The 1,153,433-nt window shown below is 39.1% G+C and overlaps 2 protein-coding genes and 4 long non-coding RNA genes across 32 annotated transcripts; 5 read left to right on the forward strand and 1 right to left on the reverse strand.

Moving 5' to 3' along the window:
• Positions 1 to 5,106: 5,106 nt before the first annotated feature.
• Positions 5,107 to 558,340, forward strand: LOC110743051. 26 transcript variants are annotated; one of them, XR_004184225.1, is made up of 17 exons: positions 5,107 to 5,353; positions 7,317 to 7,569; positions 121,547 to 121,619; positions 194,148 to 194,380; positions 221,115 to 221,257; positions 247,452 to 247,585; positions 319,606 to 319,722; positions 360,994 to 361,197; positions 397,426 to 397,570; positions 403,932 to 404,152; positions 424,762 to 424,897; positions 451,156 to 451,328; positions 539,418 to 539,492; positions 540,731 to 540,973; positions 546,110 to 546,211; positions 552,953 to 552,986; positions 553,075 to 558,340. It is a non-coding gene; the product is annotated as an uncharacterized LOC110743051 (long non-coding RNA). The 26 variants fall into 26 exon arrangements; XR_004184220.1 differs by lacking the exon at positions 552,953 to 552,986 and having other exon boundaries at positions 546,110 to 546,389; XR_004184216.1 differs by having other exon boundaries at positions 552,953 to 558,340.
• On the forward strand, positions 518,690 to 528,042 carry LOC108585377. Its single transcript, XR_002521469.2, has 2 exons — positions 518,690 to 519,287; positions 527,679 to 528,042. It is a non-coding gene; the product is annotated as an uncharacterized LOC108585377 (long non-coding RNA).
• A 61,198-nt stretch (positions 558,341 to 619,538) lies between the features above and the next one.
• Positions 619,539 to 635,705, reverse strand: PRL (prolactin). 2 transcript variants are annotated; one of them, XM_003897114.4, is made up of 6 exons: positions 635,433 to 635,705; positions 629,367 to 629,491; positions 626,817 to 626,992; positions 624,736 to 624,843; positions 622,352 to 622,531; positions 619,539 to 619,887 (listed from the first exon to the last, which is right to left on the reverse strand). In XM_003897114.4, the coding sequence occupies exons 2-6, from the start codon at positions 629,392 to 629,394 to the stop codon at positions 619,696 to 619,698; spliced, it is 684 nt and encodes a 227-aa protein (XP_003897163.2). In that variant the 5' UTR covers positions 629,395 to 629,491; positions 635,433 to 635,705; the 3' UTR covers positions 619,539 to 619,695. The 2 variants fall into 2 exon arrangements, with proteins under 2 accessions (XP_003897163.2, XP_009202762.2); XM_009204498.3 differs by having other exon boundaries at positions 626,817 to 626,995; positions 635,433 to 635,521.
• A 271,744-nt stretch (positions 635,706 to 907,449) lies between these two features.
• Positions 907,450 to 909,892, forward strand: HDGFL1 (HDGF like 1). The gene has a single exon (XM_003897115.5). It carries the CDS (start codon positions 907,815 to 907,817, stop codon positions 908,592 to 908,594), a length of 780 nt encoding a protein of 259 aa, XP_003897164.2. The 5' UTR covers positions 907,450 to 907,814; the 3' UTR covers positions 908,595 to 909,892.
• Positions 909,893 to 942,798: 32,906 nt separating this feature from the next.
• Positions 942,799 to 956,265, forward strand: LOC103883522. The gene is made up of 3 exons (XR_002521470.2): positions 942,799 to 943,172; positions 943,434 to 943,573; positions 948,633 to 956,265. It is a non-coding gene; the product is annotated as an uncharacterized LOC103883522 (long non-coding RNA).
• Positions 956,266 to 1,006,475: 50,210 nt separating this feature from the next.
• On the forward strand, positions 1,006,476 to 1,016,634 carry LOC116275255. Its single transcript, XR_004184232.1, has 2 exons — positions 1,006,476 to 1,006,901; positions 1,007,272 to 1,016,634. It is a non-coding gene; the product is annotated as an uncharacterized LOC116275255 (long non-coding RNA).
• Positions 1,016,635 to 1,153,433: the final 136,799 nt, after the last annotated feature.

The following is a 1,153,433-nucleotide window of genomic DNA, read 5'->3' on the forward strand; positions in this document are numbered from 1 at the left end:
CATTTCATTGGCCAGGACAAATCATGTGGCCACATCTGACCCAGGGTAGGCAGGGAATTGCATTCTACCATGTAGCCAGAAAGAGATAAAAATTTGCTGAATAGCACTAATGACTACTACAGTGATAACTTCAGAAAAACAGAGGTGAAAGCAACCTAAGAAAGAAAATTCTGGGGCCGGGCGCAGTGGCTCAAGCCTGTAATCCCAGCACTTTGGGAGGCCGAGACGGGTGGATCACGAGGTCAGGAGATCGAGACCATCCTGGCTAACACGGTGAAACCCCGTCTCTACTAAAAAATACAAAAAACTAGCCGGGCGAGGTGGCGGGTGCCTGTAGTCCCAGCTACTCGGGAGGCTGAGGCAGGAGAATGGCGTAAACCCGGGAGGCGGAGCTTGCAGTGAGCCGAGATCGCGCCACTGCACACCAGCCTGGGCGACAGAGCGAGACTCCGTCTCAAAAAAAAAAAAAAAAAGAAAATTCTGGAGCTAGGAGCAGCATTAGGCGCCTATAATTATGTGAACAGTTGATGACCTATTCGTAATGGTGGCTAAGAGGATATTTAATATATCATTTCACACCTATGAAAAAATGTTGCGGCCGGGCGAGGTGGCTCACGCCTGTAATCACAACACTTTGGGAGGCTGAGGCGGGTGGATCACCTGAGGTCAGGAATTCGAGACCAGCCTAACCAATGTGGTGAAACCCCATCTCTAATAAAAACACAAAAATTAGCCGGGCGTGATGCTGCACGCCTGTAATCCCAGCTACTCAGGAGGCTGAGGCAGGAGAATTGCTTGAATTCAGGAGGCGGAGCTTGCAGTGAGCCAACATGGCACCACTGCACTCCAGCCTGGGCGACAGAGTAAGACTCTGTCGCCAAAAAAAAAAAAAAAAAGAAAGAAAGAAAGAAAAAATGTTGCATTAAGTAGTTGGCCAATTAATGCTATAAGAAGTTTGCAGAAAGACACTGTGGGATCTCTCACTGGTCATATAGTATGGGAAATGTTTATCATACTTCTTCACTCTCGTGGGGGATTTAATCAAAAGCTATGTTACTTCTGACTAATTTTTTCAACAGTGTGATTCTAACGGTATTCCTGTTGCATTGCTGATTGCCAGCATTAGACTTATGGAGCTTCTTTCTGTTTATCTAATGACTCTATGTGCAAAACTTTCACATATGACGTATGATTCTACTTATTGCTACTTAATATATTTCTTTCATATTAGTATGCTATCTAATTTTAAACTATTACATAGAAAATGAACTAGTTAACTCAAAACATTTCTCATTACTGGAATAACATCTTTTTTAGAGAAAATCGGATATCGTAACTTCATTCTCCAAATAGAACAGAGTCCTCCCTTTAGGAGGAACATATATAAGAGGTTTCTTAGGTTGTGTTTCCCCAGAAACTGACCCAAAGGGTAGGATTTGAGGGCAAGTATTGTAATCTATTTGGGATGTGATCCTGGAAAGCACTGGTGGGGAAGAGAGTAAGGAAATAAGTAGGGAAACCAGGAAGGAAGGAAGGAAGGATAGCAGGCAGGTAACACTGTTCCCTAAAGGGGAGGTTACTGCTGTGTGTACCTGAACCTCAAAAGTTGGGCACCTTTGGGAGACTAGAGTACAATTTACCGTAGTCCTAAGCTCAGTGGGAAGCTGGAGTATTTTTATGTCAACACCTTTTTTTTTTCTTTCTTTTTTGAGAGGTTGTGTTAGTTTGTTGCCCAGTCTGGAGTGCAGTGGCACTATCTAGGCTCACTGCAATCACCACCTCATGGGTTCAAGCAATTCTCCTGTCTCAGCCTCTTGAGTAGATGGATTTACAGGCACATACCACCACGCCCCACTAATTTTTGTATTTTTTAGTAGATACAAGGTTTCACCATGTGGGCCAGGCTGGTCTCGAACTCCTGCCCTCAAATGATCTACCTACCTTGTAAAGTGTTGGGATTCCAGTTGTGAGCCACCATGCCTGGCCTCAAAACCAATCTTTGATTGGTTGAGGGCTGCTCTGAGAGGAATTAACTGCTTAGCTCCTCTGGCCTGCCCCTCTGCACTGGCAAAGTGGGGTCTGGCAGCCAGAGGAAGCCCTTGAATGGGGAAGCAGAGAGGGAAGAGTAAGATGCTATTGGCCTGCCGGTAGGAAGCCCATGACATACTGTTGGAGCCCCAACCCTGTTAGTACAGAAAAGATACCTGGCTTATATGCTCTGCTATATCCATCTTTGAGCCTAGATGATGTTAATTAACTCTTTAAAAAGATATTAAAGCTCTGGTGACATCTGAGAAAAAGATGGTATGCTTTAAAAGGTAGGAGTATACAGCTCATACATTGTCCCAGCAGCCGGCTTTATTACAGAGATGGAGCTCTGATCGGTTGAAGACCAAGATTCCAGGAAGAAATCAGTTAGTTCACAAGCAGGTTGGGAAAGAGAGATACTTCAAACAGCTCTGAGAGCAATATTTCATAAAGACAGGCAGCAGGAAGAAAGCCTTCTTAAGGCCATATTGACTTTTGCACCTAGCAAATGACCCTTATTCTTCGTTCCCTGAAAAAAGAGAGAAACAAACAGTAAACATTTTCAAAGGATCGGTAATGCTTTAATAGCTCTGATTAGTAAATGGAGTATTGGGTGTTATTTCGAAGTCAAAAACCCTATCTTGGTTGATTTACCCTATAACCTGGATTTTCGAGAGGCAGCAGAATGGAATTGTCTCAAAGTACTGACTTTTCATTATTTTCCACGCAGATCCCTGAGGATAAGAGAAGGAAAGGTTTTGTCTCGGGGAGGGTAGGCTTCTCCTAAAAAGAGAATTCTGGAAGTCAACATAATTAAACAAAGAGGAAAATGTGCCAGACAGGAGTGGGTGGGGGCTGTTTTCTCTTTGTGGTTGGTTGTGGTGCGTTCAAGATTCCTCGCCTAAGATGAGGTTCCTGAGCTTCCAGTAGCCGACTGACTGCCCAAGAGACCCAGGGCTCCGCGAGGCGACGGCGCAGGTGTCGAGGCTCCCTGCAGGTGAGGAGGCCGACGCTCCAGGAGGCCCGCCCGGGCGGGCCCTGAGTCCTGCCTCACGGCTGCTCCCTGGGATCCGAGGGCGGAACGGGACGCGCAGGAACCCGGCCCGACGGGCGCGGCTCACACCCGTGCGCTTCCTGCGCCCTGGGCCTCACTTAGCGGCCAGAGCCGCGGCCCTGCGTGTTGCCGGCGGCCGCTTCTTTATCTCTTGGCCACCTCTTTCCTCTGACCCCACTGCCCAGCACTGTACGCGTCCAAACTCAAGAAACATCATTCCCTTAAGGAGCTGGGGAAAGCGCGTGCTCCGCTCGCCCTGGCACCGGGGGTCGCCCAGCTCGCGGACCGGGACGGGCGGCGCAAGAGGTGGTGCTCCCTGTCCGGGAGGGGACGGAGAAGAGGGCATCTCTGTTCCCGGGATGCAATTGTCCCGGTTTCTCCTTCTGGCCCCCTTCGCCGCGCGCACGAACTCTAGGGGAAGTTGGCTGTAAAGTTTCCGAGAGCGGCGTGGGCTGGTGCGAGTGAAGCGCTGGGCGGGGGAGGCGAGGACAGAAGCTCTCCTCGCGGCGTCTTTGTTCTGCTCTGGAGGAGAGACCTTGGCAAGGAGTCGCCGGGCGGGTGCAGGGACCTACCGCCACGACATTCCGGACCCAGCGGGAGCCCTCCCCTGAATGCCCCTCCCCCCGCAAGCCTACCCAGGACATAGCCCCCAGGTCCCCAAGCTTCCGTCTGCCTCATCCCTCTACCCCCAAACTTCATCAACCCGAAAAGATCCCAAGTCTGGGATGGGGAGAAAGGAAAGAGGGTGGAAGCAAAGGTGCGCGACAGGCTGGATACCAACTAGAGGGTGGGTGTTGGCATGGGAATGTTTTTTTCTTTTGCCCTAGAAATTGCTTCCCCATGCGGGCCCCCACTCTCTCCCATTTCCCCCGCCTCCCTGCTTTCTTTTTCTTCAATTCTAGTGAACCTAGAAGGAAAACGAGTGCTGCTCTGAGTCACTCAGCGAGCCAATGCTGTGGCCCGAAGTTGGGATCAGGGTCGAGGGGTGGGGGACCATTTGGATGGGATCCCAATTCTAGAGGTTGAGGATGACAGGAAAGAACCTGGGGAAGGGTCAGGAGCTGTCCCTGGTCCGAGACACCTGATTTGTCCAGGACAAGGCAGTGGGGGAGGGGAAGGAAAGAGGGGATGCTTGGCCGGGACGTATCGCGGCAGGGGGTAGAGGATGAGGAGGCGGTCTAGGACCCCGACTCATATCTTTGGGGTGAGCACGAGGATATGGTGTAGGGAAGAGGACGAGTGAGCAGCGCCTGGCTCTAGGGTCGGAGGGAGCCTGATCGTCCTGAGAGCCTTGCCTTCGCAGTTTGAGATTAGGAGAAGTTCGGGGCCTGAGAAGGTGGGCACGATGCTGGAGCTGGGAATCCTTCCTTGGAGCCCCTGGACCGAGTTGCGCTGCGCCTACAGCAACAGGTAGCCCCGAGGGATGGATGGAGGCCTCGGCCGAACCCCGAGCTGGCCTTTGTCCTGCCAATTAGAGGGTTCTCCAGAGGGACAGCGTGGGTGGGGGTAGGTGGGGAAGGGCGGGTGAGGAGAATTTCCTAACACTTGGAGCCCTTTAGAGTTGTTCTGTGTGTTGGGTGGAGGAGGGTGAATCCGAGAGGACGAAGGAGGATGAAGAGCCTATCCTGCGCCCCACCTCTGATTGTGTAAGCGCCTTTATCTAGGGTTGACCCCCTACCCTTTGCATTTTGTCTCTTGGGATGACGAAAAACGGGCAGAAACTCGATGCCCAAGTGAATGGTTCACATTGATTGGCAGGGAAAGTGCAAACAAAGAGGTGCATCTCCGGGAAACAATGATTTTGGAGATCCCCTGCCCACCGCCCCAGACTTGTGCGCGGTGCGGAGGGGGCCAGGGCTGGCATCTCCCGGGAAAAGTTTCGAGCCAGGCAGTGGGAGGAGACGGTCCGGGCAGAGTTGCGATGAACTGGGGACCGAGCAGCCCCAGCTCGCCTCAGAGGTTCCCGAGCCGGGCGGGAGATGCGGGGAGAGGGAGGGGGCGGGGAGGGAGGGGAGAGAGAGAGGAAGAAGGGGTGAGAGGGAGAAACCTGCCGCCGCTCGCCGCCTCTTTGTCTGCTCCGGGACTTGGAACAAAAGGGGGAACTCTGATGAACTCTCTTTCCTCCCCTCTCCCCGGACGCCGGGGTATCTCCCTCTCGCAACTTTGCCGCCGCCACTTTCTTTGCTGTCAGGCCAGGAAAAAGTGTCCGAACGCCTCGCGGACTGCAGCGGGGGAAATGTCCCTTAAAAGTGCGACGAAGTGGGGAAGAAGGTGAGTGGGGACTGTTGTCCTGTTTACCTCTCTCCCCTCAACTCGCCCCGCTCCCCGCCCTTCGGAGGGCAGAGGAGTAGCTCAGTGGCAAAGTTTGGCTGGTAAATTGTACCTCCTTTCCCCATTCCCCTCCCTTTTGTTCTTTAAAGAACTCACGCAATTGTTTCATTTGTTTATTTTTAATAGGCAAAAGCCAAGTAGGCATTTATCTCATGTGCTTCTTTATATGAGGGGCTGGGGGGATGGGGAGGAGGGTATCAAAAGGGTGGGGTGAAGGAGTATTGCCTCGCTTTCTTCCAGCTGCACTCTTGTAGGGATGAATATGCAGAAATTGAGAGGGGCAAGTCCAGCCTCGTCCCCACCCTAACCCTGACTTTGGTCATGCAAAAGAAAGCGATATGGATATGGGGGTCGTTTGTGTAAGTTAGCTGTCTGCAGAGCGCTCTGTAGATACCACGCACAATATAAAAACGGTGCAACAATGGAAGGAAGGAAGGTTTGGGTTGGAGGGGATTGGACCCTTGTGTTAGCGGTCAAGGAGAGGTTCACAACAAACAGATAAGAGTTCAGAAAGTTTTCTTCGGGGCTGAGAGGGGTGGAGGAAGCCACAGGTTCCAGACTGTCAGAGATGCAGGGATGGAGGGGATGGGGCCTGGACCACTAGTTAGAGCCATCCCGTTCGCCCCTTTCAATTTCACGATCCACCCGGAATAACCCAGGCTATCCTTGGGATCCGTCCTCACCTCTCTCACTTTCCATCACCCCCGCCCCCAACCCCATTTCAACGTGTTTGAATAGAAGGCAGAACGTGAGCCCCAGAAGCTCCTCTGACCCAGCCTTCCGCCCCGCCTTTTGTGTTTTAACCTTTTGTTTCTATCTGCCACGCCCGCCCAAAAGAGGGATGGCTGGTACTGCTTCTGCGGGGGTGAAGAGGCAGCGCAGACCACTCTGTCTTCATAGGCTAAAGAAGACGCCCTAACTTTGTTTCCTAAGTAGCTTAACTTCGGAATGTTTCTAGGTTGGGTCATGCTCGAATGAGGGGAACACTCAACACCTAGTAAACATTGCCAGTTTAGGTACAATTTCTCCCACCGCTTTTCCATTTTATACAGGAGTTGTTTATCCCATACTGTCAATTGGTTTGTAGAAAAAGCATTTTGGGGGCCGGGCGCGGTGGCTCACTGTAATCCCAGCACTTTGGGAGGCCGAGACGGGTGGATCTCTTGAGGTCAGGAGTTCGAGACCAGCCTGGCCAACATGGCGAAACCCCTTCTCTGCTAACAATACAAAAATTAGATGGGCGTAGCGGTGCGTGCCTGTAGTCCCGGCTACTTGGGAGGCTGAGGCAGGAGAATCGCTTGAATCCAGGAGGCTGAGGTTGCAATGAGCTGAGATCATGCCATTGCACTCCAGCCTGGGTGACAGAGCCAGGCTCTGTCTCAAAAAAAAAAAAAAAAAAGGAAAAGCATTTTGGAGACTGAAGTTGGGGGTTTGTTGAAAGTGGGCAAATGTATGCCCTATCTGAGGTGATATATAAATATTAGGAATATGTAGAATAACCTAAAGATTATTATCTTCAGGTATGTTTTGTGAGATCATTTCTAATGCCAAGATAGTTTATTACCTTCTCCACTTTCTTCTCTCGTATATTCCCAAGTGCTAGAGGCTTTCCTCACTCCTTGGACTTACTTTTGACGAGACAAATGAAACATCAAACTGCATGCACTGTCAATAACTTGAGGAAACACCCAAACATTGTCTTTTAGCTTCTTCAACTTTTGATTCTGTATATAGTAGTTACTATTGAAGACTTGTACCTAGAAATGATTCAACTGCTAGAACTACGTAGTTTTGAGTTTTCGTATCAAAGACTGAAATATATTATTGTAACAATTACTTCCTTTTAGAAAGTGAGGAGGCAGAATAACTTGGAAGCTAACTTTAATTAATTTCAATTGTATAGGTGTAATTACTATTATCAGCATCTATAAAGCATCATGCATTTGCTGGAGTACTTCCTAGCACTGACCTCCTTCCTTCTGCGTTGTTCTTACTGGATCTTTCTATCAGCCAACAATATGGAAGTACCAATACAAGGTCAAATTATTCCTGGATTCATCTGGAGTTACTTAACAGTTAAATCATTGGAAGTTTTGGTGATACCTTTTCTATATGGATTACAATTTGATCTCTGGGAATTCTTCACCGTAAAAAAGGTATGTTGCTTTTTAGATACTCTATGAGGACTTCATTTTTGGTCTGGGGTTTATACCTAGAGATTTGACTAGTTATTTTGAGCGGCTGTGTGATCAGAGTGATTTATGACTTTGGACTTCCTTGTTTTAAACTGTTTTCTGTAGATCCTTTCTTATTTAGGATGATGATTTGGGTACTTGTGATGGAATTTTATTAATTTTACCATGTGTTCTTCAAGATTAGCACACATAATGAATGCAGATTATATGGTCACTAAGGAAATTTTGTAATGGTGATGCATCCAGTAGGCAAATATCCTACTTTATGATTGATTTGCTTCTTAAATATCGCAGTAGATATTTCTAAGTTCTGTGTTAGCAGAGCTTATGTGGTTTGCGTTACCATTATTTTTCTTCATTTTGACACTTCATTTTGGTAAACAAAATCCAAAAATGGCCCAAAATACATGTCTAACGACTGGGAGTCAATATAAAATTGACTCAAAATGAAAACCTTGAGTTTGTAATAAGTTATCTCAAAATGAAAACCTTGAGTTTGTAATAACAGAGCCCGTAAATTCGTTTGATCTTTATGGTGTACATCAAGTTTTTATAGTGGTCATAAGAGTCTTCTATTCCTTCTTTTAAGTCTTACAATTAGTTTTTGCTCACCTCTATGAGAAAGTAGTTAAAAATTCACATAACTACTGTTGGTAACATAAAAAGTTAATTTTGATACGGTATTTACAATCCTTGTTTGAGTGACTGTTTGCGGTGGAAAGTAAGAACTTTCTTTCTGTGGTCTGGTCAAATAAATTAACTGGGAATTGGAAATATTTTTATCTTGTTATGAGTAAAAAAGTAACATTACAATTTGCTTCTTTCTAGTTGTGTAAACATAAATAAGCTACTTAACCTTCCTGGGCTTCTGTTTATTACCAATAAAATGAAGGTTAAGTTAAATAACTTAAAAGATTTTTCAAATCTTTTAAGATTCTATGATTTGTTGCTTGCTTCTATAAATAAGATACATCCTCTCTTGTAAAGTTTCTTTTACATCATTGAACAATAGAGTTAACGGCATAATAAACTTTTTTTTTTTCTTTTGAGACGGAGTCTCGCTCTTGTTGCCCAGCCTGAAGTGCAGTGGTGCAATCTCGGCTCACTGCAACCTCTGCCTCCCAGGTTGAAGGAATTCTTCTGCCTCAGCCTCCTGAGTAGCTGGGATTACAGGTGCCCACCACCATGCCTGGCTACTTTTTATACTTTTAGTAGAAACCGGGTTTTGCCATGTTGGCCAGGCTGGTCTCAAACTCCTGACCTCAGGTGATCTGCCTGCCTCGGCCTCCCAAAGTGCTGGGATTACAGGCGTGAGCCATGTGCCTGGCCTCGGCATGATAAACTTAATGCGAATTAATTACAATTATTTTGTTTGACTGCTTAGCTCAGATAGGATTAGTTCAAGAAACATGCCTTAAAATTTCTGTAAAGTATACTCTCAACTAAGTGTGCTGTATGGAAATTTCAGATTTCCTTAAACGTTCTCAATAAAAGTTTATCTGCTGGAATATTATTTTGTAGGTGGAAAGTACAGTATTATTTCCCGACAAGGGTTTTACCTACAAATATCTGAAGTGAATATGTTTGAATTTGTTATAATGGCCACCCAGAGTTGAGATCAGAGATTTAGAAAGAGACTTTGGAGTAAAACAGACCTGAGTTCGAATCATAGCCTAGGCAATTACTAACTATGATACCTCCTCCAGGTTACTGGATTTTCGTGGCTCCTAATATCCTCATTTGCAATGTGTGTATCCTAACACTTATCTCATAGGGTTGTCATGTTTTTTTAAAAAGCACAGATGTAGGAAAAAACAGGGCTAGGCATCTGTAAACGTAATAAAAAGTACTGTTACTTGCTTTCATAATGACTTAGTGATGTTTTAATACTTCAAACTTCCTTTGTTGTCTGCCTTACAAGTTTCAAGCCACATTAACCAAACATTCACTGAAATATTCAAAGTCAATTTGGACAGAACTTTGTATGTGTTTAAATGTTTTTCTGTAAAACTATATTTAATTCAAATCTTATATCCAGTTGAATGCAGATAAATTTACTCCAACAAGCATTTATTAAGTCGTACTCTGCATGAGTATATTTCTGAAGGTCATGGCTCACCTTGGAGTATGTGACCCTTACATTTTCTAACTGAAATATCTGTAGGTTGAGATAATAGTGACTTTCTATAATTGGCTTACTGAAATTCTCTATTTTCAGTGCTATCAATGATTTAGATATGGTTTAAAAACTCGTGTTTATTCACTTTTCAGCTAAAATATAAAGTGATGACTCAGTGGTTTCTTGATGTGGAAATCAAGAACTGTAGCACATTTTCTATTACTAATTTTATAGAATGGTCTTTAGTTAAATAAAAAACTTATAGTTAATATAAATAGCACTTAGAAGCATAGCATTTCATTTTGAAATGAAGTCTCAAGTCATGGATTTTCATTTTCTAGGTCTGTAATATAGCAATATGCATTGCCTTCTGAGTGATTATTTAGTTCAAGGAAGAGTATATTCATTTTATCTTTAGGAAGTTTCAGGTAGGAATGTTAAGGTATTACTTCTCATTTGTAATTTACTTGCAGATATTTGCCTAGATATAATAATGTTAAGAATAAAAATATGGAATTAATCAGTATTAAAATAGGAAAAGATCCTTTTTAAAATATGTTTCCGAAACTTTCTGTTTGTTGAAAGCATTCATTTTAATTAGCAGATTATGCATCATCAGTATAGCAACTACTGATATAATACTTTGTAATTACAGCGTTTAAAATAATGCATTCATTTAAAAATGTCTATATATTGTTAATGTTTGAAGTGATAACCAAATATACTTAAAAACTTTACTATAGATATCAGATTTTATAGTCTTGGTTATTTAAAACTGCCCGTTCACTTGGATCAGTTTGAATTACTGAACCTAGAACAGTCCACCATGGTGTTCACAATAAACTTACACAGAAAGAAAACCTAAATATTCAGCTATGCCTTCTAAAAATAATGAATATAATGCATGCTAAGCATCTCATAACTAAATCAAAAGCATTTATTTAACTTTGTTTCTTTTTTTTTTTTTTTGAGACGGCATTTTGCTTTGTTGCCCAGGCTGGAGTGCAATGGTGCCATCTCGGCTCACCGCAACCTCTGCCTTCCGGGTTCAAGTGATTTTCCTGCCTCAGCCTCCTGAGTAGCTGGGCTTACAGGCATGCACCACCATGCCAGGCTAATTTTTGTGTTTTTAGTAGAGATGAGGTTTCTCCATGTTGGTCAGGCTGGTCTCAAACCCCCTACCTTAGGTGATCCACCCGCTTCGGCCTCCCAAACTGCTGGTATTACAGGCGTGAGCCACTGTGCCCGGCCTTAACTTTGGCTTTTATATTAAGTCAAGGAGGTGCATATTTAGTTGTATTCTGAGAACCATTTCTACTCATTTATTTGCTATAAGTTTCTTTTGGTACTTATTTGTGTTCCCAAATTTACTTTGATTTCTCCTTTGTGGCTTCAAATTTGCTGATTTTTTTTTTTTTGAGTTGGAGCCTCACTCTGTTACCCAGGCTGGAGTGCAGTGGCGCAATCTCAGCTCACTGCAACCTCCGCCTCCCAGGTTCAAGCGATTCGCCTGCCTCAGCCTCCCGAGTAGGAGTAGCTAGGACTACAGGTGCCTGCCAGCAGGCCTGGCTAATTTTTTTGTATTTTTAGTAGAGATAGGGTTTCACCATATTGGCCAGGCTGGTTTTGAACTCCTGACCTTGTGATCCACCTACCTTGGTCTCCCAGTGTGCTGGGATTACAGGCATGAGCCACCGTGCCCAGCTAAATTTGCTAATTTTAAAATTTCGTCCATTTCTAAGAACTTTGATTATAGTTCTGCCCATTATTGTTAAAGATAAAGGTATTTAGAAGTATGTTTTTTATGAATCTAGAAAGCCTACTTGGTTCATTTTTTTTCTCATTCATTCTTTTAAGTAATACTTACTTAGTACTTTCTGTGTGCTTGTGCCAGGCATTGTTTTAACCATCAAGGAGACAGAAAAGAACAAAATTAATTCAAGTCCCTGCAGGCTTAGAGCTTTTACTAGTGACAAAAAAGGAGCAACTATTACTATTGAGAAGAGTAAAGCAGAAAGGAGGAATAAAGAGTAGAAGGGGAGAGAGTTGCAAACTTCAGATGGATAGTGGGGGATGACCTCATGGAGAAGGTGACATGTGAGGATGAATTTGAAGAAAGTGAGGGAATGGCCTACGTGATGCTCAGGAGGAGTGTGCAGGCAGAGGAAACGACAAGTGTCTGATGTATTCAGAGAAAGCAAGGAGGGTGCAGTGGCTGGAGTAGAGTGAGCAATGGGGACAGTGGTAGGAGAGGAAAGAGGAATATGGTGGGTAGGTGTCAAGGAGCCTTGAAGGCCATGGTAAAGGCTTAGGATTTTATACCGAGGCATGTGGGATGTTATTGAAACGTTTTGAAGGATGAATGCTCTGCTGTAACAGGATAACTCTGGCTGGTGGGTTGAGACCAGGTGAAAGGGGTGGGCAGGGGCAGAAACAGGGACACCATTTAGGAAGCTGTTTCTGTTATCCCAATGAGAGGTGATATTGACTTGGTAACAGGGTAAAAGTAATATAGAGGTAGTGAAAAGGAGTTGAAGTCTGAATATATTTTGGTATTAAAGTTTTTCTGGTGGGTTGGATGGGAAGTATGAGACAAAGAGAGGAGTGGAGTATGAGTCTGAGATTTTTGTCCTGAACTCCCAGAAGGACCAGATAGCTAATAACTGAGACGAGAATCAGGCTTGGGGCATAGGATACCAGGAGTTCAGTTTGGGTGCAATTAAAATTTTTTTTTTTTTTTTTTTTTTTTGAGATGGAGTCTCGCTCTGTTGCCCAGGCTGGAGTGCAGTGGCACCATCTTGGTTCACTGCAACCTCTGCCTCCCAGGTTCCAGTGATTCTCCTGCCTCAGTCTCCTGTGTAGCTGGGATTACAGGCACCTGCCACCAAGCCTGGCTAATTTTTCTTTGTTATTAGAGATGGGGTTTCACCATGTTGAACAGGCTGGTCTTGAACTCCTGACCTTAGGTGATCCGCCCGACTTGGCCTCCCAAAGTGCTGGGATTACAGGCATGAGCCACCGCACCTGGCCAAAATTAAGATACTTTTTAGGCATTCAGGCAATTTGGTAAACAGGTCTGGTTTTCAGAGAAGTGTAGAGACAGATTTGTGAGTTGTAAGAAATTAAATGCTATTTAAAGCCAGGAGACTGGCTGGGATTACCTAGGAGTGAGTATAGAAAGACAAGAGGTCTAGGTACCGAGCTTTAAGGTCTTCCAGATTTAGAAGTGGGCAGGAAGCAGTAATAATGAAAAGGGAGTGCCGCTGGGGTGAAAGCCCAGGGAAGGAAGTGTTTCCAGGAGGAAGGCAAGACCATCTGTGTCAAGTGTTGCTGAAGGATGAAGATGAGAACTGAGAATAGATCTGTGGGTTTAGGCATTTTGGAGGTCAGTGCTCACTGGGAGTCTTCACTAGAGCAGTTTCAACAGAATGGAGAGATCACATCTTTTTCCTAAATCATGTGGTCCATTAAATACCTTTAAAAAATCCCATCTATTCAAACTAAAATTTGTCAGTACTTTATAATTGATAAAAATACTTTCACATATATTATCTTACTTAAGCCTCATTAGTAGTCTAAGGGAGATGGGATAATATCTGTGTTTACCTTACAGAAGAAGAAATCGAGACTCAGAAGTAACATGACTTATACAGAGTCACACACATATAAGGTAGAACTGCCTTTTAACTTGAAACCCTTTGCCTTTCACAGTAGGGGAGATAGCAGTAATGAAATCAATTCCAATATTATTTGATAGAGGTGATAATGGTGGTGTATACAAAACATAGAATTAAAGTAGAGGAGGGAGTGATTGTTTATTGGGTAAAGGAAGACTTTCTTGAGTTGGGATTTAAAAGATACGTAGCATTTTGAGAGACAGTCAAAGAAAGGAACGTCTTAGGCTTGGAAACCGTGGTGTGCAGAAACATGGAGGGATGAACCAATATGGAATCTGGAATATGTTTGGGATGTTCCAGCCATTTCATACCTACTGACCCTGCAGGGGAGTAGATGGGAGCTAGGCTGAGTGACAAGTGCTAGTTCACATTACAATTAAAAAAGGGGTTTTTTTTCTTTCTTTCTTTCTTTTTGAGAAAAAATCTTCTCCTTTCTGCTTTATTCTTCTCAATAGTGTTAATAGTTGCTCCTTTTAGACATATATTTTACTGTCCCTAGTAAAAGCTCTAAGCCTGCAGGGACTTGAATTAATTTTGTTCTTTTCTGTCTCCTTGATGGTTAAAACAATGCCTGGCACATGCACACAGAAAGTACCAAATAAGTATTACTTAAAAGAATGAATGAGAAAAAAAATGGACCAAGTAGGATTTCTAGATTCACAGTCTAGAATCGAGTCACCTTGTCCGGCCGAATAGTTGTCTTTAATACACACACGTGCAAACTCTGTTGCCCAGGCTGGAGTGCAGTGGCATGATCTCAGCTCACTGCAACCTCCACCTCCCTGGTTCAAGCGATTCTCCTGCCTTAGCCTCCCAAGTAGCTGGGATTACAGGCGCTTGCCACCATGCCCAGCTAATTTTTCCATTTTTAGTAGAGATGAGGTTTCACTATGTTGGCCAGGCTGGTCTTGAACTCCTGACCTCATGATCCACCCACCTCGGCCTCCCAAAGTGCTGGGATTACAGGCATGAGCCACCATGCCCGGCCAGTTTTTGTTTTGTTTTGTTTTGTTTTTTTTGAGACAGAGTCTCACTCTGTCACCCAGGCTGAAGTGAAATGGTGTGATCTCAGCTCACTGCAACCTCGCCTCCCAGGTTCAAGCAATTCTCCTGCCTCAGCCTCCTGAATAGCTGGGACTGCAGGCACCCACCACCACGCCCAGCTGGTTTTCTGTATTTTTTATTAGAGATGGTGTTAGCCAGGATGGTCTCGATCTCTTGACCTTGTGATCCGCCTGCCTTGGCCTCCCAAAGTGCTGGGATTACAGGCGTGAGTCACCGCTCCCTGCCAAGCCTGGCTAATTTTTGTATTTTTAGTAAAGACAAGGTTTTGCCACGTTGGCCAGGCTGGTCTTGAACCCCTGACCTCAGGTGTTCTGCCTGCCTGGGCCTCCCAAAGGGCTAGGATTACAGGCCTGAGCCACCACTCCCGGCCTAAAATGGAATTTTAACAGCACAATTCTATGTACCATTTTAATGTACCTCAGAGCCCAAAAGTTATAAACCTAATTAGAAATGTTTGAATGTAAGTACATTACCACAAATTTTTCTTTTTTTTTTTTTTTTTTTTGAGACAGAGTCTTGCCCAGGCTGTAATGCAGTGGCACGAATCTCGGCTCACTGCAACCTCCATCTCCTGGGCTCAAGAGATTCTCCTGCCTTTTTAAATTTTTTTTTATTTTTTTTTATTTTTAGTAGAGACAGGGTTTCACCATGTTGACCAGGCTGGTCTCAAATTCCTGACCTCAGGTAATCAGCCTACCTCGGCCTCCCAAAGTGCTGGGATTATGGGAGTGATCCACTGTGCCCAGCCACAGATGCACATTTTCAAAACTCGATTTTTCCTCCAAAATTGTATGTGTGTCTGGATCGTATACCACTGAATAGGGTGACTCCATGTCTAGTTTATATCAATCAGGATGTATTTGTCCTCAAGAAAATAGTCAACTAACGGTAGCCTAAAAAGTAAGGATTTTTCCTTTCCTCTTCCCTTCCCTTCCCTTCGCTCCCCTCCCCTGCCCTCCCCTCCCCTCCCCTCACCTTCCCTCCCCTTCCCTCCCCTTCCCTTCCTTCCTTCCTTCTCTCTCTCTTTCTCTCTTTCATTTGTTCTTCATTTTGTTCTTTTTTTGTTTCACCTCGAAGGAATTCAGAGTAGAGCTGTTCCACGACTGGCTAATTTAGCAGATCAGTAACATCATGGTTCCTGGTCAGCTGGTAACCTGGACCTAGGAAAGAAAGGGTGAATGTTTGTCTTTTTTTTTTTGAGTTAGAGTCTTGCTCTGTCCTGCCCAGGCTGGAGTGCAGTGGCATAAACTCAGCTCACTGCAGCCTCCGCCTCCTGGGTTCAAGTAATTTTCTGCCTCAGCCTCCTGAGTAGCTGGGGTTACAGGCACCCGCCACCACGCCCAGCTAATTTTTGTATTTTTAGTAGAGACAGGGTTTCACCATCTTGGCCAGGCTGATCTTGAACTCCTGACCTCGTGATCCACCCGCCTCAGCCTCCCAAAGTGCTGGGATTTCAGGCATGAGCCACCTTAAAGAATATTTGTCTTTAATACACACATGTGCACACACACGCACACGTTTAAGTATACAATTTGATGATTTTTGGTGTGGGGAGACTTACAGAATTGTACTACTTTCACCATTTCCAGAACTTTCTATCATTCCTTAAAGATCCCTTCTGTCCACTGTGATCAATTTCTATTCCCACCCACTGGTCACAGGAAACCACTAGTTTCTATCTCTATATACATCTACATTTTCAGAACAGTTTATGGAGGTGGAATCTTACCATTAATGGCCTTTTTGTCTGGCTTCTTTTGCTCACCATAAAGTTTATGAGGTCAGTCTGTGTCATAGCATGTATCAGTAGTTTGATCCTTTTCATTGCTGTGTAGTGCTCTGTCATGTGGACACACCACATTTTGCCTGTCTAGTCACCAGGTGATGGATATGTGAGTTGTTTCCATTTTTGCAGCTACTATGAATAATACTTCTATGAGCATATGTGCATAACTCTTTGCATTGGCTGGGCATGGTGGCTCATGCCTGTAATCCTAGCACTTTGGGAGGCTGAGGCTCATGGATTGCTTGAGCCCAGGAGTTCGAGACCAGCCTGGGCAACATGGTGAAACCTCATCTCTACCAAAAATACAATAAATTAGGTGGATGTGGTGGCACATGCCTGTAGTCCCAGCTATCCAGGAAGCTGCAGTGGGAGGGTTACCAGAGCCCAGGAGGTCGAGGCTGCAGTGAGCTGTGATGATGCCACTGCCCTCCAGCCTGGGCAACAGAATGATACTCTGTCTCAAAAAAAGAAAAAGTCTTTGTGTGGACACCTGTTTTTATTTCTCTTGGGTGTAGATACCTAGGAGTTGAATTGTGGATTGTATGGTAATTTATATTCAACTTCTTCTTTTCTTTTCTTTTCGAGATGGAGTTTCGCTCTTGTTGCCCAGGCTAGAGTGCAATGGTGCCATCTCCGCTCACTGCAACCTCTGCCTCCCAGGTTCAAGCCATTCCCCTGCCTCAGCCTCCCGAGTAGCTGGGATTACAGGCATCCGCCACCACGCCTGGCTCATTTTTTGTATTTTTAGTAGAGACAAGATTTCACTATTTTGGCCAGGCTGATCTTGAACTCCTGACCTCAGGTGATCCGCTCTCCTCAGCCTCCCAAAGTGCTGGGATTACAGGTGTGAGCCACCACGCCGAGCCACAATCATGATTTTAGAAGTTACAAACTCTAATGGAAACAATCCATTCTGGTGGAAGTTAGGTTATTGAGGTATTCTATGACTAACATATTAGGAGTTTCTGAGGCCAGGCATAGTGGCCCATGTGTGTAATCCCAGCACTTTGGGAAGCTGAGGTGGGAGGATCACTTGAGGCCAGGAGTTCCAGAGCAGCCTGGGCAACCTAGTGATACCCCATCTCTACAAAATAAATAAATAAAAATTAAAAGAGTTTCTGAAACGTAACCTGTCCAAACAAATGGCAAAACAAGCACAGCTTTGGTAAGTGACTCCGTAGGCAGTTGCTAAGCCCCAGCATTCCTTTTCTGTGAGGCAACATGTAATTCTTCCAGCATCCCAGCAACAGTTTTTCATAATCTTGGTTAAGTGTAAGTTAACAGCCATCAAATCCTTGGCTTAAGATGTAGAAAGATATTTAGACAAGGTTAAGTGTTGGGCAACTTGGCAGCAACTTGGCAGCAACTTGGCAGCAACTTGAGAAAAATTATTTGGGCTTGGATGGAATAAAAAAAGACTGTATTTTCATAGTCTTACCTTATTCTTATGTAAATGTATTTTATTGGGAGGTACACATGCATAAGGATAGGTAAATCTACTATGTGGGGGGATATTGATACGCTATCACACCCTCTCTTGGAAAATCCAGAACATGCGGGTCAACATGTTTATGATAAGTAGAGTTATATGGTCTTAAGCAATTCATGCTTAGAAGTCCCTGAATATCTGAAGCAAAAAGTTGTATAATTGGAATGCATGGATATAGAATTCCAATAATTTATGCATAGCTTCAGATCGTTGTGGGGGGAAATAGTGTTTGAAATGGATTTCTGTGACACTTCTCTTAAATTAATGGGATGAGTTTCCATTTTTTCTTCAAATTTGAGTCGGTATCGTTACAGACTGTGATAGAACTTTGAAACTGTGGTTTTAATACTAATATTTTGGATTATATAGTGTCTTTTTTTTTTTTTTTTTTCTTGAGACAAAATCACTGTGGCCTAGGCTGGAGTGCAGTGGTGCGATTACAGTTCACTGCAGCCTCTACTTCCCTGGCTTAAGTGATTCTACCATCTCAGCCTCCCAGAGTAGCTGGGACTACAGGCATACACCACCATGCTCAGCTAATTTTTGTATTTTTTTGTAGAGACGCAGTTTCACCGTGTTGCCCAGGATGGTCGCGCACTCCTAGGCTCAAGCGACAGCAATCTGCCTGCTTCAGCTCTCAAAGTGCTGAGATTACAGGTGTGAGCTACCAAGCCAGGCCATGACTATTTTTTTTTAACCCAAACAACTCCAATAGTTCTCTCATTGTAGACTATTTCATTTTAGAAATAAGAAAAACCAAGAAGAGAAATTTAAGGTTTTTTTTTGAGACAGAGTTTCGCTCTTGTCACCCAGGCTGGAGTGCAGTGGTGCAATCTTGGCTCACTGCAACCTCCGCCTCCTGAGTTCCAGCAATTCTCCTGCCTCAGCCTCCTGAGTAGCTGGGATTACAGGTGCCCACTACCATGGCTGTCTAATTTTTATAATTTTAGTAGAGATAGGGTTTCGCCATGTTGGCCAGGCTAGTCTTGAACTCTGACCTCAGGTGATCCACCCACCTTGGCCTCGCAAAGTGCTGGGATTACAGGTGTGAGCCACCATGTCTGGCCAAGGTTCTTAATTACTGGTGTTAGTGAATATGAAGTATACATCTTAAAATTTATAGTTCAGTATTCTATTTATCAGAGAAGTGGTAGAGAAGTAGTAACCATTACAGAAGTACTTGTGCAGCAGTATCTTATGCATCATCTTATTTGACTCTCATTGGAATTCCATATAATAGCTGTTAGTATCATTCTCATTTTATAGGTGAAGGAATTGGGGTTCAGAGAAATGTCCAGTTCAAGTTATCAAACTAGTAAATTGCACAATGCAACTCTTTTGACTTTGCACTAGATATTACGGATCAGTAACATAAACCAGGAAGAGAATGTTTCCTTGAGTGCTCCCACTCATCCTGATATTTTTTCTAGTTTCACCGTGAGACTTACTCTTATTCTGCAAATACTGTGACTATATCTTGAGACCCAAACATTTAATGAGGCTTAAAAAGAGGATGGTCTACTCTGCCGATGTTTTTAGATTTCGGAGGGAGAGATTGCGTTGCAGCAGCAGTTGAGAAGCCAGCATGGTGGTGAAATTCATCTGTGTTCAAGAGTTTTACTTGTCAGATTTTAATGGATGGCATCATTATCTCTATGGAACTCCCAAAAGATGATACATGGCAATATTCATAGAATCCCCATTCTGCAGCAAAAGAAAAATGATTTTCAGGTCATCCTTTCATCTCCTCTCTTCTTCAAGTCAGATGTCCAAGAAAGTCTGGGCAGACTCATAATTCCTGAATTGAAAACCCTGAATTGAAGATTTCCCTGTGGCTTGCACCGTGCTTTGTCTCTGCATTTAGGCCTCTCTCTCCCTTTCTATATGTATGAGAGAAAAGAAACTCTATGCAATGACATGCTCTTTATTCATAGCTCTAGCTCTTATTCTGCTCTGTCTGCTTTGGTGAGTAGCTGCTTTGGACTGTGATGACCCTCTGGGGGCTCTACTTGCTCTTTTCTTTGTTGTTGTTGTTGTTGTTGTTGTTCTAGAGACAGAGTCTTGCTCTGTCACCCAGACTGCATTCTGTCATGAGTGCAGTGGTGCGATCATAACTCACTGCAGCCTCGGACTCCTGGATTCAAGCGATCTTCCCACCTCAGTCTCCTGAGTAGCTGGGACTGAGGTGCATGCCACCATGCCTGGCTAATTATTTTTTATTTTTTGTAGAGACAAGGTCTGGCTGTTTCACTCAGGCTGGTCTGGAACTCCCAAGCTGAAGCAATCCTCCTGTCTTGGCCTCCCAAAGTGTTGGGATTACAGGCGTGAGCTACCACACTCAGCCTCTTGTTGTTATTTTTGACGGGCCTATGCCAGGCCAGAGGTAGGCCTAAGTGACCTGGCTCATGCCTTCCTTCCCACATCCCAGGACTGGGTCCTACTAGCTTTCTGGATCTCACCACTCCAATAGAGGGAACAAGACCCTCTTTTCTAAAAGCCTAGAGCAGGGTGCAGTGGCTCATGCCTGTAATCCTAGCACTTTGGGAGGCCAAGGCAGGTGGATCACCTGAGGTCAGGAGTTCGAGACCAGCCTGGACAACATGGTGAAACCCCGTGTCTACTAAAAATACAAAAATTAGCCAGGCGAGGTGGTGCACACCTGTAATCTCAGCTATTCGGGAGGCTAAGACAGGAGAATTGCTTGAATCCAGGAGACAGAGGTTGCAGTGAGCCAAGATCATGCCGTTGCACTCCAGCCAGGGCGACAAGAGCAAAGATCCATCACCCTCAAAATAAATAAATAAATAAATAAATAAAATAATAAATAATTTTTAAAAAAAAGCCTAGAGCAAAACTGGGCCAACCTGTATGTGCTTTTCTTCTTTCCTTTGGGTTTGAACTCAGCCTGCCTTTCTGTGATGTGGGTTTCTTTTATTGGGAGATTTCTTGAGCCCCTGATTTTCAGTACTGGCCTGGAAGGAAGAGGAGAGCTCAAGCTTTCTTTAATATTCCACACCAGAAGTTTCATAGCCTATGCAAGGCCTGGACCTACACGTGCACAACAACTCCTTGGCGTAAAGAGTGAATCCCGGATATTACAGTGGGTGAACTGAGCTATGAGAATGTGTAACGGGGACCCTTTCACATTCCTTTCATCGGAAGGTAAATACAATTTAAAGGAAAGAAGTCTAAAAACTCAGAACACTCAAAGATGGCCAGTTCTTTGAACTCAGGCTTTGTTTGGTGACTCCCATGAGTCCTGTCCTCATTATATTTAGCCCCCACCTCAAATTGACATTCTGGAAGGCTGTCTCTTCCTGCCTGCCCCTTCCTCCTGGAAATACATCGCACTGCGCTAGCACAGCCAGGATGCCAGTCCGTGATGGCTGATCATTGTAATGCCCATTGGAGGTTGGCATGATTAGTTATGTGACAACCCTGCTGAAATGCCACCTAGTATATTTGGTCTCAGCGATTAAATGCAAAGAGGTGGCAAGGCAACAAAAATTATCAGCTACATTTTCAGCTTCTTTGAGTTTGACAGATTAGTATAGTTCAAAGAATAGACAAAATTCACTTGTTTTCATTTTGTCTTTAAGATAAATAAATCTTGGTACTGCTGTAATAAGTGTTCAGCATTTATCCCAGTGTGGGAATTTTGGTGAAAGTTCATGGAATGTTTTTCTTCAAAAATTTCCATCAATATCTGCCTGACTCCTCAGCCAAATTCAAAATTCTCACTTTACTGTCATGATGAAGCTGCTATACCTAAATATATTGAATAGGTTTGTAGCCAAATGGCTGTAAGAGAAATAAGCAAAGAATGGCAAGAAGTATCATGGTATTATCCTAATGCCAAGTCCTAGCTCTGTGGTATGACCTCTGGAGTTGTAGAGTTTGTGTGATCTGAGGCTTCAGAAGCCAGGAATGGGAGTTCGGCGAACCCACACTTGTTAGATCTCCTTTGGAACATGGGAGTCAATCCCGGTGCCTGGAAAATGGGCTCAGAGTCTGAACATGCGATGTCCCCAACACATGATAGCTTCATCTTATTTTCTGCCTCCTTTCTCTGCATCAACTTAGGTTACTATTTACCTATTGATTCTGACTTCGTGCAAATTTTATGACATGGTTCACAGTTTCAAATAGTCTCTGTCTTTTCACATCCCAGCCTTTAGTGTTCCTTGGCCTCAACTCTGCCTGCTCTTACCCTGATACTACTTCTTGTCTTTGGTTCTTGCCTTCTTTAGACCTTGATTCTCATGGCTGGCCAATTTCAGTGGATCTTGGCCAACCTCAGTGGTCTCAGGTTCTGCCTTTGTTCTTACAGAATAATCTTGGATCCTAACATGTTGCTAAAAATCAAAAGGCAGCCGGTAGATGTCCAAAAGCAGAACTCTCCGTTTGCTATCACTTCTGCCCTTCTCCAGGGTGTTGCATTGATTCAAATGCTATAAATCAGGGGTCCCTAACCCCAGGCCATAGACCGGTACCTTCACTTGCTTCCCCACCACTCACCTCCTGCTGTGTGGCCACACAGCAGGGTGAGCAGCAGGCAGGCAAGCCAGCCCAGCTTCATCTGTGTTTATAGCCACTCCCTATCGCTCACATTACCACCTGAACTCCATCTTCTGTCAGATCAGCAGTGGCATTAGATTCTCATAGGAGCATGAACCTTGTGAACTGCACATGAGAGGGATCTAGGTTGCACGCTCCTTATGAGAATCTAATGCTTGATGATCTGTCACTGTCTCTCATCACCCCCAGATGGGACCATCTAGTTGTAGGAAAACAAGCTCAGGGCTCCCACTGATTCTACATTATAGTGAACTGTATAATTATTTTGTTATATATTTACAATGTAATAGTAGAAATAAATAACACAATAAATGTAATGCACTTGAATCATCCTCAAACGATTCCCCCACTTCCCACTGTTCATGGAAAAATTGTCTTCCACGTAACCAGTCCCTGCTGCCAAAAAGGTTGGGGACTGCTGCTATAAATGACATCCTGAAAGTATGGGAGTAGAGCCTCTCAATTATCTAAAAAGTATGAAGCTATGGTGAGAATTTTTTTTTTTTTTTTTGAGATGAAGTCTTGCTCTGTTGCCCAGGTTGGAGACAAAATAAAAAATTAGCCAGGCATGGTGGCACGTGCCTGTAGTCCCAGCTACTCGGGAGGCTGAGGCAGGAGCATCGCTTGAACTTGGGAGGATGAGGTTGCAGTGAGCCGAGATGGCGCCATCCAGCCTGGGCGACTGAGTGAGACTCCGTCTCAAAAAAAAAAAAAGAAGAAAAGAGGCTTCTGTGTATGAATGAGTTTGGGGAACTCTGCAGACTATATGCATACCCCTTTTGGAGGTTCACCAGGCCCTCTCGGCCAACCTATGAGATGTCTGATGGTTAAAGTTTAACTTAAAAAAACAAAAAACAAAAAAAAACACTTGAATTTGGACTCATTTATTGTATTTGTTTTGGTTTTTAAAGACTCACAGGACACTCATTAACAAAACTCAACAGAACCAATCTTTTGACAAATGTATATTTTGGAAATAGTGTATCCGAAGACACAGTAACTGTGATTTAATGTGCAATCCACTACAAAATAATATTTGAGTTTAAACAGTGGGCTTTTGTCCAAGGAGGAAACGTGAGGAATTTTACGCACTGTGACGTGTGCTGTAGAGTAATAATTTGGGGCAGCAGAAACCTTTCCGTGTCTCTTTGGTCTTATAAGGTCGTTGCTGACTACAGCCATGAAAAGACTGGCTCCAAGCCAAACAAAAACAACAAAATAGCAACAAAAAAACCCTGCGGGCTGGGTGTGGTGGCTCAAGCCTGTAATTCCAGCACTTTAGGAGGCCAAGGCGAGAGGATCATGAGGTTAAGAGATTGAGACTATCCTGGCCAACATAGTGAAATCCCGTCTCCACTAAAAATACAAAAAAAATTAGCCGGGTGTGGTGGCGGGTGCCTGTAGTCCCAGCTATTCAGGAGGCTGAAGCAGAAGAATTGCTTGTACCCGGGAGGCGGAGGTTGCAGTGAGCCGAGATTGCGCCACTACACTCCAGTCTGGTGACAGACTGAGACTCCGTCTCAAAACAAAACCCTGCCAAGATCATAATGAGGTGGAACAGAAATGGAATGGAGGTTCAGTGAAATAAAGATGATATAAGCAGGAGGCCATTCAAAGTAGCTATAATGATAAATACACTAGGGCTTACAGAAACCCTTCAGAGGCTCATACGATCGTTTGAGAACCTCTGGGAGACAGTAAGCCTCATCAGGTCCCAGGAGAACCATTCCTAGTTAGGCAGCATGGATCGTATTCCCTGAACACAAGTGGAAGGATTTTTGATAACATATAGTTTAGCACCTACTTACCCTGTGCTGCTTTGCTTGGTTTTCAGTTTCATGGCTGGGATCCCCCACTCCCCATAGAAGCTCGGGAACTGTGAGCTGGATAAAGGCCTCCTCCCAATAGACCAGGTTCTAATATCTGGAACTTGTGAATGTTGCCATAAAGGAACATGATCTTTGCAGATGTGATGAAATTAAGGATCTTGATGTGGAGAGGTTATCCTGGGTGACGTGGGATATCCAATCACAAGTGTCCTTATAAGAGACAGGCAGGAGATCATCTTCACAGAGCACATGTAAGATAGAGGCACAGATTGGAGTGATGTGACCACAAGCCAAGGAATGCCAGAGAATGCCAGCAGCCACCACAAGCTAGAAGAGGCAAGGAACAGATTCTACAAACAGATTCTACCCCTGAGCCTTTGAAGGGAATGTGGCCCTGCAGAGAGCATGGGGGAATAAGTTTCTGTTGTTTTAAGCCACAGAATTTGTGATAATTTGTCCCAGCAGTCCTAAGAAATTAATACAGACTGTAAACTTTCCGAGAGGTGGGGTGATGTGGTCCTTGTTCTTGTCTTCTGCACAGGATGCATGTTTCTGCACATAACAGGCACTCAAATACCCGAGTGCTTGAACTGACTTGACTTCTTCACTGGTTCAGAAATTCGGTGCCTAAAGATTTGTATTTAAAATTTTATTGGAAGAACAGTGAGACCAGCAAGATCTGAGCATTCATTCGCAAAAAAGGAAATTAATGCCCCTGAGGCTTAGTCCCTTAAGAGTTTATTGCATCTTGAAGCTTGCATTTACACCACGTTTTAATGTAGCAATCTTTTTTTTTGCCTTGCTGGAATATTAATAATACCATGAAGAAAACTTCATCTAGCAGGAACAAGAAAAGCAAGTCATTCAAGGCGGTGGTTTGATGTCTTAATTAGATACTACCTCGGTGCTTGCTTTGTCTTCATTTGCACTGACGGTATCTAACTGACAGTGTTCTGGGATTTCTGGATCAGACACAAAATGTCTTCTGCTCAAATCTTCCATGAAATGTACTTTTGAAACCATGAGCTTGGTTCTTACTCGAGCAGAACTCTTAGTGTATTTGCTGGGACTTCAGCTGAATTGGAATGGAACTGTGAGATCACATTCCTTTGGAAATATAACCAGTTTATTTTTACATATAAGGAAGCCACATAAAAGTATCTAGGATTTTAGCTCAGTAGACTGGTTGGTGATTTGGTGAGGAACATTATTCTTTTCAATCTTATGGTTGTTTTATTTATTTATTTATTTAACAGGCATTTTGTTTTTCTTCGGTAGGGAAATAAGTTCTCTTCTCGACTGTCTTTCATGTAGGAAGGTCAGTTACATTGCAGTTGCTCCAAGTAGGAGTAAAAATAAACTGCTAGAACGTTTTACCAATATTGTTAAACTAATGGCAAAGGAAAGGGAAGCTACACACAAAATTGTGGTTAGTGTGTTGATGATTTTGTGTTTGTTGTGATCTAGAGCATAGGTAAGGGTTTCTTTACAGGTTTACTGTGATTTTGGTTTTTAAGGAGCAGAGAGTTTAATAGGCAAGAAAAAAGGGAGAAGAAAGAAAGAAGCTCCGCTGTACAGAGACAGAGGGAGCAGGGGCTCCAAAGCTGAGAGAGGGAACCCCGTGAAATATATTTTTTAAAGCACTTATATTATTGCCTGATGCCACGTAGAAGTGTTAATATGCTAGTAGGCTTTGTAAGATTTAGTCACTTTCATTGTTTTTAGTAAGAAACTCTAGCAGACATTTATGATAGTATGGCTAAAGTAAAATCAGTTACTCTCCACCTTGGCTTTGCAGGTGAGTGAGGGTTAGATTTGAAAGAGACCTTCCTCTCACTGAATTGAACTTGTATTTGACCTTATATTCTGATGAAGGTTGAAATTGACATTAGGCAGTTTTGCTTTAAGTCAATCCACCTCACAGATTGAAATAATGAGGTCTTTACCTTGATGTTAGCTCCATCCCCTTCACTCTCTGCCATATTTAAAATGTGCTCCAATGCCATTTGGTTTTTACTATGAATAGTTATACACCCTTATAACCAAAGTATTAAGTGGTATAACTGGGTCATCATCCAAAAGATTCCTTATGAAATTCTCTAGAGACAGGCCCATGTACCAGACATTGTATTATTTTGCCTGGAACATAGCAGTTGCTCAATAAATAATTATTTGTTGCCTGAATGAATTCATGATTGAATTATTGAAATCAACAAGTTTTGATGTCAGTGAAGCCTTAACCAGCAATTTGGATGTCCTGGGCTCTCATATCAATCTAGTAACTCATCTTCTGGTGTGCAGAAAAGTGTTCATTAACAGTTTATTCAGTGCTGTCCAAGAGAAATAGAATGTGAGCCACAAATGTGAGCCACAGATGTCATTTTAAGTTTTCTGGTAGCTACATTTAAAACAAAAAGAAACAGGTGAAATTATTTTTAGTAAAATATTTTAAGTCAATATATTGAAAATATAATTTCAACATATAATCAAAATAAATGTATATTTATATATATACTATATATATTTTATATTTAACAATATATCTCAATTTGGTCCAGCCTCATTTCAAATGCTCAAAATCCACATATGGCTGCCAGTGGCTACCATATTGGGCAGCCTACATTTATACCATCTGGAGGCTCCTATTCTAAGTAATTATTTTTGCTAACTAGATAGAAAACTCAAATTTTATAAGCTATTGAGTGTGATACGTGTCATTCTATCAGTGTGCAACTAAAACAAAAATCACACAATTAAAAAAATTGTTCTTTAGAGATTGTGTAAAAAGTTACTTATCCTTTCTTGAGTCTCAGCTCCCTCTTCTGTAAAATGGGGATACTATTTGTCTCAGGATGTAGAGATAACATTTGCAAAGGGTTTTTTTTTTTTTTTGAGATAGTGTCTCACTCTGTCACCCAGGCTGGAGTGCAGTGGTGTGACCTCAGCTCACAGCAACCTTCATCTCCTGGGTTCAAGTGATTCTCCTTCCTCAGCCTCCCAAGTAGCTGGCATTATAGGCATGCGCCACCATACACAGCTAACTTTTGTATTTTTAGTAGAGACGGAGTTTCACCATGTTGGCCAGACTGGTCTCAAACTCCTGACATCAAGTGATCCGCCCGCCTCGGCCTCCCAAAGTGCTGGGATTACCGGCATGAGCCACCACGCCCGGTCCACAAAGGTCTTAACTCTGAAACATTAGGTACTCATTGTTAGCCGTGATTAGTTCTTATTTAGTATTTTCTTCTGCGTGCAAAACCTCAGAGAAAAAAATGAATTATTTATTCCCTATAGATGCTTGTCTTCTTTTCCTAATAGTTGTTCCACAGGCAACTCCTTATTATGGCAAGAATTTCCTGTGATTCTTTGATGAAAATGAGATAATTGAATTTTGTTTAAATTAGTTCAACATGGGCGACTCCAGGTAGCTCCTGCACAGGGGGCCCATGAAGGATGCCAAGAAAATTGAAGAAGGGTTAACTTGGGTTAACTTGTGAGGCATTGAACTGAATTTGGAGACTCTGTTAATGCATTTCGATTAAACTTACATCAACATTAGGCGAAGGTCAGTTATCTAGTGGGGAAAGATGATCATGGATGGTAGAGAAATGCTTTTAGATATAGCTGGACTTCATTTTGCTTAAGGCCTATCCAACTCTTTTCCGATGTAATAAACTTTGAGAATATGAAATTAGTGACAGGAAAATGTTTTTAGCCATTGTTTATCTTGCTTTGGTTAAGTGAGACAAACAATAAGAAATCATTAGAGCTAAAATTTCTTATAGTATCTTATTTACCAAAGCTCATGTAGACAGGATCAAATACTTGTTTTTCTGTTTTTAGATGATGTTAATATGTTTGGAGTATAGGATTTCCGCTAGCAAGTCCTAAGATTTTTTGCATAACTTAAAGACTTTTTTTTTTTTAAACAAGTAGTTGTTGATTTTAATTCTAAGCAAGATAATCTTCATGATGAAGAGTGGTGACCAAAGGCTTGTCCTCGGAGACCTACTGTTTCTTTGCTATTACTTTCACTCTCTTCATTGCTTGTGGAAAAACCCTTATCTGGGGAAGAATTAATAACTTCAACAATACTATCAAAGGAGGGCCTAAAATTAAAAAAAAAAAAGAAACAAAAATATTGTGAAACAACAACAACAATGCTTGGCAAATTTCTGACAGACTTAGGGAGAATATTATGATTATTGAGGCTGCTGTTGACTAAGGCTCTCCTATTGTTTATTTTTAAAAATCTTCTGTCTAGTAGTATTAAACCTTGACCCCCACACAGCTGAACTTTGGAAAAGAATTGTTAACTCCTTTGCTGAAAACAAGAGTTCTAGAATGTTTTAGCAAATGCAACATACATTTTGCTAAATATTTTATTTTCCAATAAAACGAATAAAGAGAATCCTTTTTTTTTTTTTTTGCTTTTCATATTTACGTAAATTGAAAAAATACCCCCAAAATGCAAAAAACTGTCCCTTGTATTTTTTTACGTTGCACAGTGTGGATAACTGTGTAGTGGAAGTAGACATTCACTTAAGTGGAGAAAATGGAGAATGGACAGTTCATTAAATGGAGGAAAATAAAGCCTTATTTTTTAAATGTTGCTGATAAGATATTTGGGTACTTAATGGTGGTGAATCAAGACCACCCTGAATACCAGTGGTTTCCCTTTTCTCTGAATGCCTGGTTGTACAAGTCATAGATTTTGCTTGCTTTTGAACAGGGAAAGGTTGGCAAGCCTAATGTGGTTTCTTTGAGATCTGTCTGAGGGGTCCTCTTTGCTGTGGGGGTGAGGGCATTTGACTTCTCCAGTCTTTTCTCGGTGATAGCTCCTCTTAATGGCGATGTTTTAAACTCTTCCTTGAGAGAGAATATATTCCGAATCTGATTTTGCACTGCACTTACTCCCGTGTAGAATGCTCAGGAGAAGGGAACCATCTCTGCAGAACTTCTAGGACAAGTTTTTCTTCTGATGGCATTGAAAAGGATGGATTGAATGGGTGCATATTTTCCCTTCTGTGGAAACGAGAACTCTGTAGGGTTGCTGTGAATCAGGAAATGGTTACAAAGCTACAGATATAATGGCCAGTTTTTAAAAAATGAAGTACCTGTAATTTAAGGGAAAAAGAAGGAAAAGAAAAGAGCTGGAAATAGTAATATTTGCTTTGAAAATAGAAATATGAGCTTGAAAATAGAAATATTTGCTTTTCTGTATTTACATACACATCTAGTTTTTCCTTTATTTTGTGTGTAAAGAAACCTAATAGATGTGACTCGCTTCTTCATCTTGAGATTGTGCTGTTTTTTTTTTTTTTTTGGAGACCGAGTCTTGCTCTGTCGCCAGGCTGGAGTGCAGTGGCGCGATCTCGGCTCACTGCAACCTCCACCTCCCGGGTTCAGGCAATTCTTCTGCCTCAGCCTCCCGAGTAGCTGGGACTACAGGTGGATGCCACAAAGTCCAGCTAATTTTTGTATTTTCAGTAGAGACGGGGTTTTACCATGTTGGCCAGGATGATCTTGATCTCTTGACCTCGTAATCCACCCGCCTCGGCCTCCCAAAGTGCTGGGATTACAGGTGTGAGCCACTACGCCCGGCCGATCATGCTTTTTAAACTTTGGTTTCAGCTTTGGTGTGACGGTGCTCGGGAATAGAATAATTTTCCTCCTTGGACTTGAGCTCTGTTAATCATTTGGTACAGATCTCTCATTGTCGAAAAAGCCAAGAGGCAGGTCTAGTTAATATTTGCAAACCGAGGGAATATTTATTATTATATGAAATATTGTTCCACTGATGGGTTAGTGGAAAATTCTGGGATAAGATTATTTCTTTCATGACTAGTGAAGAACTGTATGTATCTTAATTACTTTTCTAGAGGGCTTTTTTTGGTTTTCTGATCATGGATTTGAGATTCAATTTTTATACTAAGTGATGACGATGGTTAATATCAGCTTTTTTTTTTAGCTTAGAGATACTTGGTTTATTTAATAAGTTAACAGGGTTTCATTCTCAATAATAGTGTGAATATAGACCCCTGGGCAGCAGACTTTATTGAACCAATAAAACTTTATTTGCTCGCTCTTAAAAGCTCCGTTGGAAAGACCTGAGGGTAGGGTGGACGCAGTTATGTAGCACAGAATTTCTAATACCTTTCTTTGAAATGAAACAAGGGCCAATTTACTTATTGGCTGTGAGCTGTAAAAGCATTTCCATTGATGTTAACATGGCTTGACTCCCTCAGAGTTGGTTCATTCCAGAAATGGTTCTTGGATCTTGAGAGTGGTTCTTCCCAGCAAAGCTGAGTGACTTGCCCAAGGGCTTGCGATGCAGCCTTGCAGTCAGTGCTCTTACTTGCCTTTATGATTTGAATGATCATCCAGGGGAAAGTGAAATCAGTTTTAAGGAATATTTCAAATTAGCAAAATTGGAATATCCCTGGAAGGCTGGGTTCTACGTCTTATCATGAAGAATTGGTCAGTTACCAACATTTTTGAGTGCCAGAGACTTGCAGTAGGATGTCTTACAAAAATTATGTGTATTTTGATAGGCTAAGGTTTTTGTAGCCACCACTGCATGCGGTGTAAACACTCCATGAATTATTAGGTTTTCCTATGTTAGGAGAAAGGGGTCCCATTCCAGACCTCGAGAGGGTTCTTGGATCTCTCGCAAGAAATAATTTGAGGTGAATCCATAAAGTGAAAGCAAGTTTATTAAGAAAGTAAAGGAACCAGGCTGGTGGCTCACACCTGTAATCCCAGCACTTTGGGAGGCCGAGGCAGGCAGATCACCTGAGGTGAGGAGTTCGAGACCAGCCTGGCCAACATAGTGAAATCCCGTCTCTACTAAAAATACAAAAAATTAGCCAGGCTTGGTGGCGCACACCTGTAATCCCAGCTACTCAGGAGGTTGAGACAGGAGAATCGCTTTAACCTGGGAAGCAGAAGTTGCAGTGAGCCAAGATTGAGCCATTGCACTCCAGCAAAACTCCGCCTCAAAAAACAAAAACAAAATTAGCTGAGCATGGTGGTGTGTGCCTGTAATCCCAGCTACTCAGGAGGCTGAGGCAGGAGAATCACTTGAACCCCAGAGGCGGAGGTTGCAGTGAGCCAAGATCTTGTCACTGCACTCCAGCCTGAGCAGCAAGAGGGAAACTCCATCTCAAAAGAAAAAAAAAAAGGAACAGAAAGGAAAGGAATAAGGCTGGGTGTGGTGGCTCATGCCTGTAATCGCAGCACTTTGGGAGGCCGAAGTGGGCAGATCACTTGAGGTCAGGAGTTCGAGACCAATCTGGCCAACATGGTGAAATCCCATCTCTACTAAAAATACAAAAATCAGCCGGGCGTGGTTGCACATGCCTGTAATCCCACCTACTTGGGAGGCTGAGGCACGAGAATTGCTTGGAGCTGAGAGGCAGAGGTTGCAGTGAGCTGGACCATGTCACTGCACTCCAGCCTGGACAACAGAGCAGACTGTTGTCCAAAACCAAAGCAAAGGAATAAAGAATGGCTACTCTATAGGCAGAGCGGCCCCAAGGGCTGCTGGTTGCCCATTTTTATTGTTACTTCTTGATTATATGCTAAACGAGCAGTAGATTATTCATGAGTTTTCCAGGAAAGGGGTGGGCAATTTCTGGAACTGAGGGTCCCTCTTTTTTTTTTTTTTGAGATAGAGTCTCACCCTGTCCCCCAGGCTGGAGTGCAGTGGCGCCAGCTCGACTCACTGCAACCTATGACTCCCAGGTTCAAGCAGTTCCCCTGCCTCAGCCTTCTGAGTAGCTGAGATTACAGGCACGCGCCACCATGCCTGGCTAATGTTTTGTATTTTGTATTTTTAAAAATTAAAAATTATTTTTAAATTTTTTGTATTTTTAGTAGAGATGGGGTTTCACCATGCTGGCCAGACTGGTCTTGAACTCCTGACCTCCTGATACATCGGCCTTGACCTCCCAAAGTGCTGGGATTACAGGTGTGAGCCACTGCGCTGGGGATTCTTTTTTTTTGTTTTTTCGAGAACGGCCTTTTTTTTTTTTTCTTTGAGACGGAGTCTCGCTCTTGTTGCCCACACTAGAGTATAGTAGCATGATCTCGTCTCACTGTAACCTCCGCCTACTGGGTTCAAGTGATTCTTCTGCCTCAGCCTTCCCAGTAGCTGGAATTACAGGCACCTGCCACCATGCCTGGCTAAATTTTTTGTATTTTTAGTAGAGATAAGATTTCACCATGTTGGCCAGGCTGGTTTCAAACTCCTGGCCTCAAGTGATCTGCCCACCTCAGCCTTCCAAAGCGCTGGGATTACAGATGTGAGCCACTGTGCCCATCCTGTCTGTAAACATTTTTTAAATGCTGCAACAGAGTCCTCATTTGTCCTTATAATACTCAGTACTGAGCATGTGAACCTGTAAGGGTCTCTTTTTCTCTTTTTAGTTACAGGGCCTGACGTTTCTAGGACTAACCAAGGAAGGTGCAGTTGGTTGTGAATCACTTCTTCCCATGCTGAAATGGCAAGTTTCTGTTTCATAACACTAAAGATGCAGTCCAACAGAGCATCAGTATTTTTTTTTTTGTGCCTCCATTATCTTGCTGAAACAGCATTTGTGTAATAAAAATGAACCTCTATACCTCTTTAAAGTGCTTTGGATCTGGACACATTTATGTTTTATCAAAGGTTAATCCTGACAAATTATTGTCAATGATTTCTGGAAGGTCTGCTACAGGTACAATTGAATTAATTGTATACTGTGCATAGCCCGGTGTATACTTTAGGAAAGATTTACTGCATTTTTTTGTGGCAAAAATAGAACTAGAAAATTGGGGATGCCCAGTAAAACCACAGTGGGATCAGGATCTTGACCCTACTGTGCAGATAAATGATGTTCATGAAAGGTTAAGTTAGAGCTCTAATGTTCCTCGTTGCAGCCCTCCACTGCTACCTCTGTCTAAAAGAGAAAATGAAAAGGGGAAAAGTCATAAAGGCAGGGAAAAAACAGGTAACACTAGAGTAGTGACTTTTACCCCCTTTTTCATTGTCTGTTTTTAGTGGGAAGGTGAAACCTCTATTCATTTATCTGCTGGAAAGAAGTCTTCTTTGTGTTTTCATAACAGGCACTTCTACCCATTGTTTCTAGAAGCAGGAGAACCTTCATACTTCTCTAGTTCGGGGATCGCCCAGATGCAAAAGAGGAAAAAAATGAGAAGTGAGCCTTGAGAGAGGAGTATAAATTAGTTTTACAAACAAACAAACAAACAAACAGAGTATTGAGCACATAGCTGCTCGAGATGGCTTGACAAATGAATACATTTTTAGGTGCAGCCCTGTGTTAGAGGAGCGTATACTCTGAGACACACACATGACAGACACAACAGCAAATCTTGAACACGTGCACAGAAGTTTCTGAACTTTCCACAGAGAGTGGTTAATTAGTGTACTAGGGTTGCCATAAGAAAGAACCACAGACTGGGAGGCTTAAACAACAGAAATTGATTTTCTCAGACTGGGCGTGGTGGCCCACACCTGTAATCCCAGCACTTTGGGAGGCCAAGACGGGCAGATCACTTGAAGTCAGGAGTTCGAAACCAACCAGCCTGGCCAACGTGGTGAAACCCCGTCTCTACGAAAAATACACAAAATAAGCCTGGCGTGGTGGTGGACGCCTGTAATCCCAGCTATTTGGAAGCTGAGGCAGGAGAATCTCTTGAACCCGGGAGGCAGAGGTTTCAGTGAGCCGAGATCACGCCACTGCACTCCAGCCTGGGAAACAGAGTGAGACTCCACCTCAAAAGAGTTCTGGAGACAGGAAGTCCAAGATGAAGGTGTCAGTAGGGCCGTGAGGCAAGGATCTCTGTCAGGCCTCTCTCTCTTTGGCTTGTAAATGGCTATTTTCCTCTCTATGTGTCTGTGTCCAAATTTCCTTTTTTTTTTTTTTTTTTGAGACGGAGCCTGGCTCTGTGGCCCAGGCTGGAGTGCAGTGGCCCGATCTCAGCTCACTGCAAGCTCCGCCTCCCGGGTTCACGCCATTCTCCTGCCTCAGCCTCCCGAGTAGCTGGGACTACAGGCGCCCGCCACCTCGCCCGGCTAGTTTTTTGTATTTTTTTAGTGGAGACGGGGTTTCACCGTGTTAGCCAGAATGGTCTCGATCTCCTGACCTCGTGATCCACCCGTCTCGGCCTCCCAAAGTGCTGGGATTACAGGCTTGAGCCACCGCGCCCAGCCCCAAATTTCCTCTTCTAAAGATCCCTGTTACGTTGGAAGGCCTCATTTTAACTTAATTACTTCTTTACAGTCTCTCCAAATACAGTTTCATTCTGAGGTACTGGGAGTTAAGACTTCAACATATGGACTTGGGGACATGTGATTCAGCCCATAAAAAATGGTTACACTTACCCCTTGATACTAACACTCATACCTTTTTTCTCATTTCCCTCAACTATTTTTTTAAGTGCCTAAGAAGCCAGAATTTTCAATGTTTTGATATTTCTCTTGTAGTTTTCTGTTAATTTGCAAATTTGGCGACATCACTTCTTGTTTTCTGGTAGTCTTCATTGGTCTGATATTGAATAGAACAGTGAGTAGAAATAGGAAAAAGAAACCATCTGAAGTAGGAAGTGTGGGGTCGATTCTTATCAACAGCATCATCACCATCAAACATTTACTGAATATCTGCCCTGTCAACCCTTTCACATGGTTCTGAGGTCAACGGAGTGTCTGCTGAGTAAATAAGTCTTGAGTGAAAAAGAAAGCATAAGAGTATCATCTCTTGGGTATATATTTTTTTTCATAAACTTTTTTTGGGTATATATTTTTTTCATAAACTTTTTTTTTTTTTTCTGATGGTGTCTCACTCTGTCACCTAGGCTGGAGTGCAGTGGCACGATCTCGGCTCACTGCAACTGCTGCCTCCTGGGTTCAAGCGATTCTCCTGCCTCAGCTCCCCAAGTAGCTGGGACCTGCACCACTATGCCCAGCTAATTTTTGTATTTTTAGTACAGATGGGGTTTCACTGTAGTGGCCAGGCTGGTCTTAAACTCGTGACCTCAGGTGATCTGCCTGCCTCGGCCTCCCAAAGTGCTAGGATTAGAGGTGTGAGCCACCGAGTCTGGCCTTTATAAACTTCTAATTATGTATAATATACATAAAAATAAGTACACTAGTCTCAAGTGTACCATTCAATGAATTACCATGGAGTCAACCTTTTAGGTTAAGAAGTTGGTAACTCCTATCAAGACTTATCATTATAGATAGAAGTTTCATACTGTTTTCCATTTATGTAAATGGAATTGTTTGCAGTGTTTCGCATTGTATTTGGCCTCTTTGTTCAACATTTTGTTGTGAGATTCAACCATGTTGCCGAGTATAGCAATAGTTTCTTTATTCTTGTTGCTGTACAGTACTTAATTGTTTGAATAGGCCACACTATATTCATTCTACTGTTGGTGGACATTTGGATTATGCCTAGTTTTTGACTGTTAGGAATAGTGCTGCTTGAACATTTTATTTTTAATTTAAAAATATTTAATTGACAAATACAATTGCATTTATTTAAGGGATTCAGTGTGATCATTTGATACATGCACACGTTATGTCATGATTATAAGCATTCCCTTATACATATCTTTTGTTGAAGATATGTATGCGTTTCTATTATGGAGTGGGGCTGTTGGGTTGCAGGTCATATGTTTAACTTTAGTAGATACTTACAGTTTTTAAAAGCACCTGTAACAATTTACACTCTTTTTTTTTTTTTTTTTTTTTTTGAGACGGAGTCTTGCTCTGTTGCCCAGGCTGGAGTGCAGCGGCACAATCTCGGCTCACTGCAAGCTCCGCCTCTCAGGTTCACACCATTCTTCTGCCTCAGCCTCCCAAGTAGCTGGGACTACAGGGGCCCTCCACCATGCCTGGCTAATTTTTTTTGTTGTTGTATTTTTAGTAGAGATGGTGTTTCATTGTGTTAGCCAGGATGGTCTCGATCTCCTGACCTCGTGATCTACCCGCCTTGGCCTCCCAAAGTGCTGGGATTACAGGTGTGAGCCACGTGCCTGACCTCTAGAACTATCTTTACCTGATCTAATCATAGCTATGTAATCATAACTCTGAGTTCTAACAGAGCTGAATTTCTGCATTAAGAACATCTATGCTAATAAAATGATTTGTTATACCCAATAGCTTATGCTGATGATTTATGAAATGTTTTATGCTACTAATAGTTACTTAGCAATTATATTTGGTCTGAATCACTGAGTGAGTTTACTGTATGTTTTCCTCTAGCTTTGTGAACACAATCGTTTAAATCATGTTTTTTTTTGACACTCTATTTGTCTTGAGTCCTTAATGTGTTGTATATTTGTGGCTGGACGATTCAATCATCAGTAGGTTCATAAAACTCATGTTTTTGTTAAAATGGCCATCTGATACTGTCTCTTACCTGGAAGAGAATACTGCCTTAATTTAAATGTGCCCTGTTGTCACATAGCCCAGGTGTTCAGGTATTACTCTTTGGTACCCTGTATGATGGAACAATAAACACTGTTTTGGAATTGTCTGTTTACTTGTGTATCTTCTAGATTAGACTGTCATCAACTCAAAATCCCTGGCACATAACATGATGCCCAACAGAAGTGAGATGTTCTGGTCAGTAAATGCCTTTTGAATGAACGAGAATAAGCAAATATTGGCCCGGGTGCGGTGGCTCATGCCTGTAATCCCAGCACTTGGGGAGGCTGAGGCAGGTGGATCACCTGAGGTCAGGAGTTCAAGACCAGGCTGGCCAACCTGGTGAAACCCTGTCTCTACTAAAAATACAAAAATTAGCCAGGCATGGTGGTGGGCACCTGTAATCCCAGCTACTCGGGAGGCTGAGGCAGGAGAATCACTTGAACTCAGGAGGCGGAGGTTGCAGTGAGCCAAGATTGCGATGTTGCACTCTAGCCTGGGTGACAGAGTGAGACTCCATCTCAAAAAAAAAAGAATAAGCAAATGTTAGAATACAAACACACACCATTCATTGTTTGTTTCCACGTGTAATTACCAAGAAATAATAAGGTATCTGGCATAGAGCTAGGTTCTGGCTCCAGGTCATTGTGGCCCAGAACAGACATGGCAACTGCTCCAATAGGCTTTCAGCTGGGGAGTGAGGAACAGACAATAATGAAGGCTTCACACAAAGTAGTGTTCAGTTACAAATTGAGATAAGTGCTTTGAAGCAAAGGGACATATGGCAAATAAGGCTGACCCAGATTTTGGGGGCTGAAAAGGCTTCCCAGGGAAAGTGGCATTTAAGATAAAACCTGCAAGATGAAGAGGAATTAATGATAGGCAGTATGTAGGGAAGACAGAAAGCATCTCAGGCTGAGGGAACAGTTGTGCAAATGGTCTGTGGTGGGCAGGAACATGGTGGGGATCAAAGAGGTTTTCAGAAGACAAACCTGGGAGACAGGTCAGGGTTAGACTATTCATGGCCTAGAAGACCTCATTGAAGATGCCCTGCTTTGTCTTAGAAGCAATAGTTTGCCTTTTAAAAGTTGTATGGAAAGGGCCGGGCATGGTGGCTCACGCCTGTAATCCCAGCACTTTGGGAGGCCGAGGTGGGTGGATCACGAGGTCAGGGGTTCAAGACCAGCCTGACCAACATGGTGAAACCCCGTCTCTACTAAAAATACAAAAATTAGCTGTGTGTGGTGGTGGGCACCTGTAATCCCAGCTACTCAGGAGGCTGAGGCAAGAGAATTGCTTCAACTCAGGAGGCAGAGGTTGCAGTGAGCTGAGATCGCACCACTGCACTCCAGCCTGGGTGATGGAACGAGACTCCGTCTAAAAAAAAAAAAAAGGTTGTATGGGAAGATACAGGAGTGCTAGGATCAGATTTGCACTTTATAAGGATTACCCTATGCTAGGAGCTAGCTTGATATTTTGCAAATGTAAATAAAGAGAAAGAATAAAATATTTATTCTTGGTTGCCGCATTACTTGTACCTCAAAATAACCAAATAGTATATGAAGCTAAATTTCTCTATAGATGTGTTCCAGGTAATACATGAATAAGAGTGATAGGATACCATCATTCCTCAATCGAAAGTGAATTATATGTTTAGGCAATAATTATCAATAGATGTTAACTTTACAAAAAAAAGACAAGCAGACAAGATTCCTGGAAATAAATAATACCACCATTTGATAGACTTGTCAAACCTGAATTTGCCCAAGCTTCTAGACCTGACTAGCATATTTTTAGGAAATGTGGGGCCAGGGGAATGTGTTACCCATATCATGGAGATGAATTCAGTACGATCCAAATCCTGGGAAACTCTACAGGACAAACAACTTGGATTATTTCAACAAAGAAATTGTAAGAGGGACAGAAGAGAGATGGAGGGGAACCTATAGATTAAAAGAGAGGTACATAAATGTATGGACCTTATTTGGATTCTGGTTTGGACATACTAACTGTAAAAGAAAACAACATTTATGAGATACTTGGGGTAATTTGAACACTGGCTGAATATTTGATGATATTAAGGGATTATGTATTATGAATTATTCTTAAGTGTGATAATGTTATTTTGATTAGGTTTAAACAACAACCAATAGCTTCCCTATCTTTTAGAGATACTTACTGAAATATTTATGAATAGAATGATGTGATGTCTGGGATTTTCTTCCAAGCTGGTGAATGTTGAAGCTGAGGGATGGGTCAATGGCAGTTTACTTTCTCTCCTTTCTGCTTTTGTTTATGATTGAGATCTTCCATTATAAAGAGTTTTGAAAAGTTATGGGAAAAAGCAACAAAATAGATCATCTTTAGTTTGACTTTTCCCCTCACCCCTGAAATCCTCAGTATGTTTCAGTTGAAATTTATCAGCTGGTCACACTTCAATGCATTACTATATTAAAGGATTTTAATTTTAATATCTTGATATATTAACATGTTTTAATGCTTATTAGACTGATTGCTTTTTAAAAAATTTTAATACATGTTAATTGTGGAAAATTTGGATATGTAAGAGAAGTCCAATGAAGACAATTAATAGCACCGATAATCCCACTACTCTGGAGACAGCTGTAGTTAATATTTTTGAGTGTTCAATCTCATCAGGAATATATACATATTCAAACATAGTTTTAATTATTAACCAACACATTTTCTGCTTCTATTTTTTAGCAGGTCATTGTGACCATTTTCCCAAGGCATTAGGGGTTCTATTATAAGCAAATTTTAGTGGCTGTTTAGTGTTCACATCAATAGACATCAATGGTAAAATTTACTTAATTCTGTCTCGTTAAACACTAAATTAAAAAAAAAAGGTCTATTGTGGAAATGGTGCTCTCATAAATAGACATAAATATATCTTTTACATATTCTGATTATTTCCTTTGGGTAAATTCCTATAGTTAAATTGCTGGGTCAGTGAGCATGTGTTTTTGTAGCAATTTTATAAGCCTTTGAAATGTTGATCCTGATTTGCACTCCTGTAAGCTATCTATGAGCATGCTTATTTATTCTGTGCTCTCATCAACTTTGAATATCATGCATAAAAATGTTGTGGCCACTTTGTTGATGAAAAATAGTATTAAATAGTTTTAATTGGCATTTTTCTGATTACAATTGCCTTTGAACATTTTTTCCTGTTTATTACTCACTGGTTTTCCAATTACCAGACATATCCTTTGTACATTTTTATATTTGTACATTCTTTTTATGCTTAATTGTACATAGTCTTTATATAATAGGGATTGTATCACTTTGTTAGTCATGTTGCAAGAATTTACCCTACATGTTTTAAAATTCAGTGTGTGAAATTTAAAAATTACTAATATACACGGGGCGTGGTGGCTCACACCTGTAAGCCCACCATTTTGAGAGGCCAAGGCGGGTGGGTCACTTGAAGTCAGGAGTTCCAGACCAGCCTGGCCAACATGGTGAAACCCCATCTCTACTAAAAATACAAAAATCATCTGGGCACGATAGTGGATGCCTGTAATCCCAGCTGCTCGGGAGGCTGGGGCAGGAAGATCGCTTGAATCTGGGAGGCAGAGATTGCAGTGAGCCAAGCTCGTGCCGTTGTACTCCAGCCGTGGGTGACAGAGTGAGACTCCATCTCTCTCTCTCTCTCACACACACACATACACACATTTTAATATATAGATTTTTCAAATTTTTATATAGTAAGATTAATTTTGTTCATGCATTCTCTCTTTGGTATTACAAAGTCCTTTTCCATTTCAAAAGTATTGTGTTTGCCTATTTTTAAAAATTGTTTCATTTATTTTACATTTGACTCTAATTCACATAGGTCTCATATTGCTATATTGCTTAGTGTAGAGAGCTAACATCATTTTTCTAGCAGTGATCACTTATTCAAGAAGTTGAACACTTCTTTGCTCTCTGAGTCAAATTGTTACTTCCTCGCATATATTCAGATATTTTATATGTAGGCTTTCTGTACTCTTTCAATGAATGCCCTGCTTCCTAATCTTGCACTAGTAGCGGTGTTTTAAGCGCTGCAAATTCATGGATAGTTTTAATATATAGTATCATTACTTAAAAAAAAAAAAACCTTTGATTCCATTAAAAAAAACTTGGATATTTTTCCCCTTTCAATCTTCCAAATAGCTTTTTTAGTCTTGTTAATCTCATTCTTGTTAAGGTTCAACAAGAATTTTCTTATAATTTTGAAGGAGATGACATTAGACCCATTTGGGAGATTTGATATTTTTACATAATTATTCTCATCCAGTAACAAATAACGTGTCACCCTTTAGTGGTGTTCTTTCATGTTCTTCAGATAAAGTTTTGTATAGACCCTGTGTCAGTCTTGTTAATTACTAGATATTTTATACATAGTGATGTTTTTGTGAATGGGATCACAAAAATGCAGCAGTTTTATTGAGATATAATTTACGTACCATGTTTTGTGCTTAATTTCAAAGCTAATGTAGCTCTAGGCACAAAGCATACATACTACCTTAATACCACTTACAGTTTTCTGTTTCTTCTTTTCTTTTTTTTTTTTTTGGAGACGGAGTCTCGCTCTGTCACCCAGGCTGGAGTGCAGTGGGGCGATCTCCACCTCCCGGGTTCACGCCATTCTCCTTCCTCAGCCTCCCGAGTAGCTGGGACTATAGGCACCCGCCACCACGCCCGGCTAGTTTTTTTATATTTGTAGAAGAGATGGGCTTTCACAGTGTTAGCCAGGATGGTCTCGATCTCCTGACCTCGTGATCCACCTGCCTTGGCCTCCCAAAGTGCTAGGATTACAGGCATGAGCCACCACGCCCGGCCTGTTTCTTCTTTTCAAGGGTGATTCTGACCACCTATTGATGCATATTTTTTTTTCAAGACAGAAAGCAGGATTATATAATGCGGACATCTCTGAATTAGGCACACAGAAACATAAGCTCTAACTTCATCGTGCTTCGTCATAGCTGAGTGTTTGATTTTAAGCAAATCACTTAACCTCTCTGGACTTTCGGACTTTGTTTTTCTCTAAAGTTCTTTCTAGCTCTGTATTTCTTTCTTTTTTTTTTTTCTTTCTTTTTTTTTTTTTTTGAGACGGAGTTTTGCTTTTGTTGCCCAGGCTGGAGTGCAGTGGCTCGATCTCGTTTCACTGTAAACTCCACCATCCGGTTTCAATTGATTCTCTTTCCTCAGCCTCCCGAGTAGCTGGGATTACAGGTGCCTGCCACCACACCTGGCTAATTTTTGTATTTTTAGTAGAGACGGGGTTTCACTATGTTGGCCAAACTGGTCTCGAACTCCTGACCTCGTGATCCACCTACCTTGGCCTCCCAAAGTGCTAGTATTGGTCGGGCGCGGTGGCTCACGCCTGTAATCCCAGGACTTTGGAAGGCTGAGGCGGGCGAATCACGAGGTCAGGAGATCGAGACCATCCTGGCTAACACGCTGAAACCCTGTCTCTACTAAAAATACAAAAAATTAGCCGGGCATGGTGGCGGGCGCCTGTAGTCCCAGCTACTTGGAAGGCTGAGCCAGGAGAATGGCGTGAACCCGGGAGGCAGAGCTTGCAGTGAGCTGAGATCGCACCGCTGCACTCCAGCCTGGGAGACAGAGCGAGACTCCATCTAATAAAGAAAAAACAAAGTGCTGGGATTATAGGCATAAGCCAGCGCGCCTGGCCTAGCTCTGTATTTCTAAGTATATAATGGCCCTCAAAATATTTGAGCCTCAGAATTTGTGTTCTAGAGAGAGGGAAATCAGAATTTACATGGTAGCATAGCCAGACACAGTGGCTCACATTTGTAATCCTAGCACTTTGGGAGGACTGCTTGAGCCCAGGAGTTTAAGACCAGCTTTGGCAACATAGTGAGATCCTGTCTCTACAAAAGATTTAAAAATTAGCCAGATGTAGTGGCATGCACCTGTGGTCTCAGTTACTTGGGAGGCTGAGGCAGGAGGATAGCCAGAGCCTGGGAGGTCAAGGTTGCAGTGAGCTATGATCATGCCAATGTGCCCTAGCCTGGGTGACAGCGTGAGAGTCTGTCTCAAAAACAAAATAAATAAGTGAATAAATGAGTAAATGGTAGCATAGCAAATGAAATATCATAGCAGTGAAATTTTGAAATATATTTTGTGTTTTATCCTCTGTTAGGTGGTATAGACTCAGTTTGGCATTTTAATTGTTCAGAATATTGACTTTGTGTCCTGAGTCTATCAAGCGTGCTTCAGAATAAAGCATGACTTCACTCTGTAAGGATGTGTCACCCCTCTATTTTAGATGTCATTTTAACACTTCTGAGGGGAAGAACACGTTTTTATTTTAAGGTTTATTTTTATAGCAAATGACCCAACCATAGTATTTTTGAACCTGGTGGCATTTTAATATTAGCTGTTTCCTTCCTATTGATGCAAGAAAAGCATTCACTTAAATCTGAAGTGAAATCTGCAGTGTAATTTGAAACCTGAAATGCTTATTGATTATGGTAAAGAATGGAAAATTAATGACTTTTGGAATCTATGCCACAGTCAAATTGAGCAGAGAATCTTCTCCTGGTAGGGTGCTTGGGATGCTAACTTCTATTAGCTGCTGCTCATTTCTACCACTGAATATCTAGCAACACTGTTCTCAGAAGTAACTGAACTTGCAGAAATAGCTCATGAAGTCATTTTCTATTTAAATAGTCTGCACTTTTTAGAATAAATACTCTTTAACTAGGATGATATTAACGTATGTCTTCGACAGCAACTGCATTGAGAAGACAGACTGCAAAACACTCTTGTCCCCCATCCAAGTATGGGTCTTTTATGACAGATTGTTGTGTATCTGAAGGAGCTATTGTGTCAACAATGAGCATCATAATGAGTCTAAAAATCTGACTCAATGGAACAAATGCATTTTAATGGCATGCATTTTACTTTAAAAGGATGTACCAAAATAGAGCGAGAGTCTGAAAGCAGAGCATTATTTTATAATGAAAGACTAATATATGGGTAGTTCAAACTAAAGGAAGAGTGTGACTGGGAATGAAAATTGACTTAGGGTGGATAAAATCACTCCCATCAGCAAACCACAAATGCTGGGGGAGAGTTATCTGAAGTGGTACAGGAGCGAAAATTAAAGTGGTTACCAACACCCCGGAATGTCCTTTACTGAGATGCTGACCTAAGTGGGCAGATGGCGGCTTCCTGTGGCGCTCGACACAGGCTGGCATTGCAATATCACATTTACCCACTTTACCAAAATGCCATGAAGTTAATGCTGGAATAACCCATTTCTTTTCATGTTTAAATTCTACTTATTAAGTGTGTTGTAATATTGAGGGGGAAAGGAGTAAGTTTAGAGATTGAGATAAATTTCTAACATTTTAGAATTGAATAATGTTTAGAATAGTGCTTAAGGGTGTATCTTTAGAAATAGGGTCCCAACTTTGCAGTATCAAGGTGGAAGTTATGTAATAATATTTTGTTTGGTATTGACATCACTATACTTCTGTAACTGATTTTTAAAGACTGTGCCTTTTTTTTTTTTTTTTTGAGATGGAGTCTCTCTCTGTCACCCAGGCTGGAGTGCAGTGGTGTGATCTTGGCTCATTGCAGCCTCTGCCTCCCAAGTTCAAGTGAGTCTCCCGCCTCAGCCTACTGAGTAGCTGGGATTACAGGCACTCAACATCACGCCCAGCTAATTTTTGCATTTTTAGTAGACGGAGTTTCACCATGTTGGCCAGGCTGGTCTCCAGCTCCTGACTTCAGGCGATCCACCCGCCTTGTCTGGGATTACAGGTGTGAGCCACCGTGCCTGGCCTATTTGTATTTTTTGGATGAGAACTTGCAGTTTGTGGAAATATACCATAGTACATTTTCTGCATTTATATTATTCTGTTTATTATGTTGGAAACTGCACATGTGCACTTATATACTAAAAAAATTAGGCATGAGGCTGGGCACGGTGGCTCACGCCTGTAATCCCAGCTCTTTGGGAAGCCGAGGCGGGCAGATCATGAGGTCAGGAATTCGAGACCATCTGGCTAACATGGTGAAACCCTTCTCTACTAAAAATACAAAAAATTAGCCGGGCATGGTGGCACGTCCCTGTAGTCCCAGCTACTTGGGAGGTTGAGGCAGGAGAACCTCTTGAACCTGGGAGGCAGAGGTTGCAGTGAGCTGAGATCACGCCACCGCACTCCAGCCTGGGCAACAGAGTGAGACTCCATCTCAAAAAAAAAAAAAAAAAATAGGTATGTGATGTCAACCTGGGTTTTTTTTTAAATTACTGTCTGTGATGATCCATATGTTTTTTGTATTACATCTGCTACTAAAAAGAGCAACAACTCTACTCCATCAGAGTCCTCTTAGGCTGAACCCGTTTGGCCAGATGGAATAGAGAAAACTGTAAGAAGAATGTGAGTATTCCATCGTCGCATAAGACATTTTATTTTCTGGCCAGGATTTGCTGTTGACCCCAAGTCACCATTTACGTCTCTTACCATCTCCTCTTTCCTGCTTTTTCTGCCTGCAATGTTGTTTCAGGTTTGTTTTGCAAATTGCTAACTTCATACATGCATGGTGCAGTTCTTTTTTCTTTCCCTCAGATGCCTCCTTTTGGCTATTGGCAGCCTTGCATAGGGCAAGGATGCCTTTTCAGAAATACTGCGTGATTCACAACTTCTTGGGGTGGAAGTCTGTGAAGAGATAAATAACTATAAGAATAAGAATAAGCACTGCTAATTGAACATGGCTATGGTGGATAGGTGGATTTGGATGCATGCATAGTGGCCTCCTGAGGAAGGTGCCTTACCCTGACATGCAATCCTAGGTGCCCTTTGGCAGGAAGCATCTATGTGGTTTACAAGTTTAATGCAGAACAGGAGCTCCAAGGATCTGGAGCTGAAGGGTGGTAAAGCTAAATGCACATTTCCTAGTTTTCTAGGCTGAGGAGAGTATGATCTTCCTTTGAGAAAGTCATAGGGTGGATAAAATGCTACTTTGCAAGAGGTACATGCTCTTAGAGCACTGCTTTATGCTATCAGTCCAACCATGTTATAAACTATATAAGAAAATGGGGCCGGGCGCGGTGGCTCAAGCCTGTAATCCCAGCACTTTGGGAGGCCGAGGCGGGCGGATCACGAGGTCAGGAGATCGAGACCATCCTGGCTAACATGGTGAAACCCCGTCTCTACTAAAAATACAAAAAACTAGCCGGGCGTGGTGGCGGGCGCCTGTAGTCCCAGCTACTCGGAGGCTGAGGCAGGAGAATGGCCTGAACCTGGGAGGCGGAGCTTGCAGTGAGCCGAGATCGCGCCACTGCACTCCAGCCTGGGTGACACAGCGCGAGACTCCGTCTCAAAAAAAAAAAAAAGAAAATGGACTGTATCCTATCTACCTCTGCATTATCTGTGAAACAGTGCCTTCCATTGAAACACAGATAGCTGTGGCTGAATGAATTGAGCAGACATTCAAATGCTTGTTGGATGGGAGGAAAAAATTAAGGAAACATTCCCTCTCCATTCCAAGTTTCCGAACTTTTCATTCATCTGTGTTCTGTTATTTTCTCCTACTGAAAAGAACCATGGAAGGAACAGATGATACAAAGAAGACATTCTTGTCCATTGGCATGTGAGAAAGAAGGGCAGAGGTTAAAGAGGGAACAAGGAGTCAAGCTTTGGGGCTAAAGAGGCGTCCTCAGGCTAGTAAGGTGGATGGGGGGCTAGTGGGGAGGGACCATCAGTGTGGGGGCTGCCCTGGGAGGTCATGTCTAGTTCCATGTAAAGCCCCAGAAGTGACCTTCTGGATCTTTAGCTGTGGAATTCCAGACTATACTGCAGTGAAAAGAAAGACGTCTTTTGTTCTTTGGTTAACAGTACATTCCGGAGTCTAATTTGGAGAGGCCAGATCTGTGAGTGATAACAGGGTCCATTTAAGGAAAAGACATCTTTGTTGAAAATGAAATAGGGCAAGGGTGAAAAGGTGGGGCGAGGCGGATGTCAGTTTTGTGTATTGCAGTATTCCATTATCTAAAACAGTGCCAGCAGATAGTAAGTGCTTAATACCTAGTTGTTGAATGAATGCTTCATGACGATCTTTGAGGTATTATTTGCTATATGAGTTTCAGTTCAGGAATATTTTAAGGGGATTTCAGAGTGCCCTTGGAAGCTGCTGGTAAAGAGGAACTCTAGCAAGGTGACCAGGTTAGACAAAGATAGAAAAAAATGCTTCTGGTCATGGTCACCCTTTCCCAGGCTAAAAGTACTCATTGGCACCAGAAACTCTTTCCTGTATTTTAAAAAATGTTATAGCCTATAACTTTGCACACTAAATTTGGCTGTGTTGACATTGGCATCAGCTAACTCAATCTCTTTTCCTTTTTTTTAAAAATTTATTTTTATTTTTATTTTTTTTTGAGATGGAGTCTTGCTCTGTTACCTAGGCTGAAGTACAATGACATGATCTTGGCTCACTGCAATCTCCTCCCAGGTTCAAACGATTCTCCTGCCTCAGCCTCCTGAGTAGCTGGGGTTACAGGCGTGTGCCACCACGCCTGGCTAATTTTGTATTTTTAGTAGGGACAGGGTTTCACCATGTTGGTCGGCCTGGTCTCAAACTCCTGACCTTGTGATCCGCCCGCCTTGGCACTCGGAAAGTGTTGGGATTACAGGCATGAGTCACCACACCCGGCTTGAAGCTGGGAGACGTAGGCTGCAGTGAGCTGAGATCAATCTCTTTTTCTAAGGCATTGCACACCCACACATGTGTAACCCAGGAGGGTGGCACGGGAAATATTTCCAGCCTGCAGACATCGTAAAGAGAGGAAGTGCTCCTTCAGGAGGACAAATGGAAACATCTGCTGCAGCTTCTTAGTGCTCTCCTGGCTTACCCTTTCAGTTGCTCAACCCTAAATACATTTTCTCAACCATAGACATCAGGGCATGCTATGGGAAAATTATGGGCTGGGCATTTCGCAACCATTTATTCACAATTCACAAATATGGATTGAACCCCAATTGTGTGTTAGTCTCCTGGCTTTGCAGGCCGTGGGTATGAATAAGGCAGCCACCCTCCCTCCTTAGGGCACTTGCAGAATTAACTTATTCTTCTCCAAGAGAAGTAAGCTCATGATAAGAAACCAAATTCATGAATTACTTATTTTTTTGCTAGGCTCCATGCAAAGACACTTTCCATACCTTAATTCACTTAATACTCAGGAAAACCCTGTGAGAAAAATTTTAGAGCTGTGAAAACTCTCAGCCTTTGAGGATTTGGATAACTTGCCCAAGGCCACTTTGAATCTAATAAATGCTCCTTGGTCCAAGCAAGTTGCTTCTCACGATTACACACCCTACACTCCTGTAAGATGCTAATGGAATTGATCCTGCCATGCTCTAGGTGAGCGGAAGAGCTGAAATAGCAGAGTTTAAAATTCTCTAGACCAAAGTCCATCTCTGTTACTGTTTCCCACTGCTTCCTTGAATGGTTGGGTACATACTTGTCTGGGCCACATTGCTTTCTCTTTATATAGGGCTTGTTTGGAAAGATCTTTGTTTTCTTGAGTCCCTGGTTACCATCAGTCATTTTTCATAGAAATACAAATGAATTAGCCTTATGTAAAGGAAGGATTCTTATTTTATTCTCGGAAGAAAACCTTGGAACTTAAATCCAAATTTTCTTTAAATCATTAAAAATGAACGAGATCGTTTTCGTGCCTCCTAAAATATATTGTTTTCCTTTTTAAGAATTTAAATTTGATTTTATTGCATTTCTCTAAAGTAGGTTCTGGCATGAGTAGCTATAAGTGCAATAAATTGTGTGTTTTGACCAACTAATCAAATGGCAAAAGTCACTAGCAGAAAACATATACCAAGAGAATATTTCCTGTCTTCACTACTCTACAGATACCTCTTCCTAAAAAAATTTATTTTACTGTGGTAAGAACACTTAACCTGAAGTCTATCTTTAACAAATTTTTAAGTGGACAATATGGTATTGTTGACTATAGGTACAATGTTGTCTCGCAGACCCCTAGAACTTATTCATCTTGTTGAACTGAAACTTTATACCTACTGATTAGTAACTCGTCATTCTCCCTTCCTCCCAGACCTACCATTCCAGTCTTTGATTCTATGAATTTGAATATTTTTGGATACCTCATATAAGTGCAATTATGCAATATTTGTCTTTGTGTAACTGGGTATTTCATTGATGTTTACTCATTGCAGAATTTCCTTCTTTTTAAAGACTGAATACTCTGTGTGTGTGTGTGTGTGTGTGTGTGTGTTTGTACATCACATTTAAAAAATCTCTTCATCTTTTGATACACGTTTAGGTTGTTTCCATATCTTGGCTATTGTGAATAATTTTGCAGTGAAAATGGGAGTTCTGGTATCTCTTTGAGACCTTGATTTCAATTCTTTTGGATAAATACCCAGAAGTAAGGCTGGGTGTGGTGGCTTATGCCTGTGATTAAAGCACTTTGCGATGTCAAGGAGGGAGTATGGCTTGAGGTCAGGGATTTTAGACAATCTAGGCAACATAGCAAGACCCTGCCTCTACCAAAAAAAAAAAAAAAAATAGGAGTGGCGATGTGTACCTATAGTACTAGCTACTCTGGAGGCTAAGGCAGGAGGATCACTGGAGCCCAGGAAATCAAGGGATGGTGCCGCTGCATTCCAGCTGGAGTGACAGAGCAAGACACTATCTTAAAAAGCACAAAAAACAAGCAAGCAAAAAATACCCAAAAGTGGCATTGCTGAATCATATGGTAGTTGTATTTTTAATTTTTTCAGGAATTTCTGTACTGTTTTCTATAATGGCTGTACCATTTTGCGTTCCCACCAGCAGTGGGTTCCAGTTTCTCTACATCCTCGCAAACACTTGCGTTTTGTATTTTTGATAATAACCATCCTCATATGTATAAGGTGATATCTCATTGTGATTTTGATTTGCGTTTCCTTGATAATTAGTGATGTCAAACTAAAAAGCTTCTGTACTGTAAAGGAAACAATCAATAGCGTGAAAAGGCAACCCATGGAATTTGCAGAAAATATTTGCAAACCATATATCTGATGAGATGTGAATCCCAAAAACATATAAAGAACTCTTACAATGAAATAGCAAAAAGACTAATAACCTGATTTAAAAATGGGCTAAGGACTTGTATAGGTATGTCTCTAAAGAAGACACACAGGCTGGGTGTGGTGGCTCACACCTGTAATCCCAGCACTTTGGGAGGCTGAGGCGGGTGGATCACGAGGTTAGGAGTTCAAGACCAGCCTGGCCAATATGGTGAAACCCTGTTTCTACTAAAAATACAAAAGTTAGCCAGGTGTGGTGGTGCACACCTGTAGTCCCAGCTACTGGGAGGCTGAGGCAGGAGAATCACTTGAACCTGGGAGGCAGAGGTTGCAGTGAGCCAAGATTGTGCCATTGCACTCCAGCCTGGGTGACAGAGCGAGACTCTGTCTCAGAAAAAAAAAAAAAGTCTTTATTCCTATTCTTTAGGTGCAAAGTCACAGAATGCAGAGGTGCTCCATTCAAACTCAATTTACACCTGAGTGCCTTCCTCTTGAGGGCATGGCATGTCACAGTTAATATACCCCTCCAAAAACATATGGCTTGATTTAGGTATTGTTAAAATAGCTCCACTGTACACTTTGACTGTGTCACTGGAATTAAAAAAGAAATTGTCTTGCTCACACACAACTGCAAGACAAACAGTTGAGTGTCTGTGTATTATTGTCAAATAGAATGGATGTAGCATGTAAGTTTTAGCTGCGATGCACTCTGGAATGAGGAATTCCCCTTACAATTGAAAGGATATGGAGCATCCTTTTGAGGACTGCCTCACATATTTAATATATATCTTGTTTTGTCTGGGGACTGCTGCTCAGGACTCTGCCATCTGTAGTGGGTGGCAACCAAATCTCAGTCCTGAAGAATTCATCTGTTAATTTTCTTTCTTCCTCTGACTTGATGATACCATTGTGGTTACTTCTCCTCCCTCTCCAATCAATAACATCTCATTTTCCATTATTACATCTTAAGTATATTGCAATTGTTGCAAGCTGTTACATTTTCATTTTGGAAATGTGATGGCTGGAAAAATCACCCATCTGATGATCAAGAAAAAGGAGTAGGAGTCAAGTCCTCCAAATATGGACAGTCAGTTGACTTAGTTCTTAGATGGAAGAGCAACTCTACCTGCATACATTTCGCAGTGTTAGCTCACCCAGCCATACCATTTAATAGATGAAGATCCTGGAGCTTGGAGATGAAGTCACCTGTCCACGTGGGGTGGATGTAGCTCCCAGAGCCCGGAGTCCTCACTCCACTCTACCTACTTCTTTTAAGCTTTACATTTGAAAGAATATCAGGATTTTAGAAGTAGTGTCTTACTTCTCTTTGAATATAAGGAAAGAAGTGTTTGACAATTAAAATCACCCAGAATTTTCTTTTCTTTTCTTTTTTTGAGACAGACTTTTGCTCTTGTTGCCCAGGCTGGGGTGCAATGGTATGATTTTGGCTCACCGCAACCTCCGCCTCCCGGGTTCAAACAATTCTCCTGCCTCAGCCTCCCGGGTAGCTGAGATTACAGGCATGTGCCACCGTGCCTGGCTAATTTTGTATTTTTAGTGGAGACAGGGTTTCTCCGTGTTGGTCAGGCTGGTCTCGAACTCCTGACCTCAGGTGATCGCCCACCTCGGGCTCCCAAAGTGCTGGGATTATAGGCGTGAGACACTGCACCTGGCCCGAAATCACCCAGAATTTTCTGCACCGCTTTTCTTTACCCAAATGTTGGAGTGGCAGGCCTCACACAATGTCTGGAGTCACGTCACAAATTAGTTTTAACAAGTGGAAGAAATCACCCGAAAGGTGACTTCCTAGAAGTCTCTTTGTGTTCTTGTTTTTCATTCTTTGGTTGTTCTTTAATGGAAAACACTTTTTTGTGTGTGTGGGGGGTGGTTAGGGTGAGGAATGATTCTAGCTTTTTACCAATGCATTTCAAATTCAGAAAAAATAGAATCGTTTATGTGTGAAAAGTTGTGTGGGAACCTTTCTTGGAAAGAAATTTAAATGTTTAGGGAATGTGCTCTAAATTGCAGGAAGAGTGTGGACTGGTGGGATTATGCAATGTTGGGACCAGGGTGCAGCTCAATCTAGTCTGGGATTACCCATGGGTGAGTCTGCCATGGGGCTATTCTCTCCACAATGGCTTGGGCCCAGGGGTGTTGGTGGGAGGCTGGGGATGGGGTGTGCTGAACTTCCCCTTCCTCCCATCTCCACTGGCTTCTGCCCTGGGGCCAGTGGCAGGCAGTGGTGGTTCTGGTTGGTGAACACATTGGGAGGAAGAGCAGAAATTCAATACTTGGGACACATTTTTTTCAGGGAAGTGTGTCTTTGCAGTTTGAATTAAAAATGCAAAATGAGTGTCCAGGCGCGGGCTTACGCCTGTAATCCCAGCACTTTGGGAGGCTGAGGTGGGCGGATCACCTGAAGTTGGGGGTTCGAGATCAGCCTGACCAACGTGGAGAAACCCCGTCTCTACTAAAAATACAAAATTAGGAGGACATGGTGGTGCATGCCTTAATTCCAGCTACTTGGTAGGCTGAGGCAGGAGAATTGCTTGAACCCGGGAGGCGGAGGTTGCAGTGAGCAGAGATTGCGCCACTGCACTCCAGCCTGGGCAACGAGAGCAAAACTCCGTCTAAAAAAAAAAAAAATGCAAAATGAGGGGCTGGGTGCGATGGCTCATGCCTGTAATCCCTGCACTTTGGGAGGCTGAGGCAGGCAGATCATTTGAGGTTAGGAGATTGAGACTAGCCTGACCAACATGGTGAAACCCCAATTCTACTAAAAATTACAAAAAAAAAGAGCCAGGTGCGGTGGCTCACGCCTGTAATCCCAGCACTTTGGGAAGCCGAGGCAGGTGGAACATGAGGTCAGGAGTTCAAGAGCAGCCTCTGGCCAAGATGGTGAAACCCCGTCTCTACTAAAAATACAAATATTACCTGGCATGGTGGCAGGCACCTGTAATCCCAGCTGCTTGGGAGGCTGAGGTAGAGAATTACTTGAACCCGGGAGGTGGAGGTTGCAGTGAGCCGAGATCGTGCCACTGCACTCCAGCCTGGGCGACAGAGCGAGACTCCGTCTCAAAAAAAAGAAAAAAAAAAATTAGCTGGGTGTGGTAGAGGGGCGCCTGTAATCCCAGCTACTAGGGGAGGCTGAGGCAGGAGAATCACCTGAACTCAGGAAGTGGAGGCTGCAGTGAGCTGCGATTGCTCCACTGCACTCCAGCCTGGGCAACAGAGTGACAGTTCATCTAAAAAAGAAAAAAAAAAAAAAAACTGGAAATGAGGGTTTATTTCCCTTTGCCAGGTGCAATATTATATTCCTTTCACAACAAAGTGTCAAGGAAAAGAGTCAAACTCTGTAAAATATTTAAAGAGGTTTATTCTGAGCCACATATGAGTGACCATGGCCCCAGGCACAATCTCAAGAGGCCCTGAAAACTTGCACCCAAGGTGGTTGAGTAACAGTTTGGTTTTATGTTTTAGGGAGACATAAGGTATCAATCAACACATGTGGAGTATACATTGGTTCTGTCTTTAAAGGCAGCATAACTCAACGTGGGGACTTACAGGTCATAGGTGAATTCAAATATTTTCTGATTAGCAGTTGGTTGAAAGAGTTAAGTAATTATCTAAAGACCTGGAGGAGTGTTTGGGTTGAGATAAGGGGTTGTGGAGACCAAGGTTCCTATTACAAAGTGATATAGGTGGCTGCCCTCAGAGACAATAGATGGCAAGTGTTTCCTATTCAGACCTTAAAAGGTGCTAGACTCAGTTAATCTCCTCACTATTGAGAGGGCCTGGAAGAGGGAAGGACCCAGTTGTTAGTAGAAGTTCTTTACAGATGCAATCTTTCCTACACACACACACACACACACACACACACACACACACACACACACAAAACAGCTTTGTAGGGGCATTTCAAAATATGGCAAGGAAACATTTTTTGGGTGTAAAATATTTTGATTTCCTTCCATATCTATCATGTGATTTTATGCCAGAGTCAGGTTGGGGAGTAAGCCAAGTCATATAGGGTTAAGTAAAACCCATCTGATGAGATTTTATGGTTTGTGGGGTGTGACTCCCCAGGTCCTTTAGATAAGAATTTGGGCAAGAGAGGAAAAAGGTCAGAGTTTAGTTCGCAAAAGAAAAATCCTCAGGTGAAAGTTATGTCCGAAAGGAATGGATTGAACTGATTGTAGTAACGGGGCCAATTTTGCAGGCATCCATTACTTCTTTTCTCTCTCTTCTTTCCCTGCCTCCAGCTCCTTTAAGTCTATTCTCTTTTCTTGAGACATGATCTGGCTCTGCTGCCCAGGCTAAAGTGTAGTGGTACTATCAAGACTCACTGCAGCCTCGAATTCCTGGGTGCAAGCGATCCTCCCCCCTCAGCCTCCTGTGTAGCTGAGACTACAGGTGTGCACTACCACACCTGGCTTCTTCACATCTGTTCTATTAATCCATTGATGTTTGCCTTTATAATATTTGTGTGTGTGTGTGTACCTTTTAATATAAATGATATCAGATGCACCTGTATAAGTTTTCATATGGCTGATGTAACAAAGTAGCACAAATTTGGTGGCTTAACAGAAATGTATTCCTTCCAGTTCTAGAGGGCAGAAGTCCAAAATCAGTGTCACTGGGATGAAAAGGTGTCAGCAGAACTGTGTTCCCAACAAGGGCTCTATTGAAGGATTGGTTCCTTGTCTCTTCCAGCTTCTGGTGGCTGCCAACATTCCTTGGCTTGTGGCTGCAGCACTCCAATCTTCAAGGCCAGTGTCTGTCCATCTCTCTCTCTGCTCCACCTTCACATGGCCTTCTCCTGTGTGTGTGCGTGTCAAATCTCCCTCCCCTCTCTCATAATGACACTTGCGACTGTGTTGAGGTACCATCCAGGTGACCCATGATAATTTCCCCATCCAAAGATCCTTAATTTAATCACATCTGCAAAGATCCTTTTTCCAAATAAGGTAGTATTTATAGACCCCAGGGATTAGGACCGGATGCCTTTGGAGCCACTATTCAGTCTCTTATAATACCTATTATGCAACTTGCTTTTCTTGAAGTCCACAATATCTCTTAGAGTTTTTTTTCCCCATGTTGGCTAACATAGACCTTCCTCACTTGAAGTCATTGCTGTAGAGTGTCCCCAGGATGGGTATTTCATATTTTGTTTTCAGTTTATTAAATTGATGAGTGATGTTTTAATTTTTTTTCCATTACAGACATGTGGTAATGATTGGGGAAGGGGCTAAAGTGATATACACTGATTGACAGTACGTGTTACATCTCAGGGGTACGGGATGAGTCCTTCAGAATATTTTCCTGGCCGGGCGTGGTAGCTCACGCACTTTGGGAGGCTGAGGCAGGTGGATCGCCTAAAGTCAGGAGTTCGAGACCAGCCTGGCCAACATGGCATAAACCCCATCTCTACTAAAAATACAAAAATTAGCAGGGTGAGGTGGCAGATGCCAGTAATCCCAGCTACTAAGAAGGCTGAGGCGTGAGAATCGCTTGAACCCAGGAGGCAGAGGTTGCAGTGAGCCGAGATCGTGCCACTGCACTCCAGCCTGGGTGACAGAGCAGGGGGGAAAAAAAAAGAATTCCTGGCTACTTCCAGAGTTTTCTTGTTATGATAACTAAACCCCTCTCCTGGTCCTTCCTGGTCATCCTGACCGCTGGTGTTGAAAAGTAGGTGAAATACTCACCAGCTGTCTGGCCTTAGGCGTTTACCTCTCTCTCAGTGCCTCGGGTGCTAGGTGCTTAGTCTGTAAAACAGGTATCATCATAGCATCTACCTCCAGGGTTCTCAGGGGTTTGGAGGAGTTAATGTATCTAAAGCATTCAAAACCTGCCAGGCACACAGTGGGTGCTTTACTAGTGTTAGTTTTTGTTGTTACTGTTAACGGCTCCTTTCCCCACCCACACCCAAGGAAAAACTCTCAAATAGCTGGCATGAGTATGGTCATCCACCCCAGCAGCCTGCCTGTCTGTGAGGGCCTCCGCCCTCAGTGAGCGGCTTGGTCCTACTCACCTGGGCTCCTTTCTGCTCCCTTTCCTCCCACTGTTGAGTCTCTCTTCCCTGGGGTTAATCCACCAACCATTTCGTCCTCTTCTGTGTTTGAGCTTCATCCCTACCCACTTTTCTTCTCCCTCTGTTGCTTCCTTCCATTCCTTTTTTCTCTTGAGACAGAGTCTGGCGCCATCTTGGCTCACTGCAACCTCCGCCTCCCAGGTTCAAGCAATTCTCCTGCCTTAGCCTCCCAAGTAGCTGGGACTACAGACGTACACCACCACGCCCTGCTGATTTTTGTATTTTTAGTAGAGACGGGGTTTCACCCTGGTGGCCAGGCTGGTCTCGAACTCCTGACCTCAGGTGATCTGCCCGCCTAGGTCTCCCAAGGCGTGAGCCACTACGCCTGGCCTCCGCTCTCTTTCTTCCACCTTTCTCTTTGACCTCATTCCTCCTGCCACCCCCCCTTTTATTATTAAAACAGCTTAAACAATGGGATAAAGGTCACATTCTATTGTATTTCTTGAGGGATGACACTTAGCTAGACTGTGTGACTAGAAAGACTGAAAATTTCCAACAGAAGGAATAGCAAGCAGGCTGAGAGGACCAGAAAGGTACTCAACCCTAAAGCTTGTGTAAAGTAGAGTGATAAAAACCCACAAAAATTAAGTTGCCTAGCACAGTTCAGTAGTGGAGAAGGCGGTCTTTATGGAGGGTAAATAGAGGTATTTAGGATAAAAGTCTGAAACACTTACATTTTGGTTAATGATGTCAAAGAAATGTTCTTAATTTTATGGAAAAACTGTTTTTTAAATCCTAGACAATTCTACCTAATTCTTTTGGTGTGTACATGTATGTGTGTGGGTGTGTACAGACACACCTTCATATTTTAAAATAAATTTACTGTGAACTTGCTAACTTTATTTTATATTTTATTTTATTTTTGAGATGGAGTTTTGCTCTTGTTGCCCGGGCTGGAGTGCAATGGCTCAATCTTGGCTCACTGCAGCCTCTGCCTCCCAGGTTCACGTGATTCTCTTGCCTCAGCCTCCTAAGTAGCTGGGACTACAGGCACCCGCCACCACGCCCAGCTAATTTTTAAAATATTTTTAGTAGAGACAGGGTTTCACCATGTTGGCCAGGCTGGTCTCGAACTCCTGACCTTAGGTGATCTGCCCGCCTCGGCCTCCCAAAGTGCTGGGATTATAGGCGTGAGCCACCGCGTGCGGCCTATTGTTTTTATTTTATTTTATTTTATTTTATCTTATTTTTTTTTTTTTTTTTTGAGACGGAGTCTCGCTCTGCCGCCCAGGCTGGAGTGCAGTGGCCGGATCTCAGCTCACTGCAAGCTCCGCCTCCCGGGTTCACGCCATTCTCCTGCCTCAGCCTCCCGAGTAGCTGGGACTACAGGCGCCCGCCACTGCGCCCGGCTAGTTTTTTGTATTTATTAGTAGAGACGGGGTTTCACCGTGTTAGCCAGGATGGTCTCGATCTCCTGACCTTGTGATCCGCCCGCCTCGGCCTCCCAAAGTGCTGGGATTATAGGCGTGAGCCACCGCGTGCGGCCCATTGTTTTTATTTTTTAAGAGAGAGTCTCACTCTGTTGCCCAGGCTGGAGTGCAGGGGCATGATCTCGGCTCACTGCCACCTCCACCTCTTGGGTTCAAGTCATTCTTGTGCCTCAGCCTCCCTAGTAGCTGGGACTAATTTTTGTATTTTCAGTGGAGACGGGGGTTTCACCATGTTGACCAGGCTGGTATCGAACTCCTGACCTCAAGTGATTGCCGACCTCGGCTTCTCAAAGTCAAACCTGCTAACTTTAAATCGTGTATATTGTTAGTTTTAGGGAGATGTTTTAATTCCATGTACTTAAATGTTCCTCTGAGACACAATATATCATTTCTGAATAAGCTCTTTTCTTTTTTCTAATTCGCTTTTCTCCAAATTTCCGAAATCTGCTAATAATAGAGGTGAGTTAAACAGGGCTCTAGCATTCTGATATGTTTGTTCAAGATCTGGTTCGCAGCTTTTGTAGTCAACTGGTTTTGTGTGACAAAGTTTTGTATGCTTATAAAAGTTCTTAAATCATTTCATAATTGGTGATGTTGTAGGAAAAAACAGGTTCTTGTCACACGACCCGGAGAAGTTTGGCACGCAGACACTTTGAAGGGTGAAGGGGAACGGAATTTATTGGGTGAAAAAAAAAAAAAACCTCTCAGCAGAGTGAGAGGGGTTCCGGTTAACAGGCCTTCATCTCACAGATTGAATCTCAGGTTTCCACCCAGGAAGAGGAGAGGCCTGTCTCCTTCCCCCTGCAAACAGCCTGAACTTCCTGAGGCTCCACCCCATCCTCCCAGTAGGCAGGCAGGTGGGAGATTCAGGGGGTGTGGGGAGAGTAGGGGGGGTGTGGGGGGGGTGGGGGGGGTGTGGGGGGAGTAGGGGGCATGTGGGGGGAGTGGGGGGTGTGGGGGGGGGGCTCCTCCTTCGCAGGTGGGAGATTCCGGGGGGTGGCGGGGGTGGGCTCCTCCTTATACCTTTCTCTTGCATCTATCAGTGAAGGCACTGAGGTTTGCAATTGTATAATATCCAGGTTTGCAATTGTATAATGCAATTGTATAATTGTATAATATCCAGAGTTGAAAATAAAAAACAAAAATATAAAGCCACAGTAGCGCTCCCCTGTTTTTTTTTTTTTAATTTTGAGATGGAGTTTCACTCTTGTTGCCCAGGCTGGAGTGCAATGGCACGATGTCGGCTCACTGCAACCTCTGCCTCCAGGGTTCAAGTGATTCTCCTGCCTCAGCCTCCCAAGTAGCTGGAATTACAGGCGCCTGCCACAATGCCCAGCTAATTTTTTGTATTTTTAGTTAGAGACGGGGTTTCAACATGTTGGCCAGGTGGGTCTCGAACTCCTGACCTCAGGTGATCCACCCGCCTCGACCTCCCAAAGTGCTGGGATTACAGGCGTGACCCACCGAACCGGCATCATTCCCTTTTAAAATGCCAGCTAGGTAATAATCTTTTCCTTTCAAATCAAGTGGGGGTTTCTCTAAGAAGGGTAGAGTATTTCTCTGTGAGGCCAGGAGGCTATTGTTGGGTCCAAGAACAAATGCTTAGAGAAGCTTGTTGGCCTCTCACCGTGTTGTGGGAGGGTTCAGCATAGACAAGACATGTGTCTTCCCCTTTTCTGCCACCTTCCTTTTTGCCTACAATGCCCGTTTTTGATATCCAGCTGGTGAGAGTGGATGAATAATTCGTATCATAGTGTCGTCAGCCTCCTCAGAAACCCATAAAGATTTCTTTAAGGATTTGGATCCGGTATCTTTCGGAATTAAGCCCTAAATTATTATGAAGGTGAACCTAGGGTATATGTCTTGCCTGTGGTGTGTGTGCTGCTATCCTTTGAAGCAGAATGATTTGTGGATCATTTTACCAGTCCTTTCTCTTTTTTGGTCAAATGCAGATGGTATGGAGGAAATGGAAAGTTCTAGGCATTTTTACAACCACTACTATATAACTCTTATGAACTGGATAAATTTAGTAGACAAAGTAAGTGGTTAGTTTCTTGGACTTCAGTTTTCTAATCTGTAAAATCAAGAGTTGTATCAAAGTTTCTTTCTGGCTTCAAATTCTGTAATTCTTTCTTTGAGAATTGTGTAGCATGTATAATATTTATGGGAAATAAAGTTTAAGTCACTAAAAAGAGGCAGAAATCAGGTTATCACTCACAGGGCTGTTTTTTCAGCCTAGTCTCTGCCAATCCAAACCTTGTTAAAACTACAATGTGGCAAGAGATGATGTCCTATTATTATTTCTTTCACTCGAGAATGCTTCAGCTATATAGATCTATCAAAGCAGTTGTTACACTGGTGAGTTTCCCCATATGCATCAGAAGAAGAAAATCCATCACGCTTTTGACTACTTTTTCCTCTCCAAGAAAATGATCTTTAAGAGAATGACATGTAATATAGACTTTACTATTCTTAAGGCATTGGAGAAACTGCATCTGAAATAAAATCAATACATGATGCAGTGCTGTATGTACATTTCAAATATTGAATGGCAAAGCATTTTATCAAAGACTTTGGGACTAAATACCCATCCCAGACTTACATAAGGTAGGATAGAATGCAGTAGAGATACGAGTGTACCTCCTGTGTATATAATACCTAGTTGTGGTTCAGTTACTCCGTATATCTCAACTACACTAACAGAAAGAGGTAGACTCATTAGAGCTTAAGAAATGTAGACATTAGGGCTGGTATGTTTAGAAATTTGTTGTTTTTTTTTTTAGAGTTCCATCCCATAATCTCAGTTTAAGTTATAATGATGGTTACCAAGCAACTTAAGAGGAACAAAAGCACAGTCTTAGCCTTTATATTTCTAGCTGAGGAAAGTAGTCGACAAATAAAACAGAATTCTGTCTCAGTTATGCACTGAGTGTGTGACGTGTGACTTTAATCTCTTTTTTTTTTTGAGGTGGAGTTTCGCTTTTGTCCCCCTGCTGGAGTGCAGTGGTGTGATCTCAGCTCACTGCAAGCTCTTCCTCCTGGGTTCAAGCAATTCTCCTGCCTCAGCCTCCCAAGTAGCTGGGATTACAGGTGCCCGCCATCAAGCCCGGCTAATTTTTGTATTTTTAGTAGGAGATGGGGTTTCACCATATTGGCCAGGCTGGTCTTGAACTTCTGACCTCAAGTGATCCGCCTGCTTTGGCCTCCCAAAGTGCTGGGATTACAGACTTGAGCCACTGTGCCGGGCCCCAAATCTCTTAACCTTCCTGGATTTGGTCCTTGAAACCAGTAATTTAAAATTACTGGCTAAATTAATTAAAATTACCGGTTACATTAATTAAAACAAATGACCAATAAATCCAAACAGACACTGAGTCTTTTTGTTGGTGTAAATTCCTTTATACGTTTCATAATGTCTTCTGTGATATTAGTTTACTTTTGGGAATTAAAACCTATACAGAAAACCATCAGTTTCACTAAGATTTTACCATGGAATTATATATTAGATCATCTTCATTTACTTAATAAAATGTTAAACACAAAGTTACTTCTACTTTTATTTGGGTTTTCTATGTTTTAAAAATTAAGACTATGTATTCTTTCCCTCACAAAATCCAGCTCTGCGATTCATTAATGTACTCGAATACTTTTTGGTTTTCTATTTACTTTTCAATATGATCTTTACTTTTTCATTTAATATGATCTATCATTTTATGATATTCCAATGGCCTCTTTTGGGTATAAGGTGGAATCACATTCACAGGTCAGCCTGAGATCCACCGGCTGATAGTCCTGCCCTGGGGCCAGCAGACCCTCAGCCTCCTTTGTAGTTCTTTTTCTTCTTCCTTTTGGGGAAGGATGTTAGAACGGACTGGCTTTGATGTCTGTCAGGCTGTTTCCTGCCCATCTGCCATTGCCCGCTTTCAACTCCCAGGGCCATTGCTCCTCATGGTCTCAGGGTTTACAGCCAACATCACTGGGTTGGCTTCAAAAGGGGCTACTCTGGCCGGGCATGGTGTCTCACACCTGTAATCTCAGCACTTTGGGAGGCTGAGGTGGGCGAATCACAAGGTCAAGAGATCAAGACCAACCTGACCAACATGGTGAAACCTCGTCTCTACTAAAAATACAAAAAAATTAGCTGGGTGTGGTGGTGCGTGCCTGTAGTCCCAGCTACTCAGGAGGCTGAGGCAGGAGAATCACTTGAACTCGGGAGGCGGAGGTTGCAGTGAGCCAAGATCGTGCCACTGCACTTGGGCCTGGTGACAGAGAGAGACTCCATCTCAAAAAACAAACAAACAAAAAACAAAAACAAAAACAAAAAACACACACGCACAAAGGGGCTACTCTCCCATTTATCACTGTAGTCCAAGCTTGGACACAGACCCTTCTCATAGTTCCTCAACGACTTCTAAGATAAGGCTATACTTTTGGTGTTTTTTGAGACACAGTCTAGCTCTGTCACCCAGGCTGAGGGGCAGTGGTGTGATCGTAGCTTGCTGTAGCCTCTTCCTCCTGCACTCAAGCCACCCTCCTGCCTCAGCCTCCCTAGTAGCTGGAACTATAGGAGCACTCCACCATGCCAGGCTAATTTTTTTTTCTCATTTTTTTGCAAAGACTGGGTCTCACTATGTTGCCCAGGGTAAGTTATAGCATTTAACATAACTTTATTAAAGGTATAAGGTAACAGGAGCGAATTATAGCCTACAGAATAACTTAAGACCAGGTGTGAGATGATAATTTTTGGAATTTATATGCCCAGACCATCTGCACATCTGCATAGCTTTAATTTTGGATCGACCTGTTCCCAGGCTCTGCCTGCTTTGCATGGAGGTAAAAATACTCCCCACCATGTCCAGACTCCTGAGAATCCAGGCCAAAGCCTCACTTGTCTCGGAGAAAAAAAGGAGAGTTTCTCCTTCAGTCTAAGGCCTTTTTTTCCTTTCAGGATCTACCTCTTTTCAGGATGATCGATGGAAAGAATACTCATTTCCTTTGATGAACATTTCACAGTTTAGGAGTGCTATTAGCTTCATTCATAGCCCTAGCGAGACCTCTGTGTAATACCATGGTCTGTAAGTTTTTAGCTTTGAGTACACATTCTCAAAGTACACAGGCTTTGAGTGATCCACGAAACCCGTGAAGCTGTGTGCAGTTTTCTGGCCACATGCCTTTTTCTCGGGAGCAGACCCATCACCCTCATCAGGTTAGTAAAGTGGTCAGCATCTCCCCAGAAGATTAAGAACCTCTTCAGTAGGTCCAGCAACCAGACATTGGTTCAAGTGTGGATTAGTCATGTAGAGCATCAGGGGTTTCCTCCAGGTAGGGCTTCACTTAGAGTCCGTCCACCAACAGCAGATAAAGCTGACTTTTCACATCTTTTCTCCACACATTTGTCTCTGCTTCTGATCCACAAATAAGGGGTAAAATGCAGGTATCTCCACAGAGTGGTTTGTAGAAACCATATGGTCCAAATCCATTCTTGGACAAGAAGCATTTCTCCAGAGTTAACAGAGTCTGCAGAGATGTAATTTTGCCTAGGCTTTACAGCTGTGGGTCTTGTAACAATCTTTATTTCATAAGGTCTTTGCATAATTAAACTGCCTATTTGGCCAGTCTTCCTAGGATGAAGAAATTGTCTCTACAAAGTAGTACTCAGTTTCTACAAAGAGTCTATTGCCAAAGGATATCCACCTCGCTGTGGTTTGAACGTACTATCGGGATTTTAGAAATCTTATAGCCAAGATTTAGCTAGGTCTAATTTTTTTTTTTATTTTTTCTTTTACTTCTTTATGTTTTTATTTTGAGACAGAGTATCACTCTATCGCCCAGACTCACTGCAACCTCCACCTCCCGGGTTCAAGCAATTCTTCTGCTTGGGCCTCCTGAGTAGCTGGGATTACAGGCGCACACCACCACACCTGGCTAATTTTTTTTTTTTTTTAGTAGAGGCAGAGTTTCACGATGTTGGCCAGGCTGGTCTCAAACTCCTGACCTCAGGTGATCCGCCCACCTTGGCCTCCCAGAGTGCTGGGATTACAGGTGTGAGCCACCTTACCCAACCCTAAGTCTAAATTCTAATAGCCACCTATACTTCCTTCTCTCAGCAGCCTTTGCCAGATGGAAACTTCTTTGAGGTACCTGCCGCAGGACTTGGAGTCTAGGGGAGGGATGATGGCAATGAAAGGTTTCTTTTCTCCTGTCACATCTTGCTCCAGACCTCTTGTGTTGTCTCCTGTTACACTTGGATCTCAGGCATCTATCCGGGGTTGATGTTGGAGTCCCCCAGGTGCCTCATAGGTCCCCTGGACACTGGCAGGGTCACCTTTCTTTTTTGAAATTGCACAGCAGCTTGATGTACATTGTAGTGAACCCAATTTATGATGCCTGGCAATACATTTACTAAGTGCCATTTATCTTTTTGCGTATGGAACTTATTCACTCTTCTAAGCAATGCCTGGATGTTCATTCCTGTCTGGACCTCAGGTTAGGCATGAGAGTGAGGTAAAGACATTTGCAACAGGGTTGCAACTTTAGAAATTGGGGGCATGACTGGGCACAGTGGCTTATGCCTGTAATCCCAACATTTTGGGAGACTGAGGTGGGAGGATCACTTGAAGTCAGGAGTTCGAGATCAGACTGGTCAACATGTTGAAACCCTGTCTCTACTAAGAATACAAAAAAAAATTAGCTGGGTATGGTGGTGGGCTCCTGTAATCCCAGATACTCGAGAAGCTGAGGCAGGAGAATCGCTTGAACCTGGGAGGTGGAGGTTGCAGTGAGCTGAGATCGCGCCACTGCACTCCAGCCTGGGCGACAGAGTGAGACTCTGTCTCAAAAAAACAAATAAAGTGGCGGGGTGGGGGGACCAAGGCAAATAGTCTTGAGGCCTATTAACATAAAAGAAGAATCAGAATCTTGTGCAGTGGTGCCTGCCTTTACTCCCAGTTACTAGGGAGGCTGAGGTGGGAAAATTGCTTGAGCCCAGGAGTTTGAGGCTACAGCGTGATATAATTGCCAGTGCACTCCAAGCCTGGGCAATATAATGAGACCTTGTCTTTAAAAAAAAAAGTTCAAGAAGGGCTTTTGACTGGGTCTCGTTTTCTGCCTCTGCTGTCCATTTCTCAGCATATTTTAGTTTGAAATGGGATTGCTTTTTTTTTTTTTTTGCCTTCATCAACTGTTTTTCTTACGTGGTTCTCCTTGTTAGAGGTGGATGCTGGGGCTTTGAAAGCAATCTGCTGAGTGGTTTCTAATATTACTGTTAGGCTTGGGAAAAGGAAATCTGAGGGATGTGAATTTGGATCAGTGACCTGGCAGGCTGTCAGTTTTCTCAGGGTGACGTAATTTCTTGCTTAGGTGCCATCAGCGAAGTTTAACAAAGTCCTCTCACTTCCATCCCACATGAAGGAACTCAGGCGGTGATTACAAAATAGTGTTGCTGAATCTCGCCACAATCAGTGCAAGGGTAGAACGTGTCTCCAGGTTATGATCATGGCTCCTTCCTCTCTTTGCTCTCCATGATCAGATTTCCCCCTCTATTGCTTTGTTTTGATGGGTATTTTACAGGAACCCGGGAGAGAACAGTGTCAGGCACTGTACTATGGTACCATTTCACCTCCAATTTAGAATATTTTAATAAGTGATTATTTCGCCGGGCGCGGTGGCTCACACCTGTAATCCCAGCACTTTGGGAGGCCAAGGCGGTTGGATCACGAGCTCAGGAGATCGAGACTATCCTGGCTAACACGGTGAAACCCTGTCTCTACTAAAAAAAGAAAAATACAAAAAATTAACCAGGCGTGGTGGCAGGTGCCTGTAGTCCCTGCCACTCGGAAGGCTGAGGCAGGGGAATGGCATGAACCTGGGAGGTGGAGCTTGCAGTGAGCCGAGATCGCGCCAGTGCACTCCAGCCTGGGCGACAGAGCAAGACTCTGTCTCAAAAAATAAATAAATAAATAAATAAGTGATGATTTTACGAATTTGCAACTTGTGATCATTTATTCATTGATAGAGAACGCTAGCCAATTAAAAATAGCAACTTTGCTCGTGTCTTAGAGTTTGAAATTTCACGTGAAGGAAATGTAAAATTAGGAAGTATGTAATAAATAGTTGAGGATTGGAGGGCCTTTTAGTTTGTCAGCAACTTTTAAGTATATCAATTATTGTAGAGGATTTGATTGTCCTTTTATGTACTATTAATATTAACTATCCCACCTTAGACTAGATGAAAATAATTGTTTTACAACATTATTAATACCTTAGTTTCAAACATAGAGGATGTAAAGAAATGTGTGATGATAAACCATTTTGTAATTTATTTATTTATTTAATTTTTGAGGCAGAGTTTCGCTCTTGTTGCCTAGGCTGGAGTGCAATGGCGCGATCTAGGCTCACCACAACCTCCGCCCGCCCCCTGGGTTCAAGCGATTCTCCTGCCTCAGCCTCCCGAGTACCTGGTATTACAGGCACGTGCCACCACACCCGGCTAATTTTTGTATTTTTAGTAGAGACAGGGTTTCTCCATGTTGATCAGGCTGGTCTCGAACTCCTGACCTCAGGTGATCTGCCTGCCTCGGCCTCCCAAAGTTCTGGGATCACAGGTGTGAGCCACCGCGCCCGGCACCGTTTTGTAATTTAGACCTTCACTAAGTTATACTGTCTTCCCTCACCTGATTGCCCCGAACTGGTACCATTGTAATCTCTGTTCCAACCACAGAGACAGTTTGCAGAATTTTCAGGGCTGGGCCGCAGTTCTGGCTCAGGTTTCTGTGGATGCTGAGGTTTCCACTGACTTTCAAGATAGCATGGGGGTGGGGGCGTTGTGTCCTACGCTGGGGTCAGAAGCTGAGCTTCTGTTGCCTTAGCATTTTGCCAGTGGCACCTGTGCCATGTGTCTTTAGTGTAGGTGCTTTTTCCTGGTATTTGTTTGAGCTGTTAGTGTTCAACCTTGGTCATTTAGATTCTTCTTATCTCCCTGTTATCATGGTGCTTAGTTTAGTTTTTTTTTTTTTTGAGATGGAGTCTCACTCGTTCATCCAGGCTGGAGTGCACCCTCAGCTCACTGCAACCTCTGCCTTTTGGGTTCAAGTGATTCTCCTGCCTCAGCCTCCTAAGTAGCTGGGACTACAAGCGTGCACCAGTATACCTGGCTAATTTTGGTATTTTTAGTAGAGATGGGGTTTCACCATGTTGGCCAGGCTGGTCTTGAACTCCCGACCTCAAGTGATTCGCCCACTTCAGCCTCCCAAAGTGCTGGGATTACAGGTGTGAGCCACTGTGCCCACCCCTCTTTTTATGAATTTTTTTTTTTTTTTCAAATATTCTTTCTTTTCCTCACAGCTGCACTTTGTAATGCATAGGGTTAATATATTGTTATTAGACCTCCCAGGCCAAGCTTCGAATAGAGCAAAGAGTCACTGAGAGCTGGACATGTAGACAGGGGCCTAGAAAGTTTTGGTGATTTGTGCAAGGTAACCCAGTGGGTGGTAACAGAGCTGAGACTGCTGGGAGCTCCTTTTCAATGATGCTTAACCACGTCTCCCTTCTGCTGCCTGTAGCTATTTCTGTGTCTGGACTTGTAATCACAGGTGGATTCATATGACACCTCTCTAACTGCACCAAGAACAGGAATGTCCACTCTCCTTGAAGGATATGAGTTGTAATGTGGATTCTTGGTCTACTTTGGGGGCTCTTCTTATGTTTAATGGACTTGTTGCAGCATATACTGAGAGTCTGTGAAACGTTTTCAGATGTAAGCTATTGAATCATTTCAAGAATTTGTATTCATTAGTACTCATAGCACAAATGCCATTCCTGTCCCTTAAAGTGTGCAGAGCAGGGGTGTTTGAGGGCTTGGCAACCAACGTGTGGGCACCTCTATTTTGAAATCGGTTTTGTTTGCATTTAACAAAGGTTAACAAAAAAGTCCTTTTGGGAAGTTTGGCCAGGGTCCTAGAATTTGTACGTGCCTTTGCAGTGTGCTCATACTCTGTTGGACATCTAGGATCCTCAGCCCCTTGTTCTCTGCTTTTTCAGTTGACCAAGTTAAATATTAAAGGAAGAGGATTTATTTCCTGCTAGCAGGGGATTTTACACTGTAAAAGGCTTTTAAATAATTTTTTAAAGTTGTGATAAAATACACATAACGTAAAATGTACCATTCGAACCATTTTTAAGCATACAGTTCAGTGGCGTTAAGTATATTCACATCATTGTGCAACCATCACCACCATCCCTCTCCAGAACGTTTCTCATCTTGCAGGACTGCAACTGGGCATGGTAAAATATTTTGTATGCACAAATAAATCTTTAAAGCTGAAACAGGCCGGGCACAATGGCTCATGCCTGTAATCCCAGCTCTTTGGGAGGCTGAGGCAGGTGGATCACGAAGTCAGGAGTTCGAGAGCAGCCTGACCAATATGGTGAAACCCCATCTCTACTACAAATACAGAAATTAGCTGGCCGTGGTGGCACACGCCTGTAGTCCCAGCTGTTCGGGAGGCTGAGGCAGGAGAATCGCTTGAACTTGGGAGGTGGAGGTTGCAGTAAGGTGAGATCGCACCACTGCACTCCAGCCTGGGCTAGACAGTGAAACTCCATCAAAAAACAAACAAACAAACAAAAAAAGGCTGAAACAATAAAATTCTTATGGTAGAAGGTGCAGTAGTGACATATCTCTAATTCAATTTATATTCTCCATTTCTTTAACATTTCAACATCTTCAAGTAACATTTATATGGTGTTTTCTTATATTCTCATTGAAGATTCAAAACTCATGTGAGGTAGGCATGAATATTCCCATTTTATAAACGAGAAATTTGAAGTAGTAACAGAAAAAAGGTAATGAACAAATCAGGACTCCAGCTTAGTGCTGTGGACTTTAAATCCTTTTCTGTCTCCATTCTACTGTGCTTCAAAAGGCTGTGACTAATGTTTTCTTTATCTATCTTATCTACCTAGCTAGCTGGCTGGCTGACTATTTAGCTAGCCATGTCTTTATTTTGTGGGGATGGAGCAGGCATTGAGGGAGGATTTCTGGAGTTTTGTTTTAAATTCTGGGTCTTGCCCTGACAGCAGACAGTCGTGTTCCTAACCTTGGGCATCTCATCGGATCAGGGATTGTGGTGTTTTGCCTAAACACTTAGTAGATGCAGCAGCTGTCTATTCAAATATTACTTTAAAAAATGCCTGGAATTGTATTTAAATTGCTTCAATTATTCACTAATTAAATTGCAGATTGTTTCTCCCGGGGATTTTGCACTAGGCTGAGTTTCCTCAATTGTTTGTGTTGGACAATGACAAAATAAATCTTTTGCATTGTAGCTTAGTAAAAAATCCTGCTGAATGGGCTAAATAAGTCCACAGTCATCTCATAAGAGACTTATTTTTTAAAAAAACAAATTTTTTTTTGGTAAGACCAGGCATGGACAGATACTGGGCTTTTGTTGGTTTTTATTTCTGTACTTTGGTTCTGGTGCTTAAAATACCTGGAGGGGTCGCAGACACAACGGAGGCCCATGTGTTCTATTGAATGTGTCATCTTCCTTGGTCTGCGTGGGTTTTACCAACAACTGCACAATGGAATTCAAATATTTTAAAACCACATGTGTGTTTCTCACATGGCTGCTACAATTTAAATCTTTTGTCAGCCTGTTCAAGGGGTTAGATGTAGCAACCAGTTTGCCCTAGGACTTTATCTAGAGTCCTTATAAATGGTCGTCTTGCTATAGCATTTACAAAGCCTTTCTCTATGTGCTGTTTTCATTCACAGGGAGGAGGAAAAAACAAAATTGGGAAAAGGAAAGAACTTAGAAGGGTTCAGTGTCCCTGCAGAGCAGGAGCTTGTAGCAATATGCCCTTGATATTTTTAAATAAAAATGCCTGCTTGCTCTTAAAATGCAAATTGTTTCCATTCCCCTAAAAAAAAAAAAGCACAATTTCATGCTAATGTTCACCTCTCTATCCACAGATAATTAAGACTTTGCTCTCAGAATAAATAAGTACCTAACACTTATGAGCACTAGCTTTGGGGCAGCCAGTGTCTATGCTAAACCTTTCACATGCACGAACCTATGTAATGCTCAAAACGTAGTGAGGAAGGTGGTATTCTCCCCATTTTACAGAAAGGAAAAAGAAGTTCAGGGAGGAGGTTAAGAGACCTGCTTGAATGTCTCACTGATAGTAAGTGGCAGATCTGGGATTGGGTCCTTTCTGTGATGTAAGTGTTCAGGGTTTTTAAGAAGCAACGGGGTTTTTTTTTTTAAGGGTTGTTGCTAATATTAATCATCTTCAGATATGAGAACCAATGTGGAAGCAACTCAGCATATGGATGTTACAGCCAATCTCAGATAAGATGGAAGAGGCAAGTTCTGTTCAACAATGTGCTAACATCGGCAGAGCTGAAGTGGGGAGCTGGAGAGGTACCAAAATATTGGATAGGAAACCGAATGCTTTTTCAAATCAAGTACCTCTGAGTGACCCTAGACAGTTGGTGAGAAAGAGTTTGTCACCAACATAAATAATTGGAAAGAAGTGTTAGATGCGTTTGAAGCAACCCAGAGATTCCCTTGTGAAGCTGTTGAGAAGAGACTAGAGTGTGAAGAAAAGAAGCTTGCTTGGTGTCCAAGATAAAATAAGGGATGGATCTTAGCACTACAGATGGAAACTGCAGCAGCAAATAACAGAACCAGAAGAGATACTTTTTCATGTGGATTCATGCAGAAAGGATGTCAGGTAACTAACGATGAAAGCAAATAAATCCCCAGTAGCTATAGTATCAGATAAAAATGCAGGACACATTTAAAATGGGCTCTCTACATACAAATTCCTCTTTTGAGACAATCTACACCATATAAATTTTATTTTATTTTATTTGAGACGGAGTTTCACTCTTGTTGCCCAGGCTGGAGTGCAGTGGCACGATCTCAGCTCACCACAACCTCCGCCTCCCGGGTTCAAGTGACTCTCCTGCCTCAGCCTCCCGAGTAGCTGGGATTACAGGCATGCATCACCAGGCCCGGCTAATTTTTGTATTTTTGGTAGAGATGGGGTTTCTCCATGTTGGTCAGGCTGGTCTCGAACTCCTGATCTCAGGTGATCCGCCCACCTCGGCCTTCCAAAGTGCTGGGATTACAGGTGTGAGCCACCGCGCCCAGCTACCATATAAATTATATTGTAGGTAAAGGTCTGTGGTAGCCTTATATATTCAATTCATTTAAAACAAACCCAAGGACCTCTTTCCACAGACTCTCATACCACATTATTGTTAAGCGTACATTCTCCTTATTAATTTTTGGAATTAAGTGTAGTTATTATGTTCTTAAAGTTGTTTCCCGGCCGGCCGTGGTTGCTCACACCTGTAATCTCAGCACTTTGGGAGGCTGAGGCGGGTATGGATCACTTGAGGTCAGGAGTTTGAGAGCAGCCTGTTCAACATAGTGAAATCTTGTCTCTACTAAAAATACAAAAATTAGCTGGGCGTGGTGGTGGGTGCCTTTAATCCCAGCTACTTGGGAGGCCGAGGCAGGAGAATCACTTGAACCAGGGAGGTGGAGGTTGCAATGAGCTGAGATCACGCCACTGCATTCTAGCCTGGGCGACAGAGTAAGACTCTGTCTCAAAAAAAAAAAAAAAAAAAAAAAAAATTGTTTCCCAGTGTTAGTTTTAGAAGATTATATAGCAGATGCCATGCTGAGGTAGTTCAGGGACCTTTTGTAAGGTAGTGATGAAATTCAGAGCTGGAGGGTGACTTACAGGTCAGTGAGAATAAAATGTTGCTGCTTATTTCTGAATGTCAAGTCACAATGACCTACTTCTTTATTCTTATCTTTTTCATGATTCAAGTTTTCCAGGCATAAAATATTTGGAGGTGTTTTTTTCTCTTTCTTTGCTACTTCTCCTGTGGTCATTGTGCTTCTTGCACTGGTCTGGCAAGGTAGACTTTTTAATCATATTTTAAGTTAAAAGATGTGGTAAAATATTTTGAAACATTTAACAGGTTTTATTAGACAAATAGAAATTGTGTCACATTTGTGTACAAAAATGTTTCACTAAAATTAGGATTTCATTTAGATCTGTGTGTTTCTGTGTGTGTGTGTGTGTGTGTCTGTCTCACAGCCCCTTCTGAAAATTTCTTGAAAGCAATAGAATGTTACCCCAAAAGGAAAAAAAAACACACCCATATATATTCACTTGCACATTAGATTTTTTTCATAAAATTCCAAATGGTGGATTCATCCTTGAACTCCTGTTTATGAATCATTTGTTCTGAAATATCACAGGCCATTTTGGATATACTTGGCTTTGGGTGGTGATTATTTGTTTAGTCTCCAGAGAAAGGTGGATGTTTGAAGTTGTATGACTTAGTGGGAAATTTCTACATTTCAAGTGTAAGAGAAAATAAATCCTTTGCAAACCACGGGCCATACCCTGTATAAGGGAGACAGATAACATGAGTTTGAGGATATTATGGAGATTTTTGATTGGAGGGAAATGGGGCTAGAGAAATATTAGAAAGCATAATTAATGGCTTTAGTGGTTTTTTAAAAACTTGGAACATACAATAACAAATGCAGTGAAGACAAATGGTGGTAAATATTTGCAGTTACACTAGACCTTAAAGGCAGGGACTATGTCCTAGTGGTGTGTGATCTGGGAGTTCATACCTGGGAGTCAGTAATTGGTTGTGAGAGTGGAAGAGGCCAGTCCTCATTAGAGACTTGGGAGGAGATGAGTTCTGGGCCAGAGCTTCATCTTGAAGCTTGTTAGTTTTTTTTTTTTTTCTTTTTTGAGATGGAATATTGCTGTTGCCAGGCTGGAGTGCAGTGGTGTGATCTCGGCTCACTGCAATCTCCGCCTCCCAGATTCAAGCAATTCTCTGCCTCAGCCACCTGAGTAGCTGGGATTACAGGCGCCCACCACCACCCCCGGCTAATTTTTGTATTTTTAGTAGAGATGGAGTTTCACCATCTTGGCCAGGCTGGTCTTAAACTCCTGACCTCATGATCCGCCCGCCTCGGCCTCCCAAGGTTCTGGGACTACAGGTGTGATCCACCGCGCCCAGCCGAAGCTTGCGAGATTTAAACTTTCCCCTGCAAGGCACTCAGTCTTAAACCACCTAACGTGATGGGGAAAGCCTGGAAGAGTTGAGAAGTCTCCCTGCCCTCCTTTCTCCTTCGAGGTAGAGGCATCTTAACTCCCCAGCTCCTGCATTGTTACTGAGAGACCTGCAGCTAAACAAACGGTGCAAACCTTGGCCTAAAAGGAGCCAAAATGGTCACCTTAGACTACATTTACCATCCTACTAGCAATATATAGTGAAAGGCCACCTGCCGTCATCCTCTTGTAAATCCCAAGAGGGTAGAAACAGTAATCCCCTGTTTCTACCACTCACGTGACATGCATTAAGTAATTGCTTTCGTTCCTTTACTAGACTGAAAGGGACCTTCATTTAAGGTCAGGGATCTTTTCTAACACAATTTAGTAGTCCTTGCCTACCATGGAAAGCTACACACGTATTGCTGGTGCTCAACAAATGGTTGCTGAGCAAATGTTAAAAAGGCCAGGTAGGGCGTGCCCCTGAAAATCTCTAAATTTAAATTCTCTTTGGATTGTCTCTAATACTGATCAAGTTGGAACAATGATTCAATATTATGCGGTCAGAGGCTGAACCATTTCCTTGTCGTTAGGACAATCAGTTTTGTAATTTACCCTAGTGTACACAGCAAGTAAATTGTAGTACTTGCATTTTTGGTTTCAATGATGTATAGAACCATGGCGAATGGAATTATAGTCAGGTTCTGGTAATTTTAATGTATCGTCTCAGCTGTGGGCAGGGATAAGGTAGGGCCATTCATTAAATAACCATTCATTGATTAACATGTGCTAGGTGTGATTTTATGCACTGAGGAAATAAACAAGAAAAAAATGTATTTTTTGCTTGTAGGTAGTTCTCAGCTTGTTAGGGGAGCTAGATGCATGAGCAGTAGTTACAATCTCTAATGTGTTAAGTGAGAGAGAGGTAAGGAAGGGAGGGACAAAGGAGGAACTGATTGATTTGGCTTGGGTGCAGGGAGAGGGGCCTTAAGTATGAGTTGAGAGTCCAGGAGTTCAAGACCAGCCTCGGAAATACAGTGAGACCCCATTCTCTACAAAATTAATTAATTAATTAGTTAAAAAATTAGCTGGACATGGTGGCATGTGCCTGTAGTCCCAACAACTTGGGAGGTTGAGGCAGAAGGATTGGCTGATCCCGGGGGGTCCAGGTTACAGTGAGCACTGCACTCCAGCCTAGGCAACAGAGTAAGACATTGCCTCAAAAAAATAAAAAGAAAAGAAAAGAAAAGTATCAGTAGAGAGTGCTAGGCAATGAGTGCCAGTGAGACTGGAGTGGTGACATTCCAAGCATAGAAAAGAGTGTGTGCAGAGCACAGAGGAAGGTGTGGAGATCCCTAAGTAGTGTGCCTGGGGCATGAGATACAAAGGCCAGGGAACAACTGGAGATGAGGATGGACAAGGGCGGGGTGGAGACGCTGTAGGTGCTCTTAACCTTCCATAGGGTAATTTTTTTTTTTTTTTTGTAGGTACAAGGTGTTTTTGAGAGTGAAAGAAGGTTCTAACTACTGGTTTGTTTTGTAGTAAATATCTCAATCCAGATCTCAGGTCTAGCTGAGGGAGGAGCCTTGGGCAAATAGTAAACAGGGACTGGAATTGGCTATAGGAGCTGTGTTATCACCCTTGTTCTTCAAATTATAAAGGAAGTCTAAACACACAAAGTCCAGTGTGGGCCAGGGTGACTGCTAGATGTGCACAGGATCATTATTGTACAAGGTGGCAAGATTCTCTTGGATATTGGTTTATCTATTTGCTTGGAATTAAGAGAAATAGGGTTGAACTTGAAGTTTTTCTCGTTATCGTATTTTGACTTGGAAATCTGAGTCAAACTAATGGTGCAATCTCCTTTCCATGTGGGGCTGATCTCAGAAGAGTAGTGGCTTGTAGTGTAAATAAAATAGGAGTAACAGCAAACGATTAACATACTGAATCCAGGTCACTTAGCACTTAGCACTCAGTGGGGTAAGGACTACTCAGACCCAGCACTCGTATAACCCGTATAACCTGTATAACTGGATTTACATGTTCTGGCCCCCATTCAATGTCTGACAAGCAGTTTTAATACAAAAAAAAAAAAAACAACAAAAAAACTTTATATTTTTATATACCTAGTAGCATTGTTAATCCTGTTTGTTTCTCAATTCAGTAACAAACAGGATAAATAACAAATATGTGTCAAATACCTTCTATGTGCTAGGTTAAATTTTAGGAAACCTTAAAAAAGGAGACCTTCCTTCCAGCTCATTTCCAGAAGAACACTTGCCACAGAGACTTCAGAGTCTGTTTGAGTGAAAACTTTGTCATTAATTAATTAATTTTATTCATTCAATAGAGATTTATTCTGGACACTTACAAAGTACCAGGCACGATGTTAGGCACTGGCGTTGGGAGTTTGATGCTGAACACTGCAGGCCACATCCTTGTCTTCATGGAGTTTCCATACTAGGGGGCTATTGACAAATAATAATAGCATTGCAGTGTAGCATGATACATCATTTGAATGAGTAAATATAAGGTGCCTTGGGAGAGTGAGCAGGGGTTATCTAACCCAGACTTAGAGGAAAGGCTTCTGGGAGAATGTCATGTGTAAGCAGAGACTTGATGAAAACAAGAGTGGGTCAAAGGATGGAAAAGGGGGAGGATGGGTTAGGATTGGGGTGGGGGGCATCTGGAGCATTCACAAGGTCATGTGCCAAAGCCCACTGTGTGCGTGTGGTGGTCGGAGGTGGGAGGTGTTGGGAGGGAATAAAAGCAGTTTAGCTTGGCTGTAGTGTGGAGTGTGAGGTGGAAGCAGAGAAATGGGGCTGGAGCATTGTATAAATCCTGACCATACTTTGAGCTCCGTAAAGGTGTTTGGAATTTGTCCTAATTCCAATAGGAGACTGACTTTCCTAGAACGATCTGTGTAGCTGGTGTGTGAAGAATGGAAGGGGTGAGGCAAACTGGAAGACCGGTAGACTAGTTAGGAAGTTTATGCAGTAATCCAGTGGGGAGATAATAGTAGCCCTAATTAGGGGAGTGGCTGTAGGAATGCGGAAAGTGACTGGAGTCCAGAGCTTTTTAGGAGGTGGATTCTAGATAGGACTTGGTGACTGCCTGGAGGTGGGGGTCTTGGGGAACTGGTAAGAAGGGGACGCTGTTCCTTGTGCAAACACGATGCTTGTCTCTGGGGGTGGGTATTATTTTCAGTGTAATTCAAAAAAAATATTAAAACTGTTTGATCTAAGAAACCTTTAAATTGTCTGCCAGCTCAGCCAGGATACAGATGCTTTGCAGGGAGGAAAGAAATACATTCAGAAGGGTGAATGCACTCCAATTTTGATTTTTCTCTCTCTCCTTTCAAATTTCAAGGCTGGTTGCAGATGCCTCATTAGCTCACGGGAGACTGTGATCCTGTAATCTTGTTTCATTTTCAGAAAACTAGAGATGTTAAACTTCCTTGGAGAAGGTGATTTTTGCAGCCTTTGAATAAAAGCACTTCCAGTTCTACCTTTAGTTGAAAATCAATGGTGTCTAATGTGTAGGAGAAGTCACCCAAGTCTCTTGTGTCCAGGCCACCAGCACTTATACCTATCACTTTGAGTCAAATAATCTCCAGTGGTCCCCAACTGCTAAAACTCTCAAGCCCCCATTCTCTTGGATCTTCAATTTTTTCTTTTAAGTTGAGAAAAAAAAAATATCTCCTACAAAAGGACATTTGATTTCTTGCTGAATTAATAAGTTTTTCTCCTTCTTAATGTGTCATCCAGGTCATTAATGGAAAAAGGTAGTCTATGATGCTGCAGAGCTCTGCCCTTTTTATTTTAATGCATTTTAAATACAAAATATCACAATTGTCTGCACTCCAATAAAAGAATGTAGAGCTGGAATTTTAATTTGATTATCATTCCCAATCTTCCCAGGCTTTCGTAGACAAGTACTTTGTTTGAACAGCTGTACTCCGGTAAATCTCAGTAACAAATGAATCAGGAATGATTTTGTGTAGCAAGTCACATGAAGGGAACTTCCTTAGAAAGACAGGTCATTAAGAAAATGAAGAAAGAAAAACTAGCAAACATTTGAGAAATTTAGCAGCTTTTTTTAAAAAAATAAAGCAATTTGTTCTAATAATTCTTTCCTAATCATCTTAAAATACACTGTCATTAACAGCAGAGAAAGCTCTTTATTTCCTTTTGAATTTTAATACCGGGTAGAAATATAATTTACAATGAAAGTCAGCAGGAAAGGAAAAATACTAAAAACTAGGAGGCATAAAAAATGGAAATAGAGTCTTGTAGTCAATTTTCTATCATCTATAATTTTCTATCATCTATATGTGTGTTACCCATATGCTGGAGTGGAGTGTGGGGAGGGGAGAAGGAGGCGCTGTGAAATGTGTCTGCCTCCAATCACAAAAAGATCAAATTAACATGTGAAAAGATATTCCAAGGAGCTGTGGGAGAGAAAGGCTTTTGGCTTTCACCATCTTACCTACTGGATGGGTTTGAAAGCATAAAATAAAGCTAAACTAAATTCAGGGAAACATTGATTCACCCAAGTGAATAAACAACTTACTGCATTTGCTAATCTAATTAATCAAACTCTGCTTCTCCTTTCCAAAGGAGATTCACAGGCAGTAAAATAAATTAAATCAACATTTTTTTTCCCCACTTACTAAAAATAAACTTTCTTTCCCTGGGTAAATCGGTCATTTAAATTCCCAAGGCTGCACTCCCGTAGTCCTCTGGCAGGAAGCAATTGTATGGGTATAAAATCATTTCTGTGCAGATTGCAGAGCTGGGGCTCAGCATCATGTCTGAGCTCTGCCACCTAAACTGATGAATAAGATAAATTTTAACTGAAGTTATCTTTAGAAACAAATGGCCTATGGATGATGTTGATTAGCAGATAAAAAAGCCTGTGTGTACATGGATGTTTCATGAAACTTAAAACTATTTTGATGGCAGGAAATAATGATTTTGGAAGAAATCCTGGAAAATTAAGGATATTTAAAGTTTGAAAACAATTGTAATTGTGAAAGTTTAGACACAGAAGTCATAAAAAAATTTCAGTTCAGTAATTTGCAGATCTGTTACTTAATGTTTTCAGTTAATTTTAGATCAGTAGAATAAGATTTAGTTTTAGACTGCATGTATATACATATAGTAATTTTATACATACATACATTTACATAAATACAATATACAAGGAAAAGTGAAGGACAGAGTAAACGGAGAAGAAAATGAATTAAAAGATTATAAAGTGTTGAATGACAGGCTTTATGTAAGTAAGGCAAAAATGTAACATAGGAATATCCTAGATAACAAGTTAACTATGAGCTAAGACTGTATCGCTAGGTTTTTCATTTTTTAAAGGCATAATACCAGGATGTGGATTTAGGAGGCCTGCAGTTTAGAATTGAGAAAGTGCTCACTGTTTATATTAAGTTCTACTCACACTTACTGCATTTCCTTGTCTTTGTCATGAATGGGCGCCCTTCCAAGGAAGAACCTAAATGGAAAAGCGCTTCCAGCTGAGTTCTTAATGCTACCACCTTCGTCATCTGTCTGGTGCCCTCACCTTGAGGATCAAAGGGTCCCCAAGGATTGCCTTTCCCCGCATTTCCTTCTCGGATGGACTTATTTCCATTCTTTTTAGTTTTGTTCACCCTAAGATATTATGCTCAAAACTCATTTACATGCTCAGCTAATCTTAATTAAAATGTAAAGGCAGATCAGGGCACGATCAAATTAAGTCCTGAATATACTTGGATAGTTGGGCATCAGTTTAATGGATTAAACAGTTCTTGGAATTGCTTCTCTTTCTTGACAGTAAGTCTTAGTTTTGCTGTCATTTCTTAATAGTCCCTTTTACTTCCACTTTCAAGCAGTGACTGAACATTCTCTTTTAACTTACAGACTCTTGCTATTTGGAAACCCATGCCCACCTCTGACTTCCACTCAAAAATGCTTTCCTCACAGTCTGACTGCGAGAGTTGTGAAACATTGGGATGTGCTTCTGAGGTGGGCTGTGGAATGCCATGTAAGTTGCTACTATTTTTTCTGAAGGCGATGGGTTTTCATGCGCAGTAGGGATGGCTTAGGCTTATCTCTGGTGTTTCCCTCTAAAGCTGGTGAATCTCGGTTATTGCTGTTGGGGTTTGTAATGTAGTCCGCGTCTATTAGTGAAGACACAGAGGGCAAAAGAAGCAGTTTCTTTCTTTCCTTCCTTCCTTCTTTCTTTTCTTTTTCTTTCTTTTTCTTCTTTTAGACAGTTTCACTCTTGTTGCCCACGCAGGCTGGAGTACAATGGCACAATCTAGGCTCAACGCAGCCTACGCCTCCTGGGTTCAAGTGATTCTCCTGCCTCAGCCTTCCCAGTAGTTGGGGTTACAGGCATGCGCCACCACGCCCGGCTAATTTTGTATTTTTAGTAGTGATGGGGTTTCTCCATGTTGGTCAGGGTGTTCTTAAACTCCCGATCTCAGGTGATCCGCCCACCTTGGCCTCCCAAAGTGTTGGGATTACAGGTGTGAGCCACTGTGCCTGGCCAGAAGCAGTTTCTTTTGAATATTTATTTATTTATTTATTTGAGACAGGATCTCACTCTGTTGGCCAGGCCTCAGTGCAGACGCTCCATCACGGCTCCCTGCAGCTTCGACCTCCTGGGCTCAAGCAATCCTCCCACCTCAGCCTCCTGAGTAGCTGGGACTGCAGGCGCACACCACTACCCCTGGCTAATTTTTCGGTATTTTTTGTGGAGATAGGATTTCACTGTGTTGCCTAGGCTGGTCTTGAACTCCTAGGCTTAAGTGATCCTCCTGTCTTGGTCTCCCAGAGTGCTTGGATTACAGGTGTGGGCCACCACACCTGGCTTGAATTTGAAATAAAAAACAAAAAACAAAACAAAACAGAGTCTCATTCTGTTGCCTAGGCTGGAGTGCAGTGACACAGTCTTGGCTCACTGCAACCTCTGCCTCCCCAGTTCAAGCGACTCTCCTGCCTCAGCCTCCCGAGTAGCTGGAATTACAGGCGCCTGCCACCACGCCCGGCTAATTTTTGTATTTTTAGTAGAGACAAGGTTCCACCATGTTTGCCAGGCTGGTCTCAAACTCCTGACCGCAGGTGATCCGCCTGCCTCGGCTTCCCAAAGTTCTAGAATTACAGGCGTGAGCCACTGAGCTCGGCCAAATATATATATTTTTTATTTTTATTTTTTGAGATGGAGTCTCGCTCTGTAGCCCAGGCTAGAGGGAAGTGGTGCAATCTTGGCTCACTGCAACCTCCACCTCCCAGGTTCAAGTGATTCACCTGCCTTAGCCTCTGGAGTAGCTGGGACTACAGGTGCCCGCCACCACACCCGGTTAATTTTTTGTATTTTTAGTAGAGATGGGGTTTCACCGTGTTAGCCAGGATGGTCACGATCACCTGACCTCGTGATCCACTCGCCTTGGTCTCCCAAAGTGCTGGGATTACTGGCGTGAGCCACTGCGCCTGGCCAGGGGCCAAATATTTTTATAATAAATCCACCATCTCTATACTGTTCTGTGGTGAAATATGCTGAAGATTAAATGAAATCTTTAAAACTTGGTTATCATGGATTTGGCTGCATAGTTGGCCAAACTAGTTTGTTTTGTTTTCTTTTTTTTTTTGAGACCAAGCCTCGCCCTATTGCCCAGGCTGGAGTGCAGTGACACGATCTTGGCTCACTGCAACCTCCGCTTCCCGGGTTCAAGCGATTCTTCTGCCTCACCCTCCCGTGTAGCCGGAACCACAGGTGCGTGCCACCACGCCCAGCTAATTTTTGTAGTTTTTAGTAGAGGCAGGGTTTCACCATGTTGGCCAGGCTGATCTTGAATTCCTGACCCTTGTGATCCACCCGCCTCGGCCTCCTAAAGTGCTGGGATTACAGGGTGAGGCACCACACCCGGCAACAAGATTGGTTTCTAAGAATTCACTTCGTGATTTGTTTAATTATCTTTAACATTCAAATTGGGGAATGACTTAACTAGATGCAGGCAAAGACAATATCTTGCTTACTATCTCTAAGGTACTGCCACCTAGATACTAGAGATACAAAGATGAGTAAGACAAAGTATGTGTTCTGAAAATGGTGGTTTATCTGTTATTACCATTTATAATACTGCAATATACTTGTTTGTGTCTTCTAGATTGTGAGTTTTTTTGAGGTCAAAACCATGGCAGCCAAAAATTCCACATAGAAACTTCCACTAAATAGTTTAGAAATGAAAAGATAAACCATCCCAAAGTACTTTGCATTTGGTCAAATTTTTAAATTTTTTTTTGAGACAAGGCCTCGCTCTGTCACCCAGGCTGGACTGCAGTGGCACGGTCATGGCTTATTGCAACCTCTTCCTCCTGGGCTCAAGCGATCCTACCGCCTCAGGGTCCGAGTAGGTAACACCACAGATGTGTATCACCATGCCTGGCTAATTTTTTTAGTTTTTATTTTTTGTAGAGACAGGGTCTTCTCTGTTGCCCAGGCTGGTCTTGAACTCCTGGGATTAATAGAGCCTCCTGCCTTGGCCTTCCAAAGTGCTAGGATTACAGGCATGAGCCACCATGCCCAGTGACATTTCCTAATAGCTATTATCACCATCACAATTACTCCTTACTAATAATACCTAATATATAGAGCTTGCACATCTCCTGGCTCATGTGAGCCTTAAAATTCTATGAGGTATGGAGGGCAGCAGATGCTTCTCTATCTTACTGATTTGGGCAACATGCCCAGATAATGCACCTGATTTTTTTTTTTCTTTTTTTTTTTTGAGACGGAGTCTTGCTCTGTCACCCAGGCTGGAGTGCAGTGGCGCGATCTCAGCTCACTGCAAGTTCCGCCTCCCGGGTTCACGCAATTCTCCTGCCTCATTCTCCCAAGTAGCTAGGACTACAGGTGCCTGCCACCATGCCTGGCTAATTTTTTTTTTTTTTGTATTTTTGGTAGAGATGAGGTTTCACCATGTTAGCCAGGATGGTCTCGATCTCCTGATCTCGTGATCCACCCGCCTCGGCCTCCCAAAGTGCTGGGATTACAGGCGTGAGCCACTGCACCTGGCCTAATGCATGTAATTTTTCTAAGATTATGGATTTAGTAAGTTTTGCTTAAGTTCTCAGACCTAGGTTTCCTCAGTCCACATCCACTATGCCGTCCGATAGACTTTTACAGCTGGACTATTACTTGAATACTTGAATAACATGGGAATGTTTCTGTGTGTGTAAGAAAGGATATAAAATTAGCCAGGTGTGGTGGTATGGGCCTGTAGTCCCAGCTACCAGGGAGGCTGAGGTGAGAGGATTGCTTGAGCCCAGGAGGTGGAGGTTGCAATGAGCTGAGATCCCACCACTGAACTCCAGCCTGAGCAACACAGTGAGACCCTGTCTAAAAAAAAAAAAAAAAAAAGCATATAGGGGAAACATTATCAACATTATCACTATCTTTACATGTGCGGAACCCTACCCAGTAGTTGGGGTATTGGTCTTTCTTACTCTGAAACTTCTCAGGGTTGAATTTCAAATGTGTGTTGCTCATGTCTACTTTTATTTTGGCTTAATAAAGAAATTTTCTTTTCTGACCTGCAGGCCTAGAGGTGAAACATGTGTGACCATGCCCTTGTATGCTGGCCTCTGCCCACCTCTTTGCCTCATTTCATTAAGTTCTCCCCCATGCCATTCACTATGCTCAAGACTGAGTGTTCATCTTTTCCACCACAGGGCCTTTGCACTGCCTGGCCCTCTGCCTACAATATCATTCCCCTTTCCCCACCTCAACACCTCAACCTTGGCTTGGTTGAGTCTTATGCATCCCTTTGGACTTAGCCTAAAGCTTGCTTGCCCAGAGAAGACTTCCCAAAGAGAATGAATATTGTGCGACAACCTCAGTAAATGTTTGAATTAGGCCCTAATTGTAAGCCACAGAAATGGACTCTGGTTAAGCAGAAATGGAATTTATTGAGAGGATATGGAGAAGCTTGTGGTTGCCTTGGGAGGGCTGAAGAACTAGGTACATGGCTAAATGTTTCAGAAACAATTTTCAAAACCATGGCAAGGAACTGGCCTAAAGAGGAAACTGTCACCACCTGTGCTGGGGCCTTGAGCCCTGGATTTTTGTGGTTTTTTTCTGTTTTTTTTTTTTCTTTTTTGAGATGGAATCTTGGTCTGTCACCTAGGCTGGAGTACAGTGGCGCTACCTCGGCTCACTGCAACCTCTGCCTCCCAGATTCAAGTGATTCTCCTGCCTCAGCCTCCTGAGTAGTTGGGATTACAGGCGCCCACCACCACGCCCAGCTAATTTTTTGTATTTTTAGTAGAAGCAGGGTTTCACCATGTTGGCCAGGCTAGTTTCGAACTCCTGACCACAAGTGATCTGCCCTCCTTCGCGCCGGATGCTGTGGTTTCTAGTGCTGCCAGGAAATCTGCCTGCTCAGAGAAGGCGGCCTTGCAACCATCACTGGTCCCCTAAGCTGGATACCACGACTGCCATCCTTACTTGTAAAACCACGTCAAATCCATCCCGGTATGTATCTTCGTCCTGCAAGTTGCCTGCATGTGAATCCACGTTGTGCAACAGTGAATCTAATTGGTGGTACTGAAGTCACCCTAGCTGCAAAGGAGACTGGAGAACGAAGTTTTCTGAGTTCTTTAATTGGAAAGTGGGACCTATTAGCTGAAAATTATCCAGCTACACCAAGGGTATTCAAAAGGTGCTAGCCAGGGGGAAAACGTGACAAATGTCTTCTACACTGAGACGCAGGGTTTTAATCCACCTATGAACCAACCATAGCTACCTCACAGGGTTGTTATGAAGATTAAGGTAATTTACATGAAACTGCTTGTTAATGAACAGTACAGAGAGATATAAATATAAAATAATATTTTTTCTCTAATGTAACATATCTTTGACTGAAGCATAAAATCAAGTCCTTAATAAGTTGACAGATCTCCAGCTCACTTTATATGTTTTTAAAATGGTAAGGATATTCTTCTCCCCCAAAAGGTATTTTAAATATTCAAGATAAATTGAAAAAAGAAAAAAAGTACCTCTTCTATCAAAGTGATGCCCTCATAAATTTCTATCATCTCCACATGTTTATTTTGTAGGGGAAATATACAAAACAATGCCAAGCATAGAAATTGTAGTTTAAAACATGTGAGTGGGTTTTCAGCTACTTTTGACTTGTTTCTGATTTTAAGGCTTTGTTCTAATCTACTTTTTATACTCTGGTTTCAACATGAATACAGCCCTCTTGTTTGAAAACAGACAATGGGCTTATTCAACTCTCAAGGCTCTCTACATTTGGTGTTTTTGTCACGGCCCTTGGTGGCTCTACCAGATACATTATTATCTTGTAAAAAATGTAGATGTAACAGCTGAGTTTTTAGCAAAAGTCATAGCAGTTGTGTAAAAGGGTGTTAGTGTAAATGGTTGTGAGTGTAAATGGTTGTGGCAGTTGCATTAAAGCTAATGCAGTGGGAATTAGTCACGTATTCGCTGAATGTAACCCTGGCCTTTCATGGTAAAGTTCCTCTATAGAAGAGGGGAGGTCGATATCAATGTAATTTCAGAGGAGAAACAGCCATGTGCAGAGTTATTTTCCTATTTGACGGAAATGTTTTCCAGTATAACATTGGACTTTCGAGTTATGTTACTTTTCCTTTCTTGTAAATATTGAATTAAAATAAGATATTGCTAGAAAAAGTAAAACATGACCCAGCATTGCAATGCTGAAAATTGGATTATCATTCTCACATTGTTAGATTTCTGCCATCTTATATTTTATTCAAGAATACAGAGAATTCTAACGTAAGTGTTTTCATGCACCTTCTTACTTAAGTAATACTTCATATTACACTGATGTGTCCTGAATTTCCAGAAATCCCATACTGGGTTAAGAGGAATTTCCTTTCAAGATACTCTGTCTCCTCTTCAACATCTTCTCAAACCTTTTCTCCTCACCCACACATACTCACTCATTTACACTTAACCTAAAGAGGACACTGATTTTAGGACACTGGAAATCTGTAATCCTTACATTGTGTTTTAGTAAAAGTCTGAACCTGGAACTCCAGAAGGCCTTAAAAAATAGCACTGTAGTCAATAGAGCTTAGTTGGGGTAAACAGAGCACCCCAGTAAGTAGTACATTTTGGTGATTCAAAATTTATTTTACTTCTGTGATCTGTATAAGTATTTATGTGATCTGTAAATATTTTCCGGCCGTAAAAATTCTAATTTCGTCTCTCAAGATACATAGTGGGCACTTGTGCAACTGTACTCAGGGAGCTGTCTGTTGGTTGGAGAGGGAGATGAAGTAGATTGAGGTGCAAATGGCATATTTAATACTGAAGCTTTTGCTTTAATTGGTGATGTTGAAAGTCACTTGAAACCAACCCCCCAGTCCTCAAGGGAGTTCTCAGGTTACGTGTGGGTGTACTGTGAATGCCTTTTATTTTATTGACTCACTAAATTCTTAGATTACTCTTTACCATTTGATACTGACAGACCATAAAATCCTTATGGAACCTGCTCAGTAGTGACTTATAAAGAATTATCTTGTTAATAAACAGCATCATTTGGAATTCAAGTTTAATTAAAATGGAAAAGTAAATGATTATGTAAAGATTTTTCCTCATTTAAACTTGTATCATTTTATTGCCTCTGTCTTTTCTCTAAATTCAAAGATAGATTCATTTTATACCCATTTTTGCAAGGGGCATTTTTACAGAATCTGTTGTAGGACTTCTTCTCATTAGTTTTTTTAATTATTATTTTTTTAAATTAGAGAAGGAGTTGTGAGGTAGAGTCTGAGAGAGGTAAAAATGAAAAGTCTATGTTATCCAGGGATTTTAGATTTTGGGATGCTGTTTAAAGATAATGATTGTTTATGGACTCTTTAAAGATGTTTTCTCATAAGAGTTGCCAGGTAACAGATTAGTTATCTGAGGGTGGTTTGAAAGATCTTTTGAAATTGCCTGGGTGACAATACTACCTTATGGTACTTATAAAGCTCCTTTGAAGTTGGCTTTTCATATTAGAAAACCAGAAAATATTTTTCTTTTATTAAACGGAAAACAATACATGGTTCAGAGGTTTAGTAATTTTTTTTTTTTTTAAGAAAAAAATACATTGTTTATCTTTGTGATTGACTCCAATTTTTTTTTTTTTTAAATCTTTCAGCCTTCGTGGGCTGCCGGATTTTTCTGAATCAAGGTTCTTAGTATAATACGTTTGCTGCTTTTGTAAACTATATATAGTTATGAGGTACATACTGTTATACCTCAAAATTTGAGGGCCTCTTCTTTTTTCTCTTCTCTTTCAGACACTGTGGTACAAAACCTGCAGCCCCCAAGCTTGGTTGTTAAGAGAATTTTGGATTGAAATAAATCTTGTAGGGCATGCGGCATTCCTGCACAACCTTTGTTATACACAGTCACACTGAAAGAACAGGTTAAATGGAAGGGGCTGTCAGGGGTCAGGGCTAGAAACTCGCAGAGGCAGATATTGCAGTTTGGGTAAGCAGCAGTTTATGAGAGTCCTCTTCAGTCCAAGCTTATCTGAGCTCACAAAGGAGTTTCACGGTCTGTTGCTCTGCAAAAGCTATTTGGGCAGGCACTTTTCTTCCCAACTAGCTTTTAAGTGCTCCTGGGGCCCTCAAGCCTATTCACTTAGGCCTCTCAGATTATGAATACATAAACTTTAATGATTTTGGAGTCCCAAAGGAAGACATATTAACTAGTGCATCATCAAAACATGATTCTGCTAATAGAATGGACAAATACATCGTAGAGCGTCACAAATTCACCCGCTTTCTAGTAGTGACTATAATAATAAGTTTTTGCAACCCGTGAAGAACATTTATTCTGTTCTAGCATTGATAGGATGATTGATATTGATTATAAATTTATATTCAAATAATGGAACCAGTTGTGTGATAGACGTAACCTCTGAGAGCAGCGGTAATGATTTTAGTTTTTAATGGTTTGATAAAATATACAAGGCATTTGATGAATACACAAGTTGGTTATTTCAAGCATCTTGGAGCTTCGGTCTTCCCATATTCAGTAGTTATGTAGACCATGCAGTCTGTTCGCCCTTTTCAGGTATAATTTGTCTTTCAAAATAAAAATTGTGATTGTGATTGTTATTAACACATTGAGTCTCTTAATAGTCTTTAAATATTTCAATCTTTTCAAGCAATGTTTGGCATAACCTGAATTCCACTTAAAATCTTTCATTAGAGAATAGAAACTGTCATATGAAATTTGTTATAATAGGATTTAACCTATAAAGTTCTAATTCTTTCTTCCCTTCAATTTTTATCCAGTATTTAATTGCCCAGTGGATGATTTATTTTAGAATTGGCCTAGTTTTTTTTTTTTTTTTTTTGGCATCAATGCCTGTGGGCAAATGTAAATTTGCAGCTGAATTAGCAAACCGGGGATCTCTGTATAAGTTAATAACCACAACAGGGAATCAAGGAACTGTTTGATTTCCCTGTTTTTCTAGATTGACCATGTGTATAAGGTGGTAGAACTAGAATTGGGAGATAAGGGGGGGTTTATGAGGAAATGGTTAATTTCAAATTGTCTTATTAATATAAAAGAAATGTACATTTATTGCAGAAAATACAGAAAAGGAAAAAGAAGAAAAGAAAATCCATTATTCTTCCACTCAGAGAAATTATGTGAATGTTTTGATATCTTTTCAATCTTTTACTGTTTTGAAATATTTTATGCATAAAAAGTGTACATACATTTCTGAAATAGACAGCAATAAAATGCCGACCCATGCATCTGCCATCCAGCTGAGAACAGTATCAATTCTGTGTTACCTTTCAGTTTTTCCTCCTCACCTATACCTCAGATACAACTTTTCCCTTTTCAATTAAAGTTAATTTCTCCAAAATAAAATGTTATTTTGATAATTTCAAACATGTTTAGTCTCTTAGGTTTTTTTTTTTTTTTTTTGAGACGGAGTCTCGCTCTGTCGCCCAGGCTGGAGTGCAGTGGCCGGATCTCAGCTCACTGCAAGCTCCGCCTCCCGGGTTTACGCCTTTCTCCCGCCTCAGCCTCCCGAGTAGCTGGGACTACAGGCGCCCGCCACTTGGCTGGGCTAGTTTTTTGTATTTTTTAGTAGAGACGAGGTTTCACCGTGTTAGCCAGGATGGTCTTGATCTCCTGACCTCATGATCCGCCCGTCTCTGCCTCCCAAAGTGCTGGGATTACAGGCTTGAGCCACTGCGCCCAGCCTTCTCTTAGCATATTTTACGTAAGTCAGCATCCTGACATTTTTGTTTTCCATTTGCTTGTGTTCCTTCATGGTTTCACCATATATGTGTCCCTAACTAATAATTACTTTATTTTGCATGTTTTAAAACTTCATATACATGAAACTGTATTGTTTCTTCTATTGCCTTTTTAAAAATTAACGTTACATGTTTTGTGATGTGTGCAACTGTATACATTTATTTTCATTGCTGTGTAGTACTACTGTGTATGAATGTAGCTCAGTTTATCCATTTCCTGTCAGTGGACTTGTGGGTTTTCTTTTGTAGCAGATTCTGTCAATTCCTCACCCATGTATCTTAGATCTTCCTTGATGCACTCATCAACCTCCAGATGCATTATCTGCATCTGTGCCTAAGGGCTCTCCTCTGCATCCCAACTGCAGAAAGTCTTGCACATCACAGAAAGCCAGGAGTGCCCCTGGGGGCAGGTCTCAACCAATGACTCTGGGGAGTTGGGGTGTAAATACCACAGCTCCCTTGGATAATTGCAGTTCCCTTAGCTTCTCTATGAGAGGATGCCCCAGTGACTCACAGTAGTTGGTTTAATGGCGCACCCTTTACTGGCTACCTTTTCTTCCCTGTATTACTTCCCCATACCCCTACCAGTTTTTTTTTTTTTGTTTATTTTTTTCCTTCTAAATAAACTTAATTTTTCTCCTAGGGTCTGCTTCTGAGAGAAGCTAAACTAAGTCAAGTAGTTTGCAGTTTGGGTCATTGCAAATAATACTGCTGTGGACATTCTTGTATCCTGGTACACAGAGCAAGTGTTTTTCTGGGAAATATTCCCAAAGAGAATAACTGGATTACAGGGCATGCATATATTCCACTTTCTGAGTTGGTGCTGGCTTGTTTTTCAAGGTGGTTGGGACAAACATTCATGAGTAATGAGTGAAATATTCCTATCATTCAACATCCTTGCAAACTTACCTTTGGTATTGTGTTTAGCATAGTTTCTTATATAAGATTTTAATTTGCATTCCTGAATACTTAATGAGATTGTGCATCTTTACATATATTACTGGCCATTTGTATGCAAATACATATTTGCATTTGTCACTTCTTCTATGGTCTGTATTTTTGTTTGTTTGTTTGTTTGTTTGAGATGAGGTCTCACTATGTTGCCCGGGATGGTCTGTTCTTGGCCTCAAGTGATCCTCCTGCCTTAGCCTTCTTAGTAGCTCGGACTACAGGCATGTGCCATTGTGTCTGGCTGTAATTTGCTTTTTTGTAGGAGCTCTTTATAAATTCTAGGTAGTAGCATTTTATATGTCCTTTAGACATTCTGTCCAAGTTTGTGGCTTGTTAGCTCCCTTTCTTTATGGGTCATTCTTAATGAACAAACATTGAAGTCAAAGCACTTAGTGTTTTTTTTTTTTTTTTGAGACGGAGTCTCCTTCTGTTGCCCAGGCTGGAGTGCAATAGTGCGATCTCGGCTCACTGCAACCTCCGCCTCCTGTGTTCAAGTGATTCTCCTGCTCGTGCCTTAGCCTCCTGAGTAGCTGGGATTATAGGCCCCCGTCACTATGTCCAGCTAATTTTTGTATTTTTAGTAGAGACGGGGTTTCACCATGTTAGTCAGGGTGGTCTCGAGCTCCTGACCTCAGGTGATGCATGACCTCAGGTGATGCACCCGCCTCAGCCTCCCAAAGTGTTGGGATTACAGGCGTGAGCCACCACACCCGGCACAGCACTTAGTCTTTCACAATTAAATGTGATGCTACGGTTGCGTTTGAAATGCATTATTTTATTATTTCTTTTCTTTTTGAGAAAATGTTTTGTATTTTTAGTAGAGACAGGGTTTCACCATGTTGGCCAGGCTGGTCTCAAACTCCTGATTTCAGATGATCCACCCGCTTTGGCCTCCCAAAGTCCTGGGATTACAGGTGTGAGCCACCATGCCTAGCCTATGTTATTATTTCTTTTCTCCTCTTTTCCTTCTCCCACACACTCCTCCTCCTCCTGTTGTATTTAATACTTCATACACAGAAGCGGAACTCCAATACATTTACATGTTAGCAGTGTTTTGTCATGTGGACAACTAGAGGATTCCTTCCTATATTGGAATTGCCAACTGTGTAGTAGATAACTGGAATAAAGTGTTTCTGATGGAATCGGTTTGGATATCACTCATGTAGGAAAAGCATGGGAGTAGTGTGTTTATAATTCTAAACACATTCAGTGGGTGACTTTGTTTGCTAATAAGGTGGTTCTTGAAATGCCACAGAACTGGACAAATATGTTACAAAGTTCCAAATACTTGAAGATGATACCTACTTTTGAGGACCAAGTGAGACAAGTGATGAGTCAGTATATCAAGGCGATAGGGGAACATCTGTGGTAGCTCACTGGGCCCATGATCACATTCTTCTCAGGTCAGAAGTCTCATGCGACAGACCTGAAGCCACGGCTTGCTTCATTCCTCAGACAAAGGCAAGCTTGCTGCTCAGCTCTCCTACATTAATCTGCCAATAAGTTCAGCAAAACTCACTTGGTTTTTTAAAAAAGTAATTGAACTCACATGAAAGCTTTATCAGTCAACCCTTAAGTCTTGCTGCTTTAAACAGATCAGTGTAAAAGGAGTTTTCGTAATGTTTATAGAATGAGGTTGTGTGAGGTCACTGAAATGGTGTTTGTTTTTCTTGCGGCTATTTCAGTGGCAGTTGTACAAAGCTTGATATGCTTTGTTTGGGAATGTGTGATACTGTAAGCATGCCATTTTTGGTCTGTGCTAACTGAAGCAACATTTTACCCTGTGTGTAGATAGTGTGGTGTATAATCGTTCCTGTGATTTTAATAGCAGAATTATAATATGTGAGATCCCAAATGGGTGTTAGACACCATCCAACTTCCTCACTACAGTAAAATATATAGGCAGGAATAAATTTTAAAAACTCATTTCAATCATGCCAGCTAGGAAATTTTGGTAGATCATGTAAAATAGAGATTCACCCACAAAATGAAAAGAATGAGAATGGCAGACGAAGTTTTAGGAGAATGTCTGTTTCTCAAATGAGGCATTCAGCAGGAAGTAGTGGAAAATTGGTTGGGGGTCATATATCTAAGCTTAGGAGCATTATATGCAATGTTATAATATTCTCAAGGCCAAATCTCATGCATGTCTTCATGCAGCCCCTGTCAGAGACTGCGTTTAAGAAAGAAGATATTTTTTAAAAAATGGTTAAAATGGTAATTTTTTTTTTTTTTTTTTTTTTTTTTGAGACAGAGTCTCAAGGTCTCGGAGTCTCACTCTGTTACCCAGGCTGGAGTGCAGTGGCGTGATCTTGGCTCACTGCAACCTCTGCCTCCCCGGTTCAAGTGATTCTCCTGCCTCAGCCTCCTAAATAGCTGGGATTACAGGCGTGTTCAACCACACCTAGGTAATTCTTGTATTTTTAGTATTGATGGGGTTTCACCATGTTGGTCAGGCTAGTCTTGAACTCCTGACCTCCTAGCCTCCCTGATCCGCCTAGCCTCCCAAAGTGCTGGGATTACAGACGTGAGCCACCATGCCCAGCCAAAATGGTAAATTTTTATGTTATGTATATTTTGCTACAATTAAACAAAAGAAGATGCAAATAAACACAAAACAGGAGGCTGTGGATTTTCACCATTTTTTCTTGTTTTTTTTTGGGGGGTTAAAGGGGAAGGCAGTTACCAACCCCTGAGGACAGGGATCGCTTTTGAAGGTAGTGCTGAGGGGATCATCAACCAAGTTGTGAAGATCAAAACTGGCCAGCCTGCCGGAGACTACCTAACCCTCTTCCTGTTTCTGCCATATCCAGTGAGGACTTTCTGTTCCCTCTGGCAATGCTACTCTGTGTGACTCATGATTCCACATAAGCCTGAAGGAATGGTCTTTATTCAGTGCCTGTTAGGTATGAAGCAATGTCTTAGAAATTGTATATACATTATCACATTTATGTATCACAGTCATGTGCTGGAGGTGGTATTCTCACTAATGTTTAGACAAGAAAAGTGAGATTCTGAGAGGTAAAGTGTAGTGTCCAAGCTCACACATGTAGCAGTTCAGAGAATTCAAACCCAGATCCCTGTTTTTGAACTCCTTGACCTTGTCTTTATAATGTCATTGCCTCATATTTTGTGTCCACCCAAGCTAAATGGAAGGAAGAATTTAGTACCTTAGACTTGGTATATCGTTTTTCAGGGGAAATAAGTACAAGAAATAGGATTTTGTTTGGCATGGAGTATTTCATTCACATATGAGATTTTTAGTGGGAACGCACTTGGTGTTAGACGTTGTTTGTAGGCGTTGGTGAGCCATATCTCTCTGCAAGACAGTTGTAGTCCTTGCTCTCAGGGAATAATAAACTATGCCATAGCTGTGTAAACCCACTTCATCTGCATGCAAAAATTTATTTGAAACTGAATTAAGGACAAAAGTGGAGCTTTTAACCATTTCTCTGCTACTTTTGTCACCATCAGCTGTGGTCCGGTTTAGCGGGAGGAAAATACACAAATTCAGTAAAATGTCTTTATTTGGAGAACTCCAAAAATGCAGATATTAAAAATAAATACACTGGGCTGGGTGCGGTGACTCATGCCTGTATTCCCAGTACTTTGGGAGGACGAAGCAGGCGGATCATGAGGTCAGGAGTTCGAGACCCGCCTGGCCAACATGGTAAAACCCCGTCTCTATTAAAAATACAAAAATCAGCCAGGCATGGTGGCGCGCACCTGTAATCCCAGCTACTTGGAAGGCTGGGGCAGGAGAATCACTTGAACCCGGGAGGCGGAGGTTGCAGTGAGCTGAGATTGTGCCATTGAACTCTAGCCTGGGCAACAGGGTGAGACTCCATCTCAGAAAAAAATAAATAAAAATAAAAATAAATACACTGAGTCTCCTGATCTGAGAGAGTTAATGTTCTGCAAAGTTGCTGTGAACACTGAATTAGCAAATACTGAACCACTGCTCCTAGGGAAAGTACAGGGTTAGGTTCCTGAAAGTCTCTGGCTGCAAGATGTTCATCAGTCAACACATAATGCTTATTTTATGTGTTTTATTTAGCATGTTATTTTATTTAATATACGTTTTATTTGTATTTTAAAATATATTTGCATTTAGATTTGATATATATATTTAATATATGTGTCTTTAATATATATTATTGGTTCATTAACATTAAACTTATGGCTAATAGCGTGACAACTCATGCCTGAATGAAGCTTACAGAACATATGCCTTTTCTCTGCAAGGCACATCACAGACTTCTTGTGCTTAGGAACACTACATGTTAATAGCATTTCAGCCCTCCATTCGGGGGGCATTGCGAACAGTGAAATCACCAACAAAACGCATAAAAATGCAAAAACATGGCATTAAAAATGACACTTGTTTACATGATTGAAGCTGAAAGAAGAAGGCAGCGAGTCACCTTGTTCAGCATCCACTGGGAATGTGTGTTAGGCAACTTAGAACTTTCACTGCTCTGTGCATGTTCCTGAAAGCAGGAAAGCACCATACATACTGATTTTGGGGTTACACGTAAATTTCTGCAAGTTAGGTGAATTTGCAAATAACAGAATCTGTAAACAGTAAGGTTTGACTGTATTAATGTCAATAATAAAACATAATAAGAAAATATAAGATATTGCAATACACAGAATTCAAATAGGGCAATGGAAAGGTGCCCGGGGCGGGCACCGGATTGGGAGGTCAGCTGAGGTGTCTCTGAAGAGGTTTCATCTCAACTGAGATCTGGATGACAAGGAGGAGCCTGTCCTGTGAAGATCAAGGGGAAGGGCATTTGAGGTGGGAGTACAGGCAGGGCGAAGGCCCCAAGACAGAATGAGTTTGGTATGAGGAACTCCAAAGAGACCATTGTGGCTGCCAGAAGTGAAGAGCTTTGGAGGCAAGTACAGGCCTGGTCACTAGAGCCTTGTTGGCTGGAGTAGGAGTGAGGATTTGATTCTGTGTGCACTGGGGACACAGAGGGATGATTATGATGGTAGTGCTACTGAAGGTCAGTTTTGGGGTCACCTGTGAAGCTTTGAGGACACACAGCAGTCTCCTGGTCACATGAACTGCTTAAAGTATGCCACAGAAAATTTCATTTTTTCCAATTCTGCCCTTGCACAAGATTTCCTTACCCTGTCATTGCCCTCCCTTGCTTTCCAAGAAACCCCGGCCAGGGAGTCCTTCCCTGATCATCAGAGACACTTGAGCCTGACCACTGCTTTGTCCTCCGTTTCCCGAGCATGTCTACTCATTCTACTTGTGCTCAATGAGTGATTCTTGGTATATTTCTCCATAAACGTTGTGGCATTTTTTTTTCATTTTCCCTGCCACACTTCCTAAGTGGAGGTGTTGCTTTTTACTTCTTTGCTCTTTTTTGGTGTCCTAGACACAGTAGCGCCTATATGTGTTGAGTGACAGCAAGCTTTCGTCTTCTGGTGCTGTAACCTTTCCTTCCTCCTGTGACCATTGTGAATGAGGATGGACTATGCATGGGTGATATCATGAGAGAGAGTCTGCATTGTATTGTGTTGGCATGGTGGGGGTGCTGAGGAGTAGGAAAGCAGGAAGAGGCAATGTGTACAGGAATAAAAGTTACTGAAATGCTCCAGGGTTGAGTTTTCTTTGTTGATGATTAGCAATATGCCTATGAGGAAACAAAGGGCTAGACGAGAAGAATTTTTAAGGTCCTTTTAAATGGTTTTTTTTTTTTTTTTTTTTTGAGTCTCGCTCTTGGCACCCAGGCTGGAGTGCAATGGCGCAATCTTGGCTTACTGCAACCTCTGCCTCCGAGGCGATTCTCTTGCGTGAGCCTCCCGAGTAGCTGCAATTACAGGCGCGTTCCACCACACCCGGCTAATTTTTTTTTTGCATTTTTAGTAGAGACAGGGTTTCACCATGTTGACCAGGCTGATCTCGAACTCCTGACTTCAGATGATCCACCCACCTCAGCCTCCCAAAGTGCTGGAATTACAGGCATGAGTCACTGTGCCCAGCCTGGTCCTTGATAATTCTTTTTTTTTTTTTTTTGAGACAGAATCTTGCTCTGTTGCCCAGGCTGGACTGCAGTGGCATGATCTTGGCTTACTGTAAGTTCCGCCTCCCGGGTTCACGCCATTCTCCAGCCTCAGCCTCCTGAGTAGCTGGGACTACAGGCGCCCGCCACTGCGCCTGGCTAATTTTTTTGTATTTTTTTTGGTAGAGATGGGATTTCACCGTGTTAGCCAGGCTGGTCTCGAACTCCTGACCTCGTGATCCACCCACCTCTGCCTCCCAAAGCGCTAGGATTACAGGCATGAGCCACCATGCCTTGTCCTATATTCCTGTTAATTCCTGTCGAGGTAAGCTTTTAGTAAATGGATTTCATTACACCCTTTGCTTCTGGTAAGCAAGGACTGAGGATGACAGAACTTGTAAATTTTTGAGTTTCATAGTACATGGTTTATGTGTTGTATTTGTCAATTGTCCTTCAGCGTTATTTGGTGAAGGTGGGCAAATTAAACTTGCTTTTTTCAATATCCTCTGAATTTTTAATGAGCTAGTGTATGTCTTATCACTTTTTCTGCCCATAGCTGTTGTTTTCAGCATGACTGTGTTCTATAATTCTTTTTTCTCTGCTGAAGTAATTTATTTATTTTACTTTTCAAGATGGCTTCCATTTGTCTGTCATGCAAGTTTTAGATTTTGTACAATATAGAGTGTATAAGACACCTTTTTTTTTTTTTTAAAACTGAAGAGCTGTGGAATCTAGTATACCCAGTGATATAGCTATGACACATTTATCTAAGAAGGAATATGTTACCACAAAGACAGAGTTTCTTTCTTTTGGAGAAGTTTTCAAATCCATCAGTGCTTTAAAAAATCACCATTGTGGTATCCATATGTGAGGGTGAGTGATTTTTTCAGAGAGAAAAAATGTGTTCCAAATAGATATCAGTTGATTTCTTTAATCATAAATTTTATATTTTAAGTCTTTTTTTTGTTTTGTTTTTTGAGAGAGTCTTGCTCTGTCATCCAGGCTACAGTGCCATGGCGTGATCTCGGCTCACCGCAACCTCCACCTCCCAGGTTCAAGAGATTCTCCTGCCTCAGCCTCCTGAGTAACTGGGATTACAGGCATGCGCCACCACGCCCGGCTAATTTTGTATTTTTAGTGGAGACAGGTTTCTCCCTGTTGGTCAGGCTGGTCTCAAACTCTCAGCCTCAGGTGATCTGCCCGCCTCGGCCTCCCAAAGTGCCAGGATTACTGGTGCAAGCCACTGTACCTGGCCTATGAGCCTTTTAAAAAATAAACAAGCTGACTGTTTTTACCAAACACTATGAAAATACATTTATATCAATTAGGAATTAGAGATTCTTAGACCATAGCTCTGAGAGCATACTAAGTCCTAATGATAAAATTTATTTAAAATACAATTAGGAATAGAGGTGTTTTAAATCACTTCCTTGCTAACTTTTCTTTCTTTTTTTTTTTTTTTTAGATAGGGTCTTATTACACTGTTGCCCAGGCTGGATGCAATGGTGCACTCATAATTAACTGCAGCCTCAAATTCCCTGGTTCAAGCAATCCTCCTGCCTCCATCTCCTGAGTGGCTGGGACCACAGGCATGCACCACATACCCAGCTAATTGTTTTGATTTCTAGTAAAGACAAGATCTTGCTATGTTGCCTAGGTTGGTCTTGAGCTCCTGGGGTCAAGGGATCCTCCTGTCTCTGCCTCGCAAAGAGCTGGGATTACAGGTATGAGCCACCACGCCTGGTACTTCTAGTTTTTGACATCATCAACTATGGTCGAGTTATGCAGGATCAGATAATAGACTAATTTAGCAAATAATCTTTAAAAAAATTTTTTTTTTAGAGAACTCTAAAAATGTAGGTACTTTAAAATATTTTACTCTAGTCAAAATTTTCTCTTTTGGCACAAACACTACGATTTGGTTTTGGAAAACCTTGATTGTTTTGTACCTTGGTTTTCAACTCCAGAAAAAAAAGTCTAGTCCCTGCTAAAACAAGAATCAGCAAGTTGATGAGCTGGGTGTCTTTGTAAACAACTCCACACTTTCAAGATTAAGAAAACAATTGGCGGGGGGCCATGGCTCATGCCTGTAATCCCAGCACTTTGGGAGGCCAAGGCAGGCGGATCACCTGAGGTCCGGAGTTTGAGACCAGCCTGACCAACATGGAGAAACCCTGTCTCTACTAAAAATACAAAATTAGCTGGGTATGGTGGCACATGCCTGTAATCCCAGCGACTAGGGAGGCTGAGGCAGGAGAATCGCGTGAATCTGGGAGATCTGGGAGGCGGGGGTTGCGGTGAGCCTAGGTTGCGCCATTGTATTCCAGCCTGGGCAACAAGAGCAAAACTCGTCCAAAAAAAAAAAAAAAAAAAGGATTAAGAAAACAGCATTCTCATTTGCGTGCTGGGCATAGTCTGGGATTGTGGACTAGATAGGAAAGTGTGGCTTTAGCCTTGCCACACTGCCACACACGCTATCTGCTGAACAGAACACAACACAACAGTTTATGTTGAGAAAATGTGAATACACCTCCAGTGACTGGAAATACATCTCAATATACGAGTAATTTTATAAGCACATGCGAAGTTTATTATCTTTATGTGCATGAAAGCTTCTGTTATTATCAGTTTATCAAATATTACATCTTTGACAAGCAAAAATGTGTATACATTTGTCACTGTGGTAGTAAGGCATGCAAACTGCACTAGTATGGAGTTGTTTTGTTTTGCTTTTTTAGAAAACTCTGATGGTCAAGGGTGGGTGATTTGCCACCTTATAGCAAATGCAGAAAGAAAAGTCACATGTAGCCTTTAGGAGTTTCAGTTTGGGGATCTAAAGGAGCCTGCTTAAAAGGAGGTTTCATGGAGCTAAATTAATCCTTATTTTTATATTATACACACATATTCATGATAGGAACATGTCTATCTCGGTGACAACATCTTTTGCCACACTTACATTTATATATCCTTCCTGCTGTACCTCCCAGAATGCAACTGTTGACCTCACTCTTTTTTTATTAAATGTTTTAAAATTTAATTTTTACTTTATTTTTTTCCTCTGTGTCTCTAGCCAATGAAAATCAAGCTAATTAACATGAACATTACCTCACATAGTTACTTTTTGGGGAGTAAAAACATTTATTTAAAACGATTTTGCACTTTGGGAGGCCGAGGCGGGCAGATCACGAGGTCAGGAGCTCCAGACCATCCGGCTAACATGGTGAAATCCCGTCTCTAATAAAAATACAAAAAAATTAGCCGGGCGTGGTGGCGCATGCCTGTAGTCCCAGCTACTCCGGAAGCTGCGGCAGGAGAATGGCGTGAACGCGGGAGGCGGAGATTGCACTGAGCCGAGGTTGCGCCACTGCGCTCTAGCCTGAATACAAAAACAAAAAAAGATTTAAAAAATTTGAATAGCTTTAAGGTACAAGTGGTTTTTGGTTACATGGGTGAACTGTAGAGTGCTGTGGTGAGGTCTGGTCTTTCAGTGCACGCAGGGGGTGAGAACTTTTTTTTTTTTTTTCTTTTTTTTGAGACGGAGTCTCGCTCTGTCGCCCAGGCTGGAGTGCAGTGGTGTGATCTTGGCTCACTGCAAGCTCCGCCTCGCCGGTTCAAGCGATTCTCCTGCCTCAGTCTCCTGAGTAGCTGGGATTATAGGCATGCGTCACCACGCCTGCCTAATTTTTATTTTTATTTTATTTTTTTGAGACCGAGTTTTGCTCTGTCGCCCAGGCTGGAGTGCAGTGGTGCGATCTCTGCTCACTGCAAGCTCCGCCTCCCGGGTTCACGCCATTCTCCTGCCTCAACCTCTCGAGTAGCTGGGACTACAGGCACCCGCCACCATGTCTGGCTGTTTTTTGTTTTTTTTGTTTTTTTTGTATTTTTAGTAGAGATGGGGTTTCACCGTGTTAGCCAGGATGGTCTCAATCTCCTGACCTCGTGATCTGCCCGCCTTGGCCTCCCAAAGTGCTGGGATTACAGGCGCGAGCCCCTGCACCCGGCCCCTAACCTCACTCTTAAGATTTAGCTAAGATTTCCTCACATCCTCGTTCCATAGATTTTGAGATGTTTAAACCCGCCTCCGTCACCAGCCCCTGTCAAGATTACTTTGAATTTCCATTTTTTGTTCTGAGCTCCTTTTCCTACTGAACTTGTAATTGACTTCACATTTCACCCTGCATAGCTAGGTGTTCTCTGCTGGCTTCTGTGTATAAAATCAACTGTGAAGCTCAGCCTCATTTCCATGATTTTCACAGAAAAAAAATCACACAGTGCAAAATAGAAGTTTGATGAGACTGAGGCACATTAGAATCATAGTAATACCAATAATCAGGTAATTAATTAATTGAAAAAAAATTTTTTTGAGACACCATCTCACTCTGTCACCCAGGTTGGAGTGCAGTGGCGTGATCGTGGTTCACTGCAACCTGTGCCTCCTGGGCTCAAGTAATCCACCTGCCTCAGCCTTCTAAGTAGCTGGAACTACTGGCACACACCACCACGCCTGGCTGATTTTTGTATTTTTTTTTTGTAGAGACGGGGTTTCGTCTTGTTGCCCAGGCCAGTCTTGAACTCCTGGGCTTAAGTGATCCACCCACCTGGGCCTCCAAAAGTGCTGGCATTACAGGTGTAAGCCGCCATGCCCGGCAAATACCAATAATTGAAAACTTCATGGTAAACCTCCCCGCTTTTCAGAGTCTTAGTGGCCATCTTGCCTCCATAAAACTTGGCTTTGCAAATTGCCTGATCCATTTCTCTCTCCTTTTCCGTCTCATCTCTTTCTCCCCATTCTTATCAAATGTCCGTAGTATTTCCCATAGAGAGGTTTAGCTACAAACATTGTTGTCTCCTTTCTCTGCTGCTTCCCTTTGCCCTCAAATGGCTCATAAAGGTATTTTCCTGCATAAAGGCAGTTCTCCCCAAGAGAGATTCTGAGACCAGCTATTATAATAATACTTATTTTTCCCACAACAAGTAAACTTGTCATGCAGAATTCTCCCCAGTTCTAAGCTTATTAGCCATCCTCTTTCGTAGCATCTCTGTTAATTTTTTTTGTTTCGTATTACAGTAGGCTTTGATTACTTAGACCATCTGTGCCTGGGAATGGGAGGTCAGGGGTTGAGGCGAAGGCACTGGTACTCGCTGACCCAGCTGCAAAGTAAGAGGGTCGTTCTCGTAGCTTCTCATGCTTTTCTATATGATAGTACATATAAATATTTGTGAGGTACACGCACAGGAGTGAATGGATAAGCTTGCACGTGGCCGGAGAGGACTGGCCCAGTGGCTCCTTCCAGCTATTCCTAGGGCTCTGACCACCCAAACTCCATGCATTCAACCCAGGATTGAATGGATCAGTATGGAAGCACACCTGGAAACATCTCACAGCCGCCTGCTGGGAAAGCTCTGGAATATGATAGCCTCATTCAATCCGGGGAAAACCAAAGCAGCTCCTCATCCATTTTGGTCAGAACTCTCTTTGGGACGTGTTATGATACTATAGAGTGACAGATATATCTATACATATCTCTGTATCATCTTTCCACATTGCCAACTATGGAACCCTAAAAACAACAAAACCCAAAGCCTACGCTGCAATATTAGTATTACTGGACTATATTTGATTAAGTCACATTTCTAAATGTATTAAGATGCAACATAGAACTATTTTATATATTTATTTTTATTTTAACATTCTAGTCATTGCTCCTTTTAATTAGTTGGGCGATTCAAGGGGGCTTTGGAACATCTGTGGGAAAATCACCTTAACACATGGGTGGTTAATTCCCGTTTTCATTTTCAAATGGCATGGTGTGCCATCATTTATTTTTTTTCATTCATTCATTCATTCATTCAGGATGTTTTGGCTGAATGCCTGCTATGTGGTAAGGAGAGAAAGGAAAAAGCAAGTCATAATTGCTCCATCCAGGAACAGTGGAACCCGGAGTCGAATGGGGAGACAACTCTTGGATATTTGAAGTATTAGAGTTAAGAATAAAAGAGTTTAGGATTCAGGGCCAAAATAATAAGTAACAGTTAATTCGAAAGGAATTCCTCAAAAGGGGTGCTCAGGGTGAGGAGGCACTTTTAGGGAGTAAGGTATAACTTAGGTTCATCCTGGAATGATGAGTAGGAATCAGAATAGCTAGAAGTGAGGTAGCATTAATACAGTGAATTCTGGCAGAATGCTGCAGTTTCGTATAAGAAAAGACTTGTTTTAAATAAAGTACTTCCCAGAAGATAGGATAACATTAGAGGTAAGGTTTTTCTTTCTTTTTTTTTCTCCAAGATAGATTCCCACTCTGTCACCCAGGTTGGAGTGCAGTGGCATGATCTGGGCTCGCTGCAACCTCCACCTCCCAGATTCAAGCAATTCTCATGCTTCAGTCTCCCACCTCTGCTGGGACTGCAGGTGCCACCATGAGTGGCTTTTTTTTTTTTTAGATGGAGTCTCGCTCTGTTGACCAGGCTGGAGTGCAATGGCAGGATCTCGGCTCACTGTAACCTCCGCCTCCCAAGTTCAGGTGATTCTCATGCCTCAGCCTCCCAAGTAACTGGGACTACAGGTGCATGCCACCATGCCTAGCTAATTTTTGTATTTTTAGTAGAGACGAGGTTTTGCCATGTTGGCCATTCTGGTCTCGAATTCCTGACCTCAGGTGATCTGCCTGCTTCGGCCTCCCAAAGTAATGGGATTCAGGCATGAGCCACCTCACCTGGCCTAATTTTTGTATTTTTAGTAGAGACAGGGATTCCCCATGTTGACCAGGCTGGTCTTGAACTCCTGACCTCAAGTGATCCGCCCACCTCAGCCTCCAAAGTGCTGGGATTACAGTTATGAGCCACTGCACCTGGCCCAAGATTCTTTTTTTGAAGTAAAATTACACATTTTATATATATACATATATGTTTAATTAGAGAAAGAAGAAGGAATGATCAATGATGTTAGTATAATTCTAGTGTAAAACGATCCAGCATAATTTATTCACTAAATATTGGCAAAGGATTACATATTAGCTTTTCAGATGGGTAGTTATTGTTCCGATAATGAAGAATAAGTGTCTCTAAATTGTTGCCTACTAAGAGAGCAAAAATAGGAATAATATGTTTTTTTTTCTTTTTCTTTGGAGACGGAGGCTCACTCTGGTGCCCAGGCTGGAGTGCAGTGGCACCATCTCGGCTCACAGCAACCTCAGCCTCCCTGGCTCAAATGATTCTCCTGTCTCAGCTTCCAGAGTAGCTGGGATTACAGGTGCCCACCATCACGCCGGCTAATTTTTGTACATTTATTGGAGACAGGATTTCACCCTGTTGGCCAGGCTGGTCTTGAACTCCTGACCTCAGGTGATCTGCCTACCTCAGCCTCCCAAGGTGTTAGGATTACAGGCATGAGCCACCTCGCACAGCAATAATAAGCATTTTTAAGACCTTGTAAATATTTTATTTGTTTTAGTCAATACCTTTATTGAAAAGAAACACTTTTTCTACTTTTGTGACAATTTATCGTGTTAGATGTGCAAGTCTGATGGATGACAGGAGAAGTAAAGGTTGTTCATTTCCCTTGTAACCCCACCTCAGATTTTCTTTTTCTCCTTAAAATTACTTTAGGGGCCTGCAATAGAAATGACATAGGAGGCCAGGTGTGGTGGCTCATGCCTGTAATTCCAGCACTTTGGGAGGCTGAGGTGGACAGATTCCTTGAGCCCGCGAGTTTGAGACCAGCCTGGGTAACATGGTGAAACCCCGTCTGTCCAAAAAAAAAAAAAACCAAAAAAACCAAACAAAAAAAATTAGCTGGGTGTGGTGCACACCTATAGTCCAGCTGTTTGGGAGGTCTCAAACAGCTGGGAGGATTGCTTGATCCCAGGAGGCAGAGGTTACAGTAAGCTGAGATGACGCCACTGCACTCCAGCCTGGGTGACAGAGCCAGACCCTGTCCCTCCCTCTAAAACAAGAAAGAAATGACATGAAACTATGAATTTTGGATTTCTAGGGGGCGAGGACCATTTAAAATTCCTAGAAAGAAGTATGACTAAATTCTTGTTGGTTCTTTCGTGAATATGCTAGTGAATAAATTCTTCTCATGAATTTTGAAAATTAGTTTGTATGGGAAAGTTGCCCAAGAATTATAGTGTCTCAGGGCCAGAAAGGGGAAAAAAAAGGAAAAAAGAAACAGCTATTCTATTTTTATCATTTTAATCAGTAGAGTAAGTCAAAAATGGGGAAGATTCTTTTGTCAGTTGTCAAGAAGGGGTCTGTCACACCTGCTAAGCAGGTTAAGCTTGTTTTTGAAAGCTTGCAATGCAATATGCAGTAATTTTTTTCTCCTGCTACTGACCAGATCCAAAACTTGATGTTGTTCACACCAGAACCAGTTATTCAATTTATGAAGCAGTTGATTAAAACATTTACTACTTATTCATTATTCATTCATTCATTCATTCATCCCATAAGAGTTATATGCCTATTTACCAGTAAGGCATCATGGTTGTGTATGTAAGGGTGGCTATACCTTCAGGGAGGAAAAGGTATAGCAAATATGGTGGTGAATAAATATCCCTGCGTGTAGGGTTCAATTGTGAAAATAAAGCATTACATAAACAAATACAACCATTATTAATTAGTTACCTTCTATTAGCTAGCTTGGATTTCATTTGGCAGATAATGGGGTTGGTATGATTTGCGCCATGTCACTTCTCTGTGACATCACTGGCAACAGACTGTTGTGTGTCTTTCCATACCTCCCTTCTTATATTCAGAAACACATATATTTGTTTACTTTAACAAAATGGGATCATAGTATACTGTGCTTTAGATTATTCTGCCACTTGCCTTTTCCCCCTCCACATGTCCATAGGCTGTAATCATCCTTTCAAGCCAAAACATCTGAATCTTTGTCGTTGTTATGAATGGCAGCATTCATATTTGGTGAAACCAGAATTGATATGTCATCATATCTTTAAGGAGTTTCCTTTTATTTAAATTAATTATTAATAACTTTATTAGAGACAAGCTCTTGCTCTGTTGCTCAGGCTGGAATGCAGTGGCACAATCATAACTCGCTGTAACTTTGAACTCCTGGGCTCAAGTGATTCTCCCGTCTCAGCCTCCCAAAGTGTTGGGATTACAGGCGAGAGCCACCAAGCCTGGCCAATTTCTAAAAAAAAAAAATTTGTAGAGATCAGTTCTCGGTATGTCGCCCAAGCTGAGAGTTTCTGTTTTAAGAATGCAGCAAAACTGATTAGTTCTCATAATTGAATTGACGCTACAGAAGGCATTTAATATTCGATTTATATATTTAAAGAATTCCACCATCCTTTAAGGGGTCTTGTGTGTACAAATTAGATATGACATGTAACATTTTTCTTTCTTTTTATCTTTTTTGTTTTGTGTTTGTTTTTTGAGATGGAGTCACTTTCTGTCTCAGGCTGGAGTGCGGTGGCGCCATCTCCACTCACTGCAACCTCCGCCTCCCAGGTTTGAGCAATCTTCCTGCCTCAGTCTCCCAAGTAGCTGGAACTACAGACGCGCACCACCACGCCTAGCTAATTTTTTGTATTTTTAGTAGAGACGGGGTTTCATCATGTTAGCCAGGATGGTCTCAATCTCTTGACCGCGTGATCCGCCCACCTCGGCCTCCCAAAATGTTGGGATTACAGGCTTGAGCCACCGCACCAGGCCCAACATTTTTCAAATAGAAAATCTGAAGCTAAAATCACCCCTAAAGGACAAATAACAGGACTACAAACAGCGATAAGACAAGGAATTCTATGGGCGGTACTTAAGTCTACTGCAGCTTGGGCTGGATATTCTCCTTAAGGAGGAACCTGTCTTTGATTGTTCCATTGCCCTTCAACTCTGAGCATATTCAGTCATTGCAGAGCTGTTGCTCAGTAGCCACTCTCTGTATTCACAGAGGGGCCACCTCCCTCCCTACCCTGCATCTCAGAGCACCTTGCGTGTGCTTGGGTGTCCTGGAGAGCTGAGGAAGCCTGCTCACTATGGCATCTTCTGCTCTTGCTGTTTTATTGTGAGCAAGAAGGGAGCCATTCTTCTGTAAGGTTGGTGTACGATGTGGTCCTGTTTTCAGCGAATATTCAGTCCTTGCTTTCTTCTGCTATTTGATAGAAGACCTTGGTGTTTTGGTCTGCCTTAATATAGTTATACTAATTTTTAGGCCAGGCATGGTGGCTCATGCCTGTAATCTCAGCACTTTGGGAGGCCAAGGTGGGTGGATCACTTGAGGTCGGGAGTTTGAGACCAGCCTGGCCAACATGATGAAACCCTGTCTGTACTAAAAATACAAAAAATTAGCCAGGCGTGGTGGTGCACGTCTGTAATCCTAGCTACTCGGGAGGCTGAGGCAGGAGAATTACTTGAAACCAGGAGGTGGAGGTTGCAGTGAGCCAGGATCATGCCACTGCACTCCAGCCTGGGTGACAGAGCAAGACTCTGTCTCATAAAATATATATATCTATAATATATATATATATATATATACACACACGCGCGCGCGTGCGCACACACACACACATATTCATACTAAATTTTAAAAATTTAACCTATGTGGATCAAAAGTTTCAAATTCATCTGTTCAAGTCTATGTAAACATCATATGTAAAAGTAATCTGAAGATTGTTTTTTGTGCAACACGAATAATGTATATTTTCAGTCTCAAAGTTGAAATGAATGAGAAATGTTAAAATAAAAGGAATTGATTAGGTGATCAAATGTAAGCATTGACAAATATGAAAAGTATAGCATCTAATTAGTAGTTTATGAAAGTGAGGCACTTTTATAATCAAATAAATAAAACCTTCCAGAGAGATACAGAATTATTCTGACCTGAATTATTTTAATGGGAAAGAGTTCTTTTTTAAAAACATTTCAGGTAAAGTTTGATAATGTTGTCTTAAGTCCACTTGGCTTCATTTCGTTGGGCAGCATTGGAAAGGACAGTGCAGCCTTATACACATGACTCTCAGTTCTTTGAAAAAAAAGTAAAATGGGTACATTAGAAGATAACAATTTAATGTATCTTAAGTAGAGGATCTTGAGAAAGCTATAAAGTGCTTACCTAAACTGAGACATTACCACCGATTTGTAGCTGAGTCATTTAGAATAGACTTTATTTGTAAATGTAAAATGATATCTGTACCAAGATATGGTTGTGAAATAAGAAGTCGCCAGAAAATAACGAAAAATTATGAACCGTGCCCACAGACAATAGTCAGCAAAAACAGATTGTGGAAAGACAAGAAGACAGAGCGTATCCTGGTCATGGTACCGAGTGGAGAAAATCTGAGAATTGTGCGCACTTGAAAACTCTGCAGCCCTATTGAAAACATTTCTTGTAATATTATCTTACAGTACTTACATCTACCTGCACACTGTCTCAAAATAACTTGAGTGTCACAATAATTTTGGTTGAGCTCAGCAATGTTCTTTTATCTTTCTGAGCCATATTCATTTCGCAGGGATGATTACAGAATTGGTTAATTTGAAAGAGTTGTAGCGTAAATATTGTTACTCATGAAATGTTTTTAGTACTTGTTTTAGACTTTCATTTCCTTTGGTCATGCTCTTGTGGGAGATTTAAGCAGTAATAGCATTTTCATTTTCTTTCCTGCATTCCTTACCCATGAGAAGGTAATCTTTAATACACTGTTTTTATTTAGTAAGTTCTGATGTTTTAAAGAAATTGGTTTTTCATTCATTGATAATTTATTGAACACCTACTAAGTGCCCAGCACAGAATCAGATGTTAATGTGACACCATTTTCTTTTTTTCAAATGGTCTGATTTGATTTTGTAAAAAATGGATATTAATGTACACTAGAATGGAGATTTTTGTTTGCCAGTTATTTGTTGCTATATAAATGTGGGTGAAACAAATGGTTTTTCTTGTCCTCATACCACCAGCCCTTCAGACTTTTAAAGGAATTACTGTAGACTTAAAATTAATAGATTTTTCAGTACTGGCCAAACTCATGGATTTGTGGTGCTTCAGAGTAATACTGGCTTCTAATGAACAGAATAGATTTGCATGGAAATGCCAGTTTCAGGGATAGAATTAGAGTTGGGATTTATTTTTTCCTTGAAGATCTGCTTTGAAAATTTGCCCCAGGTCATCTCTGTCCTTGTCCTAGGGTCACTCCAGAATTACCACTTTTTTTCTGCTTGGGATTCATAAAGGTAAGAAGGACAAACTTAGTCTGTTTTCTAGTGGATTTTTTTTAAACCCTATCTTTTATTTTCCATGTAAAATCGCTTTTCCCTCTTACTCTAACTACCTTGCATAGACAGGGCAGGTAGAGTGAATGTCAGATGAATGAAGGTAGCACTGAAGTCCTTACTTAGTCTGTTCATAGCTGCATGATTTTTTTTTTTTTGCATGAAATCCAGAGTTCGTATTAGCTGCTCAACTTTCAACCTTTAATGGAGAAGCCAGTCTTTATTCTTCAGTGGTATGATCCGTCAATTAAGTTTATATTACGCATTCTGTCCCAAAATTTCCTCTCTCTTAGCTTCTCCCTAGTCCCAGAGATCAGTTTCTCTGCATTTGTCAAACTTCCTTTTCTCTCCTCATATTTCATTCTTCCAGGATCTGTAATCTGTCCAAGTTCTCATAGCTCACTTAAAAATGGATGGAGTCCAGAGGGATCAGTGCCGACTTTTCATTAATCTATTAGAGCTTCACATTTACTGGCTTGCACCAAAAGATGTGGGAGAGGAGGAAAATGAGTAAGATCTCACCTCCTGGAAAGGAGGGTGCGACTGCTTTTTCAGTGGTAGAGTTGCTCCCTTAAAGCTGACTCTCTCCCAGGTGAATTCTGAGCTGAGTGTTACAGAGATAAGTCAGCTTGAATCTGGAGGAGTGAGAGAGTTTCGCTAGGGCCCTGTGACAGCTTTGTGGTCAGGAAAGAATACGTAAATTCACTGAATTCCCAGGCATTTCGGCCCTAGAGGAGAAGGATTAGGGGAATCCAAGAGTCCTGACCTTACTGTGAGACTGAATTATAACTAGAGCCCATTTTAACTAACACAGCTTGAGTTTCATATTTGAAATAATGCTTAAATCAAAATACTCTCCACTCTTCCCATATACTGATGGGAAATTTATTAAATGTTAAAGTCTAATCTGAAAGCAAACATAGCTTTAAATAAAACTATGCAACATCATTTAGTAGTGTTTATAACTTGAGTGATGAGTGTCTGGGCTCAATAACCCAGCTAGGAGATGGAATTCCATGGCCCTCCTTCCCAATCCAGACCTGTCTGGAAGCAGTTATTTGTACTAAGTTTTCAGTCTGAAAGTCTGTGTCATTGTTTAGACTCTTGGTGAATAAACAGACAGAGCAATAAACTTCCTCTTCAGGTGAGGTTTATATCTTTTAAACTAGACGATAGCCTCTAAGCCATGGCTTTCCTGTAGAGAGGCTGCGTTATTCAGTTCTGCAGATGTGTTTGGGAGGCTTTATCACGTGGCCAGCCTGCACTGTCTTCTTTTAGGCATTATGATAATTGCAAAGAAACATGGCTCCTGACGAAGTTGCAGTCATTTTTGGGAAAAGTGAGTCTGATACACATGAATTAAGATACCTACTTAAGAAAATCTTAAAATATATATCATCGAGGGCCGGGCGCAATGGCTTGTGCCTGTAATCCCAGCACTTTGGGAGGCCGAGACGGGTGGATCACAAGGTCAGGAGATCGAGACCATCCTGGCCAACATGGTGAAACCCTGTCTCTACTAAAAATACAAAAATACCAAAAAAAAAAAAAAATTAGCCGGGCGTGGTGGCTGGCTCCTGTAGTCCCAGCTACTCAGGAGACTGAAGCAGGAGAATGGTGTGAACCCAGGAGGTGGAGCTTGCAGTGAGCCAAGATCACGCCACTGCACTCCAGCCTGGGTGGCAGAGTGAGCCTCCGTCTCAAAAAATAAAAATAAAAAATAAAAATTATATATATATATATTTCTCATCAAATGTCATCAGTTCAAGCAGATATGTACTTTGTAGTCAGGAAGAGGAAAAGTGAATGTTGGCTTTAGTTTTGGGGGGAAGTTTGCTGAAATAAATTGGATTTAAGATGATCTGTGCAGGCCAGGCGCCGTGGCTCACGCCTGTAATCCCAGCACTTTGGGAGGCTGAGGTGGGTGGATCAGAAGGTCAGGAGATCCACACCATCCTGGCTAACACAGTGAAACCCCGTCTCTACTAAAAATACAAAAAAAAAAAAAAAAAAAATTAGCTGGGCGTGGTGGCGGGCGCCTGTAGTCCCAGTTACTCAGGAGGCTGAGGCAGGAGAATGGCGTGAACCCAGGAGGCAGAGCTTGCAGTGAGCCGAGATTGCACCACTGTACTCCAGCCTGGGTGACAGAGGAGACTCCATCTCAAAAAAAAAAAAAAAAAAAGATGATCTGTGCAGAATGTGTTCACTTTTGGGTGCCAGATTTTAATAAAGTTAGCATGGAGCTTCGTATTTGGGTATCAGGCATTACTTACAGCTGAATATCAATCCCTACAACCAAAAGCTAGGGCTCAGACCTAGGATCCTCAGGCTGGTCCGGCCTGCCTAAAGCCCTTGTTTATTTCCCCAGTATGCTGTACAAATGGTATTATTTACTCTATGGGCATGACATGAATAATAGTTAAGTAGCACTGAATTAGAGGTATTTCTTTGGAAGGCAAAGGGTCTAGAAACCAGGTCTCTTGAGGAATAGTTGAAGGGCCTTGGCATATGAGCTTAGAGCCGAAAAGATTAAGGACAAACAAAATAGTTATTTTAAAACATTGCAAAGACATTTTGTTACAGAACAAGTTTATTTGTTCTACATCAATTTAAGATGCAGCATGGGGCCTGTTGGGTAGATGTACAAGTGAGCATACAAAAATCCAGCTCAAATAAGAGATTTCTCACGATTAAAATGCTTGACAGAGCACTGTTTTTCAGAACAGTGCCTTCTTCATTTCTAAAAGTGTTAAAGAGAAGTTGGATGTCCTTGCAGCCGGCTGTGTGGCTAGGGTGGCCGGGATACACTAAGTATCTGTTTAGGGATCCCAGGCAAGTAGAAATTATGGAGGCTTTCTAGAAAAATACAACTACAGCGTGAACAGACACACCAGGGGAACAATGAGAACAGGAGATGTTCGTGTGCCAGGAATGTGTGGAGGAAATGACGTGAGCATGAGATTGATGATCGAGAACTTTAAATATTCTGATAGGCAGTGGGGAACCATCTTGTTTCCAGTCCTGGGGAAGGATATGATAAAACCAATGTCTGAGGAAGCTTTGCTTTCTGTGTTGTGCCAGAAGAATGTAGGAGAGAGGGAAAGAGATATATGCCATGCAGGGAGATCGCTTTGGGAGCTTTCCCCAATTATACTATTTCTTAACTGTGCTGTGAGTCGGTGGAGAGGGGAGTAATGGAAACAGAGACGGAACATAATCAGAATTTAATGGAAGAACTAATATGAGTTTCCTTGAAAATTGCCCTGAAATAGAACTCTCCAAATTATTAATTGAAAGTGATGTGGTCAGTTTGTTAGATCAGCAGATCACAATCAGGTATTTGCATCTTGGTGCACCATTCAAGCTGACCGGTGACCTGAGACAAGTCATTAAAATTCCTTATATTCTAATTCCCTAGCGGTATTATCCCAGCATGAGAGAATGTTTGCAAAACATTCTGAGTCTTGGATGAAAGCTACCTTGTTATAATAATATTATACTATAATTATTCTGGTTATTGGGGTTATTGTTCTCAACATTGATGCAATTTAATATTTCCTACCTTAGGGATATTTTTGTCTACAGCAGAATTCTGAAAGTGGCTTTCCGGGGAGATGCTTTTTGAAAGACTGGGAAATCTTTCAACTATTTGTTTTAATAATAGTTCATCATCAAGGAAATGTGAAAAATATGTAATATTGAGGATTATCACTCCTATTTTCATCTCAGTCTAATATCTAGGATATATTGAAAATACTTTTGTCTCATCTATTTACAGGCAGCTAGAATGGTTTAGATTGGTGCTTTCCTGGGGTACTGAATTTTTTTTTTTTTTTTTTCCCGTGGAATTCTCTGAACAGGGCTTTCCTCAAAAGAATACATTAAGACTGTCAGAATGATTCTTTTCAGCAGATTAAGCCTTGCAGATGCCCTTTGTTGAAGGAAAAATGCATTATTCTAAAAGTCCTTCTGATCTTCAGGAAAACTGAAAATATCAAATATTCTTCTACCATTTGAACTTCCCTACAAGAAAATCCCAGATATTTTTATTTTCCAGTCTACAATAATTCAGAGCTTATAGTATTTTAAGATGAGGATATAGACATGTTTTGAAGAAAAATTAACTTTTTACATATTCATTTACTGAAAAGAAGACACCCTTCCCCCCACCCTGGAAAGACAAATCATAGTGCTTCGTTTTTATTTTTTCGTTTCCTATTTCTTGCACCTGGACATTTCCCTGGATGAAGTGATGTGTACGGCATAATTATCCTGGGACATAATTGCTTCATGTGTGTCAGCAAGACATGGTTCAGATATTTATTGAGCTCTGGTTGTCTGTGTCCTAAATAAGACCGTGCTATTTCAGGGTTGCAAAAACAACTCCGATGCACTGGAAAAAGAAGAAAGGAGGACGTTCCTCAAAAAGAGTTGGTTTCATGGTTTAGAAATCCATTTATTGCTTGCACCGACAGACTATGCTTGAGTGTGCGAAGGCTCACTTTGATTTATAGGGGCTTATAAAATGCTCTGCTCTTTGTACCCAAAGCCACAGACCTGCTGTGAATAGGCCACGGACCCTGAGTTTTTCTGGTGGTCAAATTTATAAAACCAAACAATAATCTCTTTGGGAAGCTCCTCAAAGGCGAGCCTGAGTCTGTTAACTTCAGTCTGTACAATGTCTAGCGTAGGGCCACATGTTGACGAGTCCTCATAAATGTCCTTGTTGCTGTTGATGAATGAAGGATGGAAACTGGGAATAGCACGTGGGGCACAGGGGCTTGTTTTCCATGACAGATAGGAGGAGAGCTCATACATGGGGAGGGAGAAGATAGATGGGGGAGTCAAGGACATCTTTTGGTGGATGCTACTGCTATTCTTTAAGAAAAAGGAAAAATGGCTCCAGTTATCTTCCAGTAGTATCATGGCCCTCTGCTAGGAAGCGGGTTTATGATTTGAAGGTGTCTGAGACGTTCACTGTGATTATAGTACAAAGATAGTACATAGATTATTTGCACTCTATGATGCAATGGTGGCGGAATTCTGTCTCAACTTTGCGGTCGGCCACTCTGATTAATTTTTTTTGAGACGGAGTCTTGCTCTGTCATCAGGCTGCAGTGCAGTGGCGCCATCTCGCTCACTGCAACCTCCGACTCCCTGGTTCAAGCGATTCTCCTGCCTCAGCCTCCCGAGTAGCTGGGATTACAGGCGCGTCCTACCACGCCCAGCTTTTTTTTTTTTTTTTTTAATAGAGATGGGGTTTCAACATGTTGGCCAGGATGGTCTTGATCTCCTGACCTCGTGATCCGCCCTCCTCCACCTCCCAAAGTGCTAGGATTACAGGCATGCACCACGACATCTGGCTTACTCTGACTCATCTTTTATTTCAGTCCTTTCCCCTTCCCTTCCTATCTCATTCTCTACTTCCTTTCCTCCTACTTTTCTTTCTTCCTTCCTCAACTACTTGTTTAGAACATGTTTCTCTTCGAGGCTATAAAGATCCCATTTCCTTCCCATAGCTGAAGACCATTCAGGGAAGGTGGAAGTACATGCCTGTAATCTCCACTATCTCCACTACTTAGGAGGCAGAGGCAGAAGGATCACTTGAGCTCAGGAATTTCAGTCCAGCTGGGCACCATAGCAAGCCTCTGTCTCAAAAAGAAAGTGTTTTCATACACGAGTAAAGTTGAGGCTTGCTTATGTCCAGAGGGGGAAAGGTTACAAATTTTCAAATATACCTGTTGCATTTTCTTACGCAGAAAGTGGGATAACATATAAATAGAACATCTTGTCTGTAGGATGAATGTAACCTTAAGAAGTATTGCAGTGTGTTATTATGGCTTAAAATGTATTTAAGACCTCTATGTTGAGAAAATTTCTGTTTTGGGCAAAAGATAGAGAATGGAACCAGTATGCAGTAGTTATATTGTTGGGGGAGTCTTGAAGTGGCAAAGAAAATGAAGTATTTCTTTCAAGTAGAATTTTGCAACCGAACTGAAGTTCCACTTTGCACAAATGTGCCTGCGAAAAGTTACAGCAATTTAGGATTGAAAAACCTGTATGTTGCTAAATTCATAGTTAACCTAATTTTAGTTTTTGCAGAAAAGATGATTTATAATAGGAAGAAATGATAATACTTTTTAAGGAGTTTTCTTTTTTTCTTTTCTTTTCTTTTTTTTTTTTTAAAGAGACAGGATCAGCCAGGTGTGGTGGCTCACGCCTGTAATCCCAGCACTTTGGAAGGCTGAGGTGGGCAGATCCCCATCTCTACAAAAAATATGAAAATTAGCCAGGTGAGGTGGCACATGCCTGTAATCCCAGCTACTTGGGAGGCTGAGGCATGAGAATCCCTTAAACCTGGGAGGCAGTGGTTGCAATGATCTGAGATCACGACACTGCACTCCAGCCTGGGCAATAGAGTGAGACTCTGTCTCCAAAAAAAAAAAAAAAAAAAAAAAGAGAAAGAAAAAAGAAAAATGATGAGATCTCACCATGTTGCCTAGGCTGGTCTTGAACTCCTGGCCTTAAGCAATCCTCCCACCGTGCCCTCTCAAAGTGCTGGGATTATAGGCATGAGCCACTGTACCTGGACTAAAAAAAAATTTTCATGCAAAAATTATGTGATTTTTGGTTATCTTTGTTGTAAAAACAGTTTTTTCTTTTTTATTTGCTTCATAGAGCTCCATTCAGTGAGAAGTTTTTATTCTGTGTATTAATCAGCACACACTTTCCATGCACATCTTCTTGTAAAGTGAAGCCCCCAACCTGAAATTCGTCCCTGTCTCCAGTCTAATCTTTATCAGGGCGATTTTGACTTCATCCTACCCTCTGGATGGCAGTGCGGCCACAGGTGGAAACTGTCACTCTTTGAAGCTTCCTCACGTCCATAGGCCTTGGTGCCGGGCCCATTTGTTCTCAGCAGCAGGTTGTGCCCTTTGCATGTGAATTTTTTTCTTTTTTTGAGACGGAGTCTCGATCTGTCGCCCAGGCTGGAATGCAGTGGTGCGATCTCGACTCACTGCAACCTCTGCCTCCCGCGTTCACTCCATTCTCCTGCCGAGTAGCTGGGACTACAGGCGCCTGCCACAGTGCCCGGCTAATTTTTTGTGTTTTTGGTAGAGACGGGGTTTCACCACGTTAGCCACGATGGTCCCAATCTCCTGACCTTGTGATCCGCCCGCCTCGGCTTCCCAAAGTGCTGGGATTACAGGTGTTAGTCACTGCGCCGTGCATCTGAACTTTTCAGTGTCCATAGTCCATGGTGACCCTCCTCAGGTCTGGCTTTGCTTTGTGGTTCACGTGGCTCACAATCCGGCTTGCCCAGGATACTGCCGCTGTACCCCTGCTGCCCCGGCGTAGTTATTCAGAGCATCTCTTTCCTTCTGTAGTTTCATTCCTGAGTTATTTCAGGTATTAGTGGAGAGAGGGGGCAGGGTCAGCTTGGGTTTTGCTTTATTTTTATTTTTTAATTTTTTAAAAAACTTTATTATGATTTTTTAGACAGAGTCTTGCTCTGTCACTAGGCTGGAGTGCAATGGCACGATCTTGGCTCACTGCAACCTCCACCTCTCGGGTTCAAGCAATTCTCCTGCCTCAGCCTCCTGAGTAGCTGAAATTACAGGCGCCTGTCACCACACCCAGATAATTTTTTGTATTTTTAGTAGAGACATTTTAGTAGAGTATTTTAGTTGGCCAGGCTAGTGTCAAACTCCTGACCCCAGGTGATCCTCCCGCCTTGGCCTCCCAAAGTGCTGGGATTACAGGTGTGAGACACCACGCCCAGCCTACTTTATTTTTATTTTTATTTATTTTTGAGACAGAGTCTTACTCTGTCGCCCGGGCTGGAGTACAGTGGCAGGATCCTGACTCACAGCAACCTCTGCCCTCAGGGTTCTCGTGATTCTCTTGCCTCAGCCTCCTGAGTAGCTGGGATTACAGGCGTCCACCACCATGCCCGGCTAATTTTTGTAATTTTAGTAGAGGTGGGGTTTCACCATGTTGGCCAGGCTGGTCTCGAAGGCCTGACCTCATGATCCACCTGCCTTGGCCTCCTAAAGTGTTGGGATTACAGGAGTGAGTCTGCGCCCGGTTGCCCAGCTAATTTTTTTTTTTTTTTTTTTGTATTTTTAGTAGAGACGGGGTTTTGCCATGTTGGCCAGGCTGGTCTCGAACTCCTGACCTCAAGTGATACACCCACCTCGGCCTCCCAAAGTGCTAGGATTACAGGCATGAGCCACTGCACCCGGCCTTGAGTGTTACTTTAAATCTAATATTGTTGTATTGGGGTAGAGGTAGAGAAACCATTGCCTGTAGTAACTTAGTGACAATGGGTCTATATTAGTAGAGTTCTGATCTGGGAAGAGGATATCAATTATTTACTTAATACATAATCATTTACCACCTATTTTGTGTCAGATACAGTTCCAGGTCCTGGGAATTATAGAAGTCAAGAAAACAGAGTCAGGACCCTAAAGAAGCATACATTTTGGCAAGAGAGTGTGGCAATAATCATAATAAAAAAAGATATAATTTAATGTCAGGTAACAATAAATGCTATAAAGTGATAAAGCATAGCATGGAGATAAAGAAGTTGCTGCAAGAGCTGTTTTAGGTGGGGCAGCCAGGGACGACTTCTGAAGAAGGGACACTTGAACCGTCATCGCAGTCATCTAGATAGATCAGAGTCATCTAGATAGATCCTGTGCAACAGGGGAAGGCCTCCTCGTATTCCCTCTTAGCTCACGGAGGATCCTGATACAGGTGAAAAGTCTATGGAATCTTACTGGGGAAAGGACGGTAATTAGCACAGTGCTATGGCAATTTGTTTTGTATGTACTATCTTCAACTGCTGGGAACTTCCTTTCCATAGTCCATCTCTAGCCATCTCCAGTCCCAACAATCCTACAGTCTACATTTGCTGTTTGGTATATTCCCCAGATCACGTTTTCAGTCACTTTATTTTTTTTATGTATTTATTTATTTTTTGAGACAGAGTTTTTCTCTTGTTGCCTAGGCTGGAGTGCAATGGTACTCTCTCGGCTCACTGCAACCTCTGCCTTTGAGGTTCAAGCGATTCTCCTGCCTCAGCCTCCCAAGTACCTGGGATTACAGGCGCCTGCCACCACGCCCGGCTAGTTTTTGTATTTTTAGTAGAGACGGGGTTTCATCATATTGGGCAGGCTGGTCTCAAACTCCTGACATCAGGTGATCTGCCTGCCTCTGCCTCCCAAAGTGCTGAGATTACAGGTGTGAGCCACCATGCCCGGCCGTTTCAGTCACTTTAAAAGTTCTAAGAGGTATGGAGAGAGAGGGGCATTTTTGAACATGGTGCCGCACAGCTATAGAATGTGTCCTGGTGCTGTTCCCTGTCAGTCATGTGGCTCTGTAGGGAGACATTCTGGGAAATTCTTCCTGTGCTCCAGGTCCTAGCTTGGAGCCTCCCTCCATCTGAGAGGTTTGCAACATTTCCTGAACCTTAGAGAGTAAAGGGAAATGTGCTCCTATATCCAAAACTTCCAAATGTAAGTGTTTGCCAAGTGCTTTGCAATCTGCCTTTCCATAATTTCTCTCATTATCTCTGTGATGGGATTTATCATGCTGGTACTGCACTTTACTGAGTAAATGTAGGGACAGATGGAGGTGGCAGACTGGAGGAGAAGAGCAAGAGATGACATTGAGCCGGGAGCTCTTCATAGGAATGGTCCGTCTGTGGGCTTCCTTGGGGGTGAGGAGGGGGGACAAATATGTGATTGGCACATAATATTGCCATTCAGTAACACCTGTGGCACGAATAAGCTACCTAGGGTGAAGGTGAACTGCTATTTCAAAGTTTTGAATAAATTATATTTTAAAGTAATGAAGAGATCCTGGCACTGAGGAGGTTGAAATCCTTTTGCATGGTAGATTTTCTGGATCTGAATTTTATAAGGAATTTTTTAAAAAATGGCATTGAAAGATTTTTAGTAGATGAAGAAAGCATGCGTAGTAAGGTGGCCGTTATATGGTGGGTCAGTACACTATCCCCTAGGGTTTGAATTGCTGTTAAGTTTTAGATGTTGTAACTGACTGCTGGTTGGTCTGTTCCTATTTTTTGTTGCTGTTCATCCATCCAGCCATGCATCTGTGCATCCATCTATCCATCCATCCATCCATCCATCCATCTCTCCACCCATGAATCCGTCCACAGATTTCTTTTTTTTTTTGAGACAGAGTCTTGCTCTGTTGCCCAGGCTGGAGTCCAGTGGAGCGATCTCGGCTCACTGCAAGCTCCACCTCCCGGGTTCATGCCATTCTCCTGTCTCAGCCTCCCGAGTAGCTGGGACTACAGGTGCCTGCCACCATGCCCGGCTAATTTTTTTGTATTTTTAGTAGTGACAAGGTTTCACCGTGTTTGCCAGGATGGTCTCGATCTCCTGACCTTGTGATCCACCCTCCTCCGCCTCCTAAAGTGCTGGGATTACAGGCGTGAGCCACCACGCCCAGTGGCGTCCACTCGTTTCTATTACTTACTAGTAGTGTGATTATTTTCTTCATCCCACTTGGACTCAGTTTTCTTTATCTACAGAATGGTGAGTTTTGTCTAGGTTATTGAAAGGGCCTGTTAATTCTAGAATCCTAAGATGCTTACCATTTGATTAGTTTGTGCAAGACAATTGGAAAGAATACAAACATGAATTGAACATAGGTTCTGCCTTCCAAAAGCACACAGTCTGGTAGGTGTGCTGATGTAGAAACATGGCAAAAATGTGAGTAGAGAATGACCAAGTACCAAACACAGCTGTGGTTCATGTGTGTGATGGGAATTTCAATAAATTCAAGAAATTTGGCTGCAGATGTTAAGGAAGGCTTCCGAAGGAAGGTGGCATATATGTTTGAGTAGAGCAAACTGACATTTACTAACGTCTTCAGTTGATTAGCATCCTCATTTCATTTAATGTTCACAGTAGTGGATGTACTTCACTTTACTATCCCCATTTAGCAGATGAAGAAACTGAAAACTGAGGCAGGAAAGGAGATTAAGTAACTGGCCCAAAGCCACCCAGCTGTATTGTGGCAGAGTTGTGATCAAGAGGATGTCCGTCAAGCCCCTTTCATCCTTTTGTCTTAAAAAATCGAGTCAGTAGAGAGATGGGGACTGCAGGATTCCTCCTTCCCCTCCCCTCCCCTCTTTTTTTTGAGACAGGGTCTTGCTCTGTCCCCCAGGCTGGAGTGCAGTGCCACGATCTCAGCTCACTGTAACCTCCACCTCCTGAACTCAAGTGATCCTCCCACCTCAGCCTCCTGAGTACCAGGGATCACAGGTGTGCACCACCACGCCCAGCCAGTTTTTGTATTTTTTGTGGAGATGGAGTTTTGCCATGTTGTCCAGGCTGGTCTCGAACTCCTGAGCTCAAGCGATCCTCCTGCCTTGCCTCCCAAAGTGCTGGGATTACAGGCGTGAGCCACTGCACTTGGCCCAGGATATTTCAGGCGAAGAAGACCATCAATGCCCTGGCACAACGAGGTGGAAGTGCCTTGTGTACCTGAGAAACAGCACGGACTTCAGTGGCGCTGGAGCACAGTGTCCCTTAATGGCAGCAGTGGAAACCGAGCCTGGGATGACAGCTTAGGATTCGAGGAGGCATTTTATTGTCTGGCCACAGGGTCTGGTCTTTATTTGGCCCAAATGGACATTTTATGCAGAGTGGACACATGATCAGAGGAGTACATTTCAGGATGTTTATGACTCTAAGACCTTCTTATGATTCCAACATCCTTTCATGCTCCTAAGCTCTTCCATGTGATGCTGAGGAAACTCCCCTGCCCAGATGTCTCCTGCAGCCCGAGCCCTTGAGCATTTTCATCTCCGGGTTTCTGTGTTAAGGAACTCAGGGCCCCGGCTTCCCATCCTACCATTCTGAACATCAGCACCTTAAAAAGAACCCTGCTCAATTCTTGGGATTCTGAGGAAAAAAACTCCTTCACCTTCCCCTTTCTGCTCTTTTCTAGATTTTAACCTAATTTCTGCTATTTCAGAATGTTTTCTGTTCAATAAATGAATAATTAGATCTTCTTGGGCTTTGCCAGTGAAAAATATACCATAATATTTAGATTAAAAGAGTGTAATGACTACACTAGCAAAATACACCCTGGTTACATGATGAATTCTTCCTTTTCATTTTTATTTGTGGTATCCTGGGGTGGCCTACTGGAGAAAAAAATACTATTTGATTCTCCCTGGGTGGTCAGACAGGACTTGTAAAGACTCTTGTTTGTTTTGTGTTGAGGCTTCAAAGACACGCAGGCTTTTCTACATAAAGATGTTCTAAGAAAATAGGGATTTTTTTTGAAGTTGCTGTGTATAAAGGGAAATTCAGAGCAACCATCTTCCCTTACAACTACCAGCTAATGCGATTAGAGGGTCTGTTTTCACCAGGCATCTTTGTTGTTACCATCTCTCGTCATTACCACCAGTCTTATGGGGAGGTGTATGCTTACAAAAACCACCTCCACCTGGCTTTATTTTTGGCACGATCACACAAACATGTACTTTAATTTTAAATATTATATGTATTGTCACATTTAGAATTTTTTTAAAAAAAAAAACACTAAGAAATCTGAGTGTTGTGTGTGTGTGTGTGTGGTTCAGGATGCACTGGAGGTGTGTGCTGCCACAACAAATTTCAGGCCACGTGTTCTGCAGATTCCAATTAGCAAGGCCCTCCTGCTGTGGTGTGGGAGAAAAGTTTGGAGTGGGGTTAGGGCTGGCTAAGTGTAGGAGGCTTTTTAATGCAGTCTTTGCAGAACTCCCTCATTAGCACCTCGAGGTCAGTGGGAAGTGGTATACAGAGCACAGTTGGCATTTTCTGCTGTGCATGGTGTGTGTCAGCCATGTTATTTACCCATGCTTATTTTCTCCATTTCATAAAATTAATGGTACTCAATGGGGGGATGGGTTGATAATGCTGAATTATTTTAAGCCTGGAGGGAGCTCAGCAGCAGTGTCCTAGATCAGACCACTGATCTATCTAATAGGTTGTCTTGCTACCTGATCTACTGGACAAATGTGTTTCGCCAATTAGACGAATCCCTATATGGAGAGAAAAATGACCTTGTGCCCCAGAGATCCAGACAGTTGCTTCATGCACTGTCTTCACCTACTGAAGCTGCTTCATCGCCTTGGCCGAATAGGAAGGTAGTATATTTCTAACCTCTAGACAATTAAATTTCTCCTTTAAAAAGTAGCCACTCTATGTGAAATAGTCAAATCTGTCCTGACTTGCCAAGACACTTGCTTTTGGAATCGGGTGCTTTTGGATGTAGCCTCTAAAAATGTTAAAGAAGAGCAAATCTTGGAAGCTTCCTTCTTGTGTCAAGGCATAACCTGCTGAGGTCCAGGCTGCAGTGACCCATGAACATGCCACTGCCCTCCAGCCTGGGTGACAGGGTGAGACCCTGTCTCAAAAATAAAGACATAACCCCTTGCTATAAAAAATATATATATGTGTGTGTGTGTGTTTAAGAGGAGTATCAGAGAAAGAAAGATAAATTTTCAAGTAAAAGGAAATATTATAAGCTAATTTTGTTGGGTATTCTTCTGGGCAATTATTTTATCATCAAATACATGTCCACAAAATGCCAGATTTCTTTAAAAGATAAGCCTGGGCACAGAAAACAAACTTGATGTATGATAGAATCTTGCACTTGTTTTTAAGTCTTGGAGTTAAAGTTTACTGTGGTTTTGGTGTGACTCTACCAGCAACAGGATGGCACTCAGTAGAGGGTCCATGGTATAGTGGGAAAAACCTCCTGGGGGTCAACCAGGTCCAGATTTTGATCTGTGGCTCTGCTGCTGCTAGCTCTGTGACCTTAGGCAAGTTACTGCACACACTCGGCCCCAGTCTCTTTGTAGTCGTCTGTTGCTATCGATACTAGCTTTACAAAATCGTTTCAAAGGTTAAATGAAGTAAACTATATAAAATAAATATCTAGGGCTGGGCACAGTGGCTCAAGCCTGTAATCCCAACACTTTGGGAGGCAGAGGTGGGTGGATCACCTGAGGTCGGGAGTTCGAGACCACCCTGACCAACATGGAGAAACCCCGTCTCTATTGAAAATACAAATTAGCCTGGCGTGGTGGCACATGCCTGTAATCCCAGCCACTCAGGAGGATGAGGCAGGAGAGTCGCCTGAACCTGGGAGGTGGAGGTTGCAGTGAGCTGAGATTGCACCATTGTGCTCCAGCCTGGGCAACAAGAACGAAACTTCCATCTAAAAAATAAAATGAAATAAAATAAATAGAATCTAGCTTATAGATTTATGTTAGCTCATTTTCTTTTCTTCTCATTACATCCAAGGACTAGTAATTTTCCAAGGGTAGTAATGTTCCATTAATTTTGGGAGTCACTCTGGAGAATCCTATAAATTTTCCAGATACTGAAATCTAAGCCTAGAAAGGCTTAATGACTCTCTTGCAATGCCTTAGGAGTAGCAGAGTTGGTGCCCAAATCGTGCCTCACTGAATGCTTCCAGCGTTACTGCTGGTGTGAGGAGGACGTAGCATTCTGCACTGAGTCCCTGGCATGGCTCTAGAACAGTCAAGTGCAGTGACAGTCTTAAGCGTAGAAAACACTCGACTTTCCAGATCTTCTTTGAGGAACCTTCAAAATACACAGAAATGTGTAGTGAAACCTTACCCTACTGTGTCCGCCGTCAGTTTACTTTTACAACTTTTGACTCAGTTTCCCTTTCTCTCCTAGTACCCTCAGGTGACTGCAGATGTGTAACCAGCATGTTCGCGTAGGAGACTTTCTGGATGGGGAAGATTTCCAGGTAAAGGACCACCCTGATTCCCTTCGTGGCTATAGCCTGCTGCCTGCCCTTCCCTGGGCGGCCCCAGGCTTCCCGACAGCCACCGCTGCCTTCCTCCTTCTCCTTTTTTGCATTGATTGATTGATTGATTCCTTATCTATGCTATTTTTCTATCTTTTTTGGTATTATTTTTAAGTATTCATATGTGTACACTGTTAATGATATAAAACACGCATGGAGTGGTAAGCCCTAACTTCAGGATAAGGCTTACACTCTGAGGAGGGGACTGGGACACTTGGTCAATGTCAGTTCTGTCTCCAATGTTTTAAACTTTTTTTCCCCAATAAGTATCTCTTAAAAAAAAGAATTTCTTTTCTTTTCTTTTCTTTTTTTTTTTTTTTTTTTTAATGATGGAGTTTCACTTTTGTTGCCCAGGCTGGAGTGCAATGGTGCGATCTCGGCTCACCGCAACCTCCGTCTCTCGGGTTCAAGCAATTCTCCTGCCTCAGCCTCCCGAGTAGCTGGGATTACAGGCATGTACCACCACGCCCGGCTAATTTTATATTTTTAGTAGAGACGGGGTTTCTTCCGTGTTGAGGCTGGTCTCGAACTCCTGACCTTGAACTCCTGATTTGCCCGCCTCGGCCTCCCAAAGTGCTGGGATTACAGGCATGAGCCACTGTACCCGGCTTCTTTTTTTTTTTTTTAAAGACAGAGTCTTGCTCTGTTGCCCAGGCTGGAGTGCAGTGGTGCGATCTTAGCTCACTGCAACCTCAACCTCCCGTGTAACTGGGATTACAGTTGCGCACCACCATGCCCTGCTAATTTTTGTATTTTTAGTAGAGTCAGGATTTCACCATGTTGGCCAGGCTGGTCTTGAACTCTTGTCCTCAGGTGACCTGCCAGCCTCAGCCTCCCAGAGTGCTTGGGATTACAGGTGTGAGCCACCACGCCAGGCCAGAACTCCTTATTTTTGTTTTAAATATAACTACAGTACCACTTTTGCACTTAAAACAGTAGTTAAGGCTGGGTGCTCACTGAAATCCCAGCACTTTAGGAGGCCAAAGTGGAAAGATTGCTTGAGCCCAGGAGTTTGAGAACCAGCCTGGGCAACACAGCGAGAACCCCATCTCTACCAAAAAAAAAAAAAAAAAAAATATATATATATAAAAAAAGATTTACATTTGTTTTTTAGCCAGGTATGGTGGCAAATGCCTGTAGTTCCAGCCGCTCGGTAGGCTGAGGCAGGATCACTTGAGCTCAGGAATTTGAGGCTGTAGTGAGTTGTGATTATGCCACTGCACTTTAGCCTGGACGACAGAGCAAGACCCTGTCTCAAAAAACAAAACAAAGAACAATAGCAACAACAACAACAAAATTACCAAGAGCTGCCCCCAGCCAAAACAAAAAACATCCTCAAACAGTAGTTAAGTCCTTCATATCATATATCCAACTAGTGTTCAATATTCCAATTATAATTGGAATATAATTATATAGAGAGATTCTAACAAAAACAGATTTGTTTGGCATTTCAAATGTCCGAAGATGCCAGAAGTTGAATCTAGAGCAGTGGTTCTCAAAATTTGGTCCTAAGACCAGCAGCATCAGCATCACTTGCTAACTCGTAAGAGATGGAAATAATTGGACCCTACAGCTGACTGAATCAGTGGTTCTGGGAGTGTAGTGTTTTAACAAGCCTTCCAGGTGATTCCAATGCATAGTAGAGTTAAAGGAACACTGGTCTAAAGGAAACCAACATTTTATGCTCTTTACACACCCTATTTTGCATTTGTCTTTGTGTTTAACATCACAGCATATCCTGAGATGATGTGCTTACACACTTGGGTCACCAAGATGGGGTCCAGCTTTCTGTTGCCTTCTGGGGCCTGTGCCAAGCCACCTTCCATTTCTAGCTGTGGAGGGCAGCACACACAGACTGCTGCTGCATTAGGAAGTGTGTTGGAGAGCAGGGAATGGAAGTGGTGATCATGATTTTCTGGAGCAGTCAAATTAGAGATCTGGGTGTATTTGATAGGGAAATCAGCTTCTTTTTTAATAAGCATACTTATAAAGTTGTGGTCCTCAACTGCTGGCAGCACAGTCAAATCACTCAGGAGGGCTTTGAAGATGCTGGTACCCTGGCCTGACGCCAAGAAATTCTGGTTTCGCTTGGGTTGTGGGTGGGGTTAGGGGGTCATCCCAGCAACAGCAAGATTTAAAGGTGCTTCAGGTGATTCTAATTACAGTCATGGTCCAAAACCACTGGCAAAGACTTGTGTTTGGTTTGGGATTCAGTTGGGAAACTAAGGTGAAAATATCCTGCAAGAATGCACTCGGGGGTCTTACCCTTCAAACAAGTAAGTGCTTTGCAAACTCTGGTTCTTAAACCATTAGCGACCTGGTTTGGGGGAGTTTTTTTCTGCCATCTCTAGCTCTTTTTGTTTGTTGTTTTGAGCTTCTGCTGACTCTTTCTGCAGTATTTCTGGCCCGTTTTTGTCTAGGTAAGGAGATTTGAATGTGGTTTGTCTACTCACCTGTAGGTGTCTTGGGCAGAATATGCATTTTTAAAAGCACACAAATGACACCCTCTTTCACCTTCATTCTCTTTCCTGTAAATGGCTATAGCTCCAGGAAATGAACTCGAGAGACTGATACTACATTTTGCAGTGCGAGGCTTTTTAATTTTTCTAAGACTATCAATGAGACCAGAGCCTTCCTTGCAGTCTCTGAAATTATGGAAAGGAAAGGTTGGGCTGTATTTGTTGGTTGAGTGTTGAAATAGTCCATGGAAAAAGGAAAGGGAAACAAGTCCTACTACTGATTTTCTTGGCAGGGTTTATCACCTTTCCGTCCCAAGTTTCTGGCAAGTGTGATTAGAAATTGACTTGCAGGATTTGCTCACACTGGCTTCCCAAGACAGTTTTTGCTTGCATGCTGCTGACTAGCAGTAGTTAATTTGCTATCTTTCACATGTGTTATCCAAAAATCACAGAACTCATTAGAAATAAACAGCATGGACCAGGCATGGTGGCTCATGCCTGTAATCCCAGCACTTTGGGTGGCGAGGCGGGTGGATCTTGAGGTCAGGAGTTCAAGACTAGCCTGGCCAAGATGGTGAATCCCCGTCTCTACTAAAAATACAAAAATTACCCGGGTGTGGTGGCAGGCACCTGTAATCCCAGCTGCTTGGGAGGCTGAGGCAGAGAGTTGCTTGAACCCAAGAGGCGGAGGTTGCAGTGAGCCGAGATCACGCCACTGCACTCCAGCCTGGGCAACAGAGCGAGACTCCGTCTCAAAAAAAAAGAAAAATGAAATAAACAGTGTGAATTTGGCTGGTCATATTTGGAGGATTAGCCAGATGTAAATCTGAGTTGCACTTGGGAGGTTTCGTGGGCCTCAGTTAAAAATAAATAGAATCCCAGCCTTGAGTAGAAGCAGATTTTTTGTAAAAAGTGAAATATCTTACTGGAAAACAAATCTTATTTTTCCAATAGAAAATATGGGGAAGAAGTAAGCTTTTTTTTGGTGCCAATGTTTATTTTATTTTGTGCCCTTCTTGCTGATGGCAGATGTGGCAGAAATAAATACCCAATTTCATTTTCCAAAATCGGAAAAATTTAAGCAATTCAAGAATTTATTGATTCTTAATTTATAACAGAGATTTGAAACCTGATTGGTTAAACTATTTAATGTGGCTCTTAGGAAAATAAACGTACGTTTATGTATATCCCAAACCATTTTGTGGAATAATCACCACACAATGGGTTATTGAAGAGGTGTGTTGGGCTTGAGGCTCTCTAATTCTTAGGACTTTTGAAAAGTGTTTCTCACTAAGAGAAATTGAAAAAGCTATTTTTCATGTGATTGCAATATATCATTGTGTGATTGGAAAATTCCTTTTATCTGTTGATATGCAGACTCCCTGTGGCAATACCAAATATTCATATGCCACCTGTTTCCTTTTTTTTTTTTTTTTTTGGAGGCGTAGTCTCGCTCTATCACCCAGGCTGGCACCATCTTGGCTCACTGTAACCTCTGCTTCCTGGGTTCAAGTGATTCTTCTGCCTCAGCCTCCCGAGTAGCTGGGACTACAGGTGCGAGCCACCATGCTTGGCTAATTTTTGTATTTTTAGTAGAGCTGGGGTGTCACCATATTGGCCAGGCTGGTCTCGAGCTCCTAGACCTCGTGATCCACCCAGCCTCGGCCTCCCAAAGTCCTGGGATTACAGGCGTGAGCCACCGTGCCCGGCCGTATGTCACCCGTTTCTAATCCCAACAAAACCTGTACTCAGAATGAATTCAAAACAAAACAAAACAAAAAACCCTTACCTTTGAAGAACCAAAAAAGGAATTCAAATTTTATTGAAACTTTTTGTGTTTATCCTTTTAGATCACACTAAATCAGATGAGTACACAAATGCCAAGGAATTGATTCTTGAAAGTAGAGATGATGTTTCATGCAGACACATGAGTTAAAGATGTGCTAGAACTTCCCATGAGCTGATTTTGATCATTTTTTGTTCTAGTATCCCCAAAGCTTAGCTTAACACTTAATTATGTATCATACTACCTTCTCTCTCTCTCTCTGTGTATGTATTATTTTCCACCAAAATGGCTGTTTGTAACCTGCCATAGTAAAAGATCTGCTTATTCACGACCAGGACAAGACTTTCCTTTATCTTGTCTTTCTGCCCATGGCACCATTCATTTTTCTCTTCTTCTTCAGCAGTGAGATGACATTTATGATGCATCGTCCTACCATTCTCGGGATAAAGATAATTTGCCTGCTTAGCTTTTATTTAGTGATTCAAGAGAAATAGATGATCAGATCTGGCAGCAGACTGACTTTTCATGATTCATTGCTGAAGGCTTTATTCTATTTATTCTTTATTCTATGAAGACCTCTGTTGCTGAAGGTATGAAGGATGTGGTGGTAATGGAAAATATTTTACTGATTTATTTATTTATTTATTTTTAATGTTTTGAGATTTTATTTATTTTTAATTTTTTGAGTCTTGCTCTGTTGTCCAGGTGCAGTGGCACGATCTCAGCTCACTACAACCTCTACCTCCTGGGTTTCCTTGGTTTAAGCGATTCTCCTGCCTCAGGCACCTGAATAGCTGGGACTACAGGAGTCCACCACCATGCCTGGCTAATTTTGTATTTTTAGTAGAGACAGGGTTTCATCATATTAGCCAGGCTGGTCTTGAACTCCTGACCTTGTGATTCGCCCACCTCGGCCTCCCAAAGTGCTGGGATTACAGGCGTGAGCCACCACACCTGGCACTGATCTTTATTGCTGAAGAGCTTTTCTCCCCTTGCAGGATCTTTGGTGTCAAGATACTATAAAATTCCAGTAAATATGACTGCAAGGAAGGGTAAAGAGAAAGAAAGAGGGACAAAATAAAGTACCAGAAGCAACTAGTCCTTTCCATATTCATGTCATGTCCATAAGATCCAAGAAACGGATATTGAAGTGGAAGAACCAGACTTTCTCTTCATTCCTATGATCTAATTAAATGCATTTTCACTTAAAAAAGGATAACAATATTAGATCTTAATGGGATTAACCTAACTGAAATTTATTTGGCTTTGCCTTGACAGTAAAGATTATGAAGGATCCACTTTTCATTTTGTGATGGTAGCTTCAGATCTGTAATTTTTGCTACATTCCATTCCTGTTGCTGTTCTACTTAAAATATCAGTTATCGGCTGGGCGCGGTGGCTCACGCCTGTAATCCCAGCACTTTGGGAGGCCGAAGCAGGTGGATCACCTGAGATCAGGAGTTCGAGACCAGCCTGGCCAAGATGGTGAAACCCCATCTCTACTAAAAATACAAAAATTAGCTGGGCGTGGTGGCGAGTGCCTGTAATCCCATCTACTCGGGAGGCTGAGGCAGGAGAATTGCTTGAACCCGGGAGGCAGAGGTTGCAGGGAGCCGAGATCACGCCATTGCACTCCAGCCTAGGGAAGAAGAGCAAGACTTTGTCTCGAGAAAAAAAAGAAAAAAAAAATCAGTTATCAAACAAAACTTGTGTTTTGTATGGCTGAGACTTAGAATAGACTAGAGTTTGAGTATTTTTCTTTTTAAGTTTTTGAGATGATTAACTCTTACTGTTTTTATACTGAAATGAAGTCTGTTTAGTTAAAATAAAGAGGAACCTTTCTTTTATTTTCTGTGTTTCTTGGCTTCTTTCTTTCTTTCTTTTTTTTTTTTTTTTTCAGTGTCTTAGGGTTTCTCTTGCTTAGAATTATCTAGATGAACTGTTTCTGAGTTCAGCTTCAGACTAGAGTATTTTTCCCTTTAACTTTTTGAGGTGATTATCTCTTACTCTGTTTTTATACTGACATGAATCTCTGTAGTTAAAATAAAGAGGAATCTTTCTTTTATTTTCGGTGTTTCTTGGTTTCTTGTGTGTGTGTGTGTGTGTGTGTGGTTTTTTTTTTTTTTTTTTTTTTTGTCAGTTTCTTAGGGTTTCTCTTGCTTGAAATTGTCTTGATGAAATGTTTCTGAGTCCGACTTCATTGATAACTACCTACTCCTCCCTTTCCTTTGTATGTGTTACAGGATTTCAGTAATATATACTTTTTATTGTGTTGAAATATACATAATATAAAATTATCATTTAAGCCATTTTAAAGTGTACACTTCAGTGGCATTAAATACACTCATAATGTTGTGTGCAATTGTTGCCACTATTATCTTTTGAAAGTTTTCATCTTCCCTCTCACTCGTAAGTGGGAGTTGATCAATGAGAACACATGGACACAGGGAGGGGAACATCACACTCCGGCGCCTGTTTGGTGGGCGGGGGTGGGGGGTAGGGGAGGGATAGCATTAGAATAAATATCTAATGTAGATGACGGGTTGATGGGTACAGCAAACCACCGTGGCACGTGTATTCCTATGTAACAAACCTACATGTTCTGCACATGTACCCCAGAACTTAAAGTATAATAAAAAAAAAATAAATTTTTCTTTCTCCCAACCTGAAACTTTGTGCCCATTAAACACTAACTCTTCATTCTTCCCTCCCCCCAGCCCCTGGCCACCACCATTCCACTTTCTGTGTATGAATTTGACTACTCTAGGTACCTCATGTAAGTGGAATCATGCAGTATTTTTCCTTTTGTGACCGATTTTTTTCACTTAGCATAATGTCTTCAAAATTCAACCATGTTTCGGCATGTGTCAGAATTTCCTCACTTTGTAAGGCTGAAGAATACTCCATTGTATGGATATATCACATTTTGTTTATTCATTCATCTGTCAATGGACCGTTGGGTTCTTCCACCTTTTGGCCATTGTGAATACTGCTATGAACATGGGTATGTAAATATCTATTCAAGTCCCCATGAAAACTGTCTTTGTGATTAATTATTATTATTTTTTGAGACAGAGTTTTGGTCTTGTTGCCCAGGCTGGAGTGCAAGGGCACAGTCTCGGCTCACTGCAACCTCTGCCTCCTGGGTTCAAGTGATTCTCCTGGCTCAGCCTCCCAAGTAGCTGGGATTACAGGTGTGTGCCACCACACCTGGCTAATTTTGTATATTTTTTAATAGATACGAGGTTTCACCATGTTGGTCAGACTGGTCTCGAACTCCTGACCTCAAGTGATCCACCTGCCTCGGCCTCCCAAAGTGCTGAGATTACAGGCGTGAGCCACTGTGCCCAGTTGTCTTTGTGATTAATTAAAACACCCTGATGCTGATTTAGATACGGATTTAGCAACTTTAAATATTACGATATTAATAATAGCCATTAATTAATAATAAAGCTTTTTATGTAGAGTGATTGGAATGAGTTTGTCAGGTATGAGTTATAAAGGCCTCCAGAAGCATATAGGGAAGGTAAACATATGGCAATGAGAACCCTTTTATAAACACACCTGGCTGGATACCGTGACCTGCTTAAGATCTGTGTTTTGGAATCGTCATTGAAAAGAAACGTAGCTGGGCATGATGGCTCATGCCTGTAATCCCAGCACTTTGGGAGGCCGAGGCGGATAGATCACTTGAGGCCAGGAATTCAAGACCAGCCTGACCAACATGGTAAAACCCCGTCTTTACTAAAAATACAAAAATTAGCTGGACATGGTGGCGGGCACCTGTAATCCCAGCTACTCAGGAGGCTGAGGCAGGAGAATCACTTAAACCTGGGAAGCGGAGGTTGCAGTGAGCTGAGATCACGCCACTGCACTTCAGCCTGGGCAAGAGAGTGAGACTCTGTCTAAAAAAAAAAGAAAAAGAAAAGTTGCTGCATGACAGCCTGACATCTGGAAAAGTTAAACTATAAAATGACTTGCAAAATTAACATCCTCTGGTTAACCAAAATCCTCAAAGCAGAGGGCAATCCGGTGTTTGGGATGTGAGTCCCGTTCTCTAGAGGGTCAGGCTTACCGCTCGGAAAGCAGATTAATACTGCTAGCACACACCACCTAAAGATGCGCTTCCCATCCTTACATTGTTGATGTTTTCAATGTTTCATCTATCTGTTGTATTCTTTCAAATTCCTTAAGCTTAACCATAGACAAGCTCCTTCTTGGAGTTAACACTATTTATCAAGTATATACCGTATGACCAAGCTATATATTACTGCTGACTGATGTTTATTCATACTTGGCCCATGTTAGGCACTGCCCTAAGCCCTTTACATGTGTTGTTAGTTATTTAATTATTCCAACATCTCCATGTGGTTGATACCAGCAAAACTTCATTTTACAAATGATGAAAACGAGACACAGAGAAGTTATCTTGTTCAAGGACACAGGAATTGGCAAAGCCAGAACTTGACTCCAGGAGTCTGACTTCAGACCATATATCTTTTTCTTTTCTTGTTTTATTTTTCTTAGAGACAGGGTCTCGCTCTGTTGCCCAGGCTGGAGTACAGAGCAATCTTGGCTCACTGTAGCCTCAAACTTCTGGGCTCAAAACTTCCTCTTGCCTCAGCCTCCCGAGTAGGTGTGTGCCACTACACCTAGCTAATTTTTGTTTAAATAATTTTTTTGTAGACATGGGGTCTTGCTATGTTGTCCAGGCTGGCCTTGAACTCCTGACCTTGAGCAGTCATCCTGCCTTGGCCTCCCACAGTACTGGAATTATAGGCACAAGCCACCACACCCGGCCCCCATGTACCTTTGACTTCTATGCCATGATCAAACTGGTGAAACTTATGAAAACGCTCTCTAGAGGATGAATTCTTTTTTTTCTTTTCTTTTCCTTTCTTTCTTTCTTTTTCTTTCTTTTCTTTCTCTCTCTCTCTCTCTTTCCTTCCTTCCTTCCTTCTTTTCCTTTCCCTTCCTTCCTTCCTTCCTTCCTTCCTTCCTTCCTTCCTTCCTTCCTTCCTTCCTTCTTTCTTTCTTCTTCTTCTTCTTCTTCTTTTTTTTTGAGACAGACTCTCACTCTGTCACCCAGGCTGGAGAGCAGTGGCATGATGTTGGCCCACTGCAAACTTTGCCTCCTGGGTTCAAGTGATTCTTCTGCCTCAGCCTCCTGAGTAGCGAGATTACAGCTGTGTGTCATCACACCTGGCTAATTTTTTTTTTTTTTTTTTTTTTTTGAGACGGAGTCTCGCGCTGTGTCACCCAGGCTGGAGTGCAGTGGCGCGATCTCGGCTCACTGCAAGCTCCGCCTCCCAGGTTCACGCCATTCTCCTGCCTCAGCCTCCGAGTAGCTGGGACTACAGTCGCCCGCCACCACGCCCGGCTAGTTTTTTGTATTTTTAGTAGAGACGGGGTTTCACCATGTTAGCCAGGATGGTCTCGATCTCCTGACCTCGTGATCCACCCGCCTCGGCCTCCCAAAGTGCTGGGATTACAGGCTTGAGCCACCGCGCCCGGCCACACCTGGCTAATTTTTTATGTATTTTTAGTAGAGACGGGGTTTCACCATTTTGGCCAGGCTTATCTCGAACTCCTAACCTCAAATGATCTGCCTGCCTTGGCCTCCTAAAGTGCCGGGATAACAGGCGTGAGCCACCGTGCCTGGCCTCTAGAGGACAACTCTTTTTAAGGTAAATAACAGAACTTTTAAAGTCAGGAGGTCTCTGTGTCTGTCTAGGAACCCATGCTGTATTAAGTGGTGACAAAGTAGTTTGGAAATTTAGCACCAAAGGACTAAGGTTTCTTGGGAACACAGTGCACTTTATTCCACCTTTTAAGGTAAACATACTTCAAAGAAAAGGACATTTTAAAAAACCTTGCTGAAGAGTTTTTAAGGAATGTAATATATTTTTTAAAAAGGTATTATCACTTCTTTATTAATTCATATTTGGCAAAGAACTTTCTAGAAGTATTAGGAATCAGCCTCACTCAGAAATTGGATGTTAAAGGTTTGTAAAGAATATCTACTTATGCCCATTCATAATTAATAGGGATTCTTCTTTTTCTTTTAAGGTTAAAAATTTTTTCTTTTTAGTTATTTCAGCTTTATTCAGGTTGAATACAGGTGTTCCAGCCAAATAAAGTAAGGTAAGAGGGGTGAGAGGGTTTCAGGCAGAGAAAAAAACATGTAAAAAGGACACGAAGTTGTAGCATGGTCTGGCCAGCAAACTTTAAATAGGAGGGGAGTCCATTATAATGGAAGGCGCAGGGGCTTAGGAAAAGGTTTAAAAAATTAATTATTCTTGAGTCTTGGTTTTACCCTCTGTGAAAGGAGATAATTGTTGCTCTTTTGAGGACTAGAAATAATTTTTTGTTTGTTTGTTTGTTTGTTTTTTTGAGACAAGGTCTCACTCTTGTCACCCAGGTTGGAGTGCAGTGGCGCGATCACAGCTCACTGCAGCCTCAAACTCCCAGGCTGACAGAATCCTCTCCCCTCAGCTTCCCAAGTAACAAGGACTACAGGCGTATGCCACCATGCTCAGTTAATTCTTAAAATTTTTTTGTAGAGATGGTGTCTTGGCTATGTTACTCCCGCCTTATGCAGTCCTCTCACTTCGGCTTCCCACAGTATTGGGATTATATCAGTACAGGTGTGAGCCACTGTGCCTGGCCACAAATAATGTATTTAAATTGTTCAGTAATGGACCTGACACCCAGGTTTCCACATTGGTATTATCATTATGTTGTTATCAGTTTTTTTCTTTTTGTCTTTTGATTTGTTTTTCTGAAAAATATTACATTACATGGTTCAAAACCCAAAAAGTGTAACGTTCTCTCTTTTGTCTTTGTGCCTCATCTGTCAAGTCCCTTCTTCCTGGTCCCTGCAGGTAACCACTGTCCTGTTTCTAATGTAGCCTGCATTGTCCCCTGATGCTCTGTGGGAATATGAGTATCTCTTCTGTATTTCCTGCTTTTACACAAAAGGTAGCGTATTATATACATGCTTCAACATCTTCCTTTTGGTTTTCACTTAACTATACATCTTAGAAATCTTTCCATATCACTTTATAAGAGGCTTCCTCTTATAAGCCATATATATTATTTTTTTTTTGGACAGAGTCTCACCTGTTGCCCAGGCTGGAGTGCAGTGGCGCGATCTTGGCTCACTGCAACATCCGCCTTCCAGGTTCAAGTGATTCTCCCACCTCAGCCTCCTAAGTAGGTGGGATTACAGATGCTGCCACTGCGCCCACCTAATTTATTTTTATATTTTAAGATTCAGGTAGCCAGGCACGGTGGCTCACGATGTAATCCCAGCACTTTGGGAGGCCGAGGTGGGCGGATCACCTGAGGTCAGGAGTTCAAGACCAGCCTGGCCAAGGTGGTGAAACCCCGTCTCTACCAAAATAAAATAAAATAAAATAATTAGCCAGGCATGGTGGCTGACACTTGTAATCCCAGCTACTTGGTAGGCAGAGGCAGGAGAATTTCTTGAACCTGGGAGGCTGAGGTTGCAGTGAACTGAGATCGTGTCATTGCACTTCAGCCTGGGAGACAAGAGCAAAACTTGGTCTCAAAAAAAAAAAAGAAAAAAAAAAAAAGACTCATGGGTAATTGCAGTATAGTCCAGAGAGTTCCCATGTGCCTTCACTAAGCATCCGCCAATGTAATACCTTACATAACCTTAGTACATAGTCAAAACTAGGAAGTTGACATTGGCATAATGCCATTAACTCAGGTAAGAGACCTTATTTAGATTTAACTGATTTTTACATGCGTTCTTTTTTTGGAAGGGGGTGTACGTTTTTCTACAAAATTCTGTTATCCTTGTAGATTCAAGTAGCCATCACTATAATTGGGATACAGGAACTGTTTCAGCATAGAAAACCCAGCCAAATATCTTACCTTCCTAGGTGCAAGAATCCTATTTCCAACTTTTAAAATTCCCTAGGGGCCTGAGTACTTAATGGGTGCTTAATAATGACTAGTTGAAACACTAAGTAAAAAACAAAATAGAACTCACAGCTGAAAAACAGATGAATCAAGATAATTTAGAAAATAATAAAAAAGTTAAGACTACTTTCTTAAATATGAGCTATTCAGGGTGACTAAGTGATGATTTATAATTTCTCTTCATGGAGTCAGAACACTTAAAAGTGCTAATGATCTGAAATAAAGCTTCTCTAAAACATAACTTTATTTTTCAAAGCAATTCTACTATTTATAATATTATGTTGGTATGATGAAGTTTGTTATCCCTAGTTGACAGAATAGGACACTGAGACTAAGAGAGGAAAGAAAGGCCGGGCACGGTGGCTCAGACCTGTAATCCCAGTACTTTGGGAGGCTGAGGTGGGCGGATCACCTGAGGTCAGGAGTTCGAGACCAGCCTGGCCAACATGGTGAAATCCCCATCTCTATTAAAAAATAAAACAAAACAACAATAAAAAAAGTACAAAAATTAAATTAACCGGACACAGTGGCAGGTGCCTATAATCCCAGCTACTTAGGAGGGTGATGCAGGAGAATCGCTTGAACCCAAGAGGTGGAGGTTGCAGTGAGCCGAGGTCACACCACTGCACTCCAGCCTGGGTGACAGAGTGAGACTCTGTCTAAAATAAATAATAATAATAAAATAATAAAAAGTAATAAAGAGAAGAAAGAAAGCTAACAGTGAGTACCAAAGATGGCTATTTCAGTAGGTTCTTCTAACAGCCGTATGAGGTGGACGTCGTTATTTCCATTTCAAAGAAGAGAATGTGGACTCTCTGAGGTCCAGTAACTTGCCTGTGGTCAGTTTATGTCAGAGACAAGATTCCAAATCCCGCATTCTCACCCTCACTCCACAATGAATGTTTTCCTCAAGAATAAAAGTCAAATAATTCAGGCCAGGCATAGTGGCTTATGTCTGTAATCTCAGCACTTCGGAAGGCTGAGGCAGGAGGATTGCTTGAGCCCAGGTATTCAAGACCAGCCTGGGCAATAGAGTGAGATCTTGTCTCCACAAAAAATAAGACAAATTAGTGGAGTGTGGTGGCACATGCCTGTAGTCCCAGCTACTCCGGACACAGGAGGATTGATTGAGCCTGGGAGGTAGAGGCCGCAGTGAGCGGTGATCACATGCCACTGCACTTCAGCCCAGGTGACAGAGAGAGACCCTGTCTTCAAAAATAAAGACAGAGTCTTTAAATAAGTAAGTTACATAAGAATTCAGGTTGCTTGTCTCTGCCCCCTGTTTTTAAAAAAGTGTCAGTGGTAGTGGTATCTTAGTACATTACCTTCTTATAAAGGATAACGTACTATAATAGTTAATATAAGTGGTTGAGGGCTTTGAAGTTAGCCAGACTTCTCTCCAAGTACCAGCTCAGCCACCCTCTAGCTTTGTGGACTCTGGATGTGTTGCTTTATTTATTGAAGCCTTGTGGACTCATCTATAAAATAGACAACCTGGTTGTTCTCCATCAAGTTGAGGGAATTCAATGGAATGAAACCTGGAAAGCACTTAGCAGAGTGCCTGGTACATACCAGTCATTCAATAAACAGCAGCTGTTAGTGTATATGAATCTATGGACTTCCCACTTCTGAGATCAAAATATAAGCAAATAAATATTTAGATTGTGTTATGTGCAAAGCCACATACTATTGTTGGAATTAATGGAGGGGCACGGTGATTTATTTTTTTTGGACTTAAAAATACTTGTCAAAATTTAGAATGCTGTCTTTTCTATAAATTTTTAAAATTCATCAGTTAAGTTACTATATTTTCAAATTGAAAGGCTGCCACTTTTTGTTTTTTTCAAAGTTCCTGATTTTGGGTTTAAATGAGTGGATTTTCCAAAAATGAAGGATTTGAATTAGATCTTACTGAGGTGCTGGCAACTCCGTCTCTATTTTATTTACCTGGACATATTCATTACCTGAGAAATGGTCAGGTGGAGAGGCAGCTGATATGGATTTGTGTGTGTGTGGTGGGAGTGGGGGTGCTTGCTGCATACAGCTTTCGTTAATATTAAAAGATAACTGCGTACACTCAACAGGCATTGCGATTACAGTCACATTCTCCTGTCATCCAGGGAATGGCGCTCGGCTCTGCCTAGCACGATGTTTGTTTGTTCAGGGTGAGACTAATGGTTGAGGTATTTGTGAGAAGCATTTGTATCACGGTGACAGACTGCAGGGCGCTCTTTCCTGTGTTACAGATTGCTAGGAAATTGGATAGGACCTCCCATGCCTTCCCTCAACACAAGCCTGTGACATACATGAGAATAGCGGTGGGGGTGGGGTGGAGAGCCAGGGACCCTGTGGAAGTGAGCTGCATATCCCATACGGCCTGGAACATCCAGCCTGCACATAGCAATATAGAGCATCCTTGGCACTGCATGGAAAATGGACTGATACTCTCTTGAGGGCCTCTTGGAAATCTCAAAGTAAGTGAAGAAAGAGGAAGAAAGATAGCTTTGCTTGACAGTTCTCATCAGAAGCCTAAATGATATAGTGTCATGCTGAAAGTTGGAGGCTGGATTGGTGAGGTTGGAGTCAGATGGGGGTAGGATAGTGGTTCTCAACTCTAGATGAAAATTATGACCTCCTGGAGGCCCATTGAAGGGTGTTGTCTTTAACCTCCCAGGTGATTCTCCTGTACATCTGGGATTAAGAGCCACTGAGATCCACACCCTGATGATAAAGCAAAGCAAAACACCAATGAGGGCAAATAAAAATCCGGAAACAACCCACAATGGATGAATAGGTCCCGTATTTCCTAATGAGGCCACTGGCCTTCCCAGTTGGCTGAAATTTCTCTCTTCACATTCTGAAAATGGATCCACTGGGCAAATATCCTGTTGATAGCTAAGTCCACCCAACTGCATTTTCTAGTGTGTGGGATATGGCTACTCTGCTTGCTCCAGAGTGAGAAGCAGGAAGTTCCCTTTGGAATCATTATTTAAAGGCTCCCTGGGACCTCAGGCTTTAAACAGAAATATATGGTGCATTCTAAGGGGTATTGTGTTTAACTGTTAATAATTGTTCCTTTCATATGAGAGATATTACTGTGTAGGGTGGACAAAAATCCTCTGAGAAAACCATGTGTTTCATATTTACCATGAATAAGTCTTTCCCTCTCAAAAATCATAATTTGGGAATCATTCTTTTCCTGTGAACACTGGAAAGTTTTTTTTTTTTTTTCTCTTTTTCTTCTGTTCTTTTAATAGGAACTGTAATAAAAGTTCCCATTGGGGAAAGCTTTCATTTTGACGTGATGCAGTCAGTGGCTGTCTCTCTAGGAAAGCCCTGGAAAATGCATTGCTGCATTTTTCTCTGTTGCACGTGTCTTTTCCCCCCTTAGCTTCCTGTCCAAGCACGATGTCACCCACATGTCATCCGTACATTCCAGGTCCCTTTGCAAATGGAAACTACGGAAGAAACAAAAATTGGTTGGGTGCATAAAATCGATTTCAGGAACATCCTAAAGGGTGTATCTTAGAAGCACTAAATCCCAAAGGATTTGCTGACATTTATTGTTCTGCTTCACATTATTAAATGTCTTTCTGATCACATGATGCCGTGTTTTGCATAGTGTGACATATCTGTCCTCTTTTAAATGCATAGGAATCTACAACAATCTCATTTTACTGGTGGGTTTGCTGAAGCTTTATCACAAGACAGTCAGAATGATTGATGAGTGTTCTTCAGGTACGGAAATGCTGCCAACCTGTTTTGTATTTTGTCTTACCAAGAGTTTTGCTCCTTAATTTTCTATTTCAGTTATTTCAGTTACGAATAATCCCTTTTCATGCTAGTAGACATAATCACATTATAAGGGATTTAAAATTTGTCATTTCCCAGTAGTATTTCTTACAGCGTAAGCATTTTTGGTTCATGTACGATTCTTCTCCTTTTATTTTTTAACATGAGGAGATATCATAGGCCAATGTTAAGATTTCCTAATTTTAATGTTAAGAGCTAAGCACATATTCTGGGAAAGTAGAGAAGTTAAAGAGTGACCAGACTTTATCTGAAATGGTAGGAATAGGAGACACGCTGTTCCATGATGTACCTTGACACGGTTTTTAAAAAGCAACATTTGAATTATGCCTGAGAATCTAATGAGTTTGGTTAAAAGGAGATCTAGTAAGCCAATATTCATTTCTGCCTCTCCCCCTAGATTCCTCCAATCATGTTTGTTTCTGCATCTTTTTTTTTTTTTTGAGATGGAGTCTCGCTGTGTCACCCAGGCTGCAGTTCAGTGGTACGAACTCGGCTTACTGCAAGCTCCGCCTCCTGGGTTCATGCCATTCTCCTGCCTCAGCCTCCCGAGTAGCTGGGACTACAGGCACCTGCCACCATGCCCGGCTACTTTTTTTGTGCTTTAGTAGAGACAGGGTTTCACCGTGTTAGCCAGGATGGTCTCGATCTCCTGACCTCGTGATCCACCTGCCTCGGTCTCCCAAAGTGCTGGGATTACAGGCGTGAGCCACCACGCCTGGCCCTGTTTCTGTGTCTTCTTAAATTTAGAGTGTGTGTGTGTGTGTGTATGTGTGTGTGTGTGTGTGAGATGGAGTCTCACTAGGTTGCCCAGGCTGGAGTGCAGTGCCTATTCACAGGTGTGATTATGGCACTCTACAACCTTGACCTTCTGGCCTCAAGTGATCTTTCCTCCTCAGCCTCCTGAGTAGCTGGGATTACCAGTGTGTGCTACCATGCTCAGCAGTTTTTAAATTTTTTTTTGGTAGCTATTTTTTTTTTTTGAGACAGAGTCTCACTGTGTTGCCCAGGCTGGAGTACAGTGGCATGATCTTGGCTCACTGCAACCTCCCAGGTTTAAATGATTCTCCTGTCTCAGCCTCCCAAGTAGCTGGGACTATAGGTGCCTGCCACCATGCCCGGCTAATTTTTTCTTTTTTTGTATTTTTAGTAGAGATGGGGTTTCGCTATGTTGGCCAGGCTGGTCTTGAACTCCTGACATCAGGTGATCTGCCTGCCTTGGCCTCCCAAAGTGCTGGGATTACAGGCATGAGCCACTGCGCCTGGCCTTGGTAGCCATTCTTGTAAAGCACTACACATCTGTCTCTGACTGAACAGGCTCAGAGATGTAGATAAGTTGGCCTCATAGAAACCTATTTTCAAGTTCTTCATGTCAGAAGCCCAAGGGAGTGGAGGACAGCGATATATCTGGAAAGTGAAAACATGTAGCTGTATTTTTTTGGCCAACATAAAACTACATTTGAATATAGTAAATTCTCAGATAACTGTGAGCCATGGCCAACCAAAAGCACAGCATATACAAGGAGCATGTGCCAGGTAGACCTTGAATGATCACGTTTAACTTTGTATCTCTAGAACTTGTGTTTCATTTTATTTTTCCCTCCCAAAGTTTTTTTTTTTTCTTTTTTTTTTTTTTTTGAGACAGAGTTTTGCTCTTGTCACCCAGGCTGGAGTACAGTGGTACAACCTCGGCTCACTGCAACGTCCACTTCCCAGGTTCGAGTGATTCTCCTGCCTCAGCCTCCCAAGTAGCTAGAATTACAGGCATGTGCCACCACACCTGGCTAATTTTTTTTTATTTTTAGTAAAGACAGAGTTTCACCATGTTGGCCAGGTTGGTCTCGAACTCCTAACCTCAGTTGATCCACCTGCCTCGGACTCCCAAAGTGCTGGAATTACAGGCGTAAGCCACTGTGCCCAGCCCCTCCCATAGTATTTTGAGTGGAACATTGCTCATAGAAGAAGTCATATCCTTTTTGGGGTTAGGATGTACATTTCATTAGGTCCTTCCACATACTTAAAAGGTTCTCCGCATGCTGGTAGAATATGTGGTATTGCTCAGTAGATGAATTATATGATTGTGGCAGTTTGAATATATAGATATTATAGATGTTGTAAATAGTTTTGTTGTCAGATAGGCAGAGTGAGCTAACTATTTTAAACTAGCAAGAATATTAACTTTAACAGGAGGTTTCTGATTGGTGGCTAAGGCTGTTACAGCTATGTCAGTAATTTTTAGAAAAGATAAGCTGAAAGTATTACTCGTTTATATTTATAAATCTAATCCTATGCATAAGCAATGTTGAGCATTGCAAGCATTAATCCCGTGGTACTTGGTGTATAAAGGCCATGTGGAGCTAGACCTGGAAACACACTGTGTACTCATGTCTTATTGAATCTGTGGGTATTTTTCCGCCTTTGGGAGTTCATTTTTCCTGGTGGTTCTGGGGGCTCACTGAGATGTAAGAGTTTTAGATTCTGGTTTCTTCGCCAAAAGACAGCAGAGTTCAAATTAGGCTCATGGACATTCTTGCCTAGTTGCCAATAATTCCTTACACAGTAACGATGGAGGTGAAAGAACACCGAGCAAGCCAAGGGCAGGGAGGGGAAGAGAGGAATCTGGAAGAATTCAGATGGGCTTTCAAGGCAATTAATGTCGATACATTTCCTGTTTCCCACAACTCGGTTAAATTCTAGCATCAAACCTAAAAATAATTGGTTTTCTTCCTGGAATGGACCATTTGGCTGACAAGCCTTTACCTCAGCTATTAAATCCCACTGCCTGAGCCTTAGATTGGGAATTTAAAGTCCATATCGATGGGCGCTTCCAAGTCTTATTTGATTCTTGCCTGCTGTAACACTCCTTTTATGCTTAAATAGCCCTGGAAATGGGGAAGGAAAAGTCAGAAGGAAGAAAATCGGATTTCCAACTTAGATTTCCCTGATTCAGAATTAGGAATTGATTTAATGGGATCTTACCTTCTTTTCTCTTAATTTGAAGAGAAACAGGGTTGTGTATGGGAGTTGTAAACAAAAAAGAACAGTGGAACCTACATTGTAGCAAGGATATGTGACACCTATTTGAGACTAGATGTGTTTTAGAAGTACAATTTTGGCTGTGCATGGTGGCTCACACCTGTAATCACAACACTTTGAGAGACTGACGTGGGCGAATCATGAGGTCAGGAGTTCGAGGCCAGCCTGGCCAACATGGTGAAACCCCGTCTCTACTAAAAATACAAAAATTAGCTGGGTGTAGTGGCGGGTGCCTGTAATCCCAGCTACTCGGGAGGCTGAGGTAGGAGAATCGTTTGAACCCAGGAGGCGGAGGTTGCAGTGACCTGAGATTGCACCACTGCACTCCAGCCCAGGAGAGAGAGTAAGACTCCGTACCCACCTCCCCGAAAAAAAGTACAGTTTTTGGCCGGGCGAGGTGGCTTACGCCTGTAATCCCAGCACTCTGGGCTGATCACCTGACGTTGGGAGTTCGAGACCAGACTGACCAACGTGGAGAAACCCCATCTCTACTAAAAATACAAAATTAGCCTGGCGTAGTGGCGCATACCTGTAATCCCAGCTACTCAGGAGGTTGAGGCAGGAGAATCGCTCTAACCCGGGAGGTGGAGGTTGCAGTGAGCTGAGATCGTGCCATTGCACTCCAGCCTGGGCAATAAGAGTAAAACTCAGTCTGAAAAAAAAGAAAAGTACAATTTTTATACCAATCATTACGTTAATTATTATTATTATTATTATTATTATTATTTTTTTTTAAGACGGAGTTTTGCTCTTGTTGCCCGGACTGGAGTATAATGGCATGATCTCAGCTCATTGCATCTTCTGCCTCCCGGGGTCAAGCGATTCTCCTGCCTCAGCCTCCCGAGTAGCTGGGATTACAGGCATGCACCACCACGCCCGGCTAATTTTGTATTTTTTAGTAGAGATGGGGTTTTTCCATGTTGGTCAGGCTGGTTGCAAACTCTTGACCTCAGGTGATCTGCCCGCCTCAGCCTCCCAGAGTGCTGGGATTACAGGTGTGAGCCACTGCGCCTGGCCTTTTTAAAAAAACTTTTTTTTAGATGGAGTTTCAGTCTTGTTGCCCAGGAGTTGCACCTGGAGTATAGTGGCACCATCTCAGCTCACTGCAACCTCCACCTCCTGGGTTCAAGTGATTCTCCTGTTTCAGCCTCCCGAGTAGCTGGGATTACAGGAGCATGCCACCACATCCAGCTAATTTTTGTATTTTTAGTAGAGACGGGGTTTCATTATATTGGACAGGCTGGTCTTGAACTCCTGACCTCAGGTGATCCACATGCCTCGGCCTCCCAAAGATTACAGGTGTGAGCCACCACGCCCAGCCACTTTTATCTTTTTACCTGGCGAAAACTGTAAACAACTTTTGGCATTCTACACCTTTCAAAACATTTCAACTTTTTTTTTTTTTTTTTTTTTTAAATTTAAATCACGGAATTCAGATGGGCCTTCAAGGCAATTAATGTGAGTTAGGTCATATTGAACTTGCGTTTAGAGATATGTAAGGACTTCGATTAGTGCCCATCTTGTGCCAGCTTATATTTCCAGTTTAGAATTGGCAAAGGACAACATGTTATAGCACTGGTCTTAGATGAATGCTACGTAAAACCTGAATTTATTTATTTTTCACGATTAACTGAACTGTGACATCAATATCAATTCACATTCTTTGGTGACAGCTTAGTCATTTGAGAAAGGGTTTGAGAGGCTTTTTAGAAGAAAAATTCGTGCACCTGCAGAGTCTCCTCTAACACAGAACCACCTCGCATTGAGTTTTGAAGCTAAATGATCATTCCGCAGTAATTACAGTTAAGACCAGTATATTACAAAAAATCAGTTTACCAAAAAGAACTTTAAAGACCACGAAGAACTAGGCCGGGCGCAGTGGCTCACACCTGTAATCCCAGCACTGTGGGAGGCTGAGGCGGGTGGATCACCTGAGGTCAGGAGTTTGAGACCAACCTGACCAACATGGTGAAACCCCGTCTCTACTAAAAATACAAAATTAGCTGGGCGTGGTGGTGCATGCCTGTAATCTCAGCTACTTGGGAGGCTGAGGCTGGAGAACAGCTTGAATCTGGGAGTTGGAGATGGAGGTTGCAGTAAGCCAAGATCATGCCATTGCACACCAGCCTGGGCAATAAGAGTGAAACTCCATCTAAAAAAAAAAAAAAAAGGCCAGCTGGGGACTGAGGAGCAATTTGGGGTTATGTTGATCTCCTTGGGCTGGCAGAGTCTCTGGGCAACAGAGTTCATGCAGCTGGATCAAGGTTGCACCCTGTAGTTTCTCTTTCCACTTGGACAGAAATGGAGGTGTTGGGCCTATAATCTGGTCCTTGCCCAAAGCCAAGTTAGTGTTATGCAGTATTTCTGTTTTGAACACATTTGTCCTTATTTTCCCTTTTCTCTTCTTGCCCACTCGTAGGGAAAAAAATAATCAGAGGTACTTGCTTGGGTGGAGCCACTCTTTGATTGCAATGCCCCAGGGTTTTCTAGGTTAACAAATTGGAGCTTTCCAGCCGGCTGAGTAGGGGTGGGCTACAGCTGCTCTACCCCGACTTCTCATATTCCTTTCCTTCCTTCCCACTCCAGAGAAAGCAGAGGTCCGGTTGTTGAGTTTGGAGGACATGCTGTTTTGGGGAGCCCAGGGACTGTTGACCACAGCTGTGTCTTTTTGTGGAGAGGAGTTTCAGCATATTCTTGGAAGGTGTGGGATGCAAAATATACACCTTTTAGTTGAGTACTTTTGTAACATAGCCCTGTGTGCCTTAGAGCTCAGAAACACTGGGGAAGGAGGATGGGGTAGATGGATGTGAGGGTGAGGATGGATGGGGAGGAGGCGCAAATCTCTTGGGCTCCATCAGAGCAGGAATCAACATCCCAGGAAGCAGAGACAAACCCTTTGGCTTCTGTCCTTGTGCTCTATGGGTGAATCAGAAAGGACCGTGGTCAGTTATGTGGGAGTGCAGAAAGCCAGCCAGCCAGCACGATTCGCCTTGGGATGACTTTTCATGCTGCCGCCTCCTGCTTCTCTGCTGGGGGTGTGGAAGAAACAGTGTGGGATGTGGGCGGTTTTCTGCTGCAGTTTATTGAACAAACAGCTGCCCTCCTCCATTTCTCTCCCTCCCTTACCCCCAGCCCGCCCCATCCTTCTTGCTGGGGCAGGATATAACCACGCTGTAAACTTTGGCAGTGGGGGAAGCTTGCTAATACTTTCTGAAACAGCAACTTTTTTTTTTTTTTTTTTTGGCATGGAACTGTTAGTTCAAAGCTGGAAACAGAGTAAATAAAATCTGATCTAGTCATTCTAGAAATGATTTGTATCAGTCCAGAAAAGGGCCAGAGTCCAGTAGTTTGAATCTAAAAGAGCTGAACTAAGATAAGGTAAGGAGCCAGTTTTGTAACCTGGCAACCACATGCCCCAACTTGAAAGCCTGTTTGCTGCTCTTCTTTTATTATCATAACCTCTTGAACAGAATACGCCATTTGAAACGACAGTAAACGCTTCTCAGCGGATAAGTTTATGACCTAGTTTTTGACCAAGAGCCCTTACGGGATTGAACGGCACGGGGAAGAGCAAAGGACCTTGGACACCATTGGCCAGAAGTTCTGTGCAAACCAGGAGCTCGGGGCTCATTAGAAGCCCGAGACATTAAGCAGCAGCTGTTTTATGGTGTGAACTTTTGCACAGAGGATTTCAAGAGGCTAATTCTCCTCGGAAGTCTGTTTGCAAAGTGGTTCTTTCTTGGCTGTTGCTTCATCCTTCTTCAGAGGCCTATTTTCGCTCAGAGCGTGAGCATTTCATGCCAAACCTAGCTATGACCTTGTGGCTGCTGAGCTGCCCGCATGGCCTGACCCCACAGGTCTTGGGAGGGTGTGCGCGGCAGAGCTAAACCAGGAGGGAGAGTCTATCTCAGCTCTGCCGGCTCTGGGGCTGGTCGTACCCTGCAGACTTGGATTTGAGGTCTAGAAACACAGGGGGATGTTACAGAAGGAGCATGTTCCTTTAGCCACTTTCCTCTCTCATAAACTGGATGCTGGGCCCTCCATCCTCTCTCCAGCTTTTTTCGTGAACTCTTGCACCCACTCTCAGCCTTCCCCTCTGCACTCTTATTAAATCAACTTGATTTCTTGTTCCACTTAACATGGGAAGGTATGTTTTTCAAGGAGAAGTATGAGAAATGAAAATGTATCTAGCGTTTACTAATGGTGGTATAGGCCTTAGAATATGGTTAACAAAATTTCTTCCTCCTTTCTTTTCTCTTCCTTCTCTCTTTCCTTCCTTTGAAATTGTTTTTCTTTTTTTTTTTTTTTTTTTTTTTGAGACGGAGTCTCGCTGTGCTCCCAGGCTGGAGTGCAGTGGCCTGATCTCGGCTCACTGCAAGCTCCGCCTCCCGGGTTCACGCCATTCTCCCGCCTCAGCCTCCCAAGTAGCTGAGACTACAGGCGCCCGCCACCACAATTTCAAGGGCCAAAGTTAACATTAATTATCCATTAACATTATTAATATTAGTAATAAAACTTACTGAAATGATTGGGTCTCATTTTTATATTTCACATTTCTTTTTTAGGAATGTACATCTTATATACCACAAAAGATATACCTATTTCTGTTCTTTTATCATTAATAGACACATGAAATCTATATGCAAAAAGATTTTTAAATGGGGGGAGGCAACATTCCTATGTCTATCTAATAGAGAAAGAATTATATACATGAAAGTGCATGAGAAAATAATATGCAACATTACAACTGCTTAGGCAGTGTTTTACATTTACATTTAAATTTAATTTACATTGGAAAATGTAAAAGGAAAATACAAGATTGCATGTGCAATATTATCTATGCAAAAGTACACTGTCAAGTGTTTAGAAGGAACCATGCCAGAGAGTTTATAGTAGTTGAATATGGATTATGGATTATGAACAGTTATTTTTATTTTTAATTTTTTGGGGGATGGAATCTTGCTCTGTCGCCCAGGCTGGAGTGCGGTGGTGTGATAACAGCTCGCAACCTCTGCCTCCTGGGTTCAAGCAATTCTCCTGCCTCAGCCTCCCGAGTAGCTGGGATTACAGGTGCCTACCACCACACCCAGATACTTTTTGTATTTTTAGTAGAGATGGAATTTCACCATATTGGCCAGGCTGGTCTCAAACTCCTGACCTCAGGTGATCCGCCCGCCTCGGCCTCCCAAAGTGCTAGGACTACAGGCATGAGCTGCAGCGCCAGATTATGAGCATTTAAAATTATTTTCTTTTCACTTTCTCTTTCCTCAGTTTTCCACAATGAGTAAGCAAATCTTATATAATTAGAACATCTAACCTTTATTAACATACTTTAATAAGGATGAGAATGTCTTTCTCTCTGCTCTATTTATTTTTGTGACATGGTTCATATTAATATAGGAATTACAAAACTTCAAAAAGTTATTCTTGTTTTAGGTCTGTTCATATTTGCAAGGCTTTCAATTTTATTTATAACTCATCCCACGTGGGGCCCGCCTGGGGGCTGTGGGTTTCCTCCCAGAGAGCTCTACTAAGAGAACAGGGCATTTCTTGCCTACTATGGTAGGCTCCTTCATCTTCTCCTTTTTAAATAATTATTTTGCTGGGTGCAGTGGCTCACACCTGTAGTTTCAGCACTTTGGGAGGCTGAGGTGGGAGAATGGCTTGAGCCCAGGAGTTCTGGACCGGCCTGTGCAACATAGTGAGACCTTGTCTCTATTAAAACTTTTAAAATGGCCGGGCACAGTGGCTCACACCTGTAATCCCAGCCAGCACTTTGGGAGGCCAAGGCAGGCAGATGACCTGAGGTTAGGAGTTCGAGACCAGCCTGACCAACATGGAGAAACCCTGTCTCTACTAAAAATGCAAAATTAGCACGGCATGGTGGTGCATGCCTGTCATCCTAGCTACTCAGGAGGCTGAGGCAGGAGAATTGCTTGAACCCAGGAGGCAGAGGTTGCAGTGAGCTGAGATCATGCCATTGCACTCCAGCCTGGGCAACAAGAGTGAAGCTGCATCTCAAAAAAGAAAAAAAGGAAAAAAAAAAATTAGTTGAGCCTGGTGGCACGTGCCTCTAGTTGCACCTACTCAGGAGGCTGAGGTGGGAACGTTCCTTGAGTCCAGGAGATTGAGGCTACAGCGAGCCATGCTCACACTATTGCACTCCAGCCTGGGCGACAGACAGACCCTGTCTCAAAAAATATAAATAAATAGGCCGGGCGCGGTGGCTCACGCCTGTAATCCCAGCACTTTGGGAGGCCGAGGCGGGCGGATCCCGAGGTCAGGAGATCGAGACCATCCTGGCTAACACGGTGAAACTCCGTCTCTACTAAAAATGCAAAAAATTAGCCGGGCGAGGCGGCGGGCGCCTGTAGTCCTAGCTACTCGGGAGGCTGAGGCAGGAGAATGGCGTGAACCTGGGAGGCGGAGCTTGCAGTGAGCCGAGATCGCGCCACTGCACTCCAGCGTGGGCGACTAAGCGAGACTCTGTCTCAAAAAAAAAAAAAAATATATATATATATATATAGATAAATAAATAAATAAATAAACAAACAAACGAATCTCCTCATTGCTCAGTGATTCTTTTTCTTTGGCGTAAAGGACATGCTCTTTTACCCTGCTCACATTATGTTTCTGGTTTTTTTCCTTCTGGGATTTTGCCCTCACCGCCATTGTGTTGTTGCTGCCTGTGTTCCTTTTTCCACCACTGAGGAGATGATCCCTGAATTACTTTATTGAGGATGACTCACAATCAGGGAGCAACAGGTTGCCAATAAAGTTAATAGTGCTTCTTAGGGACCCCATTTGTGGCAATAAAATTTGCAACTAGGCATGAGAAATTTCAATTTGCAAAACAGTGTTTTTAATTGTTCAGCGATGTCTTTAAAATATGGCAAATTAAAGTCATTTATGAACTGCTGAGATTTTTCTTACCAAAAAAGGTGCTGCCTAGAAAGCATTTTTCAGCAGTGATGCTCAGTTGTTGGCTTAAACATTTGCAGTCTGAAATGATGAAACTGTCCTTGACACATAGTACAGAGGGACATGTTTCTTCCATATCTTGGTTGGGAGAACCTTTGAACTAGAAATGGTACCACCCAGGTTGGTGAATTGAGTAGATCCTTTAGGTACTGATGCATTTTAGCCCTGGATCCACCTTTTTATGTGCTACGTAATGGAAATGAAATGAAAACTATTTGAGTTAACTTTTCCTTGCTGCCCCCACTTTTATTTATTTATTTATTTTTTTGTTTTTTGAGACAGAGTCTCACTCTGTCACCCAGGCTGGAGTGCAGTGGCGCAATCACAGCTTACTGTAGCCTCAGCCGCCTTGCTCAGACAATGCTCCCCACTTTTTTTTTTTTTTTAGATGGAGTCTTACTTTGTCCCCCAGGCTGGAGTGCAGTGGCACGATCTCAGCTCACCGCAACCTCCACCTCCCAGGTTCAAGCGATTCTCCTGCTTCAGCCTCCCGAGTAGCTGGGATTACAGGTGCCTGCCACCATGCCCGGCTAATTTTTGTATTTTTAGTAGAGATGGGGTTTCACCATTTTGGCCAGGCTGGTCTTGAACTCCTGACCTTGTGATCCTCCCGCCTCGGCCTCCAAAGTGCTGGGATTACAGGTGTGAGCCACTGTGCCCAGCCTTTTTTTTTTTTTTTTTTTAAATTCTAAAAGCACACATATTAGAAATTAGAATCTTATGATGGATGGACATCTCTCCCCTTTTTCCTGTTTTCCCAGTTTTCAACGGTTAGGGGGAAAACAGTCCCCAGAGTTTTTATGGTTTCTCAATTGATAACATGTGGTGGGATAGCATATAATGTGTCATGTATATATTTCTGTTTCTTGCCTATGCTTGCATTTCTTATTTTCTTCCTGTTCTGTCTGGATGTTTCCCTCCATCTCCTGCTCTATCCCTCAGTCCTTTCCAAAGTGCGTGTCAATAAATATCTGAAATTAGTGCCTATTTGTGATGTCTTTCATTTTGTGTCATGCTTTATAAGTTCAAAATTCTGTAACAGTGACCATCAGTTGTTACTCTTGAACATATCAGTTATTTCCAAAGTATTCTTTGTTAGTGGATAATCAGTGAATGTCTGGGACTGAATGAAGATATTCTGGGTAGAATCTGCAGTACTTTACACCTAAAAGGGAATTGTAGGAACACTGAATTACTAACTAGATGAATAGCATAGCAAACCATCCACTGAAACCTGACAAAAGTAGCTCATTTGGGGAGTGAGTTTTGGAGAGTCACTCTGCCTCTGTTCTGTAGATTGTGGCAGATAAACATGATATAGTATATACATTTTGTGTGTGTGTGTGTGTAGGTGTAATACTATCTGTTTGAAATGACAATGTAAAACAAGCAGGAGACCTTTTAAGACCAACAAGGAGCTTCCTTTATCACTAGTGATTCTCGCGTAGAAATAGAGCTTAGAGAATCTACGATGAAAACACTGACCCAAGTTCACACTCTAAAGTCAGACTTCCAAAGTTCAGCCCTTGTCCTTGTGAACCACTTAACCTTTCTGTACTTTCATTGCCTTGTCTGTACAATGGGAGTGCGGCACAGGTAATTGTAAATTCTCTACTCTGAATGTCATCTGGGTAAGTCCCGCCTGACTGAACTTGTGGATCTTAAAGCTGACCTGTTCCACTGCAGGAAGACCTCAGAGACCATTCCCCATACAGATTTTGGCCTTGCCACCATCTGTCTTGGGCAAGTCATTTTAACCTCTCTGACTTCAGTGACTTCCGTTGTGAAATGAGATGATGGTGCTATGTGATCTTTTCCATTACACCTCAGGCCAAACGATAGGTCCAGGCGTAAGTCCTGCTTTTTTTTTTTTTTTTTGAGACGGAGTCTTGTCCTGTCACTCAGGCTGGAGTGCAGTGATGCAATCTCGGCTCACTGCAGCCTCAGCCTCCCAGGTTCAAGCAGTTCTCCTGCCTTAGCACCCAGAGTAACTGGGATGACAGGCGCCTGCCACCACACCTGGCTAATTTTTTTTTGTATCTTTAGTAGAAACAAGTTTCACCATGTTGGCCAGGCTGGTCTCGAACTCCTGACCTCGTGATCCACCGCCTTGGCCTCCCAAAGTGCTGGGATTACAGGTGTGAGCCACTGCCTGGCTTTCTACATGAATAGCCCTGTTGAACGAGTGAGAGAAGGGACAGGGACACACTGGGCATCTGCACTGTGTGGGATGTTAGGTGGTTGGCCTTCACACTGCTACCAACTAGACAGGGGTGGGCAGTACACTCACTTCCTTGATTCCAATCACCTTCATCCTTTTTACATCCTACCTACGTGATTTTATTACTTGCCAAAAGCAGAGGACATTTCTGGAAGAAAAATAATCCATTGTGGCCGGGCGTGGTGGCTCACGCCTGTAACCCCAGGACTTTGGGAGGCTGAGGCAGGCGGATCACGAGGTCAGGAGATCAAGACCAGCCTGGCTAACGCAGTGAAACCCCATCTCTACTAAAAATACAAAGAAATTAGCTGGGCGTGGTGGCGGGTGCCTGTAGTCCCAGGTACTCGGGAGGCTGAGGCAGGAGAATTGCATGAACCCAGGAGGTAGAGCTGGCAGTGAGCCGAGATCGCGCCACTGCACTCCAGCCTCGGTGACAGAGTGAGACTGAGTCTTGAAAAAAGAAAAAAAATCCATTGTAACATAAAAATAAAAACAACACCCCGGGGGCTATTTGTTCTTGTTTTCCAGCAGGAAAACCTTGCCCGCTTCCCTGCTCATTCTCTCTCCAGTCCTTGAACCTTTTCTTTCCTTAAGACTTTTTCCCAGGTCGGACTTAATGATAGACTCCAGGGTTGGCATGGTTTTGGTTGGGCCTGCATATTCCAGTAAGGCAGAGAACAATGCTCCATCTGTCCCGGCTTCCTGAGGCTGAGGGGCAACCCTCTAGCAGTGCACCTTGTGTCTGAGCTGTTTGTTGAGCTATACTTAATCTTTTTTTTTTTTTTTTTTTTTTTTTTTTTGTGAGAGTCACCCAGGCAGGAGTGCAATGGTGCATTCCCGGCTCACTGCAACCTCAGCCTCCATAGTTCAAGTGATTCTCCTGCCTTAGCCTCCTGAGTAGCTGCCACCACGGCCGGGTAATTTTTGTATTTTTTGTAGAGACGGGGTTCATCATGTTGGGTAGGCGGGTGTCCAACTCCTGACCTCAGGTGATTCACCCACCTCGGCCTCCCAAAGTGCTGGGATTACGGGCGTGAGGCACCATGCCTGACTGCTATACTTAATTTTTAAGGAAAGTAATTGTTCATAAACACACAGAAAAGAGCAAAAAAATCTATTTCTTTTCTACCAAGTTGGTCTTGATCTTTCCATTCACGTCTTTCTCATGCAATACCTTAACTTGCCAGTAACGAGATAAACAGCTTCAGTGGGGAGGGAGATTTCCTCAGTCCGCCTAAATTCAATCAGGTTTTCTAACTTAAAGAATTGAAAAGCTCTATTGTGGTTTTTGGGAAGGAATTATGATGATATAATTTATGTTCAGAATCTTTTTTGAATCAATTCTTTTTTTTTTTTTTTTTTTTTTTGAGATGGAGTCTTGCTCTATCACCCAGGCTGGAGTACAACAGCACTATCTCGGCTCACTGCCGCCTCCACCTGCTGGGTTCAAGTGATTCCCACGCCTAAGCCTCCTGAGTAACTGGGATTACAAGCACTTGCCATCATGCCTGGCCAATTTTTGTATTTTTAGTAGAGATGGGGTTTCTCCGTGTTGGCCAGGCTGGTCTGGAACTCCTGACCTCAAGTGATCCACCTGCCTCAGCCTCCCAAAGTGCTGGGATTACAGGTGTGAGCCACCGTGCCTGGCCTTGAATCAATTCTTTATCTGAGTGCTAGACTCCCTTTGAAAAGAAGATTCTGTTTTTTTCTCATTTTTTTTCTCTAGCACCTCAGAACTGTAGCATGTTCTGAATTGATGCTCAAAACATAATTAATGGGTTAATGGATAAATGAACATCTCTCTAAACTTTGTCTCCCCCTCCGTTTTATTATACTCTTGGCCAGTGCAATTGTTCTTGAAAATCTCTGCCAAGGCCAAGTGACTCGGTTTGCGATCTTTTGCACACAATGTATTGGTTTTCAGTTTTTACTTTGCACCAAGTCTTCTCTCTATCCAGGTTGTCCTCCTTCCCCCATTTAGTGTTTCACATTTGCAATCATTGACAAAATCTAGCCCCATACTCAAACCTTCTTGTAGTCCTCAGCGAGTGGCCCTGTCCACCTCGAGCTCCTCGTCACTCGGCAGCTCTCCATTTTCACCTTCATCATCAGCAGACACTGGACTGACTTGCTGTGTTTGGAGCACCTAGAAGCTGACATTTTATCCTTGGAAACGGAGTATTCTTTATTGTGATGGAGGATTCAGGAGTATAAAATTTGAGTGTGTGATGGAAGGGACAGTTCATCTTCTGGGACAGAATACCTGGGGCAGACAGCTCCTGGAAAGTTGGGGCGGTGCTGGTGGCAGTCTGACACTGTGCCGGCATTGATGGGTTCACATGTACCTGAGATTAAGCATCTTTCAACATGACTCTTTCACAGGCCTTCTCCTTTCTCTGACACCAGTCATTAAGAGATTAGATTTCTTGAAATATCAGCAGTTGTTGGCCTCCTTGCTGAATAAAGCTCGGTAGCCTAAGGAGGAAGGGATTTCTGAATAGATTTTCAGCCCTGAAAAAATGCTGAGTTTTAAAAATAAACATTCATGGTGTAATGTAGTCATTTACCTCCTCTGAACGGGCATATGCTTTTCAAAAATGTAGTTACAGTCAAGGGCATTTAGAGGTGTTTGTCAAGAGGAGGGGGAGAGAAAGAAAGAAAGAGAGAGGAAGAAAGATTCTTTTGTTTCTGCTTCTAGTTTGTGGCCATGACACAGTGTGATTTGAATACTCCAATTCTTATCATATATAAACATTGTATTGGGAAGGAATGGCTCAAATTGCTTCAAGATTTACACAGGGTTTTTTCTTTTTGTTTGTTTGTTTGTTTTTTTTTGAGGCAGAGTTTCGCTCTTGTTGCCCAGGCTGGAGTGCAATGGCGCGATCTTGGCTCACTGCAACCTCTGCCTCGCAGGTTCAAGCGGTTCTCCTGCCCCAGCCTCCTGAGTAGCTGGATTATAGGCACGTGCCACCATGCCTGGCTGATTTTTGTATTTTTGGTAGAGACAGGGTTTTACCATATTGGCCAGGCTGGTCTCAAACTCCTAACTTCGTGATCCGCCTGCCTTGGCCTCCCAAAGTGCTGGGATTACAGGTGTGAACCACTGTGCTCGGCCAGTTTTTGTTTTTTAAACCAATGTTTATACAAGAAGAGTTTGGAACTTATTCATGAATAAAGTCATTCTTTGACCTGTTGTGTAGCAATAAGGAGTGCTGGATTTTATGGAAGATGGCTTGTGGTACTGAAGTATCAGAAGAAGGAATGAATAAGGGTGAAGATTCAAACTGGTAGTAACATCTGGAAGCAAACTAGGAGAAAATAACTTTATTTCACAAAGGGAAGGATGTGTCTATTGATGAGAGGGCTGTCGCCACCAGTCTGAGAATACTTTAAAACAAAAACAGAGATAGAGCCTGGCACGAGCAGTTTAGGATCAAAATGAACAGTAGGCCCTAGAAATTTGTAACATTGATGTTATCTTCACTGTGAATCGTTGGTGGGGTCAAGAAATAATTTTCATCAGTGTCTTGACTTGTCTGGCCAATTAAGCGAACGTGTCTCTGCAGTATAAGCCCATTAAGCTGAAAAGGTTGGGCCTACTGGGTATAATTGTAATTAAGAACAGCCCATCATCTCTCTTTTAATTTTACCAAAATGAATGCATATGCTAAGTAGAATAAAGTCATGGTTAAGAAAAGAAAAATGTTACATCCATATCAGTATGTGGATTTTATAGGATTTTTTTTCCTTTTTCTGTGGGACCTGAGACTCATTTGAAGTAACCTTGGCAGAAGGACCTGAGTGAGTCAGACTAGAAAGGATATTTTGGGCTGGAATATAAAAAGCACATGTAATAATTAATGTAACAGCAGCTACAAGTGCCTGAGGTCAGTAGTTGCTACATCTATATTGCATGTAAACAAAGTATTAGCCAAAATTACTTTAAGAGAGCCCTAATTACATCTGTTTTAATTTAATTTAGTTTGATTTAATGATACTTTTTATATGAATTTGCTTCATGGTTACTCTGTTGAATTTCCTTTCCCTGAGAAGAACCCATAAGAGATTTTTTTTCGCCAAACGATTTAGTTTGGTGACTTTGGATATAGCCAAAGCATTGTATCTTACGGCACAGCATCTTCAAGTGAAAGAATGTAACACATATAAAGTCAGTAATTTAAGCTGAATTAAAATTTTGTTTAGTTTTTAAAAATATGAGATGTACATACAATGAAGTACAAATATCTTAATGGTGTATTTGTGTGTGTGTGTGTGTGTGTGTGTGTTTTGTTTGTTTGTTTTTGAGATGGAGTTTTGCTCTTGTTGCCCAGGCTGGAGTACAATGGCGCGATCTCCGCTCACTGCAGCCTCCGCCTCCTGGATTCAAGCAATTATTCTCCTGCCTCAGTCTCCTGAGTAGCTGGGATTACAGGCACCCATCACCACACCCGGCTAATTTTTTGTGTTTTTCATAGAGACGGGGTGTCATGATGTTGGTCAGGCTGGTCTCGAACCCCTGACCTCGGTGACCCACCTGCCTTGGCTCCCAAAGTGCTGGGATTACGGGCATGAGCCACCACCCCAGCCAGTGCATTCCTTGAGTTTTGACACATTCACATACTCGTGTCCCTGGGACTCCTATCATAATATGGAACATTGCCATCACCCAGCTAGTTTTTTCTTGCTCCATCCCATCAACCACTGCCTTACCACCTCCACAGGCAACCTGTTTTGTGATGTTCTGTTTTGTTTTGTTTTTTCCTCATCGTCCATTCGATTTGCCTGTTCTAGGGTTTCATGCAAATGAAATCTCATAATCTATACTCTTTTGTCTAAGGCTTCTTTCATGTGTCAGCTTAAATTTAATAGTTTTTCACAATGTATGTAATGGAAGCTACATTATAAGAAGTGGTATAGAAGAAATAGTGGTCCTGTTTCAAAGAAGAAAGAAGATAACATCCTTGTTATTTTGAAATGGCTAAAGTTGCAAATGTTTTTTATTGATATTTGCTAGTTAAAATTTTAATTGTGATAATTGTAGATTTACATCAGTTGAAGAAATACTGTAGCTTTACCTGGTCTCCCCTAGTGATAACATTTAGCAAAACTGTAGTACAATATCATAACTAGGATATTGATATTGATGTAATCTACCAATCTTACTCAGATTTCCATAGTTTTACCTGTACTCATTTGCATGTGTGTGTGTATTTTCAGTTGTGTGCAGTTTTATCACATATATAGGTTTGTGTATCTACCACCACAGTAAAGATGCTGAACTGTTACAGCATGGATCCCTCATTGTTTTTTTGTAGCTGTACCTACTTTCTTCTCACCAGTCTCCTATCCTTATCCCTTGGAAACTACTTACTGGGTCTCCATTTCTAATAAACTTCATATACGTAAATAGAATCATATAGTTCATAATCTTTTGGAATTGGCTTTTTTTCTTTCTTTCTTTTATTTTTTGAGATGGAGTCTTGCTCTATCGCCCAGACTGGTGTTCAGTGGTGCGATCTTGGCCCACTGCAACCTTGGACCCGCCCCAGGCTCAAGCGATTCTCCTGTCTTAGCCTCCTGAGTAGCTGGGACTATGGGCACCCACCACCACACCTGGCTGATTTTTTTTTTTTTTTTTTTGCATTTCTAGTAAAGACGGGGTTTTGCCATGATGGCCAGGCTGGCCTCAGACTCCTGATCTCAGATGATCCACCCACCTTGGCCTTCCAAAATATTAGGATTACAGGTGTGAGCCACCACACCCTGCCTATTTTTTATTTTAACCATTCTGATAGATGTGAAGGAATATCTTATTGTAGATTTAATTTGTGTTTCCCTGAGAGCTAATGATGTTGAACATATATCATATATCCATATATCATCTTTGGTGAAGTGGCTGTTCATGTCTTTTCCCCCTTTTCTAATTGAATTTTTAAAAATCTATGTTTAAAAGAAAGATTATGCAAAGCACAACCCAAGTAGCTATCGATAACATTTGAGAAGAGCATCTCAAAAAAGATCTCACTAGACTTGAGAGATACTATTAGATAAATAAATTGAGCCAATTGATGGGTGTAGGTAGCTGTCCTGCAACAAATGGGTAAAAAGAGGAAGTGTCAACTTTTTGTGGATCCCACAGTTGTCAGTAGCTTGGGCTTCCAGGTGCTCCCACTTTCCCAGGTTCTGTGCTCTTCTTCTCTTCTACCCTAGACCTTCTATTCTTTCCATTCCTTTTCTTTTCCAAGACAGAGTTTCGCTTTTGTTTCCCAATATGGAGTACAATGGTGCGATCTCGGCTCACTGCAACCTCTGCCTCCGGGGTTCAGGCGATTCTCCTGCTTCAGCCTCACGAGTAGCTGGGATTACAGGCGTGCACCACCACACGCGGCTAATTTTTACATCTTTAATAGAGACGGGTTTTCACCATGTTGGTCAGGCTTGTCTTGAACTCCTGACCTCAGGTGATGCACCTGCCCCAGCCTCCCAAAGTGCTGGGATTACAGGCATGAGCCATCGTACCCGGCTCCATTCCTTTTCCCTACGACAAACCTGCGTGGCGACAGGTCCACTCCCTTGACTAGTTTAATTCTGAAGCATATTGATGAATTCCTCAAACAGATCTTGTAGACCAAATTATTCTATTTTTCTGTAGAGTCTGGGGATTTGAGATCATCTATCTGCACAGTTTTGTAGTGTTTGCTTCCATCACTCTAAGAGTAAGACAATATGTCAGAGTTATCTTGATGGAGGGATAAGAGAGAAACAGTTTGGAGACAGAGCAGAAAACCTTCCAAGTGTACTTGGTAATGAGTTTACTGCAGACTGACATATATAGGGGACATCAGGACTTTTCTTTAGATGATGCATTTCTGTCCAAGTAATAGAGTGCACAGGAGCCCAAGGCTTAAAGACAAAATAACCGGAATTTGTGTCCTTGTTCTGCCCTTACTTAGTGACATTGGGCAGATTACCTAACCTCTCTGAGCCTCCACTTAATTATTTGTTAAAATGTGGTGATACTACCCACCACAGTGTGTTATTGCAAAGATCAAATGGGATAATGTGTAATGCACTTGTCAGTGATAAAGCTGTATACAAATGTAAACAGTATGTTTATAAGAATTATATTCCTGCTTCCCACAACAAAAGCAAACACAACCTGGAAGAGAAACAGGCATTTTCATAGAATGAGGTCAAATGATCACTTTAAGTTTCTTGAAGGAGAGGAAAACTCCGAAGCATTATTGTTTTCTTAGATGTGATTTTAATTTTGTTTGGTAGGCAATACACTGCTGAAATAATTAACCAGCAATAATTGCTCTTCAGTTAGGCTCTAATATGACCACTGAGCAGAGCATCTAAGAGACTTAAAATTGAGTTGCTTTAGATGTATTCCATTCTTACCCATTTAAATTGTAGTTTTAAAGATGGGTTATGAATTGACTTGCCAGTCAAAGCCTTGCTTGGGGTCGTATTTCTCTGCACTTTCATCTTTAATCATCAGCTAGATTAGTCTTCTGGTTGAGTATAGAAGCTAGAGAGACCTAGGTTTATACAAGGAGTGCTATTAACTGTGTGTGACCTTGGATCAAAGATTGGATTCCTCTCTTTATCAGTAATATGGGTTCAAGTGAAATTGTTAATTTACTACCTACACTGTCAAATTATTTGGATATCTGCCTTTAAATAGTAATGTTACAATATACAATACACACTGGAGAGTTGGTTTCCTTGTCTGTAAATTGAGAATTTCACAGAAAAGGTTGATTGAAGGTGTGATCAGGGGTGAAATTATTTTGTTCTAAAATGTATCATTGGTAGCAAGCAGTTTAGGATTGGATGAAATCAAAAGCCAGTTTGCATGTGTGCAGTTCTGTACCCCAGGTGTTAGTTTGCGCAATGTACTTTTGTGACTTAGGATAATTATAAGGTCTCAAGGCTACTGTGAAGATCAGATGATACTAATGGTATGAGAAAATGCTTTGGAAATTGTAATGTTCTATGCAAACTTTCTTGTCAGTTGTATAGACCACAGTGGAGGAGGTGGTGGTAGTAGAAAGGAAAGGATGTGTTTGTCAAGCTTGAAAACTTGTGTTTAGGAATATTTTCAGCTAGTTACTGGACAGTGCTGGAAAAAAAGATTTCTTAAAAATTTCAGAAATGTTTAAGCGGTGTGAGCGCTGGCTCACACCTGTAATCCCAGCACTTTGGGAGACCGAGGCAGGCAGATCACGAGGTTAGATCGAGACCATCCTGGCTAACACCATGAAATCCCATCTCTACTAAAAAATATAAAAAATTAGCCAGGCGTGATGGTGCATGCCTGTAATCCCAGCTATTTGGGAGACTGAGGCAGGAGAATTGATTGAACCTGGGAAGCAGAGGTTGCAGTGAGCAGAGATCACACCACTGCACTCCAGCCTGGGTGACAGAGCGAGACTCCGTCTCAAAAAAAAAAAAAAAAATTCCTTCTAGACTCCATGGATCTCATACTACTCCACTCTTGGAACACGCAGCCATGAGTTGAATCACTGTCTACTTTACATTTTAGCGGTTCAGTTTTATGTGGTGAAATTTACAAAATTGTCTCTTAAATCTGGAAGAGCCAATGCAATGACTTCAGATAGCACAATGGGGAGAATCTTAATGGAAACCCAGCCAATGATTAGATTAGGTGACAGGAAGGGGGTCAAATGGATTATGGAAAAATGAGGAAGGAAGTGAGTTGAGTCATTATGCTTTTAGTTACAGTATATTTTTACAGTTGATTCTGTGGGTGGTATGTTGTTTAATTCATTACAGCTTTCAAGGACCAATTTTAGATTAAAAGCATGAATGATTGAAGCTCTAACCAAACTCTAATCCTAGATACTAGAAACTGATGACTTTTTAATGTCTTTTAATCTGAAATAGATTATGGCTTTTCTGTAGCTTTGGACTGTTCAAATGTTTATTTCCTTTAACATACCAACGGCTTACTTCACCCTCTTTGCAAACTTCTAAAGGGGTTGCTTCCTGTCCTTTAATATAGGATATTGACTTTTTAAAGAATGTGCATGTTTTAAAGAGACTTGCATTAGAAATTTGATGTCTGAAGCTTGTCACTCTTTTATTAAGAATTTAAACATTGTGGCCGGGCGTGGTGGCTCAAGCCTGTAATGCCAGCACTTTGGGAGGCCGAGACGGGCGGATCACGAGGTCAGGAGATCGAGACCATCCTGGCTAACACAGTGAAACCCCGTCTCTACTAAAAATACAAAAACTAGCCGGGCGAGGTGGCGGGCACCTGTAGTCACAGCTACTCCGGAGGCTGAGACAGGAGAATGGCGTAAACCCCGGAGGCGGAGCTTGCAGTGAGCTAAGATCCGGCCACTGCACTCCAGCCCAGGTGACAGAGCAAGACTCCGTCTCAAAAAAAAAAACAAAAAAAGAATTTAAATATTGTATCTGATTGCAATTACAATGCATAACCTTTGTAAAACCTTATTACTAATGTTTATCTTACTTGCATCCGATGATATGTCAATTACTATATTCCGTCATTGCCCTGAAAAATAACTCTAAGGAATTTATTAAATGGTACTTTTTCCTTGATTTCCACGTTGCCCCTTTTGTGGCTGATTTCATGTAGCCCTTTACCTGGAAGTCAGGCTTGGGAGTGATCTTGGCCGGCTCTTGTGAGTGGGGCCAGGTGAAGGGCACATTCCTCTTTCTTTTCCTCTGCTTGCTCGGTGGCTTCTGGAGCAGGTTATCCTCACAAGTTTCTTCTGTTCTTGCTCTAAAATTCATGGAGGTTCATTAATTCCCATGTGTTTAAGCAGCCTGCAGCTTTTTAGACTGCATGGTGGCAGTGCGTGGTGGCACTTTGAGAGTGAATGGCACCACTCCAATGCGTGGTGGCAACTTTGAGAGTGAAGTTAATATTATTCTCATTTTTCGATTTAGTCTATAATTTGACTTTAAGTCTTTGGAGTAGATTTCTCTGTCCACCCTATTTAAAATAGCAATATTGTCCCTCCAATACTTTGTCATTCTCTATCCCTTTTACCCTGCCTTATTTTTCTTTGGAGTGCTTAAATGTATCTGATGTTACACTAAATATTTGTTTGCTGACTGGTTTGCTGTTGGCCGGTCTCCTAGAATGTAAACATTGTAGGTAACGACAGCTTTGACTCTGTTCATTCAGAAGAGCACTCTGCCTGGTAAATACACAAGTATTTGTTGGATTAATTAATTAATTAAATTTAATGCCATGAACCTCACCAGTCAAGGAGATAGATTCCCCTAAGGTTAAGCTTATTTCAAATTCTAAGGTTGGTATCTTTGAAGCCTTGCTCCTTTCTCTCCGGCCTCAGTAACACTATCTTTTGTTGCATGAGAAAAAAACTCCTGAAGAACATTATTTTGGGAGGAAGAGAGGCAAATGAATATGGGTGTCAGGTTATCAAGTAAATATTGGAACAATTTATAGCCTATGATTGGGAATGTTTATTTTGCTTAAATGTATATTTGGTCTGACCTTGCAGTTAGAGTTACTTAGGAAGTTGCCTAAATGTTAATGAATGTTTATGATGTGGACTATAAGCTGAAAGCACTTAAAATATAAATATTTAAGCCATATGTTAAAAAATAACCAGAGCATTTGCAGCTATTTGGGATGGTGGAGGGAAATTGCCTGATTTATTGATAGAGCCGGGAATTTGGAGTCCTGGGTTCTAGTTCCATTCCTGCTTTTGGCAGCACTTCACAAAATGTCTGTGTTTAATAGATGTCTAATAGGGCAGTATTAATCCTTTTAAAATAATATCTTTATACCACTTAGACTTTTTTTGTGCTCTAATTTCTCCAGCTTTTTTTTTTTTTTTGAGATGGAGTCTTGCTCTATTGCCCAGGCTAGAGTGCAGTGGTGGGATCTCGGCTTACTGCAAGCTCTGCCTCCCAGGTTCAAGCAATTCTCCTGCCTCAGCTTCCCAAGTAGCTGGGATTACAGGTGCCCGCCACCACGCCCGGCTAATTTTTGTATTTTTAGTAGAGACGGAGTTTCACCATGTTGGCCAGGCTGGTCTCAAACCCCTGACCTCCAATGATCCACCCGCCTCGACCTCCCAAAGTGCTGGGATTACAGGCATGAGCCACCTCGCCTGGCCCGTTTCTCCAGCTTTATTGATATTTTGTTAGCCTACTCCTCAGGGTTTTCTTTTAAAAAAAGCCAGAAGTTTCCCACTGTGTGTGTGTGTGCGTGTGTGTGTGTGCGTGCGCGTGTGTGCGTGTGTGCGTGCATGTGTGTGCGTGCGTGTGCGCGCGTGTGTGTGTGCGCATGTGTGTATTTGCAGGGGGTTTGATTCCGTCTTCTCATTAGTGCCTCATTAATACATTTTTCTGCCTCACATTTGTTTCAGCTTCACCTGAAAAAACAAACTAATATGGTACTTAAAATATAGTATAACTGTGCCTCATGTAGTAAACATAATTTATAAAGAACCGAACTAGATGAATTTTGATGGGGAAAGGGGAATGTTTTTTCCAACGAAAGTAACCGAAGATGAGAGCTTTGTTCTCCCAAGCACAGAGGCTGGAGCTGGATAAATCTTGAAAGAAAGCAAGTAGGCACAAACCAGGTGCCTATTGAAAGAGGTCCTTTTACCACCATTAGTGTTATCAGGGCTTTTATGTCAAACTTCTGTCTCTGCTGTGCTGGGTGAATTTTTAACCGAACAGGCTTTACAATTGGAGCAATGGAATAGACTATAAACAACGGCTAAAACCACTTCAGAATTCCTAAGGCCTGACTCAGCCCCACCTCTCACTTGGCTCTTTCCATGCACTCATCTCTCTGCTGGGTTTTCTCGAGGTGTGGTCCTGGGACCACTGGCATCCGATCACTTGTGGCACTTGTTAAAGCTGCTAATTCCTGGCTTCAACTGTAGACCTGCTGAATCAGAAACTGTTGGGGAAGAGTCTTGAAATCTTCATTTTTAACAAGCACCGATCAGGTGATTCTTAGGCACATTAAAATTTGAGAGCCGGTGACATAGTCCCAGATTAGTACTGTCACATCTCTCAAGGTGACACTTTATTTTATTTTTATTTTTTAACTTTTATTTTTATTTATTTATTTATTTATTTAAGACCGAGTCATACTCTGTCTCCAAGGCTGGAGTGCAGTGGTGTCACCTCGGCTCACTGCAACCTGAGGCGATTCTCCTGCCTCGGCTCCTTGAGTAGCTGGAACTACAGGCATGCGCCACCATGCCTGGCTAATTTTTGTATTTTTAGAGAAACAGGGTTTCGCTATATTGGTCAGGCTTGTCTCAAACTACTGACCTCAGGTGATCTGCCTGCCTTGGCCTCCCAAAGTGCTGGGCTTACAAGTGTGAGCCACTGTACCCAGCTGGCACTTGATTTTATATCTTTTTCTGGACTGTGCCATGCTATGAGTGGAGGGGAGAAAACTGAAATATGGAGAAAGATCTTTGTTCTCCTGTAGTTCCAGTTCCTTAATAAAGTTCATAGGAAGAACAGAGAGCCCATACACTCACTTCTTCAATGTGCCTGCTCTTTAGCGGGATATTCTGTGTCTACTAGATTTTAATATACTGATTTACATAAGCAAGGAACACTTGGACAGATCATTGAAAAAATGCGTGAGCTTAGCAAGAGCACATACACCACTGATGTGCATCACCCTTGGGTGAGGATGTTATCTGGCTGACCAAGCGAGATGCGTTTAATATGCAGGGTGGGTTGGGGCTAACATTTCAGTGTTGAGTGACATTCAGGACTTGTTAATGTGATTGACTGATGTGGAATCTTCTCCCACACAGTATATGGTGGGTCTCAGGAAAGAGTTGGATAAAAATAGTGTGCTAAAGGTTCAAAAATGGAATGTATGTGGTCAAACCTTTGTGATAGTTGTTTGTGAAGACTGTAAGGGTTGGAGTTTCCTGATGTGTGAAATGCAGCCCTACTAATGTAAGGGTATAGTCTGCCACAGTTTTTCAGAGGTGGGCTCAGGGAGGGTGCTTTCAAACTGTTTCAAACAGTAAGGAATTCTGGAGCTTTCAACTAGTCATGGAAAAATTGAGTTTTGTTGTACATTGAGCACCTGTGATGAGAGGGGAAAAGGCAGTTTCATTGGTTTACTTAAGTCGGCAGAGAAGGCTGCTGTGCACAGCTTCCATTGCATCATTCAAAAAGAGAGTTTGTGTGGGAACTTTGCAAGTCAGTTTCCCTGTATGAAGTGATGGAGAGAGTGATTAAGAAACTGAACTTTCTCTGTGTTCTTGCCCTTAACCATCGCCAGTTTGTGGGAGATTAAGAAGTTGATTCATTTTATGGAGAATTAATTTATTTTGATATAGCCAGATGGACGGGTCATGAAAATTTGTTGACATACTTTACTAAACTGCTACATTAGATCAAATATTCTAAAAAAAAAAAAAAAAAAAAAAATGAAAGGGTTTGAAGAGACCCAGTGACTTACAAGGTATGCTTTTATCACTGATGTGAAAAGACATGTGAACACATTGAACTTAAAACAGCAAACCCAGAGCGTGGCTCAGCTGCTTGGAGACCAGTGGGGCAGAGGCAGCTGGGCTTGTACATTACGCATGTAGGAGCTGGAGGCTGTGCTCAGTCCTCATCTCAGAACCCACCCACGACATATGGATGCAGGGAAGTCTCACAATTTTAGAAAAGATTCACAGTTTTTCTTGGGCCCAATCCTGACTTAAATTCCTATAGCTGCTTTTGGAATACACACCTCTTTGCATTCCTGTTCAAAATTTGGATTCTCTACCTATTTTGTAGGCTTGTGGGAAGGATTAAACCAGACAGTATTTATAAAGTTCCCATCCACTTACTGATGCACAATAAATTCTTGGCAAAATGAGTCCCCTCCCCACCATGAAAAATAAAATGTATTGATGGAGGGAAAGGAATTAGTTCAGAGATGTAAAGCACCGGTGCTGTCAGCGGCTTTCTCAGGCTTTTTCCTTCCAGCAGTTTTCACCCGAGACAACCCCAAAGTGCCCTTTTACGTTTTAGTAGGACATGCAGTTGTGAGGGAGAGTCAGGTTTTCCTCGTTTATGCTTCCATAGTTTTTACCCTGCAGACCCTGAATATTTTTGCCCTTAGAATGTAAAAAGGAGAGAGAATGAAGCAGCCCATCATCACTAAGGGATAGAACCTTTACCTGTTGTTCCCATGACAGTATAACAATACACAGGATCCACATGTGACAAGAGTCTTTTTATTCCTTGTAAACCAAGAAACAAAAAATCGTCTTATAAGCTGAGACGTTTTAAGAGAACAGGCCCATGGTGTTTTCACCCCCTTGCTCTGCTGTTTTTTGGTTTTTGTTTCTAGGATGGGTAAAGAAGCAGGTTATAGAGGTTTCCTGGAACACCTGTGTGAGGATCTCCCTGGGTGCTGGGTGTTGGAGAGCTAGCGCTACACAGCCTGTTGGTGGGAAGAGTGAACAGACGGTTGGTTGCATGTTGATAGGAGCTGTGGACGCTCTAGTAAATACAGAGCTCTCCTTAGGGGGAAAATGCTTTAGCTTTAGATGTTTTGACTTTAGCTTTTATTGCTGGGGTTTCAGACTTTTAGAGAGGCACAGCTTGACTAAGATTAGCCAAAGCAGCATCTTAATTGAACAAGTAACAGCTATTGGGACAACCAGATATAATTAACTTTGATGTTTTAGAATTCCTTTTCCATTCTTCGATTGGTTCGCTTGTGTTTTGATCCTTAATGATGTGTGCACAATGAATTACACTAGAAGAGAAATGTCTTGTGTTTATATTCAATATTACCAGATTATTCTTTCTGTCGAGGGCCAGGCCATTTTCACCTCATGGAAGGATGGATTGGTAAGGAACAGGCTGTACTCTGCTAAGTATGTTTTCAGTAACAGATAGTAACATCACAAATTCAGGGTCAGAATAAACGATCACAGACTAGACAAATATCTGTGATGTTAGGAAATGGAGTAGAGTATGGAGATGGACTCATAAGATCATTAGTAGTGAAAATGAACTTATATCAGTCTTGAAGCAAACTCACTACCTCCTTATCTGTATATAGTTTTGTGTGTGATATTCCTGACTTGGGGAATAGTTGGAGATTTACCAGGTTTTCGTATTATTGTAACTTCCTTCTAATCTCTTTATTTCTATAAATTTGGAGATGATATAAAAATATGGCCTATTACTAAGAAATCAAAAGTTATGTATTGTGCCTTTCTAGTCACTTGCTATTTGTGTCTTCTGGGCAAGTCATTTAAATTTCCTGAACCTCAGTTTTCTCATCTGTAAAGGGGATGTGCCTACCTGGTAAATTGCTGTGGGATCAAATGAGATAAATGTGTGTGGAAATGCCTTTGACACTTGGAAGTTCTTTATAAATAGAATTCTATTATGCACAGAGAGTGAACGGGCAGTCTAGAATAAGTGAAGAGGATATCTGCTGCCTTTTCAAAGTCTAACCACTTACCCCCCAGATAAGTACTCGCAAAGGAATGTTTCCTCTTCCAGGCATGCGCCCCTCATATCAGTCTTCCTTTACTCATCCTATCACTGCTTCTATTATTTTGGAACCTTAGGACATTAGGTGACAGACACTGTTTTATGGAGCATACTGAAGAACTATTTGAAAAGCATTGGCCGGGTGTGGTGGTTCACGCCTGTAATCCCAGCACTTTGGGACACTGAAGCGGGCAGATCAGTTCAGGTCAGGAGTTTGAGACCAGCCTGGACAACATGGCAAAACCCCATCTCTACTAAAAATACAAAAATTAGCTGGGCGTGGTGGCAGGCGCCTGTAATCCCAGCTACTTGGGGGGCTGAGCCAGGAGAATTGCTTGAGCCCAGGAAGTGGAGGTTGTGGTGATCCAAGATCATACCACTGCGCTCCAACCTGGGCAAAAGAGCAAGACTGTCTCAAAAAGAAAAAGAAAAGAAAGGAAAATTATTGTGGGCTCAAATAAGACTGGGTCAGTAGTAGAAGCAAATAGAACTCCCCTTTCCTCCCCTCCCCTCCCCTCCCCTGTCCTATCTCTCTCTCTCCCTTTCCTCTTCCTTCTTTTTTATTTCTCTCTCTCCCTTTCCTCTTCCTTCTTTTTTATTGAGACAGGGTCTTGCTCTGTCACCCAGGCTGTAGTGCAGAGATGTGATCTCTGCTCACTGCAGCCTTGACCTCCCAGGCTCAACTGATCATCCCACCTCAGCCTCCTGAGTAGCTGGGCCCACAGGTGCAAACCACCATGTCCAACTAATTTTTTGTATTATTTGTAGAGATGAGGTCTTGCCGTGTTGCTCGGGCTGGTCTCAAACTCCTGGGCTTAAGCAGTCTTCCTGCCTTGGCCTCTCAAAGTGGTGGGATTATAGGTGTGAGCCACTGTGCCCACCCCCTTTTTTCTTTTCTTTATGTTTTTCTGTCTTCCTTTTCCGCCACTTTTTTCGAGTGTATATATTAAAATTTTGTATATCAGCCCAGATTTTTAGATCCAATTGTGGATACAAGAATTTGGATCCATTTTATCCAGAAAATGATATTTTACATTGTATTTTCAAGATAGATGAGCTGGTTTATAAACATGTTTCTAATTTTTTGTTTTTTTGCCTTTGAAGCTTAAGAAGTTGAATAAATATCACTATGCTTATTCTGACCTTGCCCCCATTATGTATGTTGGAATCAGGTCCTCCTGCAGTTTTATTTTCATTTTTATACCTTTTTGATCATCATCACACTGCGAGTTAGTTTAGGAAGGTGATTTGAAGCAATTGCTTCTGTTGACTTTGCTTGATGATCTTCCTTGCAGACACGTCCATTTACTTATCATGTAAAAATTAATTTACCAATCATACATAACGACACAATCCTTGCCGTAAGTGCATGCTAAGTATGAGATTAGCATGCTGGCATTTAGAAAGGTTCCTCCCCCTTGTTCCTTTAAATGTATTTTGTTGTTTTGCTCTGTGTGACATCAAATTTATACTTGTCCTTTTCTTTTAAAGACAAGTTGTAGGAAGGAAAAGACAAGATCATAACATTAAGATTGAATGTGTTTCTCAATCTTCGCATCCTTAACTAGTTTCTTTGATGTATTCGAGTTTGCTATAAAATGTGAGGGGAGGAAGAAAGGCAACCAGTGATAATCAAAGGGGAAGAAAGATCAGGGTAGGACTCGGTGACATTTGAGGGTAAGTTTGGGAGCTGTTGCAAGAGTTATTGCTGCCTGTGACTATTTGGCCTGGCTACATGTCAGAGCCATTAACTTCAGAATAACAGAGCCTTTAAGAGAATGTACTCTTTTAGAAAACTCCTCGTTAATTTAATTTATGGAAGGGGAGGGGAGTTGAGGAGCAGGGAGCTGGAAGCATGGGGTTTCACCAGTGCCTAGAGTTTCAGTTAAAAAAGAAACAAAAAAAGGTACAAAAGCTGAGAATGTTGGCTTATATGAAAGATTTTAAAAAATCCCCTGCTCTGTCTCTGGTGGCCTTGGAGCCTGTCCTGCTTGAGAAGGAATTGCCTCCTCAGTGATGGCTTTTGGAGCTCAACCCTAACATGGATCCCAGCTGGGAAATCTTCAGCTCTAATTAAGCTTGGCTTGTTTTGATTCTCTTCCAGCCTTGTGGTTGAATAGCTTTGTGTATGTAGCCTTTTGCTAACAACTTTTCCCACAGTCAGGAAAACCTATGTCTTCAGTGTCAATCATTACCTGGAAGTCTTTGGCTGCCATCTCACAGGAAGTGGCTAACTTGTGTACGTGACTCTCCCTCTTGCCCCCTGGCCTCCCCCAACAGATTTCACCGTATTTTGGGAGTGGACGGAACAAAGCTATCATTACGCATAGAAGAACGGGAAAAGACAGTGTTGTCTGGGTCCATGGAGCCACAAGAACACACCAGGATTGATCATTCCTCTTTCTCTTAATTGTCTTTTGCCTTGCCCTCCCCTGCTAGGATAGAAGAGGTGGGATAAGATGGATGGGGATGGAATTTATTAAATAGATTATTCAAAAATACTTGTTAAACCTGGCCAGGCGCGGTAGCTCACGCCCGTAATCCCAGCACTTTGGGAGGCCGAGGCAGGCGGATCATGAGGTCAGGAGATCGAGACCATCCTGGCTATAACATGGTGAAACCCTGTCTCTACTAAAAATACAAAAAAATTAGCCAGGTGTGGTGGTGGGCACCTGTAGTCCCAGCTACTCAGGAGGCTGAGGCGGAAGAATGGTGTGAACCCAGGAGGCGGAGCTTGCAGTGAGTGGAGATCACGCCACTGTACTCCAGCCTGGGCGACAGAGCTAGACTCCATCTCAAAAAAAAAAAACCAAAAAAAAAAAACCCCCAAAAAACACAACTTTTTAAGCTTATCTACTGTTTGCCATATCCTAAGACCCAAAGGAGGGAAGAATGCCATCATGCCAAGTCATGGGATGGCAGTGATGGTATTGCTATGGTGCTATGTACACAAGACCATGAGAGTAAGAGGAAGGAGCCTAGTGTGTGGCCTCAGAGGGTCAAGGGAAATTCAGGAAGTGGCATTTGGCTAAGAATTATAGAGTCAATATACATTTGCAAGGTTTTAAAATGAAAATGGAGGCTGGGTGTGGTGGCTCACGCTTGTAGTCCCACCACTTTTTGAAGCCGAGGCGGGCGGATCACCTGAGGTCAGGAGTTCGAGACCAGCCTGGCCAACATAGTGAAACCTTGTCTCTACTAAAAATACAACAATTAGCTGGGCGCGGTGACACGTATCTGTAATCCCAGTTACTTTGGAGGCTGAGGCAGGAGAATCACTTGGACCCAGGAGGTGGAGGTTGCAGTGAGCCAAGATTGTACCACTGCCTAGGTGACAGAGCGAGACTCTGTCTTAAAAAAAAAAAAATTAAAATTGTTCATATGATTGGGCTGGACACTAGATGGTTTGGGAGATGAAGTTATATGCTCTGGGGGTGTATTGGAAACTCATGCAGTACTTTCTTTGGTCACAGTGATTGGAGGGCACTTCTGGCATTGAATGAGCAAAGCCCATGCAGCGGGTACGATGCAATGCACAAGATAGTCCTGCACATGAAGAACTGTCCTGTGTTTAACATGATTATTCTCAAGCATCTCAACAGACATTTATGTAAAGTTAATTACAGAACCTGTCTATAAGTGTTTGAGCTAGAACCTAACTTTGTTTTATATATAGGTACAAAGTATTCGTTGCCAGGCTTAATGCACACTGAATTTTCCAGGAATAAAACTAGTTTGTCAATTGGGGGAAATTACACATCGTTTTATGTGGACCTTTACTAAATACTGTTCACAGTTTAGAGAAATTGTGTCAGCCATGGCCACACCACTTTAGAAATTTGAATGATCAGTAAACATACCGCGTGGATCTGTGTTTGGAGCTGTTGTATTCACGGTGATTCCATGCACACAGCTACTTCATGATGTCTTCTCTTGCAGTTTTATGCCAATATGTAAAAACGACAAGTTATTATCAATTCCATTCCCCCCTTTTTCTTCTATATTTCAGATATTATATTGATTTATTTTTAGAAATTATTATGCAGGTAGGTTATATACTACTTATGATTTTTATTTCAAGACAGAAAAGAGTGTTATTAGAAGGGACTTGGGATTGATAGGCTTGAAAACCCCCGCCTAGATCTTGAAGTACCTTGTATACTATTAAAAGGAGCTATGTATTTTATAGTCCTTGAAGTATGACCTTCAAACTATCTACGTAAGAATCACCTAGAGAGCATTTTCAAACTTCAGCGTCCTGGGCCCCATTTTAGAACTACTGAATTCCTTGTGGGAGACTTGAATTTATCTTATGTCAGTCACCCTCTCCCCAACCTACACGTGACTTTTTTTTTCCTTTTTCTTTTTTTTTGAGACGCAGTCTTGCTCTGTCGCCCAGGCTGGAGTGCAGTGCCGTGATCTTGGCTTACTGCATCCTCTGCCTCCCGGGTTCAAGCAATTCTCCTGCTCAGCCTCCCAAGTAGCTGGGATTACAGGTGCCTGCCACTATGCCCAGATAATTTTTTTGTATTTTTAGTAGAGAGAGGGTTTCACCATGTTGGCCAGGCAGGTCTCAAACTCATGACCTCAGGTGATCTGCCCGCCTCGGCCTCCCAAAGTGCTGGGATTACAGGTGTTAGCTACCATGCCTGGCCCCCAACCTGCACATGACTCTTATCCCACTAACATTTGAGAATGCACTGCTATAGAATTTCTCTAAATTTAAGAATTTAGAGAAATGGAGGGACATAAACAGGTTTTGGGGTTAAAAATAATACTCTGGGTTGAGTGTGGTGGCTTACACCTGTAATCCCAGCACTTTGGGAGGCTGAGGTGGGCAGATCACCTGAGGTCAGGAGTTTGAGACCAGCCTGGCCAGCATAGTGAAACCCCATCTCTACTAAAAATACAAAAATTAGCCAGGTGTGGTGGTGGGCATCCATAATCACAGCTACTTGGGAGGCTGAGGCCAGAGAGTTGCTGGAACCTAGGAGGCAGAAATTGCAGTGAGCCCAGATCTCTCCACTGCACTCCAGCCTGGGTGACAGAGTGAGACTGTATCAAACAAACAAACAAAACCCCCAAAACTAAACTCTAATAGGACTTTAATGGCAGACTGAAGGAGCTTGAGACTGACAGCTGAGAACCACTGAAGTTTCTATTGTAATGTTCTAGTTGAAAAATTTTGATGAAATACAGCATGGTATGTGGTAGACATGGGTGAGAGGAGTTATTATGAAGTGAAATGATACAATGTAGTGATAGCATTGGGGGAATTAAAGAGAATAAAGGGAGATTAAAGATAACAAAAGATGGTTTTTGCTAGGTAAATGGTGTTATCATTTATCAAGTTGGGGATTTCAGTGGGGTGGGTGGCTAGGCTGTGGCTTCTGGTTTGGGCATGCTGACATTTGGTTTCCTGTCATGCCTGTCAGTGGAGATTGGGTATATACAAATATGATTTAATTTAGGAGAACCATCTCCTAGAGATGAGCATTAGGGAATCATTCACATATGGATGGTAGTTGAAGCCATTCAAGTGGTAGAGATTGTTGCCCAGGAAGTACACAGAATTTCCACATACAGGATGATATATATGTGGGCTTCTTCTCCGTGTTTCTAAGTGAGTTTTACTCCCATAATATTCAGGGCTCCTTTAAGGTATAATAGTTTTAATTATTGAAGATAATGTTAGTTACGTTGTAGCTCCATATCTTTGCTGAATAAGCTTAATTGGGGTGTGGTGTGGGAAACCCATACACTTTCAGACATATAGCATGCCTCTTGCTTTTTTTTGTTTGGACACAGAGTCTTGCTCTGTTGCTCAGGCTGGAATGCAGTGGTATGATCTTGGCTCACTCCAGCCTCCACCTCCAGGGTTCAAGCTATTCTTCCTGCTGCAGCCTCCTGAGTAGCTAGGATTATAGGCGTCCACCATCACCCGGCTAATTTTTGTATTTTTTGATAGAGATGGGGTTTCACCATGTTGGCCAGGCTGGTCTTGAACTCCTGACCTCAGGTGATCTGCCCATCTTGGCCTCTCAAGGTGTTGGAATTACAGGTGTGAGCCATGGCACCTGGCCAACATCCCTCTTGTTTTGTTGCTTAGTCCAGCCTTGGGACCAAGGATGTGCCTGAAAAAGACTAATGATATAGTTTATGATACGGTAAAAAAGGTTATAGCGAAAACAGCTGCCAGTCTACAAAATTAGTGTGGTTTATAGAAATTGCATCTTTGAGAACTATTGATTATTAAGACCCCAAAACAACTGGTTTTTACTTGCCTCTGCATTTTTTTCCTTAAAGAATACACATACCCTAGTCTTTGAAGTGTATAATTTATTTGGGTTGGGGTATCTTCTCTAAGGAGATTCTAGTTTTGTTGTCTAATAGTCATTTTCCATGCAGTTCCTTCCTTTCCACGCATTCACATTTAAATTGACAGAAACATGTAAAATTTAACACAAATAGACTGATGTTTTTGTTTGGCCATTGACCTCTGAGTGTCAAATATCACAGGTTTTTTCTGTTTTTGTCTTTCTCTTTCTTTCATTATGACAAGTGGCACTATCAAGTTTTTTCATACATGAATGCTTGGTATTTCTTTCCTTCCTCTGATAATTTAGAAACAAATTGGCAAGTGCTTTTTAGAACTTTTTGTAGTCAATACTGAATGCCTTTAGTTAGAAGCCTACTATTCCAGCCCTCCCTATGGTTTTCACTCTTGGCGATTTCACTTTAATGGTTTAAAATCACAAAGTTCTAGGCTCTGGGGACTGACTTCATAGGGGAGAGTCTACGTATTTAAAAGCATTTTTGCAGTGCCAGCTGTGGCTAACGTTGTGTCAGCATTTCCATCATTGTAATTCCCAACATTCGAGGGTTTATAACGAGACTGTTAAATTTCACCACAAACTGAAGCTTGGTATGCAAGAATTGAGCCTGAAGCAAACTTTTTCATTTAAAAAAATGTAGTTTCTCTATAAAGCCACTAATAAAGAAGCAAAGCTAGTGATTATTGTTGTTACAGTACCCAAACTGCTTGGTTTACTTAATACTTCAGGGACATTAGACTTTAATATAAGGCAATCACTCCAGGAGTTTGGAGGAAAAACAGAGTATGAATGTGAGTGATATTTAATTTTGGAGGGTGTCTGTTTGAACATTAGAAAACATTTTCTTCTCAATTTCAGGATAATTTTCTAGCCTTGTTTATCTAAATGTCCTGCGGGGAAGCAAAAATGTTTGGGGCTCATGATAATGAACTCAATATAAATATGCAAATGTTTAAAACCTCAAGCAGGTCCCTTTCCTCCAACCTCAGAGCAAGAGAAATGATAGGCATATCCATGAGGGTGCAGTACAGCATGGGACTGGCCATCGAGCTGCTGCAATCTTCATTTAATAATGTTCTTTCATTCCTGTGTAACGTTGATCCTCAAGGACCACTGTAGGGAGAGCAGATACCTAGAGAATTTTTTTTTTTTTCCTTGCAGTAATGATGATTGATTTCTGCAGATACATCCCCATTCTCTGGCTCCGACCTCCCTTGTGACTGGCAGGAAGCATATGCAAGATGCTAATTTGAGTTAAGCACAAAATCTATGGCCTTGCAACAGAAACAGCATGATTCACATATGGATGAACCCATGGCTCTGGCTTCTTTAGTACTCCATACTTAAATCACCTAAATGACTTAGCCCACAGGTTAATGGAATGAAAGCTAAAGATAACCTTGTGAGGGTCAAGTTGGCCAACCTTGTCCTCCCTTTACAGTGTTCAGAGATATTCATTCTATTGTTCTTCCCCTTTTTACCTCATATTGGCTCTTTTCGCCATATTCTCTCCATTTTCATCACCTCTTCTGGGTGTATTTTCCCTTCCCTTCCCTTCCCTTCCCCTTCCCCTTCCCCTTCCTTTCTTAAGAGGTGAGGTCTCACTCTGTCACCCAGGCTGGAGTGCAGTGGTGTGATATCAGCTTATGGCAGCCTCCAGGGCTCAAGTAATCCTCCCACTTAAGCCCCCCGACTAGCTGGGACCACCACAGGTGCACCCCACCACTCCTGGCTAATTTTTTTTTATTTTTGGTAGAGAGAGGGTTTCACCATGTTGCCCACACTGGTCTTGAACTCCTGAGCTCAAGTGATTTGCCCACCTTGGCCTCCCAAAGTGCTGAGATTACAGGCGTGAGCCACCGCGCCAAGCCTCCTGGGTGTATTTTCTTCCCTCCCTTCTTCCTTAATCCAAATAGTCCAGACTGAGGAACTGTTTGTGGAGATTCTGCTAGGTATTAAGTGAAAAGCTCAGCTTTCTTTTTTGTTTTGTTTTGTTTTGTTTTTTGAGACGGAGCCTGGCTCTGTTGCCCAGGCTGGAGTGCAGTGGCGCCATCTCGGCTCACTGCAAGTTCCGCCTCCCAGGTTCACGCCATTCTCCTGTCTCAGCCTCCTGAGTAGCTGGGACTACAGGCGCCCGCCACCACACCCGGCTAATTTTGTTTTTATATTTTTAGTAGGGACAGGGTTTCACCGTGTTAGATAGGATGGTCTCGATTTCCTGACCTCGTGATCCGCCTGCCTCGGCCTCCCAAAGTGCTGGGATTACAGGCGTGAGCCACCGCGCCCGGTCTGAAAAGCTCAGCTTTCACATACATGCATTACAACATTTGAGCGGATGGGTGCAGATTGATAGATGTTGAAGTAATATATCATTTATATAAACACGTGTATGCATACATACACATATATACTATATATGCCTGTATATATATATACATTTGTAATCTGACTACAGACATCCTCAGCAACAATAACAGTTATGCTGCTTAGGTTACGGAGTTGCAAACACCTGTAATGAATTAGAAAAAGGTGTTCCTGGCTGGGCGCAGTGGCTCACGCCTGTAATCCCAGCACTCTGGGAGGCCGAGGCGGGCGGATCACGAGGTCAGGAGATTGAGACCATCCTGGCTAACACAGTGAAACCCCGTCTCTACTAAAAAATACAAAAAAATTAGCCGGGCATGGTGGCGGGCGCCTGTAGTCCCAGCTACTTGGGAGGCTGAGGCAGGAGAATGGCGGGAACCCGGGAGGCGGAGCTTTCAGTGAGCCGAGATCTGGCCACTGCAGTCCAGCCTGGGCGACAGAGCGAGATTCCGTCTCAAAAAATAAAAATAAAAAATAAAAAGAAAGCGGTGTTCCTTTTGGCTTCAGGGCATGTGGTTTGGCAAGCAGATGAGGGCTGGCTGTGTGTCCCCACTCACGCCCTGGTTTGGGCATGATTGTGTAGGGGACATCTTGCCCAGCCCTATGAGCAGCCCTGAGAATGTCACTGATTAGCATTAATATTTCTTTCAATGTATGAGGTTTTCTTCCGTTACTCAAAATGTGACCCCGATTTTAAGGAAACCGTCACTAATACTCAATGGATAACGAAGTATTGTTAATATAATGCAAACTTCTTTTATTTTATCTTAATTTACTTTATTTTTGAGATGGGTCTCTGTTGCCCAAGCTGGAGTGTAGCGGTGCTCATAGTTCACTGCAACCTCCAGCTCCTGGGCTCAAGTGATTCTCCTGCCTCAGCCTCCTGAGTAGATGGGACTACAGTTGTGCACCACCAGGCCTAGCTAATTATTTTTTTATTTATTTTTAATTTTTATAGAGACGGGGTTTTGCTGTGTTGCCCAGGCGAATCTGGAGCTCTTGATCTTAAGTGATCCTCCCACCTTGGCCTCCCAAAGTGCTGGGATTACAGGCATAAACCACTGCATCTAGCTTCTTTCACTTTATATCTGAGAATGTATTAATATCTGAATTTTTAGACTATTAGAAGAGGCAAATGGTTAGAGGAATTGTTTGTGCAGACAACTGGCTGTTCGTGTTACAGTGTGATGATTTGTGGGCAAATATTAGCCAGGCCTCTGAGTGTGACCTGGGGTTATTTTTCTCCCCATCAGTAATTCAGAAGATAACTTTCAAACACAGATATCTTTTTTTGTACTGAACAATTAAGTTGTATGAATGCCCTGACCAGGTCTCTTAGATTCCTACAGTTTGATGGTTGTCAGTTGGGATTATATGCATGGATAAATAAGTATTTTAGTAATTCTTGTTTTTATGAAATTCACATCCTAGGCTGGTCTCTGTGGCTCAGGCCTGTAATCCCAGCACTTTGGGAGACTGAGGTGAATGGATCACCTGAGGTCAGGAGTTTGAGACCAGCCTGGCCAACATGGTGAAAGCCCTTCTCTACTAAAAACACAAAAATCAGCCAGGTGTGGTGGCGTGCACTTGTAATCCCAGCTACTTGGGAGGCTGAGGAGAACTGCTTGAACCCGGGAGGCAGAGGTTGCCGTGAGCAAGATCACGCCATTGCACTCTAGCCTGGGTGACAAGAGTGAAACTCTGTCTCTGAAAAAAAAAAAAGAAAGAAAAAAAAGAAAAGAAAGAAATTCATATCCTAGTCTTTTCTAAGTTTAGTGGCGTAACTATAATTAGAGAAAATGTGAGAACTAAAGAGCCCAGATAACAGGGAAACCAGGCTGGCTTTAGGACATTAAATGTATGGACCACTATGTGCATTTTAGGAAATCAATGGGCTTTTTAACCTGCCTTCACCAGGCCGGTTGTTTTCCATATTCACTTTTTTTTTTTAAAAAACCATTTTATTGAGAACAAAATGTTTTATGTGTTTCATGTACAACTTGATGAATTTGGGGAGAAATGTATAGCCTTGATAATCAAGACTATAAACTTGACACTTTCAGAAGTTTTTTCTGCTACTTTTATTGATTTATTTTTAAATTTCTTTTCCTTTTTTTTTTTTTTTGAGGCGGAGTCTTGCTGTGTCACGCAGACTGGAGTGCAATGGCACGATCTTGGCTCACAATTATTTTTAAATTTCTAAAAATTTTTTTTCTTTTGTGGTAAGAACATTTAATGTAAGTTCTATTTTCTTAGCAAAATGTTAGGTATAATAAAACATTATTGTTAACTAGAGGCCCTATTTTGTCCAGAATTTATTCATCTTGCATATAAACACTTTGTACCCTTTGAATCCCTCCTCACCATTTCTCCCTCCTCCAGCCACTATTCTGGAAACCACCTTTTCACTCTTTGGTTCTATGACTTTGAATATTTTGGATTCCTCGTAAAAATGGGTTCATGCAATATTTGTCCTTCTGTGTCTGGCTTGTTTCACTTAGCGTAATGTCTTCTAGGTCCATCCATGTTGTTGCAAATGTCAGACAATCCTTCTTATATATATTCCATTCATACTCATTTATTTCTGTCTTCCTCCTGTGTGTGAAAAAGATAATCCATGATGCTGACATAATGATGTCCTCCTTTAATCTCAACCATATTGATGTAGATGTTCTCTGCTGACACGTACGGGTGACTGGTGCTACAAGAGAGAGAATATGAATCTGTTGCTGCCATTATGAGACCTTATTTTTACATGGAAACGAAATCATATTGAGTGAGATGCAAACTGCTTAGATGAAATGTTTATAAGAACCAATTTAGGTCATTATAAACAGAATGAATAACTTGATTATCTCGGAGCATATTGTTTCAGAATAAGAACTTAACTCTAGAGTTCTGTGTCTTTTTCCTTTGAAAATGATAAAGTAGTTCCTCAGCTCTGTGATTCACTTCCTGTTTTGGGGGACAGGATGTTGGATAAATGGTAAGGCCCAGACATGTCTACTCTTCTAGCTTTGCAAATGGGTCAAGTTTCCATTGTTTATTCAAGGAACAGGGATAAAGTTGCCTCTTGTCAAACTAGAGGAAACTTCTTAGAACAGAAGGCCATGCTTTAGGGATGTTTTAATCCATATATTCTTTTTATTCTCTGGCCTTGGATTTACTCTTTTTATAATTTTGTCTTTTGGTTTGTCTTCTCTATGTCTTCTTTCTGTAATGACGACTAGCAGTTGATCATGTGTTGTCTATAAGAAGATGAGTGATTCATAGTAGCTTAAATATGCATCTCCCTATTCCCTCCCTAACAAAATTTTAGAGGCACGCAAAAATGAGTGTTTTAAATGAGATTTAAAACTTGTCAGGCCAGATGTGGTGGCTCATGCCTGTAATCCCAGCACTTTGGGAGGCCGAGGCAGGTGGATCCCTTGAGGTCAGGAGTTTGAGACCAGCCTGGCCAACATGGTGAAACCCCGTCTCCACTAAAAATACAAAAATTAGCTGGGCGTGGTGGCACATGCCTGTAGTCCCAGCTACTCAGGTGGCTGAGGCAGGAGACTCGCTTGAACCTGGGAGGCAGAGGTTGCAGTGAGCCGAGATCACACCACTGCACGCTAGTCTAGGTGACAGAGAGAGACTCCGTCTGAAACAAAACAAAATAAAACAAATTTTCTTTTCTAAAGTCTCAAAGCTTTTTTCATTTCCATTGTACACTTCAGATGAACAATGAAATTAATACTAGCATTTGATTTGACTATTGATTTATCACAAATCATACTTCTTTTTTGGTGGTGAGGATTATAGGAAATTTTGCTTGGGGTGGGGGCAGGTAAAGAAAGACAGTTGTTCTTTATGATATTGTTCTCATATGCATACTTTTATTTTTTTCTTTGCTTGTTTTTTTTTTTTTTTTTTTTTTCATTGAGATGCAGCCTTGCTCTGTTGCCCAGACTGGAATGCAGTGGTGTAATCTCGGCTCACTGCAATCTCTGACTCTTAGGTTCAGGTTTTTCTCCTGCCTCAGCCTCCTGAGTAGCTGGGATTACAGGTGTGCACCACCATGCCCAGCTAATTTTTGTATTTTTAGTAGAGACGGGGTTTCACTGTGTTGGCCAGGCTGGTCTCGAACTCTTAACTTCAAGGGATCAGTCCACCTCAGCCTCCGAAAGTGCTGAGATTACAGGCATGAGCCACCATGCCTGGCCATACTTTTCTTTCCTAAATTTTCCTTCATGAATTTCAGAGGTATACAGGATGCTTCTGCATTCTTCACAAGGGATTACATAAAAAGAAAACATAACATTGGATTAGCTGGGTGCGGTGGCTCACGCCTGTAATCCTAGCACTTTGGGAGGCTGAGGCGGGTGGATCACAAGGTCAGGAGATTGAGACCAACCTGGCTAACACAGTGAAATCCTGTCTCTACTAAAAATACAAAAAATTAGCCGGGCGTGGTCGTGGGCGCCTGTAGTCCCAGCTACTGGGGAGGCTGAGTCAGGAGAATGGCATTAACCCAGGAGGCGGAGCTTGCAGTGAGCCGAGATCATGCCACTGCACTCCAGCCTGGGCGACAGAGCGAGACTCTGTCTCAAAAAAAAAAAAAAACAAAACCATTGGATTGATCTGAATGAAAAAACAAAAGCCTGAGTGAGATGAAAAAGAGTAAAGAAGATACTATGCAAGATAGCTTACATACCAACGCTTGGTATTACAGGTTTAGCATCCCAAAGTGGAAAATCTAAAATGTAAAATGCTTCCAAAATCTAAAACTTTTTGAGCCCTGACGTGATGCTCAAAGGAAATGCTCATGGGAGCATTGTTTTTTTTGTTTGTTTGTTTTTTGTTTTTGAGATGGAGTTTTACTCTTGTCACCCAGGCTGGCTTGCAATGGCATGATCTTGGCTCACTGCAACCTCCGCCTCCTGGGTTCAAGCGATTCTCCTGCCTCAGCCTCCCGAGTAGCTGAGATTACAGGTGCCCACCACCACGCCCGTCAAAATTTTTTGTATTTTTAGTGGAGATGGGGTTTTGCCCTGTTGGCCAGGCTGGTCTCGAACTCCTGACCTCAGGGGATCCACCCGCCTCAGCCTCCCAAAGTGGTGGGAGGCCACTGCGCCCGGCCTTGTGGAAGCATTTTGGATATCAAATTTTCTGACTTGGGATCCTCATCTAGTAAATATATAATGCAAATATTACCAAATCTGAAAAAATCCAAAATCTGAAACACTTCTACTCCCAAGCATTTCAGATAAGGGATCCTCGACCTGTATTGAAGAAAGAGAATTCATAACAAAGATGGCAAAGGAAGCAAATCCTATGATACCTAAACAGAGACAGTGAGGGATTTCTGTACTTTTTCTAAATAATAGAATCTTAGCCCTGATTCACGTGTGTCTACTGGGTCCCATCACTAGTCAGTTACTCTCTAAATAGCCTTGTGATTTATGATATAGTGTAAGTGGAATCAGAATTGGAGTCTAGATTCTCCATGCCATTTCTGGCTTTTCTGAGTGTGGGTGTGTTGTAAATATGTAGGTTGGATGGGAGCTGAAGATTCTAAGAAACGTAAACAACAGCCCTGTCTTTGAAGAACTGGAGGAAGGATCAGGGTTATGAGGATGAAACATGGAGTAAGGGGTATGATTATAATGAGTGAAAGACATCTCTGGCCGGGCGCGGTGGCTCACGCCTGCAATCCCAGCACTTTGGGAGGCCGAGGTGGGTGGATCACGAGGTCAGGAGATTGAGACCATCCTGGCTAACAGGGTGAAACCCCGTCTCTACTAAAAATACAAAAAAGTGGTGGCGGGCGCCTGCAGTCCCAGCTACTTGGGAGGCTGAGGCAGGAGAATGGTGTGAACCTGGGAGGTGGAGCTTGCAGTGAGCCGAGATCACGCCACTGTACTGCAGCCTGGGCGACAGACCGAGACTCCATCTCAAAAAAAAAAAAAAAGAAATCTCTTTGATGAGTGGTATTCCACACGGTGGGTCTCACACCTGACCATACCTCATCACACCTTTGTTTGCACATAGATGACATTATTGGCAAATCTAGGTCTCTGGATGCTTCCCAACACTGGCGCCCTGAGCTGAGGCTAATTCCGTCACTGTGATTAGCTGTGTGTGATAACTTATCTATGACAATTAAAAAAAAAAAAAAATCCATGATTGGCTTTTTGCTATTGCCAGCCAGCCACTGTCTGCAGTTGTTACTTGGCTTGTGCGGAGGGAATATAAAATTTAAAATTGTTCTAAAGTAAACTTAATTAGGGAGGGAAATTTGTAGCCAACTTACCACCCTCATATAATGCAACCAAAACCAAATGTAAATGATTTTTGGATGATCCAAATTAGTTCTCCCTTCTGCCAGCTCGCATGGAGCACCAAGATTAGAGAGTAATAAGAGGGCCTTCTAATAGGTAGGTTTTGGAACGGATTTCGTTTGCATTAGGAAAGAGCATTGGGAAGAGTGCCCTTTAGAAACATTTGCCCACATATTTATTTTTGGATTTATGGTACCAGCATACTGCATTTTAATTTGTTCCTTTTTGTTGAGTACTCAGATTTTTATGTCTGGCTTTTTATTTTGTCTTGTGAATTTGTATAACTTTCAAAATGACAACACCCATTGCTTAGCATATGGGACAAAAGAAACTCTTTTTTTTCCCTCCCCTCTTGTGCCTTTTTAAAATAAGGCATCTAACAAAGAAACAATTTTTTCCCTCCATCTCCTAAGCCCCAGATGACCTAAGGATTTAGAGGTCTGAGGTCAGATTTCTTTCTTCTTTGCTTCACACACAACTGTCTCTTCTTTATATTGTGATCTTTCTGATTTGTATGGGGACTCGGCAGGTAGAGGAATGTGTTTGTGTGGGTTGTGTGTAAAATATGTACACTTTCATATGCGGCAGGGGAATCTTTATGCCTTGGCTCAGATGGGTGTATATGAAAGAAATTAGGTGATTCTAATTATATAGCCCCCAAATAGTAAGGATCCCAATTCTGCTCCTTCCCTCTTTGAATCTATTTAATAGTTTACCTTTGAACCAAGTTAATTAAGAAAAGGAACAGGCCACAGTTTTTTCATTTGGCTGTTTTTGGCATCCAGGAAAGTGTGGGGTGGGGAGCTCATCAGAGGCAAACCAAAGGAAGCTTGTAGACATTGAACTTGCTCTGAATAGATTATTAATTTTCTTCTCTTTATACGTTGTTAAATCTGTAGAAAAGGAACATCAGCTCAAGATCTGTCACTCTGGCTCCAGGCCAGCATGCCAAATTCTGTCATCTTTGCAGCATGGCCAAGCATCTTTATTACATGTTATAATTCTGGTTTTTGAGCTTGATCCAGAGATCCTGCTACAGCATCAGATGGTTTGGGATGTGGAAAAAGAAAAGGGCTATATTCATCTGTAGATGAGGTTTGGGGAGAATTGTAAGAGCCAGAAATGTGGAGTCGTTGTCTAGGGCAGGGACTTTTCGTGGATGCTACAGACACCTCCTTTGTGCCGCCTCAAATTTGAAATACGTTATTATTTTCTGTTCAATACAGATCGTTGATATCAAACCAAAAATAAATGTGGGTCCTACTCCTGCTCTGGCCATTACGTCTCGCAGCAGCCCGGTAATTAGCACCAGCCTTGATAACAGAGTGCCATCATCGATGTGACAGTTTCATACCTATTGTCCTGTTCCTGGGGTGCATTGGTGACCCTTGACCTTTATTGGTCTAGGAGTGGGAAACTGAACTTATGAACTGTTGGGGCTGCACTGGCCTCGGATTAACCTGGGCAAGGTTAACTTTCTCACTCCCTTCTTCAAAAGTGCTTTAGAGGGTGAGGAAGTACTAGGAGTAAATAATAATTTTAAAAAATTGTTGGGAGGGGAGAAACAATTGCATCCATTTCCTGAGTACAGACACCCCTAGCCTGCCTTTTGCAAATAATCTCCCTTTTGTCTGCTCTTAGCGGTTTTGCAGATGAAGTCTTGGCTTTGGCTTGTCAATGAGGACAAGCTTCTGAAAACAGAAGCTCCAGAATGCCTTCAGCGGCTTTGCAGGAAGCGGTGACACAAAGTTCCAGCCAGTCTCCCCCTCCTTCCACTTATTGTTTCAGAATTGTCAGAAAACAGGCTGGGATGAGGAGGAAGAGCTACTGTGAGGCTTTTTTTTTTTTTTTTTGTTAGTTTGGCTGCTGAATGAAAGCAAGCACTTTATTTAGAAGTGAGTAGGGAGGGAAATGCAGCTTAGGGTTGACACCCTTCTGGTGCTTATCCATAAATATGAAATGGTGTTAGAACACCAGACACCAAAGAGCTTTCTGATTGGCTGTTGGTGATGTCATCATGTCATTAATACTGTGCTCAGAAAATAAACTGATCCGTCTGTTTTCTTTCTTTCTTTCTTTCTTTCTTTCTTTCTTTCTTTCTTTCTTTCTTTCTTTCTTTCTAGCTGAAATGTATGAAATCTATTTTTGTAATCTAAAATGAGGTGCTTCAGTCAGGACATTTTGAAAGAATTATTATGTTTCTCATGTGTTCAGAGTCGTTTTGGTGTTCACTTGAGCAAAGCAATAGTCACCCACAAGTATTCAGCCTATCTTGTCTTATTGCTTAAAAGTAAAGGCAGATGCTATTCAACACCTGGGTACCAACAGTTGACATTTACCCACATTAAGTGCTAAGGCTGTAGATGAGGATTTCTTCCTGTCGGCCTTTAAACATCCTAGTAAGCCCAGGGCCAATGCTGGCACATGGAAGGTGAGGGATGTGGATGAGTAATAAGGAGTGCTTTCTTTTTTATTTTCTTATAAACTAATTTTGTTTCTCTACCTTTGATAACTCTGCAGTCCAATTTAAACCTGCCTGCTTTTCCACTGAATGCATCCTCATCTGATCTGTTAGCCTTATAATTGTGTTTCAGCAGGAGGAACACACTTGTGGCATGTCCAAGGTGTGTGTCTGTGTGTGTGTGTGTGTGTGTGTGAAAAATCCAATAGCATTCTTGATATGCAGGAGTGACATTCTCAGGAGGAAAGCCACTGCCAAGCAACACTCTAACCTCTGCATTGATTTTGGACGCCTAGAGGTCTGGAAGGTTTGACAATTCTCCATTCCTACGGTTTCACTCTGATCCAAGAAGGAATACTGTTTCGATTAACCATTGGGAAGCATTTCGGATAGATACAGCTCTTCGCGTTTTCTTTAAATTAAATATAGAACTGTCCTTTTGAGGGAAAGCCGTGATTCTTTATTTTTAGAAAGTTTGGCTGGAATAACCTTCCCTTTTCTTGTAATATTTAACTTTGCTTGTGAATAACCTTAATAATGCACTTCCTTGCATGCCAATGTACTCTCGGGTAGAATCTCCTAATAACATGTACAAATGTTATGTAAATCCCCCCTCCCCCAGAAGATGTTTATTGAGTGAAAATGCCTCTAAGACTTTATTCCATTACTGTCAAAATGTCCAAGGTTATTTTACGCATGCTGTGGACGTATTATTTGGATTAGCAAAATGTCTAGCCAGCAGGTGTAACTGATTTCTGCCGTGCAACTGTAATCTCTTGTTACAGGGAGACAGTGCATTCCTTTTCAAGTTTTCCCTCATTTTTTTGCAAAGTTATAAACCACAGATTTAGCAATCATTGGGGTCAAAAGGAAAAGGAAAAGACAATGAGCCCCATTCATCCTTATGAGCCCTCATGAGTATAGAGATAGTGTATTTTCCAGGTTAGAGCCCCATCTCTGACAGGCTTTAATTATCTATGAGCTGAAACAAGAAACAATATAAACATGCAAAAGCATTTCAGGAACAGGTTTTTGAAGGAGATGAATCACCCAAGTTGGGGTCCCACTCAGCCCTTTTGCAAGGGGCCAGCTCCCTCTACTCGGCCTGCCACTTGATCACGTGACAGCTGTTTGCAGACTAAAGGAAAGAAACAATCATTCACTAGCAGGAAACCTAATCCCGGGCAGGTGCAGTTTGAGTAACGACTCTAGGCCTGAAGGTCAGAATGGCTGCAAAGACCTAAGCTTTTGCAGATGGTCTGAGTGGGAGGCGCCAGGTTCAATAACCCTTCTGTAGCCCCCAGGTTGGTCCTTCCTCCGGGAGGGTGCTCCCACTTCTCCAGATACTGCTGAACTTTTGAACCCAAGTACAGTACACTATTTAGGATGTTTGTCATTTATAGCTTTTAGATAAAGCAGTAGCGGATTTTAAGGAAACAGTAGACAGATCCATTTTCCTTTTCCTCTAGTGATGTTAGTGATCTAATTAGAAGTCAGTGTTTTAGCAGCTTCCTCTCTATGTGCTTTGGGTTCTTTTTTTCTAAGAGACGCCTATGGACATGAACAAAAGCCGGATGTTGCACTAAGGCTTCTGAACAAGTGCTCTGCATTAGATACGTCTGGAGTTTACACACCATGCTTTCCTCCGTGCAGACCAAATGAGATCCTGCCGGGTGTTACGACTCCCTGTGTCCATTGTCAAAGCTGTATTTTCACTGCCTTGAAAACTACCCTTCTGCCACTTTATATCCATTACTAATGGCCACTTTTTAAATTTATATTGCTTGGAACTAATTGAGATTCCAGGTGCACAAGCATGTCACATGCAAGGGCTTGGGTACTTGGGAAAGTGTAACAATAGTTCAGGAAGAGGTGATCAGCTGCCACCCTTTCTGGGGTGAGGAAACCTCCAAAAAACCAAACAGCAAGTATCAAGTACATAAATTTGAAGGGAGAATATATGAGTCTGGCGTCCTCTCAGTTGCAACCTGATTTATTGAACAAAATGGTGATTGGGGGAAAGTATAGAATATTTGCTTAAAGGAATCCACTTCTCTGAATAGCTCCCTCGTTTCTGTGGCTTGGAGACTGAGACTTAGAATTCCACAATTATACTGTATAGATGAGCCTTGTTCTATATTTGGGATGTAATCTCCACACTCAGGAGCTACATATGGCCGTGAGCACCCACTTAAGAGCTAAAAATGTAAGTTACCGCCTACTTTGTCCTGAATTGGAATCATACATAATTGCTCTATGCTTTAAAAAATCTTCCTTTGAGGAAAGAGTTCAAGATCAAATTGTTAGTGGGCAATCTTATATGAAGCCAAGTATCACTTAGCTATTGAAAGAAGCTACATAAATACTTGTTGTTGAACAAATAAAATAAATGAAGGAAGAATTCACACCTTTCATTACTTAATCAGAAGGTAACATGGTGAGTCAGGAAGCTGTAGGCTCATCCAAGAAGTAAATACCCGTCATGAAATGGGCAGAGATCTGGAAGCAGGAACTGACGGGGTGGGCTCCTAGAACTAATGAAAATGGAAAGGATGGAAAGTCCAGTGATTTCTAAATTTGATCATCAGAGTCAGCTTGTGAGCTCTTAAAAATAGGCCGGGTGCAGTGGCTTATGCTTGTAATCCCAGCATTCTGGGAGGCTGAGGTGTGCGGATTGCTTGAGCTCAGAAGTTCAAGACCAGCCTGGGCAACATGGCAAAACCCTGTCCCAACACGGAATACAAAAATTAGTTAGGCGTGGTGGTGTGCACCTGTAGTCCCAGCTACTTGGGAGGCTGAGGTGGGAGGATTGCTTGAGCTCAGGGAGGTAGAGGCTGCAGTGAGCTTTGATTTGATTGAGTCACTGCACTCCAGCCTGGGTGACACAGTGAGACCCTGTCTCAAAATAAAACAAAATAAAATAAAAATAAAAATAAAAAAGCTGGTACAGTGACTTATGCTTGTAATCCCAGCACTTTTGGAAGCCATGATAGGAGGATGCTTGAGGCCAGGCATTCGAGACCAGCCTGGGCAACATAGTGTGACCCCATCTCTGCAAAAAAATTAAAAAAAAAAACAACAAGTTAGCTAAATGTGGTGATGTGCACCTGTAATCCTAGCTATTCGGGAGGTTGAGGTGGGAGGATCACTTGAGTCCAGAAATTTGAGGCTGCAGTGAACGAGACCTTGACTCTAAAAAGCAAATAAACAACCAAAAAATCCCAAAAGACAAAATAAAAACAAATAAAACATCTATTCCCTGACCTAGACTCCAAAATCTCTTAATGCCCAGCCTTTGTCCACAGATCAGAAATGCTGGGGATGAGAAGGGGATGTGGAGGTCAAGAAGGTGATTCAGGGAGGGCATGAACCAAGTAGGTGACCAGGCTTTGCCAGCACAGAGCAAAGGAAATACACTATTTTGGGGGTTTGTTTTTAAATGGATTCCGCAAACATTTTTTTGAGCACAATACATTGCATCCCATTTTGTGATGGAAGTATACAAAACTTTTTTCTGCTGACAGGCCCATAGACAGATTTACCTTGAGCAGAATGACAGCTCCACTTGTTCAGTGCATTGTGGCCCTCTGAGTATCATTAGTAGAGGAACGTAAAGGAGGCAGGAATAACAGCCAGGTTTGTAGAAGCCTTTGAGGTGATCTTTAAACTGGTGTACTGAAGGGTGGGTAGGGTTTTTCTAGGAGTAGGAAGGCCAGAGGGGAGATTAGGAAGATTAAAAACAAAGTATAAAGACAAGGAAGGAAGAAAGAACAAGGTGTGTTTACAGAGTGGTGAAGAAGGCAAAGGATGATTGGAGGTGTGAGTTGAACCTGTGGCCAGTGCCTTCCTTTGCAAGACTAAGGTATCTGGAGTTCACAGTATGGTTGATCTTGAACAACATGCGTTTGAATGGCAAAAGCCCACTTACAGACAGATTTTCCTCCTCTTCTGCCACCCCTGAGAAAGCAAGAGCACTTCTTTCTCTTCCACCTTCTCTGCCTACTCAGTGTGAGGATTCTAAGTTTCAGTCTCCAAAGATGAAGACCTTAATAATGATGCCCTTTCACTTAAAGAGTAGTAAATATACTCTTTCTTACTTGTGATTTTCTTTTCTCTAGCTTACTATATTGTAAGAAATAGTCTGTAATACATATGAAATACAAAATATGAGTGTATCGACTATTTTATTGGCAAGGCTTCTGGTCAACAGAAGTTAAGTTTCTGGGGAGTCACAGTTATATGTGGGTTTTGACTGTGCAACATGATCAGTGCCTGTCACCCCCACATTGTTTTTTGTTTGTTTGTTTTTGAGACAGAGTTTCGCTCTTGTCATCCAGGCTGGAGTGCAATGGCACAATCTGTGTTCACTGCAACCTCTGCCTCCTGGGTTCAAATAATTCTCCTGCCTTAGCCTCCTGAGTAGCTGGGATTACAGGCGCCTGCCACCACTCCTGGCTAATTTTTATATTTTTAGTAGAGACAAGGTTTCGCCATGTTGACCAGGCTGGTCTCGAACTCCTGACTTCAGGCGATCCACCTGCCTCCGCCTCCCAAAGTGCTGGGATTACAGGTGTGAGCCGCTGCACCTGGCCTACCCCTGCATTGTTTAAGGGTCAGTTGTATAACCAACCCTGTTCCCCTCAGAAGGACAAGATGAGATGCTTTTAGGATGTTAGCCTTACCGCTCTGGAGTGTAAAAGAAGCTGGGGAGGGGGGTTGCCTCAGGCATAAAGGAACTGTGGACAGGGAGAGGCACAGTGGGTTTCGTCTCTGAACAGAATACAAGCCCTCTGAGGGTGAGCAACTCAACTTCCAAAGATTATTCTCATCTCTGCAACATGCAGTAGGCGCTAATACCATTCTTCGGTTAATTAAAAGAGGTTTAATATATGCCTCATTAAGCAGAATAATCAGTATCTCTGAGATGCTTATGTGCTTTATTTTTCTCCTTTTAATAAAAACAAAAATTAGAGGGATAAGAAATAATTAGGGGCAATCTGTTAGCTCTCACTTCATTTTTTTCTCCCTTGATTATTCTCTTCCATTTTTTTTTCATAGCTCACATAGCTCACTTTCTCCCTTGACCTAGTCCTCCACTGATAACATCAAAGTTAGCACAGCTTGCAGACCTAAGTGGGTTTAGAACACAGCTCTCAAGATGGAGCCACGAGGATATAGGAACTGGATTTTAAGCATCTGTGATCTCTGCCCACCTCCTCTTTAACACATGAGACCCCTCACAGTCTAAGATGTAGAATTGTCCATATCTGTAGACTCGAAGTGCTGTGGCTGAGGACTTTCTTTGTGCTTATTTTTATGGCTGGTTTATTTGCATCTTTGCAGAATATTCACAAATTAGAAAAGAATTTTTTTTTTCTTTTAAGGATACCAAATCCAGGTGGGAAGTAATGATCTTGGTGAATTCTAGCACTTGTCAATTTGAAAATGTTCAGGGAAAACAAATGAAAGAGAAAGGACGAATTTGTTTGTATGCTATCATTCACTAATTCAAAGCTGCAGACATTTCTCTCTTACTGTACTTTTGAAGTCAAGGATTGGAACTGAATAATAGACAACCTTCCAACATAAAACATTATCAAGCTTGAGGGATTTTATTGGGGTTTTTGATATTTCATTGTTTTCTAGTTTCCCTTTGTCTTTGATCAACTTATTCCTATGATAAGAATTTGGTCATGTTACTGCTTTTCTCTTTCCCCTAAGCTTGTCTTGTGTCATGGGAATTATTTCTCTCCTTTTTTCTTTTCTCAGTAATTTCGTTGATTGCAAATAAATAAACTAAGTATTTATCTAGACTTAGTTTAAATATACCAGCCAGTTGGAAGTCTGCTTTTATTTTTCCTTCAAGTATTTTCAGTTTTCTATTTAAATGTGTTCATAGTAAAGAATTTTAAATTCTGAATTATGTAAAACCCATTCATCCTGAATATTGGGCTAAGGCTTATCTTTGGTTTGTAAACCTTTCTCAGTGCTGCAAATTAGGAGCTAAATAATACCGTCCTAGTGATGGTGGTGGTGGTGGTGGTGCTGGTGTGTTAAAAATCCTGGAGTATAAACTGTTTTCAAGTGTCCTCAAGTACTTCAGAAGTCTCCATTTTTATAGTAGCACTTGATATGGTAATTATATATGATTCTCTTGTGTTCATTAAAATAGGAGCCTAGGGCTTCTCAGACAATTTGTTAGCTTCCCATAGGTTGCAAGTAATAAAATTGCTTTGCTCTAAAAATCTGTAATTCAGTGCTTTCACTAATTCAGATGGGCTTTCTCTCCATTCTTTTTCCTGGTAGATAATGAGAGGATTTTTTTTTCTCATCCCTCTGAGAATATGAGGGTAGTCCAGCCATGTTGGGAAACAGAAGATATGGGTTATCTTGGAAGGTGAATGTGGCTATTTTTATTGCTTTGGTCTTAAAGGACCTGTAATTTCAAAAGCATGATAATTCCTTCCCTCTTAGTTTCTTCAGTTAACTCCTAGGCCCATATTTCCAGAAAGGATGTATATTTTTTTCCTGAAACCAAAATAAAAGCTTCTATCATCTCAATAAGGCAGCTTTTTAAAATGTGGGAAAAAAAGTTTAAGAACAAATCCAACTAATAGCCAAAAGGCAGAACCAACTAAGAAGTCCATACTTAGATAAATGGATAAACAAAATATTGTAGATACACACAATGGAAGATTATTCAGCTTTAAAAGATGGAAATTACAACACATGCTACAACATGGATGGATCTGAGGACACTGTGCTAACTCAAATAAGCCAGACACAGAGGGTTAGATACGGTGTGATCTCAAAAATATGAAATATTCCGAATAGGCAAATTCATAGAAATGGAAAGTAGCTTAGAGCTTGCCTGGAGGCAGGGGTGGAGGAATAGAGTTACTGTTTAATGGGTGCAGAGTTTGTTTTGCAAATTCAAGAGTTCTGTGGCAGGCTGCTGGTGATAGAAAAACAATGTGAACAAATGTGCTTAATGCCACTGAAGTGTACCCTTAAAAATGGCTAAAATACAGGCTTGGTGGCGTGCGCCTTAATCCCATCTACTGGTGGCATGCGCCTTAATCCCATCTATTAGGGAGGCTGAGGCAGGAGAATCGCTTGAACCTGGGAGGTGGAGGTTGCAGTGAGCTGAGATTGCGCCACCGCACTACAGCGGGAGACTCTGTCTCAAAAAAAAAAAAAAAAAAAGGCTAAAATGGTAAATTTTATGATATAGATATACACCCACAATTAATTTTTTTTTTTTTTTTTTGAGACAGAGTCTTGCTCTGTCCCCAGGCTGGAGTGCAGTGGCTCGATCTCAGCTCACCGCAACCTCCGCCTCCCGGGTTCAAGCGATTCTCCTGCCTCAGCCTCCTGAGTAGCTGGGATTACAGGCATGTGCCACCATGCCTGGCTAATTTTTGTATTTTTAGTAGAGATGGGGTTTCATTATGTTGGTCAGGCTGGTCTTGAACTCCTGACCTCGTGATCCACCCGCCTCAGCCTCCCAAAGTGCTGGGATTACAGGCGTGAGCCACTGCGCCTGGCACACAATTAAAATTTTAAAGAAATCTTCAGTGGTCCTAAAACAAAAAGAAGAGAAAAAAATGAGTGCTACTTAATATGGGGCCAGCACAGTGGCTCACACCAATAATCCCAGTGCTTTGGGAGGCTGAGGCTGGAGGATTGCTTGAGGCCAGGAGTTCCAGACCAGCCTGGGCAACATAGCAAGATCCCATCTCTACCAAAAAATAAAAATTGGCCAAGGTGGTGGCATGAACCTGTAGTCCCAGCTACTTAAGGAGGCTGAGGCAGGAGGCTTGCTTGAGCCCAGGAGTTTGAGGCTGCAGTGAGCTATTATTTCTTCACTGCACTCTAGTCTGGGTGACAGAGTGAGACCCTGTCTCTAAAAAAAGAAAAATATAAGTAAATAAATAAAGTGAGTATGCATGTCTGAGATTTGTTTACCTGAATGTTCTGATTTAATGGGTCTGGCATGGGGCCTGAGAGTCTGCCTTGCTCACGGGCTTCACCTAAATCCCAACTTCGGAGGTCCTGGGAATCCTTTGGATGGTTCTACTTTCTTCACTGCTAATTTAGGATCCACGCTAAATCATGCTAGTTACTTACCATGAATCAGCTTTTTGGCTTTCATGATATTGTTGCTGCTGTCATCTCAGTCTTCTTGTCCTTGTAGATTTCTACATTCTGAGAAACTCCTTTAGTTTTATTTTAGTGGAGTATTTTGATGGGGCGAAATAAAGGGAACTGAGGTAGCACTCATCTTTAAAAGGAAGTTCCCAATTCTGTTTTCACTTTTTTTCTGGCTAAGTGCTCATTGTTGGGGGAGGGGAGAACACTGACTAATTTAGCAGAATCATCAGCATGTGTCAACATTCCCCTCTGACCTCAAGTTTATTTGAATCAATGTTGATGGAGCGCTAAGTATGTGCTGGGCATTGTGCTTGTCCTTGATAGTTGGTAGATGTGGTCCCTGCTTTAAGGAAACTAGTACTATATGCTTTAGCCCAAAGATGGAGGGCGGGGCACATAGATGACACAGTCTTCATGGAGCATGTTCTTATAGTCTGTTATATGTCACAGTTGTGAAAGCTGCTTCCTTAAACCCCACCCCCACTGTCCCACTCGGCAATTTCATTCTTATCCCCAGATTGTTCTCATTTATCTGTTTTTATGATTTCCACCCCTATTGCTAGCCTGATTAAAGTGGAAAGTTTTAAGCCATAGACCATGCTTGTTTCTGTGAAAGGTCTTTCTAAATTGTGTCCATGCCACTACATCATTCTTACTTCAGACAGAATAATTGCTTTCTAGTTTGGCAGAGTTAGGGGAAATATAAACATGCCCTTTTTAGCACTGTGTGGAAGAAGAATTCTAACATGGTCCCCATGATTCACTCCCAGACCTGTATTGCATACACACCCTGAGTAATCCCTGGAACTGTGACTGTGATGAATTTACTCCCTTGACTAGTTATGTTCTATAGTATAATTGACCTTACGATCGGGAGATTATCCAGGTGAGTCTGACTTAATCACACCAGCCCTCTAAAAGCAGAGAGTTTTGTCTTGCTGCTTGAGGAAAGAGAAGCTGGAGATTCTTAGCATGAGGGAGATTCAGATGCACCTTTGTGAGCTTGAAGACGGAGGGGGCTGTGTGGCAAGGAATGCCGGCAGCCCCAAGGAGCTGACAGCCAGCAAGTAAGTGGGGATGTCAGTCCTACAACTACAAGGAACTGGAGTCTATTAATGACAAGAATGAGCTTTTAAGGGGCTTTTTTCCTCTAGAGGCTTTAGATGAGAACTCAATCCAACACGTAGATTTCAGTCTTGTGACACACTGAGCAGAGAACCCAGTCATGATGTGCTGGGCTTCTGTCTTAGAAAACTGAGTTAGATGCCTGTTGCCTAAGCCACTAAGTTTGTGGTAATTTGTTATGTATCAATAAAAAACTAATACACGTATTAGTGTGCAAATGCATTTGAAAAAGAGTCTACAAGTGCTTTCAAAGAAGAGTGTATAGGCGGGCGCGGTGGCTCAAGCCTGTAATCCCAGCACTTTGGGAGGCCGAGACGGGCGGATCACGAGGTCAGGAGATCGAGACCATCCTGGCGAACACAGTGAAACCCTGTCTCTACTAAAAAATACAAAAACTAGCCGGGCGAGGTGGCGGGCGCCTGTAGTCCCAGCTACTCGGAGGCTGAGGCAGGAGAATGGCGTAAACCCGGGAGGCGGAGCTTGCAGTGAGCCAAGGTCCGGCCACTGCACTCCAGCCTGGGCGACAGAGCGAGACTCCGTCTCAAAAAAAAAATAAAAATAAAAGAAGAGTGTATAAGGCTTCCAGTGAAAGACCAAGCTAATGCTGCTTAGCCAGCTGGGCAAAGAAAGTCTAGCTACCTTACACATAATAGGAATTTAAAATATCACTGACACATAGGAAATATCAAACCATGGGGAGGGTATAGATTTAGAGAGAAGAAATATGAGCAAGTCTTGGCTCTCTTACTTTCTAGCCAGGGGAGGCCACTCACTCCTTTGAATCTCACCTATAAAATGAAGGGGTTGACCAGATGTATCTCATCACAATGTAACCGTTGGTTTTATTTAGCAAGCAATGTACTCAACTCATTTCCATAACTTTCTTTGATTTAGCCTAGCCCTGACCCAGTGGGTATAGGATAAGGGTTGTTGTCTGATGGATGTCTTTTTTGGGTAGTTTTTTTAAAAAGCAGCTTAAAATTTTATGGGTTTTTAAGGATCAGTCCAAAATATTCCTGTCTCAGTACAATAATCTGATATTTGCATCAAAAAGCTACATCAAAATATACTACTTGGGGCCGAGGCAGGTGGATCACTTGAGGTCAGGAGTTCGTGACCCCAGCCTGGCCAACATGGTGAAACCCCGTCTCTATTAAAATTACTAAAATGCCGGCACGGTGGCTCATGCCTATAATTCTAGCACTTTGGGAGACTGAGGCAGGAGGATTACCTGAGGTCAGGAGTTCAAGACCAGCCTGGCCAACATGGTGAAACCCTGTCTCTACTAAAAAAAAAAAAAAACAAAAAACAAAAAATTAGCCTGGTTCAGTGGCGTGCGCCTATAATCACAGCTACTTGGGAGGCTGAGGCAGGAGAATCACTTGAACCTAGGAGGTGGAGGTTGCAGCGAGCCAAGATCGTGCCACTGCATTCCAGCCTGGTCGACAAGAGCTTAACTCTATCTCCAGAAAACAAAAACAAAAACAAAAAAAGACAAAAAACATGCACCAAGAAATTGATCTTTAAAATCTGTTTTTGAAACTCAGGGCGGTTCTGACTAGAAGTGTTTCTCTGCCCGGAACACCTGCTCATCAGAACTCATTCTGAGTGTGCTTCTGCAGCGCTTTAGGGGTGGGCACATAGCCCGTTCTTGTGCATCACTGTGCGTGAGTCTGGTCTGTTGAACTTAGAATTATGTGTAAAAATCTGTCTGTGTGTCTTAAGTACTGGTGTTTTAAAAGAGGTGGTTGCATGGAGCACCTGTGTTGCTAGTCTTTTTCCTAGGAAATGATTCTTCTCTGAGCTTAAGGATCTCGTTCACATTGCAAAATAAAAATCTGTGGAAAATTAAGGACACTCAAGTTGTAATATTTCAGGGATATAACGATATTTCAATGAGAAAATTCTAATTATGGAGAGCTTTCCTTCCCCCAGCACCTGGAGCTTCTTAACCTGCTACGAACTAGCTGCGGATTTTCATAAATTGGACTATAAGAGGGGAAAAAAATCCCTCAGCAACTCAGCCACCAGGAAGATGATGGAAAGTGCCTGTCAGTCGCTTAAAAGCAAGAAAAGGAATACCTCAGCCGCCTCCCAAGATGCACGAAGCCTCCAGGAATATCAGCCAACCTGGGCTTTCTGCATGGAAAACAAAGCTGCCTAAATGGGTATGTTTTAAAACTCTAACTTCTGAGTTGCTCTCCTGGATATTTTCAAACATATCTTAAAAAGGCAGGTGGACTCAGTGGCTCACACCTGTAATTTCAACACTTTGGGAGGCTGAGGTGGGAGGATCGCTTGAAGCTAGGCGCTCGAGGTGTGGTGAACTATCATTGCACCTCGGCACTCCAGCCTGGGCGACAGAGTGAGATCCTGATTCTAAAAAAAAAGCAAAAACCAAAAAAAGGCCAGAGGCAGAAATACCTCACTGTTGTGGTTCATGATTCTATCACAGACATTAATGAAGCCTTCTATCCACCCAAGGGGCACACCACTGTTTCCGCCTCCATCGCTTGTAATTTGGCCCCAACGTTGCCAGCCCTCACTTGACATCTGGCTTGTGAGGATGACTTCTGTGGAGCTAGCTATTGTTTCTTCTGTCATTTTTAAACAATACTAGAGGACAGTGGGGAGGGGAGAGGGAATCACAGCTCCCACACAAGCAGATGCCTATTTGAGAGTGTGCAAAAGCAGTGTGACATTCTGGAAATAGTAGTCTCATTTCACTTCCTTGCCCATTCTTCACCATCAGTACAAATGACGTATTTTCTGACACTGGTTCAGGGTTTAAAACTTCAGGCTTTCAGAGTCTGCCCACATTTTTGAGAATTCTGTCTTAATGAATGTATGCCATGAAAAGCATTAACCATTACTTTCATTCTGTTCTGGTGAAACCACCCAGTGCTCTGCGCTTGTACAAAATCCTTTGGACTTTTAGTTGGGCGATAACTTTGCAAGTGGTTAAGCACTGTACAAATTAAACTTCAGTCATTCAGCAATGTTATTGAACACTTATATCTTCCCTTAATTTCCTTACTCTTCATATCTATGTTTTATGAAATTGAGGGCAGCACAGGTTAGCAAAAGTGGTTTGATCTTAGAATGCTTTTGTATTAATTCTGTGCAGAGTTTCTGGTAATTCACTCTCGCCATCTTAGCTATGTAATACCACAATTCCATAGATGGTGGTTGGACACCATGGGCGTAGGCACCACCTCCTCTCACTTCTGTTTGATGTTTTCGAGTGAAGTTAATTTACAGTAGGATATAGAAAGGGTAATGATTTGGGCAGAGAACTTGCTTTCCCTCTACCATATAATTGTGATTTTGACTCCACTTTTTGTGTTTTGTGTGTGTGTGTGTGTGTGTGTGAGACGAAGTCTCTGTCACCCTCATTGGAGTGTGGTGGCATGATCTCGGCTCACTGCAACTCCACCTCCCAGGTTCAAGCGATTCTCCTGCCTCAGCTTCCCTAATAGCTGAGACTACAGGTTATGTGCCACCACACCTGGCTAATTATGTAGTTTTAGTAAAGACAGGGTTTCACCATGTTGGCCAGGCTGGTCTTGAACTCCTGACCTCAAGTGATTCACCCACCTCAACCTCCCAAAATGCTGGGATTACGTGCCCGGCTTGATTTTGACTCTGTTGAAGTCGAAGACAAATGATCCAGCAGAGATATTATAAGGTCTTATCCTGATTCTCAAATTGTGTGGAAGACAAATATGACTTAAAAATGACATTAACACAAAAGAGTAAATAGAGGCTGAGAAATGGGATTGGATGAGGCATGTAGTCCATGTGGAATGCCTATTCAGTTAATCGAAGGGTGAAAATCTTGTTTGTAAAACAAACTGCTATAAAAATGGATACCTGGAGACCATATCCTGCTTCTCCCCCACAACTTTCAAATATTAATCTGAAAGGGAGAAATGAATGACCCAAAGGGGTCTTGAGGTAGAGAACCATGCTCTAGCTGTTTCTTGCTGGGCATGTGTGCATCTCAGCAGGAGGATGAATGGTGTCCTTCACCTATACAAGATTTTTAAGTTCCGGCCCGGCACAGTGGCTCATGCCTGTAATCCCAGCATTTTGGGAGGCCGAGGTGGGTGGATCACATGAAGTCAGGAGTTGGGGACCAGCCTGGACAACATGGTGAAACCCTGTCTCTACTAAAAATACAAAAATTATCCAGGCACAATGGCAGGCTCTTATAGTCCTAGCTACTCAGGAGGCTGAGGCAGGAGAATCGCTTGACCCTGGGAGGCAGAAGTTGTGAGCTGAGATTGCACCATCACACTCCAGCCTGGGTGACAGAGTGAGACTCCATCTCAAAAAAAAATAAAAGATTTTTAAGTTCCTGGGCTGCTGCTTGAGGTCTGAAGCCTCAAATGATGCAGCTAATGAGTGAGTCAACATGTTCCTTTTCTTCCCCTTATAAAAGGAGTAATACATTTAAAATGTAGAGGCTGGTTGCCAGCAGTGGCTTAGGTCTGTGAGGTCGAGGCTGATGAAGTGTACATATGTTGATTAAGTTTCAATCCTCTGCCTCCAGAAGGGCCTCGTCCCTCAGCCCAATGTCATGGATGGCATCTCCACGGCCTCTTCTGCCTGGATGGAGGTCCCAGGATCTCCATGCTGCCAGCTCCTATCCCTTGGCCATATATGGGGGCTCCCTTTGACATCTTCAGAGAATCCTGAGAACTTCTCCTGCAGCCTCCCTGTCCCAGTCTGTCTTAGTCTGTTCCTGCTGCTGCAACAGGAAACCTCAGACTAGGTAATTTATAAACAACAGACGTTTATTTCTCATCATTCTAGAGGCAGGGAAGTCCAAGATCAAGGCATCAGCAAATTCACTGTCTGTTGAGGACTCAGCCTCTGCTTCTAAAATGGTGCCTTGTTGCTGTGTCCTTGCATGTTGAAGGCAGAAGGGCAGAAGCAGATGATTGTGTTGGCTGTGTCCTCACATGGTGGAAGAGGTGGAAGAGGGAGGCAGCTCTCTGAAGCCTTTTTTTTTTTTTTTTTTTTTTGGAGACAGAGTTTCGCTCTTGTTGCCCAGGCTGGAGTGCAATGGCACGATCTTGGCTCACCGCAACCTCCACATCCTGGGTTCAAGTGATTCTCCTCCCTCAGCTTCCTGAGTAGCTGGGATTACAGGTGCCCACCACCACACCTGGCTAATTTTGTATTTTTTTAGTAGAGACAGGGTTTCTCCATATCGTTAAGGTTGGTCTTGAACTCCCGACCTCAGGTCATCTGTCTGCCTCAGCCTCCCAAAGTGTTGGGAGGTGTGAGCCACCATGCCTGGCCTGGAGCCTCTTTTATAAGGCCATTAATCCCATTAATGATGATGGCACCTTCATGGCCTATTACCTAACAAGGGTCTTGCCTCTTAATACGTTACATCACCTTGGGGGTTAATTTCCAGCACTTGAATTTTGGAGGAAGACATAGGTCCAAACCATAGCACTATCTCATTTTGCTTTGAGTCTCTCTTTGCTTCTGGCCAAGGCATTTCAGTTTCTTCTCTCTTGCTTCAGAGATGAATAGTCTTCTTGGGCCCAGAGCTGCAGTGGTCTCCCTTTTCCTGTGGTGCCTTGTTTTTTTTTTGGAGACAGAATTTCACTCGTGTTGCCCGGGCTGGAGTGCAATGGCGTGATCTTGGCTCACTGCAACCCCCGCCTCCCGGGTTTGAGCGATTCCTCTGCCTCGCCTCCCGAATAGCTGGGATTACAGGTGCCCACCACCACACCCGGCTAATTTTTTGTTATTTTTAGTAGAAACAGGGTTTCACCATGTTAGCCAGGCTGGTCTTGAACTCCTGACTTCCGGTGATCTGCCTGCCTCGGCCACCTAAAGTGCTGGGATTACAGATGTGAGCTACCATGCCCGACTGGTGCCTTGTTTTTTTGTTTTTAAATAGCTCAGGTCTTATTTTGCCCCTTCCTCTCCTCCTCCCCACTTTCCATCTCTTGCTGCCCACAATCAGGTAGCAGGAAAGGTGGGTGCTTTCATGTGGATTGTCAGGTTGGTGAACTCTTGGGAGTCAAGTCAAGGCCTTGTCTAACTCATCTTCCCTCCTCTTAATTTCCTTGTTTTCGACTGGGCATAGTGGCCCATGCCTGTAATCCCAGCACTTTGGGAGGCTGAGGCAGGTGGATCACAAAGTCAGGAGTTTGAGATCAGCCTGGCCAACATGGTGAAACCCCGTCTCTACTAAAAAAACCCAAAAATTAGCTGGGCATGGTGGCATGCGCCAGTAATCCCAGCTGCTTGGGAGACTGAGGCAGGAGAATCACTTGAACCTGGGAGGCGGAGGTTGTAGTGAGCCGAGATTGTGCCAGTGCACTCCATCCTGGGCAACAGAGCAAGACTCCATCCCAAAAAAAAAAAAAAAAAAATTCCTTGTTTTCTTGCATCAAAATTTAAGAACACAAACTGTAAAATGTGAAAGGTCTGTGGGACAGTAGGGGTAAATTTCCGCTAAAGTAGAAGTCAGAAGCCTGGCCTTGAGTGCCCTCTGCTATTTTCTAGTTGGAAAACCTTTGACAAGTGAGTTAACCTTTTTTGAGCTTCAATTTCCTCATTTTAAAAATAGACGTCATATTGATCTTATCTATAGGACCACTAAAAAGATCAGCTGAGATAAGGTATACCTAAGAACTTTGCAAAGTGGCTGAGCATGGTAGTTCAAGTCTATAATCCCAAAATTTGGGAAGCCAAGGCGGGTGGATTGCCTGCGCGCAGGAGTTCGATACCAGCCTGGACAACATGGCAAAACTCTGTCTCTACACAAAATACAAAAGTTAGCTGGGCCTGGTGGTGCATGCTTGTAGTCCTAGCTATTTGGGAGGGTGAAGGTGGGAGGATCACCTGAGCATAGGAGGTTGCGGCTGCAGTGAGCTGTGATTGCACCACTGCACTCCAGCCTGGGTGTTAGCAAGACCCTGTCTCAAAAAAAGAAAAAGAAAAAATTATACATAAATGAAAACAAAAGAAGAGAAAGCTTTGCAAGTTCTAAAAAGAGCGAGTAACCTGTTTCAGGCAATATGCTAAGCACGTAGGAGAACAGTGAAAACAGTGCAGGAGGCCGGGCGTGGTGGTTCACGCCTGTAATCCCAGCACTTTGGGTGGCCGAGGCGGGGGATCACTTGAGGTCAGGAGTTCGAGACCAGCCTGGCCAACATAGTGAAACCCCATCTCTACTCAAAATACAAAATTAGCTGGGTGTGGTAGTGCATGCCTGTAATCCTGCCTATAATTTTAGTTATTTGGGAGGTTGAGGTGGGGGAATCGCTTGTACTTAGGAGTTGGAGGTAGCACCATTGCACTCCAACATGAGCAATAAGAGAGAAACGACGTCTTAAAAAAAAAAAAAAAGTGCAGGATTAAAAGTGGGAAGACCGGTTTGAATCCCAAACGTGGCATTTCTTAGCTGTGTGCTGTGTGACTTTGGTAAATTACTTAATCACTTAGAAGTTTATTTTCATCATTTCTAAAATAGGGACAATAACGTGAGGCAAAGTGTAATGCTATTGCTAGATATCAAAAATTACCATGTGTTGTACAAATGTTAGCTGTTTCACTATTATTCTCCAAAATTATTTAGTGTAGTGATATAGAGAATAATTTTTGGATATATTTAAAAGTACTATACTGTTTGAATCCTGGGAAATGAACTATTTCTTGCAACCTCTTTTGGAATCTAGACATTAATGTAAGGAGACTGGCCAAGTTTCTTTATCTTCCACATAAAATAAAGTTCACTTGATTAAGTGTATTATTTTATCTTTTTTTTTTTCCCAGGATCTTGAGATACAGGAAAAGTTTTCTATCTCATATTTAGCAAACCTAATTCGCTACCTGTGGTACAACTTTTAAACCCTTTAGTATTTTAATGTTTACATTTTTAAAAGGGAGGTAAAAAATTTTGGGGTGGCTGTAAAGGTAAATTGAGATAAGTTAAGGATAGATTTTGGAAACTTGAAAGTTAACATATTTTATTGCCATCTTTTCAATATATTTTGTAACAAATATAAAACTTTTGTCCAAACGTACTTTGTTTAGGACAGGCTTAAAAATACTAAAAAACTAAAATGAATTAGGTTCTTTCATTATTTAAAATTATTTCAATTTAAAGGTTTGTTTCATTAAAGTAGCCTTGACTTTCACAGTTCAAAATAATGTTAATATAAAATACAGTTGAAATAATCTTTCTAAATAACGGAAACAGAAGTTGTAATATTGAAATTTTATATATCGAATAACCTATTAGTAAAATTTATAATGTTTCAACCAGAAACAGAGAAATCAACAAAAACATGGAATTTTTTTTTTTTTTTTTGAGACAAAGTTTCGTTCCATCACCCAGGCTGGAGTGCAGTGATGGGATCTCAGCTCGCTGCAACCTCCACCTCCTGGGTTCAAGCAATTCTATTGCCTCAGCCAACTGAGTAGCTGAGACTACAGGCGCCCGACACCACGCCTGACAAATTGTTATATTTTTAGTAGAGACAGGGTTTCATCATATTGGCCAGGCTGGTCTCGAGTTCCTGACTTCGTGATCCACCTGCCTTGGCCTTCCAAGGTGCTGGGATTACAGGCGTGAACCACATGCCCGGCCAAAACCACGCAATTTTAAGGAGTACTCAGACACGTCAGTGTATCACACATCAAACAGATACCAAATAAGAATGCTGAGGATTTGATCAATGTAATTAATAAGTAGAATTAAGAGCTACATTGTATTTTGTATGCCACTGAGAATGGAACCTTTCAAATGCACAAGATTTATTTCCAAGAGTTCATCATGTCTTTGTTTCCATTAGTTTTAAATGGCTGGATAAATAGGTGATTCTTTACCATTAAGTTTATAATAGTTGAGTTCTACTCTTCTAATCTTCTATTCTTAGAATAGGTGTATAGGGCTCTGTCTGAAACAAGTGGCTTTGAACAGCTGGGTGTGGTGACTCATGCCTGTAATCCCAGGACTTTGGGAACCCGAGATGAGCGGATCACTTGAGGTCAAGAGTCCGAGACCAGCCTGGCCAACGTGGAGAAACCCTGTGTCTACTAAAAATACAAAATTTAGCCAGGTGTGGTGGCAGGCACTTGTAATCCCAGCTACTAGGGAGGCTGAGGCAAGAGAATCACATGAACCCGGTAGGCGGAGGTTGCAGTGAACCAAGATCGCGCCACTGCACTCCAGCCTGGGCAACAGAGCAAGACTCTGTCTCAAATGAATGAATGAATGAATGAATGAATGAATGAATGAATGAATGAAAGAAAACAAGAGGATATGAACACTTCTTCAGTCTCATGAGACTGAACTTTTGCCATCAGTTACCACCCCTACCCTGACCCCCAGCCTTTTCTAGTCTGCATAGAACTTTGGGGAAGGGTTGAGGAGGAGAAAGTCTCTTCAGCTTTATAGAGGGGACATGGGAGAGACAATTCCAAGAGACACTTGCCATGAGGATTGGGGTGCCTGCAGGAAGGCAGCATTAGCATTGGATTTTCTGCCAGGTGCGGTGGCTCACGCCTGTTATCCCAGCACTTTGGGAGGCCGAGGCGGGCGGATCACAAGGTCAGGAGATCGAGACCATCCTGGTGAACACGGTGAAACCCTGTTTCTACTAAAAATACAAAAAAAAAAAAAAAATTAGCCGGGCATGGTGGCGGACTACAGGGTCGCAGCTATTTGAGAGGCTGAGGCAGGAGAATGGTGTGAACCCGGGAGGCGGAGCTTGCAGTGAACCGAGATCGCGCTACTGCACTCCAGCCTGGGTGACAGAGCCAGCCTTTGTCTCAAAAAAAAAAAAAAAAGCATTGGATTTTCTGGTTGAGTGACTGCTCAGGCTGACTTGCCAACCTGCCCCTATGCCTCTCTGGGTTGGGAGAAGAGAATGAAGAACAGCAAGAAGAGGACTGCCAATGGAGCAGCCCACATATCTCCCTTTTAGTTTGGCAAGGATACGCATGGTCTCCAAGGGTGAAGTGGACACTGGCAATGGCAGTTGGTCCTGAGCCATCTTGTTGGAACTATCCCTAAGTGGCTGGCTTTTGGTAATGGGAGCCAAGGGGTGGGTGGAGGAGCCAGACCTATATCAGGGAAGCTGTGCAGTGAGGGGCTACCATAAGACCCTCAGAGGAATTCACATCCCAGCCAGCATTATCCAGAGACGCAATCGTGGCCACTTATGCAGGGAGACATTTGCCTTTCTCTCCCTACCAGTTCCTCGTGGGAGGAGGATACACTGGAGGCGGGGGAACGAGAAAGAAATGTGTAAAAGGCTATAACCCAGCCCTTCCTGTTTAGAGTCCAAGTAACAGCTGTGCCTGACCAAGGCAGGAACTTACAGAAAACCAAAATTGAATTTGAGAATAAAAATGTAAATTGATCAGGCTGGGCATGGTGGCTCACGCCTGTAATCCCAGCACTTTGGGAGGCTAAGGCAGGTGGATCACCTGAGTTCGGGAATTTGACACCATCCTGACCAACATGGAGAAACCATGTTGCTAATAAAAATACAAAATTAGCCGGGCGTGGTGGCGCATGTCTGCTGAGATCATGCTATTGTACTCCAGCCTGGGTGATAAGAGCGAAACTCCATCTCAAAAAAAAGGAAATTGATCAGGAATATAATCACCAAAAGTATGACCCCTAAATTATGAGATCTGCCTAAGGTGTCATTACAGATGGGAAAGGGGTTTATAAATAGCAATTTGGGGCCGAGCACTGTGGCTTATGCCTGCAATCCCAGCACTTTGGGAGGCCAAGGTGGGTGGATCACCTGAAGCTGGGAGTTCGAGACCAGCATGGTGAGACCCTGTCTCTACTGAAAATACAAAAATTAGCTGGGTGTGGTGGCAGGTGCCTATAATCTCAGTTACTCGGGAGACTGAGGCAGGAGAATTGCCTAAACTAGAGAGGTGGAGGTTGCAGTAAGCTGAGGTCATGCCATTGCACTCCAGCCTGGGCAACAAGAGCAAAACTTAAAAAAAAAAAAAAAAAAAAGTAGTCATTTGGGGGCGGGGCTTTCTGGCTCACACCTGTAATCCCAGCACTTTGGGAGGCCGAGATGGGCAGATCGCTGGAGTCTAGGAGTTTGAGATCAGCCTGCACAATATAGAGAAACCCTGTCTGTACAAAAATTACAAAATTTAGCTGGACATGGTGGTGCATGCCTGTAGTCCCAGCTACTTGGGAGGCCGAGGCAGAAGAATTGCTTGAGCCTGAGGGGTGGAGGTTGCAGTAAGCCAAGATCACACCACAGCATTCTAGCCTGGATGGCACAGTGAGACCCTGTCTCAAGAAAAGATAGCCTTGATGTGATTAAAGTAAGACCATTTCATGTTAATTGCCCACTGAGAGGATAACACTCAAATGAACCCAGTTTCAGATTCTCCTTTTTACCTCATTATGATATCAGATATTCATCCTCTATCCAAATTCATCCCAGAAGAGTTGGTATTAAGTACTTAGCTTCTAGGAGCTTTGTTATTAGGCCTGGAGCCCTTGACATTATGTATGGTGTGAAGTGTATGTAAAGATGAAAAGATGACTCAAGGCAGTAGGTGTTTGCTTAAGTGAATTATTTGTGATAATTGCATGGCCTCTGTACACAAATGGAAATATCTTCATTTTAAAAATTGGGTTTGCATTGTCAACAGTGTGTGGGACAGCTCCTGAAACACCTAAAAGATATATGATAGACAAAGGAACACTGAGAGATGCTTATAACTACTGAGTTGAAGGAGCCATCCTCCAAGTAGAAGACTGTAAGCGTTATGATACCATGTCAACACAGCTTAATAAAATGCTACTTTACAAAGGGAGAAATAGATACAAAATATCATTCCTAATGTTTTCCAGAAAGTCAGTGAATGAACTGAGAAGTGGATCCAGGATTTCCTGTATCAGCACCATAGGTTTTATCATTTATATAATCCTTTTTTCTGTCACTGTCAAGATTTTAAAGGGGGATTATGGTTTGATTTAAAGAGAGTAGGCAATTCAGGCATACCACACAAAGCTGTTAAATCTCAGAGGCTTGAGATTTCTTGGCTCCTTTTAAGTTTTGGAAGCAGAGCACTCCTAGGGAATGCTATTCGGAATTGGCTTCATGGAGAAAATGTAGCTTTTGGGCAGTTAGCTTTTGAAGCTGAGAGAGGATAATAGGTTGGTGAACAAGAAGGTGAAAGTTGCTTCAGGTTTGAAAAATAAAGGAGTGAGGAGGTGATAGTCTCGTGAAGACTCTCATTGTAATAGTTCTTTGCAGGACCAAGTGGTTCTCCAGATCCAGCTCAATTTTCCCAAGTGCATTTTCTGAGTTGTGATAAAACCCAGGTACCCTCTCACGGAGTGACTATTTCTTTGTGCCCAATTGCTAGGGCTGTGCTATCATCTTGGCCAACTGCCCATTTCCTTTGGGTCTGAAAGAACAGTTCAATTTAAATCGGATTGTATAGATTTAGGACTTGGAGAAAAGAAAAGTATCTGGAGTGACTTTTTTGTTTGTTTGTTTGTTTTTGAGACAGAGTCTCGCTCTGTCACCCAGGCTGGAGTGCAATGGCACGATCTCAGCTCATTGCAACCTCTGCCTCCTGGGTTCAAGCAGTTCTCCTGCCTCAGCCTCCAAATAGCTGGGACTATAGACGCATGCCACCACGCCCGGCTAATTTTTTTGTATTTTTAGTAGAGATGGGGTTTCACCATGTTGGCAAGGATGGTCTCGATCTCTTGACCTTGTAATCTGCCTGCCTTGGCCTCTCAAAGTGCTGGGATTACAGGCGTGAGCCACTGCGCCTGGCCAACTTTTTTTCTTTTTCTACCTCCTACTATGAGAGATCCCATCTTTGATGGATGACTCAGAATTCAAATTACACCTAGAAGCAAACATATCAGGCTTGAGGGTAGAGAGGGAGAAAAGAACAACTGTCCCATCTGTGTTTCATCCTGAGTGGGAGGTTCAAATCTAGGTATTGGCAGAATGAGATAAAGGAAGGAGAGATTGAGAAAGAGTGGAAATGGGATGGAAAGTTATTAAGGGAAGGCATTCCGGGACAGTCTTCACCCACTCAAGAGATTACAGGATGCCATGGAAGAACTGAGCCACCACTGTAGGCTGCACCTCAGGCCCTGTGCAGACTAATGTTTTTATTGCTTAACAGGTATTGAGTCACCTTGTTAAATGCCATCCCTAATATAGAGATGGGCTTATTCCTTGCCCCAAAGCTATTGGGAGCCTAGTTAGGAAGACAGGTCACACACACAGGTCCCAACACCACACAAGAATGGTGCTCCTGTCATTCTCTTAAGTGGCTTGCCAGGTGGAATGAAGTTATCTTGCTGAGAGTCCTCTGCCAGAGAGTTCAATCTGATGAGAAATTTGAAATGATGCAACTACATTGCATCAATAGTAAGGGTTTTGGGAAGCGTTCACTTTGCTACATGTTGAGAGAGACTTGATTCTTGGCACCGAGGAAGAGAGCTGATGGCCCTCACCCTGCACGTGCTTGAGTGTGAAGTGGTTGAAACAGAATTTTCTTTTTTTGCGTTTTCATTTTAGATGATATTTTGATAGGGTCATAAGAATAGTGCTTCCTACCTAGGCCCATTGCTAATACCACTGTATTAAGTCTTCTTAGAAGCCCACGAACGTGCCGGCTAAAAACTCCTAGGGGCTCCCTGTGCTAGACATAGGGGGACATATAAATGGTTTTGAATTTCAGTTTCTGTGTCAGTGAGAATTCTGTGCCAGAAAAGAGCATCTGCTCTTTATTTTACAGATGAGGAAATTTAGTCCCAGAGAGAGTGTGATTTGCCCCCTCCCTTGAGATTAGCCGACAGAGTCAATAAGAAAAATCTAGGTCTTCTGATTCAGTCCAGTGCCTTTCTCTGTGTGTCGCACTGTTTCCCTCATTATCTTGAGATTTGCTGGAGCCACAGGACTACATAATGGTTGTGCATATGTGGATTTGAGTGCCACAGTTGAATTAACTCATGTCAATCTCAGTCCCAAGTCTGTTCCCACAACACGTGGTAAATCGTCACTCCTTGTGGTCTCAGAATTGGGTGCCTGGAGGATATCATAATCACCCGGAATAGTTTTTTCTGTTGCTGCCTGGTGCACACATCTCCTCTGCCTTGACTTGTCTGAAGTCTTTTCCTCTTTGAGGCAGGGACTGAAGGGGTGGAGCCCAGCTGTTCAAGTGCAAAGGCATGCAGCCTTAAGCTGAGCCTAATTTCAGCCCATTGAGTAGTACTAATTTTGACTCAATATATTTTTGAAAAACCAGGCCATACGGATTTTTTTTTTTTTTTTTTTGAGACACAGTCTCACTCTGCTGCCCAGGCTGAAGTGCAGTGGCATGATCTTTGCTCACTGCAACTTCCGCCTCCCAGATTTGAGCGATTCTCCTGCCTCAGCCTCTCAAGTAGCTGGGATTACAGGCACGTGCCACCATACCCAGATAATTTTTATGTTTTAGTAGAGGTGGGGTTTCACCATGTTGGCCAGGCTGGTCTCGAACTCCTGACTTCAGGTGATGTTCCTGTCTCAGCCTCCCAAAGTGCTGGGATTACAAGAGTGAGCCACTGTGCCCAGCCCAGGGTATAGTTTTAAGGCAAATGTAGTTCTGTTTTAAGAACGCTGGTTTGAGGTGTACTGAGATTTAGCAGGGAAGGGTATTTATTACCGTGGACCTGGTGATGAGGACTCCATTGTGTCTTCTCTGAGCTAGAACTTCTCTTTTGAATTGGCTTCATGCTTCAAACTCATGACCTCTCTTACCTTATTGGTTGGTAGGTTTTGTGCAATGGATTTTATCAGTAAGGAACTACATTTAAATCTTGCAGTTAGATAATGTGATTACTTAAGGGGACTTTCACTATTTTAGGCTGGGACTCCAATCAAATAAATCCCAGGCCCTGCCCAATCCGTGTGCTCAAAATTTTCGACTTTTCGGTTGTGATGGGTCACCCTTTGTATATTCTTACTGTAGTGCACAATGCAAAATGTATCAAGATAATTACTTGGATTTAGGTGTTCACAGTGCTATTATGGAACATTACTCCTTTTAGTGTGACACGCATTAGGCTCTGTCACTTGCGTCATGCTAGCCTGATTAGCACCTCTTCCTAGGGCTGTACCCTGACTCTTTTTTTTTTTTTGAGATGGAGTCTCACTGTGTCACTCAGGCTGGAGTGCAGTGTGCGATCTTGGTTCATTGCAACCTCTGCCTCCTGGGCTCAAGCAGTTCTCCTGCCTCAGCCTCCCTAGTAGCTGGGATCACAGCCACCATGCCTGGCTAATTTTTGTATTTTTAGTAGAGATAGGGTATCACCATGTTGGCCAGCCTGGTCTTGAACTACTGACCTCAAGTGATCTGCCCACCTTGGCCTCCCAAAATGCTGGGATTACAGGTGTGAGTCACTGCACCCGGCCCCCTGACTCATTTTTAGAGAAGAAATGTTCTGTTTTCTAGAAGCATTTTCTAACTTCTCAAGGGGGCAACCAAAGTTTACTTTCGTTGTTCTTCTGTACGTGTGCCTGGTTTCCTGAAGTCCTTTGCTTGGGAACAACTCACTCAGTGAGACTGCCTGGGGTATTGTAGCCTCAGGTGTTGGTGTTGTAGGGTTTTCTGTGCTTGCCCTTCTGCCACAACCTCTGCAGTTTCTCATTTCCTGCTCTGCTCCCTGAGTCCCAGGTACTGGTTGCTCATTTGGCTTTATTGCCTATCAGAGGCATGGGCAGGTGGCATTGCAACACCTCTGCCTTTGTTTCTTCCTTCTTCCCACGAGGGCTGGGAGAACAGGAGGGAGAGGAGGCAAAGGGGAGCACGGGTGCTGATTGCCCATTAATTTAAACACAGGAGAAGGGTAACTGGAAACAGGCTTCCTTTCTGACCCTACAAAGCCTCTTTTCTCCTCTTTTCTGCTGTAGGCCCTTCATTCCTCTTTCTTGCTTAGGTTCTATATCTTATGGGATTTCTTACTTTAGGTATATAGGGACTCTCTAAAAATGTTTCTATAGGCTGGTCTGGAAACCTAATCGCTGTTTATGATATTGTTTCTTTGTGAAGCTGTCTTATGAGATCTAGATAAATTGCAAACACTCCTTAGGAATATGAACCATCTGCACGTTTTGGTAAGTAAACGTATCCTTTGTTTTTGGGTCTTTTTAAATTTGTCTGCACTTCATTTTGGAGTCTAGAGTTGTGACATGTAGTTTTAAAGATATCAGAGGGCACAAAGTGTATTCTTTCCTGGCATTAAATCTCATTTGCCACCTCCCCGCGCTTCTAAGATCTCTACATTTTCCTTTCCGTGGGTATCTTTCAGAGGATCATGTTTTGGCCTTTGGATAATTCTGCTTTTGGAATACAGCATGTGGCTGGGGACTTGCTTTAAAGTGCTATGCAGAGTTTTCTCCTTTTAGAATGCATTTTTTTTCCCCCTTGGTTGACTTCACTAAATACTGCAAACCCAAGAAGAGTCCCATGGTTGCAGATCTGGTATCGATTATCATTAATTCTTCTCTTTATGACTCTGACACTTAAATACACATTTAGAAACAAACCAAATAAACATTAAATGGCATAACTAGATTTTGGACTTGGGTGGTCCAGTGAGTTTCAACATGTGCTTAGTTTAGAAAGGTGGTTATAAAAACACTCCATTTAACTACCCCATTAAATGATTGGAATATATTTTTAAAAATTTTTAAATGCGTGAGTTCAGATATTTTTAAAAAGAAACTTGAAATTATTTATAATGTATTCTCATACAAATTAGCTGAAAAGGGAAAGTAAATTTTGCTTATATGGGTGTTTAGTCTCTGTGTTTCAGTTTGGCTGGTTGATGGATTGGTCTCTAGCCGTGTGGCTTTGGTGAAGTCACTCAAGTCTCTGAGCTTTGGTCTCTTCAGTTGTGACAGAGAGTATTTCCCAGTTGATTCCCAGGCTCTCTCCCACTTTGGAAATGCTCGAACTCTGCAATTCTGTGAATTTAAAATTTGATATTTAAAATAATCATGTGAAGCAGAAGATATACTTACTTACTCAGCCATGGAAGTGGGGAGATGGCAAGTTCTGGAATGATCAAAAAAGGTTTAGGAATAGTGTATAATCCTGAGCCTTGTCTACAAAGTCAGTCCTTCTTTGTTACCCTGTTTATTGAACTGTACGTATGGTTGGGACAATAGATGGGGCATCTGGAAAAAAATATTAAAAAAAAAAAGTATGGGTAGAGACGATGCCTCAGGACCTTAAATGTGTTGTCATACAGTGTTCAGTGATAGTGCTGTTAAATGCAGTGCTCTATGATTCAGCCCTATTAGAAGCATTTTGGATTTGGCCCAATGGTGTTTTGGTGGTTTTTGGATTATGTGTTAGGAGTCAGAGCGTCTAGAGTAATTCTTGGCATTGGATCATCATGGCGGACAGGAAGCAGGACTAGATTGCAGCTCCAGACAGAGCAGCTTGCGGAAGCTCGCATTGTGAATTTTAGCTCCAGATAGACTGCAAGAAAAAACCAGCCATCCCGAGAGGACCCACAGACCCTCTGAAGGAAGTGGACTGCTCCTGCAGGAGTCAGGAGACACCCTAAATACTGTGAGTGCCCTAACTGTGGAAGTGGGAAAGGGAGACCCTCCTCTCCCAAACACACCCCCACTGGAGCTGAAGGTCTGTTTGTGGGAGAAGTTTCTGACTTTACCTGGAGCTGAGTCAATTTAGAGAGCCGAGTGAAATACAGGGGTAGAGGAAGCAGCAGAAGGGCCCTGGGAGCTCGCTGTGTCCCTTAGCAGGCCATTCCTGCCTGGCACCACAGAGATCCATTGGGAAGGTGACCAGAGGAGGAGCAGGTAAAACTCCACTGGGAGAAGGAACTCTCTAGCCAAACTTTGTAACAATTTGAACAGGACAAGAAGCCTCCTGGTCAGAACTTGGGGGACAGTGCAAATCTAGTGTATAGACACCACAGGCTGGGGAAGAACCAAGCCTTTTTCTTTTGCAGCTGGGAGGCAGGTAGCCCAGGGCAAGTTTTCAAGCCCGTCGTGCCCTGTACATGGAAACAGACTTGGGGCTATTGGCAGGGGGCGTGATGGGAGTGAGACGGGCCCTTCAGTTTGCGGGGGAGCTGGGTAAGGCCTGTGACTGCCGGCTTTCCCCCACATTCCTGACAACCAGCATGACTCAGCAGAGGGAGCCATAATCCTCCTAGGTACACAACTCCAGTGACCTGAGAATCTCATCCCCATCCCCCACAGCAGCCACAGTAAGACCTGCACATGGAGAGAGTGAGCTCAAACACACCTAGCCCCACCCCTACCTGATGGTCTTTCCCTACTCACCTTGGTAGCAGAAGACAAAGGACATATAATATTGGGAGTTCTAGGGCCAGTCCCTCTCTACACAACTATAGCTGATGCTGTCTGGAAAGTGCCACCTGCTAGCTGGAGGCCAACCAGCAAAAAACCAGAGCATTAAACCACCAAAGCTAAGGACCCCCACAGAGTCCATTGTACACCCCTGCCACTTCCACTGGAACAGGTGCTGGTATCCACGGCTGAGAGACCCATAGACGGTTCACATCACAGGACTCTGTGCAGACAATCCCCAGGACCAGCCCAGAGTCAGGTAGACTTGCTGGGTGGCTAGACCCAGAAGAGAGACAACAATCACTGCAGTGTGGCTCACATGAAGCCACATCCCTAGGAAAAGAGGGAGAGTACTACATCAAGGGAACTCTCCGTGGGACAAAAGAATCTGAACAACAGCCTTCAGCCCTAGACCCTCCCTCTGACAGAGCCTACTCAAATTAGAAGGAATGAGAAAGCTAAACTTGGTAATATAATCAAACAAAGCTCTTCAACACCCTCAAAAAAGTCACACTAGTTCACCAGCCATGGATCCAAACCAAGAAGAAATCCCTAATTTACCTGAAAAAGAATTCAGGACGTTAGTTATTAAGCTAATCAGGGAGGGGCTAGAGAAAGGTGAAGTCCAATAAATGGAAATCCAAAAAATGATACAAGTGAAGGGAGAAATATTCAAGGAAATATATAGCTTAAAGAAAAAAACAATCAAAAATTCAGGAAACTTTGGACACACTTTTAGAAATGTGAAATGCTGTGGAAAATCTCAGCAATAGAATTGAACTAGTAAAAAAAAGAAATTCAGGACTCCAAGACAAGGTCTTCGAATTAACACAATCCAACAAAGTCAAAGAAAAAAGAATAAGAAAATACGAATAAAGTATCCAAGAAGTCTGGGATTATGTTAAATGACTAAACTTAAGAATAATCAGTGTTCCTAAGGAAGAAGATAATTCTAAAAGCTTGGAAAACATATTTAGGGGAATAATTGAGGAAAACTTCCCTGGTCTTGCTAGAGACCTAGACATCCAAATACAAGAAGCAAAAAGAACACCTGGAAAATTTGTTGCAAAAAGATCACCGCCTAGGCACATTGTCATCAGATTATCTAAAGTTAAGACAAAGAAAAGAATCTTAAGAGCTGTGAGACAGATGTACCAGGTAACCTATGAAGGAAAACCTATCAGATTAACAGCAGATTTCTCAGCAGAAACCCTACAAGCTAGAAGGGACTGGGGCCCCATCTTCAACCTCCTCAAACAAAAAATTACCAGCCAAGAATTTTGTATCCAGTGAAACTTAGCATCATATATGAAGGAAAGATATAATTGTTTTCAGACAAACAAATGCTGAGAGATTTCGCCATTACCAAGCCACAACTAAAAGAGCTGCTAAAAGGAGCTCTAAATCTTGAAAGAAATCCTGGAAACATATCAAAACAGAACCACCTTAAAGCGTAAATCACACAGGACCTATAAAACAAAAATACATGTTAAAAAGTAAAAACAAAGAACAAAATAGCCAAGTACACAGGCAACAAAAACATAATGAATGCAAGGGCACCCCACATTTAAATACTAACATTGAATGTAAATGGCCTAAATGCTCCACTTAAAAGATACAGAACCCCAGAATAGATAAGAACTCACCAGCCAACTTTCTGCTGAGTTCAGGAGATTCACCCAACACATAAGGACTCATATAAACTTAAAGTAAAGGGGTGGAAAAAGGCGTGTCATGCAAATGGACACCAAAAGTGAGCAGGGATAGCTATTTTTACATCAGACAAAACAAATTTTAAAGCAACAGCAGTTAAAAGAGACAAAGAGGGATGTTATATAATGATAAAAGGCCTCGTCCAACAGGAAAATATCACAATCCTAAACACATATGCACCTAATACTGGAGTTTCCAAATTTATAAAACAATTACTAAGACCTAAGAAATGAGATAGACAGCAACACGGTAATAGTGGGGGACTTCAATATTCCAAGGATAGCACTAAACAAGTCATCAAGACAAAGTCAACAAGGAAACAATGGATTTAAACTATACCTTGGAACAAATGGACTTAACAGATATTTACAGAACATTTCATCTGGCAACCACAGAATACACATTTTGTTCAACAACGCATGGGACTTTCTCCAAGACAGATCATATGATAGGCCACAAAACAAGCCTCAATACATTTAAGAAAATTGAAATTATATCAAGCACTCTCTCAGACCACAGTGGAATAAAACTGGAAAATCAACTCCAAAAGGAACCTTCAAAACCATGCAAATACATGGAAATTAAATAACCTGCTCCTGAATGAGCATTGGGTCAAAAATGAAATCAAGAAGGAAATTTAAAAAATCTTCGAACTGAATGACAGTAATGACACAACCTATCAAAACCTCTGGGATACAGCAAAGGCAGTGCTAAGAGGAAAGTTCATAGGCCTAAGTGCCACACCAAAAAGACTGAAAGAGTACCAACTGACATTCTAAGGTCACACCTCAAGCAACTAGAGAAACAAGAACAAACCAAACCCAAACCCAGCAGAAGAAAAGAAATTGCCAAGATCAGAGCAGAACTAAATGAAATTGAAACAAACAAACAAACAAACAAAAAATGCAAAAGATAAATAAAACAAAAAGCTGGTTCTTTGAAAAGATAAATAAAATTGAGAGAATAGCAAGATTAACCAAGAATAAAGAAAATCCAAATAACTTCATTGAGAAACAAAACAGGAGATATTACAACTGACACCGCTGAAATACGAAAGATCGTTCAAAGCTCCTATGAACAACTTTACGCACATAAACTAGAAAACCTAGAAGAGGTGGGCAAATTCCTGGAAAAATACAACCCTCCTGGCTTACATCAGAAAGAATTAGATACCCTGAACAGACCAATAACAAGCAGCGAGACTGAAATGGTAACTAAAAGATTACCAAAAAAAAAGTCCAGGACCAGATAGATTCACAGCAGAATGCTACCAGACATTCAGAGAAGAACTGGTACCAATCCTTTTGACACTATTCCACAAGATAGAGAAAGAAGGAACCCTCCCTAACTCATTTTATGAAGCTAACATCACCCTAATACCAAAACTGGGAAAGGTCGTAACCGTAAAAGAAAACTGCAGACCGATATCCTTGATGAACATTGATGTTAAAATTCTTAACAAAATACTAGCTAACCGAATCCAACAACATATGAAAAAGATAATCCACCATGATCCAAGTGGGTTTCATACCAGGGATACAGGGAAGGTTTACATATGCAAGTCAATAAATGAGATACACCACATAAACCGAATTAAAAACAATCACATGATCATCTCAATAGATGCAGAAAAAGCATTAGACAAAATCCAGCATCCTTTATGATTAAAACTCTCAGGCCAAGCATGGTGGCTCACGCATGTAATCCCAGCACTTTGGGAGGCCAAGGCAGGTAGATCACCATGTCAGGCGTTCAAGACTGGTCTAGCCAACATAGTGAAACCCCATCTCTGGTAAAAAGACAAAAAAATTAGCCGGGTGTGGTGGCATGCGCCTGTAATCCCAGCTACTCAGGAGGCTGAGGCAGGGGAATCGTGTGAACCCAGGAGGCAGAGGTTGCAGTGAGCCAAGATTGCACCATTGCACTCCAGCACGGGTGACAGTGCGAGATTCCCTATCAAACAAACAAACAAAAAACTCTCAGCAAAATCGCCCATACAAGGGACATACTTTAATGTAATAAAAGCCTTCATGACAAACCAATAGCCAGCATAATACTGAATGGGGAAGAGTTGAAAGCATTCCCTCTGAGAACTGGAACAAGGCAAGAATGCCCACTCCCACCACTCCTCTTCAACATAGTACTGGAAGTCCTGGCCAGAGCAATCAGAAAACAGAAATAAAGGGTATCCAAATTGGTGAAGAGGAAGTCAAACTGTCACTGTTTGCTGACGATATGATCATACCTTGAAAACCCTAAGGACTCCTCTGGAAAGCTCCTAAAACTGATAAAAGGATTCAGCAAGGCCTGGCGCGGTGGTTCACGCCTGTAATCCCAGCACTTTGGGAGGCCGAGGCAGGTGGATCACGAGGTCAAGAGATCGAGACCATCCTGGCCAACATGGTGAAACCCTGTCTCTACCCAAAATGTAAAAATTAGCTGGGCATGGTGGCATGCACCTGTAGTCCCAGCTGCTCAGGAGGCTAAGGCAGGAAAATCCCTTGAACCTGGGATGCGGAGTTTGCATGAGCCTAAATTGCGCCACTGCACTTCAGCCTGGCGTCAGAGTAAGACTCCGTCTAAGAAAAAAAAGCAGCAAAGTTTCCAGATACAAGATTAATGTGCACACATCAGTAGCTCTTCTATACACCAACAGTGACCAAGCAGAGAATAAAATCAAGAACTCAATCCCTTTTACAATAGCTGCAACAAAACAAAACAAAACTTAGGAATATACCTAACCAAGGAGTTGAAAGACCTGTACAAGGAAAACTACAGAACACTGCTGAAAGAAATCATACACAACACAAACAAATGGAAACACATCCCATGCTCATGGATGGATAGAATCAATACTGTGAAATGACCATATTGCCAAAAGCAATCTGCAAATTCAATGCAATCTCTGTCAAAATACCACCATCATTCTTCACAGAATTAGAAAAAACAATTCTAAAATTCACATGGAACCAAATAAGAGCGCACACAGCCAAAGCAACACTAAGCAAAAAGAACAAATCTGGGCTGGGTGCTTACGCCTGTAATCCTACCTCTTTGGGAGGGTGAAGCAGTTGGAACACTAGAGGTCAGAAGTTCAAGACCAGCCTGGCCACCATGGCGAAACCCCCATCACTACTAAAAATACAAAAATTAGCTGGGTGTGGTGGCGGGCGCCTGTAATCCCAGCTACTTGGGAAACTGAGGCAGGAGAATTGCTTGAACCCAGGAGGTGTAGGTTGCAGTGATCAGAGATCGCACCACTGTACTCCAGCCTGGGTGACAGAGTGAAACTCCATCTCAAAAACAAAAAACAAATGACAGAACAAAACAAAACAAAAAAACAAGAACAAATCTGGAGGCATCATACTACCTGATTTCAAACTATACTATAAGGCCATAGTCACTAAAACAACAACATGGTACTGGTATAAAAATAGGCACATAGACCAATGGAACAAAATAGAGAACCCGGAAATAAACACAAATACTTTACAGCCAACTGATCTTTGACAAAGCAAACAAAAACATAAAGTGGAGAAAGGGCACCCTTTTCAACAAATGGTGCTGGCATAATTGGCTAGCCACATGTAGGAGAAGAAACTGGATCCTCATCTCTCACCCTATACAAAAATCAGCTCAAGATGGATTAAGAACTTAAACCTAAGACCTGAAACTATAAAAATTCTAGAAGATAACATTGGAAAAACCCTTCTAGATGTTGGCTGAGGCAAGGATTTCATGACCAAGAACCCAAAAGCAAATGCAATAAAAACAAAGATAAATAGCTGGGACCTAATTAAATGAAAGAGCTTTTGCATGGCAAAAGGAACAGTCAGCAGAGTAAACAGACAACCCACAAAGTGGGAGAAAATCTTCACAATCTATACATCTGACAAAAAGCTAATATCCAGAATCTACGATGAACTCAAACAAATCAGTAAGAAGAAAACAAACAATACCATAAAAAAGTGGGCTAAGGACGTGAATAGACAACTCTCAAAAGAAGATATATAAATGGCCAACAAACATGAAAAAATGCTAAACGTCACTAATGATCAGGGAAATGCAAATCAAAACCACAATGCGATACCACCTTACTCCTGCAAGAATGGCCATAATCAAAACAAAAAAACAAAAAACAAATAAAAACAGCAGATGTTGGCATGGATGCGGTGAACAGGTAACACTTCTACACTGCTGGTGGGAATGTAAACTAATATAGCCACTATGGAAAACAGTGTGGAGATTCCTTAAATAACTAAAAGTAGAGCTACCATTTGATCCAGCAGTCCCACTACTGGGTATCTACCAAGAGGAAAAGAAGTCATTATTTGAAAAAGATACTTGCACACACATGTTTCTAATGGCACAATTCATAATAGGAAAATCATGGAACCAACCCAAACACCCATCAATCAATGAGTGAATAAAGAAACTGTGGTATATATATACAATGGAATGCTATGCAGCCATTAAAAAGGAATGAACTAATAGCATTTGCAGTGACCTAGGTGAGACTGGAGACTATTATTCTAAGGGAAGTAACTCAGGAATGGAAAACCAAACATCTTATGTTCTCACTGATATGTGGGAGTTAAACCATGAAGAACATAAAGGCATAAAAATGATACAAAGGTCTTTGGGGAATTGGGGGGAAGAGTGGAAGGAGGGTGAGAGATAAAAGACTAAAAATATGGTGCAGTGTATACTGCTTGGGTGATATGTGCATCAAAATCTCACAAATCACCACTAAAGAACTTACTCATGTAACCAAATACTACCTGTACCCCATTAACTTATGGGAAAAAAACAGAGTAATTCTTTTACTCCTTATAAGTTGACATTTTGCATGTAACTCCCCAGGAGAGAGAGAGTACTTTTTCTTTTCATTTTTGTTTCTCTTTTATGTCTTTACATGATTGTCTTTGTTCTCTTTCTCTATGATCCATTCTATCTTTTTTTTTTGTTTGTTTTTTGAGAAGGAGTCTTGCTGTGTTGTCTAGGCTGAGGTGCAATGGTGCAATCTCGGCTCACTGCAACCTCTGCCTCCTAGGTTCAAGCAATTCTTCTGCCTCAGCCTCCCAAGTAGCTGGGATTATAGATGTCCATCACCAAGTCCAGCTAATTTTTTGTACTTTTTTTTTTTTTTTTTTTAATTTCTTCAAGAGATGGAGTTTCACTCTTGTTGCCCAGGCTGGGGTGCAATGGTGTGATCTTGGCTCACTACAAACTCTGCCTCCTGGGTTCAAGCGATTCTCCTGCCTCAGCCTCCCCAGTAGCTGGGATAACAGGTATGTGCCACCACACCCGGGTAATTTTGTATTTTTAGAAGAGATGGGGTTTCTCCATGTTGGTCCGGATGCTCTCAAAATCCTGACCTCAGGTGATCTGCCCACCTCGACCTCCTGAAATGCTGGGATTACAATAGGTGTGAGCCACCACACCCGACCTTTTTCATATTTTTAGTAGAGACAGGGTTTCACCATGTTGGCCAGGCTGGTCTCGAACTCCTGGCCTGAAGTGATCTGCTCATCTTGAACTCCCAAAGTGCTGGGATTACAGGTGTAAGCCACAGTGCCTGGCCAATCCATTGTCTCTTGTGATCCATTTCCCACAGCAAAGAGGTTTTTGGAGGTGATTAGTTGTCCTAGGTTACTTCCATTGAGGGTTCTTAACTGGTTTCCTTGAGTAAGAATTATAGATTAGGTGGTGATCTCATGAAACCATTGTAGAGGGGGTGGTTATACAGTGAACAAATATGTTAAATGTTAAATAAACTTGGCACTTTAACTTAGGTGTTCTCAAAATCAGATCTTGACTGTTATTTAAGTCTGGTTCCTGCAAGCAGAGCCTGGGGCAAGCCATTTGGATTTGTCACAGAGGTAGCCTTTGGGCAGATGCTAATGGCACATGAAGAAAGAGTGACCACAGTGTTTTATGTAGGTTCCTTTGATCATTCTTAACTGGTTTTTTAATATTATACCAACATTTAGTCAGAAACCAACATAATTCTCAGTACTCTAACTCTGGGAATCATCTCTATATTCCAGCCCTAAAACCTACAGTGGAAGATTGGCTGTTTTGCCAGTATCTCATGTAAGAAACTCTTCCTTGAGAAAAACTATAGCAGTGAAGCCTTAGGATTTCTTCCTGTTTATCCCAGGATGCTGAGGGAATTCGGGAATAATATCTTTCAGTATCTCAGAACCCTACACAGTGCCTCTTTTCTTAGTGTAGTCTTTCAGTTGGATTGGGTTTCTGAGGCCCCTGTAGGAATCTTCCTTTGGAGTCTTTATAAACCAGATAGCATCTAATTGAAGAGGGAAGCCAGAGAATACAGTAAACCTTGTCCCTTCTATCTTACTGTACTATATCCATCTATACCGATCTTTTAGGTTTAAGTTGTTTTAAACTCTAAATGTAGAGTAAACATTAAAGTGTGTGTTTTACTGTTCACACTTAGCAATGGTAAATTGTTAAGAGAATAAAAAAACATAAGCAACACATAAACCCTACCTTTTAGTAACAGGCTGGTAAAGTGTCATTAAATCCTTAGAAATCAGACAGACATGGGCAAAATTCAAGGTATTGTGAGTACCTTGTTAGGATAATCGTAGTAGGGACTTCTGTCTGCCTATATCTATCCTGATTTTCTTTTTTCTTTTTCTTTTTTTGTTTTTTTGAGACAGAGTCTCGCTCAGTCTCCCAGTCTGTAGTGCAGTGGCACCATCTTGGCTCACTGCAACCTTTGCCTCCCAGGTTCAAGTGATTCTGCCTCAGCCTCCCTAGTAGCTGGGATCACAGGCATGCACCACCAAGCCCGGCTAATTTTTTTGTATTTTTAGTACAGACAGGGTTTCACCGTGTTGGCCAGGTTGGTCTCAAACCCTTGGCCTCAAGTGATCCACCCGCCTTGGCCTCCCAAAGTTTTAGGATTACAGGTGTGAGCCACCATACCCAGCCCTGATTTTCTCTTTGTGGATGGTTGGGCTGTTTAAGAAACACGGGTTTTTTTTTTTACTGTCTCCACTTAGAACCTTGTTGTTTAGGTCTTTTTCTATGAGTTCCATAGGCATATTTTTGCCATGATACTTGCTTGGACTTGATATTTCTAGGCTTCTCGAGGATTTATCATTCTATCATCTAGGCATCCTGCCTTCTGATCGTTCTCCTTGCTGCTTCCATGCTGGAAGTGATGCTAGAGGCACAGGTCTGTGCAATTATTTCTACACCATAGGTACACGGGGTGCTTAATGGCAGAGCCTGTATTTGTCAGTTGGTGGTTTAGACAAGTTACAGGTAAAACACTATGAAAGCCTGTGTCTAGATTCTTATCTCTCTTTCTCTAGCGGAATCAAACAGACAGAAATGAAGTTGAATGCTGGGAAGTCTTTGTTTAAAAAAGTAGATGTTGTTGTCTAGAATCACAGAGACACTCAGAAGGAATTGGGACTGGATGTGGAGGAAAGACATCATAAAACTTTACATTAAAAGCCAAAGGTGTGAAGTTAGGTCTAGTCAAAAGTGTTAATTCTGAAAGACCAACACACATCATCTTGGACTGTGAAGGTGTGCCTTCTGTAAGTTAAATGGAATGAGATCTTCTTCAGTGCACCTGATGTCTTGGGAAGGGTGAGTTGAGGCATGGTAGATGTGAAACATGATCTCATTATAAATGTTCCCGTTTGTTTTATGTGTTCAGTTTGTTTTGTGCTATCTAGATAGGAAATCTAAAGGCTGAGAAACTGTCTGCTGTAGACATGGCAGTGATTCTTTGATACGAAATAGTTGGAGGGGATCCGAGTGATTGCGTGACTTATTTTTAGACAATACAGGGACTCCTTTGCAAAGGGAGGAGTTGGGAAGAATAGACATGTTAGGAACCAAGTTAGCCTGGAGTTTTCTCTGGTTGCCTGAAGCTCGAAAAAAATTGGAAGAAGAAATTACTCAATGAGAACTCACACAAACCTGCTTCTCCAATTATGCCTGAGTGGCCATGTCAGATCTGTGAACCTCTCAGCTTGCTTCTTAACAAACCCATCGTTTTACAAGGAAGATGATCTGGGTTAGAGGAATTATTAATTATGTTTCAGCTCACAAATTCCTCTTTACTATCACCCCTTTAGCCCCATGTAAACTCTGTTAGGGTTTGGTTAAGTGTAGAAACTGATATCTAAGCAAGAGTAAGAAGATGAAGTCACTTATCTCGAAATTTCTTTAAACCTTTAATTATTGTAAACAAAAGATCTGGTCTCTTTGGAGTTGGTAGTAATGTCTTAGTTTTGTGGCTGTTAGTTTTTCGACTCTATCAGATTGAGTCATTGTTTGACTTGAAGATCTAGAATAACATATCATCTATAAAGAAATGATTACAGTAATTGATCTTGATACTGCCTCCTCCTAATTGTATTTATATAATTATCTAAAAGGGTTTTTAATAGAATTACTGCAACAAGCCTGAAAAAGTCTGTGCTAAGTGGTAGCACCTTGAAACAGGATCATTATGATCCCGCCTTCAAGGGGCTTTTGGATTTATCTAGCCTGCTATATGGCTGAGTACTAGACTCAGTTACCCCATTCCTCAGCAAAAGAAACTACAGAAGTTTGAGGGAATATCAAACTCTTGGCGCACAATTTACATTTAGTAAACACTTGATAGGCAGTTGGTAGTGGGTGGCAGCATTTGCAGATGAATTCTGAAGTAGATGGTGAATGATGCTGAGATTTTATTTACCAGTCCCGGCTGACACTGCCTGGGCTCACATGATAAGATCCTGGTAGGATAGCATTTATTCTTCTTTTGCAGACTCAGCTAAGAGGACTTTGCAGTTGAGTCTGAATCTTGATCCATGTAGTCCATCCCCAGTGGTGCTATTTAGAAGGCCTTTTGTTGTCTGAGCGAAGTTGTGTTCCTGGCCTTACTACCGAATCTTGGCAAAGGATCAATGGGTAAGCCCCATCCTCCTAAGATCTCATATAACATAACTGGTATCAGGACACTGATTACATGCAAGCAGTTCCCACACGAAGAGCTTTAAAATTGAGATTTTTCTTTGAAATTTAAAAGAAGGTGGAATAAAAATGTGCTTGCTTTCCAACATAGATCGATTAGCTGGCACGGAGAGAACACTGGCCTTTGAAATCTATAGGCATCCTGTTGCAGGCCTGACCCAGCTGACCCTGGGAGATTAGTAATGGTCTGTGCAGCCTGCTCTGTCAGCAAGTCTGGCAGGGCGTGCACAGATGGTGCCAGTTGGAGAAAATCACTGCCGAACGGTGCACTAAAGCCTCCGCCTTGGCCATTCTGCCTCGGAGGAGGAGCCGAGAGTGAGACTGGGTGGTTTACAGACATGTTCCTGCCAAATGCCTTGGAAGAGACCTCAGAGGATGCCAGTCCGGGTTTAGGATGCATTTGCTGATTATTACTTAAGTAATGTTTTCTTGTCATAGCTTAGGCCTTCCTGAGTTGTTGGGCATCTGGGATTTTTGCAGGGTCTGTGGCCTTGGGGTTGTTCTGAAAGGGAATTTGAAATGAGAACTGATCTCATTCCAAACAGTCAAGCATAATGCAATACTTGTTTTCCGAGAGTCAATCAGCCTAGGGAAAATGCGAGTAGGCTGGAGTGGGGAGGAGGAGGAGTTTGAGAGTTTGAGTAATCAACTTAAACCGGGGTAAAAAGAATTTTATTATAGAAAGCAGCACACATGACCTCTGTCCTTCCAGCTGCCACCAGTTTCTGGGTTGTCGAGTGATACCCTGAAAGTTTACAGTCAACACTCCTCGTGTGGGGTCAGTCCTAGAAATGGGGACGCTGCTCTCCAAAGATAGGAAAGAAAAGGACCTCATTCCATTGAGCTATTGACTGAAATATTTTCTCAACAAAGTTGAACTGAGCTGAAACTGTAAGCCTGTTCTTCCTAATTAGACATTTTATTCTTTGAAAATTCTACTTGGAGTTGCGTTGAAAAGTCAAAGTTAAGGAAATGCATCTTTCTAAAATACTTCCATCTGAGCTGTACTTCAACAGGTTGAGGACAGGCTGAAAAAATATTAATGTTGAATGAAAGATGTGAGGGTGTCTGGGTGTCTGTAATTACAGAGGGTAACTGGATCAGTGAGTGGACTTTTCCCATTCCCACCTTTTTTGGTATTCTTCCTACCACAACTTTGTCTTTTAAGTCTCCAGGTTAGTTCTGGCATTGTAGCTCGTTACTGTTTAACAGACTTGTTTCATTCCTTTTGTGTTGTTTTATGAAATGTGGTGGTGTTTCATTCTGGAAGAATTTTCCTTGGAGATGCTGCTGCTGTGAAATGAGAACTTCTCTTTTAGGTTCTTGAATGACTGTCCCCCACCCAAAGATACAAAGAAACCAATCCTGTTCAATGCACTCTAGTGCTTTTGAAATTGGGGTATGGGAACACGCCCTGGAGGAAGAGCTGAGAGAATGAACAGGGCATTTGCCAACCTCACACAGTGAGTGCAGACTGACACGTACAGCAATACTTGCTGGAATCTGGAAGAGAGAGATAGAAAGCACACTTAAATCAGACAGAAGTCTACCTTTTCTTGTTTAATAGAGCGTAGCTCAGGCATGATAGCTTTATCGACAAGATGGGAGGCCGAAGAAAGGAGAGAAGTCAAGGATGACTCAAAATGTGAGTTAGGAGAAAGCAGTGGGTACTGAAATACTTTGGCAAGAGGAAGATGAGGAGTTCGGTTTTAAGTAGTTCGTTTTTGAAATGTCCATTAGGTCTTTGGATATCCGGGTCTGGGTTTGATCAGAGAAGTCTGAGATGGAGATAGTAATTTGGGAGTTGCTGACACACAGCTGGTGATGAAGCCACAAGTGAGTAAGGTAGCACAGAGAACGAAGAGAAATGGGAGTGGATGAAATTCAGTATAGAACTAAAAGAACACTGTGATTTCTCTCCTGCGCTGGTATTTGAACAATGGCATGTATTTGCCTAGTAGAAGACAAATAACAAAAATGACTTGGTGATCGTGTGTGGATCACGCTTGTTATATCTTTGATAGGGAAATTCAAAATGGTCTTTGAAAATGTAGAAATAAATTCTTGAGAATGACCCTGAAGTAGATTTTTGGAGTGCTTTGGTCCGTTTCACAGATGCTTTACCATTTGAAGTAGATGCCAAAACAAACGAGAAGATAGATAGCTCAGGGTTTGTAGTACATGAAGCCAGCATCTGCTAGTTTATTTAGTAGCAGGAGCAGGAAGAGCAGAGGGAGAAGAGTGCAGCAGCCGCCAAGAATAAAACCTGGTCAAGAGGCCACATCAGCCCAGCTTGGCAGACAGGCCTGGTGGCTTTGGTAATTATACTGGTGCCTGCTGTATGTGGGCCTTTTCCACTGAGTTTAAAAAAGGCTTTCCTCTAACTACCAGGTCTCCCAGCAGTTGGGCCACTTTTGCCCTCGGTGGTTTTTCCCTGTGGAATCTTTGTCGTGTCTGTGCTCCGTGGCTGTGTTTGCTGACTCCAGGGTAATACTCTTGGCCCTGCTGTTTCACGTGGCTCCTGCCCGTCTCCCCCTCCTGACTGAGCTCATAGAAGGTTTGTGAGGACATGCCCTTCGGGAAGAGCCCAGGAGAAACCACATGACTGTATGGCTAGACCAGCACACGTGGACTTTACCGAAGCCTTGTCTTTTTCTTTTTCTCCACCTCCCTCCCTTTTAAATCTGTTAGTACTTTTGACATAAATAATATGTAACTGACTCAGATCTATAGAAATATCATGGTGATGAGGGACCATTAGCACTGAGACTTCCTTTGGGTTAATAATTTCATTATGGATAGAACTCCCTTTTGATACTCACTTTTTTTTTTTAAATTTTTTTTTTTTGAGATGGAGTTTTGCTCTTGTTGTTCGGGCTGGAGTGCAATGGCACAATCTTGGCTCACTGCAACTTCCACCTCCTGGGTTCAAGCGATTCTTCTGCCTCAGCCTCCCAAGTAGCTAGGCTAATTTTTTGTATTTAGTAGAGACAGGATTTCCCATGTTGGTCACGCTGGTCTCGAACTCCTGACCTCAGGTAATCCACCTGACTTGGCCTCCCAAAGTGTTGGAATTACAGGCATGAGTCATTGCACCCGGCCTTGACTCCCACATTTGCCACCAATTCTATTTTAAGTATTCTAACTCTGATAATGATATAGGAAGAAAACATACTTTAAAACTGTAGGGAAATCAATCCCAAAAAGAATTCCATGCTTCTTCCCATGTATACTTCCACTATCTATAGTCCCAGAGTACATCTCCAAGAGGCATTTTTGTTTCTATCCACATTGGGGGTGTTGCTCGTATCACTTTATGGGAGGAGAGATCCATAGGTACCAGTTAATAATGTATTTTGGGCCTCTTGTTATTTGTATGATTCTTCAGAAGGGGTCATAGAGTACGTTGAGACCAGGGTATCCTAAATACGTGCAGTTGGAAACACTTCTGGCATTTGTTGAAGTTTTTGTTGTTGTTGTTTTAAAACTCCATGCTGCTATTCTTAAGTTTGTTTTCTCTTTTTGCTCCCATCAGTGTTTTCTTTTCTTTTTTAAAATATTCATCCACAGTCTCCTTTATATAAATATCGGATAGTAATAAATAGTTAGGTTTAGTCTTTCTTTTCTTCCCCCTGCCTGTCATGTACTAAGTACTATGCTGCCTCCTGGACTCAAAGACGAGTAAGAAATGGTCTCTGTCTTTAAGGAACTTAGAGTCCAGTGGTGGTGGTTGCAGGGGGTTGGTGGGGGTGGGTGGACATAAATAGGTGCTTTTAGTGCAGTATGATATGGGCTATGGGAGTATAACTAAGCCATTCTTGGCAGGGACTGAAATCAGGGGCCACTTTTCAGAAAATGCTCTGGCTGGATCTTAAGGAATGGCCTGGAGTTAATCTTTTTTTTTTTTTTTTTTTTTTAAAGACAGAGTCCCACTCGGTCGCCCAGGCTGGAGGTGCAGTGGTGCGATCTTGGCTCACTGCAAGCTCCACCTCCCGGGTTCACGCCATTCTCCTGCCTCAGTGTCCTGAGTAGCTGGGACTACAGGTGCCCGCCACCCACCCGGCTACTTTTTTGTATTTTTAGTACAGACAGGGTTTCACTGTGTTAGCCAGGATGGAGTTAATCTTATCTAGGAAACAGGGCTTGTTTCCTAGCCAGAGGGGTGATCTGGGACTTGACCATCATGGGGTAGGGCGATAGCTACAATAGTTCGGTATTGTTGGGTTATAAGGGGGTAGGGGTCAAGTGCTGGAAGACAAGGCTGCAGAGCAAAGCCAAGATCAGGTCTTAGACTAAGGGTCATGTATGTAGCTGGCAACGTGTATTCAACAGTAGACTACTTTTCCAGCTATGTGGAGTCTGGAAGGAATTGGGGAGTGGGAAGAGGTGTGCAGTAGGGAATCCAGTTAAGTGGTTATTGCCAAATGGATGAAAGATGGGGGCCTGCTGGGTGTCATGGCTCACACCTGTGATCCCAGCACTTTGGGAAGCCGAGGCGAGTGGGTCACCTGAGGTCAGGAGTTCGGGACTAGCCTGACCAACATGGCAAAACCCCATCTCTACTAAATTAGCCAGGCGTAGTGGCACATGCCTGTAATCCCAGCTACTTGGGAGGCCGAGGCAGGAGAATTGCTTGAACCCGGGAGGCGGAGGTTGCAGAGAGCCAAGGTTGCGCCATTGCACTCCAGCCTGGGCGACAGAGTGAGACTCCGTTTCAAAAAAAAGAAAAGAATCTGGGCGCCTGTAATCCCAGCACTTTGGGAGGCCGAGGCAGGTGGATCATCTGAGGTTGGGAGTTCGAGACCAGCCTGACCAACATGGAGAACCCCTGTCTATACTAAAAATACATTAGCCGGGCATGGTGGCGGGCCCCTGTAATCCCAGCTACTCGGGAAGCTGAGACAGGAGAATCGCTTGAACCCAAAAGGCAGAGGTTGCGGTGAGCCAAGATTGTGCCATCACACTGCAGCCTGGACAACAAGAGTGAAAACTCCGTCTAAAAAAAAAAAAAAAAAAGGTGAGGGTCTGAATGGAGGCAGGTGTAGGCAGTGGGGATAGTCAGGAGGAGACAGATATAAGGAATATTTGGAGATTAACTCACAGGACTTTGTAATGGTTGTGATGTGGTAGTTATGGTGTAGTGTGTGTAGGGGGTGGTAGCAGGTGAGGGTTAGGGCTCTTAATTTTCTAGCTGAAATGATTAGATAAACGTTACCAGCTAGGATTGGAAACAAGGGAGGAAGGGGGTTAGGAGGTAGGGATACCGATTGCGAGTTTGTTCCATTAACACATTTCTTAAACATTTCTTCAACTCTTAAACTGTACCTATGGTCATGTTTTACTTCTCCCTCATAAAAGTTAAGGTGGCCGGGCATGGTGGTGCTAACACTTGTAATCCCAACACTTTGGGAGGCCGAGGTGGGCAGATCACTCGAGACCAGCCTGGCCAACACGGAGAAACCCCATTTCTACTAAAAATACAAAAAATCAGGTGGGCATGGTGGGGTGCGCCTGTAGTTCCAGCTACTCAGGAGGCTGAGGCAGGAGAATCGCATGAACCTGGAAGGCAGAGGTTGCAGTGAGCCGAGATCACACCATTGCACTCCAGCCTGGGTGACAGAGCAAGACTCTGTCTCAAAAACACACACACACACACACACACACAAAACAGTTAAGGTATATGAAGGTATATGTTCAGGCTAGGCAGTAGCTATTTTGAAAACTCAGGACTAAAGGAATTCCTGGGAGTATGAATAGGATGATTAGAGTTGCAGTGTCCATTGTCATGCAGTAGAACATCTTGGAGAGGTAGGTACACAATAGTGAGCCATCAGCAGGCAGCATTTCCAGCAGCTGGAGGAATAAGGGTCTTGGTCCTAAGTGGTTATCTGGATGGTGAACAACCGCTGCCTCCACACGTGGCCTGCAAGACCGTATATAGCTTGCCTTCTTACTATACCACCTCTGGGATATCATTCCTACTCTTTTCCTCTTTGCTTACTTTACTGTAGCCACGTTGTCTTTTTTTGCAAATATTGTTTGAACATGTCCAAGCAAACATGCTTTAGCTTCAGGCTTCTGTACTTGCTATCTGATTGTCTGGCGTTTTCCTTCCTTTCTGTTCAAATGCCACCTTTAATAGAGGCCTCACTGAGTGATTAAATATAATACACCCTGCCTTCAAACTCTCTCTATTCCTTTATCCTGCTTTTCTTCATGAATCGCATCCCTCTGACGTTGCATAAACACTTAGTTGGGTTTTTGCCTATGTTGCTGGTGGGAATGTGAACTGTGGGAGGGTAGGGACTGCACACCATTAGTGTATTATTTGACTGTGTATCTTCAGGGGTTTTGAAAGTTGTTCTTGGAGAAGATATCCTGTAAAGTTGTGCTTTGCTTTAGAAAAAGTTAACATAGAAAGATATTCTTTTATTTTTATTTTGAGACACTCTCACATTGCTGCCCAGGCTGGAGTGCAGTGGTGTGATCTCAGCTCACAGAAACCTCCACCTCTCGGGTTCAAATGATTCTCATGCCTCAGCCTCTCCAGTAGCTGGGATTACAGGCAGGTGCCACCATGCCTGGCTAATTTTTGTGTTTTTAGTAGAGATGGGGTTTTGCCATGTTGGCCAAGCTGGTCTTGAACTCTTGGCTTCAAGAGAGCCGCCCGCATTGGCCTCCCAAAGTGCTGGGATTACAGGCATGAGCCACTGCACCCAGCCCAAAGATTTAAGATTGCTAGTGAATGGCCGGGCGCGGTGGCTTACACCTGTAATACCAGTACTTTGGGAGGCCGAGGCGGGTGGATCACAAGATCAGGAGATTGAGACCATCCTGGCTAACACGGTGAAACCCCATCCCTACTAAAAACACAAAAAATTAGCCGGGTGTGGTGGTGGGCGTCTGTAGTCCCAGCTACTCAGGAGGCTGAGGCAGGAGAATGGCATGAACCCGGGAGGCGGAAGTTGCAGTGAGCCTAGATCGCGCCACTGCACTCCAGCCTGGGCGACAGAGTGAGACTCCGTCTCAAAAAAAAAAAAAAAAAAAAAAGATTGCTAGTGTAATATAAACGAAGTTGATATTATGTACTGCTTATTGTGGGACTCTTAGATTGGTGTCTTCACCCAGAGCATTTTGCATGTAACGAGATTTACAACAAAGACCATCTATGTATCTCTGTTTTCAGCACTGCGTCTATTGTGAAAAATAATGTAAATGAATTGAAATGAATTGGACCTTTTAAGGGTGTGCTGGTTTGCCATTACAATATACTCTTATCATTGGACAAACTTCAATTGAAATAAATATGTATTTATCTGAAGGCAGAAATTATGCTTTATCATTAATAATTCAGAAGAGTTTTCAGTTAAGCATTAACAACATCATTGCCTTTGGCTGTGATCTGACTGCTTGAACTCATAGTAGTGTCAAATTGTTTTTCTCAATGAAGATAAAATTAAACTCTGGATAACCAGAACTCAGAAATCTCAACTCTTTAATCAGCATATGCTCCTTTGAGCATATCTCTTATAAAAAAGAGATATGTAATTGTAAAACCTATCAAGGATTTAACATTTTTGAAGTGTTCTTTCCTGGAGTTATTCTGGGATCTGTATCCATTTGGTCCAGTGTCTTATGACAGCATCATCTATAGGACATTAAATATTCTGGTTCCAAACATGACCTTGCAGAATTTGAAAATCCCTTGTCATCAAAGAAATATTATGTTCATTACATGCAAACATGGACTAATTAATATATATCCTAAAGATGTCAGCAAAAACTATAGAAAGGCTTCCTTTCATTGGGTGGGAGATTTAATTGGCTGATCTATACTGTACCTGCTAATGCTGAGATTCTCTGATTCCCTCACCTCTTACCCCACTCAGAAGGCTCACAGTATAAATGGGTTTCTGGTTAACTTTTAGTGAATCAGTAGTTCGATTTATCAAAACACCTCATTCAGTCGAGGTGTCCAAGTAATATGTTTAGTGCATGTACTTTTCTCAGAAGAATCTTCATAAAATATAGTGATCGTAGACAAGAGAATGAGTCTTTTTGATTTCCTAGAGCAATAGTGGATGCTTCTCCACATTTGCAAGTCAACATAGTGTGATTCTTTAGGCTCCCAGTGGTGTCGAAGTTACTTTTGTTACTTGGCATGCTTCCTTTATTGCGTGTGTGTGTGTGTGTGTGTGTGTAAAAACCAATAACAGTGGTGTTACTTTTGGAGATTTTTATCTACATGTATTTTTTACTCTATTAATTTTGCTATGGAAGTAATGTGTTTCCATCTAACATACATCTTGTAGGTCAGTATCACTCTCAGTACTTCACATTTACCCCTAATTTTTTTTTGTTAAAGGCATGTTTCCACCTCAGACACTAATTATTAAAATCGCATGATTTGCCAGATAAACACAACCAAGTAGTGTCATTTGAGCAACAAATCAATGAGCAAATATTGATGCAACACACATTCCACATGAGCATGACACCATCTGGGGTTCTGTACATGATTTGTAAAGGAAGACACAGAGTGTCTCTGCCTTTAAATGGCTCAAAGTCAAATTAGTGGGAGACTATGGAGAAAATGCAGAAAATCTTAATGAAAACTCTTAAACCAATTTTCACAGTTGCTAACATAGCAGTGTGGTCATTCATTGAGTATTTGCTGAGTGCCCTGCTACAAGTTGGAAGGCGTACTGAAGGCTGGGGGTGCTTGGGGATGTGACACAGTCCTGGTCCTCTGGGAGTTTACAGAATGGAGTTTAGCATCTTTGACCGCACAGTTAGTAAGATGAAATGATCATCTTCAGTAATCCATAAATGTGAATACAGTAATTATGTTGATTACTCCTAGGCAAATTGTCTGGACGGTCTAATATCTGACTATTATAGAAAGAGTAGTTTTCATTGCTAGGTACTGGTGAATTTGCTTGTGGATCTCTAAATTGTAGTGTGTGTGTATGAGAGAGAGAGAGACAGAGAGAAAGAGAGAGTGAGAGAGCGAGCGAGAATGTCTCCAGTAAATCATGTTGGATTTGGGAGTTCTGTATATTTCCAATTCTATTTTCAGCCTATATCTTTTCTTGTAGATGGTATAATGCAGTTAGAGCATGACTGCTGACTTTGTAGTTCATAGTTCTAGTTTTAAGTTTGACTTTGCAACTTACCAGCTGCATGCAATTAGGCAAATAACATAAAGTCCTCGAGCCTGCACTTAGGCATCTATAAAGAAAACATAATAAGAAACCCTCACCTAACTATGCCACCTGTTATATGAGGGCTCAAATGAGACAATAAAAATAAAATGAGAGGCTGGGTGCGGTGGCTCACACCTGTAATCCCAGCACTTTGGGAGGCCAAGGCTGGTGGATCACGAGGTCAGGAGATCGAGTCCTGGCTAACACGGTAAAACCCTGTCTCTACTAAAAACACAAAAACAAAATTAGCTGGGCATGGTGGCGGGCGCCTGTAGTCCCAACTACTAGGGAGGCTGAGGCGGGAGAATGGCGTGAACCCAGGAGGCGGAGCTTGCAGTGAGCCGAGATCGCGCCACTGCACTCCAGCCTGGCCGACAGAGCGAGACTCTGTCTCAAAAATAAAATAAAATAAAATAAAATAAAATAAAATAAAATAAAATAAAATAAGGGCCGGGAGCAATGGCTCATGCCAGTAATCCCAGCACTTTTGGAGGCCAAGGCGGGGTGGATCACTTGAGGCCAGGAGTTCGAGACCAGCCTGGGCAACACAGTGAAACCTCATCTCTATTAAAAATACAAAAATTAGCTGGGTGTGGTGGTGGGTGCCTGTAATCCCAGGTACTCAGGAGGCTGAGGCATGAGAATTGCTTGAACCCAGGAAGCAGAGGTTGCAGTGAGCCGAGAACACACCACTGCTCTCCAGCCTGGGCAATAGAGCGAGACTCTGTCTCCAAAAAAATAAATAAATAAAAAAGTGAAATGAAAGGATTTAGAAAATTATAAATACTCTACGGAAATAATAATGAGTGGTGCTGAAAGACTGGTTCTCATTAAATACCTCTTCTGTGAAAGAGGTGTTTCCATGAAACATGGTTTTCAGTGTTTGAAGATAATTTAGGCTGCATCCAAGGGTAAGTTATAGTTTGTGGGCTTAATAGTAGTATGATGGAAATGTAAGGGCTCTGGCTCGTCCTTTGACATTTATCATTGATAAAGGGAAATCCATGTGTCAAGTGATAATTCTAGGACTCTAAATTTCACTTGCAAATCAGGCTTAGACTTAACTTTCACAATTTGAAAGAATTATGTAAAAGCTGGCCATGTGCGTGTTTTCTTTTTGTTTCACTGAGTAAAGTTTCCAGCCCATCAAGAAGATGTTGTTGGTGCTCTAGTGTTCATTCATTTTTGTAGACACCACTTGAATGGAAGCTCATGTTCATGCTGCCATATGTTTTGTTCACTGCTGTAACCCCAATGCCTAGATAAAGGCCTGGTCACGAACAGATGCTCAATGGATTTTTCTTAAATTAATGACCGTGTTGAGGGACTGTTGTGCTTTAGGCACTCTGCAAGGCATTTGGAAATATTGGAAAAGTACATTAAGGGTATGTGACCTGAAGAACCCCAAAATTGAGCAGGGAGAAAAAAAATAAACAGCAAATGACAATTGTTTAACAAGTGAGGAGTTGTGGGGACCTGGATGCGGGGAAGGATTGCAGTCAGGAAGACTTCATGGAGGTGGTGGTGACAATTACGTTCCATGTAATCTGTTCTTCTTCGAAGGGCGTTGGGGGCAGTGGGAGTGCTTAGCTCTCTTCACAGGCAATAAGAGAGTTCTTTGTCTGGAGGAAATTTAGGAACAATAGACCCCGCATGATGGTTCATGCCTGTAATCCCAGCACTTTTGGCAGCCAAGGTGGGTGGATCACGAAGTCAGGAGTTCGAGACCAACCTGACCAACCCTGTCTCTATTAAAAATACAAAAATTAGCCGGGCATGATGGTGCGTGCCTGTAGTCCCAGCTACTGAGGAGGCTGAGGCAGGAGAATTGCTTGAATACCGCAGGCAGAGGTTGCAGTGAGCCTGAGATCACGCTCCAGCCTGGGTGACAGAGCGAGACTCAGTCTGAAATAAAAAAAAGAACAGTAATAAAATTGACTATTAAAGTCAGTCTGTGCTTTTATTATCCCTATGCAGGGGATAATTCTGAAGTAAGACTGTGATAAAACACTCCTGGCTGGGCGCGGTAGCTCATGCCTGCAATTCCAGCACTTTGGGAGGCTGAGGCGGGTGGATCGCCTGAGGTAAGGCGTTCGAGACCAGCCTGGCCAACATGGTGAAACCCCATCTCTACTAAAAATACAAAAATTAGCCGGGCATGGTGGCAGGCATCTGTAATCCCAGCTACTTGGAAGGCTGAGGCAGGAGAACTGCCTGAAACCCATGGCAGGTTGCAGTGAGCTGAGATTGCGCCATTGCACTCTGGCGACAAGAGCTAGACTTTGTCTCAAAAAAAAAAAAAAAAAAAAACACTCCTTTCCCCAATCCCTTTGAGATACTTGCAGAGGCAATCATCTCTTTGAAAGTAGAGACTTTGCAGGCACAGTGGCTCATGCCTGTAATCTCAGCACTTTGGGAGGCTGAGGTGGGTGAATCACAAGGTCAGGAGTTTGAGACCAGCCTGGCCAACATGGTGAAACCCCATCTCTACTAAAAATACAAAAAATTAGGCTGGGCGTGGTGGCAGGTGCCTGTAATCCCAGCACTTTGGGAGGCTGAGGCAGGCAGATCACTTGAGGTCAGGAGTGCATGACCAGCCTGGCCCACATGGTAAAACCCCATCTCTAATAAATAAATAAATAAATAAATAAATAATTAGCCAGGCATAGTGGCGGGTGGCTGTAATCCCAGCTACTCAGGAGGCTGAGGCAGGAGAATTGCTTGATCCCAGGAGGCGGAGGCTGGAGTGAGCTGAGATGGTACTACTGCACTCCAGCCCAGGTGACAGAGTGAGACTCTTGTCTCAAAAAGAAAAAGAAAAAAAAAAAAAAAAAAAAAAAGGCCCAGTGCAGTGGCTCACACCGGTAATCCTAGCATTTTGGGAGGCCAAGGTGGGTGGATCACCTGAGGTCAGGAGTTCAAGACCAGCCTGACCAACATGGAGAAACCCCGTCTCTACTGAGAATACAAAATTAGCCGGGCGTGGTGGCACATGCCTGTAATCCCAGCTACTTGGGAGGCTGAGGCAGGAGAATCGCTTGAACCCAGGAGGTCGAGGTTGTGGTGAGCCGAGATCATACCACTGCACTCCAGCCTGGGCAACAAGAGCGAAACTCCATCTCAAAAAAAAAAAAAAAAAAAAAAAAAATGGTAGAGGCTTCTGGCTTGGTAATAATTTTACAGATGTGTTAGATGTGTTGTATTAAACAAAACAAAACACTGAAACAACCTTAACTGTGAATACACATCCAATCCAAGATAACCCCAGGAAAAAAGAAAATATGTTTTTTGTAACTCTCAGAAGTTTGGAAAAGCTTTTCTTTTCTCATTCTTTCAAAGCAAGATGATCTTTTTAAACATCTGCTGCATCTTAAAATTGATACTTTCTTGGGTCAGTCTCATGTACCATCACACTTCTATTATCAAAGAATGACCTTTCATTTGTTGAAAGATAATTTTTATGAAAAATTGATGTTGAATTCTACCATGTGCCTTTTCAGTGTCCTAGTCTGATCTACCAGGGGATTATTGTTATATAGTTCTTTTATTCCTAGACTTAAACAAAACAAAAACCTTTCTTGTACCAGCCAACTGTGTCCCAAAATTCATAACTCAGTGCTCATCATTCTCTGTTGAAATTTTATCTTTTCAGTGTTGTGCAATATTTTGGATGTTGTCCATATTATAGGCTAGTCAGGATCTGCCACCTTGCTATTTTTCAGGTATGTAGAAGGAGGTGGAAAATTAGTCTCAATACCTAAATCAAACAAAAAGTCAGTTTATGAAAGTTCTGAATTCTTTAGGATAAATTTTTGTTCTTTGAAGGCTATGACTTACCAAATGGTACCTAATGCTGTGTGGATAGCCATGCTCACCAAAGTAGCTTATTTACCCGGCAGGATTGAGACCATTGATTTTTGTAGAGTAAGTCATAACAGCTTATTAACATTCCATTATGCTGAGCATAGAACTAATAGGAGAACATCTATGAGGTCAGGGATCAGAAGTAGACTTCAGAACGTATTATTCAAAAAAAAGGATGCGATGGAGAACATTTACAGAGGCCTGTGGGTAAAGCAAAGTCTTCAAGGGAAGATAACAAAGGATGAAACAATGGTGTTGTGTAACTTTCTAGTGAGTGAGATTTTGTGAATGCAATCTATAGCTAACTTAATTTACTCATCAAAATTTAGCTGACTCCAACATGCAGACACCTTCTGAGCTTCCTCTAATTTTCTTTTACTAGGGGGTTTTACATATTTAGCTCAACTAATTGAATCAGAAGATGCAGGAACATTGTTGGAATGTTTGAATCTCATTTAATGCTTCATATTGGGATGAGGCACTCTGAAGGCAGAAAGGCCAGTTGGGACACAACTGCTCGGGAGGGGCAGGAGGCTGTGGCCATTCCTATAAGACAGTTCAGGGCCGTTCGAAGCCAGGGAGACCTGACAGGGATCTGAGAATTACACAGTAAGTGAAATGGAACAATTTTTCTACTGTTTTAGCTATTATCCAGAGCCCATGTTAGACCCTTAACTGGCCTTGGAGTGAACTTGCCATTTGAATAATTTGGGAGCTTTAGGCAGTAAAAACTGGAAGAATATACCTGGAAAAGCAGGTTTGAATGCGAGGATTTGGTTATATTAAGATTAAATTGGGGCCGGTTGCAGTGGCTCACACCTGTAATCTCAGCACTTTGGGAGGCGGAGGTGGGTAGATCCCTTGAGGTCAGGATTTCGAGACCAACTTGACCAACATGGCAAACTCTGTCTCTACTAAAAATACAAAAATTAGCCAAGCATGTTGGTGTACGCCTGTAAGCCCAGCTACTTGGGAGGCTGAGGCAGGAGAATCACTCGAACCTGGGAGGCGGAGGTTGCAGTGAGCCAAGATGGGCCCATTGCACTCCAGCCTAGGCAACAAGAGTGAGGTTTACACTGTGGTAGGCATTGAGAGGTGTAAAGTAAATAAAATAGAACCCTCACTTTCAAGTGACAGCTCTAGAGAGCCTATATCCAGAAGGCTCTAGAACCTGCAAACTTCAAAAGAACCTCGGCAATGCGTGAAATAAGTTTACAGCAAATATTACTTAATTGCTCATTTAGTCATCAAATAGCCATCGTTTGGGTGGAAATTGGGGAAGAAAATGTGTTGCTTAAGAACATGATAAGGAAGGAGTGGTCAGACAAGTAGAAGGATTACTGGGAAGAATTGTGTCCAGAAAACGGAGGGAAGAGATAATTTCCAGAAGGAAAGGGTGGGTCAGCTGTATCACATGCCACAGAGAAGCCAAGTGAAGATAAGCTTACAAAAGCGAGTAGCAGTGATACGGAGGTAATTGGTGACCTTTAGGAGAACTGATTAGTGGGAGTGGTATGGAGGAAAGCCTGTTTGCAGGAAGTTAAGGAGTAAAGCTGACTCTTCTAAGACTCTTTAGAAAGAGAAGGGGCATGTATGAGATAAAGGAGGGCAAAATATGGGACAAATTCCCTCAGTTTGTAATTGTGTGATTTTGCAAAACTTACTTACTTACTCCATGCCTCAATTTCCTTGTCTGTAAAACGATGGATGATACTAGTAGCTCTTATTTGAGAGAAGCAAATAAATTAACACCGTTCTATGCAGTAGATTCTTATTAGATTGATATCTTAAAAGAAGTACAGTAAAAATGCAATTGTAATGTAAAGAGCAATTCCAGTTTTTTTGCTTGCAAGTATTTCTCTTTTTTATTTATTTTTAATTGTTATTAAAAAACAATGTGAAACTTACTATCTTTACTATTTCTAAGTACACCATTCAGCAGTGTTAAGTATATTCACATCGTCATGCAACCAATCTCCAGAACCTTTCATCTTGCAAAACTGAAATTCTACACCCACTAACCAACAACTCACCATTTCCCGCTCCCCTCAGCTCCTGGCAACCACCATGCTCCTTTTCTGTCTCTGAGTTTCAGTACTCCGTATACTTCCTGTGATGGAATCACACCATATTTGTTTTTGTGTAACTGGCTTCTTTCACTTAGCATGATGTCTTCCAGGTTCATCCATGTTGTAGCCTGCATCAGACTTCTTTTCTTTTTAAAGGCTGAATAATATTCCATTGTTTGTATATGTCACATTTTGTTTTTCCATTCATCCAGTGATTGACATTTAGGCAGCTTCCACCTTTTGGCTATTGTGACTAATGCTCTGTGAAGAAGGGTGTATAAGTAACGATTTCTCTTTTTTAAACTAGTGATGTTTACTCGTCTGCATGTGTGTGAGTCATGGCTGGTTTCAGGCCAGCACAAGAATGGATCTTGCAGGGGAGATGGAAGTTCTCAGAAGAGATCTACAAGACCACAGGTTGGAGACAGAGCTCAGAGACAGAAAAGCATTTTTCCCTTTAGAACATAGAAGGACCATTCACAAGAGTACTGTGCTCCTGGCAGTATTTTCCAACAGAGAAGGGAAAGTCCTGTCTTCAGTTCATTTTTAAATTTAAGTTGCTAGAGGACCTCAGGTGTGTCTCTCAGTGTGTTGGGATATCAAAACATTTTGCTTTACTGTGCAATTTATTTTTCCTTGTGTTGTGTAGAGCGATGATAATGAGGGGCAGGAAGCCTCTAGATAGCTGAAGAGCCCACTACAGAAGTCCTGCTGTGAGTTAACTGCAAAGGTTAGATGAATCTAGGAACTGAGAATGGGCCCCATCCCCTGCTGTGGCTGGTTAATTCCTGGTGTTTCCGGCAGTTGTCCTATTTAATTCTTACTCCTTTTCCCAGTAGGAAATGACATCAGGCCGGGCGTCATGGCTCACACCTGTAATCCCAGCACTTTGGGAGGCCAAGGCGGGAGGATCACCTGAGGTCAGGCATTCAAGACCAGCCTGGCCAGCATCTGAAACCCCATCTCTACTAAAAATAGAAAAGTTAGCCAGGCGTAGTGGCAGGTGCCTGTAATCCCACCTACTTGGGAAGCTGAGGAAGGAGAATCGCTTGAACCCGGGAGGTGGAGGTTGCAGTCAGCTGAGATCGTGCCATTACACTCCAGCCTGGGTGACAGAGCGAGACTGTTTCAAAAAAAAAAAAAAAAAAAAAACCATTAAAGAAATGACATCAGAAGAGCAAAAATTAATGCTGTGTCTTGTGGTTGTCTTTATTCAATTTTGAAAAATGTAGCTGTTCCTAAACCTACTGGGGAAAGAACTACATTTATTGCTGGGCACAATGGCTCATGGCTGTAATCTTAGCACTTTGGGAGGCCGAGGCAGGCAGATAACTTGAGGTCAGGAGTTCGAGACCAGCCTGGCCAACATGGTGAAACCCCGTCACTACTAAAAATACAAAAATTATCTGGGCGTGGTGATGCAGGCCTGTAACCCCAGCTACATGACAGGCTGAGAGGTAGAAGAATCACTTGAACCTGAGAGGCGGAGGTTGTAGTGGCCGAGATTATACCACTGCCCTCCAACCTCAGCAAAAGAGTGAGACCCTGTCAAGAAAGAAACTATATTTATTCTGCCAGTCTCTAGAGAGAGAAGTTCTTTTTTTTTTGAGACGGAGTCTCTCTCTGTTACGCAGGCTGGAGTGCAGTGGTGTGATATCCGCTCAGTGCAAGCTCTGCCTTCTGGGTTCATGCCATTCTCCTGCCTCAGCCTCCGGAGTAGCTGGGACTACAGGCACCCGCCACCATGCCCAGCTAATTTTTTTGTATTTTTAGTAGAGACAGAGTTTCACCGTGTTAGCCAGGATGGTCTCAATCTCCTGACCTCGTGATCCGCCCACCTCAGCCTCCCAAAGTGCTGGGATTACAGGCGTGAGCCACAGCGCCTGACCAGAGAGAAGTCCTTTGCCTGATAAAAGGGAGAACTGGGCTAGGTGCGGTGGCTCACACCTGTAATCCCAGCACTTTGGGAGGCTGAGGCGGGTGGATCACGAGGTCAGGAGATTGAGACCATCCTGGCCAACATGGTGAAACCCTGTCTCTACCCAAAATACAAAAATTAGCTGGGCGTAGTGGCGCGTGCCTGTAATCCCAGTCATTCGAGAGGCTGAGGCAGTAGAATCGCCACGAAGTGGAGGTTGCAGTGAGCTGAAATTGCACCACTGCACTCCAGCCTGATGACAGAGTGAGACTCTGTCTCAAAAAAAAAAAAAAAGGTAGAACCGTATTACCCAGTAGAGTTGATGTTCCAGAAGTTTCTTCAGACCAGAGCAGAGTTCATAACTTACCTGCGAGGGAGCATGGTAATGTCACAATTTACTCTTCAACTCTCTCAAGGTTTATTTTTATGTTTCTTAAGACAGTCTTTCTGTTGCCCAGGCTGGAGTGCTGTGGCACAATCATAGCTCACTATAGCCCCAAATTCCTGGGTCCAGGGGGTCCTCCCGCCCCAGCTTCCTCAGTAGCTGGGACCACGGTTGCATGCCACTAAGCCCAGCTAATTTATTTTTATTTTCAGTAGAGATGAGGTCTCATTATGTACCCCAGGCTGGTCTTGAACTCCTGGCGTCAAGTGATCCTCCTGCTTCAGCCGCTTTCCAAAGTGCTGGGATTATAGGCATGAGCCATAGTGTCCATCTTCTCTTTAGGTTTTATGAACAAATTAGCTTTGATTTCTCCTAGGTGACTCGATAGTGAATAAGCTAATGCAGAACTGTGTGCACAGTAGACTGGGACTGCCATTTCTAGATGAAAACAAAGAAAGGAGGGGGAAAGGAGAATTTTTTTTTTGGGACGGAGCTTTGCTCTGTCTCCCAGGCTGGAGTGCAGTGGTGCCATCTCAGCTCACTGCAAGCTCCGCCTCCCGGGTTCACGCCATTCTCCCGCCTCAGCCTCCCGAGCAGCTTGGACTATAGGTCCCCGCTACCACCCCCGGCTAATTTTTTTGTATTTTTTGTAGAGACAGGGTTTCACTGTGCTAGCCAGGATTGCTTCGATCTCCTGACCCCATGATCCGCCCTCCTCGGCCTCCAAAAGTGCTGGGATTACAGGCGTGAGCCACTGCGCCCCGCAGAAAAATAGATTTTTACAGCCACCTTTTTCTATGGCCTACTTAGTGATCATAATGGATTCCACCCACCGGAACTAGATGCTAGTCTGTGGCCCTCTCCCTCATTCAAATGTTTTGGGAACACCTCCCATGTTCTGCTGCTTCCACCCAAGATTCTCAGGGTCACCTCCCACTCTTTCAGATCTCCTTCCCTGGTTGTCTTCGGCCGTATGCCTCATCCCAACTCCTTTGAACATTTTTTTTACCCAGCTCCTGGTTCCTTTAGATGCAGGAACAGTAACAGCCTGCTGAGTTATGTGAAGGATGTTGGGTATCACTGCCACCAGCCTTTCTAAAGCTCCCGCTCTTCACATTCTCTGTCCCAGAAGGGACTCTCAATGCTGAAGGTAAATCGCTTCGTGTGAGAATGGGGGCCTCTTGTTTGGGAGAGTCTGCTTGGCCTTTGAACACAGAAGCATAAACTTCAAGACATTACTTAGGCTTCTCAGTTAAAATGGGGCAGGATTCTGCTGATGTATTGTCTTGCCTTTTACCTTTTTACTTATTTATTTAATTCTATTTTGTTTTTTTGAGATGGAGTCTTGCTCTGCTGCCTAGGCTGGAGTGCAGTGGTATGATCTCGGCTCACTGCAGCCTCCGCCTCCCAGGTTCAAGTGATTCTTCTGCCTCAGCCTCCCGAGTAGCTGGGACTACAGGCGTGCGCCACCATGCCTGGCTAATTTTTGTATTTTTAGTAGAGACAGGGTTTCACCATGTTGGCCAGGCTGGTCTCGAACTCTTGCTCTCATGATCTGCCTCCCTCGGCCTCCCAAAGTGTTGGGATCACAGGCCTGAGCCACCACGCCTGACCTATTTTATTTTATTTTCGAGACAGAGTCTCGCTCAGTTACCTAGGCTGGAGCTCAGTAGCATGATCTCGGCTCACTGCAACGTCTGCCTCCCAGGTTCCAGTGATTCTTGTGCCTCAGCCTCCCCAGCAGCCGGGATTACAGGTGCCCACTACCATGTCTGGCTAATTTTTGTATTTTTAGTAAAACAGGGTTTCACTATGATAGCCAGGCTGGCCTTGAACTCCTGACCTCAGGTGATCTGCCCACCTTGGCCTTCCAAAGTGCTGGGATTATAGGCGTGAGCCACTGCACCCTGCTGCCATTTTATATTAAAATGTTAAATGCTCTTTGGACACGTAGCAAGATGGAGGCCAGGTCTGAACTTACGCTCAACCTATTCTTCCAGTTCTGACTGAATGTCATCACACTCAAAAGGCAAGTATTTTTTTGTCTTGGTAGGTTTTTAAATGTTGGTTTAAAAACCTAAATAGAACTGACTTTTTCAGAATAATAACTTGTGAGAAACAACTGGTCCTGGTGGATAAAGCCTAGACTCAGAATCAATAGACCAGGATTGTTTTTCCCCTTGTTCAAATATCTGTGCGGTCTCTGAAGTAAACAGAGCAACACTTTCCCTAAATGTAAATATTTTCGGCAGATGGGGATTTTTAAAAGCTTGTGGCTCGCCTGGGCAAAGGATTTTTATTTCTTCTTTCTGAAATTTTATGAAAGAATGGGAGAAAAGAATAGGAAAAAAACCCAAAACAAATCCAGAGCAATTAGAAAGAAGATCCCAGTGATTATAGGCAGGGGAAGGGGGCATTGGGGGCTGACAGGTACCCAGGGCATGGAGGGAGAGAAGATAGAATTCCAGATAAGACCAGGAAGCAAGACTTTGCTTCTTCAGCCAGTGTGTGTTGGTTTTACTTGACTGGCAGTGCAGATTATGAAAAAACAAACCTTGAGATACTGGAAACCAGATCCCAACCTTTTCTTGTTTTTTTCTTTCTTCTGTTTTGTTTTTTTGTCTTTTGAGACGGAGTTTCCCTCTTGTTGCCCAGGCTGGAGTGCAGTGGTGCAATCTCGGCTCACCGTAACCCCTGCCTCCCGGGTTCAAGCAATTCTCCTGCCTCAGCCTCCCTAGTAGCTGAGATTACAGGGATGCGCCACCACGCCTGGCTGATTTTGTGTTTTTACTAGAGATGGGGTTTCTCCATGTTCAGGCTGGTCTCGAACTCCTGACCTCCGGTGATCCGCCTGCCTTGGCTTCCCAAAGTGCTGGGATTACAGGCATGAGCCACCGTGCCTGGCAATCCCAACATTTTCTACTTCAGAATGGACTCAAGTTCTGTCTGGTCTGGCAGATTTTCCCTGGACTTTTATCTCTTGTTTCCTCCATCTTCCCACTGCATTTGGTGGCCCAGTTCACACTGATTACAAACTTTTCTCCCTAAATAGAACTTTTCCTCTGCTTCCCTCTCCTACCACAGTTTACCTGTTCAATTGATTTTGTCCTTTGAGCCTTGGCCAATAGATTTCCTGTATGAAGTAAATTTATGCTAAAGGTTTAATAGCTACGTATTTTATCAAGGGGCTTTGATACCTAAGAGACCAAGCTATGGTGGGGATTTGAGTCTTTAGACAAGCAGACTTACTGAAATACATTCAGTAGTAAGAATTGTTTTTTTTGTTTGTTTTTTTCTTTTTTGAGACAGAGTCTTCGCTCTGTCGCTCAGGCTGGAGTGCAATGGCAGGATCTTGGCTCACTGCAAGCTCCGCCTCCTGGGTTCACCCCATTCTTCTGCCTCAGCCTCCCGAGTAGCTGGCACTACAGGCCCCCACCACCACGCCCGGCAAGTTTTTTTGTATTTTTTAGTAGAGATGGGGTTTCACCGTATTAGCCAGGATGGCCTTGATTTCCGGACCTCGTGATCCACCTGCCTTGCCTCCCAAAGTTCTGGGATTACAGGCGTGACTCACCGCACCTGGCCTCAGAATTGTTTTAAAAATGCAGAGTTTTCTATGACTCAACTTTAGAGGTTTTCATTAAATATTAGAGCAGGAAAGGGCCAATACTGGTCACATTCTAACGAACTTTTTTTATGAATTGATACATATCTAATTTGTTGATACCTCTTAAAGTGAGAGAAGGTAAAGAAAGCTCCTGAGATTGTGCTTGTCTTGATCCAGAAAGTCTTGGCACACTGACTTGCTAAGATGAATGAGTTTGGCATTTGGCTATAATCTGAGAATGTTCCGAATTTAGTAGATTGGGGGTTGTTTGTGTTCCCAGGTTAATTGCTTATTTAGCTGGCATTCATTTGGGTCCGCTAGTCCATTTGTTAATTCTGAAAGTTGTTGGACATTTGTTTAATGAAAACAAATATATTTGGAGAAATCCCGCTTCCCACGTAGCCACATTAGTAGGAATTAAGTAGGTACAAAGTAATAGTTTAAGAAATGATAGTCTTTTGTATGGCAATATAAAAGCAAAATGTCTTTTAGAAGGAACAATTCAAATTAATTGATTAATTTGTAAAGTCTGTTACTCTCTTTTGGCCAAATACTTGTGTATCTCTGAGAATATAAATGAAGTAAAGAGGTAATTAAGACATTTATTTAATATTTGTGTGACAACTGTGGAAGATATGTAATTGTTATTTTCCTATTGATCATAAAATAAGACAGATTTGAAAACATTTTGATTAGAATCACTTAGACTTTTCTGTCCCTATATGAAGTGTACCAGATTGAGGCATTTTCCTAGTAAATACATGAAGTCTTATTTAATTAATTATTATGCTTGAAGACAATACTAAAACTGTTTCTCATGGTGTTTCTGGCCTTCAGTAATGTAAGGTTTTTATTTTGATTATGTGGTTTTTGTTTTGAGAGACTGTATTTACCATCTAGAAGCATATCAAGCTCATCACAAAAATGTATACAAAACAGCAGCTTAATTTAACTTGAGATTCAATATTGGCCCCTTTACCTAAAGCACCTGATTTTTGAGTACCAGTTGTGACCATCTATTGACACATGCCAGGAGTATATGCTAGTTTTTGTAACGAGAGGATAAATAAAAGGGCTCTTAGAATTATTAGACAATATTTGCTTTTTGACTTTTTCCAGAGAAAAATGAAGACAAGACTTTGTTCTATTTCATCAAGTCCTTGACGCCTCCTCCCAGCTGGTCAGGTTCTTTTTATGTGGCATTTAAACCTTGAGTTGTTGTGAGTCAACAAATGGACAACAGCAAATGTTCAGCCATCTTATTGGTGTTAAGCCTAGCAAATAGGCAAAGTATATGAATACACCAAATGCATAAACAAGTTTTCCTGAGCCAAGGATTCCAAATAAGCCCAGCAGCTGCCAGTTATGTCCTTAAGAATAGAAGTGCCCCTCCTCATCCTCTAATCTGTTATTGCCCCAGGTTGGGAAATGTCAGCTATAAGATTTATAGATTTAGGGCTCTGGTATAACAAGTTGCCTCTTAGAACTTTTCAGCTCTGAGAGCTTCTTCTTAGCCAGCTAAACAGAGATATAGAAACATATTTATGGTTTCCATATATAGTTCTTGAGTCATTTACAACATCAATGGTGGGCTTATATATATATATACACACACACACACACATTATAACATAAATTACACATACATACACATTATAACATAAATTACACATACACACACACACACATCTCTATCTGTGTCTCCCTAAGACATTGATACAAATACTCATCAGTAAACCATGATAATTTTCAGAAGAGGCTGCCTTTGACTGGTAAACTCATATTGGTACCTGGAACACAAAACTCCTAGAGGTACGCTAGTTTTATAGTCTGAGCTTATTAAGCAATAATACCCTTAGGGTAATGAAAATCAGTTCCTCCTCTGCTCCCTAATAACATCAGTCCTTTTTGTATTTGTACGATTTTTGTCTTATTGTTCTCCTCCAAATTTCCCCCTTAAAATTGTGGCATTGGAAATAATGGTTTTATGTTTTGGGGGACTGTTACTTTCTAATTGAAATTGAATATCTATGGGTCACTATTCAGTGCTGAACTTGATATGAGAAACATTTCCTGATAAATCAATAAAACCAGCTTTATGTTTCCCTACAGATAATCAAGTGGCAGGTAGAAGGGACATCTGACCTAGTTGCTCCTCTAACTGCTTTTGATCAAAAGAAATTGGTAAACCACTCAGTCTATAAATCTTTTTTTCTGTGATTCTGTAGTGTCAGGACAACATTTCCATGGGTACTTTACTTATGCGGAGAAACAAAACCTAAATCTCGAACCGCCATTTATAAAACCCACAAACTCCTGGGCTGTCATTTGGGTTGCAGACTTGAAGCTCCCTTTCTGGTTGTGTTCTCTGGAGTGGGTGAATGCCTGTCTGATGGGGATGCATTTTAAAGGCAAGACAGATTTAAGGGTATAATTTAGTGACATTTTGCTGACTGCATTTCTCTCTATATGCATGTCTCTTCATATATTTCACTATCTTACCAATACTCAGTTACCTCAGCCTACTTGAGGCAGGCTCCACAATTTTGGGACTGTTTCTTATATACATAATGACTCAATAAAGGTGTCTCATTACAACATTAGTCATTCTGTTAACTTGTGCTATTTTTTGACTGTGTATATAAATCGGTGTATATTTAACAAGTGAGCTGACCAAATGCCATTAAATGAGTTGTCCTTATTTTGGTTTTTTTCCTGCTCCAATTTTAAGTTTTCAAAGAAATCCAGCATGTAACTACCACTTTTAAGTCTCCACTTTTTAATTTTGAATACCAAATATGGCAGAGTTATTCAGGTGGCCAAGTAGACTTTTTCTGACCTTGAATGTGGTTTACTGGTATTACACTTAAAAAAAAAAAAAAAAAGACAAAAAGTGGATGTCAGTATTTGCTGTTTTAGGATAGCATAAGACTTTTAGATTTCCCAAAGATCATTTTAAAAGTCTGATATGAAGCTGTCTGACATCTACATTTTTAGCATCGTCCCCATATTCGTATTTAAGGCGTCATCCCCGTATTTGTATTTAAGGCGTCATCCCCATATTCGTATTTAGGTGACCCTGGAACACAATGCAGAGAGATAGGTCACTGTGGTTTAATCTTTGGACACTTCATATCTGACAGACACCAGCCTCTGTGGTTTATTTTATATTGTTCCTTAAAACTAGAAATAAAATTCTCTTAAACCTGATGATAGGGGAATGTTTACTAAGATAGTTTTCCTTCCATTTGCACAGTTTCAAAGCTGGAGCTAAAACATAACACATGGGATTAAAAAAAAAAAAATCTGTCATCCAAAAAGTAATTCATGGCACTGTTAAGGTTGAAGTAACCTCAGGGCCTCATGTTCTGTGGTGGAATGTGCATCAAGGTGTATTCCTTTTATTAGGAACATATTATATCCATGTACTTTAATATGAATGGCAGATATCAATTAGCAGAGGCTTATTGGGGAAAAAGAATAATTTTTGTGTGTGCCTGTACATTTAGGCGAAGGCATTATGAGTTGTAGGTTTCCACAGCACAACCCAAAATTCAAAGGAGATGCCTTTTAAAAAATATAGTGGTGATGGAGTCTGGATAAGAAAATCCTGTGTTGAAAGTTGAGCAGACCACAGTCATTTATATGCAGTCAAAGAGCTTTTGGTACTGCAATGTAGGGCATATAATCTTATTACAAAGCCCTTTAAAATCAATTAAAAAAAAATGAAAACATCCTTAAAAATGTGGTAGCATTGAGTTCATTTTCTTTTTTTTTAAATCTATTTTCAATTACATTATTCCATTTAAATGTACCACAATGGCTTTTATTTAAAAGATACTTCTCTTCTATGTATATATTCACAGCTGTCAGAAATATGTGTCATTCTTTGTCTTACAAATCCCTGTTCTCAGCCATTTCAGAGCCTAATCCTTGAGTCGGCCATTTTGCTGAAAGGCAGTTAAAGAAACAGACTGTCAGCCAGGTCTGGTTCTTGCTGAAGAAGCGTCATTTCTGTACCCAATGTGAGCTTTAGTTCCAGATTTTTGAATGATGTAAAAATTAAGGTCAGGGAATCAAATATAAAAAATACATCTTGCAGGCAGAGACCTCATTAGCATCCACTCATCAGTCTCCCAAATCTAGGAGCTGGGAGACCATTGTACTGTTATCCTGCTGATATTGAGTTGATAGCAAGTTTAATGGAACAGGCTGGCAGTTGTGAAGGGCAGCTGATAATGATGGTGCAAGCTCAACGAAAAAGTTGAGTAAAATCTGCAGGAGGTGTTTTCTATCATTTGGCCTTGTTCTGTTGGCTGTTGGCATTTGCTTGGCAAGAGGGAGGTGTTCTTATCTCCCCAGCTAGAGAGATTTTAAATATGCTTAAAAATACCGAGTGTGGGCTTCTGTTACTGCCTCTTCTTAACAAGACCAGTGGAAGCAGGGCAATTGTGTATTGAATAGCAAAATCCACTCAAACTGATAACATTCAGGTAAACCTGAAAACAGTTTGCATTTTCTGGTAATTAAATTAAAAGAAGGCGGTTGACTATCAGAAGCCCTTTTTCCTCATGTAGTAAATGAGCACATAATCTTACAAAATGAGGTAACCTCAAATATTTTTTTCTTCCGGATTAATGATATGTTTTGATTTTTAAACTTCTATGTAAAGTTTGACGAGTGCTTTTATATAATTAGGTAGCATCTTAAAACACATGATTGGCCATGTTTCTGCCTTGCAGAGTTTATAAGAGGAAAGTTGGCCAAACAACAGGGCTAATTTTACTAATTAAAGTCGTGCTGCCCAAGTGGGTTAACATGATATAGATGTTTGGTTTTAATAGAGCTTGGAAAGGGTACTGAGTCCTAAAATGTTCTGTTTGGAAAGCTTTGGTCTATAAAATTTGCCTTTAACACGGCTGATGACCCTTAATTAGAATGATAAACTATACTTGCTGGTGTGATGTCTTTTTGAGAAGAAGCAATACCGGTGTGCCTAAGTGTCGTCGTTTTTAGTGTATTAAGATACCTTTTTTCTGGGCATGGCATTTCTGAGTACCTGTCTTCTCTGCCCTGTTTTAGGTGTGAATCATGGCAATACAGTGAAAGACGGTGATTTACTGCTTTTGAGGGCATGCATGGATATGATTAACGGATGGAAGTGCAGGACTCCAAGATTTACTTCTTTCCCTTTCCAGCAGAGTTACCTGAGAGGAGTGAGTAATGGGATAATTTGTAATACCACAGGCCCCTTTTCAGGAGACCAGTAATCAAAACAGGAAGATGAAATTGACAAGATTTCAACTGGAAGAATACAACTTTTGATACTTTCTGGGTATACCTCTTAATTGCAAGCAGGAGAGTCTTCAGAGTTGTCCTGTTTTTGTTTTTTTTTCCCATGGAGATTTCCTTCCTTCCTTCCTTCCTTCCTTCCTTCCTTCCTTCCTTCCTTCCTTCCTTCCTTCCTTCCTTCCTTCCTTCCTTCCTTCCTTCCTTCCTTCCTTCCTCCCTCCCTCCCTCCCTCCCTCCCTCCTTCTCCTCCCTCCCTCCCTCCCTCCTTCTCTCCCTTTCTTTCTTTCTTTCTTTGGTTTTTTTGTTTGAGACGGAGTTTCGCTGTTGTTACCCGGGCTGGAGTGCAGTGGCATGATCTCGGCTCACGGCAACCTCTGCCACCCCACCCCCTGGGTTCAACTGATTCTCCTGCCTCAGCTTCCCAAGTAGCTGGGATTATAGGCGCCCGCCACCATGCCTGGCTAATTTTTGTATTTTTAGTAGAGATGGGGTTTTACTATGTTGGCCAGGCTGGTCTCGAACTCCTGACTTCAGGTGATCTACCCACCTCAGCCTCCCAAAGTGCTGGGATTACAGGAGTGAGACACCATGGCTGGCAAATGTGAGCCACTACATCCAGTGGAGATTGTCATTAAAAATGTTAGTATGTCAGTCCTGGTTACATCATGCAGACACCCTGCTAAATTTTATACATCTTTCCTCCATGCTTTCTGCTGTTGATATTCTTATATTGAGACATCAGAGAAACTTAGTGGCCTATTTGTAGAACTCAGTTTCTTTTTACAAAGTTAAAGAATTATCAAGAATTGGGAGTGGGCTGGGGGCAGTGGCTCAATGCCTATAATCCCAGCACTTTGGATGGCCGAGGCGGGTGGATCAAGAGGTCAAGAGATCGAGACCATCCTGGCCAACATGGTGAAACTCTGTCTTTACTAAAAATACAAAAGTTAGCTGGGCGTGGTGGCGTGCACATGTAGTCCCAGTTACTTGGAAGGCTGAAGTAGGAGAACACTTGAACCCAGGAGGCAGAGGTTGCAGTGAGCTGAGATTGCACCACCGCACTCCAGTCTGGGTGACACAGCAAGACTCTGCCTCAAAAAAAAAAAAAAAAAAAAGAATTAGGAGTGTTGGCTGGGTGCAGTGGTGTCTCACACTTATAATCCTAGCACTCTGGGATGCTGAGGCAGGTGGATCACTTGAGCCCAGGAGTTTGAGACCAGCCTGTGCAGCCTAATGAGACCTCGCCTCTGCAAATAATAAAAAAATTAGTTGGATGTGGTGATGCGTGCCTGTGGTTCCAGGTTCTCTGTAGGGTGAGGTGGGAGGATCACTTGAGCTTGGGAGGTCGAGGCTGCAGTGAGCCAAGATTGCACGCCAGTCTGGGTGACAAAGTGAGACACTGTCTCAAGAAAAAAAAAAAAAAAAAGAAGTGTGATGATAAATACAGCAACATTTTTAGGGTGGGGTGGAATGTACACAAAACGACTAGCCTGTGTTCATACTTAAAAAAAGTAACAAAGAACAAGAACTTCATACTTGAAAAAGTAAAAAAAGGACAAGAATCTGAATGCTGTATCTGGCATTTAGTATATCATCATCACTTCGGAATTGCATGCTGTGCAGAGCTTTCCTGTTGCGCCGGATGTGACGGGATCTTCCGACTTGTTCTTGTTGGTGACGTTAGATTCATGAAAACTGAGTAGCACCCATGATACTTTTATGTTACAAATATTAATTTCAGCTTTGACTTTGGTGGTGGCAGTAGACTTCTTATATTAGAGATTACGATAAAATGTGAATAGTTCCAAGCTCTTCCTCCTCTCCCATCTGTGCCAGGTGACTAAAACATTCCCATAAATAACTGGTACCCTTTTAATGGGACCTTTGGGTTCATGAGAGGTAAATATTGATGACCTTGACATTTTTTCATATGTGCACAGTTCAGGAGACACAATATCTCCGGATAACTAAAAGCAGGTAAACAAGGAGGCAGACAGCCATGGGCTCCCACTGATCCTCGTAATTCACAGGGGTCCTGGCCTTGCTTCTGGACTTTGTGCCGGAAGTATATCCCATAGGCAAAGGAATCTATTAAGTTTAGGTCTAGGTCCTCTAGGTATTTCTGTAGGCAGATCTCACTGGACGGGATCTGTGTTGGTCTGGCATTATAATGAGATGTTTTCTAAGGCAAGTATATGAGTCTCCTCCCCTACCCCTGTGAAATTAAGGACTCTAGTACTACTACCAGGGCAATGTTATATAGTAGCTAAGTGCTTGGGAGCCAAATTCCCAGGTTTAAATCCCAGTTCTGTTGCCACTAGTGATGTGACCTTAACTAAATCATTTAACCTCTTTCTGCTTTAATTTCCTCAGCTAGAAGATGAGGATAATAATAATACTTATGTTTTTTTTTTTTTTTAAGAATTAAATGAGAGCTATCCAATTGTGATTAGCATGTTAGTAAAGATTTCTGAAATATTATTCATTAACCAGCTTTCAGGTATCCTGTGCTCATAGAGACTAACCTACAAAGCTGATGAGATCTACAGCTTAAGAAAATTTTCTGTTTGGAGTATACACTCAGTTATATGAAAATCACATGTGGAAAAAGATGAGAATGTAGCACTGACTTTGCAAAACGTTTTAGCAAGTTTTATTTCGCTACTTGTCTTAAAAGTAATTTTTCTGGTTTTATGTAATGTGTGTAGTAGAAATGGGAATATTAGAATACTTACTTCATTGTATTGTCAAGCATTATTGGTAGCCCTAATTTATATACCCATTGTGCTGCAGTTTTAGTTGCAGAACTACCATCTGCAGGGATTATTATAGCACTTGAGGGGATGGAATTACTGCACACTGTTTTGGGTACTTTTTTCACTAAGAAGTATGGGCACCATGAGATGGTACTTACCCATCTGTCTGTTGAAGCATTTGTATGTGTATTACCTGAGCACTTAGGCACACCACCGAGGGGGGATTTAAAATGGAAGGGAAAAAGGAAAAATTGAAAATAAAATAACATGATGGAAATAACAGACGCCTCTTTGCAAAGAATACCTAAACTACTCTTAAAAGCAGACTTAATGGCCAGTACAAAACCATTCACTATTGTCTTTAAAAGACAAAGCTCAATCCACAAAGTTGAAAGTGAAGTGTGAATCTCGAAATTTTCCAGGAAAGTCAAGCAATACAGATTTCTAGGTCTCAAAATCAAGGGAGAAAAAGAGTCAGTTTTACAAAGTAACTTCTTAGATTGATTGTGAGCTGTCAGTGTTTGACGGGTAGATCCTGAAACATTGAGTGATTACATTCTTCAATGCTGGGCGGCCATATTGGTGGTCTCTACTGTTCTGAGCTTCTAAATTTGTGTATTGACACATGAGCAATACACATTCACTAAATGAGCAGCAGAGAGCAGAGTGGAACATTTTGGCGTCAGCTTGAAATTTCCCAAAGAGAACCAGTGGAAAGATGTTGAAATCAATTGAAATATTATTTATTGATTGCTTATGTTTTATAGCACCTAATAAATTGTCCAGTCCCTTAAAAACACTCCATCTGCCTAATTCTCCATTTCCAGTTACAGCAGATACAAGGATACAAAGATGCTCTGTACTGATAGAGAGGGATGATTTCAGATTTTCTTCACACCACTGGGCTCCCTGACAGCTATTCTTTGTGCTTGCACACATTCAAACAATTTTCAATTTCAGTTGGGGACGAGAGAAGTGTTTTTCTCCCATATTCAGTTGTCTTGGTATTTTTTACCCAGGCAGCTCCCCCTGCCCTCCAACACATGTGCTTCCTTAGAACTTCTTCATCCATATGCTAAGAGTGGGGTGTGGATTCTCAGCATTCTGTGCTTCACCACACACCTGGAAACCTATGGGCTAATGACCCTTGTGAGAATTTGGGTGGTAAGGAGGCTGCAGAGATCAACTTCCGGTTATAGATGTAGAAACTGAGGCCTGGAGAGGTGAAGAAATTCAACTGAGATCATTCAGCCAACAAATATCAGGACGGCACCTCTAACGTCAGTGTAATTTCAGCGTTTCCACTAAGGCCTACTGGGAGGAGTGCAGTGGTATGTTCCGGGCTGAGTCTTGGTTAAGGGATTGCAGTGGACTGACTGAGGAGTGAAAGCAAAAGAATATAATGGCCGGGTGGGTGGCGCCTGTAATCCCAGCACTTTGGGGAGGCTGAGGTGGGCGGATCACCTGAGGTCAAGAGTTTGAGACCAGCCTGGCTAACATGGCAAAACCCCGTCTCTACTAAAAATAAAAAAATTAGCTGGGTGTGATGGCACGTGCCTGTAAACCCAGCTACTTGGGAGGCTGAGGCAGGAGAATCGCTTGAACTTGGGAGGCAGAGATTGTGGTGAGCCGAGATCGAGCCATTGCACTCCAGCCTGGGCGACAGAGTGAGACTCTGTCTCAATTAAAAAGAAAAAAGAACACCGAATCAGGGTTTGGGTCAGAGTTTGTCTAAGGTTGTATTAGAGGCATATCTTTTGGTCAGGAAGCATGAATATTCTCTCTCTGATATAAGCGAAAAGGAAGAGATTAAAGGCATGACGAAAATCAGGTCTTTTTTAATAGGTGTTTACTTTTTATGGAAACCATGGAACAATGAATATTTATTCATCATCAGGTAATTTGGGGTAATGGAGTATAGACAATTTCTGGTTTTACCTTCTTGCCTCTTTGGGTCCGTGCTGCCTTTTGTTTTGCTTAAAATGGACTAAAAGAGAAAGCAACTGAAACACTTTCCAGATCTGATAACTTCCGAGATCTCAAGTGAAACCTCTGGCTCGGGTCCTAGGGTGAGGTCACACAGTCTAATATTAGTCGGATTTATGTTGGTGTGTCAACCAAAATGCAGAGCAGCCCACTGCCATAATTCTTGACAGCCATTTATCAGGTAGGTAGGAATGGCACTTGGGTCAGTTGTATGCTGTGTATTGCCACCCAGAAGCATAGCCCATCCATGGCCATAGGCATGTCTTCTCTTTTTAGTTGATTTTTTTTTTTTTGAGACGGAGTCTCGCCCTGTCGCCCAGGCTGGAGTGCAGTGGCCCGATCTCAGCTCACTGCAAGCTCCGCCTCCCGGGTTTACGCCATTCTCCTGTCTCAGCCTCCCGAGTAGCTGGGACTACAGGCACCCGCCACCTCGCCTGGCTAGTTTTTCGTATTTTTTAGTAGAGACGGGGTTTCACCGTGTTAGCCAGGATGATTTCAATCTCCTGACCTCGTGATCCGCCCGTCTTGGCCTCCCAAAGTGCTGGGATTACAGGCTTGGGCCACCGCGCCCGGCCAAGTTGATCGTTTTAAGTTCACGTGGAAAATGTGCCTTTGGTTGTACCTGGTATTATGCCTTTGGCCTTATCTTTGCTCACTCATACTCTTGAATTCAGATCAGTCTGGACACGTCTGGAGGTCTGGTGTTTTGGTCTCCAGGAGTTTGTTTTCATGACTGTCTGAAGTACCTCTGGGAAAGTCCTCGTTCTATAGGAAGACAGTTGAATTGAACAGAAATATCCAAAGCACAAATAGACACTGGTTATGTCTGTGAAAAAACGAGAACCTGAAAAAGCCAATTTTTCAAGATGGATCCCAAGTGGCTAAAGTGGGCCTAGATTTAACATAGAGTCAAGCAGCCATTTGCTGACTTGAGGCCCCACACATACTCTGAGTTCACCAAAACCCTGGAAAACCCCGCATCTTTTTAACTTTGGGACTTTGAGAGCTCATCTGAAGCAACTAATCAAAGCTCAGCTATATTGACCAATCAGGGCTCAGCTGTATCAACCAATCAACAGCACTCACTTGTGTCAACCAATAGAAACTAAACAAGTTTCAGATCTTTGAATTAACAGACTCGATTGGAAACCTGGATGGGAACATTTGCTATAAAACCCAAATCCTCTTTCTGTTCTCTGGAATGCACCTTCCTTTTAAACAAATTTCTCCAGTTCACTGAAATAAAGTCTCTTTCCTCCAAATTCCTTTTCAGAGAACTTTTGTTCACATCTTATACAAAACAATAAGTAGCTGTTAAGTATATAGATATAGATGGTGACTAACATTTATTAGATGCTTATTGTAGGCTATGTACCATTTTAACTGCTTTACAGATCTTCACAGAAACCCTTTGAAGCTCATGCTCTTATTAATTCATTTTACAAACAAGAAACTGAGAAACAGGCCGGGCGTGGTGGCTCACACCTGTAATCCCAGCACTTTGGGAGGCTAAGGCAGGCAGATCACGAGGTCAGGAGATCGAGACCATCCTGGCTAACACGGTGAAACCCCATCTCTACTAAAAATAAAAAAATTAGCCGGGCGTGGTGGTGGGCGCCTGTAGTCCCAGCTACTCGGGAGGCTGAGGCAGGAGAATGGCTTGAACCCGGGGAGTGGAGCTTGCAGTGAGCCGAGATCGCACCACTGCACTCCAGCCTGGGCGACAGAGCAAGACTCCGTCTCAAAAAACAAACAAACAAACAAACAAAAAAACAAAAGAAACTGAGAAACAGAAAAGTGAATAGAAGCTTGTACAGTCTCAAAGAGCTTACAGGGGAGTTAGAACATTAATGCTCGACTCATTCATTCAACAAGCTGAATGCCTACTAGCAATTTGTTTATGAAAGTTTATGTACCTCTTTAAGGCTTGCCCAAAGGAGCTCACAATCGAATGGAGGGATGTTTATGTAAACCAAAGTTGAAAAATGTGTTAATAGACGGAAAGAGGATTCCAAGGGAAGCATGCTGCCAATCACGTGGATTACTTTCCAATGGAACAGAATCATGTTGGAAACATAGGGAGACTGGGCTGTGTTAAAAGTGAAAGCAAAATCTCCAGATAACTGATTTACCAAAATCTGTGTGCCACATTGAGTATGTTAAGTGGCATCAGTAACTACATCAGGGATAGGGTTGGCAGTAGCAGAGAAAGTGGCTTGTGCAGCCTTGGGAAGTGACCTCATTGGGAGCTCAGCAGCTAAATTAATACCTTGACCATTAGAACTTTTGACACTGGTTCTCATTGGCGGATATCACTGGATGGGACCGAACAGGAGAGGAGGAAAGTGGCAGATACTGTGTGATGGCTGAGAAGAAGTGTTGGTGAGCTTATTAGTCATCTCCTGGCAAGTCTATGACATTTGCTTATGACTATGGGAGTGTGTGGGATGGGAGGGAAGAGAATTGATAATTAAGGAGTCAGAAAATTCTGTAACATAATTTTGCACTTCAGTTTTGTGTGTGTTTTGGGACATAAATTCCATACAGTGTGATTTGGCAGATGTGTGTTCTAGGCACATTCCTGTGCCTCAGCTCCTCTGTAGAATGGTGCTGGTAATACAGTTTACCTCACTGGGCTCTTTCAAGATTTAAATAGGTTATTATACATAAAGAGCTAATAGTGATGCCTGTAGCCATTGTCTAAGTGCTAGCTCTGATGATGGTGATGAAGAAGTAATAGCAATCGGAGATTTAGATTAAACCATTTTAGGCGTAAACTGTTCTACTAGAGTCCAAGGGGAGATTTTTTTCCCATCAAGGAGACATAGCTTGTTGGGCGGATAAGATATACACAATTGCAAAAGTAATTAATTCTTTTTTTTTTTTTTTTTTTTTTTTTTTTTTTTTTTTTTTTTTTTTTTTTTTTTTGAGATAGAGTTTTGCTCTTGTTGCCCAGGCTGAAGTGCAATGGCGTGATCTCAGCTCACTGCAATCTCCACCTCCCGGGTTCAAGCGATTCTCCCTCTCAGCCTCCCGAGTAGCTGAGATTACAGGCATGTGCCACTGCACCCAGCTAACTTTGTATTTTTAGTAGAGACGGGTTTTCTCCATTTTGGTCAGGGTGGTCTCGAACTCCCAACCTCAGGTGATTCGCCTGCCTGGGCCTCCCAAAGTGTTAGGGTTACAGGCGTGAGCCACTGCACCGGCTGAATAATTAATTCTTAATATCTAATTTCCTACCTATGCACACTTATCCAGCCCAGGATTAACTTTTAGTACCTGTTCTTATGCATCCTCATTCTCTCTAGTCATGCCAGATGACCCCAGAGACCTAGATTAGGTTCTCTTATGTCTTCATGCATTCACATAAGCCATTGTCATCAGTCTAGAATTCCTTTCTCCTTTGATCTGCCTGTTGAAATGGACATCCTGTCTGCAAAATCCTTCATATTCCTTGCCCTAGACCCTCAGTTAATTCTGCTGCCACTGCATTGCCATGGTGCCTTGAACATGCCTTTTGGAAAATTGTTTTACCTGCATATTTCTCTACTAGAGTATGAACTCCCAGGGAGAAATTTATATATATTTTCATATTTCAGATTCTATGTAGTTGCCTTATTGAATACATGAGCGAATATTTTTCTAACTCCATGGTAAACTGTTTTGAGATGGATCTATTAATTTTTCTGAGGCTTTTTTGTTTGTTTTGCCTATAAAATGGGTTATTTATAAGCAGGAAGTACAGTGGTTAGAACAAAATGATAACTCACTGAATGTTGGTTATTTCTATGAATATAACTTTCAAATATATGTATTCAGTCCAAACATTTATTTGGATTATATTAAGATAACAAAAATGGCTACTTTATATGTTCTGTTCTTCCTGAACTCCTAACCTCCCTTATTTATGAAAGGACTCTTCCTCCACTCCTCTCAGACATACTTCCCCGGGGCCATTTACCTCCCACTAAAAATCAAATGAAGCTAATCTCCCTGGCTTGATATTGATTCCATCTAGTCCAGAGAGAATATGCTAATCACCTTTGCTAAGTGCTTTCTGGCTAAAGGTGTAAAAGCCTGATTCCATTTGGGGGGGAAAAAAATGAAATTTCTGTCTTAAAATTTGTGATTATGGAATTTGCATTTTGAAAGGCGATAGTATCTCAAATTTAACAAGCCATTTGTAGTGGACAGAGCATAAATTTTCATGGCTCATTTGGAAAGCTACACCAAGGCATAGATTTCTATGACTATAGTATTTAATTTTGTTACATTCAATTTAATATCTACAAAAATAGTGCAAATCTCTTTTTCCTCCTCTATCGGTGGCATGTTTTTTGTGCATGTTTAAAGCTACTCATTTTCAAGAAGCAAAGACCGTTTTAAAGACTGGTACTTAAGGCTGTCAGGTTGCCTCAGTTTCTTCGTCAATGAGTCTAACCTAGGCCACCTGCATACTTCCCTGGAGTGTTTGGATGAATGACTCTGAGCTTGTAAAGTACTTTGAATTTCCTGGATGAAAGGGTCCCTGTAAGTACAGGTCTTATGAAGGTATTATAGCTGGGCTTTTAAAACTGCCGCACAGCCTGTTTTGCAAGAACACTAATGCACTTCTGGGTTTAGAGCTGTAAAAAGATGTGTGTTCAGAAGCCTCAGGCTTCGTCTTGTGCGGTTCCTGAGGCATGTGCCGCTGCTTGTTTACTTCTAGCATAGATTCTCTCTACACTATGGGGATGTACAGGTGTGCACTTGCACAGCGACCATCTGGGCTTAGGATCACCTAGGATCACATTTGGCTGCTCTGGTATTGAGGAGAAAACACAGGGTGCAAGGAGAGAGGATGGGCTGTTCCTGGTTCCATGGCCTCACCTCTTGGGATCCTCCAGGATTTCTGTAATCACGGCGGGGAAGCACACACACAAGTGCTCTTAAGTGGTTAAAGTGAGGGAGGGGTTCACCCTATGTAATGACGCTTGGATTGTGAAGAACTGGGTTTGGGTTCTAGCTCTTCCAGCTCCTAGCCCTGTGCCCTCAGGCAAGTCAGCTGCCCTGAGCCTTAGTTTCTCCGATGGGCAGTCCTGCCCCTAACATTTGTGGTGCCCGGGGCTAGAATGTGAATGCAGGACCACATACTCTGTATGTAAATATTTAGAAGTTATAAATCAAACAAAAATGTCAAAACATGTTTGGAAATTTTTCTGTTCTGACAAATACACCTTTATAACCATCTTGAAGGGCAGGTTTGAATTTTGAGTTTTCAGATTCTTAGCCAACTTCCACGCCTGACCAGACAGTGTGAGTGGGAGCAGGAATCTAGTCGTCATGCTTGTGGACAGCATGTTCTGTATGTCCACTGGGACAGGTGACAAAGTGCTAGCAGCCCTCACTCTCAGCGCCTCCTCGGCCTCAGCGTCCACTGGCGGCGCTCACCGTGGGAGCCACTCTCTGGGCTGGCTGAGGCCAGAGCCCCCTCCCTCTGCTTGCCGGGAGGTGTGGAGGGAGAGGCGCGGGCGGGAACCCGGGCTGCGTGCTGCGCTCGCGGGCCAGTGTGAGTTACGGCGTGCGCGGGCGCACGTGGGCTTGGCGGGCCCCGCACACGGAGCGGCCGGCCGGCACCGCCAGCCCAGGGCAGTGAGGGGCTTATCACCCGGGCCAACAGCTGCGGCGGTGGTGCCGGCCTGCCGGCGCTGCACTCAAAATCTCGCCGGGTTTGGCTACCTTCCGGCGGGGCAGGGCTCAGAACCTGCAGCCCGAGGTGTCTGAGCTCCTCCCCCTGCGGTAGGCTCCCGCGCGGCCTGAGCCTCCCCGACGGGTGCCATCCGCTGCTCCGTGGCGCCCCATCCCATGGACAACCCAAGGGCTGAAGAGTGCAGGCGGAACTCGGAAATGGTGGGCAGCTCTGCCTCAGCCCTGGTGCAGAATCCACTGGGTGAAGCCAGCTGGGCTCCTGAACTGGATGGGGAGAACTTTTATATCTAGCTGGAGGATCCTATGTGCACCAATCAGCACTCTGTATCTAGCTAACCTAGTGGAGACTTGGAGGACTAGCACTGTGTGACTCTGTGTCTTGCTCAAGGATTGTAAGCGCCCCAATCAGCACTCTGTCAAAACGGACCAATCAGCTCTCTGTAAAATAGACCAATCAGCTCTCTGTAAAATGGACCAATCAGCAGAATGTGGGTGGGGCCAGACAAGGGAATAAAAGCAGGCTTCCCGAGCTTATTAGCGGCAACCTGCTCGGGTTGCGGTCTATGGTCTTTGGCTGTTTACAGTAAATCTTGCTGCTGCTTACTTTTTGGGTTCATAGCTGTTTGGGTCCACACTGCTTTTATGAGCTGTAATACCGTGAAGGTCTGCAGTCTCACTCCTGAAGCTAGCGAGACCACGAACCTACTGGAAGGAACGAAAAGCTCCAGATGCATTGCTTTTAAGATCTGTAACACTCACCACAAAGATCTGCAGGTTCACTCTTTACAGTGAGAGCACGAACCCACCAGAAGAAGCTCCAGACACCCCATGTTTAAGAACTGTAATGCTCACTCTGAGAGTCCGTGGCTTAATTCTTGAAGTCAGTGAGACCAAGAACCCACCAATTCTGGATACACACTGGATTCACCCTTCACCCTGTGGGCCTCGGAATTCTATATTGAGGATTGTCTCCCTTGGAGTGTGTGGAAGGAACTTGTGCACAGGCCTTACAAATAAGCGTGGGTAGTTGGGATAGGGAGCACTGGGGCCGTAGTACTTGGCACATGATCCAGAAAAGGACTTTGGGTTTCTGATGGGCACGTGACTTTGACTTTGGTCCTCACTCTGGGAAGGGGCGTTACAGCGAAGGGGTTCCTCTTCCCGGCGACTTATATTGGCATCACAGGACTCAGAGAGCATTCACTAAAGAATACATATGATTGTGCCTTTTTTTTTTTTTTTTTTTTTTTTTACACAATCTTGCTGTGTTGCTCAGGCTGGAGTGCAGTGGCTGGGTCTTGGCTCGCAGCAGTCTCCGTCTCCTGGGCTCAAGTGATTCTCCTGCCTCAGCCTCCCGAGTAGCAGGGATTGCAAGCACGTGCCACCATGTGTGGCTAATTTTTATATTTCTTGGTAGAGATGGGATTTTACAGTGTTGGTCAGGCGGTTCTTGAACTCCTGACCTCATGATCTGCCTGCCTTGTTCTCCCAAAGTGCTGGGATTACAGGCGTGAACCTCTGTGCCTGGCCTGAGTGTGCTTCTGTAGTGTTACTATCACCTATATGAAAATAAGTTCTATCAGAAAAGCTATCCTTCACAGTGTTAATCACATCAACATTTAGCAATGCTGGGATTGAGTTATTTTCTACTGTATAGGATGATGCATTATTCTCCTTCCAGCTCTAGGACCTAGCACAGAACTCTGTTTTAACTTAGCTTTTTTTTTTGTTTGTTTGAGAGGGACTCTCACTCTGTCACCCAGGCTGGAGTACAGTGGCACAATCTCAACTAACTGCCACCTCTGCCTGCTAGGTTCAAACAATTCTCATGCCTCAGCCTCCCAAGTAGCTGGGATTACAGACGTGCGACCAGGCTTGGTTAATTTTTTGTATTTTTAGTAGAGACAGGATTTTGCTATGTTGGTCAGGCTGGTCTCGAACTCCTGGCCTCAAGTGATTTGCCCGCCTTGGCCTCCAAAGTACTGGGATTACAGTGTTCTGACTTAGCATTTTATTCCTTCAATAACATAAATGCAATAAGTATTTATTGAGTATTCCTTTTTTGCCTAAGCATTGTTGTGGGTAATAGTGAACAAATAGATACAACTTCCTGTCTTCGTGATACTAACACTTTAGTAGGAGGAAACACAAAGGATAAATATAAAAATGTGTAGTTACCTTGAAGATGATTTCCCCTCTCTTCACTCATTTGCTCCACAAATAACATATATATCCATGCCCAGGACTAGGCACTCTGCCTCCATCAGCGGTAAAGATATGGAAAGAGAAATGATCACAAAACTAGAGTATGGCATTACTCAGTGCTTGTGTGAAGTACTGTTAACTGCAGGAAATCCTTATGCTTTTTGGAACTAATGTTCTAGAATTTTTTCTTTTCCACTTCAATCAAATGTTTATTCAGGCTGGGCACGGTGGCTCACGCCTGTAATCCCAGCACTTTGGGAGGCTGAGGCAGGCGGATCACAAGATCAGGAGATCAACACCATCCTGGCCGACATGGTGAAACCTTGTCTCTACTAAAAATACAAAAATTAGCTGGGCGTGGTGGTGCGTGCCTGTAATCCCAGCTACTCAGGAGGCTAAGACAGGAGAACCGCTTGAACCAGGGAGTTGGAGGTTGTAGTGAGCTGAGATCACGCCCCTGAACTCCAGCCTGGGTGATGGAGCGAGACTCGATCTCAAAAAAAAAAAAAAAATGCTTATTCAGTTCCTGCTCTTTTTAAGGCATTGTCCTAGGCTTTATGAGGGGTCAAACAAGAATTCGTAATCCACGGGAGGTGGTACAGTCATGAGTGACTTAACAACAGGGATAGGTTCTGAGAAATCTGGATAATTTCGTCATTGTGCAAACATCATCGAGTATACTTACACAAACCTAGATGGTGTAGCCTACTACACACCTAAGCTAGATGGTGCAACCTATTGCTCTTGGGCTACAAACCTTATAGCACGTTACTGTACAAAATATTGTAGGTATTTATGACATAATGCTAGATATGTGTGTATCTGAACATATCTAAGCATAGAAAAGGTACAGTAAAAATATGACATAAAGGATAAAAAGTGGGGCCAGGCACAGTGGCTCACACCTGTAATCCCGGCACTTTGAGAGGCTGAGGCGAGTGGATCACGAGGTCAGGAGTTTAAGACCAGCCTGGCTAACATGGTGAAACCTCATCTCTACTAAAAATACAAAAACTAACTGAGCATGGTGGTGGGCACCTGTAATCCCAACTACTTGGGAAGCTGAGGCAGAAGAATCATTTGAACCGGGAGGCGGAGGTTGCAGTGAGCCGAGATCACGCCATTGCACTCTAGCCTGGGCGACAGGGTGAGACTCTGTTTCAGAAAAGTGGTACACCTGTCTAGGGCACATATGGAGCTTGCGGGACTGGAAGTTGCTCTGGGTGAGTCAGTGAGTGAGTGATGTGTGACTGTGAAGGCCTAGGACATTACACTACTGTAGACTTTAGAAACACTGAAGCTATCCTAAATTTATGTGCCTTTTTTTCAATAATAAATTAACCTTAGCTTACTGTGTTGTTTTTACTTTATAAACTTTTAAATTTTGTGTCTCTTCTCTAGAAACACTTAGCTTAAAACACAAACACATTGTACAGCTATACAACATTTTCTTTCCTTATATCTGTAAGCTTTTTCCATTTCAGATTTTTTTTTTTTTAACTTTCTAAACTTTTTTGTTGTTGTGGTTAAAAACTGATACACAAACATATACGTTAGCTTAGGTTTACACAGGTCAGGATCATCAAGACATCACTGGGCAGTAGGAATTTACAGCTCCGTTACAATCTTAAGCGAACATAGGCATATGCCGTCCACGGGCTGAAACGTTGATTGTAAATACAGAATCTTTAGAGTGGTTCTTGGCATATTGTAAGCATTTGAATGTTAACTATTTTTACTACTTATCTGCCTGGGTCCCTGTCAATGAAGTGAACCCTGCTCCTCTCCTCTCCCCTCTGTTCTGTCTCCTTCAGTGGGGTAGGGAGAAATCCTGCCTGCACCAAGTCATTCAGTGGGTGTGTCCTGAAAGAATTCTTTCCATAGCCTTGGAATGCTGTCCTTGGGATTCAGCTGACTTCTCTCAATGGGGACTCATACATCAAGAGGTCAGTATTATAATTATCTCAGCTACTGTGAAGCCACTGAAAAGCACTTGCTGAGTCTGGATATAAATTTATTGTGAAATTTAACAAAGGAAAAGTCACCTCCTTCTTTCTCTTTCTTCAACTCAAATTGGATTTTAAAGGTCTTTGGTTAGGATAAATAGATGTCATTTGATCTACCATTAAAGGGGCCTATCCTTCCTGGTTTGGGACATGTAAATACCTTCCTGAAGGACATGAGATGCCTTGGCTATTTACACCCTTTTCTGGGGGCAAGTATGCTCTCGTTCTTTGCTTTGATAATTAAAAATAAAATAAAACAGCTAGAAAGTAAAGTATAAAAAATTGTGGTGAGCCGTAATTTTGATAATCAGGAACTTCTCACTCAGTTGATAAAGGGGTCAACCAATCTTCACTGTATGTTTATCATAATTTATTACCCATGATGGTTTATCTCTATAAATATGGTTCATCTGTGATATTTAAAATAATTTTATGCAGATGTAGGTTACTTTTTGCATATGAACTACAAAAGATGGTGAACTTTTTCTGTTAAAGAAGAAATTCAGGAGATAGTTTTAGGGGACTTAGTAGAGAGGCTGGTAAACCCTATTTTATGATTTTTAAAAAATAAAAATTTGAATGTAGTTTTATAAAATATGTTTAAAGCAGAATATTTTGGTTCTGTTTCTAATTAGCCATATGATCCTGTGCGAGTTAATTAACAGATCTGGTTCTTTTTGTAAAAGAAGTGCGCTAGTTTTCCAATATCTAGGATCTCTTCCAATGATAAAGTTCAGTGATTATATAAAATAAAAAGACTAATCAATTGAAGCTACACAGTGTTTTTTAACCCTCTGTGTGTATAATAGTCACTCGAAAGCCTTTTAAAAAAAGTTATTTAGAAAATTTCATGTGCTTAAGCTCTGTCTACCAATATTGTGATTTAGTCAGTTTAGGGCTTGGCCTTGGGAAGTGTGTTTTTGTTTTTGTTTGTTTTGTTTTGTTTTTGAGACGGAGTTTTGCTCTGTGACCCAGGCTGGAGTGCAGTGGCACGATCTGTGCTCACTGCAACCTCTGCCTCGCAGGTTCAAGTGATTCTCCTGTCTCAGCCTCCCGAGTAGCTGGAACTGCAGGCGCCCACCACCACGCCCGGCTAATTGTTGTAGTTTTAGTAGAGACGATGTTTCACCATATTGGCCAGGCTGGCCTCGAACTCCTGACCTAGTGATCCACCCACCTTGGCCTCCCAAAGTGCTGGGATTACAGGTGTGAGCCACTGCGCCCGGTGGGGAAGTGTGTTTTTAAATGAAAGTTCCTCAGAGACTCTTCTGATGTACAGTAAGAATTGAGAGTGACTAATTTGCTGTCAGTGATTCTTAAATGGAGAGAACAGTATGAGTCCCAGAGAATTTAGGAAAGCTCTGGGATTTTTCCAGAGAAAACTGTGCATGTACACAAATTTTGAAACTGTAACTTAAAAGATGTTCATGCCCTCCTATAATTAACAAATCTTGGGTTAATAGTCTCTGATCCAGGAATCCCTTCCAGGATTCTGTTTTTATGAACTTCTACTAATCAAATTTATTATGTCAAGTAGGATAGGATTATAATGGCCACTATGACCACTGATGTGCCTGGTAGAAAATTCCATTGAGAGCCATAGACACAGACATTTATGTTGAAACTAGGAAATAATGGAAATAGGGGATTTTTTTTTTTTTTTTTGACTTTGGCCTTGTTTACTGAGATTTGAACTTTCCAATAGGTTTCTTGACATCTTTGGAATGCAAAGTTGGGGATACTAATATTTGCCATCAGGTAATATTTATTTAGTGATGTGAGAACCCAGGGATTAGTTGACTATAACTGTGATTATTAACAGGAAAATGCGACCAGAAATAATGGCACCTTTGTTATCACTGTGATTCTTTTTTTTTTTTTTTTTTCCAATGGCCCTGAAGGAAAAGTGATATTTGTTATGAAATCAGAAAGGGAATTTACAAATGATAGTGAGTTAGAGAGGCTGCATTCTTTCTAGTATCTCACTCTACTAGTCACAGTATCTTTCTCCCATGCAAAGATAAAAACACTTCATTTGGGCCATAAATTCACTCTGTCTTCTATCACCAGGGCCCTAGAATCCTTGAACAATCTTGACCTCTTCCTATTCTTCTTTTATTGAAAGGATGCTTATTATGTGGTGATAGCTTTAGGAGGGCAAAGGAAAAACAGCAAATATAGCAGTACAATTTCCTAAGAAAGGAAGCTTCTGTGGCCTTTTGGAGGGCAGAAATGCATACTTTTTGTTTGTTTGTTTGTTTGTTTTGAGACGGAGTCTCGCTCTGTTGTCCAGGCTGGAGTGCAGTGGTGTGATCTCGGCTCACTGCAAGCTCCGCTTCCCGGGTTCAAAGGATTCTCCTGTCTCAGCCTTTCTAGTAGCTGGGACTGCAAGGCGCCTGCCACCATGCCTGGCTAATGTTTTGTATTTTTAGTAGAGACGGGGTTTCACCGTGTTAGTCAGGATGGGCTCGATCTCCTGACCTCGTGATCCACTCGCCTCAGCCTCCCAAAGTGCTGGGATTACAGGCATGAGCCACTGCACCCAGCCAGAAATGCATACTTTTTATTGCAGTGGTGTTGTGGTGGTAATGATGGTGATGGTGATGGTGGCAGTGATGGTGGTGGTGATGGAGGTGATGGCAGTGGTGATGATGAATGGCAGTAGTGATGATGGTGATGGTGATTTTCCTCCCTCCACCCAACAACTTATACAAGAGCTTTGTGGATAGACATAGGTATTAATTGGTTTGGCCAAGAGTAAGCATTAAAAGCAAATATTCCCAATTCCCCAATTTTTCAATGTTAGATTCTAATGGATTTCTTCTGTTTGCAGTTGATTATCCTTGCCTTGATTGCAACTCAATGTTCTGGCAGAGTAAAGTCATTACTGGCCTCAGTTTTCATAGCCTGGCAGGGTTGGAGACTGCAGTGATAGAAATGGAGTGGCTAAAAAGAATTTAACTTTTTGTATTTTGAAAGTGCTTAGATGATATTTTATGGAACCCTCTCAGCTATAGAATACTTGACAGACCGGATATTTCCATGTATATACACAGCCTAGCTTTTGAAATAGCAGAATTGAATATACAAATTACTGTCTCACTATCCACAGTGGAAAGTGTTCTTGTCACTATCCACGGTGGAATGTGTAGGTTGGGAGCAAGTCTGGTGATTGGTTTAGGGGCGGGTCCAGTGGGCTGGGTGCTGCTTGTCTTCAGTCCCAAGCTTCCTGTTGTACTGTTTTTGACCTGAAACTAGCTGCTGATATGACATCATCTTGGGTGTTGCTGGCACATTTTTTTTTTTTCTTTTCTCAGTAGATGTACACTAAATTATTTTTCCTTTTCAAAACATAATATAGACTGGGTGTACGGTGGCTCATGCCTGTAATCCTAGCCCTTTGGGAGGCTGACTCTGGAAGATTGCTTGAGCTCAGGAGTTTGAGACCAGCCTGGGCAATATGGTCAAACCCTGCCTCTACAAAAAAAAAAAAAAAAAAAAAAAAAAAGTCAGATGTGGTAGCACACACCTATAGTCTCAGCTACTAGGAGGCTGAGGTAGAAGGATCTCTTGAGCCTGCTGTGAGCCATGATTATGCCACTGCAGTCCAGCCTGGGCCACAGAGCAAGACCCTGTCTCAAATTCCCCCTGCCCCGCCCCCGCAAAAAAACAGACAAAGAAGTTTTTTTTGACTTGCTTTGCATACCCTATAGGTATGTCTGGCTCTTTCTGATGGATGAGGTATTGTCCTCCTGTTTTCCTCCTTCCAAAGAGGTATCTGTTGACATAATATGCTTTTCAATCATCTTTATTATAGAGCAGTCTGAGAAACCTTTAGGGCAAAGTCAGGAAAGCCCCCGCTTCCAGAGCAACTTTTCAGCCCCTGAAAGACAGGCCGAACCAGACAGCAGCAGTTCATGTTTCTATATTTGTAGAGATTTCGCTAGTGATAATCAAAGACCTCACAGAAGAGTGAAACATTTTATTTAGAATTGTATGTTAGGTAAAGTGAGCAACTCTCCAGGTGTCGTTTTCCATCCACGCACGTCAGTCCTGACACGCCAGTGGTATAGTGCGGGAGCTCTTTGCTTAATGCAGAAATGAAGTCAAAAAGCTCAGGTGAGCCTCAGCTCTTTGGAGCTCTCAGACCCTGTTTTTTTTTCCCCCATTTCCTGACTCCTCAGTATCTTTTACAACACTCTGCTATGAGAGGTTTCTGCTAAGAAGGCTACTACTTTTCATTTTACTGATTGATTGAGACGGAATCTTGCTCTGTGGCCTGGGCTGGAGTGCAGTGGTGCCTTCTTAGCTCACTGCAACCTCTGCCTCCTGGGTTCAAGCGATTCTCCTGCCTCAGTCTCCCAAGTAGCTGGGATTACAGGTGCCTACCACCACGCCTGGGTAATTGTTGTACTTTTAGTAGAGATGGGATTTCACCGTGTTGGCCAGGCTGGTCTTGAACTCCTGACCTCAAGTGGTCTGCCTGCTTCAGTACTTTACTTTTTTTTTTATTTTTTGAGAAAGAGTTTCACTCTGTTGCCTAGGCTGGAGGGCAGTGGTGCAGTCTCAGTAACTGCAATCTCCGCCTCCCGGGTTCAAGCAATTCTCCCAGCCTCAGCCTTCTGAGTAGCTGGAGTTAGAAGCACTCGCCACCATGCCCGGCTAATTTTTGTATTTTTAGCAGAGACAGGGTTTCATCATGTTGGCCAGGCGGGTCTTGAACTGCTGACCTCAGATGATCCACCCGCCTTGGCCTCCCAAAGTGCTGTAATTATAGGCGTGAGCCACCATGCCTGGTCTGGTACTTTTCATTTTAGATGCTTGGTAGCATTGGTTTTTCTGGATTCTGGCAGTGGTCAAATACTTTTCTAGAGCCCTGACTACATGCCTGTCATACATTATTTTGTCTGCTGAGCAGCTAAAATTTGGTGGAATCCTCCTGTACTTTCCCGTTCTTCACCTCAATCCTCCTGGCAGGAGTTTTACACACTTAAAACTTATACAATTGGATGTCCAACTCTAATCCAAAGAGAGGAAACTATTTGCTTGGATCTTGTAATTCCTACCGTCTTTGCTAGTTCTAACTCTTCCATTGCCTTCTCAGAGATATCAAAAAGCAATAGAATTTGTCCTTGCCATATTTACCTTTTAACTAATTTACTGTATTTTACCTTTGTACCACCTACTCTAAGACTTGGTAGCCTATTTGTGGCATGCAGATATATTCACAGAAAAACACAGGGGAAGGAGGAGGATGTGAGTGGGAAACAGGAGAGAATTGCTTGTGGTTTTGATGATAACTTCACCTGAGAAGAGCCTGCTGTCCTTGGGCTCTGTTTTTTCAGTTGTTGGAATACTTTTCAGGCTGGAGCGGGCAGGAGGCAGGCCTGTTTCTCATCCTTCCTTCCAGAAGTGAGGTTAAACGTTGATGGCAGAGCATTGCGTAATTATTGGCTTTCATGATGATCACTTTAGAACAGTTGTGGACAAACTTTTTGAAATAAGGGAAACTACATATAGTTAAACTTTAAGCCAATTTCCAATCAGTGCTCCTTGCCAATGAAGCATTTCTTATAAGATGACAAGAATGATAAGAATATGTTTTCGCTGTTTGATTTCTTTATCCCCAGGAACTTCAACAACTCTTATAAATCACTGATTCCTATACCTTTACCTTCAGCCTTTTTGGTCTCCTAAAATCCATGTTGCTGTTTCCAAAATTTAGTACTGCTTTAAGTCTCCATCTAGCTGCCTAGGAGGTATATCACATTAAATATGAACGTGTTCAAAGAGAATCTGTTATTTTTACCCAACTTTTTAATCTTGTCTTCCCTGCCTTTAAAGTGTTGTCTAAGTGGGAGGATGGGATCCACCCTTGACTCTTCCTCACAGCTGATTGGATCACAGAGTCTTTTAAATCTAAATATCCCTAGAATTTGTCTTTCCTATTTCTATGGCTATTGTTTTAAGGTTCAGTCTCTTTTTATTACTTGCTAGAGAACTGCAACAGATGCTGCCAATAGGCAAGATTTTTTTCTTTTTGAGACGGAATCTTGCTCTATCACTCAGGCTGGAGTGCAGTGGTGCGATTTCAGCTCACTGCAACATCTGCCTCCCAGATTCAAGTGATTCTCGTGCCTCAGCCTCCCGAGTAGCTGGGATAACAGGCACATGCCACCATGCCTGGCTAATTTTTGTATTTTTAGTAAAGATGGGGTTTCACCATGTTGGCCAGGCTAGTCTTGAGCTCCTGACCTCAAGTGATCCACCTGCCTTGGCCTCCCAAGGTGCTGAGATTACAGGCATGAGCCACTGTGCCCGGCCTAGACAGGAGTTTTGAAGAAATTTCTGATTACATCTTTCCCCTGTCTCAAATCCTCCAGGATGTCTTAAGACCCTTCCTCAACTGTCTTTTCTAAGCCCTTCTCTCATTTTACCTCTCCTCATTCTGTTTAAGGTACCCTAGTTCTATTGTTAAGAAATCATGCTGTTTGATTCCGTATGAATGGATTCATCCTTCTCTTGGCTCCTCCTCTTGTCACACTCCCTCCCGGACACTGTCCTTCTCACTCAGAAGCCTAGCTCAAAGTCTTCTTTGTGAAGCATTTGTCAATATACTTCTGTCTGTGGCCCCTTTGTTATAGCAAATATCATATTAGATTGTAATTGTTGTTTATATGTCTGTCTTCCCCACTGAACTGGGTATTTCTCAAGAGCAATGACTGTGTAATGTCTGGCACCTGATAGACAGTCAATATTTGTTGAATGAATGTCAGTTGAGGATAGAGGCTATGGGTGTTACACACTTTTTTTTGTTGTTGTTAATGCAGATCATGGTGACAGTGCATACTTTATGTATATTAATAATGCTCTCACAATTTAGTTTTTAGCATATTTTCCTTTTACCTTTAAAATAACTACATTGTTACCTGCTGGAGATGAGAGTGGAATTTTAAATTAGAAAATTCAGAAACACTGATACAATACACACTTAAAACATTAAAATAAACCATAACCAACCTCTCTTTTGTCAGATACATTTAAAAGAATATCTCAATCCTGACCTATGCCCTTATTAAGTCAACTCTTATATTTCTTGAGATTAGTATGTCTCAAGTGTCTGAAAGTTGTTCATGTCTCAGAAACGGAGAGTCTTTTAATCATAGAATGTCTAAACTTATCTAAGGGTAAGAGGAAGCTAGACAAACCGGATTGGATGAAGGCATGTCGAATCTCAGTATTGAATTAATTAGGTTTTATAGCATTGAATTCTTAAATGAATATTGCTGTTTGTATTAGTTCGTTTTTACACTGCTATAAAGATACTATCTGAGACTGGGTAATTTATAAAGAGAAGACATTTAATTGACTCACAGTTCTGCATGGCTGTGGAGGCCTCAGGAAACGCAGTCGTGGTAGAAGGGGAAGGGGAAGCAAGACACAAGTTACATGGTGGCAGCAGAGAGATATATATCTGTAGCACACATATATACAGATACATATACACATATGCACACATATATATATATGTAGAGAGAGCGAGAGAGAGCATGTGAGTGTATGAGGAAGTGCCACACTTAAAAGCTATCAGCTTTTGTGAGAACTCACTCACTATCACAAGAACAGCATTGGGGAAACCGTCCCCCTACCCTCGTGATCCAATTACCTCCCACCACGTCCCTCCCTGGACATGGGGTGGGTGGGATTACAATTCAAGATGAGATTTGGATGAGGACACAGAGCCAAACCATATCACTGTTATTAACAAATTGCAAGATGATTAACAGGAAAACAGGGGAAAGGGACCCTATTAAAATCTGTAGTTTTTAAGTGACTTATGAACAACTAGTTAAGGAATAGTCATTTATTTAGTATGAGATTGCAGTTGTAGAATATGGTTCAAAGGGTTCCTTAATGCCCACACCAATATTGGCAGCACCACAGTGGGCACAAACTCAGCCTAGCTTCTGATTTCCAAATGACTTCAGTAATTCCACAGACTTAACTCTCTCCTGATTTTTAATATACAACAGACTTAATTACATATAATTTTCACAATTTCAGATATAACACATATAGATGAAACTACTTTAGAAGTTTACCTATTGATTTTCAATTTCTAAATATTTGGAGATTTTCCTATTATTGACTTCTAATTTAATCGAATTATAACCTGAGAACATGCATTGTATGATCACAGTCTTTTAAAATTAGTTGAGGTGTTTGTTTATTGTTTTTCAAATGACTCACCCTATGGTTTCTCTTGGTGTATGTTCCATTTACTCTTGAAAAGGATATGAATTTTGCTGGTGGTGTTGGGTGGAATGTTCAACTAGATTCAATTGGTTAACATGACATTCAGTGCTTGGCTATCCTTGTTGGTCTTCTGTTAACTAGTTCTGTCTCTTACTGAGAATAGTGTTGAAGCCTATGATTATAACTGCAGATTTATCTATTCTTTTGTTTTCTTTTGAGTCGGAGTCTCACTCTGGCACCCAGGCTGGAGTGCAGTGGTGTGATCTCAGCTCACTGCAACCGCTGCCTCCCAGGTTCAGGTGATTCTTGTGCCTCAGACTCTCAAGTAGCTGGGATTACAGACATGTGCCACCACGCTCGGCTAATTTTTTTGTATTTTAGTAGAGATGATGATTCACCATGTTGGCCAGGTTTGTCTCAAACTCCTGACCTCAGGTGATCCACCTGCTTTGGCCTCCCAAAGTGCTGGGATTATAGGTGTGAACCACTGCACCCTGTCAGATTTATCTATTATTAAAAAAATTTTTTTAAATCAGTTCTGTTTGATGTATTTTAAGCTCTGTTGTTAGGTGCATATACATACATAATTGTTGTATCTTCTTGGTGAATCAGTTATTTTATTATTATGTTGTATCTCTTTGTTTTTTGTTTATTTTGAGACGGAGTCCTGCTCTGTTGCCCAGGCTGGAGTGCAGTGGCATGCATCTCAGCTTACTGCAACCTCCACCTCCTTGGTTCAAGCTATTCTCTTGCCTCAGCCTCCTGAGTAGCTGGAATTACAGGTGCCCACCACCATGCCTGGCTAAACTTTTTGTATTTTTAGTAGAGATGGAGTTTCGCCATGTTGGCCAGGCTAGTCTTGAACTCCTGACCTCAGGTGATCCGCCCACCTTGGCCTCTCAAAGTGCTGGGATTACAGACATGAGCCACTGCGCCTGGCCTGTTGTGTCTCTTTTTAACTCTGGTAACTTGCTTTGTTCTGAAGTCTACTTTTTTCTGATAATAATATAGCCACTCACTCTAGTTTTCTTTTTCACTCTTTAAAAAAAATTTTTTTTTTAAAATTTTGGGATAATTGTAGATTCACATGCAATTGTAAGAGTGATACAAAGAGATTCTTTTTTTTGGGGGGGGGGGGTTGGTGTTTTGCTCTTGTTGCCCAGGCTGGAGTGCTGTGGCATGAGCTCAACTCACTGTAACCTCCACCTCCTGGGTTCAAGTGATTCTCCTGCCTCAGCCTCCTGAGTAGCTGGGATTACAGGCACACGCCAGCAAGGCCAGCTAATTTGTTTTGTATTTTTAGTAGAGACGGGGTTTCATCATGTTGGCCAGGCTGGTCTGGAACTCCTGACCTCAGGTGACCCACCTGCCTTGGCCTCCCAAAGTGCAGGGATTACAGGCATGAACAACCATGCCCGGCCAAGATTCTGTGAACTTTTTACCTAATTTCCCCTGATGGTAACATCTTACAAAATAGAGTATAATATCACAACCAGGAAATTAACATTGATATAACTCATGGATATTATTCAGATTTCCTCAGTTTTACATACACTATGTGTGTGTGTATGTATTTAAATGTGATTTTATCACATATGTAGTTTTGTGTATCTAAAACTAAGGTCAAAATACAGCACAATTCTGTTACCACAGGCATCTCTCACGTTGCCCTTTTGTAACCACAGTCATTCCCCTGCCCCTAGTCCCTGCCCTCTAGCAACCAGTATTCTGTTCTTCAATTGTATGATTTTGCCATTTCAGGAATGTTATATAAATGGAGTTACACAGCATGTAACTTGTTGGGATTGGCCTTTTTTCACTCAGTATAATTCCATAGTGATTGATCCAACTTGTTATGTATATCATTAGTAGTTTCAGTTTTAGTTTTATTGCTGAGTAGTATCCCAATGTTTAGTTTTTTTTTTTTTTTTTTTTTTTTGAGATGGAGTCTTGCTCTGTCGCCCAGGCTAGAGTGCAGTGGCCCGATCTCAGCTCGCTGCAAGCTCTGCTTCCCGGGTTCACTTCATTCTCCTATCTCAGCCTCCCCAGTAGCTGGGACTACAGGCACCCGCCAGCACGCCTGGCTTAATTTTTTTGTACTTTTAATAGAGATGGGGTTTCACCATGTTCGTCAGGATGATCTCGATCTCCTGACCTCATGATCTGCCTGCCTCGGCCTCCCAAAGTGTGGGGATTACAGGCATGAGCCACCACGCCCAGCCGGCCCCAATGTTTAGTTTTAAAGGGAACTTCCAAAATGTTTTCCAGTGGCTATATCATTTTATTTTAATTTTGTTAAATTAAGTTAATTAATTAATTTATTTTTTGAGACGGAGTTTTGCTCTATCACCTAGGCTGGAGTGCAGTGGCGTGATCTCGGCTCACTGCAAGCTCCACCTCCCGGGTTTGTGCCATTCTCCTGCCTCAGCCTCCCGAGTACCTGGGACTACAGGAGCCTGCCACCGCACCTGGCTACTTTTTTTGCATTTTTAGTAGAGATGGGGTTTCACCGTGTTAGCCAGGATAGGATGGTCTCGATCTCCTGACCTTGTGATCCACCCACCTCGGCCTCCCAAAGTGCTGGGATTATAGGCATGAGCCATTGCGCCCAGCCAGCTGTATCATTTTATATTCCACCAGCAGTGTACAAGCAATATAGTTTCTCTGCAGTTTTACCAGAATTAGGTTTTGTCACTCTTAGGTGTTAACCGTCTTGATAGGTATGTTGTAACATCTCATTGTGGTGTAATTTGCATTTCTTTGATGGCTAATTATGTTGAAAATTTTTGCTGGCAGGGTGGCTCACACCTTTAATCCCAGCACTATGGGAGGCTGAGGCAGGCAGATCACGAGGTTGGGAGTTCGAGACCAGCCTGGCCAACATAGTGAAACCCCGTCTCTACTAAAAATACAAAAAATTAGCTGGACATGGTGGCGGGCACCTGTAATCCTAGCTACCTGGGAGGCTGAGGCAGGAGAATTGCTTGAACCCGGGAGGCAGAGGTTGCAGTGAGCCGAGATCATGCCATTGCACTGCAGCCCGGGCAACAGTGCTTGACTCTATCTCAAAAAAAAAAAAAATTTTTTTTGCTTGTACTTACTTGCCATTTGCATATAGTGAAATGTCTGTTCATTTCTTTTGCCTTTTTTCTAATATTGTTTGCTTTTCTAGATTTCTAGTTTTTGTTTGCATTATACTTTTTCGTATTTTACTTTTAACCTCCCTATATAAATATATTTGAAGTCAGTTTCATATAAATAGACTATATTGAGTCATACTTTTTAGTCCAATATGACAATCTCTGACTTTTAATTGTATTTTAGACCATGTGCATTTATTGTAATTATTGATAAATTTGGATTTAGATCCACCATTTCATTATTTCTTTTTTCTTTGTTTCTTTTTTTTTTTTTTTTTTTTTTTTTGAGACAGGGTATCGTCTTGTCACCCAGGCTGACAGTGCGGTAGCATGATCAGGGCTTTCAGCAGCCTTGACCTCCTGGGCTCGAGCAATCCTTCTACCTCAGCCTTCCGAGTAGCTGGAACTACAGGCGTGTACCACCATACTTGGCTAACTTTTAATCTTTTGTAGAGATGGAGTCTCCCTATTTGTCCTGGCTGGTCTCAAGCTCCTGGCTTAAGTGGCCTCCCAAAGTATTGAGATTATAGACGTGAGCCATCACATCTGGCTTGTTTCTCTTTTTTGTTGTTGTGTTCTTTTTTTACTTCTGACTTTTTTTTTTAATTTAATTTGAGCATTTTTAGTATGGCCTGTTATTTTATGATGATTTTAATGATATCTCTTTGTATAGCTTTTTTAGTGATTGCTCCATGGATTACAAAATACATATTTAACTTTTTAACATCTACTTATAGTTAGTATTTTATTACTTTCTTGGGGATGTAGTACCCTTACCATCTTGTAAGTTCCTTTCCAGTTTATTACTTTCTTCAGGATGCAGTACCCTTACCATTTTGTAAATTCTTTTACATCTTTATTGTCTATATGTAACACCTGCATGCATTGAAAATCTCATTAGGTACTTTTTGCTTTTGACCATCAAACACAATGTAAAGAGTTAAAGAGAAGAGTAATATATTTTATTCAGATACTCATCATTTCTGTCACTCTTCCTTTGTTCCTGTTACTCATGTTTCCTTCTATTGTCATTTTCCTTCTGTCTGAAGAACTTCCTTTAGTAATTATTTTAGAGCAGGTTTGCTGACTATTCAGTGTGAAAGTTTCCCTTAATCCACAAATGCCTTTGTTTTATGTTTATTCCTGATAGATGCTTTCACTGGATAAAAAATCTGGGATGACAGTTCATTACTTTATTTTATTATTATTATTATTATTATTATTTTGAGACGGGATCTTGCTCTGTCACCCAGGCTGGAGTGCAGTGGCGCCATCTCAGCTCACTGCAAGCTCCGCCTCTCGGGTTCACACCATTCTCCTGCCTCAGCCTCCTGAGCAGCTGGGACTACAGGCACCCGCCACCACGCCCCGCTAATTTTTTTGTATTTTTAGTGGAGGCGGAGTTTCACCTTGTTAGCCAGGATGGTCTCTATCTCCTGACCTCATGATCTGCCTGCCACAGCCTCCCAAAGTGCTGGGATTAGAGGCATGAGTCACCGCACCCGGCCAACAGTTCATTATTTTAGATTGACAAGTATTTACTTTAAAAGATGACCGTTCTTTAAAAATTTTTTGCTCCTTCCTTCTGGTCTTGATAGTTTATGTAAAAGATCCATAATCATTGTAATCATTGTTTTCTGATCAATGATACATTGATGTAAAGTATCATTTTACTCTGCTTTGAAGATCATTTTCTGTCTTTAGTTTTTTTTTAAAAATTGTGGTAATTTTACCATTTTAACCATTTTACAATGTGCAACTCAGTGACATTAATTACATTCACAATGTTGTGTAACTATCAGCATTCTCTGGTTTTATAATTTTTTCATCACCCAAAACAGAATGTACTTAGTTTTTAGCAGTTTATCTTAGTATGAATTTCTTTGAATTTACCTTATTTAGGTTTTGCATAGATTTTTGAAACTTTAGGTTTATCTTTCGTAAATCCTGACACATTTTCCACTCTTACTTTTTTTTTTTTAAGACAGAGTTTCGCCCTGTCACCCAGGCTGGAGTGCAGTGGTGCAATCTCGACCCACTTCAGCCTCTGCCTCCCGAGTTCAAGCAATTCTCCTGCCTCAGCTTCCCAAGTAGCTGGGATTACAGGCATGCGCCACCACGCCCAGCTAATTTTGTGGCTTTTTCTTTTTCTTTTTCTTTTTTTTGGAGACGGAGTCTTGCTCTGTCGCCCAGGCTGGAGTGCCGTGGCGTGATCTCGGCTCACTGCAACCTCCACCTCCTGGGTTCAAGCAATTCCGCCTCAGCCTCTCAAGTAGCTGGGATTACATGCATGTGCCACTATGCCCAACTAATTTTTGTATTTTTCATGGAGATGGATTTTTCACCATGCTGGCCAGGCTGGTCTCGAACTCCTGACCTTGTGATCCGCCCACCTCCGCCTCAAAGTGCTGGGATTACAGGTGTTAGCCACTGTTCCTGGCCTAATTTTGTGTTTTAGTGGAGACGGAGTTTCACCATATTGGCCAGACTGGTCTCGAACTCCTGACCTTAGGTGCTTCACCCACCTCAGCCTCCCAGAGTGCTGGGAATGTAGGTGTGAGCCACTGCACCTGGCCTCTTACTTCTTTAAACATAATTCTAGCACACATTATTGCCCATCTCCTTCAGGGACTTCAATGACCTGAATGTTAGACCTTCTGTTATTCAGTCACATATTTCTGAAACTCTACTCATATAATTCTTAACCTGTTTCTTTCTGTTATTCAGAGTAGGTAATGTCTATTGATTTATCTTCACATCCAGTGACCTTTTCCCCTCTCATCTCCACTCTGCTTTTGAGTTCATCCAATGAATTTTAAATTTTGATTTTCATTTCCAGTTCTAAGATTTTCATTCATTTCTTTTTAGTATTTTCTATTTCATTGCTAAGACTTTATTTTAACATTTGTTTCAAGAGTGTTTATGATTGCTCATTCAAACATTTAAAAAAGTGCTCTATCATATAGTAGCTGCCTTAAAGTCTTTTTCACATTTTTTTTTTTTTTGAGATGGAGTTTTGTTCTTGTTGCCCAGGCTGGAGTGCAATGGCGCTATCTCGGCTCACCACAACCTCCGCCTCCCAGGTTCAAGCAATTCTCCTGCCTCAACCTCCCGAGTAGCTGGGATTACAGTCATGCACCACCATGCCCAGTTAATTTTGTATTTTTAGTAGAGACGGGGTTTCTCCATGTTGAGGCTGGTCTCAAACTCCTGACCTCAGGTGATCCGCCTGCCTCGGCCTCCCAAAGTGCTGGGATTACAGGTGTGAGCCCCCGCGCCTGGCCCTTTTTCACATAAATTCAGCATCTATATTATGTTGCATTGATATGTGTATCTTTTTCTGTGTGAGTTGAAATTCTCATGGTTGTTGGTATGAGTCGAAATTCTCATGGTTGTTGGTATGTTGAGTAATTTTGGAATCTCTCCTAGATATTTTGATGATTATGTTATGAGTCTCTGGGTTGTGTTCAATCCCACGGAATTTTTTTTTTTTTTCCTAAGCAGGCAATTAATCTGGTTAGGTTCAGGCTCCAAGTTCCATCCTAACTTCAGGGGGTTCCTTCAATAGTATCAGTTTACTTTTCAAAGTCCTTGAAGTATTCTTCGGTTCTAGTCTGTGAATGTGCCACCTAGTGGTCAGTCTGTGACCTGTGCAGTGGGTCTATCTGTTGGCTTCTGTTCTCTGAGTCTTTGGTATGCTAATTACAATCGATGCAAACGTTGAAGGGTTGGTGATGACCCCTGGAATTCATGAGCAACTTTATGGTGTCACTTTCCTGAGCTACTCCTTCTCTGTACTCTCCTTGGAACTTTTTAGCTCCTTAGGCCTCCCCCTTTCAGTCTTTTAGGATCTACTGTGCACTTCCTCATTTGGGACTTTCTTTGGGCGCAAGCAACAGAAGGATGGTGAAAGTTAAAAAAGAAACAGAGGGTGGCCTAATCACACCTCCAGTAAATGGAGAGAAAGGTTCTCCTCCCTCAGTTTTCCTTCTTGCTGACCCCTTTACTGGTCATTGCCCTCACTGTCCTGGAATTGCCTGGGAGCAACCTCATGAATGATAGACACAAAAGGGCAGAAACACCAAAGAACAAAGTCAAGGATTTCACACCATCCGTGAGTGTTGGGAGCCATCTTGTTTGTCCATGAGCCATAACTAGAGGGCTTCTGGAGCATTCTGCTTCACTGCAACAGTGCTCATTTCTAGGTTTCCAGCTCGATTAAGTTCAGGCCAGAGGCTACTAGGAGAAAATAAATGGTAAACCCACTAGTTTGATTGCAACTTTGATTCTAGTGGTCTTCCATGATTTCCCTGATGCTATTAACTTTCTAGAAGTTTTTCCAGTAGCTGCTTTATATCTGTTCAGGTTGTATGCTTCTGTTCAATGGGAGAAATGAGTGAAATATATTTATGCCATTTCACCCAGAACCAGAAGTCTGACCTAATCCATATTGATTTTGTACTTAGGAGGTGGCCGCTTTTCCTTTCCACGTTAAAGCAGTCGTGTATGTAAATTGTGGGGACTGTAGTCCCTTCGACATTGTACGAGTCCTACGTGGCTTTAGGTAGTCTGAATTATCATGTAATATAATTAGGTTATATATATATGGAATTATGATGGGAATCTAGATAAGGAGATAAAAAAATTAAGATAGCATATGAGGCCAGGTAAGGTGGCTCATGCCTGTAATCCCAGCACTTTGGGAGACCAAAGCAAGAGGGTTGCTTGAGTCCAGGAATTTGAGACCAGCCTGGGCAACATAGTGAGATACTGTCTCTAGAAAAAAAAATACAAAACTTAGCCTGGCGTGGTGGTGCACACCTGTAGCCCCAGTCCCAGCGCTACTCTGGAGGCCAAGATGGGAAGATGCAGTGGGCCATGATTACACCACTATATTATAGCCTTGGTGAAAGAGGGAGACCTTGTCTTAAAAAAAAAAAAAAAAGAAAAGAAAAAGAGGCATGCAATATATATGCATAGATATGCATACACACATACTGATAGTTTTGATAAGCTTAATTAATAACAGGCTAAGCCTCTAGTGATTATATTATTGTCCTCAAGGAGCATCCCTCTACTTAATATGTCATTACCATTCTAAAGGATAAACATATCTAATTCAAGAGAATATTAATCTTTGTCAAATGTTTGATATAAAAACTTTAATTTTCCTATATCATCATTCTCCATATTTTTGGCAATTAAGAGAGAAAACTCATAATGATGGTCAAACAATAGCTTTAAAAAGTTCGTGGTAGAGTTAGAAGACTATGGTTTGTACAATAGGATTTAGCCTTTTTCCAAAAGAGACCAGAAGAGATTCTGCCATTTCCTGACTGAGTCATTAGTTACTCAAAGAAACTGAACCTATTTATCTATTAGTATTTCAAACAGGGTAGGAGTCAATACAGGGAATTAGGTTGCAACTGTTAAAAGGACTAGAGGAGCAAATGAGCGGTAGAGGTGGTGGTGTTTCCTAGACCAGTAACTGCAGGAAACTGTTACTTCTAATGCCAGAGGATGTCTTCGTCACCCCACCACGGTCCACTCAGTCACTATAGGAGACCAGTGCCTCGAGCTTGTATTACAAGACTCTGTACAAATCTGCTACTGCTATTGCTGCCAGAGTCAAAGACAAATGGATTCTGCCATCTTCCAGTTTCATGTAAGTGCCTTTCATTGAAAGAATCTAAACCTAGGACCTTGCTGGCCAAGGAATCTGAGAAATATAGTTTCCAGACTTAAAACTCCTGTGATAGTATTAGGTCTTAGAGAAAAATAAGGATGGCTCTAATTAACATAAGTGTTCATTGATATCTTTGTATTTGGTTTACATAATATTGTGTGCTGTCTGATAGATAAGACTCTAAGCTGCTTGAAGGTAGGAATAGGTCTTATATACTTTTATCATCCCACAAAGTGTAGCACAGTGCCTTATGCTTGTGTAGTTTTCTTCTATATAATTTTTTCATATAATTGTAACCCAAACACTAAGCATGGCTTCGAATTAAAGATTGATCTTCTTTACCGCTGGTCAGTTCCAGAGCCATCAATTAAAGAATCTGGGGCCGCCTTCTTATTAGTCCCTGAAACAAAAGCCAAGGAAACTTAAGACTGTATTCCATAGGATTCCTGAGCTAGGTCATCAGTATATCACATTTTTCTACTTTTTAAAGAATAATATTAGATTCCTTACAAGATGAGGACTTTGGAGGCATAAGTATATGCAGATAGGTCAATTAATAGTTGCCCAAATGAGGCCGGGCACGGTGACTCACGCCTGTAATCCCAGCACATTGAGAGGTGGAGGTGGGTGGATCATGAGGTCAGGAGTTCGAGACCAGCCTGGCCAGTATGATGATACCCCATCTCTACTAAAAATACAAAAATTAGCTGGGCGTGGTGGAGTGCGCCTATAGTCACAGCTACTCTGGAGGCTGAGGCAGAAGAATCACTTGAACCCAGGAGGTGGAGGTTGCAGTGAGCTGAGATCACGCCACTGCACTCCAGCCTGGGTGACAGAGTGAGACTCTGTCTCAAAAAAAAACAAAGGAAAAAAAAAAAAAAAAGATGCCCAAGCTATTTGCTATTTCACACCTACTGTTTAGAGAAGTGTTTTGTGGTGGTGTGGTGCATTCTCTGCTTGGTGAAACAGGAGAAATTTCTGACTCACCCTCCCAGATGTAGTGAAAAAAAACAACATTCTGTAATATTAAATAATAATAACTTCTTGTTTTTTCTAGTCTAAAATATGATGAATTTTTAAAAATTTTTTTTAATTTTTGAGACAGAGTTTTGGTCTTGTTGCCCAGGCTGGAGTTCAATGGTGCAATCTCAGTTCACTCTGCCTCCTGGTTTCAAGGGATTCTCCTGTTAAGAGAAGAAGAAGAAAAAAAAAAGTCACATAAAACCCAGTTACTTGAATACTGTACTGAATGATTTTGGCATATTTGCAGCTAACTCACTTTCAGTCATTCTTTGTCCTTTTTTTTTTTTTTTTTTTTAAATGTTCGAGACGGAGTTTCACTGTGTTGCCCAGGCTGGAGTGCAGTGGCGCGATCTCAGCTCACTGTAACCTCCGCCTCCCAGGTTCAAGTTATTCTCCTGCCTCAGCCTCCCAAGTAGCTGAGATTACTGGCGTCCACCACCACGCCTGGCTAATTTTTGTATTTTTACTAGAGATGGGGTTTCACTATATTGGCCAGGCTCGTCTGGAACTCCTGACCTCAGGTTATCCGCTGCCTCAGCCTACGAAAGTGCTGGGATTACAGGCATGAGCCACCGTGCCCCACCTATTCTTTATCTTTTATGAATGTTTTTGCATAGCTCATTGGATCATGAGTATACTTTTTCTTTTTCTTTTTTTTTTTTTTGAGACAGAGTTTTTGCTCTGTTGCCCAGTCTGCAGTGCAATGGTGTGATCTCGGCTCACTGCAACCTCCGCCTCCCGGGTTCTAGCAATTTCCTGCCTCAGCCTCCCGAGTAGCTGTGATTACAGGTGCCTGCCACCATGCTGGGCTAATTTTTCTAGTTTTAGTAGAGATGGAATTTCACCATGTTGGCCAGGCTGGTCCTGAACTCCTGATGACCTCAGGTGATCCACCTGCCTCGGCCTCATCTGTCTAGGATTACAGATGTGAGCCACTGCGCCTGTCTATGAGTATACGTTTTATTGCTGGGTAATATTTTGTAATATTTTACTAATTAGGTCCACCATCGTTTACATTTCCTTATCTTTGAACACTTCTCATTTGCCATTACAAATAATGCTGCGTGACATACTGTGCCTAAAATTTTTCATGCTTTTGATCATTTCCTTGAGATAAAGCTTTAGGACCAGAGCTTTTTGGGTTAAGTAAATTAAGGATTTATTTTTATTTTCTTTTTTCTTTTTTTTTTTGAGATGAAGTCTCGCTCTTTCGCCCAGGCTATAGCTGGAGTGCAGTGGCGCGATCTCGGTTCACTGCAAGCTCTGCCTCCTGGGTTCACGCCATTCTCCTGCCTCAGCCTCCCGAGTAGCTGGGACTACAGGTTGCCCGCCACCTTGCCTGGCTCATTTTTTGTGTTTTTAGTAGAGACAGGGTTTCACTGTGTTAGCCAGGATAGTCTCGATCTCCTGACCTCGTGATCCACCCACCGCGGCCTCCCAAAGTGCTGGAATTACAGGCGTGAGCCACCACGCCTGGCCCTATTTATTTTTCTTTATATTTCAAATAATTTTTTAAATTAAAGTATAACACACATGTGGAAAGTATACAAATCATACGTATACAGCTCAGCTCAATGAATATTTATAAATTCTTTCACACAGGCAGCATTTGATTAATTGCCAGCACCTCGGAAACTATTGTCATGCCTTCTCTTGGATTAATTTTGCCAAATTTATAACTTTATATAAATGAAATATTACTCTATATATGTTTTTGAGTTGGGCGGTTTATTTTCCACTCAACATCATGTTTGAAACGTTCAAATATGTTGCTATCACTATTTTGTTATTTGAATATACTTTATCCACCCTACCATTTTTTTTTGTTTGTTTGTTTTGAGACTGAGTTTTGCTCGTATAGCTCAGGCTGGAGTGCAGTGGCATAATCTCCGCTCACTGCAACCTCCACCTCCTGGTTTCAAGTGATTCTCCTGCCTCAGCCTCCTGAGTAGCTGAGATTACAGGTGCCCACCATCACACCTGGCTAATTATTGTATTTTCAGTAGAGACGGGGTTTCACCATGTTGGCCAGTCTGGTCTCGAACTCTTGACCTCAGGTGATCCACCTGCTTTGGCTTCCCAAAGTGCTGGGATCACAGGCATGAGCCACCACGCCCTGCCCATGCATTTGGTTTTAATAGGGATTGCCAAACAGATCTTGAAACTAGTTCTACATTTTTATACTACTACTAAAATTGTATAAAATTGGGTCATATCTCACTGCAGCCTCAACCTCAAGCGATCCTCTCACATTAGCCTTTGGAGTAGCTAGGGCTACCGGCATACACCACCACGCCTGGCTAATTTTTAAATTTTTTGTAGAGAGATGGGGTCTTGCTATGTTGCCTAGGCTGGTCTTGAACTCTTGACCTCAACCATTACTACTCCCTCGGCCTCCCAGAGTGCTGGGGTTATAGGCGTGAGCCACTGTGTCTGGCCTCATCATAATTTTAATTTGCATTTTCTTCTAATGACTAATGAAGTTGACAACCTTTTCTTACGCTTAGTAGATGTTTGGATATCCTCTTTTCTTACATTTTTTTTTTTATGGGCAGATAATAGATGTACATATTTTCAAGGTAAATGTGATAATTCGATACATTCATATGATCAGATCAGCGTGGATATCATCCTTTTGAAGGACTTATTCAAGGTTGTTACCCATTTTTAAATTGGATTATGTTTTTCTTCTTGGCATCTAAGAGTTCTTTTTTTTTTTGAGACGGAGTCTTGTTCTGTCACCCAGGCTGGAGTGCAGTGGCGTGATCTCGACTCACTGCAAGCTCTGCCTCCTGGCTTCTCACCATTCTCCTGTCTCAGCCTCCCTAGCAGCTGGGACTACAGGCGCCGCCACCACGCCCGGTAATTTTTTTGTATTTTTAGTAGTGACAGGGTTTCTCTGTGTCACCCAGGATGGTCTCGAACTCCTGACCTCGTGATCCGTCCACCTCATCCTCCCAAAGTGTTGGGATTACAGGCGTGAGCCACTGCGCCCGGCCGGCATCTAAGAGTTCTTTGTATACTTTGGAAATGAGCCCTTTGAGGGTTATGTGAGTTACAAATATCTTTGCCCACTCTCTGCTTTGTCTTTTTGCTCTCATAATGGCGGCTTTTATGAACAGAAGATATTAATATTCATTTAGTTAAATTCATCTTTTCATTTATGATTTATGTCATTTGTGTTCTGATCAAGAAGTTGTTTTTTTTTTTTTCTAATTGCCAAATTATGGAGACATTCTCCTACATTGTTTTCTGGAAGTTGTATTGCTTTGTGTTTCACGTGTAGATCTAGATTCCACCCAGAATTAACTTTTATTTATGCTGTGAGGTAAAGGGCCACTTTTCTTTTATTTCCAAATTGATATGGAAATTAAATCAGCCATTTGCTGAAAATACCATCTTTTCCCAAATGCCCTGTAGGGCTGCCTTCACCTAAAGCCAAGTTCTTATGTATGTGGGCTCCTTTTTAACATCTTAAGGTAGAGCACAGATCCCTGTTTCTGAGTGGCTTCTCCGGAGGCTGGGTATCTCCATCACCTCTGCTCCCCTCTGACTGGGCTCCACACCCTGCTTGTCTTTGCAGTCTTTTATTTATTGCATGATTTTAGTTGGAACACCAGTAGGTACCTCTCGGACCAAAAAATGTGCAGTGTTACCACCTCTACCTGATTCTTTGTGAATTAGGCATGTGAGTTATGTCTCCATATGTCAAAAATAACTAACATGATGGGCTTCCTCAGCATTTCCAAAAAGCTTGCATGCTGGGGTTTTCTTTTCATTATTCGCTGTGCATATATTGACTCACAAATAATTTCAAGCCTTCTTTTTAGCTGTTAGTTCTTTCTTCCTCCTCCTAAACTTTCATCAGAGCTGTGCAAAAATAGAAAGATGGATTAATTTAGTATGATTTTGTCTTCCCGTTCCCTCTTTTTACTGTTTGTTTGGGACAGGGAGTTCACAATCAATAAAATCATCAAAAGTGAAAGAACTGGTGAGTAAAAGGAGCAGAAGATTTGACTAATCCACAAAGTAACTAACCTCTTCTTAAATCATCTGGAGCGGGATTTGAGAGTGGATTTTGAGTGCTAAGGGGGGTTTATTTTAGGAAATTGACTTTAAAATATCCATTTTCCCTTGCTATATTTGTATCATCTAATTTTGCTTTTGGAATCCTTCAGATGGCCTCTCTCACCAGCAAGCATTAGTGTTTCCTTTCTTCTCGTATCCTGAGATGAACTTGCAGAAAACAAAGCTTCATCAAAAAACCGTCTTGAGTCTACTGCATTTAAAAAATAATTAGGAACAATAAAAACAAAGAAGGATAAACATTGCACATAATACTTCAACAGGAAGCATTAACATCTTTTAACTCTGCACTAGTCAGCATGTGTGCATGCATATTTTTGCTAAAGGTTAACTAAATTGTTTAGTCATTTCTAATGGGTGGACATCCGTCTGCTGTTCCCAGCTGATTAATATGCTAGATTTCTGGAGAGAATGACTTTAATTACTTATGATGAACTGAGAGTGGCTAATATTGTGAAAGAAAATTGCTATACGAAGTTCTTGACAACCCAGGGAGTTAACAAATATCAATCTATACAAGAAAAAAGAGCTCTTGATTCTCTGAAATGCAGTGGAACTTAGTTCTATAACTACTATTGGTATAACACTAGCAATTTACAAAGCCATTTTTCCTTTTATTTTCTTCCAAACCATGCAGCAAATGTTATGAAGACAGGAATATTATGTTTTAAAAAGAAGAAAGCAGAGGCTCAGGGATTTCAAGGACTTGGCCCCAAAGGCATTCAACTAGAAAGCTGGTAATAATAACAGCAACAGTTTACTGAGTCTTAGTGTTTCTGAGAACTTTTCTAAGTACTTTACACATATTAAATTTTTAAATCTTCACATTAGTCCTGTGAGGAAGGTACTATTGTTATGTCTGTATTACCTATGGGGATCCTGACGCACAAAGAAGCCAAGTAATATATTTAAGATTCTAGGCCAGGTGCGGTGGCTCAAGCCTGTAATCCCAGCACTTTGGGAGGCCGAGACGGGTGGATCACGAGGTCAGAAGATCGAGACCATCCTGGCTAACACGGTGAAACCCCGTCTCTACCAAAAAATACAAAAAAACTAGCTGGGCGAGGTGGCGGGCGCCTGTACTCCCAGCTACTCGGGAGGCTGAGGCAGGAGAATGGCCTAAACCCGGGAGGCGGAGCTTGCAGTGAGCCGAGATCCGGCCAGTGCACTCCAGCCTGGGCAACAGAGCCAGAGTCCATCTCAAAAAAAAAAAAAAAAAAAGAAGATTCTAGTAAGTGTAGAGCCTGGATGCACGCAGTGCCCGGGCTCTGCCACCATGCAGTGCTGATCAGGGCTTACACTGTTTTTTTTGTTGTTGTTGTTGTTTTGAGACAGAGTTTCGCTCATGTTGCCCAGGCTGGAGTATAATGGCATGATCTTGGCAAACCGCTACCTCTGCCTCTTGGGTTCAAGTGGTTCTCCTGCCTCAGCCTCCTGAGTAGCTGGGATTACAGGCATGTGCCACCACGCCTGGCTAATTTTGTATTTTTAGTAGAGATGAGGTTTCTCCATGCTGGTCAGGCTGGTCTCAAACTCCCGACCTCAGGTGATCCGCCTGCCTCAGCCTCCCAAAGTGCTGGGATTACAGGCATGAGCCACCACGCCCAGCCCTTCCACCAATGTTTTTGGCTTCAGGTGTGGGACTCTTGCTGCTTTTCAACGGTGCCACACAATAATATAGCTCATGAGGATGTCTGTGGATTGAGGTAGCCTATGCTTTAGTTATGGGTCCTCAATTGTGTTTCTGCTCAGTGAGTAACAGTGGTAGGGATTGAAAGTTTCCTTGAGTTAATATGAATTCAAATCTAGTTCTATTTCCCCGCCTTGCCTTTGTTTCCACTCTACCAGTGCAGTATTGTTTTTTGTTGTTGTTGTTTTGTTTTTTTTTTTTTTTGAGATGGAGTCTCACTCTGTCACCCAGGCTGGAATGTGGTGCTCAATCTTGGCTCACTGCAACCTCCGCCTCCAGGCTTCAAGCAATTCTCCTGCCTGTAGCGCCTGCCACTAGGCCCAGCTAATTTTTGTGTTTTTAGTAGAGATGGGGTTTCACCATGTTGGCCAGGCTGGTTTTGACTTCCTGACCTTGTGATCCGCCTGCCTCGCCTGCCAAAGTGCAGCCATCGCACCTGGCCATTTTTTTTTTTTTTTTTAACGACAGAATCTCACTTAGTTGCCAGGCTGGAATGCAATAGCGCGATCTCCGCTCACTGCAACCTCCACTTCCCAGGTTCAAGTGATTCTCATGCCTCAGCCTCCTGAGTAACTAGGATTACAGGTGCCCACCACCATGCCCAGCTAATTTTTGTAGTTTTAGTAGAGACAGGGTTTCACAATCTTGGCCAGGCTGGTCTTGAATGCCTCACCTTGTGATCCACCTGCCTCAGCCTCCCAAAGTGCTGGGATTACAGGCATGAACCAATGTGCCTGATGTCTTCCTGATTATAAAAAGGACTTTAGCATGCCTTAACTCTCCATTAAACAACCTCCTCATCTTGTTTTTGTTGCATGGAATTTTAATGACCCACCTACCTCCTTTTTTTTTTGAGACAGGGTCTTGCTCTGTCACCTAGGCTAGAATGCACTGGCACAATCATGGCTCACTCAGCCTTGACCTCCTGAGCTCAGGTGATCCTCCCACCTCAGCCTCTCAAGTAGCTGGGACTACAGGTGCGTGCCTCCACACCCAGCTAATTTTTGTATTTTATGTAAAGACAGGGTCTTGCCATGTTGACCGTGCTGGTCTCAAAATACTGGGCTCAAGCAGTCTGCCCACCTCAGCCTCTAAGTGCTGGAATTATAGGCATAAGCCACTGTACTCAGCCAACTTTCCCCTTTTTAACATAAAAAATTGGTTATTAATTTTTAAATCAATAAATGACATCTGGTATTTTACTGATTTATTTGCTTCTTGTTTCTTATATCCCTTAACTGTTCCTTGGCTTTACCTTTTAGTTTACTGAAATACATCCTTTAATATTTGCTTTTGTTTTCAGTTTACCATCATTTTTCTTATGTCTTTTTTTACTTTTTCCTGGAAGAAAAATTATAAAATGGTTATATAATATTTGATATGTATGAAGGTACACAAATACACACACATGAACATACACCTACAAACTATAGGTATGTTATGAACTATAATAGTAAGTGAATCACCATAGACATTTCCAATAGAGTTCACTCTACATGTATAAAAACCTCCTGCTTCCTTCCCAGAGGTAACCACTAGTCTGAATATAGTGTTTCTCATTCTTTTGCCTTCAAAAACATACATACTAGGTTTTCAAAAATGGGTTTCAATGGGTTTTTAAAATAACTGTAATAGGTTTAAGATTTGCTTATGTTTAACTTCATAAAAAATACTGTCACTTTGTGACTTGCCCTTTATTCAAAATCATGTTTCTAAGACTTAGTGTTACCTGTAGCAGCAGTTTTTCTACTACAGCTATGGATAATATTACATCATTTGCATATACTACAACATATTTACTGATTCTCTCATAAGTAGACTTTTGGTGGTTTAGATTTTTCCTATCAGTAGCAGTGCCATTATGAACACTCTTGTTTGTGTATGCCAACTGATGTGCTTCAAGAGTTTCTCTAAGGCATGCACCCTGGAGTGAAACTGCTTGGTGTAAATTATACCCACAAGCCCATCAGGTATCAAACTCCAGGCACCATTGGCTCACGCTCTGGATTCCAGCAACCTGTGGCTTAGCTCGTCCTGCCAGATGGCCTTTGTGGTCTGTTTCTGGTCCACGATGAGGTTTATAATTTTTGATTCTTGGGATTTCCCTTCTACCCTTTGCAATAGGTTTGGAACAGTAGGGTATGCCACTTGTGAACTCAAGGCATATTCATGATATGAAGTCACCATCATTTACTTCTTCAAATATTTAGTGGTCAGAACGGAGGCCGTTTCTGGAATTACAAGGTTGAATTCTTTATACGATGAAGTAGCTAGATTTTTTACAACTTGGTTTGTGTGTAAGGAAGCAGGTTCTTTTTCCTGAGTGTAATGCATATCAGCATTTTTCAGTGAGGGTGATTTTATTTCACCCAGGGGACATTTGTCAATGTCTAGAGACAGTTTTGGTTGTCATGAATGGGGTAGGTGAAGGTAAAACTAGCATCTAGTGGGTAGAGGCGCTATATATAGCTAAACATTCTACAGAACAATGAACAGGGCAGCCCCCCACAACAAAGAATTATTGAGGCCTGTATATTCATAGTATTAGGGTAAAACCAAAACCAAAACCCTACATTGTATAGGACAGCATTGCACAAAAAGGAATTATTGAGTCCAATATTTCAGTAATGCTAGGACACCCTGATCTATGTGAAGACAATCAGTCACTGTGTTCTGAACGTATGATTCTTTTTTTTTTTTTTTTGAGACGGAGTCTCGCTCTGTTGCCCAGGCTGGAGTGCGGTGGCCGGATCTCAGCTCACTGCAAGCTCCGCCTCCCGGGTTTACGCCATTCTCTTGCCTCAGCCTCCTGAGTAGCTGGGACTACAGGCGCCCGCCACCTCGCCCGGCTAGTTTTTTTTTGTATTTTTTAGTAGAGAGGGAGTTTCACCATGTTAGCCAGGATGGTCTTGATCTCCTGACCTCGTGATCTGCCCGTCTCGGCCTCCCAAAGTGCTGGGATTACAGGCTTGAGCCACCACACCCGGCTGAATGTATGATTCTAATACTAAAATTTGGGCCAAGTGTGGTGGCTCACTTGTGTCATTCCAGCACTTTAGGAGGCCGAGGCAGGAGGATTACTTGAGCCTAGGAGTTTGAGACCGGCCTAGGCAACATGACAAAACTGTTTCTCCAAAAGATAAAAGAAATTTGGCTGGGCACGGTGACTCACATCTGTAATCCCAGCACTTTGGGAGGCTGAGGTGGGCGGATCACGAAATCAGGAGAACGAGACCATCCTGGCCAACATGGTGAAACCCCGTCTCTACTAAAAATACAAAACATTAGTGGGACGTGATGGCAGATGCCCATAATCCCAGCTACTCGGGAGGCTGAGGTAGGAGAACTGCTTGAACCCAGGAGGCAGAGGTTGCAGTGAGCCGAGATCACACCACTGCACTCCACCCTGGGTGACAGAGTGAGACTCCATCTCAAAGAAAAAAAAAAAAAAAGATAAAAAAGATTAGCTGGGCATGGTGGCATGTTCCTGTACAGCTACTAGGGAGGCTGAGGTGGGAGGATCGCTTGAGCCCTGGAAGTCAAGGCTGCAGTGAGCTGTTACCATGCCACTGCACTCCAGCCTGGGCAACAGAGTGAGACCCTGTCTCAAAATAAATTAATATTTAATGGAGTCACAACATTTTTTGCTTTCCCCCCCATGCCATGTGTTTGGAAGTGTGTGTTTGGAATGCACAGGCAATAGAGCTAGTGAATTACTTGCTTAATTTCGATCAAAGTATACAATTAGTGTGAAAGGAAAGATGAATTATCAAGAAATAACACAGACTATATGAAAAATAGCTGGGTTTAATTTCTATTTCTGTCTGTCAGTGGAATTCCGTAAACCCTAGTGGGCATTCTTCCTATCCTAGCATGACTCCTTTTCCCCATCTCAAGCCTTGATCGAGAATGAGAAGGGAGGCATTCCTACATGCATCAGAACAGTGCAGTGGGGATTTGGTCTGTGCATTTCATAGAATTTTAGGGAAAAAAAACAAAGCACATCTACTTACTGGGCCCACCTCAGCAATAGCATTACCCATTAATGCAATAGCATTACCAGTAAATATGGATGATCAGGGCTGGGCGCGGTGGCTCACGCCTGTAATCTCAGCACTTTGGGAGGCCAAGGCGGGCGCATCACGAGGTCAGGAGATCGAGACCATCCTGGCTAACACAGTGAAACCCCGTCTCTACTAAAAATACAAAAAATTAGCTGGGCATGGTGGCAGGAGCCTGTAATCCCAGCTACTCGGGAAGCTGAGGCAGGAGAATGGCATGAACCCAGGAGGCGGAGCTTGCAGTGAGTCGAGATCGCGCCACTGTACTCCAGCCTGGGCGACAGAGCGAGACTCCATCTCAAAAAAAAAAAAAAAAAAAAAAGAAAAAAGATGATCAGGAATTCCCGCAGTCTGGTTTGCTTCCCTTCCTGTTCCAGGTCTTTCTTTGTCGGTGAACTGCTGAAACCTGCATGAGGGCTTCCACAAAGGGAGAGAAAGGGGGATGGAGAAGGAGGGAAAGGCAGATAACAGCCGAATGTAATCAGCATTTTATTACTGTCCTCAGGAAGTAGGAATAGGAAAAAAGAAGTAGGTTGGAGCAAGGAAAGTTAATTATGTGAGGTTATTTGACAGGAAATTACTAAATACAAACAGACAGAAGAAACACATTTTAAAGCAGGGTAGGAAATCTCAAGTTACTCCACTGTGTGCATTCAAAACCCCCAAAGCAAATTCTGAAAATAGCAGTTTAAACAAAAGCTATCTTATCTGATAAAAGTATTTCAAACACAAAGGGAAATTTATATATTGGGCAGGCAATCTTAAAATAAACCGATTTTGTTGATAACACTGCAAATGTAATTGTGGGAAACCCCCTTCAGATGTCTGAATTTATCTCATAGATGTTTTGAATTTGGCATTTCAGTTCTATAAAGGTATGTGTATATGTGTATTCCACCCTGGAAAATCATATATATGTGAAATAAAATGAAAAGTTTCTTATGTTTGTGTTTTTTTTCAGTATTACAAAATTTTGGGGGAGTTAGGTATTATTAATAGTTCCAGAAGAGTATTATATCAGCACAGCCAGAGAACCGAGGTGTTCTCTAAAATCTTTATTTACAGAGGTTATGTATTTTAAATCTTTTAATTGATGTAATTAATTAACATAATTTTTTAAATTGTTTTTCAGCCGTTGGCAAAATTTGTAGAATTTTTGTAAATTATCCAAACATATTTGGTGTTGTTGTATAGACTAAGTGATTAAGGAGTAGGACCTTTTCCTACCCTGAATGATTTCTGGTTCTTTAATGGCCTATGCTAAATAGTCAGTGTTGTAGACATAGAAAGGAGGGTCAGAAATGGCTGCTCAATAATCTGACCCTTTAAATTAAGGCTGTCATCCTAAGAAAAAAGACCCAAATAACAAAAAACACCAACAAAATACACACATATATGCATAAAGGCACACACACACCCCCACCCACCCACCCATATTTATATGTAGCTTTTTAAAGAAAAAAGGAAGAACCTTTATTTTCTAGATCTTGATAGTAGGATTTTCGAAGGATTTTTAAAAATAGTTGAGATATTGAAGAGTCATATCCTAGAAATTGGGTGGCTGTAAAATTGCACAGTCTGTGGATAAAGTTACACATTCCATGTTAGTTCAAAGAAAAAGCAATATTTTGAAAACATAAATGGAGCTCAAAGTCTGCATTCCTTTTAAAAGGCCAACACCTGTGGAAGGAATGCAGGTCGTTTCCACTTGACCTTCAACTGTGGAGCTGGGCTAGGTACTTCAGATGTTATGGTGGTCAAGTAGGAACCTCTCTCTGCAGCAGTGTCTCCTGGGACAGCACCTGTCCTGTCTGTTGTCAGGAAGCCAACATATGGCGCCAGCTAGGAATAGTCAGAGAGTAGATCCTAACCCTTGCGCGGAGGAGCTTGCTTTGTATACCACGAAGTCTCACGGTGATGGATGAGTGGGTGTGGATAATGTGCAATAAGCCACAACCTCTCTAAGCAATCAGGCTTACATTTGGCAAGTCCTGGGAAAACCTGGGCAGACAGTATTAGTACACTCAGACTGAGTCCTCTGTGTGTAGTAGTTGAAGATAAAGACATCATTGATGTTCCAGACCGATTCTCATCGTGTATAAAAAATTCCTTAGGACGGAATTACCGTAGTTGCCTTGAGTGGCACTTCCCCTCCTTTAGGCCACTCACATTAGTTCAGCAGTTTATTGTGGCGTCTGAAGAACCAAATGTACAATTCAACATCAAGAAGAAAATTACAAATAGCATAGTCTTTTTGAACAGTGAATGTATTCGTCCACACAATATTTGACAGGAAGGAGATCTGGCTCATTTTTGCTTTTTTCATTAATTCTTTGTTTATTCAGCAAATATTTCTTAATTCCTTGATATATTCCAGGAGGTGCGGTGGAGGCAGAGAATGCAATGTGAAGCCATAGCAGGCATGGTTGCTACTTCTTAGAACTAATAGTTTACTGTCATATGGTCATGCCTCCCCTATGTCCTAGCTTTGTGATATTGGGCAAGTGACAATTCCTCTGTACCTCAATTTTTTTGGATAAATTAGAGTGTTTTTTCCCCCAGCTGGCCCATAAGATCCTGTTCAGTGCTAATCTTTTTCAGATATGTACTTTAGCTGTTAATTTTTTTTTTTTGAGATGGAGTCTCGCTCTGTCGCCCGGGCTGGAGTTCAGTGGCGTGATCTTGGCTCACTGCAACCTCTGCCTCCGAGGTTCAAGCGATTCTCCTGCCTCAGCCTCCCGAGTAGCTGGGACTACAGGTGTGCGGCACCATGCCCGGCTAAGTTTTGTATTTTTAGAAGAGACAGGGTTTCACCATGTTGGTCAGGATGGTCTTGATCTCTCCTGACCTTGTGATGCGCCCGCCTCGGCCTCCCAAAGTGCTGGGCTTACAGGCGTGAGCCACCGCGTCGCGCCAGTTGTTAAATATTTTTATCTCCATACCTCGCTTGGTGTTCTAGTGAGTGAGTGAATATGGTGGGACTGGGTAGATCAGCTAAGATGTTTATATGCAGGTTAGAATCATTGCTTTGATTTCTAACTGAACTAGTTACCTTACTTGAGTTCATACCACCTGGGTATCTCCAACCTGTTTGACTGGCTCACATACATATGCAGTTTCCTAAGACTCAAGCTCACTTTAAAGAGAAAACATGCATTTCCTTCTATTGATGCTGGACACTTTTCAAGCAGTTCTGAGGCATGGTCTTCAGACACAAAAGATCATTGTTGCATGTGCTCCTTTGCTGAGACTAGCCCATGGCAATTGAGTTGTTTTTAGCTCAACTTCAGTACTAGCAGACAAAACTATGCTTAAGATAGAATTATTGAAACCTGGACCTTCCACAATTTAATAATATTGTTAATGTTGATGAATTCAACTCCTGCTTATATCATCTGTTTTTGTAAAGAAAGTTATGTTGGAACACAGCCAGGTCCAGCCTTTTCTGTACTGTCTATGGCTGCTTTTGAGCTGTAAGCATGTGACTAAGCAGCTGAAGCAGAGACTGTATGGGTCACAAAACTGAAAATATTTGCCATCGTGCCCTTAACAGAAACATTTGCTGACACCTCAATTATAGGATAAGCAAAGCCTCCAACTCTAGATTTTGAGGTGTGTGGGACCATAACATACACACACACATTTTTTTTCCAGGAAACAGCTTATTTGCCTTTTTTTGCAAAATGCTCCTGAGAAATTAGCCTTGTTAATCTGTAACTTTTTTGATACCATGCTATTGAGATAGCAGCATTGGATACTAACTGTATACCTCACAGATATTACTCTTTTGAAGGAGTTTTAATTCCCATGGGCTGGATTCATGGGTGAACTGATCTGATGAGTACTCTAAGTTATTGCTAAGCCTTTTTTTTATTCTGTTAAATATGATCCTATGGAGCCTGAGGTCCTAGCTTTCTTTACGCTTCAGCTATGAGGAGAGATGTGACAACATTTCAGAGACATGTAAGCTCTTGGAGACATATTTATAACCTTCCTCCACCTTTGTTTTGTGTTTATAGTGCACAGAGCTTTAGGGCTGCTGGGTTGTGCCTGCAGGAGTGCTGAACTCGAACTTAGAGAAAGCTGGGTTCAGTCAAGAAAGTCTAAGGTCAGAGGAAATGAAGATTAATGAGGCCAGGTTCCTGCCCTCTGGGGGCTTACATGCTATTGGGAGTGACTGATTCTTTTCCTAAAAGAGTGATAATTGCCCTGAATAAAACATGCACATGGAATATGAGAACATGGTGTGGAGGAGGAGAGTGGAGATGGGGCCGTTCACCCGGGGAGCCACAGCCAAGGCTTATGTGAGCTTATGTGCAATGTCATAGAACTACAAAAGCCGAGAACAAGTGAGTGTCAGGGTGGCAAGTGGGTCACATGAAACGTGGGGCATTTTCCCTTCAGCATTTTCTCAGGGGCTCAGAATTGGTTTGCACGGATGGGTCGATTTCATTTGAAAGGGTTTAAAGGTGAGGAATAGAGCTACTCAGTAAATGTTGACAACAACCAAATACATTAAGAGGGAGATAAAGAGGTTTTAGAACCAAGCAGGGCTACTTTTATGGGTTCAAGTGGACCTATGATGACCAGTCCTAGCACATAATAATTTCTAAATAAATATTGGTTGATTTAATACATAAGCTCTTTGGTATTTGAAATAAACTAATGAAAAATTGGCGTTTTTGACTTGAAGCTTCATGTTTGCAGCCAAATGACTGGAATTTCTGTTTATCCACATGTATCGACCATGTGCTAGATACTGGGCTAAGGTCAGGGGGAGTGGGGGTTAACAGAGCCCATTTCCTGCCCTTTGGGGTCTTACATGCTGTTGGGAATGACTGATACTTTCCTAAAAGGGTGATAAATGCCCCGAATAAAGCATGTACATGGAACATGAGCACATGGTGTGGAGGGACACTTATTTGGAGGAGGAGAGTAGGGACAGGGCCTTCAGAAAGGGCCCCTGGAGGAGGAGACCGCCTTATCCTGCTCTTCCCTTTGGTGCTATTGCCTGAATGTGTCCCTCCAAAAGTCATGTACTGGAACCTAATACCCAATGTGGTAGTAAGGTATTAAGTGGTGGGTCCTTCGGGGGAAATGATAAGGTCACAAGAGTTTTGCCCTCATGCTCTTACAAAAGAGGTTGAAGGGAGCTGCCTTGTATCTTGTGAGAACGCAGCAAGGAGGCCCATCTGTGAAGTGGAGAGCCAGCCCTGACCTGACACTGAATCTGTTGGTTCCTTGATCTTAGACTTCCCACCTCAGGAAGTGTGATCAATCAATTTCTTGTTAATTTAATTTATTTTATTCACTTTATTATATTTAGAGACAGGGTCTTTTTCTGTTACCCAGGCTGGAGTGCAGTGATCATGGCTCACTGTGGCCTCGACTTCCTGGGGTAAAGTGATCCTCCCACCTCAGTCTCCTGAATAGCTGGGGCCACAGGCGCACGCCACCATGCCTGGCTGATGATTTAATTTTTTTGTAGAGATCGGGTCTCACTATGTTGCATGGGTAGGTCTTGAATTCCTGGGCCCAAAAAATGCTCTGCTTCGGCCTCCAAAGTGCTGGGATTATAGGTGTGAGCCACCATGCCTGGCCAATTTCTATTATCTATATATTGTTCAGTCTAGTTATTTTGTGAAAGCAGTAGGAACAGGCTAAGACGCTAGGGATGTCCTTTTCCTTAGAAAGGGGAGGTATATGGGAAGCCTGTGTTCAGGCCTCTGAGGATGGACCTTGGGACAGAAGCTCAAACAAGGGTTGCTAGGGAAGCCTTCGCCCACCGTAGTCTGACTAGTCTGACTTTACCTGCTTATAGTCTATCCCTAAGCTCAGTCCTTTTTGAAAGAGAAGAGTCCCCGACTGTGTAAGACAAGCAGCTTCCATTCTAAGAGCATGACAGTGTAAGTTCTGTGGAATTGTGAAACAAACTCGAATGTAGCCCCATTGGCAGTGAACCAGACAGACCGCTGAGGCTGGGGTGCAGCCCGCAACCCCTCCCTCCTCAGAACCCGGCCCAGCTTTCCATGATGGGTTCTGTTCCTTTCTTTCATAGAACCCTTTCCTTTTTCCCAAGAGATTTTATAATTAATAGAGATGAAGAAAGGCAGGAAATCTGTAATAGAGTACAAACTTCCACACAGGCCAGATTAAACACACACACACACGCACATACACACACAGCAGCCCACAAAGTAACCCAGTCTGGTGGGAAGAGATCAAAGGGCAGCCATATGACTGGGCTGGCAAAGGGCTCCTTTCCCAGGCAGTCCACATCCTGCCCCTTCGTAGATGAGACAAGTCGAAGGAGGAAGTGTGCAGTGCGGTGAGTGAGTGCAGTTCTCAGGGATACGGTCCTAGTTCAAGGGCTCCAGGAGTGTGCCTGTGAGCATGGGAATGATAAGCTCACATCTGCTTGTATTCATAAACAGCTCCAGGAGGTGCAGTTTTAAATTACCACCCGTACCACTGCTAAACCTCCTCTGTAATCCTATAAAGATGTCAGGTACAGATAGACCTTGGAGGGGCAGAGCCCTATCTGACAACCCTGTATCAAATAGCCAGAGAGCCTGAGGATTGGGTTGCAACAGGAATACCCTAATCTTGATTTCATTGTTTTTCCTCTCCCTAAAAGGGTGGGATTGGATTTGGAGGTGGGAGGAGAATCTGCAATGGAGTTGCTGACACCATGTAAGGAAAACCGTGGAGGCTGCTATTCCCATTTGGAGGGATCAGCAAAAAGGCCAGCAGACAAGCCTGCCACTGTTCTGTAATCCTTCTTGCTTCTGCTGGCGAGTCCTTCCAAGGCAGGCAGGCAGGCAGCAGCAGCTGGGGCAGAGGGGCTGCTGTCCGGATGAAGGGGAGCTGAGTGCTGGCTTTGCTGTGCTCTGGAATTATTACCTGTAAGTGCAAGCAGCCAGGTGACTGCAGCTGTGATGGGGTGTGTGGAGACCCCACCCATGCCAGCTGTCAGCGCCCCAAACAGCCGGGACAGCGCACGGGATTTATGCTTCCTCTCCGGCCTTTCAATGCTTCTGTAGATATACTTAGCAATTACAATGCTGGTTTGGGAATTTCCCTAGGATGGGCCAGGACTTGTTTCCAAAATAACACCTTTCAAAGCATGCAGAGACTTTTAGAAATTAGATAATTGTGTGATATTTATAAAGTGAATTACATTGTGCTAACAAAGTCTGGGCAGATGGTTCTGATGCTGAAGTAAATAACACCTTATGATTCATTAAGGTTGGGGAAAAAAAGGCTTTTTAAAAAGTTGCTACTTTACAGCTGAGTCTTTGCAAGAAATTTCAACAACTCACCAAGTAGGCAATACATTTTCAAGGTAAAATGTTTATGTCTGGGTGTGCGTGGCTTGGTTAAGTTGTCCTGTTTCACTCATAACACTTAGTGAGCATTTAAAATATGTTCATCCCTGGATGCAGAGAGACACAAAGATGATACTTTATTGCTCTTGTCCTCCATGGATTCTCAGTCTAGTGAGGGAGACAGATGTATAAACAGATAATTGCAATACAGTGAGCTAAGTGCTAACAGAAGAATAGAAGAAATGCCACAATGGTGGGAGGGATATCAATTTACAGGGTGAATGGAGAAGAGAGAACAGCCTCGCAGAGGAAGTTACATTTGAGCAGTCTGTGAAGGAAGAGGAAGGATTTTGAAAGGAGAGAAGGATGTTGCCTCTTTGTGGCTCCTCATTCACCAGCATCTTCATACCCCAGGGCCTTTGCACATTCGTATTCACCTTTGGTTCCTCTTTTTCACCAGCTCCTTCTTACCTAGGGCCCTCTGCGTGGAAAACTTCTTCCATCTCTCTTACCTGGTTCAATCCTTTAGGAGCTAGACCCCTTGTTAACTCTTTCAGGGAGGTGTGACTTCTCTAAGTCAACTCTATGATAAATGTTCACTCATCAAGTATCTCACCTTTAGAGCAGTTATCCCAGCTGCACTTTTACATTATTTGCATGACTATTTGAATGACATCTGTTTTTCCCACTAGGCAGAGCCTGCCTCGTTTTGTTCAACTGTGTTTCTTGACTAAATAAACGTTCATTGAATGAATTAGATGAAGGGCGTTCCAGGTGTGAAAACACATGGTATGTTTTCAGAGTACAGCAAGTATTATGTTGGATTTTGGGCTGTGTGAATTAGGGGAGGCAGAAGATTAAGCCATTTAAGGAACTTTGATGATCTAAACTTCTGTTTATACACTAGCTCGGCTAATATTTTTAAGTATGAAGAGGCATTTCAAAGATCTGCCTCTTGGTTATTGTATTATCAGTATCAAATGGTTAAAGTCAAAGATGAAGTGTTAAAAATATTTTTTAAAGTTTTTTTTGGCATACGGTTTTGGGGCTCAAATATATGTACTTTTAAAATGTGATTCAAGTATAACATACATATAGAAAAACACAGAGCACATAATTGTATGGCTGGATGCATTATCACAAAGCAAACGTATGTGTAACTCTCATGCAAGTCAAGGAACTGGGATATTTCCTAGAGCCTGAATTGTAAAATTCAGCATGTGTACTGCATCAGAAATGGAAGTGGATGAGCTAGAAGATTCTCTGCCAGACTCTAAGAAAGTTTAAGCTTTGGCTGGGTGTGGTGGCTCACGCCTGTAATTCCAGCACCTTGGGAGGCCGAGGTGGGCGGATCAACTGAGGTCAGGAGTTTGAGACCAGCCTGACCAACATGGAGAACCTGCACCACTACTATAAATACAAAATTAGCCGGGCGTGGTGGTACATGCCTGTAATCCCAGCTACTTGGGAGGCTGAGGCAGGAGAATCACTTGAACCCAGGAGGTGGAGGTTGCAGTGAGCCGAGGTCGTGCCATTGCACTCCAGCCTGGGAAACAAGAGTGAAACTCCATCTCAAAAAAATTAAAAAACAAAAACAAAAAAAACAAAAAACCAGCAACAACAACAACAAAAAACAAAGAAAGTTTAAGCTTTCTGAGGAATAGAGGAGAGGGATTCTCATATAAGGTAGCCCCCAGTTGCTTCTAGACTCACTCGTGAGCTTGAGAAAGTGGTGTGAGAGAAATGCAACCCTCACTAGCCCCTCATCCATCCCCAGGCATGGCTGGAGCCTGAAGGGTGGAGGGTGTGCGGTGTTACAGAGGGACATGAGGGGGAATTTTTTCAGAGGAACATTGAATCCTTTCTCTATCCTCACCAGGAACACTGCCTCATTGGTGTGGAGCCTGGGGGCTGAGATCTTGTCATCCCAGTATTGTGCAGGGGACATTGATGACTTAACTAGCTTCTAGAGCAACTTCGGGGTTGCGTATAAGACAATGGGGCTGGGTATAAGAATGTAAGACTTGGGACTGAATGCCTGCTCTGTCACCTATTAGCTGGGTGTCCTTTAATCACTCTTAGTTAATTTCTCTGTGTCTCACTTTCCTTGTTCATTACATGGGGATAATAATTTACCTTATGTGGTTGTTAGGAGTTAATGCATTCATGGGTGTAAAGTACTTACAACATGATCTAGCATAGAGTAAGCACTCAGTAAAAAAGAAATGCTCTCTAGTTGAAAAAAGCTTGTTTTTGCCTTATAAGAATGTGGTCATCCCTAACGGGCTACCAGAGTAATGAGACTTTTTGGTATAATAAAGTAATTTCCTACTGAAATGGATTGTGGGACTTTGCTTGTAAATGACTCCACCCGAATGTATCTGCCATATAGTATTTACAAGCTGGGGATTTCATGCTATTAATAGAACAAACCATAATGTTTTCCCTTATTTAAAATCCAGTTTCTCCATTTTCTCGTAGAATGTGAGCAGGATAGGTAGAAAAAAACCACCAGATTTCTCTCAATATACTATTTTAAAATACTTATCGGGTCCAGATTACAGTGGCTCATGCTGTAATCTCAGTTCTTTGGGAGGCGAACGCAGGAGGATCACTTGAGGCCAGGAGTTCCAGACCACATGAGCCATATAGTGAGAGTCCCATCTCTACAAAAAATTAAAAAATTAGTCAGTTATCGTGGCTCATGTCTGTAGCCCTAGCTACTTAGGAGGCTAAAACAGAAGGATCACTTGAGCCCGGGAGTTTGAGGCTGGAGTAAGCTTATTGTACTACTGCGTTCAGTCTGGGCTACAAACACCCTGTTTGTAAACAAACAAATAGACAAAAAACAACAAAAACCTTATTGCGTAGTTTTAATTGAAGCACTGAAATTTGAGGTAATTATTTAACAATAGATCTTGACTTGATACTCTTTGGTTGTTGGTGGCATTATTTTGCTAGCTGTTAAACTCCATAAATATTTTTTACACAATTACAACTTGATCACATTGCCCTATAATGTCAAGGCTTCTATGATTTTCTGACTTTAGGCACCATGAAGCCTCTTCCCATGGTGATGACCAAGACCGGGGGTATGTATGTATGTATGAAGGATTGATGGTTTACAGTTCTAAGTCCCTACTCTGTGATAGGTGGTGCACAGAACATCTCAGTACCTGTGCTGTCTGTACTCGACCCTTGGCAATTTTTTTTCCCCCCTGTCCCCAGGCTGGAAAGCAGTAGTGTGATCAGCTCACTGCAGCCTTGAACTCCTGGGCTCAAGCAATCCTCCTGCCTCAGCCTCCCAAGTAGCTGGGACTACAAGTATGTGCCACTATACCCAGCTAATTAATTTTTTTTTTTTAAAGAAATAGAGCCTGTGTCATTTTTCCCAGGTTGGTCTTGAACTCCTAGGCTCAAGTGATCTTCCTGCCTTAGCTTCCCAAAGCACTGGGATTATAGGTGTGAGCCACTGCACTTGCCCAAGCTCACTTTTTAAACAAGATAGGAGAGTCAATATTGTAACTTTGATAGAGGACAAAGGATGTATAAAAGGAACAACTGCCTTTGTAAATGATGCCAAGAACAGGATATGATTTTATAGACCAGGACTTTGTATATAAAAGTGACAGAGTCATGGATATGGATGGGATGCATCTCAGGAAAAAACAGGAAGCGTGCATGTTGGAAGGGAATGTCACTTTAATCCTCAAGGTTATAAACCCACATTTGTGTGTATTTAGTGGGGAAGGGAGGCCGTGAGGAAACTGCAATAGTGGGAAGGTAACAAGAATGATCTCTGGACAGCCACCCTAGGACATGCCCAAAACTGCTAGAAGAACTATCAAGGGGAAAGAGATGAGGACTTAGGACTCAGATTTTTTTTTTTTTTTTTTTTGAAGCAATTTCGTTCTCGTTGCCTAGGCTGGAGTGCAGTGGTGCAATCTAGGCTCAACCGCAACCTCTGCCTCCTGCGTTCAAGTGATTCTCCTGACTCAGCCTCCCAAGTAGCTGGGATTACAGGCATGCGCCACCACACCCAGTTAATTTTGTATTTTTAGTAGAGATGGAGTTTCACCATGTTGGTCAGGCTGGTCTCGAACTCCTGACCTCAGGTGATCCGCCTGCCTTGGCCTCCCACAGTGCTGGAATTACAGGCGTGACCCACCGTCCCTGGCCTGTGACTCAGATATTTAAGGCATATGCAGCGCTTGGCTTTTAGAAAGGGAATTTGAAATTACTATAGAGAGGTAAATTTAATTGCTTAGAAAGCACCGATACCGAGGTGCTCCTTCTTGGATATGGTAATGAAAGAACCTATAGGGGGTACACACATGTATGTATATATGTATGTACAAATGTATGTAAGTACCTATCTTTCTACCATATCAGATACCATGTACAGAGATTTCAATTTATTATTTAGGTCTATTCTGAAAACAATCCTGATAATTTAATATTATTAGTCCCACTTCAGAGATAAGGAAACTGAGACCAGGAAAGCTAAGTATCTTGGCAACATGCTTAACACCATATAGACATCTAACACTAGTAATGTGGATTAGACCTAAGGCTGTGTAAATTTCAACCCCAGATTCTGTCTATTCTACTACGGTGACTCTCTTTCATTTGTGAAGGAGGAATGCACCTACATTAAAAAAACAACAACATAAACCTGAAAGGAGAAGCACTGAGAACAGCATTTGGGGAGGAATAAAAGGGCAAGAGAAAGAAGTGATATTATAGTAGTCGTGTCCTAGAAAGCCAAGTCAGATGGAGTGGTTTTTGTCTGATTTTTTTTTTAAAGCTTGAATTACAAACTTAACATAGTAAAACGAGACTAAGGAGGCGAGACCTCCAATGTCCAGACTATTGCAGTGAATCTCTTTTCTTGCTAAAAACAGCATGTAGTAAAACCTGGACTTGCTATTCAAACAGTTTTATCTCCAGAAGTTTAAGTAGATAACCAAGAAAGTAGAGCACAAACTAATTTTAACGAAGAAAATTTAGAACTGGTTGGGAAGTGGCAGAAACCTGGGTCAAAGTAGCATTATTTCACAAATCAGAATGAAAGGAAAGAAGAGTGGGCATAGGATGATCTAGACCTCAGATGCCGCATGACTAAGAGATTTTCTATTGAGTGCCACTTCTCACTGGGTGTGGCTTTGCCTTCAGTGCTCTTTTGAGAAGTCTTTTGAGACCATGACCAGACTGCATACGTAAAGTTAGTTTCTATGGGTGTTTGAATAAAAAGATGGCTTTATGTAAGCTAATTCTGTTCTAAGCCATTAAAAGTGAGATTCAACCTAAAGAACCTAAAGAATACATTTGAGGGCCAGGTGTGGTGGATCACGCCTATAATCCCTGCACTTTGGGAGGCCGAGGTCGGTGGATCACCTGAGGTCAAGAGTTCCAGACCAGTCTGGCAAACATGATGAAACCCTGCTCTACTAAAAATACAAAAAATTAGCCAAATGTGGTGGCAGGCGCCTGTAATCCTAGCTACTTGGGAGACTGAGGCAGGAGAATTGCTTGAACCTGGGAGGCAGAGGTTGCAGTGAGCCGAGATCATGCCACTGTACTCCAGCCTGGGCGACAAGAGCAAAACCCTGTCTCAAAAAAAAAAAAATATATATATATATATATAATATATATAATATATATATTATATATATTATATATATATAAATATATATATTATATATATTATATATATTGAGCTTTTTAGCTGAAATGTTAAGATTTTTCTTTTTCCTTATCACAAGCCAGAGCCTTCCCACCCAATGCTTATGTCATTCATTTTTTTTTGAGGCTGGGTCTCACTCTATTGCCCAGGCTGAAGTGCAGTGGTGTGATCATATCTCACTGCCACCTAAAACTCCTGGGCTCAAGCAATTCTCCCTGTTCAACCTCTTGAGTAACTGGGTCTACAGCATGTGGCAACATGCCCAGCTAACTTTTTACTTTTTTGTAGAGATGGAGTCTTGCTATGTTGCCAAGGCTGGCCTTGAACTCCTGGGCTCCAGCAATCCTCCCACAGTGGCCTCCCAAAGTGCTGGGATTATAGGTGTGAGCCACTGTGCCCCAACCCTGTGGCTCATTCTCGAACACTTGAATGAGGAATTTTCCATTTGTCTCTATTAAACCCCATCATGTGAGTTGGGGCCTATTGTTTCCTTCTGTCAAGATTTGATTCAGTGGTTCTGATGTGCACAGTGTGGTGCTAAGTGATGTAGATAGATCATCGATGCATGAATCTCAGGGAGGTTGTGGTGTAGAGATAAGATTAAAAAACCAACAACCAAAATAAATGACCATCATGGGCCTTCTAGGAGTTAGAGAGGACTAGAATACATTCAGTTGTGTGTAATCAAGAAAAATAGCCAGGCAGATTTTGTACTGAGAAGATAATGGGTGTGAGCTATCTTCCTGCCCTAAAAATTAACACAGTGCCTGGTTTATCATAGACAAAAATAGGTACAAAATAAATGAAAAATAAATGTTAAGGGAACTTAAAATGGATCTTGAGAGAAGGATGGAGATTTGATGGTTTGGAATGCAGACTATTCTGAGGAAAGATGTAGGTAAATATAGAGCTTCAAATCCTAAAATATTTTTCAATGAAAGTGAATTATTTAGTTTTTATGGTATATTGGAACATATTTTTGAATCTTAAAAATTAGTGAACATATTAACACTTCTACATGTTCTGTGTTTATTTTCTATTAAATGCCATTCAAGTTATTTAAGCAAATATTGAACAGGACAGATCACGCAGAAGCCTAAAGGTATTCTTCAGTCTTCAGATCTATAATCTGATCTTTTCACATCTACTTAAAAACACTCATTGCAGGAAGAATGGTATAACAAGCTTTCATCTGGGATTATTTTTCTTCTGCCTAAAAGCTTCTTTTTGAATTTCTTCTGTTCGGGTATTCTGGTGATAGAATCCCTCTGACTTTATTTAAAGGACCCTATCTTGCCTTTATTTTTAAGAAATATTTTCACTGGTCATAGAATTCTTGGAAATTATTTTCTTTCAGTGCATTAAAGATACCATTTCTGATATCAAACCTTCTGGCTACCATGTTTCCATTGAGAGTCTTATATTTGAAACTCTCTTCCCATAAGCACTACCATCCCCGGCAGCTTTAAAAAATGTTCTCTTTTCCAGCAGTTTTGAGATTTCATTTGTCTTTGAACTATACTGTTCTAGGTGTAGATTTCCTTCTGTTTACCTTACTCAGTATTTGTAGCACTTCTTTTACTTGTGGCTTGGAGAAATTTATTTTGGAAAATTCTCTGCTATTATCCCTTTACTGTTGCTTTTACCTGATTCTCTTCTCTTTTCTGGGATTTGAATTAAATGTGTATAAAACTATGTTTCACATGTTACTTTCTGTTTTTCTCTCCATGCTTTAATCTGGATATTTTCTTACATATTATCCATCTTTCTTTGATCTCTTTAGCTGTATACAATATGCTGCTGGACCCATCTTTTGAATATTTTCCTACCAGTGGTTATATTTCAAATTACAGAGTGCCCCTTTTGGTTCATTTTACATGGAATCCTTTAGTTTTGCTGTCTGATTTATTAAACATATAAATCACAGTTTATACTTAAGTCCCCTTCTGTTAACCACAGTATCTTATTTCCCTATGGGTCTGTTTCTGTTGTTTCTTACTTTTCTCTTGCTTTTTGGTTAATTCTTGTTTTTGTAAGCAAAATTCTTATCGTGTAAGATAAGCATCTTATTTTTGTAAGCACGAATGCCGGGCATTGTGTATTAAAAGTATAGAGACGATTTTTACCTGTATGTGATGTTATTTTCCTCTATAGGGGATTTCCTTTTCTTCTGGGGGGCGGATAGGCCAAGGACGGATCACCTTGATCTGTGTAGGGATTAAACTGTTCTGAAGGTGGGCTTTAGTCTTTGTGAGGGCTGCTTCTGGTTTATGCTTACTCCTTTGGGTTAGCACTTTGGAATCACAGCTGAAAGTGGGGGTTATAGGGCCTTTTTCTCTTAGCAGGCTATGAACTCTAATTTTTGCCTGTCCTGCTCTCGGAAGCTGAAATAAACCTTTCAACTTAGTTTTCCACTGTTTGCAATAGAGTCAGCAAATGGGTTAAAGAGAAGTCAAATGTCAGGCTCCCTTCTCTCTACAGTCATGACCTTTCAAATCATTGTGCCTTGATAGTCCTCTAATGCCTTCAAGCAGAGGCTATTTTAACGATTTTTTTTCCTGGTTATTTTAGTTCTCTGTTGGGAAGGTTGGTCTGATCTAATCTAGTCCATTATATTGAAGTAGAAGTTGAAGTACTTCTTTAAGGCGCTCTAATCCTACATGTTTTGATACCTTGATACTATGTTCAATAATTTCAAATGCCAACTTGCTGTTAACCTGCGCCATCTTGAACTCTTGCTTATCAGAAGTTTTTGATCGAGCTACTGGACATTTTTTATAGCCATAATGAAAACACCTCAATGTTATGTCATATGTTTGCATTTAAAGATAGTTTACAAATTTTACTCATATTATTGCATTTAATCTTTACAACAGTCATGTGATGTCAAATATCATGATTAAGTTCTCCATGGAGACTTATCTATAATTTGAATTAGTGAATAAAGTAAATCTGTATTAATTTACCTCTAGTTAAGTGAATATTCTGGAAAATGGGAATGAAAAGAAGGGGGTATTTGAGAGCAATTTAACAGGTTAATATTGAGATTAATCCGTTTGTGGAATGAAGAGTGGTGATCATTTTGCTTGGGTAAACGGAGAGGATGGTTATTCTTCCTTTAAGTACAGGGATTCTGTTAGGAGGAGAATTAAATTTTGGCAGGGTTAATAATGAATGGATAAAATTAGTACTGAATTGTGCTCCCAGAAGGGAGAATTACTATGGGCTGAAAAGAGCTTTGTGATGGAGTTGAGATTATTATTGGACATTTTGAGGAGGAGAGGAAATGAGAAGGAGGCAGGGCAATCTTATGGGAGAATCTAAAAGTACAAACTACTCGCCCTCCTCCTTCCTCTCCTCCTTCCTCTCCTCCTCCTTCCCCTCCTCCTCTCCCCCTACCACGCCTTTCATTAAGGGCTTACAAAGTGCCAGGCACTGTCCTCTGTTTGTGCATACATCCTTATTTAATTTTCAACCCTATAAGATAGTTAATCTAATGGTCCCATTTTATTTATTATTTATTATTATTATTTTTGAGACAGAGTACTGCTCTGTTGCCCATGCTGGAGTGCAGTGGCGTGATCTCGGCTCACTGCAGCCTCCACCTCCCAGGCTCAAGTGATTTTCTTCCCCTCAGCCTCTCGAGTATCTGGGATTACAGACATGCGTCATCACGCCCAGCTAATTTTTGTATTTTTAGTAGAAACAGGGTTTCACCATGTTGACCAGGCTGGTCTTGAATTCCTGACCTCAGGTGATCCGCCCGCCTCAGCCTCCCAAAGTGCTGGGATTACAGGTGTGAGCCACCGTACCCAGCCAGTGGTCTCTATTTTATAGCCTTGTCCATTTGTCAGGCAGTGAAGCCACTGCCTTAAAATGGAGCCAAATGCTGAAGCATAACTTTGATAATGAGATCGTTGTTAATTATAAGGGTCCATGAACTGAGTCTGAGTGAGTGCATTGGGATTTTCACCTGAAGACAACTGGCCATGCCAAGTGCAATTTTCAGAAGATGGTGTAGACAGTAGAGTATAGGTGGGATGCTGGTTGGCTGGTGGAGACCGTAGAGCACAGGGCACGGTTGGGGGCCACCTCAGCAGTGCACAGTACATAAGGAAGTCCCCTGCTGGAACGGAACCAGCAGGAAGAGAAAAGATGGGGCTGATGTAAGATTTCAAAGCCAGAAAGGTCAGGACTTGGTGACTGTGAAGATGTGAAAGGTGATGGAGAGGACTGTCTTAAAGAGGGTTTCAAGCCTGGGACAGAAGTTCTCCAAACTATTGTTTCCTGCCTCTGTCCTTCCTGCATTCCCACCCTCCTAACTCAACAGGTGAGTTGATGAGCGTCTCTGTCCACGACTCCTTTCAGTTGTGACTCTCAGCCAAGTCTGGCCTGCAGCTCCTCTCAAACATCCTCCTGCCCTAGAATGTTCTCAGCGATTCCCTCCTGTTTTTACTTTCTGGTAAGTGTATATTTCCACTTTACTGTTGTGATTTCCTCCTTTTTCCTTTCCCTTCTTTCCTTTTTCTTTCTTCCACTCCCAACCTTCCTCTTTTTCATTATTATTTTTTTAATTTAAAATGTTTTGAACACCTAAACTCACTACTACATTGAGCTTTTTGGGTTCAGGAACCGTGATTTCTGTAGACGTCTATTTCTGTGATCTAATACTATGTGTAACATGTATTACATGCTGAATATATGAATGAATAAATGGAAAATCCTGGGGAGTGCGCCAGAAATAGGCATAAAGACATAAAGTTCATAGCAACATAGAAGTAGAAACCGACTATCATTGATTTTATTGTCAAGAGGTGTTCTTCCTTTTTCTCTTACAAAAATCCACATGGATTTCAGTACATTTCACCTCTGACTACTCCATAGAATAATAGCTAACTCCACAAATAATGTATTTTGAGACAGTAATAACCAAGAAAAACAAAATAAACAGAACATGTTATATCATAACATCTTTGATGGTTTCTTCTATTCCCTATGGTAAGTTTCATTTTTTTTTTTTTACAACTGATTTTACCCCTTGTCCGAATTTTTGCTTGATCAAGGTTCTGCTGGATAAAGATTCTGAGAAGCTACAAAATGCCCAAATATTGGACAGTAGAAGGGAGGGAAAGAGGGAAAACACTTTGCAGAATGGTTCATTTGCTTCATGGAGTTGAATATCATAGAGTCCCAGGGACAGCCTGCTGTTTTTTGGAAAATGGACAAAAAGTGGGGTTGCATAGAGCTTGGAATTTAAGAGAGAAACTGTGGAACAAAGGTGTAACAACATTCATTAATTTAGATCTAGATTGAGAATTTTTATATTAGGAAAAAAATGCCAATAAAAACAATTTGCCGCCTCATCTCAAATCCAGCATTATGTGCTTAGAAATTACTGCCTCTGATCATTAGCCGGCAGGCGGGCCTTCCCCGGAGGTCTGTCTTGTGGTAGGGAAATCACACAGCCATGCTGGCAGCAGTTTTATCCTTTTCTGGAAGGAGATTCGCACTCTCGGCTTTGTGTGTAGTTATCTGACTGTCTCTTCTAATGCTGGAGTGTTAGCATGTGCTTAGCAATTTTTAAGCTCCTGGGACCAGACTGGAATTGATTTCATCTGCAATTTGTCTAGTGACAAGCGCACTGTGGAAGAAAAATAAATATTCACTATAATTTTTATTAGTTCATGGCCCGTCATAAATCAAAGCTGTGAAAAGAGTTTAAGTAGCTTTTCCCAATCCCTGGGATTCATAGCTCTCTCAGTTATCATTTGAACAAAGGTGATAGCTGGACACCAGTGATACCCTGGGATGGTGAGCTTAAGGGAATTTAGCTTTTCCCTTCCTGCAAGCTTTAAAATGTGATGTCGTTAGGAGACTAGGGAGGGTAGACTTTTCAGTTTAAATCTCTCCCTTTCCCTTTGGTAGGACTCCCAATTTTAGACTTCATGGATGAATAAGTAACCTTAGTGAGTGATTTGAGACTAGAGTACATAAAAATGTGTCAATAGTTCAGGATGACTGATAGCTCCCTTGTAACCAAAGCCACCTGCAATTTTTTATAGTCCTGCAGCATAAGCCATCTTGAACAGATAATCAATTCTATTGCACAAACAGTCACTTCTGTTCACCAAGGAGGCCCACTTTTTCTCTCTTCAAGCAGGGCTATAAAAAACAAAAATAACCTACATAATCCAAATGATCAAAACTTCTGAAATATCGGGGCACTTGTAAAGCTAACCTTCTCTTCCACCTCTCTATACCTTGCCCCTCTCTTTCTTTTTTAGTGAAAGAACAGTGGACTCACTTATGCAGCTATAACAAAGATCAGAGAGACTTGCACGGCCATGTGCTCATGCACACATGCAACTACACACACACACACACCGTTTTAGAAGAGTGTATTTTAGTCCAAGTATCGTTTCTTGCCCAGCCTTTGTCAGAATTTTGATCTTTAGAGGATTAGGAGAATATTTATTTATTTATTTTCCTTACATAAAGTATCAAATGGCATTGCAGCAGCAGCCTAATCACAGCAGGAATTCATTCTTCTTCAGCTACTTCCTGCGTCTCATTGAATTAAAAAGAGTGAGGATGTGATTTTGAAATCTGAATTTGTAAAGGGCGTGAGGTCTTCACTGAAAATAATTGTGAATTAAAGGCTTTTGATTAAAGTAGACTTACAGATAAACACTTCATCTATTTTTCCTCATCCATTAAAATACAGTTATACTGTAGAGTCTGGTGCTGGATTTTATATTCATTTTTTTCAATAGGGTGAACATAGTATCATCATATTTGCCATTAGATTATTCAATGGTATTTATATGCAAACTAAGTCATTCATTCATTTTACAAATACATTTTGAGCTTTGAACAGGTAACTGGCACTGACTTTTAGGTGCTGGAACTGGGGCTACAGTATTAAGCTAGACAATTAAGTCCCTGGTTTAGGAGCTGACATTTGAAGATATAGGTTAACAGTTAGGGTCCAATGATTAAAGATCTAAAATTCTCTTAGTGGTAGCTGGGTCTTTAACAAATAATGATTTTGGAGGAACCACTAAACCTCAGAATTTAGTAAAGACAAAAACATTGGTAGTAAATGATTCTGGCTTGCTAGTTATAAAATATTATTTTCAGATCTAGATTTTGGCCTAAATCATGATTATTGTTGCTTAAACTTGGGCACTTTTGCACTAGAGATCAATGTCAAATCCAATGAATCGTAACCTTTCTGGTGTCTGAAAGAAAGCTTGGAAGCCATAGAGAGCTCATGTGTTTTAGAGTAAAGTCAATTTGGGGGCATGTTTTATTTTCATGTCATCTGTCCCCTAAAAGGACCCCTAAAGGTTGGCCCAATGACTGGGCCAACCACTACCCCCTTCTCAGGTTGAGTCACTGTTTTCAGGTACCACCATGGCCTAAATAGCGGTTCTGAAAGTTTGGTTCATAAACCCCTGGGGTCCCTTTTCAGTCGATCTGCAGTGTTGATCTATTTACGTAATAATACTAAGATGTTATTTGTCTTTTCCATTCTTTTTCTTTCACAAGTGTACAGTGAAGTTTTCCACTGTATATTCAGAACTGCTATATAACTCAGCAAGTCGCTATTTTCTAAACAACCGATGATCGATGTTACAAAATGATATGTTGGTAAAAGATCCATTCAAAATGCTAGATAAATTAATGGGCTTTGATATATCAGAGTATGAAAAGTTCACTGATAGATGTTCAGATTCCTATATAAACTTCCAGTTGTTGAGTTTGGGCGTAGTATCAAAGAAAGAATATCCACAATGATCTGAAAAGCTATTTCATTAATCCTGTATTTGCCAACTAAGCATTTGTGTGGGAATGGGTTTTCTACACACGTCAACCAAACATGACACCACAACAGATTGGATGCACCTATCTTCAGTTATGCCGGGCATTAAAAAAATTGCAAAGTAAAATAATACCACTCTTCTCACTAAATGTTTTAGGAAAATCTAATTATCCCCTATAAAAAATATATTATTTATGTTAACAGTAATGGGTTATAAATTCTTTTTTTGTGGGGGGGAACGGAGTCTCTCTCTAACTCCCAGGCTGGAGTGCAGTGGTGCAATCTTGGCTCGCTGCAACCTCTGCCTTCCAGGATCAACTGATTCTCCTGCCTCATCCTCCTGAGTAGCTGGGATTACAGGCATGCACCACTACTCCTGGCTAATTTTTGTATTTTTAGTAGAGAAGGGGTTTCTCTGTGTTGGCCAGGCTGATCTTGACCTGCTGACCTCAAGTGATCTACCCGCCTCAGCCTCCAAAGTGCTGGGATTATAGGCATGAGCTACTGTGCCTGGACCATAAATTCTTTTTTAAGCAGTAATAAATATTAAGCATTTCTCAGTTTTAATTTGTGTCATGATAAATGTTATAAATTAAATCATGAGATATAATCTACATGAACTAAAGCATTTTGAAGTCCTCAATAAGTTATTTTTTTTTTTGATACGGGGTCTTGCTATGTTGCCCTGGCTAATCTCAGTCTACTAGGCTCAAGCAATCGTCTCGTCTCAGCCTCCTGCAGCTGGGACTACAGACATGTGCCACTGTGCCCTGCCTCAGAATTTTTTAAGATTCATAAGGGTATCCTGAGATTAACCAATTTAAGAACCACTGCTCTAAAGCAATGTATTAGTAAATCCATCTTCCAGGAAGTTGAAGCGTAGAGAAATTTGCACTAGTTACATTCCCTGGTGTCTAGGATCTGCTCCCAGTTCTCATTTTGAAGCAGAGTTTCAGGAAGTATAGGTCGGGTCTCCTTAATGGCTCATGTTCTGTGTGCAGTGACAGAGGATGAAGACACAAAGGCTGTAGTCCATAGCGTCCATTTTTAATTTCCAATCTTATATGCCCCAAAGTCATGAAATCCTCTAGGATGATTTCTGAGTTTCAAACCACAGCTACTGAAGATGGAGCATTTTACAAGGGCTGCATGACATTTATTCTGCTTGGAAGTGCAGCTTGCAGCTCCGCATGCTAAAAGGAAATCAAAACTACTTATCTGAAACATCTTCATCATCCATTTGGAAATGAAGAATTCAGCCTGCTCTGCTTCCGCCCCTGCAGGAAGCTACACCAAGCTGACTTCTCAGTCTGGACTTGTTCTCAAGGTCACCCATGTAATTTTTTTCAAAGCCTCAGTGTCCTTAGTATTCTCAGAGATAATAGCACCAAACCCATCAGTCCTTTCCTTGTCCTCAATTTTCTTTTGGCTTCCTGCAATTTTAATCCCAAGTCCTTGCAATTCCTTTCTGTAGAGACTTAAGTGGCCCCATTTATGACCAATTTACAGCTAATATTTGATGTATTCTTTTAAAATAAGCCAAACAGTCCTCCGCTCTACAGGCCTTGTAGCTTTGGACTTAAAATCTAAGGCCTGATAAGTGGGGTAAACTGATACTTTTTTTGTTTTATGATTTACGAAGAAAAATTAAGAGATCCTTAGAAATTGGAAGGAGGTAGATATTTGGTAATTTCAGAATCTAGTGCTATTGTTAATAAAGGGAAAGAAATAGCTCTTTCTTCTGTATTGCACATTGAACCAATTTTTATAAAGGGGCGAGAGGGAGGGAGGGAGGGGTAAGGAGGGTAGAGGGTAGATGAGTAAAGAAATCAGAAATTTTTCTGGGGGCTGCTTACTTCTAACCTCCTTTGGATGCCTTATCTCTGGCCCCTTCTGTAAGCTGATCCAGCTCATGTCAGCATGACACATGAACCACGCAAAGCTTCTTTTTAAAGAGATTTTAATTCCTGCTTGACAGGCTAGGCTGAAGCCCATGAGTGACAATAGATTTTTTTTTTTTCTTTTGAAACAGAGTGAAAGCCACAGTGCACCTGGTATTTCATTGAACACCAGGTGTGTGTGTGTGTGTGTGTGTGTGTATGTGTGTGTATAATGTTTCTGGGAAGGAAAAAAACAGTTAACCTAAGTAATAAAATGTTTCAGTTTGCCGGGAGTTATGCTTTAAGAAAAGATATCCACCGTTTTTGGCCTGCGTGAAGACTGTTTATGCCCCTAAATCTGTTTTAAATCTTTTAAGAGTTTTATCACTTTCCCCCTTCTCATAAAAGTAACTCATTGCTTTATTTTTTTATTCTAGTCTGAAATTACATCTTTAATTAGCTCCTGTGTGGTAAAGTATCAAACTGTCACATTTCATTTGATGAATTTCATCTCTTATACGCAAGATGTTTGGGGGAACCGACTATATCCAATATCCTGGGGAAGAATAGCTAGAAACTGGGACCATCCTTAAGCACTGTATGAGGCCCAATACAGACAGACAAGGAAGTACTTTAGGAGTTGCCTAAATGTTCTCTTGCAAATATAAAATGAGCTTTGTTTTATTTATGACTGCCTGAGTGAGTTCGGACAGCTATAACAAAGTACCCAAGGGTGTATTGCTTATAAACAAGAGAAATTTATTTCTGATTGCTTTGGAAGCTGAAAGTCTGAGATCTAGGTGTCAGCATGGTTGGGTTCTGATGAGGGCCCTCTTCGTGACTGCAGACTGTCAACTTCTTGTATCCTCACATGGCAGAAAGTGAGTGAGTGCTTTCTGGGTCTCTTTTATAAGGGCACTAATTGTGTTCATGAGGACTCCACCCTCATGCCCTGATCACTTCCCAAAGGCCCTACCTCCTAATACCATCACACTGGAGGATAGGATTCCAACATATGAATTTTGGGGGCCAGAGATTCCGTCCATACTAATGACCATAGCACATTTGAAATAGCTCTCACTTTCCACCACCGGTATTATGCATCGCGAGTGACTTGAAGGACTGACGGTAATAGGGATGACTCCGGTAATGGAGATATGATGGTGGTAGCATAATGAGGGTGGTGGTGATAGAGGAGTCTTCATTTATCACATGGGGCACTGGACTTCGTGTGAATCACTTCACATACTTTTTTCTCATTTAATTTGCACACCAGCTCTGAGAACTTAGGTGTCATTGTCTCCATTTTACAGATGAGAGGTAGAGGCTTAGAGAAGTTCAGTGACCTACTCCTACCCAAAGCCATCCAGCTCGGTAACGGTGGAGCAGGATTAGAATTTATACTGATGACAAAGCCCTGCCTCATAACCCCCACTCCAGAGGTGCTTGTCTTCCTCAGGCATAGGCAGGGTAGGGATTTAGTTCCTCTTTCAGGGAAAACTAAGACACGAAAAGCTTGAATGATGCTCAGTGATACGCTTAATGTGAATGAACTTGGAGTCAGAGTGGAAACCATCTTACCATGTTGGTTCAACCAGTTTCTGAACAGAAGCTGTCTATTTACGACAAGGGGAAAGGAGCCACTTGTAATTGTATAGTACACCTCAGGGACAGTATTTTCACAAGTACTGTCTTGATCTTCCCAGTATGCTTATGAGGTAGGTAGGTCTTATTGTGTCCATTTTGTGTTTCTTCAACTCCAGGGTTGGATTGTGCTTTGCTACTGATTAATTCCGGGACCTTGAGCAAAACCTATGACCTTTCTGGGCCCCGCTTTCCCCATCTTCACTATAATGGGGATGGGTGTTCAGTAAGGATACACTAGAATTTCTTTGATCTGTTTTGAAAAAGCCACACATGGTTCTTAAAACTTTTATTACCCAATAATGTACACATAAAAAATTTTTTGTAGTAAAGATGTGAACAGTTGTGTGTCCTACACACATTGAAAGATGACAAGCCATTGGAAGACTACTTGAAACTCTGGAATCTGCTATGGCCAGGGAGTGAGTTGCTATGTTGATAATTTAGCCTGATTATATTTTGATCGTAAATAGATCACCAATTCTTAAAAAGCTGGTATTGCCGGCCCTCCTTCCTTCCTTCTTCTTTTCTTCCTTCCATTTGTCAAAAAGCCATTAGGCACGTCTCAGCAAGGAGACCTATCAGGGCAAATAAGCAAACATATTGAAGGTAACAGGAGTCGGACTTCTGACTATGGGAGAACAGTTACAGATATAAAAAAGGGGAGAGCTAGAATGAACCCTGTATTGTGGGTAGGAATTTAAGGTTTCATTGTGAATGTGTGGATTCTGATATGTAGAAATTTTATAGATATAGAAATTTCAGTGTAGAAATATTATAAACATTAAAGTGTATGCATGTCAATGAATAAATGCACACACACACACACCCACACCTCACACCCCACACCCCACATCCATTTCCTAACTCTGTTCACTGAAAGGGCCAGGATACAGTGACAGCCCAGTAAATATGAGCACATCTGCTACCCAGATTGTAGTTTCTAAATTCCAGTTTTTGCTTAAAGCAACTATGGGTCTTTGAAAAAAATGTCTGATTCTAGAGCTGGGAAAGAAAAGGTACAAGATGAATGCTGAATGTCTTGTGACAGAAGATACAGAAACTCTGAAAGAATATTGGGAGATGCCACAAGAACGCAGCAGTCAGCTTGAAGGGATTCTCACTAAACCCATGTGAAACCTGGAACAATTTGAGTACCAAAATGACAATGATAGTTACAGATTATATCCCACTAAACAAGAAATACATGAATCCACACTTGCATAAATAAATAAATGCATGAAAATGTGGTGAGAGGAGAAAGTTCTTCCTTAAAATAGAACATTGTCTGATATATAGAAGGAATTCTGGAATTGGAGAGATTACTATTTGGCAGTCATCATAGTAATAATTAATCCAGGTAAGAAACATCAACGGATGTTAACAATAGTGAATACAGGTTGGATGAGGATCAGAATCTTTACATAACCATAGTGAATACAAGTTGGATGAGGATGAGAGTCTTTATGTAACCATAAAGTATCTGTCCACAAATCCTTATGCATTTTAAGGGGAAACACAGGAGCTTTACTGGAGAAACTTGGAAGACACAACCTTACTCAAGTGATCAGAGATCTCATCAGCAGTGATGGGACACACAGTGTTCTGTGTCACTTGATGGGATGCAATGAGAAGAACATAGCATCTCTTCCAAACAATGCAATCTTCAGATCTTTTCATGAGAACATATCTCTAATCCCAGTTCAGGGGCATTTTACAAATTAATTCACCTGCTGCCTTCCATAATATAAAGGTCGTGAAGGTCAAGGATACTATTCCAGATCAAAAGAGACAGAAGAGCGATGACAACTAAATAGAAAGTGTGATCCTGAAATGGATCCTTTGACTAGAAAGAGCATTACTGGGAAAGTTGGCCTAACTCGAATTGGGGTCTCCCGGTGAAGGATACATGAGAGTTCTTTGAACAACTCCTACAACATTTCTGCAAGCTTGAAATTCTTTTGACACAAAAAGTAAGACATACTTTGTACAGGAAATCTGAGCTTTTAGTTTTTACTTTATTTTACAAAGTTAAAAGGAATAGTTTCTGAATTCTTTTTTATTTTGAATTTTTGTAAGAATCTTACAGGGTATAATTATTAGACTTTTAGTTCTGAATTTCTGTGGTTGTTGTGCAGAGAAGAATATAGTTCTATGAGATAGGGACTTTTCTGGATGTGTGATATCATTTGTGTAATTACGGAAATTCATTCATATTTGACTGGGAAAATAGTTAGAACCTTGGAGTGTCTTAAGGCCATTGTTGAGATATTTATGAGGCATTTTAGATTAATGGGATTATGAGTTGGTGTTCTGGAGTCATGTTTCCTGAGCTCAAATCCTGTGCCCACCACTTACCAGTGTGTGACTTTGAGCAAGTGAACTAACCTGTTTCTTGTGTCATCTATAAAATGTAGGTAACAATAGCACCTATCTCGTGTGGCTATTGTGCAGACCATCTGATTAATACCAGTAGAGTGCTGAGAAGAGTACTGGCTTAGAGAAAATGCTGTGTTGTTGTTATTATTATCATCATTATATATTATTGCTGCTGCTGCTGTTACTGTTACAATATGGGTGTAATTTGTGTAGCACAGGGAGGGGAACATCACACACTGGGGACTGTTGGGGAGTTGGGGGAAAGGGGAGGGAGAACATTAGGACAAATACCTAATGCATGCAGGGCTTAAAACCTAGGTGACAGGCCAGGCACAGTGGCTCATGCCTGTAATTCCAGCATTTTGGGAGGTGGGTGGATCACGAGGTCAGGCGTTTGAGACCAGCCTGGCCAACATAGTGAAACCCCATCGCTACTAAAAATACAAAAAATTAACTGAGTGTGGTGGCGGGCCCCTATAATCCCAGCTACTTGGGAGACTGAGGCAAGAGAATTGCTTGAACCCGGGAGGCAGAGGTTGCATTCAGCTGAGACTGCACCACTGCACTCCAGCCCGGGTGACAGTGCGAGAGTCTATCTCAAAACAAAAAACAAAAAACCCTAGATGATGGGTTGATGGGTGTAGCAAACCACCATAGCACATGTATACCTATGTAACAAACCTGCACGTTCAGCATATGTATCCCAGAACTTAAAGTAAAATTTAAAAAAAAAAAGAAAAAAAATAATAAAGGACATTTCTGAAGCAAAAAATAAAAAAAAAATAAAAATATTTGTGTAGCAAAGGCTAGAGAAACGAGCTAAAGGAAATTTCATATGGCAATTTGTTGGAAGTTTGATCCCTCCTCACACTCTGATGATAGAAAGGCCGTAATGCCATTGATTTTGGATACTAACACCGTGTACTGATCCTTTAAGATGCTTTCTTATTTGCAAAGCCAGCTGCCACACTCAAGCACACTTTAGAGTTTCTTTACCCTTTATTCAGGGAAAAGCACACATTTTAAATGTTCAAGAAGAACAGCAGAAACAAGACAGGATCAAAGCAAAATACAAAGAAAACAAGATTGGAGAATCAGAGAATCAAGATCCAAGGAAAAATGTTTACTTTGGCAGAAATACCTAGAAAATATAGTGACTGCAGGCCTTGTTTCACGTTCACATATTGAATCTCAACATGTTTACTTATTTGCAAGTGTAAGTAAATGTATGCAGCACACTGAGTTAGCAAACATGGAATATCCCTGAAGGAGGGAGATGTACTGCTCATCAGTGTTGTCCACAGTGCACCCTGCATCCTACCACTTGCTCCGGGCTCTCCAGCCTGTTCCTTTTCCTGAAAGGGCTTCCAGTCAAGCTCATGATCTATTATTATATATGATACTTAGAGAATATTGAGCATTATGCATTTTCATTTCTTTATGCTTTGTTTCTAAAAGGGTTCAAAGGAACAAATTTAATTGTCTGTTATCCTAAGAAATGCTTAATTGTCCAGAATAGATCTTCATTAACAAGGTATAAAGTGAAAGAAGAGACCAATTGGCAAAGAGAGAGAAGATAGAGATTTCGACTAAAGCCTAGAAGAATAGGTAATGAATGACTACTCAGAAAGAAAGAATGGAGGAGGTCAAGGGTTTCACAGTGTATGCTTTCTTTTTTAGAACTATAAGCATGTTTCTGGTCATCTAGCCCAAAAGCCTAAGTTTTTTTAGGCATAGGAGAGTTTCAGATATATTGTGAACACATAGCCCATTGCTTGGTCCTCTGTCTGAAATACCCAGGTTGTCTCCCCTTGATTCAGTCTCTTGTCACTATCTCACCCTGACTATGGCATTTTGAATTTTAGATGATATACATATTTTGAGAAGCACTAGCAATCAAGTGGGAATAAACCATCTAGGATTCCTCATACCATCTAAGTTTTAAAACTCTTTGCTAGAGTATGTGGAGCTATGTCAAGACAGTGTGTTAAGGTTGTTCTGTGATTAAGAACTCAGAACCTAGAGCCAGAATCCTTGGGTACAAATCGTGACTGTCATTTGCTAGCTGTGTTCCATTTTCTTCATCTGCAAAATGACATCAATGATAAGAAACAAAAGTGGGCCAGGCACAGTATCTCATGCTTGTAATCCCTGCACTTTGGCAGGCCGAGGCGGGCAGATCACTTGAGGTCAGGAGTTTGAGACTAGCCTGAACAACATGGCAAAACCCTCTCTCTATTAAAAATACAAAAATTAACTGGGCATGGTGGTGCATGCCTGTAGTCCCAGCTACTCAGGAGGCTGAGACAGGAGAATCACTTGAATCCGGGAGAAGGAGGTTGCAGTGAGCAGAGGTCATACCACTGCACTGCAGCCTGGGCCAGAGAGCGAGACTTCGTCTCAAAAAAAAAAAAAAGAAACAAATGTGGTTACATGGGAAAAAATACCAGCAATATAGGAAGCTTTCAAAAAATGTTAACTGGTATGTATTTGCCTAATGAGTAGAAATAAAAAACTTTAGTACTATTTGGAGACTTGGTATGTTTACATGATTCAGTAATAACTATGCAATATCTCTCCTTCACACAAAGTTCTAATAAATCATTGCTTTTTCTGTAGGTAAAATCTGCTGGCGGAGTCACTCCATTATTCTTATCTGTGGAGATCTAGATCTTGATTTGAAAGTTTCTGAGAAAATCTTCAGCTCAGACTTGAGGTCAACTTTACCAACTGAAGGTAAAAGCTAATTTTATTCATTTAAGTATGAATTGCTCATTACTAAAGCATAGAAAATAAAGATCATTAACATGTCTTATTAACTAGAACATATCAAATAGAATCCTGGTTTCTTGATGTTGAAAAAATTATGAAATACTAATAGAAACAGAGAAAAATGGCCAGCCATGGTGGCACACACCTGTAATTCCAGCACTTTGGGAGGCCAAGGCGGGTGGATTATCTGAGGTCAGGAGTTCGAGACCAGCCTGGCCAACGTGGTGAAACCCTGTCTCTACTAAAAAATACAAAAATTAGCCAGGTGTGGTGGCAGGTGCCTTAATCCCAGCTACTTGGGAGGTAGAGGCAGGAGAATTGTTTGAACCCAGGAGGTGGAGGTTGCAGTGAGCCGAGATCAAGCCATTGCACTCAAGCCTTGGGAACAAGAACGAGACTTCTTTCAAAAAAGAAAAAAGAGAAAAATAAGATAAAATGAGTAAGGAGAAAAGCTTGTTTCCTGTTATGGTTATGGAAAGCTTTATAATAAGCATCATCAAATCCATTTTTTTTTAAATTTTATTTTTTGGAGACAGGGTCTGACTCTGATACTCAGGCTGCAATGCAGTGACACGATCCTAGCTCACCACAGCCTTAAACTCCTAGGCTCTAGTGACCCTCCCGCCTCAGCCTCTCAAGTAGCTGGGATTGCAGGAACATGCCGCCACATCGAGCTAAGTTGTTTTCATTTTTTAAAAACTAGAGACAGGGTTCTCAGCCTGTTGTCCAGACTGGTCTCAAGCTCCTGCCTCAATCTCCCAAATTACTGGGATTACAGGTGTGAACCACCACACCTGGCCTCATATCCATTTTTTATATCTACAGTACCCAGTTGTTGAAATAATCTTAAAATTTTGGGAAAACAAATAAACTAAGAAACAACCTGCTGCAGGACTGGAGCAGTTGGTGAACAGAATAAGAGAGTATTGAAAAAGATGCAAATTTTTCTGTAAAAACCAGCAGGTGGTAAGCCTGCTGCCCGCAGCCAGGAGACTGGACAGTGGAGAAAACCTCTTCTGAGATGCTCCTATTCATTTTATGGTTAAGTAAATTATTTTACACTGTTAAACATGGATGTTGTTGTTGTTTTTAAATGGGGGGCAACTTCCAATAACTGGCTTATTTTCTCATCAGTCTGTGTCTCCTGTTCTTCAGAGGTTGTTCTTAACTTCCTGCATTCACCTCGAATTTCCTACCCCTCCAAGTTGCCAGTTACTGCCAGTCAGAAAAGAAGCTTCAGATGTCAACTCCCTCAAATTTTGCCTCCAGGCCTGCACAATTAACCTGTACTCACTTTCAGTGCTTTGTCACTAGTGAAAGGCAAACCACATCCCAGTCCCACTTAGCTCCTTCTTCTGCTCTGGAGCCACCTCCTTCTCCCTGCTCCAGTACCACCTCCTTCTTCCTGCTCTGAAACTGTGGAAACCCACCTCCTTCCTCCGGCTTCGGAACCACCTCCTTCTTCCTGTTCTGCAGCCTGCCTCCTCCTTCCTGCTCTGGAAACTGCCGAGTTTAATCTCGACCGGGATTGATTTCTGCTGAACGATGCGCGCTGACCCTCGATTTGTCGCCGACCGAAGACGTGAAGCAAGCGATTTATTTTTCGAGCTGGACGAAAGCGCCGAGCTCGACCGTCGGAATTTCGATCCGATGAGTTTTTCTGACGGAGATTTTGACCGAGCTTTTTCGAGCTTTTCTTTATCTTTGTGAGCCTCGAACTTGTTTACGCCGAGCCGAAGGAATCCACTTCCATTTACCTCGAGCGCATCGACGACGACCTATCGATCTGACTTCCATTGTTTCCAACTGCCTTGCTCCTGACTTGCCTTCCTCTTCCTGAAGAACTGTTTTCCTCCTTGTCGGGATTGCTTAAACCGACTTATTGTTTCTTTGTCGAACTAATCTTTGCCGAACTGGTTTGTTTCAGAACTGCCTCCTTTCTGCTCTGGAACCTGTCTTCTCCTTCCTGCTCTGAGATCTACCTCCTCCTCCTTCCTGCACTGGGATCTGCCTGTCTCCCTTCCCGCTTCTAAAACTACCTCCTCACCTACCTCTGAACCCGCCTCCCACTCACTCTGATCTGCCTCCTCCTTCCTACTCTGGAACCAACTCCGTCTTCTTGCTCTGGAGCTTGTCTCCTCCTTCCTCCCATCCAAGTACTAACCAGGCCTGACCCTGCTTAGCTTCTGAGATCAGATGAGATCGGGTTTGTTCAGGGTGGTATGGCCATAGACAGTCTCCTTCTCCTCCTTCCTCCTCTGGAACCTACCTCTTCCTCACTGCTCTGGTACCTGTCTCCTCTTTACCACTCTGGGATCTGCCTCCTCCTTCTTGCTCTGGCATCCGCCTCCTCCTTTCTGCTCTGGAACCCACCTCCTCTTTACTGCTCTGGGATCTGCCTCCTTCTTTCTGCTTTAGAACCCGCCTCCTCTTTCGTGTGCTGAAACCTACCTCCTCCTTCCTGCTCTGGGACCCACCACCTCCTTCCTACTCTGGAACCTGCCTCCTCCTTCCTGCTCTGGAACCTGCCTCCCGCTTCCTGCTCTGAGACCTACCTCCTCTTCCTGCTCTGGAACCTGTGTCTTCTTGTGCTGGAACCCACCTCAGTTTCTCCTTTCTCCTTATCAGCTATTGTTTTTGTCACTTCCCCCTTCTTTTTCTTCCTTTTGATTCCTTTGTTCAATATTTTCAAATATTCACTATTTTTTTTTCTTTTTTAAGAGATTATTTATATGCTACACAAATATTTTCACATGTAGAATTCAGTGGTTTTTAGTATATTCACAAAATTGCATGACTCTTCATGATCTAAAATTCCATGATCTAATTTCTGATTTGTTTCATCACCTCAGTGAGAAACCCATGCCCATTAGTAGGTGCTCCCCATTTTCCTCTTCTTCTCAGTCCCTGGAAAACACTAATCTACTTTCTGTTTCTGAGGATTTGCCTATTTTCGGCATTTTATGTAAATGGTATCATACAATTTATAACCTTTTTGTATCTGACTTTTTTCACTTAGCATAAGTTTTTAAGGTTTGTCTATGTTCATACATGTGGTAGCATGAATTGCTATTTTGTTCTTTTTTATGACTGAATAATATTCCATTTTGGAATGGAGCACATTTTGTTTATTGATTCATTAATTGAGAGACATTTGAAATGTTTCTACTTTTTGACTGTTTAGAATAATGCTGCTATGAACATTCATATACAAGTTTTTATGTGGATGTATGTTTTCAGTCCTTTTGGATATATATTTAGGAGTGACATTGCTGAGTCATAGGGTAATTCTATGCCTAACATTCTGAGTAACTGCCAAACTGTCTTCCAAAGTGGCTGTACCCTTTTACCTTCTCACCAGCAATGTATGAGGTTTCCAATTTCTCTATATCCTTCCCGTTACTGGTTATTGTCAATCTGTTTAAATATAGCCGTCCTAGTGGATGCAAAGTGGTTACTTATTTCCTAGTCTCTCTTGGACACCACTTCTTTTGGGGAATTCTTCTGAACACCCTGAAATCCTTTCTCTTCAGGTTGTGTTAAATGTCCCTGTATTAGTCCGTTTTCACACTGTTGATAAAGACATACCTGAGACTGTGTAATTTATAAAGAAAAAGAGGCTTGGTGGACAGGTCCATATGGCTGGGGAGACCTTACAATCATGGTGGAACTTCTTACCTGACAGTTTCAAGAGAGAATGAGAGAGCCAAGCAAAAGCGGTTTCCCTGTATAAAAACCATCAGATCTTGTGAGACTTATCACTATCATGAGAATAATATGGGGGAAACTGTCCCCATGGTTCAATTATCTCCCACTGGCTCTCTCTCATAACACATGGGAATTGTGGGAGCTACAATTCAAGACGAGGTTTGGGTGGGAACACAGCCAAACCATATCAGTCCCTCCTGTATATTTCTCAGGCACTCTTTCCTTGTAGCATCCCTCATCACACTGAATCATCATTGTCTATTAACCTTATCTCCTCCATTAGAGTGTGAACCTGTTAGATAGAGTACCAAAATATTCCTGTGGTATTTCCTAGGTTAATACAATGCCTGACACAGTTATTTAGTCTCATCTTTTTGTCGGGAGTGGGATAGGGGGAGACTTATAGGCAAGACTTCATTATTAATCCCCTAAATACAAGAATGAAAATATTCACTAATATTGTTTGTTAGTTGATATCTAGTTAGAAGGAAAAGATGGATTTTTTAGCCTATGTGTTTGACTTTTTATTTTTATTTTATTTTATTTTATTTTTGAGACGGAGTTTCGCTCTTGTTGCTCAGGCTGGAGTACAATGGTGCGATCTCGGCTCACCACAACCTCCGCCTCCCAGGTTCAAGCAATTCTCCTGCCTCAGCCTCCCTAGTAGCTGGGATTACAGGCATGTACCACCACGCCCAGCTAATTTTGTATTTTTAGTAGAGACAGTGTTTCTCCATGTTGGTCAGGCTGGTCTCGAACTCCTGACGTCAGGTGATCCGCCCACCTCGGCCTCCCAAAGTGCTAGCATTACAGGCATGAGCCCCCACGCTGAGCCATGTTTGACTTTTTATACAGTTATTTTTTCTTTACTCTTGTACTACTGTGGTACTGTCCCTTAATTCACCAAGAAGTTGGAAGGAAAGAAATAGGGATGCTATAAAATATCACCGTAAGGGGAAAATGTCTAGATGATTTTAAAAGTATAAGTCAATTAGCCATTTTACTTTGATTTTTTAAAAGCTTGACTGATTGAGAACCAACTGTTTCTTTTAAAAAAGAAAATACTGGTTACATAGATTAGACTTTGAAGATTTCAAATGCAGATAGAAGTCAAGAACAGTATCGTAAAGTTTATGGATCTTCAAAAATGGTGTGTTTCGCTGTAAGTATCAGAAATCAGAGATTCATTTGCATCAGGGTTGAACAGATAGGGATCAGTGCAGGGGAACAAAAGCTAGAAGTAGAATTAAACATAATTAAAGATTTTAAATATAAGTTTGAATTAAAAAGTACATCCGGCTTGAAGGCTGACTCATACTAAATTATAGTGCCCTGTGCGTAAGTACAGATTAAAAGGCATATTTAATTAGTTCTTTTGAGAATTTCTCCCTACAAACCTATTGGTTTTTATAATCAATATTTAGATAATGTTGTTTCTTTCTTTTTTTTTTTTTTTTTGATTCCAGAAAGATTTGTTTTAGCGTTTTAGATTTTTCTTAATTCAAATGAAGTTACACTTGGACTAGATAGCCATTCTCTTATTTGACAGTGTTTTCAGTGTATTCTTGGAAATTCTATCTAGCTTCCTTGCTATGGTTTTTATATGCTTCTGGAACAAGGAGGAAATGGGGGAGGGAAAGAAAGAAAGAAACAAATGTAAGTTGGACCCAGATCAGTGAGATAGTATCAAATGGGGCCAAAATGAATTTGGCAGATGCTTTTCTCATGTTTCCCACTGGAGCATGCACATATTGTTACTTGGAATATCACTTGCATTTCTTTCATTCTTGTAAGATTTTTCTTCAGCTTCAGTAACAAACTTTAACTTTAAATAGGAGCCAGGAATGAATATTGAGAATTAAAAAAAAAAATGTGTAAATGTACTTAGAATGGATATTTTGCCGTGAAGATTTGGTTGGTAAAGGATATAATAGATGCCTTTTAACTGTAGGAATGAAAGTGTGCAGGGGCGGAGATAGTGGAAAGTGTGTCATGTTTAGAGATCTGAGTTTGAATCCTTATTTTGCCACTTAATAGTGGCATGACTTTGGCAAAGTAATCTTTTTAAGAGTCTATCTTTCCTTATAAAACAAGAAGATCCTTTTTTCCTCTGTAGTGCTAATTATAAGTGAATTTAGTGACAGATAGAAAACATTCAATAAATGATTGCTATTTCAAAATTGTCATATTTACTAAAAAAAAAAAAAGTAGTAATTCTTAGGATAAAAATGTAAATTTTCTTATCAAATGTTCTTTTAATGTCAGGTAGGCATTTCAGTTTCATGATGTTCAATGTACATATCACCGGTAGCTGTATTTCCTTGGTTCCTGTATGTCAGCATGGTAGACAAAGACAAAAATGAGAAAACTTTGAATGTGGGAGCACACAAATTTATATAGATGAAATTGTACAGTACCATGTACTTCATTAATATGCACTTAATAAAGTTTATTAAAATTGAATGAGAGTTGAAGGGATTCAATATCATTTTATTTCTTGCAATATTTAGGTTACTGCAGACAACTGAGAATTAGCTTTAAAAAAAAAAAAAAAGTATCCAAAGGAGAAAGATGCTGTATAACTTTCCGAAAAGTCTGTTCCCTTATTTTAAAAAGACACTTGTAAGTTTAAAGGACTCTTAGGCCGCAAGGAGGTGCAAAACTTATACAGAGTTCTCATGTACCCTTCACCCAGCTTCCCCAATGATACTATCTTTAATATCTACAGTACCATTATTAAAACCAGGAAATTGACATTGTTAGTTTACACCTTCAATGCTTAACCCATTTTAGTGTTTTTAAGTGGAGGAAATTCTTTTTGATGTCTTGCTTAATCAGTTTTCTCCTATATATACTTTTTGAGTGTCAGTATGCTGAACAGAAAGATATTTTGAAATCAGAAACCCTTAGGCTCAAATCTTGGCTCTGCCTCTTATTCCTATGCAACTTTGAGGACCTTTCTTAGCATTGATGATGGTCTGTTTCTTCATTTGTAAAAGGTGCTGTCACTTACCTTGCAGAGTTGGCACAAGGATTAGCAATTGTGTATGGTCAAGAGCCTTTTCAATAAATGATGGCTTTTGGAATAACTGTTCTCTTGCTATGTTTTCATCAAAAATTGAAAAGAGCTGGCCATTATCTTTAACATAGCATGTGTACTTTGTGGACACCTGTCATTTCAGGACCACTAAATGGTATATATGCTAAAACAACTTCATGGTTGCTGTAGCCCTTCCTTTCTTACTACACCTGTCATGGCCTGCTTGTTTTGCACCCTGGTCACCTACTTTATCTGCACCTTTTTTTCCTAGCCTATAGACCAAAAGCTACTCCTCTCTATGTACAGATAATATTTCTTCTGCCTTTTGTTATATAGATTCTAGGAAATGTAGTTCTTTTTTGTTTTTTGTTTGTTTTCTTTTATATAACTTCTTCCAACTTAATTCTGTTTTACAAACAGTTGATGATAGCCCTAGGTAGATGCCTGTTTCAAACCCAGGCTGATACAGCTGGCTCTTGAGTATCCCTGTACAAAAGCTGCCCTTCAGGGAACATCGTGTCCAGGGCTGCTGCCTCCCTCCGCTTGCAGACCTGGTACTCTCTGCATCTAAAACTGGTCACTCCTTCTCATTTGTCCACTTGGGCACAGCTACAAAGGTAGAAACAGAGTTCTGCACCCCACTTTTTGCTGTACCTCAGTTAGCCCAGAAGCATCTACCCCTGTTTAGCTCAGAAGTGTATAGTACTGTTTAAATACTGAAAATTTGCTATGTTCTGTACTGGCCAAGAAATGTCTTCTGGTAAGAGCTTCTGGTAGGAAGAGGACCTAAAGCCGCCCTCATAAGACGATATTCGGTTCATTTAGAATAGAAAGTTTTGTTTGCTTTTAATTTTTATTTATTGAACTGAAAATTGGAAACAGCCCATTGACTTTTCTATCTTATACAGCATCTCCTCCTACACACATTTAGCTTCCTGCTCCCTTGAAATCTGGGTGACCTACTCCTGTTTTCAAGTTTTTTCTATTTTATTATTTTGTTCCTTAGCGTTTCTGCCTTTTTTGTATCTTCCAAGTTTCCATTTCAAAGGAGAGGGATCATATTTTTATATATTTACCTCCCGTTTGAATGTGTTTAAGGAATGCTTAGAAATGTTCCTTTATGTTTTAAAATATCCCTTCTGCTTAAGCAAGTAGCATATCATTTCCTGCTTTAGTTCTGGCCTCAGTCTGACAGGCCAGGGCTGAAGTAGGGGTGAAAAGTTCACCATCCGGAAGTGCTGTTGAGGTCAGAATCACGTGATGAGGAGCCGACCCAGACTCCTGGTAATTCCCTGAGAATGTGAATCTTTGGGAGAAGGAGCACAAGAGAGAGTTTTTTTCTCAAGTTGGCTGCCTGTGCTCGGGCTCTTGCTTACAATTCTTAGTTTTGTGGCACTGTTATTATTATTCTTCCAGGAACTCACCGTAATGCCTTTATTATTGTCTACATCAGTGGTTTAAAAAGTAAAGTTGTAATGCATTGCTAGGTTATGCAATGAATTTTGTGGACAGAGATCAGTATTAAAAAATAAAAAAGGAAACAGAAAATGTAAACAGAGTGCATTATATGGAATAAGAATATGTGTATTTTGTAAAACTCTTGTTTGATACATAGATCTATACACACAGACACACAATCTCATAGGTCTCTACTTATTTGCGTATGAGTACATGCTGGCAGGTGTACATTCTTCTTCATCCTCATTCCTAGTCATTCGAGAACTCAGTCGTGCAAAATGCATGCACTTGTCAGTGGATGTGTTCTTACAGAATTCACATCATTTCATATTTGGAATTTATTGTAACTGCATTTTAATTCATGTGAATGTGAGTTATATATCTCATTTTGTTTCTTTGTATTTTCTCCACTCAGTATTCTGTTTTAAGATCCATGGATAGTGCTATGTGTACCTCTAATCCATTGCATCCAAATGCCCATAGTTGTTGAAGTGTGCCTAGAATACATTTTACTTCTGTTCTCTCTCAGGGATGGACACCTATATTGTCTCCATCTCACTTCACCATGAACACTACTGTGAACAGCCTCAGATATATCCCTTACTGGAAAGTACCAAGGGGAATTTATTTGGGCTGTAGCCTAATAGTAGACTTGCCGAGCCAGAGGGCTATGTACCCAGCTCAGATACTGTATATAGTATAATTTCAAAAAGTACACTGGTTACCTCTGGAATGATTCACCAGTCAAAGCACCCACCAGCAGTATGAATGCTTATTCCCACATTCCCGCCAGTACTTAGCATTATTAAGCTTTCTAATTTTCCCTATTTCTGTCTAGTGAGTGTAAAATGATATATTTTTTGTTTTGTTTTGTTTTTATCTGACTATTGATGGATTTGATTATGTCTTCATGGGCTTGTTTTTTTTTTTTTAATTTTTTAAATTTTTCTCATCTGTAAATTCCCCTTCAAATTCATTGCACATTTATCTACTGGAAATTTTTTACTTTTCCTATTGATTTATAGGCATTCTTTGTATAGTCCAGATAGTCCCTGTCTGGTTTTAGACATTACATGTATTCTCCTAGCCTGTCCTGTTGGTTAACTTTTGTGTCTTATACTTTTTATTGAACGGAAGTCTTTAATTTTGATGTAATTTTGTTTATCAATGTTTTACTCTGGGGGCTTTGTAAAATATTCCCTCTTCTTCTGACAGAAAAATTATCTATTAATATCAGTTTTATAGTTTTATCTTTCACAATTAGGACTTTAATCTATCTGAAGTCAACATGTGTATGTGGTGGTAGGTAGCAATCCATTGATTTTTCACATGGTGATTCTGTTTATTTAGGCTGGTGTTGCCCTTCAGCTCTCTGATATGCTCCATTGGTCTTTCTGTTCTTTCACTGAAGTTTATGCTGTTTTGTTACTATGGCTTGGTAGTATATTTTACTATCTGGTAGAGTAAGTCCTGCTTATTGTTGTTCTTTTTCATAGTGGATTTAGGTATCTGTGAACTTTTCTTTTCTATATGATATATTTTTTTCTTTTTTGAGACTGAGTCTCACTTTTCACCCAGGCTGGAGTGCAGTAGTGTGATCTTGGCTCACTGCAACCTTTGCCTCCCTGGTTCAAGTAATTCTTCTGCCTCAACTTCCTGAGTAGCTGGGACTACAGGTGCATGCCACTATGCCTGGCTAATTTTTGTATTTTTAGTAGAGACGGGGTTTCACTGTATTGGCCGGGCTGGTCTTGAACTCCTGACCTCAAGTGATCTGCCTGTCTTGGCCTCCCAAAGTGCTGGGATTACAGGCGTCAGCTACTGTGTCTGGCCGTATATGAATTTTGAAATAAATGCAATCGAATGAGTTCTTCAAACTATAACTGAATTTTGATTGGAATGTTATTGAATTTATAAATCAAAATTAAAGAACTAACATATTTTTGGTAAGTTATTGAATTTATAAATCAAAATTGAAGAACTAACATATTTTTGGTAAGTTATTCCATCTAGGAGCTTTTACTGTCTCTCCATTTATCTCAGCATCTTTCATGTAGCTTATTAGAGTTCAATGATTCTCCATAGAGGTACAGGTGTTCTTGTTCATACTTGAAGCCAATAGAAGATGAAGACAAATAATATACACAACCTATAAAATGATTTTAAAATAAAAATTGAGGGTTTAGCCGTTGTTAAAGTAGTAATATCCTTTGATTGCAGATATTTATGTTAGAAGAGATCTTAAAGATAATGTCAGAGACTCCAACATTTTGAGTATCCCTAATTCTAAAACCTGAAATCTGAAATACTCCAAAACCTGAAACTCTTTAAATGCTGACATAAAGTTCAAAGGAAATGATCATTGGAGCATTTCAGATTTTGGATTTTGCATTAGGGATGCTTAACCGGTAACGCAAATATTCCGAAATCTAAAGAAAATCCCAAATCTGGAACACTTCTGCTCCCAAGCATTGCAGATAAGGGGTACTCAACCTGTATAAATAAGAAAACTAGTCATCAGTGAGGGACTAGTTTTTGTTGTTGTTGTTGTTGTTGTTTTAATAGTATAAGGAATGACTCGCTCAAGATTACAGAGTTAGACAGTGAGAGAACTGTCTAACTCTGCCTTTCTTTCTCTTGGTAGAGTTAACTTTAAGGTTTGCTTATGCTTCCAGACAAATTAGATTCTTTTTTCAATGATGATCACACAAAGAATGATTGACCTGCCAAAGCCAGAAAGGGGGAAAAAAAATCTCTTGAGCAGCTTTTTGTTTTCTTATTAGTAATGGCGTGAGTTAGCATTTTGGTTCATTTTTTAGCAATTATGTCCTGCATTCTGGCTGTGGTTGATAGTGACTTTAAAAAAAATAGATATGGTGGTACTTGCACAAAATGATTGTCACACATTAGCATGTTAATGAAGTGTTAGGGTGCTAAGAATGGCTAGCACACTAAAACAGGAGAGAAAAGATCCATCCTCACTGCTGCATCAGCCAGACTACACAATCCAAATGGAAGGCACGGCTCCGATTGACTGGCAGGGCATTCTGCATTATTGACATGCATTTTCTTCCTCTCCCCACATGGATGTGGAAACTTGGTTTTTGCTGTCTGTAACCCATCTAATTTTCCTCCAAATAAGTTGGTTTGGGGACAGAAATGAGTGCTTTTTCTTTTTTTCAGACAGACAGCAGAACTCATAAGGGAATAATTACAAGACTAATTCCTCTGTTTTAATGACATCAATTGAATAACATTAAAAAGTCAAAGCCCATATGATTTCATAGCATTTTAACTCTGAGCATTTGAATCTAAATAACATGTCATTTTGCTGTATGTCTGTGTAGTAGGGCCATTAACTTAAAACTAAATTCACTCTGTGTGTGTGTGTGTGTGTGTGTGTGTGTGTGTGTGTGTGTCTGCGCGCGTGCGCGTGTTCGCGCCTGCCTGCCTGTCTGTTTCTGGAGCTAGTCATGTTGATGGTGGCAGAGAGAATTCTTGCATGTTTCCTGAAGGTTGGAGAAAGGTGAGTATGCTTTTGAAGTCAACATGGATACTACTATACCTTATAGGAAAATACAGAAATGCTGTTGATCCACCATATGGCCAAGGTACTCCTGATCCACGTCTTAAGGGTCAGCCTTTCTTCTGAATTTCAGTTTCATATTTCTACCCACTTGTTGGGAGTTCTTTACCCAGCTGTTCCCTGTCTACCTAGATTCCATCAGGTCAACACATCAAAACCCAAGTTCAGTGTCTTTCACTAAAACCCAGACCCCCTTTAGAACTCTCCATTCCTCTAAGTGTTAGCAACACACTCAGGTTTATAAGCTAATCCCTCACCATGTCTAGTCCACCAAGTCCTGTTTGTGAATGCCCTGTAGCATCACACAGGCTTATACCTTTCTTCTGCTCCTGCTCCTGTCCCTTAATGCAGTGCTCATCACCTATGCCAGCAGGCCTGGGCTCCTGCTCTCCGTCTTTTTATCCAGCCATCTTGCAAGCTTCTGGCCTAAAGCTTACCTGGACTCTGGTGTGACCATTTGTTAACTGTTTACCTTGGGCAGCTTATTTAGCTTTTATAAACCTATTTGTGTTCTTCTATCAAGTATAAACAGTAACAACTTGATGGCTTGTTTGGAGGCTGAAGGACGTAATGAATGCAAGTACTGCACACAGTGCCTGGCGTGTAATCGGTGCTCATGTTGTATTACCCTCCATGGTAATTTCTTTCAACACTGATTTCTTTCTTTTCCAGAAATATAAGCTCCTTCTTGCTGTTTGTCCCCAGAGCTCCTTTTCCCCTCAGCTCAGATTTCACCTTCTTGATTACACAATCCAAAATAGCCTTGCCCAGCTCTGTCCCCATACTCTCCAGCATATCACGTTTATATTCTTGCCTTTTTAAATCTATCTCTGACGTTATCTTTCATTTGTTTGCCTGACTTTTAAAATAATCTGTCCTTTCCCCCATTTGAATGTAAGCTCGGCAAAAGAAAGGGATGTGTCTGTCTTCTTTGCAGCTGTAGCCCAGGATGAAGGAGTCAGCCTTAGATATCTTTTTAAGACTTATGAGTCAGAACTCAGGCTTCATACACAGAGGCGCCAAGCCCTTAAGCCATTTGGGTACACAGTGGCTGTAGCAGGAAATGGAAGAGATGAATCTTCTAAAACTGAAGATATAGCTGTGTAGGAGATGAGAACCTCCCTATCTACCTTGATTGGCCCTTGCGTTTTATACCTAGAAGAATCATCATTGTAAGGCAAGACCCGAATAACTTAATATAGTCTAATTTTTCTTTTTGCTGGATCAGATAGAGATAGACTTTCTTATGATATGTTCTTATAGCCCTCCCATTCTTGGCCTAGGCTTTTCTATAGCTGGGCTCTGATCCCTGCTGAGGCCTCAACCTGCCTTGTCCATTACCAGGACCTTAATCCCTGTTTGTAATCCTGCTTACAGGCCTTTTAATCCGTTGAGATTGACCACAGATTCAAACCTTGCTTGTCCTCCTCCTGGCCCCTACCTCTCCCTAGCCTACTTCTCTGGGCCGTGCCTCCCTCCCTGTCTGTGTAACCCTAAGAAGGCCTGCACCATCACTTTGACACTTTTTTCTCTGATTCAGTGGACAAAGAGTAAGCATTTGCTTTGTATACTGTGTTCGTCCTTTCATTTCCAGTCTGGTGTATTTAACCGGAGTGAAATAGCACATGGATCCAGCCCACTGTGTAGGTTAAAACTGTGGTCTCCACTCCTTCAGCACCTCTCTTCTCACCCTACCTTCAAATTTTCCTGCCACTGAATCTTTCTCGGTGACCACTGTGTATATAGTGCTGTCTGCTGAGAAATGTTCAATGCTTCCCCAGCCACTGAAGGATACGCTTGAACTTCTTAGCTTCACATTCAAGGCTTGCCCAGTCTGAATTGTACTTAGTTGCCCATCATGATTCCTACATGAAGACTTACCCTGCTTCCCCCAGACCCACAAGATGCATCTTTTAGCTTAGGCTGCAGCTACGTCTGTGCCAGGAATGACCCTCCTGCTCCCTGGTGTATATTCAAGCCTGACTTGCAATTTAGTTCACAGTTCAAGTTCTGGTTGCTCCAGGGAGTTTCTCCAACTGTGACCACCCCTTCCTCTCGAACGCTTCTCTTTTCTGCTACCCCCTGTACTTGGTGGGTGGCTCTGTCTTCTTCGCACTGCCCCTCATCTCCAGATGAGTAGATTGGGCCTCTTCACTTGGCTTGAAAGCCCCTTAAAGATGGAATTTTGTTTTCTTCCTCTTCAAACTTTCATTGTTGTAAATATTGCAACTCTCGTCAGTTGTTGCTGAAGATCATGATATTTGCCATTTTGGGGGGTATTATCTTTTATATGTTGCACTGGATGTTTTTTATGTATTATCTCATTAATTCTCCAATTATCCTATGACATTATACATGTATTTTACAAGAGAAAATTAAAATTTATTTTATTCTGCTAATAGTTGGGGAAGGCTGGTTTCAAAGGTCTGTTGGATTTTAAAGCATGTACTCTTTCCATCATTCACTGATGATGGCCCAAAGTAGTATGCATTTAAAATTTGGGAATAGATAGCAGGAAAGGAGAATGAGGTTTCTAATGTGATCTGAACACTACTCTGGAACCTGTTACCAGAGACAGGGTAATAAAGATGGGGAAAGGCTCAAAGCCTGTCAGCAAAACCAACACACAGACACACACACACACACACACACACACACACACTTCTTTATGTAAAGCTGCTTTTAAATTTTTGTTTTCCCATGAGAAGATGAATGGGCAGGAATTTAATCAAATCAGCAAATGGAAAACATTGACAAATAGATAAGAAAATATCATTGATAATATCTGAAATATATTTTAGCCAGTGGTTTTCAAGATTCTCTTTAAACCTTTTTCCTTAGGGAGCTTTACAAGTAAGAAAACAATTTTTGACTTCTTTATTCTACACTTTCTTAAGAATCAGCTTTTTTAGTGGAAAGAACCTGTTGGTTTTAAAGCATGTCAAATGTGGTTTTAGATTTACATTGAATACAAGAAGAGAGGGATATAAGTGTAATTTCTAAAACAATTGCTTGGAAACTGAAACAATAAAATCACAAGTTTTGAATTTGTCTTTAACATCTAACAGATTTCTTGTATATCTGTGTGTGTGTGTGTGTGTGCATCCTTCTGTATTCTTTGTGTGTGTGTGTGTGTGTGTGCTTTTTACCAAAGTTTATATTCTTCTATGTGTTCATCCAAATTATTGATCTGGGTCATTCACTTATAATATAAAATTAATAAGAGCAGCCGATGCTTGTGATACATGTTTTTGTGCATATACATTATAGTTTTCTATAATTTAATTATTGCCATCATCAGTTTAAAAGCCCCAGGAAACAGACATCGCGATCACAGAACCACTGAACCCAAAGTATATCTTGATGTCAGCTTTTAATGCAAGATTTTAAGATGGGAAAAGCACTGGAATAGAATTTTCAGAAATTTAGGGCAAGCAATTTTACCCTCCCAGGACCTAGGTTCCAAAAAAACAAAATTAGAGGATTAGACTAGATGGTCTTTAAGTAAGTTTCCTTCGGCTTAAAATTCTTTAGAGTCTATGCCTTTATGTCTGCTTCTTGCCTCATTAATCTCTCCTGCAAAAGAAACCTTATGTCTGACAACATCTGAGGAAATTAAGATAGCATGTTTGTAAGAATTGGAAAGACTGTTGAATGAAGTGGTTATTTCCTTCTTACTGTGTTAATGACGGCAGTGTCTTGAATATTAGGGAATGAATGCATCAAAGCCTCTCACTAGTCCTGTGGTAAAGAAGTTAAAAAAAAAAACCCTGAGTAATCGGATTTTATCTGTCCATTTATGATCAAGAGTGGTTTAAAAATGGGATGGTGTGGGAGGCTGAGGCAGGAGTATCTCTTGCACCCAGGAGGCAGAGGTTGCAGTGAGCCAAGATCGCACCATTGCACTCCAGCCTGGGGGGGGGGAAAAAAAAACAATGGTGATTGCCCCAGAGTTTTTGTAACTCACAATAACTAAAAATGATATTATTAGTATAATGTGCCTAGTAAAGCACACATTTATTATATGCTTGCTTTATGCAGGGCATTCTATCCAGGATTTACTTAACATTAAGTCAGTATTACAGTATTATCCCCATTTTTCAGATTAGAAAACTGAGGTTTAGCAAGATTGACTTCCTCACAGTTGTACACAGAGAGAGAGTTGTAGGACCACAATTCAATTGTCCATTTGATCATGAATCCTGGGTTCTTTAGTTCCTCTGTCACAATAGCCCTGTTCAAATGTTTAGTAGCTCCATGTTGCTCGGGACAGCCAGGCTGGAAAGCCTAGATATAGAGTGTTTCCATCACTGCAGAAAGTTCTATTGGACAGCAATGATCTAGGGTCATGTTGTGTCCTTTTATATCAATACCATATTTTCTGCTTGAAATATTATTTACAGGTTCAAGATCCAGCACTCTGTTTTTGTCATTAGCTATGGATAGTATGGGCGCTGAAACTCACTACCAGATCTTTTCTGGTGTTATGACTTAATTAAATGTTGAATACTAATGAAGGCACACTTCTATAAGAAGTGTGAAAACACTGTTTGCACCTGACAAACTCAACTCACTGTTATGTCTGTCAAGGTACAAGAATGCAAATTGTAAAGTGCTAGACAAAGGCCTTTTCTATCATCTTCTCATTCTTAAAATTAGGGACGAGCAATACCAACAGAGTGAAATGAATATTTTTTCAATTGTACTTTTCCTTCCTAAAATACTCATAGAACAGCCTGATTCCCGTGATTTTTTTTTTTTTTTCAATGATGGGTTGCCTTTTTAAAAGAGCCTAATATTATATGCAAAATATTCCAGTTTGTGGAAAATCAAATGACACAATGCTTTAAAACACAGACATCTTTAGATTATTGCGCCCTGCTACTGTCTCAGTGATTTTGAGAGCCCATTGCATGTTCGGTCGGTTATAATTGAATTGTAATTCCAGTTTAAAAATTATTCTTCCATTCCAGATTTTAAAATGGTTTTGAAGCAGGATTCGAGTGGTGGTTTTTGTTTGTTTGTTTGTTCTCTACTAATTTAGCCTCCTAGAGCCATTCTGTCCAATATGGTGGTCCCTAAAAATCTATGGCTATTTAAATTTAAAGTAAAATTGATTGACAATAGATAAAACTAAAAATTTAGTTCCTCTGTCACAATAGCCCTGTTCAAATGTTTAATAGCTCCATGTTGCTCGGGCCAGCCAGGCTGGGAAGCCTAGATATAGAGAGTTTCCATCACTGCAGAAAGTTCTATAGGACAGCGATGATCTAGAGTCATTGTAATGATCTGCTTTTGGTAATCTGTTCAATTGGGTTAAAACAGTATGAATTGGGTTATTGCCATAAAAGGTAGCCAGATCTGATAGCTGGAAGAGGTTCCGGCACGCGTAATGTGCTTTGGAAACTCTGGGAGAGCGACATATTATGTGTTTGCTCTAGTGTATATAACGGTGTTGGTCGCTGCCAACTTTACCTGGTTTCAGAATCTGTATTCTAAATAGCTATCATTTTATTAAATACACTGACCGTGGCACTCACTGGTTTTGATTGTTGTTTCTCTGGTGAGTGGACCAGGTAAAGAGCAGCCACAAACTCAAGCTAATTTAAAAAGAAATCCTAAGGCAGGGAGTCTTAAGTTACAGAACTACTTGTTTAAGTTCATTTTGTAGTCAGGAGATTGTCCTACAGAAATTCACCCTTGAAGGCCGCAGGGAGTTCAGCAAGCCTGTCTGGTGGCTGTCTGTCTAAGTTCCTTGAGGCAAAAAGAAGAGACAATGGATCCTTGTGTTTTTGACAGCTTTATTGAATGTATTCAGTCCCAAGTTCTGAATAATTTGCTTAACTAGAGATATTTTGCACAGTGAGTAAAATTTTCTTAGTATGAAATTTAATCCTCATAGTATCTTGAGAATAATTTTAACACTTGCCAGATCTCTCTATCTACTACCCAGCTCTGGGTAAATGTCCAAATGCCTTTACTTGTTGAAAAGAACTCTACTCTGCATTGCTGATTTGTTATTCCTAGTAACAGCCAGGAAGTGCAGAAAATATACGTGTTTTAAAAAAATAAGGAAGATGATTGGTTTTAATGTTTCTCTTGATCTTGCTCCCTTCAAGCATATAATTATTGACCAGTTTTCTCTCCCAATTCTTATGTTTCTCCTCCATTGATGGACAAATAGAACAGTGTTTGAAAGATCATTTACAGATTGCACAGTTAGCTCAATGGTAATAAAAAATGACTGGATAAGGCTCACCACCAAGGGCTTACATGAAATTGAATGTGAACTTGGAGAACAATTTTGTGTTCAGCCAGCTCTGGTTGTTCTTTAACATCTTTTATGATTATACATTTCTTCATTTAAAATTGTTTGCTGTAAGGTTTAATAGGAAGTGTTTTCTTCGTTAAGATGTTGTTCTGATTCTGTCCCCCTTTTTGTAACCAGACTCCACGCATATTATAAGCATGAAGAAACAGTCACCGCAAAGGCACCAGTGAGCCCCTTCCTTTAAGAGATCTATTTATAGAGAAACGCTGAAGCAGGAGAGAGTGGGTGGGTTCATGTCTCCTGTGATATAATCTTGCCTTCCTGTGTTTGGGAGCTCACAAAGGATGACAGCTGTTTATCATCCTTCCACATTTCTATCCAACGTAAACCTGGTTGGGCTAAAATTTAGAAAGCTTCTGTAGTCAATCAAGAGTGCGTGCCCGAGAGCCTACATAGCAGATGGGCTTCACAACATTGACTATCCTAAAAGTTTTCTCTCCTTAAATTATAACCTTACCTACTGCAGTTGCCATCCTTGAAACTGGCTCTTCTGAAAGTGGCAAATTATTTAGGTTGCATTAGTTTTATAGGTTTGGTTTTAAACAAGCCGAATAATTAGGTTAGTATAATCATCTCTATTCATCTCTTTTTGCAAATGATTTATCAAGACTTGAACAGCAACTGAGCAACTCTTCTTGAAAAAAAATGGGAGGATAATGTTTATTTTGCAGTATGGTGGTGTTTTAAAATTTGTTTGTTTTTCTTGGCAGCTCAGAACAGAAGAGAAATATAAAATGGGAGATGCTAGGTTTCTAAGTAGCGGTTGTCCCATGGTTAAGCTGAAGTGCTTTCTTAACATAAGGGTTTATAGGAGTGAATGAAGGTGGGCAAGGAAAATATTGACTATATGCTATTAAAATAACACTGATGAAGTTCTAGATCTCATTCTGTGGCAAAGGAAACTGTGAGTATACATGCAAAAAAACAAAAAACAAAAAAAGAAGATTATGCAAAGTTTGGGTTTTCTTTGTTCTTAGTTCTTGCTTGGGACTTTGAGGAAAATGGAATGTATTTCTCTTTTCTATTTCACTTGATTTTCTAATCTTTCGTATTTGGCCAGCTACTTTCTGAGAACATATTGTACACATGTTCTGATGCTGTTTGAAGGCCCTGTGAGAGACAAGAGTTGATTGAAAGCTCTCAGTTCTCCTGAAGTGGGTGGCCAAAGAGCTGAAACTGAACAGCTGCTGTACACCCATTGAACTTTTGTCATTTATAAATTATTTTCCATGCCATCTGGAGCAAGAATGGTGCCATGGTTTAGAGAAACTCTTTGTGGGGTGCATTCATATCCAGTGCTTATATAGCTTGCTTATTACCACATTCAACTGAAGTTTTAAAATCTTTATTTGCTTGGAGGCTTAAGGATGTGAGTAAATATGAGTGATTTCTTTAAATGTTATATGAAAAACACCACCTCCACCTCTACCAACGTTTTTCCCTCCCTCTCTCCTTTCCAGTGACTGCATCCTGCCTGCTTTCAACTCCAGTGGAAAATGCATTAATCCCAGAGTCTCCGTGAGGTTTCCTGTTTGATGACATAATCAGAAAATCCTCCTCACATTGCCCTTGGGGTTGCTGTCTGGATGTTATGTTGTCTTGGTGGGCGTAACTCAGCCATCAAAAAAAATCAGCACAGGCCATAAACTCAGGACCTGAAATGCATTAATATGATGTTAAATGAAATAACGCTGTGGGTATGTCTGCAGCACTGGTAGGGAATTTCATTAAACTGCAGATTCTCCCTGGCATCAGATGCATTGGCTGGTGACTCTGGTACATATGGCTGGAGCTGCTGCAATGCCACTAGCAGGAGGTATTTGAACTGCTCCAGTGTAAGCTGTTAGACTACATCTCATGGAAAAATACCACACACCCTTGACTACCAGAGTTTGGTAGTGTTGATTTAAGTAGTTCTTCCCTTCCATTCCCCTCTGGGGCAGCCTGTTTACCTAATACGTTTCGCCTTTGGTGTTGATCACAGGAAGCTGCGAAAAAGAAAACTAGTGGGAAGAGTCAGAAATAGAAGATGAGGATACACTTTAAAATGAGAAAAGCAAAAGATGGCATCTGACATGTAAAGTGGGTTTTAAAAGTTCTGAAGATAAGATATTGTGAGGCAGAAACTTCAGTATCTGTGAATATAGTTAGAAAGAAGAAACCTTGATATAAAAGTGGAACCAAGAATAGGATATTTAGATATCAAAGGGCATGTACAGTTTTACAAGTTTAGAAGATATTGGCATAGGAAGTTGAGCATATGCTTAAATATGGATTTCCTTTGCTATTTGGAGAATTTATATTTTTTATTGTTTTGGTAGGCTGCCATAACCCTCCATTTGGTTGTCTTGGATGGAATACCTCTTGCCTTGGATCTTGGAAATCCAAGCTTGATTGGCACCTGGTCAGGATGAGAACAAGGAATGGGCCTCTTAGGATGTTTCACAAGTTCTAGAAGCTGCCTCCATGATCCTCCCTCCTGTTATTGGACGAGACTCTTTCTTGCATGTGTCTAGCTGTGGGTGGAGAGAGGTGGTCGGGGAGCTGGTGGGAGAAGCAGGCAAGATACTGCTTGATAGAGCTTCACTGGAGAGAAGTTAAAGAGGAAGGAGAGGTCTAAGCTCTAGCCAGTTGAAAGCCTGGGGCGACGTCACTATTCCTACTTCCTTATATCAGAAATGTCCTTGGGTTTTCCATATTGTATTCCAAGCAGCAGGACACCTTTGACAGATGCTTCTCCTGTGTTTGGGGAATCTGGACTAATATAACACTAGGAAAGAGAAAATTGTATTTCTTTATCACTACTGTGAATATTGTTGTTTTTTAAAATTTACAACTGACTACTGAATAAACTCTAAAACTTGGAATTCTGGATTTCAGCCTCTCTGATCTGTTTTCTTGTATAGTTCTGTGATGGTTACATGACCAAGCTGTGAGCATTTCCTCTCAAAAAAGCTTCATTTAAACCATCCTATGCCTTGTACTAGAATAATGCTACCCCAGAGCGGGAAAGGCTCTTAAAGATCACATCTAATGGGTGAACCTCTTTACCCAGGTGTGTTGTGACAAGAGTTGGGGGAGACTATGATCCTTTTTATTCTAGATATGTAGCACGGCCTGGTTGTATTAGTGAATGTACCATCTCACACATCATATTGAGCTGAATGTTTCAGGACATCCTTGGGGACAAAATGTTACCTATATGGGCACACTGGGAATCTATTTGAAGTTATCGATCAGATATTGCTCCTCGCTTCTGCTTGTCAAAATCTTTTTGAATCCTGCATCTATAGCTGTTGCCTGTCCCAGGTTTTGGTCCCAATGTGAAGTCAAAAAGGCTCGATACATGAGGTTGAATCCTGGCTTTACTGTGTTCCAGCTTTGTTACATCACATGAATAATTTAACTGCAGTAAGCTTCAGTTTTCTCATTTGTAAAATGGAAAATAAAATGTTCTACCTCCCCTGTCGAATAGTTGTGAAGGTAAAGAATAATAGTGCGCATAGAGATGTTTGAAAAAATAAAGCACCACACAAATATTAGTTTTAATTAAGCAACCTGAAAATATGATAAATATTCTTTCTTTGGCTTCATCCAGGTCATTTGTTTTTAAAAAAATGATGAAGCAAAGGGACCAAGGACAAAACCCTGTCTCTAGGGACCTTCCAGAGAGTGGCACTGATTGGATGTTGACAGCCTTTGGCTCATGTGTTTATTAGTCTAATAAACTGCCCTAGCCTTCTGCCCATATTTTCACATCTTGTCCTTTAAGTTGTCCTGGGAGCCCTTGTCAGATTCCTTACTCAGGTTCAAATATATTATGTCCACAGTGTTTCCCTGATCTGCCAGGCTACCAGCCTTGTCAGAGAAGGAAATGAGGTTTGTTTCATCCCTATTGAACCCACACTGTCCGCCAGGACTGATGCTTTCTTTTCTGAGTAGTCACAAACCATTCTTTTAACACTCTGCCAAGAATCTTGTCCAGGATCAACAGTAAACGCACTGGTGGTGTGCAGTATTGGGATTCTCTTTTCCTTTTTGTTTTTCTTTCTTGTCTTCTTCAAAGTGGGAACTCATTTCCCCCATCTCCAGTCTTCTGGCACCAGTTCTGTTTCTCCATCAGTATTTCCAGGAAGGGGAATTCGAGAGCAGTTAACTTTTGCTTCAGTCCAGGTTGCAGTCACACTGACATTTGGTGGCTCATCTCATTTTTGCTGAGGTTGTGGTAAATACTTAGCAGCAGTGGGATGTGTTTACTGCTCTAAATTCATAATAGTTAAAATCCATGTAATGGGAAGACCTTAGAAATATATTCCTACCTAATATAAATGCATTTTAAAATCCAGTGTTGTTTTTAGTTCCCTTATGAAAACAAAACCAACAATTTCAAAAGCTAGATTTTTTTTTTTTGTACTGAAGAGCCCCAGACAGCCCATTAAATGCAATTTTTAGTTTGCCTGGTGAGTATGGGCATGAAAAAATAATATAATTTAAAATAATATATTCTTAAAGTTTTGTTCTAAACAATAATACTAATAAAAATTGCTACTTAGTGAAGAGCTATTGTATTCTATGCTGTATATCCGATATCTTACCTTTATTACCTTATGTAGTGCAATTACTCTGCAAGGCTAAGGGTTTGCACATTTTGGAGATGAGAAAACTGAGGCTCAGACAGCTTTAGTACAGTGCTTAATGAGTGCCAAACTGGAATTTGAATTTAGATCACCTGACTGCAGAGCCTCAGATTTTTCCATTACAGCACAGCATAGCTTTAAATGATGTTTTCCATTTGACTTTTAAATTTTTAACTTATTTAGTATTATGATAACCATGCTGAGTGACCTTTAACTTGGGCCATCTCAGTGGGAATTGCTTAAATAAAGCTGTATTTTATTAATAAGTAGAGTGATGAGTGAGTTGGACTGCTTTAAAAATTTCTAAACTAAAAAAAAAATTTCCGATGAAAAAAGAGCTGCTATTATCAATTGGTGGTCATAAGTGGAGATTTTGCTTTATTTATCTATTTTTTTACAAATCCATTAACGGTTCTTTTCTTTAACACCCCATCAATCAACACAGATTCTCCCATTTATAAGGATACCTCACTGAAAGAAATCAATTCTCCTTTGTCATTTTGACAGGAATTAACTAAAAAAATGGGTTAATCCAGAATGCAACAGGAAAATGCCTGCAGGGGCTACGACTAAAACCTAATTTTGTAAAATCAAAATTGTCATAAGAATATTTCGCAGTTGGCCAGGCGCGGTGACTCACGCCTGTAATCCCAGCACTTCGAGAGGCTGAGGCAGGTGGATCCGTTGAGGTCAGGAATTCGAGACAAGCCTGGCCAATATGGCAAAAGCCTGTCTCTATGAAAAATACAAAAATTAGTCGGGTGTGGTGGTGGGCACCTGTAATCCCAGCCACTCGGAAAGCTGAGGCAGGAGAATCGCTTGAGTCTGGGAGGCGGAGGTTGCAGATCTGAGATCACGCCATTGCACTTCAGCCTGGGAGACAGAGCGAGACTCTGTCTCAAAAAAAAAAGAAAAAAAAAAAAAAAAAAAAAAGAAGAATATTTCACAGTTGATGATAACAAAGGGCTTTGTCTCTATTCCATAGTAAAGATTAATTTGCTGTTCCAGTGTGAGAGTTTAACACTACTTTTGTCTTTTCATTGCGGCATTCTCATCCCATTGCCTGATGCTATAGAAAGGCTCAAGATAGTGTAAGCTCTGTTTCCCAAGGCTTGGTTAGGAATTTAAACCATTTTAATAGGGAACTGTATAAGAAAATTTCATGTAATGCCTGAAAAATGTACAGTTTCAGATCTGGTGCATGAGGCTGTTTGCTGGCTCTAATACAGGATTTTTGTAAGAGTGACCCATAAGAATCTTTGGAAAGGAGAGTTTTCATTAACACAGGCTGTTCAAAGCCATGTTTGAACCAGTAGGAGCCCAACAGCTCTACACACACAGTATTACTAACAGTGTATTGTCAGAGGGTAATTAACCCAAGAGCTGCATCTATAAAGTCTTAGTTTGAAATCTGATTGCTAACACGTGAATACTTACCATGATTATGGCCAAAATTAGAGCTTGTTGTTTTTATAATACTTATAGAAATTCATTTTTAAATAACTTTAAAAATTAAACATTAATATCTTCTCTACTTAGCTGTGTGATACAAAGTGTTCAGGAAAATTTATGTCTCTTGTAGTTCATGTTTATCCCTAGGCTGAAAAACTTTAAACCATTTTTAGCCCCTTCCTTCGAGGATATTGCCTAGCTTTTTGATTTATATAACTTAGATTATGTAGGTCAATTCGTTGACTAGAAACTCATCTAAATAAGGTTTACTTCTGAATCTTGGTGTTTAAATAGCTTTGGGGGAAAATGTGCTTCACCAAATGGTTTTTTCTTAAAGTAAGGCAGTAAGCATTGAGTGTTTGTTTTTTCATTAACTTTTTTTTTTTTAAATGTTAAGTTATCCTTTTTAGAAATATCAAAGTCATTTTGTATGTTTGTTTCTTCTGTAGTACATTGGGAAACCTTTGGAAAATAGGTTTATGTTTTTGTTGTTTATAGCCATTATAATATAAACCTTGAGGCTGGACAATCTTTCTGGATTTTTTTTTTTTTAATTTTACTTTAAGTTCTGGGACACATGTGCAGAATGTGCAGATTTGTTTTATATGTGTGCCATGGTGGTTTGCTGCACTTATTGACCTGTCCTCCAAGTTTCTTCCCCTTGCCCCCAACCCTGGATATTTCTTTTTCTTTTTCTTTTTTTCTTTTTTTTTTTTTTGAGACAGAGTCTTGCTCTGTTGCCCAGGCTGGAGTGCAGTAGCACGATCTCAGCTTGCTGCAAGCTCTGACTCCTGGGTTCACGCCATTCTCCTGCCTCAGCCTCCTGAGTAGCTGTGACTACAGGTGCCCGCCACCACACCCGGCTAATTTTTTTTGTATTTTCAGTAGAGACAGGGTTTCACTGTGTTAGCCAGGATGGTCTTGATCTCCTGACCTCGTGATTTGCCTGCCTTGGCCTCCCAAAGTGCTGGGATTACAGGCGTGAGCCACCGTGCCTGGCCGATATTTCTTAAAGAAGTATCAAATACCATTCCAGTTTAATTTGCCATAAGTTTTAAACTCGTTTCTCGGTCTCTTGATATCTCTCAATACTCAATTCCTACAGGTACAGCAAGTGATTACTATTTGGTTTTGAGTATGAGATGTTTAAAAAATGGTAAAACTCTAAGGTACAATTATATGATTACACTATTCTCATCCTCTTGGAGTCAACACTTTGGGTAAAGAACAATACTTGTGTTCCTAAAAATAAATACTTTGTCCATTTCCCCATGAATAGTAATCAAACTTTTACCTGATTAAATAAGTTCTTTTTTTTTTTTTTTTGAGATGGAGTCTCACCCTATTGCCCAGGCTGGAGTGCAGTGGAACCGTCTTGGCTCACCACAAACTCTGCCTCCTGGGTTCAAGTGATTCTCCTGCCTCAGCCTCCCAAGTGGCTGGAATTACAGCCATGCGCCACCAGGCCTGGCTAATTTTATGTTTTTAGTAGAGGCAAGGTTTTACCATGTTGGCCAGGCTGGTCTCGAACTCCTGACCTCAGGTAATTCACCCAAAGTGCTGGGATTACAGGTGTGAGCCACTGTGCCCGGCCAAATAAATTATTTTAGCAGTTCTATAAATGACTGATTTTTTAATTTTTAGTTTTTCTTCTTTTTGAGACAGGTTCTCACTCTGTCACCCAGGCTGGAGTGCAGTGTTGTGGTTATGGCACAGGTCACTGCAGCCTTGACCTCCTGGACTCAAACAATCCTCTCACCTCAGCCTGCCAAGTAGCTGGGACCACAGGCGTGCACCACTGTGCCTGACTAATTTTTGTAATTTTTGTAGGGACGGGGTTTTGCCATGTTGCTCAGGTTGGTCTCGAACTCCTGGGCTTAAGCAGTCTGCCCACCTTGGCCTCCCAAAGTGTTGGGATTACAGGCATGAGCCACTGCCCCCAGCCCTGAATTTTTTTTTTTTTTTTTTTAAAGTAAGAGACAAATTGTCACTATGTTCTACAGGCTGGAGTGTAGTGCCAATTCACAGCTGTGATCATAGTGCACTACAGCCTTGAACTCCTGGACTCCTGGGCTCAAGCAATCCTTCCGCCTCAGCTTCCTGAGTATCTGGGAGTGCAGGTATGCAACTCAGTGGTGAATGTACCTATGCTAAATTAGGCTATTATTACTTTATTATTTTAATTCCAAATGCAAGATAATATGCTGAGCTGTTAAACAAGTTTCTATAATTTAAAAGGGATTGAGATCACACGAAGTATTCGCTCTGGCCATAGTGAAATTAAATTAGAAGTTAATAACAAAGCCATCAAGAAAATTCCCCACCTTTGAAAATTAAACAACACACTTCAAACAACTCATAGGTCAAAGAAGAAGTCAGAAGTACAATTAGAATAGGTTTTGCAATGGTGGTGATATATATCCAAATATATCAAAATCTGAAAGAGATGCAGCTAAAACACTGCTTAGAGGGAATTTTATTTGCTTTAAATGGTTCTGTTAGGAAATTAAAAAGTAAGATTTTGAAGGTATACAAACATAGTTATTAAAACTATCAAGAAATGCCAGACAAAAATCAGAAGAATGGTTGCCCCTGAGGAAGGAAGGGATGCGATTTGGGAGAAACCCACAGAGGGGCTGCAAATGTTCAGTTTCTTTAGCTGATGCATTATATTGGTGTCCATTACAAGCCGAATTATATCCCTCTATAATTTATATGTTGAAGTCTCAACTCTCAGAATCTCAGAATGTGACTATTATTAGACATATGGCCTATAAAGAGGTGATAACATTAAAATGAGGCCATTGGCGTAAGCCCTCATCTAATCTACCTGGTGTCCCTTATAAGATGAAGAAAAGACATCAGGGATGCTTGTGCCCAGGAGGACCACCATGTGAAGAGGCAGTAAGAGGGTGGCCATCTACAGGACAAGGAGAAAGACTTCAAGAGAAACTCACCCTGCTGGCACTGTGATCTTGGGCTTCCAGCTTCCAGCTTCCAGAGCTGTGGGACAATTTCTGTTTAAGTCCTGCAGTCCATGGTCTTTTGTTATGGCAGCCTTAGCAGACTAATACAGTATTCATATTTTAAAAAAGTTCTTTATCTTTACACACGTCATAAACATTTTTGTATCTATTCACTATAAGTCAATTGCAAATGAATAATAAATGGATAATGTCATGCTGAGCCTGAAAGTTGCCCTTCTGTATCAGAGTGTGTTAATGACATTTTCAGGACTCCAGTTTTAATGTTTAAACTATGGGAGTAGCTATGTGTAAATATTTAAAATGTGACAGACAGCACTATCACGTGCAGTGATTTTATACCTCCTAGTTGGGAGGTTAAATGAGAAAAACCTCGGTAAAGTCCTTATACTGTGTGCCTGGCATAATACGTGTTAGCTGTGATTATTACTAGTACTGTGTTTCTTATGCTTATTTCATTGCAGTTTAGTTTTCTTAAGAGGTATAGGCTCTAAAATGAATCTCATCTAGTAGACCTTGGGAAAAAGGTGGCGAGTTAAATTTGTAGAGAATATAGCTGTTTCCGCTGGCCTGAGGTTCAAACAGTTTAGAGTGAGATTGTGAGCACCCTCTTAGGGACAGACACATCTCTGTTCTGCCTCCAGCTTCAACACGGTTCTCTGCCTTTTGGGATTGGGCAGCAGCAGCAATAGATAATGAGAGACAAATTTGTCACTCCAGAGCTACTTTTGCTTTTAGGATCACATCTGTGCTTTTTCCAGGACAAGGTAGAAAAGAAAGAGAAGGGAGGGTTTGGTGGTTTTGGGCTCTGGAGACCTAACTTTATGGACCTAAATGGCACACAGGCTGTGCATGTTTGTGTGTGTGTGTGTGTGTGTGTGTGTGTACACATATGTACGGGTATACTAGCATCAGGCGTACATAAATTATTTGCTGCGAGAATGTCATTAATAGCACATTGCTGTTGAATGAGAGATGAAAAGTGTACCTGAGCAGCCTGTTATTATTGAGCAATGAGAATTAAGAAATTTCTCTCAAAATTCTGTCCCTAAATAAATCTCATTCTGCTTCTGCTTCTCCTCTCCTTCCTTCCCCAATTAGCTCTCTCACTCTCCCTCTTTATCTCTTCCCCTCCCTCCCTCTCCAGTCCACCATAGTGCCTGGAATTGTGCAGTTTGATATTCGCTCTTTGGATTAAAGACCTTGTGGCCTTTTCCAAGTATTTCCTTTTAAATGATGAATATTCTCAGAAGGTGAGACATGGCATCTCCCTGTGAAGGGTTGACGCATTCGATTGCTTTGGCATATGGTGGCTTGGACTGAGTAGAGGAGGGACGAGTGTTTTTGGAGAGGTATCCATTATTGGGGCTCTGTAGTCCTCATTCTAGGGTGTCTACTCCCAGGGACTTCACTTATCTGCTAGAGCATCTTAACTTTGTGTTTTTATTTTGATAATAATAAACTGATATCAACACATTCTGAATCATCTGAATGATAATTTCATAACAAGGTCATCCCATGAAACTTCAGCACCTGTGTTTATATTTGGGTCTGCCCCTAAATCTTTATGTCTGGCTAATGACTGACTCGTAAATGATGTATTTTCACCAAGAGTAGGCTGGATGACATCATTTTTTCTATGTCTAATAGAAAGAGTGGCATGAGAACTGTGCTGTCCTGCTGCCTAGCGTAAGGAAAACGCTCCCAGCTCACAAGAACCTTTGCTGTAGTCTCAGTGCCATTACCACACTGCAAGTGACCAGTTAGTTGTAGCCAAACCTCTTCTGCCACAATCCATGAATATTGTTAAATTGTGTTTGTTTTATAACTTTTCTTGAATTTTTCTTATAAATTTATTTTGGTTTTGTAGTTGCCTAGGAGTTCCAAGCCTAAGGAGTTACTCCTGGTTGTGTTTGTACAAATTTTGAAAACATAATACAATAATGTAAGTCAATAGTGGGAGTATGAGTAAACTTTTATAGACCACTTAGGTTTAAGAAATGTTAGTCGCGTGTGTAGCAGAGCCTGCCAGGCCTGCGTGAGGGCTGCAAGGAGGGATCCTGGGGAGGGATGGGAAAGGTGGAGGAGGTCAGGATGAGAGCCATGGATGCTTGAGAATAAAAGGATGGTGATTTTATAGGTGGCTGGAATAAATAAAGAGGAGCTAGAAAAGGATTTCAGAAAGCCCTCCCAAAATTTAACTGACTTCACAATTTGGCCAGTAGCTGGCTATCTTGGTCGATTATTAAATAATTGAAGGTAAACCTGACATCTCTCTTCTGGATTACTTAAAAAAATTCATTTTTAAAGCGATTCATTATGAAAATTGGGGTCAGTGACCTCTACAAATCAAGGTAAAATGGTGTCAGATCCTTTTTATTTAGCCACTGGTGGGTCTGTCGCTTACACAACAAAGAAATGGAGTGAACAACAGTTAGACGGGGAGGTGGGGGGGCCAGGCAGGTAGTCAGAGAGCTGACCCTCCTGCCTCATATGTTTGGTGGCACCTCACACTAATGCAGAGTTTATGTGCTTAAATGGTGCTGAGATAAAACTATTTTTTGTATCCTTTATAGTTCTTTATTCACAAATCCTACTTTTAGGTGGATTCAAAGATGAACCAGTTTTATATGAAATTCAGGGAAACGGAGTTGTATCCCCTAGTTTCTTCTGCGGTTGACAGAGCAGAAAAGGAACTTGAGCTAAATGACCTTAAAATCTGTTGTTAAGAGATTTTAATTTAATGGAAGTAGAACCCTCCCTAAATCTGAATAAAAATGCCAAAATCTTTTGAAAATGAACATAGGTTGGAAATTAGCGTATTGGTGATTATCTCAATGAAATATTACTACATAGAAATAATGACAGCATGAACTAAAGCATGGGATGTTATGATTTCTGGGCCCTTGGGCTCTTTAGTAGACAGTTGTCAGTCTTCACTGAACATTGGTAATAGTTGCTTGTAAACTGTGACTTTAAGTGAAACGATATATAACAAAACCAGTTTTACCATAGGCTAATGGATATGGCATATTTTGGTCACAGAAACATCACCAGACATATAAACTAAGACCCAAAACACTTCTAATGTTAAACTTTGAAATAAATGTGAGCTGGCTATACATAGACTTAAAGATTATTAAAAACAAGTAAGATAATTCAGTTCAGGGTCACAGGTGACCGGGAACCTTACCCGGTACACAGCTCAGGATGGGCACCATCTGTGGAGAGGCCGCCATCCAATCACAGGGTGTGCTCACACACACCCACGCCCACCTACAACATAGGAACAATACAGACACGCCAATTCATCTGAGGTGCACAGCTCTGGGATGTGGGAGGAAGCCTGACTATTTGGAGAAAACCTATCATAGTCATGAGGAGAACATGCAGACTCCACCCAGACAGTGGCTCCCATCTAGGAACTGATTTTTTTTTTCTTATCATCATTATAACAAAACAATGTTGAACATGATGATGTTATTCCAGGACCTGCTCCACCAGGCAAATGTTTATCCTGCAAAATTCAGGCATTTTTATCACGAGAATGTGTTCATCAGACCACAATAAAATCTCAGAATCTCATTTTCTTAAATAAATAATAGAATCATCACTAGATTTCATCAGAGAAGATGTAAAATTACTTGTTTCTATATATGTGTATAAATATATTTTATTACATATATCTTTACATAGATGACAAATATATATATTTTGTATGTGTATCATGACTTTTCAATATATGCTATAATACAAAACTATTTTCATTTTATGTATTTACCATTTAATCCATTTAGTTTCTATATCCTGTGGCGGGAAATACTACAATGTGTGGGAATCTGGTCTTTCCATCTTCAGAGGGGACCAGGTTCTCATGGATGGCATTGACTTCCATAAGCTGCTTTGAAGCTGGATGTAGTTTGCAGTTTACACTCTGTCACTTCCACTTTATATCATTATCAGACAGCAAAAACCAATCCTTCTCAAAGGACAAGAGGAGCAGAGTGGGGGGTGGGGAGTAAGGGGAAAAATGAGACTTGACTTTTTTTTTGACATAGAGTCTCGCTCTGTCACCCAGGCTGGAGGGCAGTGGCACCATCTCAGCTCACTGCAACCTCCGCCTTCTGGGTTCAAGGGATTCCCTGCCTCAACGTCCCAAGTAGCTGGAATTACAGGCACACACCACCATGCCCAACTAATTTTTGTATTTTTAGTAGAGATGGGGTTTCACCATGTTGGCCAGGCTGGAGAGACTTAACTTTTAGTAAGTAATGATGCTGAAAATTCATGTGCTAAATTAGCCACCACAAAATTTAGTCAGCCTAATAAAAAGGTAAAAAGAAAAGATATCAGGCTGGGCGTGGTGGCTCACGCCTGTAATCCCAGCACTTTGGGAGGCCAAGGTGGGTGGATCATGAGGTCAGGAGATCAAGATCAACCTGGCCAAGATGGTGAAACCCCGTCTCTACTAAAAATACAAAAATTATCTGGGCACAGTGGCACACGCCTGTAATCCCAGCTACTCGGGAGGCTGAGACAGGAGAATTGCTTGAACCCAGGAGGCAGAGGTTGCAGTGAGCCGAGATCACGCCACTGCACTCCAGCCTGGGTGACAGAGTGAAACTCTGTATTAAAGAAAGAAAGAAAGAGAAGAGGGAGGTAAGGAAGGAGGGAAGGAGGGAGGGAAGGAAGGAAGGAAGGAAAGAAAAAGGAAGGAAGGAAAGAAAGAAAGAAAGAAAAAGGTATCTTACAAGACATGAAAGAAGTATGAGATCCAAAAGTAAAAACAAAAAGAGTTGTGCACGTGGGGTATAGGAAAAAACTAAGAAACAGAGACTGGAAAGAAAGAAGAAATAATAATCAGAAATGTTAGCAAGTAGGTTTGAGTTTCAGATCTTTCCCTAAGCGACACCTTTTAAGACTTTGATAAACTAATTTACAGTTATTTGATAATTAAAAGAACTTCCGAATGTCTTGTTATTTGAAGAGTTTTTTAATTAGGATAGAAATGCACGCTCCCCCCCTTTTCCACAAAGCATTCATTAACCTGTTAAAGGAAACGAATGATTAAAACCTAGATTTTCCTTTTGCGACTTTTTCCTTTGATCCAGAAAAGAGAGGAAAATGTTGATGTTTTTCATTTTCAAAGTCGGGAACATGAACAAGTCATTCTGCATTGAATGATTTGTTCATATTGTGTACAGTGCTAAAATCACATGCAGGTAAAATGTAAATACATGCCCATGAATGACTATATAACACCCACTCACAACTTCCACAGATATGCTAATAGCAGAATTGTCTTTTAGGTTGCCTACTGGATTTCCCAAGAGAGGATGATCCCTTGCCTAGAGTTGTCATTTTACCTCCTCTACAGGAAGTAAGCAGGATGTAGGGCCTGCTGGTATTTGTTGGTAATGACCTCCCACAGCATCCTTTTCTGTTCTCGCAATGAGAAGTCCATACAACAGCACCGAATAACATTAGACAGCCTGATGGAGGTTTGCATGCTAGTTACTATCTGCAGCCAGTGTTAGGATCTGTCTTTTACTTAAGTCACAGGAATGTAATAAAGTTAACATGTATCCAGTGCTTTGTATGTGCTAAGCCATGTTCAGAGAGCTTCACGGGCATCATCTCATTGAAACTTCACAGCAACACAATGGAGTCAATATCACTTTGTCCCCATTTGTTAGACGAGGAAACAGAGTGAAGCTCAGAGAAGAAATCTGCCCCGAGTCATATGCCTCGTAAGTAATGGAACCAGGATTTGAACCTGGACAACTTGCCCCAGGACTTTTCATCAGTCCTCTTTCCTGCTTCAGAAGGACATGTGTGAATGCCCCTGCATCTATGCCACAGAACAGTCATTCTGATTATGGACATAATGCTCTGCTTTTATAGTATTTCAACCATTATATATTAATGGTATATTGGCTGTTCTTTTCATCTGAAAAACCCAAAACTTGACTATTGTGCTAGCTATCCTACCTGAACAGTTTTACATGTGTCATATTGGCAAATATGTTTTGTATTCTATCCAGGTATATCATCCACTTACTTTGAAGTCCGGACTTGTGTGTTGAATACTCTGCATCTTTAGACATCTGTAGTCTTTTTTGGTTTGATTTTGCCAATATCAGATACTTCTAGGGATGAAAGATGGATATCCCATGTAGTTGCTATCTTGTAGGCAAGTGTCATCTGAGGCTTCCTAAAACGGAGACCATGTGGATATCCTGGAGAGGGAATAAAATAAGCCTATGTATAAACTATTATATAATATTTAATACATAAATATATGTGATATCTGACATACAGAGTAGTCAGTAAGGAATGAACCCTGTGCTTGCAGATGGTATGGAAATTCCAATGCTTTTTTAAAGGTCTGAGCATGTTGCCTACCGTATCCATGTACATTAAGTCATTCTTAAGGGATTTTTGAGATTTCAATTTAGAGATCTAAGTTAATTGTATTCTTTAGATGCTTTTTACACCAGACCACACTATTTTCCAGAGAATAAAAATGTTCTGGCCGGGTGTGGTGGCTCACGCCTGTAATCCCAGCACTTTGTGAGGCCCAGGCGAGCAGATCACCTGAGGTTGGAATTCGAGACCAGCCTGGCCAACACGCTGAAACCTCATCTCACCTAAAAATACAAAAATATTAGCTGGGCGTGGTAGCAGGCACCTGTAATCCCAGCTACTTGGGAGACTGAGGCAGGAGAATCACTTGAACCTGGGATGTGGAGGTTGCGGTGAGCCGAGATTGCGCCATTGCACTCCAGCCTGGGCAACAAGAGTGAAACTGTCTCAAAACAACAACAGCAGCAACAACAACAACAAAAGTGCCTACTTCTTAAGTGCTTTGAGTTATTCTAGTGTCCATTGGTTATTTAATGATGAAAGCAATGTGTGAAATACCATGCGTTTCCTAATCCACCAGCACTTATATATGGAGTATCTGCTATGTTGGAGGAAAATATCATGTATTAGATATTGTAGGAAGAAACTAAGAGCTTAGAGCCTGCTCTCAGCCCGTCCATGGGTAGCTGGGGGACCAGACGTACGTTCAGCAAATAGGGACTTATAATACTACAGAGACAGGTGAATCCCAAGCACGTACCATTGTGTTTGGGGTGGCTTATTCCAGGGAAAGAAAGATGGCATTATGTGGAAGAGTCTCAGGAGGTGGGATTTTATCTCAAGTGTTGAAGGAGTAAATTGAACAAAATGATTGAAGGTAGAAATTCTAGTATGGGGAGTGTGTGAACAGAACATTGGAACCAATGTCTGTTTAGCACATGGGAAGGAGATGAATTTGACCAGAGGAGAGATTTTCTCTAGGGAAAACTGGTATGTAAGATTCCCAGTACACATCAGAATCGTGAATGTTTGTTGTTGAATATGGTTAAGAATAATTGGGATCAGATTTTGTTTTGTTTTGTTTTGTTTTTGAGACAGAGTCTCACTTTGTCGCCCAGGTTGGAATGCAGTGGCGTGATCTTGGCTCACTGCAAGCTCCGCCTCCTGGGTTCGGGTCATTCTCCTGCCTCAGCCTCCCAAATAGCTGGGACCACAGGCACCCGCCACCATGCCTGGCTAATTTTTTGTAATTTTAGTAGAGAAAGGGTTTCACTGTGTTAGCCAGGATAGTCTCGATCTCCTGACCTTGTGATTCGCCCGCCTCAGCCTCCCAAAGTGCTGGGATTATAGGCGTGAGCCACCGCACCCGGCCGGGGTCAGATTGTTAAGTCTTGAATAGTAAACACTGGGGTGTAGAGCAACATTTCCTCCACTGTATTCTCTGCAGCCCAGCTATTCCACAAAGTGATTTGTGAAAATGCATTCTGTGATCACGTAAGTGTAGGCAACATCATAGTTCACAAAGTATACATGGACTTCTCACAGTCCTGAATTTGCTAATACATACTGTGCATTTCCAAAGAGGTAGAATCAAAGCATGCCATGTCTCTCACACTTTGAACACAGACTGCTTCCCAGAATACTCATGAATAGCTATCCTGCATGCTAGTTTTCTGTGTAATGCTGTTTGAAAAGCACTGGCTTCCATTGCTCCATGTAGGATGAAACATTAAGACACATTTTGGAAGAAGAGAACAATAAGAAAAAAGTATGATGATGATGATGATGATGATGATGATGATGATTTTTTGAGATGGAGTCTCCCAGGCTGGAGTGCAGTGGTGTGATCTCAACTCACTGCAGCCTCTGCCTCCTGAGCTCAAGCGATTCCCATGTCTCAGCCTCCCAAGTAGTTGGGATTACAGGCACGCACCACCACGCCCAGGTAATTTTTGTATTTTTAGTAGAGACAGGGGTCTCACCATGGTGGCCAGGCTGGTTTTGAACTTCTGACCTCAAATGATCTGCCCATGTCGGTCTCCCAAAGGGCTGGGATTACAGGCATGAGCCACTGCCCAAAAGTATGATTTAAGGAAACCTTTATGTTACTTAAATCTGCCTGCAGGTTTTTTTTTTTTTTTTTATCCCTGCAGGCATAGATCTAGGCCAGGGGTCCCCAACCCCTGGGCCGTGGACCAATACCAGTCTGTGGCCTGTTAGGAACGGAGCCTCACAGCAGGAGATGAGGGATGGGGAGCATTACTGCCTGAGCTCCGCCTCCTGTCTGATCAAAGGCGGCATTAGATTCTCATAGCAGCACTAACCCTATTGTGACTGCGCATGCCCAGGGATCTAGGTTGCGTGCTCCTTATGATAATATAACTAATGCCTGATGATCTGAGGTGGAATAGTTTCATTCCAAAACCATCCCCTGGCCTCCACTGCCATCCGTGGAAAAATTGTCTTTCATGAAACTGGTCCCTGGTGCCAAAAATTTTGGGTCTGCTGATCTAAGTAGCTAAGATTTTAAAAGTACAGAGAAGTCCTAAAATTTCATGCCTTCCTAAAGCTACTGATGGGAACTACTTTCCAAGTTTGTTTTGTTGTTGTTTTGAATGCTGAGCTTCTGGCTCCTGTTGTTCTCATTGACGCTGAGTTTGAAAGTCTTTTAGCAGTGGCCAGGCGCAGTGTCTCACGCCTATAATCCCAGCACTTCGGGAGGCTGAGGCGGCCGGATCACGAGGTCAGGAAATGGAGACCATCCTGGCCAACATGGTGAAACTCTGTCTCTACTAAAAATACAAAAATTAGCTGGGCATGGTGATGCATGTCTATAATCCCAGCTATTCGCAAAGCTGAGGCAGTAGAATCGCTTGAACCCGGGAGTGGGAGGTTGCAGTGAGCCAAGATTGCACCATTGCACTCCAGCCTGGCAACAGAGCAAGACTCTGTCTTTAATTAAAAAAAAAAAAAAAAAGTATTTTTGCTTGTTCATCTTAGGTATCTGACTATATTAGGATGCTGCCCACCTGGATGGTAATTGTTTTTGGACATTAGCACTGTTAGAGGTGCGTGGCTGGGGAGAGAGCAGCGTGGCCACCCATTTCATGCAACACTCTCCACACCATCATGGCATTGAAGGAAGGATTCACTAGGACCCTGTGTAACAATACACACGTGGTTGGGGTGAGGTAAGGTTCAGCCCCTCCGGCAGCTGTTGATAAAGGTTTTATTGCTGTTTCTAGCACCCTGCTCCTAAAACCCTTCTCTGACAATTTGGCCTGGTAGAACCCTGTGGACAGACCTGGTATCTGTGTTCTGTGTTGTCAGCCTCTGGATCATCACAGGATCACGGGAGATTGACTCCAAAAATTGTATCTTCCTCTGCCCATATTTGAATGAGAATCACGTGGAAAATATCAGTTCTTCAAAAAATCCTTGGTTGCTTTTTTCTCTGCCTTTCAATAGCTATGTTTAGGAGCATTTTCTTTAACTCTACGTTTTGAAATAAGATGACAAATAAATATGCCGCCTTATAGATAAAACTAGACAAATAACAACACTGGATCTAGAGAAATGTTAGGAGAATCAATAATACAATGAACTGGATTCTTAGTTGTGAAGGTCTTCAGTTAAAATCTGTTCTTCGCAAAGACAGGTTGAACATCAGGGTCGTGTGTGTGTGTGTTTGAGAGCGAGAGCGAGAGCGAGAGAGAGAGAGAGAGAGAGAGAGAGAGAGAGAGACACTGTCGTTCTCACTCAGCCTGGAGTTCATTGGTGCAATCCTGGCTCACTGTAGCCTTGTCCTCTTGGGCTCAAGCAATCCTCGTACCTCAGCCTCTTGAGTAGTTGGAGCTACAGGCGCGCACCACCAAGCCTGGTTTATTTATTGTGGAGATGGGGTCTCCCCTTGCTACCCAGCCTGGCCTCAAACTCCTGGGCTTAAGCTAGCCTTCTGCCTCGGCCTCCCACAGTTCTTGGATTACAGGTGTGAGCCAACGCACCCAGCTGAAACGTAAGATTTTTTTTTGTCGCTCTGTCGCCCAGGCTGGAGTGCGGTGGCGCGATCTCAGCTCACTGCAAGCTCCGCCTCCCGGGTTCTCGCCATTCTCCTGCCTCAGCCTCCCAAGGAGCTGGGGCGCCCGCCGCGACACCCGGCTAATTTTTTTTTGCATTTTTAGTAGAGACGGGGTTTCACCGTGTTAGCCAGGATGGTCTCGATCTCCTGACCTCGTGATCCGCCCGCCTCGGCCTCCCAAAGTGCTGGGATTACAGGCGTGAGCCACCGCGCCCGGCCTGAAACCTAAGTTTTTAATGAAAGCTGTGATGCTTACCAAGGATTAAGTGCCAAATCCCTGTGTAATTATTTTTAACCCAGATTTAGACTAAAATTACAGAAAATGAGAGAAAAATTAGGAGAGTAAGTACAAAATCCTGAAGTGATCCTAACAAAAGCAAATCTGTATTTGGTTCAAATTCTAAGATAGGTAAACATGAGTCTTTCAGGAGAATTGCTTGAAAAGAAAAGTTGTTCAGGAGCGGATGCTTCCAACTTTTCTTTTAATACAGCTCATTTCATTTTTCTTTTGGTCACCCTAAAATGGTGAAAGGTTTCCTCATAGCCAAGTGGAATCTTTTTTATTTAAACTATCCTCAGAAAGTTTTCTGTGTATTTGGACTTGTTTGTGTCTGGTCCTCTTGGAGATTTTTGAAATCATCAAAAACGCTTATGTCATTGACAGTGTTTACTATCTTTAAACAATAGTTTACTTTTTTTTTTTTTTTTTTTTAACAGGTGACATGTTGGAGCATGGGCCTGAGAAACAGTATAGCTAGAAGGGGAATTGAGTGTGAGACACTGGAATCAGGCTGCTTGGATTCTGGTCCTGGCTCCACTGTACACTAAGGCTGCAACCTTTGTCTCTCTGTGCCTTGGTTTCTCCTTAAGTAAAATGGAGTGAATAATGATAATAGTACCTGCTGCATAAGTTCTTTGTGAAGAGGTTAGAACAGTACCAGGTACATAATAAGTATTAAATAAGTGTTAGCCATCGTTGCTAAATAAATTAGTAACAAATAAATGTTAGCTATTGTTTTTAGATTGTATTGTTTGAAAAAGTGTCTTCTCACTTTTGGCGGGCTTTTGGAGGAGGGAGAGAAAGGGAGGCAGAAGGGAGGCGTAAATCTGTGTTTCTAATATATTCACTGGGTCATCTTTAACTGGACGATAGGATTTGACTGTTACGTGTTTTCATATGTATGCAGAAGCCTTGTTATTCCTCCCCTGCCCAGTCAGTGCCAAGCTCCTGAACACTCTGTCTGTTTATGCAGCCTTGGAAACCTTCTAGCTTCATGTTCTCTACCAGAAGCTTGAAAACAACCAAAGAGAATATCTGGTTTACTCAACACCTTGAGTGGCTCTTTGACACAGAAGCTTATAGTGTTTAGGGTTCTAGGAAACCAAACACATGTATGCCAGTGTTTTTTTTTATGGTTGTCAGCGGAGGGCTAAAAATATCAGACCCTACATACATGTTGGTGACATTGGATTTTTTTTTTGTCTTGGTGTTAAGTGATTAAAATCAGGTTATTAGTGAACCATAATTTATTTAGAGACTCAAATTCCACAGAACTCTATTTCGTGTCATTACTGACCATGAAATTGGCAGTTTGATATTTTAGGATGACTTTTGCTTGTTAGATGTTTGTCTTTGGGATGTTTTAAGAACTGTGGCCCCTGTATAAGTCCGATCTCATCTCTGAAGTATTTCCAAGTTCTTCGGTTTAGAATTTTTCCTGATGGTTTGCCACTAAAATCAAAAGCTGTGATGTGTGTTTGAGAAATTCCACAATCTTCTCAGCCCTTAACCCCTGAATTCTTTCTCTAAATAGTTTCTCTAAACCTGTATGACTTCAACTCCCATCCATGATGACTTCTAATCCATCTTCAGTCTAGACTGCTCCCATTTGCTCTGACCCCTCCAGAAGATATCTCGCCTGGGTTATAATACCATCCTCACCTCAGATTGAGGTGTCTTCAAAAGAGAATCCCTAAACTGGTTCTTCCTCCTTCCTTCCCAATGGCTCTTTGGTGATATTCTTCTGCTTACTGAGGTGTGATCCCTAGCTATTCTTCACTTTTTCTTCTCCTTTATCCTTCTTATCCCCACAGTCATTGAAACCCTTTAAATTCTTCATTAGTACTCTTTTTCCCAATCATCTCCCTGGTCAAGAACTCGTGGCTTCATGCCTGTGTTAGCATAACAGCCTCCTAACCAGTCTCTATGATGTGGTTATTTAGTCCCATCTTTCCTTGGTAGCTTTCTGACTAAGCTTCTAAAGCCCATACTTTATTTTTCACTCCTGATTCAAAACTTACAGTGGTTCTGAGTAAAGCCCAGATTCCTCCATCAGCGTGTCTTCATTTGACCCTGCTCCTAATTTGTTCTCAGCATCTTCTACTCTGCAGCAGGAATTTCCTTTTTGTGTTTAGTGTCAAAACCACCATTACACCAGGCCCATTCTTTATTTGAATGCTTTAGAATCTCCTTCACTCCATTTCCACTCAGGTATCTCTCTGCCGTCCTTCAAGCTTCAGCTCAAGTCCTCCTGTCCTCCTTCATCTATACCTCTTCACTGAGAGACTCAGAACCTGCACTTTCTTTATCTCTCATTTCTTGCCTTGTGCAAACACGTGTTACCTGTCCATTTTGATAACTCCCTAAGGGCAGGTATTATGAATATTACTTAAGTTTCTATGTCACTCGGTATGATTTATATACCATAGTAGGTACTAAATAAGAGAATGTGGAGTAATCCTCTCCCAAAACTTGGGGAAGTCAACACATACACTGCCCTCCTTGGGATCCAGTGAGATGGTATATGAGGCAGCATTCATAGAAGGACTGTGCAAATGTAAGGCAGTGTCATTAATTGTTGGGCACATTTGGGGTTTTTGATGATGCTGTCCTCTATTCCAGAATAGCAGTATGTGGTCAGGACTTTTCCTGAGCTTCGAAGTTTAATTGGAGACAACCGAAATGTGTTTCCAATAATAAGTCATAAAAAAAAAGACTTCTATTTGCGCATATGTTTACTTGTTTATTTACATATTTTCCTAGGTCCTTTCTCACTGTGGTTTTTTTTTTTTTTTTTTTTTTTTTTTTTTAATGTAACAGCTGACTAAGATAGAGGTGTTGTTTTTTGGTTACCTCTGCATTGCCATGATCTTTGTTATTGGGCCGAGAACCTTATTTATCTTAACACACACAATTGCTCGAGGACGGGGATTATATCATCATCCTTTGCATGTTTGAATTACACTGTGCTGCCTTCCCACATTGTCATGCCTACGAACTACCTAATCCAGAATGTCACATGTTGCTCCCTCTAAGCCATTTCCGTGTTTCAGCTAGTACCAGCCATGAAAAATCGTGGGTGAGAGCGGGGAGCTGCCTGCATTCTTCAATAGGGTAGCACTCTACACCTAAGCTCTTTGGTGAAGGCAGATACAGAATCTATAGCTGTAAGCGAAAACAAGTCATTTTCACATCTGATTAACATATATTTTCTTCCCCAGAAAAACCTATATCTTCATTAATTTTTTTTCCTCATCCTTTTTACCCAGGTAGTTGATATCAGTGAACATATTGGTCTTTTTTTCCTCTTTATAGGATCTGCATTTACTGCTCAACCACAACTAATTTGATGCCCTCTGCAGATTTAAAATGTGTGCCTTCTTTTCCATCACCAAGTCATCCCTGGGTTACTACTGAACATCTTTTTCAATTCCCCCCGACCCACGGATGGCTGTTCTCCACTGTCTATTTCACCAGATGTCCTCAAAACAAACAGACAGAAGAAGGAAGTGGCTAATGGTAAGAATTTTTTCTCCCTCTAGAAAATTTTTAATGCATTTACTTTAAAGTGTTGGAGATGTGAGGTTTTTCTTGTAAGTAGGTAATATTAGTGTAGTTCAAACATTTGGTTTTTAGGATATCAAAATTTTAGGAACCTTCGTTGGGTCCTTTCATAGTGATGAATCAGAAAAAAGTTGAAAGAGTACAGTACAGATAACTTTTTCAAACGTTCAAACATTTACGACATTCTTCTGGTTTCAGATCCCAGTGCTCTCTACCTGTCACTCCTGGCATGACCCACCCACACACGAGCTCAATAGAGCCAGAGACAAACTCATTCTGCCTGTTTTAACACTTTTTCCTTTGAGTTTTGTGCTTTAAAGATCGTTGTTCTCATTTCCCTGCTGTCCCCTGCTCCCCAATCACTCATTCCCTATCCAAGCAGTTTGCCATGCCTTCCAAATATTTCTCTAATTCACCCCCATTTCCCCATTCTCCTATCTGGCCCCGATCATCTCCAGCCCTGGCTGGCTCAGTCACCTTCTTACTGGGCTATCTAGTCTACCATGGACAGTCCCTACTGCTCCCACCCTTCTCAAGTGGATCTCCTTATGTTATTTTTGTTATTGACTGTAGAGCATATTTCAAGATTTCATGCCCCATCTATCTCTTTACCATAATCTTCCCACACCTGTACTCCATGATGTCTTTGATTTGGTGGTCCAGTTCTGGTCCAGTTCCTGAATCAGTGCTGATTGAGGCAGGGTACAGGTAAACGTTTTCCATTGTCCCCTCATCTCTTCCCCTATCCAATGGGCACTTAAAATGAAAATGACTATCCTACCAGAAATTTGGTGGCCCAGTTATGACCTCTGGGTTGCTGTGTCTCTCCTGTTGTTCCCACTACTATTCAGACCCACTTTCCTTCCCCGACATGTCGTCATTTGGTGGTTTCTATTTATAGTTCTTCCAGCCACCTTGTATTAACCTAGTGTAGGATTATACCTGGGTTTCTGTTCCTAAATTTTGACTAGTTACTCAGGTTAATAATCTTGTCTTCCTCTAAGGTGGCAGCTTAGACTTCAATTTCTTCTCGACAGTTGGGGTGCCTTTCATCTGAATTCTTCTTCTTTTTTTTTTTTTTTTAAAGATGGGGTCTTTCTCTGTTGCCCAGGCTGGAGCACAGTGGTACAATCATAGCTCAGTGCTGCCTTGAACTCCTGGGCTCCAGCAGTCCTCCTACCTCAGCCTCCTAAGTAGCTGGGACTACAGGCATACACCACCATACCTGGCTAATTGTTATTTTTTGTTGAGATGAGGTCTTGCTTTGTTGCCCAGGGTGGTCTCAAACTCCTGGCCTCAAGCTACCTTCCCCCCTTGGCCTTCAAAGTGCTGGGATTATAGGCATGAGTCACTGCCCCCAGCCTGAATGATTCTTATCAAGACTGGTGATGGTGGCACCCAAGAACAGCTGGGGGTGACTCTTTGTTCACTGTGTGTATTAAATTCCTCTGGCTGCTGTAGCAAATTACCACAAACTTGGTGCCTTAAAACAACAGAGATTTAGGTTTTGACAGGGCTGAGCTCCTGCCAGAGGCTCTGGGGCAGAATCTGTTCCTTGTCTCTTCCAGCTTCTGGAAACTGCTGACATCCCTTGGCTTGTGGCCGCATCACTCCAATATCTGCCCCCTCCATGGCCACATTGCCTTCCTGTCTTCCATCTGTAGTCAAATCTGCCTCTGCCTCCCTCTTAGAAGCATACGTGTAATGATGTTTAAGGCCCAACTAGATAATTCAAAATAATCCCCCCATCTCAAGATCTTCAACTTCATCACATCTGTAAAGTCTTTGCATAGAAGGTAACATTTACAGGTCCCAGAGATTAGGACCTGATATATTGGTGGCCATTATTCCATGTACTACACTCTCCACCTAGGTTGGGCCTGCTACTTCTCCTGGAAGTCCCACTCCTGACCATTTCTGAGTCATGGTTCGGTGCACCACGCCTTCCCGCTTCTCTGCCTCTTTTATCTTCTTCACCTCTACCTAGAGAACTGGCCTTAGCAATGCTATCAGTTTCCCCAAGGTCTGTCTCAGGCCCAGGGGCCAGGGCCACCTCCTGCTCCTGCTGCTTCTCTTCCTGTACACTTGCCTCCTTCTCTTTTATTGAGTTGTAGAAAACACGAAGTCTCTTTTCAAAAATCTCATCCTGTGATGCTCCCTTCCTCACAAAGACCTTGCAATCCAGGCCCTTCCAGGCTATCTGCATTGTGTGACACTTAACTCGGACATACCTAGACATGCCTTGAGATGTGGGCTGCCATTTATTTATCTAAAATGCCCCTTCCCCTTGCTCTGTATTGGGTGAAATATTGTACATTTTGCAAGGTCTTGTTTAAGTGTCAAATTCTCTGAGACTTTCCTAAGCCCCTCTCCCTCCTTTTTTCCATACAGAATCAATTACATCTTCTCTCTGTTCTTCCTTAGCACTCTGTTTATACTTGACTCAAACCCTTCCCACGTTGTGTTATACTTTATTTTGTCTCTGTCTCTCCTTGCTAGACTTTGAGGTTCATGAGAACCAGGAAAAGGATATTATTCATCTTTTAAATTTTAACCTGAGGTGTAATTCACAATACACCCTTGATATAATAATATGTGTTTAATTAATTGATTAATTTGAATTTTAAACTTTTCATAATTCAGAATATCTTAGAATAGATGAACATTTAATAATTTTTCTCCTGATTTCCTTATGGACCCAAGAGTAATTATTTTCCTTAGGTGGCTATGTACAGTCAAGCATGGCTTTTGTTTTCAGTACAAATTAATTAAAAATACTGTAATTTATGCATTCTCTTCTTTACATTTTGTTCACTGTGGGGGTTATTACCCTTACCCCTCTAGAGAGCCAATTTACTTTTTAATTTAATTTAATTTTATTTTATTTTTGAGATGGAGGTTTGCTCTGTCATCCAGGCTGGAGTGCAGTGTCTTGATCACAGCTCACTGCAGACTTGACCTCCTGGACTCAAGCAATCCTCCCACCTCAGCCTCCCGAGTAGCCGGCACCACATGTGTGTGCCACCATGCTTGGCTAATTTTTAAAATTGTTATTGTTTGTAGAGACAGGGGTCTCCTTGTGTTGCCCAGGCCGGTCTCAAACTGGGCTCAAGCGATCCTCCCTCCTCAGTTTCCCAAAGTGCTGGGATTACAGGCATGAGCCACTCTACTTGGCCCAATTTACTTTAATGTGAGATTTTTCTAAACCTGAAAGGCTACCAGTGTAATGTTGTCACTTGATTGTCTTCTTATAGATGCAGACTTTTAAGCAAGAATTAGGAATGTTATCTGTGAGGATTGCTTCTTTTCACTTACTGGTGCTCTACTGAAACAATACTATTTTCCTCCCTTTTCCTGGGTGTCTTGTCTGAGTAGATGTGAATGTCAGAGTTATTTTCCCTGCCTTGTCACTGGAATCTGCAGCCAGTCTCCCTGATTGTGAATGCATCGATGCTGTACAGCTGGCGTCTGTTTCCTATTTCTATAGCCATGAGTCTCTCAGGGCTTTTGTAGAGGGTACGGGTGTTTTATTACATTGCATGTCTTATATTTATGAGAAACTCAAAGGGCTTTGAGGATTTTCTTTTCGGGTGTCTAATCTTCTAACAGCTCTCTGAGGTAGGTAGCAGGAAGTGTTATCTCCATTTTGCAGATGTTATAACAGAGGCATAGCACAACTTGATGTAGGCCCCACAGCAAATCAAGGGCTGAGTGGAAAATGTCCCCCCCCAGTCTTTCAACCTCCATTTCAATGCACTAGTTGCCAGACAAGTTAATTTTAATTTTTAAAACCTCCGTCCATTTTGGTTTTGCGTGAAATGTTATTGTCAGCATTCAGGTGGTAGCAGTGCTCCAGTTTTAGTACTACCTTTCCCATCTTCTGCATCCTTCTAGAATCCCTTCTTGCTTGTCACACTCACTCGCACACACTCATAAGTGTGTCTGTCTTTTTATGTGTGTATGTATATATGTAAATAAAGAAAATAAAAATATATACTCTTTCTTTAAAAGGTTTATATACAACATTAGGTTCTGCAGAGGTCTGGGGACTACTTGGTCTGGGGACTATATGCAAATATGATATTTCTGTATTAGCAGCATATCTGATACTTTCCAACTAGTTTTTTTTTTTTTTTCTTGTCAATCGAACATACTCTGTAGATATTAGTTGTATGCATGGAAACATTTAAAAATATAACCAACATGGGCAATATAGTGAGACTCCGCCTCTACAAAAAAATAAAAAATATTAGCAGGATGTGGTGCCACATGCCTGTGGTCTCAGCTACTTGGGAGGCTGATGTGGGAGGATTGTTTAAGCCTAGGAGTTGGAGGCTGCAGTGAGCTGTGATCTCACCACTGCACTCTAGCCTGGGCAACAGAGCAAGACCCTGTCTCAAAATAAATTTAAAAATATATATATATATAAATCCTATGACAATGGGAAACCTAAGAAATACTATAAAATTGGATATCAGATACTATTAATAAGTGAAATAAATGTTTTTACTGAGGTAATTCCTATATGCAAATTATGGTGTCCTCAAAGTGAGCTCATACTGTAACTTTCACATACTTTCCCTCAAATGCGAAGATTTTTTTCTTCTCTCAGAGGACGGTTAATGCCTTTTTGTAAATTTAAAACTGTATTGTAAATATCAGTTGCTGATCAGATTTGCCTGAGTCTTTAAAGGGAACATGACAAGGGGCTTTGTGTCTGCTGTGTAGGGTGTGTGTGGTAAGGTTTCTTCTTCCTTGTGGCTGAATTTGGAATGCCTGCTCTTTCACCAAGTGCCATTAATTACACTATTGCTCTCAGAGCACTGAACTGCCTAGCAGGGAATTTCTCCCCACGTTCTGGAGTCTCTGGGGCAGTTTCCATTCATTGCTGTGGGTGGTGGTGAGGCACAGGCTCTGCCCAGGCCGCCTGCCTGGAATCCGCCTGGAGACTTCTCTGTGATTTCCCTAAGCTGGGAGAGGGGATTTGGAGCACCTGGTGGGGGGATGCAGCTTGCCACCCTCGTCTTCGTCAGCCTCTCCCCTCCACCCCCTGCACTTGGGAGCACCACCCGGCAGCAGTGTTTTTGTGTTTTGAAGCCTTTTGGAGCCGCTGGAATGGAGGCCACCCAGAGCTTCTGTGAGCAGCTGTAGCGGCGGATCTCCTATTGGCCAGAGCAGAGAATGTTCTTACTTATCTCCATTGAGCATGGGTGGCCGTGATCCCTCAGGATAATGCAATTTCTCACTGTCTGGAGGTGGAAGCTATTGTCCTGCTCTCCAGCTTGTTGTTTGAAGTCGTTTTGTAAGGCTTCCGGCTTCTGCTGACTCACAGACACACACAGAAAAACTCCCTTACTGGCTTGCTCGCTCCCAAGGCTTTTGAAATGGCTAAGGAGATAAGAAATCTCCCCCCTGCAAGGAGGTAATAGCTTAAATAGTAAGTAGAAAGAACTGTTTTGTACATGTCCACAAAGTCTGAGAAACTTCATCTTCCTCTTTCACTGTTAACTCTGTTTCCTTCCTTGTCCCTTACTCCCCTCTTCAAAAGTTTTGGGCTGAGCCACAGGCCTAAATGTGGTTTGCATATGATTTTACAGAGGCCCAATTCACATCTGGGGACTTTTTCCGATTAATAAGTTGAAGGATGCCATCTTTGTTTCCCCTAAGGAAAATTGCCATTTCTGATGAACATTTTATGAAGAAGCCTTCTTCACTTACCTCTCCCACTTGTGATAAACTGTGATTAAAATGTATGAAGAACTTGATTCATGGTGTGTGCACCTGGGCTCTTTGTGGAGTCTCTCTTAGCAATATGCCGTGAGAACAGACTGGCAGTTGATGGATTTCTAAAGCAGAAAATCAAGCTTATTCACAATAGAAGCTTATAGTTTTAAAAACCACATGGATAAGAGGACTGTAGTTTTGCAAGATTTGGCAGGCATCAATGAACCCAGTAGCCACAGTGACCGAGACTGAAAATGTAGAAGGCTAGCTTTCCTTCTTAATTACTTTTAAACTACGTTAGCAAATTCTCAGGGTCAGTGTGAGAGTGATAGTTTCAATGCTTGAGTATAGTGATATTTTTGTCTCATAATAAGTTTCTTATGTTCCCATTGCATAAAATAGGTCTTTTTATTAATTAGGAGGAAGGGAGTGTGTAGAAAGCATTCTTACATGGTAGCATGTGTGAACTTCTTATAATTAGCAACATGTCCTCATTGAGCACTTAGAAAAATCCAGTGATATAAATCCTCTGTTTTGTGTCGTCACTATTTGCCCAACTAAATAAATCATTTAACTGATAACATTCTCACCTTTCTCCGTGATATTTTAGAATAATATCAATGTACAAAAATAGTCTCTGTCCTTTCATTGTCATCAGTTTTATGAAAATACTGCCAAAGAGCTGGAAAACAAAATTTTCTCATGTGTTACAACACAGGTCCCCTGGGCCACTGGGCCTAATTTGTTCTTAATAATTTTCAAAAGAGACTCTGTCCTTTAGCTCCCCAGAAATATCCAGGGTGTCCTAAAGAAAGCTGCAGCCTGATACAGAAACTTTGCCAACTTCTAGGAAATGGAAGGTTCTGGAAAGTAGATCATTTTTCCCTCTGGTAGGAAAAATGTAAGTTTTAGACATGGGTGGGGGTGGTGTTGTGTTTGTGTTAGACATATATGTATGTATACAGCTGCTAGTGCAAAAATCACAAACCTTTCAGATTCCCTAAGGGTGCAGCCCTTGTGCCTTGAATGTAGATTGTAATAAATAGAAGCAGTCTCTGTCTGGAAATGCCGGACATCTCTGTTTGAGTTAGAGCTCTTGTTCCCGGCCTCAGGGGATTAAGACAGAGGGTTGTTTTCTAGCTTGCCCTAGAGCCCCTGAGCCTTTGTGGATTGGCATAGTTGCCTTTCTGTGTGTGCAGAATCTTGCCTCCAGCCTCCCACAGTGTGGGGAGAGAGAATAGGGAGAAGTGAGAGAAGGGAGATAAATTATTCAGCTTCTGCGAAATGTCAGGCACTGTGCTGGGGACTGTACATACATTTCACGGAAAAGTAAGTCTTTTATAAATATGGCAATGTACAGCTTCAGAGACGGGATTTTGGAGCCAGACTGCTGAAATCAATCCTGGAAAAATCATTTGCCAGGATTCAAATGATAACTTGGCCACTTTCGAGGTACAGGACTACCTGGTGCCTCAGTTTCCCCATTTGTAAGGTAGGGATAGTATCAGAACTAACCTCAATTGTTTGTTGTTGAGATTAGATTATAAAGTACTTAGAAGAGTGCCTGGCATGCAGTGATAAATGAGTGTTACATGAAAGGAATGGAAAACAGAAGTTAATCCGCTTGCCCAGTTCAGCTAGCAAGTAGCTGGGGCAGGATTTGAATCTGGGGCTGTTGGCTTAAAAGAGATGAGTTTTTGCCTGGGGAACATGGTAAAACCTCGTCTCTACAAAAAGTACAAACATTATCCAGGCATAGCGGTGCGCACCTGTAGTTCCAGCGACCTGGGAGGCTGAGGTGGGAGGATGGCTTGAGGCTGGGAGATGGAGCTTGCAGTGAGCTGTGATTGTGCCACTGCACTCTAGCCTGGGGTGACAGAGGGAGAAGCTGTCTCAAAAAATAGAAATAGAGAGAGATACGATCTTCTTACCTTACCGTAACACCATACTTTCTTTTCTTCCTAGCTACATTTGAGGTGGTACCTTGAGTCAGTTCTCTCCATTCTTCCCCACCTTACCTGATCAGGGGTGGTCGCTGTATCAGTGTGGTTTTCCCTGTTCCTGGCTCTTGTAGAGACGTTGTAGGACCAAGACTCAGAGCTTAAACATTTAACATCTTTCGTGCAGGCAGGTGATAATAGCTTCTTTCCCCCAAACCACTTTGGGGTTGAACTAACCATTTTAGTTGCATGGTCAATCTTTTGGGCTGGAATAAATGATCTTTTGTTCTTTCTTATAGTTATTTGATTTGTGGGTTCTTTTCTTCCCTCAAAAATAGAAGCATCCAGTGAGCAGCCTCAATGTCATGTACTTCCTATTGTACTCACCCAAGCAACTGACTCTCTGCTGAGCACATTGGTAGCACCTCATGGGCATTTGAATGGAGGAAGAGGTCATCATATTAAATGGCTTTTCCCTGTCTTTAGACATAAAATGCCATGGGGCAGCTTTTTTCTTTTTCCTGGTGGCAGGATCAAGAGTATAGAGTCTGGATTTGGAGATCTTTGACGTGTGCTTTGCTTCATCTGGCAATTTCTGCTGGGATTTCCAGTTGTAAGCCTATGTCCCTCTATCCTGCGATCCCTCTAAATGTGTGGAGTTGGCTTGAACCTGCGTATCTTATGCCAACTTTCCTCTCTTAAGAAATGCTGCTAAAGAGGTAGAACATATTTACAAAGTCCTTAGCTGTGATGATGAAGAACATAACATTTGGTCTCCAGTAAGGAAAATAAAAAAGGGATTTGATTACTTTTGCCCCAGTCCCACCTAATTCACCTACACATGTCCAGTTTACTTTGGACAGGAGTTTTCATTAATGTTAAAATGTACGTAAACTACAGTGGGGTTTTTGACTAAGGACACAGGGTCTCTAAGGCAAGACAACACTATTAATAGAATGTGGATGTGTGTGGTTTATTTTTGTTTTCAAAATGGAAATGTTTCTTCGGGGTTTTGGCATGCTCTTTGATATGTTGAAAGATGAGAAAACATCATTTGGGAAACTCAGCACTTCTACCATATTAGGAAATTTACAGTGCTTCAGATTTCACATTTAATGTTTTAATTGCCTGGTTTGGTAATAGAAAAATGTCAAGCTTCTCTCTTTCATTTGGAGTTACCACCACGTTTTTTTTCCCCTCTTTGCAGTGATGGGCTGTTGCCAGCTTTTACTTCCTGCCCCAGTCCCAGCATGGACTGAGTATTTGCTCTGAGAAAGCAGTTCCTCACATGTCATCTGAAATGAGTATCATGTGGACTTCTGACATACCGGTTTAGCCTTTTTTTGTGTGATATCACATATGCAGTCATTTCCTGTGGTGCTTGTAAATATCCTAAATATACAACTGAAATCGAATTGTCTTTTTGAAACTTTTTGTTTTTGAACAGAGGGTGCTATTCTGAACATCACATAAAGTACAGAAGAAGTCAAAGAAAACACTACCATTCTGATCTGAGAGCAATCTTTAGGAAAAGCCTGTACATTAGGAGAGAGACAGACACACATGGAAACAGAGAAACACACACACAGGTCAAGGCAGAGAAAGACATACAGAAATAGAGACTGAGAAGGAGAGAGGAGGGTGGAGTTGTATTTTCTGTGAAGTGTAGGCCTTTTGGAAAAATCAAGACCCAAAATAGGGTTGAAATTTACTCTTCTTGTAAATATACTTTCCTACTGAGGAAACAATGATGAAAGAACTTCCAGAAGTAATTTTTTGCGGACAATAAAATGTGGAGGGAAAGATCCTGTACATCATCTTTACTGTCATACATTGTCACAGGATTTAGAGGGGAAATGTGCTCTTATCTGGGGAATTAGGACTCTTGCTAAGCAGCTGAGTACAGATATTTTCACTTTCCCTGCACAGTTATCTCCAAACAATGTTTGCAATTAAAATAGTTATTTCATTTCTCAATATCCAAATATAATTTTTAACTATATAGTAAGTCATACTTAGTATAGAAAATTTGGAAAATACAGAAAGACCTCCAGACAAAAATAAAAATAACCTACAATCATATAATCTAGAGGTAATTTGAGTGTATTTCCTTTTAGAATGTGTTTCCATATGCTTAGGTCTATATGTATTTTTTATATAAGTGAAATCACACTGTAGGTACATTTTAGATTCTTCATTTCTCTCTATAACAATAAACATGATATTTAATGGTTACATTGTGATTCTTGGTAGGACTGTATCACAATTCATTTTACCGTTTCCCTGTGGGTTTTCTTCTTCACTAATTACGTTGGTAGTGATTTATGGGTTAGGTTAAGAAATGCTGTAAAGAGGATCTTTGGGTGTGAATAGTTTTTCTGAATACCTGATTATTTTATCAAGTTATGTTTCTATATAAGAATTACTGTGTCTTTTGAAGGACTCCTTTGCACATTGCTAAATCACTTCCCAGAAAAGTTGTATGCTTTGAACTCTAACATTTCAGATGGCTCATCTTTCTTACCTGAGACAATACTGACCCGCTTTTAAGACCTCCTTCATCTAACGTGAAAAATAATACTTGATTTGTTACTTTAACTTTCATTCTTTGTGAATTATTTGTTTTATTGGAACTTTTATTGTTATGTTTTATTGGTTATTTACTTATTGGCTGCTGTAAATTGTCTACAAGTGCCTTTTCTGTATTTCTACTGGGATTTTAATGATGACTGTGTAGATTAGTGTGACTTCTTATTTATTCAGGTTGTTAACTCTTGTTTGGCTTACTTCCTTTTTTACACATACAGACATTTAAAATCTAATTTTTATCTAGTGATAAATGCTTTGTAACATCATTTTTCTTTCCTTTCCCTTGATTTTTTTTTTATCTTCTGTTAATTTTTCTCCCTCTGAAATGCCCTTCAGATTTCTTTGCTTCTCAGTCTTATCTCTCCACTTCTCCACCATCTTTTCCCCAGACTACTTTTCCAAACTCACTTCCTGCCACGATTCCAACCAAGTCTTGCTTCATCTGGATTTCTCCACTTTTCCCCTTACGCACAGTTTTGCTTTCAGTGATTTCTGTTACCTGCGGTCAACCATGGTCTGAAAATATTAAATGGAAAATTTCAGAAATAGACAATTTGTAAGGGTTAAATTGTGTGCCATCCTGAGTAATGTGATGCAATCTCACGCCTTCCCGTGCCGTTCCTGCTCTGGATGTGAATTATCCCCTTGCCAGTGTAGCCACCGTATACACTCCCTGTCCATTAGTCATTTGGTAGCCATCTAGCCGTGAAATGGAAAAAACGTAGTGCATATGGCATAGGGGTTGGTACTGTGTTTCTGTTTCAGGCATTTACAGGTAGTGTTAACCCCCGTGGATAAGGGAGGGCCACTGTACCTGGCAAATTCCACTTCCAGCTCTGTGTATGTGTTTCCCTTGACATACTATCGCAGGTTCTTCTTTCTCTTTTATGATAGAGCAGGTATGTCACCTCTTTCATCAAACCTTCCTTCACTTCAACATGTGGTGATCCGTCCTTGCTCTGTTTTCAGTGCTCATTTTGCACTTTTTGCACACTAATTTATATCTTTAGTTATACCTTCATGTGTGTATGTTTTGACACCCTATGTAGGCTGCCAGGTCCTTGTAAGCACAGGTGCTATCTATCTAATTTCTCTGTAAGCCTTATCCCCACCTTGGGTACCACCCAGAAATACTTAGGACAGTGCTCCATGCATGGGACAATGAGACACTTAGCAATATGTTGTTGACTGATGACTCTCGTGATACTTACTTTTTCCATCTTATTTCTTCTTTTCTCCTTCTGTCTCTCCCCTCCTCTCCTCTGCTCTCCCCTCCCCTCCTCTCCCCTCCCCTACCTTCCTCTTCCCTACCCCCTCCCTCCCTCCCTCTTCCTTCCTTTCTTTTTTTTTTGACAGAATTTTGCTCTTTTTGCCCAGGCTGGAGTGCAATGGCATGATATTGGCTCACTGCAACCTCTGCCTCCCGGATTCAAATGCTTCTCCTGCCTCAGCCTCATGAGTAGCTGGGATTATGCATGCACCACCACGCCTGGCTAATTTTGTATTTTTAGTAGAGACAGGGTTTCACCTTGTTGTCCAGGCTGGTCTGGAACTCCTGACCTCAGGTGATCCACCCATCTTGGCATCCCAAACTGCTGGGATTATAGGCATGAGCTACTGCACCTGGCCTTTTTTTTTTTTTTTTTTTTTTTGTGATACAAGTTCTTGCTCTGTCACTGAGGCTAGAGTACAATGGCATGATCATAACTTACTACAGCCTCCATCTCGTGGGCTCAAGTGATCCTCCCACCTCAGCCTCCTTAGTAGCTAAGACTACAAGGCATGCATGATCATGCCCAGCTAATTTGTTTTCATTTTTAGTAGAGATGAGGTCTTGTTATCTTGCCCAGGCTGATCTCGAACTCCTGAGCGCATGTGATCCTCTTGCCTCGGCCTCCCAAAGTGCTGGGATTACAGCGTGAGCCACTGTGTCCGTCCTATTGTTGGTTTTCTTATTCAGGATAAAGAATCACTTGGTACACTCACACTGGAAGCCATGCTCCCTACTTGCTCCCTTCTCTTTGAAACATTACCCTATGCCTTCTTTATAATATGTCATGTTCAACTAGCAGAGAATCTTTTTTTTTTTTTTTTTTTAATGTCAACTTTTATTTTAGATTCAGGAGGTACGTGTACAGGTTTGCTATATGGGTGTATTGTGTGCTGCTCAGATTTGGGATATGGATGATCCTGTCACCCAGATAGTGAACACAGTACCTAATAGGTAGTTTTTCAGTCCATGTCTCCCTGGTTCCCCCCATTCCCCCCACCGCCACCCAGTCTTGAAAGTCTGCGGTGTCTATTGTTCTCATCTTTATGTCCATGTGTACTCAATGTTTAGCTCTCATTTATAAATGAGAACATGCAGTATTTGGTTTTCTGTTACTATGTTAATTTGATGAGGATAATGGCCTCCAGCTACATCCATATTGCTGCAAAGGATCTGATTTCATTCCTTTTTTTATGGCTGCATAGTATTCCATGGTATATATGTACCACATTTTCTTTACCCAATTCACTATTGACAGGCACCTAGGTTGATTCCGTGTCTTTACTATTGTGAATAGCACTGAGATGACCATACAAGTGCATGTGTCTTTTTGGTGAAATGATTTATATACCTTATTCCTTTGGATATATACCCAGTAATGGGACTGCTGGGTCAAATGGTAATTCTGTTTTAAATTCTTTGTGAAATCACCAAATTGCTGCCCAGAGTAGCTGAACTAATTTATATTCTCACCAACAGCATATTGATGTTCCTTGTTCTTTGCAACCTCACTAGCATTTTTTTTTTTGGTCTTTTTATAATAGCTATTCTGACTGGTATGAGTTGGTATCTCATAGATTTGCATTTCTACCAGAGAAACTTGATGTCATCAGAAACTGTTAGGCAACTAATTTCCTCATTGTATATTTTTGTTTTTCTTGGTGGCTTCATCAATGTTATTTGCTGACTTATACATTTCTTGCCCCTCACCTTCTCTGCCAAATCTCCATGCTTTATAACCCAGACCTACCCATGGTCAAGTTCTCTAGACTTGGCTCCTCTGATTGTGTGAGATCCTCCCACCTTTAGGAAAGGGGAGCTGGTACTGAATATGTGTGTGAAATATTTAAAGAATAAAGTGTGGAATAGTGAAATATGGGCCCTAATGCACTAGGAGATCAGAAGGAGACAGATGCGTATGAGCTGATTGACTCAAGGACAGCTTTATAGATACAGAGGAGATTTATTATAGATATGGGAGGATGGGTAGGATCTAGATGGGGCATGAGGAAAGAGAGGGCACTTAACAATTGGAATGAGAGTAAACAAAAGCCCCAAAACCATTATTATTAGTAATAATGCCTGGTAGAAATGAATGGGGTATATACATGGGAAATGGTATATAACAAGGATGTCTAGCTGGGCAAGAGGAGGACATAGTTACTTCTCAGAAGGAAGTCAATAGATGCTATGCATGGCCTATTGACTGTGGTAGCCATGCCAGCTTCTTTCTTCTCTCTCCTGCTTAACCTCCCACTGGGAAGAGCTGCTATGTAGAGACTTATTACAATTTTCTCAAAGAGTGGCCGGATGCAGTGACTCATGCCTGTAATCCTGAGGTGGGCGGATCACTTGAGGCCAGGAGTTCGAGACCAGTCTGGCCAACATGACGAAACCCCTTCTCTACTAAAAATACAAAAATTAGCTGGACATGGTGGTGCACACCTATAGTCCCAGCTACTTGGGAGGCTGAGGCAGGAGAACCACTTGAACCCAGGAGGCTGAGGTTGCAGTGAGCCAAGATCACACCACTGCAGTCTAGCTTGGGTGACAGAGTGAGACTCTGTCTCATAAAAAAAAAATTTTTTTTTTTTTTTCCTCAAAGAATTTTTCAAACATTATCTCATTTGATGCATGTGATAATCTTGGACAGTGCTGTTATACCAATTTACAAGTAGGAATCTGAGGTTCTCTGAGGCTAAGGAACTTTCCTGAAGCCACAAAACTGGTAAGCAGCAGAACTGGCCTGTGAGACTCTGGCCCAGATGTGGTCAGCGCTGTTTGTGGTCAGAGACCATTTGCCTGCTCTTCTGTTCATTCATTCATTCACTCATTCATTCATTTTTGGTAAATCTTGCCTGACCATCTACTAAGCACTGGGTCCCAAGTTAAGACAAAGGTAAACAAGGCCCTTTTCTTCCTCCCCGTTCCAGTTGGATGGGGATCAGAAAGGCAAAGCCAGCAGTTAGAGTTACAGTCTCACGTGGTAAGGGCTGTAGGGTGATGCCCGGGGTGCGTTGGCTGCCCCTAGGAAGGACTTTAAGGGTGAAATTGTGCCAGGGGCTAAGGCTTCCTAGAGGAAGTGATATCAGAGCTGAGATACTGGGAAAGATTTGAATGTTCTTTACAGAAATCAGTAACATAAAAGGTGAGAGGCCAGAGAGAGGAATGGTGTATTTGGGGAATTAAAAGTAGTTGAATTTGCCTGGAATGTGAAGTGCAAGTTGGGGAAGTTTGGAGGATGGAGCTAAGGACACCTTAGCTTAAATCTGCCGAGGCCAGATCGTGTGTGGTTGTGGAAGCCAGGGTTAAGAGATCTTCACTGCCCAGAGCACAGTGAGGAACCATTTGAAAGGCTGGGAGCCTGAGAGTGACTTGATCAAATCTGCAGCCTAGAAGAATTCCTCTGGTGCAGTGGGAAGGATAGGCTCACGGTTGCAACAGTTGTTGCAATCTGTTACAGTAGAGACATTAGCTGATGGCATAAGGTGCGATAGAGTAAGGTGCTTCTCTCTTCTTCAGTCTCTGCAGTAGTGTTCTGGAAGAATCCAAAGGCCTCTTCCAGAGCAAACCTAAAAATGGTGGAGAAGGGAGAAGCAGAGTTTGCTGTCTTCCATGATTTAGTTCTAAATGCACAAGCCTTGTTCTGGGTCTTTTTAACATCTGCGTGTCTCAAGTCAGGCAAATGGCTTCAGAAGCCATAATATCAGCATAGCTCTAGTGTTCAGATTACCTTCTTTCAGTTAGCTAACCAAGATAAACCTTGATTTCATTAAAATTGTGTACTTTATCTCCAAGTCATGGGACTAAAAAAGCCAACTCTTTAAAAAATATGTATGTTTCTACAAGTTTAGAATAATTTTAAAGTATCTATCTATAGCAAATATAATTTTAAACATCCATAAAACACAAAATATAGCTCAGGATCTTTTCATTATGGTCTGGGTTCTCAAAGAGCACATTGCAAGGTAAATCAAAGAAGCTGAGAGAAAATGTTAAGTGCTTCTGTCAGGCAGATATTTGTCAATGTGGCTGAACGTTTGGACTCGCAGAGCTGCTTTTTTTCTACTTAAAGAAAACTCTTCTCTTGTAGACCCCTCTACATTTTTCTCATAAGGAATTCTCTTTAGAGACTTCTCTTTAGAGACTTCTCTAATTTATCCCTCCCTTCCCTTCCAAAAAGAGAGATGAGAGATTATCTCAAGGAGCTGGCAGGACAGAATCAAAAGCAGGGCGGTGGGGGTGTGGAATAAGTCAGTGCAGACCCAGGTCCTTGCCGTCGCTGGAGATCTCTGAACTTTGCCGCCTCCCTCTTTGCTGAGGTCCCTCAGGTGGCCTCATTGTTTCTATTACCTTGGTAGAAAGCCTGTGTGAAGTCCCTGCCTGCCTGGCAGTCTCGTTGCTATGGAAACTTCCATTCCACACACCTGATTCACACATCACGCTTGGCTAAGTCCAGACAGAGGTCACAGACTGGCATTTGCCCTTTGTTTCCCCTTCTTGTGTTTTCCAGGCACTTAAAAATGGATACAGAAAGATGAGCAGGTGGGCAGTGTTGTGTGTAAGAACGCTTTGTTGTCAAATGTAGAAGTTTGTTTTAAAAAAAAACAAACCTTGTAAATGGAAGAGCTTAGCAAATGGCAAGTATGCATGTAGTTGTAACCTTCTCGTAAGAAGGCAAAGTTTTAATCTTGTAATGTGTCTGAAAGTGACTTTTTTTCTGGATTTCTAGGTGAGATTGGAAATGGGTATAACAGATTCCAGAGTCTGCGGCTCCAGAGGGCGTTTTCTGTCCCATTTCACCAAGTTGCTCTTACAATCTAGGATTACAATGTGGGTTCAGGTGAACCATCCCTGACAGCTATTTGTTAAGAATCAATTTCTCTCATGATGCTTTCTATACTGCGGCTTTACTTTTACATAAAGTGTAGTACTTTAGAAAGCATAAATACTTTTGAGGAAATTACCCTTCATTAAAGGTCAATACATTTGCTGGAGTAATTTTCTGTTACCCTCTGATTTTTTCTTCTTCCTGTGTAACTTCTTTAATATATAACTTAGAGAAAATGACCCTGTAGGAAGGCGGATTATTAACGTTCTTGCCCAACCAGAATTTCTCTTTCTTAGGTTGAGTTGTTTTCTTTTGATTGTTGTTTATAAGGCTGAGATTTAGAGATAAAAAAAAAAAAAAAAGACTTTCAAAGGGACATGGGACATGGCATTCAGCCCTCCTAAAACATTAGGTTGGCCAGGCGCGGTGGGTCACGCCTGTAATCCCAGCACTTTGGGAGCCCGAGGCAGGTGGATCACGAGGTCAGGAGTTCAAGACGAGCCTGGCCAACATGGTGAAACCCTGTCTCTACTGAAAATACAAAAATTAACTGGGCATGGTGGTGTGTGCCTGTAATCCCAGTTACTTGGGAGGCTAAGGCAGGAGAATGCTTGAACCCAGGAGGCGGAGGTTGCAGTGAGCTGAGATCGTGCTACTGCACTCCAGCCTGGGCTACAGAGTGAGACTCTGTCTCAAACAAACAAACAAACAAACAAACAAAAAACAACAAACCCACATTAGGTTTCAGACATTATGTGTGGTGCAGTTATCATGTCTTGGCAGTCAGGTTAGCTAGTGAGTTTCTGTTTGCTCTTACCTCCTCTGACGCTTCTGTTTCTTCTCATTTGTCAATGTTACTCCTGTTTAGATGGCCTCGATTTACAAAATATGCCCTTACTACCAGCAGTCTACCAGACCTGGGGTTCAAATCTCATCTACTTATGTCCTTGGATAAAATTATTAGCCTCTGTTGTCTCATCTGTGAAATGGCATAATACAAAACTGCTGTAAAAAATATTGTAATTTTTAAAGTAGATTGCAAGATACCTGCCACATAATATCTATTGTTACGATTATCCTGTCAGATCGTTTAGAAATAACATTTATAGCATCTGAAAGCATATGCTTGCTCTTAGTATTACTAATTTTGGTGTTGTTCCTGACTTTAGCCAAGGTAAGGACAGGTTGGGGCTAAGTATATGGATGGTGGATGGAAAGAAATTATAATTTTTACAAAAAATAGAGCATGTACACATACATTCTCCTTGTCTTTTTTTCATTTGTGTACTCACCCTCGGTCTATTTTTTTGAATCTCCCTGCAAATTCAAGTGGCAAAATGAAAAGGTTGTGCAAGTATTGGAAGATAAAATGTTGTAATAGAGACATTTAGTGAGCAGTCGCCCTGCGCTGTCAACATTTCCAGGCAATCATAGAGGTACATGTGTGGATTCCTATTCTCATGACCCCAAGGCCATTCTAATCCCCCCATTCTAATCCCCTGGCTCCTCACCTCCTTCCCCTTCCTCTCACTCTTCTCAGATTTTCTCCTCCTTTTTCCTCCTCTCCTCTCCTTCTCCTCCTTTTCTCCCGGTCTTCCATTTCCTCCTCCTTCTCCCCCTCCTCCTTGTCTTTCTTTTCTTTTTTGAAAATTGTGGTAAAATATACCTGCCACAGAACTTACCATCTTAAGTGTTTGTACATGTATGGTTGTGTGACATTATGTACTTATTTATTTATTTATTTATTTATTTATTATTTTTTGAGACTGGAGTCTTGCTCTGTCGCCCAGGCTGGAGTGCAGTGGCATGATCTCGGCTCACTGCCAGCTGCACCTCCTGGGTTCATCCATTCTCCTGCCTCAGCCTCCTGAGTAGCTGGGACTACAGGCATCCACCACCATGCCTGGGTACCTTTTTGTATTTTTAGTAGAGATGGAGTTTCACCATGTTAGCCACGATGGTCTTGATCTCCTGACCTCGTGATGTGCCCGCCTTGGCCTCCCGAAGTGCTGGGATTACAGGCGTGAGCCACTACGCCTGGCTGACATTACATACTTTCACATTTTGTGCAACCATCACCATACTCCATCTCTTGAACTTTTGATCTTTCCAGACTGAAACTCTGTACCCATTAAACTCTGACTCCCCCTGCCCTCCTCCCACCACAGCCCGCGGAAACCACCATTCTACTTTCTGTCTCTATGAATTTGACTACTTTCGGTATCTCATATAAGTAGAATCATATAGTATTTGTTCTTTTGTGACTGGCTTATTTCACTTAGCATAATTAGCCTTTAAGGATCATCCCTGTTGTAGCATGTATCAGAATTTCATTCCTTTTTAAGGCTGAATCATATTCAATTGTATATATTAATATATACCACATTTTTGCTTATCCATTTATCTATCGACAGACACTTGTGTGGCTTCCACATTTAGTATTTGTGAATAATGCTGCTATGAACATGGGTGTACTCATGTCCCTTCAAGACCCTGCCTCATTTCTTTTGGGTACATACTCAGGAGTGGAACTACTGGATTATGTGGTAATTGTATTTCTAATTTTTTGAGGAACTACCATACCGTTTTCTACAATGGCTGTACCATTTTACATTCCAACCAACAGTGCATAAGGGCTCCAGTTCTTCCACATTTTCAGCAACATTTATTTTCTGAGTTTTTGATAGTAGTCATTCAAATGGGCATGAGATGGTATCTTAAAGTTTTGATTGCATTTCCTTAGTGATTAGTGATGTTGAACATATCTTCATGTGCTTATAATAGGCCATTTGTATATCTTCTTTGGAGAAATATCTATTCAATTCCCTTGCCTGTTTCTTAGGTTGTTTGTTGTGTTGTTGAATTTTTAGGTGTTATTTATATATTCTGAATATGAATCCCTTATCAGAAATATGATTTGCAAATATCTTCTCCCATTCTGTGGGTGGCCGTTTTACTGTGTTGTCTTTTGATGCACAATATTTAAAAACATTAAATGAAGTCTAATTTATGTATTATTTTCCTTTTGTTGCTTGTGCCTTTGGTATCATATCCAAGAAATAACTGCCATATCCAATGACATGAAGCTTTTGTCCCATTTTCTTCTAACAGATTTATAGATTTAGGTCTTATGCTTAGGTCTTTGTTCCATTTTGAGTTAATTTTTGTATATGGTGTTATGTAAAGTACAACTTTATTCTTTCACATGTGGACATTTCGTTTTCCCGGCACCATTTTTGAAAACATTGCCCATTCCCATTGAGTGGTCTCGGCATCCTTGTCAAAAGTCATTTGACTATACGTGAGGGTTTATTTCTGGGTTTTCTATTCTGCTGGTGCATCTCTCTGTGTTTATGCTAGTATCACCATGTTTTGATCACTGTAGCTTTGCAGTAAGTTTTGAAGTCAGGAAGTGTGAATCCTTCAGCTTTGTTCTTTTTCAAGATTGTTTTTCACTATTTAGGATCCTTTGAGAGTCCCTATGGATTTTAGAATGGATTTTTCTATTTCTGCAAAAATCGTCATTGGGATTTTGATAGAGATTGCATTGAATCTACAGATTGCTTTGGGTGGTATTTACATCTTATCAGTATGAAATTTGCTAATTCATGAACATGGTATATATTTTTATGTATTTATGTCTTTTTAAATTTCTTTCAGAAAAGTTTTATAGTTTTTATTGTATAAGTCTCTTAACTCCTTAATTAATTCCTAAGTATTTCATTGTTTTTGATGCCATTATAAATGGAACCATTTTTGTAATTTCCTTTTCAGATTGTTCATTGTTAGTATATAAAAATGCAACTTATTTTTTTATGTTGGCTTTGTATCCTGCTACTTTATTTAATTTATTAGCTCTAATAATTTTTTGAGTGCAGGATGGGGGCATCTTTTGGAGTCTTTGCATATAAGATCATATCATTTGCAAACAGAAATAGTTTTACTTTTCCTTTCCAATTTGGATGGCCTTTATTTCATTTTCTTGCCTAATTGCTCTGGCTAGAGCTTCTTGTACCATGTTGAATAGAAGTGGTGAAAGTAGGCATCCTTGCCTTATTTCTGATCTTAGAGTAAGTCCTTTTAGTCTTTCACCATTATGTTGTTGGCTATGGGTTTTTTCATATATGAATTTTATTATATTGAGGTAGATTTCTTTCTAGTATGTTGAGTATCTTCAACATGCAAGGGTATTGAATTTTGCCAAGTGCGTTTTCTGAATCAACCACATTGAGATGACCATGTGGTTTTAGTCTTTCATTCTGTTAACATTACGTATTATATCAATTTTTCTATGTTAAACCATCCTTGCATTTCAAGACTAAATCTCATTTGTTTGTGGTGTATAATTCTTTTAATATTTTGCTGAATTCAGATGGCTAGTATTTTGTTGAGAATTTTTACATCAGCGTTTATAAAGGATATTAGTCTGTAGTTTTCTTTCTTTTTCTGGCTTTGGTATCAGGGTAATACTGGCCTCACAGAATGAATTAAAAAGTGTCTTACCAGCCAGGTGTGGTGGCTCACGCCTGTAATCCCACGACTTTGGGAGGCCGAGGTGGGTTGATCACCTGAGGTCAGGAGTTCAAGACCAGCCTGACCAACATGGTGAAACTCCATCCCTACTAAAAATACAAAAATTAGCCAGGCATGGTGGTATGCACCGGTAGTCCCAGCTACTGAGGCAGGAGAATCACCTGAACCCAGGAGGCAGAAGCTGCAGTGAGCAGAGATTGCACCACTGCACTCCAGCCTGGGCAATAGAGTAAGACCCTGTCTCAAAAAAAAAAAGACAGAAAAGTGTTTTATCTTCTTCAGTTTTTTGAAAGAGTTTGAGAAAGATTGGTGTTAATTCTTTATTTTTATTTTTTGAGACAGAGTTTCACTCTTTTTGTCCAGGCTGGAGTGCAATGGTGCAATCTCAGCTCACTGCAACCTCTGCCTCCCAGGTTGAAGTGATTCTCCTGCCTCAGCCTCCTAAGTAGCTGGAATTACAGGCGTGCGACACCACGTCCAGCTATTTTTTGTATTTTTTAGTAGAGACAGGGTTTCATCATGTTGGCCAGGCTGGTCTCAAACTCCTGACCTCAGGTGATCCACCTGCCTCAGTCTCCCAAAGTGCTGGGATTACAGGCATGAACCACTGCGCCTGGCTTCTTTAAATGTTTGCTGGAAGGTTGTGTATGTTTAAAAACAGTTTCAAAGAACATATTTAACCAGCTGAACTGAGGGAACTGTTACATTTAGGATAAAGAGAAGTTTGGAAAACTGCGGGGTTTCCAGATTCATTGTTTTATCTCCAAGTGACAATTCCCTTTTGCTTTCCCAAGTCTTTACCAGAGGACTGAAGATTGAGTTTGGCCTCTGTGATGTGGCCTGGCTGACAGTCTGTTGCTCTCTCATCCTTTAGGAGTCCTGGGTGATTAGTAAGCATTTTCTCACAGTAAATGATTCAGAATGAAATGTAGTTCTAGATACAAAAATTATTTCTGAAAATAACCTCACTTCTTTAAAACCATTTCTATTATATGTTGATTTAAAAGCATTCATACTGATCTCCAGTCAACTTTCTCTTTCTCTTGTTGTTCCTTCCTCCATCCCTCTCCCCACTCTTTTCTTTCTCTCTCTTGTCTGCCTGCCTGCCCGCCCCCCTGCCTTCATTCCTTCTTCCCTCCCTCCTTCCTTCCTTCTTTCCTTCCTCCCTCCCTCGCTCCCTCCTTCCCTCATGGAATACCCAGAACAATACTGTGTAATAGACATATAATATAAGACACATGTGTAGCCATGCTAAAAAAAATGAAGACAATTAGGTGAAATTAATTTTAATAACATACTTTAACCTAATATATCCAAAATATTATTTCAATATTTAATTAATATAAAAATTATTGAGGTATTTAACTGTATTTTTCATAGTAAGCCTGTGAAATCCACTGTCCTTTTTAAACTTGAGGTACATCTCAGTTTGGACTGAACTCATTTCAAGGGCTCAAGAGCCACATGTGTCTAGTGACCACTGTATTAGACAGCGCAGACCTAGTGTATTCAGTACCAAGCACGTAAAGTCCAGAAAAGGGCAGCCCTCAACTTTGCTTCATAGACAGGACAGATGAATAAAGGGTGAATGGTGGCTGTGAGTACCTGGGGAGGAGCTGTGCATAGAGTATTAGGGAAGCCCAGAGGAGGGGCTCCAAAGTCAGACCTGTGAGCTGGGGCCTCCCTGCAACTTACTTGGCTTGTTCACCACCACTAGATCTCATTTCTTTGAACTAGTCCCTGTGGGGAGGCAACTGAGCTGGAGTTTGGCATGGGCTCCAGTCCATCAGACATTAACTTTTTGCCTCATGTATTAAGAGAGCCACTGGCAAGTTCACATTTGACTCTGCTCTGACCACAGGTCTGGGAGCTGGGATTTTGGAAACACAACCTCACTGCTTTCTGTTCTGGTCTGCCTTTATTCCCACACACAGGACGGCTCATCTAGCCTCCTGGAGATTGCTCTCTGGCCGGGTGCACCTCCTTGCTTCTTTTTACTGCAGTGCCCAGAGGAAGGTTTAAAGTATGACTGAGGGAAAGGAAGGAAGAAAACATTTTTATTTTCTTCTTTGTCTAGACACCTCCCCTACTTATCTCTGGGAGGCAGCACCAAGAGCTCTGGTTGTTAATGGAAAGGTCATCAGGTGGGCTTCTGTGGATCCACCCTGTCCCCACCCTGGCCACTGTGCCTGCCCTGCTTCTCAAGGACTTAGAGAGGTAGCTAATGTGGATGGTGAGGCTCCAGCAGTTAGGCAAGTGTGTGTATCTCCCCAGGCTCCCTGCGTGGGGAAGGGTGGTAGAGAGATGTTTGCAGATAACCAGCCAGGAAGTGCAAGGGAAGAGGAGGAGCTGTTTCCACTTACCCTCCTACCTCCTTTTGGCTTTCTCTTCTGGCATTGCCTACGGACAAAAAGGGATGGGAATTTGGCAAAGTGAAAGTATCTCATTGTACTTCCCCACCCCTCAGTCTCACCTCCCTTCTAAGACTTTTTTCTACCCAGGTCACTTAATACTCAAAGACTGCAAATTCCTTTCCTACTGCTGATGTGGAAGAAACTTGGAAACACGTTCCTTTCCAGGAGATGAGTGATACGGCAGAAAGACGGGTCAGATGAGGCCAAGGGACTGGAGCCAGAGTCTTACCAAACTCGCAGGCAGCTTGTGACTGCGGGCATGCTGTGCTGATAGAGGAAGGGAGGCCTGGGGGCTCCATGGTGTCGGGATTCCTCCCTTGATAAACAGAGTCAAGGTGGGTAGGGGGACCTTGTGATAGGTGTCCAGCCCTTTAGAAGATTCTATTAGCATGTGTTGGCTTGTTAAATGATCTACCCATTCATGTTGGTGGCCTGGTCCAAGGCTGTGCTTCTGATAGCACCTCATCTCTTTTAATATTTGAACTCTATACTATTAACATAGATTTCTTTGGGAATTGTATACACTTTCCATCATAGGGAATCAAATCCAGCATATAAAAATGGCAAGAATCTCAGTAATTACCTAAATTCATGAAGAAGCCAAAGTAAAAATATTTCTTCCCTTGGGAATAATAAAATAAAATAAAATAAAATAGATGAGAGTTGAATGTCTTTTATCCTTACCCCGTGCTCACAAATCTCGTAAAACTCAAAATTAATGTCACAATGCACATTAGCAGATAGCATTTTTATTGAAAAGTGTTAAATTAAGGAGTTAACACTGAGAAATTGAAACTGATTAAGAAAATGGAAAAGGCCATAGTATTTGAATGTTACATAGGCATACTTATATTGTACTGTAGATAATGAAATAAGATCATTGTTACTGGTGCAGCCTGTGGTCAAATGCATTTTTTTTTCTTTTTTTTTCTTTTTTTTTTGAGACAGGGTCTCTTTCTATTGCCCACGTTGGAATGCTGGAGTACAGCAGTGCAATCATGGCTCACTGCAGTCTTGATCTCCCAGCTGCTCAAGTGATCCTCCCACCTCAGTTTCTTGAGTAGCTGGGACCACAGGCATACAGTACTGTGCCTGGCTAATTTTTTAAATTTATTTTTTTTTTGTAGAGGCATGTTCTCAGCTCAGGCTGGTCATAGGCATTTTGACACCCCAAAATATTTTGAATTATTCTTAGTTTCAGTAGATGAGATGAGTGATCATTTGAGTTCCTTCAACAGGTCATTAGACCAGACCAGAAGCGAGCTGTAATGATAACACAGGCTGTGGGCAGGCAGGCACCGAGGGGCACAGAGCACCAAGACTGTGGGCTCTGGGTTTGAATCCTGGCTCCACTACTAATCAGCCCTGTGCAAGTGACTCAGCCTCTCTTAACCTCGTTTATTTTCTGTAAAAATGGGAATTGTAGATTTACATTTATGGAGATTATATAAGATGATCTGTGTAAAATACTTAGTCCACAGTACCTGACAAATATTAAATTCTGAGGAAATATTAATTGCTATTATTACTACTTCAGCTCTGAAAATGCTGTTTTCCTGACAGTAAATGGCTGTTTTGTTTATTTCTGCCAGCAGCAAAGCAATACATTGATTGTTTAATGCCTTTTTGGCCTCTTTGAAAATGTTTAAAATTATGTTTACTTTTTCTTTATATCATTGCAGGTTTTGTGTGTGTGTGTGTATGTGTGAGAGAGAGAGTGAGTGTGTTTTGGGAGGACAGTAATTACCCTGTGCAGATGGAGCTGCCCAGTCTTTCCCATGGCAACTGAAAAAATAAAAAATAAAAGCAAAAACTTTGAGGTTACATAATTGCCTTCAATAGACTAGGAGGAGTGTAGAGATCATGACTTTTTTTGTGGGTTTTGGTGTTCTTTTGGTTTAAGGTGTTGGGTGAAGATACAGAGGTCCTACTGAGTAACTGAACAGGATGCTGTTGCTTGCTTTGAAGTCAGTAAATTGGTCAAAAGTACAAGTAGGAGGGGAAGTTGAGGTTTAATGAAGGAGGGCCATTATTAATGTTTCCATGCTTTTAGCAGTTTAAAAGTTGGGAGTTTAAATAAGGTTGTTAGTTGTGGGGAAAACAGCCCACAGACATTCAGACATAGTTGAAGTTTAGTCTTTCAGTCTTCATTTTAATCTGAAAGTAGGGAACCAAGGCCTCTGAATCACGCAGCAAAGGGATCGCTTCATAACTTTAACAGTCTGAATGCTAATTATCGCATGCTCATAATGGCATAAGATTTGCAGAGTTCCCCCACTCTCATCAAATCCCAATTATCTAAAGATTGTTTTTCTTGGGAGGCAAAAGAATATTATAATTTTCTGATTTTTTTTTAAATCTCCCAAAAAGATGTATATTCATCCCCTTAAAACCTGGGTGTAACCAAAGGCACTAGTGTCCAAAGAACAGGTGTTGTCTTTCCATAACATCCATAAAATGATCCCTCTGTACATTCTCTTTGTATCTCTTATATAGGGATTAACATGGAAGCCTTCATTATTTGATTGGAAAGTAGGTTTGACTTTTCCACTGGAGATTTGATGCTCTTAGCTCCAGAACCAAGATAGTTAAGACTATTAAAATTTCCTTGCCCACCACCCCCTCTCCGACCCTGCCAAATGTATGCTAAACCTATATTTGTTTTATTTCCAACCAATTTGTCGGAAATAAATTGGTTATTTATTTATTTATTGGTTTTTCTCTCCAGAGACCCAAAAGATCATATAATGCCAACTCTGTTATCGATAATAATTTGGGCATAGGAAGAAAACGGAGAGTTGAAATCTACAAATTCTCCTAAAAGCCAACATTCAAAAACCTCTTCTGCTCAGCTCTTTATATGTGAGCAAAGGAAAGGAGAATGAGAGATAAGATATTAACTTAAGTGAGTACACGTGGCTCAGGACATTTGGTGTCAGAAACTCTATGTTACAATCCAGCCTCTTCCAATTAGCTAGTGAGCACTGGGAAATTTTTGTAACTCCCTGAATTCTCCCTTTATCATTTGTCAAATGATGAAAGAATACTTTTGTCTTGTGGTGTTGTCTTAGATGAGATACGATACATGTGCAATTTGTAAATTTTGGGGCACACTCCATGTGGTGCTCACTACTTTGTGTCATCGGATAGAGAGGAGGAGAAAGCATATACAACTAGTAGCCTGAGTAAATATTGGTTATCATTTACTTCCAAATTGCCAAGAGTAGGCCGTAAACCAACAATCTTCCTTGCTTAACTTCCATCAACTACAATTGCCTCACGTCCCCCAAATTGCAATTGGTAAACAACAAACAATAAATGCAAGATCCCTATTTGTATCCTTCTTGCTTAACTATTTTCATTCATGGTAGTCAGTTGAGGTTATTCACCTAACTAACCTGCAAGGATAAACAAGTGAGTTTTTTTTTTTTTTTTTTTTTAAATATCCTTTCTGGGAATCCTAAATAACTAGTTTCAATTGTTGTAGGTTGTGGGAGCTGGGAATTTGTTTTCTCCCCATTACTGGACTCTTTTACAATGGCATCCTGGGAAACCAAATCTGAAACTCAAAGGAGAAGTGGAACAGTGACAGTTTCCTTTAACCTGAGCTCAAGGCTTTGGCAATAGCTCTGCTCCAAGTTTCTGTTCTATCTAGTTCTGCCTGGAACTTAGGTAAGGGAAAGCTTTCTGTATCTTCCATCATCCTTGCCTTGTTCTAATGTAGCAGAGGTAATTCTTTCCTAATAGTGTTGCTCTTTTTTTTTTTTTTTGAGATGGAATCTTGTTCTGTCGCCCAGGCTGGAGTGCAGTGGCACAATCTCAGCTCATTGCAACCTCCACCTCCCACATTCAAGCAAGTCTCCTGCCTCAGCCTCCCGAGTAGCTGGGATTACAGGCACACACCACCACACCCAGCCAATTTTTGTATTTTTAGTAGATATGGGATTTCACCATGTTGGCCAACCATGGTTGATCACCGTGAATTCCTGACCTCGTGATCCACCTGCCTTGGCCTCCCAAAGTGCTGGGATTACAGGTGTGAGCCACCACACCCGACTGCTCCTTTTTTTTTTTTTTTTGCATTCTCTTTATTAAAGAGTAAGAGTTTTCTTTTACATTTTTTCTCATTGCTCTCTTAGCTGTTTTTTGTTGAAACCAGTATGGAAGAGTCACCTTTCCTTAGTGTGTGTGCCCATGGTACATTATACATGGCACCTCTCCCTGCAGGGGCCACACTCTATCACAACAACCAGTGTCCTGATCTCTCCTAGGCCTTGCTCTTGGCCCAGCCCTGAACACATACTCTGCAATATCAGAACCCTTGATCAATTCTGAAAGCAATTTATTAACCTCCAGCCATGAGAAAGAAGTGAATTCGTGGTCAGGGTAAAAATTGTAGGCATAGTTTAAAAATTCATTACAGTGACATAATGAAAAATTTCATCAGGAGTCAAGATTGGAGATCTCTTTTTGGCTTTGCAACTGAGTAAATGTGGTAAAGTAACTTGATGTTTGTGTACTTCAGATTCTTATATATAAAATAAGATTTTGGACTGAACTGTCCATAGTTCAGTTGTCTGATTAGGGATTATAATATCTGTGTCTTATGTAACCCAAAGAATATCTTATGTTATTCAAGACTGCTCATTTTCATTGACATGCTCAATACCCAAAGCACATAGGTTTTCTAGACTCTGACTGTTCTCCCCCATCCTGTGAAGGAGAGTGGTAAGGGTCAGTTTCCTCATGAAAGCAACTGAAGAAACTGAAGTAAACATGTCTCTTTTTTTTTGAGAGGGAGTCTTGCCCTGTTGCCCAGGCTGGAGTACAGTGGTATGATCTCAGCTCACTGCAGCCTTTGCCTTCCACGTTCAAGCAATTCTCCTGCCTCAGCCTCCCGAGTAGCTGGGGTTACAGGCGCCCACCACCACGCCTGACTAATTTTTATACTTTTAGTAGAAACTAGGTTTCACCATGTTGGCCAGACTGGTCTCGAACTCCTGACCTCAGGTGATCCACCTGCCTCGGCCTCCCGAAGTGCTGGGATTACAAGTGTGAGCCACCACCCCTGGTCAAGACATGTCTTTTTATTGTCTTTTATCCGATCTTTGGAAAGGAGACTCTATAACAAAACAAAACAAAAAATCTTCTAAACTGAGTTCAAGAATAGTTGTTGCTTTTGGATTCACTTCTTTTGGAAGCTTTAAAAATGGGATCTTCAGATCAGAATGTATGTAGGTATTCTCTGAAGACAGAATTGTATTTGTCCTTCTAATGCCGATCTCTCAAACTCAGCAAGTGTTTAGTTGCTTCTCTTTAACATAGGCCTCTGTTGGTAGTTTGTGTATTTTTAGAAGAAATGTAGGAAAAAATATCTAGGGGCTTATGAAAGCCAACAAACCTATACTTGGAAGGTAGATGTGTTCCCTTAGAAAGATTTACGTGGAAACCTGTTTTCTAGAAAGATGAACAAACAATGAGCCAGACTGTCCTTGTTCTTGTTTTAAAATAAACATATTTGTAGACCTGTAATTGGCTCCTGATGAGCAATACATGAGGCCATTTAAGGCATGAAGCTTTGCATTGGTATGGAACCAACTGAATAAAACTTGTTTATAACCTTGTATACCTTTCCAACATAAACACCATTCCTGGAGTGAATCATTTTTGTTCTGGTTTATAGCTAACATCATGTGACAGCTTTTTCTTTTAGATTTTTTTCTGGCCTGGATTGCTAGCTAGGCATTTGTATTTTTTGATGGTGGTGTTCTAGGTTATCCTTTTACATGCCAAATCGGCATAAACTAGAATATTATATTTTATACTTGTCAAAGGACAGCACATATTATTACTGTATCGTAACTAGGTCTCGCTTTTTTTTTTAAAAGTGCTTCAACTTTCCACCTATGTATAAACAAGTATACCTTTTAAGTGAATTCTTGGATTGAGGAACAAGGAAGTGTTTTTTACTCATCGTATCTTAGCCCTCAGTACTGCCTCCCATCTGAAATAGTTCATTTCTTTAGAGGATATTATGGAATTTAGTTATCCATGAATATGTTTTTGTGGATTGTATTGAAGAAGATGAGGAGTACCATGCATTTTTTTCTAAGAGTAAAATTGTAAGTATCAGTATGATTATATTTTACTTTTTTAGTGCATTTAGTGGGTTTCATTAAAACTGATCTTGGATTGTCACAATATAGGAGAGTGGGGTTTTTTCTGTGGGAGATGATGTCTGCATACAGGAGATTGTTATTATAAATATGATGTATCCTGGAAATTTTGGAAAGTTGGAAAGAGCGACTTGACAACTCTTACACTGAACAATGTATCTGAATCTATCAATCAAACATCACTATCTGACCAGAAATCCCTGTAAGAGGGAAAAAGCTTTCAGTTCTTTTCCTAAATTTTATCTGTCTACACAGATGATATTTCTGTTCCCCTTTGACATGTTATTTTCCTCATAAACAGTTTTAATGGTTCCATACGCCTGCAGGCTAAAAAGCAGAGACCCAGTGATCTCATCTCTACTAGTTGACTCCAATCTGTCTTTTCAATAATGGCCTCCACACCCAGTCCTTTGTCAGATGTGTACTCTGAGAGGAGGCGTTGTATGATGGGGAGGGGAGACACTAGATTTAGAAAACTCTGGGTTCAAACCCCACTGCTTTATTAGCAATGTGAAATTTGTCAAATCACATCATGCCTCTGAACCCTAGACTCTTACAGGGTAAAATGTGTATAAACATACTGACTTTTGTTTTCATCTGTGATACCATGTGATATCTTTCAGGGTCAGAAATGTAGTTCTGTTTCTTGAACTAATTATGGTGGCTAATTTGAATTTGCAGTGCGTAAACAGGCTATTTGGAATTCAAGCATTTCTCCCTTTCCTTGTCATCTAGTTAGATGGTGAATTCTTCTTTTCCTATTACTTATTATCGAAACACTTTGACCACAAGACTACTTTTTTTTTGAGATAGAGTCTCGCTCTGTCACCCAGGCTGAAGTGCAGTGGCTTGATCTCGGCTCACTGCAAGCTCCGCCTCCCGGGTTCACGCCATTCTCCTGCCTCAGCCTCCTGAGTAGCTGGGACTATAGGCACCCGCCACCATGCCTGGCTAATTTTTGTATTTTTAGTAGAGTCGGGGTTTCACCATGTTGGCCAGGATGGTCTCCATCTCCTGACCTCGTGATCTGCCTGCCTTGGCCTCCCAAAATGCTGGGATTACAGGCGTGAGCCACCGTGCCTGGCCCACAATGATACTTTTAAATATTTGGGATACAAATAAGCTATTTTAAATTTAACAAATAAAAAGAACTACACACACATTTTTCAGGCAGTTGTCCATTCTTTAATTTTAACAGGTTGTTCAGCTGTGAAGAGGAGAGAGAACATAAAATTGGATTTTTATTGGATTACTCTTATGCTCAATATAATGTTTTTTGGTCTTATCTAATCCTGTGGAAATATCTAGGAGGATGTAAAATCCAGTGTTCATAGACATTGCTCACCATCTGTTACCAAAGTGAAAAATCAGCATTCCTGATTTTATTTCCCTTTGTGTGCTCAGTCCAAACTCAGGCAAAGAGGTCACTATTTGTTCCCTTTACAGCAAACTTGATCCTAACATTGCATATTCCATAATCTGTCATCTTTGTGTAGTTTTGTGGTAACTATCTGCTCTTACTTGGCCTCTTCACATACTTACTATGATAGATTTTCTTGATTTACCAAATAGGGAACTTATCCATTAGAAATGTTTGATTGGCTTTTTCAGAAACAAGAAGTTGTTTTGCTTTTTTTAGTGTACATATACTTTTTCTTCCCTTAGACCCAATCTAATCTAGGTGGGAGAGAAAGTAACGAGAGTCTCTTGGAAAACCAAAGAGAGTCACAGCAAGCCCACAAAGTTACACAGGAATCAAGAAGAATAAAAATGTAAAGGTAACATGGATGAACTGTCTATTAGGTGCTTTCGTACATACTATCAGGTTTAAGGTTTACCAATAGCATTAGGTATGGTGAAGATGATTGGCTTTGTCCCCACCCAAATCTCATCTTGAAATGTAGCTCCCATAATTCCCATGTGTTGTGGGAAGGACTCAGTGGGAAATAATTGAATCAAGGAGGCGGTTTCCCCCCCTATTGCTCTCATGGTAGTGAACAAGTCTCACGAGATCTGATGGTTTTATAAGGGGTTTCCCCTTTCCCTTGGCTCTCATTCTCTCTTTGCCTGTGGCCATGTAAGACATCCTTTGCTCTTCCTTCGTCTTCTGCCGTGATTATGAGGCCTCCCCAGCCATGTGGAACTGTGAGTCCATTAAACTTCTTTCCTTTATAAATTACCCAGTCTTGGGTATGTCTTTATTAGCAGTGTGAGAATGGACTAATTACAATGATTGTGACAATGACTATGGCCATTGTACAGATAAGGAAGCCAGCTTACAGTGGCAAGTCACCTGGGCCTGAACATCTTGCTAATAAGCAGCATAGCATGTTCCTTGATTACTCTGTTATATGTGGCTCTAAAAGGTTTTTTCTGTGTGCGTTCATATGGATGTTAGCAAAACCAATGTAAGTGTAGTTAATGGAATTATTATTTCTCATGCCTACTATGATTTCTTGTCTGACTGGAAAATAATACTCCAGGATCAGGTTTGTTACACTTCCATCTATGACATGTGCCCCAAATGACAGTGACCTTATGGCAGAGATTGGCTCAGGAGAAGTATTTTCTCATCTTCTGGAATGTCCTACTAATGAAATAACTTAAAAGATGAGGACATATGAAGGTGATTCTATAATATTAACTCTAACCATTATTAAATTCTTAATGTATGCCACATATGCTTCTATTTGCTTACCTGCATTAATTTTTTCACTCTGCATAATACTCTTATGGGGAAGGCACCATTTTTTTTTTTTTCATTTAAAGATGAAAAGGTTAAGCCACAAGAAGATTCATAACTTGCCAAGGTCCCAAAGCTAGTGTGGGTTCCAATCCAGGTCCTCTGGCTCCACAGCCACTCTCCAGTGCTGCTTCGGAGCCTGATACGTTAGTAACTGGTGGCTCCCTAAGAACCTTGACTTTGGCTTTAGTTGATTTAGAAAATATTTTTATGTGTGTGTATTTACTTCCAAGCCTCTCATATTTTCTCATTAATTACAAGTAGTCCACAATTTTCAGGACTGTAGTTGTAAAATATAACTCAAGGCATAATGAGAAAGTAGATTTTAGTCATTTGGAATGGTTAGGAACTCTGTGTACCTTTCCAGGAATTTAATGTTTTAACTGAGCATAGTGACCCGAAATGTTTGGAGAAAGTGAGAGATTTTGTGTCTATATACATAGGTGTCCCTGTGTCATCTTTTTCTTTAGCTTGAAGCACTCAGGATGGAAAAACAAATCTTGGAAAAGATGAAAGAGTAGAACTAAAGGAAATACCACATAAGTTACAAAGGACTAGAGTTTTATGACTGTAATTTATAATGTCCACTGTCCTTGTGAAAATTACGTGGGATGGTTTATCTTTTTCTATTTGGGAAGATACATTTTTTTATATTTAAAAATATCTTGTCTTTAGAGTTCTTTTAAGTGTAATGATTGGAGGGCTAAGATATACAAACTAGATTATTTTCATTCTGGTCTTTTTCTTTTAGTATTTGGGGTAATTTAAATGCTTCTTCATTCACTCACATACTTATTCAACAGATATTTTTTGAATGCCTACTATATACCAGACACTCTGCTACACCCTGAGGATAAAAGGTAGATAAGATGCTGAATCTGTCCTCTAAGCATTTGGATTCTGGTGGCAGAAACTGTTGTGTACCCAGTTAGCCCCTGCAATGTGAGAAGTGCTACACTAGCAGAATGAAAAGTTCTGTAAGGCCACAGAGGAGGGAGGGAGTAATTCCTCCTGTGGTTATGAACAGAAATTTGAGCTAAGTCTTTTAAAGGATGAATAATAAGGTTGGGTAGGCCAAGCGGGCAGGGAGGGCCCAAGAGAAAAGGTGCTCAAATGCCTAGAGTATGAAAAGGAATGAAAACTGTCATTAACTCACAGCTAGGAACACTGATCCCTGTAACCAGCTTGGCTTACCTGAGAAGGAAATGCTACCATCTCGGAGGGTTCCCCCCACCAGTCTTCATTTATTATCGTGTAAAATTAGAGGATGACAGCAGTGGTGGTGGTGGTGGTGGCGGCGGTGGCTGCTGCTGCTGCTGCTTTGTCTTCTTTCTTTTTCTGGTTAGCTTGATAGATTTGGGTTAGATATAGGCATTTTCCACATCAGGTTTTAGTTCTTTATTTTTTCAACTTTTACTTGATTTTTATTATTTTTTTCTTTTTTTTTTTTTTTTTTAGACAGAGTCTTGCTATGTTGCCCAGGCTGGAGTGCACTGGTGCGATCTCAGCTCACTGCAACCTCTGCCTCCTGGGTTCAAGCAATTCTCCTGCCTTAGTCTCCGAAGTAGCTGGGATTACAAGCATGCACTACCACGCCCAGCTAATTTTTATATTTTTAGTAGAGATAGGGGTTTCACCATGTCAGCTAGGCTGGTCTCCAACTCCGGACCTCAGATAATCCACCTGCCTCAGCCTCCCAAAGTGCTGGGAGCATGAACCACTGTGCCTGGCCTCAAAAACTTTTATTTTAAATATGGGGGTACGTGTGCAGATTTGTTGCATGGGAATATTGTGTGATGCTGAGGTTTGGAGTACAGATCCCATCACCTAGGTAGTGAGCATAGTAGCCAATAGGTAGTCTAACGTGCCCCATCCGTATCCAGGCTTTAACCATACTGAGACAGTGGGAAAAAAACTGAGCTGCTTACTATCACCCAATGGAATGGAAAGTTTTCTACCATTTTGCTTCTATGTCATTTTCATATTACTTTTTTGGGGAAATTCGATTTTTCTGCCATTCTACTAGACTATATCTCTTTGATCACTACCTATGTGCCCAAATCACTGCTTCTCCCAACTTTTTTTGTGGGCCATCATCCATGAGCATGGTACATCCATGTGGTGACTTCCTCTGTTTGTTTAAATTTGCACATTTAGAGTTTTGTGTTAGGACAGTAAAACACTCATGTCTAAATAACTTATAAGTCCTGGGAAACTCATAAAAATGACCTGACATCATGTTTTGTGCCTATAAGAAACCTTGCAGATGGCTAAGAGAAGAATGAAGATGTTTTGACTTACTGTGTCTTCAATTACGTTATAAAAAATTCAGCAGACTTGTCCATGATCATTAGGAAAATGAATGATTTTCCTATTGTAAATTACAAGTGCCACAAACTACATAAGGACTGTAATTGACAGGTATCAACTGGTAGCATTTAGTTACATTCTCCAAGGCAACCCACAGAACTGTAGTGCTCACCATATTTGTTCAGAAAAATATGTTTTTAAGTAAATAAAACTTCCTTAACACTGGTTACTATAGTTAAGCAACTTAATTCCAATTGTTAACTTTGTTTAGTAAATGATAGATGAAACATGATTTTGTAAGATAAAAGAACATGGTGCCAAAACATTATATGAGCATGATGCCAAAAATACACACACACACACACACACACACACACACACACACACCCCCCTGAATACATCGTTCATAGTGTTTTCTAATTCAGGGAAACTGGAAGATGTTTTGAAAGTATTATGATCAACTTTGTATTTATTCCAGGAAAATTTACATGAGGAGAAAATACATTAATCTTGGCATGTAATAAAAACCAACATTTTGTTATGTAATTCATTTTGTGATTTACATTTCTATAATTTATCCAATAAACCTAATAAATGTTGAGTAATGAATGAATTTAGTTTCATGAGTAAAAAATAGTACATGAATGATCTGTCATTGTACAAAACTGCTGAATTGTGAATATGGTTTTTTGTGAGTATTTTCTTCCCTGCCTCCTTGTCCCATCCATATGTCCTTCTTTCTTACCCTAACCTCCTATAACCCGAGGATAGCACGTTGAGGGAAGAAATCGTCAGAAGTTTTAATATAATTACATTCAGGATGAGAGTTCTGTTCAACACAACATCACTGGTTAATTTAGTAATTTCTAGAATTCTGCCTAGACTTGAAAATACTTTCAATACTCATTGCTGAATATTGCTGTTCTCTGCATGTTTTTCTTCTGGGATTGAATTGGACAGGATTTTGGTTTTTTAACGCATTCCAGCGGGTATAAGTATATTGGCTAGTAAAGGTTCCCTTAATTGACCTGGTTTTAATAAAAAATGGTCCAGTACTCCTGCCACTCATTTTTCTCTTTTTTGAAACCACAGATTAATAACCTGGTGTTATCTCTATCACCAAGGTGAGAAATTCTGTCAACAGTGGTTTACAAAAGCAGCTTTGGGATTGGATCTGGAGAGTGGCTAGGATTTTACCAAAACTAGATCTCTGTTTTTCTTCTAAATTACACATGGACAGTTTCAACAATTAAGTTACCAAATTCATATTTTATATTCTATTCACATATCAGGAAACATTTAGCCCAAAGTCTGTTTACATAAAAATTTCTTTTTGGATATTTTCTTCTACTCTGAGGACACATGCCTGCCTTTCCCCAGTATGTTCTCCACCGCTGTCAGTACCTTGAGTATAGTGAGCCTTCAATAAAGAGTCAGTGAATGAATCCCTTTGTCATTGTGTCTCTATTATGTAGAGTGGAAATCTGTGCTGGAACAATAGCTAGTAGATGATCTGCACCAGGGAGGCCTGGGCTAGACTTCAAAAGCTGTTTCCCCATCCCGGCAAGGCAAAACATGTTCTTTTTGGGCTGGGAGGTCACAGCTCTATCCCCGTTCAAGACTGCACCTCCTTTTTTCTCTCTTCCTTCCCAGGAGCCGTGGAGTCCAAGTGTGACTGCCAAGAGGAATCCAGCAAAGCCAAAGAGCCCGAGCATGTAGCCCTGCCCGAAGCCTGCCACACGCATGGAAAACCCAGAGGAAATGAGTGAGGATCAATGGGAAGAAGGGAGCCAGCCAGGTGAGCAAGCTCATCAGTCTGGAGGCTAGCGCCACTGGAAAGAATCCCGGGCGGTTCTGTTTATTTGGCAAGTTCGGGCCATGACCTGAGCTTACACTAAATTACCTCAGAGCAAATTATTTTTTACCAAGCCATGTAAATGTTAGGTCAACTCCCTAGAGCTTTTGGGCTGAAGACAGATGACTACATCAAAGGCTGCTCTTGAGTTTCCAGGTGTGGCTGGGGGAATTGTCTGTCTTCCTTCAGGAAGACGTTTCTAACTCTTCCCTTTTCCCTACCTCAGATGAATTATTTTGTTTCATGCCAATTTAAGTGTTACCTAGAGACTTTTTACATAGAACCAATTTATTATTTATTTATTTATTTATTTTATTATTATTATTTTTTGAGACGGAGTCTCACTCTGTTCGCCCAGGCTGCAGTGCAGTGGCGCGATCTCTGCTCACCACAAGCCCCGCCTCCCGGGTTCACGACATTCTCCTGCCTCAGGCTCTGGAGTAGCTGGGACTTACAGGCGCCCGCCACCACGCCCGGCTAATTTTTTTGTATTTTTAATAGAGATGGGGTTTCACCGTTTCACCGTGGTCTCGATCTCCTGACCTCGTGATCCGCCCGCCTCAGCCTCCCAAAGTGCTGGGATTACAGGCGTGAGCCACCGCCCCTGGCCACATAGAGCCAATTTAATTGAACATAGAGTCCTCTGGTTTTGGTATGAGTGGGTGTGCCCGTGGGCGTGTCTTCATAAAAGGAGGCCAAGGCTGTGTTTCTTCTTTATAAATACAAATTTCACATCACAGTCTTGGGTGGATATATTCTGAAGCATCCTCCTAGGTAAATTGAATCGGAGTATAGTGGATTTTTTTTTTTTTTTGGCAATGGGAAGCATTTTAATAATTAAATCACTGGTTGAAGGCTTGTGCAAAGTTTGGTGCTATATTGGGATTTACCAGGGTTCCATTGTGATTCTAAGTTCATTTTAAATTTCTGCCGCCTGCCTTCCTTTCCTTTTATGTTAAGTGTTATTACCTTGTGGAGAGAAGGTATTTTAATGATAACAGAATGTTACTTAAAAATGCTTCCAGCCAGACATGGTGGCTCAAGCCTGTAATCTCAGCACTGAGGCAGGAGGATGGCTTGCGCCCAGGAGTTTGAGAGCAGGCTGACCACCATGGTAAAACCCTATCTCTAGAAAAAATACAGAAATTCGCCAGGCATGGTGGCATGTAGCTGTAGTCTCAGCTACTCAGGAGGCTGAGGTGAGAGAATTGCTTGAGCCCAGGGAGGTTGAGGCTGCAGTGAGCCGTGCTCAAAACAAAACAAACAGCTCCCATTCTACCACTCCTAAAATCCATATTGTATATCAAAAAAGGAAGTTTGATACCTGAAATGACTCTCAGCAGGGCTTCTCAACCTCTGTTCCCTGGCATCTGGGGCTGTATCATTCAGTATTGTGGGAAGCTGTCCAGTGCATTGCAGAATATATGGTAGCACCCCTGGCCTCTACCCAGTAGATGCCAGTAGCGTAATTCCTCTCCCCAGCTGTGGCAACCAGAAATGTTCTGTGGGGGACAAATTTGCCCCCAGTTGAAAACCACTGTTCTAGGGATTGATTCAACAAAGGAAAAGAAGGTAAAGAAAATAGTAAAGATGTCACGTATAGAGCTTTGTTTTTGTTGTTTGTTTGTTTGTTTTGTAATATTACCCTGTGAATTTCCAAAGAAAGTAAATCCTAAGACAATGAAGTCTGCCACTAGAACTCCCATTTAGCCACCAGTTCTCTCTCTGTTATTGACTGGAATTTAGTTTGGATTAATATAACAGTTACAACTCACTCACAACAAGTATGGACTTTGATGCTGTCATTATCAACTGAAGAACTCCCAGGTGTTTATATTAAACACGCAGAACTTCCTATGAAGTGGCCATTCTGATCACTGGGTGTTTTCACAGGGCTGGCTTATTGGGGGAAAAAGAGGGAGTGGTTGGAGAAAAAGACTCAAATAAGGCTAATGCAAGGCTTTAATAACTGAATGTATGAGTTGAATGAAGAAATACACCCACTCTACACTGCAATTCAGCAGCTTTTTGAATGGGAGGTCAGATACATGATTTAAATACAGGTTTCATTTAATGCAGTATCTTTTACGGTACTAAAAAAGGTCGGGGATCCTGCATTCTTCCTGTATAGGATTGTAATTCATTCTCTCTGCTCTCACTCTCCTTCCAAATTTACTTCTACCTCTGTCATAGAATGTTTGAGCTGCCAGACAAGTAGGATCATGTCACCACTGTGACTTAACATGAAATGTCCTTGTGTCTTTATTTCAAACGTTCTGTTTTTCCTCTATTTTCTGCTCACATGAACATACACTCTTGCCAGGCACATTGGCTTTTCTTATTTCTCTTTCTGATTTTGCCTCCTTCCTGCTCCTGTTTTCTTCCCTTTTCTCTGGCTATAGGAACTGTCAGGTGGCCTTGCTGGCATCATCCTACCTCTTTTGAACTATGTTACCCAGGAACTTCCATTTATTATGCCTCGAGCACTCTCTTTCTTTAATACTATATCTCTCTGAGGGATAGTTAATGATCTTTGCAGCAAATGAAGGTGAACTGTAGCCACATTATTGTTAGAATACAGCCAACTATATGGAACAGATTGGGCTGAGCTTTGAACAGCTGGGGCTGGCACAGTGAGTCTTGACTTCTCTCGGAAGAGTTCCAGAACTGCCAAATCATCAAACTTGAAGGGGAAAGAGGGACGAGAAAGGTTATAGGGATAGTGGTTCCTGCAGGTGCTTTTTGCTTTTGTGATCTACCTTTTGTGAAATGTTTACTAGTTTGTGGATCTGGCAAAACATGGGCTAATTGAACCCAAGAGCTGCTGTCACTGCCACAGACTAGACCTGCTTAGTGGCCATGATGGTGTTTTATTGTTCATTTGCAGGTACTGAACATGGGATAAAATGAATGCTTTTGTTGTGAAAGCTTGTGGCTCTTTTCAGGCAACTGAAACTAGGCGTAGGTTTGAGGATAATTTTGATTTGCAATGTGCTTGTAACTCTAATATAAATTTAATAATGGCTCCATTGGAACTTTTGGACTATCGTATGGCTTCCTGGTGGATATAATAAACGAGAAATAGGCGAGGTAGGACAGATACCATAAACTGGGGGACCAGAGAGCTTAATCGATCCTTCAAAAATGTAGTGTTTGCTCATATAAGGAGTTGTGTGTGTGTATGCACATGCATGGGCGCATGTATGTTTAAATGACTTGCTGCCAATATTTTTAAAATGTTTATATAAACATTTGGTCAATTTTTCCAAAGAAGCCAGAATCTGGCTTCGCTGGTCTCCCATGGTCATTATCAGCTGTGGCTGAATACCAAGTACTCCATACCTCTCCTGGGTGGGCGGGGCAGGGGCTTTCCAATTCACTAGCATTGACACCCCCTACCCCCACTGTTACTGTACAGATTGGCCTTTGCAAGAAAAGTTCAGGAGAGAAAAGAGACAAGCCTTGGGATTGGGAAATGATGGGTTAGAATCTCAGCTTCAGAGGCAGCTTTATCAATTGGGGAAATTATTAAACTTTCTGAGCCTTAGTTTCCTCCAGAGTAGAATGGGAATATACTTCGCACTCTCATGGTCGCTAGAAGGAATATTAAGCAAAACAGCATATTTAAAGTTTCTAAAACAACTATGTACATACACAGGAGGATTGCTGTACACATTTGCTGTTACTGTCATTTTCAGTTGCTGTGTATCATAGGTGAGTTGATACCAATCCTTTAGTGTCCTATTGAGCATGTTACAAAATTTGATAAACACTTCTGTTACTCAGAACAAAGGGGAAAACTTGTGCCTCGGCTTCCCATATCTCAGGTTTTGTTCTACAATATAAAATATATAGTTTTTCTATGGAAAAAAATCCAATAGAAACAGATTTCTTAAGGGTAGCACAATTTGAAAAGAGAAGAATCTTGTAATTTAGTTCATATTAGGTGGACTCTTAGTTTCCTTTTGACGGGGTCAAGGCTTTGTAGTTGTGCATCTACCTTCCTGAAGTTTCTGCCCCACACCCCACCCCAATCACATTCAAAATCAGCCTGACAGTAATCCTGTATATGGAACATGTGCTGAATCCTCATGGAAGGAAAGGTAAAGAAATGAAAGCCCTATAGAAATTAATAGATTTCCTTAGAGGTGGGCATGGAATGTAGCTTTCGTTAGGCTTGCAATGCTGCATTGAAGGTTTGTCAGCATTTTGTGCACACAGATTCTTTAAAAATTTTAAGGATGTTTCCCCTACAGTATTGCATTCAGTTGGCATCATTTCTCTAATGTCTGATTTTTGACATCTATCAGAAAGTTTCAGTACGTCTTTTGATGCCACACCAGCTGGGGGCAGGGACTACCTGGTTATTATAGTCATGGTTCAGAAATATAGGTTCTCCCCCCCTATTTTTATACTTCCTGCATAGATGGGTTTCCTTTAGATGTGGATATTTCATTTAAATGCATAGTCTTGTCTCAAAATGGTAAGGGGATACCAGTATAGTAGTTTCTTCTTCTGCTTCTGAAAGTGACTGGAAAACTTGCATCTTTCAATAAAATGCTTTCTAGAAGAAGGCAAGGTGGCTAGAAAATGTTAAGGCAGCTCAGGGACCAGTAGGAGACAATAGATGTTAAAGGTAAAAAGTGACTTGTGATTAGATCAGTTATGGAGTCCAAAAATCCAACCAGGTTTGTAGGTAACCGGTTACATTTCAAATGTGATCTTAAGCCCACCCTGAGTGAGTGAACCTCAACATGAGAGCAGAATACCCTGAAAGGGAAGATGTGAGAAGATAAAATACTGTTTTCAGAGCCCTAGGTTTTTGTTTGTTTGTTTGTTTGTTTTTTGACATTTTTGTAAATGGAGGAATAGGACTACCTCTGGAACCTAAAATTGGGCTGAAATCCAGGTCCTGTTCTAGGTGATTGCTCAGGGTCCCTTCCCATTCCTTCCTCCATCTGCTCCTGCCCACTTGAATGAAGGCGGTGAATAATAAAAGAGGAAAGAATGTAGATGAAAAGGAGAGGATGCAGAGAATGAAGATTCCCTGTCCTTTGTAAACCTTTTGTCCTGATCACCGAAAGTATTGTGGCATGTGTAAGTCTGAGAAAATATTTAGGTGAATCCCTTGAAATTGTCAGTATTTCAAGGGTTAAAAAAAGACAGTTTCACATAGCTCAAATGAAAGCAACAGTCACATTTTTGCTAGAACTTCTCTAGGTCCACCAACGAGATGTATGGAGTGGTTTTAAAAAACCACACAAGGCGGGGCGCAGTGGCTCACGCCTGTAATCCCAGCACTTTAGGAGGCTGAGGCAGGTGGATCACCTGAGGTCAGGAGTTTGAGACCAGTGTGGCCAATGTGGGGAAACCCTGTCCCTACTAAAAATGCAAAAATTAGCTGGGTGTGGTGGCACACGCCTGTAATCCCAGCTACTCAGGAGGCTAAGGCAGGAGAATTGCTTGAACCCAGGAGATGGTGTTTGCAGTGACCTGAGATGGTGCCACTGTACTCCAGCCTGGGCAACAGAGTGAGGCTCTGTCTCAAAAATAAATAAATAAATAAAAATTTTTTAAAAACCACACAAGTTTGGGCATCCGATTGGTGGATTTTTTCCTTTTGCATATGCTTTTCTAACACATGCAGATATTTTCTGCTTTGATTTTTCTTATAATCAGGCTTTCTTAATAAGAAAGTAAGTTTTCTGATATTGTAGTTATTGCCTCAAATCTCTTAGTAGAGGAGTAGAGGCAATGAAAAGGAGAGCCAAGTGTGGGGATGACTGAAGACCGTGGCGTGTTTTCAGATCACTCACCTGGGAACTTGTATGGCAGTTGTCGGGTTCCAAAGATCCAAAATCAGGTGTTTTAACTTAACTGACTTGAATATTTACTTTGAAAATAAGAAATGAATATAAAAAAGTTGAAAAGTTATGCACATGGGCACGATTTATTGAAACCTGTTCTTAGTTAGGGTAGATTGAACCTTGTTGAAAGTTGTGAAATTTGCTCAAATAGTCATTTATTTCTCTTTTTTTCTAGATCAGAATGATTTCATGAATATTGTAATAGTTTGGGCAAAGAACAAATTTGCTTAGTCAGGAAACATGAAAAGCCTCTAAGAAGGCCTAGAGGTGGTAAAATCAGTGGTCCTCTGGTGGGCATGGTGTGTGTGCGTGTGTGTGCGCGCACGCATGCATGTGACTCATCTGGGGTTGGCTCGGAGTGAAAGAGACAGATGCTTCCTTCGCCTGCTTGTTTCCTGGTTCTCAAAGCCCCTATTTCATTGTTGTTTTATTTTAAGGTTCGATGCCTTCTCCATCCGTCAGTGAGGGTGTGGAGAGCCTGCAGGCGTGTGCCTACCTCTGTAACTTGCTATTCCTTGTGTAATGTCAAGTGGAAGTGCGAAGCACCACAAACTGCTCTGAGCAGAGCCCACTTCCCTTCACCCACGGAGAGCGTGAAGCAGTTACACCAACATCAATCAAGGAAAACCCACAGGCTGAGCTCACACGGTTGAAGCAGGTGCGTGAGCGAGTGCTCTGTGACAGGCACACGTGATTGAGGTGTACCTCGGCGTCTTGCCCACAGATGTCGGTTACGATGACTGTGTGGGGCTGTGCCCACTCCCTGCAGAGCTGAGCCTGTCATGCTTGTGGGACACAGCGGGTGCAGCTCTTGGCAGCTCAGTGGGGTGAGCAGGTCAGATAGTTCTGAAGTAGGCTTCTTTGCTGTTTACTCACTTGTTTAATGGCGAGTAGAAGAATCTGGGAGAAATAGTGTTTTATTTTCTTTCTGTGGTGTCTTGCAGTGAGAATACCCCTGGGATTACTCCTTTAAAATAGTAAACAAGAGGCTGGGTGTGGTGGCTCAGGTCTATAATACCAGCTCTTTGAGAGGCTGAAGCAGGAAGATTGTTTGATCCCAGGAGTTCGAGATCAGCCTGGGCAACATAGGGAGACACCATCTCTAAAAGAAGTTTTTTTTAAATTCACTGTGTGTGGTGGTATCCCCCTCTTCTCCCAGCTACTTGGAGGCAGAGATGGAAGGATCCTTTAAGCTCGGGAGGTCGAAAATGCAGTGAGCCATGGTTGTGCTACTGCACTCCAGCCTGGGCAACAGAGCGAGACTGTCTCAAAAATAAATAAATAAATGAAATAAGATAAAATAGTAAACAAGAAAACATTAGTATTAATTGATTTGCTAAGCCTAAGGGGGAAAATGTAAGGTCTTGAATCTCTGTATGTATGCATATGTATGTATACGTATCTATCAACATATATCAAATATTTATGTATGCAGTGGTTTTAAAAAACCACACAAGGCTGGGCGCAGTGGCTCATGCCTGTAATCCTAGCACTTTAGGAGGCTGAGGCAGGCAGATCACCTGAGGTCAGGAGTTTGAGACCAGCCTAGCCAATGTGGAGAAACCCTGTCCCTACTAAAAATACAAAAATTAGCTGGGTGTGGTGGTACACACCTGTAATCCCAGCTACTCAGGAGGCTAAGGCAGGAGAATCGCCTGAAACCGGGAGGTGGAGTTTGCATATGTAGAGCAGATATATGTGTACACACATATATGTATATGTAAATATGTGTGTGCATACATCAACACAGGCACCAATTTAAAGCAAAACTCAAGTGGGCCATGAGATAAAGAGAGAATGTGAATATCTAGACATTTTAAAGTATCTGCTGATAAGGTGAAGGGGCTAGTAAAAAAATGTGTATCTCATCCTGTTGAACCATCTTGATATGTATTGAGGTTTAGAAAATTTTCACAAAAGTTTTGAGCAATCTTAATTTTAAAAATACAGACGCAGTTAATACCAAGACTTCAATATACATTGTGCTTTGTAAAAAGTGGCCACTCTCTCAAGGCTTCTAGTACCTGCTATTGGTTATGAGTGTCTACTTTGAACTGACACTTCAAAATATCATACATATTATTTACATTTAAATATGTGAAACAATCACCCTTTCTTTAAGCAATGTAAAGTAAAACAAGACATACTTTTAAACTGCTAAACTGATTCAGTTGGAGAATAATGGTAAAAACCAGTATTACTCTGGGTAAGGAAAAAAACATGCTATTTTGGGGAAAATTTTTTATATACTCTCTGAAGATGATTTCATGATATGTAAAATCAGAAGCCACAAAATATTCTTACTCAGAATTTCAGCAGTTCAGCTTCTAGGCAAATTTTTTCTCAGACAGTGATCAAATGTGTAAAAAATTTAGCTACAAGAATGCTTGATCGCAAACTTACTTTTTTTGCTAGAAATGTCTAAACAATATTACAGTGGTCAAATAAACTGTAGTAGAAATATGCAATAAAATGCCACTTGAGGCATTAAGCAGTGGTGTAGATTTCTCTAAGACCCTGTTTTTTTAAAAAACTAACAAGTCAGTGTTTCATGCATTCAGTATGTGCAGATATATTATAGTTTGTGAGATTTATATAAACCTAAAAGTTGTTACAGCTGTGTGATTAGAGAATAATTAAATGGCTGTATCTTGCCTATCTGTTATTTTAATTTTCTAACATTCAAGTGTATTACCTGCACATTAAATACAGAAAATGGCAAACATGGAAATAGCATTTTGGGAGTATACTCATAAGTTACCTAGAGATATTTGTGAAGACGAGGAAAGGAGAGGGGTTTCTTTCTTTTCTTTTCTTCTTTTTTTCCTAGACGATGACTTAGCAGAAAGTACTAAAGACTAGTGATTGATTAATTAGTTCCACAAATATTTGTGTGCCTCTACGTGCCGGGTACTGGACAAGACTCTGGTCACGTTGCTATGTACTTTTCACATGAATTGCTGAATCCGTTTTGTTTGATATTCTGCATCAATGTAGCTTTACCAGTAGAGAGTCAGTAATATGAATATGAAAGTAATATGGGCATGTAAAAATTATGATGTCACAGCCTAGCATGGTGGCTCATGCCTGTAATCTCAGCACTTTGGAAGGCTGAGGCAGGTGGATCACCTGAGGTCAGGAGTTCCAAACCAGTGTGACCAACATGGTGAAATCCTGTCTCTACTAAAAATACAAAAATTAGGTGGGTGTGGTGGTGGGCGCCTGTAATCCCAGCTACTCAGGAGGCTGAGGCAGGAGAATTGCTTGAACCCAGGAGGAGGAGGTTGCAATGAGCCAATATTGTGCCATTGCACTCCAGCCTGGGTGACAAGAGTGAAACTCCATCTCAAAAAAAAAAAGAATTATGATGTCAGACTGACATTTTGCTTCATATTTTTACATATGTGTTTTATCTGCTTTATGCTGTTTCACATATTAAATGTGTGAAACTTTTTCTGTACTGTAGATAGTTGACACCATGAATTGTCTGGAAAGTCAAAAGCAAAAATTGAGAAGACTTGTTATCATTAATGAAAAACTTTAAAGGACATTAGAAAGCTTATTTGCAAATGCTTTGAACAATCTGACTTTTCCATATTTTGTGAGGTTTTGGCTTTGATGCTTAATCTTGGTTTAATGTTCTGCAGGTGTCCTTTGGGAAGTTAGGACAGGATTTGCAGGGGTGGGGAGATTGAGTGTGATGACTTTAGTGTCCACTTGCCTGGAATGTTGAGACTCTGAGGCTATAAATAGGAGGTTTAGATTTGGGATGTCTGACTGGAAGAGGGTCAGGATTCAGGCTGATGTGGAGATGTTCACTGAGGAGTTTAAATGCTTCTCTGAGTCCCTAAGAATCTACCCAAAGGACAAGTCTTCTCCTGATGTCCAGTCTCTTTCTCATGAAAATGATCTTAGAAGTTTAATCCTTTAAATGACCTCTTAACATGACGACTTCTGCTGGTGTGAGATTAGAAAAAAAATTCCAGCCTGAACCATCAAGGGCTCCAAAGTAAAGGGATTTTTTTGAGTTTTAAAACTCTGAAAACGTTATTCATAAGTTATAAAAATAGCAAAGATTCTTGAGAGGAAGGGTTTGTTTTGGGTCAGTGCCAATGTGTCAAAGTTGCTTTTCATGTGTGTGTTTGTGTGCTTGTCTGTGCCTTCTGCCTGCCTGTGTGGGGGGATGATTATGGATTCTTGAACTTGGTTCTTTCTTTCCTATTGATTGGTGAAGGGAAGAAGTTAAACTTTGGATTTGGCTCTATGTCCATTGTCCATTGAATCAGGAGAGTTAGCCCATTGGTTATTCTATTGCCCTTTTGTTATGATTTTGTGAGAAAATTGTCATTTTCACTTCCCCCTTCTTCTCTCCATCCTATCCTCTTGTTAAAACAGACATGGTGCCTTTAATGAATTGCCTTGGGATAGTTTGAAGTGCAAAGGGAAGAAAAAGAGATTTAGCTCTTCCTGAGACAAGCCCTGAGTAGTAAAATCAATAATTCGAGAAATCACTTGCCCTTTAAAAAAAAAAAAAAAAAAGACTTGTAAATAGAACAAGATTGAGAAAAACATGTCTTTAGGCAGGCTAATCTAATCACACACAGAAGGCAGCCTGTTTTCTTACTTGTTGGATCACTTTCACTTTATATTCTCACAGGGAACAATATATTAAGTACAGTATTTAGAAATATTTGTTGAATCCTACTGTCTGATTTTGGCAAGTCCCAAGGAAAAAAAGAATATGTCTTGGACTGCGTGAGCCTTCCTGGGAGGATATTGGAGTTTTCCCAGAGAGGCTGGCTTCACACTGTGGGAAACACTGGTTTGGTAGATAACACTGTTAGAATTTATATTTCAGAGGGCATTTAGTTGTCTTCAGATTTCTAGAGCAGCCACAGCTGATCTTCTATGTCTCAGGATCTGAAGAAACTCAGAGTATAAGCTAGGCTTTCTTTATACTGATGTAGTCATTCTCTTTTGAAGGGCACTCTAACTTATAACCCATTGATCCTGTGTTATGGCAGGAGGCTGAGTTCACCAGCACCAAAATATCTAGTTAGTGTATCAGAAGAGAAAATGTGGGTATCACAAGTAAGAGGAGCTAAAAGATAGGACATTATATGGTGAAAGGTCTATTGGCTGATTCCGCCTTCTCTTGGGGAATGTTAAAGTGTCAACATTTTGGCAAAATCCTAAGCTAATTTTGTTTAAATGTGATCATCACATAGCATTGACTGAGTAATTGAAATTTGTGATGGAAAATAAAACTGAAATATTTAGAAAGTATGTTATGGCCCCTTTCCTTAAGAGTATATGCTAAAATAAAAGTATATCGTTACGAGGAATGTAAGTGAAATACATTCTTTCAGTTTAATTTCCTCAGCATGTATCTGGCATTAAGTAGTTTTTATAAATCTCATGCAAGGGCCTATCCCACAGCCCTATTCCATTGATTGCTTAAATGCGAAGTAGGCATATCTGAAGGGTTCTTTTGCTCTGTATTATAACGTTGATAAGTTACTTTTTGAACCTGTAACTTTTCATCTCTAGAATGGAGATAAGAGAATCATCCTCAGAGTTTTTTTTTTTTTTTAATAAACTTTTAATTTTTAAGTAGTTTTAGATTTACAGATATGTAGCAAAAATAGGAAGAGTGTAGTCTTACATCCCTTGCCTGGTTTCTTTTATTGTTACTTTATTATGTATGCTTGTCAAAACTAAAAATTCAACATTGGGACTTTCCTATTAAATAACTCCACAGTTTGGAGTATTTTTTTTTTTTTTTTTGATCTTTATATTTCACTAGCTCTTCCCTAACGTCCTTTTTCTGTTCCAAGGTCATACTGGATACCATACTGCATTTAGTAGTCATGTCTCTTTAGATGGCTCTGAACTATGAGGTTTTTTTCAGCCTTTCCTTGTTTTAATGAGCTTAACAGTTTTGAGGAGTGCTGGTCAGATATTTTGTAGAACGTCCTTCGATTGGGATTTATCTCATGATTGGACTTGGTTATGGGTTTTTGAGAGGAAGACCACAGAGGTGAAGCACCATTCTCCACCATCATATCAAGAGTACCTATGATCACCATGACCTATCACTATAGATGTTGACCTTGATCACCTGGCTGAGGTCATAGTGCCAAGTCTCTTCACTGCAAACTTGCCTTCCCCCAACTTCTTTCCATACTGCACTCTTTGGAATGAAATTACTAAGCACATGTCATAGGGTTATTTTAAGGTTTAAGTGAGATGATGAAGCTTGTGGCATAAAACCCAGTGCTTTAGAAAACACTCATGAATGTCAGTTGCTACTGTAGTTGCTGCCTTTGCACTAGTCCCTTTCAATACATGAAAGCTAGTATTCTTTAGAGCTGCTTTCTCATAATTATACAGTTCTCAGGCATTTACTGGTATTGATCAGAAAGTAAAAATAACAAAAAAGAGTGCTCACACACCTTTCAAATGAGATGCCTGTATACAAAGTCACTCTAGGATGGGAGGATATGAATTCTCTCAAAGTTTACCATGGAGAGACTCTGCTAAACTGGGATTATCAGCCTCTGGTCCTGTTTCATGTGATGGAGTCAGTCATTGATGACAGAGATGGTGGGTTCTGGTTAGTCTTGGGCATGAGAGGGAGAAAGAAAGTTTAATTTAGGAGCTGAGCCTGAAAGATTGGTGAGGTGTTTTTTTTTGTTTTTTTTTTTTGTTTGTTTGTTTTTCACCCTGGTGATAGCTTTTGGGTAGAATTTTGAGTTCTTACTGGAATAAACTATCTTCAGCACTTCTCTGTGAAACGAAGGGCTTGTTCTGGGACCTGAAGTGCTTCAAACCCTATGCAGTTGTTGCCAGAGTGGCCGTCTGAACCTGGATAATAGAGCTTGGAGTTCTATGTGACCATGTCTGTTGGAATAAATAAGAACAGCTGGTTGCTTGTACAGATACTGTTGGCATGAATTTTTTATTTAAGTCTCTCCATGTATCTAGTAAACAGTAAGCACTATTCTAACATTACTAAAAGCTTCCTTAGTCTCCCACCAATAAATTTCTTTCACTCTTCCTCATTAAAAGTTCAGGGTATAGGGCGAGGTTAATGTACCAGAGAAGGAATGGTAGAGAAGTATTTCTGAGCTGGAGAAAATAAGGTTCTTCTTCTGTGTCTCTTTTCCCATTTGACCTTCTAGCTTCTCTCTAAGATAACATATTTTTTTTGGACTATTTCTTGGGAAAGCAAAGATTTATACAGATACTCTTTTGCTGTTTCGTATGTACTAAGTGAAGAGAGACTTATTTGAGTTAAAATGGAATACTCTGTCCCTGAATGCTTAATGGGAAAAAAAGTTTGCATTTGTGTTAAGGGGTAGGTGAGTGATAAAATATTCTCTTGGTTTCTTTTAAGTAACTAGCAAGGAAACTCTTCTATGTATCTTTATGAATTTCTGTCTCAATAAGTTTACTAGAGACTAAACACTCCTTCACTGTCCTATAGAGAACCAGAGATGTACTTAAAGAACACAGATGATGTCGCCCATTCATTTTTTCCATTTTTTTTTCTTTATGTTTCTGTTTTGAGACAGAGTCTTGCTCTGTCACCCAGGCTGGAGTGCAGTGGCATGATCTCAGCTCACCACAACCTCTGCCTCCTGGGTTCAAGCAATTTTCCTGCCTCCACCTCCCAAGTAGCTGGGACTACAGGTGTGCTACACCATGCCCAGCTAATTTTTGTATTTTTAGTAGAGAATAGGTTTTGCCAGGCTGGTCTCAAACTCGAGGGCTCTGATCTGCTAGCCTCGGCCTCCCAGAGTGTGGGATTATAGGCCTGAGCCACCACACCCAGCCTGTTGTTATCACTGTTTTTAAAAGCAGAAAGAAATTTCCAGCTTAACCTGCCATATTAACCCTGGGGTGCTAAGAAGTGAGACCTATCAGAGACACTTGGCCCCACTGCTCTGTTATTTCTTTTGTCAAGGAGACATTGAGTTCCCTGCACTGGGCGCTAGGAATGTAAGAAAGAAGAAGATAAGATCTGTGTGCCTTAGGAATCAAATGATAGTCTTTATGTGCTCTGGTATGGGTGTGTTTGTGTGTGTGTGTGTGTGTGTGTGTGTTTCTTTCAAGCCTTTGTGAGACTCTTGTGGTCATTAGGGAGGCTCACAGATATCCTGATGGCCTTCCTTGGGGATACTCAGTACAGTTGTACTTTCTTGCCTCCTTTAAGTCTAGGCATGACCATGAAAGTGGCTTGCCATGAAATGTGGCAGAGGTCACATGTATCACTTCCCAGATGAAGCTTTAAGAGTCGCCGTGTGATTTGCTTCACCCCCTTCCCCCTACATTGGTTGAAGCACAGGCCAAGAGAGAGCCTACACAGTCTGGTCCCGTGATGAGGGGCTGTGATGGAAAGACCTCCCGACCGAGGTAGAACATGTCATGTAAGCAAGAAGTAAGCTTCAGTTACTACAAGTCGTGGGGATTTAGGTAGAGGTGGTGTGTTCCCACAGCATTATCCAGCCTGTCCTAAGTAATGCAGTCAGCATTCTTATCTCTTTAGGGTTATAGGAATTAAGGCCTCAACGTTGGGCTGTGGAGGGGATGTTCACAGTTGTGATGGTGGCAGCAGCGGTGGAAAATCTATACTTGTGGTAGTTATTGATGCACAAAAAATTGGGCATCATTTTTTAGGGGTGTGACCTACATTTCAGTATCGTTAAATACCTATAGGGAAATTACATCCCTTCTGACACTGTATGTCTAATTGTCAGTGAGTATCTTTATATAATGAAGCATAGTTCTAAAGAAGGAAAAAAACCCAAAGTATGTACACACGCGCACTTGCACACACACACACGCACACACACACACACGCACACACACACACCCCCTGTAATTTATTCTCCCAAGAATTATATGAGAGATTTTAATGTTGGACTACTGGTTAAGTGCCAGGAAGAATTTCTTGGGTGGATATAATGCTTAATTTATATTTGGGGAATTTCCACTGCTAAATCAGTGCTTGTAAAGTTTAAAAAGAAAAGAGGGGGAGGGTTGGAGAAGGCGACCAAAAAAAAAAGAGCCCAGGGATGTGGTTGACAATATTCCTTTTAATTTAAAGCCACCTGAAGGCTTCAGCTGAATAATAAAGTAATTCCCATATGGTTTCCGTTCTTTCAGTGTTAGAACCTCTGAAAGGCAGTCTACTTTTAGCCTTGGCTTCTGCGTGCCTCTTTGTCAGGCTGAAATGCTTCCCGTCTGCTTGCTCTGGTAGGAAATGGAACCAAAGCTGACTGCTCTGGGGGAAGAGTTCCCAGGCTTTGCTTTCTATTTGGCAAACGTGGCTCTTGTGGTGGGAGGCACTTCTCCTCCAGGGCACTCTTGACTCTCTGACAGACAGGACCAGCTCTGAAGGTGGCTGCAGCTTTCATTAATGCCAGAGCTCGTTATAGGCACTTTTCTCCCTCCCTTACAATTCTATTTACAATAAACTTTCCCTCAAAGGAAAAACCCAGGATTCATTTGTGTTTCGTTGTTTTCCCTGGAAAGAAGTTTTTGTAACCCTCGGACTCTTTAGAAGGGAAAACATCCAGTAAGTCCTGGAATCTGACTGCAGAGTTATTTTTGAGTATTTGGACTTTCATTAATTCAAATTCCACCAAAAAACTTTTCTCTTTTTCCTGCCCTATGTAAGTTTACTTTCCCCCCTGTGTTCCTATGAGTTCGTGAAATACTTAGGAAGTATATGAAAAATGTTTCAGAAACACAGTTGTGTTATGTGATGCTTACCAAGAATCCTGCTGAAGTAAGTGAAAAGACATTCCCTCTCCATACGCCTTCTTTTTCTCCCCTTCTCTCTCCTAACTTTCTGTGTTCAGAGTCAATACAAAGGCCCTTCATTCTAATGTTAATTTTAAAAATAGCTAGTTTTCTTCTGAGGTAAACTTAGGGAAAGTGTATGTATTTGGAGATATATATCTCCATATATACATACATATATATCCATATATATACACACATACATATATATGTATTTATTTATTTACATTTGGAGCTCAAGTTTTTCATTTTATTTTTTAAACAGGTTGAATTAAACTAGTTCAGGACTGGAAACCCATGATGACCACTTGCTGTGGGTTGTACGATCACTATTCTGGCTTGAATTTTTGAACTTCTACAGCAACATCATTAAAGTGCCATGAGATAACTTTGCTGTTGCTCAAAAAGAAACTCTTTAGGAAGTCAGAAAACAGGAATTCCGGTGCTACTTTATGGTGATAATGTCACTATTTAACATCTGTACCTTTTTATCCATTTAAAAAATGAGATCAATGGTGCTGGCCTTTCTACTTTTCATGTAGTTGCAAAATCATTTCTTCAGGCAAGGACAATCAAAATAATATGAATAACATGGCCTGACTATTTGGAAGAAAAGTCCTGCAAAAGTATAGGCTGATGGAAGCAGAGGAAGAACATTTTATATTGAAGAACAAAAGAATTTCAAAAGAAATGGTGTTACCAGCTCTTTCAGTTGACCAGACAAGTACTAAGTGTTTGGGACTTGTTCCCATCCCAACAAAGCCAGCGTTTTGAGGAGGCCTCTCTGGCACGGTCATTGCATCAGCCAGTTTCCTCTCCATCTGAAATGAGAAAGTACATGTTAAGCACAGAGGCACTCTAAAGATGAGCTCATACCAAAATACGCCTTCATAAGCCTCCCAAGTCACTTGTGGGATACAATGTCAGAATGAACATGATCTTATCTGGCCTGTAAATTAAATGACACATTTTCTGTCCTTGCACAATGTGTCCCTAAGTGGTGCTTCATGTGAGTTTCTAGAGATGCCTTCTGTAAACTAGACTAACATGCACATGTGCTTTTTCTTGATCTTTAATTGTTCATTACTAATGTACGGACTTTGCATCAAATATAAAGGAATCTCAACAGTCTCAATCAAGAGAAATGTCTCTATGTCTTATAATTTTCCTCAGTAGAAATTTTTAATGATACTACTTTTTAAAAAGCTCTCCTTCTGGTGTCCTTGGGTAATTTTACATAGTGTATTTAAAAATCTGCTTCATGAGTTGAAGATACAGGCACTGTATCCTTTTCTCTAGCTCTCTGCACCTTTCTACTTTCCAACATATGTAAACTGTACATTTACTTCCTATTTCTAAGGTTGTTAGTAATGCTATTCTGTAACCATTATGAAATCTCTCATAGTTCCTATTCAGCTTGATAGTAAAAATTGAAAGCCAGTAAGCAGTGTTTATGCTATATATGCAAATACTTTTCAACAAAGGGCCAGTTGGGATGCTCTGATTACATACTTTTCTTTTCCAATTTCTTGACCCCTGTGTCTCTCTGTGAAAGGGGTCAAATGCAAGAGGCCAAATGAAGATTCTTTATTTAATTTTATCACTGATTGAAACCATACAACATTTAGTTTGCTTCAAACTTGACCTATAACCTTCTTGTATAATTTCTTAACCCTCAAGTTTTTGATCTTTGTTTTTTCTTGCTGGGAGAAGAAATACAAGCCTTAAAAAAAGGAATTCTCTGTCTAGATTCAATGTTGTTTTCTGTCATTAAACTTTTCGGATTTCTTTTCATCTCAGTGTTCTCAAATGTCATAATGATGTTTGGGGCTTATTAATCCTGAATGGTACTTAGAGTAATCTGGAAACTACTCCTCCCTTTGGCCCTGAGCCTTTTCTCGCATTGTTTTGATGTGTTTTCCCTAGGTTTTCTCTGGTCTTTCTTAATGGGACTCCTATCAGTCAGATATTGCGTCCCCTGACTTGAGCCTCTGCGTCTCTTCTCTGTCCTTCATATTTGTCATCTTTCTGTCTTTGTCCTTATGATCTGGAAGATTTTGACTCTATCTTCTAATCCTTTCACTAATGTTTTTCAGCAATCAAAATTTTGATTTCTTACCATTTGACCCAGGAATCTCACTACTGGGTATATACACAAAGGAACAGAAATCATTCTATTATGAAAATACATACATGTGTATGTTCATTGCAGCACTATTCACAACAGCAAAGACATGGAATCAACCCAAATGCCCATTAATGGCAGACTGGATAAAGAAAATGTGGACATATATACCATGGAATACTATGCAGCCATAAAAAGGAATGAGATCATGTCCTTTGCAGGGACATGGATAGAGCTGGAAGCCATTATCCTCAGCAAACTAATGCAGGAACAGAAAATGAAACACCATATGTTCTCAATTGTAAGTGAGAGCTGAACAATGAAAACACATGGATACAGGGAGGTGAAATACACACACTGGGGCCTGTCAGGGTGGCAATAGGGGGAGGGAGAACACCCAGAAAAACAGCTAATGTATGCTGGGCTTAATACCTAGGTGATGGGTTGATAGGTGCAGCAAACCACCATGGCATATGTTTACCTGTGTAACAAACCTGCACATCCTGCTCATGTATCCCAGAACTTAAAATAAAATAATTTTGATTTCTAAGAGCTCATTCTTGATTCCCTTATCTTTTTGACATGTGTGCTGAAGTACATTAAAACACTGGTATAAAACACTAGCACAATGCCAGGAATTGATCTTTTATAAAGATCTACATAGTAAATTCGAAATTCCTGTGGGTATTTGAAGAGACATCTAGAAATACCCTCCAGTGTCATAATCTGACCACTTAGGAAAACCATCTCAGTTACTGACTGGTTATCTGATTTGACTTGTACATTACAAATAATGAGTACTGACCAACAGCCAAACACAGAGAGATGAAAAGCATGCAGTTGTGGCCCTCAAGGAGTTTACGGTCTAGTTTTAAAAAAAGACAACATCAGAAAATAAGAATTAAATATGTCAAATTATACAGTATGGAGTCTTAAGCCAAAGAATATATGTTGTTGTTGTTGTTAGTTAAGATAGACTTTTTTTTACAATATCTTTTTTCCATATTTTGGATTTTTTACTTATAAAGAGATATAGAGAGTCAAATTGTTGGATGAAGACTATTTGCTGTGGAGATATATGTCTATATTCCTTTTAGACTGCCATACACTGTCAAGCACAAGACCAAATTTACCAAAATTTAACTCACAATAAGAAAAAATGAAACCACTGAGTAGCTTATTTGTGAAAATAGAATTTCGTCATTTTAATTTGGATTATTTAATTACTATTATGTTGCTTTTTATCATTCATTGCCATTGATATAAAAATCATAATATACTTACGTGCAAAAGATATTGTTTGTTTTCTCCTCCTGCTCTTCTTCCTGTCCATCTTCTCCTTCTCCAACATCTTCAGTCTGATTGTCCAATACTACAGGTATATAAATATAACAAGTCCAACTTGTGTCTGAATATTTTCTATACATTTTCTGCTCAGTACTATGACCACATGGGATTGTTTCCTGGAGCGTGGTTTGATGTATATTATATATACTACTGTCTAGAGGCAAGGTGGTATTGGGTTATTTAATTAATAAATTAATTAAGGCCACCTGTTCTTAGATGGTAAGAAATGTAAATGTGGCTTGTTGTGTTAGGACTTGAATTGGAGAGCAGAGGGCAGTTGTTGATACTATTAAACTTTTTTTTTCCTGAGTGCTAATTTCTATGACTTGTTTAAAGGCTATCTTGATGTGGAATGGGAGAACCATGTATGTGGACTTTGGATTCTTAACCTGGCATCAGAGCAGGCCTTAATTGAATTGACTGGTCACAGCACTACTTCTGTTTTGAAAGCTCTCTACAAAAATATACAAAGTTTAACAACTTCATTCAAAGGGAACAATAATTGGCCCTCCTTACTATATCTGTTTTCATCCTAAAATTCTTCTTCAATTTTGAAATGTGGCTGTCAGTATATTTTGGCTCAAGAAAACTCAAGAAGAAATATTGTACCACTTAGAAGTTGGCATTATATCGGTCAGTTTCTCATCAATGAAAAGTTTTATTTCTTGTGTGAACTAGTCCTGAAAACGTAAATGTGTGTTACTTGATATTTAGAATAAAGCTATCTGAATAGAGTTTCCAGGGTTAGAAATGAGGCTGCAGATAGAGTAGCAGAACAAAGACTCCCTGTGGCTCAGTGTTGATAGTTGGCCTGTTATGCTATAATATTTATATTTTTATCATATTTAAAATGTATACTTTTGGGTTTTTTTTTTTTTTTTTGAGGCAGAGTCTCGCTCTATGGTCTAGGCCCGAGTGCAGCGGCATGATCTCAACTCACTGTAACCTCCGTCTCCCGGGCCCAAGCTATCCTCCTACCTCAGCTTCCTGAGTAGATGGGACTACAGGCATGCACCACTACTTACAGATAATTTTTTTTTTTTTTTTTGGTAGAGGTGGGTTTTTGCCATGTTGCCCAGGCTCCTGGGCTGATGTGATCCTCCTGCCTCAGTCTCCCAAAGTGATTACAGGTGTGAGCCACTGTGCCTAGCCTTAAAATGTACACTTAAGAGATAAAAATAACTTTATCTATTTGATCCAGTGAAATTACCCTAAGCTTTCAGGTAATTAACCTTTAAACACTTTGCCGATGTCAAAGCCCAAGGTGAAGGCATTTTCTTGAATATTATGGTATTGCCTCTGGTGGTTAAGAGTTCTTTGTTGCTGACAAAGGCATGGAGATGAATTTAATTTTAGTTTTACTTTTTAGAAAAAGAAAAATAGAAGCATTTGTTCAGGTACAGTATAAACGTAGAATATACATATATATATATATTTTTTTTTCACGCAAACACACACACATGAAATATTTCTTTGTTTAAAGCAATCAATACAACATAGGACTCCCAAACTTTGTGTAAACATGTTCCTGTACTATATGAAACTTCCTATCTCAGTATTTGTAGTATGATGTTGATAAATTGCATTTTTTTTTTTTTTTTTTCTGATTGGTGGTAATAAATGACAGTGATTTATCACTTAACTTTTCAGGTGAGCTCAAACAGTTGCCTAGACTGATAAGCAACTAAAGTATTTAACAGAAAAGCGGACCTTTCTGTTTTCCCAGAAGCGTATGTCCAGATATTCGCAATAGGATATGAAGAAGGGGAAGGAAAATTGTAAAAGGGTTGTTCTGAGAGCAGTCCTTGCAGTCAGAACTGCAATAAGAGCTCGTCTTCGTGCCTGGCTGTGTGTCTGCTCTGTCAGCAGCATTAGAGTCTTGATCTTTATCCAGTTACTGCTGCTGATGTCTACATTTTCATTTACCTTGACTGCCATTTAATCATAATAATAATAAGACGACAAATGATTAAGGCAGAACTAGGAGTGTAGCCGAGAACGCATGTCTCGTTATATGTCTATCACATCTCCTATGACATCTATGATGGGACATAGTCTTAATTTTACCAAGCCAGATTCCTAATTTTTGGTTTCCTAATTTTTTCTAGCTTCTAATAAGTTTTTGGAATTATGAAAATGATGAAAACTCTGAAGTCTCATTTCTAGAAGTTGTTCATTTTCAAACTGTGTTCTAAGGAGTCTTAAGGACAGAGTTGCCTCTGATGCCATGGAGAACAGGGGTCAGAGAAAGGGAAGGTAACATCTCTCTGGGTTCCTCAGGAAAAGAAGACTTTATCAAAGACCTCTATTTATATATTGGAGTTCCGTAAGATTTCTTATAGAAAAAATACCTTTTGAATGAAATTTGAAGACCAGTGGTCTAAGCCATCATAACTGCGGAAATGTCTTCCTTTCTCCAGTATCCCCAGCTTGGACAGTGGTTTTGCCCCCATCGTGTACAACACTTTTCCAAAAAGCCTTTCAACATTAATTATGGCTGGAGCTGACTACTTTCCTCAGACCACCATGCTTCTCCTAATACAATAAATGTTTTTCTTGCTGGGCAGGTGGATGATTGGGTTGATGAATGGATGCATAGGGATGGGCAGGAAAGAAGAGAGAGAGGGCATGCATTTATCTCCATGTGTCTGATCCTCTTATGTCCAGGCATATATATTTTTTAATTATTTGATTATATTTCTTATCACTTAGTGTAGGAACCATATCTTGCCCGCATTTTTTCTAGCTCATATGTGGTTAGAGAAACAGTGAACTGCCTACTCACTCTTTCATGTATTTTGGGGGCCAGATATCCTTCTAGGTGCTAAGGATACAGCAGCAAGCAAAACAGACAAAAATACCTGTTCTCGTGGAGTTTCTTTCTAGTTGGAGGAAAAAGAGTAAACAGAGAAATGAATTTTGTGGTAGGCCAGTTACTGATTGGTGCTACAGAGAAATACAAAGCAGCAAAGGGGAGGAGGCAGCTATTTTGTATACAGCAATCACTGATACTTGCACAAGGACCTGAAGGAGGTGAGGGAGGGGACCTGGGAGCCATAAGGACAAAGACTTTGAAGTAGGTGCTTGTTTGGCGTATTCTGGGACCAGCAAGGAGACCACCTGGGGCAGGGCAGGAAGAGCCAGAAGCTGATTGCTATGTCTGACTATTTTTCCTTGTTCACTCTAAGCTGGGAAGCCAGTCACAAAGTTTAAGCAGAGCAAAGACATGATCTGACTTAAAAGAACCACTCTTACTTTAGTGTTAACCATAGACCGGGCATCAGAAACATTTTTATGTAAAGGTCCAGACAGTAAATATTTTAGGCCTTACAGACTGTATGATCTCTTTCACAACTACTCAACTCTGCATTTTAGTACAGAAGCAGCCATAGACAATATGGAAGTGAAAGGCTATGGCTGTGTTCCAATTAAACTTTATTTTTTATAAAGCAGGTGTCAGGCTGGATTTGGTTCCCATGCCATAGTTTGCCAACCACTAAACTAGACTATTTGCCAAGTGGTTTTGAATTGTGGCTATGAGTGGGTAATTATTTTGTCTGTATCACTTGTCAACCAAAACACACCCAAAACAGGCTACCATCTATTGATAATTTTTATGTGTAATGCTCTATTTACACAACTCATCTGTTATCACCTCAAAGCCATAGATGTAATTTAATAAATTGATGCTTTTAAAAGACTTGTCTATTAGAAGGAAAGTTAGCCATTCATAGGTTCTTCATATCCAAGTTTCTATATCACTTTGAGGAATGGAATATCCAGGACAAGGACTGTGTTCCCTGTAGTGATTGTTGTGAGCTCTGCTTACTCTTCTCTACTTTTTTCTCCGACTGGGCTAGCCCAGTGCAGTCCAAGAGAAATGTAACATGGGTCTCAAGTGCAAACCATATCAAGAAATTCAAAACTTCTAGGAGCCACATAAAAAATGCAAAAAGAAACAAGGGAAATTAATTTTAATAATGTTTGTTTAAACCAAAATATATCAGTAGGTCATCAATATAAAATTACTGAGATATTTTACATTCCTTATCTTGTACGAAGTCTGAATTCTGGTGTGTATTTTGCAATTTAGACTAGTCACATGTCAAGCCCTCACTCCATTGCCACATGTAGCTCTTGGCAGAGATCTACAGGATTGGAGAGGGCTCAGAATTTGGCCTTCCCTGATGAATGGCCTTTTGTAAAAACAGTAGCAACCCTAATAACCCAGCAATAATCTTTAAGCTAATTTGTGAAACTAATTTACTTTTTCTTTGAAAGAGATTACAGGTATGGACCACTTTACAAGCGCTGAGATTATTATTATTATTGCTGTGTCCTCCAGTTACTCAGCAATGATGAACAGCAAAGTATGATATAAGGAGGACTTCTAATATTCAACAGAGTTTTCTTTTCTTGGCTTCATTCAAGTTTCTTCTTCTTCTTCTTTTTTTTTTTTCGTGATGGAGTTTCGCTCTGTCACCCAGGCTGGAGTGCAATGGTACAATCTTGGCTCACTGCAACCTCCACCTCCTGGGTTCAAGCAATTCTCCTGCCTCAGCATCCCGAGGAGCTGGGATTACAGGTGCCCACCATGCCCAGCTAATTTTTTTCTATTTTTCATAGAGATGGGGTTTCACCATGTTGGCCAAGCTGGTCTTAAACTTGTGACCTCAGGTGATCCACCCGCCTCAGCCTCCCAAAGTGCTGGGATTACAGGTGTGAGCCACCGTGCCCGGCCTAAATTTCTCATGTGCTTGCTAGGTAACTGGTTACAAATATAAACATTGCAAAATTAGCTCACTAGTGTTTCTCTCACCCTCGGCTCCAGCTCAGTAACTGGCTCTGAAGTCATTTGGCAAAACTTTAGAACTACACAGATCGCACCTTCTCCCCCTTCAAGGGGGATATATGTGCTCTATTGGTTGTTTTCAATGTGAAACAGGACTCAGAGGTCGTGGCCACTGAAGGCCCAACCTTCAAATACAGCTTAGTAATATCCATTTTGCACAATTTAAAGAAATATATGTATGTTCACTAATCTATAACTCATCCCCCCAAGACAGAATTATCTGGAATTTGCATAAGAAACTGTTTATATAAACTGCAAAACACCTATATTTGAAATGATTTTTAATAGAATTTAAATTCTAAGAAATTAAATTCTTTTTTTCTATTCTTTGAGAAAGAGTCTTGCTCTGTCAGCCTGGTTGGAGTGCAGTGGCACGATCCTGGCTCACTGCCACCTAAACTGCCTGGGCTCAGGCAATCCTCCCATCCAGGCTCACAAGTAGTAGCTGGGACTACAGGCACATGTCACCATACCTAAATAATTTTTTAAAAAATTAATTTTTTGCGTGTGGAGACAGGGTCTCACAATGTTACCTAGGCTAGTCTGGAACTCCTGGGCTCAGGTACTCCTCCCACCTCAGCCTCCCAAAATGCTGGAACTACAGGCATGAGCTACCATGCCCAGTCTCTACAAAAAACTTTTTAAAAAAATTAGCCAGGCATGGCGGTATGTGCCTGTAATCCTAGCTATGCGGGAGGCTGGGGTTGGAGGATAGCTTGAGCCTTGGAGGTGGAGGCTGCAGTGAGCCATGATCATACAGCTGTACTCCAGCCTGGGTGACAGGGTGAGACCCTGTCTCCAGAAAAAAAAAGGAAAAAGAAATTAAAGTATAAGACAACCTAGAGTTTGAGAGTTGGGAAACAGCAGGGCCATAAATAAGATGCTACAGAGCCATTTGAGTAAAAGTTTTGAGACACTTGCAGCACTGTAGCAGGGCTACTCCAAAGTCGTGTAACACTACTAAAAGCAGCACCAGTGCCAGACACTGCTGTTTTGGCTTTATCACTCCCAGGGGTTCTCATGCCTTTGTGGGAGTGTCCAGTGGTGTTCACGGGGACCCTGACACAAAAAACTGGCCATAGGATCTAATGTCGGAGGCGATGATCAGAGCTGGGAAAATTTGAGTTATCGTGAAGTTTCTCTAACTACATCTGATTCCACCACGGGATTGGTCGTGGGTATCTTGGAGGTACACACATACTCAGGTCTTGCTCAGTTAATTACTTTCAGGCACAACCAGGCCATTCAAATAGTAATTGAGTTATAAGTTACTATTTTATAAATCCCTTTCTAAGTCTTTGTAGATTTATAGATTCAGTCTTCACCATTAAATTTGACCATAAGCCAAGTAATTTCAATTTCTTTAAGAAGAGAGTTTGGCAGATGTTAAAATAGAAGGAAAAACCTGATTTTATGGAATTTCTTGAAAGAGAACATTTTTGAATCCAGTCAAAAGGAAAAAAAAAGGTATGATTTATAGTCACATAGTATAACAGCAACAAGAAATAATTCCTCTGGCTAGATGTTACCTCCTCTGGCTAGGGCACTTTTAAAAATGCTTTCTGTAGAACTTATTTAATTCTCACAGTCATATGAGATAGGTATTGCTCTTTTCCTCATTGTGCAGTGAAATAAACTGATTCCAAAGGGTTTCCTAACTTGCCCAAGGTTATACAGCTAGTAACTGGTAAAGCTGGGATTTGAGCCCAAACAGCTCACTCTGGAGTTCCTCCCTTTAATCACCACACTAAGTAAATATCCATGTCCATGATGAATGGATACCTGAAAAGCATTTTACAGATCAAATCATATTAAGCACCGAATGGGTTTAAAACATAATGTGATCCCCTAGTGAGTCCTTGTGACATCAGTGGGACATTATTAGCTTAAAATTTAATAGTTTTAAAAATGCAGATTTAGGCTGGGTGCAGTGGCTCACGCCTGCAATCCCAGCACTTTGGGAGACCGAGGCGGGCGGAACCCGAGGTCAGGTGATCGAGACCATCCTGGCTAACATGGTGAAACTCCATCTCTGCTAAAAATACAAAAAATTAGCCGGGCATGGTGGCGGGCGCCTGTAGTCCCAGCTACTCGGGAGGCTGAGGCAGGAGAATGGCGTGAACCCGGGAGGCGGAGCTTGTAGTGAGGCAAGATCATGCCACTGCACTCCAGCCTGGGCACCAGAGTGAAACTCCATCTCAAAAAAAAAAAAAATGCAGATTAAAAAAAATCAGATTCACCTAAAATGGAGATCATTTATAGAAAGAAAAAAACACAAAGGTCTTCTGTTGAACTGTTCAAGAACTATGTACTGTATAATAATATGGCAGGATATTTGGTTCCTAACTCAGAGTTGATAGTTCAGAATTAAATTTTGGCCTATGTCTTGCTTTTTAGCTTTTTAAGCTATTCTGACACTGCCATAGACATGCCCATCTGATAGATGAGAAATTCAGGTGTAGAAAGACTTGCAGAAATCTTACGAGATGCTCTTTCTTTGTTCCTGTTCTCTTTCTCTGAACCAGCTCCTAACTTACATCTTTGTAGTCCCACCATTAATCTCTGACCTTCTGGGCTCAATTTTTTGCCGTTAGTCTTACCCATGTTTCAAACTTTGTTTTCCCTAAGTAACTCTTGCTGTCTGGGTAGGACAGCATGAGTCCTGTCCCATAAAACCCAGCCTGCATCTACTTTCTTGGACGTCTTTTTTTAAAAGAAAATATGCTAGTGGAGCGTGTTATTTAGAATGCCTTTTTCTTAGAGATTTCTCTGGAGGTTTATGTGGGCTAATGGCTCCCCACCCACTTGACTTTTTGCCCATTACATTATATGTTTCTTCCAAGGAACAAAAATATAACTCTCTTTCTCTGACAGCATGAGGGACATTCTCTTGCTGTTGCTCTCCAGGAAAAATCTCATAATCTAACTAGACAAACCCTTGCTGAAAAATTAGACCAAATGGCATTTGTAAACTCCAAGGAAAGCATTTTTCTTCTGTGAAGTATTCCCTAGCTGGAAGTGTTAGAAACTTTACATATACTGATACCAGTTAGGTTTATGGAAAAAATGAAAAGCTATAAACAGCTGGATACACTGTCAAAACTGAACCCTGTCAACTTAATTTTTTCCCTAGCTCTGTATTCTAAGAACCTGGAAACACTCTTTACTCACACTATTAAGATGATTGAGAAAAATGGATGGATAGAGTTTGTTTGTTAAAAGAAAAACTGGATGACTACCTAGCTGTCTCACTCCTTTTTGCTCTATTGGTAAGTTCAAATGAAGGAAATAGTATTAGAAAATATATGTTGGGATTGTGTGCCTTTATCCTCTTTCTCACACTGTATTCATACATAACAAAGTCAATGCATGGTTTGTCTGTATGCCTGATATGATTGGTGTTTGTTTTATTTTATTTTTGACTCATAATCTAAACCCATTACACAATGCAATATTTCATCTTGAGAAATACATATGATCTGCTTTTTTTGGGTTACCAGGGAACCATAAAGAAACTAGAGATCTATGTTGTTTACCTGTTTTCAGCATCAGATAAAATAAAAATGTTAGATCTTTTTTGGGTAATTCATACTGCACCAATGTGACTTTCTTTATAGGGTTCTTTTATTTAATTGGCACTCCACTATCTAATTTATTTGAAGAAACTTCTCATGCCTTGTATATGACGAAGAACTACTAGTGAAGAAATAAGCATAGCCAATAACTTATTTAACATACTTATAGGTTCTTAGTAAATACAGTTACATAAATAAAATGTTGAGACAAAAATGGGCTGGAGTGAATGAGTCCTGATCTATAGTTGATATTAAATGTAACTAACTTCACTGTCTAATGTGCCTTCTTCTTTTTAAGAATGAGATTAGTGGCATGTCTAAAATTGGATTTTGGTTCTAATACATTAAAAAAAAAAAAAAAACAACTTCCTTGTCTTGAAAAATCAACTAGTGACCAGTAGAGATGCTTGCTCAGTTTATGAGTGCCATGTATTAAGGGAGTTTTGAAGTGATATTTATCTGTACAACTTCAAATCTACCATGACATTCTGTGGTAGACTAAAAACTTTAGAGCTAAATATACCTGATGTTTGTACATGACATATAGCTGCATGTCCTTGGGTAAGTTATTTAATTTCTCTCAACCCTAAATTTTGACTGTTTAAAGTAGGTTTTATGTAATTTGAAGTGTTGTTATAAACAGTGACGATAATAAAATATCTTACGCAGTTCCTGGTTTGCAATGATTATTAAAAGGTACTTGTGGCCTAATTGGTTTTACTGGTAAATTCTAGCAAACATTTAAGGAAGAAACAACACTAATATGCAAATCTTTCAGAAAATAGAGGAGGTAGGAACATGTCATTTTATGTAGCCATCATAAACTTGATTCAAAAAAATAAGTTTTAATAATAGATATCTTAAGAAAATATGAAATGGAATGTAGCAATGCATAAAATTGGGATTTATCCATGGAATGCAAAGTTAAATGCTTAAAGACTAACCTGTGTAATTCACCAGAGCCACACAATAGAGGAGACAAAATATATGATAGTTTAAATAATATAGAAAAATTATTTGACAAAAGGGAACATCTATTTATGATAAAAACTTGAAGCAAATGTGCAATGGTAAGGAATGTCAATCTGTTAAGTGAATATATGAAAAATCTACAACTAACATTATATTTAATAGGGAAATACTGAATGTTTTCTCCCTAAGATTTATAACTAGGTAAGGATGCCCACTCTCAGCTCTTTTAATTATCATTGTGTTGGAGATCATAGCTAGTGCAATAGGATACGAAAATGAAATAAAAGAAATACAGATTGAAAAAGGAGCAATAAAACTGTCTGTTTGCAGATGATATGGTTGATGGCACAGTATGTCCTAATGACTCTACAAAACAACTATGAGGAATAGTAAATGAATTTGGCAAGGTTGCAGGATATATTGTTGATATGCAAATTCAAATGTATTTTTAGATGCTAGTACAAATAAGTGGAAAAATAATTTTTAAATTCCACTTACATTATCATGATGAAACACAAAATACTCAGGAATACCTTTAACAAAATACATGCAAGGATGTGAGGGTGATCTGGCTGTGACATCTGTCACCCCATTGATCACCAAGGTTGATTTGGCTGATCTGGATGGCCAGGCGGGTGTCCCCTACCTCCCTTACTGCTCCGTGTGTATCCTTCCTGAAGCTGCACACTTGATCGAAGAGGAAGGCCACCCCCGATATACAGGAGGACCTGTCTTCGGTGAAGAGTATATTAGTAGCTGTGCTCCCCTGCTAGAACCTCCAAACAGGCTCTCAAAATGCATGCAAAACCTCTATGCCAAACACTATAACACATTGCTGAAAGTAATGAAAGACAACCTAAATATCTAGAAAGAGATGCCATGCTTATTGATTAGAAATCTCAATAATGTTGAGATGTCTGTTATTTCCAGATTGATCTATAAAGTCAGTGTAATCACTTATAAAGCCTACCAGGCTGTTTTATTTATTCTGCAGGAAAACTGGGCCAGGTACAATGGCTCATCCCTGTAATCCCGGCACTTTGGGAGGTCTAAGCAGGTGGATCACTTTAGCCCTGCAGTTCAAGACCAGCCTGAGCAACATGGCTGAAACCCATATCTCTACCAAAATTACAAAAAATTAGCTGGGCGTGGTGGTACACACCTGTAGTCCCAGCCATTCAGGAGGCTGAGGTAGGAGGATCACTTGAGCCCATGTGATTGAGGCTGCAGTGAGCTGTGATCATATCACTGCACTCTAGCCTGGGTGGTAGAGTGATACCCTGTCAAAAAACAAAAAAACCTGAAAAACTAGACTTAAAGTTGAACTTGAGCTAATCAGAAGGCATTGTTAAGAAATTTACAGAATATATATACGACAAAGGGTTAGTATCCAGAATATATAGCACTCTAAAACTCGTAACAAAAAGATGATTCAATAAAAAAGAGGCCAAAGACTCAGGTAAGGAAGATGAAAAATGCTCAATTTTATTAATTATCAAGGGAATGCAAATTAAACCATGATGAGAGACATCCACTAGAATGGCTAAATTTAAAAAGACCGACAGCAAATATTGGTCAGGATGTGGAGCAACTGGAACGTTTATGTTTTTAGTGAGTGTGTATAATTGTGCGGCCACTATGGATAAAAGCCTAGAAATTTCTTATAAAGCTAAATACAAACCTACTCTGGAACCTACAATTTTACTTCTAGATATTTTCCAAAGAGAAATAAAAAAATATATCTACAAAAGTCTATAGGAATATTTACAACAGTTTTATTTAGAATAGCCAAAAGTGAGAGTGGATGAACTATGGGATTCCTAAGTGGACTACTTGCCAGCTATGCCAATGAAGAAACTACACATTCATGCAACAATATCAATGAATCCCCCAAACTTTTATTCTGCATGAAAACCCTTATACAAACGAATACCTACTGTATGTTTCCATTTCTATGAAGTGCTTGAACAGGTAGAACTAAGTTTTGATGAAAATATATCAGAACAGAAGGGATTGCAGCAGGGATTTACCAGGAAGGGGCATGAAATTTTGGAGGTGATAGTGATGTTCAGTATCTTGATGGAGGTTTTTGTTATACAAGTGTATGTATTTGCTAGAGCTTATTGAGTGGTATACATTTTGTATATTTCACTGTATGTAAAATTTGCATATAAAATACTGTAAAGCATTGCAGCATTTAGGGGTAAAGTGTACTGATGTTTGCAACTGACTTTGAAATGAATCAAAAAGTAAAATAAATTGATTAAGAGAGGGATGTGAAGATGCATAGGTGTATATATAACCATATGTCAATGATAGAATTTAGGTGGAGGGAAAAATGGGCTTACATTGCATAATTATTTTAACTTTTCTGTGTGTGTGAAAATTTTTGTAATAAAATATTGTGATAAGCAATTATTTTTATGTTCTAACCTTCAAGGGTAGAAATGATCTTGCTTACAGGTGAAGACGGCATTGAAATTCAATCCCTCAAAATCCAAAGTTGTCAAATAATAGAGCTAGTATTAAAATTCAGGTGGCTTTAATCCTACAATCCATATCCTTCCTGTGTTGCGGCACAAATTTCCAAATCCAAACACCCAGAGACCTTTGGTTAAAATAGGAAGTGAACATGAAACCTCTGCTTTGCTTTGAACCCCAGTGATGACTCTCCAGTTTCTTAATCAACTGACCTTTCCTTAAACAAAAATTATTCTTGAGGGAAGAAATGCTAGTAGTCAGATTGTTGAGCAAGCATTTACTAAATATCCATAAAAGAAGATAAATACTGAGATGAAGTAAAGTATAAGTCAGTTTCTCAAAGAATTATTTTTCTTCCTAAGCTCAGGTGCTGATAATTCTAGATGCAAAAATAAAAGGCCAAGTGTCTTAGAATCATAAGCTCATGACTATGTGTCTTTTTTTCTTCGCCTTTCCAGGCAGAAATTCATCAAAGTCTTGCAGATGATGAGTGTGTATCCTGTTCCTAAGATCATTACAGGGCAGGCTTAGAGCAGTGTGTGGCAGTGGAAAGAGTCTGGGGCTGGGTATGTGAGACCGGGCCTCTAATTGCAGTTCCTGTGACTTTGTACAACTCCTTTAACCTCTCTCAGCATCATTCTTCGATCCTGCTTTCCTTATTAGTGTGAGGATAAAAATAAAGCAAATTTCAAACTTGAAAGAGAGTTAAAAGATAATCAAACCCAACCTCCTCATTTTATTAGTGAGAAAACGAGCTTCGCTCAAGGAAACTGAGCCGGATAGAAGCAAAAAGTGATTTTTTTAAACCTGATTTAGAGGTTAGTGTAATTGCTTCATCACAATGATCTCTAGTCAATAGCTATGGATATACTTCAAGGATGTAGATACTATAGGAATGCAAAATATTGATATTTCTTTATTAGATTGTGTAAATGTGGTATGCACATTTTTACTTAGAAAGTATGTCTTTTGAATTACATATATTAATATTTTTATATTGATCTGTAACTGTATAATCACATATATATAACAATCTATGTGTAGGGACATGGTCCTTTTTGTAAAATTCATCACTTTTGTTAATACTCTGACCACTTGACAATATGCTTGACCTTTTTACAGATTATTCTTTAGTGTAATATTCAATATATATAATAAATTACAAGAGTCAGTATTTCAGTTGTAGATGTTCCACTGGGACTCGGTTGAGGAAAAGTATATAAAGCACATTACACAGCATTGCATTTTGAAATAATAAAACTTTTGCAACACTGTAACTAAATATAATGACATCTTGTCAAATATAGTATTTTCTTTTTATCTTTAAAAAGCCAAAAGCCATTTTGAGGCAAAACAGGCTAAATGAGATTTCTTTAAACCAAATGTGCATTGGCAGCTTTTTAAATTTTGGGTTGTGTTTGTGTTTTGTCAGCTTTATATTACATATATTTTTTAAACAACTTTATTGAGGTATAATTGAAGTACAGTATTCTGTACATATTTAAATACAATTTTATCAGTTTTGACATGTTTATACACTGGTGAAACCATCACCACAATCAAGATAAAGAACATTTCTGTTATCCTCAAAACATTCCTCAGAGCCCCTTTGCCATCCTCTCTCCTTCCAACTCCGTCCCCAGAAAACCACTGACTTGTCTTTTCTCACCATAAATTAGTTTGCATCGCTAGAATTTTATATAAATAGAATCATAAGCATACACAGTTTTTTGGCCTGGCGTCTTCACTTAGTGTATTTTTGCAATTCATCTGTGTCATTGTGTGTATCAAAATTTTGTTCTTTTTTCTTTCCCTTTGCTCAGTAGGCATTATGTGGATAAGGATGCCATCCTTTGCTTACCTATTTGTTGGACACTTGCATTGTTTCCAGTTAATGACTATTACAAATAAAGCTGCTATGATCATTTGTATACAAGTCCTTGTGTGGAAATACCTTTTCCTTTCTTTTGGGCAAATATCTAGACCTGGAGTAATTGGGTTATATGGTATGCTTAATTATTTATGATGCTGCCAACATGTTTTACCAAAATGATTATACCATTTACATTCCCACCAGCAGTGAATAAGAGTTCTGGTTGCTTAAAGTCATTGTCAGTGTTTGCTATGGTCAGTCTTTTTAATTTTAACCAATCTAATGGATATGCAGTATCACTTATATATTTTATTTGCTTTCCTATGGGCACTAATGATGCCTGTATGTTTTATGCACTTTTGTCCATTTGCTTATCTTTTGCAAAGTGTCCATTCAAATATTTTGTCCATTTTTCTAAACACTTGAGTTGTTTCTTATTATTTAACTGCAAAAGTTCCTTATAATATTTTGAATACAAGTCCTTTATCTGATAGTTGTTTGGAGAAAATTTTCTTCCACAATATAGCTTGCCTTTTCATTTTTCAGTGACTTTTTAAGAATGAAAGTTTTAGATTTTGATGAAGTCTGATTTATCCATTTTAGCTTGAAAGTTTTGTATTTTGTGTGTGTGTTTTATTTAACAAAACTTTGCCTACCATAAGATTACAGCTGTTTTCTCTCACGTTTTAGGAGTTTTATAGTTTTAGGTTCTACGTTTAGGTTTATGATTATTTTTACTCAAATTTTGTGTCGAGTGTGAGGTGAGGATCATTGTACTTGTTTTTTCAGTGTTGATTTCCAGTTGGTCCAGCATCCTTTGTTGAAATGACTTTGTTTTCTCTGTTGAATTCTCTTGACACGTTGTCAAAATTCAAGTGATCATATACGCGTGGGTCTCTTTCTAAACATTCTATTTTGTTCCATAGATCTATGTCTCTATTTTTTTTTTTGCCAATAATCCACATTCTTGGTTACTATAGCTTTATTGTATATCTTGAAGGTTAAGTGAATTCTCTACCTTTTCACTATCTAGATCCTTTGCATTTCCATATCAGTTTTACAATCAAGTTGACAATTTCAAAAAAAAAATTAAAAAAAAGAAAAGAAAATCTTGGTATATTTTGTTTGGAATTACATAGAATCTATAGATCAGTTTTTGGAGAATTGCCATTCACAAATATACCATTTATTTATGTATTGTTTAATTTATTATAGCAGTTTTTTGTAGTTTTTAGGCGAGAGGTATTGGGTATATTTTCTTAGATTTATTACTAGGTATTCTCTTCTCTCTGCCCAACTACTATAATAGGAATTTGAAAGAAAATAATTTTCATTTATTTTTGCTGTGAATACATAATTATAGGATACTTTTTATATTAACATTTATCCTGCACATGGCTTAATTCTTCTATGGTTTATGTAAGTTTTGGGGAGTTCCTTGGTATTTTCTGTACAAACAATATATAATATGCCAATATTGACAGTTCTGTTTCTTCGTTTTTGGTTATTATTCATTTGTTTCTTCTCTTGATGGGATCAATTGTACCCCAAACCTCAGCATCATGCAATATACCAATGTAACAAACCTGCATGTGATTATATGGTTTTCCTCCTTTACTAGGTTACTGTTGTAAATGACATTGATTTCTGCATGTTTAACCAACTTTGCGTTTCTAAGAAAGCCTACTTTTGTTATGATGTATTTTTTTTTATACAGCTGTGTCATTTAATGATGGGGTTATGTTCTGAGAAGTGTGTTATTAGGCAATTTTGTCATAGTGCAAACATCATAGAGTGTTCTTTCACTAACCTGGATAGTAGAGCTTACTAGGCTACATGGTAGGGCCTATTGCTCCCAGGCTACAAACCTGTACAGCATGGTACTGTACCGAATACTGTGAGGGAATTGTAACACAATTGTATTTGTGTATTTAAACATGTCTAAACATACCAAAAAGGAAATGTGTTGAGCTAGGACATTCTGATAGCTACGATGTCATGTTACTGACAGACTAGCACGTCACTAGGCAACAGGAATTTTTCAGCTCTGTTATAGTTTAATGGGACCACTGTCATATATGTACTTTATCGTTGACTGAAACATCATTATGCAGCACATGACTGTGTATAATGAATTACATTTGATAACATTTTGTTAGTATCTTTACATCTATATGAAGTACTTTAGAATTTTTTAAAAATATATATTTTTTTATTTTGATATTAGTCTTATGCTGGACTTATAAAACCAAGTTGGGCAGTGATACCAACTTCTTTATCTTCTGAAAATATTTGTGTTAGATAAGTGTTAGTTCTTCTTTGAAACTTTGCCAGAGTTTACTACTGAAAACATTTTACCCTGGAGTTTTCTTTTAGGAAAGATATTCGATAATTTAATTATATATAATTATACATTATTAATTATCTTCATATAATTAATTATATATAGTTATATATAGTATGTATTATATATATTTGGGCTTGTGGATTGCTGAATTAAGTATTTATTTGTTATTAAATACATATATTGTAACTGTGTTTCTCGTGTCAATTTTGGTAAGTGTATTTTTTAAGAAAATTGTCAATTTTATGTAATTGTTGCATATTTTGCTGTGATATTGTATTGTTACCCCCTTTAAAGTCTATTGGTTCTGTGTCATTCCTGACATTAGTGATTTGTGTCCTTTCTCTCTTTTTCTTATATACATCCCAGCTAGGACTTTTTAAATTTTATTGATTCTTTTTTCAAGTAACTAGCTTATTAGATTTTTGTCTATCTGTTTTACCTTTCATGGATTTCTGCTTTTTGATATTTTCTTCCTTCTACTTTGAGTCTTTAGACCATGGTTGAATTTAAGTCCAAGATTAAATTACATATTTTCCGTTTGTCCTCTCTGTTTTTTTATCTTCATTTCTCTATTTCTGTTATTCCTGCCATGTTTTAGTTTATTTGAATATCTTTTCACATTCCATTTTTATTTATCTAATGTATATTGGCTAAATCTCTTTTGTGTGTGTGTTTTCTGTAGAAGTTTTATTATACATACCAGCCCTTTCACAGTTTATTTAGAGTTAATATTATGCCATTTCACATAAAAAGTAGAACAATTTTGGGGCTGGGTGCAGTGGCTCACACCTGCAATCACAGCACTTTGGGAGGCCAAGACAGGAGGATCACTTGAGCCCAGAAGTTTGAGACCAGCTTGGGCAACACACAAAACCTTGCCTACAAAAATAGAAAAGAATAATTTAAACACAGTAGACAAATTGCAATAATATAAATGATCCTCCACTGAGCCTTATGTTGTAATTTTTGTATGTATTGTACGTATGTACATAAAAAATCCCAGCAGATAACAAAATACTGTTTGTTTTAAATAGTTATATGTATTTTAAAGAACTTCAAAAGGAAAAACAATCTTTTGTATTTACCCAGAAATTTACCATTTCTGTTGCTGTTTCTTCATTCCTAAAGATCCATGGTCCTCTCTAGTATTATTTTCGTTCAGCGTGGAGATCTTGCTTTAGCAATCTTATATTCAACTCTCCTAGTGATGAATTAACTTACTTTTCCTTTATCTAAAAATGCATTTATTTTGCTTGCATTTCAGAAGAATGTTTTCACTAGGTGTAGAGTTTGGAGTTGACAGTTCTTTTCTTTCAGCCTGTAAAGATGTTGTCTGCCATCAGGCCTCCATGGTTTCTGATGAGAAATCTTCAGTATTTCCACCTATTCCTCTCTATAATGAGGCATATATTTCTAGCTGTTTTGAATAATTTTTTCTTTATATTTGGTTTTCACCAGTTTAACTGTAATGTGTTTAGGTGTGATTTTCTTTGGGCTTGTGTATTGCTGAGCTTCTTGACTCTGTACATTTATGGATTTGATTAAATGTGGAAAGCTTTCCGGCATTGTACCTTCCAACAATTTTCCTTCTCAGTCTCTCGTCTCCTTCTGGTACTCCAAACACATTAGTTTTGATCTTTGGAAATTTTCCTACAGGTCCCTGAGGCTCTGTTCACTTATTCTTTATTCTCCACTTTCATTCTCTGTTCTTCAGATTAGATTATTTCTATCGAGCTCTTTCCAAGTGTTAAATCGAGTTTGCCTAAACCAGCCTCCTTACAAATTTTAGGTTCAGCCTAAAGGTTTATCTGTACGTCGTGAACTATAACCTAAATGGAGTTGAGTCTACTCTTGTTCCAATCACTGAATGTTGGCCAATCCAAGGTGGCCAGCTGTCCAACCATGTTCAAATAAGGCAGATGCCAAGCTGTAACCAATCCAGCTGCTTCTGTACCTCACTTCTTTTTCCGTAGGTCACTTTCCTTTTTCCTGTACATAAGTCTTCTTCCACTGCATGGCTATGCTGGAGTCTCTGTGCCTTCTTTGGCTCAGGATGCTGCCCAATTTGCAAATCATTCTTTGCTCAATTAAGCTCTTTTAAACTTAATTTGGCTAAAGTTTTTCTTTTAACACAAATTTGCTGTTTTTTTTTCTGCATTGTTTTCATACTGCTTTCAAGTTCACCTAGCGTATTAGTACGTTTTTATACTACTGATAAAGACATACTGGTAAAGAAAAAGAGGTTTAATAGACCCAAAGTTTCACATGACTGGGGAGGCCACACAATCATGGTGGAAGGCAAAAAGCACGTCTTACATGACAGCGGGGAACAGAGAGAATGAGAGCCAAGCAAAAGGGGTTTCTCCTTATAACACCATCAGATCTCATGAGACTTATTCACTACCACGAGAACAGTATGGGGGAAACCACCCCCATGATGCAATTATCTCCCACTGAGTCCCTCCCACAACACATGGGAATCATGGGAGCTACAATTCAAGATGAGATTTGGGTGGGGACACAACCAAACCATATCATGTACTGAGTTTTTCATTTTAATTGCAGTAATGTGCTGCATTACAATGTTTCAGTCAACAACAGAATGTGTATATGACAGTGGTCTCAAGATTATAACAGAGCTGAAACATTTCTGTCACCTAGTGATGTCGTAGCCATCGTAATGTCACAGCACAATACATTACCTTTTCTATGTTTAGATATACAAATACATAACATTGTGTTATAACTGCCCACAATATTCAGCATAGTAACATACTGTAGAGGTTTGTAACATAGGAGCAATAGGATCTACCATATAACCTAGGTGTGTAGTAGACTATGCCATCTACGTTTGTGTAAGTACACTCTGTGATGTTCACACAATGATGATATTGCCTAATGACACATTTCTCAGAATGTATCCCCATCAAGTGACATGTGACTATACTGTATATTTCACTTCCCAGCAATTTAATTTTTTTATAGTTTATTGTCTATTGAGAATTTTTATGTTTTCATTCATTTGAAGAGCATTTTTACTTACTTATAAAGCATAGTTGTAAGAGCTGCTTAAACTGTCTTAAACTAGCTAGATCATCAGGTAACTTGATAGGTTTTTGGTTTTTTGTCATGAGAATTGGTCTTTTTTTGGTCTACTGAGTAATTTTGGGTGGTGTGGATATTGTGAATCTCTGTTGTATACAGTCTGTTAGAACATTCCTAATATGCTTATTTTAACAAGCAATCAGGCCACTTAAATTCAGACTGTAAGTTGTGTCTCATCTTCTGTGAGAGGTAGTTCAAATCTCAGTTACGTTTTTAAATTCTTGGCTTTATTGGTTTGTGTCTCTCCTATGCATATGCAGTTCAGGGGTTAGAATAAGACTTGTGCAGACAGCTCAAATCTCTGTTTGGCTTCCAAAGCATTTGCGGTCTTTATTTGGGACTGTCTCATAGAAGCTTAGTTCAGGAATTATGCTGATAGTTTTGTGAGGTTCTTTCACAAATTAAAGGATTCCCTTCACTTTCTCTTTTATCTGTGGGATTCTCCTTAAACTCTCGGGCTCGCAGGAGACTTTCTTTTTGGTTTCTATTGCCAGAGAAACAGGATTGGTCTCAGAATTTATCTGCTTGTGCAGCTGCCATTTCCTCACCATTTTGCAACTGAGGTCTACCCTTGAGATCATACTGCACAAGAAAGAAGCAACGTGGAAAACGCATCACTGTGCAGGTCACTTTTCCAACTTTTGACTCTCTTCTATGGTTTGCTTGCTTTTGAGAGGTGGTTGGTTTCTTAAATGTATTTTATTTAGTTTTTAGTTGTGATTAGAATAAGGAAAGGGCTACCATGATTGAACTAGAATGTTTATTAAATTTTTTTTGCCAGAAAAAATACTGATTATATGTCAAGGTATAGAACCTGTCTTTTAAAATTAACCAAACCAAGCCAGGCACAGCAGCTCATGCCTTCTGAGAGGCCCAGGTGGGAGGATTGCTTGATCCCCGGAGTTTGAGACCAGCCTGAGCAATATAGTGAGACCCTGTCTCCACAAAAAATTTAAAAATTAGCTGGATGTGGTGGCTTGCACCTGTAGTTCCAGCTACTCCAGAGGGTAGTAACTGAGTATGGTAGTATGGTAGTACTGAGACGGGAGGATCACTGGTGGTCAAGACTTCAGTGAACCGTGATCGTGCCACTGTACTCCAACATGGGTGACAGAACAAGACCCTGTCTCAAAAAAAAAAAAAAAAAAAAAAATCTAACCATTGTAACAGATGAAGTCCTGTCTTCATGAGTCAGTTGTGTAGAGAAGGGCAAAAGTGATTGTTAAATTGTGACTATTACACACACCTAATTTAATAAAATAGCTGCTTGTGATACTTTAGATTTCACATTCCACCTATTGTGTGTACTTAGTATTATTGTCAGTGAGTAAAAGACAACACTGTGTTTTCCTCCTCCACTGGGTTATTAAAAATAAAACCAATTGTATATTTGAAGTGTTTGGTGCCTTCAGAATCAAGTTGTATATAAATTACAGTGGTATTATTTTTCTAATGCATAACTAATTCTTAGATATTGTTAAAGCCCCTATGACTGATTCTTTGAGATGATTTAAGTCTAAGACTTAGTTAAATATAAAGTTTAAAATTAACATTGGTGACAGTGTTTCTTGTTGTAAGTGCAAATAGTGGTCAGTGACAACCTCCTTATGAAGTCAAGTTTACGTAATGATACAATATAAAAAGCAAAGGATAAATTGCTGTATTTGATGCACATTTTGGATGTAGTACCATTTTCTTCTTTTTTTCCTCAGAATAATCGAGGGCGAATGTGAATCCTGTGTTATGTGTTTCTACTTTTTTGATGGTGATTAGTGACTTGTAAGGAAATGAAAGAATGAGGGCAGCAAGGCCCTTTTATGTAACATTGAAGTTAAATTGTTCTTTTAAAAAAAAAGGATGTGTGGGGCATATGATAAACCGTAAGATTTTCCATATGCTGATGATATCCTTCTGACCCTGAATTGGATCAAATTATTTAAATATGGCTCAGATAAGAAGCACATTGCAGTTCAGATGAAAGAGTATCCTAATGGAAACTTTCCAAACATTTATTATTCTTGCTTGCCTCTTGAAATGGTGGGCATAGAAACAGCAAGTCTCTGAATGTATGTTATTATTTGTGAAATGATGAGCTATTTAGACATTATGTTATATGACCACGAGACTTTAAAAAATACTTACCTGATTAATCTCTAATTTATTGTATCACATGACCTCAGTATTTTATAGTTTTCAAAATTGAGATATAACTGGCGCTTGGTAAAATGCACAGACATAAAATTCAATGAATTTTCACATGAAGTCCATACACTTTTTACATATATTCCCCAGATCAAGATATAAAACATTTCTGTCATTCCTGAAATTGTTTATTGTACCCTTTTCCTTTCAATAGCTCCCATCCTCCAACTAGAGTCAGTCACACCTTTGTCAACTTAGATTAGTTGCCTGTTCCTCAGGTGCATGTATATATGTGGCAGCAAACAGTGTGCACTCTTGCATAATGTTTTCAAGATTCATGCATGTGTTGTATTTTCATCCATGTGTTGTGTGTTATTTCATTTCTATTGTTGGAGAATATTCAATTGTATCAATATTCCCCAGTTTCATTGTTCATTTTTCTCTTGCTTGACTTTTGACTCACCTTCATTTTTGAGCTATCATGAATAAAGCCACTTAGGACAGTCTGTACGTCTTTTTGTGGAGACAGTTCTCATTTTTTACATGAGATAATAAATTTATTATACATTGATATGTAAATTTGCCTATTTGGATTTCTATTTCATGCCAACTTTTAGAATCTAATTTGCTATAAAAAAGGTCCCAAAAGGTAAAAGTTCCACTAAAAAATTCTAAGTTATTTGAAAGATTATTCTCCCTTATTTAAAATATGGATTATCCATAATTGATTCTCCTGTGTAAACTGCAAGGAAAAATTAAACTTTATAAATCCGTGAAAAGCATATGAAAATTAAAACACTACACACATGACATTCTCACTTTTTCCAAACAACTGATGTGACCATTTCTCCCTTCAAGGGCCAGCCACATGACTCATATCCTTTCTCCACCATGCTATTTTACTATACTATGATAAGCAGTGTATTCGCCCATCTCCCCATGAGACTGTAAGCTCCCTGGAGACAAAGACCATCTGTGTCTTTTCTTTTTATCCCTGACTTCTAGCGCTTTGCCTGGTACATGGTAGGTACACATTATATGTTGAATGAACCGAACAACTGCCTTTTGTCTAGGGTATATATTTGCTTTGCAAAAGTTGCTTTTGCTATGGAAACACAACATACACTTAGCTTTAGCTCAAGAATTTACTATTCCCTTTATGTCTTAAGGCTTTTGTTTAATACATGAGCTGACTTATCCTAGTTTCCTGTTCATGTAAAGTATGCTTCTGATGAAAATACACACTACTGGAAACTTATAAAAGGTTTCTGTTTTATTCGTTTAATAACATTGTTAAAATTTACTGATGTGTCATTGAGAAAAAATAACTTCAAGTGAGGACAACACACACACACACATCTTTAAACTGATTTTTTCTTCAAGAGTATATAGTACTTAGCACACTGTGTACTTAGTGCATAGAATATAAACATCACTTTGCTTATTTTTATTATTGGCAAAAGGTACAATATCTGTTTTACACAATTGAAAGACCTTGGAACTATGCATGATTTTTATTACTACTGGGATTTCCATGTTGGATCAAAGGTCATCATTCTAATCGTCTCAGATTCCCTATTTTTTCTTCTAATTGATCATTGCAATGCCCATCTGTCTGTGGCTCATGGTGTAACCTTTTTTGATAGGGGCAGAGCGGCAGATGGACAGCAGATGGGAGTTTTGCCCTGCCTCGTGGTTCAGATCTTGGCCCAGGCACGAACTGTCAGAGACTGTCAGTTTGTCGTCTCAGCTTGTGGTCTCCAGTGCTGTGTTTGGCATCTCAGCCATGGATCTGAATTGATGCCAAGCTGGACCAGCTATTTGTCATTGTGACTAGTTAATGTTAATGACTAACATTAAGGGTGGGAGCACCGAGTGAGTATGTCAGATAACCGGGTCGAATTGTGCTTTCTGCTGTGAGCGGGATCCCCAAGAGCCCAGAGTCAGCTCATTCTCAGGAGAGAAGTTACGGAATTAGAAACAGGTAGGTGTCTTATAGGTATTTACCTACTTTAAAAACAACACTATTTCCCCAAAGTTCTCCTTTCTATACAAAATCACATGAGGACATGAGTGAAAAGTAGAGGTAGATAGACAGTGGCTTGTGTTTTTGTCTAATTGTTGGACAGTTGTCATCTTCTGGAATTCCTAAGGGTACTGCGGGATTCAAACTTTGACTATTGATAACATTTTGAATGCAGTAACTATGACTGCTTCTGCCATCACATTAAAAGACAGTTCCTGAGATTGCTGGTCTTTTCAAAAGGAAAGAAGAAGGTCTTTAAAAAAATTTATTCTGAACTATCAGCACACTCTTTTTATTTATTTATTTATTTTTTTATGTGTGCATGAATTTGCTGCTTTATAAGTGACTCTTTTCATTTCAGTAGAAACCTGATTGGAGTAAACAGACGAGGCTGGGTGAAGTCTCCTAATGGAGGGTAAGCCTTGGCAGTGACCGTGAATAAAAGGCAATAATGAGTCTGAGTGGACGCTGAGCTCTGTGTTTTTTTCTTATTTATTTAGTTTCTTTAGACTTAGAGCTCCACAGAGATCATATTGTACCATTCCCTTAGCTGAGCTGAGTCCCAATTTTGATGAATAACACAAGAGAGTTTATGTAAGGAATATGTGCCCACAGATCTCTAAATAAATGTCCACAATAAGTATAGAAAACTGTCCCACTCTCTACCAGGGCCATCAGTAACTTCTCACCTAGTTGTAGAGATGTTTAGAATACTCCATTTCTTTCTTGTCCTCTGAACTAAATCAAAATATTATGTCCTGATGGTTAATAGTATTTCTGTTCATACGATAGGTACATGATGACATTATTAGACAGTGTATTAATATGAATTGTCCACATCTGAATATTTTCTTGTATTCTGGGAGTCGGAGGTTGCTCTTACATATTTGTAATGAATTATGCTGCTCAATGTTGTTCAAATTATATGAACAACATTGGATTGTTATACTCAAATAAATTATGTTTTCATTCGCTCCAGATATTCTCTTAATTTGATTTAGGTATCTGCAGTGTTGACCACCACAAGGCACTTTAAAATCTAGATTATAACAGATGGCTAGACAATTGTTTACTTAAACCTTGAGTAACCCCCACATTATAAAATGAATATAGATTTTATCCCATATTCCATCAGGTATTCTTTTATCTCTTCAGTTTTCTTCTTTCATAATTGAATATATTTAACAATTGTAAAACTGTGCTTCTATCCTTAGGTAAGATAGTGTGTGTATGCATTTGTCTGCTTATGTTTGTAATTATTGTTCAATTTATGTATATCTGACAGGTGACCAAGGTGCTTGTATTTTGGAATCTTGGCATTATATCTGTGGCTTCCTTGAAACCAACTCATTTACTCTTTCCTTTTAAAGGAATCTTGAAATGGAAAAAAAAAAAATCTTATTACAGTGCTACTCAGGATGGCCTAAAGGACTGTGTTACACCCCTGCTAGCTACTAATGTACTTTAACTTGGATCTTGCTAACATGATTTCAGGTGAGGTGTGGACAGGATCTAATTAGTTATAAATCTGTAAATGCTTGAACAGAGGCTAGCTTGAAATTCTCCATCTGACTGATACTGCTGTAATACTGTAATCCCAGAAAGCTGTCTTGAATGAATTTCCATTAGCCATGGAGTTAAGGGAAAGTCGTGAACTTGAGGAAATTAAGCAATGTCTGTGAGTTAGCCAGTTAAATAGAAGCTTTGCTTTACCAGTACGCTATCTGCTTCCCCGTAGTCTTGTTCTTGCTTTGGGGTGGCAGTTCTTAGATTACAACCACAATGAGCTGTGCTACATAAATGTTGAAGCTATCTCACACTGAACGTCTTCTATAAATAGCTAATTTCTTGTGTTAAATCATCCTTTAGATTACATAGTACTTATGGATTACAAAGAGTTTTACTCCACTTTGTCTCTTACGATCTTTTAAACCTCCCATTAGGCAAGCAAAGAAGAAACCTAAATAACCAAGAAAACAAATCAAAGCTCAGCATCCAGTTATATTAATTATTGCCTTTTATTCATACTCATTGCTATTGGATATAGAATAGCAAATAAGAAAAAACGTCTTCACCTTCAAGAAGCTTACATTCTGATAAGGCAGGCTGTAAATAGAAGAGCAAATACTAGAACATCAGATCTAAATAAGTGCTATGACAAAGAATAAGGCTAACATGTCAGAAAATGAGGGAGAGGAAGGTGAAATTTGATGTAGGCTGGTCAGAGCCAGCCCCTGTGTGTGTGTGTGTGTGTGTGTGTGTATATATATATATTTACAGATTGACAGGTTGTGAATCGCACAAATCTTAAGCATGCAGAGATATATATATATATACACACTCACATTGATATAACCTGTACCTCCATCAATATATAGAACATTTCTTTTTTCTTTCTTTCTTTCATTTTTTTTTTTTTTTTTGAGACAGGGTCTCACTCTGTCACCCAGGCTGGTATGCAGTTACATAATCATGGCTCACTGTAGCCTCAATCTCTCACCTCAGCCTCCTGAGTGTCACCACGGCTGGCTAATTTTTGTATTTTTTGTAGAGACAGGGTCTCCCCATGTTGTCTAGGCTGGTCTTGAACTGGGCTCAATCGATCCTCCTGCCTTAGCCTCCAACAGTGTTGGAATTACAGGCGTGCACCACTGCGCCCAGCCTATATAGAACATTTCTATAAAATATAAAGATTATAAAATATAAAGATAGAAATATTATAAAACATAAAGATTGCTCCTGCACTTTTCTCCCCCATTGCCCCCAAGGGGAACACTGTTCTGATTCTTTCTTCATAGATGACTTTAGCCTGTTCTGGAATCACAGAGTATACACTCTGTTGTGGATAGATTCCTTTGCTCCTCTTGTGGGTTTTGGTGTGTAACCATGTTATTGCTCTATTGTGATCATTCCTTTTTATTGTGTCCTGTTGTCTGGATATACCACAATTGGTTTATCCATTCACCTGATGAAGAATATTTGGATTTCTTCTGGTGTTTGTCCATTGTAAATAAAGCTGTTAGGAACCCTTTTATACCACATTTTTTATGCGTCTGTACCTACATTTCTTTGGGGTAAATACCAAAGGGTAGGTGGTTAACTTTATAAGAAAGTTCCATACTGGTTACTAAAGAGGTTTTAACCATTTACTCTCCCACCAGCAATGTAGGAGAGTTCTGTTTTTTCATATCCTCTTCGACATTTGGCGTCATCAATCTGTTAAATTTCAGCCATGTGAGTGGGTGTAGGGTGGTTTCTCATGTGGTTTTGATTTGCATTTCCATAATGACTAATGATGGTGAACACTATTTCATGTGCTTTTTGGTTATTCATAAAGATTTCTTTGTGAAGTGCCTGTTCAGGTCTTTTGCCCATATTTTAAATTGCATTGTCTTTTTATTATTGAGTTGTAGGAGTTAGAAGTCCTTTGTCGGATATATATACTGTGAATATTTTCTCCTAGTTGGTAGCATTAACCACTTATTTTCTGTATGGTGTCTTTCTTTTCTTTTCTTTCTTTCTTTTTTTTTTTTTTTTTTTGAGACAGAGTCTTGATCTGTCACCCAGGCTGGAGTACAGTGGCATGATCTTGGCTCACTGCAACCTCTGCCTCCCGGGTTGAAGCAGTTTTCCCACCTCAGCCTCCCGAGTAGCTGGGACTACAGGTGTGTGCCACCACACCTGGCTAATTTTTTTTAGTAGAGACGAGGTTTCACCACATTGGCCAGACTGCTCTTGAACTCCTGACCTCAAGTGATCCGCCCGTCTCGGCCTCCCAAAGTGCTGGGATTACTGGCATGAGCCACTGCGCCTGGCTTCCTTATGGCGTCTTTCAAAGATCAAATGTTTTAATTTTGATGAAATCCATTTATATGTTTTTTTCTATTATTTTTAATGTTTTCTTATGCTAAGATGTTTGTCTTTCCCAAGATCATAAAGATACTCTTTTATGTTTTCCTTCAAAAGGTTTATTGTCTTATGTTTATGTTAAGATCTATAATCTAGGATACAGAAGTACTTTGGGGCTTTGGTTGAAAAATCAAGATTTGGGGCATCCAATTAGGATGTAGAAAGCTGAAAAAAGAATATTTCCACCCTTACAAGAACAACAAAATAGCAGAAAATTTGCAAATATATGCTGTTCTTGAACCTGTGAGAGAACTGAGGTCTCAGAGAAACCAACTAAAACTTAAAATCCAAGGAGGGACAAGTGTCTCTCAGGAGAGATAAGGGGCTAGCCCCTTATCTGGAGCAGATGCCTAGGACACTGGTAAGAAGAATTCCACTAAAATGTTTAACAAATTGATAAAGGCCAAGATTGAGCTAGTTAAAGCAACTAAAACCCCTGGGGACTGCAGACACAAAGGAGATTTGCACTTCTTGCAGGTTCTTCTTCACTGATGTTCAGGATATGCATAAAAAGGATAGGGCAAGAGTCAAAAAAAAAAAAAAAAAATTTCCCTTGTGCAGGCCTGAGAGGGTGTTCAGGGGAGGGCATAAAGACCTGCCTCTATCACTTTCCCCTCTCTCTCCTATGGAATAAAAGCCTTAAACTTCATGGGGAAGAGCAACAAACCCTGTTGTCCTTAGGGAACTGGCAAAAACTTACTGCAGCTGAAGGGAGGTACAGAAAAATCTCTGTTCCCCTGGGATGAGGCAGGAACACATCTTAGGCCCAGACCTGTAGATGGGGGAGAAGCAGAAACCAAAGGAAAGCCCTACCTTCAAGACCCAGGACTCACTGTCTGCCCAGTTAATCATTGCAACAGAGAACATCTCCTACACACATCACCTAGCCAACGAGTGACAAGTGGCTATACCAGGATGATATACCAGGTTACAAATGGAAAACTAAAAACAGGGAATTAAATGGGTTACCCAAAGTCCCACAGCCAGTAAATGGAAAAACAGATTTGAACACAGATAGTCTGGTGCCAAAAAGTCCCCATAACCACCATGCAATATTGCAGAGGCAAGAGAGTAGGGACTTGGAGGCAATGAGGCAAATCAGAAGAGTGACTATGCTGGAATGAACAGAAGTGGCCAATAGACCATGTGGTTTTAGGAAAGAGGATGCAATTGACAAGATCAAATTTAGCAGAGCTGTTGAAACAGGTGAGAAAGGAAAAGTGTCCATTGGATTTAGCAATGTAGGGGATTTTGTTTAAGTTTTAACAGTAAGCCGTTTTACTATAATTGTGAAGATTGGAACCAGAATTCACTGGATTCAGAAATGAATATAGAGTGATGAAGATGAGTTAGTAAAAATAGCCCACTTTCACCAAAAGTTTGGACAGGACGAGGAGATGGAGCATAGGTATGGAGTGACATGCAAAGAGGAGTAGTTTTTAAAAATAAAAGTGGGCTGGGTGTGATGGCTCACTCCTGTAATCCCAGCACTTTGGGAGGCTGAGGAGGGTGGATCACCTGAGGTCAGGAGTTCAAGACTAGCTTGGCCAACATGGTGAAACCCCATCTCTACTAAAAATGCAAAACTTAGCTGGGTGTGGTGATGCGCCTGTAGTCTCAGCTACTCGGGAGACTGAGGTAGGAGAATTACTTGAATCTGGGAGGCAGAGATTGCAGTGAGTCAAGATCATACCACTGCACTCCAGCCTGGGCAACACAGCAAGACTCCATCTCAAAAAAAAAAAAAAAAGATGAAAGTGTTTTGGGCTTGCTTATGAGACAGGGTGACAAAGCCAGTAGGATGACAAAGTTTGTCCTCACAAGAAAGAAGAGTAAACTGAGTACAGTGTAGTTGGTAATAGTTTATAAAATAGAGTATAGGCATAAGGAGGTTTGTTGATTTATCTGGGGTATGTTTTGTGGCAGTTTTCTGAGCGTACAAACACCCTTACTTTTTTTTTTTTTAGCTTCTGATAGTATTATTTTAAGAGATATCTAATTTGCTCAATTTCAGTGTATTCCTTATGTGAGCTAAGTTTTTATCTATACTTAAAGACACATGTGAATTTCACATACTTCTTGTATAAATTTTTTTGAGTGAGCTAGCCAGGAAAAAGTTATTTCATCTTTGCTGCTGTGTGTTGATATGCATTCTGTCAGAATACAGCTTTTTGGTAATGCTGCAATAAACTGTCACTCTAATGTGGTAACATGTAATAGATACAATAACTCAATCATTCCATATTACTTGACATAATAAAGAAAATGACTTGAAAAACACAGCCTAAAGAACAAGGTTGAAACTCTAGTTAGCACAGGTTTTAGGCTTTCTACTGTTGTAGGCGATACCTTCGGAGTTGATAGCTTTGGAGGCAAGGACCGTGAAGACCTTCATGTCTTTATCACCATTGTCTAGAATGGTGGATGCCTCAGAATGTCAAAGGTATGGGAAAAGAGGATACATTCGTTTAGATTTATTATCGATATTTTAAAGCACATGGCTATTTTAAATGATTTAATCCTGTGTGTGACAATTAGTCGAACCTCCAGAAGTCCTGGAATTTCAACTACAGCCATGAAGTTTCAGCTGACTTGAGAGATTTAGTTTGATGGCCAATTACTATGGGCAGCCTAGAAGGCATTGCACCCGGCAGAAGCACTGGGAACATCCTTTCCTTATGCTTCTAAAACTTGAGATGGTATCATCAGCTCCAGTCCCATCGTATCCATCTTATTCTCAATATTCACTCTCTCCATTGATACAAGTGTAGTACCTTTGTTATTTTGAAAAAATGCATTGGTTTTTACTCCAAACAGGAGATGGTTTTATTTATACCAATATCTTAAATATTAACACATATTAAGGAAAAAATTAAAAGTTTACATTTGGAAATTGAGTTGACATTGGGAACTTTAGGTTAACTGTCACAGTGGGTCACAGGAAAGAACTTGGCCACATTTGTCAACCATATTTGGCCTAGTTTTCTGCATATGTTTGCCAGATGCAACAGCCAGTTTATTGCTGGAGGGCACAAAAATCTGGAGGAAAGGCTTGGCACTTGTGCTGTTTAACCCACTGGGGGGTCTTATTTTTGCTGAGATTTTGCCTACAGAGATCTGATTGTACAATAGAGAATGAATGGGAGAACGAGGCTTCTCTTTGCTTTCCATAAACTAGAGATTTATAGAATGCTCGTGTCAAGCATTTTTGGGAGCACAGTTGCAAAAAAAAAGGAAGATTAAAAATGTTATCTGTACTGTGAAGAATACAGTTCTAGGTGTGAATGGTGAGGCAAATGAGCCAATTAACCAACATGTACTCTTTATTAAGGGGGCTCTCAATTTCCTGGAAAGTTATCGCTCAAAATGGGAAGCATGAATATATATATATTTTTATAAAATTGGCCTGATACATAAAAGAATTTCAGAATTTTTGACAAATCAATCCTATAATTAGAGGTTATATATTTATAGCTGATTCAAATCCCAAAATGAATAGAGATGTCAAAGCCTTGAGCATATTGAACATTTACACATGAATAAGCAAGATGGCAGAAACTGTTTTCAGGCAGACCTATTTTTTTTTTTTTGCCTTTGTATGTTTTTGGTGGTTCTTCAACTTGCAATTTCCATATAATATTTTTTCATGTTTACGTTAGCATGTAATTAGCATACACATGATTCCATAGTGGATATGTAAATACTCCCTACTCCCCAAATAGGTCAAATGGCTGTGGGTTTTATTTTGTTTAATACTATACTTCTAGACTATTTGTTATTTAGACAGTAATTGTATTTTTTTTCTTTTTAATTATTAATTTGAGTCGTGGCAGCTTATTAAGTCTCGTTTTTAAGTCAAAGACGTTAATGTTTCGGGGCAGGTGTTTGAGTTTCAGAATTTGGAGGAATAGAGTTAAACACATTTATATTATTTTTCCCTTTCACCACACTTAGTATTTGAAGACTGTAGTCACTCTTTAACTATCAAATTTTCTTTCCATTATTTGAATAAAACCTTCATACAACCAGACACCTAAATACTATCGCAAAGTCATAACTTACTTCTGGAAGTAGTCGCTCTGTAACTCTTCTCAGATCACTGGGAGATATCTGGGAAATGTTTGAGGCAAATATTTCAATGAAGTGAATACCAAATTTATTTTAATGCTGTGTGTGTGTGTGTGTATATGTGTTGAGTGAAAAAGACAGAGAAGCACACTATAGAGAATGTATTTCAATGATTAAAACATGCAGAGAATAAACCAGTTAAAGTATCATTTAATTGGACATCTTATCTTTCACCTAATACAGATGTATAAGGATTATGAGTAAAGTTATACATCTTTATATATATGTGTGTATATATGTATGTATATTTATATATATGTATGGATACATATATATATTTATATCCAAAGGTCTCTGACACAGGCGTGTGCATGTATACACACACACACAAACACACGCCTTTGCATTTCTTTTTTTGTTTTTGAGACGGATTCTCACTCGGTCGCCCAGGCTGGAGTACAGTGGCGCAATCTCAGCTCACTGCAACCTCCACCTCCTGGGTTCAAGCGATTCTCCTGCCTCAGTAGACTGCAGGCGCCCACCACCATGCCTGGATAATTTTTGTGTTTTTAGTAGAGACGAGGTTTCACCATGTTCGCCAGTCTGGTCTCTAACTCCTGACCTCAAGTGATCTGCCCGCCTTGGCCTCCCAAAGTGCTGAGATTACAGGCATGAGCCACTGCGCCCAGCCTGCATTTTATTTCTGGTTAGCTCAGGTCAGTGAGTCATTACTGCTGGGTACAGATGTGAAGTGCTGATGATTCCTCTAACACTGCTATGGGAACAAATGGGGCTAACTGTGGCTGCTCCAGAGAGGTACAGTTTGTAGGGCACTGAGATTGTTGAAAAAGAAAATGACCAGTGATACATGGGTAGGGAGCTGGGGTGGGTGGCCCTCATCACTTCCATGTCACTATATACCCTATATTTCTATCTTTCCCTTGGTGATTTGCAGATTTATTGATACAAATATTTTCAACTAAGTAATTCTTCACATCCTAACATGTGTAATGAAATTCCTACTTGTAGAGTTACTGTGTACTCTTAGTAACCATTGGAAGCATGGAAAAAATTGATTTGGAAAGCCTGAAAGCCCTATGATAATAAAAATCATACAGCACTTAACTTGCCTGGTGTATTGTAATTACATTTGTCTGTCTTCCCCCACCCCCATACTGTGATTTCATTAAAAGCAGGGACAAATTTTAAATTTCCAGATTTTAAATTTCACAGTTTCTTATAGCAGAAGTATTCAATAAAGGGTAGTTGAATGAAGAAAATGGTGAATGAAGTTTAATGAAACATCAGGATCTCTCTATTTTGTTATCTTTACCAAAATCATTATTTTTTTTGCTTAGGTAAGTGGCAGGAATTTATATTTCTTGTTTTGTATTTACTGAGACTGTCAAAGAACTATGATATTCGTAATGAAAAGAACACTGGAATGAGAATATCTATACCTGAGTTTAAATGTTGGTGTCACCTCCTAGAGCCTTCCTTTCTTCATCTGTAAAATGGGCTAATAATATCTACCCCATGTAAGTGTTATTTCAGTTATATTTCTTTCTTTCTTTATTCAGGAAACTCTTGAAAATCTCCCATAATCCTAAACTGCCTAGCTAATATAGTAAGGATACAATTTTGAAACATTTCCTGATGCTTAAAAAAAAAAAAATCCCTGTAAATCTTGCTCTGCAGGTGCCATGCTCATGGATGAGGGATTGAGAGCTTCTGTAGCTTTAGGAGTAGGGCAGGGACAGCCTACATTCCAAAACACATGTGCCCTGGCAGCTGTCAGAGAAGTTCTTATAAAGACCAGGATTTGTTGAAAATTCTAAAGCTTACATTTAAATATGAAGAAAAAACCCTGAGGATCTGAGACAGGATCTTATGTAAAGTGAGATGTAACCACATAGGAAAGGAGGACCCTTCCAGTGGGGCAAAGTGATGCTTGAGGAGAGATTGAGGATGGGGATCAAGAACAAAGGGATTAAAAACAACACAAAACACTTGGGAAGGCTGAGGAGGGAGAGGCAGAGGAGGCCGTATCTCCCTGATCCTCTGGAACCCTGGGGGAGTGCCTTTTGAGGATCTCCAAACCACTCTGCTTCAGGTAGTAGAGTTGAAAAGTGGCCTGTTGAAGAAAAGGCCATTCTACTCACGTCTTTTCCAGGTACCTCATGTCTTAAAATTGAGCCAGATGTTCTGGAGGGACAGATGTCGTGACCTTATAAGTGGGCATCAGCACACCTTGCCGGGTCCCAGTAGCTCAAAGCAAGGAAATTGGTGGCAGAGATTACAGGGTGCCCCTCTCCAAGCTGGGGTCACAGCTGAGTCTGAGTGTCAGATAGAGCTGAGATGAGGAGTCTAGTCAGTTGGGGGAGATGGCCAGAAGCAGGCATTGTTTGGTGCCTATGACCAGAGGACCATCCCAGGCACATCAGAAACAGTTACAGTTAAGTTAGAAGCCAGTAACCACCAGCAACCAGGCAAGATTAGCCATGCCTGACTCAGACTTTAGCAGCCCACCCAAGAAGGGCAGTAATGACAGCAGATGTTCTGTTGCCACCACAGCGTTACTTACACTTCCTCTGAGGAGGTGCTGGCATGCCAGAAGGAAGGGGAAGAGAGAAAACAACCCGAAAGACTGAAAATCTGCCCCAAATTGACTCTTTTTCAGAGAACCCGAGTGATACCAAATGAACCAGATTAAAATGTTTGTTTTGTTTTGCATTTTTATCACCAAGGGAGAATGGAGACTTGTGAGCAACGTGAAGTCAGTGATGTGATGGAAAACGCAGTTTTAAAAAAAAATTATTTTTTGCACATCTGTATTATAATGAATACATTTTCAATCAGCCACACTAGTGTGTCTTTCTTTTTAACTTGCAGATGTATAGTGTTCTCATTTGTAATGTATGTGTTTGGAGCATCTTACGGTGTACAGAATGCTTTCCCATACGCCCTCTCATCTGTTCCTTACCATAACACAATGAGGTAATGTCAATATTATTACGTTTATGTTTCAGGAAGTTGAAGATTTGTCCAAGAGCAGATAGCTGAAGAGAGAGAGAAAGAGAGAACAGCTTACAGCTCAGGTCCTCTCTCTCCATGCTTAGGAACCACTACAAATGCTATGGTCTTGAGTCTCATTTTGTTTCCCTCTGGAAACCACATGTGCACTTTGTTGGCGACAGTATGGGTATGGTTATTTTGTTAGTTCTTACACATTTATTTTAAAATTTAATGAAGTAGTGCCATAAAGCTTTATCAGGATGTATTTAAAATGAAAATAGTCTCTTGTTATCTAGCATGCAACTGATTCTTTCAATTTGGTTTGGTTAGTCAGAATCCTACCAGAAGTCTGTCCAGGTGATTTAGTTGAGAGCATCAAAACCAACCAAAATAAAACAAAAACAATAGCCCATGGCAAATTCATTCCGATCAGTTCATATCCTAGAGAAAAGTGCAGAAAAACAAAGGTGAGTCAATATTTTATAAATTCAGGGTCAATACTGTATGCAATGTCAATAGTGTATGAGTTCCAAAGGATTTGTGTCACTATTACATTAGAAATGATCCACTTTTATTTGATGTATAGTAGATCTGGCCATATAATGGCCAATAAATAAATAAATAAAACTCCCACACCAGAATACAAAGGATAGAGAGCAAACATATTTCGTACGATAATTGCAAACCACTTATGGGCTTCAGTACAAAGTAACAGAGACCATCTCTTCTCTTTCGCTTTTCATTCATTTTTAGCATTAGCAAATTTATGGCCTGTGCTCTTGACCTTGAGCGCTAAGAGGTGTGTGTCTTTGCCATGCTTCCATGGCTACATTTTAGGAGAGTGAGTGTGCATTACAGATCCATAATCCAGATCTTAGATAGTAGAGGGGTGCCATTATAATTTGTGGAGAGAGGCTATAATTTGGTGCTCAGGGATTACCTCCTTTGTATATGTTTGCCCACTGCATGCTACCATTTATTGTAAGCTTTTAATTCATGATCTTCATTCTAGTCGAATCTGTGGAGCTATTGGTCATGAGTATAGAAATAGATCTATAGGGTTTTCTTGAATGGCATTTTTCATTGCTAATGTGTTTTGTGACCAGCCAGGTTTATGGATAAATCCAGTTTTTCTGTTTCTCTGAGAGGTATGCATCAAAGCAGTTTTTTCCTCTTAGGAATTTTAATTTCCCTTCGGGGTTCAGTGGGCCATTTAGTACCTCCATTATCTCATAACTTATTCTTACTATTTAAGTGACTTTTTTTTTAGGATGTTAAAATAGCATGTTGGTCCTTTTACATACCTTTTATTTTCAAAGTCAGACCAAACAAACCACCAGAGTGCTGTAAATTTATGCCTTACATTTGTTTGGGATTCTTTTTATATTCATATTTTTAGAGTCTTCATATGCAAGCAGATATTTTCCATCCCCTCTCCACTGATCACCATTGAGGACAGGGCACGAGATGGGCAAACCCATGCTTTTGTGTGCCTGTAATGGCTAGCCTCTTTGTTACACACTTTATATTGGTCATTATCTGATAGAATTCCAACAAATGAAAACATGCCCAAGTTAAAGAAATTAAATCTCCTTATCCATCACCTTAGAAAAATGACAACACAGCGTGTATATAATTTAAAATGACTTGTTTGAATATTTATTGCTAGATTGGGAGAACATTTCTACTGATAAGAAGCTCCTTTGATTTATCAAAGTTTTCCATATTATTTGTTAATTAACTCCATGTCCTTAATATCCACAGCTCATTTTTCCTATGATAATGACTCCATTGTGCAACATATAAATATAATGAAAAATATCCCTACCTGTATTAAAAATTGAGAAACCTCAATTTAATTTACACACATTGTATTTTGTAGTCAACTCAGGACTGTAGTTATATAACTTGAGTTATTATTGCTGGAGCAACAAGATAAAAGAGGCATTGAAACACTGCAAAAGAGACTGCAGTGGACCAGGGTGGTAATGTTGTCCTGGTAATAAGCCTACTCCTGCCATTGCTGTTAGATGAAGGTTTTCTTTTTCTTTTTTAAGTATTATATAATTATATGCAATTATTTTTGTCCTTTGGTTTTCCTATTATCTTTTTCCTCCTCTTTTTGATATCAAAATGACATTAACTGGAAAATATAAACCAATAAGATTTGAGCTATTTAATATGTTAAAAGATAATTTGCCAGGTTTCAAGTTATTTCCTCGTTTGGATCTAGCATGCAGCACTTACTGATATGAATTTTCTAACTCATGTCTATTTAAAAGTATTGTGTACACATTTCAGCAAATTTTGGCAAAAGGGCGTCCTCTGATGGGGAAGTGACTGTTCCTTTCTTTTGCCATTTCCCAGTCTTAAACCCTTGTTTTTACATCAAGCTCCTTTGTTAAGGATTCAACATAAAAGTCTTTGATACTAATGAGTCTATCTCTGACTCATTATTAGCCAACACTCTGTGTCTGGCTGGCAACTTTTCCGTAAGTGGTAAGGTCAGCCTCATACAGTATTGCACAGCCTTTCCCATTCCTTTGGCGTCAGTGAGAATCAGATGATTCAACAGTGAAAAGCAAACTCTTGGACTGGAATAGCAAGATGACCCATCTCTAAACAAAGCAAACTGATGTTCAGACTAGGTAGGAGTCTCTCATGCTTAACATGCATCTTACTGGTTCTTTATGAAGAGCTTTCTCTTGGTAAGAGGTACTCTTTAATATTTGTCTTTACCACAGGTAATCAGCATCTGTAATTCATGATTTCTCTCCTTAGTTAACAAGGCTATGGAATATTTGAAAGCAACTTAGGGTCAGCATGATATAGTGGAGAAGGTGTTGAGTCAATTGATATATGTACCATCTGGGTGCTCATTGAGAGGCCTGTTACCCTCTCTTAGTCTGTAACTTCATCCGTAAAATGGAAATAATCTTATCTGCTTCACAAGGTTGATGCAAAAGTGAATATGTATAAAATTACTTGGTAAAATGTAAAACCCTATTCATGTTTAAGGGACTGCTAGCCTTTTAAGAAGCAGATGTGTTTGCTGTCATCATTTGAGAGAAGTTGGGAATACTGGAACCTTTTTAAAATTGCGGTGTAATGTCTTGGAGTGATTTGTTAAATATTGACTTAAACTAGTAGGATTTTCCTTTTTTCTTTTTCTTTTTTTAAGACAAGTTCTTGCTCTATCATGTAGGCTGGAATGCAGTGGTGTTGGTGTGATAGAGGTCAGTGCAGTCTCAACCTCCTGGGCTCAAGTGATCCTCCCGCCTCAGCCTTTTGAGTAGCTGGGACCACAGGTGTGTGCCACTGTACCTGGCTAATTTTTGTAGTTTTTGTAGAGCTGGAGTCTCACCATGTTGCTCAGGCTGGTCTCAAACTCCTGGGTTGAAGCGATCCTCCTGCCTTGGCTTCTCAAGGTGTTAGGATTACAGGCATGAGCCACCGTGCCCAGCCAACTAATGGAAGTTTCAATAGTCAAAGTGTAGCATTTTCCTTAGTCTTTGGCTCTGTAAGGGTATCATGCTATATTGGAAAATCTTCTTTCTTTAACCACAAAATTTAAAATGAAACTGGATTTGAGTTAGCTAGTACTCTTTCAGTAAATTGTGTGTATTTCCTTTTAAGTAATTTGCTTCTTCCAATTGTTTCATCTTTATCATTCATTCTCTTTCCTCAGTCCTTTATTCGCTGCTGAGGGGAAGCAATGAAGAATGTCCTTTGACTCTGCCCAGTTTTTTATGCACACACACAAACCTTTTTTTTTTTTTTTAGAGACAGGTGTAAAGGAAATGTAATATATTTTTTAAACCTAGTGGTGGGTGTGCCAATTAAGGAACTTGTAAGTAAAAGTTGAACTTTGGAGCCAACATGATTGTTGGGGCTCATCATCTTCATAACGAAAGTCTTTGCAATTATTATTTCGTTTGGCAAAGATGAAGTTGTACCCTTGGGAGATGCCTTGCCAAATCTTTATCCATGATTCTGAATTGATTCCAGCCAGACTTTTTTATAGGCAAACTACTTCATATCCTTTCTTTGTGGTGTGTGCCCTTAACCTCAAGAATTCAGTTTATGAACACTGAAATAGTGTTCACAGAAAGTGTTTGGAGAAGAACGCCTTTTAAAAATTACAGTCATTAAGGTATAATGCCATATGGGCTCAAGGGGTGGCAGAGAGGCTGAGCGGCTTCTTGTTCATTAAGACTGAAATATTTATATGAGCAGTAATAATAAGAGCATATTTCAGAGTCTGTGTGGTATGAAATTGAGCAGCGATGCAATTAGATAATATTGACAGCCCCTATTGTAATTATGTAAATAGTACTAAGTTCAGCTCTCCTTTTGTCTTTCATTTCCGTGTGCACATGTACGGAGAAGGCTAGAAAATATATAAATGTTGGGCAGGAGTGCTTGGCTGTTTATTTATAGGACACAGTAGCCTGATGCTTATGTTCCCTTAAGTTATTTATTTATTTATATTTTTCATCCAAATTAAGCAAGTCCAGTGGGTTCCCAGAGGGGACATGCAAATATGTGTTTATTTGGAGAAATGCTTAGTGTTAAAGCATCCACATGAGGACCCTGACAACCTCATAGGTCCATTCTGAGTACTTGTCCCTTGGAGCTGTGTGTTAGAATCCCGCTTGACTAATACCAATACTTTTTTTTTTTTTTTTTAAATCTTTAGAACAGATAATTTAAAGTTGTTCTCCATAGAGATGTTTTCTATGTCTAGCTGCCTATCAATCTTTCCATCTCAATGCAGAAGTATTTGATTAGTGTATTTAAGGTAATAAAGATGCCAACAGTAGTGTCACCGTGATTGATGCTAATTATAAGTCTTTAATGGTTCCTCTGCTTTGGCCACTGTCTCTGCAGATTGTGATTTTTATGGTTAAAATAGTGCCCTGCTGTCCAAAGGCTTAATCATAAATTCTGGTCTCCCTTTCTTTAATGATTTTGCATGCAGTGGTATAATCCCAGTAACATACATTATCTTCGTTAAAAGCAAGCAGTGACTTTCATAGGGGCGATTAATGCATTTTTAAGGAGCTTGAGGAATCCTTGTTGGGATCATAGCAGAGGTTATGATGATTGTGCTTCCTGGGCATTAGAATTAGCAGCAATGTTGCACAGACTGTCTGAAAATAATTGAAGATTTTTATGCAGTCCCTATTTAGCACATTAATGTTGTAAATGAGACTATAACTGCAATGGTAGAAAGGCAGGATTTGCAACCTGAAGATGTTATCAGTATGTGGCTGTCAGACCAACGAAATGAAAAGCAAGTTAAATTATATGAGGGCTTTTCCTTCTTTAGAACAGTCTTAAACAGATTTGGGGTCAGTCAATTTGAAATATCTGTTGATGAAAATATCTCTTATCCTGACGTTTTTCAGGCTGAATTTTCACAGTGCTAATATATGTTTAGTCTTTAATCTCCTTACTCAAGTCCAGAGATACAGTTTTAAATAAGAAGAAATGTGCCTAGTAATATACACATTTATGGGACTTTCAAGGTATGGATAATTTGCTTATGTAAATATATGCCCATATACACTACACATACTAATACTTCTCTGAAATGACATATCTTATTGCAGACAAGCTTAACATGAATTAAATTGATGCCCTGCTATCTTGTAAGAGCAGTTTACTTTCACATCAGTTACAATGCATAGCTTCTTGCATGTAGCGGGTATTTTAAAATAGTGCTTTCATGCTCTTATTGAAAAGACCTTGATAATTAAAAAAACTGTTTTTTAAAGCACATTAATATTGGCACACATTAACGTTATTATGTACCTGTTTTCTCCTATTTAATTTTACTATATTCTATGCTTACAAATTAAGCTAGATGGAACTACAATAAAATGTTAGGTGTTTATATCTTATTACTTTCCACTAGTTTTATTCAATTCTAATGATAATATCATACTATAATATCCTCTGTTACTGCTAACCACTGTCTTCTAGACAAAATTGTTGACTTCTAGTAAGGATTTAAAATTTAAACCATTTTTGAACCATTTACATTTTCAAAGAAGGGAATGCTAAATTGTTTTATAGGAAGGTAGCTATTCCCCAAGTGGTACTGGCTTATAGGAAGAAGCTACAGATCTCAGAAGCCAAGCTTGGAAGAGTATTCCTCTAGAAATAGCATCTATTCAACATTTCTGGGGGTAGCTATAGTTAATAATTCTGGTTGATTAACAAAAGTCTACCTAATATTTATTTTATGGTGGAAATTTGAGGAGATATGCCCAGCTGCATAGTGATTATTAGAAAATGCCTCAATTTACAAGCATTATGTTGAAAAACTTGTGACGTCTACTTTGGGTGTTTACAATAATGACTTACTTGCAAAATCTTTTATTTTGCCATAATATAGTTTAAGGCAATTGTTTGATATGTTAATGTTCAGATGTTCTGAGGTGCTCTCTTAGGTAATGGTTATCATCGGCGAGCTATTGGACATCTTTTCACCACAGTGATAATACAGAAAACATACACACAGAGTGTAACCTCTCCCACAGGGAACCTTTATTTTTAGAGCGTCACTCCGACATTCTCAACATGGGCAGACCAGAAAGGGGTGTTAGAAAGCTTGCGATGGATGAGGAGGGCTGGAATTAAATGAACTAGGATTGACTGGGGAAGAAGACTGATATGGGAGCCTATGGGATTGTTAGTGGAGATCTGTATGGTAATTAATCCCGTGTGAAGACAAAACGTACCCTCCAATCTGTTTGTTTACTCATTCCGCCATTGTCATGCTCTACTGATTATCGATAGTGTCATTAGAAAAACCAGAGAAAGACTCTTCTGTGGGTGTCAACAATCTGCAGAGGTCTAACTAAGCATTAGAATGACATCTTGTGTGATTCTACAATGAGAGACGCAAAACTGCTTGATCAGAGGAGGTGTGGGCTGCATTGTTTAGTCTCTCTTGCTGTGTGGATAATTTTCTTTTGTAGTTTTGATATATTAACATTGGCTCATGTGTTCAGCAATATTCAACAGGAATCTTTTTTTTTTTTTTTTTTTTTTTTTAAAAGCCCCAGGGCTTGTGTTTAAAAATGCAGGTTAGTTCTCAGAGGCTTTCAAAAGCATTTCTGCATCATGCTACTAATTAAGATAAGGTTATCATTTTAAGTTATACCAGGAATGCAATTAGAGCTTCTAGTGAGAACTGTAGCAATCAATTTTATACAAATTATTCAGACCTGGTAAGGTAGAATACAGTTTTAATAGGACAAGTGAACATACTGTGATTTATTAGATATAATGTGAATTCAAAAGACACCTGAACACAGCATCTGTAACACATCATGTAGCCCAAGTCACTGGGACTCTAGTTCAACAGCCCTTCACTGGGAGAGATTTAATAATATGCCTTCCATTCTCCATTGTTCAGTGACTGTTATTTTGGATTTTGAGAGGGATTTTTGTTTTTCGGTTTGAATGGTTTTCAACATGAGAAAGGATACAAAGCGCAGATGAGTGAGTCCCCTCTATCAAGACTGACATGTGCTGCAGAGCTGTGGGTCAGTCCTACTTGTCATTCCTTTTACTTTTGTGGGATCCACAGAGTCCAGGTGACCAGCTGACAGTGTAATTAACTATTTTTTCTACACTGTCCATCTCTGCTAAGAGTATTTGGTGTTGGATAAGAAACTTACAAGTGTTATCTGCCAGCTGTCAGTAATTACTTATTCATTGAATGGATACCTGTTTTCTAAGGATGTATGAGGACTGCAAGGTTGAATAGCTCCTGAGGAGGCTGTAGATCCTTTCTTCCTAGGATCACTGCAGATCATCTGAAGCTCTCCATTAGGTCATAAATTACAGTACTTCTGGGCTTCCTTTTCTTAAACCTCTTAAAAATATCTGGAACACCTTTTACTACTCCCTGGTTGGCTTTTATTCTCATTTGACCTATCAGCTTGTTCTACATTTTTCCATGCACCGAAATTCCTCAAATTGCAGTTGTTCATTCAATGTATATCTAGAGATTTTCCATCGTGTGTCATGCATTGTGCTAGGTATTGAACACATGGTGGTGAAAAAGGATACTGTACTAATATCTATAACATATGACTGCCTTTCCCACCTCCACCATTAAGCACGTAACATCCCTTCCCAGCACTTGTGACCTTGCCTTGTAATTTACAGAGAAGGTAAATATCCTCTAGTACAATCTCCTCTGTCTTCTTTCTTCCGTATCTGCCATTATCCACAGCTGAAAGGTGTTTTCTTTCTTTTCTGTCTCATAGAAAGTGTCACCTCTCCTCCATTAAATTGCCATGATTAAGATAATTTTCTTTAATGTTTTTTTCTAGGCATTAATTTTTCCAATAATCTCTCTTTTTGCAATAATTTTTCTTTTCCTTTCTTTCCTGCATTAATTTTTTTTTCTCTCTACTTTATCTCAATCTTTCTTACTCTTCTGCTATTTCCCTTTGGCCAAGAAGCAGGCTCATGTTTTAGCTCAACCCTATCCAGAAACAATAAGTAAAAAATCTGTTATCTTACCTCTGTTACTCATTCAAACTTCCTAGTTGCTAGTTTCTTGAAAGTGTGCCTACACAAATTCTGATTTTTCTTCTTCATGTCTCTGTCTTCTTACAACAGTCTGGCTTCTGGACCAGCAAATCTCTAGACCAATACACACCAGTGGCCAAAGCTTACTTCTCACTTCATTTAGCCTCGTACTAACATTTGTTATTGCTGCCTCTTTCCTACTTCTGAAAATCAGCAGCTGTCTGGAATCCATGGTGTCATTTCTTCATCCTCAGTTTCTTAGGCTGAGTTGTCCTTTTTTGCTAACGCTTTTGGTGACAATGTCCCTCAGGGTTTCAACTTTAATATTCTTCTTTACTTACTCTGTGTGAGGAGGTTCTTAAAAGAAGAGGCTTCAAAGGTGAACTGTGAATGCCCTAAAATCATGTGCTACAGGCCAGGCGTGGTGGTGCACGCCTGTAATCCCAGCACTTTGGGAGGCCGAGGTGGGTGGATCACGAGGTCAGGAGATCGAGACCATCCTGGCTAACATGGTGAAACCCTGTCTCTACTAAAAATACAAAAAAAAAAAAAAAAAAAAAAAAAAGCCAGGCGTGGTGGCGGGCGCCTATAGTCCTAGCTGCTCAGGAGGCTGAGGCACGAGAATGGTGTGAACCCAGGAGGCGGAGCTTGCAGTGAGCCTAGATCGCGCCACTGCACTCCAGCCTGGGTGACAGAGCAAAGACTCCATCTCAAAAAAAATTAAAAATTAAAAAAAATTTTTAAAAAAATCATATGTTACATATACAGTGTGGGTACCTACATTTTTCTGAGAAAAGGGTTTGTAGCTTTCATGTGATTCACAACAGGTGCCAAAGACCAAGCTACAGCTGAAACTTCATTCCTTGAATGGTGGCATCCTCTTCCATGGTGTTCTGCTCTAAACCCTCGTCTGCATTTGTACTGTATTCTATCTCAGGTTGACGCATTGCTCTTGACCTAAGTTCTTAAAGAATCTTCCAGTGTCTTCTCCTTCCACACTCAGTTTTATGCCAAATTCTTTCCATTATGATTCACAAATATAATTGGTCTGTCATGGTTTTGTCTTAGTTAGATTCCTTGTTTCCTATTTTTCTCACCATCCTGGTCTAATCTACACAATATCTCCAGAAATATCTTTTGATGTATCCTAAAATTTAAAAGCCTGCTCGTAGGATTTTCCCTCATTTACTATTCCTCAGTACATTCATTCCCTCCTCCTCTACAGGTCAGATTCCAAGTGAGAAATCATTTGAATTATAAAAGCCTTCAATATGACTCCCCTTACTTATATAACTGTTCCTCAGCTTATGAACACTTTGAACCCTTTGCAATTAGCCAAGCGAAAACTCTCCCTTCACCCTTTAAAGGTTTGCTTAAAAATCAAGTGACAAAAGACAGATTAATAGGAGAAGCAGCATACATGTTTATTAACATGCACTGGAGTCTTAACAAAATATAAGAACTCAAAGAAATGGCCAGATGGTTAACACCTTTTTTTTTTTTTTCTTTTAGATAGGGTCTCACTCTGTTACCCAGGCTGGAGTTCTATGGTGCTATCTTGGCTCCCTGCAGTCTCGACCTTCTGGACTCAGGTGAACCTCCTACCTCAGCCTCCTGAGTAGCTGGGACCGCAGTTGCACATGACTACACCCAAATCGTTTTTAAAAAATTATTATTTGGGCTGGGCATGGTGGCTTATGGCTATAATCCCAGCACTTTGGGAGGCCAAGCTGGGTGGATCACTTGAGGTTGGGAGTTCGAGACCAGCCTGGCCAATGTGGTGAAGCCCTGTTACTACTGAAAATACAAAAAAATTAGCTGGGTGTGGTGGCATGTGCATGTAGTCCCCAGGTATTCAGGAGGCTGAAGTGTGAGGATCACTTGAACCCAGAAAGTGGAGGTTGCAGTGAGCTGAGATTGCACCACTGCACTCCAGCCTGGGCAACAGAGTGAGACTCTGACATATATATTTTATATATATATATATATATATAATTTTATATAATTTGTAGTGACAGGGCCTCACTAGGTTGCCCAGGTTGGTCTCAAACTCCTGGGCTCAAGCAGTCCTCCTGCCTTGGTCTCCCAATGTGCTGGGATTACAGGCATGAACCACTGTGCCTGTACTGGTTGACACTTTCTTTCTTTTTTTTCTTTTTTTCTTTTTTTTTTTTTTTTGAGATGGAGTCTCTCACTGATGCCTGGGCTGGAGTGCAGTGGCATGATCTCAGCTCACTGCAACCTCCACCTCCCAGGTTCAAGCGATTCTCCTGCCTCAGCTTCCTGAGTAACTGGAATTACAGGCACCTGTCACCACATCCGGCTAATTTTTTGTATTTTTAGTAGAGACAGGGTTTCACTATGTTGGCCAGGCTGGTCTCGAACTCCTGACCTCATGATGTTCCCGCCTCGGCCTCCCAAAGTGCTGGCATTACTGGTGTGAGCCACCACGCCCAGCCTGGTTGACACTTTCATACCATTTTGAGGTTACAGAAAGAATGAAAACTTTGATTATGGCAAAACAGGTTATGAGAGGGCAAGAGGAGCAGGCCTGGCTAGCAAAGGTGGTCTTCTTATGTAGATGAAACCTCACAGGTAGCAGCCCTCAGAGAAAATAGATGGTAAATGTTTCTTTAGACCTATAAGGTATCAGACCCTCAGGTCATGTTTCCTATCTCTGGACAAGGGAGAGGGTCAGAGAAAGCATGGATGCATCAATGCCAATTTTCTCTACAGATGTAAATCTCCCCTATAGAAGACAGCTTTTCGGCTGTTCTTGTATTTCTAGCCCTTCTGAATAGCCATCTTGAAATATATCAAAGAAGTATATTTTGGGGTGAAATATTTTGGTTTCCTTCACACTTCTCCAGATGTGTTATGCTGCGGTTTTCTCTCCCTGGAAAGGAACTCCTCTTGGATCTACATAGATGTTTCCTATTTATCTCCCACAATCCAGCAGAGCCATTACCCTGGTCCCAGCCAGCATTCAACATGGCTTCCCTCTTGTCCATAACTCTGTTGTTGCATTGACAACATTCAATATCCTCACTTTGTTCCCATCTCTCTCTCCAACAATATGAGAGGCCAGGGAATTTGCAGCAAATTTTTGTTATCTGAGTCTCCTTAGCCCTTCAAAAAGTGCATGTTGACAGATCACACACTCTGAACTTCAGTTGGACATTTATTTAGATAAATACTTAAAGACATCTTTGGCCGGGTGCAGCGGCTCATGCCTATAATTCCAGCACTTAGGGAGACTGAGGTGGGTGGATCACCTGAGGTCAGAAGTTCCAGACCAGCCTGACCAATGTGGTGAAACCCTGTCTCTACTAGAAATGCAAAAATTAGCTGGGTGTTGTGGTGGGCGCCTGTAATCCCAGCTACTTAGGAGGCTGAGGTAGGAGAATTGCTCGAACCCAGGAGACGGAGGTTTCAGTGAGCTGAGATCACACCACTATACTCCAGCCTGGGTGACAGAGCAAGATTCCGTCTCAAAAAAAAAAAGACTTTTTTTTCCCTTTTAAACACTTTAATATTTGGGTTTGAATAGACAGAATTTAAATAGAAGCCATTCTCTATTACCTGGGATTTTTGTTTTGTTTTTGTTTTTGAGACAGGGTCCTGCTCTGTCACCCAGGCTGGAGTGCAATGGTGCGATCACGTCTTACTGCAGCCTTGACCTCCTTGGGTCAGGTGATCCTCCCACCTCAGCCTCCTAAGTAGCTGGGACTATAGGCATGCCTGGCTAATTTTTTGTTGTTGTTGTTGAGACAGAGTTTCACTATGTTGCCCGGGCTGGTCTTGAACTCCTGGACTCAAGTGATTCACCTGCCTCAGCCTCAGATTCCCAAAGTGCTGAGATAACATGCATGAGCCACCACACTGGCCTTACCTGGAACTTTCACTTCAAGCTTCCTTTCAGCCTACAAAAAGTCGTGTTACAAAACATCTGAATCCAAATTCTGCCTCCTTACCTTGGCACCAACAACTCGGTCTTGGCGTGAGTCTATGTATTAGTCTCAGACTGATTCCATTCATGTTAGTTGTGGCCACCTCATATGTATTTTCTTTTGTACAAGAATGGAGCCTAGTTTTATAAATGTGATAAAATGCACTGGATTTTTTTTTCTTTTTCTGGAAGGAATTTTGAAAGCTTGAACTGTTGTCTCCTGGAGTATGTTAGAGTATAGGGATGTCTCAAGATACCTGACTTTGTCCATGGACTTCTGCATATCCTTGATTATCAAATATCACATACCACAACTGGAAGTATGTTTTATGATCATTCATTAATCCTCTCCATTGCAAAGGCTGAGTGGCACATTTAAGAGGGTGGGGAACATGACCTGATGGGCACACTCCTTTTAACATTGCTTCATTATAAGGCAGATTGATTAGGGCCCCTGCTACTGTCCTGAAAATTGTATATGTCCTCTGGATCCAAAGTACTGTTGCCCCTGTTTCATTCTTATTTTTGTTTATGACTTTTAGTACCTCCTAGGTTTTTATTCAAGATCTCATGTGAACTTTCTGTATCCTGTCTTTTCTGCCTTTGTGATGCTACCAATTAGATTATAGATAGAACATCACGTCTGCTTGGTGCATCCCAGAATGGGCCCTATATACATTAATTATTCACTTTTCTGCGCCTGTTCAATCCTGATTTAACAATAGCAATCTTATCAGATTGAAGCTTGCTGCTTTAAGCAATATCTTTGCAGAATATTTTCTTTTGGATCTTGATTTCTATAGATGAGTCTAAAGGTGCTACCACCCATAGTAGTTCTCTAAAGGCATTGAAACAATGTTGTTAGTCTGTGGGCATGATGAGAAAGTATACCTTAATAACATAGACATTAGATTGCCTGTTAAGAGTTAACTTGCATAAATCTGCACAAAATGGATGTGATTTATCATGAGTAATTGTTAACTCAAAATTTTCTATAAATAGAGACTCAAGAGATTACAGAACCCATAGATGCTAATCAAGGTGGACTCTGGGAAAAATCTGAGAGGCAGGACTGGAAAGTGGTTATCATTTGCTAATCAGAAACATTATCAGAGTATTGTATCCTGTTTTGAAAAGGGCTATACAAATATAACCAGGTTAACAACTAAGAAAATGTAGAAAAGGAAAGTCACAAAGGCAAATACTGTTGATGTTCATGTAAGCAAAGTCTGGTGGAGAGGAAGTCTTGAATAAAAGACTTGAACCTTACCAGCAAAACTGCTGATAAATTTAGCATCTATTGTGCCAGGCATATGCTAAAAACTTTATCTGTCCTGTTCTCATAAATTCTCAAAAGGGATTTTGACCTACTGTTGCATTTTTTTCTTTCCAACTTTTGTTTTAGGTTCAGGGTTCCATGTGCAGGTTTGTTACATGGGTGAATTACGGTCACTGGAGTTTGGTGTACAGATTATTTTGTCACCCAGGTAATAACCATAGTACCCAAAGGTGGTTTTTCGATCGTCACACTCCACCATCAAATAGGCCCTGGTGTCTACTGTTCCCCTCTTTGTGTCCTTGTGTACTCACTATTTAGCTCCCACATCTAAGTGAGAACATGTGGTATTTAGTTTTCTTTTCCTGCATTAATTTGCTTAGGGTGATGGCCTCCAGCTGTATCCATGTTGCTGCAAAGGACATGATTTCATGGTTTTTATGGTTGCATAGTATGCCATGGTGTATATGTACTGCATTTTCTTTATCCAGTCCACTGTTGATGGGGATTTAGGTTGATTCCATGTCTGCTTTTGCGAATAGTCCTGCAGTGAACGTATGTGTGCATGTGTCTTCATGGTAGAACATGTTATATTCCTTTGGGTATATACCCAGTAATGGGATTGCTGGGTCAAATGGTAGTTCTGTTTTAAGTTCTTTGAGAAATCTTCAAACTGCTTTCCACAATGACTGAACTAATTTACATTCCCACCAGCAGTGTATAAGTGCTCTTTTTCATCTGTAACCTCACCAGCATGTATTATTTTTTGCCTGTTTAAAAATAGCCATTCTGATTGGTGTGAGACAGTATCTTGTGGTTTTGATTTACCTTTCTCTAATGTTTAGTGGTGTTGAGTATTTTTCCATATGTTTGTTGGTTGTGTGTATGTCTTCTTTTGATAAGTGCCTGTTCATGTCCTTTGCCCATTTTTTAATGGTATTGTTTTTTGCTTGTTAATTTGTTTACATTCCTTATAGACCCAGGATGTTAGATCTTTGTTGGGTGCATGGTTTGCAAATATTTTCTCTCATTCTGTAGGTAGTCTGTTTACTCTGTTGATAATTTATTTTGCTGTGTAGAATTAGGTCCTGTTTGTCAATTTTTGTTTTTGTCACAATTGCTTTTGGAGTCTTTACCAGGAAATCTTTATCATGGCCTACGTCCTGAATGTATTTCTTTTATCTTTTTCTAGGGTTTCTATAGTTTTAGGTTTTACATTTAAGTCTTCAATCCATCTTGAGTTGATTTTTGTACATAGTGTAAGGAAGGGGTCTAGTTTCGATCTTCTGCATATGGCTAGCCAATTATCCCAGCTCCATTTATTGAATAGAGAGTCCTTTCCCATTTGCTTGTTTTTGCCAGTGTTGTTAAAGATTAGATGGTTGTAAGTGTGCAGCTTTATTTCTGGGTTCTCTGACCTGTTCCTTTGGTCTATGTGTCTGTTTTTTGTTTGTTTGTTTTACAAATACCATGCTATTTTGGTTATTGTAGCTATGTAGTATAGTCTGAAGTTGGATAGTATAATGCCTCTGGCTTTGTTCTTTTTGCTTATGATTGCTTTGGCTATTCAGGCTCTTTTTTGGTTCTGTATAACTTTTAAAGTAGTTTTTTTTTCTATTTCTTTGAAAAATTTGGTGGTGGTTTGATAGGTATAGCATAGAATCTGTAAATTGCTTTGGGCAATATGGCCATTTTAATAATATTGATTCTTCCTCTTCTTGATCATGAAATGTTTTCCATTTGCTTGTGTCATCTCTGATTTCTTTCAGCAGCATTTTATAATTCTTACTGTAGAGATTTTTTACCTCTTTGGTTAGCTGTATTCCTAGGGTTTTTTTGTTTGTTTGTTTTTTGTTTTTCTTTTTTTCTTGGTGGATATTGTGAATAAGATTGCATTCTTGATTTGACTTGGACATTTTTGATGTTGATGTATTGAAATGCTTCTGATTTTGTACATTGATTTTGTACCCTGAAACTTTGCTGATTTATTAGATCAAGGAATCAAGGAGCTTTTTGGCAGGGACTAAGGGGTTTCCTAGGTGTAAAATCATATTATCTGTGAAGAGAGATAGTTTGATTGCCTGTCTTCCTATTTGGATGCCTTTTGTTTCTTTCTCTTGCGTGATTGCTCTGGCTATGACTTCCAGTACCATGTTGAAGAGGAGTGGTGAGAGTGGGCATCCTTGTCTTGTTCTGGTTCTTAAGAGGAATGCTTCCAGCCTTTGCCCATTCAGTATGATGTTGGCTGTGGTTTGTCATATATGGCTCTTATTATTCTGAGGTATGTTCTTTCAATGCCTAGTTTGTTGAGGGTTTTTAACATGAAGAGATATTGTATTTTATCAAAAGACTTTCCTGCATCTGTTGAGATGATCATGTGGTTTTTAATTCTATTAATATGCTACATCATATTGATTGGTTTGCATATGTTGAAGCAACCATGCATCCCAGAAATGCCTACTTCATTGTGGTGGATTAGCATCTTGATGTGGTGCTGGATTTAGTTTGCGAGCATTTTGTTGAGGATTTTTGCATCCATGTTAATCAGGGATATTGACCTGAAGCTTTCTTTTTTTGTTGTGTTTCTACCAGGTTTTAGTATCAGAATGACACTGGTCTCATTGAATGTGTTAGGGAGGAGGATTCCCTCCTCCTCAATTTTTTAGAATCTACTGTTATATTTTGAACTATCACCATCTTACAGATCAGGGAGATGAAGCTTAGACAGGCTCAGGGATTAGCTATAATAAATTGCTTATTACCAAGTCATTCAGTTATAGAGCTGGGATTTGAACCTAGGTTTTAGGGTTCCAAAGACTACAGTCTCCCTAACTGTGCTATGTAATTTTCTTGTACCAAGACTGTTTGCTATAAGTAAAATAAACTTCTTATGTTCTTTGAAGTACCCACTTAACACATAGAGTGATACAGCCACCAGGATAATCAAATCCCTCCTGCCACTTTGAAAACAATCCCTATATTCCTACTTTAAGTATCTGGAAGCCATTGCTCTGTCTTCTGTTCCCACCTATGTTTTAAACATGTGTTTTTATTTTTAAATTCTATTTACTTGTGTAAACTTAAGGGGTACAAGTGGAATTTTGTTATGTGCATTTATTGCATGGTGAAGTCTTGGCTTTTAGTGTAGCCATCATCTGAATAATTTACATTCTACCCAGTAAGTTATATTTCATCACCCACTCTCCTTCTGTGCCCCTTTCCTAGTCTCTAATGTCTATCTTTTTTTTTTTTTTTTTTTTCCATCTTCCCCTTATAAGTGGGAACATGCGGTGTCTGACTTTCTGTTTTGGAGTTGTTTCACTTATGATCATGGCGTCTTGTTCCATCCATGTTGCTCCAAGACATGATTTTATTCTTGTTTTATGGCTGAATAGTTTTCCATTATATATATATATATATATATACACACCATATTTTCTTTATCCAGTCATCTGTTGATGAACACATAGGTTGATCTCATATCGTTCCTACTGAGAATAGTGCTGTGATAAATATAAGAGTGCAGGTATCTTTTTGACACGATTTCTTTTCCTTTGGGCAGATACATGGTAGTGGGATTGCTGAACTGAGTGGCAGTTCTCTCTTTAGTTCTTTGAGAAATCTCCACACTGTTTCCATAGAGGTTTTACTAATAGTGTATAAGAATTCCCTTTTCTTCACGTCTTTGCCAACTTCTGTTGTTTTTTGGCTTTTTAATAATAGCCATTCTGACTGATGTAAGATAATATCATTGTGGTTTTAATTTGCATTTCTCTGATGATTAGTGATTTTGAGCATTTTTTTTCGTATGCAGGTTTACCATTTGTATGTCTTCTTTTAAAAAATATCTATTCATGTCCTTTGCCAACTTGTTAATGGGGTTGTTTTTGTTGTTGTTGAGTTGTTTGCATTCGTTGTAAATTCTGGATATTAGTTTTCTGTCAGATGCATAGTTTGTGAATATTTTCTCTCATTCTGCAGGCTGTCTGTTTGCTCTGTTGATTATCTCCTTTGATATGCAGAAACCTTTTATTTTATTATGTCTCAGTTTTCTATTTTTTGTGTTTTGTGGCTTGTATTTTTAAGGTCTTAGTCATGAATTATTTTGTTAGACCAATGTCCAGAAGAGTTTTCCCTAGGTTTTCTTCTGGTATTTTTACAGTTGAAACTGTAAAATTACATTTAAGTTTTTAATTCATCCTGAGTTTATTTTTGTATATGGTGAGATATATGGGCCCATTTACATTTTTTAACGTAAGGTTTACCAATCAGTGGCTGGCTTGGCCAGGGTAAAAATATATGTTGGTCAGATTAACAAAAATATCTGGTTGAACTGACAGTTGTACCTCTCATTATAAATTAATAGATTGACATTCTGATTAGAATTTCTTTCCATGTTGTTTGCTTAGTAGGAGAGAATTAATTGCCAGGTGTGTGCCTGCTTGAAAATGGCATATGCATATGTTTTTATATTTGTAGAAGGGATGAATATGATCATGGATATAAAAATATAAGTAAGTATTAGACTACAATGCCTTCTTTAAGAATGACTCATATTTATATTGATAAAAATATTTATTGGTGACCAAAATCAGAAGCACATTGAAACAAATATCCAAAATCAGTTTGACTCTCAGATTGGGTTTTGATATGGTTAGGCTCATCCAAATCTCATCTTGAATTGTAATACCCATAATCCCCACGTATCAAGGGAGAGACCAAGTGGAAGTAATTGAAGCATACTGATAGTGAGTGTGTTCTCACGAGATCTGATGGTTTTATAAGGGGCTCTTCCACCTACACTTGGCACCTGTCCTTCCTGCCACCTTGTGAAGAAGGTACCTGATTCCCCTTTGCCTTCTGTCATGATTGTAAATTTCCTGAGGCCTCCCCAGCCATGCTGAACTGTGAGTCAATTAAACCTCTTTCCTTTATAAATTTCTCAGTCTTAAGTAGCTCTTTATGACAGTGTAAAAAGGGACTAATACAGGTTTGTTTCAGTAACTATTTTGAATACAAGTTTTTCAACCAATGACTGTTTATTGAACATCTTCATCAGGCTAGAAACTGGATGAAGAGGTGGGGCATTGGATGGAATGAAAAACATTCTCAGCTGAAAAAAACAGCAAGTGCAATGTGTCCGAAGTGAGAGGAACATGGCATATGGAGTCATGAAGGAAGGCAGGGATAGCCAAAGGGAAATAAGGAAACCAATGCATATGAGAGCAGAGTAGAACATAGGCAGAGCTTGGATCTATTATTGGTTTCTGTGACATGTGTTATGAAGAGTATCATTTCACTCACTGGCTCTGCCCAAATATATTTGACCATATTTACATCCCATCTCTCCCATTCTGGACTGCTGAAGAAACTTACACTATCAATGGACTCTTTTTTTTTTTTTTTTGAGACGGAGTTTTGTTCTTGTCGCCCAGGCTGGAATGCAATGGTGCAATCTCCAGCGCACTGCAATCAATGTACTTCTCTCATGTGTACTCAGCTGTTCCCTCTCAAATGAATCCTTTCCATTGACTTTAAAACTTGGTTACAGTTCTCCCATCTCACCAGTAAACAGCTACTCCCTGACTCCTTTAGCTCCCTGTAGGTACTGCTTTCTCTCCTCCCCTTTATAGCCAGATGTGCTGAAAGCACTTCCCTGTCTTCGCTTTCTTGCCTTCCATGCACCCTTCTCTAATTTAGCTTCCAGCTTCATCAAAACGACTTTTACTTGCAATGACTGACTGTTGTCCATCCCATAGTCCTCTTCTTAGTAAACTTAACAGCATTAAATAAAAACTGTCTTCTTCTGGAGCACCAACTTCTCTTGGCTTCCAGGATAGCCCAGCCTCCTCCTTCTTCAGGTCCGGCGGTATACTCTCAGTCTTGTCTGCCAGGAATCAGTTATTAATATTGGCAACCTCAATATCCCTCTTCTCTTTTACTCCCTACTGTCTCCAAAGTTGGTTTCAACCCCCTTCCTTGGCTTGCTATGAGAATGACATAGGCTAGTTATAGTATCTGCTCATCTAATAATTGTGAGGATAAAATGAGTTCGTATATGGAAAGTACTTAAAGTAATGCAAGGCAAATGATAGTTGCCCCTTGAGTTGATAGCTGTAGTTATAATTTGTGGATGAAATCTGAATGACATAAGTCCATACCTATGTATTCAGTGGCCTATAACTGTCTCCATATTCAACTCTAAAGGCACATCAAACTCAGTGTATCCAAGACCAAATGTATGTCATTCTGGTGCTTCATCCCCAGAAAAATAAACCTGGTCTGTCCTAGTGTTTCCTGCTTCAATGAGTGGTCCAACCATTCTGTCATTTGCACAAGCCAGCAAAGTAATTTGGCCCACTAAATTTCTATGAAAAGCTTCCATTTCTTAACATTCCCTCTGCCAGCACAATAGCTAGAGATACCATCATCTCTCATATGAGTTCTATAAAAAGAGATTGCCTTGTTTTCATTCTGTTGACTCATCACCCCCTGTAAGTTCTTCCTCAACCCCCACTGCCAGAACGCTTATTTCAGAAGACCACCCCGAGTCCCCGTTTGCTTCTGGCCTTTCCATGGCTTCCCATGACTCAGGATAATGAGCAGAATCCTTCACATGGTTTGCCAGGCCCAGCCTCTGAGGACTGTGCCACCCATCTCTCATCCCACCTCCTGCTGCTACCTCCACTCCAGCTGTGCATGTCACTTTCAGCTGCTCATACACACTTTACTCTCCCTGACCAGAGGATTTGTACATGCAATTCACCATGCTGGAAAGCTCTCTCCACCTTTATAAGCAATGTCTTATGCATCCATTATCACAACTCAAACTTCTCTTTTTCAGGGAAGACTTCCTTGACCTCCTAGTCTTACTTCAGGTTACTATGTTATACACTCCCACAAACTGTATTATTCTCCTTTAGAACATGTACCTCATTTTTTAATTGTAGTATTATGGTGGGGATCCCCAGGATAATTCTCAGGCTCAATGATTTGCTGGAAAGATTCACAGGACTCAAAAAAGCTGTTATACTTACGGTTAAAGTTTATTACATTGAAAGCATACAGGAAAAACTCAGCAAAGTGAAAAGGTGGATAGCGTGGAGTAGAGGAGAAATTAAGCACCAGCTTCCAGTTGTCCTCTCCCAGTGGAATTGCATGGATTACACTTAATTTTCTCAGCAACAATGTGTGACAACATATGTAAAGTGTTGCCAACCAACGAGACTCATTTGAGGCCTGTGTCCAGGGTTTTTATTGGAGGTCAGTCGTGTAGGCATGCAGCACCTTAGGTACTAGTCTTCAGGCCTCAGATCAAATTGATACAGCACGATCCAAAGCCTCAGGCATACAAAAACAGGTGTTTGCCATAAATCACACTGTTGGCATAAACTCCTATCTCAGCCAAGGGCTCAGAAGTAATCTTCCCAGGAGCCAGGCCAGGACCAGTCTTGAGACTCTGGGAATACGCAAGGTTTGAACAGCCCAGGCCTGTTGACTTAACCCTTTCCTTCACAAGTATCAATGGTGCCATTATTTGATTAATGTCTGTCTTCCCACAGACTACATGAGAGCATAATGTGTAACTATGTAGGTAATATACCTAGTCTTTAGCACAGCTGCTGATAATTGGAGGTACTCTGAAAATTTTTGTTAAGTAAATGAATGAATAAAATCTTCCGATTATCTTTATCTCCTTCTAGTGTATACTGTGTTCTATGCCTTTCTGCCCTATAGCTTTCAGGCACTTCTTTATAATGGAATCTTGTCATGCATTTTATACCTAAAGTTACTTTGTGCTAATGAGTAATATGTAGTAAGTACTTAAAATATTTATTTTATTGCTCTAATTCCCAATTATATCCCCGTACCCCCAGGCATTATTCTGTCTACATATTAAACTTTAAACTGGCAAATGTTTTTCACAATTATTTGAGATGTATGTATAATTGTGAAAAACATTTATATATCAGATTATTGATATATGATAAATTTCATTAAATAGCATGGAGATTAAATTAAAACACTATTATGTAATAAAAACCTTTAGTGGTACTAAAATTTTAGAATAGTTCAGATATACAGAAAAATTTCAAAGATATACAGAGTTCCCATTTTTTTCCTATTACTAACCTCTCATATTGGTCACAACTAATGAATATTCAATACAGTATTATTAACTAAAGCCCATACATTTATTCAGATTTCCTTAGTTTTTAGCTAACATTCTTTTTATTTGTTCCAGGATCCCATCCGGGCCACTACACTGAATTTATTTGTCATTTTAGGTACCTCTTGGCTGTGAGTTTCTCAGATTTTCCTTGTTTTTGTTGCCCTTGACAGTTTGAGGGAGTACTAGTCAGTTATTTTTGTAGAATGTCCTAAATTTGAGTTTGGCTGACTTATGTATCACATAATCTGATATATAAATGTTTTTCACAATTATATATATAATATTAGTATATAAGATTATGTGGTGCCTACTTATAAGCACCAAAGTTATTTCTTTTTCTTTTTTTTTTTTTTTTTTGAGACAGAGTCTCGCTCTGTAGCCCAGGCTGGAGTGCAGTGGCCGGATCTCAGCTCACTGCAAGCTCCGCCTCCCGGGTTCACGCCATTCTCCGGCCTCAGCCTCCCGAGTAGCTGGGACTACAGGCGCTGCCACCTCGCCCGGCTAGTTTTTTGTATTTCTTAGTAGAGACGGGGTTTCACCGTGTTAGCCAGGATGGTCTCGATCACCTGACCTCGTGATCCGCCCATCTCGGTCTCCCAAAGTGCTGGGATTACAGGCTTGAGCCACCGCACCCGGCCCGCACCAAAGTTATTTCTAAGAGAATGAGGTATTGATCCAACATCTGCCTTAAGAATTGTAGTAAACAAATTATGCTTAACTTTGAAGCTACTGACTATATATATTGAATTTTATCCTGGATATATCAGAAATATAGGAAGAAAGTTTCCTGGAATGAGGAGGTATATCCCCATTTTCTCTGTGAGATGGAAGAGCAAATACGTCCTGATGATCTGTAGTTTCTTAACCTTCAAAGTCCACATGACGTCACCGGGCTTTGCTCTATCCAGAATCTCTGTTTAGCCAAGGTCAAGAAGTGTCAGGCCCATTTTAACAATGAATTTCAATGCATCTCCATTAAAAATTTCTTTATTGTGTTAGTATTGGATTATAACCCAAAGTATAAAAGAAATACCCATGAGTCCATACTGATATAAGATCAGATAAATAAATAAATGGGAGAGTGAGATAATTTTCCCATGCAGAAGAATGGCAAACAATTTATGTAGATTTTCTGCTTACAAGTGGGTGGAGCATAACTTCCCACTCTTTGAGTTTGGGATGCATATAGTGACTTTCTTCCAAGGAGTACAGTACAGAAAAGTGGGTGATGAGAAGAGTAACTTTAAAGTAGAGAAACATGACAAACACTACAAACAGCCAGGCAATCAAAGTTCACATCAATAGTATAAGGCATGCTGATGGTATGTACCTTTAATATAATTTGGTGAGAATGGTACTTCACCTCTGTGGTCTTCCTCCCCAAAACCCATAACCCCAGTCAAACCCTAAGAAGAACATCAGCCAAACTCAAATTTAGGACATTCTACAAAAATAACTGACTAGTACTCTCTCAAACTGTCAAGGTCATCAAAAACAAGGAAAGTCTGAGAAACTCACAGCCAAGAGGTACCTAAAATGACAAATAAATTCAGTGTAGTGGCCCGGATGGGATCCTGGAACAAATAAAAAGAATGTTAGCTAAAAACTAAGGAAATCTGAATAAATGTATGGGCTTTAGTTAATAATACTGTATTGAATATTCATTAGTTGTGACCAATATGAGAGGTTAGTAATAGGAAAAAAATGGGAACTCTGTATATCTTTGAAATTTTTCTGTATATCTGAACTATTCTAAAATTTTAGTACCACTAAAGGTTTTTATTACATAATAGTGCTTTAATTTAATCTCTATGCTATTTAATGAAATTTATCAGTTGTATTTGTGTTTGATTAGACCTTATCTCAAGTTGATTAGAATTACTCATATTTTTTAATGCTATTGTTGCAGTTGTAATAAGGTTGATTTTTCTACAATAGACATAGTAATCGTTACATCATCATTTAATTTTTAAAAAATAATCCTATCCCTTGTGATTGTAAACTTGAGATTCTTTAAGAAAGTAGAAAGGTTGTAAGATGTTATGAGTCATAAGATATTTCCAGTTCTGAAGTAATAAGACAAAAATCATTAAATAAATAAATTGGCGTAAAATAAAATTTAGAAAAAAAAAACAGTATTTTTGAGAGGACCAGTCCAGACAATGTGTCTATAAGATAGACTTTACAAACTTACTTTGATTAATTTTTGTTTTTCTGAGGATATGATTCTTTTCTGTAATTACTGTTCTGCTTTTTTCTGACAGGCTATCAAATATTGGCTGCCTTAAGCTCTCTGTGAATTGAGTTATTCTCAATAATACCCTGTATTATGAAGGCATTATTTGAGTGGCTGTCCACTGTGATCTGGTTATTTGGAGCTTTACATAAAACAGGTGGTTCTTCCATCTCATTGACATTTCTTATTACCCAGAATTCACCATCCTTTTTCTATGGCTTGTCATATGCAGGCCATCACAGACAGGGCCCTATCCTATAGTTTACCCCAGTTTATTTGGTTTTTCATTTACATTCTGGTCTTTTCTCTTAGATACTCCAAGTTCGCTTGTTTTTGGACTTTATCAAGGCTCTTGCTACATGGTTATGTGTTTATTTACACTGGGAATAATTCCCCAAAGGCTTTGCAACAGCTAATTGTATTTGTTTGGCTCTGTGAGATGACCCAGCCACCTCCGATTCCAGTCAGAGGGGCCATTTACTCTGAGTGGACATGAGGATGATGCCCAGAAGCAAAGAGGAAGCAGCCTCTGATCCGTGATCCTACAGTCTCAGTGCTGCTCAATGGTGCCATTTCTGCTGACCCAGATGCCTCGAGTTGACCCTGTTTGTCTCTCCAAACCTCTTTACTGGTTCTCCTTGACTTAGATGATGCTTTGAACTTGATCTGTTGTACTATGACTGTAATTCCAAGAGCACAGGCTTTCCCGTCATGTAGAGCAGTATCTGAATCCTGCCTCAATCGTTTGTTACCTTTTTAATCTTGAGGATGTTACTTAATCTCTGTGGGTTTCAGTTTCCTCATCTGTCAAAAGAGGATAATAGCACACTGGCAGAGTTGTTATAACGATTAGCTAAAATGTTTCTAAAACTCCTTTAGAAAGCCTCATTCTGTATCATGGACACTAACTACGAGGCCTGAACAGATTCAGGAGAGGGTTCTGCCTTTGATATGGTTTTGGGTGTTAGGGGTCAGGTGGGAGAAGAGACAAAGAAGGAAGAGATACAAGGCAGAGTAATGGACTCTGGGGCAAGAATTCTGGAGCCTCACTACCTGAATATGCAGTCTGGCTCTCCCATGTGTTAGCTGTGTGGCCTTGGTCATTATTGATCTTCTCTGTTGCTGCAGTTTTCTCATCTATAAAATGGAGATTGAAATAGTGCCTAACTCAGTAAATGCGAGGTGCTCAGAGCAGTATCTAAAATGTAGTATTAATTGTCCAGTATTACTAGATTTATTCTTTTCCCAAGGTTTTACATTTTACATTTAACTACACTTGATAATCCACTTACTGATCAATATGTCTTTTTTACAGCCTCAGTAACTTGAAAGTATTAAGATCATTTTGGCCTTTTTAGTATACTTATATAAACAAAAGTTTCTCCTTTCAAAGAAGGCATATGAAGAGGTGCTACATTTATGTCGATATAGCAACACATTTGAATAATTATTTTTAAATTTTCTTTAGATTCTGAAAAAAGATATTCTTTTCAGTATCCTCAGTAATAAAAATCTTTGTCTTTGAATATAGAGTATCAAAAATTAAGCCAACTCTATTAAATTAAATTATGTTGATATTCTGTCTTCTATATGTATAATTTTGCATACTTATACAGTTATATATACTTTATAACTTTATAATCTTAATAAAACATACACATATCTATTTATATATGAACTGTGAGTGAGTGTGTGTTTGTGTGTTTTGGGAAAGGGAGTATCAGGAACCAGTGTTTGATGTAAGCTGAATTATTTTCATGAACATAAATCCAATCATTGAGTCACAGCTCATATGAAAAAAATCACATGTGATTTACTGCATGTTTCAGAACTTTTAAAATAAGGCCTTATTAGGTTTTTGAGCTTATGGGATGAATTCTGCATAAAGCCTGCATTGAGTCAAATGGAGTAAAAAATGAACATCTTTTCTTTCCAGTTCTGCCATCCTTTCTTCCCTTCCGTATACCTACATCCTGTAGACACCATAATACTATAACACTGATCTTGGAGGACCTGCAGAAAAGGCCATCAAATGCAGTGGAGCGGGGGCACTGTACTTCAGTAAGACACTCAGTCTAATCTTGGGCATAAGCCTGCCTTCTCTATTGCCTGAGAAAGCTTTACTGCTTTAGCAGCCAATGATATACCTATATGCATTTCACATCCTGAACGTGGCCACTTTAATTATTTTAAGGTTTCCTCTAAAAGTCTGCCTTGCTACTTGAATGGAGATGTGGTCATTTGTGCTAATTGCATTTTAGAGTATTATATTGGTTACAGTAAGCTAATGTTTACAACTTTTGTTCATATCAAATGTCATTGGTCACTTAATTATGTAACAGTTTTCTACCTAGGTATATTTTGCAAACATCAAAAGGCATCAGTCCATCTCCGCATCACTCTATATGTCTGGACTATGTGCGCATCATATAGTTGCGGCTTTTTTTTCAGGCTCATGAAGTGCTGCATGCCCCCTGCTACTGAAACCCAGGGTCTTGGCTTGAGAGCCCTCTGCCTGATGCCCAGAAAGGGATTTGAGACTGAGAAAATATTGCTGCACTAGGGTCTTTGCCATGAGGCTTTTAAGAATGAGAGAAACTAAGATACAATATGACTTGTGGATCTCTAGGATCATAAGCTGCTTGGATAGCTTACATGTTGAAAGCAGAGGATCTTCAAAAGCCAAAAATCATGCCTCCTTTCTGACATATGGGCAGAGAGCCTAGACACTCAGAGACCTCCTCTGTTTTACAGGAGATGGTGCTGAGGTCAGGATGGTGAAGGAATATGCACAGAGAAAGGCTGGGTCAAAACCGGGCCCAGATTTTGAGAAAATAAAGCCCACCATTCCAATTTTTATTTTAGTTCTTTTGATCTGAGAGAAAAACTGCATAGTCCAGTAATATACTTAGTAAAAAGACCAACTATTGTACTCTGTGAAGTTAATGTTATGAGGGTGTGTCTTAGAATCTGATCATGGAGTTAATTTTACTCGAATGCAAGATTTTAACATGGGCGGTTGTTCTCTTGTTATGACCATACGCCATCGTTCCCTCCCCCCTCGCTCAGAATGTGAATAGTAGTCCCATTGTGGGAACTGCTGATTGACATCAAGGCACTCTGTTGTCATGGCTCTAGTTAAAAAATGTGGAAGAAACTAGATCTTTTCAACCTAAAGGTTCTCTCTGTATAGTTAATTAAAGACATTTTAAGAAGACATTTGGATTATAGGAAAGTGATGATATCACATTATGACATTTATTCCTTGCCCCAAGAATCTCAGTAATTGGTTCACCTATTCAAAACTGTTATTTTATCAGAGGGTAAAGATTCCAGGACCCCCAGTCAGACTTATCTAATTTCCCTAATTGGCATATTTAAAAAAAAAAAAAAAACTCTGGACATAAGAACTTTCTGATTTGTGAATATGCCATTCACTCACTTAAGATACAATTTAATGTAAAACTTATCTAATGTTAATGAAAGTCTATAGAAAATTTTAGTCAGGGCTTAACCACTGGCTAATATACAATTTATTCCATTGTATTAAAGAATAGACTTACAAATTTAATTAGAATTCCACAGAAATATAAACTATTAGAATGCGGTACAACTCAGGGTGCTTATTGTTGAGATTCTCACTTTACAATGAAGGAAACTATAGCTTGGAAAAAGATAAAGTGACCTTTCGATAATTATGTAACAGATAAACAGATAGTCTGTAGCAACACAGATACCAGATCCAACAGCTTTTGACTTCTAGTCCCATATTTTTCCTACTAGGCCAGGGTATTTTATATAATCAGAGTTATTTTATTCTATGCAGTGCTGTTGTGATATATGAAAAACAGAAGGTGTACTCAATGCTTTCCAAGAACTTCTGCTCTCATAAATCTTGTATCTTACCATGGATAGATATGTGTATTTATAAGTATATCTATGACTCCTTCAAGAGTAACTTACTACTATTTCTTTCTTTTCATTTTTATTTTTTATTTTTTATTTTTGAGACAGAGTCTTACTCTGTCACCCAAGCTGGAGTGCAGTGGTGCAATCATGGCTTACTGCAACCTCCATTGCAGTGAGTGATCCTCCCACCTCAGCCTCCTGAATAGCTGGGACCACAGGCGCACACCACCATGCCTGGCTAGTTTTTGTGTTTTTGTAGAGATGGGGTTTCACCATGTTGCTAAGGCTAGTCTCAAACTCCTGAGCTCAAGTGATCTGCCCCTCAGCCTCCCAAAGTACTGGGCTTACAGGCTATGAGCCATCATGCCTGGCTTAAAAATGTTTTAAAATATACCTAAAACCTGATCATATATGGTAACCAAAACCAACAACAAAACAAAACCAGTCAAATGAATGCACAAAGACGTTGAAGATGGTAGAAATGTGATTTAAGTGAAACTATATGAACAAAGGCACAGGTGAGCCTAGTAAGAGTCACCAACATGAGGTACCCACTAGGAAAGAAAATGCAGGTTAGTCTGCACTAAATGAAATATGATCAGTTTGAATGATGGAAGTAATAGGACTGTTTCGCTTTGTGTAGCCACATCATGGGACCTTGTGTTATGTTTTGTGTGACACATCATTCAAAACACTATTGATCAACTGGAATGTATTCCTAGGCTCGGAAATTGAATGTTGAATAGACTTGAAGTCACAGAGTAATGTCTAAAGAAATTGCAGATATTTTGTGTAGAGGAGGAAAATCTGGATGGGGGATGATATATGCCCTCCAGTAACGGAGGGGTCATCATGTGGAAGTCATGCTAGATTTGAGCTTCCAAATCGAGGGCTAATAAACAGAAGCTCCAGTGAGGCTCCTGCTGTCATAGAATAGGACATTTTGGCTCAGAGTTTTTTTTTTTTTGGCACGGAGTCCCACTCTGTCACTCAGGCTGGAGTGCAGTAGTGTGATCTTGGCTCACTGCAACCTCTGCCTCCTGGGTTCAAGCAATTCTCATGCCTCAGCCTCCTGAGTAGCTGAAATTACAGGCGTGTGCCACCATGACTGGTTAATTTTTGTATTTTTAGTAGAGACGGGGTTTTACCATGTTGGCCAGGCTGGTCTCGAACTCCTGACCTCAGGTGATCTGCTTGTCTTGGCCTCCCAAAGTGCTGGGATTTCAGGTGTGAGCCACCACGCCCAGGCCTTGGCTCAGGGTTTTAAATACTCAGGCTGTTGCATTCAAAAGATAGAATGACTTGTCCCTCTCCCAGGGCACTGCGTTTATAGTCACCAGAGGTGTTCCCCTTGAGCCTGGATGATTACATGGAGGAGGTTTTAAAGGGCAGCATTCACAATTTAGATTTGCGGTTGGACCAGATGACCTTTAAGGTGCTTTCCAGCACCTGGGGTTTTATGATTCTATTTCTATTATGCATCTACGCTGGGTATGTGTCACATTGTTTGAAGCAAACACTGAGAATGAACAGGAGCACAGTGTGGAATGTTGATGGCGCTCACATCTATTTTGTGTTTCAATTTCTGGAAGCAGTCTTTGTCTTTGAGGCAGTTTGGTCCCTGACCTTCTGTAACATTTGGAGCCCAGCCACACTGTCTTTGTTTACTGTAAAGAGCATGGAAAAACCGACTTCCTGACAGTGCTCTGCAAAGTCTAAGGTCAAACCACTCACAGGTGAACAAACACAGTTCTTCCACCTTAAACTTGCCATTTGGAGCCTGTGAAATGGACGAGGGTAATAACGCTGGGTAGCAGAGAGAGGGGAAATCAGTCCTCTGCCAGCAGCCAGCAATTAGTCACTTTGTCAGTCTGCTTTGGGAAGGGCTCATCTTAATTCAGCATCCATTTTGAAGAAGTTAGAAACCATGATATGCAGTTTTAAGTCCTCTAGCAACTCTGCTAAATAAACCTATAGACCCTGCCTTTCTTGACACTATCAGCCCATCATTAATATTTCCCAGGATTGCACAGATAAAGCATAGCATTCTTATATAACTTAAAGGATTGAAGAGTCACATTCATTGAATATTCACAGCATGCAAGCTCTTTCTGCTATGGTAACGTCTCCAGGTGGCTTAGGTGGGTTGGCTCCCTGTCAAGAGAGCAGACCCTTCTTTTTTTTTTTTTCTTTTTAAACTATATCCTGCTTTTTCTTTTTTTTCTTTTTCTTTTTTTTTTTTTTTTTTTTTTTTGAGACAGTGTCTTGCTCTGTCACCCAGGCTGGATGGCAGTGGCATGATCATGGCTCACTGCCACCTCTACCTCCTAGGTTCAAGTGGTCCTCCCACCTCAGCCTCCTGAGTAGCTAGGACTACAGGTGCACACCAAAACACCCAGCTAATTTTTGTACTTTCTTTGGTAGAGATAGGGTTTTGCCATGTTGCCCAGGCTGATCTCGAATTCCTGGGCTCAAGCAGTCCGCCCACCTTGACCTTCCACGGTGCTGGGATTACATGAGTGAGCCACTGCACTTACCCCGCCTCCCCTGCTATTTTTTTACTATCATCAAATGCAATAGCTTCCCTCTGTGAAAGGAAGGGAAGTGTCTTCTTCCTGGGTAAGTGTATTGTAAGCTCTTTCAGGGCCCTAGACAATACCTACCACACTCTCTTAGATTAGCAGATCCACATAATGCATTTGTGTGAACATCATTGAATCAAACAATGACCTTGCTCACACATTTACCCATTTACTCAAAATCACTTATTTGTGAGATCCAAGTTTTCTTCTTACTATTTAAAGATTATTAGAGTTGATCTAAAGTGATATAAATGAAAATATTACCAACATAAATTCACGTTTTACTTTTTTCTTGGAATAAATTCAGCTTTGGCTGTTTTTTTTTTTTTTTCTCTCTTGTTCTTTTTTTTTTTTTTCTTGGTCTCTGGTGTAAGCAGGCTCTCGAAATGCCCTAGTTATCTAACATTGCTCTTGAACTCCACTTACAGATGATATACTAGCCTTTTACTAAAATATATCTGGGTATTAAAAGCTCAATTCTTTACTGCTGATGAGAAAGATTATTAACACTTTTTTTTCCCAGCTATAATATAAGGCAGTAACACCCCTTTTAACTTCCAGAGCCAGAGGCAGTATGTCACATTAACCTTCATTAACTGCCCAAGAAATGAGGTGCGTTCATTAATTTAGTATTCTTTTTAGCTAAGATTGTGTGAGAAGGCTGATAAACGTCTGTGGTTTCTCCCTTTGCTATTAAAAATAAATAAATAAAAGAATGGTAAAGTATGTTAGCCTGCTTATCTTATCGTCTTGATAAGTGCAACATTCTGATTAGGGGTCAGATCTGGACAGGATGAGTCTGCAGCTGGTGGGCAAGGATGGGGGTCGCTGGGGCAGGGTGGAGGAAACGCAGCCTGACCGAGATCAGCCTGAGGAAGAGCATCCGAGGCGTGTGGTGGGGGAAATCAGGTAGCATCTGAAAACCAAGCCAAAGGTGGAAAGAGAAAATAAATTCTATTTCTATATAAGTAATGACATGAAGGAAGCCAACCCACCTAAGCCACTCAGATATCCTGTGAATTACTAAATTCACTGTAGAGATTTTTGGTATATGTGGCATGATCACTTCTGATGTTCCCATTTCTCTTTCCATCACCTTCATTTATTCATTACTTTAAAAAGGCATATCAAGCATTTTGCTAGCTCCTGGGGGAAAAAAAGATGAATGACACAACTCCTAAGCTCAGGGACCTGCGTTCTTTCTTCATCTGAGCGTTAAAAAATGTAGAGTCAGCTTTACCATCACCTCCCCTCTGTTTTCCAAGAATACTGCAATAATGTTGTTTCTTCATAACACCTCCAGAATCCATCTCAATTTTCCTTTCACCACTACCAAGGTTTGGGCACCATTCCCTTTTAGCCAGGCAATTGCAGAAGCCTCTTGATTAGTCTCCTTATATCCAATCCCTTCCTCCCCCATCAATCTTAGATTTGGTTACTGGACTTATTATCCTACAATTTCGTTCTTGGTCCCATTGTTTATGAAGAGGGGGGTAATGTCTTAGCTTTATATTGTGGCTCTCCTCAACCTAGTCCCACTTCTACAGCACTAACACCTGACTTGAACCACAGTGATTCCTTCATCCACCTTCAGACATATGTACGTATTTTCACATATCTGGTCTCCCTCCCACAATTTTTTTCATTTCCAAAGCAGGACAGCATGGTGGTTAAGACCATGCGCTCGGGGACCAGATGCGCTTTACTACTTGCTGTGTAGTTTGGACAATTTATTTAATCTCTCTTTTGTGCTTCTGTCTGTATATCACTGAAAATAACTTATTAAAAGTATTTTCTCATAAAATTAAGTAGGTTAATGTATCTAAAATGCTTAAAATAGATGCTGGCATGTAGTAAGTGCTAATTTTTAACGACTGCTGTTGCTATTGTTGTTAATACCTAAACCCCTCCCTACTCCCTGGCCAAATATTTTATAGCTCACTGCAAATCCCAGGGAACTCGGGGAACCTCCCCAGACAGTTAAGTAGAAGTGTTTGTTCCTTTTTCAGCCCTTCTGTGGCACCACTTATCTGACCCACATTTAGCAAGTGGATTGAGACTTACTAATTATTTTCATGGGAAATAAAACCTGAAGAAATGACTAGCAATAGAAGATAATAAATGGTTAGTAATGATAGAAAAAAGTAGCATAGGCTCTATAGAGTGTATGTTCTCTGAGGGCACGGTCAATGCTTCGTGTGTCTTTGTTTCTTGTACAATGCTTTGTGCCTTCTTGTTAACAAAATGAAGCTCCCAGTTTTTTTTCTGATTCAATCGAGGATGTGATCAGAAGATCATTAATAGACCAATCTGTTTAAACAGACAATGGATAATCAGATAATAGAGTGTCTTGACTGGTAGTGTATCAATGTGAAGAAATAAGGAGCCACCTTGGTTTTAGACAAAGGGTTGTCTAGCCCATCTGGACAGTAGTTCTGGACATCATGAATGTGGTGGTTTGGGAGGATTAGTTTGGTGGCAGGCTGCCAAATGGAATGAAACAAAAAGAGGGTCACCAGAGAGGAGGGTATTAGTACCTGAGCTTGGACTCTAGGAATAAATGGAGAAGAAATCTTAAATCCAAGGATAGATGGTAAAGAGAGAATATATAGGAATTGGGAGATCATAGAGGATGTTGAAGAGGCAAGGGTAAAAAAAGTGACTACTGGATCTCTTCCTTGGTTAACTTTGGAGAATTCAAATTGGGAAAAGGTTGTCTTGAAGGACAAAAGACGTATGCAGTTACTGGACCTTGAGCTCCAGGATGTCTGAGACCATGCATCTCTTGCTCATCACCGGAACCCCAGTGTCTGGGGCCATCCTTGACACACTTATATGGTGAGAGGCTGAAAGGGCATCTCAAATGAATGAATGGCCGCTTACCTTGATATCCACACAGTCCAATGAGACATGTTGTAGACGATTATCTCCCACCTGTTTAATGGTTCTCCGGTTCTAGTTAGCTGGCATAATCAATTTTGCTAAAAAGGCATACCTCTCACATCTTGGGAAGGACATCCCAAATAGGCAACTTAATTCCAGGAAGAGTGACAGAATCTACAGACCCTGAGGCAATCTCACTTGTACTTGCCTTCATGTAACTAGTAAAACATACCTGGCAGTGCAGCACCTCCACAGAAAGGTGCTCCAGAAAGCAATTGTTTGCTCTCACCCTGCTGAGAAGTAGCAATATCCATGTGGCTTAAGGGCTGTAGCTGCAGCCATGAACAGTGTTAGAAAAATATCACCACCATTTGCCAGCATGAGATGCCAAACTGCAAATAAGAGACATGTCGATTCAATGAAGCAGAAACATTTCACTTGTTTTTAAGATTACTTGCGAGAACTTTATTGCTATGTGTTTGTCTGCCTTTAAATAAGAAATTGCATTTTTTTTAAAAAACCACCTCCTTTCTTCTCCCCACAAAGGGACAAGGCTTTCCTACTCGGGTGAATATTGCCTGTGCTGCTTACCGAAGAAAGGGAGCAGTCTTGGCAAGCATCTTATTAGTCTAAAAATAAATTATTCAGAATGCAGGTTCAGATACAGATTGCAGGGAGAGATAATAGAATTGGTTTTCCAAGCCTGATCATGCTATGAAGACGTGGTGTGTGCTTTTCAGGAATCCACTTAAGTGGAATCAGCTTTGACTAATACAAACTAGAAATAATATTGCTGCCATCCAGCTAGTGTCTGTGGTACAGCATCCTCAGAATGTCTTCAAGTATCCACGGCCTCTTTAGTCTCTGTAAGTGCGCATATGTAAAAGTGTATATGTATTCCCAAGCAAGCTTCAGAGGCATGCTTCTCATTGTTCTTTTAAGGAAATGTCTTCCTGGCCGCCTGAGAGGGGCATGTCTCACTTGAGGTTTGTCTCCCTCCTGCTCCCCCTGCCTGGGTGAAAGAGTTGACCACATCAGCAGCCGACTGCAGTTTGTCATGTGGTTTCTCATGTGATGCTGGGTCTGCAGCACTTGGGAGCAAGTCTTTGTGACTGGCACTCATGGACAGACAGTGGTGTTCAGGGACAGAACAGATTTTGGAGGGGGTGGGGAGGCCAATAAACCAAGAAACGTCAGAAATAAAAGTCGCATGAAGTACTCTGATCTCTGTATTCCTTTTTTTTTTTTTAATTTGATTTTAACTCTTGCTTTTTTTATGGTTTGTGTCTGTTTTTTCCACCCCCGCTGGCGCCGAGCTGCGCTGTTTTGTGTTTCTTTCTTTCTTTTTTTTTTTTTTTTTTTCTATTTTTTTTTAATTCTGAAGCCAGACCGTCTCTCCTCACAGCGCCAGGGCTGCATCTCCGTGGGCACGCCAAGCTTCCCCTGGTTACCTGAGCTGCTCCTGCCGTCTCCCGCCTGGGCTTCGCCGTGGTGCACCCGATCCCGGAATCGTGCGTCTGCGCCCTGCGAAAGAAGGACCTGCTGGCGGAGCTCCGGCCAGGGTCTCCTCCCTCGCAGCTGGGCGAGGCGACTTGGAGGACAGGGTGAAGCTGCAGAAGACCTGGGGTGGGACGGCTAGAGAGGACGCCAAGGACTGGGGAAGGGGAAGTTAGGAGTACCTTACATCCAATGCCCACCCGTGCTCCGCAGGGCAAGGGCAGCCGTCGCCTCGGCCGCGTGCACCCAGCTCAGGCTGTTCCCAGGGATTTAGTCTGGGGGGTCAACCCATGGCGAGATGTGGTGGCATTTTACCTCAGAGTGGAGCTGAAGATGGATAAACAAGGTATCTGATGTATCTGCCTGAGAAGGCAGAGCTGGAGAAAGGCGGAGTGAGGGAGCGCGTGGAAAGAAAGAGATGCCGAATGCCGGGTGATTGTCTGCCGCTTGCTGTGCATTCTCATTCTAGGGAGGATGGCATAATTTATAACCCAGCACATGGATGGAGGAACTGTAAATTGCAGTCTGGATGTCCCCGACGCTGTCAACGAAGGAACTGATGGGCTAGGTGACTGTACCAGTGTCCCCAGAGAAAATCGCAGCCTCGCAGCATGGATTTAAATGCATGTGCATGCATGTAGAGACATGAAAAAGGTTTCTGACCATTTTACACAGGAAGTCTGTCACTTTGCTGGATCGGGCTTGATTGCAGCTTGTGTTTTCAGCTCCAGCTCAACACCCATTTCCTGACTAGTGAGACAGCATGGCCAAAGCAGCTGCATGCAGAATTTTCTTTTTACTTGGAAAGCAAGCCCCCTCTGTTTTAACTCCTTCCAGTTCTGAATGCTCTGTGCTTTGCTAGGACCGATTGTGGGGTTTTGTTTTCTTCTTCTACAAATCCCTGTAAACACAGCTGTATTCAGTAATGGCAAAAAATTCTATCCTGTAAATAGAAATCTGATCAATTTAATCAAAATAAATGTATCCCAGATGACTTTGAGACCAGCTGGCTACCACAGGCTTCAGATGCTAAATGCTCAGTGGAGATGAATACAGTGTTATATTTACATGTTTCAGAATGCCGGGATCAGCCTATAATTTGCAAAAAGAAATTATTTTCTAAGGAGGAGAGGTGGTCCTACCAGCTCACAGCTAAGATGGCTAGATACAGGTGTAAATGCTCTTCATGTGATTTGGAGATTTGCAGTGTTGCATTTCAAAAGGCATGTGCCATGAGGCAGAGTATGGCCGTTGTCAGTATGGAGAATGCTCGCTTCTAACTTGCTGTTATGGAGAGCCGAATGCCCTCCAAGTAGCTTCTAGTGAGGTTGAGGGCAGGCACTTGAGGCTTGTTGTAGATTCAAATGTGAGGACTGGGGTTCTCCAACCCCAGCTCAGTGGAGTCAGCTCAACCCTGGGGGTGAGGAGCTTTCCCAGTTGTCATGGGGAGCTCTTCTGGGACGCCTGTCTGGCCCTTCCACTGTTTGTTACTAATTCTACAAAGGCAGCTCTGTGTGTTGGATTATGTTTGGCCAGCTGTTGGTGCATTCCTGCGGGTGGGGCTGGGTGAGGATCTTATTACTGTACTTTCAAACTGTAGATCTGTGTGCAGGGATAGTACAGAAGAAAGCAAAAGCAGTAAGTTACAGAATCTGATCATTCTTACCTCTTTCTCCAGATAGTCCTAGAGTGAATCCAGAAAGGCTTTAAAGTGAAAAGAGGAAAGAGAGAGTAAGTGATTGGGGGTGGGTGGCATGAGGAGAAGAGAATGAAACAGAGCAAGCGCACAAGAGAAAAACAGCCTTAGAACTTCAAAGCTGCATAGACAAGCAGAATGTCACCAGCTTGTAATTAGCGGTTCATGGTTGCGTCAGTGACTGTATCTATCCAAGAATAACTATGTGATGTGTGCCACAAAGTGAAGAAGATAGTCATAACTAAGTTATCAAACCCAGTTCAAACAAGGGCAAATGGATTAAGAAATTTTCTGTTTGTAAATCAAATACTGATGGATTACACAAATAAGACTTACTGAATTCTGTATAATTGAAGGCTGAATTATCAATTTATCGGGGGGATATGTTCATTTAATGAAACTGTGAACGCTTAAACATGCAAAGTAATCATGTGAGAAAATCTCAATGCAAGCTCTATCAATACAAGACGTTTTACTAAATAGCCAAAAATGGCACTGCCAGTCTCCTATCTCTGTATCCACACATAATTTTGTTTGTTTTTGTGCATTTCAATAGAGAGAAGTCAAAAGTGACATTCAAGGGAATAGGGTAAATTAAATTCTAAAATTCCCACTTTCGAATTTAAAAAACAACTAAGGAGTTTTGATTTATGGTGATCTCCCAAGTTTAAACCTTGAAGGAGGTTTTGTTGTCTTGAAGCCAAACAGCAGCTTGTCAGTAAACGTTATGGGAAGTCAGCGTACCAGAATTGTTGAGGTTTGAAGGCCACATTCACTTCCCTCCCTTGTCTCTTGTGCTTGGAGATTTGGGTGCTACTGAAGCCTCCACAAAGAGATGGTGGGAGGAGCTGATTGGTCCGTAGGCTTAGAATGTTTACTCTTATTTGTTTTCAGTGCTCCTCCACGGCATTCATTTTCTATTTGTATTTGTGTTCATGCCGCACAATTACTCCTGACCCGCTTTGTTTCTCTGCCCAAAGAGAAGTCAATTTTAGTTCAGCTCTGTGTGTTTAGCTTGCTGGGTAATATGTGCATATGTATTGCATTACTCATGTATGCATTTTTTCTTTTTTTAAAATGTGGATTAGGGAAAATTGTAGCATGGAAAGCTGCATATATTAAATCAATAGCTTTTTGAATCACATGTAATATAATTTAAATATACTCACTTTGAGGTTGCCAAAACTGACATTGTCTGAGCCCGTTTAATTTACATCTTCGATTTAGTCAAGAAGCGGAACCTGCCAGATCAGAATAGTATTCTGTGCACCCAACAGGGTGGAAGACATTATTTTGTTTGTGTTAGTTCAAACAGCTGGTCATTAATGCAGTCCCCATTTCTAGAGCGAAGTGCTGCTGGACATGAATGCCTGCCTGATTAATGCTGCCCCTCCGAGGGTCCTTCACCCAGCAGTCATGCTCGCAGCAGAATAATGTAGCATGATGTGATTGCACTCTAACAGGATAGTATGTCATTGTGTCACCAAGCAATTGAGGTTATTATGGGGCAGGGCAGACAGACGGGACAGTGGGGTTACTAGACCGTAGCATTTTTAGAAATACAGGCCTGACCTACTTAGAGTTATTCTCTCTGGCTGGCAGCTGCATGGTACATAAAGTCTCCTGATAGGCTGAGGCTGTTGCTAGGGGGAATTAGCATGAATTTTTCCACACACAGACTCAGTGGCTGAATGATAAAAGCTGACTGGAATTAAAGAGATTTGGTTTAGTATTATACAGATTTATCTGCCTCCTTTTCTTTCTCAAGTGCAGAGAAAGAGTGCAAAACACAGATTTTGTTTCCATTTGTTCTTTGACCTTCTTGTTCCTCCTCCTCCCCTCAAGATGCATGAGGGGAGGAGAGTGGGGCAGTTATGAAATTTTGGTTAATCTCTCACTGTTGGGGGTCATTGAAATGATGTTGCAAATTGCAAGATATTTAAGCTTAAAAACTGTTGGGAATGACTAACAGAAGGTTAGATTATATTTCCTCTTCTGCGCACTAAGCTGTTTTGAAGTTGGGCATGCATCTTTCATGCACTGTATATTTAAACTCTCTTTCCCTTTTGGGCTTGAACAAAACATTTATATAAATTCTTTTCTATCCAAACAGATTGAAGCTTGCAATCTCTGGCTTGTTTAAAATAAGGTGGTCAGGATTCCAGATTTAGACAGGAAAAAAATATATATATATATACCATTTTTGTTATTACAAAATATTATTTTCTGGGCTATTGTGGGTTTGACTCTCTTTTCAAAAACCAGCCTGATGTAGATGCTTATGGATGAAACTTAACTGCTCCTACCCTACCCTGTTGGCTTCACAATGTATAGGAAAACATAGGTTTTTCTCCAGAAGAAAATCTGCCTGCAGAATATATCTGGAGGTTGTTTTCCTTGTTGCTGACATATGCACTGCATATAGACAACTCACATAATCAATTTTATAAGATGACCCATTTTTTTCCTTCTCGTGGATCTCCAAGTGTCTGTGGCTTTTAGTAGATCTTTTCTAGAGGAGGAGTTTTGATAGATCTTTTTAAGGTAATCTGAAAAGCCATCAGGAGAAAAATTAAAGCAACACATATTCAAGAATACTTTAATTTTTCTTGTTCTTAATTATATGCTCTCTATATTTAAACTGCAATTTCTTTCTGTTACCTTTTATTGCTGAAAGTAGTGATTATCTTTGCCTTTTAGATTTGAAATTAATTTTTGTGAGAATACCCTGGGATATCACAAGTAAACAAGAAGCTGGGCTACATAAAGGAAACGAATAACAGAGATTCTTGTAAACTTGTCACATCAGATTTTTTTTTTTGGCCACATGAAAAAGGCAAGAGAAAATTTAGGTGTAGCTTTTTCTTTTCATTTAGATTTTTAAAAATATTTAGAACTATTTAGATACATAATGCTTTTAAACAGTGATTTCTACTTATACCAGAGAATACAGTCAAAACAAAATAAAACAAATCCTCTCATGGTGTCAGAGCCAAGAAATCTATCAATCATGTGTATATTTTTTAAATCCAGGAGTGTTTACATTCAGCATATAAATCTTATCAAGCTAAAATAGAGTATATTTTCTGATGTAATTGATAGATCATACCCTCACTAGCTTTGAGAGTCCCCATATAAACATTTATTGTAAAGGTTTGCAACTACACTAGCAATCTTTCTTAATTGAATAAAACGTCAATTTATATTTGTGGAATAAAAGATTACCTTGGTGTACTGCTCCTTCCAAAATGAAGCAATTTCTTTGTTGTTTTAATAAGTGAACATTTTTTTGGTTTTCTTTTGCAGTATTTATTTTGCTTAGGTCAATGGACAATTATTTATATATTTAAATGCAAATACATGGAAATAAAATGTCACTTTAAAATCACTTAAGAAAGGAAAAGTGTCAACATACTTTTATTAACACTCTTTAATAAACATATGGCTAATTTATATGTAAAGCACAGCCTGTTTCCAGGTACCCAGTCAAATCAAATGTTTATTGTTTGGTGAAAAATAAATTGATCACATTATAATAGTTAAATGTAAGTCTTATTTGGTTGTTTAGGTTGCTAAGAATTTCCCATTGTTTTTATCCATTACCAGGGAGGTAAGTATTCAATAAGTCAAAAAGAAAAACAAAGCAAGCATATTTTAAAATGCCATTTATGCTGACTTAGCTAAGCTTAAGCTTATACTTAAGCTTGAGTCCTAGATATTCACTCAGACAATGTATGTCATAGTATTCATTTCATCCTTTGCCATTCATTAAAACAGCAAAGGAGCAATCATCCTCACTCATTGCATCAATCATTTATTTATTAGGTATTTATTTTCTGCTCACACATGAGGCTAACTTCTCTAGTTATAAGGTTCAACATAGACCAATGGGGTTTTGGTGGGATTGGTGGGTAAACAAAAAAGGGAATATAAGCAGTTGATTGTTGTGGGCCACCAAGCGCAGGTGAATCTTGTGTTGGATAGTTTCCCTGACTATGTTCTGTCTGACACCTAATGTTACTTAGTCCTTACAACTTTGGGGATGAGCTGGTGCCCTTATTATCAGATGCTTGGAGATGATCAGCTCTCCTGATGTCACAGAGAAGCTACATCTCTTCCAAACCGTCTCAACACTTTTATAATATCTAAAGATCTATCAGTAAGTCAGAATGTGCCTTTTGTGAAGTCGTAAAAGCATAATGTAACCCAGTGATTTTTGACATCGCTGTTAAAATGGGTAATAGTATCTCAACCAGAATACCTGAAGCGCCGGAACTGTATACTGCCTGAGACCTTATCAGATTCCCTCAGCCTGATGCCTCCAGGGTTTCGTTTTTACCAGGCTCCTGTCTTATTGGAGCAGTCATCACCTGGTGGTATTCTTTAGTCTGTTTCCCCACGAGTCTCTAACCCATTCTTCATCTATGTGCCAGGGACACAGAAGATGTTTCACAGACATTAGTTGATTAGCAAATGAATGAATGAGTGAATTGATGAGTATCCAGAAGACAGATGTTAGAGAAGAATAATGAAGTCTTCTATCTGTGAATGTATCAATGGCATAGGGCAGGGATCAACAAAGTTTTTCTATAAAGGGCCAGATAGTAAATACTTTAGGCTTTGTGGACTGTATGGTTTCTATAGCAACTACTGAACTTGGCTGGTGTAGCTAAAAAGCAGCCATAGACAATAGTAAATGAGTGAGTATGGCTGTGTTCCAATCAAACTTTGTTTACAAAAAGAGGCAAGGGGCTGGATTTTGCCTGTAGGTTATAGACCCCAAGTATAATCATTACCTTTGATATTTTGAGGGTGTGATTTACACCTATAGGTTTACTGAAGATCAGTGTATTAAAAAAGGAGGAAGATTTCAAACCAATAAAAATTAAGAAAAAGTGTTGGATAAATATTAGTTATTTGTGATGAGAACTCAGTGCTAATCAACCACATTTTCTTCCCTTACTGATGACACAGATGGAACAATTTATTTTAAAACTCAAAGATGAAAGCAAGGATTGTTACTCTTTCTTAAAATATAATGGTATTGTATTGCTCAATATGTAAAAAGGAAGAATGGAAAATTTTTACCTTCAGAATTATTTTTTTTAGTGTTGGTTGCCCAGTGGTAAAGAGGAAGTCCAGCCTCTTTGTTTGAAGAAGGGCACAAAATGTAAAACGTGTGAAGTGGTAACTCTGGAAACACGGCTACTGTGCCTCATGTTATCTTTTGCATATTCTTTTAAACAGTGTAAATACTGTGCTATTGCAATAAACTAAGTCAGATCTTTCCTTTGTCCTATCTCTCCAGTCCCTTCTGCAATTGTAGTAATTAATCTGCAACTGTAGAGGTTCTGGACGAACCCTTTTCCTCCTTTCTCTTGCTCTACTTCAGCCCTTTCCTTGCCTTTCTCCTTTGTTGTAGGGCAGCTGGTGTTGGCCTTTTATGTTGGTGAATGGTGTTGGAGGCAGTAAACCAGGATGGATCGTGCTCTAAAAACCATGGGCCTGGGAATTAGGCAACCTTGTGTGTACATCTCACTCCTGTATCCACCAGCTGTGGGACTGGGGATACTTCAGTGAACTTCCCTAAGCTTGAACTTCCTCATTCATAAACCAAGGGTGATGCTAATACTTACCGTGCAGAGGCTTTGTGAGGGTGAGATGAGATTATGAACATAAATCCCTCCTAGAACTTTCTAAATATGCAGCATAATTTCATTGCGGTGCTGTGACTCCTACTACCGCTCTTGTTTTTATAATTGGGAGTTGTCCTGCCATCAGAGAAGTGTGCATTAGGCTTTGAGATCTTGGTGGCATCCTTAGGGGTAATTCTCCTTAATGAGAGGCATTGCCAAGAGCATTTATTTTGGGGAGTTGGGTATCAGAAGTCCTGAAGCCAAGATATTTCAAGCCAGTATATTTCAAGGAATTGTGTTCTTGCTGTTTCACCTCTAATTTTGTTGTTGTTGTTGTTGTTGTTGGCTTGGTGTGTTTTAGAATATTCTTTTAGGATTGTCCTAGAGACACAGTTTGTTTCTTGTCTGTTTTTAGAGTAAGACCAAAGACAGAGCAAAAAGGACTGCCCCTCTACCCTAAGGCTGTGATTTCCTTATTTTAAAACTGTGCTCCAGGCTGATCTTCTCCAGAAAATTTGTCCTGATTAACTGACTTGGGAGCAACACATGCTCACAAACATTCGTCAGTCTTCAGCTGACTTTGTGTCCAATGATTTTTTTAAAGCACATTTGTTCATCATCACCTGACTAACTTTTCTATCATTTCCAGGCCTCTTATGTTCCCCCTGAAGTTTTTATGGCCCCAAAATGTGGCCGAGGTTGTCCTCTTATGTAAGTGCCCATGAGCTCACAAAGCAAAGCACTTACTGAACTGTTATTTTTGCTTTTTCCCTCTCTAATCACCTCCATTAGACTGCAGATACCAAAGGGCTTACCTTAATATGATATTCCCAGCAACTAGAAGAGCCATAGGCACATTCTAAGTGCTCAATAGATATTTGTATAGGAAATGACTGTCAGAGGCATTTTCATTCTGCATATTCTAATAATTTATATTAAATAAGTTACTTGGAATATTGCTGAACTATTAGTAGTAACTACTACTACTAAATTGATGGTGAAATTAATGAGTTAATCTATCCCAGTATTTGTAGAATATCACTTAAAAATAAAGGATTCTATCCACACAATTTTGGAATTAGTAAATGAGAAAATACATATACTATTGTGACTCCTTCTCAGATTGGACCCAACTAATTATACATCTTTGTTTAGACAGCATGCAGCATAGAGATGAAGAACAGAAACCATTTTTTTTAAAGCAGCAAGAATAAGAATTATTCCAAAGCAAGAATAATCATTCTTCTTTTGTGGAGATTTCATAAAACATGTATTTTATTCTGTGAGTGAAACACGTTCTTAGTTCTAACAAACCATTGAGAAGCTTATTAAATGAAAAGTGTTCAGGAATCATCAATTGAACATGATGTTTGATATTTTAGCTTGTCTTTATATTTTTCTTAATAAAAAAAATCCTTTAGTTCTCTAACAGAAATGTTAGAAAAATGTTACTTTGATGCTTTTAAGAACTCTTTCCTAACCCACAAGGCTAAAGTATATTAATAACAGAGAGGTGTAAGGCAGGAGGGGTGGGGGTGTAATTGAACGTGTCTGGTCTTCCTGGGGTTTTTTCCTTGCGGCTGCTAGTGGTTACAAATGGCCACGTACCCCAGGGGAAGTGAATGCAACAGCATGGGAGTGAGAGCGTTTTTGTGTTCTCTGCCAATTATTAGGTGTGATTGAATATTTTGAAAGAAGCCAGTACATAAAAATGGACATTTGGCTAGTAACCGATAGAAGTGATTCTTTTTCCGCCTGTTTTCTTTTCAAATATGTTTGATATTCTGACTTGAGACTCTGCCTACCCCTCTTGTTATCAGGGGTAGACATCAGTTTTACAAAGGACACTTGATAGATATGGGGTGGACGACATTGGGTTTACAATGTTTTTTCCTTCTCTAGCTACCATATGTCTGTGTTTTCCCTTGTTCTATAGGGAAGCCTTTGCTTCATCTTTTTTTTCCAGGACTGTAGTAATCAAAGTCTATACCACAAAGGCTCTTGGATTTAGGTTTTAGTTGTAAGAATGAGGAATGCCAATATTGTTTCCCAAGAATGACCACTGATAATATTATGGTATTTTCAGAATAAAAGGCATAACAGAATTTGTAATTGTTGTAATTTTAAGGAAATCTCTTTATACTCCTTTATTGGAAGAAATCTATCGAATTTTGCATTTCATACTTTTAACAGGAAACACAATAGTAGTAGGAGCACTATTTGGTGATCATTAATCTTCACTAGGATTTGAGAACTCTTAATTAAAGAATTATGGAAGGCCTGGGAATTTTTTGGCAACACATATAAATATCAAAAGAGAGAGTCTTCTAGGAAAATATTAATCACTTAGAGCCAATTCAGATAATGGCCAGCAAACAGAATTTGAACATCGCATCCCTCCTTTTGATCAATTCTCCATGTTTCTAATTGTTAGAAATCAGGGGTAGAGGGCTTGTCTTCATTCTGGAGTCCTGTTTAGAGTTTTGAGGAATCACTTTAGCATGAAGGATGGCACTGTATTGTCAGGAATTTGTATTTCCAGGATTCTCTTTAGAATCAATGTGCCAATTTTTGCCTTCTTAGTCACGTGTACAGAAGCAAGGTAAACATGGATTATGGTCTACATGTTTATACAGCTGCTTTTGGGGGGATCAGTTTTTAATTATTAGAAGGAGGACATGACGTATCATATACTCAGTCCTTAAAGGAGCAGTTAGTTTAATTTTCTTTAGATCTATCCATCAGACTCTAAGATCCATGGGGACAAGTCTGTCAGTTTAGCTCATCATTATACGATGCCTGGCCCAGCAAAAATGCCATATACACATCTATTGAATGAATTGGAAGTAAGTGGGAGTAGTGTTAAGATATTTTAAACCAAAATTTTCAATATAAACTTTCAGTAGCTTTCTGTTCAAGATGTAAAAATAAAAAATGCCTATCCATGCAATATAGTTTTATTATGAATTTCTCACTTTTATTTGTGTGAAATAAAATTTTCTGAAGAGAAGTATAATTTTAACCATGCTATTGCTTTTTATTATGCTTACTGTTGTAGGATGGTTGCTTATAGAGAAACACTGTTATGGTAGTGATTACTTGAGATTTAACATTTTTCATCTTTATAAAATCATTCAGTATTTTTGGATTAATTTTTAGAAGTATCCATAAAGAGAGCAGGTGGCACCATTTTTTTCCCTCTGAGTAGAAGAATGACTTAGAAAGGTTATTATGATATAATCATTTGTCTAGCAGGAATTAGAATAAGTATCTTAGAATGGAAGGGACCTTACAAATAATCTAATCCTGCCACTGCCAGTCATTTTGCAGATAAGGAGATTGGGTCATGGAGCGGTTAAGAGATTTGCCCAAGGTCACACAGCTAGTTTTCATCAGAGCTAGAACTATAGCTCACGTTTTTTTCTTGATTCCAATGTTCTGCCCCGCTATATCTTAGGCCTCATCTCTGTAGTTCAGAAGTGGTCTACATTTCTTATATTTTAGAAGTTATTTGAGCTTGTTCATCACCTAAGAAATGTATCACTGAGAGCTTGCATAGGGAAAAGACGAGGAAATACTAATGCCATGCCATAGAAAGTAGCCATAGAAATACTAATGCCATGCCATAGAAAGCACATACATATACAGTAACTTTGGGAGGCTGAGACGGGCAGATCACGAGGTCAGGAGATCGAGACCATCCTGGCTAACCCGGTGAAACCCCGTCTCTACTAAAAAATACAAAAACCTAGCCGGGCGAGGTGGCAGGCGCCTGTAGTCCCAGCTACTCGGGAGGCTGAGGCAGGAGAATGGCGTAAACCTGGAAGGCAGAGCTTGCAGTGAGCTGAGATCCAGCCACTGCGCTCCAGCCTGGGAGACAGAGCCAGACTCTGTCTCAAAAAAAAAAAAAAAAGAAAAAAAGAAAATACATATACAGTAGCCTCCAGTACCATATTTTAGTGTGGTAAAATTCAACATACTGCATCAGAAAGTTCATAGACTGCAAACTCGAATTGTGGATTACCAACCTGGCTCTGCTGCTAACTAGCTGTTTGAGCTTAGCTGGATCATTTATCTCTCTAGACAGTGAGAGAATAGCACTTTGATAGTTGCTTGAGGTTGCCTCTAGTTCTGTTGCTCCAACAGTCTATCACTGCCCAGAAAAAGTGATCCTATATTTTTGAATCTGTGCCCAAAATATCTCTTTATTAAATCATGGTCTGTGAACTAGCATGAATGAACAGAAGTCAGTTTCCGGGTGGACTGAAGACATGACAGTTGAAATTATATCATAAGAAACTCTTGCCCTGCTGTTGTTTCCCATATTCAAGGAAAAAGGAAAAAAAGTACTAGATGGTATGCTGTCCAGTATAGTAACCACTAGCCTTATATGGCTATAGAGTACTTAAAATGTGGCTAGTACAAATTAAGATGTGCTGTAAGAAAATACAGTCTGGATTTTGAAAATGTAAAATGAAAAGAGAATGGCAAAATATGTATTTCATTTATTTTAATGCTTATGACAAGGTAAATGATAATATTTTTGATGTGTTGGGTTAAAATGATAGTATTTTGAATGTGTTGGGTTAAAATATGTTATTAGAATTAATTTTTCATTTTACTTTTTAACAAAGTAGCTCCTAGACAATTTAAAATTAAATATGTAGCTCACATGATATTTCTAGTGGACAGCTTACATCTGTACTACAGCTTGACTCCTTTTTAATTTGGAGAATAACTCTTTGTGTCTTAGAAGCCTTGTGAATACCATGGTGTGTTGAGAACATTGAGAATGTGCTGGAGAATACAGGAATGACAGATGACTATGAAATCATTGAGAGGGGTAAGATTCTCATGGTTGAGGTAGGGGTTTCCTTCTGGAAGCTGCTAGCTGTGCTCCCACATTTATATTTTAATGTTAATGAGCTTACTTGGAATGCTTACAAGTAACCCAGAGATGGGTACAGTCAGCTACCAATTCACAATCAATCAGCTGATTGAAATCAATTTCCAAGGTCCCTCTAATCTCTACAGTGCCAAATGTCTTGCCTTTTAAAGGATTTTTCCTTTTCTAATGAAGTTCACTGGCTTAAAGTAGATTTAGTCTGAAGTTCTTACAATGCCAAAAGACACAATTACCCACAGGATTCATGATGATAGGAAAATTACAGAATTTCAGGTAGAATAGATGGAATAGACACCCTAAAGGATCATAAAGGAGTTATTATAACTTTGACAGTAATACAAAACATTTGAGCAATAACGATTGTAAACCTGTGGGATAACCACCATCATCATAACAAGATATAGGGCTCTTTGAAAATAGCATTGAATTTAAGTCTTGAAAGAATGAATAGAGCACTGAACTGATTATGTTGTTTAGTGTGTGTCAATATTGCCTTAAACTAAGAAAGTGTAACTGTTTATTGAACATAGTAATATTTAGACTTATATATCTTAGAGGTTTTCTCTATATGGCTGAAAGCTCTGTGCAGCCTTAGAGTTGAAAGGGGCATTTTTAGTGATGGAAAAATAGAGATTCAAACATAGGAAGTGATTCAGTGGTGCCATACCTGCGGCCCACATCTGTTGATTTCAAGTCAAATACTGTTTCCATGTTGCTGTGGGAATACACTTCTGTAAATTTAGCATTATTTTTTTAACATTAACTTTAAAAAGCACTAAATTCCAAGATTACAAGATCACATTACTAAAGCACAAGTTTTCCAGCTTTATAAATTTTCTTGATGACTTTTTTTTTTAAATTACAGAATAAAATGCAGCAAGACCTATTCAGAACCCCCAACCCTCTATGAAAGCTACTTATTTATAAACAAGTTAAGTAGGAAAATACACAAAAATTAAAAATATTGAGAAACAAATACTCTTTGAAAACACTAAAGGAACTATCTTGTTTGCTGGCTAGAAGAAAGGAACACTTTTGTTGACCAACTAATAGTGACTCTTGAGGTCAGGACCTCCTGAAACTAAAACAAGTATCAAAGGAAAAGGAAAGAAGGATTTGCTTTACATAATGACTAAGTAGGCTCCTAGGGACTGACATCTCTGCAAGAAAACAACTATGAATTCTGGATATAATACAAAAAGCAGCCACTGACAACACTATAGAAGAAACACAAGTAGGCAGAGTCTATTAGAGGAGTATCTTCTTGGAGGACGGGAATCGGATAGAATTATTGCTTTTTCAGGACTTTTCCTCTTTAGACATGGCATGCAGGATAAGAGAGTGCTGCCGAAGAAATCTACAGTCCTTCAAGACGGGAAAACTGAATCTGGGGAGACCTCAGCCACGAGAGAGGAAAAGAGTTACACGTGGGATTCCCATATTCATTCTGTCTCCAACATAGGTGGCTTACCCATGATTCATATATACATGGAACAGATTCAAAGTTTCCAGTTAAAGATAAAATATCTGAATTGGGACCAGAGTTGTCATCCAGAAATCAGAATTTACAGTTATGAGGTGAAACAAGATAATTTTGTAGTGAATTAAAGGGAACAATACTCATAGGAGGAAAACTAACAATCCAGAGTCTCTACATCTTGATATTAATAATGTCTTGGATCCAATCCAAAATTATATGACACACAAATTGTTAGGACAATGGTGTATATTGTCATGAGGAAAGAACATTAACTGATATCAACACCAAGATGGCTCAAGCATTGGAAGTAATGGACAAGATTTAAGACAGCTATCATGACCATACTCTATGCAGTAAATACACCATGTTTATAGTGAATTAAGAGATAGAAATCTCTGCCAAAAAAAGAAAAGATAAAGAACCAGTGGGCCAGGCACTGTGGCTCATTCCTGTAATCCCAGCACTTTGGGAGGCTGAGGTGGGTGGATCACGAGGTCGGGAGATCGAAACCATCCTGGCCAACATGGTGAAACCCCACTTCTACTAAAATACAAAAACTTAGTGGGGCATAGTGGTGCATGCCTGTAGTCCCAGCTACTTGGGATGCTGAGGCAGGGGAATCGCTTGAACCTGGGAGGTGAAGATTGCAGTGAGCCGAGATTGCACCATCGCATTCCAGCCTGGCAACAGAGTGAGACTCTGTAAAAAACAAACAAACAAGAAAACTAATGACAATTCTAGACCTTAAAAATGCAATATATGAAAAGGATTTAACTTGATGGACTAACAGCCAAATGGAGTTGACAAAAGCAAGAATAAGTGAACTTTAATCAATAGTAATTATTTGGTATAGAGAACAGAGAGAAAAAACAGTTTGAAATAAAAATGAACTGCGCTGCAGAGATCTGTTTCAGCAGGGGTCCCTAACCCCTGGGCAATGGTTCAGTATCAGTCTATGGCCTATTAGGAACTGGGTCACACAGCAGGAGGTGAACAGCAGATGAGCGAGCATTACCACCTGAACTCCACCTCCTGTCAGCTCAGTGGTGGCATTAGATTCTCATAGGAGCATGAACTGTATTGTGAACTGTACATGTGAAGGATCTAGTTTGCATACTCCTTATGAGAATCTAATGCCTGATGATCTGAGGTGGAAAAGTTTCGTCCTGAAACCATCCCCCACAACCCTCCTGTTCTGTGGGAAAATTGTCTTTCATGAAACCAGTTCCTTGTGCCAAAATGTTGGGGACTGCTGTGTTAGAGAATATTAAGTGGTTAAATTTATTACATGTACTTGGAGTCTCAGAAATAGAAGAGTGAAATGATGAAACAGAAAAAATAAAGAAGTAATAGCCAATATTTTCCCAAATTTGATAAAAAACATACATTTATGGGTTCAAGTTGACACCAGTTACCAAGCAGAATAAACAGAAAGGCCACACAAAAAACCATAGTTAAAGCAGTAAAAGTCAAAGCAAAAATCTTATAAACATTGAAAGAATAATAATGTGATTAGCACCTGGCTTTTCCTCAGAGACACTGAAGACAGAAAAGTATGGAACATTTTTATAATGCTGGAAAAAACCCTGTCAACCAAAGAGTCTGTATCCAGCAACAATATCCTTAAGAATAAGTATTTTCTAGACTATCACTGTGCAATACAGTTGGACAATAATGGAAATATTTGTGTCTGTGGCTATCTAGTAGAGTAGCCACCAGCCACATCTAGCTATTGAATGCTTGAAATGTGGCTGGTGGTTTTGAGAAACTAAATTTTTATTTAACATAATTCAATTTAAATAGCCACATGTGCCTAGTGGCTACCGTATTAGAACAACTCTAGAATACATAAACTTGAAACACGAAGATAATAATTAAATGATTCTCAGCAGCCAAAGAACTTAAAGGTATTGCCGTTAAGACTGTCACAATTAAAAACTAATATTTAACATGGTAAGTTTCATATGAATAAATGATTTATCCATAATCATTATTCAGCTATTCTCATTACTGGAATGGTACTAGGTAAATTGGTATTGACTAAAGTCAGTGTTACAAAATTAAGAAAGCTTTTGGATAAGAATATTTAAGAAATAATTTTGATTGAACAGCTAATATAAATAGTTCAAAAGAATATTTATCATTAAATCTTTATATAAATTTATATTTAAATATATATGTTTACTGTAACACAAAGACATACATTTAAGCAATGTGATGTCTCTCAAGTAGAAAGGGGAAGGCTTCCTTTGCTCTATCTCTGCTCCCTACTCCAGAGGTGATCACTGTGAATAGTTTGGTGTGTATCTTTCTAGACTCTTTTCTATGCACATCTGTATACCTGCACATCTGTATACATGCACATCTGTGTGCTCCTACTTACATGGGAGCTTTAATTGTTTTTTTTATTTCCATTGGTTATTGGGGGACAGGTGGCGTTTGGTTACATGAGTAAGTTCTTTAGTGGTGATTTGTGAGATTTTGGTGCACCCACCACCCAAGCAGTATACACTGCACACAATTTGCAGTCTTTTATCCCTCACCCACTTCCCATCCTTTCCCCCTGAGTCCCCAAAGTCTATTGTGTCATTCTTATGTCTTTGCATCCTCATAGCTTAGCTCCCACTTATGAGTGAGAACATACGATGTTTGGTTTTTCATTCCTGAGTTGCTTCACTTAGAATAATAGTCTCCAAACTCATCCAGGTTGCTACAAATACCATTAATTCATTCCTTTTTATGGCTGAGTAGTATTCCATCATATATATATACACACACACACACACACAGTCATATATATTGTCACATATATACACACATCATATATATATACACACACACACAAATACATATGTGTATATATATGGCGCAGTTTCTTTATCCACTCGATCGGTGGGCATTTGGGTTGGTTCCACATTTTCACAATTGTGAATTCTGCTGGTATAAACATGCAAGTATCTTTTTTGTATAATGACTTATTTTCCTCTGGGTAGATACCCAGTAGTGGGATTGCTGGATCAAATGGTAGTTCTACTTTTAGTTCTTTAAGGAATCTCCACACTGTTTTCCATAGTAGTTATACTAGTTCACATTCCCACCAGCAGTGTAGAAGTGTTCCCTGTTCACTGCATCCGCAGCCACATCTATTGTTTTTTGATTTTTTGATTATGGCCATTCTTGAAGGAGTAAGGTGCTATCGCATTGTGGTTTTGATTTGCATTTCCCTGATCATTAATGATGTTGAGAATTTTTTCACATGCTTGTTGACCATTTGTATATCTTCTTTTGATAATTGTCTATTCATGTCCTTAGCCCATATTTTGTTGGAATTGTTTGTTTTTTTCTTGCTAATTGTTTGAGTTCATTGTAGATTCTAGATGTTAGAACTTTGTCAGATGTATAGATTAGAAAACATTTTTAATTGACATATTATAATTGTATATATTTGTGGGGTACTATGTGACATTTCAATACATGTATATAATGTGTAATGATCAAATCAGAGTAATTAGCATATCTATCACCTCAAACCTTTATTGTTTCTTTATGTTAGTAACATTACAAATCTTTTAGCTGTTTGAAAAAATACAATAAATTATTGTTTACTATAGTTACCTAAAGCTCTTTAGAACACTAGGACTTATTCTATCTAGCTGCAATTTTATGGACATTAACCAACCTCTTCCTTCTCCTCTCTAACTCTTCCCAGCCTCTAGTAAACACTGTTCTACTGTCTACGTCTATGAGATCAACTTTTTTAACTTCAACATATGAACAAGAACATGCAGTATTTACCTTTCTCTGCCTTATTTCACATAACACAGTGTCCCAGGCTCATCCATGTTGCCATGAATGACAGGATTTCACTTCTCTTTTATAGCTAAATAGTATTCCATTGTGTATAAATTCCACATATTCTTTATCCATTCTTCTGTTGATGGACACTTAGTTTGATCTCATATCTTGGCTATTGTGAATAGTGCTGCAATAAATATGAGAGTGGTGATATCTCTTCAACATACTGATTTCTTTTCCTTTGGATATATACACAGTAGTGAGATTCCAGAATCATATAGTAATTCTATTTTTAGCTTTTTGAGGAAAATCCCCATAATGTTTTCCTTAATAGCTGTACTAATTTATATTCCCTCCAACAGAGCATAAGAGTTTCCTTTTTCCCACATCCTCACCAACCTTTGTTATTTTTTGTCTTTTTTTTTTTTTAAACGGAATCTCACTCTGTCGCCCAGGCTGGAGTGCAGTGGCGCAATCTTGGCTCACTGCAAGCTCCGCCTTCCCAGGTTCACGCCATTGTCCCGCCTCAGCCTCCGGAGTAGCTGAGACTACAGGCGCCCACCACCAGGTCTGGCTAATTTCTTTTTTTTGTATTTTTAGTAGAGACAGGGTTTCACCGCGTTAGGCACGATGGTCTCGATCTCCTGACTTAGTGATCAGCCTGCCTCGGCCTCCCAAAGTGCTGGGATTACAGGCTTGAGCCACCGCGCCCAGCCTATTTTTTGTCTTTTTAATAATAACCCTTTTAACTGAGGTGAGATGTCTCATTGTGGTTTTGATTTGCATTTTCCTGATGTTATCTTTTTTAAATATACTTGTGGCCATTTGCATGTCTTCTCTGGAGAAAGGTCTGTTCAGATCCTCTGCCCACTTTTAAATTGGATTATTTGTTTTTTTAGCCATTGAGCTGTTTCAGTACCTTGTATATTCTGGATATCAACCTCTTGTCAGATGTATAGTTTGCAAATATTTTCTCCCATTCTGTAGGTTGTCTCTTTATTCTGTTATTTGTTTATTTTGCTGTGCAGAAGTGGCTATTTTTGCTTTTGTTGTCTTTGCTTTTGAGGCCTTAGCTGTAAAGTATTTGCTCAGACCGATGTCCTGAAGCATTTCCCCTGTTTTCTTCTAATAGTTTCATAGTTTTAGGTCTTATATTGAAGTCTTTAATCCATTTTGTATTGTTTTTTGTATATAGGGAGAGATAGGGGTCTAATTTTATTTTGTTTACGGATATCCAGTTTTCCTAGAACCATTTATTGAAGAGGGTGTTCTTTCCTCAATTTATATTCTTGGTCCCTTTATTGAAAATCAGTTGTCTGTAAATGCATGGATTTCTGGTCCCTTTTTTCTGTTCCACTGTTCTATGTGTCTGTTTTTTTGTAAATACATGCTGTTTTGGTTACTAAAGCTTTGTAGTATATTTTGAAGTCAGGTAGTATGAGGTCTCCAGTTTTGTTCTTTTTGCTCAAGATTGCTTTGGCTATTTGGGGTCTTTTGTGGTTCCATATGAATTTTAGGGTTGTTTTTCCTATTTCTGTAAAGAGTGTCGTTGGTATTATAATAGGGATTGCATTGAATCTATAGATCATTTTAGGTAGTATAGTCAATTTCATAATATTCTTCCAATCCATGAATCTGAGATATCTTTCCATTTATTTGTGATAAATTTCCTTCATCAACATTTTATGGTTTTCATTGTAGAGGTCTCTCATATTGTTGGTTATATTTATTCCTAGATATTTTATTTTAAATTTTTTATAGCTATTGTAACTGGAATTGTTTTATTGATTTATTTCAGCTGGCTAGTTGTTGATGTATAGGAACACTACTGATTCTTTTGTATGTTGATTTTGTATCCTGCAACTTCAGCATATTCACTTATCAGTTCTAAAAATTCCAGTGGAGTCTTTAGGTTTTTCTCTATATAAAATTAGAGAAACTGTAAACAGGGAGAGTTTGACTTCCTCTTTTCCAATTTGGATGCCTTTTATTTTTTTCTCTTGCCTAACTGCTTTGGCTAGAACTTCTGGTACTACGTTGAATAAAAGTGGCAAAAGTGGGTTTTGTTTCAGTTCTTAGAAAGCTTTCAGCATTTTCCTGATTAGTATGAGGTTGGCTGTGACTTTGTTATATATTGTTTTTATGTTTAGGTTTGTTTCTTCTTTACCTAATTTGTTGATGGCTTTTATCATGAAGGAATGTTGAAATGTATCCATGGTTTTTCTGCATCTATTGAAATGATCATATGGTTTTTGTTCTTCACTCTATTGATGTGATGTTTTGTGTTTATTTAGTTTGTGATATAATTTGGCTCTGTGTCCCCACCTAAATTTCATCTGGAATTATAATACCTAGGTGTCAAGGGAGGGACCTGGTGGGAGGTGATTGGATCATGAAGGCAGTTTTGCCCATGCCGTTCTCATGATAGTGAGGGAGTTCTCAGGAGATCTCATGCTTTAAAGGTGTTTGGCACTTCTCCCCGCTTTCTGTCTCTCTGTCTTCTGCTATCACGTAAGATGTGCCTTGCTTTCCTTTAACCTTCTGCTGTGACTGTAAGTTCCTGAGGCCTTCCCAGCCACACAGAACTGAGTCAATTAAGCTTTTTTCTTCATAAATTACCCAGTTTCAGGCAATACCTTTATAGCAGTGTGAGAATAGACTAATACAGAGAATTGGTACTGTGATAGTGGGGTACTGGTATAAAGATAACCTGAAAATGTGGAGGCGACTTTGGAACTGTGCAACAGGCAGAGGTTGGAACAGTTTGGAGGGCTCAGAAGAAGACAGGAAGATGTGGGAAAGTATGGAACTTCTTAGAGACTTGTTGAATAGTTTTGACCAAAATGCTGATAGTGATATGGACAATGAAGTCCAGGATGAGGTAGTCTCAGATGAAGATGAAAAACTTCTTGGGAACTGGAGTAAAGGCAACTATTGCTATGCATTAGCAAAGAGACTGGCAGCATTTTGCCCTGCCCTAGATATTTGTGGAACTTTTAACTTGAGAGAGATGGTCTGAAATTGGAACTTATGTTTGAAAGAGAAGGAGAGCCTGAAAGTTTGGAAAATTTGCAGCCTAACCATGTAGTAGAAAAGAAAACGAAATTCAAGCTGGTTGCAGAAATTTGCATATATAATGAGGAGTCGAATGTTAATCATCAAGACAATGGGGAATATGTCTCCAGGGCATGGCAGAGGTCTTCACAGCAGCCCCTCCCATCACAGGCCCAGAGGCCTAAGAAGAAAACTTGTTTCCATGTGCTGGACCCAGGTCCTTGCTGCTTTGTGCAGTCTTGGAACTTTGTGCCCTGCATCCCAACAGTGGCTAAAAGGGGCCAACATACAGCTCAGGTCTTTGCTTCAGAGGGTGCAAGGCCCAAGCCTTTGTGGCTTCCAAGTGGTATTGGACCTGTGGGTGCACAGAAGTCAAGAATTGAGGTTTGGGAACCACTGCCTAGATTTCAGATCATATATGGAAATATCTAGATGTCCAGGCAGAAATTTGCTGCAGGGTTGGAGCCCTCATGGAGAACCTCTGCTAGGGCAGTGTAAAAGGGAAATTTGGAATCAGAGCCTCCACACAGAGTCCCCACTGGGGCTTTGCCTAGTGGAGCTGTGAAAAGAGGGCCACCATCCTCCATGGTGGAATGGTAGATCCACCGGCAGCTTGCACTGTGCTCCTGGAAAAGCCACAGGCACTCAACGCTCGGCTGTGAAAGCAGTCTTAGGGGCTGTACCCTGCAGAGCCACAGGGGCAGAGCTGCCCAAGGCCTTGGGCGCCCACCCTTTTTGTCAGCGTGCCCTGGATGTGAGAGATGGAGTCAAAGGAGATTATTTTGGAGCTTTAAGATTTAATAACTGCCATGTTGGCTTCCAGACTTGCATGTGGCCTGTAGACCCTTTGTTTTGGCCAATTTGTCTTATTTGGAATGGAATCATTTACCCAATGCCTATACCCTCATTGTATCTTAGAAGTAACTAACTTGCTTTTGATTTTACAGGCTCACAGGCCGAAGGAATTTTCCTTGTCTTGGATGAGACTTTTGACTTGGACTTTTGGGTTAAGGTTAGTATAAGTTAAGATTTTGGCGGACTCTTGGGAAGGCATGATTGATTTTGCAATGGGAGAAGGACATGAGATTTTGGAGGGGCCATTTGCAGAATAATATGGTTTGGCTCAGTTCCCCACTCAAATCTCATCTGGAGTTGTAATCCCTAGATGTTGAGGGAGGGGCCTGGTGAGAGGTGATTGGATCATGGGGGTGGTTTCTGCCATTTTGTTCTCACAATAGTGAGGTAGTTCTCAGAAGATCTGGTGCTTTAAACGTGTTTGCCAGTTCCCCACCTCTCTCTCTCTCTCTCTCTCTTTTTCTCTCTCCCCCGCTGTCCCCCTCTCCCCCGACCTCTCCTGCTGCCATGTAAGACATGCCTTGTTTCCCCTTTGCCTTCCACCATGATAGTAAGTTTCCTGAGGCTTCCACAGCCATGCAGAACTGTGAGTCAATTAAACCTTTTTTTCATAGATTACCCAGTCTCAGGTAGTATCTTTATAGCAGTGTGAGAACAGACTACTACATTGTGTGTATGCTGAACTGTCCTTGCATTCATGGGATAAATCTCACTTAATCATGGTGTATTATCTTTTTGATGTGCTGTTGTATTCAGTTTGTTAATATTTTGTTGAGAATTTTTGCATCTATTTTTATCAGGGATATTGGCCTGTAGTTTGTTGTTGTTGTTATATCCTTATCTGGTTTTGATATTAGGGTAATGCTGGTCTTACAGAATGAATTTGGAATAATTGCCTTCCCTTAGATTTTTTTGGAGTAGTTTGATAAAAGTTGGTATTAGTTCTTTGAAAGTTTGGTAGAATTCAGCAGTGAAGCCATCTGTCCCTAGGCTTTTCTTTGTTGGGAGATTTTTTAAAATTACTGACTCAATCTCATTTCTCATTATTGGTCTATTCAGGATTTCTGTTACTTTCTGATTCAATCTTGGTAGGTTGTATGTATCTAGGACTTTATCCATTTCCTCTGGGTTTTTCAATTTGTTTGGTATATAATTGTTCATAATAGTCCCTAATGGCCCTTTGAATTTCTGTGGTATCAGTTATAATGTCTTCTTTTTTGTTTCTGTTTTATTTTTGTCTTTTTTCTTTTTTTCTTAATCTAGCAAATGGTATATGCTAGTCAATTCTTGCACTGCCATAAAGAAACACCTAAGGCTGAGTAATTTATGAAGAAAAGAGGTTTAATTGGGATATGGTTCTGCAGGATTTACAGAAATCATGGTGCTGGCATCTGATCAGCTTCTGGGGTGGCCTCAGGAAGCTTACGATCATGGTGGAATTTGAAGGGCGGAGCAAGAGAGAGATGGGGAGATGCCACACACTTTTAAACAACATTTCAGGAGAACTCATTCACTATAGTGAGAACAGCACCACGCTATGAAGGATATTCCCCCATGACCCAAACACTTCCCACCAGGTCCCACCTCCAACATTAGGCATTGCATTTCAACATGAGATGTGGGTGAAGATAAATATCCAAACTATATCATGATGTGTTCAGTGTATTTTATTTTAATTAATTTAGAGACAGTGCCTCACTCTGTCACCCAGGCTGGAGTGCAGTGGTGCAATCTTGGCTCACTGAAATCTTGGCCTCCTGGGTTCGAGCAATTCTCATGCCTCAGCCTCCCAAGTAGCTGGGATTACAGGTGTGTGCCACCACACCCAGCTAATTTTTGTATCAATATTTTTAGTAGAGACAGGGTTTCACCATGTTGGCAAGGCTGGTCTCGAACTCCCAATTTCAGGTGATCCACCTGCCTCAGCCTCCCAAAGTTCTGGGATTATAGGTGTAAGCCACCTCATCTGGCCTATTTACTTTATTTTTTACTTTTTTATAACTTTTATTTTAGGTTCGGTGCTACATGTAAAGGTTTGTTACATAGGTAAACTTGTGCCACAGGGGTTTGTTGTACAGATTATTTCTTCACCCATGTATTAAGCCCAGTACTGAATAGTTATCTTTTTTGCTCCTCTCCCTCCTTCCACCCTCTACTCTCAAGTAGACCCCAGTGTCTGGTGTTTCCTTCTTTGCTTTCAAAAGTTCTCATCATTTAGCTCGCACTTATAAGTGAGAACATATGGTATTTGGTTTTCTGTTCCTGCGTTAGTTTGCTAAGGATGATAGCCTCCAGCTCATCCATGTTCTTGCAAAATATATGATCTCATTCTTTTTTATGACTGCATAATTTTCCATGGTATGTATGTACCACGTTTTCTCTATCCAATCTGTCACTTATGAGCATTTAGGTTGATTCTGTGTCTTTGCTATCGTAAACATTACTGTAGTGAACATTCACATGCATGTGTTCTTACAGTAGAATGATTTATATTCCTCTGGGCATATACCCAGTAATGGGATTGCTGGGTCAAATGGTCATTCTACTTTTAGCTTTTTGAGGAATCATCATACTGCTTTCCAAAATGGTTGAACTAATGTACGCTCCCACCAACAGTGTATTGTGTTCCCTTTTCTCTGCAACCTCTCTGCCATCTATTTATTGACTTTTTAATACTAGCCATTCTGAGTGGTGTGATATCATATCTCATTGTGGTTTTGATTTGCATTTCTCTAATGATCAGTGATACGGAATTTCTTTTCATGTTCTTTTTGGCCACATGTATATTTTCTTTTGAAAAGTGTCTGTTCATGTCTTTTGCCCACTTTTTAATGGGGTTGTTTTTCTCTTGGAAATTTAGATTCTTTATAGATGCTGGATATTAGACTTGTCAGATACATAGTTTGCAAATATTTTCTCCCATTCTGTAGGTTGTCTGTTTACTCTATGGACAGTTTATTTTGCTGTGCAGAAGCACCTAAGTTTAATTAGATCCCATATGTAAATTTTTGCTTTTGTTGTGATTGCTTTTGGTGTCTTTGTCATAAAAATCTTTGCCTGTTTCTGTGTCCAAGATGGTATTGCCTGGATTGTCTTCCAGGCACTTCAAAAAATCTGCTGCTTATTTTGTTGATCTTTTGTATTTTTTGTCTCTGTTTCGTTTATTTCCACTTTGATTTTTTTTTTCCTTCTACTAATTTTGGGCTTGGTTTGTTCTTGCTTTTCAATTTCCCTCAGGTATATTGTTAGGTTGTTTATTTGAAAGTTTTCTACTTTTTGATATGGACACTTATTGCTATAAAGTTCTTTCTTAGTACTGCTTTTGCTGCATACCATAGGTTATGGTATATTGTTTCTATTTTCATTTGTTTCAAGAAATTTTTACATTTTACATTTCCTTCTTAAGTTCTTCCTTGACCAATTGATCATTCAGGAAGATGTTGTTTGATTTCCATGTATTTTTATAGGTTCCAGAGTTCCTGTTGTCAAATTCTAGTTTTATTTCATTGTAGTCAGAAAAAATACTTGATATGAATTCAGTTTTTAAAATGTTGTTAATGCTTGTTTTGTGACCTAGCATATCTCGTCTATCCTGGAGAATGTTCTGTGTTCTGATGAGAAGAAGTTGTATTCTGCCTCTGTTTGATGAAATGTTCTGTAAATGTCTGTTAGGTCCAGTTGGGTATAGTGCAGTGTAAATCTGATATTTCTTTGCTGATTATCTATCTACATGACATGTTTGCTGAGAGTAGGGTGTTGAAGACCCCAGCTATTATTGTATTGAGGTTTCTCTCTCTCTTTAGATCTAATAACATTTGACTTATATAACTGAGTGCTCTGGTTTTGGGTGCATGTATACTTAGAATTATATCCCCTTGCTGAATTGATCCCTTTATCATTATATAAGGACCTTTCTTTTCTCTCTTGTCAGTTTTTTACTTAAAGTCTAATTTATCTGATACAAGTATAGCTACTGTTGCTTGTTTGGGTTTCCATTTGTTTGGATCATCTTTTTCTATTTCTTCACCCTCAGTCTATAGTGTCTTTACAGGTGAGATGAGTTTCTTGTTGGCATCATATAGTTGTATCTTATTTATTCATTAATTCAGCCAGTCTACATTTTTAAAATGGGGAATTTAATCCATTTCTATTCAAGGTTATTATTGATAGGCAAGGACTTACTGTTGTCATTTTGTTAGTTTTTTTTTGGGGGGTATATCCTTTGTTTCTTCTTTTATTGTTGATCTTTGCAGTTTTCTGTTTGTTTGTTTTGTAGTGATAGTATTTGATTCCTTTCTCTTTCTCTTTTGCATATCTGTTCTACCAGTGAGTTTTATATTTTCATGTGTTTACATGATGGTAGTTTTTATTTCACTTCCAGTTGAAATACTTCCTTAAGCATTTCTTGTAAGGCTGGTCTACTGGTGATGAATTTCTTGAGGTTTTGATTGTCCAGAAAGGACTTTATTTCTCTTTTGTTTCTCAGAGATAACTTTGCTGGACATAGTATTCTTCTCTGACAGCTTGTTTTCTTTCAGCACTTTGAATATATCATCCCATTCTGTCCTGGTTTTTATGGTTTTCTCTCCTGGTCTGCTGAGAAATCTGCTATTAGTCTAATGGGGACTCCCCTATATATATGACTTGACACTCTTATTGTTTTTAGAATTCTCTATCATTTACTTTGATGGTTTTGGGTTGAAACTTTGGGGAACTTTACAACATTGTGTATCTGGCTGTGCGTATCTCTCCCAAGACTTGGAAGCTTTTTAGCTATTATTTCATTGAATAAATTTTCTATGACTTTTCCCATCTCTTCCACCTCTGGAACTGCCATAATCCAATCATTTGTTTGCTTAATGGTGTCCAATAAGTTTGACAGACTTTCTTAATTCTTTTCCATTCTTTTTTCTTGTTTGACTGGATTATTTCAAAAGGTATCTCCTCATGTTCAGAGATTCTTTCTTCTGCTTGATGTAATGTATTGTTGAAGCTTTCAATGACATATTTTTATTTATTAAATTCTTCAGCTCCAATATTTCTGTTTCTTTCATTTTTGATACCCATCTTTTGTTGAATTTCTCATTCAAATCATGAATTGTTTTTTCATTTTCATTGAATTGTCTTTTTTGTATTCCTTTGTCTCTGAGTTTTCTTAAAGTTATTATTTTGAATTTCTTTTCAGGCAATTAAAAATTTTCTTTTTGTTGAGATCAGTTACTGGAGAATTACTGTGCTATGTAGTGTTATATTTCACTGCTTTTTCATGTTCTTGTCTCCCTTGCTTGATATCTGTGCATTTAGTAGAACATTTGCCTCTTCCAGTTTTGTAGTGTGGCTTTCATGGGAAAAAACTTTCTCCTGCAGATATGTCCTAGGGTGTCAGTTGGGTAGGGTGCATTGGCTTTTCTTTCGGTGGGTGCAGTAGTGTAGTCTTTGTATAGTTTCTTCAGCTATAGTCAATATCAGCAATGCCCCTGCATGCCTCAGTGGCTTAGGCTGTAGAGATTTGTATGCCTATTCCACCTACTTGGGCTCTGCTCCTCTAGGGGTAGGGTGCTGGACTGGTCCATGCTTTGGAGAAGTAAGGGGCTGGTAAATCAGTGGCTTGAGTCAGCTCAGGCTCTGCTCCTCACATTAAATCTTGAAAGATGTGAATTTCATTACCTCTTAGTTACATAATGCCATATACAAACTCTTTGTTGTTTTAAATCTAATCTCTGACTTGGTTATAAATGATTGCACTTTTCTACAGTTTCTAACTATAGCATAGCAGTGCTAAAACATCTGGGAAGGCAAAAGAAAGAAAGATAGGCTAGTAACACCAAAGTAATGCTGAAACCTGGAAGGAAAGAAAAATACATTACTTTCCTCTCCATTCTTCTTTGACCCCCTTTGAATATATGGCTTATTATAACAGCAAGATGTGTGACCTTGAGCTATTTATTTGTCTGGAGCCACAGCTTCTTTACTTATAAAATAAAGTTAATGCCACTTACATCTCAGAAACTGTGAATATAAGATGAGAAATATGTTTATAAAATCTCATACAATGCTTGTCACACAGTAAGATTTGGTAAAGCGAATCCTTCAACAGCGTTCCTCAGTTCTTTCTCTTGTGCTGAAAGTGGACTACCTTAGAAAAGACCATACAAGCAAAAATAGAATGACTTGGTTACAGAGCTGTTTCACTGTGTACGGATTACCAGCCTGTCTTAATCCAGTGAGATAGAACACTCCCCAACACAAGTTACATGAAGGCAGTGTATTACTTACAGATAGGACAACAGAAGCCTATGATTCATAAAAGCCTCAAGAAAGCTAGTTTGGCTTTGGCAGATGGAGTTTCATCTGCATGTGCCCCCCATTTGCGCTGCAGTGGAGGGTCCCAAGAAAGTATCCCACCCTGGGTTTTATACCCCAGCATAACATGATTCACTGTGCTAATGTGTTGAAGGACATACTGTTTCTATGAGGGATAAGAACAGAGCCTAGACTGTTCAGGCTAGTTTCTCCCTATCTTAAGATGTTGCATTCTCAGCATATTCTAGTTATTCTTAAGAACTATGAGTAAAAAAGAGGGGGTAACTGTGTCAGTCCAAAGATACCTGAAGAATTGTCCTGTGCTGACTAACAGCAGAAAAGTTTCCAGTTGATTTAAAGTCAAGTGTTTCGCAATGCAGTTACAAACAAAATCATTAAGTGCCTATTTTGTGTTTGGCCCCATGGTAATACTAATAATGATTATGACAATAATAACAAAATATATTAAGCAATCATTTTTTTTTACCTGTCATTCTTTGAAGCATTATCTCATTTACTTCTCCCAGAACCCAGTAAGGTAGTTAGCATTATTATCTCTAGTTTACAGATGAGGATATACTGAGTTTGCAGTGTTTAACTCATCCACAGTCACATTACTATTTGTGGTGGAGGGGTGATTTGAACCCAACCTATTTGACTGATTTTTTAACCAGATTGTTAAGAAAATAAACATCAGCCATCCAAAATCTCCCCATCTAATCTAGATGGGAAGTTTACAACTTGAAATAATTAGTCTCAAGAGATTTCAGAGAAGTGGTAGAAAACCGACATGGCCTTGGTCTTCTACCACTAAGGTTTTATTTTTAAAATAAATGAATAAGTAGGTCTTGACTTGCCATTTTATAGCTTTGGTCTTAGTCCAACAAGAAGGAGCAAGTAGGAAGACTTTGCATAGCGAACCCCCAACGCAGTTGAAATCAGCATTAGCATAGAGCTTTAGAAATAAGATTCAGCATGCATCTTGCAGTGTGACCAATCCTGTTCTCCATCACAGAATTCTAGTTACTTGGTGAACCTGGGAGGCCACTCTCTGTCCCCATCCTGGACCCCCCCTATATTGCAGATCCTCCCTGACATGGGACCCTGGACCCTAAGGCTCAGAAGGGCTCAACCAGGACTTAACAGCAGTTTCCGAAGGGCCTTCACCCATCTCCCAAGTCTGGCCAGACTGACAGGACCAGCAAGGGATGGGGCATGGGAAAGATTAGAGACATAGAATAAAGCAGTATCGTGGAGAGCCTTGAAAGCCAATTTAAAATTGTTTTATCTTCTAATAGTAGGTCCTAGCTTAGCGGCCGTTACGCTTTGGATCTTGACTCTTTAGTAGGTTGTGAAATTAGTGTATTGGGTCACATCCACCATACCTGTTTTAATGAACTAGGATAGAGGAAAACAGAAAATAGAAACATGTCTTGCAGTTAATAAGGGTTTTTGTGAAACATTTGCTTTAGTTATATACAGTCAATTCTTGTTATCTGTAATAGTTCTATTCTATAAAGTCACCAACCCTGAATTAGTAATTACGAAGCCATTGCTTCCTGGGTAAATACAGGATTAGGTTCCTTTGTTCCTCTGGTCACAAAATTTTCATCAACAGATTAATACATACCCTTATTTTATGAGTGTTTCTGAATAAGGACACCTCATTTAATATATATATTGATTCATTAACATTAAACTCTAGGCTAAAGCACTATCACTCATACCTGAATGAAGCTTCTCGAACACATGTGTTTTTCTCCCTAAGGTACATCACAGCCTTCTTGTGCTGATGAACGGCAGTTACCACGTTAGCGCTGTGCTTGGGGGCCATTTTAAACATGAAATCACCAGTTTAAAAAAAGCACAAAAATGCAAAAAATGTGACATTAAATAGGCCTTGAAAAGAACACTCGTTTACAGTTTGAGCTGAAATAAGAAGACAGAGCACCGCTTTTTTCAACCTCAGCTGGGAACACGTATGTCAGGTGCTTACATTTTCATCACTGTACACATGTCTGTGACTGACTACAAACATGCTTTGAGTATGGATTTGGGAGTTACAAATATATTTAGCAAGTAGGTGAATTTGCAAATATAGAATTTGTAAATAATGAGGATCAACTGTGTGTGCACAGACACACAAATATGTTTACTAGGTCTACAAGGTTGTAATGTAAAATGTATTTCTCAAAAGAAAGGTTTTTTTTTTGTTTTGTTTTTTAGACATACATCCCTAAATAATCAGATTGCTGAGGAATGACACAGTGGACATTACTTTAAGATGTAACCACTAAGCAGAATGGGGTTTAGAGGCAAGCAGCCTAGATTAGAAGACTTCTATAGTAATCTAACCCCATGAAGCAATGAGGGCAAAAGTGGGCCTGGGGACTAGGGATAATTAAGCCAAGAAAAGAAAAATGATGACTTGGTTACAAATTGAGTATGTAAATAAAGAAGGAAAAATTGATGATTATTCTGAAAGTATCTGGTTTAGAAATTAGAAGGGTGGTAGGTATAGTGAGATATGTTGTATACTGGAAGGAATAGAGCTTTGGATGCTGGTGGAATCCAGTTTCAGTCTTGCCTCTATGACTTTATTACACATGTGATCTTTGGCAAGTCATAAAGCCTTCTGCCTCATTTTTACAATCATGCCATTTAAATATCAGGTAATTACTACAATTAAATGAGTCAATATACTATATATGTGACATTCGTAGAATACACTAACACCCAGGATGTAGCTGCAATATAAATAGGTGCTATGTCTGTATTATGTGTAATTATTCATAATATGTTTATTATATTCACATATATATATACATGCAAAATATAGTATAATTACACCTGAAGAAATATTGGGACATCAAAGAAGGGTTACTCATCAGGCCGTGAAATTATGAGATGGCAATAAAGTTGAAAGGCCAGGATTACTATATATGTGGATTATCAGTTTTTCAAAGCACTAGAGTACAAGTAATATATATTAAAATTGCCTGATAAAATTTAAACTTTGTTTGAGAATGCACAGTAGGATCTTGTAACCAGCCATAATCAGAAATATCAATTTTTACCATATTGGCACAGCTCAAAATTGCTAGTAGAGAGGAACTTCTGGTTGATGGACTACCAAATACACAGGCTTTTACTGTAATTTGTTCTACAGGTTAAAGTTAGTATTGTCAAAACATGGCAGGCAACATTATAGATTTTAAGGCTTCAGTATCTTTATATCTCCCATGGTATTAAATATAATTCAAACACAGAAAAATGCTCTTCTCTCATTATGTCTTTTCTTTTTGATGAGAGATGAATAGGTCCACTTGAGAAATGATTGTATCGACTATTGTACTTTAAATTTTCTTTAGCACTACACAACTGGCAAACTGGCAAGAAGTGGTAAGTCAGTAAGTCCAAATAGACAGCCAATGTGTGATTTCATATCACAGATACTCTCTCTGCAGCACAATAGAACACAGGGTATTGAGTTATCCCCTAATGAATTAAAGTCCCTCTTGCATCCTTTACATACCGATTTCATTAATATTAATAATTACTAATTGTAGCTAACACTTGCCAATGCATAATGGGAACTACGTTTTTACAAATGTTGCCTAACAAAGACTGTTATTTTTTTCTGCACCTCGGTCATGGCACAGTCTGATAGCTTTCAAAGAGCAAGCCAAATTGTCAAATGCTGTCCGGTTTGTAATGTCATGTTCGATCTGGAGCTGAGAAGGGTGGCCTCAGGTTTCTGGCCTGTCTTTTATGTCACAGAAGCACAGAATTGTTAAACAATCTGGGGAAATTGAAAGCAGCAAATGTGCAATACAATTTTCTCTGTAGTTCAGTGCTACATAACAAAAGAGACCCATAAACTTTCTTCCATTCTGGCACTGGATGGTGACTTATCTGTGGGAACAGCAGCCACAACAGATGTAAAGAAAAACAGATAGAACTTTTAAAAAATAAACTTCAGGAAATAGTTTTCATGTCTTTATTTTTCCCTGTGTTTCAGCTAATGCTCAAAGCTTTCCTAAAATGTTCTGTTGGAAATAGTGAGACTGGAATAAGCTCTATTTTCCATTTTGTCCCCTTGTTTCAGGGCTTTCAGATGTCCTTAATAACCCCAAACTTGTAGAATGTTTTAATTAAGGACTTCATTGTTAGAGTATAATAACATAAACCTAAGATCCCCCGTGCTATGTTTATGGTTTTACAACAAACTTGTGTTTTATCCTGTTGATATATTTGTTGTATTTTGGCATTTCTTTTGACGATGCCTAAAAATGCCAGAAGCTTAAAGAAGGAGAGACAACCTCTGAAGCCACTTTGACTTTTCTTTTTTTCTTGACAAAGTGTTTTATCTCTGAAGAATTCAGTTCAGTACATGGGTCTTTTGAGTACATTTATTGTACTAAAATGTCGTATTTGCTTAGATCAAATGAAGAGCAACTATACTGAAAATAAGATAGATAACTATTTTTTAAAAGAATTTCTATCTTTCTCTGCCAAGAATGCTGTATGTTTTTTCCTTACATTAGGAAATGGGGATAATTTTGACACTTTCCACTTTATTTTAGAAAGAGCTTGTACTTTTGTCTTGTAAGGGAAATAAAGAAAAGTAAGCATGGTAGGGCACAGTGGCTCATGCCTTTAATCCCAGCACTTTGGAAGGCCAAGGCTGGAGGATCACTTAAGCCCAGGAGTTCGAGGCTGCAGTGAGCTCTGAATGTACCGCTGCATTCCAGCCTGGATGATAGACCGAGACCTTGTCTGTGAAAAAAAAAAAAAAAAAAAGTGTGAGCTATACTGTTTATTATGAAGCTTAATTTGCATTGAAGTTAAATGTTAATGGGATTCTTCTCTCTTCTTTTTCTAACTCAGAAATTTCATTCTAAAGCCATGAAATGGGCAGGGCAAGGTAGGAGTCTGCAGCAGGGAGGAGGGCGGGGTTTGTGGTGGCTCAGAGCAACATGTCAGACCCGAGAGGGTAAGTACCGATAGGGCACAGCCTGTCAAGGGCTGTCAGAGCCTTGGCAGGGTGATGAGGATGTTCACATGTGGGGACAGGCTGGTGTGGGGTTTTGGAGGACAAGCTGGGTGAAGCAGGTGTCTAGAGGTAGAGTGGATTGGAATATGGACCCCCAAAATATTTGTCCAAGTGCTAACTCCTGGTACCAAACTCTGTATTAATTTCTCAGAGATGCTGTAAGTAATTATGTCAAACTTGCTGACTTCATTCAACAGAAATGTATTCTTTCACAGTTCTGGAGGCCAGAAGGCCAAAATCAAAGTATGGGCAGGCTTGATTTCTTTAGAAGACTCCAAGGGAGAACTGTGTCTCCTCGCTTCTGGTGGGTATTGGCAATCCTTGGAGTTCCTTGGCTTGTAGGCACATCACTTCAATCTCTGCTTCTGCTTTCACGTGGGGCTCTTCCCTGTGTGTGTCTGTGTTGCCTCCTTTTCTGACTCCCATAAGAACACTTGTTATTGGATATAGAGCCCTCCCTAATCCAGGATGGTCTCATCTTGAGATCCTTATCTTGGTTATGGCTGCAAACACCCTTATTCCAAATAAAGTCACATTTTGAAGTTTTGGGTGGACATGTGTTTTGATGTGCCACTATCCAACACACTACCAAATGAAAGGAGGTGACTCATCACATGGTTTTAGAGATCAAGAGGAGTGAGAATGGCATCCCTGTGAAGGAGTGGTTTCTTGTGGGGCAAGAAAGCTTATGCAGGATAGGAGAGCATCTATGCTAGAGGTCACCCAGCATAAATGTCAGACCCCAAGTGGGGTGAGGAGGCGAGATGAGAGATTGGTTACATATGATAGACTGATCAAATAGGTAAGTAAGTATATTGAGGGTGAAGGGCCAAGATTCTGTCATAGAAGCAAATTACAAATATATAAAAGGAGAAAATTATGGAGTTGAAGGTACTGGTGTGAACTTATAATTTGTAATAAATAAAGATATATTAATACATGGAGATGTAAATGTATGTGGGTGTATGTGTGTATTATAATACCTAGCTCTGTTCACTGAAATAGACTGGCAACATATCCACCGCAATAGCAACTAGCACATTTAGCATCCATATCTTGGCTTCTAAATACCAGTCTTCACCAAAAAGAGAGAGAGTTTTTCTGGGAAAAAGACCAGATTTCATAGAGGGAGTACATTGTATAGAGGGAGTACAATATCAAGCATTTTATACCAAAAAGTAAGGAAGTCCTTTAAAAAAACAATGAAGTCATGTCAAAAGGGCATAAAAATCATCTTGAAGAAGCTCCCATAAGCCAAACTGGGAATAATTTGACCATCAAAATAAATGATAGTAATGTATTACAGCTCAATAAAATACAAAACCATAAGTCCATCATTATCAAAGTGAGTAAATTGAAAATTTGGAATGAATGAGATATTTACATACTTTCAAATCTATCCCCCACAAAATATTTACTAATCACAAGAGGGAAAATAAATACATTTTTTTTTAATTTATTTATTATTATTATACTTTAAGTTGTAGGGTACATGTGCATAACGTGCAGGTTTGTTACATATGTATACTTGTGCCATGTTGGTCTGCTGCACCCATCAACTCGTCATTTACATCAGGTATAACTCCCAATGCAATCCCTCCCCCCTCCCCCCTCCCCATGATAGGCCCCGGTGTGTGATGTTCCCCTTCCTGAGTCCAAGTGATCTCATTGTTCAGTTCCCACCTATGAGTGAGAACATGCGGTGTTTGGTTTTCTGTTCTTGTGATAGTTTGCTAAGAATGATGGTTTCCAGCTGCATCCATGTCCCTACAAAGGACGCAAACTCATCCTTTTTTATGGCTGCATAGTATTCCATGGTGTATATGTGCCACATTTTCTTAATCCAATCTGTCACTGATGGACATTTGGGTTGATTCCAAGTCTTTGCTATTGTGAATAGTGCTGCAATAAACATACGTGTGCATGTGTCTTTATAGCAGCAGGATTTATAATCCTTTGGGTATATCCCCAGTAATGGGATGGCTGGGTCATATGGTACATCTAGTTCTAGATCCTTGAGGAATCGCCATACTGTTTTCCATAATGGTTGAACTAGTTTACAATCCCACCAACAGTGTAAAAGTGTTCCTATTTCTCCACATCCTCTCCAGCACCTGTTGTTTCCTGACTTTTTAATGATCGCCATTCTAACTGGTGTGAGATGGTATCTCATTGTGGTTTTGATTTGCATTTCTCTGATGGCCAGTGATGATGAGCATTTTTTCATATGTCTGTTGGCTGTATGAATGTCTTCTTTTGAGAAATGTCTGTTCATATCCTTTGCCCACTTTTTGATGGGGTTGTTTGTTTTTTTCTTGTAAATTAGTTTGAGTTCTTTGTAGGTTCTGGATATTAGCCCTTTGTCAGATGAGTAGATTGCAAAAATTTTCTCCCATTCTGTAGGTTGCCTGTTCACTCTGATGGTAGTTTCTTTTGCTGTGCAGAAGCTCTTTAGTTTAATTAGATCCCATTTGTCAATTTTAGCTTTTGCTGCCGTTGCTTTTGGTGTTTTAGACATGAAGTCTTTGCCCATGCCTATGTCCTGAATGGTACTACCTAGGTTTTCCTCTAGGATTTTTATGGTATTAGGTCTAACATTTAAGTCTCTAATCCATCTTGAATTAATTTTCGTATAAGGAGTAAGGAAAGGATCCAGTTTCAGCTTTCTACTGATGGCTAGCCAATTTTCCCAGCACCATTTATTAAATAGGGAATCCTTTCCCCATTTCTTGTTTTTCTCAAGTTTGTCAAAGATCAGATGGCTGTAGATGTGTGGTATTATTTCTGAGGACTCTGTTCTGTTCCATTGGTCTATATCTCTGTTTTGGTACCAGTACCATGCTGTTTTGGTTACTGTAGCCTTGTAGTATAGTTTGAAGTCAGGTAGCGTGATGCCTCCAGCTTTGTTCTTTTGACTTAGGATTGTCTTGGAGATGCGGGCTCTTTTTTGGTTCCATATGAACTTTAAAGCAGTTTTTTCCAATTCTGTGAAGAAACTCATTGGTAGCTTGATGGGGATGGCATTGAATCTATAAATTACCTTGGGCAGTATGGCCATTTTCACAATATTGATTCTTCCTATCCATGAGCATGGTATGTTCTTCCATTTGTTTGTGTCCTCTTTTATTTCACTGAGCAGTGGTTTGTAGTTCTCCTTGAAGAGGTCCTTTACATCCCTTGTCAGTTGGATTCCTAGGTATTTTATTCTCTTTGAAGCAATTGTGAATGGAAGTTCATTCATGATTTGGCTCTGTGTTTGTCTGTTATTGGTGTATAAGAATGCTTGTGATTTTTGCACATTAATTTTGTATCCTGAGACTTTGCTGAAGTTGTTTATCAGCTTAAGGAGATTTTGGGCTGAGACGATGGGGTTTTCTAAATATACAATCATGTCATCTGCAAACAGGGACAATTTGACTTCTTCTTTTCCTAACTGAATACCCCTGATTTCTTTCTCTTGCCTAATTGCCCTAGCCAGAACTTCCAACACTATGTTGAATAGGAGTGGTGAGAGAGGGCATCCCTGTCTTGTGCCAGTTTTCAAAGGGAATTTTTCCAGTTTTTGCCCATTCAGTATGATATTGGCTGTGGGTTTGTCATAAATAGCTCTTATTATTTTGAGGTACGTTCCATCAATACCGAATTTATTGAGCGTTTTCAGCATGAAGGGCTGTTGAATTTTGTCAAAAGCCTTTTCTGCATCTATTGAGATAATCATGTGGTTCTTGTCTTTGGTTCTGTTTATATGCTGGATTATGTTTATTGATTTGCGAATGTTGAACCAGCCTTGCATCCCAGGGATGAAGCCCACTTGATCATGGTGGATAAGCTTTTTGATGTGTTGTTGAATCCGGTTTGCCAGTATTTTATTGAGGATTTTTGCATCAATGTTCATCAGGGATATTGGTCTAAAATTCTCTTTTTTTGTTGTGTCTCTGCCAGGCTTTGGTATCAGGATGATGTTGGCCTCATAAAATGAGTTAGGGAGGATTCCCTCTTTTTCTATTGATTGGAATAGTTTCAGAAGGAATGGTACCAACTCCTCCTTATACCTCTGGTAGAATTCAGCTGTGAATCCATCTGGTCCTGGACTTTTTTTGGTTGGTAGGCTATTAATTATTGCCTCAATTTCAGAGCCTACTATGGTCTATTCAGGGATTCAACTTCTTCCTGGTTTAGTCTTGGAAGACTGTAAGTGTCCAGGAAATTATCCATTTCTTCTAGGTTTTCCAGTTTATTTGCGTAGAGGTGTTTATAGTATTCTCTGATGGTAGTTTGTATTTCTGTGGGGTCGGTGGTGATATCCCCTTTATCATTTTTAATTGCGTCGATTTGATTCTTCTCTCTTTTCTTCTTTATTAGTCTTGCTAGTGGTCTGTCAATTTTGTTGATCTTTTCAAAAAACCAACTCCTGGATTCATTGATTTTTTGGAGGGTTTTTTGTGTCTCTATCTCCTTCAGTTCTGCTCTGATCTTAGTTATTTCTTGCCTTCTGCTAGCTTTGGAATGTGTTTGCTCTTGCTTCTCTAGTTCTTTTAATTGCGATGTTAGAGTGTCAATTTTTGATCTTTCCTGCTTTCTCTTGTGGGCATTTAGTGCTATAAATTTCCCTCTACACACTGCTTTAAATGTGTCCCAGAGATTCTGGTATGTTGTATCTTTGTTCTCATTGGTTTCAAAGAACATCTTTATTTCTGCCTTCATTTCGTGATGTACCCAGTAGTCATTCAGGAGCAGGTTGTTCAGTTTCCATGTAGTTGAGCGGTTTTGATTGAGTTTCTGAGTCCTGAGTTCTAGTTTGATTGCACTGTGGTCTGAGAGACAGTTTGTTATAATTTCTGTTCTTGTACATTTGCTGAGGAGTGCTTTACTTCCAATTATATGGTCAATTTTGGAGTAAGTACGATGTGGTGCTGAGAAGAATGTATAGTCTGTTGATTTGGGGTGGAGAGTTCTATAGATGTCTATTAGGTCTGCTTGCTGCAGAGATGAGTTCAATTCCTGGATATCCTTGTTAACTTTCTGTCTTGTTGATCTGTCTAATGTTGACAGTGGAGTGTTGAAGTCTCCCATTATTATTGTATGGGAGTCTAAGTCTCTTTGTAAGTCTCTAAGGACTTGCTTTATGAATCTGGGTGCTCCTGTATTGGGTGCATATATATTTAGGATAGTTAGCTCTTCCTGTTGAATTGATCCCTTGACCATTATGTAATGGCCTTCTTTGTCTCTTTTGATCTTTGATGGTTTAAAGTCTGTTTTATCAGAGACTAGGATTGCAACCCCTGCTTTTTTTTGTTCTCCATTTGCTTGGTAAATCTTCCTCCATCCCTTTATTTTGAGCCTATGTATGTCTCTGCGTGTGAGATGGGTCTCCTGAATACAGCAGACTGATGGGTCTTGACTCTTTATCCAGTTTGCCAGTCTGTGTCTTTTCATTGGAGCATTTAGTCCATTTACATTTAAGGTTAAGATTGTTATGTGTGAACTTGATCCTGCCATTATGATATTAACTGGTTATTTTGCTCGTTAGTTGATGCAGTTTCTTCCTAGCCTCGATGGTCTTTACATTTTGGCATGTTTTTGCAATGGCTGGTACCGGTTGTTCCTTTCCATGTTGAGTGCTTCCTTCAGGGTCTCTTGTAAGGCAGGCCTGGTGGTGACAAAATCTCTAAGCATTTGCTTATCTGTAAAGCATTTTATTTCTCCTTCACTTATGAAACTTAGTTTGGCTGGATATGAAATTCTGGGTTTAAAATTCTTTTCTTTAAGAATGTTGAATATTGGCCCCCACTCTCTTCTGGCTTGGAGAGTTTCTGCCGAGAGATCTGCTGTGAGTCTGATGGGCTTCCCTTTGTGGGTAACCCGACCTTTCTCTCTGGCTGCCCTTAAGATTTTTTCCTTCATTTCAACTTTGGTGAATCTGGCAATTATGTGTCTTGGAGTTGCTCTTCTCGAGGAGTATCTTTGTGGCGTTCTCTGTATTTCCTGGATTTGAATGTTGGCCTGCCCTACTAGGTTGGGGAAGTTCTCCTGGATGATATCCTGAAGAGTGTTTTCCAACTTGGTTCCATTTTCCCCCTCACTTTCAGGCACCCCAATCAGACGTAGATTGGGTCTTTTTACATAATCCCATACTTCTTGCAGGCTTTGTTCATTTCTTTTTCTTCTTTTTTCTTTTGGTTTCTCTTCTTGCTTCATTTCATTCATTTGATCCTCAATCGCTGATACTCTTTCTTCCAGTTGATCGAGGCGGTTACTGAAGCTTGTGCATTTGTCACGTATTTCTCGTGTCATGGTTTTCATCTCTTTCATTTCGTTTATGACCTTCTCTGCATTAATTAGTCTAGCCGTCAATTGTTCCACTTTTTTTTCAAGATTTTTAGTTTCTTTGCGCTGGGTACGTAATTCCTCCTTTAGCTCTGAGAAATTTGATGGACTGAAGCCTTCTTCTCTCATCTCGTCAAAGTCATTCTCCGTCCAGCTTTGATCCGTTGCTGGCGATGAGCTGCGCTCCTTTGCCGGGGGAGATGCGCTCTTATTTTTTGAATTTCCCGCTTTTCTGCCCTGCTTTTTCCCCATCTTTGTGGTTTTATCTGCCTCTGGTCTTTGATGATGGTGATGTACTCATGGGGTTTTGGTGTAGGTGTCCTTCCTGTTTGATAGTTTTCCTTCTAACAGTCAGGACCCTCAGCTGTAGGTCTGTTGGAGATTGCTTGAGGTCCACTCCAGACCCTGTTTGCCTGGGTGTCAGCAGCAGAGGCTGCAGAAGATAGAATATTTCTGAACAGCGAGTGTACCTGTCTGACTCTTGCTTTGGAAGCTTCCTCTCAGGGGTGTACTCCACCCTGTGAGGTGTGGGGTGTCAGACTGCCCCTAGTGGGGGATGTCTCCCAGTTAGGCTACTCAGGGGTCAGGGACCCTCTTGAGCAGGCAGTCTGTCCGTTCTCAGATCTCAACCTCCGTGTTGGGAGATCCACTGCTCTCTTCAAAGCTGTCAGACAGAGTCGTTTGCGTCTGCAGAGGTATCTGCTGCTTTGTTGTTGTTGTTGTTGTTGTTGTTGTGTAGCTGTGCCCTGTCCCCAGAGGTGGAGTCTACAGAGACAGGCAGGTTTCCTTGAGCTGCTGTGAGCTCCACCCAGTTGGAGCTTCCCAGCAGCTTTGTTTACCTACTTAAGCCTCAGCAATGGCGGGCGCCCCTCCCCCAGCCTGGCTGCTGCCTTGCCAGTAGATCACAGACTGCTGTGCTAGCAATGAGGAGGCTCCGTGGGCGTGGGACCCTCCCGGCCAGGTGTGGGATATGATCTCCTGGTGTGCCTGTTTGCTTAAAGCGCAATATTGGGGTGGGAGTTACCCGATTTTCCAGGTGTTGTGTGTCTCAGTTCCCCTGGCTAGGAAAAGGGATTCCCTTCCCCCTTGCGCTCCCAGGTGAGGCGATGCCTCGCCCTGCTTCAGCTCTCGCTGGTCGGGCTGCAGCAGCTGACCAGCACCGATCGTCCGGCACTCCCCAGTGAGATGAACCCAGTACCTCAGTTGAAAATGCAGAAATCACCGGTCTTCTGTGTCGCTGGCGCTGGGAGTTGGAGACTGGAGCTGTTCCTATTCGGCCATCTTGCTCCGCCCCCCCAATAAATACATTTTGAATGGAGAAACATGGCAGATGCCACCTGAACTGAGTGATCAAAGTGAACATCGTCAGTGATAGCATGAATCAAGATTACTTGTCACCTACCTGATAGAATGCAATGAGAAACATCTGTGATATTCTTGTCAGATGCATCATCTAAATCTCATCATGCGAAAGCACAATAAAGCCAAATTGAGGCATATTCTACAGAATAACTGGATGGTAATTTTCAAAAGTCTCAGTTTTGAAAGCCAGGGAAAGACTAATGAACTAATTAAGGCATCTAGAGAGACATGATAACTAATTGCAATGTGTGTTTCTGAACTGGACTCTTATTTTGACAATCAAAGGGGTCTGAAAATTAGAGAGTAGTAACATCTCACTATATCAATTGCTTAGTCAATACCCGGAGCAGAGTAAGCACTCAGTTTATGATGATTTTGACAATGATGATAATGACAATGATCACTGAAGGACCGCATGAAAAAATATACCTAGTATCTATCTACTTAATATCCTGGAATTCTAGAACAGGAATGTTCTGGATTCATGTGCAGAAAAACAACTGGTTCCCCAGGTCTAATCAAATTAAATTGAGAGGTAAATTTAAATTATATATATTTTTTATCCAACAGAGAAATAAAAAGCACTTTGCCAAATAGTTAAACACTTGAGAACCAGATAACTAAACTCTTCAGACCTAGGAATTCTAAAATTAAATTGTTTTCATGAAAGTCAAAAATTCAGTCTTCTTCCAACAACCAAAGAAGAGGAATGAATATGAAAAGAGAGGCTGAATTGTCCCAGCACTGAAGTGTTGGGAGCAATTCATTGAACTGTAGAGCTGGAAGAGATAATGGTAAATGTGCCAAGATCCTTCAATAATGCCAGTTTGGAAGACTGAGCCCTAATTTTCCAAGGGAAAAATAAATCCCAGTGTCATAATTGCATTCCTGTGTAGATCTTTGCTTAGGTTTTCTAAAGTTCAGAGCTAAAAGTATATCATCCTTTGTATTTAAGGAAGTCTTATGGGTATCCTCACTTACTCATGGTGCAATAATATTCCTGCAGATTCTACATCTCCATCCTTGGGCCACTGTTTCAGGAATCTCAGCCAGTGCAACACAACCTCAACCAACAAGAGTATGCAGAGAAAGGAGTCCCCTACATGCCACAAAGCTGTTGTCTGAAAACTATCTCATATTGTCTCAAGTTGTCATTCGGTGTGAATTAGACCTTTTTAACATGTAATCTGCAACATGCTTCATTGTCTAATTTTCCACAGCCCCTCATATAAGAAACTGTATTATTGGTATAATCATCATGGTGAGGAAGTTGATATGTGGGGGAGAGATGACAGGAGCAGAGAGTAAGTCAGAGCTGGCTGCCTGACAGATAAAAAGGAAATGCCAAAAAAAAAAAAAACAAAAAAAAACAAAAAAAAAGACACAGAAGAGGACTTAGTTGACGACACAGAAAAGGAAAGTACAGGTAAGACAGCAGTAGACTAAGATTCGTAAGACTCAAGTTCTAGTCTTATTTATTAGCTATGGGAGGCCTTGAGAGAGTTCTAGAATTAAGTGATCTCTCTTTATAAAGTAGGAACAGCAATAACTTCCCTGGCTATCTCACAACACTGTAGTAGTAAGAAATAATTTTATAATTAAAGACTATTTTAGGGCTGATTACATTTTTGGGCAGTGGCTCATGCATGTAATTTCAACACTTTGGGAGGCCAAGGTGGGCAGATTGCTTGAGCCCAGGAATTCAAGACCAGGCTGGGCAACATAGACCTTGTCACTACAAAAGAAAAAAAATTAGCTAGGCGTGGTGGCATATGCCTGTGGTCCCAGCTACTCAGGAAGCTGAGACAGGAGGATCCCCTGAGCCTGGGAGGTTGAGGCTACTGTGAGCCATGATCATACTACTGCACTCCAGCCTGGGAAACAGAGTGAGACTCTGTCTCAAAAAAAGGAATATTTTACACTTCAAGGTTCTATACAAATGTAAAACATCATTCTATTACATATTTATAATGCTGATTATTCTTTAAGTGACTTTAAAATGTTAAGCTCTGCTAAGCCCACAGAGAAGTATATAAAAAATTGGTAAAGGATTGGCATTAGAGATAGTCAAAATAAAACATAGAAATTATGGTAAATAATTTAACTGGTAAAATAATCTAAGTGGTAGTTGTCAGGTAAGTGGAAATTCAATCAGCTGATTGTTTAGGATTCTTGCTTGTAAGTGACAGAGACCTAACTAAAAGTATGTGAAGCACATAACTGAGAAGTCTGTGGTATGGCTTAGCAGTCAGAAATGGGAAAATATTGGGACCAGTTCATGTTTTATTTACATTATCTTTGTTCCCAGGCAGTCTCTGCATGTAAGTGACAAAGATGACTATCTGCAAATATATATACTTTTTTGAAGGGCTATCTCAAGCCATTCTAGAGAAGCACTGAAAACTTCTTATACTTCAAGATAGTTTGCTTTCCCTGATTTGTGATGAGTGGAACACTGAACAGTGATATAGAATAATATTCTGTAGTTAAGGGGTTGTTGTAGTATGGCCAATGGGTGGAATCCGGTCCTCAGCCTGATTTTGCAAATAATCTTATAGAAACACAGCAACACCCATTTATTACACCTTGTTTATGGCTGCTTTGGGGTTACAATGGCAGAATTGAGTAGTTGTGACAGAGATCACTAGGCTCACCACGTCGGAGATATTTACTGACTGACCCTTTATAGAAAGTTTGCTGCTCTTAGAGGAATGTGTGTTTCTAGTATCAGCAATAAACTTCTTGGATTTGTTTTCTCATGTTTAAAATGATAGTTGCAGACTAGTTGATCCTTGTGACCTGTTTTTGAATGCCACTGTGTATTCTGTCTGTCAGGGCTCTCTGATTCTGTTTCTTATGGTGCTGAATGCACAATTTAATGCCCTGGAATTTCCTTCTGTCTTCTGCTAAACTTATGCTTCCTCAGATAGTTAAAATCCTGTTCTACCTTAGAAGTCTCCAGAGTTATTTTCCTAAATTAAGAAGAACTGGCTTTGAAGTTAATCATTATGCCACACACAACGGTTGAAAAGAGCATCTCTTTTATGCACTGTGTGTATTTCAGCATCCACTCAGCTTCTTAGGTAGCAAAGGAAGAGTCTTTCACAGTGTATTTTATCCATATTTGGGTCAGAAACTCTTCTTTAACCATGGAGGGTGATGCAAGAAAGATATGCGATGGTAACAGTAGGCAAGGGATGTAATAATCACAAAATTTGAGGCCGGGCCTGGTGACTCATGCCTGTGATCCCAGCACTTTGGGAGGCTGAAGTGGGTGGATCACCTGAGGTCAGGAGTTCAAGATCAGCTTGGCCAATGTAGTGAAACCCCATCTCTACTAAAAAAATACAAAAAGTAGCTGGGTGTGGTGGTGCACATCTGTAATCCCAGCTACTCAGGAGGCTGAGGCAGGAGAATAGCTTGAACCAAGAAGGTGGAGGTTGCAGTGAACTGAGATTGTGCCACCACTGCATTCCAGTCTGGGCGACAGAGTGAGACTACGTCTCAAAAAAAAAAAAAAAAAAATCTAGAAAAAGATCTCCAATATTCAATCCTCTAATTATTTCTTTTAAAAATGAGAAAAATGACTCCTGGTCAGCTTTTACTTTCTTTTTCAACTGTTTTGGCAATACTTTCATATTGGGCTCTTAAAGTCTCAAGTAATAGGTTTTAAAAACCTCAGATAATAAAAGTATAAAAATAAAACATATTAAAGACAAAACCCAAGAATCAGCTTCCTCTTCCTTCTTTACTCTTCCATGGGTGTTGGCTCTAATTTCTCCATCTAGTTAGGCAGTTCTTTGCTTTTTATTGCTTGTTTGTTGATGACATTTGCCATTTGTAGCAATAGTAATAGAATCATCTATATGTTTATGGCCTTGTTGAATGTAGAAAAAGGATAGTGGCATTTTCTAATTGTGTAACCCTGTAACACCTTGACGGGGACTGTAGATCATATGCTAGACCTTTTGTGTTTGTTCATGGTGGGTAGATTGCTTTAATATACTTACCACATTATCCTAATTGCCAGCCTTTTGGGGAGGGCTATATATCCTTGCTAAGATGGTAGCATTTTTGTTTTAACATAGAGGTGACCCAAGGTAGACATAAGTGTTGTTCATTTTTGCCTAATACTAATAAAATTACCTAATTGTTGAAGCTTCAAGCTTGAATCTAGGCATTTTATGTCATTTCAAGTACACCCTAGCATTTTAAAGCATAAATATCCTACTATCCTCAACAACTGTAGAACAAAAATAAATATTTTAACAAGAAAAAAGCATGCCATGACAAGCTGTAACTTAATAAAGAAAGACAAGGAATGGTCTCTATAGACCAAGAGAAAATGGGGCCTCAGATATATTTATACCAAAGGAATGTTATGAATGTAAAAAACAGCTTGACCCCCTTACCAAAAAAAACTCAAAAACCCTATATTTTGTTATCACAAGACTGTTTTAGTGAATAAAACAGTATGAATTGGTTTTACTTGTTTCCATTTAATACTTATTAACTTTATAATTATATTACCTGAGGGTTTTAACTTCAAGTACAATGTGATGACTATAATAGTTTTACACAAGGCAAATGGGAAAACAGAAGTAATTTCTTTTAAAAAGTATGAAATATCTAAAAGGTATGACTCTTCAGTACATTAGCTTAGGTGAGCCAGACATGTAACTTCTCTTTCCATATTTAAGCCTAATGTTGCTTTTGTGCCTCTGAGGGCTTGGAGTTTCCATGCCTTCTTAGGACATGCCACCCTCTCCACACCTGGATGTGTTCACCAACCCAGAAGTTCTTGGAACCCCATCATTTGGGGTTTTTATGGAGGCTCCATTAAGTAGGTATGACTGATTAAATCACTGGCCATTGGTGGTTGACTCAGTCTCCAGCCTCTCTTCCCCCTCTGGAGGTGAAGGGCTGGGAAGGTGAGGCTAAGTTCCAACCCTCCAATCACAGGGTTGGTTCCTCTGCAACCAGCCTTCATCTTGAAACAATTCAGGACCCACTGAGAGTCACCCCAGTAGCATATTCAGATGTGATTGAAATGGGGCTTATTATGAATAACAAAAGGTATTTCTCTCACCCCTATTACTCAGACAATTACAAGGGTTTTAGAAGCTCTTGTGCCAGGAACTGGGAACAAAGACGAAATACATATGTCTTCTTCTATTACAGTATCACAGGTGTGATACAGTACGTAAATGGAGTCTCAGAGAGTCCCCCAGAGTATTCCATGGATCCACAAAATGAGGAATAAATAGATGGTTCTTCCCATGATCAAAAGTGGCCTAAAAATACTTGAGAATGAGTCATAACTAAAAAGGCCCTATAGTAGAAAAGAATGCACAGAGGACCCAATGTAAAAGAAGGCATCCCAGTCTCAGCTAGTGTGGATGCATGCCAGTGCAGAAAGATGCTAGTGTGGCTACATGGTGCACTGAAGACCAAACTGCTGCATGGCCCCACATCCTTGATACCTTAGCTCTATATCATCCCCTAAAACTTAGGTGTCATGACATTCAGGATATGCTACCCCATAATTTTTTAAGCTAAAGGAATTTGAGAAAACAGAAACAGGAATGTAATTGTCCAATGGGTTCTTCCTGCCCTCTGCACAGACAAAACCAGTTCACTGAGACCATGGTATTGCAGTTAAGAAAGAGTTTAACAGGAGGCTGGCCACATGGAAGAATTACGGTTACTACAAATTAGTCTCCCTGAAGCCTCAGAGGTCAGGGTTTTTCATGGATAGTTCAGTGAGCAGGGGATTGTGGGGTAAGTGCTGCTGACTGGTTGGGGATACAATCATAGGGGTGTGGAAAATGGTCCTTGTGTGTAGAGGACTACGTGCTTGCAAACAGGGTGTTCCCCATAAGTCCTGCTCTCGCAAACGAAGCAGGGCATTCCCGATAAGTCCTGCTCTTGCAAACGAAGCAGGGCGTTCCCAATAAGTCCTGCTCTTGCAAACAAAGCAGGGCATTGGGGGCTTGTTTATGTGTAAACATCCTGAAAATCCAGAAAGTCAGGGAAAGGTCAGAAAAACAACAATGTGTCTGGTGTCTTGTGACTTGGCAACATTCCACAAACTGTACAAACTGTATAAAATAAAGCAGAGCGCACCATTCGAGGCGGCCGCCATGTTTGTCTTGTCTTGTGTTGTCTTGTGTGTTCATTCCTTTGCTTAGGAAACACGCGGACCCCAACATTGTGTACTGAGTCACCTCTGGTGGGAAGCCACGGGACCCGTTGAGTCATGAGTCACGAGTCTGGCTTGGGTCAGTCTGAAAAACATCTCAAAAGACCAATCTTAGGTTCTAAAATAGGTGATATTATCTGTAGGATCAATTGGGAAAGTTATAAATTATATGACCTCTGACCCCATGACTTCTGAGCAGTAAGACATGATAGAAACTAAACCTACATTTTATCAGAACTTGGGCCTCTTCCATAATCCTAATCTTGTGTCCTTTCATTAAAAGGCTGTTTGGTAACTGCCCTCAAGCAAGGAGGGGGTCAGTTTTAGGGAGGTGCTATTATTATCCTTGCTTCAAAGTTAAGCTATAAACTAAATTCCTCCCGTAATTAGCTTGGCCTACACCCAGAAATGAGCAAAGAGCCAGCCTGTGACGTTAGAAGCAAGATGGAGTTAGTCATGTTAGATTTCTCTTACTGTCATAATCTTTACAAGGGAGGTTCCAAGAAGGTCATTCTACCTTTCCCCTCACCCTTCTCATGTGACACAGGTCATAAAGCCTAGGAAGGATTTTCTGACCTTTCCCTGAAGCAGGTCTTAAGACCCTCATTAGGGAGGTACCATTTCTAAACCAAGAGAAAAGGCACATCCTTATGTCTGACACAGAGAAGAATCTGAACACACAGGCCTTGCTAAGTTCCCCTCCGTTTATTTTCATTAGATCATGCCCCTTTGTTCAATCCTGTTTCTCCACAACTATCAATTTCTTCATCAAGCCTAGCATAAAAAATACAGGTTTCACAGTTTCTTTGGGTCTTCATTTCCTTAAGAAGTCTCCTGTACCATGTAAAACTTAAATAAGTTTCTCTGTTTTTCTCTTGTTGATTCTGTCTTTTGTTTTATGGGCCTCAGACATGAACCTAGTGATGAGTGTGGAGAAGATATTTCTTTTCCTCTACAGATGCAAAAGGGAAGAGGGAGCAATCCCTAAACTGAAGTTATGATCCAGGGATCAGAGGCTCAAAAGCAAAATTAGGTTTAAGTGTGGAAAAATATGTTCCTCTTTCATTTTAGATATCTAAAATGCCCAAATCTACCCAGCTGTTTCTCAGAAGTCTGTTTCCCGTCTACCCTCTGCTCCTCTGTGTAGTGAAACTGTCTCGTTTGGGAGTAAAATGGCCTGGCTTTCCTTATTGAATATACTCTCAAGACTATTGCCTATTACTTTTTTCCATTCCTTCTTGAGAACTACGCTTTTTAAAACAAGAATTGACTCCATTTATCTTTTTCTTTTAGCCTTCTTCTGGGGTATGCCTTCTCTAAAGCAATGAATAAAAAATGCTTTAGCTGAATAAATGGGGCAGGGATCAAGGAATACAAGCTAATATTTCACAATATTATCCTGCCATAAATAAAAGTAAGGTTTAAATGACAGAGGTGAAGTTAGGAGTTACAGGTCATTGAAACACCACCTTATTCACTGCTACCAGCCCCTTGGCTTTCCACACGGCAGCAGAGAAGCAACACATAGATAGAATTATGAGCCAACATTGTGACTAGAGAGGGGTTGAAAATCTCATTTGTTGTCTTCCTGTTGAAATTAGACCCAATTCTTTGGCGAAAGTGCTTACTCTTTTTTTGTTGTTTTGTTTGTTTTTTTTGAGACGGAGTCTTGCTCTGTCGCCCAGGCTGGAGTGCAGTGGCGCGATCTAGGCTCACTGCAAGCTCCGCCTCCCAGGTTCACGCCATTCTACTGCCTCAGCCTCCTGAGTAGCTGGGACTACAGGTGCCCACCACCACACCCAGCTAATTTTTTGTATTTTTTTTTTTAATAGAGATGGGGTTTCACTCTGTTAGCCAGGATGGTCTCGATCTCCTGAACTCGTGATCCGCCCACCTTGACCTCCCAAAGTGCTGGGATTACAAGCGTGAGCCACCACGCCCAGCCCTACTTACTCATTTTTGAGGTCCATAATAAATTGTAAATATGAGGCCTTTGTTGTATGAGTTTAGTATGAGCTGATTGGTGGGCCACAGTGGAATGGCAGAGGGAAATAGATGTTAACTAAGAAGTAGAAGTCCCCTTCAAGTTCTGACCCTGTCACTAATGAAGTCTTTATTTCCGTATTTAGTAATTGCTTTTTTTTCTTTTTCTTTCTTTTCTTTTTTTTTTTTTTTTTTGAGACAGAGTCTTGCTCTGTCGCCAGGCCAGAGTACAGTGGCACAGTCTGGGCTCACTGCAACCTCCGCCTCCCAGGTTCAAGCAATTCCCCTGCCTCCCAAGTAAGTGGGACTACAGGTGCGTGCTGCCACGCCCAGCTAATTTTTGTATTTTTAGTAGAGATGGGGTTTCACACTGTTAGCCAGGATGGTCTCGATCTCCTGGCCTCATGATCTGCCCACCCCAGCCTCCCAAAGTGCTGGGATTGCAGATGTGAGCCACCATGCCCTGCCAATTGCCTTCTTTATATCTCATTTAAACAATTTATAACAAAGAAGTGGGTTGATTTTCAAGACCTAGTTCAGTGTTAGTTTGAATCAGATGCAAAAATTTGGCAAGTTTGGGGTCTAAGAAAAGATAAAGATCTGAATGCTGAAAATCTAGAGAATTCAGGTTACTAGGGGATGACTTAAGGTCACTAGAACCCAAATGCAGGGAAGAGTTGGGTACATTTTGGCAAATAAACATTCCTGACTTAGCATTTTTCTTAAACCTGAACAAGTCCGGTTTTTTTTTGTTTTGTTTTGTTTTGTTTTGTTTTTTTAACCTCAGCCAGGCCTGCGTGTTTATTCATCACATATTCTAAGCTCATATACAACTGTGACCTGATCCAGCCTTCAGGGAGCTCACTCTTGATTTTAGGAATCTTTCTACCACTTCGATTTCATCTTACTCCTGAAAGAGTCAGCCAGAACTGTTTAATTCAGTCTATATTTCTGATACAAAACTCTACCCAGCAACCACTGTGGTTTTGTTGCTTTAGGTACGTGTTAGAAGGCACCCACATCAATTTATAGAAAATCCTTAACTGAATCTCTAGTCCCAAAGGAGTCATATTTTATTATATGGTGCTTTTTATTTAAAGAGATCGGTTTAGTAGAAATTACTCAGGCATTTGAAGTGATAGCTTTAAAATGTGGGACTGGGGAGAATAAGAACACTTGACCTCTCTCCATAAAATTGAATTGTTCTTTAGGTTTAAAGTTTTGACAGACAAAGAGAAAGTGAGAGCAAGTGAGGGTGAAAATACATCCTTATTTGGTAATGAGTACCCATTAAGAGGACAGTATATTACATTTCATCTTCCTACTTCACATTCCTGTTTTAAGGATTTGTGAGCAAAGTGTTGTGAGACCTCTAGAGTTAAGAGGCTGGAGATAGGTAGTTTTGATGGTATTTTAAGGGGTGCTCCATAATGTGTAGCGTCTGAGTGGTGAAGCTTAATCAGCTTCAATTAAATCCAAAACATACTGAACAGCTCCTATGTGTCTGGCATTGAGCTGTGTGCCAAAGCGGTGGAAAGATGTAAGAGCCACTGAGGCTTAGAGATGAAAAGGATCTTGGAGCCATTGGTTTCCTGCCTGCTGGAGTTTTACCATCAAGGACCCTTTCATTATTTTCCTTCTCCTATCCATGCATTTTATTAAAATTTTTGGTTTACTAAACCAAATTCACTAATGGGATGTTATTTTCATATCAAAGAGTATAATTCTGCCAATCAAGGCTTCTGATCAGCATTAAATAATTAGGTTTCATACTGAATGCATAATTTCTAGTCAAAAGCAAAGACATTTGATGATATGTCTGCTGTGTTGCCATTTGCTTTGTGAGAGGTAAAGGTAGCGTGGTTTCTGTTCACTCTGTAGCACAGAATACATCATTCACAAGTCATACGTGTGTTCTTTTAGGCATCTAATTACTGTCAGCCTCTCATTTCACACAGGTGATGTGATAAGGTGAAAAGATTACTATATTTAGACTCAAAAGTCCTGAGTTTGAGTCCTGGTTCCACTATCTAGTCCATGAGCCTCAGTTTTCTCACCCGTTAAATGGAAATGATGATTATCCCAACTGCATTTCCGGGTTGTTTTGAATGATAAATGGTATGGTGTATATGTCAGCTTTTTGCAAACCAGAAAAAGCTATTCTATGGTAAACACATGCAATGGGCTGAATTGTGTCTCCCAAAATTTGTATGTTGACATCCTCACCCCCAGGGCCTCAGAATGTGACTGTATTTGGATCTAGGGTCTTGAAGAGATAACTAAGTTAGAACGAGGTCATTTGGGTGGATCCTAATCCAACTGACTGATATCCTTCTAAGAAGAGGAAATATGGATACGGAAATACACAGAAGACAGGGAGAAGATGGTCATCTACAAGCTAAGGAGAGAGGTCTCAGAAGAAACAAACCTGCCACCCCTTGAATTTGGACTTCTAGTCATCAGAACTGTGGGAAAATAAATTCGTTGTTTAAGCCAGGGGTCCTCAATTCCCGGGCCGTGGACCTGTACCAGTTGGTGGCCTGTTAAGGACTGAGCTGCACAGCAGGAGGTGAGTGTGGGCGAGTGAGCATCACTGCCTGAGCTCCACCTCCCATCAGATCAGCAGTGGTATTAGATTCTCATAGGAGCACAAACCCTACTGTGAACTACGCATGCGAGGGATCTAGGTTGCACGCTCCTTATGAGAATCTAACTAATGCCTGCTGATCTGAGATCGAACAGTTTTCAACCCAAACCATCCCCTCCACCACCATGGTCTGTGGAAAAATTGTCTTCCACGAAACTGGTCCCTGGTGCCGAAAAGGTTAGGGACCACTGGTTGAAGCCACCCAGCCTGTGGCACTTTGTTATGGCAGCCCTGGCAAAGGAATACAACACATTTTAGACTATGATTTTACACGTGCAGTGTGTTGAGAGCCAAAGAACCCAAATGATTCGTGGTATCTGCCCTTGAAGAGTTTTCAATCTTTTTGGGCACAATGAAACATACACATGGGAAATAAAATAGCATATAACCAAGTGCCTAAATAAGTAATAAATACAGTTGACTCCATAAACATTTAGGAACCTTCTATCCCACATTTCCACATTCCATACCAGTGGCTTTTGCCACTAAATTTCTTCACCCAATATTAGACTGATGTTTTCATCTTTTAGTATCAGACTCAAGCGTTAATCTAGAAAGAGGGGGTGGGGGGATAAATGCTATACTTTGGAACCAGTCCAGATATTTTAAGTATGTTTTTAAAAAGTTTAATCCTCACAACATAAAAGTTATTAGTTCTATTTTTCAGGTGGGAAGAGTTAAGGTCAAAGAGACGAAAGCTAGTTAGTGGAGGGACTGGCATTCCAAGCCAAGCCCATTCTGGTTAAACTAAATCCTGTGTTCTTTCCACTAGAGAACTGCTTTTTGTCTTAATTACAATTCTGTGACAAGGATGTATAGTCAAGGAATATATACAATAGAAGAAGCAGATTCATAAACTTGAGGTTTGTGAATCTGAACTAGTTTCGATCGACTTTCACATCAGCAGCTCCTATTCTGGGGAGAGAGAATGGAGGATGGGAGTGATCTTGATAAACCTTAATGTGCAGGTTTGTGGAGAAATTGGATTCACACCCAAGCTTGTGGAGTGTGGGCGAGGCTGGCCTATCACAATATCGGGACAGCCTCTCTTAATAATACTGCAGAAGGAATCAAGGGGCCTATGGTTTGCGGTCAGTGTGCCTCTTGTGCCAACTTTGGCACTACAATGTCTTCAATCACATTATCTTCCAAACCGGCTCTTCATCCTATGTCCTTATTTCTGCTAATGGTATGCACTTCTCTTATTCATGCACTCTGGAAACCTTGGTGATATTAAAACCTGTCTCTTCTTTCCCCATTGCTCTTCCACATTCCATTTCCTTTCAGCAGAATTACCAAGCCTTGACCATTTTTCATTTTTGGTGCTGTTTCAGAGTTGCTATAAACTTTGCCTGGGTCCTCTATCACCTTACCCTGCCATTTGTCATTCTGCCTGGTAAAGGGTTGAGCAGCTTTATCCATATGAATGATCTTATTTAAGCTATTCTGTACACCTTCTGCTACTTAAACAGGCCCTGTGCTTCCACATCTGCTCTCTATCTGCCTATCTGACTCAAACAAACTTCAATTGTCTATCTCAGACATCACCTCCTCCATGAAGCCCTCTTACGTTATCTAAAGTAATCTCTCTTCTGGGCTTTCATAGCATTACTGCTTGTAACTCTCTCAAAGAATGAATTTTGTGCTGTTCTTTAATGAGTACAAATTGAGCGATAAATTTGAAAAACTTGTGTCTGTGTTTGATAAATATGAAAATCTCATCATTTTCAATATTTCCTAGAATTTCAAAATGTACTAAACACTATTATTAAAAATCAGTCATGGTAATTTTAACATTGAGTATTCTTTTTTGAAATATGCATGCTCCTCTCTCAAGACTGGTATACTTTCTCACTCTACTCCCTTTACAAATGCCCTGATTGAACTTTGCTGATGAAATTATCTTTTCTTAGTTTCTTAGACTTTGGATGGTGGAGACCTGTGCCTGCTACTTCTCTCATCTCCTGATACCTAATGCATAGTGTTCAGTAAGTATTTATTTGGTGATAATAATATCAGAAACTAGATAAGCTAGTTTGGAAGATCTAGCTTCCAAACTAGATCCAACACCTTCCAAAATCTCTGTTAACCAGGTACTGAAATATGGTCAATCAGATGAGCTGAAATGTCAAGAACTTACAGACACATATGGTTTCATGGTTGTGAAACTAGAAGATGTGGCATATTTTACACAATGGAGGGAAGAGCAAAGGTTATGCATGTGTGGAGGCAGAGCCCCTAGGCAGGTTTCCCTCTTTTCCTTCCTGCGCACCGATTTTTATTTTGGTGAACTGAAACAGGGGTCTAACAAACCGGCATCTCGTTTGTCTTTATAAACATAACGGCCAGATTGGCTTTGCAATCGCGGGCTCCGTAGGGTGTCCACTTCCTCAGTTTGGGCAGCAGCATTTCATCTGAGTCTTAGCAGAATGAAAATGGAAAACAATGGCTCAACACATTGGTTTCTTTGTCACCATCCACATGAGGGATCTCTGTGGTTTAAAAACAGACTCCAATGTTCAAGGTCCTGGGGCTGGAATCAAATCCATTATTCATTTATTTCGGTATTTTAAGGCTAAATACATAGGGAAGTAAATGAAATGTGAGAAAGCTATGCATTTGCAGTGTCATCTTGAAAGTGAGTATCTTCAGACACATAAAGTAGATGAGTGGTTAACTTGGGCTGGGAGAGGGAGTGAGGAGGAGGGAGTGATGAGAGGGAGTGAGAAGAGAGGGAGTGAGACTGTACATGGCACAAGGTTTCTATTTAGTGTGATTGAAATGTTCTGTAATTTGATGATGATTGTATAGTTCTGTAAATAAACTAAAATGTATTGAATTGTATAATTAAAACATGCAGATTTTATATTTAAAATATACTTTGATAGAAGTGTTTTAAAAAATGAATATCTCGTAGGGTAGAATGAAATGAATAAGAGAAACAGTGAGGCATCCAGGGATCTTTCTGCACAGTGGGTCTGTCGTTAGGCAGGTACGTTGCCACAGCCAGTTCTAATGCCCACACTCATAGGCTGATGCCTAGGACAATTGCTCAGATATCGACTCTGACAGGCAAGTGTTCCATCCGTAACAGCAGGCATTGGAAGATGATGCCATTCCCTGCTGTTAGTATGATTATATTGACTTAGGTTTTTAATTTTCTTTCTTGCTGTGTTTTTTTTTTCACCTTCTTAGCCACTAAAGCATGAACATCTGTGTTTTTCAGCTGCCTTTTCAGAAGGCAATAAAAAGGGTTTGTTCGATTTCTCTCTTCTGGATCTTCTGGATTATCAACGCTCCTCACTGGCTTAACCAAACACAAACGTTAAACAACTTGGAAAAGATCATAAAATAAAAGATTGCAGTGTGTCTGCTGTGGACTGAACCGTATCCTCCCTCAACCCCCAAATTCATACGTTGAAGCCCTAACCACCAATGTGATTGTATCTGGAGACAGAGTCTTCAGGAGGTAATTAAACTCAAATGAGTTCTTAAGGGTGAGGCCCTAATCCAATAGGACTGTGACCTGATAAGGAGAAGAAGAGAGATTACCCCCTCCCACCACCACTGTAGGAGGACACAGAAAGAAGGCAGAGAGCCCTAACCAGGAACCTAGCACAGCTGTACATTGATCTTGGACTTGCCAACTTCCAGAACTTTGAAATAGAAATTGTTGTGTAAGACACCCAGTCTGTGGTATTTTATGATGGCAGCCCAAGGGAACACAGTGTCCTTCCAGAAAAAGAACTATGTCCCTAAGTTGAGGGTATTCACTTCTCCATAATAATAGATGCTCGGAAACATTCATGCCAGTTTGCTCGTGTTGCAGAAATAAGGACAGGATTGTTTTCTTTTTGTTTTGTAGTGCCTCCCCAGCTAACCTCCCTTAGGCTCTTCTCATTCATATAATCCCAAGCCAGACTGGGTAGAGTCATCCTTGTCTCTGTGTATGTCATCCAAGTTATCTTTTCTCTATACCTCAGTCAGTCACTAGATGTGATTTGATTTTACTTCCTATATGATTCTTGTATCTGTTCTCTCATCTCATTTTTTATTCCCCATGCTTTTGTTCATTTCAACATCATCTCTCATATGAGTTATTATAATTACCTCTAAAATCTACTTTGGTAATACCTTTGCCTGTCAATAACTTCCGGTTACCTACAGAAATATGAGCTAATTCCAATGTCTGTCATGCTCTGTATTAGTCCATTTTCACACTGCTATAAAGAACTGCCTGAGACTGGGTAATTTGTAAAGAAAAAAGGTTTCATTGACTCACAGTTTTGCTTGGCTGGGGAGGCCTCAGGAAACTTGCAATCGTGGTGGAAGGGGCAGCAGGCACGTCTCACATGGCAGCAGGTGAGAGAGAGGGGGTGTGTGGGGGAACCACCACTTATAAAACCATCAGATCTCATGAGAACTCACTATCACAAGAACAGCATGGGGGAAACTGCCCCCATGATCCAATCACCTCTCACCCGGTCCCTTCCCTGACATGTGGGGATTACAATTCAGATTAGAATTCTAGATGAGATTGGGGTGGGGACACAGCCAAATCACATCACGTTCCAATCCCTTGCTATGTCTTCAGACCTAATTCTACTCATTGCCCTTATATTAATCTCCATTACTGCTATATTTCTTGCAGGATATGAGCACAGCATATGGCTTCATTCCTACGTGTCTTTGATAGGTCTTTTTTCTTCCTGAAATGTCTTCACTCCTGTATATCCTCATTCATTTTTCTGCATAGCTTAAATAGTATTTACGGCCAGGGTGGATTTATATTTTAAACTGGGATACTTTTGAGAGTAAAAGTAAGCACTTGTTAATTATTGCTCCAGAACCACAGATGTAAACTGACATTATGTTAGGTAAATAGTAACAAATGGTTATCCTATTTGCAGCTAAAAGTTTATACTCTGCCTACCCTAGGAATCTATAACATGATCAGTAACACATCATAACTCCCCTTTTGTTTCGACATGGTCATGGTCATTTGCAAATAGCAGCTGAGAGGCTGACACGCTGTGCAGAACTCTAACAGATTTACAGGGCTGAGGAGATTAAAATTAAATTTCTGGTACCTCCAATATAAAGGGATCTGGAAAGACCCCAGGTTTTTGTCTGGAGCCTCAAAAAAATTGCACAATAGAAAGAGAAGTGAAAAGAAACTAGAAGAGCATCTATAACAACCCCAGATTCAAACAGCAAAATACCTGATCAAACAAAAGTGATTTACTTTAACTTAATTGAATATCTGAAGCAAAATTAAACCCAAATCTCAGAAAATGTCATCTAGAGCCTCAAATTATCTCTCCAGTTTTTTTTATTACAATGCCTTGCATGTAATAAAAAATAATTAGGCATACCAGAGAACTAGATAAATTGAACAAAAATGAGGAGAAATAATAAAAATATAATAAAAGTAATCCCACAAGTCATCCAGATATTGCAGTTATCAGATGTGGACTGATTAACATGTTTAAGAAATTTTGTGCTAAAATGAAGGATAGTAGCAGACAACTGAAAAAAAAAAACTGAAATCAAGATCAGAATATCTGGGTTTAATAGCCAATTAGACATAGCTTAACAGAGGACTGGAATTGTAGGTTTGTTTCTATTCCTTTTCTCTGAAAGTTAGGGAAAAAAAAACAAACTGGAAAATGATACAAATTTGTAAAAGAAGAAATGTATGAAAAACAGTGAATTGGTCTAATATATGTGTAAGTAAAATTTTAGAAGCAGAGAAAGGAAATGGTACAAAAACAATGTTAGAAAAGATGTTTAAGAATTAGCAAAAACTGATGAAACACTTCTAACCACAAATTCAAAAAGCCTTACAAACCCAGTGTAGAAAAAACAGAAAACCAACATAAGGCACACCATAATACAATACACAAAACAAAGGACAAAGATAAAACCTTAGAAGTATTCAGAGAGGACTTCTTGTTTCAGCCATAAATGAGTACCTCGTGTAACATTAACACTTTTGCCAAACACAACGAAAAGCTAGACAAATTTTAAAAAAAGGTCGAAGCCATTGGAGTATAGCTAATGCAGGAAAGATGTAAGGTGGCACAGTCACCGATGGCAGGGTAGCACATTAAGATGAGCTTCACAGTCACACTGACTTTTTCCTTAAGGGCTTTTTTCAGATCATGGCATTGGGGGAATAGTGTCTGAGCAGAAAACAATAGTATCATTGACTTAAGAAGACAGAGGTTGTAACTTGGGGCTGCCAAAGTTGCTAGGACATGAAGGCCAATATCTAGAGAGGAAAAACTGTAATAAAATGAGGTCAAATGTTGCTATATCTATGTTGCCCATGTACAAAATAAAATGAAAAAATCATGCTGAAAGCAGCAAAGATTTGAGTAGTTGTGACTGTTAGAGGGATAAATATTGGAGTTTCGAGACGGCTAAGGTGGATGGACCCTGGGAACTACCTCGGACTTTTGTCTGAGAATTGGGAAATGCCACATCTTAGGAGAAAGGTATGTACCAAAGGGTAAGGGGAAAACCTACCTATAAACATAGAACAATCCTATCACAGGATCAGGGTGATGTGCCTATACTCTGTCTGCCAGAGAAAAATTTTTTCTTTTCAGATGAAGGGGTCATTATCCAGAGCCTCAACACTTTTTATTCATAGGTCTATTACCAAAAATTTTTAAATTGAGGCATGCTATATCATACGACCAAGGCAAGGCGTGGTGGCCCACAACTGTAATCCCAGCACTTTGGGAGGCTGAGACGGGCAGATAACTTGAGCTAAGGAGTTTGAGACCAGCCTGGCCAACATGGTGAAGTCCCATCTCTACTAAGAATATAAAAATTAGCCAGTGTGGTGGTGTGCACCTGTAATCCCAGCTACTTGGGAGGTTGAGGCAGGAGAATCACTTGAACCCAGAGGTGGAGGTTGCAGTGAGCCAAGATCACGCCACTGCACTCTAGCCTGGGTGACAGAGCAAGACTCCATCTCAAAAAAAAAAAAAAAAAAAAAAAAAAGGAAAGAAAGAAAAGAAAAAGAAAAGAAAAAAGAAACTGCCCCTAATGTGATTAAGATACTGAAGTCATCAGAGTCTTCAAAATAATTTTGAATAGTATATTCGAGAAAATAACAGGAAAAAGGGATATTTTCAGCAGATGTGAAATCTGTAAGAAGGAATCAAATTGAATTTTGGAACTGAAACATACATTATCTGAAATTAACAACTTAGTAGATTGTTTCTATGATCATGCAAAGGAAAACAGAGGATTAATGAACAGGAAGACAAGTCAATATAAAACGACCATATTGAAGCACTGAGAGGAGATACGGAAAATTAATCTAAACACTCATATGAAACAAAAATAATATTTAAATAGATACTGACCAAGAGTTTTCAAACTTATCAAAAGTGTTCAAGATACTCCATGAATTCCAAGCAAGAGTATTGACACCTAGGAGAAACTACATCTAGGCACTTCATAGTCAAATTGATTGTTTTTAAAAGTCAGAGGAAATTTAAAAACTACTGGAGTAAAAAGTCACATTAAAGGAAGCAACAGTGATACTGATGAATCACTTTTCCACATAAATGAAGTGAGTCTCATCATTGTAGAATAAAATCTTTGAATTATGGAAAGAAATTATGTGGCAAACCATAATTCAATATCCAGGAAAAATATACTTCAAATGTGAAGGCAAAATATAAACACATTCAGACAGAAGGTGAGAATTTTTCAACATCACAAATTCTATATTCTTCATATAGTAGGATATTGATCTGGAGGAAGCACAGAGATGCAGAAAGGAAAGCATAAAAATATAAATTAAAAAAACAAAATTGATTAATCCAAAATAAGGCCAGAAAGTTAAATAATGGAACACGTAATAAATAAATAAAAACAAATGGCAAAAAGGTATATTTATCCAAATGTATTAGTAATTAAATATGAATGGATTAAATTCTCCAATGAGAAGACAAAGATTGACAGATTAGAATAAAACAATCAAAACTGGATATGCTGTTCACAAGGAAAAGATAATTTCCTTTTGTTTATTAAGGCCAATGAAAACTACTTTTAGTCTGATTTTATTTTTAAAAGTTTTGATGCTCTCTGAAAAAAATTAATCATTCAATATATTTAAATATCTGACAATGTTGCAAATATCCAGTTCTTATATATTCAATCTAACATATGGCTAAAGTAAAATCTGTTTAAATCAGGAATTCTTAATATATTGTTAAAACTAACAGATGCTATAGTGCTCATGGTGCCACTACATTGCTGGTCTGGAACTCCTGGTCTGAAGCAATCCTCCCGCCTCCACTTCCCAAAGTGCTGGGATTATAGGCGTGAGCCACTGCATTCAACCTCTTAAGGACTTTTTGATCCGGCTTCAGTTTCTGCTCCACTGTTGGTACAATCCTGCTTTTTAAAACCCTTTGGATCACATTGGTGCTGCATCAAAGCCTTCAGTCAACCTGGGAAGTGACCAGGACTCTGCAAACTCCTTATGTAAATACCAGATCTGTTTTATGGGCAGGGCACCTGGCGTCTCCATTTACCTCCAAATTTGTTGATACCAGATTGCATTTTTCTGTCATTTCAGGGCACCAAGGAAGAGAACCAATGGCAGAAGTCACACGTGCAAGCAAGATGGGAGTCTGGAGAGCCTCAGGCTAAATCACCAGTGCTCAGCCCTCTTCTCTTTGTAAGGGCAACTGGGTCATATCTGCCAGCTTAGAGCTGCTCTGTCCACAGCCCTAAAATTTAACACCTAGAAAAATCAATGCACTTAGCAAACTCTCTCAGCTGGTGATGAAACCTGTCACTAGCGAAGGGACTCGTCCCAAGGGAGCTGAACACTTGCCCCTGTACCCTGACAATGGGTAAGAAACAAGCACCACTGTGGATGCAGCCCCAGAAGCCTAGTGTCAAGGGGGCGCGAGGCCCTGCTTCAGGCTGGGGGCCTGGGGAGGGGCTGGTACCTCTCCACCTCCTGCAGCTCCTGTTCCTCCGGATCCTGGTGAAAATTCAGGTCTGACACCCACCAGGTCTCGAACCCATAGCAAGCCACAAGGCTTCACATTCTGAGATGCAGCTAGAAGAAGCTGGTATAATATAGGCGGTGCACTACCTAACTACATGTCCTCAACATGGGACTGCATATATGACAATGGTCTGTCCCGTGAGATTATAATACAGCTGAAAAATTTCTATCACCTAGTGATATCATAGCCATAGTAATGTCAAGGCCCAAGGTATTACATGTCTGTGGTAATGCCGGTGTGAACAAACTTGCCACACCACCAGTCATATGAGTAGAGCACAAACGATTATATAATACATAGTCCTTGATCGTAATACACAATTATATTACTGGTTTATGTATTTAGTATACTTTTAATCATTATTTTAGAGTGTACTCCTTCTGCATATATGTGTCAACTGTAAAACAACCTCAAGCAGGTCCTTCAGGAGGTATTCCAGAGGAAGGCAATGTAATCACAGATGACAGCTCTATGTGTGTTATTGCCCCTGAAGACCTTCTGCTGGGACAAGATGTGGAGGTAGAAGACAGTGATGTTGATGATCCTGACCCTGTGTAAGCCTAGGCAAATGCATATGTGTGCTCTAGTCTTAATTTTTGCCAAAAAGTTTAAAAAGTAAAATAGGAAATAGCTTATGGAATAAGGATATAAACTATTTTTGTACAGCTGTACATATGTTTGTGTTTTCAGCTGTGTTATTACATAAAGGTCAAACTTTAAAAATAAACAAGTTTATAAAGTAAACAGATTGCAGTAAAGTACAGTAAGGCTAATTTATGGTTGAAGAAAAACATCTTAAAAATAAATTTAGTATAGTCTGAGTGTCCAGTGTTTCTGAAGTCTACAGTAGTGTAATGTCCTAGGCCTTCCCATTCACTTACCACTCACTGACTGACTCACCCAGAGCAAATTCCTGCCCTGCAAACTCCATGCATGGCAAGTGCCCTATACAGGTGGACCATTTTAACCTTTTATATCATATTTTTATTGTACTTTAAACATATCTACGTTTATATGTTTAGATACACAGGTGTTTACCATTGTGCTACAATTGCCTACGATATTCAGTACAGTAACACGCTGTACAGGTTTCTAGGAGTGATAGCCTATACCATACGGACTAGGTGTGGTAGGTTGTGCCATCTAGGTTTAAGTAAGCATACTCTGTCATGTTCCCACAACAACAGAATCGCTTAATGAAGCATTTCTCAGAACATATCCCCATGGTTAAGCAACCAATGACTGTGTTTTCTGTCTACCTTTCACCTCCATAATATGTATATTTTTCTACATTTCTCATGGTAGAGGGAAAGAGCAACAGGACTTCCAGGAAAAAAACTAATGTGTCTTCAGGCTTCTGCTTGTATGTGGCTCATGTTATATCTGAGCGTATAGTATTGGACAAAGTGAGTCACGTAGCCAAGGCTTACAATGGGATGGGGAAGCACACTTCATTTTCTTGAAGGCGCTCTAAGTCACATGGCATCGATGGGGTCATATTGTTCTTTTATAGTGAAGAGGGGAGTAAATAATAGAGGACAATAATACAGTCCAGCAAAGATACTAAGACCACTTCTATCCAAAAAGCAAGATCAGTTTGGTGAAATGACTTACTAATGCACTGAGATGCCCATATGCCCATATTCCCTGCCAAACAGTCTAAATGGAAAACTAGAATCCTAATTAAAGTGAGAAAAGGCATGCCACAAAGCTTCCTTTATTGTAGAGCAGTTGAGTCGTGGTGTTCGTTACTAGATTTTTTAAATTAGCATGGTGTTAGTTGTATATATGCCTTCTATTTATCAAGCACTTACTATGTGCCAAGCATAGTAGTAAACCTTTTTCTGACCTTATTTAAACCTAACAACAGTCTCAAGGTGGAACTATGTCTCTTCCCATTTACAGATGAAAATGTTAAAGGACAGAATAACTAAGCAACTTGCCCAAAGTCACAGGTCCCTGCTCTTATCTGCTATATTTTCTCTCTTTTTCTTTTTCATGTAATACAGAAAGTCCATGATCATCACGATGCACCTCTGTGTGGATATCACAGGAATGGCAACTTACGACCTTATGAAGTAGTTTGTCCTAATTTAGGGTAGCTCAAATTACTAGAACAAATATTTAATGGGCCTTTAATCTGCTACCCCTAAAAGTTTTTCCAGTTCGTTCTAGTTTTATCTTACGGAGCTAAATGTATAGAAAATAATCCAAATAATCTTCCTTCAAGTAGAAGAAATCATCTTCTAGATTTTATCTTCCCCAATCTAAAAATACATTGTTGTTTCAACAATTCCATGAATAACATGGATTGTGGATTTTTGTCATTGTGGTTACTTTTCTCTTGGACTGCCAGACATTTTAGTGTGGAACAAGAGCTGTCTGCAATAAAACATAAGGAATGTTTATGCTAAATGTTTAAGCATCGACAACTTCTATTCAACTGATATATCTCACAACACAAAAGAGTACTTGCTGTTTCAGGAAATTTGGTTCCTTTCTCCTTCTCTGATCTGAATCGTTATATTGATAAATTTGACATATTCTGCTGAACAACAAATTCTGGCATCTTCACTGAGGAATCAGTGTCTGTCTCTAATACTTCTTTCTGTGAAATCCTGACCTGAAGTCTCCTCTATCATCCCAAATATTTAAAAAAGATTAAAGGTGAGGCACGGGTTTCTCTGGCCTGCTTTGGTAAATTTATGTGCTCACATAACTCATTAATTGTTTAGGTTTAATTCAAGACAAATACCTGCACGTTTGTATTTGCCAAATCCCAAAACTGATCTGAACCCTAAACAAACCATCTTCTTGGCATCTCCTCCAAATAACACACATAGCAACTATATTGACATCAGTTGTATTTTAAAATGTCAACTCTGCTTTTCCTTTTCTCATGATGCTAATAAAAGATTTTATTTAAAAGCCCTAAAATTGGGAATGAATGCCAAATTCCTCTCTTGCCATTCAGTAGGTCTTTTCCTGTTTTAGGTATGGACTATGGATTATTTCATTTGACCTTGTTGCTGTTTACACAGTTATAATATGTGAAAATACAAAATTTAGGCAGTCTCCATTATGCTATGGGAAAGTAAAACTTTATTTTTTAAGAGATTCTGTAAATATGTACATTATCAGAGCTGCCAAAACCAGAATTATGTTTACTGTTAATTAATTAATAAAAAATATGGTGGACATTATTGACAATAAGCCCTGAAGCAACAATTTTGGAATGACCTAAAAGAATTGCTAGACGTGTCATTCAAAGTTCAATAAAAATGCCTTATAGGAAATTTTCTTTTGGACTAACATGTCATGATGGAGTTGAACAAGCAGTAGATTAACATTGGAACACCAGTTTTAAATTACAGTGTTGTGTGATATTAATAGAGTGATCGTAATTAAGGAACTAGTCCTCCTTTGATCTTGTTTGCTTATCTGTAAAATTATCTACTCTTACTATCACCATCACTAATGATAAAAACATTTAAAATATTGCTACTTGTGCTAGGCAGAATCATGGCCTCAAAGATGTCTATGACTTAGTCTCCAGAACCTGTAACTGTGTTAGCTCACGTGGTAAAAGGGACTTTTCAGATGTGATTAAATTAAAAATCTTGACATGGGGAGATTATCTCGGATTGCCTGGGAGAATGGGCATTGTAATCACTTGGGTTCTTATAAGTGAAAGAGGGAGGGAGGGAGGGGATATGAGAATAGAAGCAGAGTCAGAGTGATGCAGCCTAAGAAACACCTCACTGTATATTGCTGCCTGGCTTCGAAGGTGGAAGGGACCACGAGCTAAGGAATGGAGGTGTCCTCTAGAAGCTGGAAGAGGCAAGGACACAGATTCTCCCCTAGAGCCTCCGGAAGGAAGGCACACCTGCCAACACCTTGATTTTAGTCCAGTGAGACCTGTTGTGGACTTCTGACTTCTGACAGTGTAATACAATCAATTTGTGTTGTTTTAAGCCACTACGTTTGTTGTAATTTGTTGTCGCAGTAATAAGAAACGAATACACTATTTCATTAGACTACTGTAATGATTCCAAAACTTAATAGATTATGATAAAGTGCTTTGTAAACTGAAGTACTATAGAAATGTTAATTATTATTGACAAAATTAAAGTGGCTTCTAACAACTCTAATTAGAAGGATGAGGTCTGTTTCAAATAAAATTTAGACTAGAGATGGGCTAGTGAGTCTTTGCCATTTTCATAAACTTTAATAGGGATTCCCCCCAAAGTGAATTAACAGAACTATTAAAAGCAACCCCTCTGGGAACAATCTGAAATTAATTTTTCAGCTTTATCACCAAACATTCTCTAAACCATAAATTAATAGGAAGCAATAATTCTCCCCTGAGCAGAGCAACCACTTAAGTTACAGGTCCACTGGTGTAGCACACAAGTGGCCTGAGGATAAATCCATCTTTGGTGGTGGAAAATTTTTAAGTCAAAGAAAAATACATTATATGTCATAGCCCACTGTAGTGTAATTCTAATGGTAAATTATTTTTCAATTTTGTAGCCTACAAATATATAAAGGAAGCATCTTCCAGCTCAAGAAAGAACTTTGTTCTCACCTTCTCCCTTCTAATCTCAGTCACTAGTTGTTACCACTAATTAACCCTCATGAGAAAAACCTAATGACATTGTTTGTCAGCAACAGACTATAATAATATTCCAATTGAAACAATAGGGATGACCCCTTTTTAGCCAGTAGTTTCTTATTTTTTGTACCTGAAAACTATGTTGTATTCAGGAACAATAATATTTAAAATTTAAATCAACTGATATATTTGTTTTAAGCTATTTATATAGTTAGCATTGTGTAGAAAATTGATTAATTGGCTAAAATCTTCACTGTTATTCCAGATACCTTGTTATCAAAAGGAACACTTCTGTATTCTCAAAATTATTAGTTTGTCCTTGCAGTGATTTTCAAAAGCATATCGATTGTTGAAATTAAGACTAATTTGTCTATTACAGACATGACCTTGGTTTCAAACAGGTTCTGATAAATCTGGCCAGTCCAGCACAAATGGAAAAAAAGAAAAAAAGACATTGGAAAGAATACGACTGAACTGAACATTGTAGGCACACCAAGTCTGTAATTTCACTCTGGACCTTGAATGAAAACATGTTTCATTTAAATTTATTCCTACACAAAATTATTTTAATCTAGCAATTACATTACAAAAGCCTCCCGGGGAAATGTGAGCCACTAGACTTCTGGTAGTTGTAGTCGTTTACAAAGACAGAGGAGCCAAAATGATACTAGGGTGAACATCAAGTTCTGCCTCCAGGACTTAAAGGGTGCCAGGGGAATATGGATTTTATTTATAAGGAATTCTCTTTGGGCACAAATTTAAAACAGTTAGGTGTGGCATGCATGTTAGCAGCCCAGTATGAACAGAAAATGAACAGAATTTTGGTTTGCTTTGGTGTATTTAGTTTTTTGGACTTTGTCCAATAAAACTAATTTTTTTTTTTTTAACTCGTGTCCTAAACTGCAACAGCTGTTGCAAAAAGTAGACTGGCACCTACATTTGACTTTCCAGTGGAAGTCCTTGGACACCTTTCTACAAGAACGCAGTCCCCTCTGACCATTGGATTCATCTTACTCTGCCCTAGGGCGCCTAGGAGACTTCAGGCTTTCCTGTGCCCAGAGGGAGCATCCCTGCTTCCTAGTAGCAGCTTTCTTCACTGTGTGTGTAGCTGCCTTAGAACCAAGCTAAGCACAGGAATGCCTCTGCAGAGGCAGCCTTGCATGGCACCAGGGAATGTTGCTTTGTTTATTCAGACTCCATCTCCTAAATTCTTTTCTTTTTTCTTTTTTTTTTTTTTGAGAAAGGGTCTCAGCGCAAGCTCAATCAAGGCTTACTACAGCCTCAGACTCCTGGGCTCAAGCAATCCTCCTGCCACAGTCACCCAAGTAGCTGGAACTACAGGCATGTGCCACCACACCCAGCTAATTTTTTATTTTTTATTTTCGTAGAGATGGGGGTCTTTCTAGGTTGCCTAGGCTGATCTCAAGCTCCTGGGCTCAAGTGATCCTCCCATCTTGGCTCCCGGAGTGCTAGGATTACAGGCATGAGACACTGTGCCCAGGCCCAAATTCTGTATTTCTCCCAGGTATTGTGAAGCCTCTGACATGGTCTGTTCTGTTTCTGTCACCTTTCTCTTCCTTCTTAAGCCCCAGTAGGGGCCTTGCCTCTCCAGTGTACCTGGCTTTTGGAGGACCTTGTCTCCATGTTTCCATTGTTGATGGAAGGACCGTGGCAGGACTTTGCTTTCCAATGCCACTATTATGTCAGCAGGCTAGCCCTGAACCCCACATGGTAAGACCCCTTATGTGAGAGTTTTACACCTACTTGATCTTATTCCTCTTTCCAGGTGAGCACCGCACACTGACCCAGCTAGGCTCAGGGTAAGGTAGCTCTTGCTCATTTTGGCCAGGTATTTAATTATGTGACATTCACAGTGTGCCTTTCTATTTATCTTTTTATCCTTTTCAGTTCAAGAAACGTGGCTATACCAACTCGTCACAGCGCCCATCCCACTTTCTAGAAGACTTTGATATCTCACTCAGAGCAACTTCTGCCAGGAGTTTATATTGTGTGCAGCTGATTCAGGCAGTAACTTCCACTCAGCGAGGGGGTCCATTTAAGAAAAATTACTTCTCTTCCTTTTATGCCCAGTATGGTTCTTAAAATCAACCAGACCTATCTTTCACCAGCGCCACTTGATTCTTTTAAACCACAGTATTTCTGCTTCTTCTAGTTAGAAAACTTTAATATGAGATTGAAGATATGATTTGCTTTCTGGATTGTTGTATGCTACTAGAACCGAAGAAAGAGAAGGAGAAATGGATGAATCGATGGACCATATCACCCTGGCACCTATATCAGCTCAAAAACGGAAGGAAATACCCCTTTCCTGCCCTCTCTTTGACTAATGCTGTAGACGCTGAGTCAGTAGTTCCTCCTGGGACCTGAGAGTCCACATTCCTAATGAGCTCCAGGTGTTCCCATGCGGCTGCCCCTCTGACCACACTTAAATTGGAAGGCTTGAAATGAAATCTGAGAAATCAGCCTCTTGATTCCAATTTCAAACATGCAATTGATTCTTGTAATTTTTCATTCTTGTCGAAATGCATACCAGTAAGTTTGTAATCAGTATTGGCATGCTTAAAAGAATTTAAGACTTGCTGTATTTGTCATTTTAATGTATTTAAACTTTAAAGATTTGTTCAGAACTTGGAAAGATTTTGCTTGTTAAGCTCATAAATTTACCCACTCAGGCATATGAGATAGGGTACTTTGATTTATAAATGAAGTTTAAAATTAAAGGAATTTAATTAACTAAGTTTTTAAAATGAGATTGGTTGTTTTAAGGGGAATTTACTTTGTGTAACTTGAGTTGATCAAACACTAATCCAAGTTCCCTGCAAAACCTGTTCTGTTTTATATAACATTTACTCATTTTAGAAATAGATGAGAAGATTTGCAAATTGAACCTAAAGACTTAAGGCAAATTATGTACCTTTTTATACTTTAATAAAGAAAAATAAAATAAGTTTAAAACACAAATAACTCTAACTGGCCCTTTTTATGTAAAAAGAATTACTTGAATAAAATTTACCTTGACAGCACTAGCAATTCTGCAACTCTGACTTGTGTCTTTGAAAATGTCTTATTTCCTCTGCATTGCCCGGCTTCCTCTCTTGATTGTTCTGCTGGGTGGAGGGGGGAGATTGGAGGGGGGAGCACACATCTGGGAATACTTTTCTACCTCATTCAGGGCATCTAGCTCACTCCTTAGTGGGTGGGCTTCCTAATGGATTCCTGGGGCTTCTGCACAGTCTCTTTCTACTGGTATATCTGAATTCCTCCCCCAACTAGTTTCTTGCTCCTCCTCTTCCGTTCCTCCCTCCTCCTTTCCCCACCCCATTCCCCTATCCTCACAGTTTTCCCCCTATACTCCTTAGTCTTTTAAATCTCTTACACCTGCCTCCCACCATGCCCCTTGCAGGCACCTACTTCCTTTTGTCCTTAGTTCTTTGGTCCAGTTTCAGCTCCATCTGGTTTTCCATGGTGGAGACAGCAGGAGATTTAGATTCACAAGGTTTTAAGAATGGGATTAAGAAAGACAAAACATCTATAAGACAAATAAGAATATAAGTAAATCCTTTATTGAACTAAAAACATTCTTTGACTCTTTTTTGTGAATTAAGTTGCGTTACAAAAACAATCTCCTTCCGTTATCCTAACTTGAATATTGCCTAGCCTCCAAATAGAGGAGCAGAAGTACAGCCCTTGGGAAACAGATGGGGTGGGGTATGTAATACTGCAGCCTCCAAAGAGAGCACTTCTGTCTGGCATTCCAATAGAGTAAATCAGAATTTTCCTTGCCTTTTACTTCTGCATGTCAGTTTCTTCATTCTCCAACCTGTCCCTCCCTCCCTCTCAGGAAAAATGAGCTCTATGCTAGGCCCTACCCAAAGCCAACCAAGACACTTTCTCCTTATTTTCCTCTGTCTCCTCCTTGAAACCATAGTAGAGGCCCCATCTAATCTCCAGGTGACCGTACTCTGGAATCAACATGCTCGCTGAAGCCTGAGATCTGGGATGCTCATTAAGTGGAGGCCCTTCTTCCCACCTCTCCTCCTGTGCTTAACTCCCTGGTTTCCTGGTTTGCCGTTCAATTTCCTGCTGGAATCAGACCCTTGTCCTGGACCTCACAATGATTAGCAGCTTGTTTGGCCTTTGAAAGGCCCAGCGCCAGGTTAATAAACCACGATTTAGAAAGAAATCCCAATAGTTGGATACTCCACATCTGCTTCCAACCAATTAACCTCTTAGATTGGAGACATATGATCTGCCTGCATGGTAAGTAGAGATTTCTGGTCTTGTGTTACCAGCACCTGGAGGGTACTGCTTGGATGTACATATCAGCCCTGATTGAAACCCAAGGTCCCTCATCTCCTTGAACTTTATTATTTCAACTGCTGGTTTTACCCTTGAGAGTAAGCCCTGCCACCTGGTTAGTTTCCCCAGCTCTTGACCCTTCCATTCCCCACTGTCATTACTCTTCCTGCGGCCCTGCTTGAGCTCCAAGTGTGCAGAGAGCCCACATGAGTTATTGCCTTGCATATCCGCAGTTCAATTGTAATTGATGTTCATAGGAATGTCCCTAAGTCACCACAGGAGCTAAAGGTACCTTCTAAATCATCAAGGAAAAAATAAATTATGTTCAGTAAGATTTTATTATTCCCATATTTTCATTCTTTAAAGCCTGGTAATCCACTAAGGAAATATGGCTAACTCTGTATTAATCAGATTCATCAACAGCCCATTTCTGAGTAGCTTAAGATTTAATGCCTTAGGAAAGATCTAGATGATTGAATATTTCATTAATATCCAGATATTTGATGTCATGTACCCAGATTTCAGACAGAGTTTAGTATAAAGAGAAGGTAATTTCTAGCAGATGAGCCCACAGTGCCTTGGCTTCTTATGCCAACAGTCTAGACTACCTACTAATTGTTTTGTTGCAGTAACATCTAACCTTCTTGGTGAATTCCCTTCATTCTTTGAAGAATTTAGCACCCAGTTCACCACCTTTCCCTCACGTGTTACTCCTTGATAACTCTTAAGGAGAAATTGTCTACACTGTGGCAGCCAGACATACTCTCCGTGTTACTGGACATGGTACAGGTAGTGGGGTTGTATGACTGGTTCCAGGCAATGATATGGTGAGTGGAAATAATGAGTATCATTGCTGAGGCAAAGTATTTAAGAGTCCACGTGCCATCCCCATTCTCTTGCTTCCTTTTCAACAGTGACTATAGATGCCACATGTTGAAATGCAGAACCCAAAACTGACTCCTTAGGTAACTCAGTGGAGAGACTAGCCTTGGAGAGTTTCTGAGCTTCAACTTTGCGTGCATTAGAAGTGTGGAGGTTTGTTACCACTGAAACACTGAGGTTGTTACTGCAATATAGCATCACTTCTCTTAATGTGTACACACATGTAGTTGATCCTGTCAATACCATGGACTGTTAGTTCCTTGGCTTCTCCTTCAGTGATTTTGTCTCTCAACTTACCTTAGCCATCCATTCCCTTGGTTTTATATTGGTTGCTGCTGATAACTGTACCCCTTGTATAAACTAAATCTTGAGTAGCCCTCTTTCCAAATACCATCACCTATATTTCCAATTTATTTCTGCTGGTATCTCAACTCCAACAATTCTGCTAACCCTACCTTTTGCTTTTCCTCAAAACACACATTCTTATTTTTCTCTGTACACAGCTTAGATTCCATAGTTTATCACTCTAACTACTTTTGTGCACACGACCTCAATTACTTAGCCCTCTCTCTCGGCAGAGTTTAACCTATGTAAAATCTGACATTCTTGAAACACACTCATATTTGTGAACAGGCAAGTGGATATTGCTGGAGAAAAGCATAAAAACCCCTGAATGGATCCTACTTATCTAGTTATTCCCATTATATCCCTCGCAAGCCTTTCACTCTTTCACTGCCTTGGATGAGTATTTCATACCTTTTCTCTTCTCAATTTCCCATCACTTTCTCCCCCATTGCATTCTCAGCTGATGACTTTACTTTTTATTTTATTGAGAAAATGTCAGCAATCTGAAAAGCACTCCCACACACTTTCCCTACCAACTCTACCAACCTACCGGCATCTTGGCCCATCTATTCTACTGTCCCACCTGCTACTTCAGATGAACTGTTCTTACTCCTATCTAAGAACTATTTGGTCATGTGTGCATTGGATCTTGTTCTCTATGCCTAGTCAAAGTTATTCATCCCACAATTGGCTTCCCTTTCTCTTGCATTATAAATTTCCACTTCTTTACTGGATCATCTCATTAGCATCAAAACATGCTCTCATATCTTCTGTCTTAGTAAGACAGAAAATCTTCATACACCATACATCTCCTTATAGCTACCTCCCCATTTCTCTGCTCCCCTTTATAGTTAAGCTCATATAATTGACAGGCGGCATGTCCTCTCCTCCCATCTTCTCCTGAACTCCTCCAATTAAAGTTGTATTTATATCACTCCTATGAATTAGTGTTTGTCAAGATCTCCAGCTCCCACAAAGCCAAAGCCAAAAATCAATTCTCTCTTTTCATCTTACTCCATCTTTTGACATAGTTGACCACTTCAAACAAATTGAAATGCTTTCTTCACTTGGATTTTAAGCTGTTATTCTCCCTTAGTTCCTTTACCTCACTGTCATTTTCTTCTCAGTTTATTGTGTTTCTCATCTCCTAGACCTCTCATGTTGGCATGACACAGGCCTGGATTTTCATGACTTTTATCTGCCCTGATTCCCTGACCTATCTCTTTTGATTCACTGGCTTTAAATATCCATGTGCTGACTACTTCCAAATATGCTGCCACCTGAGACTTGATATTCAAACTCTAGAGTAAACTCAGTTGTAAAGAGCACAAAGTACTTCTGGACATTTTGTTTGTTTTTGCTTTTCGTTCTGTAAATTGACATTGCAAAAAGACAACTTTTGCCATACAAGCTGTAAAGTGCATCCCTACAATGTTTTAGTAATTCTATTTGAGGTTTTAAGGTATTTGAATACTCTGAGAGATGAGAAGAGCTCAATTATACTTACAATTAATAATTCTAAAAGCATTAAGACTGAACTTAGGTGAGATTTACTTTTTCCTTCAGACTAGTTAGCATCAAGTTAACTTTTTCTGGTGTTGTTTTCTATGCTAAATGTCCTGAGATGGTCTGGCTCTGTGTACCATCCCCCCTCCCCCCGCACCAAACCTCACCTTGAATTGTAATCCCCACGTTTTGGAGGATGGACCTTGTGGGAGGTGATTGGATCATGGGGGAGGTTCCCTCATGCTGTTCTCATGATAGTGAGTGAGTTCTCACAAGATCTGATGGTTTTCTAAGGGGCTGTTCCCCCCTTTGCTCTGCAATTCTCTCTCCCGCCACCTTGTGAAGAAGGATGTATTTGCTTCCCCCTTCCACCATGATTGTAAGTTCCTGAGGCCTCCTAAGCTATGTGGAATGGAGTCAATTAAACCTCTTTCCTTTATAAATTACCCAATCTTGAGTATTTTTTTTATAGTAGTGTGAAAACTGACTAATACATGTCTTTTCCTTTCTCTGTCTGAACATAGATATGGTCCACCCTCTTCTTTCCCTTTCTGCCAGGCTTTTCCACTGCTCTGCAGAAACACAGAGTATAAAATACGAAAGTCAGTAGTTTTGAGATAGATTACAATTTAAATAATTAAATTGCCACTTATGCAATTAAGGCAGAGTGTAGTACATTAGGATTATAACCTGGACCCCTGAATATAAATTTTAAAAAATTATTTTTGCCCCTATTCTCCAATGGTATTTTAACCTTTATTAGCTTCCCATTGAAAAACTTGTGTGCACAGAGAAAATGATTCAAAACTGCAACAGCACTGAACATCAGGGAATATGGTAAATAATTTTCCAGAATGTTGAAAGTATTTTACTAAACAAGTTTGGATCAGGCTTCTATATTAGGCAAAATAGGAAGAGCACTGGACTTGGGGTCATGGTAACTGCCACCAAGTAGTGGCTTTACATGAGTCACTTTTCTGTAGACATTAGCTGCCTCCTCTAAAAAGTAATGAGATTGAAGCTAGTGGTCTGTAAGTGTCCTTTTAGGTACTCACATCCTATAACCTGTTTGTGTGTGTGTGTGTGTGTGTGTGTGTGTGTGTGTGTCTTTACAAAAGCAGATAAGATTGAATAAAAATGTATGCTTTTCTTTTTTTGAGTGCATTATGTAATACACTGTGCAGACTTGTGCATGTGACTTCTCCTGTTTCTTGTAGAAAGCAAACCCTGTTGTTGTATTCTCTGAAATGGAGTCAGTGTTTTCTCTGTGTGGTATTCTTCCAGCTTTACTAGGTTATGCAATTCCCTTTTTTTGGGAAATTCTCCTTGTGGCTTCCCAGCCATGTAATTCTCCCAGTTCTTCCATGTCCTTAAATAATTCATCTCCCCTTTCATCATGAGAATGACATTAATCTGATCCAACCTTAGGAGAATTTTCTTCTGATTATATACGATTGCTCCCAGAGTTAGGCATAGAACCAAGCCAGGCCATCAACATTTTTCCTATCATTGTTCAACCTGGAGAAAGGGAAAAAAATGGCATTTCCTCATTTATTATGAAGCTGGGAAACAGGAAACAGCTGGCTTCATCTTCTTTTGTTCCCTGCTATGTGGAGAAAGCTGGTCAGAGGACATGATGCCACAGAGTGACAGGCTGAAGCAAGAGACAAGGGGAAAGATGGGCTTGGTGGTATCTGAGAGTCTGTGGCCCGCTGAACCACTGTACTTCCTGTAGTTACGTGAACCTTCTGATAAATTCCAATTTTTGCTTAAGGTAATTTGAGTTGAGGTTTCTGTCTGTTGCAACCAAGATTCGTTAATGACTTTTATTTTCATACCCCCTCAGATATGAAAATTTGTGATAAAAGAGGTAGGCATTCCCCCCCACCTTTACTCTTCTTTAAGCTATCAAAATAATGGAGAACATACAGAAGGATTTTGGTGTGAATTAGCATCAGTCACACTCAGAACTGCTTGCTGTCATTCCTGTCCATTTCACACCTTCTCTTCCTTTTTATGATCGTCCTTGGCTCCTGGCCACAGGAGTGAGGGCTTGGCCCAGGATGCTCTTACCATGTATCATGTTCTTCATGGCTCTGGGTACACTGAGTGATTCGCCCAAGGTTTGTGGCACATAACCCAAGCCAGACTGTTAGCGGTGGAAGAGATCGGAGTTACTGACGGCGTATCCCTATGGGTCCGTAGCAACTTTAGTCCTTGTCTCTTCAGAAGAAAGAATTCGACAGAACAGGGATGGAAGTTTATTTAAAAGGCTTTAGAACAGGAAAGAAAGGAAAGAACCCTTGGATGAGATCCAAGTGAGTGCCTGAAGGTCAAAAAGAGAAAAGAGAAGACAGAAGGAAAAAAAAAAAAGGCCTTTAACCTTGATTCTAGGACTTTATAGGCTCTCCTCTTTCCCATGACTCTTCCCTTAGGGTGGACTTCCTGCATGCACAGTGCTTTCCTTACCTGTTGGAACTGAGTGCGTGCAGTGTGTATCTGGAGTTATACACTGCCCATCTGAGGCTTTTTTCCTTTTTCCAGTCACGTGTGTCCCCCAAAACATCCTACTATGCCATTTTGTCTCTTAACACGCATGCCCAAGAAACGGCTTCTCTCTGGGGCCTGCATTCAATTAACACGCTTAATGTTAACAGGTGTGGACCATCAGGAGACTGTCTCTAGCTGCCGAATTATCATTTTTAGAGAGGCAATGCAATAATTGCTGAACCATCACCCAACATTTCTAGTAGGTGCCGGGGGAGAGCCCTCTCCTGCCCCATTCCTGCCTAACTACCTGTAACAAGACCAGTAAGAGCTTTTCTCTGGATTTTTTCAAACTGAATCAGAAGAGATGCCTCTTAGATTCTTGTGCCACAGAATTGCTGTTGTATGACAAGTCTGATACATCTGTGGCTGTGCTGTCCACACACAGGGTTAAGAAAGTCCATCATCAATGGGAGAAAATGAAGCTGAAAGGCAAATGGGAAAAAATTTTGACAGCTATGGAGTTTGTGGGTCCAGTCATCACCACGTAGAGGCTGCTGTCATGGGTTGTGTTTTTCAGAAGCAGACGCTGAGATAGATTTGGGCATATTGGGTATTTTTAGGGATCAATGCCCATGAATCCTACGCTGGAGGTTGGGGTCCCCGGAAACTTGCAGGAGAGAAGCCTCTCCTTTATTTTCAAACAAGGGAGGAATTCCAGCTCCTACTAGAGAGGTATGGGCTACTACTGCAGGCTCCAAAGTTGCAGAACATTCTGGGGTTCAAAATTTTGAGATGCCTTTGTCCAGGTTCTACAATTTCAAATGGAAAGATCTCAATTTTCCCAAACAGGTGCTGATGTTTATCTAACAGCCTGCCTCTGTTTGAGTATTTTCCCTTATCAGGAGTTTGGCCACCCTTAAACCAGGCCCTGGCCCAGTTTTTTCTTCCCTACTGTTGTAGAAAGTGGAGTCCCTGTGCGAGACCACAGAAGCCAGAGGGTTTCCACACTTGGTTTTCATTGGCTGTCAATCACCTGCACCTTTTCATTAATTTTTTCTGGAAGAGTGGTTTTCAAAGGAAGGTCCCAGAGCCAGCAGCATCAGCATCACCTTGAAGTTGTTAACAATGTAAATTCCTTGGCTCTATCTCAGACCTTCTTGATCAGAAACATTACACTGGAGCCCAGAAATCTGTGTGTTTTGCCAAATGTCCAGGTGATTTTGATGCATGCCAGAGTTTGAGAACCATGGTTTAGAATATCAATAATATTTAGCAATAGTCATTGGATAGCATTGTCCTAGTTACGAAGTCCTAGTACCTCTCAAATGCCCGATAGATCATGCCAGGTGGTGCCTTTCCTCCTACTGGTGGGCTGTGCCCAATCAGCTCTGCTGTGAGTTTTAACAATTGGAATTCTGCATTGTGCTAGATGTTGTCAGAACTCCCTGTACCCAATAACTGAGTACTTAGTAAGCTAGGGCTAGTTGAAGTTAGTATTCTACCACTTGCCACTAAACAAATTCTGACTAATATATCTGAAACACCTAATGTATACCTGTGGGGAATGTATTTTTAAAAGAATATTAATAATAATCATTTAGTACTATGTAATTACATGGCGCATTGCTGTTTAAAAAGTTCTTTCCTATGTTACTTTATGTGATTGTCATGAGGAAGCCATGAGAGGAAAGCAAGGCTGATTCGACTGTAGATGCCTATGGCTTTCTATATCTTTGAATAATATTTTACCTTTCTTTTATCTCAATGTGAAATATGATAAGGTGAACTAAAGTAGAAACTTCTGGTTGTTCATAGTAGAGTAAGATGCTCTCATTCTTTCATTGCCTTTAATTGAAACTTGCTCCTATAATCTCAGGAGAACTGAAGAGATAAAGACCTGTCCTCTGACTTCCTCAGAGACCGTTTCTGCAGCACGTGCTGTCACTAAGATGACACAATCCATCCACAAAGCATATGACAGTGTTCAATGACAATATTCTCCGCATTTTCTCTGGGTATATATGCAGTTTCCAAATGACACACTTGATCCTATCATTTTGGCAGTACTCACGTTTAATACCAATCACTGCTCCCAACTAACTGTGATTTACATCAGCTGTTACGGTAGGTGAACACATTTTTCCTTCGCACAGTTTCTGTATTTTGCAGCTACATTCTTGATGTCTAGGTCTTTGAAACTGAAATTACCAGTCTTTATTCCTGGAGATATTTTGAAGCTATTTCAACTGATTAACCAGAAAACATTTGTTTAAATGCCTAATAAGAGACTGGTATTAAGTTAGACATCATGGTAGAGACAAGAAAATATATAAAACATGGTCTAATTCTAAGGTGAGTTTCTCAGGTTGGGTTCCCTAGATTGTGAGCCTGACACGCAAATTCTTGGGCAAGTGATTCACTGAGGGGGTGGTTTCAGGAGAATCCTGCAAGGGGTAAGGGAAACAAGGTGGGGCAGGGAAAGAAGCTGGGCAAAGATGTGGTTTCAGAAAACATCTAGCCTCAGATTTTTCCCATCGCAGAATCCTAGAGAGTGAATCCTACCACGGAGATTGTCTTACACGGAGGGGACTGTATGAGTCAGTCGTTGGCTATGGATTGCCTCCAGGGGTTGAGACACAGCATCCCCGGATATCTTAGTGGAGACGATTCCTGTCAGTCAAGGGCAATCTTCTAGAAAAGTTTGCAGGTATGAACCTGAGACAACCTACACCTGCTGCAGCTGGGCAGTGGGTGCATGAGCCTGATAAAGGGGAATCAAATAGGGTAACAACATCATCACTTACATAAAAAAGTTATCTGCAATTCTAGTAATAGTGATGGTGATGTTAACAGCAATTATACAGTGCCTCATATATGTTAACACTGTTTTAAGTGTTTCACAGCTATTGAATCATTTAATCCTCAAAACACCTGTAAAACAGATACTATTATCCCATTTATAGGTGAGGAAACTGTAAATAGTCATGATCTTGGAAATGATGTAGGAAGCAAGATCCAGCCAAACCCAGGCCCAGTGGGAAACAGAACCTAGGCAATGTGTCAATGGGGGAAAGAATAGGCTGGACCTGGTGATTATGTGGAGCATGACCTTTCAGATAGAAGTAAACATTGGGAGGTACGTGGATTCTCATGAGGATATCAATGATGAAACTTTATCATTCATAGTTCACAAAATACTCTCATCAACAGTCTAATTACATTTCCACAATGACCTGGTGAGATAAGGGTTTGGATTCCCATTTTAGAGAACTAAAGACTATCAGAATTCATGATCAACTTGATGACACTCAGAAGGGATGTCCTAGCTGGATCTCCAGACCAGATCTTTGCTGCCCAGATGCAAACACTTTTAATAGCTACAACTAAAAGTAGAAAAGATTACATGTTTGAAGACTGTTAAGGATTGAGTAATATTCCCTCAAAATTCATGTGTTGAAGTCCTAACCTGCAATGAGACTGTATTTGGAGATAGGGCCTTTGAAAAGGTAATTAAGTTGAGATGAGGTCAGACGAGGGGGCCCTAATCCAATATGACTGGTATCGTTATAAAAAGAGGAAGAGACATTAGGGATGAGCTTTCCCAGAGCGAAGGTTCCATGAAGACACAGTAAGAAAGCAGTTGTCTGCAAACTGAGAGAGACCTCAGGAGAAACTGAACTGACTGACAACTTAATCTGGACTTCCAGCCTCCAGAACTGTGAAGAAATAAATTTCTATTGTTTCAGTCACTTGGTCTGTGGTATTTTGTTATGGCAGCCCTTGCTGACTAACACAAAGACCCATGTTAAAGAGAACTGGTGACCGAAGTAATCATCACTAAATATACTGTACACACCATTGACCTTCAAAATACTGCTGATCTATACAAACAGTTCAGCCTAATATGCCAACTATATTAGGTTACTAGGGCTGCCATAACAAAGTATCACCAACTGAGTGGTTCAAACAAGGAAAATTAATTTTTTTTTTTTTTTTTTTGAGACAGAGTCTTGCTCTGTTGCCAGGCTGGAGTGCACTGGTGTGATCTCTGCTCATTGCAGACTCTGCCTCCCGGGTTCAAGTGATTCTCCTACCTCAGCCTCCTGAGTAGCTGGAACTACAGGTGCACACCACCATGCCCAGCTAATTTTTGTATTTTTAGTAGAGACGGGGTTTCACCCTGTTGGCCAGGATGGGCTCGATCTCCTGACCTCATGATCCACCCGCCTTGGCCACCCAAAGTGCCGGGATTACAGGCGTGAGCCACTGTGCCCAGCCAATAAAAATTAATTTTCTTACAATTCTGGAAGCTAGGAATCCCAGATCAAGGTGTCAACAAGGTTGGTTTCTCCTGAGGCCTCTCTCCTTGGCTTGCATATGTCTGTCTTCTCCCTCTGTCTTCACATGGTCTTCCTTCTGTGTCTGTGTCCTAGTCTTTTCCGTATGACATTGGTTATATGGGATTAAAGCTCACCCAAATGACCTCATGTTAACTTAATGACCTTCTTAAAGATCCTGTCTTCAAATACAGCTACATTCTAAGCAGCGGGAGGGGTAGGGCTTCAACATATGAATTTGGGAGAAAGGCACAAATTCAGCTCATAACATTGATGATTTCTCAAAAAACCTCCAAGTACTTCCTAGATGTAACATGTCCCTCTCCCGAGAACATTAACTGTGGATGTTTCCTTTGTGTGGTAGTTGTCTTGCTTTACACCAAGTGACATGTCAAGAACTCTATAACTGGTTGAATAAGTGGCTCAATGAAAAGGAGTTTTATAGAAACTGTATTGCTACAGAACTGTACCTAATAACACTGCTTTAGATTGAGCAGGGCTAATCAACCCAAACATACCCTTTCTTTTTGTGAGTTCGAATTTATAACATATAAAACAGAGACTGAGATGCTGAATCATCAGGATGGTGAAGTGATAGAGCTGGGAGCCACAGATACCCTCTGTGCTGAAATTTGCCTCTTTGCCCTCGGATTAATTCTCTATATTTCTCCAGCACTGATGTCTATCACTAACTCCTGGTTATGTTAAGCTGATGGAAGGCACTGGTAGGAGATGTGGCTGCAGGAAGAAGGGAAAAGCTGGCATATTTTTCCCTCTCTTCCTGACTCGGTTGGTGTCTCTGACAGAGGCTATATAACCTTTATGATTCCAGCTCCTGCCTGAAAGCACCTCGTTTGATAGTGCAACCTCCCACCAGGCAGGGCCACCATGGTTCTCTTTCCCCCGGGTGGCCACGCTTTGTGGTTTCTTGTAACACCACCTTCTCTCTTTGTCTTTCCAGCTCTCGGGGGGACAGCAGATTATTGTTGATTGTAATGGGACCCACTAGTGCCTGTTGATCTTCTCACCTTTTCACCACTTGTGAAACCAATTCCTACATGAAATTCCTTCTACTTGAAGCATTTTGAGTTTTCCTGTGCAGATCACAATGCCATGCTTTGCTAAGGAGATGAATTCTAGAGTTGCTCTCTAGGAACCATCTATTCTACCCTAAAAAATTACAAAGAATATTCTGCTTTCAATCTTTGGTATCTATTGCAGAGTTAGTTTTGAAGTTTCTTTCCTTTTTCATAGGCCTACAGTGTTTATTTAACATCTGAGATAGCCTGAATGTATCTATTCTTGTAACCTGAGCATCCAGGATAACTCAGGCAATGACTTGTAAGAGAACAACACTTTTATTTTAAAAAAAGATGAATGGTTTAACCAGACGATCACAGAAAGGTATAAGTGTTAAAAGCAGATCCTAATTGCAATTTCCTTATTATTTACATGGATGTTTATTCTATTTATCCATTTACCAGCTGGAATTCTTAGCCTCGGCCCCAGTGGGAAGGGCAAACTCTGGTTGGAATATGAACACATTTCATGGCTACAGTAGTATTTCTCACTGTAAAATGGAAATGCTCAAGGTATTCATTAGTTAGCCACATTTCTATTAGAGCCTCAGAATTAGCCTTACAATATTGCTACAATATTGCTACATGGAAAAAGCTTGAATGGCAACTTGATGTTTTGGGAGGGGACATCAGCAATCTGGAGTTAAGGCATCTATAATTTTTTTAAGTCCCATAGGGGATTCTAATATACTACCAGTGGTGAGAAACAGAAGTTTAGATTGGTAGAATAAAACAATGTCTTTCAATATTTTTCCCAACAATTTTCCTAGCCATATGGTAGGTTTTCTTGCTCTAAGTTGATGTGTGATATTAGAAGCATATTTGAAAAAATAAAGGATTTTGCTTAGTGATAAGGTTTAGCTCTGTGTCCTCACCCAGATCTCATCTTGAATTGTACTCCCATAATTCCCATGTGTTGTGAGAGGGACCTGGTGGGAGATAATTGAATCATGGGGGCAGTTCCCCCATACTGTTCTCTTGGTAGTGAATAAGCCTCATGAGATCTGATGGTTTGATATGGTGAAACCTGTTGTACTTGGCTCTCATTGTCTTCTCTTGTCTGCCGCCATGTGAGATGTGCCTTTCAGCTTCCACCATGATTGTGAGGTCTCCCAAGCCACATGGAACTGTAAGTCCATTAAATCTCTTTCTTTTGTAAATTGCCCGCTCTCAGGTACGTCTTTATTGGCAGCATGAAAACGGACTATTACAGATTGTTTTAAATTAAATTTGTATGAATAGCATGGCATTTGGTTGGCATAGAGTAGAAAACTACATTAAAAAATGTAGCATGTTTTATGGAATACCAGCCTATGGGGCATGCCAAGTTGAATCTCAGACCCAAGTTAAGTCAAGAGGAAGATGGCAGTGTAACTGTCTCAGACTGTTATATGCCAGAGACTATACTCCTGAGTTTCACAGTCAGTTGTTGTAGCACAACTGCTATGGTTTTAATGTCCCCTCCAAAACTCATGTTGAAATTTAATCCCCAATGTGGCAGTATTGAGAAGTGGAATCCTTAAGGGACGATTGGGTCATGAGGGCAGGATTAATCCATTCATAGATTAATAAGTTAATGGATTAGTGGGTTATCATGGGAATGGGACTGGTGGCTTTGTAAGAGAGGAAGAGAAATCTGAGCAATCACACTCAGCCCCCTTACCATGTGATGCCCTGAATCAACTTGGGGATCTGCAGAGTCCCCACCAGCAGAAAGGCCCTCATCAGATGTAGTTCCTTAACCTTGGATTTCTCAGCCTCCAAAATTTAATAAGTAAACTTCCTTTCTTTATAAATTACCTAGTTTCAAGTATTCTGCCATAAGCAACAGAAAACGGACTGAGATAACCACTTAAACATCCTCATTAAATTGCCTGAAGGGAGTTTGCAAGTGGTGGCTTGGAGCACTGCTAGCTGACAGGCACTGAAGTCATGCTTATTGTAACACAACTCTGCTGGGCAGGAAGGAGGACAACCCAAGCCATCTGCTGCACATCACGATGAGGGGGATGACCAAACGCTAGTTGAATAGATGAAATAACTGAGAGGCAGCCAAGCTGTCTGGTGGTACAAGACTGGTGAGTAACAAGAGCAAACAAATCTTCCTAGACATAGAATAGACAAGAAGAGGAGTGATGACTCACTGAAATAGAGCCTGTGGTTTAATTCTCCATACTTGGGAAAGATCAGGCTGTGCTAACCTGCTTTCAGATTCAGAGAGGTGCAGCAAACTTGCATGGGGTAGGGCTGAGAGTTCTGGTGAGGAGCTTACTGACGTAAGGGATCTGAACACTTCCTGGAAAGTGGCACATTCCAAGGGAATGAGAGAATCCAGGATTTGGAAGCATAGGGTTTTCTCTGCATTTGCCATTACCTGGTGATAATGACCCAAGGGTGGGTTTTCACATCAAGTCAGATGAGTTGTGTCTTTTGGAAAAAGTAACAGCCAAGATCTGGAGGAGCTAGAGCTTCCAAAGAGGCACAAGGGGGAATGGTGCCAAGAGTCTGAGATTTCTCACACAGATTCTGGGGCCACCTATTTTCTTATCACGGTCTGTTTTGTTTATGTTCCTCTATTGCTTTCCACTGATGCTTCTTTCTTACAGAGGAAAAATGCAAAATCCTGTGTCAGTGTATTTTACTTAAACGATCACTGATTCGGATGAACTGTGTGATGTTTCTCTTTTCAATATTAATGGCATCAGAGTGATTCGATAGATAATATTTTCCTAAGTTATTTGAAATAGTTATTTGGAAGTGTTTGCACAGTTATTCTATCAACGTTTTCTATTTATGGCATAAAACATAAGGCAAGTAAGATAAATCATTTCATGTTGATGAGGAAAATAAGAAAAGGCTCTGTAGTTTTTCTTCTTCTCTCGGACTTTAATGCTTTCAATGAAAAGATCTCAAGGCATATGCTTCTTTGAGATAAAATACATTTTGCATCACTGTCTTTCCTCTCACATCATGGGTCTCTGCCTTCACCCCCTCAGATGGTGGCTCAGAGGTATGTCTTATCTCTTCCAAACATGCATCATGCCATGTTATATTTCTTAAATGAATGAAAATCTTGTTTAAACAGGCGAGCAATATAATGATCACCTCACCTGTTTAAATGTATGAGTATGCTTTGGTCATCATCATTAAAAATGTGTTTACTTGGCAAGTTCTACTGCTTTATGAACTACTCTACAAGAATTCTCCCATAATAATTATTAGTCAATGAAAATGTAGTTTAGTGACTATTTCATGTATTTTAAAATTCAAGGCAACAGTTTAATAAAATGAAAAAGGAATGGGTTTTGGAGTTAGAACTTAGTTTTGATACTAGGTTTTCTATTTACTTCTTGTGTGACCTTGGAAAAGATTTATGACCTCAGATGAAGAACTCAGATGCCTCATTTATGAAATGAGAATAAAACCTACTTTGTTGGGTCACAATGAGAAAAAGTACTAGGTTAAAATACCTGGCAGGATTCTGGCACGGAGTGGATGGCATAAAAATTTTTTTTTGCTTCTTTTAGACTTTTTATTTTCCTATTTTTAATTCTTCTACTTGAGAATTCGCTGGAGATTTTTTATTTTATTAGATTTAAAGTTGACTTTGTTAGCATCTTGCAAGAATAAGTCAAATTTGCGTTTTCTTAAGGTACAAGATACCAGACACTTCAGTGAGAATGCAACCATGGAGCTGGTGAGTCAGGGCACGCAATCTTGGCTCTGGTGACATTTCTCTTGCCTTTTTGATCATTTAACATCTTTCCATTTTAACTTCAAATTCTCCAAATGTTAGCAAAACTAGCACTTTTCAGTTCTCTACAAAACCATTTAGAATTTTTATTCTAGAGAAGATTAAATGGGTGGCAACATTTTCAATACTTGTAAAAACAGTTTGACAAGTTCAGTTTAAAGAAAAGGGACACGAGTAATGGGCATGCAAACAAACTTACGGGTACAAATTCAAGCTGCTTGCCTTTTTTTTTTTTTCCCCAGAATGACTAGTTTGCAGTTTTAAAAGACCCAAACAAAGAACCCTTTCTATAGAGGATAATAACATTACAATATCACTATGGCCGGCAGGTCAGCTGGGGAAAGAAGGGGATAGGTAACAAAGAACATGTTGCTGGACTTCATTTTCTTCTAAACAAGGGCATATCCCATATTTCAAGAGAATACCTATCATTTTCTAATCTAAAAAGAAACCAGCTTTAGAAACAGTGTGATGTAGTAAAAGGATATGAGCTTTGGAGCCAGATAGACTCAAGGTTCAGCCCTCAGCAGAGGCCATAAGCCAGCTGGACACATTTGAGTTGCTGTTTATCCATCTGTGCCTTCGTATCTGAAAAAGGAGATGCTTCCATCCAATTGGCTGGCTGGTTGTGAGAATTCAATGAGATAATGCATGAAAAAGTGCTTTGCATATACTAGAGTCTCAATAAGAGATACTGATGTTAACTAATGATGTTTTTATTTCTAATGTTGAAGTTAAACCAATCTTAAGAGGCCAGGGATGTTTGGAAACCTCACAGAGTTCTCATGAAGAAATCTTTTAGGAGCTTCTGTGAAATAATATCATGAACATATGGAGTAGATTTCTGACTTGAACACACTGTGGACTGTGGCCTCAGGATTAAGAAGAAAATTACTGACTTTAACCCACCCTGGAAAGTTTGACAGGAGTTCAACACATTTGACCCTTTACAGATCTGAATTTGCCAATACCGAGGAGCCAGGGAGTGTTGAATGAAGAAATACATCTGTGTCCAAGCCTTCAGAATCCATGTGATTTAAAGTTCTGGGTTGCACATACAACTGAACTATTGTGGGACTGACCATGCATGTTTCTTAATAGCGTGACCACTTTTTCCTCTCTCCTGCTCCATTTATATTTCTGGTGGCACTCCTTAGAGATTAAATCACTACCCCAAGCAAAGCATTTTCTTTAGTGCTACTCTTTAGCTCATTCCCAAAATTATGCTGCAGTTGGATAAGGTTCAATTGCTTCTGAGAGACGGTTGTTTGACTTTTGGATTCCATTCACATGATTTTGTCCTTCATAACTCATAGATGATCATTAATAATAAATGCTGTCAAGAGTATGTTATGTGAAAAGTAATATTAAGAGGCTGAACTTCTAAGGCAAGACCTATTAGGCTGTAGTAAGACATTAAACTTGTAAGGAAACTTATTACCTCTCTGAATTATGCTTCTCCATATTTCTCATGTGTCTTCTTGTCTTAATGTCTTAATGCAGTTGTATAATAGAATTACAATTTAGAAAATGTCAGAACTGAGAGTTCATTAGTCCAACCTCCTAACCCTACTGGTAAGAGTACTGATGAAAATATTTACTTTGAAAGACTATTTTAAGAGCATATATATTGTCTTAAAGATAACCAGACTGTTAATATTGGTAACAATCCTATGAAAGGATATTTAAGCCAAGGCCAAATTAAAGACTGAGAAACTAAGTTGCTCATGTGTCCATTGATTGTTGAGTAATAGAGGAGAGTATGACTTAGTGAAGCACATTTTGGATTTCAACAAATTGAGGTTCTACTCCCAGTTTTACTAGTTGTGTAATCCAGTCACTTAACTTTAAAGCCTCAGGGCCTTGATTTTATAAATGATAATAAGGATGCTATCATGTAGTAATGTTGTAGGTATTGCAGAAAATACGCGAAGAAACTAAAGCAAACCTAACATACAGTATATCCTCAATAAGTGATAATTATGAATACATAATAACCAAAAAGAAAATCCTCAAAATATACCAAAATAGAACCTCCTTAAAGCATAAATCTCACAGGACCTGTATAACAATAACACAATGAAAAAAAGCCAAGGTATTCAGGCTACAAATAGTACAATGAATAGAATAGTAACTCACATTTCAATACTCACATTGAAAGTAAATGGCCTAAATGCTTCACTTAAAAAATGCAGAATAGATAAGAATTGACCAACCAAGTTTCTTCTGTCTTCAGGAGATTCACCTAACACATAAAGACTCACATAAACTTAATGTAAAGGGGTGGAAAAAATATTCCATGCGAATGGACACCAAAAGCAACAAGGAGTAGCTATCCTTATATCAGACAAAAAAAAACTTTAAAGCAACAGCAGTTAAAAAAGACAGAGAGGGACAGTATACAATGATAAAATAACTAGTCCAACAGGAAAATATCACAATTTTAAATATATATGCACCTAATACTGGAGCTCCTAAATTTATAAAACAATTACTACTAGACCTAAGAAATGAGATAGACAGCAGCACAATAATAGTGGGGGACTTTTATACTCCACTGAGAGCACTGGACAGGTCATTAAGACAGAAAATTAACAAAGAAACAATGGACTTAAACTATACCCTAGAACAAATGGACTTTACAGATATTTACCAACCATTCTACCCAACAACTGCAGAATATTCATTCTATTCATTAGCACATGGAACATTCTCCAAGACAGACCATATGATAGGCCACAAAACAAGTCTCAGTAAATTTAAGAACATCAAAATTATATCAAGTACTCTCTTAGACCACAGTGGAATAAAATTGGAAATCAACTCCAAAAGGAACCCTCAAAACCATGCAAATACATGGAAATTAAATAACCTGCTTCTGAATGATCATTGGGTCAACAATGAAATCAAGATGGAAATTAAAAAATTCTTTGTAATGAATGATAATAGTGACATAAACTATCAAAACATCTGGGATACAGCAAAAGCAGTGCTAAGAGGAAAGTTTCATAGCATTAAATGCTTACATCAAAAAGTCCGAAAGAGCACAAATAAACAATCTAAGGTCACACCTCATGGAAGTGGAGAAACAAGAACAATCCAAACCCAAACCCAATAAATAATGAAGATCAGAGTAGAACTAAATAAAATTGAAACAAACAAACAAACAAAATACAAAAGATAAATGAAACAAAAAGCTGGTTCTTTGCAAAGATAAATAAAATTGACCATTTGCGACATTAACCAAGAAGAGAGAAGATCCAAACAAGCTCAATTAGAAATGAAATGGGAGATATTACAACCGATGCCACAAAATACAAAAGATTATTCAAGGTTGCTATGAAAACCTTTATGCACATAAGCTAGTAAATCTAGAGGAGATGGATAAATTCCTGGAAATGTACAGGCCTCCTAGATTAAACCAGGAAGACATAGAATCTCAGAACAGACCCATAACAAGCGGCAAGATTGAAATGGTTATAAAAAAAATTGCCAACAAAAAAATGTCCAGAACCAGATGGATTCACAGCTAAATTCGATCAGACGTTCAAAGAAAAATTGGTACCAATCCTATTGACATTACTCCAAAAGATAGAGAGAGGAAAATTTCCCTAAATCATTCTATGAAGCCAGTATCACCTTAATACCAAAACCAGGGAAGGACATAACAATAAAAGAAAACTACAGACCAATATTCCTGATGAACATAGTTGCAAAAAATCCTCAACAAAATACTAGTGAACTGAATCCAACAACATATCAAATACATAATCCACCATGATCAAGTGGGTTTCATACCAGGGATGCAGGGATAGTTTAACATATGTAAGTCAATAAATGTGATACACTACATAAACAGAATTAAAAACAAATCACATGATCATCTTAATTGATGCAGAAAAAGCATTTGACAAAATCCAGCATCATTTATGATTAAAACCCTCAGCAAAATCGGCATAGAAGGGACATAACTTAAGGTAATGAAAACTGCTTATGACAAACCCACAGCCAATATTATACTGAATGGGGAAAAGTTGAAAGCATTTCCCCTGAGAACAGGAACAAGACAAGGATGCCCGCTTTCACCACTTCTATTCAGCATAGTATTAGAAGTCCAAGCCAGAGCGATCAGACAAAAGAAATAAAGTGCATCCAAATAGGTAAAGAGGAAGTCAAACTGTTGCTGTTTGCTGATGATATGATTATATACCTAGAAAACCCTGAAGACTCCTCCAAAAAGCTCCTAGAACTGGTAAATTAATTTGGCAAAGTTTCATTATACAAAATTAATGTACACATTAGCTCTGCTATACAGCAACAGTGACCAAGCAGAGAATCAAATCAAGAATTCAACCCCTTTCACAATAGCTGCAAACAAAACAAAACAAAAACAACAAAAACTTAGAAATATACCTAACAAAGAACATGAAAGACCTCTACAAGGAAAACCACAAAACATTGATGAAAGAAATCATAAATGACACAAACAAATAGAAACATATCTCATGCTCATGGATGGGTAGAATCAATACTGTGAAAATTCCCACACTGCCAAAAGCAATCTACACATTCAATGCAATTCCCATCAAAATACCACCATCATTCTTTACAGAACTAGGAAAAAACAACCCTAAAATTCATATGAAACCACAAAAGAGCCCACGTAGTGAAAGCGAGACTAAGCAAAAAGAATAAATATGGAGGTATCACATTACCCGACTTTAAACTATAAGGCCATAGTCACCAAAACAGCATGGTACTGGTATAAAAATAGGCACATAGACCAATGGAACAGAATAGAGAACCCAGAAATAAAGTCAAATTCTTACAGCCAACTGATCTTTGGCAAAGCAAACAAAAACATAAAGTGGGGAAAGGACACCCTACTCAAAAAATGGTGCTGGGATAATTGGCAAGCCACATGTAGAAGAATGGAACTGGATCCTCATCTCTCACCCTATACAAAAAATCAACTCAAGATGAATCAGAAACTTAAATCTAAGACCTGAAACCATAAAGGTTCTAGAAGATGACATCAGAAAAACCTTTCTAGATATTGGCTTAGGCAACGACTTCATGACCAAGAACCCAAAAACAATGCAACAAAAACAAAGATAAACAGATGAGACTTAATTAAAGTACTCTGTAGGATTTTCTCCCACTCTATGGGTTGTCTGTTTATTCTGCTGAATATTATTATTTTTTTGCACAGAGTAAATAGACAACCCACAGAATGAGAGAAAATCTTCACAATCTCAACTATACCCAGAATCTACAGAGAACTTAAATCAGCAACAACAACAACAAAAAAATCCCATCAAATATAGGGCTAAGGACATAAATAGACAATTATTCAAAGAAGATATACAAATGACCAACAAGCAGAAGGAAAAATGATCAACATTACTAATGATCATGGAAATGCAAATCAAAACCACAATGCAATACCACCTCACTCCTTCAAGAATAGCCATAATCAAAAAATCAAAAATAATAGAGGTTAGTATGGATGTGGTGAAAAGGGGACACTTTTACACTGTTGGTGGGAATTTAAACTAGTACAACCACAACCACTATGGAAAACAGCATGGAGATTCCTTCAAGAACTAAAAGTAGATCTACCATTTGATCCAGCAATCCCATTACTAGGTATCCACCCAGAGGGAAAGAAGTCATTATACGAAAAAGACATTTGCACACACATGTTTATAGCAGCACAATTTGCAATTGCAAAAATATGGAACCAGCCTAAATGCCCATTAATCAATGAGTAGATAAATAAATGTTATATATATGTGTGTGTGTATATATATGTTATATGTATATGTATACACACACACACGCACACACACACACCATGGAATACTACTCAGCCATGAAAAGGAACAAAATGATGGCATTTGCAGAAATCTGGATGCAATTGGAGACTATTATTCTAAGGGAAGTAATTCAGGAACGGAAAAACCAAACATCATGTGTTCTCACTCATATGTTAGTGCTAAGCCATGAGGATTCAAAGGCATCAAAATGATACATTGGACTTCGGGGACTCAGGAGAAAGGGTAGGGGACAGTGAGAGATAAAAGACTACACATTGGGTGCTGTGTACACTGCTCTGGTGATGAGTGAACCAAAAATCTCAGAAAACCTCTAAAAAACTTATTCATGTAACTAGACACCACCTATTCCCCAAAAACCTATTGAAATGAAAAACAAAATTTTAAAAAAGGAAAAAAAAAAGAAACTGAATGCCATGAACCACAAAATATAGGCTCTTTATGAGACAGAAAATGATCATTCTAAATTCCCTACTACAAATCCAGAATTAGAGACCAACCACAGAGAATGTGATTGACTAAAAGTCTTGGTTTGCTCAGTGTAACAAGATGACATTGTGTAACAATAAACAGTTCAGGGCATGGAATGATAGAACAGAAGGGTGACTATTGTGAGCTCTAGTGCAAGGGGACCTTGGCTTGCATCCAGTGGATGACACTTACTATTTGCGTAGCCTTAAACAAATCATTTAGTCACTCAACGCTTCAGTTTCCACCTCTGTAAAATAGTGATAATAGTAGTGTTACTTGGGGTTGTGGTGGGGATTATGTGCAGTGAAATGCTTAGTCCACTGCTGGGCATACACTAAGAACTCTCTCTTTCTGTATACATGTATATGTATGTATGTATATGTACTCTCTAGGTATGTAAATTTATAAGTAAATATATATAGTAACTTATGGATATATTCATGTATATAAATTATGATGACGTACACACAATTTATGATCTTCACTACTTTTAGGTGTACAGTTCGGTGGCATTAAGTACACATTAAGTATATTCATATTGTATCACCACCATATATTTTCAGAACTCTTTTCATCTTGTAACTGAAACTCTGTACCGATTTAAAATACCTCTCCATGCCCCTCTTTCACAGCCCCTGGAAACCATCATTCCACTTTCTGTCTCTGAATTTGATGGCTCTAGCTGCCTTGTATCAGTGGAGTTACACAATATTTGTCCTTTGGGGACTGGTTTTATTTCACTTAGCATCATAACTGCAAAGTCTATCCATGTTGTAGCATGTGTCAGAATTGCCCTCCTTTTTAAGGCTAAATAATTTTCCATTATACATAGATACCACGTTTCATTTATCCATGGATGGACACTTAGGTTGCTTCTACCTCTTCCCTATTGGGAATAATGCTGCTATGAACATGAATGTACAAATAGTTTTCTGAGACCCTGCTTTTAATTCTTTTTTTTTTTTTTTTTTTTTTTGAGATGGAGTCTCGCTCTGTCACCCAGGCTGTAGTGCAGGGGCGCGATCTCGGCTCACTGCAAGCTCTGCCTCCCAGGTTCATGCCATTCTCCTGCCTCAGTCTCCTGAGTAGCTGGGACTATAGGCGCCTGCCACTGTGCCTGGCTAATTTTTTTTTTTTTTGTATTTTTAGTAGAGATGGGGTTTCACCGTGTTAACCAGGATGGTCTCAATCTCCTGACCTTGTGATCTGCCCGCCTCAGCCTCCCCCTGCTTTTAATTCTTTCGTGTGTATACCCAGAAGTGGAATACTTGGATCATGTTGTAGTTCTACTTCTAATTTTTTGAAAAACTACCATATGTTTTCCATAGTGGTTGTATCATTTTATATTCACACTAGCAATGAACAAGCGTTCCAGTATTTCCACATCTACATCAACACTTGTTATTTTCTATTTTTCTTTTTTTGATAGTAGCCATCCTAATGGTTATGAGGTAGATCAATTTTTTAATGCCAAATTTATATTATTTTATTATGTGCATGATTGTCTCTGTGGACTATAATTTAAGAGTCCCATTGCCCACAGTCATGGAGGTGATTCATCCTGGGGTAAAATATAAGTCAGATTCTAGGACTGGGAGGAGCGACTTCTTCAACAGGTATGCGTGTCTGTAGATTGGAGAAGGGTAAAAAATGTAAACCACGGGACAGATGGGGCAGAAATGTGGTCACGGGAGAAAAAAGCAAATTTCTGGCTACACTAACCCAAGCTGGATATATCTTTACAATTAATTTAATTAAAACTTTTTTGGTTGTTGTAGGTTGTAGAGCTTTTGGCTTCAGAGATACACATCTAAGTGTGGCCCCACTGTGGGGTGTTGAGATTCTGGTAATGGAAAAAAAGACTGCTTTGTAGGTTGCTGTGAAACCCAGCTGGAGGCAACCAAGGCAGTGAGCGTGCTGGCTTGAACTCCACAGTTTCTGAGATTGGGCTTGAGAGACACCCTAAGCCTCTACCTACACTCTGGGCAGGGGCAACACATATGTCTCCAAAAGGGTCATTGTTAGTGATCCTAGAAATCCTGAAACTATGGAGGCAAACACTAGACAAAGGAAGATCGGACTTCTTGCTACCCTGGACAAAAATGGGCTCAGAGACCTCACAGACTGAACATTACTTTTAATGTTCTTAGAATGAACCTGAAGCTGTATGCTTCCTGTGCAAAATACCGTTTGTGTGTAGATTCATGCAGAAGCTGAGGTTTTGGGAATGCTGCAGCACTGAACATTGCAGATTGGACTTGGATTTGCTGTGAGCGCTCCGCATGGCCACACAAACAGCGGGGAGCCTCCAGGTACCAGGCTCAAAAACTATTGGCCAGGCTTTATGAGCTGGGGCAAGCTGGACACAGAAATCCTTCATTCACATTTGATTGATTTGCATCTAAGTTAGCAATTGTCTGGGACTTTAGTTGCTGTTTAATTTAGTTTTATTTTGTGGAATGGAGAGGTTTAATTTAGTTTTATTTTGTGGAACTTTATTTTCTTAAAGTTTTGCTCCTCAAATTTAATATCCATTTGATTTTATTAAAAGCGAGCATGAACATAGATATATTTCAAACGTTGAGAAGTGGATTGAGATATTCAGAGAATATTATGATTTGTTTGTACATACTGCCGAAGACTTGGACTCCAGCACAGACACTGTGGGGCTCTGGGCAAGACATAGCCTCTGATCCTGATCTACATTGTGGCATAATGATGCTCACTGCAAAGGACTATGAAGATCAAATGGATAGTCCGTATTCAATGTATATGCGTTAAATACATGCTGTCTTTCAGGTCGCAATACACACACACACACACACACACACACACACACACACACGTCAGTGCCCGGTGCACAGCAGATACGCAATATAGTAGAGGGGATAGAAATCGCAGACTCTGGTTCCGTATTTCCTGGGTTTGCAATCTGGCCCTGTGCTATCTTCTATGATTGCCATTAGTCATTTAAGATGTGGCTATTGCTGCTGAGGAATTGAGTTTTAAATTTTTTAAAATTTTAATTAATTTACATGTAAATGGCTACATGTGACTAGTGGTAACCACAGAGGACAGAGCAGAGAGCACAGGATGTATAGAAAGTGAGAGAGATTATTGAGGAGTATTGAGGGTAGTTTTCGTTTTTGTTGTTTTTAAAATAGTAAAGACTGGTATAATTCTAAATGCTGATGAGCCTTAGGCAGCAAAGAGGAGCATTTGACTTTGCAGGACAAGAGCAGAGAAGTAATTAATAAAGTGAGTCTCTGACAGTGAGGGATGATTTGGGATTCTGTTAGGTGTGTAGGCTGGTGGCAGGAAGTTGAGTGGGTTTTTAGCGAGTGGATTCCATTTCCTCTGGAGGATGGGAATTGAGGTCATCTGCTCTGAGGGAGAGGAAGCATAGTAAGTTAGAGGTTTCAAGAGAGTTGAGAAGATTTAAAACAGCTTTATGGAGAAGACAGGGTGCTGACTGGGGAAATAGATAAAATCTGTTGAGTAATTCTTATTTTTTAGATGGGCAGTCTGAGACATAGGATGGTTGTGCAAGTTGCTCAGTATTATTCAAGTCCAGAGAACAATTGGGTCTTGTTCTTTCTGATTCCATAGCTGTAGCTCTTAACATCGCCAATACCTTGGCCCTCTGACACCTACTTCCTAGCACCTTTCTGTGCCTCTTTTGGCACTTCCCACTTCCCTATCTTATATATATTTAGTTATGGAAAGGCTTTGTTTCTCTTAGTCAATTCCTGGTGTGCAGGATCAATATTCTAATTCATCCTTGTGTCTCTGCAGTGCCTACCACAATTCTGTGCACACAGAGAAGGCTCAGTAATTATTTGTTGAGTGAATGAATGGATGAATAAAGAAAGCGAAGATGCATGAGGTGGAGGAAAAGTCCCTTTTCCTTATACAGGCTTTACCTTCCTCATTCATATGTATGATTGGCTCCATTTCTACTTCATATTTCTGGCTTAGACATAGCTAGAGACTCTCCCTGTTATAATCATAGTTTGGAAATAAGTCATTTAAAATCAAGTGAAGCAATGCAGCATGGAAAAGATAGGCTGCTATTTTTGAGAATTTCTTTCTTTTTAAAATTTTATTTTTCTATTTCTCGGAGTCCAGACACAGCCTAAAAGCTGACACTTGAGAGGTTCTCTTTTCACCAATATAACTGACATCACAGAGTTCGTGCCCTTATCTTTCATTCTCAAGGAAATAAACAAACATTGGGATTGGCCAGAGCCCTGACCTCATGGATGACTAAGGCCCCCTGGAGTTAAATTCTAACTAAGATTTTCCTCTGGGACTCAAATTCTATCATTTTGTGCTATATTTACCAATGATGTTACACTTTATCTTTATCTTAGCAAATATTTAATTTGTTGAGAGAAAACATGTCATGAATGCATTACTCATAAGTTTCCATATTTCCCAAGGATTCTGGCAAGTGGGAGAAAGGGAACTTTCTGGGGTTCTATTCATACAGCTGAAACAAAGCCAAGTACCAAACTTCAGTGAATTCAAAAGGGAAGAGATGTGTGAGGTACAGAAATGAAAAGACAAATACTAAATGATTTGATATGGCTAGTTGACCAGCTGGTCGGTTGTCAGCCCTTTCTTGCTATGGTTCTGCTTAGCTTTGAAATCAAATGGCTTACAAAAATAGTATCTGAGAATCAAGAAAATGTACCTTATCCACTGAAAATACGGAAAGCTCACCTCTTTTTGTTCTCAATTTCCTTCTCTTTTATTCAATTAAGTATATACCTGACGATGGAGAAATCTAATGATGGGGTGAGATTTTTGCATCATCATGATGAATTTCTGTGCTACTGTCTAAGCTTCTGAACTGAAACTCCTTTGAGAAAATAAAATACTTCTTGACATTAATGGTTCTGAGACTACAAAAATACACAGTATTCTAGAGAACCAAAATAGGCTATTTAAATAAGAGTTTTAATTGATAAGCACCCTTAAAAACTCATTATTTGTACTGCAAGCTGAAATCTGACCATAGAAGCAGTTCTCTTGATTTCCCAAGTGGCGTCATAAAGCGTTTGGGCTAAGTCTAATTCTAAAATCCAAAGAAAATAAATTTTATCCAGATGTTGGGCTTGGAGATTCGAGTTGCATTACAAACAAAACTGAATATTTGTTTTTGGAAAATCTTACTACTGTATATAATTTAAAGTAAATGTTATATGTGTTTCTTCATTCTTGTCACAGCTTCCCATGTTTAGCCTCCGAATGCCACTTTCCCACTTCTGAGTCTCCAGCATTTCTATGTTTGTCGACAATGCGCATGATTAAAATGATATTTTCATATTTCAGTGTAGTTGGAGCTCCTTAAAGCAGAGGGTTGTAAGTGCAAAAAAGAGATATGCAGTTCCCTAATGGCTTATTACCATCACATTTGCAATTCAGATCAGCTCTAAATTGACTGAAATTTTTAAACACATAGCAGGCAGTTTAAACTAATGATTGTCTGGAGGTTCACCACTGACACGAACTAAGCTTCTGTTCAAAACAAATTGCAAATAATTCCTCCCTTAGAGTCAAAATGTCACTTTTAAAACTCCATGTTATTGTTAGATTTTTGTCAGTTACATCAAAAAAAATATCTGCTTTATAGGGGGTGTTCTACCTTTGAAAGGACGGAGTGACACAGTTTCCCTATTAAAAAAACCCACAACAACACACATCCGTATATATGGATCTACGCCGGTTTCACTAGGAATCACCCCTCCCTCTTCCCCCTCATCCCCTTCAAAAATCCTAATTGTAAAGTAAAACACCCTTGGGGCAGTGGTAGGCCCAAGTTGCTTAGCAACCCTCAGCAGGTAGCAAGGATTCAGCTGCAGCTGTCCTGATTCTTTCCTAAGAACCTTCTTATTACTGTTTGTGCTAATCTTTAACCAGGCTTTTAAACCACAGTCTTTCTCTGGGGTCTCTTGTTGTTAGATTGCAGGGGCCTACTCAAATGTTGTCCCAGAGGTAATGGTATTAAGGGTGGCTATTGAATGTTTGAAGAGTGATAAGTGCTGGAAGGGATTAGAATTGCATGTTCCAACTAACCTTATTTTACATTCTTGAAGAATATCATGAAAATTGTCCCCCAGTAGGAACAATGGTTGGTGTTGACACACAGCTCTAAACCTGCTTTTGCTCCCAGCTTGTAAATTGGGTGAGGCGGGCTCCCTCCGCATAATTGTTTCTTTTAAAAGACCTACATTCTCCTGTAAAGACTACTTAAGGAATTCATTAAGAATTAGTAGATAGGCTGATTTCAGTCTCTCATTTAATTATGAGAAAGCTAGGTGTGGATTGGTAGAGAGGTATAGACAGATGTAATAGGGGATTGAGAAAATTTCTTTCCACAAAGAAGTGTTTCTGTCTACACTGACAATCCAAAAACTCTGAGGTTGGACTTGAAGTTGGCCAATTATTACAGAACAAAACAGTGGCTAAAAATGGCGCATTTATTTTTAATAGCATGGAGATTTCTGCCTTGTTTCCTGGGTTGTGAGGTTTGGATAAATTTCAGAGGCTGCCCACAGCTGTTATTAACCAAGGAGGGTAAGCTCATAAGATATTTTAAAGTAAGTCTACTTCTACCTTCCCATCACACAATACAAGGCAAAATGAAGAAGATACAGCTACCCTGAGGTTTTTTTCACTCAATCCCTTTCTCTCAGCAGATTAAAAAAAAAAAAAAAAATTACGAATGATTCACTCCTCAAAACTTAATTCTGTCATTTAAAAGGAATTTAGGCCTTTTTTCCATCATAACATTTTGTTACAGACTTGGTCCTATTATGCAACATAATATGTGCTGAATATGTGCTGATTAACTGACTTGGAAATTGGAGAAAGGTCAAAGCCATCTGAAGGAGATAACATTTTTATATGCTCTGAACCTTATTGAAGTTCATCCATATAGACATAATGTTCAAAATTCGGTTTAAAATCACACACACAAATAAGACTCAGGAGTCTCTTGATTTTTAAATTTCACTACATTCTCCTTTTTGTTACAGGTTGTATAAAAAATTGTTTGATCTTACTTAAAAAACAAAAGGATAGTGTCCTCCAATAGGTTGATAGTTGAGAGTGTCCGCCATCATACACATGGAATAGTTCACGTTTATTCTTCTGATCCCACCAAATCTCAAATACAGGGAAATATACCTTATATTTCTGATGGGAAAACTGAGACAGGAAACTTGTTATTTAGTTTTAGATTGCCATATTGGGATGCCCTGAAAGTCCCACAATATCGTATAAATCTCCCCCACAGTGAAATGGTGCTCAGATGTCTACTAATACTAATGTTGTATTTAGAGGACTAGCTAATTTTTCTTTCCAAGAAATCTTGGCCACACCATTTCAAAATGATAAACTCTCTCTTTAATTTTGATTTGTTTTCTATTTAAACTCCAACCTCTGTCTTTTATCTCTCCCTTGCCCTAAGATCCATTACTTTGTTAGATAAATGATTGCCCAAGTGGGTCAATTAAATTCTGAATACAGCTGGTGTTGATTACAGTTTTGCTAATAAAAATATCTTTGTGAAATCTTCAAGGCGACCTATAAAAATTAGCTCCTTGATGAACCTGGAAATTCGGAACAAAAATCTATCAGTAAACATGTTGATCGATTTCATCCTATCAATCAAAATTTAGTTTGCCAGATAATAATTTGTTAAATGTCAGTACAGGAGAATATCGTTTGGAAAAGGGCGATTTGAAACAACGTGCTTATGCCCTGGAGAGGTGTGTAGAGCCATCTTCATGGAGTGTGGGTTTGGACTCTGTCTTTCCAGTAAGTGGGAACGTAGACCCCACACCTATGGTCAGAAGGCACCATGTTCCTGTTATCTCCCGGCAGCTACCTGTGTTTACCTGGGGCAGACAGCTTTGTGGACCTCCTGTTCAAGTCCTCCTGTTAAAATATCCCTGCCCTCCCATTGTACCTCCAAACCATCAATCCACATGCCAGAACTATAACCCCATCCCTGAGAGGTGCATCTGGTTAGGGTGATCCATTGTGGGATGTAAGGTTTCTGTTATGGTTCATTATGTTTGGTATGAACACTTATTTTTAGTGTTGTTTCTGGCTCCCCAAATTTCTTTTCATTTCTTTTTTGACATCTGAATCCAGGAGTGAATAAAAGACCATATGCTTTATTCTTCATTGTTAGTAATTATAGCAAGTGGAGGAAGATTCTTAGATTTGTTGACTTCAGGATTTTTTAACCTCAGCACTACTGCTATTTTGGATGGTACTGACATTTTGGGCTGAGTAGCTTTTTGTTGTAGTGGGCTGTCCTATGCATTATAAGATGTTTAGCAGCATCCCTGGCCTCTGCCCACTAGCTGTACCACCCTGCAGTTGTGACAACCAAAGTTGTTTCTAGAAAGTGCCAAATGTCCCCTGGGGGGACAAAGTCATTCCTAGTTGAGAACTGCTGGTTTATTGTCTTGTGTGGTGCAGGTCAGCCATATCAGCATCACTGGGAGCTTGTTAGAGATGCAAAAGTCTCAGGACCCGCCCCAGGCTCACTGAGTGGGAATCTGTGTTTTAACAAAACCCCTGGATGACTTTGTATAAACATGAATGTATGGGAAGTGGTGATTTAGTCCATTATCTTGATCAGAAGTCTGGACATACATGTCTCTTAGGCTTAAACAGCACAATTCCAAGGTTCAAAATGTAACTATAGGCCAGGTACGGTGGTTCAAGCCTGTAATCGCAGCACTTTGGGAGGCTGAGGTAGGTGGATCACCTGAGGTCAGGAGTCCGAGACCAGCCTGGCCAATGTGATGGAACCCCCATCTCTATTAAAATACAAAAAGTTAGATGGGCGTGGTGTCAAGTGCCTGTAATCCCAGCTACTTGGGAGGCTGAGGCAGGAGAATTACTTGAACCCAGGAGGCGGAGGTTGCAGTGAGCCAAGGTTGTGCCACTGCACTCCAGCCTGGGCAGTGACAGCAAAACTCTGTCTCAAAAACAAACAAACAAACAAACAAACAAAACGCAATTGTAGCAGACTTCTCCGTCTGCAAGTCCATGTATACACTGATAAAATATATTTGAAGTAAAGTTAATTCAAGAATTTAAGGAAAATTAAAAGGAATTGACTAATCTAACTAACCCCCGCCCCCAAAATAATTAACATAGTGTTTTAGATTTTGGTCCTTTTACATTACATAAATATAAATTAATAGTATTTTGGAAATATCTCTGTATCTCCCAAGCAAATCCATAAATAACACTACTAATAATACTGCAATCTATCAGGGTGTTTATTATGTACTGAGTGGTCTTTTAGATTAATCTTCACAACTACTGTGTGAGGTATTAACCTAATTTGACAGACAAAAAGCTGACTCCGAGAAATCAAATACCTTTGCCCTAATCACACATTTCTACAAAGTGAGATACCAGCACCCAGTCCACGTTCATTCTATCCAACTATTCTGCCTTAACTTCTAAAGAGAGAAAAAAAAATGATAAAGAACATTTTCTCCAAACTAATTATGTCTAAACAACATCCACACAGATCCTCAACCCCAGGAATGAGCAAGGGAAAGGAATCATTATTTTTCTTGAAAGCCCTCTTTTGTTCTATCTTCTTAGGCAGTGGTCTCATTATACCTTGAGAATGTCTGAGTGTAGCCAACGCTTGAGGTGAAGAATCCTGCTCACCCATTTCTATCCCTTTGCCCCCACGGAATTAGCGTTCAGCAACAACAAAGCCATGCTGTACATTGTTAAGAAGCGTTCTTGGCAAGGATGGTTTTGTCTTTCTTGTTTCTGAGATTTGCCCACTGATTGCTAAAAGTATGTACTATGAACTTTGATTAGCTAGCCCAAGGGTCTGATGGGTAGACACAAACTGTGCAAGAAAGCCAAATGTGACATTTACATGATTTAATCCGAAGCGAATACATCTATGATTCTTTATTTCTTTCATCAGAGAAACCCTCTGCTTTTGCTTCTGATCCTTTCTTTGCCTGAACATTTTCTACTGTATCATCAACCTATTTTTTTATTCAATGTATATTCTACCAGACAGTATTCCTAGCTTCCTTTTATCACCATGGTGACACTGTGTGCTTATGCCTTTATTAAAAATTTATCTTAAATAGATCTAGGAAGTCGTCTTTTAGGCAACGACAATTTTTTCAGTTTCGAATCCACCATAATGTCCAGATACTGGGAATTTGTGTGCAAATATCATTCCACTATTACTATAAAGGGGAATAAAGCAAAATGTTTAAATGGCTGCTATTCTTGTTAGCTGCTTATGCATGGAAAAAGACATTTTATATGCATTCCGTTCTTGCTTTTCAAGAGCACTTGGCACACAGTCTTTTGAAAGAACTTTACTTAAGCTTTGATTAGCTTATGTGATCATCTATTACTGGTAAATTTTAATAGTATTGCGTTTCTAGGAACATATTCTATGAAAAAAAATCAGAAATACTAACAAAGATTGACATGCATATAATTGTCCTCACATTATCTATAATAAATACTTAAAAATCATAAAAATGTTCAACAACAGGGAGAGGATTAAATAATGGTATGGCATTACGGTTGAATAGCATGCCTCTCTTAAGAATGATAGTGTAAAGAATTTTAGTGACAGGGAAATAATTATAATATGTTAATTTAAAAAGATACAAAATTTATATATAACGTGACTTTTATCTTCATAGCTATGTATATAGCTTGTTAATTAAATATCTTTAGTTACATGTACATCTATTTATAAAATTCCAAAAATGCCAGATGTTAATAGTGGCTATATCTGGTTGGAGAGTTTATGGGTGATTTCATTCTTTTAAAAGCTTTCCTCTGTTTTCTACAGTTTTTTAGTGAGCATAAAATGCTTTTGAAATCAGGAAGAAAAAATAAGTATTTAAATATAAAACTGAACTAATTGAATTCTTCCAGGATTGTAGTAATATGATTAAGAGGTCCCTGAGATTTTTCCATATTTTTCTTGTATTTATAAACTCTATTGTTATAGAAACTACTCTCAGCCTGGTACTTTTGTTTTCAAAGAGAGTTCAAAACAATTACTCTAGATGAAGGACAGAGACTATTGTTTTCAACTTGGATGATGAAAAATGAGTGACATGGAGAGAGGCACAAAATCAGAGGACATTGTCCTGAGTGTGTTTAAATTGAACAGCTGATTTTTAAAAGGGTCAAATTCTGGAGCCTGTAGATGGGTCTGGCAACAGGAAAGATTGCAGGGATTTTTTTCATTATAGTTAAACAAAAACGTACCTAAAAATGCAAAATGTAAGAAGATGCTTTTATATAAGAAAATGATTAATGAGTACGGTATTTACAGAAAGAAATACTCAAAGGTTGGTATTAGGAAAAGAAAAAAGCCACAGGATTTTGATCACAAGAAACCTTGGATTCTAGATCTGACCCTGCCAGTACCGAGATTTGGACAAGGCATTTATTCTCTCTTGGCCTTGGGTTCTTCACATATAGCATAAAGGGTTTGGATTGAATGCTATTTAAAATCCCTTCCAGTTTATAAAGTCTGATCTATTCTACCATTTTACATGTTTTCATAGCAAAGATCAAATTCTGGGAGTTTACATTTCTGAAACTTGGGTCAAGGTCCTGACCAATCCTCAAAAGAGCAACTGTGTGGACATCTGTGGCAATGGTAAGAGTTCTTTACTGGCCAGTCAGCTCTGTTGTTCTCTCCAGCTAAATGAAGGCAAGTAATATGAAAAGTAGGTCCAAGCACACAAAATCTCTTCTTGACTTCCACCAAACAGTCTTTTTCATTTGGAACACTGCTTCCATATGCAAAAGTATTTCATCTTTTATAAAGTGCTAATTTTTATAAAGTATAAATTTGCGATGAGAACCAGCAAGTGATGATAATAGCTGTTCTCTTTTGTGAATACAAGTATCTGTTAAATATATCTAATATGCACTTGTATATATGAGTGCATTTATTGAAAGACACTTAAGCTAAGCATGGATAAACGTACTAGTTTTTTAAACAGCTTTATTGAAGTATAACTGACATGGAACAAGTTACACATATTTTAACTATGCAATTTGCTAAGTTCTTATATATATATGTACACATAAACTCTCACAGAACCAACTTAATAACCATAACATCACCCCTAAAATTGTCCTTGTTTTCCTTTGCAGTTCTGCAAACTTGTATGTGGTACAAAGCATGGATCAAATTCTTTTTCTTTTTTTTTTTTTTTGCATTGTGGATATCCAATTATTCCAGCACCATTTGTTGAAAAACTATTCTTTCTTCCCTTTGAAACACTGTCAAAAATCAATTACACACATATGTATGGATTATTTCTGAAATCGCTATTTTGTTTTGTTGATACAGTTATCTCTCTTCACGTCAATACCACATTGCCTTAATTGCTGTAGAATTACAACAAGTCTTAGAATTAGATAGTCCTACAAAATTGTTCCTTTCCCCTCCACCTAGAGTGGCTATTTTAGCTCTTCTGAATTTTCATATGAATTTTAGAATAAAATTGTCGATTTTGTGAGAAAGCCTGCTGAGATTTTCTTTTAGATCACACTGAATCTCTATTAATCAGGGGATAACTGACATATTGATATTGAGTTTGCTGATTCATGAACAGCAAATGATTCTGTAATAAATGATTCTCCTCATTTATTTAGGTCATTGTAGGTTGATCTCATTTTGTATTTTTCAGTGCACCGGTCTTGCATATCTTTTGTCAGATTTATCCTGAAATCGTTTGTATTTTTGATGCTTATATACATGGTATTGCTTCTTTTAATTTCAATTTCTGATTATTGATTGATACTCTATAAAAATACAATTGATGTTTTTAGTATTGATCTTGGATCTCATGGTCTTGTTAAACTCAACATTTAATTCTAGTAGATTTTTGGGTACATTTCATAGGAGTTTTTACACAGATGGTCATGTCATTTGTGAATAATGATAGTTTAACTTCTTTTTAAATGTGGATGCCTTTTACATATTTTTTCTTGCCTTATTACGCTAGCTTGAACCCCCACTAATGATGAATAGATGTAGCAAAAGCAGATGTCTTTTGTGCCCGTGACATGGACACCATATGCTTCAGATGTTGCTCTGCCCTGTTTGTCAGCCTGCTCCCAACATCCCAACCTCCTGTGCACAATCTCATACCAACCTTTGCCCATCTGCACCCCACAATGTTGTTTCTCGAAGTCTTCTTGGCCCAGACACTGTATACCCCTGGTTGCACATGACCCTCCCAATGAGTGAGCTCTAGGCACCTTGACTCATTCTTTGCTCTTATTCACTAGCTTTGTCACCTTTAACTTGGGAAGGATATTTTGTTCTTCTGTTTGTCTGTTTTTCCTGTTTGCCCAACACATGTGGACTGGCTCTGGTTCAGACAATCCAGTGAACTTCTCTGCCATGCAGTGGGCTGCGAGCACAGCTTTCTAATGAAGTCATAATTCAGCCTTGAGGAGGGCACCCCTTTCCAAGTTTGCTCCTTTTTGAGTGCTTTTCCTAAAACTTAAATTTTTCATTAGTTTTTTATCATGACCCCAAATTATGGTTAATTATCCTCTGCATCAAACCTTCTCTTTTCAAATTACTGTGTATTTTCTGCCTCTTAAGTAGACTTCAACTGACACATTACTTTTGAAAAAAATTATTGAAGTGTAATTAACAGACAAAAAACTGTACATATTTAAAGTATACAATTTGATGTTTTGACATATGTATACACCCATAAAATACAATCAAGATAATCAACATATTCATAATCCCTCAAATATTTCCTCGTGTTAAATGGTATTTAGGGGATCATGTAAAGAGAAATTGAGCTAGGGATGTGTTTAGTTTGGGTTCATTAGGATAGGTTTGTATGGTTCACAGTCACTTTCATGGATGGTTAAGACTGCCAGTCATCTTGCTTTAGGAATGGCTTCTGCAATTAATTTTGTTGCCTACTGCTCTTGCAAGCATCTTGATAGGAAGTGCCTGGGCCATGTGAATATATCCTATAGTACTGAGCATGGACCTATGTGGGTAACAAAGGAAAAAGGAGGTTCAGAATATATAAGAAAATAGAGCGGGACCTTGTTTGTGGAAAATTGTTCTAAATCCTGCACTCACATGAACAAAGATTTGAATGAGGTTTTTGTAAGTTATCAACAAAACTTTTTAATAAAGTTACTAATAATACATTATTTAATAAGAAGCTAAAATTATTGTTAAATGATCAATCATATAAAGAAAATAAATATTTATTAACCATGCTCAAGGAGAGTCTAAATTTCCTATTTATTCTCTCTTTTTTTTTGGAGACAGGGCTATCACCCAGCCTGGGGTGCAGTGGCATGATCATGGTTCACTGCAGCTTTGACTTCCTGGGCTCAAGTGATCCTCCCACCTCAGCCTCCCAAGTAGCTGGGACTACAGGCATGTGCCACCTCACCTGGCTTTTTTTTTTTTTTTTTTTTTTAAATTTTGTGTAGAGATGGGGTTTCACCATGTTGCCCAGGCTGGTCTCGAACTCCTGGGCTCAAGTGATTCTCTCACCTCAGCTTCACAATGTGCTGGGATTTCAGGCATGAGTCACCATGCCCAGCCATCTCTTTATATAAAAGATTGCAAAATTATTGTTTGTAGAGAAATGATCAAAGGGGCTAAAGCCAAAAATGTGAGAAAAAGGTATTGTAGAGGTGGGTCTGACAGGTTATTAATAAAATTTTTTTGCTTTCCTTGAATTTACAATGTTTGTGGTAATGATGGATGATGATGTTCCTATAAGCTAAATTCATTAACTCCCTTTGTGGATATCTGCTATGTTACCAAAGATTTCTTCTTTATATCTTCTCAAAATTGTAGCTATTGCTATTTAAACCTACTTCATTTCACTGCATAATGAGAACCTCTCGTTAGCATTTACTATTTATTTTATACGGTCAATGTCTATGATGACTATATTTTACAAGTTAAAACATAACTTTTTCCCAGTTTATACATTTATGGTTTTATAGAATATGATATTTAAACACTTATGACAGTGTCCAATTAATTTGTATTTACTTACATACTTCAAGAATTACCTTTATTATAAAAAAGTACATAAAGATTGAGTGCATATTTTGAGTATGTATTTCATGTATATATAAATATATTTGTGAAAATTATACTGGAAAATTGAGGACAATGTTATTTAGAGTGTTATTTGTCCCATAATTGTTTTTAGGTGTGTATTTTATTTTCATTTAAAATTTAGCGTTAAAATTGGTGGCTTTAGACATATTTTACGTTGAAGACAAAGGTTAGAGATTCTTTTATGTATTGTGCCTTAAGAATTATTCAATACAGCATAAGTCAGATCATAAATATGCTTGTATTCTATTCTATTTACTTATAAGGCAAATGTATTATTTTCTGACATTTATATTTTGCTTGTATGTTTCATGAGCATCTTTTTAGTTTAAATAGATTTCTTTTCTTCTTTTCTCTCTTCATTTGTCATTTTTTTTTTCGCAGTCAGATTCACTGAATCCCAAGACAAGGAGCTCTTTGATAATGGGCTAGAGGAAAGGGTGAAAGAATGGTTTAGAACTAATTCAAGAAAGAACAATCTGATTCCCACTTGGAGGAGGACGCAGGAGCTGAATCAGATGGGGCTGCGGTGCCTGGGGAGGAGGAAATTGTGAGTACTTGCTCTTGATTATCATTATCCTCCTGTTGTCTAGGAAGATGACTGTTATAATTAGCCACAAATGTCATGGGCAACTATAATTTACCTTTTCCTGTAACAACTGACAATTTACCTTTTCAATGCCTTCTTTTATCTTCCCACCATGGGGCTTTCCCCATCCCTCCATAACAATCAAATATAAAATATATTTATTTTATAGTATGTGCCTGTCAATGTATACTTATAGTAATAATGTGACTATTCATTTTTTAAAAGTCATAAAGTGGCTACTTGCCCAAATTTCAGGCTCCTTTAAAATGAAAGTTCCTATAAGAAAAAATTAGAAATCATGAGGTTATATAATAGGAATGCTGGTGGAGTCTTTAGAGATATTTTAGGACCATTTCTTATTAATCTTATTTCTAAATATAGTATAAAGAGATGTTATTAATTGGGTTGCATAATGCCTTTGAAATGCAATATTAATATCCTTTGGATTTTATTTGTAGTATAATTTCTTAATTCCATTTTATGTTATAATAATTCAGTGGAAGTATATATTTGTATTCTATTATAGAATAGTTATAGTTTCTATTCTAATTTTTTAAATAGAAATACAATAGTTTGTATTCTATTTTTAGTAAGTTACTTTAGTAAGAACTAACTCTTGAGTTGATTTTTAAAAATAGAATAAAAATCACAATATTTTATAAAGCATTATATAATTGTGAAGAATTTTTTACTAGCATGTACCTTTGCTAGATACTAACCAAATAATAACCAAATGCACTGAATTGCTTTTGAATGAAAGTCGCTCAAGTGCTCTTTTTAAAAAATATCTCACTGTTTTGGACTTCATACTATATTTATTTATTTATTTAGAGATGGAGTCTCACTCTGTCGCCCAGGCTGGAGTGCAGTGGTGTGATCTCAGCTCACTGCAACCTCCGCCTCCTGGGTTCAAGTGATTCTCCTGCCTCAGCTTCCCAAGTAGCTGGGACTACAGGTGCACACCACCACATCCGGCTAATTTTTATATTTTTAGTAGAGACAGGGTTTTGCCATGTTGGCGAGGCTGGACTTGAACTCCTGAGCTCAGGTGATTTGCCTGCCTCAGCCTCCCAAAGTGTTGGGATTACAGGCATGAGCCATAGCGCCTGGCTTCATACTATACTTAGATTAATAAGTTTCATTGCATATTTTTAAGTAACCCTAGAAAGTTATATTTAGAATAGTAATTCAATGAAAACAAATCAGTGACATAAATAGCTAGTAAATCCAGGCCAAAGATAAATGTTCCCCAAACTGAGGAGAGATGGGACTAACATCTTACAATGATATGCTTTTGTTTGAATATAGCTACTGTCTTAACATTTTTGTTTCTTTTACTACTACAATTTTAAAATGAATGGTCAACATCTGATGTCTGCCTGTCTGCCTGTCTGCCTTACATCCTTATGACCTGAATTTGTTCTGCGTGTCCTCACTGAGACGTTGTGCTAGGATGTCATTAATAAATTATTTCTACAATATACAATGACCATTTGCTCAGTGTTCATTCTCCATGACATCTCTGCAAATTTAAAATTGCTGACCACACCCTCCTACTCGAAAGAAGTGGCTTTTGTGGTATCCATTTTGAGTTGTCTTATCTCTGGATTACTTCTACTCTTGCTACTATGGTTTTTTCCGTGTTTCTAAATGTGCGTGTTCCTTAATGCCCAGTTTTAGAACATGCACTCTTTTCCTTCTTCTTTAGGAAATATCTATTTTCTAGGCTTCAGTTGTCATTTCTGTGTGGATAAAATTATGATAAATAACATTTTTCCATCTCCAGAGTTGTCTTGTTGAATCTCCTAGAGTCAAGGAATAAAAGAAAAATAACGAGATTAAGGATTTATTTTTGAGATCATAAAATTATATAGTCACAGAGTTAAAAATATGGAAATAACTGGAATTATGGAGATTCTATCAGGAAGGTTCCTGTTTGTTTCATTTTTCAAAAATTTTGCTCTTGTTTGAAAAACGATGCATTTTTTCTTTTCAATATTTATGTTTTATTCCTTGTCTCTTTAATTTTAGAGGTGGTTCTTGTGTTGTTGCATATTTTTAAATTAAAGGCCAATAAAATATAGACTGTATTTATCTATTTTCATGCAATTAGAATAATTTTATTACAGTAAGTTCCTTTAAGCAAAGGTACATAGTTTTTTTAGGTTATGGAAAAATTAAATTACTGTATATACTCAAAGTTCTGTTAGTGGCACTGGAGCAAGACTGTTATTTTAAAACCACTTGCTGATTTTGCTGGCAGTGATTTTAATGAAATATAATAATATGTTTTATTTATAAAGTGCTTTTCACCTGTACATTCAGAGTGTCTGGATTTATTTTCTTTTTCTTTTTTTTTTTTTTTTTGAGTGTCTGGATTTCAAGTGATACCCAGAGTATGTCAGTTGATAACTTCACTTTCCGAGATCTGACGAACACATTTGCATAACGTTCATGCTTGTTGATTACTCAGGTCAAAAAGACCAAATTCACTGCATGTGTTGAAAATATCATAGGATTACTCAACAAACTCTTGAAATTTTTTCCTACCATATTATTTTTGTTTAAGGACAGGATTTGGGACAAACAAACGAACAAAAGCCGAAGACTTCTCTGTGAAAGACCTAAACTAGGGTCTTGTGTACTGAATAAAATATCACTATAAAAGAATGACACAAATTTCCTTATATGATTGTGGAATTAGTCATGTTATCTTAAAATCATAGCATCATACCACAACTATTATTGTCACCACAAAAGAGCAAAGAATACTTCAGTTTACTGTCTAAAGATCAGTTTTACTAATGAAAAAACGTTTCCCTGCCTCATCTTAGTTATTGGAAGACATTACATAAAAAAGCCCCACAGTTGCTTCTGAGTAGTTAAAGCATATTCTTAAGTGGTTAATTTTCTCCCCCATTTTCACATTGTTCACATTCTTTCCCTTTTTCTTCTCTACCAGTTTCCATCTTTTCTAAGACAGTTAGGTAATGACTAGCAATACATTTGTCCATACCCTGGATAATTCAATACATTAAAACAACATGGAATTCAGTAAGAAATATTGCTAATTCCACGTGTCCTCTGCTCAGTGTCTTTGACTGTGGACTGCTGGCTGCTCATTTTGCTTTTTTAATTTGAAGGCTGGCTCTAAAAAAACGTTTTCTTCTTTGTACCTCATTTTCTGAATTGAAAATATTTACATATCCACATATGGCATTCAACATATGTGGAAACTATATTTGATAGTAAAGAAAATTTTATACCAAATATTTGGTAGAAGTAAGCAAATATAATCTTAACATAATAGTAAGAGCATACTTAGCATAATAGGAAGAGCACATGGACCATTACACATGATCAAATATTTGCTATAAAAACATGTTGGAATAGAAAATTAATGTTACTATAAACACTTTTAAAGCACTGCTACATTGGAAATATAGAAATGGAAATTAAAGTAACTTACTTGAATAATTTTATTCAAACTATTACTATTAAACTTATTTGAATAGTCCTGTTCAAACTATTTCTATTCCTAGTCAAACTATGAGTAAACTGCAGCACTGTAAGTTACCAAATGTTGTAAGACTTACAAAAATATCACCATACTCATATCCTTATTAAATTCATTCTGTGATCCAGCAGCTGCCACAACATATAGTAAATATTATGACAAATCTATTGAGAAGCATTTTGGGTTATAGCATTGAAGAAAATAATTTCTGCATGATGTAGGGCAAAAAATTAAGATATTAAGAGTAAATACTTTCACAAAAGATCTAAATTCTCTAAAGAATGATGTAAGACATTCCATATTATGCTTATTTAGTTTATATTTGTACTAAAAATTTTGAATTTAGTTTTATTTCACTATAAGATGTCTCTCTGATATCCTAGGTAAAATAAAAATAACAAGCGAAAAAAAAAAACCCAACATCCTGAGAGAAGTCAATTTAATTTTATTTTTAAATCTTTAATATTTGGGATTTATGCTCTCATCCTCAATTCTGTTCAAAAGTAATAAAAGCTTAAAGCAGCAACGTATTTATTTTCTCCTCCTCCAAATCTTAGACTATGTTATTATTAACAGTTACTTGATTAAAAATGCATACCAGTTTTCCTTTTATTTTTCTTTTTCTTTAAAGTAAAGCATGTTACTCAACCCCATATTGTCCATGAAAGTAAAACAAATCTTGGGCATATCTACTCCACTATTACAGATGTAAAGCAGACCCAAAGCACACCAAGGAATTATAATGTCACTCAAAGGAAATTAAATTAAAAGTAATTTAACCTAAGAAATAAAAGAAAAACAACAATAAGGATATTAAATACATACCACAAAAACCTATACACTTGCTACAAATAAATCAAAAGCTAGACGAAGCTTTCTAACAATCAACTGAAAAATTGTAAAGTGGACCATTTTATAGTTTACAGAATTTATATGTTTAAAAATAGACTGTTCAAGAGGTAATCATTCCATGTACTAGTCCCAGAAAGAAATTCGTACAAGGTTCTTCATTAAAAGAATACTGTAAAGAACAATGTCCACAATCATATTTCTATAGCTGAATAGTTTGAAGGGTATGTTTTTAAAAAGTTTATATTAAATATTTAAGATTTTAGACTTATAATTATGTTTACATCAATATACTATATGTAAATTAATACATGAATATAATAAATCTATGTATATGAAATATATAAATATATCAAAATATATATCATAGTTTTTTAGAGCATTATAACAAAGTAGAGAATAGAAAGGCAGACATATTTTCTATGGAAGTACATGGTACAGGTACCATGAATCAACAATGACTTGACTGGGTCCAGTGACCCACGCCTGTAATCTCAGCACTTTGGGAGGCTGAGGTGGGTGGATCACCTGAGGTCAGGGTTTTGAGAGCAGCCTGGCCAAAATGGTGAAACCCTGTCTCTACAAAAAATACAAAAATTAGCCAGGTGTGGTGGCAGGCACCTGTAATCCCAGCTACTGGGGAGGCTGAGGCAGGAGAATCACTTGAACCCAGGAGGCAGAGGTTGCAGTGAGCCAAGATCATGCCACTGCACTCCAGCCTGGGTGACACAGCGAGACTGCATCTCAAAAAAAAAAAAAAAAAAACCCAAAAAACAGTGAGTTTAAGTAGACACCTGGCCATGCCGTTTGTTGCTAAGGAGAGGGGCTCAGGGGCACTGCTCTAAAAGAAAGTTATTTATTATTATTATTTTTTGAGATGGAGTCTCGCTCTGTTGCCCAGGCTGGAGTGCAATGGCGCAATCTCGGCTCACTGCAAGTTCTGCCTCCCGGGTTCATGCCATTCTCCTTCCTCAGTCTCCCGAGTGGCTGGGACTACAGGTGCTCGCCACCACACCCGGCAAATTTTTTTTTTTTTTTTTTGTATTTTCAGTAGAGACGAGGTTTCACTGCGTTAGCCAGAATGGTCTCAATCTCCTTTGTGATTCGCCCGCCTCGGCCTCCCAAAGCGCTGGAAAGTTATCATTTTTGGCAAACTATCCATAACATACAACTGGTTGGTCATTTATAATCTTATGCAGTAGGTTAGCTCATTTAGTTCTCTAGGTATATATTTTGTAGTCAATTCTTCTCTGCAGAAGAATGGCCTGCTTTTCAAGATGAACCACCCTAAATGTGCTTTCCTGAGACTTAAAAAAAATGGCCAAAGGACATGATTACTTTGTCTGCATATATAATTTTTAAGGATAATTTTTTAAAGCCATAGTACCTTCTGCTGGAGAACTTTAGGGTTGGTCCTTTTATCAGTATATCCAAAATTACATTCTGAGGAACTTCTTGCCTCTTCTCTAGAGGACTGAGAGACTTGGTATTCATTATATATTCTGTTAGGCAGACACCTTGCCTTTCCTAAGGGGATGTTAGTCTATCTCTGCTTAGATGGCTGCAAGGCATGGAGATAGTTCCAACTTAAGGCAGAACATAGAATAGCTGCATTCCAGGTAGCTGTTAAAGAGTACTTAGGTCCCTGCTGCTGCAATTTTATGAAAATGTCAGTTGAACAAAACTGTATTTATGAACACACACACACACACACACACACACACGATCACTGGATGGACATGTAGTCCAACAAGAAGATGCATTAATTGACTGAAAATTGCTGTTGGCCCTCAGACAACTGCCTTTATTGAATTGCTTCTTTGGTGCAGTGCCTCAGCCTACAGTGAGTGACTTTATAAGAAACAGTCTAGGAAACACATTGCTGCATTGAGTGTAAGAGTGTTGTTAAATTTGTCACATCACTTATTATCATTTTTATGAGGACCCATGGGAGAAAATTGTCTTAGATTTCAGAGATAGTAATGCCTGTCCTGGGCCACATTTTACCCTCTCATCCATGCTACAAATAATGTAACTGATTGGGCCATTCTGAATCCTGGACTTCCTGGCTCTGTCCCCCAAGGCCCTCCTTGCCCTGGATCCCAGAAAATGTAGCATCAATATATGTGCTTCTTCTAGCAGGTTTCCAGATCCCTAGGCATCCTGTGTATTCACTTCAATCTTGACTTCAACAAATTTCTTCCATTGTCATTTTTTCTTGATTCCATTTATCATATTTTTAGTTTTTATTCTATCTTTTCTTAGTATATTGCATGGATTTTTAAAAGCTATTTTCAATAATTTATGAATGTGAGCATGAGAATCTTGAGAGCAGTCAAGGCTTTGACCTTTCAATGTTACATGTCCTCTGAGTCTAGGGGCCCCTGTGTTCTGTAAGCTGCCCCCATATACAGTTAGCCCTCACTCAAAATTTGCTCACTGTTCTCCCTACAGGCGTTTTCTGTGCAGACAAAATAGTATTTTACCACCTTCCCTAGGGAGGACATGAAACATGGTTGCTACTGCTTCTGTTTCTGCACATCACTTGTGCTATGCACTTGAAGCATATAAGTTTTAATATAAAATTTAAGCCTTCTTGGAGGTATTAGATTCTGTGAGCTTAATGTTTTTGATGACTCATATTGTTACTAGTTTCTTTGGTGATTTAGTGAAAGATCTGAACTCCTCTCTGAAATGAACACACTCATTTAATAAAAAAATGAAATGTTTACATAATTATTTTGATAAGAGTTGACAGTAAAGCAGAAATTCTGGAAATGCTGGTACTAAATATCGTCAGTAAACTCATTTCTCCTTTGTCTGAAAGTATTTCTTACTTAAATGGCACATCTGAAATTCAATGTATGCTGTGAGTTCCTTTAGCACTCACACTTTTAGAATAACTAAGATGAATATAGGAAAATCATTTCTATTAGGTTATCATTCACTCACTCATCCATTTATCCTGCAGGAAAATGCCCTGTATGATTCCAGGTAATGGGAATACTGAGGTAAGTATTACAAAATCCATGCCCCTGCGGAACTTATGCTCTAGTCAAGGGAGGAAGAGAACTAATGAATGAACTAATAAACAACTAAATGAGATAGTTTCAGATAGTTGTGGATGCACTGGATAAAAAGAAAGGTGGCCATGTATAGTAACGACTTTGGTTAGAGGGGTCAAGGTAGGTGTCTGATCTTTGATATGAAACTGGGATAATGAGAGGGACCCAGACATGGAAAGATCTAGAGAAGAAACCCTTAAGGCAGAGGGAACAAATCACGCAAAGGTTCTTGGACGGGAATAAATTTGTGTTCTCAGGGTCCAGAGGGAAGGTCAGCACAACCTGAGCCAGGAATGTCACAAGAGGTGAGCCAGGAGGCTGGAAGGCAGGCCACTTGAGGTCTTTGGCTGTACATATCTTTTCTTTAGGCCCCTTGAGCATGTCATCTAACCTGTCTAGGCCTCAGTTTCCCCTTCTTTAAAGTAAAGGGGATAGAACTATCTCCTAGACTTGCTTGTGAAGATTTAGTGTGTTAATCGATGTTAGGTGCTTGGAAGAATGTCTGCCACTTAGTAAGAACTATATGTGTTATCTATTATTATTATGTATTTATGTACTTTCCCCCTAGCTAACAATTTATTGCTCTGATAGACTTTTAAAGCTAGAATAGGTCTTGGAAATCATATTAAATCTTGACATTTTACAGACGACACTTTAGCTCAGCAAGGTCAAATGGTTGATACAAGTTCCCAAAACTGGTAAGTAAATGTTTAGACTAGAATCTTGGTTTCTTGACTCTCAGGCCAAGAGCTTTCTACTATTAAATAGTGTTGGCCTTTAGCTATCAACCTTATGGCTTAGAATTGTTTTCCTTAGTATTTGCCTTATATAATTATATTGACGATAGTATTATTGAAGCTGTATTTTTTGGTAGAGACTGAGATAGTTACCACGCTAGTAGTGAATTTACAAGCTAATGACTTACTGATAACTGAAAGATATTTGGAAACAATTAGGATCTTGCCATGAAGTTTATAACAGCTTTTGCCCATAGTAAAATAGTAATATAGGCTATTATTTAAGATTATTCTATTTTATCTAGTGAATTAACCACAGATTCAAATATCCCATTAGTAGCTTTAACTTTTGCACCTTTTGAATAAGATGAATATAGAAAAATTATTTTATTACATTTTTTCATTCATCTATTTCCTCAACAACTACTCTGTACCCTGTACTAATCTAGAGACTAAAGATACCATTGTAAACAGTATAGAAGAGTGTCCTCTCATGGACCTTATACTCTAGTCAGGGGAAGCAGACAATAAACACATGAGTGAATTAACAAATAATGAAAAGGGTAATTTTAGGGTAGTCCCCAAACACTTTAAAATTGGGAAATCAGGCAATCAGTGATTTGTCAGTCTAATAAATAATAATGGTATAACTAAAATCAGAAGTGTTAATCACACTTTAAGTGATTAGCCCATTTAAACAACTTATTTTTCCAAGCCTCAGTTCTCTAGCCTTACTACCCACCAATAAATGAGTTAATAGGTTACATAAATTAAAATGTAATTATGCACATAGTGTTATTAAACAGTGGGGTTAAATTAATATGTAGCAAAAAGAATGCTAAAATTACTTTACCTAAGAGGTATGATGTGGTGTCTCAGGTTAGTTTTAAATTTTAACTTGTCTCTTTCTACAACCTTATAGATTTTCCCAGACGTAGGAAAATTGGTTCCTGAGATAATCTTTATTTGTTTATTTTTCATTTGCTTCTCTATAGAAAGTCTCTTACCTACAAAAGGTTTTGTTCCCAAAGTTAATTTGGACACCATTCTGAACTCGTTTACCGTAGAAGCGGTGCTTAGCGTAGTCGTTAGGTTCAAATGTTGGTTTACAGAAGTTTATTTCACTGTTCTTGAAGCTGAAAAGTTGCACTTAATGGTGCTCCCTTGAGTTCTGGCCCAATTTGGTTGCAAGGAGTAAACAAAAGAGGTACATTTTTCTCTTTCCCTGAGCACAGACCTGGATCCAGTCCATCCTGGGAAGCAGATGAGATTTCCTCATGGCCCCCTCTGGTCTTCCCTCTCACACCCCTGACTGCTCGTGGCACTGTTCTCTTTAGGCGTCAGGACAGATTTTTTTTTTTTCTTTTTTTCTAGTAAGAGCTATGTGTCCTCTATTTACTTTTTTCCATCTTATTGGAAGAATACCAAAGTTGATAATTGAGTAAACAATATGGATATTTGATTTTTCTAAATGCCAAATAGATATATCACAGTGTCAAAATGATTTCCTTCATCTTTTGTTCAAGTATCTGTTTTTAGGGGCCAAGAACTTCCTCAGAGTTACCTTCTTTTGCTTCTGAACAATACCCTCTCCTCGGTTAGAGCTGTCACTGACTGGCCCTCAGATGTTCATAGAATATTCTTGCTTCTAACTTTGAGGTGGTACGCGGAGTTAAAATCTATGTGATTTAACCCAAGGCAAGCTTAGTCCTGTTAAAAGAGAAAAAAAAAAAGGCTGAAAAAGTATAGCAGTGTTAATTGATTAGTTTGGGTTCACCCTGCTGTTGGCATTTACTTTATTCTCTATATTGTCCTTGTATACTTTGTTGCCACTTTAGAGAAATCTGCTATATGAAATCCCAGCATAAGCAAAAAGCAAACGGAAGCAGTGAGTTTGTCCCACACCACTGTCAAGACAGTGCATAGGTCTGCAGCCTGCCAAAAATAGATGTGGTTTATAGTATGTTCAACTCCATTGCTCATATTTTTTCATTTCCTCTTCCCAGCTGAGTAAATGGAGGGGGGAAGAGAAAAAAATTACTGCCATAAAAAGTACATTTTCCCCTCTATGTTCGATTATGGAGGGACATCTATAAACGTGGGCATAAAGCCCAGAGGAAAGGAGATATTTCCGAAATGTTGTCTGATAGTCACTTTAGTTTCCAAATAAATATAGTTTGAAAATACATTGAGGACGTCTAAGCAGAAATATTGACATATGGCATGTAATATTTGGCTGAGTTTGTGGATGAGAAATGAGCCTGCGTCAAGGAGCTTTGCTGGTAATTGTATAACCCAGGAAGGGACTGACAATCCGTCATGAAACACAGAAATTTAGGAAGCTGTGGAACCTTAATGATCATGTAGAAGAATTTATCTGGTAATTAAAACACTGAAATACAACTACTGTAAAATATGAACAAAATTAATGTGATCATTTAGAAATAGCTGAACTATTCAGTTTCAGCTTTTGCAATTTCCAAAAGGTGTTATTTGCTGGGCTCCAGGGTGCCATGGCAAAAACGGGACCTTTCTTCGGTCAGTACCTACAATTGAAATCTCATCTCCAGGCTGGCTGCTTAGGGTGTGGCATTTGTTTGTTCATTGTGATTTTACCATCAAAGCATATGTCACATATGCTTAAGTATGTTTAATAGTATAAGGCATATATACTTAATGTGGAGAGCAGCATTTGCAGCAGTACATGCTCAAAGTAGTATTTACTTGAAAAACCAGTTTCGAGGAGATAGCATGGTTTATTAGATGCACATTAGATTGGAATTTAGAAACTTAATTTTCGTTTCTACTTTTGCCATCTGGCTTTATGAGTTTAGATAAGTGACATTCATTTTCAGATTTCTTTGTGTCGATCTCTAAAATGGAAAGGCTATCTAGTTGATTTCTAGGATTAGTTTATAAATATCCAATAAATTCCATTGAACAATTTTCTCCAAGGAACTCATTTTTTTAATGCCAAGGGAATTGGCTAAAATTTATACAAAATAATATAAAAAGTAAAGAAAAATATTAGAATCATTTTTTTGTACTTATGTTTAGCTGATCCTGTGATACCTGTGGATGTTTTTGTGTTTATGATTTTGTGGTCAGGAAGAAAGATGCCACCCTTCTACTGAAGGCACATTAGTGACGGTTCTCTGAGGGGCCATCATCATTTAGTAGCTCTGTAGCCATCTACACCATCAAAAACAAGACGGCACATTCCAATGAAGAAAATAAAGAGAGCCTAATGAGCTGGTTAGAGCTCAAAGGGCTAGTTAGAAACTATAGTCAGAGTTCAGGGTAACCCATAAGGAATGGCAAAGATTCCTTTGTGACCAGTAAGAGCAGGGAGATCTTAGCACCTTTGGGCCTGCAGGAGCAAAGGGAACAGTAGATATTGGAATCTGTAAAGAGATCACTAGCTTGTTTGTAGCTATGGGAGAGGGTCTCCAACTAGAGCTCTGGGCTTTAGTGTAGAAGCTTGGCCACTTTCCAGTAGGAAGGGAATCAGAAGAGAGAATAAATATATGAATCTCTTTCTCTCCTGACTCTGTGATCTTTTGCTAGTGCCAACCATTGACTAAACTCAAGTGGAAGCCAGAGGCCAGGGGAGCCAGGTGGATCTAGTCCGGTAAGTTCAGCCTGTAAAAGCCCAAATCTAGATAGAAAAGAACTGGATGGTTCTGGAAGGGCAAATAGAAAGCATCAAATACATTCATAATTTTATGCTATAGAAATGTTTTTCCATCCTATAAAAAGTAGTCATGAATTTTTGATAGACATTTAGAATGACTCTTGGCATGATTAACTTTAATGGAAAAGGTAAACTCAAAACATTGCTTTGATCTAGACTTTGGTATCTGTTATCATATTGCTGCAATGATAATATTTTTACTAGACCCCCTACTGACTGTATCACTGACTTATTTAAACCTTTTGAATAGATACATAGTGTGACCAGACCTCTATGTTCAGGGTCTATGTGTATGCATTTTTGGATTCCGTTTACTGTGTGTGAGACTGAAAACATTTGTATCTAAATTTACGAGAGATATTGGTGTGTAGTTTTCTTTTTTTTCACTACTTTTGTTTGTTTATAGTATCAGAACAATACTAGCCTCACCAAATTAGTTAGAAAGTGTTCCCTTTACTTCTATTTTCTGAAAGAGAGGTATAAAATTGACATTAGGCTGGGTGCAGAGGCTCCTGCTTGTAATCCCAGCACTTTGGGAGGCTGAGATGGGTGAATTACTTGAGGTCAGGAGTTTAAGAATAGCCTGGCCAATGTGGCAAAGCCCATCTCTACAAAAAAAAGAAATACAAAAAATTAGCTGGGCATGGTGGCGCATGCCTGTAATCCCAGCTACTAGGGAGGCTGAAGCAGGAGAATACCTTGAGCCTGGGAGGCAGAGGTTGCAGTGAGCCGAGATCATGCCACTGCACTCCAGCCTGGGCAAAAGAATGAGACTGCCTCAGGAGGAAAAAAAAAAAAAAAAAAAAAAGACATTAGTACTTCTTTAAATGTTTGGTAGAATTCTCCAGTAAAAGCATCTGGAACTGCATATTTTTTTCCAGGAAATTTTGTATCGTAACTTCAATTTCATTAATGGTTAAAGGACTATTCAGATTATCTATTTCTTCTTGGAGTTGTAATTTGCAAATTTTGAGGAACTGCTTTTTTTTTTTCTCATTTGTCTAACGTATGAGTATAAAATTGTTTGTCATATTTTCTTGATAACTTTTTAAATGGCAGTGAGATCTGTAGTGATATCCTGTTTCCTTCCTAAGATTGGTGACTTGTGTCTTCTCCGTTTTTGTTTTGTCAGTCTTGCTAAAGATTTGTGAATTTTATTGATTTTTTCGAAGAACCAGTTTTTCGTTTTAATTATTTTCTGTATTTTCCTATTTTCAAATTTATTGATCTCTACTCTTGTTTTTATTATTTTGTTTGTCCTTTTCAACTTTTATTGTAGATTCAGGAGGTAGATATGCAAGTTGGTTACCTGGGTATATTGCATGATTCTGAGGTTTGGGGTATGAATGATCCCATCATCTAAGTACTGAGAATAACACCCAAGAGTTAGTTATCCAGTCCTCGCCCTCCTCTGTTTTCCCCCCTCTAGTAGTCCCCAGTGTCTGTTGTTGCCATCTTTATCTCCATGAGTACTCAATATTTAGCTCCCTCTTACAAATGAGAACACACAGTATTTAGGTTTCTATTCCTGTGTTAATTTGCTTCATACAGTGGCCTCTAGCTGCATCCATGTTGCTTCAAAGAACATGATTTTGTTCTTTCTTCATGGCTCTATAGTATTCCATGGTGTATATGCACCACCTTTTCTTTATCCAATCCACTGTTGATGGGCACTTAGGTTGATTCCATGCCTCTGCTATTGTAAATAGTGCTGCAGTGAACACATGAGTGCATGTGTATTTTTGGTGGAACAATTTGTTTTCTTTTGGATATATATCCTGTAATTGGATTTCTAGGTCAAATGGTAGTTCCGTTTTGAGTTTTTTTGAGAAATCTCCAAACTACTTTCCACAGTGGCTGAACTAATTTACATTCCCCACAACACCGTATAAGTGTTCCCTTATCTCTGCAACCTTGCCATCATCTGTTGTTTCGCGGCTTTTCAGTAGTAGCCATTCTGGTGTGAGATAGTATCTCATTGTGGTTTTGTTTTTTTTTGTTTTGTTTTGTTTTTTTTTTTGAGATGGAGTCTCGCTCTGTCGCCCAGGCTGGAGTGCAGTGGCGTGATCTCGGCTCACTGCAAGCTCCACCTCCCGGGTTCCCGCCATTCTCCCGCCTCAGCCTCCGAGTAGCTGGGACTACAGGCGCCCGCCACCACGCCCGGCTAGTTTTTTGTATTTTTAGTAGAGACGGGGTTTCACCATGTTAGCCAGGATGGTCTCGATCTCCTGACCTCGTGATCCACCCGCCTCAGCCTCCCAAAGTGCTGGGATTACAGGCTTGAGCCACTGCGCCCGGCCTGTGGTTTTGATTTGCATTTCTCTGATGATTAGTGATGATGAGTCTGTTTTCATCTGTTTGTTGGCTACTTGTATGTCTTCTTTTAAGAAGTGTCTGTTCATGTCTACTGCCCATTTTTAAAATGTGGTTGTTTGTTTTTTGCTTGTTAATTTGAACTTCTTATACATTCTGGATATTAGACCTTTGTCAGATGCATAATTTGCATCTATTTTCTTCCATTCTGTAGGTCATCTGTTCACTCTGTTGATAGTTGTTTCTTTTCTTTTCTTTTTTTTTTTTTTTTTTTTTGCTGTGCAGAAGCTACTTAGTTTAATTTGGTCCCACTTGTGAATTGTTTGTTTTTGTTATAATTGCTTTTGATGACTTATAAATTCTTTCCCAAGGCCCATGTTCATAATTTTTGTAGTATTCTTATAGTTTGAGGACTGACATTCAAATCTTTAATCCATCTTGAGTTAATTTTTACATATGGTATATGTATATGTAAATTTTGTGTATGGTAAAAAGTAGGGGTCCAGTTTCATTCTTTTGCATATGGGTAGCCAGCTGTCTCAGCACCATTTATTGAATAGAGACTCCTTTCCCCATTGCTTTTTAAAAATCAACTTTGTCAAAGACTAGGTGGCTGTAGGTGTGTGCCTTTATTTCTGGGTTCTGTATGCTCTTCCATTTGTCTGTGTGTCCATTTTTGTAGTAGTATTGTGCTGCTTTGGTTACTATAGCCTTATGGCAGGGATCCTCAACCTGTGGACAGGTATCCATCCATGGCCTGTTAGGAATCAGGCTGCACAGCATAAGGTGAGCGGCAGGCAAGCATTATCACCTGAGCTCCACCTCCTGTCAAATCAGCAGGGGCATTAGATTCTTACAGGAGTGCAAACCCTATCGTGAACTGCACATGAGAGGAATCTAGGCTGTGCACTCCTTATGAGAATTCAACTAATGCCTGATGATCTGAGGTGGAACAGTATCATCCTGAAGTCATCCCCACCCACTTGTCTTCCACACAACCAGTCACTGGTGCCAAAAAGTTGGGGACCTGCTGCCTTATAGTATAGTTTGAAGTTAGGTAATGTGATGTCTCTAGCTTTGTTCTTTTTGCTTAGGATTGCTTTGGCTATTCTTTTTCTCTTCTCTTTCTAGTTTCTCTTTTTTTTTTTCCAGTTTCTTGAGAAAGGAATTTTGATTATTGATTTCAGACCTTTCCTTGTTTCCATTTAGTGCTATGAATTTCCTTTTCAACACTGCTTTAGCTGCATTCCACAAATTTTGATATGTTTTTTAAAATTTTTATTTAGCTTTATGCATTTTTTAAATTTCTCTTGAGAACTCCTTTTTGACCCATGGATTTTTTTTTTTTTTTTTTTTTTTTGAGACTGACTCTCACTCTGTTGTCCAGGCTGGCACCCACACCACACCTGACTAATTTTTGTATTTTTAGTAGAGACAGGGTTTCACCATGTTGGCCAGGCTGGCCTCGAACTCCTGACCTCAAGTGATCCACCCACCTCGGCCTCCCAAAGTGCTGGGATTACAGGCGTGAGCCGCCATTTAGAAGTATATTATTTAATTTACATATATTTAGATATTTTCTTGTTTTTATATTGTTGATTTCTGGTTTCCTTCTGTTATAGTCAGAGAACACACTACGTATAATTTCAGTACTTTTACATTTGTTGAGCTTTGTTCTATGGATCGGGATATGCTGTATCTTTGTGAATGCTCCATGGGCACTTGAAAAAAACATGCATTTTGCCGTTGTGTTCTGTACGTGTTATTTAGGCCCTGTTGTTTTGTTATTCAGACTCTCTATATTGTTGCTGATTTTCTGCCAAGTGGTTCTATCAGTTTCTGAGAGAGGGGTGTTGAAGACTATAATTGTGGATTTGTTTATTTCTCCTTTCAGCTCAGAGTTTTTTGCTTCACGTATTTGGAGGCTCTGCGGTTGGTGTGCACCTATTTAGGAAGATTATGTCTTCCTGATTCATTGACCTTTTTATCCTTATGTAATGTCCTATGTCTCTATCTCTGGTAAATTTCTTTGCTTTGATGTCTACTTTATCAGATATTAATGTAGCTACTCCTTCTTTAAAACAAATGTTTGCATGGTATACCTTTTTAAAAATCCTTTTATTGTCAATCTACCTATGTTATTACATTTGTGGTGAGTTTCTGTGAAACAATATATAATTGTCTTGTATTTTTAAATTCACTCTGCTAATCTCTGTGTATTTAATTGGTTGATTTAATTGGTTTAATTGTGTTTTAATTAGATCATTTCTATTTCACATAACTAATGATATATGTTAATGCTTACGTCTTCCATTTTTATTATTTATTTTCGGTTTGTTCTTCTGGTTCTTGTTTCCATGTTTCTCTTTTCTTTACTTCCTGGGTTACTTGAATTTTTTTTTTTAGGATTCCATCTTGATTTATTTATAGTGCTTTTGAGTCTCTACCTTTGCACATTACAATATACACATATGCCTTTTCACAGCCTACTGATATCAACAATTTGCCACCTTTAGTGGAGTATGAAATCTTCATTTCCATTGAGAGCTCTTTCCCTTCCCCAGATTTAAATATAGTTATTGTATCATATGGTATTCTAATTTTTATTTCAATCATTAAACATGATTTATAAAACTCATGAAGAAACTTCATAGTCTATTATATGTACTCATATTTCGGCATTTTCTATTATTTTCTTTTCTCCTGATGTTCCAAGATTCTTTGTTTTATCATCTCCTTTCTGTTCGAAGAATTTATTTGGACAATTTTAAGACTGGGATCTGCTAGCAACAAAGTCTTTTATTTTTTCCTTCATCCGAGAATGCTTTTATTTTTCCTTCATTCTTGAAGGAGAGTTTATGTATAGAATTTGTGATAGTTCTTCTCTTTGAGCATTTGTCACTTTCTTAGTGCCTCCATGGTTTTAGAAGAAAAATCTACTGACATTTGAATTTGCATTCTCCTGTAGGCAAATCATCATTTCTCTGTGGCTGCTTTCAGGACTTTTTTCTGTGCCTTTCATTTCCTGAAATTTAATTATGTTCTGTCTTGGTGTGGGTTTCTTTGGGTTTATCCTACTTGAAATGTTGAGCTTGTTGAATCTGCAGGTTTGTGTCTTTTTCCAAATTTAGAAAGTTTTCAGTCATTATTTCTTGGAGTAGTCTTTTAGCCCCATTCTTTCTTCTCTTTTCATTTTGGAAAGTGATAATGTAATTGTTGAACTTTTTCTTGCTGTCCCATAGGTCCCTGTGGCTCTGTTCATTTTTCTAAGTCTATATTCTTCCTGTTGTTCAGATTGAATGAATTCTGTTCATCTGTCCTAAAGTTCACTTATTCTGTGCTCCATGATCTCCACTCTAAAATTATGCCCATCCAACAAGTGCTTTTTGTTGTATTTTTTCATTTCTATGACTTCCATTCAGTTCTCTTTTAAACATCTATTTCTTTTTTTTTATTTATTTAATTTAATTTTAAGTCCTGGGATACATGTGCAGGATGTGCAGGTTTGTTATATAGGTAAATGTGTGCCATGGTGACACACTTACTAATCTATCACCCAGGCATTAAGCCCCTCATGCATTAGTTATTTATCCTGATGCTTTCCCTCACTTGAAGCAAATCCCCAGTATATGTTGTTCACCCCCTGTGTCCGTCTGTTCTCATTGTTCAGCACCCACTTATAAGTGAGAACATGCTTGGTTTTCTATTCCTGTGTTAGTTTGCTGAGGATAATGGCCTCCAGTTCCATCCACATCACTGCAAAGGACATGATCTCATTCCTTTTTATGGCTGCATAGTATTCCATGATGTATATGTACCACATTTTCTTTATCCAGTCTATCATTGATGGGCATTTGGTTGATCCCATGTCTTTGCTATTTAAACATCTATTTCTTTAATGAAATTTTTTCAATTGTTTCCAGAGAATTTGTAATTTTGTTGAAGTTTTTTTTTTTTTATGATAGCTGCTTTAAAATTCTTGTAAGGTAATTACAACATCTGATTAATTTTAGTGTTGGCATCGGTTGTCTTTTCTCATTCAAGTTTTAGATTTTGGTTCCAATATAACAAGTCATTTTACTTGTTGCCTGAATATTTTGTGTTATATTAAAAGTCTCTGGGATCTTACCTAAATCTTTTATTTTAGCAGGAACTCATCCTGTCTATACTTAGCATGCGGTTCTTAGGCTACTATGTGGGTTGTGGTTCCAATGGCAGTTTCATTTTTTTAAAGACTTTCGTGTGTTATTTTGGTCTGTTTGACTTATCTGATGTTTCTTGGGCTCACACTGGTTCCTGCAGAAGGGATTTCTCCAGACTGGGTCACTGGATGTCCCTAGGTGAGAGAAGGCAGTCCCAGGCCTACAGGTAGAAAGAGGCTCCCTGACCGGATCTTACAGCATGAGCTCTCTACTGTGCCTCTAGTTGCCCCAGGATCTCCGGGCAGAGGAGGGGAGTCTTAGGCCTAGGGGACGAAGAGACTTTGCAGGTCCTGTTGCCTCCTGCATCTAGGTCCCTCGTCCTGGTTTCACCCACTCATCCTGGTATTTCAGTATGGATGGGAATTCCAGGCCTGTGGCAGCTTCCCTAGAAAATATTTATTCTGACAAGATCTTCTCTTCTTTGAGGGCTAGAGTATTTCCCAGGCTGGGCCACTTGGTGTGACCCCCTTGAAGGCACCCTCTGGAGGACGTCACAGGCCCTCAGAGGCAAAGAGGCTCCAGGAGGAGACCGCATGTGTGGAGTTTCTTGCAGGCGCTATGGGGCAACCTTGGTGTCTCCCCACTGGAAGGAGAGTGCTTCTCCTCATCCATCCCCCTTGATGATTCTTCCTGGCTTGCCTTGTGCTTTCTCAGGGGTTGCGGTTCCATCGGGGGAGGTGTGGCCTTACCCAGGCCGCTTTCTGGTGCTGGGTTGAAGGAAAATGCTGGTCCTGGGTCACTTTCTTCTACTGGGTCACTTTGTTCTATACGGTGTGGCTCCTCTAGTCTTTGGGTCCGAAAGCAGCTCACCTTCTTCTTACCAATAACCATAGTTCTCCTTCATTTGCTTCTTGCTATTTTCAGGGTGAGGAGTGGGTACAAATAGTACGTACACCGGCTGGGCGCGGTGGCTCAAGCCTGTAATCCCAGCACTTTGGGAGGCCGAGACGGGCGGATCACAAGGTCAGGAGATTGAGAGCATCCTGGTTAACATGGTGAAACCCCGTCTCTACCAAAAAATACAAAAAAACTAGCCAGGCGAGGTAGCGGGCGCCTGTAGTCCCAGCTACTCGGGAGGCTGAGGCAGGAGAATGGCGGGAACCCGGGAGGCGGAGCTTGCAGTGAGCTGAGATCGCGCCACTGCACTCCAGCCTGGGCGACAGAGCGAGACTCAGTCTCAAAAAAAAAAAAAAAAAAAAAAAAATTGTACGTACACCATCTTGCCTGGATTGGAAGCCCAGGTTCTGTTTTAAACCAAGGGAAGACGTTTCAATGAAGGAGGATGTGGAGGAAAATGAGAAAGACTGCACAGCAGGCAGAAGGAGATGGAAGCTGTGAAGCCCTCTGTCACTGGAGGCCAAGGAAAGCTGAGAAACTACTCTAGACAGCATGCATACCTATCTCTGAGTTAGTATGCTTTCTTCTCCCCTCCCCAAATTTCAGCCTTTTGTATTTCTTCATTAATTCTCTATACAAATGGATGTGTGTCATGATAACCACACTAACTTTTGGTTTTGTTTGTAGGCCATTGCTTTGCTTTCAGTGTGCCTTGAGGTTTAAACCCCTGAAGAAGAGGAATCTATTGTGAAATTTGGATTATTATCTAGCAGTAGATGAATTGATGATGGACTAATAAAAGGGTTAATGATGATTACTTAATCGAGCCTACAAAATTTTATATATGCGTATGAAGAGATATATTCATGTATAATTTTATTTATAGCCCCTTGTGGTATTATGAGAGCTTCGATTTAAATTATACATAAAATAAATTGTTTTATTATGGTTGCTAAACAAGCGTGCTGCAAGTATGTGTATGGATACCTAATCCATTAGCCCAGAGGCCTTAAAAGTGAGTGTTCTCAGTCCTTTGGAAAGAAAATATTAGCATTTCTATTTCTAGTTATTTTTTTAATCTCAGCATCCTTTCACTTATATTTTGTGTGTATTTTAAATGCTATAACATACTATACCAGCAATACATATATAAAAATTTTAAATTATATAAATTTGGGCACTGATAGGGTGCTGTAAAATCAAAATAGTTTGGAGATTAATGCTTCAGGCAGCAGAAGATTTTCAAAATTCACTGCATAAAAGAGTACTTAATTTGGGGGCATTCTTCCCAGAACAATTTATAAAATCTTAAATTCAACTGAGGAGAGGCAGAATGTTCACAATATTCATGTATGGATATGTTTGAATAACACATTTCAATCTCAGAACCTCAGAGGAAGAAATGTTTTTGAAAGTGTGTGGAAGAGAGAGCAATCTGGCAGCTCAGGACAAAACTTGGATCTGGGATGCAAGGGAGCACAGGTTTGCATGATTTAATGGAGGAAAGCCAGCTGCTACTGCTCTAAGTAGGTTCTAACCTATCTTTTAAAATCTCTTCCCTTTCTCTACCTGTGCGCCTAGAGCTCGTTATCCTACTTTCTTTTTTCTATAGCATGATTCACCTGCTAATATACTATACAACAAACTAGTATTAATGTTTATTGTGGGTTTCCTGTCTTCTCCCAGCTGGAATGTAAATTCCATGAGGTCATGTGTCTTCGTCGGCTCATTGATGTAAACCAAGCACCTGCAACAGTGCCTGAATAAAGTGATGATTAACTATGTATTTGTTTTTTTTTTTTTTTTTTTTTTTGAGACGGAGTCTCGTGCTGTGTCACCCAGGCTGGAGTGCAGTGGCGCGATCTCGGCTCACTGCAAGCTCCGCCTCCCAGGTTCAGGCCATTCTCCTGCCTCAGCCTCCGAGTAGCTGGGACTACAGGCGCCCGCCACCACGCCCGGCTAGTTTTTTGTATTTTTAGTAGAGACGGGGTTTCACCATGTTAGCCAGGATGGTCTCGATCTCCTGACCTCGTGATCCGCCTGCCTCGGCCTCCCAAAGTGCTGGGATTACAGGCTTGAGCCACCGCGCCCGGCCTAACTATGTATTTGTTAAATGACAAATAGTAGGGTCCTGGGCTGGCTTACAACCTTTAGGCCTTAGTGGATTTTATTAGCATTACAGCTAAACTGCTCTGTGGTTAATGTCCCAAGGTAAGATATTCTGTTCTCTTTGTCAGCATAAACATAAACTACATTTGGAGATTTTTTTTTTAGATGCAATGTGCTAACTAGAACGTGCCTTTAAGAACATAGTATTCTTGATTTGTTTTTTTTATACAAAATATATTACTTTCTTGACTTAGTGCAATTAAATAAGTCTTACGATCACAGAGTTATTTTTAACAGTTGAGTTGAACAAGACTTCTCAGTGCTAATTCATATAGAGCCTTCCTCAAAGAAGCCACTCCTGATTAGGCTCACCTGGTTCCCATCACGGTTGTATGTCATGCAACCGTGCGTGTGTCTTTAAAATATGGATCATCTATTGCTTTCTAAATGTCTTTCGTGGCTTCATTTGTGTTTCCTGTCTTTACTATCCAAGAAAATGATAATCATTGCGGAAGATGTCAAAGTAGAAAAGTTGTACTTGGCTGCTCCTGAGCATTTTGGAAAGATGTTGAAGAGAAGTCATTTCACTAGTAGGGATTTGTTTTCAAGGGATGAGAAAACTTTTCAGTTTCCATGGTCCTTACGTATGAATTTACTTTAGAAGTGGACTTTTAAAATATGTATTTAGTTAGTGACTAATTGACCATCTGCTAAGAGCAAGGCAATGAAGGAACAATAAGCAAGGATGGATTCAGAAGAAAAGAAATAAGCAAGGATGGATGGATTCAGAAGAAAGAAATGAGAAATTATTGGAGAAAGTAGACAAATGTAAGGGGAGCATTATTCATATTTTGTTTAGGGTTAACTCTGTAAATAAATAGATTGCTTTGATTTTGTTTTGATTCATCCACCCTGCTTTACAAAGTATGTCTTATTTAAGTATTAAAGGAGACAAGTGACTTACAACTTATTATTACTAGGAAGTATAAATTCTTTTGTTCTTCTATCTTATATAATCTTGTAGAGGTTCTTGAATGTAATAATTTCTCTGGTTTGCTTAAATAATTTTTGATGATTTTTTTCTGGTCCAAATTCAATGAAATACAGGAAAACAAAGTTTATATGCATTTGGAAAGAACATTTACCTCATCCTCTCTTCTCTCTGACTTTCCCATCATTTGTTGTTCTTGGGTGTCTGTTTGACTCTTCCGTCTGTATCATTTCCTCCATATAGTCCAGGCCTATTGCTGTTTCTATACATCCCATGTCCTTTACTTTTTTTTTTAGATGAAGTTTTGCTCTTGTTGCCCAGGCTGGAGTGCAATGGTGAGATCTTGGCTCACTGTAACCTCCACCTCCCAGGTTGAAGTGATTCTCCTGCCTCAGTCTCCTGAGTAGCTGGGATTACAGACACATGCCACCACACCTGACTAATTTTGTATTTTTAGTAGAGATGGGGTTTCTCCATGTCGGTCAGGCTGGTCTCAAACTCCCGCCCTCAGGTAATCCACCCGCCTCAGCCTCCCAAAATCGCCCGTTGCGATTACGGGCGTGAGCCACTGGCTTTACTTTTGTCCTCTTGGCAGAGCCCTTTTTGATTTTCTCTTAGAGTATATTGATATTATTTCAACTTGTTTCTGGACCTCTTATTTTTTCTCTACCTGTCTCACACTCCCACAACCTCCCAAACTAGATTAATATTTCTATTTTCCAATTCTGTACATATTGCTTTCTTGTACTAAAAGTTGCTATTTTCTTGTTGTCTGGTACAAATAGTACAAACTCTCCAAATTGGCATGAATGATTCTCCTCAAAGCATAAACAATCCTACTAGGTTTTCCTGCGTTATTACCCTATAGCAGTGTGTCTAGCAAATAATAATGAGAGCTATTAAAAAATGTTTGTTTAAAAATGAACATTTCTTATGTTTCAGCCAAACTTAATTATTATTAGTGATACTTTATAATGCTATATGTACTAACATCTCAGTTCCTTTGTTTGGACTATAGGGAAATCTACATCATAAAATGCCATAAGTTAATTGGCAGATAGGCTGTCTTCCTATTTTTGCCTTTTAGTATCCCATCAAGCCTTCAAAACTTCATCGCAAAGCCATCACAACCATGCCACTTCAGAAACACTTCCTTGTGGCCAGGCACGGTGGCTCACACCTGTAATCCCAGCACTTTGGGAGGCTGAGGTGGGAGGATCACTTAAGGTCAGGAGTTCGAGACCATCCTGGCCAACATGGTGAAACCCTGTCTCTACTAAAAATATAAAATGTAGCCGGGCATGGTGGCAGGTGCCTGTAATCCCAGCTACCTGGGGGGCTGAGGCAGGAGAATTGCTTGAACCTGGGAGGCAGAGGTTGCAGTGAGCCAAGATCACATCACTGTACTCTAGCCTGGGAGATAGAGCAAGACTCTGTCTCAAAAAAAACAAAAAACAAAAAACAAAAAAACTTTCCTTGTTCTCACATCCATGTCTCCCAGCTGTTCTTTGGGTCACTGTAGCACTTTGTTTAGTATCACCTATCATAGCATTTCCTCTACCATGTAGCACAGTAATTTTCACATTTAGATAACCGTCTTTCTCCACAACTTGAGAGCAAACTCCGGGAAGACAGATTTTTCTTACTTCTCTGTTAGACCTTGCAGTACCCATGACGAGTGATTTATTAATCTATGAGATCAATACCTTTCAAGGGTTTTTGGTGTTTCTTTTTGTTTTTTTAACCACTGCTCTTCTTGCCATCGCAGGGCCATTTCATCAAATGTAATCTTGCATGGAAATCCACAGAAGAAGAAAAAAATAAATTCCCTCTAGTTGGAAGAGACGTGATTGTTATATTCTTCCCAAATATCCTCTTACTGCTACCCTTTGCTGACTGTACAGAACACCCATCGCTGTGCTCAATCTTATCTGAAAACTACAGCATTTAGTTTATATGTCACAGCCAAACAGGGCGAGGCCTTTTACTATCACCCCCTCAGTGGTTTACCAGAGCTCTAAATTTGTGCTTGGAATAAACATTTAAATAGGGAGGAGCACCTGAAGTCACGTATGGTTAGTGGTTACCTTATATTTCTTATAATTGCATGTCCATTTATTGCCAAATTTTACCCCTGATAAAACCCACCCTTCTTGTTGGAAATAGCTAGAAATTGAAGAGAAAGAACTTAAGTGAGTAACATAATAGGATTAGATGTTTTCAACAAATGACTTAGAAATAAATTATATGCAGGTTTTCCTGTGCTCTTTTGCTTTTTGCAAGAAGAAGGCTGAAATATGAGCAAGCTGACATTTTGCATGCATTTAGGAGGAAAGGGAGGAGTTGATAAGATTGGTTTGGGGCAGAGTATTCTGTTGTATTCTGAGAGGTTTGGTTCATCACAGCTAGAAGCAGGGGCAGGAAGGATTCCGATAAAAACAACCCTGGCTATGGGGAAAGATAATTTTTGGGGGGTGGAGGGGTTAGGGTAATGTTCCAATGAGCACGGGAAAGTTTTCTCTGAAGAGAGGTGGAAAATTGCCTTGAATTCTGATCTGAAGACGTGCCAAATTCTGTTTGTCTCTAGAGTTACAGCCACTCAAATTGGTAAGGGCAAAGAATGCTCCTAATACAAACTAGAGTTTCAGGAAAGGAAGAAAGAAAAGGGAAGTGAAAGGAGTATATGAGATCATATTTGCTTTTAGGATGTAAAAATTAAGGGAGATCTAGGTCTTCACCAAGGGCAGTATTCTAATAATGTCTTAAAGACCCAAGTCTTTTGTTCATTTTTCTTCTTATCTTTCCTCCCTTCTCTCTCCCTTCCCCTTTGTTCTGCCCCCTCACCTTTTTATTTAATGTCTATCAGAAAGTTGAAAGTGATGTTTTCCATTGTCTGTTTTCTAGAAATCCATGCTAAAGCCCAGAAGCTGCTGCAAAACCAGCCTGATAATACTGCTGCCTTCTAAGGGGAGCTTGCAATGAGGTTAGCCCTCATTTTAGGTTCTTTAGAGGTCACTAAACAAGCTTAGGGACCCTCATCCAGTTACCTCCCTCCATACTCAATAAACAGAAGATTAGTTGTTTGAGGAGGGTGTTATAATTCAGTGACCTAGTAGAGAATGTTTGTGAGGTCGACTCGTGAAGATAATTGCTGATAGAGATAATTACTCACTATATTTTAAAGAAGGAAAGACTAGCATCTCATGCCTGAGGTGAATGTCTGCTAATGAATCCAACTTCTGATCTACTCTGTGTCTATGTCAATCCGAGAAGGGAACTGGTAGAGACCTCGGGAAGGAGTCAGCCATGACCTAGTCCTATTGCTACTCCATTGCTTGGAGAGGTTATGATGCATGAGTTTCCTGTGGGGTGGTTGACACATAGCTGACCTCATGCCAGTTTTCTTCAACAGAGTTCCTGCAGGATGAGGGGAACAATAGCAGAGGCCGTGGAGAATGCTACAGATGGCAGAGCTATGGGGCGAATAGGAGAATCAAGCCAGACCATTTCCCCTGGGAAAGAAACTATACTGTGTGGTGTCCCTACTAGTTGGTATCTTGGAAATTACAAATCAACTCCACTAGAAAGACACCCACTCCTCAGAGAAAATCCAAGGTCAGTCCCTGTCAACAAGGGGAAGGGCACAGTAGTACTAAGTCAGTGATGTTTGAACTTTTTCATCTCTCCTAATCCTCTATCCCATTCCAACATAGGTAAAGGAATCCAGAAGAGAGAGGGGGAAGAAAAGTTGCAGGAACTGACCACATCTGCTTTCTCTGTTAGGTCCTTTAATCCATCATAGTGGGAGAGAAAAGCATTAAATAATTTAAATATAGAGCACGGTGGCTCACACCTGTAATCCCAGCACTCTGGGAGGCCGAGGCGGGTGAATCACGAGGTCAAGAGATCAAGACCATCCTGGCTAACACAGTGAAACCCCATTTCTACTAAAAAATACAAAAAATTAGGGGGGGCGGAGCAAGATGGCCAAATAGGAACAACTCCAGTCTCCAGCTCCCAGCACGAGCGACACAGAAGACAGGGGATTTCTGCATTATCAACTGAGGTACTGGGTTCATCTCACTGGGGAGTGCCGGACAATCGGTGCTGGTCAGCTGTTGCAGCCCGACCAGCGAGAGCTGAAGCAGGGCGAGGCATCGCCTCACCTGGGAAGCCCAAGGGGGAAGGGAATCCCTTTTCCTAGCCAGGGGAACTGAGACACACAACACCTGGAAAATCGGGTAACTCCCACCCCAATACTGCGCTTTAAGCAAAGGGGCACACCAGGAGATTATATCCCACACCTGGCCGGGAGGGTCCCACGCCCACGGAGCCTTCCTCATTGCTAGCACAGCCCAGGGAGCCTTCCTCATTGCTAGCACAGCAGTCTGCGATCTAACCACAAGGCAGCAGCCAGGCTGGGGGAGGGGCGCCCGCCATTGCTGAGGCTTAAGTAGGTGAACAAAGCCCTGGGAAGATCGAACTGGGTGGAGCTCACAGCAGCTGAAGGAGGCCTGCCAGTCTCTGTAGACTCCAGTTCTGGGGACAGGGCACAGCTAAAAAATTAGCTGGGCATGGTGGTGGGCGCCTGTAGTCCCAGCTACTTAGGAGGCTGAGTCAGGAGAATGGCGTGAACCCAGGAGGCGGAGCTTGCAGTGAGTGGAGATCACGTCACTGCACTCCAGCCTGGGGGACAGAGTGAGACACTGTCTAAAAAAATAAATAAATAAAAATAAATAAATAAATAAATAAATAAATAATAAGGAGTTGAAAGCTGACTGGACCGGACTTGTTATATCCAGAATTGCTAGAACATAAAATGTGTGTAAGATAATCCGAAAGAGATGGGAATTTAGTAGAGCATGATTGAATACAGCTATTAGAAAAAGAGAAAGCTATGTCATGTTTTTATCCGAACAGTTTTTAGACTGCTCAGTAAACTTCATGCTATTTGGAGGCACTGCAGTTGCACAGTAGTTACACTGTCTGTCATAACACTGAAAGTGAACTCACAGAACATGCCTGCTTTCATAAAGAACCCCGAGAATTCAATCTTCTTTGTAGAATGACTGCATGATTAATAATCTAAGATTCTAATCACTTGACCCACGGTAATCTACTGTGATTTTAAAGTAAGCTGTTAATTGTCTTATGTGCAAGGCTGGCTTCTGTTTTTTGTGACACATTCTGATAAGAACTTCTCAATGGGAGTGATAGATTTTCTTTGGATTTTCTATTAAAAGAAGAGAAGAAACTTTGACAAATCGGCATTTTAGATTTTGATGTCTCTAAGGAGTCAGTTTTTATTTTTTAAGAGGAGACCTGTTACACCCAAGCATGCATTCAAAAGAGATAAAACTAAAAGAAGCTTGCAATGGGATGGATCATTAAGGACCTTCTCAGAAATAGATGAAATGGATGTGGGCTTTAGCAGTTGTTGTTGTGGATGATTCGGCACTTCAGGAGCTTGAGATAATTGTCGATCTTATGTGAATCCCTGCGTAGGCAGTGGAGCAGGTTATAATAAGCAGAAAGGCGAGACTCTTCATCAGCCATCTGCAGGGATGGAAGTCCCGTCCAGACAGGGTAGATCTCATTTTCTTTGGTTTCAGGATGAACCTAATCACAAAAAAACAGTGACTTATTCTTCATATTATTAGCATTTGTATGTCCTTGTTCTTTCTAACTGTTGGATTAAGAATTGAGAATGAGATATGAATGTAAAGTTTTAGACAAAGGCAATGATTTTTGTATATCTGGGCCAGTGGATCAGAAACCTATTCATCTAAAAACTAGAAGCAGAATACACGTTTAGGTTTTCTGACATCTATGTGATCACAGATGAAGTATGTTTTTGCAGGAGTAGACAGATGAAGAACTGGAAAGGTACTATGTAAATATCGACATAGATTTGACCAAGAGACAATGGAGTAGCTCGCTTTGGTGCTCTCACTCGAGGAACTATTTCATTTCCCCATTTCCCCAGTCTTGTCCCTGATGTATCCTTCGTGCTTTATTCTTCCTGACATCCTTTATTTTCTTCCTGCTTTGAACTCAATCTATTCCCTATCTAGTGTATGTTCCAAAAACTTTAAAAAAGATGAAGATGGTACTTGTACTTGATGCTTTGGGGTACAGATAATTTAGTGATGACCATGACTAAGAAAAGCTGCTTAGCAGTCAGGAGATTTTCATTTCCTCAAATTTCTAGGGGAAACAATTGCTTTCTTTTGAGGTCCCTGGGCTGGGAGGTGCTGGGAAAAGCACCTACAAGAAAGGGGTACAGGCCGGGCAGGGTGGCTTACACTGGTTCACACACTTTGGGAGGCTTGAGGTCAGGAGTTCAAGACCAGCCTGGCCAACATGGTGAAACCCCATCTCTACAAAAAACCCCACAAAAATTAACGAGGCCTATTGGTGCACGCCTGTTGTCCCAGCTACTTGGGAGGCTGAGGCATGAGGATCGCTTGAACCCGGGAGACAGAGATTGCAGTGATCACGCCACTGCACCCCAGCATGGGTGACATAGTGAGATCTTGTCTAAAAAAAACAAAAGGTCGGGGGGTTGCCGGCAGCAACCCTTCAGTGGTGAGGGCTGTGTGGTAGGGTTGGGGGCATGGCTGTGATAACAAAAGGAGGCTGAACAGCACAACAGAGGGCATGCTATGTTTCTTCACACTCTATAAGCCTTTGCAAACCAGGAAAGCCCAGAGTTCATAGAGACCAAGTAACCATTTTAGCAACTTTAGGGATGTCAGCTAGTTTGGAGAGCTATTAGGTATAAATCTGCATGTAGACACGGATCTACTAAACCTTTTTCTACAGAGTGAGAATATTTTTCAAATCTGGGATTCCCTATTGGAATTTAAAGTGTGTGTGTGTGCGCGCATGCCTGTGTATGTGTGTGTGTGTTTTCATTGACTGGCTTTACGTTTTTATTTTTAATTTTTGGTACTTGAGCCCTAAGACAAAATTTACTGTGTAAGGGATAATGATATGAACAAGAATAAATAAATAAGTGGTAGAGAAAAAAGAACAGAAAATGGAGTACTATAGAACAAATTAGTGACCTCAGAAATTAGGTTTACAGTAATCATACATTCCAAGGTTAATATGTACTTTGTGTTTGTTTTGGACATATTTTTCTCCCATGAAAATAACAAAAATGATACATGATAACATGTACTTAGTACACAAAAAGAGAAATACAAAATTGTTCCTGTTATTATTCCTATAATCATATATTTTTCTTTAGATGGTACATTATCCCTGAAAACCTCAGAAGCTGTTTAGGTATTATCTCACTAATGTTGAAATTATCCCATCTGAATGGAGATATCTATTGCAAATACTAACACAATCTAAATATGACAGATTATTTGGGGGAGATTAAGTACAATGACATGAGTTTTGATTTTGGAGTCCCAAGAAAAAACAAAATTTAGAATGAGGCAACTTTCTATAAATTACAAAACAAAGACATTCCAGAAAAGATATATCCCCTTCTTTTGTGACTCCCTGCCATCTAGTGCTTGTGGGATCCCCTGAAATCAATGCAACCTGTGTGCACTGATGTCATTGTCTTGTCATGTTAATATCTGCTCCTCCCTGACAAGTCTGTGCAGCAGATCGGGGTGAGTGGCTGCGGGACCATCTAATCTGATTTTGGTTTTCTTCTTTCTCCCTTCCCACTCTCATCCTCTGGTAAGGGGAGAAAAGAGAAAGCATCTGACCAGAATTTTCAATAGTGGGTGTCCTGGGATACTCTGCAGAAAACATGTATCTTGCCGATTCTATTCTCTAGTTTTCTCTCCCTTGAAAACACTTAACTTCCTGTCCTCAGGAAGGGGCAAGTCTGTGGTTTTGCATATAGACTAGGGAAAGTGACATCTGTCAAATAGCATTCTAAGATTCATTTACATTAGAATCTATGACTATGAATGACTAGGCTCTTGCTTTATTTAACAGCAGTCTAGAATATGGAATGCTGAAATTTTCTTCTTTCAAAGGGAAATATTTCTCATCACAGAGGTCACCGCTTATATTAATGAGAAAAACAAAGAAGCACCAGGAGGCTACTCACCTGGCTGACTATCAGCTCCATGCCCTCTAGAAGCCGTTTGGTTTGCTCCTCAATCTCTACGGCTTTGGATAGGATAGCCTCCGGGGCTTCTTCCATACCACGTACTTCTGTGACTAGATGATACAGGGGCTCATTCCAGGATCGCAATATGCTGACTATCAGGCTCAGAAAGTCTTTTTGCTACGAAACCATATAGAACAATTGCATTAAAATAAGTAAAGTACAATGGGGTTAGTTACATGTGATTTTTGCTTAGAGAGGCTGGACGAAAATATCTCTTTTTATTCCTATGTGTAGGTATATTTTTCTTTAGGTGATAGAAGTTGTAGAAATGTAAAATTTAAACTATTGGCCTAAACTTTGCTAAAATTAAAAAAAAGTCTGGCTTATTTCAATAACCATTTTTTTTAAGTGTTCTAATTGATAAAATGAAGAATTTTGTTTTTCCTCTGAAATTCTACCATCTGTCCACTTAGCAAGATCTTTTGTATTTGATCGATTTGCTTGTCCCTGGGGAGAAACTAAAGTGTTGCCGGAATTCAGTAGGTGCCCAGAGTATCTGACTTGTGAGAAATAGATTCCACTGGGGTCCATGTCAAGGGGCCCAAATCACTCTCATCCAAGCATTCATTCATACTAATGAATCAAATTGTTCATCAAACTATTCATAATTTTTGATTTGTAGTTTTATTTGGGGATCCTAGAACGAAGAGACAATGAAGATGACATGGAATTCATCAACATGCTTTCCTTGATCTATACAACCCCTGCCCCATGCTGCTGGCAGAGCAGTCTGTTCTCTTGGCTTATGCAGGCGAGTAAGATGCAACCAATGTTATCTGGAATAACCATGGAATTCACAATGGCGTTCTGGCTGCCTAGTTTTTGCTTACTACCAGGATCGTGTAGGAGACTCCAAGTAGCTGATTATCTCATGTAAAATGCTTACTTTGTAGAAGTACGTGAACTAGTCTAGTGGTAACAAAAAGAATAAAGAAGAAATAAATGGACATTGCAATGGAAACATGTACGAGGATATGAAAGAAAGAAGCTATAAAGAGGTACAGGCCATAAAGTGAGTGTCAGTGTAGTTTTTCTGGGAGCATTGCAACACAATGATTAAGAGTAAGGGTTGTGAATTGAATGAAGCCCAGGCTCACTGCTTATTTGCCATGTGACTGGTACAAATTCCATAGCCTTTCTGAGCCTCAGTTTCCTTATCTCAGTAAGTGTAATAACAGTACCTCATGTTATAGGATTTTTATGAGGATTAAATACAGTAATGCCCATAAAGTGCCTGGCAATGTAGTACAATTTGAGCATTCCTAATTTAAAAATCTAAAATATGAAATACTCCCATGAGCATTTTGTTTTTTTAGCATCATGTAGGTGCTCAAAAAACTTAGGATTCTGGAGTATTTGGGATTTCTGATTAGTGATAACTCAACCTGTAGATCTCAATAAATATTTCCTCTTCCTCTTCCTTCTCCCCTTTCTCTTTCTCCTCCTTCTCTTATTATCATAATTATTATTAATGAACATAGCAGACAGAAATGTTGGTACCATTCCTAAAATTGTAAATGGAGAATACGTTGAATTTGTAGGGGGCATGTATATAAAGATGTTTGTTTTAAATCATGTTAAGGCTGTGATTATGGTAGACAACCAAAAGGGAGAAATTACAGCAACAGAAGATTGAAGCTGAGATACATGATTGGGGCTGATACACAGACTTGGTAGTCATCAGAACAGTGGCAGTTGTTGTAGCTGTGAAAAGTAAAATATTATGTTTTACAGGATCTTTTTTTTTTTTTTTTTTTTGTGAGGGGAGTGGTGACTTTTAACTAAAAAGTAAGATAGGGCAGAAGAGTCAGTGAAGAATGAAAAAGTAGGTGTCAGAGAAGCAGAAATAGAACTAGAATAGAGTCTTGAAAGTCCAGAAGAGATGGCTCCAATAGTGCAGGGGTCAGTAATGTAACATGCTGTTGATGTAGAAGTCACGAGTAACATGTAATAAATAAAACTGCATTTGTTTTTCTTACATATGCATAAATGTATATTTACCCACAGAAGTCGAATTCAGTTCAAACTTTCATATAGTATATATACAATCCTAGCGACAAGGCATTGGTTAAAATAATGTTATCTGCAAGGACAATGTACGGATCTGCTATTTAGATTGCCGCTACCATCTTTACTTAGCATTTGATTTGACTCATATTTCATCAGCTACATAATGTAATTTTTCGATTGCTTATTCTTCCTATATTTTTCTCTGCATGTACAATTACCACTGTATTACAGCACCTCTAATAACCTATCACCATGATAATATGGTGTACTGCCTTGGTTGTTTTGGTGCAAAGCCTGGATGAAGGACTCACATTGATCTGTTGGGCTTGCTCCTTGTCTTCGGGGGTGGGAAGGGAAGAAGTGTGGCAGCTGTTGATGGCCCTGGTAATGAACCCCCGGCCATGGGTATACCGTTTATCCTGGAAATGATGAGACAAATTCAATTAGTTGGGGTTGTTTGGGCATTGAATAAATGAATCCATTACCAGAATACTAATACATTTGACGGATGTGTAATTTTTAAAAATTAGAGCTACATAAAAATGAAAACTAAAGAATTAAGAAAGTAACCCTTTTGCCTACTTCCCCCCCATTATCTCTGTAAACTCATTTTTTCATCTAGTTTTCATAAATCTCAATCTTTTCCCTTCTTTGCAATTCCCTTATTGTTTACTTTTACCATTCACGCAAGTCACACAAGTTACTATTTGGAAAGCAAATGCTAAAAATACCGAAAATACGAAACAATACATTTTGTATTGAGAATCATCTTTCTTCAGCATTTGAGCCAAATGCCATAGTGCAAATGTATTTACGTGTATTCATTTAATCTCTTATTTACTGTGGGCCCAAACTGATAGACTTCTTTTTTTTTTTTTTTTTTTTTGAGATTTGGGAGCCCTGGCCTGCCGCCCAGGCTGGAGTGCAGGCTGATCTCAGCTCACTGCAAGCTCCGCCTCCTGGTTCACGCCTATCTCTCTCTGCCCCTCTAGCCTCCCCAGGCTGGGACTACAGGGCGCTCGGCCACTGCCTCTCGGCTAGTTTTTGTATTTTTAGTAGAGACGTGGGCACTGTGTTAGCCAGGGATGGTCTCATCTCCTGACTCCTAGACTCCGCCTCCACCCCGGCCTCCCAAAGTGCTGGGATTACAGGCTTGAGCCACCGCGCCCGGCCGACTTCTCTTAATAGGCATTATAAAATTATAACTTTTCTCTAAAAAGTTTCTCAGAGTCCACACACCTGTACCTTACTAAATTCATGATCGACATGGAATACAACTTTTTTTTATTATGACAAAATAAGTCAGAAACACAGGGCACACAATTTTAGGAAATATAAACAATGGACTGAGGATAAGAGCAGAATAAAAAATGAGCTAACAAATTGACAGGAAAGACTAGTCTTTAGCAAAACTTACAAAAGTCCAAAGGAATTACTAGGAAGATTTGGAAGACAAAAGATGGCCAGTCAAAAATGGAGGATGAAAGAGAAATCAGAGAGTAAAAATAATTTTATAAATGTACATTTATACTCTATGGAGGTCCCTGATTTATTAAAGCAGTAATCTATTGTCTGCTCCTTGATTGACCTAGAAGAGTTAACCTATGATTTCCGAAATAGGTTATTCAGAAATAGAGTACATATTTCTGAAAAAGAAAAGAAAGGGGGGAGGGAAGGAAGGAAGGAAGGAAGGGAGGGAGGGAGGGAAGAAGGAAGGAAGGAGGGAGGGAACTAAGGAGGGAGGGAAGGAAGGAAGGGGAAGAGAAGGGAGGAAGGAAGGAATGAGGGAAGGAAGGAAGGGAGGAAAAGAAAGAAAAAAGCACTGGTTTCCAATTCTAAACTAGCCCTTTATTGTAATTTTAAACCCATACACTGAAAATCCCAGAAAAATGATTTCTAGCATTTTGGGGTTTTTGAAAAGTTATCAATTGTTTATTTTCCCCAGCATGGATTCAGCTCAGTTTAATTCTATTCAATCCACCCAATTCACTGCAGTGCAGTTCTTCGTTATTGGATATCTGTTCTGTGCTAAGTGAAGAATGCCTGTGGAGTCGGACCCCTACATTCAAGAATAAGAAATCAACACTCTTCCTTCTCCTCAGCCCCAGCTAAGCATGCTCTAGGTCAGGTGTTTAAATTTTGTTTATTTTTTAAAAATAAAGAGAATTAAAGAAAAAATGTAAAAGTCATTACTTTCTTTGAGAATCTTTGCGATTTCATGGCACTGTCCCTTTCTTCTTGTCCCACATCTTATGAGCTGGTGTCTTCTTTCACATGTTAAAGTGTAACATTTGAAATTTGGCTTGGGAGGTTTTCTAGGTTAACATGTAGTAGAGCCCAATAGATCACGGGAAGTCTCCTTCAGGGAGGAAGCCAGAAGCATGGTACTTACGAATTCGCTGAACATTTCTGAGGAGAGGTTATGGATGTAGTGGGACAGGATGACTGCGCGGTCAAACAGGTCTCGAAGGGTCACCTGGCATCTGGCAGCCCCACCAGGACAGACGGGCAAGGGGGCCACGTTCTGGCACAGGAGCAGGTTTGACACCAGCAGCAGCAGGAGGGACCCTGCTTAAATAAGAATGCGAACCACTCGGAGATGATCTATTCCACGGAGGTTTTCAAAAGTAATCCTGCCAAGGAAAGCCTTATTGCTCCCCACTGCCCTCAGCTGCTTGATTTGGTACTCTAATGGCTGGGATGGGGGAAGAACCAATGCCTTCCACTGTGTAAATGTAGATATATATATAATTGTGTTTGCACAGATATATAGTTTGAGAAGTGGGTTACTTCCTGCATTTTTGTATGGTTCCCAGAAGTGCTTCTGTACTTCGCAAATATTTGGAGCTTAAATTAATTCTGAGCTAGGGTGTTCGGGTCATTCTCTTAAGATAGTTTAATGTCTTGGGAGTTTCTGCAGATTTTCAGCAGTCAGGCTGTCCAGGAGTTTGTAATTTTTTTTTTAACTAGGTGTGTCTGATAATTTACATTTTAGACACTGATATAACAAAAACAGCACAGTTGATCCTTTCGATTTATCATCCTGCCTGATAAGAATAAACACATGATTGTTTGATTGCTAATACTGAGTGTGAAGAGAATTCTGACATAAAAATAATGCTGTAGCTTAGATCTGCTAACTCACCATAATAATCCCATGTATTTGTTTGACACTTTGCCAAAAGCATTAAATTTGTTTTCTATATTTGAGCTTCATAATAACCTTGTGAGATACACTGGGCCTTTGTAATTATCATCAAATTATATTGATGAAACAGATGGCTTAGGGAAGTTAAGTGATTTTTCCCCAAGTCGTATTATTAGTGGGTGAGAGAGGCATGATGCCAATACTGTGGTCTTTGCACATCGTCTTGTCACATCGCGTACACCTGTGGGCTCTCAGTCTGCATCTGTGTAATGGGGGCCGCATGAGTAGCTGTGATGGCTCAGTGTTTACGCAGGTTGTTGCCATCGCTTATAAAGAACAAGTTCTTTGCCTTTGATTGACTGCATCACAACAGAGGCCCCAGAAAGCTTGATTTTATCCACTTTTCCTGCTCTAATTACAAAACGCTCTGATCATTGTCGAAGGTTTTCAAAGCTTTGTCATCAATTTGCTATCTCAGCAAATGGACAGTTACAGTCCTGTAACGTATCAATAACTTATACTTTCAAAAGGAAAGAAATGATATATAGCTACCAAATTTAAATCACTTGTTAACTTCAGTGACACTACCCCAAAAGAATGCCCAATATAAAACCGTGTTTATCACAAAACTTAAGTCCTTCAAAACCTTTAATAAATGCAATCGGAAATATCCAAGATAAAACTAGGCAAATGCTAAAGATTAGTTTGTGAAAAAGCACCTAAACCTAAACACTTAAAAATACCTAAAAAATTGTTTAGTGTAGGAAGTGACCTTTTAGTTGTAAAATAAAATTTTTGTTTGAGATGATTCCCATTACAGACTTTTAATTTTTCAAAAATGTGATGCTTCCAAAAAGTTTATTTTATGCATACTATAATCATATGATGAAACCAAATGTATATTTTATCTGTATGTGTAAATAAAATGTGCTTTGTGGATAAAGAAATTGGAATAACAGGTCTAGGAAATTCACAACTGGATAGATGTTCTGTATCTCTGAGTACATTTATCTGCACATTTAGCATGGAAGGGATTTTTAAAGCCCAAGATGAGATAAAATAGACACGTTTGTGTTCTTCATTTCACTAGAAACAAATTTTATGGTTGTTACTAATTTATTTTCCATGCAAATGTCAATCAAGAAAGTAAAGGCGATTAGTTATTACTAGGTAACCTGTTTTTGCTTTTGAAATGTCATTTGGCTTGAACCAAATTGACAAAGAATAGAAAAGACAATTCTGCTATTAGTGTTTATTTTATGGCTTCACAATTGAAAGTTTCATCAGGTTGATTTGAGTTGGCCAATCCACATTAGAGGCCTGATAACCAGAAAATGTTACTTTGTCCCTTTGAGAGTTGTGGCAAATTGGACCCATAGACTCTTTGAGTCTTATTCTAGTCCAGAGTTTCTCAATCTTGATATTATTGGCATTTTGAGTTGAATAATTTCTTGTTCTGGGGGCTGTCCCGTGCATTGAAGGATGTTTAGTAGCATCCCTGATCTCTATCCATTAGATACCAATAGCACTTTTCCCTCACTTCCCCACCTCAGTTAAGACAACCCAAAACACCTCCTGACGTTGCCAAATGCCTCTGGGAGAAGAGAGGATTTCCCTGTTTGAGAACCATTGTTCTGTTCTATGGTGCGCTTGTATAATTGCTTCCTAGAGCAATCATTAGATTGCACTTCTAAACATTATAAACCTGCAACCTCTTGTTAGTTAAAATTTCACATTAATCCCCCCGACAGGAGTGTTGATACAACCAACAACCCAGTGAGTTGTCACACATACCTTTCCATGGCGATCCTTTGATGTTCATGTTGGTGATCGTTGCGGGAAACACACTTCACCAGAGGAGATCCGGAAGTCTTACGGTTTTCTCTCTCCCAGATATTGGCTTTATAAACCTTTGACATCTTCATGAATATAATGAATCAGGCATTCGTTTCCCTTTTCCTGGTCATCTATTTCCGTCATTGAGATTACCCCCATAATTTCAAACATCAAATGGTATTTTATTTCTTATTCATATTCAGGAAGACATATTGGTCAGAAATGAACATTCTAGGAAGGATTTTGATTAATTAGGCCAAAAGGAAATGAGAGAAATGATGAAGGTGAGATCTGAGACTAGTTTGGGTTGGAGGATCTATAAAACTACAGAAGTCATTTACTTTAAAATTTATCTTATTTCTCTACAGTTTGTTGAATACATAGGATTATATTTCACTTAAGTAACAGTCTCATGTATTATCAGTTATCAAGTTTCTTCCTCAAGATTGCTAGGTAAAGATTTAAACATTTTTACACTAAATACCAAGAGATATAGAATAAGGATTGAGAAATCAGAATTTTCAGTCCCCTGTTACACTGTCATTAAATTTCCCTCATTTTGTTTCTTTTTACATTTTGTCTTTTTAAAAATACGTTTCATCTTTTTAAAAATAGCATATCTGTATGGTACTTTCAGTGTACATCTTCATCTGTTTATTTCTTTTGATTTTAACATATGTGTTAAGTGGTATTATTCTCTCCAGTTTACAGATGAAGAAACAGGAGCCTGGAGAGACTAAAGGTCAAGAATATGAAAGAAGTAGTTCAGTGCAAAAGTAATTGTGGTTTTGGGCTTTACTTTTAAATGATAAAAACTGCAATCACTTTCACACCAACCTAATAATTCTACAGTTGAGTTAAATGAAGGAACAATTATTACTTCACGGAAAATCAGGAGTCATGTGAGGAAGGCTGGGAAATGAATTCTCTTGTAAACATCCTGTGGACCCACTTCTAAGACAAACAAGCTATAACCCCTGATTTAAGAGTTTATTTTGGGGAAGTGATACAGAGTTTTCCAGGGCAAACACACGTGCGTGCGCACACACACACACACACAGACACACTTACACCCATCATCCTGCTATACCATGTAATAAACTGAAATTCTAGCCAGTAATTTCCACTCTTTTCAAGGATAGGAGTGTGTAAACTGTTATTAACTTATGATCTCTCTACCTTCTCTGACCCTGAGCCACTCTGGGGTTAAGGTGACAAAAATTCATCTTTCATGGGCTTAAAAATTCCATTCACCTTTTGAAAATTTCCTAAATGAAATGATTATAATGAATAAGAACTAAGTTTTATTGATGACTTTCTCTAATTTTTAAGTCCATGCATCTAAAGCAGCCTGTGACCTTTAGTTTCAAATTTGCTGTCTCTTACAATAGACTGATGAATGAGGTAATTTAAAAAATAATCTTCCTATGGCATTTACTTTTTCCATAGTTCCTAGAGCCACATATGTGCTTTAGCAATTATCTGACTAAGTGCTCTTATGGGGACCTAGAAATCTTAACGAAGACTAACGTCTCTGAAAAACTATCTTCCTAATTGCCTTAGTTTAAGGCAATCCTGCATTTTGAATCATAAACATCAAATGTGATGATTCATAGACTCTCTCAATCTGAAAGCTGGGTCAGGATTCCATATATTCACATTAGGTATTCATTTTTTCCCTGGATGGCGAAAGTCTGAATTATTAAGAGAGCAGAGCTGTGTGGCAGAGAAATTTACATTATCCCGTATTCTCCTCCTCTCCCATAAACTTAAGAGTAAGAAAATCTATTACAAGAACTGACAATGACAACTTAATCTTAAAATTTAAAGGTGTTGCAACATTTGTAGATAGCCAGGATAAGAGCAATCTAAGAAAACCTAAGCTGTGTTTATTCAGTGGCAGTCAGTCGATTTATTTGACTGCAAAGAGGTACATGTTTCTCTGTAAAATTTATTGTGTGTTTCCTTGCTGCTCCACAGCCCCACATTTCCTGTGAATGGAATATTGCAATATATAAATAATGCAAAGACATATTTTATGCAAAAATCATAGTTGTCCTATTCTTCTAACTGCTGTGCATGTTATCCCTTTTCACCTTAATTTTTATGTGTGCTTATTTGTCAGCCTTTCTCTTTATCAAACTGTGCCCTTAATTTAGAGCAATAAAGAAGTTCAGTAAGAATTGGGTTGTATGTTTTAAAACTTTACAAAACTTCGTTTGCCATTTTTGGTCTGAGGTCTTGTGATGAAACTGGGGGCTGATGATTGATTTATGTCAAGTAGCTGAATAAATAGCTCAAATGATGCTAAAATTCCCATACTACGTTTAGTACCTGAAACTAATAAACAAGTTTGCCATCTTTTTTTTTTTTTTGAGACGGAGTCTCGCGCTGTGTCACCCAGGCTGGAGTGCAGTGGCGCGATCTCGGCTCACTGCAAGCTCCGCCTCCCAGGTTCACGCCATTCTCCTGCCTCAGCCTCCGAGTAGCTGGGACTACAGGCGCCCGCCACCTCGCCCGGCTAGTTTTTTGTATTTTTAGTAAAGACGGGGTTTCACCATGTTAGCCAGGATGGTCTCGATATCCTGACCTCGTGATCCACCCGCCTCGGCCTCCCAAAGTGCTGGGATTACAGGCTTGAGCCACCGCGCCCGGCCCTTTTCTAAAGAACTCTAATTTTTAACATTAAGTAACATCAGGTTGGTTTTTATTCCTAATTTGGAACAAAGTTTGTGTTTTCTTCTGTTTATCTGTTTTTAAGTTTGGAATAATTTTGTTTTTCCTTCTGTCATGTATGAAGCAAAGTATATTTAAAATCTTTCACAGGCCGGGCGCGGTGGCTCACGCCTGTAGTCCTAGCACTTTGGGAGGCTAAGGCAGGCAGATTAAGAGATCAGGAGTTAGACACCAGTCTGACCAATATGGTGAAACCCCGTATCTACTAAAAATACAAAAATCAGCTGAGTGTGGTGGCGGGCACCCACTGACTAGTCCCAGTTACTCAGGAGGCTGAGCAGGAGAATCGCTTGAACCCAGGAGGCGGAGGTTGCAGTGAGCCATGATCGTACCACTGCACTCCACCCTGGGCCACAGAGTGAGACTCCATCTCAAAGAAACAAAAACAAAAAAATGTCTTCACATAACTTAAGAGGTGTCTACTGCAAGATATGCTAGGGGATATTAAAGAGTGAAACAAATTAAGAGTTAAAAAAATCCTCAGAATAAATGTATCACAAAGATATTTCAATTTGTATTGGTCGTGAATTGTCTTAAATAAAGCAAAATATGAAATGATTAAAGGTGTATTGTTTATGAAGTGAAAAATTCTGAATAGTCATCTTCTAATGCTTGGACTAAAAAATTAAATAGTATGTATGCTGTTTTCAGTATAAAATATTAGACAATGTAAAGGGCACATTGGAGAAAAGATCAATAGTGTTTTTTTTGAATGGCACTATTTTTAGAATAAGCAAAATGCAATGCCTTAATTACATCCTACTATTTAGATTAACTTCATACATATTGTTGAATTGAATTTGGCCTAATGCTGCCCCATTTTCAGTAAACTGCAATCTAACTTAGTATGTAAACAAACTGCAACCTAAATTAAGAATATATTCTTGTAACAAGTAGCTGAGTCTTGGACAATCTTAGCAGCTGAACTTTCAGCCAGTTACAGGCTACAAACTGCTCAGACATGTCCAAGTAAGGCAAAGGAGGAGCTGTAATCAATGACACTATTTCTGTTTGTTGTTTTATTTTTCTGTCTGTAAATACTGCCCGCCCACTTTGCAGGGAGGAGCTTTCTAAACCATTACTCATTTAGGGTGCTGCCTCATTCATTAATTGTCTCTTTGCTCATTTAAACCCTGCTAAAATCAATTCTTCTAAAGTTTTTTCTTTTAACAATAATAAGATATGCTTTTGTTTTCTTTTGGAAGTGTTCCTGTTCAGTGTTTGTTTTTGCTAGGGCTTTGGAGATCATCAGTTTCCCTTAGCGACCCCAGAATGCAAGTTCTTAATCTGTTGTCAGTTCCTTGAGGGCATTTACTACTTAAATAAGAAAACTATAGTGGAAGCATTTGGAAATTTCCCCTATAATTCTTATTTTTTTCTTTTAATTACTGCTATACTATTCATATCTTCTGGTCTAGTTCTATGAGATCTCTATGAATTGTATGTCACATGCTTGTTCTGAATCATGTGTGCCTTGGGACAAATTTTAATGCCTGATATAAAATAATGCCAGATTTAAGGATGATGTGTCCGGAGACTTCACAAATGTAAATCTCACTCTTTGAGAGTTATGTGTTTTTTTTTTTTAGGCAAAATAATTAAATATTTAGCTGTATGCTAATCAGAAGTGAGGTGGATAACTTTCCTTGTGAAAGGTTCCTCACACTTCAATATTATATGTATGTGCACAGGCACACATATTTCTTATCTGATGGAAAGTAGAGCTGAAGCATGCCTACTTCTAGCTAGGGATCAACTGGTCTATCTATCTATCTATCACCTATCTGTTAATCATCTCTTATTATTATCTAATAGGAAATGGGACTCTCAGCCATGCTTACTTCCAGGGATAATTTTAAATTTTATAATTTAAAATTCTAATTAGCACAGACACCATCAAATAGAACAGAAAGCTATAGCAATAGATCAGGGTGCCTGAGGCCCCCTGAAATGATAGGCATTAATTTTTTTATTGTTTCATAGTGGTGAGACTGTAGGGGTTGACCTATGCGAGGGGCTGGGGGAGTCTAGAGGAATCAGAGCACTTGGGAAGTCAGGGAGTTGAGTCTGTGCTGAGAAGTATTTTGATATTGTAACAACGCTTAGGGCCATGCATGTGCTGACACACTATCACCCCTAACTACCTCCACTGCCAATTTTTTTGCCTATATTGAAAGATTCAGATTGAAAAGTAGAGCAGGCTCTTCAGAGAAAATGTTACCCTTCAAATCCAACCTACATACCCTTTATCCTCCAATACATTTTTCTGTTAGAATTTGTCTAAAATATCTGAGCTGTGACATATCTGCTTAGTTTTTTTTTTCTTATTTATTCATTCATGTCTTATCAGTATAACCAAAGGGATTATTTTTTAGGAAAGCTCCTTACCATTACAATTGATCTAGAAGAAAATGGACATATAAATAAGAATTAATTCTTTGATGGAGTGCTCTATTGTCCAACAGTAATTAAAACATGTATAATACTAGGCTTTTAAATGACATATGGGAATGTAGAAGTTCAAGATGATGAAGAAGTCTTGTGGGAAAGGCAGGTCACAGATTCATGGATCTCACTAATTCTAATAAAATAAATGGAAAATAAGATTAAAAAGAAACTAAAAATACACTTATCAAAATTGGAAGGAAGTATGAACATGTTCATTTTTAAAAATGGTTTATATCTGAGAATCAATAGATATAGTGAAGCTGATTTTTATCAGTTACGATTTCAACAGATGATGCAAAGTTCTGACTGTAACCCTTACAAAAATGAAAAACAGATCGTAAACCTTTTAAGTTGTCAGAAAAAGAAAATACACATATGCACACACACACACCCAAAACACAAGACTTTCCATTTAACAAAAAATAGAAAAAAAATGATATGTAGGCCACAAAAATATGCAATTAGGGGGCAGAATAAAATCAAGTATATCAAGATAAATCTACTTATTAAAAGAAGAAAATGACTCAGCTTCTCTAAAAATGGCAAATTCCAATTAAATGCTTATATACAAGTGACATATCTTGTAGGGGAGAAGAGATTCCTTTTCTTGCCCATAGATAGGTTCATGCCTGACAGTCCTATAACAAAAGACAGTAACAAAATAAAAACGTACAGATTTATTCAATATAAATTTACATGAAAAAGAGCCTTCAGAAATGAAGAACCAAAGAAACAGAGAAATGTGTATTTTTATGCTTAAGGTTGATAAAAAGTGGACAGTCATGTAGAAATATAATTGTACAAAAAGGAGTATGATCTAAGATACTATAGGGAACTTACCAAAGCCTGTATGTTCCGATTCTTCTGGGTGTCTCTGTCTTTGAGGGTACTTCTGGAATGAAGGTTCTTATGACCTACTTTATAGAAACGTCAGAGGATTCTTTTATGGCCTGCTTCGGGGGAGAAGGGCGGGAAAAGCTCACAGAGTGAACTTCCTGTTTCTGCTGTTTTCTGAAATGCCAAGATGCCATATTTTGGGGTAGTGTGTTCTGAACCCCATCAATCTAAAAGAGTGGTTTTCAAAGGTCAAGCACTTAGGTGGTGATTTTGCCTCCCAGAGACATTTGGCAATGTGTGAAGATGTTTATGACTGTCATAACTGGAAGTGCAGGTGCTGCTGGTATCTGCTGAGCAAAGACCAGACATGTTGCTAAACATCTTACAACACACAGAGCAGCTCTCAGAACAAAACATTATGCCATCCAAATGTCAGTAGTGCTGCTGTTGAAAAACCTAGATTAAAATGGAGTGCCTAAAGAAGTTAAAGTACAAAAATATCACACCAAGCAAATTAAATTGCTGGAGTAATAAATTTATTACTAGGCAAAAATGTTAAAGCAAAGTACAGTACTTTGTGATATTGTGTTGATATGCAGTCAACAATGGAGATGAGACTGTCTATAGTCTTTTTGCATTCAATAATAGGATCAAAAATATCAAGCGTGTATTAAGCAAATGTGAGGGAAAATTAACCAAGACACAAGATATGGGTGCGTGTATTTCAAGCACCTAGAACATCTACAATAGAATATATGACAAAAATAGTATATAAATAGTTGAGTTTGTTTTATTTTCTCTTACTGGTTACCATGATTGTTTAATGGCTGAATCTAAATAATTCCTTGAGTTCTTATCTATGTTAATTTTTGTTGGCATTCAACCTTATACTGCCCCTTTTGGCTGTCTTATTCAAAGTCATGACTTTACTTGTTATACCCAGGAAGATGATCTCAGCTCTGTTTATCTCTCCCTAAGTTCTCTTCTGAGTTACTAATTACCTGCTAGACATTTCAATCTATATGTCTACAAGTAAGATATAGTGAATTACTAAAGAAAATCCTTAACGATTCATCTTTTCCCTCAAATAGCTTCTCAGTCAACACTTAACATCTCAGAGTTGTGTTTATTTCCTTTTCTTTTGTTTCCCTTGCATCACACTCAACCAGTTGGCGGGTGACAATTATTCTGTCTCTCTAATTCCATAAAATTCTCTTTCCTCCTCTCTCCAGGTTATCTTGACTTGCATATTACAATAGCTTCTCTTCCAATTTCTCCTGCCTATGTTCAATTCAATTTCAATCTGTTCATCCATTAAGAAGATTAACCATCCTGAGGCTCAACTTCTGGACAATCTCTAATTTGTCTAAATCACAGTATTTTAGAGGTAGAGGAAACATGGAGTAATTCTAACCAAATATCACATTACAGAAATAAAGAAAGTGAGGTAAACATATTTAATTACTGAAAGAACTGGCACTGGAACTCCAAGTCTTTCTCCTGCCATACTGGTAATATTTCTTCTTATCTTCTGTCTGCCCACTTCTATATGCCTTTTGATGTGCCCACCGAGCTTCTTATGTAGCTGATGATAAGTCTTTGTGAGGAGATAAAGATGTGACCTTGAATACACATTTTGAAACACATTATTACTTCAAGGAAAAATGCCAAGGTAATTGGGTTTCCAAAGAGAGGAGAGATAAATGGAATGTTCTGAAGAATTCAGTGTCTTTAAGAAAACATGGCCACTGTCAAAGAGAATTTGAGTGTAATTCTAAATCATGTTATAAAAACAATACGTTTGTTAGACTATTTCTTAATGAGTTATGCAGATAAGGGATGAGAAGCTATTAATTTTTTTCATCTTCAAATTGGTCTTTGATTTATCTGCCATTTTGGTCTCTAAGAATTCTTTTACTAATATGAGTCTTGCATGTGTCATAAAATTTTCATTTAACTTTTTCACTTGTCACTTCTACATCATTAGTGGAATGAAAGTCAAAGAATTCTTGTAAATTAAAAAAAGAGATAAAAGGTTATCTGTCGACCACTTGAGAGATGCTATGCTATTATTACCATTAGAGGTGATGTGGCATTTGAATGTTCTCTTTTCTACAGGCATTTGGTACTGATATCTTATAAAATTAACTTAATAGATGAGAAATAGTGTGTTTCATCCAGAAGGGAGAATTGATTTCATAAAGAAACAAAGTGAATGAATATAAGTTATAAGTTTCTGTTAGTAACTGCAGAATAACAGATAGTCTTTAATTTCAGCTACATCTGAAAACAGAGAAAGTATCCATTGGAATAAGTGGAAATCATAGGTACATATGTAGGAGACAGCTATGAAATTATGAGAATGTTTTCATATTTGATTTATAAAAAGCTTTCTCACTGAGGTTATGTCAATTATATAGGAGTACATATTTTATCATTTAAGAATATTTTTTGAAGATAACTATGTGAAATAACTGTCTTCCAAACTCTTAGCTACATGAATGAAGTTAACAGTGAAATAATTATTTATGTGTTTTAATCTAAAGAGAACTTTAATACCAAATGTCAAGAAAAAATTTTTTTCCATTTCCAAGTAGTTTCAGAAAGCATTCATTGCATTTGCTTGTGTAGGTCTGTATCTTATTTTTGTTCAAAACCTTTTAAATTTTTGTTTATAGGTTAGCAAATTAGATGGTTAAAAACAGTCAATCACATTGTAGGTTTTGTAGGCCCTCAGCAATTGTTGGTGAAATTATGAATGATTTTTACCTTTCAAACTCCTTGATGACCCAAGCAATGATTAAAATAATGAAATCCCTTTTTTCAGTGCTCTGATCAAAATCCTATAACATGCCATTAGTGTGTAGATTTTATCCATATTACTTGAGTTGTTTAACTTTAAAACTTGTACAAATTTTACTTACTGTGTATGTGTTGGCAGCCACTAGATATGTATATGTGTTTGTTCTGAATTACTCAGATAATTGTCCCAATGTCACTGTGTATCACAAAACTTTACTACATGCAAAATATACTTTAATTCCTCATCAGTGTTTTAACATTTTTGGAAGATATATTTTTTAAAATTACATATAGTATTTTCATTATGTGAAGTATTTCTAGCAATACAACTCAAAATTTCAAATCCCATAAAAATGATTCCATTAGAGCTTTTAGTAACTTTGCAGGAAGGTCTAGAATATGAAAGTGAAAATAATGGACAGCTTTTAATGGACTAAAAAATTTCATATTACATGTATATAAAATAAAGGGTAAAAAAATAAGTTCTAGATAGCATCTTATCACCCAGGTCCATTTCCACTGATAACCACTGCTTCAAAGGTTAAATTAAAATGCACACTTGCAGAATATTTGTGTGTTTAAAGAATTCATTAAAAGTGGAATATTCCTTCCTGTTTGGCCAATTCCTTAATGAATATATTTGCATTTAATAATAACATCTTACCTTTAGAGCTTTCTTGCTCATTTTCTCTGCCTTTATCCTAAGCAGTCAGATTTCCAAGGTTAAGACCAAAGGCTTTGTAAAAATGTCATGGGTTTGTCCTTGTCAAAAAAAGAAAAAAATCTCAAAAGTCTTTTCTGGCAATTTACTTCAATGTCATTTCAAGCATAAGAAACTTTATATCATCCCAGACATAAAATAAAAAATATTGTTTTGTACTGTTATGAAAGATTTTATTATGTATATTCTGCCTTTGGACAGACACATTTCAGGGCAGTTCATAAAGATGACATTACAACTGTTTTACCTTCATTACAACCCCAAATTACAAATTTATGTCTTAAGCCTTGTCTTTGTAGAAAGGGTTGTATGGAAGCAAACTTCAAGATTTTAAATGAAGCAATATGTTTACTTTTAAGAACAAATTTTATATTATTGTTTGTTAAGGAGTTATACAGACTTATGTATACATCATTGAATAGGGGAAATAACTTTTGAATTAAATTATTTGCTCCAATTTTGGCTTACTCCAGCAGTACCTACATGACAAATAGTTACTTTATTACCAAATTTGATAGATACGATGTGTCATGCTTTGTGAAAATTCCTGATGCCTCCACATTTCCTGTTGTTCATGAAGCTTCATAAACTTCTATAGCTAGCAACTTCCAGTGATACCTAATCCTGCCAAGGTATTATGAAATCAGACAGGCCAAGTACTCATTCGCAACAGTGGCCACTCGGCATAGGGCTGATTTGGTGATACTTTGACTAATGTTTAGAATATCTTCAGTGAGATAGACTATAAATAGTTGTCTTGATTATCTATGGCTGTAAAAAACAAAAACAAAAGCAAAACAAAATAAATGAAACTACCCTCAAATTTTGTGGTTTACAACAACAACAATCAATTTGTTGTTATCGCTCATGGCTCTTGCTTGGGATCTTTCATGTGGATTGCAGCCAAATGGTGGCTAGAACTAAACATACCTTGAAGGCTTCTTCACTCACATGTTTGTTAGTTGATATTGGCTGTCAGCTGGGATTGTCCGTCAGAATTCCTACTCAGGGCCTCTCCATATGCTCTGGGCTTCCCCACAGCATAGTGGAAGGTCTCTAAAGCAACTAACCAAAAGACTAGGCAGAAACTCTACTTCCTTTTATCAACTGCCTTGGAAGTTACATAGTATCATTTCCTTCCTGGTTGCTGGCAGGCCTGGATTCAAGGGATAAAATGGACCCCAACTCTCCTGGAGAGAGGTGTCAATATCACCTTGTAAGAAAATTGTGTGGAATGGAAGATTTTGTCCTATCCGTCCTGAAGAATATATCTGTGATAATCATTGTACTCCAGTGTAATATCATCTGCTTCTTTAATTATTCTGCAATGACCTCTGATGTCTACTACCATTTTTTTTTTTTTTTTTTTTTTTTTTTTTTTTTGAGACGGAGTCTCACTGTTGCCCAGGCTGGAGTGCAGTGGCGCGACCTCAGCTCACCACAACCTCTTCTGCCTCCTGGGTTGAAGTGATTCTCCTGCCTCAGCCTCCTGAGTAGCTGGGACTACAGGCGCATGCCAACATGCCTGGCTAATTTTGTATTTTTAGTAAAGATGGGGTTTCACTATGTTGGCCAGGCTAGTTTTGAACTCCTGACCTCGTGATCTGCCTGCCTCAGCCTCCCAAAGTGCTCTGATTACAGGCGTGAGCCACCGTGCCGGGCTGATGTCTACTATCTAATTAATATTTTTTTACTCAACAGCAGCACATTTACTTGTATTCTCTTTCAGGGCTGCCCGATAGTGGCAGATTCCTCCTTTGCCTGAAATAACTTCTTTTTTTTTTTTTTTTTTTGAGACGGAGTCTCGCTGTGTCGCCCAGGCTGGGGTGCAGTGGCGCGATCTCGGCTTACTGCAAGCTCTGCCTCCCGGGTTCATGCCATTCTCCTGCCTCAGCCTCCTGAGTAGCTGGGACTACAGGCGCCCGCCACCACGCCCAGCTAATTTTTTGTATTTTTAGTAGAGGTGGGGTTTCACAGTGTTAGCCAGGATGGTCTCGATCTTCTGACCTCATGATTCTCCCACCCGGCCTCCTGAAGTGCTGGGATTACTGTTTCTAAAACCATTTCTTCTAACCTGGAACACAAGTCTTGCAAAGGAAAGAATACCAAATAATTATTTTGTTTCCAGAATCTAGATCAGGCATTAGCAAACTTTTTCTTAAAAAAAGCAGATAGTAAATATTTTAGGCTTTGCTAGCCAAGAGTCAAAATCAAGGGTAGTATGTAGGTACTTATATAAGTATTTAAAATGTAACCATTAAAAAAAATGTAATTGCAATTCTTAGCTCCTGGGCTGTGCATGAGCTAAGAATTCAAACAGCTAGTGGACTGCCTTTGGCTGGCAACCTATCGTTTGTCAACCTCTGACCTAAAATGTTAGGCAGTGGTGCAAATCAAAATTTGTAAAGCCCGTGAATGACTTTTCATTTGGTTTTATGAATTTATGTAGGTGTTTAAAAAATCTGACTCTACGCCTATACTGGGCATTGCAAATTTCTGCTTAAAGCTTTCAGTTTTAATTGCAAATAATCTGCAGCATAATTTGATGGGCTTTTTTTTTTTTTTTTTTTGAGACTGAGTCTCGCTCTGTCGCCCAGGCTGGAGTGCAGTGGGGCGATCTCAGCTCACTGCAAGCTCCGCCTCCCGGGTTCACGCCATTCTCCTGCCTCAGCCTCCCGAGTAGCTGGGACTACAGGCGCCCGCCACCTCGCCCGGCTAGTTTTTTGTATTTTTTAGTAGAGACGGGGTTTCACCGTGTTAGCCAGGAATTTGATGGGCTTTTTGTAAAATCGGTCAATCAGTTTAAGTTATAAAACAAGTGTGAAAGTAAATCTCTAGATATCCAGAGCAAGGTAAAAAAGTATTCAAAAAATTCAATTTCTTTTCTCTTCCTGATGGACCTTAGTGAAGAACAGAGGCAATGTATTCATTCGTTATATTTTATTGTCATTATTGTTCTATGTGTAGCTACTCCCATTTTTTTCTATCAATCATCATCTATCTGCTGTTATCTCCTGAACTCCCTTTCCTTTTCCCATCAACACTATTCTAATATGTTTGAATGAATGAATTTGTATGTGTTGCTGCAAAATATGCATTTTTTTATTGAGTGTGCATATATTTTTAATTTACTTAGGTATTGTTTTAGAGACCTCTGATCTTTGTCTTGGTTTTCCTTCACTCAGTTATATGTTGATGATGTGTTCATGGTGCTATATTACATCTAGTTTGTCATTTCTAACTCCTTTATTATACTTCAATGACTGCATCCACATTTTACCTATCCACTCTTCCACAGTGCATCTACTGTCTGTCCTACTATACACAATACTGTGATACACATTTCCATCTGTACCTTTATGTGAAAGAGTGATAGAACATTCTCTTATAAAGAAATTGAAATTGGAGGTCTAGTGACAATTGTGACTAAGTCAGTGCTTTACAGATCCTCTTGGACTATTACAATTTCTGTTGTACAATTCAGTGATAACACACACAGAAGATACTGAAAAGAAACAATGCAAAAGGATTTCATTAAGTGTGCAATTCCAGTGATTATTCTATTGGAACTAAATTTATTCACTTGTTTAGATTTGATTGAGGTGACAGTCACTGTCTTAAAAATGAATATTAAGGCATTTGAGTTTTTGTCAACATTTTAGTAGTTGCTCTAGAGATTACAATATATACCCATAGTTTTTCCCAGGATAGTTAACATTAATAATGTTCCATGCCACATAAAATATAGCAACTTTGCAATTGTATAGGTCTATTTACCTCTCCTCATCCTTTCTACTGTAGTTGTCATATGGATTCACATATATATGTATATGTATATATGTTGTGCAACTCATAAAAACTACAGTTTTGCTTCACAGACTGTGAAAATAGTTTTATATATTTACCATTTCTGGTGTTTTCCATTCCTTCCTAAAGGTCCAAATTTACTTCTGCTGCTATTTTCTCTAGGCCGAAAAACATCCATTAGCATTTCTTATATTACAAGTGTACTCATGACAAATGCTGTCAGTTTTTAAAATCTGAAAAAGGATTTTGTCTTTATTTTTTTTGTTTGTTTTTTGTTTTTTGTGAGATAAAGTCTCACTCTGTCACGCAGGCAGGAGTGCAGTGGCATGATCTCGGCTCACTGCAACCTCCACCTCCCAGATTCACACCATTCTCCGCCTCAGCCTCCTGAGTAGCTGGGACTACAGGGGCCTGCTACCACAACCAGCTAATTTTTTGTATTTTTAGTAGAGATGAGTTTTACCATGTTAGCCAGGATAGTCTCGATCTCCTGACCTTGTGATCCTCCCACCTTGACCTCCCAAAGTGCTGGGATTATAGGTGTGAGCCACCACTCTCAGCCCTTGTCTTTATTGTTAAGAGACAGCTTTGCTAGATAAAAATTATTAGTTCATTTTTCTCTCCTCGAGCACTTTGAGTATGTTATGCCAATGTCTTCTGGCATCCATAATTTAGGATGAGAAGTCATTCGTTAGCTAACCATGGTCTCCTATGTGTAATTTATTGTTTTCTTCCTGCTACTTTCAGATATATTTTCTCTTTTTGGCTTTCAAATAGTATGACTATTATGTTCTTAGACATGCTTGTTTTTGAATTTATACTGCTTGAGTTTCACTGAGATTGTCATATCTGTACATCTACTATTTTCACCAATTTGATAACTTTTTGTTTATTATTTATTTGAATATTTTTGCCCCATTTTCTTTGCTTCTTTAGTAAATTGGACTTTTGTTTTTGTCTCACAGTCCTTAAGGCTGTGGTCATTCTTCAATTTTTTTCTTTCTTTTTCAGATTAGATAATTTCCATGATCCTATCTTCAAGTTTACTGTTCACTTTGTCACCCCCATTTTCCTGCTAAGCCCTTTCTCTGAATTTTCTTAAAAATACAGGTGCTAAACTTTTCTGAAATTTTCATTAGGTTCTTTTCCATTCCATTTTTCTGCTGAGATTCATACCTTTTCATTCATTATGAGCATTTTTTTCTTCATGTCATTTATCATAATTGATGACTGTTTTAAAATTATTTTCTTATAGTTCTAACACCTCAGTCATCTATAGATTGAAGTCTGTTGTCTTTTATTCTGATAATGAGTGACAACTTCTTATTTCCTAATATGTCGAGTAATTTTGGATTGCGTTCTTGTCATTGTAAATATAGGTTGTTTTTAGATTTTGTTATGATCTCCTGAAGAGCATCACTGTTGTTTGCTTGTTTTAATTGGCAATTGATTTAACAAGGTTCAAACTTCAAACGCCATTTCATGAGTGGCAATTCAAAATCTCAGTTCAGGCATTCTGCTTGAAGTCTGACACACACACACACACTCTCTCTCTCTCTCTCTCTCGCTCTCTTTTTAGCCAGAAATTTGCATAGAGTTTAGACATAGAATTTTGGGCCCCTCCTCCTTTCTGTTTTCTTCCCATCTTGAATTCTCCTTTCACTTTTCAGTGGCTACAATTGTACAGAATAATTCTGGGGTTCCTAGCAGAGTTTTAGCCACTGTGAATGCTGTTATTATAATCTCTCCTCAGGCTAAAAGCCATGCAATGTAGGAAAATCATCCTTGCCATTCCTTTTTCTGAATGTTGACACTCCTCTAGAAGGTCTCTGCCTTTTTTTTTTTTTTTTTTTTTTTTTTTTTGGTGTCACTCTCCAGTATATTTATGTAGATTTCTATTTTTCTTTTCCTTCCTTTCCCCTTTCTCCTCTCTCCATTCCTCCCCTCCTTCATTCTTTCTTTCCTTTCCCTTTTCTCCTCTTCTGTACTCTTTCCTCCCTCACTTCTTGCTTCCTTCCTTCCTTTCATTCTCTCTCCTTCCTTTCTCTGTTTCATTTGCTTCATTCCTTCCTTTCTCTCTCCTTCCTTCCTTCCTTCCTTCTCTCTTTCTCACATTCCCTCTCTTCTCTGTTTCTTTCTTCTTTTTTTTTTTTCACCAGAATTCATCATTGTTATCAGCATAAGGACAGGGTATGGTAGGAGATTCAAGTCCACGCAAATTTTAGGATGATAACCAATGCTTCTTTGAAATCCAACAGAAACAAATATTTTAATATTCTACACTGGATAATAGATATGTTCTTGTAGTTATAAGATAAACCACGTGTATTAGTCCATTTTCCCATTGCTGATAAAGACATACCCAAGAGTGGATAATTTATAAAGAAAAAGGTTTAATGGACTCACAGTTCCATGTGGCTATGGAGGCCTCATAATCATGACAGAAGACAAAGGAAGAGCAAAGGGACTTCTTACATGGATGTGGATAATAGAGAATGAGAGCCAAGTGAAAGTAGAAACCCCTTATAAAACCATCAGATCTCATGAGACTTATTCACTACCATGAGAATAGTATGGGGGAAACCGCCTCCATGATTCAGTTATCTTCCACTGGGTCCCTCCCACAACACATGGGAGTTATGGGAGCTACAGTTCAAGATGAGATTTGGGTAGGGACACAGCCAAACCATATCACCATGATCTATTTTATATAAAATAGTGTTTTAGTTGGATAAGAAATAATTTCCAATAGCATTTTTAAAGCTTTACTAGGCTGTTCTTGCATCACTATAAGGGAATACCTGAGACTAGGTAATTTATAAGAAAGGAGCTTTGGGCTGGGCATGATGGTTCACGCCTGTAATCCCAGCACTTTGGGAGGCCAAGGCGGGCAGATCACAAGGTCAGGAGTTCGAGAGCAGCCTGACCAACATGTTGAAACCCCATCTCTACTAAAAATACAAAAATTAGCCAGGCGTGGTGGTGGCACCTGTAATCCCAGCTACTCAGGAGGCTGAGACAGGAGAATCGCTTGAACCCAGGAGGTGGAAGTTGCAGTGAGCCGAGATTGTGCCATAGCACTCCAGCCTGGGCCACAGAGCAAGACTCTGTCTCAGAAAGAAAGAAAGAAAGAGAGAGAGAGAGAGAAAGAAAGAAAGAGAGAGAGAGAGAGAGAAAGAGAGAAAGAAAGGAAGGAAGGAAGGAAGGAAGGAAGGAAGGAAGGAAGGAAGGAAGGAAGGAAGGAAGGGAGCTTTAATTGGCTCACAGTTCTACAGGCTATACAGAAAGCATAGGACCAGCATCTGCCTCTGGGCAGTCTCAGAAGCTCACAATCATGGTGGAAGGTGAAAGGGGAACAGGCATTTCACATGGTGGGAGCAGGAGCAATAGAGCAAGGGTGGTGGTAGTTGGGGGTGGCAACACACTTAAACAACCAGATCTCAAAAGAACTCACTCAATATTATGAGTACAGCCCCAAGACCTTAGGGATTTACTCTCATGGCTTAAATACCTGCACCAGCACCCACCTCCAACATTGGGAATAGCATTTCAACATGAGATTTGGGCAGGGACAAATATCCAGACTGTATCATTCCACCCCCTGCACCCCAATGTCACGTCCTTCTCACATTGCAAAACACGATCATGCCTTCCCAATAGTCTCTCAAAGTCTTAACTAATTGCGGTGTTAACCAAAAGTCCAAAGTCCAAAATGTAATCTGAGACAAGGCGAGTCCCTTCCACCTATGAGCCTGTAAAATAAAAACAAGTTATTTACTTCCCAGATACAAAGGAGGTAACAGGAACTGGGCAAACCTTCTTGTTCCAAAAGGGAGAAATTGGCCAAAAAAAAAAAAAGGGGGGGGGGGGCTACAGACCCCGTGCTAGTTTGAAACCCAGCAGGTAGTCATTAAATCTTAAAGCTCCAAAATATTCTCCTTTGACTCCTTGTACGACATCCAGGGCACACTGGTGGGAGGGGTGGTCTCCCAAGGCCTTGGGCAGCTCTACCCCTTTGGCTTTATAGAATTCAGACTTCACTGCTCTCAGAGGTTGGTGTTGAGTGGCTGTGGCTTTTCCAGGCACAGGTTGTAAGCTGCCAGTAGATCTATGATTCTGGGATCTGGAAGATGGTACTCTTCTTTCCACAGCTCCACTAGGCAGTGCCCCAGTGGGGACTTCATGTGGGGGTTCCAACCCCACATTTCCCTTTGGCACTGCCCTAGTAGAGGTTCTCTATTAGGGCTCTCCCCCTGCAGCAGACTTCTGCCTGAGCACCCAGGCTTTTTTATATATACTCTGAAAATCTAGGTGGAGGCCATCAAGCTTCCTTCACTCTTGTACTCTGCATACCTGAAGGCTTAACAACACAGGGAATCTGCCAAGCCTTATAGTTTGCATTCTCCAACGTGGCAGCCTGAGCTATACCTGGACCCCTTTGAGCCACAGCTGGAGTTGGAGTGGCCAAGATGTGGGGAGCAGTGTCCTGAGTCTTTGCAGGGTAGCGGGGTCCTGAGACTGCCCCTGCCCCCCAAAAGCATTCTTCCTTCCTAGGCCTCTGGGCCTGTGGTGGGAGGGGTACTGTGAAGGTCTCTGAAATACCTTTGAGTCCTTTTTCCCATTGTCTTGGCTGTTAGCATCTGGCTGTTTTTCAGTTATGCAAATCTCTTTAACAAGTGGTTACTCCATAGCCTACCTGAATCCCTCTCCTGAAAAAGCTTTTTCTTTCTCTGCCATTTGGCCAGCCTGAAAAATTTCAAACTTTTATGCTCTGCTTTCTGTTTAAATATAAATTCCAAGTTTAAGTCACTTCTTTGCTCCCGTATCTGAGTGTAGGTTGTTAAAAGCAGCCAGGTCACATCTTGAATGCTTTGCTGCTTATAAATTTCTTCTGCCAAACACCATAAATCATCACTCTTAAGCTCAAACTTCTACAGATCCTAGGGCATAAACAGAACGTAGCTGAGCTCTTTGCTAAGGCATAATATGTGTGACCTTTGCTCCAGTTTCCAGTAAGTTCCTCATCTCCATCTGAGATTTCATCAGCCTGTACTTCACTGTCCATATCACTATCAGCATTTTGGTCATAACCATTTTACCAGTCTCTAAGAAGTTCCAAACTTTCCCTCATTTTCCTGTCTTCTGAGCCTTCCACACTCTTCCAACCTCTACCTATTACTCAGTTCCAAAGCTCCTCCCACATTTTCAGATTTCTTTATAGCAATGCCCCACTCCTCAGTACCAATTTTCTCTTAGGCCGTTCTTACATTGTTTTAATGGAATGCCTGAGACTGGGCAATTTATAAGAGAAGAAGTTTAATTGGCTTACAGTTCTGCAAGCTGTACAGGAAACATAGTGCCAGCATCTGCTTCTGGGGAAGCCTCAGGAAGCTTCGAATCATGGCGGAAGGCAAGTAGGGAGCAAGTGCCTCACATGGCGGCAGCAGGAGCAAGTGAGCGAAAGTACGGGTGGTGGTGGTTTATTGTGTGCCATGAGAGGATGGGGGAATTGTTCAAGTGTATGACACACACTCAAACAACCAGATCCCACAAAAACTCACCATCATGAGGACAGCACCAAGCCACGAGGGATCTGGCCTTATGGCCCAAACACCTCCCACCAGGCCCCACCTCCAACACTGGGGTTACATTTCAATACAAGATTTGGGCAGGGACAAATATCCAAACTATATCAACAACCATTTACTCATTTTCATTTTTATAGAAAAGATACCAGAGGAGAAGCAAACTTTTTTTTTGCTAACTGAAGTATTTAATATTCTTCTTTGTTTTAAATACCCTTACTTTTAAAGCCTCATTAAAAATATCTCTGAGAAAAAAATTTTGAAAATATGTCTGCCAAAGCTACCACTGTCAGGTCAGCACTAGTTTTCAAGCTGCCATCAACTTTTAATAAACCTTGGTATACTTTTTGCCCCTAAAATTAGAAAGACAATATTAAGAAGCTGATTTAGGGTAGAAAAGCTAGTGATCTTTGTAAATAAGCAGAATTTAAGACTTAAGTGAGCAAGAATTTAACCTGGGCAAAGATGGATGGATAAAAGAAATTTTATCATCCTTGATGAGATTTGATCATGGCTATTCTTCCAATTTATTAGAAGAATAGTAATTAAATTAAGGATAAAATGTTAGCACCTACCAGGATTTCTGTACTCTTAGTCAATTGGGAATGGCCATAGTATCTAAGAACAACATTGTTATTTATCAGGAGGTGATAAAAACAAAATTAATGGCCCTCAAAGGAAAGAATGAGTTGTGATTAAGGCCCTTGACATACTAAGAGCTCATTGTGGCAAGCAAAGAGGCATGATAGTTCATGTAGCATAGAGAGGTTGGTCCGCATATATTTCTGTGTAGATATATATGTGCTGTGCCTAAATCTAAATATGCATTATATTCTTATATGACACTTTGAGTCTCATCTAAAGTAGCTTTTATATGTGGCAATAAATATATCAAAATATCCTAAGTCCTGATGTAATTAATCATTTTATTGGTAAATGTGTAAATGTATAACTTTGTCCCATGAAAATATTATCTATTTATTTATTTATTTATTTTTGAGACCGAGTCTTGCTCTGTGACCCAGGCTGGAGTGCAGTGGCACAATCTTAGCTCACTGCAACCTCTGCCTCTGGGGTTCAAATGATTCTCCTGCCTCAGCCTCTCCAGCAGCTGCGATTACAGGCCTGCGCCACCATGCCCAGTTAATTTTTGTATTTTTAGTAAAGATAGGGTTTCACCATCTTGGCCAGGCTGGTCACGAACTCCTGACCTCAAGTGATCCGCCTGCCTTGGCCTCCCAAAGTGCTGGGATTACAGGTGTGAGCCACCATGTCTGGCCGAAAATGTTATTTTATGAACAAAGTACGTGTATGAGTAGCTAATATATCACCAAAGATGGTCTCAATGGCTCATCCAGAGTGTAATCTGAAGACTTCAATAATCATTGGATAAATATGCAAGATTTTTATAGTTTAATGAGAAAAATAAACTGACAAATACTATTGTCTTTGATTCAATGTCACAGCGAGATTTAATCCCTGCCTGCCTTCATTTGCAGGTGTCATAGTACCCAATTGTTAAAATTGTGGTGGATCCCAGAAGAAGTGTGCAGACCTGAGTATTGTTTCTCAGTGTTTGCTCTGGGTACTGGAGCCTCTTCTGTTTTCTGGTCCATCCAGTCCCCACCTTTCACTCCTCAGCATCCTCTGGTTCTGCGGCGACCTTTGTATTTTAGCTTTCCCTTTGTCTCCTCTTATTCTTTTGATGAGACTAATGAGCCTATTGATGGTTTACTTTTCAGGCCCTTTTGTACTTTGATATTCCTGATACTCATTAGTGTAGTTGGTCTCAGATCTGCCTCTGCTCCTGAATTACAGTATTTACATAAACCCTGCTCAGCTTCCGTTATTCATGTAAATTTTGGCTTTCACCTTCATCATACTTTTTATGAACTTAGTTTTTCTTCTGGGGCAGTTTCTGGTATACATGCTAAGCTTGTCCCTCACTCCTGGCTTGTTCTCGGCTTCTCAAGAAAATGTGAGAACTTTACTTTGTCTTTAAGCTATCCCATCCCTCATTCTGATCCTACTGCTGACTCTGTAATTCCATTTCCTGCCTCTTATATTCTGTCTTTGTCTTTCTTTATCACCATAACTTCAATACCATGTGCCTCTGTTTTGGTATTAGTTTTTAGTATTTGGTATTAACCTGATGGGCCAGATAATTAAAAGTAATAAAAAGTAGCAGTCATAATACATATCCTCCAGAATGATACAATCCACTTGCTACATTTTTTTTATGATTAAGTATCCATCTATATTATTGATGTCCCTTGCTTATTATCCCTGACGGTATGACTCAGTTTGGAATAGAATTTAGAGAACAGTGGATTGTTAAACTGTTGAAATTATCTTGCTTTTTATGTCTCATTAATAATTATGTGAATATTGGTTATTGCCCAGTTTGGGGATGCCCTGTGGCCCCTGTTATAGATCACTGTAGGGTGATTGCTATTGAGTGAAGGAGGTACACTGTGGGCTGCCAGGCAGACACCAACATTCTTTGGTGCTTGGGAGGAAGAGCTCATCATGCCTCTCATCTGGAGTTTAATTTTCAGACTTATCAAAATTCTTACTCTTCTTCCTATGCACAATTTGTGACTGTAGTTATATTGGTGTTGGTGTCTAAGTAGGAAAAAAGGAACTTGTAAAGGCCCAGTATGGTGGCTAGCTCCTGTAATACCAGTGCTTTGGGAGGCCTAGTCAGGAGGATTGCTTGAGGTCAGGAGCTTGAGTCCAGCCTGTGCAACATGGTGAGACCCCCATCTTTACAGAAATAAGTAAGTAAGTAAGTAAATAAATAAATAAATAAATAAATAAATAAATAAAAGCTGGGCATGGTTGCCCATGCCTATAGTCCCACCTACTTGGGAGGCTGAAGTGGGATCAGAATTTGATTCTGCAGTGAGCTATGATTGTACCACTGCACTCTAGCTTGGGTGAAAGAGCATGACTCTGCCTCTAAAACAAACAAACAAACAAGCAAACAAACAAAACCCTCTTTTTCTTGGAAGCATCTTCGTGAGAGACAGAATGCAGAAGTTATTGAATGATTTAAGCAAAAGGGTTAATTATTTCAGTAGTTCCTGATGGATGAAGGTGGATGACTGGCAATTTACTTTGCTTTACATAGGACCCTGTTTTGTTTGTTTGTTTGTTTGTTTGTTTGCCTTTGTAATGTATTTGTAGAAGCCATCTCTTTCAGGGCAAATAAACATGCCAGCCTTCCTAAAAATGGTCATTGGTATTGCTGGGTGGCTGATCCCCAGAAATGCCAAATCCCTTATTATTTGAAACAGCTTGTGTGGAATCAAAACCACCCACTCTCTCATTTGTGTTTTTGGGGAGATTGTTCCGGGGGAGGGATTTTGTTTTCCGAGCTGAGGGTCTCCTCCTGTCAGGACGAGGTAGATGATGTGTGAGATTTCTGAAGCTGTTTGAGCAGCAGTGGAGGCTGTAAGTATGTAGATGTGTGCCACTTATACACTCACACACACGTCCCATAATAAAGCTATTAGCTTGGGACTGAAAGTGAGAATCCCACTTTCCACTCCACAAAGAGACCTAAAATTTACACTCGCTTCTGTGGATTTTTGTTGTCATCCTAATTTTCTTCTTTTCAGGGTAAAATCTGAAAAGAGAGAAATGAAGATAACACACCAAAGAACATGGAAATCAGGAGATAATTTTAACTTTCCTTCCATTCTCAGAAAAGGTACATACATAAATAAAAACACACACTTGTACATACATACACATATATGTAAAGTGTAGCTGAGAGATCTCTTAACAGGGATGCCCTTAACTTTCATCTGCCAGGACTGTGACAGTGTTTATGATGACCAGCCACTGCAAGGATAAAAGCTTTTGATTTGCCTGAACTATTTTTTTTTCCTGGACACATCAGGTTCTAAAGGCTTTGTGGAGCTACAAATAAAAACAGATAACCTTGCTGTTGCATTGCTATGATCGTCTCTGTAATCCAGTTTTGAGCTCTTTGGAGATTCTTGTAAACAGAAGTTTCATCTGAAATGGCTGCTGTTAAGGTTGCTATTTATCATGTAGTGCATATTTTATTTTTAAAACAATTCCATTGTGTGTCAGCATAATAGATGGAATTTTAAAATGATTTTCCAGTAGTAGGAGATGTATTATTTTTTGATGTGTGTGTACATATTAAAGTGATAAGGACTTCACATAGTTTTTTTTTTATAACCCTTTGACCATTTGGAGCTGGCAAATACAATTGGGGTGAGCTAATCGCTCTCATTCCTTTTGCTTGGTCACACAGTATGAACCACATCAGACGGTGACCATTCTGCCCCTTCTAGAATTCCTGGGAAGATCACACCACAGTCTCCTTTAATGATTCATCCACTCTTGTGCTCAGCAAACCAGACTGTTGGAATTTCTTATTACATATACCTTGAAGCTTGAACTTACCCCATATCTTTTTTCCCTTCTTTTCCACAGTTTGAGAACCTACTTACTCTAACAATGCTTTACATAGTTAAAGGTTGTGTTTAAATTTTATTGCTATGATTACATTTTTAATAACAATTTCTTAAGGTAGGCAATCTTAAGCATTTCAACATTTTTTGTATGTCTTACTTTCCACTTACTCTGTCTTGTGTCTTTTTCAGTATATGATTAATAATCATAATAGAAATTATTATAAAGCTTTGTAGTTTGCAAGGCACTTTCCTATTCATGTTCTCTTTCATTTGATCCTTCCACGAACCTTGTGATACACAGGGAGATGATAGGTTCATTTGGTTAGGCCAGAAAGGAAAGAATCTGCAAGGAGGGTGAAGTTATTCTAATGTGAAAGGAAGAATCTTACAGAGAAGGAGATAGATATGATAGCATGAAAGAGTGCTACGATTCTATATTTCTTTTGCCAAGCAATGTAGGAGAGATGTATCTGCCTAAGGTAGTTTCCCTTTTTGGATCCACTAATTTTCATATCAAAATCAAAGCCCATCGTTTTTGCAGACTCTTCTAGTTGGGTGGACACTAAATTCCATTGTAATTGAGTTGGTGCACAAATGTACAGCATGCTGCGTGTACACATGCAGATCTTTATAAATCAAATGAGTTGGTTACCCACGTTGTGGCTACTTAGGTGCTCTTCATTCTCCCCTCCAATTTGTTTCCCTCCTGTTTTCTGTCCAGTTCCTCTTTCACTAGGTGGGTAGGGAGAGAGTGGAGTTCAGACATGTCATTATATTAAGACCTCTGGGATAAAGTTGGCTCACAAAATGTTGAAGTCACCTCCATTTAGGTAAACCTCAGATAAGTCATTTCTCCATTATTCTTTTCTAAGCAATGCTGAATATGATTTAAAAGATGAATGTTTTATGTTGTATTAAAAAAATAAAAATTATTTGCTAAGGTTCTCACTAAAGAATGAGCAGATAAACTCAGTCCCTGAATATTTAAAACCCTAGAACTTCTTCATGTCATGATGAGACCAGGTTGCAAAACAGAAGTTCAGGTCTTGTTTCCACAGTGAGTTGACTGGCAGATGAGGGGTTGTGCTTTGAGCTTGCCGGGGACTGTCTGTTTGTCTCCAGCTGGAGGAACAAGAAAGTCTAACAGGTTATTAGGGGTTTTCTGTTAGACACCCAGTGGCAAAACTTCCCCCAGTCCCCAGTCCCAGAAAGAAAACAACCCCTTTTTGAAATTGGAAACTCTGAAGGAAGATTTATGAACCTTTGGGTTTATGAAACCCGAAAGCACCATCTGGTACTTTGGAGTGTGCAGGCTGGTTGCTTTGACAGTCCCAAGTTTGGGCTGGCCCCCATCCCCTCTTCTAGAATTCAGTCTCTACATTGATACCAAAAATGCTAGTCTTCTAAACTTATTGGATAACTTGTAAAAATCAGTAGGATTTAGGATAGTATACCTGTGACTTTGAAAGGGCAGTTTTATGGTTTGTTACATGCTGCATTAAGGAGTCCAGTTTGTGAACTCTGAGTCTCCACTCTGCTTAGCTTCCTTGCAGGAGCGCTGTGTAATTTTGGTTTTGTTTTGACAGTTGGTGACCTTTGACCCCTCTGAGTAAAATGTTTAGGCTGAGGAAGACTGAAAAGAGCTTTCAGATGGGATATTTCCAACCTCTTTCAAGCTAGAGCAATCTTCCCCTCAGCACAGCAAACCCTTATATAGAAGTGGTTTCAGCCTCTCTACAATGTTCTGGTGGAACAAATCAGATCAAAGCCTTTCTTAATATGTTTGAAAAATGCACATCCGCATTGCAGAGCAAAAACATGTTATGGAAATCAATAATATCATATTCAGGCAGCCCTAACTTCAAAGTGAATCCTATGTGTGTTCTCAATTTCAAAAGAAAATGGAGAAAATGAGAACAGGGTGCATAAGTTTTCTCTGCTTAATTCTATTTGTAACTGAGCTGAGATCTCGAATGTCTCTTTACTGCTTTTTGACAGGTCCCTAAGGACTCTGGGTATAGGGAAATCTGCTTATTAATTGCCTGCACCTGTGATAATCTTGAACACTTAGGTTAGAAGAGTGGCAAACTTTCTTCCACCTCATGCTTTGGAATGCAAATTATTTACATTTTATTGGAAAAGTAGCATTTTAGGGGAGAATATAAAATGAAAAACACAAAGATAATGTAGATTAACCTTGCAGATTCTTTTATTGAAAAGAAAATCATTTTGTGTTGATAGTTTTTTTCTATTGTTAGTTATACTATTTGTTGTGGTCCCATTATATGGCTATCTGTCATTTTCCAAGGGACAGTGTGATTATATATTTAAATTATACAATGTTTTGGGGGTGGGACTGAATTTTTTAACACATTGAACATGCTTTGTGATAATATTAGAACATATAATTGTATGTGTAATTTTATGCATTTAATTAATATATAATATCAATATTTGACACCTGTGTCATGCATGCATCTATTATTTGTTGGGAAGTAAATATTAAGTATATTTTACTGAAAGGAGTGTCTAAAAATTAACTCACTGGCCTATTCTTCTTTTTTCCTCTGTGCATCTTTCCTGCAGTAGTGATGGTAAACTATAATACTGTGGTGTTCAGGTTCAGGATTTAAAACTCAGACGGAGATGCCCAGGGGCTGAATCTTGATATCCAATCTCTTTCTTAACTTTGCTGTTACCTGTTGGACATCATATCAAAGGTCAGGCAAAGCAATATGATTCTTTCCACAGCAATGTCTCTTATTTTGCTTCTCAATATCTGATGCATTTACTTGCTTACAACCTTTTCCCAACATAGTGTAAACATGTCAAAGTTTATGTGATAGACTGAAATGAAACAGTTTAAATTGTGGGTTTTAAATGATACTACACAGTCATTTGTTTAGAAAATGGGGAGATTCCAAGTTGACCAGATATGATATACTCAGAAACTTGTCTAAATTGATCCTGGACCTGATTCATCTGTGACTGAATTTTGGTTACCAGAACTGCCTTTCATTTCAACTTAAACTTCAAAAATGCATCAAAGATTTTGATAAGCTTTCTTTGAGTTTACTTTTAGATAATTCCCCCAGATGTAGCTTATAGACTAAAGCATGCCTCTTGACTCTCTACAAAAGAAAATTTCATAGCCTGAAATGGTTCCTTCTTATGCTGCTCAGTGACTGGGGTTGTAAAGAGGCGGACTGACTTGGACTGCTTTCCTTTGGACCATGTTCGAATTGCTAGGAAAGAAAAGGTAAGCATTGTTAAATGAAGACACAGAAGCTCAGGACTTTGGGGCCACCTTTCACCGGCCACCTTTGTTATCCCTGTATCCTAGCTGTCACCAGTTCTCTCAGACTTTTCCTGAAAACAGCAGGGATTTTCACTTGACTCTCACGTCAAGTGTTACAAAAATATTTCTGAGTTTTGACAGAAGTATCAACTTCAGTTTTTCTAACTAGTAGCACCAAATAAGCTCTGTCCTGGGGATTACTGCCCTTCAGTCTCCTGATTAGTTTGGTCAGTGTTTGCCATAGTTTTTTAGAAAGGCATGTTAAAAAAATTACATGATGTAGAGTTAGATGAACCCTGAGAATCCTGACTCAGGGATTTATCTCTGAAATTTTGATATATACACCTTTGAGAGATCTCTCTCTCTCTCTCTCTCAAAAAAAAAAAATATATATATATATATATAAAACATATATATGGCTATTGGTGTTTTTAAAAATCTTTTATTTTTCATCAAGAAAGAACAAAAACAAATTCTGCCCAACCTTTCAAGTTAAAACATTTGTCCTTTCTCCCAAATTCATGAATCAAGTTCTAATTAGTGCCAATAAATCTGAAAAGGGTTTTTTTTTTTTTTTTAAAAAGGAAAGAAATTGTATTCCAGAGAGGTTTGCAAACTGGGGAGATGTAGCCCTGGGTACAAAACAAAGGTGTGTTCCAAGAGAACAAAGGGGGTTTGTGTTGGGTTCCTGCCCAAGTTCCCACTCTGGACCACTTCCTTAGTCGTGACTGGTTGGCACTCGTTGAATTCTAATTGGTTGATGCAGGTTGCACTCTAATGGCTGATTCAGGTGGTGTGGACGAGAATAGAAAGCAATGGAAGTCCTAAAGTTTAGTGAGTGTGGGGGTTATCCAGAAATGTAGAGTGCATGTGTGACCTCTGGTCAGCAAATGGCTGCTTGGCACTGTTTTGGATTTAGGTCCAATTAGCCACTCAAGATCTATCTTGAAGGATTGGCTCCTTCAGGGTTCACATTTGTAAGCTCCAGACAAAGTTTGTTACTATTCCCTGACTCATTAAATGCTTCATCCTGGGGTCTTGTTCATTTGTTTTTTGACCGCTAAATTTCACCAGTGCAAACCACAGCTTGCTTCAAACCCATAACAAGAGTTTTCCAGCCTTGACCTCTTGATCAATGGTTTGGAATTTTTGTACTCACATGTAACCATGCTTTTCTGCAATATTATGGTAAAAATCTCAGTCAAGTTGTTTTCAAAAGGGAGTGAGAAAGCTGTATTTTTAGTATTACAGTGACCCCTGGGTCCTGGGTAAAGTGCAGTTGCAGAAAAAAAGACATGACCAGTTGAGGAACTTTGGCCTTTGGCTCAGAAATATGTCTTGATGGTTCTCTGGCTGAATTTCCACGGAGATTCTTAGCACAATAAAACTGACAGCCATGAAGTTTTCTCAAATGTTTATACTGTAGTTTCTCAACAATCTGTGAACACAATTGAAGCATTAGAAATAATCTTGAGATTCTTGAAGTTCACAAACATTTGTCTGACCTCAAAAATGCTATAAGCAAGAAATGTTGAATCCCTAGTTCAGAAAAACCAAATTAAATGAGATAATGTATGTGAAAGTATTCTGTGGTTTGTAACTTCCATACCGATGTCATATTTATAGTTTGATAATTTTCTTTTTCTTCCATGAAAGAAGGTTCAGGTTAGGTCAGTGTTATTTGATTTATGTATATGTCGATAGTAAAACACAAATTGAACGGGGTTTATAATAAGAATTGACTCCTTTCTTGTTGCTAAATACCAGAGATATCTGTTGTTTTTGCCTATGCAGCATTCCTTTTATCCGTACTGCTGACATAAGTTGTTTTTATTTCAAGAGTCATTGATTCTCCGTCTCAGTTTTTTGAGTGTGGCTCATTCTATTATCCAATTCCAGGGATGGACAGTAATCTTAACCTGACCAACTAGAATTCTCTGTGATTAGTTCATGGGTGGGCACAGGACTGCTGCTAGCTCAGTGATAATCATCTAGGACTTCCAAGAGAAGTCATCTTATAGTTTCTGGCACTTATGTTTTTGATTGTGTAGGGACAGCCTGCCTGAGAATGAAACCAACATGGAGAAGAAAGGGATGAAGAAAGGAGACACTTTCCTGTTGACAAAAGTCAAGCTCCTGCATCTACCAGCGCTCACAGTCAGTTCTCTTGAATTTCCCAGCTATGTGATCCAACACACATCTCCATCTTTTTGTCTGTTTAATTAGTTCGAGAAGTTTCTGTTACTGGCAGCAGAGTGTTCTGTTTCAGTCCCTCTCTGTCGTTCATTGACTGGCTAAGTAGCTGTGTTCCCTTGTGCGTGCCACCTAAATTTTATCAGATTGTTTCTCCATCTGTAAAATTAAATTGTATAATTTAGATCTCAAACAGAAAGCAGATGGCACACTGAAATTAGAATAGTGCAAGGAGTGTTTATTTATAAAGGTGTGGGAATTGGGTAGTATTGGATGAGCTGCTAACACCCCAGCTCCAAAAGGACGAGAGGAGGAGACGTATCAGATAGTCTCGCAGAGGACAACACCTTGAAGGAAGAGTGAGTTGTGTCCTGGACAAACTTAACAGGATGGAACCAGGGGACAAAATTCACTGTCTTCTTTCTCCTTCCTTCCATCCACCTCCTGCGAGGGTTTCCCACTTGCTAAACACAGCAGGAAGGCAGAAGCAAGAGGGCCTGTTGGTGTGGTCCATGGAGCTCACCCTGTGGAGTAAAACAAAACAACAATGACAAAAAAATGGGAGGCAGGGAGAGTGGACCTGGAGGGACATAGCAGATAACCTTGAACTTGGCTACTATTTCCAAAATTAAATAGGAATCAATGAAGGAATTGGAATAAAGTGAGTTTGAAATTAATTTGGATTGATGTACATATGTCAGTGAGAAAAGAGGAGGAAAATATTAAAATTTGCTTTGTTGTGTGTGGTTTTTTTTTTTTTTCACATTTAACATTTCAATTCATTAAGAACACAAATAAGCTGGGCGCGGTGGCTCATGCTTGTAATCCCAGTACTTTGGTAGGCCCAGGTGGGCGGATCACAAGGTCAGAAGTTCGAGAACAGCCTGGCCAATATGGTGAAGCCTGGTCTCTACTAAACATACAAAAATTAGCCGGGCATGGTGGTGCGTGCCTGTAGTCTTTCAATAATTAGAATGGGATTTTATCTGAGCATCAATTTTTAAAGTGGAGAAAAAAGTAATTTCATTTCACCTACAGTGGAGTTATATGGCTCTAAATTGCTCAACTACGTGGACTTAATAAAAGTACAAAAAACAGACTTTTTTTTTTTCCTTGTTTCCAATATAGCTGTTAAATGCAGGCCTGGTATTTCATCTGGTTTCTCTATTGAAGAAACAGTAATTTGTTTCAGTGCTGGAAGAAAAGCTAACTGTGTGAGGTTTATTTAGAGACAGTGAAGTATGTGCAAAACCAGGGATATTGTTCTTCATGGGCAACTTAAGGAATGTTCGAGAGTGACTTTGACTCTAGGCAGCTTTTTCCCCACAGACTTAGTCGTTGAGTAGGATGTGTCCCCACAGCGTGGCACATAGAATGCTGAGGGAGAAAATAATACTTTTGCATAATGTTATGCAGGTCTTATTAATCTAGAAAATGCTCACTCAATTCCTGTTCTTTTATCAGAACTGTGTCATTATAAATGTGAAGTATAAATCCATGTGTGTTAACACGTAGCATAGAAAGTTCACCTCCTCCTTGTTGGGAACGATGGCCTGTGTCTCTAGTAAAATGAGCAGATCAGGCTCCTCCTGTCCTGCATTGCTGTCTTTCTCCTGTACTCTGATCTAGGGTGGGTCCACATATGGCCAATGGCAGAAGTGCCCACTCAGTATACATGCACCTAATGCACGGTCCTAAATGCAGTTCTGCAGACCCCCAAGACTCTGTTTGGGCCACTGTGGGTTGCAAAGTATGCAGTATCTCAAGATTTTATTCATTCCCAAAGGCTTTCCCCACGAGGGGTTCTGCCTACTGCAGTAAAAATAGACTTCATTGGAAAAGAATGCAAACATATGGTCTTCATTGTCTTCACAAACTTAATTAGAAATCTTACCAAACTGATGGAGATATATTCTCAAGTAATATTTTTTATTGGTTGCTCAAGGAATATCTGCAACATGTAAAGGAAAACAATAACTAATCTGGAGGACTCACTATAGGCAATTTCTACATAGTGATAGACAATGCGACACTGGCCACACTTATTCCCGTTTGCATTGGGGCAATTTCCCATCACTGCCATTTGCATTTGTGCACTCTGTCCTTAAGCATAATGGAAGAGTTCAAAGCTATTGGATATGACCCAGAAGAAAATAATCCAGCTTGCATTACTTGTGAGAAGCGTGACATTTGGTTTCAAACTAAAAAGAGCTATTTTCATTTTTTTTTTTTGGATCATCTGTTACTGCAGGAGATATTGAATACATGTTGCCACATTTACATTTCTATTCACACAACAACATAGGTTAGGGTTAATATCCTTATTATTGTTATTATTATTATTTGAGACAGGGCCTCACTCTGTCACCCAGGCTGGAGTGCAATGGCATGATCTCGGCTCATTGCAACCTTTGCCTCCCAGGTTCAAGCAATTCTCCTGCCTCAGCTTCCCAAGTAGATGAGACTATAGGCTCAAGCCACTACTACCTGGCTAATTTTTGTATTTTTAGTAGAGATAGGGTTTCACCATGTTGGATAGGCTGGTCTCAAACTCCTGACCTCAAATGATCCACTCACCTTGGCTTCCCAAAGTGCTGGGATTACAGACGTGAGCCACCGCGCCTGGCAAATATCCTTATTTTATAGTTGGAGAATCTCTTTTTCTCTTGCTAGTCTTGTCTGCCCCTGTGTCCCAAATAGAATGTTATAAATTTTGATCATTCTTTTCCCTAAATCTCTCACAGATTTCTCCACTTCTTTCCTGATCCTCTACCACAAACGGATCTCTCCCTCTGCCTGGATAATCCACAGTTCCCTAACTAATATCTCTGCATCCACTTTGCTCCATTGTATGCTCTGCTCTGCAGCTAGACTAAACCTCAAAGATACGCATCAAATTATGTCTTTACTCGTTAAATTCTGGGATGTTTACCCCTTGTCCCTAGAATAAAGTCCAAGTTCCTGTAACATAGTTCACGGGTCTCTTCTAGCTCTGGCCCATGGCAGCGACTTTAGCCCCACTCTTGCTGCTGTCTTTTGCCTTCTCTCTTCAGTCCATCCATCCACACAAGACTTCATAACTTCCTTGAGCACCCCCATCATCCTGCACTATCTTGCCATCTTTTATTTCCTCTTTGTCTGAGTGCTTTTTCCTACAATTCCCTCAGCTTTCTCCCATGTATCCCTTAGGTTGTAGCTTACATAGCAGTTCCTTAGACAGTTACTCCTAATCCTTTAAAGTGGGTTCCCTTGTTTTTGGTCCCACACAGCGCATCCTTCCCTTTTAAGCTACTCTTCAGGATCACAATTGCTTTTTAAAATAGCTTTCATTTCCTCTAGAATATAATCTTCATGAAATCAGTGCCCTTGTTTTGTTATCAAGGTATTTTCATCTCGTAATGCAGAAATGCAGAACCTGGCACAAAGTAAGCATTCAGTAAACATATGTTGAATAAGTAAAGTTTTTTTTTTTTTGTTTTTTTTTTTTTTTGAGACAGAGTCTCACTCTCTCAACCAGGCTGGAGAGCAGTGGTGCGATCTTGGCTCACCGCAACCTCCTCCTTCCAGGTTCAAGCAAATCTCCTGCCTCAACCTCCTGAGTAGCTGGGATTACAGGCCGTGCATACCCAGCTACTTTTTGTACTTTTAGTAGAGACAGGATTTCACCATGTTGGTCAGGCTAATCTCGAACTCCTGACCTTGTGATCTGCCCACCTCAGTGTCTCAAACTGCTGGGATTACAGGTGTGAGCCACTGTGCCCGGCAAGATTTTTTAAGAAAACAAATACACTGAGAGGTGAAATCACCTGCCCGCAGATGCATGGTACAGGTGGCAGTACCCAGATTAGAACTCAAGTGTGTTTGATGACGCACGGAGCTCCAGCTTTATCTCCATTTCACTGCTGCCCAGTGGAAGGGCCTTATGTATACTGGGAAAGTTAATTTATGTTGTTGTCATATTTTTCTTTTAGGGAAAGTATTTGGGGTTCAGTTTTATATAGTGTAAGTCAAACCTCAGCCTGAGTTAACCTAGTTTTTGCTGACATCACAATAGAAAGAGACACATAAGCATCGGTTGTACTCTAAGTTCTTTATGATAATATAACATTTTTATTTTATTTATTAAAGTCTGCTTAGAGACAGGGTCTCGTTCTGTCGCCCAGGCTGAAGTGCAGTGGTGCAATCATGGCTCACTGCAGCTTTGACTTCCCAGCTTCAGGTGATCCTCCCACCTCAGCCTTGCGAGTAGCTGGGACTACATGTGTGTGCCTGGCTAATTTTTTGCACCTTTGTAGAGATGGGGTTTCACCATGTTACCCAAGCTAATAAAAACGTATTTTAAAACAATTTTTTGAAAAATATAGTTGACTGGTTAGTGAGAAATCTGCATTGTCTTAAAAAGTTACGTAATCTAAAACCCTCCTCTGAAAAGCATTGTAGACTACTTTTAGTTTTTTGGGTTTTTTTTTTTTTTTTTAATTTTCTGTTGCCCAGGCTGGAGTGCAATGGCGTGATCTTGACTCACTTCAACCTCCGCTTTCCAGGTTCAAGTGATTCTTCTCTGCCTCAGCCTCCTGAGTAATTGGGATTACAGGCACGCACCACCACGCCCAGCTAATTTTTATATTTTTAGTAAAGACGGGGTTTCACCACATTGGCCAGGCTGATCTCGAACTCCTGATCTCAAGTGATCTGCCTGCCTCAGCCTCCCAAAGTTCTGGGATTACAGGTGTGAGCCACTGTGCCTGGCCTGCTTTTAGTTTTTATTTGGAATTTTGTGTTGATTTTCAATAATTATTTTTATCATCTAATCTTAAGTAAAATTTTCCTGAAAGATTGCTTTTAAATCACACTATTTCTTGGCTATGTACTTTTGCATATGTGTTACCAAGAAGAGAAAGATAAGGTGCTGCTGTATAACTATGTTTGTGTATATTAATAAAGAAAAGAGGAGGAATGAATTTGTTGGCAAACCTTTGGGATGGGGAAGGTGAATCTGACTCATGCTTCTCAGCAGTTAGTTAATTTGTGAAGTTTATTAATTCCTATTCCAAACTATGGTGAGTAATAGAAATGCAAAGATTGGCCCTGGCTTCGTTTAGTATTTTTATGGGTGTTTGTAAGTACCTCTTTAGTATTTAGCAATTTCCAAAGATTACAGGTTGTCTGAAACTGAAGATAATGAGCAATGTAGAAACATCTCTTATGTATTTCTCTTTTCATGTCTTATTTCTTTTTCTGGCATTTCTGATGAGATCAGAATAACTGAAGACATGGAAACAGTTATCTGTGGCTGGTTTGTGGTAGGAGGGTGAGCAGTTAAGTTAGTTTTAGTTTTGAACTCAGGAGTAACTGATGTTTGCCATGTGCTGTCTAGAAGTTACCTGATTCCAACTGGTGCCAGCTCAACTCTGAATTGCAGGGATCTATGGAACAGAGAGTCTGGAAGGCAATGTACCTGGCTTTCTGATTGGTGAAGGTTTGACTTGCTAGGAAGAATTTTTCTTTCCAACACAACTTGAATACTTGTGGAAGTTATCTTTTTTTCTAGTTATCTTGTTGCCTGCATATAATTTGTAACTTTTCATGGACATTCCTGTGATTCCCAAATTAATTTAGGCAGCTGTGATGTAGCATCTGTGGTGTTTACGGCATAATAGTAGCAGTGACAATTTCGGAAGGTTTGTTGTTTGAGAGTTAAGAATGTTCAGCTCAACCATGCCACTCCCCGTGTTCGCTTGTACAACAGACTAGTTATGGTTGAATAAAGTTGGTTAACATATTTGAGCTTAGAGCTGTCTTCAGCCTCTCCCTGACTCCTACGATTGACATGATTTAGGTGGCATTTGGGAAACTATGACAATGGTTCAAATGACTCATGAATGCAGAAGAAAATTCTCTGTTGCAGTCCACCTGAAAGATGAACTTAGCTTTGACTATTAGCAATGGAATACACGACTTTTATCTTGAGGTGCTTTAAAGCAAAATATCTTTGAAACATTTATTTATTTTACTGATTTATGTCTTTTGCAATTTTAGAACTAAAATGAATATTCTTTAAGGGGAAAAAACCACTGGAAGTGACATTTTCGCTAAGAACTCAAGATTTACTATTTGTTTTCAAATAAAGAGAAATACTTCATATGGTACTCTTTACAGAGACCCTTGGTTCATTTCACAACTAAACTGTGAAACTATTTTTTTTGTGAAGCAAAGTGAAAGTCCTAAGTTGTACATCTAAATTGTCTGGAACAAATTCTAACTGGGTGTTTGTTGCAGGAAGATTCTTGACATTCTTGGTTTGTTTGGTGGAAAGACGAATTTGCTTATAATAATAATCAGATAAATGCTATCTGCAGTAGACAGCTTTGTTTTTGAACTAGATCTTCTACTTGTGCAAATTGGACCATCAGGAGAGAGAAGAACAAGGTATGTGTATGTGCAAATTGACAGGGTAGAAGAGTAATTGGAGCAATAAAGTCACTTGTTTTTCATCCTTTATAACAGCTGCCATAGACCATTTATCTCGGTATACTCTCCTTTGGATTTAGAAATGAGGGGTTTGCAAGCTGCTATGTTTTGGACAACTCCTTATTGCTTACTGTCATCATTACAAATGGAAGATCTAAAAATCTTGGATGGAGTGGCAAGAAAAGTCACCACTACATTCTTGATCATTAGTTAGACCCTAATTAGATAGCATACTTTCTGCCATAGCTCTGTAAATGCCTCATGAGTTGCAAATGTATTTTAAACCCCAAATGGATGCTTTATCAGTTGGTCATTCATTCCTATCTAAATGCTTTTGTAAACAAACGGTGCCTTGAAGTTTCCCGTAGTATACTACTATCTTAATTGGTAAAAGGCAGCATGAATTTGGGATAACTGAGGCCAGCCTTTGGATGACTCAACTAGACAGTGAAAAAATAACCAGGATCATCTTGTATTGACGATACTTTTAGCATCACTCATACTGTAATGTATGAATAAATTTATTCAGACTTAAACATTAACATACATATTTTGAATACTTTTTCTTGATACAGCATTATGGAATTTACCTCATAAGATAGAAATAAAAAACCATATTTTCCACCCTAACAGGCTCTGTAGTCTTCTTGGGAAAATAGGACATACAGTGAAAAATAACTTCATAGTCGATCTTCTTAATGATCACAGACAATTTTAGATTTGAAAGACACTTTCTGACCTCTCAGATCAAGCTCCTTCACAATGTATTTTGCAGAACAGTGGCACACAGTGAACGTTCTTGCAAGTCATTCCCTAGTTAACTCTCCAGCTGTAGAGATGCTCTATGTTCCCCTCTTTCGAGTATGTACTGATGCCCACTGCTCAGTGAGTAGACACTAATGGGGGCCATTCTGTAGTTCATCTATCAGAGCTCCCTTCAGGTGAGTTGATGCTAAGAAGGCAGTTTTGTTTGTCTTCATCCTGGATTATGCCCATGGTGCTTGTTGCTGTAATTATATACTGTAATGAAATACTGTGTAAATCAGTGACATATGCGTGTGCAAAGAGAACTATATAAATAAAAACTAAAATTGAACTTTAGCAAGACCTTTGAGTCAAAAAGCATTACTATCAAATTAGGAATGACCTATCAACTATAAACAATTTTAAAAAGTCAAATCATAAGGGTCTGTACTCAGATTTAGTTTCCATTGTTTTTATATTATTTTAATTAAAAGAACCCAAATCTAGAAATCATAGATGATGTAGTATGTGTGACTTTTATCCACACACACGAAAGGGAGGGCTATGCTGGAAGCTCCACTCATAGAATGTACTCAAAGCAGAGACCATGGCCACCTAGAAAGTGAAAGTGAAGCTTTTCTTTTTTTTGAGATTGAGTCACTCTGCCACCCAGAAGTGCAGTGGCATGATCTGGGCTCACTGCAAGCTCCGCCTCCCTGGTTCACGCCATTCTCCTGCCTCAGCCTCCCAAGTAGCTGGGATTACAGGCACCCACCACCACGCCCGGCTAATTTTTTGTATTTTTTTAGTAGAGACGGGGTTTCACCATCTTAGCCAGGATGGTCTCGATCTCCTGACCTCTTGATCCACCTGCCTCGGCCTTCCAAAGTGCTGGGATTACAGGCATGAGCCACTGTGCCTGGCCGAAGCTTTTTTTTTTTTTTTTAAACATTCATTGATTACGATTATTGCCTTTGATAAACTTTTTCAAAAAAGAAAGACACTACTGGTGCTGATCAGTTGGTTAAGGGAGATTCTACCATTGACTGTAGTTTCCTATGAGATAGTTACAGAGTATATATGTGTATTAAGCTTCTGATAAATTCTCCAGTAAAGAAATTCAATTATGTTTATTTAACTCAGTGTTTCACAAATGTTTGGATCTTACAACTCTTTTCTGGCTCACATTTTGGGGAATTATAATTCTACAGTAAAACGTTCAATTCTCTACTATTTGTGATATATTAGCGTGTTAAAAACTATCCTATGTCCTATGGGGAAGACAAAGATAACTCAGATATAGCCTTAACTCTCAGGGGTTTATTATTTAATGTGAGAAAATATACATACATAATTAAATGTAATATGCTGAGACAGACACAAATATGTTAAAATAGATTAAAAATCTTAACTTTATATTTGAAGATACTGGGACACAGAGAGGTTTAAATATCTTAGTCTAAGTTGAGCAGGGTAGCATGAACTAGAAGCCTGATACATCTGACTCCTAGTTGGATATTCTCTTTAGTTCAATATGATATAACATATACACATAGAGTCTGAGAAACAGGAAGCGAAGTTTCACAGTTTTCACTGAAATTAGCTATTTTTAAGAGAACTGAATTACAAAAATAATTTTATCACTGATTCAGGTTCCTAATTTTGTTTTATGGCATGTGGAATAATGCATATAAGAAGCAATGTATACCATTTTTAGTATGCTTCCTTTTAGGTACTTAATTTTTTAAGCATTATTCTTCAGTAAGCTGTTCAAACATTCTCCCTGCCCCCAATATTAGTATAAAAGTGTTTTCCCTGGAAAGATAGTCTGTATTGATAGCCAGCCAGTCACTAAAACATACAGTATGCCACCTATGACTAGAACAACTACAGCCTCATCTTCCATGTTATAATACCAAGAAATTTTGGCCTGGAATGGTGGCTCATGCCTATAATTCCAGCACTTTGGGAGGTTGAGGCAGGCAGACCATGGGACGTCAGGTGTTCAAGACCAGCCTGGCCAACATGGTGAAACCCCATCTCTACTAAAAATACAAAAATTAGCTGGGCATGGTGGCTCATGCCTGTACTCCTACTAGGGAAGCTGAGGCAGGAGAATCGCTTGAACCCAGGAGGTGGAGGTTGCAGTGAGCTGAGATGGTACCACTGTACTTCAGCCTGGGTGATGGGGTGAGACTGTCAAAAAAAAAAAAAAATTTCAAAAACATGTTTTTATTGAAAAACGTATTTCTGGAAAGTCTTTTAATGGTTTGTTCCAATTTATTGGATTAAAAGATCAGAGAAGAGAATACAGATAGTTTTTAAAAAAAATCTATTTATATGTATTTAGAAAATATATTTTATGAAAATAATATTCTTGAACAATACACTTATAATGATTACTTGTTGAGGGGTTATTCTTGGACAATAAACTTATACAATGACCGAATATCATGTATTCCTTTTTCCTTATTGCAGTAAAGTTTCTTCCTAGAGACAGAAAAAGGATGCATTAAAAAAGAAAACACACGCACACCACCACCTAAGATGTTATTTACAGTAAATACTAATGTCGGTGTTTCCTTTTTTCTCTTTTTTAGAAATACTGTCTCACTCTGTTGCCCAAGCTGGAGTGCAGTAGTGTGATCATAGCTCACTGTAACCTCAAATTCTTGGCCTCAAATGATCCTCCCATCTTAGCCTCCAGAGTAGCTTGGACTACAGACATGCACCATGATACTCAGCTAATTTTTAAATTTTTCTGTAGAGATGGAGTTCTCACTATGTTTTCCATGCTGAGTTTGAGCTCCTGGCCTCAAGTGATCCTCCCACTTCTGCCTCCCAGAGCGCTGGGATAACAGGTGTGAACCACCGTGCTCGGCCTGTTGTTTCTTTCTAAAATTCAGTGTAGATCTCTAAAAGGCAAGAGACAATAATGTACATCTAAAATCAATATTTTCAGTTATAAAATTGGAGGATTAAAAATCCCCTTACAATTTTAAAAGCGCACTTGAATTTTTCATTATTTTGTGACCTTCCCTTTTAACCCCTTTCTCTATCTGAAAATGCTTCTTTATTTGGCAGGTCTGTTTGGTTGTAAAATATAATTCTAGGGTTTTAAACATATGTCCTTATTTTCTGGAAGAAATGCCTGCATAACTGAGCAGTTTTAGAAGTATAGGAATGGCATATCAAAAACACGGAGACATGAGTGAGTAAGCTTTGTCCAGAGAGCAGCTGAAAGTTGAAAGTTCCTTTTAGCCCATTTTGCCTGGAGCATGGGGTATGTGGTTGGGGTGTATAAAATAATTTAAGGTTAGATTGAGAAGGGACTGATGTGACAGTTGATGACTTTGAGTTGTTTTCTTAAAGAATGGTAAACTTTGAAGGAGGTTGGAAGTGAGGAAAATTTTTAGGAGGAATATGAAAGCAAGGTTTTTTTCCCTAGAAAAGCACAGACTAACATAGTTACAGACTGAGATTTTTCTGTTAGAAACCGGACATCTGAACTATCATTGCCTTAGGTGTAACTACTGTTCCTGTAAAATAAAAAAGAAGAAAACTATGTATAGTTCCTCTTGCATGTCAATTACTCATTTTAAAGGTGATGTATAGTTTTTCCTGCATGTCAGTTATTCATTTTAAGGGCGAAGCAGCTGCTTTAAGTGTACGTTTGTAAGAGTGTTTCACTGCAGCAGGATTTTGTCCCCTTGGACAATCTTCCTTCTTTCAGAGATCTTCAGTGCTTTTCCTTTATGAGAGCTCAAAAGAGTATTGGGTATTGAGAAGACAGAGAAAAGGCAGGTTTAAAACAAGCTTTGACGCAGTCTGAAAGTGTAATGCAACCTAAAGAAAGGCAAACCAAGGGAGAGAAGACGGGGGCTCTTGCGAAGTGCAGGCATGGTGGCTCCATGATGTGGATAGATCCAAAAGATGTGTTGGTAGAATTGCTAGATTTGGATGACTGTAAGGGAGAGGAAGAAAAAAAATTAGTAGAGTTTGTGCTTTGGGCAACGAACTACATAGTGAGACAGGAACACTAGACAGGTCAGAGAGAGGAGAGGTAGAGTGCCTTGCAAGTGCTTGGGTGTCTGTTTCCGTACTAAAGAGTTTGAAGCATTTTCAAGAGAGAAAGATCTCCATACTTATCAAAACTGCAGGTTCATCAAGAGCTATGATTCCTGCTTCCTGTTAAAGTTGCCTAATGTGATTTTTAGCATAGCTGCAAACAGATGAGCTTCTCCTTTGATTTGGGCAGGGTAAAACAACCCAGGAGAATACTTGTGTTTTTTGTATGTCTTTATTTATTGGTACTATTGCTTCGGTAGCTCAATACCATTAACTTAATATATGTAGTGTTATTTAAGAGGAGATGTGTTACCCAAAAGATAAATTCAAATCTGTATAACAACAGGCAGATATATTGTATCTTTTAGTAAAGGAAGTAATTGTGTATCTAATTCTGCCTTTACTATACAGGAAAATAGTTATTCCTTACCATAAGAAATATTTGTTTGAAGGAGGTTGAAGACATATATTTATGTATGTAGTTGGTTGTGAGTGACACAAAAAATGAAGTTAGTAAATATCTGTTATGTCTTCTACCAGAAATTTGACATTCATTGTAAATTGGGCAATGCTATTTTACATTATACTGAAATGAAATGAAACATGTAAAATGAATGAGTTATATTTTATAAGGTAGGACCACTTTGTGGGTGATGTATTTGTAATGGTATTTTATTATATGTTTCCTGATGTGAGGGAAATACACATTGTGACATAGTGTTCTGAGGTGATTTAGATTTATATGGGACAAATGAACTGGGATTTTTGATTGAGATGAATACATCAAATTGTTTGGTTTAACATTTCATTTTGCTTTACGTGTAGACTTCATAATAGAGTTTCGAATGTATAGATGGGAATTCATTCAATAAACTAGAGTTAGAAAATCATTTTAAATATTTAATGATTTAATTCAGTTTTATTAGTGTGACACTCTGCACTGCCAATAAAAAATTGACAAGAGCCTCATCTGTTTTTTCCCTTTTTGGACAGTATTATTTTAGATTTGTTTGTTCTGTGTTTTTATAAAGGGATAAATACTAATTTCTTAAATTGTTTTTCCACATCCAATGAAATTACCAAGAAGAAAAACAGTAAGAAATTTGAAGCATTGAAATCAACAGGATTTGCCTATTATGTTACTCTGCTGATTCAGAATCTGATGTTTTATGATCATGTCTCTAGAGAGCATTTGATTTGCTTTCCTCTCTCTATGGTACTAGGCTTTGCCAAAATACTGAAACTGTTTCACGTCCTAGGACTCAGGCGAGGACACAACAAAGCTCTCAATTGCACTGGACCTAGGGGCACAGAAGGGAGTGAGGCACGATGGTGGTCAAGCCAAGAGTGAGGAAGAATGAAGAGCAAATTGCATGAACACCACCACTCTCCACATTGTGTTCACTGTGAGGAGTTTGTGGCAAGTGAAGGAACTGCAGGTTTATACTTCAGAATTATGTAGGTATTCCTAGGGTACTGGTTATAGAAATACTATAGAAATCAGAGCGAGACTTTGGCCATGTGAGTCACTGTGGCAATTCATATTCACATTCTACCTATACTTATTGATGTAAGAATCTATGCCCATGTAGTTCTGGACAATTTGATGGCTTGAGAAATTTTACTGACAAGATGAGAGAAGAGGAAGAGAGTACATAGATTGTAATATTTACCCAACGGGCAGCAGTTGGCCCTGGGTAGCAAAAGATATAGTTCTCTAGAGTCTCCTGGCTTATTCACCCTGCCCACAGGCTGCATGCAGACAAGGATGGTTTTGAATGTGGCTCAACACAAATTCATAAACTTTGTTAAAACATTATAAAATTTATTTGTGATTTTTGTTTTTTAGCTAATTAGTTATTGTTAGTGCTAGTGTGTTTTATGTGTGGCCCAAGACAGTTCTTCTTCTTCCAACGTGGCCCAGGGAAGCCAAAACATTGGATACCCCTGCTCTAGACTCTCTGTATAAATCCCTGCCCTATGTCCACTGGTAATCAACCATAAAAGTTACCTTTAACTATGCTTCTGAAGAAAACATAATATATGTTTTAGAGATAATAGATGTGGATCATTGTTAGCCATCTTCTTTAATTTTGGAAAAACAAATTTAATTCACCAAAATTCACCCCTACTTCTGTCAGACTTTTCAAGACTTAGCATCACAGACTATAGGAAAGTAGGAAGTTACACTGAAAAATGCCTTGGATTTTCTGTATACTGTTGAAAGTTGGAAAGTTATTACCAAAGTTGAGAACTGAGCTTCCCATTATGGTAGTCACATGCAGTTATTTAAATTTAAGTATAAATTAATTAAAATTAAATAAATAAAAATTTAATTCCTTCCATAGTCCTGTGGGATTCATGGCTGCCATGTTGGATTGTCAGAAATGTTTCCATCACTGCAGAAAGTTCTATTGGGCACGATTGGATTTGAAATTATGTGATCATGTTGCCTAGAAAATAGCATTCTTACATAGGGTACTACTAGGCACAGTGACAAGCAAAAGCCAGCATCTCTGTTCTGATGAGCATTGCTCATTCATTAACCTTCTAATGTAGATGTTTCCTGTTCTCAGGTAGCTTTTCTCCTTGTGGTGAAGGTCCAGGCTCCTTCCATCCTGTGATTCTGCTATGTCCTAACTCCCTGGAGTTCTGCTACCAGCTGCTGGAAGGGGGAGAAAAAGGCCACTGGCTTCTTAACTATCTTGGCCTGAAAGTGGTAAAAATCATTTCCTTGTAATCTGTTAATGAGAACAAGTTTTACAGCCCATACCCTTGCTACTGAAGCTTTCCAGTAGCAACTCTATCTTATGATAGAAGCCGTTGAGAAACCACCACAGATGGTTTCTCAGTGGTTGAGAAACTGTGTAAAATAAATGTGAAATTTCAATGGAAAAGTAACTAATGGTCAAGGGATCATTTTGTAAATTGTTAAACTAATTACATTCTTTCATCTTCAGCACATATTCAACTGTTTTTTACCTTTTTAAATGAATTGGCTTTCACACTGTAATTTGATAATCTCTAAGAACCAATGAATATTATTTTCATATTCTTAGTCATGGAAACTTTGTTTTACAAACTAAGAACAACTCAGTAAGACAACCTCATTTTTACCCATTCTTATAAAAAGTTATAGATTCATGGGAAATTTAAATGAAATTGACTATATATATTTATATGTATAATCTTATATATAAAAACCTACATATATATTTATGTAGTTTTTTATTTTATAGAAGCAATGGTGATACTCTTTGTTTCTAGAATTTTTCCTTTGTACATTTAAATATTATATAATAGAGAAGAATAGAGTTTATATAAAATTATGATTTCATGTATTATATGGAGTAAAGGACACTTGCAAAGGAGCATCACTTATTGTTATATATATGGAGTTGTTGGCAGAACTCTCATGAAATTGTCTCTTGTAAATCAACACTCAAGTTAAAGATAAATTTCCAGATGACCCATACCCAAAGTGTGCATGTTTTATGATTGTAAATATGGTAATTGGATATCCAGTGTAAATACATACATCCTCAGTGAATTATGAGGTCCCTTATTGACTTTGGTACTTGGGAGCACACACACAAAAAGAGAGTGGTGCAAAGTTACCACTGTATCTAGACTCAGTTTTAACCATTTTCTTCCCTCCATCCCTCTCTCCTATCTTTTATTTTTACATTTTATTTTAAATTCAAGGGTGTATGTGCAGGATTGTTACATAGGTAGACTTGTGTCATTAGAGTTTGTTGTACAGGTTATTTAATCACCCAGATATTAAGCCTAGTACTCATTTGTTATTTTTCCTGATCCTCTCCTTCCTCCCACTCGCCACCCTCTGATAGGCCCCATTGTATGTTGTTCTCCTCTATGTGTCCATGTATTCTCATCATTTAGCCTCCGCTTATGAGTAATAACGTGATATTTGGTTTCTTGTTCCTGTGTTAGTCTGCTAAGGGTAGTGGCCTCCAGCTCCATCAATGTCCTTGCAAAGGATATGATCTTTTTCTTTTTTATGACTGCATGGTATTCCATAGCATTTATGTATCACATTTTCTTCTATCCAGTCTATCACTGATGGACATTTAGGTTGATTCCATGTCTTTGCTATTGTGAATAGTGCTGCCAGGAACATACATTTGCATGTGTCTTTATAATAGAATAATTTCTATTTTTTTGAGTATATGCCCTATCTATCTATCTATCTATCTATCTATCTATCTATCTATCTATCTATCTATCATCTATCTCTCCATCTATCTACCTACCGACCTATTATCTATGTGTTTATCTACCAGCAATCATTGCTTTGCAGAAGTGTGGGATTGTAAAAATGACCTTTCAAACTAAAATTGCACAAAGCAATGTGAATTATCAATGGGAAAATTTAGTATTCTTTCATGACCTTTAAAATTTTTGTCAAAACATTAAAAAAATCTTTCAGTCTTAAATGTGTAGGAAAATTAAAAATCTGTAAAAGTACCTATTTAGTGTATTATGATTTAAAACAGAAATATGGAGAATTAAAGTCTTTTATTTATTTGTAAAAGCTTATCAAGGGTAATTGGAACCATGGTTGCCTTCTTTCTATATAACTTATGATATGGAGCTAATCTCTTTTCTATGCCTTGGTGAATTGCCATACTCATTTTTAAGTTTAGGTCAGCTTACAACATTTTATTCGTTATGCATGCAATGTCACGAATTATCCCCAAGAGTTTTTTAAATGTGAATTTTTTTCTGACATCTCTTCCTCTGGGACATCTTTCTTTTTATCACAATCACTTTCCTCATTTATGTTGGTAAGTTCTCTTTCACTAAGTGTTTATGGATACATGTCTAGAGTCTCTAGAATGGTGGAAGGATCCACAATCCCATGGTCAGCTATTTATGAAATGTTCTAATTTCATGTCCAGTGTCAACACTTTCCTTTATTTGCTGTAATTTCATCTTTGTCAGCCAATTCTCTCTTTTGATTGTCTATTTTGTAAAATATCATGTGGGATTATCAATGAAAGACAGGAGGGAGACATAATTACATGCTTTTCTGTCTGTGCATGCAGTGAGTAACATAAGGACAACAACCAATCACCAACAGACTTTGAGAGATGCCCATGAATTCTTAACGTACTGATTTGTCGACTGAAGAGCTAACTGTGATGTTTGACCTTCAATTATTACTCCCAATTAATACATTGTAGTCATTGAAATTTGAATCACACTGTTGGAGACTGGTGTTGTTAAAATAAATCATGGTAAATTCAATTTGTATATATTGGAATCATGCAAACAAAGACTGCCTCTGTGTGTGTGTGTGTGTGTGTGTGTGTGTGTCTTCTCTTGTTGGAATCTTTCTCTGGCCCTTAGATTATTTCCCATTCTCTGCTATCATTGCTAGTGCTACATACCGTATAAAATGAAGCCCCTGAATCCTTTCATTTACTCTCTTGCAATGTGTCTATGTCATATCCAGGCACTGGTTTGAGGAAAGTAAGCACCAGCATTGAGAGAAGTTCATAAAACACTTACCTTTGGAAATTGAATATTGCATTAAATTGTAGAAGGTCATAGATCACTGCAGTCTGTAGGGGGTGCCACACCCAGGTAAACCTATAGAATCTGTTGATGTGATAGCATTCTAATTCAAGAGTAAAATGTTCACTACTTGAAATAGAAAGCATAATTTGAAACTAGTTAATTACTGGCTTTGGGAAACAGCAATGCTGATATTTACAAATAAACTAGATATGTCTTTGGTGTGTCTACAAAGCAAATTAAAACAACTTTAAACTACATTTTAGTAGATAAGTTTTTCCTTTGGGTTATCTCTAGTGGAATTTAGATCAGTACTTTTTAAACTTTAAAATGCATTTGAGTCACCAAGAGTTTCTGTTAAAACACAGATTCTGGGTGGAGTGGGGTTTGAGTTTCTATATTTTTTTTACTGGCTCACAGGAGATGCTGATGCTGCTGACCAAACATTGAGTAACAAGGATCTCCAGCAACCTAGGTTCTGCTGTATGAAAATGTAGGAAGCCAGTGGCTTGACAAAACTGCCTTATTTAAAATTGCTTTATCTGACCATTTTCCTTTTTTAAGAAGTTGGAACAACGTTGGAACCTTGCCTATCTCCCAAGCTTCCCCCTTGTGTCTCTTTCTTTTCAATACCCTCTAAAAGACTCATCTTTCTCTGACTCCTACATAATCACCTTCCATTCATTCACCAGCTCACCAAATCAGGCTTTCATTTGCATCTAAACTGTCTGACAAAGACTTTCTAAATACAAATAGGAACCTCTCTGTGCCAACTTGTATGGTGTGTTTATAAGGTCTGATAGACACTATTGAGCTGCCCTAATGAAATCCTTCCCTCTTTTGGTTTCTGGAACATCAGTTCTTCTCTTGTTTCTTCTTCAACTTCTTTGGTGTTACCTGCTCCATTCCCTGCATGGGCACCTCTGTTTGTCCAGTCCCTTCAATGCTGCTGATCTCCCTGGGATTCATTCTTTTCTCTTCTAACTGACCAGGTGCTCTCCACCCATAATTTCCCCCCATGACCCCAGTTATCATATATATTTCAGTGACTTCCAGCTTTTGATATTTCTACCTCCCAGAATGCCATAGTTCTACTCCCAGGCTAACTGTGTGACCTTGGTCAAGGTTCTTAACTATTCTGATTCTCGGTTTCCACCTACAATATTCTGTGGGGATTAAACAATTTACCACATGTAAACTGCCCAGAAGAGTGCTTAGCACCTACTAAAAATTACAAAATTCAAGCTATTGTGTATTTGTTAAAATTTTGAGCAACAAAAGGGAGGCTTTTTTTTTTTTTTTACATTTACATTGCATTTTTTTTTAAACATTTTTTTCTGTTATGCTGCATAATTTAGGTATACAGTTAGGTGTTTTAAATAACAAGGATCATAAAATTCCTTTGATTTTCTTTCCCATTTCTCTGCATTGTAAAGGAGCAAGCTACAATAAATGTATTGATTTGAATTACTCTAGGATAAGACTGGCTAGAGTTTTGGCTTTATGTAATGTCTGATTTAATGGATGCATCTAATGTATAAATATGACACAGTTTCTTGGTCATGTTTTTAGTTGTGGACATCCCTCTCCATTTAAAGCCATACAACATATAACCATCAGTTTTTATCAAGGATTACATTATATGTCAAATATCTGTCTTATAGATGGAATGTTTGGAATTAGTCACATTTGGAAAATATTTTAAACTGATTTTGAATTTATGATTCCATTCCTTTATGTTAATAAAAACATGATATTAACCTAAGACCTAACCTAAAGAATTTTAGCATGTCAAATGAGCTTGATAACCAATTTATAAATAAATGATGCATTTAGTGCATTTAATTCAATACACATTTATTAAACATTAATGAAGGGTCACTAGTTGAAGTTAAGTCTTGCTGCCCTCAAATTTCTCAAGAGGAGGCAAATGTGTAAACAAATAATTATAGTCAGGTATGTTAAGTTCTATAGTAAATGATGGTAAAACATGCTAGTAAACCAAAGGAGAGAACAGCTAATCTGTCTAGAGAACTCATGGGGATTTTTGAAAACGAAGTGGAATTGGATCTGGAGGACATCACCAGGAGTGAGGGGGAATGGAATTTCAGGAGAAAAGCAGGTGCAAAGACATTTAAACTCGGAAGAGCACTGTGGGTTTGGGAAAGTGATACACAGATTCATTCCATAATCTATGTGGAGGCTGAGAAAAAGCACTTCATGGAGGCCCTGACTGTGTCCAGCACCTTCCTCTTTCTCACAGCTTTGTCTCTGTGGACACAGAGTGGACACAACGAGCCTGGGGATGAACACCTCACTGTCCGTCTGCTCCAGGGATAAGCTTCACTCTGGCCTTGAAGAGGGCTTAGGATACTTGAGGAAGGGAATTCTAGGGCTTCAGGGTTTCAGAGTTCTGAGTCTAGAAGGGTGAAGACCTGGGCTCTGTGGGGGAATGTCTTCTTGATCCCAGGGAAGATGGCCAGAGCAGGGTTTTCTACAGCCGTGCCCAGAGCAGGGGCACCATGGCAGGTCTGAGAATGGAGCCCAAGTTCCTTGTGGCTCATAAATGGGTTGCTTAGAAGTGGTTGGTTATGGAAGATGGAGCTGAGCATTTGGATTAGGGGCAGACTGTATTAGGTTTTTTAAAAATGTAATGACCATTGCCATTGACTACACAATTGGTGTAATCTAATTTTACTGTGTGGGATCAAAAAATTAAATCAGAAAAATTATACTCCTCAGTTTATGCCATAGCTGTGAATGAATTATTGATTAATGATAGTATTGTTCATTTTCAAAGAATTAGAATGCCAAGAACTATACTTAAGCCAAAAGTTACGTTGGACGTAAGTAAATCTTTTTTTCCCCTTCAAATTTGATTGTTGCCAGAACTTTAAATTTTATAGTGATTCCATTTAAACACAGTCTATTAAATGCTGTTAACATCAACAAATTAAAGAATTGTGATGATGTTAATCCTTGTGCTGTAACTACCCTTCATTATAATTCATATGTACTAAAGTTATTTTACAAATATCTAACATAAGAGTGCTTATATTTCTTAAATATTAAGCATCATATCCATGAGTGAGGCCTAGCAAATACATAGCTAAAACTTTCAACCAAGATAGAAAGTTGTAATTAAAGAGCTATATTACCTTAAGATAAATGCAAGATTTTTTATTTTATTTTTTTCCACCATTTTCGATGTTTCCTTTAGTAATTCTAATTTCTATCTGAAAGTATTCATCATAGAACATAATCAAATTTGCAATAATTCTACCAAATTTGCTAAGAAATCCTGTGACTGCCAATGTTACAATTGAGAAATCAAATGGAAAGAAAAGATTAAAAAGTAGAAGTATATAAAGAAGGAAATGGAGAAAAAAAAGAAAGGAGAGTAAGAAGGATTAGAAAATTGAGGGATAAATGAGTTCTATGCACTGGATAAATTGTTGTTGATAAGGTGATAACTCTTTGCCCCTTAATGAATAGTTGCCAGAGATGTATACCTCTAATATACATGTATGTTTTACAGATGTGCAGAATATTAAAGACCAGGGGTACAAATTTTGCTGTAAAACTTCTATTTCCTGAGGACAGTGGATAATAAAGAATTAAAATTTGGTTGCATTTTGATAAGTACAATTTTTAAAAGTGTTTTTTAAACCCAAAATATGAAAACCAAGCTAAAATCCTTATTGCTCCCTTGAACTTTGGAACCAAATTATGAAGATGATTGTGAGTTCCAAACTCTTGTTGCAACTAATCAAACATTGATTGTTCAGGCTCCTCTTTGTTAATTTCAGGTAACTGTGATAATAGAATACCACTATACTACACCAGTAAGCTCTCATTTCACATGCCCCAAAGATTAAAATAGAAAGAAAGAAAAAACGTTCCCATGGCAACTGTAACTCAACATGTTGTTTTAAATCTTTATTCTCCTCGGTTTCTTATAAGTAGAACTCATTTATTTTGCAAGAGAAAATTTAATGTGAAGGAGATACATTGGGTGTGGCAGGAAAAAGTCACTTTTCTCAGCAAAAGACATCTTAATCTCAGGGCATATTCTAGAATTAGCAAGGCTATTATAAGGCAGGCAGTTGCACCATCTCATAAAAATAAAATAAAACACCGTTCAGTTGGTCAGTAGAGATTCAAAATCTTCAGTGTTAGATGAAACATCCAGCTGCCTCAGAAAAAACAGCTTTGTTAAATTGCCCAGATACTGTAACATTGTGTAGACAAAGTCTTGGTTCTATAAAGGTTCAATTAGACAATATCAGGTTTTACTGCTAAGTTGATGAATATGACTCAAATGACTGGCTGAAACATTAAAAATTCAGGTAAAAAAAGTATGATTTGGCCTTTACAATACATAAAAAATGTTAAATTGTTGAGGTCAGTTTGTTTCCAGTTGGTTGGTAGATATTACGTAAAAACTTAAAACCATGCCTAGAGGAAAAAAAAAAGCCATATAGAATAACGTGGTTAGATTTTTCTGTCCAACTAATAACTTTGTAAAATTATAGAGTTCTCTACATTTTTCAAAAGTTTCCATTTATATTCTTGTTTAATTCTCCAAACAAATTTTTTAGCAATACAAATAAATTATTGTTTCATATTTAGAGATTAAGAAATTGAGTCTTGACTGGGCACGGTAGCTCACGCCTGTAATCCCAGCACTTTGGGAGGGTGAGGTGGGTGGATCACCTGAGGTCTGGAGGTCGAGATCGGCTGCCTGGCCAACATGGTGAAACCCCATCTCTACTAAAAGGACAAAAATTAGCCGGGCATGGTGGCGGGTGCCTGTAATCCCAGCTCCCCCGGAGGTTGAGGCAGGGGAATCTCTTGAAGCAGGGGGACAGAGATTGTAGTAAACCGAGATCACACCATTGCACTCCAGCCTGCGCAACAAGAACGAAATTCCAGTCTTGGGTTAATTGACTAGCCTCCAGCGGTGGATCATTAGGATAATACCCCTAACGTTGTTTTCACTTCCCACTGTCTATCTCTATTCCCTTTAAGTAGTCAGTCTTTCCCTGCAACCGCACCACCGTTGAGCTTAGTCGTATGATTGTTTCTGGCCAATGGGATAATAGCAAATGAGGTGCAAACAGAGGCTTGACAAGTGCTTGTGCATTGCGCATGCCTTTTCTTTCTGCTGCGAATCATTCCGCCATAAGCGGACGAGCCTGTGCTGGCCTTGCGGAAGCCCAGCCGAGGCCTCAGAATTTGGATGAGATCGTGTGAGACCATCCACCCGAGGAAGCCAGCAAAGTGGCTAGAACCCGCCATACGCCCGCAGAATCACAATTGCTGTTCTAAGCCACTACATTTCAGGTGACTTGTTGAGCGGCAAACAAGAGCTGACGAACCTGAAGTCAGAAAATGCTAGCGGAAGAAACAGGACCCAGAACTCCATTGGAAAATGGGTGAGTATTTTACCCAGAAGGTGGACAAAAATAATCTAAAGGATTATAAAAATGGAAAAGGGAGAAATCAAATCCTTTTTATAGTGAGTATCAAAGGCTTTAATTTTAGTTTATTTTTACAAAATTCTTTTATCTTTTAGTTAAAATAGCTGTTATCTCCAGACACATTTTTCTACTTCTATATTTGTCCTGTAGTCTCTTGCATCATAGAACGTGGCTTTTATGTGGTTAAATTTTCTAGTAAAGATGTAAGATAAAACTGTTCAGGTTCATTTATTATGTTGACATATTTATAATTCATGGCATATGTATTTTACCTTATTCAGCTCTACAGAGTTTAATAAAATAACCAAGGAGATATAAAGTAACATTTTCTATTTTTAAGCTTCCTTCTATAGTGGTTTTGTGAACTACTGAATCAGTAGTTCAGAATTTAAAGTACACCAGGTTATTTTTTGTTTTTGCTATTCACATGATATCAGGATATTGTGCAAAATATCCCAATGGGGAAAAAAAAATCGTTTTTCAGTGTTTGTCATCTTAGTAGTTGCCTTGGTGAATTTCCATCAGTTCTTCATCAAGTTTTCTACTGGTTTTGTACCGAGATTGATCACTTTCAGACGTAAAATAATGTTTTTAAAATAAAGATTTAATTTGCAAGGGATTAGGGAAGAGGGTAAAACAATGGCTTTTCAAAGGAGACTGGCAGTCACTTTAAAGTCCAGAGCTGTAGCATGGCTTCATAATACCCCACTTTAAAAAAATATATCTCACAGTAAAGTAAACATTTTGACAAGGATGTAGACATCAGTTGGAGCTTATCCAGTATTAAACAGAAACATGTGCTTTGTTCAAGGCATTTGCAGAAACAAAACCATCTTGCCTTTATTTATTTATTTATTTATTTTTCAATCTTCTATTTATGCCAGGTCATGGCAAAAGGAGGCCAGGGAGTTGGAAACAAAGGCAGATTTTTTTTTCATTTCATCTAAAAACTGAAGCAGTCTCTCATCCTCCTCTTCCCCAAATGCCTTTATCCATTACCTCAAAGCCTAGGCTCTCACCTTACCCAGACTTACCCCTCCGCCTGTTAACATATAGACATACTTTGGTCCAGTGGTAATTGTAAGTGCCAATAAAAAGGAAGCTGAACACATACTCCTCCCTTTGAAGAAAATGCTAGGAATCCCCTCTCTTTTTGGTTTTATTTTCCACCTTATCTGAGCTGTACCTGCTGGTACTGCTGTTCCCTGTGATATGAGAGCTTCCCATTCTGGAAATGGAGAGAACATTTTCTCTTCTAAACTAAAAGTTTAAAACGTTATTAATATGTCATACATCAGTGCCAGGAGAGAGTGTACCTGCTTCTTCTGGACCATACAAACCCCCAAATTTGAGGCACTGCACTATATTAAGTGGCACAGACAACAGCTATGCAAAACCAAATGTCAAGTGACTTCTGTCCGGTAGGATAAACGAACACCAAAAAAAGGAAATGCATCTCCAACCCACAATATTTTTGTTTGTTTTTATAAGGATGATGTAACTGGTTAAAGTTTTCACTTTTCAACTCATTACAATGATGTGACTTTAATGCCTTTTTTAGCTCCACTCAGAATAATATATTGGGGTAATTTAAGAGTTGCAGGGACGATGAGGCACTGACAGTGTTTTGGTTAAGTTTTTAAAAATATTTTTTGTTTTCAAAGTATGGTAAAATAATCTGTGTGAGGTAGTTTTACATGTGAAATTTTCAAATTACCCATTTACAAAATTTAAAGGTAGTAAAATGGGAAAACACCCATTTTTTAATATTTCCATAAAATCACAATTGTAACTGATGTTTCCACGGTCACCCATCTGAGGAGGGGGAGGACAATATGGTCATAAAAGCGACTCCAGATCCAAATGGTAATTCCATGGCTCATGCTCACCAGTTGGCTTTCTGAAAGGAGCTTGAGCTCTCTTGTTACTTCTTTCGAGAATTTCTTTCTCAGACCTAGGCAGAAGAAAGGGAACTCACAAACATTTTCCCATTAAGAACACCTTTTGGGACTGGACATGGTGGCTCACATCTGTAATCCCAGCACTTTGGGAGGCCCAGGTGGGTGGATCACTTCAGGTCAGAGGTTCGAACCAGACTGGCCAACATGGCAAAACCCTGTCTCTATCAGCAATACAAGAACTAGCCGGGCATGGTGGTACATACCTGTGATCCCAGCTACTCGGGAGGCTGAGGCAGGAGAATCACTTGAACTAGGGAGGTGAAGGTTGCAGTGAGCTGAGATTGTGCCACTACACTCCAGCCTGGGTGACAGCGTGAGACTCCATCTCAACAAGCAAACAAACAAACAAAGTACACCTTTTGGTGATTAGGACCAGCTCAAGCTGCTTACTGACTGAAGTCTGTTTTGTGGCCTTGTCATTTTCTTTTACGATTACCAGCATCATGTTTTGGATACCCCTAGCGGCAGTCGGATGTTGACCTGCCATCCTCAGAAGGGTTGTGAGCTAAGCCACTCCTCCATGGTGCTACCTGAGGTTAGACGGCATCACTTCCCCTGCCCAAGGTTGGTGGGGAGCCTGTTTCTCACAGCACCACTAGGTTCACATCTTACCAGTCATCATTCATTATAAACATTAAAATTCCCCTCTCTCTCTCTCTCTCCTTCACTTGGACTTCAGATTAAATTCTCCATATCTTCCACCCCTATCCCAGTTTATTTATTAATGATTATCGGACATTGGTTCATGGCAGCTTTTCTAAAATTTAAGAAGTTGGTTTAAGAAATTGGATCATTCAGACTAGTTGTTACCAAACTAAGTATCCTGGGGTACATGAAGAATCCTGGGGAACATGTTCACATGGAGAGCTTTAAGGGGACAATTTTCAGACTCTGAGCATTCTCTGTGTTTTCTGTTCTAACTTTTTCTTTCTGAGAAGGCGTTTGTGTTTGAAGACCCAAGCAGGTCTTCTTTCTTACCTCCCATTTCAGAATCGCCCTTATCCTGTTTATAAAGAAAGGCATGCCTTTCACGAATTCAGAACCTCATTATTGTTTGGTGTTCCAGGGTATACAGACTTCGAGGATGCCAGACAAAGAGATCATTTGAAATATTGTTGTCACTAAGCCTTCTTTGATCAAGACACCATGAGCTCATGGTAAGTCTTCATGTTGTTCTGCCTTATATTTATTTTTAAGTGAGAAGAGTTGTATGTTGCAACATTCTGAGGCTACGTGTACCATGAAACAGGACAGCAGGACTAGACAATTTTCACTCAACAATCTTGCCTTCTTTGGCTATGCACTTGTATGTGGACATCTATTTCAAATGGAAGAGAGACAGTGTGCCTATGAACATGGACTCTGGACTCATATAGCCCTTGTTTGTAATCCATCTTCATTACTCACTAGCTCTGTAACTATAGGCAAGGCAAGCCTCAGTTCCTCATACATAAAATGCCATTAAAAGTAATGCCTACCTCATAGGGCTGCAATGAGGATTAATAGAGACAATGCTGGAAACGCATTTCAGAGAAGAACCAGAACAAAACAAATGCTTGACAAATGCTCATCTCATACATAACCATGCTATAGATTTCCTTATCATAAAGTTACAACAGGAGAACATCCTCAGGCAAAACCAACTGTCCAGCTTAATGGTAAAGAATATTTAACCTTGCCCAAAGAAAGTCTGGCTTTTGCCCTTGTCTCATGGGAGGTAATCTCTCTAAATCATTGGGATATCCTATCTGATAGATGTATCTCTGTCACATGCAGGCTTTGGGCCAACTGGATTATAACAATGTGATTTAGGGTAGGAGTTTTGGTTATGCAATATCTGCTGGGCCTCTGGAAGGGCTGGAGACTGAAATCAGCCATGTGGGCAGTCAGTCATGCCTGTGTAAGAGAGTCCCAATAAAATCTCTAGACACCAAGGCTTGGATGAACTCCTTTGTTTGGAAATGCTCTGTGCATATTGTTACACATTGATACTGGGAAAGTAACACTATTCATAATTCCATGGGGAGAGGACAACTAGAAGCTCTATATTTTGTAATTTCCAGGACTATGTCCTATATGCCTTTTCCCTTGGCTGATTTTAATCTGTATTCTTTAGCTGTAATAAACTGCAACCATGAGCATAACAGCCTTCAGTGAGTTCCGTGAATCCTTCTAGCTAATTATCAAATCCAAGAGTCATTGTGGAAGCCCCTGAATTTGCATTTGATTGTCAGAAGTAAGTGCAGTTTTGTGGACTATTCTCTCTAAACCTTGCATCAACAAAACATCTTTTTCCTTGCATCCATAGGGGTTGATGTTTTTCTGTTGGCCAACTTGGATTTTGTGATAATTTGTCCAGGAACTCAACAATTAACTCTGTCTTTCCAAATAATAGCACACATGGAGGAGAATTGCTTCTCCTGACTGACAGTCAAGGAAGAACCTGGAAATGCTCAGTGGTGAGTGTTCCTCATGCAGCTGGCAGAGTACCTTGGTTTCCAATCAGCACCACAGGGCACTCAACAAGGATGAGGAACTGAGTTACCCTTGACAAGTCAGTGTCCACACTGACATGATTAAGTGGGAAAAAGTTTGTCACTTTCTCTATCCCTTCCATACTAGTGAAGGTGGTGCAGGAAGCACGGATATCTCATTCCAAATTGAGTGATATGTGGATGGTAATGTATTCCACTTAGCTTCAAAGTTCCTTTCTACATTCTTGGACATGCTTTTTATGTCTTTAGACACTCATTTTACTCCACCTGCTTGCATTTACTAGACACTATAAGTTGGGAATTGTGATGGTTAACTTATGCGTCCACTGGGCTAGTCAATGGTGTGTAGTTGTCAAACACCAGTCTAGATGCTGTGGTGAAAGTATTTTTCTTAAGATTTGCTTACCTTTTAAATCAGTAGACTTTAGGCTGGGCATGGTGGCTCATGCCTGTTATTTCAGCACTTTGCGAGGCCAAGGAAGGTGAATTTACTTGAGCCCAGGAGTTTAATACCAGCCTGGGCAACATGGCAAAACCCAATCTCTGAAAAAAAAAAAAAAAACAAAAATGTAATATTCACCTGTTGTGGTGCACATGTGTAGTCCCAACTCCCCAGGAGGCTGAGGTGGGAAAATCACCTGAGCCCAGGAGGTCAAGGCTGCAGTGAGCCATGATTGCGCTACTGCTCTCTAGTCTGGGGGGTCACAAAGTGAGACCCTATCTCAAAATAAAAGAAAAATAATTAATAAATAAATCAGAAGACTTTAAGTGATGTGGGTGGATCTCATTCAGTTAATTGAAGGCCTTAAGAGCAAAGACTAAGGTTTCCTAAGATAAATGCAACTCGGCCTCAAGAGTATGACATATAAACCTGCCTGTATTTCTAGCTTTCAGATTTTGACTAAAGACTAAAACATCAACTTTTTCCTGAATTTGCAGTCAGATGGCCTGTTCTACAAATTTCAGACTCGCCAGACCCTATAATCACGTGAGCCAGTTTCTGAAAATAAATCTCTCTCCCTGCTCTGTCCCTTTCTGTACTCTCTGTTGGTCCTGTTTCTCTGGAGGACTCCAAAACAGGGGTGGAGGCACTTGAGCGTTATCTCAAGGTCATCACCGAATATGAACTTGACCTAGCCTACTGGAATAAAGGAAACAATAAAGACAGAATCCCTGTGTGGAGACAATGTATAGAATGCTTTTCCATTTTCCTCAAAGTCTTCTATTTCTATCATTTTGCTTGTGCAAAGATAATTTGCCAGGAATATATTGGTCCCAGTGTATTCCCAACAGATTGTTTCCCAGTCTTCTGGGAAGCACGTGTTCTGCTAATAGTATCCACAGAACAATGACAACTCAGAAAATCTAGTGGAAACTTCTAGCCTAAACCTAAGGACAGCAATGGCAACCCTCTGTGAATTGCTGATCATCTTCCATGGGATAAACACTACTGATACATTATCTCATTCAATCTCCATCACAACAATGCCCAGTAGTCATTATGTCTCCTGTTTTAAAGATGGAGAAAGTGAGGCTCAGGAATCATAAGAAATTGTGATAGTTATGAAGACAGCACAAACAGAAGTAGGATTGACAGTCAGGATATCTGATTCCAAAGTTCCTTATGTTTTGATGCATCTGTTAAAAGATTCTTTCTAGTCAAGGCTTCCTGGAGGGAAGAGTTATTGGCTCAGCCTGATATAGGAAGCACAGGTGGTAAAATGGGACCACTACCTGAAGGAGGCTTTATCTTGACAAGTGAAATGAGATTGTCATGCAAGCGATAAATAGCACAGGCCAGCAGGGCATACGTTGCCACCAGAAATCTTGGTTGCCATGTCTAGGGAGTCGTGTATGTAAGTCATGAATTGTGGGTATCAGCTTGTAAGAAGTAGACAGGAGACAGGGACTCAGAGATGGAGCAGCTGGAGCAACTGTGAGGCCAGAGGCTGAGTTCTAGGCTGCATTCTAATTTAACTGCTCTTTGACTTCGGACAGTTATTTCCACTTCTCTAGGCCTAAGCTTCCTCACCTCTGAAAGGAAACTGGATTAGAAATGCTTTACTTGTGTAGGTCTCTATTTAAAACGTGGTCCCCAGCAGAGTATCTGGTAGCTTTCTCAGGCAGAAATGTTATTTGTTGTGCAGTTTCCCCATTTGAGTCACTTATACTTCTCATTATCTGCTCTTTTTCACAGTGTATTTGTCTAGATCAGTTTTAGAAAAAAACAGTCGGGTAGTAATCGCAACTAGTGCTCTGAAACATTATTTTAGCTTCTTTGGTCTTCTATTTAAAAGCCTGAGTTGTGGTCACCCTACTCTAGGGAAAGAAATTATTTCAGAATGTCAGCACATGACCTTGAGAAAGTTTACGTCTTTAAAAATGTGTCTTGAAGTGTGTAGAAGAGGCGTAATTTGCATACTTTTGTTTCCTGCAAGAGTGTTTTTCCAAATAACACATCTATTATGTCCCTATTTGCCTGTAGCAATATAGAATGCATACTGTCTTTGACAGAGAAAATTAATAGTGCATTAGGGAGCTTTCATTTCTGGAATAGCTGTTCAGATTTAGTCTAGTCATCTAATCCAAGATATTAACATCATTTTGGGTGCATGATCCTTGGGAGAGTAAAATTCCATATAAATGGCCATCAGCGTCAATTCTGTGTTTCTATTTGACAGTCACTCTTTTAATATATGCTATGAGCAAGGACCAAAGCCAGGTGAGATGTATAAATACAAACAACTTCTTTGAGATTCAGTTTCTTCACCTCTTGTAAAGTAATATAATTATTTTGCTGAAATGCTAATGATTATGGTATATACCTCCAATAAGAATTAAATGAGATGGTGGATGTAAAATGCCTGGCACAGCTCCTATAATGGTGAAGATACTAAAAAAATAGTAACTTCAAAGCAAAAAGTGGAGCCCTTGTTGCCCTGAAATAATTGAATTCAAGTAATGGGAATCTAAAGCGAGATCCCAAACAATAAACTATAATGTAAGATAGAATACAATCAGTACTTACCATTTCATAACAAAAATGGAAAGAACAAAATTGGGAAGCATAGAGAAGAAGGCAGATAGTATTTCTGTCTAAAGAAATTAGGTGAAACTTCATTAAGTAAGTGACAATTTTTGGACCTTACAAGATAAATTAGGTTTTGATATGCATTGTAAGGGTATTTGGTTTTTACACTTCTTAAAATAGCAGCCATGATCAGCACAATATAACTAAGAAGTTAAACTTCCATGGTAAAGGATTGTAATCCTACAATTAAAAGTAGTTTCAAGTGGCACGTTTCAGAGCCCTGTCTCTAGTTTTGGCCCAGTGAGCCCTTCTGTCAATGACTTGATTATCACCTTATAAGATGATATAAAAGTGGGAGATAATTTAAGTCCAATGAGTGGGCTCAATCTAATAAGATGATGTTTAAAAGCAATAAATACATTTATAGTTCTGTACTTAGGTCCACATAATTAGGCAAGAGAGTTTAGGTTACAAAGAAACCCAATGGTTTTAGTCAACTGTAAATCCATGCATGACATAGCATCCAAAATTTCACTGAGATTTTTTTCTCTTCATTAATAAAACAGTCTCACTGAATAAATATCCAATTAGGTCCTTCTGCATGCAAAGAACATATAGCAGTACAGAGTATGCATGCACATGGACATTATAATCTTGAAACTGAAATTTCAGTAGAATGAAGAGAAGTGAAACAAATTTTTTACAGTTAAATGTTGCACAACAATTGTGACAAATGTTGAGAGGGAGAAATGTGGGGTGTCATCCATGCACATGAGATGGGGACCTGAACTCTTGTCAGAATCAGGGAAGGCTTCCTTGGGAAGTGATTTTTACTGAGATCTGAAAGGTGAGTAGGAATTAACCAGGTAAAAAGCAGCAAGAGGGTCTCTCAGGGGAAACAGCATATTTAAAGGCCATTGAACTGTCCCACAGGGTCTCGTATGTATTCCTTCTGCTTCTGATGGTTTGATGCAGGTGTATATGGGGGCCTTGGAAGATATATATTGATGGATGTACAAATTATTACTATCAATTTGGAAAATAATCGGCACTAGCTTAAAAATTAAAACATTGTCTTACTCCATAGCCCAAAATGAGAAGATAGAGTGAGAAGAGAAGGCGTGCCAGGTTTGAGCCTTAAAGGCATTTAGTTAAGTTGGTAAGACTTGTGAGAGCCAAATAACTTACAGAAGGTGGATGTGGTCAGTGTTATGAAAGACATGAGTAAGGCTTTGTAAAGCATAGAAAATATTTTTATTTTATTTTATTTATCAAGATGATGTTTCAATTGTCTTTATAGAAAGATCTAATTTTGTCGGGCAGAATTAGGGTGTTCTCAATATAAAAAGACTGATTAGAAGAGAATAAGACAGTCAAGATGATTTAACGGAATTAACCAGAGAGGTGAGAGGGAAATCAAGAGTGTGTGTGATGATGAGAATTAGGAGAAAAAAGCATTACAAAGAGAGAAGGGTCACAGTCTGGAATGACTTGACAGTGCTGAAATCAGATGAGGACTGAACTATATCCACTGTATCCATTGAACTGGAAGTTGTTGAACTTAGCATGAGTAGATTGAGCTGTAAACATGAAGTGAGCAATGGAAGTGGCAGGTAGAGAGTGGGAGATAGCAAATAGAAAACTCAAAATTGTGGGACTCGAAGGGCAGGATCCTTGCTCTGTTGATTTTTGTGTTTTGGGAAGGAAGTATAGTGCTATAGTCATGTAGTACTCATATAAAAATTAATTTCAGTTGGTGGATGAATGAGTATTTGGAAAAAGAATGGTTAATTATACTAGAAATAGGACAAGACTTTGGGGAAAAAGTGTTGAGAGTATACTCTGGCTCTAGCAAATTACTAACTTTGTGACCTTGGGCAAGTCATTTAACCACTCTGAGCCCTAGTTTCCTCATTTATAAAATGAGCGTAATGGTAATTGACCTAATTTCCCAAGAGAGTTGGTGAGAGTGTGAAATAGGAAACTTTCCATGGATGTGCTTTATAGACTGTGGTGTGCTTATCAAATAGACACTAATATTTTCATATTGAAGGATTAGAAGCTATGTCAGAGACTGATGAGGTAGCCTGTTCATTTCCTCTTCTTGGACTATGTTTCCCTGTTGCACTTGCAGTGAGGTGGCCATATAGTTGAGTTTGAGCCAGTGACATGTGAACAGAGGTGATATGTGTCTTCCAGACTCAACCACTGAACCGTCCCACAAGGGCTCCTATGTGCTGCCTCTGCTTCTGGTGGTTTGATGCAGATACATATGGGGGCCTTATAATATATATACTGATGTATATTCAAATTGTTCCTACCAATTTGGAAAATAATTTGGTACCAGCTTCAAAATTAAAATATTATCATACTCTGTAGTCCTACTATTCTACTCCTAGGTATATTTATTTCAATGAACCTTGCAAATGTGCATTAGAAGATATCTGTAAGTGAGTTTATTGATTATAATAACCCCAAACTGAAAACAGTGCAAATGCCTATCAGTAGGAAAGCCAAATGTCCATTAACAGAAGACTGGAGAAAATAATTTATATTCACAAAAAGATTATATAATAAAGGCCAGTTACTATAACTACATGCAACTACATAGATGAAAGAAACATAACGGTAGATGAAAGAAACATAATGGTAAGTGAATAAAACAAGTCACAAAAGAAAATCTATCTTGTGATACAATTTTTTAAAACTAAAAACAAAAAAAGAGAGAGAGAAGGAAAGGCAAAACAAAGCAACACGTTTTTTCAGGGCTGCAAGCATTGTGATTTTTTTTTAAAGATGAAGGGAATTGTATAAATAATCTATTATTAAAGTAATACTGCAAACCACCACCCCAAAACTCAGGAGCTTACAGAAGGTAACATGTATTATATTATCGATCTGGTTTCCACGTCAGCTGTGTTTGTCTGATCTTGCCAGTGCCTGGCTGATCTTGGCTGGGCTCACTGCTGCTTCCATGAAGCTACAGGCCGGCCGGGTGGTTCTGCTAATCTTGACTGACACATGCTTATGGTTTGGCTGTTGGCTGATCAAGGATGGCCATGATTTAAGGTGACACAACTCTGCTTCACATATCTGTCACCATCCAGCTGTCTAACCTGGCCAGGTTCTCAGGTCAAGGCCCAGAGGGAAAGAACAAGAAAGGCTGATTCTGCCAGGGGGCACGCAGGAACATGCGTGTGCTTTCCAAGGCTGTACTTGCATCTTATTTGCTTACAGCCCACTGGCAAAATAAAGTTGCCCTGTCAAGCCTGGAGTCAGGGGGAGGGGTCCCCATAATGGTATAGAGCAAAGGACATTTGGGAGCCCAATAATTAGGGCCATTAATGCTATCAATCCACTACAGGAATATAGGATTATGACAACCCCTATCAGGGAGGCAGGGGATGAAATAGAGAAGAACACACCGTTACTGGCAGGTTGTTGATAATATTTTAGTTCTTAAGTGAGGCAGAAGTTAGAGGTTTCACTTTACAAATTATACTGTATAACTTACATACACATTACATATATTTTTGTATGAGCACAAAATCCTCTATATTTTTAAATTGGGCAAAAAAGTTCCAAAACAAAGCAAAAACCTTTCAAATGTAAGGAAAACAAAGAAAAACTGAAGGGCTAATTTGGGAAGTCCAGTGGCAAATTGGGCCTTTGGATTCCATTTCTAGGTTCTGCAAAATGGGATATCAATTGTCTCCTTGTAATAGAAGACTGTGACTTTGACAAAGAAATCACTTATTAAAAGAAGTTGAAGGGCAGGTTTGCCAACTGGGGAGAATAATTCTCTCTCTCTTCTGGAGACCTCAGATCAAATTTCAACAATGTTGAAAAGCCACGTTTATTCTGCTCTACTTTCCTGCCTTTTATTCTGTTTGTTTTATTCCTGGAACAAAGATACCACAGCTTGTCTTCGAAAGACTTCCATGTGAGTTTGAAAGGGTGTAGAATTTGGAACATGCTCTAGCTCAGATAAAACTCCTGATTTTTTTTTTCTTTCTTTTTTTTTTTTTTTTTTTTTTCAAAGCGCTCCTCAATCAGACCCAGATCCCAGACCTCCAGGGTTTGATTCATTCATCTCTAGCTAAGACTATGTTTTCTAGCCTCTCTCCAGAAGACTGGGAGATTCACTTTAAAAAGACGCTGCTGCTCGTGCTTTTTTCTCATCACAAAAGAATTAATGTCTGCACAGCCCTTTGAAGATGTGGTGTCACGCATGTGCTATTATTAATAATGAAATACAGATCTATTTCACACCATCTGAAAAACAGGGTTTTGCCACCATGAAAGAGCTTTTATTTCTACCAGGTCTTCATGATGCGTAGCCCAGATCCAGCTCAGCTTCAGACTGGGGAACCATGTCCCAGAAAACGGGTAAAGAGAGGAAACAGCTGGAGAGAAACAAAACAACACACAACACCCAATACGTTAACAAATAAAAATGAAGAGGAGGCTTTAATCACCATTTGAGATCACTTCCCTGACTGCAAGCATTTTAGATAGAACTCAGCACCTGCTAAAGATGGGGCCTGGTGAGTGGATCCTGGATTCTTTATGCATTCTGAAGAAGGTAAACATCCCCAGGTTCATGAGCCAGTTCGGACAGGAAAGAGGGTACTGATTGCAATCTGCTGTTAGTCTTTCCTTTTGTATTTGTTCAGTGCTTTGAGTCATTCTCTTTTTCTTCTCTGAAACCACTAACATTGCTCCTCCAGTAGCCTTTTGCATTTACAAGCTACCTTATCATGCCTGGGTTTTTGGGAAAGGGAAGATGGATGTAAAGTGAGGCTACTGTAAACAACAGTTCAATAAAGGCTTCAGAACAGGGTCCATTTAGGGAGGTGAGTGCAAACATTCCATGAAATAAAAAGAACTGCTTCTGTGGGCTCAACTCACAACAGGCACAGCCGCTGTCAACAGCAGCCTGAGAAGGAGCAAATTTGAGAGCTAGGTCTATTCTTATTTTTTATTTTTGTAAATCTTTGCACCTGTCTTTGGTGGCAAGATTCTCAACTCATTTCCCTTGTTTCTGCTCCCCCTCCTCCCTGCACTCTATGCCTCGCTGGGGTTCTGCTTGTTTTGGAACTGGTGATTCAAAATGGACTCCAACATTGTTTCTGAATCACAAAGAGTGTGCAGAAGAGGGAAGTATTTCTTGCTCCATTCCAGGCCCCAACACAGAAGGTGCTGTGTGGAAAAGGGAGCTGAGGGGAGAAGAAAAAGAGGAGGGGAGAAAAAAGAGGCAAAAGTAAAAAAACTCAAGGAAATCAAGACCATGCTGTGCAAAATTGTTACAGCTGTTTCTGTTTTTATTGGCTGTTTCTTTTGGCTTCATTTTTTCAGCAACTGCAGTTCATATGAGCAGGAAGGCATACAGCATGGCCGAGCTCCACGGTGGTGGGCGGAGGGGAGGACAGAAAAGGGACTGAGAAGAGGATGGAAGGGTCTGGGTGTGGAGGTTATGAATTGTGGCACAGTGCTTTAGAGGGGACACACATCAAAGCATTTCTTTTTTGATAGTTTTATGGAAGCCTTAGCAATAGAATTTAGAGGCATTTACTGGAAAGCTCCTAAAAGCATCCCATCTCCATGGCTGGATCAGATTGGTGGTCTGTTTAAGGTAGTATACTACCCTTGAAATGATGCTCTGATATCTCTGAGGAAATAATGTGTCAGGACACATCCCTTCCCCTTTCCCTCCTGGATGGTGATTCACCTAGACCAGTGCACAGGGCAGAACATACGGGGAGTGCATATTTTCCCTGGGGGACTCTCTTTCTCATGGTTACAAATGGAATGAGTTATATGTCTGCTCAGTGACCCTATGAAGATACTGGCAGCTGGAATACAGCACCTCAGGGCTTGGAGCAAGTTGCTCACCCACCTTGATCCCCCTGCAAAGCAGCTGGAAGGTGAGCCAGAGACAGGCACATGAAAAAAGCTCACAATGAGCCTCTGTGTCTTCCTTAAAACTTCCTATTAAATATGTGATTTAAATGACGTTTTTAAGGTTTCTGAGACTGCTTACATTGGAATTCTTGAATCTGGTAGTATTTTTAACTGCACTGGCCCTAATGCGCGCGCACACACACACACACACACACACACACACACACGTTCACATTGACTTTCACTCTTTTTTTTTTTTCTTTTTTTTTTATACAGAGTCTCACTCTGTCACCCAGGTTGGAGTGCAGTGGCATGAACTCGGGTCACTGAAACCTCCACCTCCTGGGTTCAAGCAATTCTCTGCCTTAGCTTCCCAAGTAGCTAGGATTACAGGCACCCGCCACCAGGCCCAGCTAATTTCTTGTATTTATGGTAGAGACGGGGTTTCACCATCTTGGCCAGGCTGGTTTTGAACTCCTGACATCATGATCCACCTGCCCTGGCCTCCCAAAGTGCTAGGATTACAGATTCTCACTCTTAATCAAATTAATTTTCCAAACTCTAAGGAAACATCTTTCTAAAAGTGAAAATTGTGTTCCAAATGAGGGCAAGTGGGTAAGAGAACTGGAAGTTAGAAGATATAGCAAGGGGAAAAAGTATTTATTTATATTTGACTTGCAGTTACATCCAAAGGGAAAATATAATAAAAAGTTGATTAATAACAACAAAACCCCCCTATATCTGGTGATAAGTGTTGTTTGCATGCTTTCACATTTTAAACAAAATTCCAGCTATGCTGTAGAATGAAAGGTGAGCCTGAATCCCAGTGCCCATGCATTGGTTCTGTTTTGGAGACTTGGTTTTACTCTGAACTGGGCTTCTGACTTACTTGGTTACTGGAGGGCAAATCATAACCGATATACCTCAGTGTTGTCATCCAAAAATGGAGGTGGACTTGGGAAGATGGACTAATTAAAGGTTGCAAAGCACTTTGAGTCTATAAAGCCGTGTGTAATTACAACCATTAAACCTAATAATATAATGAAGTGTTGAAGGTTGTGTCTTGGTCATTTTGTTTTCTGAATTAGGGAGGGAGGACTCCTTCAAAGCCCATTCTGTTTACTTTCCCAAGGAAATTGTCTCAGTCCATTTTCTGTTGCTGTAACAGAACACCTAAGACTGGGTAATTTACAAAGTAAAGTGATTGACTGGCTCTAGAGGTTGGTAAGTCCAAGATTGAGGGGTTGCATCTGGTAAGGGCCTTCTTGCTGTGTCATAAAATGGCAGAAAGCATCACATGGTGAGAGAGAGCAAGAGTAGGCCAAATTCGCCTTTTATAGCAAACTTCCGATAATAAATTAATCCATTCATCCAGAGTCCTCATGACATAATCACCTCTTAAAGGTCCTACCTCTCAACACAGTTGCACTGGGGATTAAGTTTCCAACACATGACCTTTGGAAAACACATTCAAACCATAACAGAAATTAATGAATGAAAAGAAAAAACTGGTGATTTGGACCAATGTGCTCTTGAACAGTTGTGTATTTTGAGATATATTACAAGCTTTTTTTGCATTTCCTAATACTATTTTTATGTTCACTATGTTACTATTAAACATTTTTTCATTATGTTATTATTTTGTTATGTACTAATAGTAGTTAATAATACATTTACCAAGTATTACAGTTGTTTAAAATTTTTCAGTTGGGACAGAGTTTACCAAATGTAGAGTAAGCTTGTTGGTTTTGAAATGGAACTCACTAACTTCTTAACCCAGGAAAATCAGCGACTTCATTAGATTAGAAATGCATAGAGAAGCTATTCTCTGGGTACAAAGATTGAAATTATTTCTTGTGAAAGACACTAGTTTAAAACAGACACAAGAGAAACTCCGTACGTAGTGCTGACACGTAAAGAGTTGGACAATGAGTTTTCCCTTTGCACCTCAACTTCTCACTCAATGTCATGGTGGGCACAATTATTTTGCCTTAGGCTTTAGCTGCAAAATGGGTTGATAGCACTTGACCACAAATGGAATAATTACAATGAGGTTTGGAAGCCTACAGCATTTTTATCGAGGCATTTCCTCCTTGCGCATCTGTTAACTGTTATTACAGATTTGAGATACCATTAATCAGTAGCATCTTTAACAAATGTAGAGTAGATTTTTGCATACTGAGGTTCAGCCAGGCACCCCCATTAGTTGGCATACATTGGACCTCACTTGCGAAAACATGTTTCTGCTATTATCCTTACAGAAGGCTGTATGTTCACACACATGCACAATTATGAGACTGAACACTCCCTTCTTCTTTGGATTGCTCTTTGATCTTTTGTAATTTTGCTGCTTGTGTCCATATGGAAATGTTAGCAACCAGCAGGCAATTCCTTTCCATTATGATTCCTCCTCCATCGTCTTTCCCCCTGTTGTTTCTTGTTTGCGTTGGGCTCCAGATTGATGCCAACATTTCAAAGGGGCACACCTCATCAGTTTCAAAAGCTCAATTTACTTTAAGTAGCCAGCAAAGCTTACCCTTATTTTTAAGTACCTGTTTATACCTGAGTTTCCCTGACATGCAGTGACAACTTGAGCATCTCAAGAGAAACAGTTTTCTTGTGAGCCTGGAGACCTACCAGATTAGGCAGGTAGGTCATAAATGCTGTCAGCATTAAGCTTGTTTTTAGTGCAGTGCTCTCTGGATTTCCATTTTGGTCTTTACTGACTTGGAGTACATATAATAGCACACAGGCATGACCTCATCCAAAGACAATTTATTTAAAATTTCCAAACCCTAAAAAAGCTTAATTTGTGGGTGGTAGTTTATAACCATTTCTAAAATTTCTTCCTGTCTGTAGTACCCAGTAACTTTAGTCCTGGAAATCTCTCTTTTATTATAATGGAAAATACCAAAGATATGAGAGCATAGAAATATGTGCTTACTAAGGGAGCTTTCTTTCTTTTAGAACCTTCTGAAGCTCCGCCCTGGGAGAGATTAAATATAAAAGTTCGCGCTTTCCCACTTCCCAGTTCTATCTCCACACATCAAACAAATGAAAATCCTTCCAAAACTCATCTCTCTTCATGCCCACACTCAAATATGCTGTTTTATGTGGGTCGAACAAAGTCTTTTTCTGATTTTTCTCCCCATCTGTTCTTTGAATAAACATGCATCCTAAAGAGAAGGAGGACTTAAAGGATCAAATTTGGTTCCTGTATTTGGAAATGCTATCAAAAGACCACACCGCACTTGGCCATTCAGTCAAACTAGATGCCGTTTGCTTCTAATAGCACTTAATTACTTCCCACATCACTTCTTCATCTGCATGACTTGGCCAGTATGAGGTTGGGAAAAGTTAAAAAGAAAAAAAAGAAAAAAACCCAGGTGTGTGAGCTGGTAGAACTGCTGCCTTTGGCTGTGTCTCCACCAGACCAATGCAACTAGTCCTTTTAGTTAAGCAAAGTGACTGTGCCAGGTGTCTGGAATTGTAGAAACCAGATAACCAGAGACGTAATCAGTTGGTTTTTAAATTTTTAACTTGTTTGGCTGCCCCAGACAAATGCCTCAATTTCCTTCTTCTGTAAATAAATTAATACCTGGTGAGATGTAAAAGGCCCCTTGAACAGAAAACAACGTTCTGATGAAACTCTGAGAGAAGATACGACCCAAAGTATGAAAAATTCAGAAGAAATTATAGTATCTTCAAGGCAGAATTTGGTTACCCTGATTAATTAGGGTTTTTTTTTTTTTTCTTTTTCTTCATATAAAAAGAGGGGAGAGTGGAGTAAAGAACTGCCTAACCTAACGTAAATTTTCAGCTTTCAATAATTATTTCCAGCTTAAACCCTCTGAATACATTGTGAGTATGTTTGTTCATCTGAATTGAATTTTGGTGGCATAATATACAAAGACTAGTTGTTTTTCTTACCGCAGTTTAGCTCACACCTGGGGTGGGCAAACTTTCTTTTTTTTTTTTTTTTTTTTGTAAAGAGCGAGATACTAAATGACTTAGGCTTGTGTTTTGCAAATCAGAAGCAAAATTGAGGATATTGTGTGGGGACTTCTATGACAAGAAGGACAACTCTTGCCCCTTCACCATCGTGTTTGTCTAATGGGCCCTTCTGGACCATGAGTACACTTCATACACTGTCACTGTCAGCTGGAGGGAAACTTTCTCCAGACATTTGAGGGATTGGGGCCCGTGGGCTGGCAGGAGTGTGTGGGGATGGGGAGGGATAGGTGGTTACACGTACAGTAACAGAGGGGAATGGAGGTGGAGGGGGACACCCCAGATGGGTCTCTGTGTCCACTGAAGCAGCACACATGAGCCATACGAACATAGGCATCGGTCTGGATTTGGCTTGAGCTCCAGCTATCTGTTGTACATTTCCTCTTAGCTACTTGGCAGGCTGTTTAAAGAAAGACATTCCAAACTGAACTCATTATTACCTTCTTCCTTCTGTGCCCTATTTCTATAAATAACACTACTTCTCATCCATTGCCCAAGTCAGAAGTTTTGTGTTCATTTTCCACACCTTCTTTCCTTCATCTTCCTTTGTAGTCTCCCTTTTTTTCTTTTTTTGCCATATAGCTACTGGGTTGGAAGCAACTAAAAGACAAGAATACATCTGGCTTATATTTATGTGATGAGCTCTCTGTAGAGTGGCTGACACTGAGTAGGCTTTGAAAAAAATTGATTGTGGAATTAATCTATCCATTACCAAGCCCAGTCAATTCTTCTTGATTATTTTATTCTCCCACTCAAAATTCTTCAGTTGGTTTCCTTTGGATATAGAGTAAATATAAAATAGTTAGCAGACTGCAAAACTCTTCCTGTTTTGACTTTGCTTATCCTAAAGAGTAACCATAGAGAATCGCATTAAATATACTAACATCTCTCATCTGTTGTGTCTCTGTCAGGCCATGTTGTTTCCACTGCTTGGAGCACAGTTTCCCCTGTTTTTATATGGTGATCCCCGACTCATCCTTCCTGATTTGACTTAGTTATCACATGCGGAAAGGCTTCTCAAGTACCAGTCTACTCGATAGGTGTCTGTTCTCAGAGCATCAGGCTACCTCTTTCAGAACACTTCATCAGTCTGGGCATGGTATCTCATGCCTGTAATCCCAGCACTTAGGGAGGCCAAGGCAGGTGGCTCACCTGAGTTCAGGAGTTCAAGACCAGCCTGACCAACATGGTGAAACCTGTCTCTACTAAAAATACAAAACTAGCCAGACGTGTTGGCATATGCCTGTAATCCCAGCTACATGGGAGGCTGAGGCAGGAGAATCACTTGAATACTGAAGGCGGAGATTACAGTGAGCTGAGATCATGCCATTGCACTCCAGCCTGGGCAATAAGAATGAAAGTTCGTCTAAAACAAAACAAAACAACACTTCATAAGTGCTAAAATTAGTTGCTCAGTGCGTTTAGCTCTTACTAGATTATATACAGCTTGAAGGCAAGACTTTGTCTTTGTTTCTTTGCATCCTAGTTTGACACTTGGAATACAGCAGACAAGAAATGATCATCTGGCTGAAATAAATGGGATGCATGCCTCAGTGTAACTGAGAAACCTGTGAACATCATCCACATTTATGCAGACCTAAGAAGGCCTTTCTACTTCTCCACTGGGCCTTTCCCAAGCCTTCTATTTGTCTGGAGCCGGAGGGAACCAACTATGATCAAGCTGTATCAGGGTTTGTTGTGTGTGCTGAAAGTTACAAGGTTCCAAAGGGAAAGGATCTGGCAGGAGAGGAAAGAGGATAAAAGTGATTTGGGGGGACCTCCTCTTTTAGCTTTGGAGCCCCCCACCACTGTCTCTGTACGGGGGAGTTTCTTCCTTCTGTCTTCTCCCTTTCTTCTTGCCTGTTAAACTCTCTGCTCCTTAAAACCACTCCCCATGTGTCTGTGTCATATTATCTAAACCAGCATGAGGACCAAGAGCCCTGGTGTTCCTCCACTCATCAGAGCCATATCGTCTTGGTGCATGGGGTGGGAAAGGAAATTCAGTCGTCAGACTGGTGAGTCTGGAGTGGATTTCAACTTTAAATCTGTCCTTTAATCTCAAGGCTCTCTTCAGCTACCCTGTCGCCAAACTTCCTTTCTGTTTCTATCCGTGGTCTCTTGCCCTCTCTCTGTGTGTCTAATGTGCAGGAATCTTTACAGTTCAGGGAAACAGGACTGTCAGAAAAGATCGTGAATCACGGCGGGCGGTAACTCAATAAATGTCTCCCTCTCTCTGTTTTCTCTGGTGATCACATGGTATTTCTAAGCTACCTAGTAGAAAGCAGGCCCTAGGCCTCTTCTGAGAATGGGAAGTTTCTGCTTTTAATGGTTTGGAGTAAGATGTCTTCCGTAGCCAAGTTTTAGTCTTGATATTGCCCCACCGGTAGGAAAACGGCCATTCAGTTCCTATGTTCCGTTAAGGCGTCAATTTTGTCTCCTATTAAGATAGTACTTAATGAGTAAGGGGATTTTGAGTCTGGAGGTTAACCGGAACCATTCTTCTATGGGTAAATGCTTTAGCATGGGCTATAATAGCAGAATATAGAGTTCAACCTAGCACGCCCCCCCCTCCCTTAAAGGGGCCTTGCCCAATTACATGGTTTTTCTTGAAATCCGTTTTTTGGAAGGCACACAGGCCATGCAAGTCTAGGAGGTCAAAGGGAAATAAAAGGCAGAGAACTGATTGGTTGGGGACAGCGTGACTAAGGCCCAAAACTCAGTTCCTCTGGTGCCATGGTTTGGAGGGTCATGCCTATAGTCATGAGCGGCACATTTAAGCTGGTGCCGGGAATCCAGGTGCAACGGAGAGAAAATAGTTGGGGGGGCGCCCTCTACTGTTTTCATCTCCATCCCGGATCACATACTGAAAGGACAGAGACTAAAAGGACACTTTTATTCTCACTTCTCTTTCTGGATGGGTGACAGATCATCTTCAACACGCACTCCCCTGGAGTGTATGCTGAAGCACTGGGACTCCTTCGACCTTGAAACTTTGAAGAAAATTGACTTATTTTCTTTTGCACAAGGGTATGGCCTTTTTACTAGACCTTTGCAAGCGTTGCAGTATCAACCCAGCTCTTTTAGCAACCATATCAGACAGGCCCAGGCAAAATAGTTCCCCCAAATTAAAAAAGTAACTTTCAAGGAAATCATCTGAGGGTCCTCCTTCTTTGGGGCCCCTTCAAGTTCCCTTCTCATTGCAGGACCTTAGGCAAGTAAAGGGAAACTGAGGCTGATTTTTCTGACGACCTGATAGGTATCTAGAAGCTTTCCAAAATTTAACTCAGATATTTGACCTCACGTGGCAGGATGTTACTTTGCTGCTCAGTCAAACCCTCACTGCAGCTAAAACAGGCACCTCAGGAAGCAGAAGAAAATTTTGGAGATGAGCAGTATGTCTCCTATAGCAGGCCAGAAGGCAGAAGAGAAAATAGGGAAGGCAAAGAAATAGGGGAATCACCATTCCCAATAGGAAGAGAGGTATTACCTCTTAACAACCCTAATTGAAACTCCTTTCTATGGTGTTTTTCCTTCTTTTCTGGTTTAAAGTGGCTTCTATCTCTTATATAATGTTCTTCCAACCTGGGAAAAGTTAATTTTCCAAATCTTAAAATGCTTGGTGTAGAGTTGAGCTAGGGAGAAGGGAGCCCAGAAGCCTGGCTGGCAAAAGGGTAAGCATTTCTTACCAGTTGGGCTTTGGCTTCTCTCTCCCTGTGCAAACCGGTAAAGGGGATAATAAGGGTCACTGTTTATGTTCTCTGTAAATATATAATTAATGAAAAAGGATTTGTAAGTTTGGTCGTAAGCTGTAGACAATCTTGTGTACTTTGCATGTCTTTCTGTATGGTTCTGTCGGAGAAAGGGTATCTTAGGTTAGGATGCAGGCCCAGGAGGCATGAAGCCTGCTATTCAAGCCAGCCCAGCAAAGCAGTCGTTGGAAAACCTGGCTACAGGTCTCCATCTTGTTTCATGTCTTCGGGAACATAATCTGTAACCACGTGGCAATACTTTGTTTTAGTCTCCGCCATTTTACAATGGTGGCTGTCTTGTTGTGCTAAATCACATATGCCAGTTTGTCAATCTGGGTGGTGCCAGCTGATCCATCAAGGGCAGGGTTTACAAAATATCTTAAGCACTGATCTTGAGAGCAGTTTAGGGAGGGTCAAAATCTCGTAGCCTCCAGCTGCATGGCTCTTGGGCCATGGTTTATAATCCTGTGGCTAGTTTCTTGGTCTGGTCTCTAGGCAAGAGGGAAGTATATCTTGGGAAGCTGCTGTTACCATCTTTGTTTTAGACTATAAGACTGTAAACCTGGCTCCTCTCAAAGTTGCTTCAGTCTATGCCCAGGAAAGGGCAAGAACGGCTTGGGGGCTGGAAACAAAATGGAGTTGTTAGGGTCAAATCTCTTTCACTCTCTCAGTGACAGTTTTGCATGGACAGTTTCAAAAGCTGCCTATCACTCCTTTAAAAATACCTTGTACACTGGTGGTTAAGTCATAACCTAATTAAGGCTCACTAGTTTCACCTGTGAGGGTACTTTTTGTAAAGTTCAAAAGCCGAAAATCTTAACTGCTTGGTGTGATTAAAGTCAGGTAACAAGATATTTGAAAAGATATATTTTTTTAAAGAGTGCTCTTTTTTTAAAGAGTGCTCAGATTAATTAAAAGTAGATATTCAAGTTTTAGGTATATTTAAAAGGCCTTTATGCTTTTCTTTTCTTGAATCTTGTTTTTCTAGAAAAAGGCTCTTTTCCTCTCAGTTAACTGAATTATTTTTCTCCATTTTTTGTCTTTCCACTCTTAATGCATGCATAAAAGGTCCTACAATAATTTCTGGTAGTGTGGGACTCCTGGGGAAAAACAGAGGAGGCGCCACAAACCCCGTTTTGGGAAAAAACCCTTTGTTTTCCTCATGAAACCCCGGGAATTAAAAGGAGATAGATCCCTCTCAAAATCAAAGACTGTGTTCTGTTTTGCATTATACTATCTGCCAGTTTTGAGTTTGGGGGGTATCAGAAATACTTCGCATTATGAGAGAAGTTTGGTCTGTAATAACTAGGTAAAAAATACACTATAAGGGATGGCTAATAGTAGTTATAAATCAGAGAAGCATGCTCTTGGCCACCTGGAAGATAAGGAAGCATCCCTATTCCCCACTGGGAGATGAGACTCCCATCAGGGATGGGCTAATTGCAAAATAAGCCGGTTGGCTTTGGGTTGCTTTGTAATGAAATGCATGGTAGAAGTACTACACTGTCTTCTCCCATAGCATCTATATGGTCTTTTCATCAATTAAGCATTAAAATAAAAGCATAGCAAGGAGGTCTTAAGACACTAATCTGCCCTTTAGTAAAAGGGTTATATAAAGATTTCACTTCATGGTCAAATTGGTTAGGATTACATGGAATAATCTATAAGATTTCATGTAAACAAATTGGGGTTAACATTAATAAACTAATACAAGGGTGAACTTTCGCTTTGAACAAAATTTTCATGTCAGAGTAAAGCCTAATAAAGGTTTTTGCCTTTTGAGTCATTGTTTTGGCAAAATAATTTATGGCAAACTGGAAATTGTCCTTCCTGATTCCTTTCAAAAGGCCCCTGAAATATTCAGAGAAGAGGGAGACAGGATCATTTGACATGTTTAGTCAAATGAGATTGCCAAAATGATGTCCTAACTTCTTTAAGTTATATTTTGGTGAATAATACTAATATGTGTTTCAAAATTGTATGGGATTTCTAAAATTCTAATGTCTAAGTATATACTATCAGTTATAATTAAGGGTAAAGTTATTGTAAACCACAAAGATAAATAAACTTGTCAGTCATATTGTTAACTGTAACTATCCTGGAAATTTGTCATTTGCAGAAAATTGTTGTCTTGCTTTGTTTCTTCTCAAAATATGGTTTATAATCAAGCTGTATTCAGGACTTTAACAGGTGTTCACAAATACAAGTTTTTAATAGCTTTAAAGATTGTAACATTGAAATAAAGAATGTGCAGGACTCATAAAGAACTGACATGTTGACAAATATAAAGCAAAACAAAAGCTAACTAAGTGGACTACACTCAGAGAGTTAAAGGAACATTTTTAACGTTTGCTTGGAATACTGCTGACCCTTGTTTTGATTTTCAGAGTCAAGGAAAGCTATTTTAAACTATTTATGGCCTTAATAATTGAGTAAGGTATATTCTTGTGAACAAAATTTGGAGCATGTTTATTTTTCTCTGCCTGGTTCCTCTAGAATTTGGAGACTATCTGTAAGTACTCTTAACTTACCGCAATGTAGTTATTTGCATCAGTGTAGTAAGAATCCATTTTTCTTTGTCAACAGGACACAACTGGAAAAACTGGTTATTTTACCAATGCTTTTACTGAAAGGGTGTGTTTCCCTTTAAGGAATCAAGCTTGACATGCAAAGCCAATGAAAGCCCGTTAGGGAGAACTGGCCTCATACCTTGTCTACTCAGTCCCCACACAGAGTTCCTAACCTGTGGTCAGTAAAGAATGTTACTTTCTAACAGGTCTGGAAGCTCCAAGTTTATCTTGGGACCTTAAGAGGGAAGGATCACACAACTCACAGGTTTTAGAGGATACAAACTCATGGCTGGGCTTGGCTTTGAAAGTCTTATCTGAAATTTTTTGTGGAACAGAGTTTCATCAAAGCCAATCCAAAAGGCCTATGTAAAAGTAACGTTCTTACTGCACTTTATGCAAATAGTCAGGCCAAGTATAAGACTAAAGTTTACTCATAATTAGTTTCTACCAAAAATGAGGACTAGAGAGAAAAATTTTGCTCCAAAGCTTACCGTATATTTATCATTAAATCCTAGTCTCGTTAATTGTTTCTAAGCCTTTTGCCTACATTTTAGACTAACTCTGCTTATTCCTGTGAATCAAGTGGTGATCTTCTGCAGGTTGGGGGAAAAAAAAGGGATGGGTAATGTAAAAATGTGAATCAATATGCTCGTTCTAGGCAATTATATTGCAAATTCTGCCAGGTAATGAAAGTGAATAAGATGCCCAGAATCTGGAGGTTTCTTTGGGAAAATAAAACCAAGGAACTTCATAGACCCCAAAAGGGGAATTCTATATCTTGGCAAGTAAAATTTTAGATGGAAATTACCTACCACGCCATACTTGTGAGAATTGCTGTCCTCACTCTACTATTTGCAATAGGGTTATACGTGGTAGCACCTTCTAACTGAAGTATTGGACAGAGTTTCCATTGCTGTAGTATTTTGCTTAATTATTTATTATCCTTATAGCAGCGATAATAGTTGACAAAAAGAAAGCATGAAAATTTTACTATCACTGAGTCAGCTAGGACTTTTTATTGAGTTTAGTAATGCAATTTCAAGTGAAACTTACTGCTTTAGGATTGACACCTCTAGTAAAGTACAGGAAAATCTACAGGTACTTAAAAGTCAAACCAAAGTTACTGACAGGTAAATGCAGGCTTCAGTCCCGAGTGGCTACAATCCCTCTTTAATAAATTCAAGTCTTTTTTTTTAGTACTTTTTAAGTTCTGGGGTACATGTGCAGAATGTGCAGTTTTGCTACATAGGTATACATGTGCCGTGGTGGTTTGCTGCACCAATCAACCCGTCACCTACATTAGATATTTCTCCTAATGCCATCCCTCCCCTAGTCCCCACCTCCCAACAGGCCCCAGTGTGTGATGTTCCCCTCTCTGTGTCCATATTTTCTTATTGTTCAACTCCTGCTTATGAGTGAGAACATGCGGTGTTTGGTTTTCTGTTCTTGTGTTAGTTTGCTCAGAATGATGGTTACCAGCTTCATCCATGTCCCTACAAAGGACATGAACTCATCCTTTTTTATGGCTGCATAATATTCCATGGTGTATATTTGCCACATTTTCTTTATCCAATCTGTCATTGATGGACATTTGGGTTGGTTCCAAGTCTTTGCTATTGTTAATAGTGCCTCAATAAACATCTGTGTGCATGTGTTTTTATAGTAGAATGATTTATAATCCTTTGGGTATATGTCCAGTAATGGGATTGCTGAGTCAAATGGTATTTCTAGTTCTGGATCCTTGAGGAATCACCACTCTGTCTTCCACAATGGTTGAACTAATTTACCCTTTTACCGATAGTGTAAAAGTGTTCCTATTTCTCCACATCCTCTCCAGCATCTGCTGTTTCCTGACTTTTTAATGATCGCCGTTCTAACTGCCATGAGATGGTATCTCTTTGTGGTTTTGATTTGCATTTCTCTAATGACCAGCGATGATGAACATTTTTTCTTATGTTTGTTGGCTGCATAAATGTCTTCTTTTGAGAAGTGTCTGTTCATATCGTTTGCTAACTTACTGATGGGGTTGTTTGTTTTTTTTCTTGTAAATTTGTGTAAGTTCTTTGTAGATTCTAGATGTTAGCCCTTTGTCAGGTGGATAGATTGCAAAAACTTTCTCCCATTCTGTAGGTTGCCTGTTCACTCTGATGGTAGTTTCTTTTGCTGTGCAGAAGCTCTTTAGTTTAATTAGATCCCATTTGTCAATTTTGGCTTTTGTTGCCATTGCTTTGGTGTTTTGGACATGAATTGTTTGCCCATGCCGATGTCCTGAATGGTATTGCCTGGGTTTTCTTCTGAGATTTTTATGGTTTTAGGTTTTAAGTCTTTAATCCATCTTGAGTTAAATTTTGTGCAAGGTATAAGGAAGGGGTCCAGTTTCAGTTTTCTGCTTATGGCTAGCCAGTTTTCCTAACACCATTTATTAAATAGGGGATCATTTCCCCATTGCTTGTGTCATGTTTGTCAAAGATCAGATGGTTGTAGATGTGTGGTGTTATTTCTGATGCCTCTGTTGTTTGCCATTGGTCTATATATCTGTTTTGGTACCAGTACCATGCTGTTTTGGTTCCTGTAGCCTTGTAGTAGAGTTTGAAGTCAGGTAGCATGATGCCTCCAGTTCTTTTTGCTTAGGATTGTCTTGGCTATGTGGACTCTTGGTTCCATATGAAGTTTAAAGTGTTTTTTTCCAATTCTGTGAAGAAAGTCAATGGTAGCTTGATGGGGATGTCATTGAATCTATAAATTAGTTTAGGCAGTATGGACATTTTCACAATATTGATTCTTCCTATCCATAAGCATGGAATGTTTTTCCGTTTGTTTGTATCCTCTCTTATTTTCTTGGGCAGTGGCTTGTAGTTCTCCTTGAAGAGGTCCTTCACATTCCTTGTAAGTAAGTTGTATTCCTAGGTGTTTTATTCTCTTTGTAGCAATTGCGGATGGAAGTTTACTCATGAGTTGGCTCTCTGTTTGTTTGTTGTTGGTGTATAGGAATGCTTGTGATTTTTGCACATTGATTTTGTATCCTGAGACTTTGCAGAAGTTGCTTATCAATTTAAGGAGATTTTGGGCTGAGACAATGGGGTTTTCTAAATATACAATCATGTCATCTGCAAACAGAGACAATTTGACTTCCTCTTTTCCTAATTGAATACCCTGTATTTCTTTGTCTTGCCTGCTTGTCCTGGCCAGAACTTCCAACACTATGTTGAATAGGAGTGGTGAGAGAGGGTATCCTTGTCTTGTGCCAGTTTTCAAAGGGAATGCTTCCAGCTTTTGCCCATTCAGTGTGATATTGGCTGTGGGTTTGTTGTAAATAGCTCTTATTATTTTGAGATACGTTCCATCGATACCTAGTTTATTGATAGTTTTTAGCATTAAGGGATGCTAAATTTTGTCAAAGGCCTTTTCTGCATCTATTGAGATAATCATGTGGTTTTTGTCTTTGGTTCTGTTTATGTGATGGATTACGTTTATTGATTTGCATAGGTTGAACTTCAGTCTTCTTTATGGAATTGGTTAACCCCCTTTATTAAGCACTTTCTTGCTTATATGTCTTGTATTGATATTTGGACCCTGTATACTCAATACTATAACTCAAATTGTTTCTTCTTGCCTAGAAGCAATCAAACTTCAAATGATGGCGTAAATTGAACCACACATGGACATGCCATTCTTCTGAGGACGCTTAGATTGACCCCAAAAGGAGCCCTACCTAGCAGCTGTTCCCCATTCAACGCCCCTTTTCAGCAGGAAGTAGCCAGAAGGAGTTGTCACCCAAAACCCCCTAATTAGTGTGGCATCTCCACAGGGGGGAATGTTGTAGGAAAAGGGGTTCTTGGGAAGTTTTCATTTTTTAAAGCATCTCCAGAAAAGTTTGTTGTAAAGCCCAGGCTCTTAGAGCAAGGCCAGCAACTTTTGATATGCAAATGCCGGCCATTAGAAACTGGGTCCACCCAAACAAGGAGATTCCCGCTGCCTTCTTGCCCTTCTCCCAACATGTTCCTGGCAACATGGCTGCCCCTACATATTCCCATGTGTGTAGAACTGCACGGAGCCCTGCATTTGCATATTCAAAGGCTAGGGTGGGAGGGCCAGCTTTTTTGCAGGCTGAGTAAATGACATGCCTAGTCAAACAAATCCCCTGAGCCCTATGCAAGTCAAACACCACCTCCTCCAGCCTCTGCATATATACCTGGCTGGTACCCATGGCAGGTGGGGACCTCCTTTTTCGGTTTTGGAGCCCCCCTCCCTCTGTCTCTGTACGGGGGAGCTTCTTCGTTTTGTCTTCTCCCTTCCTTCTTGGCTATTAAACTCTCCGCTCGTTAAAACAACAACAACAGAAGCAACAAAAGTGGTTTGAAGCTCCAATGCATGGAATTTGGAGTAGAAATTCCCCGACTCTGGTTTTGTATCACACAGGAGAAGGTAATTGCAGGTACAAGTTACCTAGACAAAAAGTGGCTGAGTCTGATGCGGGCCTGCCATTTGTGGACAGCACTGAGATTAAAATTTTGTCTTAGGGCAAGAGAAGGGATGCTGGAACAACTCCAGACAACGCTATTAGAATCTTGAGATTTTTCTTTATGTGCTTAAAATAAGAAGAGTCCAGAATGATTACTGTGATCAGTGGTTATAATATCCTCTATTTGCATGTCAAGATTAAAACCCCCAAGTGATAGCCACAAAATCAAGCAATACATGACTTAGTTTCTTTCCTTTCTGAAGTCTAGGTAGATAGAGAATTACAAATGGGCAAACGTACAAAGGCTAAGTAATCATATCAGTGCGTTAATTTAGAATGTCTGAAACAGGTCCTGGTGGCGATGACACCAGGAGAGAAGATAATATTAACAAAGCTATTATTTGGGTATCAGCATTATATTTTATAATGTGCCCATCAGATAATTAGGCATTGTTACCAATAGCAAAGATATGGAATCAACCTAAGTGTCCATTAATAGATAAATGGCTAAAGAAAATGTGTATATACATATGTGCACAACATAGTATATATGCATCATGGTATATACGCATCACTCCCCTCTGTCTCTGTTCCCTTCCCCATCTCTTTCTCTCCTCGTTATTGTCCCTTTTTTGCTCTCCTCTTCCCCTTCTTCTTCTTTGTATCCTCCTAACCCCATCCTCCTCAAAGTGGTCAAGGGCACAGCTGCAGAGCTGTTCCTTACCTGCTCTCAAGGATGGCTTTGGCTTTGTCCTAGGTCACAGTGAGGGTGATGCCCAGAGCCTGGCAGGGGGCTGGGGATTGGAGGGAGGACTGCTGCTGATCGGATGGGGTCAGAACGACCTCACCACTTACTGAGCATCTGCTGTATGAGAGGCGGGGATCCACTGGCTGAGAGGGGCCCATCTGGAGTCCCACAGACCTGGGCTTGCCTCTCCAATCCCTTGTTTAGCTGTGTGACCAGGGGAGAGTCGCCCTTTCTGGGTGTCTGCTTCCTCATTGGTGCATTGGGATGAATGCCACAGGGCTACTGTGAAGACTGAGTGAAAGCATGTATGTAAAACACTTGGTGTAGTGCCTGACCAGAAAATAGTGCTGGACAGAACACCATAATCTTGGCTGCCCTTAATTGTATTGTTAGGCCCTGTACTGGGAGCTTCTCATTTATTATTTCATTAAATCTCCTTTTTTTTTTTTTAAGAAAAAAAAAAAAGATTTCCTTCTTAAAAGTAGGAAATCCTGTTATTTGCAACAACATGGATGAACTTGAAGAACATTATGTTAAAATTTATAAGCCAGATATAGAAAAACAAATACTGCATGATCTCACTTACATGTGGAATCTAAAAAAGTTGAACTCATAGAAGTAGAGAGTAGAATGGTGGTTACCAGGGCCTGGGGTGGGCGTGGGAGTGGAGGACATTGGAGAGATGTTGGTCAAAGCATGCAAAATGGTTAGATAGGATCAGTAAGTTCAAGTGATCTATTGTAGAATATGGTGATGATAGTAAAAAGCAATGTATTGTATACTAGAAAATTGCTGAGAGAGTAGATTTTAAGTATCCTCACCACAAAAAATAATTACAAGTATTTGAGGTAATTATTTAAATATAATTAATATATATTATTAATATAATAAAGCCAAATAAATATTATAAAGCCAAATATATTAATTGGCTTTATTTAGTCATTATACAATGTATACATATATCAAAGCATCATGTTGTGCATCATAAATATATACAGTCTTTTCAATTAAAAATAAATAATTTAAAAAATAAAAAATAAAGCATTGTTAAAAGCTCTTTAATATGCAGTGATGATTAGGATAGTATGGAGGAAGAGAGGCAGTAGAGGGAAAATTATAGACTGTCAGAGGAAGTTGCTTTTTTGAATTTAATAAGGAATATAAGAAAGTACCTGAGGCTATTTTCTGTTAGACTTTCCAGTTACAATCTTTCTTTAGCCATGAAGGCAGGAAGTTAGATGAATTTGGACTATTACTATAAAGGAGGGAACACTACAAAATTGGGTGCTTAGGGAATGCCTATTTCACTTCTTTTCCCCTGCCTTCCTTCCACTCCTGTAAAAAAAGGGATACAAAATTTCCAAAAAATCCACTTTCAAATTATTTTTCTGTTAGAAAATAGGACATTTTAATAACCAAAAAACCAACCCAAATGATGCAATTAATTTATCAAACTTGTGACATAGGTCCTTTAGGGAGTAGACTTTCTATGCCTTCCTATCTTCCTTTTTCTGAAAAAGAAAATAATGTGGTATGGTTTATTAATGGTCATAACTAATTACAAGAGAATAGAATTCATTTTTGTCCTGAAATTTTTTTTTTTTTTTTTTTTTTTTGAGGCGGAGTCTCACGCCATTCTCCTGCCTCAGCCTCCCGAGTAGCTGGGACTACAGTAGGCGCCCACCACCGCCCCCCGCTAATTTGTTTTTCTGTATTTTTAGTGGAGACGGGGTTTCACCGTGTTAGCCAGGATGGTCTCGATCTCCTGACTTCGTGATCCGCCCGCCTTGGCCTCCCAAAGTGCAGGGATTACAGGCGTGAGCACCCGGCCTGTCCTGAAAATGTTGATATGGGTGGGTGGTGGCAAATAGTGTCCTTTTTTCCTGTCTTTTTTTTTTTCTTTCTCACAGTAGGGGGGAAACTGGCAGAAATAAATGAACCACAAAATTGTGGACAATCAAACCATGGGAATTAATGAGATCTCTCCAAGTAGAACTTTCTCTGAGGCCAGGTTGGGAAAAAAACAAAACAAAACAAACAAACAGAAAAACCCAGTATATTCTTGCAGGGCTTTAAAGATGAAACTGTTTCCTCTGCATGGTAATACACAAAAAGGATTTACCCCATAAAATTTCCCCAGAGTCCTCACTAATAAGATAAAGTCAGCTGAAAATCACTTTGCTCAGGATAGACTGTGACTTCTAAAAGGCGTGTTGAAATTAATCAGTACATTCCTGTCTTATGCTGCCTTTGTGTTTCACATCCAAGAGCATTCGTTAGGACAAAGTGAGGAAGAGATGGTTTCCCAGACACGGGGCTCTGGTGGTCTTGGCAGGCATCACTTAGTTGCAAGGGCAGGTGAGCTGAAAGCAGCACATCTTAAAGGTTTTGTATGTTGTTGTAGCTGACATATGTGATGAATGGGGCTGACAAGCCTCTGTGTTATCTGCTTTTTTCATTCTGGATTATTCTGCTGTGGAGCAGTTCATGGAAAGCTTCTAAACCAGTAAAAGACTGAGTGACTGCACCACTAGTCAGAAATTAAAGAGAGCAAGCAGCCGGGAGAAATATACCAAGTGCTCAGTGCTGCACAATGTACTGGCAAAATAGTATATTCCTCTGGGGAGACCCCAGTGGTTCTTTCTAAGCCTAGTGTTTTCATGGATGACTTTGAGATTCCACTGCAAAAGATGATGTCCTTTTATTTCAGGCATGACTGCTTTCCTCATTCATCGGAGTATAATTTTTTAGAGGGTGGGGATTGCCTCTGGTTGCATTTCTTTGGGCTTGCCATAGAACCTTGCTCAGTGCTATGAAGAAAGAAGACACTAAATAGAATTTGAGAAATTGAAATTATAAAGTCAGTGACTGAAATGACATATAAATTCTTACCCTAAAGCAAGATAGGCCTACATTTTTCTGTCACTTTTGACATTTGAAGAAAACCTTTTAGGTCACTTTGCTTGTTTATGCATAAGTCCTTCTTAATGACCATACTATTTTTTTTTTTCTGTTATAGTTTCTGATTCTTTCTTTTTTTCTTAGTTGAATCAATACATATATATCTCTTTATGTCTCTCCATCCAGAAAGTTTTATTTCATTTATAATCCGTGACCTCACTTGCTAATTCTTAAACTTTTGCTATTTTCTTATACATCCTGGATCTGTTTCTTAAGGATGATGTGGCAGAGATCATGCTATGTATTTGCCAAATTTTAATTTATTTTCCTCCCCCTTGTGTGCACAGTGAGTCAACTTCTTGGTGCCACTGAATTAGGTGGGGCATGTGCTGAATTCTGGCTAATGAGATGTGAAAGGAAGGAACACGTGGCATTTTCAGGATGCGACCACAAAAAACTCCTCAAGAATCCTGTAGGCAATTTCTTTCCCTGCTGCGGAGGATGTCAGGGCCTCACTTCGAGATGGAAAAGCTTCCAGATCAAAGCCGCTGGATCACTGCAAGGACACCTGCATAGAGAATGGCCTGGTCGCACTGTCAGAGTTTGCATCTGTTTTGTTAAAATACTAAAATGATGGGGTGGTTATTCACACAGCGTGAGTGGAGACTGTTCTAGATAGTCTGATAATGACATACACAGTACTTGTTTTTTTTTCCCTATGAGCTCCTTCTGTTTCATCACTGGGAATAACAAGGACTGAAAACAACAGTCCTGAACTAAGAACCCTCGATTTTTTGGGTGGGAGGCTCCTCAATTATTATTAGTGTGCTAGTCACATCCAGTGAAAAGGTAAAATAATGTGAATAAGATGTAAATTGAGGGCAGGATGCCATCGTGGGAAAAAATAAGTGTGTTGTAGTAGACAGCTCTGGATATGATTCCCAATTTGCCTCTTACTAATTCTCTTCACTTTGGCCTTGTTATTTGATTTTGAGTCTTGGTTACCTCATAATTAAAACAAGAATAATAACATCTACTTTATAGAATTGACAGGCGAATGTATTTGCATATGCTTGATTCGCAATAAAACCATTAGATTTGGTTTCCCATTGATAAGTTACGTGACCTTGAGAGAGATGTGTGATCTTTGTAAGCATGAGTTTTTTTATGTTTGTTTATTAATTTTTAAAATTTGACTTTAAGTTCCGGGATCCATGTGCAGAACATGCAGGTTTGTTACATAGGTATATGTGTGCCATGGTGGTTTGCTGCACCTATTGACTCACCCTGTAAGTTCCCTCCCTTCACGCCCCATCCCGCAACAGGTCCTGGTGTGTGTAGTTCTCCTCTCTGTGTCCATGTGTTCTCAATGTTCACCCTCCACTTATGAGTGAGAACATGCGGTGTTTGGTTTTCTGTTCCTGTGTTTGTTTGCTGAGGATGATGGCTTCCAGCGTCATCCACGTCCCTGCAAAGGACATTGTCTCATTCCTTTCTATGGCGCATAGTATTCTATGGTGTATATGTACCACATTTTCTTTATCCAGTCTATCATTGATGGGCATTTGGGTTGGTTCCATGACTTTGCTGTTGTAAATAATGCTGCAATAAACATACATGTGAATGTGTCTTTATAGTAGAATGATTTATATTCCTTTGGGTATATACCCAGTAATGGGATTGCTGGGTCAAATGGTATTTCTTATTGTTCCTTGAGGAATCGCCATACTGTCTTCCACAATGGTTGAACTAATTTACATTCCCACCAACAGTGTAAAAGCATTCTTATTTCTCCACAGCCTTGACTTTTTAATAATAGCCATTCTGACTGGTGTGAGATGGTATCTCATTGTGGTTTTGATTTTCATTTCTCTAATGATCAGTGATGTTGAGCCTTAAAAAATTATATATATATAAAATATAATTTTTTATATTATATATATATAATTTTTAAAAAGAGACTGTGTCTAACTCTGTCTCACAGGCTGAAGTGCAGTGGTATGATCATAGCTCACTGCAGCTTTCAACTCTTGGGCTCAAGCAATCCTCTTGCCTCAGAGTTAAAAAAAATTATTCTTTGTTATTAATTAAAAAAACCAACTAGAACAGTATTTTGCTTATAGTGATTTTCTTTTTTTTTTAATCATTATACTTTAAGTTCTAGGGTACATGTGCACAACGTGCAGGTTTGTTCCATATGTATACATGTGCCATTTTGGTGTGCTGCACCTGTTAACTTGTCATTTACATTAGGTATATCTCCTAATGCTATCCCTCCCCCATCCCCGCGCCCCACTACAGGCCCCGGTGTGTGATGTTCCCCACCCTGTGTCCAAGTGATCTCATTGTTCTGTTCCCATCTATGAGTGAGAACATGCAGTGTTTGGTTTTCTGTTCTTGCGATAGTTTGCTCAGAATGATGGTTTCCAGCTGCATCCATGTCCCTACAGAGGACATGAACTCATCCTTTTTTATGGCTGCATAGTATTCCATGGTGTATATGTGCCACATTTTCTTAATCCAGTCTGTCATTGATGGACATTTGGGTTGGTTCCAAGTCTTTGCTATTGTGAATAGTGCCACAATAAACATACGTGTGCATGTGTCTTTATAGCAACACGAGTTATAATCCTTTGGGTATATGCCCAGTAATGAGATGGCTGGGTCAAATGATATTTCTAGTTCTAGATCCTTGAGAAATCGCCACACTGTCTTCCACAATGGTTGAACTAGTTTACAGTCCCACCAACAGTGTAAAAGCATTCCTATTTCTCAACATCCTCTCTAGCACCTGTTGTTTCCTGACTGTTTAATGATTGCCATTCTAACTGGTGTGAGATGGTATCTCATTGTGGTTTTGATTTGCATTTCTCTGATGGCCAGTGATGAACATTTTTTTGTGTGTCTGTTGGCTGCATAAATGTCTTCTTTCGAGAAGTGTCTGTTCATATCCTTTGCCCACTTTTTGATGGGGTTGTTTGATTTTTTCTTGTAAATTTGTTTAAGTTATTTGTAAATTCTGGATATTAGCCCTTTTTCAGATGGGTAGATGGCAAAAATTTTCTCCCATTCTGTAGGTTGCCTCTTCACTCTGATGGTAATTTCTTTTGCTGTGCAGAAGCTCGTTAGTTTAATTAGATCCCTTTGTCAATTTTGGCTTTTGTTGCCATTGCTTTTGGTGTTTTAGTCATTAAGTCCTTGCCCATGCCTATGACCTGAATGGTATTTGCCTAGGTTTTCTTCTAGGGTTTTTATGGTTTTAGGTCTAACATTTAAGTCTTTAATCCATCTTGAATTAATTTGTGTATAAGGTGTAAGGAAGGGATCCAATTTCAGCTTTCTACATTTGGCTAGGTAGTTTTCCCAGCACCATTTATTAAATAGGGAATCCTTTCCCCATTTCTTGTTTTTGTCAGGCTTTTGAAAGATCAGATGGTTGTAGATGTGTGGTATTATTTCCAAGGGCTCTATTCTGTTCCACTGATCTGTATCTCTGTTTTTGTACCAGTACCATGCTGTTTTGTTACTGTAGCCTTGTAGTATAGTTTGAAGTCAGGTAGCATGATGCCTCTGGCTTTGTTCTTTTGGCTTAGGATTCTCTTGGCAATGCAGGCTCTTTTTTGGTTCCATATGAACTTTAAGGTAGTTTTTTCCAATTCTGTGAAGAAAGTCATTGGTAGCTTGATGGGGATGGCAATGAATCTATAAATTACCTTGGGCAGTATGCCTGGCCAGAACTTCTAATATTCTGTTAATAGAAGTGGTGAGAGAGGGCATCTTTGTCTTGTACTGGTTTTCAAAGGAAATGCTTCTAGCTTTTGGCCTTTCAATATGATATTGGGCTGTGGTTTTGTCATAAATAACTCTTAATATTTTGACATATATTCCATCGATACTTAGTTTATTGAGAGTTTTTGACATGAAAGAATGTTGAATATTATAAAAGGCCTTTTCTGCATCTGTTGAGACAATCATACGGTTTTTGTCTTTGGTTCTGTTTATGTGATGGATTATGTTTATTTATTTGCGTTTTTTTAAAATTATACTTTAAGTTCTAGGGTACATGTCAGCCTTGCATCCCACAAATGAAGCCAACTTGACTGTGGTGGATAAGTTTTTTGATGTGCTGCTAGATTCAGTTTGTTGGTATTTTATTGAAGATTTTCACATCAATGTTCATCAGCGATATTGGCCTGAAGTTTTATTTTCTTGTTGTGTTTCTGCTCGGTTTTGGTATCAGGATGGTGCTGGCTTCATGAAATGAGTTAGGGAGGAGACTTTCCTTTTCAATTGTTTGGAATAGTTTCAGAAGGAATGGTACCGACTCCTCTTTGTACCTCTGGTAGAATTCGACTGTGAATCCATCTGGTCCTGGGCTTTTTTTTGGTTAATAGGCTATTGATTACTGTCTCATTTTCAGAACTTGTTATTAGTCTATTCAAGGATTTGTCTTCTTCCTGGTTTAGCCTTGGAAGGGTGTATGTGTCCAGGAATTTATTCATTTCTTCTAGATTTTCTAGTTTATTTGCACAGAGGTGTTTATAGAATTCTGATGGTACTTTGTATTTTTGTGGAGTCAGTGGTGATATTCCCTTTTATCATTTTTTATTGTGTCTATCTGCTTTTTCTCTTTTTTTCTTTATTAGTCTGGCTAGTGGTCTGTTTTGTTAATTTTTTCAAAAAACCAGCTCCTGGATTTATTGATTTTTTTGGAGAGTTTTTCATGTCTCTATCTCCTTCAATTATGCTCTGATCTTAGTTATTTCTTGTTTTCCTTTAGCTTTTGGATTAGTTTGCTCCTGCCTCTCTAGCTCTTTTAATTGGGATGTTAGGGTGTCGATTTGAGATCTTTCTAGCTTTCTGATGTCAGCATTTAGTGCTATAAATTTCCCTCTTAACACTGTGTTAGCTATGTCCCAGAGATTCTGGTGCGTTGTCTGTTCTCATTGTTTTCAAAGAACTTTGTTATTTCTGCCTTAATTTTATTATTTACCCAGGAGTCATGCAGGCGCAGGTTGTTAATTTCCATGTAGTTGTGTGGTTTTGAGTGAGTTTCTTAATCCTGAGTTCTAAATTGATTGCACTGTTGTCTGAGAGACTGACTGTTATGATTTCAGTTCTTTTGCATTTGCTGAGAAGTGTTTTACTTCCAATTATGTAGTCGATTTTAGAATAAGTGCCATGTGTCACTGAGGAGAATGTATATTCTGTTGATTTGGGGTGGAGAATTCTGTAGATGTCTATTAGGTCCACTTTATTCAGAGCTGAGTTCAACTTCTGAATATCCTTGTTAATTTTCTGTCTTGTTGATCTATCAGTATTGACAGTGGGGTGTTAAAGTCTGCTACTATTATTGTGTGGGAGTCTAAGTCTCTTTGTAGGTCTCCAAGAACTTGTTTTATGAATCTGAGTTCTCCTGTATTGGATCGTATATATTTAGAGTAGTTAGCTCTTCTTGTTGAATTGTTCCCTTTACCATTATGTAATGCACCTCTTTGTCTTTTTTTTATCTTTGTTGGTTTAAAGTCTTTTGTCAGAGACTAGAATGGCAACCCCTGCTTTTTTTTTTTTTTTTCTTTCCATTTTCTTGGTAAATTTTCCTCAATCCCTTTATTTTGAACCATATGTGTCTTTGGACGTCAGATGGGTCTCCTGAATACAGCATGCCAGTGGGTCTTGACTCTATCCAATTTGCCAGTCTGTGTCTTTTAATTGGGGCATTTAGCCCATTTACATTTAAGGTTAATATTGTTATATGTGAATTTGATCCTGTCATTGTGATACTAGCTGGTTATTTTGCACACTTGATGCAGTTTCTTCATAGTGTTATTGGTCTTGAAATTTTGGTGTGTTTTTGCAGTGGCTAGTACCAGTTTTTGCTTTCCATATTTAGTGCTTCTTTCAGGAGCTCTTGCAAGGCAGGCCTGGTGGTAACAAAATCCCCCAGCATTTGCTTGTCTGGAAAGGATTTTATTTCTCCTTCACTTATGAAGCTTAGTTTGGCTGGATATGAAATTCTGGGTTGAAAATTCTTTTCTTTAAGAATGTTGAATATTGGCCCCCAGTCTCTCTGGCTTGTATAGTTGCTGCTGAAATGCCTGCTGTTAGTCAGATGGGCTTCCCTTTGTAGGTCACCTGACCTTTCTCTCTGGCTGCGCTTAACATTTTTTCCTTCATTTTGACCTCGGAGAACCTAATGATCATGTGTCTTGGGGTTGATCTCGTGGAGTGTCTTAGTGGTGTTCTCTGTATTTCCTGAATTTGCATGTTGGCCTGTCTTGCTACCTTGGGGAAGTTCTGCTGGATAATATCCTGAAGTGTGTTTTCCAACTTGGTTCCATTCCCCTCATCTCCTTCAGGTACTCCAATCAATCATAGGTTTGGTCTTTTGACAAAGTCCCATATTTCTTGGAGGCTTTGTTTGTTCCTTTTCATTCTTTTTTCTCTAATCTTGTCTCCATGCTTTATTTCATCAAGGTGGCCTTCCAAGTCTGATATATTTTCTTCTGTTTGGTCGATTTGACTATTGATACTTGTATATGCTTCATGAAGTTCTTGTGCTATGTTTTTCAGCTCCATCAGGTCATTTATGTTCCTCTCTAAACTGGTCATGCTGGTAAGTAGCTCCTCTAACCTTTTATCAAGATTCTTAGCTTCTTTGCATGGGTTAGAACATGTTCGTTTAGCTCAGCGGAGTTTTTTATTACCCATCTTTTGAAACCTACTTCTGTCAGTTCGTCCATTTCATCCTCATCCTGTTCTGCGCCCTTGCTGGAGAGGCACTGCGATCATTTGGAGGAGAAGAGGCACTCGGGCCTTTGGGGTTTTTGGTGTTTTTTGTTGTTGTTGTTGATTTTTTCTCATCTTTGTGAGTTTGTCTAGTTTCGATCTTTGAGGCTGCTGACCCTTGGATGGGGTTTTTGTGGGGACTTTTTTTTTGTTGATGCTGTTGTTATTTTCTCTTTGTTTGTCTTTCAATGATCAGGTCCCCCTTCTGTAGGGCTGGTGCAGTTTGCTGGGAGTTTACTTCAGGGCCCTATTCATCTAGTTCACTCCCATGCCTGCAGATATCACTCAGGGAGGCTGGAGAGCAGCAAAGATGGGTGCTTGCTCCTTCTTCTGGGATCTCTGACCTTGAGGGGCACCAACCTGATGCCAGAAGGATTGCTTGTGTATAGGGTGTCTGACAACCCCTGATAGAGTGTCTCACACAGTTGGGTGGCATGGGGAACAGGACCCATTTTAATGAAGCACTTTGTCCCTTGGTGGAAGGGGTGTGCTTCACTGGGGGGAAACCCACTCTTCTGGGCTGCCTGGATTCCTCAGAACTACCAGGAGAAAAGGTTAAGTCTGCTGGTCCACAGAGACTGTGGCCACTCCCCATCTAGGGGCTCAAGCCCAGGGAGATCCGGGTTCTGCCTCTGAGCCTCTAGCTGGAGTTACTAGAGGTCCTGCAGGGAAGCCCCGCCCAGTGAGGAAGGATGTGTCAGAATCAGGCCTGAACAGATACTGTGGCCATAGTCTGCCACAGTTGGTGTGTTGGGCTATGGGGGACACCTCTTGGGGCAAGCCGTCCAGCCTCCCTGGCTTCAGCAGGGAAAAGTTGTGGCCTGGAGCTATGGAGATGGATGCTGCCCTTCCCCTGCCCAGGGAGCTTAGCATGTTAGGCAGTTATGAGTCCCAGTGCTGGCTGCTGTCCATCCCCCAAGGAGCTCATGCCGCCATAGCTGTGTTGCTCGTCACCCCTCCCGCTGGGAGCTCCGCAGGCTTAGGCATATTCCAGCTGAGAGGCTGTTGAGAATCTATGCAGCTTCAGGGTTGGGACCCTAGGCCCTGGTGGCTTGGGTTTGTGAGTGGGATCTTGCCATCCATGGTTGCACGGTTCCACGGAAAAAGCATGCTTTCCCTGGCTAGGTAGCATGCTCACTCACTGCCTCCCTTGGCTGTAGGGTGGGTGCTCCCCTGCCTTGTGTGGCTCTGAAGTGGGCCACTGCACCACACTGCTCTTCCTTCCTCTCTGTGGATCACGTCGGCCACCTAGTCAGTTCTGATGAGAGAACCTGCATATCTTCGTTGCCAGTGACAGTGAAGGATTCACACACTAATTATGGTTCTTTTCAATGGAAGCCTCTGATCACCACTGTTTTCTAGTTGACCATCTTGTCCTCGCTTCCCTCTTTATGTTTAAAAGTAGAGGCAATACCTGCTTGTGGGATTGTAATAAAGATTAAGGAGAATGCACGTGTTCTGCAGTGCCTGGAACATAATAGATGCTCAATAAATGATGATTCCTACCAGGAATCTATGAGTGGAGGCATTGGGATTTATCCTCCATAGCAGCATCTCCAAAGGCTGGGTCCTATACCTTAGTTAAAGTCATAAAGATGCTGGGCCTAATACCTAGGAGATGATTTGATAAGTGCAGGAAACCACCATGTCACACATTTCCTATGTAACAAACCTGCACATCCTATGCATGTGTCCCATAACTTAAAATCAAATCAAATCAAATCATGAAAAAGCTCCCTTACCTAAGGCTCCATATAGAACCAAACAATTCCTTCTGCTTTTTTTGTTATGTGTAGTGGTGCAGATTAATAAAGTGAGACTATTCTTCATTGTGCTAAAGCCCTATCATTCAGATAGACACTCTATCAGGGGTTGTCAGACACCCTGTACACAAGCAATCCTTCTGGCATCAGGTTGGTGCCCCTCGAGATCAGAGATCCCAGAAGAAGGAGCAGGCACCTATCTTTGCTGCTCTCCAGCCTCCTTGAGTGATATCTCCAGGCATGGGAGTGAACTAGATGAATAGGGCCCTGAAGTAAACTCCCAGCAAACTGCAGCATTTTTTTTTTTGCTTGTTTTTAAGAACAACTCTACATGTCCATTTTGGCTTCTGCATAGAGAGAAGTATGCTCTTACCTTGTCTTGTGATTATGATGTCACAGATATTTCTGAGTATAATTTGTGGCTAAAAACCTAGTTTGAGTTTTCCTGTGATTTTCAAGAAGTCATATACACCATCTATCTCTGCACTTTCACTGGTTAGTATTTTAAACATTCCTAATCTGTTTTTACTGAAAAGATACATATATATATAACAGAAATGTAAGATAGGGTTTGCTCTCCTATGTCTAGTGACAGCCTTTCCTGTCCTGATTTGCTCCTGAGTTTTGACAGTTGAGTTTATTTAAGAAGTGGAAGCACAACTATCAAGCTAGCATCTTGCATACATTATCTTGTAGTAATTCACAGTAAAATAAACAGGTGTTAATGAAGAGTCTCAGAGCAGAGATATCTGGTTTTATGATTTACTCTATAAAATTAATTAGAAAAAGAAATCTTTATTGCCTCTTATAGTCATCTAGCCCCTTCACATTGATGTCTTCTGGCATCTTTTTTCTTCAAATTTTGTGAGTTATCGATAGTGGTCCACATTAGCTCACGCTCAAGACAGATTAGGATGTAAGTGAAGTTTCTCTTCAATCTCTGCAGTGATCTTTTTGGGGTTTTTTTTTGCCTGCTTCCTACATGTTAGGCCTTCCATGCACAGGAGTTCCAACACTTTTTGGCTGACTAGGCCCACCTGCTAGTTATCAGTTAAAGGAAATAATTTTAAGTTGCTAATGGCTTTACCATGCACCAAATAACTGGATTAATTTGAGCAAGTCACTTATCTCTTATCTGTAAAATAATGACATTTGACTAGATAACATATTGTCAGTCTTTCATGGATTAGCATTCTATGGAAAACATGAAATTATGTCAAGAGCATAAGGGCTTTATTTTATTAATTTAATTTTTTTTTTTTTTTTTTTTTGAGACAGAGTTTCGCTTTTGTTGCCCAGGCTGGAGTGCAGTGGCGCGATCTCGACTCACCGCAACCTCTGTCTCCCGGGTTCAAGTGATTCTCCTGCCTCAGCTTCCCTAGTAGCTGGGATTATAGGCATGTGCCACCATGCGTGGATAATTCTGTGTTTCTAGTAGAGACAGGGTTTCTCCATGTTGATCAGGCTGGTCTTGAACTCCCGACCTCAAGCGATCCACCCGCCTCGGCCGTCCAAAGTGTTGGGATTATAGGCGTGAGCCACTGCGCCCCACCAGCGTGAGGGCTTTAAAACATAAGGCTGGAAGGAAGTGATGCTGAGTTTAACCGAAATAACTAATTTCGAATGATAGACTACACTGTAAACATTCACAAATGTTTGTGGAACACATACCATATGCATAGCACTGCGTTTTATAGCAGAACACAAAAAGTGCAGCAGACACCATTCTTGTCCTTAAGGAGTTTTCAGTTCAGTCACAGAGACATGTATACTATAATTTTATGTCATATAATTAAATTAAATTAATGTCATAATGGAGAGACAGTCAGCATGATGGTTATTTGATGTATAACTGTTTTTGTTTGTTTGTTTTTGCTTTAAATACCTGATACTGAGTAATTTATAAAGAAAAAGTTTTATTTTGGCTCATGGTTCTGCTGGCAGTACAGGAAGCATGGTGCCAGCATCTGCTTCTGGTGAGGGGCTCAGGAAGCTTACAATCGTGGTAGAAGGTGAAGGGGGGAGCAGGCGTGTCACATAATGAGAGTGGGAGCATGAGAGAAAGAAGGGGGAGGTCCCAAACACTTTTATTTATTTAATTTTTAATTTAATTCAAAAATTTTTTTTGAGTTGGAGTCTTGCTCTGTCTCCCAGACTGAAGTGCGATGGCGTGACCTCTGCTCACTGCAACCTCTGCCTCCCGGTTCAAGCAATTCTCTTGCCTCAGCCTCCCGAGTCACTGTGATTGCAGGCACTTGCCACCATGCCTGGCTAATTTTTGTATTTTTAGTAGAGCCGGGGTTTCACCATGTTGGCCAGGCTGGTCTTGAACTCCTGACCTCAAGTGATCTGCCCACCTTGGCCTCCCAAAGTGCTGGGATTACAGGCAAGGAAAACAATGTTTCACATGTTCCCTAGAAACACATTAAAATCTAACAAGTTCTCCATTTTGAATTTCTGGGAAGCAAAGGAGCTGGACTCAAAAAGACACAGATTAGGGGCTTATAACAGCCATTTTATTTTGCCCACAATGTTGTATAGATCAGGAATTTAGGAAGGAGTCGCTGTGATCTCTGTTCTGCATGGCTTCATCTGGAGTTGGAGGTCAGTTGGAGGCTCCACTTCTGTGATGGCGGCTTCACTCACATGTTTGGCACCTCCGTATACCTTGGTCATCTTTGTCCACATGGTGTCTCATTTTCCAAGGCCTCTCAATGTGATTTGGGCTCCTCATAGCAAAGGGTTCTCAGAGTAGCCTTACTTTTTACCTGCTGGCTGGACTCTAAGAGATCAGGAAAGAAGTACCCATTCGCTTAAAGATTAGGCCCAGGAATGGGCCATGTCTGGTCAAAGCTGCCAGAGGGAATACTTGCCTTGATGAGGAGAGTGTGAAAAACTTGAGGCCACCTTTAACCTGCCACACACTCTTTAGGGCAAAAGTCTTGATTTTTTATTTATGTGATTTTTTTTTTTTAATGAGTAGGGAATGAATAAATGGCAAATCCAGCTTTCTCAAAAGTGGACTACTGGCATTTTGAGGGAGACAGTTCTTTCTGTAGATATGTGCTAAAAGTGATAGGATATTTAGCATTCCTGGCCAGCACTCACTAAATACCATTTTGCCTTACCTCGTTATTAGACGATAAAAAAACACGATCTGAAACATTTCAGAACTCCCCCTCAGGAGCCGGCAGTGCTTCTCCCAGGCGAAAACCACCAGTTTAATGTCTTAAAATGGCGGATTTCATAGTGAGGTACTGATGAGGCTACTGTTTGGCCAGTTTGGACATAGATAATAATAAAATGATTTGTTTCTGTTCCATTCCATTCTAGACAACTCAGTCTTCTTACTGAGAGCATCTATGTCCTCTGTGTTTCTATCATTGCAAAATGTTGCAAATCTATAAATGCATATGTTATGCGCCCTGTCCACAGGTGGGATGTAATGTTATTGGAGACATATTAGTCAGTCATCCATAAAAATATTTCATACTACTTTCAAAAACAGAACTATATTCATTATAAAGCATTAGAAGACACACACATACCTTGAACCACACAATTCAGATGTGACCACTGTTGATATTTTGATGGATATCATCATGATTATTACTATGTGAGCTATATGAAAAGATTTCATATATCTAGTAGATTATGTACAGTACTTTGTATTACTCTCTATATAGTACTGTATATAGTGCTTTTTGGTAATACACTTTTGATAATTCTTAAGTCTGGGAAAGCAGTATAAAACATTAAGTAATGTGTTAAATATAGCCAAAGGGTAAAGTTTTCCTATTCAGGGGGATGTCAGCTGGAGTTACTGAGGAAGGAGGCTTAATCAGGAGCTTGAAGAATGAGAATTAAAATTGTCAAGGTTCTAATCAGTTATTCCATGATCAGAATCAGCATAATATAATTGGAACACAGTCTAGTTTGTACCTGTGTTATTTTTCTCTAACTTTGGTAAACATGTTATGTTTTTTTAAAATTAGGTTTTACTGTACAAAGCTTTGAATCTGAAAATGGTAATGTTTTTAAGAGCTACAGGGAAATTTGGAGCAGGCGTTTGTTTTTTAAAACGCTCTCTTAAAGATGGCATTAAAATTTGCATAGTGTTCTAAATAAACCAACAGCTGGATTCGGTGACAGCTGTGATATATTGATCCCGCATGGAATGGTGGGGTGGAGATTTCAGAAGTTGGTGAGTGATAAAATAATGAAAGACACCCTCTAAAGATCACCCATAATTCACAGTGAGATCAAATCCAGAAATTATATTTCTTATCCAAAGTGAAAGGAATGAGAGAAAGCCTTCTCTTTATTATTCTCAATTTACTGTGACCATGATAAAGGTTAGATAGTCATCACCAACTGCCTTAGCAATAAATATTATATTCTAAACAATATTAACAGATTTACTACTTTTACTCATGATATGAATAACCAAAATTGCTAATATACGAATGAAACAATTAAAAACAGTGTAAATTACTTGAAGTAAAGGCAGAAACTTAATTTTATTCTCTACTCTTTCCTACCACTCAAAAGTAACTAGTATTTGGTGATGTTGCATGACTGATTGAATGAATGAAAGTCTCCACAGTAAGAAATATACTTTCTTATGAAAAATGGTAAAAGAAATAAATGGCATGAGCAAAAAGAAGGAATTACCTCCATAGCAAGTATGATTTTTGCCTATAAAAACTGGCCTACAAAATGCTATTTTCATACAATTACAACTTGATTGAGTGTAATCTACCAAACAGCAAATCCAGAAAACCTTTATATAAACAAAATGACCTTGAGGTTGTTGCCTGCATCTGTCTAGCTAATAGCTATAACTAATGTAGCTAAAACTGATGTAAGGCAAGATATTAAAACCAACTAAATGATTACTTTGTTACAATTTAAGAGGGTAGAATTGTTATTAAAATTATTACAATTGTATAAAGAAAAACAGAATATGATGAATGAAGAAACAATACATTATTTTAAACAGTAACTAGTATAGGGTAAATTACATAACAGGCACTATGTAAACATTTGTTGTTATTGAATGAATGAATGGTCAGTTCCTATTTTAAGGAAGATGACACAACAGGAAAAGGCTACTGTGGTTTCTAAAGGAAATAAGCATATTAAAATAGTATTTTAAGGTCTTATAAACCTTTCATTAAAAAATAAACGTCACAAAATATACTAGGATAGAATGGTAACGATACATAGACCAACACATTCTGGCCAAATAAAAATAACATTATCTTGGTTAATTGGTAATTCAAATGCCTCACTTGAGAAAGTTGTGGTTATTGCAGGTAATGTTATTGTACATAGTAGGAATCATGGAAAGAACCACTATTAGGCACTACAATTGTTTTTAAATTTCACTGGTCGGAAGAAGCCGTTGCGGTACCTATGAAACGTCAGGTTTCTTGACCTCAACACTGAGTGATTCTGATTCAGCAAGTCCAGGTGAGTTTCCTGAATCTGCATTTGTAACATGCATTTCAGGTGATTTCTAAGCCAGTCATCTGCAATCTGTATTTTGTAAAACAGTTTTTGGGATTCCTACCATTGTGCTCCCACTCATAAGATTCAATCCATTAGTAATTAATGGACCTGAAGTTTTGTAATTTTCGGGTGGCATTCTTTCAGGGCCTGCCTTCCAACTGGATCAAATCTTCTAAAGTCTGCTTTGTCTTTGAATGGAATTAGTGCCCTTGGAGACTCCAGAGAGCGTGCTTTTCCTCCCATAACTATATGTAAAGACAGAGAAAAGACGGTTGCCTAGGAGCTGGGAAGTGGGCCCTCACTAGACACCAAGTCTGTTGTTGCCTTGATTGCGGGCTTCTCAGCCCCCAGAACTGTGGGAAATAAATTTATGCTGTTTATAAGCCACTCAGTCTATGGTATTCTGTTGTAGCAGCCAAACAAACAAAACCAAAGAAAATAATCCCCCCCAAAAAACCATATGGATCTGGTGCTTTTTCTAAGCGGGGAGGGCTAGCTGTTTGAGCAATTCCTCTATTTCTTTTATGTGTATTGGAACTCTGATATTTTATCACTTATAGAGTAAATTTTAATTTTTGGAAAATTATACATTTCATCCATGTTTTCAAATGTTTTTGTTTGTGTAGGGTTGCATAAACTAGTTTTATATGATTTAAATGTCTTCCATATTGATGGATATTTCTCCTTCTTTCTTATTTTGTATATGACTGATTTTTCACTTCCCCCGCTTCAGTTAGCTTGTAAGTGAGCCATGGAGAAAATGGCCACAAATACTTTAAAGAAGATAATTTTAAAAATGAGAATAACAATTTAATTTCTTTAGAATATGAGAAAGGCACACAATAGCATACATATTATATAAATACAAATAATATCTGTCATTTTCTTTTCCAGTTTATCTTGTAATGTCCTTGACGAATGAGACCAGTAGCATTCTAATGGATTTACCCCTTATTTATATGGAAGTATAGGTAAAAATAATACAATTCTATTTTAGTATAGGTTGGTACAAAAGTAATTGCAGTTTTACCATTCCTTTTAAATGGCAAAAACCAAAATTACTTTTGCACCAAGCTAATAATAGTATATGTCGACTATGGACTGTTTAATTTTTGACATTAGTGTGTCAATGTTGATTGCGTTTTGAATACCTATCAGTTTATATATGTGTGTGTGTGTGTGTGTGTGTGAGATATATATATATATCTCTCCATGAATTTTATTAGGTTAGGTGTTTTCAAAGGGTAAAATGCTTACAGATTGATAAAATTCTTTGAACTAGCTGATTAAGAACTGAGATCAGAAAATAATGCAAAATGAGATAGAAAGAAAGAAAGTCAGCTGCGTTCAATGCATGTGAGTGTCGGATGGTCATTTGTCCTTGCCGAATCCTCTCTACATTTTTTTATTTGATTGTTATTAGTCAAAATTATGTTGTCTCAGCTGAAAAGTAGGAGAAATAATTGTAATATTAAGTGTCATAATTATATTGGTTAATATTAGTCACATTTTACTTCTTTCTTTTTGAGACAGGGTCTTATTGCCCTGTCACTCAGGCTGGAGTGCAGTGGCACCATCATGGCTCACTGCAGCCTCCACCCTGCTGGCTCAAGCAGTCCTCCCACCTCAGCCTCCCGCATAGCTGGGGCTACAGACATGCATAATGCCAATGCCTGGCTAATTTTTTTTTTTTTTTTTTTGAGATGGAGTCTTGCTCTGTCGCCCAGGCTGGCGTGCAGTGGCGCAGTCTCAGCTCACTGCAAGCTCCGCCTCTCCAGTTCACACCATTCTCTTGCCTCAGCCTCCTGAGTAACTGGGACTACAGGTGCCCGCCACCATGCCCGTCTAATTTTTTCTTTTTGTATTTTTAGTAGAGATGGGGTTTCGCCCTGTTAGCCACGATGGTCTCGATCTGCTGACCTCATGATCCTCCCATCTCAGCCTCCCAAAGTGCTGGGATTACAGGCGTGGCTGGGCTAATTTTTAACTTTTATTTTTTTGGAGAGATGAGTTACCCATTTCATTCTAATCGGTATGGTTCTGCTAATGTCATGGGCATATGAATTTGTAGAAGGAAGATACTTAAGCTTTGGTCTTTTTTGTGTATAAAAGTACATTTTTCTTTTCTACAAAGCTCATTTGTAGCACTGCAGAGGTTGTTTCCTACCTGTAGGTGAGTGATAGATGGAAGGAAGAATTCTAATAACTTTTTCAGCACATGTTGACACCCATAGTCTTTTCTTTCCCTTGAGGGGGCGGGATGGCGGTGGCTCTAGTTATGTCCAGAATTATGATGAAAATGCTCTCTGTCACAGTCGGCACAAGGTGCCCTGCTAGTGCACAACACCTAATGGATAATGATGGGACATATTCACACCTTGAAAATGAGGTGGTGAATTTTTTGAATTTTCTTACAGTGCTCAGTGCAGTGGGAGTCCCCATGGACATACACAGGTTCAAGATCTGTCCCAGCAATAGCTCTGTTTCAATATGTTTTGTACAGGAAATCACAGCCTTGGTGTGCTGAAGCTGGTAAGTTTTCATCAGGTAGACACTAGTGGTGTTACAGACTTGTAGAATCTGTCATTCTGAAAGTATTCTGAGAGCCAGAGAATGACCCTTATTCCGGATGACATCGGCATCCCCTGGCATTGATAATTAAATGCATGAAGAAAGAACTTCTCTAAAACAATAGAACAAACAAATATAACTTTGAAGGCACGCAAGAAGGTGGTGCTTTTCTAGTTGAGAATGGAATGAAAGCTTTCAATCTAATTTATAGTCAGTCTCATATGACTACACAAATTATAGACAAGTAAAATCAGTATTTGGAGTGGATTTAATCCCATTCAAATTCTTTAATAATTGCAGATTAAAAAAAAAAAAAACACCTACTAGACAATTGAAGTTGGGTTTCAGATTGGCATCTAAGGGCTGTTGTCCTCTTGCAAGAAAAGGTGGAATTGTAAGTCAATTAGTACTCTAATGAGAATCTATATTGGAGAACCTTATTAAAAGTGACCCTGATTGTGTAGTTTTATAAGTTTCACCAGGAAAACTGTGAGGTATATTATAATATATGGTGGATCTTGTCCAATATCATGTATGAAAATGGAGGTAACCCCATTGGTTTGGAGGTTTGCATTTTCTCACTTGGGCACCCAAAGGCAATTCATCTGCATGGAGTAAGACGAGGGCAGCTGGGACTAGTCCACCTGCCCAGTTCCTCCAGGAGTCATCTGGCTTAGGTCAGAGATCCATGGCAATTAAACCCTTCCTCTGCTTACTCAGTGAGTCACAGCTTGGCTGAATAGACACAGCCACCTCCTGAGGTCCTGCTGGCTCTAAAGGTCTGGTCCCTATGCATTGAGAAAAAGGACAGGGTCAGCAAAGGTGGCTCACTCTGGGTCATACTGACCTGGGATCCTAGGAGATGGATATTAGACTTTTTAAAAATAATAATTTCCTTTCTAATCCTTTCCTCATACATTTTTTCCTTCTCTAATTTGCCCCAGTTCCTTTCATGATTCTCGAAACAGCTGTTTTCCCAAACCCCTTGTTAAGGTAAGCCTAACTATCACAGGCCATGTCTCTGTGGTTTAGGGACGGTACATCACTCTTTGAAACTGTTTTCAGGTATTTTGCCAGCAGGATTTCAGCCCCTAAATAGGGTATTTCATGGAACCTTATGAAAAGGTTGCTTTACTACCATGTTGTGAAGCTGTGGGTTTATAGCACTCCTAAATATTTAGATAGACCATGAAAATGTAGTCAATTAAGAAAAGTGTGATGTGTTTTAATGACCAGGTGTATTCAATTATTCAGCTTCAATTTCCTTTCTCTAGGATGTAAGTAGGTTTTAAAAATTTTAACTTGGTAAATTAACTCCTTAATTTTAAGGACCTGGTCCTCTGAAGACAGTGTCTGCAGTGAAGCTGAGTTCTCTCTCTCCCAGGCCCTAGTGTCTACCTCTAATTTATTCCTGATGAATGACAGCAAGTTCACAGTCTCAGGTACTTTTTCCTTCTTTCATTTCTCAAAGCTGCCTTCTCCTTTCTTTGTGTTTGTCTTAAGGTTCTGTTTGGATATGCATTGGAGGGCTTAAAGGGTTTCACTCTAAGATCCTTGGATTGGAGCCTTTGATTTGAGTTCCTGCCGAAGATCACCCAGGAGTCAGCAGTCCTGCTGTGAGCAGCATCATTTAGTGGAGGCTGGGCCCATCCTGGCCCCTGGCAGTACCATGAGGACAGCATAGGCAAGTGTGTGTGCTCAAAGACACACCTTGAAGCTCTGTGGTGGCTTGCAACTCCAGAGTTCACCTTTTGGCTTTAGAAAAGTGCTCTGAGGTTCACGCCTGTAATCCCAGCACTTTGGGAGGCCGAGGCGGGCAGATCACTTGAGTTAAGGAGTTTGAGACCAGCCTGGCCAACATGGTGAAACACCGTCTTTACTAAAAAGACAAAAAAATTAGCTGGGCATGGTGATAGGTGCCTGTAATCCCATCTACTCGGAAGGCTGAGGCAAGAGAATTGCTTGAACACAGGAGGGAGAGGTTGCAGTGAACCAAGATCGCGCCACTGCACTCCAGCCTGGGAGACAGAGGTGGGACTCTGTCTCAAAAAAAAGAAAGAAAAGAAAAGTGCTCTGAGATGTCACACTATTTCACTCGTTTTTAAAATATGATCAGTTGGAAACCACAAACATCAGTGGAGTTTGCACACAAATGGAGAATGAGGTCGTTTGTTTACTCATGTTCCTCCTCACTAGTCTTCAGGTTTTAGCCTGTGGGGTTTTGGAATGGGGTTGTAAAAGTACAGGAGCCATGGGGCCTTTGGGTTGTCCATGCTAGATAGTTAAGGCTTTTCTGAGCTAGAGTGCTAAGAATTCAAACAATTCTTTTCTTTTTGACCTAATGATAAAGGTGAAAGAGAAAAAGGAAATTTGTTTGCTTCTTCAATTCCAGAAGTATCACCTATGGATCTACAGGCTCCTGTCTTTTGGGATATAGACAATGGGCTTGGAACCGAAGGGGACTGATAATGCTCTGGCTTTGTGTTCCCACCCAAATCTCATCTCGAATTGTAATCCCCAGGTGTGAAAGGAGGGACCTGGTGAGAGGTGATTAGATCATGCAGGTTGGTGAGAGGTGATTGGATCATGGAGGTGGTTTCCCCAATCTGTTCTCGTGACAGTCAGTGAATTCTCACGAGATCTAATGGTTTTATGAGGGGCTCTTCCCCGCTTTGCTCTCTCGCTTTTTCTTGCCTTGTGAAGAAGTTACTTGCTTCTGCTTCCCCTTCTGTCATGACTGTAAGTTTTCTGAGGCCTCCCCAGCCATGCAGAACTGAGTCAATTAAACATCTTTTCTTTATAAATTACCCACTCCCGGGTATGTCTTCATAGCAGTGTGAAAATATACTAATACAGGGACATAAATCTGAGCTACCAGAGCTATGAAACAGAGGACTGGAGGGACTGAGCTTGCAGATGTGGTCACCCTGGCGACTGGTGCTTGTGCCAAACGCTTGTCATTGTGTGTCTGGGTACCAAAGAACCAGGGAAATAAAAACTTGCGTTCAGCAACGTGGCCTCTGCAAAACCCTCTAGGACGACCGTTGAATCCTTTCTTCCATTTGATATGACCCTCAGGTGGTCATAAACCCTTGCTCCTCAGTTAGAGAACGGATGTTTTTAGGCGAGGTAACTTGAATGTCATCCTGCTGTGGCTGTTTCGGGTGTGGTAAAGAGCAGACTTCCTATGGTAAGCTTTCCTAGGAATGAGGCTTAGAATATGGTTGGAAATGAAAGGGAAGGGAGGAGGAAGGAGAGGGACTCCCCAGCCTAGGAATTCAGATGCTGCTCTGCAGGATGCCTCATGTCTCGAAGTGGGAAAATAGCAAAACATTGAAAGGATTTGCTGAACATCGGGGCACTCTCAAAACAAAAACAGCTCGAGCGAATGGAGACGAAAAAGTATATGGAAAAATGCCTCATAATTTCCCCAATAACTTGTCTCTCTGGTTTTCTGTGAGAGCGCTGTTCTAGCAGAGGGCTTGTGCTGCTGAGAGAGAAGTCCATTTAGGATAAATGCTGAGGTAACAAACACTGACTTTCAGGTAAAATTCAGCCAGAAACGCTATTTTTAGGTAATTAAAATTTATACTTAACCTGAATTATTTTTTCTTTTCCACTCTGACTGAATTAGTTTCCGTCTAGAGAACACGCAAAGTTTTATCATAGTTTCTGTTTTTGTCATTTGGCCTACCATATTAATCATTTCAGTCTTTTAAGGAATATATACCATTTTCCATGGCTTATTTAAGGACTTACAGATTTAGAATGTAGGCAAGTGAGAAAACTATGCCTCAGAAGAGTCACTGTGTCCCTTGGGATGAACACTGCCCTTTGTATCTTTGTGTTTCTTTGAGTTTTTAACATGTATTGCCCACATGATTATAATCTCTTTTGGGGGCACTGAAATCGTGAGACCTGGCTGCTTCCACACGCACGCAGCAAGATTATTTCCTAGTATGCATTTGTCAGGATGTGCATCACAGGCAGTTATTTGTACATGTTTCCACTGGGAGTTTTGTAGCTGTGGTTCCTGTCAGTGGGGTGGCATTCCTTGTTAGGTTGGTCCAGTATTATATTGATTAGTTCTTCCTTCCACCCTCCAAGGACACTGGTTTTCTTTAGCAGATAGATCTTGAGTCAGTGTTAAATTTTCAGTGTAAAGTCTACTGGAGACCTCTCCGTTGTATTGCTGAAGGGAAAATTTCAACTTACCCAGAATTCTTGTATATAACAAATTACATTTTGTGTTCCCAAATGCCTTGTACCACCAGCGTTGTTTATTTTGGTCTGGAAGTCCTGGGGACCTCTTGATCTTCCTGCTTCTCCTAGAAGTGGTACTGTATATTTCTAGAATGTCTAATGTATTAAATGACGATTTACATTTTCCATGGATTTTATGGATTACAGTCAGAAAAAAAAAAACAAAACTCCTAGGGCCGGGCGCAGTGGCTCACGCCTGTAATCCCAGCAATTTGGGAGGCCGAGGTGGGCAAATTGCCTGAGCTCAGGAGTTCAAGACCAGCCAGGGCAACATGGTAAAACCCCGTCTCTACTAAAATACAAAAAAATTAGCCGAGCGTGGTGGTGTGCGCCTGTAGTCCCAGCTACTTAGGAGGCTGAGGCAGGAGAATTGCCTGAACCCGGGAGGCAGAGTTTGCAGTGAGCCGAGACCGCACCACTGCACACCAGCCTGGGGGACAAGCACGAGACGTGGTCTCCAAAAAAACAAAACAAAACATAAAACTCCCATATAAGTGTGTGTACCTCTCCTTTTATAACATTGTCTCATCACTAAACAGTGCCTTAGTTTACTGAGTTAAAAATAATTAAAATTCAGTAAGTCATTTGACCAAGTCTGACTGGTAAGCAGACACTGGAAATAACATACCATTTTTAAATTAAAATGCCCTACTTTTTGTAATATTTTCATTTTAAAATGTGGAAAAGGGTGACATTTGGCTGTCAGAGATAACATGTTTGACACATTTTGCATTTCTACCTTTGTGATATTTAGTTTTGGTTATGAACTTGATTTAAAGTATCTTAGAGCATGAGTATAGGATTTATAAAGTAAAAGTTATTTCTTTCACTGTATATATTTAAGACTTTTGCTGCTTAGTATACTAACTCATAAAATAATTTCTATAATCTGAGTTACCAAATTTACCTGAGTTTTTTTTTTCTATTCTTTGAAATATACCGTATTCAATATGATGAGGTTGCATTGAACTTTTACTGTATGTAGTACTGCGGAATAAATCACCACACCCATATCCCTTTCTACACGCTCTTGCCTACAAAAGCCAATCACAAAATACTTCAAGTGGTATGGGTTCTGCAAATATGAAGATTACATAACATGAGGATGTGCTGCTTGACTATCCCTGAGAACTGTTTCTTATCCTGACTCAAAGGGGTGTCTCCCCGCAAAGGTGACCAATCCTCCTGATTTGCCTGGGATTGTCCCAGGTTTATCACTCAAAGTGTCATGTCCTAGGAAACTCTTCAGTTCCAGTTAACCAGAACAATGTGTCCCTGCATCCATGTTCCATTCGTGCGCCTCCTTCAGGCCCTGATCATCCAGGTGATATACGTCTTAGTCACTCTGAAACATTCCATTTCTCTGTCCTTGGGATTCTTCTGTGTTTTGAACTGAGAGAAACCCATTGATACAGGAGTTGTTTGCCCCATAATTATATTAAATGAAGCCCTTTAGAGCAGTTTAAATGTGATTGCACATTAAAATCACCTGAATCTTGCTTGTTCCGTGCTTTCTTGGATTCCATACTATACTCCAGTATCTTTCCAGTAAGTCATTTAAAGAGAAACATCTACCTTAAATTGTCTATTTTTTTTTTTTTTACAATCAGAGGAATCATAAATATTACACAAACACAGTCAATTTTGAAGAGGCAAACTTCAGAAATGGCAGAAACCAATCCATTTCCAGAGGCCTCAATACCAGGAGTTTATGTTCCTTCTAGAGCAGTGGATTGGGACTTGGCTACATCTTAGAATCACAGATGTTTTTAAAGTGTGGTACCCAGACTGCATCTCAAATCAATCAAGCCAGAGTCTCTGAGGTCAAGGGATACTGAGCAGAAAGTTTGCAGGATCTCAGGTGATTTTAATGATATGTCACAAAATGAAAAATGCTAATAATAATATCAAAATGTTTTCAGCATTACTAGTAGTCCAAGCCAACTAAGCCAGCAATGAGGTACTGTTTTTATGTTTTGTTTTGTTTTTCAAATAGGGAAACGATTTTGAAAATATCTGGGTTTGGCAATAATTTTGTACAAAACAGAACAGTTGGTTTAGATCAATAAGGGGAAATGGAACAATATTTCTAGAGGACAGTTGAAAACATGGATTAAATATGTGTTATATATAAATTATAAATAAATTGCTATGACACATTTTCACGTTGTGTGTGTATACACACACATACAATTGACAAAAATTTTGCAGTTGACTCTTGAACAACGTGGGGATTAGGGGCACTGATCCCGTGTAGTCAAAAATCTACATGTCACTTTTGACACCCCAAAAACTCTACTAATAATAGCCTACTGTTGACTGGATGCCCTACCAATAGCATCAACCGTTGATGAACACATATTTGGTATGTTATATGTATCACATACTGTATTCTTACAATAAAGTAGGCTAGAGACAACAAAAAAGAGATAGTTATCCATTAAGTAGAAGTGGGTCATCATAAAGGTCTTCATCCTTGTCATCTTCATGTTGAGTAGGCTAAGGAGGAGGAGTAAAAGGAGGGCTTGGTCTTGCTGTCTCAGGAGTGGCAGAGGCAGAAGAAGATCCACATATAAATGGACTGTGCATTTCAAACCAGTATTGCTCAGTGGTCCCTGTACTAGCTAATTGATTAGTGTTGCTACATAGAGATGATTTTTATTTACCCTGTAATTCCAACATTAATAAATTGATTATTTTAAAAACCAATAAAACTGTATCTAAAAAAGTCAACCAACACGTTTAAAAAGTTGTTCTCTTTATTTGATACTCTTCTGAAGCATTCGCTGTAGCCTTTACAGTTATATTACTCGTTCCCCAGCGTCATCCCCCAGTCTCATTATAGCCGATGAAAATAAGAAATGTATGGTTTAGGCTGGGCGTGGTGGTTCACGCCTGTAATCCCAGCACTTTGGGAGGCCAAGGAGGGTGGGTCACCTGAGGTCAGGAGTTTGAGACCAGTCTGGCCGAATGTTGCTGGGAAATGGGTCATGTTTATGTAGCTGCCGTCCTATGATGGAGGCTTGATGGTCTTTGCTACACTCTAAATCCATTATTGGCAGTTGAAATATATCCATGAATTGGGAGGGAGGAAGTGTGTGGGGGAAGAAACCCAACAAAATCATAAATTGTGTACTTTAAAATTCTTTGGATAAGTACAGATGAGTGCTTTGTTATAAACACTGTGGAGGATCATACATTAATTTTGTCATTTGCTTGTTAGAATTAGTGTTATTAATATCATACCAGATAATTAGGATACAGACTGAATATGTTAACCCACAGAAAATCGCTTTTGGGGTTAAAAGTGAATAGTTACATTTTGAAATAGAAGGCATTATTTAAAATCTGGAAATATATTGATCACTCTTTCACTGCGTGTGTTGCCTGTATTTTAGATTAGATATATTTATGTATATATGATTAACAGAACACAAAAAGGTTTTGTGATAAACTGTTTAATACGAAATTGTTATAAATGTATTAATTTTGATATATAATTAAATGCAAGATTTGGGGCTAGGTGCTTTTCATACCATATAACTTAATTATCTAGTCAGTCATTCAAGGAATGTATCATGTAGCATCATTCCCATTACAGATGATGAAAATAAGAAATGTATAGTTTAGGCTAGGCGTGGTGGCTCACACCTGCAGTCCCAGCACTTTGGGAGGCCAAGTGGGTGGATCACCTGAGGTCAGGAGTTCGAAACCAGTCTGGCCAGCATGGGGAAACCTGGTGTCTACTAAAAGTACAAAAATTAGCTGGGTGTGGTGGCAGCACCTGTAATCCCAGCTACTCCAGGAGGCTGAGGCAGGAGAATCACTTGAACCTGGGAGGCAGAGGTTGCAGTCAGCCGAGGTAATTTTCCCAGTTACTATATGCAAAAGATACGCTCAAATCTAGACCAAAATTTTTCCCAATTTCGTATTTTTCCATTATTTTACAATGTTCCTTCAAGTAGTTACAGTGTACCTAAATTCAAGTTTGCTTATAAGTGAAGTAACTTGTATCATCACCTGTATGTTATATTTTAAAAATATATTATTGGAATGTGAAATCTTCTAAGTCCTACAATTGTTTCATACACTTATTTAGTTCAAAAGATTCTTTCATGTACAAAACAAATTTTAGGTGATTATAAATTTTCTGTATTTGTGCTAATATATTCTAGTGTAAGTAGATTTTGTGGTTATTGGTTTTGAGTTGTTTCATCATAATTTTATGATGTATACTATAGCAAGTTTATTCCAGTTATGCATAACAAAATTGATGGGACATGTGAAGGTCTCCATTAAGTGTGGAACATGCTGGTTCAGACTATTTTAAAACATCAAATATAATAAATAATAAAATAAAATACAGGTGAAAATAAACTATGAAACAATAAATTACTCACATAAATATTAATGACTATTAGTAGTATTACTAATAGTAATTACCATTAATATTATAACTAATGAGTTATCTTGTTATTCTGTTTTGTTTTACTAGAACCTGAGTTTCCAAAAAATTCTCTGGAAAGTTTTGATCTAGCCAGTCTGTATTATGTTTATTTAAAATCCCTAAATTGTTCAATGAGTACATAAGTTTGGAAAGTGCTGGATTAAGTGAAATTAGATCAAGTATTTGGTGTAGGACTTCACAAAATTTTTAAATGGCTGACATACTTTGTAAATCTCCAGAAGGAACTATAGTATGCCAAATTTCTCAAATGTGTTTGACCACAAAATCCTTTTTAAAGGAAACATACCATGGAGATCGCATCCTGTGAAACACTCTTTGAGAAACAGTTTATGATACTTGGACCCATATGATTAGAATGAAAATAATGAAAACGACTTTCTTTTTGGCACTAAGAATGCACCCTCAGATGACACTACTATCCCCAAATGGGGAAATATTTCTTAGCAATAACTATAATACGTAACAAACATAGTATGTTTGTCCCTGTTGGTTTACTATCTCAACATACATTTGAATATGAAGGTAATTAGAATGATAAATGTATCAGCATGTGTAAAATAGCCATAGATAAACAGAATACGTCTAATATGATCCTTCATTCTATGTTGGGTTAACATATATCTCACTAAAGGTGAGTGCCTTAGCAACAGGTATGTTCTTATGAAAACTCAGCATCAAAAAGACAAGTACAAAAGATTTTCAGGACAGTGAAAATGCTCTGTATGATACCACAATGGTGGGTATGTGTCATACATTTGTCAAAATTTATGGAATCAGTAACACCAAGAGTGAACCCTAATGTAAACTATGGACCCCAGGCAATAATGATGTGTCAACAGAGGTTCAACAGTTGTAACAAATGTACTACTTTGGTGGGGATGTTGATAGCAGAAGAGCTGTATACATTGTGGGGGGTAGCGGGTATATGGGAAATCTCTATACCTTTTTCCAAGAATTCTAAAAAAGTCAACCGTATTTTTTAAAAAAGAGCGAAACACATGCATTTCAAAAACATGAATATCTTATTTCTGTATCTTCTAATGGAGGCATAAGGTGAATGAAGATGAAAGAACTGTGTAGGTGGGGATTTTAATGGATTTATAGAAACTTTATGCTCCAGCACATTTCACATAAAAATAAATCAATAAAAAGTTTTGCACATGGGTGGACGATCAGAGCACTCTTGATGCTAGGTGTTTAGGTATCTAAATGGCCCAAAGTTCAGGTGTATTTCGTTTTTCATATACTTACCACCTGCTGGTAGGAAAATCAGTTTTTGTTTCAGAGAGGAGCAAACATGGAAATAAACACACCTTAGAATATTATTATTGACACCCAAACTTGACATTACTAGAAATTAGGTTTATTTTGATGAATTCACAGTTTTTATTTAAAAATACAAGCTCTTTTTTTTTTTTATAGCTCTTGAGTTATAGAAATGGTAGCTTGGAAGCTATGATAATGAATTTATAATGAAGGATCATTTAAGGAAGACTGTGGACAAAGCACATGTAATCTGGAAAAGGATTTTACATTCTACCTCATTTAGTCATTTCACATTTTGTGTCTCACATATAAATGTTCACATCTCGGGGATGTGTGGCCATCTGTTTTTAGTTAATTTCAAGATATAAGGCATTTATTTTCCTGAGGATGTTTTATTTTCTAGTACTAAACTCAGGAAAATTACTAAATGATGAGGCAAAATAAAAAACAAGAAGAAAACAAGAAAACAAAAAACCCTAGATTATCCCAAACCTTCCTAACTCAGCTGCACAAGTCTGTTAACTTAGGCCTTCTTAACACCTGTGATATTGATAGAGAGAGGCCAATGTAGTGGAGTGCAATGGACAAAGTGGAAAGTGGTACTCAAATCGATTATCTCCTCGCCCCTTATCCCGAGGACAGCACCCCTGTGATGTGAGGATCCTTTTTTGGGGGTGACTTTGGCTAGTGATGGGTGTGATGATAACCCATCTATGATTTTGGCTTACTTCCACTGGTGCCTCACCTCAGAAGCTTGCCTGAGACCTGACTTCACTTTTACTGAAGTATCATGCAAAAAGTAATAGGCACATTTCAGTAACCCTCTTCTCGGTAACCCTCTTCTGAGACTCTTACTTTTGTGTACAATTTGCCTTCAATAGTAGGCTTTTCAATGGCTTGTTTCTTCCTAGAATGTCGTTACTTCTTCACTTGAATTATGACATCAGTATCTGATGCTTAAATCTTGTCAGCTCAAGCATTTCTATATGATTCTTGGTGAAGAAAGTTCAGCATAATTTTAAGGAAGAATTTTTATCTGTTAACAGCTTGCAAAAGAAAGATTAATTAAAAAACAATACTTTCAATGATTAGCCATCTTAAGTTTTTATCTCATTATCATCAAAGTTGAGAAAACCACAATAAAAGTTTTAGGGACATGCTCTATGCAGTAAGGAAAACTAATTAGTAATAAGTTTAGGAATATTAATTGATAATCACAGATTTGTAGGAAATTGTTAAATTTCCTCAGTATTAACTGGCTGCTTAATTTGGTATCTTGAAATGATGACACCTTTAAATGCTAATACTTTGTTGAGCTGTGGAGAGGATCAGATATGCTTACTGTCTGACTCAGTGGTTCTCAGGGGAAGTCTTATTGGCATTTGGGTGCAAATAGGACTTGCACCCAAGTAAAATGTTTTTGGTGAAATGTCTAGTTATTGTAGGATGTTTAATCCCCTGCTTATGATGATCTCTCTCCAGGCATTCTCACAATTAGAAACCCACTCCTTTTCACGCATGTCCTGATGACCCCTAGGAGACACATGGCCGCTACAGATGAGAAACTTTGCTCTCAGAGGGTTATATTGACCTAATTTATAAGATAATCTACTCTGAAAAAGTGTTGTACAAACTGGCAAATATTTGATGAATCAGAACACATCATTGTCAGTCCTTTTGAATGAGAATTAACTATAATTTGTTTCTGGGTGCCAGTAACTTTTATATGTCGTCGTCCTAATGAAGACCAAAGCAATTTCCCTCTCCACGGGTTCCCTTTATCACCCCACTGAAAGTCATGTCAACCTAAGGAAGGTTGCTGGGAGTTTTTTTAGATGTCTTCAATGTAAAAATTTCCAGAACATCTGCTAGAGAAATTTCACTTCTTCAATATATATGAGAAGGAAATTGACTTATTCTTTAATGAATGTATTAAATTTTAGTATGAAAATCATGAGTATTATACATGAGTTTAACTTATTTACTTAAGATCAAAATTTTAATAGGCAGATTAAGTCTAAGTAAAAGGTTAAGGTTGCATATTATCTTTAAAAAAATGAAGCGAAAAAGTTAAGTGCTGTAGAAAACATGAGTGGTAAGCCTAGTGCTGATTAGAAATAAGTACCTGGGGTGACCTGGACTTAATCATCACCTCACCAGGTCTCAGTTTTTTTCATGTGTAAAATGAGGGCTTTCCATGTTATCAATTAGGTCTAAAATACAATCTTTCCGTAACATCCAGTTAATCTCTACAAAAAAAAGTAAATAGCAGAAGCAGCATCTAAACTGGAAATAAGTATCTCCAAAATCATATGTTTCAATAGTCAAAGGAGATATGACTCAGGAGAAATGGAAAACTGAATCTTGTTTTTAATCATACGACAGCTAAATTAAGGAAAACCTAGTTTACAGAATGTTAACTTCTTGTGAAATTCTGGGCAAGGTAGCAATGTCATCATTTTAATTTGGAGTCAGATATCTTGGGAAAGTTACATATGATCATGTGGGTTACTGGAGCTCTACTTGGTTCTTTTTTTTGGGTTGAATTATGATACACAGTACTGAAAGTCACATGGAGTCCAGACATGATTTAATACCACTGGCTGCCAAAATCATGCTAGGAGTCCATTTAGTTTCTTGTCAGTTGTGTCTGAAGGGCAACTTAATTCAGAATGGAAGACAAGTGAGATATTATGTGAACTTTTATGTTTTTTGTTCCCCTAGGAGGATGGATTAGTAGTTCTTATCCTAGGAAAGGCCGGGAGTATTCAGCACCTACCAACAGCACGTTTATGCTCATTCTCTCAGTTTCAATTCTTCCTGATGTGGTTAATGAGTTCCAGGGATGAAGGACTTTTTCACTGTTTGATCTAAATGTATATAAAGTTCCAAAAAAGCAATGCTGACATTAATCTGTTTACTTCATTCATTCATTCTCTATATCTATAGAGATCCAACTTTACACCAGCTTCTGTGTTAGGAGATAATGAAAAAAAGTGAGCTGGACTACCCACAAGGGTTGTACGGTATACAGAGAGAAACACACATTCAAACAAATAATTGCAATTAAGTTTAATTGTATGATAAAGGACGGTTCAGGAGGAGAATGGAAAATAGAATATCTATTGGAAATATCTAATATCTACTATATTTCCTGCAAGAACATTTCATTTTGTTAGAAAATATTTTACAGAGAAGATATTAATAGTTAAGCCTCCCAGGAAGATTGGAGGATGTGCTAAAGTTCAATCCCATGGAGAAGGAGGAGAGTAGAGAGAGCATTTTGTTACTGAAACACCAGGGGTTTAGTCATCAAGCCTGTCCAATCTGTGGCCCACAGGACTCAGGTGACCCAGGGCGGCTTTGAATGCAGCCCACCACAAATTCATAAACTTCCTTAAAACATTATGAGATTTATTTGCATTTTTTTCTCATCAGTTATCGTTAGTGTATTTTATCTGTGGCACAAGACAATTCTTCTTCTTCCAGTGTGGCCCAAGGAAGCCAAAAGATTGGACACCTTGGTCCACATCCTGTTGCTCACTACACAGAAAGCCAATCACTGAGACAACACATACTGCCAGGGAAAAAAAGGCTTTATTTGAGTGATGTTGGCAGAGGAGATGGGAACCAAGTCAAATCTGTCTCCCCAGGCAACTAAAAGTGGGGATTTATATAGCAGTGAAGGAATGAACCTAAGTGCAGGGAAAACAGGAATTAGGGAGAAGTAAGGAAGAGAAGTTGGTCAACAGGAAGCAGTTGGTCATTTAGGAAAGCAAGAATTAGGGAGCGATCTGGTGTCCCATTGTCTGGATGTGGTGAGCTGGTGAATTTCAGTTCTTTGATACTGTCTGGGAGGCCTGATGGTTAGTTTCCTGAGAAAAGAACTTAGGCAGGACAAATGTAAGTTTCAAGCCTTAAGAACAGGAAAGGTTAACTTTTATGTTTATTCAAAAAGACTGTAAACATCAGTTCTATGGGGAAATTAAACACCTGTTTCAATTTTAGGTATAGGAGCCACAGGGTAAAGGCGTAAAGGGTAGAGAGCCTGGTAGTGAGTCACTAGAAGTATTTAGGGGGCTTGTAGCTTTGTTGCAACTGTGGAAGTTGAGATGGAGCATGCCACAAAAGTCACTGTATGAATATTTTGCATTTCTTGCTAAAAAGCTGAGATTCAATCATATTTGCTTCCCAATACAGCGTTTATTTAGTCTCGGGGTTAAATGCAAACTCATCATTGGATTCCTGAGGTTGCTGGATACCATTACATTATCTTCTTCAAACAGCAATTAAGCTCAATCTTAAGTAATTTGTAAAATGTATTATTTGACATAAATATAGAGTAAAAGCCAGAAAATAAATTTACCATGAAGTTTAGAGATTAAACAGGAGACTGTAATAACATTTCTCTAATAAAAGGGAAAGTCAAAACTCCAAATCCAGAGCCTCAAGCCTTTGCTTTGGCTCTCCTTGGCCAGTAGGGCTTTGTCAGCACAGGAGTTTGTGAAACTTTTGTGGACAGTCATGTGTTACTGTAGTCTGACTTTCAAAAACAAGAAGAAAATGAATGGAGCTATAACTCACAATGAACTGGAGTTTAGCTTTTCTCTTGGAACAATAAGTATTTCCAGCAAAATAATTACACTTTCTTATTGATATTGAAAGCCTCATCCGTTGTTATACTTCCTGTGTATTATAATACTTATCAGGCTTAGAGAGTGGAATAAAAGGATCCTTTGTCATGTGAGAAAGTCCAGTGGAGTTTCACATTAGTCTTTAGGACTTGAGAATTAAGTCAGTCCTGAAGGCAGCCACATGCTCCCATACAGATTTTCCAGTCAGTATAAGTTGATGACTAATATCTGGGCAGTTTTGTCACACTGAAAAATGACATATCATATTACAACACTTATAAAGTGACCAGTAGTTAAATAAAACACCATCTTAACATGACACCAAGAGAGAGATGTGACAATGATGATTATTTTCCCTGGAGTTTCTCTTATTCGTGGCTCACATGACTTTATTTAAGTTTTAAGGGAGTGACGGATAATTTTTTATTTAAAAACCATTATTTCACAGGAATTCAGTAACAAATGTCACATTCAGAACTAATTGAGTTCAGTATTACTTAGCTTAATTGAAAATACTGATAACACAGAGTGGAACATAAAATCACTTAACTCAGTATTATTTCAACAAACCAACGAGGGAAAAACATTTCACAGTTTTAAAAAGTCAAGTGTTTACAGTTCCAGTCATTTTAAGAAAAGCCAAAAAACCTTTGTTTTTTTCTAAAGAGAAAAAGTGTGGTTGGCTGGCACAATAAATATGTTAACAAAATTCTGCTTTTTGTTCCTACTTCAGACATTTGAAATCACTTTGACTCTGGCAGAGTTGCTTAATTTCTCTCTCTCTTTTTTTAAATAGATAAATTATACTTTATAAAAAATGCAATTCTGCCATGTGAAATATATATTTTTTATTATTATACTTTAAGTTCTAGGATACATGTGCACAACATGCCTGTTTGTTACATATGTATACTTGTGCCATGTTGGTGTGCTGCACCCATCAACCCCTCAGCACCCATCAACTCGTCATTTATATCAGGTATAACTCCCAATGCCATCCCTCCCCTCTCCCCCGTCCCCATAATAAGCCCCGGTGTGTGATGTTCCCCTTCCAGAGTCCAAGTGATCTCATTGTTCAATTCCCACCTATGAGTGAGAACATGCAGTGTTTGGTTTTCTGTTCTTGCGATAGTTTGCTGAGAATAATGGTTTCCAGCTGCATCCATGTCCCTACAAAGGACACGAACTCATCCTTTTTTATGGCTGCATAGTATTCCATGGTGTATATGTGCCACATTTTCTTAATCCAGTCTGTCACTGATGGATGTCTGGGTTGATTCCAAGTCTTTGCTATTGTGAATAGTGCCACAATAAACATACGTGTCCATGTGTCTTTATAGCAGCAGGATTTATAATCCTTTGGGTATATACCCAGTAATGGGATGGCTTGGTCATATGGTATTTCTAGTTCTAGATCCTTGAGGAATCACTATACTGTTTTCCACAATGGTTGAACCAGTTTACAATCCCACCAACAGTGCAAAAGTGTTCCTATTTCTCCACATCCTCTCCAGCACCTATTATTTCTTGACTTTTTAATGATTGCCATTCTAACTGGTGTGAGATGGTATCTCATTGTGGTTTTGATTTGCATTTCTCTGACGGCCAGTGATGACGAGCATTTTTTCATGTGCCTGTTGGCTGTATGCATGTCTTCTTTTGAGAAATGTCTGTTCATATCCTTTGCCCACTTTTTGATGGGGTTGTTTGGTTTTTTCTCATAAATTTGTTTGAGTTCTTTGTAGGTTCTGGATATTAGCCCTTTGTCAGATGAGTAGATTGCAAAAATTTTCTCCCATTCTGTAGGTTGCCTGTTCACTCTGATGGTAGTTTCTTTTGCTGTGCAGAAGCTCTTTAGTTTAATTAGCTCCCATTTGTCAGTTTTGGCTTTTGCCATTGCTTTTGGTGTTTTAGACATGAAGTCCTTGCCCATGCCTGTGTCATGAATGGTATTACCTAGGTTTTCTTCTAGGGTTTTTATGGTTTTAGTTCTAACATTTAAGTCTCTAATCCATCTTGAATTACTTTTCGTATAAGGCGTAAGGAAAGGATCCAGTTTCAGCTTTCTACTTATGGCTAGCCAATTTTCCCAGCACCATTTATTAAATAGGGAATCCTTTCCCATTTCTTGTTTTTCTGAGGTTTGTCAAAGATCAGATGGCTGTAGATGTGTGGTATTATTTCTGAGGACTCTGTTGTGTTCCATTGGTCTATATCTCTGTTTTTGTACCAGTACCATGCTGTTTTGGTTACTGTAGCCTTGTAGTGTACTTTGAAGTCAGATAGTGTGATGCCTCCAGCTTTGTTCTTTTGACTTAGGCAAACAGGGTCTGGAGTGGACCTCAAGGAATCTCCAACAGACCTACAGCTGAGGGTCCTGACTGTTAGAAGGAAAACTAACAAACAGAAAGGACACCCACACCAAAACCCCATCAGTTCATCACCAGCATCAAAGACCAAAGGCAGATAAAACCACAAAGATGGGGAAAAAGCAAGGGAGAAAAGTTGGAAATTCAAAAAGTCAGAACTCATCTCCCCCTCCAAAGGAACGCAGCTCATCACCAGCAATGGATCAAAGCTGGACGGAGAGTGACTTTGACAAGTTGAAAGAAGAAGGCTTCAGTCGATCAAACTTCTCAGAGCTAAAGGAGGAACTATGCACCCTGTGCAAAGAAACTAAAAATCTTGAAAAAAAGAATGGAAGAATGGATAACTAGAATAATCAATGCAGAGAAGGCCATAAACGAACTGACAGAGATAAAAACCATGACACGAGAAATACATGACAAATGCACAAGCTTCAGTAACTGACTCGATCAACTGGAAGAAAGAGTATCAATGATTGAAGACCAAATGAATGAAATGAAGCGAGAAGATAAGTCTAGAGAAAAAAAAGGAAAAAGAAATGAACAAAGCCTCCAAGAAATATGGGATTATGTGAAAAGACCAAATCTATGTCTGATTGGTGTGCCTGAAAGTGAGGGAGAAAATGGAACCAAGTTGGAAAACACTCTTCAGGATATCATCCAGGAGAACTTCCCCAACCTAGTAAGGCATACCAACGTTCAAATTCAGGAACTACAAAGAATGCCACAAAGATGCTCCTTGAGAAGAGCAACTCCAAGACACATAATTGTCAGATTCACCAAAGTTGAAATGAAGGAAAAAATCTTAAGGGCATCCAGAGAGAAAGGTTGGGTTACCCACAAAGGGAAGCCCATTAGACTAACAGCAGATCTCTTGGCAGAAACTCTCCAAGCCAGAAGAGATTGGGGGCCAATATTCAACATTCTTAAAGAAAAGAATTTTAAACCCAGAATTTCATATCCAGCCAAACTAAGTTTCATCAGTGAAAGAGAAATAAAATCCTTTACAGACAAGCAAACGCTTAGAGATTTTGTCACCACCAGGCCTGCCCTACGAGAGACCTTGAAAGAAGCACTAAACGTATAAAGGAACAACCGGTACCAGCCATTGCAAAAACATGCCAAAATGTAAAGACCATCGATGCTAGGAAGAAACTGCATCAACTAACGAGCAAAATAACCAGCTAATATCACAATGACAGGATCAAGTTCACACATAACAATATTAACCTTAAATGTAAATGGACTAAATGGTCCAATTAAAAGACGCAGACTGGCAAATTGGATAGAGTCAAGACCCATCAGTTTGCTGTATTCAGGACACCCATCTCACATGCAGAGACACACATAGGCTCAAAATAAAGGGATGGAGGAACATCTACCAAGCAAATGGAGAACAAAAAAAGCAGGGGTTGCAATCCTTGTCTCTGATAAAACAGACTTTAAACCATCAAAGATCAAAAGAGACAAAGAAGGCCATTACATAATGGTAAAGGGATCAATTCAACAGGAAGAACTAACTATCCTAAATCTATATATGCCTAATACAGGAGCACCCAGATTCATAAAGCAAGTCCTTAGAGACTTACAAAGAGACTTAGACTCCCATACAATAATAATGGGAGACGTCAACACCCCACTGTCAACATTAGACAGATCAACGAGACAGAAAGTTAACAAGGATATCCAGGAATTGAACTCAACTCTGCACCAAGTGGACCTAATAGACATCTACAGAACTCTCCACCCCAAATCAACAGAATATATATTCTTCTCAGCACCACATCACACTTATTCCAAAATTGACCACATAGTTGGAAGTAAAGCACTCCTCAGCAAATGTAAAAGTACAGAAATTATAACAAACTGTCTCTCAGACCACAGTGCAATCAAACTAGAACTCAGGACTAAGAAAATCAATCAAAACCACTCAACTACATGGAAACTGAACAACCTGCTCCTGAATGACTGCTGGGTACATTTCTCAATCTTATTTCTCCAGTTGTGCAAAGGATATAAAAATTTATCTTTTTAGTCTACAATCAAGTGAGACATCTATAGACTATGGTGCTTTATGCAAATGTAAGGTAGCATTATTATTCTGTAGGTTAGTGACTATAAATAGTCTCTCGCAGATTATGATGATTTTCTCTTCTTTTCATTGAATTTATGTGACCAGTTTTGTGCAGGCAAGTTTTCCATGCTTTAGATAGATTCTTTCATGTGTTGAAATTAAATTTTAATTCATATTTTTGAGATTTTCTTACTGCCTTTTCATGATTTTGTGGTTGCCATGTTTTCACAATTCAAAAATTTACTATCATAAGATAAAAATAAATGTAATACAAGTGTATTGCAACATTTCTCCCAAATTAAAAAATATGGAAGAGAGAGAAAGAGCAGCCATATTATTACCATCCAAATATGATGGCTATTAGTAGCTTGTATTTCCTGCCAGTATTTCTTTCTATGTATTGTAATGTATAACAATGTATATTCATATAATTATTAATGTAATTTTATATCATAAGGATTTTTTTTAGGTAGTACTACCTTCCCACTTCCCTCCCCATAATCTAAATTAGAGGTCAGCAAATTCTTTCAACAAAGGACTATGGCATGCAGGCCATAACATTTCTATCACATCTATTCAACTTTGCTAATGTAGTAGCCATAGACTATATGTAGATGAAGAAGTGTTGCCATGGTCCTCTAAAAGTTTATTTACAAACACAGCCTGCATATTGGATTTGACTCGTGGGTCCACAGTTTGCTAACCCCCATCTAAATGATTATAAGTTATTAAATTATTTAACCATTAAATAATTGTATTTCTCTATAGTGGTTTTATATTTCTTTCTGTCTCAATTAGGATTTGTCTTCAATCCTATTTAATGCTGGACTTAATTTTATTTCCCTTATAGTAACTCTCTAAGAACATGGCTGGAGTATAGTACTTATAGATACCATGCTATAAACTAGATCACTGGAAATTACTCGTCTCAAGTGGAAAGTTTGCATCATTTGGTGCTTTTTCCATTTCTCCTATTTTCCCCACTCCCCAACCCCTGACAACCACAGTTCTCCTCTCTGCTTCTGTAAGTTTGACTTTTTTCAATTTCACATGTAAGTGAGATCATACAGGATTTGTCTTTCTGTGTATGTGTTATTTTGCTTAGTATAATGTTCTCTAGGTTTATCTATATTGTTGTAAATATTAGGATTTTCTTCTTTTTTAAGATTCCATAATATTCCATTGTATACATTTATCACATTTTCTTTACCCATTCATTCTTGGATGGACACTTAGGCAGATTCCATTTCTTGGCTATGGTGAATAGTGCTGAAGTGAACATGGGAATGCAGACATGTCTTTGAGTGAGCAATTTTATTAGCCAAAGGAAATAATTATCTTTCTGATTTTTTAATGAAGTTAAATATTAACAGTAATTCTCTTTTTAACTTTTAAAAGAACCTCCGTAGTTTTTTCCCAAAATGCCTGTACTAATTTACATTCCCACCAACAATGTATAAGGGCAGTATTTTCTCTACATCCTCACCAATATTTGTTATCTTTTGACTTTTTGATAGTAGCTATCCTAACAAGTGTGAGATGATATCTTCCTGTGGTTTTAATTTGCATTCCTCTGATGATTAGTGATGTTAAGCACCTTCTCATATACCTATTGCACATTTGTAGGTCTTCTATGGAAAAGCACAGGCAACAAGCAAAAATTATAAAGTAAAACAACATCAAACTAAAAAGTTTCTGCACAACAAACAATCAATAACATTAACAGGCACAGGAGAAAATAAGTAAAAATGATATATCTGATAAGGGGCTAATATCCAAAATATATGAAGAACTCATACAACTTAGTAGCCAAAAAACAAAAACAAATGACCTGATTAAAAAATGGACAAAGGACATCCATAGACATTTTTTTCAAAGTAAGGATACAAATGGCTAAGTTATTTACTTAGCCTATTTTTCAGATGAGGCATATTTTTCCTTTTATTTTCGGAAACGTGCTGAATCCTCAAGGCCTTGAATGTCTTATTTTACCCTATCACTTAGATAATTTAACTTTATATAATTCTAGGCTTGAAGATTTTATCCCTCAGCACTTTGAATATAAATATATTAATTCAAAGTCTTGTTATGTCTCAAGTTGCTTTTAAAAACCGATTTCAATCTAATTTCATCCTTTATAGGTGATCTGGTCTCAGTCTCTGGAAGGTTTCAGAATTTTCTGTTCACCTTTGTTTTTTTTAATATTCTATGAAATAAACTTAGTTGTAGTTTCCTATTAATTTATTCATTCATTTAGTGACAGTCTATGAGCACTTTTAATTGGATAATAATATCACAAATTTGGGAAAATCTTATTCCCTAGTTTAGTAAATATGTCCTCTTTTCCATTTTTTTTTTTTTAAATTTGGGCATTCCTATTACATAAATACACTTCTCCTTCTGTATTCTTGTATATATTCATTTTGATTTTAGAAATCCTGTCCTATTTTTTCTGAGTGCCTTTTGAAGAGTTACTTTACTTGATGTTTTAGCTTTCTAACAGTTTTCTCTGCCTGTGATCATTCTGTTATTGAAACCACTATTGAGTTCTTTATTTCAATGATTTCATTTTTCATCCTCAGTATCTTCAATTGCTTCTTCCAGCTGATGACACATGTCTGTGTCTGGAATGCAATGTCTTCCCTTATTTACTTGAGCCCATTTATTATGCTTATTTTAAATTTTCTTCTATCTAGCATAGTAAATCTTTTTCATGATGGCTTTAAAAAAATATTCTACTTTTAAAATAGCAGTTGAGTATAAATGGCCCAGCAGTTTTCTTCATGAGATTATTTTCCCCAGGGAATAGTAAAGTGTTCTTGGGGAAAATACTGGCAAAATGCTAGATTGTATCTCTCCTGAAAAATTTCAGAAGGGGAACATGCTTCAGGGAGGAGACTTTTTGTATTGCAATTCACTCTCATTTTCCTCTCCTGGCAATACAGTCTTGCTCTAGGAAATTTTATTAAACTTCCAACTCAGTCAGTGCCCTTTGCCAAATACTGAGTCTGTGGGTTATAATCCTCTAGTTCTCAAGGTATTTAGGTCAGAGGCTGACATGCTCAGGGGCTACAGTGGGCCTACATGTGTTTCTATCTACCTGTTCCCTGACCTGGGCCACATTATTGCTCTCAAGTTTCACCGTAGTTTCAGGCTGATGTTAGGCTGATATGACAGTGGATCTTATTTTATATTATGTATTTTATTTTATTTTTATATCCTGCAGAGGCAATGGAGTGGGCAACAGTGTACCTAAAGTAATGCCAAGGGAACAATGAAAGAATAACTAGAAAACTCTTATGTGGTCTGTCCACACCTGTGACTCCTAGCCTTCTCTCACTTGTGTTCCATTCCTGCCCTTGGAATATGTGCCTTCTAATTTCCTCAGAAAAGCAGGTCATCAAGATTCCTATGATAGTTTCTCATACTCATCGGTCCCCTTCTGACTTCTGTGACTTCTCCAGTATTGCATTAGGGTGGAGGGGGCACCTAATGCCAGGGTAGTTGACCATCTCGTCATGGGCAGAAATGCAATTGTTTCTTTAAGAAGAGTTTATGGAAACTGTGGCTCTGAATTTGGATAAAATGAACATGCTCATCTATTTTATGCTTGAGTGATGTTTTGGCTGGGTATATAACTTTAGGACCACAGTTTCCTTCCTTGGTGCTTTATAAGTGTAGCTCAACTGCTGGAGGACTTTCTGACAACTGATTATTTTCCCTTTTAAAGTGCCTTGGTTTCTCTGCTTTGATTTTCAAGATTGTTTCTTTATGTATAAAGTACACTAGTTTATTGGTTTTGCAATTAGGTCTAGTCATTAATTGTATAATAACATTTTCCCCCTGAAATACCAAATGATTCTTGAAATTGCATATTCAGTCATTTTTAATCTCTGAAGGTTTTCTGAATTAAAAATGAAAGTCTTCTCTGTTTTATTTTTTCCTTCTCTTACCTTTTTGAGGCACCAATTATGCCTGAGTTGAATCACCTTTGTCTATCTTGCATACATGCCATTTTCTTTAGAAATGCTTTGATGGCTTGCTCACTTCTGTCAAGTTCTTCTTCTGTCCCTCTTAGTCTTCATTTTCCTCTTCCAGTGTGGACTTTATTTTCTGACAGTTTTTTTTATTTGCATCTTGTCTCAAGTTCTGCTAACTCAAGTCATTTTTCATCCTTTAATCTAATGTCTCCCTATTTCTTTCTTCAAGCCTTATATCTCTGCATTCATCTCTTATTTCATGGATTTTGTATTCCCTTTAATTTTGTTTGAGTTCTTGGAAATGGCTTAAGTCATGAACTTTAATCTGCCCTGTAGAAGCGTGTTTTGAGAGGTGTTCTTCACCATTTGTTTTCTCTGTTTCTTTCTAGCTTTTTGAAAGGACTTTAAAAAATATATATGCTGCACTTGTTTTCTGATTATGATTTATTTTGAATATGGACAGATAGTTTGTCCTTGCATTTCTGCCATCTTGAAGGGGTCAAATGAGTTTTTAGATACTACTTTAGCCACTGCTGTTAACTTAGTCTTTTGTTCTGATTAAGGGAACATTATTTTGACCCTTCATGTGTGCCATACAGCTAAAGAAATCTGTGCCCCCAACACTCTTTCTGGGGTAAAAGTTCTGGGCACCTTCACTTTGTTTCATTTTTATCTCTGTCTCTATTTGACTGATACCTGAAGTCTTTTATCATATCTCGATTTATATAGTAAGTATATAAATATATATTTATAATAAATATATCTCACTATAACCTTGAAACTGAATATATATATTTATATATATTTATATTTTTATATATATTTATATGTTCGGTTTCAAGGTTATAGTGAGATATATTTATTATAAATATATATTTATATATTTGGTTTCAAGGTTATAGTGAGAGTTAATTTAAACAATGGAAGAGAAGGAAGCAGAGATGTTAATAAACTGCCACCTTAAAATGGTAATATATCTATTTATTTTGCAAAACAATTTAACTCCCTTTCTTCCTGTCTTACGGAAACACCATGCTCTAGATATTTTCCTAAAAAAAAAAAAAGCCACCTACCAAGATCTCTACGCTTAACCAAAATGGTATTGTCAGAGGCTTTACAAGTATGACTCTTCTTAACCTTTTCCAAATTAAATTCTTAAGCAGGTCTCCGTCTCCCACATATGTCTACTGTTCCACACGTGGTAAAAAGAGAAAGAAACATTATCTTATTGTTCTTACATTGTTCAAGTATTCCCAGGGTTATTTCTTTCCCTTTTCTTTCTCATTACACAGATAATTCAAGTCAGATTCATTTAATCAGTGGATTATAAGCCTCACTCTTTATCTTCGCTGTCAGTAATGTTCTTGATCAGTAATCTGATCATCTCAAGACTTGAGAGAAATAAGAAAGCAGTTCTTCTCCATGAAACTATTAGTTGGAAATCCTTCAAATGCTAGATAAACCCACTAATTCAGAAGAAGGGTAACTTCATTGTATGATATAGAGGACTCACAGAGTAAATTTATGATGCTTATTTGCTGCCTCTGAGAAATGATGATGAGATTTTCAGACACATTCTTGCCAATACAACCCACATTGGGAGAACCACGTGCTGTTGTGCCTTTTCTCCCTAAATCACTATCAATATGGGGCACAAAAAGTTCAAAACGTGATTCAAAATTTCTTTGCCATAATGCCATATTAAGTGATACCTTTGCCTTATGTTTAATACAGTTTTTAAATTTTTCATTAGGCTAAATAGTTTTTAAATTTTTCATTAGGCTAAGTAGTGAGAACTCATGGACACAAAGAAGGAAACAACAAAGAAGGGACCTACTTGAGGGTGGAGGGTTGAAGGAGAGAGAGGAGCAGAAAAAATAACTATTGAGTACTAGGCTTACAACCTGGGTGATGAAATAATCTGTACAACAAACCTTTGTGACACAAATTTACCTGTGTAACAAACCTACACATGTACCATTGAACCTAAAATAAAAGTTTAAAAAAAATTTTTCATTAGGCTCTAAGTTCAAGGTAAAATTGTTTTTATACCCATTTCCTATAAGGGAAAGGAATGCTTTCTGTAACATCATCAAGAGTACACAGGAAATAGGGAATGCTGTTCTTTGTATTACTTGTTTGGACAAGGGCATTGTTAGCATGGAGATCACTGGCACTGTATCAGCATCCATGGTCCTTCCCTTTAGTGCCAGTCTCCTACTTTGAATTAAATAGAAGAAACATCTCAAGGCTTGGAGCCTGCAGTATCTGATAGACAATGCTGATAAACATACAACAAAACCATAAACAGAATACTAATTTCAAAAGCATTAAAATAGCTCAAAGACAATCAAAACGATTAAGACTCCTAGGGTCAGATTCATAAGAATTGCATAGTTAGATTGGGTTAGCAACAGGGGAATTCATTGCTTCTCTTTTGCTTAGAGATATCTATGTCCAAATAATCATTCAGGAAATATTTATTGGGCACCTACTGTCTGAGATGTAGCAATGCTGGAGACAGACTGACAGAAATAAGATAAATCAGGCATGGATTCCTTGCTCTAGCAATTTACAGTGTAAGAGAGCAAAAACTACATAACATAAAATAGAAAGTAGAAGACTGTGAGTGCTATTGGAAAGACTTACTTATAATAACCTGGCCCTCCATGTATTGTTGTACTCTCTTGTTCCATATCATCAACTCAATATGAGGTTTAGCCCTTTCTATGAATTCCACATCAAATATGCAATGAACAACAACAACAAAATAACAAAAATAAACCATTTTGCATATGATTTGAAGGTTTGTTGGAGATAAAGAATGGATCACATCATATAAGCAAACAGAACCTTAAATTTCATATTAGAATTTCAGTTTTTTTTTTTTTTTTTTGAGACAAAGTCTCGCTCTGTTGCCCAGGCTGGAGTGCAGTGGCGTGGTCTTGGCTCACTGCAAGCTCTGCCTCCCGGTTTCATGCCATTCTCCTGCCTCAGCCTCCCGAGTAGCTGGGACTACAGGCACCCGCCACCATGCCTGGCTAATTTTTTATATTTTTATTAGAGACGGAGTTTCACCATGTTAGCCCGGATGGTCTCGATCTCCTGACCTCGTGATCCACCCACCTCGGCCTCCCAAAGTGCTGGGATTACAGGCGTGAGCCACCATGCCCATCCTAGAATTCCAGTTATTAAAATTTATTTGGCCATCTTGCTATCTTGATACCCATCTAGTTTTTGTATACAAGTGCCATTTTCATCAAGAAGTGGTATGTTTTTAAGATTATGCTCTTTATACTCTGTCAACAACCTGAAGATGAGTGTAATCTCTGGATCTCTAATAAGAAAAAAAAATATGTTTTGGATAAATAGGGAGATTTTATTCTTTCATTATTTTGCATAGCATCCACCAATGCTCATAGTATACTATTTATGAAGTGTGAGACATACATAGGGTATTGCTTTTCCATGGGGATCCAATTACTTCTGTATGGTCCCTTTATGCGGAACAGGTAACCTCACAGCATTTGTTCTTAGAAGGAAAATTGGTGATATGAAAAATGGCCCATGCAACAAGTCTTAGAATCTCAGGATATTAGACCTTGAAATGATCATGGAGATTCTTAGCTTAACCTCCTTATGTTACAGCTGAGAAACTGAGACATAGAAAGGTCTGCCCAAGGACACCTGCCTATCTTATGAGATCAAGCAATTTATAACCTTCTCTTATAGCTCCTAAGATTTACATGCCATAGAGTGGTGGTGTGAAAGCATAATATAGGGTTTGTAGGACAGGATTTCACCCTTGAGAATTGTTTTTAAGACTCTCAGAATTTATGTGATTATTGCATCTCCCCAGATTGATCGTTTCTGACACTTTATAGTTGCAAGTTAATGCACAACCCAAATCCAAACAGTTTCCATAAGAGAGCAAGTAACCAATTTGCAAGACAGTATAGAATTCGGTTTTAATTTAAAAATTGAAATGAAAACCCTGCTCGGAATTAAGGTCTGTCCTCTTCTAAACTTTCTTAGCACTTACTTGTATCTTAATATTGCTGTTACATCTTTAGGACTTATATTGTTATTCATGAATCATATTTTCTTAACTATGTCAGAACTCTCAAAGTGGAGATGATCGTACTGACACCTCCCTCCTGGTTTAGCCCAGTGCTTTCACATAGATGTTTGCTCAGTAAGTGTCTACTGCCTAAATGGCTAAATGAAAGGGACTTCTACTTGCTGAATTTTAATTTACTGCTTGCTCTTCTCCTTAGCCTCTCTGGCTGATTGAAGTTAGCTTTTGGCACAATGATATATCTAATAATAAGTGAGACTGATTTTTCTATTTATAGTTATGAAACATTTTATTCTTCCCCCTGGTCAAAATGTTTTATGGTATTTCTTTATTTCAAAGCATTAAATGTACAATGACTTACTGTGTGGTTTCCTGGCCTTTCTCTTATATGATACTGTTTCTTTTTTAGACCTGACTTGCATTGTGGATTTATTTCGGCAGTCACGTCGTGTATTAGTGATGAAGATGATTGTAGGACTTAGTATTTTTTCATACTCCATCGTTATTGTTAATTACTGACTACAAATTATTTGAAAGGATTTTTCATACACTATCTCTAGATTCATCCTTTGGACCACTTTCTGCTATATATGAGGCTGGTAACATCAACCTCATTTTATTAAGATCATCAGGGTTCACTCAAGCGTGAATATATTTTAAAAGTGTTATTCCATATTGAGCTTTTGCTTGCTTTCATTTTTAATGGAAAAAGCTTAAAGCCCTTTGGGTCAAACCCATTTACAATCAATAGCACAAAAAAATCATTAAAAAATAAAACAATCCATTATTGATGAAGTTGGATGATGGCATCATCCCATGTTAACATTTATAAGTTCCAACAGTTGATAATAAATCTACAGTGTGGGGAACATAAAATATTTAAAAAATGAATAATTGATTTGCTAGAGGATCATTCATTAAGGTTAGAAGTAATTCACCAATATGGAAATGAGCAGGTAGAAGCAATATTGTAATTTATTCTTGATAAATTACCATTTGGCTGAGGAATAGGAACGATCTAGAGAGAATGATAGAAAAGTTATTAGTCTCAACTAATTTATTCAGAAGAAATATGTAGATTACAAACAAATGTTTTCTTTGCAGGCTGAAGCTTCATTTCTGTTATTAGCCACACTTCCAGAGTCTTTTGGGGTGACATATTGCTGTGTGGATTAAAATTAGCATAATAGAAATCTACAGTACAAGTAGTAGGTGAGAATGTCTTTAAAATCCCCCAAATCACAGTGCAATGATATTTCTTCTTGTAAACTTTTGGGAGTAGCATAAGCTGCCTAAAATTGACTTTCTATTTTTGGGAAACTACGAACTTTATTTCTAGGAGGGAAGACTATATTTCCCACTACAAAGAAGCCAAAAATGTGTGCAAGTGGGCGGAATAGATATATCCTTTTCTTGGCTCTTTCCAACTTGTATTAGTTGGATATTTTGGCATAGGCACAGCTCCTGCCCAGGACTCTGAAGTTAGAAGAAATGATACAAGGTACAGTGTTAGAGAGTTTTTCTAGTGCTGTGTTGAAGTTGGAAACCAGGTGGCAGAGCCTTTAGAAGCTAGACTCAACCTCTTTTCTGCAGCAGCCTCTGGGCTGAGTTGGACTCTCCTCTATTCTTTCTCAACCCTGATTTTTTAACCCTTGCCAAAAATGCTTACCACAATTTTGGACTCAGTGACCCACAGTTGCAGTTGATGTCTCAGTACTACGTTTTCTTCATCTATAAAATGGAGAATAAGACTTGTCCCTATTTTATAAGATTGTTTTGAGGATTAAATGAGACAATGGGAAAAGGGCTTAGTATATGCCTTGCTTCATAGTAGACACTTAAGGAATGTTGGCCATTATTTGTATCAGTACATACAGTTGATATCAATTAGATTTCTGCTGAGGTCACTGGACTAGACCAAATGACTATGGCAGCAATAGATTTGGATTCCTGTACAGGATGAGGATGTGGTTCTTAAATTAGCACTACACTTTCAATACATAATAAGATGTCATTAGAAATGTAGTAAATACAGATCACAGGATAATTTTAGAAATACCCAATCAACATTCTAGGGCAGAGTTTAGGAAATTTTATGGTTGAGTTTATAATTATATTTCAGCAGGTTTGAAACAAACAACCGTTTGTGGCTGGTTTGGGTGGCTTGGCCAAAGTTTCACTTTTTCTGAGGTAGAAGATTGAGTCTGGGAAATGATTGAAGATTCTCTCTGCCTTCCTGACGTCACGGAGCCACAGGTTCACGGAAGACCAACATTCCCACATTGTTGGGAAGGAAGTTAGATTGTTTCTTTACAGCAGTCACTGTTGAACTCTTTCCTAAGTCGACTCAATGTTATTAATAATATCTGCATTATGCTCTTAGTAAAAGATGAACACGCCAATTAGACTTATATAGAAATCAGTATTTTTCGCCTAAAGTACTTTGCATGTTTCAATTAACTCTGTATATCCATGACTACTAGGAGGGAGTATTACTGTTTCCAAGTGGAAGAAATGAGGCATACAAATATTAAGTGACTTCTCCATGTGAGATAATTTTAGAGTAAAGCTGGGAATGAAATATTGGTTTCCTGAAACCAAGCTTAAAGTGTGAGTATATACTTGTTCTTTGATGAAAAGTGGTAATTTTTCTGTTTAACTTTTGATGGAAACATCTTTTTTTAAAGCTTTGATTTCTGAAGAGCTAATTTTAACTGATGGAATGGTATCATTCTTTTAACTCGAAAACAAGGTCCTTTAACCAAAACCACTCACTTTTATCATCCATATTTTTCCCTTCCCACCAGGCTTTCTTCCTTCATTCTTGTTTTTATTCACTTACATGTCCCACAGTTTTTGCATGTCCATATGTCTACCATGTGTCATGTACTCTGTTAGTTTCTGGGAATGTCAAGGTAAGAAAGGCATCATTATCACCTAAAAATGTCTCAGTTCAATGCAGAGGATGGACAAGTGAAAAGATGATCATAATTTAACAATCAATTATTTTATGCCCACCTCATTAACTACTAAGTTATAATCATATGCAAGCTCCAAGAGAGCAGAGATCATCTGGTTTCTGGGTCAATGCCTGGCATACAGTAAATACTTAATAAATATTTGTAGAATTGATGAAGTAGAGAAGCAAGAGCAGGGACAGCATGTCAGAATGGATGGCTAATTTTGTAGCACCAACTTCCACAAAATTTACCAGAAGATCCCACTGCATGTTGTGTTCTATAATTCTCACAACACATTTCATCCTAATAGGTGGAAATATTTAGTGCTTTGTTTCCTCATTGGAAATATGATTTTTATATGTTACCAAATCATAGCATAAGGTAAGAAAATCATAAGGTAAGAAAAAAAGAGTAGACCCAAGCTCAAGAATAGGTGTTTTGTTTTTCAGGTTTATGGTCATGTTGCTATTTATGTCAATCCTAGTTCCTGGTATCACATAGGTGATGTTATTGGAAGTATTTTATTGGAAGTATTTGTCCTTGCTGTTACTGATTTCAGCTAGTACCATGCATATCACTGTTATCCATTATGTTGGCTAGTCTACATCCCTGCAGGTGAAGGATGCTTTTCAGTGATGGATGCTCTAATTCTCTGTCCAGTCTAATATTACAACTCAGCAGATTATACCCTTTTGTAATCTGACATCTCCCAATGCCAGCACATTCTTCCTGATATTTAGATGATTGATTTTTCTCCTCCTACTTTATTTTGATGCTTTGTGACAATATACATAATTCTCCTAAAATATGTTTATTTTACTCTTATAAAATATGTACTAAACATTAAAAATAATTTGATATATTGAGAATATAAATATCCTCATATTCATTAACCTTCCTTTCTCTGACTCTTTTTCCTTGTACTATTGATGCAAGTTAAATACAATTTTTTACTTAACATCACGATTAGATGGGTCATTTAAGTTGTTAGGGGATTGGCATAAATAGCAAAAATCACCTTATATCCTAACTCAAAAAAATAACCTTAGTTGTTTTCTTTATCTGTTACATACTTTTCCTGCCAAACTTAAAACAGAAAACAGATATTCTAGATTTTTTGCTCTCTGAATATGTGAAATATATCATCTTTTGAATTGGTTTTAACTGATATGATTATTTCAGTCATTTTCGTCTATTCTTTATTCTTCTATGTATGCCTTTACTCATTCATTCATTCAACAAATATTTACTGATCACTGATAAGACACAGAGCAAACAGAATGTGCTGAGAATAGAACAGAGAAAGACTAATTGCAGGGGGAAAAATCATGAAGATGCAGCTACCGAAGGAAGTATTCATTTTACTTATCAAAGTTACTTTTTACACAATTTGCGCATATTTTCGTTTCACTTACATGTGGATTAGCTCATGTTTTTGTTTACAAATATTTAGCATGAGTAATCAATAATTGAACTTTCTTTGTTATTCCTTCCTTGAAAAGGTGCATTATCGTGTTTGCTGATGTACCAAATGTGAATCAAAGTTTTGAGCTGCTTTTTATCCTCGAAGAGGAATATTATTCTCACTTTAACATAACAGCAACTCCATTCTCCCCATTCACAACATTTGCACATTTCTTTTCACTCCCTTATGTTCTTCATGCCTCAAATTTCAACTTCTCCTTGAGATTGAATGCCTTACTCCAGGTGCTGGAGTTTTGCTTAAGCTAGGCTAGGATGTGCTTCAGTTAAAAATTAAATCTAGGCCGGGTGTGGTGGCTCACACCTGTGATCTCAGCACTTTGGGAGGCCGAGGCAGGTGGATCACGAGGTCAGGAGTTAGAGACCAGCCTGGCCAACATGGTGAAACCCCATCTCTACTAAAAATACAAAAATTAGCCAGGTGTGGTGGCAGGGGCCTGTAATCCCAGCTACTCGGGAGGCTGAGGCAGGAGAATTGCTTGAACTCAGAAGGCGGAGGTTGCAGTGATCCAAGATTGTGCCACCACACTCCAGCCTAGGTAACAGAGTGAGACTCTGTTTCAAAACAAAACAAAACAAAACAAAAAAAGTCTGAAACATCGGTGGCTTAACACAACAAGGATTTATTCTTGCTCACACTACATGTCCAATATGAGTCAACTTGAGGGATGAAGGAAAGCTCTGTTTTATGGTCATTCAGTGATCCAGACTAACATTGCTGCCACTGAGTCAGGGGAAGAGAAATTGGAAAATCACATAATCTTTTTACTGTCCCAGCTCAGAAATGATCACATGTCCCAGGACTATGAGTCTATTTCTTTCCTGATACATTTTGTATGCTCAGTTCCTGGTCTATCCAGTTTTTGCCTTTTCATGATCTGTAGTCATCCTTGAATATTTTTACTTGTATATCCTTCGGTTTCCTTGAACTCCATATTTGGCTTCACAATGTTTCTTTCTCAAGCATCTCTTTTCCTGAATTTCTAATTTGTTAGCCAATGCTCCTAGTCAGCCAAATCAAAAACTTGGAATTGCTTTAAATCCATCTCTCTCTGCCATTCCTCACTGCCTCAAGTTCTAGTGGTGGCTGCCTTGGCATGATCTCTTTTTTGTCTTCACTCTCTGTTCCCATTGCTGTGGTCTGGTCTGGTCTTCTCCACTATTTCCTGATGCTTAAGCTACTGTAATAGCCTCCTTAAGGCGGCCAGTGAAATCTATGTATAACTACCAAAGTAATCCCTTTTAGCATTTTGCTTATTCACAAAACTCTCCATCCCTTTATTGATATTGAAACTTAATTTTCTCTGCCCTTCTTTCATGGCTTTTCCTAAATTGTTTAATACCCTAATTGGGACCTATTTCTAAACATATATCCTCTATTTTCATCAAGCTGGTCAGTTTTCTATTTTACAAAGACACTTGTCTCTTCTTACCTTGGACTTCCTCCTCTCACTTCCAGCTGCTCAAAGCCAAAGTCATCCCTTTAGGCCTAGCCTAAGAGTATCTTTTCCTCAGAGTCTTCCCTGCCTGCTATTCAGTTCATGGATACTTTCCTGCTGTCAGCTACTCAAGTGCTAGTTTAGCACAAGGGTAGCATCAAATCACCGGTTATCTTGAATTCATTCATTCATTCCTTTGGTATTAATGGACTATGTGTGAGAAAACATGTACATTGCTGTATATGTAGTGGTAAATGAAACAAAGATGTTTCAGCTCTCACAGAGATTACTGTGTAATTGGGCAGGCAGGCATTAAAGCAATGATCATACAACATAAATATATAATTGTAAATGACGATTATGGCCATCAGGGAGAGTTGCTGGGTGCTCTCAAGAGAGAATAACTGGAAGAACTAATTTGGAAAAGCAGAAGAGCGTAGTGCTAAGTGCAAAGACCCTGAGAGAAGGTGCGTGAGTTCAAATCGTAGTCTCCCCACTGGTTAGTTGTGAGATCTGGAGTAAGTTGTTTAACCTTTCCAGGCCACAGTTTCCTTAGCTACATCATGGAAGTGATAATTGTACCCACCTGTGAGACTGTGTGGGTTAGCTTGCAAAATTCCATTTATTTCCGACTCCGTCTCTCTTACTTGTTTTCCCCATGGCTAGAACTAAAGCACAATACTCAATATTGAGCCTTCCTTGCAGCTGGGGCTTTAAGGTCATGTAACACAGTCTGGTCCTGGATGAAAATACTAGGGGATGTCTAAGAAAGCCTTTGCTTTCCTGATATGAAATAGTGATAAAGATGTACTGGTTGTCTATGAAGTTCAATGTGTGATGGCTGAGGTCATGCCCTGTGGCTTGTCACTCTCCAGTGGAGTCTTACAAGAAAAGTCAATGACCTGAGGTCCCTTAAGTACACTTTTCATTATCGCAGTGTGTGCCTAACCATGAGAGATAGGGGGCTGAATCTGAGCTCTGTGTGCCTACAGAGATCTCTCTGCCTCCCCATCAATGGCTCCCCACATGTACTGTGCCAAGAGATGATATAGCACTTTATCCTCAGGCTGAGCTGCTGAGCCTGTGAGCCCACGCAGAGCTCTGATAGAAGTGCTACTGCTTGAGCATCCGCTTTCTGACATTTTCTTGATAGACCCATATGGAAAATTGGAAAAAAAATTCTAAAATAATTTAAATACACAATAATTACTAGTGTCTTCAGGAGGAAACAACATCCATGTAGCATTTTGTAGCATTCCCGCTGTTGGCATGATCCTAACTGTGTACTTTCAACTCAAATGTGCCTTTGGGCCCTGGTATAAATTGCAGAAATTAAAGATGCTCCTGCCCTAGGCAAAATGGTTTCAGGCCTTTGCATGCCCTTTCCAGTGCCTCTTATCTCCTGTCTTCCACCCTTCAGCTCACAGTGACTTCTGGCTGTCCATATAGCCCCATTGTCACCAGCCTAGGCCTGGCCTCTTCAGCAATGCCCAGTGCCCTCAAATTGACTTTGTTCACAAGGTTCACCCAAACAGGCCTTCGGTTCCTCTCAAGACTTTATCCTTGGCTAGAGTTAAACAAAATTGTTCTCAGGTATTAATGAGATTATAGCTAAAAGCATTGCAGATCCAGATAATTTATTTGTGGGTTAATAAGAACTCCCATAAAACATCTGAAGGAATCAGATTAGATACAAATAACATTTGTTGAATACCTATTATGAGCTAGCACCTCTTATAATGCTTGTGTATTATTATGTGCAAGGAGGCTTTTTATACGTCCATGTAATCTTCTCAAGCAAATGATATGGGTATTATTATCACTGAAGTACAAATGAAGAAGTAGTAAAGTTATACAGCTTTCAAATAGCCAAGTGGTTTCGACTCCCAGTCCAGTGATATTTCTGTGTTGAAGGTAAAGTACGGTCTAATGGTTAAGTGAGGAATCTGGAGCCATCAACCTAGTTTTGATACTGGCTTTGCTGCTAATTAACTGTGTGGCCTGGGACAAGTTATTTAATATCTTTGTGTCCTGTTTTCCTCAAATGTAAAATGAAGATAATAATCATTTGTAACCCATAGGATAATTATGTGAGGATTTAATAAGGTGTTGTCTGTAAAGGGATTAGAGTAGTATCTGGCACCTAGTAAATGATCGTCAATGTGTTAATTATTACTCTGGGCAACGGGCTCTTAGTGACTGGGCATTTTTGGATCTCTAAAACAATACAACATATAAAATTGTCTACCAGGTAATGCCATATGTAGATCTTTAGGAGGTATGAGAACATGTTGCTAAAGGACTTTGTAGAATATTCTTCCAGGTGCACTCATAATTCTCAGTATATGTGGGATGTTTTAGTTAAGCTACTCAGTGTAGGCTGGGAGACAGGAATATCACTTCTAAATAACCTTTTAGCCATAAGTCTATGACTTCAGCTAGTCAATTAGCTTGTTTTCCACAAGTGTTCCAGGACCTTCCAAAAAAACTTATATATCCTTTCCTGAGGTAACCATCTTGGCCTATTACACATTTACATCCATGAAAAGTTTTTCAACCCATCCTGTATTGCTAAATTACAGTTGCATTGATCTTACATACATCACTTTTATGACACAGACATCTAACTTAGCATATAAATATCTCGTCCTGCTAATGTGCTTTGTGTGCAGTGTTAGAAAAGAACTTAACTGGGGACTGGGAAGGCCTGTGGCATATTTTCTAGCATTCAGTGGTGTCCACAGTATTTGTTGCTGATGTGCTCTCGGATGACACCAAAGCTAACATTATCAGAGTAAATCAACCTCCCTTACTTTAGCCTAAAAGGTATCGTCTCATCACTTAAATCTGTATCTGCAGACACATGAGGCTGTGAAGACATTGCTGCAGCCAAGCAGCATCACAGAGAAGACCCCCATGATCTGTGCCCCAGAAATCCTACATCTATCAGCAAATTTGAGTTCAATTCAATCCAACAAACATCTATCAAAGAGCTTTGCCTTGGAGGTTCTAGTTCTAAAAACAAAGTGATATAAATAATGATACCATAGCCTATTCATTGTTCTAATTAGAAGTAATACAAAGAGCAATGACACAGGTTTGAGAGGGAACATGGGGAGTTGTCTTACCCAACTGCAAAATGCTAGCTAGCTCCAAAGCTAAGCAGTCCAATCGGGCAATATAGCAATCTCCTATTTAAGTAAAAATGAGAATGAGAGTACCTTACATACATTGTCTCATTTAAGATCTGGACAATACAGGAAGGTGGTATTATTTTCATACCTTTTTAGAAGAGCAAATGGATACTCAGAAGGTTCAGTCACTGGCAAAAGGTCAGAGCTAAGAAACCAGTGAGCCAAGATTGAAGTTCTCACAGACTGACTATGCAACACAAATTCTTAAACCTTCTATGCTGTTGATCTTTTATATGCCTTCAGCTTTTGCTTTGTACTGTGGAAGACACTACTTTTTTCATTGTCTCTTTTCGCCACTTCTTTTCATCCCATAACAATCATGAGAAGTATAATAGTTGTTACTACTATTATTTTAAATTGAGTAGACTGAAGCTTAGAGACATTCAGTAATTTGCCTAAATCAGAAAGTTGGTTAAGACAAGAGCTGAAGTTTTAATCAATCTAACCCTAACTCTCAAGATATATATAAAATATAGATTTTTATATATAAAAACATTAGTTTTAATATATTTTTCTATTATCCATATTTTATATAAAACATGTTTATAATATATTTTATAATACATATTTTATATAAAAATTTATATTTTATAAGAATATATACTTTATATATGCATATTTTAATATAAAATATATTTTTTAGTGAAAAGAATGTCATTATTACATTTATAAAATAATCCAAGTTTGTGTTTGTTATCTGTATTTACTTTTTGTGGGCCCTACTCCAAATTTTGTCAGGTGGTCCTTCATCTCCAGGTAATCAGGACTCTCACTGAAAAATCTAATCCAATCATTGATTTATTCCATGGTGTCATAATTAATGAGTATCAGGAGTCAGGCTTTATGAAAAGAATGTATACCTGCTGGTAAGATTCCAGGCACTGAAAGTTATTTTGGACTGGAGACTCTTCTGGATTCACCTCAAAAATGTGTAGAAATACCCTGCCCAATTCTCAGTCTTTACCACCATAATCCTCCCATGACTTGACACCCCATTTGCAGACACAGTCCACCCCGATCTCTAACACCTCAAGTCTGCCTGCTTCTATGGCTCTGATCTGGAGTTCTTACCACTGGGTGTCTACCTGCCCTTCAGAAACATGCAGCCCCCAAAACCACACAACACGCATTTGCCTAAATGGTCTTGCTGTCCTGCAAACTATGTAATTCCTCTCGTCTGGACCTTGAACCTTCCTACCTTGGAAAGTTCTACCCTATTAACAATGAACAAAGAGCTGACAAGAACCTGAACCTTACTATCTGTTGCATTCATTCCCCATGCTGTGTGACAAATTCTTACAGTCTTATCAGTTTGAAACTATACACATTTCTTAGGGCACAGTGCCTGTAGGTTGGAAGTCTAGGCACAGCTTCATTAGGTTCTCGGCTTCGGAGTCTTCCTAGGCTTTAAACTAGGTATCGACCTGCACTACGTTCTCCTCAGAGACTCAACAGGGAAAGACCTGCTTCCAAGCTCTCTCAAATTGTTGGCAGAATTCATTTCCTTGTACTGTAGGAATGAGGTCATAGTTTTCTTACTGGCTGTTGGCTGGGGCAACTCTCAGTTCCTAGAGGGATCTCTAGTTTTTGTCACGTGATCTTCTGCATAGGCCCCCTCTCAACATGGCAGCTCACATCTTCAAAGCCAGCAAGGAAGAATGGTTTTGCTCCAATCTATTTAGACAGAGTCCTGTGTACTGTTACATAATCATGGGAATGCCGTCCCATCACCTTTGCCATATTCTATCAGTTAGAAGCAAGGCACAGGTTCTGTCTGGATTCAAGGGGAGAGGGCTATACAAGGCCACGACTCATTGGCGGTCATCTCAGGGTGTGACTGACACATCTGGTAATGGCTTTCTTTGATACCTAAGACTATTCATGTGGACTTCTCGGAACTGTTACTTTGAGATCTCGATTTTCCCTCTTTGTAATCTGCCCATTTGATGGCTGAGTTGGAATAAGCACAGGCCAGATAGGCAACAGGATGAAGCAGTGATCTCTACTGGGAGCTAAGCGTCACTGAATTAATTATAAATATGAAGCAGGTAAACTTTAATTTTTACATGTGATTTCTGTTTTTCTTTTTTGTTTGTTTTTTGAGTCGAGGTCTCGCTTTGTCACCCAGGCTGGAGTGCAGTGGCGCGATCTCGGCTCACTGCAAGCTCTGCCTCCTGGGTTCACGCCATTCTGCTGTCTCAGCCTCCCAAGTAGCTGGGACTACAGGCGCCCGCCGCCACGCCTGGCTAATTTTTTGTATTTTTTAGTAGAGACAGGGTTTCACCGTGTTAGCCAGGGTGGTCTCAATCTCCTGACCTCGTGATCTGCCCACCTCGGCCTCCCAAAGTGCTGGGATTACAGGCGTGAGCCACCACGCCTGGCCGTGATTTCTTATATAACAATTGAAATGTAATGAGAACACCCATCTAAATAGATTACAAACCCTAATGAAAATTTTCGAAAGCTTTTCATCTATTCAGACCTATGCCAAATAAAATTTCAATGCACAAGAGTGACAAGTGGTAATTCCCCTTCCCTGAGTAACAGCCTCTTAACTGGCATCTGGTATCAAGTGAAATTCTGAAACCAACAATGCTTGACTTACTACAGTTTGTCATTAATAACTAATTTCTTTGAGTATGTTTTAAGCCATTTCATTGACCCTTCAAATATTTGTCTATTGTATGAAATTGTTCTAGGCTTATTCTTAATAAAATGTTATTTTACATTAGGTGTGTATAGTGATTTTCTTATTTTCAAGATTAAATATTTTTGTTAACAGACAGTAAGTTTTCCCCAGTCCCCTAAATAAATATTTAAATATTTACAAAGATTTAAATATGTTTCTTTCAGGGGCATCAAACTCTCACTCTGACTAGGATGTTTATAAGTTTCCATAGTGCCATGCCTGTTACTTTTCTTACTCATTTTTTTCTTTGAATTTCTACAAACCTTAATCTGATGCTGTGCCATAAACTGAATTAATTTTTATTATTTTTATTATTTTGTTTTACTTTATTTTAGATTCAGAGGGTACACATCAGGTTTGTTACATGGGTATATTGCATCATAGTGAAGATTGGGTTTCTAGTGTGCCCATCACCCAAATAGTTATTCAGTTTTTATTTTATATTTTTTTGAGATGGAGTCTCACTCTGTCACCAGGCCAGAGTGCAATGGCGCGATCTTGGCTCACTGCAACTTCCACCTCCCAGTTTCAAGCAATTCTCCTGCCTCAGTCTCCCAAGTAGCTGGGATTACATGTGTGCACCACCACACCTGGCTAATTTCTTTGTATTTTTAGTAGAGATGAGTTTCACTGTGTTGGCCAGGCTGGGTCTCGAACTCCTGACCTCAAGTGATCCATCCATGTTGGTCTCCCAAAGTGCTGGGATTATAGGCGTGAGCCATTGCACCTGGCCGAGTTATTCAGTTTCTTGTTACCAATTGCTTGCTTAAGTTGCCACATGTTGGTTATCGTACCCCTTTGATCCCTATAGTATCTACTTATCTGTTTGTCTTCTTAATTTGCCTCATCTACTTGCAGGTTTAGCTCATGAGACCTGTCCCCTCTTTGCCCATGCTCTTGTTCTGAATTGTGATTGGAGGTGTGATGGTGATTGGCAGCATATCTTGACTGACATTTTATAGTGCATTACCATTTATAAGCACTTTAGCATGCTTCATCTCTTTTGCTCTCCGCAATAACTCTGGGAGACAGTATATTTTCAAACCTTGCCTATGATGAACTTCGTTTAGATGGGAAGAGGGAAATAATATGCTTTGTAAGTAACTCTTGTGTCTTTTTATGGAGCAGCAGAGAGCCCTAGAACTGGCCACTCTGTGATTTAACTTTTCTGATAGTAAACTGACCTAAATCCTTGGTAATATCAGTAAGTCCAAACTTGTCACAGGTTGAGGGATATAGACTCAAATAAACCATATCTTGACCCTATCTAATCACACTGAAACTCATCTCTACTCATCTTACCAAGATTGGTGAGTAATGGTTTTTAAAATTTTTATTTTCACATGACATTAATGATAACTTAAAAAATTATTTTGGGTGACTAAAAGTGTGCATAGATAACAAGTTTAGAATCTTTTACATTCTGCCAATGTAGTAAATTGGAGACTAGAAATGCAGCTAAACTGATAAAGGATGGAGTTAGACTTAGAATGGCAAAAATATAGATCAGCCGAAAGAAGTTATTAGAAAAGAGGAGGGTAAGCAAATTCAACTTGCCCAGACCTGTCAGGCTGTCAGAAGTACTTTTTCCTGCTAGATATGATATAATGTGATTCGTACAGAATGAATGAATTAGTGTTTTCAAACCCGGAAACTCTCTCTTTTCATTCTCCCTCTCTCTCTCTCACACACACACAGAGGCATTTACATATTAAGATTTTGTGTCATTCAAAAACACATCAGAATGAAAATACAGATTCACCAAAACCTGAGATTCTATTAATTAAGTCAACAATTTTCATTGTCAAATATATGATTATTTTCTATGTTTTATGTTCTGTGGTAGAGGCTGTTGGGTATAGAAAGGTGAATAAGAAACTATCTTAGCTCTCAGCTATACAAATATATTTTCTTTCTTTATATACTTATTCTATAAGTTTTTTCTGTTAATTTTTTATTTTTATTTTTTAAACTTTTTGATTAAAAATGAAGACACACACACATGAGCCTAGCCCTACACAGGGTCAGGATCATCAATATCACTTTCACCTTCATATCTTGTCCCACTGGGAGGTCTTCAGGGGCAATAACATGCATGGAGCTGTCATCTCCTATGATAACAATGCCTTCTTCTGGAATCCCTACCTTCTGGAGGACTTGCCTGAGGCTATTTTACAGTTAACTTAAAAAAATACATATATATTTTATAAATATTTATTTATATATAAATATAATTTTTTTTTTTTTGAGACAGAGTCTTGCTCTGTCGCCCAGGCTGCAGTGCAGTGGTGCCATCTTGTCTCATTGAAACCTCTGCCTCCTGCGTTCAAGCAATTTTCCTGCCTTAGCCTCCCGAGTAGCTGGAATTACAGGCACCCACTGCCACGCCCAGCTAATTTTTTTATTTTTAGTAGAGATGGGGGTTTCACCATTTTGGCCAGGCTGGTCTCGAACTCCTGACCGTGTGATCCACCTGCCTCAGCCTCCCAAAGTGCTGGGATTATAGGCGTGAACCACCGCACCCAGCCTATATATTTATATTTATAAAAATATATATTTTTAATATCTATATAGAAAGAATACTTTCTAAAATAATAAATAGAGTAGTAAATTCATAAACCAGCAACATGGCCAATTATTATCATTATCAAGTATTATTTATGGTACATAATTGTATGTGCTAGACTTTTGTAAGACTGGTAGCACAATAGGTTTGTTTAGCCAGCCTCACTAAAAACACGTGAGTAATGCATTATACTACTGCATTACAAGGACTATGACATCACTAGGCAATAGGAATTTTCCAGCTTCATTAAAATCTTATGGGAGCACCACTGTATATGCTGTTCATTGTTAACCAAAACATCATTATATGGTGTGTGACTGTGTCTCTATGGATTTACAGTTAACCATTCATTCTCCTTTCAATTCCATGCATTCCCATGGCAATCTTTTCAATGCTGCCTGCATCCACTGCTACCTGAATGCCAATGACCACAAATCAATATCTCCATTTCAGGCTTGTTTCCTAAATATTTTTGGCTCCTTCCTATTAATTGCTAGCAGAATATCCCACAGAAAAACCCATGCATTTAAGCCACAATTATGATCTTTCTCTTTAGTCTTACTCTTCTTTTTTACGTACATACCAAAAACCTGTATATAACTAGAAACTTCTACATTTTGCCAGTGCCTAATCTCTTATATCCATCTAGCTATTATAGATGTTCCACATTTATAGTCTCTCAATCTATCACCCCTTTTCCAATACCAGCACTGCTGCCCTATTTCAGGTCTTTGTCATCTCTCTTTTGTGGACTATTTTAAGTGTTTTCTCATTGATCTTTTCTCCATTCAAGACTACTCTCAATATTGTTTCTGTATGTTTTTATCTTTTAAAGAAAACCATATAATTTTACCCCCGTGCTTCAGATTTACTGATTATACAATAAATCAGAATCATCTATGCATGCCATCTTAGGTCTTCTATGAATTGACTTTTCTCTATTCACCTGACTTACTGTCCATTTTCAGCTGCCTTCCAGCTACACTTCCACCATAGGTCCCTGGGTACACTTGCTCCTTCAGGCTGTCATGCTGTTGTATTTATTTCCTTTGCCTCCAAGGCTTTCTCCTAATGCCCTCTTCTGTGATCTGTCTGGTGACTCTCTGCTGATTCTTTAGGAATCTACATGAAGCCTCATCCCTTCTGTGAAAAACTCACAGCTATTTTCTCCCAATTCTTCTTCCCAAGGGATGTGATAATTTATTTTGTCTGCTACTATCATATTTGTTTCACCTTGTTAGCCTTTAACACAACTGTTTATTTACATAAATAGACATCTGTTTTGTTTGTTTGTTTGTTGTGAGATGGAGTTTCACTCTTGTTGTCCAGGCTGGAGTGCAATGGTGCCATCTCGGCTCACTGCAACCTCTGCCTCCTGGATTCAAGCGATTCTCCTGCCTCAGCCTCCCAAGTAACTGGGATTACAGGCATGCGCCACCACACCCAGCTAATTTTGCATTTTCAGTAGAGACAGGGTTTCACTATGTTGGTCAGGCTGGTCTCAAACTCCTGACCTCAAGTGATCCACCCTCCTCGACCTCCCAAAATGCTGGGATTACAGGCTGTTTTTTGATTTAATAAACCAAATATGAGTAATTACTACCTTCAGGGCCTATCACAAATCTGTGTAATTCAGAATAGTTTAATAAATTAAAGCAGGGGAGAGCAGTGAAAACGTTTTATCAGAATACTATAATATATTTTATAGAAAATTAAATGAAATACAATATTTTGAAAATAGGATAGATTCCAATAGAATTTGCCAGTAGAAAGTAATGCCAGTAAGATTTTTGCTGAGACACCAGTGTTCACTGTGGAAATTGCATAAACATTACATATACCAATCTTTCTTTTTCTCTTTTTTCCCATCTCCTTTCTTTGCTTCTTTCCTGATTTCCTCCTTCTCTCCCTTCCTCTAACTTTTCCCTTCTTTTTTTCTTTTCTTCATTTATTTTCCATGCTTTCATTGAATTATTATGTCAGTACTTTCCCAAATATTAAGCACTGTGCTTTCTTCATCATTACATATGTATTGGATAATTCCAAAAACCCATTAAAGCAAGTCCATTTTGACATTTTTTTCCTTACTGAATTATACATAGCCATATGCAAACTTATTCTAAAGAAAAAGCAGTGAGTCCGGTAAGTCTATAAGATAGGGTGTCAGCGTTGCAGCCAAAGTGAATTGAAGTCAAGGAGGAGCCATCCTTTTGCCTCAGCTCACTTTTGGTTCTCTGTGGACCCTAACATTTAATTTAGTCTTGTCCTAAAATTTTACCGTGATGTTTCTGAGTCCATCATGAAAAGGTCTTTCCTTTCCTGTTTGGACTGTTTTGTCTTGAGAATTATAGCTTGTAATCCAGTGTCATAAACTCAGATATCTGAGAATTTTAAGGGATGGCCGGGGAGTGATGACTGCATACCTCCACTGGGTTGAATACAGTCAGTGTATGAGATGTACACAGCCCTGCGTATACGAATTCATCTGGGGCTCTGATGTTATAGAACCATATTACTCTGTGTAGTGATGACAGGCGGGTGCTAAGGTTTCCTTCCTGAAGCAATTTCCGATTCCATTATAAATTTAACCAGGAACTCAAATCTTACATGCATTCTTTCAGGATAAGTAAAAGAAGCCTTTTTCAGTTTGTAACCAGAATGAAATATACGCCCCGGCAGACAAGGTGGCAGTAAGTGAGCCCTGTGCTACACAGAAGGCATCATAACACCAGCAAGTAGGTGGTGAGGAGGGGATGCATGCAATTCTACATTTTCTCAGAAAACGTCAAATACTTGCAGAGAGCCTCAGTGAAGCATTTGACTTTGCATCAGCTGACTCCGAATCAGGCATGTAATGTACACCTTCCCTTTCATCCTCCTCTGTAATTGAAAATGCTAGAGACAAGAGGCTTATCCTATGGGAGGACCCGTATTTGTTTGATAAATCTCTGACATTGATTTTCTCTGCTTCTTACTGTTAAAAACATGAAACGTGGTGGTTTCTGTGTTTCAAAACATTCATGTATCGAACACTGAACTTAAAAACATTAAAACATGTATTTCAGATTAGTTCCTTCATTTAAACATTGATTACCTGAAACTTCACTATGAAGAACTTTCTTGGTCTCATGAGTCTTGTACATGCTCTGTTATCCATAACACTCTCACATATTGCCAATAATCATTGGCCTCCTATTGCTTTCTATCTAGTCCTTTATTCATTTGATATGTGTCAGATCTATTATATGTCAGCAACTATACGGCATCCAAAGAACAATGAAACAGAACAGAACCAGAAGGAGTCTCTACCCTCATGGAGCAGACAGTCTAGTGAGAGCAGTCAGCAGTCAAATGTTCCACAAACAAATATAAAACTGTGATTGCTATGGGAAGAAGTACATGATGCAGAGAGAAGTATACAAGGAGGGTATACTCTCAGGAAGATCAAGATGGTATCTCCAGATAAGTGAATCTGGAACTGAGGATATTCAAGGAAGGTAAGTATTAACTAGATGAGGAGGGAAACGTATTTTAGACAGAAGAAACAGCATTTATTTGGTTTTAAATACAGATGCCTTTTTTTTTTTTTTTGAGACCGAGTCTAGCTTTGCTGCCTAGGCAGGTTCAAGTGATTCTTCTGTCTCAGCCTCCCGAGTAGCTGAGAATACGGGTGTCCGCCACTAAGCCCGACTAATTTTTGGATTTTTAGTAGAGACAGGGTTTCAACATGTTGGTCAGGCTGGTCTTGAACTTCTCACCTCAAGTGATCCCCTGCCTTAGCCTCCTAAAGTGCTGGGATTACAGGCGTGAGCCACTGCACCTGGCTTCTTCTTTGTATTTTTTAGAGACAAGGTTTTACTAGGTTACCCAGGCTGTCATGAACTCCTGTCCTTATGTGATCCTCCTGCCTCGGCCTCCCAAATTGCTGGAATTACAGGCATAAGCCATTTCACCTGGCTTGTGGCCTCTTTTAAGAACAATAAAGTGAGCTGAAAGCACTAGTTGTGTTTTATTTATTTTCTTTTCCACTTTCTTCAGATCAGTTCCCTTAGCTGTAAAGAAAAATGGGACTCAGAAATCAGGAAATATTCCATCCTACTGTAGGCTATAGAGGAAATGTTTCGGGAAAAAAAACTTCTTGATTTTTCAATATCTGCTTTGTTCTATTAATTTGCTGTCCACTTTTTCTTTTCTGTGTTACTGATGGGGTTCAGGACACACTACTCCAGAATACAGCAACTTGGAACTTGAGAAAACAGCAGAAGCAGGAAGGTCTCCATTGTCTTCCCCCTTGGCCTTCTCACTGAGGTGGGTCACAAGGCCCTCATTCCAGAGGTATCCTCCCTATACCTGGAGGAAAGGAACACCTGTATCTCTGAAGATTTAGGGACACAGAGAAGAATCTGTGTCTTCTCTAAAGACATTCATAGATTCTGTCTTCTGTGATTGAAGGCAGAATCTGTGTCTGTCTTCTTCAAACAGGCCTTGCTAGATACCCCTAGTTATTACCAATAGAACCCCGTTTGTCCGGTCATGATTTTCCATGCCTGTCCACTTTATCAAACGTAGCATAAAAATACATAGATTTTCCTGCCTTTTTTTTTTTTTTTTTTGGCTGGCAGGGTGAGGGCTACTTTCCTTTTGAAGGCCCCTGTGTCACATAAAACTTATATTAAATAAATTTGTATGTTCTTCTCTTGCTAATCTGTCTTTTGTTATAGCTGTCTCAGCCATGAACCTACAAATAGGTGAGGAAAGAAACCTTTTTCCTCCCATAAGGGCTTTAGAATATTGAACCCAATTTCCTCTCAAAATCTAATATACCTTGGTTATTTTTGATTATCATTGTTACTGTCATTTAAAAATTATAAAGGTTGGCACCCCTGAGAGAGCTTCAAACCAAGAATCAGACAATTTTCGCTGTTCAGAAATATTCTATCTTCTGCAGCCTCTGCTGCTGACACCCAAGCAAACAGGGTCTGGAGTGGACCTCCAAGCAATCTCCAACAGACCTACAGCTGAGGGGTCCTGACTGTTAGAAGGAAAACTATCAAACAGGAAGGACACCTACACCCAAAAAACCCCATCAGTACATCACCATCATCAAAGACCAGAGGCAGATAAAACCACAAAGATGGGAAAAAGCAGGGCAAGAAAAGCCAAATTCAAAAATAGGCGCATCTCCCCAGCAAAGGCGCTTGGCCTCATAAGCCAACAGCGGATCAAAGCTAGACGGAGAATGACTTTAATGAGATAAGAAGAAGAGCTGATCCATCAAATTTCTCAAACTAAAAGAATTCAGTACCGTATAAAGAAAACTAAAAATCTTAGAAAAATTAAAGTGTATTAGACTAATTAATGCAGAAGGTCATAAACGAAAATGAAAGATAAAGCTCCGAAACCTGAAATACGTGACAAATGCACAAAGCCAGTAACCGACTGGATCAACTGGAAGAAAGAGTATCAGCGATTGAGGATCAAATAGATAGAATGAAGCGAGAAGAAAATAAAAGATAAAGCCACAGAAGTATAGGATTATATAAAGGCAATCAAATCTGGTCGGAGGAATTACCTGAAAGTGAAAATAGAACCAAGTTAAGAAAACACTCTCAGGATCATCCAGGAGAACTTCCCCAACCTAGTAGGGCAGACCAACATTCAAATCCAGGAAATACAGAAGCATACAAAGATACTCCTCGAGAAGAGCAACTCAAGACACATAATTGCCAGATTCACCAAAGTTGCTTGAAATGAAGGAAAAATCTTAAGGGCAGCCAGAGAGAAAGTCGGTTACCCACACAAGGGAAGCCCATCAGACTCACAGCAGATCTCTCGACAGAAACTCTACAAGCCAGAAGAGTGGGGGCCAATATTCAACATTCTTAAAGAAAAATTTTAAACCAAATTTCATATCCAGCCAAATAAGTTTCATAAGTGAAGGGAGGAAATAAAATGCTTTACAGATAAGCAAATGCTTAGAAGTTTTGTCACCACCAGGCCTGCCTTACAAAGAGAGACCCTGAAGGAAGCCTCAACATGGAGAGAAAGGAACAACCCGGTACCAGCCATTGCAAAACATGCCAAAAGATATAAAGACCATCGGGGGCTAGGAAGAGAAGCGCATCAACTAGCGAGCAAAATAACCAGTTAATATCATAATGGCAGGATCAAGTTCACACATAACAATCTTAACCTTAAATGTAAATGGACTTCATCTCCAATGAAAAGACACAGACTGGCAAACTGGATAAAGTCAAGACCCATCCAGTCTGCTGTATTCAGGAGACCCATCTCTGCATAGAGAGACATACATAGGCTCAAAGGAAATAAAGGGATGGAGGAAGATTTATCAAGCAAATGGAGAACAAAAAAAAAAGCAGGGGTTGCAATACTAGTCTCTGATAAAACAGACTTTAAACCATCAAAGATCAAAAGGGAACAAAGAGCCATTACATAATGGTCAAAGAATCAATTCAGCAGGAAGAGCTAACTGTCCCTAAAATAACCATATGCACCCAATACAGGAGCACCCAGATTCATAAAGCAAGTCCTTAGAGACTTACAAAGAGACTTGAGCTTCCCATACAATATGTCTGGGAGCTTCAACCTCCACTGTCAACATTAAGACAGATCAACCAGAACAGAAAGTTAACAAGGATATCCAGGAATTGAACTCATCTCTGCAGCAAACAGACCTAATGAACATCTATAGAACTCTCCACCCCAAATCAACAGAATACATTCTTCTCAGCACCACATCGTACTTACTCCAAAATTGACCATAAAATTGGAAGTAAACGCTCCTCAGCAAATGTACAAGAACAGAAATTATAACAAACTGTCTCTCCAGGCACAGTGCGAAAATCAAACTAAGAACTCCAGGACTAGAAACTCAATCAAAACCGGCTCAGCACCCATGGAAACTGAACAGCCTGCCCTGAATGACTACTGGGTACATCCGCGAAATGAAGGCAAGAAATAAAGATGTTCTTCAGAACCAATGAGGAACAAAAGATACAACAACCACCAGAATCTCTGGGACCACGGTATTTAAAGCAGTGTGTAGAAATTTATAGCACTAAGTGCCCACAAGAGAAAGCAGGAAAGATCAAAATTGACACTTTCAACATAAATTGAAAAGAACTAGAGGAAACAAGAGCAAACACATTGAGAAAGCTAGCAGAGGCAAGAAATAACTAAGATCAAGGCAGAACTGAAGAGATAAGAACACAAAAACCCTCAAAAAATCAATGAATCCAGGGTTAGTTTTTGAAAAAAAGATCAACTCACGGTGACAGACCACTAGCAAGACTAATAATAAAGAAAGAAAAGAGAAAAAGAATCAAATCAGCGCAATTAAAAATGATAAAGGGATATCACCGACCTAGAAATACAAACTACCATCAGAGAATACTATAGAAACACCTCATGTAAAATAAACTGGAAACCTAGAAGAAATGGATAATTTCCTGGACACTTACAGTCTTCCAAGACAAACCAGGAAGAAGTTGAATCCCTGAATAGACCAATAATAGGCTCTGAAATTGAGGCATTAATTAATAGCCTACCAACCAAAAAGTCCAGGACCAGATGGATTCACAGCTGAATTCTACCAGAGGTATAAGGAGGAGTTAGTACCGATGCAGCTACAAACTATTCCAATCAATAGAAAAAGAGAATCCTCCTAACTCTTTATGAGGCCAACATCATCCTGATACCAAAGCCTGGCAGAACACAACAAAAAAGGAATTTTAGATAATATCCTGATGAACATGATGCAAAATCCTCAATAAAATACTGGCAAACCCAGTTCAACAACACATCAAAAAAGCTTATCACACCATGATCAAGTGGGCTTCATCCCTGGGATGCAAGGCTGAAAGTTCAACATTGTCGCAAATCAATAAACATAATCCAGCATATAAAACAGAACCAAAGACAAGAACCACATGATTATCTCAATAGATGCAGAAAAGGCTTTGACAAAATTCAACAGCCCTTCATGCTAAAAGCATCAATAAATTACGTTATTGATGGAGCGTGCCTCAAAATAATAAGAGCTATTGCATGACAAATACAGCCAATATCATACTGAATGGGCAAAACTGGAAAAATTCCTTTAGCTGGCGCTGAGACTTAGGGGTGCCCTCTCTCACCACTCCTATTCAACATGGTGTTGGAAGTTCTGGCTAGGGCAATTAGGCAAGAGAAATCAAAGGGTATTCAGTTAGGAAAAGAAAGAAGTCAAATTGTCCCTGTTTGCAGATGGCATGATTGTATATTTAGAAAACGCATCGTCTCAGCCCAAAATCTCCTTAAGCTGATAAGCAACTTCAGCAAAGTCTCAGGATCTGAAATTAATGTACAAAAATCACAAAGCATTCTTATACACAGTAACAACAGACAAACAGAGAGCCAAATCGGAATGAACTTCCATTCACAATTGCTTCAAAGAGAATAAAATACCTAGGAATCCAACTTCCAAGGGATGTAAAGGACCTCTTCAGGGAGAACTACAAACCACAGCTCAGTGAAATAAAGAGACACAAACAAATGGAAGAACATACCATGCTCATGGATAGGAAGAATTATGCTCGTGAAAATGGCCATACTGCCCAAAGGTAATTTATAGATTCAATGCTACATGCCCCCATCAAGCTACCAATGAGTTTCTTCACAGAGGTGGAAAACTGCTTTAAAGAGTTCATAGAACCAAAAGAGCCATCTCCAAGACAATCCTAAGTCAAAGAACAAAGCTGGGCATCAAGCTACCTGACTTCAAACTATACTACAAGGCTACAGTAACCCAAACAGCATGGTACTGGTACCAAAACAGAGATATAGACCAGTGGAACAGAACAGAGTCCTCAGAAATAATACCACACATCTACAGCCATCTGATCTTTGACAAACCACAAGAAGACAAGAAATGAGAGGGATTCCCTATTTAATAAATGGTGCTGGGAAAATTGGCTAGCCATAAGTAGAAAGCTGAAACTGGATCCTTTCCTTACTCCATATACGAAAATTAATTCCAAGATGGATTAGAGACTTGATGTTGACCTAATACCATACAAAATCCTAGAGAGGAAAACCTAGGTAGTACCATTCAGGACATAGGCATGGGCAAAGGAGCTTCATGTCTAAAACACCAAAAAGCAATGACAGCCAAAGCTAAAATTGACAAATGGGATCTAATTAAACTAAAGAGCTTCTGCACAGCAAAGAAACTACCATCAAGGTGAACAAAAAGACAGCCTACAGAGATAGGAGAAAATTTTGCAATCTACTCATCGACATAAAGGGTAATATCAGAACCTACAAAGAGAACTCAAAACAAATTTACAAAGAAAAACAAACAACCCCCATCAAAAAGTGGAGGCAAAGGATATGAACAGACATTTCTCGAAGACATGCATACAGCCAACAGACATATGAAAAATGCTCATCATCACTGGCCATCAGAGGAATGCAAATCAAAACCACAATGAGATACCATCTCACACCAGTTAGAATGGCGATCTCATTAAAAAGTCAGGAAACAACAGGTGCTGGAGAGGATGTGGAGAAATAGGAACACTTTTACACTTTGTTGGTGGGATTGTAAAACTAGTTCAACCATTATGGAAAACAGTATGGCGATTCCTCAGGATCTAGAACTAGATGTACCATATGACCCAACCATCCCATTACTGGGGATATACCCAAAAGTTATAAATCATGCTGCTATAAAGACACATGGACACATTATGTTTATTGCAGCGCATTCTAATAGCAAGACTTGGAATCAACCCAAATGTCATCAGTGACAGATTGGATTAGAAAATGTGGCACATATACACCATGGGTACTATGCAGCCATAAAAGGATGAGTTTGTGTCCTTTGTAGGGACATGGATTTTGCAACTGGAAACCACATCATTCTTAGCAAACTATCACAAGAACAGAAACCAAACACATGTATTTCTCACTCATAGGTAGGAACTGAACAATGAGATCTTGGACTCAGGAAGGGGAACATCACCTGGGGCCTATCATGGGGAGGGGGGAGGGGGAGGATTGCATTGGGAGTTATACCTGATGTAAATGGCAGGTTGATGGGTGCAGCAGACCAACATGGCACAAGTATACATATGTAACAAACCTGCACGTTATGCACATGTACCCTACAACTTAAAGTATAATAATAATAAATAAATTAAAAAAAAAAAAAAAGAGTATAAGGTTGGGGTAGATTAACTGTATTAATGACTCCAATTCTTCACCCCTTCCTGTGGCTATGCTTTAGGCCATGTGACTTGGCAGTTCTTACTACAAGGTTGAAGGCTATTTCCCTATTCTTGAATCTGAGCTGGGCTTGCAAGTTGCTTTGGCTGATGAGACTTGTTAGCAGACACAGCACAAGCAGAGCTGGAAAACACCCTGTGTATTTCTGCTGGCCTCTTGCTCCTCTGAAATTGTCAGGAGAACATGGCCAGGCTAGCCTGCTGGAAGGCAAGCCACATGGAGGAAAGTCAAATTATCTCAGTTGTCCTGACTGATACCATCCTCATTACCAACAGAGGGGCGAACTCTAGACATGTGAGTGAGCCCAGTTAAGACTAGAACTGTCTAACCAACCCTGGCTGAGCCCACCAAAATCACTGACCTGGAGGCTTGTCACTGAAGTGCGTATTGTTTTAAACCACTGAGTTTTGGGGTGATTGGTTATGCAGCATTGTTGTGGCAACAGAAAACTAATACAAGGCTAAGTTCTTATTTTTTTGTTTGTTTTTTGTTTTTTGGGTCTTTTTCTTTGCGATAGGATCTTGTTCTGTTGCCTGGGCTGGAGTGTGGTTGTGGGATCTCAACTCACTGCAACCTCCACTTCCCAGGCTTAAGCAATTCTCCTACCTCCCAATTAGGTGGGTGTGGTGGCATGTGCCTGTAGTCCCAGCTACTACTAGCACACGCCACCATGCCTGGCTAATTTTTGTATTTTTTGTAGAGATGGGATCTTACCATGTTGCCCAGGTGGGTCTCAAACTCCTGGGCTCAAGTGATCTTCCCACCTTGGCCTCCCAAAGTGCTGGGATTACAGGCGTGACCCACCATGCCTGGCCTAAATTCTTCTTTGTAACTTTGTGATTTCTTCATAATTTTCTTCAGTTATACGTATTTTTATGTCTAATGGAAGCTAATGGGAAAATTGTAAAACACCCAGACGCAGTGGCTCACGCCTATAATCCCAGCACTTTGGGAGGCTGAGGTGGGCGGATCACAAGGTCAGGAGTTCGAGGCCAGTGTGGCCAATATGGTGAAACCCCGTCTCTACTAAAAATACAACAATTAGCCGGGCCTGGTGGTGGGCATCTGTAGTCCCAGCTACTTGGGAGGCTGAGGCAGGAGAATTGCTTGAACCTGGGAGGCGGAGGTTGCAGTGAGCCAAGATCACACCACTGCACTCCAACCTAAGTAAAACAGTGAGACTCCATCTAAAAAAAAAAAAAAAAAATTATAAAACAGATGTTTGGCTATTAGTAACTTTTCAGGAGACTTTGTATTCCATGAAATGTGATATGTGATATACCTACTGTTGAACACTGGACATTTCAGGGGAAAAAACTTCTGCTTTTCTCCATAAATATGAGAAAGTACATAGTTTGTTCCATGATTTCTTTTCTTTACCTGTGAAGAAACTGAGATGACCACATGACTGTGTTCTAGAAATGAAAATGCCATATGAGGAGAGCACAACCATTTGCTTTTTAATGACAGGTGCATAAAACTATCCTGGTTTGAAACATTATTGCATATAAACTCATGTTACATTTATTAGTTATAAAGAAAGTTTCTCATATTCCCACTCTTTAGAAAGGTACCTGCCTTCTTAAGCATGGAAACATGACTGCAGTGCCAAGTTTGACAGCTGATTCTGTATAACCACTTAATTCTACATCCTTGGAAGGAAGCGACTCTAAAAGCAAACAAATGGACACGCTCTGAGTTATATAAGTAAGAGTGGTATACACACCCAGCAAAATCACTATTGCATGAGTATTACTTACATCTTTAACTAGTTTATATTAAAGACAGTTGTGAGTTTAGTAAGAGAATGTTGGGTTTAATTTGGATTTTTTTTTTTTTCCCTAGCAACTCACATGGCCTTCTCTCTGCTGTAAGTCCTAGAAGATGGGAAAACTGCCTAAGCAGTAAAGCCCTCCAGCTCTCGGGGAAAAGGTAGCAGAAGGAGAATATAGGAGAAGGAGGCCATGGGGTATGTGAGAGTTCCTGGCTGACTTTGAGGGTTGCTTTATTTTAATACAGCCCATGCTATGTAGGTCACAGCAATTGAATATATAAAGGTGTCCTGCTTCTCCGAGGAGTCATTCCCTTTATCCCGCACACCATCTCTGTGGGATATACATCTATTTACAGTGTCTTTAGTAGTTAGTCAAAGATTCATCTTCATCGTTAGATAATGTTGAAGTGATTGTTTCATAGACTATGCATATGAGAGAACAGCGTACAACATTTAAGATGATTCCTTCAAAGAAATTTTACTGGCTTGAGAAAAGTTTTATTATATACATGGACAAGGCCAATTTATGGTATCATCATGATTATATTGCATTTGCATGTATTTATTTGTCCTATGAGAAAGATCAGAGACAAGTATACCAGAATGGTTATCTCTGTATGGCAGGTTTATCATTGTTTTATTAATCTTTTGTGTAATGTTTTGAATTTTCCAATTTGAGAAAGTAATTATATAAGAATATGTTATTGGAAAAATCAAAATGTTAATTAAAATATTCTGGTTTAAGGTACACTTTGAGGACAAGGAATGTGTCTTATTTATTTCTAAATTCCTAACACTTCAGCACTCGGTGCTTAGGAAGTGATAGGGGAAAAAATGTCAAAAAAACACATTTAATGAATGAAAGGAGAGATTGAAGTGTAGGATTCAGCAGGTTGAATAGGGCGTCCGTTAATAAGACAGAACACCAGCATTATCTTAAGGTGCAATGATTAAAAAGCAGGAAATGGTATGTTCTTCCATTTGTTTGTGTCCTCTTTTATCTCACTGAGCAGTGCTTTGTTGTTCTCCTTGAAGAGGTCCTTTATATCCCTTGTAAGTTGGATTCCTAGGTATTTTATTCTCTTTGAAGCAATTGTGAGTGGAAGTTCATTCATGATTTGGCTCTCTGTTTGTCTGTTACTGGTGTATAAGAATGCTTGTGATTTTTGCACATTAATTTTGTATCCTGAGACTTTGCTGAAGTTGCTTATCAGCTTAAGGAGATTTTGGGCTGAGATGATGGGGTTTTCTAAATAGACAATCATGTCATCTGCAAACAGGGACAATTTGACTTCTTCTTTTCCTAACTGAATACTCTTGATTTCTTTCTCTTGCCTGATTGCCCCTGTGAAGTTCAACACTATGTCGAATAGGGTGGTGAGAGAGGCATCCCTGTCTTCTGCCAGTTTTCAAAGGGAATGCTTCCAGTTTTGCCATTCAGTATAATATTGGCTGTGGGTTTGTCATAAATAGCTCTTATTATTTTGAGATACATTCCATCAATGGCAGCGAATTTATTGAGAGTTTTTTATAAAGGGCTGTTGAATTTTTGTCAAAAGCCTTTTCTGCATCTATTAGAATAATCATGTGGTTTTGTCTTTGGTTCTGTATAATGCTGGATTCACGTTTGTGGATTTCGTATGTTGAACCAGCCTTGTAGTTTCATCCCAGGATGAAACCTGCTTGATCTCATGAGTGGGATGATAAGCTTTTGATGTGCTGCTGGATTGATTTGCCAGTATTTTATTGAGGATTTTTTGCATGCGATGTTCATCAGGGATGTTGTTCTAAATTCTCTTTTTGTTGTGTCTCTGCCAGGCTTTGGTATCAGGATGATGTTGGCTCATAAAATGAGTTAGGAGGATTCCTCTTTTACTATTGATTGGAATAGTTTCAGAAGATGGTACCAGCTCACTCCTTGTACCTCTGGTAGGAATTCAGCTGTGATCCATCTGGTCCTGGACTTTTTTGGTTGGTGATTTATTAATTGTGCCTCCCATTTCAGAGCCTGCTTCTATTGGTCTATTCAGGGATTCAGCTTCTTCCTGGTTTAGTCTTGGGAGAGTGTAAGTGTCAGGAAATTATCCATTTCTTCTAGATTTTCTAGTTTATTTGCGTAGAGGTGTTTATAGTATTCTCTGATGGTAGTTTGTATTTCTTTGGGGTCGGTGGTGATATCCCTTTATCATTTTTATTGCATCTATTTGATTCTTCTCTCTTTTTCTTCTTTATTAGTCTTTACTAGCGGTCTATCAATTTTGTTGATCTTTTCAAAAACCAACTCCTGGATTCATTGATTTTTGGAGGGTTTTGTGTCTCTATCTCCTTGATTCTGCTCTCATCTTAGTTATTTCTTGCCTTCTGCTAGCTTTTGAATGTGTTGCTCTTGCTTCTCTAGTTCTTTTTAATTGTGATGTTTGAGTGTCAATTTTAGATCTTTCCAGCTTTCTGTTGTACGGGCATTTAGTGCTATAAATTTCCCCTCTACACACTGCTTTAAATGTGCCCCAGAATTTCTGGTATGTTGTATCTTTATTCTCATTGGTTTCAAAAGAACATCTTTATTTCTGCCTTCATTTAGGTTATGAAAGTCAATATCGTGAAAATGGCCATACTGCCCAGGTAATTTGTAAGATTCAATGCCATCCCAATCAAGCTACCAATGACTTTTCTTCACAGAATTGGAAAAAAACTGCTTTAAAGTTCATTATGGAACCAAAAGAGCCCACATTGCCAAGACAATCCTAAGTCAAAAAAGAACAAAGCTAGAGCTTATCCACAGCTACCTGACTAAACTATATCTAAGCTACAGTAACCAAAACAGCATGGTACTGGTACAAAACAGAATATAGACCAATGGAACAGAACCCTCAGAAATGTACCACACATCTACAGCCATCTGATCTTTGACAAACCTGAGAGACAAAGAAATGGGGAAAGGATTCCCTATTTAATAAGTAGTGCTAGGAAAATTGGCTGTATAAGTAGAAAGCTGAAACTGGATCCTTTCCTTACTCCTTATCTGAAAAATGAATTCAAGATGGATTAGAGACTTAAATGTTAGACCTAAAACCATAAAAACCTAGAAGAAAACACAAGTAATACCATTCATGACACAGGCATGGGCAAGGACTTACATGTCTAAAACACCAAAAGCAATGTAACAAAAGCCAAAATTGATAAAATGGGATCTAATTAAATAAGAGCTTCTGCATAGCAAAAGAAACTTCATCAGAGTGAACAGGCAACCTACAGAATGGGAAAATTTTTGCAATCTACTCCTGAGGCTAATAATATCCAGAACCTACAAAGAACTCAAAAATTTACAAGAAAAAACAAACAACCCCATCAAAAAGTGGGCCAAAGGATATGAACAGACATTTCTCAAAGAAGACATGCATACAGCTAACAGGCACATGAGAAAAAAAATGCTTTCGTTATCACTGGCCATCAAGGAGGAATGCAAATCAAAACCACAATGAGATACCATCTCACCAGTTAGAATGGCGATCATTAAAAAGTCCTGGAAACAGCAGATGCTGGAGGATGTGGAGAAATAGGAACACTTTTTACACTGTTGGTGGGATTGTAAACTAGTTCAACCATTATGGAAAACGAGTATGCGGCGGTTCCTCAAAGGATCCTAGAACTAGATGCTTACCCATATGAGCCCAGTCATCCATTACTGGAGTATATACCCAAGGATTATAAATCATGCTGCTATAAAGACATGCACACATATGTTCATTGGCACTATTCTAATAGCAAAGACTTGGAATCAACCTAGATGTCCATCAGTGACAGACTGGATTAAAGAAAATGTGGCACATATACACCATGGAATACTATGCAGTCATAAAAAGGATGAGTTCGTGTCCTTTGTAGGGACATGGATGCAGCTGAAACCATCGATCTCAGCAAACTATCGCAGAACAGAAAACCAAACGCCACATGTTCTCACTCATAGGTGGGAACTGAACAATGAGATCACTTGGACTCTGGAGGGAACATCACACACCGGGGGCCCTGTGGGGAGGGAGGGAGAGGGATTGCATTGGGAGTGCCACCTGATGGTAAACCAAGTTGATGGGTGCTGAGGGGTTGATGGGTGCAGCACACCAACATAGCACAAGTATACATTATATAACAAACCTGCGTTATGCACATGTACCCTAGAACTTAAAGTATCAAAAAAAAAAAAAAGCAGGAAATGTTTTTAATAGTTACTGTCATTCTTGTCCTAACGTAAATAGCAGGTACCTGAAACTTAGGAAGCATTTTCATCAGACAGTTGATAACCATTGGATTGTCTCCTGCTCTTTTTTAAAAATTTGTATGACAAGCATAATTATTTCTGAATCCAAGATTTTCCTATCATACTCTAATAAGTATACAATATAAGAGGGACTATGAATAACCGAAAGAGAACCAGGAAGCATTTATACCTATTTTGATGAAAATCTCATTCCTTTCCTACAAGAAATGTTCCTTGATTACTGCAAGGACTTTTCTACTTAACTGTCTTCACTACCTATTGTAATTCAGTCAAACAATATGCCAAAATCATACTTTGTTTTCCATATATTCACTTTGGTATGGTTCCCCCAGGCAGGAATCACGGCATAGATTTTTATTTTTCTATCATGAAGTGGAAGCTCGTCGGTGGACTAACACGCATTCAGTGGCTTTGCTGTGCATGGAGCACTCGTGAGCCTTTGGCATGTATTGGCTCATGTCATTCTCTCAACAGCCACAGGAGCCATGTGATTCTTCTTCCTCTTTTCCAGATGAGAAAGCTGGACAGACAGGTTAAGGATCTTGTCAAGGTCACATAGCTCATAAAGAGTAGAGCTAGATGGGTGAGGTGGCACAGACTTGGGAGGCTGAGGTGGGAGGATTGCTTGAGCCCAAGAGGTTGAGGCTGCAGTGAGCTGTGATCATGCCACTGCACTCCAACCTGGCTGACAGAGTGAGATGCTGTCTCAAATATATATGTTTTATATTGTTATATATATGTGTGTGTGTGTACGTGTATATATATGTGTGTATATATATACGCACACACACATATAAGATATATAACCTTGCCTGATGTTACATAACATATATATTTTATATATATATATATATAGAGAGAGAGAGAGAGAGAGAGTAGAACTTTGCTTCAATGTCCCTGCTCTTAATCACAAGTTTATATAGCCTCTTTAATATCAGAAAGTGCTTAACAATGTGTGCCAGTTGCTTAGGAAGGCCCAGGTAATTTTGTGATTCCAAAATCATCTTAGACTATAAATGGGGAAAAGTCATAGTATTTCTGATATGTTTGACAGGAAACTTTGAAAGATTAGTTTTAGTTTAAATGAGAAATCACAAGCAAATGACATGTTAGTTATTTGAATTACTCAGGGGAATATGAGAAGCTCTACCTTTGGGATGAGTGTGTTTATGAGTATACATTACACCACCTGCTTGTGCTAGTGGGAGGAGTAAACATTTCTGCCTGCTTTCCTTAATTCTACATTTTGTTTTGATTTTTATTTTTCAATTCTAGCAGATTTTAATGCATTAAATAAAAAAGCAACAGTAAAGACAACCCTTATCTGTTTAAATCAGAAGCTAAATTAGTGGGATAGGAAGGCTTTAAAACAATACACTGAGTACAGAGAGTCTTGCCCAGCCTCTGCAGTTCTGAGAACAGAGCAGTCAGCCTTTTAGGAAGTAGGCCCCCGTGGAGTTGAAAAATACTTTTGAGGACCAGAACGTGACCTGGGAAGGTGGGCTTCAGTTCTTTCTTTCAGCTTTGTCCAACTCACATGTGCGCTCTGGGCCTAATCATTCTCCTTCTCTCGGCCTGAGTTGTCTTATCTGTCATTTGGGGAATTAATAGCAGGCTTTTCCTTGGAAAACGTTTTGAGCCCTTTCCCTGAAAGGTTTTGGTTGTCCCTGTTATTAATATGACCATATCACCGTTACAGGCCAGCCCTGACTTGGAATGGAAAAAGTGAGCCGACCTTGCCTGATGTGATTGTTGCGCTATGAGCCAGTCAGCTTGCTTTTATATGTGACCCTGATGGCCTCGTGCTACTCGACTACTTGACAGAGCTCAGCCTTTTGACAGCTGGCCCAGCTGGTCTAGTTCAGAGCAAAAGTGGGCCCTGCGGACACAACACGTTGAGGGCTTTTTGAGTGATCCAGCTGGGGTGGGTCTAGGTTCTTTTGGTGCCAAATGGAAAATGAAGTCTGCGTTCATCCTAGGGAAGCACAGCATGGGGGAGCAGTGCACTGTGTTCTTCCCTTTTCCCTGAAATTCATATTTAGTCTGAGCTGCTGCGTTTATATCCTTTCTTACCTACCACTAACCACGAACGTTTCCAAAGCCCGTGTACTTTGCCTCTTGGCTTTGAACCATTCAGCTATGATGGAAACTTTATATTTTTATGTCTGCTTGGCTGAAACCGACTCCTGAGAGAGGAGACAGTAATTGCCTTTTGGGTGATTTCACCTCCACTAATTCTTTCACATTCTTGGAGGGTTTTTGATAGAACCTGAAGAAACAAAGCCTGCATCCTGGGCTGCTTCAACATAAGAAGAACAGACTTCAATGGCAACAGCCTGTTTATAATCTCTTGGGCCCATTTCTGTTTTCATTTTCCTGTAGATTGAAGTGGATGTAGTGCAGAAAACAATAGCAGGATAATACTCTAATCCTCTTGGTTCTCACACGTGTTACTCACTAGCATGCATTCCGGGGTGCATGCAAGAATCTTCCATCCTTATACCCATGGGTAAACAAAGGATCCCGTGGGCTGTTGCCTATCCCTAGGGAATTAAAAACAAATGTATATACTATAATATTCCCGAAGATTAAGTTATTTGAAAGGCATTTTATTTTATAATCATGCAAATACATCTGGTCTTGTTTTTCAGGCTGGTAACCAGATCTCAAAGGGCCAGTAAAATAATCCCTCTTTTCCTTTCTTCCTGGCTACTCTACCGGCTCTCTCATACCCTTTGCTCTTTGATGCATAAGATGAGATGGGCGGGTAATCAGGCACTGAAAATCCACAGTTGGCAAGGGTCATTTTTCATTTATTATTTCTTCTGGTGCCTTGACTTTGCCTGACTTTCCATGGTTAAGGAAAGGGGAGGGGAAGAGGTTGATGAGAAGGTCAGTCTACTGTGTTGCCTCTCGGTCCTGTGTGTCTGCCCTTCCTAAATCTGTTTACACTCTGAATCACTTGACATGCTGCACATTCTTCTATAAAATCTGGCTTTGAGCAGCAGTCTTCAGGCACTGGGGAGGCCCACTGAGTAAGATTTGAATAGCTAAAAGAGCTGGGGGACACTTTTTTAAATGACCCGAAGCCTAGGAGAAGATAGCTTCCTCAATTAGTGGTAATCACCTGGAATGAATGATTCTGTAGTTTTTCTTTGACATAGACTAAGATATATAGTATGCATAATATTTGGAAGTGTTGTTTCTTTATAGTAATAAAGTTCACATGGGGTAGGTCCATTTCTGGTTTACTGAAAGGAAATGGCCATTATAAATGCTAAGCACTGCTTTTATTTGAATAAATATTATAAATGGTAGAATTAAATATTATAATAGACCTCTAGAGATTATCTGGTTTATTGTTGGAATGCCAGTAAAGTTACACTGAAAGGATTTGAAAAGAAAGGGCCTTTATTTAAGAACCACCTTAATGTATTTTTCTTGTATATACATTACAGCTAAAGACTGACTATTAGTAATTCATAAAACAGATCCACCTATTTGCAGATTTGAAAATTAGGATTAGTATTTGGTTCATGTTTTAGAACATAATCAAGTGCTATTTTAAGTTGATTTTAGGTATCAGGATTTCATGGATGTTAAGCAAACTTGTGATTAAAATGCATTGTTGAGCAGTGACCTGAGATCGTGCCACCGCACTCCAGCCTGGGTGACAGAACGTGACTCTGTCTCAAAAAAAATGCATTGTTGATTTTTAAAATTATTCATAATGATGGGTAGACAGAAATTTCTAGGCAAAATGTCTTTTACAAGGAAGAAAGTCATTGTGTTTCCAAAACAAATTTCTTTTAATCATTTAGGAAATCATACATATCTCTATTACCTCATTATAAAATAATCCATAATTTGACTATTTTAAAAATTATTAGCCCAGTCTAATCTCTGCAGAGTCATTACAGCCTGAGTACAACAGAGTGACTTTTTACAAAACCTGAATCTGTTAGCTTTTTTTTTCTTTCTTTCTTTTGAGACGGAGTTTTGCTCTTGTTTCCCAGGCTGGAGTGCAATGGCGCTCCACTACAACCTCTGTCTCAGCTCACTACAACCTCTGTCTCTCGGGATCAAGTGATTCTCCTGCCTCAGCCTCCTGAGTAACTGGGATTACAGGCATGCGACACCATGCCTGGCTAATTTTGTATTTTTAGAAGAGACGGGGTTTCTCCCTGTTAGTCAGGCTGGTCTCGAGCTTGCAACCTCAGGTGATCCGCCCTCCTTAGCCTCCTAAAGTGCTGGGATTACAGGTGTGAGCCACCGTGCCTCGCCTCTTTTGGCTTTTTCTGGGTGATTCCACCAAAGGTTTGTCCTCCAAATCTGTTTCCCTCCTGAGCTGGAGCTACATAAAGCCAAATGATGTTTGTGCAGTAGACCGTGGGTTTTGTTTCTGATGACCATTTAAACAATCATGGACACAGGTCTTTACTAAAATCATTTTTCTTTCTTTTTTTTTTTTGTTTTGACAGGGTCTCACTGTGTTACCCAGGCTGGAATGCAGTAAAATCCACCTCCCAGGCTCAGATGATCCTCCCACCTCAGCCTCCTGAATAGCTAGGATCATCTGAGCCTGGAAGGTGGAGGTTGCAGTGAGCTGAGACCACAGGGACCATAGGTACCACAGACGTGCAGTACCACACTTGGCTCACTTTTCTGTATTTTTTTTTTTTCATAGAGACAGGGTTTCACCACATTGCTCAGGCTGGTCTCAAACTCCTGGACTCATGTGATCCACCCACCTCAGCCTTCCAAAGTGTTGGAATTACAAGCGTGAACCACCGCATCTGGCCTAAATTTTCGTTTGTTTGTTTGTTTATACAGCTTTGTCTTTATTCTTACATCTTTTAAAAATGTTACCACTGATAAACCTAAGTGCTTAATATAAACTTCTGTTGACAAATTATGAGTACAGGCCAACTTGTTACCACACTTTTGAAGATGATTCTAACAGTAGCATGAACTAATTGACTGAATCTTTCCTCAAACCTGTTTTACCTGTCTCTATCTGTGATTTTGGTCATATAGTATTTTCTCATTAGTCTTCTGGTAAAATATTATCTAAATTTCTTCTGAAAAACCATCTCTGGAAGACACTTCAAGACTTGCGTTTAAGGGATGTGAATACCATTTTTTTTTTCTTAAATTTTAGCTTTAGGGGTATATTAGGTCATTCTTGTGTTGATATAAAGAAATACTTCATGCCTGTAATCCCAGCACTTTGGGAGGCCGAGGTGAGTAGATCATGAGGTCAGGAGTTTGAGACCAGCCTGGCCAATATGGTGAAACCCTGTCTCTACTAAAAATACAAAAACTAGCCGGGCGTGGTGGCAAGTGCCTGTAATCCCAGCTACTTGGGAGGCTGAGTCAGGAGAATTGCTTGAATCCTGGAGGTGGAGGTTGCAGTGAGCCGAGATCGTTCCATTGCACTGTAGCCTGGGTGACAGAGTGAGACTCCATCTCAAAAAAAAAAAGAAATGCTTGAGGCTGGATAATTTATAAGGAAAAGAAGTTGAATTGGCTCACAGTTCTGCAGGCAATACAGGAAACATGGTCCTGGCATCCACTGGGCATCTAGGGAGGCCTCAGGAAGCTGCCAATCATGGCCGAAGGTGAAAAAGAAAAGTTGGTGTCTAACATGGTGAGACAGGGAACAAATGTGGGGGAGGTGTCACACACTTTTAAACAACTAGATCCCCTGAGAACTCACACGTTATCAAGAGGACAGCACCAAGCCATGAAGGATCTGCCCCCATAACCCAAACACTTCCCGCCAGGCCCCACCTCCAGCACTGGGGATTACATTTCAGTATGATATTTGAATGGGGACAGATATCCAAACTATACAAGGGGGTCCCTGTACAGGTTTGTTACGTTGGTATATTGCCTGTTGTTTAGGTTTAGCGTATGAATAATCCCGTTAGTATCTGATAGTTAGCTTTTCGACCCTCGCCCCACTTCCACTCTTCCCCAGTCTAGTAGTCCCCAGTGTCTATTGTTTTCATCTTTGTGTCCAGGTGTACTCACTGTTTAGCTCCTACTTATAAGCGAGAACATGCGGCATTTGCTTTTCTGTTCCTGCATTAATTTGCTTAAGATAGTGGCCTTCAGCTGCATCCATGTTGCTGCAAAGGACATGACTTAGTTCATTTTTATGATTGCATAGTGTACATGGCATGGTGTATATGCTGTGGTGCCACATTTTCTTTATCCAGTCATCTGGATTATGTTTAGTTCTTAGCCATGGCATTCATTTACAGTCATCTAGGTTGATTCTTTGTCTTTGCTATTGTGAATAGTGCTGTGATGAACATACGAGTGCATGTGTCTTTTCGGTAGAAGGATTTAACGGGATTGCTGGCTTGAATGACAGCTCTGTTTTAAATTCTTTGAGAAATCTCCACACTGCTTTCCACAAAGGCTGAACTAATTTACACTCCCACAAACAGTTTATAAGCATTCCGTTTTCTCTGCAACCTCGTCAACATCTGTTATTTTTTGACTTTTTAATAATAGCCATTCTCACTGGTGTGAAATGGTATTTCATTGTGGTTTTGATTTGCATTTGTGTAATGACTAAAATCTTTGGTATTTACTTGATCACTTCTTTTTATTGCAATTTTATTGGATTCAAATTTATTATTTCATAGCTTACATTTTATTTGTTCTCTGTGTTTCTAAAAAATAATGCTTTCCATTACCTTTAATTAATAATTACACTTGGTTCTTTTAATAATGGTTTATATTCCATTTTACCACACTACTTTGAGAAATTTTTAAAGAAACATTCTCTTGCTTTACAATTTTGCCTGATATGTCCCAAGGCTTATTTGACGGCGCTTATCAATGTGGCTGGGAAGATAGACAGAGGATCATTGAAACCAAAAGCTGAGTAGAATCATTCTTTTTCAGTTCAAATTGTACTTGAATCATTAAATACTTTATATTTGTTTTCTTAATATAGAAAAATAGATTAGAATGAATGAGTGATAGGTTGTAATTGCTTTTCCCTGCAATAAACAGTATTTTATGTTTAGTCCTTAGCCATGGCATTCATTTAGAGCGTCATTTCCCAACTTTGGGAATGGGGAGGGAAGTAGAAGAAATGACATATCAGAATCTCCAGGAAAGAGGTGTGAGTTGGGGTTGAGTTTAAAAAAATATGTTTACCTTTTTGAGAATCAATTCCATAGGGAGACTCTGTCACTTATAGAACTGTACTGGGTGAAAGTGGCAGACATGCAGCCATTGATTTAAAGCATGTGCAGGAGGGTCAATTTAAGTGGATGCAGAGACCTCCTCCCCTCCCAGGACATCTATTTTCATCAGTTGATGTGCAAGGAGGAGTGTGTGTGTGTGTGTGTGTGTGTGTGTGTGTGTGAAGCAAGTTTGAGAAGGGGGTGATGCTGTTATCCAACTGCACAGGGAATAATATGAATGGCAGAAAACTGGAGAGCAAGGTGGTTGATTTCCTGTCCTGTGCTCACAGGCCAGCTTGACTCTGATGCTTACCTGTGGGGTGCATCTAAAGATTCTCAGGATACTTGGAAACTCCTCCAGTGGTAGTCTGAGATCCTGCAATATTTAGGTCTCAGAGGTAAACCTGTGAAATGCAGATATTAATGTCAACATTTCACTTTAATCACATGATTCTGAGACAAAAGAGGACTTGGGCAACATTTTTTTTTTTTTTTTTTTGAGATGGAGTCTTACCCTGTCGTCCAGGCTGGAGTGCAGTGGCGTGATATCGGCTCACTGCAATCTCCACCTTCCAGGTTCAAGCGATTCTTCTGCCTCAACCTCCCGAGTAGCTGGGATTACAGGCACGTACCACCATATCTGGCTAATTTTTTGTATCTTTAGTAGAGATGGGGTTTCACCATGTTGGCCAGGCTGGTCTCAAAGTCCTGACCTCGTCATCCGCCTGCCTTGGCCTCCCAAAGTGCTGGGATTACATTTTTTAAAACTTTATAATGAAAACTTAGGTAATTGGTACACTAACAATTCCAAACTCTGTATCAGTGTCATATTCTACAGGATGAACTCCTAGGCATAGGAAATTATTGCTATCAAGAAGATATAATCATCCTGACTTTTTAAATGAAAAGTGATGCCTATAGGGAGCCAAACAGCAAAATAGCATTTTCTGAGAAAATTTACATGTGTGGATTATAACCAATGAGTATTATAAACCCTTAGTAAATATCAATGACTGATTTTGTTGACTGGGATTGTTTCTGACTCCAACAAGTCACTGACTATGTGACTTTTGACAAGTCTTTTAACCCTCTGTCCACAGTTACCCCATCAGTGGAACTAATTTGATACTCACTGCTCTATAAACTTCAAGAAGAGTGCCTTCATAATATTTTATTTTCATTTACTGTGTTAGTGCCTCTACAAGCAAGTTAAAACTTATTTGGAGTTATTTATCAGGAAACTGAGAAACCAATTTTTAGGAAATCAGTTGCATTTCCAATGGTATGGCAGACTTCTCACAGAAATCCCTATGCCGTTGCTCTCCTGACAAAACACCTGTGATGTCGTTGAATTCATGCATCTATTATGATGAAAAGGATAACTCCTTTTTGTCAACAGATATAAATATTTATATGTCTAAAATTTCTGAATGCAAATAAGGTCAGCCCTTTTTGCCTGGAGGAAACTCCCCGCAGTGTAGGGAAGGGGAACCTAAACATAATATGGCAATCTTGCAGAGCTGAGGAGACAGAGGTTGGAGCTCAGAAAGTCAGGGAGTCTAGAGTTTCTGTGGTATAGTACCGAGAGGAGGGAATTACACAGAGAAGGAGCTCCAGAAACGTGCAGAGGGGTCTTCATGAGCCATTGGTTGAAGAACAGTTTGCAACATGCATAAGGTGAAACTATATAAGACCAGGTCAGAACAACTTCCAAGGAAGTGACTATTACTTGGGACAAAATTCCCAGAGCTCACACAGGACTAAGAATATATTGTGTTCCCTCTAAATGAAGTCCTCATTGAACCACTGGGCATTCACTAGGTACCCTAAAAATGGCACAACTTAGAAGTGGGGCTAAATTAGGCTAGTATAAAACTACTCTAAGCATGCCCCCAAAGAATTTAAAACCATATAACAAATAGATCAAACTAGCTCACAATTAATTACATTCAAGAAAAAGTACAAAAGTCTTCAAAGAAATATAATGAGATTCATCATTCAAAAACCAGAAAAATCTAAATGAATAGCCTTCAATAAAGAAATAATGGCTGGGTGCAGTGGCTCACACCTGTAATCTCAGCAATTTGGGAGGCCAAGGTGGGTGGATCACCTGAGGTCAGGAGTTTAAGACCAGCCTGGCCGACATGGAGAAACCCCGTCTCTATTAAAAATACAAAAATTATCCAGGTGTGGTGCCATGTTCCTGTAGTCCCAGCTACTCAGGAGGCTGAGGTGGGAGGATTGCTTGAGTCTAGGAGGTAGAGGTTGCAGTGAGCCAAGATCGAGCACTGCATTCCAGCCTGGGTGACAGAGCAAGACTTCGTCTCAAACAACAACAACAACAAACACAAAAAACAAAGAAGTCACTAGACATTTGAAGAAGTAGAAAATACATTCCATAACCAGGAGGGAATCTATCAATGAAAACAGATCAAGAAATGACATAAGTGAAGAAATTAAGAGACAAGGACATTAAAACATCTACTATAAATACAATTCATAAGCACACGAAGTTAGAAAAATACAAACATGATGAGCAGAGAGATGAGATATAAAAATAATGAAAATGTAACTTCTAATGATGAAAAAATGCAACATCTGAAATAAAAAAATATGGTAGATAAAAATAATGGTAGATTGTATGTGTAAGAAAAATAAAAAGCAGTGAAATTGAAGGCATAAAGAGGAAAACAGAAAAAAATCAAAACATGAAAAAAACTGAAGAATAAAGCATCAATGACCTATTGGACAATATCCAGTGACGTAACATATATTTAACTGGAGTCTCAGACTGTAGGTTAAACAATATTTGAAGAAATAATAAAATTTTTCAAATTGATAAAAATAATAAAATCTCATATTCCAGAAACTCAATAAATCCAAAGCAGAGTAAATATTTTCAAAAACATAGACAAATGCACATCATAATTAACTTGCAGAGAACACGTAATAGATATGAAATCTTAAAACTAGGTGAAATAAATCACTTTATGTATGGAGAGAAAGATAAAAATTACGGCAGACCTCTATGAGAAACTATGCAAGCTCAAAGAAGATGAAATGACATCTTTTGAGATATCAAAATTAAAAAATACAAAAATGTCAAATTAATATTCAATGTCCAGTGAAAATACCTTTGTAAAATGACTTTTTCTACCCAAAGAAATAAAGTTTATCAGAAATGATAAATATGTTGGTGAGTATAAAAGATATTTTCTCATTTGTAAAGTTCTTCAAAAAATAATTGTCTGGAGCAAAACCAATAACAGAATATAGTGAGATCTATAACATAAAGCAGGGCAGGGCAAAAATAGAGCATGTTATAAGAATCTTATACTATATGTTAGTAGTGTAATATTTGAAGAGAGATTATGAAAAGATAAAGATGCATATTATAAATATATATAAAGCACCCTCAATAGATTTAATAAGCAAAAGAGGAGGTAATATGGGATAAAATAATGATAATAATAATAATGATAATAAAATAGGCCCCATTAATCCAAAACGAGACAGAAAATGAAAGAATAGAGGAAAAAACATTGAAAACAAATAGCAAAATGGTAGATTTACTAAACTATACTGAAAATTATATTACATATAAATGGTTGAAAATGGCAATTAAAGACAGAGATTTTCTGGGGAAATAAAAGCAAAGAAGTTCCTACTATATGCAGTCTACAATAAACCAACTTTAAACATAAATATAAAAGAGTTAAAAGTAAAAGGATGGGCAGAAATAACTATCCAAACACTAATTAAAAGTAATCTGGAGTGTACATACTAACACTAGATGAAATAGATTTTAGAATAAACAATTACCAGTGATAAAGAGGGTCATTTTCTAATAATAACTCATCAAGAAGACACAGTAATACTAAAAGCGTATGCAGAGTTTCAAAGTACATGACATAGTTGAAAGAAATGTAAGAAGAAATAGATAAATTTTAGAATAGATGATGTCAACACTTTTTTTAGTAATTGCTAGAGTGACTAGATAAAAAATTAGTAAGAATACAGAATAGTTGGGCAACATTATCAACGATTTGATCTAATTGATATTTATAGATTACTCCACTGCAAAAGAGCATAATACAAACATTTTTAAAGCACACATGGAATTTTCATCAAATAGACCATTTCCTGAGGATTAAACAAAATTCATTGGTAAGAATTAGGTAACATAAATATATTACTAACCACAAGAGAATTAAATTTGAAACAAATAGCAAGAGGATAGCTGCAAAAATTCCCAAATATCTGGAAAATAACGTATTTCTACATATCCCATGGGTCTATGAAAACATGGCAAAATAATTTGCATTAAAACAAAAATACAGCGTGTCATAATTCATCAATTGAAGCTAAAGCTGTGCTTAGGGGAGAAAATGATAAGTATTAAATGTGCATATAAAAAAAGAAAATGGTCTAAAATCAATGATTTATGTTTCTGCCTTGATCAAATTTGACTCGATGTAAGCAATAGGAAGAAAATAATGTAAAAGAATATAGAAATCAATGAAATAGAAATGGAGAAATAACAAAAGTCGAAGAAAGTAAAATAAGATTATTTACAGAGATTAATAAAATTGCTACACTTTGAGCCAGATTAATATAGGAAAAAATCTTAAATACCTAATATCAGAAATGAAGGAAGGAGAGAACATAAATAGAGATCCTAAAAATCATAAATGGATAAGGTAGTGTTATAAATAAGTTTTCACCAATTTTCACAAGTGTGAGGAAATAGACAAATTCCTTAAAATAACAAAAATAGACACAAAACTCACTTAGAAATAGATGACATGAATAGATTTTTATAATTGGATTTATAATTAAAATTCTTCTCACAAAGAAAATCCACGCACAGTTGGCTTTACTGTAAATCAAATAAATATTTAAGAAAGATATAATATCAATACTATATAAACTTCTCAAAAAAACTGACACAAAATACTTTCATTTTATTAAACCAGTATTGCCCTGATACAAATACATTACTTATATATTTACGTATTCCTCAAAAAAAGGAAAATTGCTAACCTATAAATGTCATTTTCGTAACTACAAAACCCTTCACAAAACAGCAAATCAAACCCAGCAATATATTGAAAGGATAATACCTCATGACCACTTGGAGCTATTCCTAGTAAAGCCAAGTTGGTTTAGCATTTTAAAAAAGTAGTAAATATAATTTATCAACTACAACTGCAATGAGATGCCTCTACTCATGTTCTGGAACAGTTACAGTTAAAAAGACTGACATTACCAAGAGCTTGTTTGGCTATGGGGCAACTGGAACTATCATACACTGCTGTTGGCAACGTCAAGTGCTACAGCCCCATTTAGGAAAATAGTTTGGAAGTTTACTATCAAGTTAAATATATAGCTATTACATGACTCAACCATTCCATTCCTATGTATTTTCCCAAGAGAAATGAAAATATACACCTATACAAATCTTATGTGAGAATGTTCATAGCAGCTTTATTCATAATAGCGAAAACCCAAAACAATTCAAATGGGTTGGCAGATGATTGTATAAACAAAATTAACAGGTAAATAGATAACAGACTATGGTACATTTTAACAAAGGAATATTACTCAGGAATTAAAAGGAACAAATTGCTGACAGACCCAATAACTTGGGTGAATCTCAAAAGCATTATGCTAAGTGAAAGAAGTTAGACATAAAAGACTGATTATTTTCTGTATGATTTCATTTATATGACATTCTAGAAAAGGCAAAATTATAGTGACAAAAAGTACATGAGTGGTTTCCTGGGTCTGAGGGTGGATGTAGTGGGTTGATGACAAAGGTGTGGGCAATAAAATGTTTCCACATCATGAGTATGGTGGTAGTTATAGGACTGTATATACTTGCCCAAACTAATCAAATGATATATTTAAATTGGGTGAGTTTTGTTGTAAGCAAATTATTCCTCAATTTATCTAATTTTAAAAAAGAGTTTTTTTCAACCACAGTGTAGCTTACTATACATTTATTTATTCACTTAACTAGTTATATGACTGGGACTCTGATGATTGGGGCCACTGGTAAAAGGAACATGGTCAACATGACTTGGAGATGAAGAAGCTTACAGTTTAGTTGAGGAGAAAGAAAATAGAACCAATGCAGCACGGCGTCCAGAAGTGTCCAATGTGGGGCCATACAGGAGGGCTGTTGGTACCAGATTTGTGGGATAACAGGCTTATTGGTGGTAGTGACAGCCAAATGGAAACCTGAAGGCCTTCTAAATATTGTACCGTATGATGACTACCTTTCTGGATTTCAGGCCATGTAGCTTTTTCAACTTTTGCTAGACTGTGCTTCAAAGCCAAAAAATCAGCACTGCACCAGAAAATCATTTCCTCTCTGGTGAGATGAAGGTAGTGAAATAGACAATGGTGTGAAGGGTGAGCCTCATCACAAGACAAGACATATTTGTGTCTTGCTTGCCATATCTTATTTGTATGTGTATGCTTAATGAGCCATAGAATATTTGAATTAAGCAGAGAAGTGCTCTATAAATTATCTGTTGAATAAAGGATGAAGGGATGGCTGGGCAATACGTGAACCAGGAACCCAGTGACAATGAGGCGTAATGGACTGTCTGGGGACCCTGGGCCTATATGTGAACTGTAGCCGCCACTGTTGATAATGGGAGTTAGTTAGTCTGGTGGCAGCATTGTATCTGACAGGATGGCTTTTAAGTGCTAGGTTTTCAGGTAAAATGCATGGTGACCTACCTCTGCCTGTTCTGCTTTTTGAGAAAACAAATAATAAGCCTGGAGAAAAGCTTTCTAGCACTTTTAAAGCTGTAACAGTAGAGAAAACTCATGTCTCTTTATGTTATTTTTAACCTGCCTTACTAGGCTGAAGAGTCCTTTATACAGATATGCGCACACACACACACACACACATATACACACACACGTATAAAAATATATATATATACACACACACACACATATAAAAATATACATACACACACACACACAGATTTTTTTTTTCCTCTAAGAACACAGGAAGTGTACGTTATTTTAAACCACTTAGATGCAATAGAATAACAGGGGTTCTTATTAACAATAATTGATTTAAAAATAAAATCTCTGGTTGTCGTAATTTGAAATCAAGAATAATCTCAGTGTTATTCAGGTTGTGTTAACACAGAAAAAAAATATTATTTGGTGTCTAAGAAACAATGACAGAATACAAAACTGGTTAAATAACCCAAGGTATGGAGGTCATGAAAGTAAAAACATGGGATTTGGTCTTTTGTTCTTGTTTTTCTATAATATAAATCTCTTTCTGTTCTCTTTCATATTGTGCTTTATTACCTCATTTTATCTTTCTATTTTTCTGAATTAATGTGGTTTTGTTTCCCATTTTTCTTTCTTCATGTTCCTTAGATTGTGGAGTTCTCATGTTCTTTGCTTAAATCAATGCTTCTCAAAGTTGGACACATCATGTGAGAATCATGTAGAATCACTGTGTTTGGTAAACACAGATTGCTGGACTCCAACTCTAGAGTCTAGTTGGATTCAGCTTGAGGAGGCCAGGGATGTGTATGAGAATTTGTATTTGTAACAAGTTCCCAGGTGATGCTGCAGACCCAGTAACCACACTTTGAGAAACACTGACTTGTGAGTCGTTCTGTTGATAGTGAGCAAAGGACATCATGAGTGTTCTACAATGGGCTAAAATGGAAGTTAGATGGACTGGAAGACTTACTGCATGATATCCATGCAATACATCTTCAATCTCAAGGTTAATGGCTGATGTTGCTTTTATCCTGGAGATTAGAGATATTGTAGAATTTTTTTATGGTATTCCAGCAAAATTAGAGATTCAGAAAGTGAATAGTCTTGGATCTTGTATCATTGTTGCTCGTTCTCCCTGATACATTCCTTTTCTTAATTTACATAATCATCTTGCAGCAATTTTTAAAGTTTTGCTGAATATTTTCTACTGAAAACGTTATAAAATACACATCCTATCATCAAATGGTTCTAGTATCTGAAAAAAATGAAAAAGAATATTTCTATGTTTTTAGCAGGTCAAGAATGGAAGAGCAATTGGTTAACAAGAATGAAAAATAAGAATATTTATTGTCTGTATAATTTGCATTTGACAGAATTGATACCAACATATCTTTAGTTGCAGGATTGGTCATTATGCCTTTTCCACATGATTTGCCAAAGGTAACAAAATTAATAATTAAAAAGCCTCTAAAAAGGCAGACTCTTAGTATTTTCTTTAGGCTTCAGAAAGTCACTTTTTTTTCCTATTATTTTCTTCATTCCAGTTTTTCTTTCTTCATGTGATTTTCCTGAATGCAATTATGCGTGTGGATTTGCCATCCAGTGTTTTTCTTATTCACACTTGTTCCTTTGTTTATCCTTCACAGTGAAGCTGGCTTCTCTTTTTATTGAAGCTCATTCTAAGCTTCAAGGTTACTTTTTATTCCTGTGGTCTTTTTAGTCTTGTACCTGAAGGGAGTATTGTGTGTTTTGTGTAAAGCATTGATAGCTGGTAACAATCAAGTCCCTATTAGCCAATTAAAGCTGGCAAGATATGGCCTGTTGCCCAAGCTCTAGGACCTTTTGATTCAGACATGCAGTGCATACCATTTGAACTTAAGAAAATTCTGTGCTTCTTGCCCAGCTCTCTCATTATTTTTGTTGAACTGGGTGGGGGACCACAATGATAGGAGCATGGGTGAGTCAGAGGAGGCTCTGGAAGAAATACAAGTTGTACATCCAGAATCTTAGGATACTTTGCTTACCATTAAGAAGCAAACCCACTCATGATTAGGATTTACTCTTTATTCTCCAAATGCTTTTTGATTCCTTGTTCACCTAAAAATCAAGTCAACTACTAAAGAGGGCCATGTCACAAACACTTGAATGTGTTTGACTGTGTGCTTAGAAAAGGGCAGCCAGTGCATACCAACCATACCGACAAACACATTACACTTGGGCCCTTTTTGGAGCTCTTCAGGAAAGTCAATGGGAGCTTTGTGTAAACAGGCAGCAAAGAACTGTGCTCGTTGTATTTGCTTCTTTGTCTTCGGTCACCTGCGTTTGGATTTTAATCTGCAGTAAACCTTAGGAGTCATTATGGCTTGATTATAGTCTCATTCTGTTTATCCCCCTTCCTTGGGATACCTTAGCAATTTTTATTTTGAGAGTTCAAATTGGTAAGTGCTCCTGTTCCCGGATAATGTGTTATAGATTAATAAATGATGCCTGAGACTGGCATTGTTTAGGAGCTAGCAGATGTTCAGAGATTAGTAGTATGAAGAGAATTACAGGGAAATGAGTATAGAGAAGAGTTGGTAATTGTAATGTGGAGGGGTCCTATTATAGGCTTGATAGAATGCTTTTAGGCCAAAGAGCTTTAGAAATCCATTTTCAATTCTAATCAACCCAATATGTTTTATATTCATGTTGCATGAAGACATTGATATATTAGAGCCTTCTTAACATTCTTTGATCTTTGTGTGGAATTTCTCTCTTCAATCTGATATTACCATTTCTTTTTCTTTTTCCTTTTTTTTGGCCATGAGGAAGTTTTGTTTGGCCTGGAATAAATGAAACTCGGAGCCCAAAAGGCTCAGTTAAATTGAGCTTGAAACTGAAAACCCATGACGCTCTAGTGAGCACTGAGCGCAAAGAAGAATATTTGCTGTGCTTCGCCCCCAGTGGAATCCTCTGACTTTTCTATTTCTATTTGCTCTTTGCCTTCCAAACTAGAAGACAGAAAAATTATGAACGTGTACAACTAAACCTTCTAAGATATTAAATTCTTATAAACTAGAACTTTTAATAATTGACTCAGTGATTCCGATTAAACCATTGTTGACCATGAGCAAATTTATTGACCTAGTTGCAATGAAATACCCTGGCATATTATGTCAGCTTCCAACTGGCCAACACACAGATGCCATGCTTGCTGCTGACAGCTATCAGACCTGCCAGTTGGCAGCCTCAGCCACAAGTCATAGATCAAATGGAGATGGAGAAAGCATTGCTCTCCATTTTGCCTGCTAGGCCAGTCCTGTTCTCAGTTCAGGACTGGGACAGCCCAGTGCCGGTTCTTGATAAATTCAGTGAAACTCATGTTAGAGGCACCTCTTTAAGAACTTCAGTAGCATTGATTACTAATACACCTGCCAACTCCCCGCAATAATGTAGTTTCCATTAATGTTTCTCTACTATAACATTGAATCTGATAGAAAATCCCAGCAGAAATCAGGACCTAGCAACTTCGACATTTTCCTCATTGCCAACTGAGATTGGGGTGCAGAAGGAATGTTTTAGGGAAAAACTTTGAAGCTGGCATTTAAAAATTTGTCTCCTATTAGTTTGGTTCACTCTTTATCATAAACCTTGGTAATTACATTTTGTACATCCCTCAAGGCTTCAAGACTGACAAGACTGTTCAAAGAGAAGGAATGGAAAACTCCCAACAATACTTGAATTCAGCTTACTTGATTCAGCTTACTTGGCTGCATGCATTATGACAACATCTTTCATCACTGAAGTAATCTCATATAGTAATGTTGGACAGCATGACAATAAATTGCTTTTATCTTGCCTTTTTTCAGTTTAGAGATTTTCCTTATAGCAAACATTTTTCTGTAGAAACCACATACATTTTTCTTAGTGTTTTTTTTCCCCCTGGTTACAAAATAAAAAAAAGACAAGAAAAGAAAATTGAGTAAATGGATGTTTTTGCATCTACTTGGTATTTTGTATTTCCAGGAAGAAAATAAATGTTCACATTTCCTAGGCTTTTCTTGATTCTGAACATTTATTCTTACCACATGCGCAGAGAGTTCTTTATAGTATTTCTCTTAAAAGAGCCTAACCCTCTTCTCTGCTAAATATAGAAAGTGAGGGATGAGTCAGGATGAGAGAACAAGAAAACAGATAAGATGAAAATATTATGCTACCTAAAATATTTTAGCCAATGTTTCTGTACAGTACAGTCTTGGTAGCTTTTGATGCTGCTGTTAGCTTTTCCTGCATGGAGCTGGTTCTGTTTGTATAGGAAGGATTTTGCTTCGTTCCCCTATTGCTTGAACTAAGAGAGAAATTCTAGTTTATTTGTGTGTGAATTAGAAATAGCAAAAGCACCACTCAACATTAAATCAGAGTCTCTTTGTATGAAATGGCCATTCTGATTCTAATTTTCTTTGACCAAGATGAGGAATTCATTCATTGCAAAGTGAGTAAATCTCATAATAATAACAATGACATATGTTAAAGTATCCAGTTAAAATAAAGTGAGTGCAATTGATTCTTCTTTCCATTTGGACCTTTGGTGCTTTGATACATTTGGGATCTGTTAAAATTGTTAAAATACTAGTATGTTTTAGGTGTTTTAAATATGTTACCTTATTAATTCTAATGATAATTCTAAGGCAGACATGGTACTGTTTTCATCCCCACTTGTAGATGAGAAAACGGAAGCTATGAACAGTTAAGTAATTTCTTCAACTTAACAAGTTGATTACTGGTGAATTGAATCCAGGGAATCTGATTCCAGATATCTTGCTTTTAAATGGATGCTTTAATGTTAGAGATGGGATATGGCCAAGGTTCACTTGCTTCTTTGCAAACAAATCCAGTGTTTCTGTTTCCTCTTGTAGGTAACTGTCTACTGACCTTCATATTACAACAATCCACATTGTTTCAACATTTCTTAACTTTTCTTTTGGATCCTTCCCTGAGTGGCAGGATTGTTGAGTAGGTAAACAAAATGTAATATGTTCATACAATGAAATATTACTCAGCGATGAGAAGGAATGAAGTACTGATACATGCTACAACATGAATGAACCTTGAATACATTATGCAAAGTAAAAGAAGCCAGGCACAAAAGGATACATATATGATTCCATTAATATGAAATGCTCAGAATAGACAAATCTAGAGACAGAAAGTAGATTAATGGTTGGCTGAGGCTGTGGGGAGGGAGGCAATAGGGACTGGTTGCTAATGAGGATGGGTTTCTTTTTGGTAAGACAACTGCTATTAGGTCCCTGCTCCAGTCTTTATCTCAGAACCAAGTTTTGGTATCAAGACAACCAGAAAGAAATATCATCCTTCTGTGGCCTCACACAGTGACACTCCTGGGAGTGACAAAGCCCACAGTAGTCTTTGCATCTATATACTTATACTAAAGTTTCCCAAATAATTCATACGCATTTCTCACCCACAGGTTACCCATCTTAGGGCTTAATTTGTAAAGTTACTTAAAAGCTTTGGTATCCAAAGCGTGGCTCTAGGCCCACACAGCCACTACTTAGGAGCATGTTACAAATGTAAATTCTTGGGCCTCACTTAGGCCTGTTTATTAGAGTCTGCATTTTAACAAGGTCCTTAGGTGATTCCTGAGCACCATGAAGCATGAGAAGCTCTGCTTTAAAGAACAGGTATGTCTACACTGCTAGAATGTGATTCAAAGTCCAAAATCCCACCTCTGCCAAATATTGGCCGTGTAAATGTGAGCAGGTCACCTAGAGACTGTGAGCTTCAGGTTCCACATCTGTAAAAGAGATCACATAACCAACAACTCAGGGTTGTAGAAGGATGACAATAGAACCCATGAAAAGTATTTGAAATGGTGCTGGGTATATGTTGTCAAAGCAAGGCTGACCCTGTGTGGACATGACTTTTGATGTCAGGATGAACTCAAGAGCAAGGGCAACCTCGTCTTTTTGGTCCTGCCCCCAGACTTCCCCAGGCCAGAGTGGCATGGGTGGCAGTGGAAGTGGGAGGTGAGGCGGTCATGCATTTGTGGTGGCCAGGAGCCTGGAAAATCTGATGTCAAGGAATGTCCCAGAAGCAGGAGGAAGATTGGCAGGGTTCAGGGAGAGACCTACTTCTTTTAGCTTTATCAGTGTATTAACACACAAGGATTTTCACACTTCTAGCCTCAAACCAAGGGACTGTCTAATGAGAGAATTGAAAAGGGAAAATGTAAGTCAGCAATAAAGGATTTAAAACATAAGAGAGAGAACTAAGAAGGTAGGGAAAAAGGAGTGATAACCGCACCCAGACTCTAGAAGAGCTCTGAGGATAATCAGTCCACCCCGCAGCAGAACCTATTGTGCAGGCAGATCTTCCCCGTCTGTCCCTGTGGGGTTTGCAGGTGAGTGCATTGATGGAGGGGGAATTTTCCTATTGCCACTGACAGGCTCAGGACACGTTTTCAGAATGCATTATAAAAACAGCACTTCCTCAGCGTCCCTCACTGTGGTCACACTTCCTGATCAACATGGATTTTGTTACAATAGTTTCTCTCTGTTGACAGAAATGTAGCTGGCAACCTCAGGCAGCCTGCAGCTGGATCCTGAGCCAAAACAAACACACCCTTTGGCTCCTCCTAGCTCCAGATGATTGTAGTTTTTGAATATGTGCCCTGGCAGCCTCCATGGCTATCACTGTTGTTATTTCAACTTATTGTAAACTTTTTAAAATAATTCGAGTAAAGATATATATTCCATGATAGGACAAGGGTCAGCTAAGTTCACTGAAAGAGAAGAAAACACAGAGAGAGGTGTAAAGCTGCCTGGGGCAGTGTTCTTTAGAAATACAGAGATTCATGACCTGCTAGATCCCCTTTCCAGTGTCCTGTTGCCTGAATTGTTTTTCACATTATAGGGGCGACATGACACACTGAGTGTAAAATACGCCAACATGATCTAGAATCTGCTGGTTATTTTTTGCACCTGGTTTTAATTCTGGTCACCAAAAAGTAAAATAAAATAAATAGGATCTTCAGTTTCATTTTTTAAAATTTCTATTATTTCTTTGTTTCTTATTTCTATTTCTATCTCTACTTTCGTTTTGACATTTCTATGTATTAGATATTACCACGAACTCCTGAAATTGTGGTAAATTGAGTGGGTAGCAGAGAGTTAAAGTCTCTCTCTGCCTTTTTCCTATCTGCTCACTCATTTTCACTTGTTTATGTGCTTTTTCCCCATCTCTGACACACCCCAGTGCCTCCCAGATTCCTAAGCAGGTGTGTATGCGCTGGAAACTTCCACCAGGGCTTCCCCATTGTGTCCTAACCCCACTTTCCACGGCACTGCTTCCTCACCCCCTCTGTCTGTTTCCTGCATCTATTTCTATAACTTTCATTAAACACTTGTTGTCTGCCTTAGGTTGTTAAGATGCTGGCTTCTCTGACCAAAAGGTGTTGTCACTTTTAAATCTTCCTTGTTTGCATCCTCATTTGACCTGGCAATGTTATTTTGCACTAAAGAGACTGTGAAGATGAGTTTATAGAATTCCTTAATTCCATGATATCTTGCTCTGGGCTACTAAAAGGGGGATGAAAGAATGTGACAATACGTGCTACATGCTAAATGCTAAAAGAGGTAACCAAGCTCATGATATTTCATAGAAACCCTCTATTAAAGTAAACGGAGACAGTGCCACACAAACCAACAATTAGTTCCCAAAGACCTGAGTCCTCAAGTTGGCTTGTTTTCCTTTTACGCTATGTCTTAACTTTGTGGTACATGCACGCCATAGAATACTATGCAGCCATAAAAAATGAGATCATATCCTTTGCAGGAACATGGATGGAGCTGGTAGCCATTATTCTTAGCAAACTGATGCAGGAGCCAAAAACAAAACACTGCATGTTCTCACTTATAAGTGGGGGCTAAATGATGAGAACATATGGACACATAGAGGGGAACAATACACAGTGGGGCTTACCAGAGGGTGGAAGGTGGGAGAAGGGAGAAGATTAGGAAAAATAACAAATGGTTACTAGGCTTAATACCTGGGTGGCAAAATAATCTATACAACAAACCCTCATGGCACAAGCTTATCTATATAACAAACCTGAACATGTACCCCTGAACTTAAAATAAAAGTTAAATTTTAAAAATAAGCTACTTTAAATAAGCAACAATTATGTCATCTTGCCCCTCATGACCTATGACTTTTGTCAACATCATCAGGATATATGTCAGGTTTTTCCTTCTGTCAAAAGACAAAATTACAACACATTTACTTGAACAATCTATTTTTTTTTAAATTATACTTTAATTTCTGGGGTACATGTGCAGAACGTGCAGTTTTGTTATGTAGGTATACATGTGCCATGGTGGTTTGCTGCACCCATCAACCCGTCACCTACATTAGGTGCTATCTAATGCTATCCCTCCCCTAGCCTCCCACCCCACTACAGGCCCCAGAGTGTGATGTTCCCCTCACTGTGTCCATGTGTTCTCATTGTTGAACAATCTATTTGGCTTGTAGTTGTGATTCTAAAGTTGGGCAACACTGGCCGGGTGCGGTGGCTCACGCCTATAATCCCAGCACTTTGGGAGGCCAAGGCAGGCGGATCATGAGCTCAGGAGATGGAGACCATCCTGGCTAACATAGTGAAACCCCGTCTCTACTAAAAATACAAAAAATTAGTTGGGTGTGGTGGCGGGTGCCTGTAGTCCCAGCTACTCAGGAGGCTGAGGCAGGAGAATGGCATAAACCCGGGAGGCAGAGCTTGCTGTGAGCCCAGATCACACCACTGCATTCCAGCCTGGGCGACAGAGTGAGACTCCATCTCAAATAAATAAATAAATAAACAAATAAAATAAAATAATGAAATAAAATTGGGCAACCCCTCATCCTACAAAACAGAATTCTGTACAATAGAGAATGTGTTGCAATGAGCTGAGCAGAGGAGAATGGCTTTCAGGTAGATAAGGGTTGAAGAAGGCAGAGACAAAGAATGAAAAGTGGATTGATCATTCCAGAATGACTCTCTTTACAGGTTTAAGCAGTGGGAAATTCCTTAATGTACCAGCTCAGGTAAACTATGTTTCTTCTGGTTGATTGCTGTCAATCTCCTGGTTTTGTGTTTGTTTATTTTTATTTATTTTATTTTTTGAAAACTGGCCTGTTTCAGAGTTTAGTTTAATTATATGGCATTTAACATGAGTGACTCCATTCTGGTTTAGTTTGGTCGGCTGGGGCCCAGTGTAGGAGCACAGTCCCAATACTGACCTCACGTAACTTGGTTTAGTACCTCCAAGAACGGGGGTGAGGAGCAGAGCACCTCATAGATAACCTTTCTTCACCCATCAGGACTCTCAGGTAGAGGGGGACACCCATTAACCATCACAGTGCTCAGCCGCTCACTACACAGGACTAACTTGTGTGGTTGCCAAGAGAAATTGGCCAAAGAACTCAGGATCATCCCTTCCCTGCTATGCTCTGGGTTGTTCGGTCACATTGTCATGACAGGTCTTCTCATTCGTTCTTTGGGTGTCCAAGGAAACTTACTTTACTTTGTCAGTTTTCTCATCTGGCAGAAAAATAGTCTCCATGGTGACTAAGAGCCTCAGACATAAGGAGGGCAAAAATCAGTAATGGAAACAGTAATTGAGTTTGAGAGTTCTTTGGGGGAGACTGAAAGGTATTGGCAATTATTGTGTAGTTGTAATACTTGCTACAGTATGGGTGAGCCTGGGAGATGCTGTACTCAACATTTTGTTGAAGTGTTTTTGAACTTTCTTGAAGCTCTTAAGGCAATGCTATTTCATAGAACTTCCTGTGGTGATGAAAATGCTCTGTATCTGCACTGCCATATGGTAGCCACTAGCCACATAAGCCTATGGAGCACTTGAAATATGAGAATGCAACTGAGAAATGGAATTTTGTTTCTATTTAATGTTATTGAAGTTATACTTAAATTGAAATAGCCACATAGACTATTGGGCTGTGTGGGGGACAGTGGGATTCTAGGTATCTGGCGTGTGCAGACCTTGGTAGCCCATCTTTACATCTAGCTTTCTGGAAGAAAGGAAGGCTATGAGCATGCATGGCACACTCTTCTCTCCAGCATCACCAAGGTCATCAATAAGAAGCGTCTAAGATGTGTACCTATACGTTCCCACTAGACTGTATACTCTAAAGAAAGGGACTATTCAGCAAACTAACACAGGAACAGAAAACCAAACACTGCATGTTCTCACTCATAAGTGGGAATTGAACAATGAGAATGCATGGACACAGGGAGGGGAACATTACACACCGGGGCCTGTCGGCGGGGGGCAAAAGGAAGGAGAGCATTAGGACAAATACCTAATGTGTGAGGGGCTTAAAACCTAGATGACTGGTTGATGGGTGCAGCAAACCACCACAGTACATGTATACCTATGTAACAAACCTGCACTTTCTGCGCATGTATCCCAGAACTTAAAGTAAAATACAAAAAAAGAGAAAGGGACTATTTTTATCTCATTCACTGCTGTACATTGAGTGTAAACTGTAGTGCTTAAGAGAGGTTTCGAAAACTACTAGTTGAACCATTTTCCACATGGATTAGTCATAGGATCATAAAGTGTCAAAGTCAAAGGGACTTTTGTGATTGCAGTGGATCTACCCTCAATCACTTTATTTCTTCCTTCTGGCCAAACTCAATGCTGTTGGCATGTCCATGCCTCTCCACTATGACCCAGTGAAATGTGGCCCTCTCTCTTCAAATCTAAGGGTAAGTCCTGACTGGTAAAAAACAAATCATGGCTGTTAGGCCTTATTCATCAGACAATAAAGGATTTAAAGGTAGGCACATACCCTAGTTCCAGTCAATAAGACATGAGGGATTTCTTCCAGGAGTGATGTTGGGAAAGATTTACTCATAAGAGGGACATAAAGAAGAGGCAGCCCTTTTGTTTGTTTGTTTGTTTGTTTGTTTTGCTTCTAGGTATTCTTGGGTCTGAATGTGAAGTCTGGAATTGCTGCAGCCATTTTGTGAACACTGGGGGAATTGAGCTGAGAAGAGGGAGTTGTGAAGGATATAGAATCCTTGAGGCTTAATGGCTTAGTCAACTAACCTTGAAATCTGTCCAAGATCTGGACATTTTGTTATGGGGGATAATACATTTCCTTATTTTTAAAGCCAATACAATCAGGATTTTCACAGACTGACATCTGGGCAAGGTTTAGCCAAGTCCTCTGCAAAGCTATAATCAATGAGTTAGCAAAGACTAGGTTCTCATCTGGAGCCTGCCTGGAGAAGAATTTAATTCCAAGCTCAGCTGGTTGTTGTCCGCATTCAGTTCTTTAAAACCTATCAGAGGTCTTTACTTTTTTGCTAGCTTTTGGCCAGAAGCTACTCTCAGCTCCTTTCTGCATGACCTTCCCTATGATGAAGCTCACATTTCAGCTTGCTTCTTCAAAACCATCAAGAGAGGATCTCGTGACGTAATGAGTGCTACAGTCTTATACAATGTAATGATGTACATCTTATTGTGTTTGCTTGCTGTATTCTCTTGGAAGTAAATCTTAGATCCCGCCCATGCTCCAGGGCAGAGGATCACACAAGGGCATGAACATGAGGACCACCCTAGAATCCATTTGCCACAAGGTCGTTATTTTAAAGGTGAAGAAATTGGCATAGGGGAGTGATTTGCTTTCCAAAGATATTGCTGCATGGTAGAAAAACTAGGAGGAGACTTTCCACATTTTTATTTCAACCCAGGACATACTCCATTAAGTCGCTCTGTGAAGTGATCCATGTTACTTAACCTCTCTGAACTTCTGTTTTCTGATTTCTAAGACAAAGCTAATGAGATCCCTGTTTAAGAAATTGTTTGGAGTGTTTCATATGGTAGCACTTGTAAGCGCTTATCTTGGTTTCTGCAGATATTAGATGTTAAAAAATATTAGTTTCTATACGCTCCCTTCTGTTTTATCATGTAGTCTCATTTATTTCTTTAGTGGGGAGGACTACAATATTTAGTTTACTGTGATTTACTTTTAAAGTTTAGAAGTAATCTGTTAGGTTGAAAATAATGGTAAGCAAAGGTTTTTCAAACCCTCTCAGGGGTAGAAACCTAGATCCAAAGTTAAACAGGGATCCCTGATTTAAAAGGTGCTAACCTAATCGTGTCTTTGCTTTGGCCACAATCTCTGAACTCAAAGTCACAGAAATTGTATTGCAGAACCGAGCTCTGGGGACTTTCTCTTGACTCTTTTTCTGTTTAAAATTAAGGTCAACCACTTCCACTGGAGAGCATTTTTTGATGCCAGTTGATTGTCATAAATAGTACACCATTAAATGCTTTAAAGGGAGGCTATAGGCTCAATGGTTAATGAAAATTCTTAAAGTACTGCTGTTAGACTGTGATTCCTGAAATGAAATTCAGAAATTTCCATGGGTTCAATATAAGTTCACTTTATCAAGTCTGCATGAAAATTGTCATTCCTTCTTCCTGACCCACACTGAATTGTTTTACAGCAGAAGGTCAAACAGGGTATGTGTTATTTCTCACTACAGTATCAGGCTGTTGTCCTTTGGGGACAAGAGTCCTTATATACAGGTGAACTGTCATGTGTGATATGAAAGTAATGTCTTATGATAGACTTTGACAGACTTAAGAGCCAGACTTTTGTCCCCTTATTTATTAAGTTAAGCTCCTGAGGGAGAGATGTGTATTACAAGTGTTCCAACAATACTCATGGATATTTCTCCAAGGTCTTAGTTCCATGGTGCCATTCTGGCCTTTATCGCAAGTCTGAATTGCTTTAACTATAATTATTTTGTAATCTCGGTCTTCTTATAATAAAAAATAATTAAGAGTTGTTGAGATGTCACCATGTACCAGGCCAAACTTTGTCCTGAGTGCTTTACATGTCCTGAGTCACTTATTCCTCTCAAATACCCTTGATGTAGAAACTACAATCACTATGGTTATATTCTTAGAACAGGTATAGATAAAATATATGTGGCTAACTTAAGTTTACCTCTGATTTTGTCTGCAAAATGCAGGATATCATTAATGATATTAGATGGTAGAAGCAAACCTGTTTTTCTTCTTATCTGCACTTGTCTAACAGAACATCTGACTGTTTATTTTACTCTAGCCTTTGCTAAAGTAAGAGGGTCAAGACATTCAGAGTCTCATAGTTTACTATGAAGACATCCCCAGGTCTTCACCGGTAGGGATCATCTTATACCACTTCTTTTTTACTGAAATACCTGGCCCATGAAGATTACTCATTTAAAATTGTAGAATTAGAATTGAATTTAATGTTAATATGCTTTTGAATTATAATGGATGATCAGAAATATTGCTATGTAATAAATGTGTTTATTATGCAGAAATATTTTACATATAAGTAAAAGAAGAAAAAACACTTAACTAAGATTTACTTGAACACAATAATGAAAATAATAATAGGTGTATGATAGTCATTCCAAATAGCCTATGACTATTTGACAACAATTTTTTTTTTTTTTTTTCTGAGATGAAATCTCACTTTTACTCACCCAGGCTGGAGTACAGTGGCATGATCTTGGCTCACTGTAACCTCCACCTCCTGGGTTGAAGCGATTCTTCCACCTCAGCCTCCTCAGTAGCTGGGATTACAAGTGTGCACCACCACACCTGGATAATTTTTTTAATTTTTAGTAGAGATGGGGTTTTGCCATATTGGCCAGGCTGATCTTGAACTCCTGGCCTCAAGTAATCTGCCTACCTTGGCCTCTCAAAGTGCTGGAATTACAGGCATGTGCCACCATGCCCGGCCCAATTTGTCAATAGTTAATATATTTTAACATTTTTACTTTCATGTGCTTTCAGAGAAGGTGAGCAGTTTGTGCTGGCATCAGCAGCACTCTGCCTTCTTCTCTTTGCTGATTTTTATTACAGGAGAGGCACTTACTCATGGCTTCTGTATTGGACACAACACTACCATCATATATTTTTATTGGATTACAACTAATTAGAGCAGACTTGTAATTTCTGCCCTTGAGGAGTGCAACAGGATCATGCACTTCTATTTTCAAATCCAGAACAACTACCAAATTTTATGGTTTCAGTAACCATGTTTTAGTGGACCTCAGCTAATCAAGCACCACCAGAATTTAAAAAAGACCACTAAGACTCTATATATTCTATGTCCAGTGGATTTTTGAATAAAGAAGTTGTTTAACTATTTTTGAAGGTTTTTATTTATTTATTTATTTGCCAATAGCTTATGGCTGACTCTTTAAGGCTAACCAATGGTTTTGAGTTGAGGTCGGGGGCTTTCTGACATAACAGACTGCTAAATCTCACCTGGTCTCAGTATCTTAGCATCATCAGAGGCCATATAGAAATTAAAATCTAGTGTCAGAAACTCTTTCAAGGAAATAAGACACATATTATTTTGAGAAGAACTATTAAGAGAATCTAGATCCTGTAGAGCTCCAAAGTATTACATATCGGTAACTTGATAATTTGTTTTATTCTCATCACTGGCAGATTAACTGTGTAACACAGAACAATGGATTTACTTGAAAAGTTTTATTCCTCCCATATGCATGAGAATCAGAAGCATAGACATGGATGTGATTCTTTGCATAGCATGTTCATAGCCAATCAACAACTGACATTTAGCTGAACAGATAGGTTCATAAGTAGCTTGGGTGCTAACATATGGTGACATTTCCAATTATAGGTCCCTACTGTAACAGTGGAATTTCTCTTCATTTAAAAAAAAATGTAATAACACAAAAGAAAGCTCATTTGATGTCCATTTCATATGTCTGAATAAGTGGAAGTGTTTGATATAACTAATGAAAAATAAGTTGTTGCCTTAGACAATAAAAAATGTGTTATACTTAGAAAAAAATGCATATGTATTATGGAAGAGATTTGCTGCCTTATATCAGGTTTTACTTACATCTCAGATGCCTGGATTAAATTAATGTATCTTACAGGAGAAATCAGCAGGGTGTATTACACTCTGGATTGAAAAATCCTAGGAAAAGAAGCTTGCAAGTCACCCAATCATCCTAAACCAAGTAGAAAGTTGAACAAACTAAGAAGAATTTAGATCTGTAGGAGAAGGGAAGTCATAGGGCAACCTGCTGACCCCAAAATTGGGGAAACAGAAGGGCAGATCCAGAGAATCATAATTTATCAGAATAGAATCACAAACAGATAGTTCCATGGTCACCACCACTGCTGGGTTAGTAAAATCTTAACTGTAATTGAAGAATTGCTTGAGGCTCAGTGTGGACAACTCTGAAAGTCAAAAACTCCAGGGAGACTGTCACAGAAGGGCCCCTGCACTTTCGTGAGTTTTACTTCTAGGAGCATGACCTGGGTCTCCCAGTGAATATCTGAGAAGAATTAGCTAGTGCTTCTAGTGCTTCTAGCAGAGGGAGGGGAAAGGGAGCCATTCTGAAGGCACTCCCTGCTCCTTAACGAGGTCTGTCCTCAGTAGAAGCTAGTTAACGAGAGCCTAATTTGCTGGGGTTTTATCAGAGCCTAAGCTGACCTGGGTGAAGGAAAATCACCAACACCAGCCACCTCTAGCTGCCCATATAGAAAGGAAATACCTAACACTAGCCCACTCTAGCCATTCTGTCCCACCTATGGAAGTGAAGCCTGAGAAGCAGTTATGAAGTTCACAATCCAGAGCCACAGTCTCACTGAAAGACTGAGACCTAATCATAGAACTCTAGCACACTCATCCCCACCCCTCCCCGCATCTTACTATCATATGACTAAAGTCCTACTCACAGAAGTTTCTTTTACCCAGCACATCATGTGCAGCTACGAAGAAAAATCACAAGGCAAACCAGAGGGCAAAAAACCCCACAGTATGAAGTGACAAGCAACCATGAGAACTACACTTATATATGGCAGGGATGTTGGAATTATCAGATGGTGCATTTAAAACAACTATGATTAACGTGCTAAGAGATCTAATGGATGAAGTAGAACAGCATGCAAAAACAAATGGGTAATGTATGTAGGCGGGAAATTCTAAGAACCAATATAAAATTTTAGAGATCAAAAACACTGTAATAGAAATTAAGAATAACTTTGATAAGTTTATGAGTAGACTGGACATGGCCTAGGAAAGAATTTCTCAGAGTGAGGGGGTTTCTTAATAGCAAACTCTAAATTTAAAAAGAAAGAATCAGAATATCCAAGAAATGTGAGACAACTACCAAAGTTGTAACATACATGGAATAGGAATGTCAAAAGAATAAGAAAGAAAGAAAGAAAGGAAGAAAGAAAGGAAGGAAGGAAGGAAAAAAAAAGAAAGAAAGAAAGAGAGAGAGAAAGAAAAGAATCAAAAGAAAGTAAGAAAGAATCAAAAGAAATATTAGAAACAATAATGACTGAGAATTTCTCCTAAATTAATGTCAAATAAGAAACTACAGGTTTAGGAAGCTGAAGCAGAACAAATGCTAAAAAATACACCTAGGCATATCATTAAAACTACAGAAAATCAAATATGTTTTAAAAATCCTGAAACAAGTAGGATGGGAGAGGTATATATACTTATAGAAAAACAAAAGTAAGAAGTTTATCCAACATTTACTCAGAAACCATGCAAGCAAGAAAAGAGTGAAGTGAAATATTTAAAGTGTTAAGAGAGAGAACAAAACCCACCAACCTAGAATTTTGTGCTCTGTGAAACTGTCCTTCAAAAGTGCAGAAGAAACAGGAGTTTCTCAGACAAACAAAAATGGAAGGAATTTTTTGCCTATAAACTTGCCTTGAAAGAAATGTTAAAAGAAATTGTTCAGAAATTGTTAAAAGAAAATGATAGAGGTTTAAATGTTAGATTTATATAAAGAAAGGAATAGCATGAAATAAAGAATAAATGAAGGTAAATAGAAATTTCTTTTTACTCTTGTTATCTGTTAAATCAACTACTGTTAATTGATCTAACAAAATAATTTGTTAAAAATAATAGTGGTATTGTATTTTATTATGTATGAATATATGTATATATAAATGTGTGTGTGTATATATATGTATGTATATATAGCACATACTTGTATATGCTTATCTATAAGTGAAATGAAAGCCAACAATAAAACAAGGGACAGAAGGAGAAAGGAATTGGTGTTATTTTATTACAGGATGTTCATACAACCACACAACCTGTGAAGTGGTATAGTGTTATTTAAAAGTTGATTTGGATTGTTTGTAAATGTATATTGTAAACTCTAGGGCAAACCACTAAAAAAAGAAGTATCACTGATATCCCAAGAAAGGAGAGAAAATGGAATAATACAAAATGCTTAGTTGAAGCCACAAAAGGCATAACGGAGTGGAAGATAAAATCAGAAAATAAAGAACACAGGCAACAAATATAAAATAGTAACAAATACAGTAGATATTAACCTAATTATAGCAATAATCATTTTAAACATAAATGGTCTAGATGCACCAATTTCAAATCAGAGATTGGCAAAATGGATCAAAAAACAAGACTCAAATATGTATTCTATATAAGAAACTCACTTTGAATATAAAGAGAAGCATAGATTAAAAGTAAATGGCTTGAGAAAGATATACTATAGCAACAACAATTAAAATAAATTGGGAGTCACTATGTTAATTTCAGATTGAGCAAACTTTGGAGCCTGGGAAGTTATCAGGGATAAAAAGTAGCATTACCTAATGATAAATGGGTAATTTTCCAAGAAGACATAATCATCTTTAAGGTGCCTGAAACTAACAATAGAGGATCAAACTACCCGAGACAAAAACTGATAGAACTGTAAGGAAAAATGGACAAACTCACTACTTTTTAGTTGAAAACTTCAACACCTATTTTATCAGAAATGGACAGATACAACAGGCAGAAAATCAGTAAGGGCAGAATTGTACTCAACAACACCATCTATCAATTGCATATAATTAACATTTATAGATTACTTCATCCAACCACAGCAAAATACACATTTTTCTCAAACTCACATGGAACATTCACCAAGATGGACCACATCCTGGACCATAAAACATACCTTAACAAATTTAAAAACAGAAATTATGCAATGTCTGCTCTCACAGCATAATGAAATTAACCTAGAAAATAACAAAATACTAGATGATTAAACAAGAATCTAAATATTGCAAAGCAGAACTCTTAAGAGAAATTTAAAAATATTTTAATTAAATGAAAATGAAAACACAACTCATTAAAATTTGTAGAATGCAGTAAAAGCAGTTCTTAGAGGGATATTTATAGCATTGAATAGGTTTATTAGAAAAGAAGAATAATCTAAGATAAATCATCTAAATTCCCACCTTAGGATATTAGATAAAGAAGGGCAAATTGAATCCAAAGTAAGCAAAGAAAAGAATTAATAAGAATTAGAGCAGAAATCAATGAAATTGAAAATAGGAAATCAGTAGAGAAATTCAACAATGCCAAAAGCTGATTCTTTGAAAAAATAAATAAAATCAATGAGTGTCTTGTCAACCTAACTAAAAGACCGAGAGAGAGAAATATTATAAATAAAAAGGGAACATCACTACAGATACTATTGACATTAAAGGATAAGCAAGAAATTTTATTGTATTTATTTACTTATATACATATATAATTATACTTATACATTAATTTATATAGTATTTATTATATTATGAACAAGTCTATGCCTGCAAATTTGATAACCTAGATGAAATGGACCAATACCTTAAAAGACAAAATCTACCAAAACTAATGAGATAAACAATCAAGTAGACCTATACCTATTAAATAAATTGAATCAATAATTAAAACAATTTCAAAACAGAAATCACCAGTCCCAGATGGGGTCACTAGTATATTTTCCCAACTTAAATTTAAGAAAGAAATTATACCAATTATCTACCATCTCTTTCAGAAGATAGAAGCAGATAAAATGTTTTTTACCTTGTTCTATGAGGCCAGCATTACCCTAATAACAAAATCAGATAAAGACATTACGAGGAAACTAGAGACCAATATTTCTCATGCACATAGATGCAAAAATCCTCAACAAAATATTAGAAAGTCAAATCCAACAAAGTATAAAAAGAATTAAACACCACTACCAAGTGGAATTTGTCCCAGGTATTTAAGGCTAGTTTAACATTTGAAAATTCACTGATGTAATCTATCATGTCAACAGGTTAAAGAAGGAAAATTACATTATATCAGTAGATTCAGGAAAAACATATGACATATTCCAACAGCCATTTATAATGAATCAACTTTCAGTAAACTAGAAAGAGGGGAGCTTCCTCAACTTGATAAAAAGAATCTACAAAAACCCCATAGAACATTTTTCTTAATGGTGAGAAACTAGAAACTTTCCTGTTAAGAACAGGAACAAAAAAGCATGCCCCCCACACCACTCCTTTTCAATGCTGTACTAAAATTCCTAGCTAATGCAATAGGATAAGAAAAGGAATAAATGTATACTGATTAAGAAGGAAGAATAAAAGTCTCTTTGTTCACAAATGACATGATCATCTATGTAGAAAACCAAAAAGAATTGATGAGAAAAACAAAAAGAATTGATTAAAAAAACCAAAAACGATTCCCCAAAACTTCTGATACTAATAAAATATAGTAAGGTTGCAGGATGCAATGTTAATATACAAAGGTGAATTGTTCTCTTATATACAAGTAATGAATGAGTACAATTTGAAATTAAAAATACAATGCTATCGACATTGGTATAAATTTAACAAAATATGTGCAAGATCTATGTGACAAAAACTACAAAATGCTGATAAAAGAAATCAGAAAAGAAAGAAATAAATGGAAATCTGTTCCATGTTCATGGACAGGAAGACTCAATATTGTCAAGATGTCAGTAATTCCCAACTTGATCTGTAGATTGAGTACAACCCAAATCAAAATTACAGCAACTTATTTTGTGGATACCAGCAAGCTGTGTCTAAAATTTATGTGTCGATGCAAAACACCCATAGTAGCCAACACAATATGGGAGGAAAGTTGGAAGACTGAAACTGTCTGACTTCCAGACTTACTATAAGCTACAGTAATCAAGAGACACTGTGATATTATTAAAAGAAGAGAAAATTAGGTCAATGGAACAGAATAAAGAACCTAGAAACAGACCCATATAAATATAGCCAACTAACCTTGACATAGGAGTGAAGGCAACATAATGGAGAAAAGATGTATTTTCAGCAGATCGTGGTAGAACAACTGGACATCTGCATGCAAAAAAGTGAATCTTGATACAGACCTTATACTCTTCGAAAAAAATTAACCCAGAATGTATTACACACCAAAATATAAAAAGGAAAGCCATAAAACACCTAAAAGATAACATAGGATAAAATGAAAGTGCCCTTGGGTTTGGCAACAACTTTTTAGATGTGACACCAAAGGCACGATTTATGAAAGAAATAATTGATAAGCTGAGTTTTATTAAAATTAAAAATTTTGTGTCTCTGAAAAACATTGTCAAGAGAATCAAAAGACAAGCCACAGACTGGGAGAAAATATTTGCAATAGACACATCTGATAAAGAATTATTATTCAAAATATACAAAGAACTTTAAAATGCAACAATAAAAAAAAAAAAAAACCCATTAAGATATGGGCCAGGAACTGGGCCTGTGACTTAATGCTGGTAATCCCAGTGACCCAGAAAACTCAGGAAGAAGGATTGCTTGAGGCCAGAAGTTTGAGACCATCTGGGAAACATAATGAGATCCCGTCTCTAAAAAATTTTAAAAAAATTATTCCAGCATGATGGTGTGCACCTGTAGTCCCAGCTACTGAGGAAGCTGAGGCAGGAGGATCATCTGAGCCCAGGAATTCAAGGCTGTAGTGAGCCATGATCATGCTACTCTGCACTCCAGCCCGGGCAACAGAGTGAGAACTCGACTCATTTAAGAAAGGGGCAAAGGCGTTAACAGACACCTCACCAAAAAAGACATACTTCTTTGGTGTTTGCCAAAGAATGGGGCAAATAAGCATATTGAAAGATGTTTCACACCAAAAATTATCAGAGAAAGGCAAATTAAAACAACAATGATATACCACTACACACCTAGTAGAATGACCAACACAGAAACACCAGTAATGTCAAATGCTGGTGAGAATATGGAGCAACCAGAACTCTCCTTCCCTGATTTTGGAAATGCAAAATAGTACAGACATTTTGGAAGAGAGTTTGATGATTTCTTACCCAACTAAATATAGTCTTACAATACTTACCATTAACTATGCTCCTTGATATTTACCTAAAGGAGTTAAAAACTTGTGTCTACCACAATACTTACACAGATCTGTAGCATCTTTATTCTTAATTGCCAAAGCATTAAAGGAATCCAAATGTCCTTCAGTAGGTAAATGGATAAATAAACTGTGGTATATACCCAGAAAGGGGAGTATTATTCAGCACTAAAAAGAAATGAGCTGTCAGACCATGAAATGTCATGGAAGAAACTTAAATGCATATTACTAAGTAAAAGAAGCCAATCTGAAAAGGCTACATACTGTATGATTCCAACTACATGACACTCTGGAAAAGTCAAGACTAGGGAGACAGTAAAAAAAGAAATCAGTGGTTGATGGGAGTTAGGGAAAAGTAAGGGATGAATAGGCAGTGCACAGAGGATTTTGAGGGCAGTGAAACTATGTGATATGATACTATAATGGTGGATACAGGTCATACATTTGTCCATATCCCTAAAATGCAGAACTCCAAGAGTGAACCCTAAGGTGGTTTTTGGGTGGTAATGATATTTTAATATAGGTTCATCAGTCGTAACCAATACACCATTCTGGTGGAGGGATGTGGATAATGGGGCGAGGGAGGTATGCGCAGGGTAGGGATACATGGGAAATCTCTGTACCGTTTGATCAGTTTTACAGTGAAGCTAAAACTGCTTATAAAAGATAAAGTCCATTAATTTAAGAAACCTTTGGAAAAGGCTTTTCAAGTCTCATTGTGTGAAGTGGGTGGATGTTACCCAACTTTAAGACAGTGTTTAGCTAGGAAGTCAGACACAGGTATTAGAATCTGCAGATAATTTAATTCGAAATTTCTAATGTGTAGTTTTCATTTCTAATGTGCAGTTTTGTATTCGGGTTTGTGTATGTATGTAAACTGTTGAACTAAATTGAGGAGGAACTTGTTAAACCTAAGCAGTGAGCCAGTTTAATTTGTCTCTGCATGCAACATCATAGTCACTTTCAGTAGCCAAAGCCGCCTCCAAAATTTTTTGCTGGTCAGAGCAAATCTTCAAATTCAATTACTTGTCAGTATCTCCACCTCCTTTGGAAGTTAAAGTTTCTGGTCTCAGAGTTCAAAGCCAGGTTTTAGGCATTTATTTCATTTTAAGTTTCTAGATGACATTTCCAATGGCTTGCCAGAATTTTGTGGCTTTGATTTCCCTAGTCCTAAATCCAGGCAGCTCTGGTGTGACTTAAGATATGGACCTCTGGGATGATATTGCTTTGCAAAATAAAGGAAAAAAAGAAAGGAAAAAAAGAAAGGAGTGGAACAAGAAATGTAAACAAAAGGTTGGGAAGAGCAAATAGACTAAGAAATGAATGAAGAAAAAAAGGCACTAGAAGATAGAAAGTACAATGGTGAACATGTTTTTGGTTTGTAATGTTTTAAATTATATCTATAATATATACTGTATTTCTATATCTGTATGTAATATAGATATTTATAAGATCAATAATAATATGGAGAATTTTTAAAGACAAAGCCTGGTTTCTCAGAATGTTAGTAAGAAATCATTCAAACAAGTCAAGTAATACAACTCATAATTATTATTTATGAAATTCCAAAATATAAAAGTCAGATAGGAAAATGAGAATAGAGAATTTTTTCACTGGTCCTACTGATAATAATTAAAGGTATAGTCAAGTCAGTTAAATACACTATTACCTGTCATACATAAATCAAATGTCTATTTAGGTTTTCTCTTTTAGTTTACATTTCCCCATGTCATGTTTTATATTGAACCAATACCTATAAGTGTAGCTATTCAGCATGCTTCCTTGAATTGAGTAGTTAATAAAAAGATGAAAGTGGATGCCAACAAATTTATTAAAATTTTGGCCTTAAAATAATAATTTTTAAATTTTAATCAATATTTGTTACTTTTTCCTTGAGATTCTTCCATGGAAAAATTACTAAATAATTTGCCCATTGCCATTTCAAATTACTTTATCCACCTAAAACATATTATTATAATTAGAGCAAAAAGATTGGTTAGAGTTAAAGGTTAACTTACATTGTCTAATAATGGAACTGTGTAAAAGATGACATTCATTATTTGTTATCCACTTTCTCTATGCATATGCACTAGCAGGTACATGGTGTGTGTTAGTCTCGTTAGTCAGACACAGAAATATGGTTACAATCAATTAATAAACATAGAAAATTAATGTGGAAGCTTTGCATAGGTTTTTATACAATGAAATCCATTTCCATCGCCAGTTGCTAAATTTTCAGTATAAAACTGCTGAGTGTATAATTTAACTTGACAAATAGTTGATCCATTCCCCACTAAACTTTATAATTTCTAAAATTCAGCTTTAAAAAAAAAAAGAATTAAAAGTTCAGTTTTAAGCACCATGCCACTTAGGGTTTGAAGTTTAGCAGCATTAGAATTGCTGGACAAATAGATTTTCCATTATCTACTTTCTTCTATACTGAAATTTGACTTGCCTATGGTTTGTGAGCTAACATTTAAGAAGTGAAAATGATTTGAGGTATAGTCTTTAATTTGACAAATGTACAGATCTTTTGAATAAAACACTACTAGATATCACTCTAAGTAGGATTAACTACAAGTTTCTTCATGGACATGAGGCAAGGGATTCATTAAAATTGACATTTCAAACACCCTGTCTGACAGATGAGAGTGAAATTAGAGTGGCAGCCTGAACCCTAAGCTCTCAGTGGATACATGAATGAATTTGTCTATAAAGTTTAAAGATTTACAGGAAGATACAGTGGCCAATTTCTATCTTCGATGCTAAAGTGGAAGGAAAGAAAGAAAGGGAATAAGGGGGTATGGGAAGGAGAAAGCAATTTGTCTGATTCCTTCTCTGCATAACACTATTCACAAAAATATTTAATTCTGATTATGTCTTGATTTGAGGTTACTTTCAAAAACCTTTTATTATCTTCCCACTGTGAGCACAGTAAAATCGGTAGTGAGACAAAGAAAGTTAGTTTCCTGCCTTCCTGGAATTTCAGTAGACTGGGAAATCAATATGCCCATACATAATCACTGTATCTTCTATTGTTCCCATATTTTATGGTACAACATCTCTTGCAAGGGGCATGAAAATGGTCGAAAACTGTTTTGGAAAAAAAGAAGAGAAAGAAACCAAAGCAAATACTGCATGAGAATGCATCCAAAATAGTTGAATGGGTGAGCATGGATGCCAGTATCTTCCCTTCTTGTCATGGCAAAGGAAATCGGAAGCTCAGAATGTCAAAGGCTCACAAGTCTAACCCCAGTGGGGATTTCAATAGAATCACATGAACTACAGGATTGCAAATTTACTAAGCCTTTCAGAGAACTCTAGAAAGCTTGGCCTTAAGAGAAGCCTTCAGTTTAGTTTTCAAAACAAGTATGGCAGATTTGTCCTTTCTGACAATCGTTTCTATTTCGGGATCTAAGCCAGCTAGATACATTTATGCCTGGTAGGCATAGTCAACATTTAAACTTACTTCAAATTCAAATTCAATTTCCCAAACTCTGAAATTTGGTAGTTTATCAAATTACCCTTAATTTTTCTCTGTAAAATTTTTTCACTGCTCAGTGTTTCATAATACTGTGTGTTTATTCACCTCCTTTAAAGTTTGGTCTCTGTTTTGGGAAGGTACTAACATATGTGTGTATAGTACCTTTTCAGAATAAATGAACAGGCATTCTCTATCATAATCTTCTAAAATAACATTTAGTAATTTGTATACTAGAAATATCAAATCAAAGGCCAAATCTGAGACGTTTGAGAATTTTCTTCTGATTATAAAGTGAGAGACTTTTTTCATTTTGAATGTTCAGAGGAGTGGACGAATTCAAATGTACTTTCACATTGTTTAACAGCCCAAACTATTATGTAAATGTTTGGGTTGTGCTGGAAATCATATTTTTCCAAAAGGCATCACTCCTTCCATTTTAAATTTATGTGCTCTTTAAGGGGGATTTAGTTTATATGTCTCTGATTCATTTACACTTAATTCATGAAAATAACATTTGCTAACAGGCATTGGGTATGCAATCAGTTTCATGATCTATACGGATTTAAAAATTTTTTTTTTTGTCTGAGTTTGGCCAAATCACTAAGGTTTTTTTTTTTTTTTTTTTTTTTTTTTCAAATCTTGGGAACCTAAAAGACATAGTAGATTCAAGGCAGTAAGATATCTGCTGTGTCTTATCAAACAATTATTTTTCTAGGATTGGGATTATAGGAGAAATTGTTACCTACTAAGAAGTGAACTTTCTAGTGTTGCTAAAGCAATTAAGTTATCACAAAATGACTAAAATAGTGCATTGAATGGCAGTGATTCAAAAATGTAGCGGCAAGACTCTGACATTTAGATGTAATATTTCCTTTGCTTTTCACAAACACATATAAAAAATCTAGCAGTGTATATAAAAGAACTAGGCCATTTTTACAAAGAGGCTTGATAAAGCAACACAGATCTGACTGTTCTACTTAGAGCGGTCAAAACTCAAAGGACACATAAAACATAATATTGTGCTGGGAGCATTCTCTAGGGAAAAACAAGGGCCTTTAAAGTACTTGAATCAGAGGGAAAAAGATAGCTATGTAGTTCTTTAGTTCATTGGTAATCTCTCCCCTTAGATTTTTGTAAGGTTAGGAAATGATAAGTAGATGCATTTTGCCTTTTCTGAAAGGATGAGAATGTTTGTGGTACCAAAACTCAAACTTTATTGTTGTTACCCAAAAGGAGTGAGGGGAACCCTTCTGTGGTAAGAGCAAAGAAGTCAGCAGGATTCAATCTGTGCAGAGCTTTATGAGCCATGATAAGAAATTTAGATGTGGTTTCAATTGTGATGGAAGACCATTTTTGGGTTTTAGGCAGGGGAGTGACATAGTTTGATTTGTGCTTCATAGATCACTGGGCTGCTCTGTGGAGAATGGATCACAGAAAGGCAATAATAGAAAAAAGCAGGACCAGGTAGGAGTACCCAGAGTAGTCCAGGAAAGAGATGATGGTGATTTGGCCTACAGTGGTAGAGAAATGGGAGCATATTGATATGATGTATTGAAGGAGGAGTACATAGGACTTGGTGAGAAATTACAGAGAAATTGCAGAGAAATTACGTGTGACTCCTTGTCTGGCTTCAGCAACTTGAGAGTGTGGTGATATCACATACTAGGAGAAATAGGTGTGGATATGGGAGGGTCAACAAATTTATTTTGGTTTTGGCAAGTGGCTGTGTGGCCTATTAAGATGATCAGTAGATACCCATGTGTAAATGTCAATCAAAATGTAGACAGTAATAATATGTACAGGCGTTCTAAATGGCTACAGTTGTTAAAAACCTTCTTACAAAAAAGTATCCCCACATATACTCTCTACTTACACCCTTTGCATTATTTTAATAAAAACCAGGACAGTTCAAGTGGAAGACATAGATAATCTCATTTGAATGCTTCTTTAAGATACATATGCTTAAAGATTTTCCAAAATCTAGGTGAGGAAGATTAAAATCATCTACTTGTTGTTTATTGTTTGTGGCGTATAGATTTTTTGTGCTTGAATTAGCTGTTCATTGCTCATGTAATTCATCCCAAAATACCATACTCAATTAATCCTTCTGTCTAGTCACAGAGTTCTTTGGGTATTAATGAGGATAAGTACTTGCTAATATGGCCACATGTAAATGGATTTATTCAAATGGTGTTTGCTTCTGGAAAAAAGTATATGAATTATATGGTAATATAAAATATCTTTATATCTCTCTATAAAATATATAAACATCTATATATAAAATTATATATGTAGCCTATATATAATCTGTATATTTACACACATATATATCCATTACATCTTAGTATTTCTTATGCCACTCCCCCCAATGATTTGTGAGTACTGTTGTAAATTCTCAGCCAATCAGTGCTTTCAAAAATTTTTTGAGTTAAATGCAATGAGTTTTGTTCATTATTCTGGACCTCTCCTTTTGCCATTTGCTTATGTTCTGGTGAGCAGTTTTGGCCCATAAAACTTGATAAAAGTTATGATACTGAATCTACCACAAGATTAGCATTATATCTGTAAAAATGTCAATCTCTTGGAAACTTGTGATACGTTCAAGAGATGGCTCATTATGCAGATTAAAAGTACAGTAAGCAATAAAAAATTGGTAGACGTGTCCTGACATTAGAAAGTGCTTCATTCATATAGCTGCACTCTGGAAAGATTTCCCAACTGTTACCTGAACTACAGCTGGGAGAATCTATGACTGGGAAAAATGCAACGCTTTAGGGACAATTCTATTATGACACCCTATAGAGCTGGATTGGTTGATGTCTCCCCAAAATTGTCTAAATATTTGTGCACCGCCCGACCACCAATTCACATATTGAAAACTGAATCACCAATGTGATGGTATTAGGAGGTAGGGCCTTTGGGAGGTTATTAGATCATAAAGAGAACCTTTATGAATGGGATTAGTGCCCTTATAAAAAAGGACCTGGAGAGCTGCCTTACCTCCTCCACCATGTGAAGACACAATGAGAAGATGCCATTTATGAGCCAGAAAGTGGGCGCTCACTAGACACTGAACCTGCCAGTGCCTTCATCTCGAACTTTCTAGCCTCCAGAACTGTAAGAAATATATTTCTATTGGTTAAGAGTCACCAGTTCACAATATTTTGTTACAGAAATCTGAAAGGGCTAAGACAGTGATATCATTTTCAGGGCCATACCCCTCATGTGAAATGGCGTATTTATTTGCATGCATGTCTTCCGAACTGAGTGAACATCAAACGAACGAAGAGTAAGCAGACCTGGCAAGTAGCCCTCTCATAGAATGGGTCTGAAAAAAAGTCTTGTTAGGTGTCCAGACTGCCTCATGTTACTCTTATTCAAGCAAGATCATGTGTCAAAGGAGCAGTGCTCAATTTATTTTTATTCCATTTTATTGAATTACAAGTTTAATGTTTACTTATGTAACACTTTTTGATGTGATATTTCCAATGTTCTAGCTAAAACTCTCTCATTTTTTTCTACTCATGAAAGGTATATGAGAATGCAAGTGCATGATAATAAAAATATTATACAGATGTTTTTCACTGTGATAGCTTATATTACAAATGTCATTCACAAACTTTGATTCTTTGTTATTAATAATTAATTGCATTGAACACATCTCACAGCTAATGGCTGTATTGATGAGTGGTTCTGAAAATCTAAGCATAGCAAATCCACACTTTAACCATCCAATATGTGACATCTGCATCCAGAGTCAATCCAATTCTAATACTGAACATTTCACAATTCACTCTCCTTAGACCCACAATACAAATGGATACTTTAATTTGTGGTATGAGAATTCAAATTAACTTGGGCAAATTTTTATTTACCATCTAGATACAAAGTTAAATGTTGAATTCATGCTTTTTGCTGGCCAATTTTCCCATGCTCTTAGAAACTAAATGGAATAAATCCAGAACTTTCTCAATCCAGTATTTACAAATATTTGTATTTAAGATGTATGCCACTTTATCACATCAAACACACTTCCCTTACTTCAGGTTTTTAAATATATATATTTTTTTCTACACCAATGCCTCGACTTAGCTCTTCAATTTTATCACTGATATGTCTTTTACTTTAAATGGCCTCAGCTTCAATTTTAAAAGCAAATAGGTGGTAGATGCAACAATTGATTTATTATTTAATAGAAAGATTTCACTTTAACTGATATGATGGTTTGGCTTATATCTATGTTAAAATTTATACGGACTTTTCTAATCTGGATGCTTATTTCTTGATTCCTGAAGCTAACTGTCAATAAAAAGAAATAAAGACACACTTGGAATATTTAAAGCATTTTTTTACATGTGAGCTGTTGGAAGTTTGGAAGTAATCATTGGGGGATATATCATTGTTTCCAATACATAGAACAGAGATGAGGCTTCGAGACGTTAAGTGACATGACTAAGCAATAAAGACAAAGACAGAGATCAAATTCCAGGATTTCTGGCTCCAAATTCAGGACTGTCTCTGACATGAAGATGCAGAGTTCGCCGATGGGCAAACCTTTATGAATATTTCATTACCATTAGGCTAAGTCTGTAGTAAAGATCATCAAGAGGAGGGCATTATTATCTGTTGCGTAATTGGGATCTTTTTCTCATCATCTGTTTCACCCAAATAAATTTTAGCCATAAAAATTTAATTTTGAAATGACTTGGTTTAATCTTGTATTTCCAAAGAAACATGTCTCTCAGAAACCTCATAGTCAGTGTTTATCTTCTAATCGGGAGTTGTACCAATGCTGCATAAAGCAGCTCTTTCTTTATGTGAGTGCTTGACAGGAAGGATCTTGTGCTAGGACTTGGACAGGTGGAAAAAGGCTACTGGGTTTCAATAGATACCTCTGCCATCAATTTCGAGATGCGTGTGTGTGTGTGTGTGCATGTATGTGTATGTGTGTGTTTTTGTGTGTCCTGGGTATGGTGGCTTCATATTTGCTTTTTCTGAATAATTATCAGTCCTTTAATTTCAAATAATTATCCATAACAAATGTAAATGACAGGATTTTGAGACTGCTTCTGACACTCAGATTTCCTCCACAGATAACTGATATTCTCTAAATCAATGATTCTTGTCCCCACCATGTTGCTTTTAAACTTTGTTTCTTCTACACACCTAATGCAGCTTAGTAAAATTATAAGTAAAAAAATTAAAACAGCACTGAAAAGTATATTATAATAATGGAAAAGTATATTATAATAATGTAAAAGTCTCTCTCCCCACAGTGCTGTTCTTTCTATATAACCATTAAAATATTTTGTTTTTCCTACAAAATATACCTATATTTATGCAAGAATGGATGTATATTTATTTTATAACAGTAGGAGTTAAAATGTATAATGAATATGCTTTTTTAACAATATGTTAACTATTTTATCACATTTAAATTACCTCTATGTTTTTAACAACAGCAGAATATTTCATTATATAAAGGTGCACAGTTTATTTTACTAGTCCTTAAATGTTTACATAATTTATAATGGCAGAAAGACATTGGAGTAGAAGTGTTTCATACGCAGTGGTTCAATTAGCATCCTTTTACTTAAATGTGTTATCATGGTCAGGTGCAGTAGCTCACAGCTGTAATCCCAGCATTTTGGGAGATCAAGGTTGGTGAATCACAAGTTCAAGAGATTGAGACCATCTTGGCCAACATGGTGAAACCCCCTCTCTACTAAAAATACAAAAGTTACCCAGGCATGGTGGCACGCATCTGTAGTCCCAGCTACTTGGGAGGCTGAGGCAGGAGCATCACTTGAACCCTGGAGGTGGAGGTTTCAGTGAATTGAGATCATGCCACTGCACTCCAGCCTGGCAACAGAGTGAGACTTTGTCTCAAAAAAAAAAAAATATATATATATATTTTTATATATATATATATAAAAATATATATATATATATAAAAAATCTCACCTGGCCCCTAAATGTATCTTTGCAATCTTGTGGTAGTATATTTTACAGGACACATTTTTAAAGTTCAAATTTTTTAATCAAAAGTAGATTCTTTAACTTTGATAACTACGATTCAGTTGCTTTCCGAAGAAGTTTCATCGTAATATGCACCATATTAAAAGCATGAGAATATCTAGCCAATCACTAAGAATAATAAAACCTTGAAAATAATTGACATACAATAGGTTTAAAGTGAAATCTTATATTTGTTCAAATTTGCATTATTTTAATCATCAGCGAGTCTGATGATATTTTTACTATTCATTGACCCTTTATATTTCTTTTGCCATAAACTGCCTTTAATTGTATTTGCCCAATTTTGGTTGTCGATTTCTGTACATTTTAAAGAACTCTCTGTGTATGAATATAATTGGCCTGTTGCTATATGCATTGCAGTTTTTTTCCTGGTTTGTCATTTAAAATATTTTCTTACTGTTTCTCACCATATAGAATGCAGTTTTTAGGCCGGGTGCGGTATGCAGTGGCTCACACCTGTAATCCCAGCACTTTGGGAGGCTGAGGCGGGTGGATCATGAGGTCAGGAGATCAAGACCATTCTGGCTAACACAGTGAAACTCCGTCTCTACTAAAAATACAAAAAATTAGCCAGGCGTGGTGGCGGGCTCCTGTAGTCCCAGCTATTCGGGAGGCTGAGGCAGGAGAATGGCATGAACCCAGGAGGTGGAGCTTGCAGTGAGCTGAGATCATGCCAGGCAGAGCGAAAAAAAAAAAAAAAAAAGAATGCAGCTTTTAAAAGAATCATCTAAGATTTGGCAGCTTTTCCTCTTTGTCTTTTAGGTTATGTGCCCTACTTAGGGGGGGCCTTCTGTTTTCCAAGATTGTATTTTTAGAAATAACTTATGTTTTCTTCTAGTACTTTAACGGCTTACTTTTTTTAAAAAAAACAAAGTGTCAGTATTTGCAACCTCTGCTCCATTTGCACTATGGAAAAATTATATCACTAGCTAGCATACTTTTCTTAAAATAGGCAACTTGAGACTTTTACCACATATTAAATCTGGAAACAGGGGTTCACAGACTTTAGAGATAATAATCAGATTTTAGCCCTAGAAAATGCTTTAAAGATCATATAGTAGAATGTTCTCCTTTTCCAGATGGGGAAATGGAAATGAATGTGAAGAAGGCCGGAGTAGTAAAATACCTTACTGAAGGCCCCACAGTGTTCATGCCAGAAGAGACACCTCCTCTTCCCATGCTGGTAGTGCGTTCATGCCCGTTCAGAGGAATGAATGCCCTGATTCCATTCATTCCTCTCCTTCACCATCGCTTAATGAGCAGATCTTCAGCTGGGCATCAAATGATTCTAGTTGGTCTCGTTTATTGACCATCCTGTTTGATTTAAGAGGATAAAATACACTTCAAATTTTTAAAGGATTTATTGGGGGGAAAGGTGGAGGACCAAGCATATCCCAAATGCCAGGTAGCACATATTTTATTTCTTGCCTAGATTCAGAATATTGCCACTGGTTATCATAAAGCCAAAGAGTTATTTATTACAATATTCCTGAATGTGAAACCAACCTGACTTCCTTGTGGCTTATTTCTTTATTAAACCTTTGTAAGAAGATTGAAGAGAGGAAGGTAAAGGGTTGAGAACCCTGTCCAGTGCCTTCAGCAACCTGGCAGCATCTTAAATGAGCAATGTATTTTCAGCATGATTCTACTGTGTCACTGAGTTATGGTGTCAACGAAATGATGCTTTAAGAGGGAATTGATATTTAATGAGATGTAAGATGCAGAACTGTTTTCTATCATGCAGACATCCTCTCTCCCCATTTTGTTCTCGTAAGTACAGATAGATATAACTATTGGTTGCATGATCTATCTTAGGGCAGCCCTTGAAAAGACTAGGGCTGCTCCTTGGGGGACACACTTCCTCACAGACACTAAGGATTCACAGAGCCATCTCTCTGAAATAGTTTCTTGGGACTCGGTATTTAAACTCATGAAGCAGCATGCAAGTAATTCTTAACAGCGATTATTATTTTAAGGAAACCACATGGCCACCTCCCTCCACAACTTTTCTAGCTCCACAGTACTGTCTCAGGCTGTTTAAAAAATGACAATGGATATAAATAGTAATCTAATTATAGTTAGAAGAGATTTACAGCTCTAATTACGACTGCTGTTATAGTTTAAAGGGACTGACATAAGCAATCAACACATCCCATACACGAATCCATCTTGCTATTATAAAAGCTACCTGCCAATTGTTTGTCAGTTGAATGACACGCAACACTGCACACATTATCTCCAGAATTAGTGATACCGACAGTTTTGCCGTGTTTAATGTATGTAAGCAGTATAATGCAAAAGCATGGAGCTTAGGAATTGCTCAATTAGGGACTGCCGCCTTGTCAATATATGCATGTTTGTCAAGTATGTTATCATCTTACTCTCAATGATTTTTTTATTTAGCTCAATCAACTACATATTCATAGAACTTCTCTATGATAAAAGTGGGAAACATGATCTCTTGTTAGACATTTATATAAACATACATTTATTATATATTATATAACATTTACTGGATATTTGCTATGTGTCTGGGTAGAAATTTTATAAGAGCCTCATTTGAAACTTAAAACAATTCTTGAGCATTATACTATTGAATTTATTCTTTTGGATAATTTGTGGTAGGTAACACATATTACAAATTGTTTGAGATGGGATAGACCTGTGCTTTTAAAGGGTTTGTTGGTCATTTCTACAGGTTGAGGAAAATTGTTCAGATAAAATCTCAGCTCCTACCTTCATCATCTTTCTAATAGCTGGGCACATGGGTTTCCACCTCTGAGGCCTCAACCTTACTCTGGATTTCTGAACAATCAAGACAGGGCATGTTTAATTCATCCCAGGCAGTGATCTAATGGAAATGAGACTTCGTATTCACCATGCTCTGAGATCTAGAATTTGGGAGTCCTAATGCCAACCATCTGGCATCCAATAATGTTCTCTGTTTGCCAGGCCTGACTACTTGTTAGGGCTCCTTCCCACTGCAGATCCTTGTCAGGGACAAGAAATGTGTTAGTAAGTTGCACACCAGGGAGGAGGCCCTGCTGTCCTGTGTTCAGACCCAGTGATGGTGACTTCTCATAACATGTGTCATACATACCACTCACCACAGGTGTGTTACCAATCCATTCTTCCAGCTCCTTAGAACCCATCCTGCTGCCTTCTGGCCTGAGTATGAGTGAATCATACTTTGTATTAGAGTTGACGAACAGCATGAACCATGTGGGCATAGCAACTGCTAAAATAATAAATTACTTCCCACTAGTTGGTCAATAGTTGCTGATCCCATACTTCCCCTCACTCCCAATGTTCCTCCCTCCCCTCCTCTATCATGGCTCTCTTTTGAGACTCCCAAACATACATATTATTCAGCAACCAAAGGGTAGTCCCCCAGCACATCAACAGACCTCTGGCAGCCCACTCCCATGATAGCCAGTATCCATTCTGTTTGGTTGGTGAGTGTACCTGTTGTACTGTGTCTGTTGATGTTTATATTAATGTAACATTACTTCTGATGTTTACCTTGCTGTTTTGCTTTTGACTTAGACAAATAAACTGCCCTCTATTTTAGGCTATAGGACCAGTTTTCTGCCCATTCCGCACTTTTTCTTCCTCCTAACATTCTCCATGAGAAAGTGGTCTACCGTCTCACAGACCCTACTCCACAAATGATGGATTGATATTTTCCTTTTTAAGTACTTTTACTTTTTTTTAAAAATCATGCCGCTATGAACACCACCCCTTTTTAGTCAATAGAAAAAGAATAAAGAGACACTAAACTTGCAAAATGAAGAAATTTTAAAACAAGAATTTGCCAATGATAGTTTAACTAGATTGTAGGTCAAGGCAGTTGGTCATGTCTCTGATTCAGTGACATTAGGAAGACATAATTACAGCAAGACGGCTGCATTCATGCCAACATGAATAGTTTCTTTCTTGAGATAACTGATCCCAAAGGATGGCAGGAATCATTTCCTTATGTATTCTGTGGGCATTTGTTTTGTCAGAATATAATGAATTGTACATAAATCCTGTTTTATAAATGGTATGCTGTGCTTTAAATACAGCCCAGTATGTCATTCTGTCAGAGATTAGCAATAGCAAACTGTTTTGTTGATTGATTCATTATTCTTAGCACCCAACTGAAAAAAAATTATTGCCAAATTTATGATGAAAATTTTTCTTTAAAATAGTTTATGCCACAATAATAATACAGGCATTTTTATTTTTTACATGTTAAAAGTGCCACTAAGCCACTAACTTGTCTTCCTCATCACCCTGAGAATTCCTTATAGCATTAATGAGGTATTAGATGGCTTTGTAAATGATGCTTGGTTACAGTAATGTGGAATTCGTGTGATAGCCTGAGTAGCTTTTTAAATAGTACTTGGTATTTTTCAGGAAGCTCTGCAACCTAACTTTACATCACCTCAAATTTCTTGCTTTTCCTTTCATATCCATTCATCTTTATTTTAAAGTGTCTAAATGCCCTTGCTAAATTAAGAACACATGGCTTTGGCAAACCCAATAATTGTGCTCACTATGCAGAAGACTAAACTCAAAGATTACATCTAAATGGCACCACTGCATCAGAAACAGAATTAAGTCTACATCATCGTTGGATATTTGACCTTTACTTTTTGGCAGCAAATCACTTGGTTTTCTGGTTCTTGATCATTAAAATAGGTAGTCCATTCTCAGGTTTTGTCTGGCCAATTCCTTTAGGAAACCATAGTTTTAATTTACTGAGCTGAAACGGTATACCCTTCACCTTATTTACGGATTTCTAGTCAAGATTTTTGTCACTACATCTTTTAAACTCTATGCTAATTATCATGAATTCAAAAATCTGAGTTTTCCTGTTTGTTACATTTTGACCTGACTTTTTCCCTTTTTGATCTCAGAACTCTTTCCTTTCAACTCAGTCTAAGCCACACTAACTATGAGTCTGTTGTGTTATTTTCTGTTCTAAGAAGCCAGATAAAGACAGAAATTTGATCTCTCTGTGTGACAAGGCATGGAGTTCTCTTTTTATCTTTTATAGGTTAGGCAGTCATCCTCTGATGATTGGGTAAATCTTAATATGGATTGAATGAGTTCCCATTTTACCTGTTTGGTTTCAACTGTATGCAATCAAAGAAGAAAATCTCCAGAGCAGATTATCTAGAAGGACCTGTTTACAATTTTTCTGTTAATTTTCCAGAGGAGCTTATCCCCATACTTCTTTCTTCCAAAGACAGGGTTAGAGGACAAATGCACTATTAGCTCTCAGGCATTAAAGTTATTAGTAGCCAGAATTAGCTTTTTCATAAAACTTAAGATTCAGAAAGAAAATTATGTCACTTAGATTATGGAGTCTACACTAATAATAACAAACACAACAATTTTGTCTTGAAATTTTTAAATTTTTGACTAGGAAAGAATGCAGTTCTCACAAATGTCCTGAAGAAAGCACTAAAGCTAAGTCAATATAATTCACTGGAGAACACTTGGCACTAAATAAAAAGGTTGAGGCATTGGACAATAACCCAAAAAGAAGTAAGTTGAGAATTCTATGCCCAGCAGAACACACTGCTATGACACAAAGCGCCAGTTGAGTTGAAAATAAGATTGAGTCTGTATTAGAGACAAATTTTATACATTTTAAAAACATTTGTACAATTTCTGGGCCTATGTGAAAAGTCTAGGTATAGATTTCTTGTACGTTCATCGTGTTTTCAAAGTATCTTTGTGAGAAAGACAGAGTTTTTTTTTAAATGAAAGTCTAATGAATGAAAACTTTTAAAGTGGAGGCAGTTGATATATTCTTGGACTAAATCTCCATGACTCATATTAAGAGAAAAAGACTTGGATGTTTAAAAAAATTCTTTGTTGTCAGAAGAAGTAGAAGTCAATTTTTGTCCTGTTTAGAGTCTAACTCCATAGAATTTTCCCATCACAGATATCTCTAATTACAAAGTATCCCCTAGGCTATAAGAACCAAGTCTTACAACCAGGGCTGCATTTGAGGCTGGTCCTCCTGTGGAGCTCCTTCCAGACCCTCACAGATGACAGCCTCCAATGTCACTCAATATGTTGGAATAATATTCCCAATTGTGGAGTAGGATTCTGCTAGAATCTAAAAAGGCCTACTAGGTGGTGTGCTTCCTTCTTTATAGTGGGAGGTGCAACATGCAAGAATTTGTCCTTGATGTTGGCTTACTCGCAGATTGTTGGGTTCCTACAAATTTCACGGATAGAGCAAGGCCTGAAATCTTCATCAGGGTTATGAGCACTCCGTGTTTTCACCTAGAAGAAAAAACAAACTTTCTAAATCATACCCCAGGAAATAGCCTTGGAAATCATTGAAATCTTTTGATTTTCTCAGAAGAGCCAAGGGATGGTAACATAAGATAATATGAATGGCAAGGCATAAGAAGAAATTTTGAGAGGAGGCATTGTTATGAAACAGGTGGTTTCACAAACAACTAGATTCTCTTCTAAGCTTTATTAGAATGACTTTAAGGACCTTGGTCTTTTGAGAACATTATAGTGGCTATCAGTCATTATTTTGATCTTGGTTTCTATGACTTTTGGTTGAATTCTCTTCTTTTTCACCTCCATTTCCCTTTGAACAACATTCACTTATTTAGCAAATATTTATTAAACACCTGTTTTGTGCCAGGCCTTATTCTAGGTTCTGAGAATATAGCAGTGAACATAAAGGCAACATGCTTGCCTCATGAAGCTCAAGTCTTAGTGGGGATAAACAAACAATTTTCTATTATCTATCTATCTATCTATCTATCTATCTATCATCTATCATCTATGAAAAAAGTTTATACATGAACAGTGAGAGAAGAAACTATGCAGATTTTCTGGAAAAAGAATGATCCAGGCAAAGAGAAGAGCAAATACAAACTTCTTGATGCACGAATATGCTTGCCATGTTCCAGGAAGAGCAAGCATGCAGTGTGACTAGAGTGAATAGAACAAGGGAGAGAGTATTAAGAGACATCACACTAGTAAGAAGAGACCAACTCTTGAAAGACCTTGATGGCTATGCTATACTTAGCTATGCAATGACTTAGGCTATACTATATTTGGACTTAAATAGGAAGTCATGGGACAGTTTTCAGCAAAGTAGTAACATGCTCTGATTTACATTTCAAAATAACACCTTTGGCTGTTGTGTTGGTAATAGGCACCAATTTCTGATATAGAAATGTAGGTTGGGGGCTATCATAATAATCAATGAGAATATAGATGCTGTCTCAGACTAAAGTGGTGCAGGTACTTATTAGGGCTCTGGATTTATTTTGGGTTCATTTTGCTTCTGAATATGTAGAATTTTCTAATTAATTATATGTGAGATATGAAGGTAAAGGGTTAAAAATGATTTTAATGTTTCTGGGCTGAGCTATTGAAGGTATAGATATAACAAAGGGGGAAGACATAAAGAATTTTTAGGATTAATGTGTTGAAGGTCTTGGTGATATCAAAGTATGTTGGAGTTGGGATAGTAAAAGATGTGAGCTATAAAGTTAGGAGATGGTGATCAAAAAGTAGGATACATGACATCGATTTTATGGGTGTTTATAGATTAAACGAATTATTATTTATTCAGTTTAAATAGATGAATAATTGAGTTTGATTTTAAGAAGGAATGGCTGATGCTCTGTGGAGGACAAGTTCTTTTGGAGGAGATGAAATCAAGGACACAGCCAAAGAATTGGAAGGATCATCTGTGCAGATGAGGAAATTAACATGAATGTTGGCAGGACTAGTGTTGAAGGGAATGACAGTGGCCCAACACCAAATATTTACGGGGAATGAGGAAAGCAGATGACTGCAAAGAGTAAGACTGTTGTGAAATGCAAAGCTGGGGTTTTAGGAAGAAGGAAGGATGATCTCTATGTGGCAGTGCATAGCAGAAGGTACACCAGACCTAGTGATATAAGAGCCATGATAGAAATAACAGCCATCTTTTGAGGGTGCTGCCTGGGAGGCTGAGTTTTAGGTAGGACTTGGTTTTGAGAGTTAGGTTTGGGTAGAGTAAAAAGGTGACGTTCAGAGAAGCAGCTGAGCTTATGGGGCGTTTTGCTGATGACGTGTCCCGTGCTCCAAAAGGCACGGTGGAAAGTTGCAAGAGTCAGGGAGAAGATGGAATCAGAAAGAGTATGGAAAAAGCCATGAAGCACTTACGGGGGATGAAGAATGACCTGGGAGTCCTGGGCTTCCTGTGTGACTGGCATGAATAGGCATCAAAGTCACAATGGTTCCAAGGAATATAATAGCAATGAAATTGTAAGCATTTAAGGGGAGAAACAAGTGAAATCTTGGCAGTTCATGTAGAGATCTGGAGCTTCAACTAATGCAGGATTGTGGCCAGTAGGAGGTGGGCGTACTTTTGATAGCTCTGTTATAATATCTTGCTTTCTCTTATATATATATATATATATATGTATATATATGTGTGTGTGTGTATATATATGTGTGTATATGTGTGTGTGTATATATATGTGTGTGTGTGTGTATATATATATATATTTAGTTCAGAGAGAAAATAGGATCAATACTAATATTGCAGACACAAAATAATGAAGCTCCAGACCATTTCTCTCTATTGACATAAGACTTTCACATCGTTATCAGGTTAATCTGTCTAAAATGGATTTCTTCATGTCCTTTTCTTGTTAAGTCTTCATTAATATCTTACTTTTACCTGTATAGTATTCCTTATCTCCTAACTTGGGATTTAAAATGTTTTCTAAAATGTCTCATACCTACTTTTCTTTTCTTATTCTTTTGGTGTATTCATTTATTATTTACCTATATTTATTGAGCACGTATTTGGTGCAGACACTGGGAATACAAATGGTGAATATTCATTGCCCAGCCCTCTGGATTGTCTTTTATTAAATAGTTGCTTATTTCTGTATATAACACTGCACTTGAGACTACTATTCCTGCCCTCCTCCTTTCCGCTGCCTGCTGAAGAAACGGGTGTTTCTCTGCCAGAGCACCTTCTCCTTTCCTCGGTGTGTATCTATGACTTACTTATGATTTCATGTCCAGGTCAATTTCAGCCTCTTTTTCCAGTGAATGTTCCAAACACAGGAATATCTTCCTTTCTGAATATATACTGTTTTTGTCACTAGAACAAAGCCTAACCCCAAGTACTTGTTCACTCAGTATTTGATGTTGAATGGCTAGCACCTGTTAATGCAATGTAATCTAGAAAATCTAGAAAAATCAAGCCAATCATAGTGTGTCTTTTCATTCATTCAAAACTCATCTATTGAGAAACTATTTTGTGCCAGATATTGTCTTTGCCATGTGGGTTCTTTCAAAGCAAGGTGTCTTTGGCTCTTGTTCCTGACAAACATCTCTTTCAAAAGCCAAAATTCATTTTTGATGAGAAGTAATATTGACATTATTCCTGCAAGTAACATAATTAAGACGTGTTTAACATTTGCACAGCAACAGGTTTCCATTTGGAAATGGAAATGTCCATTTCTATTTTTTTTAAAATGTTCTGTATTTGTTACCTATTGCTGCTCTAACACGTTACCTCAAACTTAAAACCACATGAATTTATTATTTTATAGTTCTGTAGTCTAGAAATCTACAATGGGTGCCTGTGGGCTAAAATCAAAGTGTCAGCAGGCCTTTCTAAAGACTGTAAAGAAGAAACCATTTCCTTAATCCTAGCACTTTGGGAGGCCGAGTCGGGCAGATCATGAGGTTAAGAGATTGAGACCATCCTGGCTAACGTGGTGACACCCCATCTCTACTAAAAATACAAAAATTAGCTGGGCATGGTGGCACGCACCTTAGACCCAGCTACTTGGGAGGCTGAGGCAGGAGAGTCACTTGAATGTGGGAGATGGAGATTGCAGTGAGCCGAGTTTGTGCCACTGCGCTATAGCCTGGAGACAGAGTGAGACTCCTTCTCAAAAAAAAAGAGAGAGAAGAAACCATTGTGTTGCCTTTTCCAGCTTCTTCCGGCTTCTAGAAATTGCACTTTCCTTGGATTATGGTCCCTTTCCATGTTCTACCTCTCTCTATCATATTTAAGGAGATTGTGATTATGTTGGCCCCACCAGGATAATCCAAATGATTTCCCCATCTTAAGATCAGAGAATTAGCAATCTTAATTTCATTGCAGCCTTAACTCCTCTTTGCCATATAACCTAAAACTTTCACAAGTTTCAGGGATAAGAAAATGGGCATCTTTTACAGGCATTATTCTTCCTATGGCACGCCCTTAAGAAAGTGAGGCATCAGATATCATCACCACAGAAGTGTCCAGGCTTCTAAAGTTTTGACACGATGCTGCTCATCCATCAACCTTGATGCCTCTGCATTCAGAGGTAGGGGTGCAGGTTAAAAGATCCCACCAGCCAGCATTCACTCAGATCATTGTGGACTGAGAGTAATTTAGACATTTGCAAGCCTTGTACAGAGACGTCTACAGCACTATCATACATATGATATTTTGTCTAGATGGAAGAACTTAATAGAATTAAACAGAAGGAATGGTTGAGGGAATTATTCTTAAGGAAGAAAGTGATGAACTTGGCAGCAAGACAGGTTGTGTTTTGATTTGCATACTGGGAATAATTTATGCCTTCTTAATAAAATAAAAATGGTGATTATGTTCAGATGGGTGGAATTGGGTGTTTATTTGAAATTAAGCATGCTACCATCTTACTATAGATGACATCACACATGATTGTAACTTGCCTCATCTGCTCAGACTGTAATGGATACTGTGCAAGTTTCAGAAGAGGGTTTGTGTTGGCTAGCTCCCGCAGGCCTTCAGCCATGTGTCCCCAAGGAGAAAAGGTTTAAACAAAAGGAAAATAAAATGCATTAGAAGACTGAGATGAAGGGAGCACATGGGTCAGGAACACTAACTTCATGTAAGCAATATTACAAGGCAGACAATTGTTGGTACTTTTTTAATTAAGTGAAATTACTCTCCAGAGACAAGGATAGTAGGAGAGTTCTAATAAAACAGAAATTGGATGTCTAATATGCACATCAAGATGAAAATCTACTAAGTGTACTCGATACAGAATTAGTTGGAATTTGCTCAAAAATTAATTCCATGTTAATTATTAAAATTAAAAACCATGTGTAAAGTCATTTGGAAGTTCTGTGGCCAGCTTATCTAGCAATGATTGAACCTATTCAGTTCTTTCCTAATAGAGATACATGTTAAGAATGGGGAAGCTTTTCTATCAGTATTTTTATCATGCCAGAAAATATAAAGTTATACACACACATACAATTTTCACCGCAACTTTATTTCCTTTGGCTTTTTTCCTTGCAAACGTTTTCCCTCCACTTTTCTTTCCAAAATCCCATTTACGGGATCATTTTTCCAATCCACACTAAAAAGTTAACGGTACAGAATGTCTTACTTTTTTTCTTGCTTAAGCCTTTATGCATTAGCTATTCATCGAACGCTGAGAAAATAGGTGTTGTTTAATTACATAATTCTCTTTCACACTTGTGGCTGCACTTACTGCTTATATTGAAAGTATGCTCTTGGAAAATATATTTTAGTATTACCAAGAGTATTGACTTTCATTTCATTTTAGAAAACATAGGTTAAGTTTTTAAAAAGTAGTCTTATGAAATTGAAAGGCAGATTTAAATTTTGTAAGGAAACCCTCTGTAACTCAGTTTGGTGAGTTGATGTATTCATTTTTACCAGCTTGGAAACACTGTGACCCATTGTCCTTGCCCCTGCCAGCAGTTCCAGGTTTCATGAAGCTGATTGTGTTCTTAACATGTCGTTCTTATTTCTGACAGCATTTTTACTTTTAACATTTTCAAGAGCACATTATTTTCCCTGTGCTATTGAATCTAGTCCTGTGAAGAATGGAGATATTTGCTTACCACCTGGATTTTGTTCCGTAATGACAGGCCCATAAAATTGTAGAGCTGGAGGAAAATAGTTGAGTCTGCAGAATTCTGGAAGATCACTGAGACTCACCGTCAGTCCTTACCTTACTTCCCTCTGAGATGAGAAAAGGCTGTTGTAGACGTGCGTTCCATCATAACTTTGCCCAGCTATGGGGGAAGAGAGGAGCTTTCTCTCTGGGAAGCCACATAGAGGTGCATGGGGGAAAGCCACTTGGATTTTTGCTGGTTACGTTTCTATCCCAAGCTTCAAGGTGCATATCTTTTTCCTTCCGTAGAAATGCAGCCTCCTCTTCCTCTTTATTTTTATTTGACTAAAAGTTGAACACGGCTATGTTTTCTATGTAGTGCCAAACATCTTGGTGTTTATAAATGTCTAGATAATTGATTTTAGCATTTATTCATACATTTTGAGTTATGCCAATGGTCCACTGCCTCTTTTCAGGAGGAAAGGAGGCCCGTACTGACATGCTCATGCAGAAACATTACAATGCATACTGAAGTTAGTATATATTGCAAATAGAATAATATTGTAAGTATAATATTCCAACTTTTGGTCAAGGTGGTATGAATTTACACACAGCCTTTTTGCGCCAAACTGGTATCAAAAGGAGACACAGTACAAAAGGAGAAAATTAAATAAATACAGTCAGGCTTTATAAACAATACTATCTTCACAGACTTCACAGTGAAATGGAAATGCAACCGTATGAGGATTTGAAGGGAGGGGGCTGCTGGAGTCTGGGTCCATAGGTAGGCAATGGCCTGGGAGCATTCAACTCTATGGAGCCTGAAAGTGCTCAAAGACAGGGACCATCCCACAGCTGGAAGCCAGGTCTGAATATAAGGGCTCTGGATCCCAAAGGGCACTGTATCCACCATCCCACATTGATGTAAAAGGCAGGAATAAAGTGCTGCCAAACTGCGGGTCTGTGGCTGTAGATAATATAGCTGGCCTAGATGACCCAGAACTAAGAGAGGTCAATAGCTGATTTGGTAATGTGTGCTGTAATAGCCTCAGTCTTACTGCAAGGCAGGGGCCTTAACCTGCCATTATAAAACCTACTTCTGGAATGGGGTCAAAGGATGAGGATGGGCAGAAATGTTAAAAAGAACAACAGCAGCAAGAAGAGAAGTGAAACCAGAGGAAGGACATAGAAGACTGGGAAAACTGAAATAGAAAGTTTAATCTTACAAGCTTGACCCATTAGGTAAGTGGAACTCACAAGTCTCAATCAAACAGAATGTGTGTGTGTGTGCGTGTGTGTGTGTATATTATATTATACAATATATTGTATACATATATATACACACATTCTATTATATATTATATATATAAATATATATATATAATTTTAAAGTCTGCATGGAATATTTGCAAATATTTGCGACATACTAAATGACAAAGAAGGTCTCTACAAATTGCAGTAGGTTTCATGCAGTGTAATTCTGTAGATTTCACAATAAAAATATTTTTCATCCTTCTGCTTTACTTTACTGAATAAGTTGTCTTGTGAGGCTCTTGTTTCTTGTGCCTAAGGGATCACTGAAAGCTGTTATAAAGGATATATCCAATTATTAAAAGTATTAGAGAGGGTTGACCCATGGTGAGACCTAAGGCAGGGAGATCCACTTAGGAAGCTGTTGAATTAATGCAATTCCAGTTAAAGAGGGTATATCACAGGTGCGACGGGAGAAAGGTAGCTTTGTGTAGCTTTGTGTTGAAAGGTAGCTTTATGTTGAAAGGCAGTAGGCATTGAACCACACAAACCTATATTTTCTTGGAATTTCATCAGCCTTTTACTAAGCCTTTCTGAGCCTCATTCGTCTAATGTATAGAATGAGAATAACTGATCCTGCTTTGCGGGCTGGTTGTGAGGACCAGCAATAATCTGTGTAAACATCTTTGCAGTTTCTGGCACAAAATTATTCCACAGCAAATGCTAGAATAGTAGGTCATGGGGAGTTAAAATTAGGAGTTCTATGTATGATGCTTCTATGTGAAAAATAGAATGAAAATTGCTTGGTAATTGACTCTGTTTTTGAGTCACAAAAGATTAAAAGACAGTCGCAAGAGGTTCAGAAAGCCAATATTTGAGTAAAATATTTGAATAACAATTGAACACAAGTATGTTTTCTATGTAGTATCAAACATCTAGGTGTAGATAATTAACTGATTTTTTCCAGCTTTTATTCACACATTTGGAGTCATGTCACCACAACCTACGAATCAACCCAGCGGTTGTGAGTCCTATTTTGACCACAATAATGACTTTTTTACAAGATATAAAAATAAATGCAATACATCTAAAATTTAAAATCTAAGTATTTATTTAAGGTTCCACCATTTTCAAATTGTACTCAGTGCACAAATTCAGCCTCAGGTCCTTTTATAATTGGCACATGCACTTTTCCCTGAATCCAGTGTAAATTTAGCTAAAATGTAACTCATTTCACTATTAATAAAATAAGGCTTTGTCTGAAGTCCAATCTCTATGTTATTTTCTATGTTTTAAGTTCATCACAAAATAAAATTATGAATACTTTTAAACACTAGTCACTTTTTAAATCAAAAATAAAAGAATGAAAGATCTTGATATTTCACATCCTTTTCTTATTGAAATAACTTTATGACTTGTCTGACTTGTACATGGGCCAGAACAGGGATTATAAAAATTATTGTTAATTGGAAACCATGAAAGGAAAAAATATATAAAATATAAACCATGAACAGATAGCACAAAATATATGAGATATGGAACAAATAAAAATATATCCATTTTAAAAAATTATGTATTGCTATTTAAGCAGGAACACCAAAAGAAAGTGGAAAGCAAATCAACAAATGAAATAAGAAAGTAAACAAAATTAATGGGAAGAAAGGTTTGGAAGAAAGATGTAAAGAAACACAATATGAAATAACAGAATTTTGCAACCCTTATAAAGAGACATGCAGGGATACACTTAGGCATACTCTTCTTGGGAGGTAATATGATAAGTCCCACATATACTTCCTTCCTCACTTAAATATTGCCTTATCTGTACCTATCAATCACCATGCTTTCTAGATGCAGAGGGGATGATGTCTTTTTTCCATTTCAGGAAATTCCAGTTGACTTCTTGTTTCAATCATGTCACCTTCCTTCTGTTTATGAACGACTCCAAAAACATTTCTTCTCACATCTCCAGTGTATCTCCCAGAAATCGAACTTATGATATACATTGATGCCCTGGAAGCTGTCATCTGTGCTGTTTTGCTTTTTTTATACTACAAAATGTCTTCAATGAGCTTAATCCATCTGCTGCTTCAATTTCCTTGACATCTGGTCACTTTAAAATTCTGCCACTCTCATGAAGCTTAATTCTTCCTCAAAGATAAGAATCCAAACAACCAATCCAGTGGCCTTTTTCAAGTCTTCCCCTTGTCTTCTCTTTGCTCTTTAAATAATATACACATCTCTCTTCTTGTTTCAGACCTCATCTGGGTTTTACAAAATCACAAAATCCTAATTCTCTACCTAACCACTCAGACCCATTCTCTCTTTGCCTCCTTCAAAGATGTATTTCCTCATTCCACCCTGCCTTCCCATCTATATACAGTGAAATCAATGATGTCACCCTGCCTTCCCATCTATACACCGTGATATAGATGAACTCTCTAAAGTTAAGTGGATATTCAGAAAGAAAAGTCGTATTTCTCAAAAAGTGTTTTTTTTTTTTTTTTTTTTTTTTTTTTGAGACAGACTCTCTCTTTGTCTCCCAGGTTGGAGTGGAGTGGCACGATCTTGGCTCACTGGAGCCTCCGCCTCCTGGGTTCCAGCAATTCTCATGCCTCAGCCTCCTGAGTAAGTAGGATTACAGGCGCCCGCCACCACGCCTGGCTAATTTTTGTATTTTAGTAGAGACGGTGTTTCACCATGTTGGCCAGGCTGGTCTCAAACTCCTGATCTCAGGTGATCCACCTGCCTTGGCTTCCCAAAGTGCTGGGATTACAGGTGTGAGCCACCACACCCAGCCTCTCAAACTTTTATAATCACCTTCAAGGTAATGACTTGCAAGGACCTAAATTAACTCTAACTTTAATCTACCTGCAGAACACCTATCTACTCTGTACTTCCTCACCTGGATGTTTCCTGCCACTTACAAGTAAAAATGTCTGGAAACAAATGCCTCACCTTCCTCTCTAAGCATGATGGCATTTTTAACTTCAAGAGATTTGGAAGCTGTGCTTCAGTCTGAATCTGCCACTCTGGATCAATTTATTTAATCAGTTACCAAGAATAAACTGGATCTTCTCTTCTATGTCATTAAAAAATATAGACTCTATTTTTTTTTAATCATCATTTAATTCAGGTCTTTCTCTCCTCATATATGGAGTACCGAAATAACCCTGTAACTGGTGTCTCTGACTTCATTTTTTTCCCTCCAGGCAGTAATTCAACAGGAATCCTCATGTCAAACTGGTTTCCTAATATATATGACATCATTTCCCATAGCATTTCAAAGTGTCATACACCTCTCCTTATCCTGACATTTAATCCCGTCTACTGATCACTGTAGTTTTATCTTCTCTGGTTCATAGTATACTTTTGCCATGGCTTGGATGTTCCACTGACTGTGAACTGGACATGACTGATATCTCACTGCCCAATCCTTTGTTCCTGCCATTTTCTATCCCTGTAGTCCCTCCCACATCCTCTCTGCCTATCTAAATACTTCAATTCAGGACCAACATAATCAATTTTACCCTTCCTTCTTAACATCTTTTCTGATCTTCTCAGCCCAGATAATTCTCTTTCTTTGCAGAGCTGCTCCAGTGCATACTGTTGTGTATTATCTCTCTAACTAGACTGTCATGCCACAAGTAATACCTGATATTTCGAATACCCTTCAATACCTGGAGGAGTGTTTTATCCCATAGTAGGGGCTTAATCAGAATATATGAACTGATTTTGCTGACCAGAAATTACTCATACAGTTATATCTCCTCCTCTGTATATTTTCTCTTTTAAGACTTAATTTTTCATTCTCATCTCCTCTGCTTTTTCCCAAAGTGTCATGTTCAGTTCTTGGCTATTGGAAAGCAAATAACATTATTCTTACATTTTTAAGTCAAAAGGGGCAGATTAATACCATTGAGGTCAGCTGACTGATTTTTCCAACAGCCAGATACCTGATATTTTTTTTACTGACAAGAGCCATTTTGTGGCCCAATTGACCTAGCTTTAGATGATATACATCCTGGGTAGTTCCGAAAGTCTCAACATATGCCTGCCATTTTGGAGTCATTATAAATAGTATTTCCTTTCCCTCTCAGAGGTGTCCTGGGTTTTGACGATAAAGTATATGGTTACCTGATCTATACTGCCTCTCATAAAAATGGCATTTTTTCTAACAGAAATTAAAAAGAAACGCTGTCACATTTTAATCATATGTCATTTAAGTCACACACTATAAAATCCCAGGAGCACTTTTATTAATGAGCTGAATTCTGTGATTTGGATGGGAAATGTGTTTGCTCTGAGATGGCTTCACAAGGTTTGCATGTACCATCTTAGATGATGTGCAATGAAGTGTGAGGACAGGCTGAGGTTTATGAATTTATAATAGGTGCCATGCTGGGAAGGGCTGAAGGCAGAGAGTTGTATCTGACTTAAAAAACCCTACAGAAACAGCTTTCAAGAAAGAAGGCACCAACTGACCTGCGCTTGACCTGATCCACTATTAACTGAGAAAAAAGCAGCAGCTTCTAGATTCAACTGAGTTCAAACCAGAGCAGAGAGGCTACAAACCAGCGAGCCAAGAGAGAAGATGGACGAAGTCAGGAACTTGTAGGAAGAAGGAAAGAGTCATACGTAGTGTGTTGGCCCTAACCTCAGGGAAAGGGTTTGGCTGCACTGGTTAAAAGAATCAAGAAACTCTATATATTTCCTCTGAGATATCATGGCTCTTAAAAAAAAGTATTGGCAGCGTTCCACTTATACCACAGAAATCTGTTCAACATGGACTCTCAGATTTCAGCAGGGGATTTGCCGTCAAATGTTTTGGTTCTGATTCATGGCAAATTTTCACATCATGTGTAGGAAACTTTCAGATTAACTCAGAGAACATACATATACAGGCAGCTGAAAAAGCATGTTTCCAAATTTTAGAAGGAAAAGAAATCATTTCGTAAATGCTTTCTATTAATTATATCTATATCTATAGAAATAGCCCAAGTACTATTGCATTCTTGAAGAGTCTTCAGTCCCTTTTATTTGGAACGCAATTTATATGTAATGGTTTATTTCACTTTTGAAAAACTATGCAGCTCCACTTTATAAAATCCAGTAGATACTTTATGAAGATTTTCAGAAATTGACCTCCTTAGTACTGTATTTGCTTTATCTAAAAGCATGCTCCGAATGAACTGTTGCTCCATTTCAACCTTCATTTAGTATTCCTCTTGGCGTGTTCTGACAGACAGGCTGCACTTGCAATCCAACTTCTGCCTTTGAAAGTTGTCAGTTCTGGTCTGGAATATCATGACTGAAGGTTCATTTGTCTTGTCAGAGTTCAAAAGGGCACCTGAGTTTCATCCCCTACCCGCCCCTCCTTCTTTCCCTGCCTTTCAAAACAATTCTGCAGTGCCACTTGGATTTCGGCCTCAACTCCTGGGTGTGCACATGCTGGCAGAGCGAGGCTCCTTCTGCTCACCTTCCCAGCGGAAGGAGCCAGGCTGGAAGGAATGGGAAAATGAAACTTGATGGTATTAATTTTTAAACTCCCAAACCAGTTGCTGTACCTGTCACTTTAGGCTTCTGAATTTCATTAGTGTTGACAGAGATGAACAGCACGTTCTAATTGAGGGCTTGCACCTGCAGCTTGACAGCAGTGGCTTCTTTATTGGCACTGGGATGAGGCCCCATTCCCCAGGTCTGGTGTTCTGAGAGGTAGCAATCATTTTCTCAGAATGTGTCGTTAGAAGAAGGCAATTGAACTGCAAGCTAGTAGCCGAAGAAAAACATCTCTGCTTTCTCTATCCTTATCTTCCTTAGTCACTCTTCTGCAAACCCTTACCCCTAGTGCTTTGAAACAGACCCCTCCTTGTCAGCCCTATATGCTATAAATAGAAGAGAAGAGAGTGGATAAGAATGGAGAAAGAAAAATAAAGAGAGAAAAGAAAAAAATGATAGGAGAGAAAGACTAAGAGAACAAATATTTGAGCTCATTTACATAAAATCTCACAATTTTAAAATTATGGCTCCAGATCATTTGTCTGCTCACATATTACTGCCTTTCAGTTCACCCAGTTGTTAAAAAGCAATAGCTTTGTGTCAACAACATGCTCATATGTATAGTTGTATAAATACAAAATTCACTCATACTAATGAATCTGCCTGAGTTATCTCTTATGACTTTATTTAATTAAAACTATTCTCCAATGAGTTCAAGAGTATTCACGTGATTATATCTCTAACATTCCTTATAAGTATAAACCTATACATACTTAGCACTGTCATATGAAATACACACATATGCAAATAGCACACTTGGTATATAATAGGCATTCAATACCACCCAGTTACTCTCTACAATAAGTGGAATTGTCTTTACAATCCATGAGTGAAAATAAAAGTTAGTTTCATATATGCATATGAAACTATATATATAAAAATCCTAATATGTTTTACTTGAGAACCTACAACATTTTAAAACACATAATTATTTAGTGTATGCTTTAATAAATGCAATTATTTGGCTTCTTAAAATAAGCTATTCTGTAGCCATTTGGGGAGGCAATAGCAATTAAGAATGTTTGAGTCAAACAGATCAGGCTTTCAGATTTCTGCAACTTATTATATATGTGATCTTGGTCAAGTAATTTAACCTTCAAGTCAATAAAAAATAAGGATAATTCTGTAGAAAAATGGGCAGATGTTTTGAATAGGCACATCACAAACAGAGCTATACAAATGGCCTATAACCATCAGGAAAATACAAAGCATTTTGGAAAACATTTTTCTACTATCTAATGAAGTCAGTTGTATTTACATATTCCAACAATTCTAAGTGTATGTCCTAGAAAAATGCAGGCATATTTACACCAGATGATAGGAATGACAAAGTTTGTAGGAGCATTTTTCAAAACACTTATTAAGTGGAAACAATCCTAATATCATCAGTAGGAAAATGAATAAATAATGAATTAATGAAAATGATTAAACTGCAATTATAAACAACAGCACAATGGATTTCTATCAATGTAAGGGTTAGCCAGAAAAGCAAGACATACAGAAAAAAATACTATATGATTACAAAAAGCCCTTATCTGCATTGTATAAGTAGGAATATTTAAGTTGTAAAGTCATAAAATAATTAGTAAAAAAGTCAAGATAATGGTTATCTTTTTTTTTTTTTTTTTGATAGACAGTTTCATTCTGTCACCCAGGCTGGAGTTGGAGTGCAGTGATGCGATCTTGACTCACTGCAACCTCCACCTCCTGGGTTCAAGTAATTCTCCTGCCACAGCCTCCTGAGTCGCTGGGATTATAGGCATGTGCCACCACGCCCTGCTGATAATGGTTATCTTTAAAGAGGAAGACAGGGATTGGATTGAGAAGGAAGGAGCTTCTGGGTAATAGTCTATTTCTTGACCTAGATGGTGGTTAACTTTACATTTATATCTTAAACACTTTTTCTTTTATGTACCGTATTTTTATTGTAATAAAAATGACTCTTTACAAAGCAATACTTTTAGCTTTCTGCAGCTACTTCCATTAAATCTCCCAAGAAATAAATTCACAGGATCATAAGCAAAACTATTTGGATTTCTGGAATCTAATCTGAGACATTTCCCATTTTTAACCCCATTTTCTGAGTTATATTTATATCCCATCTCTTTCTGTCAGTGTTCTTAATTTAAAATCTGGGGTCTTGAGTCAGAATTCAGAAATGATTATTTTAGTCTATTGTGTTTGCAAAAGAAACACACCCTTTAGGAGAAAAAAGTCCCTTTTCCAGTAGTGTGGGCTTCTGTAAGATTTGATCTCATGATTCCTGTCCTTGGTTGGGTTGCTTACATTCTTTGTCATGTTTTCTGGGTGGTATTTTCCACATTTGTTCTACATTCCTGGGTGAAAGTCAGCCATCTTCCATGGACATTGTGCAGAATTTCCAAGGATGCACCATCAGTTTTACCATATGTCCCCTACCCCACCTTGTGCACTCTGAAGGACGAAGCATTGGGCTACTGTAGAATAATTTTCTGGACTCTAGACCAGTTTGTGGTATATACGTATGAAGCCTTAGGAAACTATTGTATTCCCTGAATGCTAGGGGCTTAGGAGGGAGGGCCAGAGGAAGTGGGTGTCAGGTCAATCTCTTCCTGCTTTTTTTTTTTTTTCAACGAAGTCTTGCTCTTGGCCCCCAGGCTGGAGAGCAATGGCGCGATCTTGGCTCACTGCAACCTCCATCTCCTGGATTCAAGTGATTCTCCTGCCTCAGCCTCTGAGAAGCTGGGATTACAGGTACCTGCCACCACCCCTGGCTAATTTTTGTATTTTTAGTAGAGACGGAGTTTCACCATGTTGGCCAGGCTGGTCTTGAACTCCCGCCTCTGCCTCCCAGAGTGTTGGGATTATAGGCATGAGCCACCGCGCCCAACCCCTCCTGCTATTTTATAGCTCCTTACCCTGCTAGCATCCTGCACTGACTATATGTTATTATTCTTCAGGATACCTTGACATGGGCTTTCAATGAAGTCCTAAGGCAATCATGTAAGGAAAGGGAAGAGCAAAATTTAAGCCATCTTTTAAAAATTTCTCTTCTCAAGTAGCTACCAATTGCCTTCTATCCTAGGCTGCAATAGGAGAATAGCCTTCGGTTTCCCCAAGGTTTTCTTACTTGGTGTGATTCCATTCTTGTTATTTCTTGTATTACATGTTTCATCTGTGTTTTTTCAAGGACTTTTTTTTTTTTTTTTAAGAAACCCAGCGTAATGAGACAGAGACCCTGAATCAGTGCCTGCTTGGGTGTTTATGGGCTTGACAAGTAGATGCTAAAATGGCCCTATATCCTGGAAACTGATAGAATTTATCATATGGCAAGTCTATAGTAGAAAATAAATGTAAATCTAGCCTGGATCTGAAGGTAAGGCAACCAGGGAGAACCAAAGCTAAGATAATCAGGTCCCCCACACCCCCAAAATACAAAAAGTAGAAAGGGCAAATTTGTGTGTGTGAAATAATTCATATAAGTTGAGGCTGTATATTATTAGCACTTCATCCAAGTGTAAAGGTACTTAGAATACCTGTTGACTATTAGCACAGTGTAGCTACTCATTGAATTCAGTTATTCAACCTTGATGAATAGTTATGGAGTACTTCCCATCCTCAGCATTATTAAGCACCTATTATTGCTTACTCTTTTAAGCTAATGGAACCACGATAGTGAGCAAGACAGACAAGGTCACTGCCTGCAAGGAGCTGCTGATGGGGAATGACATGCAAAGAAGAAGGAAGTATGCAGACTTATGTGCTCCCATTTCAAGTTGATTGGACCCAGAGCATAGGTGAAGGATTTGGTCTTGTACAGGGACAGGAAATCTTTTACCACTGTGGAATATAACAAAGAATAAAGGATTAGTGGTGGAAAGCAGGGGAAATTATCACCTGATTTTTTTCTAGGTAAGAAACTGACAAGATTGCCTGCTATGCACGGGAAGGTGGTGAAAAAGTTACAGGTGGAGAGTGCTGAAAACAGCAAAGCACACAGTAAGAGACATGAGTATGGAAACATAGAGGTAGTAACAGACACCATTAGGAGAACAGCAGGGGTTGAAGATCATGAATTTACAGTAAATCAATATGAATAATTTTGTGATATTTTTAGCCACTTGCAACCACTCAGATTAGATTTATTCAGTATTGAGGTTGCTGAGCGGGTCTGAAAGAAACACTATTAAGGAAAAGGGAATACTGGGAAAACAGTTCATTGGATTGTTGAAAAACTGTGTTGACTTCATATTGAAGCCTCTTCTTAAATACATCTAAATCTCCAATCTTGATATCCTCAAGATTAAAGAACAACTCTGTTCAAAAGTTACTGGAGCAACTATCCACTAGTTGAATGATATTAGTTTTGCTGTGTAAAAATGGCTTCAGTTTAAACATTTTAAGAAAATTGTGGGCAAAATAAATGCCTCAGCAGATTTGTGATGGTATAGTTTTTGGTTTTGTGGTCTAAAGAAATATTTAAGAGAGCTACAAAATTAGGTAATTTAAGAAGCAGTTACTATAGAAAATTTGATATTTTTAGTGATGACCTGCTTGAAAATTTGTAAAAGTTTAGGTTAAATGATGACTTAAGCACCACCTCATGAATGAAATACTTTTTCTGGCTTAAAGAAGAGCCAGAAAAAAAAACAGTTAACATAATCTGTAACTAAAAATGTTTAGCCAATCATCTCACCTCAGTAATCATATTTTATGATTAAAGCAAAGACAAAAAGTAAAAAAAAAAAAAAATGGTTCTTAGCTTTTGCTTTTTCCTAGTAAGGAGAAAACATGCTACAGTTGGTGTCCCTTCAATTTAAAATTAATCACATGAGAACTAAACAGCTACTCTAGATGATTACAGACTGAATCTAGCAAAACAGTATCAGCCTTGGTGACAATGAAGGCTAAAGGTATCTTATTGTACACTGATGTCAGGAAAAAACTTCTCAAGTGGAGAGTGCAAACCTTGAGAACACTAGCACAGAAATATCACTTGGTGTTTTGAGGTCTTGGAGAAATGGTCACTCTGATTCTGAATTTCTAAGCACGGGTATCAGCAGATTTATTTTATTTTATTTTTTAGCATGGCAGCTTTCGGCAGGGAGAGTTGCAAGCTGATCAAAGCCAAAACATGTGCTTTAAAATTGATACTATGCAATCACCAACTAGCTAGGCAATCTCAAAAATGGCTTCACTTTTCTTAGCCTCAGTTTCCTCAACTGTAAATCAAAGAAGTGCTACTCGCTAATTTCTAAAAGTCCTTTCAGTTCAAATAGCGTGTGCCTTTTAAAAGATAGTGTTTTGTGGATTGTACATATTATCTCTCAACAGTGACTAGTCCAGCTTTTCAATGAAAGGAAAGTGAATTATTCTGATGGTATCTTAAGGGGACGATCTAACAGGTTGGTGGAGTGGGAAAAATACATGCCTACAAAGCTCTAAATTTAGGGTTGGGTCTGGTAATTCCATCAAATGTTGTTGACAGCAATTTCCATATTGGTAACATGGGAATTATCCTATACCCTTCCTCTTGCAGGATCAATACGCAACAATATATATGAAAGAACTTTAATAAAATAGCACAATGCAACCAGGAAAGACTATCAAAATATTATTAATTTGTTCTCTGTGCAAGTTTAAGCACATGTCATCATTAAGTTCCAGAAGGGTAGGGACAGTGCATTATCACTGGGGTTTGGAGTACAGGATTTATATGTCCACCAGAAAAACTGGATTATGTGTAGTAGAACTGTTAGGTTAATTCTTCTCAAATTAATCTTTCAGTAAAAGTAATCCTAGCTAATATCCCTGAAAGTTTATTTGGGTTATCATATAGGTTAAGACTAAAATTTATTGGGATAAGAAAACAGGCAAGAATAGCCAAGTCAATTTTGAAAAATAGCAAGTGATAAAGGCAATGGAAGTGGTGGGGGTTGGGAGAGGTTTGATCTACATAATAACAAAACAGAATGGACATTAGAACTCTGTCATTTGGCATAAAGATCATTTGGCAAAAAGATGATTAATACTGAATAGAGAATCTATTGAGTTTGCTAATTAAGAATATTAAATTCATGAGAAAAACATGAAATATTCTACAGCATTGTGGCAATCTGCTGTTCTTTAGAATCCTAAAACTGACGTTTATAGAATTAGCAGTGTAAAAGAACAAAACTCTAAAAATTACAGAACAAAATATAGGCAAATACGCCTGCAAACCTGGGCTTAGCAAGATAGAAAATGCAAAAGCTGTAAAGGAGAATAATATTGAAAATAAAGTGTTAAGTCAGAAACTCTGATAAACCAAGTTAAAAGACAATTTTCAGGCTAAAAAAATTTACATAAAAAGGATTAAAATTTGGAATAAAAAAGCACTGTATGAACACATTAAAAATCCAGAAAAAGATATAAGGGAAGGGAAAGGAGGACAGGGGAAGGGAGAGGAGGAGGAAGAGAGAAGGAGGAAGGGGGAACGGGGAAGAAAGGGAAGGGTAGAAGAAGGAAAGAGGGAAAGAAGGAAGGAAGGAGCCTGAAGTTACTGATATTTATTGATAGCATTCTTGAACCCCTAATAAGAGAACAAAGCCAATCTATGCTCTCTAAGGCCTTTTGGATATCCGATAAACAGGAGTGGATTAGGGTTGTAGCAATTTTATTTGTGTCTCTAGGTTTAGCTGGAACTAAAAAAATTTGTGAGGGACAGAAAGAAAAGAAAGGCCAGAACAACTGCCATACATGTTTTCAAATTCTTTTCACATTTGACTTTGTGTTTTTTTATTCTTGGGAATGCAAAGGCAGATAAAATAAAATCAAACCAAACCGCAGATTTCCAGTGATGCGGTTTGGCTTAATCAAGCCTTCGAACACATTCGAGCTTTCTGTTTAGGTTATGTGAATATTAAAAATACAATTTATGTCAAGGTAGACTCAGTTCCTATCTACTATTCCTATACTTTTGAAGCTGTATTTTATAGGTATTTATGTGAAAACAGCACCTTTACTCATACCTTATGCTTACCAAAGAACAGTTAATAGATTTTATAGAGTTTGGCAAGGTCTAAATTTAGCCAGAGGGCTCATGGTGGTCTTGTGTACACAGTTATGTTTTGCTTTAAACATAATTAGATTTCATTATGTGCCCAATAAACGTTTTATTGAGAATGTGTCACAATGTCCATGGCCATATAGCTATCCTAACAGCCAAAGCACTTGTTGACCTTCAATTCTTTCAGTCATATTAGTAGTGTGAAACTGATTGTTTGGAAACTGGAATAGACAGTCTGCTTAAGGCCGAGCAAAATTAGCCTGGAGGTAGCCTTGACTGTCTCAGCCTACGAGGCAATACGCACTTTCTCCCGGAGGCAAAACATACTTTCACCTGCCCAGAGAGCAGTGGTGAGGCAGGATGTCAGAAGGATATTCCCATTGCAGTATTGTTCTACCCATCTCAGTACTTAACTCCTTCCCTGGTTTCTCTTCCCATGTGGCCACACATATGTGCTAGCTCTGTATCAACTCTGAACAGAGAGCAAGGAAATCCAGTGCTTAAGAATAAATCACAGACTCTGGAGCTCAGAATTAAAAGTCTGCTGGGATATCATCCTTTCCCATTTCCCATCATATGCCCCATGCTAACACATTCCCACCCTGTGCTTTCATAACACTCTTTTTTAAATCCTCCTCACCTCGAATACTCTCTTCTCTCCATCTCTACCTAATCCAAACTCTCCCACTTTTCAAGACCTAGTTCAATGTCCACATGTTTCTAAAAACTCTTCTCATCTCCTGATGCTTTTCCATTTTTCATATTTGTAGAATATCCTTGATAGCTCTCTGAGATATTTATCATCATCCATCTTATCTTTGGAGATATCTCATTTCAAAAGTAGATTCTTGGCCAGGCGCGGTGGCTCATGCCTGTAATCCCAGCACTTTGGGAGGCCAAGATGGGTGGATCACGAGGCCAAAAGATTGAGACCATCCTGACCAACATGGTGAAACCCTGTCTCTACTAAAAATACAAAAATTAACTTGGGAGGCTGAGGCAGGAGAATCGCTTGAACCCAGTAAGTGGAGGTGGCAGTGAGCTGAGATCATGCCACTGCACTCCAGCCTGGTGACAGAGCGAGACTCCATCTCAAAATAAATAAATAAATAAATAAATAAATGTAGATTCTTAGAAACAAAGACATCTTATAAAAATATTAAATGAAGACAATAACAACCTTGAGGCTTTCTCTTTATATTTTATTTGATTGTGAAATATTCTACTTGCTAAAATGGTGGCTTAGAACTTGATAGACAATGCAAATCAACGAAGATGAATTCTCTGAGTCAAGAAGCCACATAACACTTGAGTGTCACATTATGGGAATCTGGCTTGAGCAGTTCCACTCCTTATTGGGGCAAATCCAGAGCTTTAATATGAAGACTTTGGAAAATTAGGGGTCCATACCACCCCTCTGTGTAGGAACAGAACCCTGACTTCTGTTGGAGACATTGCTTCCAGTGAAAATACGGTACACCTCTTTTTCCCTTTGCAGCCCTGCCTGTGACTGTGTTTTGTTCAAGAGATGTAAGTGGGAAGTTCCTTCATGAACCATCCCTAAAGTGTGCCTCTTTTGCCTTATCTTCCATATTGCTGTTTGGGGTAAGAATGTGAAGGCAAGACTTCAAACAGCCACCTTCAGCCATTAGGAGAAACCCAAACAACAGAGATTTTAGGAGGTGGAAGCAGTTCAGGTCTGTACAGAATATGTTGTCTTTGGGCTCTTATCCATCTTTGGGCTTCTTTTAAGGAGAGAAAGAGAAACAACCAGCAACTTCTATCAACCTGGCAAATGGTAGTTACTACAACTTGTCCATTGTTAAGTTAGGGTTTGGTCACATGCTGATGAACTTACTCCTAACTGATACGTTCTAGATAGCTTGGTTTACCTCTGCTAGCCTAAGAGTGGTGAACTTAGTTCATTCTGAAAGTAAGAAAATGGCATTTAACAGAGCCCCCAAGTTCACTGTGTGTATTCTGAAAACATTATGAATAGACCACACTCTGAAACAAAGCTCAGAAACATCATGAGCTAAGAACAAGACTCCAAGCATGACTCTGCTTTGGCCTCCACCCATGACTGTTGCCACTGCCACTCTCTGGTTTTAGGCCACATTACTTCTCAGCTGGAAGATTGGGAACATTTCTTTTCCAGTCTTTCCCTGATGCATGCTACAAATAGAGTCATATTTTCAAAGTATAACTTTGAATATCTGCTGTTTGCTAAAAATGCAACTTTTTTCCTATTGCTCTCTGATATTTTTCAAGCAACTTACCTGACAAGGTAATGCGTGCTTTCGAATCAAATTCTTCTTCTAGTAATGCTTCTGTCTACTCTTCCTTGTGTAACCTGTGCTTAAGCAAAATTAACAACTTATGATTTCCAGTATGAGCCCAGCAGTGATTCACCTCTTGCACGCAGTCTTGTCTAGACTATTCCTGATATTTGAAATGCTTTTCTGCACCATCTGTAATTGATCTTACTCTATCCCTTCTTTAAGATTCAGCTCAAATGCTCTCATCTTTTTGATATCTTCTTTGATAACAATGGCAGCTCTTAAACTACCAATTCTACTAATAAAAATAATGAATAGGTCCTGAATAACTGCTGTTAAGTCAAAAACTAAATGATTTGAAATTTTACTGTACTTGCTAGCTAATGATTTAACTTGCTCTGATCTATGTATGTATGTATGTATGTATGTATGTATGTATGTATCTATCTATCTATCTATCTATCTATCTATCTATGCATCTACCTATCATCTATCTAACATCTACCAACTACATCTATCTGGGTCAGAGACAAAGGCAGTATATGGTGGCTAAAGCAGCAGCAAAAGCAACAATTTTGGGTGGATTCCTCAATGCCCCATTTCTCACAAGGGGATGTGGCAAGTGTCATCCATTACGTGTGCATCAAAGGAATGCAATTTCAAAATTCAGAAACTCTGCTCTTATATAGGACTGCGGGTGACATGCTCCTTCTCTTCTCCCATAAAAGGGCGAGATCTTATTGTTACTCCAAGATATGTACACAGATGTCTTAATTTATTACGATGTAATGTAAACAAAAGCTCCTCCAGGGAGGAAAAGGGAAAGTATTTACCTTTACTATCCTGAGATGTCTCCAGGCAGGGAGACATCTTTAGCTTTACTATCCTGGGATGTTTTCTTATACAAACATAGGCTATAAATGCCTTTTCTCAGGCAGCTTGACCCATACAAAAACAAGACATAATCATGAAGAACTGTCTTCCAACAGCCACCATGTGTCAGGGACATTATATAGTTTCTCTCCAATCCTAACCATAACTTTGTAATTTAGATATTAGTATTCTAGTTTTGCAGTTGAAGAAATTAGAGCTTGAAAATCTCAAATAACATGCCCAAAGCTACAGTCTAGTAAGTGTCTGAGTCCAGATTCAAGCTGTGGTGGTAATTTGGCCTTAAAGTCAATACTTTTTCCATTGCAAAACCAATGTAGTACATCCTCCACTGACAGAAGCCTTATGGTGCCTGATGTGAATTTCTTTTATGTCATATGTTGTCTATTTTTCTTATTCTCATGTAAGCTTTATGAGGACAGAATCATGTCTTACATCCTCTACTGTGCCTCAGAAAGAAGTAGCCTGCAATGATTGGATGCCTTATAAATATTGTCTGAATGAAGAAAATCTGTCCAAATAGGTATGATGAAAACTTGGCATTATACAACTTACATAATACATGACTGTGGAAAAGAGGTCACATCATAAAATTCAAATATAGGAAGCTTTTACTTGAAATATTAATCGTGATCTCAACTAGTTTTTACTCAACTGACAATTTTGCCCAAATGTTTATGAAAATTTGATGTCTAAAGTTTAGAAAAAGTGACTAAGAGTTGATAATCAGTGAGGAGGAATAAATAGAAAAATAGTTTGAATCAACTCACAAGGGAGCTAATGTTTAAATATAGGGTATCTTGAAAAATGAAAAATTTATTGCACTTTAGAACTGAACTTCTTCAATTCTAGCCAAAAATATGCTTTATGCTGAAGAGTCAAAATTCATGGTTGAGTTACAGACATTTTTCCCTCTCAATCTGGTTCTGGAGCAAAAGTCCTTGTCTCATAACAGTTTATTCTAAAGTGCTCATCTTCTATTTACATAGCCCATTTTCTATGAACATAATTCATATCACTGAAATATGTGTCTGTAGTTCTTCCTTGCCTGAAACCAGGCTGCTCCTTTACTCAGAACCAAGCTTCTTAAATAAAAGCACTGGAGAGTGTTAAAACAAACATCTGTTGGAAAACTTAGTCTCAACTTTGTCATTAAGTACTCAAGTTATTAAGCAGAATAAATATGTTTGGTTGTATTTCTGCCTTTAGGTTAATGTTCACTGCATTCTTTTCCTCCTTAGGTTAAATCATGAGTTTTCAAGGCTGTTCTTGCATTTCTACTAATAACTTTGAATATGTACCCCTTCTTGAGATGAGAAACATTTATTCCTAATATCCATTGAAAGAACAAAAACACATTTACATTGTATTTTAATAAATACTTAAAATAATATTTTAAAATAAAGGGGACATTTTTACCTTTCTTGGAAAAGATATAACAAGAAAACAGAAATGCATGTACTCGTGTGGGAGGAAGATTATATTTCATTATACTTTCAGCTACTTTGGCAGTTGTTTTCCTTATATATATATGCAGGATATTAAAGTGTTAGCTGTGTGTGTGTGATTTATTGTGCAACTTCTTCACCCAAAAAACCCTTCTATTTTAGTAGAGTTCAATATATTTCCTTTGGGGAAGATTAAATAAAATATGTTAACTCAGTTAAATTTGGAGTCTGATGACAAATGACTAAATGTGTTCAAATTCGGCAGGCAGAGGAAATCTGGCCAGCAAAGGACTAAACTTGGAAATAATGTTTGAATGTACACTGGTAAACTTTGTCAGTTTATTGCTTTAGAGTTTAGTATTACAATATGACACTAATTTTAAGCAGTAAATTTAACAAGTAGAAATAAGGTTCCTAAACAGTGACACACAATCCAGCTATGCAGCTATACACTAAAACTCAAATAGACATATTTCAAGATAAAATTACATGAAATCAGGATGGGATTAGTGAAACATATTTTAGATTTCGTTTTTGTTTATGGCAATGAGGAAAATTTTATATAGCCCCTTCATGTAGTTTGACACAATGGACACAAGTATGTGTGTGTGTGTATATATATGTATGTATATACGTGTGTGTGTATATATGTATATATGTGTATATATGTGTATGTATATATGCACGCACACACACATGTCTACTTTACTCCAGAAGTAAATTATTCTGGAGTTAGAAAATATATCCTTACTGTGAATTTTTAAATCCATTGTTTTTTATAAGGTCTATTAAAACATATATAAAACTAGGGTTAAGAATTAACTTGAATTCAACCAAATTCAGGCCAGTTGACATTGCAGTTAAAGCTAGGAAAATAAGCACTGTGTCATATTTTTAAGTGTTATGCTCAAGATTAAAGCTGAAGTTGATGTCAGGCAATTGGACATCCTAACTATACTACATATTTCTGAAAGTAGAGGTTTGGAACTGTTAACATAATATATAATGTTCTTCCATCTTCATAATACCTGAGTGACTTAGCTAAGATATATAAAAGATAACCTATTGCTATTAATGCTAAACTAATGGATGCACAAATAAGTTTTTTTCTGTGCTGTGACTATTAAACCTTAGAAAAACACATACAGATATAAACAGAGTGCTGGACTATGCAACATAGCCCCCAACATCTTCCTTTTATTCAATCCTTGATTCCCAAACAGAGCTATTCGGAAATACCCAGTGCATTCCTTTCATCCTCAGAACAGAAACTGGGCTCCATGGCTATGTCTATTCATAGAATATTCCTCCTGGAGGGCAATCCATATTTTCAACCACTATTCTTATTAAAGGGAAAATCAAATTTGATGAGAACAAAAACTTGGTAACAGTACAATAATGTAATAAGATACTTTATCTCTTAACTGTTCTTATGTTTCCTATGCAGCCTGGTCTGCTTTCCCGAGATCATAAAACCCAACAAATGATCATCTTACAGTCTCAAGTATATGAAATTGTTTTTTTAATACTAGAACATCCATAATGAATGTTTGGAATGATGTTTTCTGTGTCAAATAAACAAAAGATGATGTTTTCACATCACAAAACCACAATGGTTTGCCATTTTTTTTTCATTAAACTTCTATGTAAACACATAGATGTCTCAAATAATTTCTGATGTCACGAAGAATTTCTCAGGGACTTCTGATGTCTTGAAGAATTACATCCCCAGCACTGAGGATCCAGGCCATTGAACTAAAGATGGATAGTGTTTCTCAGGAGATTAGAGATAAAGTTCAGATAAAGTTTGCATCGTCTTGAAGGAATTATCCCTATTTTATAAAAAACCATATTATCACACTACAGAAAATGTAAAATGAGTTGTACCCACGAGACATTGCCATGAGCTAAGACAGAAACTGTGGGACAGTGCAACATAAGACTCTGCAATACAAAAAATAAAATATCACAAGCTGTAGAAAACTTTCACCAAAAAGAAAAATATCTATTTATTAAACTGTTTACAAGAGTACTGTGCAAAATGGAATATATAATTGCAATTTAGTTTGAAAGATTTCTTGAGTCTTTAAAAAAGTTCTGATTCTACTTTTCTATCTGGAAATGAACGCATTGCCGACGAAACACTCACATGAAGCATTAGTGGCAGGAGATACTATCACCCATGGTGTCATGTTGGACCTCTGTCGATTTTGATCAATTTTAAGTGTAAATGATTGAATAGCTTAAAAATGAGTAGCTTTTAGTAAACTCTTATAGGTGAGTAGAATTGCACTTAAAAGATTGCAAGATGGGGGCAGGTTAATGTGTCCGGCAATCTAATTGTTATTGGAAAAAATAATCTCTTTGAGCTGAACAGCCATGGAGAATTAGACAGCAGGACTTTGACAGATAGGCATCAAGACCCTGTTTGAACTCAACCACTAAGTGTTTTGCTTTTATCTCTCTGTCTATTCACGATAACTTCTGAGGAAGCTAAAGGACTTTGAGTTTGGTAGAAGATTCAAGATGTACCTTAATTTCAATTAATGGGTCAGTCTGCCACCTTGATTTTATAAAAGGTGGGATCCTTTTGGGCTATTGTAATATTATTTTTCATATCTTTTGTGTCAAAGAAAATAGCTAGGTTCTTTAATACTCTGTTCCTTGATATAAATATTGATTTATAGTGATTCTGGTTTAATTTCCATAGAGGCAATGTTTCAGATACTTATCTTCAACATATCTTGTTATATAATGTTTAACAAATAAAAATGGTGGAATTTTCTCTTATTTTAAGATTTTTTTTATTATGGCAAAAAATGTAACATTAGATCTACCTTCTTACAAATTTTTCAGTGTACAATACAGTATTGTTAATTATAGAGACACAGTTGTACAGCAGATCTCTAGGACTTACTTTAAATATTGAGATGTTATACCTATTGATAATTTTCCCTCATTTTAAAGTCAAATAAATTAAAATTTGCATTTTTTTTTCTGCAGTAGATAGAATGTGAAGGTGGCAACTCAAAAACCCTAAGGATGAGATATGTTTTGGGAGCACCTAATAGAACTTTAAGTTTTTATAACCTACATTTGGAAAATTTTGTATTCCACCCCACCTCTACCAATACACACACCAAACACACACACACACACACACACACATACACACACACCATATATTTTCTAGAACTACAATATTCTAAAATAGTACCCAGGGGATGCCTTAGATATTCCATGAAATATGTCCAGCCAATTGCTATATAATATTGCCCACTGTTCTCCTCTTCTACTCAATTTCTCTCCTGTGCTGTTGGAATCCACAGATTCTGCTTGTTGCCAAAACATTGTTGAGTTCTCTGGAGTTGTCAGAGTGCTAAGGGCAGTTCGTATTCTAGCCAGTAGTTTAGAGAATCACATTGGACAGCACATAGCATGACACATTTCCGTAACAGTAATTGTAAAACCAGCTTGTTGAAAAATATTTATAGCCCCTTTCCTTCAAACATTTTTGTGGCTCAGGCTACTCCATTAAGTAGAATCTGAACTGGGAGAAACAGCTTAGTCACATTGCCTCAGAATCAGGTCTTCCAGCTAGATAGAATCTGCTGGACTTTCTATTCCCATGAAGTTGTCTTCCACGAAATTCTTCCGTTCCTTTTGCTGATAGCCTTAGGTTGGACTTCCCCATTAATGTGCCTGAATGTATTTGTATCAAAGCAGTTGGATACTGCTAAGGATTAAGCCATTTGTCTATCATCTCCATTACTTTTCATAGATAAGAATCCTTTGTGGGGAAGAGAAGAACTATTTTGATGCAAATTGTTACTAAATCTTCCATGTTATCCTCTGAAACCCTGTAATTGCTAAGGGTAGAATGAGACTCTGGTAGTTCAAGATGCATGCTATTACAATTTTCTCAATGAATTAAAATCTGCATTATTATTGTTATTAGTTAATAATAATCAGGTGAGCACCATATCTCATAAGGCAGTCATTCTTTGGAAAGCTATTAGTGAAACCCAATAACTTTATATAATTAGCCACACATCAAAATACTTTATACATTTTAAGATATATGGAACTTTTCTCTGGACTAGAGAAATGTTATGTCTGCATTCTTCTCTCTGTATCCCATGGCTAAATTTAGCCCTGAAGTTCATCTGAAGCATTTAGTAACATTCTCAAGACCCCATAAGCTATTAAATACCTCACAGCTTCTCTGGTATTGACAAGGAGGCAGAAAAGCCTACCTCATAGTTTAGCAAACCTCCCATCAGGTCTTGGTGTGTGCAAGCAACAGCTTCATGACCATAGAATTTTCATTGAATGAGAAACTTTGAACCCAGAAGGCACCTCTTTCTCTGACTTCATCTGATATAGCCCTGTCAAAAGTAACTCTTTTAGGAGCAAACCAGTACCCTAGTGGCAGCTGTCTTCATAGTCTGAAATTATTTAAAGTATCCCTGTAATTTGGAAACAAAATTGAACACAGTCAATTTAATATAAGTGTATTATATTGAAGGCATAAGTTTTTTCACTTTTGCAAGTAAGTATTGCAAAAAGAATGGGCTGTTCCTACCGACCTAATAAATCAGGAGGTAAGATAGTTCATCCAAAAATGTTAAAACTTTCCTAAATAGTTTAGAAAAAGCAAAAAAAAAAAAAATTGTGAAAAGTAAAAAAATCTCCATATGTATGATATTTCCCCTGTTCTTTAGCATCTAGCTCCTAAAATATGTCCCTTAGATGTAGTAGCGCATTTCAGGCAAACAAAATACTATATTCACTTCAAAGGAAAGAAACTTCTTATATTTTCAAACAATGTATTTTTTTCTAATTATGGAATATATTTATTATGGAAATAGCAAAAAGTTATATAAAGAAGAAAAATGACTTCCTATAATTTTATTCCTGAGTGTTATTCACTTTTAATGCCTTATTCTATTTACTTTTAGTCTACCTGTCTACCAACCAGACTATATAAAAGTAAGTATAATAATTATAGTAGTAATAAAAGCTAACATGTACTGAGCATTTACTATCTATCTGACCCTGCTATACATGCTTTTAAAATATTAACTCATTTCATCTTCAAATCTCTCTAAATGAAATAGTATTAATATTATCCCAATTTTTATAGAAGAAAAAAATAACACACAGAGAAAGTAAACAACTCTTTTCCAGGTCACATACATAGTGTGTGGAAAATTTGGGAAAGGAACATGGAGGTGAGTGCACATGAGCACACACACACACACACACACACAGAACAAGCCTACACACAACTACACAAACCCAAAATATGCATGCACTTGGTCCAGCTTGTTGATAGTTAATATTTTGTGAATAATTTTAAAATAACATAAGCCTATTTAAAAAAACATAGAAACTGAACAAAAATAATAAAGAAAAATAATCGAATCTCATCATTTAAGGTAACCTTTGTGAACATATGTAAACTATTTTCTTCTACTCAACTTGTTCTATATTTCGAGATGTCTTGGATAACTCTACACATATAGCTTAATATGCTTCTTTGTGTGTTTTTACTTAGCAGTAGAGTAAATGCATTATTTCATAATATTGAATACTGTAGTACCATAACTTTTCCTAAGCCCATGATATGTTTGTTAGCATATACATTTCAAAAAGTCAATAAAAGAGCTGCTAGCACAGAATTAAATATTGTGAAAAATAAGAAAATGTGATTATTTGGTAATTAAGATAACTAATCAAAAAAATTTTTTGAAATTCAGTGATGCCAGATTTTATCAGAGATATTTTATACTAAAGATGGAACTAGAACTGGACTTTAACTTCGGAAGGAACATGGTTTAATGATGAGAACATAATCAAATTATGAATAGCATAGGCAAATCATTGAAGTAAAAGTAAATATTTTATATAGGGGTCACGTAGGTCGTATGTCAACAGGGATGCTAAACTCTTATGAAGAATAAACTTAGAGGTCTACATTAGAAGAAAATAGAACATAAATTGTGATAAAGGCAGACTTGGAGAATACTGAATTCCAACAAAAGAGTTGTTTCTATCTAAAGAACAGAAATGCAGCTGAATAGTGTATATTATTAAATACGTTCCAAATGGACTTATATTTGCTTAGGTGGTAGTAGATTTCACCACAAAATCCCTTATTTCTTGAGGTGGGAGGAACAGGATACCGTATGAGTGTGTTCAAGAATGTTTATATCATGAAAATAGAAATGTGTGATTTTAGTCAATCAACCAATCTCTGTCTTTTAATTAGTGTTTATCCCATTTATGTTTGGTATAATTTAATAATGCAATTTGGATTAAATCTATCCCTCAGTAATATAAATACAAAACTCCTAAACAAAACATTAGCAAATCAAATCAGAAATTATATAAAAAGGCTGTCATCATAGCATAGTAGAGTTTATTCAGTTATACAGAGTCAGATTAAGATTAAAAGTCAGTTAATGAAATTGACCATATTCACAGAATAAAAGATAAAAATATTGTCACCTCAGTCTATGTGAAATAAGCATATGATACAATTTAACACTAATTTACAGTCAGAACCTTTGCTAACCAAGCATAGAAGGGAATGTCATCAGTTTGATAAAAAGTATTTAAATCATCTTCAGCTAATATCATATTTATTGGTGGATATTAAGATTTTTTATCTAAGGTAGGACAGTTGTCAGAGTTTTATTCAATATTGGACTAGTTCTCCTAGGCTGTGGAATAAGAAAAATGTAATCTAAAAACAAACCATTAGTAGCAGTTAGTGAGTTTACCAAGATTGCATCATACAAAGTCAATATACGAAAATCAGTTCTATTTATATACTCACAGCAAGCCATGAAAAGTGAAAGTTAAAAACAATACTACTCACAATAGCATAAACCCATCAAATACCTACAAATAAGTGTATCAAAAGATGTACAAAACTTATACACCTGAAAGTATTAACTATGCAGAAAGAAGTTATGAATGATCTAAATAAGTGAAGTTTATTCATCATATTTATGGATTAAACTACTCAAAATTTTTGAGATGCCATTTTCCCCATATTAATCTATAGCTTCAAGGCTATCCCTATCAGGAGGGTTTTTTTTTTTTTTAGAAATTGACGAGTTGATTCCAAAATGTATATGGAAATTCAAAGGACCCAATATAGCCAGGAAAATTTGAGCAAGAAGCACAAGTGGAGGAATTACAACACAACTACCTTTAAGTCTTGCTGTAAAACTAGTTATTAAGGTAGTATGGCATTTGTATAAGGATAATTAAATAAGTCAATGCAACAGAATAGAGTTCAAGATTATAAAAATAATATGACGTAGACATGTGACATATTTGTTATGTGATAGATAATACATGTATAGTTATATACATGTATATTTATATACCTATATATATGCCAGCATTTATATACATGTATATAAATACACATGTATTATATATTTTTATGTTTATTTATATGTTATTTATATTTATACATGTATAATAAAATCATATGAATCTTAACAAGGATACATTCTAAGAAATGTGTTGCTAGGTGATCTCATCATTTTGCAAATTCTATAAGTCTAAAAATATGCCTACCCTATAGTATATATAATTTAATTTTGCTTTTAATAATGATCAAACTAATATTTTGAGATCTATCTGCCAGATTTCTGAGCTTATTTCTTAATTGTTTTAAAAATTCAGATTAGGGAAGAAAGGCATAATTTTTTTAGGCTTTTGTAAGTACCAACACAGATATATTTTTTTAAAATCTGATTTTAAACATTCTTGTTTTTCCCAAATCCCATTCGGGCCATCCTGCCATTTGGGGTGCCATAATTTAGTCCAGTGGGTCTCAAGTGGGGATTCCTTCTCAGGGGAGCTTGGCAAAGTCTTAAGACATTTTTGATCATCACATTCAGTGCAACCAGTGTGTCGGGGGGTGGGATACTGGTGTCTAGTGGGTAGAGGCCAAGGATGCTGGTCAATATCTTACAATGCACAAGGAGGCCTCCCAAACCAAGAATTATCCAACCTGAGAAACCCTGCTCTAGCCTCTTTCTAGATTATATTCAACCTCCTAATTCCTTATTTTCCCCTCTGAATTTTCCTCAGCAACTATCCATTCTTCCATTATGCAGATAGGTTAGTCTCCTTGCTCTAGTTCAGATAAGATTTGTTTGTCTCCACCAAATCTTCTGACAAAATTTGATTCCTAATGTTGAAAATGGGTTCTAATGGGTGATGTTTGATGTGCAGAGGAGTATCCTTCATAAATAGATTAATGCTTTCCCAGGGATGGGGGGAGTGAGTGAATTCTTATTCTATTGGTTGCCATGAGTACTAGTTGTTACAAGGGGCCTGGCACTGCCCCCCTCCCTCCCACAACTGGCCTGCTCTTGCTTTGTGATCTCTGGACATGCTTGTTTCCTTTGTCTTTCTGCCTATTTCCTTTGGCTTTCTGCCATGAGTGGAAGCAGCCTGAGGCTTTCATCAGAAGCTGAGCAGATGCCAGTATCATACTTCTTGTACAGTCTGCAGAACCATGAGCCAAATAAACATCCTTTCTTTATAAATTACCCAATCTGAGGCATTCCTCTACAGAAACACAAACTAATGAAGACACCTATGTTCTGACATCTTGGTGCCAGACAACTTGCTGTTTCTGCTGAAGGAGAAGGAAAGTATCACCATGCTACACCAAGCATGCGTTAAAGCATTTTTTTCAAACAAAGACAGTGATCTCCCTAAGACGAACTTAGGAGAGACTGTCTTAGGAGAACTTTGTGATGCACAAAATTTTCCTGTCTTAAGGTTCCTAAAATAAAATTTTGCAAATTAACCAAGACTTATAGCAATAATTTAAATAAATTTTAACTCAAAACTCAATAGGTAGTAAAATAGTCAAAAATACTTTACAGAACACAGTCTTGGTCAATTCGGCTCAAAATAAATACAAACAGCACATATATAGTGCTGTGAATAGTATACTCATCTATTATACAAATATTACTCATAAATTTAGCATGTACTAAAATTAATGTGAGTAGAAATGCTAAAAAGTAGTGACCTGTTTCAAAAATGTTATAAATGATGACAATCTCCTCTCTTTGCGAAATATCAGGATATTACTTTTGTGAGGCAAAAACATTATGCTTGGAGGAAGAATGTGTGGTGAGAGAGACTTTTGGTAGGAGATGTATTGATGTCATGTGAAATGGTTGCAAGAAATTTTCTGAATATGCTGTGCTAATGTTTTGCCTCCAAATAATTGAATTTTGATAAGAACCTAAAACATCGGAAAACTTTTGATGAGCTGAATGTTAACTGTGGCCAAATCGTCATGGTGGACACAGTTGGGACACGAGTCTTAAGAAAATCCATTTAAATCTTTTTCTAGCAAGTGGCTGAAAGCTAGCATTGCTAAACTGAATCCCTCAGCTACTGTCTGGGAATCCAAATAGCCCCAAAGGCATCCTCTGACCCCAGTGGCAGGTGTCTGAGTCATTCACACCACATGGATTTAAATAGCAATTTAATTTCACATGTTTGGATTGTTGATTTTTTGTTTTTTAGTTCCCTTGTTATTTCCCCTGTTATTTCAGGTCTGAACAGTTCCCCTGTTATTTCAAGGATACGTGATAAATATGTCTTCGCCCAGCACAATAATCTTTATCACCAAAAAACGGTAATTTATTTCACACTTCATTACAGTTATCATTTAGTGAATTATTTTCAATGTTCAACTTAAAGTATCAGTAAATATTGATAAACACATAGAGGGCGTAGAAATATCATTTTTTTTCCTGAGCAGAGTATCTGACATTTCTTAGCTAATGAGAGATTAAATGAGAAAGCTGAGCACCGCATGGATCTTCTCTGCCTGTGAAGTATTGTTGATATTGTCAATTCCAACATGATCTCAAAACAGCACTAAAGCCCCAGCAGGGACACAGCATGTATTTAGAAACTGTCCATATCACATTTTCAAAAATCTTTTATACATAGGCTTAGTTACATACAGGTTTTCTGAAACCCTTTTCTGATTATCCTGCTGCTCCACACCAAAGTCTGTAATGGTTCCATTGTTTGAATTAAAAGGGGGAATCTTTCCTTTCTTCCAACTAGAATTAGACTCAATTTCTGAATTAATCACCAGTCCATTAGAATATATAGAAATTAATATTTTAATTATAATTGCTTTGTACATATCCTGTTTCTCCAATTAGATTATAAGCTCACTGAAGCCAGGCATGCTACCCTTTATAGGCATCTAGAAAATGTAGTTGAAAAGATTCAAACTCTTAGTGGTTATTGACTACTATTAGATACATTTGAGAAGACTGCAGGAAAAAGAAAAGATCACAAGAGAAATGGTCACTTTATAAGCAGAAATTAAAAAGAATGGAGAAAGTCTGTCACCGTGAGGTCTTGAAAAATTAGACAATCTTACTACTTCTAGATATAAGAAATAACACGGGAAAAATATTTGAAACTGGGTCTTGTGGCAAATGTCGAACTGAGGTTGCAGTCTTATAAGTCTGTAGCTTCAGACTGTCTACAAATGACTAAACAGAGAGGTGTGGTGGGATTGGAGAATACAATAAAATTAAGCAGATTTAAGAATTACATCTGAAAAAAATACTTTATGTGTGAATATTGGTATTTAGAAGTAACTAGAAGAGGCTGGGCGCAGTGGCTCACACCTGTAATCCCAGCACTTTGGGAGGCTGAGGCAGGCTGATCATCTGAGGTCGGGAGTTCAAGACTAGCCTGGCCAACATGGTGAAACCCCGTCTCTACTAAAAATACAAAATTAGCCGGGTGTGGTGGCACATACCTGTAATCCCAGCTATTCAGGAGGCTGAGGCAGGAGAATCACTTGAACCCAGGAGGCAGAGGTTGCAGTCAGCCAAGATCGTGCCACTGCACTCCAGCCTAGGTGACAGAGTGAAACTCTGTCTCAAAAAAAAAAAAAAAAAAAAAGAAGTAACTGGAAGAAAAAATCATCAACCTATTAAGTTTTTGTGGAAAACATATTGCCTAAAAATCCAAAATCTTGGACTAAAAATTTCTTTGTTCAAAATTAAAAGACTTGGGTCCTCTATTCTTCCATGAGCAGGAGGATGTTCCACAATGGTACCTTCATGAGGAGGGCATACGCCCTAGTGCCCACTTCAGATACAGCCCTGGAGAATAATGAATAAAGATCTCCTCCCTAGTGATGGCAGAACCAGAAACTACAGAGATGCATGGAAGAAGGCATCTAATTAAGGGACTCTCTCACTGTCAGGTCAGAAAACTGCATAATGCCTATACTACATAAAAATTTCTGACCAGCAACTGCTGAATGTCTTCCATTTTTCCCTTTTCACATAGGAGTTTTATCGCAGCTCCTGTCCCTTGTTCATGCATGAAATATTGGGCATGTACACGGGGAGGAGTGGCAATAACTTATCTCTTCAATTCACAGGTCTCTGGCCTTAGAGGAACTTTACACTATCTGAAGACTTTGAGTTGAATATAGTAACTGGATGGAACTCTGGGTGTTATTTCTAGGAAGGTGAGGAGTTAGCGGGTTCTATGCATGAGAGGAAGACTAAAATATGTTTTTGATGACAAGAGGGCAAGAGGTGGCAGAAACAATGCTATATGTTTACCAAACCTATTTCATTTTCCAGGCAGGGCACAGAAGACATTTCTATCTCTCCTGCAATTTGACTGGGCCCCGTGGCTTGGTTGTGGCTTATGTGTGCTGAAGTAACATATGCCGTTACCAGGCCTGGCCCACAAATATCCCCCACCTGACCCTCTATGCTACCTCTTCCCCTTGGAGGCCATGTGGTAAAGATGATGCAGCCTGTGATGGCAGAGTCTGACTCTCCACAGGACTATTTAAGCAGAACCCTTCAACTCTAACACATCGACAATGGCTACATTGAACTGTGATGGGAGGTAGCCCTAATTTTAATTGTGTTAAGCCACAAATTAGGAGTTGTTTGTTATTGCAGTTACCATAGTCTGGTTATATTTTGCTCTTATGGAGTATTAGAAATAAAAGATATGCTCACCATCAAAACAAAAAACGTGTACAAATTGTATGTGTTGCTACTGACATATGTTTCAGCAGAATTGTAATGATAGTACATGTGTGGTATTTTTCACACACCCCTCAAAAAACATGTTGCTCAACTGGATGATTCTATCAGGATTTAATTAAACAATATTCTATGATATTGAGACTATTTTACTAATAGGTCTTTTTTTTTTTTCTTTTTTTTTTTTTAAATGGAGTCTTGCTGTGTTGCCCAGGTTGAAGCGAGTAGCTGGGACTACAGGAGTGTGCCACCACACTTTGCTAATTTTTGTATTTTTAGTAGAGAGGGGGTTTTACCATGTTGGCCAGACTGGTTTCCAACTCCTGACCTCAGGTGATACGCCTGCCTTGGCCTCCCAAAGTGCTGGGATTAGAAGTGTGAGCCACTATACGCAGCCTACCAATAGGTCTTAGTTTTAAACTTTTCTCTGTTTCTCTTCAGTCTTTCAAAGTCCACAGGTGCTTATATTTATTTATATGATGGACAATACCAAAATTATACCACACCAGAAATGAACTCCAGGATCATCAGCACAATAAATAACAAACTCTACAGAACCCATCAAGCTCACATAGTCCAAACCAACTACTCACATGAAAGACAAGTTATAGAAAGCTTTGATTTTAGTGACCATAATATTTCATGCTGTATCATGCAATTTTACATTTACTTGTTAATTTGTCATTAAACTATTATTTATTATGCACCTACTGTGTGCCAGACATTGTGCTAAGCCCTAAGGACACACTGATGAATAAACCAGCTGCCATCTTTTCTAGGGGTCTTTCTGAATGCTGGAAACACACTGCCAGAAACATTTGTATAAGTAGTCTGCTGGTATTTTGATGGTTTTACTGGAAAACATGTTATAATATTTTGTATACCTTTCACAAATATACAATGTAAGATTAATTATGACATTTCACAGATACCACCTCATGTCGCATTTTTAAAGCTATAAGGACTATAAAGACTAACCTGGTGACTTTATCTTGATTTACACACTATTCAGATAGAGTTTGCATCAAGTAATTTTCAAAAATTCTTGTGCTATTCTTTACATTTTCTAAATTTTTGGTTTTTTTTGCTATTGTCTTGGATTATATCACAAAGTCATAAAAATAAACCAGTGTCTCAAAAGCTATCCATTAAAACGTAAAAGGAATCTATAACAAATATTTTGAAAATGAAGTTTTATAGGAGACTCAATCCATTTTCCCTAACTCCTCAGAGGATTGTTTATTATGAAGCTTTGTCAATGAGCAGCATAAATTCATCAAAGATTTCTTGTCATTTTCAAAGTACAGTGACCTTTTTTATATTCCAATAATAGTTCCAGAGTAAGGTAAAATAATGCATTTCTATGTAAAAAGACATCATTCAAAGGTGCAAAACCAGATAAAAGTCATAGTATTGCTAAGAAGTTGTAAAACCCACATACTTCATGAAAACGATTTCAGAGAAGGGCAAAATGATCATTTGGCAAAATTCTTTAATCTGAAAGCAGACTTGGATATTGTATCAGTGGCATGCAATATGGAGGTTTAATTATTTTCTATGTACTAACGGATATTTTATATTGACATTTGAGAAACTGACTTTTGGTTTAAATAACGATTATTTTGAAAACCAAAATATAAACTGGCAATAGTATTTGGTTTATAATGTACATAGTCTAAACTATCTGATCAACAAAGAAAGGTTTTGCCACATGAACAATAGAGATTGCACAACAATGATAATCTACTTACCACGCTGATTAGAGAAAACAATTGGAAGTCAAAAATACATCTCTTCCACTTGAGTCACTGATGAAGAAAATAATTAAAATTTAAAATACAATCACACTTTGCCTCTAAAGGTATGCTTTTTCTGCATGATGTGCACATCCATGCTAGAATGTGCTATCAAGAGTAGATACTCACATGAGTATCTGAAAGGAGAAAAGATAATATTTATTTTAAAAACTTTTTTTTCAGGTGAATGATGCCATTGGATGATGGCATTGGAATATTCAGGATTCTGAGTAATATAACCTAATATTTTAGAACCAAACCATTATGGGTTTAAGCACAAGACTATCAGAATTTCTCAAAAGAACTGAACTGTCTCCTAAATTACTTCATTGCCAAGAGATTGACTTTTTGCTGTCACTCTTTGAAAGAACCAATCATGTATTACTAGAAATATTTAGGAATATCATCACATGTTTCAACAGAACGTTAAGAAATATTTCCCAACATGGAGTGCATTGAGAGGTTGATTAAAAAGCATCTTCTATTACTACTCAAGTTAAGGCTCTCCAACCACATTCTTCTGAACATGATGTGATCAACACTTAGCATCTGACAAAATGCTGAGCAGTCTTCAGTGAAAATGAATAAGGACTGCTGGGCTTAATCCAAATAGCCAGAACGATCTGACAGACACATCAAATACTTACAGTCTTTCTCAAATGCCTTTCATTTCATCTAAGTTTTCTAGTTGAGGGGAAATTGAGAAGCGGCAGAAACGGGTCTGGTTAGTCATCCACTATCAAAACCAAGATAGAAACAAACACTAACAGCTACACATTTTTATTGGGTTAGTTAAAATTATGGTGGACCTATTAAAATATCCAAAATAAATGATTTATTTTTGTCAAGCTTCTGTTAAGGAGTCCTTAGATAGACTGCTGCAACTGCCCCCATCCAAACCCTAATGACCTTGCAGAGATGTCTTCAAGCCCAGCCTTGGCAGCTGTCTAGCAGACCTTTCAGACTCTATGGCTGTCTTTACTTCCTCCTCTCTTTGTTGGTTCCCAGAAGCTTAGATAATTAACCGAGATTCAAGAGCAGGAAGAATCAACACTAAATATATCTAGTCCAGTTTGCCTCACATCACACAACCCTTTCGCTTTAGGAACATTTTTAGTTTGGGACCAAGCTTCTCATTCTCATTTCTCTTCAGCTGGGGCATTTGCTTTGGCCAGAGAACAATTTTCTGAGGCAAATGCATATGCTCCAAGAGGCATGAGTGTTGTTTATAAGCCCCTTTTGAGTTAAGCTATCATTCACCAAGATGTTTGTGAATGTAGTCTGATGACAAATACAACTGAACACCCATGACAATACAAATATGTTCCAATAGTCAGAAATTCAGGCGAGGCATAGTGGCTCATGCCTGTAATCCCAGCACCTTGGGAGGCTGAGGCAAGAGGATTGCTTGAGCCCAGGAGTTTGAGGCTACATTGAGTCATGATCATACCACTGTACTCCAGCCTGGGTGACAAAGTGAGACCCTTTCTCAAAACAAAACAAAACAAAACAAAAACCTGCAGGTTGGTTTGCATTCAGATCCAGTACCATTTCTGCACAAAGTAGATATATCATATGGGGGCCAAAGCTGGAAAGAGATGACATCTCCAAAAGGATTTTACTGAAAATAAATTTACTAAATGAACCACTTACAGAGGTGTGATTAGGGCTATAGTATGTAACATGGTGAGACATCTAGACACCAGCAATAATGCCATTGTCACCAAAGCCTGAAGGAGATGGAAGTGGGTTCCCAGAGCCTGGTGAAAGCTGGATCTCCTGACCACAGTGTCAGCGATACAGAAATACAATTGTTGCCATAACATCAGCCAAGCATGGGAAGAGTGTGAAGATTAAATACCCCCAGTTCTCTTTCTTCCTGCTCTCCAGGGTCTTAATCAGTTCTTCCAGTTGGCCAAACACAACTGGTAGACCGAAGGAAAGGATGCGTGAGCACTGATTAGTCTTCTAGTACTCAGAAGAGCACAGAGAAGACAGTGGCTGCAAACAAACAAGCCATGTTGTCCCTGGATACTTTCCATCTTTCAGGTTTCTGGTTTCTCTGTGGAAAGGATTTAAACTTCTCCTTGCTTGAATGGCTCTTTCTGCCTGACCGCACTGTACTCTCCAGGATCCCGAACACAGCCTGACATTCAGCTGCAACCTTATTAATAACCCAGAACTCTAGTTCCTTAATGCTGAGATGTGGCATGCATTTATTTTTGAATAAATTGTTCACTGCCAACATTGAGTTTAAGAAGAAGGGTAAAAAATTACTTGGAAAAGAAGACATCCTGTCCTCTAATTATATCTCAATTACAGTATTTGTCTTTACTCAAGCTTACCAATCAGACCATGTAATTCTTATGAAAAGTGGACAATATTCAGTGGAACATTTAACCTTTTTATACTATAAATAATCATGAAACACAATCACTACTACTTATTTAGTGCCCAGCAAGTTTTCAGCATAAATACTCCTGATTCTCATAAAGTTAAGTATGATCAATTCCGTTGTAAAGATGAGACAACCAAGAATCAGACAGCTTCTGTAACTGGCCTAAGGCCACACAGTAAAGAACTAACCAGTGAAAGACTGTTCTGGGATTTGCATGTTAGTTTCCACCATACAGATTTCAGGTCGATGATTATAGGCTCTTGGAGAGGTTCTTTCTGTACAGCTATGACTAGACCAAAGGCTACCTGTATGAATAATGGAAATACTTCATCATATGAAGGAAGTTTTTTTTTTTCTTCAGCAAAGGAATGCTTATTCATCTCTTCAATATAATTTTAATGAGGTCTTCCTGGCAACCCTATTGTAAATTAGATAATCCCCCTCCACCTCTGGCCCCAACCTCCTTTGTCTCTCTCCCCCTGCCATCTTTCCTAGCCCCCTCTTATTACTTATTGATTGTTTTCTCTCCTTATTAGATTGGAAGCTCCCTGAAGGCAGAGGTTTTCATTATCGTATCCCTGGTACTTAGAATAGCGCCTGACATATATTTCAAATATTTGTTGAAATAATAAACATTAAGTTATTCTACCAAAGTCCTTATCCTTAAGAATCCCAGAAAGTGTTTTCTTTGGCTACTTATACTGTAGTAAGACTCATATAGGACTAATGACTTTTTTTTCTGTATTTATATCCAATAAAAAGTAGCCTGAAGTCTGATAATAAACTCTGTTAGCAATAATAAATACATCAGAGAAATTTCTGTTGATTAGTCTTTCTGTCAGTCTAATATTAAAAATCACTTTATTATCTTCTCTTCTCTGAGGTCTCTGTTTTCTGGCGTTTTCTTGATAAAATTGCATCCTATATAGCTGTCCAAGTTTTTGGCCCTTGATAAATGTATACGGTATGGAGTGGAACATTTTCAGAAATGGGAATGTAATCATGGAGGTCTCTGACTACACTTTGTTGGTGGCATAATTAAGTAGAATTGTGGGTTTGTGTTTATGTGAAGTAAACAGGTGCAGAAAGGATGGGATGTGCACAGAAATATGCAAATAAATAAATGTTTAATTTCATTTTGAGGGTCCAAATACCTATCTAAAGTTAACCACAAATGAGATGATTTCTTCATAACCTACAGAAGCTTTTTAAAAATCCTAATTATGCACACTTTTTAAGGAGTGCCAAACGGTGATTATTTGAGAGGAGCTAGGAAGGAGCCAAACCTCGAAAAGGACGTAACTTTCTCTAAGTCAAAACTGAGTGTGCAGGCACATATTTAGTTTTAACTACAAAAAAGGGTCTCTTTTTCTTATCCATAAAATATGAGGCATTCTGATCTTGGCTTTTTCTTTTTTTGACACTGAGCATAAAAAATTAACTTTAGCTTAAGAAAGTCACAGATATATACCAACTTTAACTCTGCTGGTAATTAATGTTATCAGAAGGCCTAGCAGGATTATTCAGCAGCCTTTTTATCTCTGTATGATGAGTGGCTTCAAATAGCCTCCCATTTCCCATTGCCAGTTGGATGTCATCTCAAAACTGAGTAATAGCAGCAACGGTTCCTAGTAAAAATGCTGCAGCCTCTTCCTTCAGAGTATGCAGTAAAGAAAGATAAGCAGCTACATAATTATCTAATGATCAGCTGTTTTCCAAAGTAGTTGGAAGGTCAAAATAAGCTGGGAAAGGAGTACCAGAATGTTTTTCTGCTTTGACAGAAAGCACAAAACGTTTTCCTTAAACCCTTTAGATGTAAATATTTTCATATTATTTGTTTCTGTACACATGGACACACAGACATTCACAATTACCGCATACCATTTTGATTTTTGAAAGAAACAATCTCTGTATTCCTCAGCCATGTATGTTAGCATTGCCTGAAATGTTTCAAGGAGAACTGGTTTTCAGACTGTACTGCACTGTAGTGTACTCTTTTCTTCTAAACCCCAAATTTGGGTTTATGACAGATTTAAAAGGGAGCTGGAAAAGGAATTGCAGGAAAAAATGTAAAATTTTTACTAAAATGTCTCCAAGAGGCTTTATAGACTTTGCAGTGCAATTCCTTTGAGAGGACAAGCCACAGCATGCATGCCCACAGTCATCGATGATGACAGTTGATGCTAAATATTATCAGATAACATATTTAACTTTGTGTGGATATGTAAATGACTTTTATCTTTTCCAAAGGCACCTATAAAATCATGTCTTCTGAATGCAATTCCCATCATTTTCAAAGTACTTTAATTTTCTATATTGCTACTGAAAATCAATTTATCAGACACAAGACACAACTTCTAGCTTTGGTAGATGTATGAGGTAAACCCATTTATTTATTTATTTATTTATTTATTTATTTATTTATTTATTTATTTAGAGACAGAGTCTCGCTCTGTCATCCAGGCTGCAATGGCGCAATGGCACAATTCTGGCTCACTGCAACCTCCACCTCCCAGGTTCAAGCAATTCTCCGGCTTCAGCATTCCAAGTAGCTGGGATGGCAGGTGCCCAGCACCATGCCCAGCTAATTTTTTTGTATTTTTAGTAGAGACTGGGTTTCACCATGTTGGCCAGGCTGGTCTCGAACTGCTGACATCAGGTGATCCACCCGCCTTGGCCTCCCAAAGTGCTGGGATTACAGGTGTGAGCCACTGCGCCTGGCAGTAAACCCTTTTTATTTTAAGAATTAAGAATACTTTGCATCATTTGGTTCTCAGTATCATAAAAGATAAAGGAGATACTATAAATGAATACACATGGGCGTATTTCTAAAAGGCTTTTGAGCAATTTTCTTAGGATTGAGAATGGAAATATGCAAAATAATTCCACAGCTTCCACAAAAAGAAGTAGGATAACATTTGTCTGACCAACTCTGGCAGTTAAAGAATATATCCTACTATCATCTGTAGTAGGATGAGGAAAAGAAAATCATGGGTATATGATTTCATTTTTACTACAAATCAGGAAACATAGAGCCCATGGTTTGAAATTAGAGGGTTTTTAAAAACCATATTTTAATGGCTTATGACAGCTATTATATAAACAATCATTATTTGGGAAAATATTTTAATGAAGCTTTTTTCCTCTTTTCTCACAAGCTAAATTGTTTGTTATTTCTGAGAGTAAAACTATTGTACTTGTTAGATAATTTACAGTAAACACACATCCTCTTAATCACATCACAGAAGCTTAAATAGATTTGTAAAACCATTAAAAAATCAATACTTAGCTTTTAGGTGATGAATTAATTAATAGAGTGTGAATGCTTGAAGTCTGCATTACCCAGAATGCACTAGGGCTTTTCATAACATCACTGTCGATGGGAACAGTATACAAAGTAATGTGATGTAACTAGTTGGGAAGTGCTGATAAAAATATATCAATCCCTGCTTCGCATTGAGGATATTCCGGTAAAACCTGTTTTTTGGTAGGAAAAATCATGGAGTTATTTTTCATTTACAAATAGTGATGAGAAAAACAGTGTTGCTGATAAATAAAACACAGAGAAAAGATAATCAGAGAGTATGTCAACTCCTTCTCATTGGCCAGACATTGTGTGATAACCCACACAATGGCATGATGGGAAACTGTGAAGGGCTGTAGGAATCAGGGTTGTTTTCCTCCATAAAATTTTTAAAAAGTCTTCTTTTGCAAGTAAGTCATATTTTCCTAATTTCATTTGGGTTTATTTTATCCTATCCTTCCAGTGCTTCTTTCCACTTAAAAATTTCCTCCTCAGGCCGGGCGCGGTGGCTCACGCCTGTAATCCCAGCACTTTGGGAGGCCGAGGCAGGCAGATCACGAGGTCAGGAGATAGAGATCATCCTGGCTAACACGGTGAAACCCCATCTCTACCAAAAATACAAAAGAATTAGCCAGCCATAGTGGCACGCGCCTGTAGTCCCAGCTGCTCGGGAGGCTGAGGCAGGAGATCGCTTCGGGAGGCGAAGGTTGCAGTGAGCCGAGATCGCACCATTGCACTCCAGCCTGCGTGACAGAGCGAGATTCCATCTCAAAAAAAAAAAAAAAAAAAAAAAAAAAAGTCCTCATCCAATCTACAGGAAAGTATAATGAGATGCTGGACCTTGCCTTCAAGAATTTGCAGTCTAGTTGAATAATACTTTAACATCGACCATTACTAACAACAAAAAGGTAATTAGAAAAGAGAGTTTTATGTTTTAAGGGGGTAAAACATAGGTAATTTTGAGGATGATCTTTTGTAGAAAAGAACACCCATTTATGAATATAAATTAAATAGGAAAGCTTCCACTTTCCACTCTGGGTTAAGATTTCAGCCAGACCTAGGATCTCATTGAGAACAATTAAAGCCAAGAATGTGGTCAGAAAAAAAGATCTGCTTAAAGATTTTGGTGAACTATTGTGGCAACCAAGACTTGATGGAAGAGAACAATCAATCTCTGAGAAAGGGGAACAATGTAGTGTGAAGAATCAGGGCATTTGCTGACTGTAGCTATAGGATAAAAGACTTAGAATCCAAAGCCTTGCGCAGAGAACCTCTACCAAGAGACAGAAAAATCAGGAGAGAATTTTGGTAATCTGTGGAAAAAGAAGGATAAAATTATAGTCCTGCGGAGATAAGACCCTAATTAAGACAGAAATCAATAGCAAAAGTTAATAAAAAAGTAACTTTTTGTATGTTAAGCTGCTGGTCAAATAAGAAATTAAAAGGAAATAAAAACATTTAAAATTATTTGACGATAAAAAAAGACATCAAATTTTGAAGCAGCTGAAGCTAAGAAGGAAATGTGTAGTCTTGCATTCATGTATTAGAAAATTGAAAGCCAAAAATTGGTGAACTAACCAGCTACTTCAAGAAATTAGAAAAAGAACAATAAATTACTCTCAATGAAAATAAAAGGAAGAAAAAATAGCAGAATTGACTAAAATATAATTTAAAAAAATCAATAGCCAAAATATGATTCTTTGAAATGAGTAATTAAAATTGGTCAACCTACAGAAAGACTAAGTGAGAAAGAAAAAGTTCCACAACGTGTATGTGAGCCTGTGAGAGAAGAAACTAATGATCAATATCAAGAATAAAAGGGAAGACATTATCAAAGACCCCTCAGATATTTAAAATATAATACAAGAATATTATAGACACCTTATGTGAAAAAATACACATTTAGATGAAATGGATAAATTGCTAGAAAAATACAGTTTATCACCTCTGAAAGTAGAAGAAAATGCAACTAATTTTATATATACTAATAGAACATAATCTACAATTAAAATCTTATTCTCTGGTTGCCTCCCAATATACACAATGTCATACTGAATAAATAACAAAAACCTTAGACATAATTTTTCAGAGAATAAAAAAAAATGAGATCATTCCAAAAGCTGAACTGTTACTAGCAAAAAAATTTTTAGGTCCATCTCCTTTATGAAAATAGATACTGAAATCTTAATCAAAAGAATACCCCAAAGTGTGGAAAAATCATTTGATAAAATTCAACAACTTTCATGATGAAAAGTCTTAATAAACCTAAACACACGTGTTGTGATGGTGTATCTAGATTTTACAAAATAATCTATAAATCATTAGAATGAATGTGTGAACTTAAATAGTTGTTTGATACTGTTATAAAAATAAAAAATATTAGCAGTAAAAACTACAGAGAATAAAATTTAAAAAGCAATAACATTTTAAAAGGGATCTTAAAAGATGCATAAAAATTACAATATGCTATTGAGAAAAATTAATAATATTTAGAAAGACGTAGGAAATTCACATTTCATGCATTGGAAGATTTAATATATTTAAAATGGTATTTCTCCATGAGCTGATATATAGATTTGAATTAAGCGCAATCTAAATTTTATATAAATTGAACTAATAATAAAATATATAGGGATTTTAAATCTGGGTTCTCTCACTCAGCATAATGCATATGTTATTTATTCATATTGTTGCGCATGTCAGAGTTTGTTACTTTTTACTGTTGAGGAGTATTCCATTAAGAAGTTATACTACAGTTTATGTTTTCGCCTGTTGATAAACTCTTGGGTTGTCAGTATCTGACCATACAAATAAAGGTGCTATGAACATTTCTGTACAAGTCTTTTTACGAGTATAAACTCTATTTTCTCTTGCAGAAATATCTAGGTGTGAGATGGTTAGAATATATGAAAGGTATATATTGCAAGTTTTAATATATTGCCAAATATATGAATATATATTATTATGTATAATTATAAATTATAATATATTATATATAATTATAAATTACAATATATTATATATTATATAATATATAATACATATTATATTATATATTATAATCATCTATAATATATAATTATATATTACATTACATGTAATTATATCATATATAATATATAATAATATATTATATATTATTATATGTAATAATATATTATATAACATGATTATATATAATATATTATATTAATATATTAATTATATTATATATAATTAATATATAATAATTATAATATATTAATAATTATATGTAATATAGTATATATTACATATTATTAATACATAATATGTAATATATTATATTTATATGTACACATTATATATTTACATATTATTATATGTAATATATTAATATATAACATATGATATAATAATATGTGTAATTTATTATATATAATCATATATTAGATATATATTAGAACTGAGCAATGGAAATTGATTTTTAAAGAAAACATAAGAAACATATTTAAGATAATATAAAATATTTAGGAATGGACCTGACAAGTGGTATGAAAGACCTATTTACTGAAAACTACAAAGCATTTCTGAGAGAAATTAGTAAGATCTAAATATATGGAGAGATATATTCTGTTATTTGGAAGACTGTATATTGTTAAGATATCAATTTTTCAGTTCAGTTCAGTTTTAATATATTGCCAAACTTTTTTCCAAGTTGTATCATTTCCTGTCCATATTGGTAGTCTATGAGAGTTCCAGTTACTCTCCGTACTTACCAACACTTGGTATGGTCAATCTTTTTAATTTTCGCCATTCTAACAGGTGTGTATTGATATGTCATTCCAATTTTAATGAGCTTTTCCCTAATAACTAATGATTTGAACGTCTTTTCATCTGCCTATTTTTCATCTGTATATCTTCTGTCCTATCTTTTATTAATTTTTTTATTATTTGTTTTAATTATGAGTTGAAAATATCCTTTATATATTCTGGCTACAAGTACTTTATTGGATATATGATTTACAAATATCTTTTCTCAGTCTGATTTGCCTTTTCACTCTCTTAGCATATTTCACAGAGCAGAAATTGTTAACTTTGGGGAAATCTAATATATAATTATTTTCCTTTTTATTGTGCTTTTAGTATCACAGCAATAAAATTTTTGCCTAACCAAGATCACAAAGAATTTTCTATGTTTCTTTATGAAAATGTTATAGTTTTAGGCTTTACATTTAGGTTTATGATCTGTGTTAAAATTTGTATATGGTTTCAACAAATTAATTAAAATAATTTTTATTTCTCTTTCATTGCCCCCCCCATCTCTTTCTTTCCTTCTTTCTTCCTTTCTGTAAATACATAAATTATTCCATCACAATTTTTTGAAAAGACTCTCTTTTCCCCACTTTATTACTTTTTCACATTGGTCAATAATCAGTGGTCTCTTGAGTTTTTTATTATAATTTAAAAAATCAGTTGTCTCTGTATATATGGCCTGTTTTTAGACTCTGTTCTGTTAATTTGATTACCTTTGTGGACCTAAACACCAGACTGTATTAATACTATAGGTTTAAGTTAAATCTTGCAGTCAGGTAGTGTTTGTCATCATTTTTTCCCCCAAAATTGTTTCAGTTATTCTAGATCCTTTGCATTATTATTTGAATTCTATAAAAACCTGATCAATTTCTATAAAAAAGTTTGCAGAATTTTGATTAGGATTGTCTTGAATCTCTAGATCAGTGTGGGAGGAAATTGATATCTTAACAGTATACAGTCTTCCAAATAACAGAAAGCATCTCTCCATTTATTTAGATCTTATTAACTTATCTCAGAAATGCTTTGTAGTTTTCAGTAAATAGGTCTTTCATACCACTTGTCAGGTTCATTCCTAAATATTTTATATTATCTTAAATGTTTCTTATGTTTTCTTTAAAAATCAATTTCCATTGTTCAGTTCTAATACTGTATGTAGAAATATAATCGGTTTGTTATTTGTTGATTGTTTTATCCTGCAACCTTAATAAGCTCATATTATCTATTTTTGATTTCACTGGATTTTGTATATAAAGGATCCTGTATTCTGTGTATAAAGACAGTTCTATGTATCCTATTCTGATTTGGATATCTTTTATTGCTTGTCTGTGCCTTATTGCATTGGCTAATACCTTCAATTAATGTTGAATGGAAGGTGAGAACAGATACTGTCATATCGGGGAGGAAAGCATTTGATATTTTGTCATTAAGTATGATGCTAACTGTAGGGTTTTATTCTTGTACTTTATGGTGTAGAAGATGTTGTCTTTATTACTGGTCTTAAGCAATTTGAATATGCTGTGCTTTAGTGTATTTTTAAAATCTTTCTTTGTGTTTGGGTTCTGTTGAGCTTCTCAAAGTTATGGGTTTATAGTTTTATAAAATTGGAATTTTTTACCATTATTTTTTCAGAATTTTTCTCTGCTTCCTCTGCTTTCTTTTGGAGACCCCAATTACATGTATAACAAGATGCTCAAAACTGTCCCACAACTCACTGATTCTCTATTTTAAAGTATTTTTCCTCCATGTGTTTAATTTTGGATAGTTTCTATTGCTAATCTTTCTTTTTGCCATACATAATCCGCATTATTTTCATCCTATGCATTCTTGTATCAGACATTGTAGTTTTCATCTCTAGAAGTTCAATTAGGATCTTTTTAAAAGAAAATATCTTCCATGTTTCTCCTCAACTTTTTGAACATATGGAATACAGCCTTAATAACTGCTTTAATGTCATTGTCAGCTAATAATAACATCTGTATTAGTTCTGTGTTTGTGTCAATTGAGAGATTTTTCTACACAATATGGTCATATTTTCCTATTTCTTTGCATGCCCATTAATTTTTAATTGGATACTGGGCATTGTGTATTTTTATCTTTATTGGGTAATGAGTTTTTTTATGTTTATACATATTCTTGAGCTTTGCTCTAGGATGCAATTAAGTTATTTTTAAAAATCACTTTGATCCTTTGGAATCTTGCTTTAAGATTCATTGGGCAGGACCAGAACAGTGCTCGGTCTAGCACAAATTGTTCCCCACCACTGAGGCAAAACCCTTATGAGGACTCTACCCAATGCTCCATAAAACATGAGGCTTTCTAATCTGGCTAATCACACACACTATCCTTGGCCCTGTGTAAATCCCAGGCACTCTTCCCTCTATTCCTTTCAGATGGTTCTTTCCTTGCTTCCTCACACTCATACACTGATCAGTATTCAAAGGGAATCTGCTGCAGATTCCTGGAATTCTCTCTTGGCAGCTCTCTCCATTACTCTCTCCTGTGACCTCTGGCTGCCTTGATTCCCCATATCCTGAGCTCTCTCCTCAATTCAGGGGCTTTGTCAAGTTACACCTGTGTTTCTCCTCCCCATGTTGAATTCTGAAAACTCAGAGCAGTAAACTGGGGTTTCATAAGGCTAATCTCATTTTTTGTATCTTTCAGAGATCACTGTACAATTTGCCTGAATTGCAGTGTTTGGGAAACTTCTGTTTGTATATTTTGTCTGGTTTTATCTATGTAGTTGTTGTTTATGGTAGGAGGGTAAATCTTGTTGCTGCTACTCCATCTTGAACAGAATTAGAAGTCTCTTCTAGTGGTATTTTGGTTTTGAACTTTACTTCTACTATTTTCATTGTTATTCTAATCTAGAAACTTTCAGATGTTTAAAATTATTTTAAAATTTTGACTATTCTGCTAAAGTATGATAAAGCTAACTACTTTAACCCCAATTACCCCCTTCTGATTTATATGCTATATTATTATATGCATTTGATTCAATCATTTTTATTATCTCTCCAAAATAGGTGTTATTATAATATTTGTTTATATTTACCCAATAAGTAGATACATTTGTGAAGGTCCTTTTCTGGGTATACAATTTTAAAAATGTCTTTACCATCCCGTTTTAAATATAGTTTCCGTGGTATATAATTCTTTCATTGCAACTATTCTGCTTGGGCTTTCTGAATCTGAGTATTCCGGGTCTTCCTCTTTTAAAATGTAAGTATTACTCAGGAGCTTTCTCTTCAGGAGTTTTATGTTTTCTGTAGAGCTGAAGGATAGAATGTGGTGGAAAGTCTAGAGGAGGAGAGCCTGCTTTGTCCCGACATCCCATTTGGATTGGGTGCCATATTTTTTCCTCCTATGCCTCTGTCTGCCATTACAATTTAGATCCGGCAGCTCTCAAGGAAGGTGCTAGTTCCAGAGTTTGTTTACCTCCATTGACTCACACTTTCACCTTTTTTCCTGCCCTCAAAGATTTCCTTTCCTTCCTGCCAGGTAATCAGGGCATTTGAAGAGATTTTAAAACAAAATCATTTGGGATCAATTTCAGTTTTCGGAAAACTTTCCAGACAAAGTTTCTGGAAATTCAGTCTGCCTTGTTACCAGAAAAGGTAGCATGGGAAGAACTTGTGGGTTCTGTTTGTGCACAAGTTTGTTTACTCTATTAGACTATAAACTCTATCCAGATTGAGACGGTCTTTTAGTCTCAACACAGACTTTGAAAAGAATAGTGGGGGAACCATCGTTGATGCAATTTTGAAAAGCTGTGAGTCAACATTTTAAAATCTAGAGGAGAAATAAGGCATCATCAAGAATGAAGACAGGTCATAGGACACACAAATTAGAAGGTAATTTTGAAAGAACACTTCCTGTAAGGTGGTAGAGAGAAAAGGTATATAAAGAGGTGAGTGGAGGAGTAAAAGTTAAATGGTGAAGTGACTTTTCCAAATATTATGAAAATAATGGAGTAATGATGATGAGGATGAGAGCTTGACAAGGAAGGATAAGAAAAAAATGTAATATGAGAGACCTTTAATCCAAGCCAAGTGGAAGATCCAATAAAGAGTAAGAAATTAAGCTAGAGGAAGAATAAGCAATTAATGAAACAAGTTCAGAGAAGAGGTAGAAAAAATATGAGATCACGAGAATAGTTAGAATGGCTAGCTTCAAAACAGAACAGAGAAAGCAAGATTGTGTGGACCCATAATTCGGTTAAGAGTCAGAGGCAAGAAAAGTTGAGACAGATATTACCTGTTGGGAACTATGTTCTCATTTATTTATAACATATTTCTCAAGCACTACATAAAAAGGATTAGAAACAGCTGGAACATTGGTAAAATGACAAGAAACTGCATCTGAATAACCTAATTGGAACAGCTGCAAGAGAATTTATAGCAATAGATAGTTAATATTGAATTCTGTATGAAACTGTAACAAAGAGAAAAAGGCTTGGGGACTAGGTCCACATGACTCAAAAGAAAATAACATCTAGATTCTCATTTATTTTCACTTAGCACTCCCATTTGAGAAGTGCATAACATTAGTCTTTCATCACGTGGTAATAGTCACACCTACCAGGTTATCCTAGGTTTATTAAGAGCTGCGATTTAAGATATGAAGGCCAAAGTTGTGAGTCTCTTCTGAGGCCTGAGCAGAAGCATCTCTGTCCCTCTAATTAGATGGAGACAAGAGTCAAGACTGAGTTTGGCCTGATTTTCCCAGATGTGGAGACCTGGGGACTCAATGTTGAGTTTCAGTGTACAGGGAAACTTGAATACACAGTGCCACATCTGCTGCAAAGATTCTAAATCAGGTCATGAAAAATGTAAGAAGAATTCTTAAATGGGCCAGACCCAGAAAAGATTGATGATTAGATTTCGCAACAGACTTTACTAACATTTCAGGTATAATTTACATTTGAATATTTTTTCCTGACACAAAATTTAATATAATATTCAAGTTAAATAATGTCCAAGGCAGTCTTTGAATCACTGACAAGAAAGTGTATATTTTGTACAGGCCCTCTTCTACCCTTAAATTTTTCACAATTCATTCTTTTAGATAGAAAAGAAATACATACCCCTGAATATCCACTCGCTGAGTCACTGAAAGGCAATGGCCCAATACAAATATTATTATAAAAGATGAAGCTAAGAAGGACTAAATAAGAAGCAAAGATCAAATGGAAAATGTTCTTTTCAAAATGAAACACTTAGTCCAGGAAAGCCTGGGGTGTCAAACCTTGAACCTGAGAAGAGCTTGGCTCTGAAACCTTGGCTTCTAGTATGAATGTGTCTGTTACTCTCTGGGTGGCTCCATGGGACATATACTTCTCAAATGTGGAGAAATAAAGAAATTCCAGCCTGAAATGTAGAGCTGTCTGAAGACAATATCTTGTTCATCAGCCCACTCCAGGTTGCCGTTATCTAACTTTATTATATTTTCAACCCCAGGACCAGAAACCACACTGCTGTCTTTGGGCCCACTGTGGGGCTCTCTCTGTGGAGCGCCCCATCTGATATACACTTACTTTTACGATTATTTCTATTGCAATACAAGTCTTGTGCCCTGGTTGCTCAAAGTATCATCAACTAGCAACTAAATGGACCCTGTTAGTAAATGCCAAGGTAACTAAATCCTCTCAAGGGAAAACAAGCATTATTATAGAAGTCTTTTAGGGGAAAAATGGTTTCATAGAAAGGAGTGGCTGTAATAAGGGTAATGTCAGAGCTGGGATTAACTAGTGGGAAAGAAAGTACTGGATGAGATGGGTCTTGTGTCTATTCTTGTCCCAGACTTTCAGGTGAAGAGGAAGAATTTCAAATTTTAAGGCTATTGAGCATGTACTTTGCACCAAGCACTGCGTTTGTCCTTTACCCTACATTCTCTCTTTTTACTCTCCCTCAAACAAGTGAAAAAATGAGCCAGAAAGTTTCAGTAACTTTTCCGTAGAGTATTTAAACTCATGTGTGCTTGCAACTTAAGTCAAATCATGTTAATTCTCTGCTCATGATACTCCAGTCATTTCTAATAACACTTAGGAAAGTCAAATTCAAAGTCCCTACTATATTCTACAGGGACTTACGTTGCCTAGTCTCTGTCTACATCTCTGTCTCTATTTTCTACGATTATGTCCTTCCTGTCTTTAGCCACATGGCCAGTTTGCTATTCTTTGAGCATACAAGCTTGTTTACACACAGCATCTTTACATTTTCCGGTCCTACTGGCTGGAAAGCTTTTCCCCCACATATCTGCCTAGTCTACTCCAGTCTCTACTCAAACATCTCCTTAGAGAGGGCTTCTCTGCTGCACTATATACAATAACATACACTACGCCATATCATGCTCAATTCTTTGCCCTATTTTATTTTTCTTTGAGGCCTTTTCACTGTATGTTATCATATTATATTATACCATATCATATAATATTTTTATTACATTTTCTACTAGAATGTAAGCAAGCTCTGGGGATGAAGGCATTTTTCTTCATTAGTGCATAGAACAACATCTGGCCTTAGTAGGTACTCAAGAAATGTTGACTATAAAAATAAATTATATGACTGGTTTTCTCTCTGCAGTCTTATGCGCTATTTTGGTGCCATAGTAATATTGTTTTATACCTGTTGCTAATGTTTACTGGGTGCTCGTTACATCTGAGGCACGAATTAAGTGTCTTACAAACTTTATTACATTTAATTTTCACCAATGTACTACTCCATTTCATATAAGGGAATTGAGCATTTGCAGAATTTGATATCCACGGGGGTCCTTGAACCCATCCCCTGGGTATACCCAGAGATGACTGTACTCACATAAAGGCATATGAGTGAGAAAGTATTATTATTATCCCAATTGTTCATATAACATATGATTATCACAAAAATTAAATAATAGATCACAAAACGATTAAGTGGATTAGCTGGGATTTGAAAGCAGGTATGTGTGACTCTGGTTCCATCCCTAAAACCACTGGAGACAGTCATGACTATGTTGTGTTAATGATTATTTTACTATATCCATCCCTATTAGCAATCAGTGATCTAGCCCAACTCCTCATACACACAAGAAACATGGAGGCCTATATTTAAGAATAGGAAACAGAGCAAGATCTAGAGCCTTTATTTCAGCATCTTTTCCTGCATATGCCATATCGGCTTGTGACTAATAAAGAATTTGTTGAAGAATGTTAACTACTAATCAAGAGGGAAAAATATTTAGGTACTTCCTGACAACACTAATCAAAATAACACATTCAGTGGCAAATTCATAAGGAAAGTATGGAAATTCACATTTGGAAGTGTGAACAATATTTGGATGAAATAAGAATCCTTTAAATATAAACTTGAAATTAACCCACAATATTTGTGAAATTTTTAGCACATTCCTGGTTGACACAGGCAGACTTTCTCAATCAAAAATAGATTTATGTCCAGTTCATAACCATTTTAAATATATTTATATAACATGACCCAAATAAATGAGAAACTCACTCCATTGCTTATTTCTTCATAAACAATGTGCACACTTGAAGATGATTATTCTCAGCTATTGGAGCAAATTTCAATATAGTTTACTCACAGAGGTTGAAAATAGCAGCAACATTCTGGTATATTAAAGGATAATCATCATCAAAAATCATAATATAATGACTGAACACATAAAAATAAAATATAGATCAGGCACAGTAGCTCCTGCCTGTAATCCTAGCACTTTGGGAACCCGAGGAGAGAGGATTGCTTGAGATCAGGAGTTCCAGATCAACCTGGACAATATAATGAGACCAGGTCGCTACAAAAGGTAAAAAAAAATTAGCAGGACATGGTGTCATGTGCATGTAGTCTCAGCTCCATGGGAGGCTGAGACAGGAGGATCACTGGAGCCAGGAGGTCGAGGCTGCAGTAAGCTATGATTGTGCCACAGCACTCCAGCCTGCATGACAGAGTAAGACCTTGTCTCTCTATATTTTTTAAAAGAATATGGATGGATGAATAGATATCTAGACAAAGTTAGGTATTTATACTTTTTATGTCAAGTTTATGATTTTAAATATAAGAGGGATTCTCATTTAGCATCTTTACTGATTACCTCCCAACATGGCAAAAGTTGAACTTAATGCTAATCTCTATTCTCTCCTTAAAGTACATTAAAATGACATTAGAAAAGATAAAAGAAGCACAAATACATAAGGAAAAATAGAACCAAAGAGGAGACATCAGAAAAGTAAATAGAAATTAGAAGCATGGGGAAATAGACATGTACTAGCTGATTTATGGAACAGAAAAGCCGGCTAAGCCTGCGGAAGGGATGCAGGGGAGGAAAGGAGACCCAGAAGAAGCTGATATTGCAGCAGAATCCCAGGCACGCTCAGGGATTAGATGCAGCTCCTACAGCTGAAGGTGGGAGTTAGACAGGGTTGTAACCAGGGAGAAAGATGAAAGGCTGAAATAAAAAAGCCTTTTGACCCCCAGTTGATCTGTCTAGAATTATGAGTCCAGTGACCATCCTTCCTCTACTCCAGCAGATGCCTGGACATTTGCCATGGACCAAGTTGACCTAGGTGGGCTCTGGATTTAGAGCCATCAGACACAAGGAAAGGCAGGAGTGAGAATGTAAGTCATCTTTCTGAAAGAGGAGGACTAAAGAGATGGACATCTACAAACTCATTTCCAGCTCCCTGCTTCGGCTCAGTGTCTCCATTAGGCAAGTCTCAATAAACCCATTTTCAGGCCTCATCATTTCATAATTTCCCTTCCAGATGGGTGATATCTTTTCTGGAAAACTGACCAGTCCAAGAGAAGAAACCCACAGATACTGTCATTGAAAAATCCCCCAATAAAATGTTCTAGTCCTCAGAAGGTTACCCTACAGTGAGAACTCCACTGGACAAGGCTCACTCCCTCTCAAAGACTTTCCAAGCATCATTTTAGTGTCTCATTCTAAAACAAGGATGAACAGTCATCCACCAGACAGGCAAGGGAAAGACAGATTTCAACTTGAAAGACAGAGCAAAATAAACAGAAAATGAAATATACTCAAAATCAACACACAGCTGAGAGAAGAAAATTTCAAAATAACTGTTTTTAATATTTTTAGAGAAGAAAGAACACATATTACATCCATAAAAAATAAAATCAAACACTACATAGAGGAGTCAGAGAATCAAAGAGAACCCTTGTAAATTAAAAAGAATACAGGGAAAAAAAATCCAATGGAAGGTCTGAAAGAAGTTAGAGGCTATCAATCCAAAAAGTAGAACAAGATATACTCTTTCCTGCACACTCTTCCCCTGTCTTGCAAGGGCTGGAAATTTGGGCCTGCTTTAGGAAGTTCTTGCCAGCCAAACTCTGGATTAGATTCAACAGCAAGAGACATTTGCTCGTGATCTGGCAGGCTGCTGAGACCTGTATTATTATGAGGGCTAATACGTTTTTGGGTTTGGATTGAGACTTCACGGCGGCCTTTGAATGTCTCACTGAAAATCTCCCACCGCAGGTCGGAAAGAGCTGCAGCTCCTCAGGCTCCTAGATTCTCTGAAATCTAGTGGAAGCATTCACTAGATTGTTGTCATTTCTCTAGCCCTTTCTATGGTGTTTAAACACCTAATCACTCTCATAGTACCTCGAGTAGTTTTTTGTATCACAAAGAAGTTTTCACAAAGGAGGTAAACAAGAAGAATTTTCGTTAGAGCGCTTGTGTGTGTTGTGTGTGTGTGCCTGCATGTGTGTTAGTGGGGAATTGGAGGCAATCCAAGTGTTGGTCACTAGAAGAATTAAGTAAAACATTGCCTGTGCAGTGATACATGTATCGGCTGGAAATACACTATACCTATACACTCAGATATGTCATGAAGATGTAGTATTTAGTGAAAACAAGAGATGGAATGAGATTGATAGTACACTACCTTTAAGTAAAGGAAAGCATGAACACAGACAAGACAATACTGCACATTTTACAACGAAGCTGTAGCATATACATTGTAATGGTGTATGAATAAGAGAGAAGCAGATGGGAGTTAGGACCAAGTGTGGATGAAGAGGAGAGAATAATACTGCCCCCTGTACAGCCCAATAATAATGACTCAATCAACTGAGGATAAAATTCTCCTCACCTTCAGTCTCTTTCCCTCTCACAGTTCCACACCCCCCCCCCCTGCCCCCGCCAGCCACCACTGCAACACACACACGCGATGGACTGAAATTTGGCATCCACTTTGGAACTGTTGTCTACTGATGGTTGAGTCCAGGGTTGATCTGAGACCATGGCAGTGCCATGGCAGTGAGAAGCAAAAGCAAGGATTAGATAAGCATATTTTTAGCTGTAAGCTCATTGAAGACAGGGATTTTATTTAATTAATCATTGTCATTTCTGTGCCTATAGGTGCTCAATAAATTTATATGTAACTGAACTCAACAAAAATTAACCTACATTCTACCATAGTTTAGGTACCAGGAGCAAAGTTCCATAAATTGAAGTAAATCATAAACATTCTCAGGTCTCTCTTTTTAGCACTACTGCATCAATAGTGGATAGTGAGCAGGAAAAAGCCAGCTTTTCAGGTGCTTTAATTTCCACAATGATAGTGTCAAGTACAGGGACATAAAGTTGGCCATCAGCTTGCTTCCTGAGCTCCGGCTTCTACATGGCTACCCGGAGAAAGACTTAGTGGGTGGGGTGAGGTGGGCAGTGTCAGAACTCTCAGCAATATTTCAAATCTGCAGTAGCCAGATCTGGAATGAGAGGACTCAGTCAATGATCACTCAAGAAACAGAGTTATTTTTCATGGAGTTTAAAGAATCTTAATATTAGAATGACACAGAACTTTAGGTAATTAGGGAATTCCTCTGATTATTTAGGAAAATTGAGTTACTGTACAGAAGGTGTCTCTGTAAAACTAGTGTTTAATAAAATAAGTTGCCAATTATAACAAAGGTCGAGAAATATAGTGTACATATATTTACATTTACACTTGCATACGCTTTCTCTCATGTACACACACACACACACACACACACACACGTAATTCATGGACTTGACCCGGAGAACATTTGCTCTTACAAACAGCTTTATTGCTTAATTTGTAATTAGGTCCTGTTTGCCCATGTGTGTGGCATTAACAAATTGATAGGGAGAAGCACCAGGTGCATTCAATTAAAAGAGCTTTAAAGAGAGGTATCATGTTTTACACTTAGTTGCATTTTCAAAATATATTTAAAAGGTTTATTCCAATGTCAGGGTTGCAATAAATAGAAGTCAAGCTGACTTAAAACAGACATGTCTTGTGGGTTAATCTTCCTGTCTCCTGATTTCCATCACCTACTTTGAAGCTATTCAGTCATCCATTTGGAGACCCTGCCAAAACCTGTGTCAGAAGCCTGAAGTTGCTCTTGTGCATGCAGTAGAAGAGCTATAATGTTTTTCTTCAGTTTGTGATTTTATTAGTCTGAGTCAAGCTAAACATTAGAACTAACAAGGCACAGGCCCAATTATCTCCACCATTATTTCTGTAAAATGGCTGAATGGACTAAGGTGCAGTGTGAGTCAGAGAAACTTAAACAGAGGCATTAAGTAAACTGTGAGCCTACTTATAAATGTCTTGCCTTTTGTCACTATTCACTTGCTGGCTCTTGGCATGTATGATGAACCCCTAGGAAGTGCCCTGAGTAGCAGGAATCAGAGATATGTTAGAGCATTATGCAGTGCAATTATTTTTAGACTTTTCCAAAGCTATGAAAAGTTTATGAAGTAGCTTAAAGCTGCAAACTCAGGCACAGAGGGAAGGTAAAATACACTTAGCTTAGATACTGAAGATCTGTGGGTAATGAGTCAATACTGATCTAATTAGTTGTTACTAATACTTTTCTCAAGGAATATTCCTTTAAATTCAATATTCGCAACTTGCAGTCTTAATATTTCTTAGAGGACATAGACATATATACTTTTTCACCTTTTGCAGGAGCTTCAAATTTGAGTGATTCCTCAGACAAACTTTTACTTAAGATTGCTAGGAAGGAGCAGTCTCATTTAATTGTTTTCTCTCAATATTTCCACATAACTATGCACTAAGAGGACTATAATTTAGCATACTATAGACTGAAGGTTTATGCCCTCTTAAATCCATATGTTCAAATCTAATCCCCAATACAATGACATTTGGAGGTAGGGACATTGGGGAGATGTTATTTGGAGATGGAGATTTGGGAGGTAAATGGGATTATTGCCCTTATAAAAAGGTCCCCCATGGACTCCCTTGCCATGTGAAAATGTGCAGACACAGTGGGAAGACAGAAGTCTATGGAGTGAGCTCTCACCAGACACCAAAATCTGCTAGTGCCTCAATCTTGGACTTCCCAGCCTTCAGAACTGTGAAGAATAAACTTTTGTTATTTGTAAGACACCCAGATTATGATATTTTGTTACAGCTACCCAGATGATTGACATACTGTCACTGTGGCCCTCAAAAACCACTGATGATAGGTACATACAATTCATCTTCAAGACACACAATAAAGTGAATCTATAAAGAAGTTAGTAGATAATTATTATTAATAAAATGCATGAAGTCATTGTCTATTCAAATCTTACACATTCCTTAAGAAAAATATCAATTGCTGACACATCTAAAGTCTCCCTGATTATTTTTGTGTAAATATGTGCATGTTTTTGTGTTTCTGAGAATCTGTTTTGTTTTCTCTAATTATTTTATGCATAGAATCTTTGTCCTCAGCTTGCAAACTGACAAGGAAAGGGGTATGCATGACATTTTATAACCACCTGATGCATAATTAAGATGTTGTGAATTCATGCTTTGCAATATTCTTTTTCTGAACCGACACACAGCAAATAGCAGATGAAATATAAAATATACAATCAAATAACTTAGAAGTAGTAATGTATTGATAAGCTAGAATGGAATGAAATGCAAAATGTTAAGAGAAACTAATACTGCAGGTCTGCTGGTATTAGAGCTTGGAATCAAGCAGAGATGACAAAGTATTCTGGATTCTATAGGACAGAAAGAAATAAGTTCCCTCAATGCAGAGGGGGACTAGAGTTGGCCTCACTGCTGGTCTCATGCTGGGCCAGAGTGGAACTTTCTGACACTGAAGACGAGGCTGAAAAAAGCCCTGATGTACTAACTTTGGGTGGTACAACATTTACAATGTTACCTTTTATAGAGGCACAAAGAAAAAGACAATCTTGTAGCCAGGGAACCTTGAGCCACACTACCACTGGGCAGCAGGAAATGAAATGATAGATTAAATTAAAAGGAGAGGAAAATATCAATAGTGTTTCAAAATAAATATGTTTAGAAAATCTGAAAGGGTAAAAAATGAAAAAAATCCATAAAAGAAACAAGAAATTATGAACTAAAACAGACATAAATGAAATAATAAAAGGTAGACATAAAAATAGAAATTCTTAACGTGAGAAGTATTATTATTGAAATAATAAATGGGACAACCTCTGAGACAGAAAGAATAAATAAATAGGAATATAGTTTTGAGAAGTTCTACAGTGTACAGCAGTATATAGAGAGGGTTAAAACATGAATTATAGATTGAGATAATTTAATATACATATGTAAGTGTTCTAAAAGGAGACAATTGAGTAAATATCTAGATATACTGCAGTATGTTAAGAATAAAGAAAAGTTTGATAGCTGGAAACATGAGAGACATAATACCAGAAAAGGAATAACTGTTTCACTGAGGGTAGACTTCTCAGCAGCAACAATAGATACTAGAAGACAGTGGAATAATTTCTTCACATGCTTAAAACAATACATTTTGAATATAAGTTGTATACTCAGCCAATATATTATTTAAGAGTGAAGTTAGAATAAATACATTTTTAGCCACATAAGGCTAAGTGAATTCCACTATTCCATATTTCTTTTTTCTTTCATTTTTTATTTTTATTTTATTTTATTTTGAGATGGAGTCTTGCTCTGTTACCCAGACTGGAGTGCAGTGGCACAATCTCGGCTCACTGCAACCTCCACTTCCTGGATTGAAGCGATTCTCCTGCCTCAGCCTCCCGAATAACTGGGATTACAGGCATGTGCCACTATGCCTGGCTAATTTTTGTATTTTTAGTAGAGACAGGTTTCACAATGTTGGCCAGGCTGGTCTTCAACCCCAGCCTCAGGTGATCCGCCCACCTCAGCCTCCCAAAGTGCTAAGAATACAGGCATGAGCCACCATGCCTGGCTGTCCATAATTTCACTAAGACAGTTACTAAGTGATATATTTCCTTCATCAAAAGTAAAGGAAGGGTATGTAAGAAATAATAATAAATTAATGATAAAATTGTGAATAAATTTAATAAACTAATTATAAAAAATAAGTGTTATATAACATAAAAGAGAAAAAATAAAATTTTAGACAAAGAGTATGGTATTGGGGTTATTTTATAAAAGCTAAAGTCTTTAGAGTTAGCTAGAAAAATTTATAGTTAAGTGTGTATGTTAAAGAATATAATTGCTAAAGGAAGAACATTATACCCTTCAAACTAACAAAGGAAAAGCACAAATAATAATAATGCAACACTGGTAACAATGATGAAAGAAATCTGATCAATACACAAGAAGATAGGAAAGCAGGGAGAAAAAAATCCTACAAAGTTATGGTGAACCCAAATGAAAAATGAGATGGTAGACACTGAATTTATCACAAAATGTTATTAAAAAGACTAAATTCTCCTGATAAGAGATTAGACTGAAAGCAATCTTCCTATGTATTGGTTTCAGAAATGTAATTTTTAAAAATGACATTAGAAAGTTAAACTTAAGGATCCATAACACTCAAATACTAATCACAAAACGCTGCTAGAGCATACTAATACCAGACAAGGTAGAATTTAAGGCAAAAACATTTGCTGAGACAATTATTCATTCCAATAAAATGAAGAATCTAAAGGGAGTAGAATACAACAATAAAAACTATGTATTTACTTAGCAATATAGCCTTGAAATGCATAAAACAGAAACAAACCTGATTCAAAGGAAATTGAAAAATCCACATATATTATGGATTTTGCCAAAATCTTAACATTTATATTGGAAATAGATAAAGCAGATTAAAAATCAGCAGGCATACAGAAGTATCTAACAAAATAATAAGCTTTTTGATTTTTATTGATTATATAACTTTGAAAATAATATGCATTAGAAAATAGATCACATAGCAGATCATCAATAATGTTTTTAACAAATAAAGAATTGACATAACACAGACCACTTGGTATGACGATTGGTTAAAATATTCTATACTCATGATATCTCTCCCACAGCACTTAAGTCTCTATCAAGCACATAAGCACTCTCATGTTAATGTATAACCTGAAGTGGTGTCCTAAAGAATGCATTATATTCTAGATTTCATTCAATTTTTGCTGTTTTCTACACACATAGCCAAAAATTTCTTGTCAATTTATAACAGTCCTACAAGGCAAACTGAAGAAAAAATGAGAAAACTGAACACAGCCAAATTAGTTTTCCACAATATTAAAAAGCTATATGCTTTTATTCTTTCAGTTTTTTTCAGTTTTATTGAAAATGTGGGAGGCAACTAAAATTAGTAAAGATAAAATAACTAAATTTACTATTTCAAAATTATAATTGACCAAAGCATTATTCATTATTAATATCAAATTGTTCAATTTAATATGAAAGCAGTTTTTATTTATCTGTTCAATAAAAACTTTTATCGATTTTGTTGTTACTGAAAGGGAAAAATGCGTGGTCAGCTATCATGAAACCAGATGGTGGCTGGTAAAAAATCTCAGAATATACGTCACTTTATGACCTTGAAAAAATTATCTTACATGGTTAGAGATTACACTTATGAATAGCCTAGGAGAAAAAGAAAGGCTGATCATTTTTAAATGAATTTGACATTTTATCTATAATGTTTACATTGGAGAGATTTCATGTCTACATCAACATTGTTTGATGTGTGATTAACATCATTTTGCCTTTACAAATCCGATTCCAATCACTATCATCAGTTTCATTATTGTTCTACTTGGTACTTTTTATTTTAAGACACAGAGGCTCACACATATCTTAAGGCAAATAGTTTTTAATGTAAAGATGTATGTATACTGAACTCAAATTGTAACTGAAAAAACTTTGGAAACTAAAGCTTCTCTAGGGATTGACAGTTTTCTCCTCTCTTTTGTGATCCTTATAGTAATGTACAGCTCCTGACAGTTCTACTTTTTTTGTATCTGCTTCACTCTTCTCTCTTCATTCTTCCCTCAACCAGCTTCTCTGGTTGGCTGTATTTCCTCAATGAATTATGCTTATAATGAATAATTGGGTAGGGCAAAAAAAAAGGGGGGGGGCAAAGGCAATATAGCAAAGGGTTTCAAGAATTAATTGGGAAAGTAGATGTAAAATGCCTGTATAAGTTTGCAACATATAATACATGCTTAATAAATTATAGTCAAAAATTATCAGTTCTATTGTAATTTTAGTAATTATGATATATTCTCATTAAGGTTAGACTTTGAGAAGCAGGAACAGAGTATGGGTTATGTCTGATTTTTGAATAGCAAAGACTATAAGACTACATCCAAAAGGTTTTATTTCAGTATTTCAGTTTTACAAGTATCAAACATACTAAATTTTTTCTAAGAAAGAAGTTTTTTCACCATGAAGAGTGGTCAAAGTGAGAAGTGGTTATAATATTTGTTCAGAAAGTCACTGTTTGTGTTATTGAGAGAATCTTATTAAGGGACTTAAAAGTGTGTGTTCATCATTGGTTCATTTTAAAAATGAACCAACTCTAAAAGAGAGAGGCATTGGTTGTTGAGGATTTCACTGAGCTCAATGCTGATTTAGCACAGTTATTTTAAATTTCTACTTCTCTGATTTTCTTTTACTTGGTCTCTAGTCTATTACATACGAGTTTTTGAATTTATATAAAAGTACTAAACTTCCTAAAGTATTTATTTCAACAAATAATATACATGTTACCTACTATAGAAAATCCTAAACTATTTGGAAGGCTACAAACAGCCTTTCCCTCACAATGTTTGACAAGAGAAAGCCATTTACCTTCAATAAACTTTTGATGAAGATAGAAAGATAACTAGCAACGCAATGCCTATATTCTTAAGCCAAAGTTACTTAAAAATTTAAAAGCATTTCCAATAATAAAATAGAAAAAAATTATTAATAAAAATTATCTTCAAAATATCATTTTCAGTAATTCAAAATTAGACATTTTAGTTAAAAATTCCCACCTTTTCATTATCGTGCACACCGTTGATGATTTCTTTAAATGAAAATAGTATAAATTACTTATTTCTGAAGTTTAATAATTTGGTAATTATTTTGAAAGCTAGAAAACTATTGGAAGAGTAAGAGAAAATTGAGACAATTGAGTTTTTGAGGTTACATCCTCAAAAATTTGAGCATGGCTTTCTAAAAGCTTTGATCATTTTAAGCATTTACATGACAACTTAATGTAATGGCAAGCAATACAAAATTGAAATTGAAAAACTGAGTTTCATATTTGCTTGTAAACATGACTTTGTTGATCTCGGGTCTTTCAAACTGTGCTTTTAATGCAACAACAACACTGCCCCTTCAAAAAGTAAGAAAAAATTATATGCTTATAATAAAATTAGAGAAACAAGCTAAATTCTGAACCAGAAACAATTTGTAGGAAACAACAACAGCAGCAAAAATAGTAACAACAAAAATATATATCACGTAATGAAAAAAATTAAGTACTTTAAGAAAATAGAGCCAGTACTGGCTATTTTAAGAGCTAATAGTAATTGAGCACTTGATAGTTGCAAGCATCCCATTTAACGCCCACTGTCCTGTTTACTTCAAATACCCTTTCTCTCAAATGGGTCCTAGAATTAGCCACATGTTAAATTTAAGGAACATGGTTTCATATAAGCACATAAATTACCTGTGCCATATATCTTATCCAGTCTCTTTATTCAAATTGCAAGCATTTTCCAAGTCACTAAATTTTACTTTAAAAACCTTACAGAGTATGGCCATCTAATCAGGTAATTATTATGTAAATAGATGTTATCTGCATCTAATCCCCAATTATTGAATACTCACCAGCATTGATAACTATTATTTGTTTAAACTTTGCTAGTTATATAAATAACTCACACATTTTCATGTAGGAGGGCTTGAATAAATATCATCATGCAAAATTAGCAAAGTATTAATATTATTTAAACACACTTTATTTAATTTTTTTCCCAAATAATAAGTTTCAAAATATTTAAGCCCTCAAATAAGAATAATGAAATAGAATTATTCATTACCAGCCACTTTTCTTAATCTTGGAGTGCCAATTTTCCTTCCATGGCCAATAAAAGAGAAGTTTTGCAAACAATTCCAATCTCCCCAAAAGCCCCCCTCCTGCACACCAACCAAACCAAGTCATCACATTCATGGTTGGCCAAGGGGGGCCCAATTGTGCACATATACCACCTGGAAAATCTGCACTCTCATGTCTCCCTCCTCAAAGTCCATTATCAAAGGCAAGTACAGATTTTACTCACTTCAAATTGATGATGATAATATGTACTCACAAAAATTAAAAATAAAAATGAAAAATATTTAAAAATTGATGATGATGATATAGCTCTTTGGGAACATCCCTTAAATTACTCTTTGGCTCCTAGAACATCCCCATTGAAACTGAATTTATTTCCACTCTGAGCAGTTGCCAGTATTGCACAAATCCCTGAGGCTTTAGAGGCTAGGCTTAGTGGACATGGATGAAACATAGAGGTGACAAAATATAGAGGTAGCAGACATCCTGTGACTTTTCAAAAAAGAACAGTGGGGGAGTTTCTACCCATGGTGGAGGGGAGGACTTACTCTGTATGATTATGTCTGCTAGAACATTTTAAAAAGAAAAGCCTTGATCTCAAATACTAACCATGTATAAACACTTCTATTGCATAAACCCAGAGGCAGTTAATATTTTTAATGAAGACAAAAGCACACAGAAAACAATTACATTTCTCTTAAATCATAGTTTACACCAAGCTAATTGAATTTAAAAGTAACTAAACAAGAAAACATCAATTAGATATCTATTCTCTCTCTTGTATAATTACGTTGTTTTATTGCCTATGTTTCATAATTGTTGCCAAGCAGCTTTTAAATCCTATCATTAGTTTTCCAGAAAAGGGAAATGATAAGTGTTATATGTTTTGGACTCTAAGGTGTTTTGATAGGTATGCTGCTGCTGAAATTAGGTCCTCTTGACAAACAGGTGTTCCCGGTACACATGATTTTTAAAACATCCTGACCTATTAGAAACAGTTATATTCACGGAGTTTTAGTTACTGAAAAATAATCATTGCAGTGGCTCATGAGTACTTTGTTTATATACTAGCTAAATCTAAACCAAACCAAGTCATCATGAATGTATCCTCTCTACTCTCCTCACTTTGAGCAAGAGATACAATAGCTTTAAAAGCAAGTTGGTTTCAAAGGTAAAAGCAGCCAAGATCACTCCACTTAATTGCATCCTTGAGAATGTAGGAATAGAAGAAATGATGTATCTGTGAAAGTGGTCTCCATGAAACTCTATTTAAATGGTTGCTTCTTCTCAACCTTCCTCCCATTTTCCCTTTTCTAATGGTAGAATAAGCTACCATCAGGTGATAAATGTAATTAGAGAACACTGTTTTACAAGATCATATTTCCAAGTAACAAAAACTTTTAGGTCAGTTTCATACAGAAGAAGATGTGCTGGATATATAATTCTGTATATAATATGTAATTCAGCCGGTGGGGACTTTTCTTCAGTGCCCTTATTCACGACTCTCTACTACTTTGGATATATCTTTTTCCTCATATAACCTAATGATAATAATAGCCTAATCCATAATAAAAGTCAACTTCACACTTATTGGCACATCATAGACCTTCATAGCCATCGTCTAGGCTTTCATGTCCATAATCCCATTAATATTTGTAATAATCCTGAAAGAAATTCTGAGTATTACTTTAAATATCTTGAAATCATGTAGCAGAGGTTCACAAAGATTATATTAACCCCTGGCCTTACAAAGCTGGCAAACAAGTGAGAAATGCCAGAATTTTTATTCTATCTCCTACTACCCCTTCTATAGGCCTGCCCTAGTAACCACACTCCCATTGATTTCTCCTGGAATTCTTTCAGTATTTAAGAACACACAATTTGGCATTTGAAGGCTAGCTTGTATTGTTCTGTAATGAACTCTCCCGGGCTTCATCTCTTAAATGAGATTTTAAGCTCCTCAAAAGTAAACATCTTTTGTGCCAGCCTTTCAGCATCACACTGTATTAGTGGGCAAGGGTGGAGGCACAAGATCTACTTGGGGAACAACACTTCTTTGCTTAATAGAATCTGTACTGCTCTTTGCAGATCTAGATCTTTCTCTACTAGATCTTTTTGCCTTTGCTTCCTGCTATACTTTTTCTCTCAGTTTTCCATAGGTGTTGGTTATTGCTCTAACCCTTACATCCCCAGTCCTGCCTTCACACCCTCATACTTGTTCACCTGCTGTAGTTCAACCACCCAACTATTGATGTTGGCTTTTTCTAGTGAGGCATCTTTGCCACCTTCAGCTTCAGCAGATGGCTTTTAGAACTGGTCCTGCCTTCAGATTGAGCTCATTGTACAACCAAATACCTCTTCTAGACATGCCATCTAGCTAGATTTTTTCCTACTTCAGCAAACTTCATACATGATATGTGCATTGGTACAGCATACTTAGCTGAAAAAAAAAAGCCACATATAGCAATATCTCTGCTTACAGAAATTCCAAATTCCTTTCTATTATGGGCTCCATGGCTGCCTATCATTTCCTATTTTCTTCTACGACCACTAAACATTTCTAGTTTTCTAGCACTTTGTAAAATTCAGAAGAGGGAACTTGTCAGATTCATCTCTGTAGCAGGATGTTGATTTGTAAATGAAGTGTTGATGCATTGTTGATGTTACTTATTTAATAAAAGTGTGGTAGATATGAGTAGGGCAGATAGGCATTCTAAGAAAATGGCTTGACAGAAGAGCTGAAAGAACTTGTTTAGAATTTTAGAATTATCAAAGGGCTTCATGTTCATTTCACCTTGTTAGGGAGGGGATATCTCCTTTTGCCTAGAGCATGTCTGTCAACCATTCAGAGTTCAAATGGTTGTTACAACCCAGCAAATGGGAAACAAATTTGAGTGGTACTGAAATGGGTTAAGGGCTCTGATTCTCGTCTAGTCTGTTGGTTACACTGGGAAGGAACATCTGTCTAGTTATAATACTCAAGAGTACTGGTGTGATAAATTTGGGTAGGTTTCAGAGTGCTTGCTCACAGCTAGCAAGCAGGATCCAAAAAAGATGTAGAAAGTTGTGTAAACACCTGCAGTTGCACTGACACTTTCATTCATATGTTTAGAAGAGACTTATAGCTGAAGAAAATTCTCTTTTTAAAATAGTTTCTCAGCTGAGATTACACTTTTTTAGTCTGTAGCTCACAGGAAGTTCTAGTTACCAATAGCATGTTCCATATGAGCAGATCTCTACCTAATTCTTATGCATAATGAACCCAATTTTCGTCTCTTCTAGAAAGATACTGAAAACATGTGCCATGATCTCAATGTTACAACTATATAGCCTCATCTTTCACAATACAATACAATCACCAACAAAGTTTAAAGTTCATGTCTGGCATCCAAGGTGAACATTTCCATAGAAAGTAGGAAATAGTTAGATGTCTGTTTGCCTTGGTGGTGGTGGTCCTATACACTTGTTGTGACCCTAAAGATATAATAATGTTTGACATTTTTGTTACCCAGTAATGTGGACTTTAGACATCCTAACCAGCTGCTGACTCTAACTCTTTACCAGACTTTCACCTAGTTCTTGAGCCTCACTGCAGGCTCCAGTGCTAGTCCCGGAGAAAATCAGAAAAGGGTTGAAACCACTGACACAGTCAGCTCTTCAGCTATTCCTAACGCAGGTGTACAGTTTCCTGTCGTGAGCAGATCAGGGCCCACAGGGACACTGCATGCTTGCCCTAGGCTGTTACTAGTTTCATGGAAACATGTACTAATTGTGTCACTGTGTTTTCTTGTCACATTGCCCCCTTTCTAGGCCGCTCTGGTACCGTTTATTTAAACTATGCAACCATCTGGCCCAGGTGCCCTAGAGATTGATTAGCAGCACAAGGCCACCACAAGCACAACCGCCATCCGGCCATCCCAGCTATTTCCTCCAGCATTCTAGACATCATGGCGTCCGAGGGTGGGTCCAACCGGCTTCGCGTATTCGGGAGATAATGCACTCTTCGCAGTGGAATCTTCTCGGGGCCGCGAGCGTTGCCCGCCCATTAGGTGGCGCCGGGTCCCTCGAGCAGGTCGCTCAACAACTCCCGCCCAGCAGCCGCCCTTACTGCGCGCGCGCAGACCCCGGCGTCTACTTCCGGTGTGGCCCAGGCCGGGTCCGCAGAACCAGCTATGTCGGCCTACGGCATGCCCATGTACAAGAGCGGGGACCTGGTGTTTGCCAAGTTAAAGGGCTATGCCCACTGGCCGGCGCGGATAGAGCACATGACCCAGCCCAACCGCTACCAGGTGTTTTTCTTCGGGACCCACGAGACGGCCTTCCTGAGTCCCAAACGCCTGTTCCCGTACAAGGAGTGCAAGGAGAAGTTCGGCAAGCCCAACAAGAGGCGCGGCTTCAGCGAGGGGCTGTGGGAGATCGAGAACAACCCCACAGTCCAGGCCGCCGACTGCCCATTAGCCTTGGAGAAGGGCGGCGGAGACGGTCCCCGGCCGGAGCCTGAGGCCGCGGAGGGCGACGCGGACGAGCCGACTCACGCTGATGGCGGCGGCGACGACGTGGGGAAACCGCACGACGACAAGCCCGCTGAGGAGGAGAAGGAGGAGAAGGGGCCGCTGAAGAGGAGCGCGGGGGACCCGCCGGAGGACGCCCCCAAACGACCCAAGGAAGCAGCCCCCGACCAAGAGGAGAAGGAGGAGAAGGAGGAGGCGGAGGCGGCGGAGGCGGCGGAGGCGGCGGAGGCGGCGGCGGCGGCGGCGGCGGCGGCCTTCGACGAGGAGAGTCCGCTCCTCGTGGCGGTGGAGAACGGCAGCGCCCCTAGCGAGCCCGGCCTGGCCTGCGAGCCGCCTCAGCCAGAGGAGGAGGAGCTCCGGGAGGAAGAAGTTGCCGACGAGGAGGCCTCCCAGGAGTGGCATGCCGAGGCACCGGGCGGCGGAGATCGCGACAGCGTGTAGTTACCAGCGTTTCCAGAAGAGCCCCTGCCCTGTTCCTGCTGCGGCCCGGTTGTTCTTGGGGAATCTGGCCATGGCCTGCAAACTGGGACTGCCTTTCCCCCTCCCCAGCCCGTCCTCCTCCAACCTACACTCCTTTGCCCTGCCCGGCCCCTGGATGGCAGATCACCTGACTCTCACCTCTGTGCCCCCACGCCTCTGTGATCTGAGTCAGGGCCTCAGTTCCCTCCCTGGGATAAAGTGAGGCCACCATCCCCGCTTTCCTCTCCCTCTTCTCACCGCTCAACACCCCCCCGCCGCCCCCACCGTTGCCTGGATCCGTTTCCGACTTGGGGCTCAGGCAGGCTGTTTTCACCTCTAGACACCCCTCCCTACCCCTCCTGCTCCCCCAGACATTATGGACCTCTGCTTAGGAATGTGGGTAGGAGCGAAAGACCTGAAAGATGAAGAGCAGGGGACACTTTCAGTCTTCAAGCTGTGGTAGTTAGCGGGCAGGAGAGTGACATCTTCCTGAGCTCCCGTCCACGCCTGCCATACCTCCCAGCTTCAGACTTTCAGGGAAAAGTGGGGCAGCATGTGGGGAATCCCCCCCACCCCCACAAATCCTTTTGCTGACCCAAGAGGTTCCGGGAGTTGCCGTTTTTCATCAAAACGTTTGGGGGCTTCCAAGTTGTTTGTGAGATCTGAAAACTTGACTTTGCCCAGTATCCTGGGAGGGACCTTGAGAAATATCTGTCCCCATTTAGATCTCTGGGGCCACTGATGGGATACCCTGGGAAGATCCTTGGCTGCCGCTTTCTCTCCCCACAGCCTCAAGGCCACCCTACGGTCATACATATCACTCAGGCGTAAAGACACATATTTTAGAAAATCTTTTTAATAAAAGGAAGTTCCAAAAAATTTTTAAGACCTACCCCTAGGTGTGCCTCCACACTGGCCCTAGCTTTCCCATTGCTATTCCATTTTTGAGATAAACTAGAAGGCTCCCTTTCTGTTTGAGGTTTTATGACTTGTAGTAAGGCTTTGCTGTCCCTCAGTGTCATTTTCCACTCAGGTACCATCACCTGGTCCCATCAACAGGTCTAGTATGTAGCCCACTGATAAAACAGAGGAAGATGTGTCTCCTCCCACCCTCTTCCTAATGGTCTATGTGCCTTTCTCCATATATTGTCTCTTTACCCCTTCCCCTCTCCCTTGGGCTCTGATGAAAAATTGTTGACTGCAGCTTCGGAAGTTTAGATCTGAGAACCAACCGTAGAATATTTCAGTTCTAGGAAATAAAACCAGTTGATTAAAGCAAATTTTCTCGGGCCTGTTCCTTTGGTTTCTAAGTAATTGGTTCTTAAATGGAATGCTCCTCTTATTTTTTATACATCTTGTGTTAAAACAATTATTTGTAACATACAGGGACATTTTAGAATCACCCTTGAGAAATCTTTGTTATCTTAAGGTCTCTATGCTTCACTTCATTTATAATAGTCACTACCGCTGCTTTGAATAAATGGAAACAAGTTAACTTAGAATGTTTGGATGATGACAAATTGGGACAATGCTTTGCCAAAGAATTGCTTTGTAGAAAAATAGAGCGAAAGGATTTGGTCCTTTTTTCTTTTTCCTGCTTTCCCACGTAATACTACTGTTTTTTCCAATGCCTTACTCATGAAAATAAGACAGTTGCTTTATACTCCCAGTTTGTAAAATATAGTATTGGTAGACTATTTTGCATTTGTAAGTGGCTTTGTGCAGATATCCCAGGATATTTAAATATAATAATGGTTACGTATTAGGCATCCTAATTTCTGTATTCATCAACATTGCAATTCATACGTGGCTTCACTAAATACTGTAGTCCTTCTCACAGAACATGCTATGGTGTCACTAACCAGCATGGTTGGCAACTGAAGACAACCTTGTTTTCCATCCCTGTAAAGATGGTATTATTTTGCTCCAAGATAGATAAATCAGATGATTCCTTGTTTCTCAACTACTGCTATTGCAATAATATTAATACTAGATGTTATTAGGCACTGAGTGTCTACTCTGTGTCCTGAAGATGACTTCATTCAATCTTTGTAATAATCTGGCAATGTAGGCATTAATACTCAAATTTTTCATTGGAAGCAGCTCTGGTTCAGAGGTTAAGTGGCCTTTCCTGCATTCCACAGAACATTCAGGATTCAAACACAGGTTTTAGTAGTCCAAAACCCAAACTCTTTCTCCTGAAGAGCACATTTAGAAAAGCAGTAACGGCCGGGCGCGGTGGTTCAAGCCTGTAATCCCAGCACTTTGGGAGGCCGAGACGGGCAGATCACGAGGTCAGGAGATCGAGACCATCCTGGCTAACACGGTGAAACCCTGTCTCTACTAAAAACATACAAAAAACTAGCCGGGTGAGGTGGCGGGCGCCTATAGTCCCAGCTACTCGGGAGGCTGAGGCAGGAGAATGGCGTGAACCCGGGAGGCGGAGCTTGCAGTGAGCTGAGATCCGGCCACTGCGCTCCAGCCTGGGCGACAGAGCAAGACTCCGTCTCAGAAAAGCACTAACAATGAAATCAGAAGTCAATAAAAGCCATTTTAGTATTAATAACAATCATGATAGTAGCTATTACCGAGTCTCTAAAGTGAGCCAGGCAGTACAGTATGTTTTACATGTGATGTCTTTATTAATACAACTGCCTAATTAGGTAGCTACTAATACCTCGATTTTAGGACTCAGGGAGCTGGGGTTCAAAGATGTTAAACAATTTTCCCAAGGTCATACAACTAGTAAATGGCAAAGCCAAGATTCAAAAGCAGGTCTTTCTCATTCTGAATCATAGGTGCTTTGTTTCATTATATTTTATTGCTTCCCATTGAATAAAACTTTCTGCTGAATACAATGGGAGTAGTTATTCTCCTACTATTTTGAAACAAACATTTAGAAATCTGAAAGGCAAAAAATATATTAATAGATGTTGCTAGTGGATGTTTAAACAGTATCATTTGGGGCAGCACCTGACAATTGTTTTGTCTTTAAATGATTTGGTGAAATGATGAGGACAATCGCGCATTCAGTATTTTTCAAGTTGTATGTGACTATAGGAAGTTTGAATATGGATTGGTATTTTTGCCGCAGGCGGGCCTATGATTCTGATAAGGCTTTTATGGAGGTACATCTTCTGAAATGATTCAATAATGTGAAGTATAGAAAATGAAATTACTACCATTTGTGTCTATTTCTTTGCACTATTTCTTTCCTCTTTTTGTGCTTCTAATACTGGGGATAGACATAGTTGTTTACTGGGACTTGACACACACATTTGCCTTCTTGGTGACGATGGTATTGAAGTGAAAACAGTAATCCTATACTGGAAGCCCAAACCTCTCCGTTATGCAATATATCCATGTAACAAACCTATACATGGTTCCCCTGAATCTAAAATTAAAAAATCACTTCCAAGAAATTTGGCATGGATCACAATTAGCAAGCAAGAAGCTTAAAAAAAAAGATAGTCCAACTAGTAGTATATCTAATGAATGATGCACTGAGTTACTAAATACAATTAAACCTACTAAAGGGAACTATGGAGAAAATCTATATTCTCAGCCCTGTTTTCCTGGGTATTATATCCCATTTATATGCTTTAGTGGTCAAGAGATGTTTTTGAGTGGACTGAAAAACATGCTGTTTTTAGTATTTTCTTCAATTATTGAAAATTCCCAACAATTCCAGTGCTGTTTTTGTTTTCCTCTGAATAACATGTGCGTCTATGACAAAATTACTGATCAATGACTAGTTACTTAACTGAACAAAGAGTGCTGCTCAACCTTTTGCTGATGTTATGTTGTCAGTAGTCCAAACATGTCCATGCGTGTTTGGAAGATCTTGTTTAAAAGTTGCATGTAAACGTATGCTTATGATATTGCCAGTGATTTGCAGACACATTTAGCATACTATTTCCTGTAAGGTTTTCAAAGTATTTGATATTTCACATAAACATTACTCCAGCAAGGGACTGAAATGCTATTGAGGGCTGTCAATTTTTCTGTTTTCTTTTTCTTTTAGGCAGGATTGAGCTTTCAACTGCTCTGCAGATTCTCATCAGAGGTGCAGACTCTTCTTTGTGGCTCATACCTACATTTTATTCTTCCTGAAAATATAGTTTGTATTCGGGGCACACAGGCATCTTCTATTCACTTCATCATCAACACTTGTCAAACAAAAAACCCCCTACTACTCATGCTACAGACTCATGCAGCTTCCTGTGTTTTGAAAGAATTGCCTCCCTCTTCTGAGCCTGGCTCAAGGTAAGACCCACTCCTGTGTGTTCCTGTAGAGCCCAAACTTGCACTGATTGTGTTCTAATTTCCTGTGTATTGCTTGCTCTTCCGCTAGACTGGAGGATAAAGGAAATGTGTTTCATTAGTATTTACTCCCACTTCCCAAACATGTCACAATAAGCACACAGTAGATACGTTCTAAATGTTTGAAGGTCTGTTGTCAAATATTCCTTATAATCGTGGTGCTGGAGTAAAAGTCATGTAATGTTGAACACATTCCGATTCTGAAAGCAGACAGGCAGGGTAAACTGGCCAGTATACTAATGGCAAGTGTGAGTTGGGGTGATTTTGTGTCCATGTCATAGCTGCCTAGATTAGGTGACTTGATGACATTGACAGTTCTTACAGACCCAGATAAATCTACCTTTTAATGTCAAGGTAATGCTATCTATTTTATCTAGATCTTCCCTCCATCTGGGTCACTTGTCGTAGTTTAACTTTCTACAATGCATTGGGCCCCAGGTAGACAAAGGGAGCATCCTGCTTGCTTTCAGGCAGGAGCCATGTATTCACCATTCAGTCAAAAATTTACAACAGTAAAGAGTAAGTATGCCAAAAAGAACTTGTATCTGCCATTCCCTCCGCCTCTTGTCGTGTAGACATCTCACTTGCTGTAGACACTTCTCAGAATTTAATGTCTTTGAAGGAAGGGGATCTATTCACCCCACAATGTGGTTTTGGCCCAAATCTTCTAAGCCAGTTATCTGTCTTGAATATAAATAATTATCTCTTCCACTGCTGGTAAAAAAACTAACTGTATTAGACCTTGAGATATCTAAAATAGAGACATTCTAAGTGATTTACTAGAGTAATTCTGACAGCAGGTGATTTTCTCTGTGCAGTCTGATTTTACATGCAAACTTCAATTTCACTGAAATGGTCTTGAGAATGCCAGAGGATACACAGAAAAGATCATAGCAAAAGGCTCTGGTGGCCAGAGGCAGCTTGGGGCATATGTTGACCAAGGGCAGCCCTAGTCATAGAATGGCCAAGTCATTGCATTGGGGACCAAAGAAAAACAAATTTATTCTACTTTATTGGCCTGATGTTTGGTCATTGTCCAAGAACTGTGAGTCGTTTGGTGAGTGCCCTTTTTTTCCCTCTGTTTTTTTCGTTTGTTTGTTTTTTGTTTTTTGTATTTTAAATCAATTTGAGAAGGCTCTTCCTTCTGCTCAGAAAGCTTATGGCTCTCTTCTCTTCTTCCTCTTGATGCAGAAGTACTATGTCATAGTACTTTCCCTGAAGTACAATATCAAAACGAGGTATCACTTTAATGTGTTCCCATAAGACCTTGGTTTTCCCTCTATAGTATCTACTGCACTCACCTATAGTTATTAGTTTTTATGAAGTAATAGGTTGTACATTCTGTATGGACAGGACTGTATCATTTTGCTTATTTAAACCAAGTGCCTGGTTCATATATATATTAAGCACTCAATAAATGGTTGCTAATAAGAAAATGAATGAATGCATGGCTAAATCCTGGAGCTCACCCACCCTTACTCCAGCCCTAAGAGGAAAGTTTGAGGAATTTTGTCATGCCTAGTAAACCATGGTAAGGGGAGCCAAAGATGGTTTTTTGCTCAGTTTGTACCATTGATTAAACAAGATTATTTTGTTTTAAATAGGTGTTGGTATCACAAAATAGCAGACCTTAGCAAGACTGAAGCCTAAGGAGGATAAATCAAATTATCCAAGTTTGCCCTCTGAATCTGATTGTGAATATGCATGTCAAACACAACATTCATCTGCTTTAGTGATTTTTCTCTTTAATATTCTGATATTTTATCATCAACTTCCTTTAATATAGGAAGCATCATGGTGGTTTCTGGCTTTGGAGTCATCCAATCTTAGATTTAAATCCTGAACTCCACCATTTAAGAGCTACGTGATCTCGGCTTCCTTCAACTAAAAGCTGTGATAATGACTTTCATGTGATAGCTTTGTTGTGAGAAGCAAATGTGCTCATGTATGTTAAAATATCAAGCATAGTATCCAGCACAAAACAGGCACTATGTACATGTTAATTCCATCCCCTTTCATGTGTATCCAGAGAACTAATGTTACCATTTCATGTATTGCAGCTCAACTTATCACCTTTTTCAGAAAACACTGGAGGCCTTTGCCGGATGCAAGCAGCTACCTCGTTTGGTTATATGTTAATTCTATATTTAGTCTGCCCATACACAGAGAGGAGCTAAAAATCTTATCCTTCCAATTATTCATATTGCTCTTCAATATCTTCTTAAATTCCCTCACTGGTAGCTGAGCTACTTTATACAGACACATCCGGTTTTAAAGATTCCTCTTTCTTGGTATGACTCAACCCTCCTGCGGCCAGTTTTATTCCTCCTGTTATTTCCCTAGGATCCATTCATTGTTTTCCGGGAGCGTTTCTTAAATGCGTCTCCTTGAACACTTTGTATTATTCCTGATTTTTTCCAACTATAGAAATAGTAATTATTTTGCTCTAGTTATTTCTTGGCTTCCTGGCCTTTTTTTCTAATGTACCTGTCTTTTCACACATAATTTTAATGAACTGCCCAACTCGATTACTAAAAGGCACTGGAGTATTACAAGGGTTTGACCATTCTTTCCAGAAGTTCTCTCTGGTTTCATGTCCTCCTGTGATTTACCAAGTGTCACTTAATTTTTCTTTCTCTTTTTTACACACCATGGCCAACTTTTCATCACAGTCATTATCCACCTCTCTTGGTGATCTACTTAACATTTCATTAAAAAATATGTTCAGCTCAGCTCCTTTCTTCCTACCCTTCACATGTCAACAAGACCTGCTTTCCCCCTTTCACTTGTGATTCTTCTGGTGCTCAGAATTTGTCAATCATTAGTTCTCGTCTTGGTGCAGTCTCTCTACACATCCTCCCTCAGCAGCGTCTGTATTTCAGTCTAGGCTTCATTCCCATCAGCTGCCATTCTTTTTCCCACCTGTTTTCTGTCCTTGTTTTTACCATTAGATGTTATTAGGACATCGCACCGATTTTAGTCAATGAATACTTTGATGATAGCGTCTCAATAAGCCTTTTAAAAGAAAAGCAGAAATGGGAAAAGACAAGGATAACTGTCCTATTTTATGAATCTCATTTTTTTTAAAGTTAAAATCTGCAGAATGACTAGAAACCTAATAACTTTGCTTCCACATATTTTGGAGGTTGTTAGATGTGAAGACTGGAGGAGAAAGAGTTCTTGCCACAAGGAAGGGGGTGTGCTTGCATTGCAGGAGGGCCTACTGTGAGCATGGGGATAGAGCAGTGAATGAGGCAGAGAAGCTACCTACCCTCCTGAAGCCTGTATTTCATGGGAAAGACAAACAGACATGAATAAATGAGACCATTTCAGAATGTGATCATATCAGAGTGTGACAGAGAATAAGTGAGGAATATATATTTTCAATTATGTTAAAATTAAGCTTTGTATATTAGACTGCTCTTAGGAAGTGTATGGCTCATTTCAAATTCAACCATTTTGGTAGAACAACATATTTCTGCAGTACTGTGAGTTTATAGCTCTATTGCCTGTACTAGTGGTTCTCTATCTTTTTAATGGATAGAAAAAGATTCCAGAGACGTTCATGCCAGTAAACATTCCTCTATGTGTGCAGTATCAACAATAACAACAGCACCCACTTACTGAATGTTTACTATGTGCCACATGCTCTTCTAGGTGTTTGAGATACATTACTAAACAATATAAATAAAGTTCCTGGCTTTTTGGTACTTCCATTTTAGCAGGTAGAGAAAGGCAATTAGAAATAAACTTAATAAATAAAGAAATTATATTGATGTTAGAAAGATTTAAATACCATTGGAAGAAACAAAGCAAGGGCTAGAGAGTAGTAGGCAAAGATGGTGCAATTTCAAATACAGCAGTAAGAATGGTGGCCAAGTGTATGTGAACACCTGGGGCTTTCTCTCTCCCTTCTCCTTAAGTCATCACATTAGAAAGTAAGTAAACAGAGTGGCGTCCTTATAAAGATTACCTTGAATCATTATAATTGGTAAAACAGAAATAATCCACAAACTCAAATCCTTTACTATTTATAAATTATTACTAGTGGCACACCTCCCAGCCGAGAGAGAGACATGAATCCTATAATCAAACCCATTGCTTGGTACCCATTTATTATATATACCTGTGTGGTATCTTTTGCGTTGTGATATAGACCAATATTTGACCTTTATTTTATTTAACATTTTGCATGCATTTAATTCCTCAAATAGAAAATACTCAACCACAGGGACCATGAAATTTGTTTTTCTAAATCTTCTGCAATACCTAGCAGAGCGCGCATCACAAATCATCATCTGTTTTTATAGACTAACTTAACGTAATGAAGTCACAATTTAGTCACATGTTAACAGCATACCTCAGCATCCTGAGAGCATGTGCGCATGTGAGATAAGTTTCCCATGAGACAGGAGTCCTAGTAGTAGCTGGATGCCAGTGAGCTGGATGCCATGGAGTATTCATGAGGCATGTTGTTATTGCATGCTACAGTTTAAGCTTTGCAGAGTAGGCATATTTGCCTGAACACCCACCCCATCCCCATCTTTATAGCTGATGTCACTTATTTTTAAATGCAAACTGATGGCCGGGCGCGGTGGCTCAAGCCTGTAATCCCAGCACTTTGGGAGGCCGAGACAGGCGGATCACGAGGTCAGGAGATCGAGACCATCCTGGCTGACACGGTGAAACCCCGTCTCTACTAAAAAATACAAAAAACTAGCCGGGCGAGGTGGCGGGCGCCTGTAGTCCCAGCTACTCGGGAGGCTGAGGCAGGAGAATGGCGTGAACCCGGGAGGCGGAGCTTGCAGTGAGCTGAGATCTGGCCACTGCACTCCAGCCTGGGCCACAGAGCAAGACTCTGTCTCAAAAAAAAAAAAAAAAAATGCAAACTGAGTGGTTGACATTGGAGTATGCATAGCAAGGGAAGTATGTGTATGCAGGTGGGGAATATTCTAAAGACAAATTTCTATTTTGCAATTCTTTCAAGGTCAAATTTTTCTTAAATCATGTAGAGATACTTCTCTATTACATTTCTTGTCATTTTAAAATCATTTTAGGCTTTGGAAGCCTTCTCCATTTTTTTTTTTTTTCTGGTCCAGAATCTGAATTGTTTGATGACAGGAGCCAGAGTTTAGAGTTGGTATAAGAGACATAAATCTACTATGTTCTCGATATACTATCCAGACTTCCAAGTACAGACCTTGTGAAGTCCTGGGTTTTTGTAAAATATAACTTGAAATGCCAATATTTTAGATAAATAATTGAAGCCTGGGTTGGAATGATAGTGCAGACTGTGTAAAGAGATTCATGTAGGATAAGCTAAAAGCCTTCTTTCACGATGTAGAGAAAACCCATAGTTTTGCTATTTCTACTTTGTTAGTGTTCCTAACAACTACTCACCTGTGAGCAGGCATTGCCATTAGGACTGAATGTCACAGCCTTGAAAAAAAGCTACACTAGAGTCCCGTGGTGAGGCAGAAAAAGGAACGGACACACATCAGAGCTGTTCAAACCATATCAATTACTAAAGTATTTGAGTATGCACCCTCTAATATTTCTTGTGACTGTCAACATGACTACGTAGTTGACAGAGCAGAGCACATCACAAAGTATCGTTCATTTTTATTGATTAACTTAAATATATTTAGGTCATGTTGATATTTTAGTCATGTTATTGTAAATGTTTGAATGATAAGCAGATGGAATTCAGTACAGGTATGCTATAGTATTTTTTCACTCTGTGGGTTTAAAAAAGAGAGAGAATAATTACAATGATATTTTACCTTCCAAGGGCTCAGTGTGGAATGAAAAACACAAAACCAAAACACATTCTACTTTCTCTTGTTCCACCCTTGCCTCCTCAGAAAAAACATCACCTGTATCAACTCTACAAATACTACACCATGCAAGAGAAAAAACCTCTGGCCCTTTGATTGTGGTCACCCCATGAACTTGTTAAAGAGAGTCCCTTAGGGTTAAATATAAAGAATAATGAACAACTTAAAAATACTGGGCTGCAATGATTCCCAAACCTTCACATGGAGTCGTAGCCTGCCATGTGTGTTATCACCCAGAGTGGAAGGGAACCTCCTTCAAGAAGCTGCATGTTGGTGAATCTCTTTTTCTGATCCTGTAGGACCAGGATGGATACCAATTTATCAATTTTGATAAAACAACAACAAAGAAAGACTAAGTCACAGATGGTTGGTGACAAGGTGCCTCTTTATTCTTGGAGGACTATTATAGCTCTTAAAATAAATAGATGCCCCCAAGAATTATATCACAAAAATAATTAGCGTACCATATATCTGCAGGGCTGCTCTCTCGGCACTTTCCACCGTTCGGCTCCAGGGGACAGACAGTAGTATATTGCTGCTGCCGCCACTGCCTCCCCCTAATAATGGCCATTATTCATAGCAGGGCACGGGAGGTCACTAGCGTGGTCTTTGTGCAAGCGACCCTACTATTCATCCTGTATTGTTCTCTAGATTGTGAGCTACGGCAAATGGATTAGGGAACCAGTTTGTTTTTTGAGCATGAGATGTAGATTTGACCTTGTGTTGTCCTTCTGCATCCTCTATGATCTCACAAACCCTAGACATAAGACAGCAGCCTTGTGAAAAATCTCCAACTGTGCTTTGGTTTTGAGTTTAAATCACAGTATTCCAATCATTTGTTGGTTTTGCTACAAAGATGCCTGGGGCATCCAGCTTCAACTGAGAGGGCAGACTTGTCATTGTTAGTAATTAGAAGGAGCCTGGTAGTGATTCAAGGTAGCTCAGAATTCATAAAAAAATTTTTTTTAAACCAAATGTGTTAGTGAGATGTAGTTTGCTGAATTCGTTGTAGCTGTGTGGCTGTCTTTTTAACCTTGCTGCCCTGTTCATTATACATGCAGTCAGTCACCAAATACCTTGGTTTCCTGCTGTGCTCCTGAAGCCTGATAAAATGCATCAGATATTAGATGAATCTTCTGGTCTTCCCCTGTGTTGGTAACGATCTCTTTCAGATACATTGGTATACCTATAGACTGAAATAAACTCCTAACATTTAATGCTGTATATGGACTGGTGCTTAGTAGGCACAGAATAAATGCCTAATGAATTAATAAATAAATGATTAAATGAAAAAGGGTATTGTTTATGGCATTTCAAAGTTAGTAACTTTATTTTACTAAAGAAATTAATCAACAGAGAATTGCCTAATCTTGCACACACAAGAAACACTTCTCAGGGAGGCACATTTCTATGATTTCTTGGTGTTGGTTTCCTTATCAAGGAGGCAGTATCTAGACATGTAAAACAGTTTTACCTTACCTACAATCCCATTTCAGAGGTTATTTTATTGTCTCTACACAAGGTATTAACACTCATTAGTCACTGGACTCTGCTTAAAAAGTGGGCTTGCCAGAAATAGGGATGCTATTTCAGGAAAAAAAAATCATTTCAGCAACGTAACCACAGAACACTGGTGCCACAGCAAATTAATGGATGCCCCACATCGAACAACATGATAAGGTAATATGTGATCATCTCAATTAGTAATTTCACTCCATGAATTCCAGAGCTGAAGATTAAGATAGACAAAGTAGAATCACTAACACCTTTATGAATTGTTTATACTTTAATTTAAAATGTCTATGTATCTTATAAGCTCTTCTTATACTAAAAATCAAACTTTATTCAGTTTTTTTGACCTATTCATTGATATGCCAGCATAATGTATCTGGAATTTAAGTATGGCTGGACTGGAATCAAATTGCAGTTTAATATAAATATGCACAGAAAGGATAATCAATAAATTTTTGAATTAGCCTTTACTATCATAACCGTAATATACCTTTTTTTTTCTAGCATATAGAATGTATTATCAACCATGTGAAATCTTTTTTTTTTCCTTTAGTTCATGACCAGTTAAACAAAAGTTGAAGCTAAATATAAAGAGAATAAAAGTGAAATTATCATTTTAAAAAGTGAAAAAAGTATAGAGGGTTGACGGTATTTTTGGAACCGAGGAAAATGACCAGAATTTGTATAGTTTGGAAGTGATTCTGACCCTGGGCCAGGTCCAGTTCTCCCTCATGGTGAGCAACTCAGCTGTTTCTCTGCCCTGTGTCTCCTTTAAGTGACTCTACCAGCATTTTCAGGTAAACTTGCTGGAAACATTCATTGAGTAATCAATGAATCTTAAAGAATCAGCCACAGAGGTATTTTTATGTAAAATTATGCCCTATTATTCGAGAAGGACATATTTCTGTACACGTGCATAACTGCAAGTGTTTAGCTAATACTAGGTTTATGATAAATTCTTCTACCTTCATTTCTAAGATGGTAATGGTAAAAAGTTTTTGTTTTCTTTTTTGTGGTGGCAAGTTAAAAATTTACATTGGAAATGTATGAGATTTTCTGAAAGTTGTAGATTAACATTTATAACTTCACAGGAAATATTTTAAAAGCTCAACATTTGAATATTTTTGCATTAATAGTGAAGAGGCCTATTTAGTGAGATCTAAGGATGGATTATGAGTGTGGCTGTAATGCCATTGAAAAAATGAAGAAAGTGTAGTGATTTAAACCAAATTTGAAAACACTAACCCACAATCTGTGTCTTACTTGCCTTCTGATCAATTTGATTTACAATGTATAATTAAAGAGGTGTTAAGTTTCTTTAAACGTGTGCAGACGAAGCCTAAGATTCATGAAGGCTGAAGGTGTGAGTGACTTATTTAAAACCCCTTCTGTTCAAACAAGCCAGTAAGGGCTTTTATTCTTGTGATGGTATAAAACATACATCTTTAACCTCAATAGCCTAATGTTCCCTCTGTACTTAAAGTATTGAGCAGGGCAGTCTCGTTTAATGTAATGGTTTCTTTTCTGGCAAACAGAGTTTTATTTCACGACTGGGATAACCCATTACCCAAATCCCAGCAATAGAGTTTTCCATGAAAGTCAGCATTTCTGATTTCTGACAGTGACCTCTAAAGGGTGACAAGTTTCTCTTTGGCTTAATACTAGTGAGTAGAAAACATCACCATGAGGGCAAAGTGACCTTGCTTTCCTTACAGAGTTGGGCAAGTCACCCTTTAGATACAACAGAAAATGTAAAATATTTTAAAAGAGATATTTCATTCTCCTATGAGTAAGGTCAGAACTTAGTTTCCAATTTTGAGAATTGGAACCAGTTGCTACCACTTACTGTTACAGATTTCAAGCGAGGAAACGAGAAATGCGAGAAAAGTGAAAATATATGTATCTGACAGCTCTTGACAGCGTTATCGTAGAAGGTCAACTTGATTAATGTCTTTGGTGCCACGTGAAAATGAAAGCACACTATAAACCCTGAAAGCTCAGCCCCAAGAGTGTCTCACATCTAGACAAATCTGGCTGTAATGGCAGTTTCTCCACAACATCAATTGGGGGGAGGTAGGTGGGTATTTGCCCTTTGGTTTAGATGGGTATGTGATACAATACAGGCCAGGCCCTATTGCTTATATAGATATGCAGTGTTGACCCCATTTCACATTTGAGATTTTATTAAATATGTTATCATTCAGAGTAAAACTGCATCTAAGAATGTACATATATATATATATATATGTATAAAAATAAGATCTTCCAGCAGCTGAAATAGATGTCATTGAAGCTCATGCTTGAGAGAATCTGATGTGTGTCCCTGGGAGTTGGGGGACATCAGGGAGAACTGCGAAGGCAGGTGGTCAGCCTGCTCCGTGAGGAGACCACAGCATGAAGATACTGAGAGTGTATTATGGCAGGTCCTGAGCCAAGGAAGGGTGGTGGGAAAAGGTGATACTGATGCCCATGGGCCACATAGGCGACAATACCTCTGCAGGGCCTTTGGAAGGGCACAGTGTTCTCCCCTCACCCAAAAGGAAAGGTAATGATTTGCCTGCAACATGAGATTTTGGCAATAGCTTGAAGATGACTGATAGTGGCACCATAAGAGGACTTGTTGCCCTCTGTCCCAGTCATCCTCCTGGGCTGCAACCCAGAGGTGCCAGAGCCCAGAAGAGAGAAGAGAGAGAGGAGAGAGAGAAGCCAGTTGTGGTCATCAAGCCTGAAAATTATGTTGGACAAGGGAAAGCAAAAGAAACTTATAGAGCTTGTAGACTTAAATTTTAAACTGAGTGAAATCAGCTGGGACTTCTGCACAAATGGTAATAGTTGAAAAATCATGGAATCTGACTGAGAGCACATTAATGGACAAGGAAGCAAGATTGATTTTTTTGGAACTGATTTGAAAACAGTGGTTATAAAGAAAAAAATTACATTTCTGTTTTATTAAGTGAGGAATTTAATCTCATATCCAATATTCCTTTCTTTCTCTGAATGGTTGTGTTGAATGAATGAATGAATGCATGAATGAATGAGTTTGAACCTTATCACTAACTGCAGTGTTAAATGCATGTTTTTCTACATTTAAAACAGAATCAAAGCCTCAGTGAGCAGATGGTGGAAGCTTTTATTTTCCAAGAGACAAAGAGCCGGCTCATGCCCTTTAACTCACAGCAGTGGGAGGCTGCAGTCTCCCCCATGGGTAAAGTCAGCCTGAGTAAATCACAAATTGTCAGGAAAGCCCATCCACAGCTTTCACATTTTAAATTTTGTTTAAATTATCAAAAAAATAAAATCCTGTCTTTCAGTGAGCTATTTTGATATGTGAGAAAATTAATACTTTTATGTATTAGTGTTTTGCTTTTATTAAAATGGATTTATAAATCCATAGTCTAAAATGAATAATCAAGTTCATTAAAAGGGAAACCAGGGTAGACAAAATAAAATTTTAAAATCTTAATACTTGGTATTAGCATTGACAGAGCCTAAGTTCCACAAGGATTTAAGTTTGATGATGTGGACTAAAATATGCCTACTGCCTTTATGCTACACCTTTTATAAGTGTTAGTCCAAGAAAAGCGGAAACTATGCACGCTGTTTGTTATTTCACGGCATAGGATATTTGCTGTTACCAGAGTTTCATTGTTTGAAAGGGAGCTTTTTTCTAATATGAATGTGAAATACCTCCTTTGGGGTCAGAGGCATGCATAAATATATATCATTTGCCTTTTAATGGGGCTTTCTGGTGACTCCACAGTTTTAAATTTTTCTATATGTATCAAGTATTCTTTGCTGAACGTTCTTGCTATGTCCTCTACAAATGTGGATGGAAATAATTATATGGAGGATGGCTTCATATGATGATGTCACTCCAGAGAAAACCTGCACCACAGGGAGCATTTCCAGCAAAGTATGGCAGAAACTGCAGGGTAATCAAAGTGCAAATTCCAATTTATTTAAGCAATATTGTTCTTGCTCCTCCATTTCACAAAGCTGTCCTTTCTCATTAAATTTTTGAAAGAGAAGGAATGAATTTCACCAGCAGAAATCTGAATGCTGGGTGACCTTTTTGAAAACTCTGCGTGGAATGCCAGCATCAGCTGTCTTTTCACACGTGTGGTGACAAAAGGAAGAAATTGAGGCTTATAAGGAGTAAGTCGAATATATGCAAGACTTGATGCCATCCAGCTAGGCTTTTATTTGAAAGGAGGTCTGTGTATATTGAGGGGAGTGTATTTGTTGATGGCCCATGAAGAGCTTGAACAAGATATGTGTCTGAGGATTTCTGTGTGTTCTAGAGGGACATCCCAGGGCCTTGGTTTGGTTTGATCAGGGCATAGGTGCTACTCCATAGCAAGTGTGTTTTGCTGTCTGGCGACAAACAAACAGATGAACATAGACAGAATTGATAATATCTGTATATTGGTGATAATCTGACAGAGTTAAGTGCCTTTGCTTATTTAATAGTTTATTCTTGTATCAGATTATTATGAACCATCAATGATGTATCAGTTGGCAATGTACTAGGTGGAGGGATGAAAAACATCAAATAAAATTCAGCTTCTGCCCTTAACAGGCTCATAATTAGGAGAGATTTTCTTACTAATAGGTAGACCACTACAACTCATTGTAATTCTGTGGTGGAAGGAGGCTCAGAGGGTGCTGTAGGAGTACCCTGAGGGAACCCTAATGCAGGTTGGTCAGAGAGGGAAGCTTCCCAGAAACAGTAATGTCTGATTTGAGTCTTTAATGGCCAATCCATCAGGAAGGGGTGAGGTGTAAGAGTTTCAAAGCAAAGAGACGAATGTTTTCAAAGCACCAAATGTCAGAAAAAGCAAGGATAATAATAAAAGCACTTCCCTTTTGCTAGAAAGAAGGTGTAAGAATGAGGAAAGCATCAAATGGAAAAAAAGAGAGAGAGTTTGTCCATAGAGTCTTATTTTCCATCTTGTGTTTAAAATATATGGATTTTATAGTAAAGACTAGGGTAGCTATTGACATAATTGCTCTTAGCCTCATGCTCCAGGGGCCCTTGATCTGGGATTCATGCTTAAGAAGGCCTGCATTTCACAGTCACAAGAGGAGAAAATGGTATGAAAGAATACAAGGCCACTTCTATCTGTACTCAGGTTTTAGTACTTATTGCTGGCCCAGTTCAACACATAATCTCAAACATCAGCTTTAGTGACTAACATTTAGTCCCCAGGGAAACACTTCTCTACATCTCTGGTACTGTGTCTAGAGGGAATGAGGACCGCACGCTGTGAAGGTCTATGGATATGCCACTGCCAGCCCTGGAAATGGACACTGCTTCGAAGATAGGAAGAACTTAAGAGGGGAAAAGTGGAGAGAATTTTAAAATTTTAAAAATTTATATTAACTGATCACCAATTCTCAGATAACATGCCTGCAGTACATTCTTGCATAACTAAGAACAATTTCCAAACAGGACAAAAAGAGGTCCACTTACTTGTTTCCCTTCACGTTCTAGTTTGTAGAAAAAAGGAGACAAGAATTAGGGTGATATTTCCAGACTTTGCATATGAAGGTTAAAAAATATTTTACACTGTTAAATATTTATAATTACTCAAAATATTTATTTCTATCTCTCTCTATATATATCCCTACACATACACACACTATATAAGCATAAATATTTATATATAAAACTACATAATTTTATGTTGAATGATAAAATGGCTTTATCTATATCAAAAGATTTAATTCTTAAACACTATAAAAATTTAACCTTTACTTTGAAATATTTAACGTTTTTATTGATAATGATATGTCTTTTCCCTTTTAATTTTATAGGCAATTTTGAATATTTTGAAAGAAAAGACTTTGAAAATATGAACAATAACTTTTTTACATTTAATATACATCTTCAATGAAAATATATTCCACTTTTGTATACTTTGAATACTTTTAGTCTTTTAGGTCATTATTATCTCTAGAACATTAATTATATACAAATCTTCAACATGACATAATTAGTAATTTTTCTAAAATGGGTATTGTAGAATATATAATAATCAATGCATTTTTGTGACTTACTTTTCATTCTAACATCATCAGACTCTACAAAGAATACTCAGAAATGTACAATAATACAGTTTAGTTGTTTTTACTTTGTCCCTAGCCACATTCATTCAACAATGATAGCTTTACATATATGTTGAAATTTTTTCAGTATGGAGGCATATTTTTCACAGAAGGGGGACATAGTCTGTTCATCAGTTTGTTATATTGATTTATAGTTTGTATAGATTTAACGCCATGTTGTGGGTATCCATCTGTACTCTTGCCCTAGGCCCTGCAACGTGTTAAGAGTGGGTCTGGTTACTGAATATCTTGAGCAAGGGAGTAGCGTGATTGATACTGCATTTGAGGACAATTACTCCAGTGGAGACAATGACATCAGTTAGGAGGTTGATCTACCTCTTCGTGGATAGCATTTTCTATCTGTAGCTTGAGCTTCTGAATAAATCCACTGACTTCTTCCCATATCCTATCATCTGAGAAGTTTTGAGCCCTGCAACTATAGGTTTCCTTGTCAGCGAGTTCCTGGCCATAGGCCTATCCATTTTCAGACTAGGCATTTTGACAGCTCAACCACAGGTCTGGATAAATTGGAGGTCTTCTGCTCTTAACTAAAAGGCAAATTGAGAATCCACAGGAGTATGTCTTGAGTTTCAAACCCAAGGTTCATGCAGTATCTAACACCAACCATTAACCACAGAGATTGTTCAGGCAAAATAACAATGTTTTGAGCCCATAGCAAACTCATTGGCAAGAAAGCCCACCAGATTTGAGCAGCAAAATAAAGACGACCCTCATTTAGAGGATGTGAAACCTCCAACCTGACCACTACCCCAGGGGCTCTGCAAGGTTTCCCTCAATCCTCTCAGGTTGCAGTTTTCTACTCTGATCCAACCACAGGCTCCTGTGGAATTAGCCATCTGATGTCTTCAAGTGAGAAATACAGGAGAGCCAGGTGGGTTTGAGATGCTATTGCAAATATCCTGCATAGATTCATTCTATGGGCAGAAGGGAATTAGGAGAACAGAAAACAGTTATCTTTTTTTTTCTAAAGCACTTTTTATTCTGACTTCGACCTAAAATTGAAGGGGAAGTCTCCTGCCTACTGTCAAGCTGAAATAAGTTGTAGAATGCAACCTAAGCAACAGCCAGAGATTCTAATTAAAGTTTTTCTTAGACTGACACACTTAGAACACTTTCTTATCTATTTTTATCTAAAGAAAAATAGAGAAGTTAAATTTGATGGTGATGCCTTGATGACATCAACTTTCTAAAACGGGAAGCGAATTTTGTTTAGAAAACACACTGTATAATCTTAGAATGCTTTCGTTTTATCATGTTTGAGAGGAGAATATATCTTGATGTGAATATTGAAGGTTAATAATACCAAATTATTAACCAAGATGAAATTGAGTAGTTCTGATAAATTCAAGTTTATATGTATAAATGTATAATTTATGTATACATGCATAAATTTACATATATGATGATATAGAGATGGAGTAGTAAAGTAGTATTTTAATAAACAATGTAATTTCTGTTTTCCATTTGCACAGAATTTATGAATTTCTCATCACATCAGTAGTAATTCTGAGATGGATTTAGGTAATTAAAACTAAATTTAAAATGATTTTAAAATCTATTACAGTGATTACTCTTATTAGCGGTTTTATTTTGCTCTAATACATTTTATTCTATTTTATGCGCCACATCTCTCCATTTCCCATAGGAGTGAGAAGTGGCAGCATCATCAACTCCAAAGACAGCTTTATACAAGATTAGCATCTTCAACAAGAATGTCAGAGGCATGAAAATGAGGAAATTGTAATCACAATCACTCACTGTGAATTTCCTGGGACAAAATTAAACTTAAATGGCAACAAAAGGTGAACTTGGTTAAAATGATTGATGGACAGTTCGTCCTTGCTAAATTTCATTCAAAATAGCATAGGTCATATCCAAGTATGTTCTCATCAAAGAGTGGATTGCATTCTGGTCTTGGTCTGGGGTCTGCTGCTTAATCCATGTGGGAACTTAGTGAAGTGAAGCTAACTTTTTCCTTCCTCGGTGGACTCATCTGTAAAATGGGTAGAATAACAGTACTTGTTAGGATGCCATCTAAGTGAAATAATACTTACGTGTTGTAAGAATTAAATGGCATGGTATGAGTGAAGCACTCAGCACGGAGCCTGGGAATAGTGAGCACCATCATATATATTAACCATTATTGTAGTACCTGGAAACTGTGTTTTACTTGAACAGCTGTGTTTTTTTTTGTTTTTTTGTTTTGTTTTGTTTTGTTTTGTTTTGAGACGGAGTCTCGCTCTCTTGCCCAGGCTGGAGTGCAGTGGCCGGATCTCAGCTCACTGCAAGCTCCGCCTCCCGGGTTCACGCCATTCTCCGGCCTCAGCCTCCCGAGTAGCTGGGAATGCAGGCGCCCGCCACCTCGCCCAGCTAGTTTTTTGTATTTCTTAGTAGAGACGGGGTTTCACCGTGTTAGCCAGGAAGGTCTCGATCTCCTGACCTCGTGATCCACCCGTCTCGGCCTCCCAAAGTGCTGGGATTACAGGCTTGAGCCACCGCGCCCGGCCCTGTGTTTTTCTTGTTACTTATCTACAATTGACCACACTGGATATTTGTTTTGAGCCATAGTGAGGATGAAGTGGAAAGATAAACCCATTTATCCCTCCTATTATAATTGTAAAGAGTCATTTTTAGTGAACTTCAATTATAAACTCAGGGACAAGAATATTCTTGATGAGAGCAAAGATAAAGAGAGCAGAGGTTGCAAAGAATTGTGCCCCACTTAGACATTGCCTCGCAAGCCCCAGAACAAAAGAAAATTGGTCGCAGGCAACAATTCTTTTGGCCACCTGGATCATGTCTGGTCACGACAGAAGAAAAACGGTTCTTGTTTCACTAATGGAGTTTTAAAAGCATTGCTCCCAATTTTTCTGTGGGTAAGTTTAGACTCAGTAGAGAGCTCAGCCTGATGTGCAACAAATCTGGAGTTGTTGTGTGGCTCTCCCAGATGCCTGAAGACATTAAAGATGTGTAGCCCCGACTGAGAGCCTAGCACAGTAAGCACATGGGGGCACAAGCCACAGAATAGAAAACTCACAGCTTAGCCCTTTGGGATATTTATTTTGTCTACTTTTAAAATATTTAGTCTGGAATATTTAAACTAATATTTGATTGGTGTACACACTTGTCCAAATGTACAGCAGCTGACACTGCATGGAGCTTTGGAGACACAGGTTCACGGCTAGCTGATTGTTTAGAAAGCTCATATGTGAAAAGCCAGATCTTTCTGCAAATGTAGATAAAAAGTGGGTCAAGCCAAGTGTATGGAAAATGAGATAATGGGAGATTCGGAGAATATTCCCATGGGGGCCAGTTTCTCTGATGTCCAACTGAACTACATATTAATGAAGGATGAAAACCTCTCACAACTGATAAGCAGGCTGTCTCCTGGCAATTATCATAGCTTCTGTTGCAAAATAGGTACATTATTTGGACTTTATCCATTCCTTGACTTGCTCTCCGTGAGGAAGCACAGTCTCAAATAATTGCAGGTCTATTAGCACATCAATTACCTAAAGACCTTGATTTTAGCAAGGAGTGGATTTTAATCAATCGCTGCAAATGTTATCGAGAGATTAGTTGTCCCAGAGAATAAAATTAACTACAATTAGACTGTAATAACTTGTGAGTGCCACTAGCATATATTTTCTAGTTCCTGTACAATTAATGCATTTTACTGCTTCCTGTATAAAAAACGTTTAGACTTTTTCATAATAACTAGAATTAATGTTACCTTTTTAATTTCCTTCCTTGTAAGGAACCAAAAGGACACAACTAAACTAATACATAAATAACTCACACTTTAATATATTGAGTTCTTACTAAACAAGACAATTTAAGATAATTAATATAAATTAAAGACTTTATTAAAGCAGGATTTTATTTCAATCCTGAAATTGAATCCAGTGTTTTTAAAGCATTGGTGATTTGACAGAGGGAATGATGGGGGGAGATAAGAGAAAATACATCAAGGTTCAGTGATGGTCAATTTGAGGTAAAAATGACAACATGGCAGATCTGGGGACATGTGAACATTCAGTCAGGCATCCAGAAACACCTGAGGAGTGAACTGTACTAGTCTGTTCTCATGCTGCTAATAAAGACATACCCAAGACTGGGTAATTTATAAAGGCAGGAGGTTTAATTGACTCACAGTTCCACATGGCCGGGAATGCCTCACAATCATGGTGGAAGGCGAATGAGGAGCAAAGTTATGACTTACACGGCGGCAGGCAAGGGAGCTTGTGCAGGGGAATTCCCATGTATAAAACCATCAGATCTCGTGAGACTTATTCACTACCACAAGAGCAGATGGGAGAAACCGCCCCCCATGATTCAACTATCTCTACCTGGCCTCACCCTTGACATGTGGGGGTTTTTACAATTTAAGGTGAGATTTGAGTGGGGACACAGTCGAACCGCATCAGGAATTTATTAAAGTGTTGCACTTGCTGTATTCAAACTATTATGAATGAGACTATTATGGTGTCTATAACAATTTATCTCTAAATACTTTGACACATACTATGCAATGTAAAGCATGTGCTACTTAGTTTGAGCTTCAGTTCTAGGGCTAGTCACTTTCTCTGATCACGAATCCACACTCTACCAGTGGTAGCTAGCATCATATGAGGAAGGCTAATTCTAAAGGTGGCTGCTAAAAGCCCTTTTTCCATATCTTAAATAGCACTTGAGGATATGCTAATTAGCATAGTGAATGTTAGACGTGGATTTGCTCAGTGTACTTGGTGGCCTGTTACTTAGCATGACTGGTAGAACTGCATTCTGACTGATTAGATGACATGAAAATTGTCCCAGAGATGTGACTTGGCTAAAATCTTTTATTGATATTACAGGCACTTGCATAGACAGCATGTAGGAATTTGGGGAGACTCAAAGCCAGCTTTCTCAAGGATGGCCCTGATGCTTGATTCCTTAAAGGCTCTGTGGCTGGTTCTCAATTGCATGGTATGATAAAAGTCACAGTTTCCCACCTCCAGAATGTTTTCATATCTATTTTGAGTGAAACTTTCATGTAGGGTGGTGGTTGCAGCATCTACACAGGCAGAAGGTGAGATTTTGTGCAATTATTTCAGGTTTGATTGCATATAAAAGTTTAATATATTCAATATTTGTAGCAGGATTTGGCTGAAAACTTACTTTCATTATAACCCGGTGAAAGGTTGTAGAGGAATAGCAAACTTTCATTCACCTCAAATTATTCAGGGATTAACTTTCTCCACCAAAAATAATTTAAGAGTTGTTCTTGTTTAAATTGGCTGAAGACACTTTGCAGCAGGGCATCGGATTATTCCTATTTGGGCATTAGATAACAGTACTTACTCCCTTTGAAGACTGCAAAGTTCAGATATATATAAGTTAATTTACGATCTTCCTAGTGTTGTAGGAGGACTCCAATACTTTGAGACTAAAACATGAATTTTTAACCTAAATATTGACGCTGGATGTGGAAAAATTACATTTTTAGTTTTGTGATCCAATAATAGAATTTGGTATTTACTTCGTTTTTGAATGTAGACAAACTACATATTACAGGTGCCTATAATTTTTTACCAATATGAATCACAGAAGTTTTTCACGACATCTTATGGTTGTTATACATAGCTTTAAAGATTATTTAGGATCATCACCACTTGAAAATTATGGTAGTTATTAAAGCAACTGCTAAATCTCTTTATTTAATATATCAGTAAAAAATTGCCTTAATTACTACACCATTAACTTTTTTCTTATATTTTGAAATATAATTTCAGTAAAATTGGCTTTCTTCTTCATTCTATGTATTTTATGAATTTAAAAGTGTTATTTGGGGAAGGGGATCAGTAGAAATCACCAGACTGAAAAGGGCTTCATGGCACAATAAAGGGTAAGAACCCCTTACCCAGAAGTTTCCTTCAATGCCAATCACATTCCCCAAATTAATCCATGTTGCCTGAACTGTTTCCTTGTTTATGTGATGTCATAGAAGTGAATCATGTGCATCTGTGTGTGTGTGTGTGTGTGTGTGTGTGTAGAATGGGTTGGACTGAACTGTCATAAATTAAAAAATAAGGGCAGCCAGTGTGGCAGATTCAGGAAAGGAAGATAATGGAGTAGATTTGTTGTAGGTTTTCTTAAAAATCTTTTATCTGTAACATTGTGCTGCATCATCAATTAAAAGGATAAAAAATTTATTTTCCAGTTTGTTGGATAGAGGAAGAAAATTTCATGGGGAACCATTTATTAAGTACCTTAACTTGACTTCTCTCCTGCCTGTACATATCCTCTTATGGGCAAAGAGGCTCATGAACTAACATAGGCATTTGGGATAAAGGACACACAGCTATATTATTGGACCACAGACTTTAAGGCCTTGGGCCAGACACCTCAATGTTCTGGGTTTAATTTTAGTGGAGAAAAAAGTATCTGACAGCACTTTTGACTCAGCTTCCTTACCTTCATATGTGTGTTGCCCAAATTAGAAAGGGGTTTCCTGATCCTTGACTGCACTAATGTAGAGGTGTCTGTGCATGCCAGGTCTTCCTGCAGAACCCTTGATCTGCTCATTTGTGAAACCTGGAGAAAAATGACTGAGTGCTAGTGAAGTCATGGATAGGACTTTCATAGGTCTTGTTTGACTGTTCAGACAAAAGTCTTATTAATATCTGTCACTGGAAACCTTAGTGTGGAAAAGCAAAAGCTATGAACACTGACATGGCATGTTTGAGTCCTGACTATGCATACCCCTTATTAGTTAAATGACCTTATGCAAGTCACTTCCTCTTCTAAAACTTCAGTTTCCACATCTATGAAATGGCAATCGTCGTCGTCGTCGTCGTCGTCGTCATCATCATCATCATCATCATCACCACCACCTTTATCATCTCGTCTCCCTTTTGGGATGATGTGAGGTTTAAATTACATGCAGATCATATCTAGCATAATGTACTTATGGAATGTGGAATATAAATGACTCCACATCCATTCTCCTGGAGTCAAATAGCTCTTGGATGCTCAATAACCTCTACTAGGGCAAATTTGCTCTCTTGGAAAAGCCTGTTGAAAGAAATTTTCTTTTGTTTTTCATATTTCTTTTCCTAAAAGTGTGGGGAAGAGCTAGAACTTGTCTTTATTGCCATTTCAGTAGATAAAGACCAAGTACTTCATGGTAGAGATTAATGGTCTGAGGGAACATAGTAAGATTAAGCAGCAGAAACACAGTGCCTTATTTTCTACATAGAAACATATTCTTTCATTTATCCAGTCATTCAATAAGCACTTCTTTACTTCAGATTATCATATCAAAAACCTGAGAAAAATAGGGTAGAAAAAACCAAAATGTTTGTTGATAGGAGCTGTGGTCTTTTTCTTCAAGTAGCTTCCATTGTAGTTGGAGAAAGAAAACATCAAATTAACGTTGTAATTGGAGAACAAAACATTATCAAATATGAATGTTTCTGAAAAACTCAAGTATCTCGTTCTTTTATGTCTTTCTGCATTTCATGAATTGCTATACTGTCCACGTTGCTCTCTCAATATAAGAGTCCTCTCTGTTCCTGTCTTTAATTTCTTTACATTTAATTCATTAGCAAATCTGCTGTTTTTCACTCAGAGAAATAAACTGAACCCAATCATTTCTAGACCAAGACACATTCATTTCTTCCCTGGATGACTGAAATAGGCTCCTAAAGCATCTCCTTGCTTTCAATCTTCCAAAATCAATTATCCACACAACAGCAAGAGTGATGTGTAAAAATATATATAATATAGATCATGTCACTTACCTGCTTAAAACCATCTAATGATTTCCCTTCTCATTTGGACTAAAACTCCAATGCATTAACGTGGCTTTCAGAGCCCAACAGCAGATACTCATGTGTCCTCTCTATTTCTCTCATCATCTTCCAGGCTGTCTCCCATTTCAGGGTCTTCACGTTAGCCGTTCCCTCTGCCTTTTACTACTCTCCCCCTTGATATTCATAATTCACATTGATGGCTTTTTAAAAATGTCATTCAGTTTTCAAAGAGATATTTTATGTGCATTAGATCACTTGGCATCATTTCAACTTATTCTAATTCTCTGTTTTGCAATTATCACTATTATATTTTTGCTTGCTAGTTTATCCCATGTACCAAGCACCATCTAAATCCTTATGCATTTTAGTCGCATACCCTTCTTGGTGATCTCCTCTACTCCTAGAGTTTCAATGAACATCCACATGCATGATCCACCATGGTGGGAACCAAGCCTCCTGTTATTCACGGTTGTATGCCTAAATTTAGCACCTGGTGTAGCACATAGGAGGAGCTCAAAGAATATCTATTGAATGGATGATTAATGATTCCAAGATCTGTCTATCATTCATAACCTTCCCCTGGACTTCACAACCATTAACTGCTACAGGATGGAAATACAGGGATTAAAAAATTGTGTTCAAATGGAATTTCTCACTTTCTCCCAAACTATCATTTTTATCTGTGCTCTGTACATCAGCGTTCATTATCTCCAGCATTGCCTGAGCTGGTAACACTGACTTAATGGCGATCCTGAGCAAATCTCTCCTCAGCCTAAAACATTTTAATGGTTACCAGTTGCTATTGGGATACTATAGTTCAAACTCTTTAACAAGCCCTTCCTCATGAGCTAGAGCTTCCTTCTGTAGTTTTATAGCTGTCAACTACATCTGTACTCCTGCCTCCCTCCATTTTGTATGCTCTGATGCTTCCATATAAATGCCTGCCTCTATGTAAGGTGTCATGCCTTCTGCTCCCTCAGACTATAACACACTTCTCCTCTTCTGCCTCCACCAGCACCTGCTCATACCCTGCCCTGATAGCAACCTCATGCAAGCCTCTCCTCCTTGAAAACTTCCCATCCCTTCTCAAGATTCATTTCCTCTAGGAAATGAGCTGTCTCTCTTGGCCTCCCTGGCATTCTAATACACATGGTTCTGATTCAGGATGCTTGGAACAGAATCCTGAGAATATGTATTTTTAAAGAGCCCTCCAGGTGATATCCATGCAGCACTATCATGAATCATCATTTAGAAAATACTAACACACTAGATTGTAGTTGTCCATGTATTTGTCTGCATTCTCCACTAACCTGGGAGCTCTATGAGGCAGGGAACGTATCTGTCTTGTTCACTTTCTAAGAAACACTTACTCTAGCAATAAAAGACCCTCAATAAATTTTTGTCAAATTATTGTGAAACCTTTGTGGCTCCTCTTTGACTAGCCAGGGGTTGTGTCCTGTAACTGTAGGGTTGGAAGGTAGGAGTTTCTGAGTAAATGAAATGTAACTAAGCCATTTTAGTGGGACCTGTCTCACACCAACCTATCATTGTATTACTGAAATTTCTCCCATGGCATTGAAATCATTCCTAGAATTGTTCATGAGACATGTACTAGAGCTCAAATCCTGAATGCTAATTTTTCCTCATTTTTTTATATAGAAATGAAAAAAAATTGCTAAAAGTCAAAGCCAATATTAGTTTCCTTGACATATCATTATTCCTTATTCTTGACCAATATTTACTAAGAGATTCTTTTGAGAATAACATTGTAGAATATGTGTTAAGAATAAATTGTTAAGTATAAATGTCATTACAAAAGTCCAGGTAAATGTCAAGGTAAATGTAAGTAATGTTGAATTAGATGGAACTCTACACAAACACACACACACACACACACACACACACACACACACATTTTAAGCTGGGGTAATATTGTTGCCTGTGAATGTTGAGTAATATTTTTTCCAAGTGTTATGCTGAAAGTAACTTGAATGTTATCAATTGAAGTAGAAACGAAATGCTTTCCCCCTTAACGACTATTTTTTCTGTGTAGCCCCTAGTGTTCTACTTACAAGTTTCCACTAATCGCCATAGTGCAGATTTTTAAATTTTTTTTTGTCATTCCCCTTCTCTCTTTGTCTCCATACAAATAATAAAAGGTATCTTAAACTATGTTTGAAAGTCAATTCTAATCCTTGTTTTTTAAAGGGACATAATGAAATATGATTACCCCAGGGTGTTTCTATGACTCAGAAAACGGCGTAAGATAAAAAGAATTGCTCAGATAATTTACATGACTTTCTACTTTGGTATTCAGGATGAAATCTGTGTCTGTCTTCAAATTACACAGGATAGTCAATTTCTTAAAATATTTGTATCTGACTATTAATATAATACACAGTTAAGGTAGCACATTTTGATAATTTACTGAAGTATAAAAACCAACCCATAATGCCATATGTGGCAATAATCATGGTTAATATCTGATGTTTCTACTTCTTTTAAGGGAATGCAAAATAAGACCTCTCCTCAACTGATATCCTCTATCAATCAGTGGAAGCTGCTTGGAATACTGTTTTGAGAAAGGCAGGAGCCAGCTTCTCAGCCCAAATGGAAGATACTAATGATTGATTAGGAAAGGTTAACACGGCCATGGGTGGTGGAAGGGGGGCTGTAAATGTGTGGGAACCATGCCATGTATTTGCTATCTTTGGTGTTAATATAGTGGCCATGTGAACATGCATGAGTAGAACTTATTTTGTAGTATGAATAAGGTTAATTCTTAAGATTATATAGTGAAGGTATTCAGAAAGCTTTCAAACCCTCCTGCTCAGCTTATAATGTCCTCTTAAATGTGGAGAGTTAAGTATATTTATTGAATTTACAGCATTAACAAGTGTGCATTTTATTTGGTATTCCCTCTGCCATGGGCATGGCACTTTCTATTAAGTGCATTCTTTCTTGAAAAAGACATATTTCCCACTAAAGACTACCAAACATATGGGATTTACCTATTAATTGTTACCTTTGAAAACATACTTGCTGTTCTTTGCTTAGTGTTTTGCTCAGAAGAGAGCAAAAATGAAAAGTGGAATAGAGGAAGGGAAAAATGAAAAAAGGGAAGAAGGGAGAAAGGAAGAAAAGGTGGAAGGAAATGAGACAGGAACCAAGGAAGAGAAAATAGAAGTAGGAATCTTGAAAGGGAGGGCTGAACACACAGATTTAGAGAGATTAATTGCAACGGCAAATCCCAAGCGAAAGGGAAAATGAATCCTTAAAAGGAAAATGGAAAAGGCTAACCCCCCTCAGACAGTCTTCTCTGGGGATGCTGACTGGACACTCTGCCCTCCTGCAATCGATATGGTCATTTACAGTTAAGCTAAGGGAAAAGCTGATGGGTAACAGGGATCCCCACCTCCATCCACTCCCATGATCGAAGCTGTGGGAGTAGCACAGGAAGAGGTCTGCAGATGGATGAATGATGTCACAGAGCTGAGGTGGAGATGGGAGCCCTGAGAGAATGGAAAGGCAACAGAGTACTTCTCCTGTTGTGGGTGGGGCCCTAGTGAACTGAGTTTAAATTAGCAGACCCAGAGGCAGGTCAGACACCAGACAGAGGAAGTGGCCAGAAGAGCTGTGGGAATCTGAGCTGCAGGAGATTTTCAGTGTCCCATAATCACAGAGCAAAGAGGCGAGATGAGGGTCAGTGGCCTGCTCGCTAATGTGCCAGGGGAGAGCTGAGAATCCTTGAGCTGAACAAACCCTTTGTTAACAGCAAGAAAGAAACATAGGTGGAAAAGCGTTGGTGCTAGATTTTTGCATGTCAGCTAATATGCCAGAGGTGAAATTGTGTTCAAAACCTGTGGCGTTGTGGAGATACTACATGTACTCTGCATTTTGCTTTGAAAAGGAAAGGATATTAATGTTCACCAATATAGAGGAGCCAGTGGCTTTACCTTAAAGAGATACTGCTTTCTAGTTACAAAGGACTGTAGACAGAAAGTCACTCTTCTAGCCTATGGAGCGTCCACCTCATAAAAGTAGAGTCTCAAATGATTGAGAAGGACTAAGCTGAAAACCTGATAGCTAAATTTGAGAGAGGTGGTTGGGGTTGAGATGGTTGCCCTCAAAGCGAATACCGTGAGGCAGCAGTGATTACAATGGTTGATGAATTTTCTTAAATTCCTCCCTATTCTGACTTCCTTCTCATTTCTTTGGATAGCAAATAATGAAAATTTAAAAATATATAAATTAACCTGTTTGAATGACAGCAGCATGGATGCAGTAGAAATAGCTCAGGGCGAGGTTAGCTTTTGAATATTTGCTCTGATTCTTACTCTAATTCATATAGTTGTTATAATGATTAAAGAGTGCAGTATGTAAATTCTCCAGTACACAGAGGAGTTACAATAAATGTTAGCTCTCATCTTCTTCTATTTATTCTAAAAGTTTAACCTTAGTTTATTGGCTGATATGTGCGAGGGCAAATTTTCACCAATTGATAGTTTTGAGAGCTAAATAAAACTGCTCTTTTACAATAAACACTAATTCTAATGAAAATCCTTAGATGACTTCATCCCCTTGACTTTTTATGGTAAAATAAAACAATAATAATGTGTGCAATGGACATTTAGTCTCCATATAATATTTTTGAAATCAAATTCTGTAAGTAAAGGCTAGTATGGCAAGGCAGAAATGAGATGGCACACTCAAACAAAAGGAAATTAATGTAGGGACTTTTTATAAAGGTGTGGCAAGGTTAAGAGAGCTAGAGAGACCCAAAGCCAGAAGACAGGGCAGCCTGAGAGGAGGTGTGGCCCTCTGTGGAGAAAAGCAGCCACTGTTGGCCAGCAATTGAGCAGGGAGAGAACTCAGGATATGCATACCCTGGCCACACTCAGCTCCTGCCAGGTCCTCCCATTAGTTGAACTCAGTGAGAAGCAAGCTTGGTTCATCCAGAGTGAATCTGGAGTAGGAAGCAAATGTTGTCCAGCATAGTTGTGTGTGTGTGTGTATTCACTCACACACATACACAATCAAAGTCAAAAGCAGCTTATTCTAGTAACTCACACTTGAGTCTTCACCCCTGCCAGTGTAAGGTTAAATGCTATAACATGATTATTTGGGCTTGGAAGACAAATAACTGAGGTAGTTAACTATATCAGGACAAAAGGTCAGAACAGTGATTCATCATATAATTTTCAACTTCTTAGGCACTGCTAAGATAGCTGGGAAATGATTTAACGAGCCCCAAATTCAGTGTCTGCTGTTTAGAAAAAAGGAAGGATGACTCCAAACTGAGATCAGATGTGAGTGGGTTAAAATTCCATCTGCTTCTTGAGAAGGGCTGAAATGAATTCCCCTGTGAACAGGCCATCTATTATTTACCTTACTTAATCCAGTGCTCATGGCACTAGAAGTTATCACCACAGGGATTTGAGTTTGGCCTTTTGACTAATAACTTTCTTGGGAGGGATCGGTTTTGCTCTGAGAGGAGGACTGGATGTTCCACCAGATGAAAGCTTTCAGATGTTAATGAAATTGGATTCATCCCTGACCTATTTCCTGGTGCTTGGTGTTTCACCTGAGGGTGAACTCAAGAGATAGCCAATTTGGAGATAATGTCCTACGCACACTTCTGACATTTGTTCTACAAGAGAAGCTAAGCAACTTGTGATTTCATGCAAAGCAAAGATGGGAGGCTGGGCATGGTGGCTAACTTTTGTAATCTCAGCACTTGAGGAGGCTGAGGCAGGAGGATTGCTTGAGGCCAGGAGTTCCAGACCGGCCTGGGCAATATAGTGAGATGCTGTCTCCATAAAAAATAAAAATATTAGCCAGGCATGGGGGTGTATGCCTGTACTCCCAGCTATTTGGGAACCCGAGGAGGGAGGATTGCTTGACCCTAGGAATTTGAGGTTATATTAAGCTATGATTGCATCATTGCATTCCAGCCGAGTGGACAAAGTAAGACCTTGTCTCTTAAAAAAAAATGGTAAGTAGCTGTTCATACTTTCAAATGAATTGAGAGAAATATGAAATCTGTAATTTGAGAGGTAACATGTAGTCAAGACTTTTCATTTGCAGGAATCTGGATTAACAGAGAAAACTAATTTCTGAGTTTGGGAGCACTAGAGATGATAATCTTGACTAAACCTAGAAAATTTACCCAAGAAATCCCCTTTCTCCTTAAGCTAGAAATATGTGGAGCTATGGAGGCAGCGAACCATAAATGTCATACCATTTCTGAGAATCTAAGGAATTTTCTATATCATATATTGGCAATGTTAAGTTGATACAGTTTGGCTGTGTCCCCACCCAAATCTCATCTTGAATTGTAGCTCTGGTAATCCACATGTGTCAGGGGAGGGACCCAGTGGGAGGTAACTGAATCGTGGGCATGAGTTTTTGCCAACTTGTTCCTGTAATAGTGAATAAGTCGCATGAGATCTGATGTTTTTTTAAAGGGTATTTCCTTTGCACACATTCTCTTGCCTGCTGCCATGTAAGACTTGACTTTGCTCCTCCTTCACCTTCCACCATGATTGTGAGGCCTCCCCAGCCATGTGGAAATGTGAGTCCATTCAACTCTTTTTTCTTTATAAATTACCCAGTCTTGGATATTTCTTCATAGCAATATGAGAACAGATTACTACAGTAAATCATACTATTTCTTGTAATTAAATTTCTCTTCAGATCACTTTGAGATGAGCCCATACTTTATTTCAGATATCTCATAAATTTTTACGAATGCAATGATGATGCTATCAACCACAAAATTCCAAGAAATTAATTGCCTGGTAAAAGTAAGAATGGGTACCCAACTGGGTGTTACTATAAAACATTTTAGAGAATGTTATATCCATTGGGAAGTACATATGTTGACACTTTAAAGGTATTTCACTTCCAAATTTTCTCAAGTAGAAATATGCTTCTACATAATGTACCACAGTAGGCTTTCAAAAATATAGGCATTACCTTTATGTTTTGTTCAATGTCCTACACATGTTTTCTCATTTCAGTTAAAATAAAACCCAAGTCAGTCATTGCGGTTTAGAAGTCCCAGCATGATCTGGTTCCCACATCATTTGGTGCCACATTCCCTCTCACTATACTCTAGCTGTACTGAGCTCCTTGTTGTTCCATGCCAACCTCGTTCTCGCCTCAAGGTCTTTATGCCTTCTGTCTGCTCCACCTGGATGGCTCTCATCTCATCTCTTCATTTGACTGTCTTCATCTGATCATTCAGGTGCATGTGCAAGTGTTTCCTCTGCAGACAGTACCCCTGAAGTCCTCCTTATAGAAACTAGTGTCCCATTCTAGTAAGCCTTGATCCCTGATCTTGATTTGCATTTTCCTCAGAGCTTACAGGGTATCATTAACTAATTTTTTTATTTGTTTAATATATTCTTATTGTTTGTCTTCCCTGTACATTGTAATCACCTTGAGGGCAAATACTTGTTTGGTAATGGCCTTGTGACACATAGAGCAACAGCTGGAAAAAAATTACACACACACACACACACAATTTCTAAATAAGTAACTGTTGAAAGAATGAATGCTTGTACCTCTGCATGGAAGCCCTGCATCCTGAGTCCTTTTCTGGTTTTACCTATGACCTCAAAACAAACATGACTTCGATTAAGTTTTCGTATTTTTAAACTTTAGCTTACCACTTGTAAAATAATATCAATTCCTGACTTTCTCTGAGAGTCACACTTTCCATAAGTATCTTGAAATTCTTACATGCAAACTGCTTTTTATGTCAAAATTATGTCTGACACCATTTGAGAGCTGTGAGATGACCTTGATAAAGGTTTGTGTGTTTGAGTAGCAAACTTTAAGTGTTGTGAGATACAACTGGATGCCCCTTGACTTAACAAACTTGCCCTTCATACCTCGCATGATAAAGTCTGTGCATTGTGAAGTAGAAGGACATTTCTTAGTCAATATTTATTTTTCTTGTATTTGTATCATATTGCTCTCCACGTGAGTTTGTTTTCATGGAGTAAATGTGTCAATCATATTGACACAGATATGGTCTATGAAACAGTTGTATTTGCTAATTTAAACTGATGAACTGGCATTCTCTTTTCCTATCTTACTGTCTTGCCTTGGATAATATGAATTAGTCCTTGAGAGAGGAATGATTGTTTTTGATGTGGACAAAATTGGTCGTTTTTGACCATGGCATTCTAGTGCTACCTTATGAGGGATTAGAGTAGGCCACCAGTCTGCTTTTACAAGGTGAACACCATATCTAACTGTCACTCAGATCAAAAGCTTCCCTCTCATCCTTAGTTATTTGCCTCCAAAAGCCACAACAGATTTTTATTTTTATTTATTAATTAATTTTTTTAGAGACAGGTTCTCTCTCTATTGCCCAGGCTGGAGTACAGTGGCATAATCATAGCTCACTGTAACCTTGAACTCCTGGGTTCAAGTGATCCTCCTGACTCAGTAGCCTGAGTAGCTAGGACTGTAGGCACACATCACTACACCCAGCTAATTTTTTTTTTTTTTTTTTTTTGTAGAGATGGGATCTCACTGTGTTGCCCGGGCTAGTCTTGAACTCTTGGGCTCAAGCAGTCCCTCCACCTTGACCTCCCAAAGTGCTGGGATTACAAGCGTGAGTCACTGTGCCAGGCCTAACAGATTAATTTTTTTTTTTTTTGGCTCTTTCACTTCATATGAGTAGAATAATGTACTGTGTACCTTTTAGATTTCTTGATCAATGTATTTATTCATCTTTGCATGTAGCAGTGTTTCTTCTATTTTCCTTGATATATGGTATTTTATTGTCCATTATCAAAATTTTTTTACTTATTCTATTGTAAATAGACATTGTTTTTATTTCCAGTTTGGGACTTTTATACAGGATGCCATGAACATTTTGTATATGTCTGTTGGAGTTCATATATATGCCTTCCTGTTGGATATATGCTCACAGCTGGAATTGCTGGGTATGTATGTGTGTTCAGATTTATCAGATACTGCCAAGCAGTAATCAAAAGTAATTGTATCAAGGTGTACTCCCACTGTCAGTGTGTGAGAGTCTAATTTCCTCTTTATCCTTTTAATTTTAGCCATTCTGGTGGATGTTCAGTAGTACCATGTCTGATTTTAATTTTCTTTGCTTTAATGACACATGATGTTAAACATCTTATGATATACTTATTAACCATTTGGAAATTTGAAATTATATTTATTAACTATTTATACAGATTAGAAAAAGGTCTCCATTTCTCAAAATTCTTCGAAGCCATCTGCTCGGAAAACTGTCATAATAGCCTCCCAGAGTGACAATAACTTTAAGGTACATGACAACACCTGGACATGATCAACACACAGCCTGATCCCTAGGGTGAGTAACAGTCTGTCATAGACAATCAGACAGCAGTCACTCAAGCTATGTTAAAAACTCACCTCAGAGATTTATGTTGACCAAAGCAAAGAGAGATCTTATATGATTCTCCAGGACCGTACGAACTAAAGTAGAGCAGATAACCCTGAAAGATAACCCTGGCACTGAGTTCTGGCAGGAAAGTTTCCCATGAAAGGAGGGGCTTGACTCAGAGAGTATTCACCAGGGGTGGTTTTCAAAATATTTTATGACCCATGTAGCACAGTCACTGAGCAGTCATATGAATCCCAACCACAACGGACACAGCTCAATGGATGCATGCCACGGTACTTCGATCCTGAGTATCACGACAATAGGGACCAACAGGAGACAGCAGGTATTTAAGAAAAAAGGGATACACGCACACAAACACACACACACACACACACACACACACACAGAGATATGCTACAAGTAAACACATTTCTTCATAGTTTTGCTTAGAACTGGGCCCTAAGTTCAGTATTGAAAAATTGGTTAGCAAGTTATGTTGTTAACCGATATCACTGATCCACTGTGTAAAAATACACAGATCAACATGTCTCCTTATAAGCAAATGTGCTTATACCTTTAAATTAGGAATAATATCTTCCTCATTTGTTCTGATTTGTTTCAGACAATATAGGTTCCCATTTGAAAATCAATACAACCTATTGTCAACAGAAAGTATTTTGGGGGGAAAATTAAATGGGTGCTCATTGAAAGTTTCAGATTCATTTTACATTCAGTGAGATGAGAAATGTGAGACATGTAGCATAGAAACATTTTCATTACACGAATATTTAGATAGATAAAGCATCATTTAAATGTTGCTCTGAATTCAGAATAGAAGCTACAGTCATCCTTACCAAAATTTTAAAAATCTTCGGTTTGTCATGTCTGGTAACCTTTAGTTTTTTTCGTTGATAGTGTGATTTGATAAGTGAAAGCTTATAGTATATAAAATATTTTCATAAGATATATTTACATACAAAAACTTCATTGAAAAGTAATCTATATTCAGAATATAAACTATGGTCATATTTATAAGCTTTACTAACATTTAAAAAAATCTCATAATAGTGTAGTGACCAATCTCATGACCTTTCGATTACCTACTGCATTTGATTTTATTTTTAGTGCTTTCAATTATCTTCCTGATACTCAGATATTTTACAGTGAATTAATTCTGATGTGGAAGAGTTTCATCTTCCTTGTGGGGGGTATGAGTCATTATTCCTTTCATCTTATGCACAGTGTTTTTCCATAGTCATTTGACTAATCATGAACTATTTAAGCATTTCTGAATATAGAGAGTAGGCACCAGATTGATGGTCATTTATTTGGAGTCAGGAAAATGATCTTATAATGTTAGTGATTATGTTAATTACTTCAAAGGGATGGATTTAGCATCCGCATGGACAAATTGAAACATGAGAAACTAATAATGTTGCTAAAACACATAAAAAGCATTTATAAATAATTTAGCTTTATGTTTATGTAGCATTAGAAAAATAAGTTAATTGAAATTATAAAGAGTATTTTTAGATTAGAATTTGATTTACTTTTATATTATCTGTACTTGCCTTCATTATTCTCTAAAATTTTCTTTGTTTTGAATTTTGATATCAGTATCTTATGTGCAATTTTGTTGCTCTCCAGTTCAAAACTTAAATAAATCGTTGCCCTTAAAATTACCTTTATAAGCCAGACATTTCAGTCCCTTTGAGAAAACATGAGCATCTCTAGGTCAGCTTGCTTTTAAAATTGTTTTGGGAAGCCCAAAGGCTGCATATAAATAAGTGTATTTGAAAGCCTGTGGCAGAGTGGTGCATAATGTGTAGGTAATGACTGAATTCTCAATTCAGGCTGGCCAACAAACTAGAAAACGAACATAGCTAATTTAAACAAGATCTGGTGGAGGGAAAGAAATTACTTACCGCCACTCTTCTTAAAATGGATTGTGCCTGTTATTTAATTATTACAACCATTGCTCTGAAATAATTAAGCATCCTCAGCCTTGCTACACATTCTGGAATAATAGACAGAGATGTGGTACAGGGCCAGCAGTTGACAATCTACTTAAACTGCCAGGAAAATAAACATGGGCCAATTGGCCTAAGTAAGAACAAGGCAATTGGCCTGGAAAGATAAAAGAGACTTGGAGACACTCTCCATGGGCAGTAATGGGTAACAATATTTGGTTATTTTCCTCACTATATATGTTGGAATGGGTAAGTATATGAAGTTACCTTAATAATTTCTAACAAACTTCCATTTGTTTATTTTGTTTTCTTTTTAACTATAGCAGTATTTCGCAATACAACATAAAATACTCATGTAGGAAGAAGAAAATTCATTATTTATTGTTAATGGGGGGGGAAAGAACATTTGTGAATAACATTCTCTTATCAATGATTCTTAATGCAAATTTTTATTAAAAGTATATACTAAAGTATATAACATTGTCTTAGAAAACTGTCCTGACTCAATTGAGAATCCATATGGTTCTGGATTTTAAACAAATGTCAAACAAATGGCACTTATTCATTTAATAAATATCACTTTATTATGTTAAGTAGCTTGACTGAGCCATTCTACCACATATACTTATATCAAAACATCATGTTGTACATCATAAGTATAGACAATTTTTCTTGTCAATTTAAAAAAATTAATTGAATGCCAAATGGTAGAAACTGCCAGTTGTTTACCAATTTCCTTTTTTCCTGACTTAAAAAGTAAATTTCTCAGTTTCAGTTGAAAGCATATCTGCTCAGAGAAGAACTCTATTACCTAGTTTCCCTTACAGCATGGACTGCTATGTGACTAGATTCCAGTCATGAGCAGAAGTGACAGGGTGTATCCTCAAAGCTTGGGACCCTTCCCTTCTTTCCACCGTGAGAGAAATCCTCCAATACTATACCACTCCCCTCCAGCCAGTGTTAGAGAGAAATAAACGTCAATCTTATTAAAAACCCTTGTGCTTTGGGGTCTCTTAGTTATGTCAACTTAGCATGTTCATTAAATAATAGAGCCTCTCTTGACAGGTATAACACTAAAAGTGAAATCGCATTAAAAAAAATTTGTTGCCTTCATTCTCTGAGATGATAATATTAACACATATAAATTCCTACTACATACATATATATACTACTGGTAAAATATTTTTAGAATGACACTCAAAACTAACCATCCTAATATTGCAATAGCAATGTACCTCTGGACTGTCAATGCTCAGATTCCATGCTCTCCCTCCTACTCCTTTACTGATGGAATCCTCTTTCTAGTGACACCTGAGCTTACAGCCACAGTGCCTCACTCATGAAAAAAGCCATCATCAAAAGTTTGTGCTAACTCTCAGGCTTTTATAAGTTCATATGTGATTATGATAATGTCTGAAAATATCTCTCTAATAGACTAGATAAGGCCATTAAAGTACAGTAAGACTTAGTTTATATCAAAGTATTGACAGCATTTTTCTGCATAATAATAGTGATATTTATTCTTCTCAGGATATAACCTTAGCAAGGTCATCTCAGGCTAACCTTAGCAAGATTCCAGAAATCTAAATTGTTTTCCTCCAAAATTATCTTATCCTCTCGACATCCCCTTTACCAATAAGTACTCTGTTCTTCACATGATAAAGGAAGTGACCTGAATTTCTTTTAAAGATATGATGTATTTATAATCACATTTATAGTATTACCCCTACAAGAAGAAATTAGAACTTGATTAATTTCTAAAGATGTAGGGTGTTAGGGAGACATCTTCAAATATATTAATGCAAAAGAAAAGACAGAATTAGGAAGAAAAAAATGCTTTCTTTTGAAGAGTCTATTTAATAACTTAGACATTTACTTGTAAAGTATGTTTTGTAATGATAAATTTATTCTTTTTTTATATTCCCCGAAGAATAGCAGGAGTAATTAGATAAGAACGCCCAGAATCAGTGTCTTCCAGTTACAGAACAGATATTCTTCAAAGAGATCAGGAAAAATTCTCTTCCACACTTTTATTTTAGACTCTAAAAATTTACAGTTTTCCCTTAGACCACTCACACAAGGAAAAAAAATAAAAACCTAAAACTTCAGCATGTCTGCCCTTTATCTTGTTCAGAACGTAGGTCCTCAGAAACTGACTTTAGATTTTGGCACACATCCATGTTCACACCCATACACAGACTACAGTCAGCCCTCCACATCCATGGGTTCTGCATCTATGGATCCAACCAACCACAGATTGAAAATATTAGGAAAAAAACAATAAAAATAACAATACAACAATAACAAATACAAATGTAAAAACACAACACAGTATAACAACTATTTAAATAGCATTTACCTTGTATTAGGTAGTATAAGTAATCTAGAAGTGATTTAAAGTATATCGGAGAATGTGTGTAGCTATATGCAAATACTATGCTTTTTTTTCTTTAAAATGGAGCCCAGGCTGGAGTGCAACAGCATGATCTTGGCTCACTGCAACTTCTGCCTCCCGGGTTCAAATGATTCTCTTGCCTCAGCCTCCCGAGTAGCTGGGATTACAGGCGCCTGCCACGACGCCTGGCTAATTTTGTATTTTTAGTAGAGACGGGGTTTCACCATGTCGGTCAGGTTGATCCTGAACTCCTGACCTCAGGTGATCTGCCCGCCTTGGCCTCCGAAAGTGCTGGGGCTACAGGCAAGAGCCACCACACCCAGCCACTATGCCATTTTTTATAAGGGACTTGAGCATCCACAGATTTCAGTATCTGTGGGGAATCCTGGATCTAATCCCCCAGGGATACTGAGGGTTGACTGTGCCTCTTCTGAGTGCTTTTCTGGTTGCCTTCCTGTATTATGGTCAAATGGCCACATGCTCTCAACACAGGGCAGAAACACAGGAGTATCTGCCACATCATGTCCAATCCAAACATCTCGAGAACATTGCTGGGGAGACAAAATAAAAAACACCTGGCCCTTTTGCTTTAGTTTCCTTTTGTTAAGATCTAACAACCACTTGACAAGGTAATTGAGGGATGACTTTTTACAATCTCTAGGAAAGGAAGACCAATCAAATGAGAGAGGAGAATCCACACTGGTGCTAAAGGAAGACCAATCAAACGAGAGAGGAGAATCCACACTGGTGCTAGACCATAACTCCACAGCACTCTGAAGCAGGGAGAAGACTGAGGAGACTTCTGCACACTCTCAGATGGCCTGGATTGCAGCAACAGTCAACTATCAATTTTCTCACCTACACTTACTCCCCACCATCTTTACATAGCCTCAAAATGATTTCTCCTACCCTATCAGTCCTTAGCGTAGTGTCCATTAAAGGAAAGAATTAATGACATAGAGTCTAGACCTGCCTTAGTAGATGATCGAGTGATTGCTAATGTCAAATAATGTATCCTCTCGTAGCCTATTTAAAACGAGAGAGTTAACTACATGAGCTGATTCAGCTCTAAAGTTCACTGACTTGGAATATGGAATTTAATTTATATGGAAAATAAAGACCAGGTAAGTTACATACCTGGTGTCCACACTGCTCATTACCAACAGATGTACAATTTGATATTCAGTTGCTTAGCATTGAGTTCAGCTTTCATCTCTTTACCTGTGATTTACGTTGTATAAAATTTTGAATTCAGGGTGGCTTTCTTCTTATTACATCATATGTTTTGCTTCAATTAATAAATGTTTAGGAATAAAACATTTAACATAAATCAGTGTAACACAATCAAATTTTGACAAAAAAGTAATTAGGAAATATCAAATATATCTCAAAGCAACAAATAACCTTTTGATTTTCTAGTAGTTTTATTTGTTATTGCTTTTTCTCCTGTAGGTGATTCCCATGCAGTGATTGCCAAATGGGCTTTCTTCCCAGGTCCCCTGAAAGGATCTGGAGGAAATAATGACGCTCAGCAGATGATTCATGATCACTCGGAATTTCTGAGAACCATGGCAAGTATGACAGCAGCACAGAGATAAGCTTTAAGCAATTTCTAAATATCATACATTTCAGTTTATTTATCATCACAATGGTGTTTTTTGTTTGTTTGTTTTTGTTTTTTTTTTGAGATAGAATCTCACTCTGTCACTCAGGCTGGAGTGCAGTGGTGCGATCTTGGCTCACCGCAAACTCTGCTTCCTGGGCTCAAGTGATTCTCGTGCCTCAGCCTCCCGAGTAGCTGGGATTACAGGTGTGTGCCACTGCACCCGGCTAATTTTTGTAATTTTAGTAGAGACGGGGTTTCTCAATATTCATAGGCTGGTCAGGAACTCCTGGCCTCAAGTGATCCACCCACTTCAGCCTCCCGAAGTGTTGGGACTACAGATGTGAGCCACGGCACCTGGCCGAACACAATGAGTATTTATAAAGTCAATTTTGTTATGGGGTTGAGAAAGATAACTTTTAAAAATAATGGGAATATATTCTATGTGTACACAGAGATAAAGAGTATGTAGGAAGATCTTGAAAATGACGTGCTTATCAGCCTGGAACAGTACGGATTGATCAGATGACTAGGGAAAGCATCCAATCTCCAAAAATGTACTAGAGGAGAGATAGGAAGAAAAGTTAATTGACTAGTAAATGTTCTGTATTTCAAGTCTATTACATAAAAATTAAGTACTTAAAAATTCAGTGATGTTTCAAATTAAATTAGACTAGGTCCCAATACAGAAACATTTAAAATATATACACAAGTCTTTGAGACTATTTGGATACACCTGGATATATTTTCCTTGTGGCAGAATGTGGGTCATGAAAAATAATAATCTTTCATTTTCAAAGTAGAAACATACTAATGCATAAATGTATTGCTTATAATGTATCAGTCTGCAGGGTATTATTTTTCTCATAATAGGAAATGGCAGACGTAGGTAACTATATTCTTCTGGTGTAAAATGGAACAGAACAATCTTTTGCAATTACAATGCATAGACTATACTGGCCCTAGTGCAGGAAGCATAACAATTTGCATATTTTAATTTGGAGGTTAGGGACCCCTGTCAAAGTAACAGCTTGGACCAGGTCAGCAAGGAGAAATTGAGAAGAGAGAAATAATTGAAAAGGCAGTTCCCAACAAAATGAAATTTGTCTCGTTGTCACTTAAGGTTGTCTTCTTGTCTTTTTGAGAGAGCAAGGTCAGCTTAAGAATGAAGGGAGAGTAGAGCTTGGTAGATCACTAAGGACCAAAGGATAATTTTTTTAATAACAGTGGCAATTGCAATATATATTTATGAAGGGAAGAGGAAAAAAATGCACATCGCTTTCCAGTTAAGAGTCAGCAGGTGTCCTTTGTGTCAAAATATTGCAGATGTGTACATGGCTGCTCTAAAGTTTGTCCTCAAAGACAAGCAGGTTACAAAGGAGATGAAGTACTTAATGAAATAATTTAGTGTGACATATTGATATTGAAGGCTGGAAGGCAGAAAAGGATTTGCAACAAAATTAAGGTATGTCTTTCTTGAAACAGTTCCCCGTTCCTTTCTCCGAGGGCTGATATGAGATTTTCCCAAGAAAACAAGCTCGTTTTATTTCTCTCTCCAAGTTTATGCCAAAACATAGATGCCAATGTGAAGCTCAACATCTGCACCGCATGAAAATCTCATTGGAATATAGTCCAGAGAAAAGTCAGGTTATGAAATGTTTCATCGGTTATGTATTGGAGGGGTTTTAATCTCTCCAGTGTCATGTGTTTTCAGTTAGAATGTACATTAGTAAAAAAACCTAGAGCACTAGCGGTGAAGGGAATTAGGCCTGGGAAATGTTAGTTTTAGATAGCAGGAGTGGAGGTGGCTAGTGCTATTATCAGGGCATAAAAACAGCAGCCAAACTTCTATTCTGAGTAAGAATAAACAAGGTCACAAGTTTCTGAGTATACTATAAAGTAATTGCTTCATGATATAGTGTCATCATTTACATAAAAAGCAAAGAAAAACACCCCCCAAAAAGTTATATTCTGTGATTGCCAAGCTGTTTTCTGCCCTCACACATCTCAAGGAAACCCATTCCTCAGTAATGATGGCTCACTATGTCAGTGACTCTCAACTGGCAATAAGTAGATAATCAAAGTTTGCAGGAAGGCAGTTAGGAAGGATGAAATGTGTAAGAGTTCCCCTTTCCCTCCTTTGTATAGAATCAAGAGTACAGCATCAATCACCAGGTAAAAAATCAAAATATTGGGCTTAGAGTACTAGTTCTCTAGCTGTGCAACCCTGGACAAATCTATTAGTATTAATAACTCCAATTTTCAGTTTTCTCATCTTGAAACAATACGTTGTTCTGCACAGTTTTTGTGAAACTACATACATGAATGTGCTGTTTTAGACTGTGAAGTGTGCTGAAGATTTAAGTTTTCCTTATTAATTGGCAGAGATGAATGTACTTACTTGGTCTCGAGATTCTTGCAAACCCGTTTGTTGAGTCATTTTCTCTAGAGCTGAATCTCAAACACCAATGTGCTGTCTCTCTGGTCCCAATCAGATAAACAATGTTATGATCTGCTTCTACACACTTACCTGCCCAGGGCATCCCTCCAGGAGGAATGGACTTGTCCTCACAAATGCATTTTTTAAAATTTTTATTATACTTTATGTTCTAGGGTACATGTGCACCATCATTCTCAACAAATGCATCTTTAATATGAAGAACAACTGTTGCTCCAAAAACAGTTCTGAAATTTCTGTCACCTAGTGACTCCTAAATTTGCTGTGATTTTTCTCTTTTGAAAAATAATAAGAAAATGTGTCAAACAACATATCTAATCCTGAGGTAATGTCCTGGTGAAAAGCTGCAAAGTGGCAATCTTGAGAATTTTCATTTAAAAAAAAGACCACACAACACTTGCTATGAAAAAATATTACATTCTCTCCAGAGAAGTAACACTTCCTCCTTTGTTCTGGAGGTTCTCCAAAGACTTCAAAGCCATTTTGCAGGTTATGTTACCTAAAGTTATTAAAACTCACAAAATATCCATGAAGTAATAAAATGGAAACTATTCATATGCCAGTCAAACAGATACAGAAACAGTGGTCCTAAGAAAATATGACCTGTCTAAAGCCTCCTAACAAAAAATTGATGGGTCCAAAAATAGAATCTAGGCAGCTGACTCTAGACATTCCAAAACACTTCCTCTCTTCAGAATTGTTATTGTTAATTCCCTCTACACATAAACAACCTCCAGCTCCCGGAGGATGGATGAGATCATGCTAACAAGTCATCCATTCTTTCCATAAGAAATACAGCAGTCATAGCCAATGAGTTAATTCATAGAATGTCCATGTGCCATAGTGAACACACACACACACACACACACACACACACTCCCCACACTCCCATTCTAGGTGCAGATTGTTTTTGTTTTCTTCAGTTAAGCTGTAGTTGAGATTTTAATTTCAAGCTTTAGCCCATGACTTCTGCCTAAATTTCACACTCGATGCTTTCCTATGTCTTCTTGTTCTTTCCTCCCTGTATCAAATAGTAAAAAACTAGACCATGGTAAAATGGATTTTTGACAGATTTTATAATTTAGCTATTGTCACTTCCACAAAGGCCATTCATTATACTAACATGTATTATGGACATGAAACAGAATTTGAAAAGTTGAAAGTCATTCAACCCTGATCATAAAAAATAATTTCATAATTTAAAGTTACCATATCAGAATTAAATTTGATTTAAAGATGTTAAAAAATGAATATATTTGAGAAAGAAATCCTTGCAAATAGCATCTCAATATAATGTAGGCAATTTGCACAATTTATGTATACTTTCTCCTGCCAAGATACTTCTAAGAAAAGACAATGGTAAAGACAATGGTAGTAGGAAACAGGAATTGGCTCTCCAAAGACCAGCTGCAGTTATCGGCAAAAGATACTTTGTCTATGTGTGCAGTTTAAAAAGGACTGGTAGCCTACACTGGGTTTTAGGTCAGACTGGAGCATGTGGGGTTGAGGGGGAAAGCTATTACCAGCGTCCTCTTCTTTAAATATGAAAGAGGATATTCTGGCTACATTGTTGGTGATCAGCAGTGTCTGACTCAGCCTCTGCAATTTTTCCATTATAATGCTCACGAAAATAGGGAAAGAGATGCAGTTTCAACAGTGGAAACTAGAAATGTGGGTCAAAAATGTGTCATGCAAAAGTTGGAGAGTCAACTAAGGAAAACTTAGCCTGGAGGCAGAGTGAGAAAGGCACATGGGTTAATGAGGTAGGGGATTTCCATCTATACAGACTCATAGAGGCACAAACCCACCTTTCTGCTTTGTAAAAGCTCCACTCTATTTAATCCAAATACACTGTTCCACCCCTTGGCCCTGCTCCAAGCTCTAATGCATCTCTCTACCCCAATATTCCTCAGGAATGAAATGCTAATGAGGTCAAAATGAATGTGAGTAATATTTTAGATTTTCTTCACTATTTGGGAGTTTTCTGCAATGCAAGAAATACAGAGAACTTCAGACTAGACAGAATAAGATTCTTCCCTTGTGTCTAGACAAGGTAATCTAGTCATAACACCATGAGATTGTTTCTCAGACCAACAGATACTAAATTAAAGACAACACGGTACCAGAAAGTTGACTGGTGTGAACAGTGATACCTCCTATATCTTAAGATTTGAAAGGATGATTCTAACTAGATTCAGATAAAACTGAGTAATACTAATACAGAAAAATCCATTTGTTTCAAGGATGAGGCAATCTCTTTTCAAAACAAGTAAGTACTGTATGAAGTGATTGTATAACACAAAACACAGACACTAGAACTAGAGAAGGAGCAGAAGGATATTTTTTGAAATCATTTGTAATTTTAAAAGTTTATAAATTACTGCATTTGTTTCTTGCTGTAAAAAATGTAAGGAAACAAGGCTTCTACACAATAAGCCAATAATGGTAAATTTATTAAAATTACACACTGACATTTGAATTGGAAGGACAGAAAGTAGCATGATAATTTCTAGAGGCCGAGAAAAGGAAGGAAGAGAGAATTGTTTAATGAGTACAGAGGTTCAAGTTTGCAAAATGAGAAGAGTTTTGGGGATTGGTTACACAGCAGTTTGTATTTAACACTACTGAACTGTCACTTAAAATAGTTAAGATGGTAAATTTCATATTATATACATTTTGCAATTATTAAATTAGAAAGAAAGATAATAACTAATGTAAAAAACAAAAATAACTTGAATAGGAGGCAAGCTAAATATGTCAGAGGAAAAGAAAGGTCTCTGTGTAACTTAGTGGATATGAGCACAGGATTTGCATTAAAAATTGTCTTATTACATATTACAGTTCCACTATTTTCCAACTCTTTTATTTTGGAAAATTTCCTTAGTCTCTGAAAGCCTTATTATCTTCACTTTAGAAAGCGTAATAATAGCACATTCTTCATAGGATTTCTGGTAAATATTCATTGAGATAATGCATTCAAAGTGAATGGTGTTTGGCATATAGTTAAGTGCTCAATAAATATTAATTATTGTTAAGTTATTCAAAACCCAAAATGTAATCACATAATTAAAATCAATATTATAAATAATAAAGACCTATATCAACTTTACAAAGATTGAACTATTAATAATGAATAAAAACTTGAGTGATTCTCATAGAACACAGAAGAAATAAGTAAGAAAATGAAAACAATTTGAGAAAAGATGATAGATATGGAGGGCAGAGAAAAATCTTCAACATATCTTAACTGGTGGCTTAATAAGGAATTTAAAGTCATAAACAAATTATAATAGAAGCCAAAGTTTCTATACTAAATACTTCGGTTTTTCAGAAGAAAAACCAAATAAATAAATGAAAAGAAAAACCAGTCCAATAAATAGAAAAAAACAGACAGAGGTTTGTAAAATTTTGTTTACTTTTTCATGTATTTTTAGTTTCAACTTTTAAAGAAAGTTCTTTAATTCCATCCAGGCAAAGCATTAACAATAATTTTTAAAAGTCACAACACCAAACCAAACAACAAAAGCCAGAATTGTTCCACATTTTTTTGAATTTACAAAATTCTAGAACCTCATTGAACAACGTCAGATCTCACAATCTCAATTGCCGTCACAAGTCAGATAGGCAATGCAAAATAATGAGGTAGGGCAGGTAAGTACTATGGCAAATTGGAGATTGCAGGTCCAACTTAAGGGCAGAAGTTGCAACTCAATTCTAATTCTGAATTGCTATGTGAGAATGCTCCAGTGCTGCCAACTGCTCTACCTTGTGAGCAAAGCCTACAAGTAGGGATTTTTATGTGAAATCTTCAGAATTGTTTAAAGTCATTAACCAATTCACATTTTCAGTTAGTGCTCTGCAGGCCAAGCAAAACAGATCAACACACAATATGGTCTGTAAGCAATACCTTGTCCATAGTTTATAAAGAACAAGGTTATAACCTAAATATAAGAGCTCCGTTTCTAGTCAAGTTTCTGTTCCTATGTAAAAGAAAAATATATTTCCATATGTTTAAACTCAGTATACATTTTATATATCCATCCTTCGTTAAAAATAAAAACCACAATGTATACTATAGCTGACAAGTCAATCAAACACAATAAATAATTCAAAATGAAAAAGCAATAAGATAAAGCTGCTGGTGAAAAACGTGGGTAATAATGACAAAAATTATAAATTATGGAAAGAAGTCAAAATAATGCTTGTAAATTATATATGTTAAACATGTATACATTAAGGAAAACAAATAAATATGAATTTATATGGAAAATAAATTTATAAACATTTTTAAATTGGAGAAATTTAAAGCATTTTGATTTTAAAATTGACCAACAGTCAAATTAGCTCAGAATGTGTAATATCCAAATCAGCTTCCAAATTTCTCGTAAAAGGAGACATTATCCTTAATGGGAAAGACAGTGATAAAGCAAAAGACATAGAAAATGGAAAACCAGAAAACATAAGCAATGTTAAAATGCAGAGTCTCAAATAGGTCCATAATATCAAATTACATATGAAGGACACATATCAAAAGTCAAAAAACATTTTAAAAGTAAAATTTGGGATGAAGTTATATTAGAAAAGCAGAAATGATATAGTGGCAGTTGTTTACTCTGCCTAATTTAGGAGTAAAGTTAATGCTCCATAAGAAAAGCCTGAAAACTATAGTTGTGAGCCAAATACTGCCTATTTCCTGTTTTGTAAATAAAGTTTTATTGGACAATACATCAATAAATGATGTATTATCTATGGTAGAGTTGTGTGTTTGTGACAGAGAGCATATTGCCCGTGGTACTGAAAATATTTACTTTCTGGTCCTTCACATAGAAAGTTTGCTGATCCCCAATTTACAATATGCATGTCATTATTCTGTGGCTTATTGCTTTCCTTGTGTACAGAGGCATAGCATTAGAGATATAAATCCTCCAAGTTAATCTGAAATTAATACATTACTGTCCTTTAATAAATAAATTATTATGCCACAATCAAGTTGTTTCCAATATAACCTATATTAAACTGATTTTTTAAATTATTCTACAACTAGGAATTATTTGCACTGAAAGTTGAACATGTCAGCAAGGTCATAATTTTTACGTCTCTCATTTGTCATAGTGAAATATTACAAATTATATAAACATTGTAATGCCTGCAATTTTTTGTTTACATTGCTTAGTTTCATGATAATTTTGAATTTTTAAATTTATTTCCTTTGATTTTTACAGCCTCCTTCATCTCTTCTCTTTGTAGGGAATAATTCTAGTGTAAGTATTATGCATTGATGTTACACAAAAGTTCAATAATATTGCACAAAGTAGAAAAATAATATACAAAGCCCAGGAATAAAAAGGTCATCTTAAAATGATAAAGGGATCAATTCATCAAAAAGACATAATGACCCTAAACATTTATTTACCAAATATTTATGTGATATTAATAGAGCCACCCTTTGATTAGTGTTAGCATGGCACATCCTTTCCCATCCTTTTGCTTCTAACTTATCTATTTCTCTATATTTATATAATGGGTTTCTTCTAGGGAGTGTATCTTGCTTTAAAAAAATATAATCATACGATCTTTGCCTTTTAATTGGGATTTAGTCTATTTATATTTGGTGTGATTATTGGCATGGTTGGGTATAAATCTCTTATTTTGCCATTTATTTTTCATTAGTCTCTTTTTTTGTTCCTTTTTTACCTTTTCTGCCTTCTTTTGGATTATTTTTTATGATTCCATACTATTTCTTTTGTTGGACAATTAGTAATAACTGATCATTGTGTTATTTTAGTGTCTACTTTAGTGTTTAAAGTACACATCTTTAACTTATCAATCTTCAAGTGATAGTATATAAATTAATGTGTACTATAAGAAACTTAAAAATTATATTTCCGTTTCTTCCCTCCCAGCCTTTATGCAATGTAATCAAATATTTTGCTTTGATATCTGTTATAACTCATAATATACATTGTTACTCATTTTTTTACAGTAGATTATCTTTGAAGAATTTAAATAATTTTTAAAGAAAGCTTTATATGTGCTACATAGGTATCATTCCTAAAGTTCTTCATTGGTTTCAGATATTTATGTTTGAAAAGCCTTCATTTAATCTTTGTTTTCTAAAGATATTTTCAATAGGTAAATAATTTCAGCTTGTTACTTGCTTTTTTTGTGTGTGTGTGTGTAGTTTGCATTATTTGAATTCTGCTAAAATACTTAAATTTTTAAAAATATATATGTGTATCTCCACACCCCTGCCTACTGCCCCTGGCTGATGTTATAATGTTTTTTTCTTTATCGTCAACTTTAAGTAATTTGAATGAGATGTGACTTGCTAAAGTTTTGTGTGTTTTCTTTTTCCTGGCACTTGCTCTTGAGGTTTGTTGAGTTTCTTGAATCAGGAGATCTGTGATTTTCAGCAAATTTGAAAAAATAGTGCCCATTATTTCTTCAAATATTCTGTGTATATCCTGATTTCTTGTGTTTCAGGAACTCCAATCATATACATATATATAATTTTTATATATATATATATTTAATGTATTTTTTTTGTTCCAGAGCTCACTGATGCTCTGTTCAATTTTTAAAAGGCTTTATCTTTTATATTTTTAAATTTCAGATGGTTTCCATTGATACATCTTCTTCCACAATGTTTAATCAGCCATGAATCCCACTCAGTGAATTTTTTAATCTCAGATATTATAGGTTTTATTGGTACAAGCTCAATGTAGGTCTTTTTATATCTTGTGTTTCTACTTAACAAGTTTTAGTTTTCCTCTGGATATTTGAATATATAGAATACAGATAGGATATTAAGGTTGGTGCAAAAGTAATTTCAGTTTTTGGCATGACTTTCTTTTTTTTGTTTTCTTTTTTTCTTTTTCTTTTTCTTTTTTTTTTTTTTTTTGAGATGGCGTCTAGCTCTGTCACCCAGGCTGGAGTGCAATGGCACGATCTCGGCTCACTATCACCTCTGCCTCCCAGGTTCAAGCAAATCTCCTGTCTCAGTCTCCTGAGTAGTGGGGATTACAGGCACCTGCCACCATACCCAGCTGATTTTTGTATTTTTAGTAGAGACAGAGTTTCACCATGTGGGCCAGGCTGGTCTTGACTCCTGACCTCGTGATCTGCCTGCCTCGGCCTACCAAAATGCTGGGATTACAAGCATGGGCCACCCTGCCCAGCCACCATTACTTTCAATGGCAAAAAAAACCACAATTACTTTTGCACCAACCTAACTGTTTTAATATCCCTGCCTATTATCATTTGTGTTATTCTGACTCTCTTCAAATATTAGTTTTGCTCATTTCATTTCCTCTTTCTTTCCTCCTAAGACTCAGTTGTATATGTTAGGAGTTGCTAAACTTTTTCTGTAAAATGCAAGATAGTAAGTACTTTAGTAAGTACTCAACTCTGCCAGTGTAGTGGCATAGAAAGCAGCCATAGACAATATCTATGTGAGACATGAATTATGATAAATATACCTTTTTGTCCTAATGTTTCTTTTACCGGCAGATAAAATTCTTCCTGGCATTAAATTATATTTTTCATATCATAAGATTACTATGTCACTTCTCTTTTGGTTTATATTTGCCTAATATATCTTACGTTTTTTTCTTTACACAACTTACTGTTGAATTTTAAAAATGCATCATTAGAGTCTCCACCTTTTAACTCATATGTTTAATCAACTTTTGTAGTTAACAACGGTTATATTGGTAAGTATTTTTCATGTAAATTTCACATTTTGTTTTTCCTTTTTCTCTACCTGTGCTTTCTATTTGAGAGTGATTCGTTCGCTGCTAAAAATTTATTGATGGCATTTTTTCTCATTATGGCAGGTGTCTTTCTCCAAAGACCCATAATCATGATTATTTTCTTGTAATCAATTCTTAAACTTACATATGTAAACATACACATACACACATGTATGTGTATGCATTTAAGAATTTTATATATGTTCCTGCTAACAACATAAGTAATATAATTTTCCCAAGAGGACATTTTTCTTGATGAGACAAATAACTTAATTCACTCTCATTCCTCATGTTCCCTACCTTATCAAATTGAATCATGTTGAATTTTAGTTCTGGCTATTGTAAATATACTTCTCCATTTGCTCTAAATTTTTTCCCCTTTCCTTCTCTTTCCCTCCACCCACCTCATTCTCAGTCTTTGCCAAACTATGATCAAATATGTTGCCACATAGTTGATCATTTCACTTATATCTCTTCCATCATTTTCTGGCATTGTACTTTTCTAATTTGATTTCTTCTAAAATTATATTCAACTGGGGTATTTGTTGTTTTCTTTGCTTTCTATTTAGCAGTATTCAAATATTTCTGTTTTTGATAATTTAAGTTTACTTATAGTCTGTCTAAGTGTGAATTTTTTATTATCAATAATATTTGACATTCGATGATCTTTCTAAATCCAAGATCTTTAATCTTTAATTATGTGAAATATACGTAAATTTTTATGTATAATATTCCCATGTGGAACTTAATAATTCATTGTTTTTCTTTTATATGGTTAAACTTGCTAATATCTTCATAACTATATTTATTATTCTACTTATAATTCTTAATCTGTCAGTTCTAGTATTTACACTTAAGATAGTTGTCCAGTTGGTGCTTTTTCTTTTGGTAATTATAGCCCTTTGCATCTAGTTATTTTGGTGAGTGAGTTCATGCTCCCCTGGTCTATCAGCTACTCTGTTTCAGCAGGATCTCTGAATAGAAAAGATGTCTGCATTTCTGAAAATGTGTTTTGGGTAAGGGCCAAAAGCCAGGCTGCAATTTATATGAATTTCGGCGAGGTTAAAAATAGAGACAAGGATAAGCCCCTAGGCAGAGAGTCAGAGTCCCAGGCACTGCAGAACCTGTGTGGATTCCAGGCTGTAACAGTCAGTCCTCCAAGAGGTTCATCTGGTCAGTAATTCATGTCTCATGTTTAATGGTAATACAGCAGTAGGGGTGGTGGTGGGGGAGGGCAGTTTCCTGAGATTATTATTTATCAGTGAATGGGTATTTGGAGGGAAAGGAGGAGGAAGGGTCAATGCCCAAGGGCAGCTGGTCAGTCTTCTCTTATTTTTAAAGATTTGTCACCCAAAGAGGGCCTTTCTGCTACCTAAATATTACTTCAGAGACACCACACAAGCGATCTAAGCTGCTGTAACAGATTTTTGGGTAAATGGGAAGGAGTAATTGTCCAAAGACTATGTAGGGGAAAGGCAAGTGCAAAATTGAAAAGGCTCTTCTCTGCTTTATCTTATCAAGGCCATCTGTGGAGTACTTCCATAGGAAAATGCGAATTCCTATACTTTCCACACCCAGCAATTACAATTTTCGATCTTCTCAAGGTCTTCTGTTGGTTGCTTTGGTTAGTTTCTCAAAGATGTTTTCCTGTAATGACAATATTATAAAGTAAACTTTAAGGTTAAGTTGAGGAAGCTGAATCTAGCACAAGTCAGTTCACAATTCTACCAGGGACTAGAACTCTCCAGTCTGTCCTTTGTTAATTTTACAGGTAGGCCAGGCGTGGTGGCTCATACCTGTAATCCCAGCACTTTGGGAGGCCGAGGCCAGGAGTTCAGGAGTTCCAGACCAGCCTGACCAGCATGATGAAACCCCATCTCTATTAAAAGTACAAAAATTAGCTGGGTGGGATGGCAGGTGCCTGTAATCCTAGCTACTCGGGAGGCTGAGGCATGAGAACTGCTTGAACCTGTGAGGTGGAGCTTGCAGTGAGCAGGGATTGAATCACTGCACTACAGCCTGGGTGACAGAGTGAAACTCCATCTCAAAAAAAAAAAAAAAATTTACAGGTAGTTTGCTTTGGTTTCATTTTCTTTCTGTAGTTCAAAAGCCCTTCTCCCAACCTGAGTCAATTTGCATAGTTTTCTGCTCAAGGGCTCTAATAAACTCACTGGTTTATGCACACCCCATTATAACTTTAAAAGTGTTCTGTTCCAAAAAGTGGTCAATAAGAACTATACCCGGTTTAAATTCTGATTTTTTTAAAGTGAAGGAAGATAGGAGAGCTTGAGATGATTTCCTGTTCCTGAATCTCTAATTTAGTATAGTGCTCTCCTGCTAGTAGTTTGAACTGACAAAAGAATTGACTATAGTGTGAAAGAAGTTGAATTACATCTTTGCCTCCCCCCACCTTCAATTTAGGAGCATTTTCAAAATTAGGCATCAAAATGCAAAAACATCATAAAATAAATTTGAAATGCAGAAATTACTACTTGCACGGTGTCTGTACAATTTTAATTCTAAACATTTCTAAAAACTCTTCTAAGATAGCATTTTTGTGTGTGTGAAGGGAGGTGGAATGGATAATTTGAATTACAAAAAAGACTTCATAACCCCCCACACATCAATTTACCTGTGAACAAAAAGACTCACACTGAGAAAATGGGACTTGGGACTATTTGATAAATTACTACAGACTACTTGAATATTCCATTAGCAAAATAATAGCTCATTATGGAACCCCAGAAGAATGTAGTATAATTACAATAGTACTATCCTCCCTTGGAGATTGGGAGGAATGCAAATGTTAAAAATGATAGCTATTTAACCAATGCTAGAGAAAAATGCCTCAAAACAAACTCGGAGGGTATATGATTTATGGAACTTAGGGAAATTATTACAGTTTCCACCAGCTTTAATTAGTTGAATGTGTTTCTACCAAATGAAGGTTATTCACATTCTTGGACCATATAGATGTATATATGCACACCCCACATGTGAATAATGACAGAATTGCCTTAGTCTCTGTTAAAATTTTCTGTAAACTGCCCCTGGATATATTTGTGAAGTGATGACATGGTCACATTCTCAGTACCAGGTAAGAACATTTTGAGAAGTTGTTTATTGAACGGGTGCTAAAGTAGAAGATTAGAAAGGGTATATGATGGAGGGAAAGAATGGAGGGTGGGAATGAAGGATGAAAGAGAAAGAAAAAATGGAATAATGAAAAGAAACCTAATGTCTAACTTATAATTATGATGACCTCTATCACAAAATAAAGTACAAAATAACAACAAAACTGCCCAAGTTTTTGAACTAATATGTATCAAGTGCCCTTCTCTTGCTACTGGACCCAAAAAATGATATATAAATGGATGAACAAAACTAATTTTTCTTTAACAATTTAGCTTTTTCAGCCATGAGATGTTGTGACATCCAATAAACTAATCAAGCCATTTAATTTTTAATCAAGCCATTTAATCTCTTAAAATTAAAAAGTTGCTTTAAGAAAATAGAAGGTATAATAATTACTAATGTCAGCCATGAGAGCACATTCAACACGTGGCTTTTATTTCTTTTCTAAAGCTGACATATCCCAAATTTAGGAAATTTGCAAAGTATTTCTAAGCAAGAATTTCACAGTGAGTATTATGCTCAATGAGCAGGGATATTCATACCTAAACCACGTTGGTATGTTTAATGTCACTTAGTTGAAAATGAAGTTTGCAATAGCCCAAACTTCCCCATGTGAAGTATATATTTGTCTAGGTTCCCATCCTTTTGTAAAGATCACCAGAGACAAAGTCAACTTAGAGAATATTTAAGGAAAAACATTTCCATATTAAAAGCAATAATATAGAAGAGTTGTGCTTATCAGAATGCCTAGAATATTCTGTTCAAATGTCTTAATAGGATGAACACAGGACTTTACCCAATGTATTCACTACCAGACTGTCAAGGCTAGAACTTGGCAAATAAACACTCAATATTTGCAGAATGAATATAATAAAGAAAACATAAAATAACATGTTAAGTAAGACTGTGTATGTTTTCCCAAAATATAGCCAACTTTTAATTATTTGTTGGCAATCAGTGGCATTGATAGCCCAATATCATGATGAAACTTGGAAAGTTTATATGTTTAGAGAAAAATGCTTTAACTTTCTAAATGATGATTCTTTTGGACATAAAATATCTTTCTAGTTCTTCTACACATAGGCAGCATTATTGGAAACAGTGACTAGGAATATAACTAAAGAAATAAGATTCCTTTGAATAACCTATAAACAGAAAACCAAATGTAACTTATTTAGCATTCGTCTATGACAATAGTATTCAGAGATTCAACAAGCAACATTCTGTAATATTTAGTAATTATTCCAAAATTTTTTCTTAACCTTGGTTGGTTCTGGGTAACAGGGAGTAAGCATTCCTCCTCTCTCGTATTGAAACCAACTAGAAACCCTGGGGAGAATGCATGGAGCAGCTATTTGTGAACTGTAAATACTAGCAAGAGGATTGGAGTTCAGAATTCCAAACTCATCAAACCCAAACCAGCAGTGAAATTTTTCTTTTTTCCCCTCTGACATCCCTTGTCTTGGATTTAACACAACCAGAAACTTGGAAGTGAGTACTCCTATAGAGACAGAAAATTCCAGGAGGAGCCATAAAAGGGGACCCTATCACCCCTGAGAGAGATGTCCAGCCCCCACCCTCCCTTTCCTGTGCCAGGCCCTTGGCCAACCTTGTCCAACCTGTGGCCTGTGGACTGCATACGGCCAAGGATGTCTTTGAATGTGACCCAACACAAATTTGTAAACTTTCTTAAAACATTATGGAATTTTTTTTTGGTGGGGGGGCTTTTTTCCCCCCTAGCTCATAGGCTATCATTAGTGTTAGTGTATTTTATGTGTGGCTCAGGATAATTCTACTTTTAATGTGGCCCAGGGAAGCCAAAAGATTGGACATTCTAGCCCAGGCTATCCCATGGCCGCCCTGGCAATTACAGTATGGAAACCCAGAAGAGACAAACTCACTCCAAGCAAGGCGAGCCTTTCTGCGCCCTCCCAGCAGCTGCAATTCCAAGAAGGTGGGGCTAATTCCCATCACTTGTTTTCTCTCTCTGCTCCTCCTGTTGCTTGGCCCAGGTTGGAGGCACAATCTTCTGTAGACACTTTTCACCCAATTAGGGTGTTTTCAGCCATGATTCCTTCAAATATTTTCTCAGCCTCACTCTTTTTTTCCCCGGCCCCTCTGACACTCTAACAATATAAATCTTCGACCTTTTGGTATTGCTCTACAAGTGTGTGATGTTCATTAGTTGTTTTCTTTATGCGGTTTTTCTCGGTTGTACAGATTGAATTCTATCTACTTATCAATTGTCACGTTTACTGACTCTTTCTCTGCCATCTCCACTTTGTTATTAATACCACCCTATGAAATTTTTATTTCTCACAGTGTACTTTTCAGTTCTAAAATTTCCATTTGTATCTTCTTTGTCTTCTGTTTCTTTGCTGAGATTTTTCTGTCTTTTCATTTGTTGGAAGTATGTTTCTGTCATCCTTTTTTATTGGAGAAGTCTTAAAACCACTTTAAAATTTCTATGAGATAATTCCAACATCTGTGACATCTAAGTGGGGACCCACTCGAAACTTGGGTTTCGAGTCTCTGGGGTTTTTTTTTTCTTTTTTTTAGATGGAGTATTGCTTTGTAGCCCAGGCTGGAGTGCAGTGGTGTGATCTCGGTTCACTGCAACCTCCACCTCTTGGGTTCAAGCGATTCTCCTGCTTCAGCCTCCCAAGTAACTGGGACTACAGACATGCGCCACCACACCCAGCTAATTTTTGTATGTTTAGTAGAGGTGGGGTTTCACCATGTTGGCCAGGATAGAATCTCTGGGTTTTGTTGAAATTCTACAAAGAATGTGAATATTTTTGCTTTAATAGCAAGTAACCTAATTGGGTCAGGTCATAAGTTATGACCAGGCTTCTTTGGCCAATTTGGCTTTCAAGGTCTTTGCAGTGTGATTCCAATCTGTCCTCCAAATCCTGCACGCAGCCAGTCCAGGACTTGGGCAGTGGTCTATCCCCTAGTTCAGTTCTCAAAGTCTATGCGTTCTATTCAGGTTTACGTCCGTGCACACACAGCTCCGGGTTAGTACAGGAGTTCATGTACAACTAAAAGGAGCTGTTTTCTGAAGCTCTTACCTCTTTGAAATCTTTGTACTTTGTGGTTTCCTTAGGGTCCTTTTTTCAGTCATCTGGCCAGAAATCTAAAGCATCCTGTTTCGCTCTGCTTCACGCTGTACTTGACTGTAGCTACGTCAGAAACAAGTGCGGGCAGTGGGAACTGGATAGGGGAAGTAACACCGTTGCTCTAAGATTCTGTGATGGCTGAGGCAGCAGAAAACAGAGCAAAGAAAACAAAACAAAGCAAAAAACCAAAACAAACATGGATTTCCACACTTTCTCTGAGCATTAGGAGGTCCTTTTAGCTTTCCTTGAGCCAGAACCAGAGTGATTTTCCTGAATTTCTGTCTGTGTCAGTGATTCCTTCTGGTCCTCAGGCTATCTTGAGTTCAGGCAATGGAATTCCAGAGAGGAAAAAACTTGGTGAATTCACTGTAGTTTTTGATGGTTCTTGACTTCTGGTCTTCTGATTCAATCCATCTGCCCCTATTTGCTTTATTCTTTTCTCTTTTTTTAACTTTTAAGTTCAGGTGTACAAGTGCAGATTTGTTACAGAGGTAAACTTGTGTGACGGAGGTTTTTGTACAGATTATTTCATCACCCAGGTATTAAGGCTAGTACCCATTAGTTATTTTTCCTGATCCTCTCCCTCCTCCCATTCTCCATCCTCTGATAGGTCCCAATGTGTGTTGTTCCCCTTTATCTGTCCATTTGTTCTCATCATTTGGCTCCCACTTATAAGTGAGAACATGCAGTATTTGGTTTTCTGTTCCTGAATTAGTTTGCTAAGGATAATGACCTCCAGCTCCATCCATGTCCCTGCAAAGGACATGATCTCATTCTTTGTTATGGCTGCATAGTATTCCAGGGTGTATATGTACTGCATTTTCTTTAGTAGTTTCTCTTCATATCATATAAATCTTTCACCTGCCCCTGTTTTCTTTTCAGAGTCATCTGCTTCATCCACATTCTTTCTAGGTACATTGTTTTATAGCTACCTTCAGTGAAAGAGATGATTGAAGTGGAGTATGCTTTATCCATCTTTGCCAGAAATAATTCTTTCTTTCTTTCTTGTATCTATATCTGCATTTATATTTACCTGTATCTTTCCATTTCTCTCACTCTCTAATTTCATATATATTTATTATCTATCTATCTATCTATCTATCTATCTATCTATCTATCTATCTAATCTATCTGCCCATCCATATATCCAACTGACTTAGATGCTAGAGTATAAATCTGTGAGTTGCTAGCTTCAGAATGAGTAAATACAAGGTATTAAAGGTTTAATGGGGAGGTTTAGGAAATTGAGTTAGTCAAATATGATGCATAAATGTTCAATTACATGTTTTTCATCCTGCTGTAGAGATAAAGATATAGACCTATGGTGGGGTTCATTATTCTGAATGAATCTGTGTTCCGATTCTGTGTGTCCATGGACATAACAAATTGAACCATCTATTCACCACATGCTTGAATCCCATCGATCTTATCTATGCTAAGTGGCAATCATTCTAGGATGAATTTAGAACTACTGCTTTATAATGCTGTCCAGTCTGACTACTGGAAAATTATCCTCCAAATTTGAAGCCAAGTCTATTTTTTTCCTGTAATTTTAACCCAGTTTCCATTTTTCTTCTTCTTTGGGTCTTAAAAAAGAGGGTTTTAAAAAAATCTATTTACTTTTTTTCCCCCAAACAGGAAAGCCCTTTAAATATTTGAACACAGTTTAGCTTTCTCTACCTAAACATTCCTGGTTTTTCTGAAAGGTTTTTGTATAACAGTCTATGACCATGTTTCTCTGGGTGGTCTGCAGGCCATCTGTTGCAGAATATTCTGAGGTTCCTATTAAAAAATGCCGACCTGTAGGTTTCACCTCAGATGTACTGAATCAGACTGTCAGACTGGAGAGTCATTGCTCTCTGCTGTTGGAGTTGGGCCCCAGCTGGGCTCAGTGTCAACCCGCTCTGTTCTTCTTTTAACTGAGTTTTCTCTGCCCATCAAGTGAATACCAGTGGGGAACTTACCCTTAGAATCTCAAAAGTACTGTACTTTGAAAATGTTTCCAGAAATTGGCAAGGGCATATGCCTTGGGATTCCTGTATTCTCTGATGGATAATATAATTTATAGCAAGCAATGTAGTGAGAGCCAGGATCTCTGAGAGTCTAAGATACTGAAGTTACAAGTTTAAGGGGCCATTTGTGGGTCAAAAAGACTAATTAGGGAGAAAGAGAGCTAGAGATGTGGAGTTTGGTAAAGTGATTTTTATTGTTATTGCTGCTGTTATATTCCACGGGTGCTTACACACTATGTTGGTGGAGTCCATTCCTCCAAAGGTGAGAGCCAGTAAAAGTTTAGTTCAGGTCCTGATGGAAATCCTTTTGTGTAAGTGTTGATCCTCAACCACAAAGAAGTGGCAACTCCCTGTGAGAAGAAATTTGCAGCCGACTTTCCTGTGAAATTCAATTGAAAGTTGAAAAACAAAATAGCAATGCTTAGGTTCTATGTCTAGAGATTCTGATTTGGGAGGCCTGGAATAAGGCCCAGATACCCATTTACTTTAAGCTTTCCAGTGATTTCCATATACATCTAGGGCTGAGAACGGCTCTTCTAAATATTTATATAGACATTCCTTTTGCTATTGATTATCAAAAGTGATGTGGACACTTCCAGGTAATTGATAACAGAATCATAAAAAACCTGATAACTATTTGGGAATAAAACTCCTCTCTTCTAGCCCATTTATTTTGAATAAAAGACTGATTTAAATTTCTAGAGAAAAGAGAGACATGTTTGCATTAATTGGGGAGAAAATATCTTTGCAACAGGGAATAAATAAAAGGAAATAAGTTGAATTCAGGGAGGAAAACTCTTTATTTTGCTTCAGAATCAGTAGCATATAATGAAAATCTGTCACTTTAAAAAATAGTAATAAAAAATAGTAAGTTTGTTTCACTAACCTATATAACATTTAGCCCCCTTCTCCTACTAGTCAGGCCCATGAGATAAAAAGAAAACTAAAAGCGGTGTTTTTGGAGCTATAAGCTAAAATGTATTGTAGAGCATTTCAAAGACAAGTAGCTATCATTCATTCTGCCCCTAGAAGCATATATGTAATTGGGACTGTGGGCCTAATCGCTTTAACTTGAAATACAACTAACATGTTTTTTTTTTTTTTTTTTTTTTTCACTCTCTTCATATTCATACATAGTGGTTTTTCCCTTTTCCCTCTTCTGAAAACAATACACTTTAGTAAAACCACATAAGCAAAACCAAAATAAGGTCAGTAAATCTTGACCTTATTTATTCCCACCCCCCCACCCCCCTCCCCCCTACCCCCCTACCCCTGCTACAAGATTCAACTTTCACAGCTGTTGTGATCTGTGGGCCAAATTAAAGCTAAGAGAAGCTTTGTAGTTTCTGTAATTTTCCCTTCTTTCCAGAAAGGAACAAGAAGTCTTGAAATGACTGAGTCACTGCCAGCCAGCAACAGATCTTGCAAACCCAGCCTCTCCTCTCATCTCTCAGGAACCCAGCTGATTGAAGAAAGCCACCTGTTCCTAGGCCACCCGACTTTCTCTGTAATCAAGAAATAATGACCACATTTGAGAGAAGAACCTCTTTGTTGGTTCTGATAAGTGCCCTAGGAATTTGTGGGGCAACCAAACTGAGTAAACTTCAGCTGAAATGAATGCCAAGGGCAGAACAGAGGCATGCTAATGGCCAGATTTCATTTTTCTGTTTTTAAGACCATCTGCATCTCTTTTGATATTTGAGTTACTACTTCATGTTACATAGCTATATTTTTTTAAAAGGATTTTTTCTTCCCCTTTGGAATTTCAGCTTTTTGTTAAGAAAATCTTTTAAGGGAGGATGTTCCAGCAGTATTAGGTTGGTGCAAAAGTCATTGTGGTTTTTGCCTCTCCTTTCAATGAAAAAAACCACAACGACTTTTGCACCAACTTTAATAACAGTGACTTGTGGAAAGGATTTGTATAGGAGTCAGCAGCAGACTGGACACTAGGACATGACCTAGGTTTGGCCAATTAGATGTTTCAGCCTGGGAATTTTTATCTGGAGCCAGTGATGCAGAGAGGGAGAGACAGAGAGAGAGAGAGAGAGAGACAGAGACAGAGACAGAGACAGAGAGACAGATTTAAAATGTGTTTATAGCTCTCAAGGTGTCCAGTGAGGGTGCAGCACCCAGCAGCATCAGTGTTCCATGACTGCTGAAGTGACAGCTCAGCAGGGTAGCTCTGCTAAAAAGCAGTTGTTGTTCTTGCTTCGTTTGCTACCAAGTTCTCATTCTTTCCATCTATTTCCTAAGTCTGATTGTCCAGCCTGCTGTAGATTCTGTGTGCCCCATTATCTTTCCAGTAAATATTTTTCTATTTAAATTAGCCGGAATCACTTTCTGCTACCTGCGACCAAGGATCCTGTCTGATACATATGAGATGGGAAGAGTATGGTCATTAGAATGAGAAGTGATCATTTTAATTCCAAGCTTGGGAATATTCTTTGGGAAAATTTCTGCAGTTTTACAATGTATGTGGAATTATCATCTGGAGCATAAACACGAGATTGGAGATAAATATTAGAAGACTCAACTGTAAGGTACTGTAAAAAGTTGATGGGGCTTTTGAGTTGTAACAGTAAATATACTTTTCTAGAGCTTCTTAAAATTAAATGAATGCTCATTTTTTTTCTAAAGTAAGGTGGACGCAATCCTCCTTTGAAGCCAAAGCTCCTGTTTGCAATCTTTCATATATAACGTGTGTTAGAGGCGCTTAACAATAACGCTTAATATGAGAATTACTGCTTTTTTTTTTTGGTCTTATTATTGGATCGAAAGTCTTATCTTCTTCTGATTATTTGAATCTGGGTCAGGTATTCTCCACTATTGTAGGATTGAGGGAAGCAAGTAATAGCCACTCTATCTTTGGAATGTTCTGGCCCCTTTATCAATCACTTAGGCGACCTAGTTACAAAGGATTCCTCTCTGGGACACCTAGACTTTGAGGAACCCCAGAGGAAGGAAAATAAAAGCATCTAAAGCGGGCTTTTTTTGTTGTGTGAGGGCTGTAGCAAGTGAATGGGGGGAGTTTTAAGCAGTTGTCTGGTTAGACAGAGCTAGTTAAATAAGAAGAGTTGGTGAAGCCCGTGGGAGTCAAACCCTTCTCTCTATAGTTTTCCTTTGTAAAGGATAAAGCTAGGGTTGAGTGAACCCAGAAGCTTTTTCCTGTCAGGAGGGAATTAGAACAAAGATTTTCTTTAAAGACAGTGTGCTTAGTACTGTCTAGTGACAGATGAATCTCAAAAGACTCAGTTGTGATAAAGCCCCAATGTGTAGATCCTCAGTGGAAGCACAGAGTAACTTCCTAAACTTTTCTCTACTTGTCCTTTGTTCTGCTGACATCTAATTTCCTGTTTCTGGCTCTGTTCCCTCATTTTAATCCCATCTGGTCCTTTACCTGGAAGTATTCTTAGGGGAAAAAAAAAAAAAAAACCAAGTTGTCCTCCTTCTGAAAATAAACATAAGTACAAGTTGTCAAACAACCATCATTTCAAAATAGAGTGGCACTGTGTTGAAATGGTCAGAAGATTTGGAGTTCTTATTCAGCACTAGACTTTCTGCTTGATTGAAACTTTCTGAGTTCCTTTTTCTGAGATACTAATATTTACTTACATTACAGGAATCCTGGGGCAAATAAATTATAGGAGCTAGAAAATCATTTAAAATATCCAATGCTCCAAGAATGGTAAATGTGATGAAAACTTTTCTGTACACTTGCAAGGAACAACTCTTTTCACTTGTCTATAGTCACTCCATTGATTCCAGCTTATCCTCAGCACCGGACTACCAGGTTCCATGCAGTTCTATTGTTGCCTCCTGTTTCCCTATAGATCTGAGTTATTTTGTTGACTTCTTATTATGACTTGTATTTGATGTGAAATTTTACTCAGTGCAAATAAATTTTTATTACCTTATTCTAATATACAACTCTGGAGTATTATATATACATGATAAGCTGGGTATATCTATATGAGATAATTGCTGAAAAAATGTTTGACTATGGTGGCCTGATTCTGTAAAACCGGTGAAGTTATATAGTCCCCATTTTCAGCATTTTGATACTGTGTTTCTCTCAGGATTTACATTTCTCCTTAGAGAATGTCTCTCAGATATGTAGGGAAGCAAACATTAAGAAATGTTTTGCCGGCCGGATGTGGCAGCTCATGCCCGTAATCTCAGAACTTTGGGAGGCTGAGGTGGGCGGATCACTTGAGGTCAGGAGTTCGAGACCAGCCTGGCCAACATGGCAAAACCCCATCTCTACTAAAAATTTTAAAAAAAGAAAAAAAAGCCAGGCGTGGGGGTGCGCCTATAATCCCAGCTGCTAGGGAGGCTGAGGCAGGAGAATGGCTTGAACCTGGGAGGCATAAGTTGCAGTAAGCTGAGATCATGCCACTGAACTGCAGCCTGGGCAACAGAGCGAGACTCTGTCTTGGAAAAAAAAAATGACAAAAGAAAATGTTTTGCCAACACATGCCCCTGCTATCAGTGGTTGTGCAGTTGCACATTACACAAATTTAAGGGAAACGATTCTCACAATAGTTGGTCTGTGTGACTGCCAGAATGCATCCCATCTTTCTATATTTTCTCCCCTTCTTTAAGATAGTACTTATTAAATAATACAAATGATTGTAATATCCATTAGATTACTGTATAAGCAATGCTGACTTTGTCAATTATTCATGATTTTGTTTTGGAGTTGGCTCCTATCTCCAGTTTCATTACACGGTGATTGCCTTCTATTCATGTATGCTACATAGAATAGTCCTCTCTTAACCATGGGGGATATATCTCAAGACCCCCAGTGGTTGCCTGAAACCTAGAATAAACCCTAAATACACTCTGTTTTTTCCTAAGTCAAAAACTTTCACCTTTTCACTTAAAGGGAACACTTTATGGCTTCTCTTTGGCATATCCCATTTACTAGCCTCACTACTCTTGCACATTGGAGGTGATTATTTTTAAAAGTTTCAACATTTCAATAGCTTTAGGTTTGCAAGTGGCTTTTGGTTATGTGGATGAATTTTGTAGTGAAGAAGTCTGGGTTTTCAGTGCACCCATCACCTCAATACTGTACATTATATCCAATAGGTAATTTTCATCCCTCACTCTCCTCCCACCCTCTCCCTTCTGAGTCTTCCATTGTGTTCATTTAGAATCAATGCCTCCTCCCACCCCATGGAAACCAGTGATTTGTTTTCTTTCCCTGTGTTTTTGCCTTTTCCAGTATGCTATATAAATAGGATCACACATTACCAATGTATTGTGCCTAGCTTCTTTCACTTAGCATACTCTATTTCAGATTCATTCACATTATTTTGTGTATCAATAGTTCATTCATTTTTATTGCTTACTAGTATTCCATTGTGAGTATGTATCACAGCTTATCTGTTGATGTAATGAGGATATTTGGGTTGTTTTCAGTTTTTGGACGTTATGAATAAACTTAGTATAAAAGTTCAGGAAAGATTTTTTTATGAACATACTTTTTCATTTCACTGGGGAAAATTCCTAGGATTAGGATTGTGTCATTTGTTAAGTACATGTTTAACTTCATGAGAAATTGATAAACTATTTTTCAAAATAAGCTATGCCATTTTGCATTCTCACCAGCAATGTATGAAAAATCTAGTTGTTCAATAATCTTGCCAGTACTTGGAATAGTTGTTATTTATTTATTTATTATTTTAGCCATCCAATATTTGTGTAATGGTGTCTGGTAGGGGTTTTAATGGCTACTAATGTTGTATAAATAATTATACATAATTTTATTAGTTAATTTATCTATATTCTTCTCTGATTTTCTTTTTAGATTCTCTCCTGTACATGGATTTAGAAAACAGGGCAAATGTCACTTCTCTGTAGCAGCTTTTCAGACTGCTAAGATAAACTCTTCCTCCTTGGTGTTAGAGTGGCAGTAGGAACTTGCCTTTGGTGGTCCATTTCTTATTTGACTCTACCTGCCTGCTTCTCTGTAAAAATGTTGAATTCCAGGTGAATAGGGACTCAGTTGTACTCATATTTGTATCTTGGGTTCCTATTTCAGAGCCTGGCGTTTAGCTTATGTTTAACTAAATTGTAATTAGATATATGAATTTAGATCAACTTAGTTTCCTCCCATGTCCAATAAGAGAGTTAGATCCTACATAATCACAGTGGTTCTGTCTGTGCAGGTGCTGTATGACTTTATCATTTCGTCTGGCTGCAGGGAATAAGTTCTACTAAATGTGTCAAGAGTATAGAGTAGGGCAAATACCTATATGCATGGCAGCTAATGCTATAATAATTATCTATAATAATAATTACATGTATTGAGTACAGAATAGGTGGCAGGAATTGCACCAAACCAAATATTTAATACACTATTTAATTTGTTCCTCATAACAACCTTGTGAAGTAGGTATTATTAAATAATATTCCCATTTTATAAATCAGGAAATGGAATATCAAAAAGGGTTAAGTAACCTATCCAAAGTCACCCAGCTGTTAAATTGCAGAGCTGGGATATGAACTCGGATCTGTTGCTTTCTAAATCCTTTGCCATTCCCCGTTGGGCAGCATAGTTCTATCCTATGCGTGCACTGTTCCAAATTCATTGTGTTGCCCATCTGTTATAAAAATCATAGCTGAAAGTCCCAGGAAATAAGGGGATTTCCTGCCTTTGAATAAAACAAATAAAAAGTGTTTTATAAATAACCTCTTTAAACAGTTACTGAGGGAAACCCAGAAGTAATAGGTGGAATTTAATGAGCCATTTGGATGTCTAAGGTACTTTATCATAGTTGAAAATACCGCACCTTCCATTGAGAAATCAAAATGCCACACACTAGATGAATGAATGAGGAGGTTGACGTTCCTGCTGACCAGAGTTCAGCAGCTGTTAGTACTAGCAGTGTGTATAAGCTGTTTTGGGGGTACGGAGGTTCTATTTCTTCCATCACTCCTGTCGCTCAGCCCAAGATCCTGTTGCTTCTCTTAATTGCATGTGCTTTATTTGGTAGTACCTGACAGTTTATTAAAGCAAAAAGAAACTGTTGTGGTTTATCATTAAACTCACACTGTAATTACATTTCCACACACGTAGGCTTTTGTCAGCTTTACAATTCAGCTCAATATTGCATACGTTAATGCCATTAGGATATTAACAACTATTAGATGCCAGGTAGAGCAATCTGTTTTTTCGTTAAGCAATAAGTAACATTTAGGGATATGCTATTGATGATATTGACAAGTGAGCAAAGACCTGAGGCATGGAAAGAGGCTCCATGTTGAAGCTGCACCCTGTGCTGCCACTCCGGCCAGTTCAGAGACAGGCTGTGAGTCACCCCAGTGTCCTGGATGTGTCCAGTCATGACAGGGCCTTGGAGGTTTAGAGTGGGAGAAAAACAACTCAATGCATTAAAAAAACTTAAATAGTCTTATCCTCATATCCTTCATAGGATAAATTCCTAAGGTAAGAGGGATGTTAAGTATTCAGAAAGGAGGGGTACTGATGAATTGTTTGATCTTCTGAATGAAAATGTGCTCTTGCTCTTTGAAATTATTTTTATTACTACCTATATTGTGCCTCACAGGCAGCAACAGGTGTACAAAATTGGAAGTACTGTATAAGATAATAGAGAAGGAAATGTAAAAAATATATCTGGAAAGAAACAAAGCAAAATTAACCCATAAGAAATTGTTTATAAGTTATGTGAAGTGTCATAATTTCATGGGTTGACTTTGAAAGCAATGGTGCTAGTTAGCACTTGAGCATGGTTCATATATTATAATAATATTTTCATTATTGCCAGACTTCTGTCAGAATGTATTGGTGAACAATGTATTAGGTTTTGGATATCCTTACTCTTTTCTCCCAAATTAGCAGTATCTATTAACTACTTGTAGTAGTTATAAGTAGTTTACTAAATTTGTTATAATAGACAAAGACTTAACATATATCATGAGAATCACATGCTATTACATGTGGTGGTTTGAAAATCACCTACTTCACTCACTCTCCTCACCTCACTGCGTTCCCTTCATCCTCTCAAAGAGGAGTTGCTATTTTAATTGAGTTCAATATATCTGGACTTTTCTTTGGACAGTTTTATAATGTCACCATATCATGGTGAAAATTTTTTTAAACAAGCAAATGACTGTGGAAACTTGGCATCACTTTCTAAAATGAGGAGGATAACAGAATTTGAGGAAAGTTCTTTCTTCTCTATGGAACCATTTTTTACCCTCGTCACATTGCTTCTGCTTATTCACCACACCTAGGAATTGCTACTTTGGCCAGATTTAAAGACACAAATTAGGCCCAATTTATACTTGGGGGTTAAATTGTCACAAAGTATTATATGTAAATGAAGCTCTATCGTTTTTGTTTCTTGCTTCGATGTCATAAGTTGACATGACAGCCCCACTCTCTGTCCCTTTCAATCTCTTACTTAAATTGTAAAAAGAACAAATAGAGTTGGCCACTTTTGCAGCATGATGAGCTACCTTGACTTCACACCATTGCGTTCATATATTGGATTTCTCATTAATTTGGGCTCAGCAGCTTGTTAGGGGGGAAATGAGAACTTAAACTTAAGGCCAAAGAAGGGCATTTCCTTTCCTCTAAATTAATCACTTCAATCCAGATTTATTTTAGGGTTTAATTAGGAGTTATGGACAGTTGAATAGTTACAATAACGTGGTAATTAAACTTCTGATTTGTTACTCTCTCATGTTTGTGTGGCTCCTTTTGAAATCGCATATCTTAGGAATGATGGGAACTTGTAGGAATGATGGGACCATAATCAATCACGTGCTGTAACTCAGTACAGTAAAGAACCTCAACTTAATTCCTAATATTTTGATTATTGTCTATTTTTCAGCAGATTAAATTTAATTATTCACTTTCAGACCTCTAGAAAGATGATAGAAATATACAATTCTTTCCCAAATTTGGCCACTGGTGAACTCTAAGAAAAGTTATATTAGCGGATGTTATTTGTATAATTTGTTTTCTGAAGTATCAACGCATATATTTTCCCCAACTGCATTATAAGCACCTTAAAGAGAAAAATGACATATTATTCAAAATTTTTAACCCTAACACAATGTACGGCACCTAGGCAGTAGTCAGTAAATATTTGCTGAGTATAATAGATAACCGTGCTATATTAGTTGTCAAAAGGGCTAATTTTCTACCTATAATTTTGTGTTTCTCTCCATTTTTCACATTTTAGGAAAACAGTATGAGGAGTTATTTATAGATTTTACATCTGACCTTTCCAAGTGAATTAAAAATAAGTGTAGATTATTCATGCATTTGATTTAGAAATTTATAATTACATTCTCATGTAAGAGAGCCTGGAAATAGCAAAACACTGCTCTTAGAGGCTGTCAGTCAGCTCATCCTATCTGTCATCCTATCCCATATATTGTTGAATGAATAACTATATAATTGAATTTGTTGCATTAAGAGCTAAATATCAATTTTATTTGGTTTACAGTTTTAGAGAGGTTCAGTTTACTTAGCAACATACGTAGAAAAATTCTGTCAGGGTATTTTGTATACAGAACATAAGGGAAAGGGATTACTATTATCTTTCTTATTTTTGTACATTTACTATCTTTTTAGAACTTCTACAGTTCTCCATTGCTGTTGGACAGTAGAAGGCCAGTGATTTTTCTTTTGTGCATCTATTTTTTTTTTTTTTGGCTCTGGTGAGCTTAGACATGACCAATAGAAATGTATTCATAGAGGGCAGTTATCTCCAATATTAAAATTTTATAAAGAGCTTGCCTCTGTGAAATTTTATATTTGAAAAGCTTGTAGTAAGATAAACAGTTCTGTTTCAGGCCACTCATGACTCTATCAAATGAGACTGATCTAACAAAAAGATAAAGTAAAATTAACTAATATTTGACTTGGCAAGTTGTACATTTAGATTCTTTTCTCTACTAAAACGCCATAGGTACTGAAAATTGTAGCCTTTGAATATCGAAAATTATGTCTTTTTGTGACTCCATTCAAATCCTAGAACATAACTACTCTGATGGTTAATACTAAGTGTCAACTTGATTGCATTGAAATATAAAAAGTATTGATCCTGGGTGTGTCTGTGAGGGTATCGCAAAGGAGATTAACATTTGAGTCAATGGGTTGGGAAAGGCAGACCCACACTTAATTTGGGTGGGTAAAATCTAATCAGCTGCTAGCATGGCTAGAATATAAGCAGGCAGAAAAATGTGAAAAGAGAGACTGGACAAGCCTCCCAGCCTACATCTTTCTCCCATGCTGGATGCTTCCTGCCCTCAAACACTGGACAAATTCTTCAGTTTTGGAACTTGGACTGGCTCTTCTTGCCCCTCAGCCTGCAGATGGCCTACTGTGGGACCTTGTGATCACGTGAGTTAATACTTAATAAATTCCCCATATATATATATGGGGAATATATATATATATATATATATATATTCTATTAGTTCTGTCCCTCTAGAGAACCCTGACGAATACAACTACCCACCATCTCATAAGTTCTCCAGAACTTCTGGGTGTCAGAATTTTAGAAAGTAATGAGGCTTTTTGTAGAATGCCATGAAATATACATTGTTTGTAATTTCACTGTACTATACACAGTCACAATCACAAAGGCTTATGTGCAGGGCAGTAGAGGAGCCCATGAACCATGAGCCATCTTTTCAGAAGTATGGCACTGTGAGTAAGAGCTCAAATCTGGATTCAGAGGTGAGTTCAAATTCCAATTTTACTACTTACTAAAGGGGGCTCTTAGGAAAGTAGCTCATTCTCTCTCTGGCAGAAATGGCCAACTGTTCATCAAAATTTGTAGCATCACCCATTGTGTGGAGATGTTGCTAAGCACAGGCTTCCCCGTCATGGATTCAATTTCCTAATCATCTTTGCATCTCTATGGAGCTATGTGACCAGCTCTCACTAACCAAAGGTGGGCAGGAATAAAGTGTGTTATTTCTTAGTTCTCAATGATTAAGAAGTAAGTGTGCCTGCTTTCCTCTTTCTTCTTCTTCCACAGTGACCTTGGAAGCCAAGTGCTGAAGATAGTGGAGCTACGACAATAAAGAGCTTGAGTCTTCAATCCTTACATGGCAGACCATCCACTCAGCACTCTCATCAAACTGTTATGTGTAAGAAAAAGAAATAAATGTATATTTTAGCTGCTAAGATTTCAGGGCTTATCTGTTCTAGCAGCTAGTGTTGCCTTAACTACTGTAGTCATTAAACTTCAGTTTTTCTCATTGATATAATGAAGATAAATGTATTTATACTTTCTGTATATGTTCAATGATGATGAGTGTTCTAGATGAGCTAATGCATGTACAGCATGGAAAAGAGAAAGTTCTCAAAAAAAGTTAGAATTAATGTTATGAGGGTTTACTATTGTTATTTTTATATGAGCTCTGTGAATTTTACTAACACCAATGTTTCCTGGAGGATAAGTGGTAACAGATACCAAGGAAGTAAAGATAAATATATGTGGAAAATAATTAACACTGAGAATATATTAATGGTGTCATTTCTTTCCCTATGGGTCAGGAAAAAGTTTCTATTTATTTGGTTTTGCTGAATTCAGCATGCTGCAAGCAACATTACCTTGAAATTAGGTTGAGCAACCAGTGTAGCTTTGCTCCATACATAAAAATACAGGATCAGAGCACAGTGCCTGCATCCATGCCTTATTCCATCTTCACGTCACTTCTCTTGTTTTAAAATATTCATTTTAGAGAATCTGTTATCTTCAGGTGTTATGTTGGTTGATTTTACTTGCTCATCTTTAAAACAGGAGAGGTGACATTCATTGGTAAAACTCCTAGGGAATAGAGGCGCATGATCAGTCACGAGCTTCAGCCTCAGGCACTGCAAAGCATGAAGCAAAAGACAGTATAAAGGGAGATGAGTAAACCAGTGACAGAAATGGTACAGCTGGTGCATCTGGTCATGTGAGGGATATACAAGAAATGCGGACACCGTTCTCAAATCTGCTCAAAATTGCACGCATTTCAATTTATTCCCAGGGCCACGATCTCAAGTATTTTGAATTTCACTATTCACACAGTCCTTAGTATATTATTTTGTTAGTAAAGCCTTCCTGACTCTTCGAAGAGATAATTGTTTTCTCACAAAGAACAGACTGACATTCAATTGGTATACCTCTCTTCAAACTTTATTCCACATAAAATATCTACACTTTAGATTATCAAGTACATCAATGTGTTATTTCTATGAAGACACTTTCAGGTTTGTGCCTATATTGGCTGTTGTTATTTTAGACTATTTTTATTTGGTGCAGTATGATATGTGTAAGGTTCTTGTGTTGGTTCGAACCCCGAGAGCACGCCAACAGACAACATGAGGCAGTGTGCAGCAACATGCTGTTTTAGCAAACGCCTGGGTGCAAGCAGTCTGAGGCCTAAAATGGCGTCAGCCCCTACTGAGGACACGGCAAAGGTTTTATAGTCTCCTATAAACAGGAAGTGTCCTAGTCTGACGTAACTGCTACGTTGTACCCGGATGGCCCCTTCTTCGATCTTCAGGGTACCTGTCTTCCGGCCAGGGTAGGTGTCTTCTGCTGGCTTTCTTCTTGCTACTGCTATTTTGCTGGCACATGCTGCTGGCGCAAGTTGCGCCCTGGAACTGGGCCTGAGAAGGGAGGAGTTATTCATCTCCTTAAGCTTTCAGGCCCCGGGGAGACTCTTACAGTATGATATTAAGATGGTTATACACTAAGGTGGGATGATGAAATTGATATAAACAAATAGAGTTAAAAGCTACTTTAGAAATACTAGTTACACTTTATGTCCCTTCTTTTTTTAATCCAAGATATAAGTGTTTTTGGAGAAAATAACAGAAGGTAAGATATACATTCTACAGAACAACAAAATATAAGCATTCTCATTCTGTGGGTCCTCATATAGCCTTATATAGAGAACTAAGTAGTTATTCAATACGATTTTGCTAAATTAAAGTTTGATGTTGATACATGCAACAAAATCTGACCCCATGTTTATTTTCAGAGTTCAAATAGGTTTACAGTGTGAGAAGGTTGGATTCAGGTCATTAAAACTGTAGGTGGATATCTCACTAATGTGCTGTATGCCTATTAGTAGAGAAGCTTCTATTGACTGAGCACTTCTATCATGTAAGAGGGTTTTCTGAGCTGCTCAGTGTCTGTCAGTTAACGTCTGGGTGAAGAACTGAGGGCCTCAGGCAAGACCAAGGGCCCTTGATCCAAATGGCCATTGAATACAACTGACCTGGAGGGTATTAACACTGCAGACATCTCAGGAACGCCAAAAAATCTGCGTAATGAAGTGTCTTTATATTTAAAGGTTCAGTTTGTGTTCCTGTTTTTCCCTTGTAGAGTTTTATTCTTGTGCTAGCATATGACCAATAGAAAACAACACGTGACTTACTCCATTAGGATTTATATATATGTAATATAAATTATATGTAAATCGATAGTTCTATGTAAAGAATACATTACCTATAAACCTACAGTTATATATAAAAATACTTATATACATACAAACTTTATGTATATATTTATGTATATAAATATATATAAATTTTCATATATGAATATATAAATACTTAGATATATACATACAAACTATTGTCTTAAGTTGATCAAAACATCTTTTAAATTTAACATAGGGAAGCAACATCAAAAGTATAATTTAGCAGAGCTTCTAAACAGAACCTAAAGTCCCAAATGTTCCTCTTGATTTGGTGATTTATGACCTCTGTTACTCTAAATAAGTTACTTTGTTCTCTTGGATATTCAGTTTCTTTACTGGTAAAATGAAAAGCATAGGTTTTTTTTTTTTTTTTTAAATCATGTGTCAGTACAGTTGTGAAAATTTAAGAAAATATAAAATAGAGGCTTTTGTATTATTGCACAATTTACACTGTTTATATATTGACTATTATAAGTTCAATAAAAACAAATCTCCATTTTATCAACTAGTAATTTTTTCACAGACTTTATTAGCTAATTAAAGTGTATGTCCACTTGGTTATATCTTCCCACATACAATATTCAAAATTTAAGTTACCATCCTGACTTCTTTGAAAATACTCACAAATCTTTTTTCTTGAAACATTATATAGACATTATTGCACATGCATATTATTTATATTTATGTTATGATTTTATCAGACATTTAATAGAATTTAAATAAACTACAGTGCTTTGGAAAATTTCTGTTTCTTCAGAAAACTGGGGAAACCTCTCTGAGAATGCTGCATTTGTAATAAATTATTGATTTTTCCTTCCCCAAGAAGAGAAATGAATACATAAATAGTTTGAGGAACATCCTTTCCATTGGATAGTCTTTACCTTTCTACTTGTTCTCTTCCAACTATTCTAAGTAGTAGGCTCTTAGACACGACCTTGACATCAACAAATGATGTTATTCCATGTGTGAATATGCTCCAGATTCCTCTCTCTAGCTATTACAATGTGATTTTGTCACGTTTTAAGGCAAAGGGACCTTTTGAATGTGTTCAGACACATTTGCCCTATTCAGAGGACAGAAATTGTTGAGCTTGCGGGAAATCTTTATTTTTCCCATCGCCTGCCCAATCCAAAAATGTTCAGCTGCAAATCCTGGCCTCTCCACATTTAATTCACAAGCCCAGAAGTGCAAATGCTTCTTTAACAAGGGAATGTGACCCTGCTGCTAAACTGAAATATGAGAACATTTCTACTCTTTTTATAATTTTCTCGGTTACTTTGTATCTATGCCCTCAGTGTCTGTTTTTTTGGGTGTTTGTTTTTGAGATGGAGTCCCACTCTTTTTGCCCAGGCTGGAGTGCAGTGGCAGGACCTCGGCTCACTGCAACTTCTGCCTCCCAGGTTCAAGCGATTCTCCTGCCTCAGCCTCCCGAATACAGTAGCTGGGATTACAGGCGCCCGCCACCACGCTCGACTAATTTTTGTATTTTTAGTAGAGACGGGGTTTCACCATGTTGGCCAGGATGGTCTCAAACTCCTGACCTCAGGTGATCCGGACTGCCTCAGTCTCCCAAAGTGCTGAGATTACAGGCGTGGGTCGCTGCACTTGGCTGGCCCTCAGTGTTTTTATTTCAGATTTTTAATAAGACATTTTGGTTAATTATTCTATATCTAAATAAATCTTCCTTTAATTTGCCCATCACTGTTAAACAGTTTTTCTTTTCTCCTCAATAAATGATAGCTTTCTTTCATCTTTGGTCATATTTGGTGTTCAAGCCTGTTTTCCATAATATTGATAAAAGTGGGTAAAATGCAGAGATGCTGCAGGTTTAATTTAGTTTGGCTTTAAGAGTAAGAGTAAGGGGCGGAAGAGGGTTCAAAGCTTTTCACTTTACAGTACTGCTTTGTAAAATGGACCTTGCCTGTCATGCAATGTCATAAGGGCATGATTGGCCTGCTTCTGTTTTCCTATAGACATGGCAGGAGAAATGATTGAGAGCTGTTCCAGTTTGGCATGGAAACAAAGCAAAGCAATTTCAGTGTGGTAACAAGACTAAGGAGGAGGCAGATGCTGTGCAGGCACCAGTACCACAGCCAAGGGATGAGGAACTTCTCCGTAAGATGCCCCTTTATTGCTCCATAAGCTATTATGGGCTACATCTCCCCAAACATGGCAGCTCACCACTGTGGAAACCTAAACAGAATGATACTCAGTGTTGAATGGCAAGGCCTCCGGTCATAAATAAGATAAACCAAAAGACATTTGATGGTTATCACAGAAATGGACTTTCCTTACTTGGAATTTTCCTGCCTAAACATCCACAGGGAAAAGCTACATGTTGGGATTTCATAATTCATTTCAAGCATTTTGTTTGCAAATCTCAAAGCTTGATTTTTTTTTCTAAGTTTGTAGGTACTTCAATATTTGTATTTCCATTTCAGATTTTTAAAATTCATTGCTTTAAAGAACTACATCTGAAGAGCAATGTTTAGCTCTTTATTTATTATTGTATTTTATTTATCTAAAGACCAATATGTTGCTTCCTACTGATAACGTCAGATGAATATTGTTATAAAGTTAAATGAGCTTCCTCAGCAGTGAGCTCTGTGGAATACATGCACCTTTCCTTCTAGTGTGACCATTTGAGATGGAACAGACCAGAGGATTTTCCATCCCGTTACTAGAATATGTTTCTGTGACAAAGTTTTAGCAAGTTTTAGTCTGTGATCCATTTCAAGGGAAATTCTCCTGTCTGTTTTTTTTTCCAATTATGTCTTTTAATTTATATTTTCCAGATCTTATTCCATTTGAGTGAAATATGAATAATTGAAGAGATGTGGTATCAAAGCTCATTGAACAAAACTTTTCTGGTAACATGCTTCGTCCTATCTAGTTATTTGAATTCATATAAACTTAAAGGAAAAGAACAAAACAAAACTATAAAGAAAATTGGAAGTTATTCATGGCCATTCGTCATAAACAAGCTCAGAGGCTGGGATATTTGGCATGATGATAATGAAACTGCAGGAAATTGAGCACACTCCAATGTTGGTGAGGACGGTCCATCCATTCTGTGTACGTCTGCATCTTTGGGACTTAGAGTCTGGCAAGTAGAAGAGGGATTTCATCTTGTTGGAAAATATAAGTTGGAAAATCAACCCACATGAAATTGCGGAAGCTGAGGGGTGAGTGTTCTATAAACTGTCTAATTCTTTCTTTGCTTTTAGCTAGACTGCATTACATGATTCTATGTGTTCATTATTTTTGGACACTTTCTAAAGAGTAGCTAGAATTGTAAAGACACTATTAAGGTGATAATTTAAAAACTATGCTGGCATTCGTATCAATTAAAAACAAACTCAAATTAGGTAGAAGGCTTGGCCCAACGTTCTATTCTTTTTCTGAAATTGGTTATTTAATTTCATTTTTGTTAGTTGAATGTGTTTGGGTTTCTCTGTGGTGCATCTAATAAGATTTTGTGTCTACATTTTGAGGTTTTATGGCCTTTCTCCTCTCAGTATTTCAGTGTGTTTGTGGTTGCTGCTCATGTGTAACCTACTACTCTTAACTTTTAGTCATGGGAATTTTTGAGTTCAGGCATCTGCATCTATTTAAATATCAAAACTCTGGGAAGCTTCTCTGATAACCAAATCACAGTTATCCATACACTTGCTCTGAACAGCAGTTGAAGTTAGGTGATATTTGATTTAGTGATCCTTATATAGCATTTATTATTTATTAAGCTCAGTTTTTGGTTTTTTACAAGTGTTAGTTTATTTAATCTGCATAACAAAGTCGTTAGAAGGTATTATTTGTATTCATAATTTTCAGATGAGTTAATTTAGGTGCCGAGAAGTTTAAGCACTTGTTCACATTTACACAAGAGCAAGTGTTAGAGTAAGGATTTCAGCTTAACCAGGATAGTTCTGGGGGGTACTGGGTTGACCACTACACCAATACCTGTTAACCTTGATTTGCTGACCATCATGATAATTATGAAGTCAAAACAAGGAATAAACTTGATAATAGTCAAATAGACTTTAATGAGGAAGTAGGTTTAAAACAAATGGTCAGCAAACACTTTTTGGGCATGTAATATACACCAAGCAATATGCCTCCCAGCAGACTAGTGTTGAATGGCAAAGCTAGGTCCTCAGGAAGAGCGGTGGTCCAGGAATGGACCAGGTGGAATTAACCATATTAAATCCTATATTTAAAATTACTCTGTTAGCTGTATTTTGTTGATTAACCATCAATACAAGAAATATGGATCTAATCTTTCCAAATTATAATTTGGGAGAATTTTATAAGAAGTGCCACTCTCATTTTGATTCTGGCAGCATTAGTAACTGAGGCTTTAGAAATGAATTGAGATTCCAATGCTATAAAATAGCACTCTCGGGGCGCGGAGCAAGATGGCCGAATAGGAACAGCTCCAGTCTCCAACTCCCAGCGCAAGCGACACAGAAGACCGGTGATTTCTGCATTTTCAACTGAGGTGCTGGGTTCATCTCACTGGGGAGTGCTGGACAATCGGTGCTGGTCAGCTGCTGCAGCCCGACCAGCGAGAGCTGAAGCAGGGCGAGGCATTGCCTTACCTGGGAAGCGCAAGGGGGAAGGGAATCCCTTTTCCTAGCCAGGGGAACTGAGACACACAACACCTGGAAAATCGGGTAACTCCCACCCCAATACTGCGCTTTAAGCAAACAGGCACACCAGGAGATCATATCCCACACCTGGCCGGGAGGGTCCCACACCCACGGAGCCTCCCTCATTGCTAGCACAGCAGTCTGTGATCTACCCGCAAGGCAGCAGCGAGGCTGGGGGAGGGGCGCCCACCATTGCTGAGGCTTAAGTAGGTAAACAAAGCTGCTGGGAAGCTCCAACTGGGTGGAGCTCACAGCAGCTCAAGGAAACCTGCCTGTCTCTGTAGACTCCACCTCTGGGGACAGGGCACAGTAAACAATAACAAACCCAGCAGAAACCTCTGCAGACACAAACGACTCTGTCTGACAGCTTTGAAGAGAGCAGTGGATCTCCCAACACAGAGGTTGAGATCCGAGAAGGGACAGACTGCCTGCTCAAGTGGGTCCCTGACCCCTGAGTAGCCTAACTGGGAGACATCCCCCACTAGGGGCAGTCTGACACCCCACACCTCACAGGGTGGAGTACACCCCTGAGAGGAAGCTTCCAAAGCAAGAATCAGACAGGTACACTCGCTGTTCAGAAATATTCTATCTTCTGCAGCCTCTGCTGCTGATACCCAGGCAAACAGGGTCTGGAGTGGACCTCAAGCAATCTCCAACAGACCTACAGCTGAGGGTCCTGACTGTTAGAAGGAAAACTATCAAACAGGAAGGACACCTACACCAAAACCCCATCAGTACATCACCATCATCAAAGACCAGAGGCAGATAAAACCACAAAGATGGGGAAAAAGCAGGGCAGAAAAGCTGGAAATTCAAAAAATAAGAGCGCATCTCCCCCGGCAAAGGAGCGCAGCTCATCGCCAGCAATGGATCAAAGCTGGACGGAGAATGACTTTGACGAGATGAGAGAAGAAGGCTTCAGTCCATCAAATTTCTCAGAGCTAAAGGAGGAATTACGTACCCAGCGCAAAGAAACTAAAAATCTTGAAAAAAAAGTGGAAGAATTGACGGCTAGACTAATTAATGCAGAGAAGGTCATAAACGAAATGAAAGAGATGAAAACCATGACACGAGAAATACGTGACAAATGCACAAGCTTCAGTAACCGACTCGATCAACTGGAAGAAAGAGTATCAGCGATTGAGGATCAAATGAATGAAATGAAGCGAGAAGAGAAACCAAAAGAAAAAAGAAGAAAAAGAAATGAACAAAGCCTGCAAGAAGTATGGGATTATGTAAAAAGACCAAATCTCCGTCTGATTGGGGTGCCTGAAAGTGAGGGGGAAAATGGAACCAAGTTGGAAAACACTCTTCAGGATATCATCCAGGAGAACTTCCCCAACCTAGTAGGGCAGGCCAACATTCAAATCCAGGAAATACAGAGAACGCCACAAAGATACTCCTCGAGAAGAGCAACTCCAAGACACATAATTGCCAGATTCACCAAAGTTGAAATGAAGGAAAAAATCTTAAGGGCAGCCAGGGAGAAAGGTCGGGTTACCCACAAAGGGAAGCCCATCAGACTAACAGCAGATCTCTCGGCAGAAACTCTACAAGCCAGAAGAGAGTGGGGGCCAATATTCAACATTCTTAAGGAAAAGAATTTTAAACCCAGAATTTCATATCCAGCCAAACTAAGTTTCATAAGTGAAGGAGAAATAAAATCCTTTACAGATAAGCAAATGCTTAGAGATTTTGTCACCACTAGGCCTGCCTTACAAGAGACCCTGAAGGAAGCACTAAACATGGAAAGGAACAACCGGTACCAGCCATTGCAAAAACATGCCAAAATGTAAAGACCATCAAGGCTAGGAAGAAACTGCATCAACTAATGAGCAAAATAACCAGTTAATATCATAATGGCAGGATCAAGTTCACACATAACAATTTTAACCTTAAATGTAAATGGACTAAATGCTCCAATGAAAAGACACAGACTGGCAAACTGGATAAAGAGTCAAGACCCATCAGTCTGCTGTATTCAGGAGACCCATCTCACACGCAGAGTCATACATAGGCTCAAAATAAAGGGATGGAGGAAGATTTACCAAGCAAATGGAGAACAAAAAGCGGGGGTTGCAATACTAGTCTCTGATAAAACAGACTTTAAACCATCAAAGATCAAAAGAGACAAAGAAGGCCATTACATAATGGTCAAGGGATCAATTCAACAGGAAGAGCTAACTATCCTAAATATATATGCACCCAATACAGGAGCACCCAGATTCATAAAGCAAGTCCTTAGAGACTTACAAAGAGACTTAGACTCCCATACAATAATAATGGGAGACTTCAACACTCCACTGTCAACATTAGACAGATCAACGAGACAGAAAGTTAACAAGGATATCCAGGAATTGAACTCATCTCTGCAGCAAGTAGACCTAATAGACATCTATAGAACTCTCCACCCCAAATCAACAGAATATACATTCTTCTCAGCACCACATCGTACTTACTCCAAAATTGACCACATAATTGGAAGTAAAGCACTCCTCAGCAAATGTACAAGAACAGAAATTATAACAAACTGTCTCTCAGACCACAGTGCAATCAAACTAGAACTCAGGATAAGAAACTCAATCAAAACCGCTCAACTATATGGAAACTGAACGACCTGCTCCTGAATGACTACTGGGTACATAACAAAATGAAGGCAGAAATAAAGATGTTCTTTGAAGCCAATGAGAACAAAGATACAACATACCAGAATCTCTGGGACACATTTAAAGCAGTGTGTAGAGGGAAATTTATAGCACTAAATGCCCACAAGAGAAAGCAGGAAAGATCTAAAATTGACACTCTAACATCGCAATTAAAAGAACTAGAGAAGCAAGAGCAAACACATTCGAAAGCTAGCAGAAGGCAAGAAATAACTAAGATCAGAGCAGAACTGAAGGAGATAGAGACACAAAAAACCCTCCAAAAAATCAATGAATCCAGGAGTTGGTTTTTGGAAAAGATCAACAAAATTGACAGACCACTAGCAAGACTAATAAAGAAGAAAAGAGAGAAGAATCAAATCGACGCAATTAAAAATGATAAAGGGGATATCACCACCAACCCCACAGAAATACAAACTACCATCAGAGAATACTATAAACACCTCTACGCAAATAAACTGGAAAATCTAGAAGAAATGGATAATTTCCTGGACACTTACACTCTTCCAAGACTAAACCAGGAAGAAGTTGAATCCCTGAATAGACCAATAGCAGCCTCTGATATTGAGGCAATAATTAATAGCCTACCAACCAAAAAAAGTCCAGGACCAGATGGATTCACAGCTGAATTCTACCAGAGGTATAAGGAGGAGTTGGTACCATTCCTTCTGAAACTATTCCAATCAATAGAAAAAGAGGGAATCCTCCCTAACTCATTTTATGAGGCCAACATCATCCTGATACCAAAGCCTGGCAGAGATACAACAAAAAAAGAGAATTTTAGACCAATATCCCTGATGAACATCGATGCAAAAATCCTCAATAAAATACTGGCAAACGGATTCAGCAACACATCAAAAAGCTTATCCACCATGATCAAGTGGGCTTCATCCCTGGGATGCAAGGCTGGTTCAACATTCGCAAATCAATAAACATAATCCAGCATATAAACAGAACCAAAGACAAGAACCACATGATTATCTCAATAGATGCAGAAAAGGCTTTTGACAAAATTCAACAGCCCTTCATGCTAAAAACGCTCAATAAATTCGGTATTGATGGAACGTACCTCAAAATAATAAGAGCTATTTATGACAAACCCACAGCCAATATCATACTGAATGGGCAAAAACTGGAAAAATTCCCTTTGAAAACTGGCACAAGACAGGGGTGCCCTCTCTCACCACTCCTATTCAACATAGTGTTGGAAGTTCTGGCTAGGGCAATTAGGCAAGAGAAAGAAATCAAGGGTATTCAGTTAGGAAAAGAAGAAGTCAAATTGTCCCTGTTTGCAGATGACATGATTGTATATTTAGAAAACCCCATCGTCTCAGCCCAAAATCTCCTTAAGCTGATAAGCAACTTCAGCAAAGTCTCAGGATACAAAATCAATGTACAAATATCACAAGCATTCTTATACACCAGTAACAGACAAACAGAGAGCCAAATCAGGAATGAACTTCCATTCACAATTGCTTCAAAGAGAATAAAATACCTAGGAATCCAACTGACAAGGGATGTAAAGGACCTCTTCAAGGAGAACAACAAAGCACTGCTCAGTGAAATAAAAGAGGACACAAACAAATGGAAGAACATACCATGCTCATGGATAGGAAGAATCAATATCGTGAAAATGGCCATACTGCCCAAGGTAATTTATAGATTCAATGCCATCCCCATCAAGCTACCAATGAGTTTCTTCACAGAATTGGAAAAAACTGCTTTAAAGTTCATCTGGAACCAAAAAAGAGCCCGCATCTCCAAGACAATCCTAAGTCAAAAGAACAAAGCTGGAGGCATCACGCTACCTGACTTCAAACTATACTACAAGGCTACAGTAACCAAAACAGCATGGTACTGGTACCAAAACAGAGATATAGACCAATGGAACAGAACAGAGCCCTCAGAAATAATACCACACATCTACAGCCATCTGATCTTTGACAAACCTGAGAAAAACAAGAAATGGGGAAAGGATTCCCTATTTAATAAATGGTGCTGGGAAAATTGGCTAGCCATAAGTAGAAAGCTGAAACTGGATCCTTTCCTTACTCCTTATACAAAAATTAATTCAAGATGGATTAGAGACTTAAATGTTAGACCTAATACCATAAAAATCCTAGAGGAAAACCTAGGTAGTACCATTCAGGACATAGGCATGGGCAAAGACTTCATGTCTAAAACACCAAAAGCAACGGCAGCAAAAGCCAAAATTGACAAATGGGATCTCATTAAACTAAAGAGCTTCTGCACAGCAAAAGAAACTACCATCAGAGTGAACAGGCAACCTACAGAATGGGAGAAAATTTTTGCAATCTACTCATCTGACAAAGGGCTAATATCCAGAACCTACAAAGAACTCAAACAAATTTACAAGAAAAAAACAAACAACCCCATCAAAAAGTGGGCAAAGGATATGAATAGACATTTCTCAAAAGAAGACATTCATACAGCCAACAAACACATGAAAAAATGCTCATCATCACTGGCCATCAGAGAAATGCAAATCAAAACCACAATGAGATACCATCTCACACCAGTTAGAATGGCAATCATTAAAAAGTCAGGAAACAACAGGTGCTGGAGAGGATGTGGAGAAATAGGAACACTTTTACACTGTTGGTGGGATTGTAAACTAGTTCAACCATTATGGAAAACAGTATGGCGATTCCTCAAGGATCTAGAACTAGATGTACCATATGACCCAGCCATCCCATTACTGGGGATATACCCAAAGGATTATAAATTATGCTGCTATAAAGACACATGCACACGTATGTTTATTGCAGCACTATTCACAATAGCAAAGACTTGGAATCAACCCAAATGTCCATCAGTGACAGATTGGATTAAGAAAATGTGGCACATATACACCATGGAATACTATGCAGCCATAAAAAAGGATGAGTTTGTGTCCTTTGTAGGGACATGGATGCAGCTGGAAGCCATCATTCTTAGCAAACTATCACAAGAACAGAAAACCAAACACCGCATGTTCTCACTCATAGGTGGGAACTGAACAATGAGATCACTTGGACTCAGGAAGGGGAACATCACACACCGGGGCCTATCATGGGGAGGGGGGAGGGGGGAGGGATTGCATTGGGAGCTATACCTGATGTAAATGACGAGTTGATGGGTGCAGTACACCAACATGGCACAAGTATACATATGTAACAAACCTGCACGTTATGCACATGTACCCTACAACTTAAAGTATAATAATAAAAAAAAAAAAAAAAAAAAAACGAATAATTAAATGGGAAAAAAAAAATAGCACTCTCAAATGTTTTGGTCTCAGGATTTCTTTACATGCTAGGAAATTTTTGAGAATCACCCCCTCCCCCCAAAAAAGAAAGCTTTTGTTAATGTGGGTCGTATCTCTCAATATTTATATTAGAAATTAAAATAGAAAAATTTAAAACTATTTAATTATTAATTCACTTTAAAGTGACAGTAATAATCCCATTGCATCTTAACATGAATGGCATATTTTAATAGGAAATAACTATCTTTTTCAAAACAACAAAAAAATGAGTGACATTTGCTATGGTTTGGATATAATTTGTTTGTCCCCACCAAAACTTATGTTGAAATTTGATCCTCAATGTGCCAGTGTTGGGAAGTGGGGCCTAGTGGGAGGTATTTGGGTTATGGAGGTGGATTCCCCATGAATGGCTCTGTGCTCTTCTGGTGGTAGTGTGTTCTCAGTCTTTTTTTTTTTTAAACACAGGGTCTCACTCTCTCACCCAACCTGGAGCATAGGGTTACAATCATAGCTCACTGCAACCCTGAACTCCTGGGCTCAAAGGATCCTTCCGGTTCATCCTCTTGAGTAGCTCAGATTACAGGCATACACCACCACGCCTGGCTGAGTTCTCAATCTTGGAAGATTGAATTAGTTCTCATGGAAATGAATTAGTTCCTGTGATAGTGGGTTTTTATAAAGCCGGGGTGCCCTTAGGTTTTCTCCTCTTCATACATGTCTACTTTCCCATTGCCCTTCTCCACCGTGTTGTGATGTGCCATGAAAGTCCTGTCCAGAAGCCAGGGCCATGCCCTCGAACTCCTCAGCCTGTGGAACCATGAGCTAAATAAACTTCCTTTAAAATAAATTTTTAGGTATTCTGCTGTAAGCAACACAAAATGTACTAATACAGCATTGTTTTAAATTTTTACAAATTTCTTTATTGTGTGGCTTAATAGAAAGCTAGATTCTTAGATTTGCTTCTCTAAACATTCTGTTATAATGTTACACGTTAAAACCCCTCTGAAAAACTCTGTTGTACACTTGTGAGAGAATGAGAGTGAAACAGAGAAATTAGCATCTTGGTTAATTATAAAAATAGTTTGGATCTTCTCGAACCTTTAAAGAGTCTTAGGAAACCCTGTGGTTCTCTGGCCATGCTTTGAGAACCACTGCCACAGGATAAATCCACTGCCAAATTCATATTTTGTTATGCTATATGTTTTAGCCTGTTTTCATCTACTACTATCTGAATTTGAGCTTCAGCAATTCGATGTTATTGATTATGATTTTCTCTTTTTTTTGAGACAAAGTTTTGCTCTTGTTGCCCAGGCTGGAGTGCAGCGGCACGATCTTGGCTCACTGCCAACCTCTGCCTCCCGGGTTCAAGAGATTCTCCTGCCTCAGCCTCCTCAGTAGCTGGGATTATAGGCACACACCACCACACCTGGCTAATTTTTGCATTTTTGGTAGAGACGGGGTATCACCATGTTGACCAAACTGGTATTGAACTCCCTACTTCAGGCGACCTGCCCACCTTGGCCTCCCAAAGTGCTGAGATTACAGATGTGAGCCACCGCGCCTGGTTGATTATGATTTTCAAATACTTGGTGACTCCTTCCTAGCAGTGGTATATTTTATGTATGTTATGTCCATGAATTTTTAAAAATTTAAATGAAAGCACATGACAGTTTCAAGTACTCCAACACTTGAGATGCTACAATATGGTATATACAGTACACACAAGGTGATTTGAGCATCAGATAAATTGAGACCAGCAGATAGAAAGAAAGTGTTAGATGTATATGTAACTATATCTAGGCATCTATGTTTGGCTTAATAAAAACACACAATATTTCTTATGTATTGTCTTGTAATGGAAATTAACTGTTTAATACTTTTCTATTAACCTATCTACCTGGACTCGGTTTGTTTTTGTTTTTTAAGTAATCTGCAGAGGTGGGTATATTGATCAAATTAGTAATGACAACACTACTCTTGCACAGTTTTGAAAATAGTGCCTAGGTTGGAATAGCCATTGAAATAGTAGATATTTATATTTTTTGCAATGCTTTTAAATGTGTTAATTATCAATACTCATTTGACTAGTTTACTTTATTGTGGCTGAAATGCAGGCTCACAAGTAGTAAGAGGCACTTACTGTTTCTAAGTTCTATTATGGGATGTGAAGGTCCTTTAGTTTTCCCAAGGTCTGATAGGCATGGCGGCTTTTAATTTCACATGGGATGCTTACAAATTGCCTTCTATTTACACATAGCTTTTGAAGTAATTATTTTCCTTTTTAGTGTCCACATCTGTCAAGCGAAGAGCCTTTTTAGTACAAATTGTGATTTAAAGAGAATAATTGTTTCAGAAGAGTAGTGAAAAATGTTCAAATTGACATTTTGAAGGAAAACACAACAAACAAAAGAAATTAATTTTATTTCAAGAAAAGAGAAAAAGTTTTTTCCCATAACATAGTAAACATTTTGACAAAAAAAATAGCAAGTATGAGTACATGCATGCGTGTGCGTGTGTGTGTGCATGTGTGCCCCTTTCAAGAGAAGCTGACACTAAAATGATGCTTCAGATGCCAGAGTGAAGAGGTTTCTAGTTGAAACATTTAATTATTACCCAAATAGGGTAGAGAAACAAAGCCTAACTTCTTTCCTGTATTTGGAAGTGCTTGGTGTGGATAAGAAGTCTGAGTGGCAGCTGCAACTGCCAAGCAACCTCACACAATGGGAGTATTCTGCGTCTCAGTTACAGAAGGGGACTTTAAGGCCTTCTCCCACATTTGGAGGCGAGGAGTCCTCTTCCTCTTTAGCATCTTCCATTAGCAGTTTTAAAAGAGTTTGTTACCCATTTTCAAAAGTATGTTCCTAAAGATGGTGAATACTGAAGAATGACTTAAAATGTGTATACGTATACGTTAACATAGAGCAAACTATAACAAAGTAGGGTAAATAAATGCATTTTAATTAGACTTTTTCTTTTTTTCTTCTTTTTTTTGATCAGGTGCATTTTTTCCTGTTTTTTTTTTGTTGTTGTTGTTGTTTGTTTGTTTGTTGTTACTTTTGCTTTTGCTTTTGAGACAGGGTCTCATTCTCTCATCCAGGCTGGAGTGCAGTGTCGTGATCTCGGCTCACTGCAGCCTGGACCTCCCGGGCTCAACTGATCCTCCCAACTCAGGCTCCTGAGTAGCTGGGACTGCAGATACATGCCACCACACCTGGATAATTTTTTGTATTTTTGGTAGAGATGAGGTTTCACTATGTTGCCCAGGGTGGTCTCAAACTCCCAAGCTCAAATGGTCCACCTGCCTCGGCCTCCTAAAATGCTGGAATTATAGGCATGAGGCACCATGCCTGGCCTATTTCCTGTGTTTAGACATGGATCTGAAGCTTCTATAGTCTGAAGTTTTTCTCTGAAATTAGCAGTAGGTTTGAGCTTGTAGAAATAAATCCCTTACCAGACAATTGCTAAAATGCAATATTTATTAATTAAGTCAAATTGTGCTCCAAAGTAGACGTTAACTATTCTCTGTTGATGAGTTGGAACACAATGTGAGCTTGAGTCATTCATTCTGGCCAATGAATAGCAATCAATTATGGAAACCAAATCAATCACACAGCAGACCACACCAATGGTTAGGATGGTCAGAATGAAGAAAGAGGCAATGATGCGGTTGATTTCATATGTATAAACATAGTCAAAAGTAATAAGGAACTCTACCATGCATTGGGATACAATACATAGATCCCGACGCGGAGTATAGTTTGTAAAAATAGTATTTCTACTTGAGTTTTGGAGTTAGATTTTTACACAAACATTCTAACCTGACAAGGAATCATATCTGAAAGCTGATATAAAAAGGAGTCCCTAAACTAATGAGAACTGTCAAAGTGAGGCAAATACATACTTTTGCTTATTTTGAAACTTTATTATGAACTAATGATTTTTTTTTTTTTAATTGAGGCAGAGTTTCACTCTTGTTGCGCAGGCTGGAGTGCAATGGTGCGATCTCGGCTCACTGCAACCTTCGCCTCCTGGGTTCAAGCGATTCTCCTGCCTCAGCCTCTGGAGTAGCTGGCATTACAGGCATGTGCCACCATGCCCGGCTAATTTTGCATTTTTAGTGGAGACGGGGTTTCTCCATGTTGGTGAGGCTGGTCTCAAACTCTCGACCTCAGGTGATCCACCCACCTTGGCCTCCCAAAGTGCTGGGATTACAGGCGTGAGCCACTGCACTCAGCCAGTAATGATATTTTGTAATGTAACATCTGAGTTGGGCATACATATAAAATTATAAAATACTTTTATTAATCAAAGAATACATTTATATATCATTGCTTTCCACTCTAACCAAAACTGTAACAATGCCCCAGAAGTCTCCAAAGAGGAGCACAGTGGAGTGATTCTTGAGGAGGTAAAATCAAATCGTTTATTATTCAGAAGGGTGGCAGATTTACCAATATGGAAGTTTCTGTCCCAAAATGTACATTCTTTTGTAGCACTTGTTCTAATATTTAAATTTTTCTATTGCTTATAGTAAGTTAACTGTTGTCACCTAAGATTTGAAGAACTCACCTTCAGATATTTTGGTTCCTCCAAGTAAAATTATGCCATGATACAGAACATTAGGTTTTCTCTTACATTCTTATGATTTTGAATTTATTTTAGATTTCACTGATGGAAAAATGGAGAAGATTTGATGAAACAGGAGCCAGAGGTTTAAGTTGTAACAGGTTTCGGATGTGATTCAGAACTTAGAGGACAGCGAACTGCAGAAAAATTCTTTGGAAGATAATGATTAGAGAAAAATTCTGGGTCAAAGGCAGCTATTGTGGTGCATAGTTATTCAGACTTCAAATTTGAAAAGAAATCATTGTTTCACAGACCGAAAGGTGAGCCACTGGTATCTGTCATCAGCAAACAGGAAAAATGAAGACGTACATTTCTTCTATAGGTTGCAACACACAGTACAAATATACCATTAGAATACCTAAAATGCAAGATGAATCGGTTCTGTGAATTGAAACTTTGATTTTGTTCTTTAGCCAGTAGAGTTTACAGAGTTCTATGAGGAAGGACGTCTGTAAAATATCTTACAATATGTTGTCTCCTATTTTGAGAGAAAGGGAAAGTGTCTTTGCACTGTGAATATACCCTTTGTGTTATTAACTGTGAGGACATGACAAGGCTAAACAATTGCTTCTTTCTTCTGTCAAAGTTTCGTTTGCTTTGGTTAGTGCCATTGCTGGAGAGAATTAAACAAGTTTCCACGTTTTAGGCTTCTTGACATTTTTTGATGTTCCACGTAACTGCAACGGAATAACTCGATGAAACAAATCAAGGCAGCTGTGCTCTGATCCTTAGTTGCCTTCCAGGATAAGATGACGCATTTGATAAACACATTTCCTTTAACGCCAAGTTCTCCAGGTCAGGCAGGCATATCATATAGATGAAACTGATCTGAGCCTTCATCCTGAGGGAGAAGAGAGTTGGAGATGAAGGTAAACCAGGATCCCGGTTTTAACCCTGCAACACACCAGTCTCCTGATCTTGAGTATTTGTAAGTACTGCATCTGAGATTGGCTTTGCCCATGACTTTCCAAACATTGATATTGGATGGGACCTGACCCTTAAATAATCCCAAGTCAGAGAAAAACAATTTTGTGGAATAGTTGCACAGAGCATTTGCTCACTTAATTCTGTTGCCCAGGAGCCCAAGTGGTGGAGGAAGGAGAATGTGGATTCTGGAATTAGGAAGACTTGGGTTCAATGTCACCTTCTACCATTTAACAACTGCTGAGGTTAGTTTCCTATACTCTTTGAGTCCCAGACCCTTATCTCTAAAATTGAGAATAATAATATCTACCTCACAGGATTATTAAGAATGCTAATTGAGATTAAATATGTAAAGTACATGGCACAAAATGCTCAATAAATATTAGTACTATTTAATTTAGCCTAAGGGTCTTGCTAGGATTTTAGAGATGCTTTCCTGCCTCTTACTGGCTCTATTGTTTACATAATTATCTCTTTATTTTTCCTTTTCTCTAAAATTTTATTAATATTTCAGTAAATCTTTCTTATATTGAGAACAATTTCTTATATAAAGTGGAACATATTGGGGGGAACTTTTCAGTAGCCACCTCATAGGCTAAAGAAACAAAAAAGATAGATGTTTTACATGTTTTTATTCTGTTGATGAGCCCCTGAGAAGATTGTTCCGGGTTCTGACACAGTCTCATCCAGGACCAAGATGGTTTTCTTCACTTTCCAACCCAGTGATCTTTTAGTTTTAATGTAAGTAAATCTAAGCATTGAAGTACAGCATTTCCAACATAATCGTTTTTGTACATTTAATATTTTAGCTCATGCAGAAAGGGGAGTTTCTGGAAAACCATGCCTAAAGTGACCATCTATTGTAATCCTTGGAGAGTGTAACAATAAAAATTGTGTTGAACATTTATGTAAAGCTTCTGGAAGGAGACAGGAAAGACATCCTTAACCAACTTAATAGAACTTTCACTTTTAAGGAACTGCAGTGCAGGTGATTAGTAAAAATGGGCCCTGATACAAAGTCAGCTTAGGGTCCACTGGATACTGCAACAAAGGACTTTTATTGTTTCTTCTTGAGTAGGGAAACAGATTTCCCTAATCAAAGACCAGATTCTTTCTTAGCAGTAAGGGAAAGAAAGTAGGTAATACTTTTTGTTTGTTTTTCCCTTCAGAAATGGAGAAAGCTCACCAAAGAAGAGAAGGGACATGCTTCACTCAGGTAGGCAATATTGCTTCTTTAACCCCAGATGCAGCTATAGGGACTTCCAAGTATATTAAGGGAAGAAGCCATTTGAGAACGGAGTTTATACTGCAAATACCCACGTCTTCCTACATACTCCGGACACTAGATTTGGGTTTGAATCGATTCTGTGGCTTTCTTTTACAAATTTCACTCCAGCTTAACATTGTCTCAACATTGTCCTCTCCCACTACCAGTAATTTCCACTTTAGTGGAAATTATTTGACTCCTCTTAAGAATAGCTGAGCCTCAAATTGGGTGACACCACCCCATAGTGTCATAGAACTGAGATCCCGTGACACCTACCAACCTATAGGTGTGCATCAGCTGCTGCAGCTTGTTACCTAATTGCTGCCTCTGGTCAATTAACAAAAATAACCTTCTTTCATGAAGCAACTTGTTGGCAAAGATTTGCTTACTTAGTAAGTCTTTCCACCTCTGGAATTATAACGGAGAGGCCAAAACAGAATTAATATTAAGATTGTCATCACTAAGTTCTCAGGGTTAAGTACGTACACCCCTTTTAAGTTATCTTTAAAATAATTTAAGTCAAATACTCCCTTAAAAATCATGGTTTGAATTAAATTTCATGTCTCCCAGTCTGCAATCCATGATGAACAAGCTGAACTATAACTTTAAACAACAGAGAAATCCTTGGAATCAACATTTAATTAAAAAGACCATTAGATGGTGCCTCATTGGAAACACAGAACATGCTTAAATGAATTTTTCAATATGTAGATAAATGTTTTACCATTAGGGTCTCTTAAAGGAAGTAAAAATTGGCAACTCATTAAGAGTGTACATAGGTACTATAAACAGACAACAAAGTGCCTCTGGCATGTTTCATGGTTTAGACATCAAAAGAAAAAGTCATAAAATCTACTTGCAGTAAAACAAAGTCCATTTTTCCCCCAACAAGGCTGGTATCTATTAGCTACCTCATATGTGGAGAAAGAAAAGTTACCAGTCCTTTAATCAGATATATCTGAAATGTTTTGGGAATCAATATGAAATAGCAAAGAGTGTATGTATTTGATGTTTTCTACTTTTTACACCATACTAATGAGAATGACCTTGGTAGTTTAAAACATTCATCCTCTCTGTTTCTAATAATACCTACAATCAGTTGTGTGTATTAAAAGCTTTGTTAATAATCTAAAGTGGTAGGTGACCTCAACTGTTTAGTTCTGTGGTTTAAAGCGTGACCAAAATTGTGTTTTTGTTTTCCTCATTTTATAGCTAAAAAGTATAATGTTAAAAATACTGACAAAAATGAGTTATTGCTATAAATATGTGAATCGAATGGGAATTTTCTGGACTTTGTGATTACGAACATTGCACACAGAAAAAGCCAATGCATCACACCAGAATGTCAATGGGGTAGGGTACTGAGCCAAAGAAAAAAGGCAAAGAGCCCACTTTGGTACACCTGGAGTAGATTACACACATAGGGTTGATCTTTCCCTCGTAGCCAAAAAGCTCTGGTAATGTGCTCTCCACAGTACATGATAGAGCAGGGTAAAGCTGGAAATTAATCACCCAGTGTTACCAAGGCAGTTCATTACATGCAATTGACAGCCTCCTCTCTGTATTTTTAAATGGCTAAGAATCAAGTAGTTGCACATCAAAATGTGATTTTTTTCTTGCTTCCTGGCACAGGACCCGTATCTGTCATCATTTCATGTCCTCAAAGGCCTGAGAGAAGCTGCCATCCTTGGGCAACAAAGGATGCCATGCAAAGCAGCTCAGAACTTGAGTTGTTTCAACAGATGCTGTTTTATGTTTTGCCAAAGAATGGCCCCTTTTATTTCTGTCATGAATGCAGTCTTTCTTTCAGTTTCTAAATGTTTTCCAGTATTAACCCTAATCCTTATCTATCATTCTTTTAGGATGATGGGCTGTCCCTTTTCCTTTGGAACCAGCATAACCTTCACCATGTCAATATGGATTGCAGAGAAATGGGAACTTGGTGCTGTTCACCTTACAGCTCCTGATGATTTCTTACAGTGGGGGAAAGGGAGATTGGACTTCAAGGTCAGAGTAGCTGAGCCAAGTTATTCCAATGTAAGAAAAAATGCTAACATTGAAAGGAACAATTTTACCCTGTAAAGATTCTCTGCCTAGGGTACTAGAAAAATCAGAAAAGGGAGCTGGTGGAGGAAAGAACTAGAATAAACAAAGCAAGCTCAGAACAATTCATTCCTATGTTTGTTTATTGAAACAGAACTAGGAAGGACCGATGAAGGTCTGAATTAATGTAATTTATAAGAAGAGAGGCTCCCCTCCAAGGCAATGAAATGATCTCTTTCCAAATATGTAACCAGGAGTCGCTCCCCATAAACCCAGGGCATGTCAGGGCAAAGATGGTATTCCAGATCTTTACAGCCTCCCCAGTTTTTGCCTCAGAGAGAGTTCCTAATTAACCATTTAGGGATTCAGAATTGTTAATCAAAGTTGCTCTGATGAAATTTTGAGGGTGGTTCTATTTCTTGTCACAAGTTGAATTGTTTAAAAGTACTGCCTCAGAGATCTGATTTTCCGCATTACGCCAGCATTTTCTTACCTTAGGGCAGGCAAAGGGCTAGTCAAACTTTAAAATTGGAACTTCTTACATTTTTTTCCCTCAGAGCATTTGAAGTTTGTTTGTTTGGTCTGTTTGTTTTGTGTCTGTTACAGTTCTTTATTTTGCTTTTCAAGTGCAAAGTTACTGTGCTGGTGATGATAGAGGGGATACATAAAGGAGGGAAAGAACTTGCTCAAGGAAGTTCACAGAGTGGATACTCTATATCCAATAATAACAGTGAGGAAAGAAAGAATGCAGTTGAAGATATGAGGGGCAAAGTAATACAGAGATTTTCACAGATTTAGAAGATTGCTGCCCAGATCCTTCTGTTTCTCTCTTTTTGTTCCTAGTGAGAGTTATTAAAATAGCTAACATCTACATGCCCATTCTGCACAGAGGAGGGATATATGAAGAAAGCAAGAAACCACTAGCCTATGTGTAGGGTGATATGCCTTATAGCCATGCTCAGTTACTATTTTTGGTCGTGGGCCTAGAAATAACCATCTGGGCAATCAGACTTTTGCATTGACATGCAATGTTGGCTGAATCCACAGGCAGCTGGCTGAGTAGTATTTAAATTCAGTGCTGAGATAGGAGTAGGCCCTGACAGGCAGTAGTTAGGGGACAGTCATCTATTCTACCAATGTCAACAGTAATGATACTGTAATTCTTTCCAAAATGTGGTCCTTTTTGCTATGTTTTGACAAGCTGGCTGTTATTCTAACTTTCTGTATTATTGAAAACACGTAGGCTAGACATTGATACACGTATATGCATATGCATGTGTTTATGTGGCTGTATATAGTTATGGAAGAATCCATGAGAGTCAATCTTCCATATTTATTAAGTATGTACACTATGCAAAGCACTTTATTGTATGATATAGAAAAATATGGAAAAATTGTAAGCACACTAAGTCCAGGAGAGATTGATTCACCTATGTTCCAGAACCTCACTTTGTGTTTCTATTAAGTGACTTATTGGGATCAGGCAGTATCCAATATCATTTCTAGGTCTTTAATTCTATGAGTCCATCATTTTGGATAAAAATTAAATATATGGTGAAAGACACATGGACTGGATTAGTGGTTACAAGCATAAGATTTATTGTCAGATTCACTTTAAATATAAGTGCAGCTTCTGCCACTTAAAAGTTCTATCACCCTGTGGCATTTATTAAATTGGGCTCTAGTATCCCCAACTATAAAATAGGAAACTGTAATTGTAATCTATCTCATAAGGTTGTTTTATAGATTGAATGTGATAAAGCATGTAAAGCATTTTTCAGAAATCGTGGTAAAGGACAATTATTACAAAAATGTTAATGCTTTTATGCTATCATAATGGTAGTTATGGAAGCATTGAAAACTGGGAAAAGTAAGTCAGCAGAACTCAATAAATTGATTCCTTTGCACTGCCTTTTTTGTTGGAAAACTGTTGACTGGATAGATTTTTTTCCTCTCCTGGGGGAAAAGTGAAGTTGTGAATTTCTTTGTACAGTTCAGAAGTAAATAAGACGATCTCATGTATAAATCACTGAATTTATATTAGTTCTAATAATTCCCACAAATATATCCAGGCTTTACGTGAGGCAAACACATGCATTTATTGAATCAGTTCATTAGCAGTGAAGACATATGTGTGTGTATATGTGTATAAACACATAAAATCATTTTGCATTTGTATGTTCATAGGAAAGAGCCAGGAACTATGGATAGATTAGAAGTCAGAAAATGCAGGTTTAAGCAGAGCTCTGATACTAACTTGCAGTGTCATTGTGGATAAGTTATTAATCTTTCTAATCTCAGTTTACTTCTTTGTGCAACTAGGGCTTTACCTATTAAATGGTCTCAGCTCTAACACTGCCCTGAAATCTCATGACTTTTTGTCAACAATAGCTCCATGAATGATAACATAGGATAACTAGAATGAACTTCATTCTTGTATAGTTCAATGTTTCTCAAATTAGAATGGGAAATCTAAGAGTCCAGACAATCTCAACTCAATCAGCAATCTGAAGACCTCCTGACCAAGAGTTGTCCTGTTCATATGACCCTGTTCTCTCTACCCCCTGCAGCCAAAAATCCAATAGACATTCATTGGGAACCAGCTATTTGTCAAGCACTGCACTTGATGGTAAAAATTTAAGATGGAAAATACATTTTCTAATGAGGAAGACATGTAATATTTATATTGTTTTAAATACTAGGCAATCACACAGAAAAACTACTAAATATTTCTGGTAAGGTCTGATAAATTGACACACAGGCTTCTTTGGAGATGCATTTTAAAAGATTTCAAAGAATTGATCTGGTGGATAAAGTAATGAGGAGACAGAGGAAGTTCTCATGCAAAGAAAAAAAAACATTTGTAAAGATACAAAGGTGTGAGAAATCTTGATGTGGTCAGAGAATAGAAATTACTGTGGATGTGAAATAAAGAGCATTGGTTAAGAGCCCAGATACCAAAGTCAGATGGTCTAGGTTCAAATACCAACTCCATCACTTAGGTGCAAATGCTGGGCTAATTATTTGACCTCTCTGCTTTAGTTTCTTCATTTGCAATATGAGAATGATAAGGTATTGTAAGGATATACTTTCGAAACATACGCAGTCAATATCAGCTATTTTTCTGAGTATCAAGTAGAGGGGGTGAGTGAGACAATAGAGTGAGGAGACCCTGAAGAGGTAGATTGTAATCTGATGATAGCCAGAGGCTGTCTTATGCCTTGTCAAAAAAGGTCTCCAAAAAAGGCCGATGGGGATTTATGCTGGAGAGTCCAGTGGCCATATTAATGGCATTGTGGCAGGGAAAATTGGAAGAGTCTTTTCATAACAAAATAAGAGTGGAGGAATAGTCCAATATTTTGCCTTAGGTAACCAGATGAATTGCAACCATTAACATCTGAGGCAACATCTGAAGAGAAAGTGCAAGTTATTGAGAAATATTATAAATTCAGTTTCATTGCGTTTAGTGTCTGTGGGACATCACCTGGAGGTATTCAGTGAATGTTTGGATATAGAGCAATGTCTCAGAAGAAAGTCTAGAATAGTGCTGTCCAATAGACACCTACTGTGACCCTCAAATGCAAATTATTTAGTCCACAAATGTAAACAGGTGATATTAATCTTAATTACATGTTTTATTTAACACAATATATCTAAAATGTTATTTCATCTTGTAATCAATACGAAATTACTAAGATGTTTTCTTGCCAGGTCTTAAACTTGGTGTGTATTTTATACTCAGCACATCTCAAGCCGTATGTCAGGTGCTTGGTAGCCATATGTGGCTTGGGGACTACCAAATGGGACAGTGCAGTTCCAGAACATGGTAATGGGGGGGATTTATACATTTAGCAATGGTCAGTTGAAAAATTCTGGGCACTGTGCTAGGAGCGAGAATTCAGTGATGTATAACACAGACACAGTTTCTCCTTCACTAAACTTTCAAGTTATTAGGGAATAGCAGTTCTGCTGGCCTTGATGTTCTTTCTGTGCAAATTAAATAACAGTGAAGTCACTGGGCAGAGTTGTCCCAAACCAGGGATCACAGAGTACACATGAGATTTCTATGCCTCTTTTGTTTGTTTGTTTGTTTTTCTGGAGATGGAGTCTCTCTCTGTTGTCCAGTCTGCAGTAGCGTGATCTCGGCTCACTGCAACCTCCGCCTCCCAGTTCAATCGGTTCTGCTGCCTCAGCCTCCCAAGTAGCTGAGATTACAGGCGTCCACCACCACGCCTGCCTAATTTTTGTATTTTTAGTAGAGGTGGGTTTTCACCATGTTGGCCAGGCTGGCCTCGAACTCCTGACCTTGTGATCCACCCTCCTCGGCCTCCCAATGTGCTGTGATTACAGGCATGAACCACTGCACCTGATTGAGATTTCTATGCCTCTTTACTCTCTCTGCCCTGAAACTTTTTGTGGCACAAATTGTACAAAGTCATAAGTGAGGATGCCACAATTTACCCCGTCAGGGAATGCAGGCATTTACAAGTAATTAAAAGCAAATGAGAGTGTTATAAGGGAGGAAACTCATGTGAGGGGACTTGGTTGTTTAAAGATCAGGAATGTTTTGAAGTAATGACATCTAAGCTGGAAACTGAAGGATCACCAGGAATTAGACCAATGGGAATGTGGGTGGGTATTCCAGGTAGAAATTATGCTACATTTGAAAGTACAGAGGGGAGGCCCTCAGGGAAAGTCATGAAGCTAAGAGAGATTTGGACCATGTGTGGAGAGGAAGGGAGGAAAGACATGCAGTTAGAAGGTCTAGGGGCTTCTCTGCAGGGTGGATTAAGGGAGCAAGGGACACACAGAGCCAGGGATACTAATGATGTCAGTAGAAAGCAAGAGATCTTAGAAGGAACCTGGGAAGGAGCAGTCGGAAATACAGAATAAAAACCAGAAATGAGTAATGATATATAAGGCAACTAGTGAGAGGGAAACTCCACTTTTTGAAAAGGGCCAACAATGTGTCAACTACAGCAAGGAAGTCAAGGCTGAAAAGGCTAAAAAGTGGCTGTGGGATCAATTAATGAAGGCAGCGTTGAGGCCTTGGTGAGCACAGTTGTGAGAAAAGAGGTAGAAACCAAATCGTAGCAGTGGAAAAACAAATGGAGCTTGAAGACCAGAAGGTGTTTTAAAGAAAGCTGACTGTTGGGAAGTGAATGAAGGTGATGTTCCTACAAAAAGAGAAGTACGCTGCAGCATTGGTGAGAGTTGTTTGCTCTTTTATTTTTGTTTTTAGTTATGGGATACTAGCACATCTCTAAACTTCATATTACCACAGTTCTCTCTCCAACTCTGTTACAGAAAACAGATACATCTGGTACTCTTTTTTTTTTTTTTTCGGAGACAGAGTCTCACTCTGTCGCCCAGGCTGGAGTGCAGTGGTGTGATCTCGGCTCACTGCAGTCTTGACCTCCCAGGTTCAAGTGATTCTCATGCCTCAGCCTGGTACTATAGGTGTGCGCCAGCACGCCCAGCTGATTTTTTGTATTTTTAGTAGGGACAGGGTTTCACCATGTTGGCCAGGCTGGTCTCGAGCTCCTGATCTCAGGTGATCCACCTGCCTTGGCCTCCCAAAGTAGTGGGATTACAGGCGTGAGCCACCCCATGCCCATCCCATCTGATACTCTTTAGAAATGGACACAAGAGTCAGAAGGTGTTATTGGATTCTCCTTGTTAACTTATTGCACAACTTGGGGCCTTGTGATAGAATGCGTGTTGAATTTGTATACACAGGATTAAGTCGTCAAGGGACCATCAGAGGAAGAGCTTAGTAACCACTCTCTTCCCTCCGTCCATCATTGTCCACCCAGGTATGAATGAAATCGTTCATTTTTCACTGAACACTTACTTCATGCTGGGACCTAAGCAACAACTGTGGCAACAATGGACTTATTGATAATTTACTATGTACAGACACTCTTCTCACCTTTTGACAGGTATTTTCTCACTTAATCTGTCTGAAATGTTCATTGGACATATACTACCGAGGCTCTGGTTTACCATGCCATTGTGCTTCCTTTTGATCATATATATTGTTTTTGTTGGATATTGCTATATAGTGTTTTTAGTTTTTCATGTGGATATTCTGCTGAATGTTTATTATCCTTGTTTGCATACCTGGTGGACACAAGGCCTCTCTCAAATTTCTCTCTCTTTTTTTTTTTCCATTAACATTCTCAGGTTTTAAAAAATCATTTAAATGGAATGGTCACATGAAGTTAGCTTCTCAACTAATTTGGTCTTATTTTTCTAAACGTGGTTGGGTGGAGCGCCCTCTCTCCTGAATCCTTCTCTTTCGTTTTTCAGAGAACGTTGATTAGATGACCAAAAGTGCCCAGCCCTTTGCCAAGTGTGATAGAAAACAGGGAGAAGGTATCATCACAGTTTCACAGATGCCTGCATTCCAAAGGATCTCATCAGAGCATAAGAGCTCTTCCAGATAATTAGTAATTGGTCCTCACAGCACTCCTGGGAAGTACTGGGTATGCAGCAAAGCTACACAGAGTATAAATGAGCCTTTCCAGAGTGCAAGACAATTTCCTCCTCAGTGATGGGGACAATTATAGTTATCCACCTTTACAGGGGTGTCAATTATTCACAATCTAAAAGCCTTGAGAATTATGAACCTCACTAGGAATATGTATACACAGCACACTTGTATTGTACTTAATTGGCATTCTCCTTTCCCCTGCCCTGCTACCTGCAAATCACACCACAATGACACCCTTGGGTTTACCTTTGGTCCTGGTTATTGACATGGAGCCTGCCTCCCTGCATCAAAGATCTGCCTGGATCACACAAGAGGATAGAAGAACAGACCTGCCAGGTGTTGATGTGCCCATGACGAGCAACCTAAATGGAATCCTGACAGGCCTTCCCAGCCTTCTACATAAACATAATGAATCAACACAGAATACACACTCAATAAGCTACAAGTAAAGCAGAAAGCAACGTATGAGGATAAAGGGAGAAACAACAGTTTGATCCACCTCAACGACAGGAATTGCAAAATTCACTCTGAATGGGTGCAGGGTGCAAGTGAAATATTCCAGATAAGCTTCTGTTAACAATTGCCACCAATGACCCATTCACCTTTGGATTCTTTTTATTAGAGCCTTTTTTAATCTCCTCCCTCTCTCCCATCCCCTACCTACCTTATTTTCATCTTTTTATGTGTAACTATCCTATCTCTCTGACAAACTGAAATTGTGAGCTTCAGGCAAGGAATATATCCCATATGTTACTCTGATTCAATTAAATTAGAAACACAGTCACAAAAACAAAACCACCATTTCTGCTTCACCATTCTTCACCTGTGGAATTGCTTATGCATTTCATTATTGGCACATTCGCCATTCAATTCTTTCCATCTTCTTTGTTTCAACACTTCTTCTTTATTCAACTCTTCATTTCATGCAACAGCTATTATTGGACGTGTTCACACACAGCCTAAGTAATTGTTTGCTACAGAGAGAGTTGCAGGAGTAGCCGCAATAAAATAAATGGAAATAGCATTTCTGGATAAAAGAACTCTTCTACTAGATATTACCCACTGACTCTATTTAAATATCTGAGTTCCTTAAAGATTTCTGGGACAGGTCTGTGTGGAGGGGAGGCTGAGTATAAAGGAAGAGGAGAGGAAACTGAATGATCATCAGAGGCAGTGCCAGAAGTAAGGTGAAAATTAATAAATGAACTATTCACAGAAATGTCTTTCAAAATGTAATTCTAAACCATTCGTTAGAACCTAAGGTTCTTACTCAAAAACACCACTACCTAGTACCTTCTCTGCCAAATGTATACAGTGACATAATCTCAACCTGGAACCCTTTAGAGAGGAGTCACGCTAATACTATTACCTCTATAATTTCCAGATGTGATGCAATAACTAAAATAGATCATCCCTTAACCAAAGAAGAAAAGGCAGAAAGACAGAATCAGGTAAATGAGAGCTGATAGGTCTTGGGACAATTGCACAAACTCTTCAAACCTAAGTGATTAGAAAGGGTCCGTGTTTTTCATTAGTCAAATACTTGCCACATGATCGTAAACCTGACCTCTGGTTGATTGCCTGCACAAAGGATTCAATGACCAAGATGGAAGTTGTTATATTTGTCTTAGGAAAATAAGGAGTGAGCTCACACATTTTAATTTTAAAGCTGCATTGAATAAAAAACTCTGAAAACACAGAGCAAGTTATAAATTCAGGAAGAAATGATTTCCAGGACTCTCTTTCTAAACAGAATGCGTTAAAGTAGCTGGAAAATTGTCCATTGTAGAGCTAAACGAAGATGTTTCATTTCTCATCCCTTTCCATTAAGTGAGAAAATAGAGCACGCCGGCCAAAGAAATCAAAAATAATTCTCCTCAGCAAGCTTAAGGAACATTTTCCACAGCTCAGGTCATTGAGATCGAACGAGAGAAGATTTTGAGCATTCCACCCAGAGCTCATGGTGGGGTCCACAGTGTGTGTGGATATAGACAGCATGCATTTGTGAGAAATCAGCCTCAAAATGTGCTTGTCAAAGACAATTTTAAAATATTCTATCACACTGTTAGGAAACACCTCATTATGAGAAGGAACTCTGCTTTGGGGTGGTTGGTATAAACAAATGCAACGTTTTAACTTTATAGATTAATACATACCTGATATTTTGTATAATACTTTAAAGACCGGGTGTTGTAGGAGATCTGAGAACATAGAAACCAAGAAACATATTAACTCCTGCAATGGAAATGCATAAAACATAAACTTAATAAGCACCAAGCTACAATATATTTTTGTGCCTGAATTATCCAGTTGAGATATTTACATATATTAAAGTTACTGTCAGTTCTCCGTATCACTTTTGTGCTTATAAATCTGGTGAAAAAGGGACCCAGGGCCTTAATATATTATTTATTCACTTATTTGCAGGATGTATCTAGCATATAGCCTTTAAACAGCTAACAGCATTGTGTCTGCACTTGCAATATTTAACATTAGGCCCTTGGTAACCAGCAAGTAAGTGGGGGATTGTTTTGACTTTTTCCAGTATTGTGGCCATGTGGAGGGATAAAACAATTTGAATTTATTAGAATGAATTCCAATCAGAAAACGAAAAGAGTAAAGCATGACATGGTTCAAACATTTCTAATTAATATTCTGATGAATGATAATTCTGTGTCCCTAAAGATACTAAATTCATGTTAATATGGGATATAACAGCCCATTGAGACACTATCCTTGGGTAGAATTGACGCTGATCACATTTCATGGTAGGTTTATGGTCAGGTAACAAAATGTTTATGCACTCATACACAGCAAAAGCAGAAAAATTCTCCTTTCTTTTTTTTCTGATAAGAAGAAACTTCCCGGGACTTATCTTTGGCCCCTTGAGAGCTTCTGGTTGTTTTTCACATTTGCCTGTATTCACCTGTTCCCTCCATTGCTTCTCTGAATGATCTGTAAGTAAATACCTCAGAATTATTCACAGCATTGTAGTCTCAGCACTGTATTGCTATAGGGTATCATTCTGGGTTGAAGGCTGAGATTTTCGGGGCATAGGGGAATGAAACAAGGTGGCCAATATCACATAGGCAGTTAGCAAGTGAAGGAACCCCCTCAGTTCCTTCCTTCTTGTGGTCATTAGGGAGTGAACATGGACTTGGTTTCAAGTAAGGCTTGTGCTGACATCCAATGTCTATTGAAGGACTTTGTGCATATTGCACAAGGCTGTTCAGGTTGGAATAGCTTCCTCTGGGTTAGGTGACCCCATATCCTACTGGAGTCTTTCCTCCAAAATGGGTGGGAAGCACAGGTATTTTTTTTTCCCAAGTAAATAAGGGAAGAAATCCACTGTTCCAAAAGGAGAAGAGAATTCCTATTTCCACATATCCCTTGCAGAGAGAAGCACATGTCCACTGGGCTGCCGAGCTCAGGTACTCCAGGAAAGGGAGCTGGGAGTTTGGGCCTTATCCTCAAAAAATAATTGAAAATAGTTGCACTCTGCCACCGGGTGATCTCACAGGCCTCTCTATCGGTACCTCTGTGGATACGGCTCTTCAGAAACTGCCAGCACCTTGGAAAGACTTCAAACCACTTCTTTTCAGCAATGACCTGCGTTTACATGGTCTCTCTGTGACAGCAGCCAAGTGATCTGGCCCGGATTTTTGTTCCATGCCTGAACTCATTCATTGCTGATAAAGTTAAACCTATTCTGATTGCCTGTTTTTGCACCTTGTGCATTCCACAGGGAATTCCCCAAGTTCAGGATAGCTCTGACTCAGTACTGCACTATTTGAAAGTGCTACGTGGAATCCTGGTTACCACCACCAAGGCTTGTACATCTCTGCCCGTTTTCCCAAAAATCGGTCCCCCAACTCATTTAGCCAGGTCATCTAGTTTTGCTCTGAGGTTAAATGTACTCAAAGTAGGAAGAGATATTTTCTCTCTGTGTTTATTAGATGAAAGTATTGTGGCCGAAGACATGTTTTGGGGACACACTTTCCTGCTACCCCTTCCCCTTCCTGGTGCACGCCTGCTCTGAAGCACACAGCACACTGTAACACTGCAACGTGTCAGAAGGAAGCTGTGATGAGGTGTGATAAGGCCTAGTTCCAATCCTGTATTTAACTCCCTGTTTGCCTTTAGGCAAATCTTTAAAATCTCTTTAAACTGCAGGTTCCTCATATCAAGCTCAAGGAGATGTCCAGTGTACTGTGTGGGCAATATATGTAAGAGTGTTTGAAAACATTTTAAAGCGCAAACTAGTACAAGCATAAAGTGGTTTTTGACATAGAGTGGTATATGACAGTTATAGAACAGACATTGCTTTTCATTTAGTCTGTCTTTCCTCCTCTTCTTTTTACTTCTGCTGGCTTATCCCTTTATTCAACTTGCTTGAATTAGTGACATCCAGCTATACATCAGGTATATGGCAAGTCCTGGGAATTGAAGATTAATAACACAGCTCTTTATTCTTCAATAGCGTATAATCCCATCATGAAGACTTACCAAACCAGTGATTAGCCTATGAACACCCTGACAAGGGCATCTAAATGAGCTTTTAGCATCAGACAAGTCTTCCTGGATGAGTTGATATTTCAAATGAGGTTTGAAGGAAAGGATGCAGGAGATAACAAGTTGAAGAAATAAGAAATTGCTCCATTAAAAGAGAATGGTGCATACAAATGCTCATGGATAACGTAGCGTTAAGTATTTGGGAACCTAAATCAGTTGGCATTGCAGCAGCACAATGTATTAGAGAGACAGGGCCGGGAATGAGGCTAGAATGATGGTCAGGGCCTTGACCAGTGATATTAAAAATCTTGGTTTTTATCCAAGGCTTAAACAAACAATGACTTGTTTAAGGAGAGATGAAATCTGTGTCTCGCATGTGTGCATACCTCTGAGTTGTAAGGACCAATTGTCATACAATATTTTTCATTTTGAGATGATCCATTTGTCCTCCCTATTCTCAAATATATAAATTAACTGGTTGGGTGATATCCTTCAAGATGATTTAAATTTTAATCCATCATAAAAGGAGAGTAATTTGAATTTCTTAAAATTGGTAGGTGTTTCAGTGGCCTGGCTTGAATTAGTGACTTGATTAAAATCCAAATGTGAGGAAATAGAACTTCACACTCCCAAACCACAAGCACAATAGCCATTCGATTGGACTCATTAGGGCAGTTGTAGTCATTATGTCATGGGAAAAATAGGTATGGTGACTAACTTAAATGACCATTCATGGCATTTATTTTAAAAGAACGGAATTTGAAAAACATTTGTAATGGTTCACTCAGTGATGAATAAAGACACATTAATTTTCACTTTACAAAATATTTAATTCTCTTAAATAATTTCAAAATAAAGCGCAGCCATCATGATGAAAAATGGCCCTCCAAAAATGATGACGATTATGATTAGATATTAATCATGATAGAGATTATGCACCATCACATTACTTTGCTCAATATATTGACCCTGCTCTGTCAATTTCTAGGCTTTCCGTGCTTTTAGGCTATTCTAATGGTAAAAATTAATTTGTGGAAATTAATTTATATCTAAATGAAAGTAAACCAATTAACAATAGGAAGCTTTTAAGGGAAAGGTTTTTAATTATTGCCAGTGTTATTTTTAAAGACTTGTGATTTCTATTAAAGCTTTCCAATCCCTGTTTCTGTAATTTATTGGTGCTAAAGACAGTATTTTATTAACTCAGCAATGAAGATTCATTGTATGTTCTGTACTCACAAATTATTTGGTTTTCTTTCTCCTTTTCCTTCCCTTCCTCTTTTTCTGCCTCTTTCTTATTTTACTATTCATTATGTGTAATCTTTTTTTCCCCCCATACAATCTTTGGCACTGATTTTGTCAAGCTTTTGGAAATCATTTCAAAGCCTCTTCTTGCTTATTTTTGGATACAGAGTTTCGTCCCATGGGAATTAATTTCCTGACCTCTCCTGACTCTTAATAACTAACACACCCATTCTAACTGACATCTATCCAATTACAGTCTATTCATAATCTTGGAAATTAGTTGAGATTACTTAAAAATATTTGTCTACTATTAATGTAGGAATAGCAACTTAGGTTCATTTCCGGGTATTTCCTTTTTCAGGTCAAATTGAACAAGTTCTGCGCCTTATGTTCCAAGAGATCCACAATAAAGAATATCATAATTTTTCAAACCAGATGCCCACGTAGAGGTACATCGTGATTCTTCATTTGAAACCAGTACACATGTAGTTATAAGAATCTTTTACTTCTCAGTAAAGCAATTAGTAGTAACATTAAATCCAAAGCCTTTTTGTTTTTGTTTTTTAATGACAAGCATTTTTACCATGCATTTCAAACTTTTTGGGTGGAACTAGGCTCAGTGCTCTGCAATTTATATTTTAGCCTCTATAATGTCAGTGAGATATTAATATATGCATGAAGAGTTGTAGTGAATGTAATTACAGTGGCAAAATGATAAACACATAGCTATTTTGCCTGGTAATATTATGTATTTAACAGGTTTATTTGTTCAACAGTTCTAACTTTAATTACATTTTGCCATTTGGGATTTTTCGACATACAACAATCATAGCTCTTCTCTGGCTATTAGTCTAAGAAGATTGCATTCATTATAAAAATAATCCATATTTGTTTATTTAATTTTTTTCTTAATGCTATGCACGTGAACTAAGAAATGATAACTTTCTGTGCTGCTGGTATTATGTGACTCATTTGAATGCTAAACAAATCATTCCCCATTCCTGCCTGTGGCAGTGAAAGATGCTCAACAGGGTTTTGGCCCCAGGACTGCTCAGTCTTAGGGACTGTGCTGTATCCTCTCACACAAACTTGGAGCTAGTCCTCAAAACCTTGGTTCTAGATCACTCTGAAAAATACAAAAAATAAACAAGGAATAGGTACTGAAGCTAACAGATAGGTGCAGAGGGCCAGTCTCTGTAACAGCCAGGCTCAGTCCTTTTGTGCTCAACCACAGCCAAATAACCTCTGAAATTATTCCCTGCCATGGAGTGAACAGAAGACCTGGGTAAATCTCAAGAAGGTGAGAGTGTGAGCATGGGGTGAGCTCATGTTACATCAGTGAAGATTCCAGAAAGCATACTGATAGCTCTTTTGCAAAGTGACTATTATATGATGTGTTCATTATGTTCATGCTTATGCAGAATTCAATTAAGCTTTAGTTCCAAAAGCCTTTTTCTGCTTTCCATCCCCAGATATTTATTTGGGAATCTACCTCTGCAATACTCTTTCAGTGAAGCCAAATTATTCCTGCAGTGAATTCTTTTGATAAAAGCAGATTTTTTTTCCAGGTTTGGCCAAAAGATACGTTCTATTTGGTTTACACAATGTTATTGTTGGAAGTATGAGTTACATGCAGTCAAATGAACAGATCTGGTGTTTGCCTTGATGAATTGTACTCATGTAGATACCCATGTAACGACCTGTCAGATCAAGAAGTAGAGTATTTCTGACTCCCCAGATGGCTCTCTCTATCTCTCTTCAGCACTCCCACATTCCACAGGATAACTTGTATAGAATTTTTTAATTTATAAAAGTAGATTTAAGATTAAAAAGATGGTGATGACTTGTGATAATATTGCAATCAATTATAGTATTTTGACATCCAGGTGTTTAAGTACAACTCTTTATCCCTGATAAATAGAATTGCAAAACACATTTTAATGAAAGAGACAAAAGTTCTTCCTCATTCATTTGTTAAACATATACTGTAATATATAAAATGTGTTCAAGGCTAGAAATATAAAGATTAAAAACAACAACAACACACACTGCAGACTCTGGCCTGAAGGGGTTTGCACTTAGGTGCCCTCGGGCTATGATTTTAGCTATGGTTGCAAACATGCATATGTGTATTTGTGCACATGCTACACATACACACACACATGCACAGCTTTTATTTATTTTATTCTGTTTTTCCACATATGTAAAACTAAAATAAGATCAGATGATGTGTTCATCATGTTGGATGAACCAGAGTGGCCTTAATAACTTCCTCCCCACCCAGGCTTGATGTTAAAAGCAGCCTATGAAAGCCACCAGATCAGCAAGCATGTTCTGAACCTGATAGTTGTACTCTAGTTTCTTTAGTTTGCACCCTACTATCTTGGGACTGGAGTCTGCCTTTGTGCCTGCCTTTTTAGTCTGATGCTTCGTTTGGACCATCCTCTTGATACTTGATAACACCTTTTCTTTGTACATTGTGTTTTTGTTCTCTCTTGGCCCATGCTCTGAAGCCCATGGCCATCCCCTCAGACAACTCTGGCTGCTGGCACCCCGTTGCGGATTGCACTCTTAACTGTTACTTAAACAAAAATAGAGTTTTGATGGCAGGCTTATGTTCTAAGTAACAAGATTCTACTTGCATTTACAATAATTTTTTTAGTTCTCTTGGTTCTTCCGGGAAATACAACATTTTCCTGGGGAATTATCTTTCCAAGGAAATTTCCTTGGAATTCTCTTAGAGAATTTATTTCTGATTTAACAAGTGGGCAAGTCTGATTCTCTTTTCTTGGATAGGTTTTCTTCATACCTTTGCATTACGGTACCTTGTAGTGAAATTCCTGTTTGTAATAACATGGGCTTTTAATGTGACCAACACTTCCCAATTACTAAAACACACACACTCCCACACTCATATACTCATAATATCTTAATGTTTTTTGCAGCTGTTGTTTATCCATGAATTATTATTGCAATGCCTAACCGGAGATAGAAACTTACCAAGAATTTATCAAGTTTTCCTCTTAGAAGTTTCACTTCTGTTTGAAAGAAAATGCAACCAATGAAACAATCGCTGCATGTCATAAATTATAGGTGTCTGACATTCATTACAAAGAAAGAAACAGTCAAATATCATGGGACTCATATTTATTTATGTCTATATTATCTACAGATACTATAGATAATATATATGTATATTTTGACAGAGAAAGAAGAAGACCACTCTGGAGTGTTTAATCTACCATAGTTTGATATTGTCTTTTTTGTTTGTGCCAATTTGAATTACTTGGTTCTGTTTTTTGGTTATCTGCAATTAGTGTGCTATTTATTTACAGAATAGAGGAAACTGAAGCTTACTCTATGTACACAAAAGAATACTGTACCCATTCAATCATATAAAAATAGAGTTATCTCATGGAAAATTCATTTTTTTCTTGTTTTGGTACTTTTCCTGAAGTTTTAGAATATGTTCTACTTTTGTCTGTGACACAAATTTTGGATCTTTTGATATTCTCAAGGACACACTGCCGTTGAGCCTGCAAACTGGTAACTGTCTTTTTGGTGGCACCCTGTCTTGGTCATTACTGACATCAAAGCGCATTCTTCCTCCATCCTGATAGATACATAACATATGAGGTGCATCTTGCAGTGTATGAAATATACCATACTGATATTGACCTAAAAATAGACACATTAACCAATGGAACAGGATAGAGAACCTAGAAACAAACCTGTGCATGTATGGTCGATTGATTCTCAACAAAGATGCCAAAAACATACAATAAAAAAGGACAGTTTGTTTGATAAATGGTGTTGGAAAACTAGATATCCACAAGCAGAAAAATGAAATTGGATTCTTGTCTAACACCATATGCAAATATCAACACAAAACACATTAAACACTTAAATGTAAGACCTGAACTGTAAAACTACTAAAAGAAAACAAAGAGGATATACTTACTACATTCATCTGAGCAAAGATTTCTTAGATATGATCACAAAACCAAAGTCAACAAAGAAAAATAAACAGATCGGATTGCATCAACTAAACAGCTTCCGCAAAGCAAAGGAAACAATCAAGCTAAGAGATAGTTCATGGTTTGGGAGAAAATATTTGCAAACCATATAAGGGGCTAATACCCAAAACATATAAGGAACTCAATGCAATAGCAAGAAAACAAATAATCCAATAAAAATTAGGTAAAGCACCTCAATAGACACTTATCAAAAGAAGACATATGTGACTGCCAGATATATTAAAAAATGTTCATCATCACTAATCATCAAGAAAATGCAAATTAATACCACAATGAGTTATCACCTCACACCTGTTAGAATGGCTATCATCAAAAAAGACAAAAGATAAATGTTGGCGAGGGAGTGCCAACAAGGGAACCCTTATGCAATATTGGTGGAAATGTTAATACGGCCATTACGGAAAATGGTATGGAGACTCCTCAGAAAACTAAAAATATATCTATCATATGATCCTTCAATCCCACTACTGGTATATGGTCAAAGGAATTGCAATGCCTATTCCAAAGATACCTGCACTCTTATGTTATTGAAGCATTATTCGTAATGGGTAAGATATGGAAGCACTCTGTGTCCATCAAGGAACGAATGGATCAGGAAAATGTGGTATATATGCACAATGAAATACTATTCAGTCTTAAAAAAAGGGAAAATCCCTGTAATCCTAGCACTTTGGGAGGCAGAGGCAGGTGGATCACGAGGTCAGATCGAGACCACCCTGGCTAACATGGTGAAACCCCATCTCTACTAAAAAATACCAAAAATTAGCCAGGTGTGGTGGCGGGCGCCTGTAGTCCCAGCTACTCGGGAGGCTGAGGCAGGAGAATGGCATGAACCTGGGAGCTGGAGCTTGCAGTGAGCCAAGATTGCGCCACTGCACTCCAGCCTGGGCGACGGAGTGAGAGATTGTCTCAAAGAAAAAGGAAAATCCTCTAATTTTTAACAACATGGATAAACCTGGAGGACACTATGCTAAGTGAAATAAGCCAGGCACAGAAAGACAAATGCTGCATCATCTCACTTGTATGAGGAATCTAAAAACATTGAAATTGTAGAAGTAGAGAGTAGAATGATGTTACCAGAAGCTGATGAAGGGGAGTGGTTGGGGAAAGGTAGTTGTTGATCAGAGGTTACAAAGTTTCAGTTAGGAGGAATAAACTTAAGAGATCTATCACATAGAATTGTGACTATAATAAATAATAATAGAGTTGTTAAAAGAGTACATTTTAAATGTTTCAATGCACACAAAAATGACAAGTATGTGAGGTGATAGATTTGTTAATTAGCCTGATTGTAAACATATATCAAAAATCACATTGTATCTCATAAACATATACAGTTAGTACTTATCAACAAATAATAAAATTCAAAAAAAATAACCAAAAAGAAAAAAAAAATACCAGGCTAATCATTTGTTCATCTTAGCATTAAATTGGTGGATTTTTTTTTTTTTTTTGAAAATAGGTATTTTCTGGGGAATCAGATCAGATAGAATTTGAAACATTAATGAAATAATTTAAAATAATTCTTTAGGAAAAATTAAGTTTTTGAGAAAAGTGCATTGTTGCTTAATTTTGTCAAGTTGATTCACTGCCTTTGGTTTTGAATTTTGTATTTTACAGAGCATAACAAGGAAGTCAATATTCCCTTTGTGTGTTCTTAAAATCTTTTAGAAACTGAATAATAACATTCATAATACATAAATGTATTTTGAATCTAGTCATTTCAAATTGCTGTGAGGTATAGATAATAAACCCCTGGTTTCTGATGTTCTCTTCTATATAATTTAGTTGTTTGAGCAGTTATTTCTCATATTTGCTTTACACATTTGTGACTTCTTTATCGATTTCATTTTTTTCAACACTTTGGTACACCAGATTTTATTACCTGAGAATAAGTTGAATTTTTCCCATATTTGCTAGAGTGAAATAAGAGTAAATTGCTGCAATATTCCCATTTCAAGATGTGTATGTCCTTATGTTTTTTCAGTGTGTTTAAGTATTTCCTTACACATTTTAACCAGAGCTCTTTTTGGAGCATCCTTGGCATAGTGATATGTAAGAATCATTTTTCTTTTCAAGTTATACATAACAGTTTAAAATAATAAATATATATGTAAAATAAACATTTTTCCTCAAAAACAAAATTAGTAAGAGTGCACATGAGCAGAAATGAGAAGGAAAGGAGCAAAGATACAATAATTCCACCTTAAATCATTTTCTGATGTTATTAGAACTTTTTAAAAATGTAAGGCCGGCTAATGTGGCCTATTATGTGCTACAATCTGTGAATTTCTATGAAAGCTGGCATTTAGTCTCCTGATTAGATACAGGAATAAAGACCAGTGCAACCACGGTCCTACATAGACTACCAAGGACTACCATGGGCCACAGAATACTGAAGGAAAAACAGGTGAAGAAAGGCAGTGAAGAGATAGGTTCCCTACCTTGCACCCTCTAAGAGTGCTCTTTGGACTTGTGGAAGAGAACAGCTCGTACACATGCTGTGTGTAAATAACAAAAACATAAAACTGAAGAAAGGCCCTGTATGCAGCCATTTTCCTGTGTCATCATTTTTCTGCTTTGCACAGGCCAACACTTACAATGCGTATATTTCTGGGTGAAGCAGGCATAAAGAAAGACTACAACACAAATTCCATAAAAGGCTATAGAGTATATGAAATTCATCACCAATATTCACTACACAAAAATCTTCAGTTTTGCGCCTAGATAATTTTTAGCATTTTAACTAAATACAGCTTAGCTCACACTAAGTGATTCTGCATGTCCTAGTTAAAATTAGGAACAACATGAAAACTAGTTAAATGGGTTCCTACAAAACAGTGTAAAGAGAAAGTCCTGATAACCAATGAATATATAAGCACAAAACCTATATGTGTACTATCAAAATTACAAGTGATATTCAACAATCATTTTTTGCTGGGTGACGTTTCAATCATTGGCTAACTTCAAAATTTTAGTTTAAAGAAGGAGAAAGAGTTGTTTGGTCTAAAGAGGAGAGAGATTGTTTTATCAAAAGCCAAGTCATGCCTGTGAATAAAATGAGTAAATAAAATAAAATTTCTTGCTTCATTTGTGTACTTTATGTAAGTTAATAATGAAAAACTGGCTATACCCAGAATCTAGCAGATCTTAATCATGTAGTTATTAGTAATTAATTGATAAATATTATATGTTTATTCATACCTATTGTCTTAAGCACAACTATCAGACTTGTTTTCAGATAAAAAATTAATTCATTGTTTGAATTTTGAGACAGCAACATGGCATAGCCCATAATTAATAAAGATTTCAAAAATTATAAGCAGATTCCACCATAAGCCATCCCTGTAACAAATGCAAAAACACATACATACTTTATAAATTATTCTATGTTCTTAAGTTCAAAGAATGAATACAAATTTATATTGTAGAATCAACACACATTTTTATTGTAGAAATCACTTAATTTTTTTTGAATAACATATTTAAAGTAACATATTCTCAGAAATTTATACTTTATAAAAAATAGCCACTGACTGACTTGTTTTAAATTATTCTACTGATTACCGTACTTAGAAATTTATCCAAATGTTTTTTCATATTACCATTTTCTGCTTAGGCGTTGAATTACTGGTACAACTATATGAAAAGAATATACAACTGGGCTCTTGAAAGAAGTAAACAAAAAATTTATACAGATAGCTAAAAGTAAAGATGGCCTTCTGGAATCTTCGAATAATCTCAACACTCTCCTGTTTCCTCTGTAGGGCTGGGGACACTCAGAGGTCCTCAGGTCAGTGGCTGGTGTTTGTAGTGGGCATGTCTAGATTCACAAAGCCCTAGTTGTCAGTCTGGGATGTCAGGGTTTAGAACACAGCGAGTTTGTAGAAAGACAAGCAGGAGGTAGGGTGGTCAGGGCATGAGGGTAATCAGGAGTTCACCACTGTCTCCAAACCCCTGGCTTTACATATTGAGAGGGATTGCTGATAGCACAACCCTATGGAAAAGGTTTCTGGAAGCAGGACCCTCAACTTGAGCCCCAATCCTATCTTTTATCTCACCCCATTCCTTACAGTTCTGTAACTTTGGATAAGACTGTTAACCACTCTGAATCTTATTTTACTTACCTTTAAAACAGGAATAATAGTTGTTGCCTTTTAGGGTTGTTGTAAGAATAACATAAAGTTATAAATGTTTAGTTCAGTGTCAGTTGTAGATTAAGGACCCAATAAATGGTAACTATTACATTATAGCTATTTTATTTCCCTTTGTAGGCTACGTACAGCATCTGTTTACTTATTCAGAGGTATCTATGTCCAAAGTTTGGCTTGACATGATTTTCTGTGATTATTAGATAGCAACATATTCATTATGGAGGGATTAGCCAATAAATAACAGCCCGCTGACATTTGGGAAAATGTTGTGAAAATCATAGGAGGCTGAAATTTAGGGAAGCATACCAAACACCACATTAACCATTATATATAAAATCGTGTCATTAGGCTTTGAGGAAGAAGGAATGCTGCTGGTGTTGGACTTGAAGTGCAATTTTGATGCCATAAATACTAGGAACCTCCTTACAGGTGTGTGATCAATTGAGTGGTGTAAGATGGAGCTTGAGGAAGATTTTCTTGATGGTTGTTTGATGGTCAGCAGAATCTAGGAGGGTAAGAAGAATCTCAAACTGAGAAGTTTACACAAGTAATAGAGTCTTATTTTCTGATACTATGGACCTAATTTTCCTTTAGGCTAGGCCAATTTAGATCCTTAGTGATACTGACTTATAGAGATAATAGCCCTCTTGTAGATGTCATGTATTAACAGTATGAATCCTTTGGGATTCTTCTGCATACCATGTGTGGTCTCAGAGAAAGTCATGAACTATCAACCATTTTATAATTTTCTTGTATATTTATTTCCTGTTTTTAGATTATACTTTAAGTTCCGGGATACATGTGCAGAACGTGCAGGTTTGTTGCATAGGTATACACGTGCCATGGTGGTTTGCTGCACCCATAAACCCATCATCTACATTAGGTATTTCTCCTAATGCTATCCCTCCCATAGCCCCCTCACCCCCTGACAGGCCCCAGTCTGTGATGTTCTTGTGTATTTCTAAAGAAATACACTTTTTTTTTTCCTGAGAAACCTGTTAACTAGAATTTGTAAATTTTGCCAATGAAAAAACCAGGGAACCAAAGTATCCACACAGATTTACAAAACAAATCTTTGCAAAACTAAGCCTCACAAGTTTTGAGCTACTGCTTTAATTCCCACTCTCATCACTTTGGTCAAACAGACCCTTTTGAACAAAATGGAGCATACCCATAGTTATAACCCATCACACCAACTTCTTGGAAATCCAAATAGAGTTTGAGGTACCTCTGTGTTCCCAGAATTGCTTATTGAGGCAGTTTCTGGCTATGACCCAAATTGAAAACATATAAGTATTCAAACAGGACCAAGTGCTATTTTCACTCAACTTAGAGCAGCAAATATTGGAAAGAATAGAAGGCTCTTTTTGGATGTTTTCCCATTAGCTTCCAAAGACAGTGGATAAGCAATGTATGAATACCGAAACATTTGGATTTTTATCCTCATTAAAGCCTTACACAAACTTTTAAATCCTGTCCACCACTCATTTATCCACACAATGTATTTGGAAACAATAAAGGAGAATCAATGAGGCATTTAGCTGGCAGGAGCGTAGAACCTGAATTCAATGGTTGGCTTTGCAAAGCCTGACTATAGCTGTGCTGCTGAGACATTCCACTGGGAAAGGAAACCTGATGATATTCCAGGAGAGTGTGTTGCATTTGGTGTCAGTGGAAATGGAAGGACTAAAGTTTGTGAATGAATCTCCAGCAACACACCGTTTCTTATCTTGAACTCAATCATCTGAGCTGATAAAATGGATACCACACAAGCAATACAGGATGCTACGAACTGAGATTTACTTTGGGTACTCCATAATGTATAGGGACCTGCCAACAGTATTTGAGGTAATTAGGAAGCCCAGTCTCTCTAATAACAGCATAGACATGTAAGCAAAGTGACAGTGTAAAGCCTGTGGCAGTAATTTATTCAATTCACAAGTATGGAGAGAGAGACAGAGAAAGAGAGAGCTCTTGGTATTGGATGCTAACATAAGAGAACCCAGAAATAGACCCACAAGAAATAGACCTGATATTTTTTACACAGATGCATAAGAAATTCAATGGAGGAAAGACTACTTTATCAACCAGTAGTGCTAAAGCAGGTGGAGTTCAGAAGAAAGAAAGAAAAAAAAAGACTTCAAATTAAACTCACACTTTATAAAAATTAATTCAAAATGGATCATAGGCTTAAATTAAAAATGTAAAACTGTAATTTTTTTTTTAGGGTCTGGCTCTGTCCCCCGGGTTGCAGTGCAGTGGCACAATCTCAGCTCACTGTGTCCTCCGCCTCCTGGGCTCAAGCAATCCTCCTGGCTCAGCCTCCTAAGTAGCTGGGGCTACAGGTGCCTGCCACCATGCTCAACTATTTTTTTTTTCATATTTTTTTTTTTTGTAGAGGTGGAATTTTGCTATGTTGCCCAGGTTGGTCTGGAAATCCTGAGCTCAAGCGATGCTCCCACCTTGGCCTCCCAAAGTGTGTAAAACTTTTAGAGAAAAATGTAGAAGAGAACATTTGAGACCTAGAGCTAAGCAATGAGTTTTCAGACTTGACAACAAAAGTGTGATTCATAAGAGGAAACTTCTTTAAATTAGAGATCATTAAAAAATTTTTTTAAAAAGTGAATAACTTTTGCATCGTGAAAGACCTTTTGAAGAGGATATAGTAAAAGAATGGGTGGAAATACTTGGAAACCACATATACTACAAATGACTGCATATCTAGAATATATAAAGAACTCTCAAATCTAAATAGCAATGAGCAAAAAATGTGATTAGAAAACATTTAAAAGGCATGAATAGATTATTTCGCCTGAGAGGATGTACAATCTGCAACCAAACACATGAGAAGACATTCAACATCATTAGCCATTAGAAAAATGCAACCTAAAACCACAATGAAATATAACAAGGAGGTATCAACATGATAAAATTAAGAAACATAGTGAAAATAGTCAATGCTGGTGAGGATGCAGAGAGTCTCTAATGCATGGCTAATAGAAATGTCAAATAGCATAGTCACTCTAAAAAGAATATGAAAGTTTCTTACAAAACTACATATGTAACCACCATATGACCAAGCAATTGCACTCCTGGGCGGTTCTCCCAGATAAGTGAGAACTTATGTTCCACAAAAAACCTTTATGCAAATGTTTGAAGTGGCTTTATTCAAAATAACTCCAAACTGGAAACAACACAATTGTCCTGCCATGGGTGAATGGCTAAACAAACTGTGGTACCGTACCATGGAAAGGGTATCACCTCGCAGTCATGTGATAGGTGGCAGTCCAGCCTACATTGACAAAGATAGATGAAATCAGCACCCTTCTTTTGGAAATCAATCTGGCTACATCATGTAAGTTCACAATACCCACATCACGTAACTGTACTATTTTACTGGTAGGTGTTCTTTCTGTTCAGACTCTGGCACATGTTCATAGAAAGTCATACTATAATGCTTATTGCAGTGTTGTGTGTGATAGCAAACAAACAAAAACCAAAACAGATGTTAAAAAGGAAATGAATGAACTAGATCTTTGAGTATTATCATGTAAAAATTTCAAGAACACAAAATTGAGTAAGAAAAGTCAATTGCCAAAAGAGATATACAGTAAGATGTCAAATGTGTATAATGATCAACACTCAGAATCATGCGAATAGATAAATAGATGATAGATTGACTGAATAAAAGATAGATAGAGTCTGAGCACAGAAAAATGGATGGGAAAGATACACAGCAACTTCAAAATAGTAGTTTGTCTAGGGAACAAGAGATTAGAAAAACAGGGAGTAAGGCTGTAGCTACTTCTGTAATGTTTTTTATCTTTTAAGAAAGATCTAAAGCAAATAATTCAAACCATGCTAACATCTGCTTAATCTCAGTGGTAGGTATATAGATATCTTTTACTTTGTTTTTATGTATTGAAAATATTTAACAATTTTAAAAGAAATAAATAAAAAGCAGGCAAGCAGGAAAGAAAGAGGCAATTTGCTGGTAGAAATTTTATAAGTAATAAACCTGTACCTTCCCCATGGCAGTTTTATTTTATCCTTCTATCTCCTAAAGCAGTAATCTGGATAATAAAATGTTTCTCTGTGAGATTTCAATGAAGGAGGGGGAAGGCGACAAGTCTTCAAAGTGACAGGTTGGGGTGGGGTAGGGGGAGATGACATCTCTCAAACAAGCCTCCTTGGTTGTGGCTGCACCCCTAGGTCAGGACAGCTGGGATATTGCTGGCATTTTTAGCAGAAGTCACCTTGGCAGGCTCGTAAGAACAGTTCCCTCCGGTTGGTAAACATATTCAAGAGTGCTCACACCTGCCCGTTCAGGTCTTTTCCTTATGGGCTTGTGAAGGTCAGCAGGATGGGCGAGTACTCATCTCCTCCCAACCTTGACAGCTTGTAGAAACATGCCAAGTGTGGTCGTCAACATGTTCTTTAAACCACCACGAAGTCCTGACACAAATGATAGCTTTTTCTTCTCCTTGGTGATTACTCATCAAAATATTGTGTATAAAATTATTAAGTTCTCACATAATTTCCAGACTATTTTCTGAACTTGGGCCCTGGTTGCCTTTTTTTTTTTTTTTTCCTTTTTTCTTTTTTGCCTTCCAAACTGTTCTTACTGTTCTTGTTTCCATTGCCCACTTCTATTCCCAAACAGCAAACAGAGACTTTAGCTGGGTCGTAGAACATTTCCTTTGGGAATACATGAGATAACATTTCTAAATCTGCCACCAAGTCTCTCAGCTTAGGCAGATCCTCAAATTAATTAACCCTTAGTTGTTCCATCTATAGAATTCATTATAAAATAGATCTATAAAACAGACTATAAATACAATTGTTTTTGATGAAGGTTAAAGTAAGTTAATACTAAATATAGAAATTATGTACCTATCTATCTGTCACTAATTATGAGAGTAATTACAATCCTATCTCTCAGAAACATCATGACCTTAAATAAAAATAACATTGCAAACAAAAGAGTCAGAATGTCTACTGGAGTAAGAGAAATTTTGATTTAAAAAAGCAATTTTACACTGACAAAAACAACATGAACATTCTAGAAAGTATTTTGAAATGCACTTGAGAGGCTTGAATCCAAAGAAAATCAGTAAAATCATGTTTGAAACATAATCTCTGGAACCAGACCAACTGGGCTGGGATGCTTGTTCAATATTTATTTGTTACACAATCTTGAGCAATTTGCTACATTATCCTGTGCCTCAGTTGCCTCATAGCATTGTTGAGAGGCTTAAATACATGGAGTCCTTAGAATAGCACCTGGCACATACACAATGCATTGCTTTTTTTTTTTTGATATGTCAACTTGACTAAGCTGCAATCTCTAGTTGTTCGATCAAACATTAATCTAGATGTTGCTGTGAAGGGCCTTTGTAGATGTGATTGAAGTCCGTAATAAGCTGATTTTTAAGTAAGGGAGATAGTCCCAGATAACCTGGTGAGTTTGATTTGATCAGTTGAAAGGCCTTAAAAGCAGAACTGAAGAGTCTCTGAAACAGAAGAAATTCTACCAGAAGTGGATGGCAACTTCTGCTCATGGCTGAGTTCCAGCTTGCCTTCCCTGATGGCGTGCCCTGTGGATTTTCGAACTTGCCACCATTACATAAGCCAGTACTTTGCAACAAATCTCTCACTCTATATGTCTTCTTTGCTTCTCTGGTTGAATGCATATACCCATATAGCGCTGTAAAATACAACACTAAAAAAATGATGATTATTTTAGGTGAGCACTTTACCTGGGTTAACAGAAGAGCAGATAAGGCCTAAAGTCTGCTCAGGAATAGGAAGGCACACACAAAAACATTTGAAGGGAAGCTAGTTCCTAGTTACTGAGAAAGCTAATGAACAGGTTCTTAAATTCTTATCCCACCATGAGACCAAGGGTTGGGTATCTTCCTCCTTCAGTCAGTCCTGCTCTCACCCCGACCCATCCTTCCCATACGAGAAGAAACTCTGGGGACAATGAATCATTCCTCTCAAGACCTCAGGAGTTATCTTTGTGACTTTAAAAATTGTAGTATAGTTTTCAACAAACTACAAAATGTGTATTTTTTTTCTATTTAACATACCTGATTTAATTGTAAAGGCCTTTTTTTTTTTTGACAGAGTCTTGTTCTCTTGCCCAGGCTGGAGTGCAGTGGTGATATCTTGGCTCACTACAACCTCCACCTCCCGGATTCAAGCAATTCTGCCTCAACCTCCCAAGTAGCTGGGATTACATGTGCCTGCCACCAGCCTGGCTAATTTTTGTATTTTTAGTACAGACAGAGTTTCTTCATGTTGGCCAGACTGGTCTCAACCTCCTGACCTCAGGTGATCCGCCCGCCTCGGCCTCCTGAAGTGCTAGGATTACAGGCATGAGCCACCCATGCCCAGCCATTTGAAATTCTTGAGAAGAAATTCCATCTCATCTTCTCATACAGAGTGGATTTTTTTTTTTTTTAATGATTGGGGCATGGTCATAAAACATGGTTGGTATGGGGGCTATGTCTGCCAGGGTATGCTTGACTACTTAGAATTTGAAAAGTGAATAATTCTTGAATCCACCAGGATGGTTGAAAAGTGCACTCTACCATTACAGGAAAGAGGATTCTTCTAATGTGGGGTGATTTTCCAACTTGGTCACAAATGTGACAGCGTGGAACTATGGTTTGACAGCTGGTTTAATTTTGCTCAACACTCTGTGTATGTGTGTGTGTGTGTGTGTGTGTGTAGTAAGCATGTTCTGTTCTCTGTTAAGAATCATTTCCTTTCTTTCCACTTGGTTTCCTTTGACCTGCTCAGAACATCTTTATATTAATGTATTTTTCCCATTAATAGCAGTTGCTGACAATTGACTCAATACAATTCCTCCATAGAGGGCAAGTAGGGAGAGAAGGTGAACTCTTGAGCTTTCACCAAGGCCTACATTTAGATTCGTGCAAATGGATTAATGAAATACATGACTACTTTCTCCTTTGTGCCTATATTTTACTCACATTGTTAAACTCTATTTTGAATGAAAGAGATTGAACTACAATGAAGTATTAAAGATAGCAACATTCAGTGCTATAGATTACACCTAGAAATAAGGTAAATCTGTACTTGTAAATATTACCTTTTGCATCAGTCTTACGCCAAATGATAAAATCTGCCCACTCTTTCTGGGATCAGTCCTTCGAGGTGCTCCACCCTTCCAATCTTAACAAAGTTTCTCAAATATGAACACTTTACCCCAGGAAATGATCTGAAATAATCAGTTGCAAGGCATTTATGCAATAGTGTCAATTAATCACTGTTAAGAGTTGGGGAGAAGCCATGTTTAAGTCTTCCCTTTGATTATATAAAGAGTTTCATAACGTTAGTTTAAGTGTGTAGTATAAGGAGGTAGTTGGAAGAGAAGCCCTTTATTTTTCAGGCAGGGAAGCTTATTCCCAGCCCCTTGGGTACAGCAGCTATATTGAGATGGAGAAGCACAAAGCAAGGATGAATAGCCTGGATTCAAGTCATGTATTGACAACAAATGTATGCCTCTGGGTAAGTCATTTCACTCCCTGAGCTTCAGGTTCAGGTTCATGATCTGTAAAATAGTTGTCACGTACCTACTTTATAGGGTTATGTTGAAATTTTAAAATAATTGCTTACTTTACAATTCTTTGTAAGTTGTAAGCTCTCTGTAAATACAAAGACCTATTTTTCTATCTGTAAACACATTGACATCTCCTCCCAGGATGCCTCTGCTTCCAGCCAAGAGTTCACTATCGAAAAGGCTAGAAATCAGAAAAGCTGTGGCTTATCAAGTCCTTACTAAGTGCCAGGTACTGTTCTGAACACTTCAGTTGAATAACTCATTTAATCAACACAACAACCTTACCAGGTAGGTAATATCAGTATCATCATCATCTGCATTTTTCAGAGAAGGAAACGGAAGCATGGAAAGATTAAATAATATACCTATGTTTACATAGCTTGGAAGTGATGGTACTGGAATTTGAATCTAGGTGTGCTGGTTTGAGAGCAGAGCTATAACAACTCCACTCTATCACGATAAGCATAAATCAAATAATCCTATGATTTAATAATATTTAATTCTGCTGTAGAAAATAAGAAAAGTAAGAAGGATAGATAAAACTAGATAAAGGTGAAAGTAACTTGGGAGATAGGCTGAGCATAAAGTGAGCAGATCCTATGGGTTCAGAAGATGGATAGGATGGAATAGAAGGGCCAAGTGGGCAATGAATATACCTTAGGCTTTACTTGAGCCATTCATGGGTGACACCCATTCTGGCCCATATATCCTCTGTCTGGAAATACAGATAAAACTGTAGCTGCTCATTAGACTAACTGGCAAGCTACAGGTATTGGCCAGATAGACTTACCCTGTGTGTTTCAGAGAGTGCAACTGTGTGTTGACTCCAGGTGTCTTCCATCTGCTGAGACCCCTGGCTCAAATTTCTGCTCTGACCTTTACAACTCCATCACCCACAGGGAATTCCGATATGATACAGAGATGGGACATATGAACATTGTGTATCCCAGGATTCAGGTAATGTTGTCCTCCCACCTCACTTGGATGTTACCCCTAGATTATTAACACCCTATTTCTTCTCCTTACTCTTACTGCATTTTTAAAATTAATTTAATAACCAGTGTGATAATTTGCTCTGTGAGCCTGTCTGTTCTGTGACCTCCGGGATAGCTTAAATATTGGTATACTTGGCACTTACTCGGAAGTTCATTTTCCACAGCATGCCCTAAATTTTGCTGTAGTCAATAATTTCAAATTCTACTACTACCAAGCTACTAATAAGTAATAAAAAATATTTAATTTTTGTAACCTCCATTCCTTTAGCCACTTGGTGACACTGAAAATGAAGCTAGTAATCATTATGATGACCATGAAGGTGGTGTGATGGTTTTTCATGTTTTTTGCATATATGTTACCCAAGAACATTGCTGGGTTGTTTGCATGCCCCATTTCATTTTATCCTTGCAACAATCTCCTTAGCTGCTTATAATTACTATCCTGATTTTGAAGATGGAGGACATCAAAATAGTTGAGTAGTCAACCCGACGCCATACATGCATTTAATGGCTGAACAGGAAGTCAAACCAGGTCTGACTCCACAGTTGCCCGTTTAGTCATTGGTCAGTGGTATTAATACATCTAAGCTCCCCCAGATCAAGTGCACACTTAGAGAAAAAGATCAACATGAGAAGGACTTGGAGTCCCCACAAGTTGAAACAATAGTCTTTGGTAAACAAGAGTTGACAGTATACATATACGTATCTGAGCACTTGAAAATATATGTACCTGGGAACCTAGAAAGAAAATAAATTTTAAGTAACTCCTTGAAAGCACCTTTAAAAAATGAGTACATTTTGCCTACTGGCTGCTGAAAGCAAGGACCTCCAGAAGGGAACACAAGGGACCGTGAAAAAGATCTTTGATTTTTATTTTCACAATTCTGCATTCTCTACAAGGCTATATAACTTGATGTCCTTTTAGAAACAATAAACAGAGGGAAAGAAATATCATTTACATCTCCAAATATGATGCTGGTGGACCAGGGCAGATTTTCATACATCTGAGGAAGCTTAAGCTTAGAGACCCTTCCAAGTACTTGTACTTATAATTTTGGATTTGTCATTTTGTATAAGCTTCTGGCCCCACAAAAAAATGTAATTGCCCTATGAAGACATAGTTGGTAACACAGAAATACCAAAATATAAACAATTCAGTTAGAGTATCTTGCTTAGTATTGCCATCAAACAGTGCTATGAGACAATGCCAGCACATTTAAAATTCTTTTAAAATAACCTTAAATAGCTGAAAATAATTTTAAAAATGATTTTTAAACATTTAATTTCTTTTAGTAATTTATGATAAATATTAAAAGGCAGCATATTCTTTGTTTTCTTTCTCTGCCCTTTTGATTCCTTTTTCCTCCAAATGCATCTGCTTTTTCATAGAAGGCAGAAAAGATGGCAAGGCAATTTCAGCAGGGAATTTTATGCAGATGCAGTATTTATGATGGTTGTCCTGGGGAGAGTCTGTGATTAATGATCACATATAACCTGGTTCAATATATATATATTTAAAGTAGGCTTCCTTATTGGCAGCAATGTACTACAAAATGGACTAGACATCGAAAGATATCTTAATCCGAGGACATAGACCAATGGGTCAGTTGGGTATTGTTTATAACCTTTAAGATCAATGGTTTTGAAGGTCATGTGTAGTACACATTTACTTAGCCTGCCAGTAGTAAGTCTACTTTCTGGATATGTTAACAAAATTGCTAACATTAGCTATTTTCTTCACCCGGCATTTGGATGCTACTTATTTTTCCAAACAATGAGTTTTAAGACAGATTCATCATACCTACCTAGATCGTAGGGACACTCAACCACAGTATTCCTCTGACTTTCAGTTTCTTCGCTGTAGAAATTAGCCAGGAACTCATGTAATTGAGAAGATAATTATACATAAGGAGCAGCAACAGGAACAATCATAGCAATAGGAGACCCTCCAAAGTGAGGTTATTAGAGAAGTGTATTAGACTCACACCTCCTCGGAATATCTTTTAATTTTGTGTTTTGTTTGATTTTTGTTTCAGATTCCTTCCACTGCAGGATTTTTGCCTGCCTTTGGGAGGCCTCAGGCTAGTGGTTCTATACTGTGGTTGCACTTTAGACATACCTGGGAGAGCTTTAAAAAAATGCTGTAGCAGGGCCATATGTCTAGAGATTTTGTCCGATTGGTAGAGCCCAAGCATTAGTATATCTAAAAGGCTTTGCAGAGAATTTTGATGTGCAGCAGGGTTGATGTCACTCCTCTGAGCCATGACTAACATTACACTGCTCTTTCAATGTTCTGCAGTGTATTTCTCCCTTGGGTGCCCCTTATGCTCGCTCCTCTCCCTTCACTCTTCCTTTCAGTAACCCTCCCTTATGCTCTATTTCATCATCATTCAAGAAACATTTATTACATGCACAGGTATGTTTATGGCAGCACTGTTCACAATAGCAAAGACTTGGAACCAACCCAAAAGCCCATCAGTGATGGACTAGATAAAGAAAATGTGGCACATATACACCATGGAATACTATGCAGCCATAAAAAAGGATGAGTTCATGTCCTTTGCAGAGACCTGGATGAAGCTGGAAACCATCATTCTCAGCAAACTATCGCAAGAACAGAAAACCGAACACTGCATGTTCTCACTCATAAGTGGGAGTTGAACAATGAGAACCTATGGACACAGAGAAGGGAACATCACACACTGGGGCCTGTTGGGGGGTGTGGTACTAGGGGAGGGAGAGAATCTACATTAGGAGAAATACTTAATGTAGATGACGGGTTGATGGGTACAGCAAACCACCATGGCACGTGTATGCCTATGTAACAAACCTGCACATTCTGCACATGTATCACAGAACTTAAAGGATAATTTTTTAAAAATTTCTGAAAGTGAAAATAATAATAATAATAATAATAAGCCTAGAGAACAACAACAACAACAAAAGAAACATTTATTATGTATTTTAAAAACTATCTGACACTGGACTAACATTGGGGATATAAACAAATAAAAATAATGATAATGGAAATACAGGCACTGTCTTTGAAGCATCAGAGTTCATCAAGTAGATGATTGGAAGCCAACCATCCCGATCTGTCTGAGGCTGGGAGTGCATTTGTGGGGAGTACCTTAGATGTGGAACTTTCAGGGCTAAAACCAAGAAAGTCCTGGGAACACTGGGCTAAGTTGCTCACCCTAACTAGGAAACAATGAGGAATGGAAGAACTCTGTCTGGAGGGCTGAGGAAAGATTATGAATGTGACTGTACAAACCCATTGGAGCTCCTGTCTTAAAACATGAATAGGTAGAGTATTTGCTTTGTACATTAGAGTGGAAGAATGAAAGGCATTAAAAGTGCCCATAGTGGCAATGGCAGCATTGAAGATGTTCATATTTTTATAGTTACTTTAATGTTTCCCAGTTGAGAAGTCTACATTTTTAACTCAATATTTTCCAAACCTCTATATTGTCATAGAATTTTTTCACCCAAGACTTTTAAATAACTCCTAGACCCACTATTTTGGGAAATGCTGGACTCAGTCATAGACTTGGAGAAGGGTAGTTCATAGAAATGAGAGTGGAGAAAGGGCAGGGATAGACTGGGTACAGGAGTTAGAAGGACATACTAAGAAGTTAGAAGTTTTTCTTATGGGTAACGAGAAGTTTTGAGTTTTTAAATGGGAAAATAGCCTCGAAAGTGTTTAGTTTTGAAAACTAAAAAAACTCTTTCTTCAAAGTTTTTTTTTTTTTTTTTTTTAACTTCCCTTAAGGTGCTTGTTCACTATGGGTCTCATGTAGATGTTTAACCTTGAATGGGGTTTACTACAGCTTTAGGTTGGATTCTCAAGCAACCTGAGCCTGGGAAGAAGCAGTTTTGGAAAGGTCCTTCCTATGGCTTTCTGCACAGGGTACTAGGGGAGAAAGAGACTGGGGGGAAATAAAGAAGTTAGTAGGTGGTCAGTTTACCTATGTGAAAAATGATAAGGGATGAACTGAAATACTGGTTGCAAATAGAAAGGAAATAAAGTTTCAGAGATTTATATCAAGTGTACTATTAATAATAAAAGGTAAATGATAATGTTTGTTTTTAAATTCCCTGGCTTCAAAGTAGAAGGTAGGAGAGAAGATTTGAAATTTTCCCAATTTGGTGAATATAACAAATATTTGAGGTGAGGGATATCCCAATTACCCTGATTTGATCATTATACATTGTATGCATGTAGGAAATATCGCATTGTATGCATGTAGGAAATATCATATGTACCCCATTAATGTCTACAACAATTATGTAACAACAAAGAAAAGATTTATAAATAGACATGTATTAATAGTCAATTTCTTTTGATTGCTGAGTATTTCCATTATGAGGATTTACTACAATTTGTTTATCCGTTCACCAGCTGATGGATATTTGGATATTTCCAGGTTTCAGCAATTATGCATAAGGCTAAAATACATATTAAAAAATAGATGAATAAATTTTCTGTCTTCGCATTTGTAGAGGGTAGGGCTCCAAATAAAAATCCAACAGCCAGTTAAATGTAATTTCAAATGAACAACAAAATGTTTGAGTAAGTATGTCTTAGGCAATATTTTTTTTCTAAATCCTAAAAGAGGGTGAATTCACATTTTCAATATCCATCTCATCTCATGGAGAAATAACGACTCTCTAGAAAGATATGCTTCTTCCTTAAAAAAGGACTGTGTCAACATGAGATACAGTGCAGTCCACTCTCTGAGTAACAGGTGCTTCAAATGAGCTACACAGGCCTTTGTTGGTGGACAGAGATAATAAACTGAACTTAGTAGTTGCTATAATCATTTATGAGGTTTTTGCTACGAACAGTTCTGTAGATCCAAACTTTTGTTACTTGTATCAAACAGGAGAATCACCTTGTCCCAGGCATATTATTCCGATAGTGGTATACTACAAAATAATATGCTAACATGGAGACCTGGTAATTGCATGCATATTTAGTGACATCTGGGGGAAAATTCAGAAAACATTACTGTCAGTGAATTTTCAAGTATTGGCTGTTTGTAATTCAGCTATTTTAAGTTAAAATTATGGCCAAGGAATGTATGGGTACTCGGTGATTATTTTAGAATTGGAGTCTACCCCTAGCATGTCTATTTTCCTTTCAATTGATGGTTCCTCTCAGAGTACATATACTGGGGCATGCAGTTAGGGGAGGCTGAGTCTCTAGTATGCTGATGACTAGACCATGATAGGGACACAATATTCTGACATAGATCTTTGTGATAGTTTGCTAACAGCCTCTTGTTCTTCTCGTGTCCCTATGTATTAGACTTTGTTCCCTTACCCATCCAGGAGGGAGTCTATTGATCTACACTTTGAATATGAAGTACCTGTGGCTGGCTTCCACTGATAGACTGTATGGAAAGTGAAATTGCATGAGTTCTAGAGCTTAGGCCTGGAGACCCCACATGGCTTCTGCCCTTCTCCATCCATACCTGTGGCTGACCTGTCAAAAACATCTGTTCTGAAAAGGGACAGGCCTATGGCTGGGAACTTTCTGTTAGGAAAAGCTATAGTGGGAGGGCTCCAGGGATACAATATGGGAAAATATGAGTGTTGACTCAGAAGTTTAGGCTACAGGGTGAAACACCACTTACATAGAAGGAGACCAGCCTTCTAAGTGGTTTTATTGAATACACTGAAGTAATCTTTCTCAAACATAGTACTGAGATGCTATTCCTTTACTTTAGATATTTCAATAACCAGATCCAATCCTAATATTTGCAAGGGTTTGGGACAAAAGAACAAACGTAAATCCACATAGATATGGATAAAAATAGAAAAGTTGCACAATAATTTAACAAACTCTAAACAGAATAAGTCATTTTGTAAGAAAGATGACTTCCTGTTGACAAAATCTAAACATACATGTAAAGCTAAGGTTTTTATATGAAGTCAGGGGGATAATAAAAACAGCTGAAGTGGGTTGTCTTCATGCATGTCTGAGTATTCTGATATAGTTCAATGAATTTAGGCTAAGAAAGTGAAAATACAAAATTTATAGCTTGTTAGATATTAATTCTGTAATATTAATCTTAGCAAAATCTCTAATTGTGGTAGGTATTCTAATCAAAATGTTCACATATTAATAATTTGTTCAAGTGACAACAATGATATAAATTATAAATACTAAAAATGTACAAAATTAATTTTGGATATATTTTCATTAAAGATTTATGCTAAAGTAAATGTAAAAAATGATGATGATTTTTCATATCTTTTCAAAGAAGACTTTTCTCGAAGAAAGTTGAGGTTATCTATTATAATTAAAAGGCAAATAAATAAATTATAATGAGGGAATATCACAAAATTAAATAAGATATTTTTAAATAAAGCCTGTACTCTCATAAAACAGTTTGGCAGCTGGGAAGTCATAAGGAAGAGAAGCAAGTCACTGGGCCAAAAGTCCCACTCAACTGTCACGCACACAGAATAAGGTCCAGGTGAGCCCAGGTATGCCCAGGTGTGCCCAGCCCCCAGTGAATCCCCCAGCTAAACGTAGCCTTCAGAAAGAGCATAGGCAAGATGAGCAAAAGAATCAATTGGCCAATAGACAGAACTGAAAGAAATACTCATATATTATCTGGAAACTGAGACAGTATCATTCTCACGTACACATGCAGAAAAGGTGCTCAGCATAAACGGCTTGCCCAGCATAATACAATCACTACAGGCAGGCACTATGATTTTAAACAAAATCTCTGTAATTCTTTGCCTTTTCTGCTGTATCTTAGGAAGCTTCAGAGAATCTTCAGAATATTAAGGAAAACTGTAATTGGATTTAGATGAACCCTTTGGCCCAAAGAGTTTATCTGTCAGATAAGGTCAATCCTTATTTTTAGATTCTCTGACTTTTGTAGAAAATTAAATGCAAATTTTTATTTGGCACTGAGTGTAGGAATGAATGTGCGTCAAATGAACTAAATCAGATGACATTAAGAAGTATTTAGCAAAAGGCTTGGAACTAACATAAATATTATTTCACTTTCTAGCTGCACACATATAGACCTGGCCAAAAATTAAAATTCATTACATTCAGTGAAACCATATGCATCTGGTTTATAAAACTTATTATCCAAGGCATAATTAATCAAGCATATTAAATTAACAGACAGATATTTGTTGAGCTCATATTGTGCAAGAGGCTCTGTGTTGGATGCTGTATCACATGTTCCATCTGAAAAAAACAGTGGATAACTTCTTTTCAATGGCTTAGATTTCTGGAACTATGTGGATATTTTACTTAGGTGTTAATGAATGAGAGCCCTAGATTAAATGTTGTGCACACTTGAAGGTATGTGAACCATTGGCCATCGATGTATCAAACAAAACATATTCCTGCTTTATATATTTTGCCCAGAAATGTATTGATATTACTATTTATCCATTTCAAATAGAACTTAAGAGGGACCTACATTTTATTTTATAGTGTTTAGTTATGTGAATATTTCTTTATTCTGTACATTTATTTATATTAAAAAATAAGTTTAAAAAGTATATATTTTCAGAAGCTAACATATTTAAGATCTGTGTATATCTTTTAAAATTATTATTGTATGAGCATTTATTTATATTATATAATATACTTTTATTTTTGTTTTGATTTTCTAGGGCTGCCATAAAGTGTCACAGATTGGAGAGCTTTTAAACAATAGAGAGTTAATTTCTCACAGTTCTGGAGGTTGAATGTCCAAGATCAACGTGTTGGCACGTTGGGTTTCTCCTGAGGCCTCTCTTTTTGGCTTGCAGATAGCTGTCATCTCTCTGTGTCCTCACGTGGTCTTTTCTTTGTGCATGCACATCCCTGGTGGCTGTTCGTGTGTCCAAATTTCCTCTTCTTACAAGGACATCAATCGGATAGGATTAGTGCCCACTCTAACAACCTCACTTAGCCTGACTCACCTCTTTAATGTCTGTCTGTCCACATGTAGTCACATTCTGAGGTTCTAAGGGTTAGGGCTTCAACATATAAATTTGGAGGGAACACAAAACTTTGAAAGGGACACAATATAACCCGTAGCAATTTTTATTATCTTATTTACAACAGAATATGTATATCCTTTTATATTATTATTAAAGGACACTTTATATATTCCTCTTTACATTATTCTAACATTTTACACTTACTTATTTGATTGTAACGATAACTAGCAGTTAATATTTAAAGCTTACCATCTGGTGTAACAATAATGATTTTATATTAATTATGACATTTAAACCTCGTGGTGACCATAAGAGCCAGCTACTGCTATTATTCCTATTGCACTGGTGAGAAAACTGAGATTAAGAGTTGTTTGTTGACTTGTAAAGTTACATGACTACTTAGTGGAGAGACCAGATTGTAGTCCAGGCCCTTTGCCTGCAAAGCAGCCCTGTGAAATCGGTATTGCGGGTACTATGTAATTTGTTGGGGGTTGCAGGGTATGAATTGTTCCCTTATCATATTTTGAATTCTTATATGGCAGGTCCATTCATTCATCTTTGATGCTAAAATTCTGGCATTTTAGCTCTGTGCCTGGCAAAGAGTTGGTGTTTAATACACTATTGACTTGATGTCAGTTAGTTTTAATCATCATTACTTTCTTTTGAGAAATAAAGAGATACTAGATAAGTAACCAAGACGAATTCAACCGAGCATCCTAAAGTAGTTTAGCTACAGGGAGCATATAGCATATCAGTAAATATTTCATTGAACCTGAAAGCAGGGTGCTTCATAGATGTTTGAATCAAACCAAATCAAGAGATTGAACTGTTTGCCTAAAGCCACCCAGTTAACTGGTGACAGATTTAAAAGCAAAACCAAACAAAAATACTAGGACTTTATTCCATTTCTGGTCCAGTTACTTTACTTTTACAGCTAAATGCTCCATTTACAAGTGAAGTCACCTAGTAAAGTTTGTAGGATAGAGAAACCGATAGTGTGTACTATTTTTTAAAATGCTTGTTAGGGTTCCTTCAAAAAGAGAATCACAATTCATTGCTTTTCTTTTCTGGCAATCAGATATTTATTTAATAACTCAGAGCCAGGTTGAGATGAAAGCAATTTAGTGCTGTCTTTAGAATGGCCACAGCAGCATAATCTTTATTTTATATGATAAAAAGACTTGATTGGGCAAGCAATTAATATTATATGTGCCTGCATACTGTAAGATAGCGAATGCACCTGTGCTTGAAGGCTGTTTCACTGTAACACCTACCCATTGTGCTTTCACATTTTGGCCAGTTTCAGCTTTAGCGTTGAATGGAAAGCCCTGGGGTCTCAGTGTGCTTTCCATTAGAATCCAATTCATCTTTGTTTCCCTCCTTCAGCCATCTGGTTACTACTGTGAGTAAATGGGAATTGGGATGCTTTATCAAAGCACAGAATGATGAAATCCCAAGCACCTCAAATGGTTCCTAGCTTTTCTATTTAGAAATCACAAGCAATCCATTCCCTCTTTTTGCTCCTTTTCTCGTAGTCATGCCGCATGTTATCTTAACAGACTTTCTTTGACTTTCTATCTTGCAAAAATAGGATAGAGGTAATTTCTTAAACACTTCTCATACTCAAATAATCACAGAGATGTTTCACTTAATCCTATGTAGGTAGCTTCAATTCACATATCCGTGTAAGATGTACACATTTATTCCTTTTTATTGAGTTTTATGCTGCATGCAATACTAACTGATTCTGCCACTCACCATGTATATCTTTTTAAATAAATAATTTTATTTCTTTACCGCTTAATTTGCTTATCTGCAATGTGGAGATAGTAAGTCTGAATTATTTCAGTGGTAACCTGGGAAAATAAATTAGTTTGGAAAGAATTTTGAGTTTTCCTGCTGAAAGATTTTATAATTGGTATTGCTTTTATTTTCATCAATAGAATGCTGAATGTAATACGAAAAAAAAAAAAATTAAGCGAACAAGGTCCGAGCCTCATGCTCACCTCTTCAAGCATAATTCTGTTTCATCAAACTTGCCTCACATTCACTTCTGTATGTGATTGGACCCACAGAAAGCAGAGACTACACAAACTCATTACAATCAAATGGGACTTGAATTCTCTTGTCTAATGTCATAATAAGCAATTATGAGCATCTTCTCAGCATTCAAATCGGGTAATGGTGAAGCCCTAGAGAGGCATTAGATGCTGGCAGACTCTGGCTGATGGAATGTGCATATGCTCAATGGTTCCCTAAAGGCAGAATGGGGAGCTAGATGCCAGGGCAGATTGCCCTCAGTATTTAGGGTAGACACTACCTTCAATTATGACTTGTGTTTTATAATTGGGGCAGTTATAATAATATGTGTGTTCATTCTGGAGAACTCATTGTGGCAACAGAACGAACAGCATTTTCTATTTCCCATTTTCATTGGAGAATAGCAAATGAATTTCTTCTTTCAACTTCACATTTTCCCGAAGAAGTCTGGGAAAATATTGGTTGCTACTATATGTTATTATTTCATCTTAAGTTAAATCTCCTTTTGTTGACTCTGGGAAAGGTAGCAGATTTTGTCTTATCGGTGGAACACTTTGCAGTGATAATTAGATAAATAAACACTTGCCACCCTAAGGAAGTAGTGCCTCTTAATTATTAGAAATTTTCCCTCCAAACAAATTAGTTACTAAATTGGAGTACTCTCTTCTGCTGAGCCTTTGCAGTAAAATATGATGTCCTCCGTCTTTTTTTTTCACAAAACCAGAAGACTGTTAAGGGATATTACTGCTTGTAACTATATGATTCAGTAAAATAATTATCAAGTGACATTTATACATATTGTAAAACTCTTTACATTGGAGATCTTTAGAAGAAAGTACCTTTCATACGTATCAGCCTAGATAGTACAAGAAACACAGAATGTTGGACCAAGTTAAAGAGCTCCGAAAAAATATCAGTATTTTTTTATTTTAAGTGAAGAAAAACATAGAGAAATAGGGATATTCTGCAGGAATTATTGACATTATTTTTGTATATGCATAATTTTCACCTTTTTTAGTTCCAAAAACTATTTAAAAGCATATAATACACATTGAAAAGTAAACTATTAAAGATACACTAAATGTGTGGACCAAGCCCTAAAGCTTCAATACTTAAAGATGTTCCATCTATTATGTGGTCCATTTCTCCACTGGCAAAATCAATGTAGTTATTTCATTTGTCTCAACAACCAAATTACTCTGATGCCTGGTTGGTCTGATCCATGATGGATCAGATTCCAGCATCAATTATTGGAATGGTTCACATTCTGATGTGGCTATCCCATGCAGATGTTGTCAAAGTACCCTGTGAACCAAAGCTCAGTGGCATCTCAAATAGATTCCCTTTGATGCATACAAATCAGAAATCCTTGCTGACTCTTCAGATCATCAAGTTAAGTTATTTAAGAATGCTTTACCTAGCAATGACTATTTTCTCATTTTGTATATTACCTTATTCAGATATTATAGTCTCTCTAGGTTTACAAAGGCAGTTGCCAATAAAAGGAGTAGCAACCGTTTTTACAACACTTCCTGCCTCTATAAAATCAGTTGTAGGAAATTTAATAGCATGTGGACAGAGAAATGAATAAAAATACATAAGCAGTCCCAAACACATTACATTGAAATTATTTTTGAATTACAAAAAAAGAGAAGGTTTGCTTTAGTTTCAAATTAGCACAGAATTCATGGTAACATTTATTTATGGAATTAGGCTTAAGAATTGGGTGTAAGGATTACAAATAAACTAATCAACAACAAACAATCAAGTAATGACGGGAGATTGGACACAGTTAGAGAGTTGTCTGGAGCTCAGAGGGCCCTGCTTCACACATCAGCTTTCATAGTTCTGATTCCCTCTGTAATGACTCCAGCCCTCTGTTTCCATCTGATATCGAACGCTAGTAACGCTGAGAAAGAAGCAGAAAACAATGCTCCCAAGTGCGAGAAAGAGTGAGTTTTTTCATGCTTTTAACAATGTGACCTTAGGTATTGATTTATAGCCTGCCGCAGCACCCCAGAGCAAAAGGGAACATTGATAATTAAGTCAGTATCTGCACTTTCTAAAATAGTGCTGACTTGCCACAAAGAGAGCCCCTTTATTTTTCCTCTCTGCCTCCCAGTGAATGCAGATGCAGCCACTGACCTCTGACCTTTCTCCAAATTCTCTAGCTGCAGCTGTTATTTTTCTTTCTTGGGACCTTTAGCTGCTGATAGACCAGTAAGATTCCTTAAATTGTGTGTGCAACTTTCTTTCAAGCAAACATGAAACAATTTATACCTCAAGCTTTACTTATAAAATATATCTTTATTGAGCTGAGAATGAAATTAAATACTTTTACTTGGGCACCTATTAGAGATTTGCCAGATAAGAACCTATGCCCCTTGACCATATTCAGAATGCACATTGTTTGGAAGAATTTTATGTTTAAATAGAACTTTCCATTGTGAAACTCCCAAGATTGTAAAGTGTATTGAGTCAGAAATATCTTTGTATTCCAGTAGAGTCATTACTGAAATAGGGCCACAAAACGTAACAGCAATAAAACCAAGTACCTTAAGGTATATAATATGGAAATTATATGCTAATATATGGTAATCTGAGTACCATGTTCAGGGGGCATAAAAAATACTAAATACTACTAATTAAAGGTAAGTACATTGCTGTGTTTTATACTTCACAGCAATATGAGAGAGGTAGACTATTATGATAATTATAGCATTGCTTGCTTTGGGGAGCACATCCAACATTTTAACACTATTTCTTATTCTGGTGCATTTGCCCATTTCACTGAATGGAATCACTTTTTCTGTTCTCTGCCCTAGGTCTTAGATTCATGAAGTTAGTGAAAAACTAAGTAACAAATTAAGTCTTTAGCCTCAAGGAAAACAAATACTTTTCTCCCTAGAAACTCCGGAAGTGTGGTACCCACCTAACACTCCTCTGAAAATAAGTGCACCCGATTGGAGTGATGGGGTTCAGAAGTCATCCACACTGAAAATCTGGGTAACAGGAGACAAGAATTCTCATTATACTTGGGAAATTCAAAAGCTATTTCTCCCAGAAATGCACTTCAGTATCGAGGATTGTTTTCTTATAGTAAACTCAACAGAATATAATTTTCTCTTTAATTCTAAAAAAAAAATCCTAAGGGAATGAAAACAAAAGCAACAGCATTCATAAAAGGACATAAAGTAAACGTGAAATCTACCTGCCTAAAAAATTCTGATTTTCCTTATTTAACTAAATAAGTTATGTGTGTATATTCAGTATGTTAATGGGACATTAGCCCCCTATAAAATGCTTTTGCCCCATTATACTAAATACATATTTTATCAGTAGATATTTACCTGAAAATTACCCAAATTAGGTGGAAAATCCACCTGAAATCAATTTACCAACTTATGAAATATATGTTGTAGTTTCCCATGGCTTCTGTAACATATTACCACAAACTTAGTAGCTTCAAATAACAACACATTTCTTGTCTCAGACATCACTTTGGAGGTCAGAAGTTCAGCACAGGTCTCACTGGCAAAACTCAAGGTGTCGGCAGGGCTTCAGTCCTTTCTAGAGGCCGTAGAGGATAATTCATGATCTTGTCTTCCCAGCTTCTAGGATCCACCTGTATTCCTGGGCTTGTGGCCCCTTCCTCTGTCTTCGAAGACAGCAAGAGCTGGTTGAGTTCCTTTCAGGGACTCTGACCTTCTCTTCAGCCTCTCTCTTTCACTTCTAAGGAACATAGTGATTACATTGTCTCCCCTAGATAATTTGAGATAATCTCCCTATTCTTAGAAATCAGGCGATTAGCAACCTTCATTCTATCTGCAATTTCCATGTGCCATGTGGTACAACATATTCACTTGTTGTGGGGATTAGGATATGGAAATTTTTGGAGGTAGGAGAAAGTGCATTATTCTGCCTGCCCCCCTGGCATATGTGTATCAGGAGTGGATTCAGATATGATCAAGCCATGTCCTACCTTCAATGATTTCATAGCCTATCTCAGGAAATGGACATGCAAACAAATACCTGTCATATAGTTTAATAAGTAGTAATAATAGAAGCATCCACATGGTCCACTGGTAAAGGAAGAAGTGCCAAATTTAACTTTGCTGACTTGTAAACAATTTAAAAGAAAACCAGAGAATTTACTGAAATTTTGAAGAATGATAAAATTTCTGCAAAGATGTCTGGTGGATGGAGATTCAAGGAAAAGATAAAATTACAGGGTATAGGACAGTAGTATGAGGAGCCCAGAGGTTGGAAAGTTGAGCAGAAGCAAGGATTGATAGTTCATTGTTTTTATATTGTGTTTGACAAGAAACCATGTATGGTTTTTGAACAGCATAGGTATCATATGCGGTATGTGTGTTAGGAAGTTTATATTACACTGACAATGCAGAGGGGAATTTATAGAGAAACTTATCTGGAATTGGACACCTTACCAAGGAGATGATTGCAATCCTCCAGGAAGAAAAGAATGGTACTGACCTAAACTAAGTCAGTGGCAGTGAGGATGGATGGGGAGAGATGGATTTGAGAGCAATTGAAGGATTTGCTGAGTGATTGGATATGGAACCTCAATGGGAAAATGAGTCAAGGATCCCTTCTGGTTCCTGCCTGGGGTAATTAGTTAGATCAAAATAGCATTAACCAGGATACGAGTTACAAGAGGATAAGTAGTGATGGAGAAAAAGAAAATTGTTTCATCCTGGGTATAATGACTTCAAGTGCTTGTGGGAGGATGTTGAGAATCCATCTGTACAACAATGAAAGTGAAGAGATCTGGGCTATTTTGTTGATTTTAAGCTTAGAGAAAACCCCCCAAATTGTAATCTTAGTCCAGTTGAATGAAGAGGTTGTTTGGGAACGGGATGACATGTACAGAAGGAGTCCATGAACAAGAATGGGACAGGAGACATGGCACAGAGCACCATGAATAATGTCGTGAGGGAGAAAGCCAAGGAATGCACAAAAATGTTAAGGATAACTAAAGCACTTTGTATTGTGTATTTAGAACAAAGAGAAGGTAGGTGAAGGCAGACTGTATATAATATTTTAAAATGAACTGAGAAAGCGAAATTTGTGGTGGTTTTTCTTCTTTCTTCAAGAGAATGATCCTCAAATTAAAAATGGGTATAACAAACATGGTAAAAAGGAAATTGGATCCAACGAGATCCAAAGAGAGAGATACTTAAATAACATCTGTTTGTTTTAACTGTGTTCCTGTCTTTAGACTGAGATTAGGGAGTCCAGGATACCAAAAAAATTTCCAGATGTTATCACAAGCATCATTACTCATAATCTCTGAGTAGTTATTGTATTAGGCCATTATTGCATTGCTACAAAGAAACACCTGAGACTGGATAATTTATGAAGAAAATAGGCTTAATCGGCTCATGGTTCTGCAGGCTGTGCAGGAAGTATAGTGACATCTGTTTCTGGGGAGGCTTCAGGAAGCTTCCAATCATGGCAGAAGGCAAAGGGGGAGCAGGCTGTCATGTGGCAAAAGCAGGAACAAGAGAGAGAGACAGAACAAGGTGCCACACAGTTTTAAACAGCCAGATCTCATGAGAAGTCACTCACTATGGCAAAGACAGCATCAAGGGGATGATGCTTAAGCATTCATGAGAAATCCACCCCTATGATCCAATTACCTACCACCAGGCCCCACCTCCAATACTGGGGATTACAATTCAACATGAGATTTGTGTGGGGACACATATTCAAACTATATCAGTTATGAATGGGTGAAGTACCAGAAGACTGGTGTCTACATGGTAAGGATGCAATCATCAGGAGGTTACAGGTTGGTAATCGTCTGCTTGACTCCTGACAAATTCTAGAATGGATTACTCAATTTTTAGTGTTAAGAAGATAGTCACAAGAAGGAGTTAACAAAAACACATTAATAGGAATTCATTTCATTTATATTTTCATTTTTCAGGGAACAAAAGTTTAGGGAAAGATAACAAATTGGAATAGGAACAAAATGAAATAAATACTTCAGTTTTGAAATAATAGACCCAAATCAACCTGTTGCAATATACAGGGCCAAATGTAAAATCTTATGCTTAGGTTTAAAAGAATCAAATCATCTACACCAGTTGGAAGATATTGAGGATCCAGCAGTATAACAGTTAAAAGTTCTAGGCTATTTAGTTAATTGTAAGTTTCAAGAGGATACCTCAAATTGTAACCTAGTACAGACATGTATCACCTCAAACAAGAAAGATAACATCTGTAGCTCTTCTGGCAAAAGTCCCATTTTAAGGATTGAGTGGTCTTTTTTTGTACTGTATTTTAAGGGGGCAAAAACTAAAAGAAAGGAAACTCTCAGTATTTGGAAATCATGTCAAATGATTAGAAGTTGAAGGAGCTAATTATAATGTTTAGACCAAAAGAGACATATTATGTCTTTGAGTATTTGAAGACCTAATATGGGATTGGGCTTCTAATTATCTTTAGCTCTAGAAACTGAAACTACTACAATGAGGTTGTAGGAGAGAAAAAATATCATTTGCTCTACCCATCCTAGGTTCATGGCTGAGATCCCTATAATAATAATAATTTATATATATTATATATATTGATATATGTAATATGATATATATATCAAGAGAGATTAACAAGATAAAAGCAGACAGATTTATTTACCATAATATTTACACGTCATGGGAATCTTCATAAGGAAATGAGGACCCAAAGAAACAGTTAAACCTGAGTATATTTTATAGCAGGTTTGATGGAGAGTAGAGAGTGGTGGAGAAATATGATAGGGTAAAGAGTATGGTTTAATAGTAACGTATTGGGAGAAGCTTGGAGAGGCCCATGCATTCAGAGTCTTCTGTGTCATCCATTCATCTTCAGAGATGAGATATCAGACTACGGTCCTTTGCTCGGGGTATAGGGAAGACATCTCTCACACAAAGGTCTTATGAACTCCTTCAGGGCAAGAGCAGAAAATCTCGTAGGTTTTATGACCCACATCAGGGAAGAAGGATAGGAAGTCAGAGAGCCCATCTGCTTCTGCCATTTTTCAGTATGTCACGGTGCCATATTTTGGCATAGTGTATCCTGAACTCCATTATGGTATAGTTAAACATAACATTAAAATAACTTTAAAAAAATAGATCTTCTAACGAAATTAATCAGCTGCCTGATGAGAAATATGGTTCTCAATAGCAATCCTCAAATACAAACTAAGTGACACCTTGTTAGGGATATTGAAAAGAAAGTGCCAACATCAGGTAGGAGTTTGAAATACATCTGTTTTTCCTAAATTTTAAACTGTGAATATCCCTTTTAATTAAAAAAAAAAAAAAAAAAAAAAAAAAGATAGGCGTGGTAGCTCACGCCTGTAATCCCAGCACTTGGGGAGTTCGAAACCAGCCTGGCCAACATGGTGATACCCCATCTCTACTAAAAATGCAAAAATTAACTGGGTGTGGTGGCAACCATCTGTAATCCCAGCTACTCGGGAGGCTGAGGAAGGAGAATCGCTTGAACCCAGGAGGTGGAGGTTGCAGCGAGCCGAAATTGTGCTATTGCACTCCAGCCTGGGCAACAGAAGCAAGACTCCGTCTTAAAAACAAACAAACAAACACCACCCAAGTCTCTGTATACGACTACTTCTAGTATCCATTACATAAGAAAATACATAGAGCAATAGTAAAAAAAACACTTTATTTGGGTCCAGAACTATTGTCATATAAATATGCGTTGAAATGACTCAAAGGTATCTTTATACTTTTACGAAAATAGAATTCTCAAGACATATTTATTCCTCAGAAAATATCTGCTGTTTCTTTGAATTCACGACTCTCTGAAATAATTTTGTATTCTCAAATGTTCCCAGGGTCCATATTGAAAACTGAACAAGATAATAAAATTATGATTCTCTAGGCCTGCATAGGGCCTGAGAATCTGCATTTGAACAGGCTCCAAGGTGGCTGATGCTGGAGATTTGCATCATATTTTGAGTGGCCATCAAGTATCTTCCAGGTTTAAAGTCTGTTTTATTGTGTCTCATTTTTATCCAAACCTAAAGATGATACTGTTTCCATTGATAATTTATAGCCTAGTCCATCCTGGCCTACTCCAAATCCTGACTATGCCATTTACTCAAGCTCTGTGATATTGAAAACATTCCCTAAAATTTCTGGTTGCTTCCTGAGATGGATATACAAGAATTAAATGAAATAATGTATATACTGTGCTGAGAGTAGTACCTGACATACAACATTCATTCAAAAGTTATGGCTATTGATAATTTCAATGGCAACATATGTAAAGCTGGTGATGAGAAATTAAATGGAATGAGAATACAGACATTTTCTCCCACAAAGCAATGTGTTTCCTGAGAAATTGCACATTAAAAAATAATAGAGTTTAGGGAAAGAGACCACTCCAATTAACCCTTGTAATGAAAGCACTAAAAAACAAACAACAAAAAAGATGATTATGATGTTATGATGACGCATACCTGGAGAGTTAATTTAGATGGCCCAGGCAGACAGCTCAGCATTGTTAAAAGCTGCCTCAGTGGATATTTAAAATCAGCAAAAGTGAATACAGTCAAAATATTGACAATCCTTTAATTAGAGCAGCATCGGTGGATGTGGAGAGGTCTGCAATAGTAAGGCTTCCCTTAAGATGGGCAAAAGAGTGAGCAACGTGAGATACCTGGAGTTCCGAGCCCTACAGTGGTGGCCTGGGCTCTTACATTCCTTCCAACATAATTGAAGAGACAGCTGAACGGAAGCTTTGTGTTTCCTCCTGAAGATGATAATTCTACTCTTGCTATTTTACACCTCTCCTTGCCTCTGAGTGAGGAGGCCAGGAATCAAAATCAAATATACACCCACCTGACTCCTGCCTTTCACCAACATCATTCCCCATGACATTGCCATACTAATTACTAATTTTAGTTTCCAACACTTGCACTGCAGCAGAACAGAATGTCCTGGGTTTTGTAGTCTATGTCTTATCTGGAAGGCACTGAGAAGGAACATTTCCTCTAACCCTCTTGGATTCTCTGATATCCAGATGAATAGAAGATGATCTAGGTTATGATGGTGGAGAAAACCTTTGCAAACTCTTGAGGAATAAAGGCAAAGGGGCAACATAGCCAGAAGCAGAAGGTGTTGGTTAAATATCTCTCTTACATCCTCCATCTTATGGTGCTCTCCTCATAGCGGAAGACTGAACTCAGTTATGAAGCATTTTCTCCTAGTTTAAACCTATTCCTAAGTCACTTCTCCTCATCCCATGGTACAACTTCTGTAGACGATAGCAACGTTAACTGGGCAAGCAAGCATCTTCAAAGAGAGCTGAGAGGATCAGGTGCAACTTTTTGGTTGGCAACCTCATTCCTTTGGGAAGAAATGGATAAAAAAAATTCAAAGAGAGGCTGCAGTTCTTGGCCTGGTATCTGGGCTAACTGTAAGCTTTACGGCTTTGCCTTGATGTGTGTTTAAGCAGCAGCAGCCTGCAGTCTGGCACAAGGAGGATTTTTCCTCCACTTGTTTTATTATAAATAGTTTTCAAAAGCTCCTGTGGAACACAGACTGTGGCTTTGATCCGGCCAACTTCTTCAGTACTGACATTCCCATGGAAAACCCCAGCTCGGACCAGCTTCAGCCACTTTTACAATTCTCATTTAAATTCAGATTCCCCCTAATCTTAACAGGCAAGAGGCAGATGAAGAGAAAGAAAGCTAGATGCCTCTCATGTGTCCACACAGCCCTCAGATCAAACAGTTGCATCTAGGCAGCAGGGAGGGTGTAGAGATCCCAGAAGAAAATAGCAAAATACTGGATGTGGGCTGTGTACCTCCTAGACCAGGGCTTCTGACTGACACTAGGTTCACATCAAGTTGCAATATATTTATGAAAGCTCCCTTTAAGATCTCTGAATGTTTTATGCCATATTTTTGGTTAAAATAGGAATAAAAAGCTTGATGTGGTGTGCAGTATTTACAGAAAGAAGCATCATTTGCTTGGGTTCATTTTATGGGCATTCCTAAAAGTATACTGGTAGATTTTACTTTTTCCACCTCTATTCCCACAGCTTCCTCCAAGTTTACAATCAAAGATCGTCCCTTGTTCTTGTTAATTTGAGGAATCTTACCAACCTAAAAGATGTAGGGAGATATTTGGAATTTATATGAACTGACAGAAGATTCACACTTTCTCAAGGATGTTGTGCAGGAAATATACAATCCCTTTTCTGCCTTTCCTCTCTTGCCCCAGGGAAGAGGGTCTGATCTCCCATTTGCCTTCTTTGGTATACAACTTGGTTACTTCTGGTTTTACATTGAACCCTCCACCACCACCCCCAGCCCCAACACACGCCATTCTGAATTTGGTAATTTTTGATCACTCTGTATCTGCAGTAGAAGATTTCTTAGCTAACCACTTGAGTAGAGTGACCTTGACTTATTCTGTGAACTCAGTGGACTCAGCTCCAGAATTTCCTCTAGTCTAGGCTCTCTGGTCTTTCCACCATGGCTGGGGCTGACTTTTATCTACCTTCTAGCTACTTCCTGCTTTGCTTTTGGAGAAAGAATATGGGATAGACTTTCTTGGCCAAAAATCCAATTTCTCCAGGAGAAAAGTTGACAAAGCACAAACTAACAATAAGTAGATTTTATCACTGATCTTTGAGATACATCAGGAACACATTATGGTTTTCCAAGTTGCAGCTCATTTCATCCAAAATTCATAACTAAGAAAATATATATCATCCAGCAATCTGGGAAAGGATGATTCTACAACCTATTATTTTCTGAAATTACTCTTTCCTTTCTGCTTCCATTCCCTCTGCCTTAGATAAGGACCTTATTCTTAATTACTAATAACCTCTTAATTAGTCCCTTTACTGTCATTAGAAAATGATGTCAAAAATGTCACAATAGGAGACTGATAAGGCCTCTCTTGCTCCACTGTTTAAAATATTTCACTGCCTATCCAGCACTTACATCAGTGTTTCCTAAGGGACAGGGAACCAGAGAGAAACTTCAACAAGTTAATAAATGGCAAAATATGATTTAGAAAATTTTGGGTAGTGAAATCCCCTCCTGGACGCTTCAAATGCATTCATTTGGAGCAGTAATGGCCTGAATAAACTAGTTCAATCCAGAATTCTCTTAATGTATTTAATCACGGAATTTCTTTTTCAAGTTTTACCTATTCAATATCTATAGTACTAGTTTCCACAGAGACGCTTTGGGTAACGCTTTCTAGAATAAAAGCCAAGCTGCTGAACTGATAGCAGGGGGCACATTGCGACGGGCTATTTTCAGTCTCCTTATTAGCCTGGCTTCCCACCCCTTGATGCCTTTCTCTATTATCTTCTACCTGAACAAGGCACACACCACAGTGCTGTAGTCCTCTGTGCCTTTGCAGTTGCCCATTCCTTTGCCTCGAGTCATTTTCCTCCCGTTGCTTGCCTGGTAAACTATTTTCCCCCATCTTTTCAAACCCAGAAGAGATGCCTCACCCCAAGGAGGAGTCTTCACTGACTTGTCGAATAAAGGGAATCACTCCCTTCATCATTCTACACTATGCTTTGTTCACCTCATTTGCATTTTGGTTGTACTCATCATACTGGTTTGAAATTGTGTTTGTGGGTCTAATGGGTTTCAAAATTTATGAGAGATTTCATGGAAGAAATCTGTGTAATGAGTCTTGGGTTATGCGTGGAGCAAGGTAGGAGGTTAAATCCTGTTTGTAAAACAGGCAAATGGTCACGTTTCATATGGGAGTAACATCATCTGGATTCTGAACTTCTTTTTTTTTTTTTTTTGGAAAGGGAGTCTTGCTCTGTTGCCCAGGCTGGAGTGCGGTGGCACGATCTCGGCTCACTGCAAGCTCCGCCTCCCAGGTTTACGCCATTGTCCTGCCTCAGCCTCCCGAGTAGCTGGGACTACAGGCGCCCGCCACCACGCCTGGCTAGTTTTTTTGTATTTTTAGTAGAGACGGGGTTTCACCGTGTTAGCCAGGATGGTCTCGATCTCCTGACCTCGTGATCCGCCCGTCTCGGCCTCCCAAAGTACTGGGATTACAGGCGTGAGCCACTGCGCCCAGCCTGGATTCTGAACTTCTGTTGGTGAAGATATCTTAGGTTAGATAACGCACATACATCAAGAAAAAGGCAAAAATGTTATCATAGGAAAATGAGATGTATGAGGTATGTGCATGTATATACATATAAATATATATCTACACATATCTGTGTCTACGTCTATAAATACGTAATACATACATATATAGTTTCAGTGTATAAAAAGGACACACACAGATGCACACACACACACACACTTATGCTTAGTCCCTCACAAAAATAATTTTCCCCAGTCATGAGACACTGCTATTTAATTAAGGATTATTAGGAAATACAGGAGGAGAAACTTTACCAAGGGCACTGAAACACATAGGTGGTTATAGAAATAAAACCTTGGTATTTTTATTCTTTACACATAACCTTCGCTTCTACGGTCTCATCCAAACAACAGACCTGCAGCATCCTACACAGACTTCTATTTGTCTACTTGGGCTGAGCTGACCCCACTGGAAATCGAACATTGCTGCAGATATTGATCCAGGCACACGGACACTGGCAGGGCTCCCTTTGTGTGAAATTTACAGAAGGGCCTGCTAGAAAGGAGGGAATTCTAAGTACAGAAGCAGCCACGAGACTGCTGCTTCCCTCATAGGTCTGATAGAAAGAAATCTGCGATCACTTCTATCTGGGCAAGGGACTAGCACCACTGTGGTGCCTCACTGTGTATTGTGCTGAGCATGGCTTGGCTGTCCTGTTCACCCCTCTCATTCCTCTAGCTCCTCCATCTTGCTCTGACTCTTAATGTAATGTGACCAGTTAGTCATGACCTTCACATGCTGCAGTGGTGCCCTGTTCCCCCTCTGCTCTGTGTCTCTGGCCTTAAGCTGTAGTGAACTCACTAAGCACGAGACTCCCCTTTAAAACATCTAACTGAAAGGAGTGTTGTTTGCTTTCTGGCCCTCAAACACCAAGGCACTGTTGTGCTCCTTAAAATTGTAAATTATGTCTGTTTAAGAAAATGTCAGCGTTTTTTAAAACAGAATAACAGTGCTGGAAAAGACTTGGCTGTGCAATTTGTTACCAAAGTTTCATGCAAGAAAAATGATGCATTCATCATTATGAGCACAGTCAAGGGTTCTAATGACTTGGGCACAATGCCTCTTCAGTTCTTTTAAGGAAAATGATGAACTTTTTTCTTTCTCCTCAGCAAGTTATCTGAGTAATGTAAAAGCTCATAAACTAAGATTCAGGGAGACACTGTCAATGAGGCACTATACTTAACAACAATTAAAACGTAAGACACATCTTGTGTAATTAAATTGATTTTTTTCTGCCAGAAACAAGACCTTTTTGGGTAATGATTGCTTTGGTTGTCTAAAATTGTATGTATTGAGGCAGCGGTGGAAGAGATCTGTTGTTACATTTATTTATACATCACTTCATGTGTCTTCAAAATCCAATTCCTAAATAGGCCAGTAGGATGATTTTTGAGTAGGGAAGGGTAAATAGTAGCTATGGATGATCAGTACAATCGACGTTGAGTCACTGCACTTGGAAACATATTATTTAGCTACTTAGAATTTCAGTTCTGCAAGTGGACTCGCAGGTTTAGAAAGGCAAGGGTGAAAGTGGTAGCAAATGGGGCCAGGCCTCTGATTTTGATGGGTTCTCTGGGAACTAAAGTTGGGACCTGGGGAAGGTCTTAACTTACCCACGCATTCTCCAGCGTCACACAAGCATGACATTGTCACACTTTTTGTGTGTCTGAAATACGTTAAGGTCTGTAAATAAAATGCTTCACTTTTTATATTAAAAATTGCCTTTTAAGGATAGGTGTAACACCACACCCTCAAAAACCACAGTGTCTTTTTGACCCCTGGGTAATTGTATTAAACGGGAATATTTACCTGAATTTTCCTTACTTGGCCTCCATTCAGGTTAAGCAGCTGTTGGAATGAATACAAAGGGACTTGCCTGACTTTCTAGTAATAACCTTCATTTTTTTTCCTCGTGGTTCGAACACATTATTTAGTGGATTGAGTTTTACCTTTTCCTGCAGTGGGAGTAGCTGCTTTTCTGTTAAATATTACTGGGTTTTATGAAGAGATATTAAGAGAAACCTTTGCCATATGGCAATTTCAAAGAAAGAAGGAAGAAAAAAAGAGAGCTATGTTTGCTTTTATTTTTACCTGATGTTTGAAAAGCTAAACGTAACCCAGAGGAGAGTAGGCCAGGGGTTTTTTTGTCAGTGGGTGGAACGTATTTGCTGTGAAATGTGATGGAATGTTTACTGAGCTATTTTCTTCAAAAATGAAAATGTTCCTGCTCTCATATCCAGTTTACAAAGCAGTAGCCTTTTTAAAAATGTTGCCTCCGTTATGGGCAGGCAGGCTTCGTATTGCTGTCTTTGGAAGTAATGGCCCAAGGTTGTGCCTGGCTACACTCACACTGTTGGGCAAAAGCGCAGACAGATACGCTCCATTTCCAACCATGTGGGAGCTGAGTTCCATCTCTTTCTGGTATTTACTAAAGACATATCTAATGGATGGGAGGAAATCTAATCCTGACAGAATGTTTTCTTGCTCTCTAGGTTAACATGTGTGTTTCTATGCCTGACTCTCAACCTTGGGCCAGTACCTTTGCAATCACATGGCCCTGGATGAATGAGGAAGGGTGGCATGTGAATAGAAACTGGACCAGGGAGACCACCAAGGAATGGTGTGCACTCAAGCAAGGTCCTCATTCTCTTTGAGTCTCTAGATTCTGTTAGATGAAAGCAAATTGGGACAGTTACTTATTTGTAATAATTCTATGCATACAGAAAGAGATGGAATTTAATATAATAAAATCATAGCAGTGGTGATGTTAATGGAGTGGGATTTTAGGAGAATCTGGTCTTCCATGTCTCTGGATTTTCTGTAATTTTCCCTAAACACACACATGCATACATGCACACACTAGTGACAACAGCAACATTAAAAGGCTTTTGGGCAGGTCTTCACAATGAATAATTCATATTATTTACCTTCATATGCACCAATAGTCTTCAGTCAAAAAATAAAATACATACAAAGTATATACACTCTATCATACTCCTTCATGGATTGTTTTGAAATTAAATGATTAAGCAAACGTGCTTAATATCTTATAGCTTATTTTATAGGTATTGTTATTTTGGAAATTATATTACCATTATTATATTGCTATCCTAAGAATCTAGTTTATCACAAACATACAGATACACATATATAATTTTTACATATTTATCATGTATCTCTCTATATAGATATATATCTATATATATATCTATGGAGATATATATATCTATGGATATATATATATCTCTATATATAGATCTATATATATCTATATAGATAGATCTCTCTCCAGTAATTTGAACATTATTTGGGGTATTACATTTTTATTCATTTGGTGAGGGAATGTTAGTTAAAACTTTATTTTGGAAATGTGAAGATGAACTGTTTTGGAGGCTAGTTTTAAAAATTAAAAACAGTGTGTTTTTAAACAACAACAACAACAAAAGACCAGATCTTTATGTTGTCTTAGTTACTACTGTAGTTTTAAAACTTCCGTGTTTTCCAACTCTGTGATTTTCTCTCTTTTCTCTCTTTGAAATTCACTTTAGATGTCTGAGTGCTTTTTTCTTTTTCTTTTTTATTTTTTTTTGACAGAATCTTGCTCTGTTGCCCAGGTTGGAGTGCAGTGGTGCAATCTTGGCTCCCTGCAACCTCCGCCTACTGGCTTCAAGTGATTCTCCTGCCTCAGCCTCCCGACTTTTTTTTTCCCCCAGTGGATCCTGCATTAGAAAACCACCAACTTATTGTAACTTTTAGTTAATTATAAAAAGATAACTTTGTCACTGTTCAATCTTATAAAACAATGAAACCAAGTATAAAGTATTATAAGTAAATTGCTTTTCTGCGATTTCTCTTTTCAGAATTGACTGTGGCTCCATCGTTTGTTGTAATTAATTAAGCCATGTTCATTTGGACTTTTGATCAAATTAGCTAAGTGTATTTATTTTATTCTATATTTGACCAAAAGTTTGTTAGTAATAGCATCATGTAGATTTTAGAGATAGTAATAAAAACTGGTAAAAATACTAAGTGGGAAAGTGCACTGTTGTAGCTTATCAGTGTTAGAGCTTGAAAATACCTAAAAAACTGAATGCAGACAGAAAGAAAAACCAAGAGCACTAAATCCAGAGGGTTGCATACAAGCAGTATAAATTACCAGAAGAAACACTAAGTCAAGCTGAGGGAGCATGAATTCCTATGCCTGCTTTGGAATTCCCATGTGGATTTAGGTGAGCTGCCCCTACGCCTCAGTGGCCTTTATTCTTAAATAGAAGGGCCAAAACAGTTCTGTAGGAAGTACCAATAGAAGGGAGTGTATGTCCTGTGCACACTTAATTTTTGAACTATAGAAGCTCTATTTTTGTATGTTTTATATATTCCTGTCTTGTGTACAGTTCAGTTTGCAGTGAGGTAAGTGTTCTGTTTAAAAACTATTAATGTATACATATTTCTCTCTAAGTAATCACTGAGACAGGCTTGCCTCCTCTAATACATGATTTAGGATACTCATCGTGTAGAGAAATCCTCATATCTGGACCAATGTGGAGAATAAGTGTATGAATAGTGAAAATGATCCATTTAGTCAAATATGTATTGGTATCTACTACATGATAGAAAACTAAGGTCATAAAACAGTAAATCTTAAAAGGAAGTTCTAGATTGGAATTAAGAAACCTAGAATTCAGTTGGGTCTAACCACACTAGCCCTGTCACCTCAACAAGTCAAATTTCTAGAGTTAGCTTATTATCTGATTTTCTGAACATATACCTTGTCAAATGTTGCTTTGGTTTCTAAGTGCCCACCTAGCCATTCCCTCTTATAGCACCCCAAATATACTAAAACTTCCTTTTTTTTTTTTTTTTTTTTTTTCTGAGCCAGAGTCTCACTTTCTTGCCCAGGCTGGAATGCAGTGGCATGATTAGGACTCACTGTCACCTTGAATCCTGGGCTCAAGTGATCCTCCCACCTTGGCCTCCCAAAGTGCTGGATTTTCAGGTGTGCACCACTAAGCCCAGCCTCAGACTTACTTCTGATAATGTAACTCTGACTATACTAATTCGAGTTAATTACCCTATGATTTTAGACTTTAGTTTTCTAAAAACTCCTTTCCAGCAAATTTTTTACTCCTAACTTGTGCTTGTTGTGTCTATCATTAAAGTATTATTGCCTTACTCCTAACCTGGGAAGCTCTCAGCTCCTCTAAAACACAACTTTGGGGCCGGGCACGGTGGCTCACACCTGTAATCTCAGCACTTTGGGAGGCCGAGGTGGGAGGATCACGATGTCAGGAGATCGAGACCATCCTGGCTAAAACGGTGAAATCCCGTCTCTACGAAAAATACAAAAAATTAGCCGGGCGTGGTGGCGGCGCCTGTAGTCCCCGCTAGTTGGGAGGCTGAGGCAGGAGAATGGTGTGAACCCGGGAGGTGGAGCTTGCGGTGAGCCGAGATCGCGCCACTGCACTCCAGCCTGGGCGACAGAGCGAGACTCCGTCTCAAAAAAACAAAAAACAAAAAACAAAAACAAAAAACACCACAACTTTGGGAAGGAAATGCTTGCATCCACTTGCATCTACTTTTCCATGAATTACTTGAACAAATATTTGTCCACGGCAGGAGGGATTGAGCACGGCGGGATGGATTTGCAGAGTGTCTATTAGTAACTGTGATGAAGGGACAAAAAGGGAAAAAGAGACTGACAAGTAATGATCACAAAAAAAGAAAAAAGAAATTTCCGAGTAGAGATACAACACGTTTCCCGACCTTCACAGAGGAATTTAAGTTTATGTCATTATAAAGCTCTGAAGATATTTCAATGATTATGGTGGATAAAATGGAACTCTTAAATGATCATACAGGTATGTAGCAGTTCATACTTAACATTAGCGGAGTATTATAGAGTATTATAAAAGTTAAAACCTGAGGTCATCTTTGCTAGATGATTTCTATGTCAATGAAAACTCAGATGTATAAACCAAAAAGATTGCATCATCCTTCTCAAATTCTTATATTTATAAAAACTTGTGCTAAAATTTCATTATCGCCAAGGTTTCTATCCTAATAAAAGAAGAACAACTCACACTAGAAAGATACCTATGCCAATCAGTGGGCAGGAATACACTATGCAATTTCAGGTCTCTAAGATGACAAATCAAAATAAATTACCCCAATTAAGGCAGACAATTGCACGAGGACCTGACCTGGCCGGTGGTCCTATCCACTCCCTTTTCGGTAGGTTTTTGTTTGTTCATTCTAAATATAAGTGACCAGTTCTTACAAGTTTATATTCGAATAAGCGTTCAGAAGTAAATAAATGCATCTATTCATTCCGTCAAGTAAAGTAATCCAATTTTCCTAGTGTGTGCACATGTGTTAGTGGTTTCCTAATATATATATATTTCTTTTTTAGAAATACATGTGCTGTGGCTTCAAGGGTGGAAAATTTTACACACTTATATAAGTGAGGAGGTTTACTTGTAACCCTTTTGCATGTGTTTTGGAGAAAATCTCTTTAAGAAAATAAATATTGCTTTAGCACCTAGAAATACATATAAAATACTGTGTTTACATCTCTCTCTTCCAGACCCTCCAAACAGTAGTATCAGGTCATTTGTTCTTTTGGTGCCTCGTTTTGGCACTGTGTTTATTCTAAAACGTATTCTAGAAAACACCAAGTAGGTATGCCAGTTATGACCTTCCAAATACATTCCACTTCTCAGCATGCTAGAATATATTTAAAACAGATTATATTTTCCTTCTGTGTTTCAGTTTTCACAGTTAATAAGACAGGCATTTCCATGGCTGACTTGCTGTTTTCATGGATAGCAAATATTCTGATTAGTATTCCAGATGCCAAGTTTACCAAATTTTATTCAGAATAGAAAATGCCATAGAAATTAAAGGTTTTGCCTCTTACTGTTTAAAGTTAAAACATCAAAATAATAATATATAGCTAATATTCATGATTGTTCTGGTAACTGGTGTTTCTAATGAGGTATCCCTTGAACCATTGTGTCTTGAAAAATACTCATGTGATGTAGAAGCTGCTGAGTTCAAAAAATAACTCCTAGCACTAATCTTATATTTAAAACTTTTAAATAAAATCTTACTTTGGATCCGAGAGATGACAAGGAGATTTGGAACAATGACTCTCCTGTTGTTTCAGTCCTTATGACCTAAACTTCTTTGCCATCCTATCATATACAACTAACCTTTTAATACCCTCTCCAAGTGGGAAATAGTTGAAGGTAATGTTGTGTATGTTTTTCCAATTATTCTTAGGAAACTAACATGATGAGTTGAAGGTAATGTTGCTGGTAAGTTTTTCCAATTATTCTTGGGAAACTAACATGATGAGTTGAGTTTTGGTACAAGATCTACTATAACTTCCTAACCTCTTTTTTTCACAGGGAAAATAGACCCAGTGTTTAAAAAAAAAAAAAGGATGCTTGGGCATTTTTTTCCCTCATTTTGATTCATCATATGTTTTATGATGTTATGATGTTAAACATGGTGTTGTAATAAATAGGATCAATAAAAGTCAATAAGTGATTGGATGGGAAGTGGAGGAAAATGTAGATGTCATGTGGCAGTGATGATGGAATTAGATATGTCCAAGACGGATGATAATGCAACTTGGGGGTCACATGAATTTGTCATAATTTCCAAAGATCAGCCAAAAACTACAAAAATGATCCTTTTGAATTTTAAATATTGTATTCTTCATAAAATGTCCGATAATTTCACTGTTACATGGGCTGAGAGGTTTATTTATTAAGCCTAAAAGTTTCATTCTTAATTAGTTTAATGATAACATTTTGGGTTGAATGCACTCTAACCTTTATTTTGAAAGCACCTGCAACTAGAGGAATAACCTGAAATTACATAGATAATATAATGGGTGTGTAAATTGAGCTATTTTTCAAATCTGATGAATTTTTCTTTCTCTATTGAGAATTTTCCAGAAAGAAATATGTTTCAGTCAGTCTGGCACACAATATAGCTAGCACCATGTTCCTGTCTCATACTTAAGGTCAGTTTGATAGAGGATGTGAGAATGCACAGCTGATTGGCCAGCTCTACTGCCACCCAGTTAATGCTTCACAATGGGTGCTGGGTTTAGCAATCTTCGTGGGTATCGTTCTGTCTAGATCCTTATCTCAGGCTGGTTTATAGTTGGAAGACTCTCTAAAACTTCTTGAGAATTATTTATTCATGATCTCTGGTGGCTATAATTTCAGTTTAAATCCAGAGCAAAGAATCAGCATGATGCTATCTTCTTTCTTAAATTGAAGAAGTTCAATAAATTGAAGAGAAAGTAAATTGCCATTAGCAAGGAAATTCACAGTTTTTTTTAAAAAAATGCATGTCTGTAAGGATCCAGTGGCCCAATATGCCTTCAAAAAGTAAGAACTCTTCTTAAAGGCAGAATCAGGTTCATGACCTAAGAATCTGCCTTCTTATACTACATTAAAGAGAAGAAAGAAAAGAAGGAAGGAAAAAGGAAAGAATTTTATCAGGCCAAGAATTTCCTTCTTCTTTCCTTCCATTTAATGTAGTATAAGAAGACAGATTCTTAGGAAAGACAAAAAGAAAAACTGAAAGAAGGAAGAAAAGAATGAAGACAAAAGGAAGAAATAAAGACAGAGAGTAACTAAGAATAAGCTACTTTTTGAAAGTTATCAAATAAGTTAATTATAAAAGCAAAATAAAAGTCCAGATCTACTCACATTTACATAAATTAGCATTAAGTTCTTTGTCAATCATTTGTTAGTTGTCATTCATTCGTTCTTCCAGGCTTGTGCTAAGAGCTGGAAGAATGATAGAAAAGACTCTTATTGTATAAGGCAATGGTTTAAAACCATGGGACAAACCCTACCCTTGAATACTTGACTGTCAGCAAAGTGACCTCCACAAAGTGCCATCCAGTTTCCATTCCCCTTCCAGCTTCTTTGATGTTTCCGGGAACTGATAGAGTATGCCTTCTGCATTTAATATTTATAAATTGGTTAAATGTCTCAGACTTTGGTCTAAGCCATATAACATAGGGCAAAGAATGAAAGAGGTTAGTCAGATCAGAGAGAAAAGCAGAGAGAGAAAGGGTCTCAACAGAGCTGTAGTTATTTTCTGTAACCAACTGGCCCTCGAAAACAACTGACATCCTTAGTCAGATGCTAAGCATGTGATGTGGAATGGCCATGGCTGGCACCCTTCACAGAGGATCGTGCGTCTCCACTGTGCAGGTGTTTCTGCTCCTGGAGGCCTGCCAACCAGCAACCTGATTCTCTGAAGGGATCACACACAGTTGCTTCTTAGTTAAAACGGGACACTTAAGCAAACACAGGATCCACTGTAGTTAAATTTAGTTGCTCTTGTTACCTTTCATTCTCTGGTTGTAAATGAGAGAAGCAGATGCTGGCAATGCAGGCTTTACAATTCTTGTTTTTCTACTCATTTAAATTGGCACCCACAGCTTCTACACAGAGACTACACAGCTCTGAAATGACGCATGAAGTGGAAAAAAATGGGAACAATTTTTGCCCTGAATGCCCAGGTCACAGAAATTACAGACGCAGATTCACACAACAAATGTTGCTATGTCTCCATTTAGTTTCAGCAAAGATTTAAGCTGACTGTAGTTGGTTGTACCAATAAGCAGAGAATTGAGTCAAAAGAGAATAGGGACTTAGGTCTGTCCACTTCTTTGACTTGACACCATCTCATATGAATCATCTGAAGTCCTGCCCTTTCTTCCTACACCGTCTACCAGTTTGTGCTTCCCTATCACATTTCTTCCTGATTTTTGCTTTCCTTTTTTGCTATGTGCCCTCTCCAAATATTCAACACTTTATTTTCATGCACTCTTTTCTTCCCTTCTATTTTATTTTTGCTCAAAAGCCCCTTACCCAGAGTACCTTCTCAGGAGCATATTAAAGGGAGGCAGAATAAGAATGGGGTCGTAGGGTTTAAGCATTTATTAAAAATAGAGACATATTCAAGAAGCAAAGCCACCAAATGACCCCTCTCTGTAGGTGCCGGTCCATGTATTCTAAAGAAACAAAAGCTATGCTGTGTCACTAAAGATATGACTATCAACCAATTGTCTGCTGGAAGTACTTATGATAGGTCACTTTGCTAAGCAATGTAGGCTTGTCTGTGAATACCCATAAAACTGGATGGGGCTACTTCCCAGCTGTCTATCTGTCACTCCAGCCCTGTCTCTCTCAGTCAAAGAAGGAGATCAAATACAAGAGTAGAAGTTGTATTGGGAGTATAACAATGAAATTTATTTTAAATAAAGCAAGATCTAAATTCATACTGCATTTTAAAGGTTCTGCTTCTCAGCAATCTTGCTATTCAGATGTATAAATGAGGCTGAGCAGGCTTCCCTTTCTTTGTGGATTGTTACTTGATCTTTGAGAATTTAGGGGGTTTCCAGGAAAAGTATAAGACTTGACATCAGGATACTGGCCTTACTGTTTCAGCTGAGGCATCTACCAATTGCATGCACTATCTATGTTACTTTGCTTCTCTAAGCCTCAGGTTTTATTTCTATTTTTCTTTTTGATAGTGACAAAATTGGAATAAATTCCTTTTGATAATTGAGTGAGTCAAATGAAATGAAATGTGTTGAAGACCTTTTACAATTAAGTAATTGTGAATAGAGAAGACTATCGTCTATTCTATGGTAGTAGCCATGACTACAATTTCGATGGCTAACCTGTAAGAAATTCTTTTAACTTCTTTAGAAATCACCATATTGGCATATACCCAAATATTTTCAAAGGGAGAACCTGAGATCAGTATCAAGAATCTGTTTCGCCTGGTGACTAGAAGCATGAACTTTGTAACCGGACTGAATTTAAATCCCAACTTGGCTAATTTGACATTTTTTCCCCCATTGGTAAAATGTGTAAAATAATACTGCCTGCAACATAGGAATGATATGAGGATTCTGTGAATGCATAATGATGCCTGCCTGCCTTCATGTGGCGTGCCCCATACCGTTTACTGAATTAAGAGAAATAAAGTAAGATAAACTGTGACCTGCTCCCGGATATTACTTGCACAACTCCTCTCATCGATATTCTAATCAAGTGTCTAAGGCTACACATACCATTTGATTTTAGAACTTTTACACAGAAATCAGCACTACAAGTTTCTTATGCTGCTGCTAATGTTTGAATCCTTTCTATTTTTATCTTCTCTTCCCTAACAAACCACTTCCCATGATTCATTTTTATTGGCAATCAAACAAGTGCTGCTCTAATGGCATGTAGAATTTAATCAATTAATGGAGTTCAATAGGCCATTTCCAGTTGCAATATTTTGAGAGGTTAATTTTGCAAACACCTGAATACTTTGGAAGATTATAGGGTAGCCTGAAATTACTGAGTACATGCCTAGTCTCAGTGGACTGAAAAGAGAGGGATCAATATATAAGTGAAACCTTTTCTCTACCAAATGTCCTTGGATAAGTTGCTAATTCCCCACTGAAGCAGGATCTTTATCTTAAATTTACATTGCCAGGTTGTTTTAAAAAATAATTGTTCTGAAAAATTGTTCGTACCCTGGCTATATTTACTATATATGCTAGCTTCCTTCTTTACCGTGCCTGCATTGTTGTTTCCTGGAAATAAACAACAATTCATGACAAAAAAAATTATCATTCAAACATAACATAAAATACTATAAAAGTGACCACAAAAACAACAATAGGAACAACCAAAGAGCAAAAGAAAGAGTAAAAAGGAGGGGTGTGTGTGAGTGTGTCTGTGTGTGTGGGTGTGTATGTAGATAGATAAGAAAGACAATTGTTAATTGATTCTTAGACATTTCATTTAGGTTTTTGGATTGTTGATTAATTTGACCAATACATTTATTTACTACCTATGTGATAAAGAATGGTTTATACCAATAGTGATAGAACATTGTTAGCAAAATCAACCTTTTTATAACTACTATGTTAAAAGTAAGAGTTAACTAATTCATAATAAGAATTAACTGGTTGGCTATGCTTTAACAGTTTCCACATATGACACGAATTCAATTTGACACATTTCTTTGCCCTTGAATTCTCAAACTTTTGTCGACATTGGAATCACCTAGAAAGCTTGACAAGCATTGATTTGTGGGTCTGTCCCCAGCATTTCTCCTTGAGTAGATCTGGGGTACAGACCGAGAATTCGTATTTGTAAAGAGTTTCACAGTTATGCTGATGCTGCTGGTTTGGGAACCACACTTCAAGAACTGCTGTCCAATAGTTTCTTTTCAATCAATTCATTGTAAGGTAATTGATTTTTATTGTGCCAGGCTGTTAACTTATTTGCCTTCCTGTGAATCACATCCTCTTGGTACCAATGCCCTTTGCATGAATATGGGCTGGGCTGGTGGTTTGTTTTAAACAATAGAATGAAGTAGAAATGATTCTGTCCTGGTTGTGGACCTGAGCTTTGAGATGGTCTGGCAGTTTTTACTTTTGTGCTAGTAGAAAGCAACCACCACATGAAAAAACTCTAACTACCTTGAGACCCTCATGTTTGAGAAAGTTCAAGATAAGCACATGGAGAGGCAACATAGCAGAGAATTGAGGAACCCAGGCAGCAGGGAGAATAGGTCCCAGGCAGACAGCTCCTGCCTAATGGCTCCCATCATCCAGACAGCATAAATTTATCTTACGGGTGAGGCCACTGTAAACCAGCTAGCCATCAGTCAACACTAGGTAAAGCAGAAAAACTGCCAGCTCAACCCATGATCATAAGAAATAATAAACTGTTTTTGTTTAAGCCATTCAGTTTTTGAGGTGATTTTTAAAGGCAATGGTAGAAAGTAAAAACAAAATTTGTATTTGCAAGTGCAATGTGGCTGTAAATGAATGATGTGAAATTAGGGGGTTTAGGCCGGGCGCGGTGGCTCAAGCCTGTAATCCCAGCACTTTGGGAGGCAGTGAGCCGGATCGAGTCAGGAGATCAGAGACCATCCTGGCTAACACGGTGAAACCCGTCTCTACTAAAAATACAAAAAACCTTGAGAGGCGTGAGTGGCGGTATGTAGTCCCAGCTACTCGGAGGCTGAGGCAGGAGAATAGCCTGAACCTGGGGCCGAGCTTGCAGTGAGCGAGATGGCGCCACTGCACACTCCAGCCTGGGTGACACAGCGAGACTCGTCTCAAAAAAAAAAAAAAAAAAAAAAAAGAAATTAGGGGTTTGGGGACTAGGTGGCAGTCCCTGAAGGGCTTCAAAGGAACTTTTACTATACACTGGAACAATATTCGGGCAATCGTTCTTGGTGGCTAGAGAGAATGGGGCTGGTGGAAAAATGAGTGAGGCTTCCATCTTCAGTAAGGCTGATGATAGAAATGATACTTAATGACCTTGTGGCTTGGGTATTGTGATTTCCGGGCAAAATGTTGAAGCTACCTATTTTGACTTTACCTATTTATGACAAAGACAGGAGGAATAAAATCAATTACAAAGGAAATTTTAATTTTTGAACAAAATTAAGAATCAATGTAAAAAAGCCAGGATTTGCTTCAGTCAAATATAAATCTGGTTCTTGGTCAGGGGTGGTGGTTCACACATTGAATCCCAGCACTTTGGGAGGCCAAGTTAGGAGGATTACTTGAGGCCAAGAGTTTGAGACCAGCTTGGGCAACATAGAAAGACTCTCCTCTCTACAGCAAATAAAAAATAAATTAGTGGGGTATAATGGAATGCCTGTAGTCCTAGCTACTCTGAAGGCCAAGATGGGAGGATCCCTTGAGCAAGGAGTGAGTCTGCAGTGAGCTATGGTCATACCCTTGCACTTTAGTCCAAGTGACAAAGTGAGATCCTGTCTCAAAAATATAAATAAATGAAAATTGACCTGTTTCCCATACTCAGCTATTCCAACTGTCAGTAATTTTCACAGTAACAAATGGGCTGAGGACAAAGATGAAATCTGGTTGTGGCATTTGGGGTAAGGTCATGTTTCAAAACCCTTTGTTAATTTCTTTGAAACACTTCAGGCAATACTTCCTAGATTTTCTCTACTAGACTACAGGATTCCTAAGATCATAAAGGCATGACTCATGGAGCTCCTCAGCAAGAAAAAAAAGGACTTCTAAGAATCGTAAGACATTGTTCTACAGCTAAGATTCCAGAGGGTTTTTTAATAGATGTATTGTTATGACTTTTGCATATTTTATTTTAATAGGGTAAACTTTAAAAAGATTTATTGGAAACCTACAAAACCTTTAAGGTAATTGTATTAGCAGAAGCACTACCAAGCTGGATTAAGAGGGACAGACACAGGTTAAAATAAACAGGGGCCTTTTTTAAAAAAAATTTTTATTATACTTTAAGTTTTAGGGTACATGTGCACAACGTGCAGGTTTGTTACATATGTATACATGTGCCCATGTTGGTGTGCTGCACCCATTAACTGATCATTTACATTAGGTATATCTATCCCTTTCCCCTCCCCCAATCCCCCAGCAGGCCCTGGTGTGTGATGTTCCCCTTCCTGTGTCCAAGTGTTCTCATTGTTCAGTTCCTACCTATGAGTGAGAACGTGTGGTGTGTGGTTTTCTGTTCTTGTGATACTTTGCTAATAATGATGGTTTCCAGCTTCATCCATGTCCTTACAAAGGACATGAACTCATCCTTTTTTATGGCTGCATAGTATTCCATGGTGTATATGTACCACATTTTCTTAATCCAGTCTGTCATTGATGGACATTTGGGTTGGTTCCAAGTCTTTGCTATTGTGAATAGTGCTGCAATAAACATATGTGTGCATGTGTCTTTATAGCAGCATGATTTATAATCCTTTGGGTATATACCCAGTAATGGGATGGCTGGGTCAAATGGTGTTTGTAGTTCTAGATCCTTGAGGAATTGCCACACTGTCTTCCACAATGGTTGAACTAGTTTACAGTCCTGCCAACAGTGTAAAAGTGTTCCTATTTCTCTACATCCTCTCCAGCACCAAACAGGGGCCTTTGGATGTTAACGTCCTATTGACAGGAAGTACTAAGAAAGCAACCCATCTGCAAATATGGGTCAGTTATTATGGAAAAGGAAGGATAAATCAGAGAATAGAACCAAAAACCACTAAAAAGACATTTCCAGACATTAGAGTTGAGCCCTAGAGGAACTACTTATTTATACCTGGATAAATTTCAGGATTTTTTGGACCAATGATTACTATGTACCTCGCATATTTCCAGTTTTTGAATGGGAGCGTTTGTTGTAATTTTCCTGTCCCTGGTTTACAATTGTTTGTTGTGGATATGAGGGACAGATTAACTTGTCTCACAGGCTCGCAGATCTTCAGATCAAGAGAAGCCAGGCCTTAAGGATCTCATCTGTACCTGGATATGACCTAGGTGATGAGAATCTGGACTTCAAGCCTAAGACAATGCTCTAATAAGATGAGGTTTTATTGGTCTCAGGAAACAGTAAATATATTTTCCATATGGAAGGGACTCAAATCATGGAAGGCCAGAGGACAGACAAACTTAACTGCAGGAAGAGGCCATGTGAGGCAGCCCCTGAGCTTCTTGCTGACAACCGGCATTGGACTTGTCAGCCAAGAGAATGAGCCACTGTGGAAGTAGACCCTCCAGTCTGAGTTGAATCACCTTAACTGACACCATTGCAAAGATCATTTCAACCCAAATTGCATAATTATGAACAAACAAATTATTGTTGTTTTAACCCATTTAACCCAGTAAATTTTAGAGTACTTCGTTACGTAAGAGATACTTAAAATGTTTTGTCTCTGGCACAAAGACAGATTAGAGTCTTTTCTTAAAACTACCATCTCATTCCTTTTCCCCAGCTTGACTCTGGGATTCATATTAGGTTTTGCTCATTTATGAATTTTTCTGGAAAACACAGCCCCCATTTTCTTTCCACATTCATCTTCTTTCCCCCCTACTACTTGGTATTCATCACTTGTTTTGGTAACCAGTGGATACATTCACAGTCATTAATTAGTTTTTTTTCTGCTTTCATATACTGTATCTAGCATTCAATTTTAAAATCTTATCCTCACGGAAACCATTGAAATAAACCCTACTGAGTAGTGCTGGAATCTGTTTGGTAGGGATGGGGTTAGGAAATCTTCTCAGCCTCTGAGTTCCCTCTGGTTACTTTCCTAGACTCAGAGGATGCAAAAATGGTGCTCACAGGTGATTGTGCAGTACCTACAGGGTACAAGTACATCTGGACTCTATCTGTCCAACTATCTCCAGTCCTGAGCAACCAAGAAATAGTTTTGCTCATATTGCTTTATTTTAAAGCCTACCAAACTTCCAGTTTTCCTTTAAAGTCAAGTGGTTGAATCATTAATATTTTATTTTGGGGGATTAAATTTGATACAGACAGGATTTTTTTTGAGAAATTTTAAGATATTCAAAGGAGTAAGATAAATTCTTTACCTTTGGAAAATGTCAAGGCTAAGCTAATATTCTTCTTGCCTTCCAAATATGGCTCTATTTTATCTTCTAGTGATACATATCAATACATATTCAATATGTGATATATTGCAGCATTGAGCATTCCTATGGTCTACTTAGTCCTGCTTCATTCATTTATTCCCTTATACATAGGTCTATCCACCCATCAAGGTTTCATGCTCATTTTTTTCTGAATAGCTCTATATTAAGGATTGAAATAAACACACAAAATAAAAAGTAATGTCCTGACTTTCATGGATTAAAAGAAATCCAGTTGACTTTAAGGGATCTTGGAGGAATAGATGGTTCTTGAACTTGATTACTTTATATTTAAGTAGTTACTGAAAGGATTTTTTAAAAAAGAAACAGATATTTAAATAGTATTTTGACACATTGTAGAGTTCTCTGCATTTTTGTTGAAAGCTCGGTGAATGAATAAGTGAGAAGAATAAATGAAGTATCATCTGAGTGCTTACCTAAAACCTAGAAAGATCAAAGGGTGCCAAGGAAATTTGTTTTCTAGATTGGGGCACATTTTGCCAAGTTCTAGTTCTTTTCTCTTTCTCTCAGCCTCACTTAGGAACTTTTAGGATCTGTATATTGTTCTCCTTCACCAGGAAGTCAAAAATAAGAGAAGAAATATGAAAAACTATCTTTGCTTCGAGAAAGAATAGCCAATGCCTTCAGATAATCATATAAAATCCTGGTTTAAATAAAAAAAAGACTTGAAGCCACTAACAGAGGAAGGGTTCTTTTCTTGGAATTTATACTAACCTGTCTTTTAGTGAGTATTAATTTGAAAGACTGAGTAGAAGCCATAACTGCTAGAGAAAAACAGAGTATCAGGATTAGAGAGGGCCCCATGTATTATTAGCTGTGAAAAATAAATTCTATATCATTCTTTAACATGCAAAGACAGTAAAGGGAATAGAAATATGTGATTGCATGTGGCTGTGTAACAAATTGCCCTAAAATATAAGGGCTAAAAAGAACTACTCTTTCATCATTTCTCATGATGTCATAGGCGAGAGGTATGCTGACATTACAATGTCCAAATGGCTTTTTCACTCACATGCTTCAGACATGTATGTAGCTCAAAATGGCTCAGCCTGGGTCACATGTCTGGGACTTACATTTTCTCTTTTAGTTGAGCTCATTGGCTGTTTTCCAGTAGTCTAAGGGTTTCTGTTTCTCTATAGGTTCTCTTCACATGGCCTTAACGCACTATCTCTAGCAGGGATGCCACACTTCTTACACAGAAGCTGGGGCTCCCAGGAATGCAAAAGCAGAAGCTGCCAGGGCTTCTTAAGGTTTGGGTCTGAAATAGGACAGCAATGTTTCCACTGCATTCTAATAATTAAAGCAAGTTTCAGGCCCACTTCATATTCAAGAAGAGTGTACTACAGGAAGATGTGAATACCAGAAGGCATGGGCCATTGTGGCATTCCAACATAACAGAAAACCAAAACACAGCATTTAGACTGACTAACTGGAGCCCAAAATCTAAAACCAAAGTTGCAAAACAGGTGTTTGACTCCTGCAAAATGTTCAGACGGCAAGAAGAGAAGATCATCATATAGTGATTGATGCTAAGTCTCCCAAGAATGGAATAAATAGGAAAAAAATGCCCTGGAGAATGAGAGACTGTTTCATTTGTCATCTTGAACATTAATTGTTTTGATTGAAATCATCCTTTTCAATATCAGAGCATAGAATGAATTTTACCACAGTGCTGTAAATTATGCTCTAGAAAAATCAGACTCCATAAAAGTATTCTCTATTTAAGGAATCTGTGTTTTCCTGCAGAATTTTTATTCTTGGTGCTTTGTCATGAAAAATTATAAAATAAGAGAAAGTAAAGGGAACACTACTCTAACTGAATCTTAGTATTTTAGCTGTGGGCTGCAGCTTTACAGGGGCAAACAAGTCTCCAAAGATATCTTACACATGGGAACACCACCATTTACATCTTCTGTTCTGTTTTCTTTCATGTTGTACCAGGTCCTGCCTAAAAATGAATTAAAGAGCAACTGTCGAGATGATAGCTTAAAAATAATCTTCTGCACTGTTTCTGGGATGCTCAACTGTGTAGTCTAAAAAAAGACATGTTTAATCATCTCCTTATCTGGTTAATTTACATTACCTCATTGTAAGATATTAAAAGAATGACAGGGCAATTCATACTTATTTTTTGTATATTTCACTATCTATTGCTCTAGAATTAACTCACTTTTACAAATGAAAGTTGCAATAGGTAGCAAAAAACATTGCAGGGGAAAAGAAAATCTAAAATGCGACTTCAAGTTCCTTACAGAATAATTTGTTTTCTTAACTTTAAATTCTATTTTCTATTTTTTAAATTATTTTAATATGTCAAATTTGTGTCTAACCTCACGTGTAGTAATTTACTCTAGGTTCACTCTAATTATAGTCCCAGTTTCTATTTTCCTGCCATATAGACTCAAAATACATTTTTATGCAGCTCTGCAGCAGTGCATGAGATAAAATATTTGAATAGCGACTGATGTTGTGTGTGCTTTTCACCCCAGGAGATTTCTTTCAAGAAAAGCAATGGCCAGGATGTCTCAGCATTTCTTTATCAGTATTCACGCAGCTTTTATTTGTGGCTTCATTTTAATCCTCTGGCATAAGAATTGGAGCCCGAAATGTGTACTCTCTGTTTACATTATACAAAATGGCCAAGGAAGAAGAAAAGAGGGAAAAGGAATGTAGAAATAAGATTTTAAAACATGATTGCTGCGCTGATGTGAAGAAATTAGGTGTAAAAACGTAGCCAAAATTAACATGTGTGCATGTGTGTGTACATTTGTGTGTTGCAACCTCTTTGTTGACTCATAATCAACACCATTTTCAAAAAAGCTTATTAGCAAGGATGCCTATTCTACTTTGATACTTCAATTGTGATTTTTTTTTTTAATTTGCAGCCTTGGTGCGTATGGTTATATGTACACACGATACACATGATCACTTATCATTGAAAGGAACATATTTGATTATATTTTTTTATTAATAAGGTGACTCCTTTGTCTGAAAACCACAAGATAAGTCAAGACCCTTTTCCCTTCTCTTACCACCAGCGTTTTGAACTGCTCTGAATAATCTAAAGCTCCGTTCAGCTTGCAACCAGATGTGAACAATCACTGCTTGACATAGAGTACAAATAACACCTACTCCAGCCATTACTCTTAAATTGGAGCTCTGCTCTTGATGGAGGCTGAGATTGCTCTGGCTTGTGTAACTTGCACATGGACAGTAGTAGGCACAGAGTGAGAAGGAGGTCAAAGTGTTTAGGCTGCAAGCTAGAGGCTGCTCTGCTCTGGACGTCTCCCAAATGAGAGTGGTCTGTTTTAAAGTGAAGTGCTGTCACAGGCCACAGTTCAACCTGAAGGACTGAGTAGACTAATGTATTTGGCAGACCCAGACCCGTTAAAACAAAACAAAATAAAAAATAAAGTGAAGAAGGGTACAGGCCTACTTTGAAACCTAAATGGCCATTCACTTTCATTTTTGAAAAGCTTCGGAAGTCTTCTAACCATCCTAGGCTAAACTGTTTATGGTTCATGGTGTTAGAGAAAATGGAGTCTTGACATTCTGACCTTGCATGAACCTGAGATCTAGAAGAGAATGAAAGAACCAGGAGAGCAGAAGTGCTATTCCCTTAGCAAGCTGCTATGTTTGATGGTCGTGGTCGGAGTTTACCAAGATCCTGGGATTGTGCTTCAGAAATGAAACTAACAACTCTTAATTCCATGTAGTGTTGATTGGCTTTGTTTCTGCTGCGTGAGTCTTTTTTTAAATTTTATTTTTAAAGTTAGGTTGCAATCATTGCTTCCTCCTGGATGTTGAGTACTTGTTGTGAAGAATAACAGCATGTTCCACCCGCAGAGAAGGCCCCTACTGAGTTAATGCTCAAGTCCAAGGGATCTGAGCCACACAAATCAGGAAAACAGGTTGTCTTCCATTATGCTTTATTCCTTACTTATTTCTGTTTTATTTACTTTTGCGTTTTTCTTAAATGTTGTTTTTGTCAGAAGTGAGATTGTCTTCTTTTATATCTTCGTATTGAATTGATTCCCTCAGAGAACTATATGAAACGTTTGCACCTTAACAGGGTGAAAATAAACATGGGCCACGAATTGTGGTTTATACTAGTAAAGTTCATGGTTCAATGATTAGAAAAGGGAACCAAAGAGGAGAGCAATGTATTCTTTAAAGGAGGCCTAGGTTGCATAAGAAGATGTAAAATGCGTAAAAATTTCCTGCCATTAAAGATCATTTAGAAGTGAAAACTGGAGGAGGGAAAAAATGCTGTCATGTTCCTGAAATAGAAAAGAGAAAACTCTCAGTGTCAACTCTGGCTCCATTGAGTACTTGCTGCTGTGATGCTGTCAGACTCTGTTATTGGTGGCCCACGTGAAGCCTGCAACTCACTGACTGCCACTACTTAAATTAAATTAAATTGGGCCACCTTGGCTCCTAGAGCTATGAGTAGACCCACCCTCATTTGTGTCACCTGTGGGGAAAAATCACCTGTTATAAGTATGCTCCGTGAAAGGGGTACTAGATTTCCCTTGAAAATAATCTTTATGTATTGAAACTTTTCAGAAAGGTAGAGGTGCTGAACATAAACAATTTAAAAAATGATCAGATGAGATATAAACAGCAAGAATGCTGATCCAAATGTACATGCATGTTGAAAAAAATCTAAAAACTGAAATTATTTTGTTAATTCAGTTATACGTTTGAAGGTGCACAGATCTTAAGTGAAGATCTTGAATGTTTACATGTTGTAGAAATGTTTTTAACCATGCACAGATCAAGATATAGAACATTTCTTGCCCCTTAGGAGGATTCCAGCTCACCTTGCATTGCAAATGTGCACCCCAAAGGGAGCCATTATTCTGTATCACCTGGTTTTGAGTTTCACACGAATAAAAGATATGGAGTTTACTTATTTGTACCTAATGTCTTTTACTCATCATATATCTGTCAAATTCATCCCAGTTGTTATGTATATGAATAGTTGATTCTTTTATAGATATATAAATTAAATTACATATCTCTAATTTATTTATCATATCCCCATATTGGAATATATATATATATTGTTTTCCAGTAGTTCATTCTTTTATATGTATGTAAATTTATATATATATATATTTATATATTCCTGTATGGGGCTATGATAAATAAAGCTGCTATGAACACTATTGTATATATCCTTTGGAGGACAGAGCACTCATTTTGGACAGGTACATACCCAACAGTGAAATTACAGATTATATAGTATATTGATTTATTAGGTGCTGCCAAAGAGTTTTCTAAAGTCATCACATCAGTTAACACTCTCACCAGTAATTCAAGAGTTTTTGTTGCTCCATATTCTCCCCAATGCTGTATATTCTTAATTGTAGCCATGCTGCTACTTGTTAGTATTTCTTAATTTGTATTTTTCTGATGAATAATCATGTTGAGCATCTTTTTTATATGTTTATTGCTCCAATTGTTTTTAAAATATAAAATTTGGGAGTTTATATGGTTTGAATCTGTGTCCCTGCCCAAATCTCACGTCAAATTTTAATCCCCAGTGTTGGAGCTGGGGCCAGGTTGGATCATGGGGGTGGATTTCTCATGAATGGTTTAGCACTACCCCTTGGTGCTGTTCTCAGGAGAGTGAGTGAGATCTGGTTGTTTAAAAGTGCATAGCAATCCCCACTTACTCTCTCTTGTCCCTGCTTTTGCTGTGTGAACCGCTTGCTCCACTTTGACTTCCACCATCGGTAAAAAGCCACCATCAGTAGAAGCCTCCCCAAAAGCAGACGCCACCATGCTTCCTGTACAACCTGTACACCTGTGAGTCAATTAAACCTCTGTTCTTTATGAGTTACCCAGTCTAAGGTATTTATTTATAGCAGTGCAAGAACAAACTAACATAGAAGTTCAGCTTAAAATTTTACTCCAAGAGGCCTGGGGATCGTATCAGTTTCTTGGCAGTATAAACAAAGGTGAGAAAACAAAATTAATGTTTATTTAGTGCCTATCATGTTGTGAGAACTTTACATATGCCATCTCAATTAATTATTTTAACTGACATATGTGGTATTTTTAATGGCTTTAAAATTCGTAAGTTTATGAATATAGTTCATTCCGTTATCTAATCTCTCTCCTCTTTCTATACCCTGATATGCCTTGATTCTCCATTATCCTCATATAAGTTGGAGATTAATGTGTTTCCTTATTGATGGAGAGAATAATGGTTATTGCTATGGCTTCTTGATATTTCCTTAACCTATTAGCAATCTAACTTCATCAGGTGGGATAGTCTTCTCTATGGTTTTTGGTTTTTGAATTTTCACAACAAATCTCTATTTCCTTTGTAATTGAAAAAAAAACTGTAGAGTTATTTCCATTTTAGGGAAAAAAATCTCTTCCTTCCTCCTGGCTAAATGAGAAACCAGGTTCTTGCCTTCTCAAATTGTGTTATGAGAGGGTAATCAATGACCTGTTTGCTTTTTTACTTATTTTCAAAGGCATCTCCGCTTCCAGCTTTCAATTAATAAATAGTCTAGTCCTAACTCTCAAGAAATCAAGTATCGTCACGAATTCTTTTTAATTTCAGCAATTCTCCCTTATCTCAGGTTTTCCTTTTACAAAAAATGTTCTCATATTTATACTTAGACTCATTGACATAATTAGCCCGTTGAAGAAAAAGATAGTGGATATAAAATAACTTGAGAGGAATATCAATCATCTTCCTAATCTCACAAAGAAGTTTATGTGGTACCTTAGGAGGGAGTGTTTAAGTTTGTTGATGAGGTCACTGATGTTATTATTGAGTAAGAAATTTCCTACTTCTCTATTTTCTCTTCCTCTCTTGCCCTTAAAATCCAAAATGAAACAAAACCCCAAAACCAAAAAGAAGAAAAAACTTTACTAAAAAAAGGTATTTATATATCTTTTAAAAGTATTAAAAGACACACTGAATATTAACCAAAGACTTTCCTGTATGGTTCCAAGGAATGAAGGTGAAGGTAAACTGGCTAGGTCAAGTCAACATATGGAAATTTATGCTTTCAACATTTTACACAAAGCTGGGTACATAACAGATACCCAAACATCCTTGTTTGATTTGTCATATTTTTCCTCATCCAGATACTTTTAAATATCAGAGTTGCCTCAGTATGCTTGCTTACCTTGCATCTAAACAAAAGCCTGTTCATTTTTGATATTGATTCTTTTTACTGCAAAACTAAAAACATCTTTCTTAAACCATCATAATAAACCACTTCAACTTCTGAAATGTACCAGGTCCAGATCATTCTTTAATGTTTTCATTAAGGATGATTACATTATCCCTAAGTGTCACCAGGAGCAAATGCATTAACTTCTGAGCCCCCGTGGATAAAGTCAAATGACATGGCATAACTCCAGCCTGCCCATATTATATATTTCAGTTTTGGTATATTTTGTCTCCGTTTTTCTATGTGGTATAATGTTCAGTGGTTGAAGGAGGTGTTCATGCAATTTTAAACCCACACTTTGCCACACATTTGAGTAGATTATTGCAATTGAGTCAGTTGAGAAAAAGCCTATGGATTTAATATAAATGTGCTATCTTGTATTTGGCAATGGCAATTGTATATTTGGATAGGCAAGAGGGCTGGCTGCCAGCTCTCCATGGAGGTAGCAATTTCTGATGCTTTCCCCCTAGTCTGTTTATTTTGACCTTAAAGTAACTTTATTAAGTTAAAGAGTCAGCAATAAATTTCTGTTGTAGAATTCAAAACACTCACATACTTTTCTGGAGTAACAATGTTTGTCTAGTGGAGGTTGGAATAATTCAGCTCAGTTGCCTACAGTCCAATCTTATTTGAAAAGACTGAACTGGATTTTCATTAAGAGTAGGAGCCAGGGGCAGCAGGGGTGCATGGGTGCAGGGGGAAGCAGAACAAAACCAAAAACGAGGGGTCAGGGAGAATGTGGGGCAAGACAGTGATCAGGTGTTTGGTTGGAGTTGCTGCTCAGTGCATGGAGAATGATATTTCTCAACTGTTATTTTAGATACATGTGGGTGTTTATCCTGAGATTTATGTAAGGGCTGGACAGGATATGACTGGGTGTGACAAAGACGTGGCTTCCCAGGAAAAGCAACCAAACAAGAAAAGGGCATGATAGAAAGGCATGACCTTCATTTAGAGGACAGTTCTTGTATCCCTGTAGATTTGAAATCTTCAGCTGTGAAGGTGTGCATACAAGGCCAAGGGAAAGGACATGTGATTTTAACCAGTATCTCTTGTTCAGCTTTGAAATTCCTTATATCAATGAGTGAGATATAATACTTTCCACTGAAGATGCATCTCGCATGGCAGCATACCCACAAATGTGACCGCAGGCTGCAGAAACCAGAAAGGAGGAAAACCATAAAAGATTAATCGAAATGAAATACAACTGGAAGGAGAACCATCATGTCTCCCATCTTTTTAGCTTCAACATGAACTAAGGTTGAAAACAAAGTGTGAAGTCTTTGGAATATTTGAGAATCCATCATTGAAAATGAGAGCCAACTACCTAATAAATAATAAATAAATTTCCCTTCTCCCAAAACCCACAAAGAAGTTCTGATTTTGAATACTAGAATGGCTCTAGAAGTCCATTTGGAAATACTTTCTTGTCCTTACTTATCCATTGATTCAATAAACATTGTTTGGGAATTTGCTACCAATGTCTGTGCTTAGTATGGAAGTACAGAGACGAGTAAGATATAGTTTGTTGCATTTAAGAGTTCATATTCCACTGGGAGAGATAGATCCATGCAGTATTAGATCTGTGCACAGGATATTATGAGAACACTAGAAAGTTTTACTTAGGAGACAAAGAGTAGCAAGAAGAGCAGTGTGAAAATGTTATGGCTATGTAAGAGTCATGCCAATGAAAAACAAAGGAGTGAGGGAGAATATTCCAGGAAACAGGGACTCATTGTGGGAAGGCTAAGAATTTTTTTTTTTAAAGGTATAGCACAAGCTGTTTTCTTTAATCCTTATAAAAAGTTTCACATTTGTAAATTTGTTGGGCAGGAAGATAGAAATTAAACTGGAAAGACAGACAATGTTCAGATAATGGGATGCTACCTTTTCCTGCTAAAGGCTTGAGAACTAGAATATAGGACCTAATGGATGGTATAGGCAAAGGGGAGTCACTGAGGGCTTCAACCAGGGGAACTGATTGAATTTAAGTACTTGATACGATTTGACTGTGTCCTCACCCAAATCTCATCTTGAATTGTAATCTCCATAATCCCCACGTGTCATGGGAGGGACCTGGTGGGAGGTAATTGAATCATGGGGGTGGTTTCCCTCATGCTGTTCTCGTGATAGTTAGTGAGTTCTAATGAGATCCAATGGTTTTATAAGCACCTGGCATTTCCCCTGCTGGCACTCATTCTCTCTCCTGCCACCATGGGAAGAGGTGCCTTTCACCATGATTGTAAGTTTCCTGAGGCCTCCCCAGCCCTGTGGAACCGTGAGTCAACTAAACCTCTTTCATTTATAAATTACCCAGTCTCAGGTATTTCTTCATAGCAGCTTGAGAACAGACTAATACAGTACTCTAATCAACACTGGCTTTTATTCTGCTTTAAGTGATTAGTTTAAGGCAATGTTTCCCAAACTTATCTGCACATTAAAATCCTCTGGGATCTCTTGAAAATTCCAAAACCCAGACCACATCCCACGCCAATTAAGTTGTGTTCTCCTGGGATATGTTGGGAACCAATGCCTTAATGAACAAAGTTTAAAAGGGAGTGTTATTTGGAGCAGATGGGATTGACTTGAGAGGCATGTGCCAATTCATTTATTTTTTCTTGCATATGCATTTTTCACAACTCTTAACTTCCTAGTTTTTAAGTGATGGAGAATGGTTGTTGAAACAGGGTCAAGATCTCTTAACAAGATAAGAATCTACTCACTTTTGTTCACTGTGTGGGCAGTTTCTGTCCAGCTAGTATAAGTAGGAGATTGGGCAGAAAGGATGATTTTCCAGAGACTACATCTTTGGGTCCATAAATTTTTCTTCATTTTTTCCCCCATAGAATCATGCCCCTTAGCAACATTTTTAGTACAACACAATATATTCGTACAATATTTATACTTAGAGCACAAATAGTATTCATTTTTACCACGATATAGTGATGTGTCTAAAGAGGCATTACATACCACATGTATCAATTATGGGAAATACACTATTTATTTACTACTCAATTCAGATAGGGACCACATACCACATAAAATGAGTTTTTCTGTTATGTCCTGGGTCACACCTTTTTCCACCACACTGGGTCCAAAACAGAGATTTTTTTTTTTTTTTTTGGCCTTTTCTTGGATGTTGAAGAGGCAGGTTTTTAATTTGCCTTTTTAGTTACAAAATTCTATTTAGTTAAAAACAAAATACAACAGTTGCAAACTGTGAACTCTTATTGGTCTAGCTAGTGACAAGTACGGAAGCTCACCTGAGATACAGGATAAAGGTAATGATTCCATGTGCCACATCCAGATTTGGTAAATTTAACATGTTGCTCAGAAGTCTTTGTTTTAAACAAATATCTGTTCATTCTGATATGATTGGTTTGTTATCACTTTTTTTTTTTTTTTTTGAGACAGTGTGTAGCTCTGTCACTCAGGCTGGAGTGCAGAAATGTGGTCATAGCATGCTGCAATCTAGAACTTCCTAGCTCAGGTGATCCTCTCACTTCAGCCTCCCAGGTACCTGGGACTACAGGTGTGCCCCACCACACTTGGCTAATTTTTGTATTTTTTTGTAGAGATAGGATTTCACCACGTTGCTCAGGCTGGTATTGTACTTCTGGGCTCAAGCAGTCCTCCCACCTTAGCCTCCTAAAGTGCTGGGATTACAGGTGTGAGCCAATGCACCTGTCTTGTCACTTTTAGACACACTGACTTTGGCAATAAAGATGTAAAGAGAAATAAGGAAATAAAACATGCCTTTAATGTGTTTTGAACCAAAACAATTTTCTTGGCTTCCATATTTGTTTGTTATAAGATGTTGTGCTAAATTTGAGTGGTTTTCTCCCATCAGAAATCCTAAGAAAAATATTTAAGGTGGTTCTTCTTCTACCTTTTAAGTAGGCTCTCCTTTCCTTTTATCTACCCTTTCATTAAATGTTTGCTTTTCTCTCATACTCATACTGTATTTGTTGGTGCTGTAGATTCTCTTCATTCCTTACCATTGTTCCATGTTCCTTTATCCAATTTTCTAACTTTTCTTTTTTCCTCCCTCCCTTCCTTTCTTCCTTTTCCTTCCATCTTCTCTTCCTCCCTTCCTCTTTTCCTCTTTCCTTTTTTGATTACTTTCCTGGGGATCAGCCATTAGGGGCTCTACCTGGTGGGCCCAGTCGATGCTGTCACTAGAGCCAGGTGAGAATTCCTGGCTTCCATGTCCATGCAGTAGCAACTCTGTTCCGCAGACTGCAGTGGAAATGAGTGTTGGACTGGAAACCCCATGATCTAGGCTTGCTTTAACATTTAGCAACAGGATACTCTTGAACAAACACCATTTCTAAACTATAGTTTCCTCTACAGAGATTTGGAAAAGGTAATATCTACTCTGCCTACTTAATGAAGTTATAATGTAAAGAAGCGAAACTACTGTATGTCAAAATAAGTTGGAAATCTCGAAAGCCTCAAAAATACCTAAGGCAGTGGTTCTCAGTTTTAGCTTGCATCAGACTTACCTGGAGGACTTGTTAAAATGCAGCTTGCTGGATCTCACTCCCAGAATTTCTTCTTCATTGGATCCGTGGTACCTGGGCATTTTCATGTTAATGCTCCTGATGGCAGTAGCAGTGGTTGAGAACTTTGGTCTAAGGAATGATTATAAAAATGGTCTAATCTCTCAGTTTGCATCTGCTCTCTGATTCCCTCTAGATCTAAAATTCAGAGATGCCATTAGGAACATAAAGGTGCTAAGAGGAATTTGAAATGACCAGGAGGGTAGGTCTCCATAAAGTGCCTACCAAATAGGAGCTAGAAGCAGCTGAAAACAGATTTCACCTGAGGAAGCTCCACAAATGTCTAAGACATTATATTTGAAGCCTTGTGTTTCCTTGGATGATGAGTTAATTTACTTTTCTGCGCTATGAAAGTAGTCAGTATTATCTTTTAATTGAAGCCTAAGAAGGGACAACTGAGAAGGGGCCTCCCGCAGGCCTCTCTGCTGCCTGCATGTTTAATGGCGCAGTTCTGGCTTACTCTAATGAAGAGGAACAGGACACTGTCAGCTTCAAAGAAAATTTTCTGTGCTTTAAATGGTAATGCGGAGAGCATACTAGATAATTTTAGCTGGAAAATCAAAATATGCTGTGACACAGCTATAAAACTCTTGGCTACGAAGCCAATATTATTCTGGCTGATGGACCTCACAAAAGGTGGTTAATTAGTGAAACAAACCAGTTGTAAAATGGTCTGAAGGAAGTCTGGTGTGTTGCGTCAAGCTTTAAGGTGCCAAATGAGACTACATCTACCTAAAAAGAGGGGAAGCTGGCTGGATGGCAGAGAAACTCAGAATGCCTGTAGATTTGTATCTGAATCTGGCTTCTATGGCATATCTACGTGTAGTATGTGTGCTTGACCAAACATCAGAACAATCAGGCCTTTGAAGGAATGATGGGTCAGTCTAATTGGTCTTTCCTAAGCAGTTGCACATACTGTTAAATTAAAAAAGAAAAGATGGGTCAGCTTAAAGCCATTCACATGACTTGGATTAGCTGTCAAGGTCCTACAAAGGCCAAAGCCAGGAATCCTTGCTCACTGTTTCTTCAGGGTGCAAGGATGGGTTCGACTGGCAGCATAGCTCTTGGTTGCCCTCTGCAGGGACAAACATCTGAAGCTTTCATTCTGGGGAAAAGACTCGAGAAAATTGCAGGCCTTGGAAAGATGGATGGGCTTAAGGCAGTAAATTTCAAGGCATGTCTGGCTCTTTAAGGGCCTATCCAGTGTGGGTGATTTCACAAGCAGGCAATATTTTCAGGAACCGAGTTTAGTGCTTCAGATGTACAGGGGATTTGCTGACTTGAGGAAATGGAGTAATTCAGGTCTGGGGCAAATAGGAGAATATGAGAATTATTTTTTTTCTTCCGCCTTCATTGTAAGGCTGCAGCTTGTATGTGGCAGGGTGGGGGATGAGGGGTGGGGGCTGGTGCTCTTATGATAAAACAAAAAATAATACAAAACAATATACACACACAACTCTTGTTTTTATATATTTAGTACTGATGTCAGTGGAACTAATGAAAAGCAGATTGGTCACAGCAACATAGAAAATCAATTCTCAGGCTTTTTCTTATTCAGGTTTTTGATAGTACATTGCTCTCATCTGTTATGTGAGGGTCTCAGAGTGATTTTCAAATGAGTTGTTCTTTAGAGAAGAAATGAAGACACTGAAGACACTTGCTCTGGGTCATACACAATAATAAAAAGTAACCTCTTTCTTCCAATGAATGCTTTCTATGGCCTTCAATTTCAAGGCTGACATGAAAGAACTTTTATAATTCTCTTCCATGAGGCTCTTTCCGGGTAATAGAAATCATCAGCTGAAAAATGAGATATTCACATTATACGTGCATTCATAAATTAATATTGATCAACTCCTCAGATATTTTATGACTTCATGGTGACCTAATGCTTTGTCATTTCCTCATATATTAGCAGGACTTGGAACTAGTAAATGTGGCTATGTAACTACTTATTCAAAGATGGATGAAAGACCAAGTCTCTAGTTTATTACTAAAGAATACACATTTCTCCTGGACACATTTGCATTAACATGTCTTGAGGAAGTCTATGGAGGGGACAATTAGGGAATAGGATATAAATGATCTCTAAACAGAAGACTACACTTTTGCTATTTCTCTTTGTTGAAGGCAGATGAAAGCATGCTCAGTCATTTTGGGTGAAAATGCAATAAGAAATGTTAGGGAGGCAAAGGTAGCATAAATGCCCTATAGATAGCTGTTTTCCCCTCTCCACAAACATGAGAAAGAATATAACATTTGAAAGGAATAAAAATAAAGGGCCTCAGTTTGGCTCTCAGTTTCCTTATGTACAGTAATAAAGTTGAGTAATAGCCACATTTCAACGTATGTTCCACAGGAATGCAAATTCTGTCACATGTTAGTACGCATGCCCCAAAATAATTCCATCGTGATATAGGTTTGAGGAAGACGTGTTTAGTTGAATTGAACAGTCTTATTTACTGCTAGACTTCTTAGGCTTTCATAAACCAATGTACATCAGGGGTTCCCAAGAGGTGGACATAACATAGTGTTTCCAATCTTTTTAACCACACCACCATTTTCTCCACATTACTATGAAAACGTTGATATTGATTATTGTTAGTATCTTGTCCAGATGTCAAATTATATGAGTACATGTTCAGAAGATGAGCTATACAAAGAGACAGTATGAAATGGAAAATAGATGGAATTAATCATGTGCTTTGGGCCATAATAGCCCTGTTTTACATTTTCACAACATTACAGCAAATAATTTTTTTCCTTGATTTTCCACATGTTGCTTTACCAAGATAAAGAAACTTAAGCAGGAGAAAAAAAAAGTCACCAGTAAGAATAGAAATGACTAGATATTTACATGGCGATGAAAGAGATCTTAGTGTCAAATTGGTAGCATCTAGGAGCTGCCATCAGCAACATATTACTATTTTCAAGGCAGCAAAATATCTGACTGGAAAACCCAAGCTCTTACCTATCTTCATTTTCCACTCTTAGAATATGAAAATGCCAGGCAGGCGCAAGGCACTGAATCTGTTTTGAACCCTTACAGTTAAGGCAGAAAACGTGGAATGTTCAAAGGTGAGCCCTTAAGATGATCAAGGAGTTAAAAAACAAGCCCAGTCTGGAAAGGTTAAATGAGATGGGATTTATTTATTTATTTTTTAAAGCATGAAGTAGAGTAAGCAGAGTTAACAGCATGGAGTAGAGTAAGTAGGGTTAACCGTCAATTCTCTTGTGTGCAGTGTTATTCAACAGAGGAAAGTGACCAGCTAATTTGAAGGAGAGAAAGTGTTCTTATGCTGTAGTTGCAAGAATTTATTTTAGATATGAGGAATGATTTTCTTATTCTAATGGTTTTGTACCATGATTGCAGTTACCATTTAATTAAGTCAAAAAGGTAGTTTCCTAAAAGACACTTTACCAATATGTAACTAATAATATTAACCCTTATTAAATTATTATTATGAGCCTCATACCATACTGGGGACTATTTAGGCATCATGACATTTAATTTTCATATGTGCTTTCTGAGAAATATAATTTTATCAATAATTTATATATGTGAAAAATTTGGTTTATAGATATTAACTACCATCAGTATTTAGTGGAGTCAGTTTTCAAACTCAGATCTACCTGACTTCAAAAGCCACACAATTGACCACCATAATGTACAATTTCTCTTGTTGCACTATTTCAGTATAGGTCAGTTAGTGTTTATTTGACTTTGCTCCTCAACAATAATATACAATGCAGATTAACTGTACTATAGAGACCAAAAGAAATTTAAACCAAGAACTGACTTTGCTCCTTCTTGACACAGGGAGACAGGTGTGATCTTACTGAAGAATGAAGAGTCTAACGTAGTGGTTCCATGTTGTTTTGAGAGTTGCAGTCTGGGTTCTCAGGGATCTTCATTACTGTCCCTCACCTTGCCTTGACTTATTACACTGAATCTGCTGCTGAAGACAAAAGGTGGAAAGCAGAATATATCAAATGCATAGGTACTGATAGACAGGGTCTGTAATAAAAGGGCTCTGGGGTGCTCTATGAAAGTGTGTAAGAATGGGAAGAAGTTGGCTTAGAAAGATACTATGTACATTAAGTTCCTGAAAGTCAATCTCAGCTAGGTGTGGTGGCTCATGCCTGTGATCCCAACACTTTAGGAGGCCAAGGTAGGAGGATTTCTTGTAATCTCAGCATTTTAGGAGGCCAAAGTGGGAGGATAGCTTGAGCCCAGGAGTTTGAGACCAGCCTAGGCAACAGAGCAAGACCTCGTCTCTACAGAAAATTTAAAAAATTAAAAAATTATCTGGGCCTGGTGGCATGCACCTGGAATTCCAGCTACTTGGCAGGCTGAGGTGGGAGGTTCAACTGGGCCCAGGGAGTCAAGGCTGCAATAATCCATAATCGTGCCACTGCCCTACAGCCTGGGTGACAAAGAAAGACCCTGTCTCAAAAAAAAAAAAAAAAAAAAGAGAGAGAGAGAGAGAGAGAAAGTCAATGTCACCTTCTTATATAAGACCCAAGAGGCTAAATTCAAGCTGCCTATAATTTTGCTTGAAGGTTTAGATGGATTTGTATAGATGACTATTTAAGAATTTGATTCATGGTAGGTAATTCTGTAATATAAAGAGAAATAAAGGAGAGATGCAACATCAGAAATGTTGTCTACAAGTTCACTGTTTCACCATAATTTATGTTAGGTAAGTCCTAATCTCTTGAAGTATACGTGTACACAATGTGGATGACAGCATAAATAATGTTTTGGAATGCATGCACACTAAAATGGCTATTGATAAGTAGCCAGCAGTCACAGGCATTTACTAATACTCATAATTTTCTTAGCTCTCTCCTGGGAAGAATCCAGCAGGCCTTTCAGGGGACGCCCCAAGAACCTGGGTTTTGCCTCATGGTGCAATGTGCAGGTGTTTATTCCAAACTCTAAGTCATGATGCTTTTCCATTCTGACCTCATTCCCTGAGTCTGCGGTTGTCCTGTGTGGAATCAGAGCAAATCCTACCATAAATCCAAGTTGAAGAATCAGAGTAAATAATGGAAAGCCTCTGGTCAAATTGGATCCAGGGTGTGAGGTCAAGCAGACAGAGCCAAGAAATGTTGTGTGAGGATATCTGAAAATATCTGGATAAAACTGAGAATCTGTAGGAATGACCTCAGAACAAATAAATTCTTCTGAATTCTTGCTGGGCCCATCTGTGCACATCAAGAAGCTCTAGTCAAGTTCCCAAGAGCATGGAATCTTCCCACATCTCATTTCCATTGGGTTGAACGTGCTTTTTCTAATTTCTCCTGGATCTGCCTCCTGTCTCACTTGAAAGAAAATATACTGAAAAATTGAATCTAGTGTCATAATGTTTGATTATCCTGCTTGCTTGGCAACCAGTCTGCTAGGACCTCAAAAGTTGCTCTTGACTAAGATTCCAAGTACATAGATTGACCACCCAAATTATTTCCAAGATCATTAGCATCTTAACATTGCTCAGAACAAGTACTACTGTACTTGATAGGCTTCCTTTTTAATTGTCCTCAGTTGCTCCTGAAAGCTTGCACAACTCGATAGCCTTGCCCTGGTTACCCTCTCTCACTAGATGACTGTTTGTATCTCATTTGACCAAAAAAGTAAAATAAAAGAGGCTCTCAAGCCTACCCGAAGCCCTTCAACTTTGAACTTCCAAATTTATATCTGCAAAGGTCTTATCTTTTTTAATCTCCAAAGAGTGACCTGTGTCTTCTCTAAAACTGATCCTTCCACCTGGGCATTGAATCCATAACTGCCTTTTTCCTCAGAGAATTTGTTCCAACAAATAATCCCATTCTTTCCTACATCTTCGACTCCTCGGTCTCCATTTTTCTTTTCTCCTGGCATATAAGTATGATAAAGTATCACTCATATGTATTTTAAAGACCTCCTTCTTCCACTCTTTGTTTTTCTTTTTTAGCCAAGCTTCCAACTTTTTTTATTGTTCCCACTATCTTCTCTTTCATTCACCTGATATCAGTTTAACATAATCTGGATTATTTTCTCATTAATCACTGAAACTGTTCTTTATGAGTATCAGTAGACGTCCAATCTAACATCTGCTTTTAAGCCTTAATCTGACATGATTCCTCTCTGGTATTTGACACTCCTTTCTTTTAGAAACATGGTTTCCCTGGTTCTATTTTCTCATTTGTTTCCGACATTTCTGGCTGTTCCTTGTCTCTAATTTCAGGTCCTTTTCCTCCACTTTCCTCTGGATTTTGGAGTTATCTCGAAGTTCTCTCTTTGGTTTCCTTTCTTCTCCTTTCCTTCTTGCAGTGAACTTAATCATCTTTTCCAGTCCTTTGACCTCAATAACAACATGTTAGCCAATGCCTCTTAAAATTTGATCTGTATATCTGTTCTCTCTTCTGAGCTCCAGAAAGATGTATCTGATTGCCTACTGGATATGATCATTTGGGCATTGCACCCATGTTTCAAAACCAAGAAACCATGTTCTAAAGTTTGAGGTGTTTCTTATATGGGAACAATGAGGTGAGGAACAGTGAAGAATTATAAGACTATGAACATTCCTAGGCCCAAATTAGAAGTTGGAATACAGAACATAGATTTGAATTTGTGATTGCTTGATCTTTGCCTTAAATGCATCAAATCTAATTTTATATAAAATAAGAAAAATCAATCACAAACAGATTGAGTGCATGTCTGTGCAACACATTCATCGATTAAAACAAAATGTCAATGTAAGGTCAAAAAATGACTGGTTTACATGATGTGTGAACACTGTAGGGAATATAAGGAAGCACTTCTTTTCCATTCCTCATATTTCCACAGAAGAAAGAGAAGGTATACTGAACTCTCAGGAGAGGAAAATATGATATAAATTTCCTTGTGTCCCTCAACAAATCCTCATGTGTGGAAGAAGAACTAAGTTGATCACTGAATTATGGAAAAGAACTGAGCATGATGATCTCTAGAGAGCTCTCTCTCCTTGTCTTTTTCTCCCTCTCCTTCCCTCTCTTCCTGTCTCCCTTCTTCTCTTCCTCCCTTTGACTTGTATCTGCCTGCCTGCAAAAAGGGCAACGTCTAATCTAGATTGCTTCTGTGAACTTCTGGGAAATACATTTTATTTAGGAAAATTATTAGGAGACATAATCGTTGGATGCATTTCACCAGTTCCAGGTTATAGTGTTAGTTAAACTGATACATTGACTCAATTTTTTATTTCTTTCCATGTGTGTGTGTTTTTTTTAAGTTTGACAAGGGAATAGTAATGTGTTGGCACTTTGGAAGTGAATAAACAACACCCCTGATCACAGAAATAAAATGTGATAAATATATTCATAAACTTGTGACTTCAGAAGTTTAAGATGCATTTTCATTTATATCTCTTATTAAAACACAAAAATTGTTTTTAAAATTTTGATTATCTAAAAGGAATAACCATCTAAATTCATTTATATGATCTCGGTAGAAATTTTATTATGTTTTACATATTTATTATATACTTACATGCTAATAAAATATAAAAAACCAAAATATCTAACATTGTCATATGTATAAAATAATACTATCAGTTCTTGAAATATTTTGAAAATAAACTTCTTTGATGTAACAAAAATGAAAGTGATGGAAAAACATTTTATGTCAATAGATTGAAAGACTTAATATTTTTTAAGAGGGCAATACTTGAAACAATCTATAGATTTAATGCAATAGCTATCAAAATTTGAATGGCCTTTTCTGCAGAAATAGAAAAGCTGGTCTTAAATTTCTTATGGAATTTTAAGAAAACCCCCCAAACCTTAATAGCCTTGAACAGAGTTGGTGAACTCCCACTTTGCGTTTTCTTTATTATTATTATTATTATACTTTAAGTTCTAGGGTACATATGCACAACGTGCAGGTTTGTTACATACGTATACCTGTGCCATGTTGGTGCGCTGCACCCATCAACTCATCAGCACCCATCAACTTGTCACTTACATCAGGTATAACTCCCAGTGCAATCCCTCCCTCCTCCCCGCTCCCCATAATAGGCCCCAGTGTGTGATGTTCCCCTTTCAGAGTCCAAGTGATCTCATTATTCAATTCCTACCTATGAGTGAGAGCATGCGGTGGTTGGTTTTCTGTTCTTGCCATAGTTTGCTGAGAATGATGGTTTCCAGCTTCATCCATGTCCCTACAAAGGACACAAACTCATCCCTTTTTATGGCTGCGTAGTATTCCATGGTGTATATGTGCCACATTTTCTTTTTTCTTTTTTTTTCTTTTTGAGGCGGAGTCTCACTCTGTCGCCCAGACTGGAGTGCAGTGGCCGGATCTCAGCTCACTGCAAGCTCCACCTCCCGGGTTCACGCCATTCTCCTGCCTCAGCCTCCCGAGTAGCTGGGACTACAGGCACCCGCCACCTCGCCCGGCTAGTTTTTTGTATTTTTTAGTAGAGACGGGGTTTCACTGTGTTAGCCAGGATGGTCTGGATCTCCCGACCTCGTGATCCGCCCGTCTCGGCCTCCCAAAGTGCTGGGATTATAGGCTTGAGCCACCACGCCCGGCCATGTGCCGCATTTTCTTAATCCAGTCTGTCACTAATGGACATTTGGGTTGTTGCCAAGTCTTTGCTATTGTGAATAGTGCCGCAATAAACACACGTGTGCATGTGTCTTTATAGCAGCATGATTTATAATCCTTTGGGTATATACCCAGTAATGGGATGGCTGGGTCATATGGTACATCTAGTTCTAGATCTTTGAGGAATCGCCATACTATTTTCCACAATGGTTGAACTAGTTTACAATCCCACCAAGAGTGTAAAAGTGTTCCTATCCACTTTGCCTTTTCAAACCTTACAACAAAACCTTCAGCAATCAAAAAATGTGTGATAGTGATACAGGCTAGACATATAGATCAATGGAATACAATTGAGAATCTAGAAATCAGTCCATTTATCTTTGGCCAATCCATGTTTAACTTTTGACCAGGGTTTCAAAAGCATTCGATGGCAGAAGAACAGTGTCTTCCACAAATGATGCTGAGACAACTGGGAATCCATATGCAAAAAAATTAAGTTGAGCCCTTACCTCAAAATGGATATGAGACATAAATATAAAAGCTAAAACTATAAAAGTCTTAGGAAAAACTTAGAGGGAAATATTCATAACCTCGTATTTGGCAATTGTTTCTTAGATATAACACAAAAAGCAGAAGCAACCAAATAAAAAATAAATTGTACTTTATCAAATTAAAACTTTCATGTATCAAGGGAGTGAAAAGACTACTTACAGAATGAGAGAAAAAATTTTCAAATCATATATCCAAAAAATGTCTAGTATCCAGATTATAGAAAGAACTCTGACAACTCAATAACAAAAAGACAAACAGCTGAAGGGAAAAAATGAGCAAAATACTTTAATAGACATTTCTCCAAAGAAGACATACCAATGGCTAACAAGGACAGGAAAAGATGTTCAACATAGTCTTTAGAGAAATGCAAATCAAAACCACAGGAGAGGCCACTTCACTCTATGACTAGACTGAAAAAAAAAAAAAAAAAGAAAAAAATAACGAGTGTTGGTTAGGATGTGGAGAAATTGAAATCCTCACATATTGTTGGTGGAATATAAAATTGTGCATCTGCTGTGAAAAACAGTTTGGCAGTTCCTCAAAAAGTTAAACAGAATTACCTTATGATTAAACGGTTTCGCTCCTTGGTTATACCCCAAATCATTAAATACAGGTGTTCAAACAAGTTTTACATAAATGTTCATAGCAGCACATAAGTAATTACCAAAAGTGGAAAGAACCCAAAAGTCCATTAGCAATGAATGGATAAGCAAAATTTGATGTATTATTCAACCATAAAAAGAATGAGTTTCTGATATATCTACATTGAAAAACCTTGAAAACATGATGGTAACTGAAAGAAGCCAGACACAAGAGGCCATATATTATATCATTCCATTTATGTGAAATATCCAGAATACGCAAATTGGTGGAGACAGAAAGATTAGTGGTTGCCAGGGACTGGGGGTAGGAGACATGGGAGTGACTGCTTCATGGATATGGGGCTTCCTTTCAGAAAAAAAAAAATATGAAACGAATAGGAATGATGGTTTCACAACATTGTAAATTTTTTGATGTCTCTGAATGGATCCTTTAAAATGGTTAAGATGGTAAATTTTATGTTATGTGTGTTTTACCACAACAAAATTTTAATGTCTATGAAAGGGATTTGATGAGTCAAAATCAAACAGGCAGGTAACTTTTTTAGCTGGTTAAAGAAATATAATGAAAAGATGCCTAACTCTAATTAGGGAACACTGAACGCTCCTACACTGTGGTTTCTTCTGTGCTGTAAGATACTAGTTGCTTTACAAATAGCTCTGGAAACAGAGGGAGGACAAGGAATAGAGAATAATAAAAATGTACTCAAGGGTTATATTTTGCAATGACAGAAAAATATGTTACTATATTAAATATGAATTTTCAGACACTCTTTGAAGTACTCATTTAGTTAGCTATTGTTTCAATATTTATGCTCTAGTATTAAAATGAAGCCTTTTGTCATTTCCTAGGGCTGGTATTGTATATGTGTGTTTTGAAGAAGAAGGGGGCAAGAGCTACGGGGCACAATATGGAATCTTTAAAATATAGATTTCTAAGCAAAAATATTTTGTATACATGAAAGAAGTCCTCTATGAAATGAATTTTTAACTCCTTGCAAATGAAAGCTAAAATGTTTTATTCTTTGTAAAACACATTGAGAAAATATTTGTTTCTGACTGACCATTGATTAATACCTTCACAACATACTATTTTTAGGGAAACCACCGTTTTTAATAAACACAGATTGAGTTAATGTTAATTAGACTTCATTGGTTTGGCTTAACCTCACATCCAATTCTGCTCTTTTAGATTTCTGTAACGGCAGACTGTCAATCAGTAACTCCATCTTGCAAACTCACAATATGTCATGTCCCAGTTACTGGCATGAATGGAGTTTTTGGGAACCATTCCACTCTTTCAAAAATGTCTTCAATATTTCCATTTCTACTTAGTAGGCATAAGGCCTTATGTTTTCACATAGAAGTAAGCAATGTTCACCTGTTTAGATACCACTTCTGAAACAGGTGGAAGGCAAAGGCTGTTTATGGTACTTGACTGATATAAGCATCAGTATCTTAATCATAGATATCAGGAGAATGTAGTGCAGGTATTAATATTTAATAACATGTCACTGAAATAGATGATAAAATAGAATATGCTCATATTGTATATGATGTTATGTATATTAAATATTCCATATGTGTTTTATGAAGTAGAAAAAAAAAAGACCTGGTGCCTCTATTTTTGGGCAAAGGGAAGGATTAGTCCAGTAATGGTCATATCACTTGTTTTAACCAATGAAATTTGAGTGAACATAAATTGCTCTAGCAAATGAAATGATGTGAACATCTAAATGGAAATATTGGAGAAACAGTGAGGGATTCTTCATCAGCCTTCCCACTACCATGGCCATCAGAAAAATTTCAGCCGGTGGAGCCTCCATCATGGCGAGTTCTTAAGTAAGGACAACATGGAACTAAGGCTCCCTGAACCAAAATAAACACGTTGCATAAGTGTGTTTCCAAGGAGTTAGACTCTGGAATTGTTTGTTACAGTAACATAGCCTATCTTATACCAATACAGTATATTATAGACTTAGGCTAAGCAGTATGTTTAATACAATATGTAATATATGTAGCATACATGTATTTCTAAATGTACATGGAATGTCAAACTATGACATAAAATAGAAACATATCCCTATCATGTTATTTTGATGATGATTTCCTTCTCTCGAAGAAATTAGTGTAACCCTGTACTGGATGTGAGATGTATTTGCTCCAGTTCTTGTCTGAATCCTCATTTTATCATCAGGTTCGAGACAATCCATGGCTCTGTTTCTGCATACCAGACTGTTCCCTACTAGTCAACATTAGATATATTATTTCTTGGTATAAAAGCTGACATATGAATTACAGATTTTTCTCATTTCTTGGAAATTTTAGAAATTTAAATCTACAAATTACATCTTTAACATTCTTTTTAAATTACCCTAGATGTTTTCTGTTTTTAATTACCAATTTTTTAGAAATTGAAAAACCCTGGAAATATGACCTTGCTTGTGTTTGTAAAAGTCAGTCAAAGAATGCTTCAAGTGGCCTTTTTACTATCTCCTAAGGGTTTTGTCACGTTCTTGCAATTTTTGTTGAAAATTTCATCATCACGGAATGTTGCAGTTTTTCTTTATGGAAATATCATGGCAGTAATTATATATTTACATGTGCAATCATTTAAAAAATACCTTTTTCAAAATTAGGCTGTTAGCTCTATGAGTATCTGTTTAATTTAATACTTTGTCACCAGAAGCCAGTACCAGACTTGCCACATAATAGGTTTTTAGTAAATATTTATTTGGTAAATGTCTGAAAGACATTTTTGAAGTTGATTTCTTCTTTGCTGGGTTTTATTTGTTTTTTGTTGTTTTTTTTTTTCCTCCTCCCAAGACCTCTTCTGTTTCAATGAGATTTTGGTGAAAATCTATGGGAGAAATTAAAGCATGGTTAGTTTAAGAGCTATATTTGTTTTTCTTCCACTCTACCTGACTTCATCTGGTACATAATAGGAACGTAATTAAAGCATGCATGTGATTCTGAACACAAAGCACATAAAACCACGTAAATCACTTGGTTTTTTAACTTTTATGATTGTGATTTATAGTGGTAATGACGAGATTGGGTGTCAGGAGGGAGTGTTGGATTTGTAATTAGAAAATGAAACAGATGTTAAAGCCTTCATTTTAAATGATGTTTTCATTATAATAGTCCTCATTGCTCACTGATCACTTTCTATTTCACGTACTGAAATGCTCACCAAAAAAATCTGGGTCTCTAGGTAACACCCACCATATGAAGGCTTCAGTGCAGTAAAGCACTGAGAAATTTTTGATTCATTACTCTTATAAATGGAGACCCTAAAAAACCCCATGTGTAAAGTCACAGAAACAGAAACAAAATAAACCATTCTTTTTTTTTTTTTCTTTTTGGATCCAAAATACTGGGTGTATAATCATGTTTACACACTGCATGTTTTACTCTATGTTTCATAGAATTTACCTAGCTTATTATCTTGACAAAAATCCATTTTTTCCCCAGCTGATCAAAGGAGGGAAGAAAGGAAACTTGTATCCTAAATCAACCTAACATCGTTCAAAGATAAACACTGCTAGGATAAACAAGTATATCTCAGCACTCTGGGTTTGGTGGTGAAAAACACCATTTGTGCTCTCCCTATGGTGTCCTTTAATCAGAGGATGGGTCACACAAGGTTGTATCTACGAGGCCTTGATGTAAGAGGCCTTTGCTGACACTGACACGTGAGCAGTAGAAGGAATGTAACACTGTTGATTTCAGTTCAGTTAGGATTAACAGGAGAATGGTGTCATTAAATAGGAAAGGTTATGAAAATAGTAGGGAATATCAGAAATCACTTTAGGCCTATTGATTTTTTCCTCTGCATCTTTCATGCTGCCCCCGTCCCCACCTTGAATGTGGGGCAGTGCACACGTCTGGCTGAAGTCAGAAAAACCTTGAGTCATTGCCAGTATGTCTAAATGGGGAGATCTGAGAACAAATAGATGTCTGTCCTACCATCTAGAATGAATCATGAGGGTGGGGACTATGTCTACTCTGTTTGTCACTACATCTGCAGTGTCTAACACAGTAAATGGTATACGGCAGGGGCTCCAATGTTCATTAATTATTATCACACTAACATGCCAGCAATGTTACTCAATGATACTAATTGTTTGCTGTTATAACTGAGAGCATCAAGTCAGGTAGACCCAGACTTTAGGCTCAGTGAAAACACTTAAAATCTCTAGAACCAGATCTCAGCTGCCTGGTGAATCTGCAGACAAACTTCTTTTGCCTTGAGGAGGAAACACTTTTCTGTCTGGTTTCACCAATGGAAATGATTGTCCACATCTGAATGAGCCAGTCTGTTCCTTCTTCACATGGAATGCTGCTCTTAGGAAGGAATAAACACCAGCTAGCGAACAAATGGAGCTCCATATGAGAGAGGAAAGTCAGGTAATGAATTACAGAGAAGCATTGAGCAAATCTGCTTTGATGTGACATTGTAGTGCTGGTGTCAATAAGATGTTGGTCAACCCCATTTGATAAAGCACATGGAAAGACAAATTTAACCTTCTAGTTTAAGAGCTTGCATAAACGTGTTGTGCGCACACACAGTCCTCTTTGATCCGTTAATGGACTCCCTACTAAAACACATTTTCATCCCCAAATGGTTGTTAGTCAAGTTTTTCACTTTTTTCTTTACATTCCTTCACAATACCCCTTGACTTCATGAAATCACTCTACATTCTACTTCAAAGAGAGGTGTATGTTTATTAACCCAGTTGTGCATAGAAGAAGAATAAAAAGCTTTTAAATGGAGCATTGCAAATTTGCAGAGACTACATATCACTGTATAGAAGACTGATTGTGTACAAGAACAGACCTGTAAAATCCCATTTGTTTAAAGGCAGGTGCTCTCAATTATAGAAATTTCTCCAGTTCTGTATCTCTCCTTAGGGATGAGTGCTCTTGTTCTGGTAAGGAGACACTCCAAGTGACGTATCCATTTTTAATTAATCAGCATTTAAGTTTTTTAGACAATGAGACCTTCATTATATTTGTTAATGAACTTGAAGGATGAATCTCTCATCTATAGGTGACTCAATGCTATAAACAAAATATTTCATGAAGCCAACCTTGAACTTGAGAATATATCAAGTCTTCTTCAAAGTAGGGTTCCTATCCTGCTCTCCCCAAGCATTATCATTGTCATGTCACTTTGTATTTAGATGTTGTAATTGTAATGTGAGAGCAGAGAATAAGAGTAAAGGACCCAGCGGGGCATGCTGACTGTTAGAGCATGGTAAAGTCCGAGGTCCTGGCTTTTAAAACCCGGCCTTTGGATTGGCAGGATGCAGGTCCAAAGAGGGAAAGAGTGACTTGTTGGGTTCTGAGGAAAAATGTCAGCTTAAATATATGTCACCTAGAAAGAAAAAGTAAAATTAAGAGTTATTTATTATTCATGAATTATTTTTTGCTCCTTTTATTCCTGCACTCTCATTTGAATTTTTGAATAATCATGATGATCAGATCTGGACAGGCAGTGTCATTTTTGCATGAGACAATCTGGTGTCTGTCTTGTTCATGTCACCTGGTGGATCAGTGCCTCTTAGTGAATGCCTGTGCTGCTGTGCAAGGTACAAGAGTGCATCAGCTGGGCATCTGCAGATGATGGCTCCAGGTGTTAGCCCACGGAAATTGCTGAAACTCAATGCAAATGTCAAAGCTCTAGACATTGAGTTGCAAAAGCCATGTGGGCAAGGTCATGTTTTTGGTACTTGTAGCAGGAACCAAAGAGAAATTCTGAAAGCACTGCCCACATTGTCCCAGAGGGAGAGCTGACAAAAGTTTGCTCCACTGCAGAAAAACATTCAGCACACATAAAATGTCCACTGTTCCCTGAGGCAAAAAAGTAGAGTTTAAAGTATGTGTCTGAAGGAAAACAAAAACTGCCTCTTGAATGTCTGCACGTGGCAGGTAAATGAGTCTTTTCTAAGCCAAGGCCCCTTTGTCTCTTGGCAACTTAGCATTTATTTCTTCATGCTCAGCAACATGAAATTTCCCCCTTCCAAAATTCAAGCCATCTGGGCTATTAGCAACATAATCAATCCTAGCTAATAAATCACCCCACCCAATGTTCTTGACAACACAAATTCTGTAGTATGTTAAAACATTATAATAAATGACAACATGGTATGATCTATGAGCCCTCCTAGAGCTATCCACTTCACCCAGCTGGGAAAATTATGGCCTCAAAATCTTAATTTTGAGCACTTATGTTTGCTGAGCAGACATCTAAAAATGTGTCAATTTTGTGGGAGTTTAAAACCACTTACCCATGGAAGAAGCCCTTGGCTTTTCTCGACAGAAGATATTGTGATCAAAATGTCTTCTTAATGCTTTCTGTGGCCAAGCAATAAAAGAGTTAATAAAAATCAACAATTTGGATGCTGGTTAATAATGCAAATTGGTTTCTTATAGTACCAAGTAAAATGTAATTTTGGCATGGCTTATTTTACATATAGTTCTATTTCTTGGGGTTATGTTTTTACAAATGAAACACACTGTTCTTTGCTGTGAGAATATATAGTGATTTGCAAATATTAAGCCATTAATATCTTCAGTCTCCTCAGGGCAAGCAATTGGAAGTATTCTATTTCAAAAACTCAGAATCAATGTACTAGGACCATGCACAGCATTCCCCACAGTGGCTGCCATGATAAAGTACCTTGTGCAGAATTGTACTCAATGACTCATTCTGAATCTTCTTGATTTTTTTTTCCTAACAGGTAACATTTCTTGAGAATCCAACTAACTTATATAATAAAAATAATGTGTGTTGATTCCAAATACCAGAAATTATATCCTAAGTACACTTATGAAAAGCCCTCAGGAGACTTGTAGATTAACTCTTATCAGTAATAGAGAAAATATGAAATATTTAGAGGGAGATATAAATAGGTACCTATAAGCCATCACTAGGCATATAATATTGTAGATGGCTTGAAAATTTGTTTTAGTCCATCTCTGGCTTTTTCCCTGCTGTAGTGACAGTTAGACTGCTAATTATGCTGTACAGTTTTGCTGCATCAAGAAAACATTATTCATAAAAGGGCTAAAGTCCAAGTAGTGTGCAAGACACTGAAATAATGAACTATTTAGGAAAAGAATTTCAAAAATATAAAGTATAGGCAGGTGGTAGAGCTGAGAGGAAGATGTGCTCTTATGCAAGGCTAGCAGGTATTTACATACTGAAATCAAAGTAGTTTATATGTCATATATTATTTATTATCTACTATACACACACACTTAGGGTCACCTACAAATAAAGCCATTCTGACCATCTAGAGCACTAAAATTCAGTGTGTCAACCTAGAGGATTTTTTTCTTGAGCGACACACTGTCTAACTTTTAAAATATCTTCAAAGGATGTTTCTCAAAATAGCCCGGCCTGATTCACTCCATCATCCTTCATCACTTGTCAATCAATAAGTCATCCAATCAATCAATCAATCAATCAAAACTAGGTATTCTCATAAACAACCATTCTAAAGCTTTTTCATTTCATCAACCAGTGAAATTTAGGGGGGAAAAAAAGGAATTGACATGTAGTTGCTAACATTTTATTTTCCAAACAAGAACTTAAATAACAGAAACTATCAGTACCATATGCTATCACAGGTGTTTAAAAAGAGATATTATATTTTAACATCAAAAATAGTAAAAATATCTTTTAGAACAAAGTATAATTCTTTTCATGAATAAAGAGTTAGGACCTTCCTGATATATATGTATATCCATACACACAGAGTTACAAACCTACATGCATCCATATATGTAATTGTCCTTTCATTGTATTACTTTAAACTACAAATTATTCTTTATTTTATCAACATTTGCTAGATTTGGGGCAAAGAGGGAGGCCTTAGCATAATTCCAACCTGGAATAGTCTTTCACATGATCATTGGCAGATAGTCTTAGTAACATGAAGGATTTCCAGTCATTATTTAATTCTAAAACATTAGCTGAAAGAGAATCTTGGATTTTGATGTATACATCAATTATTAATTTACTGTCTTTCAGCTCCAAACCTGCCCGTCTACCCTTTGTGATGCTGATGCTTGGTCTCTGCAAACTGCATTTCTGATTTGCCAGTTTGCTTAGCCAATAGGGGATGATAAGGGAAGACTGCAAAGCTACAGAACAATAACAACAAAAAAACAACTGGTGCCTTCTTATTGATTCTTTCATGAGTTTAGAGCCTGCTTGCTGACTGCCTGCCAGAATATTAGCCTAGCAACACATCTTCACTGGGAAGTGGTAGCTCCTTTTGGTGGAATCCAGTGGGTACTTTCTCCAACATTTGTAAAACCAACTTGTTCGTACCCCACAAAGATCTCACTACGAGCAACTAGTGCCCTTTCCTCCAAGGTCTAGGTCCCAGGCTCATGAAACAATGCTTTCAAGTTTTCAAATTTTATCAATCCAATCTTTTCATTTTGTTCCCTTGGCCCTAAGGATGGAAGTTGCTTCCTGCAGTTGCTACCTCAATGATAATTTAGAGTAGGGGTTGGCAAGTGAGTAATTTTATTTGTTAACTTGACTGGGCTAAGGGATGCCCAGATAGCTGATAGAACAATAGTTCTGGGTGTATCTAGGAAAGTGCTTCCGAAGAGATTAGCATTTGGATCAGTGGACTGAACAAAGAAGATCTGTTCTCACCAATGCGAGAACATGTCATCCAAACCATTAGGCCCCAAATAGAGCAAAACGATAAAGGAAGGGCAGTTTCTCTCTCCTTGAACTGGATCATCCAATTTCTCCTGCCCTTGGAAATCTGAGCTCCTGGTTCTTGAGCCTTCAGACTGCAGGACTTATACCAATGTTCCCCCTGGTCCTCAGGCCTTTGGACTCAGATTGAAGACAGCATATCATGGGACTTCTTGGCCTTTATAATCTCATGTTTCAATTTCCATAATAAATCCCAGATCTCCATATATCCTATTGGTTCTCTTTCTCTGAGGGAATTCTGACTAATACAGCAAACTACAGCTTGTAGGCTGAATCTTCCCTGCTGCCTGTGTTTTTGTAAATACAGACCTATTGGAACACACTCAGGCCCACTTCTTATGTCTGAGGTTGCTGTTTTCTTGCTTCCACTGTAGAATTGAGTAGCGTGATGGCTCATGAAACTAAAACTATTTCTATCTGGCCCTTTGCAGAAAAAATTTCCTGATCTGTAACTAAGAGTTCTCTTTTTACCCTTTCGGTTACCTAGTTAAAAACTTCATATTTAGTTAACTGTGTTTTAAAATATTGAATTCTTTTCAAATAACCAGGTGAAGTTTCTGTTTTCACACTGATATAATGTGAAAGATTCACAAATTAACAAAAAATTGACAAATAGGAGGACTGCAAAACACACACTGCGAAAGTGAAAACAAAGAAAACAATCATCGATGAGAAGGACCTCCCTAAAAGTCAGCAAATCAACCAGACCCTGGAATTGCCACATTCCCAAGGCTAAAGAAAACAAAATGAAAGAAAAAGTTTTACACCAGGGAAAAATGATAAATGGTCAAGAGGAACTTTTTAATTGCATAAACTAAAATCAGGTCAACCTGCAGCAAGAATATTTATGAACAAATATCATTGCCATGGAGACAGATACCAAGAACAGATCAAAATTAAGTCTTTGAAACCAAACTGCATCTCAGGGAAAGAAAGAGAACTATAAGTCTATTTGGCACTTTCCTTCGCTCTAATAATTTTCAATAGATCATGTGACATTTGGAAAGGTGGGCTCAAATGACCTCTCCATACAGTTCTACATTCCTTTCTTTATGTGGCACTTGTTTTGGTTATAAAAAAGTAAAAAGCTATGTAAGGATGAGAGTTTTGGTTATAAAAAAGTAAAAAGCTATGTAAGGATGAGAAAAGTATAAGTATCTACTCATTATTTTTATTCCATCTTTTGACAGGAACCCATTAATGATATAACTAGTGGGAATAGAATTGCAGCATGAGATTCCATTAGGTAACTTATTTTTGGCTGCTTGTTAAAAAATGTTGCCTAATGCACTGTTGTAAGGACAAAATCACAGTTTTCCTAACTGGTACACAAGAAATGCTTTCCTGGCTTTCAAATATAAGTCACTAAAGAGAGATCACAGTTTTGATTACCACCTCTGGAGATTTTTGTTAGCAACATTTCTTTTCATTGGAAATCACTTTTGTAAGACATTAAAACTTTATAATATTTGTGGCCTCTAAATCTTAGATGAACCAGCTAGCCTACAGATATTTTCCACCAGAATTGGTAGATGAGTCTTTTGTATTTTCTAAGAGGTTATTACTTTACACACACACACACACACACTCACACACACACACACTCACACACACACACACACACACTTCTTAACTGAAAACAATTATTCCTCCTTACTCTGATGTTTCTTAATACATGCTCAATGTAAATTGGCAATTGCTTTGTATTTGAAACTTGCCAGAGCCTTCAATTATGAAAAAAAATACATGTATGATAAGAATCTGCAGTAGAAAAAAAAGTAACAATCGAAGGAAGCTTTGAACATGCCCTTGGTATTCAGACAATTGAAAAATATCTAATTTAATGATAGTAAATCTGAACTTCCTGTGAAATCCCAAAGAAAATATTTTTTATGGTATCCGTTCTGTGCCAAGGATACCAGATACCTGGTATGGCATACTGTGGCTGGTCGACCAAATCCAGCCCTCTACCTGTGAATAAAGTTTTATTGGAACACAGCCAGGCCCATTTGTTTACATACTATCTATGCTGCTGTCACACTACCACGGCAGATTTCAAATGCTAAAATAATTTACTCCCTTACCACTTGCAGAAAAGGTTTGCACAACCCTGCTCTATATAAATCAAGTATTTTTAATTATATTATTTGACCTGTAAGTTTTATACTCCCTTCTCTCACTAGTCTTTAAAGAACCAAAAATTGGAACATTTAAATGTATGTCATTCCAAGTCTCAACATTTCTGCAATGAACGCATTCCCTTTCATCCTATTTCTGATCCTCCTCTCTTGCTGCCTGTCTGGACATCTAAGCATCCTCATTCCCTCCCTCTCCTTCACCACCCACGCTCCTGATGAACAAGTCTTCTCCATTAAAACTGGCACAACTTCCACTCCTTTTCTAGACGATTGAAATAGCCTCCAATACATGCTACTTCCATTCTTTGCCTTCTTTAATCCATTCCCCTCATTATAAATAGAGCAATCTTGCCAGAATGTAAATTGAATGTGTCACTCTCTTTATGCAACCCCTTTATTGCTTTTCATCATCTTTAAGAGTAGTTCTTAACCTTGTGATCATAGAACATTGGTATGAGGAGAGCTGCTGTATGATAGTTTTACACACACACACACACACACACCCCACTAACTGAAATTAAAGAACTGGATTTTGAGATGAGTTGTGTTTTGATGAATAAGACAGGATAGGTTATTGTTCTGCATTTTTTTATCGGATGGTCAGTCAGGTGTAATCGCAAGAGGAGACACAGGAGAGGCTCAGGAAAACAAAGTTTATTATCCTCATCAGTCCTAAAAACAGGGGATATGACACTCCTCACAGACACATGGGGAGGTCTCACTGTGGTCAGGGGACAGAAGGCAGGAGTTAGAAAGGTCTAGGTGAGAGCTTTTATTGGGGTTTTGGAGAGAGAGACGAGGCAGGGCACGGTGAATACCTTAGGACTGGCTAGTTTAAATAATTTTGGTGGGCTCTATGCTACAGGCTGGTCCCTGGTTGCCTGGTACCTGGCACCGGGATGACTGAGGCAGAGGAATATTATCTCCTGGAGCTCACTGACCAGAGATATGACTCTGGATTGGTTAGTTTGCATTATCAAACGTAAGCTCCTGGCTGAGCCCTGTGCTGTCTCTAAGGACTGGCTGGCTCAGGGAAAGCAGTCGCTCCCAACCCAGAACAAAACTTAAGTATCAAAACATCATAATATACAGAAAATAAAAATATAAACATTACAATTATCCTTCTATTTACCGTTTTCCTTGGGATTCAGACACATTTTTCTTAAGAAGGAGAGAATGGGATAGAGTTGGAGGAAGTTCATCTGGAATTATGCATGAATCTGAATATGTCCATGGAAGAGTGGAACATGTGGAAACATCATGTTCTTATGAGAACTGGTGATCTGCAGGAGAAGGCATAGCGTCCGAGGCTGTGATAATCTGACACCCATGGCAATCTTCTCCATGAAATCTCCTATCAATTCATCACAGAGTGATGATTTATGGTGGTTTCTTGCTGTCCCTTAAACTTTACCACTCTGTACTTGGCCTGCTGCTTCCTCTGCCTGCGATGCTCTTCCTCAACTTGATGGACTCCTATGTATCCTTCAAGATTGGGCGTAGATAACTCCTATTCAAGGGAAGCCTTTTCTGATCTCTCCAGACAGAGTTATACACATCCTTCCCTTTTCTCCCCAAATACCCTGTAGACCTTCAGACCCTTCCCTTATAACCTGTGCACACAATAGTTCAATTACCATATACCATATTGTCTTCCATCTAGAGGACCTCAACTGTTTTTTCTTTTCCTTCTTTACATTTATAGTGCCTGGGACTCCACCTGTCATCTAGTGAGTGCCAAATAATTACTTGCCGAATGACTGAATCTCTTTCTGCTCTTTCAACAACTCAGAGAAAACATTGATGTTTAACTCCACTCTATCTTCTCCTCCCAAAGAATAAAACAGGGAAGAAGCTTCCCTCACAGCCAAGAGTCACGAGTTGAATTCTATGTCTCTCAAAACATTGAGAGATGAAGAATCTTACTTTAAATAAATAAATTCCCAAATGATGTCATTTCATTCTTCAGTAGGAAAAGTGTTTTGGGGTAGCAGCTTTTCTAGTATTAGTTGTATTCAACCGTGTCCTGTGGCAACTGAGAAGTCTTTACTCTCTATTCCGTATGGATAGAGTGACAAGTTGAGGAAGATTACTGGAGAATCCATAAGGTTACACAGCCTCATTTATATGAACTTTGAAGAAACAGCAGACGTCAGATAAAAGCAGAAAGGTTTTTCAAGAATAGTTTGGGAGGCTGTCTAAAATGAAGCACAATGCCTCATTCTTTTTAATCCTGCACCCACCAGGTGCTGAAAATATAATGTTTAAAAAACATATAGCCAGTCACAAGCCAGTATTTTGAACCTATAGGATTTTTAATATTTAACAAGAGGTTTTGTCTCTATGTGTAGTGGTTAAATCAATCAATTAACAGTGCAAATTTCACACAACCTGCTTCCACACCATCTTTATTTTTTTTAACTGGATTGACTAGCTATATTATTCTCATGAAATCATAGGGTTTAATGAGAACTTATGACCTAGTAACAATGAAATAGCAGATTTTCACCTTGTAGTTACTGTCTGAAAAAAAAAGAAATTGAGGGAGTCCATTATGGAAGCAGTTTAAGAGTTTTGCCATGAGTTTATCCAGTCTGATCATGAATTGTGAGTGAGAAATTGGTTTCTTGGTTTTCGACAATGGCACCGGAAATAATTAAACTTGATCAGTGACAAGAAACCAGTGAAACTGGCAACTTTAATGGGGCTATTTTGCCCTCAAAAGTTTTCCTGAAAACATAGGGTAATGCCATTAGTGCTGAATTTGCCCACCTGTAACAAAAATCGTTTCCTTAGGGCAGAGTAGACGTGAATGGAAACCACATTGTGATGAAGAGTCTGAGGTGATTTATGTGTGTGGTTTGGCTGGAAAGTGGGTGGCAGAGGTAAAGAAAAAAAAAATAATGGTCTTTCCAGGGCTCTTTTTTCCCTCTAATTCTATGGAAAGAGCTGTGTTCCATGAAACTGGAGTGATAAAATAAGGGCTAAAGGAAACCATAACAGGGATTATTATTAATATGTTTTCAGAGACATGGCCAATGAATGTGAGATACAGTGGCATGATTTTCACTGAAATAATATATATCACTTATATGTGTGTATGTATTGAAAGTTGGATGGGGAAGAATAGGGTAAAGAAAGTCAAATTATAGGAGTAATTGCCAACGTCCAATAGATGGAAAATAAACAAATAAGTAAACCTTATTTATTTTATTCAGGTTACACTAAGAGTCCAGACTTCACCACTGTACAAAATATTCATGTGACAAGACTGCACTTGTACCCTTTAAATGTATACCAAAAAAAGAGAGAAACATTTGCTTCATGCTTACCGTATTTCTGACACTGTTCTAACAACTTTATGAATATAAACTCATTTAATTGTCATAACAACCCTGTGTGGTAGGACTATGGTTATCCCCCTTTCACTGCAGCCCAAAGAGGTTAAGTAATTTGTATAGAGGCACACAGCTAGTAAGCTGTGAGGTTGGGTTCAAACCTGTCTCCTCATGCCCTGCTCTTAACCCCATGGATAATGGACTTATCCAGATGGAAAGTAGTGAGATATCCTGGGAATACACAGCATAAATTGTGCACAGTGTTGATATTAAAGAAGCACCTGATCAATTTTTTATAGCACTAGAACATTTTCTGTAGCATTCCTGCCTTACTTACCTGACATGCCATTCACCTTTGATTCTGCTCCAGGGTGAAGAAAAAAAAAAAAAAAAAATGAAAAGCACTAGGAAAGTGATCTAGACAATTTGGTGAGTTACTTCTTGATTGAGATATCATTTATGAATGCAGTGGCTCTACTAATAGAGTTGAAAAGGCTAGTGGTTTTTCACCAATTTTCTTTTTTAATTTTACGTTAAGTTCCTGGGTACGTGTGCAGGATGTGCAGGTTTGTTACATAGGTAAATGTGTGCCATGGTGATTTGCTGCATGTATCAAACCATCACGCAGGTATTAAGCCCAGCACGCATTAGCTATTTTTCCTGATGCTCTCCCTCCCTCCACGCCCTGACAGGCCCCAGTGTGTGATGCTCCCCTCTCTGTATCTATATGTTCACATTGTTCCGCTCCCACTTATAAGTGAAAACATGCGGTGTTTGGTTTTCTGTTCCTGTGTTAGTTTGCTGAGAATGATGACTTCCAGCTCCATTCATGTTTCTGCAGAGGATATGATCTCATTCCTTTTTATGGCTGCATTGTATTCCATGGTTTATATGTACCATATTTTCTTTAGCCAGTCTATCAGTGATGGGCATTCGGGTTGGTTCCATGTCTTTGTTACTGTGAATAGGGCTGCAATGAATGTACGCATGCATGTATCTTTATAATAGAATGATTTCTATTCCTTTGGGTATATACCCAGTAAGGAGATTGCTGGGTCAAATTGTATTTCTGCTTCTAGATCTTTAAGGAATCACTACACTGTCTTCCACAATGGTTAAACTAATTTACATTCCCAAAAACAGTGTAAAAGTGTTCCCTTTTCTCTGCATCCTCGCCAGCATCTGTTGTTTCTTGAAATTTTAATCATTGCCATTCTAACTGGTGTGAGATGGTATGTCCTTGTTGTTTTGACTTGCATTGCTCTAATGATCAGTTATGTTGTGCTTTTTAAAAATATGTTTGTTGGACGCATGAAAATGTCTTCTTTTAAGAAGTGTATATTCATGTCCTTTGACCACTTTTTAATGGAGTTTGTTTTTTTCTTGTTAAGTTTCTTGTAGACTTTGGATATTAGACCTTTGTCAGATGGATAGATTGCAAAACTTTTCTCCCATTCTGTAGGTTGTCTGTTCGCTTGATGATAGCTTCTTTTGCTGTGCAGAAGCTCTTTACTTAAATTAGATCCTATTTGTCACTTTTTGCTTTTGCTGCAGTTGCTTTTGACATTTTCATCATGAAGTCTTTGCCTGTGCCTATGTCCTGAATGGTATTGCCTAGATTTTCTAAGGAGTTTTTATAGTTTTGGATTTTACATTTAAGTCTTTAATACATCTTGAGTTAATTTTTGTATAAGGTGTAAGGAAAGGGTCCAGTTTCAACTTTCTGCCTATAGCTAGCCAGGTTTCCCAGCACCATTTATTAACTAGGGAATCTTTTCCCATTGCTTGTCTTTGTCAGGTTTGTTGAAGATCAAATGGTTATAGATGTGTGGTCTTATTTCTGAGTTCTCTCTTCTGTTCCATTGGTCTGTGTGTCTGTTTTTATACCAGTACCATGCTGTTTTGGTTACTGTAGCCTTATAGTATAGTTTGAAGTTAGGGACCGTGATGCCTCCAACTTTGTTCTTTTTGCTTAGAATTTTCTTGGCGATACAGGCTCCTTTTTGGTTCCATGTGAAGTTTAAAATAGTTTTCTTCTAATTCTTTTTTTTAAAATTTTTGAGACAGAGTCTCTATTTATCACCCAGGCTGGAGTGCAGTAGTGCTATCTGCGCTCACTGCAATATCCAACTCTCAGGTTCAAGAAATTCTCATGCCCCACTCTCCTGAGTAGCTGGGGTTACAGGCATGCACCCCCATGCCTGGCCAATTTTTGTACTTTTAGTAGAGACATGGTTTCACCATGTTGGCCAAGCTGGTCTCGAACTCCTGACCTCAAGTGATCTGTGCCTTGGCCTCCCAAACTGCTGGCCACCACACCTGGCCAGTTTTTTCTAATTCTGTGAAGAATAGTAATGGTAGTTTAATGGGAATAGCATTGAATCTATAAATTACTTTTCGTAGTATGGACATTTTCACGATATTGATTTTTCCTATCCATGAGCATGGAATGTTTTTCCATTTGTTTGTGTCCTGCTGAATTTCCTTGAGCAGTGGTTTGTGGTTCTCTTTGAAGAGTGCCTTCGCTTCCCTTGTTAGCTGTATTCCTAGGCATTCTATTCTTTTTGTAGCAATTGTGAATAGGTGGGAGTTCATTCACGATTTGGCTTTCTGCTTGTCTGTTGTTGGTGTATAGGAATGCTTGAGATTTAGGCACATTAATTTTGTATCTGAGACTTTGCTGAAGTTGTTTGTCATCTTAAGAACGTTTTGGGTTGAGACAATAGGGTTTTCTAAATATAGGATCATGTCATCTGCAGAGACAATTTAGTTCCCTCTCTTCCTATTTTAATACCCTTTATTTCTTTCTCTTGCCTGATTGCCCTAGCCAGAAATTCTAATACTATGTTGAATAGGAGTGGTGAAAGAGGGCATCCTTATCTTGTGCCAGTTTTCAAGGGGAATGTTTCCAGCTTTTGCTCATTCAGTATGATATTGCCTGTGGGTTTGCCATAAATGGCTCTTATTATTTTGAGGTATGTTCCTTCATTGAGAGTTTTCAGCATGAAGGGATGTAGAATTTTATCAAAGGCTTTTTTCTGCATCTATTGAGATAATTATGTGTTTTTTGTCTTTAGTTCTGTTTATGTGATGAGTTACATTTATTGATTTTCATATGCTGAACCAGTCTTGCATTCTGGTAATGAAGCCGACTTGATCGGAGAAACTTTTTGATTTGCTGTGGGATTTGGTTTGCCAGTATTTTATTGAGAATTTTGCATCAATGTTCATCAAGGATATTGGCCTGAAGTTTTCTTTCTTTCTTTTTTTTTTTTTATTTTAAGATCTGGGGCACATGTGCAGGATGTGCAGTTTTGTTACATAGGTAAAATGTGCCATGGTGATCTCTTGTATCACAAAGAAATGTTTCTGAAACTTTTTTTGAGAAGCTATCTTAAACCCTAATCTAATTAAAGATCCTGAGAAATGAGAAATGATGTTTATCTTTTATCTGCGTCTGTATATGATTAAAATATTATGTGACTATCCTAACTATTTGCAGGACTGCAAAATTTTCTGTTACATAGAGCAAGGGTAATTCTTTCAAAGCCAGTTGGAATTGATTGGGCATTTTCTGCATGTGAGGGAGAAATCTATATGATTTCACCAACATTCTCTCAGCCACCACTCAAATGATTTTACTCTCATCAAGATCAAAATATTATTACAAAAGAAGTTGCCTTTGTCAGCAACATAGACACTTCTTCCTGTCCTGCATCTTTTCTGATGTTTCATACATGAGTTTTATGAAACCAAACTCACTAATTTGACTTAAGGTTGACTACACTCCCAGACCTTCTTTGATCTTAAAGAGGGATTGGCTCCTTTGTCTCAGATGGGTTTCCAGTGAGTCATTTTTGAGCCATTCTAGACTGTACAGTCACTTAGCTTTGTATTCAGCCACTTTGAGGGTTGGTGTCATTCTTAGTCTTTGTCCCTGTAAATACTTGAACTCTTAGATTAACAACCTACTAAATACAGCATATAAGCAAAGTCACTAAAATATGTGGCAAAATAGTAAGCTTTGTGCAACACAACTCCTAGCTCCTATTGCAAAATCAAATTTTTTTCTCAAGCTATCATATAAGTGCTTGGAAAAGGAAGATGCTTGCCTTGTCAGAATTTCAGTAGGCAAAGCGTATCAGTGGAAATCTGTGTGTTCAAGTCTCTATTGAAGTAGATTTCTTCAAAGGTTGAGTAAAAGGACCAAATGTATATTCATCAAATTCCTTATTGATTTATAATGCATGTCTTGCTTCCAGATATGTTTTCAGGCCCATAAGTGTAGTAACATGCTGAGTGATAATATTTAAGCTGTTTCCTAGCATCCATCTTCCGTGCTTTCCTTATTTGTACAATAAGATATTTAGAAAGCATAAATATAACAAACGTGGTCACTTACAATTCAGAGAAATTCATGTCTTTAAAAATAGATAAGATGCGCTAGAAGAGTTGTGCCTTCTATATTACTACTTCTTTGTAGCTCTTAAGGATTTAAGTAAAAGCATCTGAATGTAACCTTTCAGATCATTAAAGATACAGCTTTAAAACAATAGAAATTTCTAATGTTTCCAAATCACTCTCTTTCCTCCTACCCTCTCTCTGACAGTGTGGCTTATCATCTCCTTGCCACATAGTGTAATTGGGAGGGAAAAGTAATCTGTAGAGCTGACAGATCTTAATTTCCATTTCTTCCACTTACTAACTATATGAACTTAGGTAAACTTCTTAATCAGAAGCTTGGCATTCATATTTGTAAATTTGGTATGAAAATAATTTATTAGCGAGGATATTACAAGAAATAGATAACATGTCTGATAATTCCACTCTATCATTTAGTGCATAGAAACGCAGTAACTATTAATTTCTCTTTCCCTTTCAGATATAAATGGCAAGTAGAAGCATTACTCTTTTAAAACAGTTGGGATCTGATGTAAATAACTTGCCCACTCTGAGTGGAACACCTGTCCTTAGCTAGGACAAATTCAGGAGGTCCAAGGCCGGGAGCCAGCCCACCATCAGCTCTTCCCTCTTACCTTTCTTTCCTTGTCTTTGATCATTGGAGAATTGTGGTATTTCTCTTCAAAGGCAGGAAGTTTGTACACCTGCTACACTGTGTACTTGCTCTTTACTGGATTATGCAGAATTATCTAAATAAATAAGAACATACCAAGCACTTCCTCCCCATTAAGTGCACAGCCAACTGAGTCAGACTACCATTTCTTTGTAGCTTGACACACCTACAGAAAGATCAAACACCACACCACCTTCCAGCTGCAATACCCTAAAAAGAACAGACTGTTGGGATGAGGCCATTTTAGTGGTGTCTGAAAGACTTTGGTTGAGTCAAAACATTATCTAGGCTGGTAAAGGAATTAATGGCAAAGAATGAACTGACACTTGGCCAGTTCAGTTGTAAATATATGTATTTAGTAATGTATTAATATATATGTACTATATGTGTTAGTATTATATATTTTAGTCTACATAGGTTTATGTGTGTAACATATTACATGCATCATTATATATTAACATAGATTTAAAGTACACATTTTATATATATCCCTGTACACACACACTTTTCTTTTTCAAGTAAAGTATAGTCTGGTAAACTGAATAATAATACTTACGAATATCTCCTGTGGTAACTGTGATTCATCAGTAAAATATCTGCCTAAATAATGCTTCCCTGTTTCAGAACATGTCAGATTTGATTTCTATTGCCCTTAGCCTTTCTTCTTTCACTCTATCATCAAGTTCTCTTGATTCTGTCTCTGAAATGCATGTCATCATGGTCACCATTTTAGTCAAGATCCTAGTTTCCAACCTAGAATATTGCAAGAGTCCTATAAAGATTTTGTATTTCCATTTTTGATTCTCCTCAGTCTATTCTCCAATTGTAAAATATTCTTTTCAAAAAAACCCATCAGTTTGAGATAAGCAGGTTACAGGTAACTCAACCAGGTTAGGGAATTCTCCATCCCCCACCAGAAACATAGACCCTCCACAGTCTCAACATGTCACATGCCCAAAGCAGAGTTGGGACAAAGTGAGGGACCAACCTGGCCTTTTCTCATCATCCAAGGGTGACCCTGTGGCATTGCTGCCACATCCAGGAGAAGGTAGAACTTTCCCTTTTCCTCAGGAGTTCTCAGGACTTGGTCTGTAGTTAGGCTCTCTCTCATGTGGGCAGAAAGATTAGACAAACTTTTGGCAAGATATATTGCACTTTGGCCATTAGCTTCCTCATATGTCCTGGCAATGATAATCAGAAAAACAGCAGCAACCATGAAGTTAGCACTTAGCAGGCCATTCTTAGTACTTAGATTGTGAGTGCTTAGATTCTTTAAATTTTTTCTTTAATTTTTAATTTTTGTGGGTACATAGTAGGTATTTTTTAAAAATCATTTCTATTCTCAGTGCTTAGGTTCTTAGTGCTTCATTCTGTGTCATGCTTAGGGAAGCCTCTTCTTTTGATTTTTTTCATGTTTTAAAAATAACTTTAAGTATGTTTTCCATATCATAAAATTCACCCATTTTAGATGGACAATTCAGTGATATTTAGTATCTCTAGTAAGTGGTGTTGCAGTCCCCATAAGCAAGCTTTAGGACATTACGATCCCCCCACAAGATCTTCCATGCCCTTTACAGTTAATTCTTCCCATTCCAGCCATAGGCAACCACTAATCTACTTACTGTTCTTTAAATTTGCTTTGTCTGTACATTTCATATGCATGTGGTCTCCCAGATTTGGCCTCCCTCATATTGTAGTGTGGGATGAGCAGCAATTAATTCCGTCCATTGCTGAATGGCATTCCAGCATATGCATATACCACGTTTTGTTTACCCATCACCGGTTATATCTCATTTTGTAAGTCTCTTTTTCTTGAAAAGTTTACCCTTTTCTTTGCCACATGCAGCCTAAATTTTCCTTAATGACAATAATTTGGTGGATGAATTCTGCAACAGATATTAAAAGTAGGGCTTGATGGTTTTCCACTCAAGACATAAAGAACAAAAATGACTAAATGAAAGACATTATGTTTTTGACTTTTCTCTACAAATAGCAAGAAGGATCTCTGCTGCAGGCTCTGATAAATGCGTGAACTCCTAGGTTCTTCCTATATGTACCTAGAATGGCTGGGTATATGGCTTTGATCAGTCACATACCTGGTATCCTTATTATGAGAGGAATGACTCACTTAAGGACAGGAAGCAGTGCAACTTATTTAACTCTTGTTTCTGCATTATATTCAGGAAAGCTACGAATTTTGTGAACCATTGTAAAATCAATACATGAAGCTGTGTAGCAGCCAGAATATCCCTGGCAAATGTCCATAGCAATAGGCAGAGGTGAAGACTTCTGTTCAGAAATTCTTGCCACTTTTGTGTCATGGGCTTCATATTAGACTGGGATTCATTGTGGTCGAGGACACCAACAATTTGACAAATTGGGACAGGGCTCTATAAATGGTGGCCTTTTTCAACAAAGTCTAAACTAGTGGTGTTCATTTAAATTAGAGTATATTTCAAACTTCTGGATGCACTATTACTCAGTGGAATTACCCCATGTCAATAATGATTCATGGTCTCACTCATCAGAAAATCTCTGTCCTTTGAAGCTTGAAGAATAATCAAAATAGTGATAGGTCAGTGAATAACTTCAAAGGCAGTGGTTATTCTAGCTAGACCATGTTGAGATAGTTCCCAACATCTAGGTCAATCACTTAATAAACCTATGTTTGAAATAGCCAGTATCCTCTCTTAGTCAATATTTTCTGGTAACAAGAAATCCACTCAAAATACCACCACTAGGAGAGAATATTATAGTAATACAAAAGACACGGAAAATAATTATATATGGGGAGTCAACATGGGAACTCAATATGAAAAGACACTGAAACAACTCCTTTTCTTTCCATATTTCAGGACTAAATGTTTTGCTGCCTCTCTGTTCATTGGGGTTCTGATGCTTTCTCTCCATTATGCTTCTTTTATCCTTCTCTCAGAATATACCAGTGGAAAGAGATATTGATCTGTGTGTAGAAAACAAAGCTCAAAGGCAAGAGCCAGGGGAAGCCAATTGAAGAGATAATCTGGGAGTGGTGGACACTGAGAAGAATCCTATGAACAAATGAGAATGGTCAATGTCCTGGTTAAGAGACAGAATGAGCGACAACAGGGGCAGTTCTATAACAAATTACACAAGCATAAAAAATCCATGGGGTTTTCCTTCCACATACAACCTAGCATAATTTGCCCAACCCAGAGAAAACTCTTACAGTCCCATATCTAACCTTAGCAACGCAGTCTCACTTTTCAGAGCTGACATTCCTATTTGGCATAAGAATTTGCTGGTCTTCATAAAATGACTCAGTGCTCCTTCCAAGTAATTGTAGAGTAATTGTAGTAGAAATACATGACATTCCCCCTAACTTAAAAAAAAAAACAAAAAACACCAGACTCTCCTGCAGCGTAAAATGAATTGCTTATATGACTGGGCACAGTGGCTCACGCCTTTAATCCCAGCACTTTGGGAGGCTGAGACGGGTGGATCACTTGAGGTCAGGAGTTTGAGACCAGCCTGACTAACATGGTGAAACTCCATCTCTACTAAAAATAAAAAAATTAGCCAGGCATGGTGGCGCATGCCAGTAGTCCCAGCTACTCGGGAGGCTGAGGGCAGAGGATCACTTGAACCTGGGAGGTGGAGATTACAGTGAGCCAAGACTGTGCCACTGCACTTCAGTATGGGTGACACAGCAAGACTCTGTTTCAATTAAAAAATACAAATAACAAATAAATTGCTTATATAAGCAGGAAATGAGAGAGATTTAACCTAAATGAATACACCTTTGTGGTTTTAGTCAGTGTTAACATTCTATATGAGACAGACTAAATGCTTTCTTTAGAATTAGAGCTCTTCTTGAGGGGGTGAATTCACTCAAGGTATACATTAATACTCTAGAAACACATTGCCTGTCAATTCTTACTACTTGCTGCTTAATTAAAAGGGATGTCAGACACTTCTGAAAAGGCTCTGGTAAATTGTCAAATTCAACAAAAGAAAGAAAATTTTAGATAACGCACCTTATGTAAATTAGGCCTTCCCCCAGCCCAATTTCCTTCCTTCTTCTAACCACTGTTACCATCATTTTAGGTGACTTTTGTCTGGCATTTAAAAATGAAATGTGATTCTCTTATTCACTCCTTGGCAACCTTCCCTGAAATATTCAACTAAGTGTTTTCAATTATTTGCCAGTCCCAATAGAATCTCAGTAAGAGGTTTTAAAAAGATATCTTATCCAGTACATAATATTTTGCAGTTTGAACGCTATCCATATTGCAATATAGATAAATTAAGCAATGCTAATGAATCCTATAACTTTAGGTCAATACATTTGTGAATGACTAACCATATATTCCAAAAGGTTTAACATTTTTAAAGGTCATTTTCAATTCTTTGCCTTAGAAAGATCATCAAATTTATAAGCAACAAAATTGCAAAAAAACGAAAACTAAAATTATTAGTAAAACTGGACCTCTAGTATTATTCGATTGCATCAATTTGATTATATAGATATTTATTAAATTATGTAGAAAATAAGGTACTTATTGGTATTTAACTTATTAAAGTTATAAATAGAAAAAGAATGCCTTACATATTAAGTACCAGAGTTACTAAGTGGAAACCACACTAGAATTAGAATTAGAATTAGGGTCCTAGTGCAGGCTTCACAATGTTTTAAGATGTGTGGCCATTTGCAGAGTATTTAAACATTTCGTACTTCAATTTCTCCATCCTTGAAACAGTGATAATAATATGTGCCCTGCCTATCTTATGGGAATGTCATAATATTTGAATACACGAAGGTATGCTGAGGACTTTGTACATTCTAATAGGATGGTGCATAAATGAAAGGCATCACTATCAGTTTTTCTTCCAGTTGTGTTAGATCTCATCGCCACTCTTGAACAAATGACTGATTTAAAACAGATCATCATTTTCATCTTCTCTCCAACTCTTTTAGTGACAAGGGTAATCAAAGAAAAACCCTATTTAGAGTTCAGTCTGGTTGGTTGCAACATTTCTAATTTGTGGTCATGTTTTTCTGAAGATTGACGATGTGCTTAGATATTTAAGACCTAAGACTTCAGGAAGTAAAACAAGCAGGAGAGAGAAGTATAATCCTGTTAATAGACATCTAAGATTGAATTGTGATAATTAGCAAGAAATGAGTTAGGAAAGTGAGCAATTTTATAGATTGCAGATCTTTTTTTTTTTTTTAATAACCTCTCAGGTGTTACAAGATTGCATGTCTATTTTAATGATTCTTGAAGTGTTTCTGGTTATGGAATTTTTAGTAAAAACATAAATGAAAGCTATAAATGAATTTTTAGAATATTGAAATCAAGAACTCACAAACTCTTATGGCAATTTGGAAAAATATAAATTATCCAAGCAAGTCGACCGTTGTCAAATTCCTATTTTGATAGAGTAACAAGGCTGGGAATATTATTGCTGGGAAAACACTCTGCTTGGTTAATTAAAAAAAAAAAAGTAAAATCCTTTGTCATTTGCCATCAGGATAAATGCTGTAATAAGTAATTGTTCTCTGAGTAGCAGCTTCTCAAAAGTGTCATTTCATTCCCTTTTTTGCATGTTTCACAAATTTGAATATGCCCCAAAGACAGTAGTATGCCTTCAGCATGAATAAGATGATTATAGGATGACAGAATTTTTCTTGAGAGCCATTTTAAGAGCCATTATGTATACTTTGTCAACTTGCAGTTGGATGCCAGATGCATTAGGTGATGAGACTACTATTTAAAACAAAACAGAATAAAATAATTATGCCAATCGACCAGTTGCAAACTGAAAAAACTCTGCATGTTATAATTTTAGAAGTGTATTTTTGCATCCAGGGACATGTGATGGAAGCTTAACGGCTGTGTCCATTGTCTTTTCCGTTCTCCTTCGTGTCTCTTATTGATTTCCAAGTTATGAAGATTAGGTGGCAGTGATGCAAAGTTCACTTTTACTTCTGCACAGGTCCTAATAATCAGGCTGCAAACAGTCTTCTTTTCCCCACAACTGGCTGTAATTAACACAAAACTAATTTTTATAATTTGCTGCTGTTTTATTTCAATAGAGAAATTTCTGTGGCTGTTTTTGAAAAACCATGCCTGAGGAAAAGCTGCTCTCTAGGAATAAAAAGCTACCTAACTGATGTGCATTTAATGTTCAAGAGTTCAAGCTGTCCACAGACATGAGCATTTTATAGTTTTGGCCAATAAAATTAGATCGTTAGGTGCTGGTGTGTGCATTATTAATGTTTTTGACAAAGAGATGGAGAAAGGTATGTTAATACTATCCCATAGTCTAATTCCCCAACTTTTTGCTCGAAGGTGCCACAAAGAGGTGAAGATTGTTGTTGATTATTTATTTACGTATTTGTTTATCCTCCTCTGAAATTCAAGCTGCCTATTTGAACCACCTAGGGTTGGAACTAGAGATCTGGCAAAGCATGAAGATTTTTTATTTGTTCAACAGATATTTGGCCAGGCACCTTGACTCACGCCTGTAATCCCAAGACTTGGGAGGCGGAGGCAGGTGGATCACCTGGGGTCAGGAGTTCAAGACCAGCCTGGCCAACATGGTGAAATCCCATCTCTACAAAAAATACAGAAAAAAAAATAATAGCTGGACAAGGTGGCAGGTAGCTGTAATCCCAGTTACTCAGGAGGCTGAGGCAGGAGAATTGCTTGAACCCAGGGGGCAGAGGTTGGGGTGAGCTGAGATCATGCCACTGCACCCTAGCCTAGGTGACAAAGCGAGACTCTGTCTCAAAAAAAAAAAGATATTTATTCAGCAAATACTGTGTATCAGGCTCTATTCTACACACAGGTGATGTTGGAGTTTATGAGACAAGCAGAGTTCCCAAAGTCCCTGTTCTAATAGGACTTATATTTACTATGCAGACAGTAAAGAAAACATTCTCTGGGGAGGCGACATGGGAACTGAATCCTGGACAATACAAAGGAAGAGTTGCTGGACAGAGAGATCAGCAAGTACAAAGTCCGACAGAAAGAAATGAGGTTGGCATATTTGAGATACCAAACGAAGGCCAACGTGGCCACCGCCAAAGTATGAGAGTAATGGGGAGAGTGGCAGAAGATGAGGTGAGACAGGAATGAGCATCAGTCTAGTTGTTTCTGTACTTTAAAAATATATGTGAAAAAAATAGTAAAAATTTAAGACAATGAACAGCTCACGATGTCACAAGAATATTACTGGCATGCTTTGACCAGCTAGTCTGACATTACCCAAAGATTAAAATGAACAAAGGAGTAGCATGGCCCTGCCTGATAGACACTACTCTGCTGGATGATTTATGAAACTTAAGGAAAGAAGGGTAACCTGATCTGCAGGCCAAAAATATTGCAAACATTCTAACATAAAGGGATATTAAAAATTTTATGTCCTCTAACACAGGAGAAATAAATGGTATCTAGATTTCATTCTTAGGGAGAAACTAGGTATCTAGATTTAGCTCTCAGGGAGAAACCACTTCATTCATCTAAAGAATTGTCTATATCAGAGACTGTGGTATTATTATTACATATATGGGTTTTCATCCACAGCTAATGGCTCACAACGCCCACACCCTCATTATAGTCCTCTGTCGTGATGCTAGGGCACTTTGGGCCTCAGGAGCAGGACTCAGGAAACAGAATCTCTCTCTCTCTGACTTTCTCCTCCTCCTCTTACCTGCCCAAGGCAGGAATCTAATCTGATTGTGGGTCAAAAGAACCTCATTCCAGATGGGGTCCTGCCTTGCATTCTGGAGGAAAAAATGCTGCTCAGAGGTGCCAAGAAGAATCCCAATGGACACTTCTCGCTGTGTTTCCCCACTCCGTCTATTAGTATGAGATCATGCCCTTTTTGTCCAATCACTGTTCTGCACAGTTGTCAATCATGCCTACATAACGAGGTCTCCAAAATACCCAAGAGGACTAGGTTCAGAGCGTTTCCTCATAGCTCACCACGTGGAGGTTACCGGAGCATGGCATGCCCGGGGAGAGCATGGAAACTCCATGCCCCTTTCCCCATACCTCACCCTATGCATTTCTTCATCTGTATCCTTTGCAATGTCCTTTGTAAGAAACCCGCAAACACAGTACGTGTTTCCCTGAGTTCTGTGAACTGCTCCAGCAAATTAATCAAACATAAAGAGGGAATTATGGAAACTCCAACTTGAAGCCATTTGGTCAGAAGTTCCAGAGGCCTGGACTTGTGACTGGTATTTGAAGGGAGGGGGCCAATCTTGGGGTCTGAGCCGTCAACCTGTGGGATCTGAAGCTATCTCCAGGTAGACAGTGTTGGAATTGAATCCAAGGACACCCAGCTGGCGTCCAGTGCTTCTTGGTGGGAAACAAACAAACCAACCTACATTTGGTTATAGAAGTCTTCCATGCTGGTTGTTATGGTGTTAAGAGCAGAGGGAAAATGCAGTTTTAGAATTTTCTGAAACAGAAACAGAATGTCAACCATAAGTCTGTTCATCTTATTTCTCCCACCTCTTTCTCTTTAGGTAGAAGGGACATATGATTATGACATCATATTTTTAAAATATTCTAAAAGAGTGAATGTTGCCAAAAAGCTTTTAGAATAAGGATTTTTAAATCTAGGTTTTGAGAGTTAGTGACACCTTTTGAGATTGCATATACGATTCCATATATCCCTGTGCATCTGTGAGTGTGAAACACTAGAGTGTAGTGGGCTGTAGATTCAGGTAGACGCTGTAGTCACACTGCCTGGGTCCAAATCCCTGCTCTTTCTCTTATTAGCATGTGAGCTTCGACAAGTTTCTTATCTGTGCCGGCACCTCTTCTTTTGAAAAATGGATATAATAATATTACCTGCCTGATAGAATTGTTTTAATGTTTAAATGATTCAATGCATAGAAAAGGACATAGTACAGTTTCTGGAATATAAAAACCATACTATGTAAGTATTACTTGTCATTATGTGAACGTTTCTGGGAAGAAAGTCCATGCAAAACCTCCTTACCCTTCATCCCAACAAAGAAAGTTAAAAAGAAAAAACAAAACAAAACAAAACTGAGTAGCTCAGGAAAGATTATCTTTTAAAGTGGCAGTAGACTAACATGTGGAGGTGATTAACATATCAATCTCTGCATGTTATTTCCTCTCCGAGGATATATTCATTATTCTGACCTTGTTTTGGAATCACTACTGTTAACTTCTTACTTTCTTTTATTATTATTTTTTTCAGGGTCATATTAAAGATTTTGTTCTGGCAAAAATAGTAAAAAATGACTTAACCTTGAAATCTACTTCCAACATAGAATTATCTATCATGAAGGAGAAAAAAAATTATAGTTAGTTTAAATAGAATTTTTGAAATAATCTTCAGTTAAAGCAATTATGGCTTTTTAAAAAGGTTCTCTCTGTTTAGGGTTTAATAGAATTTTCTAGTGAATTCCAACTCTGGTAACCTTCTATGAACTCTAAAATACAGAGCACTTCCCACCAAAAATAACCAGGCTTGTGCATTTGAGTGTGTCAATGGCTGGTACATGCCGGAAGAGAGCTTTCCAAAATGCTAAAGGGAGAAGTGTTCCTCTGAGTTGAGTTTTTTTTTTTTTTCTCTTTGACACTTCCCTGATGCCCAGAACCATGGTGGGGGCCGTGAGTGTTTCTTAAGCCTATGCACTGTCTCATCTGTGGTTTGAGTTCTGTAGTTGTGATAAAGCTATAGAGAACATGCCTTGGTGCATTCAATCTCACAGAAAAAAATGAGGTAAATTGTGGTCAGCTCCCAACAGTCATTTTTCAGTCTATTTAGCATATAATGTCACTGAAATAAAAAAGCATGTGTTTATATGTAGACACACATGAAAAAAAGTTAGAAAACTATTTAAAACCAAATACGCAATGCCCTATTTAAATCATAGCCAGGGTTAAATAAGCATTTGTGTTCTAGTCTGGGAATCTAACCCTTAATTTGTCACATTTTCTATAAGCAAAGGCATTTTGTTGTTCAAATCATCAACTTAACAATAAATGCTTAGAACACAAACTTTCTGAAAGCAGGGTGTTCCCTTCACACAAACCTGTGTTTCAGCAGGTACTCTTCAATGCTTTCTCCCAGCGCACCCCCGCTCCTACCCCCTAATATCCACCTCTCATTTCTACACGGTTTTGATTTCTAGCATATTTTCCCATGAGTATTCTACTTGATCTGATTAGTCTGATTGACAAAGTTTGGGATCAAATCTGTTCAATTTGTCTATATAACATTGAATGAGGCTACTGTCAACAGGACTCCAAGCAGCAGAATGAAGCCTATTCAACATTGACCTGAACGATGACCCTGAGTCCTGGTCCTGGACTCAACCATCTGAACAAATCCCGGGGACCACTAAGCTCTACCTTAGAAAGCCAGGTAACTTTCTTTATAAGTTCCTGTATTAACTTTTCCTTTAGATCCAAGGCAATAATCTAAGTACAGCATGATGTATTAGTGACTGCATAGACTGCCTTTGCCTGCAAGGAAGAAGTCTATGCATTACTTATAAACAGCTTGGCCAGTAAATTGAGGCTGACCTGGATTCCTTCCAGGGTCAATGTAGTATAATTGGTCAATTTAACTAAAGTCAACGAAGGACAGATTTTGTACCACCTTTTGTAACCAGAAGGATGGCACTGCAGTTTGGGAGAGGGTAGTAAATGTATGCCTCACTCCCACACAAGATATACAATTCCAAGGACACATGTGGTGACTCTGAAAAGAAAGTATTGTTTACAAATGTTGGGGTCTCCCAAGTGGGACCTACATTATTCAAAGGGCAGAGGTTGGCAGAGCTTTTGAGGTAGCTTCCTGGCTGATTGGTAGGCCTTGGGATTCCTAGTTCTGTTCAAATAATTGAGTCTAGTCCTTGCATTTTGAAGGCACTTGGTCCCTTGGTCCTGTTTATCCACACCACCACCCAGGTGGCATTCATCTGTCCCTTGGATTGACTGAGAATGGCTAGGTGGGGGGAGGGGAACATCTGGAGGTTTCTTGCATGGGAGGAGCAGGAACTGAGGCCATCTGATTTTTCCAATAGGCTCTCAGCAAGGTTAAGAAAAAAGGCAATCAAATCATGATCAGAATCCTCTGGTAGGGGATGATAGACTGAATGTGGGTTAAACTTGAGGCACTTGCAGCAGTTTGGGAGCTCCACATGAGGGCATCTTCCTGCAGAAGAAAGGGCCCAGGGATAATTTTGAAAGACAATATATCAAATACGTCCCAAATCTAAAATGCTCCTTGTTGCTCTCTCTCCATTGCCACAGAATGGGAGTGTTCTATTCCAATATCTATCACATCGCCTTTATTTCTGATTATTCCCAACCCACACCCAAACCTTTTGTCTGGAAGGGTTAGGTACAAGAAGAACAAAGGCATTTTTATAAAACTTAACTAGGATTCATTTTGAATCCTCTAGGCTGGCCCCCTTTTGGCCAGGCTTCCACTTGGAGAATGTATCAACCAGCCTGAGCTAGGGTTGCTCTTTGGGGAAAGAAAGACATATAATACTTAGAATGGTCAAGGCAGAATCCTGAATTTTCAAAATATGTCTACTCAGTCTCTAACTCCTTTCATCTTGATCATTACTCAAGAAGTAGCTGAGAAAGGGTGATCCTTTCATGTGGTCAGGGACCAAATTGTCTTCCTATTTTGTATGGGCCAGAGTGTGATGAGGGAGGCAGAGAGAAATCTTTTCAAGCCAATTTTCAAGGAGGCTGATTTACTACTCAATAATACCAGATGCCTCTAAGTGGTAGAGATCACTGAAAGTCCATTACATACCTTAGCTCTCAGCCGACTGTTGAGCTGATCTTGTAATAAACGGTACTTCACTGTCAGATTGAAAATGGCCCACAAAGCCAAAAACACAAGACAGATTCATTTTGACAGCCACAGCTAGTGGGAGCTAGCTGATTAGACTGGAATGGCAAAGCTGTAGCCTGAAAAAGTTCAACAGTGGTCAGGCACTAGCTTTCAGAAGGGGCTGGAAGTCAGATGTAGGCATGAACAATGGCCAATGTGATTTAGCCTTTCTCACTATAAAAGAGATGGGTCAACTTTTGGCAGGAATCACAAGTTTGTCATTCAGTGGGTGCCTCTGCATCAGAAATGTAGAGTCCTTTACTCCATAGTCAGTCTATGATGGTGGCTATGTACCATATTTGGCACGACAATGGGTGAAGACAACCATAGAGGCAACAGGCTTAATCAGCATCTTGATTCCAGTTGGTTTCTTCAAGGAAAGGGCCCTGTGGAGCTTCCAGCTTTTCCTCAGTTGCAGAGCAGAGGAGAAAATTCCCCCCATTGGAATAGCTGTCACATTGTCACATAAAGCAAAAATGCATCTGTGACAGACCATATATATCCTCAAATACACCATTCTTATTGGACAAATAAAGTTTTATTTGGCCTTTTCCATCTCATTAGTCATGGAGTCTGAGATAACCAAACCCCAAATGGGAATAACAGACTGGAGAGCCACAAGACCTCCATGGGTCAGACATTTCATTTCAACAAGAGCCCAGCAGCAAAACAAGATCTGCTTTTTAAAGCAGTGTACCTGGTAGCCATGTTGGGAAGGTGACAAGTCCAAAACCCCAAGTGGCTCTCCAGATGGAGGTTGCCTTCCTTTACCAGGGGCTCTGTTAGAAAAAATCATTAGTCACAGAGACTTGAATCTCAAAGAAGTCATTAGGGTTGTGGGACCTCAAAGGTAGAAAGCATACCCCAGCTTGCTGGACAGTTTCCAGTGCAGCCTATTAGTTTGGTTCCCCCTTAAAGGATGCTAATTTGTGGGTTAGCCAGTATAAGGAACCAAGTAGCATGCACAGGTGAGGCATACACGGCTCTATGATTCCAATAAGCTGGGCCTACTTCATGGTGCTCAGGCTAGCAGAGGATGGTTTGCTTGCTGAAGAGAATGAGCATTGTTAAGCCAATCACATAGTTCCAAGAATCTTTACTGGGTGAGCAGCTCCCTACATTTGTGACAACACTGTAGTTAAGCCATTGAGGCTGAGGCTTCTGGATTGTCACTCAACAGGACATTATATGTACATAGTGAAAGCTCTGACATTACAGAGTAGAGGCAATTGTGATAAATTCTGAACCAGCTACTGGTGGCAAATGGCAGGGACATTGACCTTACAATCCCTCCTCTACATGCTTCTCTTTCCCATTAGAAGAACCTCCTCTGACCCTTACAGGGCAAGGAAGTACAAGCTTTTAACACATCAATTCATCTATAAATTTATACAGAGAAGCAATTTTAAAGGTATATTGAATGGACACAAAGGGCTCACTCATGAGGTCACATTAGCCTCTCAACACTCAACACCTAAACCCCCACAAGGTGATCAGAATAATTCTTCCCTCAGGGATTAGGGCACATGGCTGATTTTGATTTCAGTGCCTGTATCTGATGGACTGATACAACTTTGATTCTCTCTACTTCTTAGAATTTCCCTGCATATTCAGACAGACTTCTTTTTCAGTCCCCATTGGAGACAAGGAAACCTTGGTCCAATTGTGATATGGTTTGGCCGTGTCCCCACTCAGATCTCATCTTGAATTGTAGCTCCCATAATTCCCGTGTGTTGTGGGAGGGAACTGGAGGGAGATAATTGAATCATGAGGGGCAGTTTCCCCCATATTGTTCTCGTGGTAGTGAATAAGTCTCATGAGAACTGATGTTTTTATAAGAGGTTTCTGTTATCACCTAGCTCTCATTCTCTCTTGCCTGCCACCATGTAAGACATGCCTTTGACCTTCTGCCATGATCATGAGGCCTCCCCAGCCACGTGGAACTGTGAATTTGTTACACCTCTTTTGCTTTATAAATTACCCAGTCTCTGGTATGTCTTTATCAGCAGTGTGAAAATAGACTAATACAGTAGATTGGTACCAGAAGTGGGGTGCTGCTGTAAAGATAGCCAAAAATGTAAAAGTGACTTTGCAACTGGGTTACATGTAGAGTTTGGAAGAGTTTGGAAGGCTCAGAAGAAGGTAGGAAAATGTGGGAAGGTTTGGAACTTCCTGGAGACTTGGAGGGCTCAGAAGATAGGAAGATGTGGGAAAGTTTGGAACTTCCTAATGACTTGTTGAATGGCTTTGGCCAAAATGTTGATGGTGATATGGACAATAAGATCCAGGCTGAGATGGTCTCAGACAGAGATGAGGAACTTCTTGGGAACTGGAATAAAGGTCACTCTTGCTATACAATGAGACTGGTGACATTTTGCCCCTGCCCTAGATATCTGTGAAATATTGAACTTGAGAGAGATAATTTAGGGTATCTCATGGAAGAAATTTCTTAGTGGCAAAGTTTTCAAGAGGAAGCAGAGCATAAAAGTTTGGAAAATTTGCAGCCTACTGATGGAATATAAAAGAAAAACCCATTTTCTGGGAAGAAATTCAAGCCTGAAGCAGAAATTTGCATAAGTAATGAGGAGATCAAAGTTTATCACCAAGACAGTGGGGAAAATATCTCCAGGGCATGTCAGAGACTTTTGCAGCAGCCCCTCTCACCACAGGCCTGGGGATTCTAGGAGGAAAAATGGTTTTGTGGGCCAGGCCTAGGGCCCCCCCTACTGTGTGCAGTCTAGGGACTTGGTGCCCTGCGTCCCAGCTCCTCCAACTGTGGCTAAAAGGGTCAAGGAACAGCTCAGGCTGTGGCTCTAGAGGCTGTAAGTCCCACACCTTGGCAGCTTCCATGTGGTATTGAGCTTGCGGGTACACAGAAGTCAAGAATTAGGTTTGGGAACATCCACCTAGATTTCAGAGGATGTATGGAAACACTTGGATTTCCAGGCAGAAGTTTGCTGCAGGGTGCCTCTGCTAGGGCAGTGGGAAAGGGAAATGTGGAATTGGAGCCTCCTCACAGAGTTCCCACTGGGGCACTGCCTAGTGAAACTGTGAGAGGAAGGCTACCATTCTCCAGACCCAAGAATGGTAGATTCACTGACATCTTGCACTGTGCACCTAGAAAAGCCACAAGACACTCAATGTCAGCCTGTGAAAGCAGCTGAGAGCGGGGCTGTACCCTGTAAAGCTGCAGAGGCAGAGTTGCCCAAGGCTGTGGGAGCCCACCTCTTGCATCAGCATAACCTGGATGTGAGACATGAAGTCAAAGGAGACCATTTTGGAACTTTAAGGTTTAATGACTGCCATGTTGGATTTTGGACTTCCATGGGGCCTGTAGCCCTTTTGTTTTGAACAATTTCTCCCATTTGTAATGGGAGTATCCCCAATGCCTGTACCCCCATTGTATCTAGGAAGTAACTGACTTGCCTTTGATTTTACTGGCTCATAGGCGGAATGGACTTGCCTTGTCTCAGATGAGACTTTGGACTGTGGACTTTTGAGTTAATGCTGAAATGAGTTAAGACTTTAGGGTACTGTTGAGAAGGCATGATTGATTTTGAAATCTAATTTCAAATGAAATATGATTTGAAATGAGATTTGGGAGGGGCCAGGGGCAGAATGATATGGTTTCGCTGTGTTCCCACCCAAATCTCATCTTTCATCTTAAATTGTATCTCCCATAATTCCCACATGTTGTGGAGGGATGTGGTGGGAGAGAACTGAACCATGGGGGTGATTTCCCTCATACTGTTCCCATGGTAGTGAATAAGTCTCACAAGACCTGATGTTTTAATACGGGGTTTTCCTTTTTGCTTGGCTCTCTAGCCTGCCGCCACATAAGATGTTCTTTTCACCTTCTGCCATGATTGTGAGGCCTCCCCAGCCACATAGAAATAGGAGTTAATTAAACCTATTTTTCTTTATAAATTACCCAGTTTTGGGTATGTCTTTATCAGCAGCATGAAAACAGACTAATACAATTCCCGAATCATCTTTTTCCTTAAAAACTAAAGTCAAGGGAGAGGGAAGAAGGTGATCAGAGGTACTGAGGGGGAGACCAGATTCAGGCCAGGAAGCAAGGCACAGTGGTTGCTCATGGCTCAACCCAAAGAGCTGCCATGTGTTTGTCCTCCCAAGGTCTAATTTGAGTTTTGAGGATTTCTTGACCCTTCCTCCTTCTGCTTGGGAGAGAGGGGCAACAACTACAGCATCATTCAGTTTTTGTTTTTTTTAAATTTTTAATCCAACTCTTATTGCTCAAATTTTAACCATTTATCAACAATAGGGCAGCAGGGGATCCTTACTCCTTCAACCCCTTGGCTCACTTTTGGACAAGAGCATTTGCTTCTAGAGTCCACGGAGTCGTCTCTTATCGCCCAACCTTACCTACAAGGCACTTTCCCCTTTTCCAAAGGTTATGCATTTGTCACATCCTGTCCTTGTTGCCAGAAACATTCACACACTCTAAAGGGTCTGAAATGTCATCATTTAAAACAATTTAGTCTAGTATAGTTTTACCAATATTGGCAGGAGACATGAGACTCCTAGGTCAGAGAAAAGAACTTTATTACTCATAGCACAGCAGGTAGCATGAACTTCATGTTCACATTGGTGCCTTATGCCCCTCGTGTCCCAGGGGAGTGACACAGAGGGGACCAGGTGATTGCTGTGCACCCAGTGGGTTTGTGTCACAGCTAAGGGACCCAGGACTTAGGAAACTCCAATCTCTTATAAGGAGGTGCAAGCGAAACTGTGCGATCACTGCTCAAGAAACAGACATTATCTTTATTATGTTGGAGTGCAAACTTACCCACTGTTGCAAAGCGAAACACAACCTCTGTCTTCCAAGGTTGTTGATTATACAAACAGCTTTGTTAAAATAGATCATTATAAAAGCACTATCGGTTACTAATATTGTTTGGCTCTGTGTCCCACCCAAATCTCTTCTTGTAACTCCCATAATTCCCATGTGTTATGGGAGATGATTGAATCATGGGGGCAAGTCTTTCCTGTGCTGTTCTTGAGATCGTTAATGAGTCTCAGGAGATCTGAAAGTTTCTAAAAATGGGAGTTTCCATGCACAAACTCTCTCTTTACCTGCCACCATCCACCTAAGATGTGACTTGCTCCTCCTTTCCTTCCGTCTTGATTGTGAGGCTTCCCCAGCCACATGAAACTGGGAGCTCTTCATCAAACCTCTTTCCTTTGTAAATTGCCCAGTCTCAGGTATGCATTTATCAGTGGCATGAAAATGGAGGGATACAGTTACTCTGCCCTCAAGATGTGCAGATATATAAGTGACCCATGGAGAATTGTCTCCCTTATATCTAATTCATGGTGCTGTTGGGATGATTAAATGAGATAAGATGATTATGAAACATTTAATTAGTTAATATTAGTTATTCTTATTGATATTATTTTTATAGAGGAAGATTTATTTTTAAAAATGGAGTTGATTTAATTTGAAGATATATTAATTTACTGTTCCATAGTCTTTTGTAAAAGAAATATGACTATGCACACATGCAATGTTTTGAAAGCCAAAAGAACGATATATGCCTAAAAATACAAAAATAAGATTCAGGTCTTAGTACACAGAAAATTCTAAACATGGTCTAAATAAATAAAAAACAGTTCCTGAAATCTTATACTAAATGGGTTTATGCATTTTAATATGGTTAAGTTTTGCTACAGTCATAACAGTTCTAATTGAGTGCTTTAAGTTAATAAATAGATAATTAATAAAATAATTAACAAATGTTTTGCTTAAGAGAGCAGATAAATATGCTTTTTGTTTCCAGAGACTAAGTGGTGTTTTTATGGCCTTGTATGTATTAGTCTTTTGTATATGTTATAAATATGTGGTTTTTCCAAGTTTGGCAATTATTTGTCTAGACCATCTGCTTCCCTCATTTCTAACCCACTTCCATATCTTAATCATGGGGACTTAATGTTTTCTAAATTTTTGGTGGGGAAAATAGTACCTGTTTTTGTAGGACCACTTTGTAAGTGAACCTTAGTATTCAGTTTTAAAAATAGTTTTCATTATGTAAAAATTTAAACATACACACAAGTAGAGCAAATAGTATGATGAAGTTGGTTTTCTCATCACTCAACTTCAATAATTATCAATCATGGCTCACCTTGTTTCATCTCTGTTCGTGCAAACATCCTGCTGCCTCCCTGATTATTTTGAAGCCACGCACAGACAGAATATTATTTCATCTGTATGTATTTCAGTAAATTCTCCTGAAACTTAAGGATCAATGTTTAAATTCATAGCCACAATATCTTAATCACACTTACAATTTCTTAATATTATCAAATATTGAGTCAAGTTCACATTTCCCTGATTGCCTTATTATTAATTTACTTTAATTTTTATTTTCATTTAGTTTCATTCAACCACTTAATTAATTAACAGACACATGTCAATTGAGATCCAAGTAAGGTCTCTGTGTGGACATAGGAACCTATGTCTCTCAAGTCTCTTTTGGATACATTTGGCCCTAATTACAACTTTTTTGGTTGAAAACTTAGATCATTTGTCCTATGGAGTTTTGCATAGCCCAGATTTTCCTCATTTTATCCCTACGGTGTAATTTGTCATATTCCTCGGTCCCTTGCATCTCTTATATCTAAAGACCTGGGAAGATTCACGTTCAGGTTTGCGTTTTATTGGTTGGTTTGTTTTGACCAGATGACCCTCAAAGATGCTTTCACTTAGAGTGGCATTAGGAGGTAATAAATCAACAACTCCAGATCTGTGCCAGACTTCCTGTTTCATAAGGGCAACACATTTTAAATTCATTATTTCTATAACAAGAACTTCCTCTCTTCAACTCTTTGGTTCCCCTGGAGTACTGATTACATAGAAAAGGTGAGAAAATTGTTTTCATCTTTCTTTTTACTTACCAGTTAGTTCTCATAAAGATAAAATGGTTTCTTAGCATCCTCCAAAGGTGATCAATTGGTTTTTTTAAGTATCATTATAAATGCACAAATGTAAGCATATTTGATTCTTATGCCAAGGTAGGTTTTGGCTTTGCTGATGGTGAAATTTATTCCATCTTTGGCTTGAGAGAGTTTACCCAGTTTGGCTGCTAAATCTTTTGATGAAGAAACTTCTCTTTTTGTGTGACAAGATATCCATATTCATTTTGTATGTTTCCTGCCCCAGACCTGGAGTCAACCATTTTTCAAAGAAGTCATATCTTTTTTAAGGGAAGTAGTATTAATAGGCCACAATCATAACATTTTTAAGGAGAGAAACAAAGCACTCTAGATTGGGCAATCCAGGAAGCCAAATGGATTATGTTTGATTCTAGACAAGGAAAAACAAAAGGAAAAAAGATCCTGGAAGAATTTCTGCTTTTTCTCTGTATCCAAGTCATAATATTAACCCTCTCCAAAAGACAAAAGAAAGATTTAAGTCAAATTACATCCATTGTTTCAGATAGGAGAGCCTAGCAGCTCCTGCTTGATTAAGCACGTTTTTAACCTGAGGATTTTTATTAAGTGAAAAATTCTTAGTATTGCCATTAAGCACCCCCTTTAAAACTGAATGTGCTGTAAGATGTTTAAGAAATCAGTCATGGCTTTCTATGGATGTGTGACTGGTTTAATAATGTTCCTCTTTAGTTTGTTTATGCAGCCTCGTTCAAAATGCCTGCTCTAGCCTGTTTTAAGCTTGCTACCATAATTTGGTCTATTTCTGTGGATCGGAAACTAAGGAAAGGGCTGGAAGGAGCAGAGGTTGCGTTCCCCACTGTGATCCCCAGTGCTGACGCAGCACTGCGTTTGTTGACCTGAAATCACAGAGCCTGGGGATGGGCAGCTCCTGGCTGGGATGTGCATTTTGATGCAGCTCCTATGGCAAATCTAATGGAAGGCTCTGGCTAGCTGATGCATAGCTGGCCCTCTGCCCTCCTTTAACACACAACGCATTCCTCATTCCACATACCACAGTCTATTTATGGATTCTGCTGGGAATGAGTCAGAAAATAAAATATGTTTTTGGCTAGTTTCATAAAACTGGACACATAGGAAATGGAGGGAAAAAATTGTTCAAACTCTCAGTCACATTTTAACATAGATGGTAACTATAGGAGGTGTTAGTTGCAAAAAAAAAAAAAAAAAAAAAAGATGAGTTGATCAGGAAGATTTGCTTGAGTGAATTTTGATTTTGTTTCCAGTAGACCTCTTCACATGGCATTGTTTATGCAAACAGGCCCTCTTTTCACAAACCGTCTGGCTTCAGAAAACCCATCAGTAGGGCATAAAAGCTAAGTTGTACGGCAGCAGTTAGCAGACCTGAACGCCAGCTGAATGGAGCACAGGATGAATCTGCAGGCAGGCAGGAAAACAGAGGAGCTATTCTTCTCCGGGTACCCATGGTGTGGAGGGAAGTCAGCAGACCCTGGAGGAAGACAGAAAAGGCCTGGAGAAAAGGGGCAGTCACCCTCCACTAGAGAGAAAGAAAAACCTCCAGTTACGGAAGCCCAGGATTTTACAAGTGTGCTGAAAAGATAAAAACAGATTTTACCCTTGCTCCTGTATTTCCAGTGGTTCTGATATATGAAAAGATATTTGTCTCTCTTCGTCTTTCACTCCTGTTAGATGAGATTTATGGAAAGGAAGTAATAGTGTTATTTACTCACAAAAAATAAAATGAGCTTTTGCCTCCATGTTCCTCTTCATTTGTATCCTGACTAGCATTTCTTACAGGAACAGATATTGATGGCAGAGGTACAATGGGAAGTGTGAAGAATTTTTTTTTTTTTTTTTAATTTGGTAACCTGTATTTTCCTGGATAGGGTGCTGGGCATGAAAAGCTAGACATCTCCATTTTATTACAGTTTGCTTGTAATTATATGTATTTAGATAGAGGAGTGTGTGTACCATCCCCCGCCACACACACAGAGTATATAAATCATTCAGGGGGTGTTCTAAAAATATAAACATTGCATTTGGTATAATGATTTTATAAATCAACTAGCAAGGAACAAAGAATCAAATAAATTCTGAGTATATTTTGTTTACCTTAAATTATTTTTTTCTGTTTTACATTTTGTGAGAAGCCTAGATTTTTTTTCATAGAATTTTCTATGGAAAAGGTAAGAGGCATAAAATCAGAGCTATTGAAAGCACTTCTTGTCAATAGATAGAATAACAGTTGAGTCCATTTTTTCCCTTGCACCATTTATTACAACTTGGTTTAGAAACTGCTCAGATTCTCTTTTTATCTGTATGAATGACTATTCTTTATTAACTGAACACATCAAAAAATGTAATGATACAGGTTGCATAATGTAATACAATTGTTTAAAAATACAGAAAACATCAAGATCCCAGTAATGAATATATGCTTTTTACTTCAACATAGGACAGTGTTTATTGCATTTATTCTGGCCACGGCTTTCAGAGTATTATTTGTGTTTTTAACTAGCACAGAAAAACCATTCATTCTGATCAGGGATAAAATTTTTTTAAAAACCACCCTAGGCTGATACTACATAAGGGAAATGAATAATGTATTTTTAATTTGAATAGATCTACTTCTTTTGCTTTTGCTACCTTTTAAAGCGAGGAACGAGGCCTGGAAGTCTTTTTTAAGAGCACTGTGTAACGACCAGGACCTTCAAAAAGCTTTGTCTTTGTGGGAGTTTGGAAACTGCTGGCCATTTTGACCACATTAGAAACACATCTTTTTGAACTACAGAAACTAAAAAAAAAAAGGAAGAAGAAGAAAAAAAAAGTAAAGAAAGAAGAGAAGGGCATGCCCTGCATTTCATGGGCCTGGCCTTCTTCAGAAAGGTTATTGCCGCGGCTCTCCTTTATCACCCACAAGAATAATAATAACATTTTAGGTGGAAAGTTGGGGGCTCTCCACAAAGGGTTATTTTCCATTTGCCATCAGTTTGGGTTTTGCATATCACTAAAAAATTAATAAATTAATTTCAGGCATATATGACACAGTTAATGTGGAAGGCCTATTGTTCAGAGAGAAATAGTATATTCTTATCAGTGGATTTAAACAGCTATTCATCATTTCTAAAGGGCAATTATTTGGAATCCATTAAACTGGAATTCATAATACCCCTGCATACTGAATTTTAAATAGAAATCTGTATTTAGATGAAGGAATACATTAGGATAAGTCATTAGAGCACTGAAAATCCATGACTTGTTCATTTTTCACTTTTTTTTTTTGGTAACAGATAATACGAAGCACCAGGGATGTTGGTCCTTTAATAAAACCAAACAAAAAGAAAACCATGCACTCTTTTTTCAGTAGCATTGCTATGGATAATTATGTTTTCTTTTTTATCTTCATGTTCCAGTTTTTCTAATTATTACTCAGAAAATGAATCATCTCATGGAAAAGTTCCCAGTTTGCAACAGAAAACTCCTGACTTAAAAATGGCGGCACTTCTCTGCAGGTGTTGCCTTTCCTGGCTACCTGGGCATCGACATTCTCAAAGTTATTGCTTCCAAGAGCACATGAAAGCTAAAGAGAGATGTGTGTGGAAAATTGCACAACTACAAATGCGGTAGAGAGAACCCAGTCTTGATTAATGAAAATTTAAATTATTATAGAATATTATTTTTAAATAAATTTGGTCCCCATAATTTTAAATAATATGAGAATAATGGTTATTAGGCCTATTTTAATACATGATTCAGAAACATTAGTAGTTATTATGTTGATGCATGCAAAAGTGCTGCTTTTATTGCTGCAAAGGCATAGAAGAAAACATGGTTGCGAGACATCTAACCGAGTGAATACCTTTGACACTAGCAATTTGCTTAACATCCCTTTTCCTCACATAAGCTATGCTGTATAAATTATAATCCAACTTATGTTAGAACCAATAACAACTCTGAATTAGTGTGGGCTAATAGAGATTTTTCTGTGTATCGTATCTACCATATTCTCCCGGTTTGAACTTCTGTTAACATTTATGTGTTAGTTATTTATACGGACTTCTGTAGTAGATATGTCTGGCAAAGGGAAAACTATAAGCCCACAACTATGAAAGATAAAGATAAAGAGGACCTCACCAATCTGGACTATTCTAAACAAGCCTTTACTGAACTTTCCCACCAGCCCTCCCACACACACCTTTCTCCATTACAGGCACATCTTAATGAGACAACCTCATGGAAAGGCAGTTAGAATAATAGGCACATGATCCACAGGTGTTGATGTGGGCTGGCAAAAAATCAGATTTCTTAAAAACACAGCATATGGCCCTATGACTTGCAGCCTCGTTTGCAAAGGTGTGAACACAGTATGTTCCAGCATCCACACTGTTAACATTTTTCTTGACAAGAAACTAAGTATTAAACATGTGAATAAGCATGCGCATCTACTTGTGGCATGCACATGCAAAGAAGCACATGCTGTATTCACATCCCCTATATTAGACTAAGTTGTATGCTAGTAAACATATAAACTGGGTAACAGTGATTTATAGACAACAATTACCAAACTCAAAGGACCATAAATCATAGAATTGCTATTTGAATCCTTTGATAATATACAATCATAAGAAAAACGAGTAACAGCGTACGTGAAGGCAGCAGGAAATCTAGCTAAGGACTGGAGTTTGTGTGTGTGACTGCTTTGCACTTTTCCAAGATGCAATTTTATGAATGCTTATTTGATTTTGATTTTTTTCCTAATATGAACAGATAAATTTAACCTCACCTTTTTAATTGACAAAATAAAATTAAGCATCTTTTGCTAAGTAAACTTTAAGGTATATGAAACTATACTTCTTCTTGTATATTAGATATCAAAGTATATGCCATATATAATATTATATCATGTACTATACCTACGTATGTGTGTGTCTGTAGTGGTGAGGAGATGACCATAGAAGCTGCACTTAATATGGGGCCCCTATTAGTTTTCCAGGGCTGCTATAACAAAATATCACAGACTGAGTAGCTTAAACAACAGACATCTGTTGTCTCACAGTTTTGGAAGCTGTTAATAGAAGTCTGATTATTAATGTGTTAGCCAACTTGGTTCCTTCTTTATGAGGAAGACTCTGTTTCAGGCCTCTCCCCTAGCTTCTGGTGACTGAGATTTTTTGAGATTCCTTGGCTTGCAGACACATCAGCTTGGTTTCTACCTTGGCGTTCAGGTGGTATTCTCCCTGTGTAAATGTCTGTGTCTGAATTTCTCTTTTTATAAGGACAACAGTCATATTGGATTAGGGGCTCATTCTATTCCAGCATGACATCATCCTAATTTAACTCATTCATCTGCAATGAACCTATGTCCAAATGAGGCCACACTCTGAAATACTGGAGGTTAGAGCCTCCACGCATAAGTTTTGTGGGGATGCAAGTAAACCCCTAACAGGGCCTATAAGATACAGCTTTTGTGAACCACATTTATTTAATGGCTTTTCGAGGGAATGTCTTCACTGAAAGAAGCCTCTCTAGTCCCACTCTCACTCTTAAGACAGAAGTGAATCTGTTCATGTAGACTAGACTGAAGGCTACCTTTACCCAAAGGATGGGTGTGCACCACACTTGAGCAGTAGTTATGCTAAGTATTACCTGAAGCCAAGAAACCATGCAAGTCATAGTCTGGCCACGGTTCAGAAGTAGAATGAAACTAGGCTCAGTGATATAAGTTCTGGCGTGAGTTTTGGAGCTGGAATGATGGAGACGTGCAGGCTCAGAAGCTACTCTGAAGACCTGATGAAGACTTCTCAAATTCCAGTAAATCAGGAAGACCCAGGCTGTCAGAGCTGTGTCTTTCTATGGCTTAATGCCATTTGTAACTATCCAGACTATAATTTTTTCCAAATGAGAACTATGTTACTATTATATGGTAACTTGTTTTGAAAATTTATATTAATACTGCTCCCAGAGTTGAAAGTGTATCAACCAATAACATCTTGTTACAAAATAATTAGAATAGAATGCCTACCTCAACACTGGTTCAGTTCAGTATGGAGGGAATAGAATTTGATGAATTCTAATTCATCAAACTCAGGACTCACAAGACTATATATCTTGCAAGTTTTAAATCCAATCCATCCTATTTTAGTAGAAATATAATGCTTTAATGTCAGGTTTCTAATGTTGAAAATACAGAATGCAAAGCAGGGTTGCACGTGATCTTTACATAATAAGTGAGTATGGAATGAATTTTGAAACTTTGTCCTATGTGTATTAGAAAACAGAAAATGATGGATGGCCCTTTGGGAGAGGTGAACTTAAAAAATACATTGTTATTTGGTAAGAGGTGGACGGCAGTTTGGGTGAAGCTACATGAAAGAAAACCAAGATAAAAATTAGACAAAGAATTGAAACATTATTGAAGTGACTAAAACAGATTTAGTCTGAGATGACCTTTTGCTCACTGTTTATAATAAAGAATATCCTCTTTTTGGTGGGGATGTACCGATCTACACAACTAGTGAAATATGAAAAACAGAGAATAAGTCCTGAATAAAGTCCAAAATGACAGGATTTGAAGAAGCATTTTAAATATTGTAAGAAATAAAATAAGTATTTTCATTAAATTATATTATATATGGTGCCCTTTTTCTTAGTGTTGGAATTTTACTCTTTGCATCTGTCAGTGTTAGAGTTATTTTATTGAAGATTTATAGAAACAGTTTTACTTTTCTTTTCTTTTCTTTTTTTTTTTTTTTTTTTTTTTTTTTTTTTTTTTTTTTTTTTTTGGGGTGGAGGTGTTGCTCCTGTGTCACCCAGGCACTGGAGCCGTGTGGCTGAAATCTCGGCTCACTACAACCTCCACCTCCTGGGACAAGCACTTCTCCTGCCTCAGCCTCCCCAAGTGGAGGTGGGACAACTTGGTGCGCATGCCTGGCTAGGGATTTGTGAGAATTTTGAGATAGAGACAGTGTTTCTCCATGTTGGCCAGGCTGGTCTCGAACTCCTGACCTCAGGCAATCCACCTGCCTCGGCCTCCCAAAGTTCTGAGATTACAGGCATGAGCCACCATGCCTGACCCATAGTTTTACTTTTAATAATTAGGTTATAATCTCAATCCTATTTAGGAATACCCCAGCTGTTAGATGAAGGACCTGAGTTTGTTAGATCACAAAACACATGAAAACAAAACCATGGACACCACCTCAGGATCATAGACCAGCTGCTGGCTGAGTTTCATACAGCCTCACTAGGAATGGTAACACAATTCCTCAGCATCTATAAACAGAATTAAGCAGCCATTACTTATTTAAAAACGAGTTGTTTTATGGATTATGTCCTCCCAAAGATATATTGAAATCTTCACCCCAGTACCTGTGAATTTGAAGTCATTTGGAAATAAGGTCTTTGCTGATGTAATTGAGTTAAGGCAAGGTAATTAGTCTAGTCTAATATGACTTATGTCCTTACAAAAGGAGGAAAATGTCATGTGACAAAAAAGACAGGGAGAGGCTGAGGGATAAGATGTGATAGGAGAGACAGGGACTGGAGTGAGACAACTGCAAGTCAAGGAACCCTGAGGGTAGATGGCGGCCATCAGAAGCTTGGAAGGGGCAGGAAAGTTTCTACCCTGACTGTCAGATGGACATGGCCCTGCTGATGCCCTGATTTTGGACATCTAGCCTCCAGAACAGTGGAAAAATAAATTTTCTTTGTTAGAAGCCACCATTCTTTGTTACAGCAGCCATAAGAAACTAATACATTGAGTTCTGATATTTAGCATTTTGCATTATTCGACAACACTTGTTATTACGGAAACCTATGGCCTGCACCAGGCAAATTGCAAACTCCTTGACAGGCAAAAGTGCTTTCTTTGTCTTTGGCCTTCCCACTTTAAAAGTACATGTTTACTCACATACACATATGTTGATTCTTTGTGTAAATAGGTCATTTCTTTAGTGGTTAAGGATATACCATGTGTAAGAATAGTGCCTTCTTATGCAGGATAACAAGTCAATAAATAGATTAGGCTCATATAGTCCAAGTCACAGTGTGTTCAGGAGTATTTTTTTCTGTGTATTTTTAAAGTAGTTGGACACCTAAGCCAACTAGCTAGATAAGCCTCTCTCTCTCTCTCTCTCTCTCTCTCTCTCTCTCTTTCTTTCTTTCTTTGACAGATTCTCACACTGTTGCCTGGGCTGGAGTGCAGTGGCACGATCTCAGCTCACTGCAACCCCCATCTCCCCGGTTCAAGTGATTCTCCTGCCTCAGCTGCCCGAGTAGCTGGGACTACGGGTGACCGCCACCACACCTGGCTAATTTTTTGTATTTTTAGTAGAGACGGGGTTTCACCGAGTTAGCCAGGATGGTCTCGATCTCCTGACCTCGTGATCCACCCGCCTCAGCCTCCCAAAGTGCTGGGATTACAGGCACTGAGCCTGGTCTAAGCCACACATTTCTACACTTCAGCTTCTCTTTCTGGACTCTCTCTCTAAATTATTACCATCTCTTCTTCCAAATGCACACATCCACCACCCTCATGCTGTTTTTTGGATGTACAAAGCTTCTCATGGTGCCTACCCAAGCCTGGACTCACATGAAATGCCCTTTTCCACCTTCCCATTAAGGGCATAAGCTTCTGAATGGAAATGCCAATTTCTTCAACAAGGTTATATCAGCTGGGTGGAAGCAATTTGATTAAATCAATTCACTTTAATGAATTAATGGCAACTTATTTAATTTTCCCAAGGATATTTGCATTTTGAAAGAGGAAAATTATTAACATAAATTAGTCTCTTATTAATAGAAATGTAGACAGCACATGAAACCAAAATTACATGGTGTAGAGATTTTGAAGGAGATGATCTTTCACATTATTCACTATACCCTACCATTAGAAAATAGCCCACACGGCCAGATGCAGTGGCTCACGCCCGTAATCCTAGCACTTTGGAAGGCTGAGGCAGGTGGATCACTTGAGGCCAGGAGTTCAAGACCAGCCTGGCCAATATGGTGAAACCCCATCTCTGGGGGGCTGGGTGGAAATTATCCGGGTATGGTGACGTAAGCCTATAGTCCCAGCTACTTGGGAAGCTGAGGCAGAGAAGTGCTTGAACCTGGGAGGCAGAGTTTGCAGTGAGCTGAAATCAGACCACTGCCCTCTAGCCTGGGCAACAGAGTAAGACTCTGTCTCTGTAAAAAAAAAAAAAAAAAAGAAAGAAAGAAAGAAAGAGAGAGAGAGACAGAAAGAAAAGAAAGAAAGAAAGAGAGAGAGAAAGAGAAAGAAAGAAAAGGAAAGAAAAGAAAGCCCACTCTAACATCTTCATGAAAGCAATTGTGTTTCCCCATTCTGATCACTTGTGAGCACATAAAGAGAGACAATATTATGAAGATGCTGGGCAATTTTTTTTTTTTTTTTTGGAGTGGGGGATCAGTGTGTATATGTGCAGATTTGTTAACGGGCATGTTACATGATGCTCAGGTTTAGAGTATAGGTGGTCCTATTACCCAGGTATTGACCATAGGGTAGTTTTTCAATGGGTAGTTTTTCAGCCCATGCCCCCTTCTCTCCCTCTCTGTTCTAGTAGTCCCCAGTGTCAATTGTTACCATCTTTGTATCCATGTGTATTAAATGTTTAGCATTCTTTTATAAGTGAGAATATGGAGTATTTGGCTTTTTGTTTCTGTGTAAATTTGTGTAGGATAATGGCGTCCAGCTGCATCCATGTTGCTGCAAAGGACATGAATTATTTATTTTTTATGGCTGCCTAGTATTCCATCATGTATATGTACCACTTTTTATTTTTTAACCAATTTACCACTGATGGGCACTTACGTTGATTCCATATTTTTGTTACTGTGAATAGTGCTGTGATGATCATACCAGTTCATGTGTCTTTTGGTAAAATTGTTTATTTTCCTTTGGTTAAATACTCAGTAATAGAATTGCTGAGTCAAATGATAGTTCTGTTTTAAGTTCTTTGAGAAATCTTCAAACTGCTTTCCACAGTGGCTAAACTAATTTGCATCCCCACCAAGTGTGTATGCATTCCGTTTTCCCGGGAGCTTCACCAGCATGTGTTATTTTTTGACTTCTTAATAATTGCCATTCCGACCGGTGTGAGATGGTATCCTTTGGTGGTTTTGATTTGCATTTCTCTAACGATTAGTGATGTTGAGCATTTTTTTTTTCATGTGTTTGTTGGCTGCTTGTACATCTTCTGAGAAGTGTCTGTTCATGTCTTTTGCCTAGTTTTTAATTGGATTATTTGTGTTTTTGCTTGTTGATTTATTTAAGTTCCTTTTAAACTGTGGATATAAAGTCTTTGTTAAGATACATAGCTTATGAATATTTTTCCCATTCTGTAGGCTATTTACTCTGTTGATAATTTCTTTTGCTCTACAGAAGCTTGTTAGTTTGGTTAAGTCCCAATTGTCAATTTTTCTTTCTGTTATAATTGCTTTTGGGGACTTATCCATAAATTCTTGGCCAAATCTGATGCTGAGAAAGGTATTTCCTAGCTTTTCTTCTAGAATTTTTATAGTTTGATGTCTTACATTTAAGTCTTTTAATCCATCTTGAGTTAACATTTGTATACAGTGAAATGTAGGGGTCCAGTTTCATTCTTCTGCATATGGCTAACTTAAAAAATAGAGAGTTCCAGCACCACTTAATAAATAGAGAGTTCTTTCCCATTGCTTCTTTTTGTTAACTTTGTCAAAAACCAGATGGTTGGGCTGGGTGTGGCGGCTCACGCCTGTAATTCCACTACTTTGGGAGGCCGTGGTGGGTGGATCGCTTGAGGTCAGGAGTTCCAGATAAGCCTGGGAAGCATGGTGAAACCTCATCTCTGCAAACAAACAAACAAAAAATAGCAACAACAAAAAAATTAGCCATAATGGCATACAGCTGTATTCCCAGCTGCTTGTGGGGATTGAGGCGGGAAGCAGGAGGATCACTTCAACCTGGGAGGTCAAGGCTGCAGTGGTGCCAAGTTTGCACCACTGCACTCCAGCCTGGGAGACAGTAAGGCCCTGTCTCAAAAAAAAAAAAAAAAAAAAAAAAATCAGATGGTTTTAGCTTTGTGCGGCTTTATTTCTGGGTTCTCTATTCTGTTCCATTGATTTTTGCATCTGGTTTTGTCCAGTACCATGCTGTTTTGGTTAGTGTAGCTTTAGTATAGTTTAAAGCAGAGTAATGTAATTCCTCTAGCTTTATTCTTTTTGCTTAGGATTGCTTTGGCTATTTTGGCTCCTTTTTGGTTCCATATGAATTTTGGAATAGATTTTTTTCTACCTATTTAAAATGACATTGATATTTTGATAAGGATAGCACTGAATCTGTAAATTGCTTTTGGCAGTAGGACCATTTTAACAATATGTGTTCTTCCAATTCAAGAGTATGGAATGTTTTTTTCATTTTTTGTGTGTCATGTGTGATTTCTTTCAGTAGTGTTTTGTAGTTTTCCTTATAGAAATCTTTCACCTTATTTGTTAGATGCACTTCTAGATATTTTATTTATTTTGCAGCAATTATAAATGGAATTATGTTCTTGATTCAGCTCTCAGAGTGTTATTGGTGTATAGAAATGCTACTGATTTTTGTACCTTGATTTCATAGCCTGAAAACTTACTGAAGTAGTTTATCAGTTCCAGGAGCCTTTTGGCAATGTCTTTAGAGTTTTCTAGTTGTAGGATCCTATCATCCATGATGAGAGATAGTTTGACTTCTTTTCCTATTTGGATGCCTTTTCTTTCTTTCTCTTGTTAGATGGCTCTGGCTAGCAATTTCAGTACTGTGTTGAAGAGGAGTGGTGAGAGTGGGCATCTTTGTCATGTTCCAGTTCTCAAAGGGAATTGTTTTAGCTTTTGCCCATTAAGTGTGATGTTGGCATGGATTTGTCACAGATGGCTGTTTTTATTTTGAGTCTGTTCCTTTGATGCCTAGTCTGTTGAGAGTTTCTTTTTTTTCTTTTCATGAAGGAATCTTGGATTTTGTCAACGGCTTTTTCTGTCTCTATTGAGATCATCATATGATTTTTGTCTTTTATTCTGTTTTTATTCTGCTTGTGATAAAATGTGGTGAATCACATGTATTTATTTATTTAGGTTTAACCAACCTTGCATCCCAGGAATAAAGTCTATTTGATCATGATGAATTAACTTTTCAATGTGCTATTGGATTCAGTTTGTTAGTATCTTGTGGAGGACTTTTGTGTCGATGTTCATCAGGGATATTGGCCTAAAGTTGTGTTGTGTGTGTGTGTGTGCGCCAGATTTTGGTATCAAGATGATGCTGGCTTTGTAGGAGGACCTCTTCCTTGATTTTTTTTTTTTTTTGAATAGTTTCAGTAGAATTAGTGTCAGTTCTTTGTACATCTCATAGAATTTGGCTATGAATCCATCTGATCTTTGTACATTGATTTCATAGCCTGAAACCTTACTGAAGTAGCTTATCAGTTCCAGAAGCCTTTTGGAAAAGTCTTTAGGATTTTCTAGTTGTACGATCCTATCATCCATGATGAGAGATAATTTGACTTCTTTTCCTATTTGAATGTCTTTTCTTTCTTTCTCTTGCTTGATCACTCTGGCTAACAATTTCAGTACTGTGTTGAAGAGGAGTGGTGAGAATGGACATCCTTGTCTTGTTCTAGTTCTCAGGGGGAATTGTTTCAACTTTTGCCCATTAAGTGTGATGTTGGCCATGGGTTTGTCATATGACATTGACACATAATAGGTCAATGTATATTACATTATGTTAAATTACTGAATTAGGTTTTATATATGTTATATATACTATATATATATTATAATGACTTACTGATTCAATTTCAGAGCTTATTATGGGTCTGTTCAGGTTTTCACTTTCTTCCTGGTTCAATCGTGGGAAGTTTGTGCAGTTCCAATATTTTTTTATTTCCTCTATATTTTCTAGTTTGTGTGTATAAAGGTGTTCATAATAGTCTCTGAGGATCTTTCGTATTTTTGTGAGATCAGTTGTAAGGTCATCTTTGTCATTTCTGATTGCCCTTCTTTGGAATTTCTCTTTATTTGTTTTTCTTTGTAAATCTAGCTAGCAGTCTATCAATCTTGTTTATTTTTTCAAAGAACCAATTCTTAGTTTCTCTGCTCATTTATATGGACTTTTTAGTCTCAATTTTGTAGAGTTTTACTTTCAACTTTTAGTTATTTTTTTTCTTCTGCTGGCTTTGGGGCTGATTTGTTCTTCTTTATCTAGTTTCTCTAGGTGCAATGTTAGATAATTAATTTGAAACCTTTCTAACTTCTTGATGAAAGTGTTTAGCACAATCAACTTTCTTAACACTGCTTTAGTTGCATCCCAAAGATTTCGGTAAGTTGTATCTCTATTTTCATTACTTTCAAATAAATTTTTGATTCTTGCCTTAATTTCATTGTTCAACCAAGAATTATTCAGGAGCAATTCGTTTAATTTCCATTTTTTCCCCATTTTTGTGTAGTTTTGAGCTATCTTGGTACTGATTTCTATTTTTATTGCACTGTGGTCTGAGAGTGTGCTTGGTATGATTTCAATTTTTTCAAGCTTTTTGGGACTTGCTTTATGACCAAACGTCTGGTTAATCTTAGAATATGTTCCCTCTGTGGATAAGAAGAATGTATAGTCTGTGGTTCTTGCGTGGGGTATTCTGTAGATGTCTATTAGGTCCAGTGGGTCAGGGATTGAGTTAAAGTGCAGAATTTCTTTGTTAGTTTTCTTCCTCAATAATCTGTCTAACGCTGTCAGTGGGGTGTTGAAGTCCCCCACAAATATTGTGTGGCTGCCTAAGTCTTTTTGTAGGTCAAGAAGAACTTGTTTTGTTAATTTGGGTGCTTCAATGTCAGGTGCATTTATATTTACAATAGTTAAGTCTTATTACTGAATGAATTCTTTATCATTATATAATGCCCTTATTTGTACTTCCTAACAGTTGTTAGTTTAAAGACTGTTTTATCTGATATGAGAACAGTGACTCCTGCTATTTTGTTTTGTTTTGTTTTCTGTTTGCATGGTAGATCTTTGTCCATCCCTTTATTTTGAGCCTGTGGGTGAAATGTTGGACAATTTAAGATGAGTATTTGGATTCATATTTAATGTAAATGGAATTGTTAGGGTAAAAACATTTTTAGGGATTACAAAAAAGTAGACCCAGGTTAAATTGTGGATTTATCCTATAGGGCATTTTTGAGCTAATTACTTAACTTCAGAGCATCCCAATACACTTCATGTAAAAAGAAAATTAAATGACAAGGTACACATTAATTGTCTGTCACAGTGCCTGACTTTTCTTCATTCAAGAATATTTATTAAGTGCCTACTACATCCCAAACACATAGTATATGATTAATAAGAGATGCTTTTTTTCCATTTCCTTATTGGTAAGCACGCACACAAAACATGCAATAGCAGTATGGCACTGTAAAGACTCAGAAATAGGCATGATCAATGATGCCCAGGAAGACAGCACATACTTGCCCGATTAGATTGTTATAATTTCTTCTCTACCATACCACTTTCGGCCTTGTATATAGTTTCCCCTAATTAGACATAGGATTTAATAATGTTAATACAGAAAATTTTCAGTTTAATTTAGTGAAGGAAAAGTATTTTATTACTTTTATTAAAAATATATTCTCTCTGTATGACATATAAACTGAAAAAATCTATTTCTTGAATTTATGAAGAAATAAAATTAATATTTTAAAAACAAAGTTTGATCAACTAACTAAGCTATATAGGCCATTGCTTTTTTTCATTTTATATGAAGACAGCTTAGGAACTAGAATTGTCTTACTTTTCAAATAAGATGTGATATATAAAGATAAAGAATGTTTAAGGTCATGGTTTAGATTTACCCTTAAGCTTATATCAATAATTAAGGTCTGAAGACCTTCCAGGCAACAATTCCTTTTGTTTTCAAAGGTTAATTGCAGGGTTTTCCTACGTAGTTCTAGCCTTTGAGTAAATATTCTGTTAGAAAATTAGTTAGCTAGCTCAATGTATCTGATTATTTGTGTCTATTTGCTAGCTGTAAAAAAATGCTTGGAAGTTAATCTGTAATGTCTAGACACTCATAACGTGTCTATACTCTAGTTTTATGGTGGCTTTGAACATGGTTTATACCACACAAAGATTACTTGGCTCAACCAATGAGTTCCATATTGTCTTTGTTTTTTTTTTTGGCTGACCTACTGCTTTGCCATCTTCTCATTTATATATTAATTTTAAAATAAGATAATCAGTAATGATGATCAGTTGTAGTTATCTCTACAATTTTCTCAACACTTTTAGGACTAGGCTAATATTGGTGTGCTATGATTTGGGTTGGTCTTGGTCCACTCACTTCATCTGTTTAGGCTTTAGATTTCTCATCTGTAAAATAAGAAGTTAAGATGCCAGATCTTTTCCTGATTGAACTTCCAATGGTTCTATTACTGGAATTTCTGTGCTGGACAACGTTGCTGCATTCGTAGGTGCACTGTAGAGGTAAGTCTTCCCCCAGGGGATGCTTAGCATTTGGGCCCATTTTCAGGTAGTGATGAAATCAGTTACAGGGACTAGTTTGGGAAACTCATTTGTTTTGACATGAGGGATATCAGAGTAGGTGCAAGTTTGTTCTGAAAGTTTGCCTTTGGCAACCTGGAAAACTGTAGAGTGTTTGGGATTATTTATGACCTACTCATGAGTAAGACTTGAGGAGCCGGGGCAAAGAAACAGAAACTGAACCACAGAGGTCTTTTCTAGGGCCACACTTGCTTTAAACTACATACTTTAGGTTGCCAGTTAGATATTCAAGCTTAAATTATCTGATTTAATGTTGTCTCCATTTGTCAAATTAGTAAAGGAAATGACTAGATTTTTATTTTGCTGCATTCTATATAAATATGTCTGTTTAACTCAAACTGGTACCTCTGTGTGTGGGGGGGGGCGGCGATCTGTGTGTGTGTCTCTGTATGTGTATTTAGTCAACATATTTTCGATGAGAAAATACTGTGTATCGGAAACTACCTTAGGTTGATCAGGGCAGAGAGACTCATACTATTACCTAAGAAAGGGGTTGGCTCTTTCTTAGAATCTGTATGTCTTATACTATAACAAAGAGAGAGATACCATTTCTGAAAATGTAGCTTTGAGGCCCCAAATGTATTAAATCTATAGCGTGCTGTCTCTGTGTTTCTATTTCATATTTGTTTTCTTTATGAACAGGGCTGTTTTTAACATTCAACTTGTAATTTCCTAAGCATTAGTACCCTAGTGTTACCATATTATGCAAAAGGTAACCAAATTAGCAGACTGAGCATGTGACAGTGTGTATTGAAAACTCAATCATGCTGTTATTATCTTGTTCCCTTAAAAATGTAATTAGAAGAAATAAAATGATACGAAGAGATAATATTGTACAGTTTTAAAATACACGAATGCTGACTAGCCTCCTTTTCTTTAAAACCAAAAATGCCCACAGAGCCTAAAGCTTCACATGGAATGATCTGAAACAGTGTTTGCTTTAGCAGGTGACAGTTTAATGTATATCATCTAGTAACTCTAGTTTTCTACTTAGAACATACTTGCTTACTTAAATGTTAGCCACTTGTTTATGTGATAACTACCTCATGGAAACAGTCTCTTCTGTGAAGTTTTTCCTGCCACCCACAGGCCATGAAATTGCACCTGTTTCCTGGTCACTGTAAACAATTGCTATCATGTTTATTGCTTTTTACCGGCCTTAAGAATAGTCTCTATTTTACTGAAAACCATTTGGATACATTCATATCTCATGTGTCCAAATCTGGTGTCCTATATCTTAAATATATGCATATTTTAAATATCTATATCTTAAATACATATATTTTGATATTTTATACATTATATCTATATAATTATTTGTATCATGTTTGTACAAATTATGTAGGCTATAGCTATATTGCCCATTGCTTATCTTCAATAGGGATTTAATGATCAAAATTGCCAATGCCATTTATCAAGTTAGAAATACAAGCATTTGTAATATGTATCTCTATATACCTACCTATAGGTCTATAGAGCAATATTTGCTAGGAATTGCCAATAGATATCTCTTGAGAAATAGGTACTATGGGAAGTTAATTTGATGTATGCTAAGTAAAAGCAATTTAAAAACAAATTATGGTACTGTTCACAATCTATCATACGTAATATGTGCCATGGATATTTAAGATGATGATACTAATTTTATTTAAAGGGGTAGTCCATCTGCAGTGACTATCTTGATTGAGGGACTGGAATTTGATAGGATACATTTCAGGAAACACCAGATATTCAGAAAATACTAAAGGGGTCAATTTCATAGTTTGCAGCTGAAGATACTATGATAATATTCCTGTCAATAATGTTCTACCTCCTGGTCTTGAGTAACTGTTTTTACATCTTGATGTAGTCCCAGAAAACATTCAGTGTTAAGCAACTAACTTCTTTAACAATTAATCAAAATAATTGAAGAAGTTGTGCAGTTTATCAAATCAAATATTTATTGACCTCTGAATAAATGTTAGTACAAGGAGAAATATAAATGTAACCAATGTACTCATAGCATTGACTCCAGGGAATCTAAGACAAAGAGCATTGTGAGAATATTTCTCCTGTTGTAACCTGAAGAAAGCAAATATGTTTGAAACTTTAGCCCCTTTCCAAGTATTACCCACCCACCAACCCCCAAATACACACACAATTTTGAGAGTCCAGAGAATTAGTCCATATGTTTTAGCAAACAACCTTTCAAACTACCTTGTATAAAATATCGTTTTCCTCTTTTCTGATTCTGTTCAAATATTTCTGCTTCTCAGACCTCTTAATGTTTTGCAGGCTCTATGAATGTGATTTTCCATGGGTTCTGGTAATGAATAGTATTCAATGAGGATGAATGTGGGCTCATTATTACTCAAGTTACCATAGTTACCTGTCTGTCATTGGCACATACTCCCATTGCAACAGAGCCCTGGGAGGTTACCCAACACCATATGGGTTACCAGGTTCCCACATGTCCACAAGGTCTTGGCTGCAGGAGATGTTACCATGGTGTGCTTAGTGAAGATGCTCCCATGTCAAAGGCATGTTTTCATACCATTGTGCCAAAATCTCAATGGCCTACAGTCATGCTTTGTTATTCAAATCCTTCAATATTCTAAACTCATGTTCTCCCTCAACTACACTAAAAGAATCCTAAAGCAGTATTCCCATGTGCTTCCAGTATCTTACAGGTAAAGTAGTCCTCTTTCAGTTTTCACTCTCAGGCGCTTCTCATTCTAGTTCTCAGATCACGGGCACCAAGTTAGAGGACACATCTTAACAAGTGAGAGTGACAAATACAATGAATGTAACTCACTCCCACTCATCTTCTTTCATATGATTAGAGTCATAGCCCCCACACCCAACTCCTCTTTCAAAATCTTTCTTTTCTTGAAATAATTTATTTTTTAGTAGGTTCCTCAGGCTGTCACACATACTGATCATGAATAGGTATGCTCCACAAGTCTTTAAGAAAAATCCAGACAATCTATATTCTGACATGCTTACACTTGGAAAGAAAAATTTACTTAAACATTAAATTACATGATCTCCCAGGACTTTTTTTTTCCAATTGAGTTAAGTAGTGTGACCTATCTAGGGTAGGAATGTAGGGTAAAAGCAGAAGGTTATTGAAGATAGCTTGTTTTTCTGCCATTTGTGAATCTAAGTCAATGAAGAAATTTTACTGACTATGTAGGGAAGGGAGGGGCAGATGCCTTTGAAGAGAGAAAGGGTGGAAATAGACTGAGAAAGGTTTTTCCTAACTAAAGGAAAAGGCGGTGGTTTCCGAGATCTGTAAGGATTTGGGATTCAAGATCTACTTTCTTACAAAACAAAATGGTGACTGGAATCTGGGAAAGAGCTACATTGAACTCTAGTGACTGGAGCTCCTAGTCATAGAAAAGCCTCCTATCCTACATGACATGGGAACTTGTAGATTTCAAAGCTATGCAGGCATGGATAGTGGTTTTCCGTGTAACTAGGATGGGTCAAGGAATGGAAGACACAAGTATTTGTCGTCCATCTAAAATCTCCATCTAAAATCTCTGAATGATTGAATGAACATGAGAGAGGAAGCCTCAATAATTACCACAGTTGAATTTTCCACTAGTCTGGATGGTGGGAGCTTGGAGTTTAATTTATTTAAAGAAAACAAAGATTCTGAGGTTAAGACTTGAACTTACAAGAACAACTTAATGAAGTTTAGAATGCAATCCATAAACATTAAGGCACTTAATTAGAAATTTTTGGCCTCATGACACATTTGATGATTTTCAACACTGAGCCTACATCTTTTAACTATGCAAGGTGGTATACCTCAAATGTCAAAATGAGTGCAAACTATAAGCACTTCAAAATTCCAAAGCAGGGCAACATTTGATCATAAATATGAGAGGAGCCCTCAGATGAAATAAATGACCTCTCTTGGGCCATAAACAAGGGACAGGTGTGGATAGCAGAGAAGAAAGGAGACTATCTCCAAGTAGTCAAACAGCATGAGCAAGACTGACGGCAGAAAGAATCATGTTTTCAGGGAGAGTGTGGAGACCTGCCTGACAGAGGAAAAGCAGAGGATGGGGCAGCAGATTCACTAAGGAAGTTGTTAGGACACAACTCTGAACCTTGGAATCTCAAGTTCACCATAACTCCCAAAGCTACTTTATAGCAGACACCAATCAGTTCAGCATTTAAGTGAATTAAATGATTGAGCTGCCAATTAAAATTTCCTTTTATATGTTGCTTTATAGAAAAAACTGTAAAAAGTAATAAATATCAATGTATTTACAAAGTAAATACTCTGTGCTAGGCTTTGCACTGATGGTTTACTTATATTATGTCCAATCCTTATTATAAACAGGCATAGGAGGTATTAGTGTCTTTATTTTACAGATGAGAAAACATGGACAAAGAAAGATTGAGTGCCTTGTTTAAATCAAATAGATTGAAAGTATTAACGCTATGAGTTATGAATCCCTGGCAGAACAATCTCTGGCTAAAGCCTGGACACTTTACTTTAGCAATACCACATTATCTCCCAGTATTAAAATATTTTCATAACTTACCAACAATACAATAGATGGATTATTGTATTCTGGGAGAATATATAATGAAAATAATTAATTAATTGAATGTAAATAAATAGATGGCTATTTCCTATTTTCTTTCAAATACAATGTGATATTTGAGGAATTTTAATAATAAAATGAAATTAAGCTTTTGGTAGATTTAGAGCAATTCTATTGTCAGGTGGAAGATACACAGAATTTACACAAACTACCAAAGCCAAACAGAGTAAGAGGAGAGTAAAATACAAAATAAGAAGAGCATAAAATTTCACTGTGCTGAGTCACAGATTATTTTCTATTTAAATTAAAATTATTTTAAAAGGGGCAGAATCAGTTATTTCTACAATGTGGATAACAGGAAAAATAATAGAAAATGAATGCAGTGAGTTGACTGATGGTCCCCCAAAGGAGGTGTCCACCCATGAGCTGTGAATGATCCTTATTTGGGCACGTGACCTCATTTAGAATAAAGAGTCTTTGTGGACGTTAAGGATATAGAGATGATTATCCTGGATTAGAGTGAACCCTAAATCCAACAACAAGTGCATGAGAAGAAGAGGGGAGGGACAAGAAGAGGAAGGGAGGGAGAAGAAGAGGAGGGGGTGGAAGGGAGGGGAAGAGAGGAGAGGAGAGGAAAAAAGAGAAGAGGGAAGGGAAGGGAAGGGGAGGAGAGGGGAGGGGAGGGGAAGGGAGGGGATGGGAGGGGAAGGGAAGGGAAGGGGAGAAGATGGGATTCAGAGGAAAAGACCTTGTGTTGGGGGCAGAGATTGGAGTGATGCTGCCACAAACTAAAGAACTCCTGGAGCCACCAAAAGCTGGAGAAGACAAGGAACAGATCCTCTCTCAGAGCCTCCAAAAGAAACCAATCCTGCTAGCACTTTGATTTTGGATTTCTGACTCCACAACTGTGCAAGAATAAATTTCTGTTGTTTCAAGCCACCCAGTTTGTGGTAATTTGTTATGGCAACCTTAACACATTTACAAACAAACAGCCCTAAGAAATAATTTACGACGACAATATGTGGTTTAAACCACAAGTGTATTAGAGTTCAAAAAACAACTCTCTGTTCTATGTGGAATGACTCCAGTCTTTCACCAAATAGTTTTCCCATGGACAAAAGAGGAAAACCAAAAACAAGTAAATAAAATATATTCTCTACAAATGTGAGTAGTATACTGGGATTGAGCCTCAGTCTGCTTCTAGAAAGTTTTCTAACTGAATTTTCTGAAAAGCAAGAGTGGACACTATGAGGAAGTACTAGAATTTGCTGGAATTTGCTGTTTTCTGGTCATTAGAGAATTACATCCATTGTATATGAAGCCTAATTTGAAAAACAAGTCATCATATGCTTGAAAGAACAAATGCATGTATTTATCCACCTACAAACTCAGAGTTTAGGCTTCATTGGCTCTTACCTTTTCCTTAACTTCAAACACAAATGCATTTAAGTGAGTAGTGCACTCATGCATATGTGAAATGAAAGGCTGATGATTCAGTTATAACCACACACAAATGCTCCACAAATAAAGCATCTACTATAAATTTAATTAGTTATATGATTTATTTTGTTTTTATGTGACCAGTACTTTGTTATTTTTAAATCATAGAAACACTTGATTATGTAACCACCATAAAAAAGAATCAGTATTCTCATAAATAATAGTGCCCACATTTAGAAATAGCGAATTAGCAAATTCTGGAGCTCATCTGTCAGTACTATATTTTCAGACTATATATCATTCTCATGGACACACAAATATTTTAATTATCCTCATCATTTATTGGGAAGGTTTCTCCATTTTGATTTAAAACATGACAACACCTCTAGCAGCCTTCTAAAATCCAAACCCAAATAATACAGCATTATATGGTCATGTAAAACAACTTTTACCTCCTCTTCCATCTACTCTTAGGTTTCAGAGATGCTTTCTTGGCCACTGTTTGGATGTTCAGAGCCCATTTCATCTACGAAGCCTTCCGCTATCATCCTGATCAGAAATCAGTGTTCTCTAAATGTATTTTACTGTTACGTTACTTTCAAACAACTTATTACATGCTGCTATGGGTTGCAGTGATTTACGGATGTTGTACTGCTCCTCTTTTTAGGTATAAGCTTCTTAAGTAGAGGTGGTACGTCACTTTCACTTGACATGTCACCTCCAATGACGGGCAGTCAATACCTGAGGTACCCTGTTGAGAAGGACCTGAAGGTGCTGTTCTGGCTCAGCAGGGGGAAAAATACCCTGATCCAATAGGCATTTGCAAAATAAGTGAATGGTTTTGCTCTTTCTGTTCTTTAGGGTAGGACCATAGTGCATTTATCTATTTCCAACAGTGCTTAGCACTGGGGTATATGTTTATTTCTTATAGGCCTCTAATTAGCTTCAACATAAAAATCCGAAAGTCCACCAGAACTGTACACAAACCAGTCACACATGCCTGAGTTCTTGCTCCTGGAATTCTAGGCCTGTTTTCCTTTAGTCTGTTCAAACTTCCTTATTTTGGCTCCCTTTGGTCCTTGATTTGCTTAGCATTGCATTATGGTTTCTTTTCTTCATTTATAGTCCTTTGGATTAATAACCGGTTTCAGATTATTTATTACAAAAAAAAATCGACCAAGTAAATTCTTCTGTATTTCTCAAACTGTAATTTTAAGTACAGAAGCTGCCCACCCTCCCATCTGAGACATCTGTGACCCACGGTAGTTTTCCATAGGCTGAGGCTGCAGCCGTCACCCATCACCCCCACAGATTTCAGGCAGGAGGATATCTTGCACGAAAGAGGCTGTGCATGAGTAGTGCTTGATAGATTTTTATTTTAATCAGTTGATTTTTAAAAGCGTGTGTGTATTATGGGGACCTGTGTACCATAGATCCTTCTCCTGGCTTTTTGTGAAAAATGTGATACTTTATACTTGAGTTCTTAGATAAAATTAATAAAACATTGAATTATCGATCTGTCTTCACATTTTCAGTGAAATATTTGGTACTGAGGGAAAAAAAAAAAAACAAAAAAAACTGAACTGAGCCTGAAGTCTGTGGTTTTGAATAACACTTAGGAATGTGGTTTCAAAAAACAATTTGACCTTCACAGGAGTAAAAGGTCTTTTTTTTCTGCTTTTATGCTTCATTTTGGTGATAGCAATTTTTTTTTTTTTGTATAGCACATTGTCTTTTAAATACAATTTAACCAGCAAGTCAAAGAAAAAAAAAATCTTGTATGCATTCAAGATGTTCATAATTTTAAAAAGGAGAATAGTGGTTTTTTTTTTTTTTTTTTTTTTTTTACCTTTCCACAGGCCTTCATAAATGATGTTACAGATATATTGTGTTTGCTGCCACCAGGACTTGTTGATGGAAAAGAAAATAATCCATTCATAAGCCTTAGGGTATTTTGTAGGGCACCATATGCTCTGGGATTGGGTATTAACACAGCATGGAAGGCTGCTATGTCTGTCAGTTTTTTGGAAGCTGTGTAAGTGAGGAGGATGGGAATAAGAGTTCTCTAAACAAGTGGATGATCACACACACACACACACACACACACACATTGGAATGGCAGGGAAATTCAGGTAGGTGTTATAGTTCTAACAGGTACATCAGAGAAAACGTTAGTTGAAGCAGGAAGGTATGGGGAGATCAAAAAAAACTTTACAAACTTTAAAGTTGATGGTCCTCAAGTTCGTCAAATGGAGATAGAGCACTCACAGTTTTATGGGATGTAAGTAGACAAGAGTTCTAGACTCCAGTAGGGTAGAGCTAAAGGTCAAGGTGCAGTGGTTCAGAACTCACAAACAATGAAGACACAGCTTAGCTTTAGCCTAAGCCAAGAAATTTAGGCAAGAAAAACTCAGCATCTAGGTTTTGTATTTTGTAAAAGAATCATGGCAATCAACAAGAGCAGGGAAGGGAATGAAGTTACACAGGAGGTAGGTCTCAGTCTTGTTTTACATGGCTTTTGCTCAGCACAAGAATAGCAGCAGAGGCAGTGGAAGAGTCACCACCCCGTTGTGGAGGCCATTCAGGGAGTGCCTGTGAATCGCTTTCTCCCTAATTCCCTGACAGCAATAGATAGGGCACAGGCTTTGGAGGCACACCTGTTGTAAAACTATTCAAGATAATTAACCCTTTTGAATATCAGTGTGCTAAAATATAAATGGTGGCTAATACCCGGTGTTATTGTGAATACTAATTGACACAATGTATGTAAAGTACTTAGCACATTGTCTGGCATATAACAAACAATCCCCCAAGCAGGAATAGAACCCTTAAATATCTAAATATTATTACTATTCTAGATGGGAATTCTGAGTATCAGTGATTTTAGGTAACTTGCCCAAGTCACTCAAATAGTAAATGGTGATCCAGGATCCACAATCAGATTTGTTTAAAGTCAAAGCTTCTATTTTTTCAACTCAATCACACTGGATGTAGGTATATTTCAGCCCAAATTCACAGTCAGATTTGTCTAAATCCAAAGCCTCTACCTTTTCAACTAGATCATACAGGATGTAGGTGTAATTCAGCGCAAATTTAGATACTGTGAGGAAGAATGAATTCATTCTTGGCAGTATCAGTCACATGGTTACTTTGTAATGATAAGTCAGTTTCCCTAAACAAGAACTACTGTGGCTTTTTGCCAAGGTAGGTAATAAAACAGTGCTGTAGTGTTTAAGTTTTACTTGATTTACATATTTGAGTGACTTTAAATAATCCCAGCAGCATTTGGTGCTATTATGAAAATTGTATTATATATGCTTTGGATTCTATGCACAGACTACATAGTTTTTTCAGGTTCACACCATGAAATAAAGGTGAAGGGGCTGTTTCAAACATTTTAAAGGTACTTTTTCAGAAGTCAAGTCAAGACCTACCATTGGAGTTTCTCAACATTTTGTGTATATATATATATATATATAGAGAGAGAGAGAGAGAGAGAGAGTATATATTATACATATAGTGTAGGCATAAAAAAACTATCCTGTGCATTTCTCTCCTCACTTACTTAAACTTGCTACTTTTCTGACATAATGTGCCAGTCATACAAGGTA

The sequence above is a fragment of the Papio anubis genome, chromosome 6 (genome assembly GCF_008728515.1).
Source record: "Papio anubis isolate 15944 chromosome 6, Panubis1.0, whole genome shotgun sequence".
NCBI classification, from domain to species: Eukaryota; Metazoa; Chordata; class Mammalia; order Primates; family Cercopithecidae; genus Papio; species Papio anubis.

Coding starts and splice junctions, on each gene's coding strand:
- HDGFL1 (XM_003897115.5), top strand. CDS start 907,815: ATGTCGGCCTACGGCATGCCCATGTACAAGAGCGGGGACCTGGTGTTT.
- PRL (XM_009204498.3), bottom strand. CDS start 629,394: ATGAACATCAAAGGATCGCCATGGAAAG. Junction 626,996..629,366: donor CAAAGGATCGCCATGGAAAG/GTATGTGTGACA, acceptor TTCTTATTTAAG/CAGGGTCCCTCCTGCTGCTG. Junction 624,844..626,816: donor CAGAAATGTTCAGCGAATTC/GTAAGTACCATG, acceptor CATCATTTCCAG/GATAAACGGTATACCCATGG.